The sequence below is a fragment of the Nannobrachium achirus genome, assembly GCF_963921795.1.
Source record: "Nannobrachium achirus genome assembly, chromosome: 18".
NCBI classification, from domain to species: domain Eukaryota; kingdom Metazoa; phylum Chordata; class Actinopteri; order Myctophiformes; family Myctophidae; genus Nannobrachium; species Nannobrachium achirus.
The window spans coordinates 23310439-24305438 of NC_137825.1; the positions used below are offsets into that span (position 1 = coordinate 23310439).

The 995000-nt window shown below is 43.6% G+C and overlaps 13 protein-coding genes and 1 long non-coding RNA gene across 15 annotated transcripts in view; 6 read left to right on the forward strand and 8 right to left on the reverse strand.

Annotated features, from left to right (window-relative positions):
* ctbp2l (C-terminal binding protein 2, like) overlaps positions 1-12679 on the reverse strand; it is a 161188-nt gene extending 148509 nt beyond the window's left edge. For both annotated transcript variants that reach the window (XM_080746936.1, XM_080746937.1), the window contains exon 1: positions 12280-12679. The gene's annotated coding sequence lies outside the window, so the exon portion shown is untranslated. The remainder of the gene's footprint in view (positions 1-12279) is intronic.
* A 15940-nt stretch (positions 12680-28619) lies between these two features.
* Positions 28620-31508, reverse strand: LOC308303240. The gene is made up of 3 exons (XR_013962974.1): positions 30885-31508; positions 29992-30056; positions 28620-29897 (listed from the first exon to the last, which is right to left on the reverse strand). It is a non-coding gene; the product is annotated as an uncharacterized lncRNA (long non-coding RNA).
* Positions 31509-79771: 48263 nt separating this feature from the next.
* mmp21 (matrix metallopeptidase 21) lies at positions 79772-86136 on the reverse strand (the record flags this gene model as incomplete). Its single annotated transcript, XM_080747299.1, is given in 6 exon segments — positions 79772-79804; positions 84661-84774; positions 84776-84883; positions 85225-85365; positions 85369-85533; positions 86041-86136. Coding segments are annotated over 6 exon segments (657 nt in total).
* A 484-nt stretch (positions 86137-86620) lies between these two features.
* Positions 86621-95463, reverse strand: uros (uroporphyrinogen III synthase). The gene is made up of 10 exons (XM_080747036.1): positions 95385-95463; positions 93998-94084; positions 92791-92874; positions 92610-92706; positions 90538-90612; positions 89883-89957; positions 89691-89774; positions 89485-89570; positions 87936-88034; positions 86621-86990 (listed from the first exon to the last, which is right to left on the reverse strand). Exons 2-10 carry the CDS (start codon positions 94058-94060, stop codon positions 86868-86870), a joined length of 786 nt encoding a protein of 261 aa, XP_080603162.1. The 5' UTR covers positions 94061-94084; positions 95385-95463; the 3' UTR covers positions 86621-86867.
* Positions 95464-96346: 883 nt separating this feature from the next.
* Positions 96347-101314, forward strand: bccip (BRCA2 and CDKN1A interacting protein). Its single transcript, XM_080747622.1, has 7 exons — positions 96347-96534; positions 97122-97196; positions 97447-97527; positions 97847-97939; positions 98162-98349; positions 100123-100291; positions 100740-101314. Exons 1-7 carry the CDS (start codon positions 96388-96390, stop codon positions 100908-100910), a joined length of 924 nt encoding a protein of 307 aa, XP_080603748.1. The 5' UTR covers positions 96347-96387; the 3' UTR covers positions 100911-101314.
* A 1794-nt stretch (positions 101315-103108) lies between these two features.
* On the reverse strand, positions 103109-116252 carry dhx32a (DEAH (Asp-Glu-Ala-His) box polypeptide 32a; the record flags this gene model as incomplete). The annotated part of the gene is made up of 11 exons (XM_080747301.1): positions 103109-103307; positions 103992-104182; positions 104375-104565; positions 105143-105283; positions 105433-105624; positions 109263-109412; positions 109805-109898; positions 110001-110237; positions 111384-111756; positions 113957-114150; positions 115980-116252. The coding sequence occupies 11 exons, from the start codon at positions 116250-116252 to the stop codon at positions 103109-103111; spliced, it is 2235 nt and encodes a 744-aa protein (XP_080603427.1).
* Positions 116253-149402: 33150 nt separating this feature from the next.
* LOC308302983 (palmitoyl-protein thioesterase ABHD10, mitochondrial-like) lies at positions 149403-150332 on the forward strand (the record flags this gene model as incomplete). The annotated part of the gene is made up of 1 exon (XM_080747302.1): positions 149403-150332. The coding sequence occupies one exon, from the start codon at positions 149403-149405 to the stop codon at positions 150330-150332; it is 930 nt and encodes a 309-aa protein (XP_080603428.1).
* Positions 150333-152738: 2406 nt separating this feature from the next.
* adam12a (ADAM metallopeptidase domain 12a) lies at positions 152739-325947 on the reverse strand (the record flags this gene model as incomplete). The annotated part of the gene is made up of 24 exons (XM_080747303.1): positions 152739-152808; positions 154150-154361; positions 165558-165878; positions 168197-168293; positions 169335-169470; positions 172276-172384; positions 175586-175663; positions 177894-178092; positions 181236-181344; positions 181996-182191; positions 183132-183221; positions 188774-188951; positions 212865-213013; positions 221519-221603; positions 224139-224308; positions 225607-225678; positions 227015-227080; positions 236003-236207; positions 239078-239154; positions 249113-249191; positions 297264-297337; positions 303347-303468; positions 324304-324306; positions 325896-325947. The coding sequence occupies 24 exons, from the start codon at positions 325945-325947 to the stop codon at positions 152739-152741; spliced, it is 2949 nt and encodes a 982-aa protein (XP_080603429.1).
* A 54569-nt stretch (positions 325948-380516) lies between these two features.
* dock1 (dedicator of cytokinesis 1) lies at positions 380517-813734 on the forward strand. The gene is made up of 52 exons (XM_080747125.1): positions 380517-380701; positions 424685-424768; positions 425962-426002; positions 428294-428349; positions 432208-432304; positions 433699-433847; positions 437885-438020; positions 440383-440540; positions 441934-442015; positions 443726-443861; positions 446237-446309; positions 449463-449542; positions 452619-452744; positions 456095-456219; positions 462776-462874; positions 465267-465339; positions 469023-469126; positions 472662-472845; positions 490147-490244; positions 499988-500077; positions 503092-503192; positions 504289-504417; positions 512742-512850; positions 521553-521623; positions 532420-532526; positions 546171-546298; positions 549497-549592; positions 663898-663999; positions 668971-669065; positions 706914-706992; positions 709820-709920; positions 717092-717150; positions 718894-719042; positions 721122-721207; positions 721588-721744; positions 724179-724219; positions 725331-725421; positions 734073-734192; positions 737376-737465; positions 737797-737901; positions 747838-747979; positions 749168-749249; positions 754498-754582; positions 763182-763268; positions 768702-768878; positions 771245-771328; positions 792234-792371; positions 797048-797193; positions 797899-798097; positions 800138-800318; positions 808808-808965; positions 813078-813734. Exons 1-52 carry the CDS (start codon positions 380659-380661, stop codon positions 813171-813173), a joined length of 5625 nt encoding a protein of 1874 aa, XP_080603251.1. The 5' UTR covers positions 380517-380658; the 3' UTR covers positions 813174-813734.
* On the reverse strand, positions 568522-608831 carry insyn2a (inhibitory synaptic factor 2A; the record flags this gene model as incomplete). The annotated part of the gene is made up of 3 exons (XM_080747133.1): positions 568522-568714; positions 593186-593257; positions 607534-608831. The coding sequence occupies 3 exons, from the start codon at positions 608829-608831 to the stop codon at positions 568522-568524; spliced, it is 1563 nt and encodes a 520-aa protein (XP_080603259.1).
* Positions 813735-822941: 9207 nt separating the features above from the next.
* Positions 822942-848599, forward strand: LOC308303803 (uncharacterized protein). Its single transcript, XM_080748304.1, has 11 exons — positions 822942-823013; positions 824212-827935; positions 828269-828718; positions 828995-829090; positions 829892-831470; positions 844744-844810; positions 845766-845855; positions 846007-846129; positions 846718-846854; positions 847347-847450; positions 847611-848599. The coding sequence occupies exons 2-5, from the start codon at positions 827794-827796 to the stop codon at positions 830230-830232; spliced, it is 1029 nt and encodes a 342-aa protein (XP_080604430.1). The 5' UTR covers positions 822942-823013; positions 824212-827793; the 3' UTR covers positions 830233-831470; positions 844744-844810; positions 845766-845855; positions 846007-846129; positions 846718-846854; positions 847347-847450; positions 847611-848599.
* A 17473-nt stretch (positions 848600-866072) lies between these two features.
* On the forward strand, positions 866073-867549 carry foxi1 (forkhead box i1; the record flags this gene model as incomplete). The annotated part of the gene is made up of 2 exons (XM_080747304.1): positions 866073-866715; positions 866882-867549. 2 exons carry the CDS (start codon positions 866073-866075, stop codon positions 867547-867549), a joined length of 1311 nt encoding a protein of 436 aa, XP_080603430.1.
* A 54623-nt stretch (positions 867550-922172) lies between these two features.
* clrn3 (clarin 3) lies at positions 922173-925311 on the reverse strand (the record flags this gene model as incomplete). Its single annotated transcript, XM_080747305.1, has 3 exons — positions 922173-922459; positions 923897-924082; positions 925188-925311. The coding sequence occupies 3 exons, from the start codon at positions 925309-925311 to the stop codon at positions 922173-922175; spliced, it is 597 nt and encodes a 198-aa protein (XP_080603431.1).
* A 1269-nt stretch (positions 925312-926580) lies between these two features.
* ptprea (protein tyrosine phosphatase receptor type Ea) overlaps positions 926581-995000 on the forward strand; it is a 130266-nt gene continuing 61846 nt past the window's right edge. The window contains exons 1-2 of the mRNA XM_080747128.1: positions 926581-926635; positions 993247-993558. The gene's annotated coding sequence lies outside the window, so the exon portion shown is untranslated. The remainder of the gene's footprint in view (positions 926636-993246; positions 993559-995000) is intronic.

Sequence of the window (995000 nt, forward strand, 5' to 3'; positions counted from 1 at the left end):
TGCTCTGATGTCACTGTGATGTCAGGGGAACCACTCTTAACAGAATGGGTTGCTGCTCTGACATCACACTCTGGCTTGATATGCCTTATTTTACACCCATCTATGCATATCGCTGAAGTCATCACGAGTCACACTTGCAAATTAATTGCGTCCTTGTCCGTTTTATGCCCATATGGAGATCTCTGTCCGGATGACATCAATATTAAGCGCATAACTTGGAATACCCATATTTGGCAATGCCCATATGTGGGCATGTTGTGACATCACATTGTTGACTATCATGCAGGGGTCCAATATACATCACTGGCCAGAAAGTCAAGAATTGGTGCGACCTCGCCCTTTAGGGTGAGGTCGCATGTCGCCCTGAGGCGTCGTACTAGTATCAGTTAGACCAAATAGACCCCTGAGGAAAATTAAGTACATAATAGTTGAAGTGGTTGATGGGAATACGCCCGATGATGTCTATTAACACATTTGACATCATCATTTTGGGAGAGAGAAATAGGGTATTTTTGCCTCCCTATAGTAATGCTCTCCTCACATCAAAAACAATGGGATTTAGTTTGCAAATGTGGAAAGTTTTCCTTTAACAAAAGGAACTGCAAGCATAACGTCAAATCTCAAGATCCATTCCCCTCGAACACAAACATCAACCTTCACTCCTTGAGCAGCACTTCAACAAGCTGCATGTCTGAAACTAATTCAGCGCGTTGGTCCTCAGCCAGCCCACACGCAGTGTCGACTGACAAGTAGAAGTGTGGAATCGCAGAGTTCTGGAGCTGTAATTGTGAGGCGAATCTTGTAATAAGCACGAGCGACTACACACCTAAAAGAAATATATTTTTTTGCAGGATGCCGCTCTGGGGATGAAATGAATAAATAAGAATAAAAAACACACAAGGCAACATCGTGAGCACGGAGCAAAGTTCACGGCGGAGAAGAGAAGCAAAGAATAACACCAGACCCCCCCCCCCCCCCCCCCCCATAACAAGGCCTGGTTATCGACTGATGCTGCTAAATCTGCATTTCTTAAGACAGCCTGTGAGTAACAAGAAAGCTGTCCTCTCGCTGCACCTTGCGTGAGATGCTGAGCCAAAGAGGTGGTGGTGGTGGGCGCTCCGGGGAGGGGGGGCTTTTAGAGAGAGAGAGAGAGAGAGAGAGAGAGAGAGAGAGAGAGAGAGAGAGAGAATGCAGTGAGAGGAAGTAGAAGAAGAAGAAAAAAAAATACTCTTCTCTGCCTTTTCATTTCGAGGAAGTTTGTATCACCACCATCTAAAATCTATGCCATCGCAGTTGCACGCAGCGCGTCCAAAAAGGCCATGTTAGTTTTTGGCACATTTATTTGAGTTTGCTTTTTTCTCTCTTTTCATTCCCTTGCATCAGCCTAAAGGATCTGAGAGGCTTTAATATGGTCGCCAATGAGGCTGAGGCCGTTTAATAACAATGCAATAGTTCCTCACAGCAGTGGTCCAGTGTCGCTCGTACAATCCCTGCCGGGTGCAGATGGTACGTTGTCTGTGGTTTCCGAAAACATTCTCTCCCTTCTCCTCCTCCGAGATGTTTATTCTGTTCCCCTACTATCCATCCCTACACTGCCCCTTTTGTCAGCGACGTTCTTCTAACTCTCTTCTTGAGAGAAATAACACACAATCACTCCACACCACATAATATCGTATTTCATCTCTGGGTCAGCTGAAGCTGAAGATGATCTGTGTGTGTGTGTGTGTGTGTGTGTGTGTGTGTGTGTGTGTGTGTGTCAGTGTTAAGCCTTTCGCTTGTGTCTCGCAGCCTCCCGCCGTGGGGGACATCTGGAGGAGGCGTTGCTGTGTACTCAGAGAGGTGGGGAGTTAGGGCTTGAAATATCACTCTCCAAGGACAGAACTGGCTTTCATTAACACACAAAAGGGGAGGGGGGGAATAAAATGGACTTCGAGCATTTATTCAAATCAACGCAGCTAATGCCGCCATAAGCCAGTCACCTTGCCACGTACAACGTTCCCCCCAAAAAACCCAGCCTGTACATCAGTGGCCCTTTCCCTCCATCTCACCGCGGAGAGCAATTAGGGCACATTTTGATGAAAATGGCCGGTAATTCGGCGTACAGCAAGGCTCCAGAGCGACCATCCCACAAGGTGGGTGTTCATTACGCACCAGCGGGGAAGAGCCTCTTCTTAATAGAGTGCCGGCCATAAACATCCCTCATCATCACTGGACCTGCCATTTGATCTTACCTCTGGGGCTTTTTGCGCTGGGCATCTTCATTCGTTTCCTCGGCGTACCAAATGTCTGTTTACCCGGTAATGGACTATGCCCTGAGAGTTGTTATGGAGGGACAAAGTGAAAGTGCCCGACAAAGAGTTGTTGGTAGCGGTGATTAACGACTGAATTAGAGAACAAGTCTGGGTCACCTTCTTTAACGTCGTGATGGATGGTCCAATGCGGAGAATCTGACGGTGTTTTGTTGGGAGCCGCGGCTACGACCCGCCACCGCAATTTGAGCTGCGTGACAGTTCATTTTTACAGTGCATCGCATTATCAAAAAACTGGCGCTATCCAAATTGATGTGTAATCGATAAGCCGCTGCCGCACTGTAATTAACGCCCACTAAACAATGTGCCGGGGTCCAAATTGAGGCGCTTTACGCCCTCGGTATAATAGGCATCACATTGATGATTGTGCTCGAGACTGTGCCCATCGCCGGTTGTAAAGCCTTAGTTAGCAGTGCCCTAGTTCAGCTGTGTATCTGCCATCTCTCCTGTCACAGGCAGTTTACAAGACTGTGAACGAGGGTCGCCATCTGTCCCACCTCGATGGGGTGCACAGAGGGACGTTTTGCTCAGTTTTGGCATGCCCGACTTCTCCTAATGCTGCACAAATGTTTGGAGACATTACATAAGCAATGAGACGTGAACTAGAAGGAAGAGAGAACGAGAGATGAGTGAAAAGAAAAAGATAAATAAATATAAAGGAAACAGAGGGAAAATGCTAGAGGGATTAACCCTCACGTCCCTATTTTGGGCATGTCATCATTATAACAAATCTACTGTATCTACAAATATTGAAGATCTACAAACATATCTACAAGCTCACACGTTGTGAGCTTTTAGATGGGCTATTTTAGCGTGACACCATCATATGTTGACGTGTAAAATAGGGCTTAAATGGGTTAATGGAGTGAGAGATCATCCCCTGGTTACTCTCCTCTCCTTGACCGATGCTGGAAATCAGCCGTGGAGCAGATTCAACTCCAGCGTTGCGTCAGATTGAAGCTCCACTGGGAGCAAAAGGCAATCTGGGAGGAGGAGGAGGAATGAGGTTCAACCGGTCAATGAAAAAAGGTGAGGCTGGTGAACAGAAGAAACGCAGCCTTCACCGGAGGAGGAGAAACCGACCGCAACATGATGCGCGGCGGTGCACTCGCTGTGCGCCTGCCTCGCAGCCAAAAGTAAAGGCGCTCCATTGTTTGTTGCTCCGTGTGTGAGCACGTATGAAAGGTGAGCGGGTCATCCCCGCTAACATGATATACCATGAACATCCTGGGAGAGGTTTCAGAGTAGCGAGGCATGTTGCAACTGACACCCGGAAGAGTGCATTTGCATGTTATTAATTCTCTGCCTGCTCCCTTCACCGAGGGGATCGAGATGAGCTCTCGCTAGTAACCGAGGCATGTGAACGGGAATCTCACGAGGACGCGAATTTGATCTCACCCAAACGCATCTCTCTGTGCAAACCACATCATATGAAGCAGGCAGGGATATGGGTGGGGGTTGGGGGGGAGAGTTGAGGGAGTCTTTAGGGGGTGGGGGGGTTGTGGTAGTTCATGCATACATACATTTGATTAGATTCATTCCTGGCCAGCCTAACGTTAACAGTCGCGCAACTGGCAACAACTCGAATCGCAGATTTGATGTCATGTAGGCTATTTCTATACATTCAGTAATTCTTCCTGGTCGTTGCACGTTCATGAATATTTCATGGAGTTAAAAAAAAATATATATATATATCCTAAGAGTTACTTCCAAATATTAGTACATGCGTGGAAATATATCCCATTACAAACTGGAAAAAACCACCCGGCTTCATTAACCAAGTTGATATGCAGATAAGTTGATGCCGCAGATAGCAAATGATGATGACGGTGGCGGTTGGTACGGCGGTTGCTTTTCTGGCAGAATGCGGGAGTGAGGGATCTGGTTGTTGGCGCCGTGGTGGTGGTGGTCCCCTCCCCTCCCCCCCACTCCACCCCCCATCTCCATCTTTACAGCCTGCCCTGCAATTAATGATGCACTCTGATGTTCCTGGAACCACCCCCCATCCTGAGTGAGTGTGTGTGTGCGTGCGTGCGTGTGTGTGCTCGTGCATGTGTGTGCCTGTGTGTGTGTGTAAAAGTGCATGTTCGCATCAACATGAGAGAGCTAATTTTCTCTACTACACACACACACACCAGCAGGATAACCACTGAATTTGTATTCCGTAATGAGACAGGAGCCCGAGATGATGGTGAATTTGTAAGCGTGCACCACCTCTCATAATTCCATTTAGTATTTCTGTAAACACAAACCCGGGCTGCAGGCACGTGCACACATAGACATCAAAGGGGGCTTGAGCCCCTGCCCTTTTATCCCTCTGTAAAAAAGTGCCCTCTCCGGACCATGAATGCCGTTTTCACTAAGGTGAAAGAAATGCAAATGTCCTCTTTCCATGCCGTACCTGAGGGCAGCATTCAAGAGAATTGCCTTGTCCAAACTCTCCTGAACTTGAACGCAGCATCTTATGTTGAAAGAATTGCCCTCACTGTGTATAAATCCATGCTGTTATGCCACATCTCCAGTATTGCCTTTTTAATGCTTAGTTTTGTGTGGTATCAAGTACTGAAAATAGCTGACCTCCAAGCTCAAACGCGCCGCAGTGCGACGCGTTGTGAACATGGTGGTCTGCTATTTTCGACAATTTTAGCCCCTGCCTCTCTAATATTCTCTGCACGTCCCTGCCGGGCAGTACTAGTTACAGACCCCCCCCCCACACCACCTCCCCTCCTCCGCCTACTCCTCCCCAACCCCACCCTCGACACTCATCAAGACTCCCGACGTCTCACTAGAACCCAAGGGCAGGAGAGGAGGAGATACGGCAAATCACATCATGGGACATGAAATTAATCCGCCAGGCAGCCCTCCCAAAACATTTGGCCTTCACACGTTTAACCTTGAAACTGTTTTCCTTTTTCACTCCCCGTGCCCAAGACTTCACAACACCACCACCACCACCACCACCACCACCACCCGCATCACGTCCAACAGAAGGGGTCTGACGGTACAACAATGGCTACGCTTTGTTAATTATTCAATGGAATCCTTCACCGTGCTGCCGATGATACGTTGTAATTTCATTTCACTTACGTCCGTTTCATAATGCAATACACAATTGAGCAAGGGGGCCCCCCTGACGTCCCAAAAGACCACTTCCTTCTTAAGATAATAAAAGGCTTTTGTGCCTTTGCCTTTGAGAAATCCTTGGTGGATTATGCAAGTGCGGATTCGGGAGAGCACATCAATTAATGTGCATTAAATGAAACGAGTATTACGTTGTAAGAAAATAATTAATAACCCTAATTGGTGCTCTATTCCTTGGCTTGACTCCCAGCCAACATCGCACCTTGCGCTAACTATCAGGGCTCCATTTGACCCCCCCTAAGCCACAGGGGTCATGACATAAACGCCGTTTGACCTTTTACACAGCTGAAAGACAATCCAGTTCCACATGGCTACACCATCGTCACCTCGCCATCTCTCATTTCAGCTGCAACACTGTAGAAATAGAGGTGTGGTCAGACGAGTTGTGTAAAGCAGGGGTTCTCAACCAGGGGGGGTCCCCAAATTATTATTTTTTTGGGGGGGAATCCGCCTGCATTTCAATGAGAATGGAGCGTTTTTTTGCCAGTCGAGGATTTTTGCAAAAAAACGCTCCATTCTCATTGAAATGCATTGGCGGATTCCACTCTCGGTATTTTGGTGTGAGGGCACCCTTACAGAGCATTTCTACATTGCAGTATTGATACTTTTACTTAAGTAAAACATTTGAGTACTTTTTCCACCACTGGGTCAGACTGTTACATGGACACGTTTGACTTGGTTCTGAATAAAAAGCTAAAAACATCCCATGTACGGATCCCATTGCTGTATCTTCGTGGATTCCTTGCGTCATACAGAGTGGAGGAACAATGGCAGGCACAGGGTTCTGCTATTCCAACCGATTACAAACTCTTCAGCCCCATTCCCAAGAAAAAGACATCTAGGGCTCCAATTATCCTTCACCCCTGTGTGTGTCTGCAGAGAACGGAATCGCTGCTGCAATCGTCAATTCAGAGGCAAGTTAATGGAGTCATGGGGAGAGAAAAAAAAAAGCAGACACCCCCCACACTGATGTACACACACCCTTCCTCTATAGTAACCCTGGACAATCAAGACAGAAGCATTTTGTAAAAGGTTAGAGCAGGGGTCTTCAACGTTTTCAGGCCAAGGACCCCTTAGTTGAGAGAGAGAAGCAGGGACCCCCACATTTTGGATTTTGGATTCATGTCAATTCGAGTTTAATAAACTTGACCTTTCACTCTGTACTTAGTCTGCTCTTTTTCACCCTCTACACCAAACCTCTTTGTCAAAAATAGCCGATCTACAAGCTCACAACGCCTCGCAGCGAGAGGCGTTGTGAGTAGATCTGCTATTTTTGGCTACAGTTCTCAAAATATGGACACTAGGGTTCAAGTTGTTAATATAAAAAGGATTGGAAGATTTGGAGGACCCCCTGTAGTAACTCTGAGTCCGGACTCCCTGTTGAAGACCCCTGGGTTAGAGGAATGCTGGACGAGTGATCCAACTCTTTGGTTGCAGTGAGTGGTTGCTGCACGTCATCTTAAACTGAGCCACTTTGGCCGGGAGCAAAACCACAGTGGGGACTGGGGAGGGGGCGGGTTCGGGTACCAGTGTTTTCTTTTTTCTCCAGTCTATAGTTCTACCTCCCAGTTCTTTTGTTTCGTTTTTTTTTTCCTTCTCTTTTGTCTTTTACATTATCCTGGCTTTCAGCTGAATCAATCTTGCCTTTGGTTGGAGATAATGAGCACGTTCGCACCGGCTTCAAATGAGCACCGCTGCACCCCGGCTCCCACAGCCCAGCATAGTCACATATGCAGACACTTTTGAGGAAGGCAGTGCGAGAGAAACGGAGAGAGAGAGAGAGAGAGAGAGAGAGAGAGAGAGAGAGAGAGAGAGAGAGAGAGAGAAGATAAGTCTCAGCCTACAGAGACCAATTAAAAGCACATATTCAAATTGACCTAAAAGAAATACAGTCAGGCATTCATTTATGGTAGTGCCCTGTCCCGAAAGCTCCACTCCGCCGTCAAATCCATCCCCATTGTTTTCAACTCTGGCAAGCGCACAATCGCTACACAGAGAGAGACAGCGAGGGGAGACTTTAAATACTGTGTCTTATCTTTGTATAATCAAAGACTATACAGAGAGAGGTACAGAGCCCACTCGTTTTCGCACCAGATACACTCACTCTCTTTCATAGAGCCTGGATTCATCAGCGCCGGTCCGTACTAAAGCATGTACACATCAGATGATCTGTATCAAGCGGGGTGGAATAGAGAACTCAAGTTGAAATCCATAACGATCGCTGCAATTAAGACCCAGCACAACCGCAAAGAAAGCCACTCCTCAGAGAGGATGAGGCAATACATCGAATTAGCAGTCTCGCACACACGTTGAAATGATAACGACGTGCTCTCACATTACATCGGAGGTCATGTGTAGTTACATTGTAATGCTGTATGACTGCGGTTTAGGTGCTCACTGCTCGTTAAGGCGCCCCCCGCAGCCAGGGGTGTCGCACCGTATTCTGGGCCCTGGGTACAAGGATTCACTGCGTTATTTTGTGCTTTAACTTCGGTGCCGCGCTGTGAGCTTGTAGATCTGCTATTTTTGAAAAAACGTTAAAAAAAATATATATATATATATATTTCTATATCAGTGGAACTCAAACTTTTTCATGTGAAGGACCCCCAAAATTATATGTATTTGGCCACGGACCCCCATCTCAAAATATTTAGTTCCAGGGTCTCCCCCAGAAGCAAAAGTTGAGTTATAAATGTCCGCTGAAAAAATACATTATATTGAAAGATTTGCACACATTTTCACGACTTTTAAAAAATACCAGATCCACAAGCTCGCAGCGCAGCACAGCACTCGGTGCCGTGCTGTATACCTGCTATTTTTCAATAAGGTCCCTCCACCTTGGGCCCTAGTAACTCAGTCCCCCCCCCCCGTTCCCCCCCCCCCCCCCCCCCCCTTGTGACGCCCCTGCCCGCAGCTACAGGAAGACATCTCCGGGGCGGGGTACCGTTTTAAGCGGCACAGAAAACATGCCACGGATATTTGACTCCACAACTCCCAAAAACTGGTCCCATTTTTGGAGCGTTCCGCCCATGCAGCGGGCCCCGGCTATAATAGCGAGTGCTCTCTGAAAACGGGGCTCCATCCCCGGCTCCTCCTGCCTCGCTTCCAGGGAGGCTGCTCGCTCGCCATAAATCCCCTCTAATGGTCACCGGTGAGAGAACTTTTTAACACAGGGCTTAGCAGCCACTGTTATTCACCCGTTAGGAGTGAGAGTCTCCGGATGATGGATGGTAATAAATATTGCACGGGGCTAACGGAGGTCCCCTCGGAGACGTTCAATTGCCTTGAGTGATAGGGTGCTGCTCAGCAACGCAGGGAGAGGATGGCAGAGAGGGCAGGCTCTTCAAGGGAGCGAGGTAACTAAGTCAGTTCAATTTCCTCTCTGGAAACACTGGATGCCCCCCCCCCCTCCCCCTCCCCCTCCCTCTCTCTCCCCTATTCCCTCTATTACCTCGTGGTGTGACAATGCGAAGCACAGAGGCTGAGCAAGGAGTGGTTAAGTTATGGGAGGGGGGAAAGAAATCCACCGCCATCTCAACTTTAAGAGCAGCACGTCTGACTTTTTCCTTTTCCCAAACGAGGGATTGATCACCCCGAGGGAAATGCTCTGCGGAACTAATCTCGTGTGTGACCGTCGTACCTGACGAGCGAAGGGGAGCAATAAAATGCTGAAGAGGGAGTTATGACTGTGCACTGCATGTGCGCAGCAGTGTTCACTACTGGACCAGCTTAATCAGGCTTTCTGACAAGGGGGCTTTGTTGTTGCTGAGCTGTCGTCCACCATCTTAAATGCTTCCTTGACAATGGCCAACGACAGAGCAGATGTCCACAGCACACATCTGTAGCGGCCTTATTCCTCCAATGCACACCCCCTCCCTCCGGCGTGTGTGTGCACACACACCCTCTCTCTCCCCCTCCCTCCCTCACACACACACACACACACACACACACACACAAAACCCTGTTGTGCTCGAGCACATACACACGCGGGCGACACGCACATGCAGGGCTGCCTTCCACAGGTCGTTCCCCGTTCAGCTTTCAGACGTCAATCAAACATTATCAACACCTCCTGTTTCCCCACTCATTTGGAAACTAATTATAACAAAGTAATAACAAGAGAAAGTAGTAATTCCGTGACGATTCATGTTTGTCATATCAAGATTAATTCAGCACATGCACTTTAAAGTCTCCTCTCCACTATCACGTTTACTTTGTGGGAACGCAACTTTTTACTCATTTTAATTCAAGTGATGAGGAAGACCTACACTGTACAGTAAGTGCTGACAACCTGATGATAATTAGGCTAATACTGCAAGTGTTCTATAATTGGTTTTATAATGGTGCAATTATTGACTTTACTTATTGGATATAGGTTAGCCACTAGATTATTTAAACCCACAATCTTAATCCATTTCAACACATCTGATTACACTGGAAAAGCCATATTTTACACATTCCCTGCAAATAAAGTCAGTGAAATAGCTAAGCAGAGTGGTGTGGCCACTAGGAAAGGGGCAACAACCTATAATTCATTGCTATCACCTTTCCTACGGAATCACATTTCCTAGCTATTACATGGTCGGTACTTAGGGATATGTGCCAGCATCATACACAGTAGTACACACCAGGCATTCCCCCTATCCTACACAATCTTTAAAATAATAATAATTAAATACATATGAGAAGTATATTGGCTGCCAGGGCTTGGCACACAACTCCCAGGTGGTACAAATGGAACCAAAATGGACCGATAAGGGTTCTATTTGTAAACTGTGGGACCATAGACGGGTTTCTTGTTTACAAACATTGAGACTAAATGCACAGCTGACTGTATCATGTAATCAATTCCGTCCAATCCCCAAACCTGTTGAACGCTGGTTTCATTGGCTAATTTTGATACGGACCCTGCGCACGCATCTAGTTTTATCAGTGTAACGTGGACCAGAAACGCGTCTATAGGAGCAGGGTTTGTACTAGGGGTGGGCAAAAAAACGATTCACTCAAATATCGAAATTTTTAATGCCTCGATATTAAAATCGAATCGTAAAGTTCAGAATTGAGAATCGTTCAGATCTCTTTTTTATATACAGTATATATAGGATATACCGTTTTTTGTATTTATTTTGTATTTGAGTCAGAAAGACTGATCGACATTACCTGGCTGCCTACATTGAAGTGTACCATTCAACTTTTCATAATGTTTATAATTGTTTTTAAATGTTCTAGTAGCCTATATAAAAAGCAAGGTAACTTGAGGGGGAATCGCAATAAATCTTAATATTGAATCGCAATATAATAAAGAATCGCAATATCAATCGAATCGGCATATCGAGATCTGATCATATCAATCGAGACTGAGGTATAGTGAATCGTCCCACCCACCCACTAGTTTGTACAGTGCAGCAGATGTGTGAGCCCCATTCATTGTAATCACTTATGTAAAAATCGAACCTCTGTTCGAAGTGGAGCTGTGTGTGTGTGTGTGTGTGTGTGTGTGTGTGTGTGTCTGGCCTGAACAACAGCGCCCTCGTGTGGTCACAAAAGGTCCTGTAGGCTACAGACACGCAGACAGACAGACCCACACACACGGCCACGTATAGGGAGCTTGTGTTCCACACAGCTCCAAAAACGATGCACAGCGGAAAGCACTGCGCTCCAGATTACACGCAAGGGTGGCGTCTCAAAACTAGCAACACTATTCTTCTTCTTAATCTATACACGAACTCTTTCCCAACCTTATAGTGTGAATAATAATGTATCCCCACGGGAACACACGTACAGTTTACAGTGGTGGAAAAAGTACTCTAATTATGTACTTAAGTAAAAGTATCAATACTGCACTGTAGATGTACTCCGTTACAAGTAAACGTCCAGAATTCAAAATGTAATTGAGTAAAAGTATCAAAATATTGGCATCAAAATGTACTTAAAGTACCAAAAGTAAAAGTACTAAATGTTTGGAAATAGCAGATCTACAAGCTCACAAAGCGCGACGCGTTGTGAGCAAGTAGATCTGCTATTTTCAAATAGCCACGGTATAGAATAGGGCTAAACAAGTGATTAATGTATGTTTTATAATATTATAATTTATACTTGCAAAGTAACTGGTAACTGAAGTTTTCAAATAAATGTTGTGGAGTAAAAGTACAATATCTGGATCTGAGATGTAGTGGAATAAAAGTATTGGAAATTGGAAATACTGAAATAAAGTACAAATACCTCCAAACTGTACTTAAGTACATTACTTAAGTACATTTACTTAGTTACTTTACACTACTGTACAGTTAGAAGAACAGCGCGCGTAACTAAAAAAAAAGCACCACCAGCAACACCAACATAATGCACTTCCTTCCTATTTCTTTTAGAGACCAAGCAGCAACAAACTGTGGGTTAAAAAAATCTCCTTCACGGTCCGTCTTCCTCTTCTTGCAAGAATAATATCCTGCAAATTAAGGTGGGGAAGAAGAGATCCTATAAAACCATAAACCAACAACAACATGCATGACCGCGACCACCGGGGCTTCACGTAAAACATAAACCCAGTTCGTGAAGGTTTTTTAGGTGGTTGGTCAGAAATGTCCTCTTGTTGTACACACAATTCACTCGACCATTCCTCCTCCTCGTCTTCATGGCGCAGTAAGGTGAACACACATGGTCACACACACAGAGGTTTATGCGGACGGGGGAAAAGAAGAAATCTCCAATATACAACACACACTATATGATCGCAATGAAGCCATGCACTGCACACACACAGTCCGTTTGAAAACTGAGCAAACGTGTTTTTCAGGGATTTCTCGATCATGCGAATCATCATCTATCTTACCTGGTGATGAATGATGTTGTTTTATAGTTGCAAGTTGAGAGGAAGAAGAATTATTATAGCCGAGTTCTTTATTTTTCCTTCTCAGGCACGCATAGACATCATCCGCTGCTTCTTCTTCAGGAAGAATGTTTCCATCTATTATTGGGGATTTTTGTTGTTTGTTGTTTTGGAGTAGTAATTCTGGTCCACCTTTCAACTTAAATCCTCGGTCGTTTTCGCGAGAAGGTTTCCAGATGAAGACCGTATGTTGTAGACGCGGCTTTTTGGAAAAAATGAATACAACGCACAACGTGGGATAAATGTGTGTGTTATGTGTGTCCTGTTTTCAAGACGAGCGAAGGCAGGCGGCGAGTAGGTGTCTACTAGCAATAACTGTTTCAGGGGCTTATTCTTTTCTCTTTTTTTCCTTCTCTGCCCGTCAGTCTTTTTTTTTTTTTTGGCTATAGTCACACTGTCTGTCTCTAACTCTCTCTTTTTTATCAAGGCGGGGTCTTGGGTCGTTTAAACCAATGACATAAACCTATAAGAGCCAGCCTCGCCCCCCACACGTATCTACTCTTCTATTCACACACAACCACAGCCATTCTCCCAGGATTAGCACGGGTGAGCGGGCACTGGGCTGCACTACTAGTAGCCTATACTGTGTGCACTACTTGTGGTCTGGTCTCTCCCAATCTGGTTTATTATGTAAACCTCATCTGTGTGCTTTAATCACTGGTTCTCAACCTGTGGGACACGGACACATTTTTATGGGTCCCTTAATGTTTGGTTTCATAAATGTTTTTAGTTATTATAAAAAACAAACATTACTAAACAAGCTACAAATTTCATGACAAAAAAAGAATGTTTAAGAAGTTGTGAAAATAGCTGATCTACAAGCTCACAACGTGAGATCTGCTGTTTTCACTAGTTTGGGTCCCGGGCTAGTGTCTAATTTATCTTTTGGGTCACGGGCTAAAACGTTTGGGAACCACTGCTTTAGATCAGTGCTTCTAAACCTATGGGCCAGGGGCCCCACCGGTGGGCCAGGGGAAGGGGTATTGCAAAGTGGGCCACCAAATGATTGGCAAGACACTTAAGATTTTAATGATATTTAATAAAAAATAAAAAAAGTCATATCAATACATAACAACTCAAAGTATACTGGGTTAGTTCCATTGATCCAAGTTGGAACACAATCGATTGAGTGGTCATTCAAATAAAACTGAAAATGCACGTGGACCACCAATCTGAACACATGAGTGGTGCTTATTTGATATTTTAATACAGTGATTCCCCTCTAATCAGTTCTAAAAGGTAATTGATTGGACAATAATTACGATTAAGGACACCAGGTGAAAGCAATGAATGTCCTGGTAGGATGGAAAACCAGTGCTACCAGCCAGGGGTCCCAAGGACTGGGTTGGGATCCGCTGCATAAACTATAATCTAGATTCTAAAGCATGATATTATGGTGGTAAATGGAGGCCCAGTTTAATGTAATGCGTACACACCCGGGGACAAATTAGGCTTGCTCACGTCAGAGAAGCATGCATGTGAAGTGTATGCATCTTGACATACCGGTGCCCCTTGCATAATAATGCATATGATGGTGCTGCTGTATTCTATGCACTTCTTTGTCCGGGCTTATTTCGGTCAATGTTATGTGAATAACATAGGCTACCAGGGGTCAGTCTGTCTAATTAAGTGGTGCAAAAAAATATTATTGTGCTGTGTTGGTACATACCGCACTGACACATATGCTATTGATTCGATTACACTAGCAATGCACATGACCCAGTGCTCTGTGTGAATGACTGGCGTCATGGATGATAGCACATAATTGATTTGTCTCTTTCTGTCTTTCTTGAGACTTGTTGCACATGAGATCTGACAGTAATCCACATGATTTCATTAATCCATGAAGGATTTTCTTCAATGTATCCTTGGAATAGCAAGGCCTAACACTGTACAGACCAGGCACTGCACACATAAGACATCAAAGGGGGCTTGAGCCCCTGCCCTTTTATCTGTCTGTAAAAAGTGCCCTCTCCAGACCATGAATGCAGTTTTTACTATGGTGAAAGAAACGCAAATGCCCTCTTTCCATGCCATACCTGAAGGCAGCGTTCAAGTGAATTGCCATGTCCAAACTCTCCTGAACTAACCCATGACCGCCACATCTCCGGTATTGACTTGATTATGCTTAGTTCGGTGTGGTATCAAGCAACGAAAATTGCCGACCTCCAAGCTCACAACGCGTCGCAGTGCGACGCGTTGTGAGCTTGGAGGTCTGCTATTTTCGATATTTTCACCAAAATGCCCTTTTAAAAATGTCAGCCCCTGCCTCTCTTAACATTCTCTGCATGTCCCTGGTGCAGACCAAAAACACACCATAGTCCACTTTTTCTGTTGCTTTCTTGAGACTCTCTGCACTCCACTTTGTTGTTGTGTCACACTGTGAGTGGGTCAAATAACTGGCGGCAGATTGTGTGTTGCGTCCAGTCAGGGCGCTCAGCGGGTTCAATTATCTACATCCCATTTTCTACTTTTCATTTCTATACTCCGCCTGGGCCCCATATGCTCCGGTATTGATCTGACCATCGACCATTGTCCACCTCTCATCAGCACGCTGCTGCCTGCATGTGGGGGTGTGCAGCTTGTAGCACAAAACCAACACCTCCAGCATGGAGCTCTTTGGATATACAGCACTGTACTGACAATGGACGGTTAGACGCATTTCAAAAGAAAAGACTGACCGTGTCGTGTGTGTGTGTGTGTGTGTGTGTGTGTGTGTGTGTGTGTGTGTGTGTGTGTGTGTGTGTGTGTGTGTGTATATGAACCCAAGTGTCATGTCATAATAGGCAAACATTCTGCGAAAATAGCCAATCTACAAGCTCACTAACAAGCTTATAGACAGGCTATTTTCACTATTTGACCTAGCTATGACAAAGTTTATAGGATTTAAGTGGTTAACTGAAAAACATGAGGAAACGGTCTAAAAAGCAATACCAATGACTGGAAATCAATCTCTTCTTCTTTTTTGTCATTGTGTGGTTTCAACACCTACTGTAAGGTTTTATTATGTATCTGAGATCATTTCAATGTATCAATCGGCTGTCCTGCTCCACAAACACGCTGATATGTCAGTTTCAGCCATGAATCTGATCACCAATTCATTCATTCACCACCAGCGACAACACAAACTCCACAATCTATATTTTACAGCGTGAGGACAAAGGTGGCGTAGATGACATTTATAGTGGTATCTCCTGCAGCTACTGAGCACACAATGAGAAGCACTAAAGGGGTTCTTGTAATCTATCTGAGGAATCAAAGCAGACAAGCGCGCCACTCCCACTGCTCATCTGCTCTATGGGAATATTGTCTGTTTTCTCAAGTCTCAATCTCTGGCAAACATCGCTGCCAGCGACAATGCATGACCCCCATGTTTTAATCGTTCTCAGTTAAAGCATCAAGCCTTTTCTCTCTCTCTCTCTCTCTCTCTGCCTTGTGTTTTAATTCATGCCTGAATACAATAGCAGCACAATGAAGCTGATGAAGGGCATACGGAATACAAATTGCTTTTCTGTCTCAACAATGCGAAGGCGAATGCCTACCTACCGAGGAGTGCCACATTAGATTTTCAAGCATGCAAAACCTCCTCGGTGGATGCTCAGCTATGCATCTCAGTCAGTGGAGATGGCGAGAGAGAGAGTCCAGGGTATACGAGGGATTTACATCATTCCTATTATGGGAGGTGTGGGTGCCATGTAACACCACGCTCAGACCTTTTCATGTTGAACTCTGACCCTGATCTCCATACTCTCAAATTCACGGGCAGTCGACTTCAGAGTGGGGTCTCAGTGGAGAGCACTATCCACGCCGGGGTCCCGCGAGACAAACATCTATCAGTCTCCAGATGAATTATTTAAGAAACTGCGCCCCCACCATGTTTCTAACATGGACGGGAATTAGTGTTCGGAGTACAGGGAATCTGCACTCGGAATTGTAATTCCGGCAATGAATCTTTTTCGAATTTCTATGTTTCGCTTGCTTTGTGAGTTGCATATTTGTGTGTTCTTTTTTTCTCCATTGTCAGTCTCTGTAATACTTAAGACTGTCCCATGACAGTTTACCATGACTTGGTGGGTTTCCGTACATTTTCACCCAGCTACATTTTTATGGCACCTAGAGTAGACCAGTGATTCCCAACATGTGGGCCGTGGCCCACTGGTGGGCCGTGAGGATGTTGTCTTGAAATAACTGGCAAAACACTAAGATTGAACAAAATGCCATGGTATCTTTTTAAAACCTTGAAAAATTCGTTTTCTAACCGATGAATAGGAATGTACGGTATACTATGTTAGTTTCATTGATACGAGCCAGCACTCGGGGAGCAATTAGGAGTTAAGAGTCTCACTCGGGGACACACATCGACACATTGCTACCCTGGCCTGGAATCGTACCAGGGACAACAAGGGGCACTGGCTCCTCAGGCGGGCGGCTCACTAACCAGCTATGGCCGCCCATGCTGTTGTCCCTTCATATTTGGGCAAGACTGGCCTCATCGATCAGTGGTTCTCAAACTTTTCAGGCCGCGACTCCCCAAAATAATCATATTTGAACTGGGGACAAGCTCACGTGTCGCTAACATGTAAAATGAACAGATCCAAAATATGTGTCTTTTTGATTCAGAGTCAGTCCTTTCCACTGTTGCGCTGTCACAGCTTGCCCCCTGTGATGCCCTGTATAATGTCTGTGTTTGGGGGTTCTTGGAGAGGTCAGCGTGCTACATTTGTCTCCCTTCTGCCTCAGAGGCACAAACACGCTGCCACACACACACACACGCACACACACACGCACACACACAAACACACACACACACACACACACACACACACACACACACACACACACACGCACGCACGCACGCACGCACGCACGCACGCACACACACAAACACACGCACGCACGCACGCACGCACGCACGCACGCACGCACACAAACACGCACGCACACAAACACGCACGCACGCACACACACACACACACACACACACACACACACACACACACACACACACACACACACACACACACACACACACACACACACACACACACACACACACAGACGCACGCAGGCACACACACTCACACACACACAGAGCACACTCTTTTCAAATGGAGAGGCCGGGCTTTTCAGTGCAGGGATGAACGGAATGAGACCCCCATTGGGCCCGCTTGAACTTGTGAAATAGGATTGACACCGCACTCAAAATGAGCCCCCGCCATGTCGGCACCGCAGACTGAAGCCCCCCAGGAGGCTAACTTGAATCAATTCTGGTAGCCTAATGATGTTTGTAATTTAGGAGGCTAATGACATGCACTATGAGCTGGGAGATTATAGTCTGGGAGAAGATGCTCCTCGGTGTCAAGTGTCAGAATAATGCCGCAGAGAATCACAAACCCGTGCAGAAGACAAGCCTTCTTTTCTGCAGGAGTGGGATGAGTTTTTTTGGGACTCTTGAAGAGTAGGCTACAAATCCCCACTTAAGCTCTATAATGTTGAATGGGGGGAGGGGGATGCAGAATGTACAAACTCACAATGTGACGCATTGGGAGCTTGATTTTTGAAAATCTTTACATAGATTGTTGTTTTGGAAAATGTTTGAAAACTGTCATCTACTGTATAATAATAGCAGGCCCAAAATAGGGCAGGCAGGTTGAAAACAAGTTAAGTCAATGTGAAAAATGCCATAACAAGACGTGGCGTGTGTGTGTTTGCCGGTGCAGCGTGGAGAACTAATTAGGCTAACAGGTTACGGTAACAGTTACGTGGTGAAAAGGTTGCGTGTGGTGTAAATGCTGTGGGACCTGACAGATGCTGTATATCCCCTTAGATTAGCCAGAGAGTACGGCGGAGCTGCTAATTGTGTATTTACCCTTTGGGTGTACTGATGCCTGCTTCCTGTGGGATGAGGACATGTCTCCTTTGTACAAGACATTAACTGTGTGTGTGTGTGTGTGTGTGTGTGTGCGTGCGTGCGTGCGTGCGTGCGTGCGTGTACGTGTGTATGTGTGCGTGTGTGCGTTAATGCGCGTGTGCTCGCATGCATGCAGAATGAGTAAATTAATGTGCACATGCGTACGCACGTGTCCCTGGATCCAAGCTTGCGACACTTGTGTGGGAGTGAGTGGGACATCCAAGCGTTTATGACGCAGGAACCACCCGGGAGGCGGAAAGGTCACTTTTGAAAAAAATGAGGGGATGACGAGGGGGGGGGGGGGGGGGGGGGTACGGGGACTGTTTGATACACGTACACAACATGTTGATATGATTACTCCACAGGCAGCTCCCTGTGTTTTGTAGCTGGTCATTAACAACCTATTTGAAGACTTTTTTTGTCAATAGGTGCCAAGACAACAAGAAGCAACGCTGCCGCCACGCCACGCCACTGCCAACCCCCCCCCCCCCCACCTTCTCCCCTCTCATTAATATGGAAATGAGCGGCTCATTGTTGTTGGTGGGGAAGAAAGCTGTCATGTCTTTCGGTGACAGGCTCAATGGATGTGTTTGGATTGTGGGGCTCCGCTGTTTTCGGGAGAGCATGTCTTATCTTTGTTTAGGCAGCGAATCAAAAAGTGTAAACATCTCTTCATTAGCATCTGTCAGGCAAACTTAGAGCTATATGATTTTTTTTTTTATACATTTACTAAACCGCCGGGATAGGCGGAGAGCGGGCCTCGTTACTCTGTCTCCCCCTTTTATCTGCGCCACGTGTCGCAGTTAATTTCTCAAAGGGGAACTTTGTTAATCCTCCGTTGATGTCGGTGGAGGCCATGTGGTTGAGCAAGGCATGCGCGTGCTCTGGGCTTTCTCCTGCAAGCAGAGCAACATTACCACCCTGGACTGCCTGGAGCTCCATTATGGTCCCATGTCCAGAATTGGTGGTCGTCAATCTTTCTTCTTCTCCCATTCCTCCTCATTGTCCTCCAGGGACGTGCAGAGAATGTTAGAGCAGGGGCTGAAATTTCTAAAAGGGCCTTTTGGTGAAAATTGCAGACCTCCAAGCTCAGAGCTTGGAGGTCTGCTATTTTCGGTGCTTGATACCACACTGAACTAAGCGTAATCAAGTCAATACTGGAGATGTGGCGTAAGAGCATGGATTTCTACAAAGAGGGCAATTCTCCTTTCAATATAAGATGCTGCATTCAAGTTCAGGACAGTTTGTAAGCAATTCCCTTGAATGCTAGCCATCAGGTATGGCATGGAAAGAGGGCATTTGCATTTCTTTCACCATAGTAAAAACTGCATTCATGGTCTGGAGAGGGCACTTTTTACAGACAGATAAGGGCAGTGGCTCAAGCCCCCTTTGATGTCTATGCGTGCACGACTGCACGTGCCTGTTGTCCTCTTCCGAATAATCACGCACACACACACACACACACACACGCACACAGAGTATACTTTCCCCTTTTTCTCCTACTTCCCCATTTCAGAATTTTTAAGAGCTGCCCTAAAACCTAATTTCTATCGGAAGAGAAATCAGCAAATGAATAAATAAGTAAATTGCATGCAATATTCTTAACCTTGAGAGAGATTTCAGAGAGACTTGTCTTTCTAGGCAATCACTGGTGCCATCAGCATCACCCTTGGAGCCACTTCATCAAGGCTTCCCGCACACAGTCACACCCAACATCTTCATTAAGGTCTACCTCCACACATGGTGGGCCCATGTTGTAATTATTACTAAGATATGTCGAGAAGCAGCTTAGATTAGACTCGAGCAGCTACTTGCCTCAATTAAGAGTTTTTGTTTAGGGTACATCGGGACTGGTCTGCGGCGTCTACGACAATGGTTCTCAGAGTGGGGTCCAGGGACCCCCAGGGGCCCTTGGGTGGGTTCCGAGGGGGTCTATTGATCGTTAGGAACCAAATGGACCTTTATGGATACATTGGTTCCATTTGTACACATTCAAGAGGACACAGGGGGTCCGTGGCCTAATGCAATGGTTCTCAACCTTTTCAGACTGTGACCCCCAAAATAATCAAATTTTAAATGGGGGCCCCCCAACCTGACAAGCAAGTTGAGGCATTACATTTTGTATAACACTGTTCTATTGTGAAAATAGCAGATCTACGAGGCGTTGTGTGCATGTAGATCGTCTATTTTCCAAATTTCTGCCTCTAATATTTGACAATTTGGCCAATGTTTAATTTGACATTTTAGAGGTATTTAAGTCCTTAAATTGTCACTTTAGAAATGTGAAGATACCCTCTGTACACTTAAACTTCATGTTGGTTTGTTTACTGTTGAGTGAGAAAAAAAAGTTTTACATTAAGCTAAACATCTGGGGACCCCCCCAAAATAATCCGGGGACCCCGCCTGGGGGTCCCGACCCACAGGTTGAGAACCACTGGCCTAACGCACACCAACGTGGAGGTCCTTGAGATATAAAAGGGTTTGAGGAGCACTGGTTTGCGACACACCAAGTAATCCACAGAGAAATTGTGTTTTAGTAGGTTTGAGCTTTTAATACCCTAACCTCAATCCTTAATTATTTATTCATTTATTAACCAGGGACACATTAATCAACATGTCCGTGACTGAGTGTGTAGGTAACTATCTATGTATGCATCCATGTATGTTTGTTTGTATGTAGCATGAGCTGCAATACCGCTGGGTGACCAGTGGCAGGCCTGGATGACCAAGTGGTTAAAATAGAGATTTCAGACCTCCCTCTAACACGGACAGAGGGTCGTATGATCGACTTCGCTCTATTGATCGCTAGACACGCTATTTTGCTTAAGTGGAGAGATGCTGCCCCGCCCGTGCTCAGTCAGTGGCTCTGCGGTGTAATGTCCTGTCTGGAACTGGAGATGCTGAGGTTCTCCATTGCCGGCTCAAAAAAATAATTTTACGGGCCCTTTTATGACTTTCTACCACAATACTGTGGCACTTCTCTGTTCTGACCAACCCAAATACGCAAAAAGCCTTAATTATCTATTCTGCTTTCCTCTTACTTTCTCTTTTCTGTACTTAATCCTTTAATTTCATTTTTTGTTTTTAATGGAACTCTGTTGAGCAACCGTCCTGGGGATTGAGGGTGGGGAGAAGGGGGGATAGGGGATGTTTATTTTTTCACTCTCATATTATATATATATTGATATATGTATGTGATGTATGCACCTGACTGAGATTGTATACCCGCCTCTGGGCTTATTTCTCTTTAAAATTTAAGTTACAATGGGTTTGTATAGGAAGGGGGCGTGTCCGATAAAAAATAATATCAAATATCTAAACACTCAATAAACTCAAATCAACTCAAACTTTATTTATATAGCACATTTACCATGACAAGTCAACCAAAGTGCTGAACAAGTTAAAAACAAAGCAAACAATCAAGCAACTTAAAAACTGTCTATAAAATGACCCAAAGTTTTTTTTTTTAAAGTGAAATATTTTCTTTTCTTTCAGTAAATACCTAGTTTCTTTCCACAACTGCCGAAAATGTCCAAAAATGAACTGGGATGCTGCAACGGGGGGAAGGGGGAGGTGGGTGGTGGTGGATGCTGCTGGAGAGTGGGTGGTGTAACATGAGGAGCAGCATGTGATACATCTAAGTGGGTATCTGTAAATGTCAGCCGCTCCGCAGGGAGCGACGTGGAGTAATGGACCGGGGTTTGAACTGTGGACGCGTGTGTCAAATCATCACATCATTTGAGTGACGTTCACTCGCAGGCAGGGCACCCAGAGGTGTCACTTACTTGAATACACGCTTCTTCATATAGTTCACTGTAGCATGTAGTTTATTATTGTCTGCATTTAACCACGTTCAATCTGCAGCATCCCTATTTATTATAGTTATTTATCCCTAGTTATTATAGGCACAAATGCAGATCTACAAGCTTGAGCTTGTATTTTTGCTATTGAGGTATATTGGAGGGGTCTTCAACAGGGGGTCCCCAGAGTTACTACAGGGGGTCCTCCAAATCTTTGTGTGATAGTAACCTTTTTTTTCTCCTTTTTTTATATTAACCACTTGAACCCTAGCGTCCATATTTGGAGAACCTTAGCCAAAAATAGCAGATCTACAAGCTCACAACGTTGCGAGGCGTTGTGAGCTTGATCGGCTATTTTTGCCAAAGAGCTTTGGTGTAGAGGGGAAAAAGAGCAGACTAAGTATAGAGTGAAAGGTCACGTTTTTTTAAGTATTGGTTAAATATCTGAAAACACAAATTGATTTGATTCCAAAATACACTGATGGTTGGGCTGTCAAAAGATGAAACTATATGGAATATATTAACAGGTTGTGGGGGTCCCTGCTTCATCTCTCTCTCAACTAAGGGGTCCTTGGCCTGAAAACGTTGAAGACCCCTGCTGGTATATAGGAATTAAGTTGAATTTACTATTATGTGTTTTTTAGGCAAAAACACATATTGTTTAGACTGTTACTGTTGATGTTTTGTGGGTGGCAAGCAAAGCGCATACAACACCAGCATACTAAAAAGGCAGTCAGATGTCTATGCTGGCAATAGTAATCAGAAATCCATCGTTTTGTCCATACCTTGACAAAGAGTTATTCTATACTGATAAATGAAGACTCCTTTACAATGCAGTGGAAGGAATGTAACAGCATTGTATGTACGAAGACAAGGACTTTTTTGTTTTTCAAATTGCTGCAAATTTTTTGTTGCATTCCAAATGATCTATCGAGGAATTGTCCCAACAAATGGACTACCTTCACATGAGAGTGGAGAGAAGAAAGAATGGGATGAATATGTGAGTATAGCGTTTGTATTTATATGTATGTATCCATCTCCGTCTTTGTCAGAGCAGTTTAATTTCCATGTCTGTGGTTCATGTGGGGAGATAGGAGAGAGCCTATTAGTGGGATTTCTTTCTTTATTTTATTTTTTTGCTCTACACGTGAGCAGCAAAATGTCAAAATATAGATAACGAAACAAGCCCAAATGCTTTCCGGAGAGACAAATTAGTTCTTCTGGCAATATTGCAAGAAGAGCATCCCCATTATGCCGCTCTAAAACAAACATCCGAGTAGCTCCAGTGTACACTGTACTGTGTGTTTGATATGTCTCTCCTGCTCGTATACAAAGACTGGGTCATTGTCGAAACCTCTGTTTATGCTGCATATGCTTTTCCGTCACTGTCACCTTTAGTTTCAGATGGATGGTTGCCTGAATACATACTGCCAGTGAATCAATGAATGTACATATCATTACAAAAAGAAAAAGAAAAAAAGATCTATATAGGGAGTTGAGTCATGATACAAGGAATCCAGGGGATCCTCGATTGTATGACCTACTGTACGGTTCAAGAGTTCAAGAGTTACGTATAGGCCAAAATATAAACAAACCACCCTGGTATAGAGCAGTGGTTCTCAACCTTTTCGGGCCGTGACCCACAAAAAGAAACATATTTGAACTGTGGAACCCCCACCCTGACAAGCACTGTACAGTAGGAGTTAAGTCATTACATTTTATTTGACTCAGATAGTCAAAATAGCCGTTCTGCAAACTCACAGTGACTCACGTTGCGAGCTATTGTATAGTTTGTCGATCACTTTTGATGCAGTAATGGTCTTTTTTCCATTCTTTTCTTCTTTTTTTGAGGTATTAGAAGACTTAAAAGTCCTTAAATCGTCACGTCTGTTATCTGGGGACCCCCCCCCCCCACACACACACACACAAAAATAAAAACGACCCACAGGTTGAGAACCACTGGTACAGAGCCTCCAATCCCCATGAGGCTGATTTGAATATTTTGAGTATGACAACATCTCTGTGAATATTTTGATTAGAATATCTTGAGGTATTATTAGGCCTACTGTGCTTTGAAGTGTGCTTGCAAAGTTTGATACTGATCAGTCCAACAGTGTCAGTAATTAGCTGTGCACAGACACGCATGCACGCACGCACGCACACAAACACAGGCACGCACACACACACACACACGCACGCACGCACGCACGCACGCACGCACGCACGCACGCACGCACACACACACACACACACACACACACACACACACACACACACACACACACACACACACACACACACACACACACACACACGCACACATACTTGTTTTTGCTACATCGTGGGACAATCAGACAACAGCGTCCCTCCTGGGGACCCCCCTTTCTAGACATGCTACAGCTCTGAAAAAAATCAGGCATGACCAGAAAAAAATCAGGAACAAGTTTCTGACTTTAAATTATCAAAATTCAATACTTTTTCTCCCAGATCTGACTGGGTCGTCCCACGTGGGGACGTCAGATACAACCATCTTCGTGGGGACACCATAACACACTTTCAGATATGTCTTCCTGGGGACACCATAACACACTTTCAGATGTCTTCCTGGGGACACCATAACACACTTTCAGATGTCTTCCTGGGGACACCATAACACACTTTCAGATATGTCTTCCTGGGGACACCATAACACACTTTCAGATTAATGTCTTCCTGAGGACACCAGGGAGGTCAGGGAGCTGCGTTTTAGAGTTTGGAGATCATGTCACGAAGTTGGGCCACTGACAGAGAAAGCTGTCTTGCCCAGCTCTGTCTGAGTATGAGGAAGCTTGAGTCTAATAATTGATCATGGTCACTATTGGTTCAACCCCCATAAACAAGTACCAGAGTATCCAGATCAGTTATTCACCCTGACAGACTGCAGAGATAGACTGTGTTGGTCTTGGGACCGCCACAAAGCATGATGAAGGTCAGATCAAATCACTAACTTAGTCATGTGCCGCTGTATTAAAATGGCAACTTACTGACTCGTCGAGCAACACTGGACTGGACTGGACAAAAAGGTTTGTCCATTTCAGAATGAACTACCAGTAGAAAACTTGCTCAGTAAAGCACAGACCAGACAGAGAGTGAAGTTGTCAGTTTGCATGTATCAAACAATCATTCATTCATGATTCATTATGGTACAGTACCCACAGACAAGTTAATGAGTTATACTTAGTAATGATTCAAGGTAGATATTTCTGCCATCAGGTTGAGGTTGAGACACTCAGCTACACTAGGAACATGCCTACAGGAAGAAATACAAAAAATGTGGGAAGACAGCACAAAAGACTTGTGTACTGTTGCGATAGAAGGCTAGAGAATGGATTACAACCACCCTATGGACTGCAAGCATTGTACACTGATAAACATTTTAAATTGGTCCAATTGATTATCTTTCGGCAACCTGTTGCGAGTCGGTTTTCGAGTTGACTCAATTTTGAAGTTCAAAACATTGACAGAATGAAACACTCTTCGTTGACTTATTCGTTGACAGAACGAAAAACTCTTTGCTGGCTTAAAGTTCAGCCAATTGCAATTTAATTTTTTTACATTGAGTGAACGACATACTCTGTTGACTTATATTCAGCCAATTGAAACAAATTATTTATCGTCACTTGTGTAATATGTTCATTCAACTAGGACTAGGGCTGTCACGATTAATACATAATCGTCTATTCGCGATTATTTTTCATATTCGCGAATATTTTTCATATTCGCGATTATCGTCAATTATCTAATTTAATTAAAAAAGTAGTGAGTTTTGACAATAAAACCATTCTTAAACAAGTTAAACCTCACGTCAACACTTGCATTCTTGAATGCGCCTCCCCCTTGTTGCCACGGGGACCCGTGAACGCTCAATGCTGGTCCTCTCGGCTCCTCAGTCAGTCAACACAACAGCAGCACGGCACGCACTGTCACACAGCACAGGCAGGCTGGCTGGCTAACTAAAATGCTTAAACAGTTTGTTTTTTCCAGACGGTCGGAACAGACACATGTACCATACACATCCCGGGACTATATATTCCTTTGATACGATACAGAAAAAGGCGTTCACTTTCGTTTCAACACAGAGGACTGGAGTCAGTGCCTTTACTGCAGCTTAGCTTAGCATAGCTCTGGTCCATAGCGTTAGTGGAGTTCTCCCTCCACTAACGCTATGGACCAGAGCTAAGCTTAGCACTGCTGCTCTGCTGTGGAGAGAGAGGATGATGATGATGATTACACTCAGACGGCGACTAACTAACTATAGATGTTGGATCGTGGTCGTGATAAACATTAGGCCTATTAGGCTACTGTCGCTATTTTCAGCTGTCGGCTATTTTTGCAGTTGTCTGCTATTTTCACAACGCAGCGCGACGCGTTGTGAGCTTGTAGATCGGCTATTTTCACAACCCACCGCGACGCGTTGTGAGCTTGTTGATCGGCTATTTTCACAACGCAACGCGTTGTGAGCTTGTAGATCGGCTATTTTCACAACGCACCGCGAGCTTGTAGATCGGCTATTTTCACAACGCACCGCGACGCGTTGTGAGCCTACAGATCGGCTATTTATTTTCAAATAGCTACGGTATAAAATAGGGCTAAAGTTAGCAAGTAAATGTACTTAATAGTTACTTTACACCACTGAACTGATGTTTAAAAAGCAATTAAATTGCTCATTAAGGTACAGTGTGAGTATGAGCTCAAAGCCTATTATCATAGTGGCATAAAATGAAGGGGGGAAAAAAGACGATATATTCGTCAATCGGCGATTATTTGTATGACAATTAATCGTCTGGAGAAAATCCTAATCGTGACAGCCCTAACTAGGACTGGTTATTTAGCCATTAAAACTATTTATTTTACATTAAGAAATAATTGAGACAATTTATATAAATTTACATTTATTTATATAAAATTATAAACATTTATATTTTTTGCATTTTCTGCATGTGCCAGTAACAATGTTCAATATCTTCACAATAATTAAACTAGGTAAACCATAAATTCAGTGCAGGTGTTTCTCAAGTCTCTGTGGTTCTCAAACATTTTCATTTGAGGATCCCAAATTAAAATTAAGCCATTACAAACTTACTTGTACAAAAATATAATCAACAAAGGCAGCAATAAATTGCACTGTAATTAACCTCAAAACAGCATGAATGCGTCAAACAAATAATAAGTACACCTTTGATTTCATGGTTTGGTTCCATGGCCTTGCCCCTTATGCAGAAACAGACATTTTAAAATGAACATCACTTTAAAATGTGTTTTGAAATGGTCAAATAAATCAAATGCCTTTGAAGTTTAGGCATTGGGGGTAAGGCAATATGCAACCTATAAAGCTCTCAGTATCTGAGACTCCAAACAGCACATCCATTACAAAAAATAAATAAAACAAGAGAAAATCCAAAAATAGCAGCTACAATCTCACTACGCGCAGCCTGTGACATGTTGTGAGCTTGTAGACTTTCTATTTTCTGGGAAGACATTTAGTTTAAACCTAAACAGGATGTCTAGAACTTTAAGTGTATAAGTATCATTGTATCTGTCCACTAAAACCATGTCCAGTTCTTCATATTTTTGGTTTACAGGTACCACCATTTATTTTTCAAAATTTACAAAAATATTGAGCTTTTATTTTAAGTAATCAAATTCCAACTGTATGTAGACCGGCACAGACGAGTGATGATACTCTAAGGACTGCAGTTTTTTGCTTTGGGAAGATGATCCAAATGTTATGACCGCTCAGGTAAATCAACGCCAAACAAACCTAGACCTGAGACATTCAGTCATTCAGTTCAATGTCGATGTCTGAGATTCATTTTCAAAACATCAGGTCCAAAACATTGTCTCCTCCAATACTGAGAAAATTTGGTTCTCAGTGTCTGAACGCGTGCTGAAGATTTTCCAGCATCCAGATCAGGGCCGGCTGAAGGATGAAATGACTAAGGGGGCTTTTGAAAATTGTGAGGGGGCAAGTTAACCCCCCCCCCCCCCGCCCCCCCGCCCACCCGCCCGCCCGGTGCGCATGAGTCGGGCTCATGCCAGCTAGCATCAGCATCATGCCAGTCATTCATATGAACAACTCCTCTGCTGTGTACCCACTAAACTATACCAAACTGTCTGTAATCCATGCCTGGTGTTTCACTGTTTACTGAACATTATAGTTAATTTGGTTAACAACACAATAGCTGATATAAATAATAAAACGGAGTGCCATTAAATAGCATTTAAGTGTACAATCTGCCAACTGTGAGTAATGTATTCAATCAATCAATCAATCAGCTATATAATATGCAATGTGTTCACTTTCTCTCACTGAGAGAGTTGCAACATTTATTTTCTGTGAGGGAAACAAGTGAACACTGAACAGGTCTATGAAAACAAGCCCAAAAGACCCTTTAGCTCTATTACATCAGCTAGTTTCAGAATTAATCTTGAAAGCAATGCCAAATAAGCAACTACACAGGAAAACAAAATCAAAGTCTCTTATAATAAGCAAACCTGGCAACAAGACAGGAAAACAAGACCAAAGTCGCTTATAATAAAAAACATATATATATATATCTTTTTTTTTTTTCTAAAGATATACTGTACCGGTAGGTCTACCAGAGATCGTGCTAGTATTTTAAACTGCTGGTCAGCGTGACCTGGCACGATTACAATCTACCAGACATCTAATAAAAAGACCTTTCATAGATATCTGTATGCATTAATGACAACCAGGTCCGTATAAAAGCAGCCTTACACAACCATAAGCATTATGTTTTGGATTGAACTGTCTGAACATAATGCATATAGGCTATACTCAAATGTTAGGACCAACTTGCACAAATACTGTATATTAATTACTGTACCCACATTACCATTTGCGCATTGGCGTGACATGTTAAGGTAATACATTAGGATAGGTACTCACAAGTTATATTGTGGATACAAGCAGTGGATGCTGTCCCAGCGTCTGGTTTAATAGGACAGGAGAGCCTTTTGGGGAAGTTGACATAATTGCTCCTCATATATATATTCCATTCAAGGTAACGTTTAACGTGTCCAGCTGTCCACCGTGTTTCATCTGACTGGATGCGACAGACCAGTGTTGCGTCCATGTTTGTTGTTGTCATCTTAAAATGAGCGTGCATTGTTGTTAATTAGTGGTTGAACAACTTGCCAACTTTACTCACAAGTGCCCTCTCGTTTGAAAGGGTCTGTGATGTATTCTAACTAATAACAACTTGTTTTGACAGTCCATCCATTTATAGTACATATACTGTACAAATAAACCGCGCGCCTGGGTGCACCGAACGCTGTGCAGCGTCACACAGTGTGATAGAGGGGGGTTCCATTGAGGGGGGCTTCCGATGGACGGTCAATTGCATTGACCATCATTTGGACTGAGATTTACCGGCAGTCGGAGTCCCCCCTGGCCACAGGAACTAGGCAGCACCAGCGCGTTAGCGAAAGGGGGCTCCAATGTGAGAGGGGGTTTCTGATGGACGCATTGACCGTCATTTAGAATATAAACTGAGGGGGCCTAACTTGCAACTCGGGGGGCAAAGCCCCCTGAGGCCCCCCCATGGAGCCGGGCCCGATCCAGATACAGGAACAGCTTTGCACAGTCTCAAAGAAGTACTTCCAACCTGGAGGATATTCTGTGGAGAGCATTATGGACAAACACAGCGAAGGCACTTCGAACATCTGGATGGCCGGCGACGACCACTTCATCCTCCAGCTTTCAGCAGAGTCTGGGCCTCCTTGAAACGCCACGATCTCCAGGATACCCATACGGACGCCACTGGTGTGCCTGTCCACATAGTCTCTCTCTAGATTGGAGCACATAAAAAAATGAACATTAAGAAATATCCCCTAATGACAATGAGAGATGTGTTTTTCTTGATGCCTGAAATGTTGATTTACCTTGATCATTTTCGCAAACTGCAGACGTGTGAGCGCCACCGTCTGTGCCTGGCTCGAACTGTGGTCTACATAAAAAGAACACAAGTTAAAGATTAGGAACATAGGACATGTATGTCAGCGAGCATGCTTTACTTGTGCCACAACAAATTTCCATTGAGATTTCCAAAACTTTATATTAGTGGCATGTTATATGGTCTACCTGCACAGCCTTTGTGATCCGATCTACCTTTTGGGCACCCCTGCACTATACTGTATACCGATATCTGATATTTTGAGTCCAGCCTTACTAGGTTAGCACCTTTACTATAAGTTTCAGGGGCAGCGTAATGCATCCGTGTGTGTCCGTGGCATGGGTTAGCGCAGTGCTTCTCAAAGTGGATTTCAGGGACTCTAGGGTAGGGGTCTTCAACCTTTTCAGTCCAAGTTCCCCTGAGAGAGAGATGAAGCAGGGACCCCCAGATTCCATATAGTTTCATCGTTTGACAGCACAATCATCAGTGTATTTTGGATTCATGTCAATTTGTGTTATCAGATATTTAACCACTTGAACCGTCAATACTTAATAAACTTGACCTTTCACGCTGTATTTAGTGTGCTCCTTTTCCCCTCTACACCAAACCTCTTTGCCGAAAATAGCCGATCTACAAGCTTGTAGGTCTGCTATTTTTGGCTAAAGTTCTCTGAATATGAACATTAGAGTTCAAGTGGTTACTAGGTTCTAGAGAGACCCTGGAATTTCTTTATGGGAGTCTAAATTGACCCTGGCTTACATGTCTGTAACTTTGACAGTGTACAAATATGTGTACGCTGTCAAAGTTAAGGGGAGACCTTCAAATTTCAAAGTTTAGAGTACCACTGTGTTCGTGCGTGCATGTGTGTGCGAGACATCACACCTGGGTTGGGCACGGTGAGGAGCACGGTGGTCCTCCTCCACCACCTCCGTCAGCTGGAGGCTGATGTCCAGCGTGTCCGTGCAGTTCACCCTGCCCCGCTGGGTGTAGTCCTCGCCCACCAGGCCCCCGTCCACCACCCGGCACAGCCCTGGCTGCTGTCATCTCCGCCACCGCCGCCTCCCCAGGGCCAGCCGAGGTCTAGCTTCTCCATGGTGACCTGGTAGACGGTGCCGTTGTGCTCGTGGTTACAACTGATGGTCGCTCGGCCTGGCCACCAGCTCTGTGTCGGCCTCGATCAGCTCCGACGCCGGGGTTTCTGCGGTGTCAACCGCTGGTGCCTCGTCCGTACACACAGATGAGGAGAAAGAGGGAGATAACAAGATGCATTAAAATCTTAAAGGTTTTGAGTTGGAATTCAGAGTTGGATCAAAGATCTAGAACAAAGTTAGGGCTGGCCATCTTCCTGATTGTGGAGACGTGTGGTTGATCACAGACTACTTCCTTTTGTCTGAGGGAGAAGGTAGAAGGAAATATTGTACATTCTACTCCAATACATTTGTGAGACAGCTTTAATTATTTGACAATGGCCAAGTTAACATGCTGCATACTAATTGATGCTTTAGTATTAACCTCACAATGTCATAATATATAAATATTAACATAGCTTATACATACCGTCTAAGAGTCCTCGCAGTGACCAGAGAAACAGGTATTCCAAGGCAGATAGATTACTACGGTGGGAGAATCTGGCATGACCTATTAGAGTAAAAAGAATGACAATAGCACACATCGCTGAATTAATGACATTTTCATTACATCCCATCACTAAACAGCAGTGGAGGAAATATTGTACTTTCTACTCAGCTACAACAGTTAACATGCAGCTTTAGTTAGCTGCAAATTGCAACTCTAGATTGTTTTAATATCTTGAATCTAGTTGCAACATACTATTGGCAGCCCATGAATCCAAACAGAATAGTGGCTTCCTGCATTATGTGCAATTAGAAACATGCAGTGCATGTGGTATGCAGGACCATTGATTTCCCACTTCAAACTCCCAACACTTAAGAAAAAAAGAAGAAGAAAATCACCTGCATGGAATTTCTTGACAGAAATTAACTCATAACATCTCTACAAAGGATTTTACCAAACAAACACTGTAGATAGAGAATAATTCAATGATAATTCAAGCTTTCTATAGCCTATTGCTGAAATGTTGGTGAGTTTAATGTTGTTTATTACAATCAGACTTTTCTGTTTGGATGTATGGGCTGTTCAATGGTTGATGTTGCAACAGTCTAAACAGCTAGAGCAGCTTTCATGTCAAGACCCCCAAATTAGCCCACGGACCCCCATTTGAAAAGATGCCATGATTTTCATGGCTCTAGCAGTGCTTCTCAGCCATTTTGATTTCAAGGACCCCCAGTTTAAATTGCACTAGGCTACGGACCCCCATTTAATGGAATTTCTATACCAGACCCCAACATGTATTGTAAAATCAACATTTATTTAACTCAGTGTACAAAATGGAACTCATAAGGGTCCATTTGGTTCCATTTCTACCCTCTCAGAGGTAAATAAGGGTCCATCTCTACACTCAGTTACATACGATAGCTTTAAGGGTCCATTTGGTTACATTTGTACACAGTTACATACCCATAAGGGTCCATTTGATTACATTTGTATGCTTTGAGTTACAGACCCAAGTAGTGAAAACAGCCGATCTACAAGCTCACAACGCGGCACCGAGTGCCGCGCTGCGAGCTTGTAGATCTGCTATTTTTGAAAAATCGTGAAAATTAGAATTTTGACCCGATTCTATAAGTGTCTTTTGAAACCTTCTAAGGTTTTTTGAAAAACCTGTGTTTCTATGTCAGCCATCGTCAAAGAAAAGGTCCTTTTCACTTCACCTGGAGCTCAGTTAAGCCCGTATCATAGTCGGGTCCGCGGTGGAAGGCTTTACACCGCGGTGTAGTCTTTTCAAGTCTTTTTGAGTCATGAAACTACAACGTTACATCATTCCTCACGGTGGAGAGCTTTACACCGTGAGTCCCAACACATCTCTCTGTTTTTACTATCAGACAGACAGGCTCTACACCCCGTTCACTGATTGGTCAATCTAGACTAGTCAGTCACGGTGAATAGGACTCCACCGTGGCGTACTATGATGGCCTGCACTTATTTTCTGACTTGAGGTGGAAAGCTTTCCACCTCAAATTTGCGGTGGATAGCTCTCCACCGTACACTCTGATACAGGCTTTAGTCGGTTCTTGAGAGACTACCATGTCAGTGGTTCTCTAACCTTTTCATGTCAAGGACCCCCAAACTGATATTTATTTGGCCACGGACCCCCGTCTCAAAATATGTAGTTCCAGGGACCACCCAGAGGCAAATTTTGAGTTACAAACGTTTGCTTTGAAAATACATATATTCAAAGATTAGCACACATTTTCACGACTTTTCCAAAAATAGCAGATCTACAAGCTTGCAGCGCGTGAGCTTGTATATCTGCTATTTTTCACTGGTTAAAGCATTCAATAACTCTAGGCCTGAATGGGTTAAACAGGGGTCTTCAAAGTTTTCAGGCCAGGGACCCCTTCGCTCTGAGAGAGATGAAGCAAGCTCACAAGAACTATATAAAAGAGAAAAGATCAATTATGTTTAGATCAAATAGGCTAGCAAAAATAATAGATCTACAACCACATAACACATTGTACAAATGGAACCAAATGAACCCTAAGTCTCATGATGAGAGGTTAAATGTACTCAGAGTAGGGGAGACATTGGAATTCTAAAGTTTGTGAAACACTGCCTTAACAGAGCCCAACACAGCGTGAAGATACCAGGTTTGATTTACCAGTAGGCATTCTCTCTGTCTGTCTGTCTGTCTGTCTGTCTGTCTGTCTGTCTGTCTGTCTGTCTGCTTGGTTCCATGTGTACAATACACTGTCAGAGTTAAGGAGTCAAGGACCTTCAAATTTGACAGCTTGAGAAACACTAATCTATAATAACCTTTGGCACATGTCATGTACCACTGGTGCTACTTGGGCCCCCCCTAGTGGTTTATTTATTGATTAATTGAAGAATCTATTGGAAGGAAAAGGAAGTTTCATGACAATACTGTTCACTGGTACAAGGTCAAGAGAACCACTGCACTAGACCGTTTCAGAAAGGCCTATCTTGTTTTATTAATCCTTATCTTTTTCAACAACCTGGTATTAAAAGAGCATAAAGAAATATCTTGTGTATATCCTCCTTATTAGGATTATAAAGATCTGTGCTAATATGTCTGCATATGAAACTAAGTGTCAAATTATGTGACAACAATGCATCTCAGGCTTTTTTATGGAGTACATTCAAAGATTTGCACACATTTTCACGACTTTTCCAAAAATAGCAGATCTACAAGCTCACAGCGTGGCACCGAGTGCCGCGCTGCGAGCTTGTAGATCTGCTATTTTTGAAAAATCGTGAAAATTAGAATTTTGACCCGATTTTATAAGTGTCTTTTGAAACCTTCTAAGGTTTTTTGAAAAACCTATGTTTCTATGTCAGCAATCTGGCCAGTCATTGTCAAAGAAAAGGTCCTTTTCACTTCACTGGAGCTCAGTTAGTCTGTTCTTGAGAGACTACTATGTCAGTGGTTCTCATAATACCCCCAAAATGATATTTATTTGACCACGGACCCCCATCTCAAAATATCTAGTTCCAGGGACCACCCAGAAGCAATATTTGAGTTACAAATGTTCGCTTTGAAAATAAATATATTCAAAGATTTGCACACATTTTCACGACTTTTTCAAAAATAGCAGATCTACAAGCTCACAGCGCTGCACTCGGTGCCACGCTGTGAGCTTGTATATCTGCTATTTTTCTTCTGCTATTATATTTAAAGCATAAAATATTGCGTCATATTGTGTTCAGGCCTAAATGGGTTAACTGAAAACCAATGTCAATTATATCAGCAATCTGTCAATTGCATAGTAATCATGTATTAAAGCTATTCAAAATGGATAGAATCTTGATTTATTTTTTAACATAAATGTAAAAAATTAAAATACATTTTTAATCTTTTTTTTTTTTTTTTTTTTTCACGGACCCCCTGCAGTACCTCCGCGGACCCCCTAGGGATCGCGGACCCCCTGTTGAAGACCCCTGGCCTATCAATCATCCTAGCCTTGACACCAGACTCCATTTATTCAACCCCAAATTCATGCTAATTACAAAGCTGGCAGGACAAGTCACCCCACGAAGTAGCAAAAACAAACACACACACACACACAACATTGCAAAACACACCACAGCCCAGTTTTAGTGTGAGTTCTCCACACATCCAGCTGCTTACTGCCCATCCCCGTCTCAGCTAATCAACGAAATCAGATTCAGCTGGTGTCAATGAGCGAGTGCGCTGCGCTGCACTGCACTCGCCAGTGCAGTGGCGTCAGTTCAGCAAAAGCTAAGGTATGGCAACATGACTGTTGTCTGGTCTTTTACGTGAAGGCACGCATGCAACACACCAGTCATGTTGCCAAACTATTAGCTACATGCACGATTTATTTTAAGAAGTACATTTTATTATTTCCCCCTGTAATCAAGGTATGGTACCATACCCATGTGTGCCTCTGTAGCCTACTGCTCTGTGCCTCAATGATCGCATGATGTCGCATCCATCAGCTATGCTCTCTGTCTTGCAGTGTTGCAGATAGACAGGACATTCTTTCCGACTTTATATTATATATAGATTAACATCACTGTGTTACAAACAAATATACCAAATCGTTTGAAAGATTACCTTATGCTGTGTAGACCATGGGTGTAGACTCTTCTCCTGCCTTCCTCCATGAGACTACTTCCTTGTTGTGGAAATGCACTGCTGAATGCTGCGCGTAGATTGGCTAAAGTGGCACGTGATAGGCAGCACGCCATATGATTGGCTATAGGAGTGTGAAAGCAGCGCTAACACACTGATCTGCAGTTGCATTGGTTTGGTCAATGGGGGGAGGTAGAGGGAGATTCAGTAAACACTCCTTAAACACTCTTTTCATGTTTTTCTATCTTTGTGGGGACTTTTCTAAAAAACCGTGTGGAGCTCAACAGGCATGTCAGCAATGCTTACTCTCGATTTAAACGATAAACGGTGTGGGGACCCGCTTTTGGGTCCCCACACCGTTTTGGGTCCCCTGTAGGTGACTGTGTTGTCAGATGCCTGTCCCCACGAAGTAGCAAAAACAAACACACACGCACACGCACACACACACACACACACACACACACACACACACAGGCGCACACACACACAGGCACACACGCACAAACTCCCACTCCATCCTTGGAGCAGGGTCGGTCTGGGCGAGAGTGGAGCAGAAAAAGAGTCTCCCGCTGAGACACTGAGTCAAGTCTAAAGGCAATGGGCATTTGATGTGGCACAGCTACTCAGAAATACTTCCATCTCTCTGCTCCTCTCTGCCTCGGAGAGCGAGAGAGAAAGACAGAGAGAGAGAGAGAGAGAGAGAGAGAGAGAGAGAGAGAGAGAGATTGGAGGGCCAGATAAGGTCACAAACCATGCCAAAATAGATGTCCAAAGCACAGAAAAAAAAGAAATGTCTTGCAGAGTTAATGTGTCATTTGTGATTGGCTTGAATGTCTTATGAGGTCATTTTCATTTTGAGTAATAACGTCTGTCCGGACAGTTAAACAACAGGATGGCAATATCCTGGACTGCAGCAATTAATTACTGTTTTTTTTATTATTTGAAATTGACTTCACACTCTCCTACTGTAGCGAGGAAACGTGGGTCGAATCCAAAACTTTTATTTTGCTCCGTTTGTGGTGCAAGACCTTTTTTGCTGGAGAGATAAAAATCGCAGCAGAGATGTCACGCCAGTACACTAAAACACAAAGGGTTGGAGGGGTGGGGTGGGTTGATAACCTGTGTGTCTCATCCAACTTTTATGCCTGGGCTCCGCTAAAAGCGCACAGCAACACACTTGGAGTGTCATAAAGTAATGTATCCTCCCCAGGCACGTGCACACATAGACATGAAAGGGGGCTTGAGCCCCTAACCTTTTAAGTACCATGCATAGTAACAGACAAACATCACAGTGGGTCAAACAAATCTGTGGTTCTACATATTTTGGCTAAATGCTTCGGTTTTTACACGTGTGCAGAACCACCATGTGGCGCGTGGCCCCAACGAAAGCAGAATTGGAGCGGAGAACGGGTCGGCACATAAATAACGTAGAGAGGAACTATGCATGTCAACGGATTTACCGTACGTACTTTCTCACCCAAAACGTACACAAAATCAAGCATACATAACTATAAATGGCCCTTTAACAGTCTGTAAAAAGTGCCCTCTCCAGACCATGAATGCAGTTTTTACTATGGTGAAAGAAATGCAAATGCCCTCTTTTCTATGCCATACCTGAGGGCAGCATTCAAGAGAATTGTCTTGTCCAAACTCTCCTGAACTTGAATGTATCATCTTATGTTGAAAGAATTGCCCTCTCTGTGTAATCTCTAGTACTGCCTTTTGTATGCTTAGTTCAGTGTGGTATCAAGTAGTGAAAATAGCCGACCTCCAAGCTCACAACGCGTTGTGCTGCTACGCGTTGTGAGCTTGGAGGTCTGCTATTTTCAATATTTTCACCAAAAGGCCCTTTTAGTAATTTCAGCCCCTGCCTCTCTAACATTCTCAGCACGTCCCTGATCCCCCCCTGCCCTCGATACTGGGAGGTACGATAAAGTAAGTAATGGTGGAGCCACTAAGTTCACCACTTACTCTGCAGACACTTTTGCTTTATGTGTTAAAGGTCTAGAGGAAAAGGTTGCTCTTTTGCCCCCCGCCGTGCAGCAGCGGTACAGAGGATCTATCAAAGACCTGTCCGCTGGTGCTTTAACAGTGTGTTATCGACCAGAATCAATATTTCACAAGCTTCCATGTTTTCCCATATGTCCTGTCACCGTGTGCATGTGCCCATGTTTATCTGGGCAGCGCAATATCTGCGCGGTGAGCTAAGTAATTTCCTATAAACATGACTTAGATTGCCTCCGGGATCGATATTCCACCATTATACATCTCGATCTCCGCAAATGCTGACTTTGGTCAACGTGAGTGCTGCAGATAAGCCCCACACACCCACCATGGAGTAGTGTCAGATCTGTATGTTGTGGTTCCCGTGGTCGGGAGGAAGACGTAAGACGATACAGCCCGACCTGAGGAGGAGCATCCTGGGGAGGAAGTAGTACTCGGCCACCGCGGCCCCCACGGAGTGGCGTCAATCGATGAAAAGGGATCCTGCCTGCCGCTCTCTCTCTCTCTCCGCTCAAACGACGTGCCTCGGAAAACATTTCCGACTGATGACGAACATTTTAGTACGTGCACTTCCGCTAAGTTCACTTTACAGTACTTCTGCGTGACCGCTGACAAGAAGCAATGGATCAGTAGGGATAGTATTTTAATTCTTTTTTTTTTCTCTGCATGTTTCCGACGAGATGCATTACGGATTCGTTTTTTGGATGGGGGGCGAGTTTCCTGCGCGCAACGGATTAAATTAAAATATGAGAGAGAGTGCATACAGTAATGAGGTCAAAGCGTTAAGGGTGATTCATACTACATAGATGTGACACCGAAAATAGCTCATACACAAGCTCGTACCCGACACGTTCTGAGCTTGTAGTTCAGTTATTTCCAATGCACGACATGACGCATCACCAAGTGTAAATCAGGCATTAGGAAAGGGATGCATTCTGAATCATCTAACCTTGCCCCACCTGCATGCAAATCGCTCTCGTCTCTCAGTAAAAAAATAATAAAATAAAACTAAAAAAACTCGAATAAATTGATGACATTGTCTGTATTAGATATACTATGAGCCCTGCCGGGAGAGTAAGTGAGTGTATAGAGGCAGTTATGAGGAGGGCCTCCTCCGCTGAGATGAAACCGAAACCTCAGCAACCCTGCTCCCAAAAAACGAACTAAGAATCCAATCAAGCAATTAGGAGGCTGTGGAATATTACCAAAATGAAGAGCAGTGAAGAGCTTCACTGCTAATTTGTGTTATGCCTCGCATTAAACAGCCTAATAGGCCGGACAAGATCACATCAAAGCTGGCACGACTTAAAAACACATACACTAGGCCGATAGGGCAGCATGATAGCATATTTAGACCAAGTGGAAAATATGGCAAATTAAGGGCATACAAAATGAGCTCTACATGCATAATGACTATGCACACAGATTCAATTGCATAACTTATAGATCTTACATAAATGTTGCCATCATTGGCCATTAGGGGCGGCTTTTCCTACCGTGTGTTTTCGGCGTTTCATTATTACACGCTGCATCGTTAGTCTGATAATAAGATTCAACATTCAACCTGTCATGCACCGGGCGGAAGGCTCCTAAATAGTATGGATGCACATCACGCCTCTCGATTCCAACCTCGCGGTGATTAGAGATCCCCAAGCACGTTTTGTTTTTGATGTTGTCGTCCGCGCACGCATGCACACACACACACACACACACACACACACACACAGGGACGTGCTGGGCCCCTGATTCAGCCCGGGAAAAAGAGTTGGAGAGGCCCTCATTGCGTGCTATAGAGAGATCTCTCTCTATAGCACTGCTGCTACTCAAAGATTTGCCATTTCAGATCATGACAAGTGACAAGCCAGTGGGCCAATTACATGAATTAGACCTATATTTCGTTGTTGTTGGGTGGAAAACTTGTATGTCCAAAACCGTTTGTTTTGTATTTATCATTTAAAAAATGATTTAAACTAGTGAAAACAGCCGATCTACAAGTACACAACGCCTCGCGGTGCGAGGCGTTGTGTGCTTGTAGATCTGCTGTTTTCACTACTTTTGTGCAAACAGTTACATTTTTTCCTAATGGCCCGGCCTGGACCGGCCGAGAATGAACCGGCCGTTCGGGAGTTGTCCCGCTTTTCCCAATGGCCAGCACGTCCCTGCACACACACACACACACATGCCAGCATGCACGTCTCACCCTGTAGCCTCACTCTTTCTCCCCGGCATGAAACGAGTTTAGCTGTTCAACTTTGATTAACGCCCAGTGTTGTTCATCCTGCCGAGCATCTCTCTCTACGTGTCTGTTTGATGAATCTGGCCCCGTTTGGTACCCGGCTCCTCCCAGAGTGTGATGCATGACGGTGACCCACCCCTCCACCCCCCCTCCCTGAACACGCAGGGGGAAGGAACCAGGGGACAAGGCAGGTTTACTTCTTTCTTTTTCCTCCACAGAGGGCCTCACTGCTTTGCAAAGCAGAACGGGAGGGAGAGAGGGAGGGAGGGATGAGGCCGGGATCCTAAAAGAGATGTTTTATTTTTTGGACTACACCGATTCTGACATGGATGAGGTAGAGAGACGAATACGCTGCTCGGAGCTGTGGGTAAACTCTTAACCACATGAACCCAGGCATCCCTATCCTGGGCATGTCATCATAATAAGCGAACATTTTGGCGAGAATAGACAATCTGCAAGCTCACAATGTGCTCCGTTGGTGTGTAGAGGGAGAAAGAAAAGGAGGGGTCCGCAATACCCCTGGGGGTCAACGTATATAGGGTTTAGGAAATCGGTCTTCAATAGGGGGTCCGGGACCCCTAGGGGTCCTCAGAGTTCCTACAGGGGGTCCTCCAAATCTTCCAATCCTTTTTATATTAACAACTTGAACCCTAGTGTCCATATTCTGACTGTAGCCAAAAATAGCAGATCTACAAGCTCACAACGCCTCACACTGCAAGGCGTTGTGAGCTTGCAGATCGGCTATTTTCGGCAGAGGTTTGGTGTACTGTAGAGGGGAAAAAGGAGCAGACTAAGTGACGGCTCAAGTGGTTAAATATCTGAAAACACAAATTGACATGAATCCAAAATACACTGATGATTGCGCTGTCAAACGATGAAACTATATGGAATCTATGAAAAGGTTGTGGGGGTCCCTGCTTCATCTCTCTCTCAACTAAGGGGTCCTTGGCCTGAAAACATTGAAGACCACTGGTTTAGGGGGTTAACCTTGCAGGTGAATTGTATTTTGGGGGGGGTCCCACACAGCAGACACATCAAGCCACATGATGATTACCAACATCATGTCCCCTCTCACGTCTCTCCTGTAAAGCCATCCGCTTTCATTCCAGCCCCGTTTCCACAGGTAGGGCCGTTTCCTGCTGCTCGCCTTCCCTGTCAAGCCGGTAATGGAAAGCGCTGTGGGACATACAGAAATGAGAGTGCCCTCCTCCTAACCTAGAGAGCCAGGGGGGGGGGCTCTGGTGGTTGGAGGGGGAGGAGGGTTTGGCGGGCTGGGTGCACAATGAGGCTTTCTGATGTCATGCCGGTGGTGATTTGTTCTGAAACAGGGGTGGGGGGGTTGGTGGAGGGGGGGGGGGGGGGGGGGGGGGATATTGCTGCGCTGTCACTGCAGTGTCAAGCCTCACACACACTGCAGGATGGATTTCGCTGACACGTCCGTATCCTCTGGAAAAGTCTCAACTCACTGCTGTTCCCCTACAGGGGCTCCAACGGGGGGGATGGGGGGTTCGGATAGAAAACACTTAAGTAAGAGTATACTCTATATAGTGCAGCCGGAACAAAAGTGACTGACTGCACTCTCTGACACAATGGCGTATAAGCTGCCACCGGGATACAATAAGGCAATTAGGATAAGCCGCGCTCTGGGCCTCCTCTGACGCCGCCCCGCCTCTTGCCTTTTTGCGCCGGAGCCCAACATCTCCAGCCGTCCGGGGATCAATGAGGCGACCCTCATAAAGGCATTGTCAAATTCAAGTCGCTGCAATTTGTTTTGTGATAACTCTGCAGGCTCATGCATGAGATCAATATGAACGGCTGCGGCGCCTGTGTGCATGCGCACACGCGTGAGTGTGTGCAGGGGTGTCGCACCAAATTCTGGTCCCTGGTTACAAGGATTCACTGATGATTCACTGGTGTCACTGTTCTTCATAGGGTGAGGGGGTTTAACCCATTTAGACTGGGAATGCATTATTACGCGTTATTTTGTGCTTTAACTATTGAAAAATAGCAGATATACAAGCTCATACATAGCGTTGAATATTTCAAATCCTTCAAAGGTTTTTTGAAAAACGTATGTTTCTATGTCAGTGATGCTCAAACTTTTTTCATGTGAAGGACGCCCAAAATGATATGTATTTGGCCACGGACCCCCATCTCAAAATATTTAGTTCCAGGGACCCCCCCAGAAGCAAATTTTGAGTTACAAATGTTCGCTTAAAATAGCAGATCTACAAGCTCGCAGTGCGGCACTCGGTGCCGTGCTGTGAGCTTGTATATCTGCTATTTTTCAATAGTTAAAGTATAAAATGATTAAGGGCCCCCTCCACCTTGGGCCCTAGTAACTCAGTCCCACTTTTCCCCCCCTTGTGACGCCCCTGCCTGTGTGCGTGCGCACACGCATGTGTGTGTGTGTGTGTGTGAGAGAGAGAGAGAGAGAGAGCGAGAGAGAGAGAGAGAGAGAGAGAGAGAGAGAGGTGGGGGTGGGCAATGCTTAGAATCCTGTCCTTGGATATTTATCGATCTATAAACAGAGGCATTACAGTGATTGTGATCACGGTGGAAACAATGATTAGTGTTATGATCATGTGTATGTGTGGACCGGTCGCAGGGCAGGTATGTTCTTAGAATGTTTTTCGCAGATTTGCACGTCGGAATAAAAGGCTGAAAATAACACCATGTCCATCATCCCCCTTTATTTGACCCTCAGCTTGACCTCTTGGGACGAAGGCACTCCTCTGCTGTGAAGTGCATCAATCACTGGACACAGACATGGAAGGTCACATGGAATCAATCTGCCAGTGCTGGACACTCGGACAGTATAACCGCAGTACATTTACCTAACAGTTTTTGGAGTGTCTCTACTTCACTTGAGTGTTAAATATTATACTTTTGACTCCACTGCCTGCACATTATGAATGAACCAATTAAGCCACATTTCAAACATAGGGACAATAGCAGATCTACAAGCTTCCGCTATTTTCACAATTAGGATTATTTTGATATTAGATCAAATCTAAAAAAAGAAAGTATATATATATCGTCATTGTCGGGCAAAAAAGTTGTATCTCTAAGTTTCATTTGTATGTTTTCCGTGAAGTAAAGCCCTGCTTCATCAGACAAAGCCGTCACACAAAAGTAGTGAAAACAACAGATCTACAAGCACACATCGGCTGTTTTCAGTTCACTAGTTTAAATAATTTAAAAAATGTGAAATACAAAACAAACGGTTTTGGACATACAAGGTTTTCACCCGACAATGACGATATTTGTGTGTGTGTGTGTGTGTGTGTGTGTGTGTATCACACATAGGGGTGTAACGATATAGTAACTGTATCAAAATATCGTTTTTAACTTAAAAAATCGAAGTAGATCGAAATGAAAACAGCTAAAATCTAATCGTATCGTTTTATTTTGTATCGTATCGAATCGGCAGATCGTTTTATTTTGTATCGTATCGAATCGGCAGTGCAAAGAATCGATTGTATCGATACTACCTACTTGTGCATTGTATTTAGCATTTTTAAGAAGAAAAAAGTAAAAGGTGGGGTTTAATTACTTTTCCTTTCCATATAGCTACACTGGTCTATCGATAAATGTGTGTAATCTCTGGGTTCATGTCAAGGTGCAGGTTTGTCAATATACAATGACCATGTATTTGGCAGATAATCACTGTGTTTACTTTATATCCATAATAATTCATGTTTCCCTTAAAAACCTGCACTATCCACACCTTTCACACAGATTTAATTTCTTTGCTAAATAGTTACTATATCGATTTTAAATCATTGAATCGAATCGTATCGTATCGCCATGAATGAACCAATATCGTCCATGTATCGTATCGTCAACCATGTATCGTGATATGTATCGAATCGCTATTAAAATGAATCGTTACACCCCTAATCACACATGTTTTTAAAATCATTTAAGTAATCAATATCATGTAAGTAATCAAAGTAAGTATTCCAGGACTTGTACTTGAGTAGAAATGGTAACAGAGCAACCTTCACACATATTAGACCACGAGTGCCGGCCGGTATCTATACTTTGACTCAAGTACTGGAGTACTTTGACGACCAGGAATCTGGCACCATATTGGCTCAAAACTAGAGCTCGTCCGGACAGATCTTTGGGTCTGATGCCGATCCCGATTTTGGAGGCCTAGACCACCGATGTTTTCATTAATATTTTGTAAAAAGGTATTTTTATTGAACCACTTAAACCCTGTTCAAAAAGGTTCAAGGTCGTAGGCTATTTTTGACAGCATCATCAATCATCCATCATGAGATAAATATAAATCTATCTTTAACCTCATAGAAGATTAATAAAAGGGGGCACAGTGGCGCGCACAGTCGGTAACGCTGTCGCCTCACAGCTAGAAGGTACTGGGTTCCATACCCACTGCATGGGGAAGCTGTGGGCGCTGTGGGCATGTTCTCTCCTCCGCGTCATCAGTGCCCAATCCCTAGGTGGGGTTGGCAAAAGGGCCTTTCTGTGTGGAATTTGCATGTTCTCCCTGTGTCCCCCCCACAAAAAACATGCAGTAATCCTGGTCTCTATAGTGCCGGCGCCTGATGGAGGGGAAATTAACTGGTTGGAATAACGTGTTCCTTTCACATGCAATGTCCTACCGGGGAAACTCTCCCCAGTCGGATGATAAGAAGCGGCCTGCTCACTCCTCATGCATTGAAGGAATGCATGAGCTCAGTTTGGGGCTCTCCACAGGTTGCAGAGGGAGAGTAGTGCCCAGCATTACAGCTTAGGCAATTCTGCAATACAAAGCCAAAGTGCAGTAACTATGTTTTTGGACCAAACTCATTGGTGTATCCCAAAGGTCAAATTAGCCTTCGGGATTTTGGGAGATAAACAATTACCTCAAGAACAGATATACCCTTAGTGTAATATCACTTATATGCTGTTATCTCATTTTGCTGACAGTTTGCTGCAGTTGAAACACTTTTAAAACACATTTATCAGTGATTTATTTTATTTTGTGGTTACTGCACTTTGACTTTGTGGGGCAGTATTGGCACTGGGTGAAAAATGGGTTACGAAATCATGGGATAGACATTTTGAAAAGATTAATAAAACTGAGTCTCCCCCAGTTACAGCGGGTTATAAGGCAGCCAGGCCACAGCCGGCAACTACAATTCATTCATTCTTCCTTTTGTGGTTCAAATTCTGCCATGAACCTTGATCTCAGTAGTGTGTCCAACAGACCAAATGGTCAGAGGTAAATTATCTGCCCGATGGAGAAAGTACAATAGGTCACCTGAAGTCTACTTTTACACGATGTAGGCTATATCTATTATCTAATATTATCCCTGTCCAATGTTATTCTTGGCAGTCTTTCCAATAAAGTGTCTATTTCATTTGTCTGCCCCTGCCCCCCCCCCCGCCCCCCAGATAAGAATCTTCTACTGATAAATCTAATCGTGAATTGCTGCCATGGTTTTCTTCCTCTCTCCCTTTCCTGTGTTATAGAAATAAATAAATCAAGTAAAACGCGTTAAGTAAAGCATCATGTGATTTGTAGCTTAGATCTGATTGACAGAAATGCGGCATGCATTGCACCAGTAACACTTCTGTTTAGTGAATACATATATGTTTTTCATTGGGACATGAAATGTCAACCGTGACGGATATAAGTCAATTAACCTAAAGGGCAGTGTTTTTTTCCCCTCCCTGTCCTCTCCACTCCATAAAAGAAAAAAGAAAAAGAAAAGCAGTGAAATATAGCAGCCAGCTAGCTCTCCCCTCTGTGGAAAATCATTACACAATCTGAAGAGAGAATAGAATACTCTGTGCCCAGGCTTGCCTCCTGTTATTGCACCATTAATAACTTTGCTCGCTGCCAACGAGACAACACCAGGCTTGGTTGGAGAGGAGCCGGGGCTAATGCAGTCAGTAAATTAAAACATTTAGAACGGGTACACATTATTGTGTATTATTATTTTGTGCTTTAACTATTGAAAAATAGCAGATATACAAGCTCACAGCGCGGCACCGAGTGCCGCGCTGCGAGCTTGTAGATCTGCTATTTTTGAAAAATCATGAACATTTGATATTTGACCCAATTCTATAAGTGTCTTTTGAATCCTTCTAAGGTTTTTGGGAAAAACCTATGTTTCTATGACAGCAATCTGGCCAGCCATCGTCAAAGAAAAGGTCCTTTTCACTTCAACTGGAGCTCAGTTAGTCTGTTCTTGAGAGACTACTATCTCAGTGGTTCTCAAACCTTTTCATGTGAAGGACCCCCGAAATGATATTTATTTGGCCACGGACCCCCATCTCAAAATATCTAGATCCAGGGACCCCCCCCCCCCCCAGGTTAAAGCATTCAATAATCCTAGGCCTAAGTGCGTTAAAACCATCGGTGTTCATTTTCATAAGAAAGACCAATCCCTGTTGTCAGGGGTTGAGACTTTTTTTTGTTTTTTATTTCCTTCTTCATCCTCCGACGCAGCAGTACCATCTATTTATGTTGTGCTTCTGAGAGAGAATTACCGGGTTTCCAGCACGGCAAATAAACAAAACAAGCCAGATAAAACCAAATGCGGCAAACGCCAAGCCGTGTTTACGCAGCCGTCAAAAAAAGTGTGATTGCTACCTAGATGGGCGCGTCGCCGCCGCCGCCGTGCCGTATGGTTGGAGGGAGGAAATTATGAAAAGTGACATCAGGTGCACTGTTCGGTTTTAATTGAAAAAGAGAGAGGAGGGATGTCCTTGCTGAAATAAACACTATACAGAGAGCTGTGTTTGTTATCGCAACATTTCACAAGATGACAACTATCTTTAGGGACAGTTCACCTTGGTGCCTGCCTGTCAACAGGGGCGTCACAATTAGGGGGGGAAAGTGCATGGGACTGAGTTACTCAAGAGCCCAAGGTGGAGGGGCCTTAATTATTTTATTATTACTTTAGCTATTGAAAAATAGCAGATATACAAGCTCACAACGCGGCACCGAGTGCCACGCTGCGAGCTTGTAGATCTGCTATTTTTGAAAAGTCGTGAAACTGTGTGCAAATCTTTGAATATATGTATTTTTTAAGCGAACATTTGTAACTCTGGGGGGTCCCTGGAACTAAGTATTTGGGGGTCCGTGGCCAAATACATATCTTTTTGGGGGTCCTTCACATGAAAAAGTTTGAGCACCACTGACATAGAAACATAGGTTTTTAAAAAAAAACCTTAGAAGGATTTGAAATATTCAAAGAATTTTCAAGATTTTTCAAAAATAGCAGATCTACAAGCTCGCAACGCGGCACTCGGTGCCGCGCTGTGAGCTTGTATATCTGCTATTTTTCAATAGTTAAAGTACCCAGGGCCCAGAATTTGGTGCGACACCCCTGCCCGTCAATGCCATGTATCCTTTAGTTAATACTTCTCCTCTGTATCCTCTCTAACTCACCTTCATCAAAGATCCTCTTAACAAACTTTCCGGCGTGTAATTAAAAGCAAAATGCCACATTAAGCCTCCATCACGGTGGCTCCTCGGCGCGTTCATGAGATGGGTTTAATTACGAGGCATCTCTATATTCAGGGTGACATATGGTTGTTAGGGAAACGATATTTTGTTGCAACAACGTCGTCCGCTTAATAGGCTACACGTTGCTTGTAGAAAAAGAAAATCATAAACGTTACCGCAGCGGCCCCGAGTAACCTCAAAACTTTATTGGGGAAGTCGTGTGGAATGGATGGAAGGCAAAAGGGAAAATAGGCTTGCCAATACTGGACATATTGTGCAGACATAATACAAGGTGACAGTCTACTTGTTGTGAATTCCAATATGTCATGCTTTTGTTTTGTCACTTTTATGTGAGCACATCAAACCGTGCACACCGGGAGCAAAACCAAACTACATTTCATTGAGAGAGAGCGAGAGAGAGAGAGAGAGCGAGAGAGAGAGAGACACAGAGAGAGACAGACCACAGCTCCTATAATCTGTGAAACTGGATGAATTTAAGTTCCCCCACCAAATGGGATTAAACGGTATGGGCTGCAGTTAGCTTGAGAGGGGAAGTATAATAATGTTGAAAGGAAGCTTCTATGGATGTTACAGTATTAGAGAGGCCCCCATATATTTTACCCAGGGAACACTGTGGAGAGCATCCAGCAAGGAGTCAATGGGATCAGGGAGTCTGAAGTGTCAGCTCAAGAGAGAGGGCTTAACAAAGGCTGTGTGGGAGGGTTCCTGTACACTGTGTGCTCATGAAGTGAAGCATTGTCTCGAGCACCCCCCCCCCCCCCCACCCCCCTTTCCCTCCTCCACCACCACCAACCAACCAACCAACCCACGCATGTAGTGACAAAACCTACCAACATAGATAACACCTAATAACCATGAAATGGCTGTCCTCCCCCATGCATATCCATCCGGCAAACGGTGTAATTTTGCGCGGAGGGCCACCAGACATGTATAGTGAGACAACGTGAACCTTAAAGGTGATACACCATGAAATTTCACTTTTCCTATTTTAAAACCTTTTTTTGGGGTCCCACTAGCTGACTAGCACCTTCTATCCTCACAAAGTCCCATTTCTGACCATTGTGTCTTTCTCTGCATGGGAAGGCGGAGGTTAAAAGCATCCCACGGGTTCTCAAAACAGGCTGTCCAGATTTGCTGCCGTCACTGACGTCATCGACGGAAAATGCTCTGAGAGCCATTCAAAAATGAGAGAGGCTCTCTATTCAGGAGTGGTAATTTAGCCTCAAACCTTTTGAAAAACGTTTTTGGGACATAAACAATATGACATAAATACTTTTTAAATGCATGGTGTATCACCTTTAACCTTCTCCGACTGCCTGCGGGATCTGAACCGAGGCACTTAGCAACGACCCGGCTGTCGTGTGGGATCGGATCGCACGCTACCGACGTCAGGGTCCGTGTCATTACTTTTGCCAGTTAAAACTCGCACAGCATTCTGCACCAGGGGCGTCACAAGGGGGGGAAAAGTGGGACTGAGTTACTAGGGCCCAAGGTGGTGGGTCCTTCATTATTTTTTACTTTAGCTATTGAAAAAATAGCAGATATACAAGCTCACAGCGCGGCACCGAGGTAGGCCTATCTGTACTTTTACTACTAGTATTTGTTTTTATTGGAAGGACTTTCAGCTCACAACATTTCAAATATTGTACAAAAATACATCGTGAATTAACCTATTGTTTTGGAAAGACTTGTGAAAATGGGCAATCTACAAGCTTGCTTTTGTTGTTGCTTTTCCTCTGCATTTATAAAATGCACTTTGTTATTTATTCTTTTGATTGAATACTTTAGGAATTTTAAAAGCATCTACTCCGGTACTTTAACTCAAGTGCAAATTCATGACTGAGCAACTTTCACTTAGGTAGTTGAGTAAAGCTTCGAGTATCGATATACTTTGACTAAAGTATGGTACTTCTTTGACTCAAGGTTGAGTGCTTTTTCAATCAGTGGTTTAACGTCCAAGCCAGAAGACAAAAGCTCACGTATCTGCCATGGACAAAAGTGAGGATCTCATCGATCTGAGTTCTGATGTACTGTTGTCTTGTGTTTTATTTGCAGCAGTGAAGTGAACCCATTCAGACGTTTAAAAAATACGTATTTTTCTTCATTTCATTAGTTCGTGGAGCGAGCAGGAGTTAATCCAAGCATCATAATTTGTAACACTCAACGTGCTTATTAGGTGGTATCTCAGGCGTTATGGGCTGAAGTAATTAACCGGAGCAACCCAGGGGTAAAGGTGTTCATGTTAAGCCTAACTTATGCGGCGGCAGTCGACGGTGTCGCGCAACGAAAACAGCAGAGCTACAAGCTCTCAACGCGCCGCGGATGCGGCACGTCGTGAGCTTGCAGGTCGGCTGTTTCCGACGCGCGACACCGCCGGGCAGACAGAGTACCAATCGGGCATTAGTCAGTCAAACTGGGGCTAATAATGAAATCAGATACAGTCTCTGTGGTGGCTCACATGGTGCCGAGCCTGGTCATGGCTTACATGAAGTGCTCTGAGCTCTGCTGTCAATTAAGGGTGCTGAGTCAAACGGGGAAATTACAGATGCTGTCTAATTATTGCCCACCCTCAAAATAAATACTACTTACTGTAGCACATGATCGTAAAAAAGAAAAAGAAAAAGAAAACAAAAAAACAAACAAAAAAACGGATCGTTCGAGCCAGTAAAGTATTTTTTTTATGTCCATTGTGCATTTGTACAATGGTTATATTAATCATGATTGAGTGACACAAATGACATTAATCAGATTCAAATAGCAAATGCATTCCTTCTATTGTAACCTCTTGCTTTGTGTCAAAAGGATACAGACTTAAACATGATGCTGGGCATTGACTTCCAAATATAATGAGTTCCCCTTCTGACTTGATAATTGAAGACATAATGAGAGAGCGAGAGAGAGAGAGAGAGAGAGAGAGAGAGAGAGAGAGAGAGAGAGAGAAAGAGGGAGAGAGAGAGAGTGTCCCATTTCTTTTTGTCATAGCCTTGGGGGCTGGGCACATACACCCTCAGCGTTGCAACCTAGTTTTTACACACCCCATCCCTGACAAAAAAAGAAAGAAAGAAAGAAAAAAAGAAAATGGCCCAAAGTGTCCTGATCCCAAAACCAATCTGTTCCTTGTGTGACACAATTGTCTTTGCTCTCCTGTAGCCAGGGGTGTCGCACCAAATTCTGGGCCCCGGGTACAAGGATTCACTGTGGGGCCCCTGTGCTTTAACTATTGAAAAATAGCAGATATACAAGCTCACAGCGCGGCTGCGAGCTTGTAGATCTGCTATTTTTGAAAAATCATGAAAATCTTTGAATATTTCAAATCCTTCTAAATTTTTTCGAAAAATCTATGTTTCGATGGCAGTGGTTCTCAAACCTTTTCATGTGAAGGACCCCCAAAATGGTATGTATTTGTCCACGGACCCCCATCTCAAAATATTTCGTTCCAGGGACCCCCCCAGAAGCAAAATTTGAGTTACAAAAGTTCGCTTAAAAAAATACATATATTCAAAGATTTGCACACATTTTCACGACTTTTCAAAAATAGCAGATCTATACAAGCTCGCAGCGCGGCACTCGGTGCCGCGCTGTGAGCTTGTATATCTGCTATTTTTCAATAGCTAAAGTATAAAATAATTAAGGCCCCTCCACCACCACCTTGGGCCCTAGTAACTCAGTCCCACTTTCCTACCCCTTGTGACGCCCCTGCCTGTAGCCTCTGTAGGTACAGTACACTTCCGAAACACCCTGCGACAACGCGCTGTTTTGTTTGTCTCCGTGTTTCTAATGTTTACCGTGAGTACATAAATTACCGCAAAGTCAACATGTAGACTGTGGGGGGAGAGACACCCCAGATAAACAAATCATGAAACAACAGGCAGCCCAGTCAGTCAGAGAGAGCCACGATATGGCTACCATCCTGTACCCTATGGAGAGACGCAGAGGACATTTTTTTTCTTATCTCCAGGCCGTGTTACAAATTATTCTTTTATGTCCCCATGTTGCGCTTTTTAATAATATACTTGCTCAAGCTGAATGGCATTTTGTTTAATATGAATGTTTTATCAGCCCAATTCATATGAGGGAGAATATAAAAGTGAAATTATTTAGTTCGCTATTTCTCCAACCCCCCCCCCCCCTTCTCTCTCTCTTGGCTTTCTTGGGTATGAACCTCCGTCACACTTATCGCTCATGCATCTGCATTGTAAATTAAATTGAACAAGGGCACGGCATTAGGATGCAAATTAAAGGCCTTCGCAAAGCATTGAAATAATGGTAAGGGGAGACGGTGGAAAAACCAAGGGGGCGTTCAGAAAAGTATTGAAGTTTTGCATGGCTGCCTTTACGAGGCCCTCATAACCATATTCTCTGATAATTTGAACAATATTCATAAGAACTTTTGTCAACACGTTGATAAAATATATTAGTCTCATTTACCAGTGTTGTCTTCTGAGAGGCAGTTGTTGTCTCGTGGCAAATATTGACTCATTGGAAATAATTGTTTGTGCCACGAATTGCCAAATTTAATCCACCAGTAAACATCAGTCCCTTGTGTTTTGCGAATGGCCTCGTCCCATTTTGTGGCAAGATGACACTTTCAGGCAGTCGCGTTTTCCCCAGGCATTCCATTCAGACACAATATAAAAGCATATATATCATCTTTCATTACGGCTGATGTTTCTCGTTTCAGTAAATGATGATGCATCTGCCTACCTCTCCATTTTCTATATTTGATTTCCCGGTGGCATTTAACAAAGTGTTCTTGCACGTAGAGGCACAGATGAATATCTAAATCCAACTACAGTCAAAATATATTCATTTTGTGGCTTGTTCACAGATATAACGTTGGCATGTATTTATTATGTTTACATATTGCAGGACCCTTGCATATGACTGCAATGCATTATGCCAAAGCACTGCGAACACAAGAGATAACACTCAAATATTAGTTTTACTGTATTGTGCGGCAATGGCTTTATGATAATAAATTATTACTGCGCAATTAAACATTCTGTATGGCAAATGCTGCACAAATATGAACATGTAGCTCATTAGCAAAACATGTAACACGTGTAATGAAAACCTGAAAACACGTACTTAAGGCAAAAAGAACAATTCATAATTCTGTAAGCGCACGTGATCGCCGTGTGCTCTCTCTATCATTCAAAACGAGGCTGTCTCTAATAGGAAAAGACCTGCATCGCATCGTGAAGGATTGAAGATAATCTGATTCAAATGAAGTTGAGGCAGGCCAGCGAGCATCTTCTGTGAGCTATGATTTATTGTTTTCAAAAGCCCATTCCGTGCTCATCTCTCTGTGTACATGCAACACCTTTTTGTTTACCACAGCTATCATTTCTCTGTCAATCAAGCATGGAGCCATGTTACTCTCAGAAATACAATCAGCTTGAAAGAGAGAGAGTGAGAGAGAGGCGAGGGAGGAAGACAGACAGAGGGAGATGGGCTGAACCGTCTTTGCCTTTCATCTGTGACAGTAATTGTTGCCAGCAGGTAACATATTCAATTAAACACCTTATTCATGGATACAGGCATCTAAGAAGAAGAAGAAGAAAAAAAAGTATATTCCTTGATAGTAGAAATAGACCAAGATGCACTAAATCAGGGGTCTTCAATGTTTTTTCAGGCCAAGGGCCCCTTAGCTGAGAGAGAGATGAAGCGGCTACATATTGTGTCAAATTGTGTATGAGATTAAATTTTTTCATAGATGCCATAGATATCTTTTTAGACCTGTTTGACAGCACTATCATCGGTATTGGTTGAGTAAATGAATGCACATCTGCAGATCTTGTAGATCTTCCATTTTCAGCTATGCTCCCCTCAGAATCGGGACGCTTAGGGTTCAAGAGGTTAATGTTAAATTAAAGTGCACATAAATAATTGGAGCCAACCCTGTAGTAACTCTGAGGATCCCATAGGGGTCCCGGACCCCCCGTTGAAGAGCCCTGTGCTAAAAGAAAGGGATTTGAAAGGAGGTATTATTATGGGTTTCAATCTGCCGTTATTAACACTGTTCAGCCACTCTTCCTGTTTTCTCCCACACGGAGGCAGGGGTGTCGCATCAAATTCTGGGCAATGGGTACAAGGAATCACTGCGGGCCCCCCATGAGCTTTAACTATTTTGTGTTTTAACTATTGAAAAATAGCAGATGCGCTGTGAGCTTTTAGATCTGCTGTTTTTGAAAAATCTTGAACATTTGTGAAGTCTTTGAATATTTCAAATCCTTCTAAGGTTTTTTTGAAAAACCTGTTTCTATGTCAGTGGTGCTCAAACTTTTTCATGTGAAAATGATATGTATTTCGCCACCATCTCAAAATATTTAGTTCCAGGGACCCCACAGAAGCAAAATTTTAGTTAAAAATACATATAAAATAGTATACATATTCAAAGATTTGCACAGATTTTCACAACTTTTCAAAAATAGCAAATCTACAACCTCGCAGTGTGGCACTCAGTGCCGCGCTGTGAGCTTGTACATCTGCTATTTTTCAATAGCTAAAGTATAAAAGAATTAAGGCCCCCTCCACCTCAGTCCCACTTCTCCCCCCCTTGTGACGCCCCTGCACGGAGCCCTGTGCCATTTCAACAGTCGAGATAAGCAATTAAAAGCTGGCAGAGGGTTAACTAACGCCCATTGGAGCAAAATCGATGAGCTTGAACACTGCTTGAACTAATCACAGTACTGAGGGAGAAGAAGAAGCCAAGCAGTAGACAGGAAAAGTACAGGAAACAATGACAGAGCTAATGGTTTGGAAAATGCAGCTGATAAATGAGAAGAGGCTGCAACTCTGTCTCACTCCATTCCGTTTACCTTGCCTCCAAGCAAACAACGCAAAGATACTGTGTGACTTACATTACATCTCGTTACCATGGATGGATGGGTGGATGGATGGGCGAGTGAGTGGGTGGGTGGATGGATGGATGTAGATGTGCAGAGATGTAACTCTCAAGACAGATTCTGCTAACAGCAGAATCTGCAGCACCACTGCCTTAAACATGTAATGTTGTTGCTAGTGGGAATAAACCATAGACCGTCAAATGACAGTGCGAAGCCATTGGTTTCTATGCAGCACAACTGAAGTATTTGGGGTCCTTGGCATGGGTGTCGCCATCATAGATTGAAATGCGACCAGAGGAGGCTATTGGCTGCCAACGGTCACGTGCAACCAAAGAGATACATGGGAGAATGTGGTCGGAGCCTCCCGAAATACAGCACATGAAGAAGAACACAGCCGGCTGGTATCAGTTTAGTTGGCCACGCCCCCCGCAACTTTATCATCAATTTTAACATAAATGGGACCTTATTTTCACAAACGCATATAATCGTGATTGAAAGGCAATTTTTAACTAGCGATAGGAACCATAAAGTATTTATGAAAATGTTAATTAAGGTTAGAAAACGAAAGGGGAAAATGAATGGGGTCCAATGGAGAACAATTATTTTTGCGATCGGTCGGGGGGGGGGGGGGAACAGCGCAACTAGCGGCCAATCATAGGAAGTTTTAGTTCCGTATTGGAATCATTTCATCAATTGGCGGAACTATGCCCCTGGAATAAACGCACAGAAGCACCCGGGGGGAAGTGGACTAAGAAAGGGGAGGAGCCAAACAGGAATAGGTTCCTGTTTTACAAAAGAAAAAAGGAGGTGTGCCCCTGAGGCTAGCCTAGGGTCCCTTCACTTTTCAGGGTTTGATCCAGTCGGGAGCGGAAACCACTTTACGTCATGTTGTAGTCCTAGATGGACTACACTTTGGCCGGAACTATCAAACCAGATTCAGTTTTAACCCAAAATATTCCCCTGCACTCAAGGACATACTTTTAGGGCCTACCTAATAAACACCTTGATGCGGTGTAGTTTTGCTTTTGGAAAATGTGTTTGTTATATGCATCTTTTAGTCCAACTCGTAGCGACTGGCAAGACTACACTAGGCTACTCAAGCATTTGAATAAGGATTGGGGAAACAAACGGAGGGAAACAAAACAAAGCGACACCGCTTATTCTGCTTGTGGTTTCCGCCTAGAACGGATCAACGGCCCGTTGTAAACGAACGCGAGTTTACCCTGAGACTAATCTTTACCAAATGTGCTCCCAGATTGGTGCATGGGTGGATGGGTGACTGGAATACATTTTGGTCCTTGACATGGAAAGGTTTTGAGCACCACTGACATACATTAGAAACATACATTTTTCAGAAAACCGTTTTAAGAGGGCATTTTTATAATCTGCCTCTCAGGTCTTAATTAAGCAATATTACACGAGAGGATGTGTGTTATCGTGATTATTGGCACGCCAATAAGACACTAGCATAGTGTTGGGAGAGGCAGCTCTTTCGCGACCGGCACAGCATTTTTTTTTGTCTAATGAGACCTGTTCCGTAATGCTCATTATCATCACGGGTAGAGAGCTACCGGTATTTCAACCTATCAGATTGCTTCGTCGGGACTACCTGTTGTATAATGGGTTATAAGCATATAGTCCGAGGCCACCCAGGGCTCTATACTAGGTCTGCTCCTTTCTTACAGTATCTCCACAATCTTTGCTGAAGACAGCCAAGCTACGACAACAGGGTTCCCCAATTCGTTTTCCCCAAGGGCCGAATTATGTCTAGGGTACCAAGTCCAAGTGTTGTTGCTGCTCTTAAACCACCATTATTATAATTATTATGAGAAATGCACTCCTTAAAGTTGAAACAAAATAAGTTAAGAACCAATTAACCAGTCTGCTTGAAAAGTATGGATCTGTATAACAGCAGCTAATTGACAGCGCAGACAGAGACATAATTGCCTTCCTCTGATCCATTAACGAGGGGCCGTCAACTGGCATCAGCTGTACATAGACACACACATATTCCCTCTGCAGTGCTCTGTGTCTGTCTCATTTCTCTCCAAAAGCCTGTGATTACGTTTCATATCGCACTCACCATACCTGTAACTTCCTCTAGTCCCCCAAAATATTTTTTCGGGAAAAGAAAAAAACATATATATTTTTTTGACTGGGGTTGATGGGGGCCGGACAGAACCCCCCCACGGGCCGCAAATGGCCCGTGGGCCACCTATTGGGGAGCCATGTACTACAAGCTTCACACACTACGGTTCACATGACTAAACAAGCAGACTGATAACTTCAGCCAGGTAACACTAGACGTTGTCAGGTGCACAGGACCGTTGGTTTGCCCATTAAGCCCAGCTGTCACAAGAGACAAAAAGGCCTGCGTACCATTTCCCCCCACAATCTCATTTTGAGGAAATGACTGCTTAGCGCCTCTCTGAATACACTTCTTTTACTCACCCCACTGGGAAGGTGTCAGTTATCATTTTTGGGAGCCAGCTAATGAAACCCTCTCTCTCTCTCTCTCTCTCTCTCTCTCTCTCTGCATTAACAAATAGGACCCGCCAAAGAATGTTCTATTTGCATCGGGTCATTGTTTGATTCATAAGAGAGAGAAAAGAAGAAGGAAGAAAAAAACCTGCAGGAATAGAGAGAGGGGGGGGGAGAGAGGGGGACGAGCGTATTGTCAGCAGTGGTCTTGGCACAAGAGTAAACAACGTTGCTCCACAGCTCGGAGACTTCACAGAGCCATCTCCATGGCAACCCCCATTTTCTAGTCATATCTTTAATGAAAAGGTAATGAGAGAAACATAACAGTCCCAACTTCATTACCGGAGCAAAGATTCAGCAATAAAAAACTAAATCACTTGGTCTGTCATTTGCCGTAGAGCGGCAGCATGCAGCAGCAGTGGCGGCAGTGAGCAGACAGCTAGTAGGGGCCTGCTGCTACTGCTGCTGTATACGTAACAGTCATAAAAACAGAGTTTGGTCATTGAGCAAGACGCGCGCGCAGGCCCCGCTGATCAGATTGTGGGTTTTCTCATTTCTGAAGAGGATCCATCATGTCTCATATTGTCTCACGTCTCATTTGCTTATTGCTTCTTCTGCATTCCAAATTATGCTATAGGGAAAGCGCTGGCCGTGAGTGTGTTAATTTTTTTCCTGATGCCGCTACAAGCAGTGTTGATCGCGTCGACTAAAACTATGACCAAAAATGTTCGTCAACTACCGTTTTTCACTAACGAAAAACTGAATAAAAATGAAATGACCACTAAAAATAAGACTAAATGTATTGACAATTTAGTCAACAAATAAAAACTAGACTAAATGTTACTGAGGGACTAATGGAGAAGAGATCCAGTAGAACTAAAAGACACGTCATTTTATGTCTGGTTGCGTTATGAAAATAGCTGATCTACAGGCTCACAATGCGTCGCGCTGCGGTGCTTTGAGAACCTGTAGATCAGCTATTTTCGCAATGCAACCAAGTGTAAAATCGGGCATTACGACGCCATCAAGGCCCACAAAAACACAAAAACATTTTAGATGACTAAAATATGACTAAAACTAAAAGGATTTTGAAGCAGGACACGTCCGGAGCACACTACACAGTTACCTGCTAATCACATTTATATTTACACCATATGAATTGTATCACACCTCTCTATCAGATTACCAAAGGTTTCACCCCCCATTTCCAATATGTTGCAAAAGTGCCCGTTCATAAGATCCATTGATATCATACAACAGAACAGATATCAAACACACACGCGGAGTAAAAGCTCAAATCATTCATTTCTTTGCGTCAGTTGTTGAGATTAGAATGCGCATTTATAGATACATATGTTCAAAAACACATTTTCAATTTATCAGCACCTGATCACATTATTTTCCCCGGGAATGCGTTAAACTAAAGACATGCTCTGTCTCTGGGGGCAAGAGAGAGTGTAGGCTCTTCTCACATTCCCTATTACATGCATTTCTGACAAAGACGATATTACATACATGAGAGGGGGGGGGGGGGGGGGAGGAGGAGGGGAAGCGGGGGGTGGGGGGTGGGTCCAAATGATCAAATCCCCTCAGACAGTCTTTGCATTTTTATGCCCAATTTATAGCTCATCGTTCGACGGCAGGCGCCACGCGGCCAAAAACAGGTGATCTACAAGCTCGCAGCACGTTGCATCCGTGCCACGTTGTGAGCTTGTAGATCTTCTATTTTCCGGGGCTGCAAATGCTGTCATGCAACGGAGTATAAATTAAGCATTCACGGAGGAGCAAAGCAAAGAGGGGGACTCGCTGCATTTCTTTTACACAAGAGCAGAGAATTTCACATTCCGTCTTGTTTGTTTAATTGGACGTGGCCTCTGGTCGAGGTCACCGTGCAAGAAAAAAAAAGTCAAATAAGAAAAATAAAAGAGACGTGGAGCCTTCTCTCCCCTCCCCTCCCCTCCCCTCCCCCCATCCCCATCCCTCTGAGATACACGGTATCTATGCATCACATTTGAATCCCCGCATTCCCACTGCCGCAGTTTCACTTGTCTCATTAGCACGATAACCCTCGACGCCCTGGACGGTTTTCCACAGACCGCATAATGATGCGTGATGCTCCGGAAAGACACTTTTTTTTCTTTTTTTTTATCTGAACTTGCCAGATCCAGCTGCCAGGTATCAAAGAAAGTCTTTGGCTGCCTTTAGCAGTGCACTCCAGCCACCCTGCACACGCCCCCCCACCCACCCCCACGCTCCCTGCACCACCTCTCCCTCCCCCACACCATACTTTTAGACATCTTCTGCCACACTGCAAGAATCCTCAGGGTTCATTTGACTCTGAGCGTGGCACAAATGGAACCCTTTCGGGTTCCATTTGTGCACGCTTCAGAGTCAAATAAACCCAGAGGATTTCACTGCGTATGCATAATTAGGTAGAGTCCACTGGGATTCGGTGAGTGGGCTAAGGATTGCGTTGCGGCACCGCATCGGCAGTTTTTTTTTCTATTTTAGAGGCCTCCTCCTCCACTATGATCTCTCTTATGAGACCCTGAGCTAAGCAGTGTTGGGACTTGCTTTCGTTGCAGGAGGGAATGTCTTTTTGAGTGGGATGGCAGCGGACCAAAGGGCTGTCATCATCGCGTCAAATTCACTCGACTCAGAGGTTATGGGAGGCAAAAAGATAAGTGGTAACCATGAACAAAAATAATTCTGAATGCATTAAGGGTGACGCTCGTGGGGCTGAGCAAGGGGTAATTGTGCAGAGGGGACTGGACCATGGGCGTTTATGTGATGGAATACTAATGACAAAGCCAAGATGGCCCAGACGGGAAAGAGTGTTCAACGGAGGGTCCAGAGAGCGCCGGTGTGTGTGTGTGTGTGTGTGTGTGTGTGTGTGTGTGTGTGTGTGTGTGTGTGTGTGCAGGGGTGTCTCACCAAATTCTGGGCCCTGGGTACAAGGATTCACTGCGGGCCCCCCATGAATGTTCTTCATAGGTGGAGGGGGTTTAACCCATTTAGACTGGGAACGCAATTATTTTGTGCTTTAACTATTGAAAAATAACAGATATACAGTACAAGCTCACCGAGTGCCGCGCTGTGAGTTTGTAGATCAGCTATTTTTGAAAAAACGTGAAATCGTCTTTGAACATTTCAAATTCTTCTATAGGTTTTGAAAAACCTATGTTTCTATGTAAGTGGTGCTCAAACCATTTCAAGTGAAGGACCCCCAAAATGATATGTATTTGGCCACGGAGTCCCATCGCAAAATATTTAGTTCCAGGGACCCCCCCCCCCCCCCCCAGAAGCAAAATATTAGTTACAAAGGTTCGCTTTAAAAATACATATATTCAAAGATTTGCACACATTTTCACTTTTCAAAAATAGCAGATCTACAAGCCCTGCAGGGCGGCACTTGATGCTGCGATGTGAGCTTGTAATTTTTAATAGCTAAAGTATAAAACAATTAAGGCCCCTCCACCATGGGCCCTAGTAACTCAGTCCCACTTTTCCCCCCCTTGTGACGCCCCTGTGTGTGTGTGTGTGCGTGTGTGTGTGTGTGTGTGTGTGTGTGTGTGTGTGTGTGTTCTGTGTGTGTGCGAACGTGCAGTCAGTGCTCTGCTCTCTCCCCTCATTGTCCTCTCTCTCTCTCTCTCTCTCTCTCTCTCAGATAGTGAGGATCATTACTGGCTGGACTCGTGCACTTGCAGTGCGGCCTCATTATTATGCTGCCCCTCACCGCAGGTTTAACAAAGAGAAATTTGTTTAGCATTTGTTTATCTGGAACAGCAGGGCCTGGCACGGCGATACTGGCACGGCGGCTGCCGCCGATGTACCGATGGAGGAGGAGGGCTTTTGCCGGCCGCTCATATTCGGAGCAGCTAGGGCATTCACCAAATATTCGAATATTCGAAATTCGAATATCAAAGTCACTATTCGACGTTGTTCACCAAAGTCGAATATTCGCTTTTTTCTCTTTAAAAAATATATAGTTTATAAAGCTTGGCTAGATAGGAAGTCATAAGAATGAGTGGTCAATGCCCCATGGTGGATGAATTTGTTAATGCTCTGTACCAGGGGTTCTCTAACCTTTTTAGGCCGTGATCCCCAAAATATTTGAACTGGGGACCCCCACCCTGACAAGCACTTGGAATTGTAGGTATTACATTTAATGTTACTCGGTTCCGCAGATAAACATTGTGAAAATAGCAGATCTACATGCTCGAGCATGTAGATCGGCTATCCTTATTATTTGACAGTTTGGCCAGTCCTGTCGAATATTCGACTATTCAAATACTTTGAGGTTGAATAATTCGAATACAAAAAATCACTATTCGTGAATGCCCTAGGAGCAGCTACGCCACACCCCACCCGCCCGTCCCCGTTTTACTCCCCACAGGTGCATGCTGGGGTGTTTTGTTTTTGTTGCATGTGCATGTTGCGTTGCACAGTTTCATATCGAACCGCCTCCTCACAAAGACACGGCATGAATTTGCCCGAAACGTATTTATTTTATTAGTGGAGATGAGAGCATTTTTGCATATCGTCGTTGTCGGGTGGAAACCTTGTATATCCAAAATTCTTCGCTTTGCATTTATCATTTTAAAAATGATTTAACTAGTGAAAACAGCCGATCTACAAGAACACAACGCCTCTTGTGCTTGTAGATCTGCTGTTTTCACTACCTTTGTGCGTCGGCCTTGTATGATGAAGCAGGGCTTTACTTTGCGAAAAAAATCAAACCTCGGTTCGAAGTGGAGCGGTGAATCTGAGCAGCTATACCGTGTGTGTGTATGTGTGTGTGTGTGTGTGCGTGCATGCGTGCGTGCGTGTGTGTGTATGTGTGTGCCTGCACAACAGCGCCCCTCCTTTAACTTGTGTGTTGTGTGTGGCCACTCAAGGTATTGCCAGGCTACAGACATAGCCAGCCAGCCACATAGCCAGCCACCCACCCACCCACCCACAGACATACCTGTCTATTGGGAGCGCTTTCACCGCTCCAAAAACGTAAAAATGTGACACGAGATACGAGGTTTCTGCCTGACAGTGATGATATGGTGTGCCCATGTCTTTGACCAGAAAAAAAAACACAGCCAGCAGTAATGGCTGTGTTGATTGCTAACCCAGAAATAAACCCAAATAAACCCGGTAAATATGTATTAAAAATGTATAAGTCTGTTTCTTGTATAATTAGGCCAACAGGAACACCTACAGTACGAATTTTTGGTAAACAAGAAAACAACTGGCTTTTATTGACTCATCTAAGAAGTTGAGGGACTTAAGAGATCATGTACACTAGTGGGCATGTTATAAAGGGGGAATATACTGTATAGAGGGTATGTGCATGCATAAAGTGACTGACAAATCGAGTGGCAAAGTGAGTTTAACGTCGTTTAATGCAATCAGATTGGACTTTTCTGTTTGGATGTATGGGCTGTCAAGGCCAGTAAGTAGTTTTTTTTGCCACTCAGTAGGCGTTCCTGCATAACCTTCGGGTATGATGATGATGTCACACGCATACCCTCTATTGGCGAACATGATTGTAGCAGATCTACAAGCTCACAACATGTCGCAAAGAAAATATTTGGTCTAGAGGGAAAAAGGTAGGGGATCAAGTAAGTATCTGGGGGTCAACAAAGTGTATATAGCATATAGCGTTTAAGTGGTTGATAGTGGCTATAAGGAATTATTCCACAACACACACGCACGCACGCACGCACGCACGCACGCACGCACGCTCACACACACACACACACACACACACACACACACACACACACACACACACACACACACACACACACACACACACACACACACACACACACACACACACACACACACACACACACACACACACACACACACACACACAGAGAGAGAACGTAGTGGTGCTGTATGTCCTGGAGTTAAACCGGGATTGACAAATGAACAAAACGATGCCTCTTTTAACTGTCCAAGGCAGGGTAAAGACAAAACATCAAGCAGACTTGACTTTGTGGACAATGCCAGCTGCAGATTTATTGACTGTTTTGTTGTGTTTGTTACTCCTCAACCTTGGCTGCAGGAAGAGGGTGGGGCTCGCCTTGCCTCGCGTCCTTGACCTTCCCGTGAACCAAATTCATCAGGAGTCTGTTGCTGAGGAGATTCAAATCAGACAACAATGGGATGCTGCAGGGACTGGGAAAAGGGGGCCTGGGCTTCCGAAATGCACACAGCAAGTCTAATCCCCCCTTAAAATAAACTGCCTGGCAGTTTTGTCTGCTTGTGGTGGTTGCTTTAATCTCGCCATGCGTCCATGAGGCAGGTTTTGTGATGATGAAAAAGAAGAACAGCGGCCTGCCACCATGTTCTGTTTCCTCCAAGGGTTAGAAAGGGTACAGTCTGTTTTTGTTTGTTTTGACCATGATTTCTTGACACTCTGAGATAATAGGTGTTTGTGTCTGAGTGTGTGCGTGCGTGTGTGTGTGTATGGAATAATTCCTTATAGCCACTGTCAAACACTTTGTTGAAACTTATACACTTTGTTGACCAGGGTCCCCCAGGGGTTTCTACTTGGTCCCCTCCTTTTTCGCTCTACACCAAATATCTTCGTTGCGACTTGTTGTGATCTTGTAGATCTGCTAGTTTATTAAAGGTTCGCCAATTATGACATGCCCAGAATAGGGACACTATAGTGGTTCAAGTCTAGCTCTGGTCCATCGCGTCTCCTCCAGTGACGCTCTGACAGACCCGTCGGCAAATGAATAGACCGCGTTTTCTCATCCCCTACCAGCGCTCAACTTGATTCAAAATAAACAGAACTACTTCACTACTCACCAAACCAAAGATAGTTTTGCGTTGTTGAAAGTCTATTCTCCGCGGTGGTGAGCCTCTCAGCACCCCACCCACTCTGTAAAATACATTATTTTTGTCATGAAATAAAACACACCCACCTCGAGCCACCCAGCGGCCACCGCAGATACAATGGTTCACAACCCGGAAATAAGCGGCGGTCGAGTTGGATGTGTTTTATTTCATGCCAAAAATGGTGTATTTTGCAGATTGCTGAGGGGTTCACCACCATGGAGAATAGACTTTCAACAACGCAAAACTACCTTTGGTTTGGTGAGTAGTGAAGTAGTTTTGTTTATTTTGACTGAAGTTGAGCGCTCGTAGGGGCTGAGAAAACACGGTCTATTCATTTGCCGACGGGTCTGTCAGAGCGTCACTGGAGGTGACGCGATGGACCAGAGCTAGTTCAAGTCGTAAGTAACGTAACAACCTTTGACGATGATGTTCATCCTTGTCCTCATGATGTTGTGACAAAAAAATAAATATTATAGAATCTAGAAGCCACGGCAGGCTGGCCTGGTATGTATTGTTTCGAGAGTACAGATCGGTTCTATGACACAACCCAACCCCTTATTATATAACTCCAGAGAGATATCTCCAGGGAACTACTTTACCATGGACCGGAGTGTTACCACACGAACCCTTGGCTAACGTTCTATATTCTCGACACCGAAGAGATTTGGGTGTACAGGTGAAAAAAGGAGGGGAGCAACAATAGACCCCTGAGGGACACAGGTCAACGAGGTATACTAGGGTTTAAATGGTTAATGTACTTCTCCCTTGGGCTCATGTACAGCAGTGGTTCTCAAAGTGGGGTCCATGGAGTGAGGGGGTCAAAAATGATTTAATGTAGCATCAAAATCTGTTCAACCACTTGAATCCAACTGTATATACTGTACATTGGCGCGTTGAGAACTTGTAGATCGGCTATTCACAACAAATCTAGAAAGGAATGGGACGAATTTGGAATATCTTCGACACAAATCTTGTACGCGGGGTCCTTGGCACAGAAATCTTTTTCAGATGGCCAAATACCAAATTAATTTGCGGAAGGTCCTTGACATGAAAAAGGTTGAGAACCACTATCCTACGATACGGTGTATCCAAGGAGCCTCGCTGCAGCCTTGTTACAGACAGCAGGTGCAGACGGGTAAAGGCAGGTGCTCGAGGAAAGAAAAAAAGAAGAAGAAGAAAGGAAAAAAATAAAAGAAGAAAAAAACCTGAACAAGCACCTGGTCCCTCTGTTGTAGCAGGCCGGGGCTCCACTCACCGTGATTAGCTTTGTTTCTCCAGCCGAGCGCGGCGAGGTACAAGACCTACAACTTCATTAGGGCGGAGCGCGCGGCCCTTTTCCCTTTTTCTTTCGTCCCACACTTGACTGCACCAACTTAAGAGGGGGGACAGTCGAGGGCGGCTGCGGGGCGAACGGCCTCTCCTTTTATTAGACACTGAGTGCTCTCTCGCTGGACCGGAGCCGCACTGTGAGCAAAGAGCTATAATCTGATGCACGCCATTACAAAGAAGAAGAACGAGAAGAAATAAAAAATAAAAGAGTCGTGAAGAGCAAGCATTAAATGAAAAAGCATTCACCGGGTCCCACAAGGACCCACACAAAGCGAGTGTAAGAGCCCCGGAGTTGACCTGACAAGCAGCAATAAGCTCACACCTACAAGCGTTTGGCTGGGATTCAGGTCCCGCATTTCTGAACCCCCTACCCAACCACGCACGCACCCACCCTCCCACCCTCCCACCCTCCTCCATCTGCTGGAAAGGGAACGATGCAGGCAGGCAGCAGTGTTGTTTTTGACTGCAAATTGTGATTTAGTTTTAGTCATAGCCTTTTGAATAAAATGTCATTTTAGTTTTAGTGATAATTTAGTCACATGAAAGGTTTTAGTTTTAGTCTAATTTTAGTCTAAGATTTTAGACGACTAAATCTACAATTGATTTAGTCGACTAAATGTATTTTGGCAGGCCTTGATGGCATCGTAATGACTGATTTTACACTTGTTTGTGTGCTGAAAATAGCAGATCTACAAGCTCACAACGCGTCGCAGCGGCTATTTTCAGCACGCAACACCGAGAGCAACCAAACATAAAATTACTCTTCTCCACCAGTCCCTCCCCAACATTTTAGTTTCGTTTTTATTTTGTTGACGAAATTGTCAATATATTTAGTCTTAGTTTTAGTCATCACAGCTTCGTTTTTATTTAGTTTTTATTTAGTTTTCGTCAGTGAAAAAAACCAGTCGACAAACATTTTTTTTGTCATAGTTTTAGTCGACAAAATCAACACTGCTACCCAACCACACACGCACACCATACTCCCACCCTCCTCCATCTGCTGGGAAAGGGAACGATGCAGGCAGTTTGTCCTGTGCGCTCTGCCTGGGCAAAACACATGTTAATTATCAACCCCCCCTCGCTGCTTGCAGCACTGCAGCACCTCGTCTTCCGTTTTTCGCCGAAAACACTGCGGTGTATCTTCAAGGACAAGCTAGAGGAAATTAGCGCTAATAGTGTGTTTGTATTGTCAGAGAGCTCATGTGCCCACAGATTTGCTTTATTCATGGGCCTCACTTGGTCTGCCAGCCAACCATTGAATAATTGAAGGAATTATCAGGCCAGGGGATCCAAAGCCCCTTAGAAATGTGTCATGCCCCTGAGCAAAGCCCACAGGAAAAAACAAAAGGGGGCGGAAAAAAAGGGAGCCTCCTAAATCAGTGCTGTGCAGCGCACACCCAATCCCACAGAAAGAAGGGAAAAAAAAGAACAGCCCACACAGTGTTGCACACCGCACGCTCGCGCACACACATACACACACACACACGCACTCTCAAATAACCCTAACGGTTGATGATGCCACGAGTGGCAACCGCTAACTGGCAGAATGTCAATACCTCAAACAGCTGGGGTCCGATAAAATAAGTGTATCTTTCCAAATGCCCCTCTCCACCATTTCTCCCAACATCAGAAATGTATGTTTTTGGATGTCGTCAGATTTTGGCGTGCAGCATAGCGTGCAGTTTTGGCAAGTGTCCCTTGTAACCATCGCAAACAATGTGACTGACGCAACATTAATCTCCAAACAAAAAGACTGGCACAAGTACCCTTACACGATTTCAGGGCTATGAGGTGGCAATGTCGGTTTTTATTTCTCACTGTTCCCTCACAAGCCGTTCCACTTGTACCAGAATTCATGAGATCAAAAAATTCAAGAGATCAAACAACAAATATTTTCAGAAAGGAGGTGAAATGATTCAGTTTAAATCCATGATGGGCACGTACACAGGGGACCGCCCTCTGCTTTTCTAAACAAAAACTCATGGCAAGTACTCTACATTTGCTGTATTAAGGCGTGACCTAAATGGGAGAGAGCCAAGCCTCAAACTCCAGTTCCCAGCCCCCAGCAAGATTCCAGCACATGCGCTATTCCAAAATGTACTAATGCATGCACACTGACTTTTCTTTGCTTAAAAAAAAACATAATTCTCGGGTGGGTGGTGGGCGCATCTCTTCCTGAAGCACAGGTTAAGAGTACATACCGCATCCTTCAAGGTGAAAAGCATGTAATAATGATTAGGATGATAATTCTTTGCCCAAGGTTTTCACTCACGCACAGTTTCATTTTGGTGTGTGAAAAGAAAAAAAGCCCTTGACTGTCACCAGCCGGAGGTTATAAAATAATATAATCTCTCTGACACTGACGTATGAAGTACATTCCCCGGCTGACATTTGTGAATAATGGGAACTGGTCGGAGAAGAACAACTCGGGTCTATTTTCATATTCAAACAGGTTTCAACTGCGACACAGCGGTACAGCGGGGCTGTCATTGTGGCAAAACATCGAAAAGCATCTCTTCCTGACCTGAACACACTGCTCAGAATACTTGATGGTTCGCCTAACATGTGTAATTCTTTTCAGTAGAGTAACAGTAGAGTAAGTTACAAGACCGTGGTCTGATTATGACTCGTGGTATACTTGACATTACTGCTGACCATAGTTTATTGGATTTTCTAGGAAGCCTTTGGATTCCATTCATTACAGTATATTATGCAGAGTGCAACTTGCAGAGTCTTGTGAAACTTGAGATAGGTAATCCATCACAATGGAACATCATGGTGGTGCCTTAAGTATTGTTATCGTTGCATTTTTATATATTTCAAAGCACGGATAGATTTGAAAGGTCTACTAAGCCAGTGGTTCTCAACCTTTTCAGGCCGCAACCCCCAAAATAATCATATTTTAACAGGGGACCCCCCACACCCTGATGAGCACTAAGAGTTGAGGCATTACATTTTGTATAACACGGTTCTGTTGTGAAAATAGACGATCTACATGCTCACAATGCCTCGCAACGTGAGGCGTTGTGAGCAAGCATGTAGATCGGCTATTTTCACAATTTCTGCTATTTCCTCAATACACTTAAACTTTATGTTGCTTGGTTTACTTTTGAGTGAGAAAACAATATTGCACTTTAAGTTAATCATCTGGGGACTCCCCAAGATAATGTGGGGACCCCCCTGGGTGTCCCAACCCACAGGTTGAGAAACACTGTACTAAGCCTAGGTTGTGTGTAATTAGGGTTAGGGTTACATTTTTGTTTTTGTTTTGTGATACTTTTATTTGCTTGTCTAACAGTGACAAGATGTAGCCCAGCTTGGTGGTCTGACCATGGGCCCAGCAGTAAATGCGATGGGCATTCAGCTGTGCCTACCGTGAGTGTGAAAGGCTGGCCTATTCTCTGTGAGAGCTGGGGGGCCTCGCTGAGGGTGGCAGCCCAGGAGAGACATCACACAGATCTGCAGCCCTCGTGAACATCAATGGAGGACAACATGCCAGGCTTTTCCACATGACTGCATACATACTGTACATACCCCAGCTAGCAGAGTGCTGTAAAAAGGTACTCACATTTCTTACTTAAAGGGAAACTAGGTAACTATTCCACTGTTTATGTTGACTTTAAATTAATAGTTAGATGACATGCCCAAAATAGGCACTCCACGTTCAAAGTACAATTAATTGAATTTCAAATAACACACAAATCATACAAAGTGGTCGCATATTTTTGGGTCATTCACACACATGTAACCAACGGTGTCTGTCCTCAGTCCACCTCCTACAACAACCTACAGTACTACTGACCATGTAAGCCGCAACGTCATGTTCTCATGCAGTGCCATTCCTGCAGTGACAGTCCCCGTTCACATGTGGGCTATAGCCACTGTACGTGCAACGTGGACACACAAGGGCTGCGTGTCCCCATAATGACATTTTAATCAGCGATTAATTGACAATCAAATAATTGCGATGAGCAATTAAATTGCGATTATGAATCGAAATGACATTTCTGTTTGGCTTTTAGGCTTCGTAATCATAAACAAAAGGGCACATTTTCTAGTGTGAACACATAGGTGTGAGTTTTGAGAAAATGTTTTGAAAACATAATATGAACATTTTAAACATGAAACGACTATGACGATTATGCCAAAACAATTATAGCGATCATCTCAAATAATTGGGATTAGACTATTGTGTAATAACTGTGACAGGCCTAATACGGAAAGGCGGCTTGTCGTGTAGCACAGAGAGTCACAAACCCCCCCCCCCCCCCCCCCCCCCCCCAATCCACGGCCAAGGGAGTGTTCATCATCATCATCATCCCCAACCAACTTTCCCCTGAGCTCCTGCTCCATCTGTTCCTCTGGTGAGCAGAGCAGCGATGGGAGAGAGAGAGAGAGAGAGAGAGAGAGAGAGAGAGAGAGAGAGAAAGAGAGAGAGGGGAGGAGCAGTGTGGAATAGAGATGGGACGATAAGCGATATTATCGTTTATCGTGATTCACTCACGATAATCGTATCGTGAAGATTACATTTATCGTGATCTGGTTCTCCGTCATGCACTGGGATCAATTCACCTTTTTTTTGCCGAGCTGCATATATCCGGTCGCATTTAAACTCTCTATGATTGGTAAAAGGTACTTATAATAATACGTACTTGATACAGTCTTTTTTTCACTCTCTATCAAATGCCTTTGCCAAATAATAGCCGATCTACAAGCTCACAACTCGACACGTTCTGAGCTTGTAGATCAGCTATTTTTTGGCACACGTTCTGCCCCAGGATAATGGATTGTGATTATCGCGATAATATCGTAAATCACAATAATCGTGATATGAGATTTTCATATCGTCCCATCCCTAGTGTAGACGGGTGTGTGTGTGGGGAGAGAGGAACGAGGAAGAAGGGAGGGGCTGCTGCCGAGGTGAGGAGGAGAAAATCGGGGTGGGATCTGGAGACAGGAGAGGAGGAGGTGGAGAGGAGGTGGGGGGGAGCAGAGAGGGGGAGGGGGAGTGGGCCGGGAAAAAGAAAAGGGGCGAGCTGGTACGGGAAGTGGTGGCGCTGGGCTGTTGAGGAGGGAATGATGGGACTGAGAGGGAAAAGGTAGGGAAAGAGGGAGGGAGGGATGTAGGGAATAGAGCAGGACCCGATATAACGTACAAGCTCGAACAATGTTTTAATCTACCAAAAAAGTTCTTAGTCGTCTAGAGCAGGGGTTCCCAAACCTATTTGTCTCAGGGCACCCCATAAATATTCTTTTAATCCGAGGCACCCCTACATTATAATTTTCACTCCCAGCACCTTATATTTATAGCATATCGTCGTTGTCGGGTGGAAACCTTGTATGTCCAAAACAGTTTGTTTTGTATTTATCTATCTATAAAATGTACTAAACTAGTGAAAACAGCAGATCTACAAGCACACAACGCCTCGCATCGCGAGGCGTTGTGTGCTTGTAGATCTGCTGGTAGATCTGCTGTTTTCACTAGTTTTGTGCGACAGTCTTGTATGATGAAGCAGGGCTTTGCTTTACCAAAAGACGTACACATTTGAAACTTGGAGATACGAGGTTTCTGCCCGACAGTGACGATATTTTAGTGATTATGTTGCGAGGAAAACGCAACTATTTGAGATAATAGCCATTTTGGTTAGAACTGACTGAAAATAACGTTGTACTTCAAGTTTAAAATGACTCTAACCCTAACCCTAACCCAAATAAATTCCAAATATTATCAAATTATCTCGCGGCACCCCTGGACTGCCGTCGCGGCACCCCAGGGTGCCCCGTCACCCACTTTGAAAACCCCTGGTCTAGAGTCCTGTCATCAACATGCATCTGTCCCGTTTAGCGCCACCACGAAAAAAAGAAATGCAGGGCCGGCATCAGACCCAAAGATCTGGCCTCAGTCAGGCTCTAGTAGGGAAACAGAGAAGAGAGAAAGAGAGATAAAAGAAAGCCTGGCCACTTGTTCCTGAATGTACAAGTGGTCTTGAAAGCAGGTGTGAGTCTTCTGCTGAGATGAGGCGAATAAAAGGGCTGCCGAGATGCAGATAATTTTCACTCGGAGATGGCTTATGAAAAGAAATGCTTCTTTGTTTCGCAAAAAAAGAAAAAAGAAACACTGTGTGATGGTTGAGATTATTTCTCATTCTGCATCAAAGACGTGCAAATAAACGGGAAGAAAAGAAAAGGAAAAGGCTTTGTGTGTTACTGCTGCGGTACAAATTAAGCCATTCAGAACGGGCACACTATATTGTGTATCATTATTTTATGATTTAACTATTGAAAAATAGCAGATATACAAGCTCACAGCGCGGCACCGAGTGCCGCGCTGCGAGCTTGTAGATCTGCTATTTTTGAAAAATCGTGAAAATTTGAATTTTGACCCGATTCTATAAGTGTCTTTTGAATCCTTCTAAGATTTTTTGAAAAACCTATGTTTCTATGTCAGCAATCTGGCCAGCCATCGTCAAAGAAAAGGTCCTTTTCACTTAACTGGAGCTCAGTTAGTCTTTTCTTGAGAGACTACTATGTAAGTGGTTCTCAAACCTTTTCATGTGAAGGACCCCCAAAATGATCTGTATTTGGCCACGGACCCGCATCTCAAAATATTTAGTTCCAGGGACCCCCCAGAAGCAAAATTTGAGTTACAAACGTTCGCTTTGAAAATACATATAGTCAAAGATTTGCACACATTTTCACGACTTTTTCAAAAATAGCAGATCTACAAGCTCACAGCGCAGCACTCTGTGCCGCGCTGTGAGCTTGTATATCTGCCATTTTTCACTGGCTAAAGCATTCAATAATTCTAGGCCTAAATGGGTTTTAATCAAGGAGACAGTGGCACTAGGCTCTCTCACATGATTGTTTCGGCTTGTCTATGGGCTGCCTGTTGGGATCTACGCACAGGTTTTGGGCACACATATGAAAAGTTGACCGTGACCTCATTACTGGATTTATTTTCACAAGCGCGCGCACACGTTTAAATTACTACACTAGTGAGGACATCAACATTTTAGGTCAGCACTTACGTTTTTTTTGTGGACAGTTTTAACCCCAAGGCCTACAGCCTACTTGGTTGTGCGCTGGTGTGACACACAGCAGCTAGCCGTGACACCAGTCCACAAGTATGAATTAGGCCAGGGGTCTTCAACAGGGGGTCCGGGACCCCTAGGGGGTCCTCAGAGTTACTACAGGGGGGGCCGCCAAATCTTTGTGTGATAGGATAATTATTTCAAATTAACAACTTGAACCCTCGCATCCCTATTCTGAGGAGAAACTTTGGCCAAAAATAGCCGAATACTTTGCAGAAAATAGCCGATCTACAAGCTCACAACGCCTCGAGGCGTTGTCAGAAAAAAAAGGTTGTCCAGAAAAAAAAGGTTTCTATCACACAAAGATTTGGAGGACCCCCTGTAGTAACTCTGAGGACCCCCTGTTGAAGACCCCTGGTCTATTTCTCAAATTTGACAATACATACAGTAAATATGGGGACATTTGGCCCTCAAAAGTATGTACATATTGTAAATGTACAAACACGCACACACACACACGCACACGCACACGCGCACGCACACGCACAATTACACGCACACGCACACGCACACACACACACAGTTTGGCAGCTTCAGTACAAGGCGCACGGCCGGTCTCCCGCTATATTTTCCATCTCTCTCTCTCTCTCCTCGACAAAGGCTGCCATGGCACGTTTGCGTTTCCTGTCACTTTTTCCCATACTCAAAATGGTGGAGGTGGCCATGCAGCCGGCCTCTCTGTCATTTCTGTGTGGCCATGCGTGGGACAGCCTCCTCCCTCCCCCTGACCTGCAGCTGCCACTCACAGTGACATCGCTAGAAACCCCCTCGTTTTGTCTCCCAAGCCCCCCCCCCCCCTCCTCCCCGGGCCAAAGGTCAAGGTTCAGTCTGCGGCGTGTGAGAGAGAGAGAGAGAGAGAGCGACCTTGTCATTCCTCTCTCACTGCTGCATATGGAGATGCTCCGTCAAACAAATTAGGGGGCAGACTGTGTTGGGCTGGGAGAATTGCTTGTGGTGCGACAAACACATATCCCCTCCTAGTACACCCGCCCCATTTGTTTATCAGGTATTTAGTCGATAACTAACTGCTGCATTATGCATGAGGCTACACAATACTTAATTACGCTGGCATGATGTGGATGCCTTTATTCAAATAAGGCCCCGTTTGATACATGGACGATTCTCAACAGAAGACAAGTAATTACTGTTCAATTTCCATTGGCCAGGAATCTACTCCTGCTCTCACATATAACCACGGGGAGAAACACTGGTAGAGAGTCAAGGATACTTGTACGATCATCGTCTGAGTGAGGCTATGTTTTTTTTTTTCTCTTTTTTTTTTTTACTCCTTTACGCAGATTTACACTGTTCCCAGAGAACACAAAGAGAGTTTCTTTCTCTCCATGGTATAATCACTGCATGAAAGCTCTGGTGTGTGAATTCCAAATCCTATTTACCTCTTCCCAACATTAAAAGATCCTCGGCGAGAGAAGCACTTTGCTTGAGACTATTTGATGATAAACCTTTTGAAATATTGATTTGAATGTGAAATTGAGAGGCAGTCGGTGGCGCAGGCATCAGTCAATGTTTTTCCCTTTTAATCCTAACTTCTTTATCTAAGGGCATGAAGAAAATGCGAAGAGAGAGAGAGAGAGCGATAGAGAGAGCTCTAGAGAGAGAGAGTACACTAGTGTACGTACCGGTATGCATCCGTGTGTGAGATGTGTATGTGTACATGCATGCATATGTGTTCACGTAACTAAGACACTGCGTTTGTGCAGATAATGTGCACACGCGCGTGTGTGCGATTGTTGTGCCTGTATGTGCATCTCGCACGCAGTATGAGGTGGGAAAATACTTGATTTTTGAACCACTTTAAACAAGCCGGAGGCTTGTTAACGATGCCACTCACAGTTAATGCGCAAAACAACTTTCACCTCCAAATCCCCCCTTTCAGGAAAGTCTGAATTCCATGCTGATTACCGAGGATAAAATGCTGATCCACACACTACCGCGCGTGGCAGTCGAATCTGACAGCCCCTACAAATTTCCGTTTAGATGCAGGGAAACGTAGTATATTGCTAGCGTGTTCCCAGGCAAATATATTTCCACAGCCTGTCATTTCAGAATAAATAACCACCTGTCAGCCGTTCCCCGTGTTGAATAGGCCTCTGACAATAGTAGACACCTACAGTATGTGGCAAGAATCCTTTTGCTTTTGCTCTCACAATACACCTGAGACATTACCACTGGAAACACCAAATTCCCCGTAACAAAGCCACCCTACCGCAGATACGATGATTCATACTGTATGAGATACTACCCCATTACCCATACCATTTTGCACATCATACTACACCGTTTTCATAAGCTTTTGGTCCAAAATATGTTTTAGGTATTTAAATGATAAACACAAAAAGGTATTTGCTAGTGCCACTAGCTGCCTCTGAATTGATTAACGCAACAGTGGACTTGTGTTAACCCTAAAGTAGTCTCTCGAGGACAGACTTCTATGCTCTGCATAAAAGTGAAAAGGACCGACCTTTTCTTTGACGATGGCTAGCCAGATTGACCCTAGAGAGGCTGTTCCATTAGCTTAATGTAAAAGCCCTTTGCATGGTACGCAAGTACATGTAAGATAATAAATAAACGGTTTAGTTGATCTTTTTCCTCTTGTTTAAAAGCAATGGGTTTGACAGTGACAAATGTTTACCACTATTGGCTCACCTTACATGCCATAATATTCTTAAGTACTGCTTGGCAATCTACCAGTGTGCACTAATCACAGTACAGCCTACAGAGGTACATGAATGATGTACATAGCGGGTATGGCTATGGGCTCTTTAAATGGAGAGAGAATACAAGTAAGATTGAGCAACTAACACTGCCAAGCAAACAGACTCTACAGATTGGTCACACTGTCAGACCATACATTACCAAGGAGGACCTTTTTGGACAAGTTCCATGTGTTAAGGTTGCCCTCTACTGGTTCACTGTGTCCATAACTTACAGGGATATTATGCCATGCACACAATACTCTGCTCCTATGCAGTTCCTATAGAGGTGTAATGATGCTGTCTAATTATGCTTCAATACAGCGGCGGATAATTAACCGCCGTAGGTGTTGCTACAGCTACTCTTGTACTGCAATAATAAGAACTGGGTTAAGATAAGCGACTATATTCACTTTCCAAGTAACGCCATAGCAAATGTCTTAGTTCCAGTTAGAGCAGCGTGATTAAGATCAACATGATAATCTCGATTATGTGGCAGACTATTATAATCACGGTGATCAATCGTGATTATTGATGATGATTTTGAGAGACATTTTTTTTAAATGTCCAAAATTCCATGCTGTACAAGATGTGGAGCTAATAGGAGATTTAACAGGAAATAATTCTACATTCTCTAATTGTGTAGACTTCTTTTCAATTAAGTAGATGCAGATGTTAAACCATAATTTAACCCTTACTGGTCCACTCTCAAGAGTTAAAGATCTACAAGTGTCCATTTGGTTACCAACTCTCCATCATTTAGCTAGGGAACACCTGGAACCGCCTCAAGGACCACTGGTTGAAAACCACTGATCTAGGCTATAGCAGGGCTTAAAGTGGTTAACGGCTCCAGGAAAAGGCATCATGACTTGAAGTCAAATGGATGGGGACAGAAGCCACAAATCACGTCCACCTTCTGCACAGACCTTGCGACTGGTGCTGGCCAACATAAACGACATAACAGCATTAGAGCGCTCGGATGACAAGACAAGGGCAAAAGTAAATGTAATACAGCTCGAGTTGGTATGTAGGTGATATGAAGGACTTGACTTTAGGGACAAGAGGGTTGGAGGGAGAGGGGAATAGTTTGGTCCACAGAGGTGGGGTGGGGGGTGGGGATCAGGGATAGAACGCAGAGAGCCCATTCCATTCTCATGAGTCCCTGCCATGGCAACTGATCAATACCGTAGAAGGAATTCATTTTTCCTGAGTCTGTCACTACGGCATGGTGAGAAGGAGAAAGAAAAAGGGAAGGAAAAAGCACTTCAGACTCTCTTTTATTTTCCCGAAGGCAGGCAGCGAATGTCACTGTTACAGTCGGCACCTTTTGTAATGCGCTGCAGCGGTGCCATTACAACGTGCCCTATGACATGAGTAACAATTTTCACAGCGGGAACAATGCAATCTGGAGCACTATTATTTCACTGACACATACATATACGTAAGGGGTACAGTAAATGGGAGCTATTCCGCATCTCTCCCCCTTGCATGCAGCACGAGATCCGACTCACACACATAAGCCGTGCCATCATTTTCTATCTCAGGGGAGAGTTTGGTGTAATATTCCTCATTGTGCAAAATGTTCTCTTTTTATATGCACACGCACAATTAAAGCAACGTTATACCAGGCCTCGCTGTATTTTCCTTGTTAATTCAACCCCAGAGACTGATAGTGGGCCAACAGGCTTCTTCTCCTTCTTCTTGAAAGGCTTGAGGTGGATGACAAGAATCTCGACAGCACATTTAAATGCATCCCGCTATCTACATGCAGCAGTTTGTTGAACTAACCCCTTGGCACTAAGCACAGATGTGTGTGCGTGTGCGTGTGTGTGGGTGTGTGTGTGTGTGTGTGTGTGCGTGCGCGCATGCACTCACACACACGCACGCACACTCACACACACACACGCACACACAGAGCACGGATGACGCCAGGAGTGATTTATTCCTGAACGTTATACTCTATTCCACACAGCTCTGAGACAGCGATGAGGCAACGACGACGGCACCTCAAGTTATTTTCTCTCTCTCTCTCTCTCTTGGCGGCAGGCAGGGTTTGGGGATTTAGTTTATATTAATGTGCTGCGGGACTGGGGGGGACCCCAGTTCCCCCACCGCCCCTGTCTCTGAAGTACCTCCCATGTGGATTCCTGCACCCCAACACGGAGAGGCATGTGTAACTCTCTGGAGGCCTGCTGTGGCTCAGGCTCCATCAGCGTGACTGATCTTATTTATCCCCAGCCTCATTCGATGGGGGGGAGGGATAAGATGTGTTATTCCAAACAGCACCTCTGTCGGTGCTACGGCGCTGGATCACTGAGCTGTGCAGCAGTGGCTTCATACTCGGCCGTGCGCTGGTGTCGCCGAAAATAGCCGATCTGAAAGCTGACAACGTGCCGTATTGCGGTGTGTTGTGAGCTTGTAGATCTATTTTTCGAGCGTGACACGGCCGCGCAACTAAGTACAAATCAGGCCTCAGCAGCTGGAGATCGGATGCGAGTGTGTGTCTAAATAACGCGCCACGCGTTTATGATTCCCGCGTGCACGGGAGCTCCGGGGTGCCGCAGATGTATGGCGCTTCGTAATGAGAAAAACAAATAGATCACAGTCTCCGGCATGTAACGCATACGTCCACGCATGAGGTGTGAGCTCAACCCATCAATAACTCCTGCTGAGATACCAACCGCACAGCGACGCGCCACTGTGACAAATAGATGGTGTATGCATGGTGTTTGAATTGCCAATGGGATGATATAAACACTGCTTTGTGTGTGTGTGTGTTATGTGAAATATATATATAGAAAAATATATAGAAAAATGAAACCGGCTCAGTATCCTTGTGGCCCAATGCCTCCCTGCTTGGCACTCAGCATCAAGGGTTGGATTGTGGTTAAGTCCCTGCGACATACTGTACTAGCGTCATGTCCAGGGGGTGTACTTGTACATCAAGCTGCCTTGCACTTAGGGGTGGGCAATATAATCGATATGACAATACATCGCAATAGTTTATTTGCCAATACTGTATCGATACTTCAGGCTGTAGTATCGCGATACTTTAAAGAAAGGAAAGTATGTTCCCATGCATAGGAACCAATGGTAGAAGTCCGGTCCTACACTCCGCTGCCTCTAGATGTCGCTGTACAATAGTAACATAATACCCCTTCCCACGGTTCAGTGAGTTAGGTCTCTAGAGAAAATGGATGCGAACCATGAAAACAACAGTGCCTTCAGCTTTTAAAGCTGATATATTGCAATAGTATCGCAATAGTATCGTATAGCAAAGATTCGCAATATATCATGATACTATTGCATTGTGACCCAAGTATCGTGAGATTCTTGCCAATATCAACCCCTACTTGCACTACAAAATCAGGAGATAGGCACCTGCCCTATGGGCCTCATGGCTCGGCAAGGCTTACTTACTCACTTATATTAAAATTGCCAAGGGTGGGTGGGCCGACGTTGGACGTCACAAACGTAACGTCCGGACTTATGAGGCGCAGCCTTGCTTCGATTTGCACCAAATGGGTCTGTCATGAGAATAGGGGCCACGTTGTACAACCCAGCTTACTGCTGCCAAGGGCCATGTTGTACAACCAAGCTTACTGCTGCCAGGGACCCCCAGGGGCCACATGCTGTAAAGGCCGCACCGCACAAAACTTGGCACAAGCAATGTTCAGGGATCTGGCATGAGAATAGTCACATGCACACACAAAAAAGATATACAGGTATATATATAAATAAATAAAAACACATATGAGGCTACAGCACTTGTTACAGCAGTGTTTAACACTTCAAATGGCCATAACTCGGTAGCCATTGCTCTCATCAAGTGGAATACAGGTCTAGATTTGAAGGCTGCAGTTTAGGTATTTCTTAATATGGTCAAATTCCATGTACACTATATGCCTTGTATGTGTATTGTACCTGGCAACAAAAAGGGTTCCGATTATTTTGGATGGAATATGTCATATAATAGACAGGCGACACGAGTGCAATTGTCATAACTTCGGGACTTGGGGGTGAGTAGGAATAATTCACCACTTAATATTCCGCTAATCCCACAGCAGAGCGCCAGGTCGGAGAGTGGGCTTTCATTGACCCATGAAGCAGGCAATTATGCCCACTCCTCGTTGTTCACTCAAATCCCAGACATAGCATGAAAATTACAAAGAATGTTGACTTGGAAAACAAGCACATATCTGCGACGGAGTATGATTAATAAAAGGCTCTTATTTGTATGCTTGCGGTGCCTTGACGGAACGAGAGGGCTCGTTCAGTAAATGTGCAAGCAGACCCATCACATTTTTTCCCCTCGACAGCCTTTTCTCTGGCTCCACTTGCCATGACATTCTGTTACTTTGCCTGTAATTGATTTCTACTTCAATTTATTAATACAGCCTATGGAGTGCCCGGAGCACAGCGCCAGCTATCTGGGGCCCACCAGGAGCTTAATCTCCTAAAATGAGCTGAATTAATAGGAGAGTGCTCAAGTAACGTATTGATCAGCAAATCAATGTCTGTTTCTTTGCACTATGCTCAAATGATTAGGGTAAAATGGAACAGTGCTAAGAAATAAAACCCGTCCCTTGTTCAATCTCCCGGCTTCGATCTAGATTTCAATAGGTTTCTCTTTCTGATTGATACAGTTTGTATCGTTTTAACTGAGCCTTTTTCAGATGGGAGAGGAAAACACCTCATCGTACCACTGGATCTACATTTCCCTGCGCCTCCAGGATTTTTAGTTGTTGTGTCCGTCCGTGTGTCACGCCTTATGTCACAGTCCATATATGGCCAAGATACCTGATGTCATGTCATCAATATTAAGCCCATATCTGGGAATGCCCAAGTATGGACATATTTTGTCAGTCTCATGATAACCATTGTGGACGCGAGTCACACATGCAAATGAATTCCGTCCTTGTCCCTTTTATGCCCGTATATGGAGATCCCTGATGTCATCAATATTAAGCCAATATCTTTGAATGCCCATATATGGACATATTGTGTCAGTCTCTGTTGTTTCAGCGATACCTCGCCCTTTAGGGCGAGGTCTTACTGGTACTCTTACCTATCTGGGGAGAAGGCGTGGATTTGAACGTGGGGTGATTCGTAGAGAAGCGGTTCCATCCATGCTGTAGTCAGAGACTCTGCAGCCCATGTGGTTAAGCTGGTAAAACAATAAGGTACATTCCATGATTCAGGACAGGATTCTGGCTATCATTTTGTGTGTTTTGTCTCCTACCTAAAAACATCTTACTTCCAAAAACAAACAATAACTGAAAGTAAATCTACTTAAAAGTAATGTAATGCAGTTATTAACCAATACTACTAGAAAGACGCCTCAGGGCGACATGCGCCAATTCTTGGCAAACTGGACAGTATATCGGACCAGTAACAGTTACCCATATATGGAGACCCCTGGTAGCCATATATGGAGATCCATGTACAGTATATGGTACATCCCATTTATGCCCATACATGGAAATCCCTGTCTGAACCAGCCACACAGATATGGGCTGTCTTCCTCCATATATGCATTCCCATATGAAGTCCTGTTAGATATGGGCTTAATATTGATGACATCAGGGATCTCCATATATGGGCATACAAGGGATTCTGTTAGAGTGGTTCCCATGACATCACAACATACAATCCCTTTTATACCCATACATGGAGATCCTCTCTGAACCAGCCACACAGATATGGGCCATGTCTTGGCCATCTGGCCAGTGATGTATATTGATGTCATCAGGGATCTTCATATATGGGCATAGAAGGGATTCTGGGGAATACCCATATATGGACTTTTACATTGGTGATGTCACCTGTGATATCACCTGTGATGTCACAGTGATGTGTCAGGGGAACCACATTGTCAGGCGTGACCTTCAGAGATACACGGAAAAATGGACAAGATGTGCCGGTTTTCATAGTAAACTTCCGACCTACGGTCGCAATAAGTGGGTTACATTACATTATTATGTATTATTATTATCAGTGATGTGATGTCCAAACGTATTACACTGTCACACCTATCAGCCCTGCCTTTCCAACCATCGAGGTTGTCAAGTGAAGAATCAGAATGATTTGTTAGCCTATGTGTCTAGATATTCACTGATGACAGTGTTTTGGTGATAAGTAAGATACAGGCTGGCTTACCCTCTCTGACCTTGTTGTGAACGGGGAACTTCTGCTGTCACATCTGCGGTTTGATTTTCTGTGGTATATAAAACATTTTTAAATGATATTAACATTTCAGTTATTATAGGCCTAAAGGCCCATTCCCACTGGGCCAGATAATAGATACAAAAATCTCTTTCTCCAGATATTTTTCCATTCAAAGTGGATGGTAGATACAGATAAAAAAAAATATCTGCCACAGATATTTATTTTATCTAGTAACTAAGTACATTTACTTAACTACAGTTTTTGGGGTACTTTTACTTTACCGGAGTATTTCCAATTTTCAATACTTTTACTTCCACTCCACCAGCTACATCTCAGAGGAAGATATTGTACTTTTACTCCACTAGAATTATATGAAACTTTTAGTTAGGCCTACTAGTTTTTTGAATATTATTACTAAACAAACATTAATCACTTTAGACATTTGAAAATAGCTGGTCTACAAGCTCACTGCTCACAGATTGTGAGCTTGAAGGCCTCACTATTTTCAAAGGATTTTTTATAGCCTACATGTTGAACTTGTGAAATGGGACATAGTTTTACTTTTGCTAGGCCTACTTTAAGTACATTTTCATACCAATACTTTTGTACTTTTACTCAAGTAAACTTTGAACATTTGTTCCAGAAATTATTCCAGACTTATACTAAGAAAGTATTTCTACATGGCAGTATCTACTTTTACAGCTTTTTAATTTTAAAGAATTGAATACTTACCTATCTAATCTTGTTTTGGACCCAAGTCTAAGCAGCAGCTTCCTCTCACAGCTTCTCTCTCGACCTGGGGACTGGATATCAATAGCGCTAAATTAAAATGGTAGGCATTAGTTTACCTTCAGTAAACCTACCCAGCTGAAGGTAATAAAAGCATTAATGGCACCACCGCAGGAGTGTTCAGTTGTTAAACAGCCCATGTAGCCCTACATGCGTGGTAGCATGACAGTTTCAGAAACACAGCTCAAACGCAGCCACAATTCATATTAGGCTAAACCTATATAACTTAGATTTACCTGCTGGGCTTGTGCTGGAAGGAAGCATGCGTTGTTGTTGCCATTATGCCAAATTCAGCACAGCCTTCTGGTTCAGCTTCAGCATAGTTAATTGGCGCAATTTGGCGGGAGTAGTAGCAACATAGCCTAGTTAGGCTACTATAAGCCAAGTAACAACATAGCCTAAACTAGGCTACTGCCGTCTGCCTATTAGGCCCTAGATAGGGGGAGTACTAGGGCCTAGTATAGGTACCTGCCTGCAGTGGTTCTCAAAGTGGAGTCCAGGGACCCCCAGTGTTTGAGAAACACTGATGTAGGGCCTAATAATGGGATGTTGTATTTGTATAGCTCACCATCTTTAGTGGAGAAATCAACTGAAATGCAATGTAAAGTGTAAGCAGCAGATGCATGCCACTTGATAATAATTTACATTTATTAGACCCATCTGGACAATTATAATTCATATACATTATTTATTGCACTTTAGTACCATTGTAATAGTCTGGAAAGAGACTGTCATTGTAGTGATAACCTGACCTCATATGGATCTGAGAGAGAGAGAGACAGACAGACAGACAGACAGACAGACAGACAGACAGACAGACAGACAGAGAATGGATACATGTGTACTGATGGCAACAAGGTCCCCTGTTCAGAGTGAATGAGCTAAACATCACTGCGACTAAAACCTCTTGAACCCCATTGCCCCCGCCGGCGGGGGCAAAAGGTGTTGACCTCTAAACAGCTGTCAATAAATGTCAAAAAATCAATAGAGACCAAATCAAACTACAATTTCTTTGTTGATTATTGTTACAGTGGTCCTACAGCATAGTAATCAGTTGCCATTGTACTTTTCATCCATACATTACTCATATTACAGTATTATTACTACTTATTGTTACTCGTTTTTATCATTTTTCACCCTATACTTTAACATTACTAATATTACAGCACTACTCTCACTAAAACATCTGTAGAGTTTATATAGTTTGGAATATATTCATACAATTTTGCCAATCAATTGATGACAACTTGGTGAACAATTTCTCTATTCACTATATATGTTTTCAATGAGGTCTTGAGGGTCATTCACTATTCAGAAGGCAACATTTCCATAGGCGGATATCTTTTTCAATCATCTTTTCCTAGGTAAATGATCACAGCAGGACAATTTGGTAAGAGCAATGTGATGTTTTACACTTCATTTGTGAATTTTCAGGGGTTAGCTGACATTTGGTGAGTCAAGAGTAGCCACAATCATGGTAGTTTTGTGTCTACAACTGTTCCAATTTGGGTATACATTTTAGGCGGATTTTTCCCCTGGACCCCCCTGGGGCTTAAGAGGTTTTTAACAACAGTACAGGAGCAAAATGTCACCAACTTGAGTATTACCATGCATCTATACTCACAACCTCCCCAAAGTAATTACTGCTAATTGAAGCAAATTAAACTCTTCAAAACTTTTTTAAAACAATGCTATCAGAGGCAGTAATGGACACAGATGCCTGTGGGTTAAGATGGAAGTGATTAAACATAGGAGGGGCATCAGTTTTTAACCATCACGCCCCAATGCCACAGAGGCAATGCCATACTGTATGTAGAGAGTCTGTGTTGATGTCACTACATCAGGCACACAGCCACTCTCCAGTGGCTGCTGCCAACACAGAGGCCAGCGCGTTGACCAAAGAAAGCCAGCAGGCCACTCAGAACATTGATTGCAAGGGCAGGTGCTCAAAGTTTAAAAGGGCCACATGCAACGATATTTGTAAACACCACTATCACATAAATATAGCAACCATATTCATACACAGGAAAACCACAAAATTCTGATCAGCGAGTCCCTTGTTTGATTTCCGGATGGGCGGACTATTTGCTGTATGTCATTCCCCTATTACTTTAAACTGCATTTCCTGTCTCTCCACTGTAAAAGCCAAATAAGGGTTTAAAATGTAATAAAATTATAATAATTATTGCCAGACCCATGAAATGGGTAGACCTACATAAGCAAATGTCGGTCTGTCCCTTTTCTATATAAAGGGTATATATGATGATGACATGATGATGACATGCCTACAAAAGGCATGATGTCATAAATAATGATGACAGACAAGGGGTTAAATTTATGATGACAGACAGGGGGTTAACTTTATAGGCCCAGAGGGTTGGCAAAACCGGGGTCTGGCACAACCAGGTTGACCTGGTCTAGTTATTATAACTATATAATAATAATTCATCAAACTGTGTGTGTGTGTGTGTGTGTGTGTGTGTGTGTGTGTGTGCGTGTACTCTATTTACTTTGGCTGTGGAAGGTTCTGGTTTAAGGTGAGTCAGGAGTTCAGAGTCAGACTAGAGTGTGAAATTTAAATATCTATTTGAGACCATTAAAAGGCTGTACAGACAAAGAGTAAACGTTTCAGTGCATGTTAATTGGATTTGTTGGAATATTTTTACTGAACAACTGGACGCATTTACAAGCATACAAATGAAGTCAGAAGACAGATCCCGACCCTCAGGATTAGAACCACTGCAGCAAAGCACTTTGTAACCTTGTTTGGAAAAGTGCTATACAAAATACATTCATAATCATTATCATTATGAGAAAGTGTGTTCTTACGCCGTGGTGGGAAATCTGAAAGGTCCAGAACTTCAGAAGAGTAGCATGCCAATATCTCTACAGCAACAAAGTTGGTTGTGTACAAAACAACAGCTTTGTAGCCTTGTGTATAGTTGACGCTGATAATCATTTTTGACCAAACCAGTGTCTTAATAACTCCTGGGTCCTGGTACAACACTTCACTCCACATCCGGAAGGCTAACCTGAAGATGTACCTCTGGTCGTTGATGGTCAGGTGACTGCTGTAGCCTTCACCTACAGTATATCAGACTCCACCTCAACAGTGTCTTGGAGAAGGCCATGTAGCCCTGGCGTTTCTTCCGTTCCGCCACGTTGCCCTGACTCTTGTCCACAACCCTCGTTTCCTGAGTGAACGTCAGTGTTGTTGCTACCATCGGATGCGTTTACGGAAGTAGAATTCAAATCCTGATCAAATGTGTAGAAGTCCTCTGTGTTGTTCTTGCTAGTGTTGTTGGAAAAGCCGGCGAGTGTGCTGTTGGTGTCATTAAAATTGAACATGCTGTCATACTCAGAAGAGTTCTTAGTAATGATGAAAGCAGTGTCTCCAACCATATCATTCTCAGTGTTGTTACTGACAGTCTCGTTAAAAGTGTCACTGAGAGTGGTTTCGTTATCTGAGGTGTTACTGCTTGATATTGAGATATTCTCAAGTTCTGTGTGAGCGCTACATGGGAGCTCAGTTCACTCTGTCAGGGACTCCGCATCTCGGTTTATTCATAGCAGCTTTGGTGGCATCATCCAATACACCTGTGACAGGCAGACCGACACTTTCTGGAACTCCTCGAAGTGCTGACTCTTGGGTTTGTGTCGAACGGCTGGTCTCATCTCAGCTATTCTCCTCGCCGACTCTTGAGTGAGAAACTGAGGCTTCCTCCAGAATATCGAGGTGGAAGTCATCTCCCAAGAAGTCATCACCGAAGGATGTGTCAGATTCATGAAACTGGATCTCCTCCCAGTCTACTGCCTTGATGAAACCATATCTAGAAATAAATAACTAAACAGGATACAGTTTCAATTAAAGTTAACGCCATAAAGCTACATAGTGAGGTTTTTCCACTATTACTACGTCTTGAGCTCAGATGTGGTCCATGGGAATGTAAGCATATCCAAAATATTACACCGTTCACTAATATAACAACAAAGGTAACATAATGAGGAAAAAGTAGCCTATATCCCCATTTTTATCCTTCCCAAGATGATTTTAATAGAAATAATGTATTACCTTTCCAAACATACTGCACAGAGAAGTTACACATTGTACAAGTACAAGTAATGTTTTCTCAAGCTCAGATGTGATCAGGGAAGCCACAAGTTTACAGGCTAGAGTGCAACACTAGATAGACACTCGGTCATCCGTGGTACATGATTATGAACCTCTTCAGAAAAATGCAAATGTGTTTTATCAAAAGACTTAAATTGTAAATGAAGACGATTGTTACCTCCGCTGCAATACATACTTGTCTGCAATCAGCTAAGCTTAGTGGGAGGCAGGAATCTGCACGTCAGAATGATCCCGACTGTGGAAAAGACTCTCTGCATCAGCCAAGCTAATGCTCGTCAAAAATAAGAAGTTTATCAGCTGGATAGTAGTCAGCATCGTGCCGTTTTGGTCGAGTCCCTTAGACTGCAGTATGCACGATACCGATGAAATGAAAGTGAGAAGAAGCAACGTTGCTTTTATAGAGAGCCATAGTAACTCCACACCCCACTAAAAGGTGTGTGGAGGTAGCCCACTTTCTGCACCATGGTGTGATACACAGTCAAGAGTCTGTCTTTACAGCACGCAGTTTTTCTGATTCTGACTTGAATTGTATGTATGTGTTATAAACGCTCTACTGGCTGGTAATGAATCCATGTTGGTTTTACAGCAGACCTCACTTTCATGTGGACAATCAAAGTGGTTTTGGGATAACCATGTGACACCTGCCGACACCTGCTGTTTGCAACGGGAAAAAACAATTAAGCACCAATCAAAACCCTCTTTATCGACTCACTGGTTGAAATTTGTTTAATAAAAAAAAATGCAGTTTAGGCAACATTTTTCAACCAAACTCAACAGAAATGGACTAATAATGGCAATACACGTCCAGCACATAATGGCAATACACGTCCAGCACATGAAACCTTCATGAGAACACTTTCAAAATACACAAGCCAAATGGCTGCAAAGCTTAACTGCAACAAAAATAAATTAAGGGATCCAATAAATTACATACATACTGTAGCAGTACACACACCCACACACGCAGCAATAAACAATCACATGTATAATACTGTACATAGGATGGATTTAAATGTTGTAGAGTTATTGTAGAAGAATGTTGTGAGTTATTGTAGAACCTTGGCTATGCCTGCAGCCAGGTGCTCAGCGGTTGGCTTCTCTGCAGAGCAGCTCACACACAGGCCCTCTGCTGCCATGGCTATTGCTGTGGTCGGTCCTATGGCTGCAAACTGGAATCAAAACACACGCAAAAAAACATTCAAATACACTGTCTACTATACTACATGAACCGTAGCGTCCCTATTCCTGCCATGGTGTCATAAGTGAACATTTGGTAAAAACAGGCAAAGATTTGGTGAAAATAGCTGATCTACATGCTTGCAATGTGATGTGTTGTGAGCTTGTTGATCTATTTTTAGCAAAGCAATTTGGAGTGTAAAGCAATGGTTCTCAAACTTTTCTGGATCAGATTCGGGGCCCACTTGAAGATCTTGAAAGCATTCGCACCCCCCATTAGATGAGTCGGCCGTGTGCATTTTCAGAGCATGTTTATTTTAATGATCAATCAAATGGAACTAACGTAGTATAAGTTTAAGTTGTTATATTATTGGTATCACTTTTTACTATTAATGTTATATTATAATAAAAAGCTAAATTATATGGGGTCACTTCACAGGTTTGAGAATCACTGGTACAGAGGAAAAGAAGGAAGGGACAGATTATAGACCTCAATGAAGTATATACTGTATGAAGTAGGGATGGGACGATAATCGTACTGCACTGGGATCAATTCACCTTTTATTCGCTGAGGTGAATATCCAGTACCATTTAAACACTCTACAATTGGTCAAACTTACCTTTTTTTCACACTCTACCAAATCTCTTAGCAGACAGTTTGACATGCATGTATCATTTTTACTCCACAGGAGTAAAAATGGCAGATCTACAAGATCAAAAAATAGCAGATCTACAAGATCACAACGTGTCACGTTGCAACGCGTTGTGAGCTTGTAGATTGCAAGCTCACAACGCTTGTAGATCGCAATTTCTTTGGTCACAATAATCGTGACATATCGTCCCATCCCTAATATGAAGCGGTTAATGTTGGCATAACTCTAAAGAGCAGTGGAACCATGGTCAGTGAAATGATGATGAGTTTTCCCATTCAGGAGTACCTTAACTTGACTGAGCTGGTCACCCGACAGCCTCCGCACAATCTCTAGGCAAAACTTGACTCCCGATGGGCTGAAGAAAGCTACGCAGGCCGGGATGCCCTGTGAATACATGAGGCACATTAGAAGTCGTATCAATAAGGGAACAGTAATAGTCTTGAAAATAGAAAAATAATAAGATTCTGTACACTGGATCGTGCTCCCATGCTGTGTTAATTCCGTTGACTAAAACTATGTCCGTAGACTACCTTTCTGAAATAAAAACTAAGCTACTGTATGATGACTAGAATTATGACTAAATATATTGACAATGTCATAGTAAAACTGTTAGGGAGGGACTAGTTGAAAAGAGATTCAGTAGAAATAAGATCTACTAAATCAACTGTAGATTTAGTCGACTGTAACATTCTGATATTTAGTACACTAAAACTAGACTCAAACTAAAACATTTCAGATGACTAAAATTACTAAACTACCGTAAATAGAATTGCAGGGAATTACCCCCAATCCAACCCTTGATGCTGAGTGCATTACCTTGCTTATTGTATTGATGTATGTATTACCTTGCTTATTGTATTGATGTATGTATTACCTTGCTTTTTATAAATCGCTCTGGATTAAGAGCATCTGCTAAATGCCTAAACTGTAAACTGAGTGCCAAGCAGGGATGCACTGTTTTCAGAGTCTTTGGTATGACCTGGCCATAGTCCCAAAGACTATGACTACAACTAAATCTAAATTTGCTGCCATGCTTCGATGGATAATTTATTGTATTGCTGTACCATCAAGGTGACGTTAAGAGCGTCCCTAGGGCATGATCTAGTGTGCAGACTTGATTTTATGGCGAGGCTATGCAAGAGGTTAGCAGTCTATGACACGGTCCGTTTATCTCAGTGTGTGTGTGATGTGTGTATGCTGCGTGGACCTAATCTCACAAACCGCTGGGCCGATCATTATCGAACTTTGTATGCATGCCAGTAGGCCACAGAAGGCCTCTTTCACATTATGTTTATATACAGTAGTACAGTACCAAATGTTTACTTAACTTTAATTTTACAATGTATGGAAGTCAATGTGGCTTTGTTCGGGCTGGAACCTTGCCCAAATTTGGAGTCATACTGTCAGAGATACAGTATGTTATAGGCAACAATGTCATAGATCAGGGGTCTTCAAAGTTTTTCAGACCAAGGACCCCCTTGGTTGAGAGATATTTAACCACTTAAACCGTCAATACATTCTTTTTTTCATCTATACCAAACTTCTTTGCTAAAGAATATGGATGCTAGGGTTCAAGTGGTTCATGTAAAAAAAAAAAAAAAAAAAAAAAGCGTTCCTGTCACACAAAGATTTGGTGGCCCCACTGTAAGATCACTAAGATCACTGATGTTGGTGAGGCTGGTCACATTAAGTAATCCCGAGATCCGCATGATGTCCTAGTTCTATTTTAACACGTTATTCTGTCTAACAAACTGGGAATGTATTGCTTGCATGTGCGTGCCTTTGTAAACTTTTTGCATCAATAGTAAAAACTCTAGTCATGTGGCATAATTACCTGTTCTGTGAAATAGTTCTTGAGGTTCTTCTCCAGATCTGGATGCTCAGTGGTTTGATAGACAGTCAGCGTCTCCAGGGGCACTCCTGAAACAAAGAAACCAATCCCATAGGGAGCATAATTACCATCGTCTCATAATTAGTGCGAGACCAGTGGGAATTTTGTCACCTTGAGTATTTAATTTTGGAGGAGAAGGAAATGCTCACCGTTTTCCCTCAAAGCCGTGGGCAGGACTTCTCTTTTGATTGAACCACAGGGGAAGAAAAGTGGTAAAATATTTGTGTCCTCTCCTGAAGATGAGAATTTAGTTATGAGGGCATAACATCATCAGGTCAATAACACACTTCTCATTTATTACCACAACTATATTTGATGGTGGAAAAGAAGTCGAGCCGTACGTTCAAGGATGAAGCGCGAAAGAACATCTGCTGTCCCAGTATCCTCTCCCAAAGGATTCAGACCTAGATTCTGCACTGTGGAAGATACAGTAACACACAATGAGTCATGTATAGTTTCACATGTTGATACAGACACACCATGACCATGAAACACAATCATTTATAAAATGATGATACTGAACTATCATTGTTATGATTATTGTAACATTCTGTGAAAAAGGCTGATCTAACAAGCTCACAACACATTGCATCGCAACACATTGTGAGCTTGCAGTTAAGTTGTTTTTGGCAAGGATAATTGGTGTAGAGTGAAACAAGGGCCTAGTATAAAGCCCTAGGGGATTCCGGTCAACTAAGTACAGTATATACTGGTTTAAGTGGTTAAGCAATAACAAATGAATAGGGAGCCTTGTCAAAGAGGCCTAGTTGTCTGAGGAACAGGGGTGAAGTACACAAACACTAAACACCTTGGATCTGTATCACAGCAAACTGTCACTTGTGTTCAACCTAGATCCTGTTGACCGAGTGCAGTCAAGTCAATTGACAGCTTTCTGTGATCTCTAGGTGTTTGCCAAAAAGAACACAGCATCATTCACAATTCCCAAAAGTGATAATTAAAATTAAAACATGTAAATATCGCCTCCATTACTCTCACCTAATGCTGCAGTTGCCTTCCCGACCACGTAGATGGACTTGGAATTCCATTTCTCTTTCACAGAATTGTTCCATTCTGAAAGATTTTTGGAATAATTGTGTTAATTCAAATAATTTAATGTGTTCAACATCATCATGGTTTCAACTTTCAATCATCCAAGAAAAGTCGGAGACAGAGGTGATAAATACTAAGCCTAAAACAACCTGGTTGTGTTTTTCTACATGGTCCAGTGGTTAAGGCCACTACCCCACTGACATCTGATATTCAACTATTTTCACCTCTAAACTCCAAACTGCAAACATTTTGACTTCCTGGACATGTTTTAGAATGTGAATTCAGGTTGCCATCAGGGCGTCGTTATGTTTTACGCGCTTGTAAAACAAACCGCCATTTTAAATTGTTCGTCCCCTGGGCAATATGTCTTTTATAAGCTCCGTGGGCTTTTATTTCCTCTCTTTTTTATTTCAAGAATATCATTTTTTCTCCTCATTTGCTCCTTGAGAGTATTTGTTTGTCCATATGTTATTGTATGTTATTGAATTTCTCTGTTACTGCTTGAAACCAACTGTCCCTAGAGGGATTAATAAAGTTGTTTGAAGTTGAAACTGTCTTGAATAGACAGACATGAACAGAACCATTGTACACCAACCGTGGGGTTCCCAATCTTTTCCATGACAACGATACCCAAATAGCCATAGCCTCTGTATCAGTGGCCTCTCTATTGTGAAATGGCTTTAAGTATTTTTCTTAAGCATAAATAAAATAACATGCACACCGTCTTCACTTGCACAATCAGGACAAATTCTTTTAAGGCAACCTTTTCGGATTTCGGTCATAGACCTTCTTCAGGGATGCCTGAAGAAGGTGTATGACCAAAATGCCATAATAAAATGTATCCTTTTTGTGCAAGTTTAATTTAATACTTTATTAACAGTTTGCTTAATGATGATGATGCAAAAAAGATAACACAAAAGGCCCTAGATCCTAGGGGCTTGTTTCCATTGTGGTCCTGTGTATTCAATTAATTTCTGGTGTTAAGCTATGGATTACGTTTCTAGGACAAGTTACAAATTGCAGACCAGTGCTCTTTTATGGTGGTTTTGAAGGAGGGTAGGAGTCACACTGATGGTGTGTGGGTCACTTCATTTTATTTTATATGTCTCATCCCCATCAACACACCTGTCCCCAAGCTGATCAGGTGTGCGCATAAGACCTTGCTTTTTTCTTTTGCATACATACAATTAAATAAATAAATTGCAGCAATAGATCTACTATTTTAGCTACTTAAAAAACAGTATTCTCTTTTTAATTGACAATAATAACACGCCGCAGGGTTTCCTGCAGCACTTTATTGGCCAGGGGGGCCCCCTGGCCTAAAATCTGTAGCACCTGGCCAAGAGACAAGAGTCAACCTCTCCTTTTATGTTGAGGGCAAAAATAAGAATTAGTCTAAAATAAGGGAATTAATTTAGTTGTGTTTTCCGTCATCATGGGCACATTCATGTGTTTTTTTATAGGGCAAAAATAAGAATTAATATTAAAAATTATGTAAATTAATTACTCTAATTAATTAATTAATTATCAAAAATCTTCGGCGCACGCGCTTTGCGCCTGCGCCATGAGTTCCCCCCTGGTCAAGACTTTTTCCTGCAGGAAACCCTGCACGCCCAGGTTTAAAGTGATTAAACTGGCACAATAATGTTGCACAGAAAATATTTATTTTCCTTCTTCTTTCCAATAGGCCCTATGGCGCCGCCTGGTGGCCACGGACCCACTTTGAAAGGCTGTGTAGTACATTTTTATGGATCACGAGTAAGAGTAAATGTCAAAACATAAAGATTAAAAAAGAATTCCCACCAAAATTCAACATTTTTCATGAAACAAACAAACAAACAAAGAAGCTTAAGAAGTAGTGAAAGTAGCCGATCTACAAGCTCACGGCGCGACGCAAAACAACGCGTTGTGAGCTTGTGGATCTGCTGTTTTAACTAGTTTGGGTCCCAAACTAATTAAAACATCTGATTTCTCTTTTGGGTCTCATGCTAAAAGGATTTGGATACCACTGGACTAACCTTCTCTTCGTTCCTCTGTCTGTAGGCACATGTTGACAGCCTCCACTGCTCTAGGACTGGTGAAGACCAACCCTCCATGTTTGTCAGGTTGGAAGAGCTGCAGGGGAGAGCAAAAACTTGTCACAACAACTGCAACGACACAGGGACGCACACTTTATGTACTACTTTAGACATGATTTACCTTATCCGTCAAGGTGTTTAATGAGACAAACTTGAAAGACAGGACAGGAATTAAGGTTGCTTTGTGCCCATGAGACGCCAACTCCTGTGGAGTAAAAATGTTACATGCATGTCAAACTGTCTGCTGTGCAATAACTAATAAATAAGGTAGCCAGGGTAAGTTCAGTAACAGAAAATGCATTTTCAGTTAGGGAAATCAACTTTAGGTCGGGATACCAATTTTATCCAATAAGGATAGAGAACTCAGACTGGATACAGATTAAATAAACAAGTGAAATTGGAAGTGATGTTACAAAGAAATAGCAGACAAAATTGGAACACTATAGAAAGGAATATGAGGAAAGGGTACTCTCTTCTGATTCACTGACATTTTGCAACCCACCTGTATTTTCGACAATGTATTTTCGGTTTGTTAAAGAGCTGGAGAGTCGGGGAGACTCCTGTTACTGAACAAACACTCTTTAGGGGGGAAACACATTTCCCCCCCTAAAATTAACTGAACAGTTTGGATTCTTTATTTTTTCATTTAAAATTTTTACTGTACAAAAACCGTACCGAAACCGTGAGCCAAAAACCGAGATACGAACCGAACCGTGGGCTGACTGAACCGTGGCACCCCTAACGAGCACTAAGAGTTGAGGAATTTTGTATAACATGTTTCTATTGTGAAAATAGCAGATCTACATGCTCACAACGCATGTAGATCGGCTATTTTCACAATTTCTGCCTCTAATATTTGACAATTTGGCCAATGTTTAATTTGTCATTTCAGAGGCATTAACAAAATCAATAACCAAAGACTGCATAGCTATTTTTTCCAGGACCTTCCATGACCCTTGATCAATTCCAAAACTGGAAGTACTTTCCAGGAATTTCATGACCGTGGGAACCCTGCCTGTATAACTAAAACATACCACTTACACTACCTTTAATACAGTGGAAGTTATAACCTCCTCAATGTTTGGTACAAACACTCTGTACTCCATGTATCGTCAAACAATGCATGTGCGGCAAACCACTTTAAACCTTGTCATGCCTTTTCTTAAAGGTTTTCAAAAATGTGGAATGCTGAGAACGGCACATTGAAAAGCTCACACCACATCACAGTGCCATGTGTTGTTGTGAGCTTATAGATCTGCTATTTTGACATGACACTATCATACAATGAAGAGGCCATAAGTGGTTAAAAAAAGATGATCAGATTTTACCTTGATGTAAGGGTCAGGGCCTGAGTTTCCCTCTCTTGGTTCTTTCAGAAGCAGGACATGCATGTTGATGGTTGAGGTTGTTGATCACTACAGAAATAGAATAGATTCAATCCAATAGTGCTGGTAAAATGAAGCGAATGATTCAAATGCATGTCAAAAAAGGAGGATAGTGGGTGTGAAGAAGTATAGCAAGAAAACTACACACCCAAATGACAACTGTCATGTGCAACTTACTGATAACAATGTGGCTGCCTTGTGATAAACAATTATTCTGTAAATGAGTTATATGACTTAATTATTATTATATATTTATTGTCATCATCATTATCATCATTATTATTAACCTTTATTTGCATAGACCATTTCAAACAAAACATAAATTGCTTAAGAAAACAAAAACAGGAAACTGATTAAAAGGAAGTAAATGAGAAGAAATTAGTGTTTTGCATTAAAATAGCTGAAATTATTCCATAATCAATCAATCTATCAATCACTATAATGTGACAAAATGACAAAGTTGAAATTATTATAATCCATAATCAATCAATCAATATAATGTGACAAAATGACAAATAATGCCTTAGAATGATGGAAAATGTGCTGTAGAAAGGCAAGGTGAAATAAAATATAACATTGTTTTACTGTTTTAAGTGTAATTTAGATGACATGACACTTAGAGATTTCAACTGTGCCTTCCTCTCTAAGCTCTTTAGGTAAAGTTGTTCCATACTTGGGAAATTGTGGGTGTAAGCGAAGAAACCTGGGTAGGAAATGTTAACCTAGACTCCTAGAGTCATCAAAGTGGATTCCAGGTGACTGTGGGTTCCTTGTTTAGAGGGGTCCAAATTTACCCAGAGTAACTCCTACTTATGATTACAAATGGAACCAAATGGACCCTTTGTATAGACCTACTATCAGAGTTAAGGGGAGACCTTGAAATTTAAAAGTTTGAGAAACACTGACCCAGAAAGTACCAACTACCAAGCCTGCAGGAGACATAAGGAAGGAACATTGAAGCTTATAGTGGTTGGGAGGGAGCAGCAGTATAGCCTTGATACAAGATGACCGTCTTGATCTTGATGAGGCTATAGAGCTGCAAGATAACTAACCCATTGTAAATATAATAAAGCATTAGGTTGGCCATTCCTCGAGTCTAACCTGAAATCACCAATAAAATAGTATTGACCAGTCTTTTGTAACCACAGCAAGTGATCTCCACATTTGCCCAATTTGCTGTCGCCACGGGGACAGACTTCCACCTGACTGACAACAACATAGTACAATCATAATGGTTTTATTTAGCCTATTATTGACATGCATTGCTCAAAAATCCCCCCAAAATAACCAATATAAAGACGAATCTTGCTCTTTCATGTAAATACTGTACCTCCACTTCCTACAGTTGATCCACTCCACTACTGCAGTTAATATGGGGGGAATGTCGTTGCTTATGCTGTCCAACCTTTCACATTATACGAACTAAATGCAAAATAATAGCTAATACAATAATCCATTGTTAATTGTCACACAAACGTTAGCATTTCTGGCTGCTCGTGATAATTTCTAATACGACCTAAAAACATGTCCTTGCTTTTATCCCAAATGGTTTATTCCATTCGGTCGCCGTGAAACAACCTCTGTGAAACTAAGCGGCCATTTTGGCCCCGATGTTTATGATCATCAATGCTGGCTCCATGAGCATCTTGAGCCACAATGGCGGTCACAGCGTTCCAGTTTCGCACTCAGCTCGCATTAAGTTCACAACCAGTGTTGCCAGATCTGCTTATTATAAGAGACTTTGTCTGTTTTTTATGTTTTTTTTTTGTAAATAATGTTTTCTGGTCTTGCTTCTAAACGTATTTATTTGGGTGACGTTCAGTCTTCAGATAAATAAACATGGTCAAATAATCATATTTGAACTGACAAGCACTTGGACACGAAAGGCATTCAATTTAGTTTGACAGATTGTGAAAATAGCCAATCTACAACCTCACAAAGGCTTTCTCCCCCACAATTGTTTGCCTCTTTCTTATATTGTTTGACAATTTGGCCAATGTTTGACCAGTTTTTACATTAAAGTTTGTAGATTACTTTTGATGCAGTTATTTCTTTCTCTTTCTTTAGGTATTAAAAAAACGTCTTAAAAGTCACTGTATAAATAAATAAACAAATAAATAAAATGGGGACCACCACCACCACCACTGGCCCCGACCCACAGGTTGAGAACCACTTCTTATTATGGACATGTTTTCACAGACCCGGTTGCTTATTATTTCCTCTCGCAGAATCTGCCTGGCAACGCTGGCTATAAACCCTGCTGCCCCGCCCCCTATCGTGTTGTCCCAAGCAGCAGCCAGCGTGGTGGTAAACTGGTAGTGGATGTTTGCAGCATGGCCTCTTCAGCTAAGAGACGAGCCATAGGTCTGGGTGAAAACCCCCAGGGGGACAGCGACAACAGCTTGGACGACGAGGGCCTGGACGGAGACGATGATTCAGGGGAGGAGGACAGCGAGGCGTCCGAGGAGGAGATCAATGAAGTAAGATGACGACCACAAAAGATCATTCTTCTGTTCCTGTATGCATGGCCTAGCTAAAGCTAGCTAGGACGGTAGCTAAGCTAACCCAGCTGTCAGCTATAACCCTATAACACTGTTTCTCAAACTTTCAAATTTCAAGGTCTCCCCTTAACTCTGACAGTGTACAAATGGAAGGTCTCCCCTTAACTCTGACAGTGTACAAATGGAACCAAATGATCCCGTCAGCGTTCATTTGGTTCCATTTGTACACAGTCAGAGTTACAGACTTGTATGGGTCCATTTAGACACCTTTACATGATGTGCCATGGCATTGGCACGACATCCCATTAGTCCGACACTGGTGAATGCTAACCTGGTGAATTCTAACCATAACCAATGTAGGACTAATGAGATGTCGTACTTATGGGCAGTCCCCTTTAAAGGAACGCACGGGGTCCCTGGAATCCACTTTGAGAACCACTGAGCTATAACTTGGAAGCTATGTTGTGTTGCTAGGTTTATAGCAATAATAGTATTGCATGTTTGTGTTATGAAATGTTTATAGCATGGGATCTAAGTGCTCACCTCGTTGTTGCCATCCATTATAGGAGATTATCGTGGACTTTGAAGCCCATAACATTTCACACACCGACTTCAACGGAATTAAGAAACTCCTGCAACAGGTGTGTATGGGGCATGAGCATACCAATCCTGTTTCTGAATATGTGGAATTTATGAGATACATAAAATTGTTCCTGTGTAAATAAAGCCAAAAAGCTTACTAGTATCTCCTTTTAGTTGACATTGTACCAGTGATTTGTACTGTACTTCTAATAAATTCTTCAATCAATTCCATTCATGTCGTTCTGCCTATGATTGTTGTATACTAGTAGTATTAAGCCTCACTGTGACCTTCACATGTTTTCAATACAGGTATTCTTGAAAGCCCATGTAAACACTTCAGAATTGACAGACATCATTATCCAGCAGAATCACATCGGAAGTGTTATCAGGGTAACAGACTTTTTAAATTCTAACTAGTGGTTTTGTAGTAATAATCAAAATCTACAAAATAACTACGTTTTCAAATAATTGTAGTGGAGTAAAAGTACAATGTTTGCCTCTAAGATGTAGTGGAGTAGAAGTAAAAGTACAGAAAATATGAAATAATCCAGTAAAGTAAAACAAATATTGTTCAAGTTCAGTACTTGAGTACATGTAGTTAGTTACTTGACACAACTGATCCTAACTGGACTCACCATTTGCAGAAAGACCTTGTTGCAGCTGTGGTAATGCTATGTGTGTGATGGTAATGGTGTACATCTTGTTCTAGCAAGCAGAGGTACCAGAAGACGAAGACGATGACGAAGTCGACCCAGAGGAGGTGTTTGGCTTCATCAGCATGCTGAACCTCACAGAAAGAAAGGTAACAATAGCACTCTACATTTTAACTGGCTTTCTATTAACCAAATGCTTTGCATGAAATCTAGAAATGCCCAGCTAACTTGTTTTGGTTTCCTCCTGTACTGTGTGTGTGTGTGTGTGTGTGTGTGTGTGTGTGTGTGTGTGTGTGTGTGTGTGTGTGTGTGTGTGTGTGTGTGTGTGTGTGTGTGTGTGTGTGTGTGTGGTGAACGATGTCGGCTGGCAGGGTGTCCAGTGTGTGGAGGAGGTGAAGGAGCTCATCGTGGATCAGTGTGAGAAGAGCTGTCCACACAGCGTGACGGAGCAGCTGGAGCAGATGCTCAACGACACCAGCAAGCCTGTGGGTCTGCTGCTGAGCGAGCGCTTCATCAACGTGCCTCCGCAGATCGCACTGCCGCTGCACAAACAGCTTCTGTGAGTCCCCTGTCCTCGTCATGCCACCTGCACCGATTCTCTTCAGCCTGGTTTACTAGGGTAGGGTCATACATGTGTGATGACAGGGGATCGACAGACGCATTCCGAGGTGCCAAGAATTCAACCAAACTGAACTTAACATAACGCAGCTGTAGCTGTTTTACCCTCGTACTTTGTGTCGTCTGACATGTCACATGTCAAAACGTCGGCACATTGGCAAAAGTCGCAACAAAGCTTGCAACAAAACTGACATTAAAAATAAATGTTAAGACAGACATGTCTTATCTATCTATAAATGCGAGAAGTCTCTGCGTGTCTGCGTGTATGTAATCCGCGTATCTCGAGAACCGTTCGTCCCACCGGCTTCAGATTCGGCACGCGCGTTCTCCGCCGCGGCGCGGAGTGCAGTGCCCGGCCTCGACCCGACGCACGTTTTATCCGAAACGGCGCAAAACGTTCGGAATCTCCTTATGCGGAGCTGATTGTTGACATCAGGCTGTTCCGGAGGAAATCGGCGTAAGCTCTGACTCATTGTGACATCACTTCATAAAAGGCTCTGACATCACGTACGCCACATGAGTCAACAAAAAATCTCTGTGAGTGTAATCCGCGTATCTCGAGAACCGTTCGTCCCACGGGCACGCGCGTTCTCCATATATGGGCATAACGAAGTGCAGTTGGAGGCACAGACAGATACTCCATATATGGGCATGGGCATAAAATGAATGCCCCCATATATGGGCATAAAATGGATTGCAGACAGACAGATAGATATCTCCATATATGGACATAAATGGACAGAGGCAAACAGATGGTCAAAGATCTCCATATATGGGCATAAAATGGACGCAGACAGATACAGATATCTCCATATATGGGCATAAATGGACACAGGCAAACAGATGTTCAAAACGGGTCCTATGACAACAGGTATAATGAGGTTTGGACGCAGACAGACAGATACAGATATCTCCATATATGGGCATAAATGGACACAGGCAAACAGATGTTCAAAACGGGTCCTATGACAACAGGTATAATGAGGTTTGCATTAAAGGGGGAACCGGCACTGTGTCTGCAACACAGTTGGAGGCACAGACAGATACTCCATATATGGGCATAAAATGGACGCAGATAGACATATCTCCATATATGGGCATAAAATGGACCCAGAACTATAACTGCAGTGATCTCCATATATGGACATAAAATGGACGCCGACAGACAGATACAGATATCTCCATATATGGGCATAAATGGACACAGGCAGACAGATGGTCAAAACGGGTCCTATGAAAACAGGTATAATGGGGTTTGCATTAAAGGGCGGGGCATTCATTCCCTATTTACATTGTTCCGAGTTGGCCAGGTCGCCGACTAGACGCCAGCTTCTAGTAATAGTTAATTGCAGACATGTTTCATTGAAGAACGAGCAAGCCAGAAGTAACATTTAGTGCTATTTAGTGATTCTTGTGGTGGCTTAGATTTACTTGACCCACTTGAGCACATTGTAGGCTATGTACAACAGAGATCATTGAACTAAACGGAAAGCATTTTATTCGATTTTGGTCAAACGATCGCTTCAGTTGGGGGCGGGAATAGGAAAATTAGGTTTAGCTCAAATGGGAACAGAATGGTGATTCCCTCGCCTCTACCATGGTAGTACAACATATCTCAGCTGTGACAGTAACATTGAAACAGTGGTCAGGGTGAGTAGCAGGTCAGGAGCACATTCATGGCAACATTTTAAAATGAATGTAAATTGTTTTTCAGAGAGGAAATGGCAGAAGCTCAGAGGACAAATAAGCCGAGTGGAAGGTGTCACTACTGCCTGATGATCAGTAAGACATGCAAAGAGGCCACCAAGAGCATCCCGGCCAGAGGAGGCGCTCCTCAAGAAGAGATGCAGTTTCTCAATGCAGAGGAGGAGTTCTTCTATGAGGTACTACAGTCCTTTCTGTTTAAACAACCTGCTTGGTAAACTTGCAAGGCGACAAGGGATTCAAGTAGAGAAGTGCTAAAATATACGTCCACCTAAACGACAAATATGTGAGCAAGTAACCAACATAAAGTACAGCTGCATAGTATACAGTAACTAGCATTATCAGAAAATAGGCAAAAAGAAATGATAAAAAGGAACGAGGAGTGGGGTTGAGTCTGCAGTCCTGACTATGGGTAGAGGTCATTCCATAACTTGGGAGCCAGGACAGTCTAGGTAGGACGTCATAGGGAAAGGATTAAGGCTTATTTTAGTGTGTGGGAAGGGCTGCGTAATGTCCTGAAGGTACAGTAGGTGGGTGCCATGTCCGTATTTACCTGGTAAGTCATCACCAGTGTGTCCACGAACAGTCGATCATTAGCTTTCTCTTTTTTTCCCCCCTTTCTTTCAGCAAGCCACAATGAAATTCCACTACTCTGTTGAGGAGGAGGCAGACACCTGTCTAAGTGGGAGGTGGTCCTTTGATGACGTGCCCATGAAGCCCTACCGGACAGTGATGCTGATACCAGCAGACAGAATGCCTGTCATCATGGACAAGCTGACACAATACCTAAGTGTGTGAAGCCAACAATAAACACTTTGAAGACCTACAATATATGTACTGGTTGTGCACATTCTCAGCCCATTGGGCTCTTTTTGGAAACTGTCCCATGTAAATAATTATTGGGGGGAAAATACCCCCAAGTGAAAATGCTTTGGGAATTAACCACAGTAATAATACTGTTGAGTCCTAAGTGTGACTCTTAAAACATGAATAGGCCATGTGGAAATTATTTCTCTGGGTTAGGTTTTAAATGTGAATTTACTTCACTATATAAATTTACCTCAAGACAAATGTAAAAACAAAGCCACCTAAGACTGTCAATACTGCAATGTATTTACAATTCTGATGCATCATTGAATAAGTTGTCAAACATTTAACATTGTATTAAAGTCATCGTTCGCACAAATTATTTTTTACCAGAAAGTTTCCAAAATAAATGAAAGTTATGTTTCTTTGTGAGTGATGTCGAGCTGTAGTCATGTTTTGTAGAGCAGCATAACAAGTATAGTATGTTGAGCCCATCAAAATGAATCCATTCAATTATAAACAATTCAAAGTATAGGCCTGTGCTTAGAGATGGTTTGTATTGTATTTGAATATTCTCCCATATGGGCACATTGTCTAGTCCAGGCCAGGGGTGAGATGCCCGCACGCGCGCCTCATATGCACACACTAAACACACACTTAACATTAAAAACAGCATGCGTGCATGACGTCATGAATTTAGAGGACCCACACTTCTAAAATCCATATCACACCACTGGTCCAGGCAGTATTAGAGGTACGTATATACTGTAGCTCAACTGAACAAACATTTACACCACAGTCACCAATTCACTATCGGGGGCACAGCTCAAGGTTCTGTACAACGTTACAGGTTGGTGTAAACACATTTCTTGCTTCACAAACAGCTTGTTTATGGCATATCACCCAAGAAGAAGTTCCACCAGCTCTGAACGGACATGCCAACTATCCTCAACACCTGACCTTGTAGAGCAACGAGTGGCATCTGAAGCTGCTCGGGAAGGCACCAACAGACTTTACACACGCTATTTCAGCATGCAACATCTATACTATAATTTTGCGAATGTCTGAGTGAGTGTCTGTCTGTCTGTCTCAGCGTTTCTCCTCGGTGGCTGGAGCAATTGATCTGAAATCGCATCACCATCAGCATATGAACACACCTGACATAACTGTGAAGCCCGTTTGTCACTTTCACAAATCGTATGCTGTATACGGGTATTTCTTACATTGATGCTCCTACATATTAGCATGCAAGCACCAGTTAAAGTTACTTTCCATCCCTCATATACTGTGTGCACAGTGCACATCCCATAACCCACACACTGCACATCATTTCGGAGCTCATATCTTTGAACGGGTAAGGGCTAGTAGTATAAATAAGGCAGACACAACTTGACACAGTTGGCCCCAACCTCAAAGCCAGCCTTTTTGCTGCTCACCTACAATAGTTAACTGAATCTGCCTGCGTGACAACAGCAACTCTCAGAGGACCGCATGTAGCATAGAACACCCAGTAGATGAACACCCACAGAAAATGGAGCACAGAGCCGCGGGGACACAATTAAAAGAACAAAGATGAAGATAGGGATAGGCTTGATAATCATACTGTACACAATAGATAGGTCACACCCTCTGAATGTATGCTTTTCTTTACCTGTTGATGACAAACCCTTGTCCTGCAACCAGCCTGTGCCACAGTATTTTTCAAAAGGTGTAATTCCACACTTTTTTGCTTTTACTTGTAATGTACAATTTAAGATTAAAATCTTATTAAGGTGTTGAGCCATTAGATGAGCTTTTCAGTGAGGTTCTCTTAATCTCCTACAAGCCCTCCTAGCACAACAACTACTATAAACTAAACATTTGTTTTCTAATTTATGGAATTAGATTTATTTTATTTAAAACCATTGCATTTTTTTAATTCATGAATAACTTCGCATCTTCACTTCGTCTTAACCAGTACTGTATGGGATTGGGAGCATCTGCATTTCTTATGTTTTTCAAATAATTTATTCAAGATTTCCTTTAATTTCTAACCATGCGTTATCTGTAAAAAAAAAACGTATTCTGAGTAATTAACTTTCAATCTCGTTCCAGATACATTATAAAAACGCTAAACATGAACATTGTTACAAGCAATTCCTTTTGGCAACAGATGGAAGCGTACGTGTTCAGATTCACGTGAGACACCTTCACTGGATCACGCATCTGTCATAGGTTTGCTCAGCAGCTGTGCAGTCCTTGTCAGTGTCCATGTTGATGGCTGAGGCCTCTTGTTCGTTCTCTTTACAGCTTCCAGTCCCGTCTCTGTCCAACACATGTTGCAGTAACTCTTTGCTCTCACTAGAGGGCAGGTTGTAGTAGAAATACTGGGGTGCCATCTGAATGAACCTTGAATGACAAAACACAGATAACAATGTATGGATGGACCTCCTTTTACATGGTTTGGAAAAGCTATTTTTAAATCTATCTATCTTACCAACTATCATCATCAATATCAACAGTCTTTTTTTAGCTTTTTTTTGCTCTGACACAAATAACCTTATTTCACATTACCAAATGTGACCAAACGTGCAATATAAAAAATACAATAATACCCATTCAGAATGAGACAACAGGGAACAAGGAATCCTGACAAATTATAATGAAGCCGTGGGCCTTATAATATTTGTCCTCTGGCCACATTTGGCCCCCGGGCCGCACTTTGGACACCACTTGTAAAGGGAGAAAAGTAGGGAGCCCATTGCTGGGAGACACCGGTCAACAAAGTACTGTATATAGGGCGTAGGAGGTTATAGGGATAGTTCAGTTCACCCAAATATTTAGGTTATATTGATTACTCACCCCATGGAGACTTGAATTCATGGATATTTTTTGCTTTTGTCGCATTCCTAACCCAATAATTTGAAGACCAGCAGTGGTTCCCTATGGAGAAACAAAGAGCCTGCTTTGTTCCCTTTGGAGACACAAAGAGTCTCCTCAAATTATTGGCTTCAGAATGCGACAAAAACTAATAAATATCCAATGAATTCAAGACTCCATGCGAGTAATCGATAGTCTATAATGTATACTTACGTTTCAGGGGATATTTCAGTGACCGTTCTTATGCAGTTGTTCTCTGACAGGGTATACTCATGGAATACAACCCACTCGGGAAGTGCCAGCTTGTGTGCCCGGTTGCCATAGCAGGAGAATGGGTGAACCTGCGCCATGTGCTTATGTGTCAGCATGAAGTAATTCCCAGATCCGTCCACGTCTCGAGCAATCTACAAAGAGGCAAATGCCGTGGTTAAGTGAGAGAGAAACGTATCTCAATGATATGTAAACTTATGTAAAATGACTGGCACCGTCTTTAAGAGGTCATGTCATATGAGTGTCCTTTATGCAGCCACGTTGAGTTTATGTGAATGCAGTAAAACATTTTATTACCGCGTTCAGGCTATCAAAACCACACATACCTGCATGAAGAACCCAGCCAACAGTGCTCTCTTGATGCTGTGGGTGTTGGACTTTGTGCCAAAGGACGGCTGAGAGATGGGAAGCTCAATCCGCTTCAGGATGTCGGTCAACTCTGACCTAATGGCATCAGCTGTCTTGAGGGCGCTCTGGTTGAGGAAACAGTCCCGACACCACTTCTCATCACCCACGCCTGTGAAAAAAGCACATACAAAGGCAGTCGCTTCAGTTCAGAGGTTTATTGAGGTTTTCGTTTAATACATTTAAGTCTAACAACTCTAACAACACATTCCTCTGTAGTACATAATCAGCATCGACTTGTTTCGCATTTATACACTTTTTGGCAGCAGGTGAATGCATGAATATAGGTTTCTTACTAAGTGCATATAGTATTGATTATACATTGCATGGACTTTTTTCAATACCACTATTACATCAAAGCTAATTTGCCTGAACCCTTCATTTTGTTAGTTTCAGTTTCTGAATATTGACAGGGTATATAGAAAATTCCATTCACACAATACAGTCTCATCTAACCCTATGTTACTATGCAAGCCTACTTACAGTACAATAGTAATACCAGGTTTTGTGACCTAGCCAGAACAATCGAATATAACCTGTTCAAAGGATTTTTACGTTTCATCACAGTGTATAACATTTGAAAACCACAAGAGTAAGGATGCATCACTGTCATTGCATTATACAGTATCATATTGGCACGAATTCAGCTCTTTTAATTACATCCGTTTCCTTTGATGGCTGCAACTTACATGGCTCTCTTTGGCTTTGTTTGAAGGCATTGTAGATGTTTATGAGGGTAAAATGATCGCCGTCAGGGTGCTGAAACCTTCTGTGACACTGGACTGCCTCATGGGCCATGCCAGCACGTGGCTCCACAAAGCAGCTTGGTGCTAAAACACAGAATCAATCGTTAAAGTCAAGGCAAGCTACTCTGATCAAGGGCTATCTGTTTTATTGAGGCATTGTCCAGCTAAGATGTGGTCAAACTGTCATGTGGCAAATTATATACAGTATTCCAAAATAGTACGTCCATACACACCTGAGAGCATAGCAGCGATGGTCAGCATCTCACTTACACATTCCAACTCACAGGATGCTAGCAGAGCTTTGGCCATCTGTGGGTCCAACGGGAACTCAGAGATGATGATTCCAATCTCAGACAAGTTGCCATCGTTATCTAAAGCTGCAAGGTAATCCAGCTCTTCCAAAGCCTGCATGAGACCCTCCGGATCTGAGCAAATTAAACACAACAGTAAATATTGTATAAGTGTTACATGTACAAGGCATTAGTAACAAGATAAACAGATTATGTGGCAATCCATTTTAACCACGTCCCTATTCTGGTTAAGTGAAATGAAATGAATGTTCTTCAAGCTTACAGAAATTACCATCCACAAAGAAAGAAATCACACTCAGTGTGAACTTGAAGTGAGTGGTGCCTTTTATGACTTCATTTCATTTAGCGTTCAACAAAGCTTGGTCAATGAGACAAGTGTCGGACAGACATACTGTACATACATACAGTACATACAGACAAAGCCAGATGTAGGAGCGTTTAGCAAGGGAGTGTTCCTTACCCAAAGACTTTTCTGTGCATAACCAGCTACTTACCCAGATGAGCCCTAGCGTCCCTATTCTGAGCACGTATTAATAGGCAAACATTCACCGGAAAAATACCAGATCTACAAGCTCACAACATATCGCAAGCTTGTAAAGGGTATCAGCTATTCTCAACTAAGACATCTGGAGGACCCTGATCAATGGAGCATACAGAGTGGTACATGTTACACTCACTCTTAAATGACAATACATTGACTACAAGTACAAAAGAGAGCAATATATATGAGCAGCAGCAGAATATGAGCGGAATATTTGGCGGCTATGCGGGTACACTTCCTCTTCATTGTGCCAGGGTTGCCGACGTTCTAACGAGACAGACTGTGTAATCATTAATGAGGTGGCCTCTTTCCTCTGTTCTGTTCTCTGCTCCCATGCTTGTGGTAGGTCGGAGCACGGACAATGGTTGGTGACAGGACCCCTGTCAGCTCAGCTAAAGCATGCCTGACTGGGCTCAAAGAGTTGCAATCTAGCATTGACCATGCAGATCCATCTGCACTACCACAGGCCCAAACAGCACCACAACCACAGACGCAATCAACACCAGGAGGTCCAGCTGTAGACTGGGAATCCGAAGGCTCCTGGTTTGGCTAGGGGTCCCCACTCCTCCTGGCAACATGTCGAAGGGTGGTTTAAAAGGCAATCTAAAATAACTAAGTATAAGAACTGAAGTATAAATATAATAATTACGGTGCGCGTCATCACCTTGATACTATAACTGCGTTAGTATATGTTCTCATATCAAGGGTTGTTTAAAAGGCTATTTAAAATAACTAAGAGTGGCAACCGATTTATAAAGTATATACAGTATAATATAAATATAATAATTGTGTCACACGTACAGTATATACTGTATATATAACAGCGTTAGCCTATATCAAATAGTAAGTGGTGCATTTATATAGCGCTTTTTATCCAAAGCGCTTTACATAGATTGTGCATTACAGTCACCCATTCATACACACAGATCCATCCATCCATCTTCAACCGCTTATCCGGAATCGGGTCGCGGGGGTAACAGTTCCAACTGAGACTTCCAGATTTCCTTATCCTGCGCAACTTCCTCCACTCCCTCTGGGAGTATACCGAGGCGTTCCCAGGCCAGTCTGGAGATATAATCTTTCCATCTGGTCTTAGGTCTGCCACGGGGTCTCCTCCCAGTGGGACGTGCATCGAGGACCTTCCTAGGAAGGCGCTCGGGGGGCATCCGTACTAGATGCCCGAACCACCTAAGCTGACTCCTTTCCAAGTGAAGGAGCAGCGGTTCTACTCCAAGTCTCTCTCGGGTGATTGAACTTCTCACCCTATCTCTAAGGGAGATACCAGCCACCCTTCTGAGAAAACTCATTTCGGCCGCTTGTACCCGAGACCTTATACTTTCGGTCATGACCCACACTTCATGACCATAGGTGAGAGTGGGAACGAAGATTGCTCGAAAGACAGAGAGCTTTGCCTTACGGCTCAACTCTTTTTTCTTCACAACAGTGCGATTTAGCGACTGCAAAACCGCTCCTGCTGCTCCGATTCTCCGGCTGATCTCCTTCTCCGTCTTCCCCTTTCTCTCACTTGTAAACAAGACCCCGAGATACTTAAACTCCTTCACCTGGGGTAATGTCTCATTCCCTACTTGGACTGCACAATCCATCGGTTCCCTGCTGAGAACCATGGCCTCAGACGCAAGGCACCAACCTGCAAATCGGGAGCAAGGACACTTTGACACCAACTCTGGGGGAGCCTGGGATTGAACTGGGAACCATGGTTCCCATCCGACCCCTCAATGCTCCTGGTGAGCAGGTTGGTGCCTTACATGGCTGCATCCATTGTCAGTGTGTGGATGATTGGTGCTTTATAAATGCAGACCATTTACCTCAGACTAGGGGTCTCTTCTAAAAATCGACGAATCGACGCGTCGTTTTAAGCCCCGGGAATCGACGGCAATTGTTTGAGTCGAAGCGAAAATATATATTTTTTTATATCACCAGTTATAGCCTACTACTGCCAGTACTGCGGTGCACTGCTGGACTGGTGTGGTGTCATGTACTTCCAATGAGAAGTAGCAATTGGCGAACAGTTATTTATTGTCTCGCACCAGCGTCGGGTTGAAAGTGAGACTGAACGGCCAGAACGGTTCAGAACCGCCGCTTCGTTAAAACATTCAGAGCCGGGACAGTGTTCCGTTAAGAGGAGGAAGCACGCTGTCAAAATCCCATATTAAATAACCTGCCACAGCACAAACGCGTCCACGAAGTAGTAAACAATCTTCTAAAGTCAAATTAACATACACAAGTGTAGGCTACAAGTTACATTTTCTAATTAAAGTGCTTCTGAATTGTTCCAGTGTTGTAATCCATGATGAATGATTGTGTTTCACTGTGTTTGCGTCCATGACATGTCCACACTGCTGGCTCAAGCGGGAGCTGTGCCTCCCCCTTTTTATGATCAGTTTTTGAAATGAATCCGTTCTCGACACTGACTCATTACTCTGTCAGTGCTCTGTGTCCCGCGACTGCGGACTGGATCCCATCGTTCATTTAAAAGAGCCGTTCAAGAGAGCGGAATCGTTCGCGAATGTCTCATCTCTACTGCACGCTGCAGACAGTGCAGAGAGACGGGGCAGAGTTGAAACAGCGGAGATGTTTTATTTGTTTTAACGGTGTGTGTTATAACTCTATGGTTGTACACTGCTATGCAGATAACATTTGATATCACCGAAAACACTGTGTATTCAATTCATCTCTTAATGTATTATTCTATTATGTTGACGTGGTTTAAAGCAGCACTTTTTTTTCCTTTTTTTTTTTACACAAAGTAGACTATAAAACGATTCGTCGACGCGTCGGATTAACCCCCGCGACTCGAATCGACTTCATAAATCCTGTGTCGAAGACAGCCCTACCTCAGACTATTAGATAAACTGCTGACAAGGCCTTGTGTTTTAGGGCAGGACTGAGCAGCAGCCTGTGGGAATCAATTTGCCTTGAATAGACACACTTTCCATTGAACAGGCTCTGTGCATAACCCTTTCACGATGGGTGCATACACGTTTCCAGTTCTGGTTCACTTTACCATAGCTTTGCTTGATTGGTGAGGCAGCGGATTTAAAAACTAAAACACATATGACTGTTTCCGAATTAAATCGGTGGCTGCACCAGAAACCTTGCCAACTTTTGGGAAACTGGAATGACAGTTATGCCTAGAACTCATTCAGATCACTTATGTTCACATAATGTTCTACTGTTCAATGTGGATCACCTGGCCTGTCGATGAAATCACAGTGTCTCAGGCCGGCTATCTCCATCCTCTTGAGGAAGAGGGCTGTGGACGTAATGTTGGACGCCAGGATCTGAGGAGGGTTCTCCGCAGGAAGCTGCCTCTCCTCAGGATATAAACAGAAACATTTACCTGGGGAAAACACAATAAAGGGGGTTAAGTATACTGGGGGAAAGGGGCCGAGTGGTTTCACATGGATATAATTGACATCTGGGAAGCTAACAGCTCTAGAACACAACCAGTGCCCTTCATGGCTGATCGAGATCAGCTGCAGTTGAGTTCACTCATGTGAATCACCTAATCTCAGTGTCATAGACGTGCAGACCGAATGTCGAATATCGTTGTGTCTACTAGTAAGCAGGCAGCTGCAGCAGCAACAAAAAATGTTGCTTCAGTACTCAAAACATTGGTATATTAACAATCTATTGACAATCATTTTACAGCTTTACGTGCTTCTTAGGTAAAAACATAAACGTTGATTAAGAACTTCTCCCCTGATCCTCAGTTTCATCATTGGCGTATACCTGTTGGTCCAGAGAGCTGCTTGCGGATGTCTGCTTGGCACCTACTAATAGGCTGAAGTACTTCTGAGTTAGCTCTTATCCTTGGGTTATACACCTACAGTAATAGAAACAACACACACATTTCATATTATGTACTGTAACAATCACTTACATTACACTTTAAACACATTAAATAATAACTGACTAAACAACTTACAGATCTTTTCTCAACCCCTGTGTCAATGACAAAGCTGATGGAGTCTACGGCCCATAACATGCCACCTCCTTGTCGGGCTGAAAGGAAGACCCTTCTGGACTTTGAGGATCTGGGTTCTCCATAAAGAGGTAGCAGCTCTCCTTGCCCTGAGCACAGGGCCATGGGTACCATCTGACCCAAGTCAGCCCCCAGTCTGGTGCCCTCTCTCTGGAGGATACTGTGGGCACACTCCACCTCCTGTGGACCAGTGGTGGAAAAAGTACAATTTTTATTTTTAAATGAAAAAGTATCAATACTGCAATGTAGAAAGTAGAATGTACTTGAGTAAAAGTACAAAAGCACTGACATAAAAATGTACTTAAAGTACCAAAAAGTACTCATTATGCAGAAAGACCCATGGCCAAGTTTTCAAATGTATACAAATCTTTTGAAAATAGCAAATCTACAAGCTCACTTGTCAGGTCGCAAGTTACTATGAAAAGCTCCACCGGCTGTCTCTCCGTCCCGCAGTCCGTCTGTCCGTACGTCACGTCACGTCAAATCACACTTTTGTCCCTACCGTTGGCCCTATCGATGCCAACCGTTTTAATGACTGTTGCCCTCATTTTAAGTTTGTGTGAGATTTCTGCTGAAAAAATGCAGTGTGGTCAAGATCCAAAAATATCAGGGTCTTGTTAGAGGCACAAGAACTGTCAATGGGTTCCAAGTTCCACGTCCACATGGTCTTTTTGTTCTATTGTCGATCTCTTGTTCAGTCATAAAACAACCTGTATATTAACTGGCAATACATTCCCAAGTATTCCAAAGATTTGCCAAAAAATAAATCAATGAAACTGCTGACATTGCAGCCCTATTGACCAGCTTCCAGGGTCTGAGTGGACTCACTGCTGTGCACACTGCACAAGAGAGACACAACGGCCCCTAAACATAGGCTGTCATTGTCATTGTCCGCTGTCAAACATGATCAGTGAAAACAGTGAGTGTGTGGGAAAATCTAGGTGCCATTCTGTTATGACAAGTACATGGATAGCAGAGACTACATTATGTCCAAATTGAGATTGACAACATAAAAGACAGTAATTGACAAAGAATTGTTAATTAAAGTACATTGAAAACGTTTTCAAACACTTTGAAGTTTTCTACATACATTTGATTCAATTCATTTTCATTTAGTTCAAACCTTGCTCAATATGGCTGCAATACACTCCAATCAAGTTGTACACATAAGAATGCACCAAAACCCAATCTCGGAACACCCCAAAAACCTCTGGAGGACACTGATTAACAAAGTATGTCTAAGGTTTAGGTGTAACAACCAAAATACATGGAATCTCCAATTGAAAGGGTAAATAAAACTATAACTCCTTATAAGACCTCACTCACCTGGGCAGAGGCCAAGAACACCGCGATGTCCCCTTCCTCTTTGGTGCGATGGATCTCCAGCACCAGCCTCAGTGCCGAGTAGAAGTAGTCCTTTTGGCTGCTGTTGCTGTAGACCACCTCGGCGGGGCACGGGGTCTCCAGTGCCAGGACGGGGACGTTTCCGTAGTGGCCCAGCAGCCTGCCGGTCATGGGCGGGGCGGTCAGCACGACGGCTTTGAGCTCGGGCCTCTGGAGCAGGATGTCCTTGAGGAGACCCAGCAGGACGTCCGTGCTGACCGTCCTCTCGTGGGCCTGGTCGATGACGATGACCCCGTAGCGCTCCAACAGGGGGTCCGACATCATCTCCCTGAGCAGCATGTCATCGGTGCAGTACCTGGACGACAGCGGCGCCGGGGGAATAATGATGATGATGAACATGAAAGCTGTGCCAAATGACATGCTATACATATGATACAATACAGTTTTTGTGTCAGGTTGGATTACTGAATATAATGGGGCAGTATCGTTAAATGCAGCAAACCGTGAGAATTACAGGGGTGTCCGGGACCCCTAGGGGGTCCTCAGAGTTACTACAGGGGGGCTATTCTGAGGAGAACATTAGATAAAAATAGCAGATCCACAAGCAACGCCTTGCGCAGCTCGTAGATCGGCTATTTTCAGCAAATAGGTTTGGTGTAGAGGTAGCGCCCGCTGGCCTACTGAATCACGCATTTATATATACATTTATTTATGTAGAGGGTGTCCCTGCTTCATCTCTTTCTCAGCTAAGGGGTCCTTGGCCTGAAAACGTTGAAGACCCCTGGTCTATATCGTGTGGTAGAATTTCCAGGAAAACACACCCCCCCTCCCCCAAATACACAATATGAAGCACCCGACGGTGCATTGTTCAAGAAGTGATATCTTTATCTCAAGCTGTGGTCGTGTTTAATAATTTCATCGACTACACAGATAGCATCTCATTCTATCTGGCCAAACTGTCTTTTACCTGACAGCTTCCCACTGATATTCAAAAATATCAGATATGGAATATCCGCCATATGGAGGAAGTGAACAGACATACCAGCATGGTTCTACTACTGTAGGCAAGCACACACAGTGAACCTTCACTAAGACAGTATCTTAAAGAGGGAGTCTGTGCGAGTGGATGGTATCAGCTAGATGTCACAGTGCAAGTGTGAGGAGGAAATTAAAAGAAAGCAGACAGCTGTAGATGAGAGGGAAGAGGGGCTGTCTGGTATTCAAAAGTTAGCCAGTTGGTCCCCTGGCCTGCCTAGTCCACTGTATGTTTCCAAGTGTCTTGGGCATGAACACTTAAGCCTAGGGCTGTCACAATTATTACATAATCGTCTAATCGTGATTATTTGACATTGTCACAATTATTTTGTCATAATCGTCATAATCGTGAATGTTGACAAATGTCAGAAATAGTGGAAATAGCAGATCTACAAGCTGTGAGCTTGTAGATCGGCTATTTCCACTATCAATGTTATTTTTGAAGTAGTAACTTGTCAAATATGTCAGTAATGTACCTGTATTTGTATATTTAGGTTATGTGTCATATCTACCATATGCAACTTCAAAGCCTAAAAGCCAAACAGAAATGTAATTATCAACGATAAATACACAATTAAATCGTTAATCGCTAATTATTTGAGTGACAATTAATCGTCATGTAAAATGTCATATCGTGACAGCCCTACTTAACCCTTTCCAAGCCACGGGGAGCCCCTTAATATTAAAACCGTACTATATCGGACTTCCTAGGGGGGGAGGGGCAGCCAATCGTCTTTTCCCGTACTTTCCCGTATTTACCGAAATAAATGATTTTCATCCGAAAATCGGCGATCGTCTAACCTTCCCTAGTCACCACTCGTGCATTGATAGCTCATGGCTGGTCTGACATGAAGCAGAAGTGATGTCATGGCCCTTTCCTTCTCCAAGGCACCTTCCCCCATTCGGTTACTGTCTGTACACGAGTGCTTCTACTGCAGCCGTGCTGGTGGCTATGCTAGCGATACTTTTCAGTTCTACTCTTGAGTCACACGTGGATTATTTGAGGGGACATTTACGTGAACGGATCGCGCACGCGAAACGCACGGGGACATGATGCGTCAGCCGAATCTCCCACTCTAAGCCAATGCAGATTGAGAATTTCACTGGGAACTGGGGTGAGTAAAACAACGGGGGATCGCGGAATGGTAATGGGGGATGAAGACCACGTGATATAGCACTGGATGTCTGGTAAAATGAATGCGGTTCAGATCATAATATAATAATAGAAATTTCACGGCTAATCTACCAACAACCATTCTATTTCGGACGGCAAAGTGTTAAGCCCTAACTGCTTCATTCTGCAAATGTACTGTGCAAATATACCCTATCAACAACAACATCATTATTATTAGTACTGTTACTAATGTGTGACGTGCATGTTGTGACAGTTGACTTCGGTTCCGTTTCCTGAAATGTGACGACCAGTGCGCTTAAAATTCATAGCGGGACACGTGTGAAGCAGCTACACTTGCGCGTGGTCAGCTCTGAAACGATGCCCCATCGAACAGCAAGTCACAGACCTCAAGACGGTGTCCGAAGAACAGCAGGTCTGCTGTGGGATGGTGTAGCCCACTTCGTGGCCTATGTTGACGTCCATCTCGTCGGCCACGCGCAGGGCCAGGTTCACAACCTCCTGCCTGTGGATATGGGTGCACACCACCACGCCATGTTGGTACTGGGCAGAAAGGCAGAACTCTGCACACCACTGGGGGATCTGGAAGGTTCGACATTCAAGACCTTATTATCATGACGATCAGAGAATGTTTGGAATTTTGTTTGGGGCCATTATATGCAGAGACAGGACAAGACGACACATGCATGTCAAATATAAAAACATTTGACATTCTAAAAGGTCGGGACAGCAGCACCAATATGGTTAAAAGTACAAAGGCAGACGATGAATCTCTGGCCACATTAACAAAGCAGTAGTGAGACTAATGAGTTAAACAAGCTTATGCATGCTAATCCTATCTTTAGAGACACAGAGAGAGAGAGAGGGAGAGAGAGAGAGACAGACAAACAGACAGACAGAGAGAGACACAGAGAGAGAGAGAGAGACACAAGAATGTCATCAGTAGCCTGGTATAGAAAGCACCAGCAACACAGTCACACCACAACTTAGAAATCCATGGAGGGGATCGGGTCAGTATTGTGTCAGCAGTAGCTAGGGAAGAGTAAATAAACACCATAACAAACAGCGACAGGGGGATATACTATGGTATTATCCTCCATAATGCAAAATTGCTTTGGCAGCATGTAGCGGCTCCTGTGAATCGGGGCTTAGCAGCAGGAGGTCCCCTAACACCCATGCTGCAGGAGCCTTTGTGCTGCTGGCCTGCCTGTTAGACACAGACAGGCCTGATGTTAGCCTGGCTGGACAGCCACATGGACAGCGCACAACAGCATCTGCTGAGCAGGGCAGCTTGTTCACCCAGGCACACACACCTGCCCTACCCTCTCTGGGGACTGGGGACAGGGGAAGTCACAGATTTTTGGTATTTTTATCTGACTTTTTTCAGTGGCAAACCCAAGAGAGGGATAGTGTGAACTGAAGATGTAACAGGAATGACCTTTAATTAAATGTTGTACTCAATTTTTAAAAATCCAAATCAAGGGAGGGGTGCTGGTACAAGCTAGACATCAGTTTGTATGTGGACTGAATTGGATGGCAGGATTTGAGAAGGAATGTGGACTTAAAATGCAAGTTTGTGTCCAATTTAAAGGCAGGAAATAGTCAAACTTGAGGAAGATTGCTGGGGACACTACAGGGTAGTTGCACTATTCCCAGGGTCTGTTGGCACAGATCTGAAAAGGAATTGCTGTAATATCAGATTCCATGTCGCTATGTTTAGAGAGAGTGCCAGTTTCACTGGAGAGTATCCAACAAGTGTTGCTCAGGCCAGGGGCTACAAACTGCAGAACAAACATGACTGGAGTGAATAAGTAACTCTTACAATTGGGTCCATTAAAACTTCCTGGAAGAAAATACAACTTGTGATCTGTGCACATACAATGCACAATGATACAGTAAAAAGAATGTGGTGTAAAGTAACAAAGTACATTTACTCAAGTACTGTACTTAAGTATAATTTTTACTTGAGTATTTCCAATTAACAATACTTTTACTCTACTCCTCCACTACATCAGAGGCAAATATTGTACTTTTTACACCACTATTTGATCAACTTTAGTCATTTGTTACTGATTTTGATTATTATTTAAACATACATTAACCACTTAAGCCCTATACATTTCAGCAATTTGAAAAAGCATTGAGAGCTTGTAGATACAGTATGCCACTTTAAAAAGCTTTGATTATACATTTGAAAACTTGATATGGGACATTCTGCATAATGAATAGGACACTTTTACTTTTGGTACCAACTCTTTACAATACATTTTGATGCCAATACATTTTGATGCTACATTTTGAATTCCGGAATTTTACTTGTAACACAACACAGTATGTTCTACATTGCAGTAGATACTTTTACTCAAGTACAAAATGTGAGTACGTGTTCTTCCACCACTGCGTAAACTCACTTGTGTACTCTTCCCAGTCCCAAGTGTTCCAGACACAACAACGAGTCGGTTGTTCGCCAGCGCGTCCAGAAACTGGCGCTTGACTCTCCATACGGGCAGCGTCTTCCTCTCTTTCAGCAGCTTGTAGTAACGCGAGGAAAAGGGCAACCCGTCGAACTTGTTCAACTCCAGATCATCTCCGAACGCGAACGCTTGATCGTCCACCACAACTTCTCCTGCATCTTCTTCTGGGTGGATCTCGTCCCCGACTATTGATCGATCGTCTCCTGACATGACGCATACATCTACTGTTGTTACGCTGATGGTGGTGATGATGGCACAAAAAGTCCAGGGCGCAACAGTTCTTCTTGGCAACGCTTCATTGATAAAACTCCACCACTCCCCTCTTCCACCAGCAGTACTGCCAATAATAATGATGGGTGATCCGGAGATTATCACTCTCGGTCACCAATGTTTGAAAGAAAGTTTAGCCTAAGTATCAATTTCTTCTTACGTGTGTTTTCTGTTTTGTTTAAAGTGTCTTTAAAAAGTAGTCCCCGACTCCCCGTCCTGGCTACAGCTTGCGCTCTCCTGAAGCCCGCCGCTTACTGTGCGTAGGCTAATTCATCAGCGTGGCTACTACTGGCTACTGCACACACGTGTTGATTTGCATACCGCTGTTATCAAAACAGTGAGTGGTGGAAAAAGTACTCGCATTTTATAAAGTATACTGCAATGCAGAAATCCTCTGGGTATGGTCACACCAAACATGTGAGCTTGTAGATCAGCTATTTTCAAATAGTGTAAATGAATCTATACAGGGTTGAAGTAGGCTAATGTATAATTCATATATAGCCTACTTCAACTTGGGTAAATGCACTTAGTTACTTTCCACCACTGCTTATATGCCCATAATAAATAATCCTCCAGTAGCCTAAACGAAATAGTACCTTGTAAGTGTTCTACAAATATAATTAAAATGCATACAGTAAACAGTTTGGAAAATATCAGTCACTAAACGCCAGAGTGGCACTGTGGGACAGTGGGAGCCAGGCAGGGGTTCTCAAAGAGACAATTTAAGGACTTTTATTTAAGACTTTTAATGAAAAGAAAAGAAATATGAAATGGGATAAAAGAAAATCAAAATCAACAAAAATACATGCATGTAAAAAAAAACTGGTCAAACATTGGCTGAATTGTCAAATAATATGAGAAAGAGGAAAAACCAAGTCCCCAGTTCAAAGATTATTCTAGGGGTTTATGGCCAGAGAAGGTTGAGAAGAACCATTGTCCTCTTGTAGGGACTAGCAATGTAGGCTGCTTTACATATAACCCAGGGTCAAAACATCAAAGACTTTAAGACTGCAATAATGCAAGACACTGAGTGAAGACAACAACCAAATGACACTAATAAAAGTCACAGTTCAATTTATACCGGTAGGTCATAAAATGGGTAGGCCTACATGCAGGTACAGTAGACACATGCATGCTGCCATCTAGACTAGTGTCACAGCAAAAATAAAAGCCTAGAAAGGAAAGGAGTCTGATTTAAATAGGCTAATAGGTATGTGGCCATAAATAAAATAAAATAAAATAATATATATATACATACATACATACATACATACATACATACATACATACATACATACATACATACATACATACATACTATTGGGTGTGGTGTTTGCAAGGAAAGAGACCAGTTCTTTCCAGCCAATTTATAGCCTAGGTGTTTAATTGAGTGCTTTGGTCTCAGATATCAAGTGGGTCATCTCTCCACTCTTTACAATGGGAGTGTAATCACATAGCCAGCAGGGCTTCAGTGCTTGTAATAGGATGAGTTCATGTAATATCATATTGAGTCTACAGCCTTGCAAGTGGAATATTTTAATATTTAGTAGCTATGACTTCATGTCTTCATCCTATAACAGGAGTTCCTTAGATGATAGTTAGACATTGTGTGCACACACACACACACACACACACACACACACACACACACACACACACACACACACACACACACACACACACACACACACACAAAAGGTCTTAGTGTGTGCCCTTAGGGCGTCTTACTGGTTTAATGTCTTAGTGACTAAGAAATTAAACCAGTAAGACGCCCTAAGGGCGAGAAGCGACCGCCAGGGCGGGCGGAATCAACAGACTTGTAAGAAGGGCGGGGCTTCAACAATTACAGCTCGTCCCTATTGGCCGTCTAAGTCCAGACACCAAGGGTGCGTTCGGAAATGCGCACCGGGTGTGCTCAGTGTAGTGAGTGCAGTGGGCGGTGACATTGTAGAATGCATTCAGTGTGGCTTACGAACGACCAGTTAAGAGGCAGCTTTTTCAGTCGGAAAACTTTCTTAAAAGCAGCAGTTGCTAATGTAACTTTGTTATTGATAGATAATTTAATTCATACCATTGGCCTACCTGCTGGTAGTTTACACGCTGATGCGTGTGTAACAATAAAGCCCAAAGGACCAATAATGCAGCAAATGGTGTATTTTGTTATCATTTCCTACGCCGTTGATCACAGCTGAGAAGCGCGAGACACCGCCATGAAAACCAACCAATCAAAACACTGCGTTGACCCACCACACTGCCAAACCCCATTTTAAGGAAGACAGAGGGGGCGGGCTGAGCGTTTTAAAGTTGAAATGACGTTGCCAGGCAAAAGTATGGCAGAGTAAGTGTGACAGCCGCTGCAGGTTTTCTATTGCGACAGAGGGTGCGGGACTTCAACAATTACAGCGCGTCCCTATTGGCCCTATTCACGACCCGCCCACTCAGCATCCCCCGGGTGCTGAAGTCACATTTTGAAGGGGTAAAACCCAGCTAAGCCTATAGAGTTAACACAGAAATCGCAAATTTAATGCAATTTCCGAATAGTAAAGTATAAAATACGGCTAGCATGATCAAGAACACAAGATAGTAAAAGGCACAAAGCATTATAATTTACTTTACCGTTCGAAATAATGATTTGTTGGCTTTAGTCCAGCTATTTCTGTTATAGTTTCCCCTTCTAAATTGATGTCAGCACCCGGGGGATGCTGAGAAATTTGCTGAGTGGGCGGGTCGTGAATAGGGCTAATTGCCCGGAAAGGCCCAAGTCGTGTGAGCTTTTTAAAGTTGAAATGACGTTGCTAGGCAAAAGTATGACAGAGTAAATGGGAAAGCAAAGTGTAACAGCCGCTGCAGGTTTTCATAGCTCCCTGACAGTCACAACAATGTCATTAGACAATGCTGGATCCACTACTATCCATTGTCTGTAAATGGCAGTAGTTAACAGTTAAGGCAATTATGAATTATGGTAGCTCCTGTCCATAAGAATCATGGTAAAGTTGTCATGATTACAGCCCCTGTTGTGTCCCTGATGTGACTGTTTATCCACTGAATGTGCCTCTGTCCTCCTCTGCTCTGCTTCTATTTCCCCAGCTGGGAGGGAATGCGCCAAAAATCATCAAGATTGTGCACTTGGTTTTAGATTTTTCTAACAATACTTGGCTGAACGAACCATGATGGACACAATGTTAGCTATTCCTTCCACTATGAGAAACAGTGTAGGCCTACCTGAGAAAATACATGAGGGACACCAGGGGGCACACCAAACAGTGTGGTGGCCTGGGCTTAGCAACCAAATTGCAGAGGTTGTTCTAAATTGGGCATGTATTAAGGAGATGGAAAATCCAAAAGAGCCACTTATGCCCATAAAGTTACCAGACAGACCTATTGAATTTTGGAACATAGCCTACATCTCCTTTTTGAATGTAGAAAATTACCCATTCAAAATGTATTTGAAGTGATATTCCTTGCCAACTTATGCTGTTATTATGTAGATGCTTAGAAAATAGAAATTATTATAATTCATATCTAGTAGTTTGTTCCAGTCAGGACATAAGAAAGGAATGTCCAGCTGTATATATTATTCAAGTAAATGGAGTTATGGAGCGCATTGCACACTTGTCCAATATTAAAGGCTTACATGATGATATAATAGTTGATAAAGGAGTAGGCCTATGGAGAAACTGAATTATTACAGACGAGTCTTGCTCTTGAGTTGAGTTCACTTGTCATATTAGCTGCAGTGTCATTTTGTACCACAGGATGGCAGTCTAACACAAGGGAAGTTACAGCGAGCACTATTACCAGTGGTGGAAAAAAGTACCCAAATGTTTTTTTCATATTAAGTAAAAGTGGCCTTACCACAATATAAAAACGCTTTGTTCAAAATGTGACAAAAGTACAAAAGTATTGGCATCAAAATATACTTAAAGCACCAAAAGTAAAAGCAATACAAGTATTGACATTTGGAAATTGCCTACTCCTACTTGAGTAGTCTAAATGTTCAAGGACTGAAGACTGAAGTTGAAGCCTAACATAACACAGCTGAATTACTGATAATTAACTAGCATGTAGCAGCCAGGCAGAGTGATGGAAAGTAATTAATTACATTTACTCAAGTAGGCTACTGTAGGCCTACTTATACAATTCTAAGGCTCTTTTACTTTACCCTTAGCATTTCTAATTTTCAATACTTGTTATTCTACTCCACTAAAAAGCAAATAGTAGCTACTATAATTATTTGAAATGTTTATAGTTACTACAGGCTCTACTTTGTAGATTATGACTTTTATTACAAAGCATAGGCTAGCCTACATCTAGGCCTACATTACAAGCTGCTATTTTCAAAAGATTTTAATACTTTTCTTACATATAATGATGATAGTGTGATACCTTGTGAAAGGACATATTGTGCATAGCCTAATGAGTACTTTTACCTATATTACCTTTGATACTTCAAGTAGATTTTGATGCCAATACTTTTGTACTTTTACTCAAATACATTTTGATTAACAGGCAGTACTGTAGGCCAATAACATTGCAGTAGGCCCACTGATACTTTTACGCAAGTAAAAACATTTAGTACTTTATCCACCACAGCAGCCAGCCCAGGTGTGTCTTATTAGCTCTCATTAACCAAATCAAAGGCCATCTGCCATGCATACCTGCTGCTAGCCAGTAGCCACGCATTCTTCCTGTATATTCCCAACAGTGAGTTCAGTGCACGTGGGTCTCGGTCGGTGTTGTTGGTCAACTCAAGGTAGAATCAGTTTACAGATAATATTTTGTCAAGTCATTACCTTCCTGCTTCATTGACAAAATGTTAAGCAAATTCAGATCCCAGCTGGTAAAACCATGCCTCAACTGTGGATTGTCCAAATGGACTGAAAGTGAACTGTTTAGGCTTTTCAAAGCAAAAGAGAAGGAGATGGTCTCCAAAAGCTCTTCAACGTCAGAGGAGGGTCTACAGATCTACCGCGGACAGAGGTTGCTGGAGTCCATGCTTAAACCACAGATTAAGTTGCACAGAACAGGTAGGCCTACTGATTGTTTCTTACATAGCAGTGATTCTCAGCCATTTTTATTTTAAGGACCCCCCAGTTTGATATGCTGACCCCCATTTGATAACATTTTCATCTTTCAGACACCAATCAATTGTATTTAACTCTTCAGAGTGAACAAATGCAACCAAATAGACCTGTTGGGATCCATTTGGTTTCATTTGTACACTCTTAGAGTTAAGGCCCATTCCCACTGGGCCAGATAACAGATACAAAAAAAATATCTTTCTCTGTGGCAGATATTTTTTTTAATCTTTATCTACCAATCCACTTTGAATGTAAAAATATCTGGAGAAATATTTTTTTATCTGTAATCTGGCCCAGTGGAAATGGGCCTTTACTCCTAACTATCAGTCATTTGTCTGGGGTCCCCCTGGTGCCCTCTCAAGGACCCCTGGTTCAACCAATACTTTTTATCAGAGAGTTGCATATTAAAGGAACTAAGTGAAGCATAGAGTAGGCTACAAGCCATGTAGCAGGTGTATCTGTAAATAGCAGTTGGACAACAGAACAACAAATTGTCAACATACAAATACTATAAAATATACTGTCACCAGTAGAGTTCAAATACATGATACTATAAAGTATAAACACATGAACAAGAATAAAAATGGTACTCCATTTTTAAAGTAGCCTACATAAGTTGCGAAGTAGAATATCACATGTTGCTTTCGTATTGTTTGAACGTTTTTGGCTCAGATCACCTCTAACTCTTTCATCCACTGCACCCCTGAATTATTATTGTTACTTTACAGCACCTAAACGTTTGTCATATTACGGTACTTAGATATGTAAAACCTTCCCCATCAAGATGTCACGAGAAAAACGTATCCATTTATCATTTAGGACAGATTGAAAATAACTTTAACCCATTGAATCTCAGCATCCCTACTCTGGCAGGAACATTCACCAAAAATAGCAGATTGTGAGCTGTAAGCTTGTAGATCAGCCATGCAGTGTAGATTGTGTAGAAGTTTAGAAACGTTTGAATACTCTTATTCCAAGTTATATCTAGGTATAGTACCCAATACCCATAATTTAAAGGGGTATTTCAATTTAAAACACTTGTGGGGTAACCTGACTTGCGCCAGATGATAGCAGCAGTGCGTATGCGCTCTGCTTACTAACCATCTGGGATTGCTCCGGCAGACTCGATGAAAGGGGCGGGCCATTTTTTGAAATTGTTTAGCAGGTGATTGGATGGGGCCGTCTGTCTATCACAGTCTGGGAGTGCCAACTCCAACCACTCATATTGGCCTGTCTGCGTGACGTTCCACCCAGAATCCGCATCCTGGGTTTCCACGTGGTCTGCAATCAGACTCTATTGGCTCAGAGCCGCTCAGAGCCCGCCCATAGCTGCCGCTGATTGGTCCGGCCCGGGGCTTTACGAGCGTTATCAACTCCCACCGAGAGAACTCAGATGGTAAAGTAGAGCGGTAGCCAACGCACTACTGCCACCATCTGATGCAAGTCAGGTTACTTGTGGGGTAATTTTCATGGCTTCTTGAGATTTTTGAGACATTAAAAAAAAGCTTGATTCAGTAGGCCTACTTGATATTTATTTTATCAGATACGCCCCCTCCTATACTGTAAATCCATTGTAACTTCAAGCTCCATTTTAGCCTTGTTAGACTAATTGAAAAGTTTGAAAACACATGTCCTTGGTTCTGGGGTCAGATATTATCCTTTTAAATACTTTTCTTCTTTTTCTCATGTATTTATTTTTCATAATATTTTTAAAAGGTTTCCTATAGACTAATTCAATTATAAGTGAAAGTGTCTGATTTAAATATTGAACCGATAAATTATTATTAACGAGAGCTTGTGACAAAAGAGTTTGAGGTTACAATTGGTTTGTAACTTTGTATAGGAAGGTGGTGTGTCTGATAAAATGAAATTCATCAATATCTAAATACTGGATCAAGCAACTTAAACTGTCCGGGGTAATCCCAAAAGCCTGAATAGAAAAGACGATAAAATGACCAAACATTTTTCTTAAACTAAATATCCCTTAACTGGTTAAATGGTGCATTCAACAGACTTGAGGCCTACTGTATCAAATGGTGAGAGAGATGCCTTTTTTTAATATATTTTCTGCCTTCACTGACTGCGCACACAGTGGAGATATATATGTTATCTCTAATCATTTTGTGGTTTCTTTATCTCCCCTCATTCTCCATCCCAGATTTCGTTCCTTCCCAACAACCAGTCAAGAAACACGTTTGTGACCAGTGTGGGAAAACGTTCAGCTGGAGAAGTAAACTTGAATGTCACCAAAGAATTCACACAGGAGAGAAGCCCTACAACTGTGACCAGTGTGGGAGGAAGTTCAGCCAAAAAACAAATCTTAAACAGCATCAGAGAATTCATACACGAGAGAATCCCTACAACTGTGACGAGTGTGGGACAAAGTTCAGCCAAAAACAGAGTCTCAAACGGCACCAGAGGATTCATACAGGAGAGCAGCCCTACAACTGTGACCAGTGTGGGAGGAAGTTCAGCCAAAAAACAAATCTTAAACAGCACCAGAGAATTCATACACAGGAGCAGCCCTACCACTGTGACCAGTGTGGGAGGAAGTTCAGCCTAAAATCAAATCTTAAAGAGCACCAGAGAATTCATACAGGAGAGAAGCCGTACCAATGTCTGCAGTGTGGAAAAAGGTTTCGCCATAGAGGTGTTTTCAACCGTCACCAGAGGATCCATAGAGACGAGAAACCCTACCACTGTGACCAGTGTGATAAATGGTTCAGCACTGACGTAGGCCTCATAAGTCACGAGAGGATGCATTCAGAAAATTATTACTTTTGTGACAAGTGTTCCAAATGGTTCAAACGTCTCGATGGACTCAAGAGACACATCAAAGTTATTCATGTCTGAATGAAGCTTTGTAAGGAGGATTTTTAACACATATAATGTGTTTAAAGAAGCGAACCACTAGTAGAGACGTTAACACTGGAGGGAAGATTTACTGTGAATTGGAGACATGGAGACATATTAGTCTCTCCGTGTCCACTGAGCTAGAACGGTTAGATGATTATAGATGGGTCAAACTTTAAATTGATTCATTAAAGTAAAATAAAAAAAAATATTGTGTTAATCGTTTTGTTCATTTTCATTAATCGTTTGCTATTCATTTTGGTTAATAAATCTTGTTTAAAAATTCTAAATTATTTGGTGTTGTGGTCATTGATGGTGAATATACTGTAGTACATATGCAGTGGACTCTCCGTATGCTTATTGCTTCCATTAAACAAATTTAGACCTTGAGTCTCGTAGTCATAGAACTCTACTGGTTGAATTCTCCTATTGAAATGCTTGAAATTGAGTGAACAAAATAACCAAAATGTCAAATGTAAATGCATTTCAAATGGGACATGTATTGTACAGGCTCACAACGTGTCACATTGTGAGCTTGTAACTACTTTCGCGCAACACTATCATACTTTAAAGTATGAAATGAGGCATTCCATTTTACAACAGTGGAGTTTTCAATCAACGATAACTATGGAGGAGTCTTGTCTTTTTTTCTTCTTCGCGGAAGCAGAGAAAGCGTGTGCTTGTCCGGGGTTTGGTAGAAAATGATTTAAACGGTAATGAAAAATACAGTAGCTGGCAGTGAGGGCTGTTTTCGGTCTTCAACATGTTCCCCTTCCAGACCATCACAAGGGTGGACTCCTGCTTGGTTCAGCTGGTCTACCACGACGGACGTCTGCTGGTGTCATCGCCGAGCCGCTGCTACCTGTTTGACACCAACAAGTAAGGATGGGACATTTATGTCACTGTTACCTGTCTGTGACACCAACTAAGGATGACATTCATGGTGAATGATGTCATGACGTTCGTTCACTGTCAGCTTTGGTGTAGCTCCGAAGAAATGGACAAGGAGCCATCTGAATTTAATTAACTATAGCCTAAGCACTAAGTAGCCCTGGATGAATCCCACATTGTTAATCTTAAAGGAATTTTCAGACATTTCTATTTAGAGACGTTCAAGCCTAGGCTACATGAAACACTCGATTAATTAAATTAAGTCAACACAACCTGTTGCTTACATCCTGTTGTGTACCCCCTCAAACACACGTCCCAAATTCTTGTATTTTCCACTACATGACTTTTTGTATCATTGTAATGTATTTTTTCAGTCCACATAGTGTCAAAATTGACTGATGAAAAAATAACTGTTGAATTTAGGAACATATATCTCCTTTTTGAATGTAGAAAATTCTCAATTCAAAATGTAGTTTGAAGTGATATTCCTAGCCATTTATACTGTTATTATGTATGCTTAGAAATTATAATTGATATTTGTATTATTATTTAGAGTGTTCCAGTAAGGACATAAGAAAAGGAATGTCCAGTTGTATATATTATCTCAGCAGCCATAACCCACAGCGACCCTCTTTAAGTATTTTTAAGCATCCTGCGCGATAGAATCACATTTACACTGCATCTAAAGACTCCACCTTTTGCACAAAAATCGCCCATTTTTACCCCAATGTTCCTAGCAGCTTCTCCTGAAGCTATTGTATTCGCACGATGTACACTTTGTAGAAAATTAATGTGTGGGTTTGCTATGCAAATCTTTCCCCAGAGTGTCTCCTACGCAATTTTCGTCACCAAAGTATCAGGTTACAGTTTGCTTCAGCAGTGATGGGCGTGCAGCAGCGAGAGCCTGTATCTTACAAGAAGTTGGCGGCCCTTCGGGCCACTCACCTCTTCACAGCAACATACTCTGTGTGTGTGTGTGTGTGTGTGTGTGTGTGTGTGTGTGTGTGTGTGTGTGTGTGTGTGTGTGTGTGTGTGTGTGTGTGTGTGTGTGTGTGTTGCTAAAATGAAAACATTGAAATAATGAAAATAAAACATTGGCAGGCCTATTATAGTAATAATAACACAATTAGGCCAAAACTTCTTTTTTTTTTTTTTTTCAAAAAACGTTTTTTTTTCTTTCAAAAAACGTTTTTTTTTTTTCTCAAAACACTATTTTTTCTCTAAAAAAAATTTTTTCTCAGAAAAATATTTTCTCTCAAAAAAAGAACTACCCATATTTGCCCATTACAAATCCATTTGATTGCTGGTATACCGTGAGGGCCCCGAGCTCTAGATTTGAGGAATTCTAGTTCATGTAATGGAGCACACTGCTCCAATATTAAAAGCTTACATGAAGATATAATAGTTGATAAAGGAGTAGTAGGCCTATGGAGAAACTGAATTATTACAGACAGGTCTTGCTCTTGAGTTGAGTTCACTTGTCAGATATAGCGCAGTGCCATTTTGTTCCACAGGATGGCAGTCTAACACAAGGGAAGGTACAGGGAGCACTATTACCAGTGGTGGAAAAAGTACCCAAATGTTTTACTCTATGGTTTTACTTAATTGAAAGTGGCAATACCATAGGCCTATTATAAAAACGCTTTGTTCAAAATGTGTCTTGAGCAAAAGTACTAAAGTATTGGCATCAAAATATACTTAAAGCACCAAAAGTAAAAGCAATAGGCCTACAATGTTTGAAAATAGCAGATCTGCAAGCTCAAAACACACTAGGCTGAAGTGGTTGATGTTTGTTTTATAATATAATATCTGCAAAGTAACTAGTAACTACAGGCCCTACTTTGTAGATTATGATTATTATTACAAAGCATACAATCTACATTACAAGCTGACAATGCGTTGCAACAACGCGCCGTGAGTTTCTAAATCTGCTATTTTCAAAAGAATGTAATACTTTTCTTACATATGATACCTTGTGAAAGGACATATTGTGCATAATGAGTACTTTTACCTTTGATACTTCAAGTAGATTTCGATTCCTATACTTTTGTACTTTTACTCAAGTAAAATTTGATTAACACTCAGACAGCACTGTAGGCCAATAACATTGTGGTATGCCTACTGATACTTTTACTCACAGCACTGTAGGCCTACATTGATTGCAGTAAGCCAAGCTGATACTTTTACTCAAGTAAAGACATTTAGTACTTTTTCCATCACAGCAGCCAGGTGTGTCTTATTAGCTCTCATTAACCAAATCAAAGGCCATCTGCGCATGCGCGCCTGCTGGTAGCCACGCAGCCTTCCTGTATATTCCAACAGTGAGTGCAGTGCACGTGGGTCTCGGTCGGTGTTGTTGATTCAACTCAAGGTAGAATCAGTTTACAGATAATTTGTCAAGTCATTACCTTCCTGCTTCACTTGACAAAATGTTAAGCAGATTCAGATCCCAGCTGGTAAAACCATGCCTCAACTGTGGATTGTCCAAATGGACTGAAAGTGAGCTGTTTAGGCTTTTCAAAACAAGAGAGAAGGAGATGGTCTCCAAAAGCTCTTCAATGTCAGAGGAGGGTCTACAGATCTACCGCGGACAGAGGTTGCTGGAATCCATGCTTAAACCACAGATTAAGTTGCACAGAGCAGGTACTGATTGTTTCTTACATAGCAGTGATTCTCACTCAGCCATTTTTATTTCAAGGACCCCCCTAGTTTGACATGCATTAGACCACTGACCCCCATTTGATAACATTTTCATCTCTCAGACACCAATCTATTGTATTTAACTCTTGAGAGTGAACAAATGCAACCAAATAGACCTGTTGGTGTTGGGGTCCATTTGGTTTCATTTTTACACTCAGAGTTTCTCCTAACTATCAATCATTTGTCTGGGGACCCCCTGGAGCCCTCTCAAGGACCCCTGTGAACCAATACATTTTATCAGAGAGTTCCATATTAAAGGAACTGAGTGGAGCATACAGTAGGCTACAGGCCATGTAGCAGGTGTATCTGTAAATAGCAGTTGGACAACAGAACAACAAATTGTCAACACTATAAAATCTACTGTCTATAAACACAAACAATGAATAAAAATGGTACTCCATCTTTAAAGTAGCCTACATAAGCCAATAAAACAATTAAACTAGCAGACAGTTGCAAAGTAAGAAAAAACTAAAGTGCCACAGGTTGCTTTTGTGTTAACGTTTTTGGCTCAGATCACCTCTGTAAATGACATTTTCATCCACGGCACCCCTGAATTATTATTGTTACTTTACAGCAACTAAAGTGTATGTCATATTACAGTACCTAAATATGTATGTCTTTACACATCAAGATGTCACGAGGAAAACATATCCATTTACCATTTAGGACAGATAGAAAATAATTTTAACCTGTTGAATCCCAGCATCCCTATTCTGGCAGGAACATTCACCAAAAATTGCAGATTGTGAGCTGTAAGTTGTAAGCTTGTAGATCAGCCGGTGTAGATTGTGTAGAAGTTTAGAAACGTTTGAATACTCTTATGCCCAAGTTATGTCTAGGTACCCAATAATACCCATCATTTAAAGGGGTGTTTCACTTCTGGGGTCATTTTCATGGCTTCTTGAGATTTGAGACATTTAAGAAAAAAGCTTGATTCAGTACTTGATATTTATTTTATCAGATACACCCCCTACTATACTGTAAATCCATTGTAACTTCAAACTCCACGTAGCCTTGTTAGACTAATTGAAAAGTTTGGAAACACATGTCCTTGGTTCTGGTGTCTGATATTATCCTTGTAATTACTTTTCTTCTTGTTATCATGTATTTATCTTTTCATATTTTAAAAGGTTTCCTGTAAACTAATTCAAGTATAAGTGAAAGTGTCTGATTTAAATATTGAACCGATAAATTATTAACGAGAGCTTGTGACAATTTTTTTCCCCCAAAGAATTATTAAAAAGTAATAAAAGTAATTGAAAAAACACGGCTCCCTCGTGGATCCGAGGGCAATCTGAGTCACCAAAATCAAGGACGGGTGTTTTCGATGAATCTATCATGGTTAAAATGGAGTTTGAAGTTACAATTGGCTTGTAACTTTTGGTGTGTCTGATAAAATGAAATTCATCCAAATCTAAATACTGGATCAAGCAACTTAAACTGTCCGGGGTGCTCCCAAAAGCCTGAATAGAATAGACGATAAAATGACCAAACATTTTTCTTAAACTAAATATCCCTTAACTGGTTAAATGGCACATTCAGCAGACTTGAGGCCCACTGTATCAAATAGTGAAATGCCTTTTTTTAGATATTTTTGGAGGTATTTTTGGGGCTTTTCTGCCTTCACTGATAGCACACATTGGAGATATACAGTACGTGTTATCGCTAATCATTTTGTGGTTTCTTTATCTCCTCCTCTCATTATCCATCCCAGATTTCGTTCCTTCCCAACAACCAGTCAAGAAACATGTTTGTGACCAGTGTGGGAAAACGTTCAGCAGGAGAAGTAGACTTGAACGTCACCAAAGAATTCACACAGGAGAGCAGCCCTACAACTGTGACCAGTGTGGGAGAAGTTTCAGCCAAAAAGTGAGTCTCAAACAGCACCAGAGGATTCATACACAAGAGAATCCCTACAACTGTGACCAGTGTGGGAGAAGTTTCAGCCTAAAACAGAATCTTAAACGGCACCAGATAATTCACACAGGAGAGCAGCCCTACAACTGTGACCAGTGTGGGAGGAAGTTCAGCCTAAAAACAAATCTCAAACGGCACCAGAGAATTCATACAGGAGAGAAGCCGTACCAATGTCTGCAGTGTGGGAAAAGGTTTCGCCATAGAGGTGTTCTCAACCATCACCACCAGAGGATCCATACAGACGAGAAACCATACCACTGTGAACAGTGTGATAAATGGTTCAGCACAAACGAAGACCTCATAAAACACAAGAGGATGCATTCCGAAAACTACTACTTTTGTGACAAGTGTTCCAAATGGTTCAAACGTCTCGATGGACTCAAGAATCACATCAAAGCTATTCACGCTTGAATGAAGCATTGTAAGAAGGGTTTTTAACACATATGATGTGTTTAAAGAAGTGAACCACTAGAGAGACGTTAACACTGGAGGGAAGATTTACTGTGAATTGGAGACATGTTAGTCTCTCCCTGTCCACTGAGCTATAACGGTTAGATGATTATAGATGGGTCAAACTTTAAATTGATTCATTAAAATAAACATTGTGTTAATTGTTTTGTTCATTCTCATTAATCGTTTTCTATTCATTTTTGTTAATAAATCTTGTTGTCATCATCATCATTTGGTGTTGTGGTCATTGATGGTGAATATACCTTAACTAGTACATACTAGTCAACCCTCTTCGTATGCTTCCATGAAACATTTAGACCTCGAGTCTCATAGTCATAGAACATTACTGGTTGAATTCTCCCATTGTAATGCTTGAAATTGAGTGAACAAAATATCCCAAATGTCATATGAGGCTTCCACACTGTTATTATGTAGATGCTTAGAAATTATTATAATTAATTATGTTTAGAGTGTGCCAGGCATCAGGAGTCGGACATACGAAAGGAATGTTCAGTTGTATATATATTTCAAATAATGGAGCACACTGCACACTTATATCCAATATTAAAGGCTTATATACGTAATTTATAATAGTTGATAAAGGAGTAGCCAATGGAGAAACTGAATTATTACAGACAAGTCTTGCTCTTGAGTTGAGTTCACTCAATTAATGCAGTGTCATTTTGTTCCACAGGATGGCAGTCTAACACAAGGGAAGTTAGAGGGAGCACTATTACCAGTGGTGGAAAAGGGAATGCCCATACATATAGAATCCCTTTTTATGCCATCAACATTAGGCCCATATCAGGGAATGCCTATATATGGACATATTGTGTAGACGTGAGTCACACTTGCAAATGAATTACAACTTTTGTATGCCCATATATGGAGTTCCCTGCCATGCCATGTTAGGGCAACCACACTAATATAATCATGTTATGCCATCAATATTAAGCTCATATCTGGAAATTAGACACATACAAAACAAAATGTAGGCCTACAAAACTATGGCACCATCTCTTAAAGTTTTCAAATAGGCTAATTGTACTGGAGTAAAAGTAACCTACAATATTTTCCACTAAAATGTAGTGGAGTAGATCTAAGTAAAACTATTGAAAATGGGAAATATTCCAGCAAAGTAAAAGTACCTCAAAATTGTACTTAAGTACAGTACAGTAATTGAGTAAATGTACTTTGCAGTGGTTCTCAAAGTGGGGTTCAGGGAGTCAGGGACTGAAGACTGAAGACTAACTGGATAACACAGCTGTCTGCCACTAGCATGTAGCACCCAGGCAGTGTGGTGGAAAGTAATTGATTACATTTACTCACATTTACTCAAGTACTGTACTTACTTTACCTGAGTATTTCTAATGATACCTTAATTGTGAAATAGGACATTCTGCATAATGAGTACTTTTACCTTTGATACTTAAAGTAGTTTTTGATATCAATACTTTTGTACTTTTACTCAAGTACATTTTGATTAACAGACAGCACTGTACGTCTACATTGATTGCAGTGGGCCAACTGTTACTTTTACTCAAGTAAAGACATTTAGTACTTTTTCCACCACAGCAGCCAGGTGTGTCTTATTAGCTCTCATTAACCAAATCAAAGGTCCTCTGCGCATGCGTGCCTGCTGCTAGCCACGCAGCCTTCCTGTATCAGTGCACGTGGGTCTCGGTCGCTGTTGTTGGTCAACTCAAGGTAGTAGAATCAGTGTACAGATAATTTGTCAAGTCATCATTACCTTCCTGCTTCATTGACAAAATGTTAAGCAGATTCAGTTCCCAGCTGGTAAAACCATGCCTCAACTGTGGATTGTCCAAATGGACTGAAAGTGAGCTGTTTAGGCTTTTCAAAACAAGAGAGAAGGAGATGGTCTCCAAAAGCTCTTCAATGTCAGAGGAGGGTCTAGCCGGTCTACAGATCTACCATGGACAGAGGTTGCTGGAATCCATGCTTAAACCACAGATTAAGTTGCACAGAACAGGTACTGATTGTTTCTTACATAGCAGTGATTCTCATCCATTTTTATTTCAAGGACCCCCCAGTTTGATATGCATAATAAACCACTGACCCCCATTTGATAACATTTTCATCTCTCAGACACCAATCTATTGTATTTAACTCTTAAGAACGAACAAATGCAACCAAATAGACCTGTTGGGGTCCATTTGGTATAATTTGTACACTCTCAGAGTTACTCCTAGCTATCAATCATTTGTCTGGGGACCCCCTGGAGCCCTCTCAAGGACCCCTGGTTGTGAAAACAATACTTTTTATCAGAGAGTTGCATATTCGAGGCATTACAGTAGGCTACAGTCCATGTAGCAGGTGTATCTGTAAATAGCAGTTGGACAACAGAACAACAAATTGTCAACAGACAACACTATAAAATCTACTGTCACCAGTACAGTCCAAATACATCATAGGCTAGGGCTACTATAAACACATGAAAAATGAATACAAATGGTAGCCTATATCCATCTTTAAAGTAGCCTACATAAGCCAATAAAACAATTAAACTAGCAGACAGTTGCAATGTAAGCAAAAGTCTCACAGGTTGCTTTCGTGTTGTTAATGTTTTTGGCTCAGCCGCTCAGGTCACCTCTGTAAATTATTTTTTCATTCACGGCACCCCTGAATTATTATTGTTACTTTACAGCACCTAACGTTTATGTCATATTACGGTAGCTAGATATGTAAAACCGGGAGAGTGTTTTCTGCTGGTGTTTCAGTCCGAGTGTATCAAAGGGTGTGTTCGGAAATGCGCACCGGGTGTGTGCTCAGTGTAGTGAGTGTCTAAACCCAACCCTAGTAAAACTATGCCTAAACCCAACCCTAACCTCAGTAAAACTATGCCTAAAACTAACCCTAACCAGACCCAGTGCGCATTTCCGAACGCACCCTTTGATACACTCGGACTGAAACACCAGCAGAAAACACTCTACCATGTAAAACCTTCCCCATCAAGGTGTCATGTTGAAAACGTATCCATTTACCATTTAGGACAGATTGAGAATAACTTTAACCCATTGAATCCCATTATCCCTATTCTGGCAGAAACATTCACCAAAAATAGCAGATTGTGAGCTGTACGTTTTAAGCTTGTAGATCAGCCGGTGTAGATTGTGGAGATGTTTAGAAACGATCGAATACTCTTGTGCCCAAGTTATATCTAGGAGGTATAGTACCCATTACCCAATACCCATCATATAAAGGGATATTTCAATTTAAAACACTTCTGGGGTCATTGTAATGGCTTCGTGATTTATTTTTATTTTTTGAAAAAACTTGATTCAGTACTTGATATTTATTTTATCAGATACGCCCTGAAGTGGCTGATATTAACCCCCAATAAGTTAACCAGCCGGCAGGCTAAGCCTGGGAGATAAAAACTGTAATGACGCGCAAAACTAAAATCACTCACAAGGAAACAATTGCTCATAAGTTTAAAAATGATTTACTTAATTTCAGTGACCAATTATTACAAAATACAATTTCCAATAAATTGATATGCAATAAATATGTCAATTAGTAAGTTTAACAGTGAGCAAATAATACAATGTGAAAGTGCTATAGTGCCAAAATGCGGTCAACAAAATATGTCCCTCCCAGCTCACCCTGCCTTCCAAATGTCAAACCAGCCATGGAAGTGAGCAGGTGAGAGACATCAATTTATAGCCGCAGGAGGCCACCCACAGCGACACACCCATAATGAGGTGCCAATGCGGTGCCTCTCTCAATCACCAATTAATCAACCCATTATCATCAGTGCAAATACCAATAGAACTCTGTTTGGCTCCTACATTCCGGCCCCTAATTATGCCTGGGCACTAATTACACTTAATAATAATAAGTAGGAGTCAGACTTTAGCCTTAGCGAAATTCAAAAATAGAAAATCAATGCAATTCAATTCATTCATATGCATAACTGTCTTCATCAATAGAATCATCTTCATCCATATTCTCCTCTCCTGCAAAAAAGAGAAATAAAGAGAACGATAGAGAGTGGGAAAAGTTCAAAGAGCTCAAGAGCTCCAAGTGAAAAAGGATTCACAGAGCATGAGTGCTCCAAGTGAGACTTCAAGGCCCCTCTGTCTCCTGAAGCCATGGCAATCTCCATCTCTTCTCCACTTTCTGAAGCTACAGAGGTCTCCATGTCCTCGTGCAGCCTCTCATCATCCAGACCAGACTGAACAGGAAGCCTCCTATTCCAAGCCAAAGTCTTCTTGAACCCGAGAAGCCAACCAACCAGCCAACTCAACCAGGACCAAGACTTGCGGTGACCAACTTCTGGAGAGACGGCTCCAGAAAAATCAGGCTGTACTGACCGTTTCAATTCAGGCACAAACGTAGGACCTGACACCCCTCTACAGGACATCTCCACCACTGCAGCTGTCATCTCCATACAAGGAATTGTGATTTGTTTCGGTTCCTTACCCATCCCAAAAGCACAGTGGGCCTGATGAAGTTCCCGCAGCCAGACTCCTGTCCACTCCTGGGCAGCGCTGCCTGGTAAGGCATCATCCCAGCCCATCTGACCTCTGTACAGGTAACGTAAAACCGGCTCTGCATTAGGCACCACAGGTGCAAGGAATCCCATCGCAGAGTTTATGGAGCTCACAGTGGAAAAGTTCCCTCTCCTTGTCAGAGACAGCGCACACTGTTCAGGCTGAATGTATCCAGGGACGTCAGCCTTCTTCTGCTGCTCCCACAGCTGGTCAGGTCTTGTGACAGATATCCTGTTGACGGTAACATCATGACTCACACTAGCAGTGCCCGTTGTGCAGTCTCCTCTCAGGGGGCCATTTACGGTCCAACCCAACATTGTTCTGACCGCATAAGGACCACCACCTACACTTCTCACCACCTCCCACGGCTCCAAAGCCTGGGGAACATTGGTTCCGATAAGAAGATCCACCCCCGAGTCGATCCCTGTGATCTTGAGGTGCTCCAGGTGCGGCCATCTCCGCAGATCTTCTTGCCTAGGAATGTTACCTTGGTGGACAGGCATACACTTCTGTGTGAACATGACGGGTAGCTCACAGAAACAATCTGTGTCCAGACCAGCTACCTCCATATCTATCACAACGTGACTGCTGACCACCTTCTCCTGACCCATCGTCCTTAGGAGAATGTTAGACCTTCTTCCTGAGATATTCAGCCGGTTCATGAGCCCTTCTGTGCAGAATGAAGCCGAGCTCCCAGGATCAAGAAAAGCATACGTGACCACTGTTGTCTGACTTTCCTTCAACTTCACCCGAACGGGGAGTATGGCAAGAGAACAGTCACTCTCTCCGGCCCCAGTAAGACCACTTGACTGCACCGAGATCAAAGCATTTCCATCTGCTGCACCTGCTTCTCCTTCAGCTTGCATTGAACCTTCGTCTCCAGAGTATACATGCAACATGGTGGGATGCCTCATACTGCACACTTTGCACACAAGGCGTTCGTGGCAGTCCCTGCTTCTGTGCCCAATGCACATACAACCGAAGCACACCCCTTTCTCTCTCAAGAAGGACATCTTATCAGTGTGCGTCTTCCTTTCCAATAGACGGCACGTGTCCAAGGAATGCCCAGCTCCACAAAGCAGGCAAGAATTAACAGATGAACCATATTCTCTCTTCACTCCAGCATCAACGTCCGTGTCTGCTGTAGCGACAGTAGTAGCGAAGCTACTTTTGGCTTCTGAAAAGTGATGTTTAGCAGGCCTCACCTCCTTCCTCGGTACTGCAGGGGAAGACTCCTGGAGATCCCCAAACAGTGGGTCGCTTGCCATTTTAACCTGCCCTTCAATGAATGCCACAATATCACAAAAGGTGGCTCTACGATGGAACCTTTCCTGCAAACTGTAGGCGACCTCCCTCCACTTCTCCCTGAGCTTATAAGGCAACTTCCTAACAACTGCTTGCATGTTACCAGGGACATCCAGCTCATGTGTGGCATCAAACTCTCCCAAGGCATTACAACAAGCCCGCAGCAAGAAGCTGTATGACTGAAGACCCACGACATCTTCAGGCCTCAACGGTGGCCACAAGAAAACCTTGTCCATGTAAGCAGCGGTGATCTTCAGTGGGTCCCCAAAGTACTCCTGCAGCAAGGATTTGGCTCTGGCATAACCACTTTCAGGTGACATGAACTGACAGCTTCGAACCATGTCTCTAGGCTGCCCTTTAGTATACTGCTCGAGAAAGTACAAGCAATCCTTAGCACTGCGAGTTTTCTCCTCGATGCAATGCTCAAAAGCTCTCATGAAGGTTTGGTACTCTAAAGGATCACCATCAAAGATCTGGATGTCACGACGTGGAAGAAAGAACAACGACTGCTGTTCAGCAAGCAAAGATGTAATCTGGTTTTGTTTCTCCAAGATAGCTATCAGCTGACCATGATCAGAGCTGCCTTGCCTTGGTGTGGGTTGGTTCGACTGCAACTGAGGACGTGCTTGAAGGTTGTGCATTCCACTTTGTCTAACCCTAACTGTCTCAGGCCTAGGCTGCGAAGGCAGCCCCACACTCTTCACCCCAGGTCGAGAGCCCAAGAATTGTGGACGTGGCTGTTCAGGCCGAGCATCCAAGAACTGTGAACGTGACTGCTGTTCACCTGTCAAAGTATACTGAGATGGCTGACCTACAAACTGCCCCACTGACACAGGCACAAACGTCTCAGCATCGACACTCAAAGTGTGAACAACATTTTGTCTTGTTTTCTCAAAGTAGGAATTCATGCCATCTGCCCCACTAGCAGTAGGACCAGACACTCGAGACGTGCCGGAAATCCTTAAGACACTTATTTTAGCTGCTGCTGCCGCTATCTCCATTTCCAAGTTCAACCTCTCTTTCTTTTTTCGGAACTGCACCTCTCGCTCTTCCATGGCCTTTCTATGGTTCTCCTCTTCCTCTTCCAAAGCGTGCTTCTCGTCAAGTACTTTCTGACGAGCAAGGAGTGCCGCCATGTCAGCCTCTGCTATTAAGCGGGCAGACAACGTAGATGAGGCAGTAGACCTACTACCTGCAGAGCTCCTTTTCTTAGGTGCTTCTAGAACATTAGAAATACTGTCATCTGGGTTAACATCATCTACAACAGGGGTTACCTCCTCATCCCCAGGATGTTCTGAAACACAAACAACATCATCATTATTCACTGCATCAGGTGTTTCAAAATGAGGTGGGTGTGGCTTAGGTAAAGTAGAATTATCTTGGCTTTGAATTTGGCCATTAATGTCTGAAAGCCATTTATTTTGCTTTTTCAATTAATTCAACCATGCGTTTGTGCAAGTTTGAAAAACAAATATTTTGCCTTTCTTGTTCAATTGGAGGGAGCAATGGAATGACTGAGTGATGAAGCTGACGTGCTTCTTCATACAATACAGATACATTGTTAAGATGAGATTGAACAGTTTGAGCATTGTCAGGACTTTGCATAAGATCATTAATTACTTTTGCAATACCATCAATTTTGTTAACCTTAGCTTTTCGTTCCTTTTGAAGATGTTCAATTTTATTTGCTAATGCTTTGGCAGTGGGCTTTGATTGTCTTGCCTGTTCATTTGCACCAACATTAGAACCGGGCCTTGGCAAACTTGAATCCATTGTGCATTAAATGAACAAACAAAGGCAATACAAAACCCATTCACACCCAATCCAAAATGGTATAGACACAGCATTCACAGCCCTAGTAGTGTGTGAAAAATGTAAATGTAAGAATAAGAATGAAATCAGTGTTATTCAAAAGACAGAACACTTGTGCAAGTAGCCTAAGCCTACTGTTCCCCATTAAACTGCCTAAAGAAATCTAAGCTACCAAACAACCCTATGGCTTCAGCAGAGGGACGATGGGTATTTATGTACCCGTATATCTCTTTTCAGAGACGACACTCCCGGGCCAACCCTACCGGGCCTTAGAATGCGGGCCGAACCCGTCCATGCACAGAAAATAATAAACCAATAGCACGTACGGCCGAAGCTGTAGGCTAGAGCAGCTTTGCCTAGGGGAACAATAGGAACCTACAGTGCGCTTGTTTGCAAGCGCGTGCGTGTGTGTGTAAGTGTAACAGTGCTGTGTTTCGGCTATGCCTATACGTGTAACAGACAGTGGGCATGAATGAAATGCATGCGTGAAAGCAACCTTACGCTGCCGGCGGTGCGCATCCTTGCGCGTTCCAGTTTCCTTTGTTTGAAGCGACACAAGCCAGAAGTTTAACATCAAGTTCAGGATCGGCGCTTCAGAAACATTTTGTTGACTATGAAGTGGCTGATATTAACCCCCAATAAGTTAACCAGCCGGCAGGCTAAGCCTGGGAGATAAAAACTGTAATGACGCGCAAAACTAAAATCACTCACAAGGAAACAATTGCTCATAAGTTTAAAAATGATTTACTTAATTTCAGTGACCAATTATTACAAAATACAATTTCCAATAAATTGATATGCAATAAATATGTCAATTAGTAAGTTTAACAGTGAGCAAATAATACAATGTGAAAGTGCTATAGTGCCAAAATGCGGTCAACAAAATATGTCCCTCCCAGCTCACCCTGCCTTCCAAATGTCAAACCAGCCATGGAAGTGAGCAGGTGAGAGACATCAATTTATAGCCGCAGGAGGCCACCCACAGCGACACACCCATAATGAGGTGCCAATGCGGTGCCTCTCTCAATCACCAATTAATCAACCCATTATCATCAGTGCAAATACCAATAGAACTCTGTTTGGCTCCTACACGCCCCCTCCTATACTGTAAATCCATTTTAACTTCAAACTCCATTTTAGCCTTTTAGACTAATTGAAGAGTTTGAAAACGCATGTCCTTGGTTCTCGGGTCTGATATTATCCTTTTAATTACCTTTCTTCTTTTCCTCATGTATTTATTTTTTCATAATATTTTTAAAAGGTTTCCTATAGACTAATTCAGGTATAAGTGAAAGTGTCTGATTTAAAAATTGAACCAATACATTATTACCGAGTGCTTGTGACTACTTTTTTCCCCCCAAAGAATTATTAAACATTAATGAAAGTAATTGAAAAAACACGGCTCCCTCGTGGATCCGAGGGCAGTCTGAGTCACCAAAATCAAGGACGGGTGTCTTCGATGAATCTATCATGGTTAAAATGGAGTTTGAAGTTACAATTGGTTTGTAACTTTGTATAGGAAGGTGGTGTGTCTGATAAAATGAAATTAATCAAATATCTAAATACTGGATCAAGCAACTTAAACTGTCCGGGGTGCTCCCAAAAGCCTGAATAGAATAGATGATAAAATGACCAAACATTTTTCTTAAACTAAATATCCCTTAACTGGTTAAATGGTGCATTCAGCAGACTTGAGGCCCACTGTATCAAATAGTGAGAGATGCCTTTTTTAGATATTTTTGGGGCTTTTCTGCCTTCACTGATAGCACACAGTGGAGATATACAGTATATGTTATCTCTAATCATTTTGTGGTTTCTTTATCTCCCCTCATTCTCCATCCCAGATTTCGTTCCTCCCCAACAACCAGTCAAGAAACATGTTTGTGACCAGTGTGGGAAAATGTTCAGCTGGAGAAGTGATCTCGAACGTCACCAGAGAATTCACACAGGAGAGCAGCCCTACAACTGTGACCAGTGTGGGAGAAGGTTCAGCCTAAAAACAAATCTTAAACGGCACCAGAGAATTCATACAGGAGAGCAGCCCTACAACTGTGACCAGTGTGGGAGAAGGTTCAGCCATAAAAAGAGTCTCAAATATCACCAGAGAATTCATACAGGAGAGCAGCCCTACAACTGTGACCATTGTGGGAAGAAGTTCAGCCGAAAAACAAATCTTAAACGGCACCAGAGAATTCATACAGGAGAGAAGCCGTACCAATGTCTGCAGTGTGGGAAAAAGTTTCGCCATAGAGGTGTTTTCAACCGTCACCAGAGGATCCATACAGACGAGAAACCATACCACTGTGACCAGTGTGATAAATGGTTCAGCACTGACGTAGGCCTCATAAAACACGAGAGGATGCATTCAGAAAATTATTACTTTTGTGACAAGTGTTCCAAATGGTTCAAACGTCTTGAAGGACTCAAGAGTCACATCAAAGCTATTCATGCTTGAATGAAGCTTTGTAAGAAGGGTTTTTAACACATATGATGTGTTTAAAGAAGCAAACCACTAGAGAGACGTTAACACTGGAGGGAAAATTTACTGTGAATTGGAGACATGTTAGTCTCTCCCTGTCCACTGAGCTAGAACGGTTAGATGATTATAGATGGGTCAAACTTTAAATTGATTCATTAAAATAAAATAAAAGCATTGTGTTAATTGTTTTGTTCATTTTCATTAATCGTTTGCTTTTCATTTTGGTTAATAAATCTTGTTTAAAATGTTAAAATCATTTAGTGTTGTGGTCATTGATGGTGAATATGTAGTACATCTGCAGTGGATGGAGTCTACAATCTCTGTATGCTTCCATTAAACACATTTAGACCTTGAGTCTCGTAGTCATGGAACACTACTGGTTGAATTCTCCTATGAACAAAATAACCAAAATGTCAAATGTAAATGCATTTCAAATGGGACATGTACAGGCTCACAACGTGTCACATTGTGAGCTTGTAACTACTTTCACGCAACACTATCATACTTTAAAGTATGAAATGAGGCATTCCAGTTTACAACAGTGGAGTTTTCAATCAACGATAACTATGGAGGAGTCTTGTCTTTTTTTCTTCTTCGCGGAAGCAGAGAAAGCGTGTGCTTGTCTGGGGTTTGGTAGAAAATGATTTAAAAGGTAATGAAAAATACAGTAGCTGGCAGTGAGGGCTGTTTTCGGTCTTCAACATGTTCCCCTTCCAGACCATCACAAGGGTGGACTCCTGCTTGGTTCAGCTGGTCTACCACGACGGACGTCTGCTGGTGTCATCTACCTGTTTGACACCGACAAGTAAGGATGGGACATTTATATGTCACTGTTACCTGTGTGACACCAAGTAAGGATGACATGCATGGTGAATGATGTCATGACGTTCACTGTCAGCTTTGTTGTAGCTCCGAAGAAATGGACAAGGAGCCATCTGAATTTAATTAACTATAGCCTAAGCACTAAGTAGCCCTGGATGAATCCCACATTGTTAATCTTAAAGGAATTTTCAGACATTTCTATTTAGAGACATTCAAGCCTAGGCTTCATGAAACACTCGATTAATTAAATTAAGTCAACACAACCTGTTGCTTACATCCTGTTGTGCCTACCCCCTCAAACACACGTCCCAAATTCTTGTATTTTCCACTACATGACTTTTTGTATCATTGTAATGCATTTTTTCAGTCCACATGCATAGTGTCAAAATCGACTGATGAAAAAACAACTGTTTAGTCGGCCTATAAGCTACTATTGAATTTTGGAACATACCGGTATATCTCCTTTTTGAATGTAGACAATTCTCCATTCAAAATGTAGTTTGAAGTGATATTCCTAGCCAACCTTATACTGTTATTATGTATGCTTAGAAATTATAATTGATATTTGTATTATTTAGAGTGTTCCAGTAAGGACATAAGAAAAGGAATGTCCAGTTGTATATATTATTCATGTAATGGAGCACACTGCTCCAATATTAAAAGCTTACATGATGCTATAATAGTTGATAAAGGAGTAGTAGGCCTATGGAGAAACTGAATTATTACAGACAGGTCTTGCTCTTGAGTTGAGTTCACTTGTCATATTAGCTGCAGTGTCATTTTGTTCCACAGGATGGCAGTCTAGGTGCAGGGACTGGGAGCACTATTAGACTACCAGTGGTGGAAAAGGTACCCACATGTTTTACTCTATGGTTTTACTTAATTAAAAGTGGCAATACCATAGGCCTATTATAAAAACGCTTTGTTCAAAATGTGTCTTGAGCAAAAGTACAAAAGTATTGGCATCAAAATATACTTAAAGCACCAAAAGTAAAAGCAGTAGACCTACAATGTTTGAAAATAGCAGATCTGCAAGCTCAAAACACACTCAACAGTGGTTGATGTTTGTTTTATAATATAATATCTGCAAAGTAACTAGTAACTTTGTAGATTATGATTATTATTACAAAGCATACAATCTACATTACAAGCTGACAATGTGTTGCAACAACGCGCTGTGAGTTTCTAAATCTGCTATTTTCAAAAGATTTTAATACTTTTCTTACATCTAATGATACCTTGTGAAAGGACATATTGTGCATAATGAGTACTTTTACCTTTGATACTTAAAGTAGATTTTGATTCCTATACTTTTGTACTTTTACTCAAGTAAATTTTGATGAACACTAAGACAGCACTGTAGGCCAATAACATTGTGGTAGGCCCACTGATACTTTTACTCACAGCACTGTAGGCCTACATTGATTGTAGTAGGCAAGTCAAGACATTTAGTACTTTTTCCACCACTGCAGCCAGGTGTGTCTTTGTGGCTCTCATTAACCAGATCAAAGGCCATCTGCGCATGCGCGTGCCTGCTGCTAGCCACGCAGCCTTCCATCAGTGAGTGCAGTGCAGAGTGCACGTGGGTCTCGGTCGGTGTTGTTGGTCAACTCAAGGTAGAATCAGTTTACAAATAATTTGTCAAAGTCATCATTACCTTCCTGCTTCACAAAATGTTAAGTAGATTCAGTTCCCAACTGGTAAAACCATGCCTCAACTGTGGATTGTCCAAATGGACTGAAAGTGAGCTAGTTAGGCTTTTCAAAACAAGAGAGAAGGAGATGGTCTCCAAAAGCTCTTCAACGTCAGAGGAGGGTCTACAGATCTACCACGGACAGAGGTTGCTGGAATCCATGCTTAAACCACAGATTAAGTTGCACAGAAGAGGTACTGATTGTTTCTTACATAGCAGTGATTCTCATCCATTTTTATTTCAAGGACCCCCCAGTTTGATATGCATTAGACCACTGACCCCCATTTGATAACATTTTCATGTCTCAGACACCAATCTATTGTATTTAACTCTTGAGAGTGAACAAATGCACAGTAGGAGCGAGATCATTTAGCGACCTACAACCGGGTCGCGACGTGGTCGGTAGTTTTCAGCGACCGGGTCGCTAAATCAAGCAACCGGGTCGCTAAATCGAGCGACCGCGCCGCTAAATCACCGACCGCGCCGCTAAATCGACCGACCCGGTCGCTAAATCTACCGACCTGCCTGCAGTTTTAGGTTGGTAGATTTAGCGACCCGGTTGGTACATCTAGTGACCCGGTCGGAAGATTTTGCGCCCCAGTCGGTCGATTTAGCGACCCGGTCGCTCGCTTTAGCGGCGCGGTCGGTGATTTAGCGACGCGGTCGGTGATTTAGCGACCCGGTCGGGAGGTTGCGTGGCAGGTTAGCCTAACTGAGGTAAGGTTACTGAGGTTAGGTTTAGGGTTAGGGTTAGGGTTAGGGTTAGTAGCCCGGTGGTCGGTGGAAGCGACCACCGGTCGGTGGATTTACCTACCCGGTCGCTGGATTAGCGTCCCAGTCGGTGGAATTAGCGTCCCGGTCGATGGAATTAGCGTCCCGGTCGGAGGAATTAGCGACCCGGTCGGAAGATTTTGCACCCCAGTCGGTCGATTTAGCGACCCGGTCGCTCGCTTTAGCGCCGCGGTCGGTGATTTAGCGACCCGGTCGCTCGATTTAGCGACCCGGTCGCTCGCTTTAGCGCCGCGGTCGGTGATTTAGCGACCCGGTCGCTCGATTTTGCGACCCGGTCGCTGAAAACTACCGACCACGTCGCGACCAGGTTGTAGGTCGCTAAATGATCTCGCCCTCTCTCCAAATGCAACCAAATAGACCTGTTGGGGTCCATTTGGTCTCATTTGTACACTCTCAGAGTTACTCCTAACTATCAACATTTGTCTGGGGACCCCTGGAGCCCTCTCAAGGACCCCTGGTTGTCAACCAATACTTTTTATCAGAGAGTTTCATATTAAAGTAACTGAGTGGAGCATACAGTAGGCTACAGGTCATGTAGCAGTTGTATCTGTAAATAGCAGTTGGACAACAGAACAACAAATTGTCAACAGACAATACTATAAAATCTAGTAGGCCTACTGTCACCAGTAGGCCTACAGTCCAAATACATCATACTATAAACAGTAAACCAGGGGTCTTCAACAGGGGGTCCGGGACTATAGACTAATTCAAGTATAAGTGAAAGTGTCTGATTTAAATATTGAACCGATGAATTATTAACAAGAGAAAAAACACGGCTCCCTCATGGATCCGAGGACAATCTGAGTCACCAAAATCAAGGACGGGTGTTTTCGATGAATCTATCATGGTTAAAATGGAGTTTGAAGTTACAATTGGTTAGTAACTTTTGGTGTGTGATAAAATGAAATTCATCCATATCTAAATACTGGATCAAGCAACTTAAACTGTCCGGGGTGCTCCCAAAAGAATAGAATAGACGATAAAATACATGATAAAATAACATTTTCCTTAAACTAAATATCCCTTAACTGGTTAAATGGTGCATTCAGCAGACTTGAGGCCTACTGTATCTAAAAGTGATGCCTTTTTTTTTTAGATATTTTTGGGGCTTTTCTGCCTTCACTGATAGCACACAGTGGAGAAATATACTGTATGTTATCTCTAATCATTTTGTGGTTTCTTTATCTCCTCTCATTCTCCATCCCAGATTTCGTTCCTCCCCAACAACCAGTCAAGAAACACGTTTGTGACCAGTGTGGGAAAACGTTCAGCAGGAGAAGTAGACTTGAACGTCACCAAAGAATTCATACAGGAGAGCAGCCCTACAACTGTGACCAGTGTGGGAGAAGGTTCAGCCTAAAAACAAATCTTAAACGGCACCAGAGAATTCATACACGAGAGAATCCCTACAACTGTGACGAGTGTGGGACAAGGTACAGCCTAAAACAGAATCTCAAACGGCACCAGAGAATTCATACGGGAGAGCAGCCCTACAACTGTGACCAGTGTGGGAGAAGGTTCAGCCATAAAAAGAGTCTCAAACATCACCAGAGAATTCATACAGGAGAGCAGCCCTACAACTGTGACCATTGTGGGAAGAAGTTCAGCCGAAAAACAAATCTTAAACGGCACCAGAGAATTCATACAGGAGAGAAATCCTACCAATGTCTGCAGTGTGGGAAAAAGTTTCGCCGTAGAGATGTTCTCAACCGTCACCACCAGAGGATCCATACAGACGAGAAACCCTACCACTGTGAACAGTGTGATAAATGGTTCAGCACAAACGTAGACCTCATAAATCACAAGAGGATTCATTCAGAAAATTATTACTTTTGTGACCAGTGTACAAAATGGTTCAAACGTCTCGATGGACTCAAAAGACACATCAAAGCTATTCACACTTGAATGAAGCTTTGTAAGAAGGGTTTTTAACCCATGTGATGTGTTTAAAGAAGCGAACCACTACTAGAGAGACGTTAACACTGAAGGGAAGATTTACTGTGAATTGGAGACATGGAGACATATTAGTCTCTCCATGTCCACTGAGCTAGAACGGTTAGATGATTATAGATGGGTCAAACTTTAAATTGATTAATTAAAGTAAAATAAAAAAAACATTGTTAATCGTTTTGTTCATTTTCATTAATCGTTTGCTATTCATTTTCGTTAATAAATCTTGTTTAAAAATTCAAAATCATTTGGTGTTGTGGTCATTGATAGTGAATATACTGTAACTAATACTTCTGCAGTGGATGGAGTCTACACTCTCCGTATGCTTCCATTAAACATTTAGACCTTGAGTCTGGTAGTCATAGAACACTACTGGTTGAATTCTCCAATTGAAATGCTTGAAATTGAGGGAACAAAATAACCCAAATGTAAATGCATTTAAAATTGACATGTACAGGCTCACAACGTGTCACATTGTGAGCTTGTAACTACTTTTGCGCAACACTATACCATACGATTAAGTATGAAATGGGGCGTTCCTGTTTCAAGTCTCCAGGTTTTCTACGACAATATGGCACATGGTTGCACCGTGACATGCCTAGGACATACACACAAAGTCAAACGTAGCAGTTATTATTGCCGTTCAAAAATCACTTACTCTTACTTCCCCTTTTTTACTCCCATTGAGGGGTTTTGCATTTTTCACTGGTTAGCCACCAGATGGGGCTGGCCACTAAAACATGTAATCACAGCAAAAATGGGAGGATGTGAAATGTCAGTGAACAGGGGTCCCGGACCCCTAGGGGGTCCTCCAAATCTCTGAGTGATAGAAACTTTTTTCTTTTCCATTTATTAACCACTTGAACCCTAGTGTTCGTATTCTGAGAACTTTATCCGAAAATAGCCGATCTACAAGCTCACAAGATCGGCAAAGGGGTTTGGTGTAGAGGGGAAAAAGAGCAGACTAAGTACAGAGTGAAAGGTCAAGTTTATTAAGCATTGACGGTTCAAGTGGTTAAATATCTGAAAACACAAATTGACATGAATCCAAAATACACTGATGGATGATTGTGCTGTCAAACGATTAAACTATGTGGAATCTCTAAGAAGGTTGTGCGGGTCCCTGCTTCATCTCTCGCTTAACTAGGGGTCCTTGGCCTGAAAACGCTGAAGACCCCTGTCATAGAAAAACCACCGCTCCATCCACTATCCACTTCCTGTTTCTCTTTTTTACAGAAACTTCCATTTCTCCGCTTCTGTGTCTCGCTATTGTGTCACGCTAAACAGTCGAGTGTTCAATCAACGATAACTATTCTAATTTCTTATTTTTTTCTTCTTTGCGGAAGCAGAGAAAAAGTGTGCATGTCCGGCGTTTGGTAGAAAAATATTGAAATGTTAATGAAAAATAGCTGGCAGTGCATGAGGGCTATTTTCAGTCTTCAACATGTTCCCCTTCCAGACCATCACCACGGTGGACTCCTGTATGGTTCAGCTGGGATACCACGACGGACGTCTGCTGGTGTCATGGCCAGTAAGGATGCGTTTATCTATAGGTCACAGTTGTGTGACACAGACAAGTAAGGATGCATTTATCTATAGGTCACAGTTAACTTGTGTGACACCGACAAGTAAGGATGCGTTTATCTATTGGTTACGGTTTCCTGTGTGACACGACAAGTAAAGGTAGGACAGTTATCTATACAGTAGGACGTCACTGTTACCTGTGTGACACCGACAAGTAAGGATGGGACATTTATCTATAGGTCACTAACGAGGCCAGAATAAATAATGAAAATACTAGTAGGATGCCTCAGGGCGACATGCAACTGGCCAGTGATGTATATCGGACCAGTTACCCATATATGGAGACCCCTGCATGATAGTCAACAATGTTATCAAAACATGCCCATATATGGGCATTACCAAATATGGGCATTCCCAGATATGTCCTATTGATGACATTGGGACAGGGATCTCCATATATGGGCATAAAACGTATGTTATATAATAAAGCCAAGCAGGGCCTTGGCAAGTTAGGGCCTGGGTTTGATGCCCGGGGATCTCCATATATGGGCATAAGGGGATTTTGTTTCTGGGAATGACCATATATGGACTTTTTTATTTTATCCTTTATTAATAATATAATATGTATCCATACACATACAATATATTTTGTGCCCATACATGGAGATCCCTATCTGAACCAGCCACACAGATATGGGCCATGCCTTTGCCATCTGCGGCCAGTGATATATATCAATGACATCAGGGATCTTCATATATGTGACACCAGTGACAAAGGAACCAACCCATAGACTGTAAAAATGTGTACTTACTGACTGACTGACTGACTGACTAGAGTAACCTTATAGACTCACCCCAAACAAAAAAGTCCACTGAGTTCAAAGGAGGAGTTTTGCAAGCTTGACAGCAGGTATAGCCATCACATACTGTATGGCGTGACATCACATGACATCACGTATAGCCTATAAATAGGCAACCGCACTTGGAATTATATGGGCATAAAAGGGACTTTTACATAGGTGATGTCACCTGTGATGTCACAGTGACAAAGGAACCAACCCATAGACTGTAAAAATGTGTACTTACTGACTGACTGACTGACTGACACACACAGTATGGATATCCAGGCTTTGATCTTTGATGAGGTGACATCACTTCCTGTACTGACGGAAGGAAGGACGGACAAGCTACGACATTTCTCATGGTACAAAAATACATAGAGCTCTTCACGGGTTCAAAATGATGGACCCTGCCAAACCTTAATGGACTCCTGAAATTGGTTCAGATATTTGAGTTGAGGCGACTTAAAAAAAAAAGATGCACCCAGATGGCACCCATTATTTTATGGACTTGCCACTGTAGCAGCCAACAATAAGAGACAATTGTGTTTCTCAGCTCGATGAACAAGTAGCCTAAATCCATGATCACATTCGCACAAGCCACGGTGCACTTTGATTCAACGGAGGTTTGTTTGATGCGTTTGTGTGTGTGCTCTCCTTTCAACTTTGTTCCCCCACATGCTTTGCAGTAATCTGATCCCTGGTCATTCAGTCTATCATAGCAGCACTTAATTGCATTATATTTTACTTTTTCTAACATTTATCAATAGGTCACTATTACTGTGTGACACCAACACATTTATCTATATTTCATTGAACTTCCAGTGCGAGGTTTGCCACCTATGATGAGCATCATGGCGCATCCCCGAGCGTCCAGAGCGTCCATTCCTTCAGAAAGAGCTTCCTTGGTGTGACAGCGTGCGTATGTGTTCCTGTTTTGTCCATATCTGGAGATCCCCAAAAGCTCAAGCCGATAGGTTGAAACACTTTCCCATACATGGAGATCCCCAAAACTCTCAAGCCGATAGGTTGAAACACTTGACCATATATGGAGATCCCCAAAACTCTCAAGCCGATAGGTGAAAACACTTGCCTAATGCCTGTATAAAGTGTATATATATGGAGATCCCCCAAACTATCCCAAGTCAAGTAAGGGTGTAATTTATTAGTGTGGTTGCCTATAGGCAACACACTATAGTTCTCTCCCAACATTATTATATAGAGTAACCTTATAGACTCACCCCAAACCAAAAAGTCCACTGAGTTCAAAGGAGGAGTTTTGCAAGCTTGACAGCAGGTATAGCCATCACATACTGTATGGCGTGACATCACGTGACATCACGTATAGCCTATAAATAGGCAACCGCACTTGGAATTTCCAAGAATTGCACTTTAAGTTTATTTAGTCGTCATAGCTCATTTATAAACCCTCCGGAATAGTGGCATTTCCTCATTGGGAGCAGAGATGGCTGCTCTCGTGTTCTCCAACACCTTCTGCAGAGGGCTTTACAACACTGTAGTCCGTGGCTCCACCTCCTCCTCTGTGTTGTGTTCAAATCCTTTGTCTAGAGGAGGAGGAGTTGTGATCAGACATAAAAGCAGCAGCGTTCAGTTTGCCTCCAGACCGGAGCTCCCACCACTGGCCTACAGGAAGCTGAAGGGGAAGAGCCCCGGGGTGCTCTTCCTGCCGGCCTACACCTCCAACATGAACGGGCGGAAGGCCGAGGCCCTGGAGGAGTTCTGCCGCTCAGCAGGACACTCCTACCTCCGCTTCGACTACACGGGCCACGGCGCCTCCGAGGGCGCCCCGGCACCAACGCTCGGCGCCCTGAAGAAGGACGTCCTGTTCGCGATGGATGAGCTGACGGAGCCCGACGAGCCGCAGATCCTGGTGGGCTCCAGCATGGGCGGCTGGCTGGCGCTGCTGGCCGCGGTGGCGCGGCCCAAGAGGACGGCTTCGCTGGTGGGCGTGGGCATGGCGGCCGACCACCCCGTCATGGCGTTCAACGCCCTGCCGCTGGAGACGCGGCGCCAGTGCGAGGAGAAGGGCGAGTGGACTCTGGCCACCAACGGGCACCAGGAGGAAGGGGCCAAAGGCCCCGCGGTGGTGGGTCGCTTCAGCATGGAGTTCCTGCGCGAGGCCGAGAGCCACTGCGTGCTGCAGGGCCCCATCCCCGTGCACTGCCCCGTCAGGCTCATCCACGGCCTGCGGGACCGTGACGTGCCCTGGCACGTGTCACTGCAGGTGGCCGAGCGCATCCTCAGCGACGACGTGGACGTGATCCTGCGGCGGCACGGCGAGCACCGCATGGGCGACCAAGACGACATCCAGCTGCTGGTGCGCACCGTCGAGGACCTGATAGACATGCTGATAGCCAATCAAATTCATGTTTAATTTTTGCCTTTTCCCATTCAAGTCAATGGAGAAAATGTATTCAATAAGTTGATGCATATATCTGGTGGAAAAACTATATGTGCAGGAGTCAATTAGACAGGAGTCAATTAGACACATCTCTCAGTGTTTAATAAACAATTTTACTAATACTGCCCCAAGAGTTCAAAAATGCCATGTACAGACATGACAAAGAAAACCACATGGTTTTCTTTACATTTGATGTATCAAATTATCATACAAAAATGTACTTTACATGAAAATGTGTTCACCGGCACAGCTGACAACGCAGCTGACGAGGACCATTATGGAACTGGACATTAATACTGGTGTGTAGCTATTGTTCTAGATACATGAACACCTGGCATTGCAATAGCAGAGTAAACACAATGATGTAAAAACTAGTGCATTGTAAAAAATAAAATAAAAATAAAAAGGATCAAAAGTAACAATCACTCAACACTGAATTTCTGTTCCGTAACTCATAGAGATACTAGATATTCATCAAAAACCGTGTCTGCTCTCAGCCTAGGTATTAGTGAACAATATCTGTGCTTAAAGGAAAGGTTCTGCGTGAATGAATGTACATACATGTACTGTAGTCTCCGACCGAGTAAACGATAATACTGAAAAAGAAAAGTAAAATGATGAGAGTAAATAAAATCTTCACCACATGTAGATCTATGTAATATTTTGAATCCAACAAGTAGAAAGGTTTGAAAGACTCATTTGGAGAGATAAGATACTTGGCAAAGTAAAAACGTAAACTGTATGTGGCGAGACATGACTAGGCGAGTCATGTCTGTCCCGGCCTGCACTGAATGTGCACTAACTACACTTTATTTCATGGGCATTGACTGATTTGGAATTGCTCCCTCGGCACGTGAATCATCCCATACTCAAATAAGAGCTAACCTTGTTGGTTCAATGCAGTATATCCACATTTTGACCCTCAAGTCAGTCTCTGTCCGGATGTCTTGGCTTTGGCCACCGGCTGCCTGTAAGGGTTTGGTTAGAGATGCTATGACTCAATCCCACTATCCCACAAAGGGCCCCCTCAGTCAGCACTTCTAGCCAAAAAAGGGAGATATCCAAATCCCACATGACCTTTAGCAGATATTTAGCATTTCAGCATTTAGCAATATCTCAGAGTAGCACAGTCTCCAAGGAATGAATGCTTGCTTGATCTCAACTCATTTAGGACTCTTGTTCGGTTCACACCCTTCGCACTCTTTTACTCTCACACTGTTACGCTGTCCCCTGCTGACAGTAGGTGAGTCATGGTCGTGTGGACAAATCTGCAACCATCTCCCTGGTACGCAGTATAATCCAAAGTGTCAATTTAATGTTGGCAGTACAAATGGATTGAATCCTACAGGTCTCTTGAATTCAATATAACTCTGAGAAAGCAAAAATTGTACTCTCAGAGACACTTTCAACATGGGGTTCGTAATTTGGGCATGTCATTTCAGAAAGTGTCGCGATGCAACCCTCTGTGAGACGGTATAGTTCGGTTATTTCCGTGCGTCACCGCGGTAGGTAGAAGTACAAAATAGGACTTATTGGATAAATTGACACTCCGGATTGTACTGTGTAATTACATAAAAGTTAGCTGAGTAATATTGTTCACAATCATATTGCAGGACCTTTTTGTTATTACCGAGGCAGGCCTTTCCTCCTCTGGTCTTTTCAAGGCTTGCCAAACTGGCTCTGTGTCGATCCAGGGAGCACGGCCCCTTTACAAAAGCTGTCATCATCCATCAACTCCACCGGGCCTTAAATCAACTGTAAGTGGTCTTCCGAAAGCCAAACAGGGGAGTTGAGCGATGGCGCTGGGAAGCGAAAGGCCTGTGCCTCCCTGAAACGGCAATCCTCTTAGTCATTGCACAATGAGATTATCACAACATTATCATCATTTATCTGTGACGCTTCGGTATGTAATTCTCCTGTTACCATATCAAGCCATACTAAAACAACGTCAGTTTTTCCCTTCATTATCATTCCAGTTACTTTCACTGATCACAATTTCACAGATTTCAACAGGAAACCTTCATTGTTGTTGTCTTTTTCTCTTGCAGAAACAAACTGCAGAACGAAGGCAAACATCAAAAGTAAAAAAAAAAAAAAAAAAAAACATCCCCAAGACGCTACCATGATGATGTAAAAGTGTCTGGCACAGTGCACTGTGTGGTAATAAATACAGAACATAAATACTTTACATGTACCTGAGCTCAGACTCATAGCACCATTCAGAGACAGAGCACCGAGGGGAGACATCAGCTCTCCTCTTTTCTTTTCTTTTCCAAAAAAACTCACCAGAAGCCACCATCTTGTTAAGGTTTTTTCAGGAGTTTTCATAGTGCAAAATTGTAATGTCTTATCGCAATACATGTCCCTTCCAGGCAGCTCTCAGCTGCTGTATTTGATGTTGGCGATTATACGAGGCTTTGGTAGTGTCGGGGGTTGCTTGGCACCCGGTCTGGAGGAGAGACAAGAGAAGATTGTAGGTCTTACAGCAATGACAATGATCTCTTTGTCTGTAAAATACACAATGTATCATCACTGTCGGGCAGACACATTCTATCTCCCATGTTTCATTCTTTATGTTTATTTTCTCTGTAAAGGAATGCCCTATTCCACGGGTCTTGGACATTATTCAGGCCAAGGACCCCTTAGCTGAGAGGGAGATGAAGCAGGGACCCCCACTACATATATATAGACTAGTATAAAACTGTGTTGTAGATCTTTTTATGACTCAATGTTTATTGGGTTTTTAACTTTATAGACAACATTTGTGTTGCAGATTAAACCTTTTCTTAGATTTCATAGATAGCTTAATAGACTTGTTTTACAGCACTATCGTCAATGTTGTACAAATTCAAGCTTTTGTTCTTGGTAGCTTCTCTATTAATTCACGTTAATGTGTAATTATCAGACATTTAACCACTTAAATGACTTTTTTTCTATTGATTATACTCACGCCATGGATTGTAGTAAATTTACCCCCATTGATTCCGGATGGGGACCCGAATGCATGGCACTGGATGGGGAAACCGTCAGGGTAAATTTACTATAATCACATTTTTGTCTTAGGAATGCGTCAAATACAAACAAAAATTACTGGAATCAAGTCTCCATGGTGTGAGTAATCAATAGAAAAAAAGTCATTTGGGGGGTAAACTACTCCTTTAATACTAAACGTGATCTTTGGCTCTGTACTTAAGTTAGCTCTTGTTTCCCTCAACACCAAACATCTTTGACAAAAATAGCAGATCTACAAGGACCAAAATGTAATGCCTCAACTCCTACATTCCAAGTGCTTGTCCCAGTTCAAATACAATTATTTTAGGGGGTCACGGCCTGAAAAGGCAGAGAAACACTGCTCTAAAACAGTGGTTCTCGACATGTGGGTCAGGGGGGGGTCCCCAAATTATTTTGAGGGGTCCCCAGATGATTAACTTAATGTGCAACATTGTTTTTTCACTCAACAGTAAACAAACCAACATAACGTTTAAGTGTATATAGGGGGTATCTGCACATTTCTATGGTGACTTTTTAATACCTCTAAAATGACAAATTAAACATTGGCCAAACTGTCAAATATTAGAGGCAGAAATTGTGAAAATAGATGGATAGATCTACATGCTCACAACGCCTCGCGTTGCGAGGCGTTGTGAGCATGTAGATCTGCTATTTTCACAATAGAACCGTGTTATACAAAATGTAATGCCTCAACTCTTAATTATTTTAGGGGGCCACGGCCTGAAAAAGGCAGAGAAACACTGCCCTAAAGGGCAATGATGATGGCTGCGAGACTCACCTGTTGTTGGGGTGCGGCAGAGGACGAGCGGGTCTGGGCACACCGGGGACCATGGCGTGGCCACTGACCGTAGAGGGCCCTTGGACCACGGAGGGTCCCCGGTGGTCCCCGGAGGCACCCTGCGCCGCGGAGGGACTTCGTACCAGACGAGAGCTCCGTCCCAGCGGGTCGGCAGGTAGGGGCTTCTGAGGAGGCAGGGGTTTCTCCAGCTCCTGGTGGGAAAGACCAGACACGCACTGAAACTCCGCTCTCAAACTGTAATCGTTTCCATGTCAAGGAACCCCAAATGAACCCATTCAGAACGGGCACACATTATTGTGTATCATTATTTTATGCTTTAACTATTGAAAAATAGCAGATATACAAGCTCACAGCGCGGCACCGAGTGCCGCGCTGCGAGCTTGTAGATCTGCTTTTTTGAAAAATCGTGAGAATTTTTATTTTGACCCGATTCTTTAAAAAACCTGTGTTTCTATGTCAGCAATCTGGCTAGCCATCGTCAAAGAAAAGGTCCTTTTCGCTTAACTGGAGCTCAGTTAGTCTGTTCTTGAGAGACTACTATGTCAGTGGTTTTCAAACCTTTTCATGTGAAGGACCCCCCAAAATGATATGTATTTGGCCACGGACCCCCATCTCAAAATATCTAGTTCCAGGGACCACCCAGAAGCAAAATTTGAGTTACAAACGTTCGCGTTGAAAATACATATATTCAAAGATTTGCACACATTTTCACGACTTTTTCAAAAATAGCAGATCTACAAGCTCGCTGCGCGGCACTCGGTGCCGTGCTGTGAGCTTGTATATCTGCTATTTTTCACTGGTTAAAGCATTCAATATTTCTAAGCCTAAATGTGTGAATATGTATTTGGCCTGGGAGTCAGACCTCCCCATCCGAAATGACTTTGTGCCAGGGACACCCATACATACAAGATTTGTGTTCTTAAAATGTTTCAAACATTTTAATACATTTTACCTTTTTTCTTGGGGCCGCGGACCCCCTGTCAGAAAGGGTTTTGTGCCAGGGACCGCCATACAGGATGAATGTTTCCAAAAAAATCATACCTCGGTTCGAAGTGAAGTGGTGAATTTTTATTCTATGTGTTCTAAAGCTATGAAATCTGTGTTCTAGATCTATACATTCTGTGTTCTAGATCTATACTTGCTTTAGTTCTATATTTTTATGAATTCTGAATGAATGAATGATTTTGTCTGGAGGGCCAAATTGTCATGTGAAGCTTGACCAATCCTCAATTCTGCATGCACGGGACATGTACGGGACAGACAAAGCCACTCCTTGGGAATCTATGGGAATCCTCAAAAAAACATGTACGGGACAGACAAAGCCACTCCTTGGAAGCGGCTTTCACCGCTTCAAAAACATTAAAACTTCCTCGCTTTTCCAAATAGTGTTAAAGTGGTTAAGCTGGGTCGGTCGGTCACCCAGCAGACCCCGAAACCCCTGCCCTAAAAACCTGAGACACACCAGCAGGGGGCAGTCAAAGTCAACCAATCAGGGCTATGTATAGGCTTGTTGTGTCTGCATCCCTTGGTCGCCATGGCAGCGCTGCCCATCGGACATGAGATGAGGAGAGATGTCATGTGGTTCTAATCATCACTGATGAGGTCATGATAAACCCTACCTACTCCACTCTACATCTGGGCTGCGTCTCTCCTCCCTGTTCTGCTCTGTTCCAGTGGCGTACAGCAGGGGTCTTCGTTTTCAGGCCAAGGACCCCTTAGCTGAGAGAGACATGAAGCAGGGACCCCCTCTACATATTGTATAACCCATTTAGGCCTAGAATTATTCAATGCTTTAACCAGTGAAAAATAGCAGATATACAAGCTCACAGCGCGGCTGCGAGCTTGTAGATCTGCTATTTTTGAAAAAGTCGTGAAAATGTGTGCAAATCTTTGAATATGTATTTTCAAAGCGAACGTTTGTAACTAAAATTTTGCTTCTGGGTGGTCCCTGGAACTAGATATTTTGAGATGGGGGTCTGTGGCCAAATACATATCATTTTGGGGGTCCTTCACATGAAATGTTTTGAGAACCACTGACATAGTAGTCTCTCAAGAACAGACTAACTGAGGTCCAGTTAAGTGGACAGTCGATAGCGCCGCCCATGGCTGCTGTGGTGACTACGTGTTGTGTTCTGTCGGTGTTGTTTGGTGTTTGTCTGTTGTTTGGTGTTTGTCTGTTTTTTGTTTTTTTGTTATATGTGAAAAAAATGATTTGAATGCAAAAATGTAGTATGCCAAAGCAAATTCCTATGTGTATTACACAATGGTTAATAAAGAAATCTGAATCTGAATCTGAAAAGTGAAAAGGACCTTTTCTTTGACGATGGCTGGCCAGATTGCTGACATAGAAACATAGGTTTTTCCAAAAATCTTAGAAGGATTCAAAAGACACTTATAGAATCGGGTCAAAATTCTAATGTTCACGATTTTTCAAAAATAGCAGATCTACAAACTCGCATCGCGGCACTCGGTGCCGTGCTGTGAGCTTGTATATCTGCTGTTTTTCAATAGTTAAAGCATAAAATAATGATACACTATGTGTACCCGTTCTGAATGGGATAAATATGTGGTACAGATTTTCATTGATTTCATAGATAGATTTATAAACTTGTTTGACAGCACTGTCATCAGTCGGTTAGATTTGTGTTAATGTGTTTTCTTCCCCCTTCAGATTTTTGACCACTTAAATCATTGTTACTTACTAAACTTGACCTTTCACATTGTACTTTTTTTTACCTCTAAACCGAACCTATTTGCCTAAAATAGCCGATCTACAAGATCTGCTATCTTTGGATAACGTTTTCCTCAGAATTGGGATGAGAGGGTTCAAGTTGTTAATTTTGAAATAATTATCCTATCACACAAAGATTAGGCGGCCCCCCTGTAGTAACTCTGAGGACCCTCTAGGGGTCCCGGCGGACCCCCTGTTGAAGACCCCTGGCGTACAGTAGAGTAACTAAGTACATTTACTTAAGTATTTGTAGATCCAAAATATTGTAGGCTACTTTTACTCCACAACATTTATTTGAAAACTTTAGTAACTAGTTACTTTGCAGGTATACATTAAAATATTATAAACCTACATTAACTTTTTCTCTGCCATTTTAAACATAGCTGTAGTAAGCAGCTGCCAAATTGTCCTTACCTTTTAGCGTGGGCACGCGCACGCATCGTGCACAATCTGTGCGCGACTCATCTAGTAGACGTGTAGACTCGGTGACAAGCTTTCGAATACAAAAAACCCCATTGAAAAAGACATATCCGTTGCCACGCTGTATCTCTGCTTATCAGCCAGTGTTTACATGAAAAAGCATTGAAAAAAGCCAACTGTGCGCTATGGTAACACGTGGACACGTTCGCGCACAAAACGCACGATATGTGCGGGGATCATAATCCAGGCGTGTAGAGACTGGATCAAAGTTTCCAAACGCAAAAATCCGATTGAAAAACGAGTGTTCCATCGCCGAGTAGCTTTCTCCTCTGTTACACAGTAAACCAATGGAGGCGGGACTATGGCCCAGGCTCAGACTGGATACGGAAAGCTGGATCCGGTCCAGACCGGAAATGACCGGATACAGTTAGGGGGGCGGGCCTAAAGAGCCAGAATCAGCGAAAATCTGCGCTAATACTTTTAATCCTTTCATAATGATTAAAGCTAATTAAACTTTACGGGCTCTACGGGCATGGCAGCGCGGTACAGCGGGAAATCTACGGTCTCTACGGGGATCGCGAGGTATGAGTTAACCACTCAAGGCCTATTTTATACCTAGGCTATTTGAACATAGCCGATCTACGAGCTTGTAGATCTGCTATTTTCAAACATTTCGTATTTTTACTTTTGGTCGGCTTCTTTAAGTACATTTTGATGCCAACACCTTCATACTTTCACTCAATTATATTTTGAATTCCAGACTTTTATTTCTAAGGGCACGGTCACACCAAAGGATGGTTGCCAGCACTGCAGATAAACTCTTTTTGTGCGCGAAGAGTGCATTCTGTCCCAAAGCCTGTGACGCACCTGTCACTCACTTCCAGGACCCTCCCTGTATCTGCCTTCGACTCACCCGATTGGACAGAGGGGGAAAACCGAATTTATCTGCTCCAGCATAAACGCTATGTCTTCACATGTAAATTTGCATATGAAGTCACAAAGAGCAGCAAACCATTATTGTTGTGAAACTGTCGATCTACACGTGTGAATGTCTTTTCCGTGACGTCACATTTTTATGCTACTTCAAACTCGGATTAAGTGTGCGTGTGTGGATTACTGGTTACAAGTTTGTATTTCAGTTCGAGTGCTCAAATCAAATCGACAAGCTCTCAACTTTCGCAACATGATCTGTCCATATAGATTTCCTTTCCATATTTACGTAACCCTTGTAGGAGTGATATTAGAGGAGCTATAGGACAGAGTATGACAGGGTTCCCCAATTGGTTTTCCCCAAGGGCCGAATTATGTCTAGGGTACCAAGCCGAGGGCCACAACATTGCAGGGGGTGACGGCGGCGTTCCCGCTACTCCAGCGACTGCGACAGTTCAGATATCGTCGTTGTCGGGTTGTATGTCCAAAACCATTTGTTTTGCATTTATCATTTTAAAAAATATTTAAACTAGTGAAAACAGCCGATCTACAAGCACAACGCCTCGCACCGTGAGGGGTTGTGTGCTTGTAGATCTGCTGTTTTCACTACTTTTGTGCGACGGCCTTGTATGATTTGCGAAAAGAACGTACAAATTTGGAGATACGAGATTTCCAACCCGACAACGACGATATACTAGTGTTGTTGCTGCTCTTATACCACCATTATTACTGGGGCTGGTGTGGGCCAAACAGTAGCCCCCAGCGGGCCGCAAATGGCCCACGGGCCGCCTATTGGGGAACCCTGGAGTATGATAAGAACCTGAGACGCAGCCCTACATCTGGTGTCCATTCTCTTCCTCCTCTCCTCGCAAAGGCTGGAGAGAAGCCTCCTCAAACATCTCCCGACAGGACAGCAGCCAAGCAGCAGAACCTTGGACGCTCTGACCAGTTATTTAAAATGTCGTTCCTTCCACGACCTCACGTTTGACGGTTGGTCCTTTAATGCAAATGTTTCTCTGCTAAACCCCAGCGCTCCCCCGAGAGGCTTCTTTATGCCATCCATAAAGTGATTACGACCGGTTATGCCTCCCCTTTGCATCCGTAATGCCAAAAGCCATTAAGATATATACTCCTGCAGCGCTGCTAATAAATCACAGCGTTCGCCGCCAGCCGCTTCATATGAGGGGGGACCTCAGATCAATCCAAAAGCATCAGAACAAGTATCAAATGGTGGTTAGATGAAAGGCAGACAAATCAAAACATGAAGGGTCTATTAAGCGATGATGATGAATAGATATAAAACTCTGACTCTTGAATTCACCCGTGAGTAGCAAAGTCCATTTGACACAGTAAAATCCTGAGGGTCCATTTTACCCTCTCAGAGTCAAACAAACCCTCACAATCTTGCTGTTCATTTACACAAGTCCAAATCCAGGACTCCCTGTCCCTGTCCCAGAGATGGAAGAAGTACTTTGATTTTGTCCTTCTTTGTTTAAGCCCGTAGCCCAATCAGGGACCGGCATTTCAGCCCTAACCCATCATTAACAGCTAATGAGGGACCAGCATTCCTGGTGATGCCAGTGTTGATGTCACTGGCATCGCCAGTGGTGATGCCAGTGGTGAGTGCACCTCATGGCGTGCTCTGCTGGCCCACAAGTAGGCCATACATGGCCTACTTGTGTGGTTGCCGTGATGCGAATTTTGCAAATGAATTTCGCCTTACCATTAGATTTTTCCTCTTCAAGTCAATGGGGAAGATGAATTCACTAATCCATTAATGGCCATATATGGAGATCTCTGTGTCAGTCCTTGTCCCTTTAATGCCCATATATGGAGATCCCTGATGTCATCAATATCAGATGTCATCAGCCCATATCTCGGAAAGCCCATATATGGACATACTGTGTCAGTCTCATGTGGTCTATGATGTCAGAATTCTACGATGTCAGCCTTCTCCATATTTGTGGTTGCCCTTAACTAATAATTTGATTGATTACCAGCAAGACTCCTTAATCGGGAGATAAGCGACGGCCAAGTCGCATAATGTTGTCTGCAAAAAGCAACCTCATGGTGGCGCTAGAAGAGGTGCATGTGAGAAATCAGGGGCGGAGGTTGTGGTTTGCCAGCCAAGGAGTGTGTGTGCAAAGTTTGGCATGGATAGGGGCAACGGTGCTGGAGATAAGAGTCTGCAAAAAGCAACCTCATGGTGGCGCTAAAAGAGGGGCAGTGAGAAATCAGGGGCATAGGTTGTGGTTTACCAGCCAAAGTTTGTGTGTGCAAAGTTTGGCATGGATCGGGGCAACGGTGGCGGAGATAGGAGCAGGGGGGAAAAGTGTGACATGATGGTGTGACGGACAGACGGACAGACAGACAGACAGACAGACAGACAGACGGAGGAAGTTTTGATAGTAACTGCGACCTGACGGTCGCAATGTATCATCTAAATCTGCAAAGTAACTAGTAACTCAAGCTGTTTATATAAATGTAGTACACAGTACAGTCGAAAGTACAACATTTGCCGCTCAGATGTTGTGGAGTTGATGTATCGTAAGTAACAAGAAGTGGAAATCCTCATAGTAAAGTGTTACTTTACACCACTGCCCTTCCCCTATAACCCCCTGCAGAGATGCTTCCTTCCACTGGGTGGGAAGCAGAGCCTGGCCGTCGCCCCGTTGGGAGCTGCCAAGCAGCTGTTAGAGATACCAGCGTCGTCGGGTCTGGTGCCAACGGGCACTGCTTTCAATTTCACACTCACACATTAAAAGAGCGGCGCCTGAAAAGGGAAGAGATGCTTCCTCGTGAGAGATGAGCTTCTTCTCACGTGTTGTTGAAACACCGCCACAACAGCAACAACAACAACAACACAGAACTTTGATCAAAGCAAAGCTCGGGGGCGGCCCGCTGGCCTACTGATCCAGGCGCATACCACTTAGACATTACCACATAGGCATGGATGCCTGACGGTGTCGCCGGTTCGATTCACGATCCGGACGACCTTTGCCGCATGTCACTCCCCATCTCTCCCCCCCATTTCCTGTCAGTCTACTGTCCTATCCAATAAAGGCATACAAAGCCCCAAAACAAATCTTAAAAGAATCTTCCTGACGCTCATTGTGCGTTTCGAGAACAAGAGCACACGTTCACGTCTAATCGTGGGGCGCGAGTGTGACACTCTACATCCATCATCAATCACACTGACGTGTCGCGTTTGGAAATCGTCCACCGGGCGTCATCTGCGACCCTGACCGCTAATCTAGGAGGAGAAGGGAAAGTCATTAGCGCTTTAACGCCCACTTAATTAAGGCTGATATTGGGTTGCGGCATGGTGTTGACCTCCGCTCCCCAGTCGTATCCCTGCCATCCCTGGGGCAAGGCTATGATCCCTGACATAATTAAAATCAAATCATAGGGGTGAAAAGAGCTTTAACACCGACACTCACTGAGGACTTGACTCAATTCCTTGCTATTTTTCTTTCTCCAATAACACTGTATCTCTGTCTATTTTCCTTCCACAGGGTCCGTGTCCCCTGTGTGGACGGTTCATACAGGATTAGAGGCAAATAAGGGCCTCGAAGGATCATCGAGTTATTGAGATACCCGCAAGGACACTTTAATTTTCAGTTCACCCCAACTTTGACTGACTTCATTTGTGTCTACATCTATACCTACACTGTAAAAACAATTAATATTCCCAAATGGGTGTCCCCTCCCGAAAACAGCAGTTACACTTCTGGACTGTACTGCAGGGTTCTTCAATGTTTTCAGGCCAAGGACCCCATAGCTAAGAGAGAGATGAAGCAGAACATATCTGTACAATGGGATAAAATCATGGATTTAATCATTTAATCTACAAAATACAGTAAGTAATTACCCATAGATAGATAGCTAGACAGACAGACGGACGGACGGAATGAGAGAGAGAGAACTGTATTGATCCTGAGGGAAATTCAGTTGTCATCGCAGCACGGCAGCAATTTGTGTTTGAGTTTTGCTTCAGGGTTTGCTACGGTGTGTTGACATCAGGCTGTTATAGCGATGGACTGTATTATGAAGGACAAACAACACCAGAGTAATGGACAGTTTGTGACAATGTGGAATGGCAAGTGCCTGAGTTGTCTCAAAGCCTCGGGGCTCAAGGCTCAGAGTCTTTTTTTCCTGAGGCTGTAAGAGCACTGAACAAGGACAAAGAAATCTAAACAAAACAAGCTGTATTCAACCTGTACACACATCTCTCCATCTCTCTGTGTTACTTGCACTAATGTACCTATCGTCGCTGTCGGGTGGAAACCTTGCATGTCCAAAACCTTCCTTGTTTTGTTATTATTTTAAAAACGATTTAAAATAGTGAAAATAGCCGATATATAAGCACATAACGCCTTGAGCCATGAGGTGTTGTGTGCTTGTAGATCGGCTATTTTCACTACTTTTGTGATACACTTTTGTATGATAAAGTAGGGCTGTAATTAAAAAAAAAGAAATTACAAAAAAAGCAAATTTGAAATTTGCAGATACGAGGTTTCAGCCGGACATTGACGACACAGTTCTCTCTGTTGTCTCCAATCTATGGAACAGTCTCCCGACTGAAGTAAGACAGTCCTCTGACCTTCAAATTTAACCTTAAGAGGTGGCTTAAATCAAATCAAATTTGTAATCATGAGAAATGATCTGCTCCATCTGTCACTGGAGTTGGCTCATAATTGGCTTGTATTAGTCCCGTTTACAATTTACTATTTTTATTTACTATTTACTATTACTATTTACTATTACTATTTACTACTATTTTACTATTATCGACTTCAACCGTAAGAGGTGGCTTAAAGCAAGTCAAACCTAGATTCATGCTAACTATCTGCTCCATCTGTCACTGGAGTCACTCAACTTGCTATAATTATGTCCCCTTAATGTTTTACTGTACTGTTTTGTACTGTACTGTATTGTATGTATTGTATGTCTTGTATGGATAGCCATACCTTCACTTTTGTACAGCCTGCCCAGGGACAACAGATGAAAATTAGCTCATGGCTAATGCCTCATTCACACTACAGATATATAGTTGAACGTTTTGCTTGGTAATTCAATGTAATCTCAATGGAAACCAGCTTTAAAGGCTGGATTCCAAGGACAGCCGACACGCCCAGCCTTTAAAGCTGGTTTCCATTGAGATTACATTGAATTACCAAGCAAAACGTTCAACTATATATCTGTAGTGTGAATGAGGCATAACTCTGGCTCATTTACATTGATGTGAAAACGGACATGTTGATTAATGTGCTTTGTCCCTGACAAATAAATAAATAAATAAATAATAAATAAATATTGTTGCTGTCGGGCAGGAGCTCTTATCTCCATATTTTAACTTTTTTTGTTGTTGTAAATGAACACCCTACTACTGCTTGATCAGTAGCTCATCCGCCAGCTCGAAACTCAGCTCGAAGCGACGTGTTTTGAGCTCATCGATCTGCTACTTTTACATTAAAAAACAGTTCTGGGTAAATGAGGTTTCCACCCGACAGAGACGAAATACATCCTTGTAGGTTTTACTCACCGTGTTAATTGCTGCACTAATGTACATAAACTTACATATGTATTCATGTGCATTCCATACAACACACATTCTATAATCCTGATACTAATCCCCCTATTTTAAGACGATGGGTTAAGCGGCTCAATCGTAGTATGTACGGTACATCTATAGGTTGCCTGCAATGGCATATTTTCTGTAGCTGTTGTCTTGTGGAAAGGATAAGCTCTTACAGTGTTATGTTGGATGTGCACTATAGGCCAGTGGTTCTCAACCTGTGGGTCGGGGCCCCCAGGGGCGTCCCCAAATTATTTTGGGGGGTCCTCATATGATTAATTTAATGTGCAACAGTTTTCTCACTCAACAGTAAACAAACCAACATAAGGTTTAAGTGTATAGATGGTATCTGCCATTTCTAAAGTGACAACTTAAGGACTTTTTAATACCTCTAAAATGACAAATTAAACAATGGGAAAATTGTCACATATTAGAGGAAGAAATTGTGAAAATAGCCGATCTACATGCTCACAACACCTCGCAACGCGAGGCGTTGTGAGCATGTGATGCCTCAACTCTTAGTGCTCGTAGGGTGGGGGTCCCCAGTTAAAATATGATTATTTTGTGGGTCGTGGCCTGTCCTGAAAAGGTTGAGAACCACTGCTATAGGCATCTGGCCTGTTTGAGTTTGACTGGATGTTGGCATATCACAGCGAGTTGGTTGTTTGTTGTCTTTGTGTCGAACTTGTGGCGGTGTACCACAGCCCCTCCTGGACGGATTGGTATGTGTGTGTATCAGATAGCCTTTGAAGGCTGATCTGAATGTGTCAGGGGTAATGGGAGTCACAATCACAGCTTTGTACAAATATACAATACGCTTGTTGGACAAAATAAGAATAGACAGTGTCGATTTTAGCGTTGCTCAATTGGCAATGTGTTATGAGACAAACCTAGGTCTAACTGTCTCCACGGATACAGTTTCATGAGGCTCAAATGAGCCGTGACAAGGTGATACACCAATCTGAAAGTGACAAGAACATCACTTCACACGTTTGGTATTGTAGTCAGTAAAGCTGCCTTTTGCCCCCCAGAAGTCATTTTTTTGGTGCACTCTAATTTATTATGATTAAAAGTATTCTCCTACTCTGCTACCACTGCTTACATAACAACTGATGCAGTACCTTATTGAAGTAATGAGCCGTTATTTACATTTTAATTGTCACTGTAGGCTACAACATTTGTTATCTGTTGAACCACAAAAAGATTACAATAAATACATTTCTTATGATTTGTACTAAGTATAAACCATAAAGCCTGATTTGTGTAAGTATAAAACAGGCATGCGGTAACAGTGCCAGAGTGAAAGGTTTCCAATCCTTGTAGTTGTGTGACTCAGTGGTTCTCAACCTGTGGGTCGAGTCCCCCAGGGGGGGTTGCCAGAAGATTAACTTAAAGTGAAACATTGTTTTCTCACTCAACAGTAAACAAACCAACATAAAGTTTAAGTGTATAGAGGGTATCTACGCATTTCTAAAGTGACAATTTAAGGACTTTTTAATACCTCTAAAATGACAAATTAAACATTGGCCAAATTGTCAGATATTAGAGGCAGATATTGTGAAAATAGCAGATCTGCTATTTTCACAATAGAACCGTGTTAGACAAAATGTAATGCCTCAACTCTTAGTGCTCGTCAGGGTGGGGGGTCCCCAGTTAAAATATGATTATTTTGGGAGTCGCGGCCCGAAAAGGTTGAGAACTGACCGCCAGGGTTGCGCTCAAACTCACCATGACCATCCTGCAGGAGTTATGGCGTTGTGGCGGCACGCCGCGGAACGAGGCGCCCCGGGACGGCGGGACCACGCGGGCGTGAGGAGGGGGCGGCGCCCCCCGGTGGGGAAGAGGAGGGGCCGCCGCCGGGCCCCTCGCCACGGGAACACCGACAACGGCGGAGAGGGACAGGGTGAGAGACAGCGGGACGACGGGATGGTGGTGGCTGCCGCCCAGGTGAGCGGGGGGACACTGGGGCAGCCGGCGCAGGTTGTGGGAGGGGCAGGGAGCCGGCGGCGGCAGCAGGCGGGCCTCGGGGACCCCCAGGTGAGGCGGAGGCTGTGGAGAGAGAGAGAGAGAGACAGTGAGATAAGAAGAGACACCGTCCGGACAAGTCAGAGAGGATGAAACACCACCACCACCACCCCGAGCTGTCTGTTTCCTATCAGCCCGCAGTCGTGTTAACCTCCTCCCCCTCTCACCGCCTTCCTTCCTGGCTGTCGGGGGCGCATAAATCAAGTGCTCCTGACGGCCCACTCTCTGGTCCCTAGGTGCTGCTCAGGTAGCCTATCAAAGGGCTGAGACAGAGATCCTGCCATGAGCACCCGTCTGCTCTCAAGGAATGCAACGTCCAGGCAGACGACCCCACGCACGCACGCACTCACACGCACACCCGCATATGGGCAGAGCTAACAGCGCAGAACTTGGGCCAAAAATGTGAGTCTGCTTGTTCTTCAACGCTGGCCAGACTTGCGCTCAAATGTACACCCAGTACACATTGCATGTGCTCACGCACACACACACACACACACACGCGCAGTCGCACACACACACACACCACACACACACGCACACACACACGTACACACGCACGCTCTACCGATTTAACACAGCTCCTGACAACTGGAAAATGACCTCACCTGCACTCCGCTCCGCTTACATCAAACAGTCTTACATCCTTTCTCTTCTTACCGTAGCGTCCCAATGAGAAGCATATGCTGCTAACTAAAAACACAGTAATGTACAACAGCAGACACGGCGTGTCTGGGGCACGCGTGTGTGTGTGTGCATGTGTGTGTGCTGTGTGTGTGTGTGTGTGTGTGTGTGTGCCAGCCTGTAACACGAAAAATGTCAAATCACAGTTCTCCTCCCGCCACGCGGCTGTTTATTTGAACCCCGTTTCAATCGATACCAGGCCCTATCGTTGTTTATGATAAAGCCAAGGCAATCGCGGCGTTGTTAAGGCAACGCGGCTTAGACATTCTGTACGGGCGGATCGGAGCAAGAGGAGGTGCTGCTGTGTTTTGCAATTATCCGCGAGAGAGGGTGGACTCCCTAACAGGAATGGACAGCCGCATCAACATTCCCCGCGCGAGACACGCGCAGATAAATCAATTTCTCCCCTAACAGGCGTTCTCTCTAATGACAAGAAATGTATTGAAGTGTCATGCGCACGTTGCTCACCGCCGGGTTCCATTATCATGGCCTCCGCCCCGCGTGGCCACGCGGAGCGGGGATGGTTTAATTGGATTTGAATGAGCTGCCGTTTATGGGAAAACAACATGCCACTCTGGGAGAGAATGATTTAGCATTTTTGAGAGAGAGAGAGAGAGAGAGAGAGAGAGAGAGAGAGAGAGAGAGAGAGAGAGAGAGAGAGCATGCCTATTGTACTGTAGGCAGGATGAGCTTCTACTTTAAACACATCAGCGGTGGAAGAAGTACTTGAATGTTTTACTTAAAGGTAGGGTAAGTGATTTCACTTATGTTTCAGTTTTCATGTACAGTAGGTGACAGGCGGGGGCTTCCTCCAATCATGAACAAGTGGGGGCGGGCCTTGGTGTAAGTAAGGCCCGCCCCCAACTCGACCATGATTGGAGGAAGGCCCCGCTCTATCCTTATTGGAGGAAAACCTGTCACCCAACAGTTTTGGTGGAGCAACTGAAACTGCTTTTTTCTCCTCACAGGGGATAAGTCCAAATATGGACCAAACATTCTTTAGTACTATCATAATGTATTATCAGAACATTATGTTGTTGTTTGAATTAAATGAAATAACTTAACCTACCTTTAAAGGGATAGTTCACCCCCAACATGACTTTTTTTCTATCGATTACTCAACCCATGGAGACTTGAATTCATGGATTTTTTTTATTAGTTTTTGTAGCGTTTCTAAGCCAATAATTTGATGACCAACAGTGAGACACAAAGAGCCTGCTTTGTTCCCTATGGAGCCACAAAGATTCTCTTCAAATGATTGGCTTAGGAATGTGACAAAAAAGAAGAATCGAGTAATCGATAGAAGTAAATTAATTTTGGGGGTGAAGAACTATATCCCTTTAAGTAAAAGTATCAATACTGCAATGTAGAAACACTCTGTTAAGACACGGTCATACCGCACTTTTATTCTACCTATGAGGGCGGATTCAGCAAATTGCATTTCAATGGAGCGTTTTGCTGCCATTTGCGGGTTTCTGCAAAAAAAAGGGCTCCATTCCCATTGAAATGCATTGGCAGAAAATGCCCTCATGTGTAACCGTGTGTGTGTGTGTGTGTGTGTGTGTGTGTGTGTGTGTGTGTGTGTGTGTGTGTGTGTGTGTGTGTGTGTGTGTGTGTGTGTGTGTGTGTGTGTGTGTGTGTGTGTCTGTGTGTGTGTTCACCTTGAAAATGGCTCCATGAGGCGGCTGTGGGCTTCTAAACACTGACTGCTGTGGGTTAGGAGGACTGGATGGTCGGCTTGGACCCCCACTCACTGACCTGGGGGAGGCAACATAAAGACATCTCACATGAACGAAGCACATCATTACATAACATCAGGGTGTTACGTGCCCTAACAAGCACTTGGAATTGTATGAGTTGTAGAATTATTTTGGCCGAAAATCACGCAAAGCGGTACACAGTATATCTAAGTCATGTCATCAACATCTCACAGAACCATGAAAAGAATCAGGCCATGATGATTCATGATCGCGATTTACGCTATTATCGCGATAATCATAATATCGATAACATCCATTATCCTGGGGTGGAACATTTGCTCAAAAATAGTGAGCTTGTAGATCGGCTATTTTTTGGCAAAGAGAATTGGTAGAGAGTAAAAAAAAAAAGACTGTATCAAGTACGTAAATTATAAGTACGTTTTACCAATAGAGGTTTTAAATGGTACCGGATATGCAGCTCAGCAAATAAAAGGTGAATTGATCCCAGTGCATGACGGAGGACGATAAATGTAATCTCCACGATACGACTATAGCGTGAGTGTTTTTCTTTATCACGATAAACGATAGCATCGCTTATCGTCCCATTCCTAGTACAGAGTAGGGCATTCACCGAATATTCGAATATCAAAGTCACTATTCAACGTTGTTCACCGAAGTCGAATATTCGCTTTTTTTTCTCTCTCTCTTTAAAAAATACATAGTTTATAAAGCTTGGCTAGATAGGAAGTCATAAGAATGATTTGTCAATGCCCCTCAAATTCTCAAACCTTTTTAGGCAGTGACCCCCAAAACAAACATATTTGAACTGGGGACCCCCACCTTGACAAGGAATTGTAGGTATTACATTTAATGTGAATCGGTTCCGCAGATGAATATTGTGAAAATAGCAGATCTACATGCTCACAACGCCTCGATCTGCTATTTTCACAATGTTCGCCTCTTGTACTTAATATTTGACAGTTTGGCCAGTTTGGCCAGTCCTGTCGAATATTCGACTATTCGAATAATTCGAATACTAAAAATCACTATTCGTGAATGCCTTAGTACAGAGAACACGCGTGGTGATGGAAAAAAGCACCTGAGCTTCTCCATGGTGTTCTTCTTGTTGGAGAAGAGCACGGTCAGCAGGCTCTTCCTCTTGATGCAGAAGAACAGAGCAGCACCCAGGAAGCTGAGGAGAGCCACCAGGATCCCCACCGTCACTCCACCACTGTCTGCTCACATGTGCACACGCACACGCACACACACACACACACACACACACACACACACACACACAGAGCACGTTATTTACAATGTAGGAATTTACAATAGTGATTCTCCACCCTTTTAACGCTTCCAGTGCCAGCCCCTAGAGGGCACCAAAGAATGCCAGACTTTCTCCCATAGGGGACTGCATTAGCATCCGGGGGCTCACGTTGCAGTGACGCGCGTGCTCACGTTCGTGCACGTCATGGAAAGGTCCCGGATGATAATGCTAACAGAATAGCTATTCCCATTTTGTCATTTTAAAGATAATTTTTCGGCGATTTCGCCGTAAATAAACCTCGCGCCACATCCCTAAAAACACAATCCAGAGATATGGGCCTCCAAAGATGTGGTTTTTCATTGGATTCGGCGGCGATTCGCGGCTACGTTCGCGGCTCACGGCCGGCATGGCTTCCCCAGGATTTGGACCACTGGATTTTAAATTTAGGCTCAGGCTTCAGAAGGCCTCGGATCATTTTAATCATTTCATTAAAAATCCCGAACATGTTCGGGATAGGCACACTGGACTACGTTCCGGAAGCGGCGCTGAACATTCGGTGAACATTGGGGGTCTCAAAAATGTATTTTAAACCATTTTTAATGGAATATATCGTCGGACCATGTAAAATGGCTAGCTGGCTAGCGTAGGACGAGCCAGGACTCTACAAGCAGCTCAGGGTAAGTCAATTAATAAAAAAAAAATTGTTTTGGATTGAACATATCCCGAACATGTTCGGGATAGGCACAGAATGAGTTAATGTCAAGGACCGGTTGATATGCTATAGGCCACTGACTTTTTGTTTTGGGCTTTTATATATGCCTTTCTTGACAGGATAGTACAGTGGTTCTTAAACATTTTCATGTCGAGGACCCCCAAAATGACACTTATTCTTAGCCCGCGGACCCCCATTTGAAAAGATATGCCAGGGACCCCCATAAGACAAGATGTTTACTTTACAGTTAACAGTTATTCTGAACCATTTATCATTTCAAGGATCCCCAGTTTGACATGCATTAGTCTACAGACCGCCATTTAATGGCATTTCTATCTCTGAGTCCCCAATTGATATTGTACAATCAATGTTAATTTAACTAGTGTACGAATGGAACCAAATGGACCCGTACACGCTGCAGGCTTCTTTGGGATGCCTGGTGCCCAGACCGCTACGTCAGCAGTCCGGGCCCTCAGTGTTGACTCCATAGACTGTAAAAAGAATATGGACAGTGGGAAGCCATTGGTTTCTATGTTGCGAAAATGAAGCTTTTTTTGTCCATTGTACGGGTGCAAATCAACGTACGGGTGAAATCAACGTTCATTGGTAGAAATGGTACCATCTCGAATGCTATTGGCTGCCAAAAATAAAGCACACAAAGAAGAACCATCACAAGCCTATGATCACAAGCCCCTCCTACAGCATACCCTGCTTTAACATCAATTATAATATAAATGTGTCCATATTCTCACAAAACGCATATCATGGTGATTGAAACGAGGCTTTAAACTAGCGACAGGAATCATAAAGTATTCATGACAATGTTTATTACGGTAAGAAAATCAAATGTAAAAGTTCGGGGGAATAGAATGGAATCCTATCATAGGAACTTTCAGTTCCGTGTTTGCTTCATTTTAAATCCGGAAAACTGCCACCCCCTGTTTGACTCTAACGGTCACGTGGAAGTGGATCACAAAGAAAAAAGTTAGAGCTACAAAGTAACTAGGACACCAGCCACGTAAACATCAAACCCAGCATTTGTCCTAAACAACATTGTTAGCAGAAGAAGAAGCAAAGAGGTAAACGCTGGTCTAATGTGGTCAGGCTGTTTGATAGGCAGATAGAAAGATGAGGTGAAAGTGTTCTTTGAAGGGAAACTAATGAATACATGAATAAATAAATACATAAATAAATACATGTGTCGCCTGTAAATACAAAAAGGAGTAGTAGAATAACCATATATTTTTTCCTGTACTGCCCCCCCCCCCCCCCCCCCCACCAGCTTTTTTCCTTCATTTAATACTTTAATAAACAACCATCTTCTGATGTTTTCTGTTGGTACATTTGGCAGAAATCCCCAGAAGATCTGTCAGCAATTTTCTATTTTAGTGGTTTTCTCAAGTTTATCACTAGATTGACATAACACATGTTTTTTTTCCTCTTTTTATTAGATTTTTTCGACATTAATAAAAACATTTCATATCCTCTGCCCACTGTGCAAATACAAGCTCATAACTCTTCTCTCTCGTATGTCCTCTAGTATGTCCTCTTATTTCATGGTTCCATCTGTTATTTTCCATTAATAATAAAATAAAACGACCCAAACTCGTTTCCCAACGGGTCTGTGGCCTTAAGCTAGATGCAGAATAGACAGAAATCTAATCTTTGCTTCTGGGGGTCCCTGGAACAAAATATTTTGCGATGGGGGTCCGTGGCCAAATACATATCATTATGGGGGTCCTTGACATGACAAAGTTTGAGAAACAATGATAGCAACATATGTTTTTTTCAGGAAAACTGTTAGGATTTAGAAGACATTTTTAGAATGTGCCTATCAGTGGTTAAGGACCCCCAAAATGTGTTTTTGGCCACGGACCCCCATCTCAAAATACTTTGTTCCACGGATGGACCCCTATCACAAAAATATTTTGTTCCAGGGACCCCCAAAGATTAGATTTCAATCTATTCTGCATCTAGCTTAAGGCCACAGACCCGTTGGGAAACGAGTTTGGGTCGACTTTGTTTTAGGTGGACCTTTCATGTATTGGTGTGAGTTACCTGCTATTCTCACAGGGCCGCTGTCCAAGCTGCCCCCAAAACCCGCCCTGTCGCAGAACGGAGGGGCCCAGTGTGCCTCGCAGTGACAGTTGTTGTTATTGTTGCACACCTGCATCGTCAAGGAGAAGAAGAAGATTATTAATACAAAACATACATTAATCACTTGAACGCCATTTTATACTTTCTCTATTCGAAATCTACAAGCTCACAACGTGTCTGCTATTTTCGAAAAAAAGTTTGAGAAATGTAGAAACATTTTAGTACCGTTACTTTGGTTAGTGAATGAATGAATGAAAATGTTATTTCTGTGTCATGCCACAATTTGGCCCATCCCATATGGGATTATATGACACATTAGACATCAAAGAAAACAACTGACATCAAAGTCAAATATAAGTGTATATTGGTGCCACTGACAACACTTGCATACTTTTACTCAGTAAAATTTGAACACAAGGCCTTCTTTGACTTGTAACAGAGTATCTTTATATTGTGGTATATTACTACTTTTACCCAAGTGAGTTCATTGTGGCTCCAGTCATTGTGCAGGGCGGTACATATAAACGGTTGGGTCCTAACGGTCTCTCTCTCTCTCTGTGTGTAATGGTGCCGCTGCCGCCTGCGCCACCACCACCACAACACGGCACATATAGTTAACAGGTGACTAAACGGCGGGCGAGTCGACTTTATGAGGATTGGCTCCAGACGTGAATGACGCCACCGCTAACAGATACAGATGTCTGAACATGCTCCATTTAACCGCACGGCGGACCACTGGAAAAGTCACACTCCACTATGTCACCCGCCGCCTGGGTCCACATGGCCAGCGCGTCTGGCATGGATACCCGGAGCACACACTTTCCCTCTCTCTCTCTCTCTCTCTCTGTCTCTCTCTGTCTCGCTCTGCCTCCAACTACTGTCTGTCTCTCTCTGTCTCTTTCTCTCCATCTACTCTCCCCCCAGTCTCCCTCCCTCCTCTCTCAGCATGTCTTTCCTCTCCCTCTTTCCCTCTCTCTCTCTCTCTCTCTGTCTCACTCTGCCTCCAACTACTGTCTGTCTGTCTCTCTCTGTCTCTTTCTCTCCATCTACTCTCCCCCCAGTCTCCCTCCCTCCTCTCTCAGCATGTCTTTCCTCTCTGTCTTTCTCTCTCTCTGCCAATCTCCTCTCTCTCTCCCCCCCTACACAATCTCTCTCTCGATTCTCCCCCTACCTCCCTCTACCCCCTCTCTCTTTGCTCTCTCTAGTCCAAACACTCTCACTCCCTTCTCTCTGTCTCCCATCTACTCTCTCTCTCTCTCTCTCTCTCTCTCTCTCTCTCTCTCCCTCTCTCTTGCTCCATATAAGGAGGGCGTGGTGAGGTCCAGTGGGGTTCTCTGGTGTAGTAATAGTGAACAGCTGTGGGCTGCTCTCTGAAAGGTGACATCTTGATCTGATCGGGGTGTGTGGGTGGGGGCTGGGTGGGGGCTGGGTGGGGGGATAGGTGTCTGGGTCGGCATATTGTCGCTGTCAGGTGGAAACCTTCTATGTCCAAAACCGTTCGTTTGGCATTTATCGTTTTAAAAATGACTTAAACTAGTGAAAACAGCCGATCTACAAGCACACAACGCCTCGCGGTGCGAGGCGTTGTGTGCTTGTAGATCGGCTGTTTTCACTACTTCTGTGCGACTGCCTTGTATGATGAAGCAGGGCTTCGTCACACAAATCTGAAACTTGGAGATACGAGGTTTCTGCCCGACAGTGACGATATGCTTCTATGTGTTTATGAATGAGGAGGCTCCTGGACATACTGGACGTATATAGCTCAGCGGTGCTCAAGCCTTTTCCTTTCAATGTAATTTTAGTTGTTAGCTATACTGTAAAATATAGCCTATGATTAGCAACATACGTTTTTCAGAAAACTCTTAGGATTTAGGACAGTGGTTTAGAACAGCCCAGCAAGCACGGTCAGGACCTGGACCAATCAATCGATTAGGGCCAGATTAAGTCAAACCATGACTACTCAGATCTGGCCTAGAATATCACCTGATTTCAACCAACATAAATCCTGCCCGGGAAAACCGACGTCCTGGATTAGTGCCAAGCCTGAGTTATAATTGTCTGCCTGCCATGTCGCACGCACACACCAAAACAGCACATCAATTAGATCCGCTGTGTTTTAGATGTGCAACATCGGCACACCGCTAAATATAAATCACCTTGAACCTTGATCAGCTACGGTCCAACAACGCTAGATGGACGGCATTTGAGAGAGAGAGAGAGAAAAAAAAAAAGAATTGAAATATGAAAATCCAATACGTCAGATCTCCAGCACAAAGTCAAACAAGCGTGTCTGTCTCTGCTGCTGCTGCCAGGGCTTCTTGGCCCGAAAAATACAGCCTTGCTTTCACATTTTCAGTTGGGAGTTTTGGGACAAGGACGACCGCCTGGGAGTCAAAGTATGATGAATGGCACTTAGAGCTGAACATAAATGAAGCCATTATGTCTAATTGATTGAACCTTTCAGTGGCTGAGATGATTGATGGCGAATGGTTACCTACCCCGCCGTACGCTGGGCGTTGTGAACACTTTCTACACCAGTGAGCCTCAAAGTACAGAAGGCACAGTGAGCAAATAGCTAAAGCAGGTGGGGACTGTTGTTAAGCCGGAGTTACACTTAGATGTGCGCGGGTGTCGCGCACCTAGCCAATCTTATAAGCTCACAGCGCGTTGTGACAGTGGTTTTCAACCCGTTTCATTACATCAGAAGGTCCATTATCTATTTGGCATTTGAGCCACGGACCACCGTTTGATGAGATTTAGCCTCTCAGAATCAAAACCTAGAATATTTTGTTAGCATTGGATACGATTTTGCCCACAAATCCAGGCTGTATTGATGTGGTGCCATAGAAGAGATCAAAATAACAATTCTTCTACATTCTCTAATTGTGGAGACCTCTTGTAAATGAAGTAATGCAGATGTTAAACAATACTTTACCACTTGAGAGTGTAAAATTAAACCCAATGGACCCGTAAGGATCCATTTGGTTTCATTTTACATTCTCAAGAGTTACAGATCTGTAAGGGTCCATTTGCTTACCAACTCTCCATCATTTAGCTGGGGACCACCGGGAACCCCCTCAAGGACCACTGGTGGTCCCCAGACCACTGGTTGAGAACCACTGCATTGTGAGCTCACAGCAGGTTGTGAGCTTGCACCTTGGCTATTGGCGATGCACGACACCGGCTTTATGAGTCAGGGAATCCAGCGGTTATCAGATTAATACAACATGCTACAGTACGTACAAGTGTGTATGATTTGGCAACCACTCACCCCTCGACTGCTGCATTTCGCCGAGCAGTCGTGCACGCCGAACACGCTGACGTTCTGACACTGTCGATTCAGGCACATCTACGGCAGGGAGGAGACATGCAAGGTTAACGGTGCCCCCTTCCAGGGATGTGATCATTATGATGGATTTTGACGATTACGATTATGGTGAGAGAAATCATCTCAGTTTCAAGAATATATTACACAACACTATGGATGCATGATCCATGTATGAAATCACAGTAGCATCTCTAAATGAGATGTTTTGTTACATTTTCCCCACAAAGTTTCTTTGTTGGCTTTTTTAACAGTTGCTGCCTTTAAATAATTCAGAAGACAATTAAGACAAATGATGCCGTTATCCAAATAAACCGAAAATAATGAACAAAAAGTATGTCTCTTTGGAAGTAATTAAAAGTTACATCTTTAAACATCCATGTCTGTCTACAGGGCTCTTCAACTGTATTACAAAATAGTTATTTTTTCCTGTTAATAGTAAAGGCGGTTAATAGTCCCTAGCAGTTCACAGAGGGTTTGCGACGGAACATCTTACAGCCTTTGATCTCATGGAGTATAAAGGGAAAGCCTAAATGTGCCTTCTGCTAATGAGTCACTGACAAACCCCTTCGCCTATAAACCGCCTGGCCATGGAATATGGGACATTAACGCGTGTTTTTTTGTAATCATTTAAGTATTTTTCAAGTCAGTTTGGTGTGGCTCGAGGACTCCTTGAAGGCACTCCACCCAAATAAATGCACGCTGGGATGTGAAACTGGCTTTTGGTAAAACAGTTGGCAAGAAGAAGAAGAATTGAACTGATTGAACTGATTGAATTTTATGGGGAACACTGACCAGGTATCAACAGGTACAAACTCATAACACGAGAACGTTGTGAGTGAGCCTGTAGCTATTTTCGGCAAAGAGATTTGGTGGAGACAGGGAAAGGCGCAGGTCTGTTTTACTATAAGAACAGCGGGTTTAAGTGGTTAAAAACAGACAGATGAGGGCAGGGGGGCTGGACCGTCCCAGAGGGCGGGAGGCTTTCAGAAGACCCAACCAGACTAATGAGGGTGACGACTGTATCGACGACCGATCAGTCCAACTCTCCATATGGCCTGTCTAATGATGAAGTCCAGTAGACATCTGTGGAGCACACAGTAGAGGGAGTGTTTTCTCTTTACTGCCATGCCAAGGTAGCCTGCCTGTCCTGGACTAATACACAAGGCACGCCCCAACCAACCCACATCTTAGTCACAGCCTGAAGTCACTCCACACCGCCATCATTTTCCACCGTCACTGCCCAGGGTTTGGCCAACACAAAGTTTCACCATGACTTTAAGAATATTGTTCTTAAAGTCATACTGTGTAAATTAAATGTGATTTTTTTCATTCCACATAAATGTGTTTTTGACAACTTTAGTAAATACTATTAAACATTGACTTTGATGAAGATGCACAAGGCATCGAAAGGTTACAGATGCTGTTTATACTTAGCACTGTGTAAATAAAAAGGCAATTAATCCTCCGAGATGCTCCAGTGCTTTAATCTTTCTGTCTGCTGATGTGTCCCGCTTCTGTGAGGCACCGGACCTGCCGTTAACTGTTTGATGCGCGGTGGTACTCCCGTTCTTCTCGAATATTAAACATGATTTTTTTACAAGTGTCGGCCCCAGACATTGCTGCCACATACTGTAGGCTCTAATGCTTGAACCCAAGTCCCGGGTTAGTTTCCCAAGCCCTGCTGACCTGTGCTTGTCCTTGAGGGGGTTCCAGGGGGTCCCCAGCAAAATGAGGACTAGTTTAAGCGTCTAAGCTATTTTATACACACAACATGACGCGTAAGCAGGCTTGTAGATCTGCTATTTTCGAAGAAAAACGAATCTTGGAGAATTGTAAAAACATTTAACAACACAAATCTTCTCTTGGCACAAAATCTTTTCAAAATGTGGAGTCACCATGCAAATCGTTTATTTGCATGCTGAAAATAGACGGTCTGCTATTTTTAGAGCGCAAAACCGAAGCACAACGAAACATAAAATGACTCGTCTTTTAGTTCTACTGGATCTCTTCTCCACTAGTCCCTCCCTAACATTTTAGTCTAGTTGACGAAATTGTCAATATACTTAGTCATAGTTTTGAGATCATAGCTTATATATATTTTTTTTCCCCGTTTTCATCAGTGAAAAAAGGGTAGCCGACAAACACTGTTAGTCATGGTTTCCTTCGGCGAAATTAACGCTGCCGCCACTGACACGAAAATGTTCGAGGGGCACTGATGGTGTAAGCCGATTTAAGCCGCTTAGGGACTCACCCTGCCGTCTCCACACTTGGTGCCGGTCAGCACCAGGCCGGGGTCGGGCATGTCGTCGCCGAGGTAGACGTGGGTCCCCCGGCACAGGATGCGCCCCCCTTCCTGCAAGGGGATGTTGGTCTCTATGGAAACGGCGTTGGTGCCAATCACCGGCCGGTTGGCTCCTCCTTGACACTGGATTTTGCCGCACTTGGCGTCTCTGAACACGCAGACAGAAAACAAGGACCAAAACGACAACAACAACGACAGCAGCAACGTGTTAAAACCCATTAAGAATTATTTTATACTTTAGCTATTGACAAATAGCAGATATACAACCTCACAGCATGGCACTGAGTGCGGCGCTGCAAGCTTGTAGATCTGCTATTTTTGAAAAAAATCATGAAAATATTAGCAAATCTTTGAATCTATGTATTTTTTAAAGCAAACTTCTGTAACTCAAATCTCTGCTTCTGGGGTGGTCCCTGGAACAACATATTTTGAGATGGGGATCCGCGGCCAAATACATGTAATTTTGGGGGTCCTTGACTTGAAAAGGTTTGAGAACCACTGATTTAGAAGAAGGATTTAGAAGACATTTATAGAAACATTTAAAGACTTGCAAAAATGTTCACAATCTTTCAAAAAATAGCAGATCTACAAGCTCGCACCTTGTGAGCTTGTATATCTGCTATTGCTAATCCTTTATAGTTAAAGCATAAAATAATGGTTGATGTAATAATGCGTTCCCAGTCTAAATGGGTCAATAGAATTACACTGTTTTAGAGGATAACACCTCGCTGTGACACGACAGGACAGAATGACAACAGCAATAATAACGGCACCGTGTTAATGGAATAACACCTCACTGTTTCCCCAAATTCACATGTAGCCTAAATGCTATCAGCCTCTCCAGTTAGGGAAACTAGGAAACATGGACATTGTTTTGTTTTGTGTTCTCTTCCTGGCATAGTCTGAACAGGCTTACAATGTAGGGATTGAGGCCTCAAGGGCTAACCCTAACCCTTTTTTTTTGGTGTTTTCTTTCGTAAATTAATGCTTTAATTCCTAAGCGGGACTCACAAACCATTCAGCTATGGCCGAGCTTGTAGGACAGCTCATTTCATTATTTTGTGCAATTTACATTTTTTTTCTTCTTTTTTTTTACTAACTATTTTGCCAGAGAAACAATTGGGAAGCCCTGGTGTTGATCAGTCTTCACTAAAGCAAAAATGTGTCAATGACGCAAACAAGCTGACTAAAACTATGACTTACAATTTTGTAAACAAATAAATACAAGAGATCCAGTAGAACTAAAAGACAAGCCATTTTACAGAGCGCGGGTGTTGCACTCCGAAAATAGCCGTTCTACAAGTTCACACTGTGTCGCAGCGAGACACTATTGTGAACTTGTAGATCTGCTTTTTTAGAGTAAGAGTAAATCAGGCTTTACAACGCCAACAAGGTCTGCCAAAAATATAGTCGAGTAAAATCTTATAATATTTAGTCAAACAAAGACTAGACTAACACTAAAGCACGTCAGAGGACTAAAAGGTGACTAAAACCAAATGGAATTCTATTCAAGAGACTATGACTAAAACGACATCAAAATCAACATTGGGTGGAAGTGCTGCAGCATTAGCCTTGAGTGCAGGGGCGTCACAAGGGGGGGAAAGTGGGACTGAGCTACTAGGGCCCAAGGTGGAGGGGCCTTAATTATTTTATACCTTAGCTATTGAAAAATAGCTAAAGTATAATTTTATTTTTGTAAAGTCGTGAAAATGTTTGCAAATCTTTGAATATGTGTACAGTATTTTCTAAGCGTATGTGGCCAAATACATATCATTTTGGGGGTCCTTCACATGAAAATGTCACTGACATAGAAACATAGGTTTTTCAAAAAACCTTAGAAGGATTTGAAATATTCAATATTTAACTCTTATAGTGCCAATCCCGAACTAGTTCGGGATAGTTTGGACCGTATTAACGTCCAGGGTGCCAATCCCGAACTTTTTTTAAAAATTTTCGAGCCGGGCCGCCAGCCGTCATCTGTTTACACGGCCCGCGAGAGCGTCGCGCCGCCGATATTTGCCATCCACTCCAATGCAATCCAGGATCTTTAGAGCTCATTTTCTCTGTTCCATGCATATCCATGAGGTGTGCAAGGTTTAATCACGGCTAAATCGCCGAAAATAGGGCTTCTAAAATGCTTGGTAGCCAATAACTAACTTCAAGCTAACTTCATTCTGTTCCTGTTCATGCACAAAGGAAAGTGTTCAGGCGCATCATGGCTGCGCAGGGCTTGTGCATATACAGCATATGTCTATGGTGGATTCTATGGCCATTGGGCGCCCTCTAGTGGTGATTCTGGGCACTGAAAGGGTTTTTAAGACATTTTCAAGATTTTTCAAAAATAGCAGATCTACAAGCTGGCAGGCTGTGAGCTTGTATATCTGCTATTTTTCAATAGTTAAAAGCACAAAATGTGAGTGAATCCTTGTACCCAGGACCCAGAATTTGGTGCGACACCTTTGTTTGAGTGAGCCTGCAACCTTTGAACATGAGAGACAATCCATCACACTGGTTTCATTTCTGTCTCATTACAGCAATTACACCAATTAACAGGAGGTCGATCATCCCCCTGCCAAGGACAGGGCTGGAAAGTAACTAATTTACTCTAGTGCTGTGCTTGAGTAAAATGTGTAGGTATTTTTGTATTTAAGTACGTAAATATTTTTTGTTAATACGTTATACTTCTACTCCTCTCAAGAGGAAAATGTTGTACCCTTTACTCCAATGCAATTATTTAACAGCTTTAGTTAATAGTTACAGTACTTTAAAGCGTTAGCTGATTATTATTATTATTATAAAAAGTACATTTACCACTTAAGCCCTATTTTATACTTTGGCTATTCCAATATAGCTGATGTACAAGCTCACAGTGTGATGACTTGTATTGTGACCTTGTAGATCTGCTATTTTTACAACCGATTTTTCAGTGCTTTTCTTTTGTTTTGACATTCAAGCATGACATTAAGATGACATTTAAGCATGACATTTAATGCCAGTACCAGTGTATTTTTATGATGGTGGCATCGCTACTGTTACTTAAGTAAAAAGAAAAATCTGAGTACTTCCTTGACCACTGGCCAAGGACAACTACTGTACAATATTTCTACAGGAAATAAATAAAGAAAACCTATGCGAATGGCACTTAAATTAATTCTGCACACATCTCATAAATAAAACGTGACCTTTCTCCCCTCCCCAACCATAATACATTCATTTTTTATTATTTTTTTTGTTTAACTTGTCTCCTCCACAGGTAAAGGTCACGTAGTAAAAGGTATGCATTAATCTTACCTGGCTTCACATTTGGCAAAGGAACCCTTGGCGTCTTTGCCACAGTTCCCATAGGGGTCTCCTGCAGAGTTGACCCTTTCAAAGCATATTCCTGGGGCTGGCTTGGCTCCTGTAGGGCACAAATCACAGCGTATTCACTGACTGCTACTGTATATGCAGCAGCGTTGGAAAGACACTAAGTACATTCAGTTGCTGTCGGGCAGAAACATCTCATCTCCATATTTTGACTTTTTTCCCCCCATAAATTAACCACTTAAACTCCAGCATCCGTATTGTCGGGGGAAGCTTTCGCAGAAATGTTCAGCATAATAACCGAAAAGACTCTAGTGTAGAGCCCTGAGGGACTATGTTTAACCATGTAGGGCAGGGTTCCCCAATAGGCGGCCCGCGGGCCATTTGCGGCCCGCGGGAGGCTACTGTCTGGCCCCCACCAACCACAGTAATAATGGTGGTATAAGAGCAGCAACAACACTAGTATATTGTCGTTGTCAGGTGGAAACCTTGTATGTCCAAAACCGTTTGTTTTGTATCTATCGTCTAAAAAATGTACTTAACTAGTGAAAACAGCCGATCTACAAGCACACAACGCCATTGTGCGCTTGTAGATCTGCTGTTTTATGTGTTGCGAGTTTGTACTCGCAACACATAAAATTTGGGGCCGCAATCCAAACATGGGATGATCCGAGTACTGTTTTGTAAACAGTGGCCTATCACTGAACTACAGTTTACTTTCGTTTTTTCATTTAGATTCTGAAGTTACCCTGGCCCCACAGCGTGATGCACTGCTGCTCGTGGGTCTGACAGATGCCGTTGTAGCAGTATCCGTCCACACTGTGGCAGGCATGGCCGTCGTGCAGGTAGACGTTGGCGGGACAGTGGGGGCTGGCGCCCGTGCAGAACTCCGGCAGGTCACAGGAGTTGCTGGACTCACGGCACGGGGTGCCGGCCGGCTTCAACTACACACACAGAGAGTCAGACACAACCACAGACAAAGAGATGACAGAGAGGTTTGGTGTAGAGGGGAAAAAGAGCAGACTAAGTACAGAGTAAAAGTTAAGGTTTATTAGGTAATGACAGTTCAAATGGTTAAATATCTGAAAACCCAAATTGACAAGAATCTAAAATACACTGATGATTGTGCTGTCAAACGATGAAACTAAATGGAATCTATGAAAAGGTTGCTTCATCTCTCTCTCAACTAATTGGTCCTTGGCCTGAAAACATTGAAGACCCCTTCTATAGATATATATTTTTTAAACAGAATGTTCAACAAAAGTAGATCTAGAAACTCTCTTATGCGCGTGTAGATCAGCTATTCAAGCTTTCGTTGTACGAGTAAGTATTAAAGGACGACTTCAACCATTTTCAACATATCTTCATATAATTGGTCCTCACTAATGCTCATTATAATATGGTAGCATTTTTGTCTACTCAGTCGGAACTGTAGGCTTTAATTCTATTCCTGGAAAGTTAGCAAGCCATTGTTCTCGTGTTACTAAAAATCAAAACCCTGCCTAACGATGATGTCACTGGTAGAAGGGTTTCTGAAACTGCCCACAGCCATCCTATGAGACACAGAGTACAACATATTTTTACCATATTATTATGAGCAAGATGGATTGAAAATGGGTGAAGTTGTCCTTTAAGTGGTCGACGCAATGGACAACAAAAGAGGTCCCTTGACGGTCAGATGTGTCAAATGTCAAATCTCCAGACATCTTTGTGAGCAAATCATTTTGTGTTGAGCCGAGTTGATCTGCAGTCAGTCTTCTCTTCATATACCTGAGAGTCCTGACAGCCCTGCCCAAGGGCACACAAATACCCAGTGACAGCGGCACACACATGCACGCTCACGCACGCGGGTGCACGCACGCTCACACACACACCCAGACATACCTGACAATCCTGACAGCACTGCCCGTGGGCACAGACAGCCTCTCCCTTCAGCGTGCAGGTGGTGGCGTTGCAGCAAGGGTTCATGCACTCCTTCCAAGAGAAAACAAGAGAAAACAAGAGGACAAAGGACAGAAAAGAAAGGAAAAGGGAAAATGTTGAAACAGAAGAGTTTAGAGTTCAGCTCGGACCGACCCGAACCGCACGGCATGACAATCAAGGCCTGCTTGCCGGAGGTGACGCGGCACTGCTGTGAGTGACTGACCTTAAATCAAGCAACTGAAGGTTCAATGTTATGTGCATGTAATCTGTATACCATGCTTTGCTCTGGGGGAATTGTGATATCAGATTATGTCTCATGTTCGAGCAGATAATCTGTATGATCACAGCAGAGATTCACCGCCAAACTAAATGCAATATCATTGCAATAAATGGTACAGTAAATCTAAGTTGGTGTGGTTATTCTGAGCCGATATAAAAGTATTACTATTTGTGATATGACGTGACACTTATGCAGCATTGACTGTTCTTGACACTTTATATATATATACTGTATATATTTGTCTTTTTTGCCTTCTTTTTTTCGCTGCATACAACAGTACTTTTTTCTTTTTATACTTCCCTGTAACTTTGTAACCTTAACCGCTGTGTGGGTGACTGATTTTCCCCTCTTGGGATAATAAAGGTATCTAAATGACATTTTAGCCTTTGCATAAGCCTGCAGCTCCGCCGAGGCATCGCATGCTGTGTAGCTCTTCTAGCCCCGGCAAGAGAGGTCAGGAAACAACACTTCCTAGTTCTCAAAAAAAAAAAAAAAATCAACAAGCCATCCTACTCTCCACGCTCCTGCACAACCTCACATACAGCCCTGGAAACATGAGTCACCCGGAGCCCCACAGCAGGGTAGAGAGAGAGGGGGGGGGGAGAGAGAGAGAGACTGTTTCCATTTGGTTCCACTTGTGCCACAGGCTGCTCAACAGCGCCACTAGAAGGTAGGTCACCCAGCGGTATTGCAGCTGTTGAGGCCGTACTCATACATACGTTCAGACAGACATACACACTCGGTCAAATGTTGGAGCAGTAGGGACCGCTCCAAAAAAAAAAAAAAAGATGCGGGTCCGTAGCGCTAATGTATATCAAACTGGGAGTCCTTGAAGTGAAAACACATACAGCCCACACCACGGAGGGCCATCTGTTTTGTATTTGTCATTGTCACAAGCCGTGCACTGTACCAATCAAGAACCCTAGTCTCTGCCATATGACAGAGATGGGAGGGAGGGATGGAGGGAGGTGGCTCCAATCTTAGCACGGCTCGGAGGAAGTGTATGTGTGTCTGGTGCACGCTTGCTTGCACGTGTGTGTGTGTGTGTGTGTGTGTGTGTGTGTGTGTGTGTGTGTGTGTGTGTGTGTGTGTGTGTGTGTGTGTGTGTGTGTGTGTGTGTGTGCGTGAATGTTTTGTGAGCATACGGTACATACATGTGTGTGTCTGTGCGCGTCCCTGTATTGTACAGTACAGTATGTGTGTGTGTGTGTGTGTGTGTTGGCCAGGTCTGTGTCTGTGTACTTGCATGCATGTTTGTGAGTACGCGTGCATGCATGTATGTGTGTATGCATGCATACAGACAGACAGACAGACAGGCATGCATGATCTCATACAAAGAAAGGCTGACTGGGAGTCCAGTGCTTGGCTCCTTCTCTGTTCTGAACATGCTGTGCGGCAGTGTTTCTCAACCCTTTTCATTTCAAGGACCCCTCCCCCCCCCCCAAGTTTGATATGCACCAGGCCCAAGGACCCCGATTTGATACAGATTTTGTATCTCTAGGACCCCAATCAACACTGTAAAATCCTCAGTGTTAATTTAAGTCTGAAAGTGCCCCCAGTCGGTTTGGTTCCATTCGGACACTCTCAGAGTTACAGACCTGTAAGGGGTCCACCTGGACCCCTGGACCAGTGGTTTTCAACCTGCAGGTCGGGAACGCCAGGGGGATCCCCACATTATTTTTATTATTATACTTTTTTGGGGGGAGGGGTCCCAGATGACAGTGAAGTGAGCTGTGAGCAGTGAAGGGCTACCTCAAAAAAAGAAAAAGACCATTCCTGCATCAACAAACTATACTATAAAAATTGGTCAAACATTAACCAAAATGTCAAATAATATGAGAAAGAGGGGAACAAAACTTAAAATAGCTAAGGCGTTAGATCTAGTGCTTGTCAGGGTGGGGGTCCCCAGTTCAAGTATGATTATTTTCATACTTGTCGCGGCCTGAAAAGGTTGAGAACCACTGCCCTGGACGACTACCATTGATTGAGAACCAGTGCGGCACTTCATAATCACGGCGGCGATATGAAGTATGAGCCAAAATGGCCGCTGTGTGAATAATGGTCAATTAGGGGCCGTTCTCATGGTCCCCGGGGGCCGAGGGCAGCAGAAGATTGGGGACTCAATAGAAGAGGGGCCCGTGAAGGGTGGGCATGTGATTTCTAATTGTGCAGACAGAGAGGTGCTGCTTGAACTCTCTGACTTAGCCCGGCTTGGCCCGGCTCGGCCCGACACGGCTTTGTGGAGAGCTTTGTGTTAGCGCCAGTTGGCGCCCGCTTGAAAGAGCTCATGGCCGTTGTTGGGTGGAAACCTCCTGCGTCTAAAACTGTGACATTTTAGAAAAAAGAAAAGAAAAGTGTGTTCCAGTCGATCCAATGTACCTGGAGTCACACGTTTTTTTTTAAACTTTAATTGCCCTAAGGGCATCACACCACACTAATATTCTACCTATGAGAGTTGATTCTGCCAAAGCATTTCAATGGGAATGGCGTAGTTTGATGGTCTTGCACAGATTTCAGCGTGCCGCGCAGACCTTTTCGTTTATGCTTGAAGCAGATAACCAACCTTGCGACAACCAACCTTGCGTGACCAGACTTTCCACCTCGGAGCGACAACTGGTCGTAGCAACGTGTGCTTTGCGAGCTTTGGAAGTGCAAAGACTAGGGCGAGCCGGCGAGGCTACCCCGTTTCTCTCTAGCTGTCTGCTGTCCAGTTGGATAGCTCGCCACAGACGTGTGTTGTGTAGCTACGGGGACAGTCCTGAAAGTGAGTGACAGGTGCGGTTATTGGAACAGAATGCGAGTTTTTGAGAATCTACTGGCTGCAAAAAAACAGTCTGCCACACACACAAGAGTTTATCAGCTGGCAGCCATACATGATCGCGCCCTAACAGACTATGGACGACCAACATTGTACTTTTACTTGAGTCAAAAATGTGAGTACTTTTTTTCACCACTGGGCCAGACAAACTGCACTCCAGACTGGCCTGGGAAGCGAGGCGACCGGGCCAAGGACCAAATGAGTACACATCAAAACCAAAACAACAAGGCATCATCCTCTCTCCTGTAGCAGAAACAGACGTGTTTTATAATCCAGGAACTTTCCCCCCCGAATCTCAATAAATGTTGCCTTTATATTTCATAATACGGCTCTTGTCAACTTCCCCTTGCTTTGAGCAGGTTGTCGGCTGAACGGTGATACTCTGGTTTATCATCTCGGAGAATTATATGTTTTTTTGGGGGAAGTGCTGTCATTACATATATGCTTGGCGAGGCACGCTCATTTGAATAATTCACTAGTTGACGGCGTCGAGCTGTCAGCGATGTTTCCTAGTCGCTGAATTTGTATTATAATCATCAGACCTTCCTCCCACGCACGCACATACACGCGCGCACGCACGCACCCACACATTTGTATTAGTATACTGAGAACATCAACATTTTAGGATAGTGATTTTATGAATGTTTACAACTTTGAATTTTTACAACTTTTGTCATTTTAAACACTAACCTTAACTTGTGAGAAGTGAGGACCAGGAATTTTCCTCATAATGTCTGTTTCTCAAATTCTACTACACCAGGGAAGCTTGGCCCTCACAAGTATAGTCATACACGCGCATGCGCGCGCGCACACACGCACGTGCAAACATACATTCACAGTCTCTCTGAGCCCCTTAAATGAAGATTGGATGAGTGCAGTAATGACAGCTCTCTGCTCCATCTACCTTCTGTAGAACTATACAGTACATGTGGAGCTATTTGAGCTGTCGTTTTCTTTTTTCTCTCAGTCTGAATTCTATTAGTTTGTGTTGTGGTTTTCCAGCATTGCAGGAGGATTGCAGGGGGGGAAAAAAACTCTCAGCTGGTTTCTTGTGTTTATTTCATTTTTGCCTAATTCGGGTGACACATATACTCCACAATGATCTACAGAACCAGCTTAATAACAAGAGCCTGGGTGGGAAGCGCATGGCAGCGTGTCGGAACTCAGTCAAAACACTGCTGCGTGTCTGCAACATGCAGTGTTTGGGGGAGATAGTGGGGGAATCCATGCCTCTGCTCTTGATATCCCTCCCTCCAGGCACGTGCACACATAGACATCGAAGGCGGTGCTTGAGCCCCTGCCCTTTTATCCGTCTGTCAAAAGTGCTCTCCCCAGACCATGAATGCAGTATTTACTATGGTGAAAGATAATGCAAATGCCCTCTTTTCCAACCCACTCTCCTGAACTTGAATGCAGCATCTTATGTTGAAAGAGTCCCATGCTGTACGCTACATCTACAGTATTCACTTGATTAGGCTTAGTTCAGTGTGCTATCAAGCACCAAAAATAGCCGACCTCCAAGCTCACAAAGCACGCGTTGTGAGCTTGGAGGTCTGCTATTATCGATATTTTCACCAAAAGGGCCTTTTAGAAATTTCAGCCCCTGCCTCTGTAACATTCTCTGCACGTCCCTGCCTCCCTATACCTGCTAATGTAGACCATTTTGATTTGATATCTACAGTATGTTGGATATCACAATAAAACAATTTAATATACATGTTATGTTAACCGCATTAACCCTGGCGTCCCTTATTTTGGGCACATTTTCCAAATTCGTCAAAACGGGTAGTCTAGATTTGTCGTTTCACATTGTGAGCCCGTAGGCCTACGTCAGCTATTATCAGACATACAGGGCTGTAAGTGGTTACAAATTGAACCCTGGTTACCGCCGTTTCAGTTGTTTTTTTGTCTCTGATTTATTATTGTTTATGTTGTGGTTTCCGGCATTGCAGGATTGCAGGAAATCCTCGCCGGCTTCTTGCATTCATTTCATTTTGCCTAATGTTTCCTGGGTGATTACTGCACAATGATCTACAGTGTGAGCCCAACAGAGCGGTGGGTGGGAGGCACATGTCAACGCGTTGGATACGGAGCGGAACGCTTACAGAATATGCCGCCGCGTGTTAAGCCTGATTTATACTCGCTTGCGCGCTGGTGTCGCTCATCAAAAGCAGACAATTTACATGCTCGTGAGTTCGTAGATCGTCCGTTTTTCTTTCCGTCATCATATATCAGTATCAGAAATATCAGCCTTAAACCATTAAGACCTGAGCTTGTAGTTATGCTATTTTCATTCGATTTGGAGAAGCGCAAGGGCCCGGGGATTCTTAAATCGGCACTGGGTGCGACCACATAAAAACCCAAATTGTAACACTTCCTGTAATGTTCTTCTTCCCAATTTTAACACTTCCTGTACACTTTCTTTGAGAAAATCTTCCTCCTAGTATAATCATAATACCTGATCATGGGGGGGGGGGGAATCATGGCACTGCATCTTTAAGTTACCTCCAGCTCCCCGCAGTCACACTCCTCTCCCTCCTCCACGTAGCCGTTGCCACACTTCTGCCCGCCGTAGAGCACCTTGACCTCAGGCATGTTGAACAGACACATGCCCACGCCCTTCTCAAAGCTGGCACTCAGGTCCTTCTTACTGCAGCTGCTGAACACCGTGGGGAACGGATACCTGGGAGAGAGGGATGGAGGGAAAGAGAGAGAGAGAGCCCAGCAAGCACGGTCAGGACCTGGACTAATCAGTGACGTCTCGATTAGGGCCAGATCAAGTCAAACCATGACTAGTCAGATCTGGCCTAGAATATCACCTGATTTCAACCAACATAAATCCTGCCCACGAAAATGGACGTCCTGGATTAATCAGAGAGGGTCTGATCGAGGCCGGATAAATATCATAACTAGTCAAATATGTCCCAGAATATAACCGTATATGCTCATATTTCAACTAACATTACAAACAATAACAATAATCCTGTCAAACAGAAAAGTCCATATGACGTCCTGTAATGACGTCAAGGTCATCCCCATATGGGCTGTGATCTGGCAGAATTCTGAACGTCACCGGAGGATGTTATCATAACGTCATCATGACGTCATTTGGCTTGCAGGGAGAAAGAGAGAGAGGGAAAGAGAGAAACAGAAGCTTCATACTAAGCTAGTCGTGCCTACATGTCGTTGTTGTCGGGTGGAAACCTCGTATGTCCAAAACCGTCTTAGATAGTCTTATATCTGATCTACAAGGACACAATGCCTCGCACCGTGAGGCGTTGTGTGCTTGTGGATCTGCTATTTTCACTAGTTTTGTGCGACAGTCTTGTATGATGAAGCAAGGCTTTACTTGACGAAAAAACATACAAATTTGAAACTTGGTGATACGAGGTTAACAATATATAACAAGGTTTGTTTTGTCAGCAGGGTTGGCCATGGTGCGATGTGACACAGCTGTGTTCACACATTTCTTCATGCCCTTTTAATTGTACATACTGTACATTTCTCAGTTCTCAGACTGTTTTTATTTGACACTTGCTTTGGCAATGTATAATGTATGTCTTCTCATGCCAGTTAACTGTCCTTTTCAATTGAACTGAATCGAAAATTGAGAGAGAAATAGCGGGGGTGGCGGGTTAAGCTTGCAGGATAGAGAGGGACGGACGACCCCCCACTCCAGAAAGGAGGGAAAAAGGACAAGAAGAGCAAGAGAAGGGAAGCCACGTGACGCGCGGCCTCTTCGGTCTGATGTAATCAGTGCTAATTGCTGTTAATCACAAAATCAATTAACCACTCGAGCGCGGCAGTCTTGCCAAATGAGCTCTATCAGCGTGTGAAGAGCACAGGGCCATGGTGACATTTTTCTCCCAGTGGAGAGAGTGGAGAGAGGGAGGGAGGGAGGGAGAGAGAGAGGGAGGGAGGGAGGGAGGGAGGGAGGGAGGGAGGGAGAGAGGGAGAGAGAGAGAGCAGTGGTTGAAAGTAACTAAGTACATTTAATCAGGTACTGTACTGACGTACAATTTTCTTTCATTTTTTACTTTATACTTCTACTACACTATACACTACATCTAAGAGACTTATGTAGTACTGTCTACTACACTACACTACCGTATTTTAGTTACTAGTTACGTTTCAGATTGAGATCATCACACAAAACATACATTAACCATTTAAGCCCTATTATTTAATACAAGCTTCACTACAAGCTTCACTGCAACGCGTAGTTGCGAAGCGTCGTGAGCTTGTAGGTCTGCTATTTTCAAATACATAATGCAAACACTTTGGTATTGTAAGTATATGTTTTGATGCAGATACCTTTGTACTTTTATTCAAGTAACATTTCGAACACAGGCCTTTTACTCGTAACACAGTATCTTTTAAATTGTGTTATTGCTACTTTTCCCATAAAGTAAGAAAATCAGAGTATTTCTTCCACCACCGAGAGAGAGAGACAGAGACAGAGAGAGAGAGATCTGATAAGGCATATTTTACGAGGCAGGGGACCGTAAAAACTCCAACCGAACGATCTCCTCCCCTGCAAGGGTTGCAACACCCGTAAATATGCGAGAACGGGGGAGAAAAGGGGATGGTGTGTTTTTAATATTGTTTTTGGACGAGCACAGAGCGGGGTGGTCCGCCACTCTGCCGAGGAAACGCACGCACGCACGCACGCACGCACGCACACACGCACACACACACGCACACACACACACACACACACACACACACACACACACACACACTCACAGCCCCGGGTTCTGTCTGCCAAGCGCCTTTGTTGAAGACCTCATGCCGCTTTATTGAGCTTCACCGTGATAATATAGTGTGAAAAATGACTGCGTGTGTGTGTGTGTGTGTGTGTGTGTGTGTGTGTGCGTGTTTGTGCGAGTGCCATGTTTATGCATAGATGTGCCAGTGTCTTGGCTGCAGATAGAGAAGCGCTAGCTGTGCATCAGTTTACAACAAGTCCTCCCACATGAGGATATGTTCCCAGGCAGAAATGTGTGGATGAACGTACAGTACACCAATGCAAGACTAGCTACAGTAGTTGTGAGTGTGTGTGTGTGTGTGTGTGTGTGTGTGTGTGTGTGTGTGTGTGTGTGTGTGTGTGTGTGTGTGTGTGTGTGTGTGTGTACAGTGAGGGCCAAATGTCCCACAAGTTTTCTGTAGCAGAATTTGAGAAATAGACATTGGGACCAATTCATTAATCTGGTCGTAAATTAATAGACTAAATCTGGCTTATATTTCTGTCTTACTTTCAAAATCCCTTCAAAATCCCTGACAAAAAACATTGCTGAATCTGACCCCTAACTTGGGAATTGGCTCGTTGTGAGCTTGTAGATCAGCCATTCACAGGCCTTAGGGTTAGAAATGTGCGAAACAAATTCGCCAAAAAATGGCACTCATAAAATCGTCATCCTGAAATATGAACATCTTCACAGGTATAGCAATAGAAACGTGTACGTATGTGTGTTTATGCTGCGATGAGTGAGTGTGCCCAGGAATGCAGTTTATTTTTTTCAGCGGACTCGAGCGGGCAAGCACGTCTCCATCGTTCCCTCCCGGGTCCGGTCCAACCTTCACCCTCGTACCCACCTCTCTCTACCAGCCCCACACCTGGACCCGTGGGTGCTCGGATCCCCTTTCCCCTCCTCGTGGGTCCCTTTCACTTCACCCGCCCCTCCCCACTGTGCACCAGGCTCCACTGGACCGAGGATGATGAACAAACCAAGCACGACCCCGGACAACAACAACAGCTGCACGGCACGATCCCGTGGTGTCAAGTTGAACTCTTGAGAGCTTGCAGATGGACCCGCGGAGGGTCAAATCTTCACTGTGATTTCACTGTGTGGGGGACATCAGGGGTAGAGGAAGAGGCCCGACTCGCACAGCCAACTGGCTTGGCTCGTGATGCCTCCCCCGGTGCATATACACACACACGCGCGCGTGCGTGCGTGCACACACAATGTAACACAAAAAGAATGTATGCACAATTGCACATGCACGCACAGCCACGCCAAAAAACGCAGCCCATCGATCGGCAGGGGTGTCGCACCAAACTCTGGGCCCTGGGTATTTTAACTATTGAAACAAAAAAAGCAGATATACAAGCTCACAGCGCAGCACTCGGTGCCGCGCTGCGAGCTTGTAGATCTTGAAAAACCTATGTTTCTATGTCAGTGGTGCTCAAACCTTTTCATGTGAAGGACCCCCAAAATGATATGTATTTGGCCACGGACCCCCATATCTCAAAATATTTAGTTCTGGGGACACCCCTGAAGCAAAATTTGAGTTACAAATGTTCGCTTAAAAAATAGATACTGTATATTCAAAGATTTGCACACATTTTCATGACCTTTCAAAAATCGCAGCACTGTGAGCTTGTATGTCTGCTATAGTTAAAGCATGAAATAATTAAGGCCCCTCCACCCTGGGCCCTAGTAACTCAGTCCCACTTTTCCCCCCCTCGTGACGCCCCTGTGCACAATTGCACATGCACGCACGCACAGCCACGCCAAAAAACGCAGCTCGTCGGATTTGTACGTGTTGCTGACACCGAGCGCCCGTTGCTTCAAAGCCAGTTACAATTCAGAGAAGAACAACAAATAGCCAAATCAAGCCAGCTGTCCATAGATTCCCATCCCATTCTATCTGTCCTCCTCACACATGGTACTGTTCTCCAAAATAGCACCGATGAGGATTGCATAAAAACAGATGTTGGCCTGTCAGCTCCAAGCCGGCTGCGCGTTTAGAGTGCGCTGGGTAATGAGAGCCGACATGTTCGGGACTGGAGCAGCGATGTTAATATCTATGGATCTTTTCCCGCTATAGGCGTGGAAACGGTTTATCGAACTTAATCGATTTAATCAGTCATACTGTATATATTTTTTTAATCGATCAGATCATTGATTTTCCAAAATTTTGCAAAATAGCAGATCTACAAGCTCTGGGGTGCCCACTTAACACAGCAGCCAAAAAGGTGGTCAGATGGGTGGGGCTCTTGCTTTTTCAGGGAGCAGTGGAAGGGCCTCTCTCCACATACACACCCATTGTAACTTCAAACTCCATTTTAACCATGATAGATTCATTAAAAACACCCATTATTTTTTCTGGTGACTCATACTACCCTCCTAATACGTGAGCAGGCCGTGTTTTTTCGATAAATTTTTTCATTTATATTTAATAATTATTTGGGAAAATGGAAAAAATGAAATACAAAAAAATAATTATTACAAATAAATGAAAACAGTTATCGAAAAAACACGGCCTGCTCACATATTAGGAGGGTAGTATGAGTCACCAGAAAGAATAATGGGTGTTTTTAATGAAGTTTGAAGTTACAATGTGTGGGGAGAGGCCCTGGGCCTGGAGGGCCTGGTAACATTTACATCAAATATCTAAATATTCAATCAAGCTAATTAAAAACTGTTTAGGGTATTCATAAAAGCTTGATTAGATGATAAAATTACCAAAAGTTTTTTTGAAAGTGAAATATCCCTTTAACCTGCCGACGCTGGTGAGTAGCTAACCTGCCGACGCTGGTGAGTAGCTAACCTGCCGACGCTGGTGAGTAGCTAACCTGCCGACGCTGGTGAGTAGCTGGTGAATGTTAACCACTATGCCTAAACCTAACCCAAACCCTGACCCTAACCTCAGTGGCGCTGAGGGAACATAGGGTCCGTAAAGTGTTCTCTACTCCTTCTGAAAGGCGCCGATTCCCCCCAAATATACTAAAAACAAAAACATTACTGTATCTAGGTCAGTGCGTCAGCCATTACTTCAGAAAACGTGCCTTTGCTCTGATCAGGCTGACTTAGTGGTGCGCTTGGTGACAACACGCCAGTGACATTTCTGTGTTAGAGTCAGAGTGATCTCATTCTCTGATGTGTGTGAGTGTGTGTGTGTGTGTGTGTGTGTGTGTGTGTGTGTGTGTGTGTGTGTGTGTGTGTGTGTGTGTACGTTGCTATTGTCGTCCCACCCCCTACGGCTCACTCGGCGGTTCGTACGAGGTGAGCGCAGAGGGAGAAGTCACGGCGCAATCTGTGAAGTGTGACAGTGAAAGGAAATGAGCGAGGATGGCTATAAGAGCGTCCGGGGGCTTCAATCCCCCCACTTGTACTGTATGTTTTATAATATTATAATTGATATCTATAAAGTAACTAGTAAAGTTTTCAAATAAATGTAGTGGAGAGCAATATTTGGATCTGAGATGTAGTGGAGTAGAAGTAAAAGTATTGGAAATTGGAAATAGCCAATTAAAGTACAAATACCTCAAAATTGTACTTAAGTACAGTACTTACAAGTAAATGTAGTTAGTTACTTTAGACCACTGATCAAAATAGTACTGAAGTAGAGTACAGTGCTTGCGTTGAAGTGTACTTAGTTACTTCCCGCACTGAGAGCCCTCGTCCACAGCCCCTCTCCTCATCAGAGCCCCATCTCAGCAGCACCTCCATCACCACCACCACCCGCCTGCACTGTTTTAGCCATCCAAATTCCATGAACTCAGCCCCTTCTTCAGTTACCAGATGATGAGACCAATGTGAACCCCCCCACCCTTCTTCCCATCGTTCTCGTTTTATTTACACCAAGATACATGTGCGAGGCTGAGGCTCCAGCTGTTCTTTATGAGAGGAGAGGCAGAAAAGCAGAAATAATTGTGCCGCGCTCCAGCGGTCTAGTGCGGAGCGCGCGCGAGAGAGAGAGGAAGTAACGGCTGTGGAAAAGACAGGGGCACCCATGACGTACGCTGCAGCGGATGCCCAGGGGCGTCAATTGGGTATGGCAGGGGTATGCAGCTGCCATATCCTGGGTCCAGGGGGGAACATAAAAGTTACTTTTAAATATAAATCCATGGATGTCTCTTTGTCTATCTGTGCTGGTTATTATGTTGTTAAATTACAGTAAAATAACTACAAATGCAACATTTTACATAATGGTCACTTTAACAAGGTATTATAATTATATTCTCCCCAGCTTGACAAAATGGTATATTCCCAGGTTCCGCAGGTCAGCTGCACAGGCGCAATGCATTATTGTTAATTGTGGCACGTTTACTAACATGCCAAGTTTAGCTGCACTTGAAAAACCATTCCAGGCTGCCATATCCAGCCCAAGAAACCGTAGAAACCTGTGTAAAAAACTGACAAAAGTCTCTGTGTTATCCAAAATGTAATGCCTATTTTCCATGAGGACTCCCATCTTTGCCATACCCTAGCTTTTGCTGAACTGACGCCACTGCGGATGCCATTCAACAGCTGGGGCGCCCGGAGCGATGCCAGGGCGGGGGGGTTCTTTTGTGTGTGTGTGTGTGTGTGTGTGTGTGTGTGTGTGTGTGTGTGTGTGTGTGTGTGTGTGTGTGTGTGTGTGTGTGTGGCTGGGGGCGTCTGCAGGCTCATGCATGGTGCACTCACTCCAGACAGAGTGTAGATCAGTGGTTACCAAACTATTTCGGCCTCGAGACCCAGAAGGTACACTTTGGTGTTTCCCCAGGCTCCAAAATTCAAAACATGGTTTTGAATGAATCCCTTAAGCACTATTTAATGGTGAAAATAGCAGATCTACAAGCTAACAACGTGTCGGATGCGACCCGTTGTGAACTTGGACAGTATATCGTCCATTTCCGCTGTTCATTGTACGTTAATGGGACATTTCCCTTCCAAACGTGCTTGAAAGTTAAAAATCCTCATTTAATCCTCACTGGCTGCTTTCGTTAAAAAAATATTTTCTGGGTTGCCTACTTGCCTGCCAACGTGGGCGCGTGCATGTACATCGTGCAGGATGGTGCACGGATCGTGCACGATCCACGTGCACGCCGTGGTCCGTTCGCAATCACAAAAGACGCTTCTTAATCCAAGCATCCCGTTCCTGAGTTAACAGCAGTGTTAGCTAGCTGTGTATCCACCTGTTTCCGTGAGAATTTACTGTAGCATTATCTGCTGGACACTTCTGGTTAACAGCAGATATACAAGCTCACGTCGCGTAGATCACACTCGGCTGCGGCGCCGGAAGCTGCCGCACACCTTCTGCGTAATGCACGATGGGATTTTGGAAAAGTTGTGGATACAATGGAAGTGACCCGAAACAGGAAACAGAGAAATGGGAGATCTGGTTACTGTTTCCGGTCCAGACAGCAAGTACTGTTTTGGGGCACTTCGGCACTGTGGACCAGGCGACCGATTTTGCATTAAGTTTTATAAATTAAATCAAATTAAATTCTCGGGACGAAGGGGCGAAGCAGCCTGGACCAATTGGCTATTTCTCTGGGTTCTCGGGTTGGGCCAGTATAAATGAGGTACTGTTACATAGGGCAGGGCAGTCACCGTAGTGCTCTGTCAGAGACAGTGTGTCCTGGTCGGCGCCGCCGCCTCATGCTGCTTGTCCTTTATCTGTGCTGCCATCTTGTCACTGTGTTGGAGGGGACGGGGGGAATCAGACCGCCCTATAATTTAGTTGGAACTGAAGCCTTATCTCCAGACCTCCTGCAAGACCCATAAAAAAGTCCTGCCTGCTGCCCTAGCCTGAATGGCAGGGACTGGCCGGTATACCTCTGGCAACCGACTGTATTACATTTAAAAAAAAAAAGAGGTGAGAGTTTGGACAGAGGGGAACGGAAACAAACGCGGAACAGAGCTGGAAGCGGAGCGGACCGGAGCGGAATAATGCAAACGGGAACAACATGGAAAAACAGCTACAGCCGAAAACAAAGAGCTGCTTCAGAACCCACGCGGGGACACGCGTCACTCAGCCCCGCTGGCAGGGCCCGGGCAGGATGAGAAGCAGCCCCAGAGGTCAGGCAGTCACACCGGCGGTGGGGGTAGTCTTTTTGGTCTAAAAGGGTTGGGGGGACTTTCCTTTCTAGAGCAGAGGTTCTCAACCTGTGGGTCGGGACCCCCAGGGGGGTCCCCAAATTATTTTGGGGGGTCTCCAGATGTTTAGCTGAATGTGCAACACTGTTTTCTCACTCAACAGTAAACAGACCAACATACAGTATAAGTGTACATGGTATCTGCACATTTATGAAGTGACAAAAAGTGACTTTAAAGACCTTTTTATTACCTCTGGTCAAACATTGGTCAAACTGTCAAATATTAGAGGAAGAAATTGTGAAAATAGCCGATCTACATGCTCACAACGCCTCGCATTGCGAGGCGTTGTGAGCATGTAGATCGGCTATCTTCACAATGGAGGAGATCGAGTCAAACTAAATGTAATGCCAACTCCTACAATTCCAAGTGCTCGTCAGGGTGGGGGGTCCCCAGTTAAAATATGATTATTTCGGGGGTTGCGGCCTGAAAAGGTTGAAAACCACTGATCTAGAGACCAGTGTTTCCTAAACGATGGGTTGGGCTTGGATCCATAAATCCATACATTTAAAGAGGTGGTGCCATACTGTAGTTTTGTACTTTTTCTGTTTTGTAGTATATGTCTATGGAGTTAACATTATTCTAACCAGGTGTGGTTATATTATGCAAATATGTGTTCCCTGCGTATTTCTTGTTTCTTCCTGAAAGCTGAAAGCCTCCGAGTCAAAAGGCCAAAGCTTTAGTGACACAATTAAATCATCCCATGCCCGTTTCACCATACAGCTGTGGGTGTGGCTAATTTCAGCTGGGTCACCACCCACCTGAAAACCAGGTACTGTATAGGTCCTACTTAATGAACAGGTGGATGCGGACATTGGTTATTGAACAGTTAGCGATGGATGGCTGACCATTCCGATGCACACTGCCACAGCCTTCTGGGTATAAGAAGAGCGGGTAAAGGCATAAACAACACGCTAAATGCAACCCATGACACATTACCTCAGAGTTCCATTGTGTGTGTATCACTTTTGTTCTGTCTCTGCTTTCTGTGTTATGGCTTGAGGAACTGAATATGACATGGTGCAACTTCTCCATTGAAATCAACTGACTTGGCTACAAATGTTAGGCCCAGGGGTGTCGCACCAAATTCTGGGCCCTGGGTACTTTAACTATTGAAAAATAGCAGATATACAAGCTCACAGCGCGGCACCGAGTGCCGCCCTGTGAGTTTGTATATCTGCTATTTTTGAAAAATCTTGAAAATGTGTGCAAGTCTGAATATTTCAAATCCGCCTAATAGTCCGAGCGTTTCAGGCAAACATCGTGCACTTTATGAAAGAAGCATGAAATTTGGCACACAGTTAGAACATGCCATATGGAACATTTTTGGCTATAGGGGCATCGCAGATTTGTCTTGGGAAACTTGTGGGAGCCAATCAAAGTTGCTCTCATAGACTTTACTATAGAGTCAAATAAATACAAAAAAAATATATGCTTTAAGTAGCATGTGAGGGGTCAAACTAGGTGTTATTCGGGATTCTGAATCCAATGCAAGCATTTGTTTTGCACGTAAAACATTCCTTTCCGAGAAACGGCCGCCAATAAACTTTGAAAAGTGATGACTCATCACTAAACCATAGATTTATGGGGTCCGTTTTTAGCCCAAGGAATGTTTTTCCTGCAAAACAAATGTTTGCATTGGATTCAGAATCCCCAAAAACACCTAGTTTGACCCCTTACATGCTACTTAAAGCATATGTATTTTTTGTATTATTTTACTGTAAAGTCTATGAGAGCCCAACTTTAATTGGCTCCCACAAGTTTCCCAAGACAAATCTGCGATGCCCCTATAGCCAAAAATGTTCCATATGGCATGTTCTAACTGTGTGCCAAATTTCATGCTTCTTTCATAAAGTGCACGATTACATCAAAATACTGCCCGAAACTGGACTATAAGTTTATTTTTGAAAAAAAACATGTTTCTATGTCAGTGGTGCCCAAACCTTTTCATGTGAAGGACCCCCAGAATGATATGTATTTGGCCACGGACCCCCATCTCAAAATATTAAGTTCCAGGGACCCCCCGAAGCAAGATTTGAGTTACAAATGTTTGCTTAAAAAAATAAATATATTGATATATGACTTTTCAAAAATAGCTAAAGTATAAAATAAAGGCCCCTCCACCTTGGGCCCTAGTAACTCAGTCCTACTCCCCCCCCCCCCCCCCTTGTGACGCCCCTGGTTAGGCCTACTCGCTGGAGTAATGAACTTAATTTCATTTCATAGCTGTCTCTACTGATGTAACTGACTGTATTTCCAGGTATTAGTCCAGACCACATCTATGTCCAATCCAATCCAATCCACTTTATTTATATAGCACATTTTACAACCGAGGTTTACAAAGTGCTGCACAGAGAAGCATAAGCAAAATACACCATAAAAACACAGAACAGCAAAATCACTCAAAATAAAAACAACAGTGAAAACAAACAAAACATAGCAGACCACAGAAACTCTCAAGTGGAATTAAAGGCCAAGGTATAAAGATGGGACTTAAGACGAGCTTTAAAAGAGTCTATGGTGGGGGCCAGTCTAACATGGGAGGGGAGTGCATTCCATAGTGTGGGGGCTATAGCAGCGAAGGCTCTGTCACCCCTGGTTTTTAGTCTGGTCGTCTGTGTGACCTTGAGTTTCAGCTGGCCCTCAGACCTCAATGACCTTGGGGGGTTATAAGCCTCTATGAGTTCGCAGAGGTACTGAGGTGCCAAACCTTTCATTGACTTGAACGCAAAAAGTAAAATTTTAAACTCTATTCTGAAGCGAACAGGTAGCCAATGAAGTCTGGCTAGAATAGGCGTAATGTGGTCATGCCTGCGGGTGCCAGTTAGGAGACGTGCCGCAGAATTCTGGACCAGCTGCAGGCGAGCCATGGAGGCTTGATTTAAGCCGGCATACAGTGCATTACAATAGTCTAACCGTGTGGTAATAAAGGCATGAATAACACGCTCGAAGTCAGCGAAGGACAGAACAGACTTGATTTGAGCGAGCTGCCTCAGGTGATAGAAGCTGGACCTGACCACGGCATTAACTTGTTTGTCAAGTTTGAGCATGTTGTCAAATTTTACGCCAAGGTTGGAGACAACAGGCTTGACATAGGGCTGCAGGGAACCCAGGTCCGTGGGTACCGCACCAGGACCACTGGGTCCAAACACTATGACTTCCGTTTTACTTTCGTTTACGCTTAGAAAGTCGAGGGAAATGGTGATAACCCTGCAGCAAAAGCGTTCTTATTTTACGAGTGAATTGCGAATTCAACAAAATGAAAGACATAAATGAAAATGTGTTCATATTGTGGATATATTTTCATCATATCTTTCATGTTGTAACCGCTGTATAATAGCAATATTACACTCGAGGGTGTGCTTCTAGTGATGTCTCTTACGGAACCTGGCACAATAGCCTCGTTCCTGACCGCATCGCCGTCCTGCCAATAATGACGGTAGCGCGCCTCCCCCCCTCGAGTGTAATATCGCTTAATTTATTTATTGCGGGGGTTGTTGGAAACTACAGTACCATGTCAACCTCGAAGACATATTTTTATTTGGTATATCGTTTTATGAGATCAAATACTCCCAGATACCCCCAAGTTAAGAGAGCGAGGAGATGACATGCAGCACGGCCAGGTTTAAATCGGTGATCGGTTTAAATGGATCCAATGCAGTTATTATTTAGCCGAAAGATCTTGTTAATACTTGTCATTGGTTCATTATTTATAAAACTCACAGACACATTTAACTATGTTCCCTGTAGATTAGCTATTTCTGCTACTTTTTTGTTGTAGGACAAAGTAGGATATTATTAATTTACGAAACAAAACACACAAAAGGTTTAAATAGGGAGATACAGGGTTTCTGTTGTTCTGAATCCACGTGGCAACAGCATCTCAGCTAAAAACATGTTATTATTTTAATGAAATGTATGCATGAAGAACATTAGTCACCAGGGCACTTCAACACTGGTCAGAAAGGTGTGATACTACTTGTCTTGTTTTGCATATCCCAAAAATATGTTTTTTTATCAGCAGAGCATGCACTGCTTTCCTGAATAGCTTAACCCTGCACATTGCATATTTACATCTATCTATAAATGCGACAAATCTCTGTCTGTTTGTTTGTAATCCGCGTATCTCGAGAACCGTTCGTCCCACCGGCTTCAGATTCGGCACGCGCGTTCCCCGCCGCCGCGCGGAGTGCAGTGCCGGGCCTCGACCCGACCCGACTCGCGGTTTTCCGAAACCGTTCGGAATCTCCTTATGCGGAGCTGATTGTTGACATCAGGCTGTTCCGGAGGAAATCGGCGCAAGCGCTGAGTCATTGTGACATCACTTCATAAAAGGCTCTGACATCACGTACGCCACATGAGTCAACACAAAATCTCTGTGAATGTGTATGTATGTATGTAATCCGCGTATCTCGAGAACCCTTCTTCCCACCGGCACGCGCGTTCTCCAGATATGGGCATAAAGTCTGACATCAGAGTTTTCCGCAACCGGTACTGTGTGTGCAGAGATCTTATATGGGCATAAGTGGACAAAGACAAACAGATGGTCAAAACGGGTCCTATGACAACAGGTATATTGGGGTTTGCATTAAAGGGTGGGGCATTCATGGGGTTTGCATTAAAGGGTGGGGCATTCATTCCCTATTTCAAATTCGGCACGTGCGTTCCCCACCGCAGCAGGTAGTGCAGTGCTCGGCCTCGACCCGACCCGATACACGATTTTCTGGAACCAGCACGAAAGGTTCGGATTCTGATGTCTGACATCAGGATTTTCCGGAACTGGCACTGTGTCTGCATAGATCTCCATATATGGGCATAAAATGGATGCAGACAGACAAATACAGATATCTCCATATGGGCATAAATGGACACAGGCAAACAGATGGTCAAAGATCTCCATATATGGGCATAAAGTGGACGCAGACAGACAGATATCTCCATATATGGCCATAAATGGACACAGGCAAACAGATGGTCAAAACGGGTCCTATGACAACAGGTATAATGGGGTTTGCATTAAGTTTGTCTCCTCCTCCATCTGTTTGTCTGTGTCCCTTTATTCCCATTATGGAGATCTCTGTATCTGTCTGTGCCTCCGACTGTGTTGCAGACACAGTGCCGGTTCCCCCTTTAATGCAAACCCCATTATACCTGTTGTCATAGGACCCGTTTTGACCATCTGTTTGAAAAAGCGACAGAAATCTCATATATGGGCATAAAATGGACGCAGATAAACAGATATCTCCATATATGGCATATATGGGCATACAATGGATGCAGAATCACAAAGATCTCCATATACGGGCATAAAAGGGACACAGACAGAGAGATACAGAGATCTCCATATATGGGCATAAAATGGACGCAGATAGACAGATATCTCCATATATGGGCATATATGGGCATAAAATGGACCCAGAACTATAACTGCAGTGATCTCCATATATGGACATAAAATGGACACCGACAGACAGACAGACAGATACAGATATCTCCATATATGGGCATATGGACACAGGCAGACAAATGGTCAAAACGGGTCCTATGAAAACAGGTATAATGGCGTTTGCATTAAAGGGCGGGGCATTCATTCCCTATTTACATTGTTCCGAGTTGGCCAGGTCGCCGACTAGACGCTGGGCCGCCCGAAGGGCGGCCCAGCTTCTAGTATTCTCAATGAAGGAGCAGTAAGGAAAAACCATGTGTTCAACCACTTTCAACCCGACGTCCATACTCCCTAATTTAGGTACGTTATTATAAGCACGAAAACATGATGTGAGCTCATACAGTACAGATGAGCTACTTTTCAAATAGGGCTTAATTGTTATACAATTGAATTCAGAAATCATATTTAAAGACAAGGTGCCGTGATTTTTCCCCCTCCTACAACATGATCATTAGGTATTATGATTATACTTGGAGGAAGATTTTTATTTATTTTATTTTTCAAAAAAGTGTACAGAAAGTGCCACACCCACCTATTCATTAAGTATACCTGGTTGTCAGGTGGGTGGTGACCCAGCTGAAATTAGTCACACCCACTGTGTTGCTGTATGGTAAAAAGGGGAGAGGGTGATTTTATGATGCCATTTAAGTGGTGTATTTCAATTGGGCCTTTTGACTCTGAAGGCTTTCAGCTTTCAGGAAGAAACCAAAAATACACGGGGAAGACATATTTGCATTTTATAACCACACCTGGGGGTCTATTAGAGTAATGTCAACTCCATACACATACAAATCATCTTGTGTCTTAGTTGCTTACATTACCTGTACACGGCTCAATGCTGCTGACTACGCCGTTTTCACTGCTTATACTGTATGTTTGAGAGTATTCTCTCAGGCCAGGACTACGTGACTCTCAACGAAGCATCTGAATATCCCATGAATGAAAATCATGCACTCTTTCTCCAACGCACGTTTAGGCCTGGGTCACGCAGAGAGAGAGCCTCTCTCCTGTAGTTCTAAGAATGGCCTGGCTGTCTGTGCATGTGGTTCAGATCACACCGAACACGGGGGACACGGCACCGCCACAGCCAGTATCTGTCACAGCCTCTCAGCCATAGAGCACTGATCAGGCCCATTAAAGCACATAGCTGTATATCCGCGCCGCCGCGCACCGGGATCTGCCAAAACACTTTTCCAAGGACGAGCAGTACCGCCAGAAGACTTTCCCAAGGTCTTCAAGAAAAGGAAATGAGAGAAGTTGCACAAAATGCTGCGATCGAGATCGGACTCTTTTATTCAACACATCTGTTATCGCATTTTTATTATTTGCGCTCGCGAGGAATCCGATACCCCGAAACCAATCTGAACAAAAAGCACAAGTACAAAGCCGGCCCGGAGAAACATGCTCCAAATACTCTACCATGTACTGTAGGACAGTGGTTCTCAACCAGGGTGTCCCCGACAAAATATGTTCTATTCTAAAACAGCTTATCTGCAAGCTCCCATGATGTTTTGAAACATTTGGAGAAATCTTGAAGAAAATGGAACAAAATATTTGAAGATGGAGAGGGTCCGTGGCCAAATACATATTCATTTGGGGGGTCCTGAGAATCACTGGTGTTGGTGTGGAATTCAAGAGGTCCGGAGTGGACCGGCTAGGCGCTTTAACGACAGGTTCTACGGCTCCAGCCGGCGGTGGCGCGCGCATGCACCGGGGGTGATCACATTAACACATTGACCGCCATTTTAACATACCTCCGTACTCCCACCTGCCATTCGTCTCCATAGACTTCCATGTAATTGGGTGTGCACGGATCATGCACACCCATGCCTAGATAATGCACCACGTGTGTCCACATTGCTCACAGCTTTCAAACCAAAAAATCCGAATGGAAATCCGTTCAGGCATTCATGAGATAACAGCCACTATGTTTAACAAAGATGGCTGCCAAAATGGCTGCCATGCTTGAAAGATGGGGTTGCTATGGGGGTTAAACATGCAATTTCGCGATTGCTATCATGCCTACTCCATTTTTTGGGTTTGTTTTTTTTTATTTTATTTTTTTTATTCTCGGGACTATCGGGCCTGGCGGGGAAAGACATTGGAATAATCTCGGGACTATCGGGCCTGGCAGGGAATGAGTTAAGTGATATGATCTGTTGTGGTGCCCTTTTCGGTGCCTGCCAGTCTGGCCTGTAGACACCAGGCCGGCTCTTTCCCACTGATTTCCCTGCGGACTCAATTAAATAAGGCAGGCAGAGAGGGTTTAGAGCCTGCTCTTCCGCAGGACACACGGGTCACATATCCATTGCCGCCAGCCGGCCCTTGTGTTCTCCTCCACTTCCTGCGACCCGACGTGACGGTTTTACGGTGTTTGTGGGTGACGACGAGGGCCCTGGCCGCTCCGCTGTCCCCCTGCTTGCTGACTTGCATTGGGGTCCCTAAATGCAAATAGTGAAAATGGCTAATGTGACTAGGGGTGTAACGATACATTTTAATTAGCATTTCGATACATATCACGATACATGGTTGACGATACGATACATGGACGATATTGGTTTATTCATGGTGATACGATACGATTCGATTCAATGATTTAAAATCGATATAGTAACTATTTAGCAAAGAAATGAAATCTGTGTGAAAGTTGTGAATAGTGCATTTTTAAGGGAAACATGTATTATTATGGATATAAATAAGTAAACACAGTGATGGACATTGTATATTGAAAAACCTGCACCTTGACATGAACCCAGAGATTACACACATTTATCGATAGACCAGTGTAACTATATGGAAAGGAAAAGTAATTAAACCCCTCCTTTTAATTTTTTCTTCTTAAAAATGCTAAATACAATGCACAAGTAGGTAGTATCGATACAATCGATTCTTTGCACTGCCGATTCGATACGATACAAAATAAAACGATACGATTCGATTTTAGCTGTTTTCATTTCGATATACTTCGATTTTTTAAGTTAAAAATGATATTTCGATACAGTTACTATATCGTTACACCCCTAAATGTGACACATCTACGAGCTAGTGATTTTTTGTGAGTTTGTACATCTGCATATACTGTACATACTGCTATTTTTTGAAAACGTTGGACAATAATGACATACCGGTACTCTGGCACAGCCTCTTAATGCAACAGGTCAGGGATTTTTTATTGGGAAACAATCATGTTGAGTTTCCGCAAAATACAGAGAGCCCCATATCTGTTGCATTTGAAGACGTCATGCGGGAGTTCTATCTGTTAGTTTATCTATCGGCCCTAGTTTGGTCCTCTCTTAGGCACCTGGCACTCTGTAAAAGGCTCTTGCTTTCCAATAATGACATGCCCAATAGCTGATAGCTGTGAGTGGTTAGGAAGCGTACCACATAGGCTCTGATGAATGACATCAAGTCCCACGTTCGATTTCCCAAGCCTGGTGGACCCTTTGCTTCGTGCCACACTCCGACTCTCTCTCTCCCTGTTTCCTGTCTCTCCTCACTGTGTATACTATCAATAAAAGGCAGAAAAGGCTGCAAACATATTTTTACAACAACTGTAAAAGGCAGGCTGGAGAGCTATGCTGTACTAGGTACAAGGCTGCTAGGATAATCAGAGTCTGTACCTGTGGGTGTGTATGTGTGTGTGTGTGTGTGTGTGTGTGTGTGTGTGTGTGTGTGTGTGTGTGTGTGTGTGTGTGTGTGTGTGTGTGTGTGTGTGTGTGTGTGTGTGTGTGTGTGTTCCTGTGAGTAGCGCCTGTGTGTTTGGAGGAGATATAATCTCTCTAAGGATGAGAGATGCAGGTCTGTTCTCATTTAGAGGTAATAGCTGGATAGAGGGCACGGCTGGGGCCGATGGGAGGCAGGAAGCACTCTTTCGCTCCTGTCGGGTGGAAACCTTGTATGTCCAAAATGGTCACTTTTTAAGATATGGGGGAAAAAAATATATAACCTGTGTTCCATTAGATCCAATGTAGTTATTATTTAGTTATGACGCTCTTGTTAATGCTTTTCAATGGTTTAATATTTATTATGTTTCTGTTACTTTTGAGCAGTGTTGTTTTTGACAACACATTTTGATTTAGTTTTAGTCATAGTCTTTTGAATAAAATGTATTTTAGTTTTAGTCATAATTTAGTCACCCGAACAGTTTTAGTTTTAGTCTAATTTTAGTCGACTAAATATCATAAGATTTTAGTTGACTAAATCCATTGTTGATTTAGTCAACTGTAGAACTGTATTTTGGCAGGCCTTGATGGCATCATAATGACTGATTTTACACTTGGTTGCGTGCTGAAAATAGCAGATCTATAAGCACACGTTGTGACACCTGAGAGCACACCTGAGAGCAACCAAACATAAAATGACTCTCTTCTCCACTAGTCCCTCCCTAACGTTTTAGTCTAGTTTTTTTTGTTGACGATATTGTCAATGTATTTAGCCTTAGTTTTAGTTATCAAAGATTAGTTTTTATTTCGTTTTTATCTCAGTATCATCAGTGAAACAAACGCAGTCGACGAACATTTTTCATCATAGTTTTAGTCTACAAAATCAACACTTGCTTTTGAGTGACGATGCAATATGACAAAAACAATACGCGAAAATCTGAAAGATGGAGATACAAGGTTTCTGCCCCGACAGCAACGCTATGCAGATGTGCAGCTGGGCCGGCCTGGCATTCGGACAGCCTGGCCGTTTCGTTTTGCTCTTCCCTCCCGGCGTTTAGAATGATGAACTGGATCTCGTTATCTCCTCCTCGCCCGTCCTCGGTGCCAGGAGACCTCGAACGCGTATCGGCGTGGACTATTTGTCGGTGCATACAAACGACCCCGAAGAAATTACCGCGCAGCGGTAAGAAGTGAGAGATCAATCATAGCAAACGCTTCCAAAGCGAGGGCCCGCCGGTGACTTAATGCGGCCCTGTAGGACAGTCACGCTCTGTACCACTGTACCTTCTGGGGGACAGTACGGTACAGTTTTTCTTTGACAAGGCAGCCCTTTGGCTGCGATGCACAATCAAGGCGGCCTGTTGTATAAAACTCGTTTGAGCCCTGGCCTCGCGAGGAGCCATTCTGCATAATCAAATTGCTTTGAAAAGGAGCTGGTCGCCTGCCTGGAAAAACATGGCAGTCGACGCTATAAACAAATAATTGTAGCTACGGGCTGATGAATAGCTCACAGGTGATTTCAGTAGTGTGTGTGTGTGTGTGTGTGTGTGTGTGTGTGTGTGTGTGTGTGTGTGTGTGTGTGTGTGTGTGTGTGTGTGTGTGTGTGTTTGTGTGTGTGTGTGTGTGTGTGTGTGTGTGTGGCCACATGGCCTTTTAAAGTGTGCAACTGCGAAGAAAGGGTTGAGACTGGGCCCATGGGAGCATGGCCTGGGGCAGAGCACACGGCCCTGACCTGGAATTAACTGAGGAAACTTGGGGAGGGAAGGAATATAGAATTCCTAAACATCCTTATTTAAAACGGCATGTTGGTTTGTTTAAGCCCCGGATTAATTGGGTTGAAGCAGGCTTATTCGGGGGGTCCCTTTAACCACGTTCAACCTGGCGTTTCCTATGTTGGGCCTGTTGTGAGCCTGCAGAGCTCAGGACAAAGTGAAACGGAGTGTAACACTGTATGTCTGTTCAAGATACAGATATTCCAAGGGGTTCTCGCTGCGTTGTGCCCAGGGGTGTCACACCAAATTCTGGGCCCCGGGCGGGTACAAGGATTCACTCACATGTTGTGCTTTAACTATTGAAAAATAGCAAATAAATCATTGAATATTTCAAATTTTTCTAAGGTTTCTATGTCAGTGGTGCTCAAACATTTTCATGTGAAGGACCCCCAAAATGATATGTATTTGGCCACGGACCCCCATCTCAAAATATTTAGTTCCAGGGACCCCCCAGAAGCAAAATCTGAGTTACAAATGTTCGCTTAAAAAATACACATATTCAAAGATGTGCACACATATTCACAACTTTTCAAAAATAGCAGATCTACAAGCTCGCAGCGTGCTGAGAGCTTGTATATCTGTTATCTTTCAATAGCTAAAGTATAAACTAATTCCAGGCCCCTCTGCCTTGGGCCCTAGTAACTCAGTCCCACTTTCCCCCCCCTTGTGACGCCCCTGGTTGTGTCTCACGACAGATGGCTTTCAGGGCTGGTTAACTATTTATCTAGAGCTGACGCCATAAATCCCTTACATTAAACTTGCATGTATGTCAAAGAATAGCATCCCTCCTCGCACTGTCTGACAGAGCCAACCACAGAGACACCGTGGGAGGAGAGCAAGCGAGAAAGTCAGACAGACGCAAATATTGTATTTTATTCCTAGTTTAACGGGTACTTCTCTCTCTTTTTCCCCTCCCTTCCACTTCCCCTTGTTGACCCTTGCGGACGGGCCCTTGACCAGGGTTGCCCCTCAATCAGTGTTAAGTAAAATTCTACATCTCACTGCCGAGCTCTTTTTATGGAGCGATGATCAGGAATAGTGTTAGCAGTGTTTTTGGTGGGCCCGGTCCAAGGCAAACACACAGATGTGTTTCCAGCATAAACAGCGCAGTCTGAGGCTCCCCCGGACCACCGGAGCTTGGCCGCGTCCTCCTATCTAATATTTCTATCCAGGACATCCCCCTGTGTCTCCACTTAGTGTGTGCTACACCATGTTACAGCATGAAATTATCCACTTAAAAAACCCTGTGTACTTTACCGACTCCCCCCACGGGTCAATGCTGAAGATAGCTGATAGGTAAGCTCACAGCGCACCACACAACGCGACACGTTGTGTCTTGTAGATCACACATTTTTCACCCCGGAATGGTGACGCAATAGGGTTCATGAAGTGCATTAGGGTTTCATATGCACAGTCTTCTAGGCCAGGGGTCTTCAATGTTTTCAGGCCAAGGACCCCTTAGTTTGAGAGAGAGATGAAGCAGGGACCCCACAACCGTATCATAGATTCCATTAGTTTCATTGTTTGACAGCTCAATCAGCAGTGTATTTTGGATTCATGTCAATTTGGGTTTTCAGATATAACCACTTGAACCGTCAATACTTATTAAACTTGACCTTTCACTCTGTACTCAGTGTGCTCTTTTCCACCTTCTACACCAAAGCTCTTTGCCAAAAATAGCCGATCTACAAGCTCACAACGCCTCACGCTGCGAGGCGTTGTGAGCTTGTAGATCTGCTATTTTTGGCTAAAGTTCTCCAAATATGGACGCTAGGGTTCAAGTGGTTAATATAAAAAAGGAGAAAAAAACGTTTCTATCACTCAAAGATTTGGAGGACCCCCTGTAGTAACACTGGGGACCCCCTTTGAAGACCCCTGGTCTAGGCTATCTCTCGATCCCAAAAGGAATGCGTGTCATTATACCTCACAGCCCGCAGGTGTGAAGTGGGGACCGCAGGCCACAGGGAGGCAATTCTAAAGGTTTCTGCAAAAGTACGTGCCATTCTCCATAAAAATTAGAAAGGCAAAACAGGGAAATAAATCAGTGGAAAAAATACATTTGTAGGACAATTTTCAGGAAAAGAGCAGTAACGCCTTAGGACTTGAAATGGCACATCTGTACAACTGATTTGAAGTGTGCACTAGAAACACATATTTATTTATTTACGTGACTGGCAGTGGCAGCTGCTAAATGATTAGACTTGGATCAATTCGCAATTCGTCTGGGTCTATTAGCGGACACGGAAACGGTGTGTGAAAACGGTACCCACTGCCTCCCTGCTTGGTGCTCAGCATCAAGGGTTGGACTGGGGCCAAGTCCCTGACGACATACGTTACTAGCATCATATCCAGGGGGAGTACTTGTACATCAAGCCATCTCACGCTACAGAAACAGGAGACAGGCTGCACCGCACATTCTGACATGGCACAGGAACCATTGATTCCTATGGCTACATACGGCAACTTACCATGCAGTGAGTGTATTAAAGGGATATTCCACTTTCAAAAAACTTTTTGTCATTGTATGGTCTAATTAGGCTTGTATGAACACCCTGAACAGTTTTTAATTTTCTTCATTCAGTATTTAGATATTTGATGTAAATGTTATCTGGCTCTCCAGGCTCAGGGCTTCTCCCCACACACACTCATTGTAACTTCAAACTCCATTTTAACCATGATAGATTCATTAAAAACACCCATTATTTTTTCTGGTGACTCATAATACCCCCCTAATACGTGAGCAGGCCGTGTTTTTTCCATAATGTTTCCATAAGAGTTTGAAGTTACAATGAGTGTGTGTGGGGAGAGGCCCTGAGCCTGGAGGACATTTACATCAAATATCTAAATATTGAATGAAGAAAATTAAAAACTGGTCAGTGTGTTCATACAAGCCTGATTAGACCATTCAATGACAAAAAGTTTTTTTGAAAGTGGAATATCCCTTTAACTGATCGAGCAGGTGGTCTCCATATTTGTCCTTTTTAATAATTCATACTACACCACAGACTGCACTATGCATACGTTTGGCAAACGTATCAATATGCATAGTAGGACTAACTACACAACCTGCTTGTGTACTCTGTGTGCTGGCCTTGAACATTTGAACCGCTGGCTTCCCCTATGCCTTCGCAATGAGTCATCTGGCCTACGGGGCATGAGCGCAGCTGTCAGCTCGGCCATAAACTCAATGGCAATAAAATTGCGTGCGGACGAATGTTTATGTTTGATTGTAATCGTCTCTTCTTGAGTGATGTGCGTTAGACTCAGCAAAGGCGTCACTCGTCGCGAGGCTAATGGTATCCTGACCATCTGATAATGCATGCAAAGGGCGGTTGCTGAGTTCATGCATTGTGTGGCCTAATAAACCCAAAGGGCCTCACTGGAGTGCACGGTGACATTGGGGGCCTCTCTACCACAGCGGTTCTCAACGTGGGGTCCGGGGACTCCCAGGGGTCCTTTGAGGGGGTTCCAGCGGGTTCCCAGCTAAATGATTGCTAATTAGGAACAGGCACGTGCACACATAGACATCAAAGGGGGCTTGAGCCCCTGCCCTTTTATCCGTCTTTAAAAAGTGCCCTCTCCAAACCATGAATGCCGTTTTTACTATGGTGAAACTTAAAGAAATGCAAATGTCCTCTTTCCATGCCATTCCTGAAGGCAGCATTCAAGAGAATTGCCTTGTCCAAACTCTCCTGAACTTGAATGCAGCATCTATGTTGGAAGAATTGCCCTCTCTGCGTAGACATCCATGCCGTTACGCCACATCTACAGCATTGACTTGATTATGTTTAGTTTAGTGTGGTATCAAGTACCAAAAATAGCCGACCTCCAAGCACACAACGTGTCGCAGCGCGGCGCGTTGTGAGCTTGGAGGTTTGCTATTTTCAATATTTCACCAAAAGAAATTAGAAATTTCAGCCCCTGCCTCTCTAACATTCTCTGCACGTCCATGATTAGGACTAACTTACTGCTTTGATACTGGTGTAAAACTGCAGTGCAGCTGGCGTACGTTGTTACTCTCCGAATTTGGACTGCGCATACTGTGAGCCACGTTGGCTATTTGGAGTTCACCAGGGAGTCTATACCAATGCATATTTTGCACAAGGCTTGTCAGTACAAGACAAGACGGCCAACTAGTGTCAAGTCGGTTGATTAGTTGACGTGATTCGATCGATTGACTGTTTACGTTACTGCGTGCCAGAGCGCTATCCATGGTGCTGAATTCTGACGGCGCTTTCTCTTTGAACTTTCCAATTTGCCAGATTGTAACTCATTGAGTTTGACTGCAAAAATCCAACACAATGTTGGTTATATCTACATCAGGGGTCTTCAACATTTTCAGGCCAAGGACCCCTTAGTGGAGAGAGAGAGAGAGAGAGATGAAGCAGGGACCCCCAAGACCTTTTCATAGATTCCATATTTTAGTTTCATTGTTTGACAGCACAATCATCAGTGTATTTTGGATTCATGTCAATTTATGTTTTCAGATATTTAACCACTTGAACCGTCAATACTGTATAAACTTGACCTTTCACTCTATACTAGTGTGCTCTTTTCCCCCTCTAGACTAAACCTCTTTGACGAAAATAGCTGATCTACAAGCTCACAAGCTGCGAGGCGTTGTGAGCTTGTAGATCGGCTATTTTTGGCAAGTGGTTAATATAACTAGTAACTCTGAGGACCCCCTAGGGGGCCCGGACCCCCTGTTGAAGACCCCTGATCTACACCATTATCTGTTATTCTTTATATCTATCTATTGTCAAGCTGGGAAGACACACATTGTCATTTTTTTCAACTTGTTATTTGGCACTGCAGAATCGTCTATGAGGACCGCGGACCGTTCCAACTCACCCTGTGGAGGGGGTCATGATGCAGCCCCCGCGGTCCACTGTCACCCTGCAGCCGCAGCCCCTCTCTGGTGTGTCATGGTTCATCCCAAAGTTGTGGCCCAGCTCGTGGGCCAGGGTGACCGCTGCTCCCAGGGGGTTGTCCGAGTGGTCCTGAAACATTACACAGTAAAAGAGAAGGAAAAAAAGTTGCATTACTGTACATATCTTACAACCCCCAATAAGACAGACAGAAACATTAATTATGCATTCTGTATAAGTCAGTGCTCAAATGTTTACATTTCAAGGATCCCCAGTTACTGTTGGAATGTATTAGACCAGTGTTTCTCAAACTTTCACATTCCAAGGTCTCCCCTTAAAGGCCAACTTCACCTCTGGGACAACCAGATTTTATTTTATTGTTGTTTGGGACACGATCAACACAATCCTGAGTTATTTTTTGTGTTCAATCTGATGATGCATCATGCTGCATCATATGATGCAAAATGCATCACTAGTCATGCTGAAATCAGGATTGTGTTGATCTTGTCCCAAACAACAATAAAATAAGATCTGGTTGTCCCAGAGGTGAAGTGGGCCTTTGCTTTAACTCTGACAGTGTACAAATGGAACCAAAAATGTGTACACTGTCAGAGTTACAGACTTGTATGGTTCAATTTAGACCCCCCTAAAGGAATCATGAAATCCACTTTGAGAACCACTACATTAGACCACGGAGTGTACAACTGGAACCAGATGGAACCCATAACCTAAGGCCATTTGTACACTCTCGGAATTACAGAACTTTTGAGGGTTCTTGGTTCTTAACTAACAATTGCTTAGCTTGGGACCCCCTGGAAACCCCTCAAGGACACCGGGGGGACCCCGGACCTCAGTTTGAAAACCACTGTTATAAATAAACCAACATATTATTATTGTGACCTATTTTAGTCCCATTTCTGGGCATGATTCTGAACAAAGATCCATTCCACTTATGCTGCATTCACCCTGGCGGCTACAAATGATACAAAGATTAAAAAAAACCAAAAAAAAAACAACACGGCTGATGGAAATAATTAGTTTTCCTCTCCATTACAGTAGCTGCAGCTGAAGCCAGCTCAACTTGGATGGTGGCTCTGTGGATTTTGTAGCGGCCACAAATGTCGGCTTTATATTTTCATGTCACTGGCTTCCATTGGAAATGAATGCAGTGTTGATTTTGACAGCAAATTTATATTTAGTTTTAGTCAGTCTTTTGAATAAAATTCCATTTAGTTTTAGTCATCTGAAATGTTTTTACTTTTAGTCAGTTTTAGTTGAGTTAATATCAAACAATTTTTGTCAACAAAATCTACAGTTATGACGCCTTGATGGTGTCGTATATAATGCCTGATTTTACAATAGTTTCATGTTGAAAATAGCCAATCCACAAACGCAACACCAGAGCACAGCCAAACATAAAACGATTTGTCTTTTAGTTCTGCTGGATCTCTTCTCCACTAGTCACATTTACGTCATAGTTTTAGTCTACAAAATGAACACTGTAAAGTAGCTTCTAGTGTGACTGCAGCATTACAGTTTGGTTGTGCAAAAACAATGGCTAATTACACATACTCTAGGAGAAAAGATACCCAGTCACAGGAAGATTATGGCTTCTCCGAGGGTGCACTGGAGAGAAATCACTCAAAATAAGCATGTCTAATTGCATACTGTCGAAATTAAACAAACACTCTTCAATCCCCCGCTCCCCCCTCCCCCCCAACCCCCAACCCAGACTCTTGCCATCCAAAAATGAGGAATGAAACGGCACCGCGTGGACCGACATATTCAGTGCTTTCGCTCAGCAGACCTTGACAATGCCAGATGTGCGGTTCCGACATAACGCACACACACAGAGATCTGGATTTCCTCCCGTGTGCACATCTCACACACACACGCACACGCACACACACACACACACACACACACACACACACACACACACACACACACACACAGAGAGAGGAGAGGGACAGAAACAAGTGGAACACTGAGACAGGTCAGTCAGAAAGATGTCCGCAAGGTCAGAAACAGTACATGACCAGAGTGACCCGCGGTCGGTCGCTGAGATTTCCTGCAGAAAAGGTGTTATGTGTAAGGACACATGAAAAGCCAGATGAATTATGTATGTCGGCAGCTACAAACAGAGAAATAATGGTCCTTAAATGTCACACAGTGAAGTGACAATTTTAAGGACTTTTAAGACCTTTTTAATACCTAAAAATTAAACCTCGGTTCGAAGTGAAGTGGTGAATTTTTATTCTATGTGTACTAGAGCTTTGAAATCAGTGTTCCAGATCTATACATTCTGTGTTCTAGATCTATACTTTCTATGTGCTTTAGTTCTATAATTTTATGAATTCTGAATGAATGAATGATTTTGTCTGGAGGGCCAAATTGTCATGTGAAGCTTGACCAATCCACAATTCTGCATGCACGGGACATGTACGGGACATGTACGGGACAGACATTCTCACTCCTTGAGAATCTATGGGAATCCTCAAAAAAACAGGTACAGGACAAACAAAGCCAGTCCTTGGAAGCGGCTTTCACCACTTCAAAAAAATCTATTCGTTTTTAGGGACCTTTAACCCTCTTGTCCCTACTGTATATTCTGGGCATCTCTTAAAGAGGTGGTGTCATAGTTTTGTACTTTTTCAGTTTTGTATGTGTCTATTGAGTTAACATTACGCTAATAGACCCCCAGGTATGGTTATAAATAATTAAGCAATATTACACAAGAGGGTGTGCTTTATCATTATTATAGGCACACCTGAAGTCAACCGGAAGATTCACCCTACCCTTTGGGTGCACTGCCCTGCTTGCGCGTCGGCGTGCGGAGCCACCAGAGTCTTCGGTCCCTGTGCATTATTCAGCCCCACCCGCTTAAACCAGGCTGGGGCTGATGAAGCGCTCTGCCGGGCGGCTGGAGAAGGCAACGGTCAGCAGCTGTCCACACTCACTAAACATTCCAGCTGCACTGCCTGGATTCATGAAAAAACCAACCCACTAATTCCGTTTCTGCTGGAATGCCAGGCACCTTTCTGCACTGCTTCATCTTGCGAGCTTTAACCACTTTGAACCTGGCGTCCATATTTCGGGCATGTCATTGTAGGTGAAATTTAGAATTATTTAGATATTAAAGGCCAAATGGATAAAGTGGGTGGACGATGATGGCTGGGCGTCACATCTGGATTTGATTGGCCAAAACCAGTCGCAAACAAAAAATCACACTTGTGTGAACTGAGCGGTGGAGGCTGCGTGTGTGTGTGTGTGTGTGTGTGTGTGTGTGTGTGTGTGTGCGTGCGTGCGTGCGTGTGTGTGTGTGTATTTGTGTGTGTGAATGTGAGTGTGAGTGTGCCTAGCTGGCCTGAACAACAGCGCCCCTCCCTTAACATGTGTGGTCAGAAAAGGTATAGCAGCCAGGCTACATACACCACAGGCTACATACAGACAGACAGACACACACACACGGATACACACACGGCCACGCTATGGAGACGGTGTGACCACCGCTCAAAAATGCGGTTTTGATTGGCAAAGATTAAAGGTCTTATTTCTGAGCCAAATTATTAAAAAAACTACAGATTACAGAAAAACCACTGAATGTTGAAAGGTCAGGTTTTTTTGGTGTAATTGAGGTCAAGAAACAAAAGCCTAAGAATAAAAATTTAAAAAGTGATGTCAAAGACCTTTAATGTTACATAATGCTCTGATCAGCGACTTAACTCTTTTTATATGTAGTTTACAAAAATAGCAACAAAAAAACTTCTACAACATCTACAAGCTATCCGTTACATGACAAAGTATACAGTGCTCAAGAATTGGCCCGAGGAGAATTCCACGGTCCCATTACGTCTCTATTCGTCTCCATCTGTCTCTAGTCGTCTCCCCCACTAAAACGTACAGTAAGTAAGTGCAACATATTGCGATCTGTCGGATGGAAAATCCATATCGGCAGTGCGGGGTGGATGTTATCCTCAAAAAACAACATTTGAGAGCCGTGGGGGAGAAGCCAGTGAAAGGGTTCAAAGCGTGCAGGCTCCTCTCTAAATGAAAGGATCAAGTCAGACAACAGCAACATGATTTCCACAGCAGAAGGTTTGGTGCCGGGGCCTCTGGGGGTGGAAAGTAACTAAGTACAAACTACAAGTACTGTACTTGAGTACAACTTTGAGGCACTGTTACTTTACTTGAGTATTTGCATTTTGATCTATTCCACTACATCTCAGATATTGCACTTTCTTAACTCCACTACAATTATTTGACAGCTTTAGTTACTAGTCACTTTAGGGATGTAGATTATTATTGCAAAAAAGCCCTGTTTTATGCTTCTGATATTTGAAAATAGCCCATTTACAAGCTCTCAACACATTGCCTTGCAAGGTGTTGTGAGCTTGTAGATCTGCCAAATGTTTTGACAAATTTAGAATTTTTACTTTGTCAGGTATATTTGGATGCAAAAAAAAAGTACATTTGCTCAAGTGAAAGTTTGAACACAGGCCCTTTAGTATATTTATATTGCGGTATTGCTACTTTATTACCCCCTAGGGGGTCCTCAGAGTTACTACAGGGGGTCCTCCAAATCTTTGTGTGATAGAAACTTTTAACCACTTGAACCCTAGCATCCTCAGAACTTTAGCCAAAAATAGCAAACGCCTCGCGAGGCGTTGTGAGCTTGTAGATCGGCTATTTTCGGCAAAGAGCTTTGGTGTAGAGGGGAAAAAGAGCAGACTAAGTACAGAGTGAAAGTTCAAGTTTATGAAGTATTGACGGTTCAAGTGGTTACATATCTGAAAACACAAATTGACATAAATCCAAAATACACGATGATTGTGCTGTAAAACGATGAAACTGTATGGAATCTATGAAAAGGTTGTGGGGGTCCCTACTTCATCTCTCTCTCTCAACGAAGGGGTCCTTGGCCTGAAAACATTGAAGACTCCTGTTTTATGTGGATCCCTATCACGGCTGCCACCAAAGTAGCAGCTACTCTACCTGGGGCCCACACAAAAACAACTTTTACTTAAGTAGTGTAAGTGGTGGAAGTACTTCTTCCACCAGTGAGCAGAAGGCTTGGTGCCGGCAGGGCCTCGAGGGGAGCGGAGGCTAATCCTTCATGTGTATGACCTGATGTATGTGTGTATGTTAGGGCTCTGCCATAACGACCGCGTCCCCACTTTACCATCTGGGAGGACGACAAGCTAAGAACCATCTGGGGGACGACTGACTGACTGACTGGCTGTAAAAACCCTGACCACCAGGCCCTGGCAGACCCCAAGAAAAATACAGACTCTGTCAGGAGAGAGAAAACGGGGTGCAAAATGACAAGAGAGGGAGAGAGAGAGAGAGAGAGAGAGAGAGAGAGGACGAGGAGGTGGGGAAGGGAGGGGAGGGGAATAGAGAGGATAGAGGAGAACAAAAATGGAGAGAGACTGAATGAAGAGTGATGAGAAAGGAAACATGGTAAAGGGGTTGTCGTGACTAGAGATGGGACGATATGAAAATGTCATATCACGATTATTGTGACAAAAGAAATCGCGGTTTACGATATTATCGCGATAATCAAAATCCATTATCCTGGGGCGGAACATTTGCCAAAAAATAGCCGATCTACAAGCTTGCAACGTGACGCGTTGTGACGTGTTGTGAGCTTGTAGATCAGCTATTTTTTGACAAAGATATTTGATAGAGAGTGGAAAAAAGTCTGTATCAAGTACGTATATTATAAGTACCTTTTACCAATAGAGGGTTTAAGTGGTACAGGATATGCAGCTCGGCAAATAAAAGGTGAATTGATCCCAGTGCACGACGGAGGATAATATCACGATAAATAAAATCTCCACAATACGATTATCGTGAGTGTTTTTTTATCACAATAAACGATAATATCGCGTATCGTCCCATCCCTAGTCGTGACTGAGAGTGAGAGAGAAACAGAGGTGAGAGTCTATGAGAGATGTGTCGAGAGACGTACATAAAACGAGTATTATTCCAGCATGACTGTCTCCAATACAAAGACCCAACGTGACCCTGGAGCGGTTAGGGTTCCCCCTTCGCATGATGGGCGATCGTTTTGCAACGAGGCCCGGTGTTTTCCTTCACCCCGCGCCACGCTACAGTACGTCCCTCGTAGCCGCCCGCTAGCCACGATTCTTGAAATAGAAAAAGAAGAAGCTGTCAGATCTCGCGAAATCGATACGTCCCCTGATTTATCCGCCGGCGGGGCACTCGCCGGCCTACCCTGTCGGGCCGACGCCAGGCGAGAGACTATACCCGCGTGCTAAGCGAACAGCCCACTACCGCCACCCACCCACCCACCCACCCATCCCTCCCGCCCTACCGAAAAGTTGCAATTGTGCATTAATATCCACTCTGAGAAATCCTCAGTTCAACTCCTCTCAAAGGGGAAACATGAGAGCTGTTATGTCAGCCAGGAGGGAGCGAGCCAAGAACTCTGCAAGGGTGGGGTGGGGGGTGGGGGGGGGTATGAAGCACACGGGCGGGAGACCAGGACGAGGAGGAGGAGAAAGTGGAGGAGAGAAGGAACGAAACAACGATAAAGTAGGTCAATTCTCAACCTTTTTTCTCAAAAGACGCCCAGTTTGATATGCATTAGGGCCACGGACCCCCATTTGATGCAATGTTTTATCTGCACTAGGGATGGAGCCCTAAACAAGGGTACTGTAGCTCGATTACCCGATAACACATTTATTGAGTGCCCGTATCAATAAGCTTTGGGCTTATCAAGCTTGTTATCGAGCATAGCGTCCCATGACATCATAATACACATCAATAATCAAGAGAGCAAGAAATTATTACAGTACTTACTACAGTACTACAGTACTATTCATTATATACAGTCGTTTAACACTTATTTCACACTAATGAATGATTGTTTTAATGATATTAGCCACTTTTGTCAATTGTCATCTTCATAGATCGTGGTCAGCAACTGGCCAATAAAAAAAAGACACCAGTTCTGTTCTGAATTTCCACAAAATATTAGAAAACGCTCAATAGTGGGCTCGATAAAAGCCCGGCTGTGTGTGTGTGTGTGTGTGTGTGTGTGTGTGTGTGTGTGTGTGTGTGTGTGTGTGTGTGTGTGTGTGTGTGTGTGTCATTGTGGAAAATGTGTAGAAAATCAGCGCCCGCTCTCGTGCACAATTAGAATAAAAACAAATGAAATTTTGGCTATGTATCGGGGATGCATCCTGGTGAAATATCTGGCAGTGTGTGATACCTTGTCTGTGATCAATCTTGTCAGCGAAAACCACAACGAGCCAATTTCAAGAAAGTCCATTTCGACCCCTGCTGGTCCCCCCAAGCCCGACTTTGAGAAACAACAATGAATTGGTCTCATTTTACCGAATCCTCTGTGAACTGCAAGAGAGTGTCTTGTCTCCTTTCCAGGAAACGTCCAATACCCAGGACTATTATCTCTGTCTCTTCCCTGATATATGGAGTACAGGTGTATGGCTGGGTAAATGCAGGTGCGTGCGTGTGTGTGTGCGTGTGTGTGCGTGTGTGTTTGCACACGTGCAAGAGAATGCACACATTCTGCAGCACCTGAACATACAGATACTTACCGGTGTTGGATTTGCTAGGGGGGATCGGAAGAAAATACACCTCTGCTTTTGATATGCCCCCAAGTCATTCATTTTTATGAATGGTTTTATCCCTGCTTCTAGTCAGGCTGAGTTCAAGCAGAAATGCAGATCTAATCTGATATGTTTGATATTTATCGTCGCTGTCGGGCAGAAACTTTGTATCTCCAAGTTTCAAATGTGTATGTTCTTTCGCAAAGTAAAGCCCTGCTTCATCATACAAGGCCGTTGCACAAAAGTAGTGAAAACAGCAGATCTACAAGCACACGTTGTGTGCTTGTTGATCGGCTGTTTTCACTAGTTTAAATCATTTTTAAAATGATAAATGCAGAACGAACGGTTTTGGACATACAAGGTTTCCACTTGACAACGACGTTATGTTTCAATGCTTGCCATACTGTAATGTCTCAATTTCACATTTTCATTAAAATAATTGCCTTAACCATATTAAACCAATTCAAATGTGTCAAACTTTGTCAGCCTTTATGTCAAATGTTCCTCTTTTCTTTATAAAAACAAATAAGTAAAATGGCATATCTAGAAGCTTGTCACGACACATTAGCCGCGTTTACGTGGACACCTTTCTTCCAATCTGATTAAAATAAACCTGATTGAAGGTTTTGGATTGAAAGTGTTTACATGTGGTGAGATCAATCTGATCTGTTTTTTGATCAGGTTGTAAAAAGGTCTAGACCACCCCTCTGCATCTGGTTAGAATTTAAATCTGGTTGGTTTTGATCTGATTTATTTGGTGTATACATGGAGAATTTTAATCAGATTTATTTTAAATCTTGTTTTAACCCGATTAAAAGTGTCCATGTAAACGCAGCTAATGTAAGCTTGTAGTTATGTTTCACTATTTACAATAAAGCACATAAGGAGGAGCGCACACCTAAGTGAGTGAGGTGCTGACCACGCAGATAACACTGAATGAGAAGGAAGAGGCCGCACACTCCTCAGCCACGATGCAAATAACTTATTTAACCTATACTTAACTATTTACAATATACAAAGAATATAGGCCTCCTCTTACCATGACAATGCCTCCAGACTGCTCTGCGGTGCACATGCTCATGATGGGAGCCATGCCGATGGTGGTGCCCTGGAAGTACACCCCACTGCAGGAAACACACAGCACACAGAGGAGCTTAGAGGGATATTCCACTTTTATCATTTTATCGTCTAATCAGGCTTTTGTGAACACCCTGGACAGATTTTAATTTGCTTGATTCAATATTTAGATATTTGATATTCATTTCATCAGACACTACGTATCCAGGGCCCATTCCTGACAAACCTAAATAAATGAAAAAAAGTTATCAAAAAACATGGCCAGCTCTCGTATTAGGAGGGTAGTATGAGTAACCAGAAAAAAAGACGTGTGTTTTTGATGAATCTATCATGGTTAAAATGGAGTTTGAAATTACAATGGATTTGTATAGGAATGGGCCCTGGATGGGGAGTGTCTGATGAAATTAATATCAAATATCTAAATATTGAATCAAGCAAATTAAAAACTGTCCAGGGTGGTCACAAAAGCCTGATTAGACGATAAAATTACCAAACGTTTTTTGAAAGTGGAATATCCCTGTAACAGAAGTGTGAGAGTTAGTCCTGTCACAATTATTACATCGCAATTATTTGACATAATCGCGATATGCGTCATATCTGCCATGTGCAACTTCAAAGCCTAAAAGCCATAACAGAAATGTAATTGTCAACGACAAAAATACAATTAAATCGTTAATCGCAATTATTTGAGTGACAGTTAATCGTCATGTAAAATGTCATAATCGTGACAGCCCTAGTGATAGTGTTCTACAACAGAATTGTACCAAGTCCTGGAAAAGACACACTGTGATTGGCCAGTAGTAATTTTGAGGCACTTAGGGGCAAACACTCACCCCGGGGCAAGCACTCACCCCCATACCTGATTTATGATTCTGTGCATATCGGGACATAACATTGTACAACAAAGTTTAAAATAACGCTTAAGTGGTCTATTAATTCGTTGATATCAAACTTTTTTTTGTTAAACACGCCTTGATTTTTCGATTAAATCGAAAAAGTTAAAGTGAAAGTTGCAGCCATAGTTAAAGAAAACTTTCAACACTTCAGATGTCATCAAAGTGACTGGGATCAGGCACTCAGGCCGTCCCCATGTTACAGGGCTGCAACCATAGCATCTTCCACGGAAAGGAAAACATGATGAAACTGATTGCATTGGGATTGGAGAAAGATTACTTTATATGAAAAGTCTGTCACAAAATTGCATCAGTGGCGGGATGGCAATTCATTATAAGAAGTTCAGCGTCGTGAAATATAGAGAACTCTTTCTATAAATGTTGGATTTTGTCCAACCAAGGACTTCCTTTGAAATCAATTCATTATATTGTCACTTTTTTTCTTCTTCAAATAGCGTGCCTGCAACTATATTAAATGGGGACAATAAATGTGAGCTTGTAGATCAGCTATTTTCAGGCATTAGGTTTCAATTTAGGTCACGAGATCAGGTCACACCGTATAACTTTATTCCTGTTGACTTTTTTGCCAAAAACAGCGATCTGTTATAACTGCCATTCAGTTTGAAACTAAACATAGTCGCGCCGGAGGCATCGCCCCAAAACAAACACAGCATTGTCTGAGCTTAACTCCTCCAGATCAGAAACATCATCCAACCGTAGGAGCTCGCTAACTCAAAACAATACTACGCAGTCTGCCGTTGAAAAAGAGCATCGCAATCCCATTTCTCAATTCACCGATTTGAATGGTAACCTTTTCTCTTTTTTTTTTTTTTCATCAATAATTAATTGTCTCGCGATGCATGGTTACATCGCTATTACCAGGGATGGAAACGTCCTGTATTCAGAGCCGAATCAGAAGTTAAGGTTTATGTTGCATTTTTTACTCCCCATCTCCCATTTCCCATTTCCTTTTTCTCTCTCTCTCCACTGGACTGTGTAATGAAAAAGCACAAATGTCTACTGTCCAGGCGAGGCAAAGTCTTGCCATGGGCACATTTGTCCGTGTAGTACAGACACATTGATGATCCCTGGCTGCTACCAGGCACGTCCGTCTGCAAAAAGTGCCCTCTCCAGACCATGAATGCAGTTTTTACGATGGTGAAAGAAATGCCAATGCCCTCTTTTCTATGCCATACCTGAAGCTAGCATTCAAGAGAAATTCCTTGTCCAAACTCTCCTGAATTTGAATGCAGCATGTTATTTGGACAGAATTGCCCTCTCTGTGTAGTATTGACTATTGAGGGCAGCAGTGGCTCAGGGGTAGAGAAACCGTCATTAGAACACAGAGGGTTCCCAGTTCGATCACAGGCTCCTCCAGAGTTAGTGTCGAAGAGTCCTTGAGCAAGACTCTGAACCCCTAGTTGCTCCCGGTGAGCAGGTTGGTGCCTTGCATGGTTTCCTCCGCCATCGGTGTAATAATGCACAATCTATGTAAAGCGTCTTGGATAAAGGCGCTATATAAATGCAACATTTACCATTTGACTTGATTATGTTTAGTTCAGTGTGGTATCAAGCACCAACAATAGCTGACCTCTGAGGTCTGCTATTTTCGATATTTTCACCAAAAGGCCCTTTTAGAAATGTCAGCCCCTGCCGCCTCTAACATTCTCTGCACCTCGCTCTCTGTACCTGACCAGCTGGGCGTTGTCGTGGGGCCTCTGGGGCAGCAGCTTGACCTTCCTCCAGTCCAGGAACTCGTGCAGCGTGGTGAAGGGGTCCTGGGTGATGGGACACTTGTCCACGTCGCTCCACACCTCCAGCCCCACCAGAGCCACGCGGATGTTCAGCGCCCTGTAGAACTGACGGGGGGAAGAGCAGTGGTGCAAAGTGACTAAGTATTGCAAATATTCTACTTTTACTCCACTACAATTATTTGAAAACTTTAGGCTAAAGCAGGGTTCCCCAAATAGTTTTCCCCAAGGTCTGAATTATGTCTAGGGTACCAAGCAGAGGGCCACAACATTGCAGGGGGCGACGGTGGCGTTTCCGCTACTCCAGCAACAGTTCAGATATCGTCACTGTCGGGCAGAAACCTCTTATCTCCAAGTTTCAAATGTGTACGTTTTTTGGTAAAGCAAAGCCCTGCTTCATCATACAAGATCGTCGCACAAAACTAGTGAAAACAGCCGATCTACAAGCACACAACGCCTCGCATCGCCGTTCTGTGCTTGTAGATCGGCTGTTTTCACTAGTTTAGTACATTTTTTAGATGATAAATACAAAACGAACGGTTTTGGACATACAAGGTTTCCACCCGACAACGACGATATACTAGTGTTGTTGCTGCTCTTATACCACCATTATTACTGGGGTTGGTGGGGGCCAGACAGTAGCCCCCCGCGGGCCGCAAATGGCCCGCGGGCCGCCTATTGGGGAACCCTGGGCTAAAGTGATAGAGAGACACTGGTGAATGCTTGTGTGTGATAGTAGTAGGCTGGCACACAAGTCATGTACTTGTGTGGTGGCTTGCTTTGGTGACATGTCACACTGTAAATCACACTATCGCCCATCTTCCTCTGCCACGGCTCACCCCGTGAGTGTACCACAATACTTTTTTATAACATGTCTTCTTTAAGCAGTAAATGGCAACAGCCCTTGAATGAATTCTTCACTCCATGGCCACAACTTGTGACTTTTCAAAAAGGCAAAATTATACTATATCGTCGTTGTCGGGTGGAAATCTTGTATGTCCAAAACTGTTTGTTTTGTATTTATCAGTTTTAAAATGATTTAAACTAACGCCTCGCACTGCGAGGCGTTGTGTGCTTGTAGATCAGCTGTTTTTACTACTTTTGTGCGATGGCCTTGTGTGATGAAGCAGTGCTATACTTTGCAAAAAAATGTACACATTTTAAACTTGGAGATACGAGGTTTCTGCCCGACAGTGACGATATATTCTATTTCAAACAAAGCGTGTTTCATTACAATGACATTATTTTTTTGTTAATGCTCAGCAGAATCGTCAAATTGATCATTCCGTTAATAACACATACTGGAATGCTGGCTGGCTAATTCCTGACAGGCTGGATGTGAAGTGTAATAAATCACGTTGCAGCACGGCATCACGTCCCACCCCAACTATTGATCCCATCCGTACCTTGTCCACGTAATTGGCGATCTCGGCCAGACGCTGTTTGACCTTCTCTATATCCTTGCCTTGTTTCTGGAACTGACAAAACACATGCAGGACAGGAGTCAAAAGTGAGAGCGGATCAAAGACGGTGATGGAGACCGAGAACATTGCGTTCTACAGCATCTCTTGGAGCGCACACGTTCAAAGTGAGCCGGACGTCTCCGGAGTTGCAGAGTCGCAGTTGTGACATTAATTCCCCTCTCAACGGGGCCGCTATCATCATCAAAGAGCTTCTCGCAGGGAGCTTATAAAGGCTGAAGCAGCGATAACCTCTCAACCACCTTGTCTTGGATCTAGGAACTCCTCCTCCTCCTCCCTCGGTGCATAGCAGAGGGATGTCACGCGTGCAGGGGTCATCGATATGTCCTTACACGGACAAAATGTGTCTGTGGCAAAGACTTACACACCATTATGATGTTCTTATTTTGATCATAAGACCCGATTACTGAACGTCAAGTCTCCAGCTTCAGAATATGTATGACACTATGACACCATGGCACACTAGGAGTCCACTAGTACTAGTTGTTCTCAAATGTTTTATTTGCAAGGACTACCATAACTCTGAGAGTGTACAAATGAAACCAAATGGACCGTATGGGTCCAATTGGTTCCATTTGTACTTTCAGAGTTACAAACCCGCTGTGTTCATTCAGGGCTATCTCTTTATGTGTTTCTGCTAATATAATTGTCCACTCATTTTGTATGTCTGTGGCCAAAAAAGATATTCTTGACAAAAAAGTCCAGCCCAAGCCAGCGTGGCGATGACCCCTGCACATGTGTGATCTGTAGACCTACAGAATATGTTGATCTATAAGCCTATGTGAGCTATACATAACGATCTGGAGTCAGTGATGAGCGATTCTCCTCCAACCCTCTTTAATCACATGAACCTTATATTCTGGAGTAGACGTTCAACGAAAACAGCATATCAACAACGTATACAGGGCATAGCAGTGGTGGCCATTTTGTGGTGTCACTGATAGAAACCCCATTCATTTTAGAGATAAGTTATTATTATATAAATGATTTTAAGCCTGGAACAAAGCAACCCAGATTCACCAGGAGCCTGAATGGCTTGACTCCAGCCTTAATCTCTATGGGAAAAATTCATGGATTTTATATCTGTGGCACCACAAAATATGGGGCTGACACGCATGTGATTCCCGCATACACGCACTTATAGTTGATATAGATAGACACATCATCGCGGAAGATAACAAGACGACTTAAGGGGCCAACTCATCCGTGTCTCGGGGGATGGGTGGGGGTGTGGGCGGGGGGTGGCGAGTGGGGTGCGTGTGACCTCTCACCCTGTGTTCCTGTGGGAGCCAGGAGCGGAACGGGACGTGACCCTGCCTCGACCCCTGCTTACCTCTCTGTTGTCGGCCACAATGATCAGTTCCACATACTTGGTGGTCGGCTGGGCGTGCCGCTTGTGCTGCAGAGGAGAGAGAGGGAGGGAGGGAGAGAGAGCAAGGAGGTAGATGTAAGATCAAATAAATCTCTATTGACCCCCGGGGGGAGATTCAGGTGTCACAGCGGCAGTAAAACACAGGAACAGGTACAGTATAAGAGAGAGGGAGAGAGAGTGAAGAGCCAATAAAAGATGAAATAAAGATGAAATCAAATAAGTTCTGACACAAGACATCTGCAGCACTTGGGGTCTCTGAATGAATGGGTTCACATTATGCAGGTAGACGTTTATTAATCTAGTGGAGGGGGGAGGAGGGGATCAGTTTCAACTGCTGATGGCTGCTCAGATGGTCATGATTATCGCTCGCTCAAGTTTTGGACTCGAGGTTTCTACCCGACAAAGACGAGTTGCTATTGTTATCGTTTGCACAGTCTGCAGAGCATGCCACACCAAGATTTTGTTGCTTATACTTGTATGAGTGACAAATAAACCCTTGAGTCTTGAATATATTAATAAATATGCATCTATTGCCAATGAATATATGAATGGATAATGTACAATAAACAGTGACTACAGTATTGAATATGTATGTACAGTGTCAACAGGCTTCAACATTGAGTATCTGTGAAGATGATGATGTTTGGGATAGTTAGGCCCCAAAATGACTTTTTTTCTATCGATTACTCACTCCAGATTTTGACGTTTTTGTCACATTCCTGGGCCAATAATTTGATGACCTGCGGAGACTCACCATTGAGTAATGCCAAAAAATTAAGGCTGGGACTTTAACTGATTAATTGCGATTAATTAATTACAGAAAATTAACGCGATTAAAAAAATTAACGCATTTTAATCGCACTTAGTTTTTGCACCACAGAACCTTCAGTTTCGGGCATACCGATCATAGTGATCGCAAACGCAAAGGGAGAAGTAGCCGATCAGAGCGCTTTGCTTGGCCCAGTGGATGCGAAATTTAGATTTAAAAAACTCACTCGTTGATTCACTCGTACAACAAAATGTGTTTTACTTGAAAAACAATGCTTCTCAGGTCAAATATCGATGTGCGATTAAAATGTGATTAATTGCGATTAATTAATCAAAGAGCCTGTAATTAATTAGATTAAAATATTTAATCGCATCCCAGCCCTACAAAAAATACAAAATAAAATCCATGAAAGGCTTTGAGTGGTGTGTAATTGATAGTAAATAAGTTATTTGGGGAGTGAACTATCCCTTTAACTACATACTGTAAACCCACTATTTGTAGTAACCTGGACATGAGTTGCCTACTGTACCTGTACTTGGTAAGCTCTTTTTGCCTCTACACCATATCTCTTTGCAGAAGATAGCAGATACAGCATTGTGTGTCCACGTTGGATAGCCAACATATAAAATAGGGTTAAACATAATTTGATGCTGATGCTAATGCTAAATTGATTCATTTTTCATGGGAAACCCCTGCTGGGGATCCCCGGACCCCACTTTGAGAACCACCACGATAGTGGAGAAAGAACAGGGTGTGTGTGTGTGTGTGTGTGTGTGTGTGTGTGTGTGTGTGTGTGTGTGTGTGTGTGTGTGTGTGTGTGTGTGTGTGTCGGGGTTGGGGGGGTGTTGGAGAGAAGGAGCGCAGAAGGAACACAGAAGGAGAGCAGGAGGAGACACGCAGCTTTCTGGGTCCTAAATATAGCAGGTGGGCACTCACTCCATAGGGCCTTGCACCTTTTACACACGCTTACGCACGAGCGACCAGGGGCGTCACACCAAATTCTGGGCCCTGGGTACAAGGATTCACTGCGGGCCCCCCATGAATGTTAACTATTGAAAAATTGCAGATATACAAGCTCGCAGCGCGGCACCAAGTGCCGCGCTGCGAGCTTGTAGATCTGCTATTTTTGAAAAATCGTGAAAATGTGTGCCAAGAAATGTTTCCATGTCAGTGATGCTCAAACTTTTTCATGTGAAGGACCCCCCATCTCAAAATATTTAGTTCCAGGGACCCCCCAGAAGCAAAATTTGAGTTTCAAATGTTCACTTAAAAAATACATATTCAAAGATTTGCGCACATTTTCACGACTTTTCAAAAATAGCAGATCTACAAGCTCGCAGCGCGGCACTCGGTGCCGCGCTGTGAGCTTGTATATCTGCTATTTTTCAATAGCTAAAGTTACTAGGGCCCCTCCATCTTGGGCCCTGGTAACTCAGTCCCACTTTCCTACCCCTTGTGACGCCCCTGCGAGCGATGACAACAGCGCCGGTGGGAAGCCAGAAACCATCGGCTAGGCTTCCTGTGTGACTCCATGAGCTCAGCCAAGGTTGCACCACACACAGGGCAGCACTCCATAGGAGCCTGCACACCAACCACCTCCAAACCTGGCCCTCCCTGTGTCTTTAGGCTCAACATAGGGACGCTAGGTTGGAAGTGGTCATAAGCATTTTACTTTTTAAACAATTATCAAATATGTCAAAGTGTTTAAGCGCGTTGCACTGTGAGCTTGTAAATCGCCTATTGCCGAGTTTGAGAACCACTATATAAAAAGATTAAAGAAGTATAGCATGGATATTTCGACATAACATTTGCTCTACGTCCCAGTATTTCGACGCAGGTGAATGTTAAACCTGGTGAAATGCTAACCTGCCGACGTTGGTGAATGTTAACCTCTATGCCCAGTGGTGGAAAGTACTTTTGTACTTTTACTCAAGTAAATTCGAGTTCTGGACTTCTACTTCTAACAGAATATTTCTACAATACAGTATTGATACCTTTACTTTTTTCTAACCCTAACCCTATTTAGAAAATGTGAGTACTTTTTCCACCACTGTCTATGCCTAAACCTAACCCAAACCCAAACCCTAACCTCAGTAACCCTGACGCAGGTGAGTAGCTAACCTGCCGACGCTGGTAGTCGAAGTAAATAGCGAGATTTCACCGCCTGCCACTTCCAGCCTGATAATGATTCACTTACTCGAGGAACGAGTGAGTGAATCCACATTATCAGGCTGGCAATGCCAGGCTAGTATAGTACAATACGTACTATACTAGACGTAGTATAGATTCCAGACGTTGCTTTATGTGAGGGCTCCACAGTGCTCCTAACAGCACATGTACAGTAGACAGTGGCAGTGGGCGAGCACGAAGACGATGACACCCATTTGGGACACGTCCAGAGACCCGGCACTGCGCAGATGTCACCGCTCTCTGTGTTTGTGTGTGTGTGTGTGTGTGTGTGTGTGTGTGTGTGTGTGTGTGTGTGTGTGTGTGTGTGTGTTTGTGAAGAGAGAGTGGTTGAAGTTGGAAAGCACTTTAATATCCATGTCAGGGCAGAGTCTGTTTCAATTGTATATAAAGCGCACATTCGTCATCGCTCTTCATCCCTGTAAGCCGCTGCTTTCCACCCCATAGATAAGCCAAGTGAGTAAAGTTTATTATTGAATATAATTTGTTATATAATTGTATTTTACAGTGAAATATTCAAAACTTGTTTTCTACTCTCAGTGCACTGTGGGTGCGGTGTTGTCTTTGCTGTTTCAACAACATCAAAAGAGTGTGACTGCTAATGAGGAGTGTGGCGCTAGGTTGAGATGGCACTCATTGCATTTGTCTAATCACTGTTTATGTGCGATCAATCAAATGGAATTAGCATTAAGAGTGATACAGGCAGATACAGTACATCGGTCCCGGCAATATTTCATCCAACATTTGACTTTTTTGAAGACATCGATTATGCAGCTTATGTGTCCATATATTGTGCATATCATTATTCATTTTATAAAATCGACTTGATTGGAACTGATTTGACACTAAAATATCGCTCAAAACATCGGTAATCAGTGGGGTAAATCTCCACTCCTTGAGGTGTCCTCTGCCTTTACCCATCCTATAACAAGCGAGGCGTTGTGAGCATGTAGATCTGCTATTTTCACAATATTTATCTGCGGAACCGAGTCACATTAAATGTAATACCTACAATTCCATGTGCTTGTCAGGGTGGGGGTCCCCTGTTCAAATATGTTTATTTTGGGGGTCACTGCCTAAAAAGGTTTGAGAACCCCTGGTATAGAGCATTAACAAATTCATCCACCAGGGGCATTGCCAAATCCTTCTTATGACTTCCTATCTAGCCACGCTTTATAAACTATATATTTTTTAAAGAGAAAACAATAAAAAATAAGGGAATATTTGACTTCTGTGAACAACATCGAATAGTGATATTAATGGTTTGATATTCAAATATTCAAATATTTGGTGAATGCCCTAGCGTCAATACCCCACAAACTGGCAGCGCTCGGGCTCTCAGAGAAAGACCTGCAGCGTGTCAGCCACCGGCCATGCTTCTTCTGCCTTCCTGACACGACCACACAGACTTTCACAAGCTCACACTGAGACGCTAGACTGGAATGCCTACACTCGTATCTCTGTCATTTCCTCCACTTAACCCCCGTCGTCCAAATGCCTAACTTTGCCAAGACGCCTCTCTGAAGTATTTTTGGCCTCGCAAGCACAGGACACATCTCAGGTTGATCCCTGCAGAGGCCAAACAGTCCGGGGGCCCCCAGAGTGTGTGTGTGTGTAGTGAGTGAGTTGTGTGTACGTGTGTATGCTCAGTTCCGGCCTTAAGCTTCTCAGGGGGCCTGTATCAGAGCTGCCATGAGGGAAAAGAGGAAATAAATTGAGGATTCAAGTTGGTTAGCAGCATTCATAAAAGTATAAGTTGAAGTTCGGACTTCAACTTAAAATGCATTTTACGTGTACTTTCAGCACCATGGACAGCTCAACGTACAGTAGATAGAATCCAAACAATGCCCTTCATTAATAATTCATAAAAAGTTAAATCATTTGAAATGCTTTGGTATGAGGAACAACTACTCATCTGTGGTGGTTCTATAGGCTGGCTTCAAGGGGATATTGTAAGAGGTGTCCGATCCTTTGAGAGAATGTTAAGCCTATTCTTTAGTCATGCATGGTTGGCCTGGTACTATAAATAATAGCTTAGAGTGAACATCTTAGTTTTGTGCATTTGGGATGATAAGCATGTCGTCTAAATCGTGTCCATATCGTGTGTCATCTTTGAATGCAATAACCACAGCTCGCCAAACTGGGCCTACTGGGAGGCTGGGGCTTCATTATTTTATACTTTAGCTATTGAAGAATAGCAGATATTCAAGCTCACAGCGCGGCACCGAGTGCCGCACTGCAAGCTTGTAGATCTGCTATTTTTGAAAAGTCGTGAAAATGTGTGCAAATCTTTGAATATATGTATTTTTTATTGTGTGCATATTGTGTGCATATCCTGTGATTTTTAATGCATGTAATATTAACTGATGCGGGGTAGTCATTCATTCAACTTTTGGAGAGATTTCTTTTTTTTTTAATCTTCTGGGGAGAAGATATTTGACCAGCATTGTTGTTTCTACTCTGTGTCTCTGTCTTCACTTTGGAGCCAGTTTTCCCTCCAGTCCTGACATCTCCTAGATAGAGCAAGGCGGGGCTGGATTACAGGCTCTTAATTGAATGAAAGAGTACCGTGTCATGGGCAAAAAATGCAGTGCAACACAGAAAATAAATCTCTCACCCAGGAGAGCAAAACCATATTTTTCACGGCATTATAAATCACAAGAATGAGACTTTCACTCGCCTTGCTTGAGAGTGTAAAAGACAAGTGGACCCGTATGGGTCTACTTTTTAAACTCTCAGAGTTAAATTGACACTTGCTTCACTTGTTTTGCCAGCGCTGACACATTGGAGGTCTCTTGCTAACTCCATTTAGCTGATCACACATACTGTACCAGCGCGAACCACGATTCAGCAGAGACAATTCTGGCCATCTCTCAACCAACTCCTCGTCAGCAATCATATATTCTTTGGATGTCAGTGAAACCACAAAGAGAAATCACGGTGCAGTGAGACTGGAAAAAATTAAAACATATGACTTAACGAAATAAAAAGTGTGTATGAAGCCTGATTGATACTTCGTCATACTTAGTCATTGTGAAACAAGCTATAAATTGGGCTTGAGCGTGTCTATGAGGATGGTGACTAAAGTGGTCTCAGAGTGGAATTGACATGTGGAACCGGCCTCGCCAAAACGCATTGCCAATCTCAATACCCAGATGACGATATAGTGGTGCTGACTCAACACTTTTAACCACATGAACCCTTGCATCCCTATCCGGCGGCTGTAATAACAGGCGCACATTTGGTGAAAATAGCTGATCTACAAGCTCACACCGCTTTGTGTTGCGACACGTTGTGCGCTTGTAGGTCGGCTATTTTCCGCAAAGAGATTTGACGTAGAGGGGGGGAAAAAGGAGGGGGCCAAGTACAGACCCCAGAGGGACCCCAGTCAACCAAGTACATAGGGCTTACGTGGTTTTAATGACACCCCCCCTCCTTAAGTCCCTGACATGTGTCTTACATTAACGTTGAAACAGTCTCCCTTTCAAGCCCCGCATTTATCAGCCTTGTAATCTCCTCTCCATCTCTCCCATCTCCTCATTCCTCCAAGTCGAGCTGATAAATCAGGTGTATACCTCAGCTCAAGAGTGCGATAGCCATCGGTGGAACAGTGTTCTCCACTTATCAAGTGGTCACATCTTTAGAGAGCCCACTCCCTTCTTCTCCAACGCTTGCGTCCCTTGAGCCATGGACACACTCCCGTATGACTTATCCCAGAATTTATCGTGGACTGAGGTGTGTGTGTGTGTGTGTGTGCGTGCGTGTCAAGAAAGATGGCAATCCAATCTCAGCCTGGGCAGACCGGCCCCTCCAAAAGGCACACAAACAATTTGAGCAATCTGATCCAAAGTTCAGACCAAACGCTTGCACTTTGAGAAGCAGCGCTATACTTCTCACTTCCCACCCCACTTTACATGGTGCACAGCACTAATGGATGTGGATAAATGCTCAGATGGCAGGGGCCGAGGGAATCGTTCCAAAAAAAATCACACCTGAGCGGTGGTCGTGGAGGCTGTGCAACAGCACTACTGGGTGGGTGCAGCGGGGTTAGTATGCTTTACAATGCTGTAGTTTCTTCACACACTATAATTTATTTGACCCTAAAACATTCAGTTTGTTAATAATAATAATAATACTTGACCACACATGCTGACCCACCCTTCCCCCCTGTGTGTGTGTGTGTGTGTGTGTGTGTGTGTGTGTGTGTGTGTGTGTGTGTGTGTGTGTGTGTGTGTGTGAGAACAACAGCGCCCCTCCCTTAACATGTGTGGTCAGAAAAGGTACTGCATGCTTGAGGCTACATACACGGACGGCCGGACGGACGGCCGGACGGACGGATACCCACACACACGGCCACGTATAGGAGACGGTGTGACCACCGCTCAAAAAAGTAGTGGCTCGTTTCAAATGTGCTGGGCCGGTTAACCGTTATCTACACACTGCAATTGTGTCTTTATGAGTGTTATGAGTGTGATTTTGTACTTAGTGCTTAGTACTTAATGCATGATCTACAAAGTACAACCTCAGGGGCGTCAATTGGGTATGGCAGGGGTATGCAGCTGCCATACCCTGGGTCCAGGGGGGAAAATAAAAGTTACTTTTAAATATAAATCCATGAATGTCTCTTTGTCTATCTGTGCTGGATATTATGTTGTTAAATTACAGTAAAATAACTACAAATGCAAAATTTAACAACATGGTAACTTTAACAAGGTATTATAATTATATTCTCCCCATCTTGACAGAATGGTATATTCCCAGGTTCCGCAGGTCAGCTGCACAGGTGCAATGCATTATTGTTAATTGTGGCATGTTTACTAACATGCCAAGTTTAGCTGAACTTGAACAACTATTCCAGGCTGCCATATCCAGCCCAAGAAACCGTAGAAACCTGGGTACAAAACTGACAAAAGTGTTTGTGAGCATGTATATCCGCTATTTTCACAATAGAACCGTGTTATACAAAATGCAATGCCTCTTTTCCATGAGGACTCCCATCTTTGCCATACCCTAGCTTTTGCTGAACTGACGCCACTGTACAACCTCACGATGCGTCACACTGCGGCCACGTACAAATGAGGCATCGGGGGAGCTGCGAGCAATCTTTCTTCTCCTGTGGCACCTATGATGTGTGTGAGTGAGCCTGTGCTGCGTCAGCGGAAAGGGAGACAACCACCAACTTCCATCCTAGAAAAAATAAATTTCTAACAACACAGAACAAGCCATCTACTGTCACCCGATATTTGTAAATATAACTCTGAGTGGTTAAAATGGACCCGTACGTCCTTAGGTCACACTCTCAAAGTGAAATTGACACTCACCCATTTTCATCCATATCTTCAACCTGCCTACAAATCACCAAAGGTGATTCCAAGCTAATCTTAAGCTACTGCTTCACCCAGCAGAGGGCTGCTCAGGTGGCCCAGATGGAAGGCACAAGGGTGCGGGAGCTGTTGGAGGTTCGTCACAAAAGTCTGGGTGCAGGGACGTGTAGAGAATGTTAGAGGAAGGGTCTGAAATTTCTAAAAGGTCCTTTTAGTGTAAATATCTAAAATCGCTGCGACTCGTTGAGCTTGGAGGTCGGCTATTTTCACTGCTTGATACCACACTGAAGTAAGCATAATCAAGTGATTTCTGGAGAATGGATTTCTACACAGAGAGGGCAATTCTTTCAACATAATCTGCTGTATTCAAGTTCAGGAGAGTTTGGACAAGGCAATTCTCTTGAATGCTGCCTTCAGGTATGGCATGGAAAGAGGATATTTGCATTTCTTTCACCATAGTAACTGCATTCATGATCTGGAGACTAGGGCACTATTTACAGACAGATAAAAGGGCAGGGGCTCAAGCCCCTTTTGATGTCTATGTGTGCACGTGTCTGTGGGTGAGGTGAGGTTCCACCCAGCGACCTTCAAAATCCCAGACAGCCCCTGTACCCACTCATCTACGGAAGCAAAGGTTATAAAACAAACAAAGCAACAGAAGGTCTTTACCCTGGTGCTGAAGTCCCTGAACAGGCTGCTGTCTGGCTGACTCCAGTGGTTCCCTGCAGGGTGGGAGGCGTTGAGGTCGTGGCCGCAGGTGCCGGGCGTGAGGTGGAGGTGTTCTGCCCTGTAGACCCAGTGGGTTCCGTCGGTGGCGGTGCCGTTAGCGGACGGTTCCAGCACATAGGATCTGTCTTCTAGCGAGATGAGACCCCTGGGAGGGGAGGAGAGACATCGGCGCAGGGGGTGTCAGTTAGGTCACTGTTGTTACATGACATTTCATAACTGTAGCATAGTCTCAGATCTCCAGTTCCTGTTCGGTTTCTTTTGATTGTTTGACAGGCTCTGCAGATGGCGTTTCCGGTTCAGATCTGCTGCCGAGCCAGTCAAACAGACAGGAAACGGGTACTGTATGCCAACTTCTGGAAATCTGGGATTACAGTTATGCACACAACATTCAATCTTATAAAGTCTAAAATGTATTTAAAAAGCTCAGCCTAAAAGAGATCACGTCTCCTTACAGTATAAATATAATTAGTTATACTCATAGGAAAGGCATCATAGAATCATCATATAAATAAAAGTTTCGACTTACACCCCCCAACCCTATACATACTGTATAGTGTACACTACAGTATGTTGACATTGTAACACCGGTTAGTTAGTTGTAAGACAACGGCTTTCACTTTAACAGTTTTTATTGTTCCCGACATATACAAGCCACAAGGCATGTAATGTTACCGATCAATCGGCAATGGATCGGATCGGGCCGATCAAAGCGTGATCGGTGATAATCGGTGGTTTAGATCAAAAGGTAAATTCACCGATCCGATCCGATCGGTGCATCCGATCAACCAGCCGTTCAGTATGCCCACTTGAGGCCATTTTGGGGTATTGATTTCCACAGTGCTGAAGGAATAATTAGTTACTGCTATGATAATAAATACATAGTAATGCTGGTAAATAACTATAAGGCAAATATATAAATGAATTCATGAGTGAGTGAATTAATTAATTAAAGTTAAAACATTAACATTTAGAAAATATAAATAATATATAAATAATAACTTGATCGGATCGGTGATTGATCGGTATCGGGTGATCAAACTTTTGTGATCGGTGCTCGGTGATCGGTTCCAAAAAACCTGATCGGACCATCCCTACATGTAACATGACCACTAAAAATGTATACACATATTTGAAAAAAAAAGGTCTTGTTTAACAGTGTATCATACAAGAGTTTATTTTTTTTCCCTTTTTAAACAAGTAGTAGTAGTAATAGTAATAAAATATAAAAATATATATATAAAAGTAAGAGTCTTTCCCCGAAAATAGTTTATCTACAAACTCACATCGGGTTCCACCGTGACATGATGACTATTTTCTGCAAATGACACCACCGTAGGAAAAAGTATAAACAACAGGCCAGTATACATAATATTGCAGCATGAAAACGGAAGTAGCACTTGAATGATGTTATTAAAGTTGAGCTGATAGTTGTGGGAACAAACCAAGAGGCAGACGGACATTGTGTTTAATAAGTAGCATCCCCATGTCGGCTGTGCTGATGGGGCTCCCGTTTCCCTGTGTCAACATCTCATCCGTTTTAAAAAAGTGGCCTCTGTGATTTGAAATTACACTCTGGACGCATTAGGTCCGGTGTCAAAGCGCGGAGATTTGAGCAACCTCGCACAACATCCGCGACCACATTGAACTCACATTGAAACCCCCGAAGCCCAGACAGTTGCCAACCAAAACCCAGAGCAATTTGTTGTGGTGTGAACGCCAAGCAACGCGGCTCTTGTCAAAATGGTTTATTCTGCGCCCCCTCTCTCTCTCTCTCTCTCTCTCTCTCTCTCTCTCTCTTGCTGTTTGGAGACAGGTTGCAGGGAAACTAGCTATAAAAAATAAAAAAAATATATAAAAAGACCAGTGCCAAGAACAGAGGCTTAACAATCAGTGGGATCACTCCTCGGAGACATTTGGCTGTTTTGTGCAAACATTCCTGGTGTTGTCCGGTGATATTACAACCATCATTACTCCAGCTTGACGTCCGCAAAACAGCTCCATTCTCCCAAAGCCAACCTCCCTGCCGGGCTGCAGGCCCATAGTGAGAGCGAGGTCTACAGCCTCTCATTATCATCAACATCATCATCAAGGTTCGAATTATTTTAAAAAAGTGAATGTGTATAACACACTTTTTCACTTGTTTAATTATAATTAAACTGCCCATTGGGCAACGGTCTAATCAGGAACTTTGTAGGACGTCAAGGACGATGCAAATTGAAAATGCATGTCCCGCCTGGTTATGGATTACCCATTGTTCGTGACAATCGCCTTTCGACTGACTAGACGCTGGGCACAGCACTCCCTTCGGCACATCGTTTTCTTTTTTTTTTAGAATCTCGATTGTGTACAGTAACTGATTTAGAAGCCATTTGTAGAATTGGCGTCAGGTCTCAAATGGCTTATTTTCCCCCCGGTCCATGAGCGCCGGGCAGAGCAGTGAAGCGTGTCGTCTCAGAGATAGAGGAGGGCTGTGGCAGGTGAGCTACTGTAAGATGCCCTTGATGGAGGATTTCAAATGTCCTTCTTCTCTCTGTATGCTCACTGCGAATTGATCGCTGATGCGTGCAGGTGACATTACACCAGGCCTTGGGTGGAAACAACACCAGTGAGAGTGTGAGGATGATAAGTGGACGCTAGCACACGGCTCTGGCTTCTGTGCCGCAGCGGTGGTTCAAGTAGAGATACCATTGTATGAAAAATACAATGTGAAAGTAAAAGGCATTTCTTCACAATTTGAGAAAGTACTGCAAAGCAGAATGCCTGGAACACTCCAGCAGTGTTAATTTTGTAGACTAAAACTTTGACAAAAAATATTCGTTACATTTTTTCACAGACGAAAACTAAATAAAAACTAAGCTAAGACTCAACGCGACGCATTGTGATCTTGTAGATCAGCATGCAACCGAGCGTAAAACCAGGCATATACATCCTATATTTTCAGATTTCTTTTAACCAAATCTGTCACGCACGCGCACGCGTACACATACTCGTACACACGCATGCACACTCACTCACCTGAGACCAGTGCAGGTGCTGAGGCTGACGTCGGAGTTGGCATGATCCTCCACCACACCGTGATAGTAGCAGTTCTCCTGAGGAGACATAAGAATAATAACCGTAGACTTATTACTTAGTTTGGTTTTTAAAAGGTGCTGTTTATGCTATGTCAATGAGTATTACATAGCATGACATTATATAAACCTAATAAGACCTAGGTCGATTCTACAAATGCCTTCTAAACCAGTATTTCCCAAATCTTTTTGTACCAAAGACACATTTTTTTCTACGGACCCTTACTTTATGCAACACCTGGAATTCAAACCCGGGTCTCCAGCATGAAAGTCAAATATCTAACCATTGATCCAAAGGGATATCCCTATGAACTGAGGGAGATAGTAGACTTTTGAGGCCATCAGGCTGAGGCAGTGAGTCACTCTGCTACATTTAGAACGGATGATTGCGGTTATAGCGTTATTTTTCCGGTGGAAAGTAAAGAGACAAGTCTTTCCAACGTCACCTCCTTTGTTCACATCCGCATTGGGAGAAAAAGAAGTCTGTGGATCTTCAAAGGTTAGTTAAAAACCCTCGAAATCGCTGGCAAGGGGAGACTAGACGATGTTTTAACTCTGGCCGTTAGCACAGCTATAGTAGACATTTTAAACAATGATTCATACATAGCTCGTAGATCGGCAACTTCCGTACAATAAAGTACAGTACGTAGTGTTTAATTGGCTAAATCGAGAGGGATCGGAAGTATCATGTGTTAAGTCAAGGTCAGGTTTTGTCCAAAACAGCACTTCTGGTTGATTTCAAGTGTAGGAGGAAAAAAAACACACATACTTGGCCCAGTTGGCCGTTCCCTGCAAGCCAACGCTCGCTGAAACCTCATGAGGACCACCTGCCCAGCTGCGGCCGGTGGATTCAAGAGGGTGAGTTTAACCTGTGTGTCCGTGTGAGCGTGTGTTTTAACCACCGCTGGCAGACAAAGGGTGTGGGAGGAAGTGTCTGGTTTGCAGTGAAAACAGCCGTTTCTGGGTGAGGCTAGAGGGCCCAGGGGTGTCACAAGAGGGGGAAAAGTGGGACTGAGTTACTAGGGCCCAAGGTGGAGGGGCCTTAATTATTTTATACTTTAGCTATTGAAAAATAGCAGATATACAAGCTCACAGCACGGCACGACTCGAGTGTCACGCTGCAAGAATTGTACAGTAGATCTGCTATTTTTGTCGCCGTGAAAATGTGTGAAAATCTTTGAATAGGCCTATATGTATTTTTTAAGCTAACATTTGTAACTCAAAGTTTGCTTCTGCCCCCCAAAAGCGGAATTTGAGTTTCAAATGTTCGCTGAAAAGTCCCTGGAACTAAATATTTTGAGATGGGGGTCCGTGGCCAAATACATATCATTTTGGGGGTCCTTGAAAAGGTTTGAGCACGACTGACATAGAAACATAAAAAAAAAACCTTAGTAGTATTTGAAATATTCAAAGACACAAATTTTCATGATTTTTCAAAAAATAGCAGATCTACAAGCTCGCAGCATGGCACTCGGTGCCGCGCTGTGAGCTTGTAGATCTGCTATTTTTCAATAGTTAAAGCACAGAATAAGGCGTAATAATGTGTTCCCAGTCTAAATGGGTTAAATCGCCCTATGAAGAACATTCATGGGGGCCCCACAGTGAATCCTTGTACCCAGGGCCCAGAATTTGGTGCGACGCCCCTGCTAGAGGGCCTCTGGCAGGTGGGGCCCCTTCTCTGCCACCCTGCCACGGCAACAAAGAAGAAGGAAACCCCACTTTCCCTGCCTCTAAATATAGAGGCGCGCGCGGCAGTAAATTTCAGCGGCTGGCCTCCGTCCGCAGAGGTGGCAGACGTCCAGCCATCAAGGGCTCGCTGGATTGTGCATGTTCAGCGTCTGCGCGGCGGAGGTTGCTGCAGTTCATGTCCAAAAGGACAGGACGCCCCAAATTAATATGTATTTGGCCGCAGGTCTCCATCTGCCAGGGAGGGACCCCCGATACAAGATTTGTAGTTATTAAAATATTAGTATTCCAGATTTTTTTTCAATATTTTTTGAGCGGTGCCAGCCGCTCGAATACGTCATTTTATGTGTGTGTCCATGTGTACAGTATATGTGTATGTCCCTATCCGTATGTCCCTTTTCGGATTGGACAAAATTATACCCCTGCAATATTAACTAACCACAGTATAATATATAGCCTACTGTATATTGTACAATATTAACTAACCACAGTATAATATATAGCCTACTGTATATTGTACAATATTAACTAACCACAGTATAATATATAGCATACTGTATACTGTATACTATTAACTAACTTTTGCTGGCCCCACTTAAGGGGCCTTTTCCACTGGCAAAGAACCGGTTCGGGTTCTTTCTCCCGCCTATGGGATGAACCAGAGGTGAGCTTTTCCACCGAGAATCGAGTTGGTTCCGAACCGTAAAAGTTGGTTCACGGCCGGTTCGCAAGAACGAACCAAGGTTCCAAGAAAGTTGCCATCCCATAGGCGGGAGAAAGAACCAGAACTGGTTCTTTGCCGGTGGAAAAGGCCCAACTGCATTAGAGGTTCCCGGGCCTTGCCCTGAAATCGCAGCGACACCTTATGAATGTGTATACATGTTCCGAACCGAGCACTATTTCAAATGATCTTCTCCACCCCACCCCCAAGAATATATCAATTCAATACGAGAGCGGACCCGAATCCTTGACATTTTCCTACGTGTAGAGCCGCCCACCACACACACACACCTGCACACACATGGAGGCGTTCTAGAAAGAGAACATTAAGGTCTCTAGCGTGGGGGTGAGGCCAGGCGTGCAGTGCTGGATTTAGTGCACTCGACTTAATGCCACCGCCTCATGTTTCTTTGATGAGGTCATGGCGGTGATGTATCGATACATGCGGGATATGAATAGACTTTGTTCCTAGGCTCGCGGCAGGGAAGCCCGGCCAGAGCTGACAACATCATATATTCTGGAGAAAAGAGTGAGTAATAGCTGATACCTGGATTGAGAGGCCGGGAGGCATGATCCATTTATTATTAAAAAAGAAAGGACATCTTTAATATCCAAACAAACAATACGTCATGGTCGGGTGGAAACCTTGTATGTCCAAGACCGTTCGTTTTGTATTTATCATTTTAAAAATGAACTAAACTAGAGAAAACAGCAGATCTACAAGCACACAACGCCGCGTTGTGTGCTTGCTTGTAGATCGGCTGTTTTCTCTACTTTTGTGCGACAGCCTTGTATGATGAAGCAGGGCTTTACTTGGTGAAAAAACGTACAAACTTGAAACTCGGAGGTACGAGGTTTCTGCCCGACAGTGACGAATAGGTGTTCCTTATAAGATGGCCATTCTCGTGGGTTCCTTATAGCACAGGCTCTCAACCCAGGGGTCCTCCAGGGGGTCCCCAGCTAATTTACAATTTACAATTTAGGCATTTAGCAGACGTTGAAACACCACGTAATGCTTTAAATGCATAGAAATAGTCATCTGGGGTCATAGGTAAACCAAGAACATTATAATCATTCTAAATATTACAATATAAAAAGAAACAACTGGACCCTTATAGGTCTGTAAGTGTAAAGGCCTATTCCCACTGGGCCAGATAACAGATAAAAAAAAATCTCTTTCTCCAGATATTTTTCCATTCAAGTGGATGGTAGATAAAAAATATCTATCACGGATATTCTTTTTATCTGTGATATATATATATTTGTATCTGTATCTACCATCCTCTTGAATGGAAAAATATCTGGAGAAAGAGATTTTTTTATCTGTTATCTGGCCCAGTGGGAATGGGCCTTAACCCTGCTAATGTACACCGTGAGGGTGTACATTTGGTTCCATTCGTATGTTCTCAAGAGTTGCAGACTCTCTTAGAGTTATGGGGGTCCATCCATGGCATACCAGACCCGGGTTCCTTGACATGAATATGTTTGAGAGCCGCTGCTGCCCTCTCAGCGCTGTTAGTCAGTGGCTGTCTGTGAGGCTTACAGCCAGCAGGAAAGGGGAAACCATAAAGCAGACAAATGGACAGGGGAGGAGTGATGGAGTCATGACTAAAGACAACTCCCTGGGATCCCTCGTCTCTGACACCCCGGACTGAAGCCCTCCAGATCCCCAGCACTGGAGCCAATATATCAGTCTCCTCCCTGCCAGCAGGCAGGGGCGTCACAAGGGGGGGAAAGTGGGACTGAGTTACTAGGGCCCAAAGGTGGAGGGGCCTTCATTATTTTATATACTTTAGCTATTTCTTTTTTTTTTTTTTTTATGTGTGCAAATATTTGAATATATGTATTTTTAAAAGGACAACTTTGTTTTTTTTACAACAAGGATTCATATTTTAGATTGTAATTGGAGAAAAGTAAAGATGAGTGTTAAAATGTTTTCATTTACTTCTTTCTATCGTTTTAGCGATTTTAATGACATTGATATTCAGTGGTTGGGGCATGCGTGCAAGGGACTAAATATGTATTTTTAGATAAAGTAAAACATTTTAACTTTTCTTTTCTTCATCTTTTCTTTTCTCTAATTAAAATCTAAAATATGAACCCTTGTTGTAAAAAAACAAAGTTGTACTTTAAGCAAACATTTGTGACTCAAATATTTGCTTCTGAGGTGGTCCCTGGAACTAAATATTTTGAGATGGGGGATCTGTGGCCAAATACATATCATTTTGGGGGTCCTTCACATGAAAAGGTTTGAGCACCACTGACATAGAAACATATATATATATTTTTAAACCTTAGAAGTATTTGATATATTCAAATATTTTCAAGATTTTTCAAAAATAGCAGATCTACAAGCTCGCAGCGCGGCACTCGGTGCCGCGCCGTGAGCTTGTATATCTGCTATTTTTCAATAGTAAAGCACAAAAGAATGCGTTCCCAGTTTACATGGGTTAAACCCTCTCCCCCATGAGGAACATTCAAGGTTGGGGCCCGCAGTGAATCCTTGTACCCCAGTTCCCACAATTTGGTGCGACAGCCCTGCCAGCAGTATAAATACATTCTGCTACGGATGGCTCTTCTGAGCCTTCTCTTTGTTTCCAGTTGAAGGAGGGACCCTCCCAATGAAGAGCTGCTTCTAGTCATGAGACAGGAATGAAGAAGGGGGGTGCAAAGGGGTGTCCGTTTTTGGGTCCCGAGCTAAAACGCAAACCCCACTAGTTATCGTGGGGTTGAGGTAGAGGTCACTCTCTCTCCCAATGGGTCCATCCATTCAAACATCCACCCTGTGTGCACATGCAGCGCGTGCTGCGGTATGGCTGGCTGGAGAGCCTGGCCTCTCAGCTGAACCAAGCCTTGGCCCCGATCTGTTCCGACACTCCCTTGTTGTGTTCAAAATATCTAAAACGGGGTGCCGTGATTTCTTCCCCCTAAAACATGATCATCAGTTTGAAAGCATCGGTGTGATAGACCTGGATCTGTGGCAGGTAAAATCTGGCACCATCTTCGACAACTTCATTATAACAGATGACGTGAAGGAGGCTGAAGACTTTGGAAAGGAGACGTGGGGCGTCACAAAGGAACCAGAGAAGAAGATGAAGCAGGAGAAAGATGACCTGAAGCGAAAAGAAGAGGAAGAGAAAAACAAGGAACTAGATACTGACGCTGAGGCTGAAGAGGGTGAGGAGGAAGAGGAAGAAGATGAGGAGGAGGAAGATGACGAGGAGGAGCCTGCAGAAACTGGAGAAGACGACGATTATATGATTATACTAGGAGGAAGATTTATTAAAAAAAAGTGTACATAAGTGTTAAAATTATGTTTATATGTGGCCTCACCCACCTGTTCATTAAGTATACCTGGTTTTTAGGTGGGTGGTGACCCAGCTGAAGTTAGCCACGCCCACAGCTGTTGCTGAATAGATACACACGGGCGCCTACAAATTCACGCCTCCTATTGTGATAGCGGACCCACTTTGTGTAGGGGAGAACGGTGCACTGCAGGTGTCAATGCAATCCTTATAAGAGGCATCGTAAAATACTGTAATTTCACTGGTTGAATACAGAGGTTTTATTTGTGTTCTAATAACGTGTCCCATTTGTTTGATTTTCCTTTTGAATGTGATATAACTGCCATCGCAACATACAACCCACAAAATACCATACTTCATCAGTGAGTCAAAAGTGCTAGCATTGGAAATTTCAAGTTTAAGTGGCCGCATAGTACACACGTTATGGACGCATCCCTTGAGGTTTTCAATACCCAGATACGCTTGTCTCTCATGTATAATTAGGCTATTTATTTGGGGAAAGAGTCTTGCAGGTTATTTTTTGATTAATACTAGCCTGGAGAATTCACTCTGTAGTTGAAAATGTCGGAATCTTCAAAGTCGGCGCTCGTAAATGCATAGCAGTAAAGACAGTGATGTCACTGAAAAGTGACAGGTTCTCTGTCTGCCGTCTCCCCTCTGCTCTGTTAACATTATGGGTAACCCATGCAAGTGTCAAATTAAACGTGACAGACATAATTTATTTAGAAATCAAGAAGATAATGTTGACAAAGCCGGTCCACACATTTGGAAACATTTTTGTATTTAAATCACGTTGTAGAAATTAACGATGTTGCAATGGCGATCAATATGTTTATTTTCACACGGAAATGAAACATTCTAACCATGAAAAAAAAGTGGTTCTTGAAGATCGAAGCATTTTTGGAAGTAGATTCCGAGATAAAGCTGTTTCTTTGCATCAGCAATGAATAGGAGCCTATGGAGATTAGACACTTCCTGATGATGATGGCCGAGTAGCATCATCATGGCATATAACGTTTTTTTTTCGCTCACCAGCGTCCGCAGCACCGCCTGTTACCTGGTAACCATGGTAACCAGGTAACACGTCCCCGGACGTAATAACGGAGCCCTGCCGCTGAACTGCCGTAATTCCTATCACGTTCCTGGACGTAATTGGCACGGAAGTGTTAAGGATTTTCTAAATTAATTCCCAAAAAATCGCACAATGTTTCGCTACTTTGTATATTAGCATGTTATGTTAAAGGGAGCCTGTCACCTAAAGATTTACTGTCACTTTAAAAAATCATCTTAAAAAACAAATTAATATTTTTATGATGTAATTGTGGGGATGCGCAATTATAAGCCAATCAAATTAATTGTCTGTATAGCCTGACTGTATGACTACTTACTGTACTGGTCAGCTGTTGATGGGGGGAGAGGGGCAGATTACCCTGTGACATGAGCTTCAAACTGTTTCAGACCGTTTTCAGAGAAGCTCATGGTGACAGTACCCCTTTAACTGACTGGGGACTGGGGACTCCCTGGAAGCCCCTGAAGGACCCATATGTGTGTCCTTGAGGACCAATTGTGCTCTGGAATGGCAGCGATGCTGCTGAGCAGGCGTGAGCTCAGCCAGGGATGGCCCAGCAGCAGCAGCTGTCCCAAGACGGTCCAAAAACGCAACACTCCACCGAGGGTGGAAAATATTGTCCAGCCCGCCGTTGTGTGGGCTGGACATTATTGAATTACAGTAATCTCTTCTGTTGTGGATTTCAAGTCTTAAGTAGGCCAACTGTTTTGTAAAGGGACTGTCTATAATTATGATCTCTGGATATCTTCTGGACCCAGGGGTGTCACAACACATTCTGGGCCCTGGGTACAAGGATTCACTGCGGGCCCCGGCCCCCATGAATGTTCTTCATAGGGGGAGGGGGTTTAACCCATTTAGACTGTGAACGCATTATTACGGATTATTTTGTGCTTTAACTATTGAAAAATAGCAGATATACAAGTTCACAGCACGGCACCGAGTGCCACGCTGCAAGCTTGTAGTTGTGCTATTTTTGATTTTCTTTTTTTGTTTCCTATGTCAGTGGTGCTCAAACCTTTTCATGTGAAGGAACCCCAAAATTATATGTATTTGGCCATGGATCCCCATCTCAAAATATTTAGTTCCAGGGACCCCCCAGAAGCAAAAGAATTAAATAAAAGTTGCTTAAAAAATACATACCGTATATTCAAAGATTTGCACACGACTTTTCAAAAATAGCAGATCTACAAGCTTGTAGATCTGCTATTTTTCAATAGCTAAAGTATCAAATAATTAATGCCCCTCCACCTTGGGCCCTAGTAACTCAGTCCCACTTTTCCCCCCCTTGTGACGCCCCTGTCTGGACCAGAAATGAGAGCCATCATCTAATTGCCTTCCAAAAACATGCGAGATGACCAAATCCCTGAAATCAGGCGAGCAGGTGGAGGATTTGAACCACTGCGTGGAAAAGATAGGAGTCAAAGACGACGCGGCACGGTCCAGACTCTCTGCAATTCATTCATTACCAAATAATAATCAGGCTTCATGGCAGCGCATTTGCCTCGGCTCAAACTGCCCAAGGATGAAATGCAGGCCAGGGCTGTCTGAGTGGAGCCAGACCAGACCAGACTACACTAATGATACACTCCTTTCTACTCTCAATATAAATCCACTTGTGCTCAAACACAGCACACACAGAGCACACACGCACGCACGCAGACAGCTCTCCGACCTGTACAGTGCTGGTACTGTGTTCACTCAGAGACCAAGTCCTATGAAGCTCACTGTGAGGGAGGGTCTGTCAACTTTTTAATTCCCAAGGACCCCCAGTTTGATGGGCATTAGGGCAGTCACGTGACATGACTGGCTTACCGGCAGGTTGGGTCAGTTCAAATAAGGCTTCAAACGTGTTATTTTGTATCTATTCTTTATTAAGCAAGAACATTCTGTTTCAGTACGCTACCTTTTCAGGAAGAGAAAGACTGTAGTTACTATGAGCTTGGAATCCAAATCAATGATCTCATTGGTACAAATGTCCACATTGGCCACCAATGAGACACAGGGTGAGGGGACGGAAATTGTGGCATCCTATAATGAGCGTTAGAGAGTACCAATTATCTGAGATTACGGTTAGACGTGGGTGAAGTGCTGCTTTAAGGACTGATCTCTATGCACTGAGTTCACTAACTCAACAAAGCATATACATTTTTGGAGTGTTTTAACCTTTATACATTATGAAAGACCCAAGCTGTTCTTCTTCTGTGACTCTGGCCTTGCTGTCATGCAATATGAATGTGTGAGTGCAAGGCACTCACTCACCTACACATAGAGCATCTTTACGTGCAAGACTGCCCACCTTACTCCTGACAATTTTTAGAGTCGGGACATCAATATTTCCTTATTTCCACATTGTCCCAAAATAGAGGCACCATAGAAGAAGCAAAAACCCAAGCAGCAAGACATGAGGTTCATGTCTTGTGCTGAGATTCATGTCTTGAGTTTCGAATGCAAACGGCATAACGTGGGCAGAGAGGAAACCGTTTTTATATGACAGGATCACATACAGTACTTACAGTAAGTATTTGAGTGTTTCCCCAACAATGGGCCGGGATGGTCGTAAAGCCATTTTTATGGGACGCGAGTAAAAATCTTTTTTTCCCCCTTACAATTTATTTTATTATTTCAAAACATTTCCCCAAAGAATTTCATTCATTTTCAGAAAATAACACAATTCCATGAATTAAAAAATATAAAAACTTGTAGATCAGCTGTTTTTACTATTAAATAGGGCTTAAAAGAGGTTAATTCATAATGTGTTTTTGGTAAGTTTCGGTCCGGCAGGGAGGCACCAAATGTATCCTTTGGGTCTCGAGCTGAAAAGGTTTGGTGAAACACTGTTCAATTCCAGTGGTGTAAACTGGGAGCGTGTCGCTGTTTCTACATGTCATCTTTTCGACAACCAAACCTAACCCTAACCTCCGTGAGGTGAGTCGCTAACCTTTGTTGAAATGCTGCGTTGTCGAAAGAGCGAGATTTCCCTGTGTAAACTAAGTAATCTATGTACATTTACTCAGGCACTGTACTCAACCATTTTAATGTATCCAATGTTTTCCACTTTTACTTCTACTCCACTACATCTCAGAGGCAAATATTGTCAAATCTACATTGCAATATAGATGACAGTACTTTTAACACCATTATTTATGTCAGCGGCACAGAACAGAATCAGAAGTCACCCCATGCAGGTGAGAACACATACCGTGAAATTGTGAGAGTCTGTGACGGCGCTGCCATCCTCCAGGTAATGGGTTTCTGTATAATGACTTGCAAATAGGCCCCTGTGATGGACACACAAAAGACAAAGGACAACTTATAAGCAGGGGTGTAGTGCGCAGGGGAGTGACAATCCCCCACAAATAAAACATGGGATTTTGGTTTTGATCATTATTGATCAAAACAAACGATTAAACCCCAGCGTCCATGTTCTGGGCCAGAAATAGCAGGGTCAGCTTGTAGATCGACTATTTTTGAGCAGTGCTCCTGGAAGGTGCTAGCTAAGTGACTGTGACTCTTTGGTGAAGGGGATGTTTTGCATTTTTGGGGAAATAAATATGTGAAACACCAACATAATTTTTTATTTATTGATTATCTTTTATTGAATGATCATTAAATAATGAAAGAAATCGATGTGTTTGATTAACTAGCTGACAAAGATAGATGGAACCCCAAGTGGCAAATGTTCTCTGCGGTCCATCTGTCAATATGGTTTCCCTGTGTGATCGTGTGTGTGTGTGTGTGTGTGTGTGTGTGTGTGTGTGTGTGTGTGTGTGTGTGTGTGTGTGTGTGTGTGTGTGTGTGCGTGCGTGCGTGCGTGCGTGCGTGCGTGCGTGCGTGCGTGCGTGCGTGTGTATGTGTTGCAACAGTTATGAGATAATGCATCGAGGGAGCCGGTGTTTGTGCATGTTTGGCCTGTTAAACAGTCGCGTGACAATCAGCTCAAGACAGTCCTTGAAGGAATCCAACGTTATCATGACAGACATGTGGATGTCAGATGCAAGCACATTGCACACACACACATACACACACGCATTGCACGCATGCATCAAAAATAGCACATGTAAAAAGCTCACAACACGTCGCATCTGCCATTTTTGGATGTTTTTGAAGAGGGCATAAGCGGCTAAAATGTGCCATTGTGGGTCCATCTTTGACGCTTTCAGAGTGTAATAGTCGCTGTGTGGAGACATGTGTGAATTCACATTGGTCTGGAGATGGCCATGTTGATGTTCATGTCTTGTCTGGCCGTGTGCAGCAGACCTAATTAAGACTTCAGAAACACATCATTTTATTTGGCTCCGCACTCGCCGTGGCCTTGCTTTGATCCGGTGATTATTTCCAGGTCTTTTGGCTGCGTTCTGGACCCTGAGAGGTAGAGAGGGGTGGCGGGGGAGCGGGGCGGAGGGGATGGACTCATCACGTCTCACGCTGACAGGTCCCAAACAAAATAAAGTGGTCACCAGCAGTTGTTACAGCTGACACGCTCCCAGCTGGGCTGTCTGTGTGTCGGCTGTGTGAGATCACTGAAGAGGATCCAGCTGTATACCTCCTGTCAGGTCGCTTTCCTCTGCTGTGGATTAACACCACCGTCGACCCAAACATCTGCCGGTGTCCCGCCGAGTGACACTGTACAGCGGCCCGGTACTCGCAGGCATGTGCGTGACAGGCACGCCACAGTCGCACACAAAGACGCGCATGCGTGCAAACACACACACACACACACACACACGCCGCTGTCGGACGGAAACCTTGTATGACAGGCTCTGACTGGCGGTGTGGGTGAGAGGAAGGGCAGCCAACATCCCAGCATCCTCTTTAATTTACGTTTGCACCAGTGCCACAAATCCAGCAAAACAAAACAAATAAACAGTGTTATAATGGATTCAATCAGTAGGCCTAATTATTCAGTCACAAGCTCTTGATAATTTGTATTGGTAAACTATTTATAAAACCAACAGGCTTAGGCTTGTAGTTAGGCAAAAAGATAAAAGATTATAATCTAAAAATTACAAAATATATATACAGTATTTCTTCAATTGAAAATATCAGATCTTGTAGATCAGCTATTTTGGCTATTTTCGTGCAACTTCGTTGTACAACAGTACAAGTGTAAAATAGGCATGAAAAAACAAACATTACAATGGAGATACAAGGTCTCTGCCCGACAGCGCCAAAACGCACGTTGCGCGTTCCAAAGCACACACACGCGCAATAATTTCTCTCTCCTCCCACATCCTTGCATAAAACACCAAGCACACACACACGCGCACACACCAGCAACACATGCTGTAATAATCAGCCCACCAGGGGTTCCCCGTTCCATCTCTGATCTCACTTCATCCCTGGATGTTGATTTCCCCACCCCCTGCGTCCCCCCCCCCCCCCCAGCTGGTTGCCCATGTCTCTACCTGGGCCCTGTGCCAGAGAGAGGAGGGGGGGGGGGGGGGGGGGGGGGGGGGGCTGTTCACACGCTGAAGCCCGATTCATACTTCTTCGCACGTCAGTGTCTCGCACCGAGAATAGCCGACCTGTAAGCTCATTGCGTGTCGCGTCCGCGCCGTGAGCTTGCAGGTCTGCTGTTCTTCTCGGCCGTTCTCCGCGTGGCGACACCGTCGCACGATGGAGCATAAATTAGGCTAGCTGATGACTGGCGGTGTGGGTGAGAGGAAGGGCAGCCAACATCCCAGCATCCTCTTTTAATTTACGTTTGCACCAGCGCCACAAATCCAGCTCTAGTGACTGAAGGTGGACGAAAAAAAAAGAAAGAAAAAAAAGAAACAGCCAGGCAGTGACGGAGACTTTGAGATGATTTATTATGCTCTCTGGATGTACAGTATATTCCCTCTAAAAGGATGTGGTATGCCCTCAACAGAGTCACCTTATTATATATTATAGGATCATTCTCAAGTTTTTCCAAGTGGGGGCCGGGAGCCCTCGGGGTGGCCGGGAGGGGGTGGCAGGGAGGCCAATTATTTAAAAACAACAGCAAGAAAATGGAGCTAGTGATGAGAATGGGAATTAATGTTCTTTACTAAAGAGAACTAGAATGATACAATTCTGGTGTTGTTGCCGTGACGCGAGTCACACTTGTAAATGAATTCTGTCTTACCGTTTGAATTTATTCACTAATAAATTAATGGCCATATATAGAAATCTCTGTCAGTCCATGTCCTTTTTATGCCCATATACAGTATGGAGATCCCTGATGTCATCAATATTAAGCCCATATCTTGGAATGCTCATATATGGGCATACTGGTTGAATCGGCATTTTCCCAATTGGCTTCCATGTCAGTCTCATGTGGTCTATGACGTCAGACATCAGTCATCTCCATATTTGGGAAAAGTTAAATTTTTGCATTTTTCCCACTCAGGTCAATGGTTCACTTGACTAATACATTTATATAAATGAAACAATAAAACGTATCTCTTGGCAAAATGCAAGCAAACGATTCCCGATGAAGCCAACATGTGGCCCAAGTGTGTGCCACCAAAACTGTGGGAGGAGTAGCGTGGAAAGATGGAAGATGGAATAAAGAAAGTTGTACAAGTACTACTGTATAGTCTGGATGATTATGGGAAAAAAAATTGCGCAGTCGAGCACACATCTTGGCGATGATCTCCATTTGGACAAGGCTGATGTCATCAACATGACATCAGTAATTGGAGGCCACTGTACCAATATGAGTGGCAGAACACTTTCCTGTAACAGTATTCAACAACGCTTCCAGGGGCTGCGTTTATTCACTATCGTCTGTATGTGAAATGTTGAGGTGGACCGTATGCCTGAAGGGAGGACCAAATCCATCGTATACTGCTGCTGTTCCTGTGGAACTCAGCGTTTACTTTTTTGGAAGCTGCACAAACATTTGTGCAAACGAACCGATTGAAGTCCACATCTTCAATACAGTGTCCTTACGCTGGGGGACGTTGCCTCCAGTGATGACTGGAAGAGGAGAGCCTCCCCTTGAGGTTCCCTCCCAGCGCTGGTTCCACACAGCTGTACTGATAGAAGACATTATTTACATCTGGGAGGGCTATCGTTTCAATGGAACTACTTTCAGTGCAACTTTTCCATGCAACAACACTCTTCATGCATTTAATGTCGACACCCACAGGTGGTTTAAGCCCAAGGTGTCAGGGACAGTTCCAGAGGGGAGAACGGGTCACTCAGCCTGTGTCTTTGGGAAGCTCATCTATATCCATAGTAGAGAAGACATCTACAAGTTGGACACCATAACAATGGTCTGGTCTTCAATAAACACCAGAGGCAGACCGACAGTTTCATCATTTCTTCACTCTGCCACCATCATCGGGACAAAGATGTTTGTATTTGGGGGCATGTTGAAACAGATGCCATACTTCACCAACAACATCGGAGTGTTTGACACAGAGACCAACTGCTGGCTGAGAACACCTTCTTCTGCACAGCTTCTTCCAGACGCACGCGCTGCTCATTCAGCCTTTGCCTACAATGGAGAGCTGTACATATTTGGTGGTAAGAACTTAGACCAGACCTTCAATGATCTGTGGAAATTTAATCCAGAGACCTCCTCCTGGAATTCGGTTGAGCCCAAGGGAAAAGGCCCAGATAGGAAAGCGATGTGGTGTTGCATGGTGGGAGATCGTATCCTCTTCTACGATATGAAGTGCCCCACACCTGAGCTGTACATCTTAGACTTGAGTCCTAGTCTAAAGTCCTTAACCAAACTAGCAGTTATTCAGCACGGAGTGGAGCAGTCAGAACTCCCACACAACATCAGGTGGGAACTGGCAGCCATGACTAAGAACAACAACAGTAGTGGACAAACTAACTAGTTCTGTAGGTGTGAGAGAGATGGTGACTAAATGACTACATTGGATCCTTTGGAACACAGGCTCTTTTTCCATGTCCTGAAAAGTAACGATTTTGGACAAAAAGGTTTCCACCCGACAGTGATGATATGAGGTCAGAGCATCCCAGAACATGGAGAGAGAGCGCCTAAAAGAAGCGTGTCTGCTCTCTGCTGTGTACAGATCTAATGGCCTGTGATTCCACATCACTATATGACACCATCACCACCATGCCAGAGTGGCTTCCAGCTCTTCTGATACACAGGGACAGATGGATGGATGGACAGACAGACAGACAGACAGACAGACAGACAGACAGACAGACAGACAGACAGACAGACAGACAGATGTGTCATGTCATGGAGGGAGGGGATGAGACAGACATATCCAAGGTCATGCTACACTGGAGGTTTTTTGCACAGCTTTCTGTGCATCTACTGCTTGTTTGTACTGCATATATATGAGATATATCCTGCTCATATATTACGCAAATTACGCTCAGTTGCTCAGTCAAATTTGTAATTGATTTAAAGTACTGGAGTACTTGCTTTTAATACTTTTAAAGTAATCAAAAGTAAAACATTACAAATTGCATTTTATTTTTTATATCAATATTGCTGTATTGAAATTTAGAAATGTTCCACTGAAAAAGTATGATTTAAATTTAAATGTGTTTTTTTTTTTTTTTTTTTTTAGCTTAATGCCTTGGGATGTTTTAGATCAGATACTTTCACTTTTTTATAGGGCTTAAGTGGTTTATTATTATTATTATTTTATTCCTTTTTATGCAAGTTTGGGTCCTTCATAGGAAATATTTTAAAGCTATTTTACAATGGGGGGGCCACAGCCAGAGGCTATTTGGGGTCCACGGCATGGAACGGTTTGGAAACCGCTGGACTAATTTATCTGAGGCTGTTTCTATAAATAATTTATATTATTTTTTCATCCCATTTCATACAATTGATACAGCATCTCTCCATTCCCAATGTCAGCAGCAGCAGCACATCCCATTATTATTGTGCACATCTTCTCGCTGATTGCCATCGATTATACTGTGCAAGCTAATCACTGATATAACGTATCACATGGAATATGCTATAGATTGATTATCGAAGGCCTCTTTTTCACGCTGTATGCATGCGGTGTGAAAGTGGCCTAATAGCGTTTGTCTAGGCAGCCGGAGGTCCAATCCATTTTCTGTGAGAGCGCCGCAAACGTCGCGTATCGCCCACAGCTGTTCAATTCAATTTAGGCTCTCCTGCGCTATAGGTCTTAAATCACGTCACACTGTTTAGCCACCACGCCACTGTGCTGATGGAACAGGGGCGTCACAAAGGGGGGGAAAAGTGGGACTGAGTTACAAGGGCCCAGGGCCTTAATTGCAGGGGGCCTTAATTATTATATACTTTAGCTATTGGTGCCGCGCTGCGAGCTTGTATATCTGCTATTTTTGAAAAGTTGTGAAAATGTGTGCAAATCTTTGAATATATGTATTTTTTAAGCAAACATGTGTAACTAAAATTTTGCTTCTGGGGGGTCCCTGGAAGGAAATGTTTTGAGATGTGGGTCCGTGGCCAAATACATACCATTTTGGGGGTCCTTCACATGAAAAAGTTTTAGCACCACTTACATAGAAACATTCAAAAAACCTTCAAAGACTTGCACACATTTTCATGATAAAAAAAAAAATAGCAGATCTACAAGCTCGCAGCGCGGCACTCGGAGCCACGCTGTGAGCTTGTAGATCTGTAGATCTTGTGTATGTAGATCTTTCAATAGTTAAAGCACAAAATAACGCAGTGAATCCTTGTATCCAGGGCCCAGAATTTGGTGCGACACACCTGCTGATGGAGCAGTAGGAACGGGTCACGCCAGTGGAACAGGTTTTCACCAGGGAGGGAGCAAGATTATTGGAAAGGAAAAATGAACTAAATTACTCCGTGAGAGTAATTCATTGTGACGGTTTTAAACAATTTCAACCTGGTGACTCTAATTTGAAAATGTCAAACTAATTCAACGCGCTGCTACACATTGTGAGCTTGCAGATCGGCTATTTTAATAAGCACGCATGAACCAAGCGTTAAATCAGCCATTACGGCACCATCAAGGCTTGACATTTTTTTTCCTGCAAAATCTGCTTGACATATTTTTCTCTGCAAAATCTGCCATAAATTTAGTAGACTAAAATCGTATGATATTCCATCGACTAAAACTAGATTAAAACTAATACTTTTCAGATGACCAAAAAATATGACTAAAACTAAATGAAATTTTATTCAAAATACTACCAGTAAGACCGTCAGGTCACATGTATTCACGCAGCCTCATGGTGGCACTAGAACAGGGTCATGTGAGAAATCAGGGGCGGGGGTTGTGGTTTCACAGCCAAGGAGTGTGTGTGCAAAGGTTGGCATGGATAGGGGCAACACTGCCGGAGATAAGAGTAGGGCCAAAAGTGTGATGTGACGTGACGGACAGACGGACTGACTAAGACAGACAATCAGCCGGTGGAGGTTTTCATAGTAACTTGCGACCTGACGGTTGCAATAACAAAAATTTGCTGTCAAAATCAACACTGCAACGAACACAGCCGGTCGTGGTCGCAGGTGGCATGCCAGATCTCCGAGGCTGTCAACTTGGGTTGCTCAAAATGGAAACGCAATTAGAATGGTTAATTAAAAAAAACACGCAAACCCTATATACTTTGTTGCACATCAAATAGGGAAAATAAAAAGATCTACAAGCTCATGTCCCAATGCGGTGCATTGGGAGCTAAATGCTTTATACACTAATATGCTGTATCATGCCCAGAATACTGTAAATGTTTTATACACTAATATGCTGTATCATGCCCAGAATACTGTAGGGACTCTGGGGTTCATGTGGTAAACCAACCATCCTCAGAAATGTTCTATTGTGCCATGGAAAACCTCACACGCACGCACACACACACACACACACACACACACACACACACACACACACACACACACACACACACACACACACACACACACACACACACACAGGGGCGTCACAAGAGGGGGGGGGGTGGGACTGAGATACTAGGGCCCATGGTGGAGGGGCCCGTCTTTAGCTATTGAAAAATAGCAGATATACAAGCTCACAGCTTGTATAATGCGAGCTTGTAGTTATGCTATTTTTTGAAAAGTTGTGAAAATTTGTGCAAATCTTTGAATATTATGTATTTTTTAGCAAACATTTGTAACTCAAATTTTGCTTCTGGGGAGTCCCTGGAACTAAATATTTTGAGATGGGGGTCCATGGCCAAATACATATCATTTTGGGGGTCCTTCACATGAAAATATCTGAGCACCACTGACATAGAAACTTAGGTTTTTCAAAAGGTTTTTGAAATATCCCGACTCCGCATACATTTTCACGATTTTTCAAAAACAGCAGATCTACAAGCTCGATCACAGCGCGGCACTTGAGCTTGTTGATCTGCTATTTTTCAATAGTTGAAGCTCAAAATGTGAGTGAACCCTTGTACCCAGGGCCCAGAATTTGGTGCGACACCCCTGCACACACACACACACGCGCGCACACGCACACACGCGGAAGGGCTGTTCCAGAGTTCATCCTGCAAATGCCATCAGGCAGGAGTGACTGCAGTGTACTGTACAACAGTACCTATAGCGTCTGGCATGGCCACCACCGCACTGCTGCTGCAGCTCTCTGTTTATCAATCTACAGGGAGTTAATGAGGCGTGGTGGAGAGGGGGGGTCACGCACCTCATTTTAAAATGCATTACCCACAGGACAGGCCTGTAGCGCGGCTTCCTCTGACTGACAGCGGGGGGAAAGACGTGGGGGTGGGGTGGGTGCTCGTGTTGGGAGACACACAGTCAACACTGAGAGCCTGCGGCGCTCAACACCGATCTCATATTTAAGCCTTATTTATATATTTTGGATATTATTGCTGTTGGGTGGAAACCTAGTATATCATTTTAAAAAACGATTTAAAATAGGGAAAATAGACGATCTACAATCTATTTGTTGTGCGACACTCTTGTATGATGAACTAGGGCATTACTTGCCTACACTGATTGCGACCGTCAGGTCGCAAGTTACTATGAAAAGCTCCACCGACTGTCAGTCAGTCAGTCTGTCTGTCTGTCCGTCACACGTCACACTTTTGCCCCACTCATATATCCGCCACCCCTCATTTCTCACATGGCCCTCTTCTAGCGCACCATGAGGCTGATTCTTGCAAAACACATTTTTGGACACTGCTCCTACAGATTTTGCCCTAAAATCACGCAAAGCCGTACACAGTATCTCTAAAGTCATGTCATCAACATGGATCTGTCCCATTTCCCATATTCCCTCCTGATTGGCTACCATTGCCTTCTAAAGTTTGGGACCTGATGGTCACTTATCTACCGATTAGGGAGTCTTACTGGTGAATTAGGGCATTACTTACCTACATTACCTATACACCGGGAGAAATTAGGGGTTCAGTGTCTTGCTCAAGGACACTTCGACCCTCTAACTCGGGGTGAGCACAGGATCGAACTGGGGACCTTCCGGTTCTCAGGCGGCTGCTCTATCTCCTGAGACACTGCCGCCCCAAAATATGGACATAAGAGATTTCTGCCTGACAGCAACGATATATAACAAATAGTGAAAATAGCCAATCTACACTGCGGCCACCAGCTGAAGGGTTAGGTTCTAGCCACATACTGTAGCCTACGGATGCCTGAGAGCTATTCCCCGGTTCAATTCTCGGACCGGCTGGACCATTTGCTACATGTCACTCCCTGATTCTCTCTCAGTCTCTCTACACTGTACTAAAGGCAGAAAACACAAAAAGAAAAGCTTTATAAAAAAAAGACGAAGAAAAGAAAATATTCAATGCACTGTATAGTACAAGCTCAACGTACAACATATCGCGTCCTGGGAGAACTACACATAAAACATTCTTTCCCACACTATATAACAGTACTGTATAGGATCTCCTCAAGTCGTACCAGTGGAATTAAGGTTCAAAATGGGCTAAAGGTCCCTTTAAGAGTAGGAAATGAGTGACATTTGGCCATTAGTAGGTTTGACAGCGCTCGCAGGAAGATGAAGAAAAGGGTATTAAAAAGTCACTATACAGTATAGGATGATGCTGAATGGCAGATATAAAATGGCAGCTCTGTTCCGCTCCGCGTTGGAATTGCGAATTCCCACAGAGGTGATTTAAGAACGCGATAAGACGGCGGTGGACTCAAAATGTGGTTTACAATGTAGATAATAGACACGGTTCAGTATTGCCAAGATGCTCTATCTGCCTGCATGTACTGTAGTATGGCAAGTGACAGCAGATAAAGACTTATCTCGACGGAATAGGTTGGCAGGCAGTCAGAAATGTCACCATGTGTCTTCTGAGCACATTATCGCTATACGAAAGGTGACGATGCTTTAAGTGAACATGTCAACCATCCGATAACTTTATTTATTTTTCCTCCGTGATTTTAACGATTTCTTTCCCAGGGTATTCCCGAGTAAATCTATCTCCTGTTTTTTTTTTTTTATCCGCAGTATTTGTGCTGGCTTAACGCCTGATTGTACGTGAAGCATGAAGCCGTAGGGAGGGACATATCACAACAACTCTGATCAATAGCAGTCCGTGTTTAATCAATCAACACCAAAAACACAGGTTCAGTTCAAGGGCACTCGAGCTGCACGAGAACCTTAAGAGTACAGCCTCGGATTTCTAACGCTTCTGACACGGAAAAACCATCTACTGGCTTTCATATGTTAATGCTACACTTGAGAGAGGAGTTCCTGCTCTGTGTCAGTCAGTTCACACTAATGACCTAAGAGTGCTGTACCTTGAACCTCACTTGATGTACAGTGCTTGTCACTGTCAGCGGTGAAGGAAGTAAAAGGGCTGCTGCGTTCAACATTTCAATTTGACTTGAGTAAAATTACAAAGGTATTGGTATGAAATTATTAGGGGTAGATATTGGCAAGAATCTTGCGATGCAATACATATCACAATACTTGGGTCACGAAGCAATAGTATCACGATATTTTGTGAATCTTTGCGATACGATATTATTGCGATACTATTGCGATATATCAGCTTTAAAAGCTGAAGACGCTGCTCTAGTGTTGTTGTTTTCGTCGTTCGCAGCCATTTTCTTGAGTGACCTTTCTCACTGAACCGTGGGAAGGGGAAGTAGCTACTATAGTACAGCGACATCTAGAGACAGCGGCGTGTCAGGACCGGACTTCTACCATTGGTTCCTATGCATGGGAACATTTTATTTTCCTCAAAGTATTGCGATACTATGACCTGAAGTATCGATACAGTATTGGCAAATAAACTATTGCGATGTATTGCCATATCGATTATATTGCCCACCCCTAGAAATTATACTGACAGTACTAAAGTTTATGTAATTATTATTACTTCAAAAATAGCCAATCTACAAGTTCACATTGCGTCACGAGGTGACACATTGTGAGCTTGTAGATATGCTATTTTTGAGCAGGTAAGATCAGGTCAGGTAAAACAGGGCTTTAATTGGTTAATCTATGTTTGGCAATAATAATCGGAATCTACAAAATAACTAAGTTGAGTAAAAAGTACAACATTTGCCTTTGAGATGTAGTGGTTTAAAAATATAGAATGCTGAAAAAATGGACATAGGCCTACTCAAGTTAAGTAAAAACACTTAATAATTGTACTTACTGTACTGTAAGTATGCAGCACTTGAGGTAAATGTACTTGGTTACTTTCCACGGCCGCTGCCGCCCTGTGTCAGTCAGTCCACACTAATGACCTACAAGAGCATTCGTACTCTACCTTGAACCTTGATGTACTTGTCTCCCAGAGCTCAGCAGCATACTGTATGAGAGCGCCCGACTGGGCCAATAAGAGAATGCTAATGCACACTCTCACTCATGATGAGAGCCTACACGCAGGAGACAGATGGGATGCATTCTCATTCTCACCAGGACAGAGGGAAAAACGAATGAAGACCGTTACTAATTACCTGGCCCACTTTCTATCAGTAGCCAGATGTTGAACTGACTGTATGATAGACGCTAATGAATGCAGATGTACGTTGGTTACTTGGTTACTCTCACAGCTATAGCCCTTCGGGCAGCCGGCCCACTCAGGCCCCACGCAAGTTCGGGAATGATGTAAATTAGAGATGATGCAACACAAGCGATGATATCTTTATGGAGAAATAACTATAGCAACGTCAGACAAAAGAAAGGCCAACCAAAGAATATATTCTGATGATAAAATGAACAAATGCCAACAATATGTTCATGGACACATTATAAGGTCTAAAGATAAGATCTAAATAAGATCATCAACATACTACTCACCTACATTTCATGAAACTGTTTAATATGCGCATTGCCGGTCGGTTAATTAATGGCTTGTGTAGTGATGCTTTTTAGTCCTCACATATCCGACTTTGAAACTCAAGTGATCGTTTTGGTCCAAATAAAATCCACAATTTCCTGACCAGGCAGCCTTGGGAAAGGACAAAGTGTCTAACGTTCAGGTGCACAAAAGACGGGTCAGACCAGGGGAAGTGTTATTGAGGGAGTTCCAAATGGCCCATAATGGGTCTGTAACTCAGAGTGTACAAATGGAACCAAATGGGACTTGTACAAATCCATTTGGTTCCCTTTGTAGACTCTCGGAGTTATGGTGGTCCTTGAAATCAAAACATTTAAGAACCACTGTGCTGCACTAAACAGAATAAAGCCTTTATCAGAATCATTGATAAGACCTGTGAAGGAAGTAAGGAAGAGGCCACATTTCTTTCCAGCCCATAGTGTTTTTTCTGTTCTCGGAACGGTTGGTCGGATGCCACTGAGCACTGCACACCACCGGTCACCTGGGACAAGCCAAGGGAGTGGTCAATCAATAGGTCAGACAGCGCCCGAGTTATATGCCCAGAACAGTAGGAATGGGACGATAATTGTTATTATCGTTTATCGTGATAAAAACACAATAATCGTATGGTGGAGATTTACATTTATCGTGAAATTATCCTCCATCATGCACTGGGATCAATTCACCTATTATTTGCCGAGGTGCAATTTAAACTCTGGTAAAACTAACCTGGAAATAACGTACTTGATACAGTCTTTTTTAACTCTCTACCAAATCTCTTTGCCGAAAAATAGCAGATCTACAATCTGCAATTTTTTGGCAAAATGTTCCGCCCAAGGATAATGAATGTTGGGGATATTTTGATTATCGTGATAATATCGTAAATTGCTATTTCTTTGGTCACAATACTCGTGACATGACATTTTCATACGCGTCCCATCCCTACAGGACAGTGAGGCAGGAACACAGACAGACAAAGATTCAGTGAATGTAATGATACTTAACAGTTGCCAGACCAGTTACTTTGTAGCCCTTGGAGAACACTGAACTACACTTCCTAACCCGCCTGCCCACTGTACCAAGACATCAGAGACACATACTTCACACAGATCATAACCACACAAGGAGAGTTTGAAAACATGGCCAATGATGAAAAACTCCCATATCTGCTGGGTGAAGTACGACAATGTGCAAACACAGCAGCAAGATTCAAATGGAACACAACCACCTTAAAGACTACTGATCATCCTTGCACTGTCTGCATTGAGTAATCTCGATGCATGAAAACTGTTCCACCCCTTTCATTTGTACTCATTTCATTTTGATTGTATTATATTGATTGATTGTATTGTACTGTGTACACTTCTGCTTCTGCTTTGGCAATGTAAACATATGTTTTCTCAGGCCAATAAAGCCCTTTGAATTGAATTGAAATTGAGAGAGAGAGGGGGGGGGGGGGGGGGGCGAATGGAGAATTTACACAGTTAAGACACATAAATAAGCCAAGAAGTATTTCATCTCACCTAATGTGCCATAGTGTCGTAGTAAACCAGTGTCATACATATTCAGAAGAAAACCTGGAGACTGACATTCAGTAATCGGGTCGTATGATCAAAATAAGAACATTCTTTCTCCTCTTTCATATTAATAACCACTTGAACCCTAGTACCAGAGTGCTCTTTATTCAAAAATAGCAGATCTACAAGCGAGGTATTGTGAGCTTGTAGATCTGCTATTTTCGGCAAAGAGCTTTGGTGTAGAGGGGAAAAAGAGCAGAGTGCAAGTTTATTAAGTATTGACGGTTCAAGTGGTTAAATATCTGAGAACACAAATTGACATGAATCAAAAATACACTGATGATCGTGTTGTCAAACGATGAAACTATATGGAATCTATGAACAGGTTGTGGGGGTCCCTGTGCTTCATCTCTCTCTCAACTAAGGGGTCCTTGGCCTGAAAACGTTGAAGATCCCTGATATAGGGCTTTAAGTGGTTAATTGACTTGCTATGGCCATTGTATTGGCAGCGTGGTTCATCACCACTGGACTGTGAATAGAAATCAATAGGCGGCGATTTCCCAGTCGCTGCATCCGATATGTCTCATTAAACTCAGACAACAGCCTAATGAGGGAATTCTGGACAAATCCCTGGGTTAACTATGATAAACGAGGAGCCATTCGACCCCACAGTACAGTGCGTGGAGCAAGTCGCTCTCTGCTTTGTAACAGTCGCACGTCTCTCGTCTTTAATTGGTACACATTAGAAGCAGATGTAACTGGAAAAATGCAACTATTTGCTGCAGATGAAATCACGCGGCCAAAATAAAAAAGGGGGCTCCTCAGTCCTCATCAAATCTAATTTGAATTTTAAACTTTGTTTAAAAGCGTTAGATTTCACCACATTGATGTGGAAATGTGGCTGTAACAGCGGCCCTGCCTTCTGCTTTGATGTGGCAACGGGGCAAGAAAGTAGTTTCCACTTGATTGGGGGAGGAGGGGGTGGGGGTTGTGTAGGCGGCGGGTGGAGTGTAGGCTATCATAATAACGTCGTCGTCGGGTGAAAACCTTGTATGTCCGAAGCGGTTTGTTTTGCATTTTCCATTTTAAAAACGATTTAAACGAGTGAAAACAGCCGATCTACAAGCACACAACGCCTCGCGGTGCGCGAGGCATTGTGCGCTTGTAGATCTGCTGTTTTCACTAGTTTTCAGCGATGGCCTTGTACGATGAAGCAGGGCTTTACTTTGTGAAAGAACGTACAAATTTGAAACTTGGAGATACAAGCTAGGTTTCCACCCGACAACGACGATAAGAAATATCATTCAAAAACACTACAGCTCAGAATCAGTTTGATTCACCTTGTTTGATTCATTTACATCTCCCCCAACATCCCCTCCTTTCTTTGTCTCCGCCGTTAAGTCAAACTTTTTCCAGGAACAGGGGAAGAAGTCGAGTCTCGCTGGCTGAGATCTTAGCCTGACATCAGACAGAGCTGCTAGCCAGCGCCAAGTAGAGCAGAGCAGCAGAATTCCCCCTGCCTGCCCGCCCTGGGCTTTAATGCAACTCCCAGTCGCCAATGAGAATGTCATGAGCGGGACCGCTGGAGCGTGCCAGTGGACGAGTCATCGCGAGGAAGCAGGGAAGAGTATAGGAGAGCATGCAGACAAGCCAGTGATTCTGTGACTTTATATAACACATACGCTGGAGTGAGCCGAACAGCAAATTCACTGTGTGCCCGGGCTGTCAGTCCTTGAGTAAAATAACTCAAATAAAAAGATGTACAAAACACATCGTTTGCCAAATGTTTGGCATTGTGTTGAAACCACAATATACTTGTTAACCTCTTAAGCGCTGTACACTTTCACTTTGTTGCACGTAAAGAATTTAATAGCCAATCTACAAGCTAAAGCTGTGAGGGTGTAGATCCTTTTTTTCTTTTTTGCTGATTATTCGCCTATTCTGACGTGACCAGAATAGCGATGCTTGGGTTCATTTGGTTAATCAGCGGTGCTCATGGCTCCTGCATTTGAACAAAAGCTTGAATAAACAGCAGAAGTGACACATTGTGTTTTGCCAAAAGTTTGGCATTCAGCTGTGCTGAAATCACGCCTCACTTGCTGAGGGCAAAAGATGAAGGCCTAATTTATTTAAACACAGAGAAAGGGAAATCGCGCCGGAATTCATCAGCGCTCTCGAACACAGCGGTCGGCGCCTCATTACGATTCTTTGCACCTGCCTGGCATTGCTTTGTGGTTTAATTGGTCGTCGAGATGGTCAAACAGAATGGCCATTAGCAGCGGTGGCACGCAATTACTGCGGTGAGTGTCACCTGGAGATTGATGTGGTTAGGCCCAGGCAGGCCCCGCAAAATCAATAAAATGTCATCTCTATGTAATGTCTGTGTGATGGATGACGCCACGGGAACCCAATTACAAGGGCCGGATGACGCATACCTCCCCAACAATGGACAGACTAATTAGAATTAGGAGAGAATTGCTACACTAATCTCTGATGAAGTCTGCTGATAATGATGCGGATGGCTGCGGACGCCGCGTTCGTGACCCGAGCGTAACCCTCCCTCCGAGGCAAGAAAGCAAGAAATCTTAGAGGTGATCTCTTGACTCTGATTTCAAGAACACATTAAATCAGCCACAATTAATTCAACGTGCTTCTGCACGAAATGTTGACCAAGACCAAAAAGGAGAGCGCACATTATGTACATCCTATTTTAACCTGTGGATCTGGAAATGTATTCTCTGATGATATCCGACCAGCATTAATAATAGTATAGGCATAGAGGCCTACTCAGGCATTGACACTAAGGATTGCCCACCTTCCCCCAGCAGGTAAATAAAACCTTCGGGCAGGTGGAGTTTGCTTTCAGGTTGCCCGACCGGGCAAGTGCTCATTTGAGAGGGGAATGCAAAATAAGAGTCCTGTTTACCTATAATGTGCTGTTTTTACTGTTGTTACAATTAAACCTATGATTTTGAGGTATTTTATTTATCACACAGCCCCAGAAAGAAAATAATGATTATTAAATTGAGTGGTAATTAAAATCTTACCTGAATTTTATAATGGATGATTTACTTTTCGGGCAAGAACACTGCACTTGCCCAATGGGCAAGTGCCTCTGAGACCTTAGTGTCAACCCCTGCTACTGTACATCTGGATCAACATTTTTATGTTGACTGGCCTTTTGAGCGGTGCCTCCAATGCTTGACACTCGGTCAAGCATTGGAGGCTTGACCGAGTGTGTGGGTCCCTATGTCTCTACAGTACGTCTTCATGTTTGCAGCATGGCCTGCAATACCGCCGGGGGACTAACCTTCAAGTGGCACTGTTGAGCAGCCTCAAGGGCCATTCACACTGAGCACTATAAACAAGCGGCCACCAAAGGCACTGCTCACTTCACACTGGGTGTGATTGTTTTAACATCTTTACACTGGTTATCAGTTCGTTTTCATATTGATTTAAAAATAATTTGATTAGTTTACAAGGTGCTATACGTGGCCTTGCACCAGACTACCTCACAGAATAATGCCTTTGGTTTATGAACCCGGAAGCCCCTCCCAGATACTCAAGTCATTTTCTCTCTTTTAGCTGTTCCACAAAGCAGAACGAAAAACATCTGGTGATGTTGCTTTCAACCATTCTGCTCCAAGCCGCGGAAACAGCCCTCCAAAGGATGTGAGAGCTGAGAGGAGATGAAAATAATGTATTTCTTGAACTAAAACCCTTTTATTTAGTCTGGCTTTAATGTAGTGTTTTATAATTCGGTGTTGTTTTCTCATTCAATTGGGGCTTTTGGTTGTTTTGGTATGCATTATTATGTCTAAGCCTAAATCCATTTTAACATCCAATGCTTTGTCAATCACTTGTGAAGCACTTGGGATTGCATTTGATTTGTTTGAAAGGTGCTATATAAATAAGGTTTGATTGAATGATTGATGAGGTTTCTAGTCATGCCTTGTGGTGTGTCTAGATGGTGCATTTATGTTTATGTTTAGCATTATAATGTGCGTTACATTCACACATTCACAGTTTCACACATCGATGGCGGAGGCAATCATGCAAGGCACCAACCTGCTCAATGGGAGCAGCACTTAGGGGTTAAGTGTCTTGCTCAAGAACAATAACAGGGAGAGCTGGGGATCGAAGAAGTAACTTTTCCATTCCAAAGTGGCCACTGAATCTAGGCATTGACAAGTCTCACAAAATAACCTGTATCAGGGAGGGGATAGGATAGGTATCGACTTTTACTAGCAAAAATAGTGGCATGCCATCTTGTTTTTAAGAGGGCAGTAAGCTTACTTAGTAATTATAAAACAATAATCTAATAATCGATTAATAATCGTAACTTATTTTGGTAGTTGCAGCCAAACATTAGACCTTCTCATGGCACATGCCGGCAACCAATCGGCAATCGCTCTACTCAAGACCTTCTCTTGACCTCTGCCCCCATTCCAATCAGACAGGCCTAAGAAGAAGGCTTAGAAACTCCTCATCCGGCGGTGGAATGTCCCCAGAAGACCTCTCGAGAGGACATAGCAACGGTCCTATGGCTGTCCTCCAGCTGTCCCTCAGCACAATCAAGTCCTGTGTCACAGAAATACCACTGGCACACATGTGCCGCTGCCTCACGCCGTCTCCATGCAGCACATCAGCTGACACCGCCCTGGCAGGAGGACAGCCGGGCCATGAGGGACACATGCACTCATTCACTCAGTTCCACGCACGCCGAAAACCAAATGAGTCGGCCATGTTTTCGGTTTGTTTGTGTTTTCTGACAGCAACAGAGAATGAGAGAGAGAGAGAGAGAGAGAGAGAGAGAGAGACAAGCTATGAAGGGGAAAAATGTTATTTAAGAGACCGGATGATAAAAGAGAGACCTTGACAGCTCGCTTCCACAGAGCCCAGTCCTCATTTATTAAATACGTCACAAATCCGCCATGTTCATTTGACTGTGTAAGTCAAATTAACAACGCTTTGTCAGAATCAAATGAAATTATTGTGCTGAGTAGCAGTATGTTTTCATGTAGTATGTTTCCATGACAGACTACAGGCAAACTTGAGCCAAAGCCAGGCAACCATCCATCTACATGTACAGTACGTCTTGTAAGAACTGACTCGGTGTCTTGTCTCCGGGCCCGTTGTGCTTTGTCAGCATGTGACGCCCGGGCCACATCTGGCTGTCGTGTGTTTGTTTATAGTCATTCCTGCAGCCTCTGTCACCAAAAGGCGTGCTCGCTCGCACATGGCGAACGGCGGCGGGGACGGCGGCGGCGGCGGCTATACGACACAGATCTCTCCGCGCGCGTCGCGATCACACACAGCCCGCGGGTCACGGCGGGGTAAGGCCTCTCCTGTTTCCATGAAGCCCGAGCGACTCGTGCAGACTTTATTGCTCATAATGATGTCACCGCTCCCCGTGGGTCCGCGGAAAACATTACCCCGTCTCGCATGCCTCAAATCAGAGGCAATATTCTTGATCGTCATCGCGTGAACTCCGGATAATCTTAGGTTGTGGGCAGGCGCTTCGTTAGGCAGAGTTTTTCCTTGTATTTGCTTTTTTTCTTTTTTCATCAAGCTTCAACGTCTCCAGATGTTCACAATTAAGGCGAAGGTTAGAATATTTAGGCAGTCGATCATAATGAAAGAATCTTAAAAGATGAAAAATCTTTTATGGCCTGGCCAAATCTTTTTTTTTTCTTTTTTTCTTTCTGTGCGGTGTGAGCCACAGACATTGTTATCTGAAATTCATTATGCGGGTTGCCAAAGCCGCACTCTCTGCAAATGGCCTTTGTTACTGCAGTGGAATGGATGGCTGTAGGGGAGATCCCTCATCCTTCTCTCTCTTCTCCCTAACTGCCCCCAGGGCTTCTGTTCAGGGGCGTCACACCAAGTTCTGGGCCCTGGGTACAAGGATTCACTGCGGGGCCCGCATGAATGTTAACAATTGAAAAATAGCAGATATACAAGCTCACAGCGCGGCACCGAGTGCCGCGCTGCGAGCTTGTATATCTGCTATTTTTGAAAAATCGTGAAAATGTGTGCAAGAAACCCACATTTCCATGAGAGTGGTGCCATAACTTTTTCATGTCAAGGACCCCCAAGATGATATGTATTCGGCCACGGACCCCCATCTCAAAATATTTAGTTCCAGGGACCCCCCAGAAGCAAAATTTGAGTTACAAATGTTGGCTTAAAAAATACATATATTCAAAGATTTTCACACATTTTCACGACTTTTCAAACATAGCAGATCTACAAGCTCGCAGCGCGGCACTCTGTGCCGCGCTGTGAGCTTGTAGATCTGCTATTTTTCAATAGCTAAAGTTACAAGGGCCCCTCCACCTTGGGCCCTAGTAACTCAGTCCCACTCCCCCCCCCCCCCCCCCCCCCTTGTGACGCCCCTGCTTCTGTTCCCTCTGTGGCGGAGAGTGTCTGCTCTCCCAGCCTCTTCATCTCCCACAGGACACGCTGGGGTGTGTGTGTGTGTGTGTGTGTGTGTGTGTGTGTGTGTGTGTGTGTGTGTGTGTGTGTGTGTGTGTGTGTGTGTGTGTGTGTGTGTGTGCGTGCGTGCGTGCGTGCGTGCGTGCGTGCGTGCGTGCGTGCGTGCGTGCGTGCGTGCGTGCGTGCGTGCGTGCGTGCGTGTGTGTGTGTGTGTGTGTCTTGTCGTACTATACTTGTGAGGACCGAATGCCCCCACAAGTATTGTGAATAGGGATGGGACGATATGAAATGTTCATATCACAATTATTGTAACCAAAGAAATCGCGATTTACGATATTATCGCGATAATCGATCAACATATCCACAACATCCATTATCCTGGGGCCGAATGTTTGCCAAAAAATAGCAGATCAACGCGTCGCGGCGCGTTGTGAGCTTGTAGATCGGCTATTATTTGGCGAGAGAGATTTGGTAGAGAGTGAAAACAAGACTGTATCAAGTGCGTATATTATAAGTATGTTTTACCAAGAGGGTTCAAGTGGTACCGGATATGCAGCTCAGCAAATAAAAGGTGAATTGATCCCAGTGCATGACGGAGGACGAATTGTGAAGACAATTGTACTGGTCCTATCAAGAGGAATGGATGTTTCGTGGTTATAAAAGGGTTTGTGCAGGCTAGGCTTACACCTGGGAAAGTGGGGCAAGGATTAGAGGTTAGGTTCAGAGGTCAGGGTTTAAGTTATGCCTGGTTTATACTCAGTAGCACGCTAGCTAAAAACATTGCTGATCCACAAGCTCACAACAACGTGTTGTTGTGAGCTTGTGGATCGGCTACTTTCAGCTTCAGGGTCAGGGTTAAAAATGGCAAAATAATATTTAACAATGGTTAAGTACAGTAACACAAACGTGTTGTGTATGCAAGATTGCAGGTTATTTGTGCAACGGGAATTTTGAATAGCGCGTGTGCATGCGTGCCCAGCCGGGATGTGTGCGCGTACGTGCTTGTGCGTGCGTGCGTGCGTTGTGTGAGCCCCACATCTGCAGGGCCGTGCGGCTGAGAGATGAAACACATCCTTCTCTTTCAACAGCGCTATCAGCAAGCGCACAGCGCTGCCTGCTCCATATATCCTACCCTGTTTATTCCAGCTCCGGTGCACACCGCATTGTAAAATCCCCGAGACCCAACGTTCGCTCGCTGCAGTGCCGGGAGGCAGCCTGCTGTGCCCCGAATGCAGACAAACAAAGTATTTTGATATTCAAGCGCCTCGCTTGGTCACAGGGGCGTCACAAGGGGGGGGGGGGGGGGGTGGGACTGAGTTACTAGGGCCCAAGGTGGAGGGAGAGGCCTTAATTATTTTATGCTTTAACTATTGAAAAATAGCAAATATAAAAGCTCACCACGCGGCACCGAGTGCCACGCTGCGAGCTTGTAGATCTGCCATTTTTGAAAATGAGTGCAAATCTTTGAATATATCCTATGTATTTTTTAAGCGAACATTCGTAACTCGAATTTTACTTCTGGGGCGTCCCTAGGAACAAAACATTTTGAGATGGGGGTCGCGGACCAAATACGTATAATTTTGGGGCTCCTTGATATGAAAAGGTTTGAGCACCACTGTCAAATAGAAACACAGTTCTTTTTCAAAAAACCTTAGAAGGATTTGAAATATTCAAAGACTTTTCGCGAAAAAATAGCAGATCTACAAGCTCAGCTTGTATATCTGCTATTTTTTCAATAGTTAAAGCACAAAATAATGCGTGATAATGCGTTCCCAGTCTAAAAGGATTAAACCCCCTCCCCCTGCAGAACATTCATGGGGGGCCCACAGTGAATCCTTGTACCCACTACCCAGGGCCCAAAATTTGGTACGACACCCCTGCGCTTGGATGCTGGGCCTGGGAGCATGTGCAGCAACCGGGGAGTGGGATGTGTTTCATTTGTATTCCCCTCTGCTGTGGGCTACTCTGGAGTTATGGCCCAGGTGGGAACATGGAAGGATTTTGTCCTGATGTGAGAAAGGTAGCACTGTTGCAACCTGCAACTTATACCCCAAAAAATTGCCGATCTACAAGCTCACATCGATTAGCCTAAGTATAAAAGAGGGCTTAATTGGTTACAATTAAGTACAAAGTATTAAAAAATATAGATACTCAAGTAAAGTAATAAAAAAAAAGTACCTGGATATTTCACCTGTAAGTTCAGTACTCAAATAAACACACTTAGTTACTTCCCACCACTAGCATTCAGGGTCAGGGTTAAAAATGGCAAAATAATATTTAACAATGGTTAAGTACAGTAACACAAACGTGTTGTGTATGCAAGATTGCAGGTTATTTGTGCAACGGGAATTTTGAATAGCGCGTGTGCATGCGTGCCCAGCCGGGATGTGTGCGCGTACGTGCTTGTGCGTGCGTGCGTGCGTTGTGTGAGCCCCACATCTGCAGGGCCGTGCGGCTGAGAGATGAAACACATCCTTCTCTTTCAACAGCGCTATCAGCAAGCGCACAGCGCTGCCTGCTCCATATATCCTACCCTGTTTATTCCAGCTCCGGTGCACACCGCATTGTAAAATCCCCGAGACCCAACGTTCGCTCGCTGCAGTGCCGGGAGGCAGCCTGCTGTGCCCCGAATGCAGACAAACAAAGTATTTTGTTTTTTGTCGCTGCGAGCTTGTAGATCTGCCATTTTTGAAAATGAGTGCAAATCTTTGAATATATCCTATGTATTTTTTAAGCGAACATTCGTAACTCGAATTTTACTTCTGGGGCGTCCCTAGGAACAAAACATTTTGAGATGGGGGTCGCGGACCAAATACGTATAATTTTGGGGCTCCTTGATATGAAAAGGTTTGAGCACCACTGTCAAATAGAAACACAGTTCTTTTTCAAAAAACCTTAGAAGGATTTGAAATATTCAAAGACTTTTCGCGAAAAAATAGCAGATCTACAAGCTCAGCTTGTATATCTGCTATTTTTTCAATAGTTAAAGCACAAAATAATGCGTGATAATGCGTTCCCAGTCTAAAAGGATTAAACCCCCTCCCCCTGCAGAACATTCATGGGGGGCCCACAGTGAATCCTTGTACCCACTACCCAGGGCCCAAAATTTGGTACGACACCCCTGCGCTTGGATGCTGGGCCTGGGAGCATGTGCAGCAACCGGGGAGTGGGATGTGTTTCATTTGTATTCCCCTCTGCTGTGGGCTACTCTGGAGTTATGGCCCAGGTGGGAACATGGAAGGATTTTGTCCTGATGTGAGAAAGGTAGCACTGTTGCAACCTGCAACTTATACCCCAAAAAATTGCCGATCTACAAGCTCACATCGATTAGCCTAAGTATAAAAGAGGGCTTAATTGGTTACAATTAAGTACAAAGTATTAAAAAATATAGATACTCAAGTAAAGTAATAAAAAAAAAGTACCTGGATATTTCACCTGTAAGTTCAGTACTCAAATAAACACACTTAGTTACTTCCCACCACTAGCATTCATCAGTGGTGGAAAAAGTACTCACATTCTTTACTTAAGTAAAAGTATGAATACTGCAATGTAGACTCTGTTACAAGTAAAAGTCCGGAATTCAAAATGTACTTAAGTAAAAGTACAAAAGTATTGGCATCAAAACTTAAAGTAACAAAAGTAAAAGTACAACACTTTTGAAAATAGCAGATCGTTGTGAGCTTGTAGATCGGCTATTTTCAAACAACCTAGGTATATAAAACATGGCTTAAGTGGTTAATGTGTGTTTTAAAATATTATAACTTACATCCGAAAAGTAACTAGTAACTAAAGTTTTCAAATAAATGTAGTGGAGTCAAAGTACAATATTGGGATCCGGGATGTAATGGAGTAGAAGTAAAAGTATTGGAATTTGGAATTACTCAAGTAAAGTACAAATAACTCAAAAGTGTATTTAAGTACAGTACTTAAGAACATCTACTTAGTTACTTTACATCACTGGCATTCATTGAAATGCTCTGCAACAAGCCGGCCCAGGGCCCCATGCTCTTCCATTTGCATTCATTGCTGTGAGTAATGAGTGACTGGAGAAGTTCAAACAATCCTAGCCTATCATTCTTTAAACGGAATATATATATGCACATGTAAAAAAGACAGCATTTCAATTAATTGAACCTCTAAGCCAGCTGAGCGCACACCCCACCGCCTCAACCCCCCCCCCCCCCCAACTAACTTAATTTTCTTTTCTCCTCTCCTCGCCCCCCACATTGCGTACCTTGGGGGGGATCAAGAGAAGAAAATAAGAGCAGAATACAAATCTACCCTCCGCTCCCATCATCATCAACGTCATTCAACCTTGTCCCACTGCCTTCCTGTTTTAGAGGGAAATATCTTACTGGCGCATGTCAAAACAGGTGGGATTGCGATGCATTAAGAGGGCTTTGTGTTGAACCACAGCGCCGTGTTTCTCCTTCAGGATGATTGACACCTGGAAATGTGCAGGGAATACAGAGAGACACGAGGCCATAGCTGGAATGCTGTGAGGAAGTACAAAAAAAAAACGTAATTATTTTATGAGAAATCAGTTTGCGGCCAGACATGGAGGGGTCAGACTACTTCAGGCGTTCGCAACGGGCATGATCTCCTCTTTGCTCATCTCGGGAATGACATGTCTCCACTTACGAAGCAATAGCATGTATCATCTTGTTCGGTGCAAACACGAGTCAGCATCGCCCTTTTAAAAGTTGAACTCGCTGCTGGGCTGCCGGAAGGAGCCTTTTGATCTGCTCTCTCCTCACTAAGATACAGTAGCTCGCCCCTGACTCTCGGCCAACCCGATCGTTCGCCCCCAATAAAGCAAGAGCGTGAGCTGCATCGATCATCCTTGGCCCATTACACCCCGGGAAGATTGACACTCACGTCTCTCCATGCCCCATGTTCCGCCGATGCACCCAGGAAGTGAAACATTATTGGGCGCTACCCTACGTGGGTTGTTTGCAGTGGTGTAGGGTAGCTACTGTAAGTACATTTACTAAGTAAGCACTGTACTGTAGTAAAATGTTTTGTTTTGTACTTTTACTTCTACTCAGAGGCAATTATTGTACTTTTACTCCACTACAATTATATGTCAACTTTAGCAACTACTTACTTTGTAGATTTTGATCATAATTACAAATCACTTCAGCCCTATATTCATTTTGGCCATTTGAAAATAGCCGATCTAAAAGTTCACAATGCGTCGCAACGTGACGCATTGTGAACTTGTAGATCTGCTATTTTCAAAGGATTTTAGTACATTTTATTCATGAATTCTGCATACTTTTTCCACCACAGGTTGCTTGTGCACACTACGTCGTACATCAAGAGGCGCTGTGCAGATGGTACCGATCCATTTTGTGTCATTCATTGAGCCATCACAGCACGCATGAACGAAAAGGGTGAGCGGCGCGGCCAATTTGCATCAAGTTCATTATTTCATCCACCTTTTTGACGGACGCCACTCGACAAACATCCATCAGCACACGGGAAACCGGCCCCTGTGTGTCTCGTACTTGTCAAGTAAAAATGCGGCTCATGTTTTATTTTTTCTGATTGGTTTCCTCCTCCTCAGCTTCTCACATCACACATTTCGTGTCCAGTTTCCTGCCGGCCGCCGAACCCTCAGCGAGTTCGCAACCCGGCTGTGACCCCTAGCTGATGCTCGGGCCCCGGCCTGTTGATGACTGTGAGGAACTTTGTCATGAGCAAGGGGCCCCCCACCCCCATGGGGGTCCTGGCACCCCGAAACACTCCACAGCCTCTTCATCAATCCGTGGCAGTTCCTATTGTTGTTGGCTTGGTGCACGGCTGACGCGCTCTGCTCCCACCGCTCTCTCTCTCTCTCTCTAACCCCATCTCTCTCTCTCTCGCTCTCTCTCTCTCTCTCGCCCTCCCTCTCTCTCCCCTGTCCCAAGCACTGGAGGGATTAGGTGAGAAAGACCGACCGGGGGGAAGACCTCTCCGTGGCCCGATAAACCCCAAAGTCTGGGAGTCGGAGGGGAAGTTGCTGACAGCAAAGCAAGGGGAAAAGAGAATGAGAGGATGGATTGAGAGAAAGAAAGACAAAGTGTCAGACTGAGACAAGAGGCAGAGACAGACAGATGTGTGTGTGTGTGTGTGTGTGTGTGTGTGTGTGTGTGTGTGTGTGTGTGTGTGTGTGTGTGTGTGTGTGTGTGTGTGTGTGTGTGTGTGTGTGTGCGCGTGCGTGCGTGTGCGTGCTCGGTCACACCTAATCTACCAGCACAAGAGAGCGCCCCTGTCACGTCGTCGCTGCAAGCACCGCCATTCTGTCCTCCTTGTCTTTATCTGTCCATATCTCGGCACCGCAGGGGGGCCCCCCGGCACTCTCATAATCTTAACAACGGGGACGAGGTGAGCGCAAAAGCATCTGCTTTTCTGCGTGAAAGGAAGACAGGGGACGACGGACTCTGGGCTTCAGCGGGTGCCTTGCTTTCTCTGCACCATTTCCTTTTATCACTTTCGGGGCCGAGCTAAATTTAGTGATGAAAGAGGCGCCTGGAAACCCCCCCGACGCCAGTATTCCCGCCACGTCGCGCCTTGACACGTAGCTGGACGCAAAGTCTTAAATCAATCTCTAAATAGGGAAAGAAAATAAAGGGAATTGCATTTAGCTAAAAGCAGTGGTGATGATGATGATTCTGGACCTCGGCAGAGATGTTATCTTCTGGGGGGGAAGGGGTTGGGGGGGGGGGGGGGTTTGCCGCTGTATATTTTCTGCTGCGCTGGTCAACTGGAACGGATGCCGGTATCCGCTCTTCCTCCCCGGCGTTCATTTTTCACAGGGGCCCGTCGTCGCCCGCCACCGTGCGTGAAGGGAAACGGAGGGAGGCAGAGAGTGACAGAGGGGGTGAAAGGAGAAATGTCCCAGATCAGCTGAAAAACACAAAGAGAAACACAGTTCTTCCTTCGACCCAGAAACCCGGCCGTCTCCGCGTCCCTCGGACTGATAAACGCGCGTGGCTTCCTCGCTCGGTCAGTGACCCCCCGCACGTAGGGAGGACGGGTCGTGTGTGGGTCACAGACTGTGAGAACAGACAGCACAGGATGGAGAGAAAACGTGCCATTAACCATTTACAGTGAATGGGGATGAATCCCAGGACCCCGTCCCATAGGCTGATGTTGTAGTTGTTTTTCAGTTCATGTTGAAAACTGCAGCAGGCTAAAAAACTTGGCAGGCTGCCGTCATGTTGTGACCGCTTTTATTTGAAGGACTGCCATGGTGGATTTTGTATTTTTGGATCATATTTGGAATTCATCAATGTCACTTCAGTTCAACCACTTAAACCCTCTATACTTAAGTAAGACAGACAACCAAACCTCCTCGCCAAAAATAGTCCATCTACTGTATAAGCTCTTTTAGATCTGCTATTTTTGGTGAATGTTCCCCCCAGAATAGGGATGCTGGGGTTCAACTGGTTAACACATGGGATGTCCACACACGTGATAACGATTTCCCCCCGTGTAGTGCCGCGGCCCCGTTATCACGTTCAGAATCGTGTTAACTGGTTACCATGGTAACCGATCACCCCCGTGTTGCCGCGGCCGGGAGTGAGAAAAAAAATAAATTAAGTTTCCCAAGAATCCTCGTGGAATACTACATCCGCGGACTTCCGGCTCCCATTGAATTGTATTCATCCTGGCTCCACAAACATGGATATATCTGGTTTTCCCATGTCGTTTGGTCAAATGTTTTCTATGGACCATAACGTACTCACGCCTCACGGATCATCGCGGTTGTAATTTTTTTCTTCTGCGTGTGACTTTCTGCAGTCGTGGACGGGAACACCCGCGCACACAACGGCGCCACCGACAAATCTGGTATATACAATAGGGAAAAAGCCGCACGAGCTTGTAGATATTCATATTAGCTAGTGAACAAATTGAATAATTGCAAAAGAAATAATAGCAAACTTTGAAATTAAATGAAAATTAGGGATGTCAGTGCCAGGGTTAATTAATGTCTTCCTCTGTCTCTGTGGGGTAGACGCCTGCTCAAATATCCAGGCTTGCTGCTTACTATACTGTTTATTCCTCCTGGCACCTTGCAGCCTTGAGAAAATTACATTTGACTTTGATTTATGCGGAGGTGCCTGCTAAGAGCAGAGTAGAGAGACAGAGAGGGAGACATTGAGATAGATGGATGGTACATAGTAAATTGACAAATAGATGGATGGATGATTGGTGATCAGCGTGCCTGCAGGTATGAACGTTGCCCCAAACAACAACACAAGCCTTTCCATGCCAGGTTCTCCCCTCACATTACTTAACTCTGATGCTCAAACTTTTTTGAACTTTTCTTCAACAGGGGGTGTGGGACCCCTAGGGGGTCCTCACGAGTTACTATAGGGGTCCTCCATATCTTTGTGTGATAGAAACCTTTTTTCTCCTTTTTTATATTAACCCAAAAAAATAGCAGATCTACAAGCTCACACCGCCTCGCGCTGCGAGGCGTTGTGAGCTTGTAGATTGGCTATTTTCGTCAAATAGGTTTAGTCTAGAGGGGGAAAAGAGCAGACTAGTATAGAGTGAAAGGTCAAGTTTATTCAGTATTGACGGTTCAAGTGGTTAAATATCTGAAAACAAATTGACATGAATCCAAAATACACTGACGATTGTGCCGTCAAACAATTAACTCTTTGAGTGCCCCCTTTTTCACCACTAGAGGGCCCCAATGACCAGAGAATTCTACTTAGACAGTGCTGGTATATGCACAAGCCCTGCAGCCATGACATGCCTGAACACTTTCCTTTGTGCATGTACAGGAAGAGGATGAAGTTAGCTTGAAGTTAGCTATTGGCTACCAAGCATTTTAGAAGATCTATTTTCTGCAATTTAGCCTCGATTAAACCTTGCACACCTCATGCATGGGAAAAAAACAGAGAAGAATGAGCTCTAAAAAATCCAATGCAATCCTGGATTGCATTGGAGTGGATTTGTGCAGTTTGTTCACAGCTTTCAAACAAAAAAATCCGATTGGAAATCCGTTCAGGCATTCTTGAGATAATAGCCATTATGTTTTACATGTTATGTAAACAAAAATGGCTGCCCTGTATGTTAGATGGGGTTGTATGGGGGTGGAACATGCAAAATCGCGATTGAAATCATGTTCACCAGATTTGATGGGGTCCAAAAAAAAAATCAAAAAAAAAATTTTCAATTTTTTTTTTTTTTTTTTTAAGCCGAACTAGTTCGGGATCGGCACTCTGCGATACGCTAATAAAGCCGAACTAGTTCGGGATTGGCACTCAATGAGTTAAACTATATGGAATCTATGAAAAAGTTGTGGGGGTCCCTGTTTTATCTATCTCTCAACTAAGGGGTCCTTGGCTTGGCCTGAAAACATTGAAGACCCCTGCCCTAGGGGATCCTCAGAGTTACTACAGGGGTTCTGCCCCAAATCGTTGTGTGATAGGAACTTCAACCCTAGCATCCCTATTCAGAGGGGAACATTAGCCAAAAAATAAGCTCACAACTCCTTGCTGCGAGGGGTCTCCCCGTCTCTCTAGCTCTAAACAAAATACATTTTCAGACTGGACCCGACCGATTTTATCCATTCAGGACGGAGAACTCTCATTATCAGCTTATTTGATAGTGTTCCATTCCCGATTTTTTTATATAGCTTTTTTTGTTTGTTGGTTTGGTTCATCACTTCCGAGTTCATTTGTTTATCTTGTATCTTGTACGAGTTCTCTCTCGTGATTGGATCAAATTGGTATCCCAGACGGAACATTTATTTTCGGTGGAGAGCTGCAGAGACAGACCAAACACTCTATAACAAAGACTGATATCAGAATATAGAGCTATTCAACGTTTATTTTAACTACAAAATATCACTTACACCACCTTTGATGAACTATGAATGCCAAACTCAACACTTTGTTGTGTTGTGTTTTATCACATTTCTAACGGTATCTTCCGCATTACTGTATATTATGGCTGTTTTCCCAGGCAGTCCAACACATGTGAGGTAAAAGAGGCTGTGACACTGACATTAAATCATTTATATCGTCACAACGGCACATCTTTCATTTTGGTTTACTACTATGAAACCAAATACAACAGTTTTACTCTTCACGGGGACACAAATCAACTGTGATCAAGTGGCCTCGACTCGGCAGCGTTTCATTTGTTTTATTATTTCAAAACACGTATGCTATTATTGTAGCCATTCCGGTTCAGGAATTTGTGTATGAACTATGTTTGCTATACAAACAACCTTGCCTTGCCTATGAACACAATGTTAATGTCAGACATGGAATGTCAACGACGAGTGGCACAATTTATGACAGTCTAGTTTGTCAGTCATATCAAATGTCTTTTAAGACTCGGATATCATCTTCAGCAGTGTTGAAACATGATGTGTTTAGGCCAGGCCAGGGATCTTCAATGTTTCTCAGGCCAAAGACCCCTTATTAGCAGAGAGATGAAGCAGGGACCCCCCCTACATGTTGTATAGAATTGTGTCGCAGATTAAACATATATTTCATATATTTCATAGGTAGCTTCATAGACTTGTTAGACAGCACTGTCATCAATGTATGTTGGATTCATGTTAACGTGTATTTTCAGACAGTTAACCGCTTAAATCCTCAACAGTTAGAAAACGTATACTTGATGTGCTGTCAAGTACACCAAATAAATCTCTTTGCCGAAAATAGCCAATGTACAAGCTCACAACTCCTCACAGCGCAAGGCATGGTGGGCTGGTAGAACGGCTATTTTAGGCTAATGTTCCACAGAATATGGATGCTAGGATTCAAGTATGTGACACCCCCAGGGTCACATTGGCCAAGCTTTGCAGGGTGCTTAATGAAATTAACTTTTAAATGGCACCGCTCACTTCACACTAGGTGTGGCTTTTATTATTATTATGAAGTGACCAAATGGGCGGTTCTAGTTGCTGGCAGGCAAATGTCAATACTGACCTCTGACCTATGCTGATAATCAATAAGGGATAATCAATGAGAGGGAGCGATTCCTAAACTAACACCAGACACAGATACTGTGATATAATGAGGACCAACAGAAGTCCCAGAAAAATCTAAGGAAAAGGAATGAATCACACTCCTATTTAGGCTGCATCTTAGGTCCTTAGTCTGCACTGTCCAGGCTCCTGTTATCCTCACTCCTATTGTGTACAGAAGGAACATACTTTACCTTTTATCTCCATATTCTATCTTTTGGTTGTTTTTCCATAAATTAACGCCCTACTTGATCATACTACGTAAAGCATCAAAAAGTAGCAGATCTACAAGCTCAATACAAGCTAGTTTTTATTCTTTGTGACTACAATTTACATGTGCAAAGGTCACTGTACACGTGTGTACATTTTACGAGTGCTCAAAATAATAAAATATACAAGCTCTTGAATTTTGCGTCTCTGTTTCATATAGAAGTCGTTTCCATCTTCACATAACCCTTGTAGGAGTGAGCATATACTGTACTACTGTAGGAGCTGGGACAGAACAGATTAAGGACCTGAGACTCATTTAGTCACAATGATGATGGGAAAATATAATTTTGATCAATAAAGCAACGCAGGGTGGTCGGTCATTCATGGAAACCGAGGCACTTTAGGTCACGTATCATCAGCCCTCGATTTATCCCTTATTAGCCTCTCTCTCTCGTTTTGGTTTGGGATTTTTTGCAACAGTTTTTACTCATACAAATGCGACGCACAACTCAGCCAACAGAGCTGGAATAAAATAGCAATTATTTTGAATTATTCATCAATGATGACAACCTATGCTGTGATATCTATGCTACAGTATATGCTATGCGAGAGTGCGGTCTAGCCACAACACCAACCTTGGAACTCCAGAATCGCTGCCCTCCACACCCTCCTGTCTAGCATCAGGGTCTTGGTTTGACGACCAGAAATTATTACCAGGTGATTTAGACAGGCCTCTTTAATGTTAGTATAGTATAATATGAACATTAAAAGTGAAGAGGGTGGTCTATAAAAACATTCTAAATCGACATGCTAATTAGACCATAAAGACGTGCCCAAGTCCATGGAGTTACAGTACCATTACCTTGACCTCACAGTAGGGATGGGACGATATGAAACATTCATATCACGATTATTGTGACACAAGAAATCACGATTTACGATATTATCGCGATAATCAAAATCCATGATCCTGGGGCAGTACATTTGCCAAAAAATAGCAGATCTACAAGCTCACAACGCGTCGCAACGCAACGTGTTGTGGTCTTGTAGATCGGCTATTTTTGGGCAAAAAAATGTAATCTCCACAATACGATGATCGTGAGTGTTTTTATCACAATAAACGATAATATATCGTCCCATCCCTACCACAGTCAAGGTATCGTAGGTAGCCAGGGTATTTGGTTCACACTAAACAAAATTAATCAAAGTTGTGCTATTTATACTTTTGACAATTTGAACAGATCCATGTTCCTCTACACCAGGGTTCCCCAATTAGTTTTCCCATCAGTCCATACTCATTTTTACAGTCTAATGGTTCCCTGGTCTCTGTGACATCACTCTGACATCAGGCTCTGATGTCACTGTGACCTCACGCTCTGGCTTGATGTCCCTTCTATGTGTGTGATCTGGGAATGTATGTAAATATATGGGCATTCCCAGATCACACTTGCAAATTAATTACTGTACGTCCTTATCCGTTCTATGCCCATATATGGAAATCCCTGTTCCGATGTCATCAATATTAAGGGCATATCTGGGAATGCCCATATTTGGTAATGCCCATATATGGGCATGTTCTGCCAATCTCAACAGGCACTGTTGAGATTGGGTAACTGGTCCGATATACATCAATTGGCGCGACATCGCCCTTTATGGCGAGGTCGCATGTCGCCCTGAGGCGTCTTACTAGTTCTCTGAGATACGATTATTGTGAGCATTTCTTTTTTTGATCACAATAAACGATAATACCGATTATGGTCCCATCCACCCTAGTCCTAAAACCTCCCTGTCCTTGTGTCACTCCCTTGACCCAGGGCAAAGAAAGGCTGTAACCTGATAAGAGTTCTGCATTAGCACTCCAATGTCCCTGTGAAACATAAGCATTCCCATCTGATAATGCACAGCAGATTCATAAAGCAAAGAAAGGCCTATAGTGATGGGACTGATAGATGACTCATCATGTAAGAGCTGCAAAACAAGAGCGTGTGCAGTCTTGGAAAGTAACTAAGTACTTTTTTTAAGCCCTTAATTTCCCTTCAGGGATTAACTCATGCACTGCTTATGACTAGTTTGACGAGTTATATTTATGTGTCCACTCTGCTTATGACGAGTATGATGAGTTTGAAAAAAAAAAAAAATAAAATAAAAAAAAAAAAAATATTTTTGGACCCCATTAAATCTAGTAAACATGATTTCAATCGCGATTTTGCATGTTCCACCCCCATACAACCCCATCTTTCATACAGGGCAGCCATCTTTGCTTACACCAGTAAGACTCCCTAATCGGGAGAGAAGCGACCGTAGGTCACGTATCTCCACAAATAGGGCAAAAATGTGTTTTTCCAAAATCTTCCTGATCCATGTTGATGACATGAGTGTAGACATACTGTGTAGTGATTTTCGTGATTTTAGGGCAAAATCTGTAGGAGCAGTGTCCAAAAATGTGTTTTTAAAAATCGGCCTGAAGGTGGCGCTATATGGGACAGATTCATGTTGATGGGATGAGTGTAGACATACTGTGTAGCAATTTGCGTGCTTTTAGGGCCAAAACTGTAGGAGCAGTGGCCAAAAATGTGTTTTAAAAATCGGCCTGAAGGTGGCGCTAGAAGAGGGCCATGTGAGAAATGAGGGGTGGGGTCTCCGCGTTGCCTTGGCGGACGAATAGGTACCGGCCCCGGCTCTCCCGGACGCTCCTAGGCCGAGTTACGGCATTTTATGTGAGCTGCAGTGGAGGGGGTCCTCCACTGGGGGCGTCACCACTTTTGCATCCGTTCTGGAGCAGCAGGAGTGGGTGGTCCCCAGGAATTCCCCGTGAGCAGCCCCGTTGGGGTGGTCATTTGGTCATTTTTGCACATTTGGTCATTTTTTACACCTGGGGGTCCCCCAGGGACCTGGGGGTCCCTGAAGCTCCGGGGGTCCTTGGAGGTTGTAGTTTGGCAGGTAAGGAGTGTGTGGGCAAAATGTGGCATGGATGGGGGCAACGGTTGTGGAGATATGAGCAGGGCAAAAGTGTGACGTGTGACGTGTGCCTCATGGACGGACATTCTTTTACACCTGGGGGTCCCCCAGGGACCTGGGGGTCCCTGGAGCTCCGGGGGTCCTTGGAGGTTGTAGTTTGGCAGGTAAGGAGTGTGTGTGCAAAATTTGGCATGGATGGGGGCAACGGTTGTGGAGATATGAGCAGGGCAAAAGTGTGACTGACTGACAGACAGACAGACGGACGGACGGACAGCCGGTGGAGGTTTTGGTAAGTAAATGCGACCTACGGTCGCAATAACATGTAAAACATAATGGCTATTATCTCAAGAATGCCTGAACGGATTTCCAATCGGATTTTTTTGTTTGAAAGCTATGAACAAACTACACAAACATGGTGCATGATCTGTGCATGGGCGTGCATGATCTGTGCACTATCAAGCATCTATACTGGAGCAATTGGTGGCAAACCTAAACCAGAATGTTTAGCTACATATTCTCACAAACACCTCTCACAAACATAGCCACCACGTCGAACAAACGTGAAAATTTACAACTGTCCACATTTTAAACATGCCACTCTTTGAACCGCATTTATTTCAATTTAACAACATCTCGCCTCACGCAGAGCAGCCAGTCCTGACATAGTATTCTGAACATTCTGGCCAGTGCTGAAACGTCAAAATGATCATCAGGGTATCAAGTTACAGAGGGAGGGAGGGGGGAGAGGAGCTGAGCAGAGTAGAGTATCGAATTACAACAGAGGGGTGTGTGTGTGTGTGTGTGTGTGTGTGTGTGTGTGTGTGTGTGTGTGTTTGCTTGTAGATCTGCTATTTTCACTAGTTTTGTGGGACTTGTATGATGAAGCAGGGCTTTACTTTACGACAAAACATACAAATTTGAAACTTGGAGGTTTCTGCCTGACAGTGATGATATATTATTTTTCCTTTATTGGAGTATTTCAGGTTTTCAATACTTTTACTCTTACTCCTCTACATCTGAGAGTAAATACTGTAATTTTGACTCCACTACAATTATTTGAAAACTTTAGTTACTAGTTACTTAGTAAAACATACATTAACCCCTTTAGACCTACGGTATGTAGTTTGGGTATTTGAAAATAGCTGATCTAACCAATGTGTTAAGAGCTTGTAGATCTGCTATTTTCTTTTACTTTTACTTGAAGCACTCAAGTATATTCTGATTCCAATACATTTGTACTTTTGCTCAAGTAAATTTTAAATGCTGGTATATTCTTTTACTTCTACAGTAACTAGTACCAGTAAGACTCCCTAATCGGGAGATAAGCGACCGTAGGTCACTTATCTCCACAAATAGGGCAAACATTTTTTCTTCCAAAAACTTCCTGATCCATGTTGATGAGATGAGTGTAGACATACTGTGTAGTGATTTTCGTGATTTGAGGGCCAAAACTGTAGGAGCAGTGGCCAAAAATGTGTTTTAAAAATCGGCCTGTAGGTGGCGCTAGAAGAGGGCCATGTGAGAAATGAGGGGTGGGGTGTCCGCGTTGCCTTGGCGGACGAATAGGTACTGGCCCCGGCTCTCCCGGACGCTCCTAGCCAGAGTTACGGCATTTTATGTGAGCTGCAGTGGCAGGGGGTCCTCCACTGGGGGCGCCACCACTTTTGCATCCGTTCTGGAGCACCAGGAGTGGGTGGTCCCCAGGAATTCCCCGTGAGCAGCTCCGTTGGGGTGGTCATTTGGTAATTTTTGCACATGTGCTCATTTTTTTACACTTGGGGGTCCCCCAGGGAGCTGGGGGTCCCTGGAGCTCCGGGGGTCCTTGGAGGTTGTAGTTTGGCAGGTAAGGAGTGTGTGTGCAAAATCTGGCATGGATCGGGGCAACGGTTGCGTAGATATGAGCAGGGCAAAAGTGTGACGTGTGACGTGTGTGACGGACAGACGGACACCTCGAGCAGCTTTCTGTAGTAAGTGCGACCTCCGGTCGCAATTATTTCTACATTGTGGTATTGCTACTTTTACTTTGGGCCAAAATGTGAGTACTTATTTTCCACCACTGAGGGTGTGGATTGTATGCCTTTGTCTGATTGCCTGCATGCTGCCCTCAGGTCTTGGTGTCACACACTGGTCAGACAAAACAGCAGCATTAGCAACACAACAGCACCCTGCACATCCAAACCCCAATGACCCAGCCCTGTCACATCTACACAGAGTCAGTGACGGGAGCGTGTGACTAGAGGGATGCCAGGTCAAATCGCATTTGGGGTAAAATCTGGGCTGGGCACAGCACTCCATCTCATCATTTTCAACTACCACCAAAATGCTGAGAAGAAGAAAAAAAACACAGGCCAAACGGGTGCTCAGAGGACATAAAAAATGTCTTAAAAGTGTATTGAAGGGGGCGCCTCCTGGCCTACTGGTCCAGGCGCATACCACTTAGGCATTGCCACGTAGGCATGGATGCCTGGCGGCTGTCACCGGTTCGATTTCTGATCCGGACGACCTTTGCCGCATGTCGCTCCCCATCTCTCCCCCCATTTCCTGTCAGTCTACTGTCCTATCCAATAAAGGCATAAAAGCCCAAAAAACTAATCTTTAAAAGTGTATTGAAGGTGCTTCTAGGATCAGCGGTAATGTAGTAAAAAGTACATTTTATTCTATGAGAAATGCCAACATGTTTCAACCAGTTATTGTCTTCATCAGGGCGAATACTACCATAAAAATGCCCATGGGCACGGCACCTTTGTTCCAGTGGCCCAAACGTTCTCTTCTCCCGCGTGTAAATCACTGAAACGAGTGGGATAGCTGTCTGCCATCTCCATGCCATCAACTCCTTCGCAATGGATGAGTCTTTTCCTCTCTGGAGGACCCAGGGGAAGCCTTACTGAAGGTAAACTATAAGGAGTGAATATGGACCGATACCCCGGCGAGAACTCAGTTTCCAGAGACGGCCACGGAGCGAGCCCTCCTCGCTTCCAGCCGTCTGTGTAAGTACTTCACAGCGGAGGGAGACGGAGAAATGTCTCTAACAGCTGGAGTGCTGAGACGCCAGCAGACCATCTGGAAAAGGCCTCCGAGTGTGTGGAGAGAGGGGAAGCCCCAGCGACCTGAGGCGAGGAGAGACAGAACGAACGCTGGGTGTGGGCATCTGGAGAGGCTGGGAGAGGAAGATCAGGGTTGGTACGATGAGAAGGGAAGATATGGAGGGAGGACAGTCGGTTTGGGGCGTTTTGAAACAAGCTTTCAGGTTTAAGGTTGCATGAAAGCAGCCACACACAGACACACATGGAGGCGAGCATTTTGCATGACACTGTTGGATGAGCAGTTTTCTGTTCTCCGTCCCGCGGGGAATCTTTCCAAGGGCTTTCCAGTGTTAACCAGGTCCTTCTAATTAATTAGGAATGTCAAGCGGTGAGTCTGCCTTATTAATTACCGCTCTGAGCGGGGAAATAATTGGAGCTTCTCAGAAGGTAATTCAAAAGCGGAAAAGCTCTCTGTCCAAAAACATTTCCGTTTTTTGAAGGAGCTAGTTAAAAGGCCCAGGCTCTGGACAGAGATGAGCCCCAGTTTCCAAGGCTCGTCTTTGAAACTAATGAATTACAGTATATCATGGCCTTGCAGCCAGAGAGTTAACAAGAAGGGTACAAAGGCGAGAGTTAACCTCAGCGCATCTTTCTCTGGGTAATAAGGTTTTGGTATTAATAATGTGAGCATGTGCGCATTTGAATTTGGCTGACGAAAGGGAATTTATTGGGTGTGTTCATGTGTGCGGCAAAGCGGATACATGTACAGTACATGCACGTACTGTATGTGTGCATGAGGGACGAGAGTGTGTGTGTGTGTGTGTGTGTGTGTGTGTGTGTGCGTGCGTGCGTGCGTGCGTGCGTGCGTGCGCGTGTGTGTGTGTGTGAGGGAGTGTGCACTTTAGTGCCAAGGTCCTCCAGAACTGCTTCTGTCTTGCCAGCAACAATACATTCTTTCTACCTGTCAGTGACTTTCATCGCACCATCCATTACCCTGCTGTCTTTATCTGTGTACAAGCCCTTGTTTAATGGCACTGCAGACGTGACAAGCAGGCCTCGGTTCCCTACCTGCACTTGACGGACAGAATTTACGGATGCAACTATCATTTCTTTTCTTGGTGATTATTCGGTGAATAATTTTTCCGATTAGCGGAATAATCAAGAAGCATGTTTTATTTTATTTTATTTTGTACATCAACATCAACAAATTGGTTAACCTCTGAAGGGTTATTATTTACTTTGGTGCACAACAGTGTATTTTCACTATTTTGGGAATGTTTTGACTTTTCCTTTTTGCTTTTCACCTATGACACGCCCAGAACAGGGTTATAAATCAATCATTTTATTACATTATTCATTATCGATTACTTTTTTTTATTTTTATAATGGATTAAATGGATTTGTTCTGTTAACTTCTGCACCCCTAAAAAGATCCACATCTGCGTCAGTGGGAGACAGACTGTAATAAGATGTTATTTCCACAACACTTGGAGAAGCATGGTGAGATTACAGGCTTTTCACAAGCCCCCTGTCACTCCAACTCCACTTGTCCTTTTCTTTCCTCCACTCCCCATTATCCTCCTCCTCCTCCTCCTCCTCCTCCTCCTCCTCCTCCTCCTCCTCAATTCGTCCTCCTCGCATTACTGTCTCCCTGCTAACTCCCTGCTCCTCTTCAAGTCATTTGGGCGTCAGCCAAGCTTGTCACTTTGGGAACAGAGTTCCTCCTGGAACAGTCTTATAAGAGGATGTCATTCTTATTTTCACCTTGTTAAGCAACAGAGAATTAGGAGTCTATAGTGCCCGCTCAAGAGCACTGGCAGCAAACGCTTTTACAATTGGGTGAGGGCTCAAATGTGAAAGCCATTATGAAGTTGAATAAGCACAGATAAAAAAAACTTAGAGCATGATTATATTATTTCTGACTAAATGACTTGAGGATTTGACACACTTCTTATCTTACTCCTGGCTTAATGACAACTGGAAGGATTTGATACACACGGGTGTCTTATGTTCAACGTACTCCAGCAGCCAACTTCAGACAGGGATGGTTATTTGTGTATCATCTTTGGCCTGCTGATTTGCTCAGCTCCCTGACCCTGTGAGCAAGTCCCCTTCCTGTCCAGGTTTTAGAGCAGGGGTCTTCAACAGGGGGTCCTCAGAGTTACTACAGGGGGTCCACCAAATATTTGTGTGACAGAATCTTTGTCCTCCAAATCTTTGTGTGAGAGAAGCAGTGCGAGGCGTTATGAGCTTGTAGATCGCTATTTTTGGCAAAGAGGTTTGGTGTAGAGGGGAACAAGAGCAGACCAAGTACAGAGTGAAAGTTTTTTTAAGTATTCAAGTAGTTCAAGTGAAAATATCTGAAAACACAAATTGACATGAAACCAAAATACACAGATGATTGTGCTGTCAAACAATGAAACTATATGGAATCTATGAAAAGGTTGGGGGGGTCCCTGCTTCATCTCTCTCTCAACTAAGGGGTCCTTGGCCTGAAAACGTTGAAGACTGTTTTAGAGGAGACACAAGGGCGATCTCTTCATTAAGACATGCTGCACGTTTCAGACCCCCGGGCGGGTCGCTGCTCTGCTCTGATCTGGCACCCGAACCGTAGAGTCAAAGGACACCCGTAAAACACACTGCGCAATCTGTGATGGACATGGTGTGTGTTGTGTGCGTCTGGTTCCTGTCCAAAGTGCATGGTGTTATTGTTGTGAACAGCAGAGAGATAGATGAGACCCCGGTGATAATCCACAGCCAGCCAGCCAGGCCTGCCCTCCCTCCAGGAAACACATCCTCTTGCCTGCTCTCCATCCAGGGAGATGGGCTGATCTAAAGGAACGTGTGTGTGTGTACTTGTATTACTACGAGCACTAAGAGTTGGAAGAATTGAGGCATTTTGTATAACACAGTTCTATTGTGAAAATAGCAGATCAATTTCTGCCTCTAATATTTGACAATTTGGTCATGTGAATTTGAGAGGTATTAAAAAGTCGTTAAATTGTGCATATACCCTCTATACACTCAAACTTTGTTTGTTGGTTTGTTTACTGTTGAGAGACTAGAAAACAATGTTGCACATTAAGTTAATCATTAGGGGCCCCCCAAAATAATGTGGGCACCCACAGGTTGAGAACCACTGTTCTAGAGGAAATATTTAGGATTAGGGTTAAAAATGGCAACAACAAAAAATATATACCACAAATTGCATGATCTGTCAACAAACATGAATGCCTGCCTCTTTCTACATTATACCGCACACGCACAAGTGTTTGTGTGTATATGCTTGCGAGTGCAAATGAGCGTGCGCATGAATGTGTTTTGGTACGTGACTGTGTGTGTGTGTGTGCTGTGTTTGACTCCGTCCACCACGGATGACTCCAGAAGATGGATGGGCCAAAAAGCCAGCCCTGCTGGCCCCTTGTGCTCGGAGCTATAGAGAACATGATGAGCGGGGAGAAAGCTCCAGAACAACAGCCTCCACCCAGCTGACGAGCCCCCGGCCACCTCTCGGTGCTCCATCAGCCCTTTCAGAAGAGGGAACCGGGGGATAGAGAGGCGTGCTGCCTTGATGCCTGCCCAGCAGCTGCACACTCCTCCTCCGCCACGGACGCTTGCTCAGCTGATGCGCCCGCAAGCCACGAAGACATGAACCGATTCCTTTAATGCCTCGCATCCCTGGACCCCAAAGCAGCAGGAGTGAGCTGCAACAGCCAGGCCCGAGGGGGCTCTAGTCTACACCCACAGATGAAGGCTCAGCAGATGTCTCCACCAGGCCTGATCTGCATGCACACGCGTGGCTGCAGGATGTTTTGACAGACCACCCCGGGTCGAATTGCAAGAGGCTGACAGAGTTGTGGTATCGGCCAGCTTATCAGTGTTTCCCAAGACAATGGGTTGTGATTTTATGAGTAAATATTGTTTCCTACAACAACAAAAAAATGTTTTGATTTTTCATCCATTTTAAAAATGTTCTCATCTTGGGCGGCCACTGACCTACCGGTCCGGGCCCATACCACTTAGGCACTGCCACATGGCATGGATTCCTGGCGGCGGCGCCGGTTCGATTCCCGATCCAGATGACCTTTGCCGCATGTCACTCCCCGTCTCTCCCCCAATTTCCTGTTAGTCTACTGTCCTATCAATAAAGGCATACAAGCCCCAAAACAATTCTTTAAAAAAAAAAAAAAAAAAAAAAATCTCATCTCACAGCACGTCACATTTTAGTTTTGTACACTTCATCGGTACCGAGGAGACACCAAATGTATCTTTTGGGTCTTGAGCTGAAAAGTTTTAGAACCTGCCATTAGTGTGCTGGGTCAAACAACATAGCTTTCACCATTGGATTGCATTACAGAACATTGTACACATTGTTGCATTTTATGGTTTTTCTTTGTCCTAGCGCAAAACTATGGTTAGGTATTGTAGTGAATGTAACTGCAACAACCACCGTCTTGTGAAGAATGAAGACGGGACTGCCAAATATTCGAAAACTTCCGTGATTCTGCCTATAATCACACGGCCAAAAGAGGGACGCCCGGTTGAAAGTGTTTAATGATCTCCCCATCACTCCCCATCTTTCTCTCCATTTCCTGTCAGTCTACTGTCCTACTGTATCAATAAAGGCATACAAGCCCACAAAACTAATCTTAAAAAATCACACTCGTGTGAACTGAGCGGTGGTGTGTGTGTGTGTGTGTGTGTGTGTGTGTGTGTGTGTGTGTGTGTGTGTGTGTGTGTGCGCCCCTCCCTTAACATGTGTGGTCAGAAAAGGTTACTGCAGGAGTGCAGGCTACGGACACGGAGACAAACAGACAAACAGACAAACAGACCGACCCACACACACGGCCACGTATAGGAGCGTTGTGACCACCGCTCAAAAAAGAAATGACCATTGTGTGAATATGGTCACAGCGTATCTTTTCACATCTTTCAATGTTCAGCTCAAATACCTGCAGTCCCCGAAAAACCGTACCTGGCACAGATTAAATATGCACTTCTGGATGGCAAAGCAAACATCAGAAGAAAGAAATGGCTGGAATTTCAGCAACGGATGGATTTCACGACATCTGTGCTTATGGAAATTCCTACATAAATGTTAGTCCACCTCCGGGTCACAAATTCTACTTAGACAGTTCAAACAAACTACTGTATGGCCAGAGCCCAGCCAAAGCCAGGCACAGTACTGTACATAGTGTTCTATTCTGGCCCGTGAAAAGGACATTTATAATGTAATTTATGAAGGGATTTGAATTGAAAGGATCATGAACATCCAACAGGGACAATATCAATGTGTGCATTTTGTCATTTATCTTCATAACGTAATGTCATGTGAAGTGTTACATTTCAAAGCTGTTGCTGGATTAATTAAGTAATAAGTATCCCATCGAACAGCTGCGCTCCATTATCATTAGCCTTTCTCCACATCAATACATTATAAACTCTGAAAGACAGATTTATAATTTAGTATACCATGGTGTCACCATCCGCATCGCGTTTTCAGTTTGCGACAGAGCATAAAATAGGCATTACGGACAAAAAAAACAAACACTAATATAGTTTTACTATAAGTTGTCAATAAATGTGAGAACATTTGAATTGAAAACAAAATGTTTTCAATTACATTGAAATGAAGGTTTTTGTGTGCAATCTTCAGTCCGCTTGAAAGAGGCCTGTACATAATGTTCATTGGGACCGTCAGGTCGCAGTTACTATCAAAACCTCCACCGGCTGTCTGTCAGTCTGTCCGTCACACGTTACATCACACTTTTGCCTAGGGATGCGGTATCGGTACTCGTGGTATCGGTACTCGACCCGATACAACCCTATTTTGCTGTACTCGTACTCGCCAGATACTTCTCACGGCAGCGCCCGATACTCTGCTGGGGCGTCACAAGGGGGAGAAAAGTGGGACTGAGTTACTAGGGCTCAAGGTGAAAGCCAGGGCCTTAATTATTTTATACTTTTGCTATTGAAAAATAGCAGATATGCAAGCTCACAGTGCCGCACTGCGAACGAGGCACCAGTGCTCCAACGATACAGCTGCGACCACTTAAAGGCATCAGCATCACGGCATGCCTTGTTGCGCTAAACTTACCTCTAAAGTTGAATCTCTTTCATATATCCTTCACCACCTCACGCAAATTGCAAAGTATAGGCTACTGTAGGTAAGTTAAACTTCCCACTAGAAAGCTGTGTGTGTTTGTTTGTTTGTCACTGTCGCTCTTGTCTTGAAAGCTCGCTCTCTCGGTGAAGTGTGTGTCTGTCTGCAGGGACGTGCAGAGACATTTTAGAGAGGCAGGGGCTGATATTTCTAGAAGGCCTTTTGGTGGACAATTCTCTTGAATGCAGCCTTCAGTTATGGTATGGAAAGGGCCCGGGGACATTTGCATTTTTTACCATAGTAAAAAAATGCATTCATGGACACTTTTTACAGACTGATCTGGCAGGGGCTCAAGCCCCCTTTGATGTCAAATTGTCAATGTGTGTACGTGCCTGCCTGCCAGTGTAGCACAGCTGAAAAAAGACGATTGATTGAAGAGAATAGAGATTCTGTGGGCTTCGCCACCTAGTGGCGGAAGAAATGACCTCTGGGAACTCAGATTGCTGTGGGCTAAATCAATGAATGCATTTCTGAGAATACCAGAAAAAAAGAATAATTTGACATTATGTTATAGTTGCGGATGAGGATGGATGCGGATATATAAATTGGATAATATATTTTTTTAGAGGGAAAAAAAAAAGCGTAATTTAAATACATTTTGTATTATTAATTGTACTCGTATCGGTACTCGGTATCGGCGAGTACTCAACATGAAGTACTTGTACTCGTACTCGGTCAGCAAAAAAGTGGTATCGGGACATCCCTACTTTTGCCCTACTCATATCTCTGCCACCGTTGCCCCTATCGATGCCAAACTTTGCACACACACTCCTTGGCTGCCAAACCACAAGCGCCACCATGAGGCGGAAGAAGATTAAGTGAAAATCATCAGCACTGATATAGAATATTTGTCAAAGGAGTCGGGTAAGAGAACATTCAGACAGATGAAGGTGATAATTTTTCAAAGGCATTCGGGTAACATTATTACAATGGAAATGGTCTTGCATCACAACCCTATAATAGGCTACCTCAGTTACACCCAATTAGGCAAAACATATGAATCGAGTCACAACTGAGAACGCCATGAACCGAACGTCATGTTCAATTGTGCGGTGCACCTCTCTCATCGTCGTTTCCCCTGCCAGAAATATTGATTAACAGAGACCGGAGAGCGAGCACGCACGAAAAAACAAAAACAGATCCTTAGGGTTTTTAATTCAAATCATTTCATTTTGGGTCCACGTTTTTTACATCCTCCCCAGACGTGTCTCGTGTTTGAACAACTGGACTTCATCAGCAACACCAGGACGTCCTGCCAGCAACCTCAGACTGGAGCCATCACTGCATGTGAACGCTACATAATGTTGACGTTCAGAGCTGGCTCTGTCACACGCGCCCCACATGCACCAACAAACTCACTCGACGTGACTGTCACATTATGTCCTTTGTCACGTCACCACAGCGCAGGAATACTGTGTCACTCGCAAACGCCACGTTTTTTTACTTGAGTACAAGTACAAAAGGTTTGGTGTCAAAATAATACTTGCCAAAGTAAATGTACTCATTATGAATGACCCATTTCACACATATTTCTTTCCAAAATGTGTCAAACGTTTAAAGAAATAGTCGATCTATCGTGACATGTTGTGAGCTTGTAGTTCGGCAGTGTTCTAATGGCCAAAGTATAAAATACAACTCAAGTTATTGATGTAAGTTCTCATAGGGGCTTTTTCCACAGGCAAAGAACCGGTTCCAGAACCAGTACCGGTTCAACTTTCTTGGAACCTTGGTTTGTTCTTGCAAACCGGCTTGCGTTTCCACCAGATTGAACCATGATTGAACCAGAGGAACCAAGGATTTTGTGGTTCCCGTTCGGAACCAACTTTTACGGTTCAGAACCAACTCCGGTTCTCTGTGGAAAAGCTCACCTCTGGACCATCCCAAAGGCGGGAGAAAGAACCAGAACCGGTTCTTTGCCGGTGGAAAAGGTCCCATAGTGTAGTGTAGTGTAGCAGCTTGTACATGTAGAGGGGTAGAAGTACAGAATTGACAAAATATCACCTCAACTGTACTGAAGTATTATACTCGAGCAAATGTTCTCAGTTATTGCCCAGCGCCCACCGCTTTGTTCAGCTCTGAACCTCTCTTCTAGCCGGAGTACTCTCTGACAGAGCTGAGCTCCATTGCCTGAACCAAGTCCAAGAATGCACAGACGATAGAAAATTCAATTCTTCCCAACATCACTCACATCATTGCCAGTAATTAGGCCTTGTTCCCTCTAAGACTCACTGCTACAATTAGTAAATCCAGTCAGATTGGGATTTGGAACGCTCGAAAAGCTGCTTTATTACATGTGTTTTCCCATCAGGAGATCAGCTCATTCGCAAATCCCAGCCCGACCATATGCATGGTTCCTGTTGGCTGCGCTACTCTTAAGTTCTACTGCGGACTGTACGTCTAATGGAATCGGACAACGATGACAAGCCGTCTTGGCTGCGCATCACTTGGGTGATGCATGCGAAGTACTTGTTGGCCCCCACCGTCCAACCTCCACCCCAACTCCACCTCATCACCGGGGACACTAATGTTCTTTCTTTTTTGTTTTTCAAATCAAATATTCATACCGAAGGAACGCTCGACTCCTCGACTGCATAAACGCGCCGTCTGTTGAATAACTTGATAAACTGCAAGTCAGCCTTATAATAGTGTCTGGTGCGGTGGACGCACCTGCGCGAAAACAGGAAGGTATTTAACCATTTTTGGCCTAGGATTATTGAATGCTTTAACCAGTGAAAAATAGCAGATATACAAGCTCACAGCGCGGCACCGAGTGCCGCGCTGCGAGCTTGTAGATCTGCTATTTTTGAAAAAGTCATGAAAATCCCTGGAAGGGGTCCCTGGAATTGAATATTTTGAGATGGGGGTCCGTGGCCAAATACATATCATTTTGGGGGTCCTTCACATGGAAAGGTTTGAGAACCACTGACATAGTAGTCTCTCAAGAACAGGCTAACTGAGCTCCAGTTAAGTGAAAAGGACCTTTTCTTTGACGATGGATAGCCAGATTGCTGACATAGAAACATAGGTTTTTCAAAAAGTCGTAGAAGGATTCAAAAGACACTCATAGAATCGGGTCAAAATTCAAATTTTCACGATTTTTCAAAAATAGCAGATCTACAAGCTCGCAGCGCGGCACTCGGTGCCGCGCTGTGATACACAATACTGTGTACCCGTTCTAAATGGCTTAAGGATGAAGGCTGAAACGATCCGAGTGGCTGAATGAGTTTCCCGTCAAAATATTGTTTCAAAGCAGGTTAACCGTAAAATTGAGGTCGCTGGTGCTGAAAGAAAGGGACGTCCCGCAGACATGTAGCTAGAAATTTGCATGTATTGACTCTGAAAAACTAGTGAGTTTCATGCCTGGCACAAAGCATAAGAACCCCCCACCTCTCTCTCTCTCTCTCTCTCTCTCTCTCTGTCTGTCTCTCTCTCTCTCTCTCTCACACACAGACAGCTCCACTTGTTCCTGGTTGCTCATGTGTGGCGGTAGAGGCAGATAGAAAACATATTGCTCCATCTATCACATCCCATTCTTCTCGCAGGCACAGACCAGAGTTGTCTGAGTACGAGGCCAGCCACGCCAAGCACCCCCCCCCCCCCCACCCCCCCCCGCCCCCCGCCCCGAGTAAGAATGTGAGGAAGACAAAACACTCGCTCAAACAAACGCCTGGGACCTGTCGTCTCCATCAAGCCGCAATGTGTTTCAAATGGCGCTCCCGGCGCACGCCCACAGGGGTGTCGCACCAAATTCTGGGCCCCGGGTACAAGGATTCACTGTAGGCCCCCACTATGAATGTTCTTCATAGGGGCAGATATACAAGCTCACGGCGTGGCACCGAGTGCCGCGCTGCAAGCTTGTAGATCTGCTATTTTTTTTTTTATCGTGAAATGTTGTGCTAGTCTTTGAATACTTTTTACCCAATTCTATAGGTGTCTTCTAAATCCTTGTTTTTTTTGAAAAACCTATGTTTCTATGTATTTGGCCCACGAACCCCCATCTCAAAATATTTAGTTCCGGGGACCCCAAGAAGCAAAATTTGAGTTACAACAAATGTTGAAAAATACATATATTCAAAGATTTGCACACATTTTCAAGACTTTTCAAAAATAGCAGATCTACAAGCTCGCAGCTAAAGTATAAAACAATAAAGGCCCCCTTCACCTTGGGCCCAAGTAACTCAGTCCCACTTTCCTCCCCCTTGTGACGCCCCTGCCCGCGCCAGTCCCCCCGACCCCCTCAACGCACGACAGCACGTTGACAGTATTGACTATACCTTAATGCGGAGCGAGCAGGTATGAGTTCCGCATTCAAACAACGTTTTTCTTTTCCCCCCCGGTGACGATGGATCAGATGAAACGATAGGGAGAGGAGAAGAACGAGGAAGGAGGATGTCGGATTTCATTAGTGTCCGACTGATTTATTCAGGAACCTTGTGTCTTTCAAGTCTTTGTTCCGGCGAACACACAAAAGAATAGCCAGAACAGAACAAGAACAGAGTCTTGCCCCAAACTAGTGGTTGTTATGACAATGTTTCCTGCTCCTTAGCTGTGTGTGTGTGTGTGTGTGTGTGTGTGCCATGCATGTGTGTGCGTGCGTGCGTGTGCCATGCGTGTGTGTGCCATGCGTGTGTGTGTCTGTGTGTGTGCAATCCTGACGCATTTGGGGACACATGATGTTGGTCATCGAACCAGGTGAACCCGGTCAACGCATGATGAAAATGTCGGTGTCCCTGATTTGGTTTTCATGAGGACACGGTCACAGGTCTAGATCAGTTGAGGTTAGGGATCATCAGGGGATTAGAGTGACTGTACAGTAATACATGCCATGTGTCCAAAAAGGTTGCAAAAAAACGTACTCATTTTTCACCACGTCCAGGAGCAGCCGTTCACCTTCTGCTTCGATCTGGACCCTCAGCGACGCTGGGTGACCCTGGACACACGAGACAGGCAAGAGAGAGGACATGAGTGTAAAGGCCTGATTCATACATAGTCACGTGTAAGTGGGGATCCTCCCTATGGGGACCATACCTATGTTGCCCAGGTTCTATGTTCCCCAGGTTCTATGTTCCCCAGGTTCCATGTTCCCCACTTCCCCCCACCAAAAAACACATGCTCCCAACTCAAATGCAGGAAATGGTGGGACATCTGGGCACAAAGAACATTGTGTGCTTACTCGTCCAGTTGTCCAGGTGCCCCTTGTGCCCATATGTCTCCACCCCTAAGTGCCTACTTTTCCAGGAGCCCACTCGTCCAGATGCCCAGTCACAAATATATGGTGCCCTAGTTCCCCCTTTACCCACTAGTATTCGTAATTTCTCCACATTATGTTCCATTGTGTGTGTTCAGAGTTATGTTTCCTGCATTTTTGGATGAGCGGGGAACATAGAACCTTTTTTTAGTTGAGTGGGGAACATAGAACCCTTTTTGTGGGGGTAAGTGGGGAACATAGAACCTGGGGAACATAGGTACGGTCCCGATTGGCTATTTTTGGTGCACGACACCCATGCTATTTACAACCCTAACTGGCTCGAGTATTAGTCTTGGACTGAATCACTGTATCCCTTGATTGTGCAACCATGTTGCCCGCCTCGATTTTCATATGTACAGCGCCCTTAGCGTTGGTTAAATAAAGACAACAGCAGAAAACCCTGTTGTGTGCTGAAACACTAATATAATAAAATAGATCAAAGGGTAAAAAAAAAAAAAAAAAGAAAGAATGAAAAAAGGCGACACAGATTTATTCCACTGCTGCTGACAAAAGCTGGAACAAGTCACCCGGGCTCTCCCCATGCGAGAAAAAGTGCACAGTGTGTTTTCAATTGATGAGAGCAGAGTTCTGAAATCCTTATGAAGCTACTTTGTATCTGCAGAACAAGAGCCGAGAGGATTAGCTTTATGCTTCTATTCCATTTGACATTAATCCAACGAAAACCGCAAATCTCCAATAACACACCCCTGAGTTGGAACGTGGAGAGAGAGAGAGAGAGAGAGAGAGAGAGAGAGAGAGAGAGAGAGAGAGAGAGAGAGAGAGAGAGAGAGAGGCACACGTCTGACGGGTGGCGCAAGTGGCACAGAGTCATATTTATCACCACTGCCTGTTGTTCCCTGTAACACACTGGCACTCTGGTCACGCATGCACACAAGCACACGCGCACACACATGCACACATCCACCCTCTATCTCGGTTCCGCAGGCACATTCTACTTGTCGCCGAGGAGAAACGTGCTTGTATAAACACACACAAACTCGCTCTCTGTGTATTTCATTGATCTCTCTCCATTCGTCTCTCAGTGACTCTCACTCTCTCTCTCTTCCACGGAGTACAGAGCGACTTTCTCTCTCGCACCAAACACTTATCTCTGTCTCTCACACACGCTCTTGCGTGCTCTCTCTCTCTCTCGCACACATTTGGTCGGTGGGGGGGTCATCTGTGGTGAATAACGACATGCACAAGCAGCACTGTCTGGGGTTTACGTCATTCTTCTCTCACCGCCTGCACAGTGGAGCGGCTGAGCTGCTGATCACAAGAGCATGTGGAAGGAGAACACGGTTAAACCCCATGCGCTGTTGATGTAGGAGTCCCACAGGGCTCTATACTAGAGTGAGATTATTCTATTTTGGCTCTGCATTAAAAAATCTTAGGTTTTCCTCACATGGATTCTGGGTGGTAAAGGAGCGCTTCCCCACTTTCAAACTTATCTTCATAAGGGGGTTCTAGACGGTACGCGGTCACCGCCTCCTAGTAATTCATTTTCAATGAGAGGCGGGCGGCTATTTCGGCCGCATAGCGAAGTTTAGGAGGCGGCGAGGCGAGTGGGCGCAGTCCTGTGAAAATCCCCACGAGCATGCTCGTTTGTGCATGCGTACGCGGTGCGGCAAGAGATGGATTGTGTTCATCTTTGTGAAATACCGTGCAGCGTTTACTCGCTGAGCGAATGTGTTTGTGTATCACCGTGGCGCGGTCCCCGGAGATCCAAGCGGGAGCCCCGGAGGCAACCGCTGCCCGTCTGTAGAGCACCATATACAGCAGGGGTCCTTACTACAGAGGGTCCTCCAAATCTTTGAGTGATAGAAACTTTGAATCTTCTTTTTTTATATTAACCACTTGAACCCGAGAAGTTTAGCCAAAAATAACCGAGCTTGTAGATCTGCTATTTTCGGCAAAGAGGTTTTGTGTAGAGGGGAAAAGGAGCAGACTATGTACAGAGTGAAAGGTCAAGTTTATTAAGTACTGACGGTTCAAGTGGTTAAATATCTGATAACACAAATTGACATGAATCCAAAATACACTGACGATTGTGCTGTCAAACAATGAAACTATAATATGGATTCTCTGAAAAGGTTGTGGGGGTCCCTGCTTCATCGCTCTCTCAACTAAGGGGTCCTTGGCCTGAAAACTCCGGAGTGAATTTCGGAGTGCGTGAATAAAAAAATCAACCACACGTTATGTCAATCACGTTTGCACACTGCCGCCCGTTTCGTATTTATTTTATGACCAGGGTTGATTTTTCCCGTTTTTCGCAGCTGTTGCACTGAGTCCCTTGCTCTCTCTCTCTTTTAGTCGACTAAAATCGTATGATATTTAAGTTGAACACTAAAACTTTTCAGATGACTAAAATGTGACCAAAACTAAATTACATTTTATTCAAAAGACTATGACTAAAACTAAATCAAAATGTCCTGTCAAAATCAACACTGCTCCGAACGTTCTGCAAACAGAGGCGAGAATTTGGCAAAAGTAGCCGATTTCAGCGACGCGCCATGAGCTTGTAGATCGGCCATTTTTGAGGAAGACATTAGGTGCACAGATATAAAAAGCTAGATACCTCCCTCCGGTGGGAGGGGTTGGTCAAAGAGAGCTGGCAAGCCTCCCAATAACTCTATGCAAGCCTCCAGAATTCTGAGGCGGTGCTCTTGGGAATTCTGAAGGACGCTTCCTTGTGCGTCACAGAATGGGAAGCTCGGTAGGCCAATCAGATGCAGGACTGGCAGGACTCTTTCCCATTGGAGGGGGCAGAGTGCCTTCCGCAGTTCCACAGTTACGCACTTCCGCCAGCGGTGTTTGACCAGTCGCACCAATGAACTGCAGCGGCGGAGGAGGTATCTAGCTTTTTATATCTGTGATTAGGTGTAGAGGGGAAAAAGAGGGGGGCCAAGTACAGACCCCTGGGGGCAGGGCTCCAGGGTGCAAGCTATTAAGTCGCATATGCGACTTAATTTCATAAAGTGCGAGTTAAATTTTAACCAGGTCGCGCACGTGCGACTAAAAAAAAAGAAAGAAAAAAAGACAATCCTCAATCGAGGATCGCCTGACGCCTCTTCTCTCTCTCTCGCTCCGTCTCTCTCTCTCCCTGACTGCCTGCCTGCTCCGCCCCTCCCCTTCTCTCTCTCTCTCTTTCACTCACACACACACAGCTCACACAATGCACACTAGCGTCGGTCAGTCCGGTGGTCGAGTCACACACACAGACAGATTCTCTCTCTCTCTCGCTCACCTTGGAATGGATAGATATCACATAATACTAACCTTTCTTTGTATAACCATGCTTTTTCTGTTGTCATCTCTAACTGGATAATGGGTCGTGGGTTGTTTGTTTGCTATTAGATTAGCTATTGTTAGCAATCGCTCGTGGATGTTTCCACCGTTGGTTACATTAACCTACTGTTACGTGCGAAAACAGCTGTGGGTCGTTAAGTTCCTCAGTGCCCAAAATGCGCTTTGACTTCATAGACAGACAATTAGCTCAAATTAACGGCACCTGTTAACTTTTTTGTCTTTGTTGTAGCGTGTGTTCTGTGTTAGTGTGTGTGTGTGTGTGTGTGTGTGTGTGTGTGTGTGTGTGCGCGCGTGTGTGTGTGTGTGTGTGTGTGTGTGTCCAAGTGAACGTTTTCTGTTGATCAAGCAGCTTACTTCCCACAGTATCTCACTCCAAAACCATGAGGACAATTTTATTTTTCCATCCTGCATGAAACGTTGTGCACGTTTAAAGTCATAGTTCTATATTGCCTTTGTTAGCCTAGATATTCGTAAATCTTTCTTGAATTAATGTCTTTAGTTTGCAAATATTAACTTGAAGCAAAAATACATAAAAACTAGGCTACAGCTTTTTTTACTGAGACATATTGTTATCAGGGTATTCAACAACATTATATCGACAACAACTGTCATCAGCATAATAAAGCTATGTATTAATACCGCGCTAATACGCTATACAAAGAAAAAGATGGTGCTACCTAATTTCTGGTGGTGCTACCTAATGAAAATGTAGGTGGCACCAGTGCTACCTGTGAAAAAGTTAGTCTGGAGCCCTGCCTGGGGGACCCCTGTCAAGGAAGTACGGGTGTGTAAGGGTTAAGTGCTCTTACACTGGGTGCTGCAAGACCCTAATACGCACCACACTCCCTTCATATCTCATATTCAAAGTTATGTCTTTGCAGAAAAGGGAATACTTGACAGAAATAGGTTCACTTTTGAAGTTGTGTTTTTCTAATGATTTTATTTTTCTAAGAGGACGGGAGACGGGGACGGGGGGGGGGTCATGCCTCAAAGGAGCGCACACCTCAGTTAAAAGCAGAGCAAAACGAATCCGGCACCGAAAAAGAACTCAATAATGGAACTCGGAAACCCAAGCTGTGATTTTAAGTATGCCCGGCAGCTGTCTAGATCTTTTTTTCCCGCCCTCATCTCAATGTCTGGCACTCTTTCACCACGCGAGAGTCAAGGATCCCAGATTTCAAACATTTCATTAACATTCCAGCGAGCCGCACCGCACAGCGTTTCCCCATCTCTCTCTCTCTCTCTCTCTCCTTCCTAAGATGCAGAACACATGTTCAGATTGTACGGCTTCCCATGTTTCAGAAACACTGCTGATCTGAACAGTTTGATTAGCCTTCAGAAACCACAGCCTGCCTGGCTGTGTTGCTCTGACACTGACAGATGTGGGGCTTGGCCTAATAAAAACACACAAATATAATTGGACTCAACGCCTTAGAAGGTACTGTTTGAGGCCTTTTTTTGGGGGGGGGGTTATTTATTTATAATTATAATAATTAATTAGAGCTGTAGCGATTAATTAATCCGATAATGGTTTAGTTTGCTTTTTTTTGGTAAAATGAGGAGTCGTTTGTCATTGACAAAAATGAACAAATCTGTAAAAAGGCAAAAATAGAGGGTATGCGCATGGATAAAGTGAATGGCAAATCGAGTGGCAAAGTGAGTGGCAAAGTGAGTTTAATGCAATCAGATAGGATTTTTCTGTTTGGATGTATGGGCTGTTAAGGCCAGAAATAGTTTTTTGACACTCAGTAGGCGTGCATGATTTTTTTCCGTAACGGCTATCTGGCAAGCCCCACCCTGGCAGCGTGTGATTGGCCTGCAGCGCTCCAAGGCACTACAGTCCCTTTGAGCCGCATTGTCGCTACGTCTACATGTTATCTTTTCGACAACCCAACTCTACCCCTAACCCTAAACTTAACCTACGTGGGGTGTAGCAAGAAAGACTGTCACGGCCGGGATACGAACCTGGGCTGCTTGGATTGGAATCCTAGAGACCAATCCACTAAGCCACGGAAGCAGGTGCTGGGAACAGCTTTCTGTCTGTATTAGTAGGGGAGGAAAAGCCTTGCGTAGGGGAGGGGCCTCACGAGGCTGCCACTCAAATGACGCCTGGCCAATCACAGCGCATCTTTTCCGGGACTTGCCAGATTGCCGTTACCTTTAGATATCACGCAGTAGTGGTATCACGCATAACTTCCAGGTATAATGATGATGTCACACGCATATACCCTCTATTGAGGTTATTTCCATTGTGGTCCTTTGTACAAAGGGTTTAAAATGTTAATGAGCTAAAAGGTTATTTGGTTGTGGATAGCCCTAGAATAGACAGATACGTGTGTGGGTAAATAATGAACATGTGAGTGCTTTATTATTATTGCTCACCTGTGTTTGGAGGACAGAGATCTCTCTCCAGTCTTGTCCGACCAATAGGAGAGGTATTGTGGTCCCGCTGTCTTTCTGCTTGACTGTGGGTCTGTGTCGAGTGGATGTTCTTAAACGGGTCCCTGTAAACAAAAAATACAAAACATAAAATAAAAACTAAGGCTGGGACTTTAACTGATTAATTGCGATTAATTAACTCATACAGTGCCTATCCCGAACTAGTTCGGGATAATTTGGGCCGTATTAACGTCCTGAGTGCCTATCCCGAACTAGTTCGGCTTTTAAATTAAATTTTAGTTACTTTTTTTTTTTTGAGCCCCACTATATTCTGTTTACACGGCCCGCGAGAGCGTCGCGCCGCCGATATTTACCATCCACTCCAATGCAATCCAGGATCTTTAGAGCTCATTTTCTCTGTTCCATGCATATCCATGAGGTGTGCAAGGTTTAATCATGTCTAAATCGCCGAAAATAGGGCTTCTAAAATGCTTGGTAGCCAATAGCTAACTTCAAGCTAACTTCATCCTGTTCCTGTAAATGAACAGAGGAAAGTGTTCATGTGCATCATGGCTGCGCAGGGCTTGTGCATGTACCAGTGTATCTTTATGGTGAATTCTTTGGCCACTGGGCGCCCTCTAGTGGTGAAAGCTGGCACTAATAGGGTTAATTACAGAAAATTAACACGATTAAAAAAAAATCGCATTTTAATCGCACTTAGTTTTTGCACCACAGAACCTTCAGTTTCGGGCATACCGATCATAGCGATGCACCAACCAAGAAGAGACAACAAACGCAAAGGGAGAAGTAGCCGATCAGAGCGCTTTGCTTGGCCCAGTGGATGCAAAATTTAGATTGAAAAAACTCAAACGTTGATTCACTCGTACAACAAAATGTGTTTTACTTGAAAAAAAAAAAAAAAAAGCTTCTCAGGTCAATTATCGATCAGGTCAATTATCGATGTACGATTAAAATGCGATTAATTAATCACAGAGCCTGTAATTAATTAGATTAAAATGTTTAATCGCATCACAGCCCTAATAAAAACTGATTCCAGGAAATGGAATACATTGAAATGCATATGTCTAGATTCTTCACACTGGGTGAGATTTTTTTAAGTTTCTGCAAAACCCCCCAACAGCGCTTGGGGCCAGACCGGTCTGCAGAAGACAGATGTGAATTCATGTGACAGGTCACAATGCGACATGCTGTATGTACAGTAGATCAGGGGTCTTCAACAGGGGATCCGGGACCCCTAGGGGGTCCCCAGAGTTACGACAATCTTTGAGTGATAGATAGAAACTTTTTTTTCTCCTTTTTTAGATTAACCACTTGAACCCTAATAGTGTCCATATTCTGAGAACTTTAGCCAAAAATATCAGATCTACAAGCTCACAACGCCTCGCAGCTCGAGGCGTTGTGAGCTTGTAGATCTGATATTTTTGGCAAAGAGCTTTGGTGTAGAGGGGGAAAAGAGCAGACTAAGCACAGAGTGAAAGGTCAAGTTTATTAAGTATTGACACTGATGATTGTGCTGTCAAACAATGAAACTACTGTGTGTGGAATCTATGAACAGGTTGTGGGCTTCATCTCTCTCTCAACTAAGGGGTCCTTGGCCTGAATACGTTGAAGACACCGGCAGTAGATCTTGCAGATCGGCTACTTTCAAATATCCAGCGTGTATAGGGTTAAAGTGGTTAAACTGATTGTGATGAGATATTAACAACAACTTTGCTTGGGACCCCCTGGAACCCCCTTAAGGACCCCTGGGCTTTGAGGACCACTGTGAAGAAATACTGTTCTATTTTTGGCATTAAGGGGGGGGTGGTCTCACATTGGCTTCATCCCCTCCATCAAAAGCCTGAAAAGGCGGCGTGATATTTCTGAACGACAGCAGAAGAACAGCCCTCAATGGCAGCAGCCCTGCAATCGAAAACGTCACTAAGGCATAATCACTGTATTTAATTTGCATTCGACGGATTCAACGAGGCACGGCGTGCAAATAACACGCTACGCACGCGTAGTCTTTCACAAGCTGACAATTATCTGTGCCGCTGAAAAGATTCAGAAAATGCCCTCTCCGATGCGTGATAACTCCTGGCCCTTCTGAAACATCTGTTCACGTTCCTTTTTATAGACGGATGGTGAGCTGCAGCAGGGGCGTCACACCAAATTCTGGGCCCTGGGTACAAGGATTCACTGTGGGCCCCCCATGAATGTTAATAGCAGATATGTTAATAGCAGATATACAAGCTCACAGCGCGGCACCGAGTGCCGCGCTGCAAGCTTGTAGATCTGCTATTTTTGAAAGATTTTGAAATTGTGTGCAAGAAACCCATGTTTCCATGTCAGTGATGCTCAAACTTTTTCATGTGAAGGACCCCAAAAATGATATGGATTTGACCACGGACCCCCATCTCAAAATATTTAGTTCCAGGGACTACCCCGGAGTTACAAATGTTAGCTTAAAAAAATACATATTCAAAGATTTGCACACATTTTCACGACTTTTCAAAAATAGCAGATCTAACTTGCAGCGCGCTGTGAGCTTGTATATCTGCTATTTTTCAATAGCTAAAGTTACTAGGGCCCCTCCACCTTGGGCCCTAGTAACTCAGTCCCACTTTCCTACCCCTTGTGACGCCCCTGAGCTGCAGCCCGCCTCTACAGCTGTGGAAACGCCACAGAGACAACCGCTAATCATTGTCCTCTGGCACCAAGGCGCGAGAAGAAACATCAACCGCCCCTTGGAAGCCTTTTTGAGCTTTTGTTGAGTTGTTGAAAAATGTTCACATTTTCAAGAAAGATTTTCTACCGGAAAAATGTCAGTATATGGGTTATGGCTGGAACAAGCAGTCACACCTGTCCTGACCTTAGTCAAACTAATTGGGCTCAGAGATAGCGTGTGACTAGTACAGTGGTTCTCAACCTTTTCAGGCCATGTCCCCCACAATAATCATATTTTAACTGAGGACCCCCCAAAATAAATGTATTCGAACTGGGGACCCCCCCACCCTGACGAGTTGAGGAATTAAATTTTGTCTAACACGGTTCTATTGTGAAAAGTTTCTGAAAACAGCAGATCTACATGCTCACAACGCCTCGTTGGGAGAATGTAGATCGGCTACTTTCACAATTTCTGCCTCTAATATCTGTCAATTTGGCTAATGTTTAATTTGTCATTTTATAAGTACTAAAAAGTCCTTAAATTGTCACTTTAGAAATGTGCAGATACCCTCTATAGACTTAAACTTTATGTTGGTTTGTTTACTGTTGGGAGAGAAAACAATGTTTCACATTAAGCTAATCATCTGGGGACCCCCAAAAATAATTTGGCGACCCCCCCCCTGGGGGTCCCGACCCACAGGTTGAGAACCACTGGACTAGTACACCTGTTGTGCATGAACTACCATCCCCACAGGCCCACACCAGAGAGCTGTCATGACATGTTTTCAATCTGGGCTTTTATCTCATTTCCTTGTGGCTAACTTGTACAACAACATGTCAAGCAGTGTGTGGTCACTTGGAAAAAAATAACTTTGATCTAAAAGCCTTGGTTGTTGTCGTCCTACAAATGAACCTGTCAAAACGTCATTTTTTTGACGAATGGCGTGTCGTACAACACTTTTCCACTGAAGCATAACTCTGTAAGCAAGTAAGTAGGTTGGAGAGGCTTATTGTCTAACAGCCAGAGTGCGGGAGTCTATCCTCGCTTGGCAGTGCGCTAGACCCCTGGGAGATGGATCGCAACACCTACCATCAGCTGCCAGTACTTACCTCACTACTTTCCGCACCCAAGCCGCGCTACTCATTCGCTGATTTGGCGGTGCCCGGCATCGATACCACGGCCTTGTGTGGTCAAGAGGCGAATACTCTACCGACAGAACTACCCGAACACAAAAGTATAATTTCCCTACGTTTCCTCAACAGCAATGAACTGCGGCCCGCTACTCCTCACCTTCACATCCAAGAAATGCTCTCCCCCTCACCGACTACTCCATGGCTCAACTACACCTGCTCAACTAACTACACCTGCTCTCCTTCACCAATCTCTGCACCTGTCCTCCATTCTACAATCAACTGCTGCCTCTACAAAAGCCCTGTGTGCACTGCATGTGACTCCACGCCAGAGCTCCAACATGTCAACACGTACGGTAAAGTACAGGCCAGCCTACAGCATTGTTGGACTTAGTGTTTAGCTTTACATGGCTATGTTTCTCCAAGCTGTTCCACTTCACACAGTTGCAGCTCCATTCTGTTATTCTCCTGTGGTGGTTATTTTCCACTGCCTCTCCTCTCCTCTCCAGTATTCCGGATTCCCGAGCTGAAGTTGAGCCAACCTGCAGAGCCACCAATCCACACAAATCCCACTTGTTCAATAAATACTCCCACAGGCTTCACCTATCCTACGGCTCCTCTTTGCTGTGTGCTTGGGTCACACACACCAGCCATTACATGAACACCCTCACCCTCAACACAAATCCTTTAGCTCACACCTTGTAGATCGGATATTTCTGCTATAACCTGCGTAAAATAGCTTTTCGGATAGTTATCATTGCAGTAGCATGTTTGTTTGCTCAGTAACAGGGCGCTCCCTGTATCTCCATGTCTTTTTAGTAAACAGAAAATATTTTCAGGTCAGTGTAACAATGTCATCCAATAAGGAGTGAACGCCTGCAGGATAAAGTGAAACTGGAAGAGACGGAAAAAAGAAATAGCAGACAAAATTGGAACTGGAACCCACTACAAGCTGAAGCTGATAAATCGGTTGGGGAAGAAAAGAAAATAATCTATTTGGTTCTATTAACTGTTAGGCCCCTGGACAACACAGCTCCCAACACCCACAACCCTTCAGGAGTGGCGAGTTGTGAGCCACTAAATGGGAGCGTGGGGGATGGATGCTTGCTGTCGTTGAGGTGATAACTCCTGGAGCAACGGTTGGTGTCCATGATGCACCGCTGCGGGGATTATGGTCCGAGCTCTGGGCTGGGTGTTGTTCCCAGCATGCCTTTATCTCCTCCCCTCACCGGTGCAGTATGTGTTCTGACAGGCAGGGGCGTCACAAGGGGTAGGAAAGTGGGACTGAGTTACTAGGGCCCAATGTGGTGGAGGGGCCTTAATTATTTTATACTTTAGCTATTGAAAAATAGCAGATATACAAGCTCACAGCGCGGCACTCGGTGCCGCGCTGTGAGCTTGTAGATCTGCAATTTTTGAAAAGTAGTGAAAATGTGTGCAAATCTTTGAATATATGTATTTTTTAAGCGAACATTTGTAACTCAAATTTTGCTTCTGGGGGGCCCCTGGAACTAAATATTTTGAGATGGGGGTCCGTGGCTAAATACATATCATTTTGGGTGTCCTTCACATGAAAAGGTTTGAGCTCCACTGACATCGAAACATAGATTTTTCAAAAAACCTTAGAAGGATTTGAAATATTCAAAGATTTTCATGATTTTTCAAAAATAGCAGATCTACAAGCTCGCAGCGCGGCACTCGGTGCCGCGCTGTGAGCTTGTATATCTGCTATTTTTCAATAGTTAAAGCACAGGGGCCCCACAGTGAATCCTTGTACCCGGGGCCCAGAATTTGGTGCGACACCCCTGCTGACAGGGCGCTAACTGAGCCGCCAAATGGCTGGCTGCGCGCCTCGTATGATGTCGCTGCGGTGCCAGGCAGCCACTCACCAGAGCGTTATGTGTGCCCAAGAAGTGATGGTTGCCTGCAAGGCATAAGCAGTAGAGTTTCGTTTTCCAGCAGCCAAAGTGTCCGCCGTGCCACTCAGAAAACGTGACAGAAAAGCTGCAATCTGCTCTAGCTACAAAACAAACCAAACACACAAAACAAATACAATTCGATCACAGTAGCCTCCAAATTCAATATGGAGCCACTCGAGGTCTTTACTAACTGGGTCTCCTGCTACAGTAATTACCTCCTCACAGCAGGGAGGCCGCTTCTGTGCTACAGGCTCGTAACAACACAGTAGGCTTCATTATTTATCACCGTTTGTTGCAGTGCAAACCCTCTAAATCAAATGCTTGCTCGTACCTAGGTTTCACCAGGCTTTTCGAAATGTCAGGAAAATGTTTTTTCATTTTTATTTTTTTCTAACTGATGTAGGTGGATTCGTGAGCAGTTTTGTGTGTGAGGCCTAGAATTATTGAATACTTTAACCAGTGAAAAATAGCAGATATACAAGCTCACAGCGCGGCACCGAGTGCCGCGCTGCGAGCTTGTAGATCTGCTATTTTTGAGAAAGTGGTGAAAATGTGTGCAAATCTTTGAATATTTGTATTTTCAAAGCGAACGTTTGTAACTCAAATTTTGCATCTGGGGGGTCCCTGGAACTAAATATTTTGAGATGGGGGTTTGTGGCCAAATACTCCTCCTTCTCATGAAAAGGTTTGAGAACCACTGACATAGTAGTCTCTCAAGAACAGACTAACTGAGCTCCAGTTAAAACCTTAGGTCTTAACCTCCTAAACCCTATATTCACTCTATATTCACGCTGCCTTGTTCTTTCCCTGTACACCAAATATCTTCAGCAAAAATAGCCCAAAGTTTGCCCCAGAATAGGGATGTTAGGCTTTGTATGTGGTTAAGTCAGCATTTCAAGCACGTGTCGCATACACGCGCGCACACACACACGCACGCGCACACACACGCACACACACACACACACACACACACACACACACACACACACACACACACACACACACACACACACACACACACACACACACACACACACACACACAGTATGTAACTAAATCCTGGTTGATGCTCCTCAGCATTAACAGCACCTTCATTAAAGTTCCCTCTAGCCGTGATTCACTGGTCCAGATTGCTGAGTCCGCCTGTTACCCAAGTGTTAATAACCCAGGCCTGAAGCCGAGCTGCCGGGCCCCCCTTTGTTCTGGTTCCACTCCGACTTAAAGCGGCGATCCATACTTGGGTGGTTTATGACAGCAGATCTTCAAGCCCACGACATGTCGCGCTGCGACGCGATGTGGGCTTGTAGATCTGCTGTTCTTCTCGCGGCACGGCAGCTGAGTATTATCTCAGGCTTAAAGCAAGCCCTCTGGACTCCATCAGCGAGCGTCTCCAGCTGATAGCTCACGGCCAGAGGTGACCAGCTCAGCAGTACTGGACTAAACTCCTGCCTGCCACTGATGAGACGCAGGCTGTTGAGTAGAGAGGGCAGTTGGAAGTTACACACACACGCACGCACCCACGCACGCACGCACGCGCGCGCGCACACACACACACACACACACACACACACACACACACACACACACACACACACACACACACACACACACACACACACACACACACACACACACACACACACACACACACACACACACACTGTCTAGAGTAGTGGTTCCCATTCGTTTTAGCCTGTGACCCATTAAGAGAAATAAGACGAGAAAACTACTTTCTGGCCTTGACAGCCCATACATTCAAACAGAAAAGTCCTATCTGATTGCATTAAACAACGTTAAACGACACTAAACTCAGTTTGCAACTCACTTTGCTACCGGATTTGCCACTCGATTGGCCATTCACTTAATGCATGCGCATACCCTCTATTTGGCAACCCCGACCTGAAAACGTTTTGTGCAGGGGACACCCACCTGAAAATTCAATTCAATTCAATACTACTAATATAGACTGTAGTTTTAATAATATTACTTACTATTATTATATTACACTTACTTGGCTACAGTACTTGAGTACTTTTACTTTGTCACCTTTTGAATACAGGCTGTGTACTTGTAACAGAGGATTTTTATATTGTGTTATTGCTACTTTTCCTCAAGTAAAAAAGATTCGGAGTACCTCTCCCACCACCGGCTGACGGAGCGAGAGGTCGGGGACATGTCGAGGTCAAGGCTTTACGAGCGTGCCGCTCGCACACAGATGGAATGACCATCACCCTTTCCTACAGCACCAAGCTTTGAAGACACGGCTTTTACAATCGCACCGAGGCGACTTCAAAGCATCAGTGGTGAATGACCGTTTCTTTGCTAACGCGGCGCGCTAGGAGTTTTAATTCCCATGGTCCCTAAATGCCATGATCGCAGTGGGAATTAAAGGAGTAAAGCCCACCGGCTCATTTCTCTTCCGTGTTCCGGGCGGGAGAGGTTCTTAAAAGGTAGAACGGGGGGGGGGGGGGGGGGGGGGGGGGGGGTTCGGCTGTGTGCACTGTGTGCCCTGTGTAAGTGGTCTTTGTTGGTTTATTCGGTTGTAAGAGCCGCTAGGAGCACTAAGGGAGCGGTAAAAGTGGCATGGGAGAACGCAAGGCCTTTTATTTATAAGTTCAATAAAGGAGAGTGTAAACAGAGAGTCTTAATAGAGCCCAAGCTCGGCCTCCGTGATCAGCTCCCTATATGCTCCAGTGTACACAAGGAGAGCTTGTGCAATTTATATCGCCTCAATAAAGTCAATACTGTGTGTGTGTGTGTGTGTGTGTGTGTGTGTGTGTGTGTGTGTGTGTGTGTGTGTCAGGGGGCTAGGTTGGGGGCAGTCACTGATTGCCTGGTGAATGCATAAAATATATCGCTGTGTGTGTGTGTGTGCGTGCGTGCGTGCGTGCGTGTGTGTGCGCGTCGAGGCGCGTGTGCAACCAGTACACCTCCAAAAACCAACGCAAAGCTCAATTTACACACAATTACACAGCCGCCGTGCGTACTCAAATGAAAGGAGTGTGTGACTGAGAATAAGTACACAGTGGAGGCTGTGTTAGCCACTGGTAATTTGTAGGCTACACGTTAAGTGTGCGACAACTCATTCACACACATAAACATACACATACCGCACTATGGTCCCCGGCTCATGATTAGCAGTTAACAAGCACAGAGGCAGAAAGGCGCTGCTGATGGGGGGTAGCGAGGAGGAATAATTGTCTTGGCTAGTGGGCTCAACGCACACAGTTACAGCGAGACATCATTAGCCATGACATTCTAAAGGCTATCATAAAACACTGCATTTCCTTGGACATAAACAGTCTGTTGTTTGCTGTTTCGCGGCCCACTGGAGCCAGTGGATTTGGCCTCAGTCTCTCTAAGCGGACGATCCCAGCGGTCAAATAGATGACCTTTCTGTTGCAAGTCAGCTCTTAATCAAGGCTTTCAAGAAAAGTCCAGGGACGTGCAGAGAATGTTAAGAGAGGCAGGGGCTGACATTTCTAAAAGGGCCTTTTGGTGAAAATATCGAAAAAAGCAGACCTCCAAGCTCACAACGAGTCACGCTGCGACGCGTTGTGAGCTTGGAGGTCGGCTATTTTCGGTGCTTGATACCACACTGAACTAAGCATAATCAAGTCAATACTGGAGATGTGGCGTAACAGCATGGATTTCTACGCAGAGAGGGCAATTCTTTCGACATAAGATGCTGCGTTCAAGTTCTGGAGAGTTCTGGACAAGGCAATTCTCTTGAATGCTGCCTTGGTATGGCATGGAAAGGGAAGCACTTTCATTTCTTTCACCATAGTAAAAACTGCATTCCTGGTCTGGAGAGGGCACTTTTAAAAGACGGATAAAAGGGGCAGGGGCTCAAGCCCCCTTTGATGTCTATGTGTGCGCGTGCCTGGAGAAGTCCCCTGAATGTCCTCCATGTTATCTCATGGCTCCATCCTCTCTCTCTCTCTCTCTCTCTCTCTCTCTCTCTCTCTCTCTCTCTCTCTCTCTCTCTCTCTCTCTCTCTCTCTCATCCCAAACCCTGTTGCTGCGCAGGCTTTATTATTACACCCCAGAGTCTGCTTTTTTGAAACCGGCAGCAATTCACTCCCTGACAGGCAACTGTGAAATAATGTATTCATAACAGTCTTTGCGCCTTTGCCACAAATGGCATGCTGTTCTTTTCATCTCCTTAGCTGATGAGGGCACCTCCCCCACAGAGTGCGGAGGCGCCTGGCGAGATTCGATACTGTACATACCATAGGCTCCTCATGGAGTCGAAAGCGCACGCACGTAGCGAGGGCAACTTTAATCACCACAAACGTCCACTGACAAAGATACACCATGACACATCCCAAAGTCACTTTGACTGCAACTCCTCTTCTTGTCGTCTCATTAACAACTTTAACCCTAGAGTACACTTCGTTGTATTTCAAATAGCAAAAACAGACGATCTACAAGCTCACAACGAATCACAAACGCAATTCAGAGTGGAATTGCAGATCGTCTATTTTCACCGAATGCTCGCGTTGTGTTCACCTATTATGACATGCGCCCCAGATAGAGGATAGGGTTCAAAATAAAGAACAACGCCTTTGGCAGCTTGAAAGGAGACTGTCTGACATGCAGAAGAAACTACAACCCCTAAACAGTACGAAAACACGTGTGTGGGAGCCGGAGCAGATTCCAACATCGTCTGACAGAGGGAGGACAGCGCACTAAGTCGGTGCTCAAGACCTTGGGAAAGAAAATGGACCTGAAATGAGACCATGTGGAATCAATCAGAGCGGCAGCGATAAGTGCAAATTGGGCCGCAGCAAATCCAACTGTCAATGAGACAACAGGAACAGCGCGAGAGGTTGAAACATGGGTCTCTTCCTCCCCGGTGCCATATGGAAGTGTGTTCTTGTCAATAGAGGGAATCTAATAAGATGATCACCCACACATCATTTCCTCTGGATCAGCAGCATCTCTCTGCAGCCTGTTCCTTATCCAGACTATAGAGGGATGTCTTTAATCAAGAGCCCTGGCAGGATGCGGGGGCCTTGATACAATAGTTTTCCCCCATCCCGACGGTCGGGGTTATTATGACATCAAATATCGTGAGAAAACCTATTTGTTTTCGTAATGGCGAGTGACTGAATTGACATGCGTGACACACACTCACTTTATTCCCGATCAGAGCGGATGATCACATTATGCTAAACTCATAAAAGAGAGAATCATTGTTGGAGACTGAATGATTGAACGATCCAGCAGACAAAGCCATCATAAATGACCTTGTAACAGAGCAACAGATTTCAATGTCCTTCATCATCATCCTTTCTCTCTCTCTCTCTCTCTCTCTCTTTCTCTCTCTCTCTCTGTGGTGTAAAGTAACTAAGTACATTTACTTAAGTAATGTAAGTACAATTTTGAGGTAGTTGTACTACTCCTCTACATCTCGGATCCAAATATTGTACTTTTACTCCACTACATTTATTTGAAAACTTTACTTACTAATTACTTTGCGGATATAAATGATTATAAACATACATAAACCACTTTATTAGCCCTATTTTATACCTTGTCTAATTGAAAATAGCCGATCTACAAGCTCACAACGCATGAGCTTGTAGATCTGCTATTTTCAAACATTTTGTACTTTTACTTTTACTACTCTAAGTACATTTTGATGCCAAAACTTTTGTACTTTTACTCAAGTCAATTTTGAATTCTGGACTTGTAACGGAGTATTTCTAGAATGCAGCATTGGTACTTTTACTTAAGTAGAAAATGTGAGTACTTTTTCCACCACTGCTCTCTCTCTCCCTCTCTCTCTCTCTCTCTCTCTCTCTCTCTCTGCCTCTCTCATCAGCCTGATCTTCCTCCTGGGCTGGTCGCTCTCAGGTCACAGCGAGCGGCGTGTTTAGAAAGGTGAAAAGTGCTTGGTAACCTTGGCTCGCCTCCATCGTAAACATCTGCCCCGGTTAGAGGGTTATAGGGGGGGGCACACCGGGTTAACAGCCGTAGGGGCAACTCATAGAACCCGCTAGTGACATCATGGTAACACGAGCCCCGTGCCCCCTAGCTGGGCAGGGGGTCCCCGCAAACGGCGTCAAAAAGGTAGCACCGTTGAGTGTTTTTTTCACGGCAGAATTTATGCGTGAAAGGTTTTCTAAGGAGCAGGACACACCGGGGGTCAGAGAACTGGGCCGTTAAAACGTGGGGGCCGCTAAAAAGTGACATGCTCCCTCTGCTGGTGGTCAATAGTTCAATTGTGCTCTCTCTCTCTCTCTCTCTCTCTCTCCCCCCCTCTCCTCCCCCCACCTTGTATACTAACCTCATTTACTGTAACACAAGCCTGATGTCAGCATGTAATTATTCTATGGGAAATGGATGGTCCTGCCACAAAAATCCCCCCTTGGCTCCGCGGGAGGCGGGGGTGGGTGGGGGGGGGTCAATGCCGCCTGAGAACCGATGCCGGTATGCTTTTGGCAGGTAACACGTCCGGTGGTGGAAAAGGTACTCGCTTTTTTCTTTTTTTTTACTAAAGTAAAAGTATCAATGCTGCAATAGAGGAATACTCCTGTTACAAGTAAAAGTCCGGAATTCAAAATGTACTTGAGTAAAAGTATTGGCATTAAAGTATACTTTAAGTACCAAAAGTAAAATTATAAAATAGCAGATCTACAAGTTCACAACACGTCACGACACATTCTGGGCTTGTAGATTAGTCTAGGTATAAAATAGGGCTAAAGTGGATGTCTGAAAAGTGACCAGTAACTAAAGTTTTCAAATAAATGTAGTAGAGTAAAAGTACAATAAAGGTATCAAGTAAATTTTGTTACTTTACTTACACCGCTGAACAACACATCCCTGCCCCTCTCTCTCGCTAACCACCCCCTGCATCCACGCGTGCACACGCAGCACACACACACACACACACACACACACACACACACACACACACACACACACACACACACACACACACACACACACACACACACACACACACACACACACACACACACGCATCCCCTCCTTTGCCACAAAGCCCCGCTGCCTGCCCGCCGCCTGCCTGGCGAGGTGCCCGTCGTGAGCCTGGCAAACAAAAGGTCAGAGTCTGAGAGGCTCTCTGGAGCGGTGCTGTGCGAAAGCCTGTTAATGCACTGCAACCGTCCCGACCATGGGTTTCATTTACAGGGCTCTGTAAACTCCCCTCTCTGTCATGGGAAGCACATGTCTGGCACCAACTCAAAGTGGAAAGCCTCCAGCTCCACCAGAGAAGAAGAAGGGGGGTGGGGGGATGGGGGTGCCATCAGCCACCATCATAGGCTCCCATCTATTTATTTTGTTCTGTGTACCGCAACACAGCTGTGCTTGCGTCTTGTGGTGGCGGAGCCAGCAGGGGGCCACGTCGTCATCATGCCTCGGCACCCAGACAGTGCCTGGTAAAAAGGTCAAGTCTGGTAACATCATCGCTCGGTGAAAAAGGTTTCGGTTTCTAAAGGCAGGGTTCTTCAACAGGGGGTCCTCAGAGTTACTACAGGGGGTCCCCCTAATCTTTGTGTGATTTTCTTTCTCCTTTTTTATATTAACCACTTGAACCCTAGTGTCCATATTCTGAGAACTTTAGCCAAAAATAGCAGATCTATAAGCTAAGAGCTTGTAAATTGGCTATTTTCGGCAAAGAGGTTTGGTGTAGAGGGCTAAAAGAGCAGACTATGTACAGGGTGAAAGGTCAAGTTTATCATGGGTGCGTTCGGAAACCCGCACCGGGTGTGTGCTCAGTGTAGTGAGTGCAGTGGGCGTGACATTGAACAGTGCATTCAGTGTGGCTTATTTACGAACGACCAGTTTAGAGGCAGCTGTGCGCTTTTTCACTCTGAACTCTGAAGGTGAACTTTCTGAAAAGCAGCAGTTGCTAACGTAACGTTGATATTGAAAGGAGATGTAATTCCTAACATTGGCATACCTGCTGTTAGTTTACACGTTGATGTGTGTGAAACTATCAAGCCCAAACGACCAACGAAGCTGCAAATGTTGCATTTTGCGGTCATTTCCTCCATTGTTCACAGCTGAGAAGCGCTCGAGACATGGCCATTAAAACCAACCAATCAAAACACCGCACCGACGCACCACACCGTCAAACCCCATCTTCTGAGTAGGGTTGGTCAGTGCGTGCACTCAGCACACCAGTGCGCCGCGCACTGGATTTCCGAACGACAACGCGCCAAGTGCACCGAATAAACGAACGACAACATGGCACACTAGTGCGTTGAGTGCGCATTTCCGAACACACCGTAAGTATGGACAGTTCAAGTGGTTAAATATCTGGAAACACAAATTTACATGAATCCAAAATACACTGATGATTGTGATGTCAAACGATGAAACTATATGGTATCTATGGGTCGTGGGGGTCCCTGCTTCATCTCTCTCTCAACTAAGGGGTCCGTGGCCTGAAGACTTTGAAGACTCCTGTTCTAGGGTTTCTGATTAATCAAGAGACCTAGGGATGAGGCAGCTCAGAGCACGAGACAAATGTTGTCGTCCGTCTTTGTTGTGTGGGCTCATCAAGCTCATCATCTACAGTACTTTGGAAAAAATGTTTAAGAAGATTGATAAAATGTCATCCTATAACGGCATACCCACAATATGGACGATATAGACAACAACCGTTGTTATCTGTGACAACGAGTTGACTGTTTTAAAAGGAGGACTGATAGCTTGAAAACATGAACGTCTCTCTCCAACCCTCTTATGGGCAAAGCCTGCGCATCATGGTCAAGGAGGTTCTACTTGACATTCTGGCGTCCGTGCAGCTAACTATTTGATGTTGCCTGGTCTGCCTGCGCTTGTGCCTCATTTAAAAATACATCACAGGCTGGCTTCTCTAGCATAAATCAGACAACATGAGTGGCAGCAGCAACATTGCAAAGTAGATGCATAAATTATCCCACTCCACCTGAAAGGGGTGTTTTTTCATACTGTATAATTTCATCTTCAAAATGCATAATGAACACAAAATAAAATCCACTGGGGGAATGTACACTCATATCATCAAATCCATCCATTTTTAACCGCTTATTTGGAATCGGGTCTGGGCTCGGGGGGTTAACAGTTCCAACAGAGATTTCCAGTGTTCCCTCTCCTGAGCAACATTATCATCAAATGTGTCATCAAATCCCTGATACCGTAGCATACAGGGACGTGCTGGCCATTGCAAACAGCAGATCTACAAGTACACAACGCCTCGCGGTGCGAGGCGTCAGCCGATTTCCGTGTTATCCTCCCTTGGGATGGGTCTGTTATCACCCCTGTCATGCCTTGGCCAAGGCTCAGTAGTCGGACTACCAGCTACCAGGAGCTGGTAGCTCCGTTATCGCCCATAGACTTCGAACCCGGGCCGTCGGATTACCAGTCCCCGTCGATACCGACTGAGCTAACCAGGCAGCTGGCGGACTTATTTTTTTTGCTTGGTTTTACACATAACTCGGTAACGGAATGCGACGCGGCGGTGAAAAATACTATGCCTATCCCTAACCCTAACCCTAAACCTAACCATAACCCTAACCCTAAACCTAACCCATAACCCTAACCCTAACACTAACCTCAGTAAAACTATGGCTAAACCTAATGCTAAAAAAAATCTATCGGAGCGGCGCATCCATCTCAGTAGCGTCCTCAGTAAGAACGCATGGCTAGAATTCCCAACCCTGTAGTCTCGAATCCCAGCGTGACTTCTTTTTTTCCCCTCGTGTGTTGGTGCATGCGCATTGCAATGACAAGACCAAGGCTGATATTAAGGCTGATATTGGGTCTACCCAGCTCCTGGTAGTTGGTAGTCTGACTACTGAGCCTTGGCTAAGGCATGACAAACAGTCCCATCCCAAGGATATGATAACGCATATATCAGGTGGAGGCGTTGTGTGCTTGTAGATCGGCTGTTTTCACAAGTTTAAATCATTTTTAAAATGATAAATACAAAACAAACAGTTTTGGACATACAAGGTTTACACCCGACAACGACGAAATATAACTCATGTAATTGGCCTACTGGCTTGTCACTTGTCATGATCTGAAATGGCAGCAGCGCTGTAGAGCGAGATCTCTCTCTATAGCGCGCAATGAGGGCCTCTCCAACTCTTTTTCCCGGGCTGAATCAGGGGCCCAGCATGTCCCTGTCTGGATATGAGACTGAAGCCCCATAAACCCGAACCCTCGCCCTAACCACGGTTCAAATCTCTCCCCCGCAGCCACCTCACTCATCCACACACACATATCGCTGTTCTCTTCTCCAGCTTGTTCATGATGTATTGAGCGTGTAAGCTTCTGTGAAGCTGTTAAGCTTCATTTTATTTGACCGCCATTGTACATTGTCTCTCTCTCCCCCTCTCTTGACAATTATTGTTGTTCCGTCGTCCAGACAGGACAGCAGAGCGCCAGGAAGCTGAGGGCAGAGAGGGGGAAGGACGAGCCACACAGGACAGGTCCCCGGGTGGAATTGAACCGGGGATGTCGCAACCACATGGTCAACGTGCTATCCTAAAAGACTGCTCACAACACACACATCCCCATTGTTCTTACCTAGAGCTACGGTTAATGTAAGAAAGGTGTAATGAATAAGTGAATGAGAATGTTCATAAGGCAAACTCTTTATCTTGTCAAACAAGTACAATTTTGACAATTGTTTGAATATGCCAATTTAAAACCACACATTGAACCACTTAAGTCCTGTTTTATTATATTTGGCCATTTTGTGAAATGTTGTGAGCTTGTAGATTGGCTATTTCTGGAAATTGTTGAAGAATTTGGGAGGCTTTCTTCTATAATTAAGATGCCCAAAATAGGGGTACCAGGTTTAATGTGGTTATTGGCTAACAAAATAATATCCTCGTTATAATCATTTTTCGACAAACCTACAGTAACCCGACGTGTCTAAAGAGCAGTGTATGAAATCTATTGTGTCTCACCGGGGCTTTGTGCTGTGAGAGACAGCACACTAACTGACCTGAATACTAGGTTTGCATCCTGCCAAGAAAACTGCAGAGGTGAAACGTTGATACGGTGGAACATGATCTAACCCAGATAGATTTGACACTGAAGTGCAGAGAGGCTGAGCCAACTGGACTGTCTGACCAGACAACAGACAGAGAGAGAGAGAGACAGCGAGACAGAGAGAGAGAGAGAGAAGACCCAGAGGGGAGGGCCCTGCTGGGCTGAACTCTGACCCAGTCTGGGTGTGAGAGTCCGATGAGAAAGCCCAGAGTTATAGAGTTAGGTTTCAGTCAGCCTGTTAAAACTTTTGCTATAGAGGTCAAATGAGTCCAGCACTGCTCCGCGAAAGCTTGATGCAACGCACATAGTGTCCAAAACACAGCCAGCAGGCGAGCTATTTTCCTCCTGCTCATATCAAATAATCCCATTGTGGAATTGCAAACCGCTCCTAGTCAATCTGCCTCGATATCCTTATACAACTCCTTGGCCCTATAGCTCTCACGTATCAATCTCCCGGTTTTCTCAGATATCCGTTATAGCAGCTCGTCTGAGAGGAGCTGAGGAATCCATTCGGCCTAAACTGATCTTAAACGCCACTGACCCCTCAAAGAAGGGGGCCGCGTCATGGAGATACCATCTCTCTTGTGGGAGGACGCTGCGTGTTGACGGAAGGAATGCTCCCACTATACGGTCCAAAAATATATTCACAGCTCAACTTTCATTTGTCTGAGCGTGCATCAAGCAAGCCGGGGCTTGCTCATATGGCGATGCGAGCAGGCGGAGGGGGAGGGAGCCGTGTTGGCTGCGAGGCAGCACAGCTGGCTGGTAAATACAGCCTGACACTAATAGTGTGTCAGCCATCGGAGAAAATCATTCACAAGCGATCCGCCGGCCTAGGAGGACAGGAGCATGCACAGAGGAGACGGGGGAGAACGAAGCCGACAAGAGAGCTCACAAGGAAGAAAAAAAAGGGGGCTCCATTAAAAATGTATGCAAACATGACATCGCATGGAGCCCCCGTTCCTCTCTGTCTTCCTCCGTGAATTCCTGACAGATACATCAGTGCTGGGGGAAAAAAAAGAGAAAAAGGAGAAACAGTTCTGAGAGAGAGAGAGAGAGAGAGCAGTGACTGAGTGGAGGCTTATAAAGGGAACACTAATGATTTCCACTCATTCCACATTAACGTGAAGTCAGGCGCCACGCTGTGTCTCGCAGCGCAGGGCTTGAATGTGGCTTAGCCCTCCCCCGTCTCCTCTGAGCGTTTATAAGCACCTGTTCGAATCCCCCCCAACCCCCCCCCCCCCCCCCCCCCCACCCCGAAGGGCATCGTTCCCAATCAGTCCAAAAGACCCCCAACCTGGTAAACACTTCCTGCCAGCCAGCGTTGTTCTAGAATCTACACGCTCTTCCCGCCCCACACACACACACACACACACACACACACACACACACACACACACACACACACACACACACACACAAGACCTGACAGCGCCTGGAAGGGCGAAGTCGGAGGCCGCGTCAAAAAGCATCCTGGTTTCATCAATCATGATGAAATGATGATGAATACGCGGCCGCTTCCTCAGCCTTCAATCACCGTCTCTGACACATTCCACATTATGCCGGGAATTAATTGCGCGCATCCCGCGGTGCAGGTGACAGCCAGCAGTGTGTTTTGAAGTTTTAACCATTTAATAAGAAGAAGCCTATGCCGAAGTTAACCGTTTAATAAGCCTATATATCGTCGTTGTCGGGTGAAAACCTTGTATGTCCAAAACTGTTCGTTTTGCATTTTTTAAAATGATTTAAACTAGGGAAAACAGCCGATCTACAAGCACACAACGCCTCGCGGTGTGCTTGTAGATCTGCTGTTTTCACTACTTTTGTGCGACGGCCTTGTATGATGAAGCAGGGCTTTGCTTTGGGAAAGAACGTACAAACTTGGAGATACAAGGTTTCCACCCGACAACGACGATATACTTCCTCCTGAGACAAATAGCGAAAATAGCGGATCTATAGGCTACAAGTTCACAATGTGTCACATCATCACCACGACGACGTGTTGTAAACTTGTAGATCGGCATTTCTTTTGGGGAATTTGTTTTATTGTATTCATATTTCTACCCAAATATGGACCACCTGTATTACACCACCACAGAGATTCACGAGGGGCTGCTTATGATCTACAAGCTCACTCACAGTCACAACACCTTGTGTTGTGAGCTTGTAGATCGTCTATTTTCACAATGTTTGACAATTTGGCCAATTTGGCATTAAAACGGTCTTAAAAGTCCATAAACTGTCACTTGTGCAGATACCCCTGTACACTTTTACTGTACTATATGTTGGTTTGTTTACTGTTGAGCGAGAAAACAATGTTGCACATTAAGCCAATCATCTGGGGAGACCCCCCATGACATCATCATGTCATGGGGGAGTCACTTCCTGCGCCGTAAATGTATATTGCTGAATGAATCCCCTCCACACACGCGGACACACGCGGACACACACGCACGTACGCACGCACGCACGCACGCACGCACGCACGCACGCACGCACGCACGCACGCACGCACGCACGCACGCACGCACGCACGCACGCACACACACACACACACACACACACACACACACACACACACACACACACACAAACACATAGCTTATTGTACAAACGTAATAAAATAATGACAGTACTACTGCAGAGATATCTGTCACTCACAAAATGACATGGCTTTTGATCTACACTATCAATTATGTTTCCAAAATTGCCACAATAATGTGGTTTTCGCATGAATTGTCACAGTATATGTGGCTGTAAAAGAAGAGACCAGCCCTGGCATTGGGGAAATTCAATCATTAGAATAATAATGAACTTGGACTGACACATTGGACCAGTCAACCGCTCTAACAGCTTCGACTAAATTGACAAAAGAAAGCTTCCATTGGTTCTCAACCAGTGGACCGGGGACCACCAGTGGTCCTTGAGGGGGTTCCAGGTGGTCCCCAGCTAAATGATGGGAGAGTTGGTAACCAAATGGACTGCTATAGATCTTTTGAGAGCGTAAAATGAAAGCAAATGGACTCTCAAGAGTTAAAATTATTGTTAAACATCTGCATTGCTTAATTTACAAGAAGTCTACACGATTAGAGAATGCAGGAGAGTTGTTATTTTGATCAACGTTTGCATGTAGTGTTAACTCTCCTATGGTACCACATTAATACAGCATGGACAGCATGGACAAACATTTTCTTGGGTCGGAGAGGCTAAATCTCATCAAATGGTGGTCCATGCCTCAAAAGCTGAATAAATAATGGACCTTAAATGAAAAGGGGTGAAAAAAACCACTGTTCTATACCAACATCATAGCCTACCTAAATAAGTATGTCCTTTCCACTAGCTGCAATTTGCAACGCTAGATTTTTTTAATCGGTTGAATCTAGGATTGCAATACCTCCCATAGGCAGCCAATGCATCAAAACATTTTTTTTGTTATCTGATTGTATTAAACAACGTTATACTCACCAATATTGGGGCTGTATGGAAAGCTTAAAGTATCCTCTTTCTATCTGCAAAGTGTTTGTTTCATAAAAGAGCTACTTCCATCAAGAAAATCAGTTCAGGTGATAATTTTCTCTAAGTATTGGAGTTTGGAAGCGCTCGTGGGAAATCAATCAACGGTCCTGTGTAGTGGGTACCACCTAGTTCTAAATGTCACATAATGCAGGAGGCAGCAGGACTTAGAAGACAGGCGCTTCCAAAGTTCAACATTAGAAAAAAAAACATGTACTCTGCTCGGATTTAATGACATAAAGTTACTCATATGTCTACGGTGGATTTTTATGAAACAAACACTTTGCACATAGAAAGAGGATACTTCAAGCTTTCCATACAGCCCCAATATTAGTGAGTTTGATGTTGTTTAATACAATCAGATTAATACAATAAAATTGATGCATTGATCCCTATGGGAGGAATTGCAACCCTAGATTCAACCAATTAAAAATCAAACCCAAGTTTGAAGTGAGCGGTGGTGCATGTGCGTGTGTGTGTGTCTGTGAGTGAGTGAGAGGGTGTGTGTGTGTGTGTGTGTGTGTGTGTGTGTGTGTGTGTGTGTGTGTGTGTGTGTGTGTGTGTGTGTGTGTGTGTGCGTGCGTGCGTGCGTGCGTGCGTGCGCGTGTGTGTATTGCAGTTGATGCTCAGGCTAGACTCAACAGGCTAGACTCAACAGGCTAGACTCAACAGCACCCTCTTTGGTCACTCAGTGGAACTCAGGCTACATACAGGCTACAGACCCACACGGATACACAGAGACACGGATACACACACAGCCATGCTATGGAGCGGTCTAAAAAAAAGAAAAAAAATCTAGTGTTGCAATTTGTGGCTATACCTTTCCACACAGACATAGCCTGGGCTACTCCTCTGAGTGGACACCATGCTAATCCATTATGTTCTATCTAGCACATTGGTTCTCAAAGTGGGGTCCTTATGGGTAGGCTATGTAACTCAGAGAACCAACTCATGCAGGAACCAAATGGACCTAACTGGTTAGCCCTATTCACGACCCGCCCACTCAGCATCCCCCGGGTGCTGAAGTCCCGTTTTGAAGGGGTAAATCCTACCATAGCCTATGGAGTTAGCACAGAAATCGCAAATTTAATGCAATTTCCGAATAGTAAAGTATAAAATACGGCTAGCATGATCAAGAACACAAGATACTAAACGGCACAAAGCACTATAATTTACTTTACTGTTAGAAATAATGATTTGTTGGCTTTAAGTCCAGTATAGTTTCCCCTTCTAAGTTGAAGTCAGCACCCGGGGAAAACTGAGAAACGGAAGTAGGTGGGCGGGCCGTGAATAAGGCAGATAGGGGACTCAGAGATAAATGCCATTAAATGGGGGTCCGTAGCCTAATGCATGTCAAACTGGGGGTCCTAAGGTCCTTGAAATTAAAATGGTTGGTAATCACTGCTAGAGCCATACAAATCCAGGGGTCCCTGGCATATCTTTTCAAAGGGGGACCACGGGATAATACGTGTCAATTTGGGGGTCCTTGACATGAAAAGGTTTGAGAACCACTGTTCTAGCATTCATAATGCCATGGCAGAAGATGATCACAGCCCATATGACCCCCCTCCTCCACAGTGAAGCGAGTCATATTGTCCAAACATTTACAGTTATCAATCTGGACCGTATGGTGCGCTAACAAGCTTTCGAGGCACAAGGAAGGAACGAGAGAGGAGAGGAGAGGAGGGAGCGATGCATGATGCATGAAACATGCACTGTCTGTCTGTCTGTCTGTCTGTCTGTCTGTCTGTCTGTCTGTCTGTCTGTCTGTCCATCCATGCATGGCTTTATTAATGCCACAGTAAGACACAAGGGCGCACGCAAAAACAAATGTAGGCCTACACCTGTATATTGTAGGCTTCCGGATTAGTGAAGGTGTTTTCTTTTTTAAGTCAAGTCACGCGAAAATCGCTACTAATCTGTGCACAGATCCACAACCTGTGCAAACGACTGGCTGATTGAAACGATTTTATAATGGTTTTGGTTAGGGGGGAGAGAGAGAGAGAGAGAGAGAGAGAGAGAGAGAGAGAGAGAGAGAGAGAGAGTCCGTTCAGGTTAAAACGCAACTCTTAATTCAGGGGTCTTCAACAGGGGGTCCGGGACCCCCAGGGCTCCTCAGAGTTACTACAGGGGGTCCACCAAAAGTGGTCAAAACAAGTCTATGAATCTATCTATGAAATGGATGAAAATCTGCATCACACATTTACAATATGTAGTGGGGGTCCCTGCTTCATCTATCTCCCAGCTAAGGGGTCCTCCTTGACTTGAAAACGTTGAAGACCCCTGTCTTAATTCATTCTTACCTTGGGAAGGTTTGGAGGAGCGCGCGTCGGGCGCGCAGAAGACGCATGACATCGTGATGAGACCGTGAAGAAGCGCTGCTGTCAAAAACGTCAACTTGTGAAGCCATCGCCGGCTGTTCATGATGATGAACTGATGATGATGAATTGATGATGTCCTCCACCCGGCGATCCGGACGGACGGACTCTCTCTCTCCACACCCCGACGTTATATATCTCTCTCACGGCAGCTCTGCCATGATACAGTCAGTTAGGCTACACAGCACAGCCCCAACAGCTGATGATGAGTGCAATGACTTCCTGAAATATGATCAAGTTCAAGTTGTATGAGCAGAGAGAGAGAGAGAGAGAGAGAGAGAGAGAGAGAGAGAGAGAGAGAGAGAGAGAGACAATCCACAAGACTGGTGAGCCGTCCGTTATTCGGGGACTACCGCCCGCACCGCACACACTGCTTCTCTTTGCCACTCACTCAGTGATACTCGTTCCGTGTCTGGCGTGTAAAAGTTTAAATAAGTTAAATTAAATGCTATAGTATTTTAAAAAAAAGATACGGATTCCGAGTGGATTTGCTCGCACACTACATTACAAAGACATCAATTCCAGAGCAATTATACTGGCGAAGAGAAGACTGTTGTCTTATGTGTGTGGAGGACCATGTGCTTCGTTCCTTGGAGCGCTCACTCCTCCAGGTCCTAGACACCCCGTTTTTTGCTCCGAGGGACCTAGATTCAATCCTTCCTAGCCAGGTTGTTGGCTTGTAGATCTGTTATTTTCGGCAAGCGACAGTATCAATCATGCGATGGATGGCCTATAGTTGATATTCACCGCTAGCACACATGCTGTAGTAGCAGCATATATAGTCTGTAAATAGGATTTGAATAATGCATGTTAGACATAACCCTTTACCCCCACACATAATTATGTACGCTGTCTATGACATGATGTTTTATTCAATGGTCATAAAAGGGATACTTGAAAAGCACTTCAACTTGTATGCAATTTGTAGAAGTGCATGCATGCAAGACAGAAATCAATTTAGGCTCCTTAAAGATACAGTGCCTAGCCTAGTTCCAGACCCTGAATCGCTAGCCACACCCCTTAACAAATTTGTTTTGGCGATTCAGGGAGTGAAACGAAATGTCAGGCTGATTGTCATGCTATACAGTGCCATGATTCCCTGATGTTAACCACATGCACGCACAGTGTTGGGTGAATGGTAAAAGGGGAGGGGATGATTATATGATGTCTTTTAATCACTATTTTTGGATCGGCGCTTTTGACCCATGCACAAGGTGTCAGCCTCCAGGAAGAACCCCCAAATACAAAGGGAATGCATAATTGTTCATAACAGCCACACCAGGGGGTCTACTGTCAATCTCCGAGACACATGAAAACCAGAAAAAGTACAAAACTATGGCACCGCCTCTTTAAAGGAGTAGTTCCCCCCAAAATGACTTTTTTTGTATTGATTAGGCCTACTCACGCCATGGAGACTTTCTTTTTTTTTTTTACTACATTTTTATCCCTTAATTTTGTACCACATTTTTCACCCAGTGCCAATTCAATTGCCTATGTAATCCTGCCTTATCCTGGGCTCTGCTCTCCCTCTGCCACCCTGGGGAGACAATTGACTGACCTCATGCTTCCTTCTATGCATGAGGAGTCCAAGTTGCTTCTTTTCACCTGACAGTGGAGATTTCCCTGGTTTGGACGTAGCGCGTGGAAGGAACACGTTATTCTAACCAGTTCCTTTCCCCTCCATCAGGCGCCCTGGGGGAGGCATTATTGAGACCAGGATTGAGACCAGGATCACTGCATGTTTTGAGGGTATCAACCCTATGAGACACATGCAAACTCCACACAGAAAGGCCCTATCGCCAACCCCACTTAGGGTGTGGGCGCTGATGACGCGGAGGGAGGAACACGCCGCCAGCGCCCACAACGTCCCCTGGTGGGAATCGAACCCAGGACCTTCTAGCTGTGAGGCAAAGCGCTAATCACAGCGACACCGTGCACCCTACGCCATAAATTTACTTTCGTAAATTTACCCTCATTGATTACGGAATGGGGATACATTTATTGTAATACATTTTTTGTCTTACGAAAGCAACAAAAAACTATAAATATTATTGAACTCAAGTCTCCCTGGCATGTGTAATCAATAGAACATTTTTCATTTTGGTGGTGAATTACTCCTTTAACAAGTTAGCCTACTGTAGGTTATCATGAAGTGTACTTTTGCTATAGTTTTTTTTTTTTTATTGTTACTAACTAATAGGCTACGTTTTACCCATAGATCTATTTATCTATCTATAATCTGTTGAGGCCATAGTATTAAAATACATTTAACCTGCAATAGATTTGCACAATTCTGCCACGAATCCAATTTCAAATCAATCCATCCAATGCATGGTGTGACGCATAAACTGTGACCTGTGCTCTGCAGTCAGCTGTCATGGGCAACAGCAAATTCGCAAATGCAACGGTGTTGCTCTTCCATGTCTGCAGACAGTGCGCATATTATAATGCACCACATGGCAAATTAGTTTGGAAGGCAACACATGCCCAAAACAGGCGCATGTCTGCAGGCAAGTGGCGCTCTGAAAAGCCTCTCTCTTCTTCATCCTGGAGAAGGAAAAAGAAAATCAAAGTAACCTTTCAGGGAATGCGTTTTCAGTGATGTCTTGTGGTGAAGTCACATAATCTTCAAGAACCTTCAATTCCCAGCAACCCTATAGCATTCCTTCCCTGTTCTGGGCATGTCCTAATAGGCATAGTCAGGATTATTAACAGAAAAATGGCCAAACCTGGAATAAATTCCTTACTAAAAATGTCTTCACCAATGTGTTTGTAAAGGTGGCTAGTAAGACATACACATACACATTTCACAAAGGTTGAAATTCAAGGTCATTATAATATGGTACCATTCTTTGTCTACTCAGTCTGTGTCTCAGAGGAAGACTGTGGACAGTTCATAAACCTTCCTGCCTATAGTGACATCATCGATGGGGATCCAGAAGCTAATAGAAACAGCAGGATATTCCTGGAAAGCATTTCTTGGCACATACATTTATTATTGCCAAATAAATCCCACCTTCCTTTAACAATTCTTTTCAAAGTCAGTGAGGTGAAACAGTGCTGGCATCTGTCTTTGGGGTTGTTCTGTGTTGGGCTCTTCGGCATTTCAGTGCGCTGCACTGGGGCGTGCCTGATCCCAGTCAAACAATTATTTTTAATAAACAGCCTTTTAGTTTATGAAAACAATTTAATGATAGTGTTCTCAATTAAATATATAGCCTATGAGGAACAGCAACAATGATATCAGTAAAGAATATTTAGTTGTGGCTTATTTCATGATGTTTTCTCAAAGGTCTCATGCATGCTTTCACAAGATCCTCGGTTACTGGAGTAACTAAAGCCCTATTCGGACGGGATTAACATTACCTGAGGACCCCAGGTAAAGTGTAAAGATCACTGAGGTCCTCTGTTTTTTGGAGCGGTGAAAGCGCTCCCAATAGACAGGTATGTCCGTGGGTATGTGGGTGGCTGGGTGGCTGGGTGGCTGGCTGGCTGGCTGGCTGGCTGGCTGGCCGTGTCCGTAGCCTGGCAATACCTTGAGTGGCCACACACAACACACTAGTTAAAGGAGGGGCGCTGTTTTGTGCAGGCCAGGCACACTCACCACTCACTCACTACAGGCACAGTTTACAGTTTACAGTTTAGGCATTTAGCAGACGCTTTTAATCCAAAGCGACTCACACACACACACACACACACACAGGGTATAGCTGCTCAGATTCACCGCTCCACTTCGAACCGAGGTTTGATTTTTTAATCCTGCGTGAATCTGCCATAATAATCACAGAGGAGGTGGTGTAAAGACGACTTTACCCCACGTCCTCAGGTAATGTTAATCCCGCAGGAATGGGACTTAAGAGAGGAAACGACCGTTTCATCTACCCAGGACGGAGATGCGAGAGACTGGGAAAGTCCTTTGTGCCGGTTGCTCTCAAGTTATACAATGAGAGACACAACGGTCGCTTGACAAGGACAACTGTAACCTAGGACAACTGTAACCTAACTTAACTGGAACACTAGTTGTACTGACTCTGACCTCTTAAGGACCTTTCCAGGGAGGGTTCAAGTGGTGTTTTGCTGTGTCACTCTGTTTTTGGAGCTGTGTGCAGCTCCCTATACGTGGCTGTGTGGGTCTGTGTGTCTGTCTGTGTGTCTGTGTGTATGTAGCCTGACTTCGGCGCGTAACTAGTGCCGCACCATTTACGCCACTCGCGCAATATATACATCAAAATGTGCGGCTCGGCCGGGAATGGTGTTCTATTACCTTTCGTTCCGATCCGCCTTACCATGCCGACGTAATTGGCAAAAAACGACGCTTAATTGTCCCCATTGACTTATAATGGGACAATGCAAGAAATCACTTTCAAGTATTTTTCTCTCGTAAACCATAGGAGCTACAGTTTCAAACCTCGGAGAGGAGATTCATAATGATTTTAAGAATGAATCGAAAAATAATTACATCACTCGGCCTCATGGTGGCGCTATAACGGCCCACTTTACGTTTTGCCCCGTAACTCTTGAACCGTAGATCGGAAAATTAAAATTCTTTTTTCCCTGGATTCCTTGGGTCAAGACGCACCATATAGGCCACGCCCATTTGCGCCAGGATAGATTTTCCGCCATCTTGAATTTTCTCCAAAACACACTTTTTGCTCCTTTTCCTACATATTTTCTTCAAATGTCACAAAAATCGGTACACATGATCTACACACACACACACACACACACACACACACACACACACACACACACACACACACACAGCTCCACTTCACACGGGTGTGATTTTTTAGCACTGCATGACCAATGGACACTATTTGTTTGGCTCTGCACAATTGGATTGTGTTGGTGGTGTTGAGAATTATTGCTTGTGTTTGACATGGCGGTGAGATACTTGTGTAGCACTGACTAACATTGACTGTTTGGACACTTTTTGTTTGGCACTGCAGGATGTGACTGTAAGATGTGACAGATTATGACACCTGTGAAGGTGTCATTGTGTTATGTGTTATGAATGAAGAAATTGTAACAGAGGCCAAACATTGTGAATCAATTGAATGTGCATTCATATTGTTAACGCTCCTTGACCATGCACATACCTGTATGGTGCGATAGAACATTCAATGAAGGATATGACGGCAAGACTAATGCTTTGACGAAAGCACATAGCCAAAGAATAGAATTACAAGAAATAGAGATTGGGAGAAAGTAATAGAATGTTTTACACATTTATAAATGTGTGCAAAATCAAGAACTTTGCATCTCGATACGATCTGAGCTTGTAGAGATGCTATTTTCAAGATGTTTATATTTAATATATAATAGTTTTATTATATACTATATATTTGTAAATGGAAAAAATATATTTACCCACAACATATAAAAACCAGTCCATGACCCAAAAAGGGGTCCCATAGTTTGGGAAACAGGTTAATAACTCATAACATGTGCAGCCCTATATTCATGGAGGGATAGCTTTATTAAAGTAAGCTGCACTGTCCGCTCTCCCACTGATGTGTCAGCATCACGTAATCAACAAATTATAACTATAAACAGACGTGTCAAGTGATGCCTTTGAAACATTATTGGCTTTTTGCTCAATGTATTTTTTTATTGAGTTTGAAACACAAATAAACACTGAACATAGACAGACCACGACAGATCAAAAAGGAGAAATAACAGCGACAGCATACAAACGCAAACAGAAACAATGTAATGCAACAAAGAATTAAAAACAAAATAAATTAAAATCGAATTAGGCTGAGTCAACACAGTACAAGATTCAACATGTCCAAGCAAAAACATTGTGATTATGTTTACAATGCAATAAATACCCAGAGTTCAAGAGTTAAGAGTTCATAGTTAGCTGATCTACTGTAGGCTACATCTGTCACAGGTACATTAGGATAGAGATGGACGATACCAGTTCTTCCTTCCCGATTCCAACACCCATAACTTGCGTATCGGTCGATACCGAGTACTGATCCGAAACCAGTGTGTAATTTAAAAATAGTCTAGGACAGTGCTTCTCAAGGTGGGGTCCAGGGACCATCAGTGTTCCTTGAGGGGGTTCCAAAAGGACCCTTACAGGGTCTGTAACTCTGAGAGTTATGGGGGTCCTTGAAATTGCATAGTTTGAGAACCTCGGATGTAGGAATAAATCAAAATTCCATTAATAAACATTATCGCAGTGAATATGAGATCTGCCTCCCTGGTGGCGGCCTGGAGCACACAACTATTTACCCGAACCAGCTTGATGTCAACTAATTTAGTTTGTTTGTGGAGAGATCCATCATGGCATTTGAGCCATACTGTGCGCAAAGGCCGAACTGTCAGTCTCATCACCACCAAGAGGTACCGTTTCCCCTCATGGTTTCAGTGCCTCAGCTTTGATCGCCATTGCTGCAGCAGGGAAGGAAGACAGAATGAAGTTACAGGACCTGTAATGTATAACAATAAAGTATCTCTGTAACAGTGTTCCTAGTTTAATAATATAATGTACTACATGACCATCTCTATGTAGCAGTGCAAGATGCAATGGTCCTAGAAGTGAAAATGTGAGCAGAGAAGTCCCAGGAGGGAAAGAAAAACACAAAGGTTTTGTAGAGGGTGTTATTTTTTATAAACCTTGTTGGTCTGGATAAAGGGCTGTGCGACACAGTAGGTGTAGGTTCCCTGCCGGAGAGCTGCCCAAAAGTGGCTGACGTTGACTCTTCCATTGTATGGTGGTGGTGCATGAGCCACTTCTAGGAGGCACTTCTAGATCATGGAATGGAACGTTCCTTCTACAAATGGATGTACCCTGCAGACTGTTCAGCAGGCAGGGTACATTTAGAGATAATAAACTAACCTGTGCCCTGTGGTGTCTTGGTTGGTGCTTTTTCGTGTTGACAAAGAAAAAGACGCAGCAACAAGAACAAAGTGTTTCATTTTCTAAAAACTGAGAAACGGTTCTACAAAACACATTGCCCTCTCGTTGTATTTTGAAAAGTTTATACAATAAACAATAAAGGTGTTGACTGCAGAGGCCGGTGGATGCTGGTGGCGATGTTTCTCAGCTCTCGGATACTGTGATGCTTCACAAAATAAATACCTCTTCTTCGACAGTCTTTGGAAATGTAAAAACAATGATGAGCCTGCATGCATTCCGGGAAGATGCATTTTTCATGAGGAAGCCATACTGTAGCTAGCTAGGGAACTGTTTCGAAAGGTCAAAACGTGACTGTACACTGTACTCGAGAATGAGCTGGAGAATCACTTATGATCCTCCAGACACCAGTGCCACCTTGAAGCAGTGTTGACAAGTAATTTATGTGCATGGTAAAAGTTACTACATTATGTTTTTGTTTCTTTTGACAATTCATTTGTGATGACGACGTTGAGTTGTCACATGTGTGATGACAGCATTATGTAGAATACACAATGACGTTGCTCTAACTGAATGGCCACTTGGCGATGCACCACATGGCAAGCTAGTCTGGAAGGCAACACATGCTCAAAACAGCCACACATGTCCGTGGGCGAGTGTTGCACTGAAGAGCCTCTCTTCACCCTGGAGAAGAAAGAAATCAAAGTAACCTTTCATGGGCTGCGTTTCAGAATGACTTCTTGCGGTGAAGTCACATACTGTACACCTCATGCTGTTGCTTATGCAAAAACAAAACAAAACAGGGGGGAAAAGGCTGTTTTGTTTATGTGATCTGAAATAGTGGCAACATGGGTGCCTCTCAGTGTTAAGACACACTGCGAACTGCGGCTCGCATTATGACGTGTTATGATGTATGCATGAAGATAAAAGCCCCCAGTGACATTGTTGTGCATGCATGGTGATTCTAATGGGCCCTTTACTCGACACTGGGAAGTGGAAGCTGATTGGAAAGGTAATGTTTTTGCCCTATATAGCGCTGCAGGGGAGGATGAGAGGGCATAGAGGAGGATGTAGGAGATGAGCCTCCGATCTGCTGCGAGGACTGAAAGTACTCAATAACACTGACTCACTTATACTGTGGCAATATATGACATCTAAACATTTCTCCACAGCGGGGCTTTTGCAGACTGTAAATATAGATTCTGTGTTGCGTTAAAAATAAAAGAGGACTCAAAATACCACCACTTAAAATATAAAGCATTTGAAGATATAGGCCTATCTCTTTTTTAATGTTACTTCACGCTGTAAGTGAAACAGTATTTGAAGTTGCATCCATGGAAAGGGACATATGATGAACGTTTTGAAGAAAGAAAAAACAAGAAACCAAACCTTGAAGAGAGGAAGCGATATGCTCTCATTAAAACATCCTTATCTCTGGCTCGCGTCGCCTAATCTGGAGCCATTTTAGTAAGTGGCATGGGCAGAAGCAATTATCAGGCATCAATGCTGCCATTTATGCTGACTCTAGTTGCTTTGTCTTCTAAAAAGACATTAGAGAGATTTAAGCCAGCTTTAAAGGAGAATAGATGGATAGAGCAGACTCTGAAATGATCCTAGACAAACAAGTGGAAGGGTGGCAGTGGGGTGAACTATATAGTTGCTGTGCTGCCGTGGATGATAGCACAAATATTCACACATTTCACTTTTAATTTACGCTCGGCTCCATCAATTGTCAGTCACTCAGCAGCAGTCGGGGCACGTCCACTGCGGATCACAGTGCACAAATCTAAATCCGTGATGGCAGCTCATTCCATCATCGGACAAAGACAAAGAGACAAGGGCTTCTTTCAGTTGGACACTGTCCATTAGCAGCCCCCCCCCCCCTCCAGACGAGAGAGTAGGGTCACATTCTTCCAGTGCCCTGTTAGTGGTTGTCTGGCACTGAACGGTGGCAGCGAGCTGACCTCTTCGTCCCCATGATGTCCAAGTCCCCTGCTTATCAGTGGCTAAATAGGGCAACCGCTGAAGGCCGCTCCTGATGGCTCTCTGGTGCGCAATGAATGTTTATGTCTCGTATCACCTCTGCACGTCGCATGAGAGCATGTGGAAGTGGGCTGTGTGAGCGCGCTAAATGCTGCCGTATATTCCGCCTGCGAGAGGTTATGAGAGCTCGCAGCTCTTCTGTAAAGGAAGCAGCTCTTCGGCTTGGATCAAAACAGCACCGCATCAAAGGATACCGATGGGTCTTGTAAAATCAATCGTGTCAATCATTTCCCTCTGCTAATGATGTCTCAGATGGTTTAGATTTTTTTTAATATAATGGTGTGTTGCTATAAACTGTATCGATTGTTATATTAGTGCTGATCTCTCCTATCGCTCTTGGGTTCATTTCTAATCAGTCTAGAGCTGCTCCGCACAGGGTAGACATCTCGTATCGAAGATCCACCCTCAGCTTCACTTCAGTCGTTGGTCCTTTGAAGAATCTGATCCAACAATTTCTGCAAAGAAAAGGCACAGTTCAGACACAATGAGTGCAGTGCAGCCTGATTATAGACAGACAGAGAGACACATGCACACAATTTCCCAGTTTCCCCACACACTTCATCTCTCCCTTAGCCTCAGGGCATCATCACTATATCCAGGTACATACCATGGATGGATGTATTAAAATACAAACTCAGTTAATTTAACTCGGAGAGTGCACAAATGGAAACAGATGGACCCCTAAAGGTCCATTTTGTACACAGTTAACCATGTTAACCAAGCCCTAGTTAATAATTTATCCTACAGTAAAGGGGCAGCCGTGGCTCAGAGGTAGAGTGGACCACAAGGTTCCCAGTTCGATCCTGGGCTCCCCCAGAGTTAGTGTCGAAGTGTCCTTGAGCAAGACTCTGAACTGCTAATTGCTCCGGATGTGCAGGTTGGTGCCTTGCATGGTTTCCTCTGCCATCGGTGTATGAATGTGTGTGTGAATGGGTGAATGTAATGCACAATCTAGTTAAAGCGATTTGGATGAAAAGCGCAATATAAATGCACCATTTACCATTTATACAAATGCACCATTTATCGTGCAGCGGTGTCGTGAGAGCTCACAACACAGTGTTTTTGAACATTTGTTGCAACATTCGTTCATCTATATAATGAGGAAATGATGGAAATGGGGTGCCAGGTTGAAAGCACTGCACACTGTGAGGATGTTAATGTGTGTTGTAGACGGATAGAGAGAGAGACAGAGAGAGAGAAAGAGAGAGAGAGAGAGAGAGAGGGAGATAGAGTGAGAGAGAGGCAGGCCCACAGCGGGCGACCTTCTCAGCTCCACCATCCGTGTCTGCAGGTTGTGTGCCAGGGTCTACTTAAACTAAAGCTGTGGCATATAGCCCTGTGCCACAGCCCTTATCTGTTGCCTCTGCAGCAGTGTGGGCGAAGGAGCTGTTCTGTGCGATGCTTGCACACTCCCACTCTCTCCCACTCGGCAGCTCCACTGAATGGTGGCAGTGCAAACTACTACGGAGCTCTCTGCCAGTGAAGAGCCTTTTGTTTCTCCCGGCAACATTGAACCCATACACCCTTAGCACAATGACACTGTTCACACAGTCTCTCTCTCTCCCCAAGACGACAGGGAGTCCGAGTCAGAGAGAAAGAGATAGAGAGAGAGAGAGAAATTAGAGAGAGAGAGAGGAGAGAGAGAGAGAGAGAGAGAGAGAGAGAATCTGTCAAAAGCAGATTCCATTCTGTAGGACGAGATAATTAGGCAACACACCACACCATGTAAACAGGGGACACAAAAACATCTTTTAAAAATGAATGCGTCAAGGCATTTGACAGCAGCACCTCCTTTGGGTTCAAAATGATTGTGTCTGAACAAACCCTTGCCTGTGGGAAGAGAGGTGAGGAGGGAAATGTATGTTAGCAGTGACCCCTTATGGATGAAGTAAGACATTGCTACTGTTCAAGAACATTTCATACATTCAGTAGTCGTTTCTTACTGTGAAATTAAAAGAGGGTACTTCAATACAAATTTGACAGACTAAATTCATTGTATTGGAATTGAGTACTTTGTCCATTCACTGCATTAGAATACCGAGAGTGTGTTTTTAAAAATTGTTGCTGTTGTGAGCTTGTAGATCGACTATTTTAGCTACTTTTATTATACTTTTGTAAAGTATGAACCCTTTTGTAAAAAAAAACCCAAACTAAGTTGTCCTTTAAGAGCATATGGCAGAAAGTGAGTTTGGTTCTGCGACACAACACATTAACATTTAATTTGTAAACATTCAAGGTGGTTGTGTGGCTCGACCAAATACACCAGATAAAAATAAAACAAATAAATCCCCTCAGCTATTATTCTGTCGAACTCTAATGTCAGTAACAGTCCCCCACTAATTCCTTCATTCCTTCACATACCATCCTGACATACAGTAAATGAACTCCTCTATTTACATTGATTATATTATTATTGTTTGTTTGTTTATTAGTACCTACCTATGCTGCTATCTACTTTTCCATGAGGCCACTAATTAATGTAATTGTACATTCATGTCCAATGACATGACTGCACCTCCCTCTCAACATTCCCCACAGACGGGGCGCCTGGTGGCCTAGTGGACCAGGCGCATACCATATAGGCATTGCCATTTCGGCATCAATGCCTGTCGGTGTCGCCGGTTCGATTCCCGATCCGAGCAACCTTTGCCGCGTGTCACTCCCTGTCTCTCCCCCATTTCCTGTCAGTCTACTGTCCTATCCAATAAAGGCAAAAAGACCAAAAACAAATCTAAAAAAGAAAAAGCTTCCATCCCCCGAACACGACCAGTTGGGTTTGAATAGACACTCGGCCATACCGGATGCAATGTGGTGTATTCTAACCCAGAGACCTGGAGGTGGTGGACAGGGACTTTACCCCTGCACTGCTTTTAAGAGAGAAATTTGTGCCGATTAGAACACCTGCGCAAATCAGCGTTGTTACACATGCGTGTCAAAACATTGTGTAATGGGTGACACCATACAGTATACCTCTGGACATCCTTAAAGAGGTAATGTATTGGAGATATCAGGGAGAGTTATCGAGAGATTTCCTGTGTGACCTGAGAGTAAATCATAGACCTTAAGGTTTTAAAAGAGAGACACAGAGATAGACAAAACAGACCAAGAGAGACAGAGATGCTGTGTTGGTCGGTGGCCCTGAACAGAGAACTGGCGCACCCTAATGGCGGACTGTTTCTTAATTATACTGCTGTGCCAGTGCGGGACAATGTTTACTCTTTTGGAGCGTTCCATCACGGTGTGACCAACGACGACATGGATCAGATGGATGTGCAGATCTTCAACACAGTGTCTTCACACTGGATGAAGTTGTCCCCAGTGACAAATGGAAAAGGAGAACGTCCCCTCGAGGTTCCCGCCCTGCGCTATGGCCACACAGCTGTGCTGATAGAAGATGTCGTCTACATCTGGGGGGGAATGGTGAATTGTGAGATGGTGAATGACAACAACTGGGTTACAGTCAGGGGGGACCACCAGGACACTGTTCTTTATGCATTTGATGTGGACACCCACAGATGGTTAAATCTCACAATATCAGGGACTGTTCCAGCAGTGGGGAGAGATGGCCACTCAGCATGTGTCTTAGGGAAGGTCATGTATATCTATGGAGGACACAACAAACTGGCTGGATACACTAATGCCTTGTACAAGTTGGACACCAGCACAATGGTCTGGTCTCTAATTAGCACCAGAGGCACTCCACCATATTCTGCATACCGTCCCTCTGCCACCATCATCGGGACAAGGATGTTTGTATTTGGGGGAACAGATGCGACCCAGAAGTACTGCAACAACATCAGTGTGTTTGACACAGAGACCAACGGCTGGCTGAGCACACCTTCTGCACAGCTTCTTCCAGAGGGACGTATATGTCATGCAGCCTTTGCCTACAACGGAGAGCTGTACATATTTGGTGGCTTCAACTTTGGTCAGAGGCAGCACTTCAATGATCTGTGGAAATACAGCCCAAAGACCTTCTGGAAGAAGGTTGAGCCCAAGGGGAAAGGCCTGGATTGGAACTGCTATCTGTTCAGTTGCACAGTGAGAGATCGTATCTTCCTCTTTGGATACAAAATAAACAAACAACCCATCTGTTGTTGGTTACAGGCCTTAGACTTAAGTCCTAGTCTGAAGACGTTGTGCAAGCTAACAGTTATTGAGCACGGCCTTGAGCAGTCGGGACTCCCACACGACATCAGGTGGGAACTAGAAACCATGACAACGAAATAAATAAAGAATAAAACAAGAAAACGGCGAGCCCAATAAAATAATAGTCCAATAGTGGTTCTATGACCATGTACCCCTAGCCTGGTAAACATGTGAATTCTTCTGCAGAGGACACATGAAAATGTGAATTCACACAACCGCAATGTTTACCAGGCTAGGGGACCCCCATCTGAAAAGGTGTTGTGCCAGGGACCCCCAGAAGAGAGAGCGAGAGAGAGAGAGAGAGAGAGAGAAAAAAAAAGAATCCAAACATTTGAAAATGTCCAGAATTAGCAGATGTACAAGCTCACAGCGTGCTTGTACATCTGCTATTTTTGAATAGCCAACATATAAATGGATAAAGATTACAATGAATGTGACGCTATATTAACTACTTTTTCTGGAGAACTCCCTGGAACCCCCCTCCCCCAAAAGGACCCCTGAGAACCTCTGAACTAATTAACTAACGAAAATATTTTTTTCCTCACTGGTGAAAGTTTATATGGTGTGCGTATGATGTTTTAAAAATGTTCTTTTCCTTCCTCCCCCCTCCCCATTTACCCAGAGCAAGTTGGCTGAGCACTTATTCTCTTTTTCACCTTCACAATCATGGAACTTCCAAGTACAACCACACTCTTATATTATACTGTTGGCTACTGAGCAGCTCCACTGGAGCAGACAGTATGGGGGTTCGGTGCCTTACGGTATACTCAAGGCTACTTCAGCAGTGTTGGGGGAAGTATGTGGTGGCCATTCACTTCCCCACCAGATTTGTCTTGTCTTGAACCAGGCGGCTATGGGGGGCTCTATTTTGTGTCTGTTTGAGTACAGATTTTTTTTTTTTTTTACTTTTTATTTTTTATTTTTTTCCTTTCTCCAGGATATTCTGCCTTCAATAGATAGTGGATAGAGACAGGAAACAGAAAGAGGGAGTCGGGGAGTGACACGCAGCAAAGGTCTACCTACCCTGGTCTGAACAGGTGATGTCCAATTATAGACACACATAAGACAGTAAAGACACAGACATAAACAAACCCAGAAAACTTCTCTACAGTACGTGGCAAAATGGCCAATAAGCTAATGCTTGTTCAACTGGCAAAGTTATAATGCTCAGCTAGGTAAAATAGCAACTAAGGTTTTCAAATGTATAGATGTATGGAGGCAGTGACCTCTTGTGGAGAATGACAGTAATTGCTCATGTTTGCTCAAGGACATATTCTCAGCAAATTGTAAAAACTCTGAACAAACTTATACATGCTTTAAAATATTAAACCTGACAGACTATCGCCCACAATGTGCTAAAAACCATCACCAGCTTAAACAAAAGGCAGCAGAGACAAGAAATGTCTCCGAACATACTGTAGGCCAACACCCCTGGTCGCTTGTACAGAGCCTCTCAGTTCTTATACTGGCCTGATGTTCATTTGACATTCATTTCTTTATCTCAATCTCAAAGTGGGATTTTCATGCAAACCCACCCTTATTGCAACTAATTAGAAATCCAGCTTTTAGATAATCCAAGTCAAATATTAAAGCACAACCCCTAGCATTCACATTTAACCTCAACTGTATTTCTTTTATGCATATTTACTCCGTCTCTATTTGTTTTCTTGTCTGCAACCACACATTCATTAAAGGAGTAGTTCACCCCCAAAATGACTTTTTTTCTATTGATTACTCAGGCCATGGAGAGTAGAGTTCAATAATATTTTTTGGTTTTAGTCACATTCCTAAGACAAAAATGTGATAACAATAAATCTACCCCCATTGATTCCGGATGGTGACCCGTTTCGAAACGGGTCACCATCCGGAATCAATGGATTTTGTCGACTAAAACTATGATGAAAAATGTTTGTCGACTGCGTTTTTTCACTGACGAAAACTAAATATAAACTAAGCTGTGAAACTAAGACTAAATATATTGATAATTTCGTCAACAAAATAAAAACTAGACTAAAACGTTAGGGAGGGACTAGTGGAGAGTTTATGTTTGGTTGCTCTCATGTGTTGCTGCGACGTGTTGTGAGCTTGTAGATCTGCTATTTTCAGCACACAACCAATTGTAAAATCAGTCATTAGATGCCATCAAGGCCTGCCAAAATCCATTTCAGTTGACTAAATCAACTGTAGATTTAGTCGCCTAAAATCTTATGATATTTAGTCGACTAAAATTAGACTAAAACTAATACTTTTCAGATGACTAAATTATGACAAACTAAATGACAATTTATTCAAAAGACTATGACTAAAACTAAATCAAAATTTGCTGTCAAAAACAACACTGGTTTTGTTTTAATGGCCTATTTTGTCATACTGTCACACAAAAGTAGCAAAAATCTAGCTTGCAGATTGCCTATTTTTGCCAATTCCGTCGGTGGCTTTAATAAATATTGAACCAATTCAAAATAATTAAGAGCTTGTGACTAAATAATACTATACATTTGGATACATTCTTTTTTTTTGTTACATTTTCCTGAATAATAACAGTTTTGGACATACAAGGTTTCTGCCCGACAGTAGCGCTATATGCTTCTGTTAGCACACATCATTACAGTTTAGAGGCCATTAGCCAGGGACACCTTATTATTTGTTACCGACACAACAATATGTGTTTAGGTTTATGGAGTGGCTCTGTAGGAGGCAGACCTTCTAGAAGAGGGTGTGTGTGTGTGTGTGTGTGTGTGTGTGTGTGTGTGTGTGTGTGTGTGTGTGTGTGTGTGTGTGTGTGTGTGTGTGTGTGTGTGTGTGTGTGTGTGTGTGTGTGTGTGTGTGTGCGTGCGTTCGTGCGTGCGTGCGTGCGTGCGTGCGTGTGTGTGTACACACATACGAATCAGGCTTATGTAGGAAATTGACAAAGAATACACTAAGGACATTTCCTCTATGATTTTAGTCTGTTTTCCTTTTACCACACAACAGTTTCAGCTAGTTATCGTTTTTATTGTATTTTCTTTAACAGAAACCTTTTTCCAATTCCAGTTTTCATTATTTCGTTAGTTTTTAGTTAACTTATACTAACATTGCTGAGAACCACCGACTGCTCTACTCTGTCTCTGTACCTACGTATGTGAAATAAAGGCTCAGAAAGGAAGCCAGAATGAAAATAAAGGCAGTGTGTGCTTTTCTAACAGAGGTAGGTATCCCACCGGGACGCTGTCAGCCTCAAACAGTGAAGTCCACACTGTTTCTAAGGGAAGAAGAAGTAGAATAGAGAGTCCACTGTGTACTGTCCACACTTCAGTGAGCAGCACACGGCAGCTCTGAAATCATCAGTCCATACCAGCAGTGGTGGAAGAAGTACTCAAATGAAAGTATCAATAACACAATATACTGTTGAAATACTCTGTTACAAGTCCTATTATTCGAAATTGACTTGAGTAAAAGTAAAAAGGTTTTGGCATCAAAATATACTTAAAGGACCAAAAGTAAACGTATAGTCATTATGGAGATTGTCCCATTTTATACGTTTTCAAATGTATGAAATGGAAAAAATAAAATAAAATAAATAGCAGATCTACAAGCTTGTAGATCAAAGTATATAGGGCTGAAGTGGTTAATGTATGTATTTTTAATGATAATCAAAATCTGCAAAGTAACTAGTAGGAGTAAAATGTACAATATTTGCCTCTGAGATAGTAGTAGTATAGTAGTAGTATAGTAGTATAGTAGGAGTAGTAGTATAATGTATTGAAAATGGGACATATTTTAGTAAAAGTACCTCAAAATTGTACTTTAGTACAGTACTTAAATGTACTTAGTTACTTTCCAACACTGCTGTCTACCAGTGGTGGTGGATATATTCACTCAAGTACTTTGACTTGAGTATTTCCATTTGACAGTTTTAGTTACTAGTTACTTGAAGATCATTAATAGCCTACATTAACCAATTACGCTCTATTTAATAATCAAAATAGTTTTATCTAGATCAGCCATTTTCAAAAATGTTGACAATTTGAGCAGGCTACTTTTGCTTTGGTACTTCATGTATTTTGTGAGATCAATACTTTTGCAATTTTACCCCAGTAAAAGTTTGAATATAGGACTTTTACTTATAACAGATTTTGTTATATTGTGATATTGCGACTTTTATCCAAGTAAAGAAATCTGAGTGCCTCTTCCACCACGGCTGTTTACACAACAGCATTATATATTGTTATATATTATCTGGGCTATAGCCCATAGGCTTAGCCCAGATGTTTTCAATGGCTATAGCCTATAGGCTTAGCTCAGATAATGAAAAAAACCTTCACTTTTAGACCAGTTATAACCTGGTTTTAGACAGACTTATAATAGCCGACCATGGCTCACTGGGATTACCTTCTTGAAAAGCTCCACCCGCTGTCTGTTGGTCAAGTAGAGCTCTCTCTTCTTCTCTGCCTCCTTTCTCCTCTTCACCTCTGGCAGATTGTTATGGCACCTGTCAATCATAAACATGTTGATGATTACAGTTAAAGTGGTCCGGGTATTTCTAAGAGCATAATACAGCAGCAGTGGTTTTAAAACATGTTCATGTCAAGGAACCCCACGTTGATATGTATTTGGCTGCATACAACGGTTAAAATAGGACATAGACAACAGCCACAACAAAGAAAGATGACACATGGAAATAAAAGGTTTCTGCCCAACAGCAATGATATACTGTATATCAGATGTTCCGGAACTTTTTAGCTCAAGACCCAATTAAGAGAAATTAGTTTGCCCGGGACCCAAACTAGTGAAAATAGCTGATGTACAAGCTCAGCTTGTACATTTTGCCTTGGCATCTAGACTCTACAAGTCTCTGGAAGTCTCTAGTCCAAGGGTCTTCAACAGGGGGTCCGGGACCCGTAGGGGGTCCTCGGAGTTACCACAGGGGGTCCTCCAAATCTTTGGGTGATAGAAGCTTTTTTTCTCCTTTTTTATATTAACCACTTGAACCCTAGCGTCCATATTCTGAGAACTTTAGCCAAAAATAGCCGATCTACAAGCTCACAAAGGCGTTGTGCGCTTGTAGATTGGCTATTTTCAGCAAAGAGGTTTGGTGTAGATGAGAAAAAGAGCAGACTAAGTACAGAGTGAAAGGTCAAGTATTGATAGTTCAAGTGGTTAATTATCTGAAAACAAATTGACATGAATCCAAAATACACTGATGATTGTGCTGTCAAACGATGAAACTATATGGTATCTATGGGCTATGGGGTCCCTGCTTCGTCTCTCTCTCAACTAAGGGGTCCTTGGCCTGAAAACGTTGAAGACCCCTGCTCTAGTCCCATCAGGATAAAAGGTTTCATCACCATTTGTATGGACTTTCAGTTACCCTTCCCTCCATGCCAGGAAAATATCCCCTCAACCGTACAGCATAACAGACCACCCAGTCCCAGACTGTATTGTAGGGGTCAAGTATTATTCAGGCCTGTACTGTTCTCTAGGTGTATGCAACATGCAGTCGCCCACTTGTGTAGAATAATGGTTGAGGATGACTCGTCTGACCTTATCACTCCCCCTCCCACATCTCTGTGGACCACTATCTACGGCAGCGGTTCTCAACCTTTTCAGGATCAGGGCCCCCTTGGAAATTCTCCAAAGCGCTCACGCTGCACCCGCTCACGAACCCACCCGTCCAACCACTTAGTTAAGTGGTCAGATGGGTGGGCCACGTGCATTTTCAGAGCATGTTTATTTTTTTCTATGGATATGGGTTTATGCACTGCAACCCCACTATAACATCCCTCTATATGATTATGTAGTTGCTTATTCAATGTTCTCACTGACACAGTCTGATCACCTGAGGAAGAGTTGTTCTTCTATTTTTCCTTACATATAGTATCGCACTATAAAGCTAATAGCTCATTGAACGATAGGAAGAGGTTGTGCTGCAACGTCATAGTTTCAGGTATTATGCACATTCAGGTGTACATAAGGAGACGCAACGGCGCTGTCTTCAGATCGATTCACTCTGGGAGCCGGTTTCAAAGATGTGCGTCTTCGGGCACCCAAGACGCCGGGTCCGTATGACAGAAAGGTCTAAATGATGAAGAACTAGTTCGGCTGAGATGTGCCGGACTGAGATGTACCGGACCAGCCAGATTTTGGCACGAGGCGATGTGGAACCTCCCTTTATTCATTGAACGTAAGCGTTTCAAACAGAATTTGATATCTTTCCCTTACTGTATAGATCAAAATGCAGATGTCACTTTACTCAGTGACTGCATTTACATGGAGGACCCATAATAGTCCACTTACCGGTATATGCAGAATGACAGCTCATGTAAACACTGTTCTGTGATCCCTGTCGCAGTAATGAACCCTCTTATAGTCACTGTCACTGAGATGTTTCCCTCTTGCCATTTTGACACGGATACGATTTTATACATAGCACAAGCAAGATATTAGTCTAATTGTATCTACAACTACACATGCATGCATGCACGCACGCATGCACGCATGCATACACACACACAGAGGTATAGTAAAGCATCCACTTGGGAATCGGAAGGTTACTGATTCGATGATCGTTCCCCCTTGGGTTAGTAGTGCCAAAAGACACTGGACCCCTAACAGGGCCTAACTGCTCCCAATGAGCAGGTACTGTACCTTGGTTGGTACCTTTTTCGCCTTGCATGGTTTTCTCTGCTGTCAGTGTGTGTGAATGTGTGAATGTAATACACATTGTAAGGTGCTATTTAATGTAGCATTTACCATTTACTATTTACCATACACAGTACACACGTCGCACGCACAAGCACACTCAGGCGCACGCACTCAGGCGCACGCACGCACGCATGCACGTACTGTATGCACACACGCACGCATGCACGCACGCACGCACGTGCACACACACACACACACACACACACACACACACACACATTACTACAACTTATATCAACTCTGGCTATAAAACTCATTACAGAAGGGTTATTATTGAATATTTCTAAAATATCGAGTTATAAAATAGCCATCATTCATATACTACGGTATATCCATCCATCAACAACTACAGTAATGTGTTGAGCGCTGATGTGTTTTCCCCCGGGTAGAACAAAGGCCTGACCTAACATTGTGATATGCACTTTGAGCTGCAGTCGCTGTATGAAAGGTGCTATATAAATAAAGTTTATTATTATATAACCAAATCATTGTGCATTTTAGGGTGTGGAGGCCAGCAGTAGTGCAAAGTAACAAAGTAATTTACTCAAGTACTGTACTTACAGTAAGAACATTTTCTTTCTCTGAGTATTTTCAATTTCCAATACTTTTACTCCACTACTTCTCAGAGGCAAATTTGTATACTTTTACTCCACTACAATTATATGAAAACTTTAGTTACTGGTTACTTTTTGAAGATTTCTTAATATATCTCATACAACATGCATTAACCACTTCCTCTCTACTTTGGCTCATGTCAAGGCTATTTTCAAAAGATTTTATACAGATACCTTGTGAAATGGGGACATTCTGCAATGAGTACTTTTACTTTTGGCACTTTAAATATATTTTGATGCCAACACTTTTGTACTTTTACTCAAGTACATTACAAGAACATTTGAATACCGAACTTTTAACTAAATGTCTACAATAGGGTGTTGAGACTTGAGTAAATAATGTGAGTATTTATTCCATCACAGGAGACCAGACTGTGAAAACAAGCAGACAACAAGCAGGTCTTGGATCAACAACACAAACTAGCCTAACCAGATCTATAAGCTCCCGGTGCGACGCCATGCCCAGGAGGAACCAGAAACCACTGGTTGGAAAAAGTACTCAGTTTTCTTTAAAAGTATCAAAGTATCAAAACTGCAATGTAGAAACACTCTGTTAGGGCAGTGGTTCTCAACCTGTGGGCCAGGACCCCCAGGGGGGGTCCCCAAATTATTTGCGTGGGTCCCCAGATGATTTCTTTAATGTGAAACATTGTTTTCTCACTCAACTGTGAACAAAACAACATACATTTTAAGTGTATGGAGGGTATCTGCACATTTCTAAAGTGACAATGTAAGGACTTTTTAATAGCTCTAAAACGACAAATTAAACATTGGACAAAATGTTAAATATTAGAAGCAGAAATTGTGAAAATAGACGATCCACATGCTCACAACGCCTCGCGTTTTGTGAGCATGTAGATCTGCTATTTTCACAACAGAAACGTGTTATACAAAATGTAATGCCTCAACTCTTAGTGCTCGTCAGGGTGGGGGGTCCCCAGTTAATATATGATTATTTTGGGGGTCGCGGCCTGAAAAGGTTGAGAACCACTGTGTTAGGGCACGGTTACACCACGCTTTTACTTTGACAAAAAAAAATTACTTCTTCCACCACACAATATAGATCTGAGCGATAGAGAGGCCCCTGGTTTTCACACCTTGTGAGAGATGTGACGCTGATAGGGGTGTGTGTGTGTGTGTGTGTGTGTGTGTGTGTGTGTGTGTGTGTGTGTGTGTGTGTGCGTGTGTGCGTGTGTGCGTGTGCGTGTGTGCGTGTATGCGTGCGTGCGTGTGCATGTGTGTGTGAGTGAGCTCTGTCTGACAAGGAGATTGAGAAAAGACGGAAGGAAGCTCACCTCTGGGACCTGAGCTGTGTCTCTCTCCCCGTAATGGCTCTATCTCTGGCTCGCGAAAGGTTATCTGGAAGTGTGAGAGAGTTCATTTGAACACGCACGAACGCATCTACTATACTTATGAGGACATCAACATTTTAGGACGTCGATTAATTGTATGAATGCCATATATCCACAAGTTTCCCAACAAGCTTACTGGGGAAAAATGTGTGCTTCACTTCCTCCACACAGCTGATTCAAATCACTGAACAAAGCACCAAGTAATCACCATGCAGAGATTCAGGTGCCACAGCAGCACAACAACCAATCATATGAAACAGCTAAAACAGGAAGTGATACCCACCTTTCATGCAAAGGCTCATGGGACATAGGAAACTTGTGGATACATTTTCTGGAAATGTATTTAACGAAAAGTTGCCGATCTACAAGCGTGTAAGTTGTAGATTGGCGAAGTTTTGGTGCACAACACCAGCACACACAGCTATGTATAAACCAGGTATAACTCTAAATCTAATCTCTAAATGCCTAATATTTTTTACAACCATAAAACAACCATTTCTCTTGTGAGAACCAGGGAGATGGTCCTCACAATACAAGCATTCTCACACACACACACACACACACACACACACACACACACACACACACACACACACACACACACACACACACACACACACACACACACACACACACACACACACACACACACACACTGCAGCAGTTTGAGTTAAAGGCTTAAAGGCAGTGAATCACTCTGGCTTTTCTTGGCATTTGAAAGGATTGACTGACTCCTCTCTTATCAGGAAATCACAGTGTAAATCCTAACACATCCTACTGTGTACAGAGAGCAGACGGGAGATGTGTGCATCTGTGTGTGTGTGTGTGTGTGTGTACACGTGTGTTTGGCGTTCCTCTTTCTGTTCATGGTCATTAGTAGGCAAGATTTTTCAAAGATTGTTGCAGAGGTGATACTTTCGCTAAAGTTTTGCGAAAGTAACACCTCTGCAACAACAGCTAAATTGTTCGTATGATAGGGCAGTGGTTTTCAACCCTTTTCATATCAAGGTGCATTATTGATTCGGCCCAAAACTTTGAATATTTTGTCATCGTTGGATACGTCCACAATTCTATTGATGTAGCGACCCGTAAGGGTCCATTTGGTTTACGCTCTCAAAAGTTAAAAATCTTTAAGGGTCCATTTGGTTACCAAATCTCTATCATTTAACTGGGGACGACCTGGCTGGAGCCTGGAACCCCCTCAAGGACCACTGGTGGTCCCCGGACCACTGGTTGAGAACCATTGATATACAGTAGGGCTTAAAAGTGGTCAACGTGGCTACCAGTACAGTCCTCATGACCTCTGAGGAGGATATCTTTATTACTAGCACACAAGTACTAGGAGTGGCCTTATTACAGTGGTTCTCAACCTTTTCAGGCCGTGACCCCCCAAATAATCATATTTGAACAGTAGGGAATGAGACTTTACCCCAGGTTAAGAAGTTTAAGTATCTTGGGGTCTTGTTCACGAATGAGAGAAAGGGGAAGACGGAGAAGGAGATCATCCGGAGAATTGGAGCAGAGTCGCTGAATCGCACTGTTGTGACTAAAAGAAGGCAAAGCTCTCTGTCTACCGAGCAATCTTTGTTCCTACTCTCAGCTATGGTTATGAAGTGTGTATAGTTATAAGGTTGCAGGTACAAGTGGCCGAAATGAGTTTTCTCAGACGGGTGGATGGCATCTCCCTTAGAGATATAGGGTGAGAACTGAAGTTCAGTCACCCGAGAGAGACTTGGAGTAGAACCGCTGCTCCTATACGCTTGGAAAGGAGTCAGCTTAGGTGGTTCGGGCATCTAGTTAGGACTTAATAATGTGGGGAACCTAGCCTCGTAAACCAGTCTCTTCCTGCCTTCAGTTTACTAGGCTATGGGGAACCCCCCTGGGGGACCCGACCCACAAGTTGAGAACCACTGCCTTATTAGATTTGATGCAAAAGTGGCACTAAAGCGGACAGGAGCGGCGGTGGATTGATTTACACTGGCTTTCACCATGCTGATGTGATTTCACTCAGCCTACTGTAACAAGTGCTGGACATAGTAGCCTACTCAACACCAGTTCTTGATTGAAAGCATAGATAGGCCTACTCCTGGTCAAATATTATTCAATTATAGTGAATGTTGCTCATTCAAAGTTGTACTTTCAAACACTTCTGGGTTAATTTTAATGTCTACTCTGGCTTTTGTGTGAACCTCAGTTATTTGAATATATTTTATATTCACTTTAACAGACATGCCCCCCTTCCAATTCAATCACATTGTAACGTCAAACTACCACGCTAGATTCACTAGTGAAAACATACCCCTTTAACTAAAGGCTGGCAAAACCATAACTTCTTCTCCCTATAGGTGTAGTTTACAGGCATGGACAGCAGGGGGCAGTGAGAACTGTAAAATCTCTTCATACTGGTATTTCTAAATCTCAATCAGATAGAGCAACACACCAACAGCTAAATAACACCCCAAGGTCATGCAAATAATATTTCTAAAATCGCCTTGTTCCATATTTTATTCTCATTGAATATTCTACACTATTAATCCACAATAAAAAATAAAAAAAATTATCTCTCTCTCTCTCTCTCTCTCTCTTTCTCTCTCTCTCTCCCTCTCTCTCTCTCTCTCTCTCTCTCTCTCTCTCTCTCTCTCTCATTTTGTCGTTGTCGGGTGGAAACCGTGTATGTCCTTTTTTGTTATTATTTTAAAAATTATTTAAAATAGTGAAAATAGACGATCTACAAGCACACAACGCCTCGCATCACGAGGCGTTGTGTGCTTGTAGATCTGCTATTTTCACAACTTTTTGTGTACAACACTTTTGTATGATGTAGGACTTTAATTTACGTAAAAAACATGCACATTTCAAACTTGGAGATACGAGGTTTCTGCCCGATAGTGACGTATATATCTTCTTTCTCTGTGGGTGCTGGGCATACAGCCAGTGCAGCTGCAGAGAGAGAGAGAGACAATAGGTGGCACACAGTGGGTGAGAGCAGGGATGAGGAGAGTTGCTGGTACGGTACCATGGGCAGCGTGCAGACGGCCTGCCTTCTTGTGCCTGAGCGTGGCATCTGACCGCGGCTCTGACGTCAGCGCAGTCTGCTCGCTCCTCCTCGCCTGGGCCCTCTGCTCCAGCTCTCTCACTCTGCCCTGTGAGTAGGAGTAGGGGGGATCATATTAACCTTACATGGGAAACTGGCGGCCCGGGGGCCACATGCGGCCCCCACCTTGAGGCCCTCAGGTTAATATTGGAATACTGATATATAATTGATTTCAGCTGTTACAATTCCAAACATGCAAACATGACCCGCTTCAATGAATTCAGTCTACTGCATATTAGTAGCTTAATGACTATAGTATTAAAATCTATTGTCTTTTTATGTCTTACAATGTATTGTAAGTTCATAAAGTTAACATAAGTATTAACTAGATGCATTTGAATTGAAATTAAAAATACATTTTACTTTTCAGGATTCCAATTCAAAAATAGCTAAAATAGCAGATCTACAAGCTCAAAACGTGATGCACAGCGACGAGTTTTGAGCTTGTAGATCGGCTTTTGCTACTTTTGTTTGACATAGGATGATGAAGTAGGGCTTTCATTTACAAAAAAAAGTTAAAATTTAGAGGTAAGCCCGTCAGCATGCAATGTGGCCCTCTGGACTCGAGTGAGTGTGGAAATATAGTAGCCCTGTCCATCATCAAAGTTGCCCACCCCTGATATAAACCCATTCTAAAAACGCCTTCTACAATTCTGACCTAGGTTTTTTGAAAACTCCAAATATCTATTCAAAAGTTACAAAAACATTATGTTGCTATATTGTCACTGTCAGTCAGAAACCTTTTATCTCCAATTAAGTTTTGAATTTGTATGTTTTTTTTGGTGTTTTCTTTATTAAAGCTCTACTTCATCATACACAAGTATAAATATATAAATACAAGTGTCGCACAAAAGTAGTGAAAAGATGCAAGGCGTTGTGTGCCTGTAGATCAGATATTTTCACCATTTTAAAATAATTACAAGAAAAGGAAGGTTTGGACATACAAGGTTTCCACCCGACAACGACGATATACTACATAGCAGCAAGAACCCCAAAAAGGGTTCCCGTCTTGAAAGGTATAGTTACAAAATGGGTTTTATATCACCACCTTTAACAGCCTGCTCACTCAGGGACTATAATAGATGAAAATGAGCTTTTGGCTATAACTCTGGCTCATTTACGGTACATGGATGTGAAAACTGACATGTTTATTTTATGTGCACTGTCCCTGGTAAATAAATACGTACTACAAATTAATAAATGAAAGCATGGATGTCTGTTCAATGTACCTGGGAGCGACTGATGAAATCTGGCCTGGACTTCTCCAGAGCGTCCTGCCCAAAAAGAGTCAGAAGAAAGTCAGAAACATGCACCATGTAGACAGCACTTTCACACAGCCCTGGGGTATCCCAAAGAGAACTACCGCTCGCATCGCAAACCTTGTATTTGTGTGAAAGCACCGGCGCTGGCCTATTTTGTTTCTGACAGGTTCATTTCGTCTCACCGACACACTGTAGCGTGTTTCATATACCCTGGGAGGAAAATGGGAATAGGATAAACATTGTCTATCACAGCGTGAAATTCTGCTTTGAATATGGCAAGAGCTTAATGTTCCTGTGGTGAACATTAAGCCGTCAGCCTCAGTCTTTCATCAGAAAGTTATGCGGAGCGGGGGAAAGGAAAAGTTAGTCCAAAAACACACCTGAAGCGAAACAGCTCCGACCGGTCTCCTGTTTGGATCTGGACTCAGGGGAACAAACTCGGCGTGGGGCGGGTGGAGGTGGACTGCACTCGCTCTCTGTTGGCCTGGCCTTTGAGCAGAGTGGGGCTTCTCCCCGTTCCTAGCACCGCTTGCTGTAACAGACAAGTAACAAAAAATAAAAATAAACAATGTTGTCAAATGGAAATTACACTATAGCCATGGGCCGAACGTGTAGCTGAAAATAGCAGATCTACAAAATAAAAATAAACAATGTTGTCAAATGGAAATAACACTATAGCCATGGGCCGAACATGTAGCTGAAAATAGCAGATCTACAAGCTCACAACACTTGTAGGCATGGGGTCTATGCCAATTAATAATCCATTTGCGGATCTCTGCAAAAACGCTCCATTCCCATTGAAATGCATTGGCAGATTCCACCCTCATAGGTAGAATAAAAGTGCGGTGTGACCATGCCCTTAAGCGGAAAGTAGCTTTTCACCTTTCTAGCACAACTTGCTATAAAGACAAGTAACAAAAAAAAGAGTTGTCAAATGGAGATTACACTTTTAATAATTAAAGTGTAATTTTTATTTGACAACTTCTTCTTCCTTAAATTATTTACATAGCTTGGTTTCACTCCGTTGAATGTAATTCACTGAGGCCTTCCACAGTAATTCACAGTAGCCTTAGTTTCAGGTCCGCCACACCACATTGTACCGATGAAACAAATGAACACATTACGTGAGAAGCAATTTCACTTCATCAATATTAATTCAATCATAGCTGCAGTGCACCTCTACACTAGGCTTGGAACCGTCTTCTGGTCAGTGGTGTACAAATACTCTGTTACAAGCAAAAGACTTGTATTAAAAATTGTACTTATGTAAACGTACACGAGTACTGCCATAAACACATCATTTTAAGGTTTTCATGTCTGAAATAAATAGACACACGATAGTCAGCGCCGAGCAAGCCGTTAGTCGAGCGAGTCGGGGCGGCAGTGGCTCAGGGGTAAAGAAACCGTCATTAGAACACGGAGGGTTCCCGAATGGTTCCTAGTATGATCCCATTCCCGGGCTCCCCCAGAATTAGTGTCGAAGAGTCCTTGAGCAAGACTCTGAACCCCAAGTTGCTCCTGGTGAGCAGGTTGGTGCCTTGCATGGTTTCCGCTGCCATCTGTGTATGAATGTGTGTGTGAATGGGTGAATGTATGCACAATCTCTGTAAAGATTACACTCTATAAATGCACCATTTGCCGTGCTGATTGCTGAACGTTGTGAAATCCGCTTCAGCCGACCGTAAATCATCGCCCCTCTAGGCTATAGTCTCTGTAACCCAAGACTGCAAATGTTAGCCGTCTTGGGAGTGACAATGCGTTGTAGCCTATTCCCGGGGGCCGAGTAGTTCTGGTGGCCAGAAATACCTGATGCCGACCGTTCCGATCGAGGATTTGATCGAGTACGTTTTGGTATACCCACTGCCCAGTATTACTGGTACCAAGTAGGTTTGGGTGCACAGAAATGACCGGGTGCAGACCGTTCCGAAGTCGCCTGAATTTGCCTGGTGCCGAGTATAGGTATCAGTGTCGACAGTTCATGTACCGGTATTTAGTAATATACTGAACCTGTATTTCCCTGAGGTGATGTCACAGGGTTGAGTCGTCGTTGGAGTTTGATGTTAGCGATGATGGCGGCTGCGTTGGCGGCGAGGATGTCCTCCGGGGTCTGCTGTGTGCCGGGATCTGAAACACCAGAGAGCTTTTAATGACAGATTTCTAATTCATGACATTTAGAAAACACTGTGAGGAAAGGCTATGTCATCATCAATGGGCTGCCATGTGTTTATTTAAAGATGAGGTGCCGTGATTTCTTTCCCCTCCTACAACATGATCATCAGGTATTATGATTATACTTGGAGGAAGATCTTTTTCAAAAAAGTGTACAGAAATTGTTAAAATTATGTTTTATGTGGCCACACCCACCTGCTCATTAAGTATGCCTGGTTGCCTGTGTGCCTGAGGTTAGCCACACCCACAGTGTTGTTGAATGGTAAAAAGGGGAGGGGATGATATTATGATGTCATTATATCAGTGTATTTCAACTGGGCCTTTTGACTCTGAGGCTTTCAGCTTTCAGGAAGTAACCAAAAATACACAGGGAAGACATGTGGGTCTATTAGAGTAATGTTAACTCCATAGACACATACAAAACAGAAAAAGTACAAACCTATGGCACCAGCTCTTTAATGTTCTAATGTGATGCACTGTCATGGAAGTGCAGAGAGAAGAGGAAATGGAGCACCAACTCTCTGTAATCACTTGATTGACTGAACTGCTTTAACAATGTTTTACCTAATACACAAATGGAATGTTTCTGTGAATATATCATGCTCTGCAATACTGCTGTATCGGTATGTAAGGCAAGGCAAAGCAAATTGTTAGAATAGCAAATTTCAACATCAAGGCAATTCATTATGCTTTACATTAATCATTAAGCAAAGGAAACACATTATTCAAATAACTTGAATTCAATAAAGGACACAGAGTAAAATAAATAATCAAAAGAAAAGTTGAGTCGGTTGACTCGCTAATCCGTGTTTTCTGATTCGGTTTCTCTAAAGCAAGAGCAGCACAATAACTTAGAGCAGGGGTCTTCAACGTTTTCAGGCCAAGGACCCCTTAGTTTAGAGAGAGATGAAGCAGGGACCCCCACAACCTTTTCATAGATTCCATATAGTTTCATCGTTTGACAGCACAATCATCAGTGTATTTTGGATTCATGTCAATTTGTTTTTTCAGATATTTAACCACTTGAACCGTTAATACTTAATAAACTTGACCTTTCACTCTGTACTTAGTCTGCTATTTTTCCCCTATACACCAACCCTTTTTGACAAAAATAGCTGATCTACAAGCTCACAACGCCTTGCCCTGCGAGGCGTTGTGAGCTTGTAGATTGGCTATTTTTGGCTAAAGTTCTCAGATAATGGGATCAAATGGTTAATATAAAAGTTCCTATCACACAAAGATTTGGAGGACCCCCTGTAGTAATTCTTACGACCCCCTTGGGGTCCCAGAGCCCCTGTTGAAGACCCCTGACTTAGAGATACAAAAAGAAAACCTACAGTAAGACGAACATATAATTGCAGTGAAATAATACAGTCTAATCGCTGGAGGCCTTTGACATAACTTACACAACATAAAACCTGTCTTCACAATGCCCCGTCCCATTTAGAGGTAGACCTTTCATCAAATGTAGAGTTGAGACACAAATGTAGCCTTGGGCCATAGTAATTAATAGATGATGCCCTTAATGGCTGTGATTAAAGAGTAATTAAGGATTTCACACGTGGCGGCCACCGTGGCATCACAGATGAGATCTAGCGGGGAGGAAGTGCTCAGCAGGAAAGTCCATCAGATTACAGTTCTTCGCCGCTTTTCGCTTTGAACGCACAGATATGTGGGTGCTTTAACAGCAGCTCCAATTGGCAGTAATGAAGATTATCATCATCGCTGTAGGGTGGAAACCTCGTATGTCCAAAACCAGGGACATGTAGAGAAAGTTAGAGAGGCAGGCAGGGGCTGAAATACTGTACCTATAAGTGAAAATAGCAGACCTCGGCGCTGCGACGCGTTGTGAGCTTTGGAGGTTGGCTATTTTCAGTACTTGATACCACACTAAACTAAGCATAAAAAAATCACACCCGTGTGAACTGAGCGGTGGTTGTGGAGGCTGCGCAACAGCAAAACAAATATATATATATATATTGTGTGTGTGTGTGTGTGTGTGTGTGTGTGTGTGTGTGTGTGGGTGGGTGGGTGTCTGGCCTGGCCTGGCCTGAACAACAGCGCCCCTCCCTTAACATGTGTGGTCACAAAAGGTACTACATACAGGCTACAAACACCATACAGACAGACACGCATACAGACAGACAGACAGACAGACAGACAGACAGACAGACCCACACACACGGCCACGTATAGGAGCGTTGTGACCAACGCTCAAAAAAGGCAATGTGGCATACAGCATGGATTTCTACACATGAGAGGTAGTCGGGGCGTTAGGGAGATAACATGGCCATTTCGCGCTATATTATTCTAAAAGCGACATGGTTTAGTGATGGTTTAGTGATGAAAAGTGATGAGTCATCACTTTTCACCGTTTTGTGGGCGTTTTCTTGGGCCATTTATAGCCCAAGGAATGTTTTTTGTGCAAAACAAATGCTTGCAATGGATTCAGCATCATGACAAACCCCTAGTTAGACCCCTCACATCCAACTTAAAGCAGATTTTCTTCTGGGTATTTTCCTCCTGTATAGAAAGTCGATGGTAGCCCAACTTGATTTGGTGGCTGTGGCGACCCCGAAGGTCGCCGACTCGGGCGCCCTAGCTAAATCATTAGAGCATGCCCTGGGCTACATCTGTGCAAAATTTGGCGCTTTTAGACTAATATAGCGCGAAATATCGCTAACGCCCCCGACTAAGGGCAATTCCTTCAACATAAGATGCTGCATTCAAGTTCAGGAGAGTTGGAGAGCAGCTGAAAAGATGTGTAAGATTGATTGTAAATGGAACTTATTTTCCCCAGTGTTCAATAATCAAAGACTTTTAATCGAGGATCGCCCCATTCGCTTTCCAAGGTGGAGGGCTAAGGGGATTCGTACATTAGGGGACTTATTTGATAGAAATGGTTTACGACCTTTTCGAGATTTGTGTGACATCTTCAATCTGCCTGGAAATACCCTTTTTTTCTACTTCCAACTGAGATTGTCCATGAGGACCTATGGGGTCCCATGGCAAGCTCCCCTTAGATTGCACCCCTTCCATGAGTTTATCTGTGATGGTAACAGAACAAGAGGTTTGGTTTCCACCCTCTATGGTTTTTTATTAGACTGTAGTTATGGGCCCCTATCTGTTGATACTGTTTGGAGGAATGATGTACCAAATTTGGACCCTGACTTTTGTTGGGACACAGTGTGGTCTAACATTAGGCTATCTTCTAGAAATCCAGACCATCAACAAATTCATTTAAATTTTGTTCATCGGACTTATTTAACTCCCCGCAGACTATGTGCTATGAGGATTTTGAATAATCCCAACTGCACTCTCTGCGCCTCAAATAGTATTGGTACCTTCCTTCACATGGTTTGGGAATGCCCAAATGTGTCGTCATTCTGGAATATGGTTGCCTCAAAACTTTCAACTATTTTTAGTATTAATATCATATCTTCTCCTTCTTTATTTTTATTAAATGACGTCTCACAGTTGCAACTAAACAATATACGCAAGCGCATCTTCTTTGCTGGATTAACGGCGGCGAAGAAGATGGTAGCTACGCGGTGGAAACCTCCTCATACGTTAACGTTTCGCCAGTGGGCCTTAACCTTTCTAGATATAGTATATTTAGAGCAGTCGATAGCAAGGTTACACGGAGCAAAAGAAGAAAACATTAATATGTGGTCGGACATTGCAGATAAGCTTAAGGCTATGATTCAAGAAATCACTATATAGTGGTAACAGCCTAGCACAGGCATGCACTATTGTACATTCCGTGTTGGTCCGGGGAAAGGGGGTGGGTGGGTTTTCTTTTCCTTTTCTTGTTTTGCTATTGTTTGTGTTTGTCTGTTAATTGCATTTTTCTTTTGATTAATGTTTTACTTTTTCTTGTTCTATTCATATGTATGTCTCTAATTTTATGTTATGGAAAATAAAAATAATTGATAACAAAAAAAAAAAAAGTTCAGGAGAGTTTGGACAAGGCAATTCTCTTGAATGCTGCCTTCAAGTATGGCATGGATAGAGGGCATTTGCATTTCTTTCACCATAGTAAAAACTGCATTCATGTTCTGGAGATGTTTTGACAGACGGATAAAAGGGCAGGGGCTCAAGCCCCCTTTGATGTGCACGTGCCTGTCCAAAACTATTACTTTTTAGGTAAAGGACACGCACGCATGCGCGCACGCAAACGTGCACACGCACACACACACACACACACACACACACGCACACACACACGCACACGCGCGCGCGCGCACGCGCACACACGCACGCACACACACACACACACACACACACACACACACACACACACACACACACACACACACACACACACACACACACACACACACAGGCCTAGAGCTATGTATAGCAATGGTATGCATTGCAGAGGTATTCTAACACAACCTGGATATTTCAAACATGGTTAGCAGCTCTTTGGAAGTGCTGCCAGGAGTGGAATAAAAGCGACTGGGATTATAGATTATGCATGCAAAAAGACATGTGGGAAAATGAAAGAAGGTGAAATTGAGAGTGTCTGTGGGTGGTGAAGGAGGATAGGAGGGGTGGAGGGGTGGGTATTTGACAAAGCTAGCCGCCAACGCAGAGATCTGCCAGAGCGGACGTACGTGCCGCGTTTCAATTACACCGGCAGTGGCGGATGAAAGTATCATCGTCTCAACGCCACGTCAGTCAAAGGTGGAGAGAGCAGAATCAACCCTATACGATGAGAGGAGTTGCATAATAACTTCAGGAGATGAGGCGGTTATGTGGAGGGGTACACACGCACGCACGCACGCACGCACGCAGGCACGCACGCACGCAGGCACGCACGCACAGCGCACACACACACACACACACACACACACATGTACATAATCCTCAAATGGGGGGAAATAGACAGATTTTATACTTTCTAAGATTTCTCATAAATTTTGAGCGCAAGCGCTTCTGAGATTTTTAGGTGGGCCCTGATCAAGAAAAAGGTTGGGAAACTCTGCTGTAAAACCTACCTGGACTCTTGATCAGAGTCAGAGATGGCGAGGGTCTTTTTGAAGTGTTGAGTGGTGGTGTTTGGAACAGAGGTGGCCCTCTCATACTCCCATCTCCTCTTGGCTCTGCCTCCGTCTGATGTGTACCTTGGGACGTCCCGTGTCTGCTGATGAAACCGCTGACAGGGCTCCCAGAGTCAATATTTGACTCCAGCCCGAAACTCAGCCTCCTGGATATAACAGGTTGTGCCGTATTCTCCTCCTGGCTCGGCTCGGCATGTCTGAAGACACCGGCGTAGCAGCTCAGAGGTCTGTGGGGCCTGTCCCACCCCTCACCGCCGGCTTTGGGGGGGAACTCAGGGGGTGGGGGCGCCTCTACGGCTGGCGGGTCGCCCACGAAAAGATTCAGCGTGGACCTGTGTAACTTGTGTCCTTCGCTCTCTGGATCGCCAAGTGCAACGGAAGTGGACATGTCTGGTGTCTCACAATTCCAGCTCCTCCTCTCTGGTGACACCAGTGGGCGGCCTGAGGGTGTGGAGTCATGTTCTGACGGACCCAGGGCCCTTTGACGCCACAGGCTGTCTTCCCTGTACAGGCCCTCCGTGTAGCTGTGTCTGTAGTCCGGGTGGCCCGCCCTGCTGGCTGAACCGTCAGCAGGCCTGTACGTCTCCCTGTGCTCTGTCACTTTGATAATCATAGCCTTTCTTCTCCGCACCACCGTGTCAGGGGCAAGGCGCCCAGGATCGGGATCGTGCAGACGACTCTCTGACTCGTTCGTGCTGCCTGGTGGGGGAGCGCTGGATGTCATGCTGTGCTCCATCACCTTGACTATGGTGGCCTTCCGCTCCATCGTGACGAGGTTGGGGTTAGAGCCTGCGGAGTGGCTGTCAAGGGGCAGCGGGGGCGATGCCCTGGCTCTGTCTGAGCGAGCAGAGTCAGAGCTCCCGGAGATGGGTAAGCTGGACGACCTGGTTACCTTCCTGGAGGTGAGGGTGATCGAGGAGAATCCGGTTTTGATCTGAGGGACGAGGGAGGTCACGGCGGAGCTTGTACCTGCGTGCGAGGGCTGCGAGCTTCTCTCCACTCGGTTCAAAGGGATGGTTGGTCTTACAGGCTGAACGGCCGCTGACCTATGTAGAGGAGTGTGCGGCTTGTATTGTTCGACACCGGTGGTGGTTTGCAACAGTGTACGTGGCTGGACGGACTCTGTGCTAGTTGTGTTGATAGGAGGGCTCTTCCCTGTTGCATCAGAGCTGTTTCTAGTCAAAGGGTCAGTGGGTTGACTCCTGCCACCGAGAGGTGATGACCTGTTGAACGCCCAGCCCCTCTTCAGGGCCTGCCAGCCTAAAAGCTTGTCCCCTTCGCTCCTCGTCGAGGGTAACTTCTCTGGCACCTGAAATAGTGGCAAGACAAGGACATCAATCACGAAATGCACATTATAATGAATCACATTATTCCCTAAACGCGCTCCCTCTTGTTTTCTCTTTAGCTAACATCTCGCCATTAATCAGCAAGATTCATCTTCACCGATAGTCGGCATTCATCTTGATCGGCGGTGTGCGTGACAGCGCTGCTGTTTCTACAGCCGTTGACGAACAAAGAAAATGCTGCGATGCAGCAGCCATGTAACACAGCGTGAAATATTGACAGCGTGACATGTCTCTAATATAAGTTTATGACAGCGGGTCAGCTGTGATGTTCCCCTCCAGGGCCAGGCTGTTTGTTCCTCCAAGCTCACATGACTCTCTCCTCCACGCTTGACACAGCCTAAATGCAGCATCAGTAAGCAAAGCGAAAGGCAGCAGGCCGTATATAATATTATACCCCACACAGAATGACAATGAGACTCTCTGAATGGGAGACGAACAGAGTGGTGGCTCTCTGTCCCGTGGGTCAGCGGTTCTCAAAGTGGGGTCCAGGGACCACCAGGGGTCCATGGGGGGTTCCAAGGGGTCCCCAGCAAAATGAGGATCAATTTAACCACTTAATCCCTTTTTTAAGGCAAGAATAGCCAGCTATAATATTTCAGTGGCTTAAGGCCATTTTTTTTTACTTTACCATTACGAAGCAGATAAAAGTGTCAACATTTTGCATGAGGCTTCTTTCACTTTTAGGCCTGTAACTTTTGAACCGCAGGTCATACCATGACGCAACTTCCTATAGGGGACCCATCCATTTGTGCTTTCAAGATTTTCAGCATTGCGACATCTTCAAAATACTTATTTTGCTACTAACTCATATGTTGTGCAAAACTCACACACCAGGTTACACGTTTCAATTCCGACATGTCTCCTTTCCGTCATCTAACCCTATCCCTAACCCTAACCCTAAACCTAACATCTATGGAAGTGTTGCCACTCCGACATTAAGAAGTCACTGTCGGAATGGAGACATGTCGGAATGGAGAGCACCCCCCCCCCCCACACACAAATCAAACTCTGGTGTCTTGGTGCAGGCAAAACAATATTGTTGATGGTATAGCCTACGGTTCAAAAGTTATAGGCCAAATAGTTAATTGGCATGTTTTTTTTTAAACAAACATAACATTAACTCTTTTACCGCTATACAACGTTCGGCCCATTCTGGCGAGTTATTGTTTCCAATATGAATGCTCGTTCTTTTACCTTGTTTGAGCACTGTAAGCTGATGAGGGGTCGAGCGGGTATGTACAGTAAAAACAGCTCCTGTAATGCTGCTCTCAAATCTCCACCACACATAAACAATAATGGATGGCCAAGTCACTTCCTGGCTGTTTTCTGTGGACCTGATCTAGAAAATGCATTTCTATGCGCTGAACTATGGGGCGAGGGAAGTGCCATTTGCACATTCATTCATTGCATTTGGCTGCCCAGTTTGGCTGGTTTACAGCTATAATTGAATATTTAAAAAATAATCTTTGGGAAATAATGCATAGATCATTTTCTATAACTTCGCAAAGGTAAGCTACTTTTTGATGGTAGTAGCACAAATAAATAAATAATAAATAATAAATAAGGCAGTAAAAAAGTTAACATGGCTGGAGCTCCAACCATGAACAAACAGGGCCTGTTGTGTTAACACACTGAGGTCATTCAGAGGGGTAGACAGTGTGATACAAACACAGCACACAAAACACCAATATTAATCACTGCAAAACTGCAAAAACACACTGATGCACTCACTATAAATAACAACTAATGAAGTCACTCATTCTGATCATGCGCTCCCATGAGCCTCTGAGCTGAAGACTGACTGTGTCATTAGTGTTATGTAATTGAAAGAAAACAGCGCTATGGCTGTGATCCCCAGCCTAAGCGCAGGGTATTGCAAGTGGACCACCCCCAAATAATTGGCAAAACACTAAGATTTGAATGATTTAAAGGAGTAGTTCACCCCCAAAATGACTGTTTCTTCTATTGATTACTCATGCCATGGAGACTTGGGTTCAATAATATTTGTTGTATTTGTCGCATTCCTAAGACAAAAAAATAATTATAGTAAATGTACCCCCATTGATTCCAGATGGGGACCCGAATGCATTTGGGTCTCCATCCAGAATCAATGGGGGTACATTTATTGTAATCAAGTTATTGTCTTAGGAATGCAACAAATACAAAAAGATATTATTGAACTCAAGTCTCCATGGCATGAGTAATCAATAGAAAAAAAGTCATTTTGGGGGTGAACTACTCCTTTAATCATAGGACCCCAATGGAAACAAGACAGCAAGGACTTTTTTGGTGTAATCCATTTTAGACCAGTGTACTTGTACTGTTTTTACATTTCTGTCTAATAAAACATTCAGTCAATCAATCAACAATACAAGACCAGTAAGACGCCCTAAGGGCGAGAAGTGATCTACAAGCGACACAATGCGTCACAATGCAACACATTGTGAGCTTGTCGATCAGCTATTTTCAAAAGATTTGTATACATTTGAAAACTTGAAATGGGACATTATGCACAATGAGTACTTTTACTTACCTTTGCACTTTTACTCAAATCTATTTTGAATTCCAGACTTTTACATCTACATTTGCATCTACATTTGCAGTATTCATACTTTTACTTAAGTAAAACGTTGTAATACTTTTTCCACTACTGTTATAACATTATTTCCCTCAGTGTTTTATGTCAAAAACGACTTCACAGCGAGTGTTAGAAGGACAAGAGATGTTACCTGTTCACCGGTGGGAGAGGCGAGATAGGGAGCCTGCTGCCACGTCCTTAAGCCTGCAACACTGGGACCAGCGTGACTTCTCTCCACCTCTCCGCCTGTATGTACAGTATGAAGGATAAACAAATGACTGGCACACTCCCAAAAGCACATACACAAACACACATGCACGCATGCAGGCACACACACACGCGCATAGAAGAACTGACATTCCCAATGCCTGCGAGCTGATGTTGACATTGTCAATAAGCAGTGCACGTGGTGTTTGTTCAAATTCTACATTTTACTCAAGTGAAAGTAGTACTCAGTTACTTTCCACCTCTGTCAATAATAAGCTGTGTTGGCACTAGCAGTGTGTTCAAAACAGCACCCGTAGCAACATCATGGCCACACGAGTGCTGTGTCTGTCTGATACTGGCATCTGGCCTGTACCTGTCTGGCTTCATCTTAGGGCATTAGTTTTACATTTCAAGGCCTTCCCTTAACTCTGACAGTATGCAAAATGGAACCAAGTGGAGTTACAGACATACAGTATAAGGGTAAATTTAGACCCCCCCCCCCCCCCCCCCCCTAACAATTTTGGCTGCCCCGGTAGCCAAACTCGTTCACAGACGAGATAAGGTTTCCATGGTAACCCGCATCTCAGACGCTTGCTACGGGTGCTGGTGAAAGAAAAAACTGCATACGTCATGACGCAACGCAGCCAGAAGCAACGGAGAGCGGCCATTATCCATTGACTCCTATTCTATGCTGAAACATAAAAACGGCTTTATCTCTGAATAAGGTGCAAATAACGCCAAGGAGGCGAGATCCGCTTGTTTTCACGGTGACACTATGCCGTGATGGTCGGCCCCGGTTAGGATTTTAGTTTCGCGACCGTTTGTAAACAAACAGATCTCCTTCCTGGATCGTCAGTGTACACACACGTGCACACACACAAAGCTTCCGGGGCTCTTCAAAATAAAGCGTAAGTGAATGGTGGCAGCCGTTGTGTTATTTAAGGAACCTAGAGTCTCTGGAATCCACTTTGAGAACTTTGAGACCTAAGAACTTCAATAGGTCTTAGGTCACATGACTTTGATAGCTAAGTCTTTGTTCAGATTGTCTGTCAGTCATTTCTACAAGATGCACACCCTTTATTTTCAAAGATTTCCTTCAAAATATATTTTTCATGAATTTCTGCAATCTGAGAACTTCAATAGGCATACTATTACTATAGTTTAGTTTAGTTTATTAAGGATCCCCATTAGTCTACACCGTAGTGGAGGCTATTCTTCCTGGGGTCTAGGCATAAAAAACATCACAATACAAGACATTGATAAAATGTAGTACAGTATTAGTTCATTCATACAGTCTTTCTACTAGGCCTTGGGCCTATTGCACCTCCCAGGTGCCCATGATGGACCGCATACCAAAATGTGGCGGTATGCTATCAGAACATAGACCCATTTTGTTATATTTTCGAATTAAATGAAATCACTTACCCTACCTTTAACACCTATTTTTAACAAAAGAATATCACTTACCCTGCCTTCAATCGTAATCTAGGCAAAAGCTTACGTTGAAATAACAGTGATAATGATTTGAAGTAATGTCAGCCAGGCCTATTGCATCACTCACCTGCTGCTGTTGCCATGGTGACCTCTCTCTCACTTTGGCATACCACTCCCATTTTAATTCTGTATTTCTTTTGTTTGTTTCAGTGCAAAGGAGATGTAACAAAGACACGTGGGCGAACATTTAAATGAACATTCAGGAGTTTATTGTGTATCCTGTATAAGGCAGTGGTTCCCAAACCTTTTAGCTCAAGACCCAAAAGTGAAATTAGTCGTTTGCCCGGGACCCAAACCAGTGTAAACCAGTAAGACTCCGTAACCGGGAGATAAGCGACCGTCGTCAGGTCGCAAACACAAACTTTAGAGGGCAATGGTAGCCAATCAGGAGGGAATTGGGACAGATCCATGTTGATGACTTTAGAGATACTGTGTTCCGCTTTGTGTGATTTTAGGGCAAAATCTGTAGGATCAGTGTCTAAAAATGGTGTCGCTTGAAGAGGGCCATGTGAGAAATGAGGGGTGGAGGTTGTGGTTTGGCAGCCAAGGAGTGTGCGTGTGCAAAGTTTGGCATGGATAGGGGCAACGGTGCCGGAGATAAGAGTAGGGCCAAAAGTGGTTGAAAATGGATGGGATAAAAAAAGTTCTTCTTCCACCACTGAGTGATGTTAATGTTCAGCAACCCTATTCCTCAGAGAGCTGCTGGTACTAGCCTACCGCTGGTTCTGTCCCACCAAGCAGCAAGGCTCCTCCTCACACCAGCTATATAATCATGGACCTGGGACATCAGGTGAATGCAATGGACCTTTTTTTCGTTGTTCGCCCCAATTTATTCATTGCCAATTTCTCCCATGTATTATGTCAGTGCCAACCCTTTACTTGTTGGTCTTGGGGAGTGGTGTAGCAGACAAGACAACCCCACACGTTCTCTCTCTGATACACAAGGAGTCCACAGTCGCTTCTTTTAACCTGGCATTTTGTGGTGCCATGCACCCATTCATTTTCCCCATAAAGATTTCAGTGAATCGCGACGATAAAACATGTGATCCTGTGTCAAAACATAACATTTAAAAAAAGGGTATTTATTAAATGTTCAAATATCTTTGACACAGAATCATATGTTTTATGGTCATAATTCATGGGGGTTCTATCTGTGGCACCACAACAATGACTGCAATCCTTGCCTCCTCAACTCTTTTGTCCTCTGACTGTCCTCCAGCATGGCGGTGCTACTGTGGAATTGGTGACCATCTTGTGGACTTCACCTAAAGTCAATGTGCCACTGCCAATGTACTGTACTGTAAATCACAGCTGTTTGTTTGTTTATGAACCAAGTATACAAGGTGTTGTTACTGCCAAGCCCTGTAATTTAATTGCAGTTCCCTCCCTAACACTAGGTATAAATCTGTTTAGTGTTATAAAGATCAGCGGTGGTTCACTCACTAGCCATCTGTTAAAGAGGTTAGGACACACAGTTGGCTATCAAATTCATAGAGCTTTACGTACCCAGATGTCGGAACCCATTGGTGGTGACTGGAGCCCTTTGCAAAGTTGGAGCGATGGGTTGTTTCAACTTCACCTGTAAAAAAGAAAAAAGGCCCATTGAAATGTTATTTATGCAACACACAGTGCCTCTGCCACAAGATATCGTACAAAGAACTGAATTAAACATTGTTTAGGTGATACATTGTGTGTATGAGAGATACTATTGATCAATATTTAAGCGATAGTGAGATCTTCTTTGTATTCAAGTCAACACTCACTGAAGGTCATGAGGCAATCACACAGCCCCAAAATATTGTCTGTTTTAATCTACTAGTGCAGTTGATCATTTCTCCTCCCTGAGGGCCTGCAAAATAGGCCCAGAGAAGTGATGTACACTGCCTGCACATCGGTCCCTGGCAGTGGTGGATAGTAACTAAGGAGACTGTGTTGACTGTACATAAATACAAGTTTGAAATACTTGTACTTTACTTGAGAATCTCCATTTGTCGATGGTTCATGTACAGCTACTGGAATCTGTATTAGGCCTACTTGTTACTCCAGTCTCCACTACAATTATTTGACAGCTTTAGTTGCTAGTTACTTTATAGAGTTAAATTATTATTACAAAACATATACTTTAGCCCAATTTGATACTTTGGTTCTTGGAAAATAAGCTTGTAGATCTGCTATTCTCAAGAAAGTCTGACAAATGTTGAGACATTTGAGTAATTTTACTTTGGTACTTACAGTATCAACTTTAACTTGAGTTTGAACACGGTATCGTGTTTTTCATATCGCGGTGCTACTTCTATACTTGAGTTGAAAAAGAAAGGAAAGTGGAAGAACTTTCTTCCAGCACTGCGGGCAAACCTATTAATTTCAAAGTCATTTCATCAGTGCATGGAGAGGTAAAAAACTCCCATTGACTTCCAGGCTGCACATCGACATGCATCCTCTCTGGGCAACGCGGCAGCTCAATCTCTGCCGCCGCTGCCGCTCCAAATGAGTCGTAAAACCTTTTGAGAGAGCAGCGAGTTCCTGCAGTGTAAGCTGTTTTCAAAGGATGCCAGAGCACCGCCTTCTCCCCGGGTAGCCGAGACTTGACTACTAATGGCTCTCGGTGGCACTCTGTTTTTTCCCCCCCCTCGCCCTGAGTCGCACAATGCACCGTCACCTCCATCAGAAAGCCCTTCTTTTACCCCCCCCCTCTCCCCCCCTTCCCCCTCGAGGTATTTAGAGCTATCTCTGCCTGTCCCAACCTCTAGAATCACAATCAGACAGGCCTGAGAGGGTTTTGAAGCTGATTTATATTTTGTTGATTAGTGTGTCTCGCACCGAAAATGGGCCGATGTACAAGTCAACACTGGTGCACAACTAAGTATAAATCAGACTAAAGCCTTGAATTCTTTATTGCCTGACTTAATTGCAGGAGATGCATTTATGACCTAAATACTATCTATCTATCCATCTATCTATCTAGTAATTAACAGAATGTCTGTGTCTCGGGTATAACATGGGCAGCCGCACCTTCTGTACGAACGCCCTCAAACTAAAGGGCAGACAGTCCATACTGTCTCCGACCACCGAACTTTTGCAGCTTTCCGAACTCAAATTCGGGTCAATGCTTTCCAGAAGTTGCCAGTGACGTCATTTTGTAGTGGAACCGGACCTTTCTGACGAAGAGTTCGGTGGTCGGAGACAGTATGGACAGCCCCTTGCTGTCCATACTACTGTCTAGTGTCTACTTTTGGTACTTTAAGTACATTTTGATACCAATACTTTTGTACTTTTACTCAAGTAAAATTTAGAATTCCTTTTACATTGGAGCGATTTGAACTGATAAACTCTTTTTGTGCTCAGCCGACTGTATTTTGGCAGCCAGCGGATTCTCCCAATCACCAATGACAACCACTTGTCACTTCCTGAGTCTTGGGACGGTCTGCCTTCGACTCACCCGATTGGACTGATTGGGAAAACAGTGCTTCAAGCATAAAACGCAAGGTCTGCACGGCATGCCGAAAGTTGCGCAAGACCACAAATCCACTCTATTCCCATTGAAATGCATTGTCGGAATCCATTCTCATAGGTAGAATATGTGGCCGGTGTGAGCGTGCCCTAAAAGAGTATTTCTGCATTGCAGTATTCATACTTTTACTTAAATAAAAAATGGGAGAGCTTTTTACACCAACGGATACTACATAAACGGGTGTTTTTGTGCTGTTTGTTGTGGATAACTCCAAAAACCACTCATTCATTCATATTCCTGACTTGCACCGCTCCCGACTTGCATGGCCCCTCGAGTAGTCTGTAGGTTTAAATCTGTGATTAATCAGTCTGTGGAAGGGCCTTGTTCTTGGCTTGTTTTAAACAAAACACTACTGCTCTTTAATGCCTTCAAACAAATCGAAATATGTCTCCATTCCCATTCCAAGAGCACCAGATATTATATTTTGTCTGAAGTATTATTTTATTTACTAACTTGAGTGGCAGCCTGGTTGACTGTCCTGCCTCAAAACAAATCTTTGGAAAGTGCAGGAGATAAAGCAGCCGTCAAAGACCCAAAACAGACGTATAGTCATCATGTAATCACATACTGAACACAATTATCAATAATTCTTTTTTTTAACGATTATTCTCTTTTCGGTTAATCAAATAACCGAGAAGCACGTTTTTAATATTTAAAAATCATATATCAAATTGATTTACCACATCAGTCCAATTTTATACTTTGATCGCACAATGGTGTCCTGCAAAAATAGATCTACAATTTTCACTATTTCTTTTTAACTTTTCAAATATATAATGACATGCTGGAAATAGGGATAGATTATTAATCGAATATTTCATTAAATTATCAATTATAGATTTTTAAAAATAATTAACTGCTGCACCCCTGTATTGAACACACACGAAACATGAAATTCAACATGAAAATTGTTATCATCAAATGTGTCTGTTTCTATGTACGTACGTATGTATGTCCCACACTCAATGGCCAAGCTTCGTGGGATGCTTAATGAAATTAACTCATAAAAAGCTCACTTCACACTGTCTGGGTGGCATTTTTATTCCCAGAATAGCGATGCTAGGGTTCTTGTGGTAAAAAAAAAGACAATAGAAGGAAAGGAGGAAATATTAAATCAACATTACATGCTTCAGAATTTACCCTGATCCTTGAAAAGAAACCAATGTCTGATCATGATTTTGACAGTTTTTCCCCAGGTGTTCTCTGCCTGTCCTACCTGGCTGGTAGAGCGGTCCGTGCTGTGCTGGTCTTGGCCCGGGCCAGCTGCAGTCACCACCACTCTCCTTTGAATGGGCAGCCAGCCTAGCTTGACTGAAGTCAGATAACTGAGTCTAGTGTGCTCCTTCCCCGGGGCCTGCATGATGTGTGCTCTCTCCCAACTCCCCCTGCGCTCAGCGCTGGCTTGCAGGGACTCCTGGCTGCCCAGTGAACTCTCCCACTGGCTGAGGCTCCCGCTGCTGGAACCGAAATCCCTGTTGTAGAAGGAATGGAGCCCTTGGCGTGTGGGTTCTTTATTAAGAGCCGGCATGGATGTGGTCAGCTCGTTGAAAGGTGGCACTCGGTCATGGGCCGGGTCTCTGAAATAGCTGCCCTGTAGGTTTTCCACCGGCCATCCACCCCTCTGACCGCGCTCGATGGCACTATGGGGCCGAGGGGCACGGAGGCTGCGAGAGACAAGGGGCCTCACCTCCACCTGCTCCTCCTCTGCAGATCTTAGCCTCGCCCAGTTGGACTCGTCCCCTGATCTCCTCCAGCCTGATGGGGTCCTGCTCAGGTGGGCAGCTGGCCCTCGGAGTGTCATTATGGCTCCTGCAGGGCTCAGGTAACCGGCGGCCGGCGTACACACAGCTCGGGTTTCAGCCCACGATAAAAGAAGCCTCTGCAGTGAAGGTATTAATGAGAATCCCCTGGCTCAGCTCTCCTGGTTACCAAAAAGGCACGTTCAGGCATATACGCTGGCAGGAGAGAGTGCATGGCGACTGTCTAGGAGCCTGTAAAGAGTAATTGGAAGTTTATTACAAGAAAGTATCAGAATCCTGTCAAGAGGGAGAAATTATTTATACTTAATAATAGTACAGAGTCAAATGAAACTCTTTGATTTCAAGACACCCTTAAACCCTCTCAAGGACCCCAAGCTTTGAGAATCATTGTTCTAACCTAAACCATTCACCTACAGACCATCAAATAAGTACTTACCAGAGATTAAACATGTTGGGAAAAATCAAGGATATCAATAAAAATAAAAAAGAATATATTTTTTATCAGATGATTCCAACTTTCTTTTGCCCTTTGTGAAACAGCTCCTGTTGCTGCTACGTCCTTTGAAATAAGCTGGGTGTAGGTGCTAGTGGGTGATGTCTCCAGTGAGGCATGTAGCAATGTGAAGGATGTTTTGACCAACAAAAGAGCTACTGAACAGCAAGCTGGCCTGAACATCCACAGAGAGGGAGCAGGAGAGAGAGGGGGGGGGGGGGACGACGACAAGAGAGACAGAGAGAGAGAGAGAGAGAGAGAGAGAGAGAGAGAGAGAGAGAGAGAGAGAGAGAGAGAGAGAGAGACAGACAGACAGAGAGAGAGAGAGGGAGGGAGAGAGAGAGAGAGAGAGAGAGAGAGAGAGAGAGAGAGAGAGAGAGAGAGAGAGAGAGAGAGAGAGAGAGAGAAGAGAGAGAGAGAGAGAGAGAGAGAGGGAGGGGGAGAACAAGAGAGCGAAAGGGCAAATTAGAACAGTGGTTCTCAAACCTTTTCATGTCCAGGAGACAAGGACGCCCAAATGAATATGTATTTGGCCGTGAACCCCCATCTGAAACTATTTTGTGCCAGGGAATCCACCTGCAAGGAATGTGTTGCTAAAATCGACAAGCTTTTGTGAGCTTTTAGATCGGCTATTTTCAAGTAGTCAGTGTACAGTATAGGGTTAAAGTGTTAAAAACATTCTGATGCGTGTGACCCCACTTTCAACCACTGAACCAGATAGAGAAGAATATGGAAAGAGTGAGCTCAAGAGAAACAGAAGGAGCAGTAGTCTATAACTGTACAAATGTCACAGTATCACACAGTCACAGTCCTGTGATTGTATTAATCTTGTCTCTAAATTTAACTAGGCTCTATGAAAACAAGGATATCCCACAGCAGCGGACACATGTGGGCTGGAGGCTGACATTCAGTCAAACAGATAAACCTCCCCTGACATCTAAGGGATGTCTGCTAACAGGGCAGATCTAATTAGCCGATTCCCCATGTTATTCAGTGACTACTGTAGGTCACCGGCTTCAAAAGTCCCTTTTGTGGATCATCCCCTGTTGCCTCTATCCCCTGTGATCTCGTGGTTGGTGGCTGATGAGGCATTGCTATCCTCAAGGCCCTGTTGGAGCCATGTGATATCTGCGAGACCAGCTGTGAAAAATGGCCTTGTGTCTGCTTGGATAAGTAGCTGTGGCTCGCAATGCACGGCGTACCAAGATGGATAGTATTTACCATCATGCACATTAAAAAGAGCAAGATATAATCTAAATTTAAGCACTACAGCCCTCTATACTTTGTTGTACACTGGAAACACTCTGCTACACCAGTGTGGTCCACTCCAGGTATCCTCATGGTTCCTTGATAGGGTTATTTGGCCTCAAATGGCCCCTAGACAGGTGTGTATCTGTGTAACTCTGAGAATGTACAAATGGACATTTGGTTCTATTTGTACACTATCATTTATGAGTTATGGGGTGCCTTGAAATTACCTGTAACCTTTTTGAGAAAAACTGTGCTACACTAAACGGAACAGAGCCTGAATCGCATCCCAACTATTAATTGAAGCCAATGTGGCTGATGGGCAGGCAGATCTAGAAGATCACAAAGCATCACATTGAGATTACCTGCAGATTAGTTATTTATGTTCGCCTGTTTCGGTTGAATGTTTGCCTATGATTTCATACCCAAAATCGTGACATGTTTTTTACATGAAGTGTTTTTTCATAGGTTTGTGCACCATCATTTCTGAAATTCATGTCATTCGAAGCCCTGGTGGTGTAAATCAAACTTTTTTTTAGCTCCAACACAGTCACATCAGAAAATGTAATGGTTCCATGGGGAAATTAGTTATACTGTTGCATCAAATTCAGTTCATATATTCATGCATGCATATGGGCTATTTGAAAATAAACCTCAAAACACATTGTGATGCGACACATTATTTACAAATAATAAAATGTGAAACATTTAAAAAACATAAATCTTGTATATGGGTCCCTGGCACAAAATATTTTCAGATGGGGGTCCGCAGCCAGATTATTATGAATTTGGGGGTACTTTGACATGACCACTGTTGGTTTGCTTTAGGTGATATTTGAACAGCTCTACATCCTGATAACAATCATTGCGATAGTGTTTGTTCAGTAACAGGGGTCTCTCTGTATCTCCAGCTCTAATAGTAAACTGAAAATAAATGTTCAGGTCGGGATACCGATTGCATCCAATCAGGAGAGAGAACTCTTACAAAATACAGGATAAACAAGTGTGTTAAAATTAAAAAAATAAAACGTTTTGTCCTTTAAATGAAGGCCCCTCACATATGCATACATGTATGTATAAATTACATCCTGCACATAATTCTACATTCATTAAAACTATGAACTCTGACTAATGATCTAATGATCATTATAGGCAACATTCTGACGTGAAAGAAATGTGTTCTAAAGAAGAGAAGAAAAACATTATAAAGGTTGTTATGTAGGCCTAGGCCTATAGCCTAAGGACAAGCATAATCTTTTTGGAAATATGACATTTTGATGTGTTATAATTAAACTTGATGTTGATATGGCACACTGACTATCACGGAAATGACCATAGCTCTTTATGTCAAAAAGGTTGCTGCTAACCCCCTGGGTTAAACAGATTCTGTTGTTATTAACACATATTCAAGTAGGCCTATAATAATAATAAAAAACATAATAGCACTTTATTAGTTTGTTATTAGTGTGGACACTATAGTCCTGTGGAAACTTTATTTATTCTTCTTCTAGATAAACTTTATTAGAGTTGCAATTGGAATTCAATGGGGGAGTGGTGCGAGCTCGAGGATTTGTCTGGCTTCACATGCAGTTAGCTTGCTGTAGAATATAGGCCTATAGTACGGCAACCACACTTGCAATTTCCAATTGCATCTTTCTAGTTATTATTATGATTATTACATTATATTTGAAGAAAACTAAACAAAGAAAGGACTATAGGCTTACTTCCCCCAGGCTCCAGCGGATGCGGGCTGCGGCTACAGGCTGTAGGCCTACGCGAACTCCCCTTATCTGAGTTCCCAGAAGTTATTTTTCTCGCCACCAGGGGGGGCGAGAGTAGAACTCCCCTGAGTCTGACAGCATGCCCGACAGCCGCATTCGCGCCATTTTTCAAACTGACTGACTGCTGTCATGCCTGAATGCAGAAGTTGAGACCAGTGGTTTACATTTACAGGAGAATAACCAGTGGTTTTTCAGCAACAAAAGGTGAGGCTGTAGTTTTATTTAAGTATGGTAGACCTCCTGCTGCCCTGCCCCTGCCCTATAGGCATATTTACATTATTTAGGTAGCACGCTAGCCTAAACTTTTTTTTTTTATGTCATTCTAGTAGGCTAGGCTATTTAGCTACGTTTTTTGCTCGACGCCACCATCACATGCAGGTCGGGCCAGGTGGCGCGAGTCAGCTTTCCTTGTTTGAAATGCTAGCAAAGCGGGAACATTCCTTTATTAAATTAACAGAGTTAGGAATAGGATAAAGATAAATTATATCCACAATGTCTACAAAGTAGCCTACAATGAAATGCTCAAAACTCGGTTTGGTGTAGCTGCTCTGCCTCTGTCAAAGGTGTGTGCATGCTGTGCGTGTGCGTGCGTGCCATGGGGTGCGTGCGTGTGTGTGTGTGTGTGTGTGTGTGTGTGTGTGTGTGTGTGTGTGTGTCAGTGCGTGCGTGGTGGGTGCGTGCGTGCATGTGCTGAATTCAGTGATGAGGCTACTGTGATAAAGAAAACTGGAACATGGTAAAAATTGAAGCTGATAAATGGCCACTCTCTCCTAATTGGATGCAATTGGCATCCCAATTGCAAATATATTTTCTGTTTATTAGAGACAGCTGGAGACATGGGGAGACCCCAGCTCAGCTGTAACACATTGGTGGAAAAGGTAGCCTACTCACAAGTAAAAGTATCAATACTGCAATCTAGAATTAGCCCTACTCTATTACAAGTAAAAGTCTGGAATTAAAAAATGTATTTGATTAAAAGTTGTCCCACAAAAGTATTGGTATCAAAATGTAGTCTAAAGTAACACAATTAGAAAGTATTGGCTACTCAATAGTATGCCTATGCACATTATCACATGTTTTAAAAAAATATATAAATCTTTTGAAAATAGACCCCAATTTATATTGCACCATCAATGCTAAGTTTACTCTGAGAGTGTAGTAGCCTACAAATGGAACATGCTGAGTCTGAGTTATTTATGGGTTGCATTTGTAGTCCTACAGCGGCCATGTTGAGGACCAACACATGTGTTCTGATTGGCATAGATTAGAACATTAGTTCTTCTATGCCAATCAGACAAATTGAAACTAGAGATGCACCGATCAGGTTTTTTGGGGCCGATACCGATCACCGATCAGCTGGAATCAATATCTGCCGATACCGATATTACCGATCGATCACAGCGTGGAAACAATATCTGCCAATCCCGATATTACCGATCGATCACAGCGTGAAATCCATAAATTCTGCTATTGTGTCACTGTAGGAGCATTTATATATTTAATGATTCCTCTTACACAACATTGACATTGTATATATTAATTCAATTCAACTTTATATTCTAAGGTCATGATTTGATTCGTTTCTCAATATGATATATTATCGTATCATAAATCATTTTAGTCCTAGGAAAATTCCTCCTCAAGAAAAACAAAAAGGTTTTCTTATAAAGACAGTGGCAATATTGTCTATCCTTCATTATTTTCAAGGTTATTTGGCTATAATGGTTAATAGCAACAATAATAGGACAAAAAGGCCCTTAAGATTTTCTGTACACTATATACATATTTGGGGTCCTTGCTCTTGGCATGAAAATGTTTGAGAACCACTGTTCTTAAACAATATCAGACAACAACATTTCTGTTTGACTGACCTTCCCCAGTTTTTTATTTTTATAGACCTGTTTGCTGGAAAAAACAGGATATGGCAACACTTTTTATAGACCTGTTTGCTTGTTTCTGTCGCAGAAACTAAATGGCAACGCTTCATCCTCCTTACATCTAGTGCTAACGGTTAGCACCTGTGGAAATGACTGTTTTAAACTATATAAGGGAACTACAAACGTTATCCTTAGATCGACAACAACTTTTGTCCTCCAATGACTTTGGAATTATGTTTTTTGGAATTAAGTTTAACAGCAACGTTACAGCCGTACTCTCTCTCTCTCTTCTCTCATGTCGCAGAGAGAGAGAGAGAGAGAGAGAGAGACGAGCGGAGCCTCGTTAACCCAACAACACAGCTGAAAACGCATTCATCTGATCACTTAAATTCTCTGGATTCTAATCCAAGCAATTTGGAGAATGAAATCGTGGATTTTACTTTGAGAAGTCAACACCTACAAAGGTAGAAGTAGGCTACTATTCCAATGGTGTATCCAATATGTTTAAAACAAACAACTTTCAGCTCACTCTGTCCCCCTCTCTTCGGTGCATGTCTGTGTGTGGTGTGGGAGGAGGAGGAGGAGGGGGGGGGGGGGGAATTAAGTGGCTCACAGACAGAAGTGAACATGGAGCCGCACGCACGCACGCGGCGCACACACACACACACACACACACACACACACACACACACACACACAGTGCAACAGGGTGTGTGTGTGTGTTCGTCAGAAGCACGCATGCACAACGCGCACGTGAATCGAACGTCAACGTCCCTTTTGCTTCAATCCCTTGATCGGCTCGCTTTGATCCAATTATGGAAACACCGATCAAAACCGATATGGCCTTGATCGGCCGATCTGATATCTGCGCCGATCAATCGGTTCACCTCTAATTGAAACACCTGTGTTGGTCCTCAACATGGATGGTGTAGGACTACAAATGCAACCCATGAATACGGGTCCATTTGGTTAATTTAGCTGCATGTGTGGGACCCCCAAAGTGGGGTCCTCGGACCCCACTTTGAGAACCACCATGGCTACACATCATCACACTCACAGTCTCACACACGACACACATAACATAATCTTAAACCTATAAAGAGATTCCAAAAAAGTTAGTTTTTTTAAAGTCAGTTTTTTTAAAGTCCCTGGGTGTGATCGTGTCAACGCGAGGCTGCCCTCTGCTGGAGAGAGATTCTCATCAGTGGATGAGGAACATTGATTGATTGATTGATTGAAGTAGGCCTGGCTATTTATTAGATGTTTGCATAAGGCAAGGTACAGTTTCATGACAGTCGGCCTATATTTGTCTTTCATTTAATGTCTCAATGAAATGAGTAGGCATACAAAGGAACCCAATGTAAAGCCATGGTGCTTTAAATAGTGCTTTCTTGGGTTTAAATCCTATATTGACCAATTGTATCTGTCCTGTGGTGTGCTTTTCCACTGCAAACTGCTAATAAAGTATAAAATCAATTAATCAATCAATCAATCAATCAATCAATCAAACAAACGCGTTGTTACCTTGTAGATCTGCTATTTTCCCTGTTTTTGATTTGTGACACTCAATCTTGTATATGATGAAGCAGAGCACTCATTGATACAAAAAACAAATGAAATATTGAGATAAGAGGTTTCTGCTTGATATCGGCAATGAACAGTCAGTCATGTCTCAGGATCATATAAGTTCAGGAAGAGGTAAAAGTTAGTTTTCCTGAGAAGTTGGAATGTCAGTTTTATTATTTTTGGGAGAGACTTCATGAATAAACATGAGGCAGTTGTTGGTTCACCGGTGCATCTCTCTCTGATTTAATTCAGCTAGGGACAAATTCAGCATCCGTCAGATTACATCAATGTTTAGGAACACCAGGTTAGCGCATGTGCGCACACACACACACACACACACACACACACACACACACACACACACACACACACACACACACACACACACACACACACACACACACACACACACACACACACACACACACACACACACACTCTAAAAGCTTCATTAGATGATGATGTGTGTGTGTGTGTGTGTGTGTGTGTGTGTGTGTGTGTGTGTGTGTGTGTGTGTGTGTGTGTGTGTGTGTGTGTGTGTGTGTGTGTACTGTGTATGGAAGAAGACTGACAAGTTTTACTTAGGTTAAAAGTAGGCTATCAATTCCACTTATGAAATACTCTGTTACAAGTGTCTGGTAGGCCTATTCTTTAGGGAATGGTCACACAGCATTTTTATTCTATGAGGGCGAATTCTGCCGATGCATTTCAATGGGAATGGTTTGCTGCCATTTTAGGATTTCTGCAACAACATAAAAATGCAGATCTACAAGCAACAACTTGTCGAGATGTGAGCTTGTAGATCATCTATTTTCATACGGGCGAAGTAGGCCTAGAGCCAAAGTGGTTAAGGAATAAGAGAATGGTCACACCACACTTTCTATGAGGGCCAATTTCAATGGAAATGGAGTGGTTTTTTTTGGGCAGAAACAAACAAATAGCAGCTAACCACTCCATCCATTCCCAAAAATGCATTAGCAGAATCCGCCCTCATAGGGAGAATGAAAGTGCGGTGTGACAGTGCCCTTAAAAGTAGTAGCACTAGTAAGATGCGTCAGGGCGACATGTGACCTCCCATCACTGGCCATCTGGCCAGTTATATATATCGGACCAGTTACCCATATATGGAGACCCCTGGTACCCATATATGGAGATCCATGTACTGTATGGTACATCCCTTTTATGCCCATACATGAGAAGATCCCTGTCTGAACCAACCACACAGATATGGGCTGTCTTCCTCCACATATGGCCATTCCCATATGAAGTACTGTTAGATATGGGCTTAATATTGATGACATCAGGGATCTCCATATATGGGCGTTAAAGACATTCTGTTAGAGTGGTTCCCATGAAATCACAACATACAATCCCTTTTATGCCCATACATGGAGATCCCTATCTGAACCAGCCACACAGATATGGGCCATGTCTTGGCCATCTGGCCAGTGATGTGACGTCATCATTATTAAGCATTCTTGGTGACTACACCATCAACAAGTGCGACCTGATGTAAATCAGGGAGCGCTCTGCTGGCGCACAAGTAGGCCCATGTGCGCGACCTCGCCCTTATAGGACGAGGACGCTTCTCACCCTTAGGGTGTCTTACTAATAGGCTACCTCAAAATTGTACTAAGTACAGTACTTGAGTGCATGTACTTAGTTACTTCACTGTGTGTGACGTGCAGTGTGTGTGTGTGTGTGTGTGTGTGTGTGTGTGTGTGTGTGTGTGTGTGTGTGTGTGTGTGTGTGTGTGTGTGTGTGTGCTCATTTAAATGCCTGAATAACTTCTTTAGCAGCAGACAGTGCAGTTTATTCCAGGCGGGAGTGGAGCAGAAAATACCTTCTTGGATCATGATGCTCCCACCTAAATGTAATTAATTTGAGCCTTAATAATTTCCCCCCAGAGGGCTGATGTTCACAGATAGAAACCCACTGAAATGTCTCATGCAATCTGCCTGAAATTACATTTCACAAACTTATGAATTTGGAGGCACGCCGAGCAATATTAAAAGGTAGGCCTATACCCAAATGCCTATGATAAATCCGGCAACCTGTTTTTCTCTCTTTCTGTGGTTGAATAAGTAGCCTACTCAAATTGTTTTACTTAAAGGGGAAGACCACCCATTTTCAATATTGAACTATGTCATTAATATACCTTAGAGTTCCCCCTCTTCTGTGTTGCCTAGAACTGGAGGATTGATTTTGGGGTTTGTATTGCAAATCACAACTTGATGGCATCACACATTGTACTTAACAATACAAACCCCAAAATCAATCCTCCAGTTCTAGGCAACAGAAGAGGGGGAACTTTTTTATTTATTTCCACACAACTCCTCTAAGGTATATTAATGACAGTTCAATATTGAAAATGGGTGGTCTTCCCCTTTAAGTAAAAGTATCAAATACTGCAATGTAGAAATACTCTGTTACAGAGTACATAATTCAAAATGTACAAAGTATAAAAGTATTGGCATCAAAAGGTACCAAAAGTAAACATAGGCCTACCCATTATGCAGAATGTCCCATATCACAGTTTTCAAATGAATACAGATCTTTTGAAAATAGCTGATCTACAACTAAGGTGTCGTGTTGTGAGCTTGTAGATTTGTTATTTTCAAATAGCCAGCAAGTTTAAATAGGGGCTGAAGTTGTTAATGTATGTTTTGTAATAGTAATCCAGATCTAACTAGTAAAACGTACAATATTTGACTCTGAGATGTAGTATGAGTAAAATTAAGTAGGACTATATCAAATAAGAAATATTTTAGTAAATAAAGCACATAAAAATTGTAAGTATGTGCTACAGTTACTTTCCACCACTGACTGCTCACACAAACAGTGCAATGTGCAACTTATGGCCAGTGGTGGAAAAAGTACTCACATTTTCTACGTAAGTAAAAGTATCAATACTGCATTGTAGAAGTACAAGTAGAAGTCCAGAATTAAATTTACTTTAGTAAAAGTACAAAAGTATTGGCATCAAAATGTACTTTAAGTACTAAAAGTAACAGTACAAAATGTTTGAAAATCACAACAGCTTGTAGACCGGTTATTTTCAATAGGGCTAAAGTGGTTTATGTATGTTTTAAAACATTATAATTTATATCAGCAAAGTAACTAGTAACTATAGTTTTCAAATAAATATAGTGGAGTAAAAGTACAATATTTGGACCCCAGATGTAGTGGAGTAGAAGTAAAAGTATTGGAAATTGGATATACTCAAGTAAAGTTACAAATACTTCAAAAGTGAATGTACTGAGTTACTTTACATCACTTTGGCTTTCTATAATAAACGCCTACTTTTTTTGTCACAACTTTTTCAGTGTTGTGATCCATTCTACCCCCTTGTGGAGTATCCTGTCAGTGACCGTGGTGGAAAATGGCTGCTCGGTGTAGCTCCCCAGAGCTAGGAGAAAACTGAACAATCTCACCCCAAAAAAAAGACAAACACAAAGAGGCCAACAAACTGGGGCTATTCGAACAGACAGCAAGGCGTCAATCCGGCGAAGTTCTGACACTGAGGATGTCTCGCTGGGTGCCCACCAAAAAGGAAAAGTATGGAGTTGGTAAGTAGGATACAAACTTGCACTGGAACCTCATCGTTAGCTAAAGCACTGCTTGCTGTGTGTCTGCATTGGATTTGCACAAGTTTGGGAAGATTTGCGATTGTGGTGTGGAAAAAAACCCTCAAAACAAATCCCGTAGTGCTTGTTGCCCCGGGGAGGGTTTGATTTAAGATCAAATAGACCGATATCTGGGGATGCAAATCTCGGGTGAAAGTTGTTTGCCAACTAGTTTTGCATGAATGCAAAACAAGAAGGGATATCCCAGCCTTTTGTGAGGGAACAGGCAGTGTGTGTGTGTTGGGAATTGTTGAGGCGCGCCTAGTTATAACAGTGTTTCCTGTGTTAAGGAAAGGGCCCGTGCAGGCGTTTGGAATTGAGGAGATAGTTGTCATTTTGTAACCGTTTGTGTTCATGTCGTTGCCGTTTGTTGTGTTTGGGTGGTCTTTATAAAAGTTACCGAATTATAGGCTGCTCTTCCCAAACCCCAACTGATGTTCACAGGCTATCGCGTTGTTAGCTTGTCACAACGCGATACAAGTTGTAGATCTGTTTAGTTTGGGCGGCTGACTCTGAGAGTCTAGTATAGGCTATAAATTAAGCATTGTCTCACGTTATTATAAGCAAGTCAGACGTTCTAAGCACTGCATTTGCATGCCGCAAAGACGTCTAGTAAGAAGGGAATATTTATTTGCGCCTATTCTCTATTTTGGTGGGGTCACTCTCATCTCTCATCTGATGTGCATGCATACAGACGGCTCTAGAATGTCCATTTGTTGTTGCAAAAACATGTGTGGACTGTTTCTTAAAGGCTGCTTTCTATACCCAAAACTTAACCAAAACAACTCCAGGCTGATATATCAGGCTACATGCACTAGTAAACAGTCTCTGGCAAATTATACACGTGTTCTTGGGAGGATGTAAACTTGCAGTGCAGTAGGGGTGTAATTTTCATGCGGCAGATAACCTGTCTGTCCCACATTCTCACCATGCAATGCACTGCCAGTGATGGACAGTAAACTATAAGTAGGCCTACCAATTGCCTTCATACAGTAAATCAGTAGTTTTCAAACTTTTTCGTGCCAAGGAAAGGACCTCAAATATGTGTATTCGGCCTGTTTTGTGCCAGGGACCCCCAGAAGTAATAACTGTTGTATAATAGTAATAGGTAAGTGTAATGTGTTTGTAATTATTTGTATTATAAACAACTTGATGAAATTCAAGGCTTTTACTTCATAATTATTACTTTTGAACAGTTGAGCACTTTTAAAAGCATGTACTTTTGAATACTTAAAGGACGACTTCACCACTTTTCAACCTATCTTCATATAATTGGTCCTCACTAATGTTCATGATAAAATAGCATAAATCTTTTCTACTTGGTCTGTGTCTCATAGGAGGGCTGTGGGCAGTTCAGAACGGTTCTCGAGATACGCGGGGCACATACAGTACATACTCTCACAGATTTCTCGCATTTATTGCTAGATAAGTACAGTACATGTACTTAGTTACTTTACACCAGTAGTTCTCAACCTTTTCAGGCCGCGACCCCCAAAATAATCATATTTGAACTGGGGACCCCCCACCATGACGAGCACTAAGAGTTGAGGAGGGGCATTACATTTTTGTATGGCACGCCACTGTTCTATAGTGAAAATAGCAGATCTACATGCTCACAACGCCTCGCAATGCGAGGCGTTGTTTCTGCCTCTAATATTTGACAATTTTAATTTGTCATTTTAGATGTATTAAAATAAAAAGTCCTTAAATTGTCACTTGTCACATGTGCAGATGCCATATATACACTTAAACTTTATGTTGGTGCACTGTTGAGTGAGAAAACAATGTCCCGACCCACAGGTTGAGAACCACTGCTTTACACCTCTGGCAGTGGGTCTGGTGTTGGCCTGCAGTTGTATTAGGTGAGCTTAGGCCTGTCACAATTATTACATAATCGTCGAATCGCAGTTATTTGACATAATCACACTTATTTTGTCATAATTGTTTCCATGTTGAAAAATCACTATCAATGTTCTTTTTTAAATATAAAGTTGTCAAATGTAATTTTTTTTGGGTCAAATTTAGGTTATGTGTCATATATGCCATGTGCAACTTCAAAGCCTACAATGCCAAACAGAAATATAATTGACAACGACAAAAACACACAATTAAATCGCAATTATTTGAGTGACAATAAATCGTCATGTCATGTAAATTGTCATAATTGTGACAGCCCTAGGTGAGCTCTGCAAAGATTAAACCATAGGGGGGTATTCATCAAAGCTTGGTTTTTCACCTCACCACCACCCCGCTTCTCTGTCATTTCCAGACCAGGTCCGCCACGCCCAACATGATCACGGGTGGGCCTTCTAGTCACATTGGGGCTTTATGTGGCATATTGTCACTGTCGGGAAGAAACCTTGTATCTCCAAGTTTCAAATTTGCAAAGTTTGTTCGTAAAGTAAAGCCCTGCTTCATCATACAAGACTGTTGCACAAAACTAGTGAAAATAGCAGATCTACAGGCACACAACGCCTCGCTGCTTGTAGATCGTCTATTTTCGAACGGTTTTGGACATACAAGGTTTCCACCCGACAACAACGATATACAGTACATGGTTCCCACTCTCTCTCTCCCCCTGCACACAAGTGTTTGCAAACTGCATTAACCTGGAGAACACATACTGTACTTCATATTATCCCGGTGATAATGATCGCCTGAGTGAGTATAGGTTTCGAATATCTTAGGCGGTTCTTGGGAAAAGTATAGAGGTTCCACAGTGGCGTAAAGTAACCAAGTACGTTTACTCAAGTACTGTACTTATACAGATTTGAGGTATCTTTGCTTTACTGTAGTATTTCCAATTTTCAATACTTTTGCTTCTACCTCACGGAGGCAAATATTGTACTTTGCGACGCATTGTGAGCTCGTAGATCTGTTTTTTTCCCCAAATATTTGTATACATATTGAACTTGCAAAATGGGACATTGTGCACAATGAGTACCTTTACTCAAGTAAACTTTGAATAACTTTGAATACCTAACTTGTACTTGTAACAAACGATATCTACACTGGGGCATTGATACTTTTCTTTAAGTAAAACATCTTCCATCACTGAGGTTCGACTAAAAAAAGAAGTCGTAGAACTAAATAGTTCTCATGGGAGATGGATGGATGGATGGATGGATGTATTGAGGGACCGTAACGGAAAGCCGGTGCAGATGAGTCATGGATGAAAAAGAGAAGCCGCCCGCCACCACATCAGTGGCGTGGAAGCATCGGCGGGGTGTACACAGACACACTGCCGTTTGGAAATGTCCTGTGGTGACCCAGCGCTGCTAATGAGGGGCCTGGGAGACCTCTTGTGTTCACAGCACCCTCTGGGTGAACCTATTTCTGTCACCAACGTTTTGTCGCAAATGTTATTATTTGCTATACTCTCTCCCCACTGACTCCCAATGTCTTCATTCATTATCTAGTGTGGGGACGGTTTGTGTCTCCCCTCTCTCCGGTGCCTTTTTCAAAAGTGCCATTAAGTATCAGAACTCAAGTGCATTGTTAGTGAATATTTATGACATCTAGTCTGTGATAATAAAGCCATTCGTCATGATGCTAGCAGCAGGTTTAAATTATGCCTTTTTGGGGGGCGCTCTGTGTACTGCAGAAACAACTACTTGGACACTTTACAGTACACACTTTAAGCACGTCATGAACACTAGTCATATTCTAGAGCCATTATTCAGTGTATATATCCGATCTACAGGCTCACATATTGTGAGCAGAGCATGTAGATTGGCTATTTTTGGCAAAGACATTTGGTGTAGTAGTGGAGAGGGGGAAAAAGATGCGGAAAAGAATATGCAGACCTATTACAGAGCGCAGAGGGACCCTGGTCAAATAATGATGTAAGGTTTAAGTGGTTACTCCCACGGTTGAGACTCAGAGATGACGTGCTGCGGCGTCCCCAGAGAAAACAGCAATTCTGATTGGAGATTAGATGTTTTGTTGCACGTTGCATCACTGCAACAGGCTACGATCACAGACATGTCCCTCCGTCTGCATGTCAGCTTTCATCTATTCTCTGAAGTGCTCTATAATGGGGGAAGTGAGCGAGGACAAGGAAATTACTCTCCGAAACTCCCATCCAACTCTGGCATCCAACCTAACCAGAAAAAAAAGAGAAGAACATTGTTGTGCATTGTTTTTTTGGCATTGTTTACGGGTAACTGCTTAACCCCCGAGGCTGGAGCTCAAATTCCACGATCTTGGGAATACCTTCTGTTCCACTGGAATGTGCAGAAGAATGCCTGCCATGCTGCTTGCCAAGCCTGCAGTTTAGGCAAACTGAGGTGGTTTAATGACTCGACAGAAACAAAGATGATCGCAATGGTGAGGTGATGATTGATTGACACAGCAAAATCCTCAGCGTCAGTTCAAGTCTTTTGTAAGGGACTGTTATGACTAAGGTTTTACACTCTAAGGCAGCGCTATTCAACCTGAATATGAGGCCATGAGGCCCCTTTGGCATGTCTATGCGGCCCGTCGTGGTCATCATACCAATACAAATAGGCTATATTGTCTATTGTGTCTACTCTCAGTGTGGACAAATAATTTTCAGTTTCTCTCCAAAACCACTTTGAACCTTTTTGTCTTGTCTTTATGGCATGCCATCATAAGTCACACACACACACACACACACACACACACACACACACACACACACACACACACACACACACACACACACACACACACACACACACACACACACACACACACACAGCTTGTAAATCGGCAATTCCTCGTATGGTGAACTGTATAGGGTTTTCCTTGATTCAAGGACCCACTTTTCATCTGACCCATGTTCACAGACAAGTCAAATGATCAAACAAGCCAAAGAGATGGTCTATAAATCAATCTTGTCTAGTCAAATGCCAACTGGCAACGCCTAAATAATAGCAGTCAAAGGAGAATTTTTCAAGGGCACTCGCTCTTGTGTCGTGGAGATTCAGAAACCCTGTATTCCTTTGGCCATTTTCCAGCTGTTTGATTCATCAATTGGTAATCCTTCCCTTTTGATCGCATGTCTCGTTAATGTTGTTTTTGTCATGGCAATGCGTCCAATAGCAGTCAAAAGAGAATTTTGAAGGGCACTCGCTCTTATGTTGTGGAGATTCATAAACTCTGTATTCCTTTGGCCATTTTCCAGCTGTTTGATTCATCAATTGGTAATCCTTCCCTTTTGATCGCATGTTTCGTTAATGTTTTTGTCATGGCAATGCGTCCAATCGACGCTGATCAACAGGCTTACCTCCTGGACGTACTACATAGGATTTCATGTGGAGGCCGGGTGGCCTAAATATAAACATGCCCTCAGAACGCAGTGTACCCATGAGAAAATGCTTTCCATCCCTCAGCATGCAGCAACCTTTGTAATTTTGCTTAGTATATTAATTTAGCATAATAACAACTCAGAATAGAACCAATGCTGTGACTGCACAAACTGCACTGTGGATGAGGCTTTCCGTTGTACCAAGCACTGGAGTCATTAGCCTGCTCTCAGCTGCATGTTTGGTCAGTAAGGAAATGCTGCTTCCTGTGAGACATTGTAAGAGTGTCAGAAGTAGGGCTGGGCAATTAACCAAAATCTCAGACTTAATCTTGCTTGTGTAGTTTAATTGAATAATCAAGACGTATGTAATATCTTTTACATCAATGAATACTAAACCAATTAGTCTGATAACAGTCTTAGAAGGTCAGCAACGATTGACTGGACTTGTTTTCCATTGCGACGACAGGTTGGCAATTGAATGACACATTTGAGCGGGCCACTTACGTCTGCAGCCTCAGCCCACAAGTAATGAAGCCCCCGCCCTAAAGCACAAGCAAACTATCTCCCACCCACAAAATGCAGTAAGCGCAGCCAATGTGGTAGCAATTAAAACTCACAGTCTCGGTTACTACATCAATTCTCTCCATGTGTTTTTCGTATTCCCTGCCTAGCATTTTACCCTCCCCATAAAGCAATGAATGAAGCTGTTTGGTGTGAAATAATAGGCAAACAACAGGAGACGGTGGATCCGAGAGTGGGAATGAGTCATCTTTATAGTTTTATTTTATTTTATACAATGATGGTGGCAGATATTCTCAGGGGGGATTTTGATTCAGTAAATGGAAATTATGTTTTTGAATGCTCTGTTGCCTGCTATTGTCGTCGTTGTTGTTACACACTTCTATTAAGCATCTCTCTACAGACATTAGCAGGCGTGAACCGAGAGAGGGAGAGGCCCAGCGGCGTTGCTATTAACATATTAAGACCTTGAACGTTTTAATCACTTTAACCAGTATTTTATGCTTTAACTCAGGGGTCTTCAACAGGGGGTCCAGGACAGTTAGTTACTACAGGGGATCCTCCAAATCTTCCAATCCTTTTTATATTAACAACTTGAACCATAGTGTCCATATTCTGAGAACTGTAGCCAAAAATAGCAGATCTACTGTACAAGTTTGAGGCGTTGTGAGCTTGTAGATCGGCTATTTTCTGCAAAGAGGTTTGGTGTAGAGGGGGAAAAGAGCAGACTAAGCACAGAGTGAAAGGTCAAGTTTATTATGTATTGACGGTTCAAGTGGTTAAATATCTGAAAACACAAATGGACATGAATCCAAAATACACTGATGATCGTGCTGTTAAACGATTAAACTCTTGTTCCTGTGGAATCTATCATATGGAATCTATGAACAGGTTGTGGGGGTCCCTGCTTAATATCTCTCTCAACTAAGGGGTCCTTGGCCTGAAAACGTTGAAGACCCCTGCTTTAACTAGTAAAAAAAGATAAGATATACAAGCTCGCGGTGCTGTGAGATCTGATATGTTTGAAAAATCATGATTTCTTTTTTAAAATATTTTTTAAAGCCAATATTTGTTCCGGTAATTCAAATATTTGCTTCTGGGGGGGGATTCCCTGATACATAATACTTTGAGATGGCGGTCGGTGGCCAAATACACTTCATTCTAGGGGTCCTTGACATGGAGAAGTTTGAGAACCACTGACAAAAACTTTAGAATAAAAGGATTTAGAAGACATTTATAGAATTGGGTCATCAATATATTCAAAGAGTTGCAAAAATCTTCACGATTTTACAAAAATAGCATATCTACAAGCTCGCAGCTTGCTGTGAGCTTGTATATTGCTATTTTTCTAATAGTTAAAGCATAAAATAATGGTTAAAGAGGTTCAAGTCTAACACAGACGACAGAGACGCGTTTCCAGGTCTTACCGGGTTAATTCCGACATCATTCAGAAGGCTTCCAGCGACACAATCTGCAAGCGCTGAGGAGGCGTGTGATGATGATCACAGCACCTGCCTCTGCCTGTATGTGCTTAAATATATTTCACTGAAGTGAAAATAAAACACCTGATTTAATGGGAAGGAAATCGGGTGAGAATGACGGAGCGGCAGAGAACTGATAGATGCCTGGGAGCTGGTTTGTTTTAGTTTTTTCTTTTCTGCCAGTTAGGTTGCTGCAAATACATCCTTAGTTTCATCTTTGTTTTGCGTAAAAGTCAGGTGGTGTTTTTTTTTTATTGTTTAGAGTAGGGATGCGGTATCGGTACTCGTGGTATCGGTACTCGCCCCGATACCAGCCTATTTTGCAGTAACGGTACTCGTCCGATACTGCTCACAAAGCGCCCGAGTACCCTGTGTGTTCCGCCACTTCGCCTTTCTCTCTCTCTCTTAAAGTATCAAAAGTAAAAATACAATATGTATGAGCATAGCAGATCTAGAAGATCATGCACAGTACAGGAATTTCCATGGGCTAAACCTGAAAAAAAGTGAAATGTGTGGCAGTTGTGCCATGTTCTGGGAAAGCAATGCAATTTAATGTGTTATATACAGAGGTCGCAGTTACTTGCACACTATCCAAACCTCCACCGGCTGTCCCTCCGTCACTCCCTCCGTCACTCCCTCTGTCACACGTCACACGTCACACTTTTGCCCTGCTCATATCTCTGCAACCGTTGCCCCGATCCATGCCAGATTTTGCACACACACTCCTTGCCTGCCAAACTACAACCTCCAAGGACCCCCGGAGTTTCGGGGACCCCCAGGTCCCTGGGGGACCCCCAGGTGTAAAAAATTACCAAATGTGCAAAAATGACCAAATGACCACCCCAACGGGGCTGCTCTCTCTGTGTCACACACACACACACACTCACTGACCAGTTTGTGTGAAATGTTGTTTTGATAACTGAACTGACAGAATGTACACGAGTGCAATGTTCTTATGTGAACGCCTAGTTCAAAATGTTACTCCCTATCCGAGGATGGATCAGATTTGGCTTTTGGGTGTTAAATATATTTAATTAATCAAAAAAGAGAGAGGGAGAGAAGCGGGGTGAGTCACACAGCAAAGTTGTCATGAACGTGACTCGAACCCACAACGTTGCTGAGAGAATCCTATGATCACAGATCGGATATCAAAGTGATCCCAATGTAGTATTATGCTTTTGAACTACCCAAAATCCAAATCTGATCCACTCCCATTAGGGGTGTGAAAGAATATTCTTTATTCGAATATTCGTTCGAATGTTAACAATAAAAGAATATTCGAAAGTAAAATCTTGAGCTTCGAATTAATTTATATTTAATTAAAAAAAATCTACCGCACTTCTCGCGAGATTCTGGGCGCATGGAACGTTAAAAGGTCCCTGGTCTCGCAAGGCAGAAGTCTCCATTAGCTGCTGCAAAAGTGGGCTGATCTACAAGTCCACAATGCGTCGCTGATCCAATACGCTGTGGGCTTGTACATTAAGGGTGCCTATTTAGCAACACCGTCATACGGCGAAGAATAAACCTCCAGCTGCTTAACTTTCCATTCACACTGTCACTGCATGGCCGTCGTCCGCTCCGCGCAGGGGAGGGGAGCTCTCTCCATTCCGACGGTGGAGAGATGCACTCGCCTTGCAGTGCTTTTAAACTTGATTCAGAATGATTAACGAGTCTATCTGAAACGGGCGACGCATTTGGTAGTGACGGGAAGCCGGACAACGAGACTTCTCCACCGAAAAACACAAAGCATGGATTTCTTCTCTCACGAGTTATTCTCCCCGCACACAGCCACGGTAAAACTCCCTCCGTCACACTCTTGTAGAAGTTGTAGACCAGGGGTCCTCAAATACAAATCTTGAAGGTCCACAAATATTTTTTTGAAACAGGTCCGGGTCCGGGGGAAAATAATATATATATATATATATATATATATATATATATATATATATATATATATATATATATGCCCGTCTGGCAAGTACAGTTCATGTTCTACTTGCCCTCAGGTCATGGCCACTTGCCCTCATAACCTTACATAATTAGGGATCCCTTTCATACATTATTATACATTGGCTAATGTTTTTTTTAGTAGTTTGTTGATGCAGTAATGGTCTTTTTCTGTTTCTTTCTTTATTAAAAGGGTCTTAAGTCCTTAAGTATGACTTCACTTTCATCTGGCCTGGGGACTCCTCCAAAATCATTTGGGGTCCTCTTTGACCCACAAGTTGACTAAAGAGTAACAACCTGTTGAAGGGAGAACAGAATGTAATAAATCAAGGTGGAGCAGAGATATTTATTTTACGAAAATGATTTGTTTGCGCTAGTGTTTGTTTCTTTTAGCAAACTGGGATAATCTTTGAATGATTTATGCTTGTGTCGCAACGTGAATATCGATCCGAAAACAAGGTGTCGCGCCGCTCGTGGCTCACTCCTATACTGAGTAATGCGTGTGGCTCGCTGGCTGCATATCCATGGAGAAAGAGAGGCAGCCATGGCCGGTGGCACCTCGCGACAAACTCTCTGGAGAGAAGATTATAATCCTCATCCTGCAAACGTATTCACGTTGATGTTGTGCTTGTGCGCGAATGAAACCCACTGATTTATAACTAGTTTGCAGCCTGCAGCTAATCGCTGCTGCTGCGTGCTGCCTGCTTCGAAAGCTTCCGCACTCCGCAGTCTGTGAAATGAACAGAGGCGGTGGTAACAGCCTATCAGCGCGTCGTTGTCATAAAGATGACAACCCATAATAGTTTATGCCCCGGCATCAGCCAATCAGCGTGCCGTTCTCTCTCTCTCTCGCACACAGCCTTCAGAGTGCTTGCAATGAAGTGAATGAATACAACGAGAAGTGAAAAAAAAACGTGGGGATTTTTTTTTAAAATTATTATTAATTCGTCCTGGGTCCGGTCGGCGGTGCCTCGCGGTCCGGACGTGGACCGCGGTCCGCCTATTGAGGACCCCTGTTGTAGACTACCTAATTTGGTTCAAACCAAAACATACTCCATTGGTGTGATTATAATTGCTCGTTTCATGTCGTGGCTGTTCCAACTCCATCACAGGCTGCTGCTGTGAGTGTGACGCTTCGCAACGACGATGCTATGCTGGCAGCTGCGTGCACACAGACATCAAACGGGGCTTGAGCCCCTGCCCTTTTAAGAGAGAATTGTCCGCCAAAATGCCCTTTTAGAAATGTCAGCCCCTGCCTCTCTTAACATTCTTTGCACGGCACGTCCCTGACCAACGCGGACCTGGCTGCACGACCGCGACTGTCTCTACAGTTTACAGTTTAGGCATTTTAGCAGATGCTTTTAATCCAAAGCGATTTACAATAAGCAGATAACACATCACAATAATAAACACGTTAATATGTCAGTACACCAACAGCAATATAACAATGCAAATAAAATAAATAATTAAAGAAAAAGGTTTCTTAAAAAAAAAGAAAAAAAAAAAGATTAGAATAAACAGCTTCGAATTGCGAATGCTTCGAATTATTCGATATTTTCGAATATTCGAATGTATTCGAATCAACGGTGGATTTTCGGCCGAATATTCGAATGCTATTTTTGGCACATTTTCACAGCCCTAACTCCCATTCGGTATTACAAGTTTTGAACACTTGGGCCCTGGGGCCTAAATGCTAAACAAACACCATGCATTTCTGCTGGGAGGGGGGTTGAGAATTTCCTTTCTCTCTTCTGCCTACAGAAAAATACACCGCAAAATTGTGTGGGTCGATTCAATCCTCTTCATGCTCCGTCGTACACCGCCATCGAGGATGGAAAATAGCAGATCTAATAAGCGACACATTGTGAGCTAACTATGACCGAAGGTCGCAGATAACAGTCTCTGTGTGTGTACGTACACATTATTACAGTCTATGGGTTGGTTCCCTTGACACATCACTGTGACATCACAGGTGATATCACCTATGTAAAAGTCCATATATGAGTATTCCCCAGAATCCCTTTTATGCCCATATATGAACATCCCTGATGTCATCGATATATATCACTGGCCAGATGGCCAAGACATGACCCATATCTGTGTGGCTGGTTCAGATAGGGATCTCCATGTATGGGCATAACATATATTGTATGTTATGATGTCATGGGAATCACTGTTAACAGAATGCCCATATATGGAGATCCCCAATGTTATCAATATTAAGCCCATATCTAACAGGACTTCATATGGGAATGCCCATATTTGGAGGAAGACAGCCCATATCTTCAGACAGGGATCTCCATGTATGGGCATAAATGGGATGTACTATATACAGTACATGGATCTCCATATATGGGTAACAACGCCTCGCACAGCGAGGCGTTGTGTGCTTGTAGATCTGCTGTTTTCACTACTTTTGTGCAACGGCCTTGTATGATGAAGCAGGGCTTTGCTTTACGAAAAAACATACAAATCTGAAACTTGGAGATACGAGGTTTCTGCCCGACAGTGACGATATATATCATTTTCCGTTCGGAATGCCGTCACATGCAAAATATACATCAGCTCAGCTGTGTACACTCCCCATTTTCTCCTGTCTTTACCGCTGTGTAGTGTACACAAAAGATGCTTCCTCTTTCTCTGTGCTGGCCGTGTTTACGAGACAGCATGATGGTGTACTGTCAACACACAACAGCCCCTGTGTAAACCGGACCGCTCTAATTACTTGGTATTTAGATGACATGCGCCAATTGGCTTTCACTGGGATCATAATTTAGGCCAGTTACACAACGTACCCTGAGATTCATTCATTATGGATTTCTTGGCCTCCAACATTGTTGATTTACCTTAAATTGGAATTTGTGTGTGTGTGTGTGTGTGTGTGTGTGTGTGTGTGTGTGTGTGTGTGTGTGTGTGTGTTTGTATTTGTTTTATTGAACTTGAACGGGGCAGTTTAGGTTATGTATCGCACGCACGCACACACACACGCACGCATGCAGATCTTCAATAGGCTTCAGTGTTCATCTTGGCATTCATTTGTCATGGTCACTTTTGCTTTAGCCATCTTTCTCATTGTCTCTGTTTGGAGGTCAGGATGACACAGATATTATTCATTTTGAAAGGGAATTAGGTATTGCCCGCGAGAGCCGCGCTGCAATTTCAATAGTACAAGTCTCCCTGCATCTCTCGCTGCGCGATGGCCACGGAGAAGAAATGGCAGCCTGCTTATTTATTTAATCAGTCACAGGCATATATTTTGGGGGTTGTTGAGATGGCCTTGAATCGTCCCCCCAAATAACGTTGTGCTTGTGAAAAAAGAAAAGACATAACATACTGTAGAAACAAATCAGATTAATCTATCTCTTCGTGACATTATTGGATGTATGGATTTGTTAAATTAATTACCAGTGGGGAAATAAATAACGTATACTGCATGTTCTAAGTATGTCAGTGATTCTCAAACTTTAAAATTTCAAGGACTTTTCAAGGTTTGATATTCATGAGAGTGTACAAATGGAACGAATTGGACCTGTACTGTAAGTGTTCATAACCCTAAGGATACTTGGGGGTCCCTGGACCCCACTCTGAGAACCAGTGGTGTAAGTTACGAGTCAGGGGAGATAAAGCCTTGTGTGAAGAAGTGTGAATAATATTGATTGTTTCCTCAGATGGAAGGCTCTGGACTGTAGTGTACTGTGTACAGGTACTACCAAACTGGATGTGCGGGTGAGCGAGTGGGGTTTTTGGTGTCATGAATGGGGCTGCAACTATTGATTATTTTCTTATAAATTATTCTATCAATTACTTTTTATATTAACTCATTGAGTGCCAATCCCGAACTAGTTCGGCTTTATTAGCGTATCGCAGTGTGCCGATCCCGAACAAGTTCGGCTTTTAAAAAAAAAAAAAAAAAAAAAAAAAAAATTTTTTTTTTTTTTTTTGGAAAAAATTTTTTTTGAATTTTTTTTTTTTTTTTTTGGACCCCATCAAATCTGGTGAACATGATTTCAATCGCGATTTTGCATGTTCCACCCCCATACAACCCCATCTAACATACAGGGCAGCCATGTTTGTTTACATAACATGTAAAACATAATGGCGATTATCTCAAGAATGCCTGAACGGATTTCCAATCGGATTTTTTTGTTTGAAAGCTGTGAACAAACTGCACAAATCCACTCCAATGCAATCCAGGATTGCATTGGATTTTTTAGAGCTCATTCTTCTCTGTTTTTTCCCATGCATGAGGTGTGCAAGGTTTAATCATGGCTAAGTTGACGAAAATAAGGCTTCTAAAATGCTTGGTAGCCAATAGCTAACTTCAAGCTAACTTCATCCTCTTCCTGTACATGCACAAAGGAAAGTGTTCAGGCAAGTCATGGCTGCAGGGCTTCTGCATATACCTGCATATACCAGCATATCTCTATGGGATTTTCTCTGGTCACTGGGCGCCCTCTAGTGGTGAAAGGGGTGGCACTCAAAGAGTTAATTAAATCAGGGGTCTTCAACCTTTTCAGGCCAAGGACCACTTAGTTGAGAGAGAGAGAGAGAGAGATGAAGCAGGGACCCCCATAACCTTTTCATAGATTCCATATAGTCTCATTGTTTGACAGCACAATCATCAGTGTATTTTGGATTCATGTCAATGTGTGTTTTCAGATATTTAACCACTTGAACCGTCAATACTGAAGACACTTGACATTTCACTCTGTACTTAGCCTGCTCTTTTTCCCCTCTACACTAAACCTCTTTGCCAAAAATAGCCGATCTACAAGCTCACAGCGCCTCACAGCATGAGGCCTTGTGAGCTTGTAGATCTGCTATTTTTGGCTAAAGGATATGGACACTAGGGTTCAAGTGCATGCATATAAAAAGGAGAAAAACTCTGAGGACCCCCTAGGGGGTCCCGGACCCCCTGTTGAAGACCCTTAAATTAAATAATGACAATAATGAATTAATAATTTGGTTATGTTCAAGTTAAAAGCAAGCGACGGCTACCGACCAAACCAATTCTCTTGGATTCCTGTGGAGCTTGGTGCGTGGCTTGCAGGCAAAGCCCTTTTTGGCTTTCCCTGATGAATTTGTACGTAATGAGGTATATATTCTCGAGGAAGTGAGTTATCAGTGTCGGCTTTTGATCTGTGAGTTCTTGGCTGCCTGCCTTTTCATTGTGCTTTTGTACTGTATACCCCCGTATCATACAACCTGCAACAGAGACAGATTGAAGCGCTTAGTGTACAAGTACGTGTTGTACTTGTGCTTATATGAAAATAAGCCCATATCGCTTAGAATCATAGTTTTATATTTATTCTTTATTTATTTCACCACTGGGGTTGCAGCTGAGATAATACAGTATGCCTGAAATTGTCTTACATGCATGCCATGACAATGTTAATCTAAACACTTAGATCTGCTATTTTCACCATCAAAGTTTTGAAATGTTATGTGATTTTCGAGATTTTAATTATAATTTCTTCTTTTTTCTTTTTGGCAAATATATATTTTTAAAAGTAAAAAATATATATATTTAGTATTTACTCATGATCCATAAGAATGCGTCCCCGATCCAAAAATATATCACCTGACCCACTTGTTTGGGAACCACTGCTTTAAACTGCAGCGTCCCTAATTAGACTTAGTCCGCGCCCCTCCCTGCCACTAAGCCAGGTGACATGTCGAGTTGACGTTTGCCTCACTGCCGCTGACGGGCCGCTGAAGGAAGACAGTCACGCCGTCCCATTTTCTCTTGGGCTGTCACAGACGACCACACACGCTCACACCCACATTATGTGTCAACTTTTGCCACAAAGGCGCTTTGTCAGGCGACAATGTCTGCCACTGTCTCCACAGTACACACACACCAATAATATCCACCATTACTGAGCAGCCATGCATTGCATGCGTCTCATTGCAAGTAGAGACACATGGATTGAGTGCATTTTCCAAAATATATTTTGTTACAATTATTAAACTGTCAATTGTTTGTGTGTGTGTGTGTGTGTGTGTGTGTGTGTGTGTGTGTGTGTGTGTGTGTGTGTGTGTGTGTGTGTGTGTGTGTGTGTGTGTGTGTGTGTGTGTGTGTGTGTGTGTGTGTGTGTGTGTGTGTGTGTGTGTGTGTGTGTGTGTGTGTGTGTTTGACAGAAGTTAATGAAACACGCCAACCTGAAAACATGAAAAAAATTATGTTGAATTCATCTGTTATTCCATTAATCCCAAAGGATTCGAACACATTCTCTGCTGAATGTAAAAACAAGACAACCAGAACATAGATACTTTACCTTTTCTATTATGCGTAAATAAATAAACAGAAAAGACTTTCATTTAACTTTCTTTCGGCACCGGTCTGTGTGACATCGTTGTTAAAAAACAAAACAAAAAACAAGATGTTACTATTGTAGACTTTCTTTTTGAGCCATGGAGGAGTAGTGTGGAAAAGCACAGCTCTATGGCACTATAGGTGTATGTTTCACTTCTACATTGAGGTCAATGTAGAAGTGAAACACAACACCACACTTTCCCTGATCACTTTTCTTTCTAATACAGAACCGATTCTAACAAAAGTATGAACTATGTATGCACTGTTGGGCAGGGACGTGCAGAGAATGTTGGAGAGGCAGATGCTTAAATATCTAAAAGGGCCTTTTAGTGGAAATATCGAAAACAGCAGACCTCCAAGTTCACAAGCGCGACGCGTTGTGAGCTTGGAGGTCGGCTATTTTCAGTGCTTGATACCACACTGTACTAAGCATAAAGTGAATACTGGAGATGTGATGTACGGCATGGATTTCTACACAGAGAGGGCAATTCTTTCAACAAACATAAGATGCTGCATTCAAGTTCAGGAGAGTTTGGAAAAGGCAATTCTCTTGAATGCTGCCCTCAGGTATGGCATGGACGAGGGCATAAATTGGTGTTTCTTTCACCATGTAAAAACTGCATTCATGGTCTGGAGAGGGCACTTTTTACAGACAGATAAAAGGGCAGGGGCTCAAGCCCCCTTTGATGTCTATGTGTGCACATGCCTGCTGTTGGGTTAGATTTCTTCAACTTTCTCTCTCTCTCTCTCTCTCTCTCTCTCTCTCTCTCTCTCTCTCTCTCTCTCTCTCTCTCTCAGACTGTGCCTGTGGTGTCAGTCATTTGACGTCAGACGTCTATGACGTATCTTTGATTTATGAATCCAAAACATCCTCTGTGCATACTGTAACTGTAGTCCCAGGAAATGGCTGCACGTTTTATACTGTTCCAGTTCCTGTTCCCAACATCGCTTCGTTTGATTGGCTCAGCAGGAGAGTTGAACGGGGGAAACACATGTGAAGAGATGTCATATTATGTGTTCCACTGACTCCCCTTCTCTCCTTACACTACAATTCCTACTCCTTTCTGCACTAGATGGGACCGTTGGGACGTGGCTGTCTTCCTTAGCAGAATAAACATGTCTTGTTTTGGCCATAATACCTTTATTTATTTAGATTGTTGCTGCCGGTTATTGTCCGTCAGTTAGTTAGTTATTTGTCATATCTGACTGCCGGTGTAACTCTTGTTTACAAAGCCTAAAAGGCAAACAGAAATGCAGATTTGGATTTATGTTCAATCCCCAAAACACATTTAAATGATTAATCACAATTATTTGTATGACAATTAATTGTCAAGTAAAATGTAATGACAGCTGTGTGTGTGTGCGTGTGTGTGTGTGTGTGCGTGCGTTAGGGATGGGACGATAAGCAATATTATCGTTTATCGTGATAAAAAATACTCACGATAATCGTATCGTGGAGATTTAATTTATCGTGCACTACGTCAGGCGCTGGGATCAATTCACCTTTTATTTGCCGAGCTGTATACCGGTACCACTTAAACCCTCTATAATTGGTAAAAGGTTCTTATAATATACGTACTTGATACAGTCTTTTTTTTCACTCTATCAGATGTCTTTGCCAAAAAATAGCCGATCGTTGTGACACGTTGTGAGCTTGTAGACCGGCAATTTTTTGGCAAATGTTCCACCACCGGAAACTGGATTTTGATTATCATGATAATATCATAATTTGGGATTTCTTTTGTCCCAATAATCGTCCTATCCCTAGTGTGCGTGTGTGTGTGTGTGTGTGTGTGTGTGTGTGTGCATGCATAGTGTACATGTAATACAGTATCTGGCTTAAAGTCCAGTTCGCAATTTGGTGTTAGGGGAGTTTCTCACCTGAACTGAGTCAGTGGGTCCCTAGACATTAAAAATCACAGAGGTGCTCGTCCGCCATAGTGCCACGAATGGCGCAAATGGCCAAATCAAATATGGCTGCCATCGGCTATGATGAAAATCCAACTTTTCTGTTTCTGGGTGTATATGCACATGTAATACCTCTATTTGGACCAATTGTGGTGATATTGTTTTGACCATTTTGGGTGATTAGGACCTCAAAAAGTCATGGTCAAGGTCATTTTGCTATTCCGAAGACTGTGGGCCATAACTTGGCCATTGTTAGGAGTAAAAACAGGTGCAGTAGGTCTAAATCAACTAATGCTGACATGTATAATTCATTTCTGACATTGTTTTGACCATTAAGGATCATCTTGTCTTTGAAATATCAATGTCAATGCCATTTTTCAAAAACGATTTTGTTCATTACTTGCCCCTTTATTGTATTTTGTGTAAGTTTGTTACTATTTTATAGTAAGTTTGTTTTGTTTATAACAAAAGACATACTAGTGAGAAATACAACAAGTAAGCATCCACGTTTAACTTTAAATTGGGGTTTAAAATGGGTGTTTAAATGAGCAAATAAGACTATTTACGAATAAAAGTGACAAACAAAATCACACACAAATTAAATAACAATTTCCGTCAAAGTGCACCATATTGGGATTGTGTGCATGCAAGTTAGTATGAGGTGTTTTTACAGGATGGATTTGGCATTGTTCCATGGCAAAATATGATGCACAGAACTCCATCAGTGTCGAGTGTCTTGCTTCAGACATGGCAGGAGTGTACTAAAGTCAAAGTGCTCCTTCCATCCATCAGAGCTTGACATTGACTTTTTGAGGCAGTTGTCCTTTGGACAAGTATATTTCCCATTCACTTGTCCGGAGACAAAAGTCACTTGTCCGGATAAAAAAATTCATACATTGAAATAATAACAAAAGGACGGCTAATGACCCCCCTTGCTCCCTCCACTCCATAGTATGGGCACTTGTCCCGGACAACAGGACAAGCCTTTATGTCATGCCCTGTTCCATGTTCCATTGGTTCTAGTCTTTCCTCAGGTTCCTTGGCTGTTCAAGCAGGTGGCAAGAAATGCGCTAGAAAGGTGCCTTGTTGGTCTCAGCAGTTGTACTTCTCTGCTACCAATACTGTGTCTTGTTCTGTCAAGGTCTTTGCCTCTCCAAAGTTTGTTAGACATTGTACTCGGTCAGAAGCCATAACTACATGTTTAATCCTCACCTGGCCAATGCAGTCATCTCCTGTCTCCAAGGCATATGTGCCTTGATCACTGTCTTGGCTAGTGGTGCTCCAAGATGAGACTGCTTGATGCAGTGCAAGTGAGTCTCACCAGTGCTGCCAGATCTCCTTCATCCCCAGTGCTTGGAAATATGGGGTGTAGTATAGCAGTAATGTGAAGGAGACAACAACTCTCTGGGGTCCGCTCATAGTTCCGACATCCCATTATTCTGACCATTAGGTTAGTGAAGGTTAGGGATATACTTAGTTATAATGGAGGCTGTGTCAGCCTCCTCAATCCTATTCAAGATGTCTGGGATCTCTTCTCCACTAGCGACATCATCAACAGAGACAACAGAGCTGATAATGGTAAATGGACTGCATTTACAGTATATAGCGCTCTTCTCCAAAGCGCTGTACAATGTATTTCACATTCACCCATTAACACACACATTCACACATACATTCACACCAAGAAACCATGCAAGGTGCTCACAGGGAGCAGTTAGGGGTTCAGTGTCTTGCTTAAGGACACTTCGACAAATAAGCAGGAGGAGACATAAATTTGGCTCGACCCTGGAACCTTCAGATTCCAAGGCAGCCGTTCTACCTACATCGCCACAAGCTTGAATGGACACCATATTCCGAACACACAGCTGGAGAGCTGGTTGTTCTCCTCAGACACCCAGGATTTGTAAAGTTGATGAGGGATGGGTGCGTCTATCGACTCTGTTATCTCTGATGATGATGAGTGGCTCCCTGCAAAAGGGGCTGGAGGTGAAGAGATCCCAAAGATTGAACTAGATTGAGGAGGCTGTCACCAAGCTGCTGGTACATGTGGAGTCAACTGGCCCTATTATAACTAAACCTACCCATAACCCTAACCTAATGGAGTGAATAATGGGTCGCCAGGATTATGAGTGGACCCCAGAGAGTTGTCGTAGTGATACTTCCAAGCACTGGGGATTAAGTAGATCTGGTAGCAGTATGGCACTGTGTGCAGCGGCACATGCTTCTACAGCATCAAGCAGTCTCTCATCTTGGAGCACCACTAGCCAAGACAGTGATCAGGGGACATATGCCTTGGAAACTGGAGATGACTGCATGGGCCAGGTGGGGACTAAGCATGCAGCTATGGCTTCTGACCGAAAACAATATCTAAAAAACTTTGGAGAGGCAAAGACCTTGACAGAACAAGACAGCATTGGTAGCAGAGAAGTACAACTGCTGCCTGAGACCAACAAGGCACCTTTCTAGTGCATGTCTTGCCACCTGCTTGCAACAGCCAAGGAACCTGAGGAAAGATGGAACATGGAACATGGACGGATGCAAGGAACACTTCGACTCTCGAGGATATGGCTGCCTTGCTGAATACATCCTGTAAAAACACATTAACTTGGATGCACACAATCCCAATATGGTGCACTTTGAGGGAAATTGTTATTTAATTTTGTGTGCGCTTTTGTTGTGTGATTTTATTTGTCACTTTTATTCGTAAATAGTCTTATTTGCTCATTTAAACACCCATTTAAACCTTTAAAGTTAAATGTGGATGTTTACTTGTTGTATTTCCCACTAGTATGTCTTTTGTTATAAACAAAACAAACTTACTATAAAATAGTAACAAACTTAGAAAAAATACTATAAAAGTGCAAGTAATGAACAAAATCGTTTTTAGAAAATGGCATTGACATTGATATTTCAAAGACAAGATGATCCTTAATGGTCAAAACAATGTCAGAAATGAATTATACATGTCAGCATTAGTTGATTTAGACCTACTGCACCTGTTTTTACTCCTAACAATGGCCAAGTTATGGCCCACGGTCTTCGGAATCGCCCAAAATGGTCAAAACAATATCAGAAATGAATTCCCCACACCACAATTAGTCCAATAGAGGTATTACATGTGCATATACACCCAGAAACAGAAAAGTTGGATTTTCATCATAGCCGATGGCAGCCATATTTGATTTGGCCATTGCGCCATTCCTGGCACTATGGCGGACGAGCACCTCTGTGATTTTTCATGTCTAGGGACCCACTGACTCAGTTCAGGTGAGAAACTCCCCTAACACCAAATTGCGAACAGGACTTTAAGCCAGATACTGTATTAATGTGTATTTTGTGGGTATGGTGGGCGTGCAGAGAGCACTTGGCCAGGCCTCCACCCCCTCCCTATCGTTTTTTTTCTATCATGCTCTGCCAAGCAGCTTGGGCATTGTCTGACCGAGGCCTGCTGGGATGCCCTCTGTGACCTTACAGATGGCTAATTGCGCGTGACATGTCACCGGGAAACCGAGGTCATTGCCATCGACGTGGGTCATTAGATAATTAACAGTTTGGCTGCCGTAATGAAATATTTAACCTTTTGTGCCTGAACACTATATTAAGTAGGCCGTTTACATGCAGTGGTGGTAGTTTTTAATGTTTAATTTACAGTGGCGCGCAAGGCATAAACGATGGTATTGGCTCTGCCCGCAAATGTCTACGCTGAGTATATATGAGGTGTCGTACATTTAAGTCAGGAGTGACAGATTAAGCCCATTCTATTAGACACACCTAACAAACTTTGCGGTCGCCGTGGGCAATTAGGATTTTTATTGTCCCAATATTGTCACACCACGTTCCCGGGTGCTACTACTATGTCTTTTACCAAAGTCGTATATCGGGGGCGGAGGACCCGGTTCTAATGCCCCGGCGCTACTGAGTTTGAAAAGTAATTATTAAAAGAGCCAGCCTAATGGCCTATTCACGGAGGAAATGGTTGAGTGTGTGTAGATTAAGTTTAATACTCGGCGTGATTGAGGCTTCCCTGCAGCAGATGGAGGAGGACAGTTGGTTGGTGACGAGGTGGCAGCTGAGCTCCGTCAGATCAGATGGTGCCAGGCTTGCCCACACCGCCTGACCCCTCTACTTCCCGGGTCGACTGACGTGGGCCTAAAAGGACCAGTTCTGTGGGAAAGCTGTTCCCATTACTCTTTCTTTCTCTCTCTCTCTCTCTCTCTCTCTCTCTCTCTCTCTCTCTCTCTCTCTCTCTCTCTCTCTCTCTCTCTCTCTTTGCCGTTGGATAGACCAGTGGTTCTCAAAGCGGGGTTCGGGGGGACTTACTTGGGAGGATTCCAGGGGGTCCCCAGTGTAATAGTTAGTATAGCATCACTATTATTTTAACCATTATTTTATACTTTGGCACTATGAGTTCTTGAAATCTTTGAAAATCTTTGAATAACATTTTTAAGAAGTGAACATTTCTATACACACATAGTTGCTTTTGGGGCTCCCTGGAACAACATATTTTGAGATGGGGGGGGGGGGGGGGCACGGTCAATCATTTTGTGGGATAATTGACGAGTAGGCTGTCATTATCGATAAATAAATCTAGACAGGATGCCTAATCATTTATCGATAATGAACGACGCTGACCTGCTTATTACGCGGGTACTTAATGAATTAATACATTTACCCAAAAGTAACTACAAAAGAGTAGTTTTGCATTTTCTTGCATGTGGTAATTCCATAAGTGTTTTGCGCTGGCCGTCCACCCAGCGCAACACGGTCACCTCTGAAAATAAGGAAGCATTCAACCAAGCTGTGTAATAACCTTTTATAAACTAAGATAAATAAATCATGCTTTTCCCTTTTAATGGGAACATCATTTCTCCCTGATGTTAAAGCGGAATTGGATTCCAATATAAGTGTCTTTTGAAAGTTTGTTATTCCGCAGTGCGTTGCCCAAGATATAGCCTCTTGTTTTGACATTGTGGGTTTTGAGCCGTTCCGACACAGACCTCATCATTGTCCGGTGATTTCAGGTAAATGGAGAATGTATGGTCCGACTCCTACGGTTGGTTCATTAAGGTCAGGAGTTGACATTATTATCACATTGAGGCAACAATAATAGTCATCATATTATTCACATATTAAATAGTTTTTTGGTGGAGGCTGATGGGTTAGCTTTTGGACCTAATAATTGAGGAGTCAGTCATTGGTTGCAGGCTGCCACTAATTGGCCAAGGATTTGCGTGATGGTGCAGCCATTCAGTACGGCTGGCATTTGATGAAATGGCCTTTTGTGTGTGTGTGTGTGTGTGTGTGTGTGTGTGTGTGTGTGTGTGTGTGTGTGTGTGTGTGTGTGTGTGTGTGTGTGTGTGTGTGTGTGTGTGTGTGTGTGTGTGTGTGTGTGTGTGTGTGTGTGTGTGTGTGTGTTCAGCTGAATACATGATCAAGTCAAAGCTCAGCTCAGATGTCAGAGAGCGCCAGAGGTGGTTTTTGAATTTTACTGAGTGACGGCTCTATTAATATGTGCCTTTAGTTTAGAGATTAAGTCGTTCTTATCTAACCGATGTAGCTGACAGACATCTCATATACCTTCACTGATGTATCTTTACTTTTTCGTCTCAAAACAAAGAGCACAGGTGGCGTTTGGCTTTATAAAAGTCATTTTTCTCTATTCTATTCTCTTGAATCTGAACATTCAAGGTTGTGCTTGAATGTATTGCTGATATAATAGTGGTGATCGTGCTATTGTATACAGTAGATTTGACTGTACTATCAGTCTATCACCTACCAGCCGTACATACACCATTAAATCCTGAGATTGAAGTCTATCTGTAACTCTGAGAGAGAGCACACACTAGGGATGGGACGGTATGAAAATGTCATATCACGATTATTGTGAGAAAAGAAATCGCGTTTTATGATATTATCGCGATAATCAAAATCCATTATCCTGGGGCGGAACATTTGCCAAAAAATAGCCGATCTACAAGCTCACTATGCGTCGCGTTGCGACACGTTGTGAGCTTGTAGATCGGCTATTTTTTTTGGCAAAGACATTTGATAGAGAGTGGGGGAAAAAAGACTGTATCAAGTACGTATATTATTACATTTGACCAATCATAGAGGGTTTAAATGGTACCGGATATGCAGCTCAGCAAATAAAAGGTGAATTGATCCCAGTGCATGACGGAGGACGATATCACGTTATATTAAATCTCCACAATACGATTATTGTGAGTGTTTTTTATCGCGATAAACGATGATATCGCGTATCGTCCCATCCCTAGCACACACGGCAACCGTAACCAAACGGACCTGTTACATTTGTGCTCTCAAGAAAGTCACAAGAAAGGTTCACACGTCTCGTCATCAGCAGGTAAATGAACCACAAGAGCCGGTGAAGCTACAAGCAGCCTATTATTAACCACAGCCCAGTGAGAGATACTGCAACTAAAACCTAAGCTCTATAAACAATAGCGCAGTGGTTCTGAAACTTTCATTTCAAAGACCCTCGTATCTCTGAGGGTGTACAAATGGAACCATACGGGTACATTTGGTTCCATTTGTAACCCCTCAGTGTTACAGACCTGTAACCCAGTGAGCCAGGGTTAAGGCCCTTTTCCACCGGCAGCGATAACGATGACGATAGCCATAAAATATCACAGCGATAATTATGCCTTCACATTGATGTCCGATGAAGTTATCGGACATCAATGTGAAGAGGCGCCAATTAACAGCCGCTCGCGCAGAGCGCACCTCCAGCTGTTTGTCAGAGACCCAGTTCCATATCACTGTGATCTTAACCACATCGTTGTTGATCCTAACGATGTAGTTGTCGGCTATCGTTGTCTTTATCGGTGTTGGGTGGATGCTGCCGATCCACTTCAATTGAAAACCCACTTTTTTAAATCGTTATCGTCATCGTTATCGCTGCCGGTGGAAATGAGCCTTTATAACTGGTCTAAAAGTGAACTTTTTTTAGACGACTAGGCTTAGCCTAGACGTTGATTAGCTGTTTTTTAAGCGTGCATATATAGCCCGTCTATATATAGCTGTTGAAATTACCGTACGTTGTTTCAACCTCTAACCAAACCTAGCTTTCTAAAAGAAAATATCACTTTTAGACCAGTTATATCCCGGTTTTAGACTAGCCTTTTGCACCTATTTTAGACGTCTAATAACGCGAAAAATGCTCTGTGAGAATGGTTCATTTGGTCCCCCCTCAAGGAACCCCAAGGGTCCCTCCCTGGACCCCACTCTGAGAACCGCTGCAATAAAGGAATTCAAAATAGAATTAACATTTCTCTGCAATGTTATTCTCTACCTAGTCTGTGAAGCTCCAATAAAGCTAAATAAACCCTACATGCCTGACTATTAAGGCAAATGATTAACAGGCAGGTATTGCTAAATCACTCCCTGTATTAACAGTCCTAAGGCTGAATATGAAGTAGCCTAAATGGTATTAAATATTGATGTGCGAAATACATTTAATTTTCTACGGTTGCTTTTTTCCCCCTCTTAACACCTTGACGTCCGAAATAGAATGGTGGTTGGTAGATTAGCCGTGACATTTCTATTATTGTATTGTGATCTGAGACATAATATTATGTTTATAAACATGACCCCGCAGCCCCTCCATCTTGAACAGCGCCGCTGTTTTTTCTTTTTTTTTCCCCCCAGGCCAGTAACTCACCATGATTTTCTCGATTTCCGTTGGGATAGAATGGGGGTTTTGGCCGATCGTCGATGTCCCCGTGCGTTTCGCGTGCGCGATCCTTTCACGTAAATGTCCCCGCAAATAGTCCATGTGTGACTGAAGAACAGAACTGAAAAGTTTCGCTAGCATAGCCCCAAGCATGGCTGCTGTAGGAGCTCGAGTGTGCAGACAGCAAACGGATGGCTGGGAGTAGCCTTGGAGAAGGAGAGGCGCTGACGTCACCTCTGCTTCATGCACGGTCTGCATGAGCTATCAGTGCACGAGTGGTGACTAGGGAAGGTTAGACGATCGCCGATTTTCGGATCAAAAGCTTTTATTCCGGTTTTAAAGACAAAGTCCGGGAATGTACGACGTGGCTGAGAGTCCCTGGGGGGATGTGCGATATAGTACGGTTTTAACATTAAGGGGCTCCCCGTGGCTTAGAAGGTGTTAAAAGGGGGGTGGAATGGAGTTCAATTATGTACTTTTAATGCACCCAGCTTTTATTAAATGCATTGTGGAACCAAATTAGCGATGGACTTTGTGTACAGCCTTCTGTAAAGTTATAAGTCACCCAGCCTGCTAGTGGATTTGCATTAACAGCCATTAGATCAAACACAGTCTTACACGATGGCCAACTGCGGCGTAAAGCAATAAGCCCAAGGTCCTCTTGTCTAATTAGGAATGTGCATTTCAAGTAGACAAGATCACTTTGCTAGGAACTGTGGCAAGGCCCATGTGGGCTTTTACAGAAGTGCCCCTATGCTTTTGACGTAATGTCGTTGTCGGGTAGAAACCTCATATGTCCATATTGTAATGTTTTATCTTTTCTTTATTTTGTAAATTAATGCACTACATCTTATAAGTGTGTCAAACACAAGTCTGTTAGCTTGTACATCAGATATTTACGGTATTTGTGAACAATTTAGAAAGTGAAGGGTGACACTGGTTAAGTGTGTCTCTGCGTTTCATAAATAGTGAACCACTGAAAAGCATTATCATCAACGCATTATCAAGAGCTTGTGACCAAAACTAACATTGGTTCCATCGGAACACAGGTTCTTTTCCCCCTCATTTCCTCAGAACTAACAGTGTTTGGACCATACAAGGTTTCCTCCCGACAGCGACGATGAAGTAGACTTTAAGTAAAAAGAAGTATGCCAGTCAGAGGAGAGGAAAGGAGAGGAGAATGTCAGTTAATTTCAAGGTCTTAGGACCTGGAGGCCAAATGGATTATTGGATCTTGGTGGCCGGTGGGTCAGTAACCAGCCTGGGTCTATTCTCACATGGCACAGAGGTTCCTCGTGGTCATTTAACAGTGCAGCAGGATTATAGAGGAGGTTAATTGCCACCATCCATCTCGGCTGTTTAACACGCAATTTTATTGGCAGTTCTGGATGAGCTGAAGTACTGTCCACTTTCACTTAATAAAAAAAAATAAAATAAATTGTCTCTCCGAACTAGGAGGATTATCCTTGTGCGTTTTATAATTTTTAACATTTTTTATAATGTTCTCCTGGTGAAACTCCTCACTGTCAGAGGAAAAGAGGCGGCCTCGACGTCACGTGTATTGAAGGAGAGACGTGGGTCGTCTGTGCTCTCCGTAGGACCTGCTGTAGGGTTTAGCGGTGATACTTTTTCGTTATCATTAGTTTAGTCACGACTCACAAGCTCTTGTTTTAATTGCTTTTAATTGGTTCGGTGGTTATAAAACACACAAACGCACGCATGCACGCACGTGCACACACACACACACACACACACACACCCAGAAATACAGAGATACAAGGTTTCTACCGGACAGCTATTCAATTATAAAACCTTTTTGAGCGGTGGTCACACCGTCTCCATAGCGTGGCCGTGTGTGTATCCGTGCGTGTGTGTGTGTCTGTCTGTCTGTCTGTAGCCTGAAGTACCTTTTTTGACCACACATGTTAAGGGAGGGGCGCTGTTGTTCAGGCCACTGAGGCCAGGCACACACACACATTCACATTCACACTCACATTCACGCCCGCCCGCACACACACACACACACACACACACACACACACACACACACACACACACACACACACACACACACACACACACACGCAGCCTCCACCGCTCAGTTCACACGAGTGTGATTTTTTTTTATTTACAACAAATAACATGTATGATTATTGGCAACATTACTCCATTTAAAAGATACACAGGCCTCACAGACAAATTCTAAAATGTTATACAAGGAATTAAAAAAGAAAATCGTATTTATTTGCCCAATGGGTTAAAGGCACCCAATTTGAAAGTCCTTGACACTCATTCCATGCTCTAAGACAATGTGGTTTTCAATGTGGGATCCTCAGGGTTGTGACGGTAACTCTGTCTGTACCTCTTAAAGACCCAATCAAATGACTATTTTGGGTATTTTATTTTGAAGTTTCAGTTTGAAAAGGAAGCCTGTGTGTTTCTGAACCTATCCGAGGGGACCAGCCCTTCAGGCGATGGGATTTAAAATCTGAGTAATGGGAGTAATGGGAGCCAGCAATGAGAAACAAACAGGTGAATGTAATCAAAGGTTCATTTATATTCAAAACTCTATCTATGTCATCACTTTTTGAATTTCTGTTCACAGGAAGCAATTAAGAATGGCCTATTTAGGGACCTTTGATAAAAATATACACAAAAATTGTTTATTTTCAATTTTTTTGGCATCTAGTATTAGGTATGGCCATATTATCACTACAGATATGCACTAAAAGTGTGAAAAACATGTTTTTGATTTCACCCCGTCTTTAAGGGCTTTGCACACAGGACCGTTGCGTTTCTTTCCGTTTGCTGCATGATTAAAACGCATTGGATTTGGTGTGCAAGGCTGTGCGGAATCCACACTGCGGATCCAAAAAAGAGCCAATGAGTTTTTACCGCATGCGACAAGACGCAGGAATCAAACTGGGTTCGATCGGGAAAAACGCACTTGCCGCACAGGCCCGGATCTACCATATGGGCACTTTGGGCACGTGCCCATGGGCCCCTGGGCATCAAGGGCCCTCCAAGGTAAAAGAAAAATGAAGATCAGAATGAAATAAATGATGTCCACTACCCCCTGAAACAAATGCTGTGAGAATGCTGCTGAAAAGTGCTGATTGTGTGTTAAGTACAATGTACAATATTTCATGAAAGTCAAGTCAACTGATTAAAACTCCGCCGGGCCGCACTGTGCCAACTGCTGCTGCAGATGTTATATTGGACCTCCATGCCTATATGCCTACAAAACATTTTGCACGCACACAGGGGCCCCTTGGTGCTTCGGTGCCCAGGGGCCCTCTAAGGTGTTAATCCAGCCCAATGCCGCAGCCACCTGCCGCATAGCAAATTCGGAGCCGGTGTGCATGAGGTCATAGAGGATCTTTGCTTTCTTTTAAAACAACGAAATTTTCCGTTTTTTCCGTGCGGATAAACGCGCCTGTGTGCAAAGGGCTTTAGAGTGTACAAATTTGGTTCCATTTTCTGCTCATTCTCGAGTTTTTGAAAAGTGAAATATGGCCTAGCGAGTAGCGGTCCAGGGCAGGCACATGCCACATAGGCTCTGATGCCTGACAGCGCGTAGAGAGTTTGAGTCCCGATCCCGATGAACTTTGCTGCATGTCACTCTCTGTCTCTCTCTTCCTGTTTCCTGTCTACCTACTTTACTATCAATAAAGGCAAAAACGTCAACCTTGAAGTTAAAAAGTTTGAGAACCACTGCTCTAGGAGCATGGTAACTTCAAGCAGTTTTATCCCAGCTCTGTGTTGGTAGGCTACTCCAGGGACCTCACCGATCCCAAGACCTTGTCTGGTAATTGCTAGAAGGCCATGTAATGAGAGAAATGAGAGGTGTCAGGTAATTAGGTAGCATATTAACGATGGAGTTATATAAACATTACAGGAGCCTGTGCTCCAGTCCAAACAGACTCGCTGAGTCAGTTCCAAAATATTTGAAGGTAGTTTTTTTTGTGCCCTCATTAGAACTAATTACACAACAGATGTAATACAGAGCAGTAATGAATTAATTGGCATCCTTGCTGTGCAAAAGGTCAGCCAGATGCCGATACCTGGCTGGGTCACTTTAGTAGAGATGGGACAATAATCGTTATTATCGTATATGGTGATTAAAAAACACTCACAATAATCGTATCGTGGAGATTTACATATATCGTGAAATGATCCTCCGTCATGCACTGGGATCAATTCACCTTTTATTTGCCGAGCGGCATATCCGCCGGTACCTTTTAAACCCTCTATAAGGTAAAACAGGCCTGGAAATTCACTCTCTACCAATCTCTTTGCCAAAAAATAGCCGATCTACAAGCTCACAACACATCGGGTTGTAAGCTTGTAGATTTGCTATTTTTTGGCAAACGTTCTGCCCCAGGATAATGGATGTTGGGGATGTTTTAATTATCGCGATAATATCGTAAATCGCAATTTCTTTGGTTACAATAATCGTGAAATTACATTTTCATGTGGTCCCAACCCTACACTTTACTGCATCATACTGTAGTTACAACGCATCACTGTGCATGTTGCTGTATGGATTCCTATTTGCTATTGATCATAGGTTGATCAAATGTTGATTCAGAGGTTATCAAATTTATCAAATGGCCTATTCCAGCGATTCCCAACCTGTGGGCCTGGGACCACTATTGGGCCATGAGGATATTGCAAGTGGGTCGACGATATTTGTTGCTATTTTCACTACTTTTGTGCGACACTTTTGTATGATTAAGTAGGGCTTTGATTTACAAACAAACGTACAAATTTGAAACTTGGAGATACAAGGTTTCTGCCCAACAGTGGCGATATGCAGATTGCAGATGTCTTTTTGTCATTCGAAACCCTGTGGAGAGATCCAGAATCTCTAACCTCTGGCACTATCATGTGTGCTCTACCAGTCTACCTGCCATGGTGCCCATATCAGCCATTGTGTGAAAAGCCTCTTTCTGATTAAAGCTTTCATCACTGCTCTATAAATGAGCCGCTGTTTACGGAAGGGAATTTCCAAACACTAAACTCTGTACACTCTGTTTGGGCCGGCTCTTTCCTCAGGCCTGGGTCAGTTACCATCATGACATTTTACTTACGATACATTTTCATACAGATTATTGCGATTAACAATTTAACCAACTTGGTTGGTGGTGGCAGTGGTGTAAAGTAACTAAGTACATTTACTCAAGTAGGCCTACTGTGCTTAATTCTCAAAATTTAGAGATACTTTTACTTTACTGGAGTACTTCCAATTTTCAGTATTTTTATTTTTACATCTACTCCACAACATCTCAGGGGCAAATATTGTACTTTTTACTCCACTACAATTATTTGAAAACTTTCGTTATTTATTGCTAATAATGATTATTATCACAAAATATACATGAATCACGTCATCCCTATTCAAACTATTTGAAAATGGCAGATATACAAGCTTGCAACACGTTACAATGTGTTGGGAGCTTGTAGATCTCCTATTGTAGACATTATAACTTGTTAAACATTCTGCATATAGAGTACTTTAAGTAGCCTTTTTTTCTTTTTTTTACCTGACTTTTACTTGTTTCTGCATGGCAGTATTGATACTTTATTAAGTAATGAAAATGTAGTGTGTTTTATTGCGACCGTCAGGTCACAATGACTATCTATCAAAACCTCCACCGGCTGTCTGTCACGTCATGTCACGTCACACTTTTGGCCCTACTCTTATCTCCGCCACCGTTGCCCCGATCCATGCCAAACTTTGCACATACACTCCTTGGCTGGCAAACCACTGCCTCCGCCCCTGATTTCTCACATGCCTCTCTTCTAGCGCCACCACGTGGTCGCTTTTAATGCCACTTACAGGCCAATTTGTGTATACATGCTTATCTCCCAATTAGGGAGTCTTACTGGTTTTATTACATTTTTTACCACAACTGGTTAGTGTCTCATGCACCTGTCCTGCTCCCTCCCTTCCAATGCTCCTCTCACTTCTCCTCCCTTCTCCCTCGCTCCTCCGAGCTTCCTCTTACCGACACTAACATCACAATGTGTGTTTCCAGGGGTGTCGCACCAAATTCTGGGCCCCGGGTACAAGGATTCACTGCGGGCCCCCCATGAATGTTCTTCATAGGGTGAGGAGGGGGTTTAACACATTTATACTGGGAACGCATTATTACACATTATTTTGTGCTTTAACTATAGTTATCAACTATTGATAACTATTAGTAAAAAAAAAAGACATATTTTCAAAAATAGCAGATCTACTGTGAGCTTGTATATCTGTTATTTTTCAATAGCTAAAGTATAAAATAATTAAGGCCCCTCCACCTTGGGCCCTAGTAACTCAGTCCCACTCCCCCCCCCCCCCCCCCCCCTTGTTACGCCCCTGTGTGTGTCCTGTTTTTCTGCCTTATCTTATCTGTTCTTTTGTTAATGTCTGCCACGGTCTCTTCCTGTGTGCTGAGAAAAGACATGTGTGTTTCCTCATGGACTCCTGGAAGGGCCCTTTCCTCTCCCCAGTCCAGTCCAGTCCACGTTGCCATGCGGCCGGGCATCGCACATCGCTTCCTGCTTCTTTCCTGTCAGAGAGAGGAGGATATAAAACCACTCTAACGTGGATGGCATTCCGGTTCTCTACCAGTGGTGAAAAAAAGTACTGAAATGTTTTACTCAATTCTGCAATGTATAAATATTTCGGTACAAGTAAAAGCCCGGAATTCAAATAATTTAATGGAGTTCCTCTTAGATGTAGTGGAGTAGAAGTAAAAGTACAGAAAATTGGAAATACTCCAGTACAGTAAAAATACCTCAAAATTGTACATGCACTTAGTTACTTTACACCACTTCTCTATACCTCGGCTTGGCCTTTCCGATTAATTTTAGGGTAATTGTGTTTTTTCCGCTATCTCTCCCTTCCAACTGCAGATAAACCCCTTGTATCAAATTGGTTTCGGGGGAGACCAGGGTTATCCGTTAGACCCCTGATGATCCGGGGTTCACTGTCTGTGATCGCCTCCGAATTAAAGCCATCACGCTCCTGTCTGTGCACCTAACCCGCCTATTAAGTCTTCATTAGGGAGGGCCTGGAAATTAATTACCGTGTTTTTTCCTGCCTCGTACGTCGCCGGTGACAAAGCTCTTCCTCCCGATGAGCGCTATGAGCACACATTACAGTTGATTGCATTGTTTCGTTAGGCACGCTGCTTACTGCTACAGCTGTGGAAATGTCACCTTTAATGTGGCATCTCAATGACAACCTTTTTTTTTTACATTGAAATGCGCCTTTGCTTTGGGGATTCATCATTTTTATTGCTTTTAAATTTTTACAAATACAGACATCAAATACAAGAACATCTAAACACAACATATTTTGCACGCACACACGCACGCACTCACGAGGGCATTAACGACTTGTGATTTTTGCAAGTCGACTGGACTCAGTAAAATGTTGAGTTGAAGTCGACTTTATTGTTTGATGACGCCGTCACACTGTGCATGAACGGGGGAACAAAACCCAAAAACCTGTGCTCAATTCCATTGAAAAATGACAAATTGACAATAAGCAATCCTACTGTTTGAATGCTGTACACACGCACACATAGAGCAAAAAGAATAACGATGAAAAAATACATTTTTATTTTTTCAACTTTCGACTTTTCCCGGTGGGAGTCGACTTGTGTATTAAATGAAGTCGATGTGACAACTTTTTGATTAATGCCCTAGCACACGCACACACACACACACACACACACACACACACACACACACACACACACACACACACACACACACACACACACACACACACACACACACACACACACACACACACACACACACACACACATGCCATCTGATCCAGTGGTAGATTTTCTTACTCTTCTTACTTTTTAAGATGTTATTGTATTTATGGATGATCTTTTAATGACAAGCCTAACGGTTTATTATTTGTATTGTATTTGTATTATGCTGCTATTTGGAGTGGGGTGTCACTCATTCTGAACGCATTGATGATAAGCATCTGATCTATGCAATCATATTTGATAGTGTTAATTGTCCCTCCTTTTGGAAGCAACAGTCCCTGGCATGATGAGATTCTTCATTATGGTTTGGTGAAATGTTGTTGTTGTGGGATGTGTCTCTGTTGCCAAAGCAGAATATAGCCCAAAACAGTTGTTCCCTTTCAGCTCGACCCCCCTGGGGAGTCATGACCCACAGTTTGAGAACCACTGGTCACTGGTCAATGACACCTCAGTATTGTCAGAAACTATGATAGCTTCCGAGTGTTTCTCACTGTTGAGTTTGTTTTCCACCTCAGTTATTGGAACGTTATTGAAGGTTCCCAGAATAGGGAAGCTAGGGTTCAAGGGGTTATTGACATTAACATTTTAACAATATCAGTGAGTCAGTAGATCAATAATTTCTTGACAAATATTGAGACTGCACACACAGGTGCCTGTTGCATGTAAACAATCCCAACAGCTTCTCAATTCCAAACCTGTTGCTTTGAGGAGCGCCGGTTCGGTTTCGGTTCATTCAATGTTATTGTGTGGGCTGTTGAGGCTCTCTCCCGAGGGAGATGATGAGCAGCGAAGCCTGACTCCCTGCTTCGTCGGGTGACAGTGTCGTCGTGACTCATGTGCAGAGAATAACAGACCTACCACAAGCTCACAGTATAGGTCCAATCCACACTGTGTGTTTCATGTAGATCTGCTATTCTCTGCCATTATGAGCGCCTAACCGGGCATAAATTATGCTCGAGTGCCTGTTGCTTGAGCAGTTCCGTGTGATCATGGAGCGCTCCCTCTGTGCGTATCCCGGCTAATGACAAGTTTGAGAATCCCTATTATCGCTTACACACAACAGAAACCAAGAGGGAGAGATCACAGTAAACATTCCAAGCCTACTATTTCCTCCCTAACCCCAGTTCATTTTCCTATACTGTAGCTTTTCCTTTCTTATTTTGGAGGGGAAACGCGCGAAGATGTCATACAGTACGTGTTTGCTGGGTCAATTCTGCTGCTGTGCCAATTAGGCCTGTCACCTGAGAGTCAACAATTCGAATAGTCAGTGGAAGACGCAAATTATTTGATTCGAGCCGTCTGTGTTTCTTAATTTTTTTAATTTCTTTATAGTGTCCGTTACTAGTGTAGGCTATACGGTGCGGATATAGGCCTACTTCTTCTCAAAACACTGTTGCAGCTAAGCTACTATGACGCTTTTCAGATGTAAACAAGTAATCACATGGATTACATGCAAGATTTTTCATATTTATTTCATATTAAGTTCATATTTATGATGTGAAAACCATGCTCCTGTGACTTAATCAATGTACAGTGTTGTTAAACTTGTTGAACCTCTGCAGCATTAGCTTAGTGGACTGGTTAATTATCTCATGCTGGCTAAAGTAGCGCTGCGGTGAAGAGAGACATAGCTCTGATAAAAGGTTGACTGTCTGTGCAATTATCAGGTACACAACATTTCAGTCTTTCAGTCACTTCTGGATCGATCTGCAGCATAGCTCTTTGATGCAGTAGCGTTGTGCTCAGAACTGTATGTAGTCCTACACAGGATTGTTGTCAATTAAAATAAGCACTCTGCCGTCATGTAGTTAACAGATTTATTGCTTTTAAATGTTCAAAAACTATTCATATGGCTCTGTTGTACTACAGTACATGCTCTAAATCAGCACTGAAAGTTCCTGAAACACTTAAAAACTGTAGCCAATAAGGTCACAAAGACATATTTTCTGTATGAAAATGATAAACTCCCGACTCTGATTCAACTGTCTAGAATCTAAAGTCGGGGACAGCCTTAGAGCCAATCAAACAGAGCTATGGCAAACTGAACTGGAACAGGAAACTATGGGTGCAATTATGTTACTCAAACGAATCAATTTAACCAATTATTATAGTCATGTTTGGACACACATTGTTTGTCTTGGGTCGTGTGAAAACCTGGGACTACAATTCTGCACAGAGCCTGTTGGCCCCGGTCACTGCAGAGATTGTGGGGGACATTAGCGTGCAGACACAACCGTATGCTCACACTGTGTATATAAAAAGCCTCTTTTTGGCTGACTTCTCCAGCCTGCCTTCGGAGACCTGGCGGGTACCGCAGAGTACTAATCACTGCTGTTCAATCCCCGCTGCCTGGAAAAGGGCACCTCACACTGTGCCGTGGTGCTTATTGAACGCCCATCATCCAGCTTAATTCTCTCTGACTCTCAGCATTTTGCTCTGTATTGCCATTATCCCACTCTGTGTCATTCTTTCCCTCCTCACTCACACAGGCACACACACACACACACACACACACACACACACACCGACCACACCGCAGTCTGTCTCGCTTTCCTCACCCCCCCCCCCCCCCCTCTCTCTCTCTCACTCGCTCTCGTTCTCTTTATTGCTCTTTGAGACTCCCACGCTCTATTAGGTCAGTGAGAGAGACACAGGCAGGTCAGACAGGGATTCATGCCAGGCCAGTTTCCTTGGCTGCTGTGTGCTGGGGCTGCGTGCAGCATATTAGCCTTCCTGTATGTCTCCACCCAGCGGGGGGACCAGGGGTGTCGCACCAAATTCTGGGCCCTGGGTACAAGGATTCACTGCGGGCCCCCCGTGAATGTTCCTCATAGGGGGAGGCATTATTACGCATTATTTTAAGTCTTTGAATATTTCAAAACCTTCTAAGGCTTTTTTGAAAGACCTATGTTTCCCATCTCAAAATATTTATTTCCAGGGAACCCCCCAGAAGCAAAATTTGAGCTACAAATGTTTGCTTAAAAAATACATATATTCAAAGATTGGCGCACATTTTCACAACTTTTCAAAAATAGCAGATCTACAAGCTCGCAGTGCGGCACTCGTGCAGCGCTGTGAGCTAGTATATCTGCTATTTCTCAATAGCTAAAGTATAAAATAATTAAGGCACCTCCACCTTGGGCCCTAGTAACTCAGTCCCACTTCCTCCCCCCCTTGTGACGCCCCTGCTCCACTGTGTGTGTCCCCAGAGTGACCTGGGCCCTCCCTCCACTCTGCCTGGCTGTTCCCCGGGGAGGAACGAGGACGGAGTCTCCTCCCTGCTCTCTCTCTAGTCTCTGTCCCCTTTCTGGGGCAATCCCTCTGGGATTTTACTTAAAAAGCATTGAAAGGAGGACCCGTCTCCTTATACTTTTGGCACAACGGAGGCAATCCTCTCTTCTCCACCTATCTTCTCCTCCTCTGAGAGTAATGATATGTTGTACCCCGGCATGGATTAGTGCAGGTTATTAGTGAGACCCGGAGTGTGGAATTACAATCAGCCCCAGTGTTTAGTCAGGGCTGCTTTATAATTGCAGGGGAATGGGACGTCGAGACTTAAGTGGTTACTAAAGTGTCTGGGTATACATAATCTGACTGCTCAGTTGCTTTCACTGGTGTACATTTGGTGTACATTTACTTAAGTACTGTAATTCCAGTTACTTTACTGGAATATTTTCAATACTTTTAGGTCTACTCCACTACATCTCGGAGGCAAATGCTGTATATTTTACTCCACATAAACTTTTTGAAAACTTGTTGCTACTTTTTAGATTTTGATTATCATTACTTGTGAGCTTGTGGATCTGCTATTTTCAAAAGATTGTTATAGATTTGAAAACTTGTGAAATGGGACATTTTCCGTAATGAGTACTTTACTGTAAGTACATTTTGATACCAATACCTTTGTACTTTTACTCAAGCACATTCTTTATTTACTTTTACCACCACTGCTTGGTTTTTCCTCTGACGATAAAGGGCCCTGTTTAGACGACACCGCTCTCTAGAGAAGACGGCTAAATAAAAGATCAGATGTGCCCCCTGTTTAGACGGCAACAGCGTTTTGGGGGTTTGACGCACTCACGCACGCACGCACGCACGCACGCACGCACGCACGCACGCACACACACGCACACACGCACACACACATCCACTCACAGTCACACACTTAAGAAAAATCTAAATTTTATTCCGGGAATATGATCCTCTGCTGGCCTCCTTTTCCTCTGAAGTGTTCCCTTCCTCCCTCCCTCCCTCTCTCCCTCTGTCACCATCCACTGATTGACGTTCCTCCTACTGTAGCTAATGCAAGTTTATGAATAATCAGAAATCAACTTCCAGTATTACACCGCAGCACTGTTGGCTCAGTGTTTGATGCCTGTCATTTTCTTTCTTTTTTTCAATTTAGAGTGAATTTAGAATGATCAATGCCAACCAGCTCCCCACATAATATCTGTATTGCTCTGTCCGCCTGTCACCAGCAGCCACCCCCCCCCCCATCTTTCCTCTTTCCTTATTAGTACTACAAAATAACTAGTAACTACGGTTTCTAAATAATTGTAGTGGAGTAAAAGTTGAATATTTCTCTCTGAAATGTAGTGGAGTAGATGTGAAAATATTGAAAAGTTGAAATACTTCGGTAAAGTAAAACTATCAAATTTTTTTCAATACTTGAGTTTACTGAAGTTGATTACTTTGCACCGCTGCTTGGACTGGTTGCATTGGGAGTGATCACAGGGACTGTAATTATTATTCCTTGTCACGATCATAGAACTTTTTGAACTTTAGAACATATAAATCATAGTTGCATTTCTGTTCCACTGTCTGTCATCCACCTGCACAACACGCACAACTCGCCGAATCAGCTGGAACGGAACGGTCACCCAACCCAGCCGGCCGGCAAAAAAAACAAACACACAACGTGTAAACACACACAGTCAGGCAGCAGTGTGGACAAGCCTTTCTGGCTACTCTTTAATGATGGTTTAATTGAGCCCCTCTGTCTGGTGAATAGCCTGCTCTCTGATGGCTGCGGGTGGATTAATCCCCCTCCTCCCTTTGGTTTGTTTTGTTGTTAGCTGCCTTTTGTGTCACTGTGTGTGTGGTTGTGTGTGAGTGGAATCACTCCAATGCTTTCACTCAGGGTCTTTGTTTCACAATGTTTGCCGCTTCCCCCCTCCGGCCCGCATTCTGCTAGATGCACTGGCGCTCTCTGAATTGACTGCACATTCAATTCAATTCAACCTTTATTAGCCCACTCAGGTCCATAGAAATAGACGATGGGTAATTATTACAAAACATGAAAGGAATGCGATTATTATACATTATTAATTGTCGCTATCAGGTGGAAACCTTGTATGTCCAAAATCTTCATTTTTTTAAAACGATTTAAGATGGTGAGAAATAGACGATCTACAAGCACACAACGCCTCACATCGCGAGGCGTTGTGTGCTTGTAGATCGACTATTTTCACTACATTTGTGCGACACTTTTGTATGATCTGTAGGAGCAGTGTCCAAAAATGTTGATAGTGGCGCTAGAAGAGGGCCATGTGAGAAATCAGGGCTGGAGGTTGTGATGGAGGTTGGATGTTTGCCATCCAAAGAGTGTGTGTGTGTGTGTGCAAAGTTTGGCATCGATAGGGCCAACGGTGGCAGAGATAAGAGTAGGGGCAAAAGTGTGATGTGTGACGTGACAGACGGACAGACAGCTGGTGGAGCTTTTCATAAAGAGCAAATGCCTACATTTACATGTTTAGTAGAACATTGGACTGAAGTGTTTGCTTGAGCATACAACTCTCTGCATTGTCTGTATACATCATCATCATCAGTGATTTGATCAGTAATAAAGTGGTATAACCACACAGTGGCTGTTTATTTCCATCGCCTGCTAATTTTGAATTTGTATGCACATTGTTCAAGAGATTAGTTCCTGCAGATGAATGGAAACGATTCTGACGATTAATGCATACACAATTGCAATAAGTAATTGCCATCAGGCGATTATGTAATAATTGTTGCAGGTCTACCACTACACACCAATGGTATAAAGTTACTAAGTACATTTACTCAAGTACTGTACTTACGTACACCTTTGAGAAATGTGCTGGCGTGTTTCCCATTTTCAATACTTTTACTTCTAATCCACTACATCTCCGAGGCAAATATTGTACTTTTTTACTCCTGTACAATTATCTGAAAAAGTTACTATACTGTAGTTACTTTGTAGATTTTCATTGTTACAAAATGCCACTTCAGCCCTATGCATACTAAAGGGGGTATCATAGTACAGTCTGCGGGACCTAGACATCTCTCCTCTGTTTTTACTTTCAGACATCTCCCCATCACCCCATTCCCCCTGGTTTCAGAGGCATGGACTCACAGTGATAGGACTTCACCGTGAGTTCGTGACTATGATGGCCTCCACTTGTTTTCTAATTTTTAGGTGATAGCTTATCACCTAAAAATTGAGGTGATAGCTCTTCACCTCGCACTATGATTTTAAAATGCAGCTGCACTCACAGCTGACACAGCGATGTGGTAGTCTAAACATGCATGTCTGCACACATGTTTTTTCACCAAAGTTCATAACTTACTGTATCTCACTCTCTCTCTATCTGTGTACAGTGCACTCGCATCAGAGATAAACGCTGCTTTCACTTCTTCTGGCTTTCTCTGTAATTCTGGTTTGTTTGTGCACGCGCACTGTGTAAGACAATTCTTCATGTTGTTTGTAAACTACAGTGTTACAATAATAGCTAAAGGAAGTGAGATGAGGTGAGTGGTGAGGAGACTTGGCCTTGTGTCAGGTGAATTGTACATTACTAGAAGTTCAGGCGCCTTCGTGATGCACACACACAGTGCGTGTGCTTGAGTTGTTGGGGAAAAATGACAGTGGCCACAGACAGCAGCATGTTTCTGCAAAGCAAACACACACAGTGCACAGATAGTTGCATTTTCTGCAAGCTTTTGTGTTTAGAACGATGGTATGGTCTGCAAATCTTCCGTAAGGTTTTGTGTTTAGAACAACGGTCCGGCCATAAATGGCGTGATCGTTGCAGTATTATGGATGTGTTTTTAGTAGCATTGGTCTGTAAGACACACACACAGTGCAGAGTGTGATATTTTGTGTTAAAAGTGTAGTGTTACTTACCACGAAAGAGGGGAACGGAGCAAGGAAAAGAGCTGTTGATGCGTGGTGTTGAAAGAGCTGTTGATGCGTGGTGCTGTTGTTGGTACATGTGTGAAGAAGCGGGCGGGCGGGGGGGGGGGGGGGGGGAAGGGGAAGTTGCTGAAATTGTCCAGTGTCTTTCCAGGCGTGAGAGCATCACGTGAGCACAACATCCGGGTAGCGCGGTTGGGCGTTTGGGATTGTGAGTAAGGAATAAGGATATATAGTGGCCATCTGATAGCTGGAATATATTAGGAAATTAAAAATTCAACTGCCATTTACTGATTTGGACAAAATCAAATATCACTAATTTTGTCCAAATATCTATTCATAATGTAATGATAATATTGTATTGTGATGATTTTGTTTTATTTTGGAATACTTTTTGACAAGGTTTTGTATATATATGTAAAATCTAAAAGCCCTCAACACAACACCTTTTGAGCTTGTAGACAAAATTGTATGACAATACAATAAAATAAAAATAGAGGTTGTTTCCGGGTGGAGCTGTGTATCCTTGTGAGACTGAAGGCAGGTGAGGATAGCACGCTAATAATGGCTCCATTACCTTTAGTAAACCTTGAGTTAAATTAATTATACTGTCATTCACCTGTGGAAACCTCTGTGATGGCACCCCACATTCTCTCCCTCAGGCACACACACTCACACATGCTCGCTCGCCCGTGCGTACACACACACACACACACACACACACACACACACACACACACACGCAGACACACACACACACACACACACACACACACACACGCAGACACACACACACGCAGACACACACACACACACACACACACACACACACACACACACACACACACACACACACACACACACGTGCTAGTGCGTGCATGCACACACACTTGCAAACCCAGCTGGCAAATTTCTACCCCGCAGGTGTTTTCTCACGCTCGCTTAAACACACGCGCACACACGCACGCACGCACACACGTGCGCACACCCACACCCACACACACCCACCTACTGACACCTATGTCACCATGGGCCACCTGTCACCTTGCCTCTCCCGCTGTCTTGTCATCTCTGTATCTCAGACCATAATATAGTATAGGCCTACATGGTGTGTGTGTGTGTGTGTGTGTGTGTGTGTGTGTGTGTGTGTGTGTGTGTGTGTGTGTGTGTGTGTGTGTGTGTGTGTGTGTGTGTGTGTGTGTGTGTGTGTGTGTGTGTGTGTGTGTGTGTGTGTGTGTGTGTGTGTGTGTGTGTGTGTGTGTGGCGGGCGTGCACGTGGGTGTCATTTCTCTCAAAGACGTTTCGGTCATGGCTGGTTAGGCAGCAACATGCTGTTCACAAGTGGCTGATGAGGGAACGCGTGTTATGTTGTTGTCGTTACCAGTTGACCTTGGACACGCCAGAGGGGACGCTGACAATACATCGAAGCTGCCGGTGAACACACACACACACACACACACACACACACACACACACACACACACACACCCAGGGTTCGGCACCGAATTCTGGGCCCTGGATACAAGGATTCACTGCGGGCCCCCCATGAATGTTCTTCATAGGGGGAGGGGGTTTAACCCATTTAGACGGATTGTAACGCATTATTTTGTGCTTTAACTATTGAAAAATAGCAGATATACTAGCTCGCAGCGCTGCAATCTACTATTTTTGAAAAATCATGAAAATGTGTGCAAGAAACCTATGTTTCTATGTCAGTGGTCCTCGAACTTTATCATGTGAAGGACCCCCAAATGGTATCTATTTGGCCACGGACCCCCATCTCAAAATATTTAGTTCCAGGGACCCCCAGAAGCAACATTTGATTTGCAAATGTTTGCTTAAAAATGCATATATTCAAAGATTTGCACACATTTTCACGACTTTTCAAAACATTTTCAATAGTTAAAGCACAAAATAATGAAGGCCCCCTCCACCTTGGGCCCTAGTAACTCAGTCTCACTTTCCCCCCCCTTGTGACGCCCCTGCACACACCAAGCAAGCACTGTGCATTCTCCTAACCCAGCGAGGGGTGCAGCAGCTAGTCAAACTAAGTGATTAAAAAAGAATCGATCATTTAAAAGAAGAACTTGATTGATCCCAAAATGGGGGATACCAGATTGAAAGTGGTTAAAATCAGGACACGTCGTCGGCTCCATGATTGCCAATAGAGATGTCATCCAAAAACTCAAATGATGTCCGATACATCAGCCCAACGGCTATATGGGTATGGCTCTAGTACACACTACACAGTGGAAGCGGCAACATTGGAGTGAATAGCCCGCATTCTCCAGATACTGGGAGAAAATGGAGGTCACAGAAGCCATTACTCATTTGCTGTAGCCGGCGCTCGCATAGCCAGAGTAGAAGAGAAAAATGATCATGGCCAACGCCGAGGTCCAACCAGGGCCAGCTACTTGAAATGTAGAGCGCATGAATCTGATACTTGTGGAGGGTTTTGTTGTCGGACCCCCCAACTCTGGTCTGGTATTATTATGCTCGTAGGAGTTCTGGAGAACTGCCACATCGGAATTAATATCTGAACCTTTCCTGTGGGGATAGTGCTCCGGACTTGAGCAGCAGTACAAAGTCTAACTTTTTAATTTAATATTTTGAATTGGCTACATTCAGTGGTTCTCAAACATTTCATGTCAAGGACGCCCAAATGAATGCGTGTTTGGTCACGGACCAATGTTTCATATTTCCAAGGTTCTTGACACAAGCTCAGATTGTGTCAAGATGTTATGAGCTTGTACAGGAGATCAGTAGATCAGCTATTTTATGGTCTATAGCTATGGCTATTTGCCTTAACCCTGTACTAGTCTACTCTCACAGCCAATAGCCCTTTTAGTTACCACCCACAAAAGGGGACACTGGGCTTGTCCCTTTGCCGTGTTGTGTTGACATTGTGACTGTGAACAGCGAGACATCCGCTGACATGGTGACATCGGTGGTCTCCCCCATCAGTTTGATGCGCTAAGTGGCTGTTCCAATGTTGTTATCACATATCGCGGCCCTCCTTCGCTGTGGCTTGGCCCATCCATGAACGTGTCAGCTGTGCGTGGGCAGGTGCCACTGCTACCCTGCGGCAGTTGGGCAGTTGGGTGGCTGTGGCTCATCTTGGAATCTGAAGATTCCACTTTCCATTCCCGGCTCCACCTCCTGGCTGTGTGTTTCGGTGTCCTTGCGCAATCCACTAAACCCTTATCTGCTGTGTGTGTGTGTGTGTGTGTGTGTGTGTGTGTGTGTGTGTGTGTGTGTGTGTGTGTGTGTGTGTGTGTGTGTGTGTGTGTGTGTGTGTGTGTGTGTGTGTGTGTGTGTGTGTGTGTGTGTGAATGGGTGGACATGAACTGAATTGAAAGGCGCTTTGAAGGGTCGGAAATACTAGAAAGACGCTTATAAATGCTGTACATTTATCATGTACCGCTGATAAGGTTGGAATCTTTTAAGATTTTAACGATTCCGCGTCCTTAACGATTCCCTCTTAACAGTCCGATTCTTTAACGGTTCCCTTTAGCGATTCCTTTATAGGGAGTTCCAAATGGATCCCTAGAAGTCTGTAACACTTGAGAGTGTACAAATGGAATCAAATGGACCCTTACGGGTTCCATTCCTGACAGTGTGGTAAAAAAACGGTTCCGGAAATGGTTCCAACGGAACCGATTTCTGGGTTCCTCAAATGTTGGTTCCACCGGTTCTGGATCCCAACCCTAACCATTTACCGTGTGCGCTCAATGTGTTGCCATGCCACCATAATTTGCGCCACAAGGGATCCTGTTGCCTTATTGCATTGCCCACCATCCTGTAATAATCCTCCTCTTTTTATTGTCTCCTCTCTTCTCCCCTCCAGCGATCTACAACTACGACGCCCGCGGGGAGGAGGAGCTGTCGCTGCAGATTGGAGACACTGTGCACATTCTGGAGACATATGAAGGTATGTAGGGTTTACCCCAGTGATTCTCTGGAGACATATGAACGTAGGGATGGTTCACCCCAGTGATTCTCTGGAGACATATGAAGGTATGTTATGGTTCACCCCAGTGATTCTCTGGAGACATATGAACGTAGGGATGGTTTATCCCAGTCATTCCCAATCTTTATCATTTCAAGGACCTTGTCACTTCCCCCTCCCCCCTTAGGTATCAGGGATGTACATGAGGTTAGACATATGAGTGGCAGGTTAAAAACAATAGCAACAGGTGCTATACATGAGGACGGTATAGCACTGCAGTGGTAGAGATATATATATATATACATTATAGTCTTAACGTGCACATGAGGTAACACAAAAAGCATCAATGAAAAACGCATCAGTATAGGTCCACGTCATAGGAAATGAAGGTAGTCTGCATAAGTTAAAATCTGCAGGTAAAGGATGTTGTTTCGCTGTCATCCCAGCTCACACTTGTGTTTTGTCAAAGTCTCAGTTTCCAGCTATACTTAATTACGTTACACCATAATGTTGCTCCATGCAATCCACGGGGAGTGATTCGCTGTTTCTACGTGTCATCTTTTCGACACCCAAATATGTGTCATCTTTTCGACACCCAAACCTAAACCTTACCCTAACCCTAACCTCCGTGGGGTGAGTCGCTAACCCTCCCGACGCTCCGCTGTCGAAATGATGGTCGTTCGAAAGAGCGAGATTTTCCCCAATCCACGCACACTTCAAATCATGTTAGATGGTAGAGGTCGACTTGTCCTAGTGACTGGTCCAAGTCAAACGTATGTTGCTGGTCCCTGTCCTAGTGACTGATTGGCACAAACCTCATGTAATTAAATTTTCTGTGTTTGACCACTTTCAACCTGGCATATCCTTCATTTAGGCCTGCATTTATAGGTTCACTAAGTGATTAGTGAAATAAGCTCACAATGCATCACATTGTGAGCTTCTTGCTATTCCCTGGCAAAGTATATACTGGGTTAAGTGGTTAAACCTATATATTTGAAGCATTCATGTGGTATCCATCACCCTCTGTAATGTCCTTTCATGAAGCTAAGATAATCTTGTGAGGAAACAGACTGCTGTTGTGTGCGTGGGTTGTTGAGTGGCCTGTTTGTATTCTGCATATGCACACTATGTCTGAAAAGGTGTCTAACTTTTGACATATTTCTATTCTGCGCCAGGATGGTACCGGGGACACAGGCTGAGAAGAAAGTCTAAAAAGGTGAGTGGCTGTTAAATTGAGGCTTTGCACAGTAACATTACAGACTAAAAGGTTATTTTACTCCTTATCAGGAGCACAACGTTTCTGGGCTTTTTGTTTATTTCAGTTCGAGTGAAAAGAATGGCTAAAAAACGCCTTGATTCCCTACATGAACCTGTACAGTATTTAACAGTTTCTGGATTTGTCTCCAGATGCCACGGCTTGGTTTCACATGATGGTTCTCAGAACCTAATTGGACCGTGCTAAGAAGGCGGCACTAACCATGAGTTCAGTTAGATGACTCACGAATAGATGGAGGCCAATAATAGCTTGAGAACATTTTATTTATAAAATATAAATCCCAAGTGTGAATATATATATTTGATCTTGGCTTCAGGCTCTGCTATAAATGACTCCCTGCTCAGCAAAGTCAGCACATCAGCACAGTGGTTCTCAAATTGTGGGTCGGGACAAGATGATTTTTTTTAGTGGGTCTCCAGATGACAGTAAAATGTCAATTTAAGGACTTTTAAGACCCCTTTAATAACTAAAATATCACACCCAGGTTGAAGTGAGCGGTGCTATTTATGAGTTAATATCATTAAAAGACAACTTTGTTTTTTTAAAACAAGGGTTCATATACTTTTAGTGCTTTCTATTGTTTTAGCGATTTTAGTATTTCGATTTCAGTGGTTGGGGTAATGCGGCTAAATATGTCTTTTTAGACAAGCCGGCAATTTCTTTGTTAATATTTACACCAGGCCCCATTAGTCATATCTGCCCATGAAAGATTGCGGTGCATCTTGGGAATGGGCTTATTCTGTCTAAAAATACGTATTTAGCCACAAAACAAAATCGTACTTAAAATCACTAAAATGATAGAAAGAAGAAAATGAACACAAAATGAAAGTTGTCCTTTAAGTGTCCCTCAACGCAGGACAAAAGGACCAAGAAGACTGTTGCAGGAGCACCGCTCAAAAGAGAAATAAAATAAAAATACCATTACTGCATCAAAAGGAATCATCAAACCACTGTATACTATAAAAACTGGTCAAATATAGGCCAAATTACCGCACATATAGTACATCGCCCACATAGTGCTGCACATACGCATAAACCTCTCGAGTGTATCTGACTGAACTGGCTTGCTGACCATGCCATCGTTTCTGGGAATGCACAACTCGCACTTTTAAAATGTTCCAAAAATAGCAAAAATCACACCCGTGTGAACTGAGCGGTGGTCGTGGAGGCTGTGCAACAGCACTACTGGGTGGGTGCAGCTGGGTTAGTGTGCTTTACAATGCTGTAGTTTCTTCACACACTCTAATTTATTTGACCCTAAAACATTCAGTTTGTTAATAATAATAATAATACTTGACCACACATGCTGACCCACCCTTCCCCCCTGTGTGTGTGTGTGTGTGTGTGTGTGTGTGTGTGTGTGTGTGTGTGTGAACAACAGCGCCCCTCCCTTAACATGTGTGGTCAGAAAAGGTACTGCAGGCTTGAGGCTACATACACTGCCGGACGGCCGGACGGACGCATACACACACGGCCACGTATAGGAGACGGTGTGACCACCGCTCAAAAACAGACGATCTACAAGCTCACAGTGCTTGACATTGACACGCTTTGTGAGCTTATACATCGCCCATTTTATCTTTTCTATGAATTTCTTTTTTTATGACTTTTATGACCGATGAAAACCTTGTATGTCCAAAACCGTTCGTTTTGCATTTATAATTTTAAAAATGATATAAACTAGTGAAAACAGCCGATCTACAAGCACACAACGCCTCGCACCGCGAAGCGTTGTGTGCTTGTAGATCTGCTGTTTTCACTACTTTTGTGCGACAGCCTTGTATGATGAAGCAGGGCTTTACTTTGCGAAAGAACGTACAAATTTGAACTTGGAGATACAAGGTTTCCACCCGACAACGACGATATACTGTACCCCCTCCTTCAGGAGTGGTTCTAGGTATAGCACAACTCCCATCTTTAAAATTTTCCAATAATGGACAAAAAACAGCCAATTTACAAGCTCACAGGGCGTGACATTGACACACTTTGTAAGCTTAGACAGCATCGGCTGTTTTATCTTTTCTATGAATTTCTTTTTTTTTATGACATATCCCTCCTCCTTCAGGGGTGGTTCTGGGTATAATGGAAATGTTTAAAACAATCAGACCTTCAATAAGGTTGTGTAGAGTTTCAGGTTGTGGAAGGAGGTTCACAGTGGTAAAAGAGACGTTATTGAGCCAGAACAGGAGTGTAATGATCTTTCTGTCTTGTGTTTCTTTTTCTTCCTGCAGGGCATATTTCCAACTTGTTACATTCACCTGAAAGAGGCCTCAGTGGAAGGCAATGGGTCAGTACTTTTTCTTGAGTTAAATGCCTTGAAATGAATTATGTGCTCGGATCTATTGTACAGTACTTGTGTAAAAGTATCAGTACCACAATATAAACATATTCTGTTGGAAGTAAAAGGTCTGTGTTTTAAAGACAGGGTGAAATCAAAAACATGTTTTTCCATACTTTTAGAGCATATTTGTAGTGATAATATGGCCATACCTAACACTAGATGTCAAAAAAATATATATATGTATATTCAAAGGTCCCTAAATAGGCCATTCTTAATTACTTCCTGTGAACAGAAATTCAAAAAGTGATGACATAGATAGACCTTTTGAATATAAATGAACATTTGATTACATTCACCTGTTTGTTTCCCATTGCTGGCTCCCATTACTCAGATTTTAAATCCCATCGCCTGAAGGGCTGGTCCCCTCGGATTGATTCAGAAACACACAGGCTTCCTTTTCAAACTGAAACTTCAAAATAAAATACCCAAAATAGTCATTTCATTGGGTCTTTAAAAATGCACAGAAGTTCTGGCATCAAAATGTACGTACTTGATTGTAGATCTGCTATTTTTGGCGACTATTACCTGGTGGTTGAAAAAGTACTCAATGTTTTTATGTACGGTAAGTAAAAGTACTAGTAAGACACCTGAGGGTGGAATGCGACCTCAGGGTGACATGCAGGTCGCGCCAATTCTTGACTATCTGGCCAACCACAGCGTTTCTCTGACGATTCTAGTTGTTATCATTCTGGGGGGAGTTTGTTCATGTTTTTGTGAGGGTATCAACCCTAGGAGACAACGGGGAGAACATGCAAACTCCACACAGAAAGGCCCTATCGCCAACCCCACCTAGGGTGTGAGCGATAGGGCCTAAACATGGAGATGTGGAGAACACTATATATGGAGATAGTCCAGTCCATCATGTCATATGGGACTACCGTCATAGACAGTAGCCATTGTTAGGCCGGAGTCAATGGCTGTCTGTCTGACTGTCTGTACAGGAAGTGATGTCACATGACATACTTTTTATGCCCATATATGAGTCATTCTGTACCACATCTCCATGTTTAGGCCAAACAGGTTTGCTCCATTTCTCCATGTATAGGTCCTTTAGGGCGAGGTCGCGCCAATTCTTGACCATCTGGCCAACCACAGCGTTTCTCTGACGATTCTAGTTGTTGTCATTCTGGGGGGAGTTTGTTCATGTTTTTGTGAGGGTATCAACCCTAGGAGACACGGGGAGAACATGCAAACTCCACACAGAAAGGCCCTATCGCTCACACCCTAGGTTGGGTTGGCGATAGGGCCTTTCTGTGTGGAGTTTGCCTAAACATGGAGATGTGGTACAGAAGGACTCATATATGGGCATAAAAAGTATGTCATGTGACATCACTTCCTGTACAGACAGTCAGACAGACAGCCATTGACTCCGACCTAACAATGGCTACTGTCTATGACGGTAGTTCCATATGACATATTGGACTAGACTATCTCCATATATAGTGTTATCCACATCTCCATGTTAGGACTCATATATGGGCATAAAAAGTATGTCATGTGACATCACTTCCTGTACAGACAGTCAGCCATTGACTCCGGATTAACAATGGCTACTGTCTATGACGGTAGTCCCATATGACATATTGGACTAGACTATCTCCATAGTGTTATCCACATCTCCATGTTTAGACAGCCAATGACTCCGGCCTAACAATGGCTACTTTCTATGACGGTAGTCCCATATGACATGATGGACTGGACTATCTCCATATATAGTGTTATCCACATTTCGTGTAGCCGCCCTGTACAGGAAGTGATGTCACAACTCAAGTCCACTGACATCACAGAGGATACGGAAGGACGGTCACGAGGATACGGAAGGAAGGTCACTCAAGCGACACGGTTCTTCAGAGTATATGCGACCTTCGGTCGCAATCAATGCTGCAATGTAGAAACAACAAGTAAAAGTCTTGTAGTCAAAATATACTTAAATTACTCGTTATGCAGAATGTCCCATTTCACTAGTTATAAGTGTACAAATATTTGATGCAACGCATGAGTGTGAGCTTGTAGATCTGCTATTTTCAAATAGCCAAAGCTTAAATCAAAATCTACAAAGTAACTAGTAACCAAAGTTTTCAAATAATTGTAAAACTGGTAAATATTGCAGTACAACTACAATATTTGTCTCTGGGAGATGTAGTGGAGTAAAAGTATAGAAATAGTATTTGAAATACTCCAGTAAAGTAAAGGTGCCTAAAAAAGTACAGCACTTGAGTAAATGTACTTGGTTACTTTACACCACTGACTCTTGCCACCATCATTTGATTGATGTCTCCTTCAGTTGCGCCTGCCTGCACAGCACGAAGGAGAGAACAAAATAAAAGCTCAAACGCTAAATCACTGACTTCAGCTGTTAAGCCTCAAGGATAAAACAAATTAGAACAGATACTGTTTTATATCATTTCGCTCTCAAAGGATGTTGCCATCATGCTGTTTAATTAAGGATTAAAGATTAATTGCAATTCATTCAGAATCCGACTTTTGTAAAAAATATATTCAGGCCTCGTTTGAGGATGAATAATATATCGTGTTATTGTAGAATGTGCAATGTAAATTTACAATTAATGTTAATGATTAAAAGTAAAAATGGTAGATGGATAGATGCAAAGACATACGCTATATTAAAGGAATTTTACTCCCAAATCACTGAGGCAAAAAAATGATCATTTTTACTCATGGAGCCTTACTTACATTATTCATTTACATTTTTTCATAAATGATGCCAGTTACTTTATACCACTGGGTGAAAGTGGTTAAGTGTGGGTTTCATGAAAAATTAACCAGTGAAAAGTATTAGCAAGAGCTTCTGATGAAATAATAACTACACTGGATCTTTATGTATCACAGGATCTTTATTATTTTCAATTTCTGAAAAAAGTATAACCTTTTTTGGACATGCGATACAAGGTTTGCGACTGTCAGCAAGATGGACAGACGGGTTTAGCAAGGCCGCCCTTTGCTAAACAGCGAGCAATTATCTTGATTGATAATAGTTAGCACAGTATTCTTTTAAAAGGTAATGCAGGAGCCAAGCATGTGAATAATACGTAGCATCACACAGCATGAGATTAACTGTCATAAGCACATGTTCAGGTGTCAAGAGTAGTTTTAACTCTCATAGAAACACATGTTCAGGTGTCAAGAGTAGTTTTAACTGCGGTGAAACACTGAAGCAGAGCTATAATTGTCCCATCCTCACCCGGGATGTGTCAGTCTGACAGCTCTTTATAATGACCCTGCTAGGGATGCTAATGACTTGGGTGTTATGGATAGGTTCAAATCCCCCCAAGTTCAGTGAGTGTCCACCAGCTTTACTAGCTCATATTGTAACATATCGTAGTCGGGTGGTAACCTCGCATCTCCAAGTTTCAAATGTGTACGTCTTTTCGTAAAGTAAAGCCCTGCTTCACCATACAAGACTGTTGCACAAGACTAGTGAAAATAACAGATCTAGGTTGTTGTGTGCTTGTAGATCTGATATTTTCACTATTTTAAATCATTTTTAAAATGATCAACACAAGACGAGCAGTTTTGGAGATATAAGGTTTCCACCTGGCAACAACGATAAAAAATGGTGTCACTTTAATTTTAGTCTCAGAACATCCTCGCCCCCAAAGTTAAACCCGTTAAGACCTGTGGCCGATTCTACAAAATGCACATGCACACCGGGTCCGAATTTGTCCAGATTCTGACAATATTGTCAGTTTTTTCTCACGCTGAAAATCTGTGTGTGTGTGTGTGCGCGTGCGTGCGTGCGTGCGTGTGTGCATGCGTGTGTGTGTGTCTGTGCCGTTGCTCCAGGCAAAAGGAGACGATCATTCCCACAGAACTTCCTCTGGTCACGGAGGTCACCACCACACTACGAGAGTGGGCGTCCATATGGAGAGACCTCTACGTGGTGAGTACACACCTGTATCTGTCTGCAACCAGTATTGATTTAGTTGAATCATTTTGCAACCAGTTAGCCAAGTCAGTTGATTAACTTGTAGTACTTGTTATTTTCGTGTGTAGTGAGGGGGAGAGGGCTTGGTATACAGCCCTTGTCACTTACTACTCACAATTATAGGGTTTATCGGTCAGTGCATAGGTCAATTGTACTTTGAAATAGACTTCCAATTGAGATTCATTACATACTATACCTGTTTTAAAATGAAACATCGAATTCATATACCGTACACTCAAAATATACAATACCATCTTTTCTTACACACCAGATTGATAGAGCTGCTTTTAAAATCGGTTTTATTCCTGTTAAATCTTTTTTCATTTGATACTCAACTTTTGTCAAATGTGTTTTTCATATTTATATATATTTTTTGTTGTTTTTAGTATTTCTTTGTAATACACAGTGATATTTTATATATTTTTGTTAATGTATTTTAATGTCTTGAAACCCAGGAAGACCAGCTGATCGTTAAGGCGTCGACTAATGGGGATCCATTTAAATGAACAAATAGCGTGCCAAAAAAGGGATGAGACCAAGGCACTCTTGTGGAAAAATTAAAAAGCCTTTAATAGTCTGGCTAATGCATGGCACCAATAAAAAAAATACACATTTGCGTTCATCAAGATTTGTGACTAAGTATAGAGTTTTATTGTCATTTAGCATGTGCTGTTGCTCTTTTTTGTCATGCTTCTTCGTGACATATGGTCATTGTCCTTCACTCTCGTCAGGACACCTTTGCTCGAGTCTTGATAACACACTGGAGTAAGAGCCGCATTATTGCACCATAGGATTGCTATAGGCCTGGAAATGGGGTCAAATACTTTGCAAAAGTCATTGTTCAAAATGTGTCTGAAACATGTAGTAAGGAGGCCAGACAGACAGACACTTTAACAGTGCCAGATAGTGTCTGTACTGTTATGTTGTGTTGCATGCAGCAAAACCGCAGATACGTCTCGTTGCATGCAACACTCATATAACAGCTTTGTTGGTGGATGCTTGGTGTAGACCACACATCTCTCACCCGCATCTAAATAAAAGCCACTGTGGTAGATCACATCGCGCTTGCGCATGTTTTATACCACTGTGTGTGTGTGTGTGTGTGTGTGTGTGTGTGTGTGTGTGTGTGTGTGTGTGTGTGTGTGTGTGTGTGGGTGTGTGGGTGTGTGGTTGTTTGAGCTGTTTCCTTCCTGTCTTTCTTTCTCCGTGTTTGAGTTACTGTCTACTCATCGAAGATTTTACTCAATTACAGAACCTTAGTCCATGCACTAACTCTTGTCCGACCTGTCTGCCTCTCTGTCTTTTTTTTTTATCATGTCCCGTCTGTCCATGTATCATGATGACCACAGGGGGACAAGCGTGAGATGTTCAACTCCGTCCGTGACATGATCTACGACTTGATCGAGTGGCGCTCCCAGATCCTGTCCGGAACCCTCCCACAGGATGAGCTGACGGAGCTCAAACAGAGGGTCACGTCCAAGATCGACTACGGCAACAAGTATGCCTTCCCTATTCCAGGCACATCATAATAGGCGATGATTGAGTGTTAAAATAGGCCAACTCTTCTCAAAAACAGCAGATCTATACAGGATCATGACACGTTGCAATGTGATGCGTTGTGAGCTTGTAGATGGGCTGTTTTCTGCAAAGAGATTTGTTGTAGAGGGGAAAAGGAGGGGCCAAGTACAGACCGGTCAAGTATGTATATCTGGTTTAAGTGGTTATACCAAGACCTATATAGAGGGTATGCACTTAACACCGTCGTCATACCAGGAAGTTATGCGGGAACGCCTACTGAATGGCAAAAACTACTTTCTGGCCTTGACAGCCCAGTGAGCCCATGCATGCAAACAGAATAGTTCTATCTGATTGCATTAAACAACGTTAAACTCACTTTGCCACTCGATTTACCAGTATTTTTCAAATGGCTGTATGTGTAGAGAGGCCACATGTGAAACCTAAGGTCCTCGGTCTGATTCCCGGCCTCGGCTATGTGTCTAGGTGTCCACGAGCAAGACACTTAAACCCTAACTCCCCCACCGCCCTCCACCAGCGCTCATCAGAACCATCTGAGCAGCCATCAGCTGGATTAAGCTGAAAACTGAATTTCCCCCCATTAATAAGACCTTTCTTCTCCTTTCCTTTCCTGAATAGCACAAATAGCAGCTCTATAAGCTTGCAACGTGTTGCATCTTGAGGTGTTGTGAGCTTGTAGAGCTGCTATTTTGTGCGAATATAGTTACAGGGTTCCCACGGTCATGAAATTCCTGGAAATATTTTGAAATTAGAAAAATATTTTTCCAGTACTGGAAAAGTTTTGGAATTCATCAAGGGTCCTGGAAGGTCCTGGAAAAAATAGCTATGCATTGTCTTTGGTTATTGATTTTGTTAATACCTCTGAAATGACAAATTAAACATGGGCCAAATTGTCAAATAGAGGCAGAAATTGTGAAAATAGCCGATCTACATGCTCACAACGCCATCAGCTATTTTCACAATAGAACCGTGTTATACAAAATTCCTCAACTCTTAGTGCTCGTCAGGGTGGGGGGTCCCCAGTTAAAATATGATTATTTCGGGGGCCACGGCCTGACAAGTTTGAGAACCACTGGCATACACTACCTGTCTTTGGGCATTGCGCATAGGAGTAAGCGACCTGTTATTGGGCTGAATTATTGTTATATAGTCCTGGAAATTGGTGAAATATTCTGGAAAAGTTTTGGAAATTAATTGGTAAAAATTTGTGGGAACCCTGTAGTTAACTCATACCCTGCCAGAAAAGACGTTTTCTATTATAAAAACGTCTTTTTAACTATGGACCTCCCTGCCAGACGTCTTCTGAACGTCTTTTTTAAAAAAATAATATTTTTTTTTCTTTTTTTTGAAAAAAAATAATTTGGACCTCCAACAGTGTACTAGCCATGATCGCGAAATTGCATGTTTAACCCCCATACCAACCCCATCTTTCAAACATGGCAGCCATGTTTGTTTACATTTGAAGAAAACATAAGGGCTGCCTTCTCCTGAATGCCTGAACGGATTTCCAAGCGGATGTTTTTGTTTGAAAGCTGTGAAAAGCATGCACATGCATAGTGCATGATCTGTGCACTAATGTGTGCACCAGCGTGCTCACTATTTTTTTAACCCTTTGTTGGCAAACCGGCAATATGAGAGGTCCCACTTTAAATATGGCACAGAACGAGTTAAGAAGCTTCAGCGTCACCCGTCTCTTTTGCGCTACTGTTTGCATCCCAGCACGCCCTTCTCTCATGCCCGGGCCTGCAGGACGGCTGCCTTTTGTTGGAATAGGTCAGCGCGCCGTCAGTCAATAGAAAATGACAGGTCATCGCTTAGCCATAGGACATACCGTAGGGATTTAGCAGTGGCACGTTGCACTGCGTTCCATCATGAGATGACAGCGGATGCTGTGTCTGCAGAGGCCCAGTGGAAAATCGCTAGAAAATGTAAAGCCTTCGCTCAGCTCACTGAGATGAAACTTTAGGGAAACTTTGAACAGGGTTCCCACGGTCATGAAATTCCTGGAAATATTTTGAAATTAGAAAAAAAGAATTCCAGTACTGCTGGAAATCGGCTATTTTCACAATAAAATTCTTAGTGCTCGTCAGGGTGCCGGGTCCCCAGTTCAAATATGATTATTTTGGGGATCACGGCCTGAAAAGGTTGAGAACCACTGGCATACACTACTTGTCTTTGGGCATTGCGCATAGGAGTAAGCGACTCGTTATTGAGCTGAATTATTGTTATATAGTCCTAGAAATCGGGTTAAATACTCTGGAAAAGCTTTGGAAAAGTTTTGGAAATTAATTGGTAAAGATGTGTGGGAACCCTGTTTGAAGCTCCGGCCAGGTGAAGAAGAAAACATCATTTTTTTCCCCCGTGCGCGCCACGCCGGGGAGTGGCGGCGAGGTTGATGCAATATGTGGATTTAACCTCGGCGGCGCGGCACGGTTCATGTCTCTGTCAATTCCACTCTTTGTGAGAGAGACAGCCTGAGAGAGAAAGGGGAGTTTTTTTTAGAGAGAAGCGGGCATTGAATGAATATTTGCAGCATGCAACAGAATGCGTGCAAGAGTAGGCCTGGGCGATATGTACAAAATCTAATACCTTGGTATCGATATCGATGTGAGATGATATCTTTATTGTGATGATATGACGATTGTACTGTAATATCGTTACTTACAGTATTAGCAATCTTTTACATTTTTCACATCTCCTAAATAGCTGAAATATCAGATCAGAAGCTTGTACTGTAGATTTTGTCAAATTGGGCTCCAGCGATTAAAAACAAGAAAATCCAACACTAGCTATATCACATCACAATATATTACAATATCCAAAATTCCAGACGTTATCTAGTCTCTTTGATATATTGCCCAGACAGTCCTATGCAAGAGTATGTGTGTGTGTCTGTCAGTGGTGGAAAAAGTACACATTCTTTTTACTAAAATGATTTTTACTGAGAGTGGAGTATAAGTATAGAAAATTGGAAACATGTAAGTAAAAGTAAAAACACCTCAGAATTATACTTACGTACAGTACTTGAGTACATGTACTTAGTTACTTTACACCACTGGTGTGCGTGCGTGCGTGCGTGTGTGTGTGAGAGGTGTACAGTAGGTGCAGCTACTGTATGTGGGGAGAGAGAGGAAACATTTTTTCTCTCCAAAAGGCTGAATCTGCCATGGATGAACACTCTGGATGTTACTATGCATGCATGTGCCAAACAGTCCTGGCTAGCCATGCATTATGCACAGCTCTCACCCTCACTCTCTCTCTCCCTCTCTCTCTTTGTCTGTCTGTCTGTCTGTCTGCCTCGCTCTTTCTCTCTTTCTTTGTCTGTCTGTCTGTCTCTTGCTCTTTCTCTCTGTCCATCTCAGCCATCTCATCGTCCTTAACTGTGCTCTGGCCTCAGGCCAGCCTGTCACATCTGCCCTTCAAACGAGCCAACACTGTCACAGCTCTGCCATGCCCACTGCCACCATCCTGCTCTCTCTCTCTCTTTCTGTCTGTCTGTCTGTCTCTGTCTCTCACTGTCATTGTGTCCCTCTTTCATTATGTTTTTATTTCTAATCTCATCTCACTTAACCCATTCAGAACGGGTACACATTATGTTGTATTATTATTTTATGCTTTAACTATTAAAAAATAGCAGATATACAAGCTCACAGCGCGGCACCGAGTGCCGCGCTGCGAGCTTGTAGATCTGCTATTTTTGAAAAATCGTGAACATTTGAATTTTGACCCGATTCTATAAGTGTCTTTTGAATCCTTCTAAGGCGGCACTCGGTGCCGCACTGTGAGCTTGTATATCTGCTATTTTTCAATAGTTAAATCATTCAATAATTCTAGGCCTGAATGGGATAAACACATCCACACACACGCACACACACACACACACGTACACGCACACTAGACTTAACACTCTGTCTCTCTGATGGCATGCCTCCATTTTTGACATCTCCCAAAAGTCAAGTCATTGTTGTCGTTGTGGTCTGCCTTTGTTTGTGCTCCAAGGTATCTGGATCTAGACCTGGTGGTGAGAGATAAAGACGGCAACATCCTGGACCCGGAGCAGACCAGCACCGTCAGCCTCTTCAGGGCCCACGAGGCCGCCTCCAAGCAGATAGAGGACCGCATCCAAGAGGAGAAGGTAAACTTTTCAAGTTCTGCCCCAACCCGACCTGACCTGGCCCGGAGTTTTCAGGCCAGGGCCGGGCCCAAAATGTATGCTAATTAGTCGGGCAGGGCCGGGCCTCTGGTTCTGTAAAAATAAATATATTAATACAAAGAAGAAGAAAAGAAAAAAAAATATATATATAAAGATACAATATACAAGCTCACATTGTTGTGCGCATGTAGCTCGGCTATTGCTGCTATCAATACAGGTTTGCCTTGTGATGTTGTCTTGAGCATTTGTGTGCCATGGGCACAAAACAAGTTAGAAACCCACTGCACTACACTGCCCAGAAGGGGGGAAAGGGATAATCTGGAAAGTTTTGGTGACGGTCTGGCGGGCAGGGACGCCGGGACAGCCTCCCTCACCTGAATGTCAACTGGGCAGAATGTAGGGGGCCGCGGGCGCCAAGCGGTCTCGTCTTATGTGACCTTCTCGTCCCGGGGCGTCTGTTGCATATGCATGGCCGTTATGAAACTCTCAGGTCTCTATGTCATGAATAATGATGATGTCGTGACCCTGCTGCATTTATCTGAAGGGCGTTCAGAACATCAAACGATAAAAGATTTCAGTGGTTCTCTTAACTTTTTTTTTATTTCAAGCACCACTCCCCGTTATTGCGTTATTAGCCCACGAAACCCCATAACTCCTGGTCCATTGGGTTCCATTTCTACGCTCGACCCTAATTCGCACTCGCCTTGGGCATGTTTCCGGCGGAACGGTAGAACGGTCTCTGCTTGGTATTCCTAAACGTAACCTTGCTAAACTAACCTTATTCATAGTCTAAACCTCATTAAAATGGTGCTAAAACCTAACCCTATTCCTAATCTTAACCTCAGTAAATAGTTATATAACTACTGTATCAGTAGCTTCGGGTGGCCAGACTACTATTCCACAATCTCAATGAATGCTGGATAGAGTCTGGAAGTATACCTCTTGAAAGCTGAGAAAGGAAGCCGTCACCTGTTCGTCATTTCCGTTCAAAATAGATTTAAAATATAGATATATTTAAATGTTCATTTCTGCTAAGCAGCAAGCTACACCGTATATGCTTTGAAAATTGGTATTTACATTAGGACACATTATGAATATGACTGCAAAGACGTGACAGAATGTCCCGTGGTACAGACTGTGTAACTATCAGTCATTCAGCTGGGGACCCCTTGGAACTCTCTCAAGGACCACCGGTCCTCTCTCAAGGACTTTGCGAACCACTCTCCCATATTCTTACTTCTGTTGGGCCGCACTCCTGCCTCTGAACTTCAACAGAGCAACTGAAACTTTATAATCCTGTTTGCAGTTTTACGAAGTTCATTTACCTTGCTTGCAGGGGACACCGAAATGGCCCTTGGTTTTTATATGCTGCTGTTGTGTTCGGTGGCCCTCCGGAGTGTGTCCCAAGGCTCATTTTGTTTGCGCTGCACAGGCCGAGAGGCCCCGGTCATTTGACGTGGTCTAGCCAGCGAGGAGCAAAGTGGACAAAGTATTAAATTGTTGCTCTCGGACAGAAACCTTATATCGCCATTCACATCTCAACTTCTTAACACAAACTCTGCCATCAAAATACCCCTTTGTACCCCTTCTCTGCCATGCCCGTAGAACCCATAAATGTAATAAAAATTAATTAAAAAACATTTTTTTATCGAAGCGCAACTAAAATAGGCCGGAACTAATGCTCCGTGATCGGTTTCTACACGGACACATTATTGAGCGGACAACTTTAACATTGGAGTCCCTGAACCGGAAGCGGAAGTCCGTCCTCTATTTTGGCCCAGCTTACTGTCTGGACTCCGCGGCTTACAGATGGAGAACTTATTGATCAATTGAAAAAGTTTCAACGGATTTGAGAAGCTGATGGAATATGCGAACACACGAGCAGTGTCCGATCACGCACGATGGGAACTGGACGAGCGCCTACGTTAACAGGTAGGACTCGGAGAAGCCGGCAGTGAAAGACATAGAGAAATTAACGGGCTTTACGGCCGTAAACTACGAATGAGTTAATATTTTTCCGTAAATTAATTCTGTACAAGAGTGCTGTGGAAAAGCATCGGGAAAAAGTGGATCTACAAGCTGTAATCTCGAAACGTGAAACTTTGTGAGCTTATAGATCTTAAAAGTGAAAGTGTTTAAAGTGTCTCTGTGGGATTAATGAATATTGAACCAATGAAAAGTATTAATGTTAACACCAAGGCTTATGACTAAATGCATTGGAACCATTGAAACCGTTAAATTCCTCATTTTACAAAAAGTATGTACGTTTTGGACTTACAAGGTTTCCACCCGACAGCAACAAAATGCAGCACCTCTCTCTCTCTTTGTTGCTCCCTCACGGCAGTCCCAGAAGCAGAATATCGATCTGACCAGGCAGGCCAAGTTCGCCTCCACTCCCTCTTTCGCTCTGTTTGTGACTCTGAAGAATGTGGTGTGTAAAATAGGTGAGGACGCCGAGGTCCTCATGTCCCTGTACGACCCTGTGGAGTCCAAGTTCATCAGGTACATGCATGCACACACACTCACACACACACACGCACGCGCACACACAAATAGCTGTACTACAAGGACACCCCTGTAAAAAAAGTATTTAAAAACAATCTACAAGCTCACAATGTATTGCACTATGACACACGTTATGATCTTGTAGGTCTGCTATTAACGCCTAAACCTAAAGTCTAAATACAGTACCTAATCCTGATCCTCAACGTGAATCCTTTTCCAATTATAAGTAACTTAACCATCCATTTCTCTTGTATTTGAGGACCATTGTGCTCACAATATTGATTTCTCAAATGTTACTATTATTGTGGGGATATTTTGCACACACACACGCACGCACGCACGCACGCACGCACGCACGCACGCACGCACGCACGCACACACACACACACACACACACAAACACACCAAATTCCCAGTAGTCCATATACGAGAATGTGCCTGCGCTAAACGCAGCCAAGTACTCTTGTTTCGTTTATTGTTTCCGGATTTGTGACAAGGAATTACATAATAATAGAGCAGGTCTAGCCGTGCCTGTTGTTGTTGTTCCAAACAAGCCGTGAGGCTAGATTACAACTCAGACTCACTCTGCTTTGAGCGGAGTCGAGTCGGCCTCGTCTGGGTGGGATAATCTGGTTATTGAGGCTCTCAATGAGACATTTCGCCCACTCACAATCCAAAGGTCGATTCATGTTTCTTTTTTTCCTTCAGTGGTGGAAGAAGTACTCAGATGTTTTACCTGTACTTAAGTAAAAGTAGCAGTACAATACAATATAAAACCACTGTTACAAGTAAAAGGCATATGGTCGTTGAGAGGTTGTAGATTGGCCATTTTCGAATATCCAGACGATACAATAATGCTTAATTGGTTAATGTATGTTTCATTGCGACCGTCAGGTCACGTCACACTTTTGCCCTACTCTTTTCTCTGGCACCGTTGCCCCTATCGATGCCAAACTTTGCACACACTCCTTGGATGGCAACTCACAACCTCCACCCCTCATTTCTCACATGGCCCTCTTCTAGCGCCACCATGAGGCAGAATTTTGTAAAACACATTTTTGGACACTGCTCCTACAGATTTTGGCCTAGAATCACGCATAGAGGAACACAGTATCTCTTAAGTCATGTGATCAACATGGATATGTCCCATTTCCCATATTCCCTCCTGATTGGCTATGATTGCCTTCTAAAGTTTGTGTATGCGACCTGGCGGTCGCTTATCTCCCGATTATGGGATTACTGGTAATAATAAAGTATAATATTTGCCTATGAAAAGAAAAGTGACATGCTCAAGTCAAGTAAAGTAAAAGTTCATCAACATCTTAATCGATTACAGTACTGTCACAGTAATGTTACTTTCCACCACTGTTTTCCTCCTCCTCCTTCCTAGTGAAAACTACCTTGTGAAATGGTCCAGCTCCGGACTGGTCAAAGACATAGACCAGCTTCATAACCTGCGGGCCGTCTTTACGGTAAGTGTGCACTTCCCCAGGCGCTCACATCCATGTACTTGTGATATCCTTCTTTGCTTGTATACATGTGCATGTGTGAGCGCATGCAGATGTCCTTTATTTTATTAATTTATTTTTACTACATTTATTACATTATTATCCCAGTGCCAATTGCCCAAGCTGTAATCCTCTCCTTCTGCCAACCTGGGGAGAGCCGGGGAGGCAGTATAGAGGATTACCGCATGATTTTTTGTGAGGGTACCTACCCTAGGGGATACGGGGAGAACATGCAAACTCCACACAGAAAGGCGCTTTTGCCAACCCCACCTAGGTTAATGGGTACTGATGACGTGGAGGAGAGAACACGCCCCCAGTGCCCACAGCGTCCCCAGCGGGAATCGAACCCAGAACCTTCTAGCTGTGAGGCGACAACGCTGCTGACTGCGCCACGTGCAGACGTATTTGCCTGTAACGAGGCACGTGTGTACCTCCTTGTTTGCTTGTATACATGCACGGGCGTGAGCGCATGCAGATGTCTTTGCCTGTACGCCCTCGCCCAGACCGTCCTCTGCTGTTGATTCAGTCATGCTACGAGTGACTCGTTTGCAGAGCCGCTGTATTTGTTAAGCTGCGTGAGACGGGGCTCAGCTCGCCGTGTGTGTTTACCGAGTCACTCACCTCTCTCTAATGGGAGCCCAAGGGCACAGGGGTCAGCCTACGCCCACGGAGGACCCTCCACCCCTACCCCCACGCCTACAGGAAATGTATCTCTGTATACACATTCACAACAGGGACTTACAGCTGTTTGCGGGGCAAAGAATGGTGCAGTACCAAAAAGTGTATACTGTAAATGAAAAGGTTCCAGCAAATTGATTTTTTTCTTTGCTTAATAAACACCCCAGCGAGGCGTTAAATCCACCCAAACTTTGCCGGGGGTGTTTTGTCAACATCGGATCGAAACGTGATACAGAATCTGATTGTTTAATGCTTCTGGAAGGGAAATGTTTACTTTTCAGACATGGCTTTTTGGTGGGTTGCCTCGAGGTAATCAAAAGAAAAGGAAGAGTCTACACAAACAGCTTAACACAGTCTGTTAAGTCAACACTTCGTACCGTGCAAAGCGGCAGACAAACACCGTTCCGACCGCAACTGATCGTCCTCAGGCGAGTCTCGGGTGTCACCTGAGGACGAGCAGTTGTGCATTTATAGTTTGGAACATCAATCTGTTTGTTCCTTTTCTATCGATAGGTACAGTATTTGTCTTGCACCAGTGCAGGGGCGCCACAAGGGGGGGGGGGGGGGTGGAACTGAGTTAAAAGGGGCCCAAGGTGGTGGGGCCTTAATTATTTTATACTTTAGCTATTGAAAAATAGCAGATCTACAAGCTCGAGCTACGAGTTTGTAGATCTGCTATTTTTTGAAAAGCCGTGAAAATGTTTGCACATCGGAGGTCCCTGGAACTAAATATTTTGAGATGGGGGGGGGGGGGGGGGGCTATATCATTCTGGGGGTCCTTCACATGAAAAAGTTTGAGCACCACTGACATAGAAACATTTGATTTGAAACATTCAAAGACATGCACAAATTGCTGCTATTTTTCAATATTTAAAAGAATAGTTAAAGAATTTGGTGCGCCTAACCCTGCACCAGTGACTTACATGGATGTGCATACGGTAACACTGCCTTTTTGCCTCAAGGTAATGACATCTCTGTCTTTTGGTTTCCAACCAGGACCTGGGCAGTGAAGACCTGAAGAGAGAGAAGATCAGCTTTGTGTGTCAGATTGTGCGAGTGGGCCGCATGGAGCTGCGAGACAACAACGCCAAGAAGCTTACCTCAGGCCTGAGGAGGCCTTTTGGAGTGGCAGGTAAGCTGGACCTTATGTAGAGCGTTGACTGTAGTTTTGACTGGTAGTAGTATTAGTAGACCAGGGGTTCCCAAACCTTTTTGGCTCGCGGCACCCCTATAAATATTATTTTAATCCGAGGCACCCCTACATTATAATTTTCTCTCCCAGCACCTTATATTTATAGCATGTTGTCGTTGTCGGGTGGAAACCTTGTATGTCCAAAACCGTTCGTTTTGTATTTATCATCTCGCATCGCGAGGCGTTGTGTGCTTGTAGATTGGCTGTTTTCACTAGTTTTGTGCGACAGTCTTGTATGATGAAGCAGGGCTTTACTTGACCAAAAGACGCACACATTTGAAACTTGGAGATACAAGGTTTCTGCCCGACAGTGACGATATTTTAGTGATTATGTTGTGAGGAAAACGTTGAGATAACAGCCATTTTGGTTAGAACTGACTGAAAATAACTTTGTACTTCAAGTTTAAAATGATACTAAATATTTTTTCAAGTGTCCAAATAAATTCCAAATATTATCAAATTATCTCGCGGCACCCCTGGACTGCCGTCACGGCACCCCAGGGTGCCCCATCACCCACTTTGAAAACCCCTGTAGTAGACTGTCAATCCTGATTCCGTTGCAATGTATGTTTTCAATGGTTTTCAATGGGAGTGCTGCGTATTTACGCTATGCTAGACACACCAGCACAGCTGAGCGTCTATTCTTTACTGTGCGTTCAGGTCTGGCTTTTAAAGATGCATTGCCATGATTTTTTCCCCCCTATAACATGATGATCAGGTATTATGATTACACTAGTAGGAAGATTTTTTTTTACAGAAAGTGTTAAAATTATGTTTTTATGTGGCCACACCGACCCATGCCTGGTGGCCAGGTGGGTGGTGACCCAGCACAGAGTTGTATGGTAAAGGGGGAGGGATTGATTATATGATGTCATTAACTCAGTGTTTTTCAGTTGGGCCTTTTGACACAGAGGCTTTCAGGAAGTAACCAACAATACACAGGGAAGGCAAATTTGCAAATTATAACCCCCACCCCGTGGTCTATTAGCATTGTTAACTTACATACAAAACAGAAAAAGTACTAAATTATGGCACCACCTCTTGTGTTTTCAACTTTCAATGAATGCAGCTTGCGTTTTCAGCTGGGAAAACAATGCTTTGGTGGACACAGCGCCTTGGCAGATAACAAGTCCTAATCTTGTTGAGCCACGTGATCTGTAACTTTGTAGTTACATTCCAATTAGAGGATTCTTTTCAAACAGAGTGATTATAGTAGAACTTCGGAACCTGGCACAGCTTGAATTTTCCATATGTCTAAAGCCCTCAGAATGTCTCCCATGCATTACTGTTGAATAATTAATGTACCCAGGCCCTTTGCCCAGTCGAATAAATAAGTTTGGCCAAAATTCAGGAATATCTACGGAGCTGAAGTCAAAATAGGAATTAGATCTTGATTTGTCCCACGTGGGCCTGCTTCCAACTCCATCTTAAACTAATTAGATTGGCATTTTGCCCGTGGTTCTCCAACAGAGAAAAGTATGCTCCTCTCACTCAGTCTCTTTGCTCAGCACCACTTGAATAGAAAGAAAATGACAAGTTGATTTACGATACCTCATCTGCAGGCATGCCAATGTCAATGCCACTGCACAAAGCTGCTTTGCAGTGAGCCTGGTTGTTTGAGGCTCCCTGGATTGGCCCTGCTGATGTGACGTGAAACCACCTCCTAAACCCCATACTTAACTGATCGGAGAGCCCCAGGGCTCTATGCTAGGCCCCCTCTTGCTTTCATTCTGTGATAAATATCTTTCCAAAAAGAGCTCTCGAGTTAAAGATCTATAAGGGTCGTTTTGGTTACCAACTCTCCAAACTTTAGCTGGGGACCACCTGGAATCCCTTCAAGGACCACTGGTGGTCCAAGGACCACTGGTTGAAAACCACTGCTCTAGGGAACTATACAATATAACAAAAGGCGAGATCAGTCATCAGTCTTTGACATGTTTTATCTCAGTGTTTTTGAAGTCTGATCAGAAGATATTTCTTGTTGATGTTTTCTCCCCCTTAGGCTGTGCAGTCAGAGAAATCAAAGCTCGGGGTACCAGCCACTGATGCGCTGCTGCTGATGCCTTTACAAGCACCCTGCCGAGCATACATTAGAGCTCGTCAACGATGCCAGGCTGGGAGGTTAACTTGCCCAGGCCTGGGGGAGAACATTTCGCAGAAAAGTCAGCTTGTAGATCGTCTGTTTTCGGGAAAAGCGTTTTGGTGTTAGAGGGAAGAAGGAGCACACCAAGTACAGAGCCTAAGGTCAAATGTGCGAAGTATTGAGGGTTTACGTCGTTAACCTAACACCCTACACCCTCCTTTCTTTCCCACAGTCATGGATGTCACAGACATTATAACCGGCAAAATGGACGACGAGGACAAGCAGCATTTCATCCCGTTCCAGCCGTAAGTGGAGAGTGAACGAAGCACACCCATTAAGCAACTATTAGTGCTCACATCCAGACACCAGAACAAGCATGTGAATAATGATGCATAATGGAGGGGCAATGCACTGCTGACACCATACTGTGTCCATTATGTCATTATGTCTTTGACACCTGTTTGCCCCGTTGTCTGGGAGTTTGCATATGCGACTATTAGGGCTACAACTGTCCATTATTTTCCATTAATATCCATTAATTTTTTTGATTAATCAAACATTTTTATATTTATATATATATATATATATATATATATATATATATATATATATATATATATATTGTATTTATTATTATTATTTTTTTATTATTATTTTTTGCACTTGGACGTATCAATTAACCACAATCCAAATATATATTTGTTTTACTTTTTGGCACAACGTCGAACGATGTCATGCAAAAATACTGAAATAGCAAATCTACAAGCTATTTTAAGTATAAAAGAAAAAAAATATATAGTTTTAGCCTATAACAACATTCCCAAAATAGGGATTGGCTGTTAATTGATAATTAAATGATCGATTATGTTTTTATTTATTCATTTATAATCTATTAAAACAGTTCTGTTGCATCCCTAATAGACAACTGTCTATGTATGTTTAAGGATGGCTGCAATGGCTCTGCTTGCGCCCCCCTCCCCACACACACACTTTCTTCCCCCCCCTGTAAGACTGTAATCCTTGACACCTGATTAGCAGGCTTTTAAAGACAGTCGAAGCTCCACTATTCCCCGCAGACTCAATTAAGGCAATCTCATTAACTGCCGCCATTCTGGTGGGACGGCACGCAGAGCCGGGGCTAACCTTTTCCTTAACGTGATTTCCTGTATAATTGGAAATGCTTCAGATACAAGCAGTTTAACTGGCAGATCACCTCAGTTAACAGCTTTATCTGCAGGCATAAATCGTCTAAATTAGAGCCTTTCCGCTGCGAATAAAAGAATGGGAGGATGCCTTCGAGGATGTACGCGTGCATGTACTGTATATGGGCGAGTATACACCTACTGTACCGGGTGATTTTTGCTGTCATAGTTGTAGTTAAAGGTAGGGCTGTCCCAATTATTACATAATCGTCTAATCGCAATTATTTGACATAATAGCAAATATGTTGTCATAATCATCATAATTGTGAATGTTGTGAGCTTGCAGATCTGCTATTTCCACTATCAATGTTATTTTTTAAATAGAAAGTTGTCAAATATGTCAGTAATTTCTTTGTATATTTAGGTTATGTGTCATATCTGCCATGTGCAACTTCAAAGCCTAAAGCCGAACAGAAATGTAATTATCAACGACAAAAACACAATTAAACCGTTAATCGCAATTATTTGAGTGACAATTAATCGTCATGAAAAATGTCATATCGTGACAGCCCTAGTTAAAGGTTGCATTCAGATGTTAATCATTTCTAGAGAGTGTTTTTCAGTAACAGGGGGTCTCTCCCTGTCTCTCCATATCTTTAAACCCCATAAGTTGTTATCGAGTAAGTTGAAGATGTTTTTAGAAGTCATCACAGTCCTACACCCTCCCTCCGTTCCCCACTCTTCTGTCACCTGTCACTCTTCCCCCCCCCCCTTTTTTGTTTGGGGAGTCAGCCACAGCACGGATGCCCAACACACACACACACACACATACGCACACACGCTCTCTCTCTCTCTCTCTGTGTGTCGCTGTCCCAGCTGTGACACATGTGGCGCTTCCCAAAATCACATCTGCTCCCCTCTCTTCCGCTCTCTGTCACCGCCTGTCTTCAGTCCATCTGGCTCTCGCTCTGCCACTAGAACCTCTTCCATTTCCAAAAAATCGGTTTCCTTTACTTTGTTGTTTAGCAGAACGGAAATGCATGACTGTGTCGGGAAATAGCGGTGGTTCTCAGACATTCTCATGTCAAGGACCCCCAAATTAGTATGGGTTTGGCCACGCAGACCCTCATCTGCAAATACTTCGTTCCAGGGACCCTCGTAACAAGATATGAGCTTGTAGATCAGCTTTATTTTAATAGCCGAAGGTTAAAAGTGGCATCATCGATTGGGAGTCCAAGCTAATAGAAACGTCATGATTTCTATTCATGGAAAGTTAGCATACTAATAGAATAGTAATAGAAGCCATTGTTCTCACTTTAATACAAAAATCTACAATTAACTTGCCTAATGATGATGTCACTGCTGCTGGTAGGCGGGTTTCTGAAGTGTTCACAGCCCTCCTCTGAGAAACAGTTCGAGTAGAAAAAAATGCCACCATTTTATAATGAGCATTAGTGAGAACCAATTATATGAAGATTAAAGTTCTCAACGGGCTTGAAAATTAAGGCCGGCCCTAACTGGCTAGACTAATTAGCATACATTTTAGGTCCGTCCCAGCCTAAAACGTATTGGGTAGGGTCGGAATTTGAGAACTAATAGGTGGAAAAAAGTTGTCTTTAAAACTGATTGTGATGCTATATTAACTCATACAAAGTAACTATTAACTAAAACTATATGTTTTCAAATAGTAGTAGAGAGTAAAAAGTACAATGTTTGCCTCTGAGATGTAGCCTAGTAGAAGTAAAAGTATTGAACATTTGAAATACTCCAGTAATGTAAAAGTACCTCAACATTGTACTCAAGTACAGTACATGAGTACTTACATACTTTACACCACACGTGGCCTCAGGGCATATCCATCTCTTGAGGGGCCACGGCCACCATGACATTCCTGCCCTGGTCCAGTCTCACTCGGCCTCTACTTGGGCATCATCTGCTAAATGATGATCTCTCTGTGTCTTCTCTTTTATCACCCATCCTGGCTTCACCTGTTAACCGGCTAACATTTTGGCTTTGTCGTCTCTGTCCATGGTATTAGCGTCACTGTTCGGTGTGTCTCTCTCCCTTCCTCTTCCTCTTCTCTTCCTCTCTCTCATCCCATCCCTTCCTTCACGATCACGTTACCCTCTGGCTTTCTTCCTCGCCCCATCCCTTCTCTTTTACACTTCCTTCCCCTTGTCTTCTTCCTCCCTCCCCTCCTCCTCCCCCCTGTGGCGTTTTTTGTTTTTGCTTTCGCCTGTCGTGTGCACACTGCAGGCTAGCGTTGGATGACGCCATTCGCCACAAGCAGCTGAACATCTCCCGTTTTTCACCCAGGGTGGCGGGGGAGAACGACTTCCTGCAGACGGTCATCAACAAAGTGATCGCCGCCAAGGAGGTCAACCACAAGGGCCAAGGTACCGTATGCACCACGCACGGTCTGGAGAACCAGGGTGTCTGCGTCCGGAGGGGTTGTTTCATAATAAGCCTGATTTATGTTTATGGACGTTGTCGGGCAGAAACCTTGCATCTCCCTAGTTACTGCACAAGTAAAAGTCTGGAATTCAAAATGTACTTGAGTAAAAGTACAAGAGTATTGGCATCAGTGCACTTAAAGTAAGTACCAAAAGTAAAATTAAAAGTACCTAAATGTTTGAAAATAGCCAGTCTACTAGCGTTCACCGTGTCACGATGCGATGCATTGTCTTTGTTCATACAATAATGGGGGTGAAGTGTTTCTGTTGGTTTTATACATATTTAACTAATGAAAACCATAAACAGGAGCCTGTGGCTAAATGATAACGACATTGGATCCATTGAAACGCACGTTTGGCTTTTTTTCCTCCTCCGTTTCCTGAAAAGTAATGGATTTGGATGTCTCTCTCGGTAACGTTTTCGGCTTTTTGTTTTGACGTGCATCACGCGTATTGAGGTCAAAACAATCCCACAAAAAAAGGAAATGTCCTTGCTTGAGGCCCATGCCACTATTTATGTAATTGTTTGTGCTAATTGGAGTCAAGGGGACAGGTCTGTTTTTGAAAGACAAAACAAAGCAGTTAAAGTTATAAAAGCTTGGTATTCATTTTCTTTATTTTATTGTAGGCTATAACGTCCCTTACGGTGTCCCCAATCCTCTCCACTCTCTCTCTCTGAGACGACGTCTCGCATTACAAGTCTTCACGTCAAGAAAAACCCTCATTATAAATCACCGCTCGTACTATAAATATAGTCTGCCGTATCACCATGGCTACGGGATCCAAGTAATTCAGCTGTTAATTAAGCCGGCGATTCATCTGCAAATCCTTGATTTTTTTTCCCCCTCTTCTTTTTTTTCATCATTGATTTCGTGTCCTTGGTTAGAATAACCCTGGCAGTCTCATTGAGTGTGTGTGTGTGTGTGTGTGTGTGTGTGTGTGTGTGTGTGTGTACTTGTATTACTGTACTGGTGTGGTCCAGATGTTTTCCTGTTTTCCATTTTTATATTTATTTCATGGTTAAAAAATATATATACAGTATTTGGAGAAATGGGCAATTAGGAAAAGGCCTCTGCTTGGGGTCAGGATTAGAGTTGGGGTTAGATTTGTGCCAGATTAGATGGCCACCGGTGTCGTGTCCAAATATCACATCGCAACGCATTGGGAGCTCGTAGATCGACCATTTTCTTCGGCTTCTGTTATGCGTTCATAAAATTGACGTCGTAAAATGCCAATGTCCTCACACTTATAACAATACAAACCTCTGTGTGTGTGTGTGTGTGCGGGGTGGGGAGTTGTAGAAACATGTGGAGCCGTGGACAGCCTCTGTGGTCTTGTCATGTCCTATGAAGATGTACTCGGATAAATGTCAGGCCTGCTGGTGGGCGGAGGGGGAGCGTGGCGGCACGGCTGGTCCGGCTGTCGGTCAGGCTCGCATATCAAAAGGCTTCCAGCTAGGAGCTGGAGAGGGAGATGTGTCACTCAGGAACACTGTTATTGGCGCTCTGTGGTGGAGGCAGGATGACGACACAAGGATTCAGAACAGCCAGCAGTCAGCAGGAGCGTGTCAGGAGGGCAATCTGGGATGAGAGACTTTTAATTGGATAACAGTGTCATTTGGAGGCAAACGTCTGTGTGTGTGTGTGTGTATTGTGTAGGTGGGGGAGTGTTATGATGTGTCTCAGCGTGAGTGTTCCCACACAGCTCCTTTTCTTGGCGACAGGCTATTTCTAATTCCTGATTCGGAGCTCGAAACAACCGGTCTACAAGCTCACAACACGTGGAATCGCAACTTGTTGGTGGCCTTGTAGATCGGCTGTTCTTGGTGCTTGCGACACCGGCGCGCAACTAACTATAAATCAGTCTTGAGCGATGCCAAGCCCCTGTGCACTGCCCGAGCCCTCATTAAACCCAGGCCCCGACCAAAAGAGGACCCGACAAGCCACTGTTGTTCAATTGTGAGCGGATATGAGCCAGGGAAATCCCCTGAGGGGTCCTTTGTTTCACAATTAGACTGAGCCACACTGTGACCCAGCCTCTCTTGCATCACAGTCACAGGTCACTCTCCCTGCCCAATTATTTGAAGCTGGAAATTACCGGTCTTCTGCGCTCCGTGCGAATAATTTGAATGCCTCACCTGAAAATGTCACCAGTTTTCACACAAAGAAGTAGAAAACTCACAGGCAGGGGGAAAGGAATAAGTCTCCTCTTATAGGCCAAAGCACCTAAAAGGCTTTGTTCATTTTAAGGTGTCGTAGAGCAAAGCGATGTCCTTTAATGATTCAGCTTTGTTTCAGGTACTGTTACCGGTTCAGGTTTCTCTCCAATTGACTTTTAATTGCTCTTTTGTACCTACGCTTTTGTCTCGTTTCTCTGTTTTGTCTTTTCCTCATCACAGAGTAGCTTAAATGCCCAGGATTCTTTTCTTCTCCCCCTCTTTGTAGTCTTGTGTAGCCAGACGACCGTGGATCTCCGCCCACTGAAACATCTTGTGACATTTTAATTCAACGTAGGGGGTAGAAGTGTGTGCAAACAATTGGGAAATGTAAAAACGATTTGCTTCGCAGAACCAATGCAAAGACTGTTTGGGTGTTTTTTTTAATATTTTTCACTGTATTGATGTAGATGTCACCGGTGCCAGTCCTACCTAGGACGTGGTGTTTACCTGGGAGCCATGTCCTCAGAAAGCTCTTTTTGAGCTGCCAATGCCAAGTAAAGTGTACTTTTGAGTTACTTTCACTGCTGCTGCGAGCTGCCTGTCTGTGGGGGAACGTGAACCTGTGTTGTCCTCTTTTGCTCTGCTGTGATGTGATGGGTTGTGTGAGCCAACACCAAACAATGCCCACAACGGATCACTTTTTTCCAATTTGGCAAATTTTATACGCTTATTCGCGTTGCACTTTGGTGTGTATGGGAAAAGGCGTAAGGCGAATTCTTCGCATTTTCAGGTCGCAATCTTCAGATTTGAATTCGCCGGTGTGTAAAGACCTTAATCCTAACCCAGTCTTCTCACCACCAGGTCTGTGGGTCACTCTGAAGCTGCTCCCCGGAGACATCCACCAGATCCGGAAGGACTTCCCTCACCTGGTGGACCGCTCCACCGCCGTGGCTCGCAAGATGGGCTTCCCTGAGATCATCATGCCAGGTTAGAGGAGGGGTTTTATCTTCCCTGAGATCATCATGCCAGGTTATAGGGGGGTTTTATCTTCCCTGAGATCATCATGCCAGGTTAGAGGGGGGGGGCTTTATCTTCCCTGGAGCTGTACCATCGACTGCTTGTCCTGACACCAGTGTTAAGTTTTACATCGGATTTTTATATACTGGGTTCCCACGGTCATGAAATTCCTGGAAATATTTTGAAATTAGAAAAATATTTTTCCAGTACTGGAAAAGTTTTGGAATTGATCAAGGGTCCTGGAAGGCCCTGGAAAAAATAGCTATGCATTGTCTTTGGTTATTGATTTACCTCTGAAATGACAAATTAAACATTGGCCAAATTGTCAAATATTAGAGGCAGAAATTGTGAAAATAGCCGATCTACTGTACATGCTCACAACGCCTCGCAATGCGAGGCGTTGTGAGCATGTAGATCTGCTATTTTCACAATAGAAACGTGTTATACAAAATTCCTCAACTCTTAATGCTCGCCAGGGTGCCAGGTCCCCAGTTCAAATATGATTATTTTGGGGGTCACAGCTTGAAAAGGTTTTGGAAAAGTTTTGGAAATTAATTGGTAAAAATGTGTGGGAACCCTGGATATACTTTTAGTCATGGTCTTAGTTTTTCTTTTTCTTTTTTTTTCATCTGAAATGTTTCAGTTTTAGTCTAGTTTTAGTTGATTAAATCTACTGTTGATTTAGTTGACTAAAATGTATTTTGGCAGGCTTTGACGGCGTGGTAATGCCTGATTTGTGCTTGGCTGTGTGTTGAAAATAGCCGATCTACAAGCTCACAACGCATCTGCGACGTGAGCTGGTAGATCGACACGTTGTGAGCTTGTAGATTGTCTATTTTCGGAGAGTGACATCCACGTTCAGCCAAGCATAATATTATGACTTGTCTTAGTTATACTGGATCTCGTGTCCACTAGTCCCTCCCTAACATTTAGTCTAGTTTTTATTTGTTGACAAAATTATCAGTGGTCATGGTTTTTGTCTTCTTAGATTCGTATTTATTTGGTATAAATACTCAAAAATTCAAATATATTCTTTCGACTGTCTCCAAGCCCAAGGCACACAACACCTTGTCACAAATGGCAGAAAACCTCCTACGTACTGACATTTAGACACCAACAAATAGTGAAAACAGCTGACCTACGAGGTCACAAGACGGTGCGATGTGGCACGTAGTCAGGTTGTTGATCTGCTATTTTCTGCTATTAGAAACATTTTGAAACATTTTGGCCTATAATTACATGCCCAAAATATAGACACAACATGTTGAAAGTGGTTAAGCCGAAGAGGTCTGGCGTATTAGCCCTTGAGCTGGAGGAAAAAGATTTTCCAGGCACTTGTGGTTCGGGCAAATGACAAAATAATGTGAAATAGAATAAATAGCATTGAGTGCAACAATTATGGTAGTCATGTTTGCCATGGTGCGTTCATTTCGCTGCGAGGTCGGTCACAGTGACCGTTCAGTGCTCAGTGGCAGCTTAGTTTGGATCAATACAGTTTACAGTTTACAGTTTAGGCATTTAGCAGACGCTTTTAATCCAAAGCGACTTACAATAAGCAGATAACATCACAATAATAAACAAGATAATATGTCAGTACATCATCAACAATATAACAAATGCAAATGGATATCTATCTAGAAAAAACACAATATAATCAAAGTTCTGAAAAAACCTAAAAAACAAAAACAAATGCTAACTAGCTTCATGTATTCATTGATTCTTTTTCTGTAGTGCTAAGGGTTTAGGTGGAGTCTGAAAAGGTGAGTCTTCAGTCCACGGCGAAAGCTAGCGAGTGAGTCCGTTGTTCTAAGTGCGACAGGGAGTTTATTCCACAACTTGGGGGCCAGGAGGGCAAACTGTCTCGGACGAGTGGATTTTTGCCCTGGAGTTTTGAGCGAGGGTTCTGTCAGCATCCCTGTGTTGGCTGATCTAAGTGACCGGGTGGGGGTGTAGGGGTTGATCAGCTTCTGGAGGTATGGAGGAGCCATACCTTTGGCTGCTTTGAAGGTCAGCATCAGTGTTTTGTATTCAGTGCGGGCCGCAACCGGGAGCCAGTGGAGGCTGCGGAGAAGGGGAGAGACATGTGAGAACTTAGGCTGGTTGAAGACCAGTCGTGCCGCGGCATTTTGGATCAGTTGGAGAGGTTTAAGTGCACATGCCGGGAGACCAGTGAGGAGAGAGTTACAATAGTCAAGCTTTGATATGACAGATGTCTGAATGAGGAGCTGGGCTGCCTCCTGGGTGAGGAAGGGTCTGATTTTACGGATGTTATAGAGTGTGAACCTACATGACCGGGTGACTGATTTAATGTGTGCCTTGAATGATAGCTGGCTGTCCAGGACCACACCAAGGTTTCTAGCAGTAGGAACTGAAGTCACAAATGCATTATCTATGGAAATAGTGAGATCTTGCATGGGGCAAGACTTAGCTGGGAAGAAGAGTAGCTCCGTCTTGTCCGGGTTCAGCTTAAGGTGGTGGGCTGACATCCACTGTGAGATGTCGGCCAGACATGCAGCAATGCGTTCTTCCACCTGGGTGGCAGAAGGGGGGAAGGACAAAAACAGTTGAGTGTCATCAGCATAGCAGTGATAGGATAGATTGTGAGCAGAGATAACAGCACCAAGGGATTTGGTGTACAGGGAGAAAAGCAGAGGGCCAAGTACGGATCCCTGGGGGACTCCCGTTTGGAGGGTTCGGGGGGATGAAAGCAAACCTTTCCATGAGACCTGATAGGTCCGGTCCGACAGGTAGGAGGAGAACCACTTTAGTGCCGTCCCGGTGATGCCTAGGTCAGCAAGGGTGTCCAGGAGCAGCTGGTGATTCACTGTGTCGAATGCCGCTGATAGATCCAGAAGAATCAGGACTGCAGAGTGGGAGGCAGCCTGGGCAACATGGAGTGCTTCCGTGACTGCTAGGAGTGCAGTTTCTGTAGAATGGGCTGGTTTAAAACCTGACTGGTTGGGATCCAGCAGGTTGTTCTGTGAGAGATGGAGAGAAAGCTGGTTAGAGACCACACGTTCAAGGGTTTTTGAAAGAAATAGAGTAAAATAGAGCGGTATTGGGACCCTTTTTTTGTATTCTGCAGCTATCACGTGGAATGGGTTGCCTATGGTCCCAAAGCTGATTGAGACTATTACCAATCAATCAATCTGTATCAGCTCTTTGGCTGGAAAGAGTTATCATCTTTTCGGGCTGATATCCCGTTATCAGCCTCTCTCCCTCTTCACTCCCATCAGGGCAAATAAAGAATGGGTTTGTGATTAAAAAAATAAATCTGTTTAAAAAAAGAAAATAATCATATTTCCCTTTGCCTTTTCAAGGTGACGTGCGAAATGACATCTACGTGACACTGGTCCAGGGGGAGTTTGACAAAGGCAGCAAGACCACGCCTAAAAACGTGGAGGTGACCATGTCCGTCTACGACGAGGACGGCAAGAAACTGGAGGTACTGTAGGAGCTTATTGTTATTATTATTATTATTTATTATGTTATTTTTTGGGCATATTATATTTGATAGAGACAGTTCACATGTCAGAGAGTATGGGACTGACATGCAGCAAACTCGAACCGGGGACTCGGAGTCAGGCATTTTATCCCATGTGGTGTTAACCGCTGGGCTTGTCAGGTCGCCCCAGTAGGAGTTTTATAATGGAATTTCACAGCCATTATTTTGTATTTCACCTGCGGTGAAAGAGACTCTGCCAAACTCTGCCATGCACTTGTACAGTACAGTGTGTGCACTTTGGATATCTGTTAGTATTTTGGCTCTTTCGACTCGTTACTTGAAACGTTCACTCGTATACTTAATTTAACCCTCAAATACCTGGAACGCGCCCAAGTCGCGTTAGACCTTAACCACTTTAACCATTATTTCATGCTTTAACTATTGAAAAATAGCAGATATACAAGCTCACAGCGCGGCACCGAGAGCCGCGCTGCGAGCTTGTAGATCTGCTATTTTTGAAAAATCGTGAAAATGTGTGCAAGTCTTTGGATATCTTTGACCCGACTTCTAAATCCTTCCTCTAAATCAGTGGTTCTCAAACCCTTTCTTGTCAAGGACCCCCAAAATTACAGGTATTTGGCCGCGGACTCCCATCTCAAATTATGTTGTTCCAGGGACCCCCCAGAAGCAAATATTTGAGTTACAAATGTTCGCTTTTAAATAGATATATTAAAAGACTTTTTTCAATAGTTAAAGCATTCAATAATCCCAGGCCTAAAAGGGTTTAAAATGTAACCCTAAACTTGTGGGGAGCTCTCTGTGCACATGGAGAATTCCACCCACTCCTCTTTTACACCTGGTGGTCTAAACGGTGTTGTTGTGGTGGTGGTGTGACAATAAATTGAAGTTGAGTTGAGTTGAATCATCCGTCAGACGGACAACAAGGGCTGATGTGTCTCCCAGACAGGCTGTGATTTACAGGGCTTCTCTGTAATCTCACACAGCTCGCTGCACCACTTACTGTAACTCCACCACTGCCTGCCTGGCTGGCTGGCTGCTCCCGCACAGCAGCCACGCTACACATGTTCACTGTGTCTACCTGCACTTTAAGCCATTTAGACCAGGAACTAAGGATGGGACGATAAGCGATGTTATCGTTTATCGTGATAAAAAAACACTCACGATAATCGTATCGTGGAGATTGAATTTATCGTGATATCGTCCTCCTTCACTCACTGGGATCAATTCACCTTTTATTTGCCGAGCTCCATATTATCCGGTACCACTTGAACCCTCTATTGGTAAAAGGTACTTCGAATATACGTACTTGATACAGTCTTTTTTTCCACTCTCTATCAAATGTCTTTGCCAAAAAATAGCCGATATACAAGCTCACAACGCATCACATTGCGACATGTTGTGAGCTTGTAGATCTGCTATTTTTTGGCAAATGTTCCGGAAATATGAGAGAGGTTGGGAGAGTACAGGGGGAAGAGTAGAGGTGGGACAGGCGTGGCAGGACAGAATGGCTGATACTGGGCCAGGAGGTTGTGGCGTGTGCAAGTGAGAACCGGCACATTCGTCTGTGTACATGTTCTGTACACACGTTTGTGCGTGGTACATGTGGATGTGCTGCTTCTCATGGACTGGTTTTAGTCCCTGTGTGTGTTTACTTGTATTACTATACTAGTGAGGGCCATTTTTAGATACAACAGGGAGTTTATTCCACAGTTTGGGGGCCAGGAGGGCGAATAGTTTAGGACAAGTGTATCGTTGTCCTGGGTTTTTTAGCAAGGGTTCTGTCAGCTTCCCTGTGTTAGCTGACCTGAGTGAACGTGTGGGGTTGTAGGTTTTGATCAGGCTTTGAAGGTATGGAGGTGCCATACCTTTGGCTGCTTTGAAGGCCAGCATCAGTGTTTTGTATTCTGTGCGGGCAGCAACCAGGAGCCAGTGGAGGGAGTGGAGAAGGGGGGAGATGTGAACATTTTGTCTGTGCTGTGGCATTTTGGATCAATTGGAGAGGCTTAAGTGTACATGCCGAGAGGCCAGTGAGGAGAGAGTTCCAGTAGTCGAGTTTTGATATGACTGATGTCTGGATGAGGAGCTGGGTTAAGGAAGGGTCTGATCCTCTGGTTGAGGTTAGGGTTAGAATGAAGCATTTAGAGGTTAGTTTTAGGGTTGGAATGAAGCCTTTAGAGGTTAGGTTTAAGAGTTGGGGTTGGAGTTATGCCTGATTTATACTTGCATGTAGTTGCACAGCAGTGTCACGGACTGAACATAGTCAATCTACAAGCTCACATGCCTCGACACGTTGAGAGCTTGTAGACTAGCTGTTTTTGGCTTTTTGGGTGAGGGTTAAAAATTGCAATGAAGATTTTAAAGCGGCATTCATAAAATCAACCATCCCAAAATGTTGATATCCACACAAGTGTGGCATTACAAAAGTGTGTGTGTCTGTGTCTGTGTGCGCACGCGTGCAAGCGAGTGTGTGTGAGCGTGCGTGTGTGAGCGCCAACCACTTGGACTTGATTAAACGTGTCCAGCTCCCGGACAGATGATGGAAGAGCGACTGAAGATGATGATATACTGTATACATCCTCCCAGTGGAGGACGGGAGGGTTTGGTGGAGGCCTCCCGGGGAAGGGGGGTGGGGGCGGATTGGGGGATGACAGATGAACACAGGACGCCACCGGCCTCAGCATTGCCCGGTTTTATTATTTAGTCACAGATCGAGAAGAACACGGATCGGTCCATGACTATTAGGCCTGGTGTTGTCTGCAGCCTCCAGAGTGATAATGAGACCCTTAATGTTGGGGGAGAGATGTCCCATTTGACTAGCACACTAATTATCAGAGCTAGAGGAGGAGAGCGGCGTTGTGTCTGACTTGACACTGCACTCTCCCCGACTTTTCTCATCAAAGGTGTTGTGTTCATCCACTCGTGAGCGTCTAGATCTGTGTCCACAGAGCAGTATGTGTGCTGTATTTGTATTCAAGGCTGCTGTGTCTGCTGTGCTTGTAATGATTTAGTGGGACGGTGACGGCTCGCCACAATGATTAAGAAACATCGATCAGGCCAACGGGTGTCACCGCCACAGTGTCCTTGGGAGTCATAGTGGTGGAAGAAGTACTCCCTCCCCTAAAGTAAAGTACAAGTAGTGATATACTCCAGCAAAGTTGAAGTACCTGAGCTTGTACTTAAGTACAGTACTTGAGTAAATGTACTTAGTTACTTTACACCACTGCAACTAAGTAAAAGTTCTGTATTCTTAAAGTAAAAGTGCAAAATGAAATGGGGGGGATAGGTGGTTAATAACTAACTAACTAACTACAGTTTTCAAATAATAGTAGTAGAGTAATATTTGCCCCTGTGATGTAGTGGAGTAGAAGTATAAATTATCGGAAAATGGAAATACTTATGTAAGGTAAACCTACTTCAAAAATTAATCTTTAAGTACAGTACTTATTTGCTTTCCACCTCCACGTCTCTACAACATTATCTTATGGCTTTCGGCTGCCCTCTCATCTCTATATCCGAATCCCCGGAGGTCAGCCGTAATTGGTTAAATGCTCTCTCTTTGCCGATTGTAATTGGCAGCGAGGAAATTCAGTAGGAGATGAGAGGCACTGTCATTTCCTGCGATTATGTCCAGTCCCTGTGAGTGATGCGTGATAAAAAGAAAAGTCACTTCCCCTTCCTTGCCTTGTAGCAAAGGAAACGCTTAGCTTGGATGGCATTCCAAGAAAACAGTCATATCATCAAACAACAGCATAACATTGACTGATGCTTAAGGTAATGTACACTAAGTGATGTTTTTTTGTTAAAACAAAAAGTTAAAGTCGTCAGTCGTAAATATCGTCGTTGTCGGGTGGAAACCTTGTATGTCCAAAACCGTTTGTTTTTATCGTTTAAAAAAATGAACTAAACTAGTGAAAACAGCCGATCTACAAGCACACAACGCTTGTAGATCTGCTGTTTTCACTACTTTTGTGCGACGGCCTTGTCCGATGAAGCAGGGCTTTACTTCGCGAAAATACGTACACATTTGAAACTTGGAGATACGAGGTTTCTGCCCGACAGTGACGACTTATATTCTGGTAGTAATCATTGCTATAGCATACTTATTCAGCAACAAGATGTCTCCCCGTCTCTCCAGCTCTTTAATAAACAGAACATACATTTTCAGGTGGGTTTGCGATTTTCTGCCAATCAGGAAAATTGGCTGAAAAATCGATTATCTTTTGTGTCATTACTTCCAATTTTCACTTTGAGTTCTATCTCCTGGTTGGATCAAATTGGCCTGAAAATTCATTTTCTGTTTACTAAAGAGCTGTCAAGACGGGGACAGGGAGGCCCCTGTCACTGAGCAAACCCTTTCATTGAAATGATTGCTATCTGAATATAGAGCTATTTAACTCTTATACTGCTTTGGACGTTCCTGTTCGCCCCAATTCTAGAGAGTGAGCCGTGCCAATACGGCCGTTCGTTCGTTTACCTTGTTGATGTCCTTAAGCTGATGAGGGGTCGCGCCGCCGTGTACTGTAATCACATCGTCTGCAGGGATGGTCTTAAAAATCCATTATGCATTAACATCAACGGAGACCAATTCTCTTCCGTGTTGATTTTCTCTGGTCCTAAGGCTCTCTGGCCAGTGACTGCTCTCAATGTAAGGGAAGCGAGACCGGCCAAATTCACATTAATGGCATGACGCCGCCCTCTGCTGCCTGGTCTGCGAAAGTGCAGACCAGGCACTTAAAAAAAAAAAAAAGAAAAAAAAAAAAAAAGAATGTCTATCTATCTACTATAACGTCGCAAAGGTAAGCCGCTTTTTGATGGCACCAGACCCAATAAATAAATAAATAATCTGGCAAGGGAAAAAGTTAACAATGATGTTAACAAAGACATAATAGTAACAGTCACTTACTGCACCTTTAGTACTACGGCATTAGATGCAAAAAAATATATCTTTATCTCCTTCTTTCTTGTTCTGCTTGTCCTGTCGTCCTTTGCCTGTTGGCTTCTGTTCTCACCCTTCGATGTGTCTTTTATGAGGGTGCTTGATGCTCTTGTAAAGTCCAGAGCCTGGACACAACGTACCCATCACACTGACATATTAACACACTCCTTCAAACCACTCTCTCTATCTCTGTCTCTGTCTCACCTGTGGCCCTGGTACTAAGCATTCTGGGTCTGTCTTGTGGGAGTCCCTCGAAGGTGGGGGGGGGGGGGGGGTCCCCATGCAAAATAAGTTAATAAAGCGTCACAAAATCGGTTTAACCACTTTAGCCCCATTTTTTTTATAGTTCGGCTATTCAGAAATAGCCGTTCTACAAAATGAATCCAGATGGGGGTCCGTGACCAAGCAATGTGTGGGGTTTCCTTGACATGAAAGTGTTTGAGACGAGAACTCCACCGGCTTTAGCGAAGCGGGCCAGAGTAGCTGCGGCAGCAAACATGAAAGCAACATGCACCTGCGCCCCCACATCCTACCCCCTCCAGCTCTGCCCTGCACGGCTCGCTGGAAGACGGGGAAGAAGCCTGTTATTCCTCATAATTGCCGGTTGTCAGAAGGCATTAGTGCTGGAGTGTGTCAGCCACCCCCCTCCCCCCCTCCCCCAAAGCACACTGGCTGGCCAGGGAGCAGTGAGGAGAGTGATGGCTGAGGGCTGACTGATACACTATTAGGCATCACCCCCGCCAACACACAGTTTATTCATGTCCACACAAACAATATCGAGGCATTTGTACTCCTGAAACAACAAGAATGTCACTCAGTACTCTGTGGGCACAAGCCACGTCTCTGCCATATATGGCGGCATGTTTGCACTGCAAAAAGCAACCTCATGATGGCGCTAGAAGAGGGGCAAGTGAGAAATCAGGGGTGGAGGTTGTGGTTTGCCAGCCCAAGGGGTGTGTGTGCAAAGTTTGCCATGGATGGGAGCAACAGTGCCGGAGATGAGAGTAAGGGCCAAAAGTGACGTGACGTGACGTGACGGACAGACTGACGGAGGGACAGCCAGTGGAGGTTTTCATAGTAACTGTGCGACCTGACGGTCGCAACAATGTTCCACCCAACACTATTATGTCAAATCCTCTTCGGGGTCCGCCCTGCTTTCCTCCCCTCCCCTCCCCTCTCTGCTGCTGCTGGAGCAGGTGAGCTTCTGCCCCTCCCCTCTTCAATATTTAATTTCTCATTTATTTCTAATTTCCACATTGCTGTCAGGGAGATTGGCAGCCAACAGACGGGGGCGTCACGCATTAAGCACCAGCAGACTTTCAGCGGGCCGCACCGCTGAGAACGCTGCTTCTTCCTTTTTGTGCCCTCCAGGAGCACATCTGATGGAATAAGCAGTAGTCAATTTTCCGCATGCGGTGAGAGTGCCAATGTTTGGACGGGCTGATAATAGCGCGACCCCTGCGAGTCTGTCACTTTGAATATACTTAGTTACAGCCCAGACAACGATAACTGGAATAACTCGCTCTTGCGAGATAACTCACTCGCACTCATCTCATCTTCTCCTCCTTCTCCCCCTCCTCCTCCTCCTCCTCCTCCTAGAACGTGATCTTTCCGGGCGCTGGAGACGAGGGAATCCTGGAGTACAAGTCGGTCATCTACTACCAAGTGAAGCAGCCGCGCTGGTTTGAAACCATCAAGGTCTGTGCCCCTTCACTGCCACCCAGTCACACACACACAGGGGCGTCACAAGGGGGGGAAAAGTGGGTTACTAGGGGCCAAGGTGGAGGGGCTTTAATTATTTAGCTATTGAAAAATAGCAGATATATATACAAGCTCACAGCGTGACTACCTTGTAGATCTGCTATTTTAGAAAATTCGTGAAAATGTGTGTGCAAATTTTTAAAGCGAACATTTTTAACTCAATATTTTAAGATGGGGATCCGTGGCCAAATACATATCATTTTGGGGGTCCTTGACATGAAAAAGTTTGAGCTCCACTGACATAGAAACATAGTTTTTTCAAAAACTATTCAGACTCTTTTTTTTTCTCACAATTTTTCAAAAATAGCAGATCTACAAGCTGCTATTTCTTTTTATAGTTAAAGCACAAAATTTGAGTGAATCCTTGTACCCAGGGCCGAGAATTTGGTGTGACACCCCTGCCTTCACTGTCACACACACACACACACACACACACACACACACACACACACACACACACACACACACACACACACGTTAGTTTGTCACTATTAGCTTTACAGGCATTGTTTCCAACTACAATGAAGGTTGAATTTATTGAGACGCTGCTGACTAAAACTAAATGAAATTCATTTCAAAAGACTGAATCAAAATTTGCTGTCAAATTGAACACTGTTTGGTGCTGTAGCTTGAAAACGTGTTATTGTCGGCAAGCATCGCCATCGTACTTCAGGGTGGGAATTAGTCTTCACAGTTTCATTGCCAGCCCACTGCTGTTGACATTGGGAAGTCGAATGCTCATGAAAAAAAAAGAGACGCACATGAATACTGAGAGGGGCCATAAATAATATGGCCAATATGAGCGCAGAGGAAAATATATTTATAAGACTGCAAACCTACCGGGCCATGAAATTTAAATTTAAATACATATACTGTATGGCGGGGGGCAAAAATGATAAATATTCAGCAAGGACGAGAGATAAAAGTGGTGAATGTTTTAAGCGAAGGTGGACGGGGGAATTTACTGCTGAAGTGCAACAGGGGTCAGCCGGAGAGCAGGCGCCTTGTTGTTTCTGGTTGTCAACAGAAGGTATTTGACCTGGGATTTGGAGTGTGTTGTTGTTTTTGGCCCATTCCCTTGTGTGCGTGCGTGCGTGCGTGCATGCGTGCGTGCGTGCGTGCGTGCGTTTGTGTTTGTGTTTGTGTTTGGGGAGTGGGGCGGGGGTTGTATTCAGAGAAGTAGACATTGTGAGGACACAAATTCCATCATAAAAATGTTTTATTGAAGCAATAAGCCACGCAAGGCATGTGGTTACCTGGTATTTTATAACGGCTGAGAGGCGTAACTAGGCGAAGCCAAGTGTCTCCAACCCTCTCAGCCGTTATAAAATACAGGTAACCACATGCCTTGAGTGGCTTATTGCTTTTCTAAAACGGTTACAATATGACAACATGAAAAATCATAGTCATGTACCAATTAAAACTGTTCTATTTCACTAATTCACTACAAGGTCTGCAAGAAAGTAGTTCCCACCTACACAAAAGTAGTTCCCAGCTTTTTTCGCCAACAATACAGGTGCAGATAATTGGTGCACTGTGGAACACTGTGGAAAGAAATAACGCACCTGTGTTTGATATGAACTGATTCAAGGGGTGGATTAAAGTCTCATATAGCACAGCAATTAAAGGGAAACCAGCCAATCAGAATCAAGGAATGGAACTAGCCGTTTTAGAATAATAATGAACTGCCAGGATTAAATTAATTTTATAAGCCTCCACTGCCAGGCTCTTATCATATTCTTGATCATCTGCGGGCTCTCTAATCTCTTTTGGGTCTCGACCTGAAAAGTTTGGGAACTATACAAGCTCACATTGAAATAGCTGATCTACAAGATCACGTGCTTTGAGCTTGTAGATCAGCTATTTAGGGTTAAAAAAAACAAAAAAAAAACTAAAGGCATTCATAAAATCACCACCCTAAAATATAAAACCAAGGCTTGTCACAATAATCGCCTGATGGCAATTATTTGAGCTAGTCACAATTATTTTGCATAATCGTCATAATCATTTCCAGTCATCTGTATAAGTTAGTCTGTTGAAAATGTTTCATATATCCCAAATAGCGTAAATAAATATATCTATGAGGTCACAACGCATGAATTAAGTCATAGTACATTATTTGTTTTGATGTCATTTCTTTTAAGTTATTTTTCATATATGCCCTGTGCAATTATACTTTTTTTTTTAACCCTAAAATGATATGTTTCAATGTTCAATGCCAGAAACACAATTAAACCATTCATTTATTATTTGCATCACAATGGTCAAGTATGTGTGTGTTTGGTCAATCATCCATTTTGAGATACCTTCTCTCTCTCTCCTCTCCCAGGTGGCCATTCCCATCGAGGACGTGAATCGCAGTCACCTACGCTTCACCTTCCGCCACCGCTCGTCGCAGGACTGTGAGTACAACACAACACCGTGTCACGTTGTGAACAACCATGCATAGTCCACGACCAGCCAAGCCTAGCCAGCCGCGCCGTCGACTGCCAGCCAAATGAATGGAAGCTATCCAATCCAAACAGATGTGTCGTGCTGTGATAAATACTTTAGAAGCTCAACCCCGTGTCACGTTAATCAGCGGTATTAGGCCCTGGCGCGCGCGTACAGCGAGCATCAGTACTTAGATTGTTTTTGAGTACTTCTTCCACGCCCGGGCAGATGGGACGGCCAGTTGTTGTGTTTTCGGTCGGCTTTTTCGATATCCTCTTTAATTCTGGGGGTGTGTGTAGAGACGAGAGAGCAGGGTAACCCGCCCCCCTCTGCCTTTGCCGCGCTGTGGCGTGCCATCTGCCCGCCACATGGCAAAGCCTTCCTGCCAGCCTCATTAACAGACACGTCTCACCACGTCTTTTTGTCGAACATCCAGAGCGCCAAACTCATCTAAGCAGGTCTTTTTTGCAAACTACTGTGGAAAAAAATGGTAATCGCAGCGGAACCGGAACACATGAAATGACGTCATCGTAAAACCGGATCGCCATTTTCTCATTTTTTTATTATTATTATTTTTTTCACACAGAAACACCCTGGTTTTCTGTAGTCTAGCTCTCTAGTTCCGAAATGAACTGGTTCTCAAAGAGAACCAGTCCTAGAGGGGGTCCCCTCTAGGACTCCCACAGGTTCCAGGTGGTCCCCAGGAAAATGTGTCAATAAAGCATCCAACCGCATCCGTTTGGAAATAGCCAACCAAGCCAAACAAGCTCACATCGACAAATCTTGAAAATATTTTAATATATTTTTGATACAGTAAGAATTTTTGAACGCATATCTTCTCTTATGGGGGCCGCCGGCACATCGTCTGTCCAGGGGGTCTGTGGCCAAATCCAATTTGGTGGTCCTCTCTGCCATAATCTACAGCCACCACTAACCCCCCCCCCCCCCCCTCACTCCCTCACTCCCTCCCTCCCTCCGGGTTGTGTTTGCGTCTCAGCCAGGGCAGGCAGCTCCTCTGGTGGATAATGGACAGGTCTCACAGCCGTGCAATGGCCCTCTAATCCAAGTGGAGAGCCCTCCCGTCACGCTCCATCTCCCACCGCTACTGCTCCTGCGGGGACTAATGCCGTCAGGCGGCCGGCTCTACAAACCCCGGGGAATAGCTGTTATCTCGCCTCTAATAGTCAACCTTAGAAACTAGCTCACCTCAGGTGACTCTGGCTGCAGGGGCGCTGATGAGCCTGCTAAACACTTCTTTCTTTCTTTCTTTCTTTTTTTGGGCTTCTTTTTTTTTTTAAAGTTGTCACTGACTACCGGCAGCAGTGGAAGAGGTGCGATTGTGTGTGGACTTACATTCGGCGTAATCTTATAAGTTCCATCCATTATGTGGTAAATGGTGCATTTATATAGAGCCTTTTATCCAAAGCGCTTTTAACCCATTTAGACCTAAAATTATTGAATGCTTTAACCAGTGAAAAATAGCAGATATACAAGCTCACAGCGCGGCACAGAGTGCCGCGCTGCGAGCTTGTAGATCTGCTATTTTTGGAAAAAGTCGTGAAAATGTGTGCAAATCTTTGAATATATGTATTTTCAAAGCTAATGTTTGTAACTCAAATTTTGCTTCTGGGTAGTCCCTGGAACTAAATGTTTTGAGATGGGGGTCCGTGGCCAAATAGATATCATTTTGGGGGTCCTTCACATGAAAAGGTTTGAGAACCACTGACATAGCAGTCTCTCAAGAACAGACTAACTGAGCTCCATGTGAAAAGGACTTTTTCTTTGACGATGGCTGGCCAGATTGCTGACATAGAAACATAGGTTTTTCAAAAAATCTTAGAAGGATTCAAAAGACACTTATAGAATCTGTTCAAAATTCAAATTTTCACGATTTTTCAAAAATAGCAGATCTACAAGCTCGCAGCGCGGCACTCTGTGCCGCGCTGGAGTGCCGCGCTGCGAGCTTGTATATCTGCTATTTTTCAATAGTTAAAGCATAAAATAATGATACACAAAATGTGTACCTGTTCTGAATGGGTTAAATGTGCATTACATTCACACCGTCACGCACACATTCACACACGGATGACGGCAGAGTGTAGCGTGCAAGGCAGCTACAGTACCTGCTCTGTAAGGAGCAGTTGGAGGTTCAGCGTCTTGCTCAAGGGCACTCTTGACGCTAACCCAGGGGGGAACCGGGGATCGAACCGGTACGTTTCCCAAGCGGCTGCCGCTCTACCTCCTGAGGCAGTGTGCTCATCATTTAGTTAACTAATGCTTTATTTTAATGGATTCCAAAAAAGGAAAAAAACAAAAACAGGATTCAGATTTCAGTGGTTCCCAAACGTTTTAGCTCAAGGCCCACAAGAGAGATTTGACGTTCTTCCTGCAGGAGAGAGACCATCATTATCTCTGCTGTCATGCTACTACCCAGTGAGGGTAGTGTCATTTAGTGGAACACACATAAATCCGAATATCTATCTGTCTGATGTCTGTCTGTACTCTGACGTCAAAGTACTGACATCACAGACTGATGGCCTGGACACAGAACACCATGTATGGGCATAAAAGAGAGCCAGACAGACAGAGATACGATAGATAGATACCTTTAGATAGATAGATACCTTTATTATCCCAAGGGGGAATATAAAGTATGGGCATGAAAGGGACACAGACAGACAGACGGATACAACGGGTATTGCACATCTTGACATCCATGGTGACTATTCTGCCCAACGGTCACCAGTCTAGTATCTCCATGGACATATTGTACAAGTCAAAAACGAAACTCAAAAAAAAAATCTTAAAAAAATCTTACTGGAACTCTGTTTTTATCAGACCGTACATCTCTGTTTCCTTTGGCTGTGGAATGTTCTGCTCAACAACATGGGTGGCAGGCAGCACACCTACAGTGTCGTCCTCCCTCCACTGGTTTCTCTCCATCCCAGTGCTTCAATTATTCACCGGCAGGGCCGCGGGCAGCCAACCAATGAGGGGGATTTATGCAGATACAATGCATATGAATCACGTCCCTGCGCACGTAAATTTGAGGCTTGTTGATCCCCGATGATGATGTATGTAGCAGCCTGTCCGACGCGTGGCTACAGGACACAGCCATAACTCTCTGGCATGTTTGTTGACGAGAGCGCTCTTCTGCTGAGCGACTTGTGCCAAGGTCAAACGTTTTCATGCCCAGGAACCTCCCTCAAATGAATTGTGTTTGGACCCCTATCTGACAATATTCTGTGACTGGGACCCCCATACGAGATGTGTGTTGTTAAAGAAAATTCTTCAAGATCCTTTGAAAATGGCAGATCTATAAGCACGCAGCACATCATATAGTGATGCTTTATGAGCTTATAGACTGGCTATTTTCAAATAGCCAAGGTACAGTATATAGGTTCTAGTGGTTAATCCTCACGGACCCCTGGGGTTTCCCGGACCCCACTTTGAGAACCAACTTTGTGCGGATGTGGGTTGAGATGCAGACCTGCCATGGTCACAAAATGAGGTGCAAGTGCAAATGTATTAAGTGAAATTTAAAAAAGCTACAGTACCAATTCCCCCCACAACCAATTAATAATCAATTAAACAGATTAGATTGATAAACGGTTGCAGTCCTCCTAACGCCTCCCTATCTTTCCTCCTCCAGCCAAAGACAAATCAGAGAAGATCTTTGCTCTGTCTTTCGTCAAGCTGATGAGGTACGACGGCACCACGCTGAGAGACGGAGAACACGACCTCATCGTCTACAAGGTAGCGCATCCAACGCACGCACGCATTCACGCACGCACTCATCTAAAATGTCATGATCGTGACAATCATACCCACTAGAATCAGAGCAAAAAAACTGTCCCGTCTAATTAGCAGCTACTGTAATAAACAAACCGCCTTTAATTCGCCACTGTCGGGTGGAAAACTTGTATGTACAAAACTGTTGCTTTTCAGTAACTGGAAAAAGGAACCTGTGTTCCGATGGATCCAGTACAGTTGTTATTTGGTCACAAGCTGAAAAGAGTGCAGCGTCGTTCGTTAACCACCCCCCCACCCATGCACCAAAATCTAATTTGTTTCCAATTAAAAACGGCCTGTATAATGACACCTTTGTGTTGGCCCTCCTGTTCCATGTTAATTAAATAGTTAGCACAAGAGAGAATCCACCCAGAATATTTTTTTATTCCGTCTTGTTTTCATTGTTTTGGGGGTTTCAACCAGGGAGATGGTGTCAGTTATGTGTACGAGTTAATTCTTCAGCACCCTTTTTTGTTCATAATGAAGGGGAGAATGAGCTCTAATTTGACACAGACGGTCTCAGTGGTGGGAAGTTACTAAGTCCCCTTTCACAAGTACTGCACTCATGTATCTTTTTTGTACTTTACTCCACTGCATACCAGAGGCAAATATAGTATATAGTTTTTACTCCACATCAATAACAGCTTACTGCACACGCTTAGTTACTAGTTGCTTTGCAGGTTTAGATTATTAATGCAAAACATACTTTAACCACTTACTATACAATATACCAGTGGTTCTCAACCTCGAGGCGTTGTGAGCATGTAGAACGGCTATTTTCACAATTTCTGTCTCAATATTTGAGATATTAAAAGGCCCTTATATTGTCACTTTAGAAATGTGCACAAACCCTCTATACACTTAAACTTTATGTTGGTTTGTTTACTGTTGAGTGAGAAAACAATGTTGCACATTAAGTTAATCATCTGGGGACCCCCCAAAATATTTGGGGGCCACCCCTGGGGATCCCGACACAGGTTGAGAACCACTTCAATATACTACAAGCTTGCAATGCATCACGATGCGATGCATTGTGAGCTTGTAGATCAGCTATTTTTTGGAGAAAAAAAAGTTTGATACATTTTGAGTACTTTTAACTCAGTTACTGCCAAATTAAATATGCCTTCTAATGGCATTATTGCCATAAAATCTCCATAGACTCCCATGTAATTTATAGTGCACAGATCATGCACAGATCATGCACCATGTTTGTGCAGGCTGTTCACAGCTTTCAAACAAAAAAAAAGATTGGAAATCCGTTCAGGCATTCTTGAGATAATAGCCATTATGTTTTACATTATGTAAGCAAAGATGGCTGCCCTGTATGAAAGATGGGGTTGTATGAGGGGTGGAACATGCAAAATCGCGATTGAAATCATGTTTACTAGATTTAATGGGGTCCAATTTAAAAAAAAATAAAAAAAAATAAAAAGTCGCCAAAAGTCGTCTGGCAGTGAAGTCCATAGTGAGATAGTTGATCTGAAAGTCGTTTGGCACTGTATGAGTTAAGTATATTATTTGAATACAGACCTCTTACTTGTAACAAGGTATTATTTCTACAGTACATTGTGGTGTTGCTACTTTTACTTAAGGTAAAACCAAATGACAGTACAGTACGTCTCCCACCACGCAGTCCATTCTCCCTCATCGTTTGTGTTGATAAAGATGGGTTAGAATGAGCTCTTTGACTGTATAGCGTCTACTGGGCGTCCCTCTGGAGAGTGCTTCTGTTTGAGCACACAATGAGTGTCGCCGCTGTTCTGTCACGCCGCAGCCGGCGGCAACAAAACTCATTGTTTTTCTGCGAGTGTTCAGGATGTGTGGACAATTATTCTATCTTAAGGCACACGCATGTGCTCTGCAATCTATGATAATTCATGCTATCACAGTATATGTTATAATTAACGCATACAGAACGGGTACACATTATTGTGTATCATTATTTTACGCTTTAACTATTGAAAAATAGCAGATATGCAAGCTCATAGCGCGGCACCGAGTGCCGCGCTGCGAGCTTGTACATCTGCTATTTTTGAAAAATCATGAAAATTTGAATTTTGACCAGATTCTATAAGTGTCTTTTGAATCCTTCTAAGATTTTTTGAAAAACCTTGTATATCTGCTATTTTTCACTGGTTAAAGCATTCAATAATTCTAGGCCTAAATGGGTTAAGCAGTGATACTTGAGGGTCTGTGCTATTGTACATCAGCAGGATGTCACAGCTACAGGTGGTGTTGGCGCGACTATGATGCCATTATGACAGCCTTGAGTGTATAATTCATTTTTTGTAAAACGTGGTACATTTTCAACCTATCTTTATATACAGTAATTGGCCCTTGCTAATGCTCATTTTTAAGATATTATATTTTCCCTTTCTTTATTTTTTATTTTTATTCGATTTTCCACATTAAAATCATTTCATTGACCCATTCCTTCCCACCCAGCACAAATGCTAGTTCATTATTATTCTCTCTCTAATATTAATTATAAAAATATATATACATAATTAGGCTATATACACATTGAAATATTTCAGTCTCATGTGAATGGTCAGCATCTTCACCAATTCATACATATTCAGCATCTTGAACCGTTCATAATGATGCAGAGCATCTGGACCTAGATGATATGAGGCGTTCCATTATTCCAAGTTTAATGGGATTTATTGGGATAGCTTCTCTAGTTCCCCTCAATATTTTTTATATTATAGATAATGTTTCCCCATACCTCACCATTTCTTTCTACTGACTCTTTGTGTCACAGGTAACTGTGGACAGTTGAGAAACCATGCCTACCACTGACATTGGTACTGTAGGCATGTTTTGGCCATTTTCAAAAATAAATTCAAATGTAAAAAAAAAAGAAAAAGAATAATCATGAATGCAACAACAATGGCTTCTATTTCAGCATGCTAACTTTCCAGGAAGAGGAGAAAGGCTGTAGTTTCTATTGGCTTGTAATCCTCATCGATGATGTCATTGGTAGGCAGGTTTTGAACTGTCCATAGCCCACTAATGAGACACAATTTTGTGATTCGACGCACCGCAATTTGCTATTACATTGTTTTGGTACACAATTATTAAATGCATAGCCTGTTTTGGCCATATTATTGATAGTGGTCATTTTCATTTCTGTGTTAGGTTATTTTTTATATCTGCCCTCCTCTTCTAGAGCCACCATCAGGCCGATTTTTGCTAAACAGATTTTTGGACACTGCTCCTACAGATTTTGGCCTAAAATCACGCAAAGCGGTACACAGTATCTCTAAAGTCATGTCATCAACATGGATCTGTCCCATTTCCCATATTCCCTCCTGATTGGCTACGATTGCCTTCTGATGTTTGTGTATGCGACGTGACGGTCGCTTAACTCCCGATTAGGGAGTCTTACTGGTATGTGAACTATATGTTCCAATGTAAAAAAAAAAAAATGAAATAAATTGAAAATAATTTTGTACGAAAATTAATCGTCCGCTAAAATCTGACCCGACTGCTCCAGGCAGAAGCTAAGAAGCTGGAGGACTCGTCTCTGTACCTCAACCTGCCTGCCACCAAGCTGGAGCTGGAGGAGAAGGGCTACGCCTCCACGGGGAAGAGCAACCACAACCTGGGAACCTGCACCATCAGCAAGGACTCCTTCCAGATCTCCACCCTGGTCTGCTCCACCAAGCTCACCCAGAACGGTATTGCCCTCCGTCTTAAAGGCATTGTTTCTGTCGGGCAGAAAAGTCCTATCTTCCTATTATAACTTTTGTGTGTGTGTATTTTTTGTAATCACGTCCTACTTAATCATACTACAGCATCACACAAAAGCATCAAAATGAGCAGATCCACAAGCTCGGAAAACGTCGCAAAGCGTCACTTTTGAACTTTTGAATTTGAATCCTGAAAAGTAACAGTTTTGGACTTTCTGTATGAGGTTTCCACGCAACAGAGACGATATGTTTTTATTCGCTCCTGATTCGCTACCATTGCCTTCTAAAGTTTGTGTATGCGACCTGACGGTCGCTTATCTCCCGATTAGGGAGTCTTACTGGTTAAATTGCTCTATATGACAGTAATCATTGTTATGGTGTGCTTCTTCAGTCCTTTATCCAAAGGTCCCTGGCTCTCCAGATCTTTAGTGAACAGAAAATGCATTTTCAGGTCGGGACAGATATTTAATCCAGTCAGGAAAGAGAACTCATACAGGATGCAGGATAAACAAGTGAAATTGGAAATAATGACACCAAAAAATAAGCAGAAAAAATTGTAACTGGAACACTAAAATAGTGGGTACTGTTTCTCCTGATTGGATGAAATTGGCAACCCATCTGAAAATACAGTTTAACTTTTCACACACAAAAAAAGAAAACAACCTTATAACCACAAAATATCACTTGCAAAACCTTCAATTTAACGTAGTGAGTGTACCCAAATGGAGCCGGAATAATAAGTCGTCCAATTTTGCTAATGTGATTTCAGCTTTGGTAGCAGTTCATAGTCTAATATCGACGTTTTTCATTTGCAAACTAATTTCCGTTCAATTGCCGCCATCTTTCTTTTACTTAAACGTTGTGACAGTCAGTCTCTGTGATGCACTTTATCTGTACTCCAGTTAGCTGATTGTAGCTACCGAGAGTTGTCTTTGAAACATGCACTAGTTCATTGGTTCTCAAACTTTTTTATTCATGTTAAGGATCCCCATAAAGCCCTTGCACACAGGCGTGTTTATCCGCACGGTTAAAACGGACAGTTTCTCTACGACCTCATGCACACCGGATCCGAATTAGCCGTGCGACGAGTGGCTGCAGCAGTGCGTTTTTTTCTCAATCGAACCCAGTTCGATTCATGCGTCTTGTCGCATGCAGTAAAAAACTCATCACTCCTTTTATGACTCCTTTTGGGATCCGCAGCGCCGATTCCGCACAGCATTGCACACCAAATCCAATGCAAACGAAAAAAAACGCAACTGTCCTGTGTGCAAAGGGCTTAACTCTTGAGACTATACAAATGGAAACATCGCAGCACGGCACAAAGTGATGCACTGTGAGCTTGTATATTTGCTTTTTTTTTTTTCGGTGGCCAAATACATATAATTTTTGGGGGTCCTTGACATGAAAAGGTTTGAGAATCACTGATATATATATATGATATATATTTAGAAGACATTTGTACTGTAGAATGGGCCTGGAGTCTTAATGGGTTATGTGAGGTTACTTGAGTAAATCTAGTTACTTTTCACCCCCATGGCTTGGAGCTCCAGTGTGCTCTACTCCATCTCAGTGTGTAGCATCAGGGGCGTCACAAGGGGGGGAGTGGGACTGAGTTACTAGGGCCCAAGGTGGAGGGGGCCTTAATTATTTTATACTTTAGCTATTGAAAAATAGCAGTTATACAAGCTCGCAGCGCGGCACCGAGTGCCGCGCTGCGAGCTTGTAGATCTGCTATTTTTCAATAGTCTAAATGGGTTAAACCCCCTCATCCCCCTATGAAGAACATTCATGGTGGGGCCCGCAGTGAATCCTTGTGCCCAGGGCCCAGAATTTGGTGCGACACCCTTGTGTAGCATCATCCCCTCAGTGTGTGTACTGTAGAACCATCTCTGCCCCGAGGGGGAGCAGCTCCGTTATGTTTACCGCTGTCAGCTTGGCACACAGCGCTTTTATTTCCCAGGGTGCCGAGGAGGAGAGAGAGAGAGACTGAGAGCCATGTTTATTAAGCCCATGAAATCCCCCTCTCTCCAAGCCCAATGGCTCACACATTAAGGACTTTGACCCCAGCGTCTCCCCCCCCATCCCCATCCCCACCCTCCCCACCAACGTTTATACACAGCCATAAACCATGGGATACAGCGGCGTGTCCAATATGTAGACACCACCGCGGGAACTCCCCTCCCTCAACCCCAGCACGCCTACTCTCTCTTCCAAGCCACATCCATAACCCCACAGCCTCATCCTCATCTCTTTCATTGGCGTGTATCAAAACAGCAACGCGGTATCGCCAGTGGAAGCTTGTGATTGGCTGAACCGGAGGTAGGGAGCGCTCCGTTGTGTTTGCCTGGACCGCGCAGAGGTGCCGAAATTCGGGGGGATGAAGATTTACTATTCTGTCCATAACGGCAGACGGCACATAAACCGGTAACGGCGCTGAGTCGGCTCATGCGACCGTCGCAGACTCGCAAGTCGCAACGCTCGATTATGCGATGTTTCATAACATATATAATCATAAACATTCTATATTTATAAGGTCAAGTATTATACTTAATAATTGGGACTAATTAAGAACCATTATCATAATTATAATAGGCCTCCATTTACAGTAGTTTAGGCATTTCGGTTTGATAAGGTTGTGGGCAGAACATTTTGTCCTTGTTTGTTATTTGACTATTTTTACTTTAATTATAATTAAATACACTTCATAGTGAATTAGTAATTATAATAAATAGCCTATGTCATGATTGCTAGATCAGATTGTGTTTATAATATAACGCCGGCGTGCCTTCGTCATCTCCACCGAAAACAAGCGCTCCCCCCTTGTTCCATTGTCAAAACCGCGTTGCTGTTTTGATTCACGCCTTTCATTGTGGAATGTGTGCAATGCTCAGAGTGAATGCAAGGGCGCTCTCTCTCTCTGTCTTTCTCTTTCTCTCTCTCTCTCTCTCTCTCTCTCTTCACTCTGATCCCACGGAGACGCTGTTGTACACAGACTAGAGAGGCCAGTGATGGCAAGGTTACTCAAATGTATTTACTTCAAGTAAAAGTATCAATACTGAGATGCAGAAATACTCTGTCTGCTCAGAACGTTGACAGTTTGTGAAGATCATTTTCTGTTGTTCTCCAACATTCAGATCCATACATACGTACAGTCTCAGTTTGGTGTTGGTGTTGTACTGGGCCGACTTCCAGACGTTGTTAAGCCTCTGTACGGTGTTTATTGCATTGCTTGTGACAGTAACATCTGCTTGTGATGTCACTGTCTGAAGTAGGGTTGGCAGGCTATACTCTCTCAAGCCGCAGTGAGTTTCTCAATGCTACATACTGTACTTAGTCTATAACTACGACTCCTGAAAGCCGCGAACAGGAGCTGTCATCTGTGAAAATATATTTAAAAACATCAAAATACATTATTTTAAAATGTCCATTTCTGCAGAGCAGCAAGCTATGTGTGTTGACTATTTTCGATTTACAGTAGGACAAATTTCCACGACTGCAAAGACTAAGCGGAAGTGGTCCCCCCATTAGTCCTGAATTGTAGCTTTAACCTTAAAATACATTTTATTTTATTTTATTAGTGCAAAGTGACGGCCTCTGATCATGTTTTGAATAAAGAATGCATGGTCTCTCAAAGTAGAATTCCGGACTACCTGTTTTCTTACGTGAATCTGATGTTATAATATCCCAGAACGAGTGGGACATTTATTTTCTATAGTGCACCGCAGCTCCGAGTGTTGAACGGTGGCGTTTAACGGTAAATTGCTTATTTTTATCGCTCGCTTTTCTTTCCTTGATACTTTATGTGATCATAATGATAAAATATACTCCATAGTGTTTGTGTTCAAAATGAGCCGCCTTTGGATGAATTCACTGCTGAAATCCAGTTTTGCAAGACAGTACAAACACACAATTTCGAACATAATGGGGCGTCACACACTACAAGATTTTATTGAGATTATCAGGCTTGCCTGAAAATCTCTGTTACATTTCTGAGAAGACACATAATCTCATTGGAGAATCTTATTAGATGTAGTGAACATGTTATGCTACAAGATTTTAAAATAGTTTAAGATCTTAAAAAAGAAAATGTAATCCGAGCCCAGCTTTATCGATACTGTAGAGCAGCGTTTCTCAATGTCCACCAGTGGTCCAAATGGACCCTTGAGGTTCTGTAGCTCCCAGAGAGTACATTTGGTTCCATTTGTACCCTCTCAGAGTTAAATACACACTGAGGATTTTACAGTGGAGATTCAGGGTCCCAGGGATTTATATATATTATGTACCGTATATTAAAATAAATCGTGGCCTATATGCACTTCAAACTGGGGGTCCTTGAGATTGAAAAGGTTGAGGTGCTGTAGAGCTGAGAGTGTGAGCAGTATAAAAGGATGCATGGAGCGGGCCAGTGGAGCAGATCGATATATAATGTGAGATGTTGCACATTGCAGTCTGGTCACATAGCGTATGCAGTAGCTTCCAGCCACAGTTGCCAGATTTTGTGAGTGAAACAGGCGTCCAGGGCTATGAAAACAAGCCCAAAAGAAGTGTCCAGTTTTAGCACGCCGCTGGCCTAGTGGTCCGCCGCTCAGGATCTAATGCTGAGCGGCTCGAAGCCCTATCCCCCACGACCTTTGCTGCGTGTCGCTCCCGTCTCTCTCTCTCCCTGTTTAGTGTTAATCTCCACTGTGTAATAGAAAATAAAGGCAGAAACACACCCAAAAATATCCATAAAAAGAATAGCTGATCTACATAGCTGATCCCTGGCACAAATTCATTTTAGATAGGGGTCCGCAGACTAATTTGGTGGTCCTTGACTTGAACATGTTTGAACCACTGGTTTATTTTTTTACTTTTTTTTAACATTTTTATCCCACTATTTTGTAACCCATTTTTCATCCTGTGCCCAATTGCCTAAGCTGTAATCCTGGGCGCTGCTCTCCCTCTGCCAACCTGGGAGTGCATGAGGAGTGGCCGGGCCGCGTCTTATCACCTGACAGGGGGAGCTTCCCTGGTTGGATCTAGCACGTGGAAGGAACACGTTATTCCAACCAATTATTTTCCCCTCCCTCCTGGCGCCCCGGCTGGTCAGGGGGAGGCGTTATAGAGACCAGGATTACTGCATGTTTTTTGTGAGGGTACCTACCCTAGGGGACACAGGGAGAACATGTAAACTCCACAAAGAAACGCCCCACCTAAGGTGTGGGCGCTGATGACGCGGAGGAGAGAACACACCCCCAGCGCCCACAGCGTCCCCCGGCGGGAATCTAACCCACTGGTTAAACAACATTACTAAACAAGCCCCGAACAAATGCAAAAACGCCCCCAAAAAACTACGCTACCCGCAACTACAGTACCAACCCACAAGCAACTTTACAGAATAACAAGCCCACAGTCGCTTATTATAATCAGACCTGGCAACGCTGCTTCCAACAGCTCCCTGAGCAGTGTTCTCACTCTGCCTGCTGCAGAGGCCTGCAAAGTAGCAGAGTACATTTACTCAATGCTGAGGTAATTTTACTTGAGTTGAGCTTTTATTTAATATGTTTATAATTCATACTTAATTTATTGTACTTTAATCTTTTATTAACTAAAGTTTTCAAATAACTGTAGTGAAGTAAAAAGTACAATATTTGCCTCTTTGAGATTTAATGGAGTAGAAGTAAAAGTATTGAACATTTGAAATACATTTCTTTTCTTTTCTTTACTGTACAATGCTGGCGTAAATGTATTTAGTTACTTTACACCACCAGCTGCCTGTCTGATGCAGAGGTCAATGTGCAAAGTACAATGAACATTTTACTCAATTAATGTACTTAAGTTTTTTTTTTTTTTTTTTTCTGTTTAAACCAGCCAAGTACCCATTATAATATAATGTAATCCAATTTAAAGGCTTAAAAGGCTTTCAGTCCCTAGCTGCAGTTTTACTTTTAATATGAATGTACGGGGGGGGGGGGCGAGGCTAGTGAGCATTACAGGCCCTGGCCCTATTAAATTCACACTATTCAAATTCCCCTCACTGAAACACTGCTTCTCAACGTCTGGTCTGGGGACCCCCAGGAGTGCTCTTAGGGAGTGTACAAATAGAACTAAATGGATCAGTAAAGGTTCATTTGGTTCCACTTGTACACTTGAGTCCCTGCCCAGACATGCCAAAATAACGTGCGCTGGGAGGGACCCTACACTATTCCGTTTTAGACAAACAGCGTAATGACAAGAGTGCTACAAGGGGCGTCACTAAAACAGACTAGGGCCGAGGTCTTCTGCGTTTTTCATGCCAAGGGCCCCTAGCTGAGAAAGAGATGAAGCGGGGACCCCCACTACATATTGTGTAGAATAGTGTTGTGTCACATAGAGAATATTATATTCTCAATAAAATATTAGTGTTTTGACATATGGGGACACAACTTGCAGTATCCTCACAGCCCACAGGGTTGAGAATTGTTGGCCTCATGCATGTCTAATTGGTTGGTCCTTGAAATGAAAAAGGTTCATTATAATCCCTGCACTACAACACGTCTAAGATAGGACATTAAAGCATACCGGTATGTAAGATGGGACTCTAAGAACACTAAAACATATGTAAGATAGGACATTAAAACATGTGTAAGATAGGACTGTAAGAGCGTTTTTGCGTCTCTGCTCTTGTGACGAATGGAGATCTCTCTCTCATAGCAGCGAGTTGGCAGATGGCTAATAGAAAAGTGAAGGACCTCGCACGTCAACTGTTGAAGTGACAAGAAGCTCACCATGCTAATTTAGCTGATTTAATGTTTTTTTTTTTTCCTTTCTTTTTTCATTGTTGTTGGATTATAATGTGAGCCTGCGTGTCACATTTCTAGGCCTTAATGTGACCCAGAGGTAAACAGGCAATTTAGTCTGTGCCATCTAATATAATGAAAACCTGTGTGTATGTGTGATATTATAATTACCAAAAGTTTTCAAGTAAATGTGTAGTAAAAGTACAATATTTGGATCTGGGATGTAGTGGAGTACCTCAAAATGTACTTAAAACTGCATTACTTAAATAAATGTACTTTGTTACTTTACACCACCGGTTCTCAATATAAGATGCACAACAAGGCGTTCTTCAAGTCTCTCCCTGTAATGAGGTCACAGAGGACTGAATGGAAGGGGTTGGGTTAGCTCTGTGGGACCAAGGGGAGAGCGCCTGCCCTCTCCTGCCCCTGGCCTGCCTCATACTTGCCTTTCAGGAGGCCATACCACCATGCCCGAGTCCCTGCGAGCATTATTAGGCTGTCCGCTCCGCGTTGCAGTCGCGTCACTTATACCCGCAGCAGTCTTATCGCGTGCTTGTGCCGCAGGCGTGCCAGCAGTTAATTGAACTACAGTAATATATTTAATAAAAAAATTATATATATATATATATATATATATATGTGTGTGTGTTACAGTTAGATTGGGTAACTCGATCGTGGTAAGAGCACTCGTTTTGTCGTTCACCACACACCCCTAACACCACTTGGATCAATTCACTTTGATAGTCTCTTATCAGCGCACCTGTGTAATTCTGCATAATCAACATGAGATGGCGACAACAGCCAACCGCTGACGTCACTCGTTTGCGACTCCTCTCTTTGTTTATCAGCTACTAGCTAACTCAGCTGTGTTTAGCCATTAGCCTACTATGCCTAACTCTAACTCTAACCCAGTAAAACTATGCCTAACCTCCGTGGGGTGAGGCACTATCATTCCTGCCGACGCTATGTTGTCGTTGTTGTGGTTCAAAGCGACCGCTTGTTCCGCCCCGCGCCGCAGACTAGCGGTTCTGTTCTCGATCTAACTGTTTCTCGATCTAGCGGTGACATATATATATGTGTGTGTGTGTGTGTGTGTGTGTGTGTGTGTGTGTGTGTGTGTAATAATGTAATAGAATATGTGTCAGTTGTAGGCGAGGAAATAATACAAAATTGTCGCATTGTGAGCTTGTAGAAGGGACTTTATTTCTTTTTAATCTTTTATTAATCCATCCAACCCACCATTTCTCATAATAGTTGGAGCTCTCTCTCTTATTTTCCCTTTTGTGCTTTGGGTTGCTTTAGTGTGTGTGTGTGTGTGTGTGTGTGTGTGTGTGTGTGTGTGTGTGCGTGTGTGCGTGTGCGTGTGTGCGTGTGAGTGTGAGAGAGAGAGAGAGTGTGAAGAATGGATGTGGGAGTGTGTGTTCCGGTGGGATCTGCAGAACCTATGGAGTGGCTCCACTCCTGGTGTTTTACCTGGAACGTTTGCGATAGTAATTTGCCAGGCACCGCTGGGGTCGCTGGGAATTTGGAGCGCCTCGTGACTCTGCCGCAAGTTTGATTAAACACAGGTGTGTGTATGCGTGTTTAGCCGTGCGCGTGCTGTACCTGTAGCCTATGTGTGTTTGCGTGTCATGTCGATTGCCTTATCCCATGCCAAAAGCTCAGAAAAAAAGAAAAGGTTGAATTCTTTAATAATCAGAGGCCGATCCAATTTGACTCTGACTGTGCTGGAGAGTTCCTACTTTATTAAAAAGAAGTGGAGGCTCCTTCCTTCCGCACCCAAATAACTCACTCTCTCACTCAGTCACACACCCGAACCATTTTTAACATTATTTTGGGGGGCTTTTCTGAGCCTCTCTGAACCTATTTAAATGAGGGTAAAGTGGAGAGAGACAGAAAACGCGGAGACAGAGCGAGAGTTTAGGTTTAGCGAGAGCGAGAGTTTAGGGAAGCGACATGCAGAAAATGGTTGAAAATGTCCTACCAGGAACTGAACAACGGACTCACTGTCAGGCATTTGAGCCCATGTGGTATCATCACCCCACCCATGCCTAAATGTAACTATGCCTAACCTTACGTATGGGTCCATTTGATTTCATTTAGCTCCTGGGAAGTATAAATACGCATCACCACCACAAATAACCCTATATAACCCATTCCCACTCTTTCTCCGCACAGTTTCCCAATGGACGGACAATTCTCCATCGTGCTCGAAATAAAGAACTGTTTACAAATTGTAAACGGTTCTTTATTTCGTGAGCGATAACGCACGCTAACAACAATATTGATATTATCAATTATGAAATAAAACATTTAGAGGTAGGGGGTTTAGTCAAGTTTTCTTTGCTGACAGTGAAATGTAAATGATCCATTAGCTTGAACAAAGGCACACTCCGGGTGTGCTGGAGGTGTGAAGTCTCTGCTTCTGCTTGCTTCTGGCAGGGATGAGAAATGGGTGAGAACAGCCTTTTTAGCCGATAATCAACACCAGATGTGGTATAACATGGCTTTATTTCATATTTACAAAACGTTCAGATGGGGGAAAACAACTAGAACACTTGTCTTGAATAGTTAGGAAAAGTCATGGAAGGGGAATTTTCGGAAACCTTCACGAGCAAGTTATTGCAGCTATAAATCTCAAAAACAGACAAAAAGACTGGTTAGTCACCCTTGTGTTAAAGGACCATACCAGCGATCCGGCATGTTTAGTCCCATGACTATGACACACTAAATTAGACATTTCTGCCATTTGATTTTCGAGGAAGCCAGTATACTTCATTTGAGTATGGTGTGAAATTCAATTTGCAGACTTGCTTGTTCATAGATTGAAATAAAAAAATCTGTCTGAAAGTAGACTCAAGAGAAAACATTGATTTATGCTTTGCTGAATCTATCAGCTTTTACTTCTTCAATTATTCAGCTAAGTTCTGTAATGTTTTAATGATTAGTGGAGAAAAGGTAAACACAACACAAAATCAAAAAGTAAAGTAAAGCCATTAGCAAAAACATGGTCTGATAAATGGACGTGGCTGTGAATAGATAATCACATACTGACAGTGTTTTAAAAAAAGTTTTGTGCATTTTTTTTTCAACAGTAACATTATAATAGAAGTGTATATTTCCCCTCTGATCCTTTCCTGCAACAGACCCGTTAATTTACTTTGGATTTGTGAGGCAGATGCCCATATTAGTGAATTAACAAAACGTTTATATCGATAAATTGGCCAATATTTTTTACATACCTGTATTAACACACATTTGTCATTATAAATTATGTATAAAAATATATATACTGTATACATTTCTAAATTAACTCAAACATCTCTCTGTGCTTTATGATATGTAATATATGTACTATTTCTTGCATGGTTGTGTTGTGTACTGAGGTGAAAGTGTATCGGCTGGTAGGATATAGGATTTAAGATGTCTCAGTGATGTCAATCATCTCCAAATTTGTGATGTCACAGTGATGTCACATCATGTCAGTCATCTCCAAATGTGGGCACTGTTTCAGCATGCTTAACAGACAGACATCAGACAGACAGACAGACAGACAGACAGACAGACAGACATACATTCGGTCGTTTATTATGTAGGACGTGCACCTATTGGACAATACAATACATTATACAACGTATCTGTGACGGGCCAATATCGACCAATAATATCAACTGGCCTGCATGATCCGTGCTCTAATTTGCATGATCAGTGATTATGACATATCCCACTCGCACGCGCGCACACGCGCACACACGCACGCTTGCGCGCACACACACACACACACACACACACACACACACACACACACACACACACACACACACACACACACACACACACACACACACACACATACACACATGCATGGCATTAAAAAAAAAAACAGATCTTTACTTGAGTGCGCTTCCCTGCGGACTGCCAGGGTCACACGCGCCACACAGTTACCCCCCTTGCCCACCCCCTTCAATCCTATGATGAAACCCTCCTCTTAATTAGGATGGATTTATGCGGTCTCTCGCCCGGTGCCGTGCAGCTCTTGTGAAGCGTGCTGCCGGCTCTTCCCAGGGTGTTTGCCTCGGCGTGGCACTGTGAACAGCAGACAACAAGGCAGGAGAAGTTAACAGGAATCTAATGACAGCGGAGCTGGGGAGGAGGGAGGGAGAGAGAGAGAGAGAGAGAGAGAGAGAGAGAGAGAGAGAGAGAGAGAGAGAGAGAGAGAGAGAGAGAGAGAGAGAGAGAGAGAGAGAGAGAGAGAGAGAGAGAGAGAGAGAGAGAGAGAGAGAGAGAGAGAGAGAGAGAGAGAGAGAGAGAGAGAGAGAGAGAGAGAGAGAGAGAGGACTTTGGCTCCCGTGACGAGCGCTCTTTAGCATTCCGTTCCCGACCTTGAGGAAAGAGGCAGGAAGAATGAATTCTGCACCGAAATGAGCACTTAAGGAGAAGAGCAGATGTAGTTAGATTCACGTAGAGCCTGAACCGATAACACATACGGTTACGGACGATATATCTGCCATCATTTGACTTTTTGGACGACATCGTTGTCAGCAATGATGCAGCCAATGTGTCCTGATCTGTAACCACTTTCAACCTATTTTGGGCACAGCATTATAGGTGAACATTTGCAGATCTTCAAGCTTGCGACGTAAACTTGTAGATGAGATGAGCTGTTTGTGGATGTTTTTTTTTTCTTTTTTTTTCCTGTAATAAAATCACGTTTCCCCAAATTGATTAGAATTGATTTTGTACTTTTTGGCAAAAATATCGGTAATCCATACTTCCCTACAAAACAGTAAAACAGTGCAGTAACAAAAAACAACAACAAACAAACAAAAAACAAAAGAAAATCACTGATACATTAGTTTAAAGGTGTTTCAACTGGTCAGCCAAATGAGATATCGACATATAAGTGATATCCACTAATGGTGTATCTTCTTGAGATAATTGTGTATCCCCCAAACTTTTTTTTTTTTTTTTTTTTTTTTACTGCACTTTGCCTTTCTAGGGCAGCATAGTCCAGGACTATCTCAGGGATCAGCATTGAACCCCCAAAAATCTGGCCTCAGCCAGGCTCTAGAACACATTCAAAGTTTACGCCCATGCACAAAGCCGCTCTTTCTGTGAGATGATGTGATAAAACCCTGCTGGGACTGTATGTCTGACTCTGATACATTGTACGCTCAGTAATATAAGACTAGTCCTTACCCGTTCAAAGATATGAGCTCCGAAATGATGTGCAGTGTGTGGGTTATGGGGTGTGCACTGTGCACACAGTATATGAGAGATGGAAAGTAACTTTAACTGGTGCTTGCATGATAATATGTAGGAGCATCAATGTAAGAAATACCCGTTTCGTTTAATGGCTACAGAGATACTGTGTACCGATCTACATGACAACATCTGAAAGAGGGCCAGCCAACACCCCCCCCTCCCCCCCCCCCCCGCCCATACACACACACGCACGCACGCACGCACGCACACACACACACACACACGCACACACACGCGCACACACACGCACACACACGCACACACACACAGAGCTGGTTAAACATGTTGCCCCATGCTAGATGCAGAATAGATATGCCTCATGCTAGATGCAGAATAGATAGTAGTTACACCATAAAAATGCTAATATACAGCATATGATTTGTGAAAGTGACAAACGGGCTTCACAGTTATGTCAGGTGTGTTCATATGCTAATGGTGATGCGATTTCAGATCAATTGCTCCAGCCACTGAGGAGAAACGCTGTGACAGACACTCAGACAGACAGACACTCAGACAGACAGACAGACACTCACTCAGACAGACATTCCGAAAATTATATGTTTGATGATGGCCTATGCAATGATACCAACAACGTTGTACATAACAATTCATCTTTGTGTGGTTGCAACTTTATTTTTTTTTTATTTTTTTACAATAACCACTTGAATCCTAGTGTCCTTAAGCCCTTTGCACACAGGCGCGTTTAACCGCACGGATAAAACGGACAATATAATTTTTTGAAAAGAAAACAATGATTCTCTATGACCTCATGCACACCGGCTCCGAATTAGCCGTGCGACGAGTGGCTGCCGCCGTGCGCTTTTTTCTCGATCGAAACCAGTTCGATTCGTGCGTCTTGTCGCATGCGGTAAAACACTCATCACTCCTTTTATGACTCCTTTTTGGATCCGCAGCGCTGATTCCGCACAGCCTTGCACACCAAATCCAATGCGTTTTATTCATGCCGCAAACGAAAAAAACGCAACTGTCCTGTGTGCAAAGGGCTTTATTCTGAGAACTTTTGCCAAAAATAACAGATCTACGCTGTGAGGCGTTATGAGCTTGTAGATCAGCTATTTTTGGCAAAGAGCTTTGGTGTAGAGGGGAAAAGGAGACAAGTGGTTAAATATCTGAAATATCCAAAATACACAGATGATTGTGCTGTCAAACAATGAAACTATATGGAATCTATGAAAAGGTTGTGGGGGTCCCTGCTTCATGTGGGGGTTCATCGTTTCATCTCATCTTCATCTCTCTCAACTAAGGGGTCCTTGGCCTGAAAACGTTGAAGACCCCTGAATTACAGTGTAGTGCAGGGCACTCTCTATGCTCTATCCTGTGATAGTGGATATTTCTTCAGTAACAGGAGTCTCCTGTCTCTCCAGCTTTTTTGTAAGCAGAGAAAATGTTTCAAGTCAAGATACCAATAATCCAATCAGCAGACAGTATAACAAACAAGTGAAATTGGAAGTGATGACACAAAGAAATTCGCAAACACAATTGGAACTGGAACACAAAGCTGATAAATGGCTACTCTCTCCTGATTGGCTGAAATTGGCAGATCACCTGAAAATGTATTTTCTGTTCATTAAAGAGGTGGAGAGACAGAGAGACTCATGTTACAGAGAAGAACACTCCACTGCAATCATTACCATCACAATACTGTATAGAGCTTTAACTTTTTGCTTTATCCTAAAAGATATCACTACTTAAATGCAGCAATACTGCAGTGTAATTATACGTGAACTCACTTTAACGTATTTAGAAGGCCGTATTGCAATTAAAGCAGTGAGGGGGAAAAAAACAACAGCGGCTCGTGATTTGGTTAGAAATAAACAAACATTCAAATGTTAATGTGAAATCCTATTACATTTCAATTGGCAACAGCGTAATTTATTCCCTCGGAATTAGTCACTCCTCTGCTTCTGCATTCCATCTGTTGGGCTCGGGCTTTTTCACTTCCAGACCAGATGCTATTTGTCACGTCTAAATCACTCTGCGATTGCCTTCTAAATGCCTAGTTTATACTTCGCCATATGACAGAGTCGTACCCCCACCCCCCCAAAAAAAAGATCTCGCTGCGCCAGTGTTGTTTTTGACAGCAAATTTAGATTTCGTTTTTAGTCGTAGTCTTTTGAATGAAATGTCGTTTAGTTTTAGTCATAATTTAGTCACCTGAAAAGTTTTAGTGTAATTTTAGTCGACTAAATATCATAAGATTTTAGGCGACTAAATCTACAGTTGATTTAGTCATCTGTAGAATTGTATTTTGGTAGGCCTTGATGGCATCGTAATGGCTGATTTTACTCTTGGTTGCGTGTGAGTTTGTAGATCTGCTATTTTCAGCACGCAACACCTGAGAGCAACCAAACATGAAATGACTCTCCCTAACGTTTTAGTCTAGTTTTTATTTTGTTGACGTCGAAATTGTCAATATATTTAGTCTTAGTTTTAGTCATCACAGCTTCGTTTTTATTTCATTTTTATTTCGTTTTCGTCAGTGAAAAAAAATGCAGTCGACAAACATTTTTCGTCATAGTTTTAGTCGACGAAATCAACACCGCGCTGCGCGTCTCGTCGCTTGCAGATCTGCTCTTTTACTCTACTACAGTTATCTGACTGATTGATTGAATACTGCATTAGTCACTAATGTAAACGGCACATGTGGTACAGTCAGACATTAACGCTAAGAGGTTACTAGTTACTTTGGTATTATTATGATTATTAAGACGCCCTAAGGGCGAGAAGATGCCTTAAAGGGTGAGGTCGTGAACATGGGCGCGTGTACGCAACCGCCTGGGCGAGTGTTTAGCGCTTTGGCACGGGATCAACTTTGACCCAAAAAAGGCACAGACCTGGTTGGTTGTTCAAGTTGGACAAAATGTGGCTATATTTTTTCCAAATATGGAGATGACTGACGTCTGACTTCATAGACCACATGAGACTGGCACAATATCCATATATGGACATTCTCAGATAATGGCTTGTTATTGATGACATGAGAGATCTCCATATATGGGCATAAAAGGGACAAGGACGTGTATTGATGACATCAGCGTGACACGAGGCCCACGAGGCCTCTATCAGTGCTCTCCTATCAGTCTCTTCCCCCACTGTCCTAGGCCTCTATCAGTGCTCTCAGACTGCCACATGATTGATCCTCACGTCATGTCATTTGTCTCCTGAAGGGTGCTAAGGCGTCACTTTAAAATCAAAATCCATATCGTGGCTGTGGGGTTGGAAACCTTGCATCTCCAAAACCGTCCGTGACTTTTCCGAAAATGAAGAAAAAAGAAGCGTGCGTTTCAATGGATCTCATGTGGTTATTATTATTTAGTTAATGATTTTAATTGGTTCGATGTTTAGAAAACCCACAGACAGACTTAAAACACTTTCACTTACATTTATTTATTTATTTGATGAATAAGCAGATCTGCAAGCTCACACGTGGCAACACGACAAGTTGTAGATCGGCAATGTTTTGCTTCCTTTGAGTGACACACTCAGTTATGGAGACCCAATACCAGATACATCCCCGGGGGATGTGGGGGGCTGTGGAGGGGTGACTGGACCCTGCTACAGGATGTCAGCTCTGTAGATGATGAGCATCCATCACGGTGGGGGGGGGGGGGGGTTTACAATTTACAATTTAAGCATTTAGCAGACGATCTTAATCCAGAGCGACTTACAATAAGCAAGGTAATACATCAATACATTAAATGGAAATAAATAGTAGACTAATCTAAAAAATGGGCCTTTATATTCCTTTCGGAACATACTGTAGGCCATTGATGAGTCGTTTCCATCCTTGTCTGTCTTGGGCCATCCCCTCCAGCTCTTTCCACAACAGTGTTTGCCCAAATGTTTGAAATTGTCTTTATCTTAAAAAAGAAAAATGAAAAGTATATATACTGCATATAAGAATCGTTAAAGGGAACCGTTAAGGAATTGGACCGTTCAGAGGAAATCGTTAAGGAACCATAATCTCTGATCTTTATAAGGTGTTCAGTCCAGCTGATCATTTGGGCAAATCAATGCTGCCACTTAACAGCCAGTCATAACTTCATGAAGCCCCTGCTGCTTGCGCCATTTGAAAGTGTAATGACCCTTCCTGTGTGGAATTGACCGGTGCCTCAGCTAATTGAGCCGAGTGAATCATTTTAAAGCCCCCAATTTGATAATCCCGTCAGAGGTGGCTCCTGATGGAGTGAGTGCTCCCCTGGAGCGTGATTAATCACATCCTCCGCTACACGCACGCATCTAATTGATTTTAATTGAAGGGATCTGAGGGGTTCTGCCTGACACTTTGGTGTCGTGTGGGGCTCCGACACCATCAGGAAGACCATTTTGTTTGTATAAGTTGTCATTTCTTTGACATCTGAGTCTGACACTCAGCACTCATGAAATGCAAATGACAAGAATTTCTGTCATCTTTGCTTTCCCTCTCTCTCTCTCTCTCCCTCCCTCCCTCCCTCCCTCCCTCCCTTTTTCCCTCCCTCCCTCCCTCACTCTCTCTCACGCTCTCTCTCACTCCCTCCCTCTCTCTCCCTCCCTCTCTCCCTCTCTCTCACATCGCTCTTTTGTCTCGTCTCACTCTGTCTGTAGTGTACCATCGACACCCTCTTTTAAGATAAACGCAAGGGCTGCAATTCTCCTTAAATGTCTTTTCTATCGATTACCTCATAACCCGTCGCATCACAACACATTAGGGCCTTTTCCACCGGCAAAGAGCCAATGGGATGAACCAGAGGTGAGCGTTTCCACCGAGAACCGGAGTTGGTTCCGAACCGTAAAAGTTGGTTCCGAACGGGAAACACAAAATCCTTGGTTCCTCTGGTTCAATCATGGTTCAATCTGGTGGAAACGCAAGCCGGTTCGCAAGAACGAACCACGGTTCCAAGAAAGTTGAAGCGGCGCTGGTTCTGGAACAGGTTCTTTGCTGGTGATAAAGGCCCCAGAGAGAGACCTATGGTTCACAGAGGGTGGAAAAGCTCACCTCTGGTTCATCCCATAGGAGGGAGAAAGAACCAGAACCGGTTCTTTGCCGGTGGAAAAGGCCCCATTGTGAGCTTGAAGATTTTCACATTAGGAACTTTTGGGACTTTTCACCCAAACTTTCACCCATAATGACATGCCCAAAATAGAGATAGATTATTCATGTATTATTGCATTAAATTAACATTTATTTATTTTAATACATTAAATGGATTAGTTGGATTAACTGTTGCACACCTATTAATAAAAGGTTTCCGTCTTGTGTGTGCAGTGGATCTCCTGGGCCTGCTGAAGTGGCGTTCCAACACCAGCCTTCTGCAGCAGAACCTCCGGCAGCTGATGAAGGTGGAGGGAGGCGAGGTGGTCAAGGTACGTAAAGGAGTAGTTCACCCCCAAAACAACGTATTTTCTAATGATCACTCACTCAACAGAGACTTGAGTTCAATAATATATTTAGTTTTTTTAATAAATAACACATTTACCCCCATTGTTTCCAGATGTGGACCAAATGCATTTGGGTCCCCTTGCATATCAATGGGGGTACATTTACTATAATCACATTTTGAATGAGACAAAAACTGAAAAATATGATTGGACCTAACTCCGTGGCGTGAGTAACCAATAGAACATTTTGGGACTGATTTATAAAGTTAAATATTGTGCACACCAATAAATCTGAAGTTGACTGTGGATTGTGAGATTAGGTCCCTGCAAACATACTCTTTACAGAGCCACACAGTAACCAAATATATCAATAATATAAAAACAATTGTATATCATTTATTGGCCACAGTTGGACCCTAACATCATTATATGCCCGTCACGGTCCTCGTTGATGTCTCCCTGATTCCACCGAAATCCTAATTAAGAGTGTTTGGTGTAGATGTGCAAAAGCATCCAGGGACATCTTAGCATCTGGCCACATAAACAGTCCAATCGGAATGTGTCCTCCGCCGTCTCCCCCCGAGCGCCACAGCTTCCTTGGCAGCCTGGCCAGCAACCTGTCTGCTTTGCTGCACAGGGATAGCATGTCTGAGTTTGAACACGGTTAAACCGGTCTGCTGGGGGACATATCATCATTTCCTAGTTTGAACACGGTCAGACCTGTCTGCTGGGGGATATTTACAGTGGTGGAAGAAGAATGTTTTACTTGAGTAAAAGTATCAGTAGAAATAGTCGGTTACCAAACTTTTTAACAGTTTTTAACCTGAACTGGAAAACCAACTACAACAAACTCAGCCTATAGGGCAAGCAAGGGTTTCCAAACTTTTCAGGCCGCCCCCCCCCCCCCCCCCCAAATAATACATTTCAAATAATTGTAGTCGAGTAAAAAGTACAATATTTGCCTCTGAGATGGAGTGGAGTAGAAGATACCTAAAAATTGAAATTAATGCAATACTTGAGAAAATGTACTTTCTACCACTGGGGGATATATAATTTCTTAGAGTGAACACAGTCACGGTGAACAGCACACATAGAAAATGTCATGCACCACCCTGCTCAGTCAACATTAAAGGTGTCTGTGTCTTTTTACAACTTCATACTTCATTCACGTCATTCACGTAAATGTAAGTAAAATTGTGAAATGAAAATAAATAATAATTATTTGAACATTTTTACAGTATATTAACTTTTTTGGTGCCATGATTTTTTCTCTTCAATGTCCCTTTATGCCATGGTCTCCATAGACTTCCATATAATTTATAGTGCACGGATCGTGCACGCCCATGTCTAGATGATGCACCACAAAAAAAATCCGCTTGGAAATCCGTTCAGGCATTCATGATTTATCAGCCATTATGTTTTCTTCAGATGTAAACAAACATGGCTGCCATGTTTGAAAGAATGGGTTGGTATGGGGGTTATACATGCAATTTCGCAACCGCGATCATGCCTAACACATTTCTGGAGGTCCAAAAAAAAATGTTTGAAAAAAAGAAAATTGATTTTTTTTTTTTCCTTCAAAAACGGCCCAAACTCGGGAAACTCGGGGTTGGCACAGCGGTGGTACCAATACAAACTCGGGAAACTCGGGGTTGGCACCATATGTGTTAACATGCCAAACATTGGGATGCCAGTTCTGTAGTTTTTCTTTCTTTTTTTTTTTTTTTTGCCCTTTACCCCCTTTTTCTCCCAAAAGTCGTTATGCCAATGAATTCCTCGCACACATTTCTGTATTGTCACTACTGTTGTAGCACACTGACTCACCTGCTAGTGAGGAGCCCCCACCGGGAGGATTTTTAGCCGTTCTCCTACTCCTCCCACCCACAACATCCCTGCTGTCAAGTGCTGCCTCAGCCCGTAGGATTAACCCATTTAGGCCTGAACACATTATGACGCAATATTTTATGCTTTAAATATAAAAAAATAGCAGATATACAAGCTCACAGCGCGGCACCGAGTGCCGCGCTGCGAGCTTGTAGATCTGCTATTTTTGAAAAATCGTGAAAATTAGAATTTTGACCCGATTCTATAAGTGTCTTTTGAATTCCTCTAAGATTTTTGGAAAAAAAAACCTATGTTTCTATGTCAGCAATCTGGCCAGCCATCGTCAAAGAAAAGGTCCTTTTCACTTGACTGGAGCTCAGTTAGTCTGTTCTTGAGAGACTACTATGTCAGTGGTGCTCAAACCTTTTCATGTGAAGGACCCCCAAAATGATATTTATTTGTCCACGGACCCCCATCTCAAAATATCTAGTTCCAGGGACCACCCAGAAGCAAAATTTGAGTTACAAACGTTCGCTTTGAAAAATACATAATATTCAAAGATTTGCACACATTTTCACAACTTTTTCAAAAATAGCAGATCTACAAGCTCGCAGCGGTGCCGCGCTGTGAGCTTGTATATCTGCTATTTTTCACTGGTTAAAGCGGTCAATAATTCTAGGCCTAAATGGGCTAAAGGACCAGTTCACCTCTGGGACAACCTGATCTTATTTTATTGTTGTTTGGGACAAGATCAACACAATCCTGAGTTATTTTTTTGTGTTCAATCTGTGTTTGAGATATTTTAGTATGTCAGCATGAATGATGATGTATTTTGCATCATATGAGTCATCATGCTGCATCATGCTGCATCATATGTTCTCATCATATGTTCTCTTACTGTATTTACTGTACTCTGTTAGTACTCTGTTCTTGTTTTTGGAGCTGTGTGGAACACAAGCTCCCTATACGTGGCCGTGTGTGTCTGTGGGTGGGTGGGTCTGTCTGTCTGTCTGTCTGTCTGTATGTAGCCTCTGGTGTAGCCTGACTACCCTGGGTGACCAGAGAGGTGCTGTTGAGTCTAGCCTGCCCTGAGCATCAACTGCAATACACACACACACACACACACACACACCCCCACCCCACACACACAGGCACCCCCCCCCCCCCCACACACACACACACACAGGCACCCCTCCCCCCCCCTCCCCCCCCCCCCCCCCCACGACCACCGCTCAGTTCACACACACACACACACACACACACACACACACACACACACACACACACACACACACACACACACACACACACACACACACACACACACACACAGCTCCACTTCGAACAGAGGTTCGATTTTTTCATACTTCTCTCTAACTTTGTAAATAACCTTATACTGCTGTGCTGCCTCTGGGCAACTGATTTTCCCCCTTGGGATAATAAAGGTATCTATCTATATATATGATGCAAAATGCATCATCATTCATGCTGAAATAGTAAAATATCTCAAAACACAGATTGAACACAAAAAATAACTCAGGATTATGTTGATCGTGTCCCAAACAACAATAAAATAAGATCTGGTTGTCCCAGAGGTGAACTGGCCCTTTGAGTGCAGTGAAAATGATCACTGTCCCCGCCCGGCTTCCTTCCCCCCGAACATGGGTCAATTTTTTGGGGCGCTCCACATAGCCGGATGCACCACGAATAGATTCGAACCCACAACCCTCTGCGGTGGTGGCCACGCACTTTATCACTGCGCCACCCCAGTTCCCAGGGATGCCAGGCCCACCAGCGGTGGACTCAGGGGCGTCACAAGGGGGGGAAAGTGGGACTGAGTTACCAGGGCCCAAGGTGGAGGGGATTATTTTATACTTTAGCTATTGAAAAATAGCAGATATACAAGCTCGCAGCGCGGCACGAGAGCTTGTAGATCTGCTATTTTTTAAAAGTCGTGAAAATGTGTGCAAATCTTTGAATATATGTATTTTTTAAGCGAACATTTTGTAACTCAATTTTTGGGGCGTCCCTAGAACTAAATATTTTGAGATGGGGGTCCGTGGCCAAATACATATCATTTTGGGGGTCCTTCACATGAAAAAGGTTTGAGCACCACTGACATAGAAACATAGTTTAAAAAAAAAACCTTGGAAGGATTTGAAATATTCAAAGACTTGCCGGTGCCGCGCTGTAAGCTTGTATATCTGCTATTTTTCAATAGTTAAAGCACAAAACAATGTATTCCCATTGATTAAATGACTTAAACCCCCTCCCCGTATGTAGAACATTCATGGGGGGCCCGCAGTGAATCCTTGTGCCCAGGGCACAGAATTTGGTGCGACGCCCCTGGGTGGACTCTTGATAAATACATAAAATCAGTAGCTGAGTGAGTAGTTAGGCTCAACGGAGGATGTTGCTTACACTGAGAATTTAGATTGGGATTGAAAGGCTTGTGATTTCCATTAAAGAAGATGACGACGTCAGTCCTGATAAAGAGCTCAACGCCAGGGTAATAATGTTACCCATGGACGCCGCTGCCGCTGGCATAACGAGCTGACATTTTGCGCATGGCATTTTAAAGCCAATTTAGTGGATGAGCAGACGTTAAAATAAAGCGATTATGTTAGATATAGTTTTTGCTGCTTGGATCACAGATGTGCATGAGGGGTGGGGTGGGGTGGGGGGGGGGCTCAAGAATTACAAATCTACAAAATAACTGGCAACTTTTCAAATAATCGCTGTGGAGTAAAAAAAAGTACAATATTTACCTTTGAAATGTAGTGTAGCAGAGGTAAAATGTTTTGAAAATTGGAAATACTCCAGCAATTTAAAAATGCCTCAAAATTGTTACTTACCACCACTGACGAGAACCACTTCTCTACATCTACGGGTACATGTGTTCTGGCTGTGATCCTTTCCAACGGGCCAAGTAAACAGGGGCAGCGTGTCTTTCCCAGGAGAGGGATTATTGTGTGCACAATTAGTGCTGCTGGCGGAAATGCTGACAGGTAAATTATTGCCGTCCTGCTTTGGGTTTGGGATTTATTGGCTAATATTCACTGTAAGCCGTATCAGATACTGAGCCAACAGGGTTTTATACTGTACCACTCCTAATGGTCTCTCGGTCTCTTCATGGTGCTGTGGTGGTGTGGAACAGTGGTTCTCAACCTGTGGGTTGAGACTCTCCCCAAATTATTTGGGGAGGGCCCCCAGATGATTAACTTAGTGTGCAACATTGTTTTCTCCCTCAGCAGTAAACAAACCAATGTACAGTTTAAGCGCATAGAGTCTATATTATAGACTATAGAGGGTATCTGCACATTTCTAAAGTGACAATTTGAGGACTTTTTTTTATACCTCTAAAATGACAAATTAAACATTGGTCAAATTATCAAATATTAGAGGCAGAAATTGTGAAATTAGAGAATATAAACGATGAGCGTTAAAATTATTTCATTTTCTTCTTTCTATTCTTTTAGAGATTATTATTTCAGTGGTTGGGGGCATGCGTACAAGTGGCTAAATATGTCATTTTACACAGAATAAGCCCATTCCCCATCAGCGCCCACACCCTAGGTGGGGTCGGCGATATACCCAGGGGGCAAAGGAAGGTGTGCTGCATTTGCCCCGACATAAAAGGTTGTCCACCAGAAATATTATCTATGACCCAGTAGGATCACAACCTATATGGACAACCCGGTCAATTTGTACGGCAAAGTTCCAATATGGCCGCCTCAATATTAGCCCCTATTAGTTTTAATGGGGGGGAATAGGGAACATTTTTAAACTGAGGGATATTTCCACGGAACTTCACAGGTTGATCAATGGTATACATATGAACATTTTTTGTATTGCAAGTTTCCATGAAATCCAATATGGCCGCCACAATATGGCCGCCATAATGTAAGGACCCAGAAAATAGGTTTTGCCTCTAACTTCTGAACCAGATGAGCTAGAAACGCAAACTTGGTGTCTATTTCATGGTGTCTGACCATGGGAGACTCAATGGAATAGCTAATTTTATTATTGGGTGTGTCTGGACCTTTATTGTGCATATTTGCAAGATGGTGGACTCCCAAAATAGAGCTTTAACATAATTTCTACCATGATTGTTGACTGCTTTTGCAAATACAAGCAATATGAATCCATTTGCTAAGATTTATGGCACAGAAGGGACTTATACCTGTATTATTCTTGAGTTTGCATGTTGTCAAAATGGCTGTAAACGAGATATTATATTTCCTGTCCGATTCTACTGTATGTAGTTGTAGCAATGACTTCAGATAAAATCAGAGACCAAAACAATGTATCTTAGAAATTATTTTTTTATTTAAAAAATTAATAAAAAAAGAGAGATTATCTCAATGAAATGAATGCAACTGCCTTTTTGGGTCTTTCACACATAGACATGCACATGCTTTCCAACAACTTCAGCTTCAGGGAAATTATAATGAACACATGATTAAAACATGCTGCATTATAATGCAAATAATTGCTAGTCACTATCACTGTCATGTGTACCTATCCTGCTGCATCTTGTCTCCAGTCCTTGGCAACGACACCCCAAGTAGCATGCAATTCCCTTCTTCGCACATGAAAAGTTTTTCTGGCAGCCTTTGATACAGCTACATGATATTGCCTTGTCCATTGATATAGGCCAGGCTGGCTCTGTAGATGGACAGGGGACTGCCTTCCCATGGCGGCAGCATGATATAGGCATCTATATCATGCTGCCACCCACCTCCTAGACCTTCCAGAGCTGTGGGTGAGAACAGAGCAGGATGCATATCTTCCTATCCATCACATGGTCTCAGCCCTTGGACTCGCACAGTGTCGTGCCCTGCCCTTTATTCACAGCCTGAGTGGCAGAGATACCACCAGCTATCCCTTTTCACTGGAAAGAAGGCATGGTTCAAGACCAGCATGGGTCTAGATCTCCCTGCACTTCAGGAGTTTGGTGAAAATTCCTCTTATTCCCTCTCAGAGGATGTCAAGACTCAGGCTAGAGACCTCACAATAGCTGTATATGCATCAAAAGCTGACCATTCGGAGGACTTTGACCTGGCAAAGCTGAGAGTGTACAAGTTCCTAAATAACCGATCAACCCTGTTGAAGCTGCTGCCACCAACAGAAAATGCCTTTGGCCTGCACCTGAAAAGAGCTGCTCTTGCAGCCATAATAGATAAAACTGCACACATCGCGAAGCCAGACATCCCTTGCTTCACTGAATATGGATGGTCTCTCAGTGATGGGAAGGCAGTCCCCTGTCCATCTACAGAGCCAGCCTGGCCTATATCAATGGACAAGGCAATATCATGTAGCTGTATCAAAGGCTGCCAGAAAACCTGTTCATGTGCCATCCATCCATCCATCCATCTTCAACCGCTTATCCGGAATCGGGTCGCGGGGGTAACGGTTCCAACTGAGACTTCCAGATTTCCTTATCCTGCGTAACTTCCTCCACTCCCTCTGGGAGTATACCGAGGCGTTCCCAGGCCAGTCTGGAGATATAATCCTTCCATCTGGTCTTAGGTCTGCCACGGGGTCTCCTCCCAGTGGGACGTGCATCGAGGACCTTCCTAGGAAGGCGCTCGGGGGGCATCCGTACTAGATGCCCGAACCACCTAAGCTGACTCCTTTCCAAGTGAAGGAGCAGCGGTTCTACTCCAAGTCTCTCTCGGGTGATTGAACTTCATGTGCGAAGAAGGGAATTGCATGCTACTTGGGGTGTCGTTGCCAAGGACTGGAGACAAGATGCAGCAGGATAGGTACACATGACAGTGATAGTGACTAGCAATTGTTTGCATTATAATGCAGCCTGTTTTAATCATGTGTTCATTATAATTTCCCTGAAGCTGAAGTCGTTGTCTATGTGTGAAAGACCCAAAAAGGCAGTTGCATTCATTTCATTGAGATAATCTCTCTCTTTTTTTATTAATTTTTTAAATAAAAAAATAATTTCTAAGATACATTGTTTTGGTCTCTGATTTTATCTGAAGTCATTGCTACAACTACATACAGTAGAATCGGACAGGAAATATAATATCTCGTTTACAGCCATTTTGACAACATGCAAACTCAAGAATAATACAGGTATAAGTCCCTTCTGTGCCATAAATCTTAGCAAATGGATTCATATTGCTTGTATTTGCAAAAGCAGTCAACAATCATGGTAGAAATTATGTTAAAGCTCTATTTTGGGAATCCACCATCTTGCAAATATGCACAATAAAGGTCCAGACACACCCAATAATAAAATTAGCTATTCCATTGAGTCTCCCATGGTCAGACACCATGAAATAGACACCAAGTTTGCGTTTCTAGCTCATCTGGTTCAGAAGTTAGAGGCAAAACCTATTTTCTGGGTCCTTACATTATGGCGGCCATATTGTGGTGGCCATATTGGATTTCATGGAAACTTGCAATACAAAAAATGTTCATATGTATACCATTGATCAACCTGTGAAGTTTCGTGGAAATATCCCTCAGTTTAAAATTTTTCCCTATTCACCCCCCATTAAAACTAATAGGGGCTAATATTGAGGCGGCCATATTGGAACTTTGCCGTACAAATTGACCGGGTTGTCCATATAGGTTGTGATCCTACTGGGTCATAGATAATATTTCTGGTGGACAACCTTTTATGTCGGGGCAAATGCAGGTTTCCTAAAAAAAGGCTGGTTTGCCCCCTGGGTAATAGGGCCTTTCTGTGTGGAGTTTGCATGTTCTCCCCGTGTCTCCTAGGGTTGATACCCTCACAAAAACATGCAGTAATAATAATGCCTCCCCCTGGCCAGCCGGGGTGCTTGATGGAGGGGAAAGGAACTGGTTGGAATAATGTGTTCCTTCCACGCACTACGTCCATCCCGGGGAAATCCCCCCTGTCAGGTGAAAAGAAACAACTTGGACTCCTCATGCATAGAAGGAAGCATGAGGTCAGTCCGTTGTCTCCCAAGGAGCGGCAGAGGGAGAGCAGAGCCCAGGATTACATAGGAAATTGGCACTGGGTGAAAATGGCAAAATCGTGGGATAAATATTATGAAACTAGACCAGGTAAACCTGGTTGTGCCAGACCCCGGTTCTGCCAACCCTCTGGGCCTATAAATGTAATGGTACATTTATAGGCTGTCTGTCCCTTTATAGGCTGTCTGTCCCTCCCTCATGTCATCATCATTTGTGACATCATTGTGACCAAATATGGAGAAAAGAGGGAGGGACAGACCGACAGATAAAGCCTTTTGCTTTGTCTGTCGGTCTGTCCCTCCCTCATGTCATTGTGATGACATGAAGGCTTTATCTGTCGGTCTATCCCTCCCTCATGTCATCATCATGTCATCATCATGACCATCTATGGAGAAAAACCGGACAGACCGACATTTGCTTATGTAGGCCTACCCATTTCATGGGTCTGGCAAAAAAATAAAATAAATAAGAATAAGCCCATTCCCAAGATACTACGCAACCTTTCGTGGTTGGATGTGACTTATGGGGGCTAGAAGTGTTACTGTAAATAGCAATAAAGAAACTGCTGGCTTATTCTGTCTAAAAAGACATATTTAGCCACTTGCCCCCATGCGTGTCTAAAAAGACATATTTAGCCACTTGCCCCCATGCGTACGCATGCCCCACATTTTAGCATGGTAAACGCAATAAAACAATAGAACGAAGCAAATGAAAACATTTTAACACTCACCTTTTCTTTCCCTAATTACAATCTAAAATATGAACCCTTGTTGTAAAAAAACAAAGTTGTCCTTTAAGTGGTGCTGAATTTGCGGCTCAACAAACGCTAATTCATTCTAGTGTATGACGGAGGACAATAGGGGTTATAGGTCTGTCACAATCAATTTGATTTGGTAAATGAATTAAACACAGTGTGTGTGTGTGTGTGTGTTCCCTTCCAGTTCCTGCAGGACACGCTGGATGCACTCTTCAACATCATGATGGAGAACTCAGACAGCGACCAGTTTGATACACTGGTCTTCGATGCCTTGGTAAGAAAAACCCCACTCTTTAGAGATCATAAGAACTTCTCCACCTAAATCCCCTGCCATGCCATAGGGTATTTTTATTCAGGTTGAACATCGTTCGGTGAAGGTTTGGATTCATGTTAATGTGCAAGGCGTTGTGAGATCTGCTATGTAATTAGGTTCAATCACACACAAAATCACACAAACATTTGGCTGCCCCCTGTAGTAATTCCGAGGGTCCTCGGAATTGGATAAAAGCACTTTTGTCATATTATTTTTAAGTTTATTCCCACATGGTTTGGCACCTCTTCTCTTTTTGGATGGTAGCATTGAGCACGGTGACATCACGTTGTTGTTGGTGTAAAGCATGTCTAGTGTGCGTTTTGACATGATTTATTTATACACTTCTTTTTATTTTACCTTCTTTCTTTAAAACGGCGGCTCAGTCAAGCATAATATGTTGCATAAAGACGGTCTGACAGCACCCACTGTTGGCTTGGGAGAGAGAAGCAGAGAACACGTTTATACCTCTCTCAAAAAGCGGCGGTTGTGTTTGTTGCCTGCGGGGTGTGTGTGTGTGTTGTTGTGAAAGTATGCAGGACACACACACACACACACACACACACACACACACACACACACACACACACACACACACACACACACACACACACACACACACCTTTAGCTGCTCCCGTACAGGAATGTTGACTGCTTCATGCCACAGGCAGAGCTGGCTTCCTCCACATGAAAACACCTCCCCACTGGGACGGCTACAGTACACTGCAAAACCACCATAGTGTAGAAGGAACCGTTCGCCCCCCAAAAAACAGGCTGTCAATAAACAGACTCTGCAACTTGTCGTCACTTTCTCCCTTTTCTACCTATTGGCTACAGGCCAGTCAATGAGGGGTCGCCAATGGCTTCCCATACTCTGAACCAAGGCCCCTACAACCGCGATAGAAGAGTGAAGCTGCTCAAATCTGGGATTCCAAGAATTCCGCATTTAAAACGCTTCTGTGCGTGCATAATGACTGAAAACATAATGACTGCTATCTCATGAATGCCTTAACGAATTTCCAAGCTGTGAACGGCGTGCACTCACGTGGTGCATGATCTGCGCATGGGCGCGCTTTATTATTATTGTTATTATGGGTGAATTTGGCATCCTGGCACTTTGGCAGGGCAGAGTATAATGTTAATATTTATCTGTGGAACCGAGTCATACTAAATGTATTGGCTACAATTCCAAGTGTATGTAAGGGTGCGGGTTCCCCAGTTCAAATATGATTAGTTTTGAGGGGTCGCAGCCTGAAAGGTTTGGGAACCCTCGCACTATAGGCTGATGTTGTTTTCCAGTTCAGGTAAAAAATTACAGCTAATTAAAAACATGTCAGACTGGTAAGCAACACAGCAGGACCAAACACATGAGTAATGAGTGTGTTATATTTCCATAGGTGTGTCCAGAGCCAAGGGCATGCCAATTAAATAGACAGTATTGACACACCTAAAATCTACACACCTACAGTATTTAAAAATGAATAAAAATGATTTTCTGCAGCTGTGGTGATGTTGATAATGCAGCCTGGCATTTTTTTTACCCTGCTGTCTTTGTGCCCTTATTTTGGCAGGAATCCCCATACAAGATGTGTGTGTGTTGTTGAAATGTTTAAACAATTGAAAATAGCAACTCTACAAGTTCATAAGCTAACAATGTGTGAACTTAACATTCCATCCTGCAAGACAAGGAAAAAGACAATTACCCTGCTTGAATTTTAGTTCCATATCCCTTTTTGTCAAGTCTTTGTAGTTCCCATATTATCTGAAAGGATCTGTCATGATGAACTTGCTATCTTGAGTCTCAGACAAATCAAATCGGTTCATGCCGTGAATGCCAAAACAGCATTTTTTGGAGAGCTGGCCCAGGCTGTGTGTCATTGAATGTCCTATATCAGTGGTTCTCAACCTTTTGCGTACGTGGCCAATTCATATCTGAGCACGTGTTAAAGGCCCACTTCACCTCTGGGACAACCAGATCTTATTTTATTGTTGTTTGGGTTGCATCATGTTGCATCATATGATGCAAAATGCATCACTAGTCATGCTGAAATACTAAAATATCTCAAAACACAAATTGAACACAAAAAATAACTCAGGATTGTGTTGATCATGTCCCAAACAACAATAAAATAAGATCTGGTTGTCCCAGAGGTGAAGTGGGCCTTTAAGTGGTCAAAGCTTTGTGGGTTGTGTAATTAATCGAAAATAAGTCATTTTGTGGGTGAACTACTCTTTAAGCTACTATTAACTCATTGACTGCCAAGGCACGAGTTTCACGAGTTATTACAGTACTCACAGGCTGCCACAGCCCGAGTTTCCCGAGTTGGAAGCCATTTTGAAAAAAAAAAAAAAAAAAAATCCAAAATTTTTTTTTTATAAAAAAAATTCTAAAAATGCCTCAAATGTATTAGGCATGATCGCAATTGCGAAATTGCATGTTTAGCCCCATAACAAACACATCTTTCAAAATGTCAAAAATGGCTGTTTTGTCTGACTTTGAAGGCTTGTATCTCATGAATGCCTGAACGGATTTCCAAGCGGATTTTTTTGTTTGAAAGCTGTTAAAAAGTACTACACATATGGTGCATGATCTAGGCATGGGCGTGCACGATCCGTGCACTAAAAATTGATCCATGCACTAGAAATTTAGGAACGTGGCATCCTGGTACTTGGCGGCCATCTTGAAAAGGGAGTTTAATTAAATGAGTTAATTAAACTAATTTAGTTACTTCCCCCCCCCCCTTTTTTTTATCGTCCACCATTGGTCCCCGGCCCACAGGTTGAGAATCACTGTCCTAGATTATCTGCCGACTGGGAAACATTTGGAGAAAAGGAACTTTTGGCTTATTTGGCAATCTTGTTAAAAATGTTCCCTTCCCTTTGAGCATATTGAATGAGACAGGCCTCCTCTGTTCCAGCCCTGCACATGAAACGCTTGCCGTACATTTTTAATGAAGTCCTCTTTCCTCTTCCAACAGGTGTTCATAATTGGGCTCATCGCTGACAGGAAGTTCCAGCACTTTAACCCCGTTCTGGAAACCTACATTCGGAAGCATTTCAGCGCAACGCTGGCGTACACGTGAGTAACTGTCCAAAGAACCGACCGGCTTAGGAAAGTGTCGTCAAAACAAGATGGGGTCAGATAGCGATGTGGCGACCGAGCTTTCAGCCCGGGTCGACCGCCTTTAACTTTCAAGTACAAAGAAATAATCGTATTATATAATTAGAGTGTGTGTGGGGGGGTTTGTTTGTGCGGCCGAGGTCCCACAGCAGACCAGTAGTCCAACTGCCTCAGAACTTGGCACAAATAATCACTCATGGGTCTGGCTGTTATTGGGTAAGCTAGTTTTGCCCCTTTTTATTTTGCATACAATTTGTAGAATTTGCATAAATAGTCGATTTTTGACCCACATTATGGCCACTAGGGGGGCAGCTCTACTGTGTCTACAGAAAGCTACAGAGAGCGCATGCAGGGGTGTCTCAGCAAATTCTGGGCCCTGGGTACAAGGATTCACTGCGGGCCCCCCTATGAATGTTCTTCATAGGGGGACGGGGTTAACCCATTTAGACTGGGAACACATTATTTTGTGCTTTAGCTATTGAAAAATAACAGATATACAAGCTTGTAGATCTTTTTTTGAAAAATCGTGAACATTTGTGCAAGTCTTTGAATATTTCAAATCCTTCTATTTTCAGCACACAACACCAACAACCAAACATAAAATGACTCTCTTCTCCACTAGTCCCTCTCTAACGTTTTAGTCTCGTATTTATTTTGTTGACGAAATTGTCAATATATTTAGTCTTAGTCTTAGTCATCACAGCTTAGTTTTTATTTCGTTTTCGTCAGTTAAAAAAAAATGCAGTTGACAAACATTTTTCGTCATAGTTTTAGTCGACAAAATCAACACTGATCCAACCCTTGATGCTGAGTGCCAAGCAGGGAGGCTTTGGGTTCGAATCCCGACCTCCCAATCTCAGGGATCTCAGGGTGGACACCACAAGGCCACTGAGCTGGTATGGCAGAGTGGAGTGCACACCAAATGTGTCGCTGATCAGTCCAGAGTGGTTTGTGAGATTATAGCCTCAGACTCAACACACAACACAGACCCTCTTCTAGATGGCCGGCCACCCTTCATACTGTGTTTTGGTGTTTTGGGGGTGTGTCTCCACAGGAAGCTAACCACGGTTCTGAAGAACTACGTGGAGAACGCCGAGAAGCTGACCGAGCAGCTGTTGAAGGCTATGAAGGCTCTGGAGTACATGTTCAAGTTCATCGTTCGCTCCAGGGTCCTCTTCAACCTGTATGTGTCTCACTCACACACACACTCACTCACTCACTCACTCACGCACGCACGCACTCACTCACGCACTCACTCACTCACTCACGCACGCACGCACTCGCTCGCTCGCTCGCTCGCTCACACACACACACACACACACACACACACACACACACACACACACACACACACACACACACACACACACACACACTTTTTAACAATGTATTTATGTCCACACGATAAGAAGGTGCACAAGGACACAAACATTACAGGTGTAGTTAGGTTAAATCCAGACCAGTCATGGCACATGTTTTCGGATATAACAAGAATGTCACTCAGCAGACAGTACAACAATTTGCCAGTCCTGGACATCCTCAGCTGTCGAAGGTTTCGAAAACCCTCCAACAACAACCAGTCTGTGGGCATGTCCCAGGCTGGACCATCAGAGAAAGCAAAGGTCCCAGTCTCGCACCGCCGTCCGGTGACAAAGCGTGCTCCGTAGCCGCTCCCATGGGCCTAGAGCAGGGGTTTTCAAAGTGTGTGACGGGGTGCCGTGACGGCAGTCCAGGGGTGCCGTGAGATAATTTGATAATATTTGGAATTTATTTGGACACTTGAAAAAATATTTAGTATCATTTTAAACTTGAAGTACAAAGTTATTTTCAGTCAGTTCTAACCAAAATGGCTATTATCTCAACGTTTTCCTCGCAACATAAATTATAATCACTAAAATATCGTCACTGTTGGGCAGAAACCTTGTATCTCCAAGTTTCAAATGTGTCTTTTGGTAAAGCAAAGCCCTGCTTCATCATACGCATCGCGAGGCGTTGTGTCCTTGTAGATCTGCTGTTTTCACTAGTTTAGTACATTTTATAGATGATAAATACAAAACGAACGGTTTTGGACATACAAGGTTTCCACCCGACAATGACGATATCCTATAAATATAAGGTGCTGGGAGTGAAAATTATAATGTAGGGGTGCCTTGGATTAAAAAAAAATATTTATAGGGCGAAAAGTTTTGGGAACCCCTGGCCTAGAGGTCCACTCACTGCTGAAGGTGCCGTCAGACAGCGTCGGTTGCCGGTAGAATATGTCGCCGAGTACATCTTGATCACGATCAAGCACTTTGCCCAGAAGTTGCAGTGCTCTAAACTCTGCACTTAACTACATTAACGCTCGTTGTTAGAATGGGTGTGGTTGTTGTTAGATGTTATAGAACAAACAACACACCGTACCACCATTGTTACAGATACGCACGCACGCACGCACACGCTTGCTCGCTCGCTCGCTCGCTCGCTCGCGCTCAAGGAAACCATGCAAATATTAACATTCAGCACCATGGACAGCAGTCCGGATCCTTCGCTTAATCTCCGTCCTTGTCCTTATAAATATTTATAAATATTACTTGTAGTGTCTGGGGGTCTATAGGTTTATCATTCAATTGCTATATTGCCCTGCCAGCGCATTTATTTATTATGTAACAGGCCATTACTTAGTGGAATTAGGTGGAGGTTGAGGTTCTCTGTGATAAGGTAATTTGACCCGATGTACTTATAATTAGCAGAGGGGGTGTTAAATGGGTGATAATGTTGGGTTGCAGGAGTGGGTTGTGGACGGGGAAACTGATATATGGTCTAATTGAGTGTGCATTGGTTTGATTGGCTTCTTCGTACCGGGAGTCTAGAGGACACATCGTCCTCTATTTCACGACTCGGACCACAGCGACGACATCATCACTCTCTCTTTTCCCCCCGGTCGTCGGTCCACCTTGGGAAACATGCTGTCCCTCTCTCTCTTTCTCCACGCGTGGGATGACTGATAATGGCCTTATCTTCACCTTTAAGCGATTCTGCTACAGTAACTGTGTTTTGAAAACCCTTCTCTTTGATGGCACTTTCTTTGATTGCCCGACAAGTGCGGCGGGGGCCACTGCCAGCGTGGGGTTGTGTCACTCCACACTCAATAAGTCTTTCTGTTTGAAAAGTTGCCTTTGACTGGTTTTGACTTACGTCGGAGCCTTGGTGGAAAGAACTTTTGACTTTGCTTGTGTATTTAGACTTTGTACTGTACTTCTCCAATTCATCTCAGATGCACATATTGTAATTTTTTTAAACTATACTGCAATTTTTTTTATCTTTAATTACTTTGTTAATTAGCAGATTTAGATTATTACAAAACATACTGTACATCAGGGCTACTCAACTTAAGATGGCTAAGGGGCCACTCAGCAAAATAGAAAAAGTCAGAGGGCCGCAAGATAAAAATGACGGTCGTATTTTGGACATTTAGTCTAGAGTCTAGACAATGATTTTGTAACACTGCATGAGTAGTCTAAAAAATATGGAAATGCACTAGAAAACAGCCACATTTCCATCTGTAAGGACAAACCTCAAAGAACAAAGAGAAGAAATGATTAATGATGAAATGAGTTCTTATTTTGGAACAAATAAAATAGATAAAAGGCTGTTTCTTAGTGGTTTTGGAGAGTAACTGAAAAATTATGAGAAATTATTTGTCCACACTGAAGGAGACAAAATAATATTTTGTCTCCTTCAATATAATATAATATATTAAATACCACTGGTTATGGTGCTTAGATTTGATGAAGCAGGCCCATGTCAGCAGGTGATAAGTGCTCCTCAGTTGGAGGCCAGCAGGAACATTCCTATAACAGGGTAGAGTAGTAGACTCTCTAATCTCACAATTCCCCCCCCCCCCCCCTCGACCAAAGCCCGTCTACGGCCGTCCTCGTAAGCCCTCCCGCTCCTTAGCGCCGGGCAGAGAGAGAGAGAGAGAGAGACAGACGGACACAGAGAGAGAGAGTAATTGTTGTTTGTGGCAACAACATCCCTGGGCATCAAAACGTAGTGATTTTTGTAAGCCCTCAACGGTGACGAGCGCGGTCCATGTAATACCAGAAGCCCTACGGGAGATAGCAGCAGGCTAACAGTACACCTGCCTCTCTCTCTCTCTCTCTCTCTCTCTCTCTCTCTCTCTCTCTCTCTCTCAGTGGCGTCAGTTCAGCAAAAGCTAGGGTATGGCAAAGATGGGAGTCCTCATGGAAAATAGGCATTACATTTTGGATAACACGGTTCTATTGTGAAAATAGCAGATCTACATGCTCACAACGCCTCGCTGCGCGAGGCGTTGTGAGCATGTAGATCGGCTATTTTCACAATGTCTGAAAAAAAAAGAAAAAACCTGACTTGTCAGTTTTTTACACAGGTTTCTTGGGCTGGATATGGCAGCATGGAATGGTTTTTCAAGTGCAGCTAAACTCAGCATGTTAGTAAACGTTCCACAATCTATACTATAATTTTGCGAATGTCTGAGTGAGTGAGTGTCTGTCTGTCTGTCTGTCTGTCTGAGTGAGTGAGTGAGTGAGTGAGTGTCTGTCTGTCTGTCTGTCTGTCTGTCTGTCTGAAACAGCGTTTCTCCTCAGTGGCTGGAGCAATTGATCTGAAATCGCATCACCATTAGCATATGAACACACCTAACATAACTGTGAAGCCCGTTTGTCACTTTCACAAATCATATACTGTATATTAGCATTTTTCTGGTGTATCTACTATCTATTCTGCATCTAGCATGAGGCACATCTATTCTGCATCTAGCATGAGGCAACATGTTTAACCAGCTCTCTCTGTGTGTGTGTGTGTGTGTGTGTGTGTGTGTGTGTGTGTGTGTGTGTGTGTGTGTGTGTGTGTGTGTGTGTGTGTGTGTGTGTGTGTGTGTGTGTGTGTGTGTGTGTGTGTGTGTGTGTGTGCAGGCAGGCGGGTGTGTGCGCAGGCGGGTGGGCGGGTGGGCTGGGGGGGGGGGGTAGCCATTAAACGAAACGGGTATTTCTTACATTGATGCTCCTACATATTATCATGCAAGCACCAGTTAAAGTTACTTTCCATCCCTCATATACTGTATGCACAGTGCACATCCCATAACCCACACACTGCACATCATTTTGGAGCTCATATCTTTGAACGGGTAAGGGCTAGTTAACAATAATGCATTGCACCTGTGCAGCTGACCTGCGGAACTTGGGAATATACCATTTTGTCAAGCTGGGGAGAATACAAGTGTGGAGAATATAATTATAATACCTTGTTAAAGTGACCATTATGTTACATTTTGCATTTGTAGTTATTTTACTGTAATTTAACAACATAATAACCAGCACAGATAGACAAAGAGACATTCATGGATTTATATTTAAAAGTAACTTTTATTATGGCAGCTGCATACCCCTGCCATACCCAATTGACGACCCTGCTCTCTCTCTCTGTGAGGAAAGTCAATGAAATGTGATGCGGAGCGGAGGGAGCAAGCTGCCTAACCACACGCATAGGCTCTCACCGCTCTGCCTTCTTTCCCTCCAGCACAGGCCCATGTGGGGTCCCCGTCAATAGCCATTTATCCCACTGATTCTGTGAAGGGAGGGGTTTCCCCATTAACTGCCAGTTAAAGAGTTAATAAAGACACATAATTATTTTCAAAGGCTTCACAGTTAGTCCAACCAAGTGATTTAATAGATTGTAACAAAATCATTGATAGTTTAATAACATAATCGATTGATAATATAATCCCTCTTCCAGGCAAGTCGTTACAGGCGAAGTGTTTCCAAATTGTTCTGAAATAGTGAAATTTGCTGATACAAGTGAGCTTGTTGATGTATTTTCCCACTTTTTGCATGTCACCTTGCAGCATATAATCTTGCTTAGATAGTTAATCGATTTGTTGATTAATTGGGGATAAGAATAATCGCTGCCCTGTGAGTTTGCAGCAGACTGACACAAAGTAGTTAATTTGCCATTAATACCCAGTTTGTAAAGATGAATTGCACTGCGAGAGCCATGAACTGCATTTGCATTTGGGAGGGAGTTATGGTTAGGGTCGGGATCCTTTAGGATTTACGATGCTGCTTCCCTCTTAACGGTCCGATTCCTTAACAGTTAACTTTAACGATTTGTATAGGGCTTTCTCCGGGAATTCCGGTAATGCTACTGACTCTTGAAAACAAATCATTGCATCGTAGGGTTTGCCTACTTTAGAAGCCATGAAGGGAGCTGACAGGCCCTTCTCGATGTCAATCAATCAAATCACCTTAATTGATGTCAAAAAGAGGGGTTTTGTGATGTTTGTGATTTTAATTATGTACACTTTTTTAGGGGCATGTCATGTGGTCTACCTGCACAGTCTTTGTGATCTACTGGTACAGTAGATCGCGATCTACCTTTTGAGCACCCCTTCTATAGGGCGTTCCAAATGGACAGTTAGATGTCTGTAACTCTGAGAGTGTACAAGAGTGTACTCTCTCAGAGTTATGATGGTCCTTGCAATGTAAAAGTTTCAGAACCACCGTTATTGTAATTGCATAGCAGACATGAAGTCCACATGCCAGTTTGCCATGTATTTGCTCTACATTAAATATCTCAGCTGAAACTGTTCTTACAAAAGCATAATAGTTTACAAAGCAACATATTGTACGCTTGTAGATGTTGTAGGTTGCTTTAAGATTTAGGTGGTGTAAGTACAATTTTGAGGTACTCTGTTGATAACTAGTGTTTCAATGCTTTCAATAGTTCTACTCCCGCCATGTCAGATATACTTTTTAAAAACCCTTTATTTTCACTCCACTTCAATTATTTGAAAGTAGTTACTTTGCACATTTGTATGTTTTAAATACAAAACCCCTATTCTGTTGTATTGACATTGTTGTATTGATACTTTGATACTTAAAGGAGGACTTCACCACTTTTCAACCTGTCTTCATATAATAGGTCCTCACTAATGTTCATAATAAAATAGCACAATTTTTTTCTACTCAGTCTGGGTCTCATAGGAGAGCTGTAAAATCCTTCCACCGGTGACATCATCGTTTGACAGATTTTCTTTAAACAATATTTTTGAAAAAAAGAAATATTTAGATTTGTATTATCACGAGAACAATGGCTTCCACTTTAACATTGCAACTTTTCAGGAATAAAAAGCCTGCAGTTTCTATTAGCTTGCATTTCCCATTGATGATGTCACCGGTGGACAGCTCTCCTATGAGACCCAAACTGAGTAGAAAAAAAATGTGATATTTTATCATGAACATTAGTAAGGACCTATTATATGAAGATAGGTTGAAAAGTGGTGAAGTACTCCTTTAAGTACCAGATAGACAAACAGTCAGAGACAGACAGACAGACAGACACACAGACAGACAGACAGACAGACACACATGGCACCCTTAGATCTCCTCCTCTCTCTTCTCTCCCTGCTGGCTTTTCAAGAGCGCTCGTTTACGTAGATTATTCATGTTTTTCCTACCACACATCTTTTTTTTGTGTTTCTCAGTGACAGCAGGCAAGGTGCTCTGGGGTCTTGTCTGGTTGTTTTAAATGCTAATCTGGCTGGCAGCGAGCGATGATGTATGTCGTTTTGATCCGGTGTCGTAATTCTGCATCGACAACGCGCCCGGGCCCCCACTCCCTCGCAGACGACTTTTAATGAATTAGAGGGAGGGAGAGAGAGAGAGCAAGAGAGAGAGAGATAGACAATACATATCAAACTGTTATTTACAAGTAAGATGCCTTAAGGGCGAGAAGCGTCGCAAGGCGCGGGGAAACAACAGACTGTTATTCATGAATGTGTGTGTTTTTGTGTGTGTGTGTGGGGGGGGGGGGTGTCAACGCTCCCATAACAATTTTACTCAAACTAAACAGCACCTTGGACATCCTGGACTGCTGGTCCAAATGCCTCACCTTCAAGCCGAATCAGAGTGGGATGCAGAACAGCTGTGCTACCGCCATCCTGCGGGAAGATAACAGAGCTTGATCAGTGCAACAGGGCAGTGGTTCTCAAACTCTTTCAGTTTATGAGGAGCCCCAGTTTGACATGCATCTACCCATCTTTTAGCGAGGACCCCCTGGAACCCCCTAGTCCCCGGTCCGGGGACCACTAGGGACCCACATTGGCCTCTTTTTCACCAAAAGGACTTTGGTTCTAGAACTGGTTTCCGTTCTAGATTCTTGGAACTTTGTTGCTTTCACGGGCCCAGCAGCCATTTTTTGGTTCCAGTTCTGAACCAACTTTTAGGGTTCTGAACGAATTCATTTTCTTTTTTTTTAAGATTTGTTTTTGGGCTTTTATGCCTTTATTGATAGGACAGTAAACTGACAGGAAATGGGGGGAGAGATGGGGAGTGACACGCGGCAAAGGTCATCCGGATCGGGAATCGAACCTGCGGCGACGCCGCCAGGCATCCATGCCTATGTGGCAATGCCCAAGTGGTATGTGCCTGGACCAGTAGGCCAGCGGGCACACCTGAACCAATTCATTTTCAGTGGAAACACTCTGAACTGGTTAAATATTAGGTGGGAAAAAATAACTGAACTGGTTGAACCCCGGCGGAAAAAGGGCCATTGAGAACCAGTGCAATAGGGTGCATGTATCGTGGGACATGAATTCGGATTGTACTCGATAGCAGCACTAAAACTCAAAGCTTCAGTTCGTTGCACACAAAATGAGTCTGATGCAATGTTGTATTTGTTTTTAATGCATCTGGGGAAAAAATAAAACACAGGAATTGAACTGGGATCGATTAGGGCAAAACATTACAAACAAGACACAGTTAAACCCATTATAGCTGTAGTGCACCCACGCAGTGGCCAAGAGAGCAAAAATGAATAATCTTTGTGTGTCTTTGAAACATTTACCCATGCTGCTCTCCTCCTCCTAGACAAGGGGTCTTCAACAGGGGGCCCTCAGAGTTACTACACGGGGTCCTCCAAATCTTTCAGTGATAGAAACTGTTATTTCTCCTTTTTTATATTAGCCACTTGCACCCTAGCGTTCATATTAATAATATATATATATATCTTCCGGTCTGAGAGGACGCTGGCGTTTTTGTATATATATATATCTTCCGGTCTGAGAGGACGCTGGCGTTTTTGTCGCCGCTTTTCAACCGAGACAAAAGTCGAAAAGTCAAGCTCATAACGCCTCTCGCTGCGAGGCGTTGTGAGCTTGTAGATCAGCTATTTTCAGCAAAGAGGTTTGGTGGAGAGGGGAAAAAAGATCACACTATGTACAGTGAAAGGTGACGTTTATTATGTATTGACGGTTCAAGTGGTTAAATATCTGAAAACACACATTGACATGAATCCAAAATACACTTGACGATTGTGCTGTCAAACGATGAAACTATATGGAATCTATGATAAGGTTGCAGGCGTCCCTGCTTCATCTCTCTCTCTCTCTCAACTAAGGGGTCCTTGGCCTGAAAACATTGAAGGACCCCTGTCCTAGACTGTATGAGAACATTTACCCATGCTGCTCTCCTCTCCTCCTCCTCCTAGACTGTATGAGAACAAAGGCGAGGCCGACTTCATGGAGTCCCTGAGGAACCTGTTCACATCCTTCAACGACATGATGAACAGCAGCGTGGAGAACACTGGCATGGTGAAGGTAGGCTGTCTGCAGCCTTTACTATTCAATGAACATACTGTACTGCACTCTCACAGCAAAAGAAAAAGAAAGAAATACAGCACACATACTTTCAACATATTTATTTACGTACTTGATACAGTCTTTTTTCACTCTATCAAATTCTTGGCCAAAACATAGCCGATCTACAAGCTCACAACGCGTCGCAACGCTGTGAGCTTGTAGATCTGCTATTTTTTGGCAAATGTTCCGCCCCTGGATAATCGATTTTGATTATCGTGATAATATCGTAAATCGCGATTTATTTTGTCACAATAATCGTGCTATGACATTTTCATATCGTCCCATCCCTAGTGTGCACATGTGTCATTGTTGGTTTCCCCACCTCTGTTCACGTGCGGGCAGAATATTTCCCTCCTCCTGTACAAAGTACAACTGTCCTCGTATTCACCTCTATTGTCTTTTTGGCCACGTGTCCTGACCAGGGCTACACAAGAACACAAGAACAGCCATTAAACACATAAATAAACACATCGTTAAATAATAGCAGACGGCAGCAGTTTTCTCTAGCCTAGCCCGGCCTCTTGAACAAGGTGATCTTTTACTGCACAAAATCGATAGTCTGCCGCAGAAGTTTGCGCCGGACGAAGAAAACATTTAATGTTTCTTTCAAAATGGACCAATCCTGCTGTGTGTTGTAGCCCTTCATTCGCCGCCCAATCACAGCACACTGTATTTATTTAATCGTTTTTAGGCGCTGAAATAAAATTTAATCACAATGAAGCTATTCACATGTTTGTTTTCTCAATATTGCGCTCGATATACTTTGTTCCATGCAGTGTAGATGTGGTTCTTTTTGGGGCACACAAAACCAGCGAAGTATAAATCCAGCTTATCTTTTAAAGGTTGTGTAAGTGATATTTCTTTGGTTGAAACGAAAAGTTTTTGTGAAAGGTTTAAAGCTCTATATACAATAGGGTACAGTAATCATTGCTATGCACTGACACTGACTGCTAGTGTTTGTTCAGTAACAGGAGCCTCCCAGTCTCTCCATCTCTTGAATAAACAGAAAATCCATTTTCACGCGGGTTGCCAATTTCATCCATTCAGAGAGCACATTTCTCAGCTTCAATTTCACAGCGTTCCGGTTTCTGATAAAAAAATAAAATCATCATCACTTCCGATATTCACTTGTTTGTCCTGTGTCCTCCATCCTCCTGTATGAGTTATGTCTTCTGATTAGATCAAATTGATATCCCGACCTTAAAATGTATTTTCTGTTTGCCAAAGCTTTGGAGAGACGCGGTGTTGGAGGTCCCCTGTTACTGAACAAACACTATATACAGTATACAGTAGCAACTTATATTAACAAAACGAAATTCACTTACTGCTCATTTTAAGCCTATGTAATCGAACAGTTTTGTCTGTGTTTGTTTCCCTTGCCTGTGTGTGTGTGTGTGTGTGTGTGTGTGTGTGTGTGTGTGTGTGTGTGTGTGTGTGTGTGTGTGTGTGTGTGTGTGTGTGTGTGTGTGTGTGTGTGTGTGTGTGTGTGTTTCTCTCTTCTCTCTGCGTTTCATTCTTGACCTTGACTGTCCTCTGCTCCGGTCTTCTTCTTCAACCTTCTCTTCTTTAGCTACTCCTCAAGGTATTTGTGTGACCTTTCCTCTCCTCACCTCGCTCTGCGCTTTGGCCTTGTAGCCTTTCATTGTCCTCCCTCCCTCCCTCCCCACAACACTCTGTTGTGTTGCCATCTGAAATTAACATGCACGCACACACACACAATAGGCCTATAGGTGAAGAATATCAGCTATGATAACAAATATCGCAATGTGTTGTCGATTAACATGATATTTGATGTTATAGTATAAAATGATATATTATATGATGGAATAACAGCCCAAGATTAGCACACGTGTAAACTCGCACACATGCAGACACAACAGTAAAATTCTGTTTTTTTTAAATTGTGTGAAAATATTTTAACATATTCACCCATAGCGACATGCCCGCATTGTGAGCTTGTAGAGCTAGCCTGGCATGGCCAGACCAGACAATTATCACTGCGTACTGTAGATATTAGTCTGGAATCTCAGATAATACAAAAAATATATGCCCCTGGTGATAAACCCGCCCCATATTTGCTTACTGGACTCCGATTGGTCCCTCACAACTTACGAGGGAGTAAAATCCAACCACAACTGAGCGGTGCCAGACCAAATCTGCCAAGGGAAATTGTTTTCTTTTGCAATGACAGATTCTTCTGGTTCCCAGGTTATCTGTTAAGAAAAAGAATCACTAGTTGCAGCCCTAATCACGTAGCACATAGCAGCACCTGGGCGTAGCACCTAGACACACGCTGCACTCTCAGCCGTAGGAGATGCCCTGGAGTCAATTAGGAATCAAATGCTGTGTAATTGGGTTAGATATTAAGCTTTACTGTCACTAAATTAAAAATTGATCTTGAGGAACAGGCTTTTGGGTGGGGATGGGGTGGTGGTGGGGGTGGTGGGGTAAAGCTGGATTGTGCTGAAGCACTGTGACAGCTGGAAGTTAATAAGCACACTCTGTCACACCTCCAGTCTTTATCGTACGGAACATCTGGGCTACGTGCACACGCATACGTGCACACATGGGTACACCCATGAGGATACACACTATCCATAAACATACAGACACACAGACACACACACACACACACACACACACACACACACACACACACACACACACACACACACACACACACACATTCAGACCGATGATGTCACACCTCCAGACTTTATCCTCCTGAACATCTGGACGGTGTGTGGCACATGCACATGCTCACATACACACATGGGTAGTATACACACGAGTATAGATACATGCACATTCGGAAATATACACAAGCATACAGACACACATATGCACACGCACATGGCACATGTTACATGCAGACCTGAACACATACCGACAGAGATACTCACACATTACAGACAAATACAGACATACACAGGTGTTGGTGTCACGCATCGAATTTTAATTCACGCATAACTCCAGCCCCTAAACCAGGGGTCTTCAACGTTTTCAGGCCAAGGACCCCTTGGTTGAGAAAGAGATGAAGTAGGGACCCCCACAACTTTTTCATAGATTCCATATAGTTTCATTCTTTGACCGCAAAACCTGAAAACACAAATTGACATGAATCCAAAATACGATGATGATTGCCTAATCCTAATGTAACCCTAAACACAAGCAGATCCTCTCCCCCCCTCCACCAACACACACACACACACACACACACACACACACACACACACACACACACACACACACACACACACACACACACACACAACGTACCATTTCTAGTGTGAGGAATGAGGACCAGGGAAATTGTTTCTCAAATTGCACTATAATAAAAGTGTACATAGTCACACGCACTCGCTCACTGTCACATGTAAACCTTGGGGACAGTGAGCCACACATCCTGGTGATTTTGTTGTTTTGCTCGGAAAAAACAACTCTTCGGAGAGCTACTGTTGCTTGACTTCACACAGCACAGCACAGTGTCTAACAGGTGGCATTTCGTTTTCGAGAAAGCAGAGAACATAAGACTGTGTTTGTCTGGCTTCTTTTTTTTTAAAGGTGCAACAGATGCACTCCGCCGTTTACCAGAGGGTGAGTGGGTATTTATAACTGCAGGCGCTTGATAGTTGTGAGGGTCCCCATCGCCATCAAGCAGTGCCTTTGAAATGCCATGTTCACCCTCCTATGGCCCGCCTGCGTGTGTCTGACTGTGTGTGGGAGAGGGCTTTCAAACACTTAAGGTTGTGAAAAGACAGAATTTATGGACTGCTGATTTCTATTCTGTCTTATTATAAAGGGAACACCACTGGGGTTGATTGTCACGATCATGACATTTTAGACAGTTTTCTCCTACAGATAACTGTGATTGACGTGTCCATGGCAAATTTACATATCAGTTTGCCTTTTAGGCTTAGCAAACGAGAATTGCACTGAGCAGATATTACACATACTGTCATGATTAACTTAATGTGCAACATTGTTTTCTCACTCAACAGTAAACAAACCAACATAAAGTTTAAGTGCATAGAGGGTATCTGCATATTTCTAAAGTGACAATTTAAGAACCTTTTAATACATCTAAAATGATAAATTAAACATTGGCCAAATTGTCAAATATTAGAGGCAGAAATTGTGAAAATAGCCGATCTACATGCTCACAACGCCTTGTGAGCATGTAGATCGTCTATTTTCACAATAGAACCGTGTTATACAAAAGGTAATGAATGCCTCAACTCTTAGTGCTCGTCAGGGTGGGGGGGTCCCCAGTTAAAATATGGTTCTTTGGGGGGTTGCGGCCTGAAAAGGTTGAGAAGCCCTGACTTAAAGAAATGACCGGTATTAACTCATTGAATGCCCTTTTCAAGATGGCCGCCAAGTACCAGGATGCCACGTTCTTAACTCATACAGTGCCAAACGACTTTTAGAGCAACTTTCTCACTATGGACTTCCCTGCCAAGCGACTTTGGGCGACTTTTACTTAGAAAAAAAACCAAAAAAAATAAATAAATAAATAAATTAATATATATATATATATATATATATATATATATATATATATATATATATATATATATATATTTTTTTTTTTTTGGACCCCATTAAATCTAGTAAACATGATTTCAATCGCGATTTTGCATGTTCCACCCCCCATACAACCCCATCTTTCAAACATGGCAGCCATGTTTGTTTACATCTGAAGAAAACATAATGGCTATTTTCTCAAGAATGCCTGAACGGATTTCCAATCTGATTTTTTTGTTTGAAAGCTGTGAACAGCCTGCACAAACATGGTGCATGATCTGTGCATGGGCTTGCATGATCTGTGCACTATAAATTACATGGGAGTCTATGGAGATTTTATGGCAATAATGCCACTCGAGGGCATATTTAATTGGCAGTAACTGAGTTAAATTTCTAGTGCACGGATCAATTTTTAGTGCACGGATCGTGCACGCCCATGCACCATATATGCACCATATGTGTAGTACTTTTTAACAGCTTTCAAACAAAAGAAATCCGTTCAGGCATTCATGAGATAGAAGCCTTCAAAGTCAGACAAAACAAACACTGCCACCTTCCTAAATTTCTAGTGCACGGATCAATTTTTAGTGCACGGATCGTGCACGCCCATGCCTAGATCATGCACCATATGTGTAGTACTTTTTAACAGCTTTCAAACAAAAAAATCCGCTTGGAAATCCGTTCAGGCATTCATGAGATACAAGTCTTCAAAGTCAGACAAAACAGCCATTTTTGACATTTTGAAAGATGTGTTTGTTATGGGGCTAAACATGCAATTTCGCAATTGCGATCATGCCTAATACATTTGAGGCATTTTTAGATTTTTTTTTATATATATATATATATATTTATATATATATTGTTTTGTTTTTTTCAAAATGGCTTCCAACTCGGGAAACTCGGGCTGTGGCAGCCTGGGACTACTGTATTAACTCGGGCCTTGGCAGTCAATGAGTTAATAATGACAATAAATAATGTACTAGACATGCAGTCTGTTTTTCAACAGATTCATTTATGCAGATGTATGGAAACTAAAATAATTGTGATCTTTGAGGGACAGGCCCTCATTTTCAATGTAGCCGATTGATTAATTCAAACACATGAACCAGGAAGACAGAAAATACTCAAAAACTCGAAAAGCGTTAGAAACCATCGCTCATCAATTGCCCCAAAGAAGCAAGTAAAGTGACTTTTAAGGACTTCTGAAGCATTCCAAGCAGATGGAGCACTGACACAGAATGCCACCTTGCCTCATCAGGCCATTATGTAATAATTACGACAGGCCTGCTAATAAGACGAGTGCTGAGAAGAAAAAATACAGCACTGTATGTGTTAACGCTTTCACCCCTAGCATCGTCGGCACGCTCGGAGATAACAGAACGAAGACAGGTGGCGTGGCTCCTTATTTTAAATGGCTGCCAGGCAGGTGGCAAGGAGTCCAGAAATGCGTTGGCGCTCCACACGCATGAAAATATGTCGGCCCCCGAGCTCTGACAGTATTCATTGTGATGTTTTCATTTTGCGAACGCCAAGTCCACAACAAAAGCTGCTGGCATGTTCCCCATGTGCCAGCACTGCCTTCGCTCACATACTGGCAGTAAGCAGTTGCACATTTCCAACAACAAGTGATGGAAAGAATTCTAGAAACCCCTTATCTCCATATCCCAACCGTTTGTGTGTCTCAACTAAAGGGTCCTTGGCCTGAAAACGTTGAAGACCCCTGCTCTATAAAATGACATTTTATTCATTAAAGGTGATACACCATGAAATTTCAGGCCAAAGGTGGTACTGCAGTTCAGGCCAAAGGTGGTACTGCAGCTGAAATGCTCTGAGAGCCATTCAAAAATGAGAGAGGCTCTCTATTCAGGAGTGGTAGTTTAGCCTCAAACCTTTTGAAAAACGTTTTTGGGACATAAACAATATGACATAAATACTTTTTAAATGCATGGTGTATCACCTTTAAAGAAAAGTTATAGTGCCGCTTCAACTACAGCACTTGAATAAATGTTACTTTCCACCGCTGCCAACAACCCCTCCCCAAACCAACTTAACCAGAAACAATGAGGGAACGGCGTGCGACAGACATCTGATCTTTGTGGTGTAATCAGCCTGTATGGATGGAGAGAGACTGGCACCTCTGCTAATATGCACAGATGCTGCATAAACACCCCGACCCACCTTGGCTGGCATTTAGATCAGTCAGTCAGAGGGGGAGGCGTCGGCTCGGATAATCGCTCCCCATTATTAACGGATGGCTCTGTAATCAGCCACTCGGAGCTGCGCTGCTGATGACTTCATTACGGTCAACCTACGGCTTGATGGAGAGAGAGGGAGAGGAGCCAGGCTCCTGGATGTTTGCACCAGGGCCAGGTCCGCTCGCTTAACCACTTAATCCCCATATGGCAGGGGTCTGAAACGTTTTCCGGCCAAGGACCCCTTAGTCGAGAGAGAGAGAGATGAAGCAGGGACCCCCACAACCTGTTCATAGATTCCATATAGTTTCATCGTTAGACAGCACGATCATCAGTGTATTTTGGATTCATGTCAATTTGTGTTTTCAGATATTTAACCACTTGAACCATCAATACTTGACCTTTATACAAGTATTGTATACTTGACCTTTCACTCTGTACTTAGTCTGCTCCTTTTCCCCTCTACACGAAACCTCTTTGCTGTCTCTGAGCTAAAGTTCTCAGAATATGGACACAAGGGTTCAAGTGGTTAATATACTGTAAAAATGAGAGGACTCCATGTAGTAACTCTGAGGACCCCCAAGGGGTCCCGGATGATCGATTTATCAAATATCTATTCTATAAATGATTGCATTGCTTAGTTCGATTAACTGCACCACTTAACCCATTAAAATCGGCAAAGTGTCATTTTTGAAGTTTGCAGGTTCGTGCCGCGCTGCGAGCTTGTACATCTGCAATTTTTGAACATTTCTGAAAGATCTTAAAAGTGCGAGAACCACTGATTTAGAGGTAATTTTGTGGATGCACAGAGTGAAGGTTGGAATCACTACCTGGCTTCAGTAAAGCAGAGATGCTCTCCAGCCATGACTGACTATTGATCCAGGGTATCCACGCCCACTAACGGCTATGCCTGTGGCTCACTAAGACCTCAGCCGCCTATTGATTGGTCGTTCATGTGAAGACAGCTACTTAGATCTCAGCCTTTTTTTAATTTCAGGGATCCCCAGTGTGCATTAGGTTTCTAATGGGGATTCAATACATGTTCATATCTCTGGGACCCCGATCTACACTGTGGCATGTACATTTTACATGCCAATTAGATTGATTATGTTGGGCGGTGCGAGGCCGTGAAGGGCTTTATAAACAAACAGAAGGTTTTTTTAATTGGATTCGGAATTTGACCGGTAACCAGTGGAGGGAGGCTAACACAGGGGTGATGTGGTCCATTTGATTCCATTTGCATACTCGGAGGTAACAGACCTGACCTAAAGGATGAGATGGGAGGACGTCTGTGTTTTGCTGTATAGAACTAGTTAGTGTTATATTTAGTTCATATATTAACCTCATCTTCCTTCCTCAGCAACCCCCTACCCTCTAATCTACCTCCCCCCATCGCAAACATTTGCCTTTTTATCTTGTTGTTGTTTTTCCCCCACATTGCATTCTTGTGTACAGTATGTGTCTTTTTAACACTTTGGCCAGGTTTCACTTGGAAAAAAATATCTCTCATCTCAATGTGACGACCCGGTCAAATAAAGTGAAACCTATTATGACATGGCCAGGCTGGGCTTCGCTTTGGTTAACCCAGCAGAGCTTGTAGATCGTCCATTTTTGGCATAGAGATTTGGTATAGACTCAGCTTTACTAAGAATAGAGGGTTAATGCCTGTGGCCTGCAGAAGGTGACGTGGGCTTTATATATAGCTAGAACGCAAGTTGCTGAGAGCCACATCATCTCCACTAGCTGGATTGGCCAGGGGAAGTCCAGACTGCGGGGCACCCCGGTTAATTATGTTCTCTGTTAGGAGACGCCATTATTTGAGACGCAGACCAAAGTGTTCCAGAACAGCTTACTGGGTACTAATTAATGACCGTGCTAATTAGCTCAGGCTGAAAATGCAGTCTGTGATCATGTCTTTTTTTTCTCTTGTCTTGGGTACAGGGCGCAGCGCTGAAGTACGTTCCCACCATCGTCAATGACGTCAAGCTGGTTTTCGATCCCAAGGAACTCAGGTAAACTGTAACAAGTTGCATATTCAGGGCAGAAAACTCCTATCTCCATATCCTAACTTTTTTAATTTACCATACTCAGTGTCACACAAAAACCAAGAAATGTGCAGATCTGCAAGCTCGGAACGTGGCACCGAAGCGACATGCTTTGAGCTTGTAGATCCATTGTAGAGTCGTCATTATTTAGTCACAAGCTTGTTAAATCATCACTTTCCAACAGAAACCTCATATCTCCAAGTTTCATTTACAAGCACACAACGCCTTGGCTATTTTCACTATTTTTTTTTTTTTTTCCTTTTTTTTTAATGATAAGTAAAACTGTTTTGGACATACAAGGTTTCCACCTGACAACAGCGAAATACTTTTCATCCAATATTCAAAGCCTACCACTTACCAACTTTTCACTTAGTTATCAAAATGTTGCAGTAGCAAGTAAATCGACTACTTTCACTACTTTTGCTTGAGACTGTAGTACGACGAAGTTGTGCATTAATTTACGGAAAACCATAAAAATGCGGTGGAACAAGGTTTGTATGTACATGTGCAACGAATGCAGAACTAGGTCAACTTAGGACATGATAGAGTACAACCCTCCCACCGAAACTGACTCTCTGCTCCTCTTTTCCTTCCTCTCATTAATGTTCTCTCTTTCACCTGACACTGCATCTGAAGAACACGAGCTGTGGCTCATTAAAGCCAATTTACTGTACACAGAATGGTCGAATTGGAACGCAATACCCTCGCGCGAGGGTGGGTAAACGAAGGATGCAATCATATTTGCTTTCGCGTTGGCAAGCGCCTCTTGGAATTAAAATTTCATGTTTAAGATGTATGCCTAACCAGCCAGTGGGATATTACTGTGCAGTTGGGGCTGTTCTCTCTCTCTCCTTCTCTCCAGCTCTCTTTTTTTCTTCTTCTTTTTTTTTCTTTTTTTAACCGTGGGCTGTTTTCTCTTTGAAGCACTTAACAGTCACCACATGCACAGGGATGGGAATTGGTTAAACATACCCAGGTTGCTGTGGAAACCTTGCAGTGGCTGGTGTTTCCACTAAAGTGTGAGTTGCGGTTTAGCGCCGGCGTTTCTTGACTGCCATCAACTAGCCATTACCCTCACCTCCTCACCGTTGGGTGGTCCCTGCCCACCGCCACGGAGGTTGTGAGTTAGAATCCATCCTGGTGCAACGTTTTCAGGCCAAGGACCCCTTAGTTGAGAGAGAGATGAAGCAGGGACCCCCACAACCTTTTCATAGATTCCATATAGTTTATAGTTGGATTCATGTCAATTTGTGTTTTCAGATATTTAACCACTTGAACAATCAATACTTAATACACTTGACCTTTCACTCTGTACTTAGTCTGCTCTTTTTCCCCTCCACCAAAGCTCTTTGCCGAAAACAGCAGATCTACAAGCTCACAACAGGCGTTGTGAGCGATCTACAAGCTCACAACAGGCGTTGTGAGCTTGTAGAACGGCTATTTTTGGCTAAAGTTCTCAGAATATGGACATTAGGTTCAAGTGGTTTATATAAAAAAGGAGAAAAAAAGTTTCTATCTCACAAAGATTTGGAGAACCCCATGGAGTAACTTTGAGGACCCCCTAGGGGTCCCGGACCCCCTGTTGAAGAGCCATGGTCTACACGAATCACAATTGGCTCCTCGTGTTCGGGGGGAGGGAAGCCGGGCGGGGGAGGGTGATAATAGTCATTGCAAGTAATCCGCCGGGTTGAGGCGGCACCTGTCAGCGGGGAGTTTTGGGCGGAAGGAGTAGGACGAAGGCTCTACGTCCTCCCGGTGGGGGCTCCTCACTGGCAGGTGAGACCGTGGGATATGACAGCAGTGACAACACAGATGTGTGTGGGGAGGAATTGATTGGCATAATGACAAATTGGGGAGGAAAATGGGGCGTACAAAGGAAAAAAAAATAGAAATCACTGGGTACTCTATACAGGTACAATGGGGCATGCATTCCCATCTTGCATCTCGTACAACCTTGCAGCTTGTACTGGGGGACCATGGCTAAATGTATATCAATGTAGGGGTCCTTGGCCATGAAAAAAGTTTGAGAACCTCTGGTCCTGAGGACAGTGTTTGAGAAACCAGTGCTGGCATAGTTAACAAATGCCCCTTGATGTCCCCTGTCCCACTTGAATCCCTTTTAATCTCTCGCTGAAGGGACGCAGCACAGAAAAACAAAAACATTAACTCGGCCTCATTTACAGTGCATTATACTTACAAATGTGCATGGTAATCTCTTGTGATGTATGTACTAGAAGCACTTCAGCAGCAAATCAAGTCTTGGACAAACATTTGGCACTCATGTTTCATTCATCGGATGCATTTTTGGTCAAGTATTTCATCCATTCATTCATTCCCTGGAACAAAATATATTGAGATGGGGGTCGATGGCCATATATACATTGGGGATTCTTGACATGAATATTTTAGAAGGCATTTGTAGAAAATGACTCCAGTCTTAATGAGTTAAAATATTTATTTTCTCACACTGAACTCCCTACAAACGAGAGTTGGCAGGGGTGTTTTTCCGTTTTGGTAGAATACGTTTTGGACACAAGTAAAAGTAGCAGTATGATTGCAGAGGATAAAAATAGTAAGTAAAGGTTCTGCTTTTAAAACCTTACACTTTAAAGTAGTAAAAGTACTTATTCAGAATAGCCTTTTGATATCGGACTATAATTATAGTCAGATCATACACCACACCTATGGCTATTCGAAAATAGCAGATCTACAGTACAAGCTCAGAAGCTCATGGTGACACATTTTGAGCTTGTAGAATCTAAATCTTCTGGACGTTTACTTGTAACAGAGTATTTCTACATTGCAATATTGCTACTCTTACTTAAGTGAAAAAAAAGAGCTTGAGTAAACCACTAGTCTTATATTACTGATACTGAGGTATGCACAGGCCTTGTCAGTCCAGAGGTCACATGGTCCTTGCACACGCACGCAGCCACGCGCGCGCGCACACACACACACACACACACACACACACACACACACACACACACACACACACACACACACACACACACACACACACACACACACACACACACACACACACACACACTCCCAGCAGAGTCTTAATTGGTGTGAATGAAGAGGAAGCCACTCGTCTGCTAATGATGCAATATTTATTCTGCCCAAAGGGAGGCGTGCAGAATGGAGAGGGGGGAAGATGAGTGCTCTCTCTGGACAGCAGTGCAGTGATATATTCATCCCAGCGCTTCTCTCTCTGGCAGAGACATGTTCTGTCAGAATGAACAGTCACGTTTTTAGTTTGAGCTTTTAACCCATTTAGAACGGGTACACATTATTTTGTATCATTATTTTATGCTTTAACTATTGAAAAATAGCAGATATATAAGCTCACGGTGCCGCGCTGTGAGCTTTTTTTACTTGAAAATTTGAATTTTGACCCGATTCTATAAGTGTCTTTTGAATCCTTAATGTTTCCATGTCAGCAATCTGGCCAGCCATCGTCAAAGAAAAGGTCCTTTTCACTTAACCGGAGCTCAGTTAGTCTGAACTTGAAAGACTACTATGTCAGTGATTCTCAAACTTTTTGATGTGAAGGACCCCCAAAATGATGTGTATTTGGCCACGGACCTGCATCTCAAAATATCTAGTTCCAGGGACCACCCCCAGAAGCAAAATTTGAGTTACAAATGTTTGCTTTAAAAATACATATATTCAAAGATTTGCACACATTTTCACGACTTTTTCAAAAATAGCAGATCTACAAGCTCGCAGCGCGGCACTCGGTGCCGCGCTGTGAGCTTGTATATCTGCTATTTTTCACTGGTTAAAGCATTCAATAATTCTAGGCCTAAATGGGTTTTAAAGCAGCTGCTTCCCATACTTTTTCATGTCAAGGACCACCAGAATTATATGCATTTGGCTGCGGACCCCCCATCTCCAAAATATGTTGTGCCATGTACCCCGCATGAAGCAAAGATTCGAGTTAAAGGTGTTTGAGATTTTTCAGAAATAGCAGATCTACTTGTATCAGCTTGCACAAATCTGCTATTTTTGAATATCTAATGTATAAAATATGGTTAACCCTGCAAGGCCCAGCTTAGCTTTTTCTTAGAAAATTACTTATTCTCTATCAATTACGCACCCCTTGAAGCCTTGAATTAACAGAGATATAGTTCGTTTTTGTCTCATTCCTGAGCTTTTGATGACCAGGTGGCTGGTCAGTATTCAGTCGACTCTGCTGGTAATGAAATTCAAAGCTTCATTTGGTATGTAATTGATAAAAAAAATAAGTATTTTTTGTACATCGATAATTGTGCAGAAGAGTAAAATCATATTCCATACTGATATTTGAAAAGCTTGATGATAAAAAATACACAAACACCCCCAAATGAATAGGATGCATGTTGTCCAAAACAGTACTTCAAATTGCTTGCTTCAAACTAAATGTTGGCCTCTCCAGTTGAGGCATTTTAATTTCAGACCTTATAAGTTAATCAACAAGGCTTTGGTTTAATAAACACCTGCAGTTCGCCCACACGGAACCCACTTTATTATCGAGCGGGGTAGCAAAAGATCATGATCACTGGTGTGGTGCTAATCAAATGCTCCACTTGTTGCAAATCAGGTAAATAAGCACTTGAGTTTTCAACTTTATTATCAGTCAAGACAGGTTCCAGCATAATATTAGTTTTGGCACTAGCGATTATGCTTTGGTTTAATAACACCAGTACGGTAGCTACTGTAACATGCTAACTTTAATTCACCCACACAGTTTCATGTTTTTTTATTTGAAGATACTAAATAGAGATGAGAGCTAACATTTATACACCCTATTGCAGGGGCAGCTTCCCTAGATGTGTTCATCCTGCATGCAATAATTTCACCCATGGACATTTGTAGTTTGTCCATGGACATTTGTAGTTTGCCCATGGATTTTGCCCATGGATAGTTCTACCTTTGCATGCATCATTCTGTTTGTACTGTGTCTATGTACGGTATAATCTCTCAAGTCAGATTCAGAGCTCCGCAGCTGAATCTGTCGTTTTTTGTTTAGTTTTTTGCCGATGGGTTCCCAGATTAGTCCATGTTCTAACGCCCGAGATTCGAACCTGTGTCTCACGCGGCTAGGAACATTGAAGCTAAACATCTTATCTGCTAGCCTAAAGGGGATTCTGATTTTGGTCTCCAGGCACATGCACCATTCACCCATGGATTTTGGACACTTATCCATGAACTCCGAAACGTCCGTGGAGGAATGGTGCATGCGTGGGACAAAGCGTCCTGAATTTGGCATTGTATGCCCACATTCTGGCCGGCTGGCCTGCACCGTGGGAAAACAAGTCAGCTCTTCATGAAAGAGAGTCTGAGTCAACGTTTCCCCCAGCATCACTATTCAGATCTGCTGTTACAACACAGAAATATCCCCCACCGGACCCTATAGTCTCTCATACATACTGTTCATTCCTTGGCCAGCAGTGGTTTGCTCTTTGGATTTTTTTTGGTATTTTTTTTTCCAGATGAAAAGATTGTGGAGGCTGCGGGCCAGCGATCCTCTCCCAACCTCAAGGTCGGTGCGGTGGATGAGCTAGCGCGCTCTGATAGAGTGCCAGTCTCTGAACAGCAGGGATCTGCCAGGCCCCTGTGGTGCTTTTTAATCTAGCAGGCCTGAGGGCCCTGGCCCACCTACTGTAGATGCAACCTCACACTACTGTAGCCCCAAGGATCGTGTCCTTTTCCCAGTGATTCTCAACCCTTTTTTCCCCCGATTCAGGGGTCACAGTTTGAGGCCACACACCCCTATTTGATTTTCTTTACACTGTAAAATCATTAAAGTTAACCCATTAAGATTCTACAAAACATCTTCTGAATCCTAACAGTTTTCAGAAAAAAAGAAACTGTTGCCAAGGTGCACAAAACAAGGTGTGCAAAACATTTTCATGTCAAGGACCACCAAAACTATATGTATTTAGCCGAGGACCCCATCTCAAAATATTTTGTTCCAGGGACTCCAAAAGAAAAGATTTGAGTTCAAAATGTATGTTTTAAAAAATAGATATATTCAAAGATTTGCAAGCTTGTAGATCTGCTACAGTATGTTTGAATGGCCGACGCTAAAATCTAAAATGACACAAACACTTTCCCTGTTTTAATGGGTTCATTTAACTCTGTGAGTGTGTTGCTAATGCGTGTGCAATGTAATGCTTGCAGAAATGCCACTGGGTGTCAGAAACAACAAGACGTCTCACAAGTGAGCAGGATGTATGCGAAGGCATGACTCGCTGATTGTGAGATGTTTGTAGCTAGTGGCTAATTTGCTGTCGGTCAGGATCAGTGGGTATAAGGCGTCAAGTCATCCATGACAAACTGTTGACAGCGTGCCTCAGTCCCCGAGGAAACCTTGAGCGGCTAACTATCAGTTTGTCACACTTACGCAATGCACGCAGTGGTGTAAAGTAACTAGTTTAACACATTTACTGAGATACTGTACAATTTTGAGGTGCTTTTACTTTATAGCCTACTTGTACTTCTACCCCACTACATCTCAGAGGCAAATATTGCACTTTTTATTCCTCTACAATTATTTGGAAACTTAAGTTACTTTGTAAAATGTCATTATTATTATTATTACAAAATATAACTAAACACTTCAGCCCTATTTAAACTTTATCTATTTTCGATTTGAGAATAGTTGATTGCTATTTTCAAGATTTTAATGCATATGATACATTGTTAAACGGATTAAAACATTCTGCATAATGAGTATTTTTACTTTTTGATTCCAATACTTTTGTACTTCAATTCAAGTAAATGTTGATTATCAGACTTTTACTTGTAACGTAGACCGTAGTATTTCTACAGTGTCGAATGGATACCTTTAAGGACAACTGTGAGTCACTGCACGCACACAGACACACCCACACGCACAGACAGACACAATCTATCTATCTTTCATCCCCAATCTGCTAGCCTGGCATATGTGAGCACACCCTGTAGCATAAGCTTCCTACTGTGCAAATGAAGACGAATGAATTGACGGTTAATGTTAGTGTAGAGGACATTTTAAAGTTATGTCCTGATCCGATAACTTTCTAACCTGCCTTCCCCATTTTGGACTTGGCCATTATATAGAAACTCTCTTTTTGCATACTTTGTTTTGTTCTACTACTGTTGACCGTGGACTGGTACTGTTGCCACATTGGTTCATGATTATTCATTCAAGACGAAACACGCTTATTCATTTTCGCAGCCGACTGGGATTTTGTTTCGGTCTTTAGCCTTGTCACGAAATTGTCAAATGGTTGCCAAACTGTAATTTTTTTTTGTCACGGTTCCTTCTGTTTTGAAGGACTTATCCTGGCAAGTTGAAACTTTCTGACATGGTTGAATTGAAGAGAAATTGGCCCAGCTAACCTTCCATCCTTCCATTTGTTCCTCCTTAAATGTTGCACCCGGACCAATGGACCACAAAGGGGGAATGAAAGCGTAGTTCGATTCTGGAGTTTGTTTTCGTGTCGAGGTTAAAGAGGACGGGAAGCGAAACATGTTTCACACTCTAGAACAGGGGTCTCCAACGTTTTCAGTCCAAGGACCCCTTAGCAGAGAGAGAGATGAAGCAGGGACCCCCTCTACATAATATTGTATAAATGTGTGATGGAGATACTCATCGATTTCATGGATAGATTCATAGACTTGTTTGACACTTAACCACTTAAAATCATAAATTGTCGATACTTAGTAAACTTGACCTTTCACTCTGTACTTGTTCGGCTCTTTTTTACCTCTACACCAAACCTATTTGCCTAAAATAGCCGATCTACAAGCTCTCAACGCCTCGCGCTGAGCTTGTAGATCTGCTATTTTTGGCTGAAGATTATAGGGATGTGAGGGTTCAATTGTTCATTTAAAATAATAATCCTATCATACAAGGATTTCGCGGCCCCCCTGCAGTAACTATGCGGACCCCCTAGGGGTTCCGGACCCCCTGTTGAAGACCCCTGCTCTAGAGCATATCCGTGGTCATCTATCTATAAATGCGAGAAGTCTCTGCGTGTCTGTCTGTCTGTCTGTCTGCGTGTATGTAATCCACGTATCTCGAGAACCGTTAGTCCCACCGGCTTCAGATTCGGCACGCACGTTCTCCGCCGCGGCGCAGAGTGCAGTGCCCGGCCTCGACCCGACCCGACGCGCGTTTTTTCCGAAACGGCGCAAAACGTTCGGAATCTCCTTATGCGGAGCTGATTGTTGATTGTTGACATCAGGCTGTTCCGGAGGAAATCGGCGCAAGCGCTGACTCATTGTGACATCATTTCATAAAAGGCTCTGACATCGCGTACGCAACATGAGTCAACACAAAATGCCATGGTTATGTATCTCCATATACGCAACATGAGTCAACACAAAATGCCATGGTTATGTATCTCCATATATGGGCATATGGGCAGATCTCCATATGGGCTACATATATGGGCATATGGGCACTGCTGACTCATATGGGCAGATTGTTGACATCAGGCTGTTCCGGAGGAAATCGGCGCAAGCGCTGACTCATTGTGACATCATTTCATAAAAGGCTCTGACATCGCGTACGCAACATGAGTCAACACAAAATGCCATGGTTATGTATCTCCATATATGGGCATATGGGCAGATCTCCATATGGGCTACACAGATATATGGGCATAAATGGACGTATCGGCACAAGGGCTGACTCATACAGAGATCTCCATATATGGGCATATGATATATGGGCATAAAATGAATGCCCCCATATATGGGCATAAAATGGATTGCAGACAGACAGATACAGATATCTCCATATATGGACATAAATGGACAGAGGCAAACAGATGGTCAAAGATCTCCATATATGGGCATAAAATGGACGCAGACAGACAGATACAGATATCTCCATATATGGGCATAAATGGACACAGGCAAACAGATGTTCAAAACGGGTCCTATGACCACAGGTATAATGAGGTTTGCATTAAAGGGGGAACCGGCACTGTGTCTGCAACACAGTTGGAGGCACAGACAGATACTCCATATATGGGCATAAAATGGACGCAGATAGACGGATATCTCCATATATGGGCATAAAATGGACCCAGAACTATAACTGCAGTGATCTCCATATATGGACATAAAATGGACGCTGACAGACAGACAGACAGACAGATACAGATATCTCCATATATGGGCATAAATGGACACAGGCAGACAGATGGTCAAAACGGGTCCTATGAAAACAGGTATAATGGGGTTTGCATTAAAGGGCGGGGCATTCATTCCCTATTTACATTGTTCCGAGTTGGCCAGGTCGCCGACTAGACGCTGGGCCGCCCGAAGGGCGGCCCAGCTTCTAGTAATAATTAATAGTAGATGCCAAAATGAAAAAAAAAGGAGAAAGCATCTGTGTAATTTTTTACTTTTTACATTGGCTGTTCAGAATTAGCAGATATCACATCGAGTCAACTTCGTACCAAGCTTCGAGCTTCTACATCTGCTATTCTTGAACGTTTTTGGCCTCAGGGCTTAACACATTTGTTGCCAGGTATACAATGAATGAATTCAGTAGCCAATCAGTGTTTTTACCTTATTTCCGAGGCTCCTTGTACGCACCACCGGTCCACATGTAATCCAATTACTTCCAGTCCGGCGACACGCTCGTATTTTCTTTCACCCAGAAGAGAAAAATCACAACCACGTCCACCCGTGAATTCGTTATGGTCCGTAGAGAAGGGCTTGTTTTAAACAAGAACGCGATCTGGAGATGGATTACGAGATAAATCCATTTTCACTTTCCTTCCTTCATTGCAGTAAACAGAGGTTTTCATTCCCGGATGACTAAATCTCCCGAAGGATTATGGGAATTTAAGTTTTTGCCTCAGTGTCGGGTGCCACAGACCAAGCTGTAAAACAACTTGAAAGCGGCACAGTCGATAAACAACAAACGAACAAGACAGCCCAGTCCATCCATCATACAATCATGCATGCCATGCATGCAGCATGTGTTTTGACCTTGTTGTGTGTTGGTGTGCTTATGTGTCTCTATAGCACGCTGTTCACAGAGTGTTGCGTTGGTGTGCTTCAGGCACATGCGCACATACTGTACACACCAGTAAGACTCCCTAATTGGGAGATAAGCGACCGTCAGGTCCCATACACAAACTTTAGAAGGCAATGGTAGCCAATCAGGAGGAAATATGGAAAATTGGACAGATCCATGTTGATGACATGACTTTAGAGATACTCTGTACCGCGTGATTTTAGGGCAGAATCTGTTGGAGCAGTGTCCAAAAATGTGTTTTGCAAGAATCAGCCTGATAGTGGCGCTAGAAGAGGGCAGTGTGAGAAATGATTGTGGTTTGGCAGCCAAGGAGTGTGTGTGCGTTACGTTACTTGATGGACAGACGGCGGTGGCTTGAGCCCCTGCCCTTTTATCCGTCTGTAAAAAAAGTGCCCTCTCCAGACCAGGAATGCAGTTTTTACTATGGCGAAAGAAATGCAAATGACCTCTTTCCATGCCATACCTCAAGGCAGCATTCAAGAGAATTGCCTCGTCCATACTCTCCTGAACTTGAATGCAGCATCTTATGTTGAAAGAATTGCGCACTCTGTGCAGAAATCAAACATCGAAAATAGCCGACCTCCAAGCCCACAACGTGTCGAGCTGCATCGCGTCTTGAACTTGGAGGTCTGCTATTTTCGATATGTTCACCAAAAGGCCCGTTTAGAAATGTCAGCCCCTGCCTCTCTAACATTCTCTGTACGTCCCTGGTGTGCTTGTGTCTCCATAGCAAGCTGTTCACCGAGTTCATCCTGAAGGTTCCACTGGGTCGCCTGGTCAAACAGAAGCTGGAGTGTCTGATAGACATCGTCCACAGTGACCTGTTCACTCAGCACGGTGAGACGCACGCACACACACGCGCACATGGACTCAGTAGCAGAAAATGGATTCTATTTGAGCTACACTTTCGAGGCGACCGTGTTGTGCTGGGGGGGGGGGGGGGGAGGGACGCCCAGCGCAACACTTGTGGAATACTTTCACTACTCTAAGCAAGGAAATACTTGTTTTTAGTCAAATTTTATTTTATTTTATTGAGGAGCCGTGTAAGGGATAACGTCTGGCTCAGCACTCAATCGAGTGAAAAATCCCTCCAGGCTGATATGGCACCTTCGCTATCGAGTCGGTGCCATATCAGCCTGTCGGGATTTTATCACTCGATAATGACTGCTGAGCCAGACGTTATCCCTTACATAACTAATGCTTTCTTTTTTGTCCTAACGTCTTTCTTATGGTACTGGTCTGGTCCTCACAAGTATAGTGATACAATTTAAGTACGCACATGCGCGCGCACACACACACACACACACACACACACACACACACACACACACACACACACACACACACACACACACACACACACAAATAATGGTAAATGCATATATGAGCCCCAACAGACATGTTGAAATTGCTTTACCCAACATTCAAAACAAAACAGTTTTCATTTTATTTTTAGGGCACAAAGAACAAGCAGTCAAATTTAGTTAGTACGGCACATAGAGTATTAGAACTATTTACATTACTGTATTTACTAAAATGTAATGCTTATTAAAATGTAATTCAATCAATCAATGTGATCATGATCAATTCATGGCTGGACCGCTATTGAGGCCTTCCTCTTCCTGTAACACAGTCACCGTTATCGGAAACCTTTTTCATTTCTTTTTCATAAGTCACAGAGCTGCAACAGAGAGCATAACGAAGCCGGGTAATGAAAGTGTGACTAACGCGTGACACCGTGATTAGTAATTCAATTAATCCAAAGCTGCTGGCGGGGCTGTGCCTTTTTTTCCCCCATTAAAGGACTTATGCATTGATTAGTGTGTCAATTAAGCAACGATTCCCTCCCAGCAATCTGAGGAAATCTTGCATATAGCTGCGGCCAGTCTTCTCACGAAATGGCTTTTTATTAATCCCTAATGAAGAAATCTATTACGAAGGACGCTCCCAATCTGAAAGCCATTGATATACACCGATCTGTAAATGATTGGTTGCTTTTAATCAGCATGAAATCACAATTGATCTGCGAGGTCTAGGATCACTACGTGGAAGAGAGACTGAGGTCACCGGTCAATTTGTTCTGCATTTCTATAGAGCCTTTTCATCCTAAGCCAGGGGTCTTCAACGTTTTCAGGCCAAGGACCCCTTAACTGAGAGAGAGATGAAGCAGGGACCCCCGCTACTATTGTCTAAATGCGTTATGCTGATTTTTACCGACTTGTTTGACAGCACTGTCATCAGTCTATGTTGGATTCGTGTTAATATTTTTTCAGACATTTAGCCAATTCAATCGTCGATACGTAGTAAACTTGACCTTTCACTCTGTACTTGGTCTGCTCTTTTTGACCTCTACACCAAATCTCTTTGCCGAAAATAGCCGATCTACAAGCTCTCAACGCCTCGCGCTGCGAGGCGTTGAGAGCTGGTAGATCTGCTATTTTTGGCTAAAGTTATCCTCAGAATAAGGATGTGTGGGTTCAAAGTTTTTAATTGAAAATAATTATCCTATCACACAAGGATTTCGTGGCCCCCCTGTAGTAACTCTGAGGACCCGGGGTCCCGGACCCCCTGTTGAAGACCTCTGTCCTAAGCACTTTACAAAGTGTGTGTTACGTACAAAAACACTCTCTGACGCAGATGGAACTGTTCGCAAGAGGCTGCTCTACCTCCCGCTTGTAGATCTGCATTTCTTTGGCACATAAGTTATGTCTAGTCGTATATCACGTTGTCTACCTTGACTGAGCCAAGCCTTAACATTTCTAAAGAAGTAATATTAAACAAAACAGACAAGCGTTCAGCTGATATTTCAGCAACATCATCAGTTCTTGGAACAGCAAAAGTCAACATATTCTGCTAGCTAGCTTTGCACAGACAACATCTTTGATCATTCTTCATTTACTTTGCAATCCTTTTCTAACTTGGACTGGAATTAAAGTTTTGACATTATTAATAGTAACACACAAGGTCATTATGTTTTTTTTCCTGCTCAAGCTGCATGCCACGTGCATTTTCAGAGCATGTTCATATTTTGTTTCCGGCTTGGATCAATGGAACTAACATTACATTTCTATTTATCAGAATCACGATGGAATGTTATCGTTAAAGTTGTACTGTGTTGCCAATTAGTCAGCCGCCCACTTGCAATATCATCGCGGCCCATCGTTGGGCCCCGGCCCTCTGGTTGAGAAATCACTGAGCTAGTCAGACAGCTGTGCGCTACACGACCAGGCTTGGTTCTAATTTATGCACAGCTGGAGCAAACAAACAGCCCCCTGGAAACGAGCGCGTCGGCTAGCGATGATACGAAACGACAGCCATGTCTGCACACAAATAGTTTGGCTGCTGAGGGACGGCGAGCTAAGCTGCCCACCAGTCAGAGGGGAAGGGTGATGCGTGTGTGAGCTTGTCATTTTGTGATTTTTTTTCCCAGGGCTTTGTTGAAAACAAAAGAAAATCTCCTGTCTGAGGTCGTCTGGCATTGTTGTGGAGCGCTTAATGCCTAGTGTTTTTCTACAGTGTCATACCAATCCAAACACGCATGCATGTACACACACGCACGCACGCACGCACGCACACACACACACACACACACACACACACAGACATGCACATGCACATGCACATGAGCAGATTTGTGCACATCATGCATGAGGAGTCATACATGTGCACATAAATTATGTGCATACATAGTACACACACACACACACACACACACACACACACACACACACACACACGCTCCCACATAAATACATGCATACAAATACAGGTCATGCATATTCCTGCACACGCATGAATAGACTTACCTGTAGGCCAACGTCGATCCAGCAGGGGTCCAAACGGAGGCTTACGGGTCTGCAACTCGGTCCATTTGGTTCCATTTCACACTCTCAGAGTTAAATGAACGCTGAGGATTGCACAGTGAACGTTGGCGTCCTCTCAGACATAAGCAGCGGTATCAAATGGGTGTCCGTGGTAGGGCTGTCACTATTCCGATTCGAATCGTGAATCAAACCAAAATTTGACCTTCGATTTGGTGAATCAAAATCACAACCAGAATCGCGATTCACTTCCGTGCATGAAAATGTCAGTTGTTAGGGCATAAAACCCAAAGTTTATATTGTTTATGTTAAACCTTTTGTTGCGACCGAAAGTCGCAGTTTACCATGAAAAATGTCACAGCTTGTCTCCGTCTGTGTGTGTGTGTGTGTGTACACACATTTTTACCGTCTATGGGTTGGTTCCCTTGTCACTGTGACATCACAGGTGATATCACAGGTGACATCACCTATGTAAAAGTAAAAGTCCATATATGGGTATTCCCCAGAATCCCTTTTATGCCCATATATGAAGACTCCTTATGTCATCGATATACTGTATATCACTGGCAGATGGCCAGATGACATAACATTGTTGACTATCATGCAGAGTCTCCATATATGGGTAACTGGTCCGATATTCATCACTGGCCAGATGGCCAAGAATTAATTGGCTTGACCTCGCCCGAGGTCGCATGTCGCCCTGAGGTGTCTTACTAGTTATTCTCATTCTCATTTGTTATTAAAATATAACTGACTTATTGAGAAATAAGTGTTTTTCTTTATAAATCAAGACAATAGCTTAAATAGTCATATAGCTTGCTCTCAGTGCTGAAAAATGGAGGTTTAAAAAATTGTATATCCTATATTGTATCGAAAATTGAATCGGATCGAATCTTGACCATAGAATCGAATCGTGGATTAGGCATATCGTGACATCCCTAGTCCAGGGGTTTTCAAAGTATTTATTTGAACACCTAAAAAATATTTCGTATAATTTTAAACTTGAATTACAAAGTTATTTTCAGTCAGTTTTAACCAAAAAAAAAAATCCTCGCAACATAATCACTAAAATATCATCACTGTCAGACCTCTGTCAAAACTAGTGAAAACAGCCGATCTACAAGCGCACAACGCCTCGCAGTTTAGTACATTTTATAGAATAGATGATAAATACAAAACGAACAGTTTTGGACATACAAGGTTTCCACCCGACAATGACGGTATGCTATAAATATAAGGTGCTAGGAGTGAAAATTATTATGTAGGGGTGCCTCGGATTAAAAAGATATTCATGGGGTGCCCTGAGACAAAACAGTTTGGGAACCCTGGCCTAGTCTGTGGCATAATACAATATCAAACAGGTCTTTCAAATATAAAAGGTTGAAAATCAATCCCTGCTCTAACCCACACATCTGACAACACTAAACGTTTGGTGGGAGTGGGAGTGGGTGGGACTGACCGGGGGGGGAAGCAGACTGGAACTATCGAGCGGGGCCACGAGTGCCCTCCTCAAACTTTGAGCGCAAACAGATTTTGGATGCTACAGTGGTTCGACCCTGTAACACAGGCCAGGGGAGCAGCCGGCATAATTGTGTTCTCTTCCAGTGAGCCCATTTGCAAGTGATTTATTTGCCTCCAAGAATCGTGCTCGACTCTTCCCATTACATTGACCACTTTCAACCTGGTGTACCCTATTTTGGGCATGTCATTATAGTTGAGAATGTTTAATAAAAGAAAAAAGAAAAGGAAATGGTAGCCTATAGCTACAGTACAAGCTCACGACGCATTGTGAGCTTGTAGATCGTTTTTTTTTCACTGCTTGGCAAAGTTTAAAATAGGACTGGTTTACAAAAGTCAACTTATTATAAGAAGAAGAATTTTAAATTGCAGGGGGGGATCACATACGGTACTAAATTAACTTTCAAAACACTAGGGGGGAGGGATAGGGGTTACCGTATGTGGTTATTTTCCAAAATAACAATTTTGCGATTTGTCAAAATGTGATTTTACATTTAAAAAATGTTTTTCTATGTTAATCGTTTTGCAGCCTGCAAAAGAAGAAAAAACTGCCATGGGCAAATATATTCAATGCATATTGATGAGAGAGCCAACACAGACCAGTAGTGACAACTTACGCCATGCTGAGGGGCGCACATCTAGTTAGACGCCTCTCGATGTGTGTTCTCATGCTTTAAAGCTACGCGCCTTCTACAGGGGGTCCGGAACCCCTCTGGGATCCTCAGAGTTACTACTTGGGGGGCTGCCAAATCTTTGCCACTTTTTTTGTTGTTGCATGAGACGTAGCCTTCTGTTCTCGGCACCATTATCTCCTTTGTTTACCAGCATTACATAATGGCGGACATTGATAAAATAGTGCTGATTCTAACGCTGGAGGACTTTTCCGCGTGTCATTTGTTATATATTGGTTTAAGGAAAGAGATAACGTTCCGTTATGCACTGGGAGGTATGAAAGCGAGGCCCTGACGGATTGAATTCAATGAGAGGCGGGTGGACAAGCTTATGATTAAACAATAGATTTTGAATGATTGTCAAATAATCGGTTCCGCAAAACAAAAACAAGACATAATGCACATTGTTCTGTGATATCTTGTTTTCAGATGTGCACATTGTATTTTACTGAGGTATCTAAAGAGCTTAAGTCCGGACTGTATGGGCTGCCTGTCTTCGCTAGACTGCTTGTTGACAGGCTGCCAATAGACAGTCTTGCGATGACAGCAGCATTTTTAGCGTTTTAACGCGGGCGGATATTTGTCGATGAACATGCTGGTGTAGACGGGACTTTCTTTATTATTATTTTTTAACATAGGAGGAATGAAACGAGAGACTCTTGCACACCTACAAAAGCGACTGGTGTGTCGAGGAGAGACCAAACAATGGTCTGGTAAACTGAATAAGAAAGAAATTCCACGCACACTGTCTTCAAATGCAAAGAGGGGATTTAATATGGAATCACAACGTTTCGGTCCTATTGCGACCTTCGAAAGGTCTTGAAAGGTCTAAAAAAAGATTGACTGATGAAGGTCTAAATACGACTGAAACGTTGTGATTCCCTATTAAATCCCCTTTTTGCATTTGAAGACGGTGTGCGTCAAGTTTTTTCTTATTCAGTTTAACATGTTTAACAACAGGAAAATATCTATATGGTTAGTGTGTGTGTTAATACCCTATTCCAGATCCAAATATTCAATTAAAAATAACAGATCCAAAGGAAGTTGAGCTTAAAGATTGGTTATATTCAGTTAAGGGATTTAAAGGGGGAAAAAAAGTAATAGACAAAGGATATAGCTCTGGGCGAACCCGATCGACCAAGTATACGTATATTTATACAGTGCCATTTCAAAACTCCACACGTCCTGCCATGGCAAGACAGTAGATTTCCAGTGGATTGGCAGAATATTGAGCTTGTAGATCAGCTATTTTTGCTATTTTTATGACCCTCTCTGACTTCGAAGTTAAAATCTACCTATGAAGGTGGATTCTGCTTTTCAATGGGAATGTAGTGGTTCCTTGCCATTTGCGGGTTTCTGTAAAAATACGCTCCATTCTCCATAAAAAAATGAGAACATCAAAACAGGGAAAGAAACCTCTGTATATCCCAGCGGCCATTAACCAGCATAACAACTGTTGTCGTCAGTTTTTTTTTTTTTGCGTTCTTGGCGGTGCGTGGGAAACATCATTGCGCGTGGAAGTGTTTTGTCGGCTTTGAGAAGCTTGTGGAAGTGTTAGTGTTGTGACGGCTTTCAGAGCCAGTAATCAACGAGTCAATGGTCAATGGTCCTGCTGCTCAGCAGTGCATGGAGGCAGCGTCATGGACCAGCACGCCTGCTGTGTAATTAGTGCAACACATCCATAGTAACGACCGGCGGTGGAAGGTACATTTACTCATGCACTGTACAGTACTTAAGTACAACGTTGACTCTTTGCTTTACTTCAGTGGTTCTCAACCTTTTCGGGCCGCAACCCCCAAAATGATCATATTTTAACTGGGGACCCTCCCACCCAGACAAGCTCTAAGAGTTGAGGCATTACATTTTGTATAACACGGTTCTATTGTGAAAATAGCAGATCTACATGCTCACAACGCCTTGCAAATATCTGCCTCTAATATTTGACAATTTGGCCAATGTTTAATTTGTCGTTATTATTAATTTGAGGTATCAAAAAGTCCTTAAATTGTCACTTTAGAAATGTGCATATACCCTCTATACACTTAAACTTTATGTTGGTTTGTTTACTGTTGAGAGAGAAAACAATGTTGCACATTAAGTTAATCATCCGGGGACCCACCAAAATAATTTGGGGACCCCCCTGGGGGTCCCAACCCACAGGTTGAGAACCACTGCTTTACTTCAGTATGTCCATTGTTCAATACTTTTTTTACTTCTAATCCACTACTAGCCTGAATCCAGCCCACCTCTGACTGGACAGCTTCAGTCTGATAATCAGGCTAATCCACTACATCTCAGAGGCAAATATTGTACTTTGTACTCCACTACAATTAATTGACAGCTTTTATATATCTTAAAATAGACGATCTACAAGCACACAGCACGTCAAGATTGTCAGTTTAGTTTTGAAGAATTTGTGTACTTGGTGTTGCTACTTAACTTAAGTGAGAGAGAGAAAATCGGATTACTTCTTCCAATCACTGGCATCGGATCTATACTAATGAGCAGCCAAGGCCACACGCTGGCCCGTCTACATTCAATAGCTTTTCCTCCACACCGTGGCGAAGCGCTAATGAGGTCGATCATGATTATGGCTCGCCGCCGGAGTACCAAAACACCAGGTCGTTCAGTCGAAGCCGATGATGCCGAATATATCTGTCCTTCAATTGAGAAATACTGCAGACAAAATGTTGTTTCATCTCCTAATGTTGCTTTAAAAAACAAAATGTCATTTTGTGTCTTGTTCCTGGGTGCCAGCTCAGGCTTGTTACACAGTCAGTTTCTCAGTGTTATCTCAGAGTGTTAACTCTGTGAGTGAGAGTAAAGTGGGAGCGAGGTACTCATGACACAAACAGCATTTTAACCACTCCTAGAATAAAATAAAATGACCCGCACACCATCTGCACTTGCACAACAAGGACGACTTTATTAAAGCTACATTTCTTTCGGTCAATAGACCTTCTTCAGGCAACCACTTAAACTCCAGAATCCGTTGTGTGGGGAAAGCTTACTCTGAAAATAGCTGATCGACACAACTTGTCGAGTTGTGAGCTTCAAGATTTTTCAAAAAAAGTTGAGAAATAGCAGATGTACAAGCTCACAGTGAGTGAATGTTTTTCCAAACCAATGTCCTAAATCTTGAGAGTTTTCTGAAAAAAGTATATTTCTGTACTGCATACAGTATACTGTAAATAGCTAAAGTGCCTCTGATGCTTTCCTGGTTTGAAGTTCTTCCCAAAAAAGTCGAAACTATCTTCTGCTCCAGTGAAGGCGCCTGTGGCACAAAAATTCAACAAAACCAAAAGACACCCAAAAAGGTATGTCATGGCTACTGTCCGCGGGGCATGACGGACGGACAGGCTGGCCTGGCAGCGCACAAAGGCTGGACCGGCTGGTCCTCCTCAAAAAGCATTCCTGCCTTCAGGGCAGACATAAATTGTTTACATCCTGAGCTCACCTCCAACGCGGGTGCCATTGGCAGAGGTACAGTAAAGTAAAAAGTTAACTTTGTCCGCCCGGGGGGAAAGTTACGGAGAAGAAGAGAGAAGGCGATTTTTTTCCAAGCACTTCTAGGTAATCAAAAAGCAATCGAAAGCAATCCAAGAAAAAAAAATCTGATAGTTCCTAGCATGCATGCCGAGAGCTGCTGAATGTGTAGAGGTGTGAGTACTGATGCATTGTGATAGAGGCATATCGTCATTGTCGGGTGGAAACCTTGTATGTCCAAAACCTTCCTTTTTTTGTTATTATTATTATTTAAAAAAAAAGAAAACAAAAACAAACGCTTTAAAATGGAGAAAATAGCCAACTTTTGCACGACACTTTTGTATGGCGAAGCAGGGCTTTAATTCACGAAGAAGGAAAAAAAAAGTACAAATTTGAAACTTGGAGCCTGGCAGTGACGATATATCGACTGTGTACAGTAGATACAGGGGATTAGCAGGTGCTCTTAGATACCACCTCATTCATAAAATCGGCGCCATAAAAAAAAAAGTTTTGTAATACAGACGTGTGTGTGTGATTGATAAAGGCGATTCCAGCAGTGTCCTGGCTAGAGACTGAGCTCTCCGTTCCATTCCTGTTCCGTTCCAGTTCTTCTTCTCTCCAGAAGGGTCATTAATTTCTCAGTCAATAGCCATTGTGTGCAGCAGCAGACATCCCTTCCACAAGAAAGATACTCTTGTTCTCATTGAGCAAGAGCTGGACCACATTAAGTCCACCTTATCTCTTTCCCACGTCTCTCTCTCTCTCTCTCTCTCTCTCTCTCTCTCTCTCTCTCTCTCTCTCTCTCTCTCTCTCTCTCTCTCTCTCTCTCAGATCTCTCTCTCAACCCCTTCTATATCATTTCTCCCCCCCTCTCCCTTCCCCTATCTCTCTCTTCCCCCCTTCCCCCCTTTCTCACCCCCTCTCTCTATATCTACTCTCCCTTTCATCTCTTTCTTTCCATCTCTCTCTCTCTTTCTCACTCCCATCTCTCTTCTGCCCTCTCTCTCCCTTCCTCTTATCTTTCAAGCTCCCCCTCTATCACTCCTCTCTCTATCATCTCTTTCTCACAGACCCCCCCCCTCTCTCTCTCTGTGTCTCTCTTTCTCCTCTGCTGACACATTGTAGACAGGCAGTAATCAGGCCAGCTGTGACCGCTGCTGTCCCCTCTGCCCCGCGAGGATGAAAGAACACCACCTTCCACCCCTAGATCCCATCCTTCAAACGATCCACACTCCAATCAGTTTCCCCCCTGGCTACGCACGCACGCACGCACGCACGCACGCACGCACGCACGCACGCACGCACGCACGCACACACACAAGGCACTAGGCACTTTAAGCCCCATTTTTTGTAGATCAGCTATTTAAAAAACGAAAATGTCACAAATGTAGCTGGTATAGATCTATTTTTGAATAGCCAACATATAAAATAGTTGTGATGCTTTATTAATAACCAATTGAACCAATGACAAGTGTTAACAACAGCCATGTGGCTAAATAATAACTCCATTGGAACACATGGTTCTTTATTTCCACTCAGGGTTGTCACACCAAATTCTGGGCCCTGGGTACAAGGATTCACTCACATTTTGTGCTTTAAAGTTATACCATGTAACTTTTTTTATAAAACAAATCTTAAAATTGTCCTAACTGTTAAATCGCTAAAGTTTTAGAACCCCCACTCTGTTATTTTCAGCTTCTGAAGCCTTCTCTTTATATGTTTTCTATGAGTTGTGAGGGGGGGAGAATTTCCCGGCAAAATGATGTCATCTCCCACATGATACACTACCGGCCAATCACAGCGCCGATCATACACCACCGGCCAATCACAGCGAGTCTTGCTGTCTCTAAAGGAAGTAGCTTCCCTCAGCAACTGTGTTTACATTGGTGAAGGAATCTTGCTTGCTACTCCCTCAATCCTGGTCTAAAAATGATGGGAGACGGCTCTACGGAATCGTATCGGCGAGGCGGAGGTGCTCGTGACGGCCGCGGGGTTCCGCGGACCACCGGAACGGGGGTCCGCGACTCCGGCCGAAAAAAGCAATACCGCTACTGACCACTAGTTGAGCAGCTTCCACAGTACAGCTTTAACTATTGAAAAATAGCAGATATACAAGCGGTCCTGCGCTGCGAGCTCGTAGATCTGCTATTTATTTTTTTTAATCGTGAGAATCTTTGCAAAGTCTTTGAATATTTCAAATCATGTTTCTATGTCGGTGGTGCTCAAACCTTTTCATGTGAAGGACCCCCAAAATGATATGTATTTGGCCACGGACCCCCATCTCAAAATATTTAGTTCCAGGGACCCCCCCAGATGCAAATATTTGAGTTACAAATGTTCGCTTTAAAAAAGATTTGCACACATTTTCACGACTTTTCAAAAATATTTTTCAATAGCTAAAGAATAAAATAATTAAGGACCCTCCACCTTGGGCCTCAGTCCAACTTCCTCCCTTGTGACGCCCCTGTTTCCACTACCTGAAAAGTAACCGTTCTCGGACATACAAGGTTTCCACCCGTCAGCAGTGACGGTATAGTATAGTATATGGAAATTGCTTGTTTGAAGTCAGCGCTACAAGCCCATAGTCTCCCTGGGCTGCTTGAACGTTCCTGGAGTTTTAATCAAATATTTGACGTGGAGGGAGGCATGGCGCTGTCAACCTGCTGCCGTTTGAACAGGTGGAGGAACGGAAATTCTTCAAATTTTTTTTTTACTTTTTCTTTTTTGTTATTGTGTATTCATTTATTTTTTCTATCTTTATTTACACAGGATATAGGGATTTTGCAGACCACACTGACTAGCCTGTTCGATTCATATTCATGCATTCATACTTACATCCGTACGTATGTCGACTAGTACAGGGAGTGTTGTGTCATACAGATGTGCTGTTTCAGGTCTTCAGGCTTTACCGTTCTTTTCCTGAAATTTACCTGCAAATGCATTTTTTCCACAGGTTTCTTTACTGAAAAATAGCTGATCTACAAGCTCAATGTTCTGCCAATCCACTGGAAATCTATTGTCTTGCCAATGGCTGGACATTTGATGTTTTGAAATGGCACATCTGTACCTGGGGGGAGATGGAATGCTTTTTTTTCTTTTTAACATAACAGCAGATGGATTATTGCTCAGAAGTCCGTTTGATGAGCTTTCTTTGGGTAGCTGGTAGGGTTAAAGATGTCCTTACACACTGGGTGCGGCCACTGATACACGCGGAAAAATGACGTTGGTGCCAGGAATATACTACTCCTTTTAATTTCCTTTTTTTTTTTATCAAGAGATGCATTTTAAGAGAAGTGTTTGTCTGTGATGTGCAGGCTGACACTGACAGCAGCTGTGACAGTATACCCGTGGCACCTGTGCTACTCGTCACCGTTCAGAGGCCTTCTGGGAGCGCTCGCTGTCATTTATGTTTGATGACTAATACCGGTGCGCACGGCGCCGTTGCGCTCTCATTCCGCCGTGCCTTCACGAAGAAGTTATTAAACAAGAAGATAAGCGTGGGTGTGCATTCACTGTAAAATCCTCAGTGTTTAAGTTATCCATTTGTAAAGGGTCCATTACGTTACATTCGTACCCTGTCCGAGGTACATTTTACGGTGTGTAATGTATGGGTCCCCGGTATGAAATGAGCCAGCGATTGTCATAATGTGTTCTGCCATCTCAGGGTTTCCTGCAGCACTTTACAGGCCAGGCGCCCCGCCCGGCCAGAAAACCCCCCCATCCCCCCAAGGGTATTAAAAAAATGTTTTTTTTTTTTTTTTTTTTTTATATTTTTTTTTTCAAAAAAACTTTTTGGACCTCCAACAATGTACTAGGCATGATCGCGATCGCGAAATTGCATGTTTAACCCCCATACCAACCCTATCTTTCAAACATGGCAGCCATGTGAAGTTACTTGTGCCTCACTGGCAGGAGAGCAGAGCAGCGCATGCAGCTGCTTAATTGACGGTCGTTAACTTCTTTTGAAGTTCTCTGAGAGGCGAGCCTAGCCTAGGTCAACTTGACAGTGACACAGCTGCACAGCGAGTCGTAGATTGCGTCGAGAGAGAGAGAGAGAGAGAGAGAGAGAGAGAGAGAGAGAGAGGAGATCTTCTCATTTACTCACAACGACACAAGTAAAGTACAAATACCTGAACATCTCCTTTGTACAGTATAAGTACAGTAGGCTACTTAAGTAAATCTACTTAGTTACTTTACACCAATGTTGTTGTTTTTTTACTGTGCTGTAGACTTCTATTTATATGGCACGAGTGCTGGTTGATTAACCTGGGGGAAAAAAACAAGTTACACTGTCCTGTGAAAAACGTAGTTATTCAATGTTGAATAAATGTGGATGATAGCATGTAGTTGTGTTTTCCGTCATCATGGGCACATTCATGTGTTTTTTATAGGGCAAAAATAAGAATTAATATTAAAAATTAAATGAATTAATTACTCGAATTCATTAATTAATTATCAAAAAATTTCGGCGCACGCGCTTTGCACGTGCGCCATGAGATCCCCCCCTGGTCAAGACTTTTTCCTGCAGGAAACCCTGCATCTCATCCATGCCTTTAATAAACCCCATAAAATGGTTGAGTGGAGTCCCTCAGGGCTCTATACTAGTTACTTGTCTGTTGTCGCTCTACGTTAAATGTCTTTGAATGCAAAGTTCTTCGCACAATACGGACAATGAAAAAATATATATAGCAGGCTTGTAGATTAGCTACTTAAGTAAAAGATTTGGGGGTGCATACAACATAGGCTCTAATGCATGACAGCGTGTCTCGGGTTCGAGTCCCGATTTCCGATGACCCTTGCTGCATGTCACTCCCCATCTCTCTCCCCATTTCCCGTCAGTCTACTGTCCTATCTATAAAGGCATAAAAGCCCCAAAACAAATCTTTTCCACCACTGATAAAAAGGCTGTGCCTGTGCCCCTGCAGAGTGAATGAATGAATGAATGAATGAATGCATTAAAGGGCTGTGCCTGTGTGTCCTTGCAGACTGCCGTGAGATCCTGCTGCCTCTGATGACGGAGCAGCTGAAGTTCCACCTGGAGAAGCAGGAGGAGCTGAAGGCCTGCTGCCAGCTGCTGAGTGACATCCTGGAGGTCCTCTACAGGAAGGACGTGGTAAGAAACATCTCGCCCTGCATGTTCTCCCTGTGTCCCCCAGAACAGTGGTTCTCAACCTTTTCAGGCCGCAACTCCCAAAATAATCATATTTTAACTAGGAACCCCCCCACCCTGACAAGCACTAAGAGTTGAAGCATTACATTTTGTACAACACGGTTCTATTGTGAAAATATCCGATCTACATGCTCACAACGCCTCGGCGTTGTGAGCATGTAGATTGGCTATTTTCACAATTTCTGCCTCTAATATTCGAGAATTTGGCTAATGTTGAATTTGTCATTTTAGAGGAAATAAAAAGTCCTTAAATTGTCACTTTAGATATGTGCAGATACCCTCTATCTACTGTATACACTTAAACTTTATGTTGGTTTGTTTACTGTTGAGTATGAAAACAATGTTGCACATTTAAGTTAATCATCTGCGGACCCCCCCAAAATAATTTGGGGACCCCCCTGGGGGTCTCGACCCACAGGTTGAGAACTACTGCCCCAAAAAAAACATGCAGTATTCCTGGTCGCTATACTGCCTCCCCCTGGCCAGCCGGGGCGCCTGGTGGAGGGGAAAGGAACTGGTTGGAATAACATGTTCCTTCCACGTGCCACATCCAACCGGGGAAACTCCCCCCTGTCGGGTGAAAAGAAGCGGCTTGGACTCCTCATGCGTAGAAGGAAGGAAGCATGAAGTCAGTCCGTTGCTCTCCTCAGCATGGCAGAGGGAGTGTAGAGCCCAGGGTTACATTAGACAATTGACATCGGGTGAAAAAAAAAAAGAATCACCCTGGTAAATCCAATGATGAAAATGTAGCCCTAAGCCTAGAGCCAAAAGTCACTATCACTGTGACGGGGTGTGAGATCGGCCTCTGGATCGGCTTCTTTTTGTTTTGCTGGTGCATGACACTGGTGAATAACTATAAATTTGGCATAACTCTACCAATAACTGCAACACCTAACCCCTACTACTAATCTTAAACCCAACCTTAATATTTTCCTATCTCTAAAACTAGTTTTAACCATAAAGCAAACATTTTTCTTCACAATGTCTATGTCTGAACATACTTTACAAGTTTACAGTAGTACTACAAGTACACACACCCACACATGCACGCTCGCACACACACAGAAACAGATGCCGGTTTGCTTTGCGCTCCATTACTAGTTTATAATTTTATCAGCGTCCTTATTCGGAATGACGGATTTTTCTTTCATAGACTTCTAGTTTAATAATTGTGAGGTGCGCTGGCGTGCGTGTGTGTGTGTGTGTGTGTGTGTGTGTGTGTGTGTGTGTGTGTGTGTGTGTGTGTGTGTGTGTGTGAGTGTGTGTGTGTGTGTGTGTGTGCGCGTGCCTGCGTGCGTGCGTGCGTGTGTGTGAACCATATTCACTTGAGGTTTTAAACCCTGTACTGGGTTTTTATTTATTAACTCACTGCGGTCGCTGCTTTCTATAGAAAAGTAAAAAGAATAAAAATCCCTGGCTTGGGAGTTAAACAGAACGACTATAGCCTATGGTGTGAATGCTACAATGAGGAGGAATCCACCCAAACTTCTGCGTCGTGCCGGCTTTTATGAACGGCGTGCGTCATGACTGACGCACTGCGCCGCCAGATCAGGGCCCCATATGTCTAACCCATTAAATATTCACTTCTGCAGTGGTTAGGAAAAAGAAAAACACAAAAAAAAACAGCAACTGGATTGCTATCTTGTCAAGTTTACTGCAGGGAATGAATGTATTGCCCGTGAGTCACGACACATGTGATTGACAAGCGTGATTGACGCTGTGCCACCGAGGAATCCCCCCCAGGGCGAGGCTGACGTACTCCCACTGAATGTGAGAGCGTTTCGCTGCCGTCGGGTGGACACCTCGTATGTCAAGGAAATATTAAAACAGTGAAAATAAGCTCTTGGATCTGCTGTTTTCACTACTTTTGTGCGACATTCTTGCATGATTATGAAGTAGGGCATCGCTTTGTGGGGGGAAAAAAATAACGCAGGGAGATACAAGGTTTCTGGCCGTCAGGGACGGCCTCTTTTCCCCCTGGACCGCTGTGAGTGAGCGCGAGCATGAGGCCAGTTGTCTCCGTCTGCCTGTCTGTCCGTGTGGATTTGTCTTCCTGCCTGTCTGAGGAATCATCTGAGAGAGACTCCAGCATCACCCCAAAACTTTTAATAATTCACGCTTGCTTCTGCCGCTCATACACATGCAGGCACACACGCACGCACGCATGCACGCACGTGTACACACACCAACAGACACAGAGGCATCTGAGACACTATGGCAGGGGTTCCCAAACTTTTTTAGTTTTTTGTGCATCGCGAGGCGTTGTGTGCTTGTAGATCGGCTGTTTTCACTAGTTTTGTGCGACAGTCTTGTATGATGAAGCAGGGCTTTGCTTTACCAAAAGACGTACACATTTGAAATTTGGAGATACAAGGTTTCTGCCCGACAGTTGCGATATTTTAGTGATTATGTTGCGAGGAAAACGTTGAGATAATAACCATTTTGGTTAGAACTGACTGAAAATAACTTTGTACTTCAAGTCTAAAATTATACTAAATATTTTTTCAAGTGTCCACATAAATTCCAAATATAATCAGATTATCTCGCGGCACCCCTGGACTGCTGTCACGGCATCCCAGGGTGCCCTGTCACCCACTTTGAAAACCCCTGCACTATGGAGCACATGATAAAGATAAACTACTATTTTAGCCCATTAATCCATTAAGACCCTGTGGCCGATTTTACAAATGCCTTATAAATCAGTAGTTCTCAAACGTTTCCTTGCCAAGGACCCCCACAATGATATGTATTTGGCTGTAGACCCCCCCCAATCTGAACATGTTTTGTGCCAGTATACCGGCATCTCTTCCTTGCATACAGTGCATTCATGTGAGCATCCACACGATACATTGATCACACACGGGGGTTTCCCTTCCTTCCACTGAGTGCACAGCAGCACCAGGCAGGAGGAATCGCTGTTAACATTTCTCACTTGACTAGTGCTCGGTGGAAATGAAAATATTGACTTCACTAGCTCTCCCTCCCGCTCTCCCTCTTTGCGTGAGATCGTGTGTTGGATGGATGGATGGATGGATGGATGATGTATCACCTTGTGTTTATCTAGCTTACTGTAAGTCACTCCTCGATTAAGAGACCTGCTAAATGCCTAAATTGTCTTTGCTTGTGTCTTTGTGCGTGCAGGGTCCCACCCAGTGGCATGTCCAGATCATCATGGAGAAGCTGCTGAGGACGGTCAACAGAACGGTCATTTCTATGGGACGTGACTCGCCGCACATAGTAAGACCCTTTCTGTCTCTCTCTCTGACCTTCAACATGTTATCGCTGACTCACTCTCTTTCTCTGCATAACACAAACACACAAGTGTACTGTATTACCGTAATGCTTGGGATTCGAACCCTGGGTCTCCCGTGGTGTGTGAAGCGACGCTAAAAACAAAACACATTTCATCCACTATAACGTAGAAGGGCAATCCCTCCCTTCACTGGGGGAGGAGGAATTAGCCTGTTTGGTCTTCAGGCAAGTGGCAGACACACGCAGGCACGCACGCACGCACACACTATGGAGCTGATAACTGCTGACACGCATTCAGCTAAAGAGGAGTTCAGGTGAGTTCATTTCATTGTTGCATCACGTGAACCGTCAGTGTACAGTTTGGCCAAAAGGCATTTAAATTCTTCATTTTAAAGGTCCTGCGATATCATGGTAGGGAATGCAGCCTCCTGTCTCACAGTTGCTTTGATCTCCTGGATTTTCTGCTACCTCTATACTTCATCATCTCGTTGGAAGAACCTTCCTGCTGGCATTTGTGCTGGTGTGTGTGTTTGAATTGTTTTGTGTGTACGTGTACGTTGTATGCCTTTTTTACAGTGTGTGCCCTGACTTAGACTTAGACTTTACACTCTAGTAGTAGGTGTACATTATTTGGTGCATGAGCAGAAATGGTGGTCAGCCAAGCTGCTGAGGAGGGCTTCCCCAGTGCCCTGTCACTGTGATACCATTACTTTGTGTTTTGATTTACCAAGTGTGTGCCTGTGCTGATATACTGCCTTACCTTCACAATACAGACCTCTCTCTCTCTCTCTCTCTCTCTCTCTCTCTCTCTCTCTCTCTCTCTCTCTCTCCCTCCCTCCCTCTGTGCCAACCACCATGTTTACCTCATGTCTTTTCTCTTGTAAGTCAATGTAGTGTAAAAACAACATTCAGTTTGCCCGGATGATTTATCTTTATTCTTCCTGGCCTTCCATCTCCCGTGCACTATCCCTGCATGCCTGAAGCTGCTGTGTGTGTGTGCATGCGTACGTTCATGTACTGGTGAAGGGCAAATGATGTCCGACTTACAGTTGCTGACCGGCGTCATGCCGCGGATTTAAGGTCGGGGCAACACTTTATTTTTATAATGGCATTCATAAAATCACCATCCTGAATCGTCGATGTCCTCACAGGTATAGTGACACGTGTGTCCGTGTATGTGTGTGTGTGTGTGTGTGTGTGTGTGTGTGTGTGTGTGTGTGTGCGCGCGTGCGCATGCGTAGCCAAGTGGTGCATCGGTGTGTGTGTGTGTTGTTGTATGACTACTGTAATTAAGCTGAGTGTTGTTCAGCCAAGAACTCCTGGCCTGTCTCCCTGTGCCAGCTGCCTGAAGGCTCTCTGGGATTCTCTCTCTCTCTCTCTCTCTCTCTCTCTCTCTCTCTCTCTCTCTCTCTCTCTCCACTGCATGCAGCTGCATGGTGCCAGGTATGGAGGGCCTGTGCACCTGCACACCCTCCTAGATGGAGGGTGCTTACTGCTTATGGGGGGAGGGGGCGGGGGATCTCTGACAATGAGGTTGGACACGGCTTGGATGTGACACTGCATGGAAGGCTCAGCCGCCGGCCCCCGTCGAAAACATGATGTATCCTCCTTTGTATTCTTTGTCACGCTTGCTTTTTCCCCCCACCTTTGCAGCCATTTCTGTGAGCGTTTGTGTGGAACGTTTTAATTCCAAATCAAAGGTTAAGGACCCTGAATTTGGTATTCTGAAAGCCTTACAACTACCTCATAACTCTTAAGGGCTTACGAATGGAACCAAATGGACCCGACCCGCAAGGGTCCATTTGGTTCCTTTCGTGTGCTCTCTGGAGTTATACAGATCTGTATTGGTGCATTTGGTTCCTAACTATCCCGGTGTTGTCTTGTAACTGCTGCCCCTATAGGCTTACCTGCCAACGAGTAGCCCCCACCGAGAGGATGTAGCGCAGGGGTGCCGCGACGGCAGTCCAGGGGTGCCGCGAGATAATTTGATAATATTTGAAACTTTTTAAACTTGAAGTACAAAGTTATTTTCAGTCAGTTCTAACCTAAATGGTTATTATCTCGATGTTTTCCTCGCAACATAATCGCTAAAATATGCTATAAATATAAGGTGCTGGGAGTGAAAATTAGGAATATAATGTAGGGGTGCCTCGGATGAAAAAAATATTTATAGGGGTGCCCCAAGCCAAAAAAGTTTGGGAACCCCTGACGTAGCGACTCTGTCCTACTCCTCAGTCGCTAGTGCAGTGTAAAAGGTCACCCTCTCTGGGCCGGCTTTGCAATCCCAGAAACACGGCCAATAATTGTTTGTATAAAGGCTCGGCTCCGCCGGTTCCAGTGCGGTGGTTTCAAACTCCTAAACTCCACGGTCGGTGGACACGTACTTCACCCCCTGTGCCACCCCAGTGTCCCTTTGTTTGTTTGGTTTGCTTTAGTATTCTTTATTATGTTCCATTTCTATTGTGCCCTGCTCACTGACCCCCAGCTGGCATTAAACAGGCTATATATCGACCCTGATAGTGCACCACACACAAGTTATGCATCCCACTCCATTATACTAAGTGCCCGTGTTCTGGCATCCACCCACATGGTCTGGGGGTGCAGGGAGGTTTCCGGTTTTCACATATCATCCTGTGGTCTCTCTAGAGCACTGTTTCTCAGCGTCAGGTTCAGGTACCACCAAGGGGAGACACTCTTAAGAGTGTACAAAAGAAACCGAATGAACCCGCAAGTTTGGTTCCATTTGTACACTCTCAGACTTAAATACACAGGAATGCTCACCTTAAAACACGCTCTTCCTCATTTTCATCCGCCATCCTCAGGTCGACCGCTCGGTTGGGCGGTTCTTGTATTTTTTTTACTGAGAGGACAAGGTTAGAGATACGTTGAGGGTTAGGCATAGTTTTACTGAGGATTGGGAAATAGGTTAGGTTTAACCCTTTAGGCATAGTTTACTGAGGTTGCGTTTAAGAATACCAGGGAGTCCCAGAGATTAAAACAAAACAAAACTGGGGGGGGCAGACCTCCATTCAGAAACACCCCCACTTAGAAACTTCCCCATTCAGAAATACCCCCTCTGAGGTTAGGGTTTAGGTTAGGTTTAGGTGACACCTCCATTTAGAATAATGGAAGTCAATCTTCTGAATGGCAATGTTTCTGAACGGAGATGTGTAACTGGGTGTCCGTGGCCATAACGCAGTGGTTCTCAACCTTTTCAGGCTTTGACCCCCGCACACTTTCATCTGATTCCAAAATCATGTGGGGGCCCCCAGGTTCATAACCACTGCCCTAATGCATATTAAACTTGGGTGTCCTTGGTATAAAAAAGAAGAACCACCGATCTAGGTAAAGGTTGAAGGAGAACCACCACCAACCCGCTCTCTGTTTAATTAAATGCTGCGTTCTCCTTCTCCGGAGGCTTCCCGCGGTCCTGGTTGGAAAGACACCTGCTTAGTATACATAGTGTCACAGCCAACCCTGCGACCTTCTGTTCATCCCCTATATAAGACAGCTCGCTGTTGCCACCGACCGTCCCCCCCTTCGCCAACCCACCCCGCCATCCTGACCCCTGTACTCTCCTCTCAGCTGCAGCCCAGTATCACTGGATTGACATTTCTAAGTACCTGCATACTGCTTATTTTTAGCTGGTGGTGCTGGTAGCTGGCGGGTGGGGCGGAGTGTGTGGGGGGGGTGTGTCCTTCTATGCAAGCCGGCACTAGTTGGAGGTCACATCAGAGCCTTGCTGTTTTTGTTTTTTATTGTTATTTTTTGTGAAAGTGCTACTGTACGTCTGTCCTTTAGGGTTATAGGCAACAAAAAATTGATATTTAGAACCGATAACCGATCATGTTGGTTAATGGAATTGTCATGAAGCAGGTTTCCTTTTAGCCCTTTAAAAACCAGGAAACCTTCTGTGTAACCAGTATTATTTTATACTTTGGCTATTTAAAAAAGGCAGATATGGTATTTTCGAAAGAATATCCTGAAAATGTTTACATAAATATATAAATGACATATTTTTTATGCGAACATTTTACCACATTTTTTATGCGAACATTTTACCTATAATCGTCTGGTGGGTCCCTGGAACAACATATTTTGAGATGGGGGTCGGCGGCCAAATACATATAATTGTGGGGGTCCTTGACATGAACAAGTTTCAGCACCACTCATATACAGTAGCCACTGATTTCTTTTCTTTTCTTGTGTCAACGGATCAACACATTTTAATAGATTTGTGTAATTGGTAAACACATAACCCTGTATTATACTTTGTTGTACAAATGGTGGTGTAGACAAGCAGTGAAATATATGGCATATGTACAAAATCACAAAGTGTCATATCATTAAGTTGTAAATCCGCTATGTATCTATTTTTATTTAGTCTTTAATCGCAATCAAGGCAAAAATTTGAAACAATCACGGTATTGATTTGAACTAATATTGTTTATCGCTCCTCCTGTCTCAATGCCAGCCAGCGTGAGTTAGGAGGCCAACATCATCAAAGCCTTGCCATTGTTGTGAAAGTGCAAACATGTGTCACCTTCTGGCAACTACAGGGCTCCTTGGCAGTGCGACCGCCATTCTGCAGCACAGTCAAGCTTGTCAAGGCCAAGTCTTCACTGCCATACTTTCCACACCGCCTTGTATAATGTTTTCCTCTAAAGTTTTCCCATCCATGCTCTCACAGCCGCTGTGTTGCCCTCCTCCGGCACACCCGGAAATCCACCAAAACTCTCCTCCACGTCATCTCGTTCTATGAGAAAAGTTGTCACTCATAAAGGAAGGCGAGAGAGTGAGAGTGAGAGAGAGAGGCAAGGCGGCTTGGCGTGTGCGAGCGAGCGCCGGCACGAGCTCCTTGTTAAGTTGCATTTAAAGTAGGCCCTCAAATCATTATTTAATGATCAATAAAGCCGGGCTGAATTTTTAACAGCTAGGAGACCCAGTTACAGGGCTTCATGCTAGATGCGCGGTGGCTCTGCTCTGCTCTGCAGGCAGATTGTGCTACAACGTTCGGCTGCTGGGAAACAGACAGCCGAGCCAGCCCGATGCCCTTGTTCATCTGAGTGGCAGCCAGGCACTTACATTTAGATTTATGCATTAACTTGCTCCCCCCTCTCTCTCTCTCTCGTTCTCGTTCTTCTCTTCTTTTCTCTCTAAGTTCCCTCTATCATACTGCTGGTGGTGGTGGAGGAACATACGTACATGGAATGTGGATGAGCAGCAGCATCACAGCGACAGTGACAGGGCTGGGGGGCGTTGTCATTGCAGCAGCAGCAGCGGCAGCCTATGCCCGCTAACAGATTCAGACACAGCATCGGTGTACACTTAGCACACGGCTGGCAAACAGAACAGCCGTTCTTGGCTCCTTTGTACGGGCGTCCGTGGCCAGCGGCATGCCAGCCATTGTGATGCGACGGCCCACGCTGCCATCCATTGTGGCGATGCAGAGCCACCTGGGAATGTGCTCAGGTTATACATAGGATGCTAACGAGTCTGTTTTTGTTGTATTTTTTGCTTGCTGAAGTCACCTGGTTCTGCTCTTTGTCTTCATACAGTACATCAGGGGTCTTCAACGTTTTTTCCGGCCAAGGCCCCCTTAACTGAGAGAGCGAGAGATGAAGCAGGAACCCCTGTTTGTTGTTGTCAATACATCAGCTTTTCTATTCATGCGTTGGATTCTTGTTGATATGTATTTTCAGAAATTCTAGACAGGTCGTATACAATAGATCAGGGGTCCTCAACATTTTCAGGCCAAGGACCCCTTAGCTGAAAGAGAGATGAAGCAGGGACCCCCACAACCTGTTCATAGATTCCCTATAGTTACATCGTTTGACAGCACAATCATCAGTGTATTTTGGATTCTTGTCAATTTGTGTTTTCAGATATGTATTTAACCACTTGAACCAATACTGAAGTCAATACTTAACTTGACATTTCACTCTGTACTTAGTCTGCTCGTTTTCTCCTCTACGTCAAATGTCTTTGCCGAACATAGCCGATCTACAAGCTCACATCGCCTCGCAGCTCAAGGCGTTGTGAGCTTGTAGATCTGTTTGGCTAAAGTTGGTTAATGATTGGTTAATGATTAATACTGTATAAAAAAGGAGAAATACTGTAATGATTAATACTGTATAAAAAAGGAGAAAAAAAGTTTCTATCACACCAAGATTTGGAGGACCCCCTGTAGTAGCTCTGAGGACCCCCTAGGGGTCCCGGACCCCCTGTTGAAGACCCTTGCTATAGATGATGGGAACGGTGAACCCGACATGCCTCTACTTGGCCCCATCCTTTTTTCTCTTATTGCAGAATGCCTCCGCCATTAGCTGATGCATTGTGACCTTGTAGATCTATTTTTGACGAGCGTCCGCCTACTATGACGTGCCCATAAAAGGGCACACTATAGGCTATATATATTTATGTGGCAATGCAGGACGCACGTAAACTCCTGAATGTCGCGAACTTGTAAGATACGCTGTTTTCGGTTGTGTGACACCACAGCTGAGTATAATCAAGCCTCTAGCAGGCTAGCACAGCATCATCTCTACCACCACTACTAGCCTGTCAGCGAGCACACCGTCCGTCAATCAATAACACAGACTCCTGGCGGCTGTCAATCAATAACAGCCAGTCCTCCACTTCAATCAGTCCACACACACACACACACACACACACACACACACACACACACACACACACACACACACACACACACACACACTGCAGTGGGACGGTTCACCAGAGCACTGAAGTACATTATAGCTCCTCAGTGTACTGGCTGGCTGGGAGAGAGATGCACTGCACCTGGAGCTTTCTGGAAACCGGGGTAATTTTGACTGCGTGGTCTTTTAAATACATTTTCATTTCGCCAAATAAGCAACTACACTTTAGAAATAAGCCCCACAAAAAAATGTGACCCGCAACTAGCGATGGGACAATAATTATGAACATTTCATGTCACGATTATTGTAACAAAAGAAATCGCGATTTACAATATTAGCGCGATAATCAAAATCCATTATCCTGGGGTGGAACATTTGCCAAAGAATAGCAGATTTACAAGCTCACAACACGTCGCTTTGCAATGCGTTGTGATCTTGTAGATCAGCTATTTTTTGGCAAAGACATTTGATAGAGAGTGAAAAAAAGAATATCAAGTACGTATATTATAAGTATCTTTTACCACTTGTGGAGGGTTTAAGTGGTACCAGATATGCATCTCAGCAAATAAAAGGTGAATTGATCCCTGTGCATGACGGATAACGATATCACGATAAAATTAAATCTCCACGATACGATTATCGTGAGTGTTTTTTATCACAAAATAAATAAAGAAATAAATGGTGTTTACATTACCTTCACCCATTCACACACACACATTCATACACCGATGGCAGAGGAAACCATGCAAGGCACCAACCAGCACATCGGGAGCAACTAGGGGTTCAGAGTTTTGAGACTCTTCGACACTCTACTCTGGGGGATTCCGGGCTCGAACTGGGAACCCTTTGGGAACCCTCCAGTGTCTACCCCTGAGCCACTGACGCCAAACTAGCACTAGGATACCCGTTCAAATTCAAAGGCATGTTCCATAGCACCCTAATGGTATTGGATATTTCATCATCATACAGTAGCAAAGTTTAAATCCTCTGAAGCTCCAACTGGCTGGCTGTATGTAGAATACCAAAACATCATGGTTTTATCTATCATGATAATTGTTTAGGAAAGTCAGAGCATTAGTGTGGGCTTTTCTTTCATGCTGTCTCACAAATAAACCGATCAGCACTCAGTGATCAGTGGTATGATAACCACATTTTATTCCGCCTTAATCCATGTGGTCGACAGTGGAGAGTGACCGCTGCATGTGTCAACATGGCCGTGTCAAGTATGATCTTAGCGGATCAAGCTTATACATTGCACTATGGTTGCGTGACACTGTTGTGCGACAAAGTAAGGGCTTAAGTGGTAAATCGATTTGTTGATTAAAATAAATAAATGGTCTCTGTCTGGTGGAAACCTCATATCTCCAAAACAGTTACTTTTCAGGATTCAAATTCAAAAGTAGCAGATCTACAAGCCCAAATTGTATTACTTCGCCCGCATTTTGCGCTTGTATATCTGCCTCTGTACAATGATCAAGTAGGGCTGTAATTTACGAAAAAAAAGGTAAAATATGGCGATAAGAGTTTTCTACCGGAAATCAACAATATATACTGTATATTTTTTAGATCACGCTTCTCCATTTCTTTTAAAGGAATCAATGCAATACTTACTAAGAAAATAATGCATAGTTGCAGCCCTACTGCAGACCTGACCACACTGCAACACAAGGCATCTTTTTTTACCCTCTCTCAGCATCTCATGTTGAAAGAATTTCCCTCTCTGTGTAGAAATCAAGCATTGAAAATAGCTGACCTCCAAGCTCACAACGCGTCGCGCTGCACGTGCTTGGAGGTCTGCTATTTTAGATGTTTTCACCAAAAGGCCCTTTTAGAAATGTCAGACCCTGCCTCTCTAACATTCTCTGCACGTCCCTGGTCTGTACTTCATCCCTCCTTCCCCCCTCTCTCCTCTCTCTCCTCCGTTCTCTCCCCGGCCCAGCCAGCCAGGCCAGCATGCTGCAGTAGCAGCAGAGTGCTTTACGGTAAAAAAGCAGCATAGTGAGATATGGCAGTGCATTATAATGCCCTCTCAAACGCACATTTATCACTCATTCACTCGACTCGAACGCATTGCAGCTTTTCTTTTTCTCCCTATTTCCCGCCCGACCGTACGTCCTCGCATGGTTCAATGACCCGGCTGCAATACAGCCGTATAATCTCAAGTGCACACTCTGCGTAAACGTGGTCCTCCTCACCGCTTGCAAGACCCCTGGGGATTCTGTTCTGTACCTTCCTGGCCCTGTACCCTACTATAGAGCAGTGGTTCTCAAACTTTGAAATTTGAAGGTCTCCCCTTAACTTTGACAGTGTACAAATGGAACCAAATGGACCCGTTAGGGTTCATTTGGTTCCATTTGTCCATTTGCACATTTTCCCCCTTGGGACAATAAAGGTATCTATCTGTCTATCTGTCTATCTAAGACCCGAGGCCCGTTCTACCAAAATGCCTTCTAAATCAGCAGTTCTCATAAAAAAAAAGTAATTGTTCAAAAATAGCAGATGTTTTTGCCACACATCAAGCTTGTAGATCTGCAATTTTTGAATAGCCATTAGCCAACGCTAAGATCTAGAAATGGAACAGATCCTTTTCCCGGTTTTTAACTCATTCACTACCAAGAATATTTAACCAAAAATAGCGCTCACTACATAATCACACATTTTCAAACCTTTTGGAAATAGACGATCTACAAGCTCAAGCTGTGAGCTTTTAGATAAGCTATTTCCGCTATTTTTTTATACTGCATATTTTTTTAATATACACAATAAGGATGCTGGGATTTAAGTGGTTAAGTTACTTGTCATTATACTGTAGTTATCACCCTGTAGAATTTTAGTTTTACAAAGCCAGCTCACAACAAAGGCTAGGCGCACTCAACTCAAAGAGCTTTAAGAAGGTCACACCGAGTGCAGATTCCTGACAACTGGAACAACAAAGGAACCGTCCGCTCTCAAAGTCTTTAATAAGCCACATGCAACAGCTGCTGCTGGCTGATGCTGCGGCTTATTAAAAAAACTTTTCACATTGTCTGTGTGCGCTGATGTTTCCTTTTGTTGTTCAAGTTTAAAGTCTAAAAGGCAAACAGAAAGTGTCATTTTTTATTCATACAATTAATCGTGTCAACTAGAAGATTTCACAGCCCTGCCGACGACGTGTGTTGCTCTGCCACCTTTGTAAATATAAATATTGTCGTTGTCGGGTGGAAACCTCGTATCTCCCAAGTTTCAAATGTGTACGTTATTTCGCAAAGTAAAGCCCTGCTTCATCATACAAGGCTGTCGCACAAAAGTAGTGAAAACAGCAGATCTACAAGCACACTTGTGTGCTTGTAGATCGGCTGTTTGTTTTCACTAGTTTAAATCATTTTTAAAATGATAAATGCAAAACGAACAGTTTTGGACATACAAGGTTTTCACCCGACAACGACGACATGCATGTAATGGGCGGATAAGACGGTGTTCCTGTGAAGACAGGTTGGCTTTTGTTCGGCCACTAGTGAGCATTCCTCTGCATATCCCTGCCCTGGTTATATTCTGATTTTATGAATGAGATGCAGTTCTGTGTTTTTGACTAAGGTTGTCAACAATTGCTTTACACACAAAACCCTCTAGCCTTTATTGGCACCCAGCAAGAATCACAAATAGTGTTAGACTTCATGCATAATATTCCTGGAAAAAAACTAGAACCATCACTCTCAATATACTGCTCTATTTCTCAACGTTGGGTCCCCGGACCACCAGGATCCATTTAATGGACCCTTATAGGTCTATTTAACTCTGTGTACACAAATAGAGCACTTACGGGTCTACTTGGTTCCATTATGTACTTTTAATTCTCAGAGTTAAATGAACACAGAGGATGTCAGTGTAGAATACTTTGAGGTCATTAGACCAGGGGGGTCTTGAATGTGGGTTTTTTAACCCAAGGACCCCCTAGCTGAGAGAAAGCAAGGACCCCCTACTACATGTTCTATAACATTGTGTTGCAGATAAAACCTTTTATCTGCAACACAGATTTCATAGATGGCTTCATAGAATTGTTTAACAGCAGCACTATCATCAGTGTCACAAAACTGATGATAGTTGGATAGTGTTCGATTCATGTTATTGTGTGGTTCTTCCACACAACCACTTCAATACTTAATAAGCCTGACCTTTGGGTCTGTACTTGGTCTGTTTGGTGAAGCTCACAATGCCTCGCCGCTAAAAAACAAAGAAAAAAGAAAGTTTCTATCACACAAAGATTCACACCTCTCTGCCAGTGCTGTGCTGTGGGCAATACTGTGCTGTTTGGTGGCCTTAAATTGACTTCTCCAGCACCCCATTTTGTTGGCCAATAATGATGGCCTCTTAGGTCTGCTAAAAAGCACAGAAAGTTTCACAGTTATATGTGAAACCATTTGGAAGTACACCCCCACTACACTCCCCTTTGGCCAATATTGGTACGAGAAGTTAATCAATTCTCCCTTGCCCTGTGACCAACTCATCCATAAAGCAGAAGCCTCATGGTGTTGTGACTCTTGTTGTGAGCTTTGCTTGTAGGTCGGCTGTTCTCATCTAGAGCTGTGGTTTTCAACCTTTTCAGGCCGCGACCCCCAACATAATCATATTTTAACTGGGGACCCCCCACCCTGCAAGCACTAGTTGAGGCATTACATTTTGTATAACACGGTTCTATTGTGAAAATAGCAGATCTACATGCTCACAATACCTTGCGTTGCGAGGCGTTGTGAGCATGTACATCGGCTATTTTCACAATTTCTGCCTCTAATATTTGACAATATGGCCAATGTTTAATTTTAATTTTATTTTAGAGGTATTAACAATTTTGCTGCCATTTTAAACATAGCTGTACTAAGCAGCTGCCAAATTGTCCTTACCTTTTAACGTGGGCACGCGCACGCATCGTGCACAATCTGTGTGCGACTCATCTAGTAGACGTGTAGACTCGGTGACAGCTTTCAAATAAAAAAAAACCATTGAAATAGACATATCCGTTGCCACGCTGTATCCCTGCTAATCCGCCAGTGTTTACATGAAAAAACATTGGAAAAAGCCAGCTGTGCGCTATGGTAACACGTGGACACGTTCGCGCACATACTAGCAGACGATATGTGTGCAGATCATATGCCAGGCGGGTAGAGGAATCAAACAGCTACAAAATAAAAAAAAACAGCTCACTTGTTTACAATGAAAAGCTATGCGAACGGAGCTGCGATTGGACGTCAGACCGGATATGGAAACCTAGATCCGGTCCAAACGGGAAATACGACCAGATACAGTTAGGGGGCGGGCCTAAAGTCTCCGAAGTGGCTATATACAGCGATCATACTTTTAATCGTTTCATAATGATTAAAGCTAATTAAATCTTTGGTTTCCTCGGGCATCGCAGAGTGGTACAGCGGGAAATCTCCGGTTTCGACGGGGATCGCAGAGTATGAGTTAAAAGGGTCTTAAAAATGTGCAGATACCCTCTATACACTTATACTGTATGTTGGTTTGTTTACTGTTGAGTGAGAAAACATCTGGGGGACCCCCCCCCCCAGCCAGATCATAACTTTTTGAAACAGACAAAAGGAAATGGGTGAAAACATACTGTAAACTCCTCTCCAGTTTCATTTCAAATCAATTACTCGTACTCGTACTTTTCAGAAACATACTCAGACGACTACACACTCGGAGAACTCTGTAGATGTCCTGTTTTAACATTTTTATATTTTATTTTGTATAATAAATACCTTCAGCTGAGTGTGTGTGTGTGTGTGTGTGTGTGTGTGTGTGTGTGTGTGTGTGTGTGTGTGTGTGTGTGTGTGTGTGTGTGTGTGTGTGTGTGTGTGTGTGTGTGTGTGTGTGTGTGTGTGTGTGTGTGTGTGTGTGTGTGTGTTCGTGTGTGTGCGCGTGTTTTTTTTTCTCTGTTTGTTTTGCTTAAAAACAGTATAAAATACACAGTATTGCACATAGTAAATCAATTGCACTTTTTTAAGGTACAGATTTAACATCTAGTTCTCTCTTAATGCTACAGTACATCATCTACTGAAGAACTCCAGTCCACCGTGTGTACATGTAAAAAGTACAAGATCAGAGTTGCGATAATGAAGCACATGTCAGCCGACAGAAAGCAGTAGGACAGGGTTCCCCAATTAGTTTTCTCCAAGGGCCAAATCATGTCTAGGGTACCAAGCCGAGGGCCACAACATTGCAGGGGGGCGACGGTGGCGTTCCCGCTACTCCAGCGACAGTTCAGATATCGTCGTTGTCGGGTGAAAATCTTGTATGTCCAAAACCATTCGTTTTGCATTTATCATTTTAAAAAATCTTTAAACTAGTGAAAACAGCCGATCTACAAGCACACAACGCCTCGCGGTGCGAGGCGTTGTGTGCTTGTAGATCGGCTGTTTTCACTACTTTTGTGCGACGGCCTTGTATGATGAAGCAGGGCTTTACTTTGCGAAAGAACATACAAATTCGGAGATACAAGGTTTCCACCCGACAACGACGATATATACTAGTGTTGTTGCTGCTCTTATACCACCATTATTTCTGGGGTTGGTGGGGGCCAGACAGTAGCCCCCCGCGGGCCGCAAATGGCCCTCGGACCGCCTATTGGGGAACCCTGCATCTGTCATTCCCATGATGCAGTGGTGGAAAGTAACTAAGTACATTTACTCAAGTACCAGTGCTGCGCTCACACTGCCAGCTACAAAAGATGCAAAGCGACGCGGCATATCGCTGTTGTCGGGCAGAAATCTCTCAACGTTTTGTGTTATTTTTTTATTTGTAAATGAACGCCTGACTTGATCATACTTCTCTGCTCTACAAAGCCAAAGTACAGTAACTACGTTTTTTTGGACAACCCGACTTATATGTGCATCCCAAAGACCAAATTATTTTGGGGGATAGACAATTACCTCAAGAACACGGATGTATTATATTAGTGTAATATCACTTATATATATGATATCTCATTTGGCTGACCAGTTGAAACACTTTTAAACATATTTCTCAGTCAAAATGTTGTTCCTAGTTACTGAGCTTATGGCATTGTAAAACAATGTCACACAAAAGTATCAAAAGTAGCAGATCTGCAAGCTCGAAACTCAGTGCGAAGCGTACATCCTCTACTTTTATATATATATTTTTTAATCCTGAAAAGGTTTCCACCCAACAGAGACGATTATGTAGACTTGGCCTCTCGGGTCGTTATGGGTTAAACAACGTGTCGTTTTTTGTAGCTGCAGTTGAAGCCAGCTCAACTTGAATCGTAGCTCTACCATAGCTCTACCGTAGCTGTAGGTTTAGTACTTCAGCAGCTACGGATGTCAGGCGTCGCTTTGTATCTCCGTATCGCTGGCTCCCGCTTGCAAACGGACAGTAGACTGACTGTATAGCTCTGTAGCTGCCAGTGTGCACACGCAGCATTAGGCTTCCTTGAGGTGGTGTCATATGGTGGAGGGAGGGGCCACTGCAGGTCTGTAACTCTGAGAGCCTACAGAAAGGAACCAAATGGACCCGTCCGGGTCCATTTGGTTCCTTTCTGTAGGCTCTCTGAGTTATGCGTGGTCCATGAAAAAATACATACATAAATAAATAAATAAATAAATAAAACAATTTTGAGAAACACTTTTTTATACCCAGTGACCTGTAGCAGTAATCTCTTGTTTCGTTGTGTTGGTAGCAAAGGATGATGCTGCTGAAACCACTTTGGCACATTACCTCTCTTTCAGGCAGTGTCTTTTTCTTTTCTTGTTTTTTTCCACGATGTTGCGGTCGAGCAGAAACCTTTTACGTTCACATTTTCAACATGTTATGTTTTCCTTTTTTGAAAATCAATGTCCTACTTTGTCATACAACGGTGACATTCAAAAGTATCAAACTATCAAAGCATAGGTTGCAGATTTCCGTCTGCGGGGTGGACTTAGTTGAAAACAGCTTGTGACTTAAAAAATAACTACATTGAACATGGAACACAGGTTCTTAAAAGTTTTGGACTTACAAGGTTTCCACCCGCCAGCGACAAAGAGTGACTTCCACCATCAAGCTTCTTTGAAAAGCTAGAAAGGTTATCCTCGCACAATATCAGTGGTGGAAAGTAACTCGTACATTTACATAAGTGCTGCTGTAGCCTTGTCTCCAGCCCCATAATCACTAGCCACGGCCATTAAAAAATATATATATGTATTCTGTTGATTCAGGGGTCTGGTGGTGACACTGTCGAACGCTCGGTTATCTCGGTTGAAAATCGAACCGGCCCAATGGAGATGAATGGGGAATGATCCAGTATGAAGAACCAATCACCAAAGATTCCCACTTTGTCCGCGCCCACTCTGAGAGGGCTTTCAGACAGAGTAATGGTGAAACCAAATTCACAGTAGTGTCAGCAGGGGCGTTCACAAGGGGGGGAAAAGTGGGACTGAGTTACTAGGGCCCAAGGTGGAGGGGCCTGAATTATTTTATACTTTAGCTTTTGAAAAATAGCAGATATACAAGCTCACAGTATGGCACCGAGTGCCACGCTGCGAGCTTGTAGATCTGCTATTTTTGAAAAGTCGTGAAAATGTGTGCAAATCTTTGATGTATTTTAAGTGAACATTTGTAACTCAAATTTTGCTTCTGGGGGGGGATCCCTGGAACTAAATATTTTGAGATGGAGGTCCGTGGCCAAATACAATATTTTGGGGGTCCTTCACATGAAAAGGTTTGAGCACCACTGACATAGAAACATCAAACATTAAAGACTTGCACAAATTTTCACGATAAAAAAGAAAATAGCAGATCTACAAGCTTGCAGCGCGGCACAGAGTGCTGCGCTGTGAGCTTGTATATCTGCACAAAATAATATGTGAATCCTTGTACCCAGGGCCCAGAATATGGTGCGACACCACTGAGTGTCAGGCTACAAGTGATGTACCTGAGTACAATTTTGAGATACCTTTTCTTTACAAGAGTATGTCCATATGTTTTTGATGCCAATGCTTTTGTAATTTCACTGAAGTAGAATAACAGCCTCTTCCTTGTAACAGAATATTATTTTAAAGCGGTATTGCTACTTTCCCTTAAGTAAAAGTACTGGAGTACTTCTTCAACAGCTGGCGGTGGCTCATTGGGTCCTCTGGGCTGGGCTTCAGCAGGTTGACGCAGGACGCTGTGGAATTAACAATCACAGCCACCTCTCTCTGACTGCTCACCGCCTCGGCATCTTTTTCAGACCAACGGGCTCACGTATCCTTGCTGTCATGCAGAAACCTTGCATCTCCATATCGTCACTGTCGGGGAGAAACCTTGTATCTCCAAGTTTCAAATTTGTACGTTTTTTTGCAAAGTAAAGCCCTGCTTCATCATACAAGGCCGTTGCACAAAAGTAGTGAAAACAGCCGATCTACAAGCACACAACGCCTTGCGGTGCGAGCTGTTTTCACTAGTTGAAATAATTTTTAAAATTATAAATGCAAAACAAATGGTTTTGGACATACAAGGTTTTCACCCGACAACGACGATATGTCAACTCTTATGGCTCACCACATGTTGCGACACATGAAGGTCTGCTATTTTTCCTATTTTGGAAAATTGTTGGTTTTATAAATGAAAAGTATTGACACAAGCTTGTGACTAAACAATGACTACATAACACATTTTGAGGTTTCCACCACGGCAGCGGCGATGTGATAACTGGAGTTACGCGTTCCAAATAAAAGCCACAGGCTTGGCTGCTTTTGTGTCAGCGCGGAGACATGGCTACGGTGTGATAGTGATGAAGTAAGCTGGATATTATGAGCTCCGTCCTTTTGTGTGTGCGTGCGTGCGTGTGTGTGTTCTTTCTCGTGTCCTTGACAGAATGCACCGTGAGGAGACTTTTAAGAAATAGGCTTTGACGTATGAAAAATAATTGTACAAACTATTCACACCCCTCTGTAGTCCTCTGTACCGTAGTTCTCAGAATGGACAATGAAACAGCCTTTCCACCCTACCCACCACCCCCTCTCTCTCTCATTCACAGCAACGTCTGATAAATAATTTATATTCCAATGAACCTTAAAAAAAAAAGAAAAAGAATGGATTCTCAACCTTCAATCCAGCGGGGACCACCTGGGGGTCCAAAAATTGACCCTTAACAGGCCTGTAACAGGCCTCTGAGAGCGTAAAAACGGGACATTGGTGAGAGACAGCCGCTGATCGAACCGTCCGCGTCCGAACGGCCCAAGCGGACACGGATGGACTGAGCAGGAGCTGATGTGTGAGCGGGAGCTGGTGTGTGAGGACTGGCTGTGAGCGTGAGTGGGAGCTCCCGCTCAGTCCGTCCGTGTCCGCCTGGGCCGTCCGGACGCGGCTCTTACTGACATTGGTTACACTCTCAGAGTTAAATTAGCAAGGAGGATTTTAACAGTGTAGATTAGGGGGTCCCAGAGATTACACCAATGGATTTTGGACCACTGGTGGGTCCCTGGGGGGCCGGTGTTGAGAACCAACACCTTTTCTTTTTATTTAAAGCGAGCTATAGCTTCATATATTTATTTATATATATTCATATAAAAAAGGTAACATCGATGTCTACCTTTTTGCAAAATGTTCATAAGAAAATAAGTGTTATTTATTCACTCTTCACATCAGTTTGATTTTCAACCAGACATGTGTTGTTCAGGGGATGGGGATTAGAAATGAAAGATCACAGAGCTCCAATAAATACGCTCTATGACGCGCGTCAACTAATGCTCCACTCCTCGTGTCCCAAGTTCTCCGTTTGGCTCCGTCGTTGGCGTTTATTGCAGCGTGATCCACACGTGTAAGATAATGATCAAAATTGTTTTTTTTTTCTCAATGTTTTCGTTTTAACCCATTTAGGCCTGGGATTATTGAATGCCTTAACCAGTGAAAAATAGCAGATATACAAGCTCACAGCGCGGAACCGAGTGCCGCGCTGCGAGCTTGTAGATCTGCTATTTTTGAAAAAGTTGTGAAAATGTGTGCAAATCTTTGAATATATGTATTTTCAAAGCGAACGTTTGTAACTCAAATTTTGCTTCTGGGTGGTCCCTGGAACTGAATATTTTGAGATGGGGGTCCGTGGCCAAATAAATATAATTTTGGGGGTCCTTCACATGAAAAGGTTTGAGAACCACTGACATAGAAACATAGGTTTTTCAAAAAACCTTAGAAGGATTCAAAAGACACTTATAGAATTGGCTCAAAATTCAAATTTTCACGATTTTTCAAAAATAGCAGATCTACAAGCTCGCATATATCTGCTATTTTTCAATAGTTAAAGCATAAAATAATGATACACAATATAGTGTACCCGTTCTGAATGGGTTAAATTGTGGAGAAAAATAGTGTCCTGAAACAGTGTTAATTGTGCTTTGCCGGTAACGCTGATATGCTGTCGATATAGTTCTTCTATCGGAGAAAACGAAGGTGGCGTTTGAGTCCGAGACCGACCCGCCTCGCCTCTGTGACGTTGGGAAGAAAGACAAATCCAAAGTCTCAGTTTGCAGAGTAGAAATATGTGTCTGAGACCCGTCACCAAAAGCAATAAATAATTGAATAGGAACTCCATATAGTCTTAGAAGTTAGAAAAATATATTTAAATAGACAGAGGAAAATGAAATTTCTCTTTTCACCTCGCCGATCCCCAAACAAAGTTGCCGTGGTGCAATTTCACGGCCCATTTCAAGACATTTCCATGGGGCCTGTTCTCTTTTCTTTTCTTTTTTCTTATTTTTTCCCCATTTTTCTCCTTCAGTTACGCTTCCTGTCATGTCCGCGTTCGGGTTATCCAAAACAGTGGACCTTTTCGGTTAACAAATTGTTACCCAAGTCACAGTACAAAGCCAACGTTGTGATTCTGTTCCTGTGTGACCCCCCGACAAAAAGAAGCCATAAAATGAGCTGTAGTCGGATGCATGAAAATCCTGGGCATCAGTTTAACCACTTAAACCCTATGCTTTGTCGACCGGATTCCCAAGGGCGTCTCTACTAGACCCCCTTCCCGTGTTCTGTGCTCTACACAAAATATCTTTGAAACACAAACACGAAAACGGACGACATACGAGCTCACAACATGCCGCTAAACACGACGCCTCGCGAGCTTGTAAGTCGTCTGTCTTCGCGTAGACCGGCCGTTTCCAGCGGAGATCGGCGGATTCCCCGTAGATCACCCGTTTCCGTGTAGGACGGCTGCTTTCGTCCCAGCGTACGCCACCCCCTCCAGAATCGGGGCGCTAAAGGTTGAAGCGGTTAAGCGTGGACGGTCAGATGCTCTTTTCATAGGAACCACAGTTTCCAGCGGGCGTGCTTCTTGGACTCTGCTTTGGACTTGCGCTTGGGCGTGGAGGTGAAGGCCTCTCCCCCGGAGTGAGGGTAGGGGAGCGGGGAGAAGTAGGCGTCGTCCGTGGGACACAGCCTCTTCATCAGCGGCTGCAGCTTGTCCTCCTGCTGCTTGAAGTCCAGCTCCACACTGCAGAGGACACACACGCACGCACGCATGCACGCACACACACACGCACACAGCAGAGAAGGAGAGAGAGAGAGACAGAGAGAGGGAATCAGAGGGCAGTTCTAGTCGATTGCTGAACACAGTAAAAATTGCTGAACAAAGTTAAACTTTGCGAGTGTAGCCCGTAAAATCTGCAATCGCACGCACACAGACACACACACACACACACACACACAGACACACACACACACACACACACACACACACACACACACACTTTCCTCCGCTGACACGCACCCACACACACACACACACACACACGCACACACACACACACACACACACACACACACTTTCGTCCACTAACACGCACGCACCCACACACACACAGCAGAGACAGAGCCAGAGGGCAGTTATTGTCAGTCATGTGTTGTACACACAGGAAAATCCTCAGTATTAATGTAACGCAGAGAGAGTGCAAAATGGACCCAACATTCAAATATGCTCCATCTCTACCCTCCCAGAGTAACAAATGTAGAGAGTGTGCACAAATGGAACAAACTGATCCCAACCTATACAGATATTAAAACCACATCTGAAGTCAAGTGCTTGCCGCGTGCAACCACCCTAATTATTATGCGGCGATAATTTATTATTTCCCTTTCTGCAGACTGTTTGAAAATACACCGACGGAAGGAAAGCGATGGCGATAGAGAAAGGGCATGGGCCACGCATATGGCTGCTTAACGAGCAGTTTTTATTCTTTATTTTACTAAAATTTATCATTCCCCTTTTGCAGACTGTTTGAAAATACAGCAACGGAAGGAAAGGGGAGACGAGAGAGAGAGAAAGGGCAGGGCATCGCATATGGCTGCTTAACTCAGCGGGTGCCCACGAGGTGTCTACACGCCAATCTCTTTGATGTCTCTGGAGGCCTACGACGCGTTGACGTGTTTACTGTATTTACAGTATTAACTTTAAATCTCACCGTTACGTTGGGGCTGCGCCTGGATGTAGCCCATTAGCCGCTAGTCGCTTCGAGTCAACGCTGAGAGCATCGCGCGGCCGTTTTTCTCCGTAACTCCAATGCATTTCCCCATCTTTAACGCCCTTTATCTCTGATGTTTGTTTTATGGCTAAAACTGTGGCGTGGTGCGGCAAAATGTCCAAATTTTGATCGGCAATGCGCTCATGTGACCAAGTGACGTCATGACGCATGCATTGACGCAACAGGGCCTTGTATTCTTCTATGGAGGTGGCTTTGGGCACAGAGCTGGGGCTCTGGCGCCACCTTTTGGGCAGTCGATGTGTTAACGGCCATTAACAAAACCTAGAGAACTGACCCACCGTTCTCAAGGTTCTGTTTTTCACAGAAACCACAGAGACAACTCGGTGTTTCCCAATGGTCGGGGTCAGTCTGAATGAAATATTCTGTGACTAGTTGAAAGGTAAGGAAAAAAATAACTCATTTCGGTGGCAGGGCCTGCATTATTGCGACCTTAGGTCGCAGATTAGTATGTGAACGGTCACAGCTTGTCCGTATGTATCTCCGTCTGTCTGTCACGCCTGACACTGTGGTTCTATGGGTTTGTTGCATCATGCTCTGACGTCACTGTGATGTCAGGGGAACCACTCTACCGCTCTGACATCACGCTCTGGCTTCACTGTGAAGTCACACAAACATAATCCCTTGTATGCCCGTGTATGGAGTTCCCTGATGTCATAAATATTAAGCCTATATCTAACTTCATAATATGGGAATGCTCATATATGGAGGCCACATCGGCCACATACCACACTAACAGAATCCATATATGGCCAAGACAGATGGCCAAGACAACCCGTATCTGTGTGGCTGGTTCTACAGACAGGGATCTCCATGTATGGGCATAAAAGGGTATGATGTCAGATGTCATAGACATCATAGGACTTTCACATAACGAATAACTGAGTAGGCCTAAGCATGTTTGGGCTCTCACAGCATATCTCCAAAATCAGTACATGGATCTCCATACAGTATGGGTAACTGGTCCAATATACATCACTGGCCAGATGGCAACGAATTGGCGCGGGAGAGGTTGAATGTCGCTCTGAGGCGTCTTACTAGTTTATGCACTGTATATAATCTGGCAGTGAATGGGTTAGTTTTTTTATTTGCATTTACTTTTTTATTTCCCGCCTCATTTCATGCTGTCACCTTCTTCATATCGTCACTGTCGGGCAGAAACCTCGTATCTCCAAGTTTCAGATTTGTGTGACGAAGCCCTGCTTCATCATACAAGGCCGTCGCACAGAAGTAGTGAAAACAGCCGATCTTGTAGATAGGCTGTTTTCACTAGTTTAAGTCATTTTTAAAATGAGAAATGCAAAACGAATGGTTTTGGACATACAAGGTTTCCACCCGACAACGGCGATATGTGAGTGTGGCCCCTGTGTGTTCCTCATGGTACAGATTATGCAGTGCGGTCTGTTCCCACTTGACCCTGTGGACTCACATCTGCTGTGACATTGCTCAGCCCGCCAGCGTGACCTACATCCCCCTATCTCTGTCTCTCTCTGTCTGTCTGTCTCTCTCTCTCTCTCTCTCTCTCTCTCTCTCTCTCTCTCTCTCTCTCTCTCTCTCTCGCTCTCTCTCTCTCTCCTTATCGCTCTCTCACTCAAATATTGGGTTTGCTAAATAAATAAAAAATCACGCATGTGTGAACTGCGAAGTGAGCGGTTCAAACACGACACACGTGCATATCTCCTTGTATGGGCCGTTCTGTCCGTGACGTCAGTTACTTTAATGTGTGTGTGAGCGCGGATCTCCCATAATAATACATTTGGCTAATGCGTGTGGCTCTCCATACATGGAGATCCGTACTAATAGTGAAATGTACTGCTCAAAAATCATTAATCAAAACAATTCCAGACTTTTTCAAACTTTTTCAAAATAAGTGACAATAGCAGATCTACAAGCTTGTTAGGTCGGCTATTTTCACCATTTCTGAAATGGGACATACAGTAAGTGATTAATTAAAATGTATTTTCTTTTTTTTGGGGGGGGGGGGGGGGGGGCTTTTTGCCTTTATTGATAGGACAGTAGACTGACAGGAAAGGGGGGAGAGATGGGGAGTGAGATGCGGCAAAGGTTGTCCGGATCGGGGAATCGAACCGATGCCTAATTGGTATGCGCCGGACCAGTAGGCCAGCGGGCGCCCCAATAAAATATTTTCTTTTTAATGTTTGGCCCTTGGGGAGATGCCCTTTTTGGACCTTGAGTTAAAAAGTCCAAGAATGGCTGGGTTACTTACTTGCCCAGCCATACTGCGAGCCGCAGGGAAGGAATGCCCATCATTAGTATTTTAGGGATGAGGGTTGCCTGGTCACTGGAGGGCGTTTGAGCCTGCATCATTTGATTTACTTTTAAAACTCAGATCAGAGTCGTATTGACTGGTATCGACGCGACCCAGCTGTACGGCTTCGGTCTACACCGGCGTGCCTTGATCCCCCGTTGCCATAATATTACGATGGGATTCACGGAGGCCGAACAGCCTCTTCCCCTCCCCAGGGGCATTATATATATATATATATATATATATATATATATATATATACAGGTGGTGGAGGAAAAGTATTGCATTTTAGACATGCTCAAGTAAAGTAAAATACCTGAAAATACTTAAAGTACAGTACCAGAGTACTGTACACTAGTAAGACGCCTCAGGGCGACATGCGACCTCGCCCTAAAGGGCCAGTGATGTATATCGGACCAGTTACCCATATATATGGAGACCCCTGGTACCCATATATGGAGATCCATGTAATGTGAGAGCCCAAAGATGCTTACGTGAAAGTCCTATGACGTCTATGACAACTGACATTATACATACAATCCCTTTTATGCCCATACATGGAGATCCCTGTCTGTAGAACCAGCCACACAGATATTAGCTGTCTTGGCCATCTGTCTTGGCCATAATGGATTCTGTTAGTGTGGTATATGGCCGATGTGACCTCCATATGGGCATTCCCATATGAAGTCCTGTTAGATATGGGCTTAATATTGATGACATCAGGGATCTGCATGTATGGGCATTAAAGGGATTCTGTTAGTGTGGTTCCCCTGACATCACAGTGAAGTCAGAGTGTGATGTCAGAGTGGCAAACCCATTCTGTTAGAGTGGTTCACTGACGTCAGAGTGGCTAACCCATAGACCGCATCCTTGTGATGTCACCTGTGACGTCACAGTGATGTGTCAGAGGAACCACAGTGTCAGGCGTTATAGACAGACAGACAGACAGACAGACAGACAGAGATACGGTCAAGCCCTGACGGCTCACATACTAAACTGCGACCTACGGTTGCAATAATACTTTGCTATCCACTACAGGGCGTAATCCCTGCGCTCATCTGACCCCCAGGTTAGGCGTTAAAGTGAAAGTCGCATTAAAGCTCCCTCTACAAGTGTACATAGAGTGTTTAATCTGTTAAATCTTCACTGGGAGGGTGGAGGGTGCTCACACACTGACACACAGACACAGACAGTATGATCCAGGTCACACTGTACATACAGTACTATACAGCATGTCTGGTACTGGGTTTAACACCAGGAGCCACTAGGGCAGTGGTTCTTCTCAGACATTTTAATGTGAAGGACCACCATAACTCTTGAGAGTGTGTACAAATGGAACCAAATGGAGCCCCCCTCAGGGAACCCTGAGGGTCACTGGAACCCACTTTGAGAGTGCACTGCACTAGCTACTGTAGAGCCGGCATCATAGTCGCCTGGGCGGTGGAAGGCTTTACACCGCGGTGTAGTCTTTTCGAGTCTTTTTGAGTCATGAAACTACAACGTTACATCATTCCTCGCGGTGGAGAGCTTTCCACCGCAAGTCCCAACACATCTCTCTCTTTTTACTATCAGACAGACAGGCTCTACACCCCGTTCACTGATTGGTCAATCTAGACTAGTCAGTCATGGTGAATAGGACTCCACCGTGGCGTACTATGATGGCCTGCACTTATTTTCTGACTTGAGGTGGAAAGCTTTCCACCTCAAATTTGCGGTGGATAGGTCTCCACCGTACACTCTGATACGGGCTTAGGACGAGGGCTCCCAAACTTTTCAGGTCGTGACCACTCAAAATAATCATATTTGAACTGGGCATCTCCTACGGAAACAATAATACCGTACAGCAGGGGTCTTCAACATTTTCAGGCCAAGGACCCCTTAGTTGAGAGAAAGATGAAGCAGGGACCCCCACAACCTTCTCATAGATTCCATATAGTTTCTTAGTTTGACAACACAATCATCAGTGTATTTTGGGTTCATGTCAATTTGGGTTTTCAGATATTTAACCACTTGAACCGTCAATACTTAATTAACTTGACCTTTTCACTCTGTCTGCTTTTTTTCCCCTCTACACCAAACCTCTTTGCCGAAAATAGCCGATCTACAAGCTCACAACGCCTCGCAGCGCGAGGCGGCGTGAGCTAGTAGATCCACTATTTTTGGCTAAAGTTCTCAAAATATGGACACTAGCATTCAAATGGTTACCAGTAATATAAAAAAGGGAAAAAAAAGTTTCTATCACACAAAGATTTGGAGGACCCCCTGTAGTAACTCTGAGGACCCCCTAGGGGTCCTGGTCCCCTGTTGAAGATCCCTGGCTTACAGTACTTAGACTATCACCAGATCAGAAGCTTTTCACACTGGAGTGGACACAATATAAACATTCTAAATGACTCAGAATTGATTTCCTCTTGCAGTGTTAGTGAATATCCATAGCTGACAGTTTATTAGTTTATTTCAGATTCATGTCATGTATCATCTTATATCGGACTACAATCATTGATCATTGGCTACGCGAGCCCTATTTTCTACTTAAGCTCTTCAAAAATAGTCAAGCTCACGCCGCAATTCCACTGACAAAGCTGTGTGCAGAGCATGTGTCGCCTCTCGCTGACTGCAGAGTCAGATGCAGTCTTTTTCCCCACTTATTGCACCGCTCGTCATTTTGTTACATCAGATACATTTTTCTTCCTCCCAGGATTAAGTGTAATGCATCCTGTAAGCACGCTGAGTCATTGAGGTATTTTAAACATCCTAAATGCTTATCGGGCTGGATTTGTGGCTACACAAATGGATGAGTTGTAAGTATAGGTATGCATATATAGAGTGGAAATTGAATACAGCAGAGCAGAATATAGCAGAGTACAACAGAATGTGTAGCCCTTGTTCTTTTTTTCCCCCCTTACCCGAAATGCGTTGCATATACCCATCCTGCCCACCATAAATCAAAACAGGCAGGTGTTGTATGGTGAGACGCAGTGAGTTTATACTGCAAGCCAACGCTTCTGGCATTGATGAGAAGAGGCTGGTGGAAGAAGTATACTTTACATTACAGTAAAAGTAGCAATACCACAGTAAAAAAAAAATCCTCTCTTACAAGTGAAAAGGCCTGTATTCAAACTTTTACTTGAGTACATTTATTTAAAAAAAAAAAGTATTGGTCATAATTTTTTACTTTTAGTATACTTATACTGTTCGGTATAAGTATAGGCCTACTAAGTAGAAGATCTCAAATTGTGACACGTTGTGAGCTCGCAGGTCGTCTCTTTTCGAATTATAAAATAAGGTTTCGTAATAAGTCGGCAAAGTAACCTTTTTCAAAATAATTGTAGGAGATTTAAAAAGCACAGCATTCGCCTCCGAGATGTAGTGGAGTAGAAGAATAAAGTACAGACACATTGAAGTAAAGTAGTAAAGTACCTCAACATTGTAGTTTGAGCACAGTACTTGAGTAAATGTGCCTAGTTACTTTCCACCACTGAAAAGAGTGGACTTAAAGCGTGGGCCTTTTGACACTGACCGGAAGGGATGGCTGTTGCTGGACACTCAGCACTTTGCATTGGTTTGACTCAGGTCTTTACACAAGAAAGGAACACTGCAGCGATTAGCCATTAATCACTGGCTCCAGCTAATTAAACTGATATCAAAGCACTCTTATTTGTGTGTTTGTGTGTGTGTGTGTGTGTGTGTGTGTGTGTGTGTGTGTGTGTGTGTGTGTGTGTGTGTGTGTGTGTGTGTGTGTGTGTGTGTGTGTGTGTGTGTGTGTGTGTGTGTGTGTGTGTGTGTGTGTGTGTGTGTGTGCATTCAAACGTGCGCTTGCATCCCTTTTCATGCATGAGAACGCATAGTGATCTGACTATTAGACCGCCAGACGAAATAAACATCTTTAAGTTCCTAAACATACCGAGCCTCTCTTTGTTGGCTGCAAGAGAACAGAGAGGCGTAGAAGGCTCTAAACCAGCTGTAGCGCACACGGCACATCAAAGTTAGCCTGTGATCTGCGAGTCCGTGTCTGTGCGTCACCGGAATCATTAGCGAGGCAGCGCGCGTGTCGACAAACATCGGCCCAGGACTTATTTCATCTTGCTAAAAGATGGCTTTATGTAGAGCGTTTAATTAATACTGTTTCTGCTGTGTGTGGACCCTGCTACTCTGCAGAGTTTAATGGGAGCCCTGTCTCCAGCACATCACATAAATACACACTGTATATATGCATACAGAAGAGTGATATAGGGAAACTCTTGACTATAAGACCCGCTGTACTACCGTGTTTTCCCTCTGGCTCAGAGTGGGCCATCGAGGGATGTCTATGCATGGCAATATGCATTATCCATCTGTGTCGTGACTACATGCAACAGTAAAGGCAAGGAGTCTGTCTTGCCTTACTGTATATCACAGAAAGGGGAAGGGAGTGAATTTCAGGGAGAGGGGAGTGGAGCGCCATAAACCATTCGAACGGGGCAGGTAATTGGCTACAAAGCCTATAGTGATTGATCTTCTGATTGGCAAATGAGAGCTTGTCCCTGACTTGGAAGATTAGCAACACATTGTCAGGTTCACATAGAATGGTAGGCCTAGTCCACATAGGGTGGTAACTTTCAGAGGTAAAATCCACATGTTAGAAAAGCAGGGTTCCCACGGTCATGAAATTCCTGTAAATATTTTTAAATTAGAAACATATTTTTCCAGTACTGGAAAAGTTTTGGAATTTATCAAGGGTCCTGGAAGGTCCTGGAAACAATAGCTATGCATTGTCTTTGGTTATTGATTTTGTATAATAATACCTCTGAAATTACAAATTAACCATGGGCCAAATTGTCAAATATTAGAGGCAGAAATTGTGAAAATGTTCACAATAGACCCGTGTTATGCAGAATTCCTCAACTCTTACTGCTCGTCGGGGTGCCGGGTCCCCAGTTAAAATATGATTATTTTGGGGGTCACGGCCTGAAAAGGTTGAGAACCACTGGCATACACTATCTGTGTTTTGGCATTGCGCATAGGAGTGACCTGTTATTGAGCTGAATTATTGTTATATAGTCCTGGAAATTGGGTTAAATATTCTGGAAAAGTTTTGGAAAGGTTTTGAAAATTAATTGGTAAAAATGTGTGGGAACCCTGGAAAAGGAAACGTCTATGGCCAGCCTGGTGACATGCGGTAATCGGGCATGTTTTTTCAGCAGTCTGATGGTTAGGGTAAACCGGGTAATACTACAGCAGGCCTCCTTGCATAACTGTGGTAGTTGTGAACAGTTTGTGGCTGATATAGCAGGGGTGCATGTCCTTGATGATGTGGTGGACTTTGACTACACACCTCTTCTTGTAATTCTTCTTATCGTTTTGGGGAAGTGTGATACCTCTTTGGGGGTGCCAGACATTCCGCCACGCAGGAAAACCCAAGTACCCAGCAATGTCAGTTTATTTGAACCAGCATTTGGTTGTTTTGTGTGTATGCCATTTTAGTTTTAGACAGCAAGAGGTTATACAATGTGTATGCATGAAGTGACATACTATGTGACTTCAAGCATACACATTGTATTGTACACATTGTATTATACACTTATCCTGTCTGTCCTCATCTTTTACAGTTGTTAATGGCTACCTTTTTCACCATAAACTGAATGATATGTTTCCAACTCCACTTCCCAACCCCTCTACCTACCTCTCTACCACATTTTGAGCCTGAGTAATACTTTTTTTGTTGTGCACTGGCGGCCAAAAACAACAAAGCTCAGAAAATGTGTTCGTTTTTTTTTTTTTTTTTTTTTTTGGCACACAACACTGGTGTGCAAACAAATATAAATCAGGCTTTATGCCGGCACTCTCCTGAAGCCCAGATCCATAGAATGAGACCTTAAACGCCTATTGCCTCTGTGTCTTCAATTTCATGATCATTTCAAACGTTTGCCTCGCTTACAATTCATGAACAATGCAACATTAATCCTCACAAGGGTTATTGGTTGTAAAAATGGATTTGGATATACTTTAATGGTTTAAGGCCTACCATGACCTTTGCTACATGACATCCAGTCTCTGTCTCCGCTCCATGTTGCCTTGTGAGCTTCAAGTCTTCTAGTGAATCACAAATACGCATACAAGTAATCTTCAGTAAATCACGGTGACACACAGCGCAAACCTCCTTTTAACCTTTGTTTTGATCGATTTTTATATCGGTTCTTTTGACATGCATTTACACGCCAATATACAGCGTTTTATCCTCTTTATCCTTTTTATCCCTAGCCAGGGATGAGGTTGTACGTTTGTTCTTCTTGTCTGTTGTGCTGTTGGCTACGATCCATCTCCCTGCCCTTTGGAGTTCACCTCGCTACCTTTCTTACTAGCACTCTGTCACAGTATTTCTCTCCGCTTGTCTGACAAACCTCCATAGACGTATTACTGTCTGTCTACTAAATCCTTAAACAAACGCGGGCACTTTCTCTCTCTCTGCGGTAAATATTTGAACGGCCCCATAGATTTACGGCGTAGTTGTTTGTCATCGTATTTCACTCCCCTTCCTGTGATGACTTATGGTTAATTTATGCACCGTGCATGGTGCGTCGAAGTAAATGGGGCTTTTGCTGTGTGTTAAGCCGATCATATTCCTTAATGTCTTGCTTGTTGTACAGATCTGTGGTTTCTCAAAAACGTTTTAGCTCGAGACACAAAAGAAACGGATCCTGCATAGAAATTTCTCCGCCAGGAATGTATTTGATTTTTTTCTTTGGTAGGCTTTGGGGACACCGATGCCTTGAGACTTGTGCGGGTCCCTGAAAATCTAAAAATCTATTCCTCAATAGGCTCATTTAGTCTAGGACCTGGCTAAGATATGTATGCGCTTAATTTAGGAGAGAATATCTCAACTGTTCTTGGCTAATATGACCCCTGGGAACAACTTAAGAACTTTGCGAAATTCTCTATCCGGGGCGAAATACCCGAAAATGACCACGCCCTTTTAAAAATGAACACAACTTCCAACATGGCTTTATCTTCTAAACCGTTGGAGCTACACATTTTCTGAAGTGCTCAACATGTTCAGAATACCAATGTTTAGGGGGACATATACGTGTGTAACATTTCTCATTTCGATATTTTATGACAAAACAACTAAGAAATGCTAAAAACAGTCATCTTCTCATTGTCCAGGGCCTTAGGGAATTTTTTTGCACTAATCAGTGTAAAACCATCAAACTTGTCCCAGATGTAATCCAGAGCATGCTCTAATGATTTAGGAAGGGTGCCCAGCGACTCTTCAGGGTCATCATTGTGGCCAAATACAATATGGCTGCCATCTCAAAACCATTTTGGCTATAACTATTGAACCAGATGAGCTACAAAATGCAAACTTGGTGTCTATTTCATGTTTTCTGCACATTTTAAACATGTTGGAATGCTTATCTTTATGATTGGGTGGGTCCGAACTCCGAACCAATTTGCATATTTCAAAGATAATGACGTTTATATACAACATTTTTGCTGAACATTGTTACACAATATTGTACTGGCTGTGTCTACTGTTATATTGTTTCAATAAAATTGCATCTAAGGTACGACGTTGGTGTAGTGGTTAGTGCATATGCCCAGCCCTTCATACGGAAGATGAGTGGGTCAAACCCTGCCTAGGCTGATGTCAGCAAAGGGGAGAAGACGAAAGCCAGCCCCATGGCCTCCCCTAAGTAACAAGAAATCTTAAAATTTCTTGTTTACTTTCTAAGATGTTGCCAACCGGACGATGATACACAAAAGGAGAAGAAGCATCTAAGATACATAGGTTGTTTGTTTTCTCCAGTTTTAACTCACTCCTAGAACTTAACACTCAATCTGGATGAAACTTTACATAATGATACATGTAATAATGTATCACGATGATGTCATGAAGGCCGCAGTGTAGTATGTGAAACAGCACATGCTGACTCCATCCATCTGGATGCGTGGACGTCTGGACGTGTACACATTTTATGGTCTATGGGTTTGCCGCTCTGACTGGCTTCACTGTGATGTCACACAAACAGAGTCCCTTTTATGCCCATATATGGAGTTCCCTGATGTCAATATTAAGCCCATAATAAGTTGCCTGGCGGTGCCAGCCTCTATCACACACTTCACTACCGCCAGGGGGTGGTGTTGAATGCAGTCTGGTTTATTAACATAAACATAATAAGGACTTCACAGGACTTCATATGGGAATGCTCATACCCATGCTCATGCCCATACAGTATATGGAGGCCACATCGGCCACATACCACACTAACGGAATCCATATATGGCCAAGACAGATGGTCAAGACAGCCCATATCTGTGTGGCTGGTTCTACAGACATGGACATAAAAGGATATGATGTCAGTCAGATGTCATAGACATCATAGGACTTTCACATAACAAATAACTGAGTAAGCATGTTTGGGCTCTCACAGCATATCTCCATATAAAGTAAATGGATCTCCATATACGGGTACCTCGGGTCTCCATATATGGGTACCTCGGGTCTCCATATATGGGTAACTGGTCGATATACATCAGTGGCCAGATGGCCAAGACATGGCGCGACCTCGCCCTTTAGGGTGAGGTCGCTTGTCGCCCTGAGGCATCTTACTCGAAATAAGCTAATTAGAGTGCTCTAGTGCTCTACCCTTGTGTTTCCAATGCTCAATAAGAAGCATATAATAGACACAATGTTTGCTAAAAAGGTGGCAAAGTTTAAGGTACAGTAAAATACATTTTCAGATACACGTCATCTTTGAAATATGTTGAGATACACCCAGACATAAAGACAAGCATTCCAACATGTTTCTAATGGTCAAAAAACTTGAAATAGACACCAAGTTTGCATTTGTAGCTCATTTGGTTCAATAGTTATAGCCAAAACTGTTTTGAGATGGCGGCCATATTGTATTTGGCCACAATGATTACCCTGAAGAGTCGCTGGGCACCCTTCCTAAATCATTAGAGCATGCTCTGGGTTACATCTGGGACAAGTTTGATGGTTTGATTAGTGCAAAAAATTTCCCTAAGGCCCTGGACAATGAGAAGTTGACCGTTTTTAGCATTTCTTAGTTGTTTTGTCATAAAATATCGAAATTAGAAATGTTACACACGTATATGTCCCCCTAAACATTGGTATTCTGAACATGTTGAGCACTTCAGAAAATGTGTAGCTCCAACGGTTTAGAAGATAAAGCCATGTTGGAAGTTGTGGTCATTTTTAAAAGGGCGTGGTCATTTTCGGGTATTTCGCCCCGGATAGAGAATTTCGCAAAGTTCTTAAGTTGTTCCTTGGGGTCATATTAGCCAAGAACAGTTGAGATATTCTCTCCTAAATTAAGCGCATACATATCTTAGCCAGGTCCTCTACTAATTAGAAAAACAACAGAGGCAGGGTTTCTTTGAAACATTATTCAAAAGGCCTTTTTGTTTCTCCATGAAACATTCATAAGCCTCCTTTGCCTAGGCCATACTATTAGCATGCCTTCCTGGGTGTCCTGCCATATCACTCTGTACACCTAAAGTACTTTTGAAAGTGGTTAATTCATCAAGAAAAGGTAGTGAAGTCAAAAGTACAATATTTGTCTTTGAAATGTGGGTAAAAGTCACACATAAGTGCCCAGAAATATAAAGTGCGGTACTCAAAGTAAATGCACTTTGTTGCTGTCCACCCTCAGCTCTGCACCCCAGCACAGCTCATTTCTGTTTCTGGCCAAAAAGAGTGGGGTGAACAGCGTTGGCATTTCCCCAGAGTGAGCTGCTGGATCAGAATCAAATTGGTGGAGGCACTTTGGTCCATGTCGGATTTTAACCTCCCATGTCCCGTCCTTCCTCTATCCTCTCTCCCTTTGTTCTCTCCATGGCCGTAGATTCCTATAATGTAACATTTACTATAAGAAGGGAATATCTTCAGAAAAAGTGTCATATCCTGGAATAAATTCCTTGCCAAAGAATGTCTTCACCAATGTGTTTGTAAAGGTGTCTAGTAACACATCCCACAAAGACTGAAATTCACTTTCCCTAGGAGAATCCTTGACAGCTGCTGAAAGTTGAGGTCCCTTTAAATTTACTATACAGGATAAAACACAGCAAAATAAATATGCTTCAAGTAGCATGTGAGGGGTCAAACTAGGGTTTTTTCATGATTCTGAATCCATTCATTGCAAGCATTAGTTTTGCATGAAAAACATTCCTTGGCCAGAAAATGGTCAGACAAAACTATGGTTTAGTGATGAGTCATCACTTTCACAGCTTTATGGGAGCCACCTTCACCCCAAGGAATGTTTTTCATGCAAAACTAATGCTTGCAATGGATTCAGAATCATGAAAAACCCCTAGTTTGACCCCTCACATGCTACTTGAAGCATATTTATTTTGGTGTGTTTTATCCTGTATAGTTAATTTAATTGGACCTCAACTTTCAGCAGCTGTCAAGGATTCTCCTAGGGAAACTGAATTTCAGTCTTTGTGAGATATGTTACTAGACACCTTTACAAACACATTGGTGAAGAAAAAGTTTGGTAAGGAATTTATTCCAGGACTTTTTAAGATATTCCCTTCTTACTATAAGAGAAGAAGGTAAAGATATCCGCACACTTTTCCACTTTTTCTTCTAATCTAAACAAAACATCATTTATACCGTACATAGGGATTGTTGAAATGCAATAATTATGTTATATATTGCTTCTGCGATAATGTATATTGTACATGTTGACATTATCAAGAAAATACATTTTGGGAGATTTAAACCAATGTGCGGTTGTTTTTACCTTCTTGTCCTTGATATTTGCCTTGATGTCTAAATACAGGTACAAGATTATTCTCTGTGAACATTTACTTTACTATACTATAGGACTATGCAGATTTTGTGGCTTTTTGTCGAGCTTGTAGATCTGCTATTTTTGGGTGACTCTGGGCGAATGTTGGGTTTTCTAGAAGCGTCCTAAGTTCTGAACAAGCACTGTACTATAGTGTGATGTGACACATTGTGAGCTTATAGATCTGCTATTTTCAAAAGATTTGTTGACATTTTATACATTTGAACACTTGTAAAATGGGACAATTTGCATATATATAGTACTTTGTTGGTACTTTAAGTACATTTTGATACCACACACACACACACACACACACACACACACACACACACACACACACACACACACACACACACACACACACACACACACACACACACACACACACACACACACACTCTGGCTACAATAGTCTCCACCTATCACCTGCACTCCATCTGGTTCAGATGAAGTGCTTCATCTGTGAAGGAAGTAACAGAAAACAGCAGCTCAGTCTCTTCCCACTTGGCACTTGGCAGGATGACGCGCGGAAACCTTGTATGTCCAAAACTGTTACTTTTCCGGTAAGATAGAAACAACCTGTGTTTCACCGTCGATCCAGTATAGTTATTTTAGTCAGAAGCTCTTGTTAATACTTTTCGTTGGTTATAGTACTTAAAACCCATACACTTTTAGGCCTAGAATTATTTAAAGGCCCAATTCACCTCTGGGACAACCAGACCTCATTGTATTGTTGTTTGGGACACGATCAACACAATCTTATTGTTTGTGTTAAATCTGTGTTTTGAGATATTTTTGTATTTCAGCATGACTAGTGATGCATTTTGCATCATATGATGCATCATGCTGCATCATATGATGCAGCATGATTCATTTTGTATTGTTCATTGCTTTAAGATCTGCTATTTTTTGCAGTTAAAGCATACAATAATGGTTAAAGTGGTTCAAATCTAAAGTGACACAGATTTGCACATTCATTTTTCACTTTTCCAAATGTTCAAATAGCAAATATACAGCAGCAGATCTCCAAGCTCACTACACATTTTATAGTTGATCATCTATCTTATAGTACTAGAGGTCTGCGCCCGCCTTTTCCGTTTTATAGTAAGATATTATAATGTCACTTGAAACTTGACCAATCATGGAGACTCACCAATCCACCACTCCTCAAGCAATGTTGGACGTATGGACGTATAGAAGATGGATAGCGGATGGTGGCCCTCGGCTATTCTCACTACATTTGTGTGACTGCTATACAATGAAGCAGTGATTCTCAAAGTAGATTCCAGGGACTCTGTGGGTTCCTTTGGGGGGGGGGGTCTAAATTGACCAATACAAGTCTGTAAACTACCTTGAAATTTGAACGTTTGAGAAACACTGCAATGAAGCATGGCATTAATTTGCGGGAATAAAAAAAGGTAAAACTCTGAAATATGGAGATACGAGGTTTCCTGGCCGACAGCGAAGACATGATAAAAGGGCAGGAAGGTGGGGAGCCTCTCTCCTTTAAGAGAGGCTCATGCCACGGTGAATTGTGATGATTGGACACAGAATCAAATATAGCAGCGCCATTCAACACAGGCAAGGCACAGGGCTGAAAAGGGAATCTAATTACTTCCATCTCCATGAAAATACACTCTGGAGGTGGATGAGCACAGCAAGTGAACACACGGTGTGTTTCTGTGTGCATGTGCTTGCGCGTGTGTGTGTGTGTGTGTGTGTGTGTGTGTGTGTGTATACAGTACTTGTGTTGTGAGGGCCAAATATATTATATATAATATAATAATATATCATTGAGAAATAAACATTTTTCCCTTTTCTCACAAGTGAAATGGTTGTTTTACGTTTCAAGACATGTGGGGAGTTAGATTCATGTTAGATTTAGAGTTTATGCATAATTTACTGCTCCGTATCAATACTAGCACAATACACTACACCCCCAGGCGTCCTTGAGGTGTGCATGGGGGTCCCCATGCGAAATTACGAACAATTAAACCACTTAAGCCCCATTTTTTTAAACGATAAGAGAACATACAGTACAGTAGCTGATCGACATTGCAAGCTCACAACGCAGTGCATCAGTGTGTGTATATGTATATATATATACACACGGAAGAGGGCTGTACAATATTAGGAAAGCGAACTCAGATTGGGAAAGCGATAACATAACTCTAAAAGAAGCCAGAAATGGATTACTGTATTCCAACAACCATATTGTTGGAATTACCATTCCAACATGGTTTTACTGAAAACAATTCAACTGGCTACAGCTGCTATTGACAATTAATATATACCACCACCAACAGCAATACAGTTTCTCACTCCTCCTCTCAAAACCTTTTCTTCCAAACAAAAAACATCCTTCATACATACAGTAGATTGTTGAAATGCAATATCTTGCTTCTGCGATGAACCGCTACTGAATGTCAGTGGTGTAAAGCAGGGGTTTTCAAACTTTTTTGACTCGGGGGGGCCCCCCCTGTAAATAACCTTTTCATCCACGGCACCCCTGAATAACACTGTTCATTTTTAGAATCTTACATAAGCGACGCAATTATGTATATCTTTCCACGTGAGATACAGTAGGCTAGGTCACAGAGAAATATCCGTTTCCATCAGAACTGACTGAAAGTAACTTTATAATTGATATTTTACCACTTGAAACCCAGTATCCCTATTCCGGGGGGAAGGTTCATCAAATTATTCTGAGGCACCCCAGGGTGCCCCGTCACCCACTTTGAAAACCCCTGGTTTAAAGTAACAACAGGTGTAAAGAACATTCACTTAAGTACTCCACTTAAGTACACTTTTTGAGGTATTTGTAATTTACTTGAGTATTTCCAATATCCAATACTTTTACTTCTACTCCACTACATCTCCAAATGTTGTACTTTTACTCCGCTACATATATTTGAAATCTTTAGTTATAGTTACTTTACAGATATCAATTATAATATGATAAAACATAAATTAATCACTTGTAGTCCTATTGTATACATAGGACATTTGAATATAGCTGATCTACAAGCTCACAACACGTCACATCGTGTTGTGAGCTTGTAGTCAGATCAGCTATTGTATTGTATTGAGCTTGTAGATCAGTTATTTTCAAACATTTTAGTACTTTTACTTTTGGTACTTCAACTATAATTTGATGCCAATACTTTTGTACTTTTACTCAAGTAATATTTGAACACAGTACGTCTACATTGCAGTATTGATACTTTTACTTAAAGGTTCTACACCATGCATTTAAAAATAATTAATATCATATTGTTTATGTCCCAAAACGTTTTTCAAAAGGTTTGAGGCTAATTACCGCTCCTGAATACAGAGCCCCTGTCATTTTGTGATGTCACAAAAGGGACCAAAATCAGACAGCCCGTTTTGAGACCTGCTTACATAAATCCGTCCATAAACGGAGAAAGACACAATGGTCAGAAATAGGACTTTGTTGAGGATAGAACGTGCTGGTGGGACACCAAAAAAATACATAAAAATTGGAAAAATGTAAATTCATCGTGTAGTCCCTTTAAGTAAAACATTTGAGTACTTTTTCCACCTCTGCTGAATGTGACTGGTCTCACTCTGATGTCGGTTGGTCTCCAGTTTTATTTGACATGGCCGCGCGTTGCCATCTGTATTCTGCTCTAGCGTCTCTTCCATCTGCACTTCATCGCGCTTCATCAGCTAACCGTGTGAGTTCAAATGAACTCGCGGGTGGGCCCGGGGTGGGGGTGGAATTATAACGCTTAGCGCGACGTGCGTGACATTGAGGGAGAGAGAGAGAGAGAGAGAACGGGAGAGAAAGGGCGAGGAATGAGGATTATAGCTAAAATCACTCTACCTTTGCCAGGTGATGCAATGAGAGAGAGAGAGGGAGGGAGGGAGCGGAGGTGGAGACAGTGGGGGGGAGACGGCGAAAAAGAGAGACGGGGAGTGAGAGAGAGAGATGATGTTGAAAGGCTGGATGTTACCGCAGATTTGAAGAGCATTGCATTTCTTCCAGGACATTAAGGCATTTAGGCCTGGGATTATTGAATGTTTTAACCAGTGAAAAATAGCAGATATACAAGCTCACAGCGTGGCACCGAGTGCCGTGCAGCGAGCTTGTAGATCTGCTATTTTTGGAAAAAGTCTTGAAAATGTGTGCAAATCCTTGAATATATGTATTTTTAAAGCGAACGTTTGTAACTCAAATTTTGCTTCTGGGTGGTCCCTGGAACTAAATATTTTGAGATGGGGGTCCGTGGCCAAATACATATCATTTTGGGGGTCCCTCACATGAAAAAGTTTGAGAACCACTGATAGTAATCTCTCAAGAACAGACTAACTGAGCTCCAGTTAAAAAATCACACTCGTGTGAACTGAGCGGTGGTGTGTGTGTGTGTGTGTGTGTGTGTGTGTGTGTGTGTGTGTGTGTGTGTGTGCCCCCTGTGTGTGTGTGTGTGTGTGTGTGCCCCCTGTGTGTGTTTGTGTGTGAGTGTGCCTGGCCTATGCCTGGCCTATCCTGAACAACAGCGCCCCTCCCTTAACATGTGTGGTCAGAAAAGGTTACTGCAGGCTACATACCCGGAGACAGACAGACAGACAGACAGACAGACAGACAGACAGACAGACAGACCCACACACACGGCCACGTATAGGAGCGTTGTGACCACCGCTCAAAAAATACCTTTTCTTTGACGATGGCTATAGCCAGATTGCTGACATAGAAACATAGGTTTTTCAAAAAACCTTAGAAGGATTAAAAAGACACTTATAGAATCGGGTCAAAATTCAAATCTTCACGATTTTCAAAAATAGCAGATCTACAAGCTCACAGCGCAGCACTCGGTGCCGCGCTGTGAGCTTGTATATCTGTTATGTTTTCATAGTTAAAGCATAAAATAATGATACACAATAATGTGTACCCGTTCTGAATACGTTAAGGCATTACGTTGCAATATTACATGATCCACTGTGTGCATCCCTAAACCCTGTAATCACATTTTCCTCACATTGTGGTGATATGGGCTAATGCACTGATCAAACAGGGAGATATAGGTGCAAGAGCTGTGTGTGTGTGTGAGGGCACCACCATTCTAAATGTTTATTCATGATCTTTTCGATGCGCTGAAAATAGCCAATCTACAAGCTCAGAACTCGTCGCCTCGTGAGCATGTAGACCGGCTTCTTTCGGTGCGAGATGCCGTCTTGGAAACACATTAGGAATCAGGCTTAACCTGCCGTTAGCCTGCGTGTCAGAAACACACACCTGCTGCTGACAATTTACATAATTATCTGATGTTAAAAAAGGCTTTGAATAACTAACCAGTGAACGATAAAAAAATAAGGAAAAAAAAGACAAACACAACACAAGATACAGGACAAAACAGAGGAGGAATGAGTTTTTAAAAGGGGGGGGGGACATCTATTGAGAGCAGTGGTGGAAAGAGTACTCACATTCTTTACTTAAGTAAAAGTATTAATACTGTAAAAATAATGTAGATGTACTCTGTTACAAGTAAAAGTCTGGAATTCAAAATGTACTTTAGTAAAAGTATGAAAGTATTGGCATCAAAATGTACTTAAAGTACCAAAAGTAAAAGTACAAAATGTTTGAAAATAGCAGATCTACAAGCTAACAACGACATCGGCTATTTTCATAGTAGCCAATAGCCAAGGTATAAAATAAGGCTTAAGTGGTTTATGTGTGTTTTGTTATATTTATAATGTATATCTGCAAAGTAACTAGTAAATAACGTTTTCAATAAATGTAGTGGAGTAAAAGTACAATATTTGGATCCGAGATGTAGTGGAGTAGAAGTAAAAGTATTGGAAATTGGAAATACTCAAGTAAAGAACAAATACCTCAAAATTGTACTTAAGTACAGTACTTGAATAAATGTACTTAGTTACTTTACACCACTGATTGAGAGAGGGCATGAAAATCAATTAAGCGTGGCTAAGGGCTAAAGCACTGATTACATTATAACATATCGTCACTGTCAGGCAGAAACCTTTGTATCTCCCATATTTCACCTTTCTTTATCGTAAATTAACAAAAAGGGAGGCAGGGTCTTCAAAAGGGGGTCCGGGACCCCTAGGTGGTCCTCAGAGATCACACTTGAACCCCTAGCATCCCTATTCTGGGGGGGAACATTACCTGAACATAGCTTTAATTGTTTTGACGGATTGATGTGCAGGGGAAAAAAAAAGCAGACCACGTACTGTACACAGCCAAAGGGCAAGTTTACAAAGTAGTGAGGGTTTTTCGGAGTTTTGAAAACACACAATTGAAGCAGGGGTCCCTGCTTCATCCCTCTCTTAGCCAAGGGGTCCTCAGCCTCAGTAGAAGACCCCCTGCCCTGGCCTGCATGAGTGTCGCACATAAGTAGTGAAAATGTTTCGGACATACGAGGTTTGTACCCCGACAGCGGTTGATGTGAAAATGGTCGCGCAGCAGGGCTGCCGTTGCCACACTACGCTGCTAGAAGGGGAGATATCTCTCTTTGTTGCGAGAGAGAGAGAGAGAGAGACGCTAATGACATTTCCCCGCCGCCGCCGCAGCGAGCTGGGTTGCCATGGTTACGCCAGTGATACTCGGCGGGGACCGCGGACGTGTGGATGGGATGTCAAGGGGTGTTGGTTACAACAGAATATGACCCCTGTGACCTTGGAGGAGCGGAGATTCCAGAGAGATCATTTAACTGGATTTAATGTGTGTGAGAGAGAGGAGGGGAGGGGAGGGGGGGGGGGGGGGATTGCAAGTATAGGGGGGAGAGAGGGAGGCAGTGGTGGAATAAGTACTTTGATTTCTTTGATTTCTTTTTATAAAGAAATCAAGTAAAAGTAGCAATAGCACAATGTAGAAATATTCCGCTACCAGCATTGTCCCATTTCACAAGTTTTCAAATGTTTAAAATGTAAAAAAAAAAGTAAAAAAAAATAAAAAATCTTTTGATGTCATAAGTCTTCGTGAGCTTGTAGATCTGCTATTTTAAAATGGCCGGAATGCACATGGGCTGAAGTGGGTAATGGATGTTTTGTAATAATACAAAGTAACACGTATATTACGTTTTCTAATAATTGTAGTGGAGTACAAATTTGCAATATTTGACTCTTGTGATGTATTAGAGTAGAATAAAACATTGGAAATACTCGGGTAAAGTAAAACTACAGTACTTCAACATTAGTTTTACAGCACTGGTTATGGGGATGTTTTTGACGGAACACACACTTAAAATGAACATTGTATCTGTACTGTACATACTACTGTACTTATTACTAATAACCATTTAAACCTCCACGAATAGCTCACACTGCATCGCATCATGACTTGTTGTGAGCTTCTAGATCTGCTATTTTTGAAATATTTAGAAAAGAAATCTTGAAAAGTTTAGAAACGCTTTGAATAATTATGAAAAAGTCAACACAATTTGTCTCTTCTCTTCTGTTTGAGAACCATTGCTCTATGTTAAATGGTATAGCGCAGGGTTCTTCAACAGGGGGTCCTCAGAGTTACTACAGGTGGGCCGCCAAATCCTTGTGTGATAGGATAATTATTTTAAATTAACAACTTGAACCCTCGCATCCCTATTCCGAGGTCAAGTTTACAAAATATCGACGATTTAAATGGTTAAATGTCTGAAAATACACAACATAGACTGATGACAGTGCTGTCAAACACGTCTATGAATCTATCTATGAAATCGATGAAAATCTGCATCACACTTTTACAATATGTAGAGGGGGTCCCTGCTTCATATCTCTAAGGGGTCCTTGGCTTGAAAACGTTGAAGACCCTTGGTATAGCGTACAGTTACCTCCCTCATACGGCAAAGTAGACTCAGCTGCTGCCATTCCAAATTCACTTTTATTCTGTCCAGAGGCTTATGAGTTATTGAGAGCTAGATAGCTAGATGGAGGATGATTGAGATGCCTCTACAGTCTTCAAGTGCTGTCTGAGCCGCGGCTGCACTGGCACACTAGAACAGAGCTTCTCAAACATTTCTGGCCTTTCCCTGCTTTCTGATGCAAGCAACCCCCTTTCCTGAGTGAATACGTTTTGATTAGAAAACCGCTAAAGAGAAAAAACACATTATGTCGCTATCATTTGATGTGATGCGATGAATGAATGATGAACCATCTTTTGAAGAATATATTACAAGTGAGATATGGAGAGGAATTAGTGTCTCCTGTGCAGATGTATTTAATTAAAACTGTGGCCATAACATTTTAAGTCCAGCTTTCATGTCAATTATTCTTAGCCATTCTGTTAAGAGTGGTTTCCCTGACATCACAGAATGATGTCAGAGCGACAAACCCATAGAACCACAGTGTCAGGCGTGACGTACAGACAGACATACGCAGACAAGATGTGCCACTTTTCACTTTTCACTTTCACGTTCCATTTTCCAATTCCTCTCACGTATACCCCCTGTAGTACTACCACCACGTATAACCCTAGGGCCACAAACCTTGTTTTGCATCCTCATTACGTCTCTGTCTCCTCCTCTCTCCGCTTGACTTATACTATAGGCTATGCATGTAGGCAACCACTTGAGAGACATGCATCCACATATAATAACATTATGCTAAGGTTGGCAAGGAATATCACTTCAAACAGTAGTAGCCATGTTTTCAATGGGGGAATATACTGTAGGTTGCCGCCTTCAGGGAGGAGGTACAGCGTTCCAAAATACAATAAGGTCAGACTAAAGAAGTCTTTTGTCCATGAGATTTAGACCTGGCTGAACAGTGGGCATTGCTCTTGTCATCACGGTTTTGTGTGATTCATTTGGGTTGCTTTTGTCATCACTTTTTAATGTATGTAATTTGGGCTGCTTTGTTTCTCTGTGTGTATCATGTGTTGCATACATGGCGGCTGATTAGCGAGAACATTTCGGTGGGAGCTGATAATGAAGTAGTATCGTATCATATCTTATGGTCAGACTGGCATCCCAAATCAGATTTTTTCAGAATCAGAATGTTTTTATCGATTCTGAACAGCCCAAAAACCACATGGGAATGGTGGAAACATTCTTTGAGCCTTGTTCAGACTGCTGCATAAAAAAATATATATAAAAAAACTATCCAACTACAATAACAGTCTGGATTGGAAATCACACCTGGGCTGGATTCTGGCTGCTGGTCTAAACGAGGACCTATAGTGAGCTTGTAGATCGGCTATTTCCGATGCACAACTAAATTCTAATCAAGCATTGCTTCTCCCTGTCTCCTCCAACAACGCCCATAGAAGCAGACACACACGTACACGCACACACACAGTGTATGTACAGTACATGCACACCCACCCTCACATGCACACAGTGTTATGCAGACCTCACTTAAGGGAGGAACCCCCATGGGTCTGTGGCTGAGCCCTAGAGTCTGATTAAAGCCCCCTGTGACAGCACTGTGCAAACCTGCAAGACCACCACACACACGCACACATGCACACACGCATGCACGCACGCACGCACGCACACGCACACACACAGAGCAGTCGGGGAAGCATTCTGTGATGTAATTGAGAGGAGTTTGAGCTGCTCAGTTGGCTTGGCAACGGCGCGCATTAATCATATTTCACGATGTTCAACCCCTCTGCCCCCTGTTCTCTCTCTCTCTCTCGTTTTTTTCCAGTGTTTCCCGGGCTCTTTTCACAAGTGTGTGCATGCGTGCGTGTGCATGCATGCGTGCGTGCGTGCGAGTATGTTTGTCGGGTGCCCTTGTCTCCCTCATTGTGCTCACGTTAAACCTGCCAAGTGCCTCTTCAGTACGGCGAGGGCACAACATCAAGAGCAAGACTGAGACACCGATCGAGGTGGCGAGGGATCGTGGCCACTTGAATGCAGTGGTGTAAAGCAACTAAGTACTTTTACTCAAGTACTGCACTGTACTATACTTTGCTTTGCTTGTGTATTTCCATTTATTGACACTTAATACTTCTACTCCGCTACGCCTCAGAATCAGATGTTGTTCTTTTTGTTCTTTTTATTCGTTTTACTTCACTGCATTTGATTGAAAGCTTTGGGAATTAAATTCGTCACTTTTCAGAATTAGATTATTAATAATTTGATTAATTATTAACTCATTTGCTGCCGTTTGATGGGTTTCACAAGTTATTTTCAATGATCCAGGCTGCCATGTGAAATTTACCCTGTAAGTCCAAATCCTGACTTGTTTCACCACAGCTTGAATGCCCCGTCCTGTCCCCATGCACTCATTAACGATACCCGCATTAGTCTTGCATCTCCTGTCCCCACGTCCCCTTTCCACCTGTCCACTACACCCCCCCTCCTCCCCCCATTTATCAAGGAGAAAGGACAGGGCACATTAAGATAGTCGTTCTAAAAGAAAAGGTACAAGCCACAAACCTGTAAATAATGCATGCGCTGTTCCGACACGTGTCACAGTTGGCCGTGTCCTGTCCGGTCCGATAGGAGAGGCTGTGGGGAAGATAAAGAGTTGTGTGAATGAGACCATTACGGGACTTGTTCAGTAGCCAACACCACCCCACCCTCCACCCAGCACCCTTCACCCTCCACCCTCCACGTCTCTCCCTGTTTGTCAGCCGTGGTTAAACAGGACGAGGGTTGGGGACAAATGGAGCTCCGCTCTTGTGATTGGCCCACGGCCATTACCTGCAGGCCCGAGGTTGACTAAATAGGCACACTCGCAGGACAGTGCCAAGTGGGGACAACGTCGTCACAAAAGGAGTCGGTCGCTTGTACTCTAGAGCAGTGGTTCCCAAACTTTTTTTAGCTCCAGACCCAAAAGAGAAATTGGACATTTGCCCGGGACCCAAACTAGTGAAAACAGCGGATCTACAAGCTCACAACCCGTTCCGAACACCGGGTTGTGAGCTTGTAGATTGGCTTTTTTCACTACTTCATAAACATTTGTTTTCTAATTTACGGGAATTCTCAAATTCTCAAATATTTATTTATGATCATTGCTTTTGTTTTATTATTCATGAAAATCTTAGCTTTTTGGGGAATGTAGTCCCGGGTTCGATTTCCGACGGACCCTCACCGCATGTCCCTCCCCGACTATTCTCCCTGTTTGGACTATCAATAACGGCAGCTGATAAAGGATCTTTGTGGATTCTCTCTCCCGATTGGTTCCAATTAGTATCCAAACCTGAAAGTGTATTTTTAAAGATTACAAAAGAGCAGAGTGTTTGGTTCAGCTGTTACTGAACCAAACACTCGCCATCAGAATCTGGGGCTTAACTTTTTTTCTTTTTTTTTTTACCAAATCACTTTTGTTACATAACAACCACAACACAACCACCCTTTAAGCTTTTTGTCTGAGCACCTCTTGCTCTAAGAGGACACTGACTCTAGCTTTGAGGAAAGCCGCCGTCTCCTGGCAACGCAGTGAACGCACGCGCGCATACAAACAACATGCACGCACGCACACACACACACGCAAACACACACACACACACACACACACACACACACACACACACACACACACACACACACACACACGTTCACACTTCCCCATAGTCAGTGGTGTATAGTAACTAAGTACATTTACTTAAGTAAGAACAATTTTGAGGTATTTGTACTTTACTTGAGTATTTCCAACATTCCAAACATACATAAACCACTTTAGCCCTATTTTATACCTTGGCTATTTGAAAATAGCCGATCTACAAGCTCACAACGCGGCACATCGTATATATGCCATTTTCAAACATGTTGTACTTTTACATTTTGTACATTTTGCTGCCAAAACATTCACACTTTTACTCAAGTACATTTTGAATTTCTGACTTGTAACAGAGCATTTCTACATTGCAGTATTGATACTTTTACTTGAATGGGAGAATATGAGAACTTTTTCTCCACCACTGGCAGCAGCAGCTGAGTCCAGGGCTCCTCCCTAAAAGAATAGCAGGGACATGAAAGGTGCTCTCAGAGCTTCTCTCTCCAGATAGAGAGGCTGATGTGTCTGTGACAGCACCGAGCTGCACGGGGAATACATTTACTGCACCGTCAGCTGATGTTAGCAGGCCTGCCCCAATTAATCACACTCATGGGGACTTGTTGCCATCCCTGTGTGTGTGTGTGTGTGTGTGTGTGTGTGTGTGTGTGTGTGTGTGTGTGTGTGTGTGTGTGTGTGTGTGTGTGTGTGTGTGTGTGTGTGTGTGTGTGTGTGTGTGTGTGTGTGTGTGTGTGTGTGTGTGTGTGTGTGTGTGTGTGTGTGTGTGTGTGTGTGTGTGCGCGCGTGCGTGCGTGCTGTTACTATGTTATACTTTAGAAATACAAGAGCTTATCCACGAGTTTCCAACGCCCCATAGTGCATTGCGCAGACATCTGTACCGAGCTTCCGGCGCCGATTTACAACGGGTTGCATCTGCGACGCGACGTGAGCTTGTATGTCTGCTGTTAAACCCGGAAGTTTGGTCCCGATAGTCTCCAGTAAACTCCCGCGGAAACTTGTGGATATATCTGCAATTTTCTCTACTATTTCGTTCTCTACTATCAGCTATTTTCAAAGCCGTCCTAAAATGTCCTCACGAGTATAGTAATACAAACATGCTGTGTGAGTGTGTATCTGACGCTGGAATTTCTCCTCGTCAGAGCGACCTTTGGGGAGAGAGCTCACCTTGTACCGTACAGTAGCACCACCAGCTGGGGGAGGGGAGGTTATAAATATATTGTTAATGGGACTTTTGGCTTCACTCTGCTTCTTATCACGGGGTGGGTGGAGGTGAGAGAGAGACAGATAGAAGAGAGAGAGAGATCTAGACAGTGTTAATGTGTGATAGATGGACAGACGGACAGATGGATGGATCGATAGATAGATAGATGGATAGATAGGCTGGCAGACATACAGCCAGAGGGGATGATATATATATATATATATATATATATATATATATATATATATATATATATATATATATATATATAATTATTATTTTTTCTGGGTAAGTCTGGGTAATTAATCGTGCCCGGCCCGGCCCGACTAATTACCACACATTTTAGGCCCAACCCGGCCTGTAAATGTCCGGTCGGGCAGGTGCATGGGGTTCGAGAAGAATCTTCAGATATACTGTATAGATGGATAGATAGGCAGGCAGACATCTACAGACATAGAGGGGGATGTTGAAGGGATGGATGAATGCGAATGCATGGATGGATAGATATATGGATTATAGATGGATGGATAGATAGATGGATCAATATATATAGATGGATAGATAGGCAGGCAGGCAGACAGATACAGACAGAGGGGAGATGATGTTGAAAGGATAGAACATATCGTCACTGTCGGGCAGAAACCTCATATCTCCAAGTTTCAAATTTGTATGTTTTTTTCTCTCAAAGTAAAGCCCTGCTTCATCATACAACAAGGCCGTCGCACAGGTAGCGAAAACAGCCGATCAACAAGCACACAACGCGGCCTCGCACCGCGAGGCGTTGTGTGCTTGTAGATCGGCTGTTTTCGCTAGTTTAAATCATTTCTAAAATGATAAATGCAAAACGAGGAGTTTTGGACATACTGTACAAGGTTTCCACCCGACAAGGACGATATAGAGGCAGGGAGCAGGGATGCTGGTGAGAAGCAGTCGCCTGGGCGTCCCATCAGCCACCATCGATCCGCCCATCAGGGCGTAGCGTGAAGGCAGGCTTGACCTTCCCCTGCTGGGCTGCATTATGGGGGTCACTGCCTCTCTCTCCCCTCCTCCTATCCCCACTCCCCCCGTGATGCTGCTTGCGTGCTGCACACCGCACATCACTGACAACCCAGGGGTGTCGCACCAAATTCTGGGCCCTGGGTACAAGGATTCACTGCGGGGCCCCCCCATGAATGTTCTTCATAGGGGGCGGGGTTTAACCCATTCAGACTGGGAACGCATTCTTTTGTGCTTTAACTATTGAAAAATAGCAGATATACAAGCTCACAGCGCGACACCTGCAAGCTTGTAGATCTGCTTTTTTTTTTTTTTACAGTCTTTGAATATTTCAAATCCTTCTAAGTTTTTTTGAAAAACTTTTCTATGTTAGTGGTGATCAAACTTTTTCATATGTCAAAATGATATGCATTTGGCCCCCATCTCAAAATATTTAGTTCCAGGGACCCCCCACAAGCAAAATTTGAGTTACAAACGTTCGCTTTGAACATACATATTCAAAGATTTGCAAACATTTTCACAACTTTTAAAAAATAGCAGATCTCAAAGCTCGCAGCGCGGCACTCGATGCTGCGCTGTGAGCTTGTAATGTATATCTGCTATTTTTCAATAGCTAAAGTATAAAATAATTAAGGCCCCTCCACCTTGGGCCCTAGTAACTCAGTCCCACTCCCCCCCCCACCCCTTGTGACAACCCTGCTGACACCCCCTCCCCTCCGCTGCTGCGTGCGCGCTACGCATCGCTGACAGACCCTGTCATTACACCGCACAGGGGAGAGCCTCGCTCACTACCCCCAGATGTCCCTTCCTTCACTTTAACGGCCATATGGCCGCCCTTTCTGCACTACAGTGTATATATAGATATATAGATATCTAATTTGCCAGGGGTCACGATAACAACAATGGTATCAATAGTGACAGTATAAGTGTCAGTGCATACAGGCGCGAGTGCGTTGATGGGAGGGGAATTGAGATTTACGCTGTCGCTTTAATTTTTATCGACGCTTTAATGTCGTTGTGCTCGGCCGGCATGATGAGACTGCCTGAAGAGAGAGAGATGCAACGCTGTGCGTGCGTGTTTTGTGTGTGTGTGTGTGCGCTTGTGCGTGTAGGACACAGTATGAACATATTGAAGCCTGCAGTCCTCAAGGTACTATCATACATTGCGCTTTGATGTCTGCCATGTGAGAACATACTTTTAACACACTGTACAGTCCAGCAGGGAGCATTGCGGAAAATGACTCCTTTTGATCTCCAGCGCGGTCAAATAAAGACACATGGACATTTTGCCATCAACGTGAGCCTGGGGAGAAACATCCATGCGATGGAGGGGTGAGGGGGCAGAGAGTGTGCCTCAGCACAGCAGGGCACCTACAGTAAATCCCAGCTCCTCCGGCACATTGTACCCGCTAGACGACGTCACGAGACTGGATGTACCGAGCGAGTCCCAGATGTGAATGTACACCGTGTGAGTGCCAAGCAAGCTGTTTTCTGAAAAAAGAAACGCCTGCCTGCTCAGCAGCCTTGTGTAAAGTCTGGATTTACCCTACTTACTTTGTGGCTCTTAATTGTTTTTCCTTTGCCCTCTGTTCACTTGGACGTTTACCCTTTTCGTTTGTTGACAAGGGCTAACGCCACTTACTCCTAATCTCGCACTCTGGACAAGAGCGTGTGCTAAATGCTTAAGTTGTAAATTTGTACATCAAAGTAAATTAGCTGTTGCTGCTTTGAGTGTACCGCCACATCTCATTGCCTTTATGTGTATAATTTTGAAACAGGCGTACAGTAGCAGACCGCGTGCATATGCATGAGCGCTTCCACTTGACACGGCGATCATTAGGCCTCGAAGCAGCTGCCGCTGCGCTGAGGAGTAAGTCATCACGCGGCCGGTCATCTACCTACAAGCCAGCTGGCACGCCATTGATTTCTGTGAAGTGGCTCCGCCGTATGTCCACGGTTAATACGGCATTAATTGCAAGGGGGGACACACTGGCTGTCACATTAAGCCATCGTCAGTGAGGTATGGAACCGTATAGAGACACTGAGCTGCATCGTATGGTCTTTAGTTGGTCCCTGCAGAGGCATTGGGGAGCTGGAACGGGAATTCAGTTCATGGCCAACAGCTCATCTCACACGAGAGAGGTGCGGGTCACATGAGAAGACACGGTGGGGGGAACTGATGGATTTTGCACTGGGATCATTTTGGAATCGATACCACAATGGCATCAATAGTGGCTAATAGTACACCGCCAAATGGCCGTCATAAAACAAATTGGTCAATTTCCCCTGGTAGTCAGAAAAAAAAAGATAACATTTCATCTGCGTTACAACCCAAATGAAGGTCAATTGACCTGAGGCCTTTGCAGCACTGGGTGGTGAGGATGACCACCATCCCATGCTGCATCCTATATGTTTTAACTGTACCACACCATCTTCAAATCTTAAAGTGGGTTTGGGGACCCCCAGGAACCACCAGGGGTTCCAGCGTGCCAACAAAAGAATGAACCGTTTAAACACTTAAAAACTATCTTATACTTTCACAAATATTCAAAAACAGGGGGCTCCCCAGCTATGCTATGTGTAGTATCACAATCATTTTAATTGCGTTAAATCCACATTTTATACACCTAGTATATATATTTTTTATGTTTGAAAAGTTTTGAATTATTTTCATATTGGGGTCCGCGGCCAAACACAATATCAATTTGGGTGTCCTTGACATGGTCACTTTGGAGAGACGCTGCTTTGTTGCACTGTGATGCACGCGTGAAGGGAAGCTCTCAAGCCTTTATTTATTTATTTATTTTTTAAACCGCACCAGGCACTTGTTATTTGTCATTTCTTTCCATTTTCCCATGTGATTTGTTTTTAGACACAGCACATTAGGTTTGGAATTACATTTCGTGACTTGCGAAGGGTGGCTTGTGCTCACGCGCACGCCTACACACTCACACGCGCAACACACACACACACACACACACACACACACACACACACACACGCACACGCACACGCGCGCGCGCGCACACACGCACACACGCTGTGACAAATTCACTTCAAAAGCAGCGCATTTGCTTACATGAGAAATGAGTGTCGTATAACATAAGCAGTAATATAACAGATGTAATTGCGCTCCACAGTTCACCTATAGCCCGCGGCTACTCCTATTTGTTTGTCCAGTGACATTTCTGAAAAGGGGGGGGGGAGAGCGGAGCTAATGTCCTGTGACGACAGGCGGTGGCATTACAATTTCTGCTTGGCTCACCAAAAAATACTACTCTGTGGAAATTGGAACGTGTACAGTAGAAATAAGATGACTGTTTATTGAAAGAAAAAGCTAAAAAATAAATAAAAAAATGCAGGTAAACGGCGACCTGAGAATGATTGCAAGTGGTTTCGCAAACTGTTTCACGGTTTGCTCCCGGTGTGGCACACTGTCTTAACTGGTCCAAAATACTAAGATTCTATTGATAAAGTACTCCCTGATAAAGCTGTCATAGTCGGACTTTCAGTAGAGGAGTAGGAGGGTTTAACCCATTTAGAACGGGTACACATTATTTTGTATCATTATTTTATGCTTTAACTATTGAAAAATAGCAGATATACAAGCTCACAGCGCGGCACCGAGTGCCGCGCTGCAAGCTTGTAGATCTGCTATTTTTGAAAAATCGTGAACATTTGAATTTTGACCCGATTCTATAAGTGTCTTTTGAATCCTTCTAAGGTTTTTTGAAAAACCCTATGTTTCTATGTCAGCAATCTGGCCAGCCATCGTCAAAGAAAAGGTCCTTTTCACTTAAATGGAGCTCAGTTAGTCTGTTCTTGAGAGACACTCGATTTGCACACATTTTCACGAGTTTAAAAAAAATAGCAGATCTACAAGCTCGCAGCACGGCACTCGGTGCCGCGCTGTGAGCTTGTATATCTGCTAATTTTCACTGGTTAAAGCAGTCAATAATTATAGGCCTAAACTGGTCCAAAATACTAAGATTCTATTGATAAAGTACTCCCTGATAAAGCTGTCATAGTCAGACTTTCAGTAGAGGAGCAGGAGGGTTTAAGTTCTTGTCACCATGCTGGATGGTGCTCTCCTCACCGCTCCCCTGCTGTTCTGCTGTCATGTCCCCTTTTTTATCTCTTCTCTTCACCTCTCCTCCACCTTCCTCTCCGGTCCCCGGCCTGCCACTTTACACCCTTCCAAGAGAGACTTATGAGCTCAGGTTGCACCGATAGAAGTCTTCTCCCCAACCCCCAAAGCAGGAGCACAAGACCGCAGTACTTTCTCTCACTTTGGTCTCAAAGTGCAGTTTCATGAGTCAGTAGATTATGGTTGCTTCATGAGAGATTGAGAGAGGAGGATAATTGCCAATTTATTTTGTTTTGGAAGATTCTAATCACTACTATATTGGCCTAGTACTTTAATTGACCCTCAGGGATCTACCTGTTTTCGCGGTGCACTAAAATCTTTCTTGAAATAGCCCATCTCCAAACACAAGACGGATTGTTTTAATTTTGACAATGTTTGTATTACAATATATAAATCAATAAGTAATTAAGCTCTTTTGACTCTGTGCCTGTCTGTTGAAATATCTGTCCCCTGAACCTGTCTAAAGGTCATTTTCAAAGCGGAGATTTTTAACTAAAATCTTTGCTTCTGGAACAAAATATTTTGAGATGGGGGTCAGCGGCCAAATACATATCATTTTGGGGGTCCGTTTTTCAGCACCACTGATATAGAAACACAAGTATTTCTGAAAACTGTTGGGATTTAGAAAACATTCTTAAAGGCCCACTTCATCTCTGGGACAACCAGATCTTATTTTATTGTTGTTTGGGACACTATCAACACAACTTATTTTTTGTGTTCAATCTGTGTTTTGAGATATTTTAGTATTTCAGCATGACTAGTGATGCATTTTGCATCATATGATACAGCATGATGCATCAAAACACAGATTGTGTTGATCGTGTCCCAAACAATAATAAAATAAGATCTGGTTGTCCCAGAGGTGAAGTGGGCCTTTAAGGTCTTAATGGGTAAACAACTTTGACGCCAGAAGGAGCCTGCATTTGCGGTAGATATATGCAATATAATGTCCCTTGCAGCCTGTCTAGCTGTTGAAATATCTGTCCCTTGCATCGGTCTGCAGTATATCTGCCGAAAGAGCTGTCCCCTGCACCTGTCTAACCGTTGAAATATCTGTCCCCTCCAGTACTCTTTAACTATTGAAATATCTATCGTCTGCGCCAGTACAACTATTGAAAGAGCTGTCCCCAGCACCAGTCTTAAGTGTTAAAATATGTGTCCCTTGCTTCAGTCTAAAGCGCTGAATTATTTGTCCTCTCTGCCGCACCAGTCTGGTCTAGAGCCTGTTCTCCCCTCTGTTGGTTTTTGCACTGTGGCTGTTGTACGCACAACTTGTTTATCAGCTCGACAGGTGCATGCGCGTGAGCGTTTGCATGCGTGTCAGCACATGCGTGTGTGTGTGTGTGTGTGTGTGTGTGTGTGTGTGTGTGTGTGTGTGTGTGTGTGTGTGTGTGTGTGTGTGTGTGCGTGTGCGTGCGCGCGTGTACGTGCAAGTCTGCAGTAGACGCTCTCCTGCTTGTATTTTGCGGCGTTCCCGTACACATGTATGTTTGTTTGTTTGTATACACACTAACAGGTGCGTGTGTGTTTGTTTTGGCCTGGTCGTTCCCAGCGTTTACTGGATCAGGGCCTACTGACAAATGAAAGCGTTCACACGTCAGCCATTCGGCAGCCGTGTGAAATGGTCAGATGGGTGGGCTGCGAGCATTTTCAGAGCATGTTTATTGATCAATGATCAATCAAATTGACTTGAGTTCTGCCTTGGATCAATGGAACCAACGTAGTGCACTTTCTGTTCCCATTCATCGGCATCGCAATGAAAACAAATGTTTTAAAGAAAACAATACCATGACAGGAGATTAGCGGGGGAATTGGAACAGCAGGAGCGGTATTGGTGTCGCTGTACCGCACTGTTGTGACGAAAGAGCACGAAGCCCAAAGGAAAAGCTCTCGGCCTACCGAGCAATCGTCGTTCCTACTCTCACCTATGGTCGTGAAGTGTGGGTCATGACCGAAAGAATAAGGTTGCGGATACAATCGGCCAAAATCTCCCTAGACATAAGGTGGGAATTTCAGTCACCCGAGAGATACACGGTGTAGAGCCGCTGCTCCTTGACTTGGAAAGGAGCCAGCTTACAGGTAGGTGGTGCGGGCATTTAACCAAAGGAGGTCCCTAGGGAGGTCCTCGCTGCATGTCCCACTGGAAGGAGACACCGTGTGGCAGACCAAGGACAAGATGGGGGGATTACATCTCCACACTGGCCTGGGAACACCTCGGGATCCCCCAGGAGGAAGTGGCTAATGTTGCTCAGGAAAGGGAAGTCTGGAGCTCTCTACTGAAACTGTTGGCCACACGACCGACTCCGTGTAAACGGTTGAAAATGGATGGATGAATGGATGTAATACCATGACATTTGTTATTACATATTTTTGTAATATATTAATGTTATTATTATCATTGAAACCATAATGTTTGTTCCCCCCTAGGGGGTCCTCAGAGTTACTACAGGGGGGCCGCCACATCTTTGTGTGATTGGATTAGTATTTTAGATTAACAACTTGAACCGTCACAACCCTATTCTGAGGAGAACTTTGGCCTAAAATAGCAGATCTACAAGCTCTCAGCGCCTCGCGCTGCGAGCTTGTAGATCGGCTATTTTCGGCAAATAGGTTTGTTGTAGAGGTAAAAAAGAGCAGACCAAGCATCGAGTGATAGTTCAAGTTTTCAAAGTATCGACAATTTAAAACACTTTGACACGAATCCAACATAGACTGACTACAGTGCTGTCTAACAAGTCTATGAATCTATCTATGAAATCGATGAAAATCTGCAACACAATTTTATACAACTTGTAGAGGGGGTCCCTGCTTCATCTCCCTCTCAGCTAAGGGGTCCTTGGCCTGAAAACATTGAAGACCCCTGGTTTGTTTATTTTACTATTTGGGGCCCCACTTGCAATATCCTAACGCCACGGCCCACCAGTGAGCCCCCGGCCCACGGCTTGGGGATACGCTGGCATACCTGATGATGTTTGGTTTGGTTACTCTGTCTGGACCCCACAGCGTTGTGGGACAGAGCCGATAGCAATCTTTGCAATTCACTCAGGTGCAGAACAAATTGGCCATTTTGTTTGTCTCATTCCCTCCCTCGGATAGTCACTTCTCTATCCCAGCCCCGGCTAGATGCTATCGAGAAGCCCCTTTCGTATGGACGTACGTGGGTTTCCATCAAGCAGCGAAATGACTTTTTCACAGGCCATGACTTTTTTTTTCATATGCTTTAGACTCACTAGATTAACATTATGTAGCACAGCTGGATGAGGAACACTGCCTTAATGTCTAATTTACCGTTCGCCTGCATGAACCAAGACAGCTAGCTACCTTAATGTCTAGTTTACAGCTCTCCTACATGAACCACGACACGTGTTACTGCCTGGCCTTATGTCTCTGTTAGACTGGGTTCCAGGGACCCGCCAAAAAGATTTGCTAAAAATTAGCAGATCTACAGTACAAGCTCATAGCGTGGCACTCGGTGCACATCAGGGATGTGATCTCCATATATGGGCATAAAAGGGATTTGTTCCCCTGGCATCACAGGGATCGACATATCTCCATATATGGGCATAAAAGGGATTGTTCCCCCTGGCATCACAGGGATCTCTCTAACAGTGCATCATTAATATTGATGACATCATTGAACTCCATATATGGGCATGAAATGGTATTATGTTATTGTGACATCACAGTGAAGCCAGAGTGTGATGTCAGAGTGGCAAACCCATTCTTTCCCCTGACATCACAGTGACATCAGAGCATGATGACATCTTGATGACACATGTTAACAGTCTATGGGTTTGCACATAGAAAAATGTGTACACCTTCAGTCGCAATCAATCATTTAGCTGCACAGGGACCCCCCTGGAATCCCCACCCCAAGGAGGGTCAGAAGAACCACAGGTTTAAATCTGACAAAAGATCTATCTCTAATCAACAGATGTGCTTGAAAAAAATAATGTGTCTTTGCTCTATCTTGCCCTCATTTAGTATTCCATATCCTATGAATTATGCATACGCTTGAGCCGCCTTTGATGGGTAATACAAGCAAGAGTATAAGCATCAAACTAGCGGAAACAACAAGATAGTCGACTTCCTCGTTGATGACTAGGTTGTTGTGCGGTGGTGGGGGAGCGCTAGTTCTGTTTCACTGATTGTAATGCTGCATTCAGCGAGGCCCTAATGAACTGTGGAACAACACGTCAGACCAAGTGGTGAATCTCAAAAATACAGATCTTGGACCACTTAGCTGAGAGAGAAATGAAGCAGGGACCACCAGATTCCAAATAGTTTCATTGTTTGACAGCACAATCGTCAGTGTATTTTGGATTTATGTCAATTGTGTGTTATCAGATATGTAACCATTTGAACCGTCAATACTTAATAAACTTGACCTTTCACTCTGTACTTAGTCTGCTCTTTTTTCCCCTCTACACTAAACCTCTTTGCCGAGGCGTTGTGAGCTTGTAGATCTGCTATTTTTGGCTAAAGTTCTCAGAATATAGACGTTAGGGTTCAAGTGGTTAATATAAAAAAGGAGAAAAAAAGGTTTCTATCACACAAAAAATTCGAGGACACCCTGTAGTAACTCTGAGGACCCCCTAGGGGTCCTGGACCCCCTGTTGAAGACCCCTGCTTTAGAGATATGCAGAGAGTGCAAAAAACCCATTATTATTTTCATGCGTAATCTTCAAAAACATAAAAAATACGGTGGAGTGGACCTTTTAAATGTTTTTCTCATTTTGGACATAAGATGAACTCAGGGCCATTTGTATTCCGTTTGAGTAGAAAGCGAGCTCCCTAAGTCATTATATCAATATTTGGTCTGGAAGATATTAGCATAACAAGAGCATTAATTTCACACAGATGATAGTCTTTTCAGTGGGCTGGCTGTGAGGAAATGGACAGGGTCATTCAATGAGTCCATTTTCTTTGTTCTTTTTTCCCTCCCCCTCCCTTTCAAATCACCGCTGTCAGGCAGAAACCTCCTATCTCAATACCTTTTTTTTATGGTCACTGTTGGGCAGAAACCTTGTATCACCAAAGTTTCAAATTTGTATGTTTTTTTCCCCCCTCAAAGTAAAGCCCTGCTTCATCATACAAGACTGTCGCACAAAACTAGTGAAAATAGCAGATCTACAAGCACACAACGCCTCGCAATGCGAGGCGTTGTGTGCTTATAGATCGGCTATCTTCACTAGTTTAAATCATTTTTAAAATGATACATACAAAACGAACGGTTTTGGACATACAAGGTTTCCACCCGACAGCGACGAAATCACGGCTTGGTGGCGGTCACTGAATACATCCTGCCGAGCGGCGGGCAGTGTTTCATTGCCGTGGGTCACCACACCTCCCTCCCTGGCCAAATGGAGCACCATTACCAGCTTGGCGGTTCTGTTAAGATATATCCTAACTCTCAACGCATTGTACATTTTTTTCAGAGATACAGACCCGTAAAGCCCGTATCAGAGTGTACGGTGGAGAGCTATCCACCGGTGGAGAGCTCTCCACCTCAAGTCAGAAAATAAGTGTAGGACATCATAGTCACGGGGCCCACGGTGAAATCCTTTACCTAGACCGGTTTAGGTCGACCAATCAGTGAACGGGGTGTAGAGCCTGTCTGTCTGATAGTAAAAACAGAGAGATGTGTTGGGACTCACGGTGTAAAGCTCTCCACCGCGAGGAATGACGTAACGTTGTAGTTTCATGACTCAAAAAGACTCGAAAAGACTACACCGCGGTGTAAAGCCTTCCACCGCCCAGGCGACTATGATGTCGGCTTAAGGATCCATTTGGTCGTTGAGAAACAGTGCTATAATACATCAATCACCATATCGTTGGTGTCGGGCAGAAACCTTGTATCGCCATCTTTAAACTTTTTTTATGGGAATTGATGCCCTACTTCATGATATAAGAGCGTAGCGCAAGTGAAAACAGCAGATCTACAAGCTCACAACGTGCTGCATTGCGGCACATTGTGAGATTGTTTTCATGTATTATTTTTATGAGATTTTCTTGGACACATGAGGTTTCCACGCGACAGTTACCGTATGCAGGTGAAAGCCACTCAGTGTAGCTGTAACTGTAGCCCATGCCGCACTGCACTGTTTTTCTTTTTACACTCTTAGTGTTGAGAATAAACTTTAGAATCCTTTGCTGCTTTCTGTTGTGTCCAGATGCCCAGAGAGGCCACAGCAAACATCCAGGCCTCGCCCCATGCAGTCAGAGCAGGTCTCAGTGGGAATACTGGGCTGGTTGTGACTTTTGAAGCGGGGTAGCTTTGCTGGCGCAGCGAGTCGTTGCTGAATCATTAATGCGTTCTGTGCTTTTGCATCGTTATGTTCTGGAGCACGCCATGGCTTATCATATCACGCTGTGTACTATGTTAGTCCCATTGATCCAAGCTGGGGCACAATCAACTGATTGATCATTAAAATATAAGCTTGACACTTGCCGATACTCTGCACGTGTCTACGGCACACTGATAAACTAAACGCCATCATAGTTAACCACTCCCATCCACCCGACAGTGATCAGCAGGATAGGAAGAGCACCTTCAGCCAGAGGCTCACTTTCTCCCCGAAAATGCATACGGAGTGGACTCTTTCCTGCCAACTGCCATTAGACTGCACAACGTACACGTATAAGAACTTTCTCCCTTGTGCATAGTCATGTGCTGACTACGGTCGTTTGTGATTGTGTCCATTTATGTTTGTTGTGTCATGCTTGTCCAGTGTTTTTTTTGTTTTTGTTGTCACACTATGCTGCTGTAACGCCTCAATTTCCCCTCGGGGATTAATAAAGCATATCTCATCTCATCTCAGCCTTTATCTTAAGTTAGCATGCTGAAATAGAAGCCATTGTTCTTGCATTAAATACAAAATGTAAAACAAAGGTTTAACAACAGGTGAGCGTGGTGGCCTTACCCCTCTCTGTGGGCCTCTCCTTTCTCCAGCTCCTGGATGACCCCTAGCAGCACTTTGATGGTCTCCTGGCTGGAGCTGATCAGGCTCTCCATGGCCTGGAGCTGTGCTTTCACGTCCCCCTCCTGAGACACAGGCACTATTTGCTTACAGGCCTCCCCTGAGCCGGGGTTCGCCGTCGCCCCCGGTCGCCCGGTCCCCCCGCCGGCCCCGCAGGGGTTGCCCGCCATGGGCTCCTCCATGGCCCGCAGCGGCCTGGCGGACAGCTGCCCCGTGTGGCACTGTGCCTGCGTGGTGCAGCCCCCACCCCCTGTGGCGCGTGGCAGCGTCTGGGACTGCAGACCGTTGAGCTGCAGCGGCGGGCCCTTCTTCCGCTTGCTCCGCACGGACGGGCTGTCTAAACACTCCACCTGCGTGAGGGAGTTCCACGCGATGGGGCCCGTGACCTGCTTCGAGGCCCTGTCCGGCAGGGTCCGCGCCAACAACGAGCCCTCCTCCGCGTTCGCCAGCTGCCTCTTGGCCGAGCGCTCGGCAGCAGCCGCGGTGGCTGCACCACCGCTGCCCTCCCTGTGTTGTTGATGTTGTAATCCTGTCCTGGGTTTGGGAGGGAGGCTGCAGAGCTGGTAGTCCGCCTCCATCCCCACGGCGGCTGCGTCCGGCAGGCGGTCTGTCGCGTCCGCAGAGCAGCCGAGCAGCAGCGCATCGGCAGCGCACAGGCCGCCGGGTGCCGAGTGCTGCTCCACCGTACCAACACACGGTGTATGGAGCAGTGCCCTTGTCCTCCGCACGCCCCCGCACGCTCCCCCCGGACCCAAATCCTCCTCCTCCTCGTCCAGACCCAGCCCCGCAGCCTTATTGGACGATGGCTTTACGTCCACCACAAAGCCGTTGTTCTGCCCCTTGTAGCTCTCCACGGACGCCACGTGCTTAAAGGTGTGGCCCTTCTTGCGCTCGAAGGGGAAGGTCTGGTAGCGCTTCTTCAGGTCGGGCGACGTCTGCACGCCCGTGCTCCGCGTGACGTTGGGGATGGAGCGCCGGGCGGGCACCGTCATGTACTTGCGGTACGCCACCTTGTAGTTGACGTGCTTGCCGCCCTTCAGCGCCGCCTCCCGCTGCTCGTTCTGCGCCTCGCAGATGTCCTTGAAGCGCACCTGCAGCGCCTTGTTCCTCTTCCTCACTTGCCGGCCGGCCTCCAGGGAGCACTTGACCTCCAGCGCCAGCGAGGCGGAGGGCGAGGGCGCCGCCTCCGAGTCCGACTCAGAGTTGGTGAGCATGCATCTGCCGCCCTCCTTGCTCACCATGGTTCCTGAGGAGGCAGGGACACAGAGACAAAGAGACATCTGAGTATTTCTTCAACCAGTACTTTTACTTTGGTACTGTATGTATATGTTGATGCTCTAACACACCGATTCTCAACCATCTGAATTTCAAGGACCCCAAGTTTGATATGCATTAGGTCATGGACCCCTATCTTTTATTTTTTTAATCTCTGGGGGTCCCAATCTACAGATTAAAATAATCAATATTAATTGAACTCTGAGGCCACTCTTCCACTTGGTTCCAGTTCATAACCAACTTTTAGGGTTCTGAAGCAATTCATTTTCAGTGGAAACACTCTGAACTGGTTCAATATTGGGCAGGCAAAAAATAATCAAACCGGTGTAAATGGGGCCTGTGAGTAAATGGAACAGGACTGTTTGATTCCATTTGTTCCCTTTCAGAGCCACAGGCCCCGTAAGGGTCCATTTGGACCTCCTCTTGGTCCCCCGGACCCGAGTTTGAAAACCATTAATGTAGATCATTTACACCCTGGGTGTGGAAATCCTTCCATCTGGCTCCATCACTGCCAGTTGGCTATGATCTTTAATGCTTGCCAAGCCGTCTGCTTTTATTTACTGGGACACGGCAGGGGTTAGGGGTTTTAGTGTGCCCTAAAAATGACGTGCCACTAATCTGACACTCTGTGTGAAGCCGATGTGCACCAGTTTTAGCCGTCCTTTCACATGTTTATTATTGGCAGTTAATTGCAGCGTTCTATAATGAAAGCCTTCCCGCCCCCGTCTCCTCTGCCCCAGCGCTTTTGTAAGTCGATGAGTGCAACGCTTCTTAGTTTCTCTGAGGGGGCTTTGACTGCATGCGTCACTCACTCGGCTCTAAATTGGGTACCAGTGGGGTAAAGTAACCAAGTACATACTCCAGTACCATACTTGAGTACAATTATGAGGTGCTGTAACCTTACTATTTCCATCTTTCAGTACTTTCTTTGCTCTACTATAATTATTTTGATAGCTTTAGTCACGTATACAGTAGTCTGGCTCCAGCCCCTCAATTGCTTGCCATGCTTCAGGTGTCTGGTGTTGCTGTCAAAGGCAAGGTTTTCTCGGTTGAAAATGTAACCCCCCAAAAAACGAGGTAGCACAATGAACTTGCATATCTGCTATTTTTGAATAGCCAAAGTATACAATGTGGGTAAAGTGGTTACACACATGCTTTCCCGGTTTTAATGGTTTTAAGTCAGGTGTCTTCAACGTTTTCAGGCCATGGACCCCTTAGCTGAGAGAGAGAGAAAGCAGGGACCCCCACTACTTATTGTATAAAATTGTGTTGCAGATTAAACATTTTCATAGATTTCTGAGACAGCTTAGACTTGTTTGACAGCGATATCATCAGTATTGGTTGTTGGTTTAATGTGTATTTTTAGACATTGAACGACTTGAACCGTCAATACTTAGTCTGCTTTTCTTTTCACTCTACACTAAACCTCTTTGCCAAGAATAGCAGATCTACAAGCTCACAACACCTCGCAGCGTGAGGTGTTGTGAGCTTGTAGATCGGCTTGTAGATCGGCTATTCTTGGCTAATGTTCCACACAGAAAAGGGATACTAGGGTTCAAGTGGTTAGTGTAGAAAAAATAAAGTTCTTATCACACAAAGATTTGGAGGACCCCCTGTACTAGTAACTCTTGAGGACCCCCTAGGGGTCCCGGACTCCCTGTTGAAGACCCCTGTTTTAAGTAACATCCTTGTATGTCACTTGCTACTCGCGTGTCTGTATGGTCTGCAAGTTTGATTGGATCATAATCTGTCTCCGCAGCCGAGCCGTGAGAGATGGACAAACGAGAGAGAGGGAGACAGACGGACAGACGGGACAGACTTCTCAGGCAAACTGAGAAACAAGACAAAAACTTCAGAGAGAGAAAAGTGTACGTCAGCCCCCCCCCTTAAGGGAGAAAACTTCCTGAGCAAAGAGAATCAATTATCTTCCCTCGCCACAACAGATCCGCTAGCTGTGTCACGACTCCTCGCAGCCTCTCTCCTGACAGCTATATAGTTATATAATTCTCCACCTGCCTGCTGATTTACAATAAGTAAACACCGCACGCGCTCCTACATGAGGCTGCTGAATCAGATAGGACAATTATCCCCGCTCTGCGTATCTACCGTGACTGTTGGCTGTCAGCACGGGGACGGCTCTGCCATCTGATGCCTATGGCTGTTTTATTTACCGTGCCTGCGAGTCTGTCGGTTCAGTACTGTACCTAAGTACGTCTTTTTTTTTACTAGCTGTATTACTTGAGTATTTGTATCATTGGATACTTATGACTTTCCCTCCACTATACATTTCAAAGACACACATTAAACTCTTGACTGCACTGCGAAGAGAAAATAGTACATTATAAGTTAGCCATATAAAAATTGAGTGAAAATAGCTGGTATGCTCACTATTATTTAAATTTTTGGAACATTTCTGGAAAATCCAGCAATGCATTGATTTTGAAGAGATGATAATTGTAGCTTAACTCAAGTACACATTTGACCGGGCAACTTCCACTTGTAATTCACCCATTGTCAAGTCCCGCCCCTCTTCGCACCCATTGGTTGCTGTGGCTTGGTGGGACAAAAAACCTTTCTCTCCATCACTACCTTTGAAGTTAAGTTGCTTCGTATTGTATTCTGTGTACTCAATTCTCATTTTAAACTTGGTTTCAGTAAAAAGGAGCCTCTCAGTGGCAGTATAGTGACTGGGCATGTTTTTTTAAATGTTTTTATTTCTCCAAAAAATGATGTTTTAGCAAATTCAACGTAAAAAAGGGGGAACCAGGGCTGAACCAGGCAGAAAGAGCCTGCTGGTTGGTCAGTCACGGACCAACCAGAAGGCTGACAAACGGTCAATTGAGTAATATATTTCACCATGAAGTATCTAGAGCATACATGGGCAACTAACTGGCAGGTGAAGGTGGGGGCCACATGCGGCCCCCACCTTCACTTAATGTGGCCTGCAGGTTGATATTGGAATACTGATATATTATTGATTTCAGCTATTACAATTCCAAACATGGAAAAATTACCCGCTTTAATCACTTCAGTCTATTTTAGTAGCTAAATGACTAGTATTAAAATGTTATGGTTATTTTTTATGTCCAATGTATTTGTATTTAAGTTCATAAAGTTGAACATATACTGTAAATGCATTTGACATTTAAAAAAAAGAACAAAAAAGTCACTTTTCAAGATTCCAATTCAAAAATAGCAAAAATAGCAGATCTACAAGCTCAAAACGCGTCGCACTGCGATGCGTTTTGAGCTTGTAGATCTGCTATTTTTGCTATTATGCATTGTGGCCCTCTGGAGTGAGTGTGAAAATGTAGTGGCCCTCTCTATCATCAAAGTTGCCCACCCCTGATCTAGAGTATACTCAAGTACTGGGGGTTGAGTACTTTATCCACTCCACTGCATAATATAGATGCTGAATCAGACAATTATCCTGCTCCGCGTATCAGCTGTGACTGTTGTGCTGTCAGCGGGGGGGAGAACGGGGGACGGCTCCCCCATCTTGATGCCGTAGCTGTTTATTTACCTGCGAGCAACGGTATAGTGGACTCGACCTCTCCTCTATCAGATTATGAGCCCCAGCCCGGCTGGATTATTCAATTAAGGCACAGCAGCCAGGCATCCTCAAGCCTGTCAGAGGAGCGATGGGGGCCTGCCTGCCTGCCTCTGTGCTGTGTCTACAGGAAGCGCTCTATCCCGTCTCTATCTGATCAGGTCCATCTGCGGGCGTTAATAACAGGCCACCGAAGAAGACCCCCGCAGGCGGCCACGACAGTTTCCTGGCAGTCGTGCGGTGCAGGCATAAAAAAAACCAAAAAAAACTCCCACTTAAATGTACACAACGTAATGTGCTGAAAAACCGAAACAATTGCAGGCCTGGCAATGATTTTTTTTATATATATAATGAAGAATATACTTTAAAAGAGACATTTTCAACTTGTCTTTATAGAGTTGGTTCCCAGTAATGCAATACTCAAGGGCTGCTGTAAAAGTTACATAATATGTATCCTTAATATAATTGAGACAGGACTTGAGCGTGGTCTATTTCCAGCATAGTGTTTTTCAGTGTGAAACTCTTTAGGTCATGTGTGCTCAAATCGGGGTCCACAGACCCCCACGGGTTCCCGTCCATGGAACCAGTTTAACCACTTCAACCCTCTTTTATTCTGAAATAGTCGATCCGCAAGCCCACAAATAAGTGTTGTGACGTGTTGTGAGCTATGTAGACCAGAGGTCTTCATCAGGGGGTCCAGGACCCCTAAGGGGTCCTCAGAGTTACTACAGGGGGTCCTCCAAATCTTTGTGTGATAGAAACTTTTTTCTCCTTTTTTATATTAACCACTTGAACCATAGCATCCATATTCTGAGAACTTTAGACAAAAATAGCAGATCTCAACTATTTTCGGCAAAGAGGTTTGGTAGAGGGGGAAAAGAGCAGACTAAGTACAGAGTGAAAGGTCAAGTTTATTAAATATTGACGGTTAAAGTGGTTAAATATATGAAAACACAAATTGACATGAATCCAAAATACACGATGATTGTGCTGTCAAACGATGAAACTATATGGAATCTATGAAAAGGTTGTGGGGGTCCTTCATCTCTCTCTCAACTAAGGGGTCCTTGGCCTGAAAACGTTGAAGACCCCCTGATGTAGACGCATGCTCCTTTCAGATACTCAATGAGTTGTCTGCAAGAAGAGTGCTCTAAGCACAGTTGTGAACAACAGAACAGACCCTATGAGTTCATCTGGTTCCCGCTAATGGTCAGGTGGAAAACACTGTCTGCGAGTGAGAGAGAGGTCGCTGCCTTCAGTTTCACAGAACGTGTTTAATGTGCTTAAAGCAGATGCACTCCCATAGCCTTCAGTTTCACTGAATAGGTTTAATGTGTTTAAAAGCAGATGCACTCCCATAGTCGTGTCTGTGCGAGGTCTAGTCGGCAGTGGAATGCCGCACTACTTTCTTGTCCTAATGAAAGGTGCATTTACGTGCAAAGGCTGGCGAGGCTGCATTGGCAGCATAGCTCTACTGGATAAATTGCAACGCATTTACAAGTCGCCAGCATTTATATTTTGGAATAATCGGTCCAGTCTCAGTGAGGCACGCGGTAAAGGCCAGCTCCGGGAAAAAAAGAGCGAAAAAAAAGAAAAATAAGTGTCGGCGTTCTCGGCAGCCGAAAAAACACAAAAGAACACTTTCACACCATAAAGGTCAGTGTCAGGCTTTGTGAGGGAATGAACCACATTAACTCTGGTGTCCCTATATCTTTCAAATGTTTTCAAAAGTTTTTTCAAAGTTTGGAATGGAATCATGTGGATACACAAGGATCCACATCATGTGGCAGCCTGTGACATTAGTCCTCCATGACTTCAAACCGTGGGCAAGGTCTCAGCTCAATCAGAGACCCGTTTGACTTCCATTATAACATTAAAGTGAAATATTTAGAAAAGAATATGGAACATATCGTCTCTGTCGGGTGGAAGCTTTTTTTCTGTAACCCTTTGTTCACACAGTGCCAATTGCCTAAGCCAGGGGTCTTCAACGTTTTCAGGCCAAGGACCCCTTAGTTGAGAGAGAGATGAAGCAGGGACCCTCACAACCTGTTCATAGATTCCATATAGTTTAATTGTTTGACAGCACAATCATCAGTGTATTTTGGATTCATGTCAATTTGTGTCTTCAGATATTTAACAACTTGAACCGTCAATACTAATTAAACTTGACTTTTCACTCTGTACTTAGTCTGCTCTTTTTCACCTCCACACCAAACCTCTTTGCCGAAAATAGCCGATCCACAAGCTCACAACGCCTCGCAGAGCTTGTAGATCTGCTATTTTTGGCTAAAGTTCTCAGAACGTGGACACTAGGGTTCAAGTGGTTATTATAAAAAAAGGAGAAAAAAAGTTTCTATCACAAAGATTTGACCAGGCTGACCAGGGGGAGGCAGCATAGAGACCAGGATTACTGCATGTTTTTTTACGAGGGTACCCACCACTAGTTGGCACGGGGAGAACATGCAAACTCCACATAGAAAGGCCCTTTCTCCTACGAATTCCACAATCCTTGTAGTCTGATCACACATCCTTGTACTGTAGACACACACACACACACACACACACACACACACACACACACACACACACACACACACACACACACACACACACACACACCTGGACTAATATAGCCTGTGCATCTTTTCCACGGTATAATCAATGCCTTCTTAAACAGAAGAGATCGACGTCTTCCCAGGGCACTGTGGCACTCATTGGGACGCAGGCAGCATGGAGGCTAGGCCACGGCGAGCCGTTATAATGACATACCGTCACAATCAGCGTGCCAGGAAGTCTGCCATTGATCACACAGTGACAGCGAGAGGGAAGGCTTCAGGCCTGCTTTGTCTCTAATTTCAACACACAATATTGCCTGCGTTTGGCACTGTTGGGAGGAATTAAACCATGTATCTCTTTATTTGAAAAAAAAAAGTTTCATTTCATAAATGAATGCCTTACTTCGCCGCACAAGAGCATCGCGCAAGAAAGTAGTGAAAACAGCCACAGCTACAAGCTCACAATTAGAGATGGACCGACATTTTTGGCTGTCTGGACTAGGCAGGAGGAAGGCAGGTGACGCATGCTTTTTTTTTCACCTTCTTATTGGAGACGTCATTGACACAGGATTATGGAATATATTCTTACATTGCAAATGGTAATCAGCACCATCTGTATTCTGTAGGCTGGCTGCTACTTGCTAATGTTTTCTTTAGTCAGAGGACCAGAGCATCATGCTGTGCAGTGCCATGGACACAATTGGCATAAAACCGATATTTATGTCAGTGACCTGCCGGTCACCGATTCGGCTGGTTTGATATCATACCTGCCGATTTTTTATATTGGCCGATTCTGATTCCTACTCACAATGTTCTGTGACGCATTGTGAGCTCATACATCTGCTACTTTCACGTTTTGAAAAATGTTAAATTAAAATGCATATTGTGTTGTTCTTTTACGCTGCTCTGTAAAACACTTTGTGACTACTGTATGTCTGGAAAATGTGCTATATGAATAAATTCAATATCATTATCATTAAAAGTGGTCAAAGACTACGTTGGGTCCACTGGAAAACAGGTTATTTTCGGACACACAAGGATTCTGCCCGACAGCGACGATATATCTTCCTGTGATTGAACTCAGAAAAAACACCCCCACAACAACAACAACAACAACACCAGAGATAGGAGCTGCCAGCCGTGCATTTTGAGAGGCCAAGGACCTTGAGATAGGTTAATAATAACCCAGTTTCACCTCCCTGTAGTAGTGGGATATGACAGCTAGAAGCACGCAGTGGCTTGGGTTGTATATACGGTGGTGCAGGGCATTTAGAGAGAGAGACGAAGCAGGGACCCCCACAACCTTTTCGTAGATTCCATATAGTTTCATCGTTTGACAGCGCAATCATCAGTGTATTTTGGATTCATGTCACTTGAACTGTCAAAACGTAATAAAGTTGACCTTTCACTCTGTACTTTGTCGGCTCTTTTCCCCCTCTACACCAAAGCTCTTTGCCAAAAATAGCCGATCTACAAGCTCACAACGCCTCGCAGAGCTTGTAGATTTGCTATTTTTGGCTAAAGTTCGCAGAATATGGACGCTATATGGTTCAAGTGGTTATTATAAAAAAGGACAAAAAAAAGTTTCTATCACTTAAAGATTTGGAGGACCCCCAGTAGTAACTCGGAGGACCCCCTAGGGGTCCCAGACCCCCTGTTGAAGACCCATGCAGTACTGTATGATGGTTATGGTATTGATGTTATACTGCAACCGCTATTTTGCTGTATAATGAATACCAACAATAATTGACTTAAAAGCTCTCAACGGTTCACTAATTTCGCAGTTTATTTTTAATGTTTATATCCAGCTTCCATGACTAAGATTTCGGGAGGTGTAGTTCCAGACTCTATATAGCATACATGGGCAACTGGCGGCCCGGGGGCCACATGCGGCCCCCACCTTCACTTAATGTGGCCCTCATCAGGTTAATACCGGAATACTGATAATTATTGATTTCAGCTGTTACAATTCCAAACATGAGCTGCTTTAATTCCGTCAGTCTATATTAGTAGCTTAATGACTAGTATGACCAATGTATTTGTATAGGTTCATAAAGTTAACATGAGTATATAACTAAAATGTGTTTGAAATTAAATCAAAATGTTATATTTCAGGATTCCAATTAAGAAATAACAAAAAAATATTCAGGATTCCAATTCAAAAGAAGCAAAAATAGCCGATCTACAAGCTCAAAACGCATCGCAGCGCGATGCGTTTTGAGCTTGTAGATCTGCTATTTTTGCTTCTATTGTATGCAATACTAGAATGACAAATGTGGCCCTCTGGAGTGAAGGTGGAAATATAGTGGCCCTCACCATCATCAAAGTTGCCCACCCCTGCTATATAGCATTTGGAGATTGTGGAATAGTTAGATGTCTGGCTACGGGAGACTAAGTTGAAAAAAAAAAACAAAGGGCTTTCATTGATTTTGCAATGTTACAGTATATGATGCATACTTGTGCTGCACACTGTTTGAATACAATACTCCCAAAAAACAAAACAAAGTGGTTGAGTTGAAAACAGTACGCACACTAATTTATTTTCTCTTCTGCGGTGCAGGGGATCAAACTAAGCCCCTAAAAATCCAAATATCAAAGACACAATGAATTCCCACGTATACAAATCTACTCTGCCTTGAATATATTAAAAACGGCGTGTGTGGGGAATACGTTTCTCTTTTGATACTGCTGCGTAGGTTTTCAAATCGTTGTTGTACTATACATTAAGCAACGTCATTAATAATACATTGAGCTGCAGTTCTTTTAGGAATTGAGCTTACATAATAATGCTATTCAAATTCTAAGTGGTGTTTTATGAGTAAAGGCTGATGGGAGTTGGATGGATGCTTTACGGCAGTGGTTCTCAACCAGTAGTCTGGGGACCACCAGTGGTCCTTGAGGGGGGACCAGGTGGTCCCCAGCTAAATGGAGAGTTGGTAACCAAATGGTCTCTTATAGATCTTTAACTTTTGAGAGCGTAAAATGAAACCAAATGGACCCTTACGGGTGCATTTGGTTTCATTTTGGAATTGTGGACGGAATCGTATAATAATGCAACGATAACAAAGTATTCTATGTGTTAGGTCTGAGAGGCCTAAATCTCCTCAAATGGCTCAAATGCCGAATAAATAACGGGCCTTGATGTGAAAATGTTGGAAAACCATTGCTTTGCTGTGGTCCAACAGAGTTAAACGAACACTCCTGGCTTTTGCAGTGTGGGGGAGTAATTGATATGTAGAGGCATATTCCTGGGCTGATGAGTTCTGTGGGAGGGAGACATCTATTAATGAATTTAGCTTTCGGTGGAGCAGAGGGGATAATGCAAAAGTAGTCAAGCTTGAACTTGGGGTAAACACTCGCACTCCGGAAGGCCTAGTTTCCACATCTTTACTTTGTCACCCTGGGCCGGTGGTTCTCAAAGTTGGGGTCTGTGGACCCCGCCCCCCCACACACAGGGATCCTATAGGGCAGTGGTTCTCAAAATTGGGGTCGGGACCCCAAGTGGGGTCCCCAAATTATTTTGCAGCGTCCCCAGGTGATTAGCTTAATGTAATTTTTTTCTCACTCAATGGTAAACTAACCAACACACAGTATAATGGTATACGGGGTATCTGCACATTTAGAAAGTGACCATTTAAGGACTTTCAAGACTGTTTTAATACCAAACTGGCCAAACTGTCAAATATTAAGTAAGCAAGAGGCGAATATTGTGAAAATAGCAGATCTACATGCTCACAACGCCTCGCGTTGTGAGCATGTAGATCTGCTATTTATCTGTGGAACCAAGTCACATTAAATGTAATACCTACAATTCCAAGTGCTTGTCAGGGTGGGGGTCCACAGTTCAAATATGTTCATGTTGGGGGTCACAGCCTAAAAAAGGTTTGAGAACCACTGCTATAGGGACTGGGAGTCCCCCAGCTAAATAATAGACAGAACCAAACGGACCCTTACATAATCTGTAACTGATTCAGACCGGTCCATTTGGTTCCATTTGTACACTCTCAGTGTTATTGGGGTAGTGGCGTAATGCTTACCAAACTATTGGGGTCCTTGAAATCAAAAAGTTCATGGTAACACTTCTAAAAGCCTAGAGTCTTCTTAACTTTGTTACCCTGCCTGGGCAAACTGCAAGTTCAATGGGGCATCTGCCATTCAAGAACTTGCTGACTCTCTCTCAGACACACACACACACACACACACACACACACACACACACACACACACACACACACACACACACACTGTAACATTGCCCTGTTTAGTAATTCAAGGATCGCTGCATTAAATGTGCACGCAGCGAGAACATGGCGAACGCTAGCATTAAAGGATAATGAATTGTGCTGGCACGGCGCTCGCAGATTGTCCTTACTGTACAACCAAAGCATCAAAGAGGGTGATTTCACAGAGACACTCAGTCTACACAATGAGACACTTCACAGTTCACACACAGCAGGCTCTCTCATGTCCACTCAGTGCACTACGCTCAAATGCACACGTTTGGTTAGTACTGTGAGCTTATAGCTTATTTATTTCATATGGATAGTTATTTTTGTACCTCTGATAGTCGGGGGCGTTAGGGATATTTTGCACAGATGTAGCCCAGTGCATGCTCTAATGATTTAGCTAGGGCGCCCGAGCCGCCGACCTTCGTGGTCGCCACAGCGGCCAAATCAAGTTGGGCTCCCATCGACTTTCTATACAGGAGGAAAATACCCAGAAAACAATCTGCTTTAACTCTTTCTCAGCCTGAACGCACTATTACGCAATTTTGCGCAAGAGCCTCCCAGCCGACACGCACTTTTACGCACTTTTTTTTTTTTTTTTTTTTTGAAACTTCAAAGCCTTCCCCAACTTCTGACATTGTTTGGAGTGAACCACATCAAAGGAAAGCCTCAAATCACCAGCCCAAACACAAACCAGCTGTCTCAGATCAGAGAAAATCACATCACATTACCACAACAATCACCAGACACAAGAGCTGTGGGAACCGTCTTGGCATTCTAGCCGAGTGAGAGCAATTGAGATGGCTGATTGATAAAAAGAGAGAGAGAGAGAGAGAGAGAGAGAGACACTGAGAGACACTGTGTGTGTGTGTGTGTGTGTGTGTGTGTGTGTGTGTGTGTGTGTGTGTGTGTGTGTGTGTGTGTGTGTGTGTGTGTGTGTGTGTGTGTTGAGGAGAGGAAAAAAGAGAAAGAGCTAGTATTTTTTTTTTTCAACTTCAAAGCCTTCCCCAACAACAAACACAACAAACTGTCTCAGATCACAGAAAAACACATCATAATTATATTTACCTTTTGTATAGTCCATCCATAGTTTGTAGTAGTAACAGACAGTAGTAAAAGTAAGAACCATGACGATCCAGTAAAACTTTTTGTAACGGCTGTAGAAGTATAGTCCTCAGTAGTATACTAAAGCACTAAACTAAACCCCCCCCCCCAAACACATGGCTGATCCTTGCCGTGAATGCCGTACATCCAGCAATCCCAGGCCTGGGGAGGACCCAAATCACCATGGTAACACAAGGTAACACAAGCTGATTGGCCACACAATGGTAACCATGGTGATTTTAGTCATTCCAGGGCCCAGGACGAGAGAGAGAGTGTAGCAGACTCTCTATGTCTCTCAACCACTCGCTCTGCCACACCTCTCTCTCTCTCTTGCTCTAATTTCCCTCTCTCTCTTTCTTAGTAAGCGGTCTTTCACTCCCCGTGTCTCTATGTCTCTCGACCACTTGCTCTGCTACACCTCTCTCTCTCTCTCTTGCTCTAATTTCCCTCTCTCTCTCTCAGTAAGCAATCTTTCACTCCCCGTGTCTCTATGTCTCTCGACCACTCTCTCTCTCTCTCTCTCTCTCTTTTTTTTCCCCAACAGCTGACATTGTTTGAGGTGATCATCACAGTAAAGTCTCAAATCACCAGCCCAAACACAACAAACTGTCTCAGATCACAGAAAAACACATCATAATTATATTTACCTTTTGTATAGTCCATCCATAGTTTGTAGTAGTAACAGACAGTAGTAAAAGTAAGATCCAGTGTTGTTGTTGGTAGTGTGAGCCAGGTCTCACAAGCCAAGCTAAAAGAGAGGCGTCAATTGGGTATGGCAAGCTATGGCAGCTCACATACCTTGGCTACAGGGGGAATATAATAAAATGTACTGTAATCGTGCCTGTTGGAAAGGTATGGCAACATGACTGGTGTCTTGCACGCCGGGCCTCGCGCGCGTGAAAGACAGCTTTTTTTTTTTTTTTTTTGCTATACCTTTTTTTTGCCATACCTTTTTTTTTCGCTGAGCTAAACGCCCTGCTCGATCGGCCGTGGTCCGCGGACCACCGCCGATCGAGCAGGGCGTTTAGCTCAGCGGCGTCAGTTCAGAAAAAGCTAAGGTTGACGCTGGAATGTCTTTACAAGATTAGGAGCATATGTATCACTGACGCTTGGATTCAGCCGTCCTGGGCCCTGGAATGACTAAAATCACCATGGTTACCATTGTGTGGCCAATCAGCTTGTGTTACCTTGTGTTACCATGGTGATTTGGTACATGACCGTCCTCCCCAGGCCTGGGATTGCTGGATGGACGGCATTCACGTAGCAGCAGCCATGTGTATGGTGGGGGGGGTTTAGTTTAGTGCTTTACTATACTACTGAGGACTTGCTGGATGGACGGCAATCTCTCACCGTGTCTAAATGTCTCTCTACCTCTCGCGGAAAAAAAAGGGAGAGAGAGTGTGTAGCAGACTCTCTATGTCTCTCGACCCACTCGCTCTGTTACACTGCTCTCTCTCTCTTGCTCTAATTTCTCTCTCTCTCTCTCTCTCTCTCTCACAGCCGTGATACAAGAGAGAAAGTTGGGGAGAGAGAGAGATTGATTGATTGATTGATTGATTGATTGATTGATTGATTGATTGAAGACTTTATTAGAAGTTTGCATAGGAAAAGGTACAGTTTCATTCACTGGTACAAGGTCTACTAAAAGGAGATCCATGAAAATACTAGGCTTATTTCCATAGTAAACCATATATCTCATATAACATTGAATGACAGACAAATAGAACACAGTACTATGCAGTAGATATGTAAAGAAAAACAAAAAAGAAAACAGTAAGAGTGCACGTGTGCGTGCGCATGCCCATGTTCGCGTGCACATGCATGTTGCACGTTGCAGAGGGGGGGGGGGGGGGGGGGGGGGAGAGAGAGAGAGAGAGAGAGAGAGAGAGAGAGAGAGAGAGACAGTGACACAACGTAAACACATGCACGTTGCGTGTGTTTATTGATGTAAACTCAAGACATGCATCAGACTGCATTCTGAGATAGACAGCGCCGCCGTGTGGATGACAGGCGTGCCTGCATCCACTGCTATCAGTATGGACCAGAGCCCTTATAGGTCTATTGTCCACATAACTTGAGGGATTGAGCTGAAATGTGCCTTTATACTTGAAAAGTCTGTAAAACACGTATTTGTTTACCCATTTGTTTGAAAACATACTGCCTGATGCATCATTGAAGCCAAAAATAGAAGGCTGAAAAGAGTTATGTTTGATAGCATCCTTTCGAAAACATGTATTCAGAAAGCTGTTTTGGTGATTACATCGCCTACAAACAGCCCTATTTCTAAACAATAGAAAATGATAGCAACTTACTACTTGGCGGATTTGTAAAGAGGGCGAATTGATCTTTCCATACGTATATGGAAGTTGGTATATTCACAGTAGAATGAATAGATATTCTATTTATTATACTAAAAAGTCGTTTATCTCAAAATGTCTATGCAAAAAGGCTGTTTTGATAGCAAAACAATCTTTATAAAGTTGCCATTTACTAGACTATAGAACAAGATACAGATTTTCTAGTTTGATGTATCGGAAAGAGCGCGAGCAGGCCTTTCCAGTCATATGGGTGTGGTGTGCAATACACTCTACAGACGATGCGTAATCGTCCCCCAAAATGAGTGAAAAATCCGGCAGTAGAGACTTAGAGCCAGATTTAAGGGGGCTGAGAAAGAGTTAAGTAGGATGTGAGGGGTCTAACTAGGGGTTTGTCATGATGCTGAATCCATTGCAAGCATTTGTTTCGCACAAAAAACATTCCTTGGGCTATAAATGACTCCAGAAAACGCCCACAAAACTGTGAAAAGTTTTCATCACTAAAACATAATTTTCTCCTGTATAGAAAGTCGATGGGAGCCCAACTTGATTTGGCCGCTGTGGCGACCCCGAAGGTCGTCGGCTCGGGCGCCCTAGCTAAATCATTAGAGCATGCCCTGGGCTACATCTTTGCAAAATTTGGCGCTTTTAGACTGATTAGCACGAAATTACCGTGTTATCCCCTTAACGCCCCCGACTATGAGGACTCCCTGTCCAAAACCCTTAGACTAGGAAGTTACAGTACATCACACAAGTGGTGGATACCGATGATGTACATGAAAAGAAGAAATAGCTGGCCACTTCAAAAGAGAATACCCAAAAATACTGGAGCTCTCGACTGGGTCTGCACGTTTTTACTAGTTTAGGGAGGTGACTGACATTTTGAGATGTGCCCTCTTCTTCAGAGTCAAACAGACTTGCATCGTCCGTTCGACAACGAGGAAGATAGATGTCGAGATGTCAGCCGCCCCGGTAAATTAATAACACGTGTCTCTGGAGGGCTGCAGTATTTTTGGTCAATTTTTTGGTTTCTGCAAAATGCCCACCCAAACGCTTGGGGCCAGATCATTGTGCAGGAGACGTGGGTCCCCATCCGGAATCAATGGGGGTAAATTTATTGTAATCACGTTTTTGTCTTAGGAATGCGACAAAACCCAAAACATATTATTGATCTCAAGTCTCCATGGCGTGAGTAATCAATGGAAACAAAGTCAAAAGTAAACTTTTGGAGTATCTGTATTCTTTACTTTAATTGAGTAATTTATGACTATCACTCCACTACCCGTCGAAGACAAATAATGTACTTTTGACCCTACTACATTTCTAGGAAGGGAAAAGGGACCATTTCACATATAGTGAAAATGGCATGTCCACAAGCGCACGCACAACACGTTGCATTAATATTTGGCCAGGAGTGTCTTTAGTTTGACACAAGTACTGTTGGTTAGTGTTTCGTCCACTACTGCGCCACACACAGACACACACACACACACACACACACACACACACACACACACACACACACACACACACACACACACACACACACACACACACACACACACACACACACACACACACACACACACAGCATGTGCGCAACATGCAGTGACGTCTGTTTACGGCCTTTTCCTATTGGCTAGCTATAGTGGGTCAGTTCACTTGACTGACTTATCCCCCCCCCCCCTCCTAAAAAAAGAATCCGGGCCACCCAAAACAAGGGCATTTGTTACGGCCCTCTCGGCTTGTGTGTTGATGATGAGTCACGTTGTTGCATGCAGACGGGCCGCAGCATTCTGCCCTGTCCTGTTCTGTTGTGTTCTGTTCTGTTCTGTTCCCGCCAGAGGGCTAGATACTATACGAGATGCACAAACAGTCTCTCCCACAGACCCTCTCCCACAAAAAAAAAGCCCTCCAGAGGAGGAAATAAGATCAGTCGAATTCAGGGACACGTAGTTCCCCCTACAGTGCGTCCAAAAGCATCAGACTTGTGTATTATAATGGGACACAACAGCGTGTTATTGTATGCGCTCCTTCCGGTGGGCCTATAGGGATGGGGGGATGAGTTGGCGGCGGGGAACGGACGACTGCCGTCGTCGCTCGTCGCAGCCCGGGCAGAGCCGTCAAACCGTTGAGTAAACACCAAACACAAGAGCGCGAGGGGCGGAAACGCATCAAGTTTCATGTTCCGTTATGTGATGAGCTCTGCACTAAAACACCCGCGTTCGATTAAACAATTGAGATGGATGTTTGGACAATGTGATGAGTGACCGTGTTTGATGTCTGGGGGGCTGTGATGGCCGAGGTTGGACGTATTCTAGTCAACATTGACCTCATTTGATAGGGCAGAAAGCAGGGTCGCAGTTTAATCTGTCATTCAGAATGTCATCCAGTGAGCAAACACAGAGCGGGCGCCGAGAGGGACTGGCATGCATAAGTGTGGCTGTTCTAGAGTAAGAGAGACACAAGCAGCCAGTGGTGTGCAAAGTACTCACTGCCCCAGAGAGTATGCTTGAGTTTTAAGTGTACTGTAGATTTGATCCTGGTCAAATACTATAAATAATATTTCACAAGCAATTACTGGAGTACTAAGTACATAATTTTAGAATTATGTAAAGTGCATTTTTTTTATTTTTAATATCAAGGCATTGCTTTTATCAAATTGTAGACATTTTCCAATATGTGGTTTTTTTTCTCTCCAGAAATCCTCAGAACATCAACAATCGTGACATGATGGTGAAGTCAAAATTGTACTTAAGTACAGTACTTAGTTACTTTCCACTACTGTGTGCAACTGTGCATGTTTACCTGCATGCACATGTGTGCATATACAGTATGCGTGTGTGAGTTGTATGCACATGCTTTGGGTGGACGTGTGATGAAGTAAGAGTATTATATATATATATATATATATATATATATACATATACATTTTATTTGCGTAGATAAGGGAATAAAGGACATTTTCACTTGCGACCCCTAAAAATTGGTTCACGACTCAAAGACGGGTCCCCGACCCACTGTTTGGGAAACAGTAGTAAATATGATATATATATACAGTATATACATATTATAGCCGGGTTGGGTGATTGACTGTGCGGAGGGGCGGGACAGCAAGTACAGCAGCAGTACATTAGGCTTGACAGTAAGTGCACCAAATCCTTTGTCAGTTAATGGCAGGCTAATGCTGTAAGACGGAGTGTAGCGCGGCGCGCAGCGGCTAACGTCGGGGGGTGGAGGGGAGGAGGGGTTTAAAAGGATTGTGTTTCTAATAATTGTTGCTCAGTCATCGCTGGCATAACTAACAGGCGTCCATTTAAAAAAGGAGGCAGGCCCTGGGATCATTGCGCTCCGAGAGATATTACCGAACACTACACGCTGGATAATATAGACAGCATATTGTTTGTTGGGGAAGCACAATGCATGGCAGCCGGCTTATATTCACTTATTAACAAGAGGAGGGCAAGCGGCGTACTTTACCCCACCCCCTGTCACATTTCTATCCAGTCAGATTTGCTGTTAAGCCGTAGGGGCTTTAGGATGCTCTATTGCGTCTCTGCCATATGCACAGCCTTTATTAAATATGAGGTGCCATTCACTACGTTTTGAGGAATGTTGGGCCTTTTCCTCTCTTTTTGTTGAGGATTTACCCCCGTTGTCATGTGGAAAAGGCCCCTCGGTGGGTGTCGTCGTCGTGTGTGTGTGTGTGTGTGTGTGTGTGTGTGTGTGTGTGTGTGTGTGTGTGTGTGTGTGTGTGTGTGTGTGTGTGTGTGTGTGTGTGTGTGTGTGTGTGTGTGTGTGTGTGTGTGTGTGTGTGTGTGTGTGTGTGTGTGTGTGTGTGTGTGTGACGCGCATGTGCATGTGTGCGTAATCTGTGTATTGTGAGGGCCCTCAAGCATATTTATGATTTGAGAAATAGACATTGTGAGGACAATTTTCCTGGTCTACACAAGAGGAATTGTTGTTTTATGGTAAAATAAAAAATGTGTGTGCGCGCGCGTGTGTGGTGTGCGTGTGCGTGTGTGTGTGTGTGTGTGTGTGTGTGTGCGCGTGTGCATGCGCGTGTGCGTGTGTGTGTGTGTGTGTGTGTGTGTGTGTGACATCCACATCTCCACATCTCTGTAGGAAAAGACGGTATACACGCAGTAAGACGAGCCAGTGAACTCTATAGACGCAGCATTCACATAAAGTCTGCAACAGCATCTTTGTCATCATTATTACTGTACTCTGAAGTCTACTGTACTGTCGACCACACCAGGGATTACTGCAACTCACACTCTGACTGCAGTGCTGGAAAGTAACAAGAGTACATTTACTCAAGTACTGTATCATCACAGTTTTAAAGCAGCACTATCTATGTTACTTTTTCTTCTAAGCATTAAGACCAGAGGCCGATTCTAAAAAATGCATTCTAAATCAGTGGTTCTGAAACTTTGAAAATGTTTCAGAAATGTTCAAAAATAGCCGATGTACAAGCTCGTAGCACGGCACGAAGTGGCACGCTGCAAGCTTGTAGATCATGTTTCCACATACAACATGCATACACATGTTGCACGGGTGATGAATCTGTGCAACATGCGTGCGCAATCATTTGGCAGCTTTAGTTACTTTGCAGATGTAGATTATTATCACAAAACAAATATTAACCGCTTAAGCCCCCGTTGTAATGCTAACATCTACAAGCTCACCACGGGTCACCCCCCCCCCACACACACACACACACACACACACACATACTCTCAAAATGTAACATTTTTGAGTGATTCCTTTAAGCCTCCACAAGTGTACAGTATATCCTAGAGTTTGGTGTCTGATTGCCTGTGCTCTCTGTGACCGTGTCTTGATCCTTGCTCCTTTCAGCTCCCTTGTGGAAGCTTTAGACTTTCCTCCGGCCATATCCCGGCATGGCTGTATGTCGGTCGCCTGAAGTCTGCCTCTGTCTGTCTGTCTGTCTGGGTGTACTAATAGAGAGCTGCATGCAGCAGTGATTCACAGTTCAAGCTAACGACCCCCCCCCCCCCCCCCCCCCCCACGTCTGATATAGAGGTGGTGCCAGGGGTGTCGCACCACAGTCTGGGCCCTGGGTATTTTAACTATTGAAAAATAGCAGATATACAAGCTCACATCGCTAAACCGAGTGCCGCGCTGCGAGCTTGTAGACATTATTTTATACTTAAGCTATTGAAAAAATAACAGATATACAAGCTCACAGCGTGGCACTCGGTGCTGCACTGTGAGCTTGTATATCTGCTATTGTGAGATTGTAGATCTGCTATTTTTGAAAAGTCGTGAAAATGTGTGCAAATCTTTGAATATATGTATTTTTAAGCGAACATTTTGTAACTCGAATTTTGTTTCTGGAGGGAACTCTGGAACTAAATATTTTGGAACTAAATATTTTGAGATGGGGGTCCGTGGCCAAATGCATATAATTTTGTGGATCCTTCACATGAAAAGGTTTGAGCACCACTGACATAGAAACATAGGTTTTTCAAAAAACCTTAGAAGGATTTGAAATATTCAAAGGCACACATGTTCATGATTTTTCAAAAATAGCAGATCTACAAGCTCGCAGCACGGCAGTCGGTTCCGCGCTGTGAGCTTGTATATCTGCTATTTTTCAATGGTTAAAGCACAAAATGTGAGTGGATCCTTGTACCCAGGGCCTAGAATTTGGTGCGACACCCCTGGAAGCAGCAGTACACCTAACCATCCAGCCCGTTGCAGGTGGGCTCTGGCAGTGGTGGTGGTGGGGTTTGATGAAGTAATTATCTTCTGCCTATCGGGTCATACATGTTTTCGTCTCACGACACGGCATGGTCCATATTGAAGAATGTGTGTGTATGGTGCAGCCAGGGGCGTCACACCAAATTCTGGGCCCTGGGTACAAGGATTCACTGCGGGCCCCCCATGAATGTTAACTATTGAAAAATAGCAGATATACAAGCTCACAGCGCGGCACCGAGTGCCGCGCTGCGAGCTTGTATATCTGCTATTTTTTTAAATCGTGAAAATGTGTGCAAGAAACCTATGTCAAGGACCCCCAAGATTATATGTATTTGGCCATGGACCCCGATCTCAAAATATTTAGTTCCAGGGACCCCCCAGAAGCAAAATTTTAGTTAGAAATGTTCGCTTAAAAAATACATATATTCAAAGATTTTCACACATTTTGCCGCGCAGCGAGCTTGTAGATCTGCTATTTTTTTTAAATCGTGAAAATGTGTGCAAGAAACCTATGTCAAGGACCCCCAAGATTATATGTATTTGGCCACGGACCCCAATCTCAAAATATTTAGTTCCAGGGACCCCCCAGAAGCAAAATTTTAGTTAGAAATGTTTGCTTAAAAAATACATATATTCAAAGATTTTCACACATTTTCACAACTTTTCAAAAATAGCAGATTTTCACAACTTTTCAAAAATAGCAGATTGCGCTGTGAGCTTGTATATCTGCTATTTTTCAATAGATAAAGTTATTAGGGCCCCTCCACCTTGGGCCCTGGTAACTCAGTCCCACTTTCCTACCCCTTGTGACGCCCCCGGGTGCAGCGAGACTGTCTGCCTCACTACCTGCCTCTAATCACAATGCACTGGATCACTCTCTGCTCTCTCTCTCTCTCTCTCTCTCTCTGTTTCTCTACCTACTGTACACAACATATCCTTCTTCCTTTGTTCCTTCCGCCTCTCTCTCTCTCCCTCCTTCTGCATCTCTCTCTTTCTGGTGTCTGTTTCTTCTCTACCTACCAACATATCCCTCTGCCTTTGTTTGTTTCTTCCTTGCGCTCTCTCTCTCTCTCTCTCTATCTCTCTCTCTCTCTCTCTCTCTCTCGCACGCACGCACGCACGCACGCACTCTCACTCTGTTTCTGGACAGGCTGAGTTTTCAAAGCCATGCAGTAAAAATCCTGTGTTCATTTAACACTGTCGGGAGTGAAAAAGACTGACCAAAAAGTAATGGTCCGTCAAGTGAATTTTTGGCGTCGTCAGAGGCTCAGTATTTTACTGTGCCCGGAAGAGCATTGCAGATTCAGAATTCAGTTTGTTGTCATTTTCCTGTGCGTGAGGTTCTACCATTGCCTACTCACTGGCACTCTGCACGAGAAATCTGGCTCTAAGCGGTCCAGCCGTTTGCAGGATCAGCCTCAGACAAAAAAAATAAAACACAAAGACTGTCGTCTAGACTGCTTGCTGCATACCGAGTTTTCCTCCCAGCCCCACTGCATTGCAACAAGAAACCATACAGTAGCCTACTAGTACATCTAAAACTTCCCTTAACAAAATGAATCCTATAGTGTCTCTACACAGGGCGATCATTCTGCCAACGAGATTTGTTGTAGAGGGCGGACTCCAGTCTTTTATTCAAGATTCACATCTCCAAAGTAGCAGATCTACTGACTTTGATGCTAAATTAACTGATTTTGATGGGGACCCCCTGGAACCCCCCAAGGAACCCACTTTGAGAACCACTTCTATATAGTACGTAAGTGTACATAAGCACCTTGGATGTCAGACCTCCTACCCTACATCTACTGGCCAGGAAGAGACCAGGATAGACAGATGGCAAAGTGAAAGAGAGAGGGAGTGTTCGCTGTGCTTGGACGCATAGGAAGTGAGAGAAGAAAAGAGGGACACTAGGATATAGAGAGAGACAGATAGAGAGAGAGAGAGAGATAGAGATGGAAGGCAAAGTCCTTCTTTTCTGCACCAAGATGTGCCATGAAGTGAAATCCCACAGACAGATCCACAGCCCAAGCCATTCCTTCTTGTTAGTGAGATGTTTCACACTGTCAGCTTCACTGGGCCTCATGAAGACTTGGTGAGATTACAAAATGTACTCCGACAAAACTCTGCTGATGCATTTTGGCCTTGTATACGTATTATGTGTATACGTAAATGAAGGCTTACTTAAGTTAATTTGATTATTTATCCTTCTGGGCTTTTGAGCGGTGCTCGTGGAACAGGAGCTAAAGCTCCAACATCTGGCTTTGTCCGGTCAAAAACCAAGAGGACAAGCGTGTAAAAAAAAAAGGAAGTGTGGCCTACATCTGGCCTAGATATGACCTACATCTGGGCACAAACGGCTCAAAGTTTGCCGTATGTCAGCACTTGCACAAGAAACCGGGTTCAAATCTGGGGTTGAAGACATAGGGTGCTTTTAGACCGCAAGAACTGGTTCGGATTCTTTCTCCTGCCTATGGGATGAACCAGAGGTGACTCCGAGAACCGAGTTGGTTCCGAACCGTAAAAGTTTGTTCGGAACGGGAACTTCAAAATCCTTAATTGGTTCCTCTGGTTCAATCTGGTTAAATCTGGTGGAAATGCAAGCCGGTTCGCGGCCAGTTCCAAGCTTTTTTCGAGCATGGACATTTAAAAGCTGGTTTGCATAGAGATTACATTGAATTTCCAAGCCAACCATTAGCTTGGCTTCTCTCAGTGTGAATGTAGCATGAGACTACGATCTACACTGAAATGTCCTCAGAGTTTATTTAACTCAAACCCCACAGCTCTGCTTCCTCGGGGGGGGGGGGGGGGGGGGGGTGGGGGGGGGGGGGGGGCCTGTCGGCGCCACATCCAACCGGCAAAACCGTGTGAGCGCTTTCTCGCATTCAGGTATTCAAGGTTGTCCTTCGGTATGCAGCACGCAGTCTGTCACCCCAAGCGCTTTGCTCCCTTTGCTCCGTCACCAGCGCATGTTATTGTTGTGCTTTCTCACAGTGGGGAGAAAAACAAAACAACGAAAAGAACAGGTTCTTAATGAATAATCCCATTACCACATGAAAGGTAACATCTGGCCCGTTCAAAAGCACTCATTCTTGTATAGGACGGCAATTTGTTTTTTCCTGGATGAATGACGTATGGCTCCCAGCGAGGGAGGACACGGCTCACCTCAGCAGTCAGTTTGGAAACCCAGCGCCATCGCTTGTGCTTAAGTACAATACTTGAGTAAACTTACTTAGTAATGACATCACTGAAACCCAGCGCTGTCCCTTGTTCCACCTCTTCGTCTTCCTACTCTCACCGTACTTAGTCCCTCCCTCTCTCGTTACTTACTCCCTCCTTCTCACCTTAACTGCTTTCTCCCTCCCTCTCACCAGGGGCGTCACAAGGGGGGAAAAGTGGGACTGAGTTACTAGGGCTGAAGGTGGAGGGCCTTCATTATTTTATACTTTAGCTATTGAAAAATAGCAGATATACAAGCTTGCAGCACATTCCCTGGAACTAAATATTTTGAGATGGGGGTTTGTGGCCAAATACATATTATTTTGGGGGTTGACATGAAAAAGTTTGAGCATCAATGATGTAGAAACGTAGGTTTTTCAAAAAACCTCAGAAGGATTTGATGTGTTTCACGATTCTTCAAAAATAGCAGATGTACAAGCTCGCGGCACTTGGTGCCGCACCTTGAGCTTGCATATCTGCTATTTTTCAATAGTTAACGCACAAAATAACACGTATAATGAAGAACATTCATGGGGGGCCCACAGTGAATTGTACCCAGGTCCCAGAAATTGATGCGGCACCCGTGCTCTCACCTCACTTACTCCCTCCCTCTCATCTTACCCGTCTTCCTAGTTCCTACTCTCACCTCATACTCCCTCCCTCCGAGCGCGTAGCTTGCCCCGGAGAGTCATGTCCCGCAACAAAGCCAACATCCCGCAGTAATGTAGCGTTTGTAGTGAGCTTTGGGAGGCCTGCAGTAATCTTTCCTCTCCTCCTGTAGTGAGCCCTCCGGGTCGATCCTCCCTCTGTCTGTCCGTACAGTCTCGTTCTGTCCTTCCTGTGTGAGTGTGAAATCTGAGAACGCTTCACTGCGCCAGCATCTGCATTTACCTCTGCCAACAGGAAGGACGTCTGTTAGTTTCGTGATTCTCAAACTTTACTTTTTTGAATGTATTTATTTATAGGACCCACAGTTTGATATCGTCGCTTTTATCTCCATTTTTGAGTGGTGCAAACCGCTCCTAGATCTCACTTTGTGTGTATTAGGATGGATCTCCATGTATTGGTAGCCAAAATGTATTAGTACAGATCTCCATGTATGGAGATCTGTGCTTATACACACACAGACCATACAAATACATATGCACGTGTGTCGTATTTGTACCGCTCACTTTGCACTGGTGCCATTTTTCATAAATGGCCTTTCATGAATGAATATATATAAATCAAAAACAGCACTGACATCACTCACTCATCCCCTGGGTCACGGCAGTGTTTTCTCCATGGAAAATAACGTTGGTCATCTTAGAATCATCTCATATAACAAAAAGAAAAAAGAAAAAACAGAATTGTCCCGGCGATATTGTCAGGTGGCTCTGTGTCGTTTACGAGAGTCAGTCACTCATATTTGATACTGCCCCGAAATGTTATTAATTTCAAGAATCAATACCAGGTACAATATGCTCTCAGAACGCCCGAATCGGCTTTGCTGGACAAGTCTTATGTGAACGATTCTAAAAGGTTTGGGAACCAGTGTTGTACTGGGAAGCTGAACCAGACAGAGCCTTGGTGGCTTCCACACTCAGCAGTGATGCATTGTGGGCCTGTGCTTTAGCTGGTTGGGAGGGCTTGATTGGATGTTTTGGCAGACCTACTTTAACTCTTTGAAGAGGGAACTCTCTAACTCGCAGCAATGTAGTCATCCTCTCTGGCCAGTCACACAGAGCAAGCAGGGCCTGTTGCCTGGGAAGTTGTCAGATCGGCCGGCTACTTTTCTCGAGTGTTTCCAATTTTCAAAATTTTTACTTCTACTCCAGTATTATACTAGCCTGACACTCAGCCTGAATTGACATTTCGTTTCACTTCATTATTCAGTCTGAAGTCAGTTCCGCCCACAGCCTTTGCAGGGATGGGCGTTGCTGAAATGAGGCACTGTTCAGCGATTGGTTCACCGACAAACACATGACATAGTGTTGTTATGTGTGCCTGGCTGGCTAGTGGCTAACCTGTTGCTTGCTAGTGCTACTTGCTAACCAAAGAAACAGTCAGAATAGGAGCACTACGAACTAGTAATCAAACACAACATAACATGCCTGCTACTGGTGTTTCATAGCGAGATCGATACTATCGCATTTTACCGCAATTTACCGCATTTTACAGCGACACGATGTGCTACGGCGGCGGCGCTGGTGTACTTGGAAACACACATGAGTTCTGGGAAACCCCCACCCACGCTGATCACAAGACGCTGATTCACGACGCTGATTCGCCCGTTTGGATTTTCAACCGAGGCAGGCCTCCTCATTGAGAGCGATTCTAGACCTGAATCGCAGAAACAAAAAAATTAAAGGGGTGTGGCTAGCGATTCAGGGTCTGGAACTAGGCTAGTATTATACCTCAGAGGCAAATATTGCACTTATTTCAAGATACTTTTACTTAAAGGGGAAGACCGCCCATCGGCTAACTTGAGACTAAACAACTGGCTCTTAAACTTTTTCAAGTCAAGGACCCTGAAAATTTGTATGCATTTGGCCACGCGGATCCCCATCTGAAAACACGTTTTGCCATGGCCGTGGACATACACATTTTGTGTAGAAAATAGGAGAGCTTCTAATAGCCAACGTATTTGCTGTCAAATTATATCTCACGATATTCAGTACAGTGTGCAGTGATACACAATTCACACAGTTTCTCTCCTCTCCTCTCCTCTCCTCCGTGACTAGTTTCCCAGATTTCCCTAAGAGTAAAGGCTATAGCGTTGGGCCCTGGCTGTCGCCAGCCCATTCCTCCTGCTCCACACACAGTTCTCACTCAGGCAGCCCGGAGGAAGAGAGAAGGGTGGTGGAGGGAGTGATGGATAGAGGCAATGCCCCTCCCCTGTAAATGATGTCCTGTATTCTACATCAAGAACTGCTGTGGAAATCAATCTGAGACAGTATGCTAGTCAATGTGTATGGCTTTAAAAGAAACCCTTTTTGCGGGTCTGTAACTCTTAGAGAATGTACAAATGGAACCAAATGAACCTGTAATTTGTGCACTCTCAGGGTTAAATCGACACTCGTGATTTGACTCTGTGTACGACAAACAATCGACCAGAACTGCCCTCTGACTCTCTCTGACTCTCTGCTGTGTGTGTGTGTGTGTCTCTCTCTGACTCTCTGCTGTGTGTGTGTGTGTGTGTGTGTGTGTGTGTGTGTGTGTGTGTGCGTGTGTGCGTGTGTGCGTGCGTGCGTGCGTGCGTGCGTGCGCGCGTGCGCGCGTACTTGCGTCCTCCTATGTGCACACTGCATCTACCACCCGCTCTATAACACGTTGTCGCTTTGTTTCCTCTGTGTGTTTGCTGTGAGTGTGTGAGTGGGAAGTGGAATGGGGCAGAGGGGAGATGGTATCAGAAGCGTGATGTGAAGTGGGGATGGGATGGGGGGTGAGGGGAGGGGAGGGTGTCCGGGGCGGGCACTACACAGGAGCAGGGCGGGGCGCCCGCCGTCAGCGGAGAACGACGCGCACCTTCTGTTGGCGAGTGAAAGGCAATCAGACGCTTCAAATGACCTCCGTTCACAACGAGGTCCTCTCTCCACTCTCCATGTCACCATGGGAGTGATTGGACGTACCATAACGCCACGAGGGCTTTACACACGTATGCAGGCACGCACGCACGCACACACACAAGCACACACACAGGCACGTGCACGAAACACACACACACACACACACACACACACACACACACACACACACACACACACACACACACACACACACACACACACACACACACACACATTGGAGGAGTAGCAGCAGGGGAGAATGGAGGGGGGCAAGGATACCACTGCGCTCTCTGCTATTTTCTCTATTCCTCTTTTGTGCCATCTCCTCACTTCTCTTTTTATCTCCCCCTCTGCACGTCAACACACGCACGTGCACACACACACACACACACACACACACACACACACACACACACACACACACACACACACACACACACACACACACACACAACAGTATCCATGTTACATTCTGCTCCAGTATTCCGTAATGAGACGGTATGTTCACCCCGATCCATTAATCTAGATTACTACACATTTACAGCCCTTTGTCAGATGCAGCCTGCACGCACGCACACACACGCGCTCGCGCGTGCACATGCACACACGCGGGGCTCCCATTACGTATTCTCCTTCCAGCGCCAGCCTCCCGTCGCTCCACACAACAGCCGTTCCAACAGCAGCATTAATGCTCCTCCAGAACCTCAGACAATGCGGGAGAGATTTTCTTTTTAGTTTTTTTTTTTTGTATTTTAGTTTTCATCTCCTGCTCGGTGGGGGTGTTTCTGTGTTGCTTGGTATCACGCAGGCAGCTGCGTAAACCAGATGAAATGCAGCATCATGCGAGATCCTCCTCCGGTATAACGCAATCACCCACAGCTCCTCCTGCTCAGCAAGCTCTGAGACAAGTCAAACTCTGTGCGTTAAGCCATGTACTCCTAGAATTATTGAATGCTTTAACTATTGAAAAATAGCAGATATACAAGCTTGCAGCGCGGCACCGAGTGCCGCTCTGCGAGCTTGTAGATCTGCTACTTTTTTTAAAAACCATGAAAATGTCTTTGAATACCTCATTTTTAAAATGAACATTGTAATTCAAATATTTGCTTCTGGGGGGTCCCTGGAACTAAATATTTTGAGCTGGGGGTCCGTGGCCAAATACATGTATTTTTAGGGGTCCTTGACATGAAAAAGTTTGAGAACCACTGACGTAGAAACATAGGTTAAAAAAAAAAAAAAAAAAAAAAAGACATTATAGAATCAGGTCAAAATTCTAATTTTCAAGATTTTTCAAAATGGCAGATCTACAAGCTCGCAGCGTGGCACTCGGTGCTGCGCTGTGAGCTTGTATATCTGCTATTTTTTTATAGTTAAAGCATAAAATAATGCGTAATAATGTGTACCCGGTCTAAATGGATTAAAACACTCAGTGAAATAGACCTGAGTTACAGCCGCATTCCCCTTTGTTGCCGAATGTTCCGTCCTCCGCCTCCAGAATAAAGGGATGCTGGGTTCAAGTGGTTAAAAATAAAAACCCAATCACCTGACGCATCTGCCGAAAACTGAGCAGTCACGTTTCACTTTCCTTTTTTTCCCCGGAAATATGCTCTCTCTTGCTTTTCGACTTGTTAACAACTTTTGTTTCTTTCACCGTGACCACTTAAAAAGCTCCAGACACTGGTGGAAATAAGCTGAGCACTACTGTTGTAGAATTTTTAAAGAATGTGCCCAACATACTAGGGATGTGAGGGTTAATGTGGGTAATGCCACCAGCCGCTGCCGCCTCTCTCTCTCTCTCTCTCTCTCTCTCTCTCTCTCTCTGAAACTCAACAACAGAACATTCCACCACATGCCAGCCCAAATCTCCCTCACCATACCCCTCTCAAACCCCTTTGGAGTGCCACTTTTTAAGCCGTGGAATGCCCCCACCCCCCCCCCCCCCGCTTTCATCCGCTGCTGCCACTGCGTGCACACACACACACACACACACACACACACACACACACACACACACACACGTTTCATATCTGATGATGGTCCTGGTTTCATCTCCCGCTGCAGCTCAGACCCCCGCGCTGACAGAGCAGATCCCTCTGACCCCCTTTCCCCCCACGCCCCCTTTCCCCACCCATACCCCATCACTCTCTACACCCGTACCCCCATCACATACCCCCACCCACATCCCCATCATCACACTCCCACACGTACCCCCATCAGTCCCCCAACACTCTCCCACCCGTACCCTGATCACTCCCCCCACCCAGACTCCCCTAACCCCATCACTCCCCATCACTCCTCCAAGCCCCCCCCCCACACACACACGGTCAGCCGTTCTCTCTTCCTCTCTTTCTCTCTCTCTCTCTCTCCACAGACTTTTCCCCAACCATACACTGAGAGTGTGACTGAGAGGTGAAATAGAGGAGAGGGGAGAGAGAGAGAGAGAGAGAGAGAGGAGGGGGATGATAGGAGGTGGGGTGGGAGGGGAGGAGGGGACGGACGGACGGACGGACGGACGGATGGACGAGTCTACGTGCGGCCAGCAGCAGCCCCGTGCGTGCGGCCCGGGGGGCTGAAACGTCAGTCAGACTCACCTCGGTGAACTGTGAATCAGCGACGTAGTGAAGGACGTGGTGTGACAGCCTAGATCCCTGCTGCTGGCGGTGGTCGTGCCTGTTGTGCATGTCCTCCGTCCGGTCGGTGCCCCCTCCAGTCTGCCGGCTGGATTACAGAGAGAGAGAGAGAGAGAGAGGGGGTCCCGGTCGGTCGTTGTCCTCTCCGGTCGCTTGGGCTGGATTAGAGAGCCGAGAGAGAGAGAGAGAGAGGGCTATGCCATGGCTAGAAGTTGAGAGGGCAAAGGCAGAGAGCGAGAGAGAGAGAGCGGCAGGGCTTTTCACAGCGGTTGTTGCACACACGTCGGCGTCCTCCCGATCCAGTGGCGAGAGATCCTCTCTAAGCCCCGGCGCAGTCGACGCCACCCCCACCCCCACCACCCCCCCCCTCTCTCTCTCTCTCTCTCTCTCTCTCTCTCTCTCTCTCTCTCTCTGTGCGTGTGTGCGTCGCAGCAGCGGCAGGGAGCTCTCACTCACTCCCACTCCCTCAAACACACTCACATACACACACGCGCGTGCGGCACACACAGCAGCCTACACCAACAACAACAACAACAACAACACACGCGCACGCACGCGCATCTGCGCCCACCCCCTCCTCCACCCCCCGCCGTGGACTAACTCCACTCAGCGTAGGAGGAGGTGGAGAAGAGGCGGAGGAGGAGACACGCGCCGAATATCTCCATCGTTAAAAAACGCTGCTGCGGTTTCTCCTCTCTCTCTCTCTCTCTCTCACTGTCGCTCCGCTCTGTGCGTGTGTGTGCAGCGGCGCGTCCGTCTCTGTGCACTGGGTAGAGAGATGGAGAGAGAGAGAGAGAGAGAGAGAGAGAGAGAGAGAGAGAGAGAGAGAGAGAGAGAGAGAGAGAGAGAGAGAGATTGAACAGGAGGGGGAGGGAGCACATCAGGATGGGAATGGGGGGGGGAGGAGGGAGAGAGAGTGCCGCTGTAACTCTTGAGAACGTACGGACGCAACCACGGGGTCCATTTGGTTACGTGTGTGTACGCTCTCAAGAGTTAAAGTCTGGTGATTTTACGAGATAGAGAGAATAAGAGAGAGAGTGAGTTTGTGGAGAGAGAGAGAGAGAGAGAGAAAGAGGGAGGGAGGGAGGGAGGGAGGGGGAGTCGTGTGTGGGAACGCTGGATGAGGGAGGGGATGCGACGGACAGAAAGTCCAGCAGCTCTAGTTTTGGCTGCGTGCGTGCGTCTGGCCGCGCTCTCACGCATCATCCTCTTATCTCATCATCATCGTCAAGCTGAGCCAATAGCGGCCGCTGACCCTCATCGCCGAGAGAGAGACCCGCAGCGCGGCACGCAGCATCAACGCTATTGTTTGGGGGTTTTTTTGGTTTGTTTTAAGCATTCAAATTAAAACGTAACCTTTAAATCGGATGCCCGGGCCGATATATGTGCGCTTTCCCTTCCTGATGTTTCTCTTTCTCTGCCTCTGCCTCTTCTGCCTCTCTCTCTATCTCTCCATCGCACGCCCGCACGCATGCACGCATGCACACGTGCATGCACAATGAGTATGCGTTTATGATGACACAGCTGTGCACTTGGCAGTTCACCTGCCTTTTGTGTTTCTTCCTTAATGCGTGTTTTATCCGTTTGTGCGTCAAGTGTGACTTGTTTGCCACGCACCCGCACGATTGTCACCGGTGAAAGTTTCGTCACGAGGCCTTACCTGTTCAGTCTCTCAAGTCCGAGCTCGCATCTCCGTCTCTGTGCGAAAAGGAGATTCCATCTGCCTCTCCCACCCCTCCCTCTCCCTCCCTCTCTCTCTCTCTGCTTCTCTCCCTTCTCTCTCTCTGCTTCTCTCTCTCTCTCTCTCTCTCTCTCTCTCTCTCTCTCTCTCTCTCTCTCTCTCTGCTTCTCTCCCCTTCTCTCTCTCTGCTTCTCTCTCTCTCTCTCTCTCTCTCTCTCTCTCTCTCTCTCTGCTTCTCTCCCCTTCTCTCTCTCTGCTTCTCTCTCTCTCTCTCTCGTGCCGCAGCTCGTCAGTCTGACGTCCTTTCAGCTTTTGTATGCGTATCCATTGCAGTCGGTCGGGTGGAAACCTTGTATGTCCAAAACGGTATACTGTTCAGGAAATCAGGGAGAGGAAAAGAACGAACCGGTGTTCCAACGGATCCAATGTAGTTATCATTTAGTCCCAACTGCTCTTGTTAATACTTTTTCATTGATCAAATATTTATAAAACCCACAAACATACTTCCTGGTGTTTCGCTCAGGTGGACAGGGTTTTGATGTTGGGTTAAGCCATCATTTTTGTGAGGTTAGGGTTAAACATTGTGTTTGCGAGGTTAGGGATAAGGTCAAGGTTAGGGTTTAGGCGCACCCTGGGGTGTCCCACCAATGAAAGAGTCCCATACTTAACCGCTGTCACTTTTCTTTTTCAAATAATAGCCGACCTACGTGCTGCGATGTTTTTGCACGACACCGTCGTACGACGACGAAGTATAGGCCGCTGATTCACTAAAACTCTGGACATTTTGAAATCTGGAGATACGAGGTTTCTGCCCGACAGCAACGATGGGGCTCTGGCTAGCAGCGCTCGGCGGCATTCTGTGCCAGCCGGCTACTTGTGTTCAAGCCAGGAAGGGAAGAAGGTGTCTTGAGAGTGTAGGAAGTGGTCCCTAATGGACCCGGCCGTGGGTGCCACCGGTTAAATCAATGCTGAGGATTTTCTTTTACTGTGAAGAGCCCTGTGCAAACAAGACAGACAGACAGACACACACACACACACACACACACACACACACACACACACACACACACACACACACACACACACACACACACACACACAGACACACAGACTCCTCGACGGCTTAATTGGATTGGCATGGCGGCGTTGTGTTTTAATGAGAAGGGGGAACTGTGACATCATGTAGGGACACCAGTGGTTTGGTAAAGAGTGGCAGCAGGCTTGTGAGCAGGCACGTGCACACATACAGTAGACATCAAAGGGGGCTTGAGCCCCTTCTCTTTTATCTGTCTGTAAAAAGTACAGATCATGAATGCAGTTTTTACTACGGTGAAAGAAACGCAAATGCCCCCCTTTCCATGTCATACCTGAAGGCAGCGTGCCTTGTCCAAACTCTCCTGAACTTGAATGCAGCTTATGTTGAAAGAATTGCGCTCTCTGTGTAGAAATCCATGCCGTTATATCTCCAGTATTGACTTGGTGATTACCTGTACGACTTGCCTTTTTCTGATAATTTCTTAGAACTATTTTCAGTGTGGTGTCACACAGCGAAAATAGCTCTAACATTCTCTGCACGTCCCTGCTTGTGAGTAAAGCCATGCCTGAATGTTTTATTTATTTAGCTAGCTCTCTCTCTCTCTCTCCTTCTCTCTCTCTCTCTCTCAACTTCTCCTAGGGAAACCCCAAGTAGTGCTATGAGCCTCAGGTACCATGGTAATGAGCAGCGTCTCTCCACACTCTGCCTCCCCTGCTGCTGCCGCTGTGCGTGCATGCTGCGCTGCTAATGTATAGGCTACAGTACGTGTGCATGCGCGGCGCGAGCATGTGTGTGTTTGTGCATGTCTGTGCGTGCCTCTGTGTGTGTGTCCGCGTGTGCATTTGACTCTGTGTAGGTGTGCGTGCTCTCATGTGTGCCGCGTGTTTGTTTTTAATTTGTGTTTGCATATATGTGAGAGTTCTGGACTGGTTCCATTTTGACCAGCTCTACTGTTCGGGGAGGAATGCCTGCTGGCTGCCCCACGTTGTTCATGGAAGCAAGGCCCTTACCAAACCCCTGTTCACACTAGCTTTTTACAAACACAATCACATGACCTATAGTGGCGTCTTGGGCAGTGGTTCTCAAACTTTTTCAAGTCAAGGACCCCCATCTGAAAGTGTTTTGTCCCAGAAGAGAAGATTTATGTTCTGTGACAGACAGAGGTTTCCTTATATAGGATAGTTAGCAGAAGAAAACATAAATATATTTACAGCTATAGTAAAGGGAAAATCCTTTTTTACATATTTCTTTAAAAGGTGAAAGGTGCAGCAATAGAATTATCCAGGATGGGGTGGGTGTGTGTGTGGTGGGGGGATTATACCACGAAAGTGTGGAAGTCCATTTAACAGAGCCACTTAGCAAGCTATCAGATTGAAGCCCCAAAAAAGGACAAGCTTGATGATTAAAGGGAAAATCCAGCGGTATTGAAGCTAAATCCCATTGTTGTGATGTGAGATCGTCTATATATACTGTGGGAAACTAGGCAATTATGTGGATCCAATGTCTTGACTGCAATATGGATCTCTGACTTCATGTGGCCATGCTGCAACATCACCGTTATCTACTTTTTTGTCTCAGGGCACCTCATAAATATTTATTTTAATCCGAGGCACCCCTACATTATAATTTTCACTCCCAGCACCTTATATTTATAGCATATCATCATTGTTGGGTGGAAGCTTGTATGTCCAAAACCGTTCGCTTTGTATTTATCATCTATATAAAATGTACTAAACTAGTGAAAACAGCAGATCTACAAGCACACGAGGCGTTGTGTGCTTGTAGATCGTCTGTTTTCACTAGTTTTGTGCGACAGTCTTGTATGATGAAGCAGGGCTTTGCTTTAGCAAAAGACGATCACATTTGAAACTAGGAGATATGAGGTTTCTGCCCGACAGCGACCATATTTTAGTGATTATGTTGCAAGGAAAACGTTGAGATAATAGCCATTTTGGTTAGAACTGACTGTACTTCAAGTTTAAAATGATACTAAATATTTTTTCAAGTGTCCAAATAAATTCCAAATTTTATCAAATTATCTTGCGGCACCCCTGGACTGCCGCCACGGTAACCCAGGGTGCCCCGTCACCCACTTTGAAAACCCCTGATCTATCGGCATAATTTGTTTGTGAACACCTGTGACAAATCTGTGACTTATCTAATCAAATTGTACAAAAGTCTTGTGACGTAACGGCAGCGTGCGTACAAAGTTTGGCGGTGATCCATCCAATTTTTGTGACCTTGCATATAATCTTAACATCACAAAACAATGATGCCGTACACGATGATGAAAAATTATGTGTGAAGAAAGGATCTTTTAAAGTGTAAAAAAGGGGTGATCTAAGACGTTGATTCTCAAAGTACTTCGGGAGGGGGGTCCTTGGATGGGTTCCAGGGGGTCCCCAGCAAAATGCGTTAATACAGCATCACAATTATTTTAACCACTTTATCCATTTATACGTTGGCTAATAAAAAATAGCACATGCACTATTTTTGAAAGATCTTCTCTTCTGGGAGTCCGCGGCCAAATATATAGGAATTTTGGAGCAGGTATGGGACAATAAGCGTTATTATCGTTAATCGTGATAAAAAAAACACTCACGATAATCATATCGTGCAGATTTAATTTATCGTGATATCGTCCTCCAGCATGCACTGGGATCAATTCACCTTTTATTTGCCGAGCTGCATATCCGGTACCACTTAAACCCTCTATAATTGGTAAAGGTACTTATAATATACGTACTTGATAGTCTTTTTTTCCACTCTATCAAATGTCCTAGCCAAAAAATAGACGATCTACAAGCTTGTAGATCTGCTATTTTTTTTTGTAAATCTTCCAACCCAGGATAATGGATTTTATTTGGGAGTCCATAGCAAAAAGTTTGAGAACTACTCCTCTATGATGAAGAGTAAGTGTTGGTGTTAACTCTGCTGGCAACCTCCACACGTACATTATACCCATTTATGAGCTGCCAGTATATTTGCTTATCCCTCACTCTCTGCATAACATCTCTAGCAGGCGAGGAGGCGCCTTGAGGTCACATCAAATGACTATGAAAAAATACCCTAAAGAAAAAAGCTTTTTCATACTTTGTCGGTTCCATCAGTTCCATTCTCCTCTCCAGAAGGTGACATAACACCTCTGCCTCATGACTGGGCTGTACGTCGGAGGGGTGTGTATGTGTGTGTGTGCGTGTGCATGTGTGTGTTGTAAAACTGTTGTGAGCGCCGTCACACGGATTGCCTCGTGCTTGAAGACTGACATTAACACGTCTGCCTTGTTATCAGCACTTTTGGAAGAAGTAAAAGTAGCACTGGCACAATATAAAAATACATTCTGTTGCAAGTAAAAGGCCCGCATTTCTCGAGTAAAAGTACAAAAGTTTTGGCGTGAAAATATACTTGTGTGCCAGGATACTGTAAATAGCACATTGGTGACCTTACAGATAGGCTATTCATCAATGATAGAATATGGGTTAATTATTGTTTTGTAATCATCTAAATCCACAAACTTGCGACTAAAGTCACAAAAACTATTGACTACTTGAAACGAATAACAGTCTAAGTTCATATTTTATTTTTTTGATTTACCAGACTGAAAACCACAAATAGTCATTTGTAATCTGTTAAATTGATAATGCACTCCCCCCTCAATGTTATCTGCTCCCTTTGTCTGCTGAATATTGATTGTACGGACTTATACTGTTGTTCCACAAACTGTTGGAGATTTACTGTTTTTCCACTTTCCATAAGTATTATGTCTTATAATTCCTAATATAAAGTTAAGTAAAACAATCTAATTCAACAAAATGAGGGGGGAGTGCATTAAAAATGTAACAGATTAAAAACTTCTGATTTGTGGTTTATGTTGTGGTAAATCAAAAAATCACACTCGTGTGAACTGAGCGGTTGTGTGTGTGTGTGTGTGTGTGTGTGTGTGTGTGTGTGTGTGTGTGTGTGTGTGTGTGTGCAACAGCGCCCCTCCCTTAACATGTGTGGTCAGAAAAGGTTACTGCAGGCTACAGACCCGGAGACAGACAGACAGACAAACAGACAGACAGACCTACACACACGGCCACGTATAGGAGCGTTGTGACCACCGCTCAAAAAATATCTATATTCAAAATGTTAAAATATGGACTTGGACTGTTTTTCGCCTCAGGTACTCAATTGTAGCAGAGTAAAAAACATAGAACATTTGCTTCTAAGAAGTGAGAGAGAGTATTGACAATGATAATCAATGTTTTTTTAAAGCACTTTTCCAAACAAGGTTACAAAGTGTTTTACAGAAGGAGATGAAAGAGCAGCATGAAACCCATACAAGTTAAAACGGCTCATAAAATCAATAGGTAACATAATTAAAACGAAAGTAACAGAGACGAAGAAGAAAAGAAAGACTAAACAATTTAAAGCTAACACAGAAAGTGATAAAAGGCCCAAAACACAAAAGTAGGTTTTCAGAAGTTATTTTAAATGATTTCAATAGCCTCAGATCTTCGAGCAGTGGTTCTCAACCTGTGGGTCGGGACCCCCAGGGGAGTCCCCAAATAATTTTGGGGGGTCCCCAGATGATTAACTTAATGTGCAACATTGTTTTCTCACTCAATAGTAAACAAACCAACATTAAGTTTAAGTGTTGTGGCAAATACAGGATTAACTGGACCAAAAACCATTACACAACACAGTTGCAGGTGCAAGCCAAAAGGCGCATTTATTCACAGATTTGGTTTACAGAGTGAAAGAAGCGGTGCAAATATCAAACAAAAGGTTCAGGGTTAAGGCAAACTGAAATAGTCTTCTTCTTTTCACTGAGGCATATACTAGAGTCTTTCTTCCCCCCCCCCCCCCCCCCCCCCCCCCCTTTTTAGGATCGGGCAATGTTCAGGTAGCTCTCCAGAGCAGGTAGGTTCAGGGGAATTAGCGGACTGTTCCTTTAAGAGAAAAGGTGAGGGGAGCGCTTGGAATAGGGCTTTCTCTTACAGGTAGGTGGGTTACTCCGCAGGGCAAAGTGAATAACGATACTTTGCTTTTACAGGGGCTTGGAGAGTATGAACGTTACTTCTCTTCACAGGGGATCAGGCGGGCGCCAGCTCAATAAGCCCAAGCAGCTCACTTACACGCTAACTTAACTAATAAAGGGACATAAGGGGCCATAGGGCCAGTGAGCTCTTGGGCGTTCTGTAGTTTAAGTAAGGGGTGAGTGTAGCACTCAAAATAAAGGGGATCCGTGTTTTAGCTCAAAGGTTTTCAATACAGTCAATCTCCGCTATATTGCTCAGAATAAGGGGATTCGAGTTTCAGCTCCAAAGCTTTCCAATACGGTCCATTTCCACTCCTCCTCCTCCTCCTCCTCCTACTCCTCCTAGCCAGGCCGGCTCACAGCCGTGAGGTTACCTAGGATAGGATACAAGACAGTGAATATATGGAATTTCTATTTACCTGGAAGTATTCCTCTTATCGAGATGCCACAGTGTATAGAGGGTATCTGCACATTTCTAAAGGGACAATTTAAGGACTGTTTAATACATCTAAAATGACAAATTATACATTGGTCAAATTGTCAAATATTAGAGGCTGAAATTGTGAAAATAGCTGATCTACAAGCTCACTACACCTCGCAGCACGAGGCGTTGATCTGCTTTTCTTACAATAGAACCGTGTTATACAAAATGTTATGCCTCAACTCTTAGTGCTCGTCAGGGTGGGGGTGGGGGGGCAGTTAAAATATGATTATTTTGGGGGGTCGTGGCTTGAAAAGGTTGAGAACCGCTGAGAGTATACTCGAGTACAGGACTGGAGTAAATGAACTGGTTTTGACCAGATCACCTTGTGCTTGTAGACTGACAGTACCACGTGTGTCTGTGTCGTTATCACCCCCGCCAGGCAGCAACAGCAGATCGCCTTGTGACGCCCCGGGGGGCGTCACATAGAGAGGTGACGACACACCTGCCTGCCCGCGGCTCGGTATATGTTTGACCTTGTGGCGTGCTGGTCGGTTGAGAGCGATGCAGGGGAAAGTTGACCCTTTGGGGCTAATGGTATTAGCGTAATGGATCGCTCCCCTTTGGCTCGAGCCTTATATATATATACGCACTGTACTAGTGTGTGTGTATGTGTGCGTGTGTGTATGTGGACTTGAATTAGAGCTTTATGGTTTTCCCTCAGCGGAGGCTGCAGTTGGGATCTGCTTGTGTAAGCAAGCTGTTTGTCAGATGGATGGACCAGTGGCAGAGGAGAAGTCACTGAAGTCACTCTGCTCTCCTATTGATTTCATTACCTTAAAGTCAAGCCCCCCGGGGGGACTTGTATTTGATGTCCTTGCATCACGGCGCGTGCGCACGTCCGTGTGTGTGTGTGTGTGTGTGTGTGTGTGTGTGTGTGTGTGTGTGTGTGTGTGTGTGTGTGTGTGTGTGTGTGTGTGTGTGTGTGTGTGTGTGTGTGTGTGTGTGTGTGTGTGTGTGTGTGTGTGTGTGTGTGCGCGCGCGCGAGAGGAGGACAGCACATCGCTGGAAGGTCGCAACCCTCTTATTATCAGATCTGGAAAGTGGAAAGTACATGTACTATTGGACTTAAGTAGATTACATCTTTTTTTTTTATATTTTCACTTTACTTGAGTACAGTATATATCCAATTTTGCCAATTTTACTTCTACCCCACTTACATCTCAGAGGCAAATATTGTACTTTTACTCCAGTATAATTATTTGAAACCTTTAGTCACTAGTTGCTTTGTAGATTTTGATTATTATTACATAACCGCTTCAGACCTTTACTATTATACTTTGGCAATTTGAAAATATCTACAAGCTCACAACGTTTTCGCTTTGCAACACGTTTTGAGGTCAGGTATTTTCAAAGGATTTTTTTTATACATTTTAGAACATGTGAAATGGACCTTTTTTGTACTTTTGTACTTTTACTCAAGTACATTCAGAACTTCTAACTTCTTGCACATGTTTTAACAGGCTATTTCTATAATAGTGTGTGTGTGTGTGTGTGTGTGTGTGTGTGTGTGTGTGTGTGTGTGTGTGTGTGTGTGTGTGTGTGTGTGTGTGTGTGTGTGTGTGTGTGTGTGTGTGTGTGTGTGTGTGTGTGTGTGTGGAGGATAACACTGGAAGGTCGCAACCTTATTATTAGGATGCAGGTGTGGTTTCAGAATTGTTGACGTGTGTAGGTGACGTGTGTTATTATCGACGTGTTGATCGACGTAAGCACTGGTTGCCCAAACAGTGGGTCGGGACCCATGTCTGGTTGCAGACACATTTTTATGGGTCCCAAGTAAGTATCCATTTTTTGTGATGCATTGTAGATCTGCTATTTTCAAATGGCCAAAATCTGTAGCAGTTTGTTTGTTTTGTAATAACAATCAAAATCTACAACGAAACTAGTAATTAAAGTCAAATAATTGTAGTGGAGTGAAAGTACAACATTTCCCTTTGAGATGTAATGGAGTAGAAAAATGGAAATTTATTCAAGTAAAAATACCTCAAAATTGTACATCTCTTGAGTAAACGTGCTTAGTTTATTTTACAGTACACCACTGATTCCCAACCTAATTGCAATGCAATGCAATTACATTCAGTGTTTGCAATTAAACTCGCCTTCATTATGTGCAATACTCATATTTGTTTATAGTACTGTATATTCATATAATGAACATATTACTCTTACTCGCTTTCCTAGTGTTTCTCAATTAGGGTAGTGATGCTGGATGTACCATGAGTTGAATGTTCCGTGCACTTGTGTCCTGCTGTGTACAGTCTAAATACGACGATAAAGTTAATTGTTAATCTTGTTAATAAGAACACATGCCGTGGCCAGCTGTTATAGAGTGCGCGACCCACGTGCGCATGCAGGCAAAAGCAATAAACGGGGTGTTCCGTCTAATCGAAAAGTACATTTGTAACTGAGAGGGTACAAATGTATACATTTTTTTAGTAACTGAATCCTACAGTGCAGGGATCCTCGACTCAAGAGGTGTGACTGTACATTTGGCGAGTGCACCGTATACTATGCTAAGTGTGTGCGACCGTATAAACGAAAAGTTAATTTATTCTACCTTTATTCCACCTAATGAAAAGTGAATTTGCTCATTTATCAGTATGTAACTCTGAGAGGGTTACATTTGCGCCCTCTCAAAGTTAAAGTACCGTAACTGAATCTTACAATAAGTGCATCTTAAATGAGTAGTTCACCCCCAAAATGACTTTTTCTATTGAATACTCATGCCATGGAGACTTGAGTTCAATAATATTTTTTTGTATTTTTCGCATTCCTAAGACAAAAATTTGATTATAGTGAATTTACCCCCATTGATTCCGGAAGGGGACCCAAATACATTCAATAGGGGTACATTTATTGTAATGACATTATTATCTTAGGAATGCGACTAATACCAAAAAATATTATTGAACTCAAGTCTCCATGGCATGAGTAATCAATAGGGAAAAAAAAGTCATTTTGGGGGTGGACTACTCATTTAAAGCACAGTTGGTACCCCCATAGAGGTGTGTGACTGTACCACTTGGCGAGTTCGCAGTAAAGTGCGGGTGACGGTCCTCCTCCCCTTGCCGCCATCAGTGGGCACCGAGAGCATCGGTGCCAGCCTGTCTCTTTCTACACCTCATCCCCAGGGGCGTCACAAAGGGGAGTGGGACTGAGTTACTAGGGCCCAAGGTGGAGGGGCCTTAATTATTTTAAACTTTAGCTATTGAAAAATAGCAGATCTACAAGTTCACAGCGCAAAAAATCTTTGAATATGTGTATTTTTTAAGCGAACATTTGTAACTGGGTTGCTTCTGGGGGGTGTCCCTGGAACTAAATATTTTGAGATGGGGGTCCGTGGCCACATACATATCATTTTGGGGATCCTTCACATGAGAAAGTTTGAGCACCACTGACATAGAAACATAGGTTTTTCCAAAAACCTTAGAAGGATTTGAAATATTCAAAGACTTGTGGCCTGTGAGCTTGTATATCTGCTATTTTTTCAATAGTTAAAGCGAATAAGAAAAAACTCCACGCACACCGTCTTCAAATGCAAAAAGGGGGATTTATTTGGGAATCACAACGTTTCGGTCGTATTTAGACCTTCATCAGGCAATCTTTATGTTAGAGCACAAAATAGTGCTTAATAATGCGTTCCCAGTCAACCCCCTCCCCCTATGAAGAATATTCATGGGGCGCCCGCAGTGAATCCTTGTACCCAGGGCCCAAAGTTTGAAGCGACACCCCTGTCGATGCCAGCCTGTCCCTTTCTACGCCTCATCCCTCCACTTTGAACGCTGCGATGAACCCTGTTCCGTTACCATAGCAACTCCCCTGTTATTTTTCTTCTTCCATAAGAGGGTGGAAATCAAATAAGAGAGACGAGGGAAAAGTAGACTTTGGATGGAAGGGGAGCAAAGCTTACAGTCTCTCCCTTAAGACTCTCTTGTGGGGGCCTATCGGTTTCCGATTTCAACGCGGGCAGGCGAAGGCACCTGAAGCCCGATTTATACATAGGCGCACACTATTGTCAGTCACGCGCGCAGCGACAAGAGCCACGACCTGCAAGCTCTTTCGACGCGTTAGACCGTCGCGTGGCGATGTACTAATTTAGGCTTGACGCACTGAGCCTGAGCCGCTGTCAAGAGGAATAGTACAGTTAGTGGCGTCACAAGGGGGGGGGGGGGGGGGGGGGAGTGGGACTGATTTACTAGGGCCCATGGAGGGTCCTTAATTATTTTATACTTTAGGTATTGAAAAATAGCAGATCTACAAGATCACAGCGCGGCACTCGGTGGCGCGCCAAGCTTGTACTGTAGATCTGCTATTTTTGAGAAGCCGTGAAAATGTGTGCACATCTTTGAATATACTGTATGTATTTTTTAAGCAATCATTTGTAACTTAGATTTTGCTTCTGGGGGGTCCCTGGAACTAAATATTTTGAGATGGGAGTCCGTGGCCAAATGCACATCATTTTGGGGGTCCTTCACATGAAAAAGTATTAGCACCACTGACACAGAAACATAAGTAAAAAAAAAAAAGAAGGATTTGAAATATTCAAAGACATTTATTCAAAGATTTTCATGATTTTTCAAAAATAGCAGATCTACAAGCTTGTAGCTTGGCACTCGTGCCGTGCTGTGAGCTTGTATATCTGCTATTTTTCAATAGTTAAAGCACAAAATAACGTGTAATAATGCGTTCCCAGTCTAAATGGGTTAAACCCCCTCCTCCCCCTATGAAGAACATTCATGGGGGGCCCACAGTGAATCCTTGTACCCAGGGCCCAGAATTTGGTGCAACACCCCTGAGTGCAGTAAGTAGGTCGGAGAACGCAAGAGTCTATCCCTGATACTATGGGTTGTTACAACCCCGGGAGATGGAATGCTGAGGTGGAGCGCCCCACCTATACCATCAGCTCCCAGTACTTACTTTCCACACCCAAGCCATGTTACGCTGACGGAGCTACCCAGACACAAGCGAAACAGCACTCTGAGCTAACGCGGACCAGTTTGTGTAGGCAGATGGGCGGGCGCGACAAATCTCTCCGCAAGTCTCTGGCCAATAGCATGTGTTCTCCTCCCCCCACCCCCCTCTGCTCCTCTGCTCAGCGCAGAGAACGCTGCTGCGTCATGACGTCAACACATTCGGTGCGACGCTCTCTGCACTCTGATTGGTTAGGGAAATTCGACACTTCCTCCAACAGTGATCATAACGCGATCGCCCAGGCTTTTTTTCTTTCCGATCGCCAAAAGAAGCCTGGGTTTCCGAGGCTAGCGACACAGTGGCAGACAGAGCTTAGATTAGTTCTGTCTGTCGGGACCTTTATAAATAAGTGCATGAAAAACTCAAGAGATGATAAAAAAAAAAAAAAAACAGACATTATGAATGGAAAGTAAATATTTACATACATGCAATTAGTTTTATTTTGTGTGTTCTGGCGATAGGGGTCTTTCCCCCCACCGCCCCCGAAACTAACATCCACATGGACAGGCCTACACATGAGTGACACTGAATTAATTTGCTTGTCAACACGTTTGGAAACACATCCCACTCTTGACGGTGATCCATTGCAACTGTTAAGCAGGCCCGATAAAGACGGATAGATCACTTCAGAAGTAATGAGGCACCCAGATCACACACAGAGCCAGGCGGAGGCGCTCAAAAGGCTTTAAGGAAGACAAATAATAATCTTCTACGACTTGGAAGACGGGCTGTTATCAATCTCAGAACATTTAAAAATCACTCAACCAAAAGCAACAACAGAATGCTACCGTAGTCACAGTTTATCCATAATACTTATCATATTTTCCAGCGGCAGCGGATTTCTTAAAAAAAAAGAAAGAAAGCCACTTCATATATTTTACTGTCGTCGAGCAGAAACCTTGTATCTCCCAGTCCCATATTTCCATTTTTGTATTTATTTGTATATACATGTATGTTTTGTTATAAGGAAATAGCCGATCCACAAGCTCACAGCACGTCACATCGCGACGGGTTGTGAGGTTGTAGATCAGCATTTTTGGCTATATTTAAAGAATGTTGAAAGTGAAATTGGATCACTGGATTTGTATACAATTTGAAAACTTGTGAAATGGTACATTTGGTACCTAACGTACTGCATATTTTGATACCTTTGTACTTTTACTCAAATATTCTTTTAATACCGGACTTGCACTTGTAAGAGAATATTTCTGCAATAGGGTATTGACACTCTTACTTAACCCTGCAAGGCCCAGTGTTACTTTTTGGCAACATTTTTTAAATAGTTTTTTAAAAAATGTTGTAAAAGTTTTCCAGTTCTTTTTTCACATTAACATCACCATTAAATCCTATTGTTTAGTATTACAAAGATATTTGCATATAAATACCCCCCACAGAGGCTGACATTCACAACACTTAAAGATCTCTGGAGTCCAGTGTCTTGACGAACAACCTCTCACTTTTTTTGGTGATCATTAGAATGTCTAGAACATGTACATATGTTATTATTGTGAAAAAAAATCCCCAAAATGCAAATTAGAGCATGATTTATAATTTATGGCTTAAAACCTTACAAAAACATTATTATTTTTTAAACATTACATTTTCCTCTGATTAGGACTCCTACAACACAATCTGATTTAAAAAAAAATGAAAATTGGCAAGTAGAAATGAATTTGAGTCTTGCAGGATTAAGTAAAACATGCTGAGTACTTCTTCCACCACTGCGGTTAAAAGTGACCGACATACAAGGTTTCCTCCCGTCTGACGGTTTTGTATCAATCCTGGGGGCTTGCGGGGCCAAATGAGGCAAGAATCTTAGCGGAAATGAAAAGTGGTGATTAGAAGGCCGGGCCCAGATCAATCATCCTCTCTTCTCTATAGCTTCCATCGCAGATCATTCATCTCACTTTCCAGCGCCCGCCGCCAACCACAGCCAGGCATAAATTGATGTTTTGCTCTCACGGCGGAGGGATGCCCCCATAAACAGAGCATTGTTCTCTCTGCCCTTAATTAAGCCAGCGGGGACGTGGGCGCTCTGGACTCGGGAGGACAGCGGGCGGCGGGCTGCGCCTGAATGCGGCGCCCCGGAGGAGAGCAGCAGGGGAATGGAGAGATAGAGAGAGGGGGGAGGAGGAGGGGGGGGGGGGGGGGGCGAGAGGAAACGAAAGATGGAGGGCCTGAGAATGATGACCAACGTGTTTTTTTTCTCTCTCTCTCTCTCCCCCATCAGTCTATTGGGTTCAGGCTAGATATGTGGAGGTAAAAGTTGCTGGCTCATTTCAAAAAGGAAAAGTGAAAGGCCTTCGTAGGAATAAAAAATAAACTTAAAGGAGTAGTTCACCCCAAAAGATTACTTATTCTCTATCAGTTACACGCCACATGAAGCCTAGGATTGAATGGAGATTTGTTTTGTTTTTGACGGTCAATAGGGGATAGGGCATTAACCAAAAAGTCTACAAGTCGACTCAGTCGACTTCATTACAAAGGTCGACTTCCACCAAGGAAAGTCGAAAGTTGGATCCAACATTGTATGGGAATTCTATAGGTCAATGCGATGACGTCTTCAAACAATAAAGTCGACTTCAACTCAACTTTTTTTTTAGACTAATGCCCTAATTAGGGGTCTTCAACGTTTTCAGGCCGGGGACCCCCAAACTGATGGAGAGATGGAGCAGGGACCCCCTACCACCTCGTAGGGTGGGGGGGTGGGGGCTACGACATATCGTAGGGTGGGGGGGTGGGGGCTACGACATATTTTTTATTTTAAACATGTACAAGTTACAGCGAGCAGGGTGGGCCGTACCACTACCATTTCTAAATATACTACTTATTAACTGAGAACCAATGTCAATAATATCAACAATCTGTCAATTGCATAGTAATCATGTATTCAAGCTATTCAAAATGGATAGAATCATGATTTATTTTTTAACATAAATGTGATGTTATCTGCTTATTGTAAGTCGCTTTGGATTAAAAGCGTCTGCTAAATGCCTAAACTGTAAACTGTAAACTGTAAAATGAAAAAAAAAAAAAAAAAAAAAAAAATTTTTTTTTTTTTTTTTTTTTAAGCAATAATTTCGCGGACCCCCTGCAGTACCTCCGCGGACCCCCTGTTGAAGACCCCTGCTTGTTGGCTCAGGAATCCAACAAGGCTTCTCGGGGGTGAACTACTCCTTTAACATAACTCAGAGGTCACAGTGCCATTCTACCAGGGATATGGGAAGGACTTGCGTGTTAAGCAAAAGCCACCGGGCCCTGCGAAGAAAGAAAAAGAAGCCACAAAGCCCTGGAGTTCTATAGAAAATGCTAATGTGATACTGAGACAGCATGAGTACAGTATTGTGGGCTGGCCTGGCAGAGATAACTCGCCTGCAAACAAAGAGATCTTCATTTGTATTCTCCCTTCCATTCGCCTCTGCACTCATGGGGAGCGGAGAGGAAAGGAAGGCCGTTTGAGCTGAGTTTCAAAAAGGAAAGTGGAAAAAAAGTGTCTCTTTGGACTTGTTTTTTTGCGTGAGATAAATTTCAAACGATCGAAAGGGCAAAAATGGCATCAGGGTTCCCCCTGCCAAGAGAGAGGCACCGGAAACGGAATTTACTCCCGACCCATACAAAATATATATATATATATATATATTTATGTTTGGGAAACAGTGTTGAAGAAAAACATCAAGGGAGAAGCGCCTGCCGTGGAATGGCCACTGTCTGTGTAAAAAAAAGAAAAGGAAGGAATTTGAGCACATTTCACAGTGTGCCCTGCCTGACAGGGCTGAATACTTGGCCACCGGCAACTGGCTTTCAGCAGCATTGCCCGCTCTGTGCCAACCTCGGGCACCGGCCAACAAGGTGTCAGACAGACGGGTCAGCCAACGGAATGAGAAGAGGACATGTTTAGAGGCCAGCTTGAAACCCATTTTCGGCCTTCACAGGTGTCTGGTGACCTGACGTGTTGTTGGGCTGTCTGCACACTTCAGCTCACGCAGAACAAATGAATGATTGCCAGTGGTGGAGGAAGTACTCCGCTTTTATGCTTAAACGTGAATGAATGAATGGATGGATGAATGGATTTATTTGGTGATACAAATAAGACCACATCAGCTCTTCCACAACATAAATCAGACAGAATATATCACAGAGGATTTACAGTATACAGTGTTAAAACGCAATGGTTCTCAAAGTGGGGTCCGGGGACCCACAGTGGTCCTTGGGGGTGGGGGTTCCAGGGGGTCCCGAAACAAAAGTAGAATATGTATGTACAATATAGCATCACTATATATTAAGGTGTTGCCATGCTGTGAGCTTGTAGATGTGCTATTTTCGTATCAATACGTTTGTATCTCAAATATTTGCTTCTGGGTGGTCCCTGGAACAACATATTTTTTAGGCCAAATACATGTAATTTTGGGGGTCCTTGACATGTAAAGGTTTGAGAACCACTGAATTAGAAGAAGGATTTAGAAGACATTTATAGAATTGTGTAAAAAAATATTCAAAGAATTGCACAGATGTTCAGGATTTTTCAAAAATAGCAGATCTACAAGCTCCTTGTTTATCTGCTATTTTTCAGTAGCTAAAGCATAAAATAATGGTTAAAGTGTTTCAAACCTAACGTGACACAGATTTGCGTTCAGGTCTGAATGGAAATACTGAAAAGTACGTGCAAAACATCACTGCACAGAACAGATAAATACCCAGTGTGAAGAGTAGACCCCTGCCTGACCATCCCTGAAAGTGAAACAACACTACCATTCGCCATTCGCTGGAAGGAAGCACTTTCGCACTCGCACACTACATCAAAGCGCTTCGGCATCCCTGCATCGACGCCTCCGTTGTTTATGCAGGGGGAATCCCGTCGAGACGAGGTATTTATTAACCCATTCAGAACGGGTACACATTATTGTGTATCATTATTTTATGCTTTAACTATTGAAAAATAGCAGATATACAAGCTCACAGCGCGCTGCGAGCTTGTAGATCTGCTATTTTTGAAAAGTTGTGAAAATGTGTGAAAATCTTTGAATATATGTATTTTTTAAGTGAACGTTTGTAACTCAAATTTTGCTTCTGGGTGGTCCCTGGAACTAAATATTTTGAGATGGGGGTCCGTGGCCAAATACATATCATTTTAGGGGTCCTTCACATGAAAAGGTTTGAGAACCACTGACATGGTAGTCTCTCAAGAACAGACTAACTGAGCTCCATTTAAGTGAAAAGGACCTTTTCTTTGACGATGGCTGGCCAGATTGCTGACATACTGTAGAAACATATTGGTTTTTCAAAAAATCTTAGAAGGATTCAAGACACTTATAGAATCGGGTCAAAATTCGAATTTTTATGGGTTTTCAAAAATAACTCGCAGCCGCGCTGTGAGCTTGTACATCTGCTATTTTTTCAATAGTTAAAGCATAAAATAATGATACACAATAATGTGTACCCGTTCTGAATGGGTTAAAACCCAGTTAACAAGTTTCCCCCCGCTGCTGCTGCCGCCGACAAAACATTCGCCACTCGCAGTTTAATGTTAAAATTATAGTTATTAAAGTTATAATTATCAACATTGTCGGAACATGATTGTGTGTTTGTCGTGATGTTATGCTGACTCACCCACATGGCTTCTGCAAAACTCATAAAGTATGATTCCTACCGAAAATAGTCGGATCTGCTGGCTCGGTGGTTCTCAACCTGTGGGTCGGGACCCACAGGTGGGGTGATGCGGCTGATTATGTTTTTTTTTGGGGGGGAGGGGGGGGATGTTGTCCCAGTTCAAATATGATTATTTTGTGGGGCCGTGGCCTTGAAAAGGTTGAGAAAAAGCACTGTACTAGCCAGGCCAGGCTGCAGGATGTAATGACTGAGGGGGCAGTTGAAAATGGCAACGGGGGACATCTCATTTTTATATATTAAAACAATATATATTTTGTTGTTTGTCGATTGGAAACCGTGTATGTCCAATACCGTTGGTTTTGTATTTATCATTTTAAAAATGATTTAAACTAGTGAAAATCTACGAGCACATGTGTACTTGTAGATCTGCTATTTTCACTGGTTTGCGCGATAGTCTTGGAAGATATAAGCAGGGCTTTACTTTATGATAAAACATAGAAATTTGAAACTCGGAGATACACAGTGTCTGCCTGACGATTTAAAACTTAAACTGGGGGGGGCATGATTTGCAACTGAGGGTGTAAGGCCTCCTCTGGCACCCCTGTGGCGCCGGGCCTGGTACTAGCTCACAAGCACAAGCTTTGACTAAAATAAAATTGCACGTCCCAGTTAAAACCGGTGACTAGAACGTCTGTGTGTGTGTGTCAGTCAGTCAGTCAGTGGATGGGGGGATTACTTGGGGACTTAAGGAGCCTGATGACTTGAGAGGGAAGCAGCTTTACTGAACCCTGCAATTCTGCACCGTTTGCTGCTGTATCTCTGGCCAGAGGGCAGGAGGTCAACCGCTCCGTGATGATGGGGGGATGGGCGAGGTCCTTGGATATGTTGGAGGGATCATCCCTGGTCCTATACTGGAGGGATGTGTGATATACTGTATCCAGACCTTTCTAATTTCAAGGACCCCCAGTTTGGAGCGCTTGAGGGCGATTAACCCCCATAAATCTGAGAGCGTAACAAATGGAACCACGCGTCCCTTTGGTTCCATTTGTACTCCCAAGTGTAATCCCTTTGGTTCCACTTGTATGCTCTCAGAGCTACAGTCCTGTGAGTTAGGTCCTTTTGGTACCGAACTATAGCTCTCCATATATCTCTCCATGCGCTAGCCCCATGGTAACTGTCAGACCTCCTACAAGGATTTATACACCCCAGCAGCCCGTAACCTGAGGTCCTCTGACTTGGGGCTTCTCTGCATCCCTCACACCCATAAGCGATGGAGCTTTCAGCGTGGCAGCCCTCCACATCCCTGGAACTCTCTCCCCACGGAAATTCTCCAGGCGCTTACATTGGACTCCGCACTGAAGAGACACTTGTTCACCCAGGCTTTTGGCAAATAGGCTACTTTGTTTATTTATTTTGTTTTGTTAATGTAAAGCATCCTTGGGTTTTTTGAAAGGCACTGTATAAATATTCAAGTTATTAGTGTGGTTGAACCAGACTATAATATTTGTCCAACTTTTTTTATTAATTTATTATTATTACTATTATTAGACCCTCCAGAAAAATTTGGAATTTTATGTGATTTTATGTGGTGAAATTGCGGAAAGTTGCAGAATATGTGAAAAGTTGCGAAATATATGACATGCGAAATATGCCGAAAGTTGCGAAATATGCAAAAAGTTGTGTTACGCGAAATATGCAAAAAGATGCAAAATATGTGGGGGTTTAAGTGATTTTATAGTGGTGAAATATGCGCATAGTTCTGCGATTATGCAGCCTTTTTAAAAATATATGACCCCCGCATAATCTGTGGCATTTGGCTGATGCGGGAAATTATGCAATCGCATAATTGCATTTTTCTGGAGGGTGCATTTTATATCCTCAACAATGACTCCTGGGGGCCGGGGGGTCCCTCCCTGCATGGCCCCCCCACGTTGAAAAGCACTTATGTGAATGAATGATCTTCTCGTCTAGCTGTCCACGCCACTCTCTCCGCGCTGACGTGTGGTCTGCCGCTCTTCTCCTGTTAAACCCTAATAGCCGCACATCAAAAGCTCTTTATCCTCCTCCGCGAGTGATGCTCAGTCCATGTTTTCTGCTCGGTGAGCACATCAGCGAGGAGAAGATGGGCGCCGGCAGAATCCATCACCTCTTATTTAATTTGCCGTAATGGATCTGCCTCCCCATTATGAGGCCTGGTGGCCAGAAGCAGCAATTACATATGCTCGGGCGCTTAAGTATCACTCAGCTCTGGATGCAATATGTCAACGTGAACCATGTGAACGTAAAAAAAAAATGCATTCGTTCACAACCACTGGTTTCAATAGGAAAAAGCCTTGGCAGCTACATTAGTTATGGCAAAATTATGGCATTCAAAGTGTTAATTGGTTATTTTATTAATCGGTCAAAGATCAATTTAGCCTATATATTTTTTTAATATCCAATTATATCAATTAGATTTACCGCTGCACCCTTAATGCAGGCCACAGGCCGCACTTGGCTGAACCACTATAACAATGACGCATTGTGGGCCTGTGTTTTAGCTGGTTACTTGGGAGGGACTCGACTGAATGTTTTGGCAGACGGGCTTGAGGGCAGCGAACCTACTTTAACTCTGTGAAGAAGAGGCGGCTCTTTAACTCGCAGCAATAGAGTCATCCTCCCTGGCAAGCCTCACAGAGCCAGGGTGCTTGTTGCCTGTGAAGTTTGACTCCGATAGAAGCTTGTCTTCCGGGGGTTTCCACTCGCTCGCTGCGGAGATAGAAAGGAAAATAACATGGCAGATACTCTCTAAGCAGACCTAGTAGCTGTGACAGACACTAATAACTGGGCCACTTGTGTTTAGTGCCCCCGTGCGCGCCCCCCCCACCACCACACGCACGACTTATCAACGCTAGCGCTCGCCTCTCATGCCACTCACGTATCCTCGGATACGTCGAATTAACGCCAAAATGAAGAAGGATGGGGGTTGTCATCGCCCTGCTGTAACCCCCCCAAAATAAATACATAAATAATTAATATTAATAATAGTAATACACGTGCACAGTTTTCTATTCTTTTAAGCAGTGGTTCTCAAAGTGGGGACCTTGAGGAGGTTCCAGGGGGTCCCCGTACAAAATTGCAGTACATAATCTAGCATCGAAACCACTTTAACCCTGTTTCATACCGAAGCAATTTGAAAATAATTTGAAAGTAGTCGATCTGCAGCTTTGTGATGTAACTGCGATTTTCTCTAATGTTTTAAAACATTGTGGAAATAAAAAAGAACCTGAAACATAAATCTTATCTCTTATCACGGAGAAACTCTTTTCAGGTGGGGTCCCGCGTGGCCAAATACACATCAATTCGGGGTCTTTGACATGAAAAATGTTCAAGATTCAGTGACTGTAAAAAGAAACCAAAAATGGATCATTTCCCCCTTACTCTCTCCCTCCCCACTCCCTTCTCGCACACGCTGCACATGTATGCCTTTAACCAGGGGTGTCGCATCAAATTCTGGGCCCCGGGTACAAGGATTCACTGTGGGGCCCCTGTGCTTTAACTATTGAAAAATAGCAGATATACAAGCTCACAGCGCGGCACCAAGTGCCGCGCTGCGAGCTTGTAGATCTGCTATTTTTGAAAAATCATGAAAATATTTCAAAGGTTTTTTGAAAAATCTATGTTTCGATGGCAGTGGTTCTCAAACCTTTTTCATGTGAAGGACCCCCAAAATGGTATGTATTTGGCCACGGACCCCCATCTCAAAATATTTAGTTCCCTAGTAACTCAGTCCCACTTTCCTACCCCTTGTGACGCCCCTGCCTTTAACCGCGTGCTCATTTCTCTCTCACGCCTGTAATCTATCTAGTATCAAGTAATTGCGTCCTTTGTTAGCCCATTAGCAAAATAAGAAATTACCATAATCATATCATCGACAGTCATGTATCGCCCACCCACACACACACGACAGTACTTCCCTGCTGAAGTGCCCTCTAATTGGGATGCGTTCCTCCAGCAGATGCAGCGACTGTGGTGCTCAGGGCAGCGTGTCTGTAAACCCCCCCTCCGCGCCTCCTCCTCGACACATGAAAGCAGAGCCTGTCTTCTTCTCAGAATCTGAATCAGCTTTATTGTCAAATCACAGCTTTTTACAGGTGTAAAATACGTGGGTGAAATGCCTCTTTTTTTTTGGTGCTCGATCCATCATTTTGTAGTCTTCGTGACAGGAGAGACGATGCTTGGAAAGGGGGGAAAAACTGGAAGAAAGTTGAAACGGGTCTGGGGATGGATGGATGGATGGATGGATGGATGGATGGATGGATGGATAGAGAGAGAGAGAGAGAGAGAGAGATACTGTAGCAAGTGTGTACAGTGGTGTAAAGCAACTAAGTACATGTACTCAAGTACTGTACTTTGTATTTTGAGGTTTTTTTTTCACTTGAGAAGTTATTGGTTATATGCCTTGTTAAAATGCTTATTTCTCTCGCTCGAAAATGCATTTTTGGGGTAAATGTCTGCCGTACATAATGCCACCAGTCAGTAAACAGTGTCTATTTCCACCGGGCGCCACCATTATTGTCATGAAGATGTCTGGGTGCTATTGACCATATTCACTTGATGGCCATGTTTGCAATTTGCACAAGATTTCAAACGTGAGTTCAAATTCACAGCTTCACGACAGTAAAAAGAGAAATAAGCGGATTAACAATATAACCAATCGCTGCTGTCTAGAGCTGTGGTCGGGAAGTTAGCGGGTGGTGCGATAACAACGTCTAACGTTAAGATTAGCTTCTAGGCCGGAATTCTCCTTTAAAGTACATTTCAGCGTACAAGTTCGTGCAACAAGGACAGGTCAAACATCCCTATATGGTTCTGTGCAGAGGCATGGAAACATCTCAACGTCGATACGCCCCCAAGCCTCATTCCGTTTTCTGCTGAGCAATGAAAACGGCATCAGGATGAGGAGGAGGTAAATAGCCACTCCGCCGCTAAAGGTTTTTGTAGATAAAGCGTTGCGACAACAACGCAACATGAATAATTTACCGCTTTGCAACGGTGATTGTGTCGCGCAGCGTTGTGCATGATTGAAGATATCTCCGCCATGTTTTATATTCCGTTCAGCTAGCGGTAGCTCCGCCGCTGCTCTGCCGTACATACTAAGAGCTATACTGCACGAGGGGAGGGGGGGACAGTTCTATGGTGGAACTAGTATGCCCTATATGTGTGAATGATAATACTACTTTGACCGGTTTCCCCCAGGGATCTACTGTATGCTAGGCCCCCTCCTTTATTTCCCCCCTCTAGACCACAAGTGTCTTTGTCTGAAGTAGCAGATCTTCTATTTCTGCCGAATGTTATGCCTGTTATGACTTGCTTAGCAAAGAGACGCTAGGGAGTAATTTCACTATCAGTAGAAAAAAGTGTTGTCCCTATCACCATACCATCCATACCACCCAAAGCCCCCGTTCCAGCCCCACCCACTGCACTGCCCCTACACCGCCGTTCCCCCCCCCCCCTGCCCACATACCGACCCAACCTCCACCACTCCCTGCATGCCGACTTAAATCCGTGGCCAGTTTGGAGGCCTGTTGCTCTACTGGTCTTGTGTGGAGACCCCCAACGCACTCAAAAACGGACACACAAATCGTCAGTGTCCGGTAGAAACCTTGTATCTCCAAGTTTCAAATGTGTATGCTTTTTATTTTTTATTTTTCAAAAGTAAAGCTCTGCTTCATCATAGAAGACTGTCGCACAAAACTAGTGAAAATAGATCTACAAGCTTACAACGCCTCGCTATTTTCACTAGTTTAAATCATTTTTAAAATGATAAATACAAAGCGAATGGTTTTGGGCATACAAGGTTTCCACCCGACAATGACGGAATGTTTTATTTCCTGTCACAGACTGGTATATGTCTGACTGTTCCTTGTTAGGAGATGGGTGATTTAGGGATGAAGACAGACAGCCTGTGCACACGAAGGCTCGTCAGACTGGGGTCGTTAATTTGTCTGTGCTCCCGCGCGCTCAGTGTCGATACGGTTAACCTCATCTCTTTATGCGCCGCGCATGCTGAGCAGTGTGAGGTTGAAATTGCGTGTGCGGAATCAAATGACGATGCTCGAGGGAGAGACTGGCATTGTCGTGACTTTATGATTGCTACAACAAGATGGTACATGTTTTTATCTGGCACTCAATCTCTTTGTTGTTGTTGTTTTCTCTCTCTCATAATAAGTGTCTGGACAGAGTTGGCGCATTATCAACACCCTCAAAAGTTTTATGTCACACTTTTTCACAAATGCCACACACGCACGCACGCAGGCACGCACGCACGCACGCACATACACACATATGCCTCAAAAAAGTATCAAATTGGCCAAATACCTCTCAAACTCGGGGTCCTTGAAACGACCCCCGGGTTGAGAATCCCTGTGCTATATTATTATTATTATTATTATTCCATTTGTACACTCTTAGAGCCACAGACCAGTAAGAACCCATTCGGATCCCCGGTGGCGCCTCGAACCCGGCACCTTATCTGCTCTGTGCAGGCCCGGGTGCCCACAGCTCGCCAGGGCTCTAGATATAGAGAGCTGCAAATTGAAGGGAACGGACGAGGGACTCAGCTGGCACACTTTATAGTCAGCACAGACGAGGACAAGACGAGTGTGGTTGGAGGGGGGCAGTAGGTTAATGGCATCAGTCACTTAGGCCAGTGGTTCTCAACCTTTTCAGGCCACGACGATTTTAACTGGGGACCCCCCACCCTGACGAGCACTAAGAGTTGAGGCATTACATTTTGTAAAACACAGTTCTATTGTGAAAATAGCGTTGCGAGGCGTTGTGAGAATGTAGATCTGCTATTTTCACAATTTCTGCCTCTTTGACAATTTGGCCAATGTTTAATTTGTCATTTTAGAGGTCATAAAAAGTCCTTAAAATGTCACTTTAGAAATGTGCATATACCCTCTATACACTTAAACTTTATGTTGGTTTGTTTACTGTTGAGTGAGAAAACAATGTTGCACATGAAGTTAATCATCTGGGGACCCCCCCCAAAAAAATAAAATAATTTGTGGACCCCCTGTGGGTCCCGACCCACAGGTTGAGAACCACTGACTTAGTATAGTCTCCACTGATTCCTTCCCCCCCACCCCACCCCGGGAGTGCCATCAGGCACCCGTCTTCAGATCTCCAATCAGTCATTCAGACAGTCCATCCATCTAAATCACTGGCTTCCCAGCAACCTTTTTTACCAGATCAAGGGCCCACTTGAAACAGCCTCACCCATCAGAGCATGTGTTTAAGTGCCGACATGTCATTGAGCCTGTGTTGAGTGGTGTGTATCGAACTAATTCCCATGCCGTTGTTCTTCTTCCTCTGCAGGGTAGCTTCGTGGCCAGCATGACCGCCACCCTGAGGCAGATGGACGACTACCATTACGGTCATCTGATCGGCACCTTCGGCAAGATGAGGACCGACGTGGTGGTGAGTAGAGTTTACAACCCCACACATACACACACCAGTGTTGTTTTTGACAGCAAATTTTGATTTAGTTTTAGTCATAGTCTTTTGAATAAAATGTCATTCAGTTTTAGTCATAATTTAGTCACCTGAAAAGTTTTAGTTTTAGTCCAATTTTAGTTGACTAAATATCATAAGATTTTAGGCGACTAAATCTACAGTTGATTTAGTCAACTGAAATGTATTTTGGCAGGCCTTGATGGCATCGTAATGACTGGTTTTACACTTGGTTGCGTGCTACAAATAGCCGATCTACAAGCTCACAGCGCGTCGCGCTGCGTAATAAAATGAGTAATAAAATGACTCTCTTCTCCACTAGTCCCTCCATAAAGTTTTAGTCTAGTTATTATTTTGTTGACGAAATTGTCAATATATTTACTCTTAGTTTTAGTCATCACAGCTTGGTTTTTATTTTGTTTTTATTTCGTTTTCGTCAGTGAAAAAAACGCTGTCGACGAACATTTTTCGTCATAGTTTTAGTCGATGAAATCAACGCTGACACACACCCACACACACACATCGCCAGAGAGGAGGCCTCCTCCCGTCTCTCTAGAAGACGCATCGCGTCATGCATCGCCTCAGAGGGACGAATTTAACCATCCAGCGCACAAGTTCAGAAATTGAATCTTAATTGGGTTGATCCATAATTGTCGTGTTCTCTCGTCAGACAACCGGTGGGGGGGATGATATCCATGTATTGGACCATATATCGTAGCTTGGTTATTGAGTTTCTGTTAGAAAGAACGGGGTAATTTCCTATAATGTGCTGTTGATGATGATGCGCCTATAGTGGTCCTCACAAAAGGGAAAGCAGACCAGTTAGCCCTGCGGCCAAACACGTTGTGTGTGTGTGTGGGAGGGAGGGATACAATCTGATTGATGTTTTTTGCTCGTGATTCAGCTCTGGATAATTGTTGCCCCTCAAGTGCTGGCTTTCTCCGCTTATATCCGCTTCGTGCATTATTAGCATAAATGTTGCTCGCCCCGGACTGCTGGGGAAATCCCCTCTGTTTGTGTTTAAAACCCAAGCAAATCACATGCTGTAGCCGTAGTTGACTGTACTGTCGACTGTTACGGGGCTTTGAATGCAGTGCTTCCCAATAATGGTGTGTGGAGAGAGACCAGTGTGCTTTATTGGGGTGATTTTGTGACAACCACACGTTATTATTAGTTGAAGTATTACATTTAGTTTTCACGATGGCTCCACTAGGCGGAAGTTCTTATTAGACCAGTATATATATATATAGATATACTGGAGATATAGATATAGATATATATGGATGTTTCTTAGCCCATGCCATCTTAGCCCATGCCATCTTATTAAGCAGTATATATAGGGGTGTCTGTCTCTGGGAGCATGCCTGGTCGACTTAGTAGGGCAGGCAATCACCGTGATGAAGACTAGCCTTTCGCACAGATTTATTGTCGCTGAAGTTGGCATGGGCCGAAGAAGAGAGATTTTTTTTAACTGGCTAGAACCCAGAAGATAACTTATTTCCCTTGGTCTTGGTAGTATTTTCCCCACCAAACAATTCCTGTCATTGAAAGTAAGGGGGTAAAAGCATTTTGTCCTAAAGTCCAAACGGTCCATGGCAGCAGCGTATGTAGGCCATGTTGTTTGCATGTCAGGTTTTAGGATGGCACTCCTATTGGCTGTGGCTTAGTGGGTTAGGGAGGCCATCTGGTAATCAGACGGTCACCGTTTGGCCTCCCAGCCCGTGCCCGGTGTAAGGCCTGATTTACCGTGTTGGAAGAAGTACTCCCATGTTTAGCTTAAGTTAAAGTATCAATACATTGTAATGTAGATATCGTCGTTGTCAGGTGGAAACCTTGTATGTCCAAAACCGTTCGTTTTGTATTTATCGTTTTGAAAATCATCTAAACTAGTGAAAATAGCCGATCTACAAGCACACAACGCCTCGCACCGCGAGGAGTTGTGTGCTTGTAGATCAGCTATTTTCACTATTTTGTGCAATAGTCTTGTGTGATGAAGCAGGGCTTTACTTTACGGAAAAACATACAAATTTGAAACTTGGAGATACGAGGTTTCTGCCCGACAGTGACGATATACTTTGTTACAAGTGGAAGTCCTGTAACCTGTCTCTGGTTCAAACCGGATGTGGTACGTTTAGAGCAATTTTGAATTTTGATTAAATTAAATAAAATAAATATCTCATCAATCTCGTCTGTGGCACACAGGACAAATAAATATACTGTATGTCGTCAATTTCGTCATGAGGCAGTCAATGTGTTAAGGGGTTTCTCCTGTTACGGCCATAAATAGTAATTCTTTGAGACAGTGGAAGGTTCTCGTGATCCAGGCCATTTGGTGACCTTTTGGTTTCTTATGCCTATCAATGCCACCTGGAGCTACTGTCAATATACAGTTCTTCTTTGATACTCTGTTTCTTGGCCGTAAAAGATAGCCTAGAGGTGACGACTCCCCCTCTCCTTCCTCTCCTTCTCCCCTTATTTCTTTGTTTCTAACTAGAGCTCAGGAAGTCTCCTGGCCAACAAACACATAGGTGTTGCATGGCTTTACATACAGGAAACCCCCGCCCTAGCCCGGGCCACGCATATTGTAAATAGGTCCTGTCCTTCTGTCTCTCTTATCTCCCCCCTCTCTTCCCCCCCCTCTCTTCACACACACACACACACACACACACACACACACACACACACACACACACACACACACACACACACACACACACACACACACACACACACACACACACACACACACACACACACAGCTGTCTCTCTCTCTCCTTCTCTCCCTCTCTTTCTCTCATTCTCTATAACTTCATCTAACCTATCATCAGTGTATTATTATAGTGTATCAACATATACCATTCTGTATGTCTAATGTTTTATGCCAATATGTATATGTACGATGTTTTAAGTATGTATGATGCTATTTTCATATACTGTATGTATACACATTGAGATCACTCTTGTTGTAAAGTCCCTCCCCTTTGGTCAGTTCCCCAAGGGGAGGAGCAAAGATCACCTTAAAGGTCTGCGTTTTTGTATTGTCCAACATGTTACTTTGAGAGCAGCGTGCTGTTGGTCAAACTAGCATCCCTGTATACTTGTAATAATAAATCTCTGAAGGACAGTTCTCGATTCATAGTCATCTTTATATTCTCGGTACGTTTCTAGCATATCTGTAGAAAATAGCCACAACACTCCCTCGCACAAAATCTTTTCAGATGGGGGTTCTGCGGCCATATGCTGTTGTACATATCAATTTGGTGGTCCGAGACATCATGGAAAAAGTTTGAGAAGCAGTGTTTTAGACAACTGAAGTACCGTAACACCCTTCTTGAACGTGGAAAAAGTCCATGTAAAACGGAGTGAGACAGAGTGAGGACCAGAGCAGGTGGAGGCCATGAATGAATGAAAGGCTAATACGTGAGGTGTTTGTTGAGCGTTACGCGATTTGTTCAGTTGGTGTTGTGTAAAATAGCGAGTCAGTGACTCTGCAATCCTGTCCTGACTGAAGTGGGAAGGTCATTCCACCGTTACAGAGGTGTGCAGACTGGCTGCAATAATAGCCAGGCCACAGCCGGGAAAAGAAAAGGGGGAAAAAACGAAACAAAAAAACTGTTGTGTGGTTTTGAACCTACACTGGGCTGCCTGTTATAGCTCACTGGTCACTTCTCAAATGGCTATTTTTTTTTTCCGGCCAGGAAGGCTAACACAGAACCGTCCATAAACTGAAACTTTCCAGAAGCTGTGAAAGTTATGTGATTTTATAAACCCTAATTATCTATAATTACCCCTTGAACTCTAGCATCCCTATCAGAGGAGAACTTAAGCCGAACATCCACAAGCTTTAGATCGGCTATTTTCGGCAAAGAGGTTTGTTGTAAAGGGAAAAAAAATTGCCGACCAAGTGTTGAGTGAAAGGTCAAGTTTACTAAGTATTGAAATACTACTACTACTACTACTAATAATAATAATAATGGATTTTATTTATAATACACTTTACATTTGTGTAAAGTAGGGGATGGGCAGTGGCCAAGCAGCAAGCCCCGTCGCCCATGGTAACGTAGATGGACCTTGGGGGTAGCATGTGGTGGAAGAAAGACATTTATTTTGGGCATAGACTGCCATTTGATTTGACTGACGAATTTGAAGATTCGTCAAAGCATTACAAAAATAGTGTTTTTTTTTTTTCTTTCTTTCTTTTTCTTTTTTGTTGTTGCAGTCAGCCATTGCAATAATAAAAAAAATGCCTGGCAGTCTCAGTTGTGGTTGGATTTCACTCCCTCCGAAGTAATGAGTAGCCAATCAGAGCCCATCGTGCAAATATGGGGCGGGTTTATCACCAGAGGCATTTTGTTGGCACACTGTATCGACTCACTTTACTGAGGACCCCCATGGGAACACCAGGATCTCCCCCTCCCCTGGGGTCCCCGCCCGGAACCCCACTTTGAGAACCATTCCGTGTTATTATATAGGTAATGACGGGTGTGTGTGTGTGTGTGGCGCGCTAGGAACACGCAGTAGCTTATGCCCCGCGTGGGGATATATCTAAGGCGTATCGCATACATTTTGTTTCCCTGTGTAGCACTAAGCCGGCTTGTAATCTCACGCCGGCCACCACAGGGGAGCATTGAGCGTTGGATTACAAAAGGCAAGGGGAGGGAGGGGGGGAAAATGTACCTGGAGTCACCTTGACCTTAAAAACTAATCTAAAAGCTGTTTCTGCCTGCAAGCCACAAACCCCTCACAGTTCATTTCAGATTGCTCTTATCTGGCGGCTGGGAAGAATAACAGTTTTCATTTTGAATTCTCACCCTCTCTCCCTCTCCCTCCCTCTCTCTTTCTCTCTCTCTCTCTCTCTCCCTCTCTCTCTCTCTCTCTCTCTCTCTCTTTCTCTCTCTCTCTCTCTCCCTCTCTCTCTCTCTCTCTCTCTCTCTCCAGGATTTCCTAATGGAAACATTTATCATGTTTAAAGATCTCATCGGGAAAAATGTCTACCCTACAGACTGGGTCATAATGAACATGATGCAAAATAAGTAAGTACCCCAACCCAACGCCGGACTGGACTTATCCCTCCTTAGTACCCTCTTGCACGCATGCAAACACAAACACGCACGCACGCACACACACACACACACACACACACATACACGCACGCACTCACGCAAGCCCGCCCGCATGCACACAGACAGCGGTGGAAGATGTACTCAGATATTCCCTTTCAATTAAAAATCTTGTATATCAAACATTTCCTTGAGTAAAAGTACAAACATATTATTGGTAACAAAATGTACTTAAATAGTAGAAAGTAGTCATTGGTTTTGGAAGATTGTAAATGTTACTTAGTTCTTAGTTACTTTCCACCACCGCACACACAAACACGCACGCACGCAAGCATGCATGCACGCACGCACACACCGTGTACAGCACCGCTTTGATCTCCCTTCCACTGTTGTTGCTAAGGAACGGCAATCAGAAGTGGGTGAGGACATTTTCCATGCAAATATCGGCACAAGGCCTCATGCAACGCGGCAATCAGAGAAACAGCCAGCACAGCCGCAAACAATACCATGAATTATAGATGCGCGGGTGTACACTGGCTCCTAATCTCCAAACTTAGTCTCAGCGCCTCTTTACTTTATTGCTTGCTGAGCTGTTGTGGTCTTGTGTTTTATTAATGCCTCGCCTTGCCTGACTGTGTTCTCATCCCAAGCACGAAGAGGAGAGATCGAAAGTGCTGTGCAATGTAAGGCTGTGGTGAAAAGCGACTGACCGCCTTAGATTATATTCTTGTGTCAACGTCAGAGAAAGTAAGACGGCTTTGGGGAAAGCATTGGCAGACGTCCTTGTTTTAGGGAGGACTCATGGCACATAATGAATGAAAAAAAGGGGAAAACTTTATCCTTATACCTCCTTAAATCTAAGAATACTTTGTTCATAAAGTTGTAATACAAAACATTGAAGTCCTTCCTGGTATTCGAACCCATAGGTCTCCCATAGGAGATGAAATGTTTTACTAGTGAGCTAAGACCTGGACAAGGGAGTCAACCAGTAGTCGTCCTCGTGGTCTACATTTATCAACGAGTTAGAGGACACTCTGTAGTTGGATGAATGTAGTTTAAAGGCCGTTTTGTTTGTGTGTTTTTTATTTTTGTATTTTAGATAATATTTTTTTTAAATCTTGGACTTGGATGCCAGAGGTTTCCCATAAATAATGGCAGTTAACTGCCATTATCAAATCAATGTGATTTACCTGATTTGTGGTCGCTCCGTGCACACTGCGCGCGTCCATTGTACACACGGCCGCTGCCGTTCACTGCCGCCCCACGTGTCTTCTTTCACATGGAGAAGAAAAAAATACAAGTGCAGCAATCCATGAGTCAGATATAGTCCATAGAAAATGCGTCCGTCTTGACCAAAGGAGCGATGTGGGAAAACAAACAGAGAAAAGGCCATTTCACTGCAGCCAGATAGAACGGATGTGAATGAGGAAGTCAAAGTCGGGCAGCAGCGGCGGCTTTCGAGATGCATCATGGGACATGACGTTTTTGTCGCTCACTAGCGGCCGCCACAGCACCTGGTTACCAAGGTAAGGTTACCATGGTAACCAGGTAAGACGTCTCTGAGCGTCTTAGCGGGGGCCGTGGCACTCAACGGGGGGTAAACGATAAGACGCCTGGGGATATGAGTGTTATATTATCGTTAAAATCTTGTGTGTTTTGCCGATCATTTGGCGGCCCATTTGCAATATCCCCACGGCCCTCCAGCGGGGCCCTCGGGCCGCAGGCTGAAAACAAGTGATTTGCAGCAGGTACACGGCTACCACACCCCCCTACTTGGCTGTGAGACCCCTTTGAACCCCTCCCTTCTCCTCCCCTCCCCTCCCCTCCCCTCCCCTCCCGGGTCCATTCCAACATCATAACCAGCAGGCATATTTAGACTAGAGATTGCATTGCCGCTCGTTCCGTTCCTTTCTGCTTGCCGCAGGCAGGCTGTCATCAGCCCAGCTCATGATTGCTACATGGCCGATACCTATTGGAAATTCACCGCAATCTTCCTGTAAACATCGTCAGCGCGCCACCTGGGTCAGAATGCAGACGACGACGGCGGCTCTCCCCTCCCTCCACCCCCCTCGTGCCCCCCGGAGGTGTGGAAATCACATCCGTTCTGCCGTAGACTGAAGCCTCGGTGTTAATGCGTGTCACGAAATGAAAATAGCCTGGGTGGCCTAACAACCCCCCTACCACCACCCCGACCCTCTCTGGCCGAACACGGGCAAACGTAGGAACTTGCAGATGCGTGCGCCCACATGTTCGCACACGCACGCACACACACACACACACACACACACACACACACACACACACACACACACACACACACACACTCTGACTCACTGGAATACTTTCACCCACGTTTAGACGACACCGGTCTCTAGAGTAAACAGACAAAACAGAGTAAACAGCAGTTGGTGTGAACTGCATTGCTGAACCTTCATGCACCACAACCTTGGATCGTGCTTTGTACTTATGTGGTACTTATGTCTTTCCCCCATTTTGGCTTGTGTTTGTTTTGTCTTTTTTTTATTTTTTATTTTTACAAGTTCAAGTGTACTGTTAGTCTGTTTTTGTTATTAGCGTTTTTGGCTCCAAGTTGCAGACGTGGAGGGCCAACGTGTCATCTCTCCCGTGGCCCTGCACAAACTCTGTCCCCGTTCGAGGCTCTGTCCTCTAGCGCTGCCGTGCTTGTTTGTGACAGAGAGAGATTAATTCCACGTGCTGCGCAGTGCATTCAGCCCCTCGCCCATAAGTTAAATAGTTGTTTTAACTCTGTGGGACAAAAAAAACATCTAAACAAAGCCTGTTGTCAGCGTCTCGACTCATCCTCGGCAGTCTTCATACTCCAGAGCAGGGGTCTTCAACAGGGGGTCCGGGTCGGGACCCCTAGGGGGTCCTCATAGTTACTACAGGGGGTCCTCCAAATCTTTGTGTGATAGAAAGTTTTTTTCTCCTCTTTTATATTAACGCGCTGCACGGCGAGGCGTTGTGAGCTTATAGATCGGCTATTTTGGGCAAAGAAGGGGAAAAAGAACAGACTAAGTACAGAATGAAAGGTCAAGTTTATTAAGTATTGACGGTTCAAGTGATTAAATATTTGAAAACACAAAATGAGATGTATCCAAAATACACAATGATTGTACTGTCAAACGATGAAACTATATGGAATCTATATGATAAGGTTGTGGTGCTCCCTGCTTCATCTCTCTCTCTCAACTAAGTGGTCCTTGGCCTGATAACGTTGAGGACCCCTGCTCCAGAGTGCCTGGATGTCCCTGTCCTCCAGGCTACCTGACACATTATCCCAGCGACTCCCATTCGTTGCCGTCCAACGTTTGATGGGTTGTTTTCTGCTCCCCGTGTCCTGTAGCCAAGGTGACGCCTTCCATCCATCCCGCCCCACTGAACGCTATCCACGCAGCTGTTTCTTTCCGGGTAGAACGGGTACACATTATTGTGTATCATTATTTTATGCTTTAACCAGTGAAAAATAGCAGATATACAAGCTCACAGCGCGGCACCGAGTGCCGCGCTGCGAGCTTGTAGATCTGCTATTTTTGAAAAATGGTGAAAATTTGAATTTTGACCCGATTCTATAAGTGTCATTTGAATCCTTCTAAGGTTTTTTTTTTGAAAAACCTATGTTTCTGTGTCAGCAATCTGGCCAGCCATCGTCAAAGAAAAGGTCCTTTTCACTTAACTGGAGCTCAGTTAGTCTGTTCTTGAGAGACTACTATGTCAGTGGTTCTCAAACCTTTTCATGTGAAGGACCCCCAAAATTATATTTATTTGGCCACGGACCCGCATCTCAAAATATCTAGTTCCAGGGACCCCCCCAGAAGCAAAATTTCAGTTACAAAACGTTTGCTTTTAAAATACATATATTCAAAGATTTGCACACATTTTTACGACTTTTTCAAAAATAGCAGATCTACAAGCTCGCAGCGTGGCGCTCGGTGCCGCGCTGTGAGCTTGTATATCTGCTATTTTTCACTGGTTAAAGCATTCAATAATTTTAGGCCTAAATGGGTTAATAATCATAAGAAGCAGTTGGCGCATGGCGGGCCGAGACGCGTGACTATGTCTGTAAGCGCTCTGCTCTGCGGCAGGGCCCATGCCGTACCAGCTTGTGCCACTCGGCTACCGTGCTGGAGACTGATAGAGCTCGCTCCCCCCCGTCTCTGCAGGCTTACATGAAGGTGACCCGCGTGCCGAGGCTGTTCGTTCGGCGCTAAACTGGCACCGTTTTTTCCCAAAGCCTACTCCTGACTCTACAGATAAGCTCTCTTTTAGCTCTTTACAGATCTCTCTGTTCAGCGCTCTTTACAAAAGAAGCCATGTCGTTTGAGGTGAAGCTTTATTCTGCGCAGGCTTTGAACGCCGCGCTAGCCTAAAGGCCAATTTGTGCTTTGAGCGACAAGTGTCGAAGCACGGTACGTGTTGAAACTGCAGTCTGGGTTTTTTGAGCATTCATTACTGTCTGCCACTGGCTGACAGTGTTGGGAGAAAATGTAAGCTAGGAAGTGAATATGGTCCGGTGCATCTCAGAGTTCGCAATATCAGAAACGTTTGCACACCCATTTCCCAAAACAGAAATGATTTTTTTTGCCACTTTCAAGCTGCCATCTCCATTTTGGGCAACTTTTATTTTCAAAATAGCGAAAATAAAAAATCCAATCTACAAACTCTCGACATGTCATAATGCGACGTATTGACATGCTGTTATCTTTAAATACATGAGAATACGTGGCGTTTACTTGAGAGTTTGACTTGCCCGTTGGTGCGTGGTGTGCCAATTGGGCACAGACAGAACGTTCTCGAGCCACTGCTCGCTGTCTGCGGTACCTGTGAATGTCCCCGCCGGTCCCTTGACGCATGTCTCTGTCATGTCAGTGGACACAGCCCACGCTGTGACACGGGGAACAAAGTGCCACCCACAAGGGCCAGCAGAGAGCCCTTTGATGTCCCGTGTGTGTGTGTGTGTGTGTGTGTGTGTGTGTGTGTGTGTGTGTGTGTGTGTGTGTGTGTGTGTGTGTGTGTGTGTGTGTGTGTGTGTGTGTGTGTGTGTGTGTGTGTGTGTGTGTGTGTGTGTGTGTGTGTGTGTGTGTGTGTGTGTGTACATGTTGGCGGCAGTGCCACTAATGAGCCGGGCAGCGCCAATAGCAGCAGCAGTGCTCTCTCACTCCCACTGCTTCCTGGGGCTCTTAATTGCCCTGGAGAGAAGGTTAGGCCTGACTGCTGCTGCTGTGTGCTCTGTGCCCACTGGCAGCACAGGTTATTAGAGTTTTGCTTCCGTTTTATTATTGTTATTTTGTTTTGACTTTATTTCCTCCTCCCCACCACAATAGTTTTAACCCATTTAGGCCTAGGATTATTGACTGCTTTAACTATTGAAAAATAGCAGATATACAAGCTCACAGCGCGGCACCGAGTGCCACGCTGCAAGCTTGTAGATCTGCTATTTTTGAAAAATCGTGAAAATTAGAATTTTGACCCGATTCTATAAGTGTCTTTTGAATCCTTCTAAGGTTTTTCTATGTCAGCAATCTGGCCAGCCATCGTCAAAGAAAATGTCCTTTTCACTCAACTGGAGCTCAGTTAGTCTGTTCTTGAGAGACTACTATGTCAGTGGTTCTCAAACCTTTTCATGTGAAGGACCCCCAAAATGATATGTATTTGGCCTCGGACCCCATCTCAAAATATTTCGTTCCAGGGACCACCCAGAAGCAAAATTTGAGTTACAAACGTTCGCTTTGAAAATAAATAATATATTCAAAGATTTGCACACATTTTCACAACTTTTCCAAAAATAGCAGATCTACAAGCTCGCTGTGAGCTTGTATATCTGCTATTTTTCAATAGTTAAAGCAGTCAATAATCCTAGGCCATTTGTTTTTAAAGTGGATTTGCTAGTTTGGTTTCCTTTCTGTTGTGTAGTAGATTTTCACAGATTTCGTAGATGGATTCATAGACTTGTTTGACAGCACTGTCATCAGTCTATGTTGGATTTGTGTTGATGTTTTTTTTTTTTCAGACATTTAACCACCATGCCTATTTGCCAATAATAGCCGATCTACAAGCTCCCGAAGCCTCGCAGTGCAAGGTGTTGAGAGCTTGTAGATCTGCTATTTTTTGGCTAAAGTTCTCCTCAAAATAGGGATGCGAGGGTTTAAGTTGTTCATTTAAAATAATTATCCCATCACACAAAGATTTTGCGGCCCCCCTGTAGTAACTCTGAGGACCTCCTAGGGGTCCCGGACCCCCTATTGAAGACTCCTGGACTATAGGACTTTTCCTCTATGATTTGACTTAGTTTTACTTAGTTTTTTGTAAACACACAATACAATTGCCATTACTTATTGTCCTTTTTTATATTTTATTTCGTTATTATACATTTATTTTGTTTCATTAGTTTTATTTAACTATAACAACCCAGGTTTCTGAGCTTTCTAATGGCCCTGGGGAGACGTTTAGGCTTGACTGTTGCAGTGTTTGCCCGAATGCCAACTGACCCTGCCTTAACTTAGATAACTGCTAACTGGCCACAGGGATGGACTCACACGCACGCACACATGCACACACGCGCACACACACACACACACACACACACACACACACACACACACACACACACACACACACACACACACACACACACACACACACACACACACACACACACACAGAGAGGCCAGAACAAGCTTAGTGAGTAATGTGTGTCGGCTATAAGGTCATGGTTGGCTACAGAAGGTGATCAATGTGAGCCCTGACACTGAACCTCTTGAGGCTGTCATGTCTAGGAGGCTAAAGGACACATCAGGTACAGTGGGGGCAAACTAATGTATGCTGTATAAGAACCCCTATTTAGAACCAATAACTTCTGTTTTGTGTAATAATGACATTCCTAAAATAGGTTACAACCCATTTAGAACGGAAGTGTACTTTTACTCATTTTGAATAACAAACTTGTTTTCATCTATAAAATACTATTTTTACTAGTAAGACTTCTCAGGGGGGCGCCAATTCTTGGCCATCTGGCCAGTGATGTATATCGGACAAGTCACCCATATATGGAGACCCCTGCATGATAGTCAACAATGTTATGTCAAAACATGCCCATATATGGGCATAAAACGTATGTTAATTGGTAAAGCCAAGCCCAGGGCCTGGGTTTGATGTCTGGGGATCTCCATGTTTGGGCATTAGGGGGTACCCTAACTGGGCATCATCTGGGAATGCCCATACTGTATATGACATTGTATTTATTTTATCCTATATCCTATATCCATACATACAGTATATGGACTTAATATTAACGTCATATATCGCAACAATAGGGTACTGATAATTTTGCTTATGTTCAGAATGTGAGTAGGCTGCTTCTACCACCAATGCTGGTGGCTTTAGCCATCAAAGAACAAAAAAAAGTTTTGTTCTCCTTTTGATGACAGCAGGAAGTGGACATTTCCAACCGCTACTTCATCTTGTTGTTGCGCCGGCCCCACTGTTTTATTTTTATTTATTTTTCTAGTCTGAGTGGCCTTTTGGAAATTTTTGATTCTATCAAAGAAGCACCAACTGAATTAGCCCAAGATGACATTTTGCTTAAAGTACAGACAGTCCAATCTGTCGCACCCACTCCTGTTCTGTTAGACAACAGCTGCTGGGCATTTTTTATATAGTCTGCTCAATAATCGTGACTGTCGGGCAGAAATCCTTGTATCTCGTGTTTAAACTTTATATCAGGGGTCTTCAATGTTTTCAGGCCAAGGACCCCTTAATTGAGAGAGAGAGATGAAGCAGGGACCCCCACAACCATATAGTGTCATCGTTTGACAGCACAAATGTCAGTCTATTTTGGATTAATGTCAATTTGTGTTTTCAGATCTTTAACCACTTGAACCGTCAATACTTGATCTTTCACTCTGTACTTAGTCTGCTCTTCTTCCCCTCTACACCAAAGCTCTTTGCTGAAAATAGCCGATCTACAAGCTCACAAGCTGTGTGAGCTTGTGAGCTTGTAGATTTGCTATTTTTGGCTAAAGTTCTCCCAATATGGACACTAGAGTTCAAGTGGGTAATGTGAGAAAAAAAAGTTTCCATCACACAAAGATTTGGAGGACCCCCTGTAGTAACTCTGAGGACCCCCTGTTGAAGACCCCTGCTTTATATGGTGAAATGCTGTTTTGTAAATTAAAGCCTCTACATCGTCGTGCAAAGGCGTCACGCGAAAGCAGCTAGGATTGCCGCTCTACAAGCTCACTTACACATTGTGTCGTGAGCTTTTAGGTGTGTTATTTTTGAACAATTTTGAAAGTGAGTGTGTGTGAGGGTTTTTATAAATATTGAACAAATTAAAAGTATTAACAATAGCTTGTGATGACTAAATAATAACTTCATTAGATCCCAATGGAACACTGATTATTTTTCCCCCATTTCCTGAAAAGTAACAGTTTTGGACATACAAGGTTTCCTCCCTTCCTTATTTTAGCAGCAAACTTTAAAGAGGCGCCGTGTGTTGTTAAGCCTCATAACACACTTTGTGCTGAATCACTGCATACTAAGTACACCGCCTCATCAATGTGTACTCATTGTTTCTCTCTCTCTCTCTCTCTCTCTCTCTCTCTCTCTCTCTCTCTCTCTCTCTCTCTCCCCTTTCTCTGTCCTGAGGCTCACAACACTGTGTACGATCCGACAGCAGCATAATTAAAAGGGGTATTAAGCATCGCTTAATAATCACCACAATTGCTGCCATTTTCACGTGCAACTTAATAACCGCGTTGCGATATGATACGCTACATGGGTCTCGGGGATATATTTTCCGCGCAGTTTATCTACAGTATACGTACATATTGTAGATCAAATGAACTGGCTCCGAATCTCATCCCGCGAGGCACGGCTCGGCTCGTATTTGTTACCTCTGCCCATTGTGTGAGATTCAATTGTTAGCTCTTTTTTTCCCCTCTACTCCTTCCAGTTGGATATTGCTATCACACTGCCAGCCTTTCCCACAGAGGCGTCAATTGGGTATGGCAAGCTATGGCTGTTGCCATACCTTGGCTACAGGGGGAAAATAATAAAATGTACTTTTCATTGTGCCTGGTGCTAAGGTATGGCAACATGACTGGTGTCTTGCACACGTGCAAGACACCAGTCATGTTGCCATACCTTAGCTTTTGCTGAACTGACGCCACTGCTTTACCATAATACGTTCAAACATTGCCAGTGTGTGCTGCTGGCTCGGCTGGCAAGCTTCAAATGTGAAGATTGGGAGTTAATATTAAATGACCTTCCTCAAAAAAAAAAAGAGAGAGTGGCTACTTTTTCCCCCCCAAAGGAACATCAAACCCAGAGTATTCTGGTTAGACGCTGTTAATTATGTGTACGTAAGGGGCCGCGGGGAGATGAATGATGGGCTGTTTCCCTGGGAGCTCCGTGCATGGCAGAGGAGGAGGAGATGAAAGCCCAGGCAGGATGAAGGAACACACTCTTTAACTTGATAACCCCATGCCATCAATCCCACGCCAACTCATTAACAGAGGGGTTTCTACTAGAGCTGCTTGGCTGACAACTAGGCTCCCCCCACTGATCCTACCAGCACCTGCCTCATCGAAGCACAGCGAAATCTGCATTGTTGATTTAACCCTGCAGTTCTCAGAGTGGGGACCCCTCCCAGCTGGGTCCTTGAGGGGGGTCCATGCATGGAAGCATAATTGATTGATAGTTACAGTAGGAACCAAATGGACCCTTATGGGCCTGTAACTCATGCCGACAGCGTACAAATGAGTCAATTTGGTTCCATTTGTACACTCTGCGATTCAATCTGATACTGATTCATTAGATAGATTGATTGATTGAATACTTTATTACTCTAGCACGATGGTTAACGGTACAGGTAGTACAGTCAAAGCCTCAAAGGTTATGCTGAAAGGATAACACAAAAGGACCCAGGGGGCTTGTTTCCATTCTGGTCCATTGTTGTTTCAGAGATAATACATTTTATCGAATGGGGTTCAATAAGGTCATGATCCTGTCTTGATGCACGCACACACGCGCGCTATGGTTTTATCAGTTGAAAAAGATCTGATTTGACATCCTCTTTAATTCTATTTAGATAATTTATTAGATGTATTAGATGGTTACAGAATGAACTCCTTGACCTGAGATTTGACTCAAAGAAAGAAAGAGAAAGAAAAGAAAAGAAGGAGAAAGGAAAAGTGGGCACAGAGGAAAAGGTGAGTGATGGGCCACCAAACAGACCTCAGGTTTTATTTCTGGTGGTCTGTGGCCCACGTGGCACCACGGCTTCTCCGAAATAGAAGCAAGCCGTGAACGAGACGTCACCGGCTTTTTGACGTGGCCCATTTGACGCCTCCGGTGTGACTGCAGCCGTTAAAAAAAAAAAAAACAATGGCTGCGCTGCGCGTGTGGCTGACGTTTCCTATATCTGTCAAACCCTCTTTAGAACCGCAACGCTGGAGGGGCTAAAAAAAAACTGCCGCGGGAAAAGTACTCTTTATACTTAAGTAGTGATATCTCAATGTAAAAAGTACCCTTTTAACCACTTAAAGGAGCAGTTCACCCAAAAAAAGAATAACATTTAGGTTCTCAAACAAATTAATAGCTCAGGAATGTGACAACAAAATATGAATTATGAATTATTGTAACAAAGTGTTTTTACATTGTGGAATCGCTACTTTTGCTTAAGCAAAAAAAAAGAAGAAGAAAAAAGACAAGAAAAGATTGGTACCTCTTCCACCTCTGGCTGATAGAGATGATTATCTCCTGCAGCTCACTAGCAGAGCTGTCTGTGTCTCCGTCTCAATGCCTCTGACTCACACAGAGAGAGAGAGAGAGAGAGAGAGATGCCTGACCTTTACAAGGAACTCTTACCAGGCTGCTGTGCTAATGTGGTGACAGCGTGCATTCTCCTTTGTGTGTGTGCGTGTGCGCACGCATTCTGGAGCGTTGATTAGGACACAGCTTTGCTAGATTAAGACGTGGCTTTTTTGCACAGGAAAACCCTGGGAGAATCCTGTCACAGTCACAGACACCGCTGTCTCCCCTGTCATGACTGTCCCTGCCTGGGTTTTCCTGTGTGTAATTCTGCATCACTTAACCACGTTTCAAACATGGTTAGGGATATGGAGTCAAATGTTGCGCCGCGTTTGCGCCGGGTGTTTTTGTGTGCGTGCTTGCGCGAGTGCATATGTCTTTTGTGTGATTGCATGATGTGTGTGTGCTTGCGTGTGCTTGCATATGTCTGTGTGTGAGAATATATCAACATGCCAGTGTAGGCGCATTAGCCACTTGTGGTGCGAGGCGTTGTGTGCTTGTAGATCTGCTGTTTTCACTACTTTTGTGCGACAGCCAGTCACAGCCTTGTATGATGAAGCAGGGCTTTACTTTGCGAAAAACGTACAAATTTGAAACTTGGAGATAAGAGGTTTCTGCCCAACAGTGACGATATACAGTATGGCACGATATCTGCTGTGCATCTACAATGTATTGTAAACACCAGACAATGCCAGCCAGGGTACGGTAGATTTCATTGTGTGTGTGTGTGTGTGTGTGTGTGTGTGTGTGTGTGTGTGTGTGTGTGTGCGTGTGCGTGTGTTTGTGCGTGTGTGTGTTTTTTTGTTTTTATATTTGGCAGCCTAGGACATACCCACAGGCTGGTTGTTAGAGGGTTTCAACAACTTGGGATGCCTAAAAAAGAGGCAAAAGGGCTGGCAAAGTACTGTGCCGTCTCTGCTATAATCGGCAGCCGCCACATATGGCGGAAACGCTGTTACTTATACCCGTAGAGTACGAAGTGACTTGCTATTGTATCATGAAGACATATGCCATGATTTTGTAAATGTAACTCTACTGCACCTATAATAATATTATAGGTGCAGTAGAGTTACATTTACAAAGACACAAATATTATTTGTGTCCTTGTATGCATTTCCTTTGTGTGGACATAAATAAATGGTTAAAATGTGCGCAAACGCACCTGCAAACTACAGTACTCTTGGCAGTAGCGCTGGTGGACAGACGGGCACATCATATCTGTGTGCGTCCGGGGGGAACGGCCAAATGAACGCCCCGTCAACCATGAGCTCTGGCTGTCAGCCGTAAGACTCGGGCGCGGTGACCCCGTGATGAGAGCTAACGTCCTGCCAGCAGTCTTTCTCCCTTTTTATCAGTCACACCTCTCTCTCTCTCTCTCTCTCTCTCTCTCTCTCTCTCTCTCTCTCTCTCTCTCTCTCTCTCCGTCACAGTCTCTCCAACATAAGACGATATGGCAGCCGCTCATTTACCGCTTTATCTGTCTGTCCCCCGTCACGCCAGCTATCGTCTAATTGTTATCAACAAAATATTAAAGAGGAACATTCCCCTGGCTTTGATCACCCTGCATGCCGTCAGATTAGGGGAACAGTGGTTTGCCTTTCATCTCAGGGCTGTTTAACTCATACAGTGCCTATCCCGAACTAGTTCGGGATATTCGGGATCAAAAACAATTTTTTATTTGCTATTTTACTTACCCCGAGCTGCTTGGAGCAACGTGGGTGGTCCCGGCTCGCTAGCCGCTAGCCAGCAAGCCATTCTACTCTGTCCGACGATATATTCCATTGAAAATGGTTTAAAATAAAGTTTAGACCCCCCCCAATGTTCACCCAATGTTCATTGTAGGCGGCGCGACGTATTCCAGGGTGCCTATCCCGAACTAGTTCGGGATATTTAATGAAATGAATAAAAATGATAAGAGGCCTTCTGAAGCCTGGCTTGATTTTTGTAGCTACTAGCCGAAAGCTAGCAACGTCCCGGCCGGACGTTATTTGCGAACGAAATCGCCAATCTCCGCCTAATCCAATGAAAGACCGCATCTTTGAAGGCTTGTATCTCTGGATTGTGTCTTGTGGAAGCGGCGCGAGGTTTATTTACGGCGAAATCGCCCAAAAATGATCTTTTAGATGACAAAATGGGAATAGCCATTCTGTTAGCATTATCATCCGGGACATTTCCATGACGTGCATGAACGTGAGCACGTGAGGTCCTGGAAGGTTAGGTCCTGGAAGCTAAAGCGCTCGCCTATGAGAGATGCGCTGGCATTCTTTGGCCCCTAGAGGGCGCTGGCACTCAATGAGTTAACATACAGAGCAGCGTTGTCGCACAGCAGGTTTTTTTTGGGTGCCACGAATAGAGCTGCTGTTTTTGGGGCGTCCTAATGCACTTAGGCAGTGGAAGTCAGGGAAAACAGGATTATCCGTAAATACACTGATCGTGTTACAACCTCTACAGTATCTTTGTCGCGGTATAAGCACTGCCGTGTAATCCGTATAAACAAACTTTTTCTTGTACGTCAAAAGAGCATCACAGATGTACGATATTCTGTCGCATCAAAGTCTGATATGATATGCATGTTGGATTCATAGTTAGCTATCCACAACTTTACAACATCCCATCGTGCATTGAGCAGAAGGCGAGCGGCATTTCCGGCATCGCTGCCGAGTGTGATCTACAAGATCACATCTGCGACGCGACGTGAGCTTGTATGTCTGCTGTTAACCGGAAGTGTCCTGCAGATAATGCTACAGTAAAGTCTTGCGGAAACAGGTGGATAGTATACTTGCAGTGTTACACAGACTCCTAGACACTTTTACGGCCTTCAGGGCATTGCGGGGGGTTAGGGTTAATTTTGCGGTGCCACAGCTAGAAAACCTGTTAACTTTTCCCATAGAGATTACCGAAAATATGTACTGGCACTCCCCACCTCTCTCCCCATTTCCTTTCAGTCTACTGTCCTATCAATAAAGGCATGAAAGCCCAAAAATGGGCTTGAGTATGTAAATGTACTTAATTTGCCTACTTTGCACCACTAACAGACACATACAGAGATTCCGTGAATTAATGGATAGAATAGACACCCTGTCAGTCAAGTAAATAGAGTGCAAAGAAAGTGATACGGTAACGCTGACAAATGGAAGCCAAAACAACACTAATAAAGCATGCTCATAGTCTAGTCCCCCTCGGCTAAATTCAATGGGGAGAGAGATGGGGCCTGACACGCAGCAAAGGTCGTCAGGATCGGGACTCCAACCTGCGACACCCTGTCAGGCGTCAGAGCCTATGTGATATGCGCCTGGACCGCTAGGCCAGCAGGCGCCCCCACAAAGTCATGACTTTTACTCAAGAGTATGTTCATATTGTGGTATTGCTACTTTTACTTCTGTAAAGAATCATGGTATTTCTTCTACGTGGTCAGCTTTACTGTGTCTGCTGCCAAGTCTCAGTGCAGAGGCTCTTATACCAGCCTCCCTGCCTCCCCCGGTGCGTGCTGTAATGTACCAGACCTCAACACACTGAAGGGTCAGTCCAAAATCACAGGCAGCCGCATGATAGAATCGCTGACGTGATCATACACTCACGCACACGCGCGCACACACACACACACACGTACGTTTGTATTACTATACTTGTGAGGTCATCAACACTTTAGGACGGCAATTTAATGCATGCATTTTTTGTTTGCCATTTTAAACCCTGACAATAGCAGATCTGCAAGCTCACAATGTGCCATGTTGATTAGATCTTCTATTTCTTCTATTATACACACACACACACACACAGCAAGTACACACGTGCGCGACTGCGCATTGACTCTTCCCCTGCTCTCTGTCATTAGTTTCTAGTTTCCCATGAGGACAGAGAGCAGCGTGTTTGCTTCAGTAACCTTCCATGATAGCTAGTGAGCCATGTCTCCTTGAGGAACCTGCCTATGAGGTACATACAGCAAAACATTGCCCGGAACCAAAACTTAAAAATCAACGTTGAAATAAATAACCACAATGTATTAGTGAACATAGTGAGTTGCAAGCTTGATTTCCTGATTTCAGTTCAGTTCTGTTGATTTATGTGTTTGTCCCCGAGGGGCGATTTGGTTGCAGCAATACATACAAGCAGACATCAATCACATATTTTTCAGATTTCAGATTTCAGACTGAAGCAAGCAGTTCACACAGTGTAGTGGGCGGGGTCTATGGTGTGGACCCAGGCTATGTAGACCTGCTATTTTCACTATTTCTTACGTTTTTTAAATGGACCTTTGAAAAATCGCTGAATATTCTGCGTCGATCAGATCCGCGAACGGGATCATTAAAATGATGAAAGATACAGGATACAGGCTTCCGAGTCCAGCCATTACAAGGTTGTTCTATTCATTTAAGGGAAAGGCTGTCTTGGTTCCGGTTATGTCATGACGTCATCGGGCGAGGTACCCCAGAATCAGAAAATATTTGGTGACCCATAAGCTAGCGAACAGCGCCATCCAGTGTAAAAAAAACACACAACTCGTCAAACTCGTCACATGGCAGTGAATGGTTGGGTGAGAAAGTGTGCCCAGTCATAAATGAACAAAACAACGATAATCGTATGAGCTATGATGGTAAATCATCCCAACCATAACACTGGTTTAGCCATAACAATTATCATGCAAACAACAACATTTTAGGCAGCTACCATTTACAACGTAGGCATTTAGCAGATGCTCTTATCCACAGCCCACTTGTCTTAGTCAGCAAACAACATAACAGGCTAAATGGTCAAGTAAATAGAGTGCAAAGAAAGTGATACGGTACAGCAGACAAATGGAAGTCAAAACAACACTAATAAAGCACACTCATAAAGTCGCCCTAGGCTAAATTCATAAACTATATTGTTGCTGCCTGGTCAAGAAACCTCTTATCTCCATGGTCTTAACTCAGGGGTCTTCAACATGGGGTCCGGGACCCCTGGGGGGTCCTCAGAGTTACTACAGGGGGTCCTCCAAATCTTTGTGTGATATAAGCTTTTTTTTCTCCTCCTTTTCTATTTTAACCACTTGAACCCTATAGCGTCCATATTCTGAGAAATTTTGCCAAAAATAGCAGATCTTTATCAGCTATTTTTGGCAAAGAGGTTTCATGTAAAGGGGAAAAAAGCAGACTAAGTACAGAGTGATTGGTCAAGTTTATTAAGTATTGACGATTCAAGTCGTTAAATATCTGGAAACAAATTTACATGAACCCAAAATACTCTGATGATTGTGCTGTCAAGCGATGAAACTATATGGAATCTATGGGTTGTGGGGTCCCTGCTTCATCTCTTTCTCTCAACTAAGGGGTCCTTGGCCTGAAAACGTTGAAGACCCCTGGTCCAATTTTTTTGTGTTTTTGAGACTTGATCACACTACTACGGCGTCACAAAAGTAGCAGATCTGCACGAGTAGCGCAAAGCTTGTAGATTTGCCATTTTTACTGTATGAGGGTTTTCCACCCGACAGTCGATATGGACTTCCATTAAAACAAATCTCTTTTTGTCTTCTGTCCGGAATATTGAAGTCAAAAAATCTTTTTTTGAGTATGTCTGCTGAATGATAATTTGTCTGCTGATAAGGATAAAACCATTGGACCATTAATGCTATTGATCTGAAAGGAAGTGCAAAATCATATTTTTCAGAGTTCTTGCGTAGGAAGTTTTACTGTAGTTTATGCATTGTGAACAGATGGGAGAGAGGTTTATGGTTGAGGCTGCACACAGCTACAACAATCCATGCAGAGTTTAATAAAGCGTGACCAGCAGCAAGTCAAGTTGTTTGTCACCGTGCAGAGATCCAGTGTACTCATTGTGTTCAGGGGTGTCGCACCAAATTCTGGGCCCTGGGTACAAGGATTCACGTCAATTATTTTAGTGCTTTAACTATTGAAAAAATAGCAGATATACAAGCTCACAGCGCTGCGAGCTTGTAGATCTGCTATATATACAGTATATACATATTCAAAGATTTGCATACATTTTCACCACTTTTCAAAAATAGCATAGCTAAAAGCTCGCAGTGAGCTTGTATATCTGCTATTTTTCAATAGCTAAAGTATAAAATAATCCTCCACCTTGGGCCCTAGTAACTCAAACACCCCATTTTCTGAATGAAAGAACGATGGAACACTTTTCAAATCTTTGTATTTTCGGGGCATTTATGGAAACTTTTCAAGTCATATTATAGCTGTGTTATATAAGTGGGATAACGAAAATAAGCACTACTCCAGGGGAGTAAACAGCCCTGCGCTGTGCAGGAGTCTGTAGCGCCCCTCCTCCCTGCCAATTCAATGCTGAATCTTCATTGAAAATCCGGCTAGTTATATTAGGAACTCTCAACCATGGCAGGCCATGTCAATACCACCTGTGGCTTGTTTTTGTTTTGCAACAGCACAAGCCGGAAGGCCAGGAAGAGCTGTCTGTCTGTCTGTCTGTCTGTCTGTCTGTCTGTCTGTCTGTCTGTCTGCCTGACTGACTGTCTGTCTGTCTGTCTGTCTATATCGTCACTGTCGGGCAGAAACCTTGTATCTCCAAGTTTCAAATTTGTAATTTTTTTCGCAAAGTAAAGCCCTGCTTCATCACGCAAGGCCATCGCACAAAAGTAGTGAAAACAGCCGATCTACAAGCGCACAACGCCGTTTCACTAGTTTAAATCATTTTAAAAATTATAAATACAAAACAACCGGTTTTGGACATACAAGGTTTCCACCCGACAACGACGATATGTACTGTATGTCTGTCTGTCAGTATGTGTACGCTGGCAAAGCAGTCTGCCGCCTGCGTAGTGTAATTTGGCACACTGAACACCACGTTGAGATTCGTGCGGCTTCATTCACAAGCTGCACACACAGTAATGATAGCCAGAGAGTGGACACATGCTGTTATCAGAGTTTGATTATGCATTACCACGGACACCCTATTTGATATCCAATAGTCCAGTTTACACTGTAAAGTCTATTCGTATGCTTTATGGGGGGCCATTTGGTTCCAAATTCCTGGTTCCATTCTGGTTCCATTCGGACACTTGGGAGTTACAGACCTGTGTGTGTGTGTGTGTGTGTGTGTGTACATGTGTGTACACGTGCGTGCAAGTGCATTTGTTCATATTTGGAAGCCTCGAAAATGTCCATGAATTAGTTGTGAGAACCCTGCAGATTGCAGTAATGCTCAAGCAGAGAGCTCATAAGGTATTGGCTAAATGCAGTTATCACTGTCCATGATAATTGGTCGCCACATAATGGAAGAGACGATCCGTGATCTGTGTCTTGAAATACTTGCTGTTGAGTTTGTGCATCTGCTCGTGTGTTTGTGTTCAAGGATGTCTAAATGTGAACGCAAACAAATATGTTAGGATTTTAACAATTCTGGTTTCTTCAATTCCCTCTTAGCGGTCCGATTCTTTAATGATTCCTATGGGGGGTAGAACCAAAAGGACCCTTATTGGTCCATTTTTACATTCACAGAGTTATGATGGTCCATGAAATACCAGTTGCAGAAAACGTTTCTGCAACTGGTTTCATCACACCATCAGTGTGATAAAACTGCTCCCTGAAAACTGAAACCGTTCCAGAAACAATTCCGCTTCCTCAGTGTTGGATCCGTTGCCTCCGGTTTCGGATCCCAACCCTAGTGCAATATAGGAGCGGTTTGCACCACACTATGTAGGAAAACAACAGTGTCTCGCCGTACGTGTGCAGTCCTGCGCTGGACAGGAAAAAGCACTGTATCCCGTCATAAAACAGATGAAGTGTTCACGGCTTGCGTGTGGTGGTGGAAGGGCACCGGTCCTGTACCAACGATAAAGACAAAGATTGGACAAGGGAGGTCATGCGGTTAATATTATTAGACTCGTTTTGTTGTGCTTTGATTAAAAGGAAAGTTGCTAATCTCCCCTCTTTAGAAGTCAAACGGAGCCAGCGTTCATTATGTGCTGCTTTCCTCTCAGTGTAAATAGAAAGGCCTAATGGAGCAGATCTGTAATTAAGGAGTCACTTCCAACCTCTAAAGCGTAAGCCTCGTTTATGTGAACGGGTCAGAGGCAGATGTATTATGCCATTAAAACCGCTAATGCATCTGTGTCATTTTAGATTTGAACCACTTTATCCATATTTAAAATAGAGAAGTAGAAATAGATCTATTTTCTTTTTCTTTTTTTATTAATTTGTGGATTAAAAAAATACATATATATATATATATATTTTTTTTTTTACAGCAAACATTTCTTTTTTTTTACATTTGTTTATTGGGTTTTTTAACAAGCATTCATTGTATGAATCAACAAAGTGTTTTAACAATGCTTCATATATCCCCATTACCACAAAAAACATCTTAATATATCATTTTCTCCCCTCCCAAACAAAAACAAAAAAAGAAGAAGAAAAAAAAAAACACTTACAAGAACAATAAGACAAAAAGGAAATAATAATAACAATAATAATAATAATAAAATAAAATAAACATTCTGGAGGTCCCTGGAACGACATATTTTGAGATGGGGTTTGGCAGCCAAATACATATCATTCTGGGGGTCCTTGACATGAAAAAGTTTGAGCACCACTCATATACTTTGCAACTTACTTTTTTTTTTTCTTCAGAAAACTGTTAGGATTTAGAAGGCATTTTTAGAACTGGCCTCGGGTCTTAATGGGTTAAGAGATGGAAACGGTAAAGTGAGAAAAGCTGTCACACTTAATGAAAAAAAAAAAAACATTAAATGTTGACGGATGAATCCGCCCAGGGACCGCTTCAGACGTCTGAAATAAAGGTAATCTAAATTTAAACAAATTGGTGCGGTAATGATAGTCTTTGACCTTGGCCTTATCGTCGGAGCACACGGGCAGATAGATAACGGCAGCCATCCCAGCGATAGCATGCAAATAGATCCCCGATCATTATCTGAGGGGGCTCTCTGAACTCAATTAGCAAGTATGATCTGTTGATAGCATGTCATTAGCATACGTAGCTGGCTGTCTGTCTGTGTGTGCACTCTGTCTGCTCATGCGAGGATCAGGGGTGTCGCACCAAATTCTGGGCCCCGGGTACAAGGATTCACTGCGGGCCCCCCATGAATGTTCTACTTCATAGGGGGATGGGGTTTGACCCATTTAGACGCATAATTTTGTGCTTTAAATATTGAAAAATAGCAGATCTACAAGCTCGCAGCACGGCTTGTAGATCTGCTATTTTTGAAAAATCGTGAAAAAGTCTTTGAATATTTCAAATCCTTCTAAGGTTTTTTGAAAAGCCTGCTGTATGTTTCTATGTCAGTGGTGCTCAAACTGTTTCACGTGAAGGACCGCCAAAATCATATGTATTTGGCCACAGACCCCCATCTCAAAATATTTAGTTCCAGGGACCACCCAGAAGCAAAATTTGAGTTACAAATCTTCGCGTAGAAAAAAAGATTTCACACATTTTCACGACTTTTCAAAAATAGCAGATCTACAAGCTCGCTGTGAGCTTGTATATCTGCTATTTTTTAATAGCTAAAGTATAAAAGGCCCCTCCACCTTGGGCCCTAGTAACTCAGTCCCACTTTCCCCCCTCCTTGTGACACTCCTGCCGAGGATGGCTGTCTGTCTGTGTGCACTAGTCTGCTCATCCGAGGAGAGCTGAAGTCTGTCTGTGCGTCACGGGCTGTGGGCTTTTCACTGATGACAGTGTTGGAAAGAAATGTGCTTTTTTTACTTAAGTAAAAGTACCTATACCATAATATCGTCACTGTCGGGCAGAAACCTTGTATCTCCAACTTTCAAATTTGTAAAATGTTTAGCAAAGTAAAGCACTGCTTCATCACACAAGGCCATCGCACAAAAGTAGTGAAAACAGCTGATCTACAAGCACACAACGCCTCGCAGTGCGAGGCGTTCATAATGCACTTGTGTGCTTGTAGATGTTTTCACTAGTTTAAATCATTTTAAAAATGATAAATACAAAACAAACGGTTGGACATACAAGGTTTCCACCCGACAACGACAATATACTGTAGAAATAATCTGTTACAAGTACTGTAAAAGGCCTCCGTGTTAAAAATTTGACCTGAGTGAAACAGGACAACGGTAAATGTACTAAACGTTTTTTCACAATTTGAGCACTGAGCTTGTAGAATGTCCGAATGATAAAATAGGGCTCAATACATGTTTTATATTAATAATATAAATCATAAAAAATGAACTAGTGACTAACGCTGCCAAATAATTGTAAGGGAGCCAAAAGTAGTATATTTGCCTCGGAGGAGAAGTATAAATGATTAGAAAAAAATGAAATACTCAAGTAAAGTAAATTTACCTCAAAACGGTGCTAAAGTACAGAACTTGAGTAAAAGTAACCACTGATTGCCTGGGGGAGGGGCCCTGCAATAAGCATAGAAAAAGCATCCCCTCTGTATTGCGTGCCATGGCCCAGGGAACTGTGCACCAGCACACCCATCAATCAGCAGTAATGGGGTGATTTTTTTTTCTGACACTGACAATTTGATGGAGCCTATTTATCATAATGATGATGCTTATTCGTACAGTATGCAAAAGAGCATTTCATTGGCGCAAATTCGTAGAAAGTGGGGTGATGTGTTTTTTTTCTGTTTTTTTTGTACAGTACCTAATTAAAAAAAGTTTGATTATCTCCACAAGTAGTGTTTTCTATCCTCCTAAGCAGAAACTTTGGACGCAGGGACACTTACAGGAGATGATTAGAGAGAGGCACCTTGATTTCCCGTGTGAGGCGCAGATAAAACGCCACACATAGCAACGAGAGAGGGCTGGCTTTAATTTAGCATCTCCTTGTTTGCACGTCCCTGAATATTGTCTGGATGGCTTGGCTGGCTGGCGGCACAAAATGCCGATGCCATTCACAGTGCATTAAAGAGCAGACACGTGCACACATATACATCAAAGGGGGCTTGAGCCCCTGCCCTTTTATCCATCTGTAAAAAGTGTCCTCTCCAGACCATGAATGCAGTTTTTATTACGGTGAAAGAAACACAAATGCATCCTTTCCATGCCATACCTGAAGGCGGCGTTAAAGATAATTGCCTTGTCCAACCTCTCCTGAACTTGATTGCAGCATCTCATGTTGAAATAATTGCCCTCTCTATGTAGAAATCCATGCTGTTACGACACACCTTCAGTATTGACCTGATTATGCTTAGTTCAGAGTGGTGTCAAGCACAGAAGATAGCCGACCTCCAAGCTCACAGCACGGAGGTCACAAAGGACAAACAAAGGACAACTTTGTTTTTTTACAACAAGGGTTCATATTTTAGATTGTAATTAGAGAAACGAAAAAGTGAGTGTTAAAATGTTTTCATTTGCTTCGTTCTATTGTTTATTGCGTTTACCGTGCTAAAATGTGGGGCATGCTTACACATGGGGGCATACAAGTGGCTAAATATGTCTTTTTAGACACAATAAGCCAGCAGTTTCTTTATTGCCATTTACAGTAACACTTCTAGCCCCCATAAGTTACATCCAACCATGAAAGGTTGTGTTGTATCTTGGGAATGGGCTTATTCTGTGTAAAATGACATATTTAGCCACTTGTACGCATGCCCCCAACCACTGAAATAATAATCTCTAAAACAATAGAAAGAAGTAAATGAAATAATATTAACACTCATCTTTTATATTCTTTAATTACAATCTAAAATATGAACCCTTGTTGTAAAAAAACTAAAGTTGTCCTTTAAAGAGTTGCTCAGACCTTGTGACAGAATATGTGAATGTCACATATTACTCCACATCTTATTTGTTGAACACCTTACTGCATCATGGCATCATTATTTTTGGGTATGGTGTTATAGGCAAGAATTTTCAATTTACAAATGTTCTAAAACAGCACAGCACAGTAAAAAGCATTTCACTGTCTGCACCGTGCACATTGGACAAGCCTTATTCCCAGAGTCCCGAGTGTAATCTATGCGTGTTGCGAATGGGCTTATATATGGGTCTCCTATTGTCATGGGACAAAGCATTTAGCGAGGGGAGAACAGGGGTGTGGGTATAATTCTATTCTCATCCCCTCCTCTCATTAAGGGTTTTCATTTTAATTAATGGCAGGATGAATCCAACGGGAGTAGCGTATGTACCGTCCTGTCCGCTGGTCAGAGTCCATTATGTCTGGGTGGTGCAGCCAGACTGCTGGGCTGAAATAGCATTTTTACCCCATTTAGGCCTAGAATTGTTTAATGCTTTAACTATTGAAAAATAGCAGCTATTTTTGAAAAGTCGTGAAAACATGTGCAAATCTTTGAATATATATATATATATATATATATTTTTTTTTAAAGCGAACATTTGTAACTCAAATTTTGCTTCTGGAGGGTCCCTGGAACTAAATGTTTTGAATTTGGGGTCCGTGGCCAAATACATATCATTTTGGGGGTCCTTGACATGAAAAAGTTTGAGCACCACTGACATAGAAACATAGGTTTTTCAAAAAACCTTAGAAGCATTTAGGAGACACTTCGGGTCAAAATATTCAAAAGCTTATTGCAGATCTACAAGCTCACAGCACGGCACTCAGACTCGGTGCCGCGCTGTGAGCTTGTATATCTGCTATTTTTCAATAGTTAAAGCAAAACATTACACTCAATAATTTGTACCCGATCTAAATAGGTTAAGACAAAGGGGGGAATAGTTTACATTGCCTAGTGGACTGCATCATGAGAAAAGAGCACTAATGGAGAGAGCTATATGGGCAAGCATAATCGTTGCCGTTGGGTGGAAACCTTGTATGTAAAAAGAAAAAAAAAGAAATACACATTTTTTCAGGAAATGGAGAAAAAAAGAGAACCTGTGTGTGGGTCCAATGTACGGTAGTTATTATTTAGTCACAAGCTCACGTCGATAATCTCCAATGGTTCGATATTCATAAAACCCACAGACAAACAACTTTCACTTTAAAATATATTTTTTTCTAAAATAGCGAAAATAACCGATGTAGATTTGTTGTTTTCTCTTGCATGATGAAGTTGGATATTAATTCACAAAAATAAAAAATAAGTAAGAAGTAAAAAAAACAAAGAGATACGAGGTTTCTGCCCGACAGCGACAATAGCAGGTTAATGTACACCGTCTCCTGTGTAATGTCATTGACTTGGACCATCAGTGGACTCATGCACAGACATTAGCCCTGCAACGCCAACCATCAGCATTACCCATTCAGAACGGCTACACTATATTGTGTATCATTATTTCATGCTTTAACTATTGAAAAATAGCAGATATACAAGCGCACTCTGCAGATCTACAAGCAAGCTTGTAGATCTGCTATTTTTGAAAAATCTTGAAAATTTGAATTTTGACCCGATTCTATAAGTGTCTTTTGAATCCTTCTAAGGTTTTTTGAAAACCCTATGTTTCTATGTTAGCAATCTGGCCAGCCATCGTCAAAGAAAAGGTCCTTTTCACTTAACTGGAGCTCAGTTAGTCTGTTCTTGAGACACTACTATGTCGGAGGTTCTCAAACTTTTTTCATGAAAAGGACCCCCAAAATTATATTTATTTGGCCATGGACCCCATCACAAAATATTTAGTTCCAGTGACCCCCCAGAAGCAAAATTTGAGTTACAAACGTTCGCTTTAAAAATACATATATTCAAAAATAGCAGATCTACAAGTTCGCATATCTGCTATTTTTCACTGGTTAAAGCATTCAATAATTCTAGGCCTAAATGGGTTAACGTGGGTAAGAAGGCTGGCACAGCGGGACAGAGACGCTAAGAGGCAGCGGTGGAAAGTAACTACTTACATTTTCACTTACAAGTACCGCACTTACAAGAACAACTGTGAGGGACTTTACTGGAGTATTTTCTTTTTCTCTTCTTTTTTATATTGATGTTTTGACAAATATGAGCGCTATTACTTCGGTTCTGTATAAGTACGTACATATATTGCCTGCCAATACTATTGGACTTTTACGTAAGTAATTTTGTACTATTATTATTGGTTCTATTTTACTTGAGTAAAAAATCTTCCGTGGCTGACGGTTTGCTCTGCAAACGGCATCCATTAGCATTAATATGGGTATATGGGGCCGGCACCAGGGGATATAGATTCCAAGAGGTAATGGACGATTACAGATGTATTGTGTCTCTTGATTTGTATTTACTAGGCAGCAGGGGGAAAAGGTATTGATCCCTGGTTGTTCTGTGCTGCGAGAGCCAGCAGCGCAGGGCGTAGACCATAGCTGAACGAACGGGTTGAACGGGTAGAGAGGTTGTCTGGGGTACAAAGAGGGTCCCAGGTTCGATTCCTGGCTCCGGCAATGTGTCGAGGTGTCCCTCCCTGACCAAGGAAAAGTATAGATAGACAATCCTGGTCAAATATTTCTGTAAATTGAGTTAAAATACTGGAGTATTTACTTTGTAAGAATACTCAACTATTCAAAACTGCATGCTGTTAAAAAATACATACCGTATTTTCCGGACTATAAGGCGCACTTAAAAGCCTTTAATTTTCTCAAAAAACTACAGTGCGCCTTATAGTCCAGTGCGCCTTATATATGGATCATTCATTGACATTGACATTCCCTTTAGCACAGCTCCATCTGTTGGATGCATAACACAACGGTAGCGTCTATTATGTGCGCCTTATAGTCCGGTGCGCCTTATATATGAAAACAGTTCGAAAATAGACCATTCATTGACAGTGCGCCTTATAGTCCGGTGCGCCTTATAGTCCGGAAAATACTGTACATTACAATACATACATTCAAAAGGTACAAATAACAAGGACATTGAATATCTGCTATTTTCACTGTATTCGAAATGGGGCGTAACGTGTAAGTGCGTCATTCTTCATAATGTACCATTTCCCTTCCTAGAAATGTATTGTAGTGAAAAATACAAAAAGAAAAAAAATATAATAATGCAAATTCTCTAGTAAAATACAGGCAGACACTCGAAAAAATTACAGTTTCTGTCCACCACTGCCCACGTGGAACGTTGGGTAGTTATAGCAGCTGCTATAACATTAGCCTAGATGAACGTGAACTCCCATTATCCCCAAATGTCAGCGAAAGAGCCACGGCATTAGCCTACGACCCAACCACATATTAGTGCCATGTCTGAGAGTGCCGTGCGCCCACCATTAAGATTCTGCCCATTGTCACTGCCGGTCAAGAAACCTCTTATAGCCACGTTTCAACTATTTTTAGTTTATTCGTGATTTAACGCCCTACTTCGTCTGCAAGAGCGCGCGCATGTCGCACAAAAGTAGTTTCGGTTTTGCACAGGGGCATCACAAGGGGGGGGGGGGGGGGGGTATTATTCTATACGGCACCGAGTGCCGCGCTGCGAGCTTGTAGATCTGCTATTTTTGAAAAATCATGAAAATGTGTGAATATATGTATTTTTTTCTTTCTTTTCAAATCTTTTTATTAATTTTTTCAAATAGCAATAACCCAGAGGCGGGTAGACAATCTCAAATCAGTGGATACATCAGTAGAAATCAATGTACATTATTAAGAGAGTGAAAAGCCCCAACCCCTATCCCCCCTCCCCCCACCCACAATCGAATATATGTATTTTTTTAAGCAAACATTTGTAACTCAAATTTTGCTTCTGGGGGGTCCCTGGGACTAAATATTTTGAGATGGGGATCCGTGGCTAAATTCATATCATTTTGGGGGTCCTTCACATGGAAAGGTTTGACCCCCACTGGCATAGAAACATAGGTTTAAAAAAAAAAAAAACATTTAAAATATTCAAAGCTATTTAAAAAAAAAAATAGCAGATCTACAAGCTCGCATCTGTGAGCTTGTATATCTGCTATTTTTCAATAGTTGAAGCACAAAATAATGCGTATAGATGCGTTCCCAGTCTAAATGGGTTAAACCCACCTCCCCCTATGAAGAACATTCATGGGGGGCCCGCTGTGAATCCTTGTACACAGGGCCCCGAATTTGGTGCGACACCCCTGGTTTTGCACATACAAGGTTTCCGCCCCCACAGCGACTCAATGTGGATTTGACGTTGTGCGGAAGTGGCAGTTGAGGGAACTCAGGCCATTCGCGGAATGGCACATCGTACAGAACAGCAATACGTCTTAGCAGACAGGTGCAGCGGATAGGAACACATTTCAACCATTAGCCACGCGTTAAGCATGCCGTCGCTGTCTGGCTGGAAACCTTGTATGTCCAAAACCTGCCATTACTTTTCAGGACAACCTGCGTTCCAATGGATCAAAATGCACTTATTATTTAGTCCAGGGGTCTTCAAAGTTTTCAAGCCAAGGATATAGCGCCACCTTCAGGCCGATTTTTAAAAACACATTTTTGGACACTGCTCCTACAGATTTTGCCCTAAAATCACGAAAATCACTACACAGTATGTCTACACTCATGTCATCAACATGGATCAGGAAGATTTTGGAAAAACACATTTCTGCCCTATTTGTGGCGATAAGCGACCTACGGTCGCTTATCTCCCGATTAGGGAGTCTTACTGGTATTAGTTGAGAGAGAGATGAAGCAAGGAACCCCACAACCTTTTTTCATAGATTCCTTATAGTTTAATTGTTTGACAGCACAATCTTCAGTGTATTTTGGATTCATGTAAATTTGTGTTTTCAGATATTTAACCACTTGAACCATCAATACTTAATAAACTTGACCTTTCACTCTGTACTTAGTCTGCTCTTTTTCCCCTCTACACCAAAGCTCTTTGCCGAAAATAGACGATCTACGAGCTCACAACGCCTCGCAGCGCGAGGCGTAGTGAGCTTGTAGATCTGCAATTTTTGGCTAAAGTTCTCAGAATATGGACACTATAGGGTTCAAGTGGTTAATATAAAAAAGGAGAAAAAAACTTTCTATCACTCAAAGATTTTATAGGACCCCCTGTAGAAACTATGAGGATGCCCGAGGGGTCCCGGACCCCCTGTTGAAGACCCCCGATTTAGTCACAAGCCCCTTGTTGAAATGTGGAGTTACAAGGTTTCTGCCCGACAGCAACCATATCAGCCGTACTGTAAATTGAGCAAGGTGTGCAGAGGTGGACGATGGGCTATCGGAGTGCTTATGGTGCCGGGGGGGATTTGAATGGGGTCTCCCACTCCTCGGGGCAAGAGTGCCTGCGAAATGGACTTTCTAATGGCTTATCCGGAGGTGTCGAACGCCAGTTAACCTTTGCGACTAATGACTAAGGTGACTCTCTCGGAGCGTAAGCGCTCGTCCGGCCCCAGACGGCGTTTCGGAGTCAGCGAGGGGAGATAGATTGTCGGACATGAATATTGTATGGCCGTAAAGTGGACGGACGGCGGTCCCACGGCATCGCCGCGCTCGTCAGCGGCAGTTAATCCTCGACAAGGTCAGTTGGATAGAGCGGGGTTGAGGACGCTGAAAGTGAGACTATACACCACTATAAGTACCGTACACACCTGCTTGTAGAGCTGCAACTATCCAGGATTTGCTTAGCGATTCTATCGATTCTGTACTTTTTTTTTTCGATTCATCAAATTATCGAGAAGCACATGTTTATTTTTTTGTATAATGTAAAACTTTGTTTTACTATATCAAGGAATGGACATGAAAACATTGGAATAGATTTTCTTTTTATAATGGACTAAATCGATCAGTCTGATTAACCTCCTCCTATTAAACTCTTTTAGTGCCAAAAACTTCTTTTACGCCTTTTTTAATGCTGGTTTTGAGTGCCAAAAACGTATTTTTATCTTTTTATTATGTTTTGCACAAAATTGTGAAAATACACTAAGCTCACAACGCACCTCAATTCAATGTGTTCTGACTGAGCTTGTGGATCTACTTTAGTTATTGTTTTTAAAAAAAGAAATAAAAGCCAAAATTACTTTGTCACAAACAATTAAAATGAAAAGTATAACAGATTTCTTCTTATCGATAAAACGATTAGCGTCAGTTCGTTTGGCCGTTGCACGCCAGTTGGCTCGTTTGCAAGCCTCTGAAGAGTAATGCCTTGGTGTCACAACGTATGCTTGTAGATCAGCTATTCCGATTGTGTGTCACCCGCATGCAACTAAGTGTACGCTAACTGTACATCCCAGGCTTAAAGGAGTAGTTCACCCCCAAAATGACCTTTTTCCTATTGATTACTCATGCCTTGGAGACTTGAGTTCAGTAAGACAATAATTCGATTTTAGTAAATTTACCCCCATTTTTCCGGATGGGGACCCGAATGTATTTGGGTCCCCATCCGGAATCAATGGGGGTACATTTATTGTAATCAAATTATTGTCTTGGGAATACGATAAAAACATAAAGATATATATATTTCTTTTTTTAAGATTTGTTTTTGGGCTTGTTGCCTTTATTGGATCGGACAGTAGACTGACAGGAAATGGGGGAGAGACAGGGAGTGACATGCGGCAAAGGTCGCTCGGATCGGGAATCGAACCGGCGACGCCGACAGGCATTGATGCCGAAATGGCAATGCCTATTATGGTATGCGCCTGGTCCACTAGGCCACCAGACGCCCCATAAAAATATTATTGAACTCAAGTCTCCATGGTATGAGTAATCAATACGAAAAAGTCATTTTGGGGGTGAACTACTCCTTTAAGGCACTTCCATCAGACATGTGGGATGCTGGCGGTGTACCAGGCTGGCCTGGGCCGGTGGAGCAGGAGGGTTGGTACAGTACTGTGCTGTGTGCTGTGTGTGGATGAGGATGAGCAGCAGGCCAGGCCACCTCTACAGGGGATTGAGTCACTCCTGCTCTCCCTCTGCTCTCCTGCTGTCAGCTTCACTTACACTGGCCTTACCTCTTAAAGGAATACACTCTCCCCTTTGTCAACCTTATCTCCATTGTGATGTCACATCATGTCACATCATAATCGCTCTTTGCTCGCGCTTGTGTGTGAGCGTTTGTGCGCGCGAGTGTGTGTGTGTGTGTGTGTGTGTGTGTGTGTGTGTGTGTGTGTGTGTGTGTGTGTGTGTGTGTGTGTGTGTGTGTGTGTGTGTGTGTGTGTGTGTGTGTGTGTGTGTGTGTGTGTGTGTGTGTGTACGTCTGTGTCTGACTGAACAGTGTAAGAATGGACGAGTGGATTTTCAAGGTCAAAGTGACATAATTGGCCATATATCTTGGGAAGTCAGAGAGACATGGAACAAGAGACGTTGGTGTGGGCAGAGTTATAGCCGTAAGGGTCCAGTCGGTTCCATTTGTACACACCTCTAAGGGTCCATTTGCTACTAAGTTTGTTAATATAGCATCTCAATAATTTCATCCACTTAATCCATTTATACTGCATGCTGTATGATATGCTTGGAGCTTGTACATCTGCTAAGAAGTAGAATCTTTGATTTATTGGAAAATCCTGGCACAAAATATTTTCAGATGGAGGGGGTCCGCGGCCATATACATTTATATCATTTTGGGGGTACTTGGCGCAAAAATGTTTAACAACCAATGAGCTTGTCTGTGCCTTGCATGGCTGCCTCCTCTGCCTTCATGTTTTTGTGAATTGCGTGGGTGAACGTAATGCACATTGTAAAGCACTTCGAGAGAACGACTCTACATAAATGCACCATTTACTGTGTTTTGGATTGATAACTGAGCGATACAGAATAAGGCCGCTGTCGGGCAAAACCCTCCTATCTCCATATTCTAACTTTTTGTGTGTTTCTTTTTTTTAATTATTATTATCCATTAATCACTGATCATCAGCGTCAAAAGTAGCAGATGGACAAGCTTGTTTGCCGCCCTGTTTTGAGCTTGTAGAACTTCTGCCGCTATTCAAGTTTAGTCCTGAAAAAGTGACAGTTTTGGACATAAGAGGTTTCCTCCAGACTGAGACGATATATATCTGGTCTCTAGAGAGAGTGTTAGCTGGGAATGTTCTGTGCCGCACTTCATGCATTAAATATAAATGGAGATATGGCTAAATTGAATTGTTGTATTCCCCTTAATGCAGGTTTTATCGCCCACTTATGAAATGCCGGTGCGACAAGCGTTCTGCTGGCATAACAGTTGTCCTTATCGCACCTTGCCATCTTTTATCATTTCGTGTCTGATGGGTGCTGATAACAGCAACGCCTTGGGCCTTCATTTTACCTCCGTCTTTTTATCAATGGTGGAAGAAGTACTCCGTTTAAGAAAAATAAGATGGGTGTAACCAACACCAACTCGGGACTGAAATCGCTGGCCTCCACGCTCTCCGGTCTAACATCAGGGTCTTGAGCTCTGCATCTACGTAGGTCAGGGGTCTTTAAAGTCAGGTCAAGGACCCCTTGGTTGAAAGAGAGATGAAGCAGGGACCCCCGCCCCGCATAACCTTTTCATAGATTCCATTTAGTTTCATTGCTTGACAGCACGATCATCAGTGTATTTTGGATTCATGTCAATTTGTGTTTCCAGATATTTGACCACTTGAACCGTCAATACTTAATAAACTTGACCTTTCACTCTTTACTTTGTCTGCTCTTTTTCCCCTCTACATCAAACCTCTTTGCCGAAAATAGCCGATCTACAAGCTCACAACGCGAGGTGTTGTGAGCATGTAGATCAGCTATTTTCACAATAGAACTGTATTATACAAAATTCCTCAACTCTTAGTGCTCGTCAGCGTCCCCAGTTCAAATATGATTATTTCGGGGGTCACGGCCTGAAAAGGTTGAGAACCACTGGCACACACTACCTGTCTTTGGGCATTGCACATAGGAGTAAGCGACTCGTTATTGAGCTGAATTATTGTCATATAGTCCTGGATATCGGGGTTAAATATTCTGGAAAAGTTTTAGAAAAGTTTTGGAAATTAATTGGTAAAGATGTGCGGGAACCCTGTTCATATATACAGTATTTATTTTTGGGGGAGGGAAACAACATACCAGATAATAATATAATAAGATATTTACACAGCGAGTGTACCGAGTGACCCAGGATTTTGGAGAACACTGAGCGCTGTAGGGTATAAACTCGGAACAACGTGTATCCATCCTCAGACTCAGAAGTATCAAACCAAAACAAACCTGATAGCAAACAAACACAAACATGAGATATGTCTGTGTGCACAGCATAACAGCTAAGCCTATTTGCTACATTTTAATCTTAGTTACAATCGGCCACAGTTCTACTCGTTATCACACAGTTCTCATTCTCTCTGTCGCACGCTTGCCTTCCTCGCGGTATAGCCAGGGCACGAGTGAAGCTTGCTGCACGAGCCCAGCAATAAACAGCACAGGTGGAGAAGTAACTAAGTACTATAGCCCATGGCGCTCTGTGAGCCTGTAGATCTGCTTAAGACAATTCCATAAAGGGGGGAAAAAACACCTTCTGTGCAGAGCCCAAGTTAGGTTCTGAGAACCTTATCTGAAACCGAGGCGGAGTGTATGTATATATTTTACATTTACATTTACATTTACAATTTACAATTTACAATTGAATAAAATGATGAATAAAAAGTACCAGCTGTACTTAACTAAAGTACATGGTTCACTTAGTTCCTGTAGTCGAAAGAAAAGCCAATAGTCGCCTCTAAGAGCACCACGTTACTTACTATTACTATTATTACCATTTCAATTTGCATAACAGCAGAGAGAATTAAGCTATCAGACATGCTTCTCATTAAGATGTACTCATCATTGTGGTGTTTTGTTTGGCAAAGCCGGGCAGGGGACCCTTATGTTCTCCACTACTCCACCAAACTGCTGGTGTTGGCATGTCGGATGGTGTTGGAGAAAGCTGCGCCGTGTGTGTGTGTGTGTGTGTGTGTGTGTGTGTGTGTGTGTGTGTGTGTTGGAACACAACGAACACGTTCAGCTTCTGTCGGCTCGCTGGCCAAAACCTTGCAATTTCAACAGACTGGGTTTATTATAAAACATTAAAATGATTGTTGTTGTCAAGTTTAAGTAGCAAAAGTAGCCTACTGTATTAATGCTTATCACTGGATTGCTTAGTAATGTCATCTGTTAATGGAATCTGCATGGTGTATACTGTAAGTCGGAGGTTCTCAAAGTGTGGACCGGGGCCCCCTCCGGCGGGGGTTTCCAGGGGGTCCCCAGCAGAATCAGAATCAATGAATTGTCACATCACATTACAGGTGAAATTCGTAGTTGTGCATTCTTAGTCTTGCCGCACTTCAAGCTTGTACATCAAATCGTGAAATCCATAAATTCTTCTATTTGTTGTGTTACTCTAGCAGCATTTATATATTTAAAGCTATACTATGTAACTTTTTTAATAAAACAAATCTTAAAATTGTCCTAACTATTAAATCGCTAAAGTTTTAGAACACCCACTCTGTTAATTTCAGCCCCAAAAGCCTTTTCTTTATGTGTTCTACTGAGCTCTTGTGGCCGTGTCCGGGACTGTTTTTCCCGGCAAAATTACGTCATCTGCATCATTCTGTATACGTGTCTCCCTACCGGCCAATCACAGCGCAGATCATACAGTGCGTCTTGCGTCTCTTCAGGAAGTAGCTTGCTTCAACAGCAGTGTTGTTTACACTGGAGTCTAGCATGTAACTCCCCAATGCCTGATCGCAGAGGGACACGAGAGACCTCTACGGACGCGGTGGTCTGAAGGCCCGGTCCGCGGCGAAAAACGGCAGAAAAAAGCAGACGCGACCGCGGTTTGCTATACCGCTACTGACCACTAGTTGAGCAACTTACACAGTATAGCTTTAATGATTCTTCTTACAAAACATTGACATTGTATATTAAGTTTAAACATTATAGGAGACTGCAGGCTGAGGTCCTTTAGTATCCAATTCAACTTGTGGGAGTTGAAGCTGAGGTTACATTCAGTCCCATAGATAAATATTGTGAAAATAGCTGATCTAGCTTGTAGATCGGCAAAGCCGATACCGATCAAAGCCGATAGTCATTATCAGCCGATCGCGATCACTCACCGATCAATCGGCACATCTCTAAGTGTTTCTCAAACGTGTTCATGCCTGGGACCCCCCACATTTGAAATCTATTTGGCCACGGACCCCAATTTTGACCACTTGGAACGCCAACATCCCTATTCTGGGAGCAACTTTGGCCCACAATCGCTGTACAGCCGTTCACAACGCGTAGCAAAAACGCACTCAAGGAAAACGCATCTAATTTCCGTCCTCTGCTGCATGTCAGCGTCAAAAGGGGAACGACCGGAATGAGGTCTTAATAAAAAGAAAGCCTTCCGCAAGCATAATTCAAAAAGCAACACCACGTTTCCATACATCTTTTTTTTTAATCTAATTATCTTGGAGTAAGGAAGTGTAACAGTGACCTTGCAGAAGACCGGAAACATCTGTGCTTTTGTTTGCGGATTCTCAGCAGAAAGTCTCTCTTCTTATTATTTTTGTATAGGTAATCAGGACATTGCATGGTTTGCTGATGTGTGTAATTCAAAGTCAAAGCATTGCTCTGACATCAGCACTAGTGGTGTGAACGTTTGTTTTTAGCCCTCTCATGCATCTCTTCTGTGTGCTGCTACTTACTTAAACAGAGTGCCGCTCGGCAGCGGAATAAAAAACAAGGTTATTGTCACCGTCGGGCAGTAAACTTGTATCTCCATATAACATTTTTCCTTTTTTTTGTGAATTAATGCCCTACAGCATCTTATATATCTTGTGTGGCATAAACCTTTTTTTTTTTATATGAGAGATACGCCCGTCTTTTACACAAGATCGCGATTGGAAATGGATGGATATTTTTCTATAAAATCGCAAAGGTATGGTACTTTGATGGCAGGGAACAGCCTATAACAATCCTTAATTAGGCAGTAAAAGAGTTAACTCATTGCATGCCAGGCCCGATAATCCCGAGATTATTTCAATGTCTTTCCCTGCCAGGCCCGATAATCCTGAGAATTTCCCGTTTTTGAAAAAAAATAATAATAATTTGACCCCAAAAAATGTAGTAGGCATGATAGCAATCGCGAAATTGCATGTTTAACCCCCATAGCAACCCCATCTATCAAACATGGCAGCCATCTTTGTTTACATTTTAGGAAAACATAATGGCTGCTATCTCATGAATGCCTGAACGGATTTCCATTCGGATTTTTTTGTTTGAAAGCTGTGAGCAATGTGGACACACGTGGTGCATTATCTAGGCATGGGTGTGCATGATCCGTGCACTATGAATTACATGGAAGTCTATGGAGACCAGGGGCATATGAGGGTACGAAGGTATTGTTAAATGGCACTGTATGTGTTAATAAGAACTTGTGACTAAATAATAGCTATGTTGGATCCTCCTTCCGTCTGAAAAGTAACTGTTTTGGACTAGGTTTCCGCCTGACTGCAACGTCACGCTAGTTACTTACTGTACATTTGACCAAAAAAATAAATAAATAGATAAGACGACAGAGACGGCATTTATGTTAGTGAAGTCAGTGATGAAGTCAGTGATCCAAATGGTTTCTGGTGAAAGCGTCGTCTCGCCCCACAAAGTTTACCGCGCGTCTCAGTGACTCCAGTCCCAACACATTAGGGAGAGAGAGGTGCCATGTTTACAGAATATCCCACATTATGTTCATTAGGAAGTCCAAAACACTGTTGAATAAGTTCCCTCGAGCACCAAAACAAATTTGGGAGTCAAAACGAGGGGGCTATTAATTGTAGAATATTCAGACGGATGTCACGAGGAAACCTTGTATGTCCGAAACCGTACCCTTTTTTTTTATGATCTATTTTTAAACGTTTTATGTGTTGAATAAATGGTGAAAACAGGCAATCTACAAACTCGTCATGAGCTTTTGGATCGGCTATTCTCAATAGTTTTGTGTGACACTCCTGTATGATGAAGTGGGGCGTTCATTTATTAAACATTTGACAAATTTGAAAGATGTAGATACAAGGTTTCTGCCCGACAGCGACGATATTATTCAGGCTCTGCTTGTCGTTTTCATTAGCATACTGAAGCCAATCAGACACTTAATAAGCAGCGAATAGAAATGAGCATGCTCACAAGAACTCCTGAATGCTTGCAGTTGGAATGCTAAGACTGTTGTTCTCAAAGTAGGGTCCGGGACCCCCCTCGGCCCAGGGGTCCTTGAAGGGCGCTAATCAGTGGTGTGTTCTAGTCCTTTTTCCGGGGGTAGGCTATACGATAATCATTCCCTGCATGTCGCACAACATGAGTTTTCATTGGATGAAATGGTTAGTAGAGGTCTACGCTTTTTGTCAAAAAGATTCTGCACGCCATACTATGTATACCACTGGTCTGGTGCTATTCATCTCATGGTGTTAATGTTAATTAACACCATGGTTTAGAAAAGGTTAGAACAGGGGGTCTTCAACGTTTTCAGGCCAAGGACCCCTTAGTTGAGAGAGAGATGAAGCAAGGACCCCCACAGCTTTCATAGATTCCATATAGTTTCACTGTTTGACAGCACAATCATCATTGGATTCTTGTCAATTTGTGTTTTCAGATACGTATTTAACCACTTGAATCGTTAATTCTTAACATTTCACTCTGTACTTTGTCTGCTCTTTTTCCACTCTACGCAAACCGTCTTTGCCGATAATAGCCTATCTACAAGCTCACAACGCCTCGCAGCGTGAGGCGTTGTGAGCTTGTTGTGAGTTGTGAGCTTGTAGATCTGCTATATTTGGCTTAAGTTCTCAGGATATGGACGCTAGGATTCAAGTGGTTAATACAAAAAAAGGAGAAAAAGGTTTCTATCACACAAAGATTTGGAGGACCCCCTGTAGTAACTTTTATAAGCATGTACTGTACTTTGAATACTTGGTATCTTTTCTTTTTTCAGCAAGTAGTCCTGTTCTCTTAACTCAAGTTTAAACTTGTCAGGGCAACTTTCAATTTTAGTTGAGTAATATTTGACATAATTATATGACGAGTTTTTGGGGCGAAGGGAATATTACAAACAAAGTCCAACATGCAGAGACCTGGGAATCATCAGCGTTAGTTAATTTAATTAACGATTGTACTTGTTCCTCGGTTGTGCGAGTGTGGTCCAGTGTAGATTCCAATGCCAGGTTCCACTGGGAGCTTTGTGTGTGTGTGTGTGTGTGTGTGTGTGTGTGTGTGTGTGTGTGTGTGTGTGTGTGTGTGTGTGTGTGTGTGTGTGTGTGTGTGTGTGTGTGTTGTGTGTGTGTGTGTGTGTGTGTGTGTGTGTGTGTGTGTGTACCTTTTTTATTTGTTTATGCATTTGGTTGGTTTCAAACTAATCTATATAACTATATAAGCAAATACTGTATTTAGTTGTAGATCTGCTATTTCTTGGAAAATGCATTTGGTGTAGAGGGAAAAGGGGAAGGGGCCTAGCAGACCCCTGGGGATCCCAATCAACTAAGTGATTTTCTTTAGTTAGAATCTGTGTTAAATAGCTCTATATTGTGATAGTAATCATTGCTATAGAGTGTTTGTTCAGTAACAGTGTTAAATAGCTTTATATTGTGATAGTAATCATTGCTATAGAGTGTTTGTTCAGTAACAGTGTTAAATAGCTCTATATTGTGATCGTAATCATTGCTATAGAGTGGTTGTTCAGTAACGGGGGTCTCCTTGTCTCTCCAGCACTTTAATAAACTAAAAAGCCGATGTTCATGTCGGGATACTAATGTTGTACAATCAGGAAAGAGTTAAGAGTTTGAAAGATTGGAAGGCGCCTGTTAATGAACACACACTCAATAGCAAAGATTACTACACGCACACAATCGCGCGTGTGCACACACACACACACACACACACACACACACACACACACACACACACACACACACTTTTTGTTTTCATAAAAAAACATGTAAACCCACTATACTGTGTTGCAACTGTCCTTGGTATACTGTTCTTTCACTCCGCACCAAATCTTTGCTATTAAAATAGTCGATGTTCTGGCAGTGTGATGTGCTGTGAGCTTGTAGATCTGCGTTGCAATGTGTTGTGAGTTTATAGATCGGCGTTGCAATGCATCGTGAGCTTGTAGATCTGCTATTTTGGGGGCGAACGTCCCCTCCCCCCCCAAGAAAAGCTGTGGTTGGTGGGTGGGGGTTCAAGTAAACAGTGAAGCTGCATCTCATCAATAAGCAGACAAGATCTCAACATGATCTCCTCTTATCTTCCCAGGGTGTTCCTTCGGGCGATTAATCAGTACGCCGCCGTGCTGAACAAGAAGTTCCTGGATCAGACCAACTTTGAGCTGCAGGTAAGTGGCAACGCACTGATGAAGGCTTGGCGTGTTTTGTAAACACTGGCGTCTAAGTAAGCATCTTCCCCCTCCCGCCGAGTGCAATTTGTCTTTGGCAGCGGTGGCACTTTGATTAGCCCGTCTGTGCTCCCCTTAATGCTGCACGCCGCCAATCAGCCTGCGTTTATTCTGAAATATTTGTGGAGGAGGGAGGAGGGGGTTTGGCAAGAAGACTAGGACGAGTTGGAGCGTCTTATAATGGCCGCACTAATGGACACAGCGTTGATAAAACACCGGAAGAGGACTTTCTCTGTCTCTTTCTATCTCTCTCTCTCTCTCTCTCCCCCTCCCCCCACCTATATCAATCGCGCTCTATCTCTCTCTGCTTAGCTATACCTTAACAACTACCTTCAGGCACGTGCACAGTACACACATAGTCATCAAATGGGGCTTGAGCTTACTATGGTCAGGTGAAAGAAATGCAAATGCCCTCTTTCCATGCCATGCAGCATTCAAAAGAATCGCCTTGTCCAAACTCTCCTGAACTTGAATGCAGCATCTTATGTTGAAATAATCCCCCCCCCCCCCCCCCCCCCCCCCTGTATAGAAAAATACCTGACCTCCAAGCTCACAACTGTGACACGTTGGGAGCTTGGAGGTCTGCTATTTTCGATATTTTCACCAAAAGGCCCTTTTAGACATTTCAGCTCCTGCCTCTCTAACATTCTGTGCATGTCCCTGACTACCTTAACAACTATAATTTCACCTGGCTATGTAGTTCATTACCCAGGAGTCAGGTGTCATGGGTACTCAGATCATGACAGGGTCATCACGATCATGACATTTTAGTCGACGATTAATGGTCATGCGATCGTTATGTAATAATTGTGACGGCCCAATAGCTGAACATTAAGTAGGGAAGGGGTTTTGGTGGAGTGCATTTTTAAAAGGGGAGGGCTTTTAAAATGTCCTGGCTAATGGACGGCACGTTAATAAAGCATAAAGAGGAGAGAGGTGGTTAAACGATACATGGTAGAAGGGATGGCATTAAGTAAGCACTCCACCGGTCCCGGCGGCCTTATAATTGTGGCTGTTTTAATGTTCCACCAGCTTGGGGCTTGTTAGACCTTCTATAGTACACACACACACACTCTCTCTCAAACACACACACACACACACACACACACACACACACCGCGCGCGCGCGCGCGCGCGCACACACACGTGTGTACGTACATGCACGCACATACGCACACGTAGACGCACACACAGACACAAAAAAAAGTCACTGAAAAGAAATTAGCATAAAAATCGTTGAGTGGCCACATAAATTACCCTGTTCGCAGCCGACGATTTAATTCGCATTCCTGGAATATTTTAACCTGTGCCTGTGAAAAAGTGAGTTACAATGTGTGTCGTATATCGTTGAAGTCGGGCGGAAACCTCTTATGTCGGGCAACCTCTTAGAGGGGAAAAAGAGCAGACTAAGTACAGAGTGAAAGGTCAAGTTTATTAGGTATTGACGGTTCAAGTGGTTAAATATCCGAACACACTAATTTACATGAATCCAAATTACACTGATGATATTGGTGCTGTCAAACATTAAAACTATGGAAAACTACGGAATCTATGATAAGGTTGTGGGGGTCCCTGATTCATCTCTCTCTCTCTCAACTAAGGGGTCCTTGGCCTGAAAACGTTGAAGACCCCTGGAGTAGGGCATTAATGTGCCAAAAAAAATGTATATATATATATATATATATATATATACTGTATATAAAGTTGAAATATGGAGATAAGACGTGTCCGTCGGACTGCTACAATACACATAATAATGTGAATGTGCCAACAGCTTAAACTGCCACTGTTTTCCACTGCCTTTTTAATCTCCTCTGCAGCTGAATTAATTAAACAAAGTTCTTATTTCTCATAATAGCGATTGTTGGACCTCTCCTTTTTTATGTTGTATGAATAGCAGCACTGTTTTATTTCCTCTGTTCTGTTCCATTTAATCATTAACTTGAAGGGTGTATAGTAGTGATACGTTTTCAGAGAAGAACTACTGTTGAAGTCTTAAGCACAGTAATTTTTTACTCAAGTACTGTACTTAAGTTCAATTTTGAGGTACTTTTACTTTACCAATTTGTAATACTTTTACTTCTACTCCACTACTTATCGGATCCAACTATTGTACAGTACTTTTACTCCACTACATTTTATTTGACAATGTAAGTTACTAGTTACTTTGTAGATTTAGATGATTATTATTATTACAAAACCCATTTCAGCCATTTGAAAATAGCAGATCTACTGTTGTAGATCTGCTGTTTTCAAATGGCTGTAGATCTGCTATTTTCTAAAGATTTTTATACATTTGAAAACTTGAAACATTCTTTGTAATGAGAGCTGCTGTGAGGAACCCAGCTGTGGATGTGTGAGAGTCTGTCCCCTGGCACTGAGACCCCTCTCTGCCTGCAGCTGCCACGCCAACATCAGTGGTTTTCAAAATAATTTGGGGACCCCCCCCCTCCTGGGGGTCCCGACCCACAGGTTGAGAACCACTATTCCAGATGTCTGCATGCCAGCTCTCTCTCTGCTGTCCTGAGTCCCCCTGCATTCCCCCCCGTCCTTATCTGCAGCGTGGGGCTGGGTTAGAGCTGGCCAGGCGTAGCCGCAGTGCACTCTACAGCCCCGGTATCTTTTAATGTACGGCCCACTAAATATCACCACCTTACACAACAAACACATTTACTGTATATACTCACCCCTCTCTCTCTCTCTCTCTCTCTCTCTCTCTCTCTCTCTCTCTCTCTCTCTCTCTCTCTCTCTCTCTCTCTCCCCTCAGCTGTGGAACAACTACTTCCACCTGGCAGTGGCCTACCTTACCCAGGAGTCCTTGCAGCTGGAGAACTTCTCCAGCGACAAAAAGGCCAAAATCTTTCACAAGTGAGTCCAACTGTTCCTGCACTGTAACCTTGTGTTGTTCTTGTTGGCGGTGGTGGTGTTTTTTGCATGCTGTTGTTCTGTATCAATGGTGCTTCTTGTTGTTTTTCTTGCCTTTGTATTGCTGTGTAGCAATGGTCCCTTAATCTGAGGGAAGAAAGTTGGGTAACCAGAGGCAAAGGTGGAGGGGTTTATCTATGTCTCAAAAAGCCCACATATCGAGGCAAATCCTCCCAGACTAATGGTCCCCAGATCACTGAAATGATCAGTTTTTCTTTTTCTTTTTTTTTGATAATTGTTAAAACAGAGAAATAAGATTACAGTACAACATGCGCTCACTGACATAATGAGATAAGACGATAGAGTCTGAGACTTATTTCCATTGTGGTCCTCGGAAATAACAAAATAAAACATGGGGAAGGCCAGGTAATTTGTCATGGGAGCCAGGTAAGGAAGACCTCACATGCATTCTTCTCTGCGCCAAATCCCATGTCCCTTATCTGTTCTCATAGAGGGTGCAACCCCAATCCAGCACAATCCACCCCCACCATCATCCACATGTGCAAGTGCTCTTATCACAATGCATCCCACACACACACACACACACACACACACACACACACACACAAACATGTGGGAATACCGAGAGCCCTGCTGACAGGGGCGTCACAAGGTGGGGGGGGGGGGGAGTGGGACTGAGTTACCAGGGCCCAAGGTGGAGGGGCCTTAATTATTTTATAGCTTAAAAAGTCGTGAACTCAAATTTAGCTTCTGGGGGGGTCCCTAGAACGAAATATTTTGAGATGGGGGGTCCGTGACCAAATACATATCATTTTGGGGTCCTTGACATGAAAAAGATTGGGCACCACTGACATAGAAACATATATTTTTCAAAAAACCTTAGAAGGATTTGAAATATTCAAAATATTCAAAATAGCAGATCTACAAGCTTGCAGCGCTGTGAGCTTATATATCTGCTGTTTTTCAATAGCTAAAGCACAACATGTGAGTGAATCCTTGTACCCAGGGCCCAGAATTTGGTGCCACACCCCTGCCTGCTGGCTCTACTTTAGGCAGCACTAGACACTGGCCTCCTCCCCCCCCCCCCCCCCCCCCCCCCTCCCCCTGCTTAACAAGGCTGAGTGTGTGCATGTGTGCGCGTGCAGCCTTGGATGGTGTCTCTCTGGGGGGCGGCGCTGGAGAAGCGCGCCTCATGCTCACATGTGAAGTACAAGGCGAGTGTCAGGGATGCCGTCCCGGAATTCCATATCCAGGCTGCTCTCTCTGCCTGCTCCAAATCCTTTCAAAGCATTTTCTGCAGCAGCGTACACGTGTTGTTGCCGGGGGGGATATCTACACCCCCCCCCCCACACTGTCTCAGCTCCCTCGCTAGCTGAAGGGATGAAATGTACACCCGCCTCCTCCTCCTCCAGCCTGCCTGCCGCCCCGCATGTCAATCACTGACATTAGCACTGCAACCTTGCAACTATATCCATTGTTTCCTTTAGCAAGTATTCTATACGTTACATGTATGTTTATTTAGTTGGTTTGGCTTTACAGTAAATCTAAAAATCGATTAGCAACTTTGGCCCTTATTCTTCGCACAAAGGTGTCGTGCGAAAATAGTAAAAATGGCAGATTCTCAGGCTTGGTTATTTTCCCATAATCGATTAAATGGATGGATGAACTAAGTGAGATTATGGACAATAACGTCATAAACTTGCGTTTTATGACGGTTTCACTGGACAACAGGAGTGTTGATCTTTGTTTAAACCATTTTGGCATGTGATTATAGTATAGTATACAACAACACTGAGAGCTTGAAGATCGGCTATTTTCGCTGCTCGTCATGCAACGAATTAAACAGGGCTCAAGTGGTTAATTATTACTCCTCTCCTTTTCCCCATTATCTCTAGCTCTCTACCGTCCGTTTCTACTGCAATGATGGGTCTGCACAAATAAGAATTTCACCCATATTAATGTGATGTGACAAATAAAGATTGATTGATTGATTGATTGAGATCTTGAAGATCGTCTATTTTCGCTGCTCGTCATGCAACGAATTAAACAGGGCTCAAGTGGTTAATTATTATTATTTCTCATGAAAATAAATGTTTAAGCGCTCAGCGTTTTTATCTGAGCTTGTGGTTTGTCCTATAGACGGGAACATGGTTTCCTGTTCCATCTGTCACAGGGCTTTTTATCCGCGTCAGTATTTCTTACAGAGCTGTCGATGGACTCTCTCGCTCACGGAGCCAAATGTGTAAATGTTTTCCGGGCAGCAGAGGGACTGTAGTGACCCTCATCTCCATTTAGAGGATGATGTGCCTAGTGAATGTCACCAGTAGATCCATCACACCACCACTGACACTGTGCACGTTGGACAAGCGCTCTTATTGCAGGGCCTTATCAACGCGCATGGCGTGCACGCACACGCACGCCTCCCATCTTCCATCTTAGCTGTCCATCAAGTACGATGATGACACTTGCTCCAGGGTGACACACACACACACACACACACACAAACACACACACACACACACACACACACACACACACACACACACACACACACACACACACACACACACACACACACTAACACACACACACACACACACACACACACACACACACACACAATCTCTCTCTCACACACAGGGTGTCAAGGAAAAGACTGGCTCTTTGTTTGGTGTGGAGACGTTTTTTAAAACACAACCATGTAAACTGAAGAGGAATAGAATCTCTCTCTGTCTCCTGAGCCTCTCCTTCACCTTCTCTCCACGCTCTTTTCTCTTTTCATTACACCACCTGTGCGACATGAGCTGCCTGCCGCCCAGCTGTGTGCTTGGCCTTCAGATGTCCGGCAGCGCTGAGCAGAGAGAGAGAGAGAGAGACTTGGCTTGGCCATTTAGCACGCCGCCACCTCACACACACACACACATACACACACACACACACACACACACACACACACACACACACACACACACACACACACACACACACACACACACACACACACACACACACGTACACACACACACACACACACACACACACACACACACACACACACACACACACACCATCAAAGCCCTCTGTCATTCACCTGCAAATGTATTCCTGCACTGTGTGTGTTAGGCTGCAGCCCACCATCACACAGAGGGCTGACAGGAGACATAACAGGGTTGTTTGTCCCCTTCTCTGAATCAGAATCGGCTGTATTTTCAGATCCTAGGTTTACTGGAGTAAGAAAACAAAAAATAAAACTCTGTTGGACCAACGGAAGTCACTGGCAGCTCAAAAAGCACACTTATGTTGCTTAAAGTTCTCCCAGTCAACACTTTATTTGTTAACGTTTCCGCTAAAAAGTTTTTTTCAGAATCATTCTGAATCTGAAGAAGAACGTTTTAGTTGAAACTGCTGGGTAAACACATGAATCACTTTCAAAGATGTATGCCTGGGTTCAGATCGGTTTTGATGGGCATTTAGCATAATTTTCGTCAATAGCGCCCGTACTCTACTGTCATTTTATGATCCACTTTATGATAATGGGTGAATCGAACAATCAATAAAGTAAGTGACTGAAATTACTCTGACACTTCCTCACATTGGCGCCGAGGCAGAATTATCCGTAGACAAAAAATAGTCGATCTACAAGCTCACACCGCATCGCTTCCACGACGCGTTGCAAGCTTGTAGATTGGCTATTTTTGCCGAACAACACCGCCTTGCGACGAGGTCGTATATATGAGGCTTCAGAGTTCAGAGTCAGACGGTGTGAAGACGCCACCATGTCTGAAGGCTTTGATCACGGCACATCTGCTCCTACATTAACAGGCCATTGCGTCATGTCTTGATGGCTCTCTTCCTGTCCCTCTCTATCTCTCTTCTCCTCTTGCTTTATCCTCTCTTCCTCCTCACACACACACACTCTCTCACTCCCTCTCCTCTGCTCCACGTGTCTTTATTTTTAGTTAACCACCTATTTTGAGTGAGCCATTAGTGTGCCGGAAATGGTTCCAAAATTCTCATTGTTCATACATTTCCCCCCAAAATGTTAAGTATTTCCCAAACAGAGCAAGCTTAAAATACACCAGCTCACAACGCATGGTGATGCGACGTGCCATGAGCTTGTAGATCGAGCTACTCTCACCGAGCGACGCCATCATACGACAAAGTATAATCAAAATAAGAGACAGGTGTTTGTGTGTGTGTGTGTGTGTGTGTGTGGGATGACACAGTCATAGATGGCAGCCTCACTGGCTGCAGAGACTGTTGACAAGTCACCCTTCATCTCTCTCAAACGGAGACGAGGGCACCATGCCTCCCCGTCTCAATCATCCTGTGTACACACACACACTCACAAACACGCACATGGCACACTGCACAAGACAGAAAGGCACAGATCAAAGTGTCCCACATGACTGTCCAAATTAATAATTTTGGAATGGCATCTGCTGCGGCCGCCTCGGGTCAATTATAGAGAGAGAGAGAGAGAGAGAGAGAGAGAGAGAGAGAGAGAGAGAGAGAGAGAGAGAGAGAGAGAATGAGAATGACAGTGCAGCAGTGGTGTACCCTTGTTTAGTTAGGACACCGTGTCACTGTGTCCCTTTTAGCACAGGTGAGGTGACCGCACGCGGTGCGCTATACCATCATCATCATGTCTTTCAAATGTAGGCGCTTTTGTTACATCCCAGCGCAAATTTAACCTCCATCTATCACTCTATACCAGGGGTCTTCAACGTTTTCAGGCCAAGGACCCCTTAGTTGAGAGAGGGATGTGGACCCCCTCAACCGTTTCATAGATTCCATATAGTTTAATTGTTTGACAGCATCAGTATATTTTGGATTCATGTCAATTTGTGTTTTCAGATATTTAACCACTTGAACTGTCAGTAATTAATAAAGTTTATCTTTCAACATGTACTTAGTCTGCTCTTTTTCCCCTCTACACCAAAACTCTTTGCCAGAAATAGCTGATCTACAAGCTCACAACGAGGCGTTGTGAGCTTGTAGATCTGCTATTTTTGGCTAAAGTTCTCAGTATAAGGACACTAGGGCTCAAGTGGTTAATATAAAAAGGATGATTTAGATGATTAGAGCACACATGGGCAACTGGCGGCCCGGGGGCCACATGCGGCCCCCACCTTCACGTAATGCGGCCCGCAGGTTAATACCAGAATACTGATATATTATTGATTTCAGCTGTTATAATTCCAAACATGACCTGCTTTAATTCCGTCAGTCTATATTAGTAGCTGGAAATTGCCCTCGCCATCATCAAAGTTGCCCACCCCTGATTTAGAGGAACTCTGAGGACCCCCTGTTGAAGACCCCTGCTCTATTCTGAGGCTGTGGGGGTAGAAGTACTCATTTATTCTTTGTAGATCCGGACAGAGAGCTAGGTGACACTGCCCCCCCTCCAGTAACCATTCAGCGACACTGCCCTTGATCCCTGTCATCGTATATTAGTGCTTCTTGGTAGAATATTGTATAAAACGTTATCGATCGGTCCTCTGGATCCTGTCAGGCCGTCCTGAAATGCCACGGCGCTCACTTAAGGAGGCCAGAGAATAGCCATTAACGAGAGGTTGGGGGAGGTGGAGCGCTCTGGGAGTGCTTAATTCCTCAAATTTAAATTCTGTGTCCGCTCTCTCTTTCTGTCTCTCTCTTTGACCGGCTCTCTGCGTTACCTGTCCGCAAGGTAACGCACGCAACACCGGAGGTGTCAACGCGTGCCCTTTTTGTGACCCCGTCAGAGCAGACACAGATGTCCCAGAGTCAGTCAGCCGGTTGCGGCGGTCGCTCGGTCAGTGCGGCAGCTTGTTGCAGAGGCTCTTAGGTGTCACCTCTCCTGTTAGGTGTCACCTCTGACCACTCCAGCGCCACAGCTTTGCACCCTTGTGTCACACTGTCCCACTGCTGTCCTCCCTGGTTCACTAGTGTTTGTCCCTTGTGTGAGCAAGGGGACAGCGTGACCACACAATGACACGCGTCGGCCCGGACGTGTTTTGAGCTCGTTGATCAACTATTTTCGGCGTGTAACATCTGCTCACAACTAAGTATAACTCTTTTTGGAGGCATTTTGGGGCCATACAGTGAGGGCAGACAGGAACTGTTATGTAGGACAGTGACATGTACTGTAGCTCAGTCTATAGTGTGTGTGTGTGTGTGTGTGTGTGTGTGTGTGTGTGTGTGTGTGTGTGTGTGTGTGTGTGTGTGTGTGTGTGTGTGTGTGTGTGTGTGTGTGTGTGTGTGTGTGTGTGTGTGTGTGTGTGTGTGTGTGTGTGTGTGTGTGTGTGTGCTCCGCTTTAGGTGATCGAGAAAGGTTTTCTTGCCAAAATCCTGGTTTGTTTTTTGAGGTCTATAATTGTCTGGGTGGTCAGGTGGACATTATTAGGCGCTGTGTTCTGTTCAAGCAAACACAAGTTCACGACTTGTTGTGTTTGCTATTTTGTGGACGAAGTGAAATTCAGTATTTTTTGCACGTATTCTGAACCAAGACCCAAACACAAGAGGTCAGAATTTAGGTCCTGCCTCTTGGATTTAGGTCATGTATTTGTATTTTTACTTTATTTACCTGTTATCTTTGCTGTGTTGTTTGACATTTCCTTTAACACTTAATCCCTACAGAATATACTTTGTTGTACTGTATGACAAATGATATGCAAGCTCAATACGTGACGCATTGCGGCGTGTGTGTGTGTGTGTGTGTTTGAGCTTGTAGATTTGCTATTTTCTGCTAAAGTTCTCCTCAGAATAGGGATGCTAGAGTTGAGGGGTTAATGCAAAAACATTATCCCATCACACAAAGATTTGGCAGCCCCTCTGTAGTACTTCTGAGGACCCCCAGTTGAAGACTTGGACAGATGCCAGGTTTGTTGTTTGTGTGGTATCCTAGTTTCTTTGATGCCCGGCCTACACCAGTGCTTCGCAAACCTTTTCATGTCAAGGACTCCCAAATTTACACTTATTACCCCGTGGACACCCATTTGAAAAGAAATTCCAGGGACACCCATTAGAGAAGATTTTTACAGGTCCATTTTAATTTCAAGAACCCCCCAGCTTGACATGCATTAGGCTATGGACCCCCATTTAACAGCCTTTCTCTCCCGCTAAATGCCTAAATTGCTGTCATTTTAATATGTTGATGATTTTTCCTTTCCAGGTACCAGGACATGAGGAGACAGATTGGCTTTGAAATCAGGGACATGTGGTACAATTTAGGTAAGGTGCACGCCTTCTCCTTCACACAAGCCTTCACACATGCACTCTCACATGCAGGATACATACTGTAGCAGTGGTGGAAAGTAACTATGAATAGACTTTTTTGTTACCACCGCGCTCTGACTTGACTGGTGCGGTGTCCTCTTAGATCATCACACTTGCATAGGAAATGGATCGCACACAGTGGCAAGAGTTACTTTTCTTTTTTTGTTTTATTGCACAATTCTTAGGATGAGAATCAAACGTTTCGGCTATCCATACACTGAAGAAACCTTTGTTTCTCATCCTAAGAAGTATGCAATGCTGCGCACATACTCACATACTCACAGAGATTTCTCGCATTTATTGTAAGATTATATACAAAAACATTAATATAAAATACAAATTCATTATGTGTCGTGACATGTTGTGAGCTTGTAGATCAGCTGTCTAACTGTTACTTTTCAGGATAAAGGACAAATAAAAAAGAAAGTGTGAAATGCATGCTGTTTTGAGCTTGTTGCTATTTTTGATACTTTTGAGTGACATTGTAGTATGATCATCAGGAAGGGGCATTAACTTACAAAAAAACACAAAAAGTTTAAATATGGACATAAGTGGTTTCTGCTCGACAGATATCTGAGTACTTCTTCCAGCCACTGCATGTTAGCAACCCGTCTACACATTTATTATTATTTTCAAGCTGAATTAATTCCAGCGTCCGGGTCTCTATAATCAGACCTCCAGAAATACCCTTGCTCATTAACACGTGTTAAAAACGTGTTGCTTTCTGGATGTTCCATTTTGTTTTTGATCCTGTTCCTTCTAAATGTTCTGGCTGTAATCACACGTCTTAACGCAGGGAACGCACGGCGTCTGAGAATAGATGGCGAGCGAGGTGCTAATTGTTTTTTTTTGTTGACTCGTGAGTCGTGTTCGAGCCTCGGCAAGTCGTGTCACAGAGGAGATTGCGGAGAGAGAGAGAGAGAGAGAGAGAGAGACATTGCGGGACCTGTTTGGTTTTGTGTGCACCCTGCCACCCATACACGTTCCTTTAGGGTCAAAGTTGGGTCGCTACTTCCACTCGTCATAATTAGAGCTATTCAGTTTAAATTTGATATGCATTAGGCCACGGACATGGCATAAGATTTCTGTAAGTACAGCGTACAATCCCCGGAGAGTGTACAAATGGAACCAAAATGTACCCTTACGGGACCATTTGGTTCCATTTGAAAGAGAGTGGTTCCTCCACTGCTCTAGCCCAGTGGTTATCAACCTGTGGGTCGGGACCTTTGGGTCGGGACACAGGGGCGTCTCCAAATTATTTTGGGGGGTCCACAGATGATAAACTTAATGTGCAATGTTCTTTTCTCACTCAACAGTAAACATGTATTGAGGGTATCTACATATTTCTAAAGTGACAAGTTAAGGACTTTTTCTAAAATGACAAATTAAACATTGTCCAATTTGTCAAATATTAGATTGTGAAAATAGTCGATTTACATGCTCACAACGCCTCGCGCTATACAAAATGTAATGCCTCAACTCTTAGTGCCCGTCAGGGTGGGGGGTGTCCTCAGTTAAAATATGATTATGTTGGGGTCGCGGCCTGAAAAGATTGAAAACCACTGCTCTAGCCAATAGGGTGGCGAAAAGGAAAGCTCATACAGTATGCTGTAGGGACTAAAGTTGTATGCATGTCTGATTTCATAAATGTTTAGTTCATTGACGTGAGTCTCACTTCATATCTTGCTCCACTCTCAGGCCCGCACAAGATCAAGTTCATCCCGGAGATGGTGGGTCCTATCCTGGAGATGACGCTCGTCCCCGAGATCGAGCTGCGCAAGGCCACCATTCCCATCTTCTTCGACATGATGCAGTGCGAGTTCCACTTCACGTGCAGCTTCCAGCGGGTTGGTGTCACCATGACGATCACAACGACTTGGTTGCCAGGCGTTAGGGCATAAAGGGGGCTTCGCTGTGTGAAATTCGACCAGGCATTCCGACGTTCCTCCCTTTACCTGCCGCATGACGTTATTTACATAATGAAATGTGGACCGTGGCTCAACCATGACTGTACAGTACAATATTGAATGCTATGCTTAACCTTTCCTAACCCTTTTTTTTTTTTAAGTAATTTGTGGGGCATTTACTGTACATCCTAGCTGCCGGGCGTCCAAAATTATAATTTTTTAGGAATTGAAGGGGGAAAAAAGAACATGATCCAATGTATCCAATGTTGTTATTAATGTTTTTCATTTGTTCAATATCTATAAAACCCACTGGTACACTTAACCAGTTTCAATTTTGCCACATGTTGTGAGCAATGATATTGTTTTATTCTCCATATAGGAGAGAGTAGAGAGGCGGGAAAACAAGGGCAGAGAGAGGAGAGTCAAGCAAGATAAGACTGGTCTGGAACTCGGGTCATGGCTGCTCAGAGCATGTGTTCTGTGCTCTAACTGGCTGAGCCACCCGGCAGCCATGTTCCCCTAACCTTAACTAATAGCAAAGTACCTAAACGTAACCATTATTTAACAGTGCCCATAACCTTAACCACTGGAACAGTTAAGTTCTCACACTTTTTAGTGTCAAGGACCCCCCAGATTTGTGTTAAAAAGACCAACGCATTAGAAAACAGCCTACCCTAAAGACCTTTAAGGAGAGTTAATGACACATTATTCTGTGGTAATTGTAGTGTTGAACGAGCATAGCGAGTAGCAGAGTGCTGGGTTGCAGTGATGAATGACTGCTGATAGCGTATCATTTAAGAGTCCACTGATGAGCATCTGCTGATAAGATGCGAGGATCACTATCACAAGGTCTTTATCTCATTGCAAAGGAGAGGAGAGTCACGTTATAGTCACTGACCCGCACAATGTCCTGTTCCCATATAACTCTCTGCCCCTCAAACTTTATATTTTGGTATAAAACTATGGCACCAAATGGCTTGTAGATCGGCTATTTTTGCAGAATGTTCGCCCCAAGAATAGGGATGCTAGAATTCATGTGGTTAGAAGGGACCAGTGTTTATATACTATCGCTCTTCTCCTCTTCTCTGCTTTCCTTTCCTCTTCTCTCCTCCTCCCCTCTTTCACTTAGGTACTGTACATTTTTAGATTGCTCTATCCAGGGGTCTTCAACGTTTTCAGGCCAAGGACCCCTTAGATGAGAGTGAGATGAAGCAGGGACCCCCACAACCTTTTCATAGATTCCATATAGTTTCATATTGTTTGACAGCACAATCATCATTGTATTTTGGATTCATGTCATTTTGTGTTTTCAGATACGTATTTAACCACTTGAACCGTCAATAGTAACTTAACTTGACATTTCACTCTGTACTTACTCTGCTTTTTCCCCTCTACGCCAAAAGTCTTTGCCAAAAATAGCCGATCTAGAAGCTCTAGATCTGCTACGAGCTTGTAGATCTGCTATTTTTTGTCTAAAGTTCTCAGGATATGGACACTAGGATTCAAGTGGTTAATATAAAAATAGGAGAAAAAGGTTTCTATGACACAAAGATTTGGAGGACCGCCTGTAGTAACTCTGAGGACCCCCTAGGGGTCCCGTTCCCCCTGTTGAAGACCCCTGCTCTAGTCTAGTGTTACTTTTACTTAAGTAAGAACATCCGAGTGCCGCACCAACTGGATGCAGAAGAGAGATAGAAACACAGAGAGTGAGAGGGATGTATTCTGTAATTGAGAGGAGAGACACCTTAGACAATTTAGTTAACTGGACCTGTGTTGGCTGTGAACTTGGACTGCTTTTCCCCCCTGTCTACACCAAATCTCTTCGCCAATAATAGCCAATCCACAGATCGGATTCCCCCCAGAATATGCTGGTTCAAGTGGTTAAGTAATCTGAGCGCTGGATGCTGTGACAGAAACACAGCGAGTGTGAGAGAAGAGAGGAGAGAGGAGAGAGACGGCGTTAATGAATTGAAAAATTAGCCGGGGCTGATTATTTACGGCTGCTCTGTCTAATTGCAGTTTGAGAACGAGATCATCACCAAGCTGGATCACGAGGTGGAGGGGGGCCGCGGAGACGAGCAGTACAAAGTTCTCTTTCAGAAAATGTAAGTGCTGATTAATGGCCTGGATTACCGCCTGAGCCGCTGACGAGTTAGATAATGCTAATTGCGACATGAGAAGAAAAATAATCACAGTGTGGCTCCCGTGATCACAGCACTTCCACATGTTCTCAAGCTCTCAGTCAAATGCCAGCATATGCTCTGTTTGGCACAATGTGTTGTTGTTGTTTTGTGCCAAACAGACATGTTTGTGTGCTTGTATTACCAAATGTCTGATAATAATAAGAAATCAGCATTGTGAGGTCCCTAACAATTTAGGCATTTAGCAGACGCTCTTAAGTAAAAAAAAAAAATCAGTACTTCTTCCACCACTGTGTGTTTGTTTTTTTCCTTCTTTTTCTTGACTCCCTCCCTGTGCTTGGCAGCCTGCTGGAGCACTGCAGGAAGCACATGTACCTGGCCAAGAGCGGCGAGAACTTTGTCACGTTGGTGGTGCGTCTGCTGGAGAGGCTGCTGGACTACAGGACCATCATGCACGACGAGAACAAGGAGAACCGCATGAGCTGCACCGTCAACGTGCTAGTAAGACCCTGTTGTTGTTTAGTAAGAGCATGAGTTGCACTGTCAACGTGCTAGTAAGACACCGTTGTTGTTGAGTAAGAGCTTGAGCTGCACCGTCAACGTGCTAGTAAGACCCTGTTGTTGTTTAGTAAGAGCATGATCTGCACCGTCAACGTGCTAGTAAGACCCTGTTGTTGTTTAGTAAGAGCATGAGCTGCACCGTCAACGTGCTAGTAAGACCCTGTTATTGTTTAGTAAGAGCATGAGCTGCACCGTCAACGTGCTAGTAAGACCCTGTTGTTGTTTAGTAAGAGCATGAGCTGCACCATCAACGTGCTAGTAAGATACCGTTATTAACTTGAATACAGCTGTGTAGAAATCCATGCCGTACGCCACATCTCCAGTATTCACTTGATTATGCTTAGTTTAGTGTGGTATCAAATACCGAAAATAGCCGACCTCCAAGTTCACAACGTGTCGCACTGTGACGCGTTGTGAGCTTGGAGGTGCTATTTTCAATTTTCACCAAAGGGCCCTTTTAGAAATTTCAGCCCCTGCCTCTCTAATATTCTGTGCACGTCCCTGAATGTGCTTGTAGAACACTGTTATTCTTTAGTGAGAACATGAGCTGCACCGTCAACGTGCTAATAAGACACTTGTTGTTTAGTTAGAACATGAGCTGCAAAAGCAGCGTGCGAAATGATCAAACCGTTCGGGAGATATATGCTACTGAAGTTAGCTGATAGCCCTGCAGCTCGGCACTAAAAACAGAAAACAAAGATTTTCCTGAAAAAAATTTACGCGGAAGCGGACAGAGATCTGTTTTTTTCTATCACGGCTACATCCTGTTTCCTGTTGGAAACCAAATCTGTCAAAACTCATCATTGGCAGTGAATGAGTTAACGTTCTCGCTAAACATTGTTTCAATGCAATTCTACAGTAATTCAATTCAGTCCATCAATGGAACTTACGTATAGTATACTTTTAAGTTCATATTTAGTGGTATGACTGTAAAAACATACTTTTTAAAATATTAATCTATTATCATTAAAATCTTAGTCAATCTTTGTCAATTATTTGGGGGCCACCACCAGTAGGCTCTGGCCCACAGGTTTTATATTGTGCTTCAGCAATCAGCACCCCTAAAAAGGAGCTAAAAACATTGGTGCAACAACACAGCCAATACGCAGCGAACTCCTAGCTTTGAATACACACACATACAAACACTTAGAGTAATGCCAACTGACGTGGGCTTGCTTGTGTCATTGCTTTCGACAGCCCTCATTGACAGGTCATTATAGAACATTGAGCCTGGTTTACACACGCTGCTGTCGCACAGCAAAGGATACTGTAGCAGATCCACAAGCTATCAATGCGCTGCTGTGCGACGCGCTTTGAGCTTGTAGATCTGCTGTTTTCGCCGCACGCACACCTTGGTATTCCTCAGGCTTTACAAGGCCACAACAAGCCTTTGGTTTTTTATCGCTGCAATCGGGAAGAAACCTCATATTACCATATTTAACTTTTTTATGTTTTTTCCTAATTGAATGCTAACTTCATCATACAAGCAGCGTCACACTGCACAACATTGTGAGCTTGTAGATCAGATATTTTCACTATTTTTAAAATGTAAAAAAAGAAGAAAAAAAATAGTTTTGTACATACAAGGTTTCTGCCCGACAGTGACGATATATGCAATTGCTGTCAATAAAAGCGGACATGATGGCAGGTGACACGCCGCACCGGCACCGAGACAATAAACGGACGCCTTCGCATGTCAGAATGCATTAAGGGTATTATCTCAGAGAGACTCACCTGGCCCTCTCTTTTGTGAGATGACATTTCATCTGGGAACGGGGAAAGGTCAACAGTCTGTACTGTGGGCTGCGTGCACAGCCCAAAATAAATGGTTGAAAGGGATGGGGGGGGGGGGGGGGGGGCTGAGCTACCTGTGATTATATTCAACATTTAGTCTGACTGAGACGTATTGACTGCTTCGTTGCCATGCCCAGGGCCTGTTGGAAAAATTGACTTTTCTTTTACCGCAGTGCCCTGGAGAGAAGTTTGATGTCTTACTACTGTGTAGCAGACAGTAGCACAGAACACTCTGGAGACTTAATATATCCCTTTAAATATATACTGTACATATATGTTTAACATAATATACATTTAAATGGGTTACATCATCTCAGTGATTAACTTTCCTCAGCACCAATAGAAGTGAGTATAGTTTAAACATGCCCCCCTGGGGACTTTTTTGTGTTATCCATTAAGTATAACATTTGTACTGTTAACAAAAGTATTCATCAATCAATCAATCAATCAAAGTAAAATGTCTGCGAAAACACGGCTATAAACTACTAAGCTTTCCAAAAGTGGTAAAAATCATTTTGCACTTTTCAAACTTCACAAAATATATTATGTATAATCAACCCTCTTTTTCCCCCCTCCATAGAACTTCTACAAGGAGATTGAGAGGGAGGAGATGTACATTCGGTAAGTTGTCTGTTAATGCATACAATCTGTGTGGCAGCAATCATGTATTTTGCATAGGGCTGGGACTTGTTCCCGAGTTGGCCAGGTCGGCCGAGCTTCTAGTTATTTTAAATTAACAACTTGAATCCTCGCATGCCTATTCTGAGAACGTTAGCCAAAAATAGCCGCTCTCAACGCCTTGCAGCGCGAGGCGTTGAGAGCTTGTAGATCGGCTATTTCCAGGCAATTAGGTTTGGTGTAAAGGGGGAAAAGAGCAGACCAAGTACAGATCGAAAGGTCAAGTTTACTAAGTATCGACGGTTTATCTGGTTAAATGTGTGAAAATCTGCAACTCAATTTTATAGAATATGTAGTGGGGGTCCCTGCTGTATGTATCTCCCTGTCTGCTAAGGGGTCCTTGGCCTGAAAACGTTGAAGACCTCTGCTTTATTCCTCAGCCGAATCCCCAGAGATCCAAGATAGAATATATTATACAGTATATATATTTTTTTTTGTATCATATCTTCCCCATTGGCACAATGGCAGCAGGGGCAGACGTTTCCATCTGGGAAGGGTTTTAACCCATTTAGAACGGGTACACATATTGTGTATCATTATTTTATGCTTTAACTATTGAAAAATAGCAGATATACAAGCTCACAGCGCGGCACCGAGTGCCGCGCTGCAAGCTTGTAGATCTGCTATTTTTGAAAAATCGTGAAAATTGGAATTTTGACCCGATTCTATAAGTGTCTTTTTTTTCATGTCAAGGACCCCCAAAATGATATGTATTTGGCCACGGACCCCTATCTAAAAATATTTAGTTCCAGGGACCACCCAGAAGCAAAATTTGAGTTACAAACATTCGCTTTGAAAATACATATAGTCAAAGATTTGCACACATTTTCACGACTTTTTCAAAAATAGCAGATCTACAAGCTCGCAGCGCGGCACTCGGTGCCGCGCTGTGAGCTTGTATATCTGCTATTTTTCAATAGTTAAAGCATTCAATAATTCTAGGCCTAAATGGGTTTTAAGGGGCTGTCGAGAGGCATCATTTGAGTTGACTCTTATCTGAGGGTGTGAGATCCAGCCGGGCATGACCCCTAAATCCTTTGTTCTGCTCCTCCAGCTACCTGTACAAGTTGTGTGACCTCCACAAGGAGTGTGACAACTACACCGAGGCTGCCTACACCCTGCTGCTGCACGCCAAGCTGCTGAAGGTACACACACACGCACACACACACACACACACACGCACACACACACACACACACACACACACACACACACACACAGGCTTGTATTACTATACACACCAACATTTTAGGACAGTGATTTTTATGAAACAGAATTGTTTTGGTGTGATTTTAAACCCTAGCTCTAAAGCTTAAAATACAGTAGCTAATCTACAGTACAGGCTCAACTCTAAGCTAACTCGCATTGGGCAGGAGCAATTCTGTTTCTGTAGTGCGAGGCGGCTTGAAGGGACTTACCCCCCCAATCCAACCCTTGATGCTGAGTGCCAAGCAGGGAGGGGAGGCACTGTGTTTTTGGTATGACCCGGCCGGGGATCGAACTCCGACCTCCCAATAACCGGGCGGACACTCTAATCACAAAACCACTGAGCTGGTTTTCCTGGTCCTCTCTTTTGAGTGACGCGCTGTGAGCTTGTACATCTGCTATATTTTTAATAGCCAACGTTAAAATCTAAAATGAAACCGATGCTTTCCCTGCTGCAATGGCCTAATCCCACAGTACCAGGAGACGGCCGACAATGGCCCCTTTGACAAGGCGGGGAGAACAGCATCTTTTTTATTTTTTATTTTTCTTTATACCTCGTGATAGGGCCGACCGATGCAAAATGGCCCCTATCTGATATGAAAGGCTGAGGCTGATTTATATAAAAAAAAGAAAAACCTTTATAAACCTTTATAAAAAACGTAATGATGAAACGCTGAGGAGAAAGGCAGCCCTGTGAAGTTACACGAGGTACAGCGAGAGATACCGCCACTTCAGTACCTCAAGTGTCCCTATTGTCAGAGTCTGGTATGTCTGGAGTCATCATGATGCGATGCCGGCGCCAGATGCCTCCGCTTTGAGGTGGCAAGAAAAGGCAGGGACGCCGCGACACCTTCTATAGAGCCTTCTTCCTTTGTATCTTTATTAGAATGATACGTGGGGTTCTATTTGAAAAATATATATATAAAAAGAAGAAAAAATGCGAGGAAATCACTTTAACACTGTATCGTCTCTGTCGGGTGGAAACCTTGTATGTCCAAAACTGTTGCTTTTCTGGATGGCAAAAGTAGCAGATTGGCAAGCTCAGAATGCGTTGTGTTGCGCTGCCTTTTGAGCTTGTGGATCTGCTACTTTTGATGCTTTTGTGTGATGATAGTATGATCAATCAGGATGTTAATCTACAAAAGAAACACAAAAGGTTAAAATAATGGTGATGGTTTCTGCCCAACAGTGAAGATATAAACCCTACTAAACTGTAAAGAGACCTCAGGGCACTATAATAGATCTGCTCCTTTTTTGATTGGCTGCGCGGAGGTGACGAAAGTCGTGGGGACGGAGATACACCTAAACTTAACCTTACAGTAACCCTAACCCTGGTCCATAACCTCAGTAAAACTAACGCTGGTGAATGCTAACCTGGTGAAATGCTAACCTGCCGACTGGTGAATGTTAAACTGGTCGGACCAACGGTGCTTTTTTGATACAGTACACCAGGACTGAAAGACCTGTAAAAAATACTCTCCCGTCTGGATTGTTGGGGACGGCAGTGGCTCAGGGGTAGAGTTGCCGTTCTTAGAACACGGAGGGTTCCCGAAGGGTTTCCAGTTCAATCCCGGGCTCCCCCAGAGTTGGTGTTGAAGAGTCCTTGAGCAAGTCTCTGAACCCCTAATTGCTCCTGGTGAGCAGGTTGGTGCCTTTCATGGTTTCCTCCGCCATCGGCGTATGAATGTGTGTGTGAATGGGTGAATGTACTGTAATGCACAATCTATGTAAAGCATCTTGGATAAAGGTGCTATATAAATGCATTTATATCAAAAGAAGAGGCATGGATCCCCTACGGCCCCCTCACCAATCCAACCCCCACCAAATAAAACCCTGGCTGTAACATGTTCTTTTAGAGCCTGCTTCCTTTGGTATGTATAGAAGTGTATGACTGCAGCGTGACACATTGTGTTGTAGCCCTCGGCTTCCACACTAACATCCAACATGGATCGCATATGTACAGTATATGCTTCATATCTTTGCTTGGATATCTTCGCCGTCGCACAGAAACCTTGTATCTCCATTTCTTGCGTAGATTAATGTCCTACTTTAATGTACAAGAGTGTCTCACAAAAGTAGGAATTGTTGCTGTTTTAAAGAACCGTACTGTAAAAGTGTGTGTCTCTGGGTTTTATGAATATCGAACCAAAGAAAAGTATTAAAGAGTGTGTGACTAAATAATAATAACTACATTGGATCCATAGTTTTTTTCCATTTCCTGAAAAGTAACAGATTCGGACATAGAAGGTTTCAACCCGATAATATGGTATGTCCTCGCTTGAATCTGGAATAAAAATAAGTAAAAAAGCATCTTCTGAAACGATACCGCAGGCTCGTGGCGGTGTGTTGCTGTCAAACCTTACGGTATATGCCACCATCCAACAAAAAAAATATATATACAAATAAAATGCAGACACTGTACATTTCCCACTAGCTGGGCTCCTGAAGCGTATACACAGATATTGGAGTGATTTCCCTTTTTGGCTTTTATCCAAAATCGCTCCTTTCCCACCTCTCATCCGTGTTTGCATAAAATAGCTAAACACTTTACATTCAACTTATGTATTTTTCTCCCCACACAGAAAGTAGTCACCGCAGCACTAGACAAAATTGTTGTTGTTGTCATTATTATTCTAATTCCACCCACCAGCTTTCGCGTTGCCATATATTACAGCACTCTCAGACAGAGACGGATAGACACAGAAACACACACACACACACACACACACACACACACACACACACACACACACACACACACACACACACACACACAAAGGACATGAGGGAAAGAGCTATTATACTGTAAAATTAGATTGATTTTATTCCATCATGGACCCGGTCAAAATCTTTCTTCTCGAATAAGCTGTGTCATGTCGTCTTTGCAAAGCGGCCCTGCGACTGTGAACGATGAGACTCGTACGTGATTCAGTGTACGTCCCACCTGGAGCGCGCGTGTCCCATCCCATCCACCCGCCATTTATTATTTCATAAATAGGAGCCCCGGGAGTGTGATAAGGCCCTTCTTCTTCTTTGTAAAAGATGGTTGATTTTTTTAAAAGCACTATATACATATAGGCCCCACTAGTGATGAGTCAGCATTTTTGAAAAAGCTCGCTCTATCGACGCTGCCTGGATCGCTGGCCACTCCTGAATAAAATGGATCTCCTTTATTTCTTAACCGCTTACGTGCCGCGGGCCAAGCCCCCGTGTAATAGAATCAATAGGCGAAGCCTGTCGTCCGCCCCAGCATTATTTTCACGCCGTGAAAAGAATGTGCAGAGCAATTACTTTTTCTTCACACCCCCCCTTACCATGTCGTATGTAAATGTCCCCGGCTTTGCCATTTAAAGTGACATGGGGCGGTAACTCCGACCCTTACGGCTCCATTTGGTTCCATTTGTAGACTCTGTCGGGAGTTAAATTAACACTCTTGGTTGTGCGAGCGTGGCGGGGCGTCTCCTCTTCGTGCTGTTCGCCCGGCCGCGCTTGGATGTCAATTACTTACGGTACGGCGGCGCGCCGGTAATGAATCAGGGCTGACAGGCCTCCGCTACAGTAGGAGGGGAAGGCGTCGGCCTGGACGCGTGGACCAATCAGAATGTCCGCCTCCCCGTTGGCCGTTAGCAGCGGGCCTTTGCCACTCAGGATACTCATTATTCTCTGTTGGGGCGTTGGAAAAACACACTGCAGGCTCTGCCTCTGTTCGCTCATAGACAGCATCGTATCGTCGTTGTCGGGTGGAAACCTTGGATCTCCAAAACCGTTTGTTTTGTATTTATAAGTTTAAAAACGTTTTAAACCAATGAAAACAGCCGATCTACAAGCACGTGCTTGTAGATCTGCTGTTTTCACTAGATCCGCTGTTTTCACTAGTCTTCTGCGACAATCTTGTATGATGAAGCAGGGCTTTACATACAGTACACATTTGAAACTTGGAGATACAAGGTTTCTGCCCGACAGTGACAATATAGAATCAAGAAGGTTTTATTTTTCACTAGCTTGTTTTCTCTATCGGGTGGAAACCTGATACAGTACGTCCAAAACTGTCACTTTTCATGATTCAAATTGAAAGACAGCAAAAGTAGCACAAATTCATTCATTTTTCGCCAAGCAGCCATCAGGGCACAAAAGTCACAACACATAAATACACAATACATAGACTGATCGCACAATACACTGACAGTCTTACACAGCTCCTCTCTCACAGAGAGGATAATAGAATAGGCTATCAGTCATAGTTCGAGAGGCATCACATATCACATGAACTGAGATAGGGCCTGTTTGTCCAGAAGTCATATACTTATGGGGACAAATGAAATCCGAGCTCTAGCCTGCATGAATGTAAGAAAAACACAAATAACAAACAATCCTGATGAACTTTAGGGGCACGTCGGCAACGTTGCCGCTGTGTAGCGCCGGAAATGGAGTCAGGCATGTACATAGAATATGGACTATATGCCAGTTTAAGGTATAATATACAGTATATACTGTACACTATACTATATTTCAAATGGTACATTTATATAGCGTCTTTATCCAAAGCACATTAAAATTAGTATTACATTCACTTATTCACACACACAGGCAGAGGAAGCCATGCAAGGCAGCAACCTGCAGATTGGAGTTCAGTGTCTTTTCGGTGTCTTGCTCAAGGACACTTTGACAGCAACTCAGACGAGCCAGCGGGGATCAAACCGCGAACCTTCCTTAGTGCGATTCCTGTTCAGAACATGATGTCCGCTCAGTGTGGGGTTGGTTCCCTAACCCCCGGTGGTGGTGACACTTCGGTCCTCAGCCATACACAGACCAAGGGTTAAGTCGATTGCATGAGCACTTCTCCAGATATACCAAGGACAGACATACAGACATGTATTCATACATACATTTATACACACAGCACAGCAGGCATTCCTTGAATTTATAGTTACATAATATACTGTATATTCTGTAAGAAATGTAAGTAAAGAGCGTGCACACACACATACACACACACACACATTGCTGTTGGGTGGAAACCTTGTATTATGAGACTCGTTGTGAGCTTGTAGATCGGCTATTTTCTCTACTTTTGTGCATGGGCACAACCTACTTTGTGCCCACAAAAAAGTAGGCACAAAAGTAGTGAAAATAGCTGATTGATGAATGAAAAAACATTAGCGTGAAACTTGGAGTTACAAGGTCCCTGCCCAACAGGCGACAGCAATGATACAGTATACTGTTAAAAAAAATCTAAGTAAAAGAGCATATAGTGTATATATAGTACTGTATATGCTCTTTGCTCTTGTTTTCTTGCAGAATCCAGTAGATATATTGTAATGAATTATGGCTGTGCTCACTGGCTGAATCAATAGTATGTGATGTGGTTCTGGTAACGCGCATTAAGCCACCAAGACCGGGAACACATCTTTGTTTTGTTAGATTTTCACCACTTTAACCATTATTTTATGCTTTATCTATTAGAAAATAGCAGATATACAATATTCTTGATCTGCTATTTTTGAAAAATCATGTCAATTTGTCTAAGTCTTTGAATATATTGACCCGATTCTATAATGTCTTCTAAAAGTTTTTTTCTTTTTTTTTTAAACTCATCAGTGGTCCTCAAACATTTTCATGTCAAGGACCCCCAAAATTATAGGTATTTGGCAGGGGGACCCTATCTCAAAATAGGTTGTTCCAGGGACCCCCAGTAGCAAAGATTTGAGTTACAAATGTTTGCTTTGAAAAAAATGATACATTCAAAGATCTGCATAAGATTCTCCCGATTTTTCAAAAATAGCAGATCTACAAGCTCATAGCGCGGCACTCGGTGCCGCGCTATGAGCTTGTATATCTGCTATTTTTCAATAGTTTAAAGCATAAAACAAGGTCTTAACGCGTTAACAGTGTGGAGGAGCTGCCAGAGGAGCGCTCCTCCTCTGGGACTAACTGATGATTCACGCACTGGGCAGAGCGGCGAGCATTATGGCCAAGAAAAGTTTGTGTATCACCACCACCACCACCCCGTGAACGTACACTACACTACAGTACTCTACAGCAGGGGACTTCAACAGGGGGTCCGGGACCCGAGCAGGGGTTTTCAAAGTGGGTGACGGGGCACCCTGGGGTGCCGCGTCGGCAGTCCAGGGGTGCCGCGACGGCAGTCCAGGGGTGCCGCGAGATCATTTGATGATTGAATATTTGGAATTGATTTGGACACTTGAAAAAATATTTAGTATCATTTTAAACTTGAAGTACAAAGTTATTCAGTTAGTCAGTTCTAACCAAAATGGCTATTATCTCAATGTTTTCCTCACAACATCATCACTAAAATATTGTCATTGTCAGGTAGAAACCTCGTATCTTCTGCTTCATCATACAAGACTGTCGCACAAAACTAGTGAAAACAGCCGATCTGGCTTGTAGATCTGCTATTTTCACTAGTTTAGTACATTTTAGTACATTTTATAGATGATAAATACAAAACGAACGGTTTTGGACATACAAGGTTTCCACCCGACAACGACGATATGCAATAAATATAAGGTGCTGGGAATGAAAATTATAATGCCTCGGATTAAAAAAATATTTATGGAGTGCCCTGAGACAAAAACGTTTGGGAACCCCTGCCCTAGGGGGTCCTCAGAGTTACTACAGGGGGTCCTCCAAATCTGTGTGTGATAGAGGCTTTTTTTCTCATGCATGCACTTAAACCCTAGAGTCCATATTCTGAGAACTTTAGCCGAAAATAGCAAATCTACAAGCTCACAACGCCTCGCGCTGCGAGGCGTTGTGAGCTTGTAGATCGGCTATTTTCGGCAAAGAGGTTTGGTGTAGAGGGGAAGAGGAGCAGACCAAGTACAGAGTCAAAGGTCAAGTTTATTAAGTATTGACAGTTCAGGTGGTTAAATATCTGAAAACACAAATTGACATGAATCCAAAATACACTGACGATTGTGCTGTCAAACGATGAAACTATAATCTATGAAAAGGTTGTGGGGGTCCCTGCTTCATCTCTTTCTCAACTAAGGGTTCCTTGTCCTGAAAACGGTGCACTACACTACAGTAACCTACAGTACTCCATGCTGAAACAACTCCGCCACGCGTCTGTTTACTCCTCAGTGATGTGGCTGCGAGAGCAGCCCCGGTTTTATGGTTTTCGAATTGGCATGCAGTATTAGTTGTTACGTATATAGACAACACTCAATAAGTGATTTATTTTTATTTTATTTATTTGAAAAGCAGTACAACAAACACATGGTTACAGCAATTTGAGGATTAAACAAGTAAGTCGTGAGACCGCTGAGGTCCTCGAACACAAAATTGTTAATAAGTTAAAAACAAATACAGATTACAGTACAGAACACATACATTATACAGTGCTAACATAACACGCGCTCCCTTATCTTTCTTAAACGAAAGGAGAACCATTTCTAAAAGACCTGCTTTAGTGATCTGCTTAAGAGTAAAGTGATGTAAAGTAGTAGCCAAGTGCATATACTGTAAGTACAAATTTGAGGTATCTTTACTTTACTGGCTTAGAAGGCATTTGTAGAATCCTCAATACCTACTGTATTGAGGATCAATACAGTAGCTAGACCAGCTATATGGCCTTGTTGTTAGCGTGTCCACCCTGAGACTGGGAGGTCAGGGTTCGATTATCGATCCCGGCCGTGTCATAGCAAAGACTGTTTGCCAGTGCCTCCCTGCTTGGCACTCAGCATCAAGGGTTGGTTTGGGGTTAAGTTTAGCGTCATGTCCAGGGGGGTGCTGCCTCACGCTACAGAAACTTTACCCTATGGTCCTCATGACGCAGAAAGGCTTACTACAGTATGATTATGACATTTTGCACGATGATGATTAATTGTCACTCAAATAATTGCCATTAACAATGTAATTGTGTTTTTGACGTTGACAATTACATTTCTGTTTGGCTTGTCGGCTATGATGTTGCACATGGTAGATATGACACATAACCTAAACATGCAAAGAAATTAATGACACGTTTGACAACTTTATACTTTAAAAAGAACATTGATAGTGGAAATAGCCGATCCACAAGCTCATAGTCTCGCGTGGCCAGACTGTTGACTCTGCGATTTGGACATGCTCCCGTCATACAGTCTGGGGCATCGAGAGAAGAACAATGAGTACCCGGTTAAAGCGGAAGTGAAGCCTCCTTGTCACTTTGTTTCCGTCTCACATCGTGCACATTTATCATTATAGAAAAGAAATAAAAACCATCTAAGCATATTGAGCTTGCTGCTTAGCAGAAATTACATTTTAAAATATATTTTCTTGAACGGTAATGCCCCATTTCCATTACTCGTCGTTCGGGAGCTGTAGTTCCAGACTCTATATAGCATTCAGAGATTGTGGAATAGTTGTCTGGCCATGCAAGACTAACAAGCTCACAAAGTGTCGCATCTTGTAGATCTGCTATTTCCACTATGTTTGAAAATGTTTGAAAATAATATGTAAATCTTTCAACATGGAAACGATTATGATTATGACAAAATAATTGCGATTATTAATAATTGTGATTAGACGAGTATGTAATAAGTGTGTCAGGCCTAGTCATGCATTCTGGCTTTGATGTCTTCCACAGTGGTCGGAGGAGGCGTGCGCGGCTCACCTGACCCAGAGAGACGGCTACCTGGCCACCACGCAATGCCAGCTCAAGGACCAGCTCTACCAGCAGATCATCAACTACTTTGACAAGGGCAAGGTATGTACCGGTATACACTGTATACAGTACAGCTCCTGTGGGCCCAGATTTAGCATACAGTGCATGCACACATTGACACAATAACCACCCTATATGCTTCAGTTGACATGGAGGTCTATATTGGGTCGCCTCCTTTTTTCCCCCTCTACATCAAAATAGTGAAAACATACTCCTAACTATCAGTGGTGGAAGAAGTACTCACATAGAATTCCGGAATTCAAAACGTACTTGCATATGAACGTTTTGGCATCCAGATGTCCCGATGTGACGCGTTGTGAACTTGTAGATCGGCTATTTTCAAATAGTCAAAATATCTGCAAAGTAACTAGTACCGGTAACTAAAGTTTTCAAATAAATGTAGTGGAGTAAAAGTACAACAAAAACTCAAGTAAAGTACAAAATACTGTACCTCAAAGTTGTACTTAAGTACAGAACTTAAGTAAATAAACGTAGTTACTTTACACCACTGCGAGCTATTGCGTATCTTATGGTACTTATTTTACTCAGTACCTCTAGTTTGAACTGCTGTGCTGCCTCCGGCGACTGAATTGACCCAGCAGGATTAATACACATCTTTCTGTTTATCTTACCCAAAAGTTTTTACCTTCTCGATTTTATAACCGACATAGGGATACCAGGTTGAAATAATACAGTAGAACGGGGGGGGGGGGGGGTCCAGGGATCCCCAGATAAATCTGTTGGAACCAAATGGACCCTTGCAGGTCTGTAACTACAGTAGTAGTTATGGGGAGCCGTGGCCTAATGCATACTAAACAGGGTGTCCCTGAAATCTAAAAATGTGAGTTCCACTGGTTTAGAACACACACACACCTTTAATTTTAACACACGCATCTTTCATTACCTGGAAATGGGATTGGTCCACTAGGACAGTGATTCTCAAACCTTTTCATGTCAAGGACCCCCAAATTGACACTTATTAGCCTCCAGACCCCCATCTTTTCAAATGGGGGTCTGGTCTAAGCGCTCTAGCAGTGATTCTAAACCATTTTTATTTCAAGGACCCCCCAGTTTGACATGCATTAGACCCCCATTTAATTGCATTTCTATTTCTGGGGCCCCAATTTATATTGTAAATCAATTTAAATGTAACACTGCGTGTGTACTCTCTCAGAGTTACAGAGGGTCCATTTGGTTCCTGACTATCATTTAGCAGGGGACCCCCCTGGAACTCCCTCAAGGACCCCTGGGGGTCCCCGGACCCCACTTTGAGAACCTGAGGAAGCTGAGCACACTATTTTTGGCTTCTTGTCAGCGGTATTAAATGCCTCCTCCTCCTCTGGCAGAGGAAGGCAGGTGTTGTTCAAGAGTTGCTGAGCAGTGGCTTTTTCCCTTTTTATTTCCGCTGGTACCGAACACGGGATGTAAACGATCCCCTCCTTTTTATGTCATCCGATCTTCTTTCCTTAAATGGGCCGAGTCGGGTGTCCCGCCTGACCACCCAGCCAGCGCACGCTTTGACAAACTACCTCTCATTTCTCCCAGTGTCCTTTGCATTTTGCAGAGAAGTCCACCTGCTCCTCCTCCTCCCAAACTCTGGTCTCCTCCTTTCGCCTCCTCCTCCTCCTCCTCCTCCACCTAAGCAAGAGGCGAACATTGTGAAAATAGCCGATCTACATGCTCACAACGCCTCGCAGTGCGAGGCGTTGTGAGCATGTAGATCTGCCATTTTCACAATATTTATCTGTGGAACCGAGTCACATTAAATGTAATACCTACAAATTCCAAGTGCTTGTCAGGGTGGCGGTCCCCAGTTCAAATATGTTTATTTAGGGGGTCACGGCCTAAAAATGTTTGAGAACCCTTGCTTTATACCGTTCATGAGTTATTATGAGTATTGTTTGATCTACTGGCTTGAAGGTCTGTCTTGTGAAATGTGTTTCAAGTATTGACAGACAGTTGACAGCTAGTGGTGGAGTGGTTTGGGGAGTGGTTAGGGGTGGGGTTAACTACTATGTCACTCCCATTTTCTGGGACCTGAAAAGGTGTTAAAATAGAGAAACCTTTTGAAGGGCATTTTCTTTGCTTTGGTGTTTCTGGACCAACAAGTTTCAAATGATGATGTCAAATTTCAATGAATGATACATCATATTAAAGCTTACATTCTGTACTTTCGGAAAATGTAAAAAGTAGAAAAAGTTGTGTCTCAAAACGCTGTGAGCGGTCACATATCTCCTGGTGTAGCCTGACAAAACAAGTCAATTGCAAATTAAATCCATAACCTACAAATCAATCAATCAAACTTGAGTATGCCTCAGCTTCTTTCAGTATTCGCGTTCTTATGGGATCCAATGGATTACAACGTTATAGGATACATATTTAACGTCTGATTGGCTTCCTGGCAGGCATAGTTTACTGATCACTTTACTTTCATTTAGTATCTACAGGGGTAACATACTTATATAGGCTATTTTCTGCTGTTTTCAGTTTTTTTATAGGCCGTTTCGCAATGGGGGATCCGCTCACCAGCCAGAGGCTGTGGCTATTTGGGGCTCCCTCACATGGAGAAGTTATAGGGAACCCTGGGGCTAAGTGTGTATTATTAATTTAGGTTGCACTGAACCTCCTGTATTTTGGTCTGACGTTGTGAGCCAAGCATGAACTGAAGAATGGTCAAGGAACCACCAGGGGTCCAGATACAGAATGAAGATACAGACTCTTACTGGACCCGCAAGGGTCCATTTGGTTCTATTTGTACACTCTTAGAGTTAAATAAGAAGTTAAGAACTTTTGGATTTTAATTTAGATTCGTTTAGTTCTGTGATTCTCAACCTTTTAAGCTCTGAGACCCGAGTAGATAAGTGATATTTTTTGCTTAAAAAAATGGTGTTTTGTGAAAAGGCCTGACATTTTTTTTTTTATTAAAGAGCTGGAAAGACGCAGAGACGCATGTTACTGAACAAACACTATCATCGTTGTCGGGTGAAAACCTTGTATGTCCAAAACCGTCGGTTTTTCATTTATCATTTAAAAAATGATTTAAACTAGTGAAAACAGCCGATCTACTGCTTGTAGATCTGCTGTTTTCACTACTTTGGTGCGACGGACAAATTTGGAACGATACCTCGCCTTTAATTTCACTCAGAGAGTGCATTCCGAGAATGTGTTGTGTTAATTTTGGTGGTAAATTAAGGTCTAACATTCTTTGGGATGTGTTTCCAACAGATGTGGGAGGAGGCCATTATTCTGGGGAAGGAGCTGGCAGAGCAGTACGAGAATGAGATGTTTGACTTTGAGCAGCTCAGCGCGTCCTTGGTAAGTACCGTAGCGCTCGCTCGCCGCTATTTCCTTGCAGAAAATCCACCGCGGCCGCGCAGCGAAGCACGTCAGTTAGGCAATTACGAGTCGGAAGTCTAATTAAAAGTTCCATTCCACAACAACAACCAGTGTGTGGGTTTTATAAATCCTCACGAAAGATCTATCTCCCCCCCAAGAAAAACATTTGTTTACCTAAAGTTGCAGCTATGTGACTCTACTTAGATGTTATAACTCAAGTCACAAAAGTGTTTGCAGTATGAGTCTGTGTACACACAGTGTGTTGTGCTCTCCGTTGATGTGCTGTTGTCATTGTGTTTTCCACACACAGCGCAAACAGGCCCAGTTCTACGAGAACATCGTCAAGTGCATCAGACCCAAGCTGGACTACTTTGCTGTGGGCTACAACGGCGTGGGCTTCCCCTCCTTTATCCGGGTAGGTGATTTTCTATCTCTGTGTCCACGATAATAACTTGCATCGGCAAGGTTGAGGCTATACTCATTCATTATTTAGCTATTTTATGAATGCCATTTTCTTGTGGGTGGGTTGCTCAATACTTCCAAGGTTGGGTGCGTAGGAGAAACATTTTTTTAAGCATCCCACACACTTGTCTTCGCTTGCAGGAACATTTGGTCGCTGTCTGTCGGGCAGAAACCTTGTAACTCCGTAATCATTTTTGTTCATAAATGAATGTCCTGGACGTCGCACAAAGTAGTGAAAATAGTTGATCTACAAGCGTCGCAACACGTTCGGAACTTGTAGGTCGACTATTTTCACTCCTACTAAAATATTTTTAGAATAATAAAAACTTTTCTTTACACTAAAACAATCTTGCGATGACCAGGAACACTCACAATGTCTCATTTTTCCAAATTCTGCTGTATTGTTTGTTGGGGCATTTGGGCACTCACAAGCATAGTAATACAAGTACACGCACATCATATCGGTTTCGGACGGTGTTGGCCTTAAAACGCAATAAAGGTATCGAACTGATATCAAAATAATACAGTATATCCGTTATTTAGCCGATATTCTATTTGATATTAATTATTTTTGAAAGTGACGCTGAAAAAGCCTTTTGTGATGTTGAAGGCTGCAGATTCTATCAGTGTTTTCTGTAGAATCTCAAGGGTTAACAAGTAGGAACATTTTTCAATAAAAATACTACATTCATAAAATATCTCTCAATCTCTTTATACAACACTTGGAGCGCGTTCGATCGGCTGCTTGCTGACGCCATTCGCTAGGCGAGGGTGTGAATGACGCTCGCTGAGACGGACCGATCGATAGCGTTTACCCCAGCGGTGGGCAGCGAGTGCAGTCACATGATCTTGGCCTCCGACGCGCCTCACTCCCACGTAGGGTTGGCTTATCGTAACAGCAGGGGGTGGCGTTTAGCGGTCGCTGCCAACGGCGGGTCTGCTTCTTCTTTGTCACTCGAGATAAAGCAGCTGTTCTTATTGTGGGCAGCAGAGAATCTCCCAAAAACTGCTGCGTAGAATGCCTGAGAGAGAGAGAGAGAGAGAGTTACAGACCAGTAAGGGTCCATTTGGACCTCTAGAACCAGTGATTTTGAGGATGTCATGGGGCCATTGAGTTGGCAGCATTTTACCAAGGGGGACCAAGGGGAGTCGGTACAAAAGAAAAATAATAATAGGCTATTTCACGCATTAAGACCTGAAGAATACCAAAACATGTCTTCTAAATCCTAACGGTTTTCTGAAAAACCTATGTTTCTATGATCGGTTCGGTGGTGCTCAAGCTTTTTCATGTCAAGGACCCCTAGAATGATATGTATTTGGCCGCGGACCCCCCAAGAGAAAGAAAGATTGGCGTTACAAATGTTTGCTTTAAAAAATATTTTTCATTTTGCCCTAGAGATGTATTTTAATTGTGTGGTCCACGTCCACTAAGTAGAGCGTTCAACTGTCCACTGATACCTTTGGTTTGGTGAGGGGCAAAACAGTTTTTGTTATTTTCGGACCAGACGGCGGTGTTTTCCAGATTTGCCAAGGATTTGGGAGGTAGACGAACATAGCGTTAGGGAGAACTCCACTGACGCTATGGACCAGAGCAAGGTTTAGGTGTACCGCCTCAGTTGATCCTATTGAAACATACAATAATAATAAAAAAAGGCATCTGTTATGCAACGATAACAAAAAATGCAACTTGTTCCGTACGCAAAACAACACTGGCCCCCCCGGTACACATATCAGCCTCCTCCTCTGCGACCCTAGCTTTCTCTAAATTATATATTTTTTTCTTGCCACTGAACATTTGTTATTGGATAAAGTGTTTGTTGAAATGCAGCCAAATAAAACCTGTACAGCATTTTTTATCATAAAGGCAAGCCAAAATATAATAAAGTGCTTGTATTGTTGTGCTGTAGTTTATACAGCAAGTATTCCTATAACCTGACGGCTTCACTCTTTCAAGGTCAGTGCTATAGAGGTGTTAGAGGGATCAACAGGAGAAAAGGACCCCGAAGGCAGATGTGAGGCAGTACAGGTGCAATTAAAATGAATGTATTAACAATAACAGGGAGGCTACCATGAAGGCTTGATGAAGGCAAGGTCGAGAGCAGGCTCGATGCAGCCTGGGTTCAGACCGGGATGGCCGTTCAATAACAGACCACTGAATCCAAATAAATGGGGAGCAGGTGGAAAGCCAAGAGCCAGACTCCAAATAACACAACAGCACAAGGGCACAAGCGAAGGTCAGGCAGGCAGAGAAACACTGGGTTATGCATGTAACCCCAGCTGTTTTATGAAGCGTGAAGAATTAGCGCACTATGGGAAATAACTACCATAAACACTAGAAAACTGGTCTCCCCAGGGCCCACAATCTTTGGCCCGGCCTGGCGTAATACACAGGCTATCCACCTGTTTCCGTGGGAGTTTACTGGAGATTATTTGGACCACACTTCCGGTTTAACAGCAGACATACAAGCTCAAGTCGCGTCGCAGATGCAGCCCGTTGTGAGCTTGTAAATCACACTCGGCTGCGGCGCCGGAAGCTCGGTACAACGTCTGCGCAATGCACTATGGGGCGTTGGAAACCCGTGGATAGGGGCTGTTTGTTTCCGGGGGCACAGACTGAACCTTTAGCCCGGGACACACAAAGAGTTAATCCAGCCCTGTCTTTGGAAGGCAGGTATAATTAGTGTGGTTGCCCCTGCAGGTGGTAACACCACACCACACGTTCTCCAATGAACTTTTCCCAAATATGGAGATGGCTGACATCCTAGACCACATGAGACTGACACAGTATGTCCATATATGGGCTTTCCAAGATATGGGCATAATATTGATGACATCAGGGATCTCCATATATGGGCATACAAGGGACAAGAACTGACACAGAGATCTCCATATATGGCCATTAATTTATTAGTGAATACATTTTCCCCATTGAATGAATGGGGAAAATTCAAATGGTAAGACGAAATTCATTTGCGAAATCCGCGTCACAGCAACCACACTTGCAATTTCCAATTGCATCTTTCTAGTATAATATTGTAGATGGATATATTGTCAATATGTATCTGATGTATTGTATGTATCTGAAACACAGGAAACGGAATACAGAGGCTATTGAACAGAAGAGGTGTTCGGGGTACTGTACAATGTACATCATGAGGGCTTGCTTAGGGAAGGAAGGGATGAGGGACAGGGACAGATCGTGTGCTCTTTATTAGCTATGAGACCATATCCTCTTTTATAATCATGTATTAACGCTCATCTCTCTGCGTTGAGGGGACGGGGAACTGTGCGTCTGTGAGCCGCTAATTAAGATGAATGTAATTTGCAGTGGTTTTAGTTTTCTCTTTATATTGCTGCTCACGTCATGGCGTCTCAGCCCATTCCTCGGGGGGAATCGATAGCTCTGATAAAGGCTTTTTTGTGTCCTCAGCCCCGTAAAGGATTGATTTTTTTATGTGAGGGTACTTATTTCATCTAGTTATGATGTATTAGTTGGTAATGTGGTAAGACATTGGGATATTATTTGCGTAAAGTCTACAAATCATAACCTGTGCCTACTGCATGCAGCAGAACCGATACAGGATACTAATGATAACACAACGAAGTGAGCAGACAAAACCGGAACTCAATAGCCTGGGGCCAGCCTATATACTACTGCAGCTAACTAACTGCAGTATTGTTTTAACATGTGTGGGGATGTCTAGCTGCAGCAAGGCTAGGAAATCAAAGCTGATAAATGGGTACTCTCTCCTGTTTGGCCAAAAATGGTGACTCCCTGAGGAGACCCCTGTTACTGAACAAGCACTCTATTATATAGCAGTGATTATCTGAATAGTGCTTTTTCTTTTGCAACATGAAATGCAATTGTCAACGACAAAAGCACAATTAAATCGTTAATCGCAATTATTCCAGGGACAATTAATCGTCAAGTAAAATAATAGTCATAATGGTGACAGCCCTGATGTGTCCCAACACGCAGCGTTCAGCGTCTCTGGGATGTGAGGTGTCGTGTTCCATCATTCAGAATGTTCCTCAGACTGGAGCACTGAGCTAACTAATGGAGATGAAGACACGTTCCCAGACTCATGCATATTCTAGCTCCACGCCACTCGCACTCACCTCTCAAATAAAGTATTTTGTGTTTTGGCACCCTGTTACGTCTTTAGGGCGAGGTCGCTTTTCGCCCTTAGGCGTGTTACTGGTACTGTAGTATGGGCATAAAAGGGACAATGACAGAATTAATTTGCAAGTGTGGTGGCCGCGACGCAATTCTCACTTTAATTCTGTCTTACCGTTTAAATTTTCCCCATTCAAGTCAGTGGGTAAAATTATTTCACTAATAAATGAATGGTCATATATGGAGCATGACATGAGGCGTGACTGACATGAGGCAGAGGTTTTGATACTAACTGCTCCCTACGGTCACAACAATACCTAAAAATGTTACTTTGCAACTCTGCCCTTTCAGAACCGTGGTGTTTGATTTAAGCCTGCTGATTTAGCCCTACCACTGGGCTGTGGGGCTGCTATCTCTCTATTGGAGAACAGTTGCAAGTCCATTTCTATTTCTATTAGACTGGAACGATAAAGGGAACATTTTGCTTTTGAATTGTCTCTCCAGTGACTTTTCTTAGTCATGGCCAGACCAGGGTTAGGGTGTAATAAGTACCGGTATAACGCCGCTGTCAGTTGGAAGCACTGTATCTCCAAAACCCTTACTTTTCCAGGAAATGGAACAAAACCATTTTTCAGAAATAGTGAGAAACAGCAGATCTAAAATCTCACAATCTTGTGTTTATTTCCGTGTCTGGACAAATACTTGACCCATCCCATATGGGATTATCAGACACATCAAATACATACAGCACGTGTAAAAAAAAAAAGGACAGACATTCCAGTGCAAATTCCGCCCACAGCTAAATACCGGTACATAGAATACATATCTTCATATGGCCTAAACATAGAATAAAGATAAACATTTAACTTCTTCTATAGTCTAATATAGATGTGCTATTTTCACGACTTTTGCTTCAGACACTCTTAAACGACAAATTAGGGCATTATTAAAATGCCAGTGGCGTAATGTTACTAGGTACATGTACTCAAGTACTGCACTTAAGTAACATTTTGAGGTATTTTATAATAATTACTGCTTTCTACATTTGGTACATTAGATTTTGATACCAATACTTTTGTACTTTTACTCAAGTAATTCTTTTATTCTGGACTTTTACATTGCAGTATTGCTATTTTTACCTAAATAAAATATTTTAGTATTTTTTTTCCACCACTGGAAAATCCCTAAAAAGTTGAAATACGGAGATACAAGGTTTCTGCTTGATAGCGATGATAAGTGTTGTGATACTGAGCTGAGTGTGTGTACACACACGCGCGCACACACACGCGCACACACACACACACACACACACACACACACACACACACACACACACACACACACACACACACACACACACACACACACACACACACACACACTACCAGAATGCTAAAGCGATGCGGCAAGGATTTACTTTCCTGATGTGTGCTCGGACTAGTAATATTATATGCAGTGATACGAAGTGATTCAGTTTGCTTTGAAACCGTTTCCAAAAAAAAAAGCAAAACAAAAAAACCCAGACAAATTATGACAATTGCGTCCCTGTGGAAAATTGCAGCCACCATCAATCCTGGGCAAACGTTTAAGATAATTCTCAGTCGGTTGGAAATGGATGGAGTGATTTTTTTTTCTTTCTTTTTCTTTTTTTTTAAATCAATTAGTGTGTCTTTTGTCAACTTTTAGCTGAAGTGAAATTTGAAAGCGCTCCCAGGCCCATTTCATAGCTGTGATTCATTTAATTAATTGGAAGATTGAGGTGTTTGTCTGCTCCGCATGGCTGCACAGCTCACCATGTGTTCGGCTTTTAAAGGAGCAAAACGTGGTAGGGGGCAGAAGTATTATTCCATGCTAAATCATCGCTGTCGGGTGGAAACTTTGGAAACTGTCCAAAACCGTTCCTTTTTAATTACTTAAAAAAAAAAGAAAAACATCATTGCGACGTGTTGTGAACATGTATACTGTATCTGTATCTGGTATTTTCACTACATTTGTGCGAAATTCTTGTATGACAGGGCTCTTCAACAGGGGGTCCGGAGAGCTACTACAGTGGGTCCTCCAAATCATTGTGTAATAGAAACCTTTTTCTACTTTTTTATATTAACTACTTGAATGCTTGCGTCCATATTCTGAGAACTTTAGCCAAAAATAGCAGATCTACAAGCTCACAACGCCTCGCGCTGCGAGGCGTTGTGAGCTTGCAGATCGGCTATTTTTCGGCAAATAGGTTTGGTGTAGAGGAGAAAAAGAATTAACCTGAATCCAAAATACACTGATGATTGTGCCGTCAAACAATGAAACTATATGGAATCTATGAAAAGGTTGTGGGGCGGGGGTCCCTGCTTCATCTCTCTCTCAACTGGGGGGTCCTTTGCCTGAAAACATTGGAAGACCCCTGTTGTATGACATTACAGCAGGGCATTAAAGTTGCACTATGTACCGTTGCTCTTCTACCCCGGATTTGAACCTGGTTTATGACATTTGTGCTGATGTTTTTGACCATTGAGCTAATAGAGCCGGCCTGCTTGCTCAGGGAATACATTGAATCTTGACCATCAGGTCAACATTTGTGTCAGATCCTGTGTAGGTGAGACAAGACACTAAAATCAATCTAAATATCTCAATAGAAGAGAAGGGAGACAACATTTAACCACCCTAATTGTACAGTGTAAGTTATATCTCAGTTATGTATCACCATACTCCTAAAATGATGGAGAAACACTGCTGTAGACGCTGGAGGACCCTGGTCAACATTATATCAGGGCGTTAAGTGGTCCACTTGAAAACCTTCACAGAGAAAATTGCAAGCGCGACGTGCTGTGAGCTTGTCGATCAGCTATTTTCTGCGAAGATATTTCATGTAAAGATATTTCATGTATGAGTGAAAACATAAAATACACGACTACAGAGCCCTGAGGGACTCCTCCCATATAGGGTGTTAAGTGCTTATGAAGCTTTAAATCCCGGACGGCTTTTGTACAGTTCATGTTAAGCTCATTGAGTGAATCCCTCGAGTGAATCACAACAACACGAGCACTTGTCATGCTCCTAGGAGTGCCGTTTTCTTTTAATTTTTTCCTTTTTTTTTTACAAACAAGTTAAACAACGTTCACTCAGGGTTTTATTGTGTGCCCTGCTTCCAACGTGCCGTGAGCAGTGAGTCCAGGGACGTGTAGAGAATATTAGGAAGGCATACCACACTGTTCAGTGTGATACATGGACTTTTACACAGAGAGGGCCATTTATTTCAACGAAAGATGCTGCATTTTAAGTTCAAGAGAATTTGGAACAAGGCAATTCTCTTGAATGCTGCCTTCAGGTATGGCATGGAAAGAGGGCATTTGCATTTCTTTCACGACAGTAAAAAACTGCATTCAGTGCCTGGAGAGAGCACTTTTTTCAGGCGGATATAAGGGCAAGGGCTCAAGCCCCCTTTGATGTATATGTGTGCACGTGCCTGAGTGAGTCTATAGAGGTCATTGTGTGCTGATGGTGTGTTGATTGAAACAGCCCACATGTTATTACCACAGCATGATTACACACAGGCTAGCAGGATGCTGCTACATCAGCAATGAATAGCCGTAACTCATACATGGGCAAGTGGAATCCCGGGGGCCACATGCGGCCCCCACCTTCACTTAATGCGGCCTGCAGGTTCATATCGGAATACTGATATATTATGACCAATGTATTTGTATTTAAGTTATCAGTTGTTAGTTTTTCCTCAGTTTCCCAGTTTTGTAGTGATGCAGTAAATCACGCAATCGCCATAAAGAATCCAACCTCGTTCACTCCCTTAAGCTTCCTTGTCTTTTATTCGCATTTTGGGCGAAACCAAGCTCATTCAAGTCCGAATAACCATGGAACGGATTATGGCGGCGGAACAATCGTTCTTCTCAGATTCTCAGAGACGTGTTTTAAAGCCATCGGTGTGTGGATCGTTGGGAAGAATAATATTGGTTACTTTCCAGCATCTCTACATTACCAAACAGATGGTACTGTACCTAGCCACTTGGAGTGTGTTCAATACACCAATTTATTAAAGCAGCCCCTTCCAACCCCTGTAGTAAACCTGCTCTGACCTCTGTCGGGCAGAAACCTCGTATCTCCCCCTCTGTGAAGTTGGCATCCCATATGATGAAAACATATATAAAAATGGTGTCATTATTTAGTGCTGAATTTGTGCTGAATTGTGCCGTAAATTTTAGAATTTGTGCTGGTATAATTTTTTAGATATTTTAAGTTATAGTTTTGCTGAGCCTTGCACCACCAATTTTTTGGCTCCAAATCGGGGAAAAAGGATCTCATTCTTTATTGCTGGATGTGCTCTAATTTGTGCCGTTGAAATCATCAATTGTGTTTTTATATATATTTATTTATATATATAAATATTTATATGGTAATGAATTAGCAGATTTATCAGCATTACAATGGTGTGGCCTGCAGAGGGCGATGGAGAGCAGCAGTGCTTAATGGTAGAACATAGGAGCAGAACAGTGGTGTTATGTAGAATAACTAAAAAGTGATACCAGCACTAATTATAACATTTACAGCACAATTCAGCACAAATTCAGCACTAAAGGATGACACCATTTTTATATATGTTTTCATCATATGGGGTGCCAACTTCACAGAGGTCGTATCTCCCTATTTCAACTTTTCATGTTTTGTTTAGTTTTTTCGTAAATGAATGCCATTCTTCACCATACAAGAGTGTCGCACAAAAGTCGTGAAAATAGCCGATCTACAAGCTCAAGTCACTTGTAGATCGTCTATTTCACATACGATTGTTATTTTTTTTAAATGGCTAAAAAAGGAACGGTTTCGGACATACAGGTTTTCCACCCGACGGTCACGTATTATTATGATTAGCTGAAGGGATGCCAAGATGTTTTTTTTCATCAGCCTGACTTGCAGCTGTTTAATATGGAGATTATGATCATTGTTTTTTCAGCCTGAGTGCCTTGCCAGTTGGCCTTGCTACAAGCGTTGTTCTCTGCCCCGATCGTCTGATCTCCCGCCGAGTGTCACGCTTTCCTCCGTTAGTTTTGACTCTGCCTATGATGTAGAACCTGTAGACCTCTCTTTGAATCACATTTGAATTTGAATTTTGAAAAGTAACAGTTTCGGACAGGGACGTGCAGAGAATGTTAGAGAGGCAGGGGCTGAAACTTCTAAAAGGGTCTTTTGGTGAAAATATCAAAAATAGCAGACCCCCAAGCTCACAACACGTCTGCTATTTTCGGTGCTTAATACCACACTGAACTAAGCATAATCAAGTCAATAGTGGAGATGTTGCGTAACAGCATGGATTTCTACACAGAGGGCAATTCCTTCAACATAAGATGCTGCACTCAAGTTCAGGAGATTTTGGACAAGGCAATTCTCTTGAATGCTGGGGGCACTTTTTACAGGAGGATAAAAGGGCTGGGGCTCAAGCCCCCTTTGAGGTGTATGTGTGCATGTGTCTGGTTTCGGACATGTGAGGTTTCCACCTGACGGAGACGCCGAAAAGGGTGACAGCCGCTTTTTTTCACAGCGACACTCAATCGTGATGGTCGGCCCCGGTTAGGATTTTTGTTTTGCGACCGTTTGTAAACAAGCAGATCTCTTTCCTGTATTCGTCAGATTACACACACGTGCACACGCGCGCGGCTTCCAGGGCTCTTCCTAGCTCTTCAAAATAAAACAACGGCTATGGCGGCGGGAGATGTGTTAAGTAACAAATGTGAGTACTTTTTCCAACACTGTGTGTGTGTGTGTGTCCTCCAGAACAAGATGTTCATCTACCGGGGGAAGGAGTATGAGCGCAGGGAGGACTTCGAGGCTCGTCTCCTCACTCAGTTCCCCAACGCAGAGAAGATGAAGACCACCAGCCCGCCCAGTGAGGACATCCGCACCTCCCCGGGGCAGTGTATCCTTCACGCTCAAAAACACTCTTCATTTTGTCTGTCTAATACAGTGGTTCTCAACCTTTTCAGGCCGCGAAAAAGCCCCCAAAAGAATACTTGTTTTAACTGGGGACCCCCCCCCCCCACCACCCTGACGAGCACTAAGACTTGAAGCATTACATTTTGTATAAAACGGTTCTATTGTGAAAATAGCAGATCTACATGCTCACAACGCCTCGCGTTGCGAGGCGTTGTGAGCATGTAGATCGGCTATTTTTACAATTTCTGCCTCTAATGTTTGACAATTTGGCCAATGTTTAATTTGTCATTTTTAGAGGTATTAAAAAGTCCTTAAATCGTCACTTTAGAAATGTGCAGAGATACCCTCTACACACTTAAACTTTATGGTGGTTTGTTTACTGTTGAGTGAGAGAACAATGTTGCACATCAAGTTAATCATAAACAATTTGGGGACTGAACCACTTGTCTAAACCGTGACGAAATGTATTTGCCAACAACTTTTTTTTTCACTGGCAAAAAGCTAATAAAAACTAAGCTACGATGACCAGCTTATAGTTTGTATATCTGCTATTTTTGGCACACGGCTAAGTATAAATACGCCACAATAAATCAACTATAGATTTAGGATTTATTGACTGATATCGTCGACTAAAACTAGACCAAAACTAAAACATTTCAGATGACTGAAATATGAGTAAAACTGTTAAATTGCAGTAGGCCTATTGATACTTTCATAGAGCCCTGAATGACCATGTCCTGGGTTACAGTGGTTAATACTGTACTTGGCGTGTGGTGTTCCAAGTTAACAATCTTATCAGAAGTATGACATGATGAAGCTCTTTATGGTTTCTGTTGCGGTTTGCTTATTTCATATTTGTATGGCAGTTTACAAATTATAAATACATGACTGTCACTGTTTATAATATCCATAAAGATTTATGTACAATAATTCACCTAAACCATAACGATTGATGTTTAAAAGGTACATTCTGTTCTGAGTTTGGCATTTTTCAAAGACTTGTTATGGATGGGACGGGTGATTTTTACTTTCACTTCTTATTTATTTTATGGATGTGAAGTTTGAGTGTTGCTTTGCTGATTAGATATCTGCATTCTGGTGGTTGTTTATTTGCCCCGGAGCGCCTCAGACTTCTTTTTTATCTTTCATTTCCTTGATGTTTCTGCCAAAGACATCCAGTGTTTTACAGTCAAGCCCATTCTGGATCTCCCTGCCAAGTTCCAGAACAAGCCCGTCTCCGAACAAATAGTCAGGTAAGAGGGATATCTCAAACTTTTTCCTGTCAAAATGATATATATTTGCATTTTTCTGTGATATCAGCACTGCCCTCTCTTGTTTGTCCAAACCCATCTGCCAGCCAATCGCTCCGTCAGGTGAAAACCTTGTCCAAAGCCATTCCCCTTTCTTAATCATTATAAGCATAAAAATAAATAGTGAAAATAACCAATCTGCAAGCTTGGTTGATCAACTATTTCCACTGCTTTTGTGTGACACTCTTATTATGTGTTAATTTATGAAAAATAAAAACATAAAAAGTCGAAATACAGAAGAGATACAAGGTTACCGCCCGCCCGCCAAACGTAATGTCCTCTGATTATGTGGGGTTGGGTGGCAGGTCGGTGGGACGCACCGCTGGGCATGATTAAAAGGACATATTTACACATTGAAATTATTGGGGGTTTATACCCTTGGCCTCCGTTGGATAGAGGTTTTATGACAGGGTGCTCATGATGTTAACATCTTCCTAGCTCTCCCAACAGCCTGGCACTTGGTTTGGTATAACTGGCTCTGAGTGGAGTTTGAAGCTGTGTTAAGTGGGTGAATTAGACCGCTGTGTCTCACTCTCAATGTGGGGTCCGGGGAACACCTACAGGGTTATATGGTAAATGGTGCATAGCGCCTTTATCCAAGGCGCTTTACAGAGATTGTGCATTAAATTCGCCCATTCACACACACATTCATACACCGATGGTGGAGGAAACCATGCAAGGCACCAACCTGCTCATTGAGACCAACTAGTGGTTCAGAGTCTTGCTCAAGGACTCTTCGACACTAACTCTGGGGGAGCCCAGGATCGAAATGGGAATCCTCCGGGTTCTAAGACGGCAACTCTACCCCTGAGCCACGCCACCCTTGAGAGGGTCATGGGGTCCCCACTCCCCAGCTAAGCCATTGATTGATAGGAACTAAATTGACCCTCACGGGTCTGTAACTCTTGAGAGAATACAAATGGACCATCCATCCATTTGCACGCTCTCAGAGTTAAATCAATGAATTACATTGGGGTCTGAAATCCTATATAAAGGGATCCGTGGCCGAATTAGTATCAAAGTGGGGGTCCTTGAAATGGAAACGGCTGAGAGTCACTGGATTAGACAGTGCTGTAAGGAGAGGGGAAGGTTCCGGATCCATTGATCGCAATTTCCATCTCTCTCGAACCCTTAACCAAAGGAACCCCAGTGTCCATATTCTGGGCAAATTCCCCAAAAACGTACAGATATTTTCCATTATGTAATTGTTTTGTTTGTTTTTACATGGCATATGTAAAAAGTTCAAAATGCCAATGCAACATGTTGTGAGCTTGTAGATCAGCTATATTCACTATTTGCTGTACAACAAATAATAGGGCTTACAGGGCTCTCTCTCTCTCTCTCTCTCTCTCTCTCTCTCTCTCTCTCTCTCTCTCTCTCTCTCTCTCTCTCTCCCATTTGTACACTCTCAGAGTTACACACCTGTAAAGGGTCCATTTGGACTTTGCTAACGGGATGCAAAATAAAATAAATAAAACATAATTGGGATGGTGTGTGGTTTGCTTCAAAGCCACCTTTATTAATCCATTCATGTCCAAAGGATTCAGGCGTTATACATTTGAGAGGGCTCAAGTCACAGTCTCCGTACTAATTTGTGCATGAGGGCCCCCCCTCCCTTTATCATTTAATTCAGTAAATACCAGGCCGGGGGATAAATCCAATTTAGGGGTGGGTGAAGGGAGGGGTGCCAGGCAGAATCGGCCCGCCGGGTGAATAGATAGATACTTTTATTTGTCTCCGTCGGGGGAAATTGGTTTGCGGCGCAATAGGCCAGAGACATTTCATCACAAACATTTTCATGTTGTGATGAAATGCCAGTGAAGGGGGGTTGGTCGGTCATATAGGTGCAGCCCAATCCCAGGCTTTGAGTCCCTCCCCTCTGCCGCCGAAGCTTGAATGCCACGCGCACCGCTATATATATATATATATATATATCGTCGTTGTCGGGTGGAAACCTTGTATGTCCAAGAGCGTTCGCTTTGTGTTTATCATTTTAAAAATGAACTAAATTAATGAAAATAGCAGATCTACAAGCACACAAAGCCTCGCACCACGAGGCGTTGTGTGCTTGTAGATCGTCTGTTTTCACTACTTTTGTGCGACGGCCTTGTATGATGAAGCAGGGCTTTACTTTGTGAAAAAACGTACACATTTGAAACTTGGAGATACAAGGTTTCTGCCCGACGACAGTGACAATATACATATTACTTTTTTTTTTCCAGTAGTAGCAAACGGAATGGATGCCTTTCATCCACGGAACATTAACAATCACAGATGTTCAAAGTGATGCAGGACTATTTGAACATGCATCTAACCCCCTACCTCTAAAAAAAACCACACAAATACACACACACTCACACTCACACACCAAAAAAATAAAAAGAGCTGGCAGCTTTGAAATGGCACAAAATTCTTTTTGATATTTTATTCATGTCAGGTGTTATTTTTGTACTAAAGTGAAACTCTGCGCAGTCAACCGGACGGCGTGTTTATATAGGAAAAGGGGAAATGCATGATGTTGTACCAGAATAATTGTTATGTACTCTCGTCTCCGGAGAGTCCTCAGTCTCTCTGTCGGTTGTGAGTGCATCTGTGAGAGGAAAGGTGGATTTACTTAGGTTGACAGCCTGCTGGTGTCGCTACACGCATACTCTGTGTAAAGTATGTTATCATTGCAGTCGGGCAGAAACTTCTTATCTCCATACTTTTTTTCCCCGTAAAATAACTCCCTACTTGATCACTACTTGATACAGCTACTTTTGATGTTTGTTTGTTTTTATCCTGGAAAGTAACAGTTTTGGACAGTTTACAGTTTAGGCATTTAGCAGACGCTTTTAATCCAAAGCGACTTACAATAAGCAGATAATACACATCATACACATATAATAAGCAAGATAATATGTCAGTACATTAACAACAATATAACAAATGAGGTGAGTCTTCAGTCTGCGGCGGTAGTTCTAAGTGCGACAGGTAGTTTATTCCACAGTTTGGGGGCCAGGAGGGCAAATTGTCTAAATATAGTACGACATACAGTATGAGCTTTTCACCCAACAGAGACCATATCAAGCCCTTATATTAAGCATCTCTGTGGATGTTATAGCAGCAGCGATGGACAAAGTACTTAAACCCCAGTACTTGGGGAGTCTCCAATGATACAAATACTCAAGTACAGATACTCAAAAAGCAGTACACTTGGGAAAAAATTTTTTTTTTTATACCCTCCGTAGGATAGAGGTTTTATGGCAGGGTGCTGCTGATGTTATCACCACTCCACTCCGACAGTTGCTTTGGTAACTGGGTCTGATTGTAGCTGATTTGCAGCTGTGTTAAGAGGGTGAATTATAGAGCACTGTTTCTCAACGTGGGGTCCCGGGGACCCCCAGGCAGGGTGCACTTGAGGAGGGTTCCAGGGGGTCCCCAGGGGAAATGATTGCCTGATTGGAACTAAATCGACCTTTACAGGTCCGTAACTCTGAGAGCGAACAGTACTCAAGTAAATCAGCTTTGTCGGGTGGACAGACCGCATATGTCCCAAACCGTTCCTTTTCAGCATTCAGATTGAAAGATAGCAAAAGTAGGCGCTTCGAGCTTGTCGATCTGCTACTTTTGATGCTTTTGTGTGAGGCTGTGGTGTGATCAAGTTAGCCTGGTGTTGCTTATACTAATTCCTCACTGCGTATCGGATATTAGTCTGGACTCGCGAGCAGAATTTTAATTTCCAAAGGGTGTGTAAAAAAAATGGCTCTGGATACGGTTAGACCAGACCAATGTTGGGCCCTGATTGGTCCCCCAAATTTTGGGGGAGAGGAAATGGAGAGGACAGCAACAAAAGGTACTTTGTTACTGTCCACCACTAGTGTCTACTACATAAAGTGTGCCTGTGCTCTGTGCAGACCAGCTGCTTCCCACAGCCCTTTTACCAGCCCCAGCAGTCATCACTCCTGTAGAGTGAGAAGTCCATTAACCTGACGCAGCCAGGGTTCATCTTCTCCATTGATGGCTCCCATGTCATTTGCCTGTGTGTGTGTGTGTGTGTGTGTGTGTGTGTGTGTGTGTGTGTGTGTGTGTGTGTGTGTGTGTGTGTGTGTGCGTGTGCGTGTGTGCATGCACTGCGGTTTTCACTAGCCCGCCCCGGCTGACAGTGTCTGGGCTCCAGAATATGCCCGCCGTGCCCCACGGAAAGTGAATTTCGCCGCTGTCGTCGTGCAGAAACCTTGTACTGTGTATGTCCAAAACCCTTACCTTTCAGGAGATGGAAAAGAACAACCTGTGTTCCAACGGTTGTTCTGGGTTGTTCATATGCTCGTATGTCCAAAACTGTGACTTTTCACTCTTCAAATGCAAAGAAAGCCAAGCAGATCCACAAGGTCAATATGCGTCGTTTCGCTCCTCGTTTTGAGCTTGTGGATCTGCTTCTTTTGATCACTTAGTTTGACGCTGTAGTACAGGGTTCCCCAATTAGTTTTCCCCACGGTGGCGTTCCCACTACTCCAGCGACAGTTTTCGTCGTTGTCGGGTGAAAATCTTGTATGTCCAAAACCGTTCGTTTTGAATTTATCATTTTAAAAATGATTTAAACTAGTGAAAACAGCCGATCTACAAGCACACAACGCCTCGCACCGCGAGGCGTCGTGTGCTTGTAGATCTAGTGTTTTCACTACTTTTGTGCGACAAGCCTTGTATGATTTGCAAAAGAACGTACAAATTTGAAGATACGAGATTTCCACCCGACAACGACGATATACTAGTGTTGTTGCTGCTCTTATACCACCATTATTACTGGGGTTGGTGTGGGCCAGACAGTAGCCTCCCGCGGGCCGCCTATTGGGGAACCCTGCTCTAGTATGATCAAGTAGGACATAAAATTATGAAAAAACACAAACCGTCAGAATATGGAGATAAGAGGTTTCTGATAATGAAAAGGAACGGTTTTGGACATACAATGCAGGATTTTCCGCCCGCCGGCGAACCATTTATTACCCATGCAGATGAGACTATTTCTGTCCTGGCCAGCGCGTCAAGAAGCTAACATGTTTAATGCTACCGCTCCCTCTCTCTGCGCCGACACAGGAAGGCGCCGTGTCCTGTGTGTGACCCCGCCAGCCAGGCAATCAACCTTTGAATCAAGCCTGCAGATTGCCCATAACGCTGTTAATTTACTCTCTTCTCTCTCTCTCCCCCATTGCAGCTTCTACACGGTAAATGAAGTCCATAAGTTCCAGTACTCCAGGCCGGTGCGGAAGGGAGAGAAGGACCCAGACAATGAGTTTGCGGTAACTGACCTGTCTTTTATTATTACGTTTTTGTATATATAAATATTTAGATTGTTAGAACGGTTCTCATTTTCATGTCAAGGAACTCCAAATTGAAATGTATTTGGCCGCGGACCGCCATCTGAAAATATCTTTGAGCCAGGGACACCCCTCAAAAGGATATGTCACGTTTGGGGTCATTTTGACGACTACTTAGGCTCGCGGGATCTAGCACCCGAAAACATCTGTTCCGTTCGTGAGATCAGACGGCGCCCTCTCAGGAGACCATTGGTAGGATCTGTGCACCATTTCTCCAATTGGGATGGTGCATCTTCATAAATTAACCATCTTTGGTTCAGCATAGCTCAGATCATGGAAAGGTAGACTCCTCTTCCGGCTCTGGGGCGTCTGTAAAAGAGAATTGGCAAGCTTCCGGAATTCTGAAACACGCTTCCGGTGTGTCACAGAAGGGGACGTTCGATGGGCCAATCAGAGGCGGGACTCCCTCTTTCCCAGAGGCACTTGCTTTGGCAATGTAATCAATGTAATAAAGCTCCTTTTAATTGAATTGATGCGTCAGAAAAGATGCGCTCTGATTAGCCAGTAGTCACTTTGAGTGGCAGCGTGCTTTCCACACTTGTGCACTTGCGCCGATAGTTTTTTTTACAGGTGGCGCCAATGAACTGCAGTGGCAGATGAGGAATCTAGCTCAGGGGTCTTCAACGTTTTCAGGCCAAGGACCGCTTAGTTGAGAGAGAGATGAAGCAGGGACCCCCCCACAACCTGTTCATAGATTCCATATAGTTTCATTGTTTGACAGCACAATCGTCAGTGTATTTTGGATTCATGTCAATTTGTGTTTTCAGATATTTAACCACTTGAACTATCATGCTTAATAAACTTGACCTTTCACTCTGTACTTAGTCTGTGCTTAGTCTATCCCCTCTACACCAAAGCTCTTTGCCAAAAATAGCAAATCTACGAGCTATTAGATTTGCTATTTTTGGCTAAAGTTCTCCGAATATGGACGCTAGGGTTCAAGTGGTTAATATTAAAAAGGTGAAAAAAGTTTCTATCAAAGATTTGGAGGACCCCCTGTAGTAACTCTGGGGAGTGGGGACCCCCTATGGGTCCCAGACCCCCTGATGAAGACCCCTGATCTAGCTTTTTATATATGTGTTTTCAACACCATGGATCTCAGGTCAGGGTGTTTTCAGGACCATGGATAGCTCAGGTCATGGTGTGTTCAGGACCATGGATAGCTCAGGGTCTGTTCAGGACCATGGATAGCTCAGGTCATGGTGTGTTCAGCACCATGGATAGCTCAGGTCATGGTGTTTTCAGGACCATGGATAGTTCAGGTCAGGGTCTGTTCAGCACCATGGATAGCTCAGGTCATGGTGTTTTCAGGACCATGGATAGTTCAGGTCAGGGTCTGTTCAGCACCATGGATAGTTCAGGTCAGGGTCTGTTCAGGACCATGGATAGCTCAGGGTCTGTTCAGGACCATGGATAGCTCAGGTCATGGTGTGTTCAGCACCATGGATAGCTCAGGTCATGGTGTTTTCAGGACCATGGATAGCTCAGGTCATGGTGTGTTCAGCACCATGGATAGCTCAGCTCATGAAATGCATGGCAGTGAATGGAGCCGGCTGGATCAGCTGATGAAGTTCCATGAACAAAAACTATTTATGAACGTATAATTTATGTCATATAATCGGTTCAGGAATATAAAAGAAGACAAAAAGATATCACAGGTATTTTACAATCACTTGCTTTTCGATGTGCACAGTACATCATTTTATTGAGGCAGCTAAACAGCGGCAGGTATAGTTTCTGTCTCGGAGCTATCGCGAGATTTGGTTTCCAGACTGGAAATGGTGGAGAGTCTCGCAATACTAGCTAGTTCAGAAACATACTTTGTGCTCTTTAGATACCTCTATAAAGTTATACAGCGTACACACCGAAAAGCAACACAGCAGAAAACAATGTGTGACATGTTTTCTTTTATATTCCTGAGCTGAGTATTTTATAAAGGTCCATATCGTTTTTTTTTGTTCATAAGCTGTCCAGCCGGCTCTCATAAACTCAGTGTTATTCACCGAACTTGCGGTGTGAATTTGCCACGGAGTGCGATGAATCTGCCGGGCAAGGATTGCGGGTTGGAGAAAATTACGTTGGTGTCTTTTCCTTATCTCTTTCTAGGTTTTCAGTTCCATGGATAGCTCAGGTCAGGGTGTTTTCAGGACCATAGATAGCTCCGGTCAGGCCGTATTACACACCGTATTACACACGTATTACACGTATTACAGTAGTGTTTCTCAAACTTTCAAATGTCAAGGTCTCCCCTTAACTCTGACAGTGTACAAATGGAACCAAATGAACCCATTTGTACACTGTCAGACATACTTGTAAGGGTCAATTTAGACCCCCCTAAAGTAACCCACAGATTCCCTGGAATCCACTTTAAGAACCAGTGCATTACAGTGAAATAAAGCCTACTGGCCATAAAAGCAGATCTACAAGCTCACACGTCTTCGAGCTTGTGAGCTATTTTTTACAATTTTATATAAAGAGAGGAAAGGTTTTCCAACCTGACAGCTGAGATTGGCTATTGTGGAATAACCGACGTATACAATGAAGCTTAAGTGTTTAACTTGAGAATGACCAGGCCACGTCCAATCAACCTTTGTCACTCTCAACGTGAGAGTTAACAAGCTAAATCAGCTTTTTTATGTCAAGATCGGAATTGCTTGTACAGAGCATGATTGCTCATTTTAATCAGCATGCGCACACACACGCACGCACGCACGCACACACACAGTTGTATTACTATACTTGTGAGCACATGTATGTTTTTGTGATCATAATTTAAATCTACAAAGTAACTAGTGGTAACTAAAGTTACTAAAGTAAAAGTAAAAGCCTATTGACAATTGGAAATACTGATGAGAGGGGGCACGGTGGCGCAGTGGTTAGCGCTTCGCCTCACAGCTAGAAGGTCCTGGGTTTGATTCCCGGCGGGAGAAGCTGTGGGCGCTGGGGGCGTGTTCCTCCCTCTGCCTCATCAGCGCCCACACCCTAGGTGGGGTTGGCGATAGGGCCTTTCTGTGTGGAGTTTGCATGTTCTCCCCGTATCTCCTAGGGTAGATGCCCTCACAAAAACATGCAGTAGTCCTGGTTTCTATACTACCTCCCCCTAGCCAGCCAGGTGCTCCCCAATTCCCCTGGCACGGCAGGGGGATAGCGGAAACCAGGACTACAGGTTAGGTAGTTGGCACTGGGTGAGAAAATGGGTTGCAAAATAAAATAAAAAAACACCTAAGATTTTACTCTGTAAATATACTTGGTTACTTTACGCCACTGAATTCTGGCCTACAGCCTGCCACGGAGGAGGTGTCAGGCTTGGTTTCATACTACATGTTTCATGTGACACATTGAAGCTGTTAACACTGATCTGAACAAAACCACACTCACACTGGGCCTAATTCCACTATATCCCCCTCCTGACCCTGGCTTGTCTGCAAAGGACAGGCCGGTAATTACACACAAGACTGGTGACAGCACTGTCCTACTTACTGTACTGTACTTCTCGGTGTGAATGCTGTGATGGTTCCAACTGCCGTGTCGTTGTGCTGTACCGTTGTCATCTGACACGCTGACGTTTGCACGCACGCACACACATAAATATATGTTTGCAGTGGTGGGAAAAGTACCCACATATTTTACTTACTGTAAGTAAAAGTATCACTACTGCAATATAGAAATAGTAAAAGTTAGCCAAGGAATAAAATTAGGGCTAAATGGTTAATGTATAATAATAAAGCAATAAAGTAACTAGTAACTAAAGTTTTCAAATAATTGTAGTGGAGTAAAAGTAGAATGTTAGGATCCGAAATGTAGTGGAGTAGAAGTAAAAGTATTGAAATACTTAAGTAACGTACAAACATCTCAAAATTGTACGAAATGAACATGTCTTGTTGGGTCCAGTGAAAGTGGTTGTCACAAGGTAGATGTCTCAGGTTCTGATATACAGATCCATCTTGAAAAAAATATTGTGTAAAAGTAAACCTTCTTGAAACTTTCATATATTTCTTGAAACTTTCATTTATTCTAGATACATTGGACATTCAGTGAATTATTCCAAACTTTTTTGTTAAAATGTTGACTTTGTATGGCATACTGCTCATGACTATCAAAAGACCATATTTCAAATATTACAATATTACACGAGACCACTCAAAACAAGGATTTATATTAGAGAAATGTCAACCTTCGGAAGTCAGAGTAGCTTGAAGTCCAGTGGGAGGTTTCCACAGTCAGTTATGCTTCGTGGTGCTATGGCATCTGCAAAGCTTTTTTATACAATATTCTAATTTTCTGAGATGGACCTGTACTTGTAGGGACATCTGACCTTCATACTGTATGTATCCGGCAGGAGTATCTCAGACTTCTGCCCTAATGTCTCCCCTTCCAAAGGGGGAATTCCCCTCTAGGCTAGTGGTTAAGATCTCCACGCGGGAGACCTGGGTTTGCTTCTTGGCCGTTACATATTGTTAGAACGCGCACGCGCACGCACGCCACTCCGCCTTACCATGAGGCGAAACACTCCCGTTCCTTATTTCCGTTGTTATGTTCTTCTTATTTTCCCTTGGCTTAAGATGCAGTGATGATGTGGGCAGTGTGGGGGGAGTCCCCTCTCGTTTGAGCTGTTTTCAGCCACAGCGTTAATGAGCTGCCATCCGTCCGTCCAACGAGAGAGAGACCGAGGGACAATTACTGGTCATCCACACATAGAACTGAGACTCCCCTGCCAGCGTCGCTGTCGGGTGGAAACCTTGTATGTCCAAAAGCGTCTCATTTTTCGTCATTTTAAAAATCATTTTTTAAATTGTGAAAACAAATTGTGGATCTGCTATTTCCACTACTTTTGTGCGACACTACTTGTATGATGAAATAGAGCGTTCATTTTGGGAAAATAAAAGAAACAACATATAACACTTGAGAAAACGGAGATACAAGGTTTCTGCCCGGCTGCGACAATACATTCCCTCCCCCACCAGCCTGCCTGCCTGCCTGCCTGCCTTCCTTTGATGTGCTGTTAATAGTGAACGGCGTGGCTTCACCTCTCCCCCTTTTATTACGTCCTAAAGCTCATTAAAAAGTAATGTGTGGAAGCAAGATGATGGCGCCTTCTTTTTCTAAAACATATTTTTCTTTTTTCTTTTCCTTCCCATATTACATAAGGTTTCAGCGTTGATGAATCCACCCGGTATAACAAACAACTTGAAACAAGCACGTTTTTGGGATCATAAAATAGTTATATTTTTTAATTGGTCCTCCAAACAAGTGGGAGGTGTGAGATAACACACGTCTTTTGACAGGCTTTTTCCTCCAGCGCTTCTTTATATGAAGTTTAACAACATTTCCTATTCATATACCGTGGCACGGCGTCTGTTTTAATTAGTATATCTTCTTCAACTAAGCTATGTTTTTGTAATAGAAGAAGAAATGAAAAATGAACATGCCCTACATAATATGTTACAGTATGTGTGATTTATACTGCGTGATTTTGACTGGTGTCACAACAAAAGGACGATGGTGATCTACAAGCTCACAACACGTTGCATTGCGACACGTTGTGAGCTTGTAGATCGTCTCTTTTTGGTGCACGACATCGGACTGCAACTATAAATCAGTATACATCAGGCCTCAAATGTTTAGTACTGGGTTGCTTCTGCGTTTCAACCACAGCTGAGTCAAGACGGTATTGAGAATGAGCTTGCGAAGATACGCCAAGAGACAAAAAGTAAATACAGAATAGGGAAGAGAAGCGTCATTGTGTCGAATGTATTTGTTTCACATGTAATAACTGCACAGCGATGGCGAAATAATGGAACACGGTCAGACACTTTCTGACACACCAAAAAATCATTTGACACAAGGCTTTTCCATCCCGACGGTGAACTGAGAATAATAAACAGGAACAAAGTGAAATCCAGAAGCACTGCAGTGTGTTTTCACAAAGCAGGTTGGTGAGGTTAAGACGGCCCATGTCGGCCTCGTGTCGTTTTCCTCACAAGAGTAGTTGTAAGCTCTTTAGTCAAATGACACAGGAGGTGAGGACATGTTCTGTGCTTTCAGGAACTGAAAACCAAACATTGCTTCATACAAACTTGTTCTCATGACAACGAACGGCACCCCCAGACACGGTGGTAGTTTATCCACTACCAATAAGCATGATTTATACTTGCCTATTACTGAAAATAGACTTTGAGGTCTTATCGACAGTGTGGTCTTATAGACGGGTGGTCTTATAGATAGATTTAAGACCACCTTTGAGAGTTGAAACTGCTGCTTCAAACTGCTGCAGCTTGTGCCCACGCGGTGCCAACTCTCTCACACTGAACGGTGAGACGCCAACCTGTTGTGAGTTGCTGCAGCAACAGGTGTGAAATTGGATTTCTTTAATTATCTTTCTGCCGGCTGATTTCGTCTTCATATTTTTTCAAGTCCAGTAAAAGATACCTTGCTTGGGTTATTGTATTTATTTATTTTCAGGATAACGCTCCAATATATTTAAGCCATGATGTCACGTTGACATATAAACCTGAGAATAATGAAATAAGAAAATGAGAAAAATAAAAGTACGAGACAAGACGGAGCCTGAGGGTCCTTGGACCCCATTTGAGAACCACTGTCCTAGGTTTGTAGATTTGTAGATTTTTTTATATTCCACACTGGTATAGGATCGGTAGCCTGGGAGCGCTTCACATTTCGGGGTTTGATCCGGTCAGGAGCGGAAACCACCAATGTTGTAGTCCTTAAAGACCCAGTTCAGGGAATTAAGCTATTTCTTTATAGACACATTCTACATGTAGAATATTAATTTCTGAATCCCTGGGAAAAAAATTGGAACTTTATATTAAAGCATTGTGGAATAAGACTGCTTTACGTTTTTGAATCATGCCTGGGCAATCATTATTTGTAATGCTTTACCGTCGTGCGCATCACGGTAATACTATTAATTAATTACTTTTGATAGGCTACTCGATAGCCTATCAAAGGTCTGTTACTACTAAGGCATCTCTTCTTCCCTTCATGTTAGTTAGCGCCGGTAGCTAAACGCTAACGCTAACGTTCACAATCACACTTGTTGCTGTTCCCTGTCATTTTACACACACACACACACACGCACACGCGCGCACGCACACTGTGCGTGTGCATGCATCAATCCACACTCCACTAGCCTCCTCTGACATTCCACAGACCACTGCGTTTGGTTAGCAGTTAGCCTAGCCTAGCGTTCCTTCTCCCCCTGTCAGACTGGTGCGGTGATAGCAGGCAACTGCTCAGGGGCGTCAATTGGGTATGGCAGGGGTATGCAGCTGCCATACCTTGGCTACAGGGGGAAATAATAAAAATGTACTTTTCATCGTGCCTGTTGCTAAGGTATGGCAACATGACTGTTGCCATACCTTAGCTTGTTCTGAACTGACGCCACTGCAACTGCTGCCCCACTCACTCAGCCAATCACGGTGTGTGTGTGTGTGTGTGTGTGTGTGTGTGTGTGTGTGTGTGTGTGTGTGTGTGTGTGTGTTTGTGTTGTGTGCGTGCGTGCGTGCGTGCGAGTGGTGAAAAAAGTACTCAAATGTTTTACTTGAGTAAAACTGTAAAAGTATCACACTACTGCATTGTGGAAACTAACTAATGAAAATAATAATACTCAAGTAAAGTCAAAGTACCTGAATACAAAGTACTTGAGTAAATGTACTTAGTTACTTTCTTTTTTGAGTAAATGTACTTCAGTGGCCTTTTTTTTTTTTTTTTTTTTTTTCAAATCAAGAAAACCAAAGTGGATACTTCTGTGAATGGGCGTGGCTTCATTGTGTACATAGGCCACGCCCCTACAGTCCTTGTCAGAAAGGCCAGAAATATATGAATTGGATTTGACACACTTTGAAACACATTTTTTTTAACTTTTAGATTTTTTTCATCATTAAAATCTTGTCTGTTGGTTAATAATACATCACTCTGTTGTGTGACAAACTGAGAATACACTTGTTATCATCTTTATTTGACTGAACTCCCCCTTTAAAGGACTACAATTTGGCCGGAAAGATCAAACCGGATTCAGTTTTAACCCAAAATAATTCCCCTGCACTCAAGGACATACTTTTAGGGCCTACCTAATAAACCCCTTAATGTGGCGTAGTTTTGCTTTTGAAAAATGTGTTTGGTATATCCATCTTTTAGTCCAACTCGTAGCAACTACACAAGACTACACAAGCATTTTAAGCAATCGTGGGATAAAAATTATAAGAAAAAAAAAACAAGCATTTTAATAGGGATTGGGGAAACAAACAGGGGGGAACTAAAACAAAGCGACACCGCTTCTTCTGCTTGTGGTTTCCGCCTAGACTGGATCAAGCTGCCCGTTGTAAACGAATACCGGAAAGACTGGTGACGCGAGGTTATTGGATCGGTACTCGGTGTCGACCGATACGCAAGTTATGGGCATATCGGAATTGGTATTGGGAAGGAAGAAATGTTAAACATACATCTCTAGTAATTTATGGATGGATGTTTGAATGGTGTGTGTGTATGTTTTTGTGTGCAGAACATGTGGATTGAGAGGACCACCTACACCACAGCGTACAAGCTTCCCGGAATCCTGCGCTGGTTCGAGGTCAAATCCGTCTCCACGGTGAGTAGTGGTGCAAAGTAACCGAGTACATTTACTCAACTACTGTACGTATAAGTATCATCTTTTGATACTTGTAGCCTACTTTGCTTGAGTATGTCAATTTTTCAATCCTTAATACTTCCTCTGTCACTACATTTCAGAGGCAGATGTTGTACTTTTTACTCACTGCAATCATTTCGACCCGTCTTGAGCTTGTAGATCTGCTAGTTGCCAAAGGCTTAAAAAAACATTCTGCTATAAGCTGGCTCCAGACCATAGACTCTGCCCACTCACTGAGTGGAATGCCTCTTTAGCAGTTCTAGCTTCAGTCACATAATCAACAATCTGCATAATATAAGTAGTACTGTTTTTTTCTTCTTTGACGCCAGTACTTGTACATAACAGCATATTTCTACATTGTGTTACTGCTCTGTTAGTAAATAAATCAGACTTATTCCGGGAGGGTGGGGGGGCCTCTGTGTGTGCCGAGCGAGTCCCTTTCTTCTTCCTCTAATCGGATGAGGATAAGTCGGCCGGCCCTCGCGTAGCAGAGGCGATCGATGTCATTTGTCCACTTAAGTGCTGTAGACAGCGGTGCAGGGGCTTCGCGGTTGTTGCGAGATCCTGAACGAACTTCTGTGTGTACGTTCACCCTCGCTATGTGTGTAGCAGAGAAGGGGGGGGGACATTGATTTAGGGCCAACTCTGTTTAAAAAGGGGGGATTCAACACACAAACAGCCACACACAGCAGAAACGCAGACACAGTGGAGGGCGAGAGAGGGGGGGACCAGAGGGACCAGAACTCACTTACTGTTGACTTTCCTCTTTTATAGGATTATATTATCTGGCGTGGTCTGTAGGTAGGCCACACGGTAGCAAATGGCTTTTATAGGCCCTGATTTAATACATTGGCGGTTAAAAAACAGCTGATCTACAAGTCACAGCACATCATGATGCAACGCTTTTTGAGCTTGTAGATCGACTGTTTTTGAAAAAGTGGGAAAAGTTTACTTTTCTTTCCTTGAATACTATATTAGAATACTGAATGAAATTATGAATAAACAGGAACAAACTCGTGACGCGTCACAACGTGCTCACGAGTGGGGTCACATCATTCCACGCTTCTTTCCCCTCTCGGAAATGTAGGTTTATAGGTTTGTGGTTTTCGCTGCCCTGTTGTTTTTTAGCCTGATTAAAACACATCAGGCGTCCACAGTGCTATTTTAGGTTTAACACGGTGTGTCAGAGAGAATGCCAGCATCCGCGGGATGACGGAGGGACGCGCAGGGGAAGAGGAGGACGGACGGAGCTATCAGTTGACACACAGGAGAACGGGGTTATATATGCCGCTATCAATCAGGGGTACCGGGAAACGCCGGACGTGTTCTCCTTTTTAATGTGCCGCTTGTGTTGTCCAAAAAAACAAATGCAACTACTTAGCGTAATTAGCCCGGGATGAGCACGCCCTGCAATCAATTATGCCATTTGTCGCTTTGATTAGTCCCTTTCATGTCAGACGCTGCTGAATAGCCTGTGAAAAGGGCACCCCTCTCTCTCTCTCTTTCTCTCTCTTCCTCCCTAGGGTATCTCCATCGAGCGTTCATTCCAGACTCTGTAACTCTTGAGTGTTCCATTTGTACATTCTCAGAGTTAAATTAACACTGAGGATTTTACTGTTTAGATTTGCGGTCCTAGGGGAATGTTTTTATTTATTTTATCTCTTAAACTTCGAGTAGCCAATTATAATTTTTTACCCCTTTTTTAGTTTTAGGAGAGGGGTAAGGATCCTTTGCATCAAAATGAGGATCCTTGACATTAAAAAGGTTCAGATGTTCTTGATTTCTCCCACATCCCTTTTTTCAGGGCGACATGTTTTCTCTCTCTCTCTCTCTCTCTCTCTCTCTCTCTCTCTCTCTCACACACACACACACACACACACACACACACACACACACACACACACACACACACACACACACACACACACTTTCAATGGCTTCTCCGCAGCTCCTTCCCTCCCCAGGGTATCTCCATGGAGTGTTAGGCTCCAGACCTCTCAGTGGTTCTATCTTTCCCCAGGCCTCCTCAGCCTCTCTGTGGGGGCTCACGCTGTGCTCCTACACCTCCCTGGAGGGCTGGGGTACCACTACCACTCTCCTTCCCACACACACACACACACACGCACACACACACACACACACACACACACACACACACACACACACACACACACACACACACACACACACACCAGGCAGCCTGTCTGGCCTGCTACAGCTCCTTCTGATCGCTACGGCCTCAGATCTGTGGTTGCAATGCTAGATCACTTAAAGGAGAATTCCGGACAAGCCATTTTCTTATCTTGATCTTAACTCATTGACTGCCAGAATATTTAACCAAAACTACTGCCAAACTGCCGCTAGATGGCGTTCTCGGATATTCTAGGCGATCCTTGACTATGCTGGTTTCACCAAATGCATTTTCACTCGGGGGACGTCGCCCGATGACATCATGACGCAACCGGAAGCATAGAAGGCTTTCTTTTCTTTTTTTCTTTTTTTTTCGAAAGGCACAAAAACATGATAAACGGTCGAGCTTTAGGAGAGTTCAGTTCCCTGTGGACTCTCGGCTTAAGGCGTAATGATATGAGTCTGATGCATTGCATGCACCAGATCTAAGCCTTCCATCTGACAACACGCTGCCACAGATTGAGAGATTTGTCACTCTGGCACGCTGTTCTAGTTTTTGGATTGTGGCCCCAAATCTGACATTTAATCAAAGACGGTTTGTCATTAGCACACCAAGAGGATAGCCTCGTTCCTGGCCTTTACTCCTCTCCAAGGAGAAAAGCCTGGTCTCGTCCTATTGCAGAGAGTGTCCACCATGGTCACGACACTTGATTAGTGTGGTTGCCATAGGCAACACTATTGTTTACTTTATAGAGTAAACCCCAAACCCCAAAAGTCCATTGAGTTCAATGGAGAAGTGGAGCAAGCTTGACATCACGTATAGCCTATAAATAGGCAACCACACTTTCCGCAACCGCAATTTCCCAGAATTTCACCTTTCTAGTTCATTAACGTAATTTCCTTGGGCGGTACGTCCGCCAAATTCCAGTACTTCCGTTCAGACACTCAACCGGTTAGGTCTTTCCCAGCTTGCCAAGAGGATGTATTGGTGTGGTGTCACATGCCATAGAGGAGCCCCCACTGGGAGGACATAATATGTTGTATCCTACTGGCTTACCTGCCATAGAGGAGCCCCCATCGGGAGGATACTATGTTGTATCCTACTGGCTCACCTGCCATAGAGGATCCTTGACCAGGAGGACAAAGCACCTCTGTCCTATTCCTCCTGTTCAACACCCAACACAGAAGCTTGTGAGCTTGTAGATCTGCTATTTTCTAAAGCATTTAGAAAAAGAAACAAAATTACTTTGATACTGCAAGTCTTTTATTTAGATTGTGTATACTTTGTACTTTTCCTCCAGTAAAACTTTGAATGCAGGCATTTTACTGGTAACAGAGTATTGTGGTATTGCTACTTTTACTTAAGTAAAGAAGTACTTCTTCCTCCGCTGGTGCCAGCCGTGCGCACAGTTCTTATCGGGTTCTTTCTTCAGCTCATTCAGGGCTTTTACTCACTCTGAGGCGAGCATCACCAGATATCTTATTCATCCTTTTCTCCCGTTCACCGATCATATTTTGTTGACACGGCAATTGGGAGATTTCCCTATGCCGCGTGCCATCCGTCTTCATCCGACAGCTGTGAGTTCATGTATGGATATGCAGTATAGAATATGATTCATTGCTCGCCAATCCCCGGATGATTTATGTGTGCAGCTAAGGGTATCCAGACCCATCTTCTAATGGCGTAACCCCAGTCATTAGGGAAAAATGATTCTGGGTTGGGGGGGGGTGGCGGGTTTCGGACGGTACTGACACAGATGAATAGACGCCCAAATGATTTACAATGACATCATCATTGCTTCCTGTTGACGGCGGCGAGAGAGAGAGAGAGAGAGAGAGCTGGACATGAGTAGTGCTGTACACACAGATAAGCAGCTGGAAGAAAGTAGGCTCATGAGTTATGACCACCATTATGGAGCTAACTGACCCTCACACTGACTGGGTGACTGACCGCTGCTCAGCATGGGGGAGGGCTAAGGACAGTTTCGGAGAAGTGAAGAACTTTTTTATGTATTTAAACCTTCCGCTTAAAATAGCCAATCTACAAGCTCACAATAATGTGGCGCGTTGTGACCTTGCAGATCGGCTATTCTCGCTGAAGAGATTTGGTGTAGAGTGAAATGCTAGCAGACCTAGTATAGAGCGCTAGCTTGGGGACCCCTTTCGCCTAAGTGTAGGATTTAAGGGGGAGGGCTTGTGTTAGTCCCGGGAGCCATATTCAGTCTCAGATTAATAATAATCTTTATTTATAGAGCACATTTCAGACATTTATACATTTCAGCCATTTCAAAGTGCTTTACATTCAGGTTTAAAACAAACACATCAAGACATTGAAGTTAAAAAAGAAAAGAAAGTAGTCAAATATTAGATCAGTTAAAAGCAAGGTTATAAAAGTGTTTTTTTTTGCTGCCTCTTAAAGTCGTCAACTGAGGTTACCAGTCTAATATGTAAGGGGAGTAGGTTAGGTTCCAGATCCTTGGTTCATACTGTAGCTACCAAAGGCGGCTTCACCACATTTCTTGCCATTTATTGATGTTTCCGTCAGCAGTCCAGCACTGAGTGACCTGAGGGGGCGGGCTGGTCCCCTCAGGTCTGGGCCGGCTGATTAGATTATATTAGGTGTCCTTTATTATCCACAAGGACAAGTTTTGAAGACAATATGACACATAAATATTCACCACAATTAAAACTCCCAGGGGCCCTCAGGTCTTGATGGGTTTTAACCCTCAAATACCTGGAACCCGAGTCGCGTTAGATTTTAATCACTTTAACCATAATTTTATGTTTTAACTATTGAAAAATAGCAGATATACAAGCTCACAGCGAGGCACCGAGTGCCGCGCTGCGAGCTTGTAGATCTGCTATTTTTTGAAAAATCATGAAAATTTGTGCAAGTTTTTGAATATCTTTGACCCGATCTTTGACCCGACTTCTACGTCCTTCCTCTAAATCAGTGGTTCTCAAACTTGTTCAGGTCAAGGACCCCCAAAATTACATTTATTTGGCCGCAGACCCCCATCTCAAAATATGTTGTAACAGAGACCCCCCAGAAGCAAATATTTGAGTTACAAATGTTCGCTTTTAAATAGATATATTCAAATCTAGATTTTTCAAAAATAGAAGATCTACAAGCTTGTGAGCTTGTATATCTGCTTTTTTTTAATAGTTAAAGCAGTCAATAATTCTAGGCCTAAATGGGTTAAAACTCAGGTCTTGATGGCTTTTAAACAAGCTTTCCTTACTGTGCCTTTGTTGTTCCGTCAGGAGGAGATCAGTCCTCTGGAGAACGCCATGGAGACCATGCAGCTGACCACAGAGAAGATCAGCAGCATGGTGCAGAGGCACCTCAACGACCCCAACCTGCCCATCAACCCCCTCTCCATGCTGCTCAACGGCATCGTGGACCCCGCCGTCATGGGGGGCTTCGCCAACTACGAGAAGGTAAACACAATCAAACGCTTGTTTTGTACGGATGTTGCTCCTCCGTACTAGAGTAAATTTTGCCATCTAATAATAATGGATTTGATCTATAATGCACTTTACATTTGTGTGAATCTCAAAGTGCTACAAATAAGCATTAGCCATAAAAATAAATAATCACCCCACTATAACAGATCTAAGAAACGGAAACAAAGCATTTAAGACATGAGGGCATAAAGCCTAGAGGTAAACCCAGTGTAAAAAAAATATGAAGTTGTGAGTTTGTATATGCAAAATATGAAGTAAATTATATTATTGAGCTTGTAGATAAAAAAAATAGCAGGAGTAGCTATGTTTTGCAGCTTGATTTAGCTACACGGCCCGAGAGAAAGGGGCGTTCCCTTCCATTCATATTTATACCTGGCTGTGCCTGTAAAAAAAGTTTTGATTGAACTCAGGCAGAGGACACTGAGTAGTAGAATACTTCATATAAAAATACATCTGCTTAGGGTTAGATATAGAACTTGATTTGATATTTGATTGGTGCATTTTTATATTTATATTATTTATATAAACCTTTTGTGATCCTGTATTGACTATTATACTGTTTGCAGCAGCAGCTGTCAGTCAAGCCAGATAAAACAAATTCATAATACAATGCACATTAAACAGTACTTTTGCCCTAAATGCTAAAGTTTGTACATAGAAAATAGGAACATTTGAATAAAATTGTGAGCTTGTAGATTAAAAAATAGAAAATCTACAACCCACTACCTGCTGTTTTCATATTTTCAGTGAATTGATTTGGTGTAGAGTGGGGGAATAAATAAGTCGACCGAGTAATAGACCCCTGGCAAAAGAAAGCATATAAGGGTTATAAGCGAAGAATAACTAATAGGTTCACCACTTAGAAAGTGGAAAAAGGTCAGTTCATACACAACACTGATTATAGATTAGAGTAGAATATTTAATGATATTCTGTTATATTATAGAATAAAATAGAACATTTTCACCTTTCAATCGGAACAGAAAGATGCAAGATCCACACATATAGCAGAGCTTCTAGTACATATTCCTGTTCCTATTCTCCCTTAAAAAATATGTCCGATGGCCCTTTCAGGCTATTTGAGTGCAACGCCGCAGTTAAATCTGCACACCTCAGCAAGTTCACCAAATGTCAAACCCCGGTCCGTTTTATGTTTCCGGCCTGCGTTCGCCCAGAATTCACAGCTCGTTGCGGTAGCTTTCAAAGCTTCCCTCCCTCAAAAAAAAAAAAAAACTTTATGCATATTCCATGAGCCCCGAGCGAGCGGCACGTCAGGCCCGATAACAATTTTTTTTTTCATCATGGTCACCCCGGCTGCCTGCGCATTGTTTGCCTCGTAAAAGTCATAGGCCATTAAGGAAGCGCTGTTCATTTGATGTGAGCCCGCACTGAAAGCCTTGTACTGTACCGTGTTCTGCCTAATTTATGCTGCCTCGCACGACGGCACCGCACGGCCTGGAAATAGTCGACTTGCAAGCTCACAATGCCACGTTGTGAGCTTGTAAATCGTCTAGTTCCGCCACGATGAAGTATAAAGTATAAATCTGGCTATATTATCACCCGGTGCATCTTGCATCCTGGTTCCAGTTTTCACCCCCAGCAATTGGTTTATGGGTTCGGCGTTGCACGCCAGGGCAGCTCATCTGTGAAAGGAAACACTTTTGCCTTGTGTAACTTGCCTATAAAACACGGAGTCAGAGGCGGTCGGTTGCCATTATATATCAGCGTTTTGGAAATGATTTCATTTTTTAGGGAGATGAACCGCCGACCGGCGTGTTTATGAGACGGAGCAAAAGTGTGTGTTTGTGAATCTTTCACCCACCCATCCCCCGTTGGATCTGGGAGGAGTAGTGGAGGAGTTGCAAAGCGGAGACGGGCACTTATCTTTTTGTCATCTTCTTGTGTTTTCTGTCGACGCGTATTTCTGCCATGTTGTCTTTGCTCCCCAGCCACCCTCAGTCGTTTTCTCCCTCCACCTTATCTCATTCGCCTCTGGACGTCTGCTCTCCTCGTGTGTGTCTATCACTTTGTTAATTGACTCAAAGTGCATCCGAAACTAGTGTGTCACGCTGGCTGCAAAGTTGTCTACCAGAGGGTGCAAAAAACACCAAACCTAATAAAACTGAAACACTACCAGTCCCTCTATGTGAGACAATAAACCACTGTGAAAATAGCCTGCAATGCCTTTTTTTGGGGGAAAACTGTTTTGGAGCTTTCTTCCTGTTTGGCTCCCTCTTGGTATTTCATCCTCACATGGGCCTCTCCTCAATCTCTCTCTCTCTCTCTCTCTCTCTCTCTCTCTCTCTCTCTCTCTCTCTCTCTCTCTCTCTGTCTCCTTCAGGCCTTCTTCAATGACAAGTACATGCAGGATCACCCTGAAGACCTGGACAAGATCGAAAAACTGAAGGACCTTATCGCCTGGCAGGTGAGACTTTGCCCTGCGTAGCCAGGAGAATCTAACCATTGCAAAGAAAATGTGTGCACTGGGCGACAATCTTCTCTCTCTCTCTGTGTGTGTGTGTGTGTGTGTGTGTGTGTGTGTGTGTGTGTGTGTGTGTGTGTGTGTGTGTGTGTGTGTGTGTGTGCGCGTGTGTAAAATATGAGCTATATATATATATATATATATATATACACCTGGGCCATGCTGAATAGTATAAATTACTTTTCGTGTCGTATATGGTGGCATTTCAGTCCGGAAAGGTGATTGTGAGAGCGAGGATATATATACAGTACATTTCTGGGTGTCAAGTGTTTTAAGTCCCAGTTTCTGTGTGTGTGTATGCGAGTAAAATATGAGCTATATATATACACCTGGGCCAATGCTGAATAGTGTAAATTACTTTTCATGGTCGTATATGTGGTGGCATTTACGTCTGAAAAGGTGTTTCACCTTACTAAAGCAGCAGCTGCAAAGCAAAGCGTGCCGCTCGCACACACGTGTCACAGGCGGAGCGTTCTTTGCAGAGGTCGCATAACAGCACCGTCGGGGGGGAATCTCTCTCCCTCAGGTGCGAAAAAAGCAAGCCACTAACGGTAACTAAACGGAGCAGGGGGAAATCTGTGTCAGAAAGTTCAGTGGGTATAATAGTGTGTGTGTGTTGTGTGTGGAGTGGAGTGGAGTGGAGGGTTGCTGAAGCAAGCACAGAGAGAGAGCGAGAGAAGATGAAGGTTTTGCGTGCGCTGCACCCTCCCTCCCCCCCCCCCCCCCCCTGGGGGCCTAGCATGGAGGAAGTGCACACGCAAGCAAGACGAGAGGCAGCGCTGGTTTTTACGGTTTTACTTTTAAAGGTATATTCAGTGATTGTATTTCATTCAAATAAAAATATAATTGGTACATTTTCCATTCATTCTCCTCACTAGAATGTGTGCTGACCATATAAGGACTTCCACCATGGCCCGTGTTACGAGCATAGCTAGATTCGGTTTTCAGAGGTGGCCAGCCAGTCCTCGACCAATCAGGGTAGAGTATGGCCGTAGTTATGTTATGATGTTTAGTTATGATGGTCAAAATAAAAGTTTTGAGAACCACAGTCGCTCTGAATTAAGAACGTCTGCTGAATGCCTAGATTGTAAACTACTGAACTCATAAAATACACTCGTAGTCTCGTAGTAAATCAGCATCATACATATCCTGAAGCTGGAGACGTAGGCCTACCGATATTCAGTGATTGGGTCTAATGATCAAAGCGAGAACATTATAATGGTGTAAAAAATCTATAAAAAAATAAACATTTCCACGCTGTAAGGCCAGTAAAGGACAAGATGACCCCCGGCCACTTTCATTATCACTGAATACACCTTTAAGTAAAAGTATCAATACTTCAATGTAGAAATGCTACTGTTACAAGTAAAAGTCCAGTATTCTAAATTTACTTGCACGAAAGAACAACGTATTTGCATCAAAATGTTCTTAAAGTACCAAAAGTAAAAGTATACATTATGCAGTTTTCAAATGTATAAAAATCTTTTGAAAATAGCCCATCTACAAGCTCACAGCGCGTCCCAATGCGTCAGGAGCTTGTATATCGGCTGTTTTCAAATAGACAAATAGCGCCGGTTAATGTATGTTCATATAATAATAATCGAAATCTACAAAGTAACCAGTAACTAAAGTTTTCTAATAATTGTAGTGGAGTAGAAAATACAATGTTTGCCTCTGAGATTTAGTGGAGTAGAAGGAAAAGTACCCGCTACGCTTGATTTAAAGTTGTACTATGTAACTTTTTTTATAAAACAAATCTTAAAATTCTCCTAACTATTAAATCACAAAAGTTTTAGAAGATCCGCGCCGTGAATTTCAGCCTGTAAAGCCTTCTCTGTATGTAAACTGAGATCCTTGCCGTGGACCGGATCTCGCGCGAAAATTGCGTCATCACACTACCGGCCAATCACAGCGAGGGTTATACAACTGCCGGCCAATCACAGCGCATCTTGAAGTGGGGTCGCTATGGCAGCCATATTTGTTGTCGCCCGTTTGTACCATCCCTTCTCTAGGTAATTTCGCCTACCAGGCAGGGTGAAGGAGTCCGTATCTCTGGAATTACTGAACGCACAGGAACAAGGGACCCCTTAAAAGATAGATCTCAGCGAGGTGGAGGCAGACGCGGGGGTCTGAAGGTACGAAAAACGTCCGAAAGACGCGGACGCGACCGCGGTTTGCTATAGGGCTAATGACCACTAGTTGGGCATCTTACACAGTATGGCTTTAAGTTTTTCCGAAAATACAGAATATTTTCAGGTACAGTATGTGCGATACCCACTTGCGAGTATAAATCAGGCTCCCCCGCACTAGATGAAGGAACACACCACACAATATACCTTGCAGGTTCCTTCTCACTTTCACCAGGGGTCTTGGATCAATAATCTGGTTCTCTTCCTCCAGTGTTGTTTTTGACAGCAAATTTTGATTTAGTTTTAGTCATAGTCTTTTGAATAAAATGTCATTTAGTTTTAGTCAGAATGTAGTCACCTGAACATTTTTAGTTTTAGTCTAACTTTAGTCGACTAAATATAAGATTTTAGGCGACTAAATCTACAGTTGATTTAGTCAACTGAAATGTATTTTGGCAGGCCTTGAGCATCATAATGACTGATTTTACACTTGGTTCTGTGCTGAAAATAGCAGATCTACAAGCTCACAACGCATCGCAGCGTGACACGTTGTGAGCTTGTAGATCGGCTATTTTCAGCACGCAACACCTGAGAGCAACCAAACATAAAATTACTCTCTTCTCCACTAGTCCCTCCCTAACATTTTAGTTTAGTTTTTATTTTGTTGACGAAATTGTCAATATATTTAGTCTTAGTTTTAGTCACCAAAGCTTAGTTTTTGTTTAGTTTTTATTTCGTTTTCGTCAGTCGCCAAACATTTTTCGTCATAGTTTTAGTCGACGAAATCAACACTGTCTTCCTCTCGGGCTGCATGATGTCCATGGTTTCCTGGGGAAATTGGAAAAGCATCCGCCGTGTAGGGAGAATAAGAGGCTCCGTGAACTATTTGTGATGTTGTTTATAATCCAACCGTCCCAAAAAGTGAACACGCTCGAGTGCGCCCAGTCTCCGCTTCTCCAGGATAATCATCTTTTTACACGGGAGGACATGTTTTTCCCCATGCCTTATGTTCGGCCTCTGTGGTTTTAAACACAGAAATGAGTGTTCGGATACACATGGGAGCTCCTTTCTGTCTGTCAGTTCAGTTCCCACAGAAAGAGGAAATTAATTTAATTCGGTTGGAGCCAGGAGGGAGTTGCTTTTTTAGTTTTTCGGCCCTTTTCTGCCGTTTCAAATAAATAGGTCATCCTGGCACTCTGTTGTTGTCTCCCGGACGGTGAACTCATCTGATTATCCTCACTCCCTGCCAAGCGCTTCTTGTTTTGCCTAGCTCCTGGAGCGTCCCATTTCACAAACGTATCAGTCTCTCATTTCCTCGCGGCATGTCTTTTTCACATTGTACCGCACGCAGCCATTTACTGGTCCTCACAAAAGAAATCAGAGCTCAGAACAGCGTTTAATTCCATTTTCAGGCTGCTTTCTTATACAGATAACTCTTATTAAAGAATGTTAATGTTGTTGTATTATAATATGTGTTAAATGGCTTTATATTACGATAGCAATGGCATTGTTAAAAAAAAGATTGGAGGACTAGTGAAAGTTACAGGTATGGTGAGTGCGTTATGAAACGTAAGCTTAATCACAGTAATCCTTAATCATTTTCAATCATATTCAAGGACTCTTGGAGAGAAATGAGACTGGCACAGAGCACTGCGGGAACGCCGCCGTCGCCTAAATTAAAAGAAAAATCAAATGAAAATGGTTTAGTAGCCATCGGTACTGTAGGTTGGATATCAATTATTTGTATCTTACGTTTCAACAGGGGAACTCAAAGTCCTTTACACCGAACATTAAGAGCAGTAAGACATTGGGAAAGGTTTTTTTTAATACAGTAAAAAGATATATTACAAAGCTAACGGATAAAAGAAGATAATAGCACAGTGCAGCACAACAAAATGAACCCAAAACCCTCAGTAAAAAAGCAGCGGCAAACAGAAAAGTATTCAGCTTTGATTTAAAAGAACTGAGAGTTGTGGCAGACTTGCAGTTTTTCTCTGGGAGTTTGTTCCTGATTTGTGGTGCTGCTGCGCTGTGCATCAAAAACTGAACGCTGAGTTCAGTTGTGATCCTGGGGACAGAAAGCAGACCCAGATGATCTGAGAGGTCTGGGTGCTTTGTGATGCAGTCTACTGCAGGGGTCTTCAACGTTTTCAGCCCAAGGACCCCTTAGTTGAGAGAGAGATGAAGCAGGGACCTTATCATAGATTCCATATAGTTCCATTGTTTGACAGCACAATCATCTGTGTATTTTGGATTCATGTCAATTTGTGTTATCAGATATGTAACCACTTGAACCGTCAATACATAATAGACTTGACCTTTCACTCTGTACTTAGTCTGCTCTTTTTCCCCTCTACACCAAAGCACTTTGCCGAAAATAGCCGATCTACAAGCTCACAACGCCTCGCTATTTTTGTATAAAGTTATCAGAATATGGACACAAGGGTTCAAGTGGTTAATATCAAAAAGGAGAAAAAAAAGCAGCACAAGACCAGAACATTTGGCCCTATGCCATTCAATGGCTTATACACCAGCAGTAGTATTTTGAATTCCTGTGTCAAATGGAGGAATTAATAAATGAAAGATGTATCAAATAAAACCAAATGGATCCATGTGGTTCCGTTTGTATGCTCTCAGAGTTATGGATTTCCTTGAGATGTTGATAAAAATATGTTCGAAGAATCACTGCTCAAAGTTGACATACTCTTGACAAATCACAGCATTTTATAAGGTAGTGTTGACCCATTGAACCCTAACGGCCCTATTCTGGGCATGTCATAATAGCCGAGCAATCTCCTCTGACGCTTTATGAGCAAGTAGAGCGGCTATTTTCAGCGAAGAATTCGGTTTAGAGGGAAAAAGTAGGGGGACCAAGTATTGACCCCTGACGGACCCTGAGTACTATAGGGTTTAAAGAAGTAGTTCACCCCAAAAGGCTGCGAAAAAATGAATTCAAGGCTTCATGGGGTTTGTATTTGATAGGAAATATGATTTTTTTTATAGGGGTTGTGAACTACTCCTTTAAGCGTTTTTTTTTTTTTTTTTTTTTTGTATTTTAGTCAAAGCAGACAGCATTGAAAGATAACATCTGATTGACTCTTAGTAGAGTGCTGGCCTCTTTAACCACGTTTAAACCCTATATACTTTGTTGACCCGGGTCCGCCAGAACAACAAAGTAGACCATCCGCACTCACAAAGTTGTAAATGTCTTCAATGTGCTGCAGCAGCAACAGCAGCAGCAACAATCACAAACCTACACATTTCGACCTCCTGGCCTTCTGCAGCATTAATGCTTACATTTTAAACTCTGAGGACGGTTTCCTTTGTTGTTGGAATTGTTAAGAATCTGCACCCCAGCTGACCTTAAACTCATTGAGTTGAGCGGGCCTGTCCTCTGACGTACAACCTCATTTTCTCCCTGACTTCCCTGAACCTCGCACAAATGCATTCGTTCATTAGCGTTTATTTTCTGTACAGGATTGGTCTGTACATTTCCATAATTCATGATAGTTTGATCATTTATATCGTGGTGAAAACCTTGCACCGGGGTGGTTCATGTTGTTGAAAGAAGACCTGAAAAAGACGGATTCCGTTCTGCATCAGAGAGGGGTTGTGGTGAAATGTCACACTGCCTTTCTTAACCCATTTAGGCCTAGACTTATTGAATGCTTTAACCAGTGAAAAATAGCAGATATACAAGCTCACAGCGCGGCACCGAGTGCCGCGCTGCGAGCTTGTAGATCTGCTATTTTCGAAAAAGTCGTGAAAATGTGTGCAAATCTTTGAATATATGTATTTTCAAAGCGAACGTTTGTAACTCAAATTTTGCTTCTGGGTGGTCCCTGGAACTAGATATTTTGAGATGGAGGTCCGTGGCCAAATAAATATCAGTTTGGGGGTCCCTCACATGAAAAGGTTTGAGAACCACTGACATAGTAGTCTCTCAAGAACAGACTAACTGAGCTCCAGTTAAGTGAAAAGGACCTTTTCTTTTACGATGGCTGGCCAGATTGCTGACATGGAAGCATAGGTTTTTTCAAAAAAACTTAGAAGGATTCAAAAGACACTTATAGAACCGGGTCAGAATTCAAATTTTCACAATTTTTCAAAAATAGCAGATCTACAAGCTCGCAGCTTGTATATCTGCTATTTTTCAATAGTTAAAGCATAAAATAATGATACATAAAATGTGTACCCGTTCTAAATGGGTTTTAAACTGATCTGAATGACCCCAAACCATTGGTAGCAATTAGGAGGGTATTGTCTTTGTAATTTCCTCAAGGCTCTCCGTCGAACTTTACAAGCGATGTCTCTGCTTCAGAGTAATAAGACTTGAAAGGGTTCCTTCCTGGCAGCAGTGACGGAGGAGGAATGTCTTTCACATTCTGTTGAGTGAGGGTTTAAAAAAAAAAAGAAAAAACTTGCCCGAGCCAAGAAGACTCTTTCTTTCTCTGGCACAAAAGGAGTGATTAATACTGATCGTCTGGCTCCGAGACGTGACACCACATACCCCCACACCACGCACGCACGCACGCACGCACGCACGCACGCACGCACGCACGCACGCACACACACACACACACACACACACACACACACCTGCATTTTTTTCATTTGGATCTGCACAAAAAGCATTAATACATAATAAATCCAGACACTGATCAGAAGAAGGTCACATTACGGTCAAACCAGATACAACTGCATACACATCCTTATTAATGCAGAGCAAGTTCAAGGATATATTACGAAACACCGTCTTCACCAGAGTGACAGAACAATGTCTAGACAACTTTTTTTTTTGCATTTGTCTTTTGCAATCGTCCCTATATGCATGCAGAGAATCTTTAACCCATTCTTCAACTTTCTTCTAAATCCAAGGTTTTGTCAAGAACCCCCAAAATTGGCTGTGGACCCCCCCCCCCCCCCCCCAGATTTTGAGTTAAAAAATGTTTGCTTTATTTGAAGATTTTTCAAAAATAGCAGATATACAAGCTTATTGCGCTGCATGAAGTGACACGCTGTGAGCTTGTATATTTGATATTTTTCAATAGCCAAAGTATAAAATAATGTGATGTCTAAACCAGAGATGTTCTGATGATGTGAAGAGAAAGCAAGAAACGGCAGCGTTTGTTTACTTCTCATCCCGAATGTGTCAAAATGAGACGAATGCAGGCAGAAACCCGCGGTCCAATCAACAAAAGTAAACACGCGCTGCTCACCAATACACCCATTGTACTCATCTGGTAATTAGGTAGGAAAGCAACTAGAAATCAGGTAATGAGCTATGACAATATCTCTGCCAAATGATGTGGCTCGTGTTTGGCTTTTTTTCTCTCTTTCTCTCCAGAGTTTCTGAAGACGCACTGTAGTGTAAACTAGTGTTGATTTTGTCGACTAAAACTATGAGGAAAAGGTAGTCGTCGACTACCTTTTTTCACTGATGAAAACTAAACAAGAACTACATAAAAACTAAGCTATGATGACTAAAACTGAGACTAAAGCTGGTTGCACACTGCTGCTGTTTCTTCGTTGCGAAATGTGTTTTTCAGGGCAAGGAGAGAGAGAGAGAGAGAGAGCAAGGGAACATAGTGGTCCGAAAATAAATACAAAACGGGCGGCAGTGTGCAAACGTGATTGACATAACGTGAGGTTGATTGCTTTACGTGCTCCGAAATTCGCTCCTATATTCGGCCAAAAAAAAACTGCTTTTTTTTTCCTATCAAATAAAAACTAGACTAAAATGTTAGGGAGGGACTAGTGGAGAAGAGATCCAGTACAACTTTTGCACTCTGAAAATAGCTTGTAGATCGTCTATTTTCAGAACGCAACCAAATGTAAAATCAGGCATTATGACTCCATCAAGGCAACACCAAAGTACATTTTACATCTACAGTCGACTAAAATATTATGATATTTAGTCGACTAAAACTAGACTAAAACTAAAACACTAAAAAATGAAATACTAAAATATGACTAAGACTATGACTAAAACTAAGCTTTAATGTACACATAAGAGGAGATTGGAATACTATAAAAATAAAATGTTTTTACTTTATTTAATATATAGTTTTATGTTTAGAAGTAAAGATGACTGTACAGAAGACAAGTCTAGCAGACCTGCAGTTTTTTTTCTGGTGGAGCTTGTTCCAGACAATGTTAGATTGCATAATTATGTCTCCTAACAACCTGCAGGGAGGATGAGTGCACACTGTCTGCTCATGGAATCAGTCATAAATGGAAGCAGACTGTCTGTGTTCTCTAACAATAGACCCTTTTTAACCACAGTGGCCCTATTGACGGGTAAACACTGCTGAGGCTAATAACATAAATTGTGTTTCATTTCGACTGCAGGTCAAGATGTTCTGGTGTTGAAAAAATAAAAATGAAAGGGTACTTTATTACGACCGTAGGTCGCAGTTTAGTATGTAAACGGTCACAGCTTGACCGTATCTCTGTCTGTCTCTCTGTAACGCCTGACACTGTGGTTCTTTGGGTTTGTCACTCTGACATCATGCTCTGACATCACTGTGATGTCAGGGGAACCACTCTTAACAGCATGGGTTTGCCGCTCTGATATCACGCTCCGGCTTCAATGTCACACTAACAGAATCCCTTTTATGCCCATATATGGAGTTCCCTGATGTCATCAATATTAAGCCCTATCTAACAGGACTTCATATGGGAATGCCCCATATATGGAGGCCACATGCCACACTTAAGCCTCGATCAGAGTCTGCGGTGAAGAGCTATCCACCGCAAATTTGAGGTGGAAAGCTTTCCACCTCAAGTCAGAAAATAAGTGAAGGCCATCATAGTCCGTCACGGTGGAGTCCTATTCACTGTGACTGACTGGTCTAGATCGACCAATCAGTGAACGGGGTGAAGAGCCTATCTGTCTGAAAGTAAAAACAGAGAGATGTGTCGGGACTCGCGGTGGAAAGCTCTTCACCGCGAGGAATGACGTAACGTTGTAGTTTCATGACTCAAAAAGACTACACCGCGGAGCCGACTCTGATCGAGGCTTAACAGAATCCATATGGCCAAGACAGATGGCCAAGACCAGATGTGGCTGGTTCTACAGAAAGGGATCTCCATGTATGGGCATAAAAGGGTATGATGTCAGATGTCATAGACTTCATAGGACTTTCACATAACAAATAACTGAGTAAGCATGTTTGGGCTCTCACAGCATATCTCCATATACCGTACATGGATCTCCATATATGGGTACCAGGGGTCTCCATATATGGGTAACTGGTCCGATATACATCACTGGCCTGACGGCCAAGAATTTCATTTCATTTCTCCCTGAGGCGTCTTACTAGTGGTTCAGAGTTCCTGTTGCAGTGTTGGGTCGTGAACAGTGTTGCATTGCTGATTCAATGTTTAGGGGTAGGTGATTTTCATGACGTCACACGTCGCTTAACACCTACTATAGGTCTATTGATATGCAGGCTTGTTTCTTTGTTAAAAACCCTGTTGTGACACTAAAGTGTTGTTGAGGTGTGAACTTGGGGGTTGTTTGGCATCAATGTATGTCCGTGTGCGTGAGAGGCGTGCCCATGCTCCGAAAAGATACGGGACGGCGACTACCCACGTGACCAGAGCAATACAACACTGGGTGTGAAAGTTCAGTTCTCAAGCAGTTTGTGGTGGTTAAACTGTTTAATTACCACTGGTATCTTTTAAGTGGTCTCCTTATTGTTTCGATCAGATGTCTGAAAAAGTGTGTTATTTATGCTGAATACTTAAAATCTTGTGCACTGCAGACTGATTTGAAGTATTCATATCCAAAATGTGAGAGAGGCAGCAGCACGTCACAAACTTCAGGTCAAAGAGGACAAAATGCTCACGTTTCCACTTCTCTGCTGATGGTGCTTTGCTGAAACGTGCAAGCGTTGATGTTTGCCTGTGTGCCAAATAAACAAGTGGAAATGTCAGTATTTTGTCCTCGTTGACCTGAAGTATGAGCTCTGCTATAATTTCTCAGATTTTGGATGTGTGTACTGGATTTTGAGTTTAGCACTACACAGACAAATCCAGCTACTTGAAGCTCAGCCTCTTTTTCTAAATGATTTAAAGAATCATGCCAGTGTTTTATGTTCAAGCACTGATAGGAAGCTCCCATAGCCCAGACTTGATCAAGAGTCGGCTGCCGAACAGAAACCCCTTGAACCGTTTAAGCCCTCTGTATTTAGCAAAACAGACTTTTCTGGCACAGAACATGCATGGTGTGCACGTTTTACTGCTTGGCAACAAAGCATTGCCCTATTGGCTAAAGGTCAGCCAATGGCTTCCCATACTCTGAACCAAGCCCCCAGAACTGTGGTAAAACAGTGAAGCTGCCACCGCCTAGTGGTCAAATCTGGGATCGCAAGACTTCTGCATTTACATCAATTTCATTATTTTTTATTTTGAGGTTGTTTTTTTTTGTTTGTTTCTTTTTCATATTTCCTGACCTCAATTACACCAAAAACCGAACTTTCAACATTCAGGGTTTTTTCTGTAATCTGTAGTTTTTTGAATTACTAGGCTCAGAAAAGTGAGTCCATTTGTCTCTGGATGTACGCATCATCATCCAGGGGAGGGTGTGGTTGTAGGGGAGGGTGAACTCAACAACCAAGTTTAAGTGGTGAATGGTAAATGGTAAATGGTGCATTGGACCGATGCAAACACAATGTAAAGTAACAGCAAAGGTGATACACCCTCCCCTACAACCACATCCTCCCCTGGATGACGATGCGTACCTCCAGAGACAAATTAACTCACCTTTGTGAGCCTAATTATTCAAAAAACTACAGATTACAGAAAAACGAATGTTGAAAGGTCAGGTTTATTTGTGTGTAATTGAGGTCAGGAAACATTGTTTTTGATGTCATAAGACCTTTAAAATGCTACTGTGTGTGCTTCTATCGTCCTGAGACAGACACGGATGCACTTGTGTTCTTTATATTGGTAGTCAAGCTGTAATTGGCATCTCATGTCAGTCTTGTTTCCCCTTTATACCAACTATCTTCGACAAAAATAGCAGAACTACAACAAGCTCACTAGCTTGTAGATCGGCTATTTTGAGCAATTGTTCCCCCCAGAATAGATACAGACACGCGTCTAGAAATGGTTTAAAAATGGTCTAGAAATGAAAATGTATTAGACGACTATATTTAGACTAGACGGCTGTAACGGGCCGTTGAAAATAGTGAAAATTAAGGTCATCGGCAGGGTTCGAACTGACAATCTGTGGCTTACAAGTCCAAAGCACAGTCCACTGAGCCATCAATGCAGACATATTAGTATAGACTTTCTGGCCCTATTAGAAGGTGACGTTGCCCACATGTGTTCATGTTGAGGAAACTAAATGTATTGATAGGCGCAGCATATAAGCCTATCGATTACAATTATTTTGTTTAATCAATGAGACTCACACCACCTGTGTTAATTTTAGGGTAGTACGCATTGTTGAGGAAACTAATTGTATTGATAGGCGCATAAGCCTAGCGATTACAATTATTTTGTTTAATCAATAAGACTCACAAGTCCACGCACATGCGCACAAGTACTTTGCCCGGGAGCTGAACAGCGTCCAGCTAGCATGGGCCAGGCGCCTCTACAGCTTCTAATAGGAACTGCACTGTTTGACTGAGGACTGTGAGTGTGAGGAGGTCATTTCATCATATATTTTGGACTTTAGACTTTATATTGACATTGGTTTAAACAAAGGCGTTGAAAAGCCGTCTATAAAACGACTACACCCAGACGTATCTATCTATAAATGCGAGAAGTCTCTGCGTGTCTGTCTGTCTGTCTGTCTGCGTGTATGTAATCCGCGTATCTCGAGAACCGTTCGTCCCACCGGCTTCAGATTCGGCACGCGCGTTCCCCGCCGTGGCGCGGAGTGCAGTGCTGGGCCTCGACCCGACCCGATGTGCGGTTTTCCGAAACGGCACGAAACGTTCGGAATCTCCTTATGCGGAGCTGATTGTTGACATCAGGCTGTTCCTGAGGAAATCGGCACAATCGCTGACTCATTGTGACATCACTTCATAAAAGGCTCTGACATCACGTACGCCACATGAGTCAACAAAAAATCTCGGTGAATGTGTATGTATGTATGTGAATCTCGCACGCGCGTTCTCCAGATATGGGCATAAAATGAATCCCCGAATGGGGAGCTGATGTCTGACATCAGAGTTTTCCGCAACCGGTACTGTGTGTGCAGAGATCTCCATATATGGGCATAAGGGGACAAAGGCAAACAGATGGTCAAAACGGGTCCTATGACAACAGGTATATTGGGGTTTGCATTAAAGGGTGGGGACAAAGGCTAACAGATGGTCAAAACGGGTCCTATGACAACAGGTATATTGGGGTTTGCATTAAAGGGTGGGGCATTCATGGGGTCCGCTCCAAAAAAGAAAATAAAAGAGACAAAGACAAACATAAGACAAGCGACAAAGCGTGGGACTGGGAGGATGACTTGAATGATGCAGATTTAAGCAGGCTGTGTATTCTGCTTAAAGAAGAAACAAACAAAAAGCGACAGAGATCTGATATATGGGCATAAAATGGACGCAGATAAACAGATATCTCCATATACGGGCATAAAGGGACACAGACAGACAGATACAGAGATCTCCATATATGGGCATAAAATGGACGCAAATAGACAGATATCTCCATATATGGGCATCTTGAATGATGCAGATTTAAGCAGGCTGTGTATTCTGCTTAAAGAAGAAACAAACAAAAAGCGACAGAGATCTCATATATGGGCATAAAATGGAGATACAGAGATCTCCATATATGGGCATAAAATGGACGCAAATAGACAGATATCTCCATATATGGGCATATGGGCATAAAATGGACCCAGAACTATATCTGCAGTGATCTCCATATATGGACATAAAATGGACACAGGCAAACAGATGGTCAAAACGGGTCCTATGACAACAGGTATAATGGGGTTTGCATTAAAGGGCGGGGCATTCATTCCCTATTTACATCGTTCCCGAGTTGGCCAGGTCGCCGACTAGACGCTGGGCCGCCCGAGCTTCTAGTACCTTATAATGACGGATGGCTATTGGAATCATTTTACACCAATATTTCGAGATCAGTTCTGCAACGTGCAGTTGTTTTTTTAAAGAAATGTTTATTGAAATATGGATTAAATTTAATTGTCTAAATTCGGTGTAAATATAAACGTTGATACGCCGACTATAATTAGTTGGCTAAATCTCGGCTAGATCTAAACTATACTTAATAATAATGATCAACGGATATTAGAAATATGTTAGTCCAATATAGGACATCAGTTAAGCACCATACTGTTGTTTTTTTAAATAAATAGTTATTGAATTATGGAATAAATTGCAAAGTATATTTTCGGTGTGAATATAATCGGAATCTAGCCGGGTGAAATGAAGGCTAAAAAAAAACTAGTCGTGTAAAAAACGACTATTGCTCAGTGGGTTGTTCTGAATTAAAAAAGAATACATTGCTATATTACCATTTAATATTCACTTTCTGTGTGAATGTACCCATGAGAAAATAAAACAGAAAGTCTCCAGCTTTGATTTAAAAGAACAGAGCTGTAGCAGACCAAGCAGTTTCCTGGGTTCCAGATATAGTTAAAATGGATATATTCCTAACAACTTTCTGAGTGTAGTTCAAAATATATATATTTTCTAAATGAATTAATTGCCATGATTAGCTTATATTCTGTACTTTTCTTTAAGTGGGAGCTTTGCCATAGCTTGGTTCCAATGGAAAATAATTGCTCACTTATAAACTACATTTTCAGAGTAGCTTCCCCAACATCATCAGTCTCTCTGAGTGTCGACTGACACTAAACTCTCTAAAACAATGTTTCCCAAACACCGGGTCGCGACCCCATTTTTATGTAAATATAATGTACTTTTTTGTATTATTATTTCAAAAGATTTTCAAAACCTTTTGGTACTTAGGGTTAGGGTTCTCAAACTTTTTCATGTCAAGGACCCCCAAAATTATAGGTATTTGGCCCGCGGACCCCCATCTCAAAATATGTTGCTCCAAGGACTACCCAGAAGCAAATATCTGAGTTACAAATGTTTCGATATATTCAAAGAGTTCACAAATAGCAGATCTACAAGCTCTTGTGAGCTTGTATATCTGCTATTTTTCAATAGTTAAAGCATTAGATAATTCTTGGCCTAAATGTTAAAGCTGACATATGGCAGGCCACTGGACTGCTCCAGTAATACCCTGTTCACAGGGTATTGAAGCTTACGATACAACACATGAAAGACGGATGGTAAATGACTTTAGTTCTTTTGTGTTGTCAGGCGATAGCAGGCGTGTTCTGCCTCATTACTGCGCATCTCTCTCTCTCGTGTCTAATTAGATGAAATTAACTTTGGCCCGAGGAAGAAGAAGAGGGGGAAATCTCTTCTCTCACCCCGACCCACGCCTCCACTTAACAACCCCAACTTTAACTGTGGGGGAATTAACCCCCACACAGGAACAACAATCCAGAATGTTGTACATGCTGTGTTTAGACCAGGGGTCTTCAACGTTTTCAGGCCAAGTACCCCTTAATTGAGAGAGAAATGAAGCTGGGACCCCCACAACCTTATCGTAGATTCCATATAGTTTCATCGTTTGACAGCACAATCATCAGTGTATTTTGGGATTCATCTCTATTTGTGTTTTCAGATATTTAACCACTTGAACCATCAATACTTAATAAACTTTACCTTTCATTCTGTACTTAGTCTGCTCTTTTCCCCCTCTACACCAAAGCTCTTTGCCGAAAACAGCCGATCTACAAGCTCACAACGCCTCGCGCTGCAAGGCGTTGTTTCTTCTCCTTTTCTGATGAATCATACCGGTGCGAATGAGCGGTGCAGGCTGCTCAACAGCACTGCCGTCCGACGGGCAGTGCTGCAGCTGGTGTTGCCAGCTGGTGTTACCGTACTCATATGGACTTACATATGGACATACAGACAAAGACGGACAGACAGACAAACACACACGTGGCCAAGTGTTGGAGCAGCAGGCACCACTCAAACAACAAACAACGATGCAGCTTGCCAAGAACGAATTTCACCCACTTCTTTACATCAGCGTATGCCATGTATTGCGAGTGTATTGCGAACAAGTCAAGCATTGGAGCGCTCACGCACCGCTCAAAAAGACCATTAATGCATCAAAAGTAATCAACAAACTGTACTACAGTATAAAAACTGGTCAAACATTGGCCAAATTGTCAAATAATAATATAAGAAAGAGGCAAACGTTTTGAAGTCGCAATGTGAGGCATTGTGACCCGTGGAACCGAGTCAAACAATATGTAATGCCTCAACCTCAGCCTACATTCTGAGTGCTTCTCAGAGTGGGGGGTCCCCAGTTCAAATCGCATTATTTTGTGGGGTCTCGGCCGGAGAAGGTTGAGAACCACTAATGTTACAGTACAGTATAGTACTTGTAGCCTCCGTCTGTGTACTCATACATCTGTAGGTGTATTCCACACAGTGTGTGTGTACTCATACATCTGTAGGTGTATTCCACACAGTGTGTGTGTACTCATACATCTGTAGGTGTATTCCACACAGTGTGTGTGTACTCATACATCTGTAGGTGTATTCCACACAGTGTGTGTGTACTCATACATCTGTAGGTGTATTCCACACAGTGTGTGTGTACTCATACATCTGTAGGTGTATTCCACATCGTGTGTGTGTGTGTACTCATACATCTGTAGGTGTATTCCACACAGTGGTGGTGTCCCCGCATGCAGTCACTGAGCAGCACAGTAGTGTTGCTATGCCACCACGGTGCTGGCGTTGTTATATCATCATCCTCAGCTCTATAAAAAGACCTGGGTATCCTGGGAGATGTGCATCTTACCACCACTTTCACTCACTGATCTCTCTCTCTCTCTGTCTCTGTTTCTGTCTCTGTTTCTGTCTCTGTCTCTCTCTCTCTCTCTCTCTCTCTCTCTCTCTCGCTCTCTCTCTCTCTCTCTCTCTCTCTCTCTGTCTCTGTTTCTGTCTCTCTCTCTCTCTCTCTCTCTCTCTCTCTCTCTCTCTCTCTCTCTCTCTCTCTCTCTCTCTGTGTGTCTGTCTGTCTGTCTGTCTGTCTGTCTGTCTGTCTGTCTGTCTGTCTCTCTCTGTCATGAAATCATCACGCTTAATTTGACTCTGAGAGTGAGCTAATGTAACCAAACATTTCGTTAGAGTTACAGCTTCTCTCTCTCTCTCTCTCTACAGTATGTGTGTGTATACCTACTTTTACTTGTATATTTCTCGGCCTTTCGAACCATCTTAATCTCCCTCTTTACCCGCACTAACCCTTCGCCCACATCTCCCTTCCCACTCCCACTCCATTCCCTGTCTCCTATAGCCTTGCACCCTTATTTCTCTAAATCCGGGGAGCCCCCCTTGCCCCCCCCTCTCTTTGCTTCCCTCCCTCCCACTCTCCCTCCCTCCCTCCCTCCCTCCCACTCTCTCTCTCCCCCCCCTCTCTCTCTCCCCCCCCTCCCTGTGGTGATGACTAAGTTGCTGAATATCGGAGGGGAGATCCTCAGTGTGAGTGTGTGTGTGTGCCTCTCGTTTATCTTCCTCTGACAGAGAGTTTGGACGTTTTTATTTCATTTATTTATTTTTAATTCTGCAACGCTGCGCGGCCACTGCAATTTCCTCCCCTCTGTGGTCCAGCGGGATGTACTATAGGCCTATGGAACCTCAGGGGAGTCACAATTGGGGGCTATTGAAAAATAGCAGAAATACAAGCTCACAGCGCAGCACTTTTTTTGAAAAGTCGTGAAAATGTGTACAAATCTATGAATATATGTATTTTTTGTATCAATGGTTGCATCTGGAGGGGTCCCTGGAACTAAATATTTTTGGGGGTCCTTCACATGAAAATACTTGAGCACCACTGACCAAAAAAAAATCAAGATTTTTCAAAAATAGCAGCTTGCAGATATAAAAGCTGTGAGCTTTTATATCTGCTATTTTTCAATAGTTTTTCAATAAGCACAAAATAATGCATAATAATGCGTTCCCAGTCTAAATGGGTTAACCCCCCCCCCCCCCCCATGAAGAACATTCATGGGGGGCTCGTAGTGAATTCTTGCACCCAGGGCCCAGAATTTGGTGTGACACCACTGCGTCCAGCGAGATGTACTATAGGCCTATGTAACCTGCGGCCGCAGTACGATCGATCCACTTACAGTACCTCAGCACGTGATCTCTTGCGAGATTCCACACTTATGCGTTTGGATGCACCCGGTTAACATGTGTTAAAGTGCCATGTCAAATCTTGACATATCATTGAATTCCATTCAATTCAAAGGGGCTTTATTGGCTTGAGAAAACCTATGTTTGCATTGGCAAAGAAAGCAAGTGTCAAAATATTAAAAACTGTTGGAAATGGGGAACATTATGTATACTGTACGGTTGGAAGAGAGTACAGCATTGTGTAACAGCTATGTCACATTGCGTCGTTGTTTGCATGTTGTATACAAGCTGCTATTTGTTGGAAACAAATAGCAGCTAACTTTATGTCACTAGCAGCATGATTTTCTCAATTTAAATAGTAGGCCTATACCAAAAAAAAGTCTCAGATGGCAGCTCTGTTTATATGTGCAGTAGGTCTAGAGGTCTACTTGGTACAGATTGAGCGGGACACTCACAAGTTTGTAGTCCTTAGGGTGGTTGTATTCCATTCGCCAGCCTTCTTTTATCACAACAGTTCACAAACCTTGTTGCTGTGTTCGCACATTGTTGTATATCTTGACGAGTCTTGTCTTATGGGTGTCCGTGGCACAAAATATTTTCAGACGGGGCTCCGTGGTTTTAGAAGCACTGCTGTGCAGCACTTTAAACATTCGTGGTTGCCTTTGTTTGGTTGTTGTTGTTTTTGCAGTGTGACACGTTAGAGCTAGATATCTTGCAGATTCCCCGCTGTGCGTCAGACATTCCGGGTTTACATGTGACCTAAACTCACCTCTGTGTTTTTATATTTTTTATTTTTTCGGTCAAATAATACGTTGGGGTTTTGTCTTGAGACTGTTGCAGCCTGGTTGCATCATCAGGTCTTTACTGGTGGTGCTGCGGGCGTTGGTGTTGTGGAGCCATTGAGTGAAGTGTGTCTGCAGAGTGGTGTGGAGAGGGCAGCGGTGTAAAGTAACTACAGGGTTCCCACGGTCATGAAATTCCGGGAAATATTTTGAAATTAGAAAAATATTTTTCTGTACTGGAAAAGTTTGGGAATTGATCAAGGGTCCTGGAAGGTCCTGGGAAAGGGTTAGCTATGCATTGTCTTTGGTTATTGATTTTGTTAATACCTCTGAAATGACAAATTAAATATTGACCAAATTGTCAAATATTGGAGGCAGAAATTGTGAAAATAGCCGATCTACATGCTCACAACGCCGCGTTGTGAGCATGTAGATCAGCTATTTTCACAATAAAACCGTGTTATACAAAATTCCTCTACTCTCAGTGCTCGTTAGGGTGCCGGGGTCCCCAGTTCACATATGATTATTTCGGGGGTCACGGCCTGAAAAGGTTGAGAACCACTGGCATACACTACCTGTCTTTGGGCATTGCACATAGGAGTAAGCGACTCGTTATTGAGCTGAATTATTGTTATATAGTCCTGGAAATCGGGTTAAATATTCTGGAAAAGTTTTGGAAAAGTTTTGGAAATTAATTGGTAAAGATGTGTGGGAACCCTGTAACTAGTTACATTTACTCAAGTACTGTACTTGTATCCAAAAGTATTTTTACTTCTACTTCTACTCCACTACATCTCCACTACATCTCCGAGGCAAATATTTTACTTTTACTCCACTACAATTGTTTGAAAACCTTAGTCACCAGTTACTTTGTAGATTTTGATTATTACCAGTAAGACTCCCTAAATCGGGAGATAAGGCAATGGTAGCCAATCAGGAGGGAATATGGGAAATGGGACAGATCCATGTTGATGACATGACTTTAGAGATACACTACCCACTTTGAAAATAGCATTTTTTTTTTTTTTTTTTATATCTATTTAATGTATGTATTTAATTCAGTCTGAGCAGAAGGAGGGATAAAACACATCCCCACCAGCGATTAAAAAAAGAATGACCAGGGGGTGGATGTGGAACTTGTTTGATGCTTTGGGCTGGATAGCCCAAAGCATTCTGGGGGATCTGACAAGGCATATAATGGAGCATTAAAACCAAGGCAAATGATTCATTCTCAGCGCAACACTTTTTTTTCCCCACCCGCCTTTTTATTTTATTATGTCAACGTCGCGAGGGTGGGATTTCAACACACACACACACACACACACACACACACACACACACACACACACACACACACACACACACACACACACACACACAAATCGAACCCTGGAGACTAGGTTGCAGGAGTACCGTGTTGTTTAACTCTGTGTATTTTTCAGCTTTTTTCCATAAATGCACCCGCTCTCTCGCCAGGACTCTGGTAACATTAAAAAAGCGTGAATTAAGTCCCCGTCTAATGCAGTTTATTATTTTTGTTTTGTGCTTTTTACTTATTCATGAGAGTAAAAAGCGCGAGGCGCATTCCCTCTGGGCCTGGCACGATATTTCTCACTTACTGCCGCCGTTGCCTTGCCGAGGTGCCTCTTGATGCAATAAGCACCTTATTACCACAAACCTGCTGTACAGTGCTTGTTTGCCAGAGGTGGACCGTAGTGCTGGGATTTTGTATTGGTGGAAAAAAGTAAATTGACTTGTGCTGTACTTAAGTACAATTTTGAGTTACGTTTACTTGAGTATGTCCCTTTTTAATACTGTGTATAATATACTACTTCTACTATTAGTGAAATATTTGCCTCTGGGATGTAGTGGAGAATAATTTTATTAGCCTATACTTCTTCGCCGCTACATCTCAGAGACAAATACTTTACCTTTTTGTAGATAGACTCTCTACAAGCCTGTAGATCTGCAATTTTAAAAAAAAAGCGTTATTTTACTTTGGTACTTGTATTTTATTGCCAGATGTTGTAGGCCTACTTTTACCTAAGACAAATTATTTTTGCATTGTGATATTGCTACTTTCTTCCGCCGCTGAAGACTTGCCATGTGTTGTTCCGTAGCACAGAATCATGCCGAGATAAAAGACAGCAGGGAAAGAATTGAACCCAGTGTTTCTGAGTAACTGGAAGAAAAACTGATGCTTGCTCCCCCCCCCCCCCCCCCCCCCCTCCCCTCCATCGTTGACATTCCTCCTCCTCCCTGCCTGGATTTAACACTCGGGGTGACACTTAAACTCAGAGAGTTAAATTCACACTCAGGACTCAGAAGTCGGCAGTGCAGTGAGCGGAGAGCCTCCTGACATTGACTGTGGCAGAGGACTTTCCTAATTGCTGTTTTTTTTCAGCAGTTTCAGCCCTTAATTCTCCTCTTCCTTCCTTCTCACTCAGCCTCTCTCTCTCTCTCTCTCTCTCTCTCTCTCTCTCTCTCTCTCTCTCTCTCTCTCTCTCTCTCTCTCTCTCTGCATCCTGTTTTGCTGTTCTTTTTTTAATACGCTAGTTTCGTTTGACGTAATGCGTCAAACGGCGTCATGCGTACGAGTTGCATCCTGCGTCATCTTCAGGGGGGCAGGGCATGAAAGCAAGTTGTGATTTTGGTGGGAAAAATGCTTTTGTCTAATGAGAACCCACGGTAACCACCACTCTGCTCCCCCGCCCAGATCCCGTACCTGGCCGACGGAGTTCGGATCCACGGGGAGAAGGTGACGGAGGCTCTGAGGCCCTTCCACGACCGCCTGGAGGCCTGTTTCAAGCAGCTCCGCGAGAAGGTGGAGAAACAGTATGGGGTGAAGACCCTGGTGAGTGCCTCCTGTTTTCTATAGGCTGACCTGAGCTGCACAGCAACGGTCCGTGCCTTTTAAACGTCCATGCACAAAATAGAAGCAAAACAACTCTGTCCTTTAAAACAGCGGTTCTCAACCTTTTCAGGCCGTGACCCCCAAAATAATCATATTTTAACTGGGGACCCCCCCCCCCCACCCCACCCCACCCGAATTACAACTTATTAATCAGTTCAGACCTCACAGACAGAACAGACAGTAAAACAAATACATTGACATAAAAACTGATAGCGATATTTTACGATGTTAAGTTTTTATGCTATTATCTGCCATCATTTTCGGGAGGCCAATAATATCAGACATCCCTACTCCAAAGTCTTCCTGGTACTAAAATATCAGCTAAGTTTGATACTGAAATAGCATTTTTACACGATACAACAAAATATAAACTAGGACTTAAAGGCCTGGGTTTGTTACACACCCCACGAAGCCTTCAATTCATGGAGATTTCTTAGTTTTTGTCGCATTCCTGGGCCTCTAATTTGATGACCGGCAGAGTCTTCTACTGCCCGTTGACCTTGTCTTCAAATTATTGGCTTAGGAATGCGACAAACGCAAAAAAAAGCACCATGAATTCAAGCCTTTAAGCAGTTAAGGCTTCTCTCCGTTTGAAAATGCATGTACACGACACAAGTGCAAGGCGGCAATTGCTAGCAATTACGATTTACAATCGAGGCGTTTAGCGGATGCCCCGCCGAAGGAGATAAAAACCACACGGAGGTCTTGCTTTTGATTAATGCTATCATCCCAGATCTCTCATGAGGACGTCGCTAAAAGCTTTGTTTGTGTGTTTTTTCACGCCGGCTGCTGCTAATCCCTCCGAGTGGAGTTAGGTGGTGCATCCCTCCCTCACACACACATCTGCTTTTAGCTGAAGTCAGCCGCTGGTGCTCGGCATGGGGAGCTGAGGTTGTGTTCTAAAGCAGTGGCGGAAGAAGTACTCACAATTGTTTTTACTTAACCCATTTACACGTGAACGCAAATCTGTGTCATATCTACCATTATTTTATGCTTTAACTATTAAACATAGAAGATATACAAACTCACAGCTCGGCACCGAGTGCCGCGCTGCGAGCTTGTAGATCTGCTATTTTGTTTTAATCGTGAAGTGTTTTTTAAATCCTTCTTCTAAATCAGTGGTTCTCAAATCTTTTCATGTCAAGGAACCCCAAAATCACATGTATTTGGCCACGGACCCCCCCATCTTAAAATATGTTGTTCCAGCGACCACCCAGAAGCAAATATTTGAGTTACAAATGTTTGCTTTTAAAAACATATATTCAAAGACTTGCAAAAGAAATCACGATTTTTCAAAAATAGCAGATCTACAAGCTCGCAACGCGGCACTCGTGAGCTTGTATATCTGCTATTTTTTCAGTAGTTAAAGCATTAAATAATTCTAGGCCTAAATGGGTTAAATAAAGGTAACAATGAAAGCCCTGTATTGAGCATTTCACTTGAGTAAAAGCACAAAAGGATATGGCATCAAAATAGACTTGCGTAAAGTACCAAAAGTACCCAGCAGAATGTCCCATTTCACAATGTCATGTTTTTTCAAAGGTTCGAAGTTACCCAGTCTACGAGCTCACAACACGTCTCACTGCATCAACGTTGTGAGCTTTTAGATTGGCCATTTTTGAATAGTCAATTGAAAATTCCACCATGATCAATCAATCTTTGATCCAGAAATATGCCTCCCTCTCGCTTACGCAAATGGACTCAGCAGCGGAGGAGAAGGAGAAAGAGCAAGTGACCCCAGAGGTCACAGCGGCTACAGCATTGCACGTGTGTTTTGTAATAATAGGCCTAATTTAAATATGAAAAGTAACTAGTACAGTAGCTAACGCCGTCAAATAAACAGAGTTGAATAAAAAACAAGTGCCTCTAAGATGTACTGTAGCGGAGGGGAAGTATAGAAGTATCGAGGGAACGCAAAATACTCATGTAAAGAAAAAAAGTACCTCAACATTTACTTACAGTACTTAGTTACTCTCAGGCTGCTGGTTTTTAGCTGAAGTCAGCTGGTGGTTGAGGGTAGCGGGGGAGGGGTAGTGTTTTAAGTGCAGAGGGCTGTGAAGGACTTCTCTGATATCGACGCTGTCAGGTGGAAACCTTGTAGGTTATATATATTTTTTTTTTCGTAAACATTTTTGAAATATTTAAAATAGCCTATCTACAGGCTCACAAAGCGTCGCGCTGCGACGCGTCGTTAGATCTCCTATTTTCACTGATTTTGTGTGACACTCTTGTATGGTGAAGAATTCACTAAAGAAAAACACAAAAAGTTGAAATGTGTAGATCCGCGGTTTCCGCCCGACGACGCCCACGGTACGGACTTAATCGTTGCTCACTGCTCAGCCAAGCTTTTCTCTCCATCTCGCCCGAGGTAAGGAAGGCCCTCGCTCGCATTAAAGCGAAAAAGGGCTGTGACCTTTTCAAAAAAGCGAGGAAAAGCCAAGCACTTATCTGGCCCATGATATAAATGGCTCCGCTATCAGATCTCTCTTCTTCTTTTTGTCCCCCCTTTTAAAACCACTTTCAGCACGGAGAGGTTTTGGCTGTCGGGGGGGCTTTGTTCATGTCAGTCTTTAAGTACTGTCAGATTCATTGCTCTTTTAGAAAAGATTATACGGTATTTTAGGCATTTTCTGCTTCATCTGGCTAGGAGAGTGTAGACAGAGAGAAAGGGAAGCTGAGGTCGGAGAGAGAGGGGAGACGAGCGAGAAAATCGGATTTGAACACTGGTTTTCCCAAGGAGCATGTGGTTGGTAGGTAGGTAGGTAGGTAGGTAGATAGATAGATAGATAGATAGATAGATAGATAAATAGATACGTACATACGTACATACGTACATACATACATAGTACTGTACGTACATACATACATACATAATCGATCAATCTATAACTCAATTGCCTTGGTTGAGTTACCAGGCACCCTTAGATTAACTGATTACATTTACCATGTTTAGATACTTGTTCCGCCGGCTTTCAACTAGCAGTCCACACCCAGGCCAATTGGCTCTCCGTACCATATCCCCACTCTGCTGCAAACACACCACATTGGTGATATTTTTCCCAAGCTGTAGCTTCTGCTCCTCTTGTCTGCTGTAATGCTTCAATGAATGCAGCATGCAGCAGCAGTCAGGACAGTATATTGTCCAGCGAGCAGATCATGAACGCAGCGAGGGCATTCACCCGCAGCAACGCAGTGCTCATTCTCCAGCCTGCAGCTATTGGTCAGAAGCAGCCAGTGGAATTTAGTTGCCTCATATCTCCAAATTTCAATTCTTTTTTGGGAAATGAATGCTGTAGTTCATCACACAAAAGTTGTGAAAACAGCAGCTTAAAGAGGTGGTGCCATAGTTTTGTACTTTTTCTGGTTTTCATGTGTCAAGGAGGTTGACAGTAGTTCATTAGACCCCCTGGTGTGGTTGTTATGAGAAATTATGCATTCCCTTTTTTTGGGGTTTTTAGCTGGAGGATGCCACCTGCTGGGTCAGACGTGCCGTTCCAAAAACACCCATACTTATTACATCATAGAATCAACCCCTCCCCTAATTACCATTCACCCAACACACGTGGGTGTGGCTAACTTCAGCTGGGTCACCACCCACCATGACAACCACGCATACCAATGAACTGGTGTGTGGCCACATAAAAACATAATTTTAACGCTTTCTGTACACTTTTTTGGAAAAATTATTCCTCCTAGTATAATCATAATTGTAGATAATCATGTTTTATAGAGGGGAAAATCATGGCACCTGCACTTTAAGTTGGTTAAGATGTTGGCTTTCCACGTGCGAGACCCCCGGGTTCCAGTGGCCTTCAATTTAAACACGTAATGATTTGCCTATACGTAATAGGTGACTTTTGGAAATGTGCATGCGTGCGTGCATGCATGTGTTCCAAAGCTCAAGGACAGAGCGGCGTGCCACAGCAGTAGGCAAGGATGTGCAGCTCGCTAAAGGAAATATCCCCAGAACCATAAACTTCATATAAAATTCCCTTTAAAGCAAGCTGTATGATTAAACCGTATGGATCGTAGTAAGCCACTGTGTGTGCGTGTGTAGAGGTGAGGTAAGGCAAACCTGAGACATGGAGATTAAAAAACAGGGCCAAAAAAGCAGTACGCCAGCCCCATAGCAGTATAAGCAGTGTAAAACTGATAAAAAACAGATAAAAACAACAATAACAGAAGTACACAAACAAAAAAGATAATATTCTAATACAAAGTTAAAAATTCTGTATCTACTGTATATATTATATAGCACCCAAAAAAGTCATAAAACAGATATAAACACAAATATATACAGTAGTCGCTCCGTGACCTTCCCAACGCACGTGCACACAAACTCACACACACACACGCGCGCGCGCGTGCTCACCCACATACACATAGCTATGAACACCACCACAAGACTACATACAGTAGAGTTGAGAGTGTGTATACATCGGGAGTCAGCAAGAATGCACATTTTCATCCATAGTCCCTAACATATACCAATACAAAAACCTAGATATTACATTATGTTCCTTCCGTGTGTGTGTGTGTGTGTGTGTGTGTGTGTGTGTGTGTGTGTGTGTGCGTGTGCGTGTGCGTGTGCGTGTGTGTGTGTCTCCTCCATCCAGCCTGCAGCAGAGGACCGCCGGGGGTCTCGTCCTCGCTCCATGGTGCGCTCCTTCACCATGCCCTCCTCCCAGAGGCCTCTGTCTGTGGCCTCCGTCAACTCCCTCTCCTCCGACAACTCCCCCTCCTCCAGGCCCGGCTCGGACGGGTAAGAGACCCCCATCAAGCCTCACCGCTCCACTACACCAGTGTTTCTCAAACGTTCACATTTCAAGGTCTCCCCTTAACTCTGACAGTGTACAACATGAACCTGTTAAAGCGTTCATTTGGCTCCATTTGTATATTATCAGAGTTACAGACTTGTATGGGTCAATTTAGACCCCCCTAAAGAAACCCACAGAGTCCCTGGAATCCACTTTGAGAACTACTGCACTACACTAATATGGCTGCAAACAGCTATTTTTGTCTTAGGCATTATTCTATTGATTACTTTTTCGATTAATCCAAATGTAGTTTTTTTGTTATATATTTCTTTTCTTTTTCTATACTCCGGGGTAGACTGTTGTGCTCAATTCAAGGTTGATTGTGGATGCGATAAAAACTAAGAGGAACTAAAATAGTGAAAGACTTACACCACAAATGATGTAAGGATGACTCCTTAAAGTAATCCTTACTCGCATACCACAAAGAATGTTGTGGTATGCAAGTCTTTCACCACTTTAGTTCCTCTACAATTGTATATACTGTAGAAACATATGAATTAACCACTTATTTATTAATTATAGCCATTAGTTTTTACGGTGCAAAATAGTGAATCTATCAAGCTACAGAAAGCTTCATTTAATCACATTTGAATTCAAACAGTGTGAGATCCACTGATGTATATCCAGGACCATTGTCTTGCCTTTCTTAGCTTCGCCTTGGAGCCTCTCCTGCCAAAGAAACTGCACACTAAGTCTCAGGACAAGCTGGACCGAGACGAGCCAGAGAGAGAGCGGAAGGACAAGAAGAAGGAGAAGAGGAACAGCAAGCACCAGGAGATCTTCGACAAGGAGATGAAGACCACGGACATCTCCCTGCAGCCCGCCGAGGCTGTCATACTGTCAGAGACGGTACAGAGACACAACTCTTCTCTTCTCTTCTCTTCTCTTCTCGTCTCGTCTGTTTTTCAGTTATTTTAATGGTTTCGATGTTGGAAAAAAAACAAGACATCTTGGGGTTCATCACATCACACATCTGAGAAAAAGCTCTGACACTGCAACCATCCGAAGTTGAATGAACCCCCACTGAGTGCACTCATGCTCTCCCAGGGGACGGCCACCCCAAGGCCTTTCCTCTAGTGCCGTGCTCCTCTGTTAGTGAGGTCCTTGAGGGGGTTCCAAGAAATGGACCCTTACAGGTCTGTAACTCTGAGAGTGTACAAATGACGTGTCAATTTGGTTCCATTTGTATACTCTCAGAGTTATGGTGGTCCTTGAAATTAAAAAGGTTTGAGAACCACTGCCACCCTCCGGGCAAGAAATTCTCCAAAATCCACTAGGCGGATTGCAATGAAACCCACTGAGCACGGCGGATTTAAGGGCCTCCACAATGTAAGAAACTCCACGATGTGGCCACCTGGTGGAATACCATTCCGAGGTCGTCGGATTTGATCAGGGGCGAGCGTGTTTTAGCCTGGAGTCAGACAATTCCGCTGGTGCAAAACAAAAAGCCCTTGGCACGCAGTGATATAGTCTGGCTATGCAAGGCTAAGCATGTTTAGGGGCAAGCGGTCTTGTATTCCCTGCACTACTTAACGTCATGGTGTGCGTCATACATGTTGACACTTGACACATTACAAAATGTGAGTGTATTGCTGAATTATTTATGTGCTGTTTCTTGGCAGGCTTTATTTGAGTTTGTCAGATTATAAAGTTGCTTTTTAATGTACACTTTTGGAGTAGCCCAGGGGAGGTATTAAATGGTAAATGGTGCATTTATATAATGCCTTTATCCAAAGTGCTTTAAAATGTGCATTACTTTCACCCACAATCACACACCCACAAACACACACACTCACCCAGAAGGGCAGAGGAAAACATCCCAGGCACCAACCTGATGTACAGTATAAATCTTACAAATTGATTATTTAAATTAATCGAAGAAGTAATCGATATGCTCTGTAAGGAAATAATGCCAGTGGTGGAAAAAGTATATATATGTTTTTACTTAACTAAAAGTATCAATACTGCAATAGTAGAAATAGTAGAAGTTACAAGTAAAGGTCCGTTATTCAACATTAACTAGAGTAAGTACAAAAGTATTGATATCAAAGTGTAATTAAATTACCAAAAGTTGAAAGTACTCATTGTGCAGAATGTCCCATTTCACAAGTTTTCAAAAGTATAAAAATCTTTTGAAAATGGCAAACCGGCTATTTTCAAATGGCCGAAATGTATATAGGATTGAAGTGCTTAATGTACGTTTTATATTATAATAATCAAATCAAATATTTCTAATGGAGTAAAAAGTATAATATTTGCCTCTTAGGAGTGGAATAGAAGTAAAAGTACTAAAAACTAGAAATACTGTAGTAAAGTAAAATAAATTGAACTTAAAGTACAGTGCTTGAGTAAATGTACTTAGTTTCTTTACACCACTGAATAATGCATAGTTCCATCCCTAGAATCAAGCTGGTCTTAGTATGTGCATGGACTCCTCGATGGATGCTCAGAGCGAAGCAGCAAACAGCAGTTAGCTCCTGTAAATGATCCTGTATGGCATCGACCTCCTTCTTGGCCACGTCTTCCATTTAGATGCAGTTGGATAACTTCCAGCGGCTGATCTCAGCGCGGCTTTATATCGATTCCGGGTGTAATTCAAGTTTTCCAACTCTTGAGTGCTCAATAATGACCTATGTATCGTGATTTGTGACATTATCTGATCGTGTGCCTCGCGCACGCGTGTACTTGTATGTCGTCGCTGTCGGCTGAAAACCCTGTATGTCCAAAACCGTTCGTTTTGCATTTATCATTAAAAAGATAAAAAATAAACTAGTGAAAACATGACTGGTCTTGCACCTTCGTGCGCGTGCAAGACACCAGTCATGTTGCCATACCTTAGCTTTTTCTGAACCGACGCCACTGGTGTCTCTCTCTCTCTCTGTCTTCCAGATCAGCCCACTGCGGCCTCAGAGACCAAAGAGCCAGGTCCTCAGCCTGATGGGGGGGGACAAGCGTCTCTCCGTGTCCCCTGGACCCCCGTCGTCCTCCTCCAACTCCTCGTCCTCTTCGCCGGGACCCCCTCCCATCACGCCCCGGAGCAAGCTCTCCTTCAGCCTGCACACAGGCTCCAGTAAGAACCTGTGTGTGTGTGTGTGTGTGTGTGTGTGTGTGTGTGTGTGTGTGTGTGTGTGTGTGTGTGTGTGTGTGTGTGTGTGTGTGTGTGTGTGTGTGTGTGTGTGTGTGTGTGTGTGTGTCGATACAAAAATGTCATGTCACGATTATTGTGACCAAAATGTTAGCGATTTACGATATTATCGCGATATTCAAAATATGCCTAATACTCTTAAAATGGCACTTTTATCAACCGCTTGAACCCCTGAATCCATATTCTGGGGCAGAACATTTGCCAAAACATAGCAGATCTACAAGCTGGCAAAGCGACGCGTTGTGAGCTTGTAGATCTTGGCAAAGAGATTTGATAGGGTGAAAAAAAGACTGTATCATGTATGTTTACAGGTGTGTTTTACCAATTGTAGAGGGTTTAAGTGGATCAAAGGTGAATTGATCCCAGTGCATGACAGAAGACAATTTCACGATAATTAAAATCTCCATGATACTCCCATCCGTAGTGTCTGTCTCTCTCTCTCTGTCTCTCTCTGTCAGTAGAATGTATAAGTGAGAGCGTGTGGTGTGGAGAGGAAACTACTTCTTTGTGTCTCCTGGGAGAACAGATGTGAATTTGGGTATCTGAGCCCCCCGGCCAGGACTCTCTGTCCCCCTCTCTCTCTCTCTCAATGTGATGCATCGTGCACTTGTAGTCGGGTCGTGCTGTGCCCCTGATTCAGCCCTGGAAACGGAGTTGGAGAGGCCCTCATTGGAAGGTCGCGTCTGCTATGATGGAAAAATTAATGTTCCTCAAGGATGAAGGATTTGAAGGATTGACAAAGATTTATTTAAAAGTCAAAAAGTTGAACAGAGTATCAGCATTACAGATCCTTGAGGAGCCAGGCCTTCTGGCCTCCTCCCAACAGACCTCTCCGGGCACAAGCCTCCCTCTGCCTCATTTTCAGACAAGTCTTATACTCTCATTCTAACAGAGATGCTATTCTAAACATGGTCTTATAAGGACATGTACTAACGATAAAGCATCATAGACACAGTTACATGTTTTGTTTTTTGCCTTCCGGACGCGCTGCAAGGCCCCAATTACTAACCGATGAGCGGTTACTGTGATTTTAGGCCGCCCAGCCCCCAAAATGGAACGAAGGCGGTTACCGTAATTACCAGCGGCCATTCGTTTGTTTTTTTGTTTTTTTTCGTTTGTTTTTTTCATAGCCAGCCTGGACCGGCCGGGAATGGACCGTCCGTTGGGGAGTTGTCCCGCTTTTCCCAATGGCCAGCACGTCCCTTGTAGATCTGCTGTTGTTGCTATTAAAAAAAAAGGTGGTTTAGTGTGTCCTTTGGGTTTTATAAATATTTAACAAGAGCTTCTGACTAAATAACTCCATTAGATCGGTAGGTTCCGTACGGAACCATTGTTTACTTAGAGATGGAAGGATGACCTCCCACTTGGGTAATGTCGCCCCCTGGCGATCATTCAGAGAAACTACTTCAGCTCCCGTACTAACGTAGGTAGGAAGGGCCTGTCACTCAAACCAGAGTGACCCGCCTCCAGGCTATAAAAGCCCCCGGAGGCGGAAGTAACATCCTCTTAATACCACTCTCTGCCACATTCAGTGAAACAGAGGGGCATTACGTGGGAGGTCATCCTTCCATCTCTAAGTAAACAATGGTTCCGTACGGAACCTACCGTTTACTGTCAAGATTCCAGGATGACCTCCCACTTGGGATTCTTAAACTCCCCTCTAAGCCACAACCTACTCTCATACCCCCACAAACCCCTCATACAGGTGAGCACAGCCCAAACGGGCGTGACCCATCACCCAGAAGGTCCCAGGCCCACCGGACCTGGGTGTGAAGGAATGAGAAAATAGAGAGAGACCCTGACAGACCGAAGTCCGCCTCATTCAACTAAATGAAAGGACAAGTCCGCCTTATAAGTAAGACACACTAAATAAGGAAAACACAGGGTCCCCCCCACAATACCCCAGGTGGCTACATCCGACTCCTCTATGACGTAGAGGAGGCAGCAGCACCCAGAACCGAATGCGCTAGCGAAGAGGATTCGATATCCAGGTGATAGTAGGCTGCAAAGGTAGAAGGCGAAGACCAATTCGCCGAAACACAAATCTCCTGCACGGAGACTCCCTTTGCCAGTGCCCACGAAGTAGCCACACCCCTAGTACTATGGGCTTTAAGCGCCACCGGCACTTCCACGCCAGCACTAGAGTAAGCCAGCCTAATAGCATCCACAATCCACCTCGAAAGAGTGGGTCTAGACACCGGCTTTCTGACAAGAACATTGCCCATTCCCACGAAGAGCTGAGAAGAAGCTCTAGAACCAGCAGTCCTGTCACAGTAGGCCTTCAGTGCCCTGACAGGGCACAGGCAATTCAGCCGCTCATCCTCCACCGAGACAAACGGAGGAGGATGAAAAGCCAGAAGAACTACAGGCTCCTTAGGAACCACCATGTTCTTAGGAACAAACTGAAGATGAGGCTTGAGCAACACCTTGAGGTCATTGTTCATAAACTGCATGCACTCCGAAGACACCGAGAGAGCTTGCAGGTCACCAACTCTTTTAGCCGTAGCCAAAGCCAGCAAAAGAGCCGTCTTGAAACTCAAAAATTTCAAAGGCATCCCTACAAGCGGCTCAAAGGGAGCCCGACATAGGCCCCCCAGAACCACCTGCAGATCCCAAACTGGGAACAAAGACCTAGTCACCGGCCTCAAACGTTCAACTCCTTGCATGAACTTGACGACCTCCGGGACTTTAGAAGGTGCCTTGCCCGCCACCCCCAGGTGACAGGCATTAATAGCCGCCAGATACCCCCTAAGGGTAGAAAACGCAAGACCACTTTTCAAGCGGTCCTGCATAAATTCCAGAATTTCCTGGGCTGACGCCACATGAGCCACCACCGGCGGAACACGCGACTCACACCAGTCCTCAAAGGCATTCCACCTTCCATCATAAGACGCCCTCGTCGAAGGCGCCTTAGCACTTTGAATGGTATCAACCACTTCAGAAGAAAAACCGGCCGCCAGCAGGTTTAACCTTTCACGTGCCAAACCCACAGGTCTAGGACCTGCGGGTCTTGGTGGAATATCTCCCCCCTGGCCTGCCTCAACAGATCCCTGCACTGAGGCAGCTGCCAACCCGGTTCGCAAAGGAGAGGGGCGATCGCCGATCTCCACGTGCCCTTGTAGGGAGCCACCAGGAGCATCTCCAGACCGAACCTCCTGACTCTCTCCAGAGTGGGACGGATCATGTCGAAGGGGGGAAACGCGTACAGTAGACCTCTCGGCCACGTGTGCGCTAAGGCGTCCAACCCCAAGGGAGGACTGCCCTTCACCGCGAAGAACAACGGACACTTCGTATTCTCCGCTGACGCAAACAGGTCCGCCACTGGCTGACCGAACTTGCGAAAAATCTGGCTCGCCACCCTGGGGTGGAGAGACCAATCCTCGTAGCGAGGACCTCCCCTGGACAGGAGATCCGCTCCGCTGTTGAGGAGACCCGGGACGTGTAAGGCCCTGATTGACTTGAGGCGCGACAAGCACCAAACCGTCAATTCTCGAGCCAGACGATCCAGTGGCAACGACGACAGGCCTCCTTGTTTGTTGACATAAAACATGGCCGTCGTATTGTCGGTCCTGACCAGAACATGACAATGCAAAATCCAAGGCTCGAAATGCTTGAGCGCCAGGAGTATAGCCATCAACTCCAAATAGTTGATGTGACGACTCCTCATCTCCAGAGGCCAAAGCCCCTGCGCTGTGCGCCCCTCGTAAGTGGCTCCCCACCCACTGAGACTGGCGTCTGTCGTGATCGACTTGTGGGAAACCACCTCGCCAATCGAGACTCCGCTGGTGAGGAACCCCTCCACCCGCCAAGGAGACAGGGCGATCGCGCAGGAAGGGGAAACCGTAACCTTCTTGTACTTCAAGGAGGGCGGGATCCCGAGTGATAACATCCATCGTTGAAAAGGTCTCATATGAAACCTGCCCAACCGCAACAGATGTACTGCGGAAGCCATCATTCCCGTCAGTACCATGCAACTCCTGTAAGTGACCTCCTGGCCTACTTGAAAGGAGTTGAGGCATTTCCGAAACCTGTCCACCCTCTCCTCTGAGAGACGAGCCGACATGACGGACGAGTCCAGAAGGACCCCAATGAAGGTAAGACGGCGTGCTGGAGTCAGCATGCTCTTGTCGTGGTTGACTATGAAACCTAAGGCCTTTAGGTGAGCCAAAACCACTTGTGTGTGACGCGCCACTTTGTGGGCGGAGCTCGCTGAAATCATCCAATCGTCGATGTACGTAGCCAACCTGACGCCCTGCTGTCTCAGCGGCGCGATGGCTGCGTCGGTCACTTTCACGAAAACCCTCGGGCTCAGTGACAGACCGAAAGGGAGTACTGTATATTCGTACAGGCGACCCTCGAAGGCGAACCGTAGAAATTTCCTGTGTGGGGGATAAATCAGAACGTGCTGATAAGCATCCTTCAGATCCACTGAACAGTGGAAATCCCCTTGCCTGACCGACCGTAACATGGTGGGTACAGTTAGCATCCTGAAAACGTATTTCTTCAGGTAAACGTTTAGCGCCTTCAAGTCCAGGATGGGACGTAGCCCCCCCCCTTTCTTGTGCACCAGGAAATAACGGCTCCAAAATCCCAGGCGGGATTGGGTCCTGTCCAGCTCCACTATAGCACCCTTGCTTAGCAACGAGCTGATCTCCTCTCTCAAAAGATCTGCCTTTAAACCACGCGCCCTGGTATGAATAACCCTGCTCGAAAGCGGAGGTACATTTGCGAACTGTAACCTGTAACCCTTGGTTATCGTTCGAAATACCCAATGGCTCGGTTTGCATAACTTCCACTGGCTCGCGCAGCGTGCTAGCGTGTTTTGAGAGAGAGAAACCCCACCACTGTGCTTCCGTGACGGCGGAGCTTTTTGGCGGCCGGACCGGAAGCGGGAGACCTGCGTATCCGTATCCAGAACACCCGGAAGCGGAGCGCAGGGGTTCAATAGGCCGCAAGGCGGAAACACCTTCTGGTTGTACCGCTTGACTAGCGGAGCTTTTTGGCGGCTGGACCGGAAGCGGGGAGCGAGCGAATCCGTATCCGGTGAAACCGGAAGCGTTCGGCTTTCGCTCGATAGAGAAACAGGAAGAGCAAAACGATTCGACTGATAAGCAGATTCGCCCACAACTAAAGCATTCTCCCCTGACAGGGGAGGAACTTTTACGTTTAATTCCTGCTCTAAAGCCTTTATGCTTGTCCCTTGACACGGGCTCATAGTAGGCCGACAGAATTTCTGACTCATTGTTAAATTCATAGCATCGCCCACGCGAGGGAAAGTCCACTCGCGCGCATGAGGAACCATATAATTGTTTGACGTTAACATTACTGGTTGACGATAAAACCTGTGATTGATTAGATAGTCCTGACGGGACATCAACATTTCTACAGGAGACATGCATAATGGGGTCGTCTGTGCAAGTACGAGAGAGTTGGACAGAGGCAGACTTTGCTCTTTCAACATATTTATTCCCGATACAGGAGGCATAAACATTGGCATTTTCATTTCCCCGACGCGGGGTACAGAAAACAAACGCTCTCGCTTGGGGGGAAGGGGACCAAGAGACACCTCGGACCCCCGCCCCGACACAAACTCCCTCTTCAAAGTGTCATTTCCGCTGTCCCCTGCCGCGGCCCCCGCGGTAGGAAGACGGCTGCCTATTATCCCTGGACGTGCGGCGCTGCTGAACACGCTCGGGAACTACAACCTTGCTGCGGGGCTTGTCAGGCGCCCTGGCTGCAGATGCTCCCCTGGAGGAAGAAGAGTGCTTTTTATAAGAAGCAGAGCGGCCCCTCTCTCTGGTGCGGGAGGAGCGGGACACCCTCCTAGCCTGCTGCGGTTCCTCCTGAGGCACTGTAGTGGACTCGACGATGTCCTTAGCCGCCTTGAAGAAGGTAACTCTACCCTGCAGCAGCTCCAAGCCCCCACCCATGAGGGTGGTGGGACTGTTCTCCATGTTAATGAGAGACTTGTACATCTCCCCGCGAGGACCTAGAGGCTTCTCGCCCACGTCCCTCTTAGGCTCGAGGTCGACATAGTCGAGCCAGCGGGCTCTCTCAGACTGGAGGTTGTAGTCCATGGACCTGCCCATCCACTTAACCGCATGCCAATTGACCTTCAGCATGATGTCAAATAAAGTGTTCAGTTCAGCTGTGTGCTCCCCCGTGGGCAGACCTTTGACCAGGTCCTTGGTGGAAGCGAGCAAGAGCTGGATTAGATTCAGGTCCTTAGCGGCCAGAGCAGCGGACCGGTAGGCGTTACGAGCCCTGTCCGACTGCATCTTGTCCTCCAGAACAGTGAACCCTGGCGGGTTGGTGCCGACGGGGCCGACAAACGGCCCGCTCTTAGCCGTGCCCACATCCTTATACTGGGGTCTGACGGAGCCTAGAAAGGATTGCGCTAACAGGTGGTCCAGGTTAGGGCAGGTGGACATGCCTGCCTCCGCACCTCCAACCACATCTAATACAGAAAAGGACAGCTTTCTGGGGTCTTTATGAGTCTTCCATGAGGAATGAAGAGCCTTGGTGAATCCCTTCACCAGCGGCAGCCTGGAGAGGACATACGGGGCGGGAACCGAAGGCTCCTGCCCGGGCATTTCGTCATCATCCTCGGCCTCATCAGAGGGGAGAGGAGGTGGCAACTCCTCTCCAACTCTGGCATGTAGACTGTCAGATGATCCAGCAAATCCATTGCAGAATCGACGTCCTCTGCTCCCGCTTCATCCGCTTGACTGGCGGGTGGAGGGGCAGCGGCGCCTGAGGAGGACTGGGAGGACCCTGCGGCGTCCAGTTGACGTGCTGGAGCCGTAGGGTTACCTTTCACCGTGACTGTGAGTCGAGAACCATCGTCCTCGACTATATCCACCTCCTCCTCGTCCGTGTACCCAGAGTATTCCGAGCACGAACCCTCGCTCTGACAAGAGCTCAGGTCCGACTCGCGCCTGAAGGTCTGGACTGTTTTGTTGATGCTCACGTTGAGGGGAACGTCCCCGACGGTCACATCCGATCGCTTCTTTTTGGGCACCGCGCCCGAAGGGGTAAAGGCTACCGGAGGGATGTTAGCCTTCTTGGTCGCCTTCTTAGCGGCGACTTCGCCAGACCCGCCAGCTCCAGTGACAGTGGAGCTAGCTGCGGTCGGCTGCGCGGCAGGCGGTGTTCCAAGTAGCATGGCGCCATCTTGACCTGGAGTGGCGCGCTGTTTGCCAACCGGAGCTCCGGAAGGCAGCGCCGCACCTTGACCAACGGTGCGGGCCGCCTGGGGAAGGAAAGACTGGGCTGTGGGGTTCAGAGCAGCAGACCCACCTGGTGGAGCACAGGCTCCGAGGCCTGCCCTAGCCAGGTAGAGGCGGTGTACCAGGACATCGTGGTCGAAGGCCGTGCAGATGTCGCAGAAGGGTCCTGCTCTCCCCTGAGGACATAGTGCAGAGAAGGCGTGTGCAACGCCCATGCAGCTAGCACAGAGAGGATGACGATCCTGTCCGTCGATGAGTCCTGGACAGCCTGGGTAGTCACATTGCCTCGGCAGAAGGGCCAGAGGATCCATGGCGAAGCAGTGTAGCTAACGTTAACAGAGCTAACAAGCTAACAAGCTAACGGCTAAAGCTAGGCCACGCTTGATTCAGACAAAGGCCTGAACAAGCGGTAAGCAGTGTAGCTAACGTTAACACAGAGCTGACGAGCTAAAGAGCTAACGGCTAAAGCTAGGCCACGCTTGGTTCGGGCAGAGGCCTGAACAAGCGGTAAACTACTTTGTTAAAGCAGTAGAAACCCGTCGGTTTAAGACGGGACAAGAATAAATATTCTTAGGTACGGGTTTAATTCTACACTCGCCGGTGGGCGACTTCCTATGCCACCGCTTTAGGCTAAAGAGCGAAGAAATAAAATATAAGGCTGAGTTTCAACTTATCTGAATGTGATATCGCAGAGAGTGAAAAGAGGATGTTACTTCCGCCTCCGGGGGCTTTTATAGCCTGGAGGCGGGTCACTCTGGTTTGAGTGACAGGCCCTTCCTACCTACGTTAGTACGGGAGCTGAAGTAGTTTCTCTGAATGATCGCCAGGGGGCGACATTACCCAAGTGGGAGGTCATCCTGGAATCTTGACAGTAAACACACAGGTTCTTTATCGCATTTCTTGAAAAAGTAACAGTTCTGGAGATACAAGGTTCTTCTATTCCAGTGGTTCTCAAAGTGGATTCCAGGGACTTTGTAGGTTCCTTAATTGACCCAAGTCCCTAATGGGTCCATTTGTATACTGTCAGAGTTAAGGGAAGACCTTGAAATGTAAAAGTTTGAGAAACACTGTTCTATTCTACTATATATATTAGCTGTGCTATTCTTCCTATACAGTCCCTCCCCTGCCGCTGAGCACTGACCCCACCCTCACACCTCTCTCCTCTTCCCCCCCTCCTCCTCCCAGGTCTGGAGCTCAACGGGCTGGGCTGTCCCGACAAGGGCGAGACCCCTCCCCCGCTGCCGGTGAAAGGCAGCACGGCCGACTACGGCAACCTGCTCGATAATCACCACCAGGACCTGACGAGTCCCACCACGCCGCCGCCGCCGCCGGCACATCAAAGGGTAGGTGTTTTTTTAATTAGGAGACCGCCCAGAGCTGCCTTAACGAGGGACGGCCCCTCTCTCTGCGGCGAGCGATGCGACGACGCTGCTAACCCCCGTGGCCTGCCTCGCTTCGCACGCAGCGGAGTCGTGCTGCTCGACTGACAAGCAAGGACACGCGTGTGTGTGTGTGTGTGTGTGTGTGTGTGTGTGTGTGTGTGTGTGTGTGTGTGTGTGTGTACTACTATACTTGTGAGGAGCTGAATGTCCCCATCATTATAGTAGAAGTTGAGAAATAGACACTTTTAAGGACAGCCACTGTCCATCTCTCACCGCCCGCGTACGCATGCACAAACGAGCACGCTCGCCTCGCCGCCCCAAAACTTCGCTGCGCGGTCGAAAAAGCTGCCCGCCTCTCATTGAAAATTAATTGCTAGGAGGCGGTGACCGCGTCTAGTGTGGAGGGCACCTAAGTGTTTGTTGCTGCTGTTGTTGATCTGTTGTTTAATGTTGTTTAAATGTATATCAGACAAAAGACAAATTCCACACTGTGGACAGTAAATTAAACTAACTAACTAACTAACTAACTAAATGTTCGCAATCCCGTGAACCGATGAGCGTTTTGCGCGTGTGTGACACGACTGTACGCAACCCGCCACAACCTCAGAATAAACCAGGCGTCTCCTTTCCCACCACTACTCCAGAGAGACTCGGGGGTTTGTCTTGACAGGTAGTAAGTGAGGGTCCGTTACCCCCGCGCGGCGTCAGGCCCCCCCCCCCCTCCTCCCTCCCCTCCCCACCGCCGGTTATTTATGCTCCTCCTCCCCAGCCGACCCCCGCTCGCGGTAGAAGAACGTGATTGATTGGATGATTACTTTACCTCTCACATCCATCAGGAGCAGCTCCCCCGCTGTTAATCAGCGGCTCCTTCTCGGCAGCGCTCGCTCGCCCCTGCGGCTACACTAGCCCCGTCCTCTCCTCTCCTCTCCTCCACGGCTGGGCTGTTAACTAATCTTATTTATCCTCTGTCACGGCCCCGTGGACACGTAGTAAAGTGGAGCCGGAGCAGGAGGATAGTGGCACCGGGTGGCAGGGGTGTCGCACCAAATCCTGGGCCCTGGGTACTGCGGGCCCCCCCATGAATGTTCTATAGCAGATCTACAAGCCGCACTGCGAGCTTGTAGATCGTGAAAATCGTGAAAATGTGTCTTTGAATATTTCAAATCCTTCTAAGGTCCTATGTTTCTACGTCAGTGTTGCTCAAACATTTTCACATGAAGGACCCCCACAATGATATGCATTCGGCCATGGACCCCCATCTCAAAATATTTAGTTCCAGAATTTGAGTTACGAGCGTTCGCTTAAAAAAATACATATATTCAAAGATTTTCACACATTTTCATGACTTTTCAAAAATAGATAGTACATCGGCTATTTTTCAATAGCTAAAGTATAAAATAATGAAGGTCCCTCCACCTTGGGCCCTAGTAACTCAGTCCCACTCCCCCCCCCCCCCCCCCCCCCCTTGTGACGCCCCTGACGGGGAGGGAGGCTGCCCGCCCAGTATAACGCAGTGAGAGCAGATGTTTTCCAAGGCCTCGAGTGACAAGCAGCCTCCTCTGCCTCTCTCTCTCTCCAAGTCCAAAGGTCCTTGACATTGATGAGCCGCAGTCTTGTTCCACATCGTTCTACGGGCGGTCAAGTGGGTTTTATTTAGGCACGAGCGTGTAGAGTAAAAGTAAATGTCCAATCTCGTCGGATACGGCAAGCCGTCAGTCCCGGATCTTTATTTTATTTTTTACGGCGGTGTGAGGTGAATACAAATGCCGGGTCGTCGACATAAATAAAGCACTTTGAACGCTGAAGAAGCCGTTGACCCCGAGAGGTTTTAGGGTGTTGACGTGAGGGGGTGCGTCAGTATTGGTTCTGGGTGAGTGTTTCAGTGTTGGTTTTTAAAGGATGTGAAAGGGAGTTTAAATGAGTTGACATTTAAAGCAAGACAGGGAGATATTTTCCTCCCATTTACAGTGTTCAATAATTCAATAAGTGTCAAAGTCTGAATGTTTGATTTAGATGTTGTTGTTGCTTTTTTGTTGTGTTTTTTCTTTTTCTTTTTTTTGCCCCAACCTAATCAGCAAAAAAAGAAAAAAGGGAGAAAGCAGGGACGCGCTGGCCATTGGGAAAAGCGGCCCGAACGGCCGGTTAAGTCCCGGCCGGTCCAGGCCGGCCATTAGGAAAAAAAATTAACTGTTTGCACAAAAGTACAAATTAAACGGTTTGCACAAAAGTCGTGAAAACAGCAGATCTACAAGCACACAACGCCTCGCGGTGCGAGGCGTTGTGTGCTTGTAGATCGGCTGTTTTCACTAGTTTAAATCATTTTTAAAATGATAAAAACAAAACAAACGGTCAGGCATGCAAACTTGTAGCTTTTCGGCGAAAATCGCCGTTTTGAATCCAAATTGATCGTTTGTGTGATTCGTTCAGATTCGATGTAAAAATATTTGGGGGGGTGGGGGGGTGTCATGTCATCTAGGCTGCGTTGAGCGGCAGTGAGAAGAGGAGCGCTTTTTTCTCCTCTTGGCTCCGTCCAGTTTGTCAGTGCAGTAGTGGTGAAGGTGGCTGGGGGATATGGTCGTTTTATTTTTGGACAAATCAAGCGCTCGCTTTCTCTTGCCTGTGACGTCAACACCCATGCTTGACTGTGTCCAGTGCCTGCAGCCGGCAGCGCTGGACGGAGCGCTCAGCCAGTCTGCATACAGTCAGTCACAGACGGAGCGGAGCTCAAATGGAGCACATAGTAAATAAACTTGGCTAGGTTGTCGTCGTTGATAGATAGTGTGGTGTAGTTGTGGATTGGACTTTTTAATTCGCTTGTATCGCGATGCGGTCGCTATTCTGCATCAATGCGGTGACGTGACATCGATTATAGCCCACGTTTGTTGATTTTCCTCAACGGTGTGTTGCGATAGTTTTGTTACATGCTAACGCTAAATTAGCTCTGGTCCATAGCGTTAGTGGAGAACTCCACACGCGAGCTAATCAACGCTATCATGCCGTTCCATCTGCCTCTTATTAGACAGAACAGAGATTTTTCGCATTTATTTTAAGATGATGCAGAGAGAGGGTGAGAGAAACATGAGGCAGTCACAGACAGTTCTCAAAGCGGAGAATACAACAATCGTCTGTGGTTTTACAACACTGTTTCCCAAGCACTGGGTTGGGACCCATTTGTGGGTCGCGAATACATTTTTATGGGTCCCTTAATGTTTGTTTTCCTAAATTTAGTTTTGTATCATTTAAAAACATTCAAAAAACATTCTCCCCCAAAAAGAATAACATTTAATGATTTAAAATAAAGAAATGTTTTTTTCCTTCTAAATTCACGAATAAATAAAATAAAAGATCTAAGAAATTATCTTAGAAAACACTGGCCTATTTAAGAAGTAAGATAGAAAATAGCTGATCTACAAGCTCACAGCATGCATTGTCTCTGTCTATGCCTGTCTATTAAAGACAAGTCCCTAAATATTATAGGTTATTCCTATAACTATATCTGTAGGCTATATTATATTTATAATTTTCTTCATTATATCTAGATAGATCAGTATGAGTATGAGTAAAGCCTCTATCAGAGTCCAGGGTGAAGAGCTATTCACTTCACCGCATTGTAGTTTTCTAGCTATCACCTAGGCTTTGTTATGTATTTTTAGGTGATAGCTACAAAACTACACCGTGGTGAAGTGAATAGCTATTCACCCTGGACTCTGTTAGAGCCTTTAGTCACTGTTTTACCCAGTTAGAATCGTGCAAATTCACCCTACCGACCCAAAAAAGGTCAAAAATTTCGCGCCGCGCTATGCGCGGCGAACAATTTCACACCAAAAAAGTTGTCACCTTTTTCACCTTGGGGCTGTTTGCATGTCTGAACTGTGATTCAACAGTATATCTGCTGCTGTATACTGTACCTGCTGCTGTAAGTGCATACTGCATACTGTAAGTGTGGGCTACTGCATAAGAGACTGTGATATCCAGCCTATTTGTATTGTCTATTTGACCTCATGTTCAGTATATGTGACACTGGAAACTTTGAAGTCAAGTCTGTCTGTCTGTCTGTCTGTCTCTGTCCACAGCACTTGCCTCCTCCTCTGCCCAGTAAGACCCCGCCCCCACCGCCACCCAAGACCACCCGCAAACAGACATCCATCGACTCGGGAATCGTACAATGAAACTAAAAGACCGCTGATGACGACGACGACGCGGCCAAAGCCACCGGACAAAGAACCCCTTTCTTCCTGCCCCCCTCTCCCCTCTACTCCCACCCCTGCACCTCCTCTTCCTGCTCCCACCACTGCTCCCCAAAGCGATTGTTTTTGTCAACACTGTCTCAATCCCCAAAAGTCATAGTGTGACTTCTTGACCAAACGTCAACTGGTGACGTGAAGTGGGTATTCTGTCAAACGATGACTCCCCGGGCACTTCCGCACTCCAGGAATGCGGAAAGTGCAGTTCTCAGACTCAAGACGGTCTGCCAAAAAACGACGGTTAAAACGACGTGCTGTCTCAAGCGGACTTGAGCCACGGGAGGCACCGCCGAGCGAGCCGCCGTGCCGAGCGTTGCAAAGTCCGATTGAGCCGACTCGGCGCCGGTCGAGTTATGTCCCGATAGGGACAGGATCGTAACACATATCCCCCTTCAAGTCAACTTGCGATGTACTGTATATCGTCGTTGTCGAGTGGAAACCTTGTATGTTTTTATCATTTGAAAAAATGAACTAAACTAGTGAAAACAGCCGATCTACAAGCACACAACGCCTCGCACCGCGAGGCGTTGTGTGCTTGTAGATCTGCTGTTTTCACTACTTTTGTGCGATGGCCTTGTACGATGAAGCAGGGCTTTACTTTGCGAAAGAACATACACATTTGAAACTTGGAGATACATATCCCCCCGCCCTTCAATCACCGTTTGACGTTTGATCACGTTCATCCCTAGAAGTCAAAATATGACTTTTGGGAGTGAGACAGCATTGGTTATTGTTGCTTTTGTTCCTCGCCCACTGCTAAACACATTCCTCCTTCATCTTCCTCTACCCAGCTTCTACAAGATGAATACCTCACTCTGACTCCCACTCCCCACTCTTAACGCTTTACAATTCCTCTTTGTTTTAGTTTTTTCTTGGGGTCTTTTTTGGGCCTTCAGTGTGGCCAATAGGGAACGTGTTGCACAGACGGCTTTTAGTCAATGAATTTTGCTAATGCTTCACCCATATGCCAGTGATTCTCAACCTGTGGGCCGCGAGGGTATTGCAACTGGGCCCCCAAATAATTGGCAGGTTGAACACTAAGATTTGAACGATAATTTAACATTAATTTTAAGAAGTGATACCAATAAATGAACTTTAAAGTATACTATAGTAGTTCCTTTGATCCGAGGTGGAACAAACTAGATTTGATTGACCATTCAAATAAACATGAAATATGAAACTGAAAATGCACACGGCCCACCTGCCTTTCGGCTACCGTGTTAAGTGGTCAGATGGTGGGCCGCGAACGCTTTTGAGATTTTTTCAGGTGGAACCCTGATCCCAAAAAAGGTTGAGAACCACTGACCTCTGCCACTTCAGGACGCCGCTTTAAGCCAGAGTCACGTATCGCGTCACGCACCGAAAGTAGACGATCCTCGAGCTTGTAGATCTGCTGTTTTCGGTATATGCGTGACACCGGAGCATAACTCGGGGCTTGAAACGAAACGGAAGACCATCCGTATTCGACTCAGACCAATTAGCTTTTTTTCCTTAACTGACCCATGACACACGCTAGAGCACATAGCTCCATAGAAACATTATTCCTATTGTTGTTGTTGTTGTTGTTGTTTTTTACCCACTATGTACAAAGGTATGTATATATTATTTTATTTTATTTCAGTATTTTGTAAGTGGATTTTATCAAGATTGTTTTTTTTTTTTTCTTTTCTTTTGCATTAACATAACATTAGAATAAACTGGCATTTATATCAACAACAAAAAAACAAAAGGGCTTTGTATGGTTTTGAATTGACAGGGACTGTAAAGAGACTTAGGTATGTTGAGTACCTATCATTGATTTTACTGGGTAAAGATTGTTGTTTTCTGTGTTTATAAAAAAACATTTTTTTTGGAGTGCACACACACAACTAACTCCTACTTGCGTTATCATTTTGTATAGGCCTTGTTAGAGATTTGCTGTAACCTTGGATTTCAATAACTGTTGACTTGTTCCCAATTCACTACTGACATGACTTCCGAATAAACTTTCAAATGTATGTATTTTTAAAACCCCCCCGTTTCTTTTTTCTCTCTCTCTCTCTCCCTCTCTCTCCCGCCTCATTATTTCTTGTCTGAGGAGACGGAAACGCACGAAAATAGCTGCGGATGTTTTCCCACACACGTTAACTGAGATCCTGAACAAGCAAGCTGAGCAATCTGTTGGCCTACGCACCGCTGTTGTTTTTTTTGTGCAAAACCCAGAGAAGTAGAAAGAGGAACTCGGGCTGCCCTGTCGCCTTGAATGACAGCTTTCACGACGCTACAACGTCTTCATTATCGTCTTCGGAATTATATTAAATACATCGTTGTGGAACCGAATGTGTAATGCCTAAACTCCTACTTTCCAAGTGCTTATCATTGTCAGGGTCGGGGCCAGTTCAAATACCATTATTTTGTGGGTCTCTCTCTGCCTGCAAAACACTGTAATGTGGGTGGGTGACGTGACGTAACGTTTTCGCTGTCCTCGGTGTCAAACATGTATAAATAAAAAATATATTTGTCAAAAACCTTCTGAATATTGTGCAGGACTCAAGATTAAAACATTTCATTCCTCATTTCTTCAGAATCTTCAACCAAACATGGCAATGACTGTCCTGACCTTGTTTCTCAAAGTGGGAACTTGAATAAAACTAAGAAAAAGAATTGCTAAAAATCATTTGAAAATGAATTTAGGCTAAAAAAAATGTCTATTTTGAGCCTATATCTTTTCAAAGTCAAAGCATAATGTTTTCAGTCATTTCTGATCAAAAACATTTTGTCCCCCAACCCAAAATCATTTGGTGTGACACTAGTTTGGAAAAATTAAACAGGCAATTATTTGGACACCTATTGGCTAGAGAGGTCCTTCTTCTGTAAGGCTATTCAGCACTCCCAGCACAACTGCAAGACAGGTGTCTGAGGTGAGTTATGATTTTAACATTTTCATGAAATGCCATCTTGTTGAAACGTTGACAAACTCACCATTCTGGATGTCTTTTGGTGTGACACCTTTTCTTTAAAAAAAGCTTAAGTTATTTGAAGTTTTGGTCATATTTCCATGTAGATCTAGGCTGCTTTGTTATAGCTAGCATGCTGTTAGCATGCTAATGTGTACATAGTAGCCTCAAGGTAAACCTAAATGGAGAAAACAGTAATATGGTGTGACACTTAATCATATGGTGTGACATGTCTGCTTGTCACACCATATGACTTGACTGTCACACCATATGATTTATACTGTATTTAACTACAGATATAACAACAAATAACAAAGTTCCATGTTTCTTTTGTACATTTAAACATTTGTTTTAAACATTTTTACATAAAATGTAATTTAGCTTCATTCAGTGATACTTCAAATTCATCAGACAGAGCAGAAACCCCTTCACAGAAACCTTAACATATTGTTTCAATCTAAACAATATTTTCTCTTTGTCTTAAACTATACATTCCATTTTCTTTTGTCAGCTGGAAAATGACAAGTGCTGAGAGAACGAGAAAGTACAGGGAGAAACTAAACAATGACCCAGCAAGGAGAGAGGAGCCAAAGGGGCGAGACTGCATTTTCTACGAAGAGCAGGAGGTTGTCTGTGGCATAGCAGAACCGCAACAAGGCAGCCGGTTTGCTACCCTCACCAAATACGACTGGCTGATGTACAATACAGTCTAAATGTATAATCTAATCTGATCTAATACTTTTGTACTTTGACTCACTGGACTGGACAGTGGACAGTGTTAAGGTAGGACCCGAGACAAAACTAGCGAAAATAGCTGATCTACAAGCTCTCAACACGTTGTGCTGCGAGAGCTTGTAGATCAGCTATTTTCAGAGTTGCGCAACCCAGCACTCTTTAGCTAGTGGAGATGTGGTGTAATGTCATGATTCCTAATTACATTTGTTCAACACAAAATGCTGTGTTCAAGTTCAGGAGACTTCGGAAAAAAGCAATTTACCTGAATGCTGAGTTCTGTTTCCACTAATTGGTGTTAATAAAATGTTGCCTTCAATGCCTTGGCTCCAAGTGTGGCTATGCGCCTTATTGTCCCTTTAGGATCCTTCTGCCGTGGGCCGGCAGAAGACTTAGGTGTGCGTAGCATTCCTGTGCACATCCTCATCATCCATCTACTACTACAATTCTTTCTTATCCCATGTTAAAGCCCTACAATAATATCCTGTTCAGAAATATTAAGGCCATGTTATCCTGGGTAATTGTTTAATCAATCAGTAAAGTTCAGTACTCACTAATAGGTAGGTTAAAACACAGTTTGCTTTGACACATGAAGATATGATCATACGGTGTGACACTAAATCATTTGGTGTGACATTCCAAATAGTGAGAAATCATACCTTTATTAATGATTAAACCAAAAAAATGTTTATGGATTACATAGAGAATATTATCAGGAAGAGTCACAAATATTTGTGTAATTTTAGAGAAAGTTTTGACAGAATACATTTAAAATATGTTGTAAGATCATGAACATGGGCCTCACACAGAGTGTCGATTATGAAAAAAATATACAGATATAATTAATTTTCAAAAAACTATAGTGGATCACTGGTTAGTTATGATAAAGGACTTTGATAAAGTGAGTAACTTAAGAAAGATGTACTCCATTTTCATTTTATGAACAATTATTTTCATGTCACACCATATGACGATTTTAGGCACAAGTACAACAAACTGCTGAATAAAGTCTGATTCCAATAAAATATCTAAAAACAAAATGTATTTCCATAAGGTTGAGAGTGAGTAGAACAAAAGTAAATAACTTTTATGCCTGCAATTTAAAGTTTTTTTAAAAACACATTTTTTGGGGCGTCACGTCACTGACCCACGTATGTTAAAATAGGGCATTCATTTACACAAAAATGTTTAGATTGGAGGTTTCTACCCGACAGCGACTGTATATAGAGCAGGGACGTGCTGGCCATTGGGAAAAGCGGGACAACTCCCGAGCGGCCGGTTCATTCCCGGCCGGTCCAGGCCGGCCATTTGGAAAAAAATTAAAATAAAATGTCGGCCTTAGTTCCATTCTCATATCTCCAAGTTTCAAATTTGTAGATTTTTTCGCAATGCAAAGCCCTGCTTCATCATACAAGGCCGTCGCACAAAAGTAGTGAAAACAGCAGATCTACAAGCACACAACGCCTCGCACCGCGAGGCGTTGTGTGCTTGTAGATCGGCTGTTTTCACTAGTTTAAATAATTTTTGGAGCGGTGAAAGCGCTCCCAATAGACAGGTATGTCCGTGGGTATGTCCGTGGGTGGCTGGGTGGCTGGGTGGCTGGGTGGCTGGCTGGCCGTGTCCGTAGCCTGGCAATACCTTGAGTGGCCACACACAACACACTAGTTAAAGGAGGGGCGCTGTTTTGTGCAGGCCAGGCACACTCACCACTCACTCACAGGCACAGTTTACAGTTTACAGTTTAGGCATTTAGCAACACACACAGGGTATAGCTGCTCAGATTCACCGCTCCACTTCGAACCGAGGTTTGATTTTTTAAATGATAAATACAAAACAAACGGTTTTGGACATACAAGGTTTCCACCCGACAACGACGAAATATAACTCATGTACAGTAATTTGCCCAATGGCTTGTCACTTGTCATGATCTTGAAATGGCAAATCTTTGAGTAGCAGCAGCGCTATAGAGAGAGATCTCTCTATAGCGCGCAATGAGGGCCTCTCCAACTCTTTTTCCCGGGCTGAATCAGGGGCCCAGCATGTCCCTGATATAGAGTATATGGGAGATGCAATGGCTGCCAGTGACAACCCCTTAGGTTTGTGGAATGTAATTTGCATAATGTATACGTCCTGGCCCAGCTATCATTTCTTCAACATCTAACGGATCGCAGGCTGGATGCGGGTCCATCAGGAAGACAAAGCACGGGTGTCACTGTTGTTACCCTGAAGTTCTGATTTTTATGGAAATCTCTTTTTATGAAAATGTGTCTTATGGAAACTCATCTGCATGAAAAATGTATGGGATTCAAAGTGTGTGAAGATAGCAAACAGAGCCGATCTATAAGGTGACAACGCATCGTGAGCTCATAGAATGGCTATTTTCCGCTATTCGTCCTTCGACTAAGTATGTAGGGCTTAGGTGGTTAAAAAGGGCATGTCACTCTTAGCATGATGTAACATAATGCTAAGAATAGTTTTTCATGCCGTGGCGAACCATCAAAACTGCGTTACAAAGTGCTTTCCAAACAAAAAGACAACAAAAAACACAAATAGATTCTAAACAATGCAGGTGAATAAACTGTATAATACACATGTAAAAAACAGCACAGATAGATTCAAATCAGGAGGAGTAGGCATTACACACACACACACACACACACACACACACACACCCCTATCAACCGATATTGATCCGATACCACAAAGCATAAAAAAAAGGCTTGGCGTTTTGATACTAAATGCTCCCTGATGGTCGTAATGATATTTTTGGGTTCATTGGTATATAAAAAGCAATTACACAAATAAACTGCACACTTATCAATTACTCAACTAATACAAAAAGTAATCAATAGAATCATTTATAAGCAGATAATCATATAGTCACTGGCCTAATTGTTATAGGACCAACACTTCCTCTGTAGTGCAGCGTCGTACGCGCACGCGCACACACACACACACACACACACACACACACATTTTTTTTTTTCCAGCAAGTATAAATGATTTCACATGGTGCGTGCATTCTTCTAAATGAATAATTGGAAAGTGCACTATTAAGCCATTAAATTATTATTATTATCTCTCCCGCAGCAGCTTTAAATTGAATTGAACTTTTAATTAATTGCTAAATAAGTGTCTCGGTGGAATAGCCAGGCACTGAATAAAACTCCAATGACATTTATCTGCTTGGCTTTTTGATACACACATTCGTGCTTAATATCTAAATTGGTATGCAACGTTAATCCTTTGAGCTACAAATCGACGGTAACAGATCCTTCCCATTGGATGAAGAACTAAGGAATGCAACTCTCATGCTACAGCAGAGGTCTTCAATATTTTCAGCCCAAGGACCCCTTAGCTGAAACAGAGATGAAGCAGTACCCCCCACTACTAACCTTTTCATTTAATAGAATGGTTTGCTTCTTGCCCAAGAGCACAGACTGGACATATGGCCTGATTTGACAATATCCGTATTATGCTTGATGATATGACAGACCCAATGTGGCTAAAAGACAATGTTTTGTGCATTTATATTACTTAAACACTTGATATTTGTTGTGTTGTGTTGTGTTGTGTTGTGTTGTGTTGTGTTTGGCCCCTTGGGTGTTAAGTCCCTATATGAGAACCTAAAAAGCACTAGTGTCGAGCTGGAATTGTGTTTACCTGGGAGTGACTTCATGACAGCAGCACCTGCTGTCATAACTCCACTCCCCCCTCTTTCTAATTTTTGGAAAGCAGTAAACACTTGATATTTGTTGTGTTTTCATCTTTTAAGTTCCTAGATGAGAACCTAAAAAGCACTATTTCTGGAATCGAACACGTGGTGTGTTTACCTGGGAGTGACTTTATGACAGCAGCACCTGCTGTCATAACTCCACTCCCTCCTCTTATCTAATTATTGGAAAGCATTAAATGTTCTGCCAATCCTCCCTCCCCCTCTGCCAGTCAGGTGGAAGAGCGCATCGCTGCATGTCTGGCTGACATCTCACGGTGGATGTCTTCTCGCTACCTCAAGCTGAACCCAGACAAGACGGAGTTTCTCCTATTCAAGTCGTGCCCCACGGAGGATCTAACTGTTTCCAACACCTTAACGCCTCGCTCAGACCCTTCCTCACCCAGGAGTCAGCAGTACAGCTCCTTATGTATGATAGAGTGGGTTGGCCTTCTTTGGCCGACAGGCGAAACAAACATTGGTACCTGTTTATTTTTAAGGTAATTGATGGGACTTTACCATTGTATCTTAAATCGCTGCTGGATTGGAATCCTGTGACATATAGGACACGTTCTAGTGACTGGCTCACACTAAAGGTCACCAAAACAAACACTGAATTAGGGAAAACAGCCTTTTGCTCCAACAACCCATTTGGAATGAGTTACAAAATAATTTCAAGATATGTTCTCCCATAACTTACGGTCATTTTAAATCTTTGATAGTAGATCTACCCACAAGTGTCTGCAACTGTTTCTAAACTTGTTTTGTGAATATTGATTGTACATACTGTTTTCTTTGTGAATATTGATGTATCTCGATAACACTGCAAATGAGGGCAATCTCAATGTTTTTCGAGAATAAATAAAGGTTTGAATGAATTATCCAGAAAGCAGTCATACCAAAACTTGAATATCGTAACTCGCTCCTTCCTGGCCTCCCAGCGTGTGCACTTAAGCCCCTCCAAATGATCCAGAATGTCTTCAACCAGTCAAATCTCTCACATATCCTCCCTTCTCCCCTCCCTCCATTGGCTCTCAGTTGTTGGCCTACAAAGCAACCAGAGGTATGGCACTAACCTCGATGACCTAAGCAAAGGTTCAAATGTAATTGCATGTTATGTAGACCAGTCATTTGTAGACATCACCTGGCATCCTATAGTTTGAATAGTATCAATGTACAGATTATTGATGTTTTGATATTTTAGTAGACTGATGATAGGTTCTTTACATGATTCATGTTTACTATTTCTATGCATTTGATGTATTACCTTGTGTTTTCCTTGCTTACTCTAAATCACTATGGATGAAGAGCATCTGCTAAATGCTTAAATTGTAAATTATGATTGAGTCTATGCATCAAACTAATTAGGTTGCTTTCATAAGGTGACATCATGGCATGTCTATCTACGGTAATTAAACTGAGCTTTGCCAGAGTGAAAACTGTCCGGCTTGTGTTTTTGAGATGAGTTATTCTCCAATCTTGCTAACGCGGTCGCATGTTTCTTTAATGCCGTCCTCGTTTGCACCCACATCGTGTCAACCATCTCGTGAATCTGTTCCAACAAAATAGAGAGTGAGGTCTCTATTTTGCTCTGTGTGTTTGAAGGCTGTTTGCTTGTCAGTGTGTTTGGTTTAAATCCTCTTTAGTTTCCTTGAGAGCCTCAAGGAGTTTGTTGAAGGAGCCATCTGTTTCTTTTTGCCCGTCCATCATGCTTTGTTCCTGGCAACAGGAGTCCAGCGTGCGAATGAATCGAGGTCGGGACTGTAATATTTTATTTAATTTTTTTCCTCTTTTATCCTGAAATTGTCATTGTATTTCTTCTTGAAACCCTGGCATTGAAGCCTGTTTTTAGAATTTATATCTTACCTCTATGGCACACAGCCGGTGCGCGATTATTGTTTTCGTACACGATGCCTTGTAAGGGAGTGTTTTAGATGGAGATGACGGAGGTGCGCCGTCTCAAGCGGACTTGAGCCACTAGCTAAAGCAAGCGAGTCGCTGTGTCGAGCGTTGTGAAGGCTGCTTGAGCCGACTTGTAAACCAGGTGGGCCAGTAAGTCTTCGTCTTCGTCCCCCCGGCTTTCGGCACCTCTGCCTGTCACTTTGAGTAAATGATTTATTACTGCTTACAGCTTCTTCTTTCGTGTATCATCGTCCTTGATGATGACATTCCAGCATTTAAAGTTAAATAAAGTTCAACAGAGTTAAACAATGTTCAAAGCAGAGGGATTTATCGATTTGTCTTTGGCAGAGCGCTGTGTGCACTACGTTTGGCGTGTACTACAGATATGAGAGAGAGAGAGACAGACAGACAGAGAGAGGGGTGGAGGGGAAAGCAGGCAAACGGACAGACAAGACAGGACACTGGACACATCTCAGCACGAAGGTACTGTTTAATTAAAAAACTTGCATTTGATTAAAGTTTGTATTTGAAAAGAGAACACTAACTATAATTTAACTATAATTTCCAATATATTTCCAAATATTGTACTTTTACTCCACTACTAACTTTAGTTACTAGTTACTTTGAACACTTTGAAATGGGACATTCTGCATAATGAGTACTTTTAAAAAATCTTTAAAAGAGTATTTTTAAGAGAGTATTTCTACAGTGCAGTATTGGTACTTTTACTTAAGTAAAACATGTGATCACTTTGTACACAAAAATCCATTTGTCAATGCTACAGTACACACTCCCGGAGGGCACTTTTTTCTGTTAAATAATAATTATTGTTGTTGTTAATGTGTGCTCAGGAGGGGCGACGCGTTGTGCGCTTGTAGATCGGCTATTTTCATATAGTCTAGGTATAAAATAGGGCTAAAGAGATTCATGTATGTTCTATCATATACTGTTTTTTTTCCTGCAAAGTAACAGGTAACTACATTTTTTAAATAATTGTAGTGGAGTAAAAGTACAATATTTGGATCCAAGATGTAGTGGAGTAGAGTAGAGAGTAGAGTAAAAGTATTGTTAATTGGAAATACTCAAGTAAAGTACAAATAACTCAACATTCAAAGAAATAATCCAGTAAGGTAAAAGTACCTCAACATTTGACTAAAGTAAACTTGAGTAATTGTAATTAGTTACTTTCCACCGCTGTTTAAAGGCACATTTTATTCAAATACTGTAGGTAGATGATGTCCTGTATCGGCCGTAGGTGATTAGCGAGCGTACATTTACACGAAGTGTTCAAATGAATAACACAATACTGTACACAAGCATGGCTTGGTGTGAAGCTGAGGTGATTAACGGTCATCAATGTACATTTTTAATCTACATTCCAATGAATAGCCAGCAGCCAATAGTAGGCAGCCTGAATGGTAGAATGGCATGACTGCATGGGTCAATCAAATGACAGAATGTTATATGGGTAGTAAGGAAGCAAAACAAGTTGTATTATTATTATTATATTCAGTTGAAGTGTCATACGGTTTAGCTTTTGGTGCCGGAATAATGTCTCGCAAGTATTCAGGATTACTTTTGTTTGTTTTGCATTATATCATGTAAATAACCATCATCAGATAGATGGATTGATAGACATTAAGATACTATATAATTGCAATGTATGTGTTTTGTCTTTCAGCAATATCAAGAGCTGTCAAGCTGTCAAGTCTATCAAGTCTGAACAGTTTGAACTCCTTTTCAACTTGGGAAAAATGAAAAAAAAGGAAAAATCTTTCAACCATCCCAAGACGAACCTTTTAATAGACCTTATCAACCGCTTTACAACCGTTGAAGTTACGAGTTCACAAGACTCATTAGATTTTGAGTCCGCGATCGGGGAATCCAGCCGACCACCCGGTGCTGTAAACACAGCTCTCAGTTCGATTTCTCCTGATGACCAAGGAATATCGAGATGCCAGCAGGCGCCCGGAAAACGACCGCTAACGTCCGGAGTTGATGATTGCCACCCACCTAAACGTCCCCTTCTGACTTTCCACCAGTCTTTCGATTCACTTGATCAAAATAAAGTGACAAAACAATCAAAAACTGAAAGTCAAATTCAGGAAAATGTGAAGAATATCATTCGGAGTTCAAATATTCAAGGAATTTTTGTAAATCCTTTGCTCGAGTCCCCATTACGGCCAATACGTCAACAACACAACCACAATGACGCAGTGCAGAACTACACATGGAGAGGAGTTTCAATCACTGATGGATCTGCAGAAGACCTGGAGCTAATACGTCCTGAAAGTACGTGTCAGACACCTCAGACGAATATATTTGTACTACGCTGCCGACGGGACCTTCACGCTGTATGGGCTGTAGTAGACGCACTTGTTTATTGTACTAAAGAGTACGCAGAATCAGCACACGAATCATGGGCTCGCACCAAACCATGGTTTCCAAACATTCAGAGCTTCACAGTCAGTTCGACAGATTCTTCAATGGTATTCACCATTGCTGTGTCAATGCCTTCTGTAAAATATGTTCCACTGAAAGATTACCTTAATGACAGGGATGATCTGGATCCTGCCAAGAGTAAAATCTTGTGGTCGAGCGTTTTGCAGTGCGCTGAGAAAATATCAGCCTACGGATGTAGGCTTCTGGAAATGTCTAAACATTCTGTGTATGTCGATCCTGACACTGGCCACTGTGTCAACTTTATGCCCTTCACTTCAGCCAGATGGCTGGTGCATCCCAAGGTAGAAAAAACGACGGGATTTGCTGAAATAACAAAACTGGCAATGGCTTGTTTATGCGGACCAAAGGCAGACAACATGACTAAGGACATGGTCGACTCCACTAGGCCGAGAACTGTTGAAAATAAGAACTACTGGAACTACACTGTCATGGCCTGCTGGGATTATCATCTGAACAAAGACCACTATCCCTCAGACTGGGACGGGCGCACTGAAGCCAGAGCCGCAGAAAATCCTCCTGATAGGAGCTCCTTTAAGATTTTGCCACAGGTGACGGTTGCAGAGGGCAGTGTGACGTGCATGTTTTTAGGAGGAGGAGGCACGTACGATAGGCCTTGTCCTCTCCGATTGAAGCATGAAGAGACGCAGCTGTGGGAGAGCCTATCTGACAACATATACAAAGCTGTCATCAGAGAAAACGCATTGCATTGTGACTCACAAGCACACGGCCCGATACACCTCGAAGAAATCTCCCAAGACGGGTATGCCGAAAGGCACATTTTCAAACCACCGCTTCAAAATGTCTCTGCAACTAACATAGGCCCATGTAATTTCCAGGGAAACGCAGCACAGTTAAAAATGCACCTAACTAAAGCTCCAACCTCTTTGACAAAGGTTGTGGTAACGGATTGGGCTCCGACTTTAAGTGTTCCCTTTAGTCTCTTTGGTTACATAGATCCAGTGCAAACCTTATCAGATTCTGTCATCGAAAACCGGATGAAAAACGTTGCCTTGAAAGACCTGGGCCCAAACTTTGGCTATTGGCAACCTAGGCGGCAAGTTGTACCTATGTCACCAGACCCGAGTTGTTACATAGCTCTGCCCGTTTGTGAAACAAACAGAGACTTAACTGATTTAACGACTGATTTAGGCACGCCACCTTACTGCCCAGACGGATACAGCGTGTTGGAAATGGATTTTGGACAGGAAGGACAGGAAGATTTGCCATACAAGACATATGAATGCACATATAAGCTTAGAGACGGCAAGAAATATTACAGACCTCGTCTTGACTTGGGACAGTTGCAAGGGAATAATGTGTTGGATAATGAGATAAATGTCAACTTTGCTTTGAAGCGAAGCGATTCTGGCTTGTGGTCCAAGCGGGCCAGCCTGCATTTGCCACCGAGGTCTGAGCGGTGGCAATCTGCAGCTATCATAAAGTCCTTGTGCTTGTCCATGTTCATACAGCAATGCAAGTACCTCTCACGTACGTTTTGTGCACTGATCGAAAATCCAATAGAAATTAAAAGTTGCCAAACCACACATTTTATCGTTTCGCAAGAACACCTGGGAGACGGCGGCACCATAGGCAACTTGTCCTTCAAAGTGACGTTGAAGGAAGCGCAAAGCCAAACACAGCTTGCTGCCAAACACATCTTCAGTGCAGTGAAGAGTGTGGTGCGAACTCATGTGATCTTCTTCAGAAAGTTTGGATTTTTCTGGCAACGCACCAGCCCGGGAAACGTGTTTTATAACAACAAGATCTACTTGTTAGATCTGATGAACATACTGGCTGAAAACACGGTCAATAAGAACACGCTCAAAGGGGACTCCACACCGGGCCGGACGTCAACATGCATTTCGGACTTCACACATTCGATCGTGTCATTGATAGACAGAGTAACGATGGAAGAACGTCCACCCTACTACGAAGCTCTGGCTGAAGTGCAAGACCGCTCCACTCGATGTCAAATCTTTCCGGACGGAATCCCAGGCAATTCGACTGTAGCTCTTTGGCACGTGCTGAAGTTCTTTGGAGAACTGATTTTCCCCTGTGAATATTTAGGTGAAAAACCTTGGGAAAATAGAGAGTCTATACCCACTTTGACAGCCTATGAAAAGAAGGAACGCAAGCAAATGTATTTGCCATCAACCAAGGACAACTTGAATTTGGCAATAGCGCTACCCATGTATGTCACGATGTCTCGTCGCGTCAAATGGACTAGAGTCATCTTTCCCAAACCCTTGAAATCTGCAGATGAGGCTGGCACAGATGAGGCAGCACCATTTGTACAACCCATTACAATGAACACAATCTTTAAGAGAGAACAGATGGAGTGGATTTATAAGAAAGCCAACCCAGAGTCCACACCCAAAGGGCTCACACCATCACAAAAGAACAAACCAAAAACCAGGTGCCAAGATCCCGGTCAGAAGTCTGATGCTTCCACCTCTGACTGTGGAGCTGAAAAAAGCATACGGTTCAGCCTACAGAGCAGCTCATCGGGCCGACATTATGAGAAGAGGGAGGTTTCTCCTGAAAAGGAGAGGAGCTCCAGTCTGCTTCAGGAGGAACCAGAGCCTCCACACATTGAAGAGGAACAGGAGGAACTAGAGCCTCCACACATTGAAGAGGAACTGGAGGAACTAGAGCCTCCACACATTGAAGAGGAACTGGAGGAACCAGAGCCTCCACGCATTGAAGAGGAACTGGAGGAAAAGAGGAACAGGAGGAACCAGAGCCTCCACACATTAAATAGGAACAGGAGGAGCTACTTCAAAAACCAGAGGAACCTGATATGTCAACGTTGACATTACTAGCAGGTGAAAAAGAAGATGATGCTGAAGGAGAAAACATCTCTCAGAACAATTTTGACATTGAAATTGAACCAGACACTGAAGATACTGAAGACAGTGATGAGTGGGAGGGGACCAGTGGAGGTCAGTGAGCTTAAAACACATAGTTGTACAGGGTGTGACTAATCTAAACCTTTAAGTCATAACATTGAGCTTAGTAGTCTTCTTGGCAACACGTTCAGGCCACTATGAGGCCCTCACACCTACGTTACACCGCCGACTATTATGTCTGAGTCATAGTGTACGGTCAGTCATAGTGTCAGACCAATCTTTGTTAGGTCATGACCTGATTTCTCTGAACTTTTCAAAAACACTTTAGTAACATTTAGTTAGTTACTGTTTTGTTAATAATGATACCTCATTTGGTTCGTGGAAGATGTTCCAGTGCTCACTATCATGTTATTGTTCTTCCCCTAGACATCCTGCACATGGTTGTGTGTCAAGAGGAGGTTTCCCCTGAACAGGAGAGGAGCTCCAGTCTGCTCCAGGAGGAACCAGAGCCTCCACACATTAAAGAGGAACAGGAGGAGACACTTCAAAGACCAGAAGAGCCTGATGGGTCAACGTTGACTTCTCTAGCGGCTGCTATGAAGCCAGCAGTGGTGGTCCTTCACAAGCTCCCCCTGAACATGTTTCACCAGACTCTCCATCCACCAGGGCCCCTGCAGCAAGACAGCAGTGAGGAGGAGAGTGTTCATGATTCTGACCCATGGTGGCAACCTATAGACCACAGCAGTGACGACCCTGATTGGTCAAACTCTGGCTCAGAATCCTGGTCGAAAAAGAAGAGGGGCAAGCAGAAGAAGGGCAGAAAACTCAAGAAAGATGCCCCTGCAAAGATAAGAACATCACAAGCCAACACCAAAGGTAACTAACGGAGGGCTGGGGTGTCAGTCCTCACCATACGCGGCTGATACTATGTGACATCAGCTGTGGTGATGTCGGTCTCTGCGTACTTTCTATGACGTTAGCCATGTGTGACGTTAGTCTCGTACTCACACGGACACTCATACGGACATAGGGACCTACACACAAAGCCAGATGTAGGAGCGTTTAGCACCGCTGAAAAATATATTTATAATTTTGATTACAGGAGTATGTTATCCTGTGTTTCTATCTGAACTTCTCTCTCTTCTCTATCAGTTGTGAAGTGTTCAGCTCCAGAATCCCAGAGTTCAGACAGGACTGGTCAGGAGAGAGACTCTTCGTCTCAGTCAAGTGATGAAGAAGAGGATGAAGGTGAGGAGTGCCCTTGTAATCCTACACTGATACCATACTAGTACTGTACTTCATAGTGTTACGGTGCGTTCATGCGGGAGGCAGAGATAATTTCCACTTTGTTTTAATAGCAAAGTGAACTAAAGCATTAGGCTATAGGTATTTAAATTTGGTATTGGATTGTTGAAGATAATACTCTGTTCTCTTCTTATTTTGGTCTCTCGACTGATATTACTTATAATAATGGAATGACATCATGATTAAGCACATGCGTCCAGCATGCAGTTGTCCTGAAAGCCACGCTATTCCCAGAGCCCCAAATATAGTACACTTGGGGTCGAAGTGACCACCACAACTGCCAAGTACACAGGGTCGCTGGCAGAACATCCACTGTATTTGTGCCTGTAATATCAAGATAAAGGAATGACACTGTCATGTGGGGATGATGTTTAAGCCAAGACTCTTAGAGGAAAAGGTTAGGATAACAATATTTGTTGGTTGTTAGGACAAGTAGGGAGGGCCATTGCCCTATAAATGATAGTCATATTGTACACTTGATTCTTAGTTAACATGAAGTTCGTCTTTGTGTGGCACTGCAATGTAATCCACAACAGGATTACAAGGTTGTTGTTTTTTTCGTTCGCCATGGTTTAGAAGGATTTTGGACGGTGCCATGAAGGTATCAAATTTCATAGTTCTCTCTAATCTAACCAGTGATGTTTGACAGACAATGGAGGCTTTCAAGTTTTTCTTCAACATTTGAAACCTTTCTCTCTCTCTCTCTCTCTCTCTCTCTCTCTCTCTCTCTCTCTCTCTGTTCAGAGGTCTTCCCCTGTTCAGAGTGTCCATACTCCTTCACCTCTCAGGTCTTCCTCCATGATCACCTGAAGAGGAGACACAACATCATACTGTCGAATACTGAGGCATGGATCCCCCTTTATACTTCTACTCCACATCTCAGAGGCAAATGTTGTACTTTGTGTCTTTTCAGAATGAATCCATCCATCCATCCATACATCCATCCATCTTCAACCGCTTATTCGGACTCGGGTCACGGGGGTAACAGTTCCAACTCAGACCTCCAGATTTCCTTATCCCGAGCAACTTCCTCCACTCCCTCAGGGAGTATACTGAGGCGTTCCCAAGCCAGTTTGGAGATATAATCCCTCCATCTGGTCTTTGGTCTGCCACAGGGTCTCCTCCTAGTGCGACGCGTATCGAGGATCTCAGGGGGCATCCGTACCAGATGCCTGAACCAAGCTGACTCCTTTCCAAGTGTAGGAGCAGCGGTTCTACTCCAAGTCTCTTTCGGGTGACTGAACTTCTCACCCTATCTCTAAGGGAGATACCAGCCACCCGTCTGAGGAAACCCATTTCGGCCACTTGCAAATACAAAACATACACAAACCACCTATAGGCCCTATTTTATACTTGCGCAACTTGTAGATCACATTTTTGTACTTTCACTCCATAAAAGATTTTGCATACAAGCCTTTTACTAGTGTCAAGAGTATTGCAACATTATGGTATTGCTGCTTTTACTTAAAAAATCTGATTCTTCCTCTTCCACTGCCATTCCATTTCCTATAACATTGCAACAACTACAGTGTGCTGAATCCTCACGTATGTAAATGTTCAAGCCGTGGAAATCAATTACACCGGGCCAGAATCCATTGTCTTGGCCCTGCGACCACTGCAGTGTGTTGGGTGCTTAGCCTACGCCACAAGACCTTGGTCTGACCGAGCGTGTGTTATCTGTCCAGATGATGAATGGCTCTCCCAACATGCAAAGAAAATGGGCTTTAGGCCTAACTAATGTCCGATAAAAATGTGAGTTGTACATGTTGTTTTCTCTCTCTCTCTCTCTCTCTCTCTCTCTCTCTCTCTCTCTCTCTCTCTCTCTCTCTCTCTCTCTTTCTCTCTCTCTTTCTCTCTCTCTCTGGTGTGAAGTAACTACTGTAAGTACATTTACTCAAATACTGTACTTAAGTAAAAGTTTGAGGTTGTTTTACTTGATTTTGCAGGAGTATTTCCAATTTTCAGTACTTTTACTTCTACTACACTATATGTCAGAGGCACATTTTATTTTTACTTTTTTTATTTTACTATTGATTTTACTACTTATACTATTAATACAAAAAATCATTTTTGCAAGCTTGATGATCTGCTATTTGCACAAATTTGTTTTATGTATTTTAACTTGGGAAATGGGTACTTTCTACTTTTGGTAGTACATTTCGATACCAATACTTTTGCTTTTTGCTAACTGCCATGGAACCCTGTGTTTATGTGTGTTCACTGAAGCTCTATTGACTCTCCACATCAACCTGATCAACAAACATGGGGAGAGTTTACCTTTGCCATTGATTCTGTGTAAAGTCTCCGGCTGCATGGCCAAAAGGTACAACTCTATTATTGGTCTACTCTATGTATGCGGCCACCAGCTCACTGACTTTTAGGTGCTAAATCATCGGTCAATGATGGTTATATGAGCTAACATGTTGAGTAGCCATTTGTGGCCCCTGGACCGCCTTGACCAGTGGTTCTCAACCTGTGGGTCCCCAAATAGTTTTGGGTGGTCCCAGATGATTAACTTAATGTGTGCAACAATGTTTTCTTACTCAACAGTAAACAAACCAACATAAAGTTTAAGTGCATAGAGGGTATCTGCACATTTCTAAAGTAACAATTTAAGGACATTTTAATACCTCTAAAATGACAAATTAAAATTGTCTAATATAAGGGGCAGAAATTGTTAAAATAGCCTCGCAATGCAAGGCGTTGTGAGCATGAAGAACTGTGGTATACAAAATGTAATGCCTCAACTCTTAGTGTTTGTCAGGGTGGGGGGGTCCCCAGTTACAATATGATTATTTTGGGGGTCGCGGCCTGAAAAGGTTGAGAACCATTGGCCTAGAGAGACCATTGTTTCCCAAACAGTGGTTCAGGATCCCTTTCTCTTACACACGCACACACGCACACACACACACACACACATAACAATTCCGTCATTTTTCAAAAGTATTTAAAATAAATCTAAAAATATAAAATAAAAATACATTTGTAAAATGTTTCAAATTGGAAACTTTATTTGTTTTTTGGGAAATATTTTTTAATTAAAAAGATTATAATAATAAAATACTCGTCGTAACCCATATAGAAATGGGTCTACACTACTGTATGACCCAAAAATGGGTCCCGACACACAGTTGAAACCATTTGCTGGACAACAGGGACAGACAGAATAGGAGACTAAAGGCTCATTCATACTCCAGAGAAGATGAAGTGCAATCCCCCCTGCATGCTTTTACTTTCCGACATCACATCACCCAAAAAAGTGAGGAGCTACTCACTTCACCCTAGTATGAATGAGCCTTAAGAGGAGAGGTGGACCACAGCGGAGTATAATAGTAATCAGTGAATTAAGCACAAAACACAAGCAGCCTTTTTGTGGCCCCATACCTCTCTACACCACAATGATAATTCTATCCTGTGAATTATAAGGCAGGGGGAAAGAATGCATAATTCTCTTATCAAGGATGCCCAGCACCCATTCAGCATCCAGCCTGTGCTATAGAAGAGCAATAAAGGATGAAACATTTCAGCAGTGGTGGTAATATGATATAGTTAACTGGGAGATATTTCAATGGGCTCTCTGTGATTTGTGCACCAGCGTTATGTCTCTGTCTCTCTCTCTCCCTCTCCCCCACTCTCTCTCTCCCCTGCATAGGGAAATACATCACTTAATTGAGTGGATTTCCTGCAGGCTTTGAAGGGAGAAAAGTTGTCTGTGTTTCTCTCCCGGGATGAATATTTACAACGCACCCCAGCCCTTGTGTTGTTTGTCATATCAGCCAGAAATAATGTCGTATATACGTGTTATACAATTCTGTCAGCTGTGTGTTTGTTTTTTTGACACCGTTCCATTTCTTTGGATGCTTCAGTGGTGCTACGGTTCAACCATAATACTTTATCCTGCATGGTGAAAAGGGACAGAGAGTATTTCCATAAGTCAGCTCAGCAGCCACCTTTAGCTACAGCCAGAGCCCTGTCTGTCTGTGTGAACTCAAGGCTTTCCTTTCAAATTGAATGCTATATCCTTGTGAAACATATTTTTCATTCTTTAGTTTGTTAAAGGAGTGTGTGCGTGCGTGCGTGCGTGCGTGCGTGCGTGCGTGCGTGCGTGCGTGCGTGTCAGTGTCCTCTTGTTTTATGTCAGTGTCCTCTTGTTTTAAGACCTTAGGTCTTTGGCAGCGTCATAATTAACAGGCAATGAGGGACCAGTATTCCTGGTGATGTCACTCATTGGTCATAATATATCAGTTATTTTTTGGAAGCGGTGATGCCAGTGGTGATAGCGCACCTCATGGCACGCTCTGCTTGCGCACAAGTAGGCCATACATACATGGCCTAATTGTGCCCAAGGCGCAAGTTGGCACCTAGACAGAGTGCACTTCTAGTTATTATTTGTGATGCTTTATGAGCTTGTGTGCTATTTTCACGAAAGTCATGAGTCTTATTGAAGTCGGATGCCTGCCTCACACAACACCTTGAAATCACACAAAATATAACACACTTCATCAAAATGTTATTCTGATGTTTTTGTTCTCACCTAGATTCTTAATTTAGGACCATGATTGATGATTTGAACACCCTCTCCCCAGTCCCATTCATACACATGCATATGCATAAATGGATTTAAGTGATAACATGTTCCTCTTTATTATGGTGAAACAAGGAGAGAGAGCAGTGACGTGACATGCGGTAAAAAAGAAGTCGAATCAGGGACGTGGCTAACAGTGGTGGAAAGTAACATTTACTTAAGTAATGTACTTAGGTAGCCTGGTTCCAACCCATAGACCTAGAGAGTGGATTGTTCTGAAATCAGGCGAGTACTTAGGTGTAATTATGAGTTATTTTGATTTTACTGGAGTATTTCCAATATACCTTACTTACTATACTTCTACTCGACTACATCTCAGAGTCAAATATTGAACTTTTTACTCCATTATAATTATCAAGCAATGTAAGTTACACAGTCACATTTCAGCTTTGATCTTTCTTTCTTTCTTTCTTTCTCTCTCTCTCTCTCTCTCTCTCTCTCTCTCTCTCTCTCTCTCTCTCTCTCTTTCTTTCTTTCTTTCTTTCTTTCTTTCGGCTCCAATACTCTGTAGACATTCTCCTGAATCATATCGGGTGTGGCGTGAAATATTGGCCTTGAATCAATCTCTGATTGAATTGTAAAAAAAAGCGGTATCTCATTGAAATTGACACCCTATAGTCTTCCCTCGGGGGCCGTTTAATTTGCTTTATTCACCTTCAGCTTCATTGCATCTGCTACAGTCTCCTCTTAAGGAGGATGTAGTGTCACCATCCATCAACACACCGTGGGGACGTTGTGTTGACTGATGGGTTTGTGGTGGTGACAGATAGCGTCATAAAGGAGACATAAAAGCTGCTTTCTATGTCATATTGGCCTCGTCACCGAGCGCCGGTCGAATGAGCCCGGCTACATGCCCAGAGAGCAATGGTGTAAACAGGGGCGTCAGGGGGTAAAAGTGGGAACGAGTTACTATGGTGGAGGGGCCTTAATTATTTTATACTTTAGCTATTGAGCTATCTTATTTGTGTCAAGATGTAGGTCATATCTAGGCCAGATGTAGGCCAAGCTTCAGCTTACTTTAGCCCCGGATATATTTTTTACACGTTTTCCCACCAGTTTTGGAACAGGACAAAGCCAAATGTTGGAGATTAGCACCGCTCGAATAAATAGAGGTAGTATAGAGGGTTTAAGTCGTTCGTCTCATCAAAAGTACCTTTTTTGGAGGGGGGGGAGGGGGGGGTGCCTTGTAAGGTTAGTTTTTGTGTTTTTCAAATAACATTTTACGGCTTCGCTGGATTCATTCATTTGATGACTTAGAAAAGGCTATTATGGCTATGCATAAATGAAATCAGAGAGGTCACAGCAACAACAGCAACTAAAATATCTGTTACGTTCATTTTGTAAATATCTCGAGGCAGGTGTAATAACACAATTCAAAGACATTTATTTGAAGTTAGACGTCATTATGGGGCCAGCTTCCGTAAAGTGATTTTTACTGAGTGTGTGTGCCCTGTAGTGTGTACACTAAAGCTGCTCCCGAGTCTTTCCCCCATGAAGACAGCAATCTAAGCAGTGTGAGCAAACCCCCCTAAAATGTGTGAAGAAGAGCTGTTTATTGTTGACACCTGCAGTCGTCGCCGCGAGCCAAGATCTTTGATTGGACATTTTAATGCTGTTTCTGTACCGCCTCCAACAACTTCACAAACTGCAGACAAACACTCCATCACTTGCTTATCAGGGGTGTCTGTTTCGCGGCAGTGAGTGCAGGGTACAGTAACAGGGAACAGAGAGCAAGGCTTGATTTATACGTGATGGCACGCTGGATGTCGCGCCGGTGTCGTGCGATCTTGAGTGAACGAGCTTGGCTATTTTTAAGCTGGGCCACCAGCTTCGGTAATCAGCTCATTTTCTTAGACGACCATTGATTACCTCTTCTGGATAGGCTATTCATGTCACATGGTAGAGCTAAGGGCCAATCGCAGGACAGTACCCTCCTCCAGGCTATGGGGGAAATTAGCAGTGTTGGAAAAAGTACTCAAATGTTTTACTTAAGTAAAAGTATCGTAAGAGTATCAATACTGCACTGTAGATGTACTCAGTTATAAGTAAAAGTCCAGAATTCTAAATGTACTTGAGTAAAAGTATGAAAGTATTGTCATCAAAATGTACTTAAAGTAGCAAAAGTACAGATGAGACACGTTGTGATTGATTGATTGATTGATTGAAGAATTTATTAGAAGTTTGCAATAGAAAAAAGTACAGTTTCATGACAGTACAAATCACTGGTACAAGGTCAACTAAAAGGAGATCCTAGAAAGCCGAGGCTTATTTCCACAGGAACCACACTTTAAGTATCTCATATAACATTGAAAGACAGACGGATAGAACATAGTACTTTATCTAGGATAATATCAGTTTCAAAAGCATAACATCAAATACAAAAGGCAGAATACAAAGAAAAAGGGGGGGGGGAGCATGGGGGCTTAGTCTATTTACAAGTCACGGGTAGCTGCTGTCTGAAGGTGACTTTTCATACCAATTTTGAAGGAGGCTAGGGATTTGCTCTCCTTTAGGGCTTGTGAGCTTGTAGATCGGCTATTTTCAAAAAGCCTAGGTATGAATTAGGACGGCCGAGTGAGACACACAATCTAATTAGCTGCTACAGCTCTCAGCTGCGAGTGCGCACTGCCTGTACAAGTGTGTATGCTTCTACTTGTCGGGTGTCACGCAGCCAATATCAAAGGATGCGGGGGGAGACTGGTGATACCCCCCTACCTTGGAATAGTCCAAAATTTAGCTGAAATCTGATTGGCTCGAGGGGTTCCACCCAATCATATTACAGGTTTTGCAGCTGATCTACAAGCTCATAACGTGTCAAATCAGTGATCCGATATGGGCTTGTAGATCAGCTTTTTCGGCACAGACACACGTTGAGCAGACAGGGACAGAGAGAAAAACAACAAAACATACACAGCGCTACATTTGAGATAGTAACGTTACCCTCAAGGAAGAAAGTGATGTATGATAACTTGGGGATCAGGTGCACCATGTGGGTGAGCAAGCAACAGAACATCTTCTTCCTGGCTTTCTTCTTTCTTATCCAACATCATTATTAAAGCATAGGTAACTTTTCAAGCACAAACTAGTGACACATGATAGCACTTTATGAATGTCATGTGTGGGCTCCCAAATCAATATGAAGAATGGTTTGGTGTGTTGCAACAATGTGTCTAGTTATCTAAAGTATGGAAATTAGTCATATGATTATGTCATGCAAAAATAATCTAAAAGCTAGCAAGTCAAAAAGTCTAGATTTACTTCCATTATAGCAATGATGCTCCCCTCAAATCCCCCAAACCAGGACACCAGAGTTAAAGTGGTTAAGTGTTATGCATCTTGCCTGGTGCTCATTGGGGCTTAAAGGACATGTATAACAATATGTAGGCATCACAATATTATTGTTTCAGAAATTCAGTCCTAGTTCTCAAAATGTTCACAGGATCATAGATGTTGTTAAAAACTCTGAATTGCTGTTGAAACAAGAATTTCCTGTAATGCCAATCTCATATAGCCTATAGATCTAGCCTGTTTGTACAGTAGATGTATTATCAGACATAACGCTTAATTGTTTTCAATACTTTAGCTAACTAGACAAAGTTCTGATTGCATGCACTCATTTTTTGTATGTAATCATGTTCATTCTTCACCCATTCATAATAGCCCTACTGCTTCTTTTTTCCTTTCTATTTCCTATTCCATTTCTATGTACACATGCTTGACTCTTATTGCACATTCTTTCAAATCCAAACGATTCAAATTCAGAAACGATTATTTTCCGATTTAAAAACGATTCTCGATTCAAAACGATTCTCTATTCAATTCATAGGATATCAGGATCTACTCCAGTCTGCTGGCCTAAAAGCAGAGTACATTTACGTGGCTTTTATTGTAAAGGTTTTATCAACTTATTGCAATAATGTAAACACACAAAGGTAAATCCAAGACAACATGTCTGATTTATTCATGCTTGCACACATTCTTTTAACTTGTACAAACAAAACATAATATCTAATGAAAAATTTAAGAAGAAAAAAATCATAAATAAAATATATTATTTATTTTTTTTAAATCGATTTTAATTCGAATTCAAATCGATTTTTTTCCTGCACCCCTACTTTTTAACCCAGTGACCAGCTTATATATTGACTGTGTCAATTCTTGTTTATTTATCCTTTGATATTTGGGGGCTTCAGTGTCAGTGCTCTTTGTCCCGAGCGAGCCAAAGAGTACACCTTCCGTCACTGATCACATGACCCCAACAATCACTTCCACTTCTAGGAAACACAGAAGTGTAGAGAGACCTTTTTCTTATTTCCACACTTGGTTCAATGTTGAAAATGAGTGGTATTCCCCTTTAAATGTGTGAAAACACACATTTAACATGAATCCAATATGTATATCGTCGTTGTCGGGTGAAAACCTTGTATGTCCAAAACCGTTTGTTTTGCATTTATCATTTTAAAAATGATCTACAAGCACACAACGCCTGTGCTTGTAGATCTGCTGTTTTCACTACTTTTGTGCGACGGCCTTGTATGATCAAGCAGGGGTTTACTTTGCGAAAGAACGTACAAATTTGAAACTTGGAGGTACGAGGTTTCTGCCTGACAGTGACGATATGCTTCATCTCTCTCTCTCTCTCTCTCTCTCTCTCTCTCTCTCTCTCTCTCTCTCTCTCTCTCTCTCTCTCTCTCTCTCTCTCTTTCAGCTAAGGTATCCTTGGCCTGAAAAACCTTTAAGACCCCTAATAGTTTAAGTGGTTAAATTAGTAGTAGGGGCCACACCAGGTAGCCTGCAGTTCTATGACAGTTGCACTCTCTTATCATGTGTGTGGGCTGGCTGTGAGTGGGAGAACCCAGCGGTGCATGGTGATCCATGTAAATATTAGCAGAGTTATTATGAATCCACCGGAGTTTCCCAGGCAATCAGTGAGATGTGTTGCTAGGAGACGTTCCCACGGTTCAGGGGGTGGACGCCTGGCACAGAGAGCAGAGATTCCATGCAACCTATCATCAGGGGTGTGTCACCAAATTCTGGGCCCTGGGTACAAGGATTCACTCACATTTTGTGCTTTAACTATAGCAAAAATAGCAGATATACAAGCTCACAGCGCGCTGCGAGCTTGTAGATCTGCTATTTTTGAAAAATGGTGAAAATTTGTGGCGAGTCTGAATATTTCAAATCCTTCTCTGTTTTTTTGAAAAACCTAGATGTTTCTATGTCAGTGGTGCTCAAATATTTTCATGTGAAGGACCCCCAAAATAATATGTATTTGGCCACGGACCCCAAAATATTTAGTTCCAGAGACCCCCCAGAAGCGTTACAAATGTTCACTTAAAAAGTACATATATTCAAAGATTTGCACACATTTTCAAGACTTTTCAAAAATAGCACATACAAGCTAACAGCACGGCACTCTGTGCCGTGCTGTGAGCTTGTATATCTGCTATTTTTCACTAGCTAAAGTATAAAATGATTAAAGCCCCTCCACTTTGGGCCCTAGTAACTCAGTCCCACTTTCCCCCCCTTGTGACGCCCCTGCCTATCATGGTATTACTGCCAGTGGGCACCCAAATAATTGACAATGTAACATTAATGTAAAAAAATATATTTATTTATTACAAAACCGTGGGATAAGGAATTCAAGAAATAAATGAATAAACATTCACACAGTGTGATTCCCGTATTTCTTACTTTCCTGACAGCCCACACATCTGATGGGTGGGCCGTCAGGAAAGTAAGAAATACGGGAATCACACTTGGATGCACAGGAACCTCCACAGTTCTCACCTGAAAGGGAAAGGCTTTATACTGCAGCCTGTCCTCTGTCTGGTGATTAGGAGCCTGTGCGTGCGTGCGTGCGTGCGTGCGTGCGTGCGCATGTGACCGTGTGTACGTGTGTGTGTGCGTGCCTGTGCGCGCCTAAGAGTGTTTATTGTTGTTGACACCTGCACTCGTAACCGCGAGCCAAGGCTGTGATTGAACACTTGTTTTCTGTCCTGCCTCCAAACTTTACACACTCCAGTCCAGACAGACACTCTATCAGCTCCTTATCAAGAGGGCCTGTCAGCATGGCTGCAGAGCACCGCCACACTGCAAGAGAGAGGCTCCAAACGCTCCAACTGTAAAGGGTTGAGCAGTGGTGGAAAAAGTACCGTAATTGCCGCGGCTTTTTTCCCATGTTTTGAACCCCGCCGCTTATGCAACGTGTGGCTTATATAGAGATTTTTACAGCTAACGGCCAGTTAGTTAGTTTTACAATGGACAAGGATTTATATATACCGGTAGATTTTTACAGCTAACGGCCACCAGGGGCGCTCTAGCGGGAAGCAGGAAGGACACCTGCGGCTTATAGTCAGGTGCGGATTATGTAAACATTTGTTTTTTGTTCTAAATTTAGCTGGTGTGGCTTATATTCAGGTGCGGCTTATAGTCCAGCAATTACGGTACTCAAGTGTTTTACTTAAGTAAAAGTATCAATACTGCAATGTAGAAAAGAAGCCCAAAGTTGCTTAAAATAAGCAGACATGGCAACACTGCTCAAAAGGTTCAAGAGGTTTTGATTTGTCACATACTCAATAAAGGAGCAGTGATATATAGTGATAGTGAACAAGGTAATTATAAGGTGATAATACTTGATGCAATAAAATAAGAAAACATAAGAAGAATAAAGATAAATAACATTAAAAAAAGGAGTTCCTCTACATCTGTGTGACTCCTCTATTTGCCAAGGCGACCGCCCGCCTGCCCGCCCGCCCCCCTGAACCGTGGGAATGTTTCCTAGCAACAACACATCTCGCTGATTGCACTGGGAAACACTGGTGGATTCATAATAACCTGTGCTAATATAGATCAACCACCACTGGGCTCTCCCACTCAACAGCCCACACACATTATGAGAGAACACAACTGCTGCAGGCTACACCAGGCTACACCCCGCTACGCCAGAGGACCCCGCTACGCCAGAGGAACTCCAACCTTTTTATTTCAAGGACCCCCAGCAGGGGTGGACTGGGCATCCAGGCATATGCCCGGTATGCCAGATGGACTTTTTTGGGGTTTTTTTGGCCACCATTTTAGGATAGTTAAAGTAATTTTTGAGCTGGGCGGCCAATAAGTGGAGAGGGCCAATCCTTGGTTTGCGCCGGTTGTGGTGGGCCGGTCTGAGCCAAGATGCCAGGGCCGAATTGATGTCCCAGTCAGGTCCTGACCCTCAGGTTGGATATCCATTGACTAGGCTACAGACCCCTATTGGTCACTAGTGGAACCCCAATCTAAACTATAAAGTCTTAACTTTGAGAGCAATGGAAATGGGAACATTTGGTTCCATTATTGTATGAGCTCTCAGGAGTTACAGACCCGTAACTCCTCAAAGACAGAGAGTTTGAGAACCACACTGCCCTGCATGTGGTTCAATGATTTTAAACACTGTCAACCCGGCATCACTATTTTGGGCATGTGATTTATGGGAACAAAAGGGTTCCGCAGTCAGTCTCCTATTCGATGGCAAAAGCTGCTGTTCGTCAAATCAACTGTGAGAGTTGCCGGGACATTACCTGCCAGAGACGACAATATCTTTTGTATACTGGTATACGCAGCTTTAAAACTTGACTTGACCCTCAATCTTCGTCGGTGGCCTATTTTTGTCCAAACTCTCCTGAACTTGAATGCAGCATCTTATGTTGAAAGAATAGCCCTCTGTGTAGAAATCCTTGCCACATCTCCAGTATTGACTTGATTATGCTTAGTTCAGTGTGGTATCAAACACCGAAAATAGCCGACCTCCAAGCTCACAACGCGTCGCAGCTTGGAGGTCTGCTGTTTTCAGTATTTTCACCAAAATGCCCTTTTAAAAATGTCAGCCCCTCCCTAACATTCTCTGCATGTCCCTGCAGCCTCATATGGTTCACATCATTTTCAAATGCTCTAACATTTTGTACAGCGGAAGCGCTGATATTGATCAGAAAATAAAGCGGATGTACAGTACCCACACAGACACTCTTCCGTTTCATCTTTGCAGTCATGTAAATAACTCCTGATATTATTCCAAGCTCATATATCTATATTTCTGGAGGGATATAAAATGACTGTTATAATTGAATTCTAATGGACCTGTAAGGGTGGCAGGGATAAGTTAATGATGAGGACTTCACAGTGCGCACACACACACACACACAAAAACTACCTGAATAGACGTGAAGCTGAAAATCCATTGTATATTCTGTCAAGCCGGACAACAACTATTTACATTCTCTGAAAGAGTCTGTAATCTTCTTGAATTAAGAACAGACGTAATGATTGTTCAAAATAAGTTAATAAATACATTTAAAGAAATCTAAGAAATTCCACGATAGGAAGAAATAGCCGATCTAGAGCTTGTAGATTTGCTATTTTTACTAGTTCAGGGAGACATAACATTTGTCTTTTGGGTCGTGAGCTAAAACCCCTGACCCCCTTTTGAAGATCCCTGGACTAAACAGACTGACGATGCACAGAGAGCTGGTAGGAAAGGAGAAGTAACGCGCTGTGATACACTTCCTCTTTGCTTGGCCACAAGTGATGAGCAAAGAGCATGTTTTGGTCAATTTTGGGATAAAAGGTCAACTGGTGTGCACACACCAGATGTGTTATTTCAGGGGGGTAACCACTTTATCTCCCACATCGGCTAATTAAGAATTGCTCGCAAGCTCACAATGCGTCGCATCGTGATGTGTTATTGTGAGCTTAGCCTTGCATAGCCAGACAATATTAAAGTGCATTTTTTCTTTGCAATGGCAGATTCGTCTGGCTACACGAGGATATTGCGAGCAGTAGATCTGCTATTATCACCAAAACAAAATCGCTGGCACCGTTGGCTTGGTCGCAGCGAAATGTGCATGCACACTAGCCTGGGTGCCAGCCTGTTCGCTCCGTTCGAGCGAACAGGCTGGCACCCAGGCCACATGCACACTCCCTGGATGCCAGATCATAACCTCTGCCCCCAAATCTTCACATGGGCCTGTTATAGATAGAGCCACAGTTTTGCAAAACACATTTTTTGACAGTACTCCTACAGATTTTGTTCAAACATCACATAAATCGGTACACATTATCTCTATAGTCAAGAAGAATCTGTTCGATTTTTCATATTCGATCCCGATTAGCTGAGATTGACGCAGTGTCCGATTGCGATGATACTTTGCAGTAGGATTACCATGTGTTCCGTGACCATACAATCTTTGTCAAGTAGTACATGAATGACACCAATCACATAGTCATGAATGGAATATGTTTGTATATAAATTTAACCCAGTACCCAGAAGTGTGCAGTGCGCGTTAAGTCATGTATCACCACTGGTGTCGCAACACAACGTGTCGCAATACAACGTGTCACGTTGCGACACTTGTTGTGAGCTTGTACGTAGATCTTCTATTTTTGGCAAATGTTTTCCTTGTGGCATGTATTTTAGGGGGGAATAGTTGTGTACCATAATATGACATAAATCTAGGCGCTGTAAAGTAATAATGTAATTCAGGCATCAGGCATGGCGTGGATGAAAACATTAAAGGGATGCCCTGAGAGTTCCCAAAAATGTGTGGGAATCACTGCTCCAGAGGAGTGAGAGGACACTCTACTCCTGTACAGTATGTACGTTTGGAGACATGAAAAGTTTCAGCTACACCGCCTCATGAAAATGCTCTCACTTAAGCACTGGTATAGCCTATGTCTCAGCCACAATCTTATCTGAATAACTGTTCAAGCTTTAAAGGAGTAGTTCACCCCCAAAATGACTTTTTTTTCTATTGATTAGTCACGCCATGGAGAGTAGAGTTCAATAACATTTTTGGGTTTTTGTCACATTCCTAAGACAAAAAATGTATTTGAGTAAATTTACACCCATTGATTCCGGATGGGGAGGGACCCGTTTCGAAACGGGTCCTCATCCGGAACGAATGGGGATAAATTTATTATTATCACATTTTTGTCTTAGGAATGCGACAAAAAACTAAAAATATTATTGAACTCTTGTCTCCATGGCGTGACTAATCAATGGGAAAAAAAGGCATTTTGGGGGTGAACTACTCCTTTAAGCACTTGTTTAAATGAGTGAATGAGCACCTAACTTGGCCTATATTGCAAATAGGCTATATGCTGGCAGGCATAACATGCTTATTTGCTATGGTGTGCGACTGTGCGTGTTGCGTGTTGTAGCCTATGACGTGATCGCTAATTGTTACAACACACAGGAAAGACAGGAAATGGAAACAAGGAATAAGCAACTGATGTTTCAGTATTTAAGTAACAAACAAAAAACGTTAGAAAAAAGTGGAAGAGAGCAGTGGCGTCAGTTCAGCAAAAGCTAGGGTATGGCAAAGATGGGAGTCCTCATGGAAAATAGGCATTACATTTTGGATAACACGGTTCTATTGTGAAAATAGCCGATCTACATGCTCACAACGCCTCGCAGCGCGAGGCGTTGTGAGCATGTAGATCGGCTATTTTCACAATGTCTGAAAAAAAAAGACTTGTCAGTTTTTTACACAGGTTTCTACGGTTTCTTGGGCTGGATATGGCAGCCTGGAACGGTTGTTCAAGTGCAGCTTTAGCATTAGTAAACGTGCTACAATTAACAATAATGCATTGCACCTGTGCAGTGCAGCTGACCTGCGGAACCTGGGAGTATACCATTTTGTCAAGCTGGGGAGAATACAAGTGTGGAGAATAGAATTATAATACCTTTGTAGTTATTTTACTGTAATTTAACAACATAATAACCAGCGCAGATAGACAAAGAGACATTCATGGATTTATATTTAAAAGTAGCTTTTATTTTCACCCCTGGACCCAGGGTATGGCAGCTGCATACCCCTGCCATACCCAATTGACGCCCCTGGAAGAGAGGCACAGAGACATAAGGCAGGCATCAGCGTGTTGAGAAGAGTTGGACAGAGTACCATGTGAAGAAGGGTTAGAGTCATAGAGGTAGACATGGATGTAGATGGACATTATGAAAGCCTTGACCTTCAACAGATGGACGATGCGACCTACGCAAACATTGAGCCCAGGACGGAGGAGGAGCCACAGAGGATGCAGTCTAGTAAGAGACGAAATTACGGATCACAGCATAAATAATTAAATATATTTTACATTTTCAAACAAGTGGTTAAGAAATGTGTGGGAATATAATATAATATGATACTATAGTAAGACGCCCGGCCTTAGGGCGACAAGCTTTAGGGCGAGGTCGCGCCGTGTCTTAGCCGTCTGGCCAGTGATGTATATCGGACCAGTTACCCATATATGGAGAGTGGAGACCCCTGTACTGTATATCGAGATATCCTGTGAGACCCCAAACATGCTTACTCAGTTATTCGTTATGTGAAAATCCTATGACGTCTATCACATCTGAGTGATCTGACATCATACATAGGCCCTACAACATACAATCTCTTTTATGCCCATTCATGGAGATCCCTGTCTGAACCAGCCACACAGATATGCGCTGTCTTCCTCCATATATGGGCATTCACATATGAAGTCTTGTTGGGCTTAATATTGATGACATCAGGGATCTCCATATATGGGCATAAAAGGGATTCTGTTAGAGCGGTTCCCATGACATCACAGTGATGTCAAAGCGTGATGTCAGAGCGGCAAACCCATAGACCACGCCTGACACTGTGGTTCCCCTGACACATCACTGTGACATCGCAGGTAACATCACATGTCACAGTGATGTGCCAGGGAAACCAAAGTGTTAGGTCTTACCCGTCCGGACGGACGAATACGGACAAGCTGTGACGGTTCTGATAGTAAACTGCGACATGATATAAGATAAGATAAGATAATAGTAATGAATGAGTGACTTAATTTGAACACATTGCGTTTGAACTGACTGAATTACTCTGAGGCCACCTTTCCAGCGGGGTTTCTCACCCTGTGTGCGGGTGCGTGTGCGTGTGCGTGTGTGCGTGTGCGTGCGTATGTGTGTGTGTGTGTGTGTGTGTGTGTGTGTGTGTGTGTGTGTGCGTGCGCGCACACTTATCCTCCAGACATAAGACGGTACAAGCGGGTTGCAGTCGGTGTTGGATTGCTTTGTGCTGTTCTAGCTCTCCTCAACGTTGTTGTCCCACTCTATCTCCGTAAGTCAAGTTTCTGCATTTTATTACAGTGTTTTATATAAATATAGAATTTTCTGTATAGTAATTAACAAGGTATAGCAGCAAGATAAGCTGTTGCAGTAGTTGGACATTATATATAATTTAAATAAATAGTGGAGCTCTCGTTCTACAGATCAGTCTAACATGATGGAGAGACAACAGCTACTGAGTCGTTTGGAGCAGTTACAGATCATACATGCCAACCTGACTGAACAAGCTGACATGATGACGAGGAGGAGGAGGAGGAGGCTCTGTGGTGAGATCATTGTGATTGATTGATTGTTTGTTGTTTTCCTTCGTTGTTATATCATGTTCACTGTGTCACTAAGGTAATCAAATCAAAGGATAGTGGCTTAAAGGGATATTTCACTTTAAAAAAAACTCAATCAATTCAATATTGATATTCATTTTATCAGACATACCCCCTTCCCCCCTTCCTATACAAACCCATTGTGACTTCAAAACCATTTTAACCATGATAGATTAATCGGACACCCGTCCTTGGTTCTGGTGACTCGTACCTAATATGTGAGGAGGCTGTGTTTTTTCATTTATTTGTAATAGTTCTGTAGGGAAAATAATAATAATAATAATTTGAAATAATAATAATAATATATGAAAAAAGTAATTGATAAAACACAGCCTACACACTTATTAGGACGGCAGTATGAGTCACCAGAACCAAAGACGGGTGTTTTAGATGAATTTATTGTGGTTAAAATGGAGTTTGAAGTTGTATAGGAAGGAGATGTACGTGTCTGATAAAATCAATCAAATATTAATATATCTAAAGTTTTTTTTTTTTAAGTGAAATATCCCTCTAACATTGTTGTTATGTCGTTAGAATCGCATGCTGGGTTTACATTTGGTGATGGCCTGTGCTATTACATCTCTTCTGAGAAGAGGAACTGGACAGAGAGCAGACAGTGGTGCAAAGACAAGCAATCAGACCTGATAGTCATAAAGAACAAAGAAAAACAGGTACTGTGTGTGTGTGTGTGTGTGCGTGTGTGCGTGTATGCGTGCGTGCGTGCGTGCGTGCGTGCGTGCGTGCGTGCGTGCGTGCGTGCGTGCGTGCGCGTTTTTCTCACCCAACAATAGAAAAAATACATAAAGTATAGTGTATTACAATTAAAGTATGTGCATATTTCTAAAGTTACAATTTAATGACTTTTAAGATTGGCCAAATTGTCAAATATTACATAAGAAAGAGTGAAAATATCCAATCTACAAGCTCCCAAGAGGCGTTGTGAGCTTCTAGTTTTCAAAAACTGTTGAACCGATTCAAACTAAATGAATGCCTCAACTCAATTCCAAGTGCTTGTCAGGGTGGGGAGTTCAAATAGGATTATTTGGGGGGGTCGCAGCCTGAAAGGTTTGGCAACTCTTGCTGAACCTACAGTATTCCACTTTGTAGAGACACACATCTATTATACAGTTTGTACATCAGTAACCAGCAGCTTTTCTGTCCAGGACTTTGTTGAACGTTTAAACCAGCGAGTGTGGCTGGGTTTGACCGACATAGACAGGGAAGGATCATTCCATTGGGTGGATGGATCCCGACTGACCACACCAAAGTAAGACTGGCCATCTTAAATGTATATTAATTATTCTAAATGGTATTAAAAGTACAAACCTACTACACTATCTAGAATATCATTTGGGGTCATGATAGAGAGATGAAACATCCTTGTACAGGTATTGTAATGTAATTAATTCATGTTTGTACTTCTCCAGGTACTGGGGCTCCAATCAGCCTGATAACTTTGCTAATGAGGAAGACTGTGTCGAGTTTTATGATGGAGAGTCTTGGAGAGGGGCCACTCAATCCAGAGGATGGAATGACTTACCGTGTTCTTTTCCTAACAACTGGATCTGTGAAAAGTTTGTGTGCTGAAATCTCATCTGGTCTCTGTCCCGTGTAAAGCCTCGATCAGAGTCGGTACCGCGGTGAAGAGCTATCCACCGCGGTGTAGTCTTTTTGAGTCATGAAACTACAACGTTACGTCATACCTCGCGGTGGAAACTCCACCGCGAGTCCCGACACATCTCTCTGTTTTTACTTTCAGACAGATAGGCTCTTCACCCCGTTCACTGATTGGTCGACCTGGACCAGTCAGTCACGGTGAATAGGACTTCACCGTGACTGACTATGATGGCCTTCACTTATTTTCTGACTTGAGGTGGAAAGCTTTCCACCTAAAATTTGCTGTGGATAGCTCTTCACCGCAGACTCTGATCGAGGCTTAAACCTCATGAGATGAGATGTCCAAACACTGAAAAGTAAAGGTGTTTGGACATGTTATGTCCAAACACTGTTACTTTTCAGGATTCAAATTCAATAACAGCAAAAGTAGCCGATCTGCAAGATCGAAACCGGCATTGCTTTGCACCGCGTTGTGAGCTTATAGATCTGCTTTTTTCACTAGTTTGGGACTAGTTTGGGAACCACTGGCCTACATGGCATGATGGCAAGAAAGAAACCCTTGCTTTCCCCAAAGAAATAATGGGGAAAAACTCTAGCCTGGAAACCAGCCAAATCTGGCAGAGCGAGATCCAAGTGGCAAATGGCCCAAGGTATGACAAATGAACACCCAAATTAACGAGTAAAGACAACCTTCCTGGAAATCTGGTGGGAGTTAAATGTACAATGTATGTTTGTCTTTTAATGTAATGGTGTGAAAGTCATGAATTCCCATACATAAATAAAACCCTTAAGAACATAGGCCTACTACTTATTCTTTTTAAAAGGTGGTGCCATAGTTTTGTACTTCTTCTGTTTTCTATGTGTCTATGGAGTTAATAACCCCAGGTGTGGTTATAATCTGCAAATTTGCCTTTCCCTGTGTATTTTTGTTTTCTTCCTGAAAGCTGAAAGCCTCTGAGTCAAAAGGCCTGATTGAAATACAGATTAAATGACATAAAAAAATCATCCCCTCCTCCTTTATCATACGCCCAACAATGTGGGTGTGGCTAACTTCAGCTGGGTCACCACCCACCTGACAACCAGGCAACTGGTGGGTGTGGCCACATAGAAACATAATTTTTTTTCTTTTTTCTATTGATTACTCACGCCATGGAGACTTGAGTTCAATAATATTTTTTGTTTTTGTCACAATCCTAAAACAAAACTTTGATTATTGTAAGTTTACCCCCATTGATTCCGGATGGGGACCCTAACGCATTTGGGTCCCACAATCCAGAATCAATGGGGGTACATTTATTGTAATCAAATTATTGTCTTAGAAATGTGACAAAAAAACAAAAAAAGTTATTGAATTCAAGTCTCCATGTGAATAATCAATAGGAAAAAAGTGATTTTGGGGGTGAACTACTCCTATAAGAAAGAGGCAATAAAAAGGAAGAAAGAAAGTATCTTTATCAGCAAAGGACTAAATGCTGAACAAAGTGATGCTGAGAAGATTAATTAGCACAAAGAACTTTCTGTGAAGTTGTGTGAGGAGACAGAATATTCTCTGGTGACATCATCTTCTTCTTGGACATTGTGCAGTCCTAGGCATTGGCACAGATTCGGCCTCATTCATTTTTTATAACTCTGTTCTAGCAGAATTGTTTTAACTGGTGGTGAATCGACTGCATTGAACTCGGCATGCTAAAACGCTATTCAGTAATAAATGTCCCCCCACCTGCCTCTCATCACAAAGCTTTACTGGAGTAATTCCAATTTCTAAAACGTTATTTCTACTCCACTACATCTCAAAGACAAATATTGTATATTTACTACACTATTTGAAAACTTTATTTATTAGTTACCTTGTAGATATTATGTTTTAATTCATTACATCACATACAGTAACCACTTCAGTCTTATAGGCCTATACATTTTATTTTGATACATGTCATCATGGGCATTGTAAAAACTCAACATAAAGAAGAAATGCTCCTTAACTAGCGACAAGCCCACTAACACTGAAACAACGCTGCCCTCATCGGGACACTAGTGGTACTGCATTTCCTTCTCTGTTCCTGCCAAGTCACATAATCATGGCAGTTTGTTTGTTTGTTCACTCACAAAAACGGATACATCACGCTGTTATCGTATTGTGTTGATAATTAACGATTAAACATTCAAATCCATCCCTGGAATCTCTCCAAAAGTGTTATACGGGTCGGTATCTATTCTAACTTTAGCCATAATAGCTAAGCAACTTGGTGAAAACTAATTGACCCCATTTTTCATTGAATCTTCTTGATCAATGAACAGCTCCTGCTAATGTTTCCAATGTGTGTGTCTGTGTTGTACAGTGCTTTTAGATTAGACCACATCCACATAGCGGGCCAGCAGAGGATCAATTTCTCCATGGAGTCTCGAGGATATTGTCACTACTCAGGTAGGATACTTGCTTAGTTGCTTTAATAGCCTTAGAGGAAGAGTGAATTAAAGTAGGCCAATTGGGTCGAAAACTTTGTCCTCTGTTTGCAGAAAGAGAGGGAGAGAGAGAGAGAGAGAGAGAGAGAGAGAGAGATCTAGTCTTGATAGTCATGCATCATATCAACATGCTCTAATACATACAAATTGATTCCATTTTAATTTGTTAAAATAACTTAAGGAATGTTAGTCTAACACTACATTAAAGGAGGACTTCACCACTTTTCAACCTGTCTTAATATAATAGGTAATGTTCATGATAAAATAGTACAATATTTTTCTACTTGGTCAGGATCGAGCTGTGGGGGGGGAGGGTCAAATCCATCCACCAGTAACATCATCATTTGACAGATTTTTTAATACTTTTGAAAAAAAATATTCGATTTTTATTGTCGCGAGAACAATGGCTTCCACTTTACACATGAACATTAGTGAGGACCTATTATATGAAGACAGGTTGAAAAGTGGTGAAGTCCTCCTTTAAATAAACACCATGTCATAAAGGTAGACAAACTCTTGAGTGATATTTGATTTGATTTGAAAAGAGACTCCCCCCCCCCTCCTCCAATGGAATTCTCACTGATTCGTGAGATTTTAGTGCGCAGTCCACGACCAATAACCAGGCTTGTCAACTCTCCTGGATTTCCCAGGAGTCTCCTGGATTTTGAACCCCTCTCCTGGGAGTCTCCTGGATTGGCAAATCTCCTGGATTTCTCCTGGATTTTGTATCAAACTCCCAAAATTCACCAGAACTCAGGAAATTACATCTACTATGTTAAAAATGTTCTGGGGGAGGACCCCCAGACCCCCCACTTTAGGGGTGGGGGCAATGCATGCAAGAAAGATCATACAGATATTCACTTAAGTAATGACTTAAAGATGAGAAATCATCATTAAAGATGTCCTTTTGCTTCAGTCATCAAATCTGTACACCAACATTTGGCATTTTAAGGCTGAAATTGTACCCATGCTAGTAAAGCAAGCCTGATAAAGGTATCAAACATGCACAAAATTCACCAGAACACAGGAGATTAAATCCACTATGTTAAAAATGTTCTGGGGGAGGACCCGCTTTAGGGGTGGGGGCAATGCATGCAAGATCATATAGATATTCACTTAATAGTGCGGTATGCTATGTATTCCTGTAGGAATTTTTTGCCAAAATTGATTTTTTTGCTGTTTTGGCTTCTATAGGGACCAAACTATCAGAAAATGACGGGGGTCAAATTTTCAGACCCCTCCCTCATTTCCTGGGGGCGGGTCACTTCAGTTTTGGCCCTTTTCGGCCTTGTTTTCCCAATTTCCCATAGGATTTTTTTGCCCAAATGGCTTTTTTTGCTGTTTTGGCTTCTATAGGGACCAAACTATCAGAAAATGACGGGGGTCAAATTTTCAGACCCCTCCCTCATTTCCTGGAGGAGGGTCACTTCAGTTTTGGCCCTATTCAGCTATGTTTTCCCAATTTCCCAGATACCCAGGGGGCAAAGGAAGGTGTGCTGCATTTGCCCCGACATAAAAGGTTGTCCACCAGAAATATTATCTATGACCCAGTAGGATCACAACCTATATGGACAACCCGGTCAATTTGTTCGGAAAAGTTCCAATATGGCCGCCTCAATATTAGCCCCTATTAGTTTTAATGGGGGGTGAATAGGGAAGAAATTTAAACTGAGGGATATTTCCACGAAACTTCACAGGTTGATCAATGGTATACATATGAACATTTTTTGTATTGCAAGTTTCCATGAAATCCAATATGGCCGCCACAATATGGCCGCCATAATGTAAGGACCCAGAAAATAGGTTTTGCCTCTAACTTCTGAACCAGATGAGCTAGAAACGGAAACTTGGTGTCTATTTCATGGTGTCTGACCATGGGAGACTCAATGGAATAGCTAATTTTATTATTGGGTGTGTCTGGACCTTTATTGTGCATATTTGCAAGATGGTGGATTCCCAAAATAGAGCTTTAACATAATTTCTACCATGATTGTTGACTGCTTTTGCAAATACAAGCAATATGAATCCATTTGCTAAGATTTATGGCACAGAAGGGACCTGTATTATTCTTGAGTTTGCATGTTGTCAAAATGGCTGTAAACGAGATATTATATTTCCTGTCCGATTCTACTTGTAGCAATGACTTCAGATAAAATCAGAGACCAAAACAATGTATCTTAGAATTTTTATTTTTATTTTAAAAATTATTAAAAAAAGAGAGAGATTATCTCAATGAAATGAATGCAACTGCCTTTTTGGGTCTTTCACACATAGACATGCACATGCTTTCCAACAACTTCAGCTTCAGGGAAATTATAATGAACACATGATTAAAACAGGCTGCATTATAATGCAAATAATTGCTAGTCACTATCACTGTCATGTGTACCTATCCTGCATCTTGTCTCCAGTCCTTGGCAACGACACCCCAAGTAGCATGCAATTCCCTTCTTCGCACATGAAGTTCAATCACCCGAGAGAGACTTGGAGTAGAACCGCTGCTCCTTCACTTGGAAAGGAGTCAGCTTAGGTGGTTCGGGCATCTAGTACGGATGCCCCCCGAGCGCCTTCCTAGGAAGGTCCTCGATGCACGTCCCACTGGGAGGAGACCCCGTGGCAGACCTAAGACCAGATGGAAGGATTATATCTCCAGACTGGCCTGGGAACGCCTCGGTATACTCCCAGAGGGAGTGGAGGAAGTTACGCAGGATAAGGAAATCTGGAAGTCTCAGTTGGAACCGTTACCCCCGCGACCCGATTCCGGATAAGCGGTTGAAGATGGATGGATGGATGGATGGCACATGAACAGTTTTTCTGGCAGCCTTTGATACAGCTTCATGATATTGCCTTGTCCATTGATATAGGACAGGCTGGCTCTGTAGATGGACAGGGGACTGCCTTCCCATCACTGAGAGACCATCCATATTCAGTGAAGCAAGGGATGTCTGGCTTCGCGATGTGTGCAGTTTTATCTATTATGGCTGCAAGAGCAGCTCTTTTCAGGTGCAGGCCAAAGGCATTTTCTGTAGGTGGCAGCAGCTTCAACAGGGTTGATCGGTTATTTAGGAACTTGTACACTCTCAGCTTTGCCAGGTCAAAGTCCTCCGAATGGTCAGCTTTTGATGCATATACAGCTATCGTGAGGTCTCTAGCCTGATTCTTGACATCCTCTGAGAGGGAATAAGAGGAATTTTCACCAAACTCCTGAAGTGCAGGGAGATCTAGACCCATGCTGGTCTTGAACCATGCCTTCTTTCCAGTGAAAAAGGGATAGCTGGTGGTATCTCTGCCACTCAGGCTGTGAATAAAGGGCAGGGCACGACACTGTGCGAGTCCAAGGGCTGAGACCATGTGATGGATAGGAAGATATGCATCCTGCTCTGTTCTCACCCACAGCTCTGGAAGGTCTACTCTAGGAGGTGGGTGGCAGCATGATATAGATGCCTATATCATGCTGCCGCCATGGGAAGGCAGTCCCCTGTCCATCTACAGAGCCAGCCTGGCCTATATCAATGGACAAGGCAATATCATGTAGCTGTATAAGTACAGGTATAAGTCCCTTCTGTGCCATAAATCTTAGCAAATGGATTCATATTGCTTGTATTTGCAAAAGCAGTCAACAATCATGGTAGAAATTATGTTAAAGCTCTATTTTGGGAGTCCACCATCTTGCAAATATGCACAATAAAGGTCCAGACACACCCAATAATAAAATTAGCTATTCCATTGAATCTCCCATGGTCAGACACCATGAAATAGACACCAAGTTTGCATTTCTAGCTCATCTGGTTCAGAAGTTAGAGCCAAACCTATTTTCTGGGCGCTTATATTATGGAGGTCATGTTATGGCGGCCATATTGGATTTCATGGAAACTTGCAATACAAAAAATGTTCATATGTATACCATTGATCAACCTGTGAAGTTTCGTGGAAATGTCCCTCAGTTTAAATTTCTTCCCTATTCACCCCCCATTAAAACTAATAGGGGCTAATATTGAGGCGGCCATATTGGAACTTTTCCGAACAAATTGACCGGGTTGTCCATATAGGTTGTGATCCTACTGGGTCATAGATAATATTTCTGGTGGACAACCTTTTATGTCGGGGCAAATGCAGGTTTCCTAAAAAAAGGCTGGTTTGCCCCCTGGGTAAGAGGAGTTTTCTGCAAAAAAATGATTTGTTTGCTGTTTTGGCTTCTATAGGGACCAAACTATCAGAAAATAATGGGGGTCAAATTTTCAGACCCCTCCCTCATTTCCTGGGGGCGGGTCACTTCAGTTTTGGCCCTATTCGGCTATGTTTTCCCAATCTCCCATAGGATTGTTTTGCTAAAACATATTTTATCTTTTGTTGTTTTGGCTTCTATAGGGACCAAACTATCAGAAAATGACGGGGTAGACATTTTCAGACCCCTCCCTCATTTCCTAGGGGGGGGGGGGGGGGTCACTTCAGTTTTGGCCCTATTCACCTATATGTATTCCCAGTGTTTTGCTAAAATTGATTTCTTTGCCGTTTTGGCTTCTATAGGGACCAAACTATCACAAAATGACAGGGTTCCAATTTTCAGACCCCTCCCTCATATCCTGGGGGGAGTACTTTACAGTACTTTATACACAACTTCACAGTATATTCTGAGGATATTCAATAGTTTAGGTAGGAACAGTTCAAGTGAGGAGGATGGGGTAGCATTTATACTTCTGACCTGTTATTATTCTAGTCAAATACAGGATCTATTCATGATCACTGTTATCTATGTCCTCCCTTAAGGCTCATTCCCACTGGGCCAGATAAACAGATACAAAAATATATTTTGTATCTGTGACAGATATTTTCTTTTATCTGTATCTTACCATCCACTTGAATGGAGAAAGATATTTATTTATCTGTTAATCTGGCCCAGTGAGAATGGGCCTTTATACTGTTGGCAAAGTCTCCAGTCCAGTGCCATAGCACTTGCAGAGACTGACTGTCCCTTGCAACCTGCTTTGCACCCACATTACATGTGATGAGCTCAAGTATTGCCTTTGGAGCAGGGAGGGCAAGACACCTGACTGGAACATACCCTCCACTCTCTGAATTCCACCAATTCTCTTCAATTGGTGGAAGCTCAGGGCTCAGGGCAATTGGAGATTGGTGTCAGCAGCCTCTTCAATGTGTGCACCTCCTCAAAATCATGTCCCTTGATGAAGGTATCATATATGACAACGAGCTTGAAAGAACTGTCCCTTGAGAAATACTCAAGCAGTCCCTGGCCTAACACATGTCAACTTCTCCTTGGTTGATCACACAGTCAGGAGTTCCTTGATGGACATAGTGAGCTTCATCTCTGGATGAAGACTTTGTGTTTTTCGACTGATCCATATACCTAATATTACCTATCAAAGACAACTTGACCCTCAACATAGCCAGCCATCATCGTTATGATGCGTTTGTTGAATGCATCCTGAAGATCTGACAGCTTTTTGTCTTTTTCATGTTCTGAAGCAAACCCATGGCATCAACAATAAGAACTTTGATAGAATAATCGTCCTCTGTCAGATCATGCTATGGGACACATGGAAGATCTTCCTACAGGGGCTCTGCCCTGGCATCTTCAATTGCATGCAAAATGTGAACCCCCTCATTTTCGGACAGTTTGGTCCCTAAAGAAGCCAAAACAGAAAAGAAGAAAAAAATCACACTCGTGTGAACTGAGCGGTGGTGTGTGTGTGTGTGTGTGTGTGTGTGTGTGTGCGCGCGCGTGTGTGTGTGTGTGTGTGTGTGTGTGTGTGTGTGTGTGTGTGTGTGTGTGTGTGTGTGTGTGTGTGTGTGTGTGTGTGTGTGTGTGTGTGTGTGTGTGTGTGTGTGTGTGTGTGTGTGTGTGTGTGTGTGTGTGTGTGTGTGTGTGTGTGTGTGCAACAGCGCCCCTCCCTTAACATGTGTGGTCAGAAAAGGTTACTGCAGGGCCAGGCTACGGACACAGAGACATACATACATACAGACAGACAGACAAACAGACAGACAGACAGACAGACCCACACACACGGCCACGTATAGGAGCGTTGTGACCACCGCTCAAAAAATCTATGGGAATATAGAGCCGAATAGGGCCAAAACTGAAACCCCCCCTCCCCGCCTCAGGAAATGGGGGAGGGGTATGAAAATTTGAACCCTGTCATTTTCTGATAGTTTGGTCCCCATAGAAGCCTAAACAGCAAACAAAACAATTTTAGCAAAAAAAAAAAAATCCTATGGGAAATTGGAATGCATAGCTGAATAGGGCCAAAACTGTGACCCGCCCCCAGGAAATGAGGGCGGGGTCTGAAAATTTCAACCCCGTTATTTTCTGATAGTTTGTTCCCTATGGAAGCCAAAACAGCAAACAAAACAATTTTTGCAAAAAAATCCTATGGGAAATTGGGAATGCATAGCTGAATAGGGCCAAAACTGAAGTGACCCGGCCCCAGGAAATGAGGGAGGGGTCTGAAAATGTGACCCCCGTAATTTTCTGATAGTTTGGTCCCTATAGAAGCCAAAACAGCAAACAAATCAATTTTAGCAAAAAATACTATGGGAAATTGGGAATACATAGCCGAATAGGGCCAAAACTGAAGTGACCCGCCCCCAGGAAATGAGGGAGGGGTCTGAAAATGTGACCCCCGTAATTTTCTGATAGTTTGGTCCCTATAGAAGCCAAAACAGCAAACAAATCAATTTTAGCAAAAAATACTATGGGAAATTGGGAATACATAGCCGAATAGGGCCAAAACTGAAGTGACCCGCCCCCAGGAAATGAGGGAGGGGTCGGAAAATTTGACCCCCGTCATTTTCGGATAGTTTGGACCCTATAGAACCAAAATCTGCAGAAAAATCAATTTTGGCACAAAAATCCTACAGGAGCTGTATTTTGGACATAGCATACCACACTATAAGTAATGACTTACAGATGAGACGTCATTATTAAAGATTATGAAAGACTTACTTTGCTTCTGTCATCAGATCTACACCTACATTTGGCATATTAGGCTGAAATTGTACACATGCTAGTAAAGTAAGCCTAATAAATGTATCAAATATGCACAAAATTCAACAGAACACAGGAAAATATATCTATTAATACGTTTTGGGGAGAGGACCCCGTTGGGGTCTGGGGGGGTCATTTCTTACCCCCCCCCCAAAATAAATCTCCTGGATTCTGACAGTCCAATGTTGACAACCCTGCCAATAACACAATCCTCACTCATTGTGTATTCTATTCATACTCATACATTGAGAATTTGAGCATGTGTGTAGCATATTTAATTTTTTGTGCACACAAGCACACATTATCACTTCACATCACATTGTGTGTGTGTGTGTGTGTGTGTGTGTGTGTGTGTGTGTGTGTGTGTGTGTGTGTGTGTGTGTGTGTGTGTGTGTGTGTGTGTGTGTGTGTGTGTGTGTGTGTGTGTGTGTGTGTGTGTGTGTGTGTGTGTGTGTGTGTGTGTGTGTGTTCATTCCATTATAGCATCCTCCCACTAGAGGGAGATGTTACCAGCGAGAACCATCTGTTTCCACAGCTGTAAATGAATGAATTTGCTTCTCTCATTACTATAGCCTTTTTTTAGACTTTAATTTAATCTTCTTCATAAATCTGTGATCAGATCAAAGCAACAAACAATTCCAAGTCCTAATCGTGGCTGCTATGGCAAAACGCCTAAAAACGTAACCCCTTATTGCTGATACTGAATAGGTGCTTGCTCTAACCATTTTCTTAGATTGGCCTAATATTTATTTCCATTTGATGTATTGATGTTGATGTACTGATGTATTGCCTTGCTTATAATTGTTAGTCGCTCTGGATTAAGAGCGTCTGCTAAAATGCTTAAATAGTAAATGAATACAGATGGAAGCAGTATCCTACTCAGATCTTAAGTAAAAGAAACAAAATCCATCATTACAAGTAATTGCTATGCATGAAAAAAATCTATTTAAGTAAAAGTAGGCTAGGTTTTAGCAGCAAAATGTGTGTAAGTATTAAAGTAAAGGTACTGCGTTGGTCCCCTGACTGATATATTAATTATAGGCTATAACATCAATTATTGATAATCAGTGTGTAGCAGCCTAAGTGACATTTTACTGTTGTAGCTGGTGAAACTTGTTTGAACTATAACAGCACTACACCTAGAATGTCTGCAATTGTTATCCCCCAACTTCTTTTCATTAACCAATTAGGCTATGCCCTATTTTTATACTTCTATATAAGAATTTCACAACTTTTGAAAGCCTTTGGGGGACAAAACTGGTAAATTGGCCCATTCTACATTATGAGTACTTTTAATTAGTAATTTTGTATCCCATGATTTTGTGACCCATTCTTCACACAGTGCCAATTGCCTAAGCTGTAATCCTCGGCCCTATCTCCCTCTGCCAACCTGGCGAGGGCCCCGAAATGAGCTTGTGCTTCCTTCAGTGCATGAGGAGTGAGCGGGGGGAGTTTCCCAGGTATGACCACTTATTCCAACCGGTTCCTTTCCCCTCCATCAGGCAGTATAGAGACCAGGATTACTGCATGTTTTTTTTGGTTATTTACCCCAGGGGACACAGGGAAAACATGCAAACTCCACGCAGAAAGGCCCCTTCGCCAACCCCACCTAGGGTATGGGCACTGATGATGCGGAGGAGAGGACACGCCCCCAGCGCCCACTATTATGTTTCTTTTGTTGTGTTAGTATATTTTGAAGCCAATACTTTTTACTCAATATTTGAATACAGGAATTTTAGGCCTACTTGTAACAGACTATAAAGAACAAAATTAGAAAATCTGTACTACTTCTTCTTCCACCACTGACAAAGTGAAATCAACTCTGAGGATATCATGCTGCTTCTCCTCAGCTCGGTCATCAGACATTTGAGCGCTGGACGCTGCGGGTTCCGTTGCTGGGTGAAGGGAAGCAATGTGGTGGAAGAAAGTACTCACATTTCTTTACTCAAGTAAAAGCAGCAGGACCACATTGTAGAAATATGCTGTAAGGGCAAGAGTCACACCTCACTTTTATTCTGCCAATGTATTTCAATGGGAATTTTTTTGTTTGTTGCAGAAATCCTCACATGACAGAAAACCGCTCCAATCTCATTGAAATGCATTGGCAGAATCTGCCCTCAAATAGAATAAATGTGCGGTGTGTGACCATGCAAGTTAAAAGTTGAGAAGTTTGTCCTGAATTATACATTTTAAAAGTATGTAACAATGAAAGTGTCGACATCAAAATATACTCAAAGTACCAAAGTAAAAGTACAAACATTTTTCAAAATATGTCACACTTGTTTCCCATTGTGAGCTTTCAAATAGCCAAAAGTAAAAAATGGGGCATTTTGAATTAGTCACGTAACTCTGCAAAGTAACTGGTAACGAAAGCTGTCAAATAATTGTAGTAAAAAGTACAACAGTTGCCTCTGAGACGTAGTGGAAGTAGAAGTGTTACAAGAAAAAAAGTACAGTACATTTGGGTAAATGCACTTAGATCATTTCCACCACTGGGCGCTGTGGGTTGCGTTGCTGGGAGCGGGGGAAGTAATTCAAGATGCTTTTTAGTCTCAGTGGGATTAATCAGCCCAACATTCCTCCTCTCCATGACCTTGGTGTAATTGTTTGGCTCCGAGGTGTTGTCCCGTCCACAGTGGCAACCCGTGGGCACGGCGGGGGGAGTGGCATTTAACCCCCCACGTGAAAACAACGCAACCTGTTTGGTGTCTGACACGGTACCGCTAATTACTGCTGACTCAACCAGCTGCTTTTGCTCGCCGGTCTGCGTAGTGGAAATGATGACCTGGGAAGCATTTAAGGAATTAACCGATCATTCTCGTTCACTGTAAAATCTAGGTCATGTTTTCTCTGCTCGCTGTATGTATGTATGTAGTAGTAGTGCACTGGTTGTCTGGTCAAAGTGGGGACCGGGGACATCCAGGGGTTCCAGGGGCCAGATGTCCCTAGCAAAACGAGGAACAGTTTAAACTTTAAACACCCCTATTTTCTAACTATTAATTTCCTCCGTCTGACCGTCTGTCTGCATACTGACATCACTGATACTAAACAGTGTCACCACCATGGTAACAATGTCCAATTGAAATCAACAAAGCCGGACTGACATCACTGACTGACATCACTACAGTGCCCAAATTTGGAGATGACATCACAGACTGGCCTGGACACGGAACACCATATATGGGCATAAAAGAGTGCCAGCCAGACAGCGGTTATTGCACAACTGGATGGTGACTATTCTGCCCAACGGGCACCGGTCTGGGTTCTCCAACTTTCCTTCTGAGACTCCCACATTCAATCCCTCATCGCACACCCCCAGGCACAGGACGAGTATTTATGTATTTGAAAATAACCTATGAATTCATAATTTATCGGTTTGTAGATCTTTGTCTGAAACATTTTGAAAAATCTTTTTTGGATCATTTTGAACGTTTTTAACACAAATCTTCTCTTTCATGGGGGTCCCTGGAACGAAATATTTTCAGATGCATGGGGGCCGGTGGCCGAATGCCTGTACATACCAATTTGGCTTTGGCTGACTTGACATGAGCATGTTTTGAGACCAACTGCTGTAGTGTCTCAGAAAATAAACGAGAAAGCCCCTAACATGGACCATACAGTATACATGTGTATCCACCAAGGCAGGCAGCCTACCCAGGACTGTGTAAGAGGCAGAATGTGACATTGCAGGGATGATTATGTGGTCTTGCATTAACTGTACTAGGTGTAGGCGTATTATGTGTTAATACTTTAAGATTAGGTGTTGTAATGTTGGGGCGTACATACATACGTACAGTATGGTAGAATAAATGCAAGTGTTTGTTGTAGCCGCATTGGATGGCAGAAATGGTATTACTGCATGTAACAATGTTACATAATGTTGTTAGTCCCATGATCTAGTACCATTAATAATTCTTACACTGTGTGCTTTAATTAGTTCTATATTTTTATGAATTCTGAATGAATGAATGATTTTATCATGTGAAGCTTGACCAATCCTCAATTCTGCATGCACGGGACATGTACAGGGCAGACAAAGCCTGTTCATTCTGGACTGGAATGACCATTTATGGACATGTACGGGACACACAAAGCCACTCCTTGGAAGCGGCTTTCACCGCTTCAAAAATATAACGCCCGGCCCGGCCTGACTAATTAGCATACATTTTATGCCATGGGTTGGGTTGGGGCAGAGAACAGCTATCTGTCACAAGAGGTGCAACAATTAATCTAACTAATCGATAATTGAATTTAATACAAATAATACATTTTGGGGGGAACATTCAAGAAGAATTGCAGACTAATCACTTTTACTAAATTATATAAAATAAATCTATTATTATTATTTTTGTTCAAATTGATTGCTTGATATATATAACGAGAATTATGAAAAGATTACTATATCTTGAATATTCTAAACAAAAATCGATAGAATAAACGCTAAGCAAACAAGCGACAGCCGCCCTATCTGTCACATCACATGAGCCAAATGGCTACCATACACCACACAGCCACCGTGTCGTGTCTTTGACTGTATTGAAGGTGGGAGGGTGCATGTCTGTTGTTCCTCTGTCATGTCTGTCTTCAATCCCTGTTTCCTTAAGCTGTTGGGGGTCATGAGAGCTTTTCTCTGGGGGATCAGTCAGTCATATTGGGGTCAGAGAGGAAGGAAGAAAAGGGCACATGAACCGCACGGCCCTTCAGGCGCACAGGAGCCCAATGCTCTGTGTGGATTATATACCCACTGCTAAAGAGACAGACAGCACCCCTGGGACGCAAACAACACAAAGATATACATCGTGAATTAGCTACTTAAGCCCCGCTTAATAGTAGGCCTACAAGCTCACAACACATCGTGAGATCTGCTACGTGTATTTTCACTATTTGTCAAAAGTCGTTTGTTTAAACCATTAAGACCTGGAATTATTTTATACTTTAGCTATTGAAAAATTGCAGCTATACAAGCTCATAGCACGGCACCAAGAGACGCACTATGAGCTTGTAGATCTGCTATTTTTGAAAATTCTAGAAAATGTGTGTAAATCTTTGAATATTTCATTTTCAAAGCAAACCTTTGTAACTCAAATCTTTGCTACTGGGGGTCCCTGGAACAACATATTTTGAGATGGGGGTCCGCGGCCAAATACTTTGAAAAAATATTTTGGAGGTCCTTGACATGAAAAGGTTTGAGAACCACTGATGATAGGAACATGAGTTTTTACCAAAAAAAAAAAAAGAAAACATTTAGAAGACATTTAGAATCGCGTCAAGACTTTCTTTTTCTTTATTTTATTCATTAGGAAACAAACAAACAAACTAGAGATGTATCGAAAATAAGTCCTGACCGAGTGACTGGTCACTGTTTGGAGAAACGGTGCCTTCAGGCTCACAGGAGCCTTGCATGGATTACATAGCCACAAAGAGAAAGCAAAAAGCACTGCTGCAGGAGATGCATGTTGAGCTGTGGTGGGGGTCTGGTTAGTGTGTCCCACTCATGTCAACCATTGACCAGCCTGCATCTATTCATCCATTATCTTCATAGCCATTATTCTGTATACCTGCATACATCTGAATTGTGAACCCCGCAAAATTATGCTTTTTAAATGTTATCGCATTATGTCAAATATGCATCTGAAAAGCAACATAATAGTGGAGTAGAAAGTGTAATATGATGTTCCTCTGAAATGGAGTAAAGTAGCGGAAATACTCAAGTAAAATACCTCAACATTGTATTAAAGTATACATTACTTGAATATAATAGGCCTACTTTGGTACTTTCCACCCACCCACACAAAACAACTGAGGGTGCCTTGCCTTGACACAAGTCCAGGGGTGCCTCAGAATACTTTCATAATATTTGGAATTTATCAATATCACTTCCGTTTAACCACTTAGACCCTCAGTTGCACTGTACTTCTTTTTCTACATGTACATGAAATCTGTTTGATATCTGAAATAGCAAATCAACAAGCTCTGGTAGATCTGCTATTTCTGGAGAAGTTTCCACCCTGAATAGGGATGCGGTGTTCAAGTGGTTAAACGTCAAGTATAAAGTTATTTTCAACCTGTCCTTACTGAAACAGATATTCTCTCAAGTTTTTCTTGTGACATACTGTATCTCGGGGGGGAAAGATTGACATATTTCTGTACCGTACTTGACATAAATGAGTAATACAAAGTAACAATGTCATTCAGGGGTGCCATGGATTTACAGGAGTTACCTGAGCCAAAAGGGTTTGAGAACCCCTGCTATACAGTTAGTTTACTGCTCTACCAGAGATAAATAGTCAAACAAAACAAAAACTACTCAGGGTTTGACTGTGTAATGAATGTCTTTTACATTGGTTCTCAAAGTGGGGAGTTCCAGGGGGTCCCCAGCTAAATGATAGTTAGGAACAAATGTCCATTTGGTTCCATTGTACACTCTGAGTTAAATTAACATTGATTTTACAATATAAATTGGGGTCTCAGTGGGGCGCCCGATGGCCTACTGGTCCAGACGCATACCACTTAGGCATTGCCACATAGGCATTGATGCCTGGCAGTGTCGCGGTTTGATTCCCGATCCGGAAGACCTTTGCCGCGTGTCACTCCCCATCTCTCCCCCCATTTCCTGTCAGTCTACTGTCCTATCAATAAAGGCATAAAAGCCCCCCCAAAAAATGGGATCTCAGAGATAGATGGGGGTTCACTTCAGTAGACTAATGCATGTCAAACTGGGGGTCCTTTCAAACATGTCCTATGTACATTTTGTGCATGTTTGAAATGACGTTGACACCTGCCTACGCAGTACGCACCCATCACTAAGCTTTAATCAGGGGTGCATAAAGACTCTGTTGCAAACTGTGGATCCTTGAAATTAAAATGGTTGGGAAAGCCGTAAAAATCTTCTCTAATGAGGGTCCCTGGTATATCTTTTCAAATGGGGGTCCATGGGCTAAGTGTCAATGTGTGGGTCCTTGACATGAAAAGGTTTGAGAACTACTGAATGTCTATTGAGACAAGTGTCAAATGATATGATGAGAGAGAGTTAGGTTTTTTTCATCAAGGGGGCTGAAGCCAGACAAGACCACCTTAACACAGTATCAATAGAGCAGACACTATGCGGTTTCACTCTGCATCGAAAGTTAAAGCCATCTGCCAACCAGAGGGGGGCGCCATTACAGTACCAAGACTCCTTGCAAAGGGCAAAAGATTCACCACCACCTTTAATGATCACAGCATTGATTAGGCTATTTTTGGTCTAGTCCAATGGTTCTCAACCTGTGGGTCGGGACCCCCAGGAGTCCCCAGATGTTTAGCTAAATGTGCAACATTGTTTTCTCTCTCAACAGTAAACAAACCAAACAAAGTTTAAGTGTATAGACGGTATCTGCACATTTCTAAAGTGACAATTTAAGGACTTTTTAATACCTCTAAGATGACAAATTAAGCATTGGTCAAATTGTCAAATATTTGAGGCAGAAATAGAACCGTGTTATACAAAATGTAACGCCTCAACTCTTAGTGCTTGTAGGGTGGAGGGGTCCCCAGTTAAAATATGATTATTTTGGGGGTCGCGGCCTGAAAAGGTTGAGAACCACTGGTCTAGTCTAGTGTAAGTTCTGCCATCTCTTCAGAATCTATTTCAATATATTATATATCGTCGTCATATTACTAACTTGTCTTGACCTACATTTATAAGAATACAGTTTATATCCTAATATCTATGCAGCTCAATTTATAGACCTAGGCCTACTTATTTTATTTAAATGTGTGTATAGGCCTATATACAGCTTTCTTTGTATAGCCTAACACGATAACGCTCTATTTTGGTTGGAATCTGATTTACAATCAAACGTAATATCTTTTTGGGAGCTTTAAATGGTAACATTTCTTTCCACGAGCCACTTGTTGATGGTCAAGCTTTTAACACTCAAGAGGTGTTTATTGCAGACGAATTCCTTAAAGAGATCCATGAGATTTATAAACAAACACACGCCTTCAATGTTTATGTTTAACATTGTCATGCACGAAGGTTCTGAATCTAAAAACACCGCACACACTTTGTCCGCCGGCTCAATTCATTCTCTTCGATAGGCTAAGTATTTCAGATGAATTACAAGCCAGCCTTTTGAAATAAATGTGACCTTTGAAAATAAAATCACCTCAACTTGGATACGTTATTATGAATGAAAAAACAGATATTCTTTGGCAACTTAAAATTAATTGCGTGTGCGTAATTGCGCTAAGCGCCTCCTGTGCCAAAACCTCTCCAAACCAACTTAAAGGTCTGAATAAAAATCCTCGGTGTTCATGTATTTGTAACTTCGAGGGGACGAGAGCATAACTCTGAAAGTGCGCAAAATGGTATACCAAATTACCAAATGCACGCTTGCCGGTCTATTTCATACCATAGGCCTACTCTCAGTAGAGAGTGGAATTATTTAACATTTAGCCTATTCATATTCATTTTAGAGTGAGTGAGGGGCTCTCTCTCGTCTCTACACATCAGTATCGCTATCGGTGCACTGCCCATTGATATGGAGATCGGGTTAAGTAGACACTTCGACTGAGGCATGACAGTCAGAGGTGGGCGTGACCGTCCCTAAAACTTCATTCATAGCTCTACCTGTGCGCTCTGTGCGCAACGTATAAATACTCCTCCCTCCGGGGGATAGAAGGTTAGTTCAGTCCTCTGACACAGACAGAGACAGACACGGACAGTTTCTGGGGACAACAACAAGCTATCTTTAATGACCTGAAACCAAGACGCAGGTGACACCAGCACCATCACACCACTACAAAGATCAGAACGGATTATAACATGAACGCTTTTGGACATCACCAGTCGTCGCCACCGAGCCAGCAGTCCAGCCCCATACAGCAGCACCACAGCGCGCAGGACCTGTTGGACATGGCCGTGTACTGCGACAACTTCGGCATGTACCAGCAGAACCTGCACCACGCTGCTGCTGCGCACCAGCGGCCGCCCACCGTGCACCCTCCGACGGGCTACGGCCTGGGAGATTACACGACGCCGTCCTCCAACCCCTACCTGTGGCTGAACGGGCCCGCCGGCATCAACTCCAACCCGTACCTGCCCGGCGCCAACGGCACCTCGGCGTACATGCAGTCGGGCTACGGGGCGCCGGGCAACCACCACCACCAGCGGCAGTTCCTGACGCCCCCCACGGGGTTCGGGGGTGCCGACCTGGGCTGGCTGTCCATATCCAGCCAGCAGGAGCTGTTCAAGATGGTGCGGCCGCCCTACTCGTACTCGGCGCTCATCGCCATGGCCATCCAGCACGCCGGCGACAAGAAGCTGACTCTGAGCCAGATCTACCAGTACGTGGCCGACAACTTTCCCTTCTACAAGAAGAGCAAGGCCGGCTGGCAGAACTCCATCCGACACAACCTGTCCCTCAACGACTGTTTTAAGAAGGTGGCGAGAGATGAGGATGACCCCGGTAAGTTGATGCTCAAATAGTTATCCCAAAAATAGTTATTGCCAAAAATAATGTGTTTCAACTTATCAGTTAATGTTATTTTACTGTGCTGTTATTGTCAGTTAAAGCTTTAATAGCCTAATAATGCATCTGACTAATCAAAATGTTCTCGCTGTTTTCTTTGTAGGCAAGGGAAACTACTGGACGCTGGACCCCAACTGTGAGAAGATGTTCGACAACGGCAACTTCAGGCGCAAGAGAAAGAGGCGCTCGGACCTGAGCGGGGGGGATCTGACCAGCGGCAGCACCACCACGCTCCCCGCCGTCAAGTCCGAGGAGGAAGACGGCGGCATGATTAAGATCTCGTCGCCGGACCCCCACAGCAGCGCGCTGAGCTCCTCTCCGTCCAGCTCCATCAGCCTGCAGAACTCCCCCACGGGCTCCTCGGAGTCCAACAAGTCCTCCCCGCCTCCCTCGCTGGACAACAGCCCCTGTTACGGCAACTTCTTGTCCAACATGAACTCCATGCTGACGGGCAGCGGCGCCACTCATCGGGGCAACAGCAGCAGCAGAGACTTTGGGTCGAGTAGCGGGCACTTCGTGAGCGACTTGTCCCAGAGCAGCAGCAGAGACAGCGGCATGTCTGGACTCGGCTCGCCGTACTCGCCCACTCTCATCTCCCCGCTGAACTCTGACAGCTCGTCGCATCTCCATCACCACCACCAGGGCAGGATGAACTACTCCTACGCCGCCATGCAGAGCGGCGGGGCCGGCCTCGGCAACCACCACCACTCGCTCTCCAACCACTTTAGCGTAAATAACTTGATATACAGCCGCGAGGGAACCGAGGTGTAGTTAGAGCAGTGTTTCTCAAACTTTTACATTTCAAGGTCTCCCCTCAACTCTGACAGTGTACAAATGGAACCAAATGGACCCGTTAACGGTTCCATTTGGTTCCATGTGTATGCTGTTATAGTTACAGACTTGTATGGGTCAATTTAGACTGTAGTAGAGCCAATTGAGTGGGGTCCCCTCAAAAGTCATTTTAACCAATTTAGCTCTAAGACTGGCTATTTGAAAACAGTGGATCTTCAAGCTCATAAGGCATTGCAATGTAATATATTGTGAGCTTGAATATCTGCTATATTGGGGGGAATTAAAAATTGTGCAAGAATATTTTTTTGAACATTTTAATACCACAAATGGCCTTTTATGGAAGCCCTGGCTGGCAAAACATATTTTCATATGGGGGGAGGGGGGTCTGCTACATTTCAATTTGGGGGTCCTTGACATGAAAATGTTATGATGCCTTCATCATGTGTAGATATAGTTGAATTAGGCCTATATCCATGGACACAACAAGCTCAGTGAAACGGCATACCATAGAACAAACTATTGTTATTTTAATGTCAAATTGGCTTTGTGCCCCACATTTAATTGTTGTACAAAGGACTCCACCTATAACGTGTCTGTTCAAGGAGATAAGCCTGTTGGTATGACTGGGTAATTCACTCGTGCTGACTTTTTTATTTTAATTTGTGCTGAGAGTGTTTTTTTTAACATACTTGGTTGATCCAACTGTTTTTTTTATTATTTTTTTTAGGCCTATTTTAGGCCCCTGTACAGAAATTATTTTCATAACAAAAAAGAAACATTGAGCTCTGTATTTTATTTAAGCCCACGTCTGTATTTGAATAAACAAATATATAAAATACTTACACTGCATTATGTGTGTCATTATACCCAGTGGTGTAAAGTAACTAAGTACATTTACTTAAGTACAGTTTTGAGGTATTTGTACTTTACTTGAGTATTTCCAATTTCCAATATCCTACTTTTACTTCTATTCCACTACATCTCGGATCCAAATATTGTACTTTTACTCCACTACATTTATGTGAAAACTTGAATTACTAGTTACTTTGCAGGTATACATTATATAAAACACACATAAACCACTTTAGCCATATTTTATACCTTGGCTATTTGAAAATAGCCAATCTACAAGCTTGTAGATCTGCTATTTTCAAACATTTTTGTACTTTTACTTTTGGTAGCCTCTTTAAGTACATTTTGATGCCAATACTTTCATTATTTTACTCAAGCGCATTTTGAATTCTGAAACTTTTAATCAAGTAAAAAAATTTAGTATTTTTTTCACCACTGATTATAGCCTACCTATAATCAATGAATGCTTTAGCCCAGGCATGTTCTTTAACGTCATGGAATGCCATGATGATTTACATGTTGATGAGTTTACACCTCCCATAATGAGACTGCACTAATGATTGAATTAGCATATTCCAGTAGCCTAACACGTGCATGATCCAGGATAATGCAGGCCTATAAGGCTAGCCTATTAGCCTATCACGAATACATCGATGTATACACAGGTCTGTATTGCAACTTATTAGTCTATTATTATTATTAGTCTATATTTATTATTATTTTCAGCCTATTTTATAGGACCACAATTGATGGATTTGGCCTCAGGACGTTTGGTGTGTTATTCTTTTATCCTAAAATGTCTGACTGTGCCTCGTGCTGATGTTTACATTTATTTATGACTAATAAAGTATTCATTCAATCAATTATGGGGTTCTTGAAGTCAAAAAGTCGAGAACCACATGGTTTAATCTTAATTAGCCTACTCCATCGCATACAGGCCGAAATAAGAATTGGACTCTAATGATCGCGACCGCCGTCAGTAAGGCCCATAGCCTACATTAGGCTATACATTAGGCTTTTGCTATAGAGCCTATATGGCCAACTTGTACCACAACACATGCTGGCTCATTACCAAATAGGCTTCGTTCTCTGAGAATTATGTAATTATCGACCATTATTTTGGCATATTTTCTCCCCCTCTCTTTGAAAGAATGACGTTGCGCTGCAGCTCGTGGGACTGTAGACCTATATGGGAAAGATGGCGGTTTACAAAAGATTCTCCAGTTTAATCGAGCGTTTCAATTAATCTGCGCCCCCCGCTGGCCCTCTCGTTGTCTGAGCTCACACGTCCCCAATCAAGCAGACACTGTCCTGCTCATATAGGACTACTGTGTACTCACAGCGGCCTCCCAATGTTTTTACTAATAAATGGATGAATTAACAAAAAATACATTCAGGAAAAAAAGAACAGGCTGTTTCCAGGGATACAAGATGAGTGGGTACTAAAGAGAGGGCACCTCGATGTATATCAAATAATCATTATTTATTATTATACATCTTGGACAAAACAGCCATGTATTTGCCCATCTCCTTTAGTGCCCACTCTTCCTGTTACCCCCACAAGTAGCCTGCACATTTTTCTCTGGACCTTTATTCATGCCTATATATATTAATTTGATATTAGGCAAGTGATATATTTTTGGTTAGAACAAAAAATACTTACTTTCTTATTTTTATATTTGTTGTTAATGCTCTATATTCTGATAATCATAGTGTTTATTCAGTAACAGCCAGGTGTCTCCTCCTGCTCTTTAAAGCAGTGGTTCTCAACCTGTGGGTCGGGACCCCCAAATTATTTTGGGGGGTCCCATGATTAACTTAATGTGCAACATTGTTTTCTCACTCAACAGTAAACAAAGCAACATAAAGTTTAAGTGTATAGAGGGTATCTGCACATTTCCAAAGTGACAATTTAGGACTTTTTATTAGCTCTAAAATGACATTAAACATTGGCCAAATTGGCAAATATTAGAGGCTGAAATTGTGAAAATAGCAGATCTACATGTAGATCTGCAAAATGTAATGCCTTTAAATCTTAGTGCTTGTCAGGGTGGGGGCGTCCCCAGTTAAAATATGATTATTTTGGGGGTCGCGGCCTGAAAAGGCTGAGAACCACTGCTTTAAAGAACGACTTCACCACTTTTCAACCTATCTTCATATAATTGGTCCTCACTAATGTTCATGATAAAATAGCATCATTTTTGTTCTAGGTCTGTGTCTCATAGGAGGGCTCTGGGCAGTTCAGAAAACCATTGTTTGAAAGTAAAAAAATATATATCAAAAATTATATTTCGATGTTTATTACACGAGAACAATGGCTTCCATTCTAACATAGTAACTTTTCAGGAATAGAAAGCCTACAGTTTCTATTAGCTTGCATTCCCCATCGATGATGTATGTCACTGGTAGACAGATTTCTGAACTGCCCAGAGCCCTCCTATGAGACACAGACAGAGTAGGATTTCTTTTTGCTATTTTATCATGAACATTAGTGAGGACCAATTATATGAATTGATTGATTGATTGAAGACTTTATTAGAATTTTTAGAAGTGCAAAAAATATATACAGGTAAATACAAAGAAGGGTCAGGGTATGAGTTCTCTCTCCTGATTTGATTGAGTGGTGGCCTGACCTGAAAATACTTTTTCTGTTTATTAAAGAGTTGGATAGATAGTAGTCTCGCGTAGCCAGACAACTATTTCACAATCTCTGAATGCTATATAGAGTCTGGAACTACATCTCCTGAACGGTGAGTAATGGAAACGGGCATTACCGTTCAAGAAAATATATTTCAAAATATCATTTCTTCTAAGCAGCAATTTTACATGCTTAGATGACTTTTATTTATATAATGATAAATGTGCGCGATGTGAGACGGAAACGGAAGTGACGAGGAGGCTTCACTTCCGCTTTAACCGGGTACTCATCGTTCTTCTCTCGATGCCCCAGACTGTATGCGATTTCCAAATCGCGGAGTCAACAGTCTGGCCACGCGAGACTAGAGAGATCCTGTTACTGAACAAACACTCTGGACCAGTGGTCCCCCAATCTGGCAAGCCATCGTCAAAGAAAAGGGAAAACAGCGCCCTCTGTTTTATTCCTGCATTCTGTTCTTGAGAGATTAGTGGTCTCCAAACCTTCGATACCCAAACATTTGCCCTGGACCCAGTCTAGTAAAAATAGCAGATCTGCAAGCTGACCACGCTATTTTGAAATACTAATTAAAAAGAAAAGGTTGGAAATTTTACTTGCGACCCATAAAATTATGTCTGTGACCAAAACATGAGTCCCGGGCCAGTGTGCTGTAGTCTACACTACAGCAATGATTAGGCTACTATCAGAACATTTAGCACTTATTAAAAAAAAAAAAAAGAAAGAAACACTTACTAATCCTTCTGTAGACTTTTTGTTACAGTCAGTCATTACCTGTCTCTTTATTCCCGTCATGCAAAACAGTGCATGCATGGGAAAGGTTTCGTGAGAGAAACTCGCTAATTCGATTTGGGTTTTAGTGTGAATCATGCTGGAAGAGCAATTGAAGTGAAAGCCAAACAAGCCTAGCATGTAACTGCCTCTGTTGTTCATGTGGCCCGGCAGGGGCCAGGGACACACACACGCACCGCACGCACACACACACACACACACACACACACACACACACACACACACACACACACACACACACACACACACACACACACACACACACACACACACACACAACAGAGAGCCTGTTCTTTTTTGCTCCGTTGCAGGAGGGAAAATATTAGAAATTCAAAACATTTCTCCCCTAGGAATGTTCAAACGGTTTATTAACAGCGGTGCCATATGTATCATTCATTTTGCAACAACATAACAATTAACGATGTAACACGCTAACTCAAAGCACGTAAATAAAAGAAAACACCTCTTAATTGGTTGATGATTGAACGCACTCAGGCGCTCTGTTGTCTGAAATAAAAGAAAAGAAAATAATTGAACAGACTTTCGTGCCCCATGCCTGGGCGACACAATGGAAGTTGGCAATGCTGGAGGTTCCCCCCTGTGTTCGAATAAAAATATTGCGACCTGTGGATCTGGGAACAAATTATCTCTCGCAGGCCATATTTGGTTTCTATTATCTGTGCAAAGCACGGTCGCCGGATCAAACAAAGAGGATATTTGTCGTACAGGAGCTGGTTCTCACAGCAACACGTTTCCCCCTGTTGAAATCCTCATTACACGGACTATGAAGCTGAAGCATCTCTGGGGAGAAAAAAATAAATAATCAAAGGCCTTGTTTTTATGTCATGTTGATGACATCAACAAACGTGCGAGTGCAAAATAAACAAATAGATGAAGTCGCGATACATGAATGTTAAGTAACCTGATTTATTTGGACTTTTTCATCTACTTCAGGCATGGACAGCTTAAAGTCACGCACATCCGCGTGACTGTTTGTAGTTCCCATACAGTGACTCCTCTCATTTCTCAGAAGTGCAACCTTCCGTTGCCCTCTCTGCCTGAAGGGCACGTTTAGCTGGCCCCTATGAATATCAGTCAGGCCAGCAGCCCAGGGTCCATAATGCTACACCTGCTCTAGGGGCCCCTTGCGTGGCCTCAGGGGGCCCCCCAGTAGAATACCTGTGCATATGGGCTGCTCCTGCAGTCCCTTGTGTGGAAGAAACAGAGCTCTAAGCCCATAATGACGGGTTTCAGGCTCAAAGGGTCACTTCTCCAAAGGCAAAGGTAGCTCATAATTGAAGGACCCTATGTTTTAGAGCTGGATTAATTTAATCCTATCAACTCATATGGTAGAGGACATTTTAGCTCTTCAGTAATAGGCGACTTGGGGACAGGTGTGTCAGGCACAAAATTGTACTCCTCAAAATGGGACATTAGATCAACACATGCTCTGCAAAGCTGATTAATTTGAATGGGACATAAAACGCACCCACTGATTTCCAAAATTGGGCAAGGGTCTTAATCTGGGTTAGCAAAACCCAAGCTGTTTAACTTATTAATGTGCACACGTCCGAAAACGTATGAAGCAACAGGAGTAGTGCACCCAAAAAATTTCAAAATTATTTTTATATTTTTTGTCGCATTCCTAAGCCAATAATTTGATGACCGGGTCATCGTCTGCAAGTCTCCTACCGGATACTCCAACGGTCCTCAAATGTTTTGCTTCGGAAGGCGACAAAAACAAAATATCTCCATCAATTCAAGGCTTCATGGGGTGTGTAATTGATAGAAAATAAGTGATTTTCTGGGGTGAACTACTCCTTTAATGCCTGTCAAATGCTTTCTGTCGAGAAGGGGGTTAATAAGGGTTTGCTTGATATACTTAGTTTCACACAGGGGCCTTTTCCACCGGCAAAGAACCGGTTCCAGAACCAGTGCCGGTTCAACTTTCTTGGAACCTTGGTTCATTCTTGTGAACCGGCTTGCGTTTCCACCAGATTGAACCATGATTGAACCAGAGGAACCAAGGATTTTGTGGTTCCCGTTTGGAACCAACTTTTACGGTTCTGGACCAACTCCGGTTCTCGGTGGAAAAGCTCACCTCTGGTTCATCCCATAGGCGGGAGAAAGAACCCGAACCGGTTCTTTGCCGGTGGAAAAGGCTCTACATTGTCACCCATTGAAAAGTTCCCCATATACCTGTTTTCAGTGAGGGACACCAGTGTGCACAACAGAGTATAAATCCATGTTCACAGCACCTATACAACAGGGCGCTCCAACTTGGGGCCCGGAGGCTCAGGGATGTGTGTGTGCGTGCGTGCGTGCGTGCGTGTAGTTAGCCACTGAGTGACATGAGCTGGAGTGATGAATCACTGCTGGATAAAGTTGCACTCAGCAAGGTGTGAACCTTTGCTTCCATTAGCCATTAAGGAAGATGGCCTCTACTGATAGGAGGCTACTAGAACCAGGCCTTTCCCCTTCCCCCCTCTAAAGCTGACAATGTTGTTTCAAAGATCTGTACCTGACACGCATTTCTATCTTATGTTTGTAGACAACTTTGTAGCCATACAGCGATGCGTGTGAGATCCAAAAGGTGTCGGCATGCGTGACCGCAAATTTTGAAACGCGAAGATGTGTCCGGCAAATCGCGGGCCTTAATAATGTCTTCATAGTCCATAAATAACACTCCTTTTTCAGACAAATCTGATGGGGCTTTATGAAACGCGATAGCTTCGTGGCACAGCCTTGTCTGGTCTGACTCGAACCAAAGAACATGATAGCTCGGCCCATAGTAGTGGCGTGCTGATTACCCCGCCCCCCCGATCTACCCTGAAATCTCAACATCTGCTTGTAGCAGTCAACGGGAATTACAGGGGCAATTTCTTATATTACAGCTCAATCTCTTGAGGAAGTTAAATATTTAAGAGAACAATATGATGACAGCTTCTGGGGGCAGATCGCTATGGGGCCATGCGAGGGGCAGGGGCGTCACAAGGGGGGAAAAGTGGGACTGAGTTACTAGGGCCCAATTGGGGGGGGGGGGCTTAATTATGCTATACTTTTAGCTATTGAAAAATAGCAGATATACAAGCTGTAGATCTGCTATTTTTGAAAAGTCGTGAAAATGTGTGCAAATCTTTGAATATATGTATTTATTTAACTCAAATTTTGCTTCTGGGGGGTCCCTGGAACAAAATACTTTGAGATGGGGGTCCGTGGCCAAATACATATAATTTTGGGGGTCCTTCACATGAAGAAGTTTGAGCACCACTGACATAGAAACATATTTCTTTTCAAAAAACCTCAGAAGGATTTGAAATATTCAAAAACTTGTAGATCTGCTATTTTTCAATAGTTAAAGCGTTCCCAGTTCCCCCTACTGTATGAAGAACATTGATGGGGGGCCCACAGTGAATCCTTGTACGCAGGGCCCAGAATTTGGTGCGACACCAATGGCCAGGGGTGGGAGAGCCCTTCACTCCGCCAGCAGTTTAAAAGGCTCGCCGGTACATCTGATAGCTGAGGATAATGCCTATCAATCGGCGTGACGTGGAGCTGGGTTTCATCGCACCCCGTCCCGCGGCCCATAAAAAGCCTAACGTATGGGCCCGATAACGGCATGGGATCCCCGTCCTGCACAGGCCGACATATGGATTATTTTATACAGAACAAGTACCATCTCAGTGGAAAACTCTCCGGTTGTTACCATGTACACGGCATGTGAAAAGTCACGGAGACATCTTCTGTGTTGTACTGTCTGTGTCAGACTCGGATAGGATGTTCATTTCTGTTGATTTGGTTCTTTTTATTTACATTTTAGCCAATTCAATCCTATACGGCAAGGGTCTTCAACAGAGGGTCCTCAGAGTTACTACTGTTCCTCCAAATTTTCTCCTTTTTTATATTAACCATTTGAACCATAGTGTCCGTATTCTGAGAACTTTAGCCAAAAATAGCCGATCTACAAGCTCACAACGCCTCGCAGCTTGTATATCGGCTATTTTTGGCTGAAAAGGGGGAAAGAAAGTACAGAGTGAAAGGTCAAGTTTATTATGTATTGACGGTTCAAGTAGTTAAATATCTGAAAACACAAATTGACATGAATCCAAAATACACTGACGATTGTGCTGTCAAACAATGAAACTATATGGAATCTATGAACAGGTTGAAAGGGGTCCCTGCTTCATCTCTCGCTCAACTAAGGGGTCCTTGGAATGAAAACGTTGAAGACCTCTGCTATACCGTGTTGTTCCCCAATGGTCTGTACTACGCCCCCCTCCTTTTCCCCTGTACAACATATACTCTTTGCTGAAAATACCAGTTGTTGTGATCTTGTAGATCTGATGTTTTTGCCTGTTATCGCAGAGTGTTTGCCTATATTATGACGCGCCACCAGAACAGGGACACTACTAGGATTCTCACACGGTTAATTTCTGGTGGTGATACTTATTTCTAGAGGTATATAGCGTTCCTCGGCACAACAATGCAGAATTCGAAGAGAAGGGGACATTCCGTTCTTTCCGTAATCAGATTCAGTCAAGCGCGGTGCCATTGTGTTACATATTATTATTAGACAGTATGCCTCTTGTGAGAGCATCCCCACCTGTGGAATGCTCCTCTCCAGTCTTCAGGGGCAGTATATATAAATGAGCAGGTTTGAGGACCCTGGCCAGCCAGGAGTTATTGGTCTGGGTTGTAGGCGAGAGAAGGGCAAACCACCTTTTAGAGCACGCCAGGCCCTGCCAGCATGTGTTGCCATGACTGCTTATTATACAGGCTTGTTTCGTCTGTAAAGTTGCTTGCAAATATTGGTAGTTGCGTGTGTGTGTGTGTGTGTGTGTGTGTGTGTGTGTGTGTGTGTGTGTGTGTGTGTGTGTGTGTGTGTGTGTGTGTGTGTGTGTGTTTATTGTATGTTGTAATTATTGATTAAGCAATAATAATAAGGACCACCTAATAATTGATATGTATTTGTCTGTAGCGTAGACCCCCATCTGAAAATATACCAGATTTGTGTTGTTAAATTGTAAAAGAAATATTCCAAATATTTCAATTTGTTTTCGAGAATGAAAATAGCTGATCTACATTGTACACAACACGCTGTGATACGACGCATTGTGTTCTTGTAGATTGGCTATTTTCAAATAGCCTACGTGTACGTACTGTATACAGTAGGTTTAAAAGTTCTCATGTGGCCTAATAACAGCCGCTTCTTTCTTTTGGGCTTGTTTTCATAGAACCTGGTTGCTCAACCTGGCAGGTGGCAATGCCGCCTGCCAGCCAGTCAGCCAGCCCAGGGAACCCTTTGGAGAAAAGAGACAGAGATACAAGGATTAACGGACTAGAACGAGACCCAGTAAATCCACACAGCCAAGGCCTGTCTTCACATCAGTCTGTCTGGAAAACCTATCCCCACAACAATGTAACCTATCCCCCCCCCCCCCCCCCCCCCCCCCTCCCACCCTCCCTGCTCGCTGGTTCTGCCCGAGTATATTTTGACAAAGTCTTTGTTCCCACATTAAGGAACTATGGGTGGATCATTCTTTATCCGTGACCTTTGTCATAACAAACGATGGCAGTGGGGTCAGGATGGTTTTTCAACGGGAGAGAACTCCCGTAAGAAAGTTCCCTGTGTATAGCTTGTTAAGACATTTATAACTCATTCCTCTCTTCAATAAAACACTACACACTGCTCTGACAACATATCCAGAAATATAGCTTTGCTTTTGAAAATGAACAGCAGTAGTAATGAATTATAATGCTATGTTGGTACAGAGTATACAGATATCAGTGCGCTGTTGTAGCTTAAGATAGGCTACATTCATCATTATATTATAGTTGCTCCCGGTGAGCTGGTTGGTGCCCGGTCGGTGTATGAATGTGTGTGTGAATGGGTGATGTAATGCACATGGTAAAGCGCCTTGGATAAATGTGCTACATAAAAGCACCATTTACCATTTATTATAATATTGCAATAATAATAATGACGATTAACCCTGAATGTATTGCAAATTTCTTGTAGTGTGTGTGTGTGTGTGTGTGTGTGTGTGTGTGTGTGTGTGTGTGTGTGTGTGTGTGTGTGTGTGTGTGTGTGTGTGTGTGTGTGTGTGTGTGTGTGTGTGTGTGTGTGTGTGTGTGTGCGTGCACGCGTGCGTGCGTGCGTGTGTTAGAATTTCACTACAGTGAAACATCTCCCCAATGGCAATCGTCACCTCCATGACCTCTGACCTTCTGAGAACAGTATCCAGGATTGAGGGAACATCAGTGAGAGGTGAGTCAGAGTCCTGTAGAGAGCGTTGAGACCTGCATGTCCATCATAGGCCCTGTGTTGTTAACCACTTTCAACCTGCCATGTCATATAGGCGCACATTTTCAAAAGTTGTCCAAATATTGTCCAAAATAGCCAATCTATTAGGTGTGAGCTACTGCTTTCACGTGACACTGTTGTAGTATAAAGTAGGGCTTATAGGTTGTTAACTATGTGTTGTGCTAAATGACCGCATCAATGCCACAACAAAGTCCATGCATGTTGTCATACATGACTAATTGGAAATCAAGCCTTTCTGAGTTCTGAGTAACCTAACCAGGCATGCAGTGGATCACTTTTAGCCTATGATGGTACATTTGCCGTTTACTCAGCCACCCAAACGGTCAGAATGTCCCTGTTGAAGTACTTGAATAACTGGTGCATTTGTTGTAAGTTTGAAAATGTATTCTACAACATAATTTACACCAGTGATGGGTCTCACTCAGAATGACAAGAGTGAGTAAATCGTTTCTAATTTCTTCTCCATGTCTTTTACAAAGAAAGGACAACATTTCGGCTATCCAGCCTTCATCCGTCACACTGATGAAGGCTGGACAGCCGAAACGTTTGATATATCATAAAAAAAAACTACAAACTCTAAATTCTAAATTCAATAACAAAATGGCAGCAGTTGTAAAAAAAAAACTATGTGTGATATAATGCCTTGAAGTGATACCACCCTGCTTGCTAGCAACACCTGTGTGCTGTCATTACCTTCCCCTCGCCGACAGGAAGTGGTGACAGACGGCAGAGGAAGTGGCCGCCCCCGGGGAGATCCATGTTACCCTGCGCTGCCCCCCGGACCTCTGGAGGTAGGAGGACGGGAAGTATACAGGGAGTCTTCAGCAGTGTCGCCAGGTATGCTTATTATAAGCGACATTTGGCCTGTTTTTCTCGACAGTTGCTTGTAAATATTGGTAGTTGCGTGTTGCATATCGTCGTTGTCAGGTGGAAACCTTGTATGTCCAAAACTGTTTGCTTTGTATTTATCATTTTAAAAATGAATAAACTAGTGAAAATAGCCGATCTACAAGCACACAACGCCTCGCACCGCGAGTTTTGTGCGACTTGTTTGATGAAGCAGGGCTTTATACTTTACAAAAAAACATACAAATTTGAAACTTGTTTACAAGGTTTCTGCCCGACAGTGAAGATATGTGTTTGTCCCTAAACCCCCATCTGAAAATGGTTTACGCCAGAGAGCCCCATACCAGATTTGTGTTGTAAGAATGTTTCAAAAATATTCCACATTTTATTTCAAGATCTTTTGAAAATAGCAGATCTACAAGCTCGGCCATTTTCAAGCTGATATATACAGCAGCCTATATAGGTTTAAAGTGCTGGCCTAAAGCCACATGAGCTTCTTTTGGGCTTGTTTACTCTTGCAAAATCTGGCAACGCTGGTCTTCAGTACTCCGGGGGATTCTCAGAATAGATGTCTCTCTCTCTGGGACAGCGTGTCAGTGGCTGTCAGTGGCTCTAAGAGGAAGTCATCTCCTTCAGGGTGAAACATTATTACGTAAGTGGAAGTTCCCCTTGCTGAAAGACGTGTTCCACCTGGACGTTTGGCACTGATTTTTAAGAGTTATCAGTGTGGCCTTTGGGAGAATTAGTAATACCGAATTTGATGTAAATACATATGTAGGCCTATGTATGTACAATATGTATTTTTTTAAATATAAAAGTATCTTGCCTCGCACCCTCTGTCTTTGGTGCTATGCCACAATTGAAAAAGATGAATCATGAACAGTGTTGGAAAGTAACTACATTTACTCAAGTACTGTACTTAAGTACAATTTTGAGGTATTTGTATTATGACAAAACATACATTGATTGATTGATTGATTGATTGATTGATTGATTGATTGAATACTTTATTAAAAGTTTGCATAGGAAAAGCACATGCAGCACAGGACAAGACAGTACAGTTCAGATACTCAAACCCAAAAAAGCACAATGGCTCGTTTACATTAGGGTCCTTTTGTATTCAATTCATAGAGACATAATACTTTTGTACTTTAACTCAAGTAAATTTAGTTTACCGGACTTTTACTGTGTTTCTACATTGCAGTATTGACACTTTCACTTAAGTAAAACAATTTAGTACATTCGTTCCCCACCACTGGTGTCAGAGAGTAGTGAAACATTTACATTCATATACCCTATTTAAATGAACACAGTGACATACATGGTGGCTCCAGTGTGAAGCACTTTGCCCTGCCTCTCAACAAGAATGTCCCGGGTTCGAATTTGTCTGGAGGCAGACTGGACCGGGGGCCTTTTCTGTGTGGAGTTTTGCCTGTTCTCCCCGTGTTCGTAAGCCCCTCAAAGACCTCCCTGGGGGGTCTTTGAGGGGCTTACGGTGGGGTCCCACAAATTCATCCATTTAGCATTTCGTCCCATGCAGCTAATGATCGATAGTTAGGAACGAAAAATAAATTGACCCTTTTTACCAAGGTCTGTAACTCACTCTCATAGTTATATGCACACAGAGGATTTTACATTGTAGATTGGAGTTCCACAGAGATGGAAAAAAGAAAAATCATATCAAATGGGGGTCCGTGGACCAATGCATATCAAACTGGGGGTCCTTGAAATCATCACTCTATCTATGCTATGCCGGTGCATCTGCCTTGAGGAATTCCCTTCACCCCCCTCCCCTCTCTGTGTCCTAATGAGACCCCCTGCCTCCCCTCTCCATTGTGTGGGACGATGCATACCAATAGAGAGAGACAGGCGAGGGGAGACAGACTGAGCCCTCGCTAGATCTTCCGGAAACCCACCCTGCCCTCCCCTTGTTGCTGTGACACCATCAAACACCTCACACACACACACACTGCTAAAAGCAGTGTTGCCAGCTCTGCTTATTATAAGCGACTTTGTGCTTGTTTTTCTCTCCAAAGTTGCTTGTAAATATTTGGTAGAGTTTTCTTGAAAAATAGCAGATCTACAAGCTCTACACGTGACCCTGGTTCAAAGTGTTAACATGGCCTATAAAATAGTCGCATCGTTTTTCTGGGGTTGTTTTTCATAGACCCGGTTGCTCGTTTCTCTCTGCAAGAATCTGGCAACAACAACAGTGGAGCTAAAGCAGCAGTGCCTGATCAAGATGTTACCCGAGGTCGCCCTCACGTTTAAAAGCCACACGGATGATCTTATGGCTGAAGGCTCTAAATGATAGCCTTTCAGGAGAAGACAGGCATCATGCCCCCTCCGACTGCTCCTTTTGTGCTCGCCACTAATCCCGGCCATGCACTTCAAGGACCCGTGCTTCACGTCTGAGGCAGCTGCTATCAATTTAAAAAGGGAGGCAAAGAAAAGCTCGTCTTAACCTGTTAGGTTCTTTTTTTTTTTCCTCCTTTTTTTTAAACTTCAGGTGGATTTAATAATACTTTAATTATCTCTTAAATGTATTAGTTCTTCGCTCCCTTGTGTCTGTAATTGCATCATAACAAGAATGCCAGCACTCAAGGAAGTGTCCTTCAAGTACTTTTTATTTGGTTAGGCATGAGAACAAACCACGTGAATAAAAGTACCTGGTGAGGTGACTGACACTTCCCTGAGTGCTGGCATTCTTCTGCTTTCATTGAACTCTTCTGAGCCATACACCCAGGCCATTAGTTTATTATTTGTTTCAAATATTTTTTATTGGTAAAGCACAAGGTATACCGTTTCAAATCAATTACTTAGAGTGCTTCCCTAATTTCAAAATCAAACAGACATACACATAAAATAAACACAAATAAAGAAATTAACATTCTTTCTAGTGCAATTGCATCACAACCTACGTCCTTTAAGCCAGCAGATTCATTCTCGCTCAACTTGGGTGTCCCTATTTTGACCATGTCATTATTTCAGGTAAATTCTTTTTTCATTATCAAAATGTTCCAAAAATAACGAAAATTGCAGATCTATAGGCATTGCGATGCGCGATGCCACACGTTGTGAGCTTGTAGATTATGTGTTTCCTCTATTCGTCTTAAGACAAAAGTACTTTGGGTTTATGTGGTTCAATAAAAGTCACCTAATATAGATAGACTTTTATTGAGCCATGGAGGGAAATGCAGTTGTCATGGCAGTACAGCTGTATGAAACACAGCAGGACAGATACAAAATAAAAGAGAACTAGTAATAATATAAAAATAAGAATAAACAGAACCAGGCTGTTGAAACCATTGAAGGTGTAAGACTGTCAGAAATAACACATGATTCATTGAGAGATATGCCCTTCCAGCCTGGACCTGTTAAAGGAGTAGTTCTTCCCCAAAATGACTTTTTTTCTATGAAAATAATTTCGTTACAAAAAGATTACCCCCATTGGGTCCCCATCCGGAATCAATGGGAGTAAATTTACTATAATCAAATCTTTGGCTTAGGAATGCGAAAAATACAAAAACATATTATTGAACTCAAGTCTCCTTGGCATAAGTAATCGATAGATCATTTTGGGGTGAACTACTCCTTTAAGGAGGAACATGATTATGGGCTAAATTCAACCATACAGGCGATCGATCAAACTCTGGCTGAAAGTGTTTACGAAGAAGATGAAAAACAGATTAAAAGACAGAAATGCTCCCTTCAACAAGGTTTTAATTGTAGTAGTACTAGTAATGTACAGGCATTAGAAATAGGGTACCAAAAACCAAAAGGAGATATAGGGGTCCTAATCCTATACCTTACTTGGCCCTCTACACTTGGACCACCTGGGATTTGCATGTATACATGTAAACGTACATAAACAGGCCAGAATTAATTTTTCAGATTTATACAGAGCTTTGTGGTTCAACTGTTTTCCCCAGTATTTTGTGTTAAATCTTTGGAGCAAATTGGTTCTTTTGCTTAAGCAGCTGATAGGCAGAAACCAGCCCAGGCCGCGTGGTATAATAGCGGCGTAGAGGAAACAAGATAAGAGATGCTTATTTGTGAGGACAAGTGTTCAAACAGAAGAGGCGGCGTACGGCAAAGCGCTCAGTGTTGACTCTGGTATTGGAGTCTGTCAACCCCAAACAAGCCCCGTGTGTCAACTATAAACACCAGGCATGCACCCTGTCTAGAGGCATACAGGCCTCCACACCCTCTCTGCTGCTGCTGCTGCCCTTGTAGCCCTGCAGTGCTGACCCAAACAGTGGGTTGTCACCCATTTGTGAGTCACCCAACCATACATATCCAAAATATTATTCTTTTTCGGATATTGTTTATAGAATAACCAAAGATTTAATTAAAAAATAAAAGATAAATCCACGTGTCAAAAAGCAATTAAGAAATAGTGAAAATATGTGGCAGCTAACACACTCGCAGCAGATTGTCTGTTTTCACTATTTTCTATAAAATAGGGCTTAAGTGGTTAGTTACATTATGAACTAACCACTTAAGCCACTTAATCTTGTTGGCTCATGGTTTGAGAACCGAGAGCCTTCAGCCTAGTGTCGCTGCCCTGTACATACAGCCCATCAACGCGTCGGACAGGCTGCATGTTAACCTGCCCTGTACAGCAGTGGTTCTCAAACATTTTTCATAGGACACCCCTGTAAATAACCTTTTCGTCTGAATTACGTTGCTACTTTACAGTACCTTACATTTATGTCAAATATGTGTAAATCTTTTCCCCTGGTATGTCATGAGGAAAACTTGAAAGAATATCTTTCCATTATTGGACAGATCGAAAATAACTTTTATACTTGGTGTTTGACCACTTAACCACCCCAGAACCCCTATTCTGGGGAGAACATTCACCAAAAATAGCAGATCTACAAACTCACAAGGCGTCATGTTCGCCTTGTGAACTTGCAGATCTGCTATTTTTGGTGAAGAGACTTGTTGTAGGCTATACTGTATAGGCTGAAAAAGATCGCACCAAGTAGCCTACCGTGCAACTCAGGTCTGTTTTAAGTATAAATGTTTAAACTGAAGAGATAAATTCAAAATATTTCAAAGTATTCTGAGGCACCCCTGGACACCTTAGGGTGGCACGGCAGCCTCTTAGAGAAGCCGTGCTGTACATCTAGCCCTGCCACGGACAGGTTGTTAAGCAGCCCGCGTATAATATCCCTGATGACAAACAAAAGATGGGACTGTCATATCACTCCAGCTCGTTTAACACAATAGCTGTCCCCCCTCTGTCACGTGATGGCATTCCTGGTCTATGACATAAGTCACGATGCACCGGCACACATGTCTGCACGCTTGTGTGTGTGCACGTGCGTGCGTGTGTGTCAGGGACATGCTGGGCCCCTGATTCAGCCCAGGAAAAAGAGTTGGAGATGCCCTCATTGCGTGCTATAGAGAGAGATCTCTCTCTATAGCGCTGCTGCTACTCAAAGATTTGTCATTTCAGATCATGACAAGTGACAAGCCAGTGGGCCAATTACATGAGTTATATTTCGTCGTTGTCGGGTGGAAACTTTGTATGTCCAAAACCGTTTGTTTTGTATTTATCATTTTACAAATGATTTAAACTAGTGAAAACAGCCGATCTACAGGCACACAACGCCTCGCAGTGCGAGGCGTTGTGTGCTTGTAGATCTGCTGTTTTCACTACTTTTGTGCGACGGCCTTGTATGATGAAGCAGGGCTTTGCTTTCCGAAAAAAAAATACAAATTTGAAACTTGGAGATACAAGGTTTCTGCCCGACAGTGACGATTTACTTTGTTGGCCGCCCAGTCCCCAAAATGGAACGAAGGCAGACATTTTATTTTTTATTTTTTCCTAATGGCCGGCCTGGACCGGCCGGGAATGAACCGGCCGTTCGGGAGTTGTCCCGCTTTTCCCACTGGCCAGCACGTCCCTGGTGTGTGTTCATGTGTCTGCGCCCATCCCACATGGCCGCGATGCTGACAGCAGCGTACATCATACTCAAAAGTGTGTGTGTTGACATGCCCCCACTTGACAGAGAGGCCCGTTTTTTTATTCACAGCGAGGGTAAAATGGGTTTTTACAAGCCTGAGATAATCTGAGACGCACAAAGGCATAATTAAAACTACAAGAGGGAAGCCCTGTGTTTAAGCTCTGTGGAATAGAGAGATGGCACTCTGGTTTCCTGCATGGGTGAATCATTGCGGCGCTCGCTGACTGAGACCGTAGTGTTGATTAACATGCCAGACAAACAAGGAGAGAGAGACGTATAGAGGAATTTAAGCAGGCCATAAATGTCTGATCTATACTTGGTTGCGTGCCTACTGCCTATTGCCGTGCACCAGACATGGACGATCTGCCAGCTCCCAACGCATCGTGTTGTAACACACTGAATTTGTGAGCTTGTAGATCGACAATTTTCAGTGCACGAAATGGCCAAGATTAAGAATGAAGGCCGCATTAAGCACTTTAAACCCGCTATCTAGACATAATAAACTGGACCTGAGTTGTACATGGACCCCTTTTTTCCCGACTACACCAAATCTCTTTGCCAAAAATAGCCGATCTGCAAGCTTACAATGTGTTGCAGCTATTTTGGGCTGTATTCCCCAATATGGATGCATGGGGTTCAAGTGGTTAAGGTTTTATTTAATCTGAAATCCAGTATAATTAAAAAAAAAAAAAACGTTTTGAATCACAAAGGGAGACTCTCAGAATATATCTTGATCTTAATGCCGTCATTATGGCTTGGGCCACTGTAGTGTGACAGTTCAATGGCTCTATGGCATGTGGAGTCCCTCTCAGTCTGAGCTCGGGGTGATGTTAAATAGAGAAGCTTGTTTGTTTTCTCTAACCCCTACGGTTCACAGCAGGCAGAGGCTGTCACTGAGCTTTAAGGAACAAGATGACAAGAAACCATGCTGAACAGCTTCTGAATGCGTGAGCTCACTGAAGCCAGGGGTGTCCCACCAGATTCTGGGCCCTGGGTGCTTTAACTATAGAAAAAAGCAGATATACAAGCTCACAGCGCAGCACCGAGTGCCGCGCTGCAAGCTTGTAGATCTGCTATTCTTGAAAAATCTTGAAAATTCGTACAAGTCTTTGATTATTTCAAATCCTTCTAAGGTTTTTTGAAAAACCTATGTTTCTATGTCATTGGTGCTCAAACATTTTCACGTGAAGGACCCCCAAAATTATATGTATTTGGCCACGGACCCCCATCTCAAAATATTTAGTTCCAGGGATATATTTAGTTATATTTAGTAATATCATAATATTGTGATATGCCATAAGTGTTGTCCTTTTCCTGGTTTTGAATCACTTAAGCCTTATTTTATACTATTAAAAAAAAGAAAGAAACGGTTCCACCGTGAGGCGTTGTGACTTTGTAGATCTGCTATTTTAAAAGCTTTTTGATATCGATATCCAGCTATTTGGTTAAACATCTTGCATAAATGTGACTGTATGTGCAGCCTTGTGTTTACATGAATCCTATTAAGATGCTTTTTTGTGATATGGGCCCATGCAGCGAAGCAGATCCGAGTTGTCGAGAGCCACACTTTTCTATTTACTTCCATCTGTCACACGCTGACACACTTAACAGAGATAACGTGAGATTGATGGACCCCCCCCATCATTAATGAGGTGGGTCATCCCGTGGCCACAGATAGCTTTCTGACAGCGACACTACCCCTCCCTGTATAAATCGTGTAATTATCTCTTTCATTATAGCCTCGGCCATTCAGGCTCTCCCCCGGTGAAATTCAAAGGGAGGTGTCACTGGCTCTTATCATTATGCTAACGGCTTTACCTGTGACCAAGGCAGTTAAGACACAATAGGCGGGGGGAGTGGGAGGGGGGGCTGCAGAACAGAACAGTAGCCAGCCTGTCTAGCAGATCGACCCAGGCCAAAGGGAGCTGTCTGTCTACAAGTGGCCACAACGGGCTACGGCATGTCCAGAAAGGCCTAGGGGACGGCGCGCACTGGCTGCCGGGGACAACATCTGCATATGGGTGGGCTGGCTGGCCCCCCCACATGCCTCATCAAGACCCCCACATTTCAATACGACTGGACTGTTACTGTTAATGACCTTCACTAATGTGCGGACAGAGGGATCTTTTGTGTGTATGTATCTGGGTGCTCCTGACGGCACAAAGCTAAAAACAATACTATGGCATTGTTGTGTTTATGTGTTTTCAGCTAATTATCACCGAGTTAGCATCATTATCACCCTGGTTCATCCATACCACTGGAAGAGACGCATGCCTCACATTGAGTGTGGTGAGAGCAGTCTGGTAGGGAAAGAGTCATATAGGGCTGTTTACACTGATGGCGTATAATATACGGCCCTTACAAGTCCATTAAAAACCCATTAAGGCCTGAGGCCGATACTACAAAATGCCTTCTAAATCGGTAGTTCTCAACACTTTCAAGATTTTTTGAAAATGTTCAAAAATAGCAGATGAACGAGCAGTGCAGTATTCTGCAGTGTGTTTGGATCCTGACGAAGACCCATGCGGTTCAAAACGTTGTCGCCTTGATAAAACCTAACATGTGCCGACCTTTCCCGTCTTCTTCTTCTCCATTGGATCTTGGGAGTCCCTGTATAGCCAGAGAGACAATTTGGAGATAGATTTCACTGTAATAAACAGGCCCAGAAACTATTAGGTTCCGAACGGAACCCTGTTTATTTAAAACCGGAGGACAGGGTCCCCCTAAGGGATAACAGCGCCATCTGGTGGCGCAACAGAGTAAAACTCATAAGCTCCCGAACGTCAAATACAAAATGTCGGGAGGGCTGTCAATCACAAACGAGGGCACCGCCCCCCGAGTGTATAAAAGCCCCCTGGGCCAGCATAGCTTCCTCTAAAGCCGCACCTCTGCCCGCAACAAGCGAACCGAGGGGCTTAAATCGGGGGACCCTGTCCTCCGGTTTTAAATAAACAGGGTTCCGTTCGGAACCTAATAGTTTATTGTCAAACCTCCAGACAGGGTCCCCCTAAGGGACTCATAAACACCCCGAGAAGCCATGCACCGACAGAACTGTCGTGAACCCAGACCACAACCTGAAAGAGTCACCGTCAACCGACGTGACCCCTCCCAGGAACCGGCCGACCCAGACCCACAGGGCCTGGGCGTGTCCAGACAGTAAAAAGACCCTGACAGACCGAGATCTGCCTTATGCACTAATAGCAGACATAGGTCTGCCTTATAATACTACAGTAAGATAAGGAAACAGTCAGGGTCCCCCCCAAGCCACCCAGGAACAGCGGCACGCTGTCCCAGGAAAGGGAGAGAAGAGAGCCGTCCCACTACACAGTAGATGGGGCAGCAGCACCCAGGACCGAATGCGCCAAAGCAGAAAGCGCAAGGTCCAAGTGATAGTAGGTCGCAAATGTGGAGGGCGAAGACCAATTCGCCGCAGCACAAATCTCATTAATGGAGACCCCCTTGGACAAAGCCCAAGAGGTCACCACACCCCTAGTGCTATGGGCCGTAAATGCCACCGGCACTTCAGACCCCGCACGGGCGTAAGCCAACTTAATAGCGTCCACAATCCAACTTGACAAAGTTGGTGTGGACACCGCTTTTCGTTGCCGAGCATTCAGAACAACAAAAAGCTGAGAAGTAGACCTGCTGTCCGCCGTCCTGTCACAATAGGCCTTCAAGGCCCTAACAGGACATAGACAATGAAGACGCCTATCCTCCTCCGAAGCAAACGGAGGAGGATGAAAAGCCGTCAGAACAACAGGGTCCTTCGGGACCACCCGGTTCTTCGGAACAAAACCCAAATGAGGTTTAAGAAGAACCCTAGAGTCATTACTGAGAAACCTCATACAATCATGACTCACTGAGAGCGCATGAAGGTCGCTCACTCGCTTTGCCGTAGACAAAGCCAGCAAAAGAGCCGTCTTGAAACTCAAATGCTTCAAGGAGGAACTCTCAATAGGTTCAAACGGTGCCTTGCATAGGCCCACAAGAACCACCTGTAGATCCCAAGAAGGGAACAACACTCTAGTCACAGGTCTCAAATGGTCGACACCATGCATGAACTTGACCACCTCAGGGATTTTAGACAAGCCTTTGCCTGCCACCCCCAGGTGACAGGCATCCAAGGCCGCTAAATAACCCCTCAAGGTAGAAAACGCCAGACCCAGGTCCAGGCGGTTCTGCAAGAAATCCAACACCCTCTGGGCTGGAGCCAAGTGAGCCACCACAGGAGGATCCTGAAGCTCACACCAGTCCAAGAAGGCATTCCATTTTCCATCATACAAAGCCCTAGTAGAGGAGGTTCTAGCACTCTGAATAGTAGCTACAACCGCTGGTGAGAAGCCTGCTGCCAGCAGATTCTCCCTCTCACGGGCCAAACCCACAGGTCTAGGACCCGCGGGTCTGGATGGAAGATCTCGTCCCCTGCCTGGCGTAACAGATCCCTGTGCAATGGGAGCTGCCAAGGGGACCGATAGAGCAGTGGGGTGATCAAGGACCTCCACACTCCCCAGGATGGTGCCACCAGAAGAACCTCCAGGTTGGCACACCTGATCCTCTCCAACGTGGGAAGGATCAGCTGCAGGGGCGGAAACGCGTAGAGAAGGCCCACCGGCCACTCGTAAGCGAACGCATCCGTCCCCAAGGGAGAAGGCCCCCTTACTGAGAAGTAAAGGGGACACTTCGAGTTCTCCTGGGAGGCAAAGAGATCGATCCGAGGCTGCCCGAACCTGGAAAAGATCTGCCTCACTACTGCCGGATGGAGTGACCACTCCTCGTAGCGAGGCTCCCCCCTGGACAACAGATCGGCGCCGCCGTTCTGAAGTCCCGGAACATGGGAGGCCCTGATGGACCTGAGACGCGGCACGCACCATAGAGCCATCTCCCGAGCCAGCTGATCCAGCGTGCGCGAGGATAGGCCGCCCTGTTTGTTGAGATAATACATGGCCGCCGTGTTGTCCGTCCTGACTAGGACATGGCAACCCTGGAGAAACGGTTCGAAGTACTTGAGCGCCAAGTAGATCGCCATCAATTCCAGATAATTGATGTGAAACTCCAACATAGCCGGAGTCCACAGACCCCTGGCTGAACGCCCCTCGTGGGTGGCACCCCACCCCGAGCGGCTGGCGTCCGTGGTAATCACCTTGCGTGACACCACCTCGCCCATGGAGACTCCAGTCGTCAACAACGCCTGATCCCTCCAAGGAACCAGAGCGTCCAAGCAGACCTGGCTGACAACCACTTTCCTGTAGCCCTGCCGGGAGGAAATCCTGAGTGCCAGTGTCCACCGCTGGAAAGGTCTCATATGAAACCTGCCCAAGCGCAGAAGTTGCACCGCTGAGGCCATCAGCCCTGCTAACTTCATACACTCCTTGTATCTGACCACCTGGTTCAGCTGAAAGGAGCGGAGACAAACCAGAAATCTGTCCACCCTCTCTGGTGAGAGGCGGGCAGACATCTCCACCGAGTCCAGAGATATCCCTATGAAGGAAATCTGCTGACAGGGTGTCAACATGCTTTTGCCAAAATTGACGTTGAAACCCAGAGACTTCAGGTGTGATAACACCAGATTGGTATGACGCGCCGCTTCTGAGCAGGAGGCGGCTGAAATCATCCAATCGTCTATGTAGTTTGCGAGTCTGACCCCCTGTCGCCTCAGTGGAGCTATGGCCGCTTCGGTCACTTTCACGAAAACCCGCGGGCTCAGGGAAAGGCCGAAAGGGAGGACCGTGTATTCGTACAGGCGCCCCTCGAAGGCAAACCGCAGGAACTTCCTGTGGGGGGGATAAATAAGGACGTGCTGATAAGCGTCCTTTAGATCCACTGAACAGTGGAAATCCCCCTGCCTCATTGATCTCATCAGAGCCTCTGACGTCAACATCCTGAATTTGAATTTTTTCAAGTGCTTGTTCAGAGCACGTAAATCCATAATCGGACGTAGCCCCCCCCCTTTTTTGGGGACCAGAAAATAACGGCTCCAGAAACCTAGACGGCTCTGATCCCGAGATAGCTCCACTATAGCGCCCTTGCGCAATAGCGAGCTTATCTCCTCTCTCAAGGCCTCTGCCTTCAAGCCACGGGCTCGAGTGTAAATAACCTTGCTGGAGAGAAAGGGTACTTCCGCGAACTGTAGCCTGTACCCCCGTGTCACCGTCCGAAACACCCATTGATTCGGATTGCAACATTTCCAATGCTCCGCACACCGAGCCAGCGTGTTGTTGAGCAAAGGAGAAGCCTTGGGGTTGTACAGAGTCCGCGTGACTAAAGGGTCGCGAGGAAGAGGTTCCGTTCCCAGAAGAGAAGTTTCCGTATCCGGTGGCCACCTCGCTGCGCAGCGAGGAGTCTCCGTGTCCGGCACTTTCATTTCCGTATCCGGTTGCCATCGCACCGGAAGGCGCGTGACCCCCGTATCCGGTAGGTTCGTTTCCGTATCCGGTAGAGACCAGAAACGTAACGCCCTCCTGGCCCCGCTCGTTAAAGATGCAGGGGGAACACAACGAGGAACCCGGGGGACAGGTTTTATTACATAAGAAACACAATCCCCGGCTTGGGGAAGAGTGTTTACGTTTAATACCTTTTCTAAGGCCTTTATTTTCTTCCTTACGGGAAGACGAGGCCGACCCTGGTTGTTGTGAAAAGCTGACTTCTTCCCTATCGTTAGCACCAAACCCCTGTCCTGTACTAAACTCGGCACTGCAGTGCCGCTCAGTGGAGACAGAGGAGTATTGCATAGAAGAGGAGTTGAAATGCTGTGAATAGGATCTAACGTAAGAGGAAGCATTTTGCAAAGAGAAACCCCTGGCTTGTACCCCGTCTGCCTGACTGGATAAAGCGGTGCTTTCTGAGCTGATAGAAAATCCAACCTGGACTTCTCTATACTGGCTGTATTCATGCAAAAAGGAGTCGTCTGTGCTAATGCAGGAGGAGTCGAAATAAACAGGCATTGTTTCATCAACATACTCTTTATTTTTATTGGCACTGGACACAGAGGAGGAGGCACACATATTATTTTCTTGGCATGAGAAATAATTATATTGTCCACCCGCCTGCGTTTGATAGGGGGGGTCCCCTGAAAATTCAAGGGGGCCCCGCCAAGGTCCAATGTCACTTCCGCGACGGCTTCCCACGGGCCCTGTAGGAGCCGCTCGGTTTCCCGCCCCTGTGAGGGGGGCGAGGCTGTGAGCGGGCAGGAGCCCTCACCTCTCCGCGGGTGGGCCCCGCAGAGGAGGAGGGGGTCCTGGGGGGATGGGGTTTTCCCCTGCTGGAGGAAGAGCGCCCTCTGTCAGCCTGACCTTGGGCCTTCCCTCGTCCCTGCCTGTCAGGTTTAGGCTCCTGTTTGGGCTCGGTGGTAGCCTCCAGGAGCTCCAGGGTGATCCTCTTGGCCTCCACCTCCTGGCGGAGGAGATCCAGTCCACTGCCCATCAAGGTGGTAGGGTGTCCGGGTAGGTCCTGCATGACCTTCGCGGTCTCCACCCCCGAGGAACCAGGTAGCTTGACTTTGTTGAGCCACCTTTGCCTCTCCGCCTGCATTGAATAGTCCATGCCATGTCCAAGCCATTCGATGGCATGGACATTCAGGTCCACCAGCATGCGGAGGGTCTTGTCCAACTCGGCTGCTGTGTCTTCAGGGACCCCCTCTAGCTCACCGAGGAGGCGCCTGGTAGAGGTGAGCAACAGCTGTGTAACGTTCAGTCCTCTGGCGGCCAGCGCAGAGGATCTGTAACAGTTCCTCACCAAGGCAGACTGTTTGTCGTCAAAATCAATGGCGAATCCAGGCGCCTTGTTCCCGACAGCCAGCTTGAAAGGACAGCGACCGCCCGGTCCCGTCCGCTCGTGCTCTGGCTTGATGTTCCCCGCAAAAGACTGAGCGAGCAGCTTATCCATGGGGGGACACAGGGGGATCCCTATGCTCTCCGCGTTGAGGCAGTCAACAAGGAAAGGGAGCTTCGGGGGGTCCTTGTGAGTGGACCAGGTGGAATGCAGGGCCTCCGCAAACCCAGGCACCACAGGGATCTTCGCCATGCGTGGCGGTGGGGAAGGCTCCACGTCCTGGCCTAGGATGGGGACTCTGTCCCGGGGTCCAAGCGCTGGGGCTTCGAGCGGCAGCTCCAAGTCACATCTGATGGCGGCGCGCTCCAACACCGACAGCTCGTCCAGCGGGATCGAGTCTGGGTCGGGTGCTGTTGCTCCGCTCCCCCCTACTGGCGTAGTAGGGGGGATGGGAGCAGTATGGGCCGGGGAGAGCACAGCGGAGGAAGGAACCTCGGCATGAGGGACCTCCTTGGCTGCGTCTCCGCCCTGTCCGGAGGGGAGCTGAGGGTCTTCCTCCTCATACTCACCCTCGGACCCTTCCTCCGACATCCCTGGGTCGTAGTCGTCCTCCGCCTCATCTCCATCGCTGTCGTGCCAGGAGGACTGCATGGCGCGCTGCTGGGGGACGGAGAATGACTGAGGAAAATCACCGACGGTGAAGTGGCCAGAAGCACCGGGGTGGAACTCCTGGAAGGCGGCCTTCGTGGCGGGAACTGGCGGTGCAACCACTCCGAAGGCGGCCTTGCATGTCCTCTTCTTGGGCACGGCCCCAGTGCCAGGAGAGACATGAGCAACAGTGGAAGGGACCTCCGGTGGAGCGGGAGTGGAAACAGGTCCGCTAGCGCCGGGGCTACCGGTGCTAGAAAGGGCCGCATCCGCCGGAGGCCCAACCTCGTGGCGAGTAGCAGCGCTGTGGCGTACAGCGCTGACCGGCACACTAGGAGGGGTAGAGGGGGAAGGTCCAGCGACGAGAGCGGTGGCTAGGCCGAAGCCAGCGGACGCGATCTCGTACCGGGCCCGGAGGGCTACCTCGTTGTAGCGGAGGCAATCCACGCAGTTCACCCCCAAGGCTGGAGCTGGCGGAGACAGAGCAGCCAGGGCATGTCCTACCCCCTCGCAGACGATGCAAAAAGGGTGAGTGTCCTCCCTTGCGATGAGTCCTCTGCAAGCAGGGTTCCCACACTTCTTGGGCACCATAGCCAGCAAGTGGCTAGGGCTCGGTCCTCTGGGTCGTGGCGCAGACATGCTAGCGAGCTAGCTTAAGCTAAGCTAAGCTAAGCAAGGCTAACGCACAATAGACCGTCGAGAGAAGAAGCGTGAAGGAGAAACAGAGGAAACAAGTGAAAACAAGGAGAATAACTGAAGAAATTAGACGTTAAAGTGGGAGAATATTCTAAAGAGGCCTGTGGCCGACTTCCTAGCCGTCGCTTTAAGCTTAAACTTTAAAATAATAATGGCTGAGTTCGCAGTACTCTAGTTGCGGTAAGCAGAGGTGCGGAAAGAGGAAGCTATGCTGGCCCAGGGGGCTTTTATACACTCGGGGGGCGGTGCCCTCGTTTGTGATTGACAGCCCTCCCGACATTTTGTATTTGACGTTCGGGAGCTTATGAGTTTTACTCTGTTGCGCCACCAGATGGCGCTGTTATCCCTTAGGGGGACCCTGTCTGGAGGTTTGACAATAAACATGTATTCTAAGATAAATGGTTAATGATTATATGGCTCCTTTCTCCCAAGCTCTTTAGGGGCGGCAGTGGCTCAGGGTTAGAGTGGCCGGAATCGGAAACACGAGGTTCCCAGTTTGATGCTGGGCTCCCTGGAAGTGTCCTTGAGCAAGACTCTGAAGTTGAACACCTAATTGGTCCGAATGCTCCCGATGTGTAGGTTGGTGCCTTGCATGGTTTCTTCCGCCATTGTTTCTGAATGTGTGTGTGAATGGGTGAATGTATTGCACAATCTATGTAAAGTGCTTTGGATAAAAAGCGCTATATAAATGCACCATTTACCATGTATTTGTAATGTGCATTGCGTTCACCCATTCACACACTTGGGTTAAGTTACTTGGATTGAACCAGGAGCCTTCTGATTCCAAGACCGGCCGCTCTACCTTCTGAGCAGTGGTGAAAAAAGTACTCACATATTTTACTAAAATGTACTTAAGTACCGCTATATAGAAGTAAAATTCTGGAATTCAAAATGTACTTGAGTAAAAGTATGAAAGTATTGGCGTCAAAATGTACTTAAAGTAGCAAAAGTAAAAGTACAAAATGTTTGAAAATAGCAGGTCTAGAAGCTCACAATGTGTCCCGATAGATCGTCTATTTTCAAATAGCCAAGGTATAAAATAGGGCTAAAGTGGTTTATGTATGTTTTATAATATTATAATTTATATCAAGTTACTATTTGGATCCGAGATGTGGAGTAGAAGTAAAAGTATTGGAAATTGGAAATACTCAAGTAAAGTACAAATACCTCAAAATTGTACTTCAGTAGCCTACATTACTTAAGTAAATGTACTTAGTTACTTTATACCACTGCTTCTGAGCCACTCAGCTACAAGACTATATAGATTACCACTGCTGTTATTGTAGCGGGGGGGTGGTGGTGGTGGGGGGGGGGCGGGGTCAACTGGTTAATTTCTATGATGTTAAGTTAAGCTAGGCACGCTGCCTACGCGTACATGTCAACACAGAGAGAAGCCTGCAGGGTCCCACACTGGTGGATGTGTGTACAGCAGTGTTTGCCAGATTTCACGAGAGAAACAAGCAAACTAGGTCTATGAGTCTGGAAGTACACCTCCCAAAATCCGAACACGGAAGCTGGCATCTGTAGTCCTCAACCTTTTCAGACCGCGACCCCCAAAATAATCATATTTTAACTGGGGACCCCCACCCTGATGAGCATTAAGAGTTGAGGCATTACATTTTGTATAACACGGTTCTATTGTGAAAATAGCCAATCTACATGCTCACGCCTCGCGTTCGCGAGGTGTTGTGAGCATGTAGATCTGCTATTTTCACAATTTCTGCCTCAAATATTTGACAATTTGACCAATGTTTAAGTTGTCATTTTAGAGGTATTAAAAAGTCCTTAAATTGTCACTTTAGAAATGTGCAGATACCCTCTATACACTTAAACTTTGTGTTGGTTTGTTTACTGTTGAGCCGTGTTGCACATTAAGTTAATCATCTGGGGACCCCCTAAAATAACCCCCCTGGGGATCCCGACCCACAGGTTGAGAACCACTGTGTTATTTGACTGTATTTTAGGCCATGTGCAGCCCTGTGTTTACATGTTTGTGCTCTGGGCCCAGCGAAGCAGATCAGAGTTGTCAGGAGCCACACTTTTCTATTTACTTCCGTCCGTCACGCACCGACACACTCACAGATAACGTGAGATTGATGGACCGCCATCATTAATTAGCTTGGTCATCCCATGGCCAGATAGCTAATCTGTGCTATACGTCCAGCTATCCATCGCCCCACTCACTACTCACATCCAGTTCTAATCGTTTGCTCCACTACAACAGACACAGACAACAGACAACTTGTGTCGTATAGCTATACAGGGCGATGACACCATAAGCTCAGCTATGCAGGCGAGGGAGGGTGGGGGTGGCGTTGGGCTGGTTCGGGCCTGCTATTAGATCAGGCCCCTCCATCCAATAAATATAATGAGGATAAATCAGAGAGTTGTTCTGTTTTTAATGGCGCGTAATGGTATGAGGGCTGACAGCGTAATAGCCCCGACTCTATTGGCTCTTATTATATGTCGGCTAGCTGAGTGCCTGATCATGCTGCCACTATAGTTACTAGTATCCCCCCTCCCCTTCCCTCGCTGCAATCATCTCAGTCCCATATTACTGGCCATCCTTTCATGAAGAGAATAATCATCGGGCGTTTAGTTTTTAATGAAAACAGCCACCTGCTAAAGAGCCGGGGACCGCCCTCGGAGGCCAGCAATCAATTTTAAAAAGGGTCTGGAGAGGAGAGTAATGGTATCCTTATAATGTGAATCCTGCACCGCAAAATCTGGAGGGTGGATTTAACTACGAGTCACACACGTATATCGTCGTTGTCGGGTGGAAACCTTGTATGTCCAAGACCGTTCGTTTTGTATTTATCATTTTAAAAATGAACTAAACTAGTGAAAATAGCAGATCTACAAGTGCTTGTAGATTGGCTGTTTTCATTACTTTTGTGTGACAGCCTTGTATGATGAAGCAGGGCTTTTCTTGGTGAAAAAACGTACAAACTAGAAACTTGGAGATACGAGGTTTCTGCCCGACAGTGACGATATACAATAGATTACCACGGTTTTACAGTGTATGCATGTTTACAATGTATGCATAATGTAACAGATGTATCGATCACATGTGTTCATTTTTTTTACTCTAATAATAGGCCTGAAAGCCCCGCACACGGATTACTTTTTCATAAAGACAGACTTTGAAAGACAGACCATTCGAATCATTATGTCTAATTTGGAGGCCTCAATTAATATAAAAACAGAATCCAATCAGTTGTAACCCTTATTGATCTGCAGGTAAACAGGACATTGGGGTGCGTGCGTGCGTGCGTGCGTGCGTGCGTGCATGCGTGCGTGTGTCTGTGAAAGAGAGAGAGACAGAGAATGTGTGCGCGGCTGTATGTGTGTGTGTGTGTGTGTGTGTGTGTGTGTGTGTGTGTGTGTGTGTGTGTGTGTGTGTGTGTGTGTGTGTGTGTGTGTGTGTGTGTGTGTGTGTGTGTGTGTGTGTGTGTGTGTGTGTGTGTGCGCTGCATGCATGCCTTTGTATGGGAGGTGTTTCTGACATAATGCCGTGATTGTAATGGCATGAAGTTCCCCTGGCTCTCTGTGGTTTATGAACGGAGTGATCCGGTGTTCGCTGTTGATTCTGATTAAAAGCCAAAGCCGGGGGAAGAAGCTGTCAGGGCAGTTACTGCCAGACGACGTTTTGCAAGACCCAGAGAGAACCTGCTCTCTCTCTCTCTCTCTCTCTCTCTCTCTCTCTCTCTCTCTCTCTCTCTCTCTCTCTCTCTCAGACAATGCTTTCCTTCATTAGACAATCTTTGCTGCAAGTCCATATCATATGACCCCGCAGACAATCGTCTGACAAAGCCCCGACCCAACGCAGGATTGATTCTTTTTTTTAAAAAGACGGCACTTGGACGTTTAACCTAACCGAGCAGAACGAGAAGGGACAAAGCCACCCCCCCACCCCCCAAAAGTAAAAAAAAAAAATTCTGGGTGTGAACCAAATTTGTGGTTATCACCAAAGTGATTGCACAATCTCGTCCTGACAAGCTTTGTACATTGTCTGATAGTTCCACATAAGCAGGAAAAAAACTGAAAAAACAAAACAGAGTACGTTTTGTATGATGGAAATTTTTCGTTCTTTTTCCCAGACACTCCCAGGCAGCGCTCTGGCTTTCAAGATGAAAACTTCCCGCTGTCATTCAGGTCGCCTGTCTCTCCATGTCCCTCCTCTTCCCCCTCCGTGAATGATGAGGTGAGGGCACCTGCAGCCCTGTTTTTTGGCTCGTTGTTTACAGTCAACAGGACGGCACTTCCACATGTGGGACAGATCAGGTACGTTTGATAGCGCTCACCGTCCCGTGGTGGTCGATGGCTGGATGACTGAAATCTCATGTGACAACAATTCACTTTTTATCAATCTGAACAAAATACACATTGTGGCTTGTTTTTATTTAACACCATTTAGGCCTAAGTCAGATTTGAAAATTCCAAAACTATTTGATGGCTTTAACCTTTGGCTTTCATAGAAAAAAATAATAATAATCTGAAAACCTTAAATATCTTTTCTAAAATTCCTGGACTACATACTGTGCATGTACTGTAATACACAAAAATGTGTTCCCGGCCTGAGGGGGTAATACACTTTAATGTGTACCCGTCCAGATAGCAGAACATTTTATGCGAAGAACACCCAAATTGCTATGCAATAGTAATGGCACAACTGGTCAAAAGAAAAAGACACCCACACTGAATAGCCATTCTTATACTTCTCTATATACTGTATATTTACTTGACTTAAATACAATTATGGTGAAGTCTTGCTGATTATTTCACGGGGCATCTTATCTCCTGAAACCCCCGAAGGCCCTGGGTGTCCAACTCAACATTCGGAAATAATGATTTAGAGCCCAGTTTAGTGCCCTGTTGGCTCTGCATACAAAAAAATACCAAGTATACAATTACTATTAGTAGTAGTATTATTATGCATTATGTATAATAATTTAGAGAGTTGAAATCCAGCTAAAAATAGAAAAGGCTGAGTCGTATACGCTCCATGGTCAGCAGTCAGCAGGACTCGACTCACTGATACTGTGTAAGTGTAAGATGTACATAGCAGCTTGCAGCCATGGGTTCCCGGTCTGCAGCGGCCCCTCATTGCACTGTCCGGGCCCTTGGCTTTCCCTTCCCTTCCCGTGTGTGACGGCGGGGCCGGCTGGCGGCTGGCCCTCCTTTGAGGCCGTGCCAGCCCCTGAGCGGCCCTGAGCTGATTGTTTTGACGTCCGAATGGCAGGGAGAACTCTCCTCACAGTGGGCCGCGCTTTAAAGCACAGTGGAGAGGCATTCCGTTTGCTAAAGTGTTTGTGTCACACATTAAGGATTAGAGGAGAATTTTGAGGAGCACATGGAATAATGCTTGGAGTCACCTACTGAATGGCTCCGCTTGGCCATAGATGCCCGTCCTGCCCAAATGAACCGCATAAAGTGATTTATGGGATGACAGTAGTAACATTGCTCAGAACTTGCGTTTGTGAACCGTCCCTTGAAATACAGAGTTGTTTGGAAACTAAAAGACGGGATACTTATTGAACTGATAAGGGACACACTTTGTTACTTATTTGTGGGGAATTAATCAATGACACACATTTCAAAAGCTCATATACTGTATACAGTATCCTACCATAATGCAGGTTGTTAACACTGGCACTTAAACCTTCTAGAGTAGACTAAGTAAACTGGACCTGAGTTATTGTCTTCTCTTGTAGATTGTGATTATTATAACAAAACATACAGTAACCGTTTCAGCTCTGTATACATTTCGGCCTTTTGAAAATAACCGATCCACAAGGTCACAAGACGTTGCGATGCGACGCATTGTGAGCTTGTAGATCAGCTTTTTTCAAAATAATGTTTGAAAACGTGTGAAATGGGACATTAATTTCTGCATAGTGAATATTTTCCATTTTTGGACTTTGAGTACTTGTTGATACCAATACCTTTGTACTTTTACTCAAGTAAATTTAGAATTCTGGACTTTCACTTGTAACGGAGTATTTCTACATTCCAGAATTTATACTTTTACTCAAGTAAATTTGTACTTTTCCCACCACTGGATTTAGGCATAGTTTTACTGAGGTTACGTTTAGGAATACCTGGTCGGATTTGACCCGGTAGCGAGGGCACGTTTTTGGGCGAGCCTTGTATTGGTTGGCAGTCCTAGACAGAATGCTAGGCAGTGTCATTACTCAGTACCAAAGGACCGATTAGACCTGTCTTCAACAGGGGGTCCGGGTACCTAGGGGGTCCTCAGAGTTAACACAGGGGGTCCTCCAAATCTTTGTGTGATAGAAGCTATTTTTCTCCTTTTCTATATTAACCACTTGAACCCTAGCGTCCATATTCTGAGAACTTTAGCCAAAAATAGCTGATCTACAAGCTCACAGCTGCGAGGCGTTGTGAGCTTGTAGATCGGCTATTTTTGGCAAAGAGGTATCGTGTAGAGGGGGAAAAGAGCAGACTCATATAAGTAGTAGTACAGAATGAGTACAGAATGAGGTCATGTTTATTAATTATTGACGGTTCAAGTGGTTAAATATCTGAAAACACAAATGTAGATGAACCCTAAATACACTGATGATTGTGCTGTCAAACGATGAAACTAAACTATATGGTATCTGTGGGTTGTGGGGGTCCCTGCTTCATCTCTCTCTCGACTAAGGGGTCCTTGGCCTGAAAACGTTGAAGACCCCTGGACTAGACAAAACGCTAGGCAGTGTCAGTACTCAGTACCAAAGGACCAAGCCCGGGCACTGTGCCAGGTGTTGCCAGGGGTTCTCTCCTCCTCCTCTGCCGTCCATATGATATTTTACCCCTCCTTGACAGTATGTGCAGTTTATGTTCCCATATTTCATAGTTTCTGTCAAGAGTTCCACTGTAAATCCCCCCTCCACCTGTATCTCACATTGAGATCTTTACACGTCGGCCCTATCTGTGACTGTGAAACTGTGAAGAAAGTGCGTTGGGATAAATCAACCGGAGAGATTTCCACCATGATGGTTCCCATACATCTCCGATTTTATTGTGCTTCAGAATCTCCTCCTATCTTGATGTGGCTTTAAGTATGGTCCTGATGGGGTGTTTGGTTTCTGGTCAGTCAGTGGTGGTTGCAGGGAACGAGGGCCTCTGCTGGACAGGTTGAGACACTGCATCAGACTGTCAATTCCAAAGAGCTGATGAGCAACTGTTGGAAGTCAGTTGAAGATATTTTGTATTACTATATATTTCTTCACACTTCTGTTCTGTCTAATAATGTTTTTAAATGTTATAATTTAGTCATTTCCCAGAAGTGTTTATAAAGTATAATAGGCGTTTTAGCCATAGCTTTATAGCATACATTTGTGTAATATTACTTCTTTAATTGGTGTTAACAAGGATGTAGTGACCACTTTCAACATGACTATTTTGGGACTGTTTTAGTTGTTTTTTAATCAGGGCTTAAGTGGCCAAAGCTCTGTTTCATTTGGTGTAGCACAGCAGAGCCTTTCTAATGAGCGAACATGAACAATGGCAGCACCCTGACTCTGTCTGAACTTTAATTATCACTGAAGGAAGTAACATTACAAAACTGCTGTATTTATGGCAAGATGGCTGTCTGAGAAAGGGACTGAAAAATGTACATTCAGAACAATCGTACGGAGGTGGAAAGTAAGTACAATTCTGAAGTATTTCTTTTACTTTCTTCAGTATTTACAATTGTCAATACTTTTACTTCTACTCCACAACACCTCGGAGGAAAATACTTTTCTCTCTATACTGTAATACTTTTACTCCGCTGTAATTATTTGAAAGCTTTAGTTACTAGTCACTTTGTAGATTTTGATTATTATTGGAATTAGCCGATCTAAAAGCCCACAATGCGTTGTGATGCTACGCATGCTGAGCTTGTAGATCGTCTATTTTCATATCTTTCTTTTATACACTTTGAACTTGTGAAATGGGACATCCTGCACAATGAGTACTTTTACTTTTGGTACTTTAAACATATTTTGATGCCGATACTTTCACTCAAGTACATTTTGTACTTTTACTTAACAGGGTTCCCACGGTCATGAAATTCCTGGAAATATTTTGAAATTAGAAAAATATTTTTCCAGTACTGGAAAAGTTTTGGAATTTATCAAGGGTCCTGGAAGGTCCTGGAAAAAATATCTATGCATTGTCTTTGGTTATTGATTTTGTTAATACCGGTACCTCTGAAATGACAAATTAAACATGGGCCAAATTGTCAAATATTAGAGGCAGAGCAGCTGTAGCTCTGCCAATTTCACAATAGAACCGTGTTATACAAAATTCCTCAACTCTTAGTGCTCGTCAGGGTGGGGGGTCTTCAGTTAAAATATGATTATTTTGGGGGCCACGGCCTGAAAAGGTTGAGAACCACTGGCATACACTACCTGTCTTTGGGCATTGCGCATAGGAGTAAGCGACCTGTTATTGAGCTGAATTATTGTTATATAGTCCTGGAAATTGGGTTAAATATTCTGGGAAAGTTTTGGAAAAGTTTTGGAAATGAATTGGTAAAAATGTGTGGGAACCCTATAAAACATGTGAGTACTTCTTCCATCACCAGGAATCGTATTCATCACAGAGCCACAAAAGGTCAATCTCTGTTTTCAAAAACCCAGTAGAAGATCTTCTATTCTGTCAGACCATACATTAGTGAGTGAGAAGCCTCTGAGTGTGAGAACCCCGAGTGTCAGTCATGCTCTCCAGTTTCAGCTCTGTGAATGAAGATGGACAACACTTAGAGACTAACCAACCCCCAGGGCTGGAAATTCCTCCCAGACTTAGTGTTTTTCTCGCTGTTCTTCACAAACGAGCTCCCAGCGAGAGCAGCTTCCATTAAGAGACCCTGGACCGTCTCTCTCTCTCGCTCTCTCTCTCCGAGAGCTCTGCAAAAAGGCAGAACCTGCCGAAGGGCAAAGGTTTTGTAAGACAAACCTCTTGCAGATGTAATCCATAGTGGTAAAAGCACAGAACCTGACCTTTTTTATTTTAACTCGACTGACGCTCCTCACCATAAACATGAACGATAAGCGGGGGAATTTGCATGAAACCTTTAAATAAGAGGGTTTACATTTTGGTTGTTTTTAAGCACGTCCCCTAAATTGTTTTGACCTTATATAGCTCATGTACAGTAGGCCTACATATAACCTACCATAATGCAGGTTGTTAATCACTGGCACTTAAACCTTCTAGAGTAGACTTAGTAAACTGGACCTTATTGTCTCTGCATGCACTTGGACCACTTTTTGTCTGTATACACCAAATGTCTTTGACAATAATTGGCGATAAGAGGGTTTGCATTTTGTTTGTTTCTAAGCATGTCCCCTAAATTGTTTTGACCTTTCATATAGAGCTGTGTGTCATATCTTTAACCACTTCAGCCCTATATACTGTACTGTATGGCACACTTGTAGATTTTGGAAAACAACGACATGCCCAAAAAATAGGGACGCCGGGTTTGAAAGTGCCCGGAACACGCCTGCTGCTGCTGCTAGACCACTCAGCTCGACGATGAATCACCGAACCGAGATGGAAATGAGTGACACGTCTCGAATGTTTACGTGCGGGCCCCTATCCTTTTGGCTGAGGATCTGAGAGGCTGCTTTGGCGAGAGGCGACCTGACGTTTTCCAACCCCCTATGCCTTCGCACAGGTTGTGTTACTGCCGCCATACATCACCCTGACATGGGTGCACTCTCTGAGACGGGCCTGGCAAGCCCGGTCGTCTCAGGACGATGACATATTTGTCATTCCACTCAGCGAAGGTGTGCTGGCAGCCTATCACTCTCCCATCACTGACACGGACCCAGCAGCCACTGCATCTGTCTCTGCATCTGTTCTTATAAGCAGGGACGTGCTGGGCCCCTGATTCAGCCCGGGAAAAAGAGTTGGAGAGGCCCTCATTGCGAGCTATAGAGAGAGATCTCTTTGAAACTTTGAGATACGAGGTTTTCTGCCCGACACTGACGATTTACTTTGTTGGCCGCCCAGCCCCCAAAATGGAACGAAGATTTTAACGTCCGACATTTTATTTGTATTTCTTTCCTAATGGCTGGCCTGGACCGGCCGTAATGAACCGGCCGTTCGGGAGTTGTCCCGCTTTTCCCAATGGCCAGCACGTCCCTGCTTATAAGCCTGAGTTATACTTAGTTGTGCGCGCACCGTGGCTGGTGTCGAGCGCCGGTTGCAGAGCGCCGTCTGCAACTGTTCTTAAGCATGAGTTATATGTAGTTATGAGCAGGTGTCGTGCACCAAAAGTAGCCGATCGAACATTTGCAGCATGACGCGTTGTTAAGGTTGTAGACAGACACTATTTTCGGTGCTCGACACTGCCACACAACTAAGTATACAGTATATCAGGCATTACATTGCATTTGTATAATTGAACAATCAGCCATATGAATATTTTGTATGGGATGATCATGATGATAATAATCCCCTCATCCTCAGTAAGTTTACAGTACAAGCTGCAAGCTTTGTAGATCTGCTATTTTTAAAACATTGTGAAAATGTGTGCAAGTCTTTGAATATTTCAAATCCTTCTAAGGTTTTTTGAAAAACCTATGTTTCTATGTCAGTGGTGCTCAAACCTTTTCATCTGAAGGACCCCCAAAATGATATGTATTTGGCCTTTACAGTGCATTTGTATAATTGAACAATCAGCCATATGAATATTTCGTATGGGATGATAATGATGATGATAATCCCCTTATCCTCAGTAAGTTTACAGTGTTTGATAGATGGTCCAGTGCTGGTCCCCTGCGTTCAGGCTCCTGACATCGATACTTCCCTGACCCTGCATGGGAGACAACCCCCCCACCCCCCCACCCTACCCTACCCTGGCGGAACTCCCCCTGCTCATCCTGGGGGTAATGGAGGGAGGAAGAATGCGAGAGGGGAGAGGAAGTGTGAGTTTCCTCCAGGCGAGATTGCTTGGATGGAGGAGGCTGAGAGACGGGCAGATGACAATGGAGTGGAGGAGGCCTATGGGGCCTGAGTGTCGCCCCGGGGAGAGAGAGCGAGACCCCGCGTAGCCCGCCTTGTGTGTTGACTCCCAGCCGCCACGCTAAGTGCACAGAGCAGAGGCCTTGCACAACGAGGATTTGGCAAGGTGATCCCTTCACTTGCACTCTAGCCCTCCAACTCCTCTCCCCTCCCCTCCCCTCCCCTCTCCTCCCCTCCCCTCCCCTCCCCTCCCCTCCCCCCATGCTGCTTGCACCCTCGTTGACACCTGTCCGGCTGGAAGGTGATGAATTGATGCAGGTCTGGGAGATTCCTCATCTCTCTCTCTCTTTCTTGGTATCTCCCGTTTTTATGGTGATTTAAAAAAGAAAAAGGAAAACTCTTGTATTTCTTGATGAACAGTTGTCGTAGTACCTCACAGAGCAGGGCAGCCAGGCACGTGCAAACATAGATATCAAAGGGGGCTTGAGCCCCTGCCCATTTAGCCATCTGTAAAAAGTGCCCTCTTCCGACCATGAATGCAGTTTTTACTATGGTGAAAGAAATGTAAATGTCCTCTTTCCATGCCATACCTGAAGCTAGCATTCAAGACAATTGCCTTGTCCAATCTCTCCTGAACTTGAATGCAGCATCTTATGTTGGAAGAATTGCCCTCTCTGTGTAGAAATCCATGCCGTTGAGCCACGTCTCCGGTATTGACTTGATGATGCTTAGTTCAGTGTGGTATGCAAGCACCGAAAATAGCCGACCTCCAAGCTCACAACGCATCGCGACGTGTTGTGAGCTTGGGGGTCGGCTATTTTCGATACTTTCACCAAAAGGCCCTTTTTAGAAATTTCAGCCCCTGCCTCTCTAACATAGACTGTAGAAAAATATGGACGATGCAAAGCCATTGGTTTCTATGCGGCGCAAATGGCCCTTTTCTACCGTTTGAAAGGGTGTCGCCATCACAGAAGGCATCAGAGATGCTATTGGCTGCCAACGGCTGCAACCGCAGGGATACATGGGAGAATGTGGTCGGAGCCTCCCAAAATACAGCACACGAAGAAGAACACAGCCGGCTGGTATCAGTTTAGTTGGCCACGCCCCCCCCGCAACTTTATCATTTATTTTAAAATAAATTGGACCACATTTCGACAAAACAAATATGATGGTGATTGAAAGGCAATTTTTAACTAGCGATAGGAACCATACAGTATTCATGAAAATGAATGGGATCCAATGGAGGACAATTCTTTTTGCGATTGGCCAGGGGGGGGGGGTGATGCTCTCTAACATTCTCTGCTCGTCCCTGGAGCAGGGTGTGGTGGGGGGGGGGGGGCGGGTTTGTGGCGGCCACGGAGGTCAGCGCGGTTACGCCGTCTAACAAATTGTTCCGCACACATGCAAACAGGCCCCGAGCGATGTCCCTGCCCCGCCTCCCCAAGCGCCACAGACACCGTGTCTCCGCGGCGATGGCGAAATGACAACCGAGCGCTGGCTCCCGTAGAGAGGCCGCATTGTTCCACCGTGTAGGATTCTATGGAAAGCTGATATCGGCTTTCTGCTGTATTCAAGGAGCCTCTGTTTTATTGGAGAGACAGCCGATCACGGCTTTTATACTTTGCATCACAGGGTCTAAAGTACCAACGGTGGGCACTCAAGAGCGCTTGTCAGAAAGCTTGATGATGAAAGGAAATAAAAAGAGCAGATGTATTAGATTGCAGCAGCATTCCTGGAGGTTAAGCTCTTCTAGGTGTTCAGGAGCTGTGGTAATTTGTAGTGTCTCGTGTTTTCATCCCAGTGTCACAGTTTTTATTTTTTTCCCTTCACAACACAACAACCAGGTGTTGCTGGAGATGAGATCTTTAAAAAGGACAACTTTGCTTTTTTTTGCAACAAGGGTTCATATTTTAGATTGTAATTAGAGAAAAGAAAAGATGAGTGTTAAAATGTTTTCATTTACTGCTTTCTATTGTTTCAGAGATTTTGATTTCAGTGCATGCGTACAAGTGGCTAAATGTCTTTTTAGACACAATAAGGCGGTGATTTCTTTATTACTATTTACAGTAACACTTCTAGCCCCAATTAGTCACATCGGCCAATGAAAGATTGCGGTGCATCTTGGGAATGGGCTTATTATGTCTAAAAATACCTATTTAGGCACTTGTACGCATGGCCACTGAAAAAAAAGAACATTAAAATCGCAAAAACGATAGAAAGCAGTAAACGAAAACATTTTAACACTCATCGTTTCTTTTCTCTAATTACAATCTAAAATAAGAATCCTTTTTTTATTTTCAAGGAACCCCTAATGCATTGTGTAATGCATGCCAAAGTATGCTTTGGTCCACAGAACTATCATTCCAAAACTCTTGGAGTTACAGCTCTATAAGTGTCCATTTAGTTCCAAACTGTCATTTCGATGGGGACCCCTTCAAGGACCCCTGGGGTCCCCCGAAACCCCACTTTTAGAACCACTACTTTAAGGCAGCAGCCCTGAGGGGTTTGTTCTCGCCGGCCGATTTATGGTAAACGTGCCTCTTTCTGGGCCTGACGTGCAGCAGTGACACTGATTGACGGCTTCACGACAGCCCGCCGCAAATCCCCTAATCCGTCCATAAAGCTGAATCGGCGGGACACTCGATGCACTTTATTCCAGTGCCTGCGCTCATCTGGCTCCTGTAAAAGACACTCGACTCCGTCAGGCTTCTTGACAGGCGCTGACGACACACGCGGCGCTGAGAGCCTTTTACGGGGTCCGTGGGATTTCAGCGCGGCAATCCTCTCAGTTCCGCACAAATGTGCAGAAACCGGCCCCCACATCCCTCACATTCAACAGCACTTGTTGAAAATTTAAAAGGAGCTGTATGTAAGTGGTATTTTCTGGTTAAGAATAAATACAAATGTCCCCTCTATATTCTGATAGTAATCATTGCCATATCGAGTGTTTATTCAGTATCGGTGATCTCTCCAATGGTTTCTCCAATCCTTTAGTGAACAGAACATACATTTTCAGGTGGGCCAGGTTCAGCCAATCAGGATCAACCCCTTTATCAGCTTAAATTTCCGGTTGTTTTCCAATTCCAGTTTTGTCTGCTAATTTCTTTTTTCTTTTTTGTTTGTTTCATCACTTCCAATTTCACTTGTTTATCATGCTGTATATGAGTTCTCTCTCCTGATAGGATGAAATTGGCATCCCGACCTGAACATGTTTACTAAATAGCTGGAGAGACCGGGAGCACGCTGTTATTGAACAAACAATATAGCAACAATTACTGTCAAGAATAGAGCTATTTAACACTTACTTTAACAAGGCAGCTCCTTAAACATTTATTTTGCGTTGTTTTATGTGGAAGTCTGTTATTTACACAAGGAAAAGGTCTCATGCCAAACCAGGGTGTGGAAATACTGTCTTAAAAGGAGGAGAATATGGGATTTATATGCGCTGTCAGTAGGTGCAGACTGCAGGAATCTCCGTGGTTTTATGGCCATGAGGATTGGGGGAAACAGCTTGCGGTCTGCGGAGCGAGGGTCTCGGTTACACCAGGGTGTCTGTGATCTATGGAGCCCCCCGTCCCGCTCCAGTGGCAGCGTGCGCTGCGCCCCTCACGCACTGACCTTTCATCTCACACAGACAGGCTGATGAACCTGAAAACGTACATCCCCTTTGTGCATGGGCTTTCAGTTCGTCAGTCAAATAAAGACATTCACAGGGCGTCTGAGGGCTTTCGTTAGAACACTGCCACCTTGTGAAAAGCTGGGATTTGCTTTATCTTCATCTGAATACATTTTCTTTTAAGGTGTTTTCGTTGGAGGCGTTGTGTTTGGGAATGCTTGGGACATTCAGCCCTATTTTACTCTGTAGTTTGAAAATAGACTATACAAGGTCACAACATGTCACACATCGCGTTTTTACAGGCATGTAGATCTGCAATTTTAGCTATTTTTGAAAATCTTTGAACATCTCTGAAACTATTTGAAACTTTGAAAAGTTTGGAAACTCTGAAAATGTCATTGTGGACTTTAAAGCAACGTTTTCTTTTCTGGACATCAACATTCCTGCTGATGGACCTTGAGAAGAGAAGGCAAAAACTCAAATACAAAAACAAAATCTGCCACCTTATCATCAGATAACTAGCCTATCAGATAACACCCCAACAATGAAACAACAACCCCCTTGAGGCAGCCATCGACAGTATCAGCAGCAATTAACTTCTCTGATTCTCTAAGCATTGATTTATCACTTCACAGCCCCTCCCTCCATGTAAAATAAACTTCCCCACTAGTTAGTTTCTGAGTGGGGGTCAAATGGCGCCCCAATAGAATCCAACCTGGGGGCCGAGTCAGAGGGGTTAACTGCGCGCTCCCCCCCCCCCTCCGCGTCACACCCACTGATATGGATCATAGCTGCCAATCAGAGCTATACATTAATCAGCCACCGTGTCAGGCGTCTTGGAGCAGAGAAAGTGCTCTCCCCCCCTATCCTCCCCATCCATCACTCTGGGTGTAAGGCGCCATCCAGCGCTGTCAGCAACGCAGCGTCGCTATCTGTGGAGATTGTTCATCACATGCAGACGTACGGTGCAGGCAGGATGCTGGACGCAGATTGATTGGTTCAGTTTAAAACCCATCCTCAGGTGGGCCGTCAGAGGCTAGACATGATGAGGATGATGTTTCGATACCCCCCCCCCCCCTCTCTCTCCTCTCCTTCCACCCTCTCTCTTCATCCCTCTATCCCTCTTTCTCTCCTTTTCTCGCCTCCCCCTCTCCCCTTTACTCTTTCTCCCTCTCCCACCTCCCCCTTTCTCTCACCCTCTCTGTCCCTCTCTTTCTCTCCCCCTCTTCCCTTCTCTCAATTCGATTTTTTTCAATTCAAAGGGCTATATTGGCGTGAGAAAACATACCTTTACACTGCCAAAGCAGAAGTGTACACAGTACAATCAATCAATATAATACAATCAAAATAAAATATGTACAATTTAAAGGGGTGGAACAGTTTCCATGTATGGAGATTACTCGATGCAGACAGTGCAAGGATGTACACACCATGATCGGTAGTCTTTAAGGTGGTTGTGTTCCGTTTGATATCTCGGTATATCTCTCTATCTCTCTCTATCTCTCCCTATCTCTCTTTCTCTCTCTGCCTGTCTCTCTTTCTCTCTCTCTCTCTCTCTCTCTCTCTCTCTCTCTCTCTCTCTCTCTCTCTCTCTCTCTCTTTCTGTCTCCCTGCCTCTTTCTCTCCCCTCTCTCTCTCTTCCTCTCTCCCTCTCTTACCTCCACCTCTCTCTCTCTCTCTCTCTCCCAGGCAAGCTAAAGTGGAGAAATGGCTGCAGGTGATGTGGAGTAGATCTTATCTGCTGTTAACAGAGGAATGACACCATAATGGAACAGCAGGGGTGCAATTACCACCACCCACCCTCCCCTCCACCTCTTTCTCTCCACTCCTATACTCACTCCTCAGCCGTCACTGACAAATTAAGATTAATGACGGAGATAAGCTGAGCGACCCGCCTACCCTTTTCCCGATACACCGCCGCCACGGCCGCTCGGTCTGGGTGTGAAAGACGGTTTCTTGTGAGCGGACGAACACGGCTCGTCACCAGAGGTATCCCCCTTTGACAGGGGTGTCCTGTGTCTTTGTGTAATGACTTACATTGAAAGCACTGTAGTGTACACAGCTAAATCCAAAGTGTTTATTTTACTCTGAATGTGTAAAAATGAATCTGTTATAATGAACGCGTTTGTACTGGAGGGAATCTATCACAGGTTTGGGTAGCGTGTAATCTATTCTGCATCTAGCATCAGGCAAGACCCAAATTCAGTGAATATTTTTAACTCAAAGCTTTGCTTCTGGGGGTCCCCGGAACAAAATATTTTGAGATGAGGGTCCACGGCCAAAATATAAACCGATTCTACAAATGGCTTCTAAATCCTAACAGTTTTCTGAAAAAAACGTATGTTGCTATATCGGTTTATCTCAAACTTTGTCTTGTCAAGGACCCCCAGAATGATATGTATTTGGCCCGCGGACCCCATCTCAAAATATTTTGTTCCAGGGACCCCCAGAAGCAAAGATTTGAGCTAAAGATGTTCACTCTGAATTTGGGTCTTGCCTCATGCTAGATGCAGAATAGATACATGCTACCTAAACCACTGATAGATTCCCTCCTCGTGTGTGACACCGTAGTCGCTCTAAGGGTGTTCCGTGCTCACAGTGTCCTATGGCAGTGGTTCTCAACCTGTGGGTCTAATTTTGGGGGGTCCCCAGACGATTAGCTTAATGTGCAACATTGTTTTCTCATGCACTCAACTGTAAACAAATCAACATAAAGTTTAAGTGTACAGAGGGTATCAGCACATTTCTAAAGTGACAATTTAAGGACCTTTTAATACCTCTAAAATGACAAATTAAACATTGGCCAAATTGTCAAATATTAGAGGCAGAAATTGAGAAAATATGTAGATTGTCTATTTTCACAATAGAACCGTGTTATACAAAATGTAATGCCTCAACTCTTAGTGCTCGTCAGGGTGGGGGGGTCCCCAGTTAAAATATGATTATTTTGGGGGTCTGAACCTGAGAACCATTGTCCTATGGTAGAAAGTGTGAGATGTGTGAGATCATCACGGCTCTCTCTCACTGTCATTATCATGTATGCTATGGGAGGAGGAAGAGATAAGGATGTGTCCAATGTACAGAATGAGCTGCAGGATTGACTGACTGTCAGTTGGAAAGGCAGTTCCTGGTTGATTGACCTCTCTGGGGCTTGTCCAGCAGAATAACATTTTGTTTATTTGTTTATTTGAAAAGGATCCCCATTAGCTGATGCCTTAGCAATCCGCTAGTCTTCCTGGGGTCCATACAAAGATATGTTACAAATACAGTTTTAAAAAGCAATACAATAAAAAAACAAAATACAACAACATTAAATTGCATTAATTCACATTAGTACATTAATGATATAGATTCATTACATCCAAGCAGGAAATAACTTTTACAATTTAATTTATCCTGAAGCTATTTCTAACTTTCTAACTGCTTTCCAGTAAATACCTCAGCACTTTTTTCTTAAAGGCTGATTTATTTTGAGTTAGACGAATGCTCAAGGGTAATTTGTTCCAATAGTCTATGGCTCTATAAATTACAGTTTTTTTCATTGAATTAGTGTTTGAACTAGGTACAATAATATGCTCATTAGCAGCATATCTAGTATTGTAAGAATGTCTGTTATTACAATAATCTACCTGTTCAAACAGAAACAAGGGAGTCTTTGAATTAATAATACAACAGAGAAATGTTGCCAAGCCTGAAGAAATCCTTTGCTCAATAGTGAGCCATGAGAGGATGGAGTGCATATTTTCAATACTAGTTCTCATAGAACAGCCCAGGACAAGCCTAGCCGCCCTGTTTTGTGCAACCTGTAATTTAGCAAGATTTGTCTTAGATGCACATGACCATACTGTTGAACAATAATCTAAGTGACACAAAATTAAAGATTTTTAGACTTGTCCCAGGATACTAGAAGGTACATAAGATGAACACTTTCTAGTGACTGCAATACCTCTCCCCATTTTACTAACTATTGTATTTATATGCTCAGTCCACGATAATTGACTGTCCAGGACAACGCCCAGCAATTTAGTGCTGTCTACTTGTTGTATGGGCTCACCAGCTATAGATAAATTAAGTTTAGGTGTATCTGCCAATTTGTGTCGTGTCCCGAAGACAATACTTTTAGTTTTGGATATATTTAAGACTAATTTGTTTGTATTTATCCAATCATGTACTATTTTCAATTCCCTAGACAAAACTTGATTTAATTCTAGGCATGAGCTTGCAGTATAATGTACAGTGGAATCATCTGCGTACATCGTTATACCTGCATTATTCACAGCAGAGGGCAAGTCATTAGTAAAAATTGAAAACAGGAGAGGTCCTAGACAACTTCCCTGAGGAATCCCACATGATAACATACTACCTTCAGATAAGCTCCCGTTATAAAATACCTTCTGTGTTCTAGAAGAAAGATAACTATTCATCAGAGTAATCGCAGTTTGATTAAAACCATAGCACATAAGTTTATCAAGTAGAATGTCATAATCAATAACGTCAAATGCGGCGCTGAAATCTAACAAGACCGCACCTGCAATTTTTGAGTTATCAATCCCCCTAAACCACTCATCAGTCATTTGAATAAGAGCTGTAGCAGTCGAGTGACCCTTTCTATAGGCATGTTGATATTTGGTAGTCAGACCATTGGAGTTAAAATAATCCTGTACCTGAACATGAATAATTCTCTCCATAACTTTGCTAAGTGCAGGGAGAATACTTATAGGTCGACTATTTGGACCACAGAAAGGTAACCTACTATCCTTAAGGAGAGGAATGATTTTTCCCTCTTTCCACATTTTAGGGTACACCCCACATAGCAGACATCTATTAAATATATGACATAAGGGGCCTGAAATGTGATCTGCAGCAATATTTAACACCTTACTGTCTAGATTGTCTGCACCTGCACACCCATATTCAGGAAGAGATTTCAGCAGTTTTTTTTACATCACTCACTTCTACACAATTGAAATGAAACATGCAACTTTTACCATACATTATATCATTATTAATCAGGTCGCAATGATTGTGATCTGTGCCACTTAAATTCTGCCTCAGATTGTTCACCTTATTGATGAAAAAGTTATTAAAATAGTTAGCAATATCCTGGGGCTTTGTTAAAAAAAAGCCATCAGATTCCACAAATGAGGCACAAGCATTTGTCTTTCTTCCCATAATTTCATTCAATGTATTCCAGAGTTTCTTACCATCATACTTAACACTATTAATTTTCTGCTGATAATATTCTTTCTTCTTCCTTTTGTTCAATTTCGTTACTTGATTCCTTAGTTTACAGTATTTTAACCTGTCGTCCAATAAACCAGATTTTACTGCCACTGCTTTAGCATCATCTCTCTGTCTCATTAAATGCTTTAGAGGTAAATCTATCCATAGGGCAGTTTTAGTTTTAGCTGTGAACTTTTTCATAGGAGCGTGTCTATTAACAATTTCCATAATTATATTCATAAAGGCAGTAAGGGAAACCTCTGGATCGTCATTACTGTACACCGCATCCCAATTAACATTTTTAACATCCCCCACAAAATGATCATTGTCAAATCTATTATATAACCTTCTATAAACAACTCTGGCCCTTGCTTTAGGAATTTTCGCCTTTCTACTGAAAGCAACAACATTAACCATAAGAAGAACAGATTAGGACACGGCATGGCTGTGAACATCATTTGCCAGCGCCAGAGGCAGTCTTGTGGTCATTCCACTCCCCCCCAGTTGTAATTTATAATATAGTTTGGATGAAGTTGTTTGTGTGAAAAAGTCACTTCCGAGGCCCATGTCTACAGCATCACATAAAACTCCAAATACTTTATAATTACAATCATACTGTAACACATTATAAAGCATTGTGTCTGGACTGTGACCCATACACTAAGCTAGGGCGACCATATATTCAACTCCTCGAGCCGGGACCCTTAAATCAATGTGCATGTTTGTCATGCACGCGCACGCAGCCACACACACTGTACAGTATATGTAGCCCCAGCCAATAAACCGACAAACAACAGCCCTGCCAATCGGGCTCAGCTCTGTTGGCACTGTGGTTTTCGTGTCGGACTAGCGAGTGGGAGAGTGGTGTTCAATTCTCGCTCCTGCGCATCACTACAATCTGGCGTAGTCGGCAGGACGAGGAGCGTGATATCCTCGCGTGAGCGACACGAGGGACGTCGTGTGCGGCGTGAAGCGCGAGAACGCGCTCCAAAGATCGGGGGGGTGATTGTAACCCCCATAGTTAGTACAGCCATGAACCAGCCAACAACAGCCCTGCCCGGGGGATGCAGCTACCCTCGCCCTGGCAAGAAAAGCCCAGAAGTATGACTGGCACATCCTGCACAAAGCCACAACAACACCGGCACCACCAGGCAGGCTCAAGTCTCGCCACCCCTACAACAAGGCAGCACAAGAGATGCTACAGTCTATCCCTGAGGTCTTGTCCAGAGACGCCTGGCTGGCAGCATCCTGGAAACGATCATGGGAGACAATACATCCAGCAATACATCCAGGACCCAGGAGGTGGTGTAAAAGGAGAAGATATGCCACGCCATTTATGGACTGCGCTGAACCGTCTGCGCACTGGAGTCGGGCGCTTCAAGTCTTCTATGAAGAAGTGGGGCCTAACAGACAGTGCGGCATGCGAGTGTGGCGAGCCTGAACAGACTGCCGAGCACATTATCACCGGCTGCCCCCTATACACCCCACCCTCAGAAGCTGGTCTTTTCGATTTAGGACCAGAGACGAGGGCGTGGCTGCAGAACACTGAGTTGGCCATCTGATGATATACGAAAGAAGAATAAGAAGCCCTGCCAATCGGACTCAGCCCTATTGGCACGGAGGTTTGTGCGTTGGTCTGGTGAGTGAGAACCCCGGGTTCAATCTCCGCTTCCGCGCATCACTACACAATACACATACATATAGGCAATGACTGACTGACAAACATCAGCCTCAGCGTTGAATTCAGACCATGATTCAGACACGCAATGCATTTGTTTATGTTTCCCGATTGGTTAGGTGAGCATTACGTGAGATTATAATGCATTATAAACACAGGCCTCATAGAAAGTGCAGCAAAAAAGTGTGTTACACGGGTATTTGCGAAGAGATCTTTTCATAATCCTTCCAAAACATGTTTTTCTGTTGACCCCCCCAACACACACACACAAGCCAATGTCCATGTGGAACCTGACTGGGACGGACATCCACCCCCCCACGGCCCCCAGACCTCTATGGCCCATCCGAGTGGACCTTTCCCTGGGTGACAGCGTGACCCCCCCTGCCCTGCAGCTGGAGGAGAGGAGAGGAGGTGTCTGTTTCATAGGCCTCTGTAATGCGGGAGCGGGCTGGATAGGGTTTCAAACAGGTACAAAAAGGTTCCTCAACCTAATCCTATCACACAGTAAGAGTGGTCGGGCGGGGGGCTCAGGGGTCCTGTGCTTAATCCCACTATTTTATCTGTTCTTCTCGAGAGTGAGAGCAGGGAGAGAGGAAGAGATTAGTTGCCAATCGCTGATTTTAATCGATCCGTGTTTGCACAGCAAACGCCCCGCCAGAGATCTACTTCAAAGCACTTGTGCTATTCCTATATGCCTCTGTGCACACAGTCACTAAGGAGGAGCAGTGGAACTCATAGCTGAATATCTTTACTGTGGAAGCTGTCTTATTGCTCGCTATATGTATTCTGTGTCCATGCACTCAACGGGTCTCATTGTAACTTGCAACGTCTTGGGTATTTTCTTTAAAAAGCAAAAGTGGGATTACATGTGCGGAAGAAGAGTAATCCCAGTACGCCACTGACACAGGGTTCACCTTAGGCTGGAAGCTGCACTGCACACAGGCTTTTTTTAATTTATTTTTTATTGATTGAATACTTTATTAGCAGTTCGCATAGGAAAGGCACATAACAGTACAGTTCAGATACAAGGTCTACTAATAGGGATTAAACCCAAGACCAAGGCTTGTATGTGTGTATACTATATATATTAGTTTTACAACATATTATTGTCCTTAATACAATATGTCTGTGACTGGTAATCTCATAGATAGATAGAATGTGCAGGGAAGACGTAATAGGGGCGTAGTATAGGCGGCTGTTAAAGAGTGCATACCACATAGATAAGGCAACAGTCATTCCCACAGCCGGCCCAGGTTCGAATCTCACCCGAGGCTCTTTGCTGCACGTCACCCCCCCCCCCCCCTTCTTGCCTCTATGACAAATAAAGCAGAAATGCTGAGAAAACGCAAAAATACCATAGTTCACAGTGAACGAGGACACAGGAGGGACACAAGCAAACGCTTCCCACAAGTCATTCCCATGACTGGGAGTCTAGTCTACCACCCCAACCCCTGGGAAAAATATACATGGATTACCTTACTTATCTATGCCAGTTCAAGCACCATGATAGAAGCAGTATTTAAGTTGATCCCCTTTAAACTCCGGTGATGCATTGCATCTTAACCCTATCCACTTCCACATGGGATCAACTGGGGGAAAGCCTCGATGAGAGATAGAGATTTATTACGCGACTCCCTCAATCCCCTTCAAAGGTGCAAGAGCAACACGCGAGAGTACAAACGCACACTCGGCGATGGGCGCGGGGGAACAAAAGACAATGCTTTGCTGATAATGTAAGATGCAGAGATATTTTCCTGCTAGTTGGCAACTATTTGCCTCCTGGATCTTCTCCAGTGTGTGTGTCTCTCTCACAGCTGTGATTCACATGAGTGCGTTGACATTGGAGCAGGGGGGGAGGTGTCCCGTTACCTGCTTCTAGTGTCCCATCACTCAGGGCCTAAGTCTGTTTGGACATGCCCTCCGCGGCACCTTTCAGTCCCCGCAACGCCTTCTACCTGCCTTCAAAGGAAACCACTCTTCCTTTAAGTCTCACACTTCAAGGGACGTGGAGAAGGACGTGACAGTGTTTGTGAAGGTTTTTCGGTCCCCGTAATGCATAAAATGCATCTTTTTGTGGGGCGGATGGGGTGGAGGGGGGTATCCACTGCACAGTATAGTGTTGGAACTCAACAACTGACTGGCAGGGGTCATTGCCATTAGGGATGGAGCTCGAAACAAGGGCCCATACAAACTCGATAACAAATGTATTGAGTACCCGTTATCAATAAGCTTTTGGCTTATCAAGCTTGATTCCAGTTGTCCAGTTCTGTTCAGAATTTGTCGTCTCACGTCTTTCCACAAAATATTAGAAAATGCTCAATAGTGAGCTCGATAAAAGCCCGGCTCAATAAGCAGGATCAATAAGGTGCCCATCCCTAATTGCCATGCTGCATGGCTTGTTGTGGAGATTTTTGTCAAAATTAAATTTTTGAGCTAGCCCTGAATGAACATAACAGGTCTGTAACTCTGAGAACGTACAAATGGACCTGTAAGCGTCCATTTGGGGGTCCTTGCAAATGAAACATTTGAGAACTCATGTGCCATAGTGTCGTAGTACTGCTAATCAGTGTCATACATATTCTGAAGAAAAGCTGGAGACTTGACATTTTGGCTATTATGATTAAAATAAGAACATTATAATGGTCAAAATGTCATATTCGCCATGGACAAGACCACGCATTTGTCAGTTTACGGACATATTGGTGACCCCTGCTGACTTAATTGGGGCATGGCATAAGGCATGTTGATGGTGCTTCTCTTAGACATCCTTCTCTCAAAACATTTTCACAAATTGTGTGCCGGAGCTCACTGGTGCACCTTGAGACAAGTCCAGGTGTGTCTTGGGATTTTGTGAAAACAACACATTATTATTGAAAAGGATGAGAATACAGATGTGCCTTGAGAGTTTCACTTGCCCTTTGGTGTGCTTTGGGCAATAAAATATTAGAAAACCCACTGTGATAGGCAGGAGACAAGAGTCTACAACGTAGAGCTAAATTTGTCAAACCTTTTGGGCTCAAGTCGGAATTGGGATTTACATTTATACATTTATCTAAAGGGGCTTTATATCACACATTATAAGCATCTATAATTCCCATATTCTAGTTTTAAATATAACTCAGTGGTCATACACCTGTTGATGTAAAATAGAAGACATCTCTCTGCAATACTTTCTTTCAGTGATAGAGGGCAGCAGAGATAAACTTATTAGCCCAAAGCTACAACTCAAATTACATCATTTGTTCTCTCTCTCTCTCTCTCTCTCTCTCTCTCTCTCTCTCTCTCTCTCTCTCTCTCTCTCTCTCTCTCTCTCTCTCTGTGCCATAAAGGCCCTATAAATTCCAATGACAAGAATGGTTAACAGAGACATGCTTACAAATCCTTACGATAAATCTACCCTTTACACCACAAAATGCAGTTTTAAACGCTACATTTTTCTTAAGTTTAGTTTAATATTTTGTCTGTGAAACACAAGCAGGTAGATATAAATATAACTCATAAAATATAGTTTGGATAAAGTTATATTATCAATATTATCATTTTGTTCTCAAAGTGAAACACTTGTCATCAAGGACAAAACACATATATCATCATGAACCAGTTGTCTTCTGGTATACATGCTAAAAGAAACATATTATTTCCTTCAAGCAAACAGTTTTGTTTGCATATCATGTGATCATTGATCAGACCTATTCCTATTAAGTTGTTATCTATTAATATGACAGTATGAGTCACAGCACACACTATACATAACCAAAGGTCAGTGGACAGACTGGACACCAGGGCTGCAATTATTATGTCTTCAGAGATTATTCTATTGGTTAATTGATTAACTGAATATTGCATTGATATGCGGCAAATATTTTGTTTACCGATTTGTTTACTGTCTTCCTATTGTGACTTACTATGATTCATAATACTGATTTGTTTTAGTTTCTTTCTTTCTTGCTTTCTTGTTTTCTTTCTTGTTTTCTTTCTTTCTTGCTTGCTTGCTTTGTTGTCCATATACCGCCCTCTCACTCTCCCTCAAGAGGCCTTGCCTTAAATGAAGGCCTTGCCTTAAATTAAGGTTAAATGAAAAAATAATAATTAAACACCAGATTAAAAGTATGCTACTGTAAAAATACTTTATTAAAATCAGTTATTTAAAATAGGCCTATATAGGCCTATATAACATATATGCAATGGGGTGTTTGTATTTTGTCTCCCTGCTCTTCTGGGACATTTAGATTGTACATTTAGGCCATGTCTCTCCTAGACACAGGATCTGACACAAATTTTCAAGATTCATCCCCTAAGCAAGCATGCATGATCTATAGTAAAAATGTCAGCAGGTTCAGATTCGGGGTAGAAGAGGAAAGTTACATAGTGCAGCTTTAAAATGATTACTTCAACTAACTGTTGCAGTGGACAACCTTTGTTATGGAAGAAACTCACAGGCATTCATATGAATTTGCTACTAATGGTAATTGGTAAATGGTGAATTTATATAGCGCCTTTATCCAAGGTGCTTTATATAGATTGTGCATTATATTCACACACACATATACACCGATGGCAGAGGAAACCATGCAAGGCACCAACCTGCTCATTGGGAGCAGTCAGGGGTTCAGTGTCTTGCTCAAGGACACTTCGACACTAACTATGGGGGAGCTGGGAATCGAACTGAGCCACTGCCGCTCAGAGGGTTATAACATTCTCCTCTATTCTGGCATGGCTTTTCATAATTTCATAGAACACATTGCTGCTGTAGTTTGCTTCCATTCAGCCTCAATAAAGCATCATTGAGGTCAGACACTGACGTTGGCCGATTAGACCCAGCTCACATTCGGCGTTCCAATTCATTCCAAAAGTTGCTTGATAGGGTTAATGTCAGGGCTCTGTGCAAGGCCAGTATAAAGTTCTTCTCACTTATCTCAACAAAGCATTTCTGCTATGGGGAGGCGTGAGGGGCACAGGGGGCCAGGTTGTCATTCTGAAACAGGAGATGGCCTTCTGCAAATTGTTTCCACAAAATGTCATGGTAGCCTGTAGCATTAAGATGTCCATTCACTGGGACAAAGGTCACTAATTGGAATAACCCTAACTAGAAAATTGTAGCACATAGTAGTATCTCCGCCAGGCCGGGTGGTCTAATACCCAGAGCTGTGTAAAAGTCGTGGGTTGCAGCCGCCGGGACCCGAGGAAGCTGCAGGGGAGAAATGGGGTATTTGCATTTGTGGCGCACCCTATGGTCATATTGTGAAAGCATATTTGTACGTGCACTCTATCCACAATTTTCCCCGGGGGTTTACTGGAGACTATCAGGACCAAACTTCCGGGTTTAACAGCAGACATACAAGCTCACGTCGCGTCGCAGATGCAACCCGTTGTGAGCTTGTAAATCGGCGGCGGAAGATCGGTGCAAACGTCTGCGCAATGCACTATGGGGCGTAGGAAAATCGTGGATAGAATACCCTCAACATTCCAAAATGAGGTTGAGTGAATGTATATGTGTCAGTGACTGGAAAACAACAACTTCTTCCCAGAACTGACAGCATGGATGGACTCATAACCTCATTCTCCTTGAAATACACATACATGCGCGCACATGCACATGCACACACGCATACGCACACACACGCACGCACGCACGCACGCACGCACGCACGCACGCACGCACGCACGCACGCACGCACGCACACTCACTCACTCACTCACTCACTCACTCACTCTGTTCTCTTTGTTTATGATGTCATGTGCCATATGGGTTATTGGTTAAGTGCAATATTGTACCTGGTGGATGGTCTCCCTTATTTTAATATTTCAAGATTTCTCTCTTTGCGGTAGCATATGTTTATCATGTGTAGCTGATCTGAGATCAGATGAGATTCCCAGAGATAATGACCTAGGGCCTACGGTTAAGTGCAAGTGTCATAAGCTAAAACATAAACTCATATCGTGCCACGGTGATGGCAATGGTAAAATTGGGGGGGTTGATTGAATTCTTTGGTCTAACGGCATTTCACAAGAAATGTGGCACCGATTGGTACCGAATATAGATGGAGATTAACTCACAGACAGACAGACAGACAGACAGACAGACATAATCTCCATCAGATAATTAGAAAGGGAGAGTGTCCAGTCTGTCCACTGAATTTTGGTCATAGGCTAGTGCATTATTATCTAGCCTGGCATGGCAAGACTAATAACACTGCATACATAATAGTCTGGACTCTCTATGGAACCTGCATTTCCAAGGGGTGAATTAAAAAGAAATGTCTCTAGTGGTATACCCGCCCCATATTTGCATACTGGGCCCTGATTGGTGCCCCACAACTTCGGGGGCAGCGAACTCCAATCGCAACCGACCAAATCTGCAGAGGACTAATTCTTTATTTTTATTATTTATTTGTTTGTTGTAGTGGCAGAACCTTGCCTATGAGATATGTGCTATATACATGCCTCCATTTTCGGTTTAAACATTGCAATAAATAATCCCTGTTGCGGATAAAATGGTCTTTGTCCGTCCCTGAGTGTGGAGATTCATCAATGTCACAGCAGACCGATTCAAATCGCAGGCTCCCAGGCTAATACATCATAATTTCCTTGGGCGCGTCCTCGGTAGGCTTCTGCTGCTCCCTCCTGTGCGTGTAGGCTGCGTGCTGGTACAGGAAGATGACCAGGATGGACAAGAGACAGAGCGCTATGTAGGCGATCAGCAGGTAGTAGCCGAGCTGCATCTCCACACTCATGTTCGTCAGGTTCACCGAATCCGGAAGGTTCTGGTTGATGAAGTGAAGGGACATGTCTTCTGCCATGCTGGTCAGGTGCACGTTACACACAAACATGATGAGGACGACCAGACACAGGCACGCTGTGGAGGAACAAGGATATTATATTCTTGAATAAGATTTTTTTATTTATTTAAAAAATAAATAATAGGGGCGCCTGCTGGCCTACTGGTCCAGGCGCATACCACTTAGGCATTTCACATAGGCATGGATGCCTGGCGGCGTTGCCAGTTTGATTCCCGATCCAGGCGACCTTTGCCGCGTGTCACTCCCCATCTCTCCCCCATTTCCTATCAGTCTACTGTCCTATCAATAAAGGCATAAAAGACCCAAAACAAAAACAAAAATCAAAAAAAAAACATTGGGGGCTTTTCTGCCTTTATTGATAACGCAGAAAAGCCAGAAACGGGGAGGGAGAGATGGGGAAAGACGAGCAGCAAAGGCTGTCGGGATCGGGATTCGAACACGAACACGCGATGCGCAGTCAGGCTGCCGTCAGGCCTGTCTTGAATCTTTCATACATTTTTATTTTTTGTTTTGTCTTCATGTTTTCCATTTCAGTTAGTAGTAATTTAGAGTAGCCAATTAATGTTCACCCCCTTTTCTCCCCAATTTAGTCATTACGCCAATTAATTCCTCCACACACACATTTCTGTGTTGTCACTGCTGTTGTATCCTACTGACTCACCTGCCAGTGAGGAGCCCCACAGCGGTAGGACGTGGGGACCCCGTCCTACTCCTCGCACCCAACACTCTCTGCTGACAGGTGCTGCCCCAGCCCGTAGGAGTAAATGCAATGACCAGTATCACCCTCCCTGCCCGGCTTCCCTTCCCCGAACAATTGTGTTCACATACAGGTAGACGCCCGGATGCCAAAAGACAAAGCCGGTTGTGGGCAGGGACTTTAATTACTTTACATTCATGCATTTTTTAATCGTATATTATTGTTTATTTAGGGTTGCAGGGCGATTCAAGATTTCAGAAAACCTTTGAAAATACCTTATTTAAAAGCTTGCAATCGGTGACGTGATACATACATACATACATATATACTGTACATCATACATGGGCAACTGGCGGCCCGGGGGCCACATGCGGCCCCCAACTTCACTTAAAGAATTCAGCGTTCTAATTCAAAAATAGCAAAACATAGCGTGACACGCTTTGAGCTTGTAGATCGGCTATTTTTGCTATTTCTGACTGTATATGCAATGAGGCCCTCTGGAGTGAATGTGAAAATATATTGCCCCTCCATCTTCAAAGTTGCCCACCCCTGCTTTACATACATACATACATACATACAACATACATACATACATATGTACGTGTGTGTACGTACATAATGTATGTACATACATACTGTATGTGGACATACAGACAAACACTTTTCTATACAACCCGTTTTGTGCCACTAAACACACGCCCCAAACCAAGTGTGTGCTGGAAGTACAAAAGGAAGGAATCAACCCATTTCAGTGCATCTAATGGTCATAAGATTGTAAGTGGTAAGTCATCCTTACCACTCAGTGAGCTGCAAGCGTAGAAGCCGACCGGGCCCATGTAGGTCTCGTAAGGATTACTGACACTGTTGTAGAGGGAGATTAGCAGGCTGAGAACCGAGCACAGCATGCACACCACCAACAGGCCCACGGACAGGACATGCAGGATGAAAGGCGCTCCTCCTATCTTCCCCAGCACTTCAAACACTGTGTGGAAACATGATGGAAAATGATGGTTACTTTTAGTGACATTTACCATCTAGTCCCCAGCTACGTGTACTTTTAGAAGTCAGAATCAGTTGACTCACTAATTGTGCAAGTTCAGGAAGTGCAGTTTCATGACTCGAGGTTGATGCTGACAACGCGTCATGATGTGACACATTGTGAGCATTTGAAGATTTGTAAAACTATTTGAAATGTTTTGGAAAATGTGAAACCATTAAAGCCGGGAAAGCATCTGTGTCATTTTAGATAGTACATCTGCTATTTCAGAAACATTTTAGAAACATCTTTTAAGTGCTGATTCAGAACACATTTGTAGAGTCGGCATCAGGTTTTAATAGGTTTGAAAGTACACAATTGAGCTGAGAGTGGAGTGGAGAGTGTAAAAATGACAAAGTGCTTAAAGGTGTAAGTTCACCCCCAAAATGAAAATGTTCCTATCGATCACTCACCCTATGGAGACTTGAGTTCAATACAAATGTTTTGTTTTTGTCGCCAATGATTTGAGGAGACTCTTTGAAGGCCCATTGATTCCGGATTCATTTCCGGACGGGCAACGCCTGACACTGTTGTTCCCCTTACACATCACTGTGACATCACAGGTGTCATCACAGTGATGTCAGATACTCAGAGCAGGGATCTCCATATATGGGTATAAACAGGTGACATCAGTGATGTCAGATACTCAGAGGAGGGATCTCCATATATGGGCATAAAAGGGATTGTATCCCAGATGATGCCCTGTTAGGAGAACCACACTAACAGAATCCATATATGGCTAAGACAGATGGCGTGACCTTGCCCTTTAAGGCGAGTTCGCTTTTCGCCCTTAGGCGTCTTACTGGTTATTTTACTTCCTATGTATTGTATAATATATGTCACACAATTTAAACAATTTAAATGTTGAATTTTAAATAACGGTAATGGAATTGTTACAATAAAAGACAAATATCAATGAAGTCAGGTCATAATTTACCTGAAAAATTGTCCTCGTCTGCAAAAAACGGGCAATTTGATATAGCAGAAATTGCATCAAAAAGATCCATGAGAATTTCTGCAGTGCCAGTTCCATTGGAGATGGCTTCGTTACGCGGAATACAGTCCATGTACGTTTGAGCCCATACGGTCGACATGCTATATCCCAACAACCCAATAGCCCAGGATGTCAAGAGCCCACTGGACAAGAAATGGAGGATCTTCTTAGTGGAAGGCATTCTCTCTGCTGTATATTCCAGTCACACTAAACCAATGCTAAGAGTCCCAGTTTGGTTACAATCAGAGCACAACACACAGCTGATCCACCAAGACTTCCCTGTTGCCTTCAGACTCAGAGAGAGGAGCAGTATGGGCTGAAGGTATCATAAAACCTTGATTGAGACTGACCTTTGGTCAGAAACCGAGGTGGTTGCCATGGTGTGTTGACGTCATATTCCCCAAACAACATAAAATGTGATGTAAGATTTGATTAGAGCGGGAAACAGATGATTAATATGTCAATTGATATTTCATGGCATTTAGGCTATAATGTGGCTGCTTATGTACACATTATCAGACTAGGCTACTGTCTGAACAGTGGTTCTCAAAGTGGGGTCTGTGGGCCCCCAGGGGTCCATGGGGGGGAGGATTCCAGGCGGTCCCCAACAAAAGTAGTTAATATAGCATTTTAACCACTTTATCCATTTATAAATCCTCTCTTCTGGGGGTTCCTGGCATACAATATCAATGTATTGGTGGTCCAAAAGATTGATAACTAATGACTTTCAGACACTGTGTGTGGGTAGCCTATTGGGCCTACTATTAATTCAGGTTGTCAGGCTTAGTGTTATTTAGGAGTCTGTTTCTTCATGGTTAAAGGAAGTCAAAGGAAGTAGTCTAGGTTCACAGCCTTGGATCCAAAGTCCAGAATGTAAAAGAACAGAATCATAAAACATAGTGCTCACTAATCATTAACATCTTCTACCCAAGGATGTTTTACTAGAAAGGGAGCACTCCAGCATTATCCATTAGACCCTATAATAACAACACCATGTGATATCAGACTAGATGAATATAGGCTACAGACAGTATGATGATGAAATAGATTCAATGTAAATACATGTGTGAGAGATGATGATTAGATTAGGGTAAAGAGGACTCCAGTCCTTTCCTTTTCTGAAAGTATCACAACTTGCTGCTGGGGCCTGCGCCCCCTGGGGTGACATTATTATTTGCACGTGTTGTAATAAACAGTGGCGCCAGGCGGCTCCCTTTCTACACCAGAGAAAAAATAGAGAGAGGCACAGAAAGAGAGCGGTAGAGAGAGAGAGAGAGAGGGCTCGACTGAAGCAGAGGGAGAAGATAGAGCGACATAGAGAAACAGACAGAGAGAGAGAGAGAGAGAGAGAGAGGTTCCAGTTCCACTCTCAGTCTGACAGCGCAGATATGTTCTCCTGAACGGCTCGTTCGTCGTGCCTTGGTGACAGTCAGACACACAGTGGGACAGACGGGATACTGTAGCATCGTCAGTGACAGTGTGGATGGAATGTTTCCACCGTCAAGGTGAGTGAGACGTTTACATTGCTGTTGTGTTCTTCTATATTCTATTCTGACATGTTATCCCCGGCGAGCAGCAGCAGCAGCAGCAGACACACGTCAGTTTCTTTCTGCGTTTGTGTGTTGTGTTTTTCAGCCAAACGTTAGGCATGGCAGAATGAATAACGCACCGCACCGGGGTGGCTTCATATTCTACCTGTCTGACTTGTTGTCACGCAGCAGGAGCTTGGGGGCGTGTGGTGGTGGGAATGGGATGTATTAATATCTGGATTCTTTATTTATTGCTATGATTTGAACACAGCTTTTGCCGTTGTTGATGGGTTCATATTCGTATATTTGACATAACCCAACAGTGCCGCATGATGCCTCGGTCTCTCCCCTGTGTGACAACCTCACAGGACTTCTGACAGCCAGTGAATGTGGGTTATTGGAGCAAAAAGCCCCGAGTTTCGTTCTCATTTCTCATGTTTTGGTTGTTTTTTCCCCCCTTCTTGTGTCGCTGTTGTTGTTGCCTGGCTGTGTGAAGGCTGCACTCCGGCAGGAGTCATCTTTTTAAGCGTTCATTATGATTGCCAAACATGTAAAGAATGTTCAAAAGTTGCCTTTATCCCCCCGCTTTCACAACAAAACTCCTTGTCATTCATTGTTGCGGGCTGCAGCTTTGTTGTGACTTGTCCAACAAACAGTGGCAACATAACAGCTAGGGTCACAGAGGTATAATGATGTAGTAGTTGAGTTTAACCCTTGTCAGAGACCAGGGTACACTTGTAACCAAATGGACCCTTCCTTGGCTTGTGTCCATTTAGTGGTTACATTGTCTGACTGACTTACAGATGGATAGTTAATGGATTTACTGTGGTAGCCTCTTCTTGTGTCTTTTAAACAAGGTATACATTCTTGTGGTTGATTTGTGGGTAGTGGTGTAAAGTAACTATTAAGTATATTTACTCAAGTACTTTACTTGAGGTATTACTTTTTTACTTTAGTGGAGCATTCAAATTTTCTGAACACCAGACTTTTATCCTACTTGTAATGGAGTATTTCTACATTGTGGTATTGATACTTTTACTCAAGTAAAACATTTGAGTAGGCTACTTATTCCACCACTGTTTATGGGCATATTGCCAGTTCGACAGCTTAGCTGTGCTTTGCTGTAGTAGGCATGCTCTGCTTTTGCATGTGAGAAGGTGAACTCATTAGAAACTGCTATTGATAAAAGCCCTATTATATTCTGTTGACAGTAAATGGGACATTGGCCGCCTGCTTCAAGTTCTGCCCTTGAATTAACATAATTTTATGCTTGATTATGAGTTTGTTATTACGAAGCGGAAAATGTACGCTCCAAAAGAGTGTCAAGTCAGTGTCACAGTTTCTATTTGTCTTAATGTGTCTTAATTGATTCTTAAGTGGGTGCAGTGTGACAAGATTTTGGGGACCATATGTTGTGCTGTTATTTTTTGGCTGCTGTTGTAAGTAGACAATGTACACTGTTCACAAAGACAGAATGGACTGCCAGTGGGTATAGGAAAGCATAATTAACAAGTCTCTCTGTGTAGCTATACCAACAAATTCCTTGAAGGATATAAGGTTATCTGCGTTTAATTTGGCTTCCACCCACCTTACCTGCAGCATCCACCCAGGCATCGTTCAAACTGTAGGCCTGCGAGGCAATTATTCAGTGTTATGGAAAGAAACAAACAGAAGAAAGGACCTGGAATCTGACATGACAAACACTGTAGCCACGGGCTAGAAAAATCTCTCATCCATGCTTGTTTCTTGGCAGCAGTTGGAAGTGTGGCAACAGTCAGTTCTTCCTGTTTCACAGAAAACTTGTTGCCTCAGAAATAATGCCTTGAACCGTCCGTGTTCCTATAAACCAGTGGTTCTCAATGGGGGTCCGGGCGGGGACCACCATTGGTCCAATGGTGGTCCAAATGTGACTCTTCAGTGTACAAATGGAAACAAACTGATGTTACAGTGTAGATTGGGTTACAGTATTTGGTTCAGTGATTCTCAACCTTTTAAATTTCAAGGACCCCCCATTTGATCTAATGATTCATCTCTGGGACCCCAATCTGCACTGCACAATGCTTATTTAACTCACGAGTACAAATGGAGCCAAAATGGACCTTTTAAGGGTTTGAGTATGAGTTGTAAAAAGGGAGTATAAGGAACCCCAATTGAAACAAGCCCATTAAGCTTTCTTTTGGTGTTTATCCTTTTAGTTGACCGTGTACCAGTGAACTGTACTGTCCTGTACCTTGTCCTATGCAAACCTCTAATAAAGTCTTCAGTCAGTCAATCATTTGGTTCCATTTGGACACTGCCAGAGTTAAAGACCCATAAGGGTCCGTTTGGACCACTGGTGGAATGGAACCGCCGCTCTAAACCAGACATCTTTTGAGTTCCTATATGCATTCTACCAGGCACGTGCACAAATATACATAAAAGGGGGCTTGAGCCCCTGCCCTTTTATCCGTTTATAAAAAGTGCCCTCTCTAGACCATGAATGCAGTTTTCACTATGGTGGGGGAAAAAAATGCAAATGCACTCTTTCCATGCCATGCCTGATGTCCAACAAACTCTCCTGAATTTGAATGCAGCATCTTATGTTGAAAGAATTGCCCTCTCTGTGTGGAAATCCATGCTCTCTAAGCCACATGTCCAGTATTGACTTGATAATGCTTAGGTATCAAGCATCGAAAATAGTCGACCTCGTTGTGAGCTTGGAGCAGGGCATACGAGCGGAGTGGAGCGCGAGCGGTGCGGTGCGGGGAGCGTGAGCGAGCAACTTTTATAATGGGTCTGAGCGCCGACCCTCCTCCGCTCCGAGCCGATCCTGTTGGGGCCGCGCGCTGCATGTTTCCAACAAAACAGTGGCGAGTGGACAGCTCTCCAAGTCTCCATCAAAGCCGAGGCTCACGTTACCGCAGCCATTTGTGTTGGGAACACACTGGCAAAGGAGAAAGTGTTTCGGACATGGTAGCACTAGCAAACTACTTTTTTGACTCTGACGACCCTGAGCGGAGCGTGGAGCGAGCGCGGAGCAAGATGCGAAAATGAAGTTGAGCGACGGATCGGCGGGGAGCGGAGCAGCCCGGTGGCTGACCAGAGTGAAGAGCGAGTGGGACAAGAGCCCTCTGGAGCGCGGAGCGGCTTTTGTCACCGCTCCACTCCGCTCGTGTGCGCTGGCTTGGAGGTCTGCTATTTTCGATATGTTTACCAAAAGGCCCTTTTAGAATTTTTGAGCCCCTGCCTCTCTAACATTCTCTGCACGTCCCTGCATTCTACTATTTGTCCCAGCCAGGTGCATGGATATGGATATATACACAGAATTCCGAATTTACACAGAGTCAGACTGTAGTAGCTATGACGTTTAGTTTAGCAAAGTCCACCAAGGTGTGAGAGTGAGGAATGTGTTGTTTAACTAACACGGCTTTACTAAACTCATATTTTGTTTTCATATAATATGAACAAAAATCACACAGCAGCAGCAGCAGCAGCCCTTTTATTCAGAGGTTGCATCTCATTGCCACTGCTGCCTACACGTTGTGCCGAGCTGACTGTGTTGCTTTCCATTTTTTTGTTGTTGTCAGCCATAGCTGGGATTACAAAATGGCAGATTTATGTGCTTGTTTTCTTTAAAGAGAGAGAGAAGAAAAAAAATGCTTTGTGTTGTTTTTACACGTGGGAGTTGTGTACAACACGACCAGATGTGGTGTGATTGTTTCAGCCCACTGCGCTGTGCCCGGGCGCTGAGCTGCGCCTGTACCCAGTCAGAGAACAATGTCATTCTGCTGGTTTATAAACAGCGACGTAAAAAGAAAGTAGTGGTTCCCAAAAAGTGGGTCGGGACCCATTTGTGGGTTGCGGTCTGATCCATTGTTATGGTTCGTGAGTTGTACATTTTTTTTTTTTATACGATTTTCACAAATGCTTCACAAAAAGAATCACACTTTTTCATGAATTAAAAGCAAATATTTCCAAAAATAAATGTATAAATAAAAGAAAATTCAAATAAATAAAGAAATCCATAAATTGAAGGGGGGGTGGGTCCGGGAGAGTACCTCTTCCATCACTGCCTAAATCAACCTACCATCCCAGACCCCATCCCCTCCCCTCCCTTCGCCGCCAGCCACTCCCCGCCACACATCACCTTGGGGGAAGAAAAAAAGACAGATACACTCATTCATTTTGTGCTGTCGAGGCAGAGGGACCCCATGCTGGGCTGTGCCACATTCTAGCCTACTTTTTGTGATACGTATATTTTTTTTCTTTGTGGAATGTGAAGAGAGAGGGAACAGATAGATAAACATAGCAGCATGGCAATTAGTGCTCGATAAATATTGGTTAAGTAATCTTAGCGATTATTCAATCTATTACTTTTTTGATTAATCAAATAATCGACAAGCGTGTTTTCTTAATTTTTTGGTTTTATTCAAATCAAAAAAACGTTGTTTTACACCAAAGTAGCGACATGGTCAATCTACAACTTCACAATGTGCCGCATTGCTTGTAGATTGGCTATTTTTGAACATTTTGGGACTTCAATTATTCATTATTATTATTATAGATTGATTACTCTTTTTATAGTTGATTAATTTGATTAACTCCAACCATGGATTTAGTCCCCAGTCAGACCCGGGTTTTGATAGAAAAACTAAACTACCAGTCATGTGTCTCCTCTACCTGTGATGTGTTGCCCTATAGTGAAACGTTGCTCAAGCGCATGATGCTATGTTGCAACTGTAGGCTTGTTTGTGCTTGCGGCTTATTCCATAGCAGCCACGGCAGAATGCCTAGGGACTCTGTCATCATAAATCATTTCGTAAAACATATCAGGGAAAAACATGCAGAAGATTTGACGTGTTTTCTTTTAACCCTTTTAAGCAGGAGAAGTTGCTGAAAACACTTTATTTATCACAGGGATGTTCTTCTTGGGAGTTCATTGCTTGGAGCAGCTGTATGTAGTTCAAGTGATTTTTATTCCAAGAGAACAAAACAAAAGATAATGGTACAAAAACAAAACTAGGGAAAACCTAAAGACGCCTTACAGACGACCTTGTATGTAGGTTGTTGCTTCCTGCTTGGAAGACGGATCGTCGTAGGAACCAGGAAAGCCCCTTATTTAGCTCTCATTCACAGAGAGGTGGGACCTCTGGCTCTGTGTGACATGGGGAGGGGGTAGGCGTGTCACCACCATCAGAAGAAGAAAGGGCCCCGAGGCTGGGAGCTATTAAACACAATACACATGTGGCCACGGCGGGGACGGCTTGCACAGCTGTGCAAACTGTTACCTGCTGCCCCCTGTCCCACTCCCCGGTGTCCCTGCACGGCATGCATGCACAGCCTGCAGTGCCCCGGCCCCCGATCTGGTCCATGCTGCTGTACCACCAGCCTGTGTCTTCACACAGATCTACACATATCTAATATCAGGCTACGCATACACCAAGACGATACACTGAGTCGTCTCCAAAACGTTTACTGTACATACAGAATCGTCTCAAAAGAAATGCATGTGTCAGTCCACATGAAACCACTGAGACTGCAACAAAACCACTGTAGTATATATGCCAGACCTGTGAGTGGCGCTTTAAAGCTGCTACCAAAAAGCAATGTGTTTGCAAAGTTGCGTCATCGTTTCAGAAATATGCGCATCGGGTTGTGCAGACAGAGACGCGAAGCCGGTGTCTTCAGATGTATTCACTCTGGGAGCCGGTTTCAAACATGTGCGTATTCGGGCACTCAAAACGCAGGCTTCGTGTGGCAGAAAGGTCTAAATGATTAAAAAAGCGTATGCGGATTCACCTTACATCGTTTTCGTATGGACGGCGCCTTAGTCTTACTGCTACTGCTGCTGGGGAAGCCGAGAGCAACAATGACAGATGAGACGAGTGTCTCTCTGTCTGGAACTGGAACCAAAGTAGGACAGCATAGGGCCTGCTTTAACTATCCATTGTTTTCTTGGCGATAATTCTATTGATTAATTTTTCAGAACAATCGGTAAGTGTGTCTTATATATACTAGGGCTGTCTTCGACACAGGATTTATGAAGTCGATTCGAGTCGCGGGGGTTAATCCGACGCGTCGACGAATCGTTTTATAGTCTACTTTGTGTAAAAAAAAAGGAAAAAAAAGTGTTGCTTTAAACCACGTCAACATAATAGAATAATACATTAAGAGACGAATTGAATACACAGTGTTTTCGGTGATATCGGTGCGCGAGCACAAATGTTATCTGCATAGCAGTGTACAACCATAGAGTTATAACACACCGTTAAAACAAATAAAACATCTCCGCTGTTTCAACTCTGCCCCGTCTCTCTGCACTGTCTGCAGCGTGCAGTAGAGATGAGACATTCGCAAACGATTCCGCTCTCTTGAACGGCTCTTTTAAATGAACGATGGGATCCAGTCCGCAGTCGCGGGACACAGAGCACTGACAGAGTAATGAGTCAGTGTCGAGAACGGATTCATTTCAGAAACTGATCATAAACAGGTGGAGGCACAGCTCCCGCTTGAGCCAGCAGTGTGGACATGTCATGGACGCAAACACAGCGAAACACAATCATTCATCATGGATTACAACACTGGAACAATTCAGAAGCACTTTAATTAGAAAATGTAACTTGTAGCCTACACTTGTGTATGTTAATTTGACTTTAGAAGATTGTTTACTACTTCGTGGACGCGCGTTTGTGCTGTGGCAGGTTATTTAATATGGGATTTTGACAGCGTGCTTCCTCCTCTTAACGGAACACTGTCCCGGCTCTGAATGTTTTAACGAAGCGGCGGTTCTGAACCGTTCTGGCCGTTCCGTCTCACTTTCAACCCGACGCTGGTGCGAGACAATAAATAACTGTTCGCCAATTGCTACTTCTCATTGGAAGTACATGACACCACACCAGTCCAGCAGTGCACCGCAGTACTGGCAGTAGTAGGCTATAACTGGTGATATAAAAAAATATATATTTTCGCTTCGACTCAAACAATTGGCATCGATTCCCGGGGCTTAAAACGACGCGTCGATTCGTCGATTTTTAGAAGACACCCCTAATATATACACTTATGAAAGTATATATATATTTTTTAAATATATCAACGTATCGACGCGAGGAGATTCTAATAGATATTTTCACGTAATTATGTAAACGATTAGTCCGACTAATTACTTAGCTCTATTTCTGTCTTGTGCAAAAAGAGCAAGACTGCTATTTTAGCCATTCTGCGAGCTCACATGACATGGGAATAAATGAAAGCTTTGTCAGCTTGTTTATAGCTATTATCACTATTTTGAAAAAATGTTTTTTTTTATCGATACAAATACGTAATTGATTAAATCAATTAGTTTTATTAATTGTTTCACTCTCATACAGTACCTTATGACAATCCATATAGAAGGTGTTCACCAGCAGCTGCACTTTGAGACTCACTGAGGTCGTTTTCATTCAGCGTGGAAACAGCTGGGCGGAGATCAAGGCCGTCGCTTTTCAGCGGCATCAGACGTAAAACCCAAGTTTACCGTCTGTGGTTCCAACGAGCCTGTTAGATGTTTCTGGCCCTGTGCGGTGAACGGTATGACCAAGCACACGAGACACAGCACAAAGAGCTTATCTGTTGAAGAAAGATCAAAATAGGATTAATCCTATTATTCTAAAGTTGGTGCTTCTCTTTTTCCTCCCCTAAATGTTCCTTTCTCTTACCTGACTGTTGTTGTTTTGTTTTTTTTAGCATGGGAACATCCTGAGGACACAGTGATATTGGATACATGATGTGTTCACCCTGTACTCTGGGCTCAGTACGAAAAAAAAACCTGTCTCCTGCCTTCAAATTCTGCTGCTCTATTAACTCATATGCTGCCATTTAACAATACCTTCGTACTCTTTAACTGCCATTCGTCTCCATAGACTTCCATGTAATTCATAGTGCACGGATCATGCACACCCATGCCTAGATAATGCACCACGTGTGTCCACATTGCTCACAGCTTTCAAACAAAAAAATCCGAATGGAAATCCGTTCATGCATTCATGAGATAGCAGCCATTATGTTTTACACTGTTGTGAGCTTGGAGGTCTGCTACCTGAGTTGTATGGGGGTTGTATGGGGGTTAAACAAGCAATTTCGCGATCGCTATCATGCCTACTAACGTTTTTGGGGTCCCAAAACATTTTTTGAAAAAAAAAAAATTTTTGAATTTTTTTTTTTTTTTTTTTTTCAAAATGGCCGAAATTCTCGGGTTCCTCGGGCGTGGCAGGGAGGGACATCGCGAAATTCTCGGGTTCCTCGGGTTTGGCAGGGTATGAGTTAATAACTACTTACAGTACACTAGGCTGTAGTAGCCCCCATAATTCCTTCCCTCTACACCAGGGGTCTTCAACAGGGGTTCTGGGACCCCTAAGGGGTCCTCAGAGTTACTACCAAGGGGGCGTTCAAAACGCTGTGTGATAGGAACCTTTATCTACACCATGAATTTTCATTTTTCCAATTTTTATGTATTTTCTTGGTGTCCCACCAGCAACTTCTATCCTCACAAAAGTCCTATTTCTGACCATTGTGTCTTTCTCAGTTTATGGGCAGATCTATGTTAGCATGTCTCAGAACGGTCCTGATTGTGAAATGTCAGATTTGTGATGTCACAAGGCCTGAGAAGGAGGCAGGAGGAGCTGGGAGAGGGTTGGGGAGGGGTGGGCAGGCCTGAGAAGGAGGCAGGAGGAGCTGGGAGAGGGTTGGGGAGGGGTGGGCAGGCCTGCTGAGCAGGAGGTGGGGAGGAGTGTGGGGCCAAAACTGGCTCAATAGCGCAGTCCTCCCACTCAGGACAAGGTGGTACTGCAGCTGAAAATGCTCTGAAAGCCAGGCAGAAATGACAGGGGCTCTGTATTCAGGAGTGGTAATTTAGCCTCAAACCTTTTCAAAAACGTTTTGGGGACACAAACAGTGTTATATAAATTATTTTTAAATGCATGGTGTAGGACCTTTAACCACAGGATGCTAGGGTTCACCTAGCATCCCTTTTCTGAGGGGAACAATTGCTCTAGCTCCTTGTATACAAGCTCAATAGCTCTAGATCAGCTATTTCCAGCAAAGAGGTTTGGTGTAGGGTGAAGAAAGAGCATACCAAGTACAATCTTTCTAAGTATTGAGGGTTTAAGTGCTTAACTGTATGAAAGTACACATTAACATCCACAATAATGCTACAGTATCATTTATAGTGCTGTCAAACAAGTCTATGAAGCTATCTATGAAATCATATGAAGAGGTTTAATCTGCAAAACAATTTCAAACAATATGTAATGGAGGTGCTTCATCTCTCTCTCTCGGCTAAGGGATCCTTGTCCTGAAGACCCCTGATCTACACAAAAGTCTAAGCCAGGGGACTTCAACAGGGGGTCCGGGACCCCTAGGGGGTCCTCATAGTTACTACAGGGGGTCCTCCAAATCTTTGTGTGATAGAAACCTTTTTTCTCCTTTTTTACATTAACCACTTGAACCCTAACGTCCATATTCTGAGTGAGAACTTTAGCCAAAAATAGCCGATCTACAAGCTCACAACGCCTCGCAGTCGTCAATTTTCAGCAAAGAGGTTTGGTGTAGAGGGGGAAAAAAGTACAGAGTGAAAGGTCAAGTTTATTATGTATTGACAGTTCAAGTGGTTAAATATCTGAAAACACAAATTGACATAAATCCAAAATACACTGACGATTGTGCTGTCAAACGATGAAACTATATGGAATCTGGGGGTCCCTGCTTCATCTCTCTCTCGGCTAAGGGGTCCTTGGCCTGAAAACGTTGAAGACCCCTGGTCTAAGCCAATGTTTGCACCTAGGGTCTGTGGTTTACCAATTCTAAGAAACGTGGCCATAGTACACCCGTAGGCTCTGCTGTCCAGTGATTGATATTTCATGGTTAAAACGAAAAGCTTTTTCTTAAAAAGTCAAAGCTCTAGTCTATGTCTGACTATAATCACTGCTGTATATAGAGTGTTTGTTCAGTAACAGGAGTCTCCCCTGTGTCTTCAACTCTGTGATAAACAGAAAATACATTTTCTGGTGGGTCATCAATTTCACCCATTCAGGAGAGATTTTCTGTTTTGTTTCGTCTCTTCCAATTTCACTTGCTTATCCTGTGTGTCCTGTCCTGTATGAGTTCTCTTTCCTGTTTGGATTAAATTGGTATCGTGGCCGGAAAATCTATTTTCTGTTTACCCAAGAGCTAGAGTGGTGGGGAGACCCCTGTTACTGAGCAGAATATAGAGCTACTGTATTTAAGCCACTATAAGATTTTACTGATTCCTTTTCTTGCAAGTCTTGCAAGGCCAGCCTCACATGAGATATTGTTGCTGTCGGGCAGAAACCTCTTTTTGTAAATGAATGCCCCTACTTCATCGTACTACAGTACAGTGTCACACAGAAATAGCCAAAATAGCAGCCTGGTTCCTTGACATCCAGCAGCACTTGATTTTGCCACAAGCTCAAAACATGCCGCATCACGTTTTGAGCTTGTAGATCAGCTATTTTAGCTATTTCTGAATTGGAATCCTGCAAAGTAACAGTTTTGGACATGTGAGGTTTCCACCCGACAGCGACAATACGGTATGCTGGTCCTGTATGAGCCTGAGTTCAGCCGTAGTTCTATGAGTACAGGCAGGGCTCTCCTACAGTAGCTGTTCTCTAAAACTTGCCTCATCACCTTGGGGGGATCAGGCTTTTGTGGCCCACGCACCTAGTTTCTGGAACGCGCTATACCTGAGGATCTACTAAGGCTATAGCAAAGTCATTGTCAGTGTCTCTTTTAAATCACTTCTGAAAACCGGCTTTTGTAACGAAGCACTTTTTATTTGCCTTCTTTTTTTCTGTGGTTATTTCCTTGTACAGTATACCTTTTTCATGTTTGTATTCATTTGTTTAAATTGATGTTGAAGGGGGTCCTTGGACTGAAACTGCTTGGAAGGTCTGTCACAGGGGTTAAAGTTCTCAGTCCTGGGGACTGATTTCAGTCTTGAGGATTCCATAGGGTCTATTTCCGAGATCAGTGCAGATCCGCAAAAAAATGAATAAGGGGGAGGTGTTGCGATGGCCGCAGCGTGAATGAGAAAGTTGTCTAAACGCTAGTCAAGTGATTTCCAAACTAAAAAGCAGTTATAATTTCAAGATTTGAGTATTTGAATTGGCCAAACTAGCATAGAATACAACAGAACTTCAGAAGATACTTCTAAAATGAAGTATGGATTGGAATACACACATTCCACGAAGGCAGTTCAGAACTACAGGGAAACACCCCAAATATTGGTGTGCACTGTGCGCGCCATGTTTCAAAGATCACATTTGGGACATGACCTGAAAATAAATTTCAGTCTTGAGATTTTTGGGGGCTTTAACCCCTGATTGATGTTGAAGGGATCCTTGGACTGAAACTGCTTGGAAGGTCGGTTAAACTGGGACAACCCTTGTTATAAACTCTTCACAACTTGCTCTGGTGTTAATGTAAACGAGCGAGGCGTGCTGTAGTTAAAGACGAGAGCCTCTTTGATTACACCCAGCGTGTAGGCAGACGGCCAATGATGTCATTCCGGCAACAGCTGCCCAGAATATGGGTGTATTTCTCCCTTCGGGCGACACATAGCTCCCTCTATTGTATTTCTGTCACTCATTACACAAGCCGCTCCGCAAAGGTACACACCACGTCGCTCTCTGAAGACAAGCTCTGAGAGCTTGACACAATGACCCCAGAGTTGCCTTACGAGTCTCGGAGGGGGGAAAAAAGAGGGGGCGGGGGGGGGCGTACCTACATTGTTGGAATGCTTTTAAGATATGAGGTTATTATTTGGTGTCTTTAAATTTGATTGAGACACTAAAAAACACCCAGTAATATCGCAACTGCTCGTTTCTATGTCCAATCATTACGTAATAATCAGCCGCTCCCAGGGGTGTCATACCAAATTCTGGGCCCTGGGTACAAGGATTCACTGGGAACGCATTATTACGCCTTATTTTGTGCTTTAACTATTGAAAAATAGCAAATATCCAAGCTCACATGAAAATCTGTGCAGGTCTTTGAATATCTTTGACCCGATTCTATAAATGTGCTCAAACCTTTTCATGTGAAGGACCCCCAAAATGTGTATGTAATGTAACAGACACCCATCTCAAATTATTTCGTTCCAGGGACCCACCAGAAGCAAAATTTGAGTTACAAATGTTCGCTTAAAAAATACATTCCAAAATTTTAAATTATAAAATAATTAAGGCCCCTCCACCTTGGGCCCTAGAAACTCAGTCCCACTTCCCCCGCCCCCTTGTGGCACCCCTGGCCGCTCCGCATATTTCATGCGATGTGTTGACCGGGGCGGCGTTTTCACAGATGTGTCACATTATTGGATTGAGAGACATGAGTTTTTAGTTTTTCTTTTTCAGGCCAAAGAACGTGTCGGCCCAGTTCACTGACCTGCTCCCGGGACTAAAAGCAGGGTGGAGCTTTTTAAGGAGATTAACTGCTCTAGACTGCACTCCATGGCCTCCTTCACATGGAAGTGAAAGTAAACACTTTGGGGTCTGACTTCTACTCGCTTCAGTCCACTTCTCTTATCTGAATGAATACCGTGAAAGGTAAACATTAGGCCTATTATTTTGTGTGTGAATACAATGGGCAGCCTACATGGCAATTAGCCCTATTCACGACCCGCCCACTCAGCATCCCCCGGGTGCTGAAGTCCCGTTTTGAAGGGGTAAATCCTACCATAGCCTATGGAGTTAGCACAGAAATCGCAAATTTAATGCAATTTCCGAATAGTAAAGTATAAAATACGGCTAGCATGATCAAGAACACAAGATACTAAACGGCACAAAGCACTATAATTTACTTTACTGTTAGAAATAATGATTTGTTGGCTTTAAGTCCAGTATAGTTTCCCCTTCTAAATTGAAGTCAGCACCCGGGGAAAACTGAGAAACGGAAGTAGGTGGGCGGGCCGTGAATAAGGCTAATGGCAAACTGTAGTTGCGACTGCAGGTTGCAGTTTGAAGGGTTAACCGATTTAGAACGGGTACACGTTATTGTGTATCATTATTTTATGCTTTAACTATTGAAAAATTGCAGATGTACAAGCTCACAGCGCGGCCGCGCTGTGAGCTTGTAGATCTGCTATTTTTGAAAAATCGTGAAAATTAAAATTTTGACCCAATTCTATAAGTGTCTTTTGAATCCTTCAAATACTTTTTGAAAAACCTATGTTTCTATGTCAGCAATCTGGCCAGCCATCGTCAACGAAAAAGTCCTTTTCACTTAAATGGAGCTCAGTTAGTCTGTTCTTGAGAGACTACTATGTCAGTGGTTCTCAAACCTTTTCATGTGAAGGACCCCCAAAATGATATGCATTTGGCCACGGACACCCATCTAAAAATATTTAGTTCCAGGGGCCCCCAGAAGCAAAATTTGAGTTACAAACGTTCGCTTTGAAAATACATATAGTCAAAGATTTGCACAAATTTTCACAACTTTTTCAAAAATAGCAGATATACAAGCTCACAGCGCGGCACAGAGTGCCGTGCTGCGAGCTTGTAGATTTTTCACTGGTTAAAGCATTCAATAATTCTAGGCCTAGGTTAATGACGACCCTGCTACTGAGTTGGAGGAACAACAATGTCAGCTATTTGTCGGCTCTTTGAAGGCTGTGCATGGCTGTTAATGGTAAACAAATCTGGGATGCGCTCATCATATATGCGCATGCTAAAAACGTCTCACCCACACGTTTCCTAGACAGAAGGGAGCTTTATGATAATAAGTACGCCTCTGTACTGGAACGTCGAGATGATGCAAACAATGGCAAACGCAGCAGGCATTTAAATACCAAACCTGTTTCTGAGGTAATTTAAGGCAAACTGCTTCTTGAATTTAATTAGTGTTTTATAAGCAACCAACAAGCCTTGACCTTGGTTGTTTTGCACTCACTTCCAGCCACTATAAAATGAGCTGGCAATCGATCCCAGCCTGCTGCTGCTGCATCAGGTCTTGTCACATGGTGATGCAGACCTGCATATTGTAAAAGTAATTATCTCCCCTTACTTCCGCAGTAAAGAAGGAAAGGACCCTGTACATCACTTTCTTGGTCCGGCAAAACTCCAGCTGGCACAATTGTTGCGCTGGCAGGGAAACCGGGGGCCGAATGTTCAATGGAATGCATTGAAGTCAATGAGAGCCGGGAGGACAAGCGTATGAATAAACACTGTTTTTGAATGATTGCGAGCTTTGCAGAATAATCGATTCGGGAATATAAAACATAATGACACATTGTTCCCTGCTGTCTTGTTTTTTTCTGATGTGCGCACTGTATAATCTTTTTTTTCCCAGGTATCTAAAGAGCACAGAGCAAGGTTTCTGACAGACTGTGCCAGCTGTCATCGTGAGACTGGCAATTATTGACTGGCTGCCAACTAATTCTTGCGTGATGACAGACAGCCAGCCCATACTCTCCTGTCAGAAACGTACTGTGTACTCTTTTGATGCCTGAATTAAATGATATAGTGTGCTCATCGCAAGAACAATTAAGAGACCAGAAAACAACAATTTTCCTGAACTGATTATCTGACAAAAGGTTGCAATCATTTAAAAAAATATTGTGTATTCCTAAACTGGTCCAGCTTAGGAAGTCTCATTGACTTCAATGCATTCCTCTGAACTTCCGGCTCCACTTGGTGCCCGCCATGGCGTAGATTAAAAACGTGTCCCGTCCTGCTTTACATAGCCTTGAGGACCATAAACTATAATGCAAAGGAGGAGTCCCATCACGAAGGTTACTCTCTCTGCCGTGTGACGTAATTTATGGACTGCATGATCTATTCTGCTGTGTGTCTGTCTGTCCATCGCTGACACACGTGTCTTGCTTATGCAGTGGATGGATCCTATAGCAGGATGATTTGTCTATTGCACAGTAATCAGCTCCTGCGAGATGTATGCAGTCTTTATGAATGCTCTTATCATGAACATTATCTCATATTGCCATGACAGTCTTCCATTAAAGTCTTCATTAAGTCTATTCTATGAGTGCTTGGCTCACTGCCAGGCTCCCCCGGTGTGTCTCATAACTTACTGAAATAAGCCTGATTTATATGTTTGTCTTGCGATGGCATAGCGTGCTGAAAGAAGCCGATCTGACGCTTACAGTGCATCGACGCATTGGGAGCTTACAGATTGGCTACTTTCAGCAGGCAAGACTGAGCGACGGAGCATGAATCTGCCGATAGCAGTTGATGATTGTTCATTGAAACAGTGGTAATTTTGACACTAAATATGGATTTAGTTTAGTCATAGTCTTCTGAATACATTTTAATTCAGTTTTAGTCATGTTTTAGTCATCTGAAAAGTTTTGGTTTTAGTCATTCGCCGAATTTACAATATTTTGGCAGGTCTTGATGCCGCCGTAATGGCTGATTTTACACTTGGTTGCATGCTGAAAATAGTCGATCTACAGGCTCACAACATGTTGCACTGTAATGCGTAGTGTGCTTGTAAGTGGACTATTTTCAGAGCACAACACTCGAGCGCAAGTTATATTTTAGTTCTACTGGATCTCTTCAAAATTGTCAATATATTTACTTAGTCTTAGTTTTAGTCGTCATGGCTTAGTTTTTTATTTAGATTTAGACAAAAAGAAAATCGTCAAAGTTTTAGTTTACAACATTAAATCCGCCTGTAGCAGTTGATGATTGTTCATTGAAAGCTTTACAGTGAGATTACATAGAAAGGGAAAAGAAAATAATGGTTTGTTTGTGTCACTGTCAAGGCTCTTGTGGAGGGCTACAGTGGTGAATGAATGAATAATGTATGCCTTACTAAAGCGGTCCATTTCCTATTCATTCTTTCAGAGCAGCTAAACGGAGCCGCGTATGATCGCTCGGCCTTGTTCAATGATATCTCTGGTGTGTGTGTGTGTGTGTGTGTGTGTGTGTGTGTGTGTGTGTGTGTGTGTGTGTGTGTGTGTGTGTGTGTGTGTGTGTGTGTGTGTGTGTGTGTGTGTGTGTGTGTGTGTGTGTGTGTGTGTGTGTGTGTGTGTGTGTGTGTGTGTGTGTTCAGTAGCGATAACACGGTATGAATATCCGCGACTAACATTTCCCACTGTAAAAATGCAACAATACTGTAATTCAGCCACTTTCTTTTAATCATCAGAGGCACTGAGCCATCTGAAACCGCATTAAAGCGCTACAATATTGTCGCAGCATAATTTAAATTACTTTTCGTTTTATTCCCGTGATGAAGACCAGCTGTCTTCAGAATGGAAAACAAATTGAAATGAATTGATTCATTAACTCTCTCAACAGCCCCGGGAAATGATGGAGCCGCCGATCTATAACCAATTTACCTTGAACCCGCCCCCTCTTTGAAATCGCTACCGCCGGCTCTGACGCTCGTTCATGTTCGCCCACTCTCCCGCCGATGTGATCAAAAGGCCCGTTGACGCCGGTGACAATGGTCCACATTGTAGTTCTGTCTGTCGCCTTAAAGCTGATAAGGGGTCACGTCAGGGGTCTTATGCAGTGAACACTATACCTTTTTTTTTATTTCATTGTTTGGATGAACATTGTCAGGCTATAGTATAGAGCAGTGGTTCTCAACCTTTTCAGGCCGTGAACCCTCCAAAAGAATCATATTTGAACTGGGGACCCTCCACTCTGATAAGCAGTTTTATAGTATACTTTCTTGATTACTTTAGATTAAGTAATGGTCTTTTTTCATTTCGTTAGCTTTTTTTAAAATAAAGTCCTTACATTGTCACTTGACTGTCATCTGGGGACTCCCCCCCCCAAAAAAAAATCATGTGGGGGCCCCACTGGGGGTTGAAGTGGGGCTGAAGAATAGGGTTGAAGTGGTTAAACTAATATTGCTATATATGCTATAATGCTATAATGCTATATATGCTATATGCTATAATATTGCTATAAACCTTGTATGTCCAAAACCGTTTGTTTTGTATTTATCATTTTGAAAATGATTTACACTAGTGAAAACAGCCGGATCTACAAGCACACAACGCCTCGCACCGCGAGGCGTTGTGTGTAGATCTGCTGTTTTCACTACTCTTGTGCGACGGCCTTGTATGATGAAGCAGGGCTTTACTTTGTGAAGAAGAGGTTGCTGCCCGACAGTGACGATATGCTATAATAACGCATTTTGCTTGGGAGCCCTGGGTACCCCGGACCCCACTTTGAGAACCTGGCTGTGTAGAGCCACTGACATTGTGTCCAAGTGGAAAGAGGTGGGATGCCGCAGCAATCTGCGCCCATGGCCAAAAGGAAGAGCAGCAGTCAGACATGCCCTGCATCCTGATGGGCCTCGGGCGAGCGGCACTGAAGTGCTAATGCAACGGGAGAGAGAGAGAGAGAGAGAGGACGATAATCTGAGCGAGGGAGGGAGGGCTGTCCTCTCTGGATAATATTTTATGAATGGCCCGGGGTTGAAGGCCGCGCTGATCCTGAAGTATAGAAAACCTTTAGGAGAAGCTTAAAGAACCGCCCAGGATGTCTCATCATCCCATTGGATTTCTGTCACAACGCTCGGGGATGTAATTTCCGTTCACTTTGTGTGATGCACGGCACTTCCTGTGGGGGGGAATTAAAGGGAACACACACACACACACACACACACACACACACACACACACACACACACACACACACACACACACACACACACACACACACTAAAGGGTGGGGATTGTGTACAACTTGCCTCCTTTCATAAATTCCATTCTAAACCATGTGTATTTATGTTTCTTTATTCAATTATCAAACTAAATATAGATTTTTTTGCTGTCCTGTCATGATTTAAAACTCATTTGACCATGTAAATTGTCAACAGACAGTAAAGGTGATAATTTTGTTATGTTTGTTGGCTGAGTAATGCATGAGGCCAAATGGCCTCCATCTCGGAATCTCCAATTAATCACTTAACTGTAAGGCCCTGTTTTTGTGTATGCGTAGTACAAAGCCGTTGCTCATTGAATATCGCTAACACAGTGTGAACTTGTAGATAGACTAGCCTATTACCGCTATTTTTGGTGCCACTTTTAAGTGGTTAATCCTTGTTGCACAATATGTTCAAAAAACGTTGAATCACACATGCCAGTGTGGTCACATTGTCATCTGTTTATCGTCGGATGACATCTGCTACCCTCTGTCAAAAGCAGTTTGTAGTCATTTCCATCAACAAAGGCATGGCATTGAAAATAGTAATTTAGGATATAAGGTTTTGCCGTGCCTAGTCTGCCTACTTTACAACCTTCAAGGCCAACAGAGCTTTTGTGTGAGTGTGAGTGTACATACCTTGTGAAAACATTTGTCATCCTGACCTAGGGATGGGACGATAAGCGATATTATCATTTATCGTGATAAAAAAACACTCACGATAATCGTATCGTGGAGATTTCATTCATTGTGATATTGTCCTCCGTCATGCACTGGGATCAATTCTTTCAATTTTATTTGCAGAGCTGCATATCTGGTGCCACATAAACCCTCTATAATTGGTAAAAGGGTACTTATAATATATGTACTTGATAGTCTTTTTTCACTCTATCAAATGTCTTTGCCAAAAAATAGCCGATCTACAAGCTCACAACTCGTCGCGTTGCGACACGTTGTGAGCTTGTAGATCAGCAATTCTTTGGCAAATGTTCCGCCCCAGGATAATCGATTTAGATTATCGCGATAATATTGTAAATCGCGATTTCTTTTTTCACAATAATCATGATATGACATTTCCATATCGTCCCATCCCTATCCTGACCTTCAACACTTTGTCACATTGTCACTCCACAGTATAGTATATGACAGTTGAACTGAGTGGGCATTTGTACTACCTATGGATGTTTTACTCTTTTATCCTCCTGTCTAGGGTTGGGAATCTTGGGATCCTTTTAATGAATTTAACGATTCCGGTTCTCTATATCGATTCCTAGGCCTACTCTACGGTCTGATTACTTAACGGTTCCCTTTCTGAATTCCTATAGGTGGTTCCAATTGGACCCTTACAGGTCTGTAACTCTTGAGAGTGTACAAATGGAACCAAATGGGCCAGCACCAGCAGTGATGAGATCATGGCTTGCTGATATACTGTATTTGTACAGCTGCTTGTTCTAGTGTGCAGCCAAAGGTTTGATTATAGTATTGGGTTCTTGGAGCTGATAATGAATTAATCATTATCAATTAATAATATATACTCACCACTGTTGGGGTGGAATCCTTTGAATCTGTGTTCAATTAGATCCAATGTAGTTATTATTCTGTTATTACAGTATGTTAATACTTTTCATATAAATATTATATATTTAATACAAAAAAACCTGCTCTTTGCTCTTGACAAATAAATGCATAGTGAATGAATGACAGACTTCCAGAATCAAAGGATTATATACCTCGAGGAAGGAGTGGGGTTTTTTGAACATTTGAAACACCCACCTGCTGAACGCAGAAGTATGGATTGTGTTTTATCCTTGCGCTGGAGTAGGCCTACACCTTCCTGTGAACATAATGATTATAATGTGTTAAGGGGAAGTGGGGGTCTTTCTATATCGTCTCTCCACGCTGGAGACTATTATGTCCAAAAACAGTTACTTTTCAGGATTCAAATAGAAGAAGTCTTTGCGCTGCTGGGTCTGGAGCTTGCAGATCCGACAGCAACGATATCCACCCACGCATCCACTCATCACGGTGCTGCTCCACATGGGTTCCACACCAGGAGGACGCTTGTATTTTAACCCATTCAAAGAACGGGTACACATTATTGTGTATCATTATTTCATGCTTTAACTATTGAAAAATAGCAGATATACAAGCTGCTATTTTTTTTAAATCGTGAAAATTAGAATTTTTACCCGATTCTATAAGTGTCTTTTGAATCCTTCTAAGGTTTTTTTTTAAAAACCTATGTTTCTATGTCAGCAATCTGGCCGGCCATCGTCAAAGAAAAGGTCCTTTTCACTTAACAGTTAACAGCTCAGTTAGTCTGTTCTTGAGAGACTACTATGTCAGTGGTTCTCAAACCTTTTTCATGTGAACGACCCCTGTAAAAAAATATTCATATCTCAAAATATTATAGTTCCAAGGACCACCCAGAAGCAAAATTTGAGTTACGAACGTTCGCTCTAAAAATACATATATTCAAAGTTTTGCACACATTTTCATGACTTTTTCAAAAATAGCAGATCTACAAGCTCGCAGTGCGGCACTCGGTGCCGCGCTTAAAGCTTAAAGTTAAAGTTAAAGCAGTCAATAATTCTAGGCCTAAATGGGTTAAGCTCACAGGTTCTCAATGTCTGGTCCGGGGACACCCCCAGCGGTCCAAACTATGGACCCTTTTGGGTCCCTTTTCGGGATTTGTACACTTTTCAGAGTTAAATTAACACTGAATAGTTTACAGTGTAAATAGTTTAGCTCAGTGATTCTCAACCTTTTTTTAAGTTCAAGGACAATTTCTGGATCCCCAATCTTGAATCTACACGGTAAAATGCTCATTGTTCATTTAACGCTGAGAGTATGCAAATGGCACCAAAATGGAGCCATAAGCTTTAGTCCCCAGAAAAGGGTCCATTTTTTTAACCTTCCTGGTGGTCCCTGGACCGTATGTTGAGAAGAACCAGTGTTCTAGCTAACAAGGGGCAAGGATTGTCAACTGTGTTGTGAGCCTGTGTAGATCAAGCTCTGTGGAAGTATCCTGGGGGAAAGATGAAGGGGGAAAAAATTGCGCGTGTGTGTGTGCATGCATGCGTGTGTGTGTGGTGATGGTGGAGGGGGGGTTATCGTAACCATAATAATATGTCTCTCGGCTGAATATCGCCACCCACCCCCCTTGTTTCTCTCTGTTGAGCTGAGCAAAGCCGGTTGGTGGGTGGGTGGGTGGTTAAATATCTCACACAGACCTTTATTTCACCCCCGGAGGGAACAGCACTTTAACACTACCGGCCTGTTTCAGAGCGAACGCCATCCTACATGCTTCTTTCATGCTCCTCCTCCAACATGTGTAGCTCAAAGTAACAACAGAAGACAAAAGGATGTACATCAGGTCTGATGTGATATTATTAACCAGGGGAAACCGCCCGCATTCTGTGTACAAGTGCTGGATAACAATGGCCGATTTGTAAGCCTGGATCCAGATTACAGGGCTGTTTTGACCATAATGTGAACTCTAGGCCCAAAGGCTGGAGACTGGAAACCAGACGAATTTGGTCTGGCACCGCTCAGTTGTGATTGGATTTCACTCCCTGCGGAGTAGTGAGGGACCAATCAGGGCCCAGTATGCAAATATGGGTCTGGTTTAGCACCTGAGCCATTTAAGCTTTCCTTATGAACATACTTGGAGATACAAGGTTTCTGCCCGACAGTGACGATACGTTGACTGCCATCGACAAATTAGATGACAATTCAGTGATGCCAGTGGCGGATGTTTATCTGTCGTTTCCATGAATCTGTATTGATTGATTTTGTGCTCATTAGTTGATAGTGACAGTGTGATGAATAGCTGATAAGACTTTCAAACCCTGGCACAAAAATGGGAAATAAATGACGACAAAACAAACAGTTTGTTGGATTACCTGGCATGTCCATAACTGTTACTTTTCTAGGATTCAAATTCAAAAGTAGCAGATCTACAAGCTCGAAACGTGTTGCTTCGCACCACATTTTGAGCTTCTGCATCTGTTGCCTTTGATGATTTTGTGTGACGCTGTAGTATGATCAAGTAGGGCATTAATTTACAAGCAAAAAAAACAACAAAAAAACAAAATAAAAAGCCATGTCATTTCAAACATCGGTATCTGTATCGACCCAGAAATCTGTGCCAAAGCCATTAATTTACGATTAATTTACAATTCAGAGAGTGTACAAATGGAACCACTGGTCCATTTGGTTCCATTTGTGTCTCACAGTTACAGACTTTTAATGGTCCATTTGGAACTCCCTATAGGAATCGTTAAAGGGAACTGTTAAGGAATCGGACCGTTAAGAGGGAATCGTTAAAGGATCCCAAGTATCCAGACATGGTGGGGGTTGAGGGAGGCAGAGAAGAAGATGTGATTAAAGAACAGGATGGGGAGAGAGAGAAGAGAGAGAGAAAGAACGAAGAGAGAGAGAGAGAAGCTCTCTGTGCGTCTTGGCAGGAACAGGAAAGGGAACTGATCATCAGATCTGTGTCCTCTCCCGGGAGAGGGAAACCGCCTTGGCTCAGTGAGACAGACACTGCTGCTGCAGACACCGGCACTATCACATGATCATGTTCCATCTACAGTCATATTATTTTGAATGATTCAGTTGATGTAGCATGACTTATTTTTATACTTTTTAACTGTACTATTTACATACTTATTTCCCTTTAACTGTACTATTTACATGTTTATTTTTACTAACTTTAGCTGCACTTTAACAACAATGGGATTTAGATTTATATCCCTAGATCAGTGGTTCTCAAACCTTTTAATTTCAACGCAACTGAATTCATTTGGTTCCATTTGTACACTGAGTGTACAAATGCAGCCACGGATACTGTCTCATTTACTGTCTGTCTATCTGGGCTGAGCCAGTACTGTGGGGCTGAGGCAGGTCACTATACGTAGCTATACTATGACTGATGGAGCTACTCTATAGAGCTGGTTGTGGAATATAGTTTTGCTGCAATATTCATGCACTTCTTTGAATCATTTTGATGTTTAGATTTATTTTGTCCCCCCCATTCGGCATTTGAAACCAAATACAACGTGTATATACAGCACACACAATGAATTACTTAGTTGCGGTTGTGCACTTATAGATTAGTTAGGCCTTTGTTCTGCACGCAAAAGAGCTTTGCAGAGAAATCTTGTTTTTTCTTCACTTTAATGCTCTACTTTGTCGTACAAGCAAAAGTAGCGAAAATAGGCAAACTACAAGCTCACAGTACATCACATCCTCGCGATTGTGAGTTGTAGATCTGCTATTTTCACTACATTTCTGAACATTTAATCGTTCCGTTTCCGGGGTTTGGGAGATAATGAGGTTTTCCGTCTGACGGCGGAGAAATCTGGCACAAGCCGTCATCATCATCAGGGGAAGAAGCCTGGCCTGCAAGCAACAGGAAATAAATAAAAGAACTGTTGGTTGGCATCAAGAGAGCAGAGCTTCATTACTGTACTATCTGCATCCAGCAGCTGGCCCTCAGCGGGGAGGCTAGTTAGCTGCTTAGTTTAGCGTGGGGAGGGAGATCCCTCTCCAGCCCTCCTCCCTCCCCCTCACACCCCACGACAACAAAAATCATTACCGCCGACTTAGTTGGGAGTCCGTTTCCCCCCATCGTGCTCAAGCTGTAGCGGCGCTGTGGGCTCCGCGCTGTGCTTTTGAACTAAGTGGCCAGTTGGTCCTGTGTGTGTTTGTGTACGTGTGCATGTGCTTTGGTCCTAGCCTTTGGGCCCCAGCCAGCGTTCTCTCGCCTGTTCCACACTTAGATTGTTTTCATTAGCCCTAGCGATGGTGGGTAGCCAGTGTTGGCACACTTTGTGAGTGAAACAAGCGTCCAGGTTTATGAAAAGAAGCCCAAAAGAACAGCGACCAGTTTTACCACTTGAGCCCTATTGCATCAGCTGCTATTTGAAAATTGACGATCTACAAGCTCACAACTCTTCACGATGCGACGCGTTGTGAGCTCGTAGATAGCCTCTTTTCAAAAAAGTAATAATTATAGTTTTAGAAAGACATTTTTAACAACACCAATCCTGTATGGGGATCCCTGCTGGCACAACATCTTTTTAGATGGGGGTCCACAGACAAATACATATTAATTTGGGGGTTCCTTCACATGACAATGTTAGAGAACCACTGATTTGAAGAACATTAGGAAGCAAGCCCACCCCAAAAAAACACAACCCGCAGCCACCAATATTTACAAGCCACTTTACAGAGAAAAAAACAAACAAGCACAAAGTCGCTTATAATAAGCAGACTTGGCAACACTGTTGGAGGTGGTAGCCCAATACCGTAGCTTGCATGCTGCTGCCATCCATGGTGTTTTTCTTTTTTTCACGAGAGAGAAAAAAATATGGGAGAGGTTGTTTTTACAGTTTTTCTAAGCCCCCCTCCCCTCCACTCCACTCCCCTCCGCCCCCATGTTGTTCTTGACTATCATGTCTGAGTTATAAAATCCTACACGACGCTGCGGGCCACACACACATATCGCACCGCATTCCTGCGCCTGTAATTGGTTAGTGTTAAAATGCAGAAAGGAAAAGGAGGGAGGGAGGGAGGGAGGGAGGGGGGCGGGGTGAGATGTGTGGAGGAAGAAAGGGAGGAGGAATCGGTGAGGGATGGAGAGAGATGGAGAGATGAGGTGGTGCATGGGGGGAGGGATTACTCTTCTTTGCAATTCAAAGTGGAGGAGATTGTGTGCCCCTCCACCACCAAGGTTTCATTTTGCTGGAGGGGGTTGGGGGAAAATCCACGCTTTTGCATTTGATATCCCCCCTCTTCTTCTTCTTTCGTCTATTTCCCACCGTTGGTCGCCACAGCAGATCATCTGTTTCCATCTGATTCTGTTCTCTGCGTCTTCCTCTGTCACTCCGGCCCAACCTGCATGTCCTCTCTCACTGCAGGGGACGTTTCATGTCAAGATTATTTTGACCCAAATAATTGCGATATATGATATTATCACGATGATTTGATATGAAATATTCCCAACATCCATTATCCTGGGGTGGAACGTTTGCCAAAAAACTGCAGATCTACAAGATCTACTGTGAGCTTGTAGATTGGCTATTTTTTGGCAAAGAGATTTAGTAAAGTGAAAAAAGAAAAAAAAAGACTCTATCAAGTACGTTATTTACAGGTCCGTTTTATCAATAACAGAGGGTTTAAGTGGTACCACCAGATATGCAGCTCGGCAAATAAAAGGTGAATTGATCCCAGTGCATGACAGAGGACGATAAATTAAATCTCCAAGATACGATTATCTTGAGTGTTTTCTGTCACGATAAACGATAATAACGATTATCGTCCCATCCCTACTCGGTGCATCCACAAACCTCCTCTTTGGCCTTCCCCCTCTCGTCTTGCCTGGCATCTTCAGCATCCTTTTCCCAACGTACCCTTCATCTCTCCTCTGCACATGTCCACTCCAAACCGTCTCAGCCTCGCCTCTCTTGTTTTATCCCCAACCTTTCTTTTAACCCTGGTCTGATCCTCCAATTTAGTCATGTCTGATCCTGTCTGTATGTCCTTGTCACTGCTGAAGAGAATATTCCCCCTCCTGCCCCTGGTTATTCAGTTTTATCCCTGGCTCATGTCAGGCTGAATTAAATAACATGCAATGATAGATTTGATATGTTTGATAATATCCTAATTTAACAATTTCTTTAAGCTTTTTTTATCCTCTTATTCTCCTCAATTTAGTTGTTATGCCAATTAACTCCTCCCCACACATGTTGTGTGTGTTGTCTGACTGCTGTTCTATCCTACCAGTGAGGAGCCCCCACTGCGAGGATGTAGTCGTAGACCCTACTCCTTCCGCCCAACACTCCCTGCTGACGGGTGCAGTGTGGGGCGGCACCCTGGCCTGCACGCTCACAGTGTGTGTTAGCAGATCTGAAAAAGTATATCGTCTCTGACGGGCGGAAACCTCGTATGTCCAACACGGTTCAAATTCAGGATTCAAATAAAAAAAATAGCAAAAGTAGCAGATCTACAAGCTCAAAACGTGTCGCTTCGCTACTGAGTTTCAAGCTTGCAGATCTGCTGTTTTTTATGCTTTTGTGTGATGATCAAAGGCATTAATTTCTGAGAAAAGAAGAAGAAAATAAAATCTAAAAGTTAATGGAGATAATGGGTTTCTTGCCCGACAGCAACGACTTAAAAGGTTAAGAATATGACCCCGCTCCCCCTCTCCCCTATTTTTCTTTACACATGGAGCCCTGCCCTCCAAAACCACCACTATGAAGTATACTGTGTGTGTGTGTCTGTGCCGAAACAAAACAACATTTCAGCTGCTGCACGATGAAGAGGAATTTCTAACGCCTGGTTCATTTGCATGTTGCGTCCAATTAGGCTGCTCTCACATGGCTCTGCCGGGGCGTCAGTGGCACGGGGGGGAAGGGGGAAGGACTACGAGATGCCACGGTTTGACATGATGGGTGTGTCCTCCTGTCTGTCTCTGTCTAGTGGTGTGTTGCTCAATCAAATGTCGGGTCCTGTACGGATTTGTTTGGGTTTCTTTTTCACTTTCTTGATGTGTTGATAATGAAGCATGCATCTTATTAATATTATTATTTATTTATTTATTTGTTGTACAGCGTGTGTCTGTGAATTTATTTATGTGGCCTTTCTGTGGCTAATCTAACAAACCACTGTGCCAAATTCCATGTGCACGCTGACACTAGGCCAATGAATCCTCAAATGTCTTTCACATATTGTAAATCCATATGGATGTTTGTGCGTGTTGTTTGTTCAGAGATAGGATTTGATTGCTCCAGGCAAAATAAACAATACTTGTCCGGGTTTTTGATATAGCTGTGACTGTAAGTGTAATCTTCTGGCCAAATAGCTGCTATGTACTATGTGCAGTTATAGGCTGTATTGATTTTCCCTTTTGTGAGGAGGAGCCTTATTGAGAAGCTGTGTAAATACAATACATTTTCAGTGCGACATACTGTATCCCCTGGCTTGTGGAATATTAAAGTAACCTTATCAGGCCCTTTGGAAGTCATTAGAGAATACCTCCCTTTGGGTGACACTATGCAGAACCATTCATTCTCGGTCCAAATCGATCTGTCACAATAAAACCAGCTGATGGAAGCATTTTTGTCTTTTGTTAGACATCAGCGAAAAGACTGAGCTCAGAGAGAAGAAGACGTGTGTGTGCGCGTTGTGTCGAAACAGCTGGCGTGCGTGTGTCATCTTAATGGGATTCATGTGGAATACTTTCTCAATTTACGTCTAGACACCATGCATCAAAGCTGTTTCCCCCTCTCCTGGCAGATCTCTGTTTGAATAAACAAAAACACGTTGTGTAAAAAACGTTTAACGCTGTGGTTTAATTTAGGCCTAGAATTATTGAATGCTTTAACCAGTGAAAAATAGCAGATATACAAGCTCACAGCGAGCTTGTAGATCTGCTATTTTTGAAAAAGTCGTGAAAATGTGTGCAAATCTTTGAATATATGTATTTTTAAAGCGAACGTTTGTAACTCAAATTTTTCTTTTGGGTGGTCCCTGGAACTAAATATTTTGAGATGGGGGTCCGTGGCCAAATAAATATCATTTTGGGGGTCCTTCACATGAAAAGGTTTGAGAACCACTGACATAGTAGTCTCAAGAACAGACTAACTGAGCTCCAGTTAAGTGAAAAGGACCTTTTCTTTGACGATGGCTATAGCCAGATTGCTGACATGGAAACATAGGTTTTTCAAAAAATCTTAGAAGGATTCAAAAGACAATTATAGAATCGGGTCAAAATTCAAATTTTCATGATTTTTTAAAAATAGCAGATCTACAAGCTCGCAGCGCTGTGAGCTTGTATATCTGCTATTTTTCAATAGTTAAAGCATAAAATAATGATACACAATAATGTATAACCGTTCTGAATAGGTTTAAAGGAGCTATAGTCAACTTTTTCATTTTGGCCGTTGTCAGGCTGACTTTGTTTACATCCCTCTTCTATTCTTTTATATGGAATCCATATAAAAGAATAGAAGAGATGTAAACAAAGTCAGCCTGACAACGGCCAACATGATTATTTTATCACTATTTTACAATTGTTGTGGTCATTTCTTGAGAAGAAACACATATGAAGCTTAACTTTTTTTATTTTATAAAATATTTTCGAAAACATAATTTTTTATTTTAGCATCAGTTTTTCAAGAAAAAGTTTCTCCTTTAACTGTTATCAGTTGTAAATGTGTTCTGCTATTAGCCGAGCAAAATGTCAGCACTAAGAAATAGAGCCAGATCAATATATCTGCCCTGGCCGATCAGTTATTGTCATTATATTACATTACAGTATTACATTATTTGACCTTCTTGATCGGTATCTGTAATTATGCCGCCAGTGGCTCAAATTTTAACCACATTCATGCCATTTGTCCATTTGGTTCCATTTGTATACTCTAAGAGTTATCATGGTCCTTGAAATGAAAACATTTGAGAAGACTCTCCAAAATTTGGTTCGGCAAGTCGGCATCAGACCCAACAACCTGTCAGCGGCCGTGCTCTACTTTCTATTATCACTGAAGTTCATGGGGATTTTCTTTTACAACAATAATAATAGCTTCCCTCTGGCCTTCTGACATAGATATGGATTGTGAAACAGGCCCTTGTCATTGCTATTCTGGAGGGTTGTAGCTGAAGAGGCAGATCAGGGGAGCAGGCTCAGCGCTTGACCTTTGGAAGCTCCGCTAGGACTAAAATGATTTTCTGTCATCGTCCTTTAATGCACAGTAGATAGCATTGCGCACAGAGAGGAGAGAGAGTAGAAAACAACCCTTTCAGATCATTTACGGTTGTTTTTATTTTTTGCCTGGTGGGACTGAACCAGTTACTCAAAGTGGGGGTTCCGGAGAATCCCAGGGGTCCTTAAAGAGGTTCCAAGGGGTCCCCAGCTAATTGAGCTAAATGACTTAATATAGTATCAATATCAGTTTAACCACTCTAAAGCAGTGGTTCTCAACCTGTTTTTTTGGGGTGTCCCCAGATGATGAACTTAAGATGCAACATTGTTTTCTCTCTCAAGAGTAAACAAACCAACATAAAGTTCAAGTGTATAGCGGGTATCTAAACATTTCTATAGTGACAATTTAAGGACTTTTAAGACCTTTTTAATAGGTGGACAATTGTGAAAATAGCCAGTGTTGTGAGCATGTAGATCTGCTATTTTCACAATAGAATCATGTTATACAGAATATAATGCCTCAACTCTTAGTGCTCATGAGGGTGGGGGGAGGGGGTCCCCAGTTCAAATATGATTATTTTGCGGGGTCACGGGCTGAAAAGGTTGAGAACCACTCAAAAAAGAAAACATGGGGGATGGGGGTCCACGCCCAATGTCAATTTTGAGGGTCCTTTTTAGAAGCACTGGGTTTAGTGAACTGCTACCACATGCTTGTTGTGAGCTGTCAGGACCGACCGAGGGTTTGAATCCAACTCCCGTAGACGTGTCTCCCCTCTCCCTCTGTCTCTCTCGATTTCCCGTGTATTAACCGTAAACTCTCCTGTCAGGAATAAAAAAAGCTCAAATTGACAAAAAAGACATGTCAAGTTTGTGTACTTGCACATACAGTACTGTGATATTTAATGCATTCAGTTTGATGTGCAGATGAAACGCAACCGTTTTCAAATTGACGTCTGTTTCAATTTACTGTGATCCGACAGCCCATTTGCAGCCTGTAATCAAAGGGAGCCTCGTGTAGACCTGCTGCACTGTGCTGTCGAGTGCCTGGATTAAAAAGGAAAGCTGTAATAAATGTGTGGCTGGTGGAACAAATACATGTTTTTTAATTCAGACAAATCACAATGTAAACAAAGGCGGTAAATGGCGTTGACAGCGTGTCAACAGTGGAAGCCATGCACCTCATAATTGATTTATCGTCACTGTCGGGCAGAAACCTTGTGTCTCCCAAGTTTCAAATTAGTATGTTTTTTCGCAAATAAAACCCTGCTTCATCATACAAGGCTGTCGCACAAAAGTAGTGAAAACAGACAATCTACAAGCACACAACGCCTCGCACCGCGATGCGTTGTGTGATTGTAGGTCGTCTGTTTTCACTAGTTTAAATCATTTTTTAAATGATACATACAAAACGAACGGTTTTGGACATACAAGGTTTTCACCCAACAACGACGTTACAGTGTGATGTATTTGCAAAAAAGAAAATGTACAGGCTAAACATTGTATGTCCAAAACCATTCCTTTTTTAATTATTTCTAAAAAAAAAAAAGTAGTGAAAATGGCCGATCTAAGCTCAAAACACGGTGTGAACTTGTAGATTTCAAGTGGTTTAATTTCTATAATAACTTGTAAGACGCTCAGGGCGACAAGCGTCCTCGCCCTAAAGAGCGACGTCACGCCACAGTGATGTGGACATCAGGGATCTCCATATATGGGCATAAAAGGGATGTGTTCCCCCTGGCATCACAGGGATCTCTCTAACAGGGCATCATTAACACATTGGCTGCTTAAATAGCCATAAAGACGTCTGGAAATGTCTTTATATCAAAATTGGCATTCCTGGCGTTTCTACCAATAAATAATAATCAATATTACTATTTTATCGCCAGATTAGCAAAAACACTACATTACCCATAACGCTTTGCGGCCGTGACGCAACACGCACGCTGCACGTTCGCATGACGCGCGCGCAGCCCTGCGAAGATCCCCTTCAGTGAGGCTGCTAAGCCTGCTATGTGTTAATATTGATGACATCAGGGAATTCCATATATGGCCAGAGCGTGATGTCAGAGGAGCGGCAAACCCATTCTGGTAGAGTGGTTCCCCTGACATCACAGTGACATCAAAGCATGATGTCAGAGCGGCAAACCCATAGACCGTAAAAAACATTGTAGACGTGTACACGTCTACACAGACGTGGACAAGCTGTGACGTTTCTCAGAGTAAACTGTGACCTCCGGTCGCAATAAATCCACCCCACAGATGTTTTAACACTGCAGCATGCAGCACTGCCCTGTGAGTTCAACTCATTGAGGCCACAAGGCTTTTATTGGCTGTGAAACGGTAGTGAATGGGATCGCCCCAAGCACTGCTCTCTCTGTTATAGATTATCCTTGCTGTCGGGCAGAAACCTTGTATGGTGTTTTAACGTTTTATGTTAGCTTTTTTTCTCAAAAAATAAACGCCCTACTTGAGCATACAAGGATGTCACACACAAGTAGTGAATAATAGCTATACGTTGTGAGAGCAGATATTTTAACTGCACTAGAGGTTCGGGCCGCTATGTGGCCCATATATGTCCGGCCGGTGCCATATTTGGTCACGGATATCAACCCAAACTCCATATATGGTAGTTACTGTTCTAGAGCTGTCTAATTTGTTAACGCCTGAAGACACATTGAGGTTAGACAACAACACACTCCATATTAGGGCTTAGCTGCTTTGGGAACTCCTTATATGGTTATGGGTGAGTCATGAGTAGTAGCATGGGTGTGATGATGTGGTCCGCCCACCGGCCCTCCCATTAGCCAATTTTAATAGGATTAAAATGTTTTCATAATAATGATAAAAAAAGGAACGGTTTTATATCCGACATCAATGTTATACAACATTTATCCTGTCACCAACACTTCATCAAATGTGCATTCATCATCGTAGGTGGCCATACCAGCCAGCGTAATTGCTTCTAATTATTTTTCTTCTCCTTGTAAGTGGATTTTCCCTTTAATTGCTCTGGAATTGAATTAGGCTGGGTGGTGGCAGCTCACAAAGCCGCTCCTTTTATTGGAGATAAAGTTTTATGTGGCGAGAAATAAGGCGCTTTATTTACTTGTTTGGTGCCAGAAGGTCTGTCTGGAATGTATCAGGTGGTTGGACGCAGGGGTGTCACAAAGGGGGGGGGGGGGGAGGGGGGTGAAGTGGGACTGAGTTACTAGGGCTCAAGTTGGAGGGGCCTGGAATTATTTTATACTTTAGCTATTGAAAAATAGCAGATATACAGGCTCACAGCCCGGGCCGGCACCGAGTGCCGCTCTGTGAGCTTGTAGATAATATGCTATTTTTTAAAAGTCGTGAAAATGTGTGCAAATCTTTGAATATTTTTTAAGCGAACATCTGTAACTCAAATTTTGCTTCTGGGGGGGTCCCTAAAACTAAATATTTTGAGATGGAGATGGCCAAATACATATCATTTTGGGGGTCCTTCACATGAAAACGTTTGAGCACCACTGACAGAAACATTTTTCAAAAAACCTTAGAAGGATTTGAAATATTCAAGAAGAATATTTCAGAAGATTTTTCAAAAATAGCCGATCTACAAGCTCGCAGCGCGGCACTCGGTGCCGCGCTGTGAGCTTGTATATCTACTATTTTTCAAGAGTTAATTAAAGCACAAAATAATTTGTAATAATGCGTTCCCAGTCTAAATGGGTTGAACCCCCTCCCCCTATGAAGAACATTCGTGGGGGGCCCGCAGTGAATCCTTGTACCCAGGGCCCAGAATTTGGTGCGACACCCCTGGTTGGACGTGAGATTACAACTCGAGAGAGAGGGAGCGATATGCTGTAAAAAGAGTTCATTAAAACCTTATGCATGAGGAAAGCTGTGTGGCTATCTCAGGGGTCTTAAACGTTTTCAGGCCAAGGACCCCTTAGTTGAGAGAGAGATGAAGCAGGGACCCCCACAACCTGGAGATAGGAGGTTTCTGCCCGACGACAACAAATTGCTTTTGGCACTCGAGCACTTGTGTGTGTGTGAATGCGCGCGCGTGCGTGCGTGCGTGCGTGCGTGCGTGCGTGCGTGCGTGCGTGCGTGCGTGCGTGCGTGCGTGCGTGCGTGTGTGTGTGTGACAGTGATGGAATGGCTCTCTGTGCCAGAGGAGAGAAGCCTTCCTCTCTGAGTCATGTCAGTCAGCTGATTGGCAGATTGTCTGGTGATGTCATTTGTTTTTGTCGGACACAAGCGCCAGGTCACACTGGCTGCTCTCTCTCTCTCTCTCTCCCATCTCTCTCTCTCTCTCCCTTCTCTCTCTCTCTCCCCCCCCTCCCCCCCTCCCCTCTCTTCTATACTGTGTCTTATGATGGTCTACAAGCTACAACACCTTGCGTTTGTCATTCCTTTAGTTAGAAGGTTCAAAAATAGGACTGGATTTGCCCCCTGTCTGTACTAACGAATGATAGCCTAACCGTCTTTATACATTTCTGGATGACAGAGAGACAGACAGATCCGTCATGACTTTTCCCATCGATTACTCATCCCACAGAGACTTGAGTTCAATAATAGTTTTTTGTTTTTTTCGCTTTGTTAAGCATGCACATACAGTGCCAGCTTTAAAAATCGTACATTTTTCTCTGCCACCAAAGGGTACAAAGGGTTAAACTTAGACGATAAAAGACGATCTGGCAGGGAACACCATAGTTAAAAAGACGATTTAAGAAGACCTGGCAGAGACGATAAAAAATGTGATCGTGATAAATGTAGCCCCATTGATTTTGGATGGAGATGCATGTTGTTCTCCGGAATCAAAGCGGCTGAAATCAAATTATTGTCTTAACTCATCCAGTGCCAAAACCGAACATGTTCGGTTTTTTAAAACGTATTACATATGCCAAAACCGAACATGTTCGGTTTAAAAAAAAATAAAATAAAAAAAAATGTTTGAATTTTTCTTTTTTTGGACCCCATCAAATCTAGTGAACATGATTTCAATCGCGATTTTGCATGTTCCACCCCCATACAACCCCATCTAACATACAGGGCAGCCATGTTTGTTTACATAACATGTAAAACATAATGGCGATTATCTCAAGAATGCCTGAACGGATTTCCAATCGGATTTTTTTGTTTGAAAGCTGTGAACAAACTGCACAAATCCACTCCAATGCAATCCAGGATTGCATTGGATTTTTTAGAGCTCATTCTTCTCTGTTTTTTTCCCATGCATGAGGTGTGCAAGGTTTAATCATGGCTAAGTTCACGAAAATAAGGCTTCTAAAATGCTTGGTAGCCAATAGCTAACTTCAAGCTAACTTCATCCTCTTCCTGTACATGCACAAAGGAAAGTGTTCAGGCAAGTCATGGCTGCAGGGCTTCTGCATATACCAGCATATCTCTATGGGATTTTCTATGGCACCTGGGGCGCCCTCTAGTGGTGAACGGGTGGCACTAAAAGAGTTAACAAAGCGACAAAAACAAAAAAACTATTATTGAACTCAAGTCTCCATGGGGTGAGTAATCAATGGGAAAAAAGTCATTTTGGGGGTGAACTATTCCTTTAATAACTGATAATAATGTGGTTATCAAACGATGTAAAGCAAATGATGTACAGCAGTGGATGTGGATCAGTCAGTCACTTTATTTTTGGAGCTGTGTGAAGCACAGGCTCCCTATACGTGGCTGTGTGTGTCTGTCTGTCTGTCTGTCTGTGTGTGTGTGTGTCTGTGTGTATGTAGCCTGAACTTCCTAAACTTCGGCACGCCACTAGTCCCACAGTTTTGCCACCACACACTCGCGCCATATGTCAAATCGACCGGCTTACTCGGGAATCGTGGGCTATTACTTTTCTAAGAGAAAGGTTCTATAGTTTAATTGATATTAATTTATTAGTGAATTAATTTTCCCCATTGACTTATAATGGGAATTGCAAAAACTCACATTCAATTATTTGTCTCTCGCAAACCATAGGGGCTAGAGTTTCAAGACTTGGAGAGGAGGTTCATAATGATTTCAAGGATTAAATAAAAAATAATTGTGTCATTTGGCCGCATGGTGGCGCCATAACACCCCACTTTACGTTTTGGCCTGTAACTCTTGAACCGTAGGTCGGAAAATTAAAAATATTTTTTCCCTGGATTCCTTGGGTCATGACGCATCTCCCCATATAGGCCACGCCCATTTGCGCCGTGATAGATTTTCCGCCATCTTGAATTTTCTCCAAAACACACTTTTTGCTCCTTCTCCTACATATTTTCTTCAAATGTCACAAAAATCGGTACACATGATCCACACACACACACACACACACACACACACACACACACACACACACACACACACACACACACACACACACACAGCTCCACTTCACACGGGTGTGATTTTTTTATATACCCTGTATATATATATATATATATATAATATATATAATTCAGACCGCATTCAGACCGGGGTAATTCAGACCGCATTCTAATGCATGATTTATGTTCAATCGAACGATAAAGTATAAGTATATACAGGACAGGTATAGGTCTTAAAACGTAATGTCTTGCCGCAAATCTTTTGGTCTGAACTAGGCTTTTAGAAGATACCACAGACTGAGTGTCTGTCTGTACCATCACCAGCCAATAAAAGGACAGGACAGTGGAATTGGCACCAACACAAAGGAGAAGGAATCGATTTGAAGGCTTTAATCCATTATAAAACCTGACCCGAGTTGGCACTGTTCTTGGAGCACTCTTTTCTTTTCCCCTCTTCACCAAATATTGTCGCCAGAAATTGCCGACGCAATGCTCTGCACAATAACACAAAGTTCCTGGGCTGCCTGCCGCACTGAAAGTTCTGTCACAGCGTCAAAAGTTCACAAGCTGGTGTGTGGGGGCGGAGAGAGGAGACCTGTGTCTGAAGGGAATGGAAGATAGCTGCACACACTCACATGGATAATACAAGTTGTCACTATATATGTGACAATATTTGGTGAAGAGGGGGAAAAAAAGAGTGCTCCAAGAACAGTGCCAACTCAGGTCAGGTTTTATAATGGATTAAAGTCTTCAAAATCGATTCCTTCTCCTTTGTGTTGGTGCCAATTCCACTGTCCTGTCCTTTTATTGGCTGGTGATGGTACAGACAGACACTCAGTCTGTGGTTTCTTCTAAAAGCCTAGTTCAGACCAAAAGATTTGCGACAAGACATTACGTTTTAAGACCTATACCTGTCCTGTATATACTTATAATTTATCGTTCGATTGAACATAAATTATGCATTAGAATGCGGTCTGAATTACCCCAATAGCCTAGTCTAATTTGCCTGCAAGTCAACAAAGGCATTATTAAACGTAATAGTAAGGCTTATAGTGACCAATGTGGCCGACTGTGAGTCTACATTATTAAGGAACCCTCTGATCCCTTTGAAAACATGTTCTGCTTTGTTTTATCCTGCCAGTTTGCTGGGAAAGGCTTGGGGGGAACCGAGAACTGGCCAACCAGAAAGGTTTAGTTCCGTCTGTGTTTCCCCATCCTCTGTTATGAAGAGAAAGGAAGACGACATTTTGCCTATACAGTACATGCTCTGGTACCAGATTTATGATTGCAAATCCTATCTTTTGTCATGCCATTGTCATCTGCTTTAAGGCTGCAGCTCTTTTTCAGCTCCAGCATGCACGGTTGTGATTGTTTTTTTGTATGGCTGAGATCTGGAACTGAGGAGGTGATATAGTATTATATCAGTGATTCTCAACCTTTTTTTTCCCCACGGCGGCCATCTGACCACTTGTTAAAGGACAACTTTGTTTTTTTACAACAAGGGTTCATATTTTAGATTGTAATTAGAGAAAAGAAAAAGTGAGTGTTAAAATGTTTTCATTTGCTTCGTTCTATTGTTTTATCGCGTTTACCGTGCTAAAATGTGGGGCATGCGTACGAGTGACTAAATATGTCTTTTTAGACGCAATAAGACAGCAGTTTCTTTATTGCTATTTACTGTAACACTTCTAGCCCCCATAAGTCACATCCAACCATGAAATGTTTCGTTGCATCTTGGGAATGGGCTTATTCTGTGTAAATGACATAGCCACTTGTACGCATGCCCCCAACCACTGAAATAAGAATCTCTAAAACAATAGAAAGAAGTAAATGAAATAATTTTAACACTCATCTTTTATATTCTTTAATTACAATCTAAAATATGAACCCTTGTTGTAAAAAACTAAAGTTGTCCTTTAAGTGATCAGATGGGTGAGTTGTGATGCCAGGTTGAGAATCACTGGTATATAATAGTAAGGGACTTTCTTGATTTCCTTTTTTTTGTGGCTGGACCTTGCTGACTCATATGGAAAGGATGTCATATGTATCACATCCTGTGATGCTGTGGTATGCAGACCACCCTGGGCAAGTTCCGGTTTGTTTTAGCTGAAGTGACGGAAGTGACGTTGTGTGGTGCGGTCTTACATTCCCCAGCGTAACAAACTCAAAGATTGTAGCTCTTAAACTCGCTCTTGGTGTAACATTGTCGGAATTGATGTTTTTGTTTGTATATTGTTAACACATCTGGTGTCAACCCCGAGTTTCCCGAGTTTGTATTGATACCAACGCTGTGCCAACCCCGAGTTTCCCCAGTTTGGGCCGTTTTTGAAAAAATATATATATTTTTTTTCAAAATTGGACCTCCAGAAATGTAGTAGGCATGATCGCGATCGCGAAATTGCATGTTTAACCCCCATACCAACCCATTCTTTCAAACATGGCAGCCATGTTTGTTTACATCTGAAGAAAACATAATGGCCCATAAATCATGAATGCCTGAACGGATTTCCAAGCGGATTTTTTTGTTTGAAAGCTGTGAACAGCATCTACACACGTGGTGCATCATCTAGGCATGGGCGTGCACTTTTTACACAATTGCACAATTACATGGAAGTCTATGGTAACCATGGCAACGCGAGACATTGAAGAGAAAAAATCATTGCAACATAAGTGTTAATTGCGAGCGCAACCGACAGAGTGAGAGAAGTAGAAGAGATTTTTTTCAGCGGGGAATGCATTTGCAAAGACAACTACTGGGAAAATTCAGCTCCACCTCCTAGAACTCTCTCTGCCTTATATCTTGACCAGGCTTTTCTCTTTGCAGATGAGTAAGCCTGGCTATGCGAGGCTATATGCAGACAGGGCTGTGCACATGGACAGTCTAATGTAGCATTATACCACTTGACATGAGGCCTCAACAACAGCAGCCATTCCCAACTTGTGGGCCTTGAGGATATTGCAAGTGGTCCCCCAAATAATTGGCCAAAAAGTAAGATTTTAAAATGATTAAAATAACATTGAAATGAGAGTGAAGGAGGGGGAAAAAAAGGAAATAAATCCAGTATTGTGTCTTTAAAACCTGGAAAATAAATTAGGTTTCATTGTGATACAGATAAAACGTCTATATGCCAAGGACCGCCAAATTGATATAAATTATGTTTGGCCACAGACCCCGATCTAAGAATGTTTTGTGCCAGGGACCCCCAGGAGAGAAGAAATGTGTTAAAGAATTCCAAATGATCATGTAAATGATCACTTTCCAGACTTTTCAAAAATGTTCAAAAATAGCAGATGTACAAGCATTGTATTTTGGGATTTCGTAATGTTACTTTAATCCTTACAATAATGATCCTATAGATCTGGAGAAGACAGAAGACAGATGATCATATAATAGGAACATGATTGTGTGTTGAGAGAGTCCAGACAAGTATACCAGGGTTTATTTTCGGATCATCCATCATTGAATGGATGTGTCTAAGGTTGGCAGAACGCCTATTGTTTAACGTATGGGTATTGGATGCACTGCACACACACAAGCCACACTTCAGCCTTGTTCACTGTCATTAGGATGAAGCATGCGATGATTGGAGTGCTTGCCTGATGTGAGCATAAGCTGCAGGAAATGAGTCTTCCCAGATAAACGTGCCCTGGAGTCGTCTAAAGCGCACTAAGATAGCAGGAGAGGCTTGCTGTCAGACAGTACAGACAGTGCTTTTTTTTGTATATTCTACATTTACTTGAGTAAAAAGTACAAAAGTATTGGTATTAAAATGTACTTAAAGTACAAAAGAAAAATCTACTCATTATGCAGAATGTCCCGTTTCACAAGCACAAGCTCATAATGTGTCACGCTTGTAGATCGGATGTTTTCAATTAGGCTGAAATGTCTGGGCTGAAGTGTTTAATGTTAATGTAACTAAAAGTTGGGCCAGACAGTAGCCCCCCGCGGGCCGCCTATTGGGGAACGCTGCTGTATGTGAAGAAGCACTATTGCTAGCAGGTTTCAGGTTATCATTGCAAATACTATAGTCTCATACCTTCTCTTTTGTGCTTCGTCCAGTTCTCCTCGACTCTCCCATATCTTCAGGTATAGTGTTAAAAATACAAAGTGGTTGAAGCTACGTTGTTTTCACAGTTCATTTATCATTGATGTAGCCAGATAAACCTTACAAAGAGTGTGTCTGTGCTCTCCTATAGGCCTTTGTTGGATGGAATAAAGAGATATCTGGTTAACACTTTTCCAACACGGGGAACCATCTGTCCCTATCGGAAATTAAATCACGGCGACCAGGATTTTCACCGATCAAGTTGTTTATGTATTCTGACACCGATAAATAGAAGTACGCACAGTCGCACAGATATTTAAACGTCTTTGACGGAGAGAGAGACAGAGAGAGATTGCCATACACAGTATGTGTCGTAGCGTAACAAACTCAAAAGATTGTAGCTCTTAACTCGCTCGTGGTGTAACATTGTCGGAATCGATGTTTTTGTTTGTAAATTGTTTATTGCGAGCGCAACCGACAGAGTGAGAGAAGTAGAACAGAGTTTTTTCCAGCGGGGAATACGTTTGCAGGGACACCGCACTGTGAATAAAAGACAACTACCGGGAAAATTCAGCCCCACCTCCTAGAACTCTCTCTGCCTTATATCTTGACCAGACCAGTATGTGTCGTTATCGGAAATGCAATCGCACAGCGACCAGGATTTTCAGGTGTTCGCCGTCGCAATTGCAATATCTTTGTAAAACGTCACCGCCAGTGTGAGAGCGTTAGCCCATTTCATCCGATGATGAACCACCGACGGTAATGGAGCTAATTGGAGCCTTGTGATGTCGGAATCTAAGCCAAATCCTGTGTGATTCTGGGGGGATTGTGTTGGGGATCTTGGACTCCGCTGTGTGGGCAGCCAGGGCCGTCTCTCTTGTCTAATCCCTCCTGACCCCATGGTTGGAACTGAGTGCTTCATTGTTACAGCGAGCGGTACTGTCGGTTCTGACAGAGAACAAAAATCTTCATTGTCTCTGTACTTTTTCCTGTGCGGCTTGGAACAGCAGTAATCTGCAAACCCCGGAGCGCCAGTGGGGGGCAGGGGCCGGGGGCGGGGGGGCTAGGCCGGCCTCAGGATTGTCATAATCCAGACATGGTATTAATGACATTCTTTAAGCCGCCACGTTTTTCTGACCCTTTGAGAGAGCCCAATGCGCGATCATCTGGTCTGTTGTTGTTACTGACTTAAATGTCAATCTACAGTGAGAAAATATGCCACTATTGCCTTCTTTTATTCTTGGTTGTGTGTCGTGTTGTGCATGGGTGGCTGACACCAGCATGAAATTAAGTATAAATTGGACTTCATGTCATGAACCAATATTCTGTTATAGGATCATACTTCTGTATAGCCCAAACTTGCTGCCTTAGTTTGTCTACCTGCCCGGGCAACGGTGTTCTTGTCCTGAGACTCCTGACAAACATGGATTAACTTTGAATTCAACGAGTAACAGATAAGGACAGTCGATTAATGTACTGGTTCTCCAAGTGGGGTTCAGAGATCAAGTGGACAGAGGTCCGTAACTCTGAGAACACAAATGCAACCAGATGGACCGGCATTTGGTTCCATTCGTACGCTCCCAGAGTTACTGCATTAATGCACCAAATTGCACCATGGTCCCAACAGCGTGCAATTCACCCTTTGTTAGCCTCCTGGTTGGTCCCTGACTGACCAACCAGCAGGCTCTATCTGCCTTGTCCCGCCCTGGTTCCGCCTTTTTTATGTTGAATTAGCTAAAACATAATTCTTGGAGAAATAAAAACATTTAAAAACATGCTGATTCACTATGCTGCCACTGAGCAGCTCCAATTGACTGAAACAAAGTTTGAAATTAGAATTGAGCACACAGAATAACAATATGAAGCAACTGAATTAACATGGCAGTGGATGGAATGTCCCACTGAATGTCCCTCCAAGTCAAAGCAACCAATGGGTGTGGAGAGGGGCAGGACAATGGGCGGGACTTGACAAAGGGTGAATTGTAGGTGTTTAGTGTCAGTGTCTGAGCATTTTGCTTGTTCCTGGATTTCCGGAGATGAGAGAGAGCATTCTTGAACGCTATATACAGTAAGCTTCGCTGCTTGAATCACTCCATGAAAAAGGAGAGAAAAAAAAAAAGCTGCGTGGGTGACAACACAAGTAATTGCATGCCTGTGCCGAGGCGCAGCGTGCCAGTGTGTTTGTTCATCCTTGCATGACATGCACACTGCAGGCGGACAGCCTGAATGGAAAATAAGACATCCTCCGCTGCATGCGCACGGAAAGGGTCTCGCTCTCTGCTCTTCATAAAGGGTCTCGCTGTGTGTTCGTCAGAAAGGGTCTCACTGTATGCTCGTCAGAAAGGTTCTCGCTGTCTGCTCGTCAGAAAGGTTCTCGCTGTCTGCTCGTCAGAAAGGGGATGCACAGATAGTCGAGATGTACCGATACCAGTTTTTACTTCCCAATACCAATTCCGAGACCCATAAATTGCGTGTCAGTCGATAAGAGAACTTAGAGAACCGACCCTCGGCGATGCCGGTCTATAATTTAAACAAATCCAGGAATGTGGTTCTCAAAGTGAACCATCTGGGTTCCTTGATGGGTTTCGAAATGGACCCTTATGGTCTGTAACTCTTAGAGTGTACAACCAAATGGACCCACCCTACGGGTCCATTTGGTTCCATTTGTACACTCTCAGAGTTATGGGAGGTCCCTGAAATTTAAAGGTTTCAGAACCTCTGATCTAAACCTAACCCAAACAAAATGACATTAATAACTGTTAAAGTGCAGCTACAAGTAAGTATAATAATAACGTAAATAGTAACAGTCGTGCTACATAAACTGAAGCGTTCAAAATATGACAGTAAATTCAATCTCATCCCGTGATAAATTACGTGGTATCGGAAATGCATAGATAGACTGACATACTCGCCGATACCAGCAGTATTTAAGCAGTATCAGCAGCTTCTCCGATACTGGTATCTAACAGATATTTTAGTGGAATCCGCCGCATGTCAGTATATGCTTGAGCCCCCACTGTGATCCGGGGGCGCCCTCCCTCCCTCCACCCTCCCGCCTCCCTCCAGCACCCGGCTGTGTGTTCTTATCTCTTGTCTTCAGAGGGGCACGTGGATCTTTTGTTTACAGCTCGCGCCGATGATCCACACCAGTAATCCCTCTGACAGGTAGTATGAGTACTCTCATGACAGCGTCCATGTACACACACACATACACACGCGCGCCCCAAAACTGACGCACACACGCACAGTCACGCACACACACAAACACACACACACAAAGCCTGCACAGATGCACGCACACACGCGCACGCACAGTCGCACACACAGACAGACACAGCCTTCATAGACCATAACAGATACCATCTAGTTGAGCGCAAAACCAGCGGTTTATAAGTAATGTAAAAATAAATGTCATGATGTAATTATTTTTTTAAAACCTTGAAAAAAAAAAAGGTTTGCATTGTGATGCCGATAAATAGGAACTAGATATATTATGTTCGTTCCATTGATCTAAGCCGGAACCACAATCGATTGATTGAGTGTGTGAATGGTGTTTCAAACCACTAATGGAGACGAACGATGCTATGGAATCAGGTTTACCCATTAAGACCTGAGACCTGAGCCTATATTCTAATGTTGCTATATATCCTTGGTGCTCAAAACCTTTTCATGTCAAGGACCGACCAAAATGATATGTATTTGGCCGCAGACCCCCATCTCAAAATATTTTGTACCAGGGACCCCCAGAAGCAAAGATTTGAGTAAAAAGATGTTGGCATAAAAAATAATAAAAAAAGAGTATACGGTATATATTCAAAGATTTGCAAATATTTTTATGATTAAAAAAAAATAACTAAATGCTGATCTACAAGCTCAGCTCGAACTAACAACAACAACAATAATAATCTTTATTGTCCCCAAAGGGAAATTTGTCTTCACAAGTCTATTCAACACAAAAAACACCATATAACCACAAAACATCACAAGACAGCTCATCAGGGCCCCACTATTCACAGAAAAACCATCCTAGCGACGGGGGCGCTTGCTTAGCAGATCTATTGTTTAGTGCAGTGATGGCTGAGGGGACAAAACTCCTGTTAAACCGTACCTTGTGCCACTTCTTCTGTATCTTCGCCCGATGGCAAGAGGTCAAAGTAGCGATAGAGAGGATGATCAGTGTCATTTGTTATTGACAGTGCTAAGCGTGTTATGGCCTTGTCCTTCATATCAGCAGGTGTGGGAAGTGACGCGCTATGAGCTTGTAGATCTAAAATGACACAGATGCTCTATTGCTCTCCCGGTTTCAATGTGTCAAGAGCTGTATTTCACTTCATGATGATGAACTGCAAGTGTGATTAAACGGTTTGCTCCGGTTCACTGGGCAACATTTGGCTAATGTTATTAAGTTATGGCATTTTAGATGATGGTGCTTTCAAGACATCTCCATTACAGTGCTTATTAGTCCATCCAATTTCCCAAATCGTAGCTTCGATAAATGATGTTTGATGGATGGAGTCGATCCCCAGTCACTATAACCAATCAGTTGGTTTTAAAATCATGTTGATCTTTAACTACATCACATGTTTACTTAGGGCAGTGGTGATGCTCTTGAGAGATGACTAGGAGAGAGTGGTATGTCAACAAGTAATATTCCAATTAAATGCTTTTGAGTCATTTAAACAAGGATTACTTTCATTTACCGTCCATGTAAACGCTTAAGTTGGAATCTCTGATCGGAATTATTTGAATCAATTAGCTGGGGGTCCCCAGACCCCACTTTGAGAACCAATGACATATGAAACAGACTTAGTCGGGGAGCAACAGGCTCCATAAATTATGGCCATTTGTATATTCACTGTCCCTTTGACTTACAAAACTGGTTTAGTGACGAGTCATCACTTTTCACAGTTTTGGGTGGCCGTTTTTAGCCCAAGGAATGTTTTTTGTGCAAAACAAATACTTGCAATGCATTTAGAATGAAAAACCCATAGTTTGACCCCTCACATGCTACTTAAAGCAGATTTATTTGTTGTATTCTTTTCCTATATAGTGAAGTCAAAGGGACAGTGAATATACAAATGGCTATAACTTTTTTTGCAATGTTTCCGGCAGAGCAGGCCTCTCATTCTGTGTACCTTTTTATTGACCAAATGAATAGAAAAAACTAAAATGAAAAGTATGTTATGACATCAACAGGTCCTCTCAAATGTTGGGCCTGCGGCTCCCCGACTAACATGCAAATTCCCTTTCCTTTAGCTCAGAGTGCTGAACAAGAGAAAGTTCATGTTCCACCACCCTATACAACGGGGGCTGGGGGGGGGGGGGGGGGGTGTAGCGGGATAATGAGCTTTTTCCATCATCCAACGGCTTGTTTCTAGTAACATCTTTGTCCGTTGGTCTGCCGCCAGCCAGACAGCCAGCCCTGCTGCTGCTAATCTGATCCATTTGACCTACAGAAGGCAGTGAAAAGGGCCTCGATGGAGAGGGGTTTTGGGTTACATGTCAGAGGATCATACAGCGTGGTATTTACTGTATGTTTACATGACCGTTTCCTGGAACGAGGGGGGGGGCTCTGATGATTAGATTACAGTATTTACTCACATGCAAGGCTTGGATCACAGATCACTGGAGTGATACCTTTAGAGAGACGGGCGTTGGAACGCTTGATCCACTTCAACTCGTCACCGAGAATTACTTCTGGGATGTTTCTCATCCTTAGGTTAAAGTAGTAATTCCACAAAGTTTCCGTTAACAGTTAAAAAAAAGGCCCATATTCAACATTTTACAAGTACAAAAGTACAAAGGAGGAGAGAGAACAGGTTGCAGGAGCCAGAGGAAGAGGCGTGGGGCGCTCACTGGCCTACTGGTCCAGGCGCATACCACTTAGGCTTTGCCACATTATAGGCATGAATGCCTGGTGACGGCGCCGGTTCGATTCCCGATCCGGATGACCTTTGCCACGTGTCACTCCCCATCTCTCCCCCCATTTCCTGCCAGTCTACTGTCCTATCAATAAAGGCATAAAAGCCCCAAAACAAATCTTAAAAAAAAAAAAAAAAAAATGAAGAGGCGTGAGGGAGGAAGAGCAAGAATGTCCCGGTCACTGAGCAAATATGGTAGTCAGAGACGTTAAGGCTTGGTTTCAGTGCACTATGAATCAGCCATATCCTGTTGATTTAAGTTTACGGGGCTGAGAGAGACGGGTCTTCCTATGAGATCCCACTTCCTGAGTCTCTGAAAAGGCCTCCTCCTCACTGTATGTGCACTCTTTCACCAAGAATGCTTCACTGACTACACTGTAAACATCGGTGTTAATTCAACCACTTGAACCTTAGCAACTCTATTCTGTGGGGAATGTTCATCCTATAAATAACAACTTAAAAGTGGGCAAGAGGGGGCACGGTGGCGCAGTGGTTAGCGCTTCGCTTCGTCTGTCATTCAATGTTATGAGATATTTTAATGGTTTCCTGTGGAAATAAGCTTAGTCTTTTCTAGGATCTCCTTTTAGTAGACCTTGTACCAGTGAACTGTACCGTCATGAAACTGTACCTTTTTCTATGCAAACTTCTAATAAAGTCTTCAATCAATCAAAACAGCTAGAAGGTCCTAGGTTTGATTCCCGCCAGGGGACTCTGTGGGTGCTGGGGCCGTGTTCCCTCCTCCGCGTCATCAGCACCCACACCCTAGGTGGTGTTGGCGATAGGGCCTTTCTGTGTGGAGTTTGCATGTTCTCCCCATGTCTCCTAGGGTAGATACCCTCACAAAAACATGCAGTAATCCTGGTCTCTATAATGCCTCCCCCTGGCCAGCCGGGCGCCTGATGGAGGGGAAAGGAACTGGTTGGAATAACGTGTTCCTTCCACGCCCTACGTCCAAACCGGGGAAATCCCCACTGTCAGGTGAAAAGAAGCAACTTGGACTCCTCGTGCATAGAAGGAAGCATGAGGTCAGTCCGTTGTCTCCCCAGGCGCGGCAGAGGGAGAGCAGAGCCCAGGATTACATAGGCAATTGGCACTGGGTGAAAAATGGGTTACAAAATCGTGCCCATGGTTTAATTTCGTTTTAAATTAACTTGATGCTTAACAGTTCCACAGACAGGACTTGCTTCATATAATGGTCCCATAAAATCATTCTACAAGGAAGCATTTCATGTGGTTCTTTTTAAAGCATGCTTAGTTACACAGCCCTTTTTCAGTTCTGCGCCAGACCTTTTTTTTTTGGGGGGGGGGGGGGGGCTTTAGAGGCTGGACTATTAGAATTCATTCATTCAGAGGTGTGATGATCGTTAACTGTAAGGTTACATCACACTTGCCTGCTGTTTTGCTGTTTTTCTGCCCGCCAAGATGAAGTCACTTCCCCTGCGTTCATTGTTGGAACGAGCTTTCCTCCCAAAATAGCCCGGGTGTCGGAGACACACGCCCACAAACGCATGAGGTATACTGTACATAATGGTTAAACCACATGAACCATATAGCGAGCGACAGCATCCCTATTCTGGACATCATGTCATAATAGGCCAATATTCTGCAAAAACCAAAACATATAATCTACGAGTTTGTAGATGGGCAAATTTTGGGCCTGAAGACATTTTGGGAGAAGGATATGGGGCCGGATACATACAGTGTACACTCTCTGAGTTAAATTAACATTGATTTTACAATATAAATTGGGGTCCCAGAGATAAAAAAAAATGTAATTAAATGGGGGTCCATAGCCTAATGGTTGTCAAGCTGGGGGTCCCTGAAATTAAAATGGTTGAAAATCACTGCTAGTGCTAGCGCTGTAAAAGTCTTCTCTTATGCGGGTCCCTGCAATTAGTGGCATATCTTTTCAAGTGGGGATCCGCAGGCTAATAATTTGGGGGTCCTCGAGATTAAAAGGTTTGAGAACCACTGGTATATAGGTATCGATTTTGAATATAGTACTATACATTTTCAATATGACTTTACCATAGTATCGATAATATCTATACTCAGTTTTAACCTCTCTCGTTGGTTTACACCAACGATACTTTTATGTGTATCCTTCCTACTTTAAAAAATACACTACCATCTACCTCAAGAAGTTCTGTATTTTTCTTTAAATGAAAATAAACATTTTTTGCACTAAAATCACTGTGGTTGCGTGGTATCGAAAATGGTATCGAATATTTTTCAAAATATCGTATCGAAGTTAGAAATCCAGTATCGTGACAAGCCTAGGGTTTTTATAGTTGCTAATTCCCATGCAAATCACTGTGGGGGTGGACTTAGCGGATACGCCTATCCAACAGAATATTAAGTAAACAATGATGACATCTCTGTTATAGTATCAGGCGGGGTCAGAGTTGACAGGAAAAAGGCTGGATTGAACTGTTCCAAACAGGGTTACTGCTTTCCCCCCCTCTCTGTCTGCCTCTACGCACAGTATGGGTGTTTCTCTCTCCAGGGGTGTCACAAGGGGAGGAAAGTGGGACTGAGTTACTAGGACCCAAGGTGGAGGGGTCTTAATTAGTTTATACTTAAGCTATTGAAAAATAGTAGCTATACAAGCTCACAGCACGGCACCGAGTGCCGCGCTGCGAGCTTGTAGATCTTCTATTTTTTAAAAGTCGCGAAAATATGTGCAAATCTTTGAATATATGTATTTTTTTAAGCGAACATTTGTAACTCAAGTTTTGCTTCTGGGGGTCCCTGGAACTAAGTATTTTGATATGAGAGCTACAGAGAGAGATATCCGTGGCCAAATACATATCATTTTGGGGGTCCTTGACATGAAAAGGTTTCAGCACCACTGACATAGAAACATAGGTTTTTCAAAAAAAACCTTAGAAGGATTTGAAATATTCAAAGCCTTGCACAAATGTTCACGATTTTTCAAAAATAGTAGATCTTCAATAATTAAAGCACAAAATAATGCACTCCCAATCTAAATTGGTTAAACCCCCTCCCCCTATGAAGAACATTCATGGGGGGCCCGCAGTGAATCCTTGTACCCAGAGCCCAGAATTTGGTGCGACACCCCTGTCTCTTTCTCTCTCTCTCTCCTTTCTGTGTGTGTGTGTGTGTGTGTGTGTGTGTGTGTGTGTGTGTGTGTGTGTGTGTGTGTGTGTGTGTGTGTGTGTGTGTGTGTGTGTGTGTGTGTGTGTGTGTGTGTGTGTGTGTGTGTGTGTGTGTGTGTGTGTGTGTGTGTGTGTCTCGTTGGCTCTCTCTGCTTCTCACAGTCCACCTAATTTTATAACCTCAGTGTTTGGCTGTAAAAACCGCAGCTCAGCTCACACACACAGGATGTGATCTAAACCGCTTCTCTTCCTGCTTTGTTGGACAGTCGTCTGAGTCAACCTGCGCACCATGACTAAGAACTGAAGCTGAGAGAGACAGAGGGGGGGGGGGGGGGGGGTTTCATAGTAGGGCCCAGCAATTAACCCAAAATATATCTAAACTGGAATTTAGAAGCTCAGATGTAATGTTGCCCATGTACATTACATTAATTGAACAATCGAGTAGCAGGTTTTTTATTTATCTAACTATTTAATTTAGTGAATGTCCATCCATGGTCGCCACCATGGTAACAATGCCCAACTGACATCACTGACTGACATCACTACAGTGGCCAAATTTGGAGATGACATCACAGACTGGCCTGGACACGGAACACCATATATGGGCATAAAAGAGTGCTAGCCACTAGCCAGACAACGAGTATTGCCCAAGTTCACAACTGGAGACTTCCTACATTCAATCCCTCATCACACACCCACAGGACTAGTTTATTATTGACTAAATTGATTTGTCTGATTAACCACCTTACCTTGTATTAGTATGCAGTACTTCATTGTAAGATGTTGGCATACTAAAAATAAAGAAATAAATAGATAATTGTTCATGAACCGTAATCGAGGCAAAAGTTTGAAATAATTGTGATATTGATTTGAAGTCTCATCGCCCCAGCCCTAGAGCTCATAAGTCTAGTATTGACAGGAATAATCATAACTCCAGTATTGACGGGGATCAAAGATAGAGCAGGTGCTATGGGGATGATATGAATTTCATCATACAGGGTATTACAGTGGGAGGTCTGCTGCCAGACTGTGTATCCTGTGACTCTCAGCCTTTTTCATCTCGAGGAGGACAGTTTGATTTTATAGTTTTTATAGAGTTTTATTTCTGAAAATACTCCAACCAAATAAACCAAAAGGTAGACACATTTTATTATATTTTTGCACATTCTGGGTTCTTTACAGACATATAACTTTGGTCCATTTTGGTTCCTGACTATCAATCATTTAGCCGGGCGACCATGTGGAACCCCCTGGAGGTCCCCACGTTGAAATCAGAATCGGATCAGAATCAGTGTTTTATTATGTCTATAATTTGCCTCTGCATTGAGGAATGAGTGCACCCCAAGTACTGATATAGTAAAAAGAATAAAAATAATCATTCATATTGTTGTGTATTTTGTAGTCTACACAACAAAAATTATTTTAAAATTATTAAGTGATGATAGTGCTGTCAAACAAGCCTGTGAAGGTATCTATGAAAACTAGCTTAATTTGAAACAAATGTATTTTATACAATGTAGCTGTGGGGGTCCCTGCTGCTTCATCTCTCTCTCAGCTAATAGGACAGATAGGCCTGAAAAACTTGGGACTGAAGAAGACCCCCGCTCCAGACAGACCACAGCTTTTTAAAGAGCTAAGCTTAACAGTGCATCATTTCACGCCCCCGTGTAATCGTGCTAATGTATCGTCTTAATCATCTCAGACAGACAGTTTTGACCTTCTTGGTCCGGGTAATGAAGACGTTGAAAGGAACATTAATGGCTGCCTGGGTCTCTCTGGTCTCTCAGGAGGACTGGGGCAGCAGAGAGGGTTGCATGTTGTACTCCCCAGCTGGGCTTCAACCAGGGGTGTCGCACCAAATTCTGGGCCCTGGGTACAAGGATTCACTGCGTTATTTTGTGCTTTAACTATTGAAAAATAGCAGATATACAATACAAGCTCACAGCACGGCTTGAAAAATCATGAAGATTTTCGCAAGTCTTTGAAGCTTTTTTGAAAAACCTTCTATGTTTCTATGTCAGTGGTGCTCAAACCACGTGAATGACCCCCAACATGATATGTATTTGGCCAGGGAGCCCCATCTCAAAACATTTCGTTCCAGGGACCCCCCCCCCCCCCCCCCCCCTCCCCAGAAGCAGAATTTGAGTTACAGATTAGTTACGCTTAAAAAATACATATATTCAAAGATTTGAACACATTTTCACAACTTTTCAAAAATAGCAGATCTACAAGCTCGCATATATCTGCTATTTTTCAATAGCTAAATAATTAAGGCCCCCTCCCTCCATCTTGGGCCCTAGTAACGCAGTCCCACTTTCACCCCCCTTGTGACGCCCCTGGCTTCAACCTCACGCTTTCCCACACTGATGCTTGACAGCACTGTGGAAACAGTAGGGGGTGTCCATGTCTCTCTCTCCCTCTCTGTCTTTATCTCTCTCTCTCTCTCTCACTCTCTCTCTCTTATGTAGCACGTAACACGTCTCTGTTCCCAGACAAGGGGCAGACAGACAAGACATATAGCCTTGGGCTACAGCCAGTTATACACACACACACAGTCACACTTAGATATGCACACACGTCACATCCCACACGCACACACACACATCATCACACTGACACGCTTGTGCGCGCGCACACAGCGTGGGGGGATCCTGAGGGCTTTATTATTTATATTATCTCTGTGTATGTGTGTGTGTGTGTGTGTGTGGGTGGGTGTACTTACTGTATGTGTGCATTAATAAGAGCATGCATGTGTGTGTGTGTGTGTGTGTGTGTGTGTGTGTGTGTGTGTGTGTGTGTGTGTGTGTGTGTGTGTGTGTGTGTGTGTGTGTGTGTGTGTGTGTGTGTGTGTGTGTGTGTGTGTGTGTGTGTGTGTGTGTGTGTGTGTGTGTGTGTGTGTGGTATTTGCTTGGTCCTCATCCCAGAGCTTCGTTGCTCTTTGTAAAAGCACTCATGAATATTGACAGAGTGGAGGTTCAACAACAGTTGAAGTGTTCAGCACTTGTTACGTCGTCCTGACCCCCCCTGCTTCTCCCAGATGCCCACCACAAACACTCAAAAAGGGATGATAGATCATCATTGGTTCCCAAACCTTTTCAGCAGAGACCAAAAAGATACTTTTGGCGTCTCCCCTGAGAACCAAATTTTAAAAAATACATCATGAATAAATCATATACGGCCTGTTTCAGAAGCAGTGAAAATAGCTTGTAGATCGGCTATTTTCACTATTACCCGTTCTGGTAGCACTTTACAATAATGACCAGTTATAAATCATTTATAAACATTTATAAGCAGTTTATAGATGAGTAATAAACATGAACAAACTGTTTATTGACATTTGTAAATGTTTAACTAAACATTTATAACTGTTTTAAACATCATTTACATGTTATTAGTAAGGTATTAGTAAGTAGTAAACTAATCATGAATAAACCATTTATATACATTTGTAAATGCTTACTAAATCATGTATAACCAATGCTAAAATTCACATAATGTGTAGGTAGGAATGCATTTACAAATGTCTGTTAAGGTGACCTCCATGTGTTGTTCATGTTTAATATACGCTTTGTAGATGTTATCAAGAGCCCTAATGTAAAGTGAAGACTATTCATTATTTACAACTGTCTGTTAATGTGGCCTCCATGTTTGTTCATGTTTAGCAGTTTGGCAAGTTTGGCATGGATAGGGGAAACGGTGCCGGAGATAAGAGTAGGGCCAAAAGTGTGACGTGACGTGATGTGATGTGATGTGACGTGACGTGACGGACAGACTGACAGAGGGACTGACAGACAGCCGGGGGAGGTTTTCATAGTAACTTGCAACCTGATGGTCGCAATGAATAGTCTTCACTTTACATTAGGGCTCTTGATAACATCTACAAAGCGTATATTAAACATGAACAACAAATGGAGGTCACCTTAACAGACATTTGTAAATGCATTCCTACCTACACATTATGTGAATTTTAGCATTGGTTATAAATGATTTAGTAAGCATTTACAAATGTATATAAATGGTTTATTCATGATTAGTTTACTACTTACTAATACCTTACTAATATCACGTAAATGATGTTTAAAACAGTTATAAATGTTTAGTTAAACATTTACAAATGTCAATAAACAAGTTGTTCATGTTTATTACTCATCTATAAACTGCTTATAAATGTTTATAAATGATTTGTAACAGGTCATTATTGTAAAGTGCTACCAAAGTGCTTTACATTTATGGAATTTGGTGTATTTTCTTTGTTTCTTTTTTTGACATTTCTGTAAGTCTTTTGAAAAACGGTTTGATATTCCACAGTTGAAGTTTTCAGGACTTGATACATTAAACCTTCCTGGCCACAGCTTTTCCCAGATGCTCACCGCAAACAGCCACAAGTGGGAATTGTCCTTCGTTTCAGCGACCCCAGTCATTTCGTTCATGTTCCAATGATTTCGTTCATCGTTTACCGCTCAGTACTTTCGGTTCCGCTCTACGTTCAGTTCAGTCCTGTGACAAAAGAGTAGTCTCACCTTACGTGGCCCGACTGTTGCCTCCCACAATTTTAAAATGCCTCCTTCTTGATGGTTTAAGATGCCTCCGGTCACACAGTCTGGAGCAACGGAAGCTATGAAAATGATTTAGGCGAAAAGCGGATGTGACGCCTCCTCCTCCGCTTCCGTTCCGCTTTTACAGTCGTGCAGATTTGTCCTAATATAAATCAAAATAATCTTAGCATACATATACTGTAGCTTGCTGCTTATTAGGTTCCATACTCTATAGCATACAGAGTTTTGGGAATGGTTGTCTGCTGGCTACGCAAGACTATAACGAAAGAGGAACATCTCTCTTCTTCAGCCAGTCAAAATGTTGCATTTTACCACTCTGTAGATTTATGTTATCTTTTTTACACATCACAGTCTACTCTTTGTAATGAAAAGGGTGATTTAAGGCCCCTGGACAGCTCTAATGTGGTATGGGTCTTTGGGCTGACAACGAGATTGACAGCCCACACAAAATGCTAATCGATAGCCTTGACCGGCAAAGCTAGCACGCAGCCCCCAAGTTGACACCGGGTACTTTAACGCCTTGGCTCTGTAGGATGCTGCTTGGCCGTCTGTAGGGTGAGTGTGCGTGTGTGCGTGTGTGTGTGCGTGTGTGCGTGTGTGCGTGTGTGTGTGTGTGTGTGTGTGTGTGTGTGTGTGTGTGTGTGTGTATGTATGTGTGTGTGTGTGTGTGCGTGCGTGCGCGTGTGGGCGAAGATAAAAAAGGCATTCAACATGTCTGTGATGCTCCAGCGTCTCATTCCTTTTCAATACAAAATATAGTGGAAATATACACACCAGCATCATGAGGTATATTTACAAAGAAAGGAGGGTTGAGGGGGCAGAGGATTCTACCATCAAGGTTTTCCAGGAATCACTGGTGTGCTGTGTGTGTGTGTGTGTGTGTGTGTGTGTGTGTGTGTGTGTGTGTGTGTGTGTGTGTGTGTGTGTGTGTGTGTGTGTGTGTGTGTGTGTGTGTGTGTGTGTGTGTGTGTGTGTGTGTGTGTGTGTGTTGTACAATGACAGCATACAAAAAAGTGAAAATAGCCAGTCTATAAAAGGTCACAACGTGTCATATATTTTTTATAATCGTTCATTAATCATAATCAAGGCAACATTTTCGAAAATAATTGATACGTTGTATCGCCTAGCCTCTGAGAAAACGTCAATATATTAGGCTGCCTTTCTCCGGCAACATCTGGCTGAGAGAGATCTGGAGACGTTTTTCTTTCTTTTTTTTTAAGACATTTCCAGAGATTTGATTAGGGCTTTAGCCGTGGCAGGCTGCCAAGCGTGGAGATGCTGCTATATGATATTATCACATTTGCATCCTGCTTGCTTTGGCCAAAGGCCACTCGCTGGCTGACGCTCCACAGACCTGGCTGCCAAGGCACGCCGGTGAGCCGGGGGTAGGAGACCAGCGTTGCCAAGTCTACTTATTATAAACGACATTGTCTTTGCCTGTAAATATTGTTATTTGCGGTTTGCGGTTTTCCGGGGGTTTAGTTACTTATTTGGGCTTTGCTGTCTATTGTAGTTTAAAAAAACTGTCGTTCTCAAACATTTTCATGTCAAGGAGGACCCCCCAAACGAGTAGGTATTTTGTGTCAGGGACCCCACACGGTAATTTTGAAAATAGGCGATCTACAAGCTATTTTTAAGTGTCTGATTTTGTGTGTGTGAGATCATGTGAGCTGTAGTAATCGCTTCTTTGGGGGTCATGCCTTTATTTCCCTCAGCCCTATGTTCCCTCAGTTTAGGATTAGGCTTGGGGAGTTAGGGTTATAGATTTGGGGTCAGGGTTAGTTTCCGAGGGAACATAGGTACGCTCACGCTTCTTTTGGGCTTGTTTTCGTAGACCTTTCTGCTTGTTTTTTCAGCTCTTCTACTGCACTTGTAGGAGAGGAGTTTGAAGGAGGAGGAGGGAGTCTCGGGGAGCAAGAGGAGGAAGCTGCTGCAGCTAACCGAATCACACTCCCCCAATCTCCTCCTGTCCCCCCCTCTTTGCTCTAGAACATTAAGCTCACATCGTGCGGACGGCGGTTCATCGGGGGCCCTGGGCTCTCTAATATATTCACATCTAATCATAGACGCGTATAAAGCGCTCGATGCACGGCACACGTTCGTTTCCTTTCCTCGCAGTGGCCATTTGTTATCATTTCTTAGCCGCTGCATTTTTCAATCCGGAGGGCTGATCGTGTCCCCTCTCAGGTTTCGCTGTAAACGCCATTAATCACACCGAGCCACCGCCATGCAGGGCCTCGCCGCCGCTTCTTCTCTTAAGGCTGATTTATACCTCGTCCAATGACACACACAACAACAACAAAGCGTTGTACTTTCAGCGACGTGAAGCGCCGATCCTTGTCATATTAAAACATTTGCCAAATGTTTGCCGTTGGGTGGGCATTTTCAGACTACGTTATTATTTTACATCGATCAATTCACCCTTTGTCAAGTCCCGCCCGTTGTCCCGCCCCTCTTCGCACCCATTGGTTGCTGTGTCTTGGTGGGACAAAAGTCCTTTCTCTCCATCCACTACCATTGTTACTATTGTTATTTTGTGTCTTCAATTCTCATTTTAAACTTGGTTTCAGTATAAAGGAGCCTCTCTGGTGCAGTATAGTGACTGGGCATGTTTTTAAATGTTTTTATTTCTCAAAAAAATTATGTTTTAGCAAATTCAACATAAACTAGACCAGGTCAACCTGGTTGTGCCAGACCCCCTGTCTGTCATCATCATTTATGACATCATGCCTTTTGTAGGCATGTCATCATCATGTCATCATCATATATACCCTTTATATAGAAAACCCGGACAGACCGACATTTGCTTATGTAGGCCTACCCATTTCATGGGTCTGGCAAAAAGGCAGAACCGGGGCAGGACAAGGCAGAAAGCCTGCTGGTTGGTCAGTCAGGGACCAATCAGAAGGCTGACAAAGGGTGGATTGTGTCCAGTCTTGGATCAATGGAACAAACCACGTAGTATATATCGCCGATGTCGGGTGGAAACCTTGTAGGTCCCAAACCGTTTTGTATTATTTATCATCTATCTATAAATGCGAGAAGTCTCTGCGTGTGTGTGTGTCTGTAATCCGCGTATCTCGAGAACCGTTCGTCCCACCGGCTTCAGATTCGGCACGCGCGTTCCCCGCCGCGGCACGGAGTGCAGTGCCGGGTCTCGACCCGACCCGACGCGCGGTTTTCCAGAACCGGCGCGAAACGTTCGGAATCTCCTTATGCGGGGTTGATTGTTGACATCAGGCTGTTTCTGAGGAAATCGGCGAAAGCTCTGACTCATTGTGACATCACTTCATAAAAGGCTCTGACATCACGTACGCCACATGAGTCAACAAAAAATCTCTGTGAGTGTGTATGTATGTAGGTAATCCGCGTATCTCGAGAACCGTTCGTCCCACGGGCACGCGCGTTCTCCATATATGGGCATAAAATGAATGCCCCCATATGAGAACCGTTCGTCCCACGGGCACGCGCGTTCTCCATATATGGGTATAAAATGAATGCCCCCATATATGGGCATAAAATGGATAAAGGGACACAGACAGACAGATTCAGAGATCTCCATATATGGGCGTGAAATGGACGCAAATAGACAGATATCTCCATATATGGGCATATATGGGCATAAAATGGACCCAGAACTATATGGACGCAAATGGCATATATGGGCATAAAATTTACGCAGAATCACAAAGATCTCCATATACGGGCATAAAGGGACACAGACAGACACACAGACAGACGGATACAGAGATCTCCATAAATGGGCATAAAATGGACGCAAATGGCATATATGGGCATAAAATTAATCACGTACGCCACATGAGTCAACAAAAAATCTCTGTGAGTGTGTATGTATGTAGGTAATCCGCGTATCTCGAGAACCGTTCGTCCCACGGGCACGCGCGTTCTCCATATATGGGCATAAAATGAATGCCCCCATATGAGAACCGTTCGTCCCACGGGCACGCGCGTTCTCCATATATGGGCATAAAATGAATGCCCCCATATATGGGCATAAAATGGATAAAGGGACACAGACAGACAGATTCAGAGATCTCCATATATGGGCGTGAAATGGACGCAAATAGACAGATATCTCCATATATGGGCATATATGGGCATAAAATGGACCCAGAACTATATGGACGCAAATGGCATATATGGGCATAAAATTTACGCAGAATCACAAAGATCTCCATATACGGGCATAAAGGGACACAGACAGACACACAGACAGACGGATACAGAGATCTCCATAAATGGGCATAAAATGGACGCAAATGGCATATATGGGCATAAAATTTACGCAGAATCACAAAGATCTCCATATACGGGCATAAAGGGACACAGACAGACAGATTCAGAGATCTCCATATATGGGCGTGAAATGGACGCAAATAGACAGATATCTCCATATATGGGCATATATGGGCATAAAATGGACCCAGAACTATATCTGCAGTGATCTCCATATATGGACATAAAATGGACGCTGACAGACAGACAGATAACAGATATCTCCATATATGGGCATAAATGGACACAGGCAAACAGATGGTCAAAACGGGTCCTATGACAACAGGTATAATGGGGTTTGCATTAAAGGGCGGGGCATTCATTCCCTATTTACATTGTTCCGAGTTGGCCAGGTCGCCGACTAGACGCTGGGCCGCCCGAAGGGCGGCCCAGCTTCTAGTTTAAAAAATTAACTAAACTAGTGAAAACAGACGATCTACAGTGCAGATGATCGGCAGACTGCTAGGCGAGCGCTCGCGCTACGTCATCACACAATGACATCAAAACATCGTCATCACAGCAAATGTAATTGTCCTTTAAAAGCAATCATCCAATTAACAAAGTGTCATTCAACAACTTGTTCCAACTAATTAAGCTGGTGTTTAACACATTATCCTGTAAATTAGTTCCACTGATTCACAGTGGTGCTGGAGTGTGGAATGATTCACTGGACGATACATCTGAAAGGAGGACCTACGAATTCCGACCATGCTGCTGTGGTAGTCGGACACAAGATGTACTCATTTGGAGGATACGACGGTCTCGTGAACCTCAACAGTGATCAGATTGATGTCCGCATCTTCAACACATTGTCTTTGCGTTGGAAGAAATTGCCCCCTGTGACAAATGGAAATGTGGTTCCCTCCAAGCGATACGGCCTCACAGCTGTGCAGGTAGAAGAAATTGCCTACATCTGGGGAGGGCTTCCTTACTGCAATGTGCTTTATGCCTTTGATGTTGACACCCACAGCTGGTTCAAACCCAAAGTGTCTGGGAATATTCCAGTAGAAAGGAGCCACCACTCAGCCTGTGTCCTGGAGAAGGTCATGTATGTGTATGGAGGATGCCATACTAACCAGCTAACTGGTCACCTTAATGACATGTACAAGTTGGACACCACCATAATGGTCTGGTCTTTAATTAACATCAGAGGCACTACACCACCTCAAACACATCACTCTGCCACCATCATCGGAACAAAGATGTTTGTATTTGGGGGCATGGAGGGGGGTTATGTCCACAAGAAGCTCACAGTGTTTGACACTGAGAGAAAGTGCTGGCTGAGCAAGCCTTCTGTACACATTCCCCCAGAAAAACGTTCATGTCATTCAGCCTTTGCCTACAATGGAGAGCTGTACATATTTGGTGGCTGGAAGCGCTACAACCATTTCTCGAACAATCTGTGGAAATTTAGTCCAGAGACCCTTTCCTGGAGGAAGGTTAAGCCCAAGGGCAAAGACCTGTGCAGTATGTTTTGGATGTGCTGTTGCATGGTGGGAGATTGTATCATCATCCATGGAGGATACATGGACGACCAGTACCACATTTCTGGTGAACTGTGCATCCTGGACTTAAATCCTAGCCTGAAGACATTATGCAAGCTAGCGGTCACTCAGCATGGTCTGGAGCAGTCTGAACTCTCACATGACATCAGGTGGGAACTGGCAGCTATGACCAACAACAGCAGAAAGAAATGATGAACCCCGAATTATGATTCACGATTATTCAAAACAATAATGTATTGTGACAGGACTACCAATACGCTTTTGTTGACCTCCAGGGGTCTACACTTGGTGGCCTCCATCTTTTCCATCCTTCAATCTCAACGTCAAGGGCAGTTTGATGATTAAACATCAGAGTAAAGGGTCAGTCAGTGGGAGGATTCTCTGAATCAAAACAAAATTCACTGCTTTTTTTTTTCTTCAAAAAGCTGATGTACAGTGTGTGAGTACAGTTGGTAATGTGGTTTAAAGTGCTCATGTGGCCTAGTCGCTTCTTTTTTGCTTGTTTTCCGAGGCCTGGTTGCTTATCGCTCCCACAAAATCTGGCAACACTGAGTGAGGACTAAAAAGATTAATTATTTATCACGTTTATGTATGGGTTTGGTGTGGTTGGCCAGGGTAAGGACCTGGGAGGGTGTGTGTGTGTGTGTGTGTGTGTGTGTGTGTGTGTGTGTGTGTGTGTGTGTGTGTGTGTGTGTGTGTGTGTGTGTGTGTGTGTGTGTGTGTGTGTGTGTGTGTGTGTGTGTGTGTGTGTGTGTGTGTGTGTGTGGTGTTTTATATGACCTACATGTCCCACTGGTTCTCCTTGTTCATAGACACCATCCATCCATCCATTCATTCATTACTTACACCAGCACAGCAGAGCGCTCAAGTACTGAGTTCGGCTGCGTATGTATGTCGGTGTCTGTCTGTGTTTAAGCCTGTAGCCCAATCAGGGACCAGCGTTTCTGGCAACGTCATCATTAACAGCCAATGAGCATTCATGGTGATTCCAGATTTCACTGGCATCGCCAGTGGTGATGCCAGTCGTCAGCGCACCTCATGGCGCGTGCACAAGTAGGCCATAGTGCACAAGTAGGCCATACATGGCCTACTTGTGCACTAGGCGCTAGTTGGCACCTCGACAGAGTGCAGTTCTGGTCCGATCTGTGTATTTCTGTTCCTCTCTATTTTCACCACAGCACCAAGTAGTCAAACAGAAAGAGGCTGGAGGGCCTACTGCAGGTGTAGAGCTTTCTTTCAGTGTGTGTCTTTTTTTTTTCTTCTTTCGTGTATAGTCAGATGGCCGCCTCAGTGTCTTGTAGCCATAGCCTCGACTCTGGTCTGGCCCCATACAGTACGTCAAAGAGGCTGGCTCCTGAAAGTTGTCACCATACAGCAGGGACGTGCTGGCCATTGGGAAAAGCGGGACAACTCCCGAACGGCCGGTTCATTTCCGGCCTGGACCGGCCATTGGAAAAAAATGAAATGACGGCCTTTGTTCCATTTTGGGGGCTGGGCGGCCAACAAAGTAAATCGTCACTGTCGGACAGAAACCTTGTATCTCCAAGTTTCAAATTTGTACATTTTTTCGCAAAGCCCTGCTTCATCATACAAGGCCGTCGCACAAAAGTAGTGAAAACAGCAGATCTACAAGCACACAACGCCTCGCACCGCGAGGCGTTGTGTGCTTGTAGATCGGCTGTTTTCACTAGTTTAAATCATTTTTAAAATGATAAATTCAAAACAAACGGTTTTGGACATACAAAGTTTCCACCCAACAACAACGAAATATAACTCATGTAATTGCCCCATTGGCTTGTCACTTTGTCACAAATCTTTGAGTAGCAGCAGCGCTATAGAGAGAGATCTCTCTCTATAGCGTGCAATGAGGGCCTCTCCAACTCTTTTCCCCGGGCTGAATCAGGGGCCCAGCATGTCCCTGCCATACAGGGTGCAGGTGGTAATTACACAGTGTTTGACAGACTCACTGCACTGGCATGCTGCTGCTGCTGTGCTGTCAGGCCGAGCCCCCACTTGTTCATGGGCCATTTGGAGCGGTCGACCCCGGCATGTGTAGGCGGCTCAGCAGGGTGCCTTCATCGCCGGCGTGGCAGGGCTTCACCTTTGACGCCATGACATCTCCTGGGTCCCACAATGTAGCCATGGATTCTTCTCGTGGGCACGGCCGTCTTCTCACTCCTGTTTACGAGATGCCACAAGCCCATCTTCTGTATCTGTGCAGGTGGATGGATGTTTGTTTGCACGGATCACTTCACTCTCTGAACTCTCAAATCTCTCTCTCTCTCTCTCTGTGTGTCTTTCACCCACGCATCTCTGTCTCTCTCGCTCCCGCACGTTTACAGATAGATCCATTGCCCTCGGGCCAGTAGGTTACTGTTGCCGTATTTATTGACCCCGCCGGTTTGACGGAGCGATTCCGTCGGGAAGGCGAAGGCCTCGAGGAGGATGTCGTGGCTGGTGACCCTTATAATTGGATCAGAGCTTGTTCCTCACACACGCAGACAAAAGGACATGACCACATTCTGCACACATGGAGCTCATAGAATGCGTAGGGTTGCTGGCTTTTCATGTGCAGTTTTATAGGTTACGTCCTCTCTCTCTCTCTCCCTTTCTTCTCTCTCTCTCTCTCTCTCTCTCTCTCTCTGATGTTGTCATGCATGGCGATCCCCTCGCACAGTTTGTGTTTGGCGGAAAGCAGACAGAAACGCCAGTTAATCCCAAAGTAAATTCTGTCCCATCTGGAGTATATGGGGACAACTGTTTTTTTTTTCTTTTTTTTTTTCAGACTCAAAATGTAGCCGAATGTAATCCCACACTGTCGGGGCCTCTTCTTGATGTTATTTCACCAGCCATGAGGTTGTTGTTTGAATTGAAATTGAAACGCAGGCCTCGCGTCGTGGGGAGCACGAGCTCTCCAGGAAAGATGGAAATGTAATATGCTGCGAAATTATTAGCTATTATGTGGGATGATATCATCATCTTATACATACATACCGTATAATATAGTGGTCTCCTGTCTCCTAATATCTCCGTTCCACTCTCTCTGCTTTGCTGCTGGCTGGGGTCTGTGAGACTTTGTCTCACCACCAATGCCATTATTTGGCTGTCATGGAAATCCCGCCGGCATGACACCTAATTTTCCGAGATGTCACACAGGGGCAGGCTGCGCGCGGACGGCGTGCTTTCACCGGGGAGCTCCTGGTGCGGTGGGGTGGGAGTGGAAGGAAGAAGGGGTGGGGGAGAGGGGCGGGAGTTTAGGAGTGCGAAGGGCAGGGGCGTCACGAGAGGGGGGGAAAGTGGGACTGAGTTACTAGGGCCCAAGGTGGAGGGAGGGGCTGTAATTATTTTATACTTTAGCTATTGAAAAATAGCAGACATGCAAGCTCACAGCGAGCTTGTAGATCTGCTATTTTTGAAAAGTCATGAAAATGTGTGTGCAAATCTTTGAATGTATGTATTTTTTAAGCAAACATTTATAACTCAAAGTTTGCTTCTGGGGGGGTCCCTGGAACTAAATATTTTGAGATGGGGGGGTTCGTGGCCAAATACATATCATTTTGGGGGGTCCTTCACATGAAAAGGTTTGAGCACCACTGACATAAAACATAGGTTTTTCAAAAAATCTATGTGAAATATTCAAAGATTTTTCAAAAATAGCAGATCTACAAGCTCGCAGCGCGGCACTCGGTGCCGCGCCGTGAGCTTGTATATGTGCTATTTTTCAAAGTACCCACTAGGGCCCAGAATTTGGTGCGACACCCCTGGCGAAGGGGTTCCATTTATTCCACGTCGCAGCCGTGCCCGGGAGAAAGAAGCGGAATAAGAGTAAAGAGAGACCCCTCGCACAAAGACCCCTACCCAGTACCCCACCCACCCCCACCCACCCCCTCTCTCCTCCTAGCTTCTCCCCCCGCCTGGCTAGACTGCCGTTGTCATGGAAACCGCTCTGAATGCTTATACTCTGAGATGCCGTGGCTGCTCACAGTGTTCCCAGGTAGATAAATTGTGCTCTAGCTCTAGCTTCTTGCCCGTTGCCCCCATTTTTTCCATCTCTATCTCTCACAGGGGGGGCCGGGGGGGGGGGGGGGGATTGGGTGGATAGAAGGGGGTTGAGTCGTACCTTACTAGCACGTCGCTCGCTGACAGTGGGTAAGATGGAGTGCTACTGTATCATCAAGCCACAATCTCCTGTACGGCACAATACAATAGAGTTCAGTTTTAGCCTCGTGGGTTATTCCTCAAACCTGATCGTTCAATAGAAGAGAATAGAAGAGTGTCAGGCTATAGAGGCGTATATCATATACGGGTAGTGGTTCTGAAACGTTCTTAATTTCATTAACGGACCCGAATGCATTTGGTTCCATTTCAGGCATTGACACTAAGGCTTGCCCACCTGCCCCCGGCAGGTGAAGTTGGCTTTCAGGTTGCCCGACCGGGCAAGTGCTCATTTGAGAGGGGACGCAACCGTCTCGAGTTATGTCTAAACACCTGAACATGGCCAGTGCGCTCTGTCTGGTTTGGTCTGAGGAATATAAAATAAGTGCACTGTTTACCTACAATGTGCTGTTTTTACTGTTGCTACACTTAAAAATATAAAATAACAAGTGTGAAACCATAGACTATATTCAATCATAGCTATGTAGGTATTTGTATTTGGAGGTATTGACCCCACTTTGAGAACAACTGTACTTGGAGAACTGCTTTAATGGTTGACCTCTTAACCACTTAAACCCTCCATACTTAAAAAACATAAACCTGAGTTACTTGCCGTACTTGTACCGCTATAAGTTCCTATTACTACATCAGATTTCTTCACTGAAAATAGACACATCTATAAGCTCACATCGCTTTGCGAGAGCTTGTAGAGCTGCTATTTTTGGCAGTGTTTCCTCCAGAATCACTTCTCTAAAGAACCATACAGTGGCTTATTTCATCTTCATTTCTTTTCAACCTTTTTTAATTCTCTGAAAACACACTGGGGGCTGAGAACCTCTTTTCCAGTGGTGCCGAGATTACAATTCTGAGAAAAGCACAAACAATATGAAGATGAAAAAATTAAATTACTTAAAAGAAAATGACATCATTTATTCAACATCGATTAAAACTGGTGCAATTTAGATTGACCAATCTAATATCTGTTGTATCCGACTGAAAATGACCAAGGGGAACAAGAGAGCTGTACTTAGCGAAGCCTGTAAGGTATGCGGGACACGACACTTGAAAGCAGACCTTCCAAACTCAGTGGAGACACACATAATCTCAAGCATCAAACCGAATCCTGAGTATGGTAGGCAGTCCTACACTAGTTTTCCATTAGTACTACAGTATATATAATATAGCACCTCAACCATCCCAAAGAACAACACCATTTGTTCAGTAGGTGAGCTGCTGGGCTGGCATCAATACAACAAACAAAATCCTGATTCCAAAGGCAACTCCTTGCAACATGCAACTACTTGCAACAGTTATCCCCAATGGGAGTTGCAAGGAGTTTGCGTTGGTCCGGACCTGAACTGTTTTGTTGCAAGGAGTTGTGAGTGTGACTAGTTGCATTTGTGCGGTCTGGCCTTTTAGTCTGAAAGAGTCCAAGTTGACCCGGCCTGGAGTGTAAGTTTAATACAGTACATTAACGCTGTAGGATTTCTGCAGACAGTGCATCAAATTCCCTCTGGTGGAGGAAATTATTCAGTGATATTATACTGTATGTGACACTTTGAGGGAATCATGCTAAAATATGTATGTAGCTTTATGAAACTCTAGCTTCTTGAGAGACCAGGCCTCACATCTGAGGATGATATTATGCATTTCTTTTTATATTTATATTTTTTTCATTCCATTCAGCAGATTTACAAATTAGTGTGAAGCTAAATGCTTTACTTATTAAACGAGGTTAGTCTGGATAAAAAAACATGCAACCTGCTGTGAGTCTGTGTCTGGTGGATTTGGGAGGCTTAATCCCATGCCTCTGATTATAAAAATATCGAAATGTTTTAACTTAAAGGGCTTTGCATGGTCAAGTGCCTCTGTGTGCCACTAGTAAAATCCTCAGTGTTAAATTATCCACTTGTAACTCAGAGAGTGTATAAATGTAACACTTTCCCGAGTTAAATTAACACTCAAGATTTTACAGTGCAGCGCTCCAAGCCCCCTCAGGCCCTTTTAATTGGTCTGATGCAAAAAAAGAAAAAAGGCTAAATGAAATGAAAAGCAGATTCGGTAAAACCTCAGGGAAGCTTTTAACTCATTGAATGCCATTTCAAGATGGCCCCCAAGTACCAGACTGCCACTATCCTAGATTTCTAGTGCACGGATCAATTTTTAGTGCACGGATCGTGCACGCCCATGCACCATATATGCATCATATGTGTAGTACTTTTTAACAGCTTTCAAACAAAGAAATCCGCTTGGAAATCCGTTCAGGCATTCATGAGATAGAAGCCTTCAAAGTCAGACAAAACAAACACTGCCACCTTCCAAATTTCTAGTGCACGGATCAATTTTTAGTGCACGGATCGTGCACGCCCATGCCTAGATCATGCACCATATGTGTAGTACTTTTTAACAGCTTTCAAACAAAAAAATCCGCTTGGAAATCCGTTCAGGCATTCATGAGATACAAGCCTTCAAAGTCAGACAAAACAGCCATTTTTGACATTTTGAAAGATGTGTTTGTTATGGGGCTAAACATGCAATTTCGCAATTGCGATCATGCCTAATACATTTGAGGCATTTTTAGATTTTTTTTTTTTTTTTCAAAATGGCTTCCAACTCGGGAAACTCGGGCTGTGGCAGCCTGGGAGTACTGTAATAACTCGTGAAACTCGTGCCTTGGCAGTCAATGAGTTAAAAAGAGGGGAGGAAAAAAAGTTCATAACTAATATGTTTTTTATGTGTTATGTACTGTACTGTACTGCATTGCGTTCATTCCATGTTATTTGTATATGTATATTTGCAGTATATACATTAACCTAATCTAGCCGTTCTACTAGCTCACAACGTGTCACAACACCGCATTGTGAGCTTGTAGATCAGCTATATTTGGCAAACAGGTAGAGTCAACCAACCAAGTACAGTTTCGACTCGGGTCCGTTTCACCAAAGAATAGAGGGTTTTTAAGTGGTTATGCAATTTGTATGTAATTTAAGTGGTTGTGATGCAATTTGTATGTAACATATTGTTTTGGAAAGTGCCATATTATTATAACCATAATTTAGACAAAGGCTTACTTGCTTAGTTCATTACTTGACAATGATTATCTTTCCTTCTCCATTGCTTGTGCGTGTGCGTGTGTGTGCATGAATGAACGGCACTGTAATCCATGAAGCAGAACCTGATTAAAGGTGTTTCATTACAACACCAGGGAGGGTCTCTAACTAATGAATGCTTGGATTACGCATGTACGCACGCACACACACACACACACACACACACACACACACACACACAGACACACACGCACACGCACACTCTCTCTCTCTCTCTCTCTCTCTCTCTCTCTCTCTCTCTCTCTCTCTGGCTGAGAACTCATCATTCTGGTCCCTGTTAACAGTCAATTGCACAGCAAAATGCAGGGCCATTTAAAGACGCCATCCGTATGTTTCACGTCCTACCTAAATCACCTCCCCATCCATCAGACAAGAGGGGCAGTCCCCGCTTATAGCTCGGCCTGTATGCATGGGGGAGATATACTGCGCTCATGGGGTTCAGGCAGTACTGCTTTCTCAACGAGCCAGTGTCTAAATGTCTCAATGGATGGGTTGAGGGCATGGGGAGACCTCCTCCAACCACTGCAGATGTAGTTAAATTATAATAATTGGGGCAGCAGTGGCTCAGGAGGTAGAGCGGCCGCTTGGGAGATTCCGGGTTCGATCCTCGCCTCAGCTCCCGCCCCTGTGTTATGTCCAAGTGTCCTTGACCAAGACACAGAGGAACCCCTGTAGCTGCTCCCGATGAGCAGGTTGGTGCCGTGCACAGTTTCCTCTGCCGCAGGTCCGTGTGTGAATGGGTGAATGTAATGCACATTCGTAAAGCACTTTAATGTAGATAAAGGCGCTATATAAATGCACCATTTAATACATTACTTTAAGTACAAAGTTCCGGATTGCAGGTTTAACCCGTTAAAACGGGGAAAGCATCTGTGTCATTTTAGATGTTTGCGTCGACTATTCAAAAATTGCTCTTATACAAGCTATGCGCCGTGCCCCGCTGCGAGCTTGCACATCTGCTATTTTGGGTAATTTTTGAAAAATCTTGAACGTGTGAGAACTACTGATTTAGAAGACATGTGTCGGATGACTCGGATCTACCTCAGGTCTTTAATTCCTGAAATGTAACGCTGCATAGCCAAAAGAGACAGCACAACCCCCCTTCCTCCTCACACTCGTCCTACCGCACCTTCTCCTTACACTCTCTCTTTTAATGGCTCGTGTGATTAAATGTGTTGCACAGCATTAATGGCTCGCCTCTCTCCCCCGTTCTGTCTGTTTTCTCACAAAAAGGTGGTGAGCAACGCTGCTTTGGAGACAGACTGTGACTGACTGGCTGGCTGGCTGGCTGGCTGGCTGGCTGGGATCCCAGAGACACATCTCACCGCTGTCTGGATCCTCCAGAGACCACCTCTCCATCTCCTGAGGGCCCGCCAGACCAGACCAGACGGACCCCTCACTCTTATATACCCCCCCTCACCACCACCACCATCATCCACACCCCAGCTCAGAGCAATGTGACCACTTGGAGCCAGCCTGAACCAAACTGAACAACTGCTGTTATGGATCTGAGGAGGAGCATACACTGAATCAACACTCATCCAGGTAATGAAATGCGCTGTTGTTTTCATGTTATATAGGACTCTCTAACTTCTGAGAGAGTACACAATGGGGATGCCCCGATCACGTTTTTTTTGCTCCCGATTCGATCCCGATCAAATATTATTGCTTCCGATTCGATCCCGATCTTTCCCGATCCGATCTTTTGGCAAGGTATTAAGAAAAAAAAAATTCTATTCATTCTATCACTTAGTGCAGCACTGAATCAACAAATTAAAAACAAAGTTTATGAGTAGTGTACCACAAAATAAACATGCAAACTAAATCAAATTAAGAGCAGAATAGTGCAATAAGAACATAATTCTATAACTTTTTTTTACAAAACGAAAACAAAACTAAATATTTACATTTAAATATCCCGTGTTGAACAAACTAAAATATGTCTAAAACCTCAGTAAACTTCTTCATAATCACATATAGGCCTATAACTGTCTCCAGCCACACGTCACACACAAACTATATAAAAACTGGTTAAACATTGGCCATTTTTAAAGTTGAAACAAAATAAGTTAAGAACCAATTAACCAGGCTGCTTGAAAAGTATGCATCTGTAGCAGCTAGTTGACAGTGCAGAGAGACATAATTGCCTTCCTTTGATCCATTAACAAGGGGCCTGTTACTACTTATTGGCATCAGCTGCCAGCTGGACAGAGTCTGACACAATCACCTCCCCTCTGCAGGGCTCTGTCTGTCTCATTTCTCCAAAAGAACTTTAATGATTGAAAATGATTAAGGATTACTGTGATTATGGTAAGCTTACGTTTCGCATTCACCTTACCTGTAACTTTCACTACTCCCAGAAAATATTTTTTTGGATTTTTTTTTTTTTTTCTCGATTTTTTTTTCCCGATCTCCGATCTTATAAAAATGACCATATCGGCGGCCGATCCGATCACGTGATCGGGATTGGGCAACACTAGAACCAACACATTTGTAGGCTCTCGGAGTTACAGACCTGCAAGGGTCCATTTGGCACTATAGCTTCCTCGAGACTCCTCCGTCTACTACTCAGTTTCAAAAGGATCAAATGAGCACTGAGGCTTTTACCGTGTAGCCTACTATAACGTATATGCAAGCCCATTTCAGCCAGCGAATAAAAGAATCTCTTAATTGTGTGAGGTTTTTATCTTGCAATTACAACCTTTTCTTCTTCTCACAATTACCCTCTTTCACACGATAGGAGGAAAAACCTCAGAAATCAGAGATATAGAAACTCATAAAGGGGGGCTTCCATAATAGAGTGACACGCAGGGACGTGCTGGTCATTGGGAAAAACTCCCGAATGGCCGGTTCATTCCCGGCCGGTCCAGGTCGGCCATTAGGAAAAATAAATAAATAAAATGACGGCCTTTGTTCCACTTTGGGGGCTGGGCGGCCAACAAAGTAAATCGTCACTGTCTGGCAGAAACCTTGTATCTCCAAGTTTC

Excerpts from the sequence above, each read along its gene's own strand:
- uros (XM_080747036.1), bottom strand. The coding sequence starts at position 94,060 with ATGCATGTCCTGCTTCTGAAAGAACCAAGAGAGGGAAACTCAGGCCCT. Across the intron at positions 92,707-92,790 it reads TAAACACCTTGACGGATAAG|CTCTTCCAACCTGACAAACA; the intron begins GTAAATCATGTC and ends TCTCCCCTGCAG. Across the intron at positions 86,991-87,935 it reads ACCAGCTCAGTCAAGTTAAG|TTTGCAGCCATAGGACCGAC; the intron begins GTACTCCTGAAT and ends TTTTGATTCCAG.
- bccip (XM_080747622.1), top strand. The coding sequence starts at position 96,388 with ATGGCCTCTTCAGCTAAGAGACGAGCCATAGGTCTGGGTGAAAACCCC. Across the intron at positions 97,528-97,846 it reads ACATCGGAAGTGTTATCAGG|CAAGCAGAGGTACCAGAAGA; the intron begins GTAACAGACTTT and ends ATCTTGTTCTAG. Across the intron at positions 100,292-100,739 it reads AGGAGGAGTTCTTCTATGAG|CAAGCCACAATGAAATTCCA; the intron begins GTACTACAGTCC and ends CCTTTCTTTCAG.
- dock1 (XM_080747125.1), top strand. The coding sequence starts at position 380,659 with ATGTCTCGCTGGGTGCCCACCAAAAAGGAAAAGTATGGAGTTG. Across the intron at positions 771,329-792,233 it reads AGGACCTTATCGCCTGGCAG|ATCCCGTACCTGGCCGACGG; the intron begins GTGAGACTTTGC and ends TCCCCCGCCCAG. Across the intron at positions 798,098-800,137 it reads CTGTCATACTGTCAGAGACG|ATCAGCCCACTGCGGCCTCA; the intron begins GTACAGAGACAC and ends TCTGTCTTCCAG.
- LOC308303803 (XM_080748304.1), top strand. The coding sequence starts at position 827,794 with ATGTCAACGTTGACATTACTAGCAGGTGAAAAAGAAGATGATGCTGAA. Across the intron at positions 827,936-828,268 it reads GTGGGAGGGGACCAGTGGAG|ACATCCTGCACATGGTTGTG; the intron begins GTCAGTGAGCTT and ends TTCTTCCCCTAG. Across the intron at positions 828,719-828,994 it reads ATCACAAGCCAACACCAAAG|TTGTGAAGTGTTCAGCTCCA; the intron begins GTAACTAACGGA and ends CTTCTCTATCAG.